This window comes from Macaca mulatta, chromosome 20, assembly GCF_049350105.2.
Source record: "Macaca mulatta isolate MMU2019108-1 chromosome 20, T2T-MMU8v2.0, whole genome shotgun sequence".
In the NCBI taxonomy this organism is placed as follows: Eukaryota; Metazoa; Chordata; class Mammalia; order Primates; family Cercopithecidae; genus Macaca; species Macaca mulatta.
This window is the reverse complement of record NC_133425.1, coordinates 42,309,409-43,462,841: the sequence shown is the minus strand read 5'-3', so window position 1 is coordinate 43,462,841 and position 1,153,433 is coordinate 42,309,409. Positions and strand designations below refer to the sequence as shown.

At 40.8% G+C, this 1,153,433-nt stretch overlaps 6 protein-coding genes, 1 non-coding gene and 2 pseudogenes across 27 annotated transcripts; 4 read left to right on the top strand and 5 right to left on the bottom strand.

The window, feature by feature from the left end:
* Positions 1 to 345,976: 345,976 nt before the first annotated feature.
* Positions 345,977 to 571,490, bottom strand: PHKB (phosphorylase kinase regulatory subunit beta). 11 transcript variants are annotated; one of them, XM_077984034.1, is made up of 32 exons: positions 571,363 to 571,490; positions 568,772 to 568,883; positions 536,296 to 536,417; positions 533,800 to 533,938; positions 530,418 to 530,517; positions 521,796 to 521,903; positions 517,985 to 518,065; positions 488,289 to 488,404; positions 456,210 to 456,273; positions 449,120 to 449,215; positions 447,801 to 447,998; positions 443,537 to 443,594; positions 442,904 to 442,981; positions 440,570 to 440,728; positions 425,813 to 425,907; positions 397,433 to 397,488; positions 396,835 to 396,928; positions 391,427 to 391,510; positions 390,882 to 390,986; positions 389,453 to 389,535; positions 389,158 to 389,248; positions 380,277 to 380,338; positions 380,026 to 380,188; positions 378,788 to 378,869; positions 376,766 to 376,823; positions 375,512 to 375,602; positions 371,056 to 371,258; positions 357,500 to 357,634; positions 353,129 to 353,258; positions 350,154 to 350,261; positions 348,038 to 348,178; positions 345,977 to 347,389 (listed from the first exon to the last, which is right to left on the bottom strand). In XM_077984034.1, the coding sequence occupies exons 3-32, from the start codon at positions 536,303 to 536,305 to the stop codon at positions 347,252 to 347,254; spliced, it is 3,126 nt and encodes a 1,041-aa protein (XP_077840160.1). In that variant the 5' UTR covers positions 536,306 to 536,417; positions 568,772 to 568,883; positions 571,363 to 571,490; the 3' UTR covers positions 345,977 to 347,251.
* Positions 571,491 to 571,736: 246 nt separating this feature from the next.
* Positions 571,737 to 865,077, top strand: ITFG1 (integrin alpha FG-GAP repeat containing 1). 2 transcript variants are annotated; one of them, XM_001114075.5, is made up of 18 exons: positions 571,737 to 571,955; positions 573,617 to 573,689; positions 578,629 to 578,774; positions 579,970 to 580,027; positions 586,961 to 587,035; positions 603,686 to 603,780; positions 661,903 to 661,967; positions 671,368 to 671,449; positions 718,640 to 718,734; positions 721,053 to 721,225; positions 771,352 to 771,502; positions 773,009 to 773,117; positions 794,387 to 794,430; positions 813,237 to 813,315; positions 856,743 to 856,867; positions 857,578 to 857,660; positions 860,390 to 860,507; positions 863,675 to 865,077. In XM_001114075.5, exons 1-18 carry the CDS (start codon positions 571,748 to 571,750, stop codon positions 863,732 to 863,734), a joined length of 1,839 nt encoding a protein of 612 aa, XP_001114075.3. In that variant the 5' UTR covers positions 571,737 to 571,747; the 3' UTR covers positions 863,735 to 865,077. The 2 variants fall into 2 exon arrangements, with proteins under 2 accessions (XP_001114075.3, XP_077843322.1); XM_077987196.1 differs by lacking the exons at positions 578,629 to 578,774; positions 579,970 to 580,027.
* Positions 594,525 to 596,042, bottom strand: LOC100423201 (ETS domain-containing protein Elk-1 pseudogene; annotated as a pseudogene).
* On the bottom strand, positions 768,243 to 770,190 carry LOC106995001 (proteasome subunit beta type-5 pseudogene; annotated as a pseudogene). Its single transcript, XR_013412402.1, has one exon. The product of XR_013412402.1 is annotated as a proteasome subunit beta type-5 pseudogene (transcript).
* LOC106995002 (uncharacterized) lies at positions 857,819 to 876,235 on the bottom strand. The gene is made up of 4 exons (XM_077987197.1): positions 875,638 to 876,235; positions 865,656 to 865,816; positions 861,799 to 861,848; positions 857,819 to 857,860 (listed from the first exon to the last, which is right to left on the bottom strand). The coding sequence occupies exon 1, from the start codon at positions 876,105 to 876,107 to the stop codon at positions 875,721 to 875,723; it is 387 nt and encodes a 128-aa protein (XP_077843323.1). The 5' UTR covers positions 876,108 to 876,235; the 3' UTR covers positions 857,819 to 857,860; positions 861,799 to 861,848; positions 865,656 to 865,816; positions 875,638 to 875,720.
* On the top strand, positions 876,182 to 939,189 carry NETO2 (neuropilin and tolloid like 2). 7 transcript variants are annotated; one of them, XM_015126055.3, is made up of 10 exons: positions 876,182 to 876,546; positions 887,886 to 887,942; positions 890,569 to 890,709; positions 891,486 to 891,611; positions 897,075 to 897,119; positions 897,203 to 897,330; positions 910,250 to 910,478; positions 934,413 to 934,502; positions 935,000 to 935,113; positions 937,029 to 939,189. In XM_015126055.3, the coding sequence occupies exons 1-10, from the start codon at positions 876,513 to 876,515 to the stop codon at positions 937,607 to 937,609; spliced, it is 1,545 nt and encodes a 514-aa protein (XP_014981541.1). In that variant the 5' UTR covers positions 876,182 to 876,512; the 3' UTR covers positions 937,610 to 939,189.
* LOC114674527 (small nucleolar RNA U13) lies at positions 898,959 to 899,065 on the top strand. Its single transcript, XR_003725677.1, has one exon. It is a non-coding gene; the product is annotated as a small nucleolar RNA U13 (small nucleolar RNA).
* A 101,196-nt stretch (positions 939,190 to 1,040,385) lies between the features above and the next one.
* On the top strand, positions 1,040,386 to 1,058,479 carry DNAJA2 (DnaJ heat shock protein family (Hsp40) member A2). The gene is made up of 9 exons (XM_015126080.3): positions 1,040,386 to 1,040,565; positions 1,042,093 to 1,042,152; positions 1,042,469 to 1,042,692; positions 1,046,173 to 1,046,253; positions 1,046,709 to 1,046,842; positions 1,049,549 to 1,049,745; positions 1,055,162 to 1,055,306; positions 1,055,437 to 1,055,564; positions 1,057,640 to 1,058,479. The coding sequence occupies exons 1-9, from the start codon at positions 1,040,488 to 1,040,490 to the stop codon at positions 1,057,829 to 1,057,831; spliced, it is 1,239 nt and encodes a 412-aa protein (XP_014981566.1). The 5' UTR covers positions 1,040,386 to 1,040,487; the 3' UTR covers positions 1,057,832 to 1,058,479.
* Positions 1,058,480 to 1,089,031: 30,552 nt separating this feature from the next.
* GPT2 (glutamic--pyruvic transaminase 2) lies at positions 1,089,032 to 1,137,122 on the bottom strand. 3 transcript variants are annotated; one of them, XM_015126079.3, is made up of 12 exons: positions 1,137,029 to 1,137,122; positions 1,136,549 to 1,136,812; positions 1,123,589 to 1,123,678; positions 1,120,727 to 1,120,835; positions 1,114,221 to 1,114,354; positions 1,111,411 to 1,111,654; positions 1,103,425 to 1,103,504; positions 1,101,380 to 1,101,516; positions 1,097,857 to 1,098,031; positions 1,095,735 to 1,095,890; positions 1,093,310 to 1,093,422; positions 1,089,032 to 1,091,426 (listed from the first exon to the last, which is right to left on the bottom strand). In XM_015126079.3, exons 2-12 carry the CDS (start codon positions 1,136,789 to 1,136,791, stop codon positions 1,091,336 to 1,091,338), a joined length of 1,572 nt encoding a protein of 523 aa, XP_014981565.1. In that variant the 5' UTR covers positions 1,136,792 to 1,136,812; positions 1,137,029 to 1,137,122; the 3' UTR covers positions 1,089,032 to 1,091,335. The 3 variants fall into 3 exon arrangements, with proteins under 3 accessions (XP_014981565.1, XP_077843320.1, XP_077843319.1); XM_077987194.1 differs by lacking the exons at positions 1,136,549 to 1,136,812; positions 1,137,029 to 1,137,122 and adding an exon at positions 1,127,788 to 1,128,358; XM_077987193.1 differs by lacking the exons at positions 1,136,549 to 1,136,812; positions 1,137,029 to 1,137,122 and adding an exon at positions 1,123,792 to 1,123,902.
* Positions 1,137,123 to 1,153,433: the final 16,311 nt, after the last annotated feature.

The following is a 1,153,433-nucleotide window of genomic DNA, read 5'->3' as shown; positions in this document are numbered from 1 at the left end:
ATTTGCAGTTTTGCTTTTAGCATTTCCTCAACATTCAAAGTCTGTGGGGAAGACACCTCTCCCAAATGTCCTGGGATGGGTTTGGCTCCCTTCATCTCTGCAGTAAAAGTGAACATCTAAAATTATTTTGCACTAAGATTGCCCACAGTGGGGAGGGAAAGGAAGTAATTCCCCAGTGGGAAAGAGGCAGGCTATTAGGGAAAGGGTGGATGCCAGGTAACCAAAGATGATGGGGCGCCACTACCTAGCTGGCCCCAGCCTCCCCCTTGCAAAAGGCAACCAAAAGAAGCACACCGTGGAAAGTGTGTAAACTCTCCTAGTTTCATCCTGTTTGCCTTTTTTCTTTTATTGTCTTTTGAATGTAATAGGGGCAGCATCGCATAGAAACCGCCCCCACCCCCCGGATTAGCAGGTACCACCAGCCCTGGATCTTCCAGCCTGGTGCCTTCTTCTGTGAAATGGGGTGGGTCCTGTCAACTCTGCAGAGTTGCTGAGAGGCTGAATGAGGAAACAGGTGTGGACGTTCTTGAAGAGCAAAGCACGTCCTGCAATTGAGAGATATGAAACTAGCTCTGAATGGACCAGCTGTGCCTGTTCACCAGCTTTTCATTTCCTCCCACCCTCACCGCCTTTGCATTTGCTTTGACTCTGATTGATTTGGTTAGTTTCACCCTGCTTTATTCCACAGAGGGTTTGGCTTTCAGGTGGCAGGATTTCCTCATTAGTTCCCTGGCAGGCCTGTTTGAGCTCACTTCCTGGCCTCTGGGATTTCATGGGGGCTTTTGTCCTCCTCCTTTGCATTCTACGTGCAGCTGCTCCAAGAGCTGGGATGAACGTGGGGGTGACCTTCTGGTGGGCAGCCTTTTTCCAGCACCCACAAGTGACCAGTCCAGGGCACCCTTTCCTCCTGCAGAGTCACTGCCCACCCTAACTCATGGTCCCACTCTCTCTCCTCTTTCCTCTCCTTCCCTTCATCCTCCTTTACCTCCCCTTCCTCCTGTTCCTTTTCCTTCTCTTCTTCTTCTTCCTCTTTCTGCCCTTCCTCTCCCTCCTTCCACTTCTCCTCCTTCTTTCCCTGTCCCTCCTCTCCTTTCTCTCTTCCCCCTACTCTTCCTCCATTCCCTCCCTCTCCCCTCCCTCCTCCTGCTTCCCCTCCTCTTCCCTCTCTCTCCCCCTCCTCTGCCTCCTTCTCCTAAATGCAGCTACATTTGGACCCCTGCAATCCAGCAGGCTGAGTAAGATGCTGGCAGCACCTCTATCCTCTCTGGTCACAGGGGCTGGATGTTACACACCTTCCCAATCTATTGCCTTCCAATACCATGTCCTTCTAATGTCACAGTAGCAGAGATTCTCCTTGGGACAGAACCATGGAAGAGCAACACTCCTGAGTCCTTTTGAAAAGATCACCCAACAACAAAATTCAGCCACTTAAGAGAGAAGTCCAGATAAAGAACTAACGGTGGAGAAAAAACAGGAAAGGGGCAGGTTCTGAGCATTGGAGCCACACAAATATCAACCGGGACTAAGTAAGTTGGAAATTATAATCACAGACTAACTTGTGAATGTCATAAATCTTGAAAACTTAAAAAAAACTAACAAAAATAGAGAGAGGTAGTGCTAATTTCCATGTCTTCCATAGAATGAAATGTATAAACATTATTTTAAATTTGTATACATAGCTAAAACATATGATTTCAACCTTTTCCAGTTTTCATTGTCATTATCATATTATTTATTTTTATTTTTATTTTTTTTTTTGAGACAAGATTTTGCTGTGTTGCCCAGGCTGGAGTATAATGGCTCACTGCAGCCCTGACCTCCCAGGCACAAGGGATCCTCCCATCTCAACCTTCCAACTGGCTGGGACTACAGGCATGCACCACCAAGTCTGGCTAATTTTATTGTATTTTGTAGAGACAGAGTTTCTCCATGTTGCTCAGGATGGTCTCAAACTCCTGGGCTCAAGTAATCAATCCAAATCAGCCTCCCAAAGTGCTGGGATTATAGGCATGATCCACCATGCCCAGCTCATTATCATTTTAAGCTAAGAGGAATCTTTCAGCAATTAATACCTCTGGTGGTTTAGAAAATTTTACCTGAAATTCATAAATATTTTCAGTTTAATCACCATTTGTTTTCCTAAATTCAAGTAAAATTAAATTAAATTTATTTTTAAAAATAGTATGCATCACCTACTTCAGAGAAATGTATTTTAGTTGATTCGTCTGCCCTCCTATCTGTATATATGCAAAAGAGAAAGAGGTATGTAGAGTGATATTCTTGCAACTTTTAAAATAGTCACATTATTTTAATGATATCTATTTCTGGGGGCTAGATTCAGGGTAACTCTTTTACTTTCTTCTTTATAGATTTGGCATTACTTCAAATCTTTATAATAAACACAAACTATTAAAAATATAATCATTACTCTCAAAAAAAGCATTCATCCTATAGAAGAGAACTCTGGGTTAATTGGAAAATCTGCTATATGAATGAATAATTTAACATGGATTCTTAGGTAACATGCATAGTTATTCATGTTTACATAGACTATTTGAATATATCTAGAAATCCTGCTGACTTATAACTCGGACGCATATTTTTTAAGTTTAAAGATTTCCAATTTAGGAGTTCCTCCGTCTGCTAATGGATGGTGGTATCATTGTTACAGTATGACATTTGGAGTTCACTGATCTATGCTGGGGAGCAGAGCTGGGGATAAAATTGGGGCAGAGGGGGTAAGAATGAACTCTTTGTATTAAAAGCAAATGAATGTATTATGATCGGTACCGCCAGAGTGCAGCCTAAAGGGAACAGGCAATGAATTAATGATGTGGCAGAGCAGCCACACAGAAAGGTTCCTGTCAGAGTGACAGCAAGCCTAACATTGTGACTTAAGGCCCTGTTTTTATGCCCCGACCACCTCCAGTTTGGGCTTGATATAGTGACAGCCCCATGCTTTAAGATTCTTGCTTGTTCAAGTTATTTTTCCCCAGGTAGCAATTTCTCTGCTCTCAATTCAGGGAGAGTGAACGAAGAGCAAGTGGGTTTTGGGCAAAGGCTAGGCTTGTGAAAGTCAGAGTGGTAATACACTGCTTTTCCTAATTCCCAGCCCCTACTAAGAAAAAAAACACTGGAGAAAATTGATAATGCAGTACCCTCTATAAAAGCAGGAGGTTTTAAATTTTAATTGATCTGGAAAAATTATATTTCTACAAATTTATGCCATCATTCTGCCCCAAGCCCAGCCATTGCTGCCACCAAAGCACTGATGTTTAACCAGGGATTTTAAATTTAAGCTGTAAAGCAGGGAACAAATGACCAACATTCCCTGTCCATTTCTACTAAAACCATGAGAAACTTTTGAAATTGCTTTCCAGAAAGATATCAGCGAATGCATGTATATGTGATTACCCATGGAGAAATGTGGGGCATTATTTTGTGTGTATTTTAATATAAATTATGTGATACTGTAAATAAGCATATAAACGCATATAAAAAGTCTGTAAATCCTACCTCATAACAGTGGTGGCCTTAGGCAAAGGGAGGGAACCATGGTTAGGCCTAGGAAGAAAAGCGATCTTAGCAAAGAGACATTTGTGATGTTCTCACCTCTATCCTCTATCTCTCCCTTCTTTCCTTCCTTTTGTTCTTCTTTTTAAAAGACACGTAGTCATACTTTACCTCCACAACTAAAAATTACTTTCAAAGATTTCAGAATAATACTCTACAGAGAAATCTAATAAGCCCAGTTATACACTTAATAATTGCCTAGTCAAATTGCTTCTTTGGTTGTTTTAAAAACTGATTTCTGCAGAGTAGCTATGTTTTGTGATGCAGCTGATCCCATATCGTCACTGGGATGAATGTAAATGTCAAAGAGATGGTGTTTTGATCTGATATTTTTACCTGAATAAATATTACTTGCAGCTGAAAAAAGCAAAGATTCTGTTCATGAGTGGGACACACTAGTCACTCAACAAAATGCTGAATGCATGAAATGGATGGATGGATGGATGGATGGATGGATGGATGGTAAATGGATGATGAATGATTGAATGGTGAATGAATGGATGGTGGATAAATGGATGTATGGTGGATGGATGATGGATAGTGAATGGATGGATGTATGGTGGATCAATGAATGGATGATAGGTGGATGATGAATAGATGGATGGATGGTGGATCAATGGATGGATGGATGGATGGATGGATGAATCAATGGATGGATGGTGAATGGATCTATTGTGAATGGATGGATGGATGATGGAACAATGGGTGGATGGATGGATGATGAATGGATGGATGGATGGTGGAATTAATGGATAGATGGATGGATGGATGGATGGATGGATGGATGGATGGTGGGTCAATGGATGGATAGTGAATGAATGGATGAATTAATTGGGTGTGAGACACAATCGCTTGTTAGATTAAGGATTACCTTGAGCACAAGTTATATAAATTTTTTTTTTAAAAAAAGAAAGTTGAAACTCATTCTCGCTTACCTTTGGCCAACAGCTGGATTTGATAAAGGCAATATTTTTTTTTGCCTTTAGAAAATCAGCACAACAAGGAGTTGAATAAGATGATCTTAGCCTAATACAAGCTGAAGCTGAGATTTTGTAGGAGTGCAACAAGGGAGCAACAAACTGTTTTCTTCTTTCTCAACAAAATGAGGGGAAAACATACAAATAAACACTGAAATCATTTAGAATTGTAGTGGAATGATTACACAAGGCACAGGGAGAACAGTGATGCCTAGAGGGGCAGCAAAACGGTCAGGAAAACTGAATTCGCTGCATAAATATGGGTTGTTATTCCAAAAGGGACAGCTAAAGGAGACAGACAGTCACTGGCAGCCAAGTCTGCTCTCCACCTCAAATACTATAATGGAACAATAATCCCGTAAAAAGAAGCAAGAGACTCATCTTCTTATGGGCACTCAGTGAAATGGGAATGGAGAGAACCATTTTTGCTTGACCAGTGTGACATCTTTTCCTCAATGACCACCTCCTGCTCCCTCACCTTCCACTTCCCAGCTCAGTGTCCCTGTGCTCTCCTCCTTATGGCGGCTGTTTATATTTTGGCAGCTTCAGATGTGGAGAAAAATAAAGACTGAATGTGTAATTTAAAACTTTCATCCTGTGTTTGCACCACCAACCCCCCCTGTCCTAACAGCCTGTCCCCATTCCACCTGCAGGGAGACCAAGTCCTCCCCCAGCTGACTGTTCACCTGCAGGTCTGATGTTGCCAAATCTGTGCACCTATTCATTTGCTTCAGGAACAATCATTATCTTGCCCTTTATTTTTCTGAGTTTTATATTTCTTCAGGGTTGTTATTCAGTTTGCAGTAATTACTCCAGTGGCAAAGCTGTGCTATCCCCTATCTTTTAGGAAATTGTTTGGTTTTTCTTATTTCATCACTTCATGATTTTCCAGAGGCTACTTTACAAATACAATCTCTTCTTTGAGTTCTAGAAAGCTTTCAGCAGTCCTCTTGCCAAAAATCATTTCCTGCCTAATGTAGGAAAGAATCTCTCAGGCCACAGTGGGAAAAGCTTGGCGTCGTGTGGAACCTGAGGCTTTCCAGGAGCCGCTGGGCATTAGCACAAGGGAACATCTGGAAATTAAAGGGCGCAAGAGACAAATGGGTTTACCTATTTCATACAACCATCTAAAGAGGGCAGACTGAGGCTCTGCATGGAAAGAAGGAAGGAAGAAGAAACAAAGCCCCTCTCGCTCCCTTCCTGATTCCTCCCCACACAAAGGCTGGCAGTGATTGACTTTCTACATGTCATATACGCATCTCTGCTTAAAACACTTGCTGTCAAATGTGTTTTTCTGCACCTTGAAAAAATCTGTCAAATGCCATAAGCCATTCTGTCAAGAAAACCCTGTTTTTAATGACTGGATCCTTTGCCTTGGCTATTTCGTCTTCAAAGCATTAACCTTCACTGGCTGTTGGCCAAATGTGAAGGAGGAAACGGATGCTCTAGTTGGTCTTCCCAGTGATTGACTATGCTATTTGGCAACACACTAAGCCGCAGGTCTCAAACTCAGATGCCTGTGGGGGCCAGGCAGGTGACATAAATGAGCAAAGCAGGCCTGATGGGAACTTTGGCAAAGTGGACTGTACCTGTCCCACCTACAGAGGGATCCCAGTCCTCAGCACCAGCTGGCAGTTGACCTGAAGGTATGGTGTCACCAAATCTGTGCACCTGTTCATTGGCTTCAGGAACAGTCATTATCTTGCCCTTTATTTTTCTCTGAGTTTTCCATTTCTTCAGGGTGGCTGTTCAGCTTGCGGTAACTATTCCAGCGGCAAAACTGTGCCATCCTCCATCTTTTAGGGAATTATTTGTTTTTTGTTTTTTTTAATTTCATGACTTTAAAATATGATTTGCTGGAGGCTACTTTTTCTCCCCCATCACAATAACTTATTTAAGGACAGGCACTTAACCCAGGCTGAACCAATCCTAATACTTCATCCTCCTGGCCATAGTGATTGATCCAGCCCTGGGGCACGTGACCTGTTCGGTATCCTTTCCTGTTTTTCTCTTTCTTTTTTTTTTTTTTTTTTTCTCTTTGTTAATTGGAGCTTGGGAGCAAGAGCCTAGTTTTCATCCGTAAGGCTGGGAGGGTGTCAGCTAAGGAATAATTGGTGTCCCTGGCTTCAGCCTTCAGGAAGAAGCCAGCCTCAGGGTCTGCGGCACACAAAGAGATCACAGATAAAGTCCTGAGGTCACTCAAGTTTCCAGCTTCAGTTGTTTCAGAGAGACTTCCGTTCTTTTCAATGTTTGGAAACAAACTCCTCCTTTCTGCCTATTTTGAGTTGAGCTTCTGTTACTTGTGACTCAAAAAAACCTGACAGGTGTGGACTCTGGAGCCAAACTACGACTTGGGTTCAATCTGCATCTGACACTGGCTCACTGTGCAATCTTCAGAAGGTTCATTAGCCTCTCTGTCTCAGTGTTCTCATCTGCAAAGTGGGAACAATCTGCAAAGTGGGAGGCAAAGTGGATATTTGCCTCCCCCCAAATCTCATGTTGAAATGTCATCCTCAGTGTTGGAGGTGGAGCCTGGTGGGAGGTGTTTGGATTATAGGGCCAGATTCCTCACAACAGGCTTGGGCCATCCCTCGGTAATAAGTGAGCTCTGGCTCTGAATTCACACGTGATCTAGTGGTTTGAAAGTATGTGGCACGGCCAGGTGTGGTGGCACACGCCTACAATCCCAGCTACTCAGGAGGCTGAGACAAGAGAATTGCTTGAACCCAGGAGGCGGAGGTTTCAGTGACCAGAGATCACACCACTGGACTCCAGCCTGGGTGACAGAGTGAGACTCTGTCTCAAAAAAAAAAAAAGAAATGAGGCCAGGCATGGTAGCTCACACCTATAATCCCAGCACTTTGGGAGGCTGAGGCAGGCAGATCACCTGAGATCAGGAGTTTGAGACCAGCCTGGCCAACACAGAGAAACTTCATCTCTACTATAAATACAAAAATTAGCCAGGCGTGGTGATGGGCACCTGTAATCCCAGCTACCCGGGAGGCTGAGGCAGGAGAATCGTTTGAACCCGGGACGTGGAGGTTCCAGTGGGCCGGGATGGTGCCATCACACTCTAGCCTGGGCAGCAGAGTGAGACTCCATCTCAAAAAATAAAAAAAGAGAAAGAAGAAAAGAAAAGAAAAGAAAGTGTGTGGCACCTCACTCTCTCTCTTGCTCCCGCTTGGCCACGTGACATGCCTGCTCCCCCTTCACCTTCTGCCATGATTGTAACTTTCCTGAGGCCTCCCACAAGCTGAGCAGATGCCAGCACCATGCTTCCTGTAAAGCCACAGAACCACAAGCCAATTCAACCTCTTTTCTTTACAAATTACTCAGACTCAGGTATATCTTTATAGCAATGCAAGAACTGCCTAATACACTACCTTGTAAGGATGCTGCGAGGATTAAAAGAATCAATACATATAAAGCACAAAAAACGTGTACTGTCATCAAAGTGTGAGTGAGTGGCAAAAAATGATTACACACCCCAGAACAAGGGACCCAATCTGTCTGCGACTGAAGAGCCACTGCTGCTCAAAGACAATTTGAAACCTAAAAGGTAATTCCTCTTCTATCAGTTTTTCACCCTGAGAGAGGAATAGTAACTACACATCAGAAAGATGTTTCTCTTTTCCTTTCCCAAAGAGGAAGAAAAAAGAACTTTATAAAATCAAATTCATGTTTCATCAAGAAATTAAAAGACAAAATTAGGCAGGCAGTCCAAAATGAGATAGAATTCATCAATATTCTGAGAGGGATGGAAAGTTGAAGAGATAGTAGAGTCATTATAATACATTTAAACACCCACCACAAAGAGAAATTACTAATGGGTGAATGTAGGTATAATTTAATGCTTGCGTTTTTGAGAAAAATCCAAAAATGACAGGTCTGTAATTTTGACTTCAGTAGAGGAGGTAATGGAAATACCGTTCAGGCTTGGAGAAGCAGAGTGTTATGAAAGTTATTATTTAATTAGAGATTGTAAGCACAGATTCAAATGAGCGAAGAAGAACTTTCATTGTGTTTGCAGTAGGTTTGTTGGCATCGCAAGGAAATGAAGAGGCAGCCGGGAAGTGAGCTAACAACTTCTTCAAGTGAGCTAACAACTACCTGAAATCCAGTTCAGGGTGAGAATCTAGGGCCCTGTGCCCAAGGAAACCTTCCCTGCAAGCTACCTTTATCATCCAGCACCCTTGGTGCTGGTCTGAGCAGAAACAATGACATCTTCAAAAATAGGAAGGAAAAGGACAAAACTGAGCAGTGATTTTCATGTTTTAGGAAATGAGCTGAAAAAGGAAGAGATTAAATGAATGTCGAAGGGATTGTAGTTTTGATAGGACAATCAGGATCTATTATTAAAGCATCAGGTTGAGGCTTTGGAGCCAGGAAGTGATGTTGCCCTTCCTGGGGGTCTGTAGGAAGAGATGGCATAACCATCCAGTAGACAATGCAAGAAACGTTGGGGAGATGGTACACTTAGGATGGAATTTATGACTATTTTGCCCACTGCCTCCACAACACAACACATCACTGTGAGTTATATTGACATTAACAATATAACTCAAACGTGGGTTTTGGCTGTCACAGGTTTTGGCACTAAATCCATTTAAAGAGAAATGAGGATTTCATGCAAAATTCATGATGTCTGGGAAGCCCTCTTCATTAAAATGGTGGGAACAAGCACAGAAGGCTAGGAAGCAGCTGTTTGACGTCACTATTTTTCCAAGACTGGGCTTTTAAAAAGGACTTTAAAAATGGTTATTTCCAGGCCAGACATTTTCTCTCAGAGGATTAAAAAAAGGGTGGCTCATCAGCCCCAAATTTTATTTCATTCATTCTTAGTTGAAAAGAGAAAGTAAATCACACACTGTGCATTCCATGGGTCAGTCTAATTGGCACCATGACAACCTGGTCTGTCCACAAACCATGGGGTCCCGAGCCCAAAAGTATTTTTAGGTTGCCTCCAAGTACAGCAATCTTTCCCCTCTTTTAAAGTGATACATAATAATTGTATATATTTATGGGGTAGAGTATGATATTTCAATACATGTATACCATGTGTAATGATCAAATCAAAGTAATTAGTATCTTTGTCACTTCAAACATTAATCTTTTTTTGTGTTTGGAACATTCAAAATCTGTTCTTGTAGTTATTTGAAAGAAAACAATAAACCGTCATTAACTATAGTCACACTACAATGCTATAGAACACTATAACTTATTTCTCCTATCTAGCTGTAATTTTGTATCTGTTAACCAACGTTTAGCTACACCTCTGCCACTTCCCAACCTCTGGTAACCAATATTCTACTCTCTTATGAGATCAACTTTTTGGCTTCTGCATAGGAGTGAGAATATGCAGTATTTGTCTTTACTGGTTTGTTTTACTTAACATAATGTCCTCCAGGTTCACCTATGTTGCCATGAATGAGAGGATTTCATTATTTTTATGGCTGAATAGTATTCCATTGTGTATATATACCACATTATTCATTAACCTGTTAATGAGCACTTAGGTTGATTATATATCTTGGCCACGGTCAATAGTGCTGTAACAAACATGGGAGTGCAGGGAACTCTTCGACGTACTGATTTCCTTTCCTTTGGATATACACCTAACAGTGGGACTGCTGGATCATATAGTAGTTCTATTTTTAGTTTGTGAGGATCCTCCATGCTATTTTCCATAATGGCTGTGCTAACTAATTTACATTCCCACCAACACTGTGTAAGAGTTCCTTTTTGTCTGTATCCTCAGCAGCATTTGTTATTTGTTTCTCTGTTTGAGAATAACCATTCTAACTGGGGTAAGATGATGTCTCATTATGGTTTTGGTTTGCATTTACCTGACGATTAGTGATGTTGAGCATTTTTTTAGTACACCTGTTGGCCATTTGTATGTCTTCTTTTGAGAGAAGTCTATTCAGCTCATTTGCCCATTTTTAAATCAGATTTTTTTTTTTTCTGTTGAGTTGTTTGAGTTCTGGATTTCAATCCCTTGTCAGATGAATCATTGTGAATATCATCTCCCATTCTACTGTTGTCCCTTCACACTGTTGATTGTTTCCTTTGCTGTGAAGAAGCTTTTTTAGTTTAATATAATCCCACTCATCTATTTTTTTCTTTTGTTGCCTGTGCTTTTGAGATCTTTTTCATAAGACCTTTGCCCAGACCAATGTCCTAGAGCATTTCCCTTGTGTTTTCTTCTAGTTGGTTCATACTTTCAAGTCTTACATTTAAGTTTGGTCCATTTTGATTTGCTTTTTGTATATGGTGAGAGAAAGGAGTCTAGTTTCATTATTCTGCATCTAGATGTCCAGTTTTCCCAGTAGCATTTATTGATGAGACTGCCCTTCCCCAGTGAATGTTCTTGGCACCTTTGTTGAAAATCAATTGGCTGTAAATACATGGGTTTATTTCTGGGTTCTCTATTCTGCTCCATTGGTCTGTGTGTCTGTTTTTATGCCAATACCATACTGTTTTGGTTACCATAGCTTTGGGGTGAATTTTGAAATCAGGTAGTGTGATGCCTTCAGCTTTGTTCTTTTTGCTCAGGATTGCTTTGGCTATTTGGGGTCTTTTGTGATTCTGCATGAATTTTAGGATTGTGTTTCCTATTTCTGTAAAGAATATCATTGGTATTTTGATAGGGATTGCATTGAATCTGTAGATTGCTTTTGGTAGTATAATTATTTTCCCAATGTTTATTCTTGGAATTTATAAACATGGGATGTATTTTTTTTTCTTTTTGCCAAGGACACCAATCTTAATTCAGAGAACAGTTGTGTCTCTTTTTAGTATCTGAATGGTCATGCCTTTGCATAGTTGTCCATTTAACTTCCAGGTTATGCCCAGAGGAGGTGGCCTGGTGCAGAGAAGCAGAATTGTTTGAATCAGATGACACGGATTCTTGTTTCAACTCTGGCTCTGATTCTGGTGACCTTAGGAAAGTCATCCTACCTCTCTAAGCCAGTTTCCTTTCCTGTAAACTTAAGGGAAATGGTGGTTAGCCTGTAATGTCTTGTTTAGCATTACAGTTCTATAAAGTAATTCCTTTCTATGGTAGAAAGAGAAGTTAGAGTGTGAATAATATGGAAGTATGTTTGGGAGAAAGCACATTTAATAATGAATGAAATGTGGACTAAGAAGGCCAGAGAGAGCCACATCAGCACCAGGACTGCTGAAGACCAGGCAGCAGGGGTAGAACGTGGTTCTGGGGATCTTGGAGGCAGGGAAAGGAGACTTGAAAAGCAAAGTGGCCAGAAAAAAATCAAGAGAAAGATGAGTAGAGTCAATGCAGACAGTATGTGAGTTCTACACCAAGCTCAGTCCTGAGTTTTGTTTTTCAAAGCCAAGTTTTAGACTTACCTCCTTGAAGTTTTTCCAGACAAGTCCCACCTAACAATATTCTAGGCAGGTCGAGCTTCTCTCAGAAACTATTAGTGGCTCCTCATGGCCTGGAGAAGAGTCTAAAATCCACATCTAGTTTCCAAAATTTGTTTACTACCTATCTTTCCAGACCCCTCTCTGACCTGCCTTTGTCAAGAGCTGAAGGCTTCATCCTTTCCAGACTGCTCCTGAACGTTCTCTCCTGTTTATTCTTTCTGTAAAGCCCTTCAGCTTCCCCTCTGCTGGGGGAAACATTGTCATTTATCAAGACTATTAGGCCTCATAGGATTTTCAGGAGCCTGTGACAATATTTGGGACCTGCAGTGAAGGGGGTAGAAATAATCAACTCCAAAATATGAAAATTGCAGAATCTAAATAATAATATTTAAAAACAAAATCATAAAAATGCTTTTGACAACAAAACATTTCGTTAATTTGGGCACTGGATGTATTTTAATATGATTACTATGTCTTGGGGTGGGGTCTTCAAAGGAAATAGTGCATAGGGCCTACAGATGTCTCACGTGAGAAGGCCCTTTCTGAGACTTAGAGTTGGAGTTTCTTTTTCCATATTGCTTCTTTGTTTTGGGGCTATATCTATCACAGCACTAACCTTACTGTGCCCTGTGTCAAAGTGGCCAGTGTCCACTGTTGCCTTCTCTACTACACCAGAAGTGTCTTGAAGGCCAGAATCCTACTGTGTAGGGGTCTTAATTAGCAGCCCATAGGCCAATAGACAGGTGTTTCAAATAATGAGATTTCACCAAATGCCCAGGTTTCTGGCTTCTTGTAAAAGTTCAGATGATCTGGCTCCGCCAGTCATTCATGCTTTTGTACCACGTAACAGGTGACTGGACTTGAGTAGGCAGAATACGCAGCCTCCCATTTGCCCAGATTTCCTATACTCACCTCAGTTATTTGTGTCATCATAAGTCTGGGATCTTTCTGTCTTACACTTTTGGTGTAGATCCTCCTCCTCTTCCTACCTAGCACAGTGTCTTGCAGAGTGCTGGTGCTTACTTAACATGTATTTGTTGAGTAAATAGGGTTTGGAACTTGAAGTCCCTGGAATACATTGTCAGAATCAGACTTCGAGTTGCACAAAGCAAACTTTTAGTTATTTACTGATAACATGACTCTGTTTCCCTTTTCAGTTGGCTGAGGTAGAGAACCTAATGACAGGCTATGTGGCATCTAATTGGATCACTTTACTGAAAATGATCACAAGAGCAGCAAATTATATCTATATGATGAATCTTCAGCATTACCAATTTTTTTGTCAAATTTGCAGGCAAATTATTGTCTTAACTCCAAAATGGTGTATCCGAAGATTTGTTAATGTGAGAGCATCAGATGCGATGGAATCCGTCATTGGGGTAGAACGTGAAAGCAAGATAAATGTGTATCATCGAGTGCTTCCATTTTTCTTTTATCAAATAAAATTAGCCTTCCCCCATAAACTGATTAAAAATATCCTTCATGAGATGAGAAATTCGGCTGAAAGGAGTGCTAGAGCAGCCTATTTATTGTTGATCAGAGATTTGAGAGCTGTCATTTCAGAAAACGGACATTTCAAATTTGCCCCTGAGACCCAAGCTACAGAGGTCAGGTTTGAGAAACATGTTCAAAAACATGCTATGCCGTAGTCTCAGCCGTGAAATTTAAGGTGATATTTTCAGTGAAATGGCTAGTCTATGTCAATGTGAGTGAGTATCTCAACTTTCCAACCAGACTCTAAGCAGCATGTGAATAGAAGCTGTCTCTCACCCTTCAGTCTGTTTTCACTTTCCTGCCATAGTGCCTTGTGCATAACTGGTGCCTAAATACTTACAACCACTTGATTGATAAATACATCCAACTAAATTGCCCTTAAATGCAACAAACCTTTGTGAAACCCTCTTAGGAAAGAGGGTTTGCTGCATTTAAGGGCAAATTAGAAAAGTAGCAAGCCCTGAAATATGGGAAGGCCACAGAAAAGTGAGTAGATTTATAAGGAGAGTCTTTGTCATTAATAATTCATGCAGGGAGAAAACTACAATTGGAAAAAAACCTGCTCTTACTGCTATGGGTACATTTCTATAGTCATGCAATGGAAATACTGCCAGCTTGGTGATGAGAAATGGGATTTATACACAGGCTGATTGCATCAGATCAAATGTAGTTGTTCCATTTAGAGATACAATTTGACCTGTGGAATACTCAAATCAAGGAAATAATGAACTAGGATGTAATAGATATCTGCTATCTCATTACTTCAAAAATCAAGAACATACCCAGCATTGTCTTTTAAGCATGATATGTGTTTCCACTCCTTGACCAAACAGTCATTGAAACCAGTAGTCATTGAGGCCCAGGTCAGTGAAGGAACATGGCAGTTTAGATTATTCTTGAAAAATGTTTCCTCTCACCTCCATTATTCAATCAATCTTTATGGGAGGAATGAACTTCCCCACTCCTTGCCTTTGGGCTTGGCCATGTCACTTGCTTTGGCCAACGATAGTAGATTCTTGAGGTATGTTTGAGTGATGGGTATTACCCACTTGCACTCTGGCCATAACATGAGAAGAATATGCACTGGATGACCAATGACCCTTCAGTCTTGGGCCTTCGCTGAGACCAGTGAAGTAGGAGCACCCTAGCAATATGCACATATGTGAGTGGGCATATATTTGGGGGTAATTTGTTACACAGCAATAACTGACTAATACAGTGACCTGCTCAAGGTCAAACAGCTAGTGGTGGAGTTGTTCTATGTGTACTGGGTGATGTGAAGGTTCCCAGCATCTCAATTCTCCATCTTACAGAGGGAAGAGGCACACATGGAACAGGGAAATACTGTCCTTGGGGGCTCAGCCAGTGATTGGATAGAGACAGAGGCAGCTATGAGTGTTGATTTTAGAATTCTATAACTGGACTTCCATCACACAACTATGCTCAGAAAGAGAGCCCACCTACACCGCTTTGAAAAATTCTATCATCAAAGATCTACATGAACAAACTAATTACAGACCCCAAAGCTCTCTTCCTCTCTCTCTCTGCCTAACTCTCCCTCTCTACCCACCTCTGCCCTCTCCCTCTCTGCCCTCCTTCTCTCATCCTTCATTTTAGATATGCGGGCAGTGTGGTACAATCGACTGAGCACTGGATAAAGTGTCGAGAACATGGTTCTGGTGCTGACTCTGCCACCATCCTTCTGAAATGTCGGCTAAGTTACTTCAACTCTCTGAGCTTCCTTTTTCTCATCAGTAAAACAGAGTTGATAATAACCTGCCCCACAGAGACAGGAAGGGATTTATGAAAGAACAGTCCTCCCGTGCTCATGACAGTGTCTGGCTCAAGCATTGCCTCTGGGGAGAGGCAGATATCTCTTCCTTTCACAGCCTCCTGTAGCAGAAAAGGTTACATATTCTCCCCCTTTGCCAGACAAAAATGTGCGGAGCCAGCAGATGCTAGCATCTTCCTGTCAAGAAAACTGGCGGGTAGCAACCTTCCTGGCTGAGCAAAACAGGTCACCGGGGTCCTGCACTTCTTCTCTGAGTCCTGTGTTCTTCTAAAGACTCTTGAGCAGGTTGTTGGTATTAGAAAAGTAGCACCATTTATTTTCCAATCTGGCACTTTGACTTCCCTACCTGTATCCCACATCAGGCCCTGCTAGGTTTTATTTCTGGAGCCTCAGTGAGGCTTCAGCTTCCCAAATGACCTTCATTCAGCAAAAGTGTACCCTACGTGACTCTCACTCTATGCTTAGCCTGTGGAAGGGACAGAAGGATCTCTGCCTTGTCCTCCAAGAACTCACAATCTTCCTGGGAAAAAGACTCCCAGTAGGAAATGCTCCTTTATTCAACAGGTATTTATGGAGCATCTACTACATGCCAGGCTCAGTGCCAGTTCTGGGGCTTCTATAGCAAATGAAATGGATGGTTGTGGAGACATTTTGTCTGCAGCAGAGCTGTCCAATAGAAATAGAATGTGAGTTGCATATGTCATTTTAAGTTTTCGAGTAGCTATCTTTAAAAAGTAAAATAAAATAGGGGAAATTAATTTTTATGATATATTTTGTCTAACCCAATACATCCCAAATGTTATCACTTAATACTAAAATTATAATCAAGTGATCAAGATTTTTATATTCCTTTTTCCTACTAACTCTTTGAAATTAGGTGTGTACTTTGCACTCACAGCACATCTCAATTCGACTGGCCACAGTGCAAGTGCCTAGCAGCCACATGTAACCAGCGGCTACTACGTTGGACAGTATAGGTCTAGAGAAATAGGTGAGCCCTGGGATTCAAGGGGCGCCCGCCTGCAGAGAGGAATGACAAGGGTAGGAAGGGCAGCTGATGCCAGAGAGGCACCAGGGGCAGCAGGCGGGGCCGGATATTGAAGATGAGAGCTTGAGAAAGATGGCAGAAGCACCAGTAGGTGAACCCCACGCAGTTCCAGGAGTCAGCTCAGCCAGGCTGATGGGGAGCATGAGGAGGAGCGGTGCTGGGTGAACCAGAGGTGCTGACCAGAGGCTGACATGAGGAATTCTCACTCTAGAATGGCACAAATTATCCCAGCCACAGAAGCGTTCTGAAGGGAGAAAAAACAGCTGTGGGTTTCATGAGCTCAACACTGGGTTTGGCCTCTAAATATTGATTGATTCATTTTTTTATTCATGTACAAATATTTATTGAACAGCTACTATGTCTACTTTGTGAACAGGGACTATGAATACAGTGGTTAATGGGATGGTCCAGGTCTCTTTGCCATGGAAATCCCATTATACTGGGGGAAGATAAACAATAAACGAGCAATAAATAAACAAGACCATATGAGATCATGGTAAATGTATGATGTGGCGGAGGAGAAATGGCAAAATGGCAGGCTTGGGAGGGCAGTGCACACAGTTTAGGTTGGGCGGTAAGCCAGGCTATATCCACTTACCCCTGCAAATCGACTCCTTGTTTTTTTCTGCCCTGCCCTGCATCCTAAAATGTTGGCCTATGTGAAGTGCACATTAGAGATTAAGGAGCCATGAGGACTGCATGCTGAATGGTATCCTACACTGGATCCTGGAAAAGAAAATCCAAAAAAAGTCTGTAATTTAGTTACTAATATTGCATCAATGTTGATTTCTTAGTTTTGATCATTGTAATGTGGTTATGCAAGACGTTAATGTTAGGGGAGGTTGGAAGAAGGGTAGGTAGACACTCTGCTATCTTTGTAACTCATTAAGTCTAAAATTATTTCAAAATAAAAAGTTTTTAAAAGTGCATAAAATACATGTAAATTCATGTAACAGCAAGAAATTTCCATTTAAGCATATCCACAGGACAATATTACTAAATCAGAGGAAAATTTTAATAGCATCATTATTACACTAGAGGATATGGTGTTTAAAATCCACCTGTCCCAGCAAGACTGCTTTGGTGCAGAAATCAAACTAAGTACATGCTCAGAGCTCCCCTTTCTACCAACACACCTTTCAACGCAGAAGCAGAGGGATGAGTCCACCCACATACACCTTCACCACTATATTCACAGTGAGTTTCAGGAGCTCAAGTTTGGCCTCTCTGGGCCTCAGTGGTTGCATCTGTAAAGTGGGAGATTGGACTGTGGGATCTCCAAGGCCCTCTGGATCTGAGATGCCCAATGCAGAGGGCAGATTTACTGGATGCTAATGATATCCCAAAGCCACTGGGGCCCAGTGGAAACAGCTAGAAACCTTGTTCTATTTATGTCTTTGGAGGATAGTTCTGGTGGGAGGCAATACTAACAGCAGCTCTGAGGATGCCAAACACTTCTTGAACTTTTGCTGTGTGCTGGGCACTCCTCTAAGGCCTTGCCATGTTTTAACTCACTGAATCCTCACCACAACTATCATCATCAGCCTCTTCATTTTATAGATGAGAATGCTGAGGCCCAGAGAGGTGAAGGGAGTTGCCTGGGGTTCCATTGCTAGCTCTTGACCTCTGTGTTTTGCAAGGGGCACGGGTTGTCCTGTGTCTGGAAGGAGCAGGGATGGGGCCAGGACAAGATGATGGAGTCCAGGCGAGAGTTTCCCTCTCAGATTTGGGCAGAACCTGCCTCCTATTGCAAAATGGGCACAGGGCATGCCAGCTGGTGTCTGCCTCCTCTGTATGCAGGGCCCCAGGGGCCTGAGTCCCAGCACTCAGAGGAAGGAGCACTTCAGCAACTTGCTCCCTCCAGGAGCAATTCCCTTCCAGCTGCCGGTCGCGGGGAATCGGTCTCTCACGTGGATGCTCTCCTGCCCTCTCCTGGTCTTCTCCCAGCCTGGCTCTTTATGGATGGTGTGTGCTCACGTATGTACACAGTTCATTTATTTTGTTTCCTCTATTGGTTTTACAAAAATTACAAACTGACAAATGCACATTGTAAAAATAATTCAAACAGCATAGAAATGTATAATGGACGAAGTGAAAACTCCATCCTCCTCCTTCTCCCGTGCCTCTATGCTCTGCCTTGAATCTCTCTCTGGGGTAGTCACTGCAAGCAGGCATTTTCTAAGAATGTGGCACCAAGAGTTTTTTACACCAAATATAGGCCCCTTGAGAACGAGGACTGTGTCTATGTTGTTCGCTGTTGCATTCTTGGGAGAGGGCTTGGCATTAGTAGATGGACAACCACGTTTATTGATGTTGAATGAATAAATGAATGATTTCTTATGAAACCTATTTTTTTCCATGAAAAAAAAATAAACATTGTATGGCCCTGCTCCATACCAGATCTTAGAACTAAGCTTCATTCTTTTTTGGGGACTGCCAAGCATTTCATAATTCAGACATACCTTAATGTATTTAACCCTCCCCTTCTTAATAAATGCTTAATGTATTTAACACTCTCCTACATTATAAATGCTTAATAAATGCATTGTATGGTGTTTTTATTACATATGTGATGCAATGAGCCCTCTTTTACTTGTGTCTCAGAATGCACAAATGAGTACTTTAGTAGGGGGGATTTTCTGAGTCGGAGGGTACATACAGTTTAAATTTTGCCCTGGATATGTTAAAGGACCTTGTAGGAGCTGGACAGAGGCCATGGGGAGTGACAGGATTTTTGAGGCCACAACCCTCCCCCCACCCTGACCCGACAGAGTTAAATGAACATCTTTCTGCTCAGGCTTGGGTTGGGGCTTATAAGGAGGGCAAGTTTCTCCTTCAGCAAATTTCTCCTTCAGCAAGTTTCTCTTCAGGGCCATAGCCAACAAAACCCACCTTGGCAGCCTGCACAGGGCTAAGGTTCAAGATGAGGGTCTTTCTGTCTGTACATTTGGAATTCCTTCTTGTAACTCTTACTCCAAGGACTTGTGATTTTCAAAATATCTTCACTTGCATTAGCTTCTCTGGATCTTACGATCCCATGAGGCAGGCTGGAAAGATAAATTCTTCCCCTTTTTAGAGAAGTTAATGACAACCCGAGGTCACACACTTGTCACACTCATCAGGAGAAGTGAAAGCAACTATACCCAGAGAGTAGGGGGAAGACAACCAGAATTGAACCTAGAGAGACTTTTTAAGGGTGAAAATATCTTTAGGGTATGCAATATGTATCTTGTCTTAGGAGGAAAAGAGAGTAAAACTTATCTGGTGTCAGAACTGCAATAAGTTATTTTGGCCTCCAAATGAGGGTCTCCAAACAACTGAAGGTAGTGCATGGCTGGAGAAGAGACATCAGGACAGAGAAACGAGGCAGCAGAGACACCAATAAGAAACGAGTGTCCTTTGAGTCTTAGCTTGGAGCTTAGGACAGTTCAAGTATTGCCTCACCTAAAAAGACCACTGATGGTTTGAAATTTATTCAATTTTGTTCGGGTTGATTCTCAATTACAGTTCAATCCATTCATTTACTTGTACTGGTTGGAGGGTTTGATAACAAGATCAGCAGCCACAACAATAAAAATACCTCCTGAAACGACACCATTTTTGACTGATGGCTCTTTAGAAAACCCTTCTCTCATTCTCCATCCAAGAGGACTCATCAATCAACCCTAGAGTTTTACAGAAGCACTCTGCAAAGAGGCCCCCACTCTTGTGCTGACCTGCTGGTTGGTAAGTCCAGAGCCACAAAAGCCCTCTGGCCACCATGCAGAGGAAAGCTCCCCGAGGATGAGGACAATGTGACAGAAAGCAGGTTGGGAGATGGAGGGAGCCTCTGAATCCAGTTGTTCCTGAAGCCAAACTATCCCTGGACTTTCCAACTAAGAGAGTCAATGCATCACTCTTTATGTTTAATCTAGCTTGGTGTCCATGACTGAAGGATTCCTCATTAGGAAATTGGATTTTCTTTAACAGCAAAATAGATAAGAAGAGGATTTTTGAAACTAATTGAGGATACCTTTAAAAAGGAAAGACTGAGACAGGAGGATCATTTGAGGCCAGGAGTTTGGGACCAGCCTGGACAATATAGTGAGACCCTGTCTCTAAAAAAAAAAGTTTTTTAAAAAAATTAACCAGGTGTGGTGGCACACTTCTCTAGTCCCAGTTACTTGTGAGCAAAGAATGAATGAGCTCATTTATTCATGTATTAGATATGAGCTTTGGACTGATTTCTGCTTCAGTGAAATGTGGGGTTAGGAGATGCTCTCCAATATTCTATCAGAAATAAAACATACACCTATTCTGGGGGAATTTAAGTAGAATTTGTGTACATGTGTAGAGTAGGTTCCCACTAAAGGCTAGATACTATTGGTCTTTTTGGGATCAGGCAGTTCTGTGCATAGACCCAGATTTGGTCTGTAACGTACCTCTAGGTCACCTTACTCTTCGGATGTGTCTCTTATCTATGCTTCCCTGTGCATGTGTGCGTGACATGCATTCACTCACCCATTCGCTTGTTCATGCTCATTCAACAACACATTTGTGAGTATGGGCCATGCTTCAGGTCTCCCTTTTAGGATCTGGGAGTCCAGTGTAGGAAGTCTGAGAATTCAAGCTGCACTCTGTTCTGGTCATGTGAGTGTGAGTTTGACTAAATAGGTGCCAGGGTTGTGCCCAGGTGATCAGAGGGAGTCTGTGTTGGCCACATGGGAAGTGAGGAAAACACTGTCCAGGCCATCACCATCTTTTCCCTGGACTGTTACACACCCCAGTCTTTCCTTTTCCAATCAGTCCTCTGTGCTCCTACATTACTTTTCTCAGATGCAACTCTGAGCATTATTTATCCACATACCTTGTAAAGTGCCACATTGCCTCCAGGACAACACAGTCCTGCTAGCCTCTCTCTCCATGTTCCCTACTCTCTGAGCACACTGTTTACTATGGCTTGAATGTGTCCCCTCCAAAAACTGAATTGCCATGTAAAGATATGAAGAAGTAGAGCCCTTAAGAGGTGATTAGGTCACAATGGTCTCCTCATGAATGAGATGAAGCCCCCTACAAAAGCGGCTTCATACAGCCCTGGCTGTCTTGCCCTTCTGCCTTCTGCCACATGAGGGCATAGCACTCCTTCCCTCTGGATCACACAGCAAGAAGGCCCTCACCAGAAGCCAAATGCTGGTACCTTGATCTTGGACTTCCCAACCTCTAGAACTGTGAGAAATACATTTGTTTGCTTTTCTTTTTTTTATTTCTTTTTTTTTCTTGGTTGTTTGTTTACAGCAAAAAAAGGATGTTATACTGGGACACAAAATGTTAAGCATAAATAGAATAATAATTGTGTTTTTTCCTGATAATTTTTAATGGGAGTATAATTTATGTATAGTAACATTTACAGATCTTAAGCATGTAGTTCAATGCATGCACACCTCTATCAAGAGAGAACAGTACCATCACCCCAGGGAGATCCTTTGCACCCCTTCCTAGTCAACCCCTCCCCATCTCCCACCTCGGTGATAACCACTGTTGTGATTTCTTTTACCATAGACTAGTTTTGCCTCTTTTAGAACTTGAAACCAATGCCCTGCTTTGTGTCTGGCTTCTTTCACTCAGCATGATGTTCTGAATCTCATCCACATGCGTACAAATAACACCTAACATTTTTTAATATTCCTGGTGCACCAGGCACCATGTTTAAGTTACGTATCTTTGTAATAATCCCATGATGTGTTTTTAATATCCTCATTTTGTAGCTGAGAAAATGGAGACCTAGAGAAGCTAAGTCACTTGCTCAGAGTAGCATGGCTAGTAAGTTAATCATCATGATTTTAGCTCAATTGTCTGTCTCCAGAGCCTGAGGCCCGAAGGAACCTTTTGCTTCTGTCTCCTGCACTGGGCAGGTCAAACACTGAGGTAGGTGAGACATCATTAAACACCTCTCCCAGGTCCGTCTTCAGCCTCCACACACTCCTTCTCATTCTGTTTTTGCTCTCCTTGTACCTGGGCTAAAATCTCATCTTCTATTCCCCTCTTGAAGGTGTCACCTTCACCCACCCTCCACTCCATGAGCTCTGGTGAGAAAAAATTGAGCCTGTGAGAGTGCCATGCCTGCTCCATGAGTTACTGCTCTGTCTCTGCCCTCTGAGCGATGACTGTGTGCAAAGCCTGACCCATAAATACAGTTACATTTCTGGGCCTATCTACAGAAAGAAAGATTATCTACAGCTATAAAAAAGGGTAGGGTGAAGTTAAAAAAAATATGACTGCCACCCAGATAACCCAAGTTAAACAAAAGCCTTTTCCAGCTCAGGTGACACCAGATTCAAAATGGAATGCTTTGGAAGGGTGTGAAGCTGTTAGTCATGTCTTACAGATGAGTCCCAGGGCAACGTCCAACTGTACATGTAGCTGAGCCTATCAGATCCGGTTGACATTGGCCTCGAGGTCACTGGGTGGCCAGCATTACACAGCATGATGAGGAATGGGGACAACTGCATCTGTTTAGAGTCTGCTGGGCTTCCTTCTACACCCAGTCCAGACCTTCAGCCCAAACTCCTTGAGATCAAGGCCAGGAGAGAACCATGTGGTTTCTCCAGGAAGTAGGTAGGGGTAGGGAGAGACCAGGCAGCTGTGGACAAATGAGATGGGAGGGTAACAGGGTAGGACAACAGCTCCTATTTTGGCCTTGAAGGACGTAGCACATTCCCTGGCTGTGCCATCTCAAGAAAGTTGCTTAACCTCTCTGTACTATTGTTTCCCCCTCTGTAAAATAGGGATCATAATAGGACACATCAGATTGTTTTGAGAAATAACTGAGTTAATACCACATACTTAGCACAGCTTCTTGTGAATAATACGTACTTAATCCATGTTTGTTATGCTGCCGGGAACATTCTAGACTGGGAGTCTAGAATGACTGGGAGTCAACGTAGATTCTCATCTCGGCTCAGCCACTTACTTGCTGTGTGCCCCTGAGCAAGTGACTTTCCCTTTCTGGGTCTCAATTTTGTCCTGGTCTGAGAAGCCAAAGAGCCATTCCAGCTCAGTTATTGTCCTGTTTGTGTGTATTGGAAGGACAGCATTCTAGCAAGCTCTGTTGGCTCTCCTCCCTGCCCGCCCCACCGCTGGAACCTGCCTGAAGGTGTCAGCAACCTCTTTGCATCTCAAGATGGAACCAGGAACAGCTCTGAGCTCAGTTCAGAAAAACCAACTTCTCCCAGAAGGAAAATGCATCTGTTGGCTGCCTCCCTGAAGACAATGCTTTCAGTCAAATTGTCCAAATCCTTGCTTGGCCACTGACCCGGTGCTTGACCTTGGGCTGGTTGCTTAACTTCTCTGAGCCCCAGATTCCTCTTCTATAAAGTGGGAGTGATAGTAGCAGCTGTCTCATACAGTTGTTGGGAAGAGTAAATGCGTTTTTCAATTAAAGAGTTTAGCACCGTGCCTGGATCCAAATAATTACTCAACAAATACTGGTCCTTTTTATATTAGTATGATGACGATGATCATTGGGATTTTCGGTTCTTCCTTCCCAGTCCTGTGCCTCAAGTACAAGCAGCAAACACCTCACTCAGTGAAAAACAACCTCCTCCTTCACTGCTCCTGGGAGTCATTTGTGTTTGCTGCTCTCCACGTGGGCGTGTGAGAGCACATGTACACACATGCATTCACACATGCACACCCATGCATGCACACTCGCACTCTCCGTCCCTGACAGCCTGGCTCCTAGGAGCACCTGGACTGTCTGTCCTGTGGGGTGAGGGCAGAGGCAAGGGCCTGGCATGCAGCTTCCGGCCTGAATGCAGTGATTTGCAGGTCAAACTGGGCTATTTTTGCAGGTTCACCAACAATTTCGGCTGCTCGGTAAACACAGCCTGTGAGTCAGGAGTCAGGCAAGATGTGCCCAGAACCGTATTTAAGATCATCTTTGAACAGGAGTTGGCGGTCAGAAAACGAAGTGTATAATTTTTGATTAGCGCATTACAAGCATCCAGGTTTGCCTGGGCCATAGCAGTCTCTTCTGGAATTTGTTCTGCAACTTGTGCCATCTACAAACAAACAGGCCCAGGACTCCTGCAATAAAAGAAAAATATTTTGTATGTGACGATTTCTGAGGCCAAATATTTCCCTCAGTCACACACTCACCTCTCTCTCTGCTCTCTCTCCTCTCTCTTTCTCTGTCTTTCTTACACACACACACACACATACACGCACACACACAGCCTTGTGGTGGGGATAACAACCCCTTCCATTCATCCACCCTGGGGCTCCTCATCATGTCTCTCTTCATCTAGATGCTTTCCTTGTTCTTGCTTTTTACTGGGGCACACCTTCCTCTCTCTTTGGGCCTGGCTTTATTTCTACCTCCACTTTATCCAGCCTTGAGCTCCCAAATGACCACAATTTGGTGCACATGCCACCTTCTATATTCTTTAAAGGCAACACAACCACAATAGCAGCAGTAATAGTGATGACAATAACCATGCAGTGGCTGCTTTCTGTATGTCAAGCATGTGCTAAGTGCCTCATAGGCATTATTTCACTGCACGTTCAAAGCAGTCTTTGGGGGCCGGGCCCTACACACATTATTCTCATCTGGCTAGTAAGGAACATCTGGATTGGAGAAGTGAAGAACTTGGCTGAAATCTCCTTAGCAGTGACTGTTAATGTTGGAGCTTGGACCACGGAGGTCTGACAACAGAATGCAGATTCTTTCCTCCTGAGTCTCACTGTCTTAGGGAGTAACTGGTGTTCTTTGACAGTGTGGTTTGAATCTAGACTTGTGACCCATGAAATCATTTTAGTGGATCATGAGCACCTTAAAAATAGTCTACCCTCAACTATCATAGAAAACATCGAAGTGCATGGTTCACATGAAGGACAAATATTATTTCAGGATACTTTTATTTAGTTTGACATATACACATGTGCGTGTACCTGTTTACAACATAAAATGTATCTTCAAGTTTAGTCACAACCAAAAACAGTTTGAAAGTCTCTAGTCTACGGGGTCCCTCTGGAGAAAAACCCCTAGCTGTTTTGAGCTGAGGTTCTGCCGTCCCTCTTCCCTGACTTTTCTAATTATAATAATATTGATGGCAATGATGTCTCACGGCTATGATGGATATAAAATGGCTGAGCATATTGTAAAATGTTGCCTGTAAGTAAGTTCCTGGTTGATTTTTACTTTTGCTGGATGGTTTTGTTCACATACAGGGGGGCGGGGTGGCAGGAGTTAGTCATTCTGGGACCATCATTGCAGCTCCAGTGGAGTTTCCCATCTTACGGCTGCAGCCTGCCCGCCCTCAGGGTACCCCTTTCTCCAATTAGAAGCTCAATGCCCAGAGGTTAGCAGCTAAGGGGACAGGGATGGAAAAGCTTTCAGTCCTTTGGAAAGTGTTTCCAGGAGGATTTAGCCCTGTCAGCCTTTCCCCAGATATCTGAAGGCTAACCAAGACCTCAACTCACCCGTGCCGTTAGCAGTCTCTCAGCTTCTCACAGAGAGCAGGGTAGGCATCTACAGGCTCTGGCCCCCAGGTCTGTGCTCCCCTGTTCTTTCACAGGCCAAAGAAGAGCTTGGGACTTGATTCCCAGGACAATCTGGGACTGTACCATCGGTGTCAAGAATAACAACCCCCCTCTGGGTCTGCATGGAGCCTTTCTTGTAAGTTCAAAGTAGTTTCCTAGATGTTGGGCTCATCTCTTCCAAGGTCGCCATGGAAGGTATGGTTCTCCCTGCCAGTTCTTGATCTTGGGGTGGGGTGAAAGGATGCTAGTTTAGAAGTTCTAGCCTTGATTACCTGCATGGGGTATGGGCTGGGGATGGATCTGCCTGCAATTTGACTTCCCAAACCTTCCATCTGACTTCCCATTTCACAACCGTGTTTTCATCATCACCTTCCTAAAGAGGCTTTGCAGACATTTTTCCCCTATTGCCTTCCACCTCCCCCTGCTCATGAGATGTTAATAGCGCAGCTCCACTGTACAGTCATTTACGGACTATATGTCTCTCTGTGCTTTATCCATAAAAAGGGTGATTTTCTTGCATTTACCACCCCCCAACCAGGAGCCAATTTTTGCTCCCTTAGGAGTGCTTTTACCCAGTTCCTCATCTGCACACAGTGCAGAACAATGGCACCTCCTCTTGGGGTGACTGCAAGAACTAAAGCCCACACTTCAAGTGAAGTGCTTAGCACAGTGCTTGGCATAAACTAGCACTCATTTGTTCTCACTATTGTTAGTGATCATCATAACAGTTAACATCTACTGGGGAGGGGGGGTAACTGTAGGACAGGATTTAGAGCTTTTCATTAATTTGGTGACTTGGTTCTCACAATAACCCTGTAAGGCAGGGATGATTATGACTATCATCATTTTACAGATAAGAAAATTGAGGCACAAAGTTGACTTATCCAAAGTGACTGATGTGGTTTGGATCTGTGTCCCCACCCAAATCTCATGTCAAATTGTAATCCCCAGTGTTGGAGGTTGGCCCTGATGGGAGGTGATTGGCTCATGGGGGTGGAGTTCTCATGAATGGGTTAGCACCATCCCCTCACTGCTGTTCTCATGATAGTGAGAGAGTGAGTTATCACAAGATCTGGTTGTTTGAAAAGTGAGTGGCACCCTCCCCCCGCCCCTTGCTCCTGCTCCACCATGTAAAACACCTGGATCCCCATTGCCTGCTGCCATGATTGTAAGTTTCCTGAGGGCTCCCCAGAAGAAGATGCTGCCATGCTTCCTGTACAACCTGTGGAACTGTGAGCCAACTTATAAAGAAACCTCACTTCTTTGTAAATCACCCAGTCTCAGGTATGTCTTTATAGCAATGTGAAGATGGACTCATACAGTGACACAGCCAGTTAGTGGCAAAGCCAGAATTCCAATCCAGGGAGTCAGGTTGCTGGGCTTATGCTCTTAACTGCAATGCTGTGTGTATTAATCATGTGAGCACAATGTTAGCATAAACATCAGTATGAACACCTGAACCCTCTCAACAATGACAGGCAGCCTTGCTGGTCTTATGGCTTCCAATGCATTCTGGCCTATATGGTCATCTTAACATTTGAAAATGAACTTTCTGATTATTCCATCCCAGACAGAGCTGCCAGAATTACTGGCAAGGGTCAAGTTATTGAGCTGTCTCTTCCCAGACTGGGGAAAGTATTCAGGTATCCCCAAGAACCATTCCTCCTCTTCAGAGACACGATGGCACGTAGCGTGGGCTGCTGCTGTGGAGATGCGTGTTGCTATGACGGCGGCTCATGCCTCCTTCCTACCCTCTCCGAGGTGCTGACACAGGCAGTGGTTTCTATGGTAACAGGGTGAGTGGAGGGTCCATAAAGAAAGGACTCATGTGTGTTCTGACATGAGGGGAATTGAAATGAATCCAGGGCATTTGGAGGGCTACCCTGACATATGTCAAAAAGAAATGGTCTCATCACTGCAGGAATAGTCCCAGCAAATAGAGTATTTGAGACGACAGAGTTTCTTACCTTATCTTCCCCAAAAGTTTGCCTTTTGTCTTTTTTTTTTGAAATAGGGCCTTGCTCTATCACCCAGGTTGGAGTGCATTGGCATGATCTTGGCTCACTGCAGCCTTGACCTCATAGGCTCAGGTGATCCTCTCGCCTCAGCCTCATGAGTAGCTGGGACTACAGGAATGCATCACCATGCCCAGCTAGTTGTTTTCATATTTTTAGTAGAGATGGGGTTTCACCATATTGCCCAAGCTGGTCTTGAACTCCTGGGCTCAAGCAATCTACTTGCCTTGGCCTCCCAAGTGCTGGGATTACAGGTGTGAGCCACCACGCCTAGGCTGTCTTTTTTTTTTTTTTTTAATAAGGACAATTTAAGACTTCAAAAGTTAAGATAAAGAGGTGGAAAACCATAGTGAGACTGAATTCTCAGGGGTGCATAAGTTAATTACTATTCAAGCAATAGACCCACAAATAACTTTCAAATATGGCTCCAGCCATCTCAGAGAAGTTTCAGAGAATAAAGGGATTGATGTTCTGCCCTTTTTGAAGCTTCTCAATGCCCAGCCTCAGAAAACTCTTCCCACTGACTGACAGCCTCTGCCCTGCAGGCTGTGGTGCCCCTTCAGAGCCCATGCCTTTCCTGCTGCCAGAAAGGCAGGGTGGATCCCCCTACCTCCCTGGGGCCATGGCTGGTAGGACCCCAGGATCCTGGCCCACATGTCAACACTCACTCACTTCACGCTTTGCATGCTTTAAAAGTCACAGGAGGTGTGGGAGGAAAGCCAAGTTTGTATCAGCCCAGCATTCTAAGCGCAGGCTCAGTGGGAGAGACCATTTGGCAGTGGCAACTGTTTTGCATCTCCTCCTGGGTCAGCATACAGGATAAGACATGGCACCAGCTAGCTAATGGTCACTGAGTGCTTACTATGTGCTAGACACATTTCTAAGCAATTGACATCAATGGACTCACTTAGTTTTCCCCACAACCTGATGAGATAATGTTGTCCCCATTTTACAGACAAGGAATCAGACACAGAGAGTTTGAGTAACTTACTCAAAGCCTTACATTTCGGAAACAGAAGAGCGAGAATTCAAACCACACATCAGGACCCTGGATTTGGGCTGTGGCCACCAGAAGAAATCAAACTAGTATTCTCAAAGAAAGCTGGGTAGAGAGTGAGCTTGCCACTGGAAGAGGTGGAAACTATTAAGATGCTTTCAATGACAGAAATGCAGCTCAGGCGTTCTTCAGGAACAACAGGAATGTGGGGACCCATAATTTGGAGATGCCCAAGGATATGTCCAGCCTCCAGCACAGCTGAATCTAGGCCCTCAATCCCCCAAGCTAAGCCCAGCCCAGGTTCCTCCTGTTGCATTCTCACACTCTCCCCAAGCAGTAGGAGCTTCAGAATGACATCCCATTTAGCTTAGCCCCAGGAGAAAAAGAGGACCTGTTTCCCATCATTCTAGCCAAATCTTGGAGTTGATAATGTTGGCATGATTGGTCCAGTTTGGGTCCCATGTCAACTCCCAAATCAACCATTTAGTTGATCCTGTATCTCATGGACAAAACCTGGGTCATGTGCCCAGCTTTGGAGTAATGGTGGGAGGAAGCAAAGCATTGGTAAGAGGGGCTCCTAGATGGAAATCAGGGTGCTGTGAGCAGAGGAGGAAGAAATGGATCCTATGTAGGCAAAATAAAGCAGCTCCCCTTAACCCTTGCTCTCCAGAATATACAAAGAAATGGTGAAGACCAGACAGTCATTAGCCAAATCCTGCACCTATCCCTTCTGCCCAGTCGGAGGCCCGAGCCGTACAGGACACAGAGATGAGCCAATCTCTCCTCTCTCGAAGGAGGGAGCAGCCAGCCAGTGGGAGCCATGCCTAGCTGGTCTCTGGCACGCACTTCCCCACCTTTGCATTTCACAGGCCACCCTCCTCTTTTGATGTCTGTTCTCTTCCCCACCTGCAATGGCACTGCCTCATTACCTTCACTTTCTGTGTCTCTCATCCACCTCTTTTCACATGCACCTCACTCAGGCTCTTTCATTAGAGATGCTTAAAATCTTTCGTCTTTCCTTTTCTGCTCTTCCTTCTCTTGGCATTTTCCCACCATCATTAAAAATCAAAGTCCTGATTTCTCGATTGCCTTCTGAGGGTTTTTTGTGTCCCTAGTCTGGGTACACAGGAGCCCAGAAGATTTTCTTGATGGGTCTCTGAGCATTTTCAGGCATGTGCTTTGGGGAACTGAGATTCAGGGAGATTAAGCATCTCTCTTTTGTGGTTTTATTGCTGAGGGAGCACAGCAGCTGCGTGATCTGGAATACCAAGTTTGTCTCTCTCTGCTCATCCTCCCAATGCTTCCTCCAAGCTCGTGATAAGCCATCCCTCAGTGTGAATTTACTTCATCCCTCATTGATCCTTTGTTTCTTTTAACTTCCAGACAATTTTGTGGTTACTTTGGCTCCCGGGACCTGTCTCCTGCTGTGGCTCCTACGGTCCTAAAGTAATGGAAATTAAGGCACATTTATTTGGTTGGCAGAATCTTTGGAGATCTTATTGTCTATAGTTCCTTTACTGCAGGGTGATTTGAGAGTGTTCAGAAATAAAGCTGGCTCTGAAAGGCCACATGATAGGAAGGACTATTAGAGACTGAATGTTTGTGCCTCACCCCTAAATTCATAAGTTGGAGCAGAAACCCCAGGGTAATGGTGTTTGGAGGTAGGGCCTTTGGGAGGTTATTAGGTATTGATAAGTCTGTGAGGGTGGTGCCCTCATAATGAGATTACTTTATCTTGTAAGAAGAGGAAGACACAAGAGCTCTCCCTTCACAAGCACACAGCAAGAAGGCTGCCATCTACAAGCCAGGAAGCAGGCCCTTGCCAAGCATGGGATGTGCCAGAACCTTGATCTTGGACTTCCCAGCCTCCAGAACTGTAAGAAATAAATTCCTGTCCTTCCAGCCACTGTCTATGCTATTTTGTTACAGAAGCCTGATATGGTTTGGCTCTGTGTCCCCATCCAAACCTCGTGTTGAATTATAATCCCCACGTGTTGGGGAAGTGGCCTGGTGGGAGGTGATTGAGTTATGGAGGAGGATTTCCCCCTTGCTGTTCTCCCGATAGAGTTCTCATGAGATCTGGTTGTTGGATAATTGTGCAATGCATCCCCTCTTCTCTCTCCCTCTCTCCTACCTCCATGTAAGACTTGCCTTGCTTCCCCTTTGACTTCTGCCATGATTGTAAGTTTCCTGAGACCCCCCAGCCATGCAGAACTGTGAGTCCATTAAATCTCTTTTGCTTATAAGTTACTCAGTTGCAGGTAGTTCTTTATAGCAATGTGAAAACGAACTAATACAACGCCCCAACAGACTAAGACACATACATTATCAACAGGAGCCAACTTTCTTCATTTGTGTAGAGAGCTCAAGCTGTGACCAAACTTCGAAATCTGAAATTCTTGATTTCATGTACCAGCTAAGTGAGAAGCAAATTCGTTACCTTTCCCATATGAGCTAGTCATTAGTGCTGCTCACTAAAATTTCCCATTCTACTGGTACGATGCAGGATTGTACTTCACTATCCCCTTTCAGTTAGGAGTGCAGAGGTGGCACTCGTCAGCCAAGGGAATGTGTATGATCCCTTCTAGATGGAAGTTGTAAGAGCTGGTGTGTGTGGCTGATCATGTTTTCTCTTCCTTTTTTTCCCTCTGCCACAAGATCCAGCTGCTCCATCAGCCTGGGTTCTGGGGTGAGAACACCTGAAGCAGAGCCCAACCCAACACGCACCTCACCACTGCTCTTCCATGAGCCATGAATGCAATGCAAACCCCCCTCATTAATAAACCACTGAGATTTGGAGTTGCTATTACTGTGTCATAACCCAGCTTGTCCAGACCAATGGTCAAATCCTTTTAACAAACGGGCCATAAGTGGATTGAGGCCTGGAGGAACATTTGTTCAATGGAGACTTCTGAACTCCATCAGCCTAGAAGATTCTCTTCTCCTCTACCCACCAACTCATCATATGGCTCAGTCTTTATCTTTTAGGTCTCTGCCCAGATATCACCTTTTCCAGGGGAGTTCCCTGATCAGAATGTGTTAAGAAGCTCCTCCCAATCACTTTATGCCTTCACCAGGTATAAATTTTAGGAATCTGGTATAATCTTATTTATTTGCTTCCGTAACGTAATGAAAGCTCCTTGAGGCCAGGTGCAGTGGCTCACCCCTGTAATCCTAACACTTTGGGAGGCCAAGGCAGGAGGATCACTTGAGTTTGAAACCACCCTGGGCAACATAATGATCCCCTGCCCCTGGTAAAAAAAAAAAAAAAAAAAAAAAATACCTACAGAATGGGAGAAAATTTTTGCAATCTACTCATCAGACAAAGGGCTAATATCCAGAACCTACAAAGAACTCAAACAAATTTACAAGAAAAAAACAAACAACCCCATCAAAAAGTGGGCAAAGGATATGAACAGATATTTCTCAAAAGAAGACATTCATACAGCCAACAGACACAGGAAAAAATGCTCATCGTCACTGGCCATCAGAGAAATGCAAATCAAAACCACAATGAGATACCATCTCACACCAGTTAGAATGGCAATCATTAAAAAATCAGGAAACAACAGGTGCTGGAGAGGATGTGGAGAAATAGGAACACTTTTACACTGTTGGTGGGATTGTAAACTAGTTCAACCATTATGGAAAACAGTATGGCGATTCCTCGAGGATCTAGAACTAGAAGTACCATATGACCCAGCCATCCCATTACTGGATATATACCCAAAGGATTATAAATCATGCTGCTATAAAGACACATGCACACGTATGTTTATTGCAGCACTATTCACAATAGCAAAGACTTGGAATCAACCCAAATGTCCATCAGTGACAGATTGGATTAAGAAAATGTGGCACATATACAACATGGAATACCATGCAGCCATAAAAAACGATGAGTTTGTGTCCTTTGTAAGGACATGGATGCAGCTGGAAACCATCGTTCTCAGCAAACTATCGCAAGAACAGAAAACCGAACACCGCATGTTCTCACTCATAGGTGGGAACTGAACAATGAGATCACTTGAACTCGGGAAGGGGAACATCACACACCGGGGCCTGTCACGGGGAGGGGGGAGAGGGGAGGGGGGAGGGATTGCATTGGGAGTTATACCTGATGTAAATGACGAGTTGATGGGTGCTGACGAGTTAATGCATGCAGCACACCAACATGGCACAAGTATACATATGTAACAAACCTGCACGTTATGCACATGTACCCTAGAACTTAAAGTATAATAAAAAAATAATAAAATAAAAATAAAAATTAAAATTAAAAAAAAGAAAAAAAAAGAAAATCCTTTTCATCTGGGTCTCAAATTCCTTGTTATAAAATTGTGCATAATGCTCCTTTTAAGTGATCTTTTATATCTGTACAAATCCCTTTTCATGCCTGATATTGCCTATTAAACAATAGGCAATATTGGTTTCTCTTTTTATTAACTATTCTAGCCAAATAATTTTTACCTTTAAACAAAGCAAATCTGTGGTTTTATTGATTAATTTTGTTGAGTTATTTTCCTGTTTCATTAATTTCTGCTTCCATATTAATTTATTTCTTACTATTTACTTGGCTTTATTTTGTTTTGCTTTTCAATCTTTTTTATATTTCTAATAAATAAATGTAAGACTAGAAAATAAATAAATAAATAAATAAATAATTAGCTGAGTGTGATGGCACATGCTCATAATCACAGCTATTCAGGAGGCTAAGGTGGGAGGATGGCTTGAGCCCAGGAGTTCAAGGCTGCAGTGAGCTATGATTATGCTACTGCACTCCAGTCTGGGTGACAGAACAACACCTTGTCTCAAAAAATAAAATAAAATAAAATTTTAATTAATCTCCTTGAAAGCAGTGATGTCATCTTGTGCACCTCTAAATCCTCAGTACTTAGACTCCTGCCTGGAAATTAGGACTTCAAAACAGTTTGTTGAATGAATGAGTAAGTGAATAGGAAAGAAGACAACGAAGAAAATCCTTTTTGTTGCTATGTTTCCATTCAGAGCCATTTTGGTTTGAGATGTATCATAGAAATGAATGGGGGTGGTAAAGCTTCACACTCCTCCCTCTTTCCGACTTGCTATTGATTCTGTTTATTTTGATGTCAGACCTCAATTAGACTGTTATGTGTCAATAGCAGTTAATTGCCCCAGTTCCTCCCATCATCCCTTCTGAAAGGCTGCCCTGTCCTCCAGTGGGCTCAGGATTTGCTTTACTGGGCAATTCCTAAACGCCATGGCCACAGCCTATTGCACTGTTCGGTGGTGAGTTATGTGTATATGGCCCTTAGAACTTGAGCCCTTTGAGGACAGGGACTGAACCTTTTAATCTACATTTTCAGGGGCTCCCCCAGCCCCGATCCTATAGAAGGAGTTTTGGAGATGCTTGAGAGGGAATGAGCTGTCTTCTATTGTTTGTACCTATCTCCCTCCAGTCAGGATAGAGTCAGGTTGCTTGAGGACAATACTCTGCTTTCTTCTCGTCATCCTTGTATCAAGTATGTAATAAACACTCAGCGACTGTTGCCTGCTTCCTTTTTCTTTGTCAGAGCCCACCATATTTTTCCTTCCTCACTGCATGGAGAAGACAGAGCTTGCAGCTTGCTGGTCACTCCATGAATGGAGTCCCAGGGCTTCTTGGAGGAAATATTAAGCTGGGGGCAAGGGTTACCACATATGGTTAATATAGTGACCTTATTTCCAAAATTTCTAAATCCCACATTACAACACGTCTGATTAAAGATTTTGGTGTCATGTTCAGGTGTATGAAATAATTTAGGAGTTGAAGTTCAGATGCCTAATAAATATTAGCCAGACGAGTAAATTGAGGTATAGCAAGAACCAAGATGAGCTGCAAAATTAAAATTTTCTGTCTCATAAGCAAATAGCATCAAGAAAATCAATCATACCTGGACTGGGGGTCTTTCATTTTCAAAAAAATCCTTCTGATACATCAGATTATCCTTCAAATGAAACTGGATTCTCTCCCTTGTTTTGAGATTTTGCTGTGAAGCCCTCAGAAATTCTCCTAAGAAGGCCAGAAACATTGTGGTTATATTACAGTCAAATGCTCAGTGCACACAAACGGCATTCCATAGATGGGTGCCTGGGGGGCAGGAGCCATCCTGCATTAATGTTTTCCCCACAGCTGAGTGCCTTCATGCCCCACACAGTGCAGGCTTATGGCCACAGGAAGCTCTCTTGTCTGGCATACTCCCTGCTCTCACTGACCCAGCAAAAGAGAGAAAACAATAAATAAATACTGGTTACAAAAGTTGACATTCTATCAGAGAAGGATATAAGGTACAGTGAACGCCGAGAAGGACATGGTTAACTGCCTGATACAGTCAGGGACAACTTGAAAGGGATGCCTGAGCTGAGCCTTGAATGATGAACAGGAGAGAACATTCCAGGTAGTGCAGACATGCATGGCGCCTTTTGGGGAACGATAGGTGACTCAGCATTGCCAGGGAAGAGGACATCTCCATGCTGCTGTCAATCTGCTTTGCATCAGGTTTTTTGTTGTTGCTGGTTGTTGTTATTATTATTGTTATTATTATTATTATTTTGACAGGATCTTGCTCTGTTGCCCAAGCTGGAGTGCAGTGGCACAAATATGACTCATTACAGCCTTGACCTCTTGGGCTCAAGTGGTCCTTGTGCCTCAGCTTCACGTGTAGCTGAGACCACAGGCATGTGCCACTATGACCAGCTAATTTTAGCTTTTTGTAGAGATGGGGTCTCACTTTGTTGCCAAAGCTTGTTTCAAACTTCTGGGCTCAAGCAATCCTCCCACCTCCGCCTCCCAAACTGCTGGGATTATAGGCGTGAGCCACTGTGCCTGGCCTTCATCAGTTTTTATAGTCTTCCCAACATATAACCACACATATACACACACAAACACGCTTCATGGCATTGACCTAAAATGCACTTTATGTGCTTCTAGTAGCCCATGAAATCTGTTCAGAAGGCTTAGGACTCATGTATAATGCACACACACAAGCCCAGCATGTGACCCTTGCTCAGGGCCTAAGGTAGCACATCCATTCTGCCTGTTTAAACAAAGGAAGTAGACCTGGATTTTGGTTCAGAGAAATACTGGGAAAGTATCTTATATATAGATATATAATTCCTGAATAACTTCTTTGGTTGGTTTTTGTTTGTTTGTTAAATTTAACAATCTGATCTCTCCAAATCTTTTTGTTATACCAAATACTGTAGCAATAGCAGCTGCCAATCGCATCGATCCCTTTGCATCGATCCCATTCAAGTGTGTTTGTGTGTCCATGCTTATGTGTGTGCATATGTGGGTGAGTATGTGTCCTTGGTGTAATCCTGGATCTTCCTAGCTACCTGAAAACCAAACAAAAGCTGACTCCTTCTTGGGACTAGTGATTGAAAGAACCACCATCGTACATGCTTAACCTGACCAATGAATGAATGATCAGGGCTCATTCTGGATGACAGCTTTACAGTTTGTCATATAAAACCAAACTCCCTAAAAAGGTTAGAATTGTCAGGGCTTGTGATACAGATCTGTATGTCTCTTTGGCATCAAAATGACAGGGCCAGAATGCCTTTTCCCCAGCCGTGTTCCGGTAGGCTGGCTCCACACAAACCTGAGCCACACGGGTAACATTAGGAAATGTAAAGTGGGAAGACGGCAGTGAGACCCCCAGAAGCTGGGCACCGTCTTGGTTGGTGGGCACACTATTTTTGCTGCAGTACTGTCATTTTGGTTAAAGTTAGTTGACTTGGTTTAGAACTGTGTCCCCACTAAATCTCATGTCAATTTGTAATCTCCAATGTTTGGAGGTGAGGCCTAATGGGAAGTGATTGGATCATGGGGGTGGATTTCTCATGAATGGTTTAGCACCTTGACTTTGATGTTGTTCTCATGATAGTGTGTGAGCTCTCCTGAGATCTGGTTGTTTAAAAGTGTGTGGCACCTCCTCCTTCTCGTCTTACTCCTGCTCCTGCCATGTAACATGTACTTGCTCCCCCTTTGCCTTCCATCATGACTGTAAGCTTCCTGAGGCCTCCCCAGAAGCCGAGCAGATGCCAGCATCATGCTTCTTGTACAGCCTGTGGAACTGTAAGTCAATCAAACCTTTTTTCTATACATTACCCAGTTTTAGGTATTTCTTTATAGCAATGCAGTAACAGACTAATATAGTAATAATGATTGCCTTATTTAAATATCAAGTGGTAACTTTTCAGCAAACCCATGAGCAAAAAAGTACACTGGTATATTCTGGAGAAAAAGAAGTTAGTCAAATACCAAGATTGAAACCAGTAGCACAGACAGAGATGGTGCCATGACACCCAACTGCCTCCAACTCCCTCTCTCACAGGATTCCTCTGTGTCTTAAATACTTACCAATATGGCCAACTGGACAGCAAGAACTTTCAAAATATGTGTGTTCTAACTAAATTAGAGATTTCGTCCTTAGAAAGGCAACCAAGTGAGGTCCGTTATCTGGTGACTAAACCATTATCTCCTCTTATTCCCTAGAAAAGAGAGGGATCTGCAGAATGGAAAAGAGGTTTAAGAAGTCTATAGCTCACAGGCTGCCCGAGTGAGCTACAGGCAAGTACACCAAAGTGATCATGGCAGGGTGATGCCAACGGGATTTGACCTTGTCTATTCCATAACTTTGTCCAAGTCCATTTCTAAAGAGTTTGTAAATAGAATATATATTTCTGTCCATTTTTCTGAGCCTTAAACAACTTCTTTCAGAGCTATTGGCCATCTTGCAAAGGTGAATCACATTTTCTTGGAGGTAGTTACAGATAAACTCCAGTGCCTGCATGTGTCTTCTGAAATAGAAGAAAAAGATACAAAAAGCAAGAGCAGAGTAGAGGCTCATCTGAACCCAAGCAGCACCAAGTGGCAAGCGCAGTTGACACCCAGCAGACAGTTGACTCCAGCAGCAAGAGCTGGCGGTTTTACCACAGCCTCCCAATCGGGTTGTTCAGAAGGGAACTATTGTCATTTTTATTATTATTTTTTTTTTTTGAGACAGAATTCTGCTCTGTCACCCAGGCTAGCATGCAGTGGCGTGATCTCAGCTCACTGCAACCTCCGCCTCCCAGGTTCAAGCAATTGCTCTATCTCAGCCTCCTGAGTAGCTGGGATTACAGGCTCATGCTGCCACACCCAGCTAATATCTTGTATTTTAGTAGAGATGGGGTTGCACTGTGTTGCCCAGGCTGGTCTCAAACTCCTGAGCTCAGGCAATCCACCTGCCTTGACCTCCCAAAGTACTAAGATTACAGGCGTGAGCAACGGCGCCCGGTGTGTAATTTTTTTTTTTTTTTCATGCTGCACAGTTTCATGAATCTTGCCTTCCCTCAAAGTCCAGCAGCCAGCGTTCTCATGCTGGTGATTTATTTCAATTCTGTTTTTATTAGTAGCTTCTCGTATTGAGTATAATTAAGTTATTTTGCTGCTGCCCAGAACGTGAATGTGAGGCACAGGCAGAGGAGCTGGCTTGTCAGGGCATTCTCACAGATACCCACATGCATATATTTAAAGCCAAAGGACTTTTAAAAATTTACACTTTGCACTTTAAAACGCCTTCTGCATTTAGCTTAGAAAAAGAAATATGTTTCAGCAGGCTGGTCTCATGCCTTCCTCCCCATTGCTTCTTCCATGTCTTTTAAAACTCAAACTCCCTTCCCCACAATATGTTATAAAAATCTCTTTCTATTCACCTCTTTTGGGGGATTTTCACCTCTACAAGTCAATTCCCTTTGAATGAATTTTCAAGATTGGTATATTTTTAATAGCATATTTGGAAAAGCAAAGGATGTGTCAGTTTGTGGATAAGAATATTACACACAGAAATTCAAAATATTTTGAGGTCTGGAGGACAAAGCTAGGCATTTGGTTTTGCGAGGTCTTTTCAACATAATTCAGCTCTTGAGTTTTCCTTATTGAAATCCTGTCTTTGTTCATTGCTTTGCCTCTGGCTCAGCTCTTGGTGAAAAGCTCCCCAAAGCAGGAAGATGTGCTGTCCTATCGTCCTCATCATCGTCTTCATGCAGCCAACTTGCTGAGGAGTCTGCTGCTGGGAGAGAATGCATTGTATGGATCAGGACCAGACTGTGTCCATTAGAAGCCACTCCCCTCAATTTCAGCTACACAAAAGGATGTTAAAATTGAGCTGTGATCAAAGCCTTTCTCTTGCTCTAAGTGGGACTCATATCCAGACCGAAGACCTCCCTCCCACACATGTGCATCTGCTCAGGCACCTGCTAGTTATCTGAGCTGGTTGGCAGCAGAGCTGAGGACCCCACATTATTTATACATGACTTTGGAGGGAACTGAATGAGTATGGTTCTGATGGAGCCAATTTATTTTCTGGGTTACTTGTTACAGCTTGGCCTAAGAGACTCCACGTTATTAAAATGAGGTCACACAAGGCAGGGACAACTAACAACGGAATATACAAGGGCAGGGCAGAGTCAGACTGGTGTTAGACAAAAAGCTGATGTCAGGCTCAGACACAGAGCTGATGTCAAGAAAATTATTGGCTGTGAACTCGCAGCAAAGCTGACCCTTGATTCAGAGATTTGGGAGAGAGGTGTTTATGTTTTGTTCTTCTCAGGAGCATTTTTTAGGTATTGGGGTAAAATACACACAACATAAAATGTACCATCTTAACCATTTGTAAGTGTACAGTTCTGTGGTGTTAGGTGCATTCACACTGATGTGCAACCAATCTCCAGAGCTCTTCTTGCAAAACTGAAATTCTGTCCCCATTAAACAGCAATTCCCCATTCCCCCTTCTACAACCCCTGGCAACCACCCTCTACTTTCTGTCTTAGGATCATCATGTTAAGTGCCTGTGCCGTTAGGGCTCTTTGAGTCATAAGTAACAGAAGCACTGGAAACTGCGAAAGTAATAAAGGTTTAAGAGAATCCAAGGAGGGGTTGAGCGGTCAGCCACAAGAAAGGCAGTGACAGGCCTCAGGAACTAATGGAGCCCAGGCCTTAAATGCCATCAAACTCCTGCCCCATCCTGTGCCCCTGCTTCTTTCCACACATCAGCTCCACCTCCCTCCTTCTGCAGACAGGCTTTCTCTACAAGGCAGAGAATATGGCTGCCAGTAGTTTCATATTAACTTCATCCACCGGAGAGACACTGGATTGACGAGCTCTTTGGTTCCAACATAAATTCCTAGGGAAGGGTCTTACTGAGTCAAGTAGATCAGACGTGCATGCCTGGACCAATTAGCCATGACCAGGATGGTAGGGATGCTATCACTGGCCCAGCTTAAGTCAGGTGCCCACCTCTGACCAATCAACTATGGCTAGGAGAGGGGCATGGAAGATAATGACAGATCCCATGGGAACAATCTAGGCAAAGGGAGGAGCTGAAGAAGTTTCCAGCAGAAACATCAATGGTGCTGGGAGGATGTAACAGAAGGCATTCATTATCATGCTGCTGGGACTCAAAAAAACAATATCCCAAAATGAAGGCCTCAGAAGCAAAAGTTTTTCTCATTCTCCTGCCTTCTTTTCTCCCAGTCCCATTCTCCCCCATGGCTACCCATAGAAACTAGAATTCCTCTTCCCCAAGGCAAGTGGTAGAAACCAGAGCCCCCTTTCCCCAAAGCCAGCCAAAAAATATTAAAATAATTAAAATAATGTTAAAATATTACTCTAACTTTCCTTTGGCCTTTTCTGTGGGGGGGAAAAAAAAAGGTGGCTGGCGCGGTGGCTCATGCCTGTAATCCCAGCACTTTGAGAGGCTGAGGTGGGCAGATCATCTGAGGTCAGGAGTTAGAGACCAGCCTGGCCAACATGGAGAAACCCCATCTCTACTAAAAATACAAAAACTAGCTGGGTGTGGTGATGCACATCTGTACTCCCAACTACTTTGGAGGCTGAAGTAGGAGAATCACTTGAACCTGGGAGGCGGAGGTTGCAGTGAGCCGAGAATGAAATGATTTGACCTCCAGTCAAAACAAAGTAGGTCCATACCCAGAAGCATGGAATGCTGCTCAGAGAGGCCAAGAAGAATCCAGACAGGCCTTGCTGGGCCGCCCTACTCAACCCTACTCAGTCTATCAGTGTTAGATCAGACCATCTTTGTCCAATTGTATTTTTACATGGCTCTTAGTACTTTGTAGAACCTAATAATAAAAATGGACAGTTTCCCCTGTATCTTTGGGTCATCATTCTGAAGGCTTCTGTGTCACACAAAAGTATGATCAAGTAAATTTGTGTGCCTGTTCTCCTATTGACCTGCTTCTTATCAGTGATTTTTCACCAAAACTTTAGAGGATGAAGGGGAAGTTTTTCCTTGGCCCTAACAGTTTCCTTCACTTCTTCTTCCTCCACCAGCTGTCCCTGTATTTCAAAGCCATTTATGCACTTATTAGCTCCCACTCCCTCGTGGTGACAAGACTTCTCCAGGAAGTACCGCCTTCTCCAGATCTTCCTTTCTTACTAGCAACAGGAGATGATGAGGTCATCATCTGTATAGTGCCAGGCACAGTACACACATTTTCTCTCTCTCTCTCTTTCTCCCTCTCTCCTTTCCCTTTTCTTTCCCTTCCTCTCTCTCTCTCTCTTTATTCCAACGAAAGATGACCTGCTAGGATTTTAAAATGTGATTTTTTTTTCCCCAATGGTATTCTTGTACTTTACAAAAAAGACCAAAACCTTCTAAAGGGTGGTTACCCCAAATTCGCTGCTCACAGTGGGATGGGAGTCATCTGGTCGCCTAATCCTCTTTCTTGAGCCTGCCCAGCAGCACTTCCCCATTGGAACGGCCTCTGAGCTGCTGGCAAGAAGACAAAGGGAGGTTTTCTCCTTTTCTTGTTATTATCCTAATTCCCTTGTTTTGTGACATTTAACAAGGCAGGCTCCATCTGCGTTTTTATATTGGTCAGATTATCCTTGCCTTTAAAGAACTGTCTCGGCATTTGGGCTGAGCAGATTTACAGGCAGGCAAACACTTCATCCCCCAGCATATTAGCTGAGGAGAAACACCAATTGCATCCTGGGAGGCCTCCATCCAAGGCCAGCCAAGGCCATAAATCTGCCGCAGCAGGGTCCCCACAAACATCCCCAGAGATACTTAGCACTCACCAGACTCCAGAGGCAGGTCAGAGGTCTCCACGGTGTCCATGTGAGAGTGCATTTAAAATAAACCACTGGGCCTGGATGGCCCCTCATATGTTTTAAAGACCCTTATCCCCAACTGAGAGTTTCCAAAAACATTTTTGAGGTCTGCTGCTCCGTCTGAGGCTATTGAAATGCCATTTGCAACTTTGAGCAAAGTCAGAAAAGGCATGTTTAAAGTCTATATATTTCTGGCCACAAGTATTGCTCCAGACTTTTCTGCCTAAAAAGTAAGTTGGAATCATAGCATTTATAGTTAAGAAGTTTTCAATATGAGCTAGGTTTGGGACCAGCCAGGGTGAAGCAAAAGTCATTTACTGAGTGCTTACTGCAGACTCACAAAGCCTAAGACTGTGCTCAGAAAAGCTGAAGATGTGGTCTCCACCCTCAGGAGGCTCACAGTGCACCACAGTGGAGCCATTAGTAAATAACCACTGTTTGTGTCTGCCCAATGTCCATTTTCCTTGATGCTGCTCACAGATGCCTGATTTCCTTTGGAGAACAGTTCCTGCTACATTTTCAAATTATGCAGCTTATAATGAGAGGGCTCCAAATTCCATAGATGGTCACATGACTCAGAGCTAACCAATCAGACTGCCCCATCCTTCTGATTGGCTCATAAATGGGCACATGACCCATGACTGGCCAATCAAACTAATTTGTGGGTCTTTTACTGGACTATTGGGAAAGAGCCTTGGTCTTTCTGTCTGCTGTTTAGCTGGCAAGAGGGCAATCTGGGATATCTGATGGTTCCATACGTCCCTATTTTGCAGATGGGAGAACTAAAGCACAGAGAAGTTAAGTAACTCATTTAAGGTTACAAAGTAAGCTGGAGGAAGAGCTGGGATTCAAATCCAAACAGCCTAGTTCCAGAATCCATGCTGTAGTGATTCCCAGTGTTCCCAGAAGACCTTAAAAATTGATTTTCCAGTCATAATGGGACTGGAGGTCAGATGTGTCTTGTTGTACCCCCTCTCTTTTGCAGACAGAACAACTGACCAGCACTAATGTTAACACAGAGATCATAATACTGGCAGAACAGACTATTTGTGGTAATGAGAACCTTTCATACAATCCATCCACCCTCATTGCCAGCCAACAGGGACCTCTTCACACTCCTCAAAGCTCATTTTTCCAGGAAGAGACCCCTTCCAGACCAGTCTCTAAGATCCGCCAGAGATGATGATCTCTGGATTTGGTGCGTACCATAGGTTAGTAGTGTTAATTTAAAAAAAAAAAAAAAAAAAAAAAAAGGAGAAAGGAGGAAAAAGAAAACATACACACACCACAATTCGGTGTATCATGCCTGTAACTCCAGCATTTTGGGAGGCCGAGGCAGGTGGATCACCTGAGGTCAGAAGTTGGAGACCAGACTGGCCAATATGGCGAAACCCTGTCTCTCCTAAAAATACAAAAAGTTAGCCAGGCGTGGTGGCGGGCGCCTGTAATTACCGCTACTCAGTAGGCTGAGGCAGGAGAATAGCTTGAACTCGGGAGGCGGAGGTTGCAGTGAGCCGAGATCGCGCCATTGCACTCCAGCCTGGCAATGGCCTCCCCTGGGGGCCACTCATAAGAATGAAATTCCGGTAGAAAAGGAGAGAAATAGACTTTATTTCTTATAAAGGGTTACAGCCTACAAGGTGGCCATCCCATAGGCTGGGAAGCGAGCCTTTGGCAATGAGCCCCCAGTCTGGCACTTCCAAGGAGGAGGGATTGGGGTGGGATCTTTGTGCTGAAAAGGTTGGTTAAACATAAATAGTCAACAGATTATGGGAGGAGCTATGAGTATTCATGAATATTCATAGCCCTAACATATGCATATTGAACAAACATGCATGTAACATAGGGCCCATGTTTGCTTTAGAGCGGAGACTTAACATTTAAATGTATTACAATTAAGCCCTGTATGTCAAAAGGTCTTTTCAGGACATGAAGGCACGCAAGTGCGCAATCTCTGTAAATCGGCCAGAACCAGTCCATGGTCAGTGGTCTTCTCATCTGGAGAAAGTGATGGAAATCAGCCTCTTGTCCAATGAAAGCTATAGTTATGGCTGGTGGAGCAGGGGCTGGGGGTCAATCAGCATCTGATGGAGCTGCAAATTGTTTTAATATGGCTTATCTCAGGACCAGCACTTATTTAGCTTTTAGAGAAAAAGGAAAACCTTGTATCAGTTAGAACATAGTTTATTCTTTAAGTGTAGGGGTGCATGACTTAACCCTTGCTTGCCGTGGCCTTAGGTCACATTTGTAATTTGCTACCTCATTACCACAGAGAGTCTGTTCTGTCAGTCTTACGATCTCCGCGTTCAAATTAATACTGGTCAGTTGTTCTGTCTGCAAAAGAGAGGGGGTATAACAAGACACATCTGACCTCCAGTCCCATTCTGGGTAGAAAGTTGATTTTTTAAGGTTCTTCTGGGGTCTCCTTGGCAAAAAGAGGGGTTCGTTCAATCAATGGGGACTTAGGATTTTATTTTAGGTTTACAGTAGGCTGATCTCTGGATGAAGAGCTTAAGGACCACAAAAAAGGCTAACAGCCCACCAGAGTGTCTAGAAGAAAAAATCTTAACTCGCCTTGGGTCCCTGGCCCCCTGTGAGAATTTGATGAAAGCTATGGACCCACGATCCCCAAAAGTTTGTATATACTTACAGGGTTATATATGACAAGGTTCTTATGATTTCAAGTGACAGAAGCCCAATTCAAATCATCTTGCTCAAAAAGGGGAAAGTATTGGTTTACATAACTGTGGTAAGAGCAGAGATGCAGCCAGGTCCTACCAACAACTGGAACCAGGGACAAGGCCTTTTGTTTTTGCTTTTTTCCTCTGCCTCTTTTAACACGTGAGTTTCATTCTCTCTGATTCATGGTAAACAACATGGGTGAAATTGAGTCTCATTTCATACAGAGAAACCACATCTTCACCCCAGCTCCAGCTCAAAAATATCTGAGGAAGGGACTGTAATTGCTGTGGGTGTGGGCTCACATATGTGGCTATAGGAGCAGAGAACTGAGAGCACAAACAGTTACCACCCAAGAAAGAAGGTGGGATCCTCAAAAGAAGACAGTGTGTGAGGCAGACAAAGCAAAGATGACCTCAGTAAAGAAACCCAGGTAGGACCCTGGGTCTGGAAGCCAGAACTCTTTCTTACAAAATAAAGCAAAAAGTTGAAGATATTTTATGACTAATTCAGAAAAACACTGACCTCACACTAAATTATTGGAATAGTTCAAGGGAATGTTTTGACCACGATTATCCAGAATGTAGCCTCCCAACTTTTTTTTTTCTTTGCTATGAATTAGTAGCACAGCCCATATTCCTGTGACCTATCAAAGAAAAATTACTTTAGAAAAATAAAAAGAAAATATGGATTTCTTTTTGGGAAATATAATGCTCTGTGAGCATGAAGTTTCTTCTGCTTCCAAATTTTAAAAGAGAAATAAAACACATTAGATCAGATTGATTTTGTTCAGGCTTTCTATATCCACTATTAATTGGGTACAATTGTTCGGAAGTGCTCAATTGTTAGGAAGTGCCTTTCTAAAGACATCCCCAACTCCAATCTTAGCCTCTTTCAACCTGTCCTCTGCACCGATGCCTGGCTTGTTTGCCTAAAACACTACTACTTCACTATGATTTTCCATAAATTCGTGGTTTTCAAAACCACACTCGATGCGGATCCACCTTCCTAAACCAGTCTCATCTCCAACTATTCCATCTGAGATTGCTTCCTCAACCCTTAAAGCTTCATGCTCATCTTCATTTCTGGCATCCTTGTCTCCCTTTAACTTACTCTAAACATCCTCCACTTTTATATATATTTGGGTTTTGTTGTTGTTTTTTGGTTTTTGTTTTTTTCTTTTTAAGACAGAGCCTCACTCTGTTGCCCAGGCTGGAGTGCAGTGGCACGATCTCGGCTCACTACAATCTCCGCCTCCCAGGTTCAAGCAGTTCTCTGCCTCAGCCTCCCGAGTAGCTGAGGTTACAGGCGTGTGCCACCATGCTTGGCTAATTTTTGTACTTTTAGTAGAGACGGGGTTTTACCATCTTGGCCAGGCTGATCGTGAATTCCTGACCTGAAGATCCACCTGCCTCGGCCTCCCAAAGTGCTGGGATTACAGGCATGAGCCACAGCACCCGGCCTACATCCTCCACTGTTGAAAGCTCCCGTCCATTTTCACCTTTGTAGAGGACTACCAAGTGTCACAGAACATATCAGTCATTTACGTTTTGCTCTCGATTCATTGCCACCTTTCTTCTGTTCTGCTCCATATGCAGGGAGCTTGTGCCTGCAAACTCCATTCCCAGGCACTCTTGTTAACTGGCTTCCAGATAGGTTCATCCATTAAGAGGTGAGATCCAGAAGACATCTCTGAAGAGTGGCATCTCTGAGGAGTGACTTCCCTCCTTCGTGGTCAACTCTAGCTTCTGGGCTCTGGTAATAGCTTTTGCTGTCACTGATCTCCGGGCTGCTTCGCTAACCCTGTTTGGTTTCCCAGGCCTTCCAACATGGCTATATCTTTGTAATGAGTCCCCCAAAATAAATTATCTTTATTTGGCTACCTGGTATGGCTTTATTTTCCCTGGATGGACTCTGTTTGAAACTTAGGATCACCTCTCTAATCACTCTTCTCTGACTTCCCATAATAGACATTGTGTAGATTCACTTGTTTCAATAATATTTATTTACTTTAAAAAAGAGGTACAGTTTCTACTACTTCAAATAATATAAAATAATGAACAATGGAAAGAGTTTTCTTCTCATTCTAAATACCCAGTTCTGTTTAGAGGAAACTAGAGTTAATAATATCTTATATATTCTTCCAGAGATTTTTATATACATGTCCATTTGTACACGTTTTTAACAATGGAAGCATACCATACACATAGTTCTGCAACTTTCTATTTTCATTTAATAATATATTTTGCAGAGCATTTCTTAACTGTACATATAGATCTATTTCAGCCTTTTTAATGGCCACTTGAAATCTCCTTGTATTGGGTACCATAGTTTATCTAACCAGTCCCCTATGAATGTCATTATAAACCATCCCTGTACATGATTTTGTATACACCAACAAGTTCAGTAAATTTCTAGAAGAATTGTTAAGAAAAAGATATGTACATTTTTATTTGCCAGACATGGCCAAATTGTCTTTAAAATAAGTTGTACTTTTTACATTCCACCAAGATTATTTGTAAGCACTGTTCACCTACAACCTTTACAAAAATGGGTATTATCAAAAGGTTTTATATTTGCCAATCTGGTAGGTGAAAAATTCTACCTCATCTCCAACCACTCAACTGGCGTTATCTGCTCAGTCCTCCGAACCTTTATGCTTATTTTAATATGCATTTTCACTATCTACTATTGTGGTTATACTAATAAATTAACTTGTAGCTCTTATTAGTACAACCACAATAGTAGATAGTGTATCAGAGCCTGTGCTAAGAGATATGCTTTTCCTCCAAATTCAACAATCCTACAAGGAAGATATTTTCCTTGTTTTGTAGAGAAATAAAGTAGAGGCTTAGAAAGGCCAAACTCCAGAAATTTGTTCAAGGCCTCACAACTGGGAGGTGGAGGAGCTGGAATCTATCACAGCAGTTTATCCCCTGAGGTTATGATCTTTCCACCACACTACATGATCTATTGAATTACAGTTAGAATGTTAATCTTCTATTTTCAATAAGGCTATTAGCTTCTTCAGCTTATCAAAATAGGGACAATGTCTTATATTGTTTGGTAAAAGAATAAAGTACCAAATATTCAATTATAATCTGTTAATTGAATAGAATACTTGTCCTAAGATACTACTTACCCACAACAGTGTTTTTGTAAGTGGTGAAATACTTTATAAATTACCACTATTCTTCCCATGCCAGCAACTAGCACAGCACCTAGAATAATGCAGGAACTTAAAAAGTATTTGCTGAATGAATGAGTGAGTGACTTTTGGCCTGTGTTTACAGAAGCTTTCCTGTTCTAAAGATGACCCATGAACTAGAAGAAAATTGAAAGATGCTCAGATCCCATTAAGTTTGAAATAGTTTATCCTGGATTCCCCAAAGCTATCCTTTATGGAAGTTCTTTGATGTTTCCCAATAACCAGGCAGAATTCACATTTAGAGTATAAGCTCAGCTCCTGCTAGGTAGTGTGGACAAGTGAAGGGCTAAAGGACATAGCCATGTCACACAGATGGGAACCACAGTCCCCCAGCCCAGAGATCTGGATCCCTTCTGACGGGGCATCTATAGATAGGCTGGAGTGCCATGATGGTAGGGGAGCCTCACAAGAACCCTAGAAGCCCATGTAAACAAACCAGAAGCGATCCATCCACAGATTGACCTAAGTTAAAACAATATTTTCAGCCTCTGCCTCCACTCATGATCAAGAATGTCATGAATTTCTACTATTCTACTGTATATTACTATACCACATGTATATTAATTGACTACTATGTCACCTGTATATTAATTGACTAAGGATCTTATTGATTCTCTCCTCAAACTTTTTTTTTTTTTTTTTTTTTTGGTGGAGGGAGGGACTTACTTTGTTCTTCTTCCTCTGGTTTCTTAAGTTGAATACTGAGTAGTTTATTCTTAGAGTTTTCTAATTATAAAAACATTTAAAATTTGAATTTTTCTATGAATTAACTTTATCCCATGGGTCAATTAGTCAGCCAATGCTTAATTATTGAGCATCTATTACTTACCTTTAAAATACAATTATGAGAAAGACAAGTTTCTTACTCTGAAAGAGCTTCCATTCCAGAGGAAATGAGAGGAAGAAAATAAACAGGTCCAATAAGTGCAATGAAAAAACAAAATAGGTAATGGGCTTGAGAGTGACTTGGGAAACTGCTTCAGGCAGGTGATTCAACAAAGCTTTTTAAAGTAGACAACATTTATGTTGAATTATAAATGAAAGGAAATAGCCAGGCAAAGGTTTATAGCTGCACTATCCAAAGAGGTAGCAACTAGATAACCAAATTGAATTGATTAAAATTTGTACATTCAAATTAAAATTAAATTTAAAACTCAGTTCCTCAGTTGTCATAGTCACATTTCAGGTGCTCTGCAGTCTCGTGTGGTAAGGGGCTACTGCATGGGATGTCCCGCGCATGGAACATTTCCATCCCCACAGGAAGTTCTGTTACACAGCACTGATCCGAAGCCATGATGTATAGGTAGAGGAAAGGGTGAGACAGGAACTACCTTGGCATTCTGCTGGATGAAAAAAAGGCAGTGTGGCTGAAGGGGACTGAGTGAGGGGACAGAGATAAGTGAGGAGGTTGGAGAGCTAGGCGGGAACAGGCCATAGAGGTCCTTGACCACCGCGGCTCTTTATGCCGATTGCTGTGGAAATCCACCAAGGTGTTTTACACAGAGTGGCAATGATTCTGATTCTACCTCCAAAAGATCATTCTGAAGCTGTGGAAACTAAGAGCTGATAAGTCACTAATACCAAACAAGTTTTTATTTGTTACAACTTTCTCTTTGAACAAAAAAAGTTATTTTAAATACACTATTTAAAAAAAGAATTCCAAGTGGGAATTTTTTTGGGAGGGCAGCAGGGGAAGGTTGTAATTTCATTAATTTATGTTTTTACTGCATTGTGGTCTGAAAATGTGGCCTAAAAAGTTTATGGTTTGAATAACTAATTAAGGCTTTTGTTTAATTTTTCTTTGTAATTCCGTAAAGGGCCAATTTTTATAAAAAGTTTGTGGGTATAAGCAGAAAAGAAAAGTAAGAATGAGTATTCCCTGTTTATAGGGTATCAGATATATTTCAAGGTTGTTAATTGTGTTACTCTTCTCATTTATATCTTAATGTTTTGTTTAATTGATCTGTCAAATTTCAAAGGAGATGTATCAAAGTCTTCCAATACTAATATGGTTCTGTCAAATTCTTCAGATATTCCTAAACATTTCTGCTATACATATCTTCTTGATTAGTTGTTTGTTGCATAAAGATGCATATCTATTATTTTCTTCTCTGCATATTATATTTTTTGCTAACAAAAATTCTTCTGTTCCTGAAAGAAAACTATTCTTCTAGTCACAACACTTCTGATACCAAAGTAGGCACCCACAACACTTTTAACACCAAAGGGGTGGGTTTTCTCCACACCAAGCAACTCTTTAACTCTCTGCAGACAGCAAGTTGGTGTCCTACAATTTAATTCAATTCTGACACTAACCACCTGGAGTTAGTGTAGACCCCAAAGGTTAAGGGCTCAGTCTCACAGAACTGCCTCTATTCAGATACCAATCACAAGTCTGGGCCTCCTGTACTTATGACCAACCAGTTATAAATCAGGAGGGCCCAAAACCACTCCTCAGGTTTGATCATTTGCTACAATGGCCCCCAGAACTCACTTTGCTTATGTTTTCCAGTTTATTATAAAGGATACGACTCAGGAACAGCCAAATGGAAGAAATGCATGGGCAAGGTGTCGGGGGAGGAGGACGTGGACACCTTCTAGCACCTCCATGTGTTCACTAACATAGAAGCGCATCCAATTTAATTGTTCAATAACCTTTTTAGAGTTTACTCTCCTGCACTCTGTCCCCTTCCTGGAGGTGGGGGTGCCCATCCTGAGGCTATATAGGGGCCCCATCCTAAGTCATCTCATTAGTGTAAATTCTATGGTAATCAAAAGAGGTTCCTGCCAGGCACAGTGGCTCATGCTTGTAATCCTAGCACTTTGGGAGGTCAAGGCGGGTGGATCACCTGAGGTCAGGACTTTGAGACCAGCCTGGCCAACATGGTGAAACTCCACCTCTACTAAAAATATAAAAAATTAGCTGGACGTGGTGGCATGTGCCTGTAATCCCCGTTACTTGGGAGGCTGAGGCAGGAGAATACCTTGCAACTTGGAGGAGGAGGTTGCAGTGAGCTGAGATTGTGCCACTGCACTACAGCATGGGCCAAAGAGTGAGACTCCATCTCAAAAGAAAAAGAGGTTCCTTATGAATAACAAAAGACACTGATATCACTCAGGAAGTTCTAAGGGTTTTAGGAGCTCTGTGCCAGGAACTGGCGACAAAGACCACATATATTTCTTATTATATCACTATATATGTTTCACCTTTCCTCTATAGATAGATACTGGAACTGTTTTTAATTTTTGCTGTCTTCAACAATGTTCTTTATCCTAAACCTCTTTAGGCATATTACTTTCAACTCTGTTGTGTTGACGAAGAAAAAGAGAAAACATGAACCAATGTGTTTTAGGACACTATGAGATGTTTTTATTAGTCAGGACCCTAAGGAATATGTGTGATGCTTTTTTAAGTTAAACTTTCTCCCTTGTTGACCCACCTTTATAGCTCTTGACACTTGGGAATCGATTTTACTACCATACTGTCAAAACTGGAGGTAACAAAATAAATTATGTTGAACAGTCTCCTTTAAGTTAGAAATTTAATACTAGTGATAAATGTTCAGAATGATTCACTAGATCACTGAGTGCAAAGTAAGAATATTTGGAATAGAAGAAATCTTGCAGATGGTACAAAGACAACTTTGACATTTAATCCAACAGCATTAAACTGAATGAGATCAGAGGGACTTTGAAACTGCAGTTCCATATGGCTGCTGTTATAGAAAATCACCAGGGACTGTTATTGAGTTTGTTGAACACTACTTACAATAAAAAATTATTATCATCTAAGGAAGGAAGAAAATTCATTGATTGCAAAGGTAGACGCTCCATTGCTGTAATTCAAATGAAATCACTTGCACATTTGTCACGCCACAGAGAATACCATCTCCAGCCTTTTCCCAACAAATTATTAATGGGGGGTTGGAGATTATTTGATGAAAGACTGACAGGGAACTACTTTGAGCAAAACAAGTGTCGTTGACACTCAGAGAAGCAGGTGCTGATGAATAAACATTGTGGCGGTAGAGTACAATGAGGCGTGGAGACGATTTGGACATGCAGTGTGTGTGGACTGATTTGAGTGACACGGCCTATTCTGGGTGAAGAAATATAAAACAATTAGAGCCTTCAAAGAGGATATTCCCTGCCAGGGAATCTATAAATATGATTTGTTTTTGTGGTGATTCTTCTATTGAGCTACAACTCAGGCCAACAAAAGATTCAAGGTGAGAATTGAACTGACTGTGAAGATATCTTCCACTCTTACATTCTGGGATGAAATTCAATTAGACTCCCCCCTTGGATCAGAAATCTCCATGGGTCTCCATGCTGAAAGCCTAGCATGCCTGTAGCACACCTATCAGGTAGGGGGAACAGTCCCAAAGAACTAATAGACAAACAGGCACTGAAATTTAGAACTACCTTTGCAAAAATTGAGACAGAAAAATCTGACATAGGAAAATTATGACAGTGAAAGAAATTTGACCTAGTCAACCCCATCTTGTTTCTAATCTCTAAACTGCCTTTGTTCATTCTTGAGTGTAGGTTGAGCTAACTATGGGAAGAATTTAGTTTATAGTTTAACTTTGAAACAAAGATAACAACCTCTTCCCAAAACAAACCCTCTCCTTGCTTGGGGTTCATACTGCCTTTCTAAACCCAATAAATTAGCCACAAGATTAGAAATTATGACTCAGGAGTCAGCCAGAGATCACAAGATTACTAACCTTCCCAGTTGCTCCTAGATTACTAACCTTCCCAGTTTACAATAGAAAACATCACTATTGTAAAACCCGAGATTGGTGTTTGAGGTGTTTTTCACACACTGCAATTGGTGCCACCCAGGCTGGTAAACTGACTTATCTGGTCCTGTGGTCTCACCCAGGAACTGACTGAGCACAAGAAGATAAGCTTTGACTCCCTGTGACTTCATGCCCAACTCAATCGCTCTCCATTACCTAACTCCCTGTCTACCAAACTATCTTAAAAAACCTTAGCCCCTGAATCTTCAAGGAGGCTAATTTGAGTCACAATAAACTCCTGTCCTTCCACTTAGTTGGCTCTGTGTTTATTAAATTCTTTCTCTATTGCAAAAACCTGCTGTTCTCAGTGTATTGGTTTTTCTAGGCAGCAGAAAAGATGAACCCACCAGGTGATTACAAATCCAGCCAGCAACTTGTTCAATGTCCAGTGCCTTAGGTGAGAAGATTTCTCTGACTTAGTGATATCCATGTCATTTCCTCCTTAGCAGACGTAAATTGCCTCTTTTCCTTTCAGAGCTGGGTCACTTATTGGCAAGGCTTATGTGGTCGCGATACACCTTTAAATTGTGAACTATCACAGTGCATGTACAACTCCAGCACTAAGGCAGCCCCATCATCTTCCAGGGCTACAGATCCCCAGGTGTCGAGGATGGACAAGCTGGATAGACTGAAAGTTCTTGTAGCTTTTATACTCAACAATAATAAAAGGCTTCACATTGTATAAATTCATTTCCTCCTGAACTCTGAACATATGAGTAACATGCTCTTTTTCCTCTATCTACTCTTAATGTTGAAAAAGCTTGAGCTGCTTTGGTCGAAAAGCCTTAGATTTTGTACCAAATGCACAGTTAACTGGTTCTTTTCAGCAATGTTAACGTTGTTACATTTCTAAACAAATAACAAACACAGTGTCAAAAGTAGCTGACCACCCACTTTCTCATCTCTCATTTGATCCTTATCAAACTCCCTTTGCCCTCATTTAATAAAGAAACCTATGTTCCAAAATGTATGTAATTTGTCTAAGATCATACAGCCAACAAGTGGAGAAGCCAGAGTTTGAACCTATATTGGACTCCAAAGCCCAGTATTCCAATAATATCTTACTACTTATAAAGAGAGGTAGACTGTTGTAAAAACACTAGAGGCTAACTTTGTAATCGACAAATCATAATTGTATCCATTTACAGGATACAATGTGATGTTTTGATACATGCACATAATGTGGTATGATTACATCAAGTAAATTAACATATCCATCACTTTACTTACCTATCTTTTTTATGGTGAGACATTTGAGATGTACTGTCTTAGTTATTTTGAAATACATAATACATTATTCTTGACTATAGTTACCCTGGTGTACAATAAATTTCAAAAGCTATTCCTCCTGTTTATCTGAAACATTGTACTCTTTGCTAAGCAAATCCCCACTCCCTCCCTCCCTATACCCTCCCCTCAGCCTCTGGTAACCATCGTTCTACTCTCCACTTCTATTAGTTCAACTTTATCAGATTCCTCATACAACTGAGATCATGCAGTGTCTTTCAGTGCCTTGCTTATTCCACTTAGCATAATGTCCTCCAGATTCATCCATGTTGTTGCAAATGACAAGATTTTCACATTTTTAAAGGCTGAATAGTATTCCATGTGTATATACCACATTTTCTTTATCTATTTATCCATTGATGGGCACCTATATTGTTTCCATATCTTGGCTATTGTGTATAATGCTGCAATAAACATAGGAGTGCAGGTAACTCATTGACATACTGACTTCTTTCCTGTGGATATATACTTAGTAGTGGGATTAGTGAATTATATGGTAGTTTTACCTTCAGGCTTTGAGGAACATCCATACCATTTTCTATAATGCTTTACATTTCTACAGACAACATATAAGAATTCCCTTTTCTCTACATCTTCTCCAACACTTATCTTTCATCTTTTTTATAAAAGTCATTCTAATAGGTGTCAGATTATATCTCATTGTGGTTATACTTTGCATATTTCTGATGATTAGTGTTGGTAAGCATTTTTTTTTCAGGTACCTATTGGTCATTTATATGTCTTCTTTTGAAAAAGATCTGTTCAAGTACTTTGCCCATTTTTTAATCTGTTTGTTTTCTTGCTATTGAGTTATTTGAGTTCCTTACATAATTTGCATATTAATCCCTTGTCAGATGTGTGGCTTTTTTTCATCTCTATGAAAAATGATGAGTTTTTTTAATCTGAGTTTTTTTCAGATGAGTTTTTTTCATCTCTGTGAAAAAATGACATTAGTATTTTGATACGGATTGCATTGAATCTGTAGATCACTTTGGGTAGTTTGGACATTTTCATAATATTAATTCTTCTAATCCATGAACACAGATATCTTTTCATTTATTTGTGTCTTCTTCCATTTTTTAAGCCGTGTTTTATAGTTTCAGTATCCAGATATTTTACCTCTTTGGTTATATTTACACCTAAGTATTTAAATATTTTTATTGTTATTATAAAGGGAATTGTGTTCTTAATTTTCTTTTCTGATAGTTCATTAGTATATATAATAGAAACACTACTGATTTTCATATGTTGTATCCTGCAACTCTGCTAGATTTATCAGTTTGAATAATTTTTTTGGTGGAGTCTTTAGGGTTTTCTATGTATAAGATCATGTCATCAGCAAACATAGATAAGTTCCTTCTTTCCTATGCATATTCCTTTTGCTTCTTTCTCTTGTAATGGCTAACTTTTATTAAGGAGTTTCTGTGTCCCAGAAATTATGCTGAATCATAGTGCATCTATTCCTTACCAAAAACTAGTTAGAAAAGTAGTATTATTTTACAGAGGGAGAAGACACACTTGGAGAGCTAGAATCTCAGAGTTGGCGATGAAATGAGGCACATCAGCTCCAAAAGTCCAATCACTGAGCCACTGAGCCATGCTGCCTCCCTCCCAAGGTGAAGAGAAAGGAGGTACTGTTACCTACTCTCCAAAGGACCAGAAGGCATAGTGTTTTACATCAAATTATTCCCCAAAGAAAACTGGGTTTGCTCTCTCTCTGACAGCTTCCTAAAGCAATGCTGCTTTGGCACTGATGTTGAGAACAAGGCTTCAGTCTGAGAATCCAAGGCTCAACACAAGCCTTGAGAACACAAGGTCCCAGCTTCTCTGACCCTGAAAACACAAGACTGAAATGCCCACTTGGAACCACAGCCCTGTGACTTTCTTTTGTATACAACACACAGCTGAGTTCAAGGGAAAAACAGAAAACATGATGGAGTTTGAGAAGTTCTAGAGAACACTAGAAATGGAAATACAAATTATTAAAGCTTATTGAAGAAACCAGGTATGTAAGAGACCTATTCAGTCTGGAATAAGGAAGGCTGTGAGGAGAAATGATTGAGCTGGATGGGAAAGTTGCCCTGCTGACCAAATTCTGCTATAAGATTTACGGGATCCCCCAACACCTTGAAAAGTAGTCTCCTACAGTCTTGCAACTTTGGAGGCATGTGCCCTGTGCCTGCAATGCCCTATACATCCCTTTCACTATTTCTCAGTCATTCGCAGCCTCATTCATCAATGACTCAGGTATTTGGCTCAGGTCAGTCGTCCTTTCCCAGGGCCAACCCTATCAGATCAATGGCGCAAAGCACTCTCTTATCTACCTATGAAATTCTATCTTTTGAGCTGGTTTTACTCAACAACCCCCAGCACACTACTCTCCAACCTCATGGAGACCTCTGGCCATTGACCCCTTTTTTTTCCTCCATCTCCAACATTCTACCCCCTTCTCATTTTTCTCCCTATTTTAGCTAGACCCAAAGGACCACAACTCGTGCCTACACGTCCCTTCTCTTCTGTCCTTTTAACAACCTACCCTGACTTCAATCCTGAATGACTCTGATTACCTGCCCCCTCCATGGCTGTATGTGGATTGCTAAGCACCACTGGAGAAAATTACACAAGTGGACTCATTGGTATCACTAGAAATTCATGATCACCAGCCTTGACTGTCCAGGAAGCCTACCATTTCCCGGTCAATCCACATTTTTATTATTTTCCAATTTTTCTCATCTCCTTAAATCTTAGGTTCCCTTACCTTCTCATTTATTATTTATCCTCAAGCCCAAATATGCAAAAGTTCCCGAACTAGCACTATAGCATCTGCTGCTTGGGCCCCACCCAGATCTTCTTTTCAGGTAGGGTCACTCTTTCCCCAGCTGCTGCAGGAGTTGTCACCCTTCTCTGGAGGATTGTCCTTAGGTTATAGAAGCTGCCTTACCCAGAGATTGCAGGGAGGCTGTGCACCCCACTCCACTTCCAGAAGGGCAGTCAATGGCCAATTACAGACTGATGCAGAAATACAGGAATCAAGCCCGCTTGCTGGAAGGACAAACTCTGTGGAAACAATTCACACTCCAGAACCCCTGAGGGATCAGGCCGAAGTTTGGTTTCTGAAGCTACACCTTGGCCTAGCTTTTACCCTACGACATCCTCCTTCCCCACCCTTTCTTACACATTTTTCTTGAGAACACTTCTCAACAAATCACTTGCACAAAAATCCCCATATCGGGCTCTGCTTAGGGAATTTAACCTCAGATAACCACCTTTTTTGCTCCTCCTTTCCTCCTGTGTTGGAGCTGAGTGATCTTATTCAAGGCCAATGCCTCCTCCTGTGCTCTGGGCCCCATGCTGTTCTGTCTTCCCAGGAACCTTGCACAATCAATAATCCTTATGTGTTTCCCCCCTTGGCTCCATCCCATCAGGATTAAAATATGCTCAAGCTTCTCCCATCTTAAAAAATCAAATCTTCCCTTAACCTTCTCTCCTTTCCAGCTACTGCCCTCTCTCTCTTCTCTTCCATAGCCAAACTGCAGCATAAGGTTGTTGAAGCTTTAAAATAATTTCCTTTATGCTTACCTTTCCCCGTCATATGCAGAACATAAAGAGTCCACATTGTGGAAGGATTAGAGATTTTGGAAGACCTCAAGATATGGTGAGAAGGGAGCCTTTTGAGGACGTGCCTGCCATTCTTACTGTTATTTTGAGCATTTCTGGTACCTACGCTGGTGAATGTTGCCTGATGTGGCACTGTTTACATGCAACTCCTCCATTTCCTCACCCTCTACTCTTTCCTTAACCCACTCCGATCTGGTCTCCTCTTCTGTCACTTCACCTCTGACCTCCATGTTGCTAAATCCACTGGACATCTTTCAGTGCATGCCCCACTTGATTTTTCTCCTCCACTCTTTGCTGTGTTTGCTCTTTTTGGCTTCTCCGTCTTTGCATTCCTCGTGCCTGCCTTGCTGCCCCTTTTTGGCTCCCCTTTCAGTTCCTCTACCTTTAACCACCCATTCAATGTTGTATCTCTAATAGTTCTGTCTGGAAGCTGATTTTTTTTTTCACTCTGCGCCTGCCCTAAGCAACCTTATGCATTTCCAAGGCTTTAATCACCACGTCGGTGAAATGGATCCCTAAATATCTAGCCCAAGTCTTTCTTCTGAACTCCAGACTCATATATTCAACAGTCTTTGTCACATCTCCATGGGGATACTTCAAATATGCCTTAAACAGAATATGTCTAGAATTAAATGCATATTTTTTCTACCAAAACTGCAGCTTCAATCTTGATAGCCTTAAGAAATTTCATCACCACCCACATAATTTCTCAAGTCAATAATTTATGAGTCAGTTGTTATTTCTCTCCAACCTTGTATTCAATCAATCACCAAGTCCTAATAATTCAATGTCTTAAATATCTCTCAGATATATCTCCTTCCATTCATTCCCCAATGACAGTATGCTAGTTTAAGCCATCATTATTTCTTGTCTCAGTATTTTAAAAATTTTTGTATCTATTGGGGGTTAGCTGTAGGGAATGGAAATCACTTTACCTTTTAAGTGTAAATGGATTTAATATGGGAAATAAGGAGTTTGCTTGCACAATCCTTGAAGGACTGGAAGGCTCTGGGCTAAGCTTCCTGAAATAACATCCAGAACAGCATCACAGAAAAGGTCCAGCAGGGGAACTGCTACCCTAGCAGAACAAGGCTTTTAAAAGCGCAAAACAGATTATGAAATCCTCCTGAAAAGTCATTGGTGGTTTCCCATTGCTTGTTTTTTTTTTTTTTTTTTTTTTTTTTCCTTTGTTTGTTTGTTTGTTTGTTTGTTTGAGATAGTATCTTGATCTGTTGCCCAGGCTGGTGTGCAGTGGCATGATTATAACAAACTGTAGCCTCAAACTCCTGACCTGAAGCAATTCTCCTGCCTTGGCTTCCCAAAGCACTGGGATTACAAGAGTGAGCCACTGCCCAGCCTTCCCATTACATTTCAAATATAATCCAAATTCCTCATTATGGCCTACAAGTAGTGTTTATCATGTGCTTACGATGTGCCAGGCACTGTGCTAAGTGATTTTTGTGGATTAACTCATTCGATCCTCAGAATAAACCCATGAGGCAGATAAATTATCCTAGTTTTTAGAGATGAGTCAATTATGATTTAGGAAGGTTAAGTAACATTCCCAAGGCCACCCACCCAGGAGGCAAGGCCATCAGACTTCCTGTCTCATAGCCCATGCATATTTAGCACACTGCTGTCCCACTGTCTCCATCAAGACAGACCCTGGGAATATCTCCAGCCTCGCTTCTCATCACTGCCTCCCTCACTCCCTATTCTCTGCCAATGCCGGCCACCCTCAGTCATAGATATGCTCTGTCTTACCTCCAAGCTTTTGCACTTGGCTTCTTCTTCTTCTTCTTCTCTGGAACATTCTTCCTCCTCTTTTTTCCCTAGCTCATGTCTGCTCATCCTTCAGGACAACTCAATCAAATTCCCCCTCCTCCTGGAAGCCTCTCTCCTGACCCCTTGGAAGTGGTAGAGTCTCCCAATTACCCCATCTAGGGGTAATTACCCCCACATCTACTCTCCCACAGCACTTCACACACATGGAATTATCCCCTAAATCATCTAGTAATTCTTTAATGTGTGCCCTCCCCATAAAGCTGCATGGTGGCAGCCACTGTGCCTGCTGAGTCCATCTCTCTCCTGGGGACCCAGAATTCTGCTTGCCACAAAATGGGCATCCAATAAATATTTGTCAAGCAACTCACTAATAAGGGGAAAGAAATTTAAATAACTCATTATCTAAAAGAAGGATAATAAAAATAAAAACATCTCAACAAAAAGTGTGGGCAAACTCCCTTTGAAGAAAGAAAAGAGGAGTGATTAAGGGAAGGTAGGAAGGCCCACAAGACCTCAACCTCCTGAGTTCCTCCTGAGTGAGACTTCAGGGTGACCAGCTCCCTGTGCGTAACTTGGTTCTCACCCCATGCAGGGCTCAGATGTTCCACACGCTCAAGAATTAGTCCCAAATCCACAATGGTATGTCATTAGATCCAAATACGCAGTGCTATATTTCCAGGAGGTTGGAAGTTTGTGTTTCATACCGTGTGGCCAAATTGTGGTAAATACATCTTTAAACTGCACTGCTCTGTCCCCAAAGTCCTCTCTTGATGCCAGCCAACAGATCTCCTCTTTCTCCTCCAGAGTAGCCCTTCCACTCCGAAACCAAGACAGACCCAGCCTCTCTCCCACAGGGGCTGCCCATGTCTGTGTGTCCACCTTTCTCTCTTTGGATGAGGAGTATGGTTCACTCTTTCCTTCTCCAGGGCACATCCTCACACTCAGTCCCTGATCCACAACAAAGGCTCCTCCTTGGGATCCACATCCCCTTGTCGTCCAAAAGACCAAGATGGCTGAACAGAAAGGAGTGCTTTATTGGCAATATTGATTTGCAAGCACAGAAGACAAAGTCTCCAGTGTGGACCGAAGGTGCTCTCTCTTTGAAGAGGGGAATGTTGGGTTAGGTTTTATGCCTCGCAGGGCTGGTATCATATATATTCAGCAGGTTTAAAGGAAAAGCTATGCATATTTATGAGAGGAGCTGAGCGCATGTGGATTGGGTAAACGTGTATGTAACATACATCTCATGTTCACTTTGGAGCAGGGTTTTAGCATCAAAAGGAGGTGGAATTTGGCTCTTTACATCAAAAGGTGAACTATAGGATGCAAAGACAGTTTGTGTGCAGTCTCTATAAGCTGCCAAAACTGGCCTAAAATCTACAGTAGCTTCTCAAAAGAGAATGTTTGGAAGGCTGGTCCTCTGTTCAGAGTTGTAATGGCCTGATAGCTCCCATTTGTAAGTTTTGTAAGGCTGTGGTATTTCTTACAGTAGGAATTTTAAAATGTACCATGGCAGGTGGGCCCTGAATTCTCAACCCGTAGGTACCTTTGTTTCCTTAACCTTAGGGCCCATCTTAGTTGACAAAGGGGTGTCTACTTTGGTCTCTCAGATCACATCCAAGGAGGCATATTAAACCTGTGTAACTTTTGGTTTTAATAATCTTTTGTTCCAAGCCGTTGTAGACTCCCACATCAAGAACCATGCCTGGCAGACTCAGATCACAGTTTCTTCTAGGATGTAGGCATAATATGCCCCCTTCTGCTCTTCAATGCTGAGCTATAATTCTCAGTGCCCTGGGAAATAGACTAAGAGGCTTCCAGAGAAAAAGTATTAGATGAAACAGCCTTTCCACCATAGTGAAGCGTGGGAAGAAGTCAGGTGACAATATCAGGCACGCATCGTCACGTTCTCCCTCATCCGGTAGAAACTTTCCTGAGATTGGCAGAAATATCCCAAGAGGTAAAGGAGAGTCAAGATCACTGTGGAGCAGGGGGTTGGGCAGTAGCATGCTTCAGTGGGCATAGCCTGGGTAAAAACTACATTTACCTGGCCATATGCAAGGTGTCCCAGGGTGATGATGTGGCATCTCAGAGTGAAGTCAGATAGGAGGCCCCATGGCGCCATTTCTGACTCCGTCAGGCCTGTATGTGGACTCCTGGGGGCCCAGAAGTTCCTACATGCTCCTGTGAAGACGATAGGTACAGAGAGGACAACTGGTGCGGTGGAGGCCTGGGTCAGGAGGAGGGGCCATCAGGGGTGGGACCTTGGCTGGGCATGGTGGCTCATGCCTATAATCCCAACACTTTGGGAGGCCGAGGTGGGCAAATCACCTGAGGTCAGGAATTCGAGACCAGCTTGGCCAACATGGTGAAACCCCGTCTCTACTAAAAATACAAACATTATCTGGGCATGGTGGCGAGCGCCTGTAACCCCAGCTACTCAGGAGACTGAGGCAAGAGTATCACTTGAACCCGGGAGGCAGAGGTTGCAGTGAGTCGAGATCTCGCCACTGCACTCCAGCCTGGGCAATAAGAGCAAAACTCTGTCTCAAAATAAAAGGTGGGAACTTGACGACCAGAGGCCGTGACAGTGGTACCCAAGCAAATGGCAGTTCAGCCATTGGACCAGCTGAGCCAGCCAACAGCAAAGGTGGGAGGAGGAGCACAGCATATGGACCAGGTGTCATGAGCCCCATGCCAGGAGGACTCAAAATTTTCCCCATATCCAGAAGTAAGGCAGGAGGAGGAAAGAATCAATGGCTTTGAACTGACCAAATATTTACTCTATAGAGACTTGCTGTTTAAATGCTAGAGTTGGTGAAACCATGATTTGGCAAGTTTAACGTGCATTGCCTGCCCCCTGTCTCATGCTCAGCAGAGACAGCTGAAGGCCTGTGAGGGTCTGGCAGACTCAGAGCAACTGGAGATGCTCAGAGAGACCCAGCCCTTCAGGAGCAAGGCACAAGTCATGGGGCTAAATCCCAACATCTACATAGCCTCAACCAGGATTCTGAAGGAGGCCATGATGGAGCACAGCTCCTACCCTGACCTGAATGATCTGGTTGTTAATGAAACGTCATGCCCCTTCAGATCTCCCAAGATTGTGGTTCCCTGTAGCTGGAAGGCTATTAAAAAGAAAAATCCCAACTCTATTTTGAAATCTGTATGATTATTTCTAGCAGTGAGGCCCCTATCCCAGGGTATCATGAGGAGGGAGTCAGCTGCTATTTTCCATGGAGAACAAAGCCCGCCGAAGACACCCAGCGGGCTGGGAGAAGAAGTATTGCACAAGGTCACCAGGCTACAGCCTGTCTGCACACAAATTAGAAGTGGCATTGAGTGAACGCAAAGAAAGACAGGGTGAAGATCCCAGATATAGGCTTCATTTCAGCATGATTGCTGTGGTCTCTGGTTGTGGTCTTCAAAAGATTGTGGGTGGTGGTAGGCAAGACAGAGAAAGAGAGGAGAACTGTTAGGAAGGGCTGAGTTGTTTAAATACTATGGTTGGTCTTGCAAAGTGATTGTTATCTCAAGGCCTAAATTCTGCTGATTCAATTGCTCTTATTTGGATTTTCAAATTATTCCTGACAAGATAATAAGTCTCTTTCAAAACATTAAATCAGATAAATCTCCCGGCTGGAGATCTCTTGTTCGATTTAATTTTCTGCAGATATTCTAAGAATCTAATGAGAAATCAAAATGAAAGGGCTTAATTGGAATCCTCTAATTCCCCAACACGAGGTCTCGTGTTAAAGAATGTGGAAGTAGACATGCAGTAAGATGTTTTCTTCTCTCTCTCTCTCTCTTTTTCTCTCTCTGGGTTTAGCTGAGTCCCCTCCTGACCTTTAGATGATCTTGTTAAATTTTCCAGTCTATAGAAGGCTGAGCATTAATTATAGAGCTTGATTTCTGCTTGTTTCTGTGGCCAATTTTAATACACTCCTCAGTTTTCTTTAGGTCTATTTAAGGCTGCATGTTGTGTCTTCAGCTGAGCTGTGTGGACATAGCAAATCAGATATCAGTTTTCAGAGCTGCTGTTCTGCAGATTGCGGAGGGTTGATAACTGAGCTTGTAAAGTCCCCTGGGAATTTGTTTGCCAAAATTGACTGCTTCTATTCTTAGGTGCTTTCCCAGATTAGTGCCTTGGGCATCGTTTCCACCCATGCTAGGTAATAACCACTACCCTTTATTGAGCACTTACTATGTGCCGGCCACTTTGCTGAGCCTTTTCATGCCTGCTTTATTTAATCCATCTCCATGCAGCATCCCTGAGAGCCAGATGCTGTGATTATCCCCATGGTATAGAAGAGCAAGTCGGCTCACAGAGTACATGTCATTTGTTCTAGGCTGCACCCTTAGTAAACAGTTTATATACTGGGGGAGGATGGGATTTCACTCTAGATCTGTCTGCCTGCAAAACTCTCATTCTCATTACTCCAAGAAGAAAATATCTACGTTAACATGAAAAGCACTTTTAATGAGGTCCCAGGAATATGATATACCTTTAGTTAACAGAGCACAATCCTTGTCATACATCCACTAACATCCATCCATAGGAACGAACTCTTAATTGCTTTTCAGGACTTTGTAAAAGAGGCAGGAGGAGGGAGGGGTGCTCGTGTTTCCTCACCAAAGAAGCTGCTGTCACCCAGATTGGGAGAGAAATTGATGTGACAGTAAGCAGTTTCATGTGCCCAGTATTGCAAGAGAAGGCAGAAGCATCACATTCGCTGTTCTTGGCAAAGATCTCACCTCATTAAAGAGGATATTGGTCACTTTAAAGGTTCTGAGACAAATATGGAGAGAGTGCCTCACTAGAGAATCAAGTCAACAGAGAAAAGAACATCTACCCCAGGCTTTACTTTCTCTCTTACTTGCTACCTAGACTGACAGCTCCACCTCCCAGAAGACAGATGCTCCTGTCACCTGCTATTAATGGTCATTCCAGATTAATGGAACCAAGAGGGTAAAGAGCAGCCAGCAACTGCTTTGAACGGGGATTTGAAGTGTGCAGTTTGCTCTTGCCCCATCACTTCTTGACTTTTATTACCGGCCATGATGACACTGAAAAAAAAAAAAAAAGAAGAAGAAAACAAGAAAAAATTCTGGTCAGGAGCCTCTCCTAGACTGGGTTTGCTCACAAAACTTTACTATAAATATAAGATGGTCTGTGCCCTTGCTTCTAAATTCACAAGGAAGAAGTTCAGTGAGGAAGGGTAGAGGAAGCTTATTTGGCTTAATCAGCACAAAAACTTTCCAAATGAGAAAAACTGTCATTATTCTAGGAGGTGGTGTCCTCCTTATAAATGGGTAACTATGACCTGACAGGGCTCAGACCCGGCGTCTGGAGCTGTAAGAACAGAGCTCTCCCCAACACCTGTCTTCTGTCTGCAGCTCTTTTCCTCTTTCGGGCTGCCCCACACCCTCATTTTTGTCCTCCACTGGCATGGAAGGCATTTGTGCAGATGAGTTAAGGGAAATCCCCTTTGAAAAACTTGACTGCAGGGGCTAGAATTTTAACTCTTCAGTGGAGAGAATAGTTTCTTCCAGGTTCCTCTATTATCCAAGAAGCAAACAGAGAACAAATAATTCAAATAGTCACATTACAGCAAGCAAGGACAGAGTTCAGAGGGAAGGTGCTGACACTCATGCCTGTGCTGTGATGCTGTGGGTTGGGGCTTGCTATCTCTGGGATCTAGACCATGGCTGAGTCAAACTCATTATGAACGATTTATTATTTATACCTCTGACTGATTTCCAAGAGACTTGAGGTGGCTTACACCAAAAACCAAGCCTACACTAAGCCCATAAAAACAAGATTCAAATGAAAAGAAATAGGCATTAAAAAAAAAGCAAAACTGAAAATATTATTGCAGAAACCTGGACTACAATTAAGTAACAATTTTATTTTGAGCTTCCTGACATGCAAAGCAAAAAAAGGAACCATGACAAAGTACCTGCTTTCAACATCTGATTTTAAAAACACACCACATTTGTCAAGACGTAGGGACTACTTTGCTTTTCACTCTGTTCCCCAGCTGCACACTACACCCCATGCAAAGGTCAGACAAAATGAGACCTTCTGGGATTTGTTAAGTAAACTCTTCAAAGCTCAAGGGAATCACAAATTCTTTCTCAAACAATGACATTCTTTGGTCATTTCTCTTATGGGGAAAGATAGAGTATTTGTTCATTTCTTGATAAACTCACAGTAGGACTCTGAACGGAAGTTAATTTCATCAAAATGCCCCCTGCAGGAGCAGACAAACAGTTGTCTGTTAGCACAAGCTGAAGTTCACTTCTTCTGAGCTCCATGAAAAGAAGCTAATTCCTGTTTCCAAAGGGCCAGTTACAGTGGGACAGGATGGTATTCCGGAGAACACTGAGGTGGGAGCCAGAATCGCTGGGTTCTTGTTCCAACTGAACAGCTAACATAATTGAGTGATACTGCGCAAGTCCCTTCTGTCTGAGCTGCACTTTTCATTTGTATCATGACAGGGTTGAAATAGTTCAGTGGTTCTCAACTCTGGCAGCATTTTAGAATCAGTCGGGGGAGTTTTTTTTTTTTTTTTTTTTTTAAAAAACAGGCTGGCCGGGCGCGGTGGCTCAAGCCTGTAATCCCAGCACTTTGGGAGGCCGAGACGGGCGGATCACGAGGTCAGGAGTTCGAGACCATCCTGGCTAACACGGTGAAACCCCGTCTCTACTAAAAAATACAAAAAACTAGCCGGGCGAGGTGGCGGGCGCCTGTAGTCCCAGCTACTCGGGAGGCTGAGGCAGGAGAATGGCATAAAAACCCGGGAGGCGGAGCTTGCAGTGAGCTGAGATCCGGCCACTGCACTCCACCCTGGGCGACATAGCAAGACTCCGTCTCAAAAAGAAAATAATAATAAATAAAAATAAAAAAAAATAAATAAAATAAAAACAGGTTACCTAGGCTGGAGTGCAGTGATGAAATCACAGCTCACTGCAGCCTCAGCCTCCTGGCCTCAAGCCATCTTCCTGCTTCAGTCTCCCAAGTAGCGAGAGCTATAGGCGCACGCCACCGTGCCTGGCTAATTCTTGTATTTTTAGTAAAGACAGAGTCTTGCCATGTTCCCCAGGCTGATCTCGAACTCCTGGACTCAAGCAATCCTCCCTTTTCAGCCTCCCAAAGTGCTGAGATTATAGGCATGAGACACTGTGCCCAGCCTAGGGGGAGTTTTTAAACATACACATGCCTTGTCTCTTCTACAGAGAAACTAATAACATGTAATTTCCTAGGGGTAGAGCCCAGGCATCAGTATTGTTAAAAACACCTCAAGAAATTGTCAAGTGCAGCCAGCACTGAGACCACCGGATGCAATGATCTCTCAGACGCCTCTCCAGATGCCTGCGTCCACGGAGACATCCTTATTGTGAGGGACACCTGGGTTATGATTCCCATGGGCATGGGGCTCTTTCCCACAGAGTCAGCTAGGTTAAAAAGAGCAAAGCAGAAAGGTCCTATAAATCATGCAAAATGAGCTGTCTGCTTATGCAGCTGCACAGCAAAAACGCCTCAGTGTACAGCATGTATTTTGCCTTCTTGATGAGAAGCAGCAGCCTCGAAGCCTAATGCAGAGCATGAGCTCCATCATCAGTGACCTCAACCCACCTCTCTGGCTGCCTCCTCTCCCCACATGGGCACTCTTACCTCACTTCACATGCCAGGTCCTCCCCACGGACATGCTGATGAAGAGCTGATACAGCTTGAGCTAAACCTCAAGGGCTGGCTGGCGAAATGTTGCTGAAACACCAAATGGCTACTTCTGCCTTCATTTCGAGTAGACATAACTCAGCACCTACGTGGCAGAGGCTGGATTAGCCTTGCTGCTTCATTTTTAAATATTTTACTGCATTTGTGGAAAAGAGGGACGATCTCCCTTCCCCACTGACCATCACCCTGAAAAGCATAGCAGCATCATGCAAGGAAGAGGTTTAGACATAAACTTGATCCCATGCTGCAGGGGCCCCTATGGCTAGCCTTGAAGGATGGCCAAGGGGCTCGGTGGAGCAGCTTGAGGATGAAGTCAACAAGGCAGTCCTCTCCAGGATATGTGGTGGCAATGGCTTATCCTAGGATCTGGGGCCCAACTTGCATGGTTGACCAGTAGGCCCATGCTCCAGCCCTTTACCATATCACTCGAGTAATTTGATTGGACTCCATCTTAACATCTTGGTTAGGATGGAAGTCTTGGCCCAAGACTTTTTTCCCTTTATTCTTTTGCTTTTCTTTTAAAGACATGGCCTCACTCTGTCACCCAGGCTGGAGTGCAGTGGCACAATCACAGCTCACTGCAGCCTCAAACTCCTGGGCTTAAGTGATCCTCCTGCCTCAGCATCCCAAGTAGCTGGGACTGTAGGCATGTGCCACCATGCCTGGCTAATTATCATTTTATTTTTTGTAGAGATGCATTCTCCCTGTGTTGCCAGGCTGGTCTCAAACTCCTGGCCTCAAGCAACCCTCCTGCCTTGGCTTCCCAAAGTGCTGGGATTACAGGCGTGAGCCACCGTGCCCAGCCAAGAATTCTACATTAACTTTTAATTCCCTGGACCACTTGAAAAGAAGATAATTGGTGTCTATATCATGATACTCTCACCTACTATACCTACCTCTTCCTGCAAAAAACCAACTTTCTAGAAAACAGAACAAGTGTTATACCCAAAGTATCTGACAAGGGTTCACCAACATAGAATAAACACTAAATTATTGAGAGGCTTCTGGTTCCACTATGGAATATAAAGATGCAACACCTTGACAAACTGAAAATAATATAACCAACAAAAATCAGGAGGCAAGAGGAGGGACACAAAAACGTAAGCAGAATAAAGGACTCATCCACCATAGTAAGAGTCAAAATCCACTTCAGAACCTGAAATAAGAGTTAACAACAGAAACAGAAAATAGAGTTAACGACAGCTTTAGAGTTAACAATTCAAAAGCTTTCCCAATATATTTTCTTGATCATAGAGAAATCCTTTTGGGATTTAATAATATTTGTTTTGTTTGTTTGTTTGTTTGTTTGTTTTCTGAGATGGAGTCTCGCTCTTTCACCCAGGCTGGAGTGCAGTGGTGCGATCTCGGCTCACTTGCTCCCTCCATCTCCCAGGTTCGATGATTCTCCTGACTCAGTCTCCCGGCTAGTTGGGACTACAGGCTGCACCACCATGCCCGGTTAATTTTTGTATTTTTAGCAGAGACAGGGTTTCACCATGTTGGCTATGCTGGGCTTGAACTCCTGACCTCAGGTGATCCTCCAACCTTGGCCTCACAAAGTGCCGGAATTAAGGCGTGAGCCACAGTGCCCAGCCGGAATTTAATAATACTTGTAATAAGAAGTGTTTGATAGACATTTGGAAATTTCTTCAGTTTCTCATCAGTTCTTTCCCATCTGTTGAGTTCATACAGTTAAATTTAAATATTTTTATTTTTTTTAAAAGTATGTATAGTGCAATTCCTGTTTTTTTTTTTTTTTTTTTTGAGACTGGGTCTCATTCTGTCACCCAGACTGGAGTGCAGTGGCACAATCACAGCTCACTGCAGCCTTGACTACTCTGGCTCAGGCAATCCTCACACCTCAGGCTGCCAAGTAGGTGGGACTACAGGCATGCACCACCACACTTGGATAATTATTTTTATATTTTTTGTAGAGATGGAGCCTTGCTATGCTGTCCAGTCTGGTCTCAAACTCCTGGACTCAAGCGATCCTCCTGCCTCAGCCTCCCAAAGTGCTGGGATTACAGGTGTGAGCCACCGTGCCTGTCCTAATTCAATTCTTAAAAGGATATTTCTGTCTTTTGCTCCATGTATACATTCATTCCAGATGTCTGGAAACATGTTTACCAAGTGTTAATACTAGACAGTGGAAGTTTAACTTGTTTCAAAATTTGTGTTTTTCTGCCTTGTTTGCATTTTTACCATGAGCATGTACTGTATTTATATAAAAAAATGAAATTATGACTCAAAACAAGTCCAGAACTAGGGGTCCATGGATAGCTTCAAGATGAACTCTAAAGTGATATGCAGTATTATACATATACACGTATGTGCACATTTTTTTCCAGAAAATGTGTCTTATTTTCATCAAGTTATCAAAAGTGTTCATGACTCCTGAGTGTAGTTCTGTCTTCTACATTTCTTTCTCTTTTTTTTTGAGACAGAGTCTCACTCTGTCGCCCAGGCTGGAGTGCAGTGACACGATCTTGGCTCACTGCAAGCTCCGCCTCCCGGGTTCAAGCAATTCTCCTGCCTCAGCCTCCCGAGTAGCTGAGACTACAGGCACATGCCACCACGCCTGACTAATTTTATTTTGTATTTTTAGTAGAGATGGGGTTTCACCGTGTTAGCCAGGATGGTTTCGATCTCCTGATCTCATGATCCGCCCGCCTCAGCCTCCCAAAGTGCTAGGATTACACGTGTGAGCCACTGTGCCCCGCCTCTGCATTTCTTTTCCTTTTTTTTTTTTTTATTATTATTATACTTTAAGTTCTAGGGTACATGTGCATAACGTGCAGGTTTGTTACATATATATACTTGTGCCATGTTGCTGTGCTGCACCCATCAACTCGTCAGCACCCATCAACTCGTCATTTACATCAGGTATAACTCCCAGTGCAATCCCTCCCCTCTCCCCCCTCCCCATGATAGGCCCCGGTGTGTGATGTTCCGCTTCCCGAGTCCAAGTGATCTCATTGTTCAGTTCCGGATTTTAGGCTTCTGGCTAATAATACAGTTGCTCTTGACTATCACCTAAGTGCCTGGCACTGTACCAAGAACTTTACATGTATTGTCTTTTGGTCCTCAAGCAACCTTATAAGGTAGACATGATCATTCCTATGTTACAGAGAAATGAGGGTCACGAATGCTCAGTCACTTGCCCAAGGTCACACAGAAATCCGAGGTAGGGCTTGTAATCTAAACCCAGCTCTGCTTGCATCTAAAGTGCACACTCGCCCTCCTACATTCTGCTTCCTCATCAGACAAGTCACTGGAAGTCATTCATCTGTCATTATTTAAGGACCTGCAGTGTGCAAGCAGGGTCCCGGGAGCTGGGAACACATCCATGAACATCAGACAACAATTTTGCTCTTCTAGAACTGCTATTTGATCATTATAATAATTTTCTGAGGCAGGCAGGTATCAGTACCCCTACTTCATAGACCATCTGCCTAAACCTGAGAGAAGTTAAAGATTTACCCAAGTTATGCAGCTATTGGGTTATGGAGTCAGAATATCACACCTGATAAGACTCATCCTTAAGTTTAAAATATGCATTTATTTTTAAATCATGTTATACCTTAATAAAAATGGTGGAAGTGATAGAATATAAAGTTAAGTTCAGTCCTCCACTGTCCCTAGCCTCACCTAATGAAGGCTGTTGGACATCCTGAAACAGGCTATGTTTTTCCCCACCTCTTTCTCATTTTTCCTTTTGGGGACCTTCTTTCCATTCAAATTGCCCTATTTTGTCACCCAGGATCCTCAATTTGCTTCCAATTGTTTAAACACAGCTGTCTGTCCTACTCCCTCTTCTCCTACTCCCCAAAATACTACTTGGCACATTTTTTTCTATGCAGTCATTGATAACTGAATACCTAGAGGATGTTGGACACGGTGGTAAGTGTGGGGAGGCACATTCAGAAAGAATAAGACACAAGCTCTCTCCTCCAGGGGCCTGTATTTGCACTTTAAATTGGAATTTGTTCAACCCCAAAAAGGCTCTAAGATATAAAAATGCATCTCAAATGCATAAAGACTTTTCAGATACTTTAAAAGACGTTTCATTAGATCATTTATTAGTTATCCAGGAGCTTGCCAAAAATGCACATTCCCAGTCTCCCTCCTCAGATATTCTATACTCCATATTCTGGAGTGGGGGGCAGGAATATGCACATTGGGCAAATTTCCCAGGGTCCGTGTACATTTTTTGAAAAGCATTGGTGTACTGGGGGAGATTGTATTGTGCACCTCCTCTGGGAATCCCAGTGTGATGGCCACACCCGTGACACTTCTGTCGAGGAACTTATCACACTCGATTGCAGCTGTCTGTGTCTACTACCAGACAGTGGAACCCACTCCTATTCATCTTTGTAGCTCATGTCTCTGGCACATAGTGCCATACCAGAGACATGAGGTAAACATGTATCAGGTATAGGAAGATGTGTACAACTCCACATTAGTCACACACACACATCATTGTCATCATCACCATCATCATCATCGTCATTGTCATCTACTGTATTCACATGGAAAAAGCTGGTCCTAGCTCTGTGCCACTACATGGTGCCTGGGATGAATATCTGCTTTTGCAATATGCTAAGAAGGAAGGCTTCATAAAGCCATAATTGACTTGGCAGCTGGAGAAAACTACAAAGGCATATTGCAAGAAGAGAGTTAAACTCTTGATTTATTCCCATGTCCATCTAGCATGAAACCTGCAATAATAAAATTGAGTGTTTTGGTGAAGATCACAGAGCAAATTGTTCAGATCTAGGAATAGAACTACACATTTTTTTTACTTTCTATCAAGTCCTTATTGCTCTGATCAAACCTAGGAAATCCAAACCCAAACATCTTTGCTCTCATGCCACTATCTTGTAGCACCTGTGGCACTAGTAAAAATAGAATTATGTATTTGTAAAATTTTATTTTTCATATTGTAGATACAATAAATAAACTAGAATTTCTAATTCTTGATAGTAATGGATCATATTGCAATCACTCCACTTTGGGAAGCCCTACGTTATATCAGGGGTTAATAAATGCTCTTCTAGTTTGGGAACCTCAGGGAAGGAAGCCCAGCATCATATGCAGAAATAAAAATGGAAAGATTTAAAAGAGAGAGAGATGAGGAAGGAAAAGCAAGAAGGAAGGGAGGGAGAGAGTGGAAGAAGGGGAAAGAAAGAAGGAGCAAGAAGAAAAGAAAAGAAGAAAGGGAGAAGAAAAGAAGCAAAGAAGGAAGAGAGGTCTGAAGCCACAGATTTTTATTTGAAGCTAACTGCATTATATGCACAGGAGATCATTTCACAATAGTAACTCACAAACAACAAGGTTGGATTAGTCAAAGGGACATTAAGATCAGATTTGCTGTTGCCCACACTTTCCTCATTGCAATGTATAATTAACTGAATTTGGTAGGACACAGAGTAAAAATGCCCCTCCTTCATGGCATCCCTGATGCTTCTTGAGAGCCCACGAATGCATTTATGGTCAATATCTCTATAATCTTGGCAGCACTGTTTTTCACATTCAACTTCCAGGCACTTGATTGAGACTCCAGCACAATGCATCCCTGATAATAGAACAGATAACGTAGTTACTATGTTTAAATGGAGACAGCCCATTTGTGAATATGCCAGAATTTGCTGTAATAGAATTAAATAAGAAAAATGCTATGGTGAATCCAGAAAATCTCTACAAGTGCTGACACTGTTTATAACACATTGCTCTGTACTTCACATACTTTGAAAAGATTTTAAAGGTCAACTGGTTCAATCTCCAAGCTATAAATTAAATATTGAAAAACAAAGCCACATTATCTTTTGAGAGGCCTCAGTTTCTTCATCTGTAAAATGAGAGGACTGAACAAGGTTTATTCCAGTTTCAACATCTCATATGTCAGCAAGAATACCTAGGAGCAGTAATCAGTCATGGTCCCTCTGGTGCATGGTCGAGCATATTGAGTAAGGAATGAAAACTGTGTCTCTCTTATTTGCTTCAAATATTAACTTACAAATGCTAATTTTAACTTGAACTGTGTAATGGCAATCTGATTTAGTCTGGAAATTACACCTAGATACATCTAGAAATAGAAACACTTCCACTTCCTTCAGGATGGTGAAGGGTTAATTACAGGCATTTATGGATAACCTTTCATTTCTATGATTTTACCTGACCCCTTACCAAATGTGCAAACTCAGTGGAAGTGTCAAAAGGGTAGTAAAGTTTCTAAAGCTAAAAAAAAAAAAAAAAAAAAAAAAAAAGGCAGGTTTTCGTCAGACTTCCACAAATGCTAATTACTTATAATGACAAGTCATTACCCAAATCCATTTCTGGAAAGTCACAGGGACTTGACAGGTCAAAGCAGAAATGTCATCAATGTCATCTTGGCCTCCAGTAAGAGAATCTGCCAAATTAACCTTCAGTATACCCACACACCCTTTTTCCAAAGAACGTAAGTATAAATAGAAAGGAAATTTCAGCACCTTGGAGAGAGGAAACTGACTCAATCAAGGTATATACATGGGAAGATGAGAGAGGCCACTGAGCTCCAGGAGCTAAGGGCTGGTATAAGGGTGTCTTCCAGCACAACTTAAGCTACATGACATAATTATGGCTTTTTGTGGGGACAGGACTCATGCAACAGACATAAATACAGCTCTCTGAAATTCAGAAGTGGGGATACGGGAACATCTGAGCCCTTTGGGACAGGAAGAGGTTGAGATGCTTGGCTGCCAATAGCACTGGATCTCATTTTAAAAAATGCTGGTTCTATACAGATTCCTGTTAACAAATCTATTCGTTATTTAATTTATGCATTCAAGCATGTATTTAGTCAACCAATGTTTTCTGAGTATCTGCTTTTTGCCAACTACTATTCTAAGTTCTAGGAGTACAGTGGTGAACGACTTGGGTAGTGCTTGACTTCATCAGACTTCCAAAAGGAAAACAACCAGTAACTAAATAATCATTCAAATAAGAAAATATAATTAAGTTACACACTTTATTGAATACACTAAAGAGAATGAATAGGGGAGAATGATAGATTTGAACAGACTACTTGACCTAGTCAAGAGAGAGGACATAGATAAGAAGGCAGGATCTCCTAGTAGAGGGGCAGTAACAGGACTGAGAGTAAGGGACAGCAGCATTCCAGGTGGAAGGTACGTTATGTGCAAAGCCCTGAAGTGGGAATATAAGAGGAACAAGAAAGCAAGGTCAGTGTGGTCAGAACAGAAAGCAAGTGTAAGGAGTAAGGAGTGCAGAGCCTGGAGTGGCAGGCAGCAGCCTCTGAATTACCAAGGCCAGGTAGGAACAGAAGAGAGGCAGTGGGAGAGTGTGGGAGGTAGCACACTCTGAAATTTACAGGCCAAAGTTGCCACAGATAACCAGATCCCTTGAATAAAGGAGGCTGCTTGAGGGCTGTAAGTACCTGAGTAAATCATGGAGAGCCTTGTAAGTGGAGGTAAGGAGTTTGGAATTTACCCCACATGCAACGGAAGGTGACCAAAGTACTTCAGTTGGAGGGCAATATGATCTGATTATTTTCTAAAGATCACACTGGATATACATGGTAGAAATGAAAATACAAAACCACACAACATGGAGAATCTCAGAAAGATGATGAATTTAAAAAACAGCCCCACAAGTCTACGTACTGTGAGATACCATCTTTATACAGCTCAAAAACAAGAAAACTAAGCAATACATTATTTGGGATAATAATGTATTTCATCCCATAGATGGGACGAAAGAGTATTTGTAAAAGGGAACTATAAAGATGACATTCAGGATAGTGATTACCTCTGGGAAGAGAAAAGAGGGTGGGGTAGGGGACACAGAAGTACTTAAGGTAGTTACTAGGTGCATGTTCTAGTCCTTAAGTTGGATGATGGGTTTTGGAGCATTCATTATATAAATTTAATAGGAGGCAACTGAAGTATTTCACTTGAAGACCAATATGATCTGATTATAAGATCACACTGGGTATAGATGGAAGAAATTTTAAAAAAAACAAGAAATATACAACATTTCCATGTATCAATTATTATATTTAAGAAAAAAGGACTCGTTCTGCCTACTATGTGGGGAGTGCATGAGTGGAATCAGTGATACTAGTGAGGGGGCTGTTTCAGTTTCCTAGATGGAGGCTTCCATTTTACAGACTCCAGAAGGTCTGAGATCAGGCCCATAGCCCACCACCATACTGGCACCATTCTGTGAAAACTAATGGGATCAGTACATTTTTATTCAATAAGATCATGAATTTTCAAGTAGAAAGAGTGGCTAGATATATTGAAACTCAAGACATAGGCTCATATTGGTTATTGAATTACCAACTCTATAGCAACTGTATGTTTACAAATCACCTTCACATTCATTATCTGTTTTTCTCCAACTATAGGAGATTCATTCATCATGCAGGTGAGAAAGTGTCTACTCCAAGTTCACACAGCAAGGTGAGGACTGAGCTGCAACTGGAATGCTCCAAGTTGGTGTAGTCTTTCCAGGATATTTGGATGCCTTTCAAGCACCAAACATAAATGATTACCTTTAGTACTACCCCACCTTACCTTCCAAACCACTCTGTTTCAGCTCTGCCATATTTTGGCAATTATCTTTCAAACTCTGTTGTCTTTATAGGTTGCTACACATGCACACACACATACACGAACACACACATATATGCACACATATATACATATATATATTTAGCATACATATTCTCTATAAAATTATCTAATTCTATATGCCCAGCCTCAACAATTTCATTCATTCATTGAGGGTGATATTTAATCTTTCTTTTTCTTTTTTTTTTTTGCAACCCATAGTGTTGCAACCGTAGTGGGCATGTTGAGGTACTACCACCTATCACCCCAGGGGATCCCCAAAATTGATTCAGTTACTCTAGTGGCTAGGTAGGTTCTCCTTTTCCTCATTGCTCCAGACTGCATGCTCTGTTACAGATAAAGGCTTTCTTATATATGAGGGGACTGTTATTCAACAAAACTATTCAAAACAAACTTACACTCCTGCTAGAACTTTCTAAATTACAATCCCTACACCAGACACAGTATAGTTGATGAGCAAATCTTCCTCTGCATTCTGGGGCAGCAGTTTCCAATTCGCAGGATGCTAAGACATCTGATTTCTTTTTACAAAGGCCCTAGGTTCCTTCCCTACTCTTTTTATTTACAATCCTGGATCCACCATCACACTCAAATCCACCATCGAGAATACAAGAAATTTATTCCTGAGCAAGGGAGTAACTAAGATCAGGGTCTATCCTAGGTCTAGAAGCAGAGCCATAGAAATCAAGATGTAGGATGCTGAGTAGGTAGATGCAAGGATGAAGCAAGGTAAAAAACTGGAGACATCAGCATCTCAATGACCAAATCCAGGTAGGAGCTTAAGAGAGCAGTAGCAGGACGTGTTAGAAAATCCTGTATTCCAAAGTTCACAAACTGAAACAGGAAAAAAAAGCACAGAAGGCCAGTCTCTAAGAGAGATGAGTCTTCTAAGGACTTTAAACATCTAGTGGATTTGTTTTTCTAAGAATAAAAATGTTAATATCTATTAAGCATTACATTCCAGGTACCACTATAATCTCTTTCATGCGTAGTCTCATTTAATCTGCACAAAAATATGACTTTCCTTTTTTTCCATTTTGTAGATGAGGAAGCTGAGACGTGAAATGACTTACCCCACGTTACACAGCTACTGGGAAAGAGAAGAAACAGAGACAGAGAGAAGTTGGACTGGATTTGAATCTAGACAGTCTCACGTGCAAGCTACCATCTTAGTCAACAATTGATATTACTGTCAGGTGGACTGTGGCCTTCAACTCCCTCTAAGATTTCCTGACAACATACATCTGTATTACAAACATTTTAAACCAATATATATTGATTTGGCATTGACAATTGCACATGTTTGTTGTTGGAGATGACTAGAACAAGCTCAGGATTGAAAACCACGGCTTTGGGCTTGAAAAGACCCCGCAGATAAAGACATCAAGATGCTTCACCCTCGAGTCCCCTTCGGAGGAGTCACTCTCTCCATCGTAACTCTGCACAGTCCCTCCAGCAGCTGTTGGATGACTTCCATACCCTGGATTGTTAAATGAGGAGAATGGGGGCAGAATTAGAAGATACAGAAGGACAAGTTGAAGCATCGTAATTCTGATTTTAAAAAATCAGGACACCATAAAAATTCTATTTCTGAAGATTTATACTCCTCTTAATGCCATGAGGACTTGAGGTAGCTAAAAAAAAATCTACTTGTAAAGCAAATAGGATTATTGGATTGTGAAATTGAGAGCCATAAAATTTAAAACAATTCCATATGAAACTTCAACTTTTTTTGAATTTCAAAGTAAAAGAGTCAGGCACTATCAAGAAAATTTGAATCTCAAACAAAAAGGAGAGGAGCCAAAATTTCCCTTTGCTGAGCAACTGAAAACCCATCATCAGTCCGGAGTGACTCAGGTTAAACACCTGCTCTGGGGCTGATGCCTGAACTTGCCCCTGATTATTGCTGTGTCAGGTTTGAGACTAAAAATCAGGCATCTCCTATCTCCTAGATTCCTCTCAGTGTCTGCAGGAGCCCTCTTTCTTTTTTTCCTGTGGAAAGGCCGTTATAATGTCTCTGCCCACTTTCGCCTCTTTGTGAACATGGCACCAGAACTTTGCATTTCACATGGTCTATAAGGTATCATCTTCTCATTTTTCCCCTTTTGTGTTAAATGTCTTTTTCCAGTAGAAAAGTAAGCTCTTTTAGTGTAAGGACACTCTCTGATGCCACCTTTGCTTGCTCCATTCTCAAGTGAGCAGTAGCCTAGTGCAGTGACTACGATTTGAGCTTGAATTCTGAACCTCTGTGACACTGAATAGGTTCCTTATCCATTTCTTCTGTAAAACAGGGATTAAATAGGCAAAAAGTACTTAACCCAGTATCCAGCATACATTCATTCCTCAATAAGCCTTACTTAGCATTACCTTTTATTGACTGGAAGAAATGGCTTTAGGGCCTCATACACAGCTGAGGCACTCTAATGGATGATTTCCTCATTTTTGCCTCTCCAAGTTCCCAGTCCTCCCTTTTCAAGATTAGAAGTTGAATCCTTCTTGTACCCCCTCCCACCCCCAACACTACAGCTCCTCTCCATCTGATTCAAGTATCTATTACCGTCTCATTGAGATGCCACTTAGACAAGGCCTTCAAATGTGGAGCTGCAGAAGGGGCTGGGTGTAGGCTGGGGTAGAGGACTGCCCATTAACATTCAATCCATAATAGAGACCATTATCTTGGCAGCCAAATACCCCAGCAGTAGTGATGTGAGGAAATGGGGGTGGGTTACCAAAGCAACAGGGAAACTGGAGCTGCACTGTTTCTATGGCAACAGAGAACAAGCGCGAGCATTCTTCTAGTTGGAATGACGATTACTTAGGCTCTTGCCAACAGCATCAGTGACTCATCAGGTGGATTGTATTGCAAAGGGTGGATTAGTAAAGGGTTTCTCTTCAAATCCTGGCAAGAATGAAGCCCACAGTAGAGATCCTGACTCTTCAGGCTGGAGCCTGGACTCTTAGGAATGAAGGGTCTCTCTTTGGCTACTGGCCAATTAATTACCTCCCTAATATCAGCAATTCTTATTTATGATCTGCAATCTCCACGAGTAGCCTGCTTGGACAAAACCCATTTACGAAAATCCAATTCATAAGGTACATAAATTAAGTAGTAGAGAAGCGCCCACGCAATTTTCCCTTTTCCCTCAACTTTAATTTTATCAAAGAAACACACTTGCATCATTAAAAAGTCAATTAGTGCTTAAAAGCTTTAACAAGAAACATCAATCCCCACACATATAACAGCCCTCCCTCTCCCTGGTTCCTAGAGGCAACCACTTTCAGCAACTTTTGCTTTATATCTTCTATTTACCTTCATATTTTCAAATATCTCCACATTGCCTACAATTTCCTATTAAAGTGGGTAGATAAAGCTCTTTACACCTTGCCTCTCTTAAACTCAACCTCCTAATATGATTATGCAACATTTAGTCATGCACCACTAAATGACAGGGATACATTCTGAGAAATATGTTGTTAGGCGATTTTGTCCTTGTGCAAACATCACAGAGTGCACTTACATAAACCCAGATGGCAGAGCCTACTACACACCTAGGCTGTTTGGCATGGCCTATGGCTCTGAGGCTACAGACATGTATAGTATGTGACTATAATGAATACTGTGTGTAGGCAATTGTAACACAATGGTGTTTGTGTATCTAAGCATAACCATAGAAAAGTTACAGTAAAAATGTGATATAAAAGATTAAAAATGGTACAGGTCGGTAGAATATGTAGTATGAATGGAGCTTACAGGACTGGAAGTTGCTCTGGATAAGTTACGAGCTAGTGGTGAGTGAATGGGAAGGTCTAGAACATTACACTACTCTAGACTTCATAAACACTGTACACTTGGGCTACACTAAATTTATAAAAACCATTTCTCTTTCTTCAACAGTAAGTTAACCTTGACTTGACTATAACTTTTACACTTTATAAACTTTAAAACCATTTAAAACTTTTTGAGTCTTGCAATAACACTTAGCTTAAGACAAACACATCATACAGCTGTACAAAAATTTTTTTTCTTTATATCCTTATTCTATAACGTTTTTCCTATTTAAATATGTTTTAACTTTTTGTTAAAAACTAAGACATAGACACACATGCTAGCATAGGTCTTCACAGGGTCAGAATCACCAAGACATCACTAGGCTATAGGAATTTTTCAGCTCCAATATAACCTTATGGGACCACTGTCATGTATGCACGTGGCCCATTGTTGAGCAAGACGTCATTATGTGACACATGACTGTGTATCACAACTTTTGAATGAATCCTATTTATGGATTATGATGTTTTCATCATTAAGGACATGGAAATATTGGCTTATTGCTGAACCAATTAGGGAAACTCAATAACATGATTTTACACAGGCTGGGGCTGGAGGCTTCCCCATTCAAGATGCAGACCTGCACCCAGTCCCCTGGGTCTGGTTTGGTACACAGCCCTCCTCTGCACCTGGCATCTGCATATCTGGAGGCTTTCTGTTCAGTTTCTCTGAAGAATTCCCTCCCACTTCTTGGCAATCAGATCGGGGGACTCTGGCCCTTACGTAGACCCACATCCCTCCCTTGCTTGCAGCCTGCATTTCCGGCTCACCTTCAGCCGTCATTGGGGCCATGGGTTCCTGAGCCTTTAATGGGGCACTTGGTTTGACCTTTCCTGCCACTGCCCTCTTGTACAAGCAGGTTCTGAGTTACAGATATCTTCTGGTGTTGTCCAAAAGGGAGTTGTGGTTCTGGTTCTCATGCTCTTGTTGTTTGGGGGTGACTTCCATAGAAGAGGGCAGAAACTTCTTTGCCTTCATAGAAACCTGGAAACTTTCTTGAAGAACTTGGCTTCCTGGAAGGTAATTTCCACTGGAGTGATTTTTGCGATGGAACTAAATTATATAAAAATACCTTCATAATTTTTAAATTACAATACCTTACTTTAAATGTGTGACTACCTAAACCTATCCAGAGAATGATTTGGTTTGGAAAAAAGTGGATGAAATTTTTTTTTTAAAGCTTTTTGTTCTAGTATGTTATAAATCAAAGCTAGGCAATTTCACCTTTTGACTGAGGAAGATCACTTTTGAGACTCTATTCTAAGAAAAATAATTCAAGACAAGCACTAAATGAAATTGATCATTGCTCTATTAAATATGATTGTGGAAAATGGAAATGATCTAAATATCTAATGAGAAGAAAACTGATATGTGAATACAATGGAATGGTCTATTCAACATGGAAAATATGTCATTGTACTAAGTGAAAGAAGTTGAATGCAAAGTAGACTTTATGCTCTGGTTACAAGTGTGTAAAATAGCCATTATAATCTTTGTGTTACAAATTCTCCATCAGTAAAATGGGATATTAAATTAATTACCTTATAGAGTTGCCATGAGAATTAAAGGAAAGAATGTCCCTAAAGTTTTCAGCTTGAGCCTGAAACAAACGTACCATAAATGCTAGCTACTGTTACTACTGTGATTACACAGTGCAACGGTATATATGTAAAGGCTGTGTGGGCTTATGTGTGTTCCAGTCCCATTATTCTTTTTTTAGTATTACTTGTTCAATAAATGAAAATCAAGACACACACACACAAAAACTCCATAATAATAAAGAAACATGTATATTATAATGGCATGTTTGCAAGCATTTACGTTCCATGGTCCACTTGTTGGTTTAGAGCAATGGCTGTCAACATGGAGCTCCAGGACCGGCAGCAACAATGTCACCTGCAAAGTTGTTAGAAATGCAGATTCTCAGGCCGCACCCAAACCTCTGGATCAGAAACTCTGGGGTGGGATCCAGCAATCTGTGTTTTAACAAGCTCTCCAGGGAATTCTGTTTAGCCTGGGCTGCACTTTGGAATCATTTTAGGACCCTAAAAAATAATAATGCCTGGCCCCACTCATATCAATTAAATCAGACTCACCATGGATAGGGCTCAGGCATTGGTAATTTTATTTTATTATATTTATTTTTTCTTGAGATGGGGGTCTTGCTGTGTTGCCCAGGCTGGAGTGCAGCAATGCAATCTCAGCTCACCATGGCCTCGACCTGCTAAGCACAAGAAATCCTCCCACCTCAGCCTCCTGAGTAGCTGGGACTGTAGATACGTTCCACTATACCCGCTAATATTCACATTTTTTTGCAGAGACAGGGTTTCACCATGGTGTCCAGGTTGGTCGCAAACCCCTGGGCTCAAGTGATCCACCAACTTAGCCTCCCAAAGCACTGGGATTACAGGTGTGAGCCACCGTGCCAGGCCCAGGCATTGGTAATTTTAAAAAGCTACCGGGTGATTCTAATGCATAGCCAAAACTGAAAACCATTGATATAGAGATCACTATATAGAGAGGCCAAGTCAGATGGGAGGGGCAGATAGCCTTACATACAACCTTTTAACCCTGTTCCACCATCCTTGGTTTCTGCAGGACTCTCTTGTTCCTATTCTTAATTGATACCAAGTCCAGGAGAGAAGAGGGGTGATTAGTAAGGCTTTTCCAAGCCTCCCAGACATGTGTTGATAGATCTTAAAGATCAAGTAGAAATAAAAATGAGGGAGGTTTGATGTGGTAATATGAGCCTGTAGAACATGATTCTCTCTACATTTGAGAAAACTATCTTTTTCTCGAAAAAGGTCTTGGTGCATTGGTCTGGGTGCAAAGGTCTGGGTGCATTGGCCCCAAGGAAAACATGGTATTTTCTCAGCAGCCAGACCAGAGACAATATCCAATTCCCTCTATTTTCTGCTCATGACTCCCTTTCCCTTTGAGATTTGAGCTGTGTCCCATCAAAGAGTTTAAGGAACACCCTACAGGAGTAAGTTTTAGTTCTTGGCAAATTTTGTGCTTTCATCTTGGAGATTTGCTGACAAATTTCTATCAAGAAATGACAAAGAAATAAACACCCTGGTTTTATTTTCCCTTCACTCCAATTTTCTCACTTGTTTGCTTTTATCCTGTTGAATCTTACATATTTGTATAATCCTCCTCAAATCCTGTTTTAGAATTCAGTGGGGTAAAATAAATAAGAAGCTATAAAAGCCAATCAGTCATATTCTACATTTGCTTTTTTTACGGAATCCTTCATTTATTCAATCAGTAAGCATTTATTCAGTTCATTTTAAGACATTTCTATTAAGAACTTCTAGGTGCATTGGGAACACTACAAAAGAAATCAAGCTATAATGCCTTTCCTTTCTTTAAGCAATTTATTTACCATTGTTGGTAGATAAGAGAGAAACACCTGACACAAACAAAGAACAGCATGTAATAAATTACTGAGCTAAATACTATCAACTGTGACAGGAAACTGAGGTCTATGGAGTGCTTACTACAAATCAGGCAGTGGGCTAGATGTTTTCCATACCTGGTCCCTCAGGTTTTGGGTGCAACCCTATAAGGTGGTAATTAGGGCAATCCAGTTTCACAAGCCTGAGCTCTGGATTCTGCCTGGGCAATTTACTTAACTTCTCTGTGCCTCAAGAGTAAAATGAGGATAATAACCATCCTATCTCAATGAGCAGCCTGAGTCGCAAGTTCACGTAAAGCACGTAGCACAGTGTTCAGTTTATCTCAATTACTTAACACGCTTTGGTGCCTGGCACATATAGGCTATTTATCGTTGTCAGAGGGCATTTTAATTCCACTTTAAAGATGAGAAAACTGAGGTTGAAAGAGAATGTTATGCTCTCATGGAACAGTTACACTCCAAAACCTGTGTGTCTTCTTTTCTTTGTTTCTAAAATCAAGTGCTGAAATATTCAGCAGAGGTCCCAAGTGATTCACTATTTTGCTTGCATTATACAAACACTTAACAAACCCAAGGTTGAACTCCACAAGGTCAGTTTGACTTGTCTCTTGATGTTTAATAAAGAGATACGTTGTAAGAAATAAGTTCCTCCCAGTCTAACAACCCTACCCAAGGCTCACACAAGGCATGAAACCTAAGCCTCTGCAGGTCTCTTCACTGGGTCTTTGATGTTTTTCTCCTCTGGCTCAAGGCAAGCTCTCTTTCTGCCTTTGTGCCTTTTTCTCGCTGAAACCTACCTGCCTCTCTCCTCTTCCTCCCATTTCTCCTCTTCCCCATCCTATACCCTCCCATATTCCAAGGCCCAGCCCAAGCTCTCCTGTGGCCCCATCTCCTCTCTGCTTTCTCCTTTCTGCCTTCTCAGAGCCCACGCAGCCAAGCTAAGTGCTTGGAACAAGAAACAGCCTTTGCTTACTGTGCACAGCACCTACTGGTATTATCTATTGAAGCCTCAAAACCACCTTGATAATTGTGGTTTTAGCATCCTTACTTCACAGCTGAAGAAACTTAGGCTCAAAGGGGTTAAGGAATGTGTTAAAAGTTCCACATCTTTTACAGAAACTGGAAGAACTGACTATAAACCTAGTTCTCTAGCCTCATGCGGCAATCCATGCTGTTCATGCCTGGTAGTCTCGGCCCTCCCACTAGACTACGAGTTCCTTGAATTCGGTGAGCAGAGGAATGGGACTGTGTACAGAACTAAGCATTTAAAAACTAACAGAGCAGTCCTCAGACAGAACTCTCTGCCCTGGTAGAACTTTCCTTCCTATCACAGACCCAGATTGTGCAACTGAAGGAACCCCATTGGGCAGCAGACTGACAGAGTAGGTGTTGCAAAGACACTCATGATAAAGAGCACAGACCTCAGTGACCCTCTTCAAATCAGACTTTCTGAGTAACTTGTCCCGTTTTCATCTGTTTCTATCCAAAATCCGAGGTCTTGTGGAGGCTTATCTTGTTCATTACTTGAATGGCATGAGTTTGTTCTAGACTTCTATCTATTATTATGCATTTAAAATACCTATTGAGCACCTACTCTGTGTATGGTCACTGTGCTAGGTGCTTGCAACACGAGGAGAAAAAGAGATGCAGTCCCCACTGTCATGAAATACAGCCACGTAATCAAAGAATCCCACAATTCTACCACGAGAAGTACTGTGATCGAGAGGTACACAATGCCAAGAGCACTTACGAGAGGACGTGACCTGTCCAGGAGGTAAGGGAAAGCCTGCCTTGAAGAAGTGATCATTGAGCAGAAACCTGAATGAAAGTAAGCACTATCTTAGAAAGGGAAATGGTGGGCTGCACACCACAGCTCACACCTGTAATCTCAAGACTTCAGGAGGCTGAGGTGGGAGGAACCCTTGAGCCTAGGGTCTTGAGACCAGCTTGGGCAACATGGGGAGGCTCTGTCTCTCCAAAAATAAGAATAATTAACCAGGCACGGTGGCACACGCCTGTGGTTCCAGCTACTTGAGAGACTGAAGTAGGAGGGTTGCTTGGGCTCAGGAGGTGGAGGCTGCAGTGAGCTGTGACTGAGACACTGCACTCCAGCCTGGATGACAGAGTGAGGTCCTACGTGGAAAAAAAAAACGGAAGTAGAGGAGAGAGCAGAGCAAAAGTCTTTCCATGAAGGCCACAGAAATAGACACAGGTGAAGGGAAAGTGATGGGAGGTGTGGCCGGAGAGGTAGGAGGGGTCATACTGTGAATGGCCTTGTGGACATGTGAAGGATTTGGGTTCTTATCTTAAAATCAATTGGAAAACCCTCAAGGATTTTAGGCAGAAGGTAACATCATAAGTTATAAGTTTCGGAAAGCTTACATCATGGGAAACAGATGGGAGCCATGAACAAAGTAGACCAGGAGACTCAGCAAGAAAGGTGATGTGGGCCGGGGTGCTGATGGGAGAGTTCAAACAAGTAGGCCAATGGGAGACATTCAAGACATACAGTTGCCGTGATTCGTGATGGAGTGGATGGAAGAGGATGGGAGAAAGACATGTCAGGGGAGATACCTCACTGTGTCATTTGCAGCTTGGTGGATGGGGCTTCCATTCACAGAGATGGGAATATCCTGAAAGAGGATGGCTTCTGAGGGAAACTCTTGAGTTCAGCTTTTAACAGGCTGAGTCTGAGGAAACTCTGATACATCCTTAAAGAAATGTCAGGAAGGCAGATGGGTGTATGGGTTTGGGATTCAAAGGACAAGCTTGGGCTTTTCTAACTTGAGACTTATGAGGCATCTGCCTTTAGGGGGTAATTAAAGGAATGCTAATAGGGACTAGGACTAAGTCTTGAGCTTCTTCAATTTTTTTTTTTTTTTTTTTTTTGAGATGGAGTTTTGCTCTTGTTGCCCAGGCTAGAGTGCAATGGTGCAATCTCCAGCTCACTGCAATCTCCTTCTCCCGGGTTCAAGCGATTATCCTGCCTCAGCCTCCCAAGTAGCTGGGATTACAGGCATGTGCCACTACACCTGGCTAATTTTGTATTTTTAGTAGAGACAGGGTTTCTCCATGTTGGTCAGGCTGGTCTCAAACTCCCGCCCTCAGGTGATCCGCCTGCCTCGTCCTCCCAAAGTGCTGGGATTACAGGCGTGAGCCGCCGCGCCCAGCCAGAGGTTCCTCAATATTTAATGGCCAAGATGAACCTATAAATAGACAGACATCATGATCAGAGTGGTAAGAGGAAAGTCAGGACAGGACAGGGAGTGTTTTAAGCAGGATTTACAACATGGGGTCATCTGGGCCCTAAGCTGAGCTTTGCCATGTAGTAATGCTAATAAAGCAATAGAAACATAATCTGTTGTCATCAGTGAATTTCATGGACATAAACGCCAGAAACCTCACATTGCAGCCCTCACCACTCAAAACCTTGGTCTTGTTATTTGAGTTCAAGTCAAGTTGTTTGAAAAAAAAGCTGGTCACTCATCCAACCTATTCTAGCATTCCAATTCAGCAGAAGAAAAAAGACAAAAGAATCTGAATTTGTTGATAATCTTTGATCTATGGATCAAGATAAGAAAGAGAGTAATTATCTGCAGCTAAAATCAAATCTCTGTCTCATTCAAAGATGGTGAATTCCCAGGTGGGTGCAATGTGCACCTAATGAAGAGTCCATCTGTTACAAGATGAATTGTGGCAAAGCTCTGAGAGCATCGCAGCAGCCTCTGACAAGACCACTTTGTCCTTTCAAGCATGTTATAAAGACTTGGGAAAGGCTTCGTTTTGCACCTGACATTAAAGCACCCTTAAAGGATTCTGAATACACACTCAAAGCCAGGCAATTCTGAGGATGGCAGGAGTCATGAACTCATCCCATTACTCTTAGTGAGACAGAAAACATTAAAAAAAAAAATGAAGAAGAACAAAGGTCTGTTTCAAGAACAGAAAAACCCAGGAATGAAAGAGGAGGATTGTAACTGCATGTGGAATCTCAGCTTAAAATAGCACACAGTGTGCCTGGCATCCTGTGAAGTAGCAATAGCTATGAGAGCATCTGTGCTCAAACACATTGTCACATGGATGTGAGGCTTGAGCCCTTTCTTCCAAAACTCTGGGTGCAGGCAACTACCATCATGCTGGGGTGGGCAGGGGCCTCTCTGTCAGCCACGTTTCCTTTCTGGTATGTGCTGGGTATCTGTAATGCACACCAAATTCACACAATGATTGGACCTAAGCATGCCTCTCACCTTTGGATAGCTAGTAAGTTCAACACCCATTGGAGAGGAAGAAGGCAGAGGTTCCATGGTGGTGGCAGGGAGGGATAGGGAGGGGCAGGTCCGTTGTTTCTCCATCATGAAGAATGATGCAATGGCTGCCACTTACTAAAGGTCTACTGTGGGCCATAGACTGTAAAACTCTTTATATAGGTTATCTCAAATGCTCACAAGAACTCTGAAAATTAGGTATTATCTCCATTTTACAGATAAGGAAATCTTATCTGTAAAATGTCTGGGAGAAATCGTGAGTGCCCATGTCACCCAACCAATAACTGATCCAGCCAGGTATGTCTGGCTCCGAAGTGCATCCTTCTTGGACCTTACCCTGGGTTCATACTTGGTTATGGATGCAGAGTGTGAGATAGGGAGGAGGTGTTAGAAACTCAGTGGAGGTGGCCCGATGCGGTGGCTCACACCTGTAATCCCAGCACTTTGGGAGGCCGAAGTGAGTGGATCATGAGGTCAAGAGATCGAGACCATCCTGGCCAACATGGTGAAGCCCCATCTCTACTAAAAATACAAAAATTAGGCCGGGCACGGTGACTCACGCCTGTAATCCCAGCTACTCGGGAGGCTGAGGCAGGAGAATCACTTGAACCCGGGTGGCGGAGGTTGCAGTGGGCCGACATTGTGCCACTGCACTCCAGCCTGGGAGACAGAGCAAGACTCTGTCTCAAAAAAAAAAAAAAGAAGAAGAAGAATAGTACAAAAATTAGCTGGGCATGGTGGCGCACACCTGTAGTCCCAGCTACTCAGGAGGCTGAGACAGGAGAATCGCTTGAACCCAGGAGGCAGAGGTTGCAGTGAGCCGAGATCACGCCACTGCACTTCAGCCTGGCGACAGAGAGAGACTCAGTCTCCAAAAACAAAAAAAAAGACAAAAAAAAACAAAAACAAAAAACTCAGTGGAGGGGACATCCAGCGTCCATTGTCCCTTTCAGGAGATTGCCCCTCACCCACGGGGTTAAATCATGCTGGGATGGAAATCTGGGCACCTGCTCTCCCACTGGGGAAACTACCAGAGTCCCCAGAAGCTCCTTCTGCCAGATCTTTCCTCTGCTCCCCGCAGAGAGGGGTTTGGCTCCTAATCTAAACTCAACCAACCAGGATCTCTCTCCTGAGATACTGACCCCTGAGCAGAGAAACAAGGACAAAATAAATCACGGAGTTCGTTCATTCCCACAGCAGAACCCACAAGACAGTGCTGAGCACTTCTTGCTTTTCCAAGCTCCATTCCTCAACCACTCCCCATCCAGTGAATTCTCCACTGCTTGTGACCAGTTTCTCTTGCTTACAGTTGAAGAACCCTGACTAAAATAACCCAGTATATAAAAGAGTTCTGATACTTAATAAAACAAGGAGAAGGAATTTGGGAAAACATTTCAAAGACCATATAATGGGAGTAGGGGCCTTGGTGGAACCCACTGATGGCTGTGACCAACAGAATGGGGCAGACGGGACAATTGACCGGTTCTGGGAATTGCCCTTAGCTGACCTGGAATCTTCTTCCAGTTTTTGCTTTTTGGAACACTTATTGAGGAGACACCACCCCTAGGAACCCAGCCACCAACCTATGAAAACTCTAAGTCCCATGAAGAGGCCATGGAAAGGTGGCCCAGCCAGTAGCCCCCACTGAGCCCAGCTGCCAGCCAGCACCCACTGCCAGCCTTGGAAGTGAGCCACCTTGGATGGCCAGCCCAGCCGAGGCTTCATCTGGCTGTGACCACGTAAGACCCTAAGCAAGAATCTCCGGTTCTACATGCCGAATTGTGAGCCATAATAATAAATTGCTATTTTAAGATACTAAGTTTTGAAGTGGTTTGTTATGCAGTCATAGATAACCAGAATAGACTGCCTCGAACGAGGATTGCTGGATAGAAGGAAAGGTGCTCTTACAATCTGACAGATGCTGACAAATTCTCCTCCTTGAAGGCTATACCAATTCACATATCCACCAAGGGTAGATGACAATAAAGATGGGATTTTTTTAAGCCAAGCTCCTTATATTTTTCATAGCTATAAGAAATCAAGGGCATTCATATATCACCTACTTGCACTCATGATTTCAAAACTCTTGTCAAGGAAAAAGAATAGAAGAAAAGGTATTTGAAAAGAAGGGCAGGCCATTCAGAATTCTTTTGAACACCTTACAATATATCTTTGGCCTGTCACTCAATTTACTGGGCATCCTGGTGATAAATCATGCTAACATTTGTGATAAAGGTAACTAAGCAGTGGTTTCTAATTAAATTTCATTTCTACAACAAATATTTTCTGAGACACAACTCTGTGCAAAGCACGGAGGGGCCATGGAGAAGGCTGTGGCACAAATGGAGTAGAGTTTACAGTGCCTCATAAATAAGTCAAGCCTGCTCCCTCTTTTCCGCAGAATTGGAGCAGCCAGCATTGCCTCCGCACCTTGATCCTGATGCTGAGCCACCACCTTGACCCTTGCTTTTGCTGCATGTGGGTTTCTTTATTCACCAGCCTTTGTCTGTCTGAGAGGAATGACTGCCTCCAGTCCTGCTCACTTTGGTTCCTAGCTCCCTAATAATATGACTTTACATAAAGTGGGTATTTTCGCTTTATTTGTTTTGGTTTTGTTTTTTAGGCACAAGGTCTTACTCTGTCACTCAGGCTGGAGTGCAGTGGCACAATCATGGCTCACTTCAGCCTTGAATTCCTGGATTCAAGCGATCCCCCCACCTCAACCTCCTGAGTAGTTGGGACTACAGGTATATACCATCACACCTAGCTTTTTCTTTTTTCTTTTTTTTAAATTTTTTCCCTTTTTTTTTTTTTTTTTTTTAGAAATGGGATGACACTATGTTCCTCACCATTTTAACAAGCTGGTCTTGAACTTCTGGCTTCAAGCCAGGCTCCCACCTCAACCTTCAAAGCGCTGTGATTACAGATGTGAGCCATTGCAGCCGACTGGGAAGTGGGGTTTTTACCCCTTCCTTCTTTACATCTGAATAGACTTCCAGGATAGTCTCATTACCATCGTGTGTGTGTGTGTGTGTGTGTGTGTGTGTGTGTGTGTGTGAGAGAGAGAGAGAGAGAGAGATTTCCAGATGCTGAGACTTCTAGATCTCTGGAAATTAAAGTAGTTGGGGAAAGAAAGAGGGTGAAGTCAGGGAGAGAAGAAAGTGAGTGAAGAGAGATGCCTCCTGGATTAGAGAGTGGACAGTTCTTTCACTCCAGGCCAGGGACAGTGAAGGAGAGAAGTCCTTTTTGCACATAATAATAAGAATCTGGACTACAACAAAGATTCTCTCCTTAAACAAACACTAATCGGGCTCCTCTGAGCTCTTTTTTCAACCAGTCCTCAACCCCAAGGTCTTGTCTTGTACCTGCCCCACCTAGTCTTAGCAGAGTGTCCTGCTACTGATCACCCTTGATATCTGATCAAGTTCTTCATCCCTCACCTTCGGTGTCTAAATCCTTGGCCTGCCTTTAGCGAGAATCCTATCAGGCCAGTGTTAGAGATCAAATGTGTGTGTCCTCTTGCCCCAAGCCATATGTGTCAGTCCTCACCCCCAGTGTGATGGTATTTGGAGAAGGGCCTTTTGGGAGGTAATTAAGGTTAGATTAGGTCGTGAGGATATAGCCATCATGATGTAATTAATGGCCTTAAAAAAGAGAAAGAACTGACAAGATCTCTCTTTCTCTCACTTACACTCTCTCTTCATATGGACAAGAAAGGCCATATGAGGACACAGAAAGACAGCCACAAGCCAGGAGAGGAGCCCTCACCAGAACCTGCCCTTGCTGGCTTCCTGATGTCAGACTCCCAGCCTCCAGAACTGTGAGAAAATCAATGTCTGTTGTTTCAGCCACCCAGTCTACGGCATTTGTTATGGCAGTCCAAGCTAAGGCAGTCAGTTTAGCAAGAAGTTCTTTGCCTTTGATGTCTCTCCTCAGTCATTTTCTATTCCCTGACCCCCTCACCCTGCTCCTTGGCCGTAAATCCCCACTTATCCTTGCTGTACTTGGAGCTGAGCTCAATCTCTCTCTCCTATTACATTACTTCTATTGCAACAATCTTAAATAAAGTCTTCCTTACTATTTTAACAAGCATCTGAATATATTTTTCTTTAGCAAGCAAACATGAAAAGTGGAAGGGCCTTTGTCTCTTTGCACCTGGCAAAGTTTCATCCATCCTTAAATTCCAAGGAATTTAAAACAAGGTAAACTGGTTACCTTGTTTTCCATCTTTCCTTGAGGACCCTGGCCTCCCCCAACAGCAGGAAAGGGTCTCATTTAACACCTGTCTCACCTCATTGTTGTTGGGGTTTTTACACGGCTGTCTCCTCTGTGGCAAGCCCCTGGAGGCCGGACTGTGTGTGTCTTTGTGTCTCCAGCACCCAGTCCAGACCTGGCATGAGCAGCTCACTTCAGCCTGCTTAATTGCACTGCCTCACTGTGGAGTCAAGGCTTGTGCTCAAAGTGTAGGCAGAACTTTCTGGGCTGGGGAAGTCAATGAGGGTTTCATGGTGGATGGGAAGGGCTCAAGAAAGCAAAGAACATGACCGAGAGCACCACTGGCTTGGGAGGAGCATAGTAAACAAATGGAAGACTGTCGCACAGTCATCACGGGGGAAGTGGCTCATCAGGCATCATCTGGCGTCCAGAAACAGCTCAAGATTGGAGCAATTTATTGTATACAAATTATAACTCAATTAAAAATTAGGCTTCTTATAAATTTATCTCCCACAATGCAAGACATACGAAACTTGGCAGGTTGTCAAGACAGACAGGACCAAGTACCTAGAATGTTAGCAAGATCCTGGACGGATGGCCTCTTAACTCTTGCTCTCTCAAAGCTGAACTTCTCTCAGACCAGCTGCATTTGTTCCACACACACATAGCCCAGCCCGGATACCCCCAACTCATCCCCACAGCCACGCAGTTCATAATACCTTCCAGCCTAACTGCAGAGTGGATCTGCAGCACCTCACAGAGACACTAGTTAGTAGCAGAGTTAGTCTGGAAGGTATTATGGTCCCATCACCTATGCTATGGCAAGGGAAATGCTAAGAGGCTGTGGGGATCGACTTCCATGGTGGTGAAGAGGAGGTCGCCTAGGCTGACACATTCATGGATGAATCAACGACAGCGCATGCTGTGGAATTTGTGATTGAGACCCTACATTGGATCAGGACTGCAAATTTGAGCGCCAACTAGGCTAGGCAGGTAATTTAAATGAGTTAAGAGCACAACAAACTGGCGAGTTCATGCTCTGCCCAAAAGGGGAAGCAACTGCACCAGAATAAAGGGTTTGCATTAAAAATAATTAAAAAGTAAGAGTGAAACCATGTCCAGAACTGGTTCCTTTCGGTGGGTTCTTGGTCTCGCTGACTTCAGGAACGAAGCTGCGGACCCTCGCTGTGAGCGTTCGTTACAGTTCTTAAAGATGGTGTGTCCGGATTTTGTTCCTTCAGCTGTTCATATGCGTCCGGAGTTTCTTCCTTCTGGTGGATTCGTGGTCTCGTTTAACCCAAGGAGGGAAGCCGCAGACATTTGCAGTGAGTGTTACAGCTCTTAAAGGTGAGAGAGTCTGGAGTTGTTTGTTCCTCCCGGTGGGTTTGTGGTCTCACTGACATCAGGAGTGAAACTGCAGACCTTCCCAGTGAGCGTTACAGCTTATAAAGGTAGTGCAAACCCAAAGAGTGAGCAACAGCAAGATTCATTGTGAAAGCTTTCATGTGGAAGTGGACCCAAGCCGGTTGTCACTGCTGGGTCAGGTGGACAGCTTTTATGTCCTTATTTGGCCCCACCCACATCCTGCTGATTGGTCCATTTTACAGTGGCTGATTGGTCCATCTTACAGAGCCCTGATTGGTCCGTTTTTACAGAGTGCTGATTGGTGCGTTTACAAACCTTCAGCTAGACACAGAGCACTGATTGGTGTATTTACAATCCTTTAGCCAGACCAAAAAATTCTCCAAGTCCCCACCTGACCCAGAAGCCCAGCCGGCTTCACCTCTCAAAATCATGTCCTTTGCAGCAACATGGATGGAGTTAGAGGTCATTATGCTAAGCAAATTAATGCAGGAACAGAAAACCAAATACTGCATGTTCTCACTTGTACGTGGGAACTAAACATTGAGCACATTTGGACCCAAAGAGGGGAACAATAGACACTGGGACCGACTTGAGGGTGGAGGGTGGAGGAGGGTGAGGGTCGAAAAACGACCTCTTAGGTACTATGCTCATTACTTGGATGATGAAATAATCTACACCCCAAACCCCCATGACACACAATTTACCCATGTAACAAACCTGCACGTGTACCCCCGAACCTAAAAGTTTACAAAAAATGAAATTAAAAAAAAAAAAACTAAAAATAAAATTAATTTGATTACAAAAAAAGGAATTGGACCAACTGAAAGCCTCGCAGGGTCATGCACAGTATCTTTTAGGCAAAAAAGAGCCTCTGCTCTAGAAATACTTTAATATTGGGCTCCACGTTCCCCAGGGCGGCTATCCTGTATTCCTCTTAGAAATGCCTTTCCAAGCATGAGGACCACAGACAGCAAACACAAAGCAATCCAGGGCTCAGCTGCAGAACGGCTCTCCATGCACAGAAATGCAGTTGTGAGCAGCGTAATAGCCTGCCTCCTCTCATTACAGAGGCTACCCTTCCTCGCAACCCACAGGGGCAGAGGCCTTCACATCTCCTGACAGCACTGGCAGGTACAAGTTGAGATTTCCGGGCCTCCAGATGGGGCTGCATCAACCGGTCCTAATTGCCATTTTGAGAAGCGGAGCAAACCTGTCTCATCTGGAAGGGCCCATGCTGGAAGCGGCAGCTTCTGTCTGTGCCCCAGCTGTCTCTCCTGGTGATTGAGCATTACAACAGCACCAAGGAGAAGGCAGAAAGGTGCCGGGGTGAGCTGGCAAGGGCGAGTGTTCAGCAGTGAAGCTCATCCAGATTGCCTTTATGTAGGTTACACTCCGAACAGATCCTGTCTGGAGTTGGCTCTGGCAAGAAGCCAAGGAGTGAAGCGCCGTAGGGAGCTCAGGGCCCTGTTTGTCTGCACTTCATCTCTGAGTCCTCAGCACGCCTACTTCATTCTTTTTCCACCCAACAGAGCAACCAGCACTCCTTTCCTATCTACAAGGTAGCAGGACGGGCCACCAGCTCCCGGTTCCTGTGGCGCCTCTCTTCCATCTCTTAGCTCCGTCTGTCTCTAACAGGAAGTGACTAATCAACCCAACTGGCATTGGCCACCATGGACTGGCAACCAACTGGCCTATGGAGCATGGCCGCACCACACGAACATGGCCCTTCTCACTGCACAGAAGAAGCTGGGGGCGGGGAGGGGCGGTTCTCAGAGAGGAAGTAATCGCGCAGTGACTGGGAGACAACCACCAGGCTGTCCTGCACGCCGCCCTGGTGTGGGTACTGAGTACGTGAAATCCTGCTCTCTAATGTCATCGGTGACTCCTCCGTGCTCCGTGCTCCCCAAGGTTAGTCATCACAAACCATCTTATTTATTTATTTATTTATTTATTTATTTATTTATTTATTGCGATGGAGTCTCACTCCGTTGCCCAGGCTGGAGTGCAGTGGCGTGATCTGGGCTCGCTGCAACCTCTGCCTCCAGGGTTTAAGCGATTCCCCTGCCTCAGCCTCCCGAGTAGCGGGGATTACAGGTGCATGCCACCATGCCTGGATAATTTTTTTGTGTTTTTAGTAGAGATGTGGTTTCACCGTGCTAGCCAGGCTGGTCTCAAACTCCTGACCTCAAATGAGCCACCCGCCTTGGCATCCCAAAGTGCTGGGACTAGAGATGTGAGCCACCATGCCCGGCCCCACAAACCATCGTGACAATTCTTGCCATCTTTGAGTACCCTCTCCAGTTATCTACATAACTTTAAAAAATCAACACACGTTTTATTTAAGTAAAATTTGGCCTTGGCCTAAGCAATAATAGTCATAAAGTATTTTTTTCTACCCAAGATTATAATAAGGGCATGCCATTACATGAGAAAAGAGTTTGTTCATGATTTCCTGAAATGATTTCACATCCCCCAGTGATGTGAGGCCTGCACTTTGGGACCATTGCCCTCAGGAGGCCTCAGTAAAGAGGATATCAAAGGACAGTGGTCCTTGGAGTCAGACAGGACTCAGTTACAATTTCCTTTCTGGGCTATTCAATCTTTGGGAAGTCACAAAACTCTGTAAGCCTCAGTTTTTGCATCTGTAAAGTGGGGATAAACAATACTTACTTCAAAGGAGTGTTATGAGGATTAAATGGAATGGAGTTTGCAAAGTGCTGGGCACAGTGTAAAGCTCGCAGGGACGCGAAACCACACATGCTTTCAAGGGTATGTAGAGTCTTCAAAGGATTGCCATTGCTACCCACACATCTCAGAAATCATCCTGTATTCTTCAACGTGAACCAGGCTTCTGGGTGAAATCCACCCCCGCCCCTAACAACAACAACAAAAAAAACCACACAGGGATAGCAGCCCAGTGTGGTGGTTACAGTGTTGGGAACTGGCAGAGCCAAGTTTAAGTACTAGTTCTTCCATTTACTGGCTGGGTGACCTTGGGAAAGTGGCTCAGCTTCTTTGTGCTTCTGCTTCTTCATCTGTAAAAATAATGACCATAAAGCCTACTTCCAAGAGGTTATTGTGAGGATGAATGGAGGGGAGCTGGCCTTCCACGGCCTTTCATCCGCCTTTGTTCTACACCAGCAGAGTCACAACAGCAGTCACCTGCCATTAGCCACCGTGACTGCGACACTCTCGTGCATACCTTGACAAGAGCTGCTATTTCAGGGACGTGACGAGCTGAGCCTGCTGCTGGAGAGGGGCTCCGTGGGAAAATGGGCTGGGCCATCAGCTTCATGAGCTCTGACAGTAATGTGTCTAGCAATGAAAACAGTCATCATTTTCCACAGCGAGAAGGGAAGGGGGGAAAAAGCATCTCCCAAAACTTTGTAAATGAGAAATAATTCATGCATGAAGAAAGTCATTCTAGAGAGAGATTATTAAAATTCTGCCCTTTCCTGCTATTAGAAGAACAAAATAGATAGAAGGAACAGGGGAGGGGGAGGGGGTTTCTGCAGCTTCAAAACAAATAGGAAATGGCTTCTCTTTAAATGTTGACCCTAAGTTCCATCTCACTCAGGAGCAGACAGGAAGGAAAATAGGAGGGGGAAGCAGTCACTGGGGAGCAGATGGGGAGAGCCGAATGGGAGCCCCTTTAAAGAACTGTGATTGGGACCCTGCATTGAATCAGGACTGCAAATTTGAGTGCCAACTGGTCGAGGCAGGTAATTTAAATGAGTGAAGAACATAACAAACTGGTGAGTTCATGCTCTGTCCAAAAGGGGGCAGCTACTTCTCAATGCAGACAATGCCTCATGTTGGAACACCGGCCCCGAATTGCCAGATCCTCCAATCTTTCCAGAAAAGGCAAACATCTGGATTTTTATTTTCAGTTTCTTTGGAGTGCACAATTTAAATTTTTTTTTTTTCTTTCGTAGACAGGGTCTTGGTCTATCACCCAGGCTGGAGTGCAATGGTGCAATCATAGCTCACTGCAGCCTCAACCTCCCAGGCTCAAGTGATCCTCCTGTCTCAGCCTCGTGAGTAGCTGGGACTACAGACATGGGCCACCATACCTGGATAATAATAATAATTTTTTTTTTTTTTTTGAGACAGATCCTCACGCTGAGGCCCAGGCTGGAGTGCATTGGTGCGATCTCGGCTCACTGCAACCTCCGCCTCCTGGTTTCAAGTGATTCTTCTGCCTCAGCCTCCCAAGTATCTGGGAGTACAGGCAAGTGCTACCACGCCTGGCTAATTTTTGCATTTTTAGTAGAGGCAGGGTTTCACCATATTGTCCAGGCTGGTCTCAAACTCCTGATTTCGTGATCTGCCTCCCAAAGTGCTGCGATTATAGGTGTGAGCCACTGTGCCTGGCTATAAATATTTTTTGAACACCAAGCCAGCTAAACATCCAAACAAGCCCCCATACACCTGTGGGCCCCATTTGATCCAGCAGAAACCATTTACCACCTCTGTTTTAACCTTTCTGTCCTTGACCCACTGTCCACTCACTGAGATGGTTCCAGGCTGTCCTGCTGGTGCAGAGTCACAGCGGGTGTCCCTGTCTTGGGGCCAACACACCCAATACTGAAGGACACCTGCCCCTGTGTCGTTAACGGAGGGAAAATTTACATCCACACCTGCCTACGAACCCTCTGGAACATTTTTTCCCTCAAAACCACTCAATGTTTTGAGGAGGAACATTTTTCAGCCTCAGATGTGTTTTCAGCCAGAATGTTCTCTTCGACACCAGCATAATCTGCTGTGACACAGTCTGTTTGCTTGACAAACGACGACACAGGGACTTGACAATTGGGACAGATTCCTGCCGCAGGCTCGGCCCACTGCTCCTGGAAGGGTCCTCCCGGGAGCGTGGGGAGCACTGGCCGCCTCTCCCACCCCTGGCTGGTTGCCTGACACACAGCTCTCCCCAGGATGAAACTTCAGCTTTTGGTTGTAAATCCAAGAGCTGTGTTTTTTGCTTGAGTCATTTACACATGTGATCCTGAGACGGGAGCAGTCTCCCTGGAGGGTGATGTGTTTTGATGTCCGTATTTAGGGCTGGCACTAGAAGGCTTCTGGAGACACAAGCCTTGATATGAAATCCCTTCTGAGTAGATGACACACGGTACACAAACTGCTGGCTGGCTCAGCCGTTTTTTTAATTGATAAAAATGGTATATATTTATGATCTACAACATGATGTTTTGATATATATATATTGTGGAAAGGCCAAATAAAGCTAATAACATATGTATTACCTCACATACTTCTTTCTGTGGTGAGAACACTTAAATCTACTCTCTTGGTAATTTTGAAGTACGTAACACATTACCATTAACTGTGGTCACCATGTTGTATGAACAATCTCCTGCACTTATTCCTCCTGTCTAACTGAGATTTCGGCTCACCTTTTATGACTGAGTGGAGACTCAGGCATCCTATGGAATATAAATCATTCTTACCATTATCATTTTAGAGATGGAAGTCTCACTATGTTGCCTAGGCTGGTCTTGAACTCTTGGCCTCAAACAATCCTCCCACTTCAGTCTTCCAAGTAGCTGGGATTAGAAACATGAGACAATGCACCTGGCTTGTTATAGAATATAAACTATCTGAGGGCCAAAATTGCCTCAGTAACTTAGCTGTAAAATGGGGATAATAACATGTATTCTTGGGTCCTTCCTGGGATTAACTGAGAAAAGGTGCATATCACATGTAGTCTTACAGAAGGAGATCAAACACTAGTTTCATTCTGTTTTTTGTTGTTGCTGTTGTTTGTTTTGTTTTTGTTTTTTGGTGTTTTTTTGTTTGTTTGTTTGTTTGTTTGTTTTTGTTTTTTTTTTTTTGAGACAGAGTCTCACTCTGTTTCCCAGGCTGGAGTGCAGTGGCACAATCATGGCTCACTGCAACCTCTACCTCCCAGGTTCAAGCGATTATCCTGCCTCAGTCTCTCAAGTAGCTGGGATTACAGGCGTGTGCCACCACACCCGGCTAATTTTTGTATTTTTTAGTAGAGATGGGTTTCACCATGTTGACCAGAGGCTGGTCTTGAACTCCTGACCTCAGGTGATCCTCCTGCCTAGGCCTACCAAAGTGCTGGGATTACAGGCGTGAGCCACCACGGCCAGCCCTGTTTCTTATCTAGAAAATTTTAGCCCCAAATCAAGAGATCACTGGGGAGATAAGAATTATATTGATTTAAACATTTTAAACTTTATTACTAGATTTTACAAAAACCTTTTCCTACCATCAGAAAGTCTTGGATTTCTCTAACACCTGTTCTCACTAGGGTCCCAAAGTGTCCATGTTGTTATTTCACTCACATTCATGAGTAACATAGCAGTGAGTAACGACTGAGCATCTGCCTTTGAACGTGTGGTTTATCTCGTGGTTTCAGTTTGCTTTTCTGGGAAGGAGATAACTTATGTTCTGTCTAATGCATGGGGCTGGTGTAGAGAGAAGAGTGTGGTAACCTATGTGGGAGCCCCTTGAAGAACAGGAAAACCAATAAACAAACCCAAGATATCAGTCTGCTTGACTCTCCCAGCACATTCGAGAGTGCCTGGGAGCCTCCCGTCCTGATGTGACTTAGGCCATGCTCCTCAGAAGTGGAAGCAATGAAGCCCTATGAGCCTGCTCAGTAAGGAAGCAGACGGGGTGCTGAGCGGAGGGAGCACTGGCTCTAGGATGACACAGGCTGACAGCGTAAGCACTTTCACTCTCTTATCCCTTCACCCACCCCTCAGCCCCTCTCCCTCACCAGTGTCTCCACCCGGTCTCTCACAGACCCTGTTGGCTTCCCCTTCAAAATGGACCCCGCCTTGACCATCCTCCCCCGCACTAGTCCAAGCCACCACCATGATCACGACAGCCTCCTCCCTGGCCCCACTTTCCCCCTGCCCCGCTGCAGTTCACCCTCCACAAAACAACCAGAGTCATTTTTCACAGTCTATGTCAGCTCAGGGCCCCCTGTCACTCCACAAGCCCCCAGTGGCCTCCTTCTCCCTGAGGGTAACAGCCAAGACCTGCCATGGACCTGAAGGACCTGCCCACGCTGACCCCTGACCTCCAGCTCCCACCCCATACCCACTCACCCCAGCCACACAGGCCACCCAAGAACTTTACATTCAGCCCTTAGCAGCCCTATGGGGAGGGGACTCCTCATCCCACAGGCAGGAAACATGGCTTAGAGAAGTCATTTGTATGAAGCCACATAATGAGGAGGTGATGGAGTCAGGATTTGAATCCAAGCATCCCTGCACACACTGATCATATTTACTTTTATCCTGCTATCCATATTTTAATAAGCCACTTCAAATCCACTTTGGAGTACGTGAGGAAGGAAGAAAGGCAGGGGGCAGGCACACTTTTGGGCTCAGGACCAGCTACATCTCTAGACCAAGATTCACTGGAGGCCAAACTATTAAGCTGGTAAAAACCAGTCCAAATATTGTAGGCTGGGTTTGTCTGATGCTGCAAGATTTTGCAGACACAAAGGAAGAAGGTATATTTCTACCAGCAGAGAAATCCTGCCTAAGCAGGCTAGCATTCGAGTTAACGGCACAGAAAATTTAGTTGAACCATCAGAAAATTGTTCTAATGTCCAGAGTTTGTGCTATTGTGCTGCTATTAACATGATGCTAATGAAATGTAATAAAATGTGACTTGAAAAGGAAACCCATCTGCTCTGAAACTTCAATTAATATGATTAAGATATAGCTTTTACACAATCAACTTGCAACTGATGCACATTCTGTGCTTTATGGATTATTACAGCAGAGATAATGCAGTCAAATAAAGTTAAGTTGTGCCCAATTAACATTTGCAGCCAGCTCTATAGCCCAGAGCTCTGCGGAGGAAGATGAGCGCAAGGGTCTGGCACCTGACTCCATCCCTGAGGGGCACATCATCTCTGCTCTGCCTTCCAAAGGACAGAACAGCACCCAACCTCCTCTGTCCTCTGCTTCTCTCCACTCCACAGCACCCAGCAACATGGGTCAGGTGGGGAAGGGGCCATGACAATGGTCTTGTCCAAGAAAATGCAGTGTTCCAGGACTGAAAGAGGAGTGTCCACTCTGCTTTGAATAGAAGAGGCTGAAAGTCAGTTGGCACACACTGCCTTCTTTTCCTTTCTTCCCTCAATATTCTATCATCAAATTCAACAGCTCTTGCTGAACATCTACTATGTGCAAGTCACCAGGGAAGAGGGCAAGAGATACAAAGAGAAAAAAAAGACAGCTCTCAGGAAACACGGGGAGGCTTCAAGAGCACAGATGAGGCTGGGTGTGGTGGCTCATGTCTGTAATCTCAACACTGTCGGGGGCCAACGCAGGAGGACCACTCGAGACCAGGAGTTTGAGGTCATCCTGAGCAACACAACAAGACCCCCACCTCTACAATAAATAAATAAATAAATTGGCCAGTGTGGTGATATGTGCCTGTAGTCCCAGCTACATGGGAGACTGAGGCAGGAGGTTCTCCTGAGCCCAGGAGTCAGAGCTTGCAGTGAGTTAGGATTGTGCCACTGTACTCCAGCCTGGGTGAGAGGGTGACACCCTGTTTCAAAAGAAGAAGGAAGAAGGGAGAAGGAAAAAGGAAGAAAGGAAGAGGAAGAGGAAGAAGAAGAAAAGAAGAAGGAGAAGGAGGAGAAGGAGGAGAAGGAGGAGAAGGAGAAGGAGAGGAAGAGGAAGAGGAAGAAGAAGAAGAAGAAGAAGAGGAAGAAGAAGAAGAAGAGGAGGAGGAAGAAAGAAGAAGAAGAAGAAGAAGAAGAAGAAGAAGAAGAAGAAGAAGAAGAAGAAGAAGAAGGAAGAAGGAAGAAGAAGAAGAGGAGGAGGAGGAGGAAAGAAGAAGAAGAAGAAGGAAGAAGAAGAAGAAGAAGAAGAAGAAGAAGAAGAAGAAGAAGAAGAAGAAGAAGAAAGAAGGAAGAAGAAGAAGAGGAGGAGGAGGAGGAAAGAAGAAGAAGAAGAAGGAAGAAGAAGAAGAAGAAGAAGAAGAAGAAGAAGAAGAAGAAGAAGAAGAAGAAGAAGAAGAAGAAGAAGAAAGAAGAAGAAGAAGAAGAAGAAGAAGAAGAAGAAGAAGAAGAAGAAGAAGAAGAAGAAGAAGAAGAAGAAGAAGAAGAGAAGAAGAAAAAGAAAAAGAAATAATGGGCCACTATGCAAAAATCTAATATTGGTCTTCTGCCCTCAGAACAAAGCCCCTTCTGCCTTTCTCCGAATTGCACCAGAGTTCAGCTGGGCATGGGCAAGGTAGCTGATGAAAGAAGCAGAGTGGGAAGACCAGTCTTCTCTTCCTTCAGTGGTACAGAAATCCAGAAGACTGTTGGATTCTGCTCCAGGCTTAGTCCTCACGGTGTGAGTTGACCTCATCCCACCCTCTCCCTTTCACAGGCATGGCCAACAGGGTAGTTTATACCTCTGACCACAGCAACTGGCTCAGAGACATGCACACAATCAGGTTGGACCAATAAGAATCAGGCCTAGGACTTGCTCTGGGAACTACTGGAAAAGAGGTGCTCTCTTTTCCCTCTGATTGCTTTGCTGGAGGGGGTTGGCCAGGAGCTGCTGGGGGCGTTTTCCATCATGAGGGATCCTGCTGAGAAAGAAGCCCACAGAGGAAAGCCAGACCAAGCCTTGGGAAAAGAGTGTTCTGAAGGCACGATCTGAGCACCTGGATCCAGTTGTGCCTGAAGGCAGTCCATCCCTCAGTTGCCCGCTGGCTAGGCTTATAAATTCTCCTTTTGAAAGCTGGTTGTAAGTTGGCTCATTGCAGTTCTGACTGATACCAAGGCAGATGCCACAAGTACCAGAATGTTGAGGGCCCTGGAGCTGCTGGAGGGGTTTCTGTAGACTCCAGGGATGTTGCAGAACTGAGCTGAGGCCTCTCAGTGGCCAGTTTTCTGTTCTAGTCAGTGGGAACTGAGTAGAGGCTGCAAACTCACACACCCACCGTCCTCCTCCTCACTCCCCCTCCCCCTACTCCTTCCTCTTCCCCAACTCTGTCCCACGGAAATTTCCCAACAACCTTCAAAACCATTGCAGGGGCCGGGCACGGTGGCTCAAGCCTGTAATCCCAGCACTTTGGGAGGCCGAGACGGGCGGATCACGAGGTCAGGAGATCGAGACCATCCTGGCTAACATGGTGAAACTCCGTCTCTACTAAAAAATACAAAAAAAAACTAGCCGGGCGAGGTGGCGGGGGCCTGTAGTCCCAGCTACTCGGGAGGCTGAGGCAGGAGAATGGCATGAACCCGGGAGGCGGAGCTTGCAGTGAGCTGAGATCCGGCCACTGCACCCCAGCCTGGGCGACAGAGCAAGACTCCGTCTCAAAAAAAAAAAAAAAAAAAAAAACACCACAAAACCATTGCAGGGATCTTTCTCTAGTTGCCCCACACTTTGTGTTTCCATTTGTGCCTAGCCTCCATCCAAGTCACATTTTCAGGATGCTCATAGCCTGTGAGCCCCAAAGCAACATTGGCTGCCCTCCTTGGCTGAGTTTTGTCCCAGCTCATGGCCTCATGTTCAGGAGACATCTCAGGGTAGGAGAATGAGGCAAACACGCTCCTACTCTACATATCAGAGGTGTTACCATCAGAGTTACTAGAGGTGGTGCCTAAGGACCTTACCAGAGGCTGCATTCTGGGTTTCTAGCCCCTACCACTGTTTTTTATTTCACTTCCAAATCCGCATTGATAGTTCTCAAAGCTGAGTTGAGCAGGAAGACACAGAAATGAAGAAGGAGGAGAGTTGATCAAGATTTTTAATATTGCGTAGGCCTGGAAACAAAGCCCAATCCTATCTTACAAGAGAATGGCCTTCACCAGTTACCTAACTTCCCCATGTGTCAGTTTCCATCTTGGCAAAATGGTAATATTTTCTCTATAGGTTCATTGTGAGGACTCCATGAGCTAAGGTTATGTATTGCTTATCTCAGGGCCTGACACATCCTAAGCTTTCTGTAAATCAGTTTGCATATTCCAGGCACCAAGCTAGGAGTGTTGGCATGCTCTCATGCTTTCTCATTTAATAATCACAAAATCCCTGTGAGGTAGGTATGATTATTCTTGTCTTACAGGCAAAGGCTATGTCAATCACACTCTTGGTTGCAAAAAAAAAAAGCAGAAATATTTGGTCTCTTTGGAAAAAAGGGAATGTAATGAAAGTATATTGGAGGTTCAAAGAATCATTGAGAGGTCAGAGAAACGGGCTTGGGTGGGTCAGGCCACAGGACCTCTCTGGCCTATGCTTCCTTTCACCACGGGCAGGGAGCCAGCTGCCAGATGGTCTCCCAGCTTTTCCCAATCACCAAGGTCATAGAAGACAGAAATTGATGGACTGAACTTACAGCATACTTCTGTCCCCTGACTGGGATAGAGGATGGAGGGAAAGTGGAGGAAGGATTTGAGAGCCTCTGCTTCCATGGTAAGAGGTGGACATAAGCACTGTCCTTCTTCAAAAGTGTACAATGAGGTGTTTCCTGAATGGATATCAGAGTGATAATAGGATAAAGGACATTTGATCCAGGACAGTCTAGAAGTCTAGAGGATCACTCAAAGGAATTAGACTTGGGGATGTTTAGTGACTTGCTCATTTAACAACAGCTCCCATTCACACACACCCATACATATTTGTAGCAGTCAAGGACAACCTGAAGTCTTGATTTCTGATCATCTTTTTTCCCACCCTTCTAGGACAAACTCATGCAAAGTGAGGGGAGGTGTGGTGAAAAGAGGCACCAAAAGGGAAGTGAATAGTGTGCCCAGGTAAGCCTCACGGTTGTGCAGAGGGAAACCTGAGGCCGGTCAAATTGGCCTGAAAAGGGAGGCTATCTGGGATGGGATGGGAGCGGAGGGCGTCTCCTCCAAACTGATGAGGAGAAAGGAGAGAAATACTGGGGGTGAAATGGGCATGTGGTGAGAAGCAAAGCACTCCTGAGGTTCCAGGTCTGGATAGGGAGTACATAGACACGCGTTTCCCAGGAGGGGCTAGAACGTTAGAACAGGCTGCCCTCAGGTGCTGAGTCAGTGCGGCCTGCAGCAGTGGCTCCTCCAAACACAGGAGCTCATAAATCAAAGCTGACAAGGCAGGGGCTCTCTGCTGTGTACACCTTTTGTTTCAGGCACAGATGGTCACTGGAATATGCACGTGGACTTTGTGTGGTTAGGGAACTACATATGCACAGTGGAGTGGTTACTGGGCCAGAAAGCTGAAGTTAACAAAGGAAGAGATCATTTCTGCACCAACCCCCCTTGGGCAGCAGCACAGTTTCCCAAACTTAAACTATTAGAGTATGAATTGTACTATTAGTTCATAAAATTGTCCTTTTATTCAGATTCACTTTTTAATTCAAATATATATATATTTTTAAATTTTAGATTCAGGAGTCCATGTGCAGAAGTGTTGCATGGGTGTATGGTATAATGCTAAGTCTTGGGCGTTTATTGAACCCATCCCCCAAATAGTGAACACAGTACCCAATGGATAGTTTTTCAGCCCTTGCCCCACTTCCTCTCTCCCACCTTTTGGAATTTCCAGTGTCTATTGTCATCTTTATGTCCACATGTATTCAATGTTTAGCTCCCACTTATTAGTGAGAACATGCATTATTTGATTTTCTGTTTTCACATTAATTCACTTAGGATAATGGCCTCCAGATGCATCCATGTTGCTGCAAAGAACATGATTTTTCCGTACTATTCCATGGTGTATATGTACCATATTTCCTTCATCCAATCCACCATTGATGGGTTCCTGGGTTGATTCCATGACTTTGCTACTGCAAAAAGTGCTGCAATAAACATATAAGTGCAGTTGTCTTTTGGGTAGAAATATTTCTTTTCATTTGGGTATATAGACAGTAAAGGGACTGCTGGGTTTAATGGTAGTTCTATTTTTAGCTCTTTGAGGAATCTCCAAACTGCTTTCTACAAGGGCTACACTAATTTACAGTCCCAAAAATATATGAGTTCCCTTTTCTCAGCATCCTCACCAGCATCTGTTGTTTTTTGACTTTTTAATAATGGTCATTCTGACTGGTGTGAGATGGTTTCTCACTGTGGTTTGGTTTTGCATTTCTCTAATGATTAGTGATGTTAAGCATTTTTCATATGCTTATTTGTTGTATAAATGTCTTCTTTTGAGAAGTGTCTGTTCATATCCTTTGCCCACTTTGTAATGGGGTTATTTATTTTTTTCTTGTTGATTTAAGTTACTTGTGGATTCTGGATATTAGTCCTTTGTCAGATACATAGCTTGCAAACATTTTTTCTCATTCTGTAGCTTGTCTGTTTACTCTGTTGATAGTTTCTTCTGTTGTGCAGAAGATTTAGAAAATTTCTTTTAATTAGGTCCCAATTGTCAGTTTTTGTTTTTGTTGCATTTGCTTTCGAGGTCTTCCTCACAAGTTATTTGCCTAGGCCTATGTCCAGAAGACTTTTTCCTACTCCTTCTTCTAGGACTTTTAGAGTTTGAAGTCTTACATTTAAGTATTTAATCCATCTTGAGTTAATTTTTGTATATGGTGAGAGGTAGTGGTCTAGTTTCACTCTTCTGCACGTCTAGACAGTTTTCTCCTTTACTCATTGTTTATTTTTGTCGACTTTGTCAAAGATCAGTAGGTTGTAGGTGTGTTGCTTAAATTCTGGGTTCTCTATTCTGTTCTGTTGGTCTATGTGTCTATTTTTGTACTAGTACCTTGCTGTTTTGCATACTGCAGCTTTGTAGTATAGTTTGAACTCAGGTAACATGATGCCTCCAGCTTTGTTCTTTTTACTGAAGATTGCTTTGGCTATTCAGGCTCTCTTGGATTCCATATGAATTTTAGAATTGTTGGCCAGGTGCAGTGACTCACACCTGTAATCCCAGTACCTTGGGAAGCCAAGGTAGGAGGATCACTTGAGTTCAGAAGTTCAAGACCAGTCTGGCCAACATGGTGAAACCCCGTATCTACTAAAAAATACCAAAAATTAGCTGGGCATGGTGGCTCATGCCTGTAATCTCAGCTACTCGGGAAGCTGAGATGGGAGAATGACTTGAACTCAGGAGGCAGAGGCTGCAGTGAGCCAAGATTGCACCACTGCACTCCAGCCTGGGCAACAGAGCAAGACTCCATCTCAAAAAACCAGAATTTTAGAATTGCTTTTTCTAATTCTGTGAAAAGTGACATTGGTAATTTGATAGGAATTGCTTTGAATCTGTAGATTGCTTTTGACAGTTTAATGGTACTGATTCAAAACATGAACATGGAATTTCTGTTGTCTGTGATTTCTTTCATCAGTGTTTTGTAGTTCTCCTTGTAGAGGTCATTCATCTCTTTGATTAGATGAATTCCTAGGTACTTTTTGTATGTGGCTACTGTAAATGGGATCACATTTTTGACTTGACTCTCAGCTCGAATGTTATTAGTGAATAGAGATGCTACTGATTTTTGTATATTGATTTTGTATCCTGAAATGTTGCTGAAGTTGTTTTTCAGGTCTAGGAGTCTTTTGGAGGAATCTTTAAAGTTTCTAGGTAAAAAATCGTATCATCAGCAAACAGATAATTTAACTTCGTCTTTTCCTGTTTGGATGCCCTTTATTCCTTTCTTTTGCTTGATTGCTCTGGTGAGGACTTCTAGGGCTATGTGGAATATGAGTGGGGAGAGTGGGCATCCTTGTTTTGTTCTGGTTCTGAAGGAGAATAGCTTCAGCTTTTGCTTGTTCAGTATGATGTTGGCTGTGGGTTTGTCATAGATGGTTCTTATTATTTTGAAGTATGTTCCTTTGATGCCTAGTTTATTGAGACTTTTTGTAACGAATGGATGTTGAATTCTATTGAATACTTTTTCTGCATCTATGAGATGATCATACTCTTTTTGTTTTTAATTCTGTTAATGTGGGAATCCCATTTATTGATTTGCATATGTTGAACCATGCAAATAAATACATTTTTAAAAATATTTTAGACTTTCCACTACTGATCTGGCATGTAAGGAACTTGGAAATTGGCACTCTGTCCCAACAAGCCAAAATCTGAGCAAGCTGAAAAATCAACAGCTCTTCTTAGATCCGTAAGAGAAGTAAGGCCAGAGGGCAGACTGTTGCCCTCCACATTTGGAGAGACAGACAGGTGAATACAAACAATCAAAACTTCCTGGAGCAGAAACCCATGACCCGAAACCTATGCAGAATCCAGTACTTGGATAGAAAAACCTGAACTGTAACTGAAAAATTGCTAGAGGCTCCTTGAGGACAAGTCTGAAAGTTAAACCTCCAGGAGAACCTAGTCATGTGAGACCCCACACTTGTATGTTTTATACATCCAGCAGCAGTATCAGTTTCTCACAGTGAATATTGGAGAAAAAATCCTCTTGTGCTTCCAACAGAGGAAGGAGAAAATGAATCATTCTGAAATATGCCAGAGCATTCTTCTTAACAAGACCTGTCCTTAGGAGAAACTAGTTTATCAGAATTCACACTTCTGGAGTTTTATCTGAGCCTAACTGACCTGGGGGAAGAAAAATATACAACTCCAGCCTACTCTGGCCAGTGTGTCCTGCCTAAGGGTAGAGTTAAGGGGGCCTGAGAAGCACTTGTGAAGCTTACCTCCCAGGGGTATGAGCTCACCAACAGACTAATCATAGGACTCAACAGTTCTAATCATAAGAGTAGAGCATGCTTCCTATCCTCTACACCTTAACCACTGCATTACTAAAGGCTTAATTACTACAGTTCCTTTTACCCAGTATATCATGTCTGGCTCTCAAAAAAAAAAAAAAAATTACAGGCTGGGTGCAGTGGCTCATGCCTGTAATCCCAGCACTTTGGGAGGTTGAGGCAGGAGGGTCACTTGAGCTCAGCAGTTCAATACCAGCCTAGGCAACACAGTGAGACCCTGTCTCTACAAAAAAATTAAAAAATTAGCCAGTCATTTTGGCACGTGCCTATAGTCACAGCTACTCAGGAGGCTAAAGTAGGAGGATTGCTTGAACCAGTGATCATACCACTGCATTCCAGCCTGGGCAACAGAACAAGAGCCTATTTCTAAAAACAAATTACATAGCATACAAAAAGGCAAACAACATAGTTTAAAGAAACAGAGCAAGCATCAAAACCAGATTCACATATGGCAGAAATGTTAGAATGAGCAGAATGGGAATTTAAAACAACTATGATTAATATACTAAAGGCTCTAATGGACAAAGTAGACAGCATGCAAGAACAGATGGGCAATGTAAGCAGAGAGATGGAAATCCTAGGAAAGAATGAAAAAGTAATGCTAGAGATCAATCAAGTGGATATAATAGACACCTATAGACTACTTAATCCAACAACAGCAGAATACACAGTCTTCTAAAGCTCTCATGGAAAATTTACCAAGTTAGACCACATTTTGAACCCTAAAACACACCTGTGCACATTGAAAATAATAGAAATCATACAATGTCTACTCTCAAACCACAATGGAATTAAACTAGTAATCAACAGAAAGATAGCTGGAAAATCCCAAAATATTTGAAAATGAAAAAATGCATTTCTAACACATTTGTAAAAGAAGAAATCTCAAGAGAGATTTTTAAACATTTTGAATAAGATAAAAATACAACTTATCAAAATGTGTAGGATGCAGCAAAAGCATTGCTTCAAGGGAAATTTATAGCACTAAATGCATATATTATTAGAAAAGAAGAAAGATCCAAAATTAATAATCTAAACTTCCATGTGAGAAAATTAGAAAAAGAAGAGCAAATTAATTTCAAGCAAGCAGAATAAAAGAATTAATAAAAGTTGTCTTTTGCAGCAACATGGATAGAACTGGAGTCCATTATCCTAAGTGAACTAACTCAGAAGCAGAAAATCAAATAGCACATGCTCTCACTTATAAATGGGAGCTAAACAATGGGTACACATGGATATAAGAATGAAAATATTAGACACTGGGGACTACAGGAGGGGATAAGGTGAGGGAGAGTGAGGGCTGAGAAACTGCTTATTGAAGACAGTGTTCAATATTTGGGTGATGGGTATGCTGGAGACCCAATCCCTACCATTGTGCAATATACCCATGTAAGGCATATGCACGTGTCTCCCCTTAATCTAAATTTTTTAAATTGATAACACATTTTTTTAAAAAAAGACCAAAATATAATCTACCATTAATTCCATCAACTTCTAATACATGAATAAACTGCCATTGAATTTCTCCTGCCAAGTTACATTTTTAAAGATCTTGCTCATAAATCAGATTTTCCTTACTCAAATTCTATTCAGTCTCCATGTTACAATATATGAATCTCTTCTCTTCTTCTAAAAAAATTAAAAAATATAGTCATACTTAAAAAAAGTAATGGATATGTTCGCTCACCTCCATGATATGTTTGTTTCAATTTAATAATGTAAAATATAATTTATAATGAAAAACTAGTTCTGTAACAGTCTCAGATAACTGACAAAGTGCTATTGAATTGAGACTCTCACACTCTGGAAAATGGACTGAATTAGAGCATTGATACCTCACATTAGGATCAGAATGGAAGAAATCCACTTTTCTGTGTCACAATATTTCAAAATTCAGATTTACATAAAACAAATGCACACAGATAGATTTCTGCTTTAAGTTATGTCAGCACAGTCACTGAGGAGCAGTATCTAGAATTCTACCACCAAAGAGGTTTGTGGGATGTGGTTAGGTTTGAAAACTCCTGATGCAGCCTATGTTGATAAGTGTGACGTCTTGCTGCAAGATCCAATTACATGTGGTATATAGTGAAAGTGTCTCTGATCCATTCTTCCAAATTTCTTTCTTTTTTCCTATCCCCACTTTTTTGGATGGCCTTGACTATTCATTACTTTATTGCCTATTTAGCAGTTGTCATCACATGTAAATAAACAATCTTCAAATAATTCACGGTACTCATGGTCAACTCCCTCAACCTAGATCTCAACTTCATTTTCATGCCAATAATCTTGTGGGTGCAAAGAACTGTTGTTTCAAATATTCAGTCTTTTCTGTGTCACAGAAAAATCGTCTGAGGAATTTTCCAATGATTAGATAAACAAGCAATATATTCTTTCCAAGTTTTAAGCCATGTTTGTATATCGACAATATAATTTGACAAATAATATAAATATGAATTGACAAATATATTAACAATAATATTGAAGAAGATTCAAGTGTTTTTTGTCTTTTAAAGTTTGTTTGTTATTGCATTGCTTCTGGCAAAGATGTCTCTATTGTAAAATCAAAAAATTAATGGTTATTTTCTTTCAAATATGCATGGTGTATTTTTCAACAATAGTGCAACAGTTTCATGTATTCACTGTTAACAAAAAAGATACTGGAGTTTAGGATGTTTTGCGTCTCAATAACAATAAAACATATTCAAAATAAGAATATAAAAAATTAAAGCAGAAATCAATGAAATTGAGAACAGGAAATCAATAGAGAAAATTAAGAAAAAACAAAAGTTGGTTCTTTGAAAAGATTAATTAAGTCCATAAGCCTCTAGCTAGGCTAAGAAAAATGGAGATTACATAAATCACTACTATTGGAATTGAAAGAGGAGACATCACTACAGATCCTGTGGCCATTACATGGATAATAAAGAAATATTATGAATTACTCTATGCCCACAGATTTTATATCTTACATGAATGGACAAATTCCTTGAAATATATAATCTTCAAAAACTTACAAAAGAAGAAATAGACATTCGGAATAGGTCTATATCTACTGAAGAAATTAAACCACTAATTAATAACCTGCCAACTCTGAAAGCACCAGGTCCACATGAGTTCACTGGTGAGCTCTACCAAACATTGAAGAAAGAAATTATACCAATTCTCTACAATCTGTTGCCAAAACTTAGAAGCAATAAAGATGTCCTTTAGCAGGTGAATGGATAAATAAACTGTGATACATTCACACATGGATTATTATTAAGATCTAAAAAGAAATGAACTATCAAGCTATGAAAAGACATGAAGGAGATTTAAATGCATATTACTAAGTGAAAGAAGCCAATCTTATAAAGCTACATACTGTATGATTCTAACTATATGACATTCTGGAAAAGGCGGAACTACAGAAATACAAAAGGATCAGTTGCCAGGGGTTAAGAGTAGGGAGGGATAAATAGACAGAGACAGGGAATTTTGAGAGCAATGAACTGACTCCACAAGAACTATAATGGTGAATATGTTATTATACATTTTTTCAAACCCATGGAATGTACATGATAAGGAGAGAACCCTAATGTAAACCATGGATTTTGGGTGATAATGATGAATTAATGAAGGTTCATCAGTTATAACAAACGTACCACTCTAGTGCAGGATGTTGTTAATGGGGAGACTCTACATGTACGGAGGCAGTGGGTATATTGAATATCTCCATACCTTCCTCTCAATTTTGCTGTGTACCTAAAACTGCTCTTAAAAAATAAAGTATATATTTTTAAAAAGTACAGTATATATTCTGTAAGTGATAAATGAATGTTAGCTATTCATTTTTAGAACAGAAAGTAGCTATAGCTTTCTTCCTCCCTTCTTTCCTCCTTCCCTCCCTTCCTGCCCTCTTTTCTTCCTCTCTCCTTCCTTTCTTTCTGATAAATTCAGTCCAAAAGCCACCAGGTGGACCCAAGCGAGGTAGGTCTGTGTGGGTTATCAGGCAGCCCTATGTGAGGTGTCACAAGTGATAGAAGAAGGACATCCCTGCAGCATGGGATGGGATGTCAGAGTCAACGCATAGGGGTGGCAGGCAGTGGTGGTAATGCCCCAGTGCAAGGTATTGAAGCTTGAGAAGAATGAAACACAGCCATGTATTGGGGAGGGGCAGTAACAACAGGGACCATGGGGTACCCTAAGAGGGCAACTGTGTAATCCAGTGTGGAGTGTTGGAGTCCCAGCTTGGTAAAGAGAACATCCAAGGGAGAGATGGCAGCAGCTAGCACAGGGTGTCAGGTCCAAGATGGGAGGGCAGCTGTGTGTGTTGAGGGGTGAGGGCAGCAGGAGCTGACAAGAAGTGTTGGAGCCTGAGCAGGGTGAGAAGCAAAAACACACGGGAATAGAGGAGTGATGGCCCAGTGTCAGGTGTCAGAGCCCAAGTGTGGTGAGAAGGGCATCTGTGATTGAGGCCGCTATGGGGATTGGCCATGTATAATGGATAATGCTCCCAAAAGTAAATGTATTGAAGCTTGTAATACTGTGAAATATATATTTGGTCTTCATTCCCACTTCCTGTCATACAACTCCTAAACTCTCCAAAGTGCTGTTTTTTTTGTTTTGTTTTGTTTTGTTTTGTTTTTTGTATGTTGATGTTAACTGATAGCTTCAAGTGGGGCTGGTCACTGGAATGACCAAGGCAGGATCAGAGGGTTGGGACTTTCAGCCCCAGCCACCAATTTCTCAGGAGGGAAGAGGGGAGAGGGGCTAAAGGTCAAGTTGATCACCAATGGCCAACGATTTAATTAATCATGCCTACATCATGAAGCCTCCATAGAAACCCAAGAGGACAGGGTTGGAGAGCTTCCAGAGAGCTGAACATGGGGAGGTTTCTGGAGGGTGGTGAACCCAGGAGGACATGGAATCTCCACACCTCTTTCTTCATACCCCACTCTATACATCTCTTCATTAAATCCTTTTAATACACCAGTCAATGTAATTTGTTCCCCAGAGTTCTGTGAGCCACTCCAGCAAATTAATTGAACCCACAGAGGCGTTCATGGGAACTTCAACTTGAAGCTGATTGGTCAGAAGTTCTGTAGACCCAGACTTGTGATTGGTGTCTGAAGGAAGGGGGGCAGTCTTGGGGACTGAGCCCTCAGCCTGTGGTGTCTGACACATTGCCAGGTAGATAGGGTCAGAATTCAATTGGAAGACATCCAGTTGGTGTCTACTGCAGAATTTGCTTTCTTGCTGGTAGTGAGAAATCCCCACATATTCAGGAGTCATAAAAGTTTTCTATGTTGATTGTTGTTATGCTGGTGTGAGAGCAGAGGAGAAATACTGTATGAGAGTTTTTCCAAAACAATGCTCACGGAAGCCAGGTTTCTCGTGGTTGGAGGAGTTAAGAATATGGAAAGAGAGAAATGAGAATGAAACTTGTGGCATTAGGTTGGAATCAGTATGAACTCATGATAGGTAGAGAGATAACTAGAATTAAAAATAAATATAGATGTTTATATTTGTATGTATTTATAAGAGTGTGTGTGTGTGTGTGTGGAGATGATTTTAGGTAAACACAACAATGATTTTAGGTAAATCAATGATGTGCCAACAATCATGAGCACATTTAACACCCAGCTCTTACAATTTCTGAATACCATTCTCCACCAAAAGTAACCAGGATTCTTTGGAGAAGTGGCAGGTATCAAGGCTGGAGCTAAGAGCCTGGAGAACCTCATGCCAGAAAGCAAGGAGTGCTCAGAGAATGATGGAAACCTGAGAGAAGGAGAAAAGACAGACCAGAAAGGCTCTCACTGGTCAAACCTGGGGCAGTTTGAACATCAAAATAAATAATGACAGTAATAGATTATAACTAGTTGAATAAAATAGGAATCTATGAGTCTATATAGATATAAATAAATAAATGGAAAAAAGAGAAAGCTTTTTCTCCCAGCAGAAGGAATGATAGAATTAGAAATTCACTGCTTGGCAACTATCAGAGTAATGATTAATTCATCAAAAAAAATCAATGGATGCTAAAAGCAGTCCTTAAAATTTGAGGAGAAACAGGATATTTACACAGTATCAAAGTATCTCCCTATAAAATGCTTATAAATTACAAAGAATAAAAGAGTAGCTTTTTTATGGTGTAGAGACTTGACAGACACCACCTTAATCAAGTAATCAAAGTTAGCATTAAAGTAATGGGACACATCAATATCATATGCCATTCCATATGATGCAATGGGAGGAACACAGTGTAACTTCTGTGACATTTTGCCAAAGATGCATTATCTTGGTCTAATCATGAAGAAATATCAGACAAATCCAAATTGTGGGACATTCTAAAAATAACTGTCCTGTGATCTTGACAAGTGTCAAGGTCATAAAAGTCAAAGAAAGAGAAACTCTTCCAAATCGAAGAAGACCAAAGAGATCTAACTAAATCTAGTGGTCCTAGGTTGGATTACTTTGCTATAAAGGACATGTGGTATAACTGGTAAAACTTGAATGGGGTCTGTGGCTTGAATGGTAACTCCCTTATTTTGATGATTGATTGTGGTTATGAAGAGAATGTTCATGTTTGTAGGAATTACACACTCAACCATCAGGGGTGATGGGCATCATATCAGCAACTCACCCGCCAATGGTCAAGGAAAAATATTTTGTAAATTGCTTAAACTTTTCTGTAAACTTGAAGTTGTTTCAAAATAAAAAAATAATTATCTTTAGTATATAAAAAGAAATTCACTATAAAATAAATACAATAAAAAATAACATTATGGCCGGGTGCAGTGGCTCATGCCTGTAATCCCAGCATGTTGGGAGGCCAAGGTTGGCGGATCACCTGAGATCAGGAGTTCAAGACCAGCCTGGCAAACATGGTGAAACCCCGTCTCTACTAAAAATACAAAAATTAGCCGGGCATGGTGGTGGGTGCCTGCAATCCCAGCTACTTGGGAGGCTGAGGCAGGAGAATTGCTTGAATCCAGGAGGTGGAGGTTGCAGTGAGCCGAGATCACACCACTGCACTCCAGCTTGGGCGATAGAGCGAGACTCTGTCTCAAAAAATAAAAAATTAAAAAAAAAAAAAAACTTTATTTAACTAGCTAGATTCTATTGCCTACCAAGGTAAGGGCTGGGAGCTTGAGACCTACTTTCCCCTTGTTTGAAATAGAGATTAGCAAGTGTTCAGTGTTCAGGACATTTTTTTTTTTTTTTTTTTGCCTCAGCCTCCCGAGCAGCTGGGACTACAGGCGCCCGCCACCACGCCCAACTAATTTTGTTTTTGAGAAACGGGGTTTCACCATGTTAGCCAGGATGGTCTTGATCTCCTGACCTCGTGATCCGCCCGCCTCGGCCTCCCAAAGCGCTGGGATTACAGGCGTGAGCCACTGTGCCCGGCCTCCGGACATTCTTACAACAACTTCTGTCATTGGAAGGGGAAAATAAATTTTTTAAAAAGAATAACTTTCTTATGATATATCTTCATGTTATTTAATACTGTTTGTGTTTACCTAAAATCATTTCCTGTACCACTCATAGTGTTTGGTCCACGCTTTAGGAAACACTGGAAAACAATTACCCAACTATATATTTAATAAATGGTTATGTGTGAGTAGATATGTCAGGATAAACTGTTTCTCTAATATCCCATTAATTGCTTGTAATAGAAAAATGCAGGCAATGAGAACATTGTTAATTGAAAACCTCAATTTATCTCCATACTTGACCCCATTTATCTCAAATTCTTTCACACTTGACCAATGTAATGTTCAGCCTCCTTCTCTTGATACTCAGTCTTTGAGGCCTAGAGTGTCCATGAAATGTGTTCTGAGCTCCAGACTCCAATATTCAGCTGCCTAGTGGCACCTCAGTATTACACCACACCAGCAACAAAGCTAAACATTTCCTCTCCTCCATCCCAACTCTCAAATATGCTCCTTTCCTGCCCATCCTGCCATGGTGAGTGGTGGCACCCTCATCTACCAGTTTCTCAAGCCAAGATCCTGGGCATCATTCCAGACCCCACCTGATCTCCCTTCTCTTCTCCTTCCTTCTAGATTCTCTCCATAACTGAGGCCTGTGGTGCATCCACATTTCCCCACATCCACTACCCCCATTCCAGGCCAAGCTCCTAACTGGTCACTCCACTCCCACCCCTGCCCCTGCCCCCTCCAATTCACTCTCCAAGCTGCAGCCAGAGTGATTTTTTCAAAAATAAAATACAATTTTGTAGCTCTCTTCCATAAAACCTTTCAAAGCTGTGCTGCCTAATGCAGTAGTCATTAGCCATGTGTGACTATTTAGATTTAAATTAATTAAAATGAGATAAAATTAAACATTCAGTTCCTCCATTGCACTAGCCACATTTCTAATGTTCAATAGTCATGCAGCTAATATAGGACAGCCCATGTGACAGAACACAAAAACTTTTCATTGGATAGTGCTGCCTCAAAAGCTTCCCATTGCATTTGAATAAAGCCAAAATTCTTTCCGAGGTCTACAAGGCCATCTTGTTTAAATCTGAGCTTCTTTTCCAACCTTCTTGCCTGCCTCTTCTTCCACCATCACCAACTCCAGGCACACTGGGCTTCTTCTCATTTCCTCAAACGAACTAAACACTTTGCTATCTCAGGGACTGACTTAAGGTGCTCCCTCTGCCTTGAACATTTCCCCCATTCCCTGTCTCACTAACTCCCACTCACCCTTCAGACTCCAACTTAAACATCACTTCCTCCAAAAGACCTTTCTTACCTCCCCAAACCAAATAATTAGACTACTATTATATTCTGTTTTTGCACCGTCTTTTTCTTCTTTTGTGTTGTTTATCGTACCCAGAATGGTGATATATTTATTTGGTGATGTTTAATATATATCTCTCTAAAACTGTTAGGAGAGAGTTTTTTGTTCACCACTGTATCTCTGTTACCAAACCAAACTTGGATCCACTCACTCAGCATGCAGAAAAAGGGAAACACCAACACCAGGATTTGTAGCGAGAGAAATTGAGATGTTTATTGCAGGGTGCTAAGCAAGGAGAATTGGGCAGCTAACACGATCTGACCTCCTCAATGGATTATAAGGGAGGGTTTTTAAAGGCAGAGTTACATTTTAGGAAAATAGACGTTACAGGCAAAATCATGAATCAATACAGGGAGATTACATACTGCTTTAGCCTAGAAAGGCCGGATATCTTGAAGCAGGCGCTTACAAGTCAGAGTGAGAGGTGAAGCCAGCTAGCCTTCTGGGCCAGGTGGGGACGCGGAGAACTTTTCCATGTAGCTAAAGGATTGTAAACACACCAAGCAGCACTCTGTAAAAACGGACCAGTCAGCACTCTGTAAAATGGACCAATCAGCACTCTGTAAAATGGACCAATCAGCGCTCTGTAAAATGGACCAATCAGCGCTCTGTAAAATGGACCAATCAGCACTCTGTAAAATGGACCAATCAGTGCTCTGTAAAATGGACCAATCAGCACTCTGTAAAATGGACCAATCAGCAGGATACGGGCAGGGCGCAATAAGGGAATAAAAGCTGGCCACCCGAGCAAGCCGTACAACCTGGTGGGCTGCGATTGCACGGTGTGAAAGTGTGGTTCGTTCGCTCTCACAATAATTCTGGCTGCTGATGACTGCGTTTGTAACTACCTTTACGAGTTCACCACTCATATATATAGAATACTCACTGCGAAGGTCTGCAGACCAGGAACCCACCCTGAGGAACGAAGCACACCTCCTTTAATAGCTGTAACATTCATCTGGGAAGGTCTGTGACTTCACCCCAGAAGTCAGTGAGACCACGAACCCACCGGGAGGAATGAACAACTCCCGATACGCCATCTTTGAGAGCTGTAACACTCGCTGTAAAGGTCTGCGGCTTCACTCCTGAAGTCAGTGAGACCAAGAACCCTCCGGAAGGAATTCGGGACACATCTGAACAGCTGAAAAAGTGTTAACACTCACTGCGAGGGTCCTTGGCGTTGTTCTTGAAGTCAGTGAAACCAAGAACCCGCGGAAGGAACACAAAACGTAGATTTGGAGATTTTTTTTTTTAATATTTGGACTTGGTTAAGGAAATAAAGCTTTGTATAAAACCTTGAGGTAAGCAGAAAGGAATGTTAAGGTTTGGCTTGTGGGCATGACTCTCCAGGCCTCTCATAAAGAAATTAGAAGAAGACAGTAGCCAGAATTTAGTCCTTAGTTTTTGCTTTTCTGTGGTCTTTGTGTCAGTGGTTAGAATTTTTCATCTGGTGGGGATGTGGGGGTCCTGGTTTCTGAAAAACAATGCAGGGACGTATGTCTAGATGTTATGTTTAGGTTTTAGAGGGAACCAAACATCTTGTGAATCTGGCGTTCTTGGGTGGCTATTGTTTACATTATTATTATTTTTGTTTAATGGGTTTATTTGCTTTTTAAATCGCTAGGTGGCCGGCTATCCAGGTGCTTAGAATTGGTGTTGAGGGGACAAAAAAAATAGTTATTTCTATGCTATCAGAGAGGAACCGGACAGGCCCATAAGAGGGGTCCCTGCTCCATCTCATCTGTAGCGGCTAGCGTAGTACTTGGCACATAAAATCCACTCAAACATTATTTAATGAATGAAAAAAAGTGACTTTATAGTAATGTAATACTATAATCTACAGACTTATGCAGGGATTCGGCTGTGTGTGATGTGAGTAGCAAAAATCAGGAAAAAGTTTTTAATGCATCTTTCTACTTTACCACTTCTTACAGAACTGAGTCCCTGTCTTCAAGGCAAATGTTTTCTATTGAAGCAGTCCAAGAAAAGGCATTTTCTCTATTCTCTTGACTTCATAAGCCAATATCAGTTCCTCATCTGTGAAATGGGAATACATTCTCACTGCTTAATGTTTGGGGCTGTGCTAGCAGATCTCCTGAGAGCCATTCCTGTTCCAATATATAATAGTATAACTCTGTCTGGTGGAGGCTGGTTCCCCGAAACTAGCAAATTTGAAACTAAGTAGTCTACTACAGAGGCCACTTGCACAGGAAATGTAATTCCTAGATCATCAATTTCCTCTCGTCCCATGTTTCTATTAGGCTGCCATTAACACTTAGCTTAAAATGGCCTAAAAGTATCAAGAAAGAAAAGAGAACAAGAAGAAACCGAGTACCTGAAACACCCGTAATCTGGATCATGTGCTATGAAAAAGGGAGAGTTGGTGTTGCTCACCACAGAGCAGGCATGGAGTCATTGCCACCCAGCCTGATGGGTAAAATTAACCGTCTCTCTTGCCACAAATCCCTCTCCACAGGAGAGAGACGGAAGACTCATAGGTCTCCTACTTAGATTCATAAAACAGTAGAGCTGGAAGGGGACGTTAGCAGTTCTCATGTCCAAGCACCAATGTTTGCATTTGTAGAAGCGAGCCAGGCTCTCAGGACTCGATTTCCAGTCTGCGCACTTGCAGCTCAGAGCATTGCCACACCACCAGGTAACAGGTGGTGAGAGCTGAGTTCGTATTGTGTTTTTTTATTGCATCTCAGACCCAAGGTTGTTCCATCAAGAGTGACAGGCTATGTGTATGCGATCACGATGCTGTCATCCAGGTGTCAGAAGGAAGCTTCCATCCACATCCACCCTGAGTGCCCGACATTTGAGTCTTGCTTTAGATCAAATCAGAGAGTCACAGGTGCTCCATTTTTAAACCACACACTTACATCAGGCCATGAGTCAGTAAGACCTCATACTCTAGGACTGATTCTTTCTTTCCAGATGAGTGAGGGCACAGGGTCCCCATTCAGTCACAAATTTCCTCCATCTTGACATATTTAATGCAGAGACCAAGTCCTTTCCTTTATACCTTAAAGAGTCTGTCTTGATCAGGTCCCAGGGCAGGAAAGTGGCTCTCTTGTATCACCATGTCCAACAGAAACTGGACAATTGCAATTCACCCGATCTCCCACTTGCAGAAAGAATGGCTGACAAAAAGACATTTTGTTATTTTTCTGCCTCTCCTGGGTGAATTGAGTTAGGCACTGGGGCTGGAGAAAGGAATAGCTGGAGTATGGGGAAATAAAAATTGGAATAACTTCCCTACTGAGATCTCATTCAGACTGTAAACAATACTGATACAGCACAGAAAGTTATTAAAGTTCCAGAGTACACAAAGTGTGGTTTGGAAAACATGAAAGAAGGACCACAGATCAGAGTTTCTAGAGGTGAAAAGTTACCGATGAACCATTCTCCTCTGTCTCCCCACACCCGTCTCTCTCATACACCTGAAGTTACTTTCACAGTATACTAAAAACCTAGAAAATGGCTGTTCCAATGAAGAAATCTGAGCATTTTCTCAAAAGAAATACGTTGGGATTCATTAGTTACTAAGAAGGAGTAAGAAGATTAATGTGGCCAGCACAAATTCTGTTCTACCTGCCAAGGTCATGAGTTATAAACAGACAACTTGCTTCCTTTATTCTGCTACATAAACAGTGGCTTCTCTTCGGATTTCCTACTGCTGGCTTCTGAGAACCATTGCCTGGGCCACCAGCAGGGCTGCTGATTGGAGAGCTGAACAGGTTTTTTCCTAAAAGTCAGGACAACATGGTGAAACTGGGCACACTGCCGCAGCTCCTCTAGCATTCTTTTGGAAAGCTTGCTCTTCTTCACATAAATGAAACTTGCAAGGCACAGCAGCAGAAGGCTGAAGGTCAAATGATAAATTCTGAGTGCGAAGACATGCTTTACTAACTCAACTTCCATGTCCTGCTGTGCCTTTGCTTATACAAGGCAAAACTCCAGGGGTAAAGAGCAAAGATTCGCAGACAAACAGAGATGCAGATGGCGGTCAAGGTTGAGGGAAAGATGGTCACTGGCTGGGGACTAGTTACTATTGAACGTCTACAATGTGCCAGGTATAGATAGATGGAAAGGTAGATAGAAATAGATGGATAAATACAGAGACAGATAGATAGAAGATACATATAGACAGCTAAATATAGCTAGCTAGATATAGATAGATGATGTATGGTTGGATAGATAATAGGGATAGCTAGCTAGATATAGATAGATAAATGATAGAGGTAACAGAAATTTAGTTTCACATGTGTGTATGTAGATATGCGTGTGTAGGCACATAAGCTTATATATGCATATGTCTAAAGATGTGTGTGTATATATATATACACACATTTATATATATGTGTGATGAGAAAATCAAAGCTGAGAAAAGTTGAGTAAGTGTATTGGTTTGTCCCCAAAACAACTTGAGACAAAGACTTGAGTGCAGGTAGTTTAGTTGGAGGTGACCCCAATAAGTGAGAGAGAGGGGGTGGGAAGAGTGATACAAAAGAAGGAAGAGTCGACACAAAGCACATCTTTGAGCTGACCATTGCTGTGGGCAGCTGGGCTCAATCCCACTGGATATTCACTAGGAAATGGTATAAAATATGCTTCAGAATTGCCCCTTCAAAGGATAAGAAGCCAGGTGCTTTTCTGGGCTGCACCCGTGTGATACTGTAATTTACAATAAGAGATATACACATATATTGGTCTTCCCTGATTCGTGACACAGCTTCTGAAACCCCTGTGATTTTTTCCAGAGTTCTGTCTTAAAACTTAAGAATTCCTGCATATGGAAAATGTTGAATTGTGTCTACTAAGGCTTGACATCTCCCCCAAAGCAAGGACCTGTGGGAATGGGTTACAGGACAGTTACCTAGAATGTGCGGGCTGTCCTGACACTGCTTATGCCCACACCCAGAAAAAGGACAGAGTGCAAAGAGTATGAGATATCTGGAGTTGGGCAGGTCACTCTAGCAGGTTTCTGTGGCCCGTCGTCATTTCCACTCAGCCCACCCATTATTTCAGCTGCAGTTAGGCAAGTTCCATACAGATACAGAGGAAAGTTCAAGTTCCATACAGATGAACGTTTCCCTCAAGGCCAACTGACTCTTAACCTATCAGCTTCCCTGCCTCAGATCATCTCCAAAGTTGGGGATCCTTTCTCAGCTCACATGCAGGTTACATGGAAATCGAATCAATTGCAGAGTAAGAAAAACATTTTCTCCTACTTCTGTATACTGCATACTACTGTATACTCTCAACACAACACTTCTGTGACAAGGTGTGTGGGGCTTTTCCCTGACACTGACCAAATTATCCAACACCAGCTGGATGACCTAGAATTCAGTTCAATTCTGATGCTGTCTACCTGGAGTTACAGTCAGATTCTACAGGTTAAAGACCCAGTCCCACAAGACTGCCCCTCACTTTGGATGCCAAATACCAACCTGGGCCTCCTGGTTATAAATTGGGGTTCCCATGACTTCCTTCTTGGGTTCAATAATCATTTGCTAGAATGGCTCATAGAATTCAGAAAAACATTTCCTTATGTTTACAAGTTAATTATAAAGAATATTACAGAGGATACAGATGAACAACCAGATAAAAGAGATATATATAGGGTAAGGTATATAAGAAGGGTGAGGAGCTTCCATGCTCTCTCCAGGTGCCTTCTACATGTTCAGCAATGTGGAAGCTCACCGAACCCCACCATTCAGGGACTTTATGGAGGTTGCATCACATTAGCATGATTGGTCATTAACTCAGTCTCCAGCCCCTCTCTTCCTTTCCAGAGGATGAAGCTGAAAGTTCCAAGCTTCTATCATGGCTTGGTCTTTCTGGTGACCAGCCCTCAACCAGAAACCCACCAGGAGTCACCTCAGTATAACAAAATATGTTCCCATCACTCAGGAAATTCCAAGGGACTGGGAGCTCTATGTCAGGAGCCAGAATGAAAGACCAAATACCAGAAGATGCACCTAGCACCCGTATCTGCTTAGGAAATTGTAAGGTTTTAGGAACTCTGTGCCAGAAATCAGGGATGAGGAGATATATACATGTAAAATATGTATAACATATATATGTAAAATATGTATACCATAGATAATATGTGTATACAATATGTATTATTTATATACATGTATGTATATGTAAAATATATAACAACAAAGTACATATTATATATATGGGTCACAATATAAGGTCTTTTGAGATACACTATGTGCACAACTAATGAGCTATCTATAAGATGTTCCGTAAGCCCAGGGTGAATGACAGTCATAATGGGAATGTCTGCACCAGATGGTAAATTAGACTTAGATATTAAAGGAAATTGCAGGGCCCTCAACAGAATGGTGCCCACCCACATTAGTGAGAGCAATACTCTTTACTCAGTCGACTGATATAAGTGTTAATCTCTTCCAGAAAAGCCTCACAGACACACCCAGAAATAACATTTTACCGTCTCTCTGGGCATTCCTTAGTCCAGTTAAATTGAAACAAATTAACCATCTCAGTGGCTGAAAACCACCACCACTTATTTAACACACAGTTCTGCAGGCTGACCATTTAAGATGGGCTCAGCAGGATGGCTCCTCTGTCTTGAACGTCACTCATGCAGGTCATGCTGGGTTGGTTCATCTCTGCTCCATATTGTCTCTTATCCTGCAGCAGACTAGCTTGGGCTCATTCTCATGGAAGCTAGCAGGGTTCCAAAGACAGTTTGGAAGCTTGCAAGGTCTCCTGAGGCTTAGGCTTAGAATTGGCACGGTCACTTCTACCACATTCTGTTGGTTAAATCAAGTCCCAAGGCCAGCCCAGACTTAAGGAAGGGGAAAAGACGTTACCCACTAACCTTTTCATGAAAGAAGATGTAAATTCTTAATTTTAGAATTGACATGCATGATTATCTTGTGCAATTCCTTCATTTTATAAATGAGGAAATGAGATTCAGAGTGAATGGTTAACTCATTCAAGATCACACAGCTTGTTAGTGGATATACCTCCTTCCCTCTAGTGGGCTGACCCAACCAGACCATGTGGTAAAGTAATGAAACCAGTGAAACTACCCATCCAGGTGTGCAAGATGAGTCATTTGTGCTGAGAATAATGAAAATTTGTTTCATCTCCTTGCCCAGGGTAAGTCATGAAAAATTGCCCAGCGCATACTTCAAGCCACGTTACTGCAATATTCCCTCAGTGAATCTATTCTTTATTGAGAATTGAATGATTTATAGCACAAAGCCCATAATTACAGGTATCTTTTAAAGATCTTTTCCAGACAAGTGGCACAGGTATTGAAATATTCTGCTATGAGCCAATTTGTGTTTTTCAAAACAGGAAAAGGACACAAGGGACAGAAATTTTTAGTAAAGTTGTCATTTTTAGTTAATATACCAAGAAGAATGCAACAGTTCATTGCATGCAATTCATCATTGTTCTTTTGTATACATTTTGATGAGCTTTCTTAAATTCTCTTGGTAAATCACAAATATTATGGGCTTTTTATTAAAACTTGGGAGCAACTAAGCATAAAATGAAATATGATTAGTTTCCAACAAGCCCGGCATTACCATTAATAGGAACGTTTCACCAATGCAGGTTGCACTTGTAGATTTTGCTGAGTTATATTTTTATACTTCGCGGTTCTGATTCGGGATAAGGAAAAAAACAAGCCACCCATTAGGCAGAGTACATAATTCATAACAAGAAATAACAAGGATCCTTTCTATGTGCTATTCTGCAGAGACTGCAGTCCTCAGTCACTGTCCGTACCTAACCTCAGGGTTTAAAAGGAGTGTGTGAGCAGTTTATTAAACATGTTTGCCTTTTCTTTACATTTAAATTTTACCTGGCACTTGAATTCTCATGGTTATAGATTAGCACAGTACAGACAAACTTGTGAGTAATGTCCACCTCCATATTTCCACCCCTAGCCACCTCCAGTGCCACTTACCTCTCGTGATGTTTTCACATTTATGACACAGCATATAAAGGCTTTTTAAACTTTACATAAAGGGCATTCTTTTCTACACTTTTGCACTTAAATTCACTTTTTACATTTAATCATATGTCTCAGAGATCTTTCCATATTGTCACATATAGATGCACATTTTTTAAAAAGCTACATGGTATTTCGTAGTATAAAAGTATCATAATTTGACTCTCCTCTATTGGTGGGCCTATGGATTATTTCTGATTTTTTTTGTTATTACAACTAGTATTACAGTGAATATTCGTGTGTGTGTGTGTGTGTGTGTGTGTGTGTGTGTGTGTGATTGTACTAATGCTTATTTCTGTAGTATAACCCCTAGAAATGGAATTGCTGAGTTAGGGAAATAGGTATGCTAAGTTTCAATAGGCTTTTTAAATTGTGTTTCAAAAAGGCTGCACAAATCATGTTTTGTGTTCAATGCAGACCAGATGGGGTTTGGAAAGCCCTGGAGTCAGACAGATAGAGTTCATATTCAGTCTCCACCACTTCCTAAGTGATGACATGGGAAGTTATTCAAGCTATTTATGCCTCAATTTCCCCACTGCAAACATAGGACTAACGCATATCTTTAAAGAGTCTGGAGAATTTTTAATGATAGTTTAAATGGAAGTGCCTGGTCTATGATGGGTTTTCCCAAAAGTAACAATCTAATTTTCAGACATTCATACGAATTAAAATCCCCTCTTTGCAGCACAGATTCTAAGGCACCATCCCCAGAGATGTGACTTGAGTGATCAGAAATACGGGCCTGAATGTCACACTTTTTAACAAGTTTGCCAGAAGATTCTTCAAGAATCACCTCTTTACTAGGTAAGTCCCAATTCCAGTGATGACTCCTTCCTCCTGAATAGAATCCTACTTAATTTAGACAAACAGACAATGTCCTACCCTTATTTAGAGCTGTCTGTCTCTGTCCTTTCCAGTATAAGAGTTAGAGTGAATGAGAGAGGAGCAGGGATGGACATAGCTATGTATATAATTTGTTAACTAGCCCTTTGAACTCCATGGACTTTGAGTTATTTTTTGCTTTGAGGCAGAGAAAATTTTACATAATAAGTTTATAACAATCATAATTGCTCTTGGAGAGAAACAGCCCTGTATTCAGCTGGAGGAAATGCCATATGCAATCAAACCTAAAATGTTAAGAAGTAAAAATGCTGTCACTTATAATTATAAGATGTCTTTTATTGTAAGTTGCATTCTAATTTCAGAGAAGTTAAAATGTGAGAAAATCTGTCTTAGAATTGATGAAATACCGAAATTTTTTATAAGTTATTCAACATGCAAGGAGAAAACACAAAATCATGTCCAACTACAAAAAGATGATCACCAAGCCATCTTCTAAATGAGGAAGTCTTGCTGCCTGGAGGTCATTTGATTTGCTGAGCTCCCAGATGAGTTTGGGTATACAAGATGGGGTGAAGCGTAGGCAGAATTGCTGTGCTTGATAGAGGATAGAGAATTGTGAAGTCCTGGGTGGAATACCAGGAGGTAAGAGAGAAGTGAGGATTCTGAGTACTAGAGGAAAGGAGCGCAAGAACCTTAAACACACGCACTGTCATGAATGTGCACACACACAAATTCACCATGTACTCGCTCAAACACAGTCCCTGTGGAATATTCCTTAAATGTGGGAAGTGCAATGAAACCCCTTTCTCCTTTTTCTTACCGGATTTTCAGAAAAGTTGCCATTGCTCATGTAAACCAAAAATAAAATCCTGAGCTCCCCAACTAACTGAAAGGACACCCCTCTTGGCCAAAGGGCTCCCGGAGAAACCTGAAAAACTAAATTCCTGCCCAAGACAGAAAGGGAGGTCAGACACATCTCATTATACTCCTGCCACCTGTTTTGGAGTTTAGGCACAATTGACCAGCATCAACATTACAATAGAGATCATAAGGCTCACAAAACAGACTCTTCGTGGCAGTTAGATACAAAATTCCAACCTGGCTCTGATATAGCATCACGTGATGGATAGCAGACCATGAAGGAAATCAAAATATTTTATAACAAAATATATTTATTTGACATGTTTTTAAATGGCTGTGCAATGCCATCATTTGTCGGGGAGAGATTAACTAGTAGTCTGACACCTTTTAAGGTCCAAAAGGAGACATTTACCATCTATTCTCTCTGAAGCTTGTTACCTGGAGGCTTCATCTACATAATAAGAACCTTGACTTCTACAACCTCCTTTATCTTAATTCAAACATTTATTTTCATTGACTTCATCTTTAGACAAAGCTTAACCAATTGCTGATTAGAAAACCTTTGATTTCATCTATGGCCTATAAGTCATGACACCCCCCCACCCCATCCACTCCCCTACTTTACCCCCACCCCCCACTCCTACTTCAAAATGATCTGCCTTTCCCAGCCAAATCAATCTATATCTTACAAGTATTGTTTTATTGTTTTGCCTGTATGTTTTGTGTCCCTAAGCATGTAAAACCAAACTGTAACCCAACTGCCTTAGGCACACTTTCTTAAAACTTCTTCAGATTGTTCCCCAGGCCATGGTCACTCATACTGGCTCAGAACAGACCCTTTAAATATTTGACAGAGTTTGGTTTTTTTCCATCAACACTCATTACACTCTTTATGTGAGTGAGTTCTTTGGGGGTACTTAGGTTTTATTTCCACCTTGGCGGTAAGCAAAGGCAGAAATCTCAAGCTGGGGGAGCTGAAGGATGAGGAAATGGCTGCCAACTGGTTTGCAGTATCAGGTTTTAACCTAATTCATAAGGAAGGAAACGGCATCAGAAGAACTAAGAGGCTCATCATCTGACATCATTCAATACATCCGAACCCCAGCTACAGTACAGATCCCCTTGAGTTATCTCTGTTTCCAGGTTTTGCACTCCTAAAATCAAAGAGTTGACCCTTCAGTAGTCAACATCTGATATTTTGCTCTTTAAAATTAGCTTTGGATGAAAATTTTAGACTCCAAGAGACCCGGCATTCCTAGTGAGTTATTCTGCTGTTCATTTCTCTACTCAGGCAGTATTATACAACTTCCAGTCACTGACACTGTGGCTGCACTCCTCTGTGAGATTTGTCTCCCTTTTTCTGGCATGTCCAAAGAGCTATGCTACCCCTGACCCTGGCAAAAAGGCATAGGTAGCCAGAGAAATAGAGTTTTGTTCACAGTGGAGTATCTGCTACAAAGAGGGATAGCCATGTTGAGCTCTCTTCTAACCTCTCTTGGAGGAGTTATGACTGGGTATCTTTGAGTGGACGTAGCACTATAATTTGGATGTGCTGCAACTCTTGGCACTCTGGATGCCCCCAGTTTAAAACTCAAACTGTCTTAATAGAAAGGACCAGATCCATAGGCACTATTAAACTTGATTCTCAGCAATCATCCCAAAGGAACAAAGCTATCAAGAAAACCTGTTCTGCCTTTGCAAATTAAATGGAATGCTTAATAGTTCACATGAGGAAAATACAAAACCTGTAAACAGCTCTTTCAGGTTTAACAAGCTGGGACTTAGCCGAATGTTTTCTGCAACTTGACAATCAGAAGTGACAGCCACACAATGGGGGTGTCACTCTTCTTAGTAGATCCATTCTTTCTCTCCTTATAAATGCAGGTGTCTCATGGAATCCACTTCTTATTTAATTTTCTGCAGCATAATGCAGAACTAAGTCACCAGCACCCCAGCAAGTTTCTAACATGCTCCCATGGGATGAATAGAATCTCCAGAAGGACACATGCCTGTGCTGATTCCATTTTCTCACTGGGAAAACAGTAGAAGGAAAGAGAGGAGTTGTGCATACACTCATCTCTGGTGAGTCCATGCCTGTTTGGGGGTGTTTTGTTCAACTTTATTGAGGCATAATGCACATTCAAAAGATTGCATACATTTTAAGTGCTCAGATCAGTAACTTTGACAAAGGTGTACACCCACATAACCAACCAACGCAATCAAAATATAGGACATTAAGGTTACCCCAGAAATTTTCCTTCTGACTTTTTGCAGTTAACTCCTCCCCAACCCACAGCCCTGGAAAATCAGTGATCTGTTTCTGTCAATGTATGTTAGAGTTCCCTTTTTTATAGTTTCATATAAATGAAACCATGTCACATATTCTTTCATGTCTGCATTTTTCACTAAGCAAATGTCTGAGGTTCATCCATGTTGTGTGTATCAGGTTTTGTCCCTTTTTATGGCTCTCTGTGTTCCATAACATGGATGAATTACACTTTGTTTATCCATTCATTGCGTGAGAGACATTTGGATTGTTTCCAGTTTGGTCTATTATAAATAAAGCTGCTATGAACATTTGTATACAACTGTTTGTGAGGAAGTATGTTTTCCTTTCTCTTGGGTAATAGTCTGAGACTGGAGTTTCTGGGTCATATTGTAAGTGCATGTTTAACTTTACAAAATTTGTCCATTTGCCAATGTGGTTGCACTACTTTGTTGTTCTACAGTTTGACCAACCCTTGGGATTTTTGTTATTTGTAGCATGTTCTGATGGATGTAAGAGGTATCTCACTGGAGTTTTAATTTGCATTTCCCTGAAGGCTAATGATACTGAGCATCTTTTCACGTGCTTTTTGGTCATTCCTATATAGTGTTTGTTCAAATAATTTGCCCAGTTTTTACACTTTGTATTGTATCTGTATCTCCTTATTGAGTGTGTGTGGGTGTATATATTTCTTATATATTCTGGATGGAACTCCTTTGCCAAATATGCTTTATATATGTTTTCCATATGTTTTCTCCCAGTCTGTGACTTGACCTTTTAAATTCTTAATGGGGTTTTTTTTTTTTTTTTTTTTTTTTGTATTGTTGTTGCTGCTGCTGTTGTTGAGGGGCAGATACTTTTAATTGTATTGAAATCCAATTTGTCAAGTTTTTGAAAACTTATTTTGTGTAAAAGCAGAGCATCTCCAAAAAAGGTTTGTCTACCTCAGTGTCATGAAGCTTTTTCTTATGTTTTCGTGAAAAATCTTTATGATTTTATCTCTTCTGTTGAAGTCTCTGATACATTTGTAATTCATTTTTGGTTATAGTGCAAAATATTGTTTTTTCCAATTGTCCCAAATTTCAGCACAATTTGTTGAAAAGACTATACTTTTCTCATTGAATTTCCTTGACTTCTTTGTCAAAAACTCAACTGACCATATATGTGTAAGGTTTTTTCTGTTTTTTCCTAGACTATTCCTTTTCAGACGTATATGTTTATAATAATGTCACATTGTCTTAATTATTGCAACTTTATAGTAAGTATTCAAGTCATGTAGTTGAGTCTTCCAACCTTGTTATTTAAAGAACGAAATTGAAAATTGATATTAATAAAACAACTAACAGTAGCATAGCAAATGTGAAACACCTAGGGATAAATTTGAGAAAATATGCACAAGACCTGTACAATAAAAACTATAAAACGTTTCTTAAAGAAATCTGAGATCTAAAAATGAAGAGATATATAATGCTAATAAGATTTGAAGACTTAATATTTTAAAAATATAAGTTATCCCCAAGGTTGATGAGAGTTTTTTTAATCATAAATTGATGTTGAGTTTTATCAAATGCTTTTTATGCATCTATGAAAATAATCTTGTAGTTGCCTTCCTTTGTTTAATTAACATAGTGAATTACAGTGATGGATTGTGGAATATAAAACCAGCCTTGCATTCTTGGGATAGCCACACCTTATCATGAGGCATTATGTTTTAAAAATATTGCTGGATTGGGCTGGGCGCGGTGGCTCATGCCTGTAATCCCAGCACTTTGGGAGGCTGAAGCGGGCAGAACACGAGGTCAGGAGATCTTGGCCATCCTGGCTAACATGGTGAAACCCTGTCTCTACTAAAAATACAAAAAATTAGCCAGGCGTGGTGGCAGGCACCTGTGGTCCCAGCTACTCAGGAAGCTGAGGCAGGAGAATGGCATGAACCTGGGAGGTGGAGCTTGCAGTGAGCCAAGATTGCATCGCTGCACTCCAGCCTGGGCAACAGAGCGAGACTCCATCTCAGAAATATATATATATATATTGCTGGATTGAACAGGTACCCCATGAAAGATAATATTGAAAAGCCAATAACTACATGAAAATACATGCAATATCATTAGTTATCAGGGAAATGCAAATTTAAGCCACAATGAAATAATTATTTCACATCCATTGGAATGACTAATGAAGAATAAAAATATTAAACATTGGCAAGGACATAGAGCTACTGGAATTTTTAAGTGATGCTGGTAGGAGTATAAAAATGCTGGAAACCTTGAGAAACCCCAACAGTTTCTTATAAACTTAAAACATGTACTTTCTGTATAACCTGGCCATTCCATTCCTAAGTATGTTTTCAATAAAAATATAAATATATGGCACAAAAACACTTGAACACAAACGTATACAGAAGCTTTATTAACAATTGACAAGAGCTGTAAACACCCGAATGTCCATCAACAGGTACATTGATAAACAAATTGTGGTACATCCTTATGTACATACTCAGCCATATAAAGGAACAGGTCATGCTACACACAGCAACATGGAGGAATCTCAGAGACATTAGGCTGAGGAAACGAAAACATACACAAAACAATGTATGCTGTATTCCATTTATATGAAATTCTAAAGTAGGCAAAAATAATCAGAGGTGATAAGCGGGGAGTAGGATTTAGATAGGGGGAGATTGACTGGAAAGGTGTATGAGGAAGCTTTTGGAGAGATGGAAATGATGGAAATGTTCTATATCTTAATTAGGATGGTGGTTACATAAATGGTGGCATTTGTCAAAAGTCATTGACCTATAGATTTCAAATGTGTGAATTTTATTGTATGTAATTATATCTCAATAATATTGACTTAAATTTGATGTATTAAATTTTGCAATTATTTATTTGGGTGTATGTCTTCCTTATTTGCCCTCAAGCTCCATGAGGTCAAGGACGATGTCTGCTTTGCTCATCATTGAATTCCCAGTGCCTTCAAAGCACGGTATTTAGCAAATGGAAGGTCTCAACAAATACCTGTTAAGGAAAGGAAAGAAGAGGAACTTACAATCATATTAAAAAATAAAAACATACACACACAGAAGGTGAAGAAACAAAGAAAGGAATTAAATAACTGCTCGAACGGTTGAATTCACCAAGTAACAGAGCAACAGTTCCGGGAGAAGAGGAATAAATCTGTGTGTTGCAACGCCATTGAAGAAGGCACTTGGAAATCAAGTGAGTTTTAAAAACTATACAATTTAGGGAGGAGGAGTATAGGAGAGATGGAATTTCTGGTAGAGAAATCTTCATGAATAAAAGCATAAAGGTATAAATGAGTGGTGAATGAGGTGTGAGGAGCTTTTCATCTTACTCCCAAAGTATGCAAATGAAGAGAGTCATCCTGCAGCCCTGGCCCCATCCCTTAAATCCAGATCACTCTCCTTCTCCACTACCCTGTGCCATGCAGCCCCCGGGCAGCCGCCGTGATGCAGCATCCCACCCAGGCTGAGAGCCCTACGACTCCGACGTTCTCACCGTTCTCACCAGTGGTTGGCAAGGTCCTGGTGCTTAATGGAGGTCCCAGGCCTGGGGCACACCTCAAATGGACTTCAAAGAGAGCATCACAGGTCTTCTCAGCACCACACTCACCGGAAATGGCAAATTACATGCTGAAAATTCACTACATTTGTGAAAACCCTGAATTTATTTAGACAAGAGCAGATGGATAGATAATCTCATCACATTTCAGCACACCACACTTTATTCAGAAGAAATGAAACAATGCATTACGCGTTCCTTTCTTTCCATCTGCTCTCACTTCCCTAAGTTCAGGTTTATTATTAATATAATGAACTCATCCTGCTTCCCTCTCCATTCCATTAGCCCATACTCCTAATTAAGTTTTGTTCACATTGTCCTTTTCAGCGTCTCAGCAACTCTTTTTTCAGTATAGCTATTTTCGCCCACACCTCAAATCATTTCTATAGATGAACTGCTGCCACCAGGAATATAAAATGTCTTCATCAAATTATAATTTTTCTCAAATGTTGAGAAACTATGTAGGCCGTTCTGTTCCCCCAAAAGCAGGTCTGACTTGAAGGACAGATTCTGCAGAGGATTAAAATCAACTCTTGACTTGGGTTTTGGGAGGAGGAGGCAGGAGTTATCTTCCTCTGATTCCAAGCAGCTTGACCTTGGTTAGTTCACTATTAGCCAGATTATTCATTTTCCCACTGCCCTCCATCCGTCACCGGTTTATTTCCTTTCCCCAAACAAGTGTAATGAATGGGTAGCTAGGCATGGTGGTGAGCGCCTTTAATCCTAGCTACTCGAGAAGCTGAAGCAGGAAAATCACTTGAACCTGGGAGGTGGAGGTTGCAGTGAGCCAAAATTGTGCCACTGCACTCCAGCCTGGGCGACAGAGCTAGACTCTGCAAAAAAAAAAAAAAAAAAAAAAAAAAGGAGGAAAGAAAAACCAACTCTAAAAAAAAGAAGGCCAGGTGTGGTGGCTCACACCTGTAATCCCAGGTGTGAGGCTGAGGCAGGAAGATCGCTTGAGCCTAGGAGTTCAAGGCCAGCCTGGGCAATACAGTGAGACCCCATCTCTAGAAATAAATAAAAGAAATAAACAAAAAGCCCAAGCCTCAGAGACAGTAAAGACAGAAAATATGATTGTCAAAAAGTGCTGAGAGGGATTCAGTGAGTCAAAGACAAGTCACCAGCCCTCCCTAAACTCCACATTCAAACAGGTTAGGATTTTGTAGCATTTCTGTTCGTAACCATGGCAGCTGGGAAAGCAGATTGTGCATGTGGCGTTGTTGTCAACTTCTCTGGCCTGAGGAGTCTGAGTGTAGCTACTGCAGTCTTTACCTCAGGCATTTTCCACACCCCTCGGCACTCTGGTCATTTTCCAGACCCCAAGCAGGCATGACTCAATGCCAGTGTCCCTCAGGCAAACATTCCTTTAGGTCATGTATGCGCCTGCCTTGGAGAGGGAATTCTTCGTGGAGTTCGAAAGAGCATGCTCTGGAATCTTGACTCTTGCAGTCAAATCCCAGCTCTGCCTCCACCTACCAGGGCAGACTCGATCCAGTGAATTTGTGCCTCGGTTTCCTCACCCATAAAACAGGGCTAAAGATCCAAACCTACTTCATGGAATGACTGCAAAGATTGATGCGAGAAAGTCTGACAAGCACTCAGCACAAGGCCTGGCACACAAGTGTGCAGAAAATATTGACTGTCGTTACTAATGACAACTGCCGAGACTCTGTTACTATTCAGGGAAAACTTCAAGTGTCCTGAATTTGACCCCAGCTCATGCTGGCGTACTTACTTCTGCATCCTGAGATCTAGGAAAGCCACATACAACTCAAGCCCCAGTAGCTTACACCAGATATTAAGGAGATCGAAATTTCTCTCTTGGGTCAGTTCCATAGTCCACTCAACTGAGGAACTGTCATGCTGATGAAAGTTTTACGGTAAATTTGAGTGTTATCATGATTCTTCTCCTGGACACCAAACCACAAAGGAAGTTACTCTCGACTCCCTTATTTCAGCCCTCCTGGAGGTTATTCATGTTTTCAGTTAGAATTTCCTTCCTGTGGCATTGCATTGCTAATAACGCCAGGTGAGGCTGGTGTTAGCATGAGTCAAGGAAGTCTGCTATTGGTGTTTCGAAAATCGGCGAGTAAAATATATCCACTTCTCTCCACAATGCTAGGACCCAGATCACAGGGAAGTTGACCTGGCCTCTGGCCAGGTCACTCTAATTGACTCTGGCCCTCCCCATGGCTGACCTCTGAAATCACCAAGCTATGGTAAGTCGGACGTTGAAGCCCTGATTAACGAGCTTTTCTGGAGTGCTTTACCCATTACCTATTTTGTACCTTGAGCAAGACACCTCTCTGACCAGGTGCTGTCCTTCCTCAAAGCAGGGGCAGAGCAAGCTGCTCAGGTCAGCCCCTGAGGCTGATCCTGCACTCCCAGTGAATGGCAGAGTCACTCCTGCCTTTATCACAGAACCTTTGAAAGGTTCTGGAATGAACCCACATAAACCACTGCTTGCAGAAAGGACGGGCGAGTTCTTTATGACTCTGCTCCTGGGCTCTTAGTAAGCGCACATTTTCCCAAACTTAAATCTTCTAAATTGGAGTTGCCACCTTTAAAGGGTAAGCTGACCCAATGTCCTTGATGGTCAAAGAAATTTCTTCCAAATGCAGAAAAATACTTAACACTTTCCTTTTCAGACACGGGATGAAAGAGGCCACAAATAGGTCAGAATATTGGCTTAAATCAAATCAAATTGTGGGAGCCGTTTGAATTTACTTTTATAGATAGAAAAACTGGAAAACGTCAGTCCATCCTACTTCCTCCTTCTGTCTATGTCTCTCACTCAGCCATTACATGGATGTGCTCTGAGGCCTCAGAATCTTCCAGGCTGACTGCCCTCCCCACTAAGGAGGCATGATCTGGACACACTGATGCAAAAAGCGATGCTCCTTCAGAAATGTCTGTTCCAGTGCAGTGATTAAGGCAGGACAAAATGTCACCGCAGTGTTCCACCAGCACCTGTGCCTCTCTGTCCCCAGGCTGTGCACCCACCCAGGCCAGCTCCATCACTCAAGTAACAGCAAATGTGAGCGTCACTGGTTGCTGAGGGAGGTAGAAAGACTAAAAGAATACCTCTGACCTGGAAGACTGTGCTGTCTTGGAGGGATCCAGGGTATAGTCCTAGAGAAACAACCTCAGGGCACTAGAGGCAAATAACATAAAATCTAGGGCCCTGGAGCCACAGTCCCTGAGTTAGAATCCTGTCTGCATGATAATTGTATGATCTTAGAGAAACTGCATTCCTTCCCTATCCTTAAAACCTCATAGGGTAGTTATAAGGAAAAATCTGAATATGAAAAGTATTCAGTACAGTCTTGATTTTTGAAACTCTTATTTAAAAACTCAACCATCTCACATTACTGCCTACCAACAGCTTTCAGTCCCAGAGGGAAAAAGACCCAACCTCCCTTCATAGGACTGCACAACCTCCCCCTGCCATCTCTGTGGTCTTGGTTCCCCTACTCTCACCCTTGCTCACTCAGCCTCAGTCACGCTGGATGACTTCTGGTCAAACACAGAGTCCTTCCTCCCACCGCAGCACCACCACTCTCTCTGCCTCTCCATCCTGAGTGCTCTCACCGCCTCCCCAGGCCTCTCACCACTACCGCTGTTCTCTGGGCTTATTCCCTAAGTCTATTCAATGTCGTCTTTTCCTTGACCACTTTTTCTAGAATAAAAATGTACCGTGGTTGCTGGTTTGGATGTGGAGAAAGGGAAACCCTTGCCCACTGTTGGTGAGAATGTAAATTAATATAGCCACTACAGGAAACAGTATGGAGATTTCTCAAAAAAACTAAAAATAGAACTACCATACAATCCTGCAGTCTTACCACTATCCAAAGGAAAAAGATTTCAGCGTATCAAAGGGATACCTGCACTCACATATTTATCTATTTATTTTTTTAAATTTTTTATTTATTTTATACTTTAAGTTCTAGGGTACATATGCATAACGTGCGAGTTTGATACATGGGTATACGTGTGTCATGTTGGTTTGCTGCACCCATCAACTCATTTACATTAAGTATTTCTCCTAATGCTATCCCTCCTCCAACCGCCACCCCCCAACAGGCCCCAGTGTGTGATGTACCCTGCCCTGTGTCCAAGTGATCTCATTGTTCAATTCTCACCTATGAGTGAGAACATGTTGTCCTTGAGATAGGTTGCTGTCCTTGTGATAGTTTGCTGAGAATGATAGTTTCCAGCTTCATCCATGTTCCTGCGAAGGACATGAACTCATCTTTTTTATGGCTGCATAGTATTCCATAGGGTATATGTGCCACATTTTCTTAACCCAGTCTATTATTGATGGACATTTGGGTTGGTTCCAAATCTTTGCTATTGTGAATAGTACCTAGTCTATTGAGAGTTTTTAACATGAAGGGCTGTTGAATTTTGTCGAAGGCCTATATTGAGATAATCACATGGTTTCTGTCATTGGTTCTGTTTATGTGATGGATTACGTTTATTGATTTGAGTATGTTGAACAAACCTTGCATCCCAGGGATGCAGCCAACTTGATGGTGGTGGACAAGATTTTTGATGTGCTGCTGGATTCAGTTTGCCAGTATTCTATTGAGGATTTTTGCTTGATATTCAACAGGCATATTGGTCTAAAATTCTCCTTTTGTTGTGTCTCTGCCAGGCTTTGGTATTAGGATGATGCTGGCCTCATAAAATGAGTTAGGGAGGATTCTCTCTTTTCCTATTCATCAGAATAGTTTCAGAAGGAATGGTACCAGCTCCTCTTTGTACCTCTGGTAGAATTCAGCTGTGAATCCGTCTGCTCCCGGACATTTTTTGGTTGGTAGGCTATTAATTTTTGTCTTATTTTCAGAGCTTGTTATTGGTCTATTCAGAGATTCACCTTCTTCCTGGTTTAGTCTTGGGAGGGTGTATGTGTCCAAGAATTTATCCATTTCTTCTAGGTTTTCTAGTTGATTTGTGTAGAGGTGTTTATAGTATTCTCTGATGGTAGTTTGTATTTCTGTGGGAACAGTGGTGATATCCACTTTATCATTTTTTATTGTGTCTATTTGATTCTTCCCTCTTTTCTTCTTTATTAGTATTGCTAGCAGTCTATCAATTTTGTTGATCTTTTCAAAAAACCAGCTTCTGGATTCAGTGATTTTTTTGAAGGGTTTTTGTGTCTCTATCTCTTTCATTTTCTCTCTGATCTTAGTTATTTCTTGCCTTCTGCTAGCTTTTGAATGTGTTTGCTCTTGCTTCTCTAGTTCTTTTAATTGTGATGTTATGGTGTCGATTTTAGATCTCTCCTGCTTTCTTCTGTGGGCATTTATTGCTACAAATTTTCCTCTACACACTGCTTTAATTGTGTCCCAGAGATTCTGGTGCGTTGAGTCTTTGTTCTCATCGGTTTCAAAGAACATCTTTATTTCTGCCTTCATTTCGTTATTTACCTAGTAGTCATTCAGGAGCAGGTTCTTTGGTTTCCATGTAGTTGTGCAGTTTTGAGTAAGTTTCTTAATCCTGAGTTCTAATTTGATTGCACTGTGGTCTGAGAGACAGTTTGTTGTGACTTCTGTTCTTTTACATTTGCTGGGGAGTGATTTACTGCCTACTATGTGGTCTATTTTAGAATAAGTGTGATGCAGTGCTGAGAAGAATGTATATTCTGTTGATTTGGGGTGGAGAGTTCTGTAGATGTCTATTAGTTCTGCTTGTTGCAGAGGTGAGTTCAGGTCCTGGATATCCTTGGTAACCTTCTGTCTCATTGATCTGTCTGATATTGACATGGGGTGTTAAAGTCTTCCATTATTATTGTGTGGTCATATAAGTCTCTTTGTAGGTCTCTAAGGACTTGCTTTATGAATCTGGGTGCTCCTGTATTGGTGCATATATATTTAGGATAGTTAGCTCTTCCTGTTGAATTGATCCCTTTACCATTATGTAATGGCCTTCTTTGTCTTTTTTGATCTTTGTTGGTTTAAAGTGTGTTTTATCAGACACTAGGATTGCAACCCTTGCTTTTTTATGCTTTCCATTTCCTTGGTAGATTTGCCTCCATCCCTTTATTTTGAGCCTATGTGTGTCTTTGCACATGAGATGGGTCTCCTGAACACAGCACACTGATGGGTCTTGACTCTATCCAATTTGCCAGTCTATGTCTTTTAATTGGGGCATTTAGCCCATTTACGTTTAAGGTTAATATTGTTATGTTTGAATTTGATCCTGTCATTATGATGTTAGCTGTTTATTTTGCCCATTAATTGATGCAGCTTCTTCATAGCGTCGATGTTCTTTACCATTTGGCATGCTTTTGCAGTGGCTGGTACCAGTTGTTTCCATGTTTAGTGCTTCCTTCAGGAGCTCTTTTGTAAGGCAGGCCCAATGGTGACAAAATCTCTCAGCATTTGCTTGTCTGTAAAGGATTTTATTTCTCCTTCACTTACGAAGCTTAGTTTGGCTGGATATGAAATTCTGGGCTGAAAATTCTTTTCTTTAAGAATGTTGAATATTGGCCCCCACTCTCTTCTGGCTTGGAGAGTTTCTGCCGAGAGATCTACTTTTAGTCTGATGGGCTTCCCTTTGTGAGTAACTCGAGCTTTCTCTCTGGCTGCCCTTAACACTTTTTCCTTCATTTCAACCTTGGTGAATCTGACAATTATGTGTCTTGGGGTTGCTCTTCTTGAGGAGTACTTTTGTGATGGTCTCTGTATTTCCTGAATTTGAATGTTGGCCTGACTTACTAGGTTGGGGAAGTTCTCCAGGATAATATCCTGAAGAGTGTGTTCCAACTTGGTTCCATTCTTCCTGTCACTTTCAGGTACACCAATCAAACGTATATTTTGAATTTTCACATAGTCCCATATTTCTTGGAGGCTTTGTTTCTTTTTACTCTTTTTTCTGCAACCTTGTCTGCTTGCTTTATTTCATTAATTTGATCTTCAGTCACTCATACCCTTTGTTCCACTTGATCAAATCAGCTATTGAAGCTTGTGCATGCATCACGAAGTTCTCGTGCCATGGTTTTCAGCTCCATCCGGTCATTAAGTTCTTCTCTACACTGTTTATTCTAGTTAGCCATTCATCTAATCTTTTTTCAAGGTTTGTAGCTTCCTTGCAATGGGTTCAACATGCTCCTTTAGCTCGGAGAAATTTGTTATTACCGACCTTCTGAAGCCTACTTCTGTCAACTCGTGAAAGTTGTTGTCCATCCAGCTTTGTTCCATTGCTGGCAAGGAGCTGCGATCCTTTGGAGGAGAAGAGGCACTCTGATTTTTGGAATTTTCAGCTTTTCTGCTCTGGTTTCTCCCCAGCTTTGTGGTTTTATCTACCTTTGGTCTTTGATGTTGGTGATTACAGATGGGGTTTTGGTGTAGATGACCTTTTTGTTGATGTTGATGTTACTCACTTCTGTTTGTTAGTTTTCCTTGTAACAGTCAGGTCCCTCAGCTGCAGGTCTGTTGGAGTTTGCTGGAGTTCCACTCCAGACCCTGTTTTCTGAGGTATCACCAGCAGAGGCTGCAGAACAGCAAATATCTCAGAACAGCAAATATTGCTGCCTGATCCTTCCTCTGGAAGCTTTGTCCCAGAGGGGCAGCTGCCTATATGAGGTATCTGTTGGCCCCTACTGGGAGGTGTCTCCCATTTAGGCTACACAGGGGTCAGGGACCCACTTGAGGAAGCAGTCTGTCTGTTCTCAGAGCTCAAACGCCATTCTGGGAGAACCACTGCTCTCCTCAGAGCTGTCAGTGACAAGTCTGCAGAAGTTGTCTGCTGCCTTTTTGTTCAGCTATGCCCTGCCCAGAGAGGTGGAGCCTAGAGGCAGTAGGCCTTGTTGAGCTGTAGTGGGCTCCACCCAGTTCAAGTGTCCTGGCCACTTTGTTTACCTACTCAAGCCTCTGCAATGGTGGACGCCCCTCCCCCAGTCAGGCTGCTGCCTCACAGATCAATCTCAGACTGCTGCCCTAGCAGTGAACAAGGCTCCATGGGCGTGGGAGCCACCAAGCCAGGCATGGGAGAGAATCACCTTGTCTGCCAGTTGCTAAGACTTTGGGAGAAGTTCAGTATTTGGGCAGAAGTGCCCCATGTTTTCTAGGTAGTCTTGTCACAGCTTCCCTTGGGTAGGAAAGGGAAGTCCCCTGACGTCTTGTGCTTCCCCAGTGAGGGAACACCCTGCCCTGCTTCAGCTCACCCCTCTGTGGGCTGCACCCACTGTCCAACCAGTCCCAATGAGATGAAGCAGGTACCTCAGTTGGAAATGCAGAAATCACCCGTCTTCTTATCAATCACACTGGGAGCTGCAGACCGGAGCTGTTCTTATTTGGCCATCTTCCATTTTAGTGTCTGCACTCACATTTTACAGTGCTGTTCACAATAGTGAAGCTGTGGAATCGTTCTAAATATCCATCAGCAGAGAAGTGAATAAAGAAAACATGGTATACCTACACAATTAAATACAATTCATCCATAAAATAGAAGAAAATCGTGTCATTTGCAATAACGTGGATGGGACTGGAGGTCATTAGAATATTAAGTAACATAAGCCAGACACAGAATGACAAATTTTTCTTGTTCTCACTCACATGTGGGAGCTAAAAATGTTTATCTCATGGAGGTGAAAAGTAGAATAATAGATACCAGAGGCTGGGAAAAATGGGGAGGGGGGTGGAGGATATGAAGAGAGACTGGCCAATCGTTACAAACATGCAGTTAGGCAGAAGTGCTAAGGTTCAATAGCAGAGTAGGGTGACTACAGTTAATGACAATGTGTGGTGTATTTCAAAGTAGCTGGAAGAGAGGACTTCAAAGGTTCCCAACACATACAAATGATAAATATTCAAGGTGATGGATACTAGCCCAAATGCCCTGACTTGATCGTTACACATTCTGTGCATGCAACACAATCACATGTGCCCCATAAATATCAATAAAAATGTGCAATCCTTGCTACTCTCCCTCACCTTGTTTTATCTTTTTTTGTAAAATACTCCTACCTTAAATTATATAATTTCTTTGTTTCATAATGAATGAATGATCTATAATGATAATGAATGATACATAACATCAACAAATGTTAATTTCCTGTGTTATGTGAAATGTGATATACAAAATGGTGTCCCTCGGGTTCAGAGCTCTAAAGTGAAGTCAGGAAGCCATTCTAAGCATGACCTGCAACCCTACAAACAACAACAACCGAAAATAAGACCCAGAAACTTGCCTTGAATTTTTGGGCTGGGCCAAACAACCTCGACAGCGGCATTCTGGAAAGCAGCTGAATTTCCCTGGTGCTGCAACTTCTGAACAGAAACCACCAATGAACTTGTGTACTAAGCCAACTGCCTCTACCAGTGATATCTCTTTAAAAACATTACTTGTGTAATCATTCTCAGCGTCCTTTAAAAAAATTTTTTTTTAGGCACAGGGTCTTGTTCTGTCAAGTTGGGTGGAGTAAAGTGGCACAGTCCCAGCTCACTGCAGCCTCCACCTCCGGGGCTCCTGTGATTCTCCTGTCTTGGTCTCCCAAAGTACTGGGATTACAGCACCACCATGCCCAACCCTCAGCTTCCTTTTAAAAATCCATACCCCAGCTGGATGTGGTGTTTCATGCCTGGTAATCCCAGCACTCTGGGAGGCTGAAGTGGGTGGATCACCTGAGGTCAGCAGTTCAAGACCAGCCTGGGCAACATGGAGAAACCCTATCTCTACTAAAAATACAAAAATTAGCCAGGAGTGGTGGCACACACCTATAATCTCAGCTACTTGGGAGGCTGAGGCATGAGAATTGGGAGGCAGAGGTTGCAGTGAGCTGAGATCACACCTCTGCACTCCAGCCTGGACAATACAGTGAGACTTCGTTAAAAAAAAAAAAAAGACTCTCTTCCCTCTCTTCAGAACACAAATTGGTTTCTAGCCTATCTGTCTTCCAAATTGCAGTTCTTAAGACTCCAATAAACACCTTCTCATATTGGATTGCAGTCTGGTCTTTTACCACTTTTGAGTTGACAATTACTATGTGGCTGGTGGCTCAGGTGCCCCTCTTCTTATTGCCCAGCCCACCTCTGGTTTTAGCCACAGCTGGGTGGACAGTCCCATGGCAGCCCCAATTATTCAGCTCTTGCTGGCTGGCTCTCACCTTAAGCACTCATAGACTTTTCTTTCTGCCCTAGGGTCGTCTTTAATGTCCTAGGATTCCACTACCTCTGAACCCACGGGCCGCCCTTGAGTGTGAGGTTAATGTTCCCAGAGGAAACATACAACCAATGGAGGTATTGCAAAAGCCATTGCTTTTTCCCTCCATGCTTCAGGCAGACTGCCCTTTGAGTCCTTCTGCAGGCCTCCCCGGAGCAGTGGGATCCAGGGCCCAGGGCCCACAGCAGTAGCCTCAGTGTCGCATCCTTACAGTGGCTTCTCCTCATTCCTGTCTCCCTATCCCCAGCCTCTCACATCTGCTCCCTGGGATCACTTCCCAGATAAAGCCCTTCCCCCACCAAGTCTTGCCTTAGGTTCTGCTTCTGGGGAAACACTGGATGTTGAGTTCCAAAGTGGTCTGAGGAAGTGGGCTCACAGAGCTGTAACCAGGGTGGATAAAGCAAGAGGCTTCCTGGAGGAAGTGAGCTCTCAATTGTGTTTCAGAGGAGAGGGATGTGATTGGCCACTCAGAAAAGTCCTTCCGGGCTGTGATTCCTGAAGAGCAAAAAAGCTGAGTCCGCAGTGCCACAGTCTCACTGTGGGAAGGTAGTGACGGTGGCCAGAGGTTTCTGGCTTCTTCATCCTCAGCTCTTCAGAGAGACAGGATTTATAAGAATGTTTTTGCCTTCCTAATGAAAATCTAGGCTTTCAAGTCTTATTAACTCTAATGGGGAAAAAATACCTCAATTTCCTTTTTTCTGGAGGTAAGAGCAACGATATTAAATGATCTAATTTAACCATTTTGAATACCACTTTGGTCGCTAATGAAGATGCATCTGCAACATAATGTGTGGTTCACGCACAGGGCATTGCTGCTCAGATGAACACTATGCAGATGGTTTCATGCAGTAGGAAAACATTGCACGTAAATTTAACTTTTGTGAATAAAATGCTGCTTTCCTCTGGACTCACACGATTGTTAGAGAGTCATAGTTTCTGTCTGTCAGGGCCTCAGCAGACAGTTCCCCCATACTCCCCTCCCCACTGCCAGGTGGCTGATGGCCCATAGGTACATATATGAATGGACAAGGGAGGGCTCCTTGTGCTGGAGCCTTGCAGAGCAAGCTCTGGGCAAGCACAAGTTTTTAGTAGTGTGTGCTAAATTTATTAATAATCACAAATAGGCTACCTGCTCTGCTGGTAGTATGTCATCACAACTGTCCTATGAGGTAGGCATATTATTATTTTCATTTTCATAACTGGGAAACCTAAGGCTGAAAGGCTAAGTGAATTGCCCAGGGTCACACAGCTACCACAGGCACCCTCTTTGCCTTAACTCTACACTCCCTCCCAGGAGGAGGAATTAAAATGCAAACCTGAGTCCTATGATTCCAAAACCTATGTTTTTGCTATTATGTCATAGAGTTACACAAGCTTCACAAATGATATTATACACTTTTATCTGCTTATACTGATAGACAGTAGTGCCCCTTTATCCGGGGTTTCACTTTCCACAGTAACCCATGTTCAGCTACAGTCCGAAAATATTAAATGGCAAATTTCAGAGATAACAATTCCTCGGTTTCAAATTGCTCACTGTTCTGAGTAGCATGATAAAATCTAGCACCATGCCACTCAGCCCTGCCTGGGATATGTACCATCCCTTTGTCCAGCATATTCACACCATATAAGCTACCCACCTTATACAATGTGATTGTATGGGAAAAACACAGGATATGTAGGGTTCAGTACTATCCAGTGCCTCAGATGATAATGATTGAAATTGACAGATGATTACATTAAGTGTAATCTTCAAATTGAGGTTTTCAGGAACAGCATTCAAGAAGACAGTATGTTAAAGATTTATTGTGCTTATGAACTATTTTTGTAAAATTATTATTATTATTATTATTATTATTATTTGAGACGGAGTCTCTCACTGTCACCCAGGCTGGAATGCGGTGGCATGATCTCAGCTCACAGCAACCTCCACCTCCCAGGTTCAAGCTATTCTCCAGCCTCAGCCTTCCGAGTAGCTGGGATTACGGGCGTGTGCAACCACGCCCAGTTAATTTTTGTATTTAGAGACAGGGTTTCATCATGTTGGCCAGGCTGGTCTCGAACTCCTGACCTCAGGTGATCCACCCACATAGGCCTCCCAGAGGTCTGGGATTACAGGCGTGAGCCACCACACCTGGCCTGTGCAATTATTCATCAGCTACCTTGGTAGTTCTAGCTGCAGTTTCAGGCATCCACTACTGAGGGTCTTAGAACAAGTCCCCAAGAAGAAGGGGGCACTAACACAAGTAGTGGCTGTGTTAGTTGATGCTGAGGGCATATTAAAATGGTAGAAAATGTTCTTCACTGAATTCTTGTATCTGACTTAGTGTCCATCACAAGTGAGATTTATGACCTATGCTCTCTATGCTCCTTCCACTCATCCTGGAGACATGGTAGATTAAGATGGAAATAATGATATAGGCAGAATTTTGAGAGAAAAACTCATTCCACAAGAGCCAGGGAGTTATACCAAAAAATTCACCCACTGGGGACAGTACTTTCTCAGAGAAAATCCATTATTCCAAGAGTAAGGCCCGAGGAATGATGTGGCTTCTTGAACTCGGGCCCTGTGCATTTGGCCCTGCTTTGGACAAACTTGTCCTCATGAGCCATCAGCTGCCTTGGTGGTTCCAGCTTCCATGGCAGCTTGTCACGTATTCCTCTCAAATTCATCATTTATGTAATAAATCCCAAATGAGCTCCATTTCAAGTGTGAATACATGAGGTGAGCAAATTAACGATGAAAAATTCATCTCTGAATATATTTATTTGTAATGATACATGAGGTCTGGTGTTTAAGAGAAACAATTCTCTAAGCAGAAAGGTACCCTTCACAATGTGAATTGTCGGAAGGCTAACTCCAAAGCAGAAGCAGCACAGGATTTTCCTGCATATTAAATGCACAATCAAAGAACCATCTGCCCCAGATGATAATGATTGAAATTGACAGACAATTCCATTAAGCATAATCTTCAAATTGAGACTTTGAAGAACAGTATGCAAAAAGATGGTGTGGAAAGATTGATTATGCTTATGAACTATTTTTGTACAATTATTCAGAACAGACTTGGAGTAAATTATTTTACAAAATGTGCTTGAAAATGAGTGTGTACATTTAGACCTTTAAAGCGTAATCATTTACTGAAGAGCTTCTAACAACCTGCCCTTTTATTTGGCATACAGTTTGTGTTTTAAAATGTCAGCTAAGTATTTCTTTGTTTAGGGATTTTTTTCAAGCATTTCTATAAGAAATGGAAAACAAAATGTGACTGCGAATTCAGTAAAATTACATCTGGAGGGACAGTGAACTCTCTGGGTATGCTGTCCCCATTTTGTAAATGGTGCTCTATGAAACAATGGAGGAGGTTGGTGTATTTTAAATATGGATGAGAAATAAGTAAGATAGGCACTAATGTCTTTATAGATTATTTATACTGCCCTACGCTTTCAGACACTTTTAGCCACAGTCTTACACCATATTTCAAGCTAAATTTCAATCTCTTTCATATCTGTTCTCCTAGCGATCTTTCTTACACCTTTGTTTCTTCAAGCATTTCAGACACTTCCCATTCCCTCCTTCACTCCATCACTTTGGTCTTGCAGGACTTCAGGGTAATGCAGCGTATTTCTCCTTCCTCTGAGAAGCCAGCCCCAGAATATGTGGATTTTGTATGCATAATTATACTCTCAAATCTGGTCCACCTTCCTGTCTTCTCTTTTTGATAGCATGTTATCATGGATTGGATTGGAAGTGACAATCCAAAGATGTAGTTAGGCCTTTTCATGGGGGAAGACCAAGGCAAAGGGGAAAGAAGAGCTACATGCAATTTCTGCTGTTATGGCCAAGAAGTATTTCAGAGTCTCTTGTTCTCTCCCCCATCCCCCACTCCTGAATTCTCAAGGAAAGGAGGAAGAGTTGTTACAAGTCTAGTTTTTGGCGTACCTTTTGGAGGCTTGCCACTGGCTACAAAATAAATTCTGCTAGAATGAAATATCAACCTAACTAAGAGAGAATGCAGAGGTAAAGCGAATTAGGAGTAATTGTATCACCAGAGGCAGACATGAAGAAGGAGCCAGATTATTAATATTTTTTGTTTAATATTTAACAAACCAAGGCTCTACCCCTGCCAAAATTACTCCCCAAGTGTAAATCCGGCCCAGATGGAATGGGAGGTTTCTTTTCCCCACTGCACCATCTGATTTTTATTATTCTCTTTGCCACTCTAGAAATTGCAGTGCACTCCAAATTTACTCTCTTCTCTATCCCAGTATGCCAAAACTCAACCTGTCCTTTACTTTGCCCTTGAGTTAAAGATATTTCCAGTCCTTGAATGAGTGAGTTCAAAGTATCTCCCGCAGAGCTCACAAGTCTTCTGTTTTCTTCTCCTTTGTCTCATGGTGACTTCAGATGCAGGGAAAGAACAGGGGTTTGTGACCAAATCAGAAAGCACTGATGAAAGCAGTGCAGAGATCAGTTGGGGCAGCTGAGCCAAGGTCACATAGTCAGCATGCAGCAGATCTGGAGTCAGCCACTGTGAGGTGGAGATGAATGAACTCTGAGGGCTGGCTACCAGAAATCCCAGCCTGGTTCTACTACTTGCTAGCTGAGTATTTTCTTAGAGCCTCAGTTTTCCCACCTACAAATTGGGGTTATTAATTGATACCTGTTGTGAGAATTCTGTGAGTAATATAGGAATAGCTCAACCAGTTAGGCTCAGGCTCAATAACTGAGACCATGTACATTAAACTAACAAAAGACAGATTAGCAAGAGAAAAGGTATGTGGATTATATTGATACTAACATTTTTATGTTTATAGGTACCTCTCATAGAAAAGGAAGTGACAAACCAAAGATGTAGTTAGGCCTGAGAGCTTACATACCATTTTAACAAAGAGGGATAAATGTGTGGAGAAGTGACTGGACAAAGGAAAAGAGTTTGGGTTTTTAGGGGTGGTATATTTTGGAAAGGTCAATATACAGGGAAAACTAATGGAAAATAAGGATTATTTCAGTAAGGTTGGTTTGTGCAGATTCGAGTCAGTGCCATCTCCCGTGATAAGAATCTTCTATTTTTGGTATGGGAGAAATGAGTGGGACACCTTCACAAATGGAAATTTATGCCCTGCATGTAGGCAGAAAGGAGGAGGATAGAGAGCTTTGTTTGCACCTGCTGTTTTTGAATTGCCTTCAGCTCAAAATAATCTTCATGCTCAAGTGGCATATTTGGGGGTTGCATACTCTGAACCCCTTTGCAGTGTTAATGATTATACTAACAGACTGATTAATTACAGAATGATTATTCACCCAATAAAAGAATCACCTCTTTACCCAAATGTTGCTACTATAGAAGTCAATTTTCCTTTTTACCACCCTAAGATTTAGTGTGCCCACTTACTATTCTGTGTCTAAAATTTTTATTCTCCCTATTCAAATTTGAGAATAAATGTTAATGAAGCAATCTGCCACTCCTTCTGCCCAAAGTGTTCTCAAATATATGAAATAATATTCCCTGCTGCCCTTGGTGACTGGCCACATAACTAAGAATAAAAGAGAGGGGGCAGAGAAGGGTCAAAGAAGGAAGGAAAGGGAAAATGCACATAGTAGGAGAGGAAGGACACCAGAAGGTAGAGGAAAAGGAAAATAGTGCACTGTATGATCAAACAGAATTCCCATCTGGATAGAACTTTTCAAAAACCACTTAATCCAGCCCTTCTTATTACATTTGGAGACACTGAGGCATGGAGAGGGATGGGTCTCCATAGTGGCAGAGACAGGTTATGAACCCAGGACCAACTTTCTCAAATTTTCCTCTGCCTAGAATGCCTTTCATTCTGAACTACCATCCCAACACCACCCTCTGCCGAGTTAATGTCTATTAATTTTGAAATCTCAACTCAAACATACTTTCTGGCAAGTCTTCCCTGACCTATCCTCTTCCTATCTGATCCAGGTTCCCCTAGCACTCTCAGAGAACCTGCCAGGTGATTCTTCCCCATTTCCCCATTCTCCACCCACCACCCCGGGCACATAATTGGCACTCCATAAACTCATGAGTCAATTAGCGAGGTGCAGACACGAAGCATGTGCTCTATGTGGGATGCCTTTCACTACAGCAAAGAAATATCTCCATACAATTCATTCATAAAGCAAGGGACAGAAATAGCTTCCATTCGTGGATCTTTCAATAGGGAGGTTCACACAGGATTCATTAAAGGAAACTTTTAATTGTGACATTTACTCCTGCAGAGTCAGTGTAGTAGCTGTTTCTCTCTAGTCAGCTCCTTCTTTCAAGGCAAGCCCTGCTAGAGAGGACAAGAACTAATAAGCAAATTCCATGAATTGTTCTAGTCCTTTTTTTTTCTAACTCTTGCTCTTATCACCCCAGACACACTTTATATGGAACAAATTGATTAAAACATAAAATGAGAATTCACTTTCTCTTAGGCTCTGCAGTGTGTCGTTATTGGGATATAAAAAGATCCAAGTGGCTTAACTAAATCCAAAAAAAATCCATCTCACACTGTCTTATCTTCAGCTCTAAAGTTTAAGCTTCTTGCTGAGAAAGGCGAAGAAAGAGAACTGACATTGAATTCCTACTATACTCCAAGCACTGGGCAAGTAAATCTTCATCTTTTATTTACTCAGGAAATACTTGGGTACCAGGCACTGTTCTAGGAACTGGGGAGACAGCAATGGAAAAGTAACTCCTGTTATCATGGAGTTTTGCTGTTGTCGTTGTCATCGTTGTTTTGTTTTTCAGACTGGAGTGCAGTAGAGCAATCATGGCTCACTGCAGCCTCAAACTCCTAGGCTCAAATGATCCTTCCATCTCAGCCTCCCGAGTAGCTGGGACTACAGGCACAACCACATGTCTTGTCTTTTTTTTTCTTTTTTTTCATAGAAATGAGGTTTCTCTATGGTGTCCAGACTGGTCTCAATACCTGTCCTCAAGTGATCCTCCCTCCTTGACCTCTCAAAGTGCTGGGATTACAGGTACAAGCCACTGTGCCCAGCCTTCATCAGAGTTTTCAGACAGACAGGGAGCAAATAGACATATCACATAATGTCAGATAGGAATTATGGCTATGAAGAGAAAGAAAGTAGGTTAAAGAATTCGGAGTGATGGGAGAGATATTTCAGGCTGGAGGGCAGGAAAGACACTTGCGGAGATGACCTTGGAGCAGAGACTTGATTAATGTGAGCAAAAGGCTTGTGATTATTGGAAGCAAAATTGCTCCAGCCAGAGAGAAAAGGTCCTGAGGCAGAAAGATGCTTGGGAGGCTGGAGACGCAGGGAGGAGGCCAGCACACTGGGAGCACACAGAGCAAGGCAGCAACAAACCGGAGTGGTGGACAGAGGGGCAGACAAAGGTCAGATCGTGTAGCAGCACAAAGAACTTCGAACTCTATTCCCAATTTCATAACAACCCTTTGGAGGGTTTTGAGTGAGGGCATGCGGCAAATCTGACTTTCTTTATACATGGTTGTGTCTTATTTAGTCTTCAAAACTATCTTATGAGATAAGCAGCATTAACCTCACTTTACAGATGTAGGAATTGGGAATGAGGGAGTTCAAACATCTTGTCCAAGTTTATGCTGCTTGTAAATGGTAGATTTGTAATTCCAATTTAGTGTGGTGTGATTCCAAACCCCAGACTCTTCATATCACCCCAAGCCATCTGAGGACAGGAACTGTGTCTTGCATGACCCTGAAACATGGTCACAGTACCCAGCACGTGGCCACTGCCTGGTAAGTATTTTCTAAATTAATACATAAGACTCAACTCAAACTCTGCCACATTCCTGCAATGCCTAGGCATTTGGGTCATTGACATGGCAAATATGGAGAGTACAGGGATTTTTATAATAAAAAAGAGAATGGCAAAGAATTAAGATGTTTTGATCTGTGCTCTATTTTGGGCAATACCCTTCCATGGAAAAACATAATCTTTTTTTCAGTGATTCCATTTTTTTACTCCACTTGATACTTTATATCTTCTACATCAAGAGTTCTGTGTACACACACACATCAGTGCTGAAACAGACAATCATCTTGCCCTTTCTAATAGTCCAAGGGTCTGTTGGAAATGACATGCGCTGCAATTTAGCTGAGTGTTGAGTTTGCTCCTAAAGGCTATTCACATGCATATGTCACCTCAAGAAGAGTAAATGTGAATGGATCCTATGCCTGTTCTCCTTCGTACACTCAAGTAACCCACCATGTAGCAGCTCCTTTTTTTCACCCTTTTCCCAGGGGTGAACTGAAAGATCAAAGACCATTTTCAGATGAGTACCTATTATATACCCCTCTACTGACTCATAGTTCCCCACTGAATACCCCAAGGCTGCTCCCAGGCAGTCATGCATGCAATAAAGATGACTAAGAAAAGGAACTTCCATGTGCCAGCCTCTCCTCCCTGCTGACTGCTCTGGTGAGCAGAGCCTCAAGCCTGCCCTGGCTCACAGGAGCCTCTCAGGTTCCTCAGGTGGAAGAGGCCAGGCACATTCTCACGCAAAAATGAAACAGAAGAAAGGCACTGAAGGAAGCACACCAGAGGTTCTAAGAGTTTCCAGCCTGACCTCTTCTGGGGTGGAGGCACAGAGGCTTCTCTTATGACTGGTGGACATTGAGGAGATGAAGAGGGGGAAAGGAGCACATTCCAGGCTCAGAGCTTTGAGCTCAGATGGGTCACAGGGTCAGGAAGGGGTCTGCGGGTAGGAGGCAGGGGCTTTTAGGGTATGATCTTGACATCTCCTTTACGCCCCCAACACTCACAATACTGGGTGTTGACTCAGCCTCCATAGGAGATATCACAATGAACGAGTGAAAACAGGCTCAGGAAATCCTTGGAGCTCCCAGGGTGTCTAAACGCAGGGATTCTATAATCCTGCCAGGAGAGGGAGTGGGAGAGGGATTTGCAAAGAAAACCATTAACATCACTTCCCCAGGGCAAGGAACTCCAGGTGAGGCTCTAGGGGAACCTGGCTACGCACAGTCCTTTACAGCCTGCGTCTCCTGGAGCCTATGAAATGAGAAGCAGTCATTAGCACAGCAAGCAGCCCTCATCCTTCCTTCTCGATAATAACACTGTCACCGGAGGACGGAAAATTACCCTGACATCTCTGTATCTCCAAATTGCACTTCAGAGACAGACTGCGTAAGGCAAACAGACCCTGAATGAAAACCTCCTGGCTAGACTTCCAAGCCAAGGCCTAATAAATAACCCTGAAATATACAAACTGATGGCAGCTTTGCTCTGTGGCTCGTGGCTTCTGCCCTGGGAAGAACTATGAATTTCAGGGCCTGACACATGGGGTCAGAAAGTGGAGTCTGCCTGTTGGGTTGAGGACCTGCAAGTTAACCCCATAGCGGTGGTTTCAGAAAAGTGTGCCTGCTCAGGCAAAGACTAACCTCTAAGAAAGCAGGCCCGGAGGTGAGGCCCCCTGGGCATGAAAGAATCAACGCCAGTCCACAAAGTCCAGAGATGAGCCATCCTGCCTGGAGGAAGGAGCCCTGTGCATCACAGGATCAAAGAAGCCAAACGGGATGTTTAGTGGCGACTGAAAATGCTCATTAGGAGAAAGGCTGCATGGTATTAAGTGAACCCCATTGAAAGTTGCAAAATTTTCATAGTGTGTATTTTTCTTTCTCTGTCAAAAACACGATTTGCCAAAGCACTTTAGCAATCATTTGTAAATTGGTCTGCCAGGGTCTCTATGAGAATGTTAAATGACAACAAGAAGAAATCAATATCTCATCGCTGATGTGGGGGTGGGCATTCAAGTCGAAAACAAGATTCAAAGTACGATAGAAGGATGCAAAGATGTTGATCTCCTGGGATGAAAAATAGTTAAACAAAAGGTGACAAATGCCAAGCTAGAGAGACTCATCTAAATAGCTAATACAAATAAATCCAACATAGACAGCTATAGATGTTGAAGATTTTTTAAATTAGATTTCTTCAGGGGCTACTGATAAGCAATTACATCAAAAAAGGTGATCAAGAATAAGTTGGTTCTCACTTAAGCAATGGCTGCAAAAAAAATTGTGTTGTGAAAACAAAATATTCCTAATGTGAATAATTAAAAAATATAAACAATTTTGGAAATAGGAAATTTACAGAGTTTACTACAAAATCTGTATCCTAGAAGAGGTATTACATTTAGAGGTAGGAGGTTGCATTTAGGAAACCAATAATTGTTAACATTTATCAAGTATTAGTTATGTGCCAGGTACATAACTAATGAGTGCCTTTTTGTAAGCAGGTGGGGTTTTTTGTGAACAAGTAGTTTTTGTGAACACTCAGTGAGCTCTACGGAGTGTGTAGATTTATAATCCTTATTTTGTAGATGAGGAAATTATGGCAGAGAGGTTAACTGTCTTACCCAAGATGACACAGCAAATCAGATCTGGGATTCCTGTCTGAGTTCCAGAGTTGTTGCTGTTTGGCTCTGCTCTTTATAGGGGTCTATCCATTTGGCTTAGGAGAAAGGGAGTTTAAGGAGGACTAGCTAAAGGTTCTCACTAGAATAAGAAAGAGCTTGAGAGCTTTATCCAAATAAATTTTTTTTTCTGGGAAGAGAGAAAGTAGGCATCATTTCGGGTATGGCCATTACCAAGGCTGAGTTTTGTTTTTTTTGTTTGTTTTGTTTTTTCCCTTGATGCCTTTTCAGAGGCTTTAAGGTTCTGGCTGGAACTTACAAAGAATCCTGGGTTTTCTCTAAATACAGTTATATTTAGCAAAATAAATAAGTAAAAATGAATTGGGGAACAAGAGTCAGAACAATCTTAAGCTGCTATAGGAAAAGAAAATTTAGCAAAGTAGTCATTTGAAATATTTTAAAATAATTACACAGCAACAAGCCAGAAAGTCAAAACATTTCCTTCTTCAAGATATTCTGACTTTTTCTGCATTTCTACCTCTTGGAATAACAAACCATCCTCTCTTTTTATTTCTTTTCTGTTTTGGAAAAGCTGCAAAAACACCTCTCAAACTCATGCAAATTATCAGTGTGTCCTGAAATATTTTCCTGAAACATTGCAAAGGCTGGTAATCAGATCTTTCAAGAATAAAACTGGGCTTTTTTTTCTTTTTGGCTTCTGGTCTTAAACCACCAACATTTTCTTTTTCCTCCCAAATAAATATATGAATAGAATTCTCTTCCCAAACAACAAATGGATCATTTTCTTGTTTTATTTTAGAAGGAAGATTTGGAGTCATTGTTGATGCAATTCAAGCCAACAGCTTCTACCAGTAGATGCCAATGGTCCTATTTTCTGTGCATTTGATAGCCACATTGCTTATTTATGGCTCTTTTATTATCCAGACCTGCTTGGCCATGGATGAGGGCATTAAGTCAGTTAATTGTGTTTGGATGCTGCAGGACTTGTGTTTTGTGAGGCAGCAGAGGATTGCAAGCTTGATTCCGAGGAAAGAGTCTCAGAGAGGGAGAAAGAGGATTAGATGGTTTTATGGGGAAGGCAGTGAAAGACAGCCCACCAGCCAAGAGGCCCAGGTGTGAATTGAATGATGATACAGAGAAGGCAAGGTGGCCAAAAGGAGCTAGCTCAGCTCAGTGAGTTTCTTCCTCCCAGCCAGCAGATCAGGTCTCCCTCCTGAGATCACAGGACTCTCTCTTCTCCTCAGAGGTTTCTTTCTCTTTGTCTTCTCTTCTGTTTCCTTCACCATTCAGAAAGCCTTCTCCTTCATTCCTTCCCCTTTCTGTCACCTTCCCACCTCCTCTGTCTCTGTCTCCTTCTCTCCCATCTTCCTTTTATCTTGAATGCTTTACAGGACTCACTCCGTTTGGCTGGCAGGGAATTGATATGCAAGCTTTTGTTCTTTCACGCTGTTTTTGTTTCTGAGAGACAAAATACCTACCTTGTGTCATGTTCTCTTGTGTGTGACTAATGGTAACAGAACAGTTATGAGCTGTACATTTGTATTCTTGGAAAGCTTAAAGTAGTACCATTTTTAATATAACAATTGTATTAGCACAAATTGTTTGCTTCTAAAACATCACACGTGAAAGCAAATTAAATGGCTTAAATTATATATGTCCATTAACTACTAAGCCATTAGAAAGTAGAGACTAGTAATTCTTAGTTCCAAAGGCTGCATGATTTTTGTTGCCCGAAAGCTTCTAAGATGACTGTCTTTGGCTTCTAAGAACAAAAGGGCATCTGGGTGGGAGGAAATGGCAGATACCAAGGCCAATCATGTGCATCTGTTTCCATTTCTAACACTCACTTTCTGTGCTGATTCTCTCTTGACATTTTGGATATAGCAATTAATATCAGTCATAAAATAAAAGGATTTAAAAACTAGGTTTTCCCACAATTGAACTTTTACTGGGTGAATGAAGGAATGAATGGATGGTAGAGGGATAGATGAATGGGTGATAGATGGCTGGATGGATGGTTAACAGAGGGATGAACGGTGGGTGAATGAAGAAATAAGATAAATGGTGGATAGATGGATGAATGGACGGTGGATGTGAATAGTCTCTTGGAGTCAAACCAAATCATCTGAGGAACATCAGCAATAAGTCTGCTCATTTCCAATTAAACTGGCACCTGTTCTATGCAAGAGATCAAGGAAGTAGATGGATTTTTGTTTTCATTTTTTGTTTTTAAAAATTTTTTATTTCAATAGGTTATTGGGGAACAGGTGGTGTTTGGTTACATAAGTAAGTTCTTTAGTGGTGATTTGTGAGATTTTTGTGCACCTATCCCCCTAGCAGTATATACTGCACCCTATTTGTAGTCTTTTATCCCTCATCCTCTTCCCACCCTTTCTCCCTGAGTCCCCAAAGTCCATTGTGTCACTCTTATGCCTTTGCATCCGCATGGCTTAGCTCCCACTTATTAGTGAGAACATATGATGTTTGGTTTTCCATTCCTGAGTTACTTCACTTAGAATAATAGTCTCCAGTCTCATCCAGGTTGCTGTGAATGCCATTAATTCATTCCTTTTTATGGCTGAGTAGTATTCCATCATATATACATAGATGTGTGTGTGTGTGTGTATATATATATATATATAAAAATCAATTTTTTTCTCATTTATTGATGGGCATTTGGGTTGGTTCCACATTTTTGCAATTGCAAATTTTGCTGCTATAAATATGCACGTGCAAGTATCTTTTTCATGTAATGGATTCTTTTAAACGAGGTAGATGTTTTGAGGCAAAGGAGAAGATGTTGTCCATGCCCTCAAAAAAGTTGCAGTTTTATTTGGAAAAAGACAAAATCGAAATATCAATACACATTTGATTAAAAATGATATGGTACAGATTGTTCAAAGGAAACTCAGTTGGAAAAATATGGGGGTGGGGAATTCCAAGTAAGAAATGGTGTATTCAGGGAAGGCCTCATGGAAGAGACCTCAACCAAGCAAGAGTTTAAAGCACAGATTACTTTTGAACAAGTGGGAAAGAAGAGCCATTCCTAGGGAGAAACAAATAAAATTTGGTGGCATCAAGTCATTTCTTTTTAACAGTCTCCCATTGTTTGTTCAAGGGCTTTGAGGAAGAAACATCAAAATTTTGTCTTTTCTTTAATTGTATGCTCTGCTGCTAACACAGTATCTTGCACAAGTGAGGAGCTGAATTAATTCATAGTGAATGAGTGGGTTGAATGAATAAATGGACAGCTATAGCCAAAGTCCCTACCCAGACTATAGTCCCTCCTTGGGATTCTCGGCATGAAATGAAGCTCAACCACACTCTAGCATGGGTTGTATTGGATTAGATTTTTCTTGCACAAAGAGTCCTGGTAGCAACTTAAAATATGGATTGGGAGTAAGTTAACGAAATGCAACTTGTATTTTGGCAATAATGGAGACAAACTAGTTTCTTCATATTTTTCTAAGAGGAACCCTTTCATAGTTGAAATGAAAAGAAAAGGGCCAAAGGGGAAACCAGAGTCACGCTTTGACACAATCTTAATTAAATAACTTTACTCCCAGCTTTTTAGAAAAATGAAATCTAATAATATTTTGCCCATCGATTGTTCTTCAAGAGGATAATAACAAATCACTCTACTGAGTTTAGCCTTGCAACCAGCAACGTGCAGTAATTTAATTAGCTGATGTGCCGTATCAGTAGTTTAGAGACTGCAGTTGTCTACTCTCTGAACTACATGGGAAGCTTGACTGGGAAGTATTATGGCCTCTAAAGGTGAATGTCCTGGCCAACGGGTGGCTTGGGGAATTTGCTAATGAGTTTTCTTTTCTTTTTTTTTTTTTTTTTTTGAGACAAGGTCTTGCTGTGTGTCCCAGGGTGGAGTGCAATGGTGCAATCATGGCTCATTTGCAACCTCCACCTCCTGGGCTCAAGCAATTCTCCTACATCTATCTCCTGAGTAGATGGGACTACACAGGCACATGTCACCATCCTTGGCTATTTTTTTAAAAAATTTTTGTAGAGATGGAGGTCTCACTATGTTGCCCAGGCTGTTCTCGAACTTCTGTACTCAAGCAGTCCTCCCATCTCGGCCTCCCAAAGTGTTGGGATTATAAGCATGAGCCACCATGCCCATTCTATCTATTTTAACAATCCCATCTCGTATTCTGACTCTCTTTATTCTCTATTCCCTTGCCATGCTTTATTTTTTCCATTAGCATTTATTATTATACAACATAGCTATAGTAGTTGTCAGTCTTCTTCCATAACAGTAAATGGGGTGAGAACCTTGTCACTTGTTAGTTGCATTTACTATGACTACTTTATCTTTGCCTGAGGCTAGAACAGTACCAGGCGCACAGAAGGCACTCAATATTTCTTTAAGAATGAGAAAATAAATTTATTGGGTTTTTGCTTTGCATATTTAGCCCTCAAAGAGCTAAGCTGAAAGCAGGAACTCCAACAAGAGTTATTGTTCATTGAATACCCATTATGTGTGAGGCACTGTGTTAATCACCCTACATTTATTAACTTGTCTAATCCTCATGACATTGTGAAGTAAATACTATTATTACTCCTGTTATAGGTGAGCAGACTAATGAAGTCAGCCTGCTGGGCCTTGGGTTGTCAGAAAGAGATTCTATATGAGGGCAATTATATTTAGGGCTATCCCCTTGGCAGCCTGTGTATGTTGAAAGTAAAGAAACCACTTGCATGATGATGATGACCTTGACGATTATGACAATGGTGATGATAATGGTGATGATGATGATTGATGATGATGATGATGATGAGCTGATAAATGAAGTACTAACTGTGTGCTGGGCAGTACAGTGCAGCGTCCAGCACACAGTAAGTCTCGAACTTCTATGCTCAAGCAGTCCTCCCATCACAGTAAGTGCTGTGATATTTATTTAATCTGTACTGAAGCCTTAAAAAGTAGATGCTGATATTATCTTCAGATTATAGATAAGGAAAATGAGCATAAGTTAAATAACTTGTTTAAGGTCACACAGCTACCAAGTGTCACAATTTGACTCCAGGGCCATGTAGAAATGCAAATGCCATCAAATCAAAAACAGAAAAAATGAAAAAGGAAGTCCAAGCAGAAGATTCCAGAACTAGAGTCCACATCAGCCTCACAAATCCACAAGCTGGAACTCAGCAGATGCCCCCATCAGAGTGGAGTTATAAAGAATCCAGCGGCGAGGGCATTCTTTTTCCCTGAGTAGATTTATGCAATATTTACAGAAAACTGCTCACTGAAGAGACCATTAAAAGTGGAACCTCTTACCAACAAGGATTTTTATACCTAATAATCACTAGATAAGTGAAAAAAATTCATGCTCCATGGAGCTAAAAACACTCTCCCTAGGGGATGGAAGAAGCAGTCTCTAAAATAATAAAGGACATGTTGGATAATCAGTATACTAAATAATTTACACAAAAAACCACAAAGGGCCCAGTTCCTTACACTTAGCTGAAGGATTTTTTTGTTGTTGAATAAGGTTGTTTTACTTGCTTGTAGGTTATTTCTTTTTCCACTTGAACTGCCTCAAAAAGAGAACTTCAAAAGGAAAAGTTACTAGGAATGGAATTCAGTAATATTTAGGAAGAAGTGAAATTAAATATTATTTGATGCCACGATTCCTGCCTGGCCACACATAAGTTCCTGGCAGGGAGCTCACTTAAGCTTCAGGAAGCATTTTCAATGGGTTTGTGAATTCTACAAACACACCATCGTCACTCACTCACTTACTCACTCTTACAGTGTGGGTAGGACTCAGGGACAGGAGAGAAATAACCAAAGTCTTAGTTCTCTAGAAGCTCCCAGAGTAAAGACCAGAGGCTGCAGCTTTCCTATCACTTTTCTTCAGCCAACTAGAGTCTTAATAATTTAAACATTAATAGTTATTATTTGTTGAGCACTTTAATGAGCCAAGAACTATACTAAGTGCTTTCTAATTGTTATGTTTTCTAAATTCTCACAATAAGCTCGTGGGAGAGAGAAAGGAATTAAGGCTAGAAAGGTGAGCGGCATTTACCCCAGCCTCATGGCTAGTATGAGGTATGGCTGAGATTTGAACTGTAGTATGAAGTATTGCTGAGATTTGAGCTGTGGCAAGTCTCACTCTAGAGCCTGTACTGTCAACCACCCGTAGTGGTTAAGGACACTTTTGGAGTAGCTTTGGCTCTAGACAGAGCTGAGTTCAAATCATACCTATAAACCTCACAGAATGAGGCCAGTTGAGAAATGTTTCCTCCAAATGAAAAGGTGGGCTCTTTGACCAGAAGAGGAAATGGTGGAGAAGAAACAGATTCAAACCAGCAGCTGTCATTTAAACGTGCATGGATTTGTTTAGGAGGTCACTTTCTTCCTCACAGCCAGCAACAACATGATGGGAGATTGACGGGTAGTCAAGGAACACTGTCCAGATGTGACTGCCTTCTGAGAACCTGGGAATTAAGAGAGATCATTTCAGGATAGAAGGACCCCAAAGACAAGCCACATGTTGTTCAGTGATGCCCAAGGCCACTTTTGCACTGGAAAGAGTGGCTTGTCACCTGTCGTCTCGAATATTAGCTGAAATGTCATCTCACAGGGCACTGGAATAGAAAATGCTAGGCAGGGCGAGGTCAGATGCAAGGTCTTTTTTTTAATTTCCTTTTTTGAAAGGAGTCCAGCATACTGTCTTAGGTTGGGGTCCCCAGAAGCAAACTCTGAGGCAACTATTTAAATGCAAGTTGCTTATTTGGTAGGTGATTCCAGGAAACCAGGAGGAAAGGGAAGCCAAGACAGCATGTTCGTGGGTAGGCTCTTGCTGGAGGCGTTTAGGGTTCAACCCTGCTCAGGACCTCCAGGGGACAATGTAGAGTGTGCCCAGGTACTTCTTCACCACCTCCCATCCATCACCTCTTGAGACCTGCTCCCAGGGGCAGCTCCCTGATGTTTCTGGTCCATCCTGTGGGTAGGCTGAGAATACTCAGGTGGCCAAAGAAACCCCCCAGGGAAAGAAGTAGAGGGAACTGCAGTCAGAAGCCACCTGGCTGGTGTGCAAGGGGATTGGAGGTAACAGGGGAGGAGGGCTAGGCATCAACAGTGCCTGCCACGGGTACAGAAAACTGTTTCTTTACTGGGAAAAGGTGTCAGTGAGAAGCTGAAGAAGCTACTTGGCTTCAGCCAATTGTTGGCCATGCAAGAATTTGGAGCCATTATTCAAGAGAAACTACAAATCTAAATTGTATTAGAAATCCCTAGATTTTCAGATGTCTTGGTAGCAAATTGAAAAATTTTAAAACACTGCAGGCTACACAAGCTCATGTGCTGGTCCCAGTTTGTAGCTTCTGATATAAGAGATCCTGATGCCATCGCTCAGTGTTGGTAATGCACTTGTTCCTTTCTTGAAAGCCTTCCAGCTGCCACCTCACAAGGCCTTCATCACATCCCAGGCAAGAACCCATTTTCTGAGTGAGGTTACTGCATAGAACACATCTCAGAGTTGTCCCACCCGAGAGGTAGAATTCAAGGTGAAGGACTTTGCTGAAGGCATCACAGCTAGTTTGTGATACTAGGGTCTCCCAGTTGTCATCTTTTCTGACGATCCACCTGATAGTTTTATGATGATGCCACCTCTTTCAGGTGAGCCTTATCAGAGGTGGCTGCCTTAGATCATGGCTTCTAGAGAGACAGTGTTTTCCCCCTTTTCCCACCTACTATACAGAGATAGAAATTTCTCAAGGGTGAGTAGCAGCCATTTGATCCTATTTCTCTAATAACTTTCACACTAGGAAATTCTGTTCTCAACAGCCTTTCAACAGCATCCTAAAATGTAGTTTAATGGTAGACATGAGAACAATAAAAATGATGGTAGCAATAAAAGTGATTCTCTAAACAGTCACAGACCACCTTGCACCTCTTTAAACATCCTGAGAGGTCATAACCAGGGAATGAGGACCAGACTCATTCATTCATTCAGCAGGTAATGACTAGTGTTGAATGCCAGGCACGGTTCTAGGTGCTGAGGGTGAACCAACAAGCTCCCTTTTCTCATTCACAAACACCTTCTTCAGGGGAACACGCACCCACATTGGATAAGTTGAGAATGCAGCTCCAGCTTGACTTGACCAGATGAGGGTAACGCCCCTGACCTGCCCACCTTACAGATGTGTGTTGAAGTCGGATGAGACCACAGGTGTGGAAGGAGTTGGGAAACTGAAGGACTCTTTAAGTTAAGGCATGTTTATTACTTGCCTTGTCTGTCTCTTTGGCCTCTCCCATGTGGAGGGGAACAATTGTGCCTTGGGATCACACAGGATAAAGTGGTTAGGTAATGTCTTCAGTGTTTACCCAGAATGAGGAGATGCTTGCTTTAGTAATTGTTAGACAAAAAGGACTCCCGTTCACAAAGATTCACGTTTCACAGCAAATTAAGGTGTTTTGCCTTAAACATTAGTGCTGGGAGATCCAAATCAAAGCCTGCAGCCCTGTGTTTGGATGTTTCTTATAAAGGTGCACTCAATAAATATGCTGTTCAAAGGCGTGAGAGCCAGAAAGGGTCTCCTCAGCCATTCTTCATTTTACCACTGGGAAAATTGAGGTCCAGAGAGAGAAAGTGACTTGCCAGAGACTGCTCAGCGGATGAGGGCAGAGCAGAAGGGGAAGCCAGGTCTTAGTCCAAAGCACTTTCCACAACAATTCAAAAGTGACCTTCCATATGAATGGTCTAGTTTATTCAATACATTTGTGCTGAGCACCTTTGGATGAATGGTCCTTGGGTTAGTGCCTTAGACAAGTGCTTTATTCATATAAATGTCCCAGGTGCTTTTGGGGTTTTTCTGACTCAGGAGCTCTGAAGTGGAGCCTAGGAATCTACGTATTATGTATTACAGCAAATGCCTCTGGGTTATTCTGGGAGCCAGGCAAGTTTATGGAATGCCAGCCTGCTTGGCTTGGGGTGTGGTCTTAACCAAAGCTGGGCAGGACCATCTCAGAGCACACACTCCCGGGCTCCGCCTCCAGCGACACCTCATCATTATTTCACTGTACAGCAAATCCTAACTTCACTTCGCCAGTATGTTCTTGGATGCTGCAACTTTAAGCAAAACAACGTATAACAAAACCAATTTTACCATAGGCTAATTGATAGAAACAAGAGTTAAGCTCCTGTGTTTCTGGTCACAGAAACATCACCAAACCTCTAGAAAAACAACAACAACAACAACAACAAAAAACACACTTCTGATACTAAGCACTGAAATAAACGTGCACTATCCATACATTAAGAAAGATTAATTGAAAACAAATAAGATAATGATTTACCCGATTATTCCAGTTAAGGATTTCAGGAGCCCATCCCAGCAGCTCAGAGCACAAGGAAGGAACTGACCTGGCTAAGATGCCATCCCATGGCAAAGCACACACACCCACGCTCACTCCAAATGGGACTAGGAGACCCTCTAGTGAGCCTCCCGTGCACAACTGGGATGTGGAAGGAAACCAGAGTATCTGGAAAAAATCACACAGGTGTTGGAAGAACTTGCAGACTCCACACAAATGGTGGCCCTTGACGGGAATCAATTTCTTTTCCTCATCAACATTATAACAAAACGGCATTGAACAAAATGACATTATTTAAGGACCTGCTGTATTTCCAAAACCTTTCCTGGGTGAGCCTGATCCACACCACATGCTCAGGAAGTCCTGGCCTCGTTGTTAATTAGATCACTGCCATAGAGGGGGGGACACACCTGGGCTCAAGTCCCAGCTCCCCAATCACCAGCTGTGTCACCTGGAGTAAAGTTATTTACCCTTTTCAAAACACGGGGAATAATAGCAGTAGCCTCAATCTCCTGGGCTCAAGTGATCCTCCCACCTCAGCCTCCCAAGTAGCTGGGACTACAGGGATGTGCCACCGTACCCAGCTCATTAAAAAACTTTTTTGTAGACACAGGATCTCACTGTGTTCACCATGCTTGTCAAACTCCTAGGTTCAAGTGATCCTCCTGCCTTAGCCTCCCAATGTGCTGGGATGACAAGCATGAGCCACCATGCCCAGCCTCAGATTTATAAGGTTTTTGTATTTTTTTTTCTGCCCAGTACAAAACATTTGGTTCCATGCTCCCTTTCAACCTTATTTACCTTCACAAGGCTGTAGCTTTATGTGGAGTTATCAGCTATCAGACAAGTATAGGTTTGCCAGACTACATAAAATAAAAATAACAGCTAGCATTCTTTGGGTGTCCATATGCCAGACACTGTGTTAAAGGCCCAACACATATCGTGCTGTTTAATCCTCAAAACATCCCTCTGATCTGGGCTCTACTGCCACTGCACTCCAACCTGAAAAAATCCTATAGATACGGACTTTCAATATTAAACTTTGACCAAAAAAAAATAACCTATTCCACTAGGTGAAAACTTCACTCTTTTCCTCCACATCTAAACTCTGTCTTCCTATATATTCTCTCTAGCTGAGGGACAATTCCTAGCATGAGCATTTCAGTAAAGAAAGAGCTTGGAATGACCTTGGCATTCAAGCCAAACCACACATTGTGGATTTCTCAGAAAATCTCCAAATCTTCCAAGGTTACCCAAGCACGCACTGTTGAACTGACGGAGATGTTCTGAATCAGGCCACTTTTTTTTTAAGCACCTTCCCTGATGAGGGGTTACCATGAACCATCCATTTTGTTGTTCTGCAAAGAAATTACCCCATTCCAGGGGATAAAACTGTTTCAAAGGAGCTAAGAAAATAAACACATTTTCTCTGCATTAAAGGCTCTGCCTTCTTTGAACTTCTCATTTTTAGAATATCTCCACTGATAAGGACAAATGTAATTTTCACCATCAGTGGATCCGAACAGACAATTACATTAAGGCAAATAAGACAGGGTGAGGCCAATGATGTGAATCACATTGTATGCATCTCATGTGCAAACAAAACTCTCAGATAACAATGAACACCCTCAAAAGCAGTCAACATTTTTTTTTTTTTACATCTAATCAGGGCGCAATTTGCATAAACATTTATTTACCTACCACCACCACAATATCAGTTGCTGGCATTTGGAGGTCTGGGGAGAGGGGAGAATTCAGTCAACATTTAAGACATTTTCCCTAAGGGAACTGCTCAACTCCCTCAGAAAGGGCTTACAGGTGCTTAGGAGAAGCCATGCCCTCATTGCTGCGGCAGGGCAGGTTTACAAGGCACTCTCATGCATGTTCCCCGATAGGTCCTCACCACAATACAACGAGCTTGGAAATTCAGATCATTTCTTATCTTTATAACGAAGAGAAATCCAAGATTACAAGTGGTTTCATAGAAAATGGCAGGACTGGGATTGAAGTCTTACTTTCCTCTGGAGAAGCCTAGGTTTGCCTCTGAAATCTCCATCCAGTCAATGAGTATCAGCCAACCCAGTAGATTTTCAATGGTCTGATGCTGCTCTTACGCCCAAGCACAGAGGGAGACACTGGTTTAGAGCTCTGCAACAAAACAAAAACTTGGAAAGGGGTAGCAGGAACTGAGCTCAGCCCCGCTGAGATTTACATTTTTGCAAGTGGCGTTTGAGTCAGCCAAGTGCGGGAAGCAAAAGGTTAGGCTCACGGAATGAACTCCGTGTTGAGCTTTTGTGTGCAGGAGAAAGGGAAAGAAATGATATTCAGGAAAGGAGTATGAGGGAGACCATGGGGAGGGTAAGACAGGTCTGAAGGCACATGTAGAGAAAGGCAACGGCCTGCTCTTTAAAGCCTGCCTAGTGCCTTGGTATCAAAGAGAACAGAAGTCCAGGCAGATGTGCCTGGGAAAGGAAGTTGGTGGCTCATGGGGTATTATTTGCAGCCAACAAGCATGGCACTCAACGTTTGATGAGGGCCTTGGGTGCTATCCAATATGGGGGTGCACTGGTGTCACAAAGCTAAGCGAGCTGTCAGCCCACCCTCCACTCCTCAGCCATTGACGTGCTTCTGCCTCCCCCTAGCTGCTGAGGTGGGTGGTGGAGGGCACTGATGCTACTTCTCTGTGTACGGGGGCAAGCATGGCACAAGAGGGAGGAAGGGATGAAGGTTGAGGTTTGCAGAATGGGTTTCTTTGGGTTTCTCCAGAGAAACAGCCCATGAAAGGGTTCAGTCCTGTGTTTTGCTACTTTATGCATCATTTCCAGGGAAACAAGAGAGACAGAGAGAAAGAGAGAGGATGACAAAGGGCATTATTGGTGGGGAAAAACAGCTTGCAATCCATGACCTAGATATCTACTGGGGCTCCATCCAGCTCTGAGGCTCTAAGATTTTCCCCTTTCTACCAAAAATGGGCCTGCTTCATTTCTCTAGCCTAGGGTTTTCTTGCAGTGAGATAAAGTATCAGCAGGTATTTTATATGGTACTTGGAAAGCATTATTTTAACAGTTATGCATTTATTTTAAAGTATTGTCTCGTTTATGGCAACTGATGCTGGATTTGCATTTATGATAGTAATACGAAGTATCTTTTTAAAATCAATTTATTTATACCTTTAAACAACGAGTTGCTTTCATTATTGAGTAATTATTAAGGAGTAGTGCATGTCGAATATGGCAATGGCAAAAAGCAGGGCATCTGATTTCACAACAGTTTGGGACCTGCTGTGCCAACCCAATTGTTGGAGTCAGCCAAGCACTGGCATAGAAGCCAATGGAGTACCCAGCAGGACTCCCAGACCCACCCAGTCTCATAGCAAGTCAATGGGAAACTATGGCTGCTGCACGATAATTCACAACTGGCTACGCATGGCTCCCATCCCAGGGGCAAGGACAGGCTAAAGACACGAGATATAAGAGGTGGTGGCAAAGCAAAGGCACTGCCCACAAAGGGTAGAGTTGGGGAGGACCCATGGTGGGGGGGAACAGATAGGATCCTTTCTGAGCTTGCATCCAACCTCTGCCCTCTAGCCTAGCTGGTCTATACCATCCTATATCCCCGCTGTTTGCTTTCACCTCCTTATTTTTATGTTTCCCATGACTGAAATGGCCTCTGCTCTCCTGTGTATATTTCAGAACTCAAGCCCCACCTTCTCCATAAAACCTTCCCTGAAACTCCAATAGCATGAATATTCTGGTGCCTCCCTTTGGCAGTTTCCATGCTCTGTCCCATATTGCTGCACCCTGCCTAGCAATGGCAGGAAATGCACCCCATTGACATTTGAGATGATTTAAGGGTGAGCTGACGCAGTCTTAAATAACATTCAATCGCAAAGTGAGAAAGTCACTCCCTTCTGCTTCTGCTTCAGTGTGTCTGATTAAATCAAGAAGAAAGTCTCAGCTTGGGAGTAACGTGTCTTTAACAACCACAACATTTGCTAATCTCCCCTTTTAACAAAGAGTTTTGGATGAGAACCCTCCTCATGTAATAGTATTCATCCAGAACTTAACATTATTTTGTTTTATATATATATATTAAATTAAAGCAAATTATTCTGGTTTTTCATTTGAAATGGTGATTTTTTTAAATCAATGTCTTTAAATCAAAATCTAGTCAACTGGAAGAAAATATTAGGCGGTAGCGCATATTGCAGCTCCATGTAAGGTGCTGTTGTGTGGACATGGAAAACACTGGGAAGGTGCTACAGGAATGACTAACATTCGGAAAACATGGGTCAAGCCTTTCTGTAGGTACAGTTAATCCATTCATCTCCACCTGGCACAGATTGACTGGGATGCCAGGAATGAGAGTCTGGCATCATCCTGTCCCGGCTTGTTGACCCCATCCTCCATCAGCTAGACTCTGTCATCCATAAAATAACAAAAAACAAGCAATAAACAAAAACACGAAACAGCAGCAACAACAAAAAAGAGAAACAAAACACACTTACTGGAGGGGGACTGAAGACTCATAGAACCAAGAGGAAGTGTGAAACCAGGGCAACGCAGTGACCTCTGGAGACCAAAAAGAGGAAGCGTAGGAGTTTTCAGTGGGATGCACCCACCACTACCATGAAAGGGCCCTGACTGACTATCCATTGGTGTGTTCAAAGTCTGTTGAGAGTGTTTGACTGGCTGAGCCCAAGTCACAAGCTGGTATGTTGCTGCCAGGGGACAAAAGAGGAAAGCACAGCCCCTCAGCTCCCACAGCTAGTAGCCAGACCCTGCCTCCTCGCAAGACCACACTCAGTAGGGATTTCCTCTAACAAGGAGGGTTGGGGTGGATGCTTAACAGCCCAAACATGTCAAATGTTCACAAACACACACACACACAGAGCACACACGCACACAGCACACATGCACACACACCTGCCTATGCTGCATTTCATCCCTGCTGCACTTCCTAATGCACCTCCCTCTCAGTTACCCTCTCTCTCTTGCAGGTATATTCAATATCTCCCTCTGATATAGTTTGAACATTTGTCCTTTCCAAATTTCATGTTGAAATGTGACTCCCAATGTTGGAGATGAGGCCTGGCAGGAGGTGTTGGGGTCATTGGGGTGGATCCCTTATAAATGACTTTGTGCTGCCCTTGTGGTAATGAGTGAGTTCTTGCTCTATTAGTTTGTGTGAAGGTTGCTTAGAAGAGCCTGGCCTCTCTCTTGCTCCCTCTCTCACCATGTGACATGCCTACTTGCCCTGTGCTTTCTGCCATGAGTAAAAGCTTCCTGAAGCATCACCAGAAGCTGAGCAGATGCTAGTGTTATGCTTGTACAGGCTGCAGAGCTGTGAGCCACATAAACCTCTTTATAAATTACCCAGTCTCAGGTATTCCTTCATAGCAACACAAAACAGACTAATGTACCCTCCCTACTTGCCTTTTCCCTTGAGCCTGTAAACACTTTGAACCTCTCTTATCTTTAAAATCTCTCCTTTACCATACATTGCTTATAACCTATTCCCTAAGAGTTGGAAAAGTGGTCTTCACTCACCGCCTGTACTTCCTCACCACTCATTCACTGCCCATCCCACTGTAGTCTGACTTCTGACTCCCCAGCCCTGGCACTTCCGTGAAGCTGTATTTTCCGAGGTTAGCAATGAACGTCAAGTTACTCAATCTAAACAGCACTCTCCAGTCTTGAGGTCCCTCGGATGTTGATCACTTCCTGTTTTTCTGAAACACTCTTCCACCTTGGCTGAGACCCCTCACATCTAATTTTTCATTCAGTAGATGTGTATGGATCACCATGACTCACTAGAGCAGGCACTGTGGTCGTAACTGGAGATACAATAATAAGTAAGATGGCCAGGGTCCTGTCCTGAAGGCACTGAGAACCTAATGGGAAGACAAACAACTAGGCCAAGGCCATAAAGCCTGACACTCAGAGGTGGTACTCAGAGGTGGAGTGGGTTGGATTGTTGTCCCTAATTCTTCACTTCTTTCCTATGATGATATTGCATGCCTATGACCTCTGCCTTGTGAATCTGTACTATGGAGTCTGCTTTCCTGCCCCTCTGACTTTGAGCTTGGCCAGGTTCCTTGCTTTGACCAACAGAATGTAAGCAGGTGTGACAAAGCAGAGGCCTTCTATGTGCTTACAGCTAGGCTTGGCCTCTTGCACTTCCACCACCTGCAAAAATAAGAGCATGTCCTAGAATGAGAGACATGAGGAACAGACATCATGAGCTGCAGTCTGCAGCAGAGCTTCCCCAGCTGGTGCCCCATCATGGGCAAAAAAATGAAATATTTTTCGTTGTGAGACACTGAGATTTGTCAGTTGTCTGTTATATTAACATTATAACAGAACCCTGACTGTTTGTGTGGGACTGCCGACCCTCTAGGAGCACAGAGAGTGGGATCTAGCCTTACAGGGGTTGATCTGAGAAGGAGGTGTTGATAACTAAACTGAGTCATCAAGGATGACTAGGAGTTGGCTGAGAGAGTGGGATAGGGGGCAGAGGATTGTGGGGAGCTCCAATGGAAGAAGTAAATGCACTGAGATGAGAGAGGAGCCAGTAGATTTGGAACAGACTCACTGTTCACTCTAGCTGGAGTGTGGAGTGCAGTACCTTGTTCCTCTGCTTCTCTGGGCCATCTCAGCACCTTCTATGGCTGTCTTTATCATCTTTGTGCTGACTTCTCCTGATTTTACAGCTCCAACTCAGACTTCTCTCAAGCTCCAGGATGCCATCTCAATGGGGCTCTCAAAGTGAACATGTCAGCATTTCCAATGTTGACCTTCTTAGACCCCTTAGACCTGTTCTTACTGTGCTCCTGATCTCAGTAACAACTCCTGCTCCCACCCTTGCCAGTGCCAAGGCCAGGAAGCTTGGCCTCCTCCTGGAGTTACTTAGCTCCCTGCTTAGCTCTACATCCAATAGGTTCTATGTAGTCTACCTCCTTACCTCCCACACCTGCTCCTCACTTTCCACGCCTCCTTCCACTGTGACTAGCCACAGTGTTAGTGGACATCTTGACTTTGTTCCTAATTTTATTGGAAATCCTCTGATATCACCAATAGTAGGATGCATGTTAGAGACTTCTAATGTATATACTTCTTAAGCTGAGAATTTCCCTTTTATTCATAGCTAAGAGTTTTTTTTAAATAAGGAACAGGTGTTAATTTTGTAAATCATTGTTTTCCTGAATTGACTGAAATAATCACATAGTGTTTATTTTTTCATGAGTTAATTAGATATCCTGAGTCATCATAAACCATACTTGGTGGTGATGTAATGTTCCTTTAATTCAATTCTTAATTTTGTAGAGGCATGGGTTCTATTATCATTCTTGTGTTGATTTCTCCCAGTCAACATCCCCAACTCAGACTTTCTGCATTTACATTCATAAGGGATGTTGACATATCTCTTTCTTTATAATATTATGTAATATTACATGACATACTTTAGTAATATTATTAAAAACTCATACAGTAGGTTAGAGCCTTTTAATCATTTTCTTATCCAGAAATTGTATGTGTATCTGTAAGTAGGTAGGTAAATAATGTTTACAATATGGAAATTATCCATTCCTTAATGGTTTTATAGAACTCACTTAGTAAATTACTGGATCTAGGGTTAATTTACTGAGTTCTATAAAACCATTAAGGAATGAATAATTTCTAGGGTTATATCTTTGATTGCCTCTTCAATTGCTTGCATGATTATTGGTCTTCTCAACAATTTTCCTAAAGTCTAGTCAATTGGATTTTATCAATCAAATTTAATTAGTTTATTTTCTACTTTATTAATATAAAGTTTTATTAATTTTATTTAGCCTTTTTACTTTCTTTAGTTTATTTTGTTACCTTTTCCAGTTTTCTGTGTTGAAGATGAGCTCATAATTTTCAATATGTCTTGCTTTCCGTTGCATGCACTTAAAGCTATATATTTTCCTCTGAGTACCACTTTGGCCACCTCCCATTGGTTTTGATTTGTGGTGCCTCTATGGCATTTATTTAAAATGGCTTGTAATATCAATTTAGCTATGTTATATGGCAAGACACTTCAGACTGTTTTTTGGCTCCATTTGGACATTTATGTCTTCCACATATACAGGTTGAGTATACCTTATCCAAAATGCTTGGGACCAGAGTGTTGCAAAATTTTTATTTTTTCAGATTTTGGAATATTTGCATATATGTAATGGCATATCTTGGGAATGGGACGCAAGTCTCAACGTAAAATTCATTTATGTTTGATACACCTTACACACATAGCCTGAAGGCAATTTTATATAATATTTTTAATAATTTTGTGCATGAAACCAAGTTTTGACTGTGTTTTGACTGTGACTCATCACGTGAGGTCAGGTGTGGGATTTTCCACTTCTAGTATCATGTCAGTGCTAAAAATGTTTTAGATTTTGGGGCATTTTGGATTTCAGAATTTTTGATTAGGGATGCTCAACTTGTACAATAAACAAAATAGTTTAAGTTTCCTACTGTGGTTTTAATTGAGATTTGATAACAGTTTATAGTTTAATTGGCAAGAATTAATAAGATTTACTAAGAATATGATATATGTCTCTACTTGTTTAGATCTTCTTTTATGTCCATCAGTAAATTTTAGTGTTGCTTTTACATAGGTCTTTTGTATCTTACTAAGTTTGTTCTTGCTATTGTGAATGGAGCCTTTCCCCTTTATGTCTTCTAATTGGTTATTAATGATACATAGGATAACTAACAATTTTTACTTGTGACTTTCATATTTCACTACATTATTAAACTCATCAGAATTAATAGTTATTTGGTTTATTCTCTTGGATTTTCTAGGTAGGCAATCAAATCACCTGCAAATTATTACACAAAATAGGTGCTCAGTAAATACTTGTTGAATGTCTGTGCTTACAGGAAGTGGAGACAATCTTGTACAATTTAGATGTCCTCTAAGAGCCTTGCCCTACAGAACTCTCTAAACACTCTAAATTTTTTCAACGAAATCTTTGTACTTTGGTGATTTATTTTACATCGTATTAGCTATATTCTAGCCTTAAGTAATTTAGAAGAATCAGAACATAAACAATTCACACACAGCATTCTCACAAATATTAGGGCCTCAACAGCAGATACTTTCATATTTCTGAAGGGTCTTCCACATCAAACCTACGCATCAAGAGTGGGAGTGGCCTTCTCCTTCCACTTTGCAAAAGGACATTGAGGGAAAATGCCCTGTCTTCCTCTCTAAAAGCAGACTGACTTCTTGACTCTACCAGCCCTTGCACACCCAGACTCTTCCTACACAGAATTAGCAGAGAAAAGAAATGCTGAAGCTTTCCTTGGTGGCAACACCCATCCAGGAGGACTTGAAAAACTTGAGAAAGGCGAACTATCTTCCCAGAAACAAATTTGCTTTTTCTATATTTGCTTTAAGCAATCCAAACTTAAAAAAAAAATCAATGCTGTCTAGGGAGAAGAAAGGAGGCAGGAAAATGAGCCCTTTGAAAATTCCTCTAGAGAGCCAACTGTAACCTATTAATATTAACACAGGGTACCTCTACCCTTGGATGCTTTTGGAAAGCCATGGCTGACTCTCGGGAGCCCCGCTGTGCACAGTTCTTTTGAATGTTAGGAATAAAACCCACAGCCTCTGAGTCAGGCAGAAAAATGCCCATCTTCCTTTGTGCTCACACTTTCAGAGGAAGCTGCCTCGGGCAGAGAAAGGAAGAAGGAAAATGATGAGAATTCTTAACAACAGGCTGTTCTTGGCAAGGAAAATCCGTATTTAAGAATCTTGCAAAGTGAAGGATGAACAGAAGACAATGAAGTGAAGCTCAAATCCATCTTGAGAAAGTATATCTTTCTGAGATAGACTCAATTACTGACCCTGCGTGGATGGTGACTTGCAACTGTTTGTACCTAAAGCAGCACAGTGAAAACAACAAAGAACCTTGGGTCTAAACAGAAAATGACGAGAGGGAAGGAAGACTTCACAAAATTAGAAGAAAGGGAAATAAGTGCCTCAGCTATTCCCTTAGGTACATGAGGCTGCTTACTGGAAATTCAGACTTGGACTTGAAACACTCACCAATAGGCATCTCGAATGGGACCGGACTTACCAAGCAATGCCACGCTCAGCCCTACTGCTCCATATTGAATCCCCTGAGCTGTGCTCTTTGTTTGCACATCCTTGTATACCATGATCTCCCATTCCCCCTTAACTTGCTAACTTCTGCGAGTCTTCACAGTCAGCTGAGATGCCACTTCCTCCAAGGACCCTAATTTCCCCACCCCTGTGTCTGCCTCTAGCGCAGCACCTATCGCAGCAGATTCTAATTGTCCATTCAGTGGTCTATCTTTTCCCAGTAGACTTCATGTCAGCTGGCATTGAATACTGCTCACCTGACACAGTGCCTGGTATAATATATGGCAAGAACTCAATAAATATTCATTGAATGAATGAATGAGCAAGGTATATAGACCAGCACAGCATTCCCAGGGGCATTAAGTTACCCTCTTGCCCTAGGGCTGCATTTCTGTTTGAAATGAAAACATTTTCAAGGTTAAATATATTCTTGGAGCCACATTTAATTGGCTGGCTTCCCAAACACTAAATCATTTAGTTTCAGGAGGAAGAATTTTTTTCCCTTGGCAAACATTTCCTAAAGAAAAGTGGATGAGGCAACTGTCAGAAGAAAATGAAGCATTGCTGTGAAGCTGCAGAGGTGTCTAAATACTGCCAAAGGTGTCCCACAGGCTTGCCCACTCAGGGAATATCTATAAATATTTTCTGCAGTTAGCCTATTAAGACAAAATTATCTTGAAAACACTTTCTAAACATTAAGTCACAAGTGTTTGCTAATAATTTGTTGCCCTTCCTTCCTCTCCTTTTCAATACAATTGGATATGAAGGGTGTCCTTCGTTTCACGACTCCATTTGAAATCTTTGCCCTGTTCATCTCTGATAAGGAAAGGCAAAAGAGTTAAACTTTAGAGTTTGGTTAAAAGAATCTTTCACTCAAGTCACGGGCTGCCATAATAAACTGCCACAGACTGAGTGGCTTAAACAACAGAAATTTATTTTTTCCCAGTTCTGGAGGCTGGAAGCCTGAGATCAAGGTGTGGGCAGTGTTGGCTTCTGAGACCTCTGTCCTTGGCTCTGTAGATAGCCACCTTCTCCCTGGGTCTTCACATAGTCCTGTCTCATGTATGTCTGTGTCCAAATTTTCTTTTCTTATGAGGAACCAGTCGTGTTGGATTAGGAGCCACTTTAATGACTTTATTTTAACTTAACTACCTCTTTAAAGACCCTGTCTTTAAATACAGTCACATTCTGAGATACCTGGGGTTAGGAATTCAACAGATGAATTTGGGGGGACAGCCCATAACAGCAGGGTACAGTTTATTTCCTTGGACATTTCTGGGCAGGAATGGAAGACACAGGATCACAGACTCATGGACAACTTTTTTTCCAGAGTAAAAAGCTATCATCTCTTGAAAACCCAAGAAAAATGAAACCTGTCTATTCAACATTGAATGATCTCTAGTGGGAAGTGCCAAGATGAGATAAGCAGTGATTTGATTCTTCTGTGGCTTAAATGACCTCCTCCCTCTCTGTGTAAAAATGAGATCACTACAGACTTTCTTGGACTTCTATTCTAGTTTCCCCACCTATCTTTTCATTTCCAAAGTACCTGGAGACCGAGGACAAGGGTGGGAGTCATCAGGGACTAATGAGGGTGGGTCCTTCCTGCCCTTCCCCAGGACTGGGATGCCCTTGTTATGAATGCATCACCTTCCTTGGGATTCAGGGCGAGGGTAGGAGGTTGATCTTCTCTAAGGAAGAGAGAACAGGATGAAAAATGACTTTTGGATGTTGCAAACCACATCTACCCTGACTTTGATTAAACATGCTGCTCACTGCTTTTAGTAGATAAGCAGTGTTTAATAAGATAGGCTAAACGTGCCATCACTCTTCACCTAGCCGTAGAGATTTTTCTAGGCAGATGGGAACTCAGGCTGTCAGGAACATCACTTACCCTCATTTTGGCAACAGCAGGAAGACCTGGAAAGAAGTGTCAGAAGCGCCCAGGACAGGACCCTGCAGCGGATGCCTCTGGTTATTTCTTGTGCACTGTCTCATTTCCCCCTTACTTTGCTCAGAACATTCTGATTTTCCTTTGGAGAAAATCCCTGATGTTCTTCCTACTGAGAAATTGCTGTGATTCCTGTCCTTTCCAAAATCATTGGGGTTATTTATTTCCTCCAGTTACCTTGGATAACTAGGCTCCCACCCAGGCTTCTGTCTCCAACTTGCCTCATATATCCAAAGACCTGTCTGACATCTCCATTTAAATATTTAGCAGGCACCCACACTCCTAATCTAACCCCTGTCTCTCTTGCAAACCTGTTCTAGCCACAGCCATCCCCATCAGCAGATGGCAACTCTATTCTTGCAGTTACTCGGACAGAAACCTTGGAATCACCTGACTCTGGCTTTCACGTTCTACGTGCAACCTGCCAGGAAATTCTATGGATTCTCCCTTCAAAATTGATTCAGGACCCAACTTCTCCCACCTCCCAGCCACCATCACCTCCTGCAGGATTTGCCTCCTGGTTCTTCCATCACTTCCTACTGTCTGCTCCCCCCAGAAACCAGAATGTGTCTTCCAAAACGAAAATGAGAGCATGCTTGCCGGGCGTGGTGGCTCATGCCTGTAATCCCAACACTTTGGGAGGCCAGGGTAGGCGGATCACTTGAGGTCAGGAGTTGGGGACCAGCATGGGCAATATGGTGAAACCCTGTCTCTACTAAAAATACAAAAATTAGCCAGGCATAGTGGCGTGCATCTGTAATGCCAGCTTACTCGGGAGCTGAAGCAAGAGAATCACTTGAGCCTGGGAGGCAGAAGGTGCAGTGAGCCGAGATCGTGCCACTGCACTCCAGCCAGCCGAGATCGCACCACTGCACTCCAGCCTAGGTGACAGAGTGAGACTCGATCTCAAAAAAGAAAATGAGAGTGTGTCAGTCCTCCGTTCAGACCCTGCAGGTGCCTCATTCGATTCAGAGTAAGACTGAAAGTGCCTGCCACAGCTCTCAGGGGCCCACGTGATATCGGGCCCCTTTCTGCCTCTCTGACCTGTTCTGTTGCCACTCCTCCAGTTCAGTCTGCACCAGCACATTGGCCTTCTTGCTGCTTCTAGAACACCCCAGCATGTGTCTGCCTTCGGAAGCTCTGGCTGACAGCTCTTCACCCAGAGACCCCACAGCTAACCCCTCACCAACTCAGGTCTCCCCTTCCCTTGGTGGCTGTCCAACCACTCGGGCACTCCTAATACCTTTGCCTTGCTCAGATTTTGTTTTTCTCACATATCCCATAGCTTACAGTAATTCCCCACTGAACACCTTCCATAGGTTCATGGAAACTGCATCTTTTAAGCGAAATGATGTATAATGAAACCATTTTTATCATAGGCTAATTGATATAAACAAGAGTGATATTCCTACAGCATACTTCTGGTCACAAAAACATCACCAGTCTCCTAAATAAGGACCTAAAACTCTTCTGATGTTAAACTTTGAAATAAATGTGATCTATACATCCATTTAAGTATGATTAAGAAAAACAAATAAGATCATTATTTACCCAATTTTTAATTTGTTGATTACGGCTGCCTGTGAGTTGTACATATTTATGGGGCGCATGTGATGCTTTGCTGCAGGCATACAATGCATACTGATTGGATCTGAGGAACTGGGGCATCCATCACCTCAGACATTCACCATTTCTTGCTGTTAGGAACATCCCAAGTCCACTCTTTTAGTTATTTTTAAATATACAATAAATTATTATTAACTATTGTTGTCCTTTTGTACTACCAAATACTAGATCCTATTCATTCTATTTACCCAATTTTTGGTGAATCAGTGAGTCGCAGTGGTGGTAGTTATAGTGGATTAAACCAGGGAATAAATGTTTGCAAAGCAAATGTCTCAGGAGCACCTCCAGCCACCACAAAGTTCACAAACAATCACAAATATGGCAGGTTCACCGAACGCGTTCATGCCACATCATTTAGTGTCATGTATTTGTGGGATTATCGTTGATCTTAGACAATTTTTATTTTACAATAATTTGTATTCATTCATTCATTCATTCATTTGTTTCCCATCTCACTTATTCCAGTTCAGAGTCGCAGGTGGCCAGAGCTCTTCCCAGCAGCTCAGGGCACAAGACAGGCACCCACTGTGGACAGGACACCATCACATCACAGAGCACACTCACCCACCCACACACTTCGACCGGGGCCATTTAGACACGCCAGTGAACCTCATGTGTACAGCTTTTGAATGTGGCGGGAAACAGAGTGCTCAGAGAAAACCCATGCAGACATGGAAAGAGTATGGAAGACTCCACAAAGACAGGGGCCCCGGCCTGGAATTGATTTTTTTTTCTTCTTATCAATGTTATAATGAAACTACATTATTTGAGGAGATGCTGTAGTGCCTTTTCTTTATTGTTTACTGTCTGTCCACCCACACTTCCCCTTCCCCTCCCCCTTGCTGAACAAGAAGCCAATTTCTACATGCACAAGGATCTCTGTTTTGTTCTCTGAAGTATCTCAACACCTGGAATTGTGCCTGGCATATATTAGGTGCTCAATAAATGGTTGTCAAATGAAAAAAATAATAAAGCCCATATCCTTCCAATGAATCCCTCTTACTCGGTTTAGCTCAGGTGTGCTACCATTGCTAGAAAGCAAAGCCCCGACTAAGAGAGTGCCCTTCTCGGCACACCACAACTCCAAAAGAGCCTGCTATATATACCTTTCTGTGCTAAGAAAAGGATCAAAATCAGACAGAAAAAGAAAAAATACAGACTGCCTGATTGTCTCTATATGAATTCGGCTGGTCCTTTTGGCCACCTGTGTAGTCAGGGTTCCTAGAGGGACAGAACTAATAGGAGATATATATAGATGATATATATGGATCTATATATAGGAGAGAGATATATATATATATTTAACATCTTCTGATGTATATATATCTCCTATATATATAAGGGAGCTTATCAAGTATTAACTTACACTATCACAAGGTCCCACAATAGGCCATCTGCAGGCTTGAAGAGCAAGGAGAGCCAGTCAGAGTCCCAAAACTGAAGAACTTGGAGTCTGACGTTCGAGGGCAGGAAGCATCCAGCATGGGAGAAAGATATGGGCTGGGAGGCTAAGCCAGTCTCGCCTTTTCACGTTTTTCTGCCTGCTTTATATTGGCTGGCAGCGGATTAGATCGTGCCCACCAGATTAAGGGTAGGTCTGCCTTCCCCAGCCCACTGACTCAAATATTAATCTCCTTTGGCAACACCCTTGCAGACACACCCAGGATCAATACTTTGCATCCTTCAGTCTGATCAGGTTGATACTCGGTGTTAACCATCATGCAGCCCTTGTGGGTAGAAATGAGTAGGAAAGTCACTTGACTCAGGGCCAGGACACCCAGCTGTGCCTGCAGATCCTGCTGCTTCTGGAGGTGTGGCTTTGGCATCAGTAAGCCTCCCTGGACCTCAGTTTCTTCATCTGTAAAGCAGATCTAAAAACCCCTATGCCTCAGGGTTGTTGTGAAGATTAAATGAGATCCTGAGTATCTGGGACTCTGAGGAGAGACACCCCCCGACTCCTTACAGTCAGAGCAGCTCTGCGTTGCAAGGAAGGATTTGGGCACTGGGACAGGCAAACCAGTTCGAATCCCACCTTCGCCACTTATTGCCAGGCAGCCTCGGGCACATCACCTGGCCCCTCTGTGCCTCCATTGCCTGGTCTTTAAAAGGGGAATAATTAGCGTAGCCTGCATCCAAGGACAGTCATGGGGATTGCTGAGTCCATGCCTGTGTTTTATCCCAGTGCCTGGCACATGCAAAGTGCCCAATAATAATAATTTGTTGTTGCTATTGCAGGGGCTCAATAAATGTCATTTCCCTCCTCATGACAAGAGCTTTGGCACCTGAGCCAGATCATTTACTTCTTTTTCTCTTTTGATGCCAATGATGACACATAACTTGCCCCATCAATGTAGCTCCCCAGGAAGATTTTGATGGGATAACAAAAATGTGTTTCTTGGGCTTTCTACAACTACAGCCTTATGACTCCTGGCACGGAACTGTCAAAACAAGGTGAAACATGCATGGGCTTCCTTTCTCCCTGCACTGTCCCTACTCCCACCCAACCCAACCCTTCTGCAGAAACACATTGTGTCAGCCATGCTTGAGTGGTTTGGTAAAATAGGGCTCATTTTAGCTCCTGTTGGCAGAACACAGGGTGGTGTGGAGAAGGCCTGAGGGTAGAGGCACGTGAAAATGGTTCAGAAATGCCTGGGAGATGCCATCAGTTTGCATCAGGCGCTAGACACTAGGGTTATGGCTGCTGTGCCCTCGTGGCTGACTTTGAGTCATGGCTTGTGAAACTCTGCATGCTTATCAGGAATCAGAGCAACTAAGGGCAGACAAGGACACCCATCTACCTTGAAGCAGGTCCTTCAGAGTGATCTGAGATGCCAGGGGCAGCAGGTGGCTGCCAAACCTTATTGCCAAATTATCATAGCTCCTTTGTGATTTCTGGTTTTGATATGAATCTTGTAAAACAGAGACGCTTCTGCTTCCTAAGGTCTTGGAGTCAGGAATTTGTAAAAAACAATTTCACTTCAAGTTTCCACAAACACACCATTTCCCCTGCCTCTGCTTCCCTGCTGTGACCAGGAAGGCAGTACTATCATATGGTTAAGCCTCACATGAGATAAATAGGACTCTTTTGAAAACCACTGTATTCCATCCATAAATTATCAGCTGTACAGATGCAGACCTCTGGCTGACACAGAAATCTCTCCTACAAATCCCCACCATGTATAGGCATTTAGAAACAATTCATTGTACTTCACTGGTCCCCTGTTTCCCTTTAGAGAGGTTTATAGTGGTTAAGACTCTTGGGGAGAGATGACAGAAACCCACCTGAAATTGACCTAAGCACAAAAGAAGACATACTATTCCCAGGATAGAGACACTTGGGGGTAGTTCAGCTTCGGGCACAGCAGGATCCAAATGTCAAAAAAATATTTCCAGCCAACTGCGGGGGCTCATGGCTATAATCCTAGCACTTAGGGAGGCCAAGGTGGAAGGATGGCTTGAGCCATGAGTTTGAGACCAGCCTGGGCAAGATGGCCAGACTAAAAAATAAATTAGCCAGTCATGGGTGACCTGCGTCTGTAATGCCAGCTACTCAGGAGGCGCAGGTGGGAGAATGCCTTGAGCCCAGGCATTCCAGGTTGCAGTGAGCTATGATCGCACCACTGTACTCCAGTCTGGGCAACAAAGGGAGACCTCATCTGGCTCTGTTGAGCTCACGTTGTCCAGCTATATATATATACACACACACATATATATACATATATATACACACACACACATATACACACATATATATACACACACACATACACACATATATACACATATATACACACACACATATATACACATATACACAGACATATATATACATATATATATATATATAACCATTTTACCTACATCTTATATCTTATGTAAATCTTACCAGTTTAGCCTCCCCAGGAAGTGAGGTTTGCTTTGCCATTATTTCCAGCAAAAATCTTAGCAAAGGATGGCCATGTCTCTGAGTGGCCCTGCCTGTGTCTCATGCCTACCCAGGACCCAACCTCTGTGGCTAGGGGTATATAATAATACCCTTACATGATCCCCATGTTAATAGCTGTTATTGTCTACTATGTGCCAAGTCATCAACTATATTATCGCTCATCTCGCAACAAAATGAAACATATCTATTTAGTATCCCCATTTTTCAAGCGATAGAACAGTATTAGAGAGGTTAAATAACTTGCTCAAGTTCACATCCCCCAAATGGAGAAACTAAAATCTTGGCCCAGTTCTCCAGGACTCCCTATCAGAGTGCCAAAATGGCCCATCTCCCTGCAGCTGCAGAGTAAGTGAGCTGTCTCATAAAATGTGCATTCATTCCATAGACATATAATTAGGCACTGCTCTGTGCAGTGACAGGTTATGACTGGACGATTCCTGGGGCATTTCAGCACTCTAGACACCAACTTCCTCAAGCCCCACATGGCCCCTTTCTGGAAACTCACCTGGTAATCGTAGGACCCTGGTCTCTCGAGAGACACATGGCTCATCTGGTAATTCTGGGTAGCAGAACCTTTCCAGAGAGGAATAAGTCACCATTTGCAACTTCTGCCCTGCCCATTTGACGCACTCTCAAAAAGTCTACCATCTAGGTAAGATAAAAATAAAAAGAGGGTCACAGACCAAGTTTGCTTGGTCCCTGTAATATTTTTTCTGAATTGGATTTGTTGCCAATACTGAAAAGATTGGACTTTTATTTCACATTCAAAGCCATGTTTCTGGTTTCTTCTAAATATATCAAATGTGGCAGTACAGAGCCCGGATTCTTACATGGCAAAGGTCAGTGGTAACTGACAAGAGGACAGGCTGCTGCTTTGGAGGGGGGCGTGTGCTCTCCAATTTGCCTTAGTCCCTTTCATTCCTTATTGCCTTATACCAAGGCTGCCTTACTCATTGACGTTACCTGCTGAGTGAGCAGCACAAATGAAGTTTGAACGAGCACAAAGAAGAGGCAGTGAGCATGCAGAGAGAGGAGCAATGAGTTCCCCTGGGTGGAGAAGGAGAAATGAGAAAGAAGCTCCCGCCTTAAAGGAGGAGTAGGGTTTCAAATATCAAAGTCTCTTCACATGTAGAGTGGATGATTATTGGTAGAGTGGAGCAATGTAGGGAAGGGATTTGCCAAGGTGAGCGATGAGCATGGGGAAAGCTACAGGCAGAACATCCACCTGGTGTTTGGGGAGCCCTGCCCGCAGAGGCAGTATGTCAGAGGTCACATCATGGAGAACGAACGGCAAGATAAAAGACCAGCTGGACTGGGTTCTGCAGCGGCCTTACCAGCCCACTGGGGCCTCTGAACACGCACGCACATACGCACACACACAACCCCAACACACACAGGAGCTCATGGGCCCAGAGTGCACTAGAGCCCACTGGGCCCTAGGGACCTCCAAGTGGGCCTGGGACTGGGAAGCTGTGCTCCAGACTCAGGCACACCTTGTGCTCCCCATGAATGTGATTGTATCCTCCACCAGCCTGGTGGGCATCTTGACCCATCCTGCAGGGGTCAGGGCCTCTCCCTGCTCCTCCCAGCATCTTTAACACCTGCCACCCTGGCTGCTTCTGAGCCAGCCTCCTCTCAGAACAGGGGTGTGCCTCCAGCTGATTCTGGATCCCAGGGTTATGTGTTGCCCTCCTTGGGCTGGGGCCAGTGAGGTGCATGAAGGGAGGTCAGGGAAGAAACAACCACGTGCTCAGCACATCTGGTGCTTCCTCCAGCCCCACTTTGAAGGTTGACATCTTTATTCTGACTTTCCAAGGAAGAGCCTGAAGCTCACAGAGGTTGATGACTGACTGCGGACAAGGCCTCTCAGCATCCATCTCATCCTCTGTAGAATGAGGATCATGTACAGGTCTCCCCAGTTTTTTGTGAAATTTAGAAACTGTGTGTAAAGTGGTGGCCTGGTGCCTTGTATGCATTTATTACTTTAAAATAATTAGTGAGCATCTATTATACTCCAGGCATAGTGCTTGGTACTAAGTTACAACACTCAGCAAGGCAGACTGTAGAGAGTTACAGTCAGGGGTGTGTGTGTGTTGAAATTCTGTGTGTCTGCATATGTTGGGGTTGTGTGTGTGTTGGATGTGTGTGTGTTGGGTATGTGTGTGCTGGGTGTGTGTGTGTGTTGGAATTCTCTGTGTTGGGTGTGTGTTGGGGGTGTGCATGTGTGTCGTGTGTGTGTGCTGGGGGTGTGTTGGGTGTGTGTGTGTTGAGATTGTGTGTGCTGGGCTTGTTTGTTGGGATTCTGTGTGGTGTGTGTGGTGTGTGTTGGGATGTGTATGTGTGTTGGGATTGTGTGTTGGGTATGTGTGTGTTTGGTGTGTGTGTGTTGAGTGTATGTTGGGGTTGTGTGTGTGTGTTTTTGTGTGTGTGTTGAGATTGTGTGTGGTGGGTTATGTGAGTGTTTTGCGGGTGTGTGTGTTGAGATTGTGTGTGTTGGTGTGTGTGTGCTGGGTGTGTGTGTGTGTGCTGGAGGTGTCTGTTGTTGTGTGTGTGTTGGAATTCTGTGTGTATGTTGGGACTGTGCATGTGTGTGCATTGGAAGCATGTGTATGTTAAGGTGGTGTGTGTGTCCTGAGTGTGTGTTGGGATTCTGTGGGTGTGTTGGGGGTGCATGTGTGTTTTGGGGTTGTGTGTGTGCATTGGAGGTGTGTGTGTTGGGGTTGTGTGTGTGCGTTGGAGGTGTGTGTGTGTTGGGGTTGTGTGTGCATTGGTGCGTGGGTTGTGTGTGTTGAGGTTGTGTGTGCATTGGAGGTGCGTGGGTTGTGTGTGTGCGTTGGAGGTATGTGTGTGTTGGGGTTGTGTGTGCGCATTGGAGGTGTGTGTGTGTTGGGGTTGTGTGCGCATTGGAGGTGCGTGGGTTGTGTGTGTGTGTTGGAGGTGTGTGTGTGTTGGGGTTGTGTGTGCGCATTGGAGGTGTGTGTGTGTTGGGGTTGTGTGCGCGTTGGAGGTGTGTGGGTTGTGTGCGTTGGAGGTGTGTGTGTGTTGGGGTTGTGTGTGTGCATTGGAGGTGTGTGTGTGTGTTGGGGTTGTGTGTGCGTTGGAGGTGCGTGGGTTGTGGGTGTTGGGGTTGTGTGTGTGTACGTTGGAGGTGTGTGTGTTGTGGTTGTGTGTATGTGTGTTGGAGGTGTGTGTGTTGGGGTTGTGTGTGTGCGTTGGAGATGTGTGTGTGTTGGGGTTTGTGTGCTTTGGAGGTGTGTGTGTGTTGGGGTTGTGTGTGTGCGTTGGAGGTGTGTGTGTGTTGGGGTTGTGTGTGCGTTGGAGGTGCATGGGTTGTGTGTGTTGGGGTTGTGGGTGTGTACGTTGGAGGTGTGTGTGTTGGGGTTGTGTGTATGTGTGTTGGAGGTGTGTGTGTTTGTGTGCTGGGGTTTGGGAAATAAAGAGAATAAGTGACCACATACTACACAATGGAAAAAAGGCGGACGCTGTGGGGATGGCAGCACCTCCCAGGGATAATACTGGATTTGGGAGTTCCAGGAGGATGTGCCATCTCCATGTGTTTACAAAACAAAGAAATTCAGTGCGGCTGCACCAACAACATGCCTTGGGGAGAGGAGAGAAAGGAGAACAAAGAAGAGCGTGGGCTTAGATGGGGCCAGGTCAGGCGGGACCTCACCCACCATGCCAAGGGGGTTGCTTTTCATTCAGAGGGCCCTGGGCAACTGTGTGGGGGAGAGGAAATGAAGAGAGACGGGGGTTCCATGCGGTAACCTCCCAGCTGGTCCTTTGGCCCGCCACGGTTTATTTCAGCTCTGTAGGCAAAGCAATCCTGTTAAAACGTCCATCGGATCCCACTGCGCCTCTGCTCAGCACCCTTCAGAGGCTCCCTGTTTACCTCTGCGTAAAAGCCGAAGTCCTCACAAAGCCCTGAGTGACCTGGTCATTACCTCCCTGCTCATTTCAGGCAACCCCACTCACCAACCCGCTAAATGAGATGACCCCAGCCACAGTGGCCTGGCTGTTCCTGGAATGACAGGCTTCCCACTTAGGACTGAGATGGAACAGGGACCCCTCTTCCTACCCCCACCCCTACCACCCAAGTATGAAAATAAAGGAAAAATGTTTAGTTCCTTGACAGGAGAGTGCAGGCACCCAGCCCTTCCTGAAAAGTAAAAGAGCCACCTGAGAAGTGAGGAGAAATGCAGATAGATCCCCACCAAATGGCTCCACTGGCACACAGACCTCAGACCAGAGGAAACCAAGACAAAGCTCTGACCACCTGTCCTTTGTTCTCAATTTCTTCCTGAGGGGCCTGGAGGAAGTCGTGCCCATGGGCCAGATCTTATCATTCCTTTCTGCTGACCCCAAGATTTTACACAAAACTTCTCTTCCTTAACCAATCACAAATCAGAGAGTCTGAACCCACCTATGACGTTTTAGCCCCATGACTTCAGATATCCCACCTTTTTAAGCCACACCAATGTGTAACTCCCATGTGCTGATTTATGATTTTACCTGTAACTTCTGCTTTCCTGAAATTTTTCCCTGCCTGAAAAAAAAAACCCTTGCATGCAAGCCATCAGGGAGGTGAGGTCTTAAGTGTGAGCTGCCTGATTCTCCTTGCTTGGCGTCCTGCAAATGAATGCCGCTCTTTCTCTCACTGCAGACACTCAGTGTGGACGTTTGGCTTTACTGCACCAGGTAGGAAGACTCCATTCAGCTCCACCCTGGCTGAGCCTCTAGAGGGAATGCTGTCTCTTCTTCCCTCATCACCTCTCCATCTTTGCTCAGATTTTAGCTTCCCAGGGAGATTTACGATGACCACCTACTTTTTACTCAAAATTGCTCCCCATGGTACTACTAATCCCCCTCTTTTTTGTATCTTGCTTTGCTTTTTCTATAACCCTTATCTCCTAACATATTGTACATGCCCTCTGGCCAAAGCCCACCAGGAACACACACGCAGCTGGACATGTTCAGTTTCTCACTGTTGCAGTGAAGGAGATCACATACCAGGGGACTTGAGGGTGCCTCCCTCATTGCAGTCATTGCAGCGTGCAGTGGCACCTGTGTTCCTGGTGGTCCTTGCTTGGAGAACATTGACGATCCTATGTACGTTACTTGTTTGCTATGTTTTTGTTGTCTTTCCCTTCTAGCTTCAGGGAGGTAAGGATGTTTTGACTGTTCTGTTCACTGATCCAAGTGCTTAGAACCAAAATCACAGTAGAAGCCCAATTTATGTCATTTGCTGGGATGGGGAAGCCTGGAAGATGAGCAGGTTTGCAGGCTGGGGCAGAATTAGGGAGGAATTGATAAGCTTGAGCTATTTCCAGTCCCAGAATCATTGGTTCATCTTCCTGTGTCAACCTCACCCACCACTGAGCAGTGATCATAGCCCTGCCCCTGTGTTGCCCCACCAACACACATACAGGCCTGCCTCAGCCCTCGGTGAGCCCCTTAGCAGCAGCATTGGCAGCACCATTAAAACACACCCCAGGTGGCGTTCTAAACACAGATTGTCTTACCAGGTTGGCGTTCCTGTGATTTTTAGAGATAAGGAAACTGGGCAGGGCATAATGGTTCACACCTATAATCCTAGCATTTGAGGCAGCCCAGGAGGGAGGATCACTTGAGGCCAAGAGTTCGAGGCTAGCGTGGGCAACATAGCAAGACCCTATCACTCCAAAAAAAGTTTTTTCATGAAAAAAAAAAAGTATTTTCAGAAGTGAGGAAACTGAGCACAAAATAAGTTTTGAGTAGCCGAGCTGAAATTTGAATATAGGTCATCCAACCCCAGAGCCTAAACCTCTCAGAGCATTTCATGGCCATCAACTTAGATGCCAAGAAAGGAAGGTGGGGTGAGGAGGTGCGGCAAGACCAAGGCAAACTTGACTTGAGGTGTAGCAAGAGGAGATAGTTTTCTTTCTGTTAGGAGGAGGCTGTCTTCAGCAAACACTGCTCTGTGTCCCGTGGGAAACCCCACAGGCAGCCCAAAGCTCTCACAGAGGCCCAGTCCCATTCAGGCCTGACTCATCCCATTGAGTCAGAAGGGTCTGGTGTTTCTGACACCATGCATTAATTGGGGCATTCATAAAAATGAAAAAGGAGCCAAGCCCGGCCCTTTTCCCCCACCAAAGGAGAGCAGCGGAGATCTGAAAAACAGGGTGATTAACTCCACCAGGCACTTGAGTTGCCATGGATACTACCGACCAGCATGACACCTCTTCTGCCCCTTGGTTCTGAGGCTGCCTGTGCTCTTCAGCCCTGGCAGAGAGGGTTTTCCTCCTCACTTCCCAAAACTGGTTCCAAAAGCACAAAAGGCATTTGAGGACTCAGAGCTGGGGAGAGCTCACTCCATCCCATGTCATCTTTTTCAAAACTACATGTTTCCATCTCTGTTGCACATCATGTTAGCTGTATTCATGTTAGTGGGAGCTTGTGTGTGTGAGTACAGCTGTACCTAGAATGTATGTAGCTACACTACTACTTATGATTAAATACCTTGGAGGTCTGAAGAGAGGTAACTAAGAGGCAAATTAAAGAGGTTTTTTTGGAGGGGGCAGGGGGACAGGATCTCACTCTGTCGCCCCGGGTGGAGTGCAGTGGCATGGTCATAGCTCCCTGCAGCCTCCAACTCCTGAGCTCAAGTGATTTTCCCACAGGCAGGAGCAACTGTGCCCAGGTCCACAAACCCCTGTGTCTGTGAATATGTCTATTATAATGATTGTCACTGGTGATCTTGACAGCTGTATTGAAATTACAGTTATCAGTACAGTAAAATGAAACCTAAACTTTGCCACTAAAGTGAAGTATCCATATACCTCCAATCCAAGGACAGTGATTGATCTTTGTGTCCAGACTCAAGCTCTCACAAAAAACTGTGCCAGTCACTAACATTCTCAATAAACACTGATCAGATAATCATATTTGCGAGCTGCTTTTAACTTTTCAAATAGTCATCTCATTTGAGCTTTACAGCTACATGAAATCAACAGTAACAATTGTCCAACCCAGGTCAAAATCAGTAATATGAATTATAAGCATTTTGAAATGTTACAGTCGAAACATATATGAAATGCACAATCCAAGGTAGATCAATGGAAGGACAGAGGGATGATAGGTGGAGAAGTATGTGAACAAGAAAATACAGCAGAATGTCAATAGCAGAGTGCCTGGGTTGGAAGAATTTCAAAGGTCCTTTCATTCCCCTGAATTCTATGTTTTTATGTTGATTTTCTAAGTATTTTTCAGATACTCTAAAATTAAGATAAGTTAACATTGGTCAGCTAAGATCAATTTAAGGTTAAGCTCTGTAGCAACTCAGAACTGAGCTGAAGTGTATCAGTCGGGGGCTAGTGTATGCTGTCGTAGCAAACATCATTAAAATCTTGGAACTTAAAACTACAGAGGTTTATCTCTTGCTTACACGATATAGGCACCACGGATGAACTGGGGGCTTTGTGCCTGCATTGCCATAGACAGTGTCCTCTTTGTTGTTCTATTCCAAGGCCCAGTGAACAGAGACCCCCTGGATATTGCCGGAGGGAAAGGAGAGAGCCCAGCAAAGCACACAACATATCAGTCTTTTCACGTGTAGTTGGGTGAAAGGAAGTCACGTGGGCCAAGGAGGGGAAGCAGGTGTTGTCAAAGCAGTTCCACAGTCCTCCAGGCACAGTAACAGGCATGCTCTTTTGTCCTTCTCTCCTTTTAAATTGTAAGCTACCCAAAGTCAGTGTCCATGGGTTTTTTTCCCTCATATGCAAACTACCGTATGACAGGTGTGCCGGACAGCAATAACTCAGGTATACCTAAGAGTTACCCTATAGTCCAAGAACGTTGCTTTTGAGCTCCGAACTAAGGAATCCGGGAGCTGCCAACCCAAAGTTTACTCCTTATCTATGGAGCATAGCTGAACCCCTGGCCCATTTCTTGGAACAGGATGTAAGAGGAACCAAGGCCCTTTGTTTTGAGCTAGGTGGAGGTGGCCAGGCAGAGGCGGCCAGGTGGTGGTTGCTAAGCAAAGACTGCTATATTAACTGGGTGCTTTTTACAAACCATAGTGGTTACCCCATTCATCCAGCCACTCCTGGACTGCCTGCATGTTCAAGTTCCCCAGTAAAACTTACGGCTTGCTCACAGTCTCTGGGTCTTTTCTTCAGCCTGTCAGACACGGTGCCCTCCCTGGGCTTGCACTCAGTGGGGGTACTACTCCACAACTACAATGCCCAAAAAATGTCCACCTCTTTCTGACACTCAGTAAACATCTGCCACTGGCAATGACTGAGCTTCTAACATCTTTACCCTCTAAGGAAAAGCAACTCTTTTCTATGTGTGATACCCTTACTTTGCTGGTTCAAGGATGGTGTTCAGGGTGGGACTTAGAACCTGTGGCACCAAAGCCTGTTGTTTTTTTCTTTGCCTGGTGGATATTTGAGGCTCAGCAGTAGGAGGGTCTCTCTTTCTGTCAACCTGACGCTTTGTTATTGTGTCTCTGCAGCAGGGAGCAGGGAAATAGAGAATCACTTAAGGACCCTGGGGCTCCTGTGGAAATTCTGCAAGAGAGAGGTGATAATAAAGATTCAATGGAGTGGGACAATTGGGAGGGAGATAGCTATTAGCAGTCTGAATAAAAGGGAAAAGGGGGCTTTAAAGAAACCCTAAGGCTTGTTTTCGAGACAAAGATCTCGTCTTCTCATTCCTGTGGCTCCCTAACCCCCTGTGTGCCTCCCCTCCACAGATTTCTTTGAGTCTCTGTCTGGCAGTGATGTACGAGGCCAAGCACCCTCCCCAGAGGCCATCGAGCCAGATGATTCATGCTGAACAATCTAGTACATTCTAACATAGCATTCTGTGAAAGGCAGCTTGGCTCCAAAGCTGCAAAATACAAAGCCTTTCACAGCAACAGCCAAACAGGTACATAAATGAATCAATACTCGAGCACTGAGCACATTCGCGCATATTTACTACGGGAACATGCTGGACCAGGCCCAGTACCTGGGCTCCTAACTGTGCTAGTCAATATCACTTGTCAATTAAAACCTAAAGGAGTTTTATCACTCCCCCTGACACCCCAGACTCCTGGCTCATAAAATGGATTTCAAGTCAGTGTAAATAGCTTGCTTTGCCCAGCAGCTGTGTTCCTGAAAAGTTTCTTGTAAATCAAATCCTCTTTTAAAATGCATGAAACTTTCTGTTTAAAAGGAACCCTGTGATTAATCCTTTTGTAAGGCAAAACATCTTCCTGTAATATAAAAAATACTACCACCTGCCCCCATCTGGCTCTTCCTCCCCTTGCCATCTCCTGGTTGCCACCTGCCCGCCTCCACTCCATTCCATAGGTCAGCTTTAGGTATAAATACCATTTTTAAAGAGGATTCACATTTTTGTGACTTGGAAGCAAACCAAAGACCCATCTTTTTATCATGTATCTTACAAATATCCTGGTTGAAAAGCCTGCAGAATATACATCACTTGTTTGCAGATACCACAATACACAATCACCAGAAATGCTGATGAGCTTGACTATGAAAGGAATGAGCTGATGCTCTCTGAGAGGATGGCTCATCATCCCTTACTCAAAACAAAATCGAAGGCAGCATCTTGGAAGGCAGGTGGAGACACGATTAAGGACGCCTTTACTTCCCCTCCGCAGCTCACGCCACCGCTTCCTGCTAGTGAAGATTGAAACGTAGAATGAATCATGGAAAATACCATTCTCCAAATGTCATTGGGAACATCAGTCTATACTTTCGCCTAAAAGTGAGACTAAAGACTAGCCCCGTGTTTCTCCTCCTTCCAACATTTCAGATTTTCGCCACGCCTGTGAGCCACCTGTAGCATTACTTACTCGGTTTTAGTTAAATTGACTTCTTCTTACTTAGCCTCATGAGAACTGAGGGCCAAGGAAGAGCTTTCCCCTTGACCCTCTGAAGGTCTGCTGAAAAGTCAACTCACAAAAGACAGACAAATGTGTGTAATGGGTATACACAGGAGCCTTGAGAATGATGATGCAATTCCCTGGTGAGGTTCCAAAGCTTGCATACCATCTCGAGGTTGTAGAAAGAATGCATGCCTAGAGCATGGCCCAAAACAGGTTAGGTTGGTAGATCAAGTTTAGCGCCAAGGCAGGTTATGAGATGGGCAGAGGAAGGGGCCTGGCTACCAAAGGGGGTCTCGTTATGTAGAGTAAGCCTCTTGGGTGGCAGCCCTCGAGAATATATGGTAAATGTCTGACCTTTAAAGGGTCAGACTCTAAATCTCCCCTAGATCCAGGGAAGGTCTAGAAAGGGAAGGCCTGTCTGCATCCATGGCGATTCTCTACAGATGCAAATTTCCCCCACAAAAGACAGCTCTGCAAGCCACTTCTGTCTGTTGACTCTGTGGTAGCCATTTCAAAATATGTCAAAGAAATAGATTTTGGAGTAAAATATCTTTATTTCCTTCAAGAAGCAATGAGATCCATGAAATCTCAGGTTTGAGATGTAGTTATATCTTTTCTAGAACACGTTAATGTAAGCTTATAACTGAAACCACCTTTGGAAAAATTATAATAGTGAGAAAATTATGACAGTGAATGAGATCTGATCTAACTCACTTCCATCTTCCATCTTGCCTTTACCTCCAAACTGCCCTTAATTATTCCTGGGCCTGGTCCAAGGTAACTTTGGGAGACATTTAATTTATACTTCAAATGGTGACAGCCCTTCCCCGAAACTCTACTGCTTTTTTGTAAAGCTAATGAAAGACCACCAGGTCAGGAGGATGACAGGAGCCTGAGTTCTGCTAACATGTAAAGGATTACCAGCCAGTATGCTGGGGTTCACAAGATCTGCAACTTCCCCAACTATTCCTGCAGATAACATCACTCTTGTAGGACCTAAGATTGGCCTCTTAAGATGTCTTTTCAGGTTTTTTCATTTCTGATGACAGATGGCTCCAAGGTCCAAGGGGTCCTGTGGTCCCACCCAGAAGCAGACTGAGCCAATACAGGAGGATCACTTTCCATACCCCTATGATGGCATCCTCACCCAATCAACAGCACCCATTCCCTGGTCTGCCAAACTATCCTCGAAAAACCCTAGTCTCCACATTTTCAGGGAGACTGATTTGAGTAATGAAATTCCAGTCTCCCATTCAGCTGGCTCTTCTTGAATTAAACTCTTACTCTAATGCATTTCCCCCATCTTGGTAAGTTAGCTCTACCTGGCCAGCAGGCAAAATTAACCCATTGGGCAGTTACATAACTATTTAAAAATGGATTCATCCAGGTGCTACTTAAAGTCATTCTGTGGGCCACTGTTGATACACATACCACACTTTGCCACCACACTGTGAATGGACAAGGTAACCAGATATGATTGAGCCATGCTAGTCTTAATTCCCTTACCCTTGTTTGCCTACCTGTGCCTGCATTCATTCAACAAACATTGTTATCTACTATGCGTGGGCATTGTACAAGGCATGAATGAGAAGAGAGGAGAGACTCCGTGCCTTTGAGAGCTTACAGTCTGGTGGAGGAGGCTGAAAGAGAGAGAGTTGTGATCTAGCATGTGATCTAGCATGTACAAGGAACTGGAGGAGCACAGAAGAGACGTGAACTCTACTTCAGGAATAGGAACTTCAAACACAGCACTTTGGCTGGGCTTAGAAGGGTGAGCAAGATTCACTCTGATGAGGGGAGCAAAGAGAAAACGTTCCAGGAGAGAAAGCAGCAGTGTACAAAGGCTCAGAGGTGTGTGACGGGAAGATGCAGGCAGAAGGGGTGGGTTCTCTGGGTGGTAGGAGAGAGGACAGTTTTTAAAAATCAAATAATGGGGGTGTTTGGTGTAGACTTGGTGATAATGTCCTCAAGGTTAATCCATACTGTTGCATGTAACAGACTTCCTCCTTCTTAAGGCTGAATGAAATGATATTCTATTACAAGCTGTTATAGATTGAATTGTGCCCTCATCCAAGTGTAGAAGCCTTAATTAACCCCCAATATAACTACATTTGGAGACAGGCCCTTTAAAGAGGTAATTAGGGTTACATGAAGTCATAAGTGTAGAGCCCTAATCTAATGGGACTAATCTACTGTCTCTACAGGAAGAGGAAGAGACACACCAGGGAGGCACTTACACAGAGAAGGGATGAATGGGAGGACATGACAGGAAGGCAGTCCCCTGCCAGCCATGGAGAGAGGCCTCAGATAACCCAACCCTGCCACACCTTGATCTTGGTCTTGTAGCATCCGCAGCTGTAAGAGAATACATTTCTGTTGTTTAAGCTACCCAGTTTGTGATATTTGGTTATGTAGCACTAACAAATTAATAAATATGTATGTATGACATTTTGTGTATCCATTCATCTGTCAGTGGACATTGGGGTTGCTTCCACCTTGGGAATATTGGGAATCATGCTGCTGTAAACATGGGTGTGCAAAGATCTCTTCAAGACCCTGCTTTCAATTCTTTTGGATATATATCCAGAAGTGGAATTGCTGAATCATATGGTAATTCTATTTTTAATTTTCTTGAGGAAGTTTGATACTGTTTTCCATAGCAGCTGTGCCATTTTGCATTCCCAGCAGCAATGCACAAGAGTTCCTATTTCTCCACATCCTCACTAACACTTGTTGTTTTCTGTGTTTTTGTTTTTTGTTTTTTGTTTGTTTGTTTTTTGATAGCAGCCATTCTAATCTGTGTGAGGTGGTATCGCATTGTAGTTTTTCTTTGCATTTCCCTAATGATGAGTGATAGTGGGCATCTTTTCATGTGCTTATTGGCCATCTGTAAGTCTTCTTTGGAGATTCAGTGTCTATTCAAGTCGTTTGCACATTACTGAATTGTGTTGTTTCCTTTTTTGTTGTTGAGTTTTAGTAGTTTTCTATATATTATGGATATTAATCCATTATCAGGTATATCATTTGCAAATATTTTCTCCCATTCTATTGGTTGATTTTTTACTCTGTTTATATTGTATTTTGATGCACAATTTTTAAAGAGTTTCATGAAGCCTAATTTGTCTGTTTCTTTCTTTTGTTACCTGTGCCTTTGAGGTCATTTCCAAGAAATCATGACCAGATCGAATGTAGTAAAGATTTTGCCCTTTGTTTTCTTCTAAGAGTCTTATAGTTCTAGGTCTTATATTTAGATCTTTTATCCATTTTGAGCTAATGTTTGTATATGATGTTAGGTAAAGGTCCAACTTGATTCTTTTGCATGAAGATATCCAGTTTTCTCAGCAAAATTTGTTGAAAAGACTATTCCCCATTGAACGGTCTTAGCACCCTGACCATCATCTGGCCAGTTTATTTCTGGGCTTTCTGTTTTATTATATTGGTTTATATATCTGTCTTTATGCCAGTAGCACACTGTTTTGATTATGATTGTTTTTTTTGAAACAGAGTCTCGGCCGGGCGCGGTGGCTCAAGCCTGTAATCCCAGCACTTTGGGAGGCCGAGACGGGCGGATCACGAGGTCAGGAGATAGAGACCATCCTGGCTAACATGGTGAAACCCCGTCTCTACTAAAAAATACAAAAAACTAGCCGGGCGCGGTGGCGGGCGCCTGTAGTCCCAGCTACTCGGGAGGCTGAGGCAGGAGAATGGCGTGAACCCGGGAGGCGGAGCTTGCAGTGAGCTGAGATCCGGCCACTGCACTCCAGCCTGGGCGACAGAGCGAGACTCCGTCTCAAAAAAAAAAAAAAAAGAAAAAGAAACAGAGTCTCACTTTGTCACCCAGGCTGGAGTGAGGTGGCACAATCATGGCTCACTGCATCCTCTACATCCCTGGGCTCAGGTGATACTCCTACCTCAGCCTCCTGAGTAGCAGGGACAGAGGCACACACCACCATGCCCAGCTAATTCTTGTATTTTTTTCTTGTTTCTTTTTTTTTTTTTTTTTTTCTTGTAGAGACAGGGTTTCACCATGTTGCCCAGGCTAATAATCTGGAACTCTTGAGTTCAAGTGATCCTCACACCTCAGCCTCCCTGCTGGGCTTATAGGCATGAAGCACCATACCTGGCCAACTACTATAATTTTTTGCTAAGTTTTGAAGCTAGGAAATGTGAATCCTCTAGCTGTACTCTTTTTTTTTTTTTTTTTTTTTTTTTTAAGGATTGTTATGGCTGTCCAAAATCCCTTGAAATTTCATGCAAATTTTCTATTTCTGAAAAAAAAATCATTGAGATTTTGATAGGGATTTCATTGAATCTGTAGATCATCTGGAGTAGAGTAATGTCTTAAAAATATTAAGTCCTCCAATCCTTGAGCATATGATATAGTTCCCTTTATTTATGTCTTCTTCCATTTCTTTCAACCATGTTTTGTAGTTTATAGTGTGCAAATCTTTCACCTCCCTGGTTAATTCCCAATTGTTTTTATGCTATTGTAAATAGAATTATTCTTGTAATTTCCTTTTCATATTGTTCATTGTTCACACATAGAAATGCAATGATTTTTGTGTATTGACTTTGTATCCTACTACTTTACTGAATTTATTAGTTCTAACAGGTTTTTTTTCTGTGTGTGGAATCTTTAAGGTTTTCTACATATAAGATATCATCTGTCAACACAGATAATTTTACTTCTTCTTTTCCAGTTTGGATGACTTTTATTTTTTTTCTTGCCCATTGCTCTGGATAGAACTTCCAGAACTACATTGAACAGAAGTGGCAAAAGTGGGTATCCTGGCCTTGATCCTGAACTTAGAGGAAAAGCTTTCACTCTTTTACAAAACATTGAGTATCATGTTCACTGTGAATTTTTCATAAATGGCTTTTATTATGTTGAGGTAGTTTTCTTCTAATCTTAGTTTATTTCATGTATTTTATAGCTATTTTATGCTTTTGTCTTTAAATGCTATACAATAGCTTAATTTCTCTGCAAGAATTTAAGGTAGATTTATGCACCAAAATTACAATGATGCAGGTTTCTATATTTGTCCATATATTTGCCTCTGCTAGATAACTTTATGCTTTCACATGTCTTCACATTGCTGTCTAGTGTCCTTTCATTTCACCTTAGAAGACACATTAGCATTTCTTGAAGGGCAGGTTTAGTGGTAATACACTTCCTCAGCTTTTGTTTATTGGGGAAAATCTTAATTTCTCCTTCATTTTTGAAGGACAGTTTGCAATATCGATTATTCTTAGTCAACAAGTTTTTTCTCCTAGCAGTTTGAATCCCATTGCCTTCTGATCTGTAAGGTTTCTGCTAAGAAATAAACTGATAATCCTATAGAGGCTCCCTTGTACATTGTGAGCCACTTTTCTCTTGCTGCTGCTTTCAAGATTCTCTTTGTGATTCACCTGTGGCAATTTGATTAGAATGTGTCTCAGTGTGGGTCTCTCTCAGCTTATCCTAGTTGGAATTTGTTGAGCTTCCTGAATTTGTTCTTTTCTTTTTTGAGCTTCTTAGTCCACCATCTTGCTGACGTCACCCCTGGGGCTGCTTGAGGGACTGGTTTCTGTTTCTCCTAACTTGGAGAGCTAATGGCAACAGTTTAGATACCAAGGATAGTTTAGATACCAGGTTGGAGGCCACAGTGAAAATAGAGGCAAACACTGCAGCATGTTAGCAGCAGGGAGTCTGCGGTTCCACTGACAGGCATTAGGGAAGCAAGAGATTATGGTCACAGGAATATAATAAAGAACAGAGTGAGACCCAGTGTGATAGGGTCTCATTCTGTTACCTAGGGTGGAGTGCAGGAGTGAAATCTTAGCTCACTGCAGCCTCAACCCCCTGGGCTCAAATGATCTTCCCAATGAGTTTCCTAAGTAACTGGGACCACAGACATGCACCACTATGCCTGGCTAATTTTTTTTTTTTATTTTTTTTTTTTTGAGACAAAGTCTCGCTCTGTCACCCAGGCTGGAGTGTAGTGGCGCGATCTCTGCTCACTACAAGCTCTCTCGCCTCCCGGGTTCATGTCATTCTCCTGCCTCAGCCTCCCTAGAAGCTGGGACTACAGACGCCCACCACCACGCCCAGCTAATTTTTTTGTATTTTCAGTAGAGACGGGATTTCACTGTGTTCGCCAGGATGGTCTCGATCTCCTGACCCTATGATCCGCCTGCCTCAGCCTCTCAAAGTGCTGGGATTACAGGCATGAGCCACTGCACCTGGCCTAATTTTTGTATTTTTTTGTAGAGATAGGAGTCTCACAGTGTTCCCCAGGCTGGTCACAAACTCCTGGGCTCAAGCAATCCACCATCCTCAACCTCCCAAAGTGCTGGGATAATAAGGAATTGCATATTCATTTATTTCCTCAAATTTGGGAAGTTTTTAGCCATCATTTTTTTCAAATAAGTTTCTCCCCTTTTTCTCTCTTCTCCTTCTGGAACTCTCATAATGCCTGTGTTGGTCCACTTGGTGGCGTCCCGTAACTCCCTTAGGCTCTCTTCACTTTTCTCCATTCTTTTTTGTTTTTTGTGATTTTTTTTTTTTTTTTTTTTTTTTTTTTTTTTTTTTTTTTTTTTTTTGGTCTTATGACTTGAAAATATCAAATGACTTGTCCTCAAGTTCACTGATTCTTTCTTCGGCTTGACTAAGTCTGTTATTGAGCTCTTCTAGGAACTTTTCAATTCAATTATTGCATTTTTCCACACCAGAATTTGTTTAGTTCTTCTTCATAGTTTCTACCTCTCTGTTGATATTCCTAGTCTATTCATGCATCCTTTTCCTGATTTCATCTCTTTGTCTGCCTATGTTCTCTTTTATATGGCTGAGCACCTTTAAAACCACTGACAGTTATTTTAAATGCTTTGTCAGGTGATTCAGGTATCTGAACGTCTTTAGCATTCATTTCCAAATATTTATTTCATTCCTTTAATTGAGTCATGTTTCCCTGTTTCTTTGTACATCGTGTGATCTTTTGTTGATATTTGGGGATTTGAATAAAAACATACCTCTCCCAGTGTTTATAGGCTGGCTTTGTGCAGAAAAAGTCCTTCACCAATGAGTCTGGCTAGAGGCTCTGAGACCTCTCAAACATTTTCTGGTCATATGTCTTCTTTGTACTTGTGAGTGTGTTTTTTATTCCAGTATATATGGCTGCTTTTAACTGTCTTAATTTCCCTAATAAGCTTGACCCTGCTTCTTCTCAGGAGCTTTTGGTTTCCATTTCTATTATATTCCTGTGACCATAATCTCTTGCTTCCCTAATGCCTGTCAGTGGAACTGCAGACTCCCTGCTGCTAATAACATGATGCAGTGTTTGCCTCTATTTTCACTGTGGCCTCCAACCTGGTATCTAAACTATCCTTGGTATCTAAACTGTTGCCATTAGCTCTCCAATTTAGGAGAAACAGAAACCAGTCACTCAAGCAGCCCCCAGTAAGCCGGAATGTTGAGTGCAAGTTCCACTCTTTTCTTCCTGTCCCAAGGGAGGAGACAGTAATTGGGAGGTTTCCTCCCAGTGGTGCTACACTGCACCGGGTAGGAAGAGAAGCTAGGGTGAGCAAACTGCCTTCAACTTTCCTTCACTTTTCAGCTTTTTTTTTATTTTCTTGGTTGTGCATTTCCCTGGGTCCTGTAGCTTCCCAAATAGTTTCCAGAATACTCAGAAACATATTTTCATCCATATATTGCTATTATTTCAGGATCTCTGTAAGGGAATAAGGATGTTGAGCTTCTTAGTCCACCATCTTGCTGATGTCACCCCTATCAATTGATTTTTGACAGAGGTAAAAAGGTAATTCAATAAATAAATCATAGTTATTTGATTGAATTATAGGCCAAATTGTAAAACCTAAAATCATGAAACCTCTAGAAGAAATCCTAGAAGAAAATTTTTGTGACCTTGGTTATACAAAGATTTTTTTACATGTGATATACCAAAAGCATGATCCATAAAAATTGTATTGATAAACTGGACTTCATCAAATTTAAAACTTCTGCTCTTCAAATGATTCTATTAAAAGGAAAAGATGTCTAAGATAGTAAATTTTATGTTGTATGTATTTTACCTTAAAAGAAAAATTGGGTAACAGAAAAAGTCAAGCCATGTACTGGGAGAGTATAGATTAGATTGGAGTAATGTATCAATTTTAATTTCCTGAATTTTATGGTTGTATTGTGGTTACTGTGGTTACTAAATTATTTGAAGGTAATGGAGCTTAATATTAGCAACCTATTCTCAAATGGTTCAAGAGAAAATAAGTTTTTGTATTGTTTTTACAGCTTCATGTAAGTTTCAGACTGTTTCAAAAATTAAGGCTACTCTAACAATTATAACACTTATTCAGATAAGTCTCAATTAAATTACAAATGTGAAATTATCAGAGCCCTTATCAGAGTAAACGCAAGATGATAAGCATGAAATTGGCAAGACTTGGAGACTGTTTGGATGAGGGAGCAGTGATAGCAGGTGGTGTCTAAGACGACACTAAATTTTCAGGCCTGGAAGATTGAGAAGATGTTGATGCCTTATTAGAAAAAGAAGGGAAATAGAAATGCATAAGTCAGGAAGAAGATTAGGGTTGAGGAAGAAAAAGAATGAGTTTGTTATTGTGGAAATACTGAGTTGATAGAGTAGTTCACAGAGGGTTCAGATTCCAGGTCCCCATGAGCATTTGGATAATAAGAGATGCTAGACACAGTGTGTGTTTGTGTGTATATGTGTGTTCGTGTATGTGTGTACATGTGTGCATGTATGTGTGTGTCTTTGGTCAAGGGAGCCAAGCAATGCTTGGCTTGCTCTGGGTCCACCCCAATAACTGTCTGAATGTGCCGCATCCCTACCGTGAATTAGCCCTCTTACCAGTATTCTGGTTGTCCAACCAGTGAGGGGAATGAGCCTAAATATATAATTGATTATTCTTGGAAGACTGCCAAAAACAAAAGCCAGAAACCTCCCAAGCTGTCTCCAGGGCATAATGTATTTTCAGCGCACACAAATCTCCATTGCCAAATGGTCTATCAATGGCCTGAATTGTTAAAGAGACTGAATGCATTTTGGTTGCACAGATGTGTCCTCTGATTACTTTATTATTTAATGCCCTCTATAAAAGTAACTTATGGCCTGAATACCTTATCTTGGCATTTGAGGTGCTCTCCAAACATAATTTTGTAGACCCCTTTCCTCTTGTCTCCCAAGTAAGTCCTCACTCCAGCCAGCTCGGTCTCCTTTTCATTGTCAAAGCTTGTCTTGCTGTCTGTCACTTTTGAGACCTTACTCACCCTGTTCTGCCACTTGGAATCCCCACTGTGCTGAGAGAGCATCATGCTAGGCACTGTGGAGGCACTGAGCTGATTAAGACACAACTTCCATGCTCAAGGAACTTGCATTCACAATAGAAATACAAGGTGTTTACATCAGCGAAAGGAAGATCTTTATGAAGGTAGACGCAGCAGAGGACTGGGCATGTGCACCTCTAGATTGGGTAGATGCTTGCTTTTCCAATTATGACTTGCAGCGAAGCCAATCTGTCCCCAAATCATCCATTTACAACTGGCTTCTCCCACTTCCTGGAACATACACATCATGTTTTGCCATGCTCACTGTCTCTCATTCTTCAGGCCTAAATAAAACATCTTTTCCTCAGAGTGGCCTTTCCTGATGCATTCCTACCACAGTCTACAATACGGTGAGAAAGTCCAAACTCACCCTTCCTTTTTTTGTTCTCATCAGGTAAAACACTAGGTGCACTATAAAGAAATGGGGGCAAACATAAAAAAGGATGAGTTCGTGTCCTTTGTAGGGACATGGATGCAGCTGGAAACCATCATTCTCAGTAAACTATCGCAAGAACAGAAAACCAAACACCGCATGTTCTCACTCATAGGTGGGAATGGAACAATGAGATCACTTGGACTCTGGAAGGGGAACATCACACACCGGGGCTTATTATGGGGAGGGGGGAGGGGGGAGGGATGGCACTGGGAGTTATACCTGATGTAAATGACGAGTTGATGGGTGCTGATGAGTTGATGGGTGCAGCACACCAACATGGCACATGTATACATATGTAACAAACTTGCACGTTGTGCACGTGTACCCTAGAACTTAAAGTATAATAAAGAAAAAAGAAAAAAAAAAGAAATGGGAGCAAAAAATAAACAAAGAGTTTCAGAATCTCAGATCTGGAAAGGACCTTAGCCAGCCCAGCCCCTTGTGCAGCAGATGAGGAAACTGAAGTTCAGGTAAGGAAAGTAGCTCACCATACACCACACAGTTCAAATGCTTTGGATTGCAAGAAATTAAAATCTCAATCCAAACAGGCTTACACCAAAAGGAACTGGTTAGTTCATATAATTGAACAGTCTAGAGGTATATCTAGCTTTAGATCAGACTTGATCTGTGACCCCAATAATGAGATTTGGATTAAGTCAGTCTCTCTCTCTCTCCCGCCAACCTCTCTTCTCTTCTCCTCACTTCCTCCTCCTCCTCCTCCTTCTTCCTCTCTCTCTCTCTCTCTGTCTGTCTCTCTTTCTCCCTCTCTCTGTCTTTCTCTCTTTCTCTCCCTCTGGATCTCCCATTGTAGAACCAAAATGGGCACTAAGGTATCCTACATGCTTCCTTCCTAGGACTCCATTTTCCCCAACAACTCAACTGAAGCTCCAGAAGTTAGCCTCATTGGCCTGATTCACCTGCCCTGAGACATAGTACATCTCTGAACCCAACACTGTAGCCATTGGAATGGGATGTGAAGATTGGCTTAAGCAAAACAGGGCTTTGCCTTAGAACAGGAGGTAGGATCAGTTCACCAAAATCTCATGGCTGATAAATGTTGGATGCTATTGTGAAGGGGAGAAGATAATCGATGCTAAGGGTACAGTACACAGAAGTCCACCCAAGAAAGTTACTGGCAAAGTCAAGGCTAAAGCTCAGGTCTCTTGGCTGTAGGTCAATGGTTTCATCACATTCTTGGAAAGGTTCAGTGCCAGCTAAGGCTCTGTGATAGCAATATGTAGCCAATAGAGCTTTGCATTAAAACAATTCTGTGATGACTCCAAAGTGGGAATGCTAAATTCCTCATTACTCAGGCAGGGAGAGAGAAATAACTCCAGGATCTGTGTCCAGATAGAGACAGGGTACAAGAAGAAAAGGGATGATTACTGGAACAAGCTGTAGATCCAAATCAGGAATTAGAAGTAGAGAACCTGAATAATAATTGTCCTCCATGTGCTGTCAATAGAATAGAGTCTGCGTAATTGATTTAATCTATACAAAGTGAGACAGGCCTTCTGGAAAGCTGCCCATGAACAGATCAGCAAGATCCATAATTGGCGTATTAGATGAAAATAAAGTGAAGACTAAAGATGGAATCCTTCCAACCTACAGTACTCAGAGTGAGGCAAACAGAGTCTGACTGGTTGGAGTACAGCAGGAAGAAGGATGGCAGCTGTTAGTGATTCTGAAGCAGCCATAGTTCAGAGCTGGCTTCTTCAGGATTCCTTATCTGTGTGTTGTGTATAAAATGAAGCTCACACACAATACACTTTATTCCCAATAATGTATCATGTAATATGTGCTTGTTTCTTGGTTTAACCACACAAAAATATTTCATCTGCTAATCCTCTTAGAGTCCTCCCAGTCCTATAATGATAACCCCCCTTGGCACATAATACTGTCACCAAATAAGTAGGAATGACTCATGAGTATTTTGACAATTTCACCTCCATCCTTCTTCAGTGTTCTCCTGGAGAGAAGGGCCAGAGAGACACAGGACTGCTCTATCCCACAAGGATCCCATTATGGCACATATTTAATAAAAAGAAAATTCACATTTCTTGGCAAGTTGCTTCATAATCTAGTCCTGGCCTGTCTTCTAAATTCAACCGCTCATGTGTCTTGTTCAGTTCCCATCACAATAAACATCTAGCAAAGAGTTTTCCCATATAACCCCCATGCTTGTTTGATGTGTTACCTTACACAAGTGGTATCCTTTGCTTTACCACACATCTATGGGGTAGACTCAGATGGTGGCCTCCAGTTTTGACTGCCGTATTAAAATACCACCTTCTTGGTTAACCCTTCTTTGATTCTGAAGAAGAAAAAATGACTGCTCCTTTAGACACCACATCATTTTGCTTATTTCCCCCTTAAACCATTCATTGCATGCCTTGTGTTGCCATGATTTGTGCATTCATCTTATCTTTCACATGGATCTCTGGATTTCCAAGGCAGACACCACAGGTGATTTATGTCTTCAGTCCTAGCTTGGATGGATTTATCAAAGAAAACGCATAGGGCAGGAACTGTGTGTATTTTAATAATGGTGGCATCTGGAGCAAGTGTAGTCAGATATCTCATGGAGGTCTTGAGGGTAAGAAAATGGGGAGAGTCCCTGGGTTCATTTGCTGATGAGACTCCCTGAAACCTTCCTTTCATTGCCTCAGCCCTAAGTCATTTACTGTGGAGCTATTTGTTATCCTCAGCCCAGAGGAACCTTCACTCATTGAGTTACTGTGACCCTGGGCAGTTACCAACCCATGAAGCAATTTCAGGCCAACATTCTTGGTGGTACTGATTATCTGTAAAACCATTTGTGAGATGACATCCAGCTAGTAACATGCCTTGGGGTGGGTTGTTTCCAGGAAAGTTGTCTACATTACAAAATTAGACTCTTAGGCCAACAATACAGAATTAGATTCTGGTACCAAGGAACATTTTATTTTTATTTTGGATTATTTTCCCCCTATGCTGCCACTACCATCTTATGCTTGGACTCCGGCTACCCAAACTGCCCTATCCCTGTGCAAGATGACAGTGAATATTCCACTAAGAATATGGGTTCTGGAGTTAAGATGCAAGGTTTGGAACTGGCCCATTTCGTTGAGAGATCTTGAGCAAGTCATTTGACCTCTCTGAGTCTCCATCAATTTATCTGCAAAGCAATGAAAGCAATACTGTCTATTAATAGGGTTGTTTTGAAAATTAAGTTAACATGCAAAGAAAGCTCCTAGCATAGTGCCTGGCATATAATAGCACTAAAAAATGTTAGCTACTATTTTATTGACTTCAATATCATTATTAGCAGAATTTCTAGTGATAAAATTCCCAGGTTAACATCTAAAGGGAGCCATAAAACAGACTTTTGACCACCTTCTTTCCTGGAGCTAAGACTCTCAAGATATCAAGACCCCTTTTCTACCTGCAGAAATATCTGTTTTCATACATGTTTGATAGAATGCACCTCATCCTTTTGTCAATCTGCAAGAACAAGAGCTAGAACCACCAGGTGGAAAATATGAGGATGCTGGTGTCAGCTCAATGTAACAGAACTTTCTCACAGACAGGGCTGTCCAATCATGAGGTAGACTGCTCTGGAGGTAGTGAATACCCAAGCACAGGAGATATCCAGGTAAAAGCTGGACAATGGCTTGTTGGAAATATTGTGAAATAACCCAGATATCATATCCAGGGATTGAACTAGAAGAACTTTGAGGACTTGACCAACCATAGAATTCAATACTATAGTTTTCTTTTTTATTCCTAGCATTTCCTTACAGAAAAATAATTTGATAACATCAAAAATTAGCCAAAACAGCTAGTACAGCTGGAAGTCTGCTTTGTGGAGCATGGCATTTGCAAAGCAAAGATCCTGAAACTATGTTTTTCAAATCGTGGAAAAGAATTTCTAGTACACATGCTACCAATCCTTACAAAACTCATACTTGAGAAGTCAAAGAAAGCTCTACTTGGTAAGCTATTATTTTAAAAAGGCATTCACTGAATTGCTTAGCTATGTGCACCTTGAATTGAATTGAGTTCTGGAACAAAATGTATCAAAATATGTCTGCCTTCTAGGTTTTTATCTGTTACACCTTCTGGCATTGAACTATGTCCTTCATCTTCTGGGAAGAAGAAAATCTCTCATCCTAATCAAAGAGTACTTATTAGATGTCATAAGTTTAATACAGAATTTAGTTTTTGTCATAGGAGATTCTAACACCCTTGGAATTTCTTGAGCCATAGGTGTCATTGTTATGCTAATAAGGGGACTCATAGTGGGCCCTTAAATAGCTTCAGGATGGGGACTGGTCACCAGAAAGACCAACAAGGTGATTAAAGTGTTGGGATTTTTGGCCAGATCAACCTCCAGGAAGAGAATGGGGGCTGGAAATTGAGTTCAATCACATGGTCAATGATTTAATCAAGTGTGCCTATGTAATGAGACTCCAATAAAAACTCTGGATAATAAAGCTCAGTGTAGCTTCTTGGATGGTAAACACACGGATGTGCCAGGAAAGTCATATACCTTACTTCCTAGAAATAGAGCATGGAAGCTCTGTATTCAAGACCTTCCCTTCCCTTATGTGTGTCCTTTAAAATAAAGTTGTATTCATAAGTATATTGCTTTCCTAAGTTCTGTGAGTCATTCTAGTGAACTATCAAAACTTAGAGGGTCATGGGGACGCCTAAAGTTATAGCCAGTTCATCAGAAGTGCAGTCTGGAAACCCCCAGGGAGTGGTTGGTATCTGAAGTCAGCACAGTCTTGTGGAGGACTGAGCCCTTAAATCTCTAGAGTTGAACATTAATTTTGGGTGGCAAGTTGTGGTTGAAATAGAATGGATGCCATAGCACAAAGTTATTAAATGGGATAGGTTGTGTCTTGGCTGTCCGTTCTATGAAAGTTTGGACCACAAAATATTGACAAGGATGAGGGGAAACCAGGGTTACAGACTAAGAACATAAGTCTTTGGAGGTAACATAAGGAACCTGATAGGAAGGAACTGGGCTAGTGGGGGACATTGGGGAGCATGAAATACTTTACTCCACAGGCAGCACAAGTAGGTCTGGTGTTGGAAATTTAGGAAAGGTTGGGAATATGGGCCAAAAGGAGTGCTTATTACAAGTTTTCATTTAATTGTCCTACAAATTTATGATAGTCATCATCACTTTCTCTTTACAGATGAGAAAAATGAGACCCAAAGAGGTTGAGTAATAGGAAAAAGCCTATACATGTCAGAGTCAAGATTCTTAATCCACATCTATTTGATTTTAAGCCCCTTGCAATATTTCATGCTGCCCTCCCCTGTAAGGGGGACTGGCAATGTCTCAGCACCATGGTCTGCAATGGGAAGCCTCTGAACAGGAGATGGGAACACAGTCACTCAGCCAACACTAGGGAACAGTCTTTCAGTGGTAGGAGAGGGGAGAGGACAGGGAAGGAGAGGGGAAGGTTTTTGTGAGAAACTGAAGCATATGGCAAAGCTATAATGGCTGAGATTCACATACAAAAGCATAAATACCATAAACGGAGTAGAGGGAGGAACCAGTCACAGAATCAAAGTAGAAAAGAGACAGAGTCACACCAGCAGCATCTCAGTAGCCTGGGTGCTGAGCAACTTGGATTTCCCCTCTTAGAGGTCAGAATCATTCCCAAAACCCTAGCTCTCTGCCTAGAACTCTGTAGAGACAGGGATTGGTGAAATAATGGAGTCATTGTTCTAGAAGGAGCGGCTAACGTAAGTACAACAGGCAGTAAGTGCTTGCATTGTGATGAAGCCTAAATCCAGCTTGATTTATAAGGAATCAAAACTCTTTTTAAAACTCAGCGTAGGCCCCCCAAAAATGTATTCATCGTGTACTAGCGTGTCATCCCAGGACAAGTGAAAAGCATGATATTCATTTAGGGAAAATAGGAAAAATGGGTGAGCTGGTTTCTTCCATGAGAAGGTGTTACAAGGCAGATACAGACAAGTTTTTTCCTTAATTCACATAAGAGTGAAATGTACTGACATCAAAATAGGAAGAACTGTTTGAGTGTCAAGGAAATTAAGAGGAATAAAAGACGAATGAAAGCTATGTCAAGAAGACATAGATGGGTCTACCTTTCTTTTGATTATTAACCTTTTAGGACTTCTATCAAGTTCTAACATCATGTTACCCAGTTTTTCAAGCACTATCATACTGAAAGAGCTATAAATTGACTTTTTATTTATCTAAATTGAAATTAAAGGTAAGTAGCCCCTATCCTTTTAAATTATGTTGCATATTTAGGGTTTCACAAAATTTGAATCCACATATTCATCTGCCTAAAAGCAGTTAATAAAGCAACTGACTTACTAGATGACCCTCCAGCCCTGTGATTCTTAACTTCATTTTCAAACTTGTAACCTTTTTTAGTGTGACATATATCACATATACAGAACAGTACACTATTCAGATTTTCTATCTCTTCTTGTGTCATTTTTAGTAAGTTGCATTTTAAAGAAAATTTGCTATTTTATCTATTAATGTTTTATGTCTGTAGGATTTGAAGTGATGCCTGCTTTGTTCAATCTGACATTGGTTATTTGGGTATTCCCTTCTTTTTTTAATCAGCCTCATCAGATATATCAAATATTATTAATCTCCTTAATAATTTAATATTTCATCAATTCTTCTCTTAGAGTTATTATTTTCTTTCTTCTAATTTCTTCACATTTGACTTCACATTCTTGTTCCAGCTTCATAAAATGGATGCTTAGCTCATTGATAACAGCCCTTCTTCTTTTTAAATATGCATTTAGAATTATAATTTTTCCTCTAGGCATAGCTTTAGTTACATTCCACAAGAAAGTTTTGAATGTAGAATTTTTTTCTTTTTTCTGAGACAGTCTCACTCTGTTGCCCAGGCTGGAGTGCAGTGGCATGATATTGGTTCACTGCAGCCTCCACATCCCGGGTTCAACCAATTCTTGTGCCTCAGTAGCTGGGGTTACAGGCATGCGCCAGCACGCCTGGCTAATTTTTCTAATTTTAGTAGAGATGGCGTTTTGCCATGTTGGCCAGGCTTGTCTCAAACTCCTGGCCTCAAACGATCTGCCCACCTCGGCCTCCCAAAGTGCTGGAATAACAGGCATGAGCCACCGCACTTTTTAAAGATTCATTAATGCAAGTGAATAACTGAAAATGGTAAATTATTACAAATGATTTGTGTATGATTGAAAAGAATAAATATTTTGCGTTTTTGAGTGTAGTCTTTTAATCTTTAGAAAACACAGGTTATTTAAATATTGTATATTCTTACTGATTTTTTGCCTGCCTTTTCAAGCAGTTGCAGAAGGAAAGATGCTTTTAAATCCCCCATTATGATTATAGATTTTCATTTATTATTCTAGCTTTGTCATAATTTACTTTAAACATTTTGAGGCCATGTTTTTAGGAACATACAAATTTGGAACTGTGGTATTTTTCTGGTGATTTGAAAATATTATTGTTTTGAGATATAACTACTGCTTTCACTGTGTCTTATTATATAATTTTAAGTGTTTGCTCTAGGGATTATAATAAACATATATCTGATCCTCATTATTTATGAATTTTGTATTTGTGAATTCCCCTACTAACTAAAATTTGTTAACCACAGAGTCAATATTTGTGGCAGGCTATTTTGCAGTCCTTTGCAGACATGCACAGAATGGTGACAAGTTTGAGTCACTCAATGAGGACATTCTCAGCTGAAGTTGAACCAGGTGACCGTCACTTCCTTGTTTCAGCTTTCATAATGTAGCCAACTATCCTTTTCATGGTCTACTTAGTGCCACATTTTTCACACTTTTATGCTCTCTTTTTTGTAAATTCAATGTTTAAAATGGCCTCCAATCCTGAAGTGCTATCTTGTGTCCTTAAGTACAAGTAGATTGTGCTGTGCCTTACAAAGAAAAGATGTGTGTTAGTTCAGCTTTATTCAGGAACAAGTTGAAGTGCTGCTGGCTGTGAGTTCAATGTCAGTGAATCAACAAAATATATTAAATAAAGCACCTTTAAACAGAAACATACATAAAGCAAGGTTATGTATTGATCAGTTGCTAAAAATTTTGTGACCAAAGGCTTACAGGAACCTAACCCTAGGAGTAATTGTTTAATATTTGCTAATTCAATGTTCCTGGAGATTTTATAGAACAAAACTACTAAGTAACAAGAATCAACTGAACTTAAATTTTCACAGTCTACTTAGAATTAGTATTTATCACTTCATTTGGAATGTCAAAACTTTACTACCCTACAGATCCCTTTACCCTTCCCTCTTTATCCTGCAATTATATGTAGTATATCGATGTATATTGAAAATTCTACTGGACAACGTTACAATTTTTTTTTGAGACAGAGTTTCACTCTTGTTGCCCAGGCTGGAGTGCAATGGGCTGGGTCTTTGGCTCACTGCAATCTCCACCTCCTGAGTTCAAGCGATTCTCCTGTCTCAGCCTCCCAATTAGCTGAGATTACAGGCACCCACCACCACATCTGGCTAATTTTTGTATTTTTAGTAAGAGACGAGGTTTCACCATATTCGCCAGGCTGATCTCAAACTCCTGACCTCAGGCGATCTGCCCGCCTCAGCCTCCCAAAGTGCTGGGATTACAGGCATGAGCCACCGTGTCCGGCCTTACAATTTTTACTTTCAACCATCATTCATATCTTGACTTAAAAACTTAAAGGGAGGAAACAGTCTATTACATTTGCCAACAAAGCTTTTCTGTTGTTCTTACTTTAACCTTGAATTTCTTTCTAGTATCATTTTTCTTCCACTTGACAAACATAAACTTATTTTTACATATCTTTTAGAGCAGGTATGCTGGCAATGAATTATCTTAATTTTCCTTCACCCAAGGGTGTCCTTTTTAAATCTTTATTCAAGAAAGATATTTTCACTGGATACAGAATTCTGGATCTTTGAGCACTTAAAAAATATTGTTCCACTGCTTTATGGTCTCCATGGTTTCCAATAAGAAATCTAAAGTTATTCAGGTTACTTATGTCTGTCTTTCTCTGGCTGCTTTCACAATTTTTTCATCTTTGGATTTTATCAGTCTAATTATGATGTGTTTGTGTGTATATTTCTTTGAGTTTGTCCTGTCTGAGGTTTGCTGAGGTTCTTGAATCTGTAACTTTATATCTTTTACCAAATTTGGGAAGTTGTCAACATAAAACACGTTTCCTCAAACATATTTTATTCACATTTCTTCTTCTGCTTTTTAGAAACACCAATGATGTAAGTGTTAGACCTTTTGATATTATCTCATGGGTAATTTTATTTTTTAATCTTTTTCTCCTCTGTCTTTCAGATTGGGTCTTCTCTATCTATCTTCAAGATCACGTACTCTTTCCTTTGTAATCGCCATTCTGCTACCAAGGATATTAAGTTAATGTTTTATTTCAGTATATACGTTGATATTCTAAATACTTCTAAAACTTCCATTTGGCTCTTTTTTGTTTTATAGTTGTGTTTCTTTGCTGAAACTTTTCATTTGTTTCAAGATCATTCAACCTTACTTCCTGGAGCATGGTTTTAATAGCCACTTTAAAGACTATGTCTAATAATTCTGACATTGGAATCATCTTGAAGAGGGCATTTGTGGTCTTTCTTCTTGCATAGTGTTTTATTTTTTCTGGTATTTTGTATATTGAATAATTTCAGGTCGTATACTGAACATTTTGAATATTGTGTTGAGAGTCCCAGTCCTATTTAAATCCTATGGAGGATACTTATTTGTTTATTTATTTATGTTTAGGAGGCAATAGACCCAGACCCAGTTAGGATCAGCCACAAGCTTTGATCAACTGTAGTTTCAACGTCAGTTCTGTTTTTAAATTATTTGCAATGCTATTCAGACATATGCTGTGTGTGTGTCACCCACACCTAGGCCCACTGGAGCCTAGGGTGGTGGTCTACCCCTATAGTTCAGTTCTCAAAATCATTAGCATGCTGTTTACAATCAGCATGTGCAGCTTAGGGACTGAACCCATGGGTTCATCCACAACCTCATGGAATCCTTTTCTCAAGCTTTCCCCTCTTCACAATCTGATCTCTATACTCTCTCCTGGGGGCTCCTTTCCTGTCCTCTGGCTAGAAACCCTGGGCTTTAGTCTCCCTAAAGTGCTATGCACTTCCCACCATTAGGTCCACCTCAGAGGTCAAGTGGTTTGAGTCTAGAGAGAGAAAAAAACAATGAGGATCTCCCCAATTCTTCAGACAGCAGTTATAGCCAGAGAGAAGGATTTATGTTCCTTAGAATTTTAGGTGCTGGCCTGGCCACTGCTGCCATCATTGTCACTGGGAACTTTCAGGAATAAGGAGAGAAATAAAAAACACACAAAAATTTCCCACACCTTCTCTGCTGTCTCTGTCTGCTAAGGGCTCCTCTGCCTACTTCTCTGACTAAAAAGGGGTTCCCTCGAAGCTAGCTAGCTTGCTAGCTTGCTTGCTTGCTTTCTTGCTTGCTTGCTTGTGTTTGGGATAGGATCCTGCTCTGTCCACCCAGGCTGGAGTGCAGTAGCATGAGCTTGGCTCACTGCAACCTCCACCTTCTGGGCTCAAGCAATCCTCCTACCTCAGCCTCTGGGACTGCAGATGTGTACCACCATGTCTGGCTGTTTTTTTTTTTATTTTATTGGATAGAGACGGAGTCCCACTATGTTACCTGGGCTGGTCTTGAACTCCGGAACTAAAGTGATCCACCCACCTCGGCCTCCCAAAGTACTGGGATTACAGACATGAGCAACTGTGCCCAGCCTGACTTTCCCCCCACCACCCCACATTTAGTGAGCTGTTCCAGGATTCTCTTGCCTTTGAGCTAACACCAGAATATATAGAGGGGGAAATGGCAGGGACTTCACAGCTACATCAGCCATATTTCAAGTTCAGATTTTCTCCCCAATCTGCCTGATCCACATTTACTTCTCAGTCCTCAGATAGTTGCCCCACATATTCTTTTCAAGACTTTTAGTTGCATTCCATGGGGAAAACAGAATAGAATGTGCTTACTCCACCTTAATAGGAATTGAAAGTGGTTTGTGTATTTCTAAATTTTATAGAAATTGTATCAGACTATATTATTCACAATGTAATATTTCATCTAATTCTATATTATCACATAGATCTAAATAATACAAATGTAGCAACTGCTATATCTAGTCCCCTATTGATGAATATTTAGTTTGCTTCTGGATTTTTACTGTTGCAAGCAATGTTGCCATGAACATCCCTGTACCTGTTTCCTTGTCCACGTGTGAGAGTTTCTCCAGGACATATACCTGGAGGTGTCATTGTTGAGTAGAAAGCTATATCCTGTGTTTTACCAAATTGCTTTCTAAAGTAGTTGTATCAATTAACACTTGTTCTGGAAATCGCTTAGCATTCCTCACTCCTTTCCTACATCCTTGCAAGCAAATAGTGTCGTCAGATTTTTAAAAACAAATTTTTCACTTTGATGGGTGTGAAATGACATCATATGATTGTTTTATTTTTCACTTCTCTTTGAAATTATATTCTGACCTCACAAATATATATACACTCTAAAAGTAACATATGCTATTATAGAAATATAGAAAAATTGGGGAAAATAGAAAAGTATAAAGAAGATTGTTTTAAAATTCCAATAACCAAACAAACACCAGGTGTTATCTTAGAATGGAAGGACAGGTAGGTAGAACTGGGCATGGTTGTTGAAGGGGATTGAGCATTAGTGTAATATTTTAATTTTTTAAATAAAAATGTACTCATACATTTTATATAATTAAATATTAACTTTAAAATAAATGAGCCTCTTGTTGGGCTATTTCTTTCCGTTGTATACATTGTATATTTATATGTTATATCATTACATAGATATAAGTAGACTATATTTGCAACTTAAAATCTTGATTTTTAAGTTAATTATGATGTAAAGATTTCTTTACATAAGAAAACTTTATGAGCATCTTTAATGATTGCACAAAGTCCCATCTACTATAATTCACTAAATTGTTTGCCCCTTATGGGCATTGGAGTTAGTTTCAGTTTTTCCTCTTTGGATGGAAAAGTAACACTTCAAGGAACATCCATGCCAACATTCTGGATTGTTTTTTCAGAATAAATTCCTGGAAGAGTAATCAGCAAATTGAAAGGTACAAACATTGTTGAGACTCTTGATATGTTTTACCTTATTGTTCTTCAGAAATATTTGGTCATTTCCAGCAATCCCATTATTAAGTATATATTCAGAAGAAAATAAATCGTTCGACCAAAAAAGACACACGCACTCATGTGTTCACCGCAACACTATTCACAACAGCAAAGTCATGGAATCAACCTAGATGCCCATCAATGGTGGACTGGATAAAGAAAATGTGGTACATATACACCATGGAATACTATGCAGCCATAAAAAGAATGAAATCATGTCCTTTGCAGCAACATAGATGGATCTGGAAGCCATTATCCCATGTGATTTAATGTAGCAACAGAAAATCAAATACCACATGTTCTCACTTATCAGTGGAAGCTAAACATTTGGTACTCATGGACATAAAAATGGCAAAAACAGACACTGGAGACTAGTAAAGGGAGGAGAGAGTGGGGGCAAGTGTTGAATTGGCTGCTAGGCTCAGTACCTGGGTGATGGGATCGATTGTACTTCTAACCCCAATATTAAGCAATTTACCCATGTAACAAACCTGCACATGTATCCCCTGAATCTAAAAGTTGAATGTATTTTTTTTTGTAAAAAAAGAAGTATTAGGTCATTTCAACCGACAATACATGAGAGCACTTTGTCAGTATTTGAAAGTTTTGTATTTTAACAGTTCTCTAATTTCTATTTCATGTTGCTCAGAGAGGAACTCTAAAAAATGTCATTTAATTTGTCTAAAATATAGTACGCTAGAGAGAGAGAGAGAGAGAGAGAGAGAGAGAGAGAATGGTAGGGGGGAGGGGAAGAAAAAGAGAATGCATTGTACTCCCAACTAAAATATCACAGTGGGCAATCACTGAGTGAATCAGATTTCAGGAAAGACAAAGAGAACAAAATTAATTTCCTCCTTAATAGAAAACGTTTTCCAACTACTTTTTGTAGCAGCAGTCATGTCACTTCTCTTTTAGGACCACCTTCTAAGCCCAGCTACAAGTAAGTAAGACAACAAATTCCACTGGTAATACCACTGGGACTTAGTCCACTTGCTCCATCCTGCAGGTGGAGGAAACTGGGAACCCCAGTCTTGCCCAGCAGAATTCATCCCTGCCCAAAACAACACAGAATGCTCATTTCATTTTACTTTAAGGCATTTTAGATCCCATGGGAAATGCTATTAAGTGACTGAATTCAAAACAGCATTTTATACTGTATATACAAAAAACAGCTTTTTGCTCATAGTAAACACACTTACAGGTTCTCTTTGCAACATTCAAATCATACAAAAATCAACCACTCGCAAAATGTAGTCACATAAACCAATTCATAATGCTAGAAGCTAGTATTAAACGTTGAACGTAGACTTACTTTGCAAAGATGAAAATAATTTGAGTTTACTAATGAGATTCCCATTTACAGCATTATTTCTAATTTTTCTCTGTGCATGTTTTTGTTTTTCAGAAAAGAGCATAGGATTATTTTTATCGTTTTTCTTTTGCTTAATATTTTTAAGAGACAGGGTCTTGCTCTGTCACCCAGGCTGGAGTGCAGCGGCATGATCATACTTCACTGCAGCCTCAAACTCCTGGGCTCAGTATCCCTCCCACTTCAGCCTCCAGAGTAACTGGAATTACAGGTGCATACCACCACACTTGGCTAATTTTTTTTTTTTTTTTTTTTGAGATGGAGTTTCGCTTTTGTTGCCCAGGCTGGAGTGCAGTGGCGCAATCTCGGCTCACCACAACCTCTGCCTCCCAGGTTCAAGCGATTCTCCTACCTCAGCCTCCCAAGTAGCTGGGATTACAGGCATGCACCATCATTTGTATTTTTATTTTTACTTATGTACTAATTTTGTATTTTTAGTAGAGACGTGGTTTCTCCATGTTGGTCGGGTTGATCTCAAACTCCTGACTTCATGTGATCTGCCCGCCTCGGCCTCCCAAAGTGCTGGGATTACAGGCATGAGCCACTGCACTTCGCCCACACTTGGCTAATTTTTATCTTTTGTGTAGAGATGTGGTCTTGGGTTCGAGGCCTAGGCTGGTTTCTAACTCCTGGCCTCAACCTCCCAAAGGACTAGGATGACAGGCGTGAGCCTCTGTTCCTGGCCTGATTTTTCACTTAACTTTTTAATGTAAGAAGTTTACCCGCTATTCATCACACTCCATAATACTATTTTTAATAGCTGTGGAATAAACCGTAATTTACCACTTGTCTTTAGTCATCTGGAGAGTTATCAAATGTCAGGCCCTGTGCTAACCTCATTTAACCCACGTGATGTTCTTATAAGGCAGGTTCTATTATCATCCCCATTTGACAGACGAAACTGTTGCACGAAGTCTGGTATCTTATCTCGGAGATGAAAAAAGAAATCACGATCTAAACAGTGATCCCTGATTGCTAACTGTGATTTTCATAGAAACTGAGAGTCCAAATAATCTCTGTTTTAAAACTTCAGTTACCTTGTTTTAGCTGAGCTGGTGTCCATTTCTGTGGAAACAGATGTAGCAGCAGAGGAGTGAAAATTGGCTTTGGTGAGCGTCAGAAACAATTGCTGCCCAAAAGCAGGACTGTCACTTCCTAAATCACACCTGCCCAGCCTGAGACATAAGGTACATGGCTGGAGTTTGTAGATTATTGGCTTTGGAAAGTAAAAAGGAGAGTTCTGCCAAATTTGATGCTTAACTCCTCGGCTAAGTCTCACTAGTCAGTCTAAATAATTCAGGCAAAATTAGGGTGCTTTTTTTTTTTAACCCAGACTTTGCAGAAACACTGTCTAGTTGTCTCCAACATTTTTTAGATAATTGCCAAATATTCTGTCTCGTTCACAAGGAAAAAGCTTGCTTTTACCAAAAAGTAATTACTGTCGTTGAGTGACTATTCACACTATGCATAGCAATATAGGGTAATAATTTTATAATTACAATCTCACTCCTTAAGAAATTGTCACATATAACTTCAAGCACAAATAGTTTAAAGTTTTAGCATGGAAATTTTGAAACATCTACTAAACTAGATAGAATAAGGCAGAGTCGGAAAATTTTGTCCCATGGGCTACATCTGGCCTGCCACCTGTTTTTGTAAATAAAGTTTTAGTGGAATGCAGCCACGTTTATCCATTTACATATTGTCTATGCTGCTTTCATGCTGCAGTGGCAGAGCTGAATAGTTGTGACAGAGACCATATGGCCTGCAAAGCCTAAAATATTTACTGTCTGGCCCTTTAACAAATAGTATACTGACCACTGATCTAATGAAAACCTATAGACCCATCAGTCAGCTTCAGCTCATGAGAAGCATACATTTGCAGGTGAACTTGACTGTTTGAAGTCTTTCTTAGTGCCCCTTGAAAGCCATTCAATTGTTTATACAACATAAATATCAACAGTTAAAAATTGTTGCAAGTACAGGTACAATAACCAAATCAAGAAAATGTTTAGATAACAACATGGGATTGCTGTGATTTCTTCTTCCCTCTCTCGATGTGTGTCACTCTGGAGTTGGGTACTGTAGAAAAAGAGAGGAGAACAAAACCCAAGGCTGAGAAAGTGAAAAAGGTGCTTCAGAGAAGTGGATGGCAGCATAGGAGTGAGAGAAGAGCCGACAAGGAAATCTACAGAATCCTCTCCCCTTTGCCCCAAGCCCCAGGAACCTGCCCAGCACACACCACCAGCACTGATGCCAAGATTTTCTTACACCGTAATTTATTTGGGGCACAACCAAACTGTGTGATATGTACAAAAGGACATGGGCCGATGGGGAGCTCAGCTCAGCCCCTTGCTTGCTCTGCAGTATAGAGCAGTTCATTCACCGGCTCTGGGCAATAAGTCCACAGAAGATTCAAGTTTGCCCTGAAATAAAAGGGCACCATCCTTGTCTTTTCACAGGATTCCTCAGATCAAATGCATATATGCATACGTGTGTTTCTTCAGAACACTGTAGTTCACACTCATAGTAGATCTGTAGTTCACACTGTAGTTCATAGTGTGGTAGATCTGAGAAATCATGTGGTGCGACCACACAGCTAACACTCAAGAATTTGGAGTGATGACATCACTATCATCACAAAAATGCAAATTAAAACCACAATGAGGTACCATCTCACACCAGTCAGGGTGGCTATCATTAAAAAGTGAAAAATAACAAATGTTGGCAAGGCCATGGAGAAAAGGGAATGTTTATACACTTTTAGTGGGAATGTAAATTAATTCAACCCCATGAAAAACAGTACAGAGGATTTCTCAAAGAACAAAAAATGGAACTATCATTAAACTCGGCAGTCAAACTACTTGATATCTACCCAAAGGAAAGGAAATCACTCTATTAAAAAGACATACACATTCATATGTTTATCATCACACTGCACAATAGAAAAGTCATGGAATCAACCTATGTACCCATCAACAGTGTATTGAATAAAGAAAATGTGGTCCAGCTACACCATGGAATAGTACGCAGCCATAAAAAAGAAGAAAATCATGTCCTCTACAGCAACATGGATGCAGCTGGAGGCCATTATTCTGAGTGAATTAATGTGGAAACAGAAAATCAAATACCATATGTTCTTACTCATAAGTGGGAGCTCAACAATGGGTACACATGGATGTAAAGATGGAAACAATAGACACTGAGGACTCCGAAATGAGGGAGAGAGGGAAGGAGTCAAGGTTTAAAAAACTGCCTATTGGGTACTGTGTTCACTGTCTTTGAGTGGTGGGTTCAATAGAAGCCCAAACCCCGGCATTATACCATACACATCTGCACGTGGACCCCTGGATCTAAAATTAAAAATAGTCCAGGCACAGTGGCTCATGTCTGTGATCCCAGAACTTCGAGAGGCCGAGGTGGGTGGATCATTTGAGGTCAGGAGTTCAAGACCAGCCTAGCCAACATGTCAAAACCCCGTCTCTACTAAAAAAAAATAAAAATTAGCCAGGCCTGGTGGCGCTTACCTGTAGCGCCAGCTACTTGGGAGGCTGAAGCAGAAGAATCACTTGAACCAGGGAGGTAGAGATTGCAGTGAGCTGAGATCATGCCATAGCACTCCAGCCTGGGCAACAGAGACTCTGTCTAAAAAGAAATAATAAAAATTAAGTAAATGACATTGAAGAAAATGAATTTGGAGCAAAACAAATAAACAACAATAACAACAAAGGGGGGAAGTTCTTCCTTTGTCTTCCCCACGTCTTGTAACATTTTTCAATGTGCTTTCAGATTTACAACCATTTATTTTATCCTCAGAACCCGCCTTTGAGGTATGTAGGCAATTTATCTGAATCTGCCTTTTATAGATGAGGAGTACAAAGCACTGACAGGGAAACACCATTTCGCAAGGTCATGTGGGGGCAGGATAGTGCTGAAAACCAGACGGGGGAATCCGAGCAATCCGACTTCGACTTCAGATTCTAACGCGTGCCACCTTCGTCTCCTTAAGCAAATTTCTTAACCCCATTTTACATCTTTTTCCTCCTTTGTAAAAAATGGATAACACCTAACAGGTATTTAACACGTTTCTTCCATAATGTAGTATACTAGGGGAAAAAAAGAAGTTCAATACGATTTTTTAAAACTTGTCTGGGGCTTTTATAGGCGAGGTATGTAGGGTTAAGAGGAAAGCAGTGTCCTGCCCCGACTCTGGGTAAGCATTAAACATAGACAATCGTTCCGAATGGCAGAGAAGGACAGATGCCCGTCGCTGGAGAGAATGCCCACCATTTACTGGCTCTCATCTCAGACACACTTTCCAAAGAAGCAGCTCTAAATGATCAAACAGCATAGCCACAGCTTTTAGCCTTGACGTTCGGAAACTTAATCTTCACCAAAAACTTGAGTGAGATGATTTTGGGGCTTAGTGAACAAAGTGACATCTCCATCCAAAGTCCAAAAGTCACTAAGGCATCAGGAATACAAGGGTGTTCATGCTTACAGGCTGCTGAAAACTGCACCTCCCCAGCTATAGGGCTGTCCTCTGGGGAAGGGGAGATACTGCAGGTTCTGTTGTGAAGACACGCAATGCAAGCAGAGTCTGTGGCACAAGACTACAGGGCTGCAGGCTGGCACAGAAACGGCTAAGTGCGGGAACCATCACATTCTCTTCCTTCCGCCTGCTCAGAGTCACACCTCTACATTCCGTTTGCCAGAGTGAGATTTTCTCCCCTTCAGCCTATTCTCCTAGCATTCATCTGTCCTGTCAACACACCATAAATTGTTTATAATGCATCACTCCAGAACAGCACTGAAGTAATGAGAATAAATAGATCCTGATAGACATATTGCTACCCACTGAGACTGAACCGTTAAACAGCTCATGCATATTTAGGAGGTGTTGACTTGCTTCTCACCTCATCAGGCATTTGGGAAATTTTGCCATAAATGTTCACAAGTGGGGGGTCTGATGTTGGAGGAGCCATGAAGAAGCAACGAAATGAAAGAGTTGGGAGCGGGGCACTTTCTAAGCTCTATCACTAGCTGGAGTGATTTGCTGTGAGTTTCTTAGCAAGTTTCTTACGCTCTCTGGGTTTTAATTTGCTTACCTGAAAAGTATCTCAAAGGTCTCTCTTAGGTTTGAAATTCTGATTCTGAAGGAAAGAGGTGTTTTCCACATGTCCCTTCTGTCCTCTTGCTCTCACCTGTGTCGAGGCCTTTGTCTCAGGGCCTTGGGTCACTTGTTCCAGCCCCAGCCAGCACTGTGATGAGCAGCTCAGCCCAACTCAACCTCAGCCTCACAGGCACACGACCCGACAGTGGTTTGTCTTGGGCCTGCAGCACCCACCACTAGCTTCATTATCCTGGGACACCCTCATTTGACACTGAGGCATGGACACCCAGGCTACAAAGTACAAAGCCATTCATGCCCTATAGGTCAAAGGTTAGGCCAATGAGAGATGGGATCTGGCAGAAACTCTCTTCCCTTACTCAATCAGATGGACTACGCTAAGGATTATCTTTTTATTTGGTCTTGAAGAAGATGGCCCCATGCAATAGAGCAACCAGTTACCCTTACCATGTAGTGGCCAAATTATCACAGCTCTCCCTCCTTCTCTGGCTCACTCCCCTTGTCCCTACGATTTTACTCCCTAATAAAGAGGTAACACGAGCTTTGCCTCAGGCCTTGCTTTCTGCTGATACTAAGCTAAGACATTGGGAATAGCCATGGAACAAATCAGACAATGTGACAATTAATTTATAGTCCAATAGAAACACCCAGAGTCCTCTGTTGAATTTGTGATGATTGTTGGACATTTATTTGGGGCATTATCATTGAGCAATCACTTTTGCCTGTCTGTCTGCCTAGCTATCTATTTATCTAGAGAAAGAGATAAAATTCCTCTTCACAAATGATCTTAGTGGCCAGGCACAGTGGGTCACACCTGTAATCCCAATCCTTTGGGAGGCCAAGGGAGCAGGATCACTTGAAGCCAGTTCAAGACTAGCCTGGGCAACAGAGCAAAACCCCTGTCTCTGCAATGTCTTTTTTATAAATTAGACGAGTACATTTGTGCGCACCTGTAATCCTAACTACTCAGGACACTGAGGTGGGAGGATCTCTTGAGCCCAGGAGTTCAAGGCTGCAGTGAGCTTTCATCCTGCCACTGCACTCCACTCTGGATGACAGGGCAAGACTCTGTCTCTAAAAACAAAACAAACAATCTTCAATCTTTAAGTGAAATGAGAGGATGATAAGACGTGGACCTTCCTATGACTGAGATATCTAAGATAACCAATGTTCTTTCTTCCACGGCTGTCTTGCTTGACTTGAAGCCAAGAAGGCATCAGCACTCACCCCCGTCCCCCGAGGCTTTGACTATCCTCACCATCACCACTTCCTGCCGCCATATCTGGGATTTTGATACTGGGTTTCTTCAGAAAATAATTTGACAAGAAATTTTTATGCATTTCCACATAGCCTCACTGGAGAGTAAAGGGTCCTGGTCATGAGAGAAAACACAAGTTCCAGGAATAGAAAACAAAATTCTAAGGTTTTATACAGAATAGTCTCCCTTCTGTATACTTTGGGTTATTCTCTCAGGTCCTGGAGATGCTCCTCAAATGTGCATCCCATCATGTATGGATTCTCCGGAGCTACTGCTACCATCTATGCAGCACGCTTCCCCTGTCCCTACTGTCACCTTCTTCTGGTCACAAACCTTGTTCCCTGCAGAGGACAGAGTATATGATCCAAGATGGACCAGTCGAGTACCTTTCCCTGCTCCTCAAGCCAGCAACAGGTCTGGGGTGATAGGGATGCTTGACCCAATCTAGATCACTCACAGAATTTCACTGTTGTTTTTCTTAACAGAACTAATATGGAAGACACTCCTTTTCCTTTGACAAAAGCTACAGAAATAAGATCCCAGCAGTGATCACAGCCACATGGAGAAGACGTGTCTGCTCTACAAGAGAATGAAGCCAAGACAGGGAGAAAACCAAGGACGAGAGATGAATAGAGATATACAGATCCTTGGTGTCATCAAGTTGCCAGTTCCAGTCTCTGAGCTTCACACAGTCCTGCAGCTCATTTTTATTCTCTGAGATACCCCAGTAACTTACCAATAAATTCCTATCTTTGCTTAAGCTGCCTGGAATTGGGTTTCTGTCACTTGCAATCAAAAGTATCCTGGTTAATATAGATGTGTATAAAATGCAAAGCTCTCACTCCAGTATGCCTTGCTAGTTTTTTCCTCTGGGCACAAGAATGAATTTGATGTAGAGAAAAAGCAGGACCTTGCAGCTACCTTATGTACTGGTTAGTTAAGTTGGATTTATGGATCATCCTTGGACACTGATCCATCCATCACTTCTTTTTTCATGCCATAGAGAGGTTTTATTTAGATGCCTGCACAAACCAGAATAAAAAAACCATAGCTTAAAATGACAAAGAAGAGTCAACAAAGACAGTTTGCTCTGCTTGCTAATGCTAAATTTCATTCATGTGTATAGCAGATGGAGAAGAAACCAAGATGTTTAAATTTGGTTTTTGCCTGGTTCAGACACACTGTCAGGTAGGTAGAAAGCCTGGGTTTATTCTTTGGATGGAGGCTTTTCAGCATGGACTTTTGTGATCATTTATTTTAATATATTTCAGAGACACAGATAGTTAATTATGCAAGACGGAATACCTAATTGCAATCAATAATTACATGGGAAGCCACAGTGTGGAAAATAGTTACCAAAATAACACACTGTTTCTGACAAAATAAGAGGAAAGTATGGTTCTGGCTCCAGCAGGAACATCTGCCTGCCGTGCCCTGCCCACTCACCTGGGCAGCTCTAACCCCTGTGCCCATGAATGTGAAATATCCCAAGACACCTGGAGGAGCTGACTCTTGCAACTAGGACATGTCTTTCTCGGAAACAAATTATGTGGGCTCCTTTCTTGCTTGAAAAGAGCTGTGTTTTAAAAATCGATTCTCAGGCACCTGTCATTCTAGCTTTTGAAACGTCTTCTTCAAAGGTGTAGATGCTTCAGGGTGGGGCCTCAGAGCTCTACACCTGATGTGTCAGTTTTCCAGCTCCAGCAGACCTGCTAACCATGTGCTCTGGATCCCTGTAGGAGCCCATTCACTCCAATATACAGCAGGAAATAAAAGCCCTTTGCATTTGTATAGTGTTATCTGCTTTTCAAAGTCCTTCCATGTTAAACTTGACTTTCACCTATTACACTTATAAGGCAGGGATTATTATCACCGTTTGATGGAGAAAAAAAAAAACCTGTGGATCATGAAAAGCTGCAAGATGAGTCAGCTAACTTATACAGATAGTATGACCTCCCTGTTACTCTGCACACACATACACACACACACACACACACACGAGAGGTGTCAATTAGTAGTTATTATCTGCCATCTGATTGTTTATCCTGGAGATGTGAGATCGCTCCTAGTCCTTCCTTACCTTGACCGTGGTTACTCCATCACTGGATAAAAAAGTTAACTGTATTAATAATCAAAGTATGGATCAGTGACCCCCTTCCTTCCTGCAATCATCAGCCAATTTTGAGTAACTGTGTGTCAATCCTCACGACTTCACAAGAAGAGAAAACTCATAATGTTATCAGTCTACCTCAAGGCTCAGGATTCTTTTTGTTTTAATTTATTTCCAACTTTTAAGTTCAGGGGAATATGTGCAGGATGTGCAGATTTGTTACATAAGTAAATGTGTGCTGTGGTGGTTTGCTGCACAGATCATCCCATCACCTCGGTATTAAGCCCAGTGTCCACTAGTTATTCTTCCTGATCCTCTCCCTCTTCTTACCCTCCCCCCCGCCTCTGACAGGCCCCAGTGTGTGTTGTTCCACACCCACCCCCACAATCTGTCCATGTGTTCTCATCATTCAGCTTCCACTTATAAGTGAGAACATGCAGTATTTAGTTTTCTATTCTTGTGTTAGTTTGCTGAGGATAATGGTCTCCAGCTCCATCCATTTCCCTGCAAAGGACATGATCTCATTCCTTTCCATGGCTGCATAGCATTCCATGGTGTATATGTACCACGTTTTCTTTATCCAGCCTATCATTGATGGGCATTTAGGTTGATTCCATATCTTTGCTATTGTGAATAGTCCTGCAATAAATGTACACATGCATATGTCTTTATAATAGAAAGTTTTATATTCCTTTGGGTATATACACAGTAAAAGGATTGCTGGGTTTAATGGTATTTCTTCCTCTAAGTCTTTGAGGAATTGCCACACTGTCTTCCACAGTGGTTGAACTAATTTACATTGCCACAAACAGTGTAAAAGCATTCTTTTTTCTCCACAACCTCTCCAGCATCTGTTGTTTTTTGACTTTTTAATAGTACCCATTCTGACTGGTGTGAGATGATATCTCACTGTGGTTTGGATTTGCATTTTTCTAATGATCAGTAACATTGAACTTCTTTCCATGTTTCTTGGCCACATAAATGTCTTCTTCTGAGAAGTGTCTGTTCATGTCCTTTGCCCACTTTGTAATGGGGTTGTTTGTTTCTTGTAAATTTGTTTATGTTTCTTATAGATGCTGGATATTAGACCTTTGTCAGATGCATAGATTGCAGAAATTTTATCCCATTCTGTAGGTTGTCTGTTTATTCTGTTGATAGTTTCTTTTGCTGTCCAGAAGCTCTTTAGTTTAATTAGATCCTATTTGTCTATTTTTGCTCTTGTTGCAATTGCTTTTGGCGTCTTTGTCACAAAATCTTTACCTGTGCCTATGTCCTGAATGGTATTGCTTAGTTTTCTTCTAGGGTTTTTATAGTTTTGGGTTTTACATTTAAGTCTTTAATCCAACTTTAGTCGATTTTTGTACAAGGTGTAAGGAAGGAGTCCAGTTTCAATTCTCTGCATATGGCTAGGCAGTTTTCCCAGCACCATTTATTAAATAGGGAATGCTTTCCCACATTGCTTGTTTTTGTAAGATTTGTCAAAGGTCAGATGGCTGTACGTGTGCAATCTTATTTCTGGGTTCTGAATTTTGTTCCATTGCTCTATATGCCTGTTCTTGTAACAGTACCATGTTGTTTTGGTTCCCATAGCCCTGTAATATAATTTGAAGTTGGGTAACATGATGCCTCCAGTTTTATTTTGGTTGTGTGTGCGTGTGTGTGTGTGTGTGTGTGTGTGTGTGTGTTTCTCTTAGAATTACCTTTGGCTGGCCAGGTGTGTGGTGGTGCACGCCTGTAGTCCCAGCTAACTGGGGAGGCTGAGGCAGGAGAATTGCTTGAACCCAGGAGGTGGAGGTTGCAGTGAGCCAAGATCAGGCCACTGCACTCCAGTCTGGGTGACAGAGGGAGACTCCATCTCAAAAATAAATAAATAAATAAAAGTAAAGAATTGCTTTTGGCTATTCAGGCTTTTTTGGTTCCATATGAATTTTAAAATAGCTTTTTCTAGTTCTGTGAAGAATATCAATGGTAGTTTAATGGGAATAGTGTGGAATCTATAAAATGCATTGGGCAGTATGGCCATTTTCATGATATTGATTCTTCCTATCCATGAGCATGGAATGTTTTTCCGTTTGTTTGTGTTCTCTCTCATTTCCTTGAGCAGTGGTTTGTAGTTCTCCTTGAAGAGGTCCTTCACTTCCCTTGTTAGCTGTATTCCTAGGTATTTTATTCTTTTTATGACAATTGTGAATGGGAGTTCATTTGTGATTTGGCTTGGGGCTTGCCTGTTGTTGATGTATAGAAATGCTAGCAATTTTTGCACATTGATTTTGTATCCAAGCCTCAGGATTCTTAACATGGGTGTGTGTCAATTGACAACAAATTAAAGTACCAACAAAGACCTTTAGAAAATCCCTCAAAAAAGTGGTACAGAGATAGAGGGAATATGGGCAGGGCACTGTATGGTCACTGAAATAAGCAATTATCTTCAATCATTATTAAAAGAACATAAGCACAATATTCCAAAAAAATCTATACAAATATCACCAAAAATTACAAAGATGCCTCTTTCATAAAACATTTGAAGTCACTGCAGGTGAATTTCACCAAGGAGAAACCTAAGGCAGTGATGTCAGTGGAAGGCCAGCATCTAAGGTGAGGGAGGAATGTGCCCTGATAATGTCTTGGTGCATCTTTCTGATTTTGTACAATGTGAAACGTCACCATGCAGAGAGAGCACCAGAGAGGTGGTAATCAGGTCATCCTCACCCGCTATGATGAGGAGGCCTGGTGTCCACTGTGAGTCTATAGTAGATCTGCCACATAAGGTCATTGGAGAGCTGCGACAAACTGAAGCCTGAGTTCATCAGACAGTGAGTCGGTGAGAGGAACTATCCCTGCTCAGAGTTCTATGACTTTTAAGCCAGCTGCTTATTGTTCCAGGTGCATAGAGATCATCTCTGAGAGGTGCTTACTAACTTGCTAACCTCAGAGAAAAGAGGAGAGTGGTTCTGAATAATTTGTGAAGAAAATGAATAAACAGTTTTCTGAACATAGAAGACTGTTTAAAAATGAGAGAGAGAGAGATAAGGAGAGAAAGAGAGAGAAAAAAAGAGAGAAAGAGAGAGAGGTGCCTCTTATTTTCTTTCTGTTTTTGGCCTTACATTGTGTATATTCAGATTATCAAAGTCAGTGTTTCAAGCAACTCATGTTGAGAAGTGTGAGGGCCACGCATAGATGAAGTAGGTGGGCACCCACACTGTGATTTAAGGGGTGGGCAGGCTCCAGATCCTAATATAGCTCCTTCCCGGCTTGATGGAGCACATTAAATAGAGATTGCCTCAGGTTCCTCTATTTAAATGCAAATAACTCTGGAAAAGATAATACATTATGAGAGTCATTAAACAGAAGTGTGATTAGCTTATCAGATAATTTTCCCACTAGACCCCTGAGAGAACCTGGTTCAAGGCTTACCTTGGCTTATGCAATAGTTTGTGATCTTGGCCAAATCCATTAGCCTCAATGTGCCTCTGTTCCCTGTTGTACAGACACCATGGTTTACCCCATCTGCCTCTCAAAACACTTGTAAGAATTGAATGAGGTGATATGTCTATAACAAAGCGACACAGACATTATGGCAGCGTCTGAGGGAGAGGGGTCCTGAAAGGTGAGAACAACGCTACACCCTACGAACCAGTCTTGGACACCTATTTATTTTCATATCAGATGTCCCTTGGAAGTTCAAGGAAACAGCATTGAATTTAGAGTTAGAAGATCTGGATTTAAAACTTCTCAAACAGGAAAATAGGAGATTATGAGAAGGAAGTTAAAAATATTTAAATGACAAAAAATGCTTGAAAAATTCCAATCTCACTATTAATATAAGAGAGGCAAATTAAAACAGCAAGATGCCTTTTCACTCATAAAATGAAGAAAAGTATGTTTTTAAATAATAATACTCAGTGTGTATGAGTGTAGAGAAAAATGGGCTGCTGATGGGAGTGCAAATTGGGCTATTTAGCAACTTGGATCAAAGGCCTTACATTGTGTGACCCAGTAGTTCTAATTCTAAGAGTTATCTTGAAGAAATAAAGAAGAACATGCATAAACATTTAACTGCAAGAGTTTTCATTACAGTATTGCTTATTGCAAAGACAATAGAAATGATCTAAATGTCCAACAAAAAAATTGGCCATAAATCATGGTATAAACCCACAATTATATACTCTTCCTATTTTGAAGTGCTGAAGAACTATGTTTATTAACACAGGGAAAAGTACCTAATAACTTTCTCAGTGAGAAACTGGCTGTAAATAAAATAAACAAAGAGTGATGTCAGCAAGATGGCCCTTTGCACTCATCCCCCTACAAGATATCCAAAGTAATGAATAAACAACTTTATTTTGATGAAAATAACTAAAGGAGAGTGCCAAAGTACAGCAGAGGAGTAGCAGAAATCTTGTAGCACATGCACACCCAGGAAGGCAGTATAGCAAAGGGAAGGTAACACTTACCTCTGCCATCCTATTCCCCAGTCAGGATGAGTTGGAACCTGAGGGGAAAAGGTAAGCAAAAGGAACCCAGCATCCCCCATCACCACCCTGGTCACAGTCTTCACCATTGGTGACTCCTGTAGTCCTCACAGGTGCCAAGCCCAGCTAAAGGAGCTGCCTGGAGTCCACATAGTTGTGCTCCTCCCAGAGACGTAGCCAGTGGTATTCTCCTCCCCTCCTGGCCTGTGTGGCTACTGCGCTGCGCCATCCTAGAACCGGAACCATTGCTGGAGTGTGCTCTGCTCTAGGGGCAAGTAGCTATTGCACCTTTCCATTTGAGAGGGTTTGTCACCACTGAACACCCCTGCCTGATGGCTCACCATATACAAACCAAGCCAGATAGCTGTGCCCTTCCCCTCCCAGTCACTGCTGCACCCTGCCCTCTTGACACCTGTGCTGAAACAGCACCCACTCCCTAGGGAAACAGTGCCTCTGCCTCCCATGGCAGTCACACCCCTTGGTATCAGAGCTGAAATAGTGCCCTGCTTCATGAGGTTATCAGTGTCTTGGTGAGCTGAGTAGCTGCACCTCTCAGAGCTGGGCCAATGTGGCACTCTGTCCCAGGGAAACAGAGCACTAACTGAGCTGGGACACCTCACCTTCCAGGCCAAACAGCGATAGTACCCTGCTTCCCCAGAACTGGACTAGTCCCCAGGGTCTGAGCTGTTGAGGCACCCCGCCTCCCTGGGTAGTGGAGTCATTGCTGTACTGTCCCCTGTCCCTCAAGACCCAGGCTACAGCCATGCCACACCATTCTTGGATTCTTACTGCCACTGCACTTAGCCTCACAGAGCCTGAGATACTGCTGTGTCCCACCATCCCAGGGTCTAGAGTCACCACTATGTGGTGCCTCATCCCCCAAGGCCTGAGTTGCCACTGTGCCCTACTGACTCTGATTCTTGAATTGCTGCTGTGCCTTGTTCCCTGGAGCCTGAACCTCTGGAGCACTTCTTCTCCAGAACTGGATTAGAGTCATAGCTACAACCTAGTTCCTTATGTCCAAGTGGCTAGAGTGTGCCTCAGAGTCACAGACTCTAGTTCTGTGATCAGTCTGCATCTACTCATGCCTGAGACAGTGACCTTACACCTAAAGTGCCAGATACCATAGCAGAGTGGTGAGACCCTGGGTCTAGAACCTCCACTCTATAGCTGATCCGGGCACCTGCACCCTGGACACCAGAACCACTGTGGCTGCCTATGAGCCATAACTGAACTGACACCATAGGGGATCCCTTCAGCCATAAACTCCTGCAATCTAGGCCACTGAGACACCCACACTCAGCACCAAAATTGATCTCAGCTGAAGAACCTGTACAGAAGCTATGCCATGGCATTCACTTAGAAACAGATCCACTACACCCTTCCCAACTGGTACCCTAGACCCATCTGCAGGCGAAATTATTTCCTCATGAGAGTTTTCTTCAGAAGATGTAACAGCTCCACCAGATGTGCAGACATTAATGCAGGGACATAGAAAACATGAAAAAGCAAGGAAATATGATACCACCCAAGGAACACAATTATTATCCAATAATTGACCCACTCTCCAAAAAATGAAAATTTACAAATTGCTTGAAAAGGAACTCAACATCTTTGGGAGGCCGAGGTGGGCAGATCACGAGGTCACGAGATCGAGACCATTCTGGCTAACATGGTGAAACCCTGTATCTACTAAAAATACAAAAAATTATCCAGGCGTGGTGGTGAGTGCCTGTAGTCCCAGCTACTCAGGAGGCTGAGGCAGGAGAATATCATGAACCTGGGAGGTGGAGCTTGCAGTGAGCCGAGATTGCGCCACTGTACTCCAACCTGGGTGACAGAGCGAGACTCCGTCTCAAAATAAAAAAAGAACTCAACATAATGATCTTAAGGAAATGCACTGAGATACAAAAGAATACAGATAGACAATTCAATAAAATCAGAAAAACAATTCATGACCAACCAAGAAATTCAACAGAGAGATTGACATCATAAAAAGAACCAAGTATAAATCTTGGAGCAGAAGAATTCAATGAATTAAATAAAAATACAGTTGGCAACTTCAACAACAGATAGATTAAGGACAAGATACAATCTCTGAACTTGAAGACACATCTTTTGAAATAACCCAGTCAGAGGAAAATAAAAGAATGAAAAAGAGTGAAGAAAACCTACAGGATCTATGCAACAGCATAAAGCAAATAAATATTCATATTATGGAAGAGAGAAGAGATGGAGAAAGGCACGGAAAGTTTATTTAATGAAATAGTTGCTATGAATTTAGTTGCTATGAATTTAATGAAATAGTTGCTATTTAATGAAATAGTTGCTATAAATAGAAAACTATGAAGTCTTGGGAGAGATATAGACATTCATATGCATAAAGCTCAAAAGTTGGGAACAGATTCAACCCAAAGAGGTCCTCACTGAGTTACGTTATAATCAAAATGTCAAAAGTCACAGACAAAGAATTTTAAAAGCAACAAAAGAAAAGTGTCAAGTAGCACAAGGTAATCCCATTTAGACTATCGATGAGAAATTCTTAAGGGAAGGAATTCTTCAACTAGAAATGAAAGGACAGTACTATAATGAAAACATATAAAACTATAAAACTCATTGGTAGAGGTAAATTCATTGTCAAATTCAGAATACTTCATTACTTTAATGGTGGTGTGTAAATCTTTCAAATCTGTAGTATAAAAGTTAAAAATCAAAATGGTAAAAGAATAACTATGGAAGATGGCCGAATAGGAACAGCTCCAGTCTCCAACTCCCAGTGCGAGCGACACAGAAGACAGGTGATTTCTGCATTTTCAACTGAGAGTCCACCTCTGGGGACAGGGCACAGCTAAACAACAACAACAACAACAACAAAAAGCAGCTGAAACCTCTGCAGACACAAACGACTCTGTCTGACAGCTTTGAAGTGAGCAGTGGATCTCCCAACACGGAGGTTGAGATCTGAGAATGGACAGACTACCTGCTCAAGTGGATCCCTGACCCCTGAGTAGCCTAACTGGGAGACATCCCCTCCTAGGGGCAGAACAACACCCCACACCTCACACGGTGGAGTACACCCCTTAGAGGAAGCTTCCATAGTAAGAATCAGACAGGGACACTTTCTGTTCAGCAATATTCTATCTTCTGCAGCCTCTGCTGCTGATACCCCGGCAAACAGGGTCTGGAGTGGACCTCAAGCAATCTCCAACAGACCTACAGCTGAGGGTCCTGACTGTTAGAAGGAAAACTAACAAACAGGAAGAACACCCACACCAAAACCCCATCAGTACGTCACCAGCATCAAAGACCAGAGGCAGATAAAACCACAAAGATGGGGAAAAAGCAGGGCAGAAAAGCTGGAAATTCAAAAACTAAGAGCGCATCACCCCCTGCAAAGGAACGCAGCTCATCGCCAGCAACAGATCAAAGCTGGATGGAGAATGAGTTTGACGAGATGAGAGAAGAAGCCTCCAGTCCATCAAACTTCTCAGAGCTAAAGGAGGAATTACGTACCCAGCGCAAAGAAACAAAAAATCTTGAAAAAAAAGTGGAAGAATTGATAACTAGAATAATTAATGCAGAGAAGACCATAAACGAATGGACAGAGATGAAAACCATGACATGAGAAATACATGACAAATGCACAAGCTTCAGTAACTGACTCGATCAACTGGAAGAAAGAGTATCAGCGACTGAGGATCAAATGAATGAAATGAAGCGAGAAGAGAAACCTAAAGAAAAAAGAAGAAAAAGAAATGAACAAAGCCTGCAAGAAGTATGGGATTATGTAAAAAGACCAAATCTACGTCTGATTGGGGTGCCTGAAAGTGAGGGGGAAAATGGAACCAAGTTGGAAAACACTCTTCAGGATATCATCCAGGAGAACTTCCCCAACCTAGTAGGGCAGGCCAACATTCAAATCCAGGAAATACAGAGAACGCCACAAAGATACTCCTCGAGAAGAGCAACTCCAAGACACATAATTACCAGATTCAGCAAAGTGGAAATGAAGGAAAAAATCTTAAGGGCAGCCAGAGAGAAAGGTCGGGTTACCCACAAAGGGAAGCCGATCCGACTAACAGCAGATCTCTCAGCAGAAACTCTCCAAGCCAGAAGAGAGTGGGGGCCAATATTCAACATTCTTAAAGAAAAGAATTTTCAACCCAGAATTTCATATCCAGCCAAACTAAGTTTCATAAGTGAAGGAGAAATAAAATCCTTTACAGATAAGCAAATGCTTAGAGATTTTGTCACCACTAGGCCTGCCTTACAAGAGACCCTGAAGGAAGCACTAAACATGGAAAGGAACAACCGGTACCAGCCATGGCAAAAACATGGCAAAATGTAAAGACCATTTAGGCTAGGAAGAAACTGCATCAACTAACGAGCAAAATAACCAATTAATATCATAATGGCAGGATCAAGTTCACACATAACAATGTACCTTAAATGTAAATGGACTAAATGCTCCAATTAAAAGACACAGACTGGCAAACTGGATAAAGAGTCAAGACCCATCAGTTTGCTGTATTCAGGAGATCCATCTCACATGCAGAGACATACATAGACTCAAAATAAAGGGATAGAGGAAGGTCTACCAAGCAAATGGAGAACAAAAAAAAGCAGGAGTTGCAATACTAGTCTCTGATAAAACAGACTTTAAACCATCAAAGATCAAAAGAGACAAAGAAGGCCAATACATAATGGTAAAGGGATCAATTCAACAGGAAGAGCTAACTATCCTAAATATATATGCACCCAATACAGGAGCACCCAGATTCATAAAGCAAGTCCTTAAAGACTTACAAAGAGACTTAGACTCCCATACAATAATAATGGGAGACTTCAACACCCCACTGTCAACATTAGACAGATCAATAAGACAGAAAGTTAACAAGGATATCCAGGAATTGAACTCATCTCTGCAGCAAGCAGACCTAATAGACATCTACAGAACTCTCCACCCCAAATCAACAGAATATACATTCTACTCAGCACCACATCACACTTATTCCAAAATTGACCACATAATTGGAAGTAAAGCACTCCTCAGCAAATGTACAAGAACAGAAATTATAACAAACTGTCTCTCAGACCACAGTGCAATCAAACTAGAACTCAGGACTAAGAAACTCAATCAAAACCGCTCAACTACATGGAAACTGAACAACCTGCTCATGAATGACTGCTGGGTACATAACGAAATGAAGGCAGAAATAAAGATGTTCTTTGAAACCAATGAGAACAAAGATACAACATACCAGAATCTCTGGGACACATTTAAAGCAGTGTGTAGAGGGAAATTTATAGCACTAAATGCACACAAGAGAAAGCTGGAAAGATCTAAAATTGACACTCTAACATCACAATTAAATGAACTAGAGAAGCAAGAGCAAACACATTCAAAAGCTAGCAGAAGGCAAGAAATGACTAAGATCAGAGCAGAACTGAAGGAGATAGAGACACAAAAAAACCCTCCAAAAAATCAATGAATCCAGGAGTTGGTTTTTTGAAAAGATCAACAAAATTGATAGACCACTAGCAAGACTAATAAAGAAGAAAAGAGAGAAGAATCAAATCGACGCAATAAAAAATGATAAAGGGGATATCACTACTGACCCCACAGAAATACAAACTACCATCAGAGAATACTATAAACACCTCTATGCAAATAAACTAGAAAATCTAGAAGAAATGGAAAATTTCCTGGACACTTACACTCTCCCAAGACTACACCCGGAAGAAGCTGAATTCCTGAATAGACCAATAGCAGGCTCTGAAATTGAGGCAATAATTAATAGCCTACCAAAGAAAAAAATTCCAGGACCAGATGGATTCACAGCTGAATTCAACAGAGGTACAAGGAGGAGCTGGTACCATTCCTTCTGAAACTATTCCAATCAATAGAAAAAGAGGGAATCCTCCCTAACTCATTTTATGAGGCCAACATCATCCTGATACCAAAGCCTGGCAGAGACACAACAAAAAAAGAGAATTTTAGGCCAATATTCCTGATGAACATCGACACAAAAATCCTCAAGAAAATACTGGCAAACTGGATCCAGCAGCACATCAAAAAGCTTATCCACCATGATCAAGTGGGCTTCATCCCTGGGATGCAAGGCTGGTTCAACATACCCAAGTCAATAAACGTAATCCAGCATATAAACAGAACCAAAGACAAAAACCACATGATTATCTCAATAGATGCGGAAAAGGCCTTTGACAAAATTCAACAGCCCTTCATGCTAAAAACGCTCAATAAATTCGGTATTGATGGAACGTATCTCAAAATAATAAGAGCTATTTATGACAAACCCACAGCCAATATCATACTGAATGGGCAAAAACTGGAAAAATTCTCTTTGAAAACTGGCACAAGACAGGGATGCCCTCTCTCACCACTCCTATTCAACATAGTGTTGGAAGTTCTGGCTGGGGCAATCAGGCAAGAGAAAGAAATCAAGGGTATTCAGTTAGGAAAAGAAGAAGTCAAATTGTCCCTGTTTGCAGATGACATGATTGTATATTTAGAAAACCCCGTTGTCTCAGCCCAAAATCTCCTTAAGTTGATAAGCAACTTCAGCAAAGTCTCAGGTTACAAAATTAATGTGCAAAAATCACAAGCATTCTTTTTTTTTTTTTTTTTTGAAACGGAGTCTCACGCTGTTGCCCAGGCTGGAGTGCAGTGGCGCGATCTCGGCTCACTGCAAGCTCTGCCTCCTGGGTTCACGCCATTCTCCTGCCTCAGCCTCCTGAGTAGCTAGGACTACAGGCGCCCGCCACCGCGCCCGGCTAATTTTTTGTATTTTTAGTAGAGACGGGGTTTCACTGTGGTCTCGATCTCCTGACCTTGTGATCCGCCCGCCTCGGCCTCCCAAAGTGCTGGGATTACAGGCTTGAGCCACCGCGCCCGGCCACAAGCATTCTTATACACCAGTAACAGACAAACAGAGAGCCAAATCATGAATGAACTTCCATTCACAATTGCTTCAAAGAGAATGAAATACCTAGGAATCCAACTTACAAGGGATGTAAAGGACCTCTTCAAGGAGAACTACAAACCACTGCTCAGTGAAATAAAAGAGGACACAAACAAATGGAAGAACATACCATGCTCATGGATAGGAAGAATCAATATCGTGAAAATGGCCATACTGCCCAAGGTCATTTATAGATTCAATGCCATCCCCATCAAGCTACCAATGAGTTTCTTCACAGAATTGGAAAAAACTGCTTTAAAGTTCATATGGAACCAAAAAAGAGCCCGTCTTGCCAAGACAATCCTAAGTCAAAAGAACAAAGCTGGAGGCATCATGCTACCTGACTTCAAACTATACTACAAGGCTACAGTAACCAAAACAGCATGGTACTGGTACCAAAACAGAGATATAGACCAATGGAACAGAACAGAGTCCTCAGAAATAATACCACACATCTACAGCCATCTGATCTTTGACAAACCTCAGAAAAACAAGAAATGGGGAAAGGATTCCCTATTTAATAAATGGTGCTGGGAAAATTGGCTAGCCATAAGTAGAAAGCTGAAACTGGATCCTTTCCTTACTCCTTATACAAAAATTAATTCAAGATGGATTAGAGACTTAAATGTTAGACATAATACCATAAAAACCCTAGAAGAAAACCTAGGTAATACCATTCAGGACATAGGCATGGGCAAGGACTTCATGTCTAAAACACTAAAAGCAACGGCAACAAAAGCCAAAATTGACAAATGGGATCTAATTAAACTAAAGAGCTTCTGCACAGCAAAAGAAACTACCATCAGAGTGAACAGGCAACCTACAGAATGGGAGAAAATGTTTGCAATCTACTCATCAGACAAAGGGCTAATATCCAGAACCTACAAAGAACTCAAACAAATTTACAAGAAAAAAAAACAACCCCATCAAAAAGTGGGCAAAGGATCTGAACAGACAGTTCTCAAAAGAAGACATTCATATAGTCAACAGACACATGAAAAAAAGCTCATCATCACTGGCCATCAGAGAAATGCAAATCAAAACCACAATGAGATACCATCTCACACCAGTTAGAATAGGGCGCATTAAAAAGTCAGGAAACAACAGGTGCTGGAGAGGATGTGGAGAAATAGGAACACTTTTACACTGTTGGTGGGATTGTAAACTAGTTCAACCATTATGGAAAACAGTATGGCGATTCCTCAAGGATCTAGAACTAGAAGTACCATATGACCCAGCCATCCCATTACTGGGTATATACCCAAAGGATTATAATTCATACTGCTATAAAGACACATGCACACATATGTTTATTGCAGCACTATTCACAATAGCAAAGACTTGGAATCAACCCAAATGTCCATCAGTGACAGACTGGATTAAGAAAATGTGGCACATATACACCACGGAATACTGTGCAGCCATAAAAAAGGATGAGTTTGTGTCCTTTGTAGGGACATGGATGCAGCTGGAAACCATCATTCTCAGCAAACTATCACAAGAACAGAAAACCAAACACCGCGTGTTCTCACTCATAGGTGGGAACTGAACAATGAGATCACTTGGACTCGGGAAGGGGAACATCACACACCGGGGCCTATCATGGGGAGGGGGGAGGGGGGAGGGATTGCATTGGGAGTTATACCTGATGTAAATGACGAGTTGATGGGTGCTGACGAGTTGATGGGTGCAGCACGCCAACATGGCACAGGTATACATATGTAACAAACCTGCATGTTATCCACATGTACCCTAGAACTTAAAGTATAATGAAAAAAAAAAAAAAGAAAAAAAAAGAATAACTATGGCTACAATAAGTTGCTAAGAAATACACAATATAAAAAGATGTAAATTGTGACAATAAAAATATAAATTTTGAGGCAGATGTAAAAGTCTAGAGTGTTTTTATGTGACTGAATTAAGTTGTTTTCAGTTTAAATAGTCTGTTACAACTATAAGAAGTTGTATGTAAGCCCCATGGTCACCACAAAGCATAAACTACAGCAGATACACAAACAAGAAAGAGAAAGGAATTAAAACTTAGCACTAGAAGAAAATCACCAAATCACAAAAGTAGACAACAAGAGAGGAAGAAAGGAACAAAGGAGCTGCAAAACAATCATAAGACAACAAAATAGCAGGTATAAGTTTTTACCTATCAATAATAACCTTAAATGTAAATTGTGTAAACTCTTAAGACATAAAGGGGCTGCATAGAATTTTTTAAAGCTCCAATCATATGCTGCATACAAGAGACCCATTTTAGCTTTAAGGACAAACATAGGCTAAAAGTGAAGGGATGGAAAAGGATATTCCATGCAAATAATAACCAAAAGACAGCAAGGGTAGCTATACTTAATATCTGATAAAATAGATTGCAAGTCAAAACTACTACTAGAAATAAGGAAGGTCATTATTCAGTGATAGAGGAGTCAATTATTCAGGAGCACAGAAAAATTAGAAATACATATGCACCCAGTATGAAAGCACCCAAATAAATAAAGCAAAATTAATGACATGAAGGAATAAATAGAATGCAATAATAGTAGGAAATTTTAATATCCCACTTTCAACAATGAATAGATCAATAAACAGAAAATTAATGAGAAAATACTGGACTTGAACTGCACTTTAGACCAAATGGACCTAACAGAAATATATATCATTTTCTACCTAATACCAGCAAAATATATATTCTGTAGTGCATATGGAATGTTTTCCAGGATAGAACATATATAGGAAACGTAACAAGTCTAAACATGTTCACGAAGATTAACATTATATCTACCATTGTTTCTGATCAAAATGGTATGAAACTAGAAATTAATAACTGGAGAAATCTTGAAAATTTCGCAAATATATGTAAATTAAACAATATCCTTCTGAACAACCAATGAGTCAAAGAATAAATCAAAATGAAAAATAAAAAAATCTTGAGACAAATGAAAATAGAAATACAATACACCAAAAACCTGTAAGATTCAGCAAAATCATTTTTTTCTCTTGGAGGGGGTCTCACTCTGTAACTCGGGTTGGAGTGTGGTGATGTGATCATGATTCACTGATGGATCACTGTAGCCTCAACTTCTGGGTTCAAGTGATCCTCCTGCCTCAGCCTCCTGAGTAGCTAGGACTACAGGAGTATGTCACCACACCCAGCTAATTTTTCAATTTTTTTAGAGAGGGGATCTTACAATGTCATCCAGGCTAGTCTCACATTCCTGGCCTTAAGTGAGCCTACTACCTTAGGGTCCGAAAGTGTTGGGTTTATAGGCATGAGCCACTGTGCCTGGTCAGCAAAAGCATTCTAATTGGGAAGTTGAGAAAAATAAATACCTCCACTAAAAAGAAAGATTCCAAATGAATAGCCTAACACTGTATCACAAGGAAATTTAAAAAGACAAACAAAATAAACTAGCTAATAGAAGGAAGGAAATAATAAAGATCAGAAAAGAATAAATCAAAGAGAGAACAGAAAAACTATAGGAAAAAAATAATAAAACCAGAAGTCGGTTTTTTGAAAAAATAAACAAAATTGGGCCAGGTGCAGTAGCTCATCCCTGTAATCCCAGCATTTTGGAGGCCGAGGTGGGCAGACCATGGGATCAGGAGATCGAGACCAGCTTGGCTAACACAGTGAAACCCCATCTCTACTTAAAATACAAAAAATTAGCCAGGTGTGGTGGCACACGCCTGTAATCCTAGCTACTTGGGAGGCTGAGGAAGGAGAATCGCTTGAACCTGGGAGACAGAGGTTGCAGTAAGCCAAGATTGCACCACTGCACTGCAGCCTGGGTGACAGAGTGAGACTCCATCTCTAAGTAAATAAATACATACATAAATGGAAAACTTCTAGAAGCTAGACTAACTAAAAGAGAGAGAAGACTCAAACAAGAAATGAAAGTGGAGACATTACAACACTCACCTAATAAATAAAAAGTATCATAAGTGACTATTATGAACAATTATATGCCAATAAATTGGATAACCTAGAGAAATGGATAAATGCCTGGGAAATTATAACTTACTGAGATTGAGTCAGGAAGAAATAGAAAACCAGAACAGACTAGTAACAATAAAGAAAAGCCCAGGACCAGATGGCTTCTGATATGGTTTGGCTCTGTGTCCCCACCCAAATCTCATGTTGAATTGTAATCCTCAATGTTGGAGGAGAAACTTCGTGGGAGGTGATTTAATCATGGGAGATAACGTCCCCCTTGCTGTTCTTCTGATAGAGTTCTCCCCACATCTGCTTGTTTAAAAGTGTGTAGCACCCCCCACCCTTGCCACCCTCCTGTCATCATGTGAAGACGTGCTTGCTTTCCTTTCACCTTTGCCTGATTTTATGTTTCCTGAGGCTTTCCCAGAAGTGGAAACCTGTACAGCCCACAGAACCATGAGCCAATTAAACCTCTTTTAAAAAAAAAAATAAATTACCCAGTTTCAGGTAGTTCTTTATAGCGGTGTGAGTATAAACTAACACACACAAAAAAAACTGGTACCAAGAGTAGGGTATTGCTATAAAGATACCTAAAAATGTGGAAACAACTTTGGAACTGGGTAATGGGCAGAGGTTGTAACAGTTTGGAGGGCTCAAAAGAAGACAGGAAGATGAGGGAAAGTTTGGAGCTTCCTAGAGAATTGTTAAATAGTTGTGTCCAAAATGCTGACAGTGATGTGGACATGCTGAGGTCTCAGATTGAGATGAGAAACTTTTTGGGAACTGGGGTAAAGGTCACTCTTGCTATGCCTTAGTGAAGAGACGAGCAGCTTTAGGCCCCTGCTCTAGAGATCTGTGGAACTTTAAACATGAAAGTGATGATTTAGGGTATCTGGCAGAAGAAATCTCTAAGCAGAAAAGCATTCAAGATGTGACCTGGCTGCTTCTAAAAGCCTACATTCATCTGCATAAACAAAAAAATGACCTGAAATTGGAATTTCTATTTAAAAGGGAAGCAGAGCATAAAAGTTTGGAAAATTTGCAGCCTGACCATGTGGTAGAAAAGAAAAACTCATTTTCTAGGGAGGAAATGAAGAAGGTTGCAGAAATTTGCATAACAGGAGCTGAAAGTTAATAGCCAAGACAATGGGGAAAGTGCCTTCAGAGACCTTAGCTGCAGCCCCTCCCACCACAGGCCTGAAGGCCTAGGAGGGAAAAATGATTTTGTGGGTAAGGCCCAGGATCCTGCTACTCTGTGCAGCCTCAGAACATGACATCCTGAATCCTAGCCACTCCAGCTGCAGCCATGGCTAAGAGGGCCCAGATACACCTCAGGCCACTGCTCCAAAAGGTCCAATTAGCAAGCCTTTGTGGCTTCCACATGGTGTTAAGCCTGTGGGTGCACAGGGGGCAGGAGTTGAGGCTTGGGAGCCTCCACCTACATTTCAGAGGATGTATAGAAATGCTTGGATGTCCAGGCAGAAGTCTGCTGTAGGGCAGAGCCCTCCTGGAGAACCTCTGCTAGGGCAGTGCAGAGGGGAAACGTGGGGTTGGAGCCCTCACGCAGAGTCCCATTGGAGCACTGCCTAGTGGATCTGTTAGAAGAGGGCCACCATCCTCCAGACCCCAGAATGGTAGATCCACTGACAGCTTGTACCATGTGCCTGAAAAAGCCATAGGCACTCATCACCAACCTGTAAAAGCAGCCACAGGGGCTATACCCTGTAGAGCCATGGAGGCAGAGCTTCCCAAGGCCTTGAGAGCCCATCCCTTGTGTCAGTGTGGCCTGGATGTTTTGACATGGCGTCAAAAGAAGATTATTTTGTGGCTTTAAGATGTAATGACTCCTGGGTTTTGGACTTGCATGGAGCCTGTAGCCCCTGTGTTTTGGCCAATTTCTCCCTTTTGGAATGGGAGCATTTACCAAATATCTGTAGCGCCATTGTATCTTGGAAGTAACTAGCTTGTTTTTCATTTTACAGGCTCATAGGAAGAAGGAACTTGCCTTGTCTCAGATGAGACTTTGGACTTTGAACTTCTGCGTTAATGTGGGAATCAGTCAAGACTTTGGGAAACTGTTCGGGAGGCTTGATTGTGTTTTGACCTGCGAGAATGACATGAGATTTGGGAAAAGCCGGGAGAGAATGATATAGTTTGCCTCTGTGTCCCTACCCAAATCTCATGTCGAATTGTAATCCTCAATGTTAGAGGAGGGGCCTTGTAGGAGGTGACTGAATCAGGGGGGGAGACTTTCCCCTTGCTGCTCTTGTGATAGAATTCTCCTGAAATCTCTTTGTTTAATAGTGTGTCACACTTCCCCTTCTCTCTCCTGCTGCCATATGAAGATGTGTTTGCTTCCCCTTCCCCTTTCACCATGATTGTATGTTTCTTGAGGCCTCTCCAGTACCAGAAGCCTGTATAGCCCACAGAACCATGAGCTTATTAAACCTTCTTTTTAAAAATAAATTACACTAGTTTTAGGTAGTTCTTTATAGCAGTATGAGAATGAGCTAGTACATCTTCACAGCTGAATCTACCAAACATCTAAAGAAGAATTATGGCCGGGCGTGGTGGCACAAGCCTGTAATCCCAGCACTTTGGGAGGCCGAGAAGGGCGGATCACAAGGTCAGAAGATCGAGACCATCCTGGCTAACCTGGTGAAACCCCATCTCTACTAAAAAATACAAAAAACTAGCCGGGCGAGGTGGCGGGTGCCTGTAGTCCCAGCTACTTGGGAGGCTGAGGCAGGAGAATGGCGTGAACCTGAGAGGAGGAGCTTGCAGTGAGCTGAGATCCTGCCACTGCACTCCAGCCTGGGTGACAGAGTGAGACTCCGTCTCAAAAAAAAAAAAAAAAAAAAGAAGAATTATTACCAATACTAATTAAAGTCTTGCAAAAAAGAAATAGAGCTAGAGAGAATACTTCCAAACACATTTTACAAGGCAAGTATCATCTTGATACCTAAGCCAGACAAAGGTATTACAAGAAAATAAAACTATAAGCCAATATATCTGAGATAACTACAGGCCAATATCTGTGATGAATATTGATGCAAAAATCCTCAGTAAAATATCAGTGAACTGAATTCAACAACACATCAATAAGGTTTTACATAACAACCAAGTGGGATAAATCTCTAGCATGCAAGGCTGGTTTAACATATGCAACTCAATCAATGTAATACATCACATTAACAGAATGAAAAATAAAAACTTGATCATCTCAACTGATGCAGAAAAAGCTTTTGACAAAGTCCAGCATCCTTTCTTCATAAAAACTCTTAACAGTTTAGGTATAGTAGGAAAGTCCCATTGGAGCACTGCCTAGTGGATCTGTCCTTCAATAGAATAGAGGTGTTTTATTAAAAACCTACAGCTAACATCGTAATCAACAGGGAACAACTGGAAGTGTTTTCACTAAGATTCATTACAAGGCAGAGATGTCCACTGTCACCATTTCTTTTCAACATAGAACTGGAAGCACTAGCAAGAGCAATCAGACAAGAAAAAAAAAAAAAGATACCCAAATCAGAATGAAAGAAGTAAAATTATCTCTATTTGCAGATGACATGGTCTTATACATAGAAAGCCCCAAATATTTTACAAAACAACTGTTAGAACTAATAAGTTAATTCAGTAAAGTTGCAGGGTACAAAATCAACATGCATACATCAGTAACATTTCTATACACAAATAATAACCTAGCTAAAAAGAAATCAAGAAAATAATCCCATTTATGATAGCATCAAAAAAGATAAGAATAAATTTAATCGAAGTGAAAGATATGTACACTGAAAATTCTCAAATCTTGATTAAAATGAAGGGTATCCCATGCTCATGGATTGAAAGAATTAATGTTGTTAAAGTGTCCATACTACCCGAAGCAATATACAGACTTAATGCAAACCTTATTAAAATTCCAATGGCATTCTTTATAGAAATAGACAAAAACATTCTAAAAATCAAAGAATAACAGAAAAACATGAATAGCCAAAGCAATGCTGAGAAAGAAAAACAAAGCTGGAGTCATCACACTTCATGAATTAAAATTATATTACAAAGCTATAGCAACTTAAACAGTATGGTACTGGCACCAAAACAGAAACATAGACTAATGGAACAGAATAGAGAACCCAGAAATAAATCCAAACATATACGGTCCACTAATTTTTGACAAGGGCACCAAAAGGACACAATGGGGTAAGGATAGTCTCTTCAATAAATGGTGCTGGGAGAACTTGATTTCCACATGCAAAATAACAAAATTGGACCCTTATCACACACCACTAACAAAAATTAACTCAAAGTGGATAAAAGACCTAAATGCAACACCTGAAACCATAAAACTCCTAAAAGAGAACATAAGGAGAAAGCTCTTTGATGTTGTTCTTGGAAATGCTTTTTGGGGTATCACACCAAAGCTCAGGCTACAAAAGGAAAAATAAATAAATGAGACTATATCAAACTAAAAAGATTCTCCACAGTGAAGGAAGCAATCAACAAAATGAAAATGCAACCTACGAACTAGAAAAAAAATTGCCAACCACATATCTGATAAGAGGTTAATATCAAAAATTTAGTAAGAATTCTTACAACTTAATAGCAGTAAAAGAAATAACCAAATTAAAAAATAAGTAAAGGACCTAAACAGACATTTCTCCAAAGGAGACATAAAAATGGCCAACAGGTATATGAAAAGGTGCTCAGCATCACCAATCATTGGGTAAATGCAAATTAAAAACACCATGAGATATCACCTCACACCCATTAGGATGGTTATTCTCAAAAAGGCAAGAAACCAAAAATGTTGGTGAGAGTGTGAGGAAAAGGGGACCCTAGTACACTGTTAATAGAACTATAGATTTGCACTGCCATTACGGAAAAAAGTATAGACATTCCTAAGGAAATTAAAATTAGAACTACCATATGGCTCAGCAATTTATCTTCTGGCCATATACCCAAATGAGATGAAATCACACCTCATTAAGATATCTGCAGTCTCATGTTCATTAAAGTGTTATTTCCAGTAGCCACGATATGAAAAAAACCTAAGTGTTCATCAATGAATGAATGGATAAACAAAATGTGAGATATAAGTAAAAATAAACACGCACACATAAACACACACAGTGCATATAGACAAACAATACAATATTATTCAGCCTCATAAAAAGAGATCCTGCCATTCGCCACAACATGAATGGACCTGGAAGATACCATGCTAAGTAAAATAAGCCAGACACAGAGAAAAAATATTGCATGATCTCAGTTATGTGGTGAATCTTTTTAAAAGTCAAATATATAAAGATTGAGAATAAAACTGTGGTTTCCAAGAGCTGGTAGCCAGGAGGAAATGGGAAAATGTAAGTTGAAGGATACAAAGTAGCAGACATGTAGGATGCACAAGACTAGAGAGCTAATGTACAACATGAAGACTATGGTTTATAAAATTGTACTGTATTTAGAAAAAATAAAAGGCTGATATAACAACTGAAAAAAACAATATATGCAGTATTATATCATGTATCATCTATTAATCTATCTATCTATGTATCTATCTATCTATCTATCTTATCTATCTATCTATCTATCTATCTATCTATCTATCTATCTATCTATCTAATCTATATCAAGGAATGTTTACCAAAATGTTAGTAGTTCTCTATGGGTATGGGGCCATATTTTCATTTTATTTTTTGTTTATCTGCATTTCTGAAAAATTCTTACAATTAACTTTGTTTACATATATTAAAATATTTGTTTTACAAGACATCCATGGAAATGAGAGACATTCTGATAAGAGTAGAGATTTTTAGATTCAAGCCAAGGATTTTTAATCCATAATATGAGGGGAAAGGATAATACCTTCCCTACATAGTCTAGAGAGCTCTCAGGAAAAAAGCATAAGAAATGTGTGAAAAGAGTCTGAAACCCATAAATTTCCCTGTAATGTGAAAGAAGCGGAAAACCACAGGAATGTTATTTCCATTCAGGCACTCGTGGAAAGAAAAATTGTTTCAGCACCACGGACAGCAAGACAGCCTCGTTGCTATGACCAGCTGGGAAAGGTAGTGGGGGTGGCGGGGGGTGGGTTGTCATGGGAGTGGGGAATGGTTAATGGGTAAAAAAATTAGAAAGAATGAATAAGATCTATTATTTGATAGTACAACAATGTGACTATAGTCACTAGAAATTATATAGTTTAAAATATCTAAAATAGTATAATTGGATTGTTTATAACACAAAGGATAAATGCTTAAGGTAGATACCCCACTTACCCTGATATGATTATTATGCATCGTATGCCTGTATCAAAATAGTTTATGTATCCCATAAATATATACACCTACTATGTATCCACAAAAATTTTAAAATGTTTTAAAGGAAGAAAGGCAAACAATGTTTTAAACTAGCTTTTAAGTGTGTCAGTTAACTCAAGAATTTATTTCATTAAAATGGCTGCAGAGTGATTAGCCAATCCAATTAATTACTAAAATTCTCCTTTCCCCCCTCCATAAATATCTGCTCCTTTTACCTCTGGTGAAAATAGGGGACAGCCGGTACTGTTCTGCTATTGTCCAGTGCTCTCCATGCACATGGTTCACTGGAAGCTTCACAATCAGAGAGGAGGGGACACATGCAAGGAACTTTATCCTCTCAACAGCAGCAGAACTACCCTTCCTGCATCCCCAAACTCTAAATCCTCACCAAAATGTAGTTCCTTGCTTCACATGTACCCGATATAATAAAGGGCTCTAAAGCACAATGCAGCCATTGGCATTGTACAACCTCCCACCCACTGATCTCCCTCTGTAGTTGCCAAAGTGTTGCCAAGCACTTTGTAGGCAACAGCCACCCACACAGATCAGCTCCCAGACTCCAATCACAGCTCTGGGTCAGCAATAAGGTTCAGAACCGGAGGCAAGAGGGGGCAAGCCCATCTAGAGATGGGGAGAGGGAACTGGCTGCCTCCAGAGATGTTTTCTGACCTCTAAAGCCCCTTTGTCCTCCATTCTACTCCTACAAAAACCCAAATTTCACCTTCGAAGACATTCTTTCATTTTTCAGAAATGTAATACAAAAAATAGTGCCTGAAACTATTCTGGGCATGCAGGATACAGGCAGTGAACAAGGCAGATGAGGTCCCTGCAATCAGGGAATGTATATCCTGATGAAAGAGACAGACAACACACAAATAAATGAGAAAGCGATAAGTACCATAAAGAAATTAGAAGAGGACCATAGGAGAAAGAGTGACTGGGAATTGGGTGGAAGCAGGCATCTTTGGATTGGGTGAAAAAGGAAAGCTTATCTAAGGAGACTTGAAAAATTAGAAGAAGGCAGACATGAAAAATATCTGAGGGAGGAGTATTGCAGGCAGAAGGATCAGTGAGTTGTAGAGAGTTTGAGTTGTGAATGAGCTCAGAGTTTTCAGGGAACCAGAAAGTTTAGAAACAAGGTGCAAGTGGGATGATATAGGACCGGGCAGGTGGGCAGAGGCCAGATCATGTGGGGTCTTGCAGGCCATGGTACAGAACTTGGTACACACTTCTGTATACAATGAGAGGCCAACTGGGGGATTTTAAGACAGGAAATGACATGACTTTATGTATATTTCTAAAAGATCCCTCAGGTCGTTGACTGTACATTTTTTAGTAACTTAAAAGTCTTCTTTTCCAGATTCCCATTTAAAATGCAAACACCCTTATGAAGGTAGCATTTTAATAAAAGTCTATCGATCATACCCTCTTTTCCCATTCTCATCACAGTCCAGGAAGAGTGAAATCACTGGATGTCTGACTAAGGGCTCTGAATACAGGCATATGTGTTTCAAACAGTAAGAATATACATATACCTAAAACCAAACAAAACTGACAAGAGCAGGTCTTGAAAACAGATTCTCCAGCAGGACGAGGAGAGATTGCAAACTGTGGAATCCACCAGTGCTAAATTCAAAATCTGGTCCTCTAGCTCCCCTGCCTTCTAACAGTGGGGCCTTAGGTAAGTTCCATTCTTAGAGAGTTTGTTACAAAGCACATGGTGTAAACGTTACTTGGAAATGTACTGAAATTCATCTCAGTTATCCCCGTGAATTCCTGAATTGGCTACCACGCTATAGAAGCACATTAGGATTTAATTCAATATCATAACAACCGAATGTTTACAATATGCCCAGAACTATGCTAGGTGCTGGTGTTTCAAAGATGAATCAGTCAGCAATAATACCCATATGCTTTTATGCACACTATTTTTCTCAGAAAGTGATAAAATTTTGGAAACAGACTTTGGCAAAGAAATCTTCTCAAGCTAAAAATAACAAGCAGGATAGATATTCCACCCACCCCAGCTTTCAAGCATTTTTAAATGTCTCTGTGACTCTCCACCGGTATAAAAGAATGTTGCTTTTTGGAATGTCTTCTCATTCTGAAATAATTAGCAAGGTGAGTTGGAATCCACATCTAATTCTTAGGCGATTTGGCAAGATGGCAGTAGCTCTGCAGTGTAAACTGTTTACCAATGAAGCTAATGCCTGTTCATTTGATTTGATGTGTGGCATGCTATGCAATTGCTCCAAGGGAGGGGAGGAGAGAGGATTTCTCCTAATAGTCAGTCTTACCCATGATTGCAATGTCTGCATGCCAAATGAATTCACAAACACTAAAGAACAATTCTATGAAACAATCAGTTGTGGAACACACAGAAAATCTGCCATGACATGAATAGGATATGTGTGAAGGAGCAGAACTGTAGAGACTGCTGGAGAGAAGGGACCGTGTTGGATTGGGGCTCAAAAATGAGGACCAAGTCCCAGGGAGGATTGGAAAAAAATGGACTAAAGTTCATTCTAAAGAGAAAAAGGAGGAAGGAGGGTCCATTTTCTAACAGCTTTCCAAAGTTTCCTCCCACAGATTCTATCTGCTTTCCAATGCAACACCATAGCCATACACATCCTCAAAGCAAGGAAGGAGGTTGTTGAAAGGGGCCATTCAAGGGCACATACCACAGTGTTTGGATATTTGACCATCTCAGCCTTTGCTGTTCCAAATAAACAATTGGCATTCCAACCCACGAATTAAAAATCTCAAACATACTTTATAGCCAGCTCCCTCAAACCACAGCCTATCACTGAGCTGATATAGACAGGCCTTCATCCCTCAAAGTCAACTCACTGGTAATAAAAATATGTCTGGTCAAAGTTATTTTTCCTTTAAAATTGGAGTATTCCTAAGAAGTTTTAAAAGGTTTTTTCCTTAACAATTTAGCTAATGGAGAGGGGGACCAAAGTGTCAAAGTTGTCTATACCTTCCGAGTTCAATGCCAATTTGTTTTAATTTCAAACCTCTATATGATGAAATATAGTGTAACTCAAGTAAGTAAATAAGTGACACCTTAGCAGTCATTACAAAAGCAAAAACAAGAAAACATTTACTCAGGTCTTAAGATGAGGAGGTGGGATCACTGGTCAGTAACCTTGGCACCAATAACAAAATGACAAAAAAGAAATACTTCAAAAACCTGGGGAGCAAATGTTGGTAGCTGTGTATAAAGAAGTATTTTCCAATGTAGTAAAAAGATTGGAGTAGAAACATAAACGCTTGCAACATCATTTGTCTTAGGGAAACAGACCGAGATGCAGATTTGCATGCCAGAATTTTATTGAAGAGTGACATAGGAATTAGCACCTGTTTGGGAGTGAAGAAAGTAGAAATGAGTAAGACAAAAAGGTGAACTTCGTTGCAGAAACAAAAAAGCCTCAACTGATCCCATGTGGAACTCTGGTGCTAGAGTGACCCTTAGTTGCCCAGCCTGGAGGCAAGCAGGCTGGACCTTTGCATCCCTCATTGGCCAGGCCTGTCATTGACCTCAGGAAGGGGAATGAACTTAGATGATGTGGCTTTCTTGGGCTGAGGGCAAGTCCTACAAAGCTACTCAACCAAGAGCTGTTGGTTGCCACCCTCCCTGCAGCTAAGGGAACAGATGCCTCAAACCTAAAGCATATCTGAGCATCAAGCCACCACATTTGCTGTATCACTGAAGGCCAGCGGTGTGCCTGGTTGGTCCAGGATGCAGGTCTGCCCTCACGGAATGCCCTCAAACCTTTTACATTTCCATCCACCTTCTGCCATTGGAATAGGTTCTCTTCCAACGGTACTCTCTGTTCACTGGCTTGACTCTACCAGTTATCCAAATTGAGTCTACCACACTTTGGTCGGCACTCTCATTTCCACTGAGGAGGGAAAAACCTGTTCTGGTGCACATGGACTCTCTGCTTCTCCTCTTTCCTCCATTCTAATGGCACTCATGGGGCTCCCGATGTTCTTGGCACTGCAGTCAGCCTGGGACTTGCAAGATGAATAGGACACCAGCCCTGTCCTTGCAAAACTCACAGTCTGTTATTACAGGAAAGAGTGAAGACACATTTCAAAGCAATGTGGTAAGAGCAATTATAAATGTCATGAACAAAATATTTTTGAGAAGCTAAAGGAAGGAATGACCAATCTCTGCTTTGAGAACATCAGAGAAGGCTTTCTTCTGGAAGAGATGCTTGACCTTGACTTTGAAAAGTAGGTTGAGGCCGGGCGCGGTGGCTCAAGACTGTAATCCCAGCACTTTGGGAGGCCGAGGCGGTGGATCACGAGGTCAGGAGATCGAGACCATCCTGGCTAACACGGTGAAACCCTGTCTCTACTAAAAAAAAAAATACAAAAAAAAAAAAACAACTAGCCGGGCCAGGTGGCGGGCGCCTGTAGTCCCAGCTACTCGGGAGGCTGAGGCAGGAGAATGGTGTGAACCCGAGAGGAGGAGCTTGCAGTGAGCTGAGATCCGGCCACTGCACTCCAGCCTGGGTGACAAAGCGAGACTCCGTCTCAAAAAAAAAAAAAAAAAAAAAAAAAAAAAAAAAAAAAAAAAGAAAAGTAGGTTGAGAGCTGCAGGTTGGGGAGCTGGAGAGTGGAAGTGCTAGGCAGGGTATGTGCAGAGGTGCAGGGCAGGGGCTAGAGTCATTTAGGTTAGGGTTTGGGGAACTATACAGTGTGGCATGGCTTGGGTATAGGGTATGAAGAGCCCACTGTGTCAAGCTAATGAGTTTGATTTTATTCTGTAAGAAACAGAAAACTAACCTAATAGAGATTTTCAAGTCAAGGGTGACATAATCAGATTTATTTATTATTAAAATATTTAATGGAGTTGTGAAAGAAGAAAGAGAGTGAAGGGGAGCTTCCAAATCGGAGGTCAGACAAGAGACATGAAACATTTTGTTATTAAATATTCCAAATTTAGAGAATGTAATGAATATCTGGTTCATATAATAGATTCAATAAATCCTACCCTTTTGGGATATTTGCTTCAGATAGTCTAAAAATAAGAAATAACAGCCTACAGACACTGTTGAAGGCCTTATTATGTCTCTTCCTTGATACCTCCCCTTCCTTCTCACTCCTTACTCCCCGCGACAGGAGACAGGAGGTACATACAGCCTGGGAGAGTAGGCTCTGGAAATAACTGAGGAGTGAAAAAATAAAGGATGGTTTAAAGCAATGGCAATTAGAAAGAAGGTGAGAGAACAGATTCAAAGGGGTTTCCGGGGTATAACTGATAAAATTTGAGGGGAATAGATTAAATGAAGGAAAAGAGGAGGAGAGAAATGGATTGCAATTCAGCCAGTGATACTGTTAAGGAAACATAAGAATGGGTGTGGTCTTCGGAATACTACACAGCCACAAAAAAAAGAATAAAATCATGTCCTTTGCAGCAACATGGATGGAGCTGGACGCCATTATCTTAAGTGAATTAATGCAGGAAGAGAAATCCAAATACCACATGCTCTCACTTAAAAGTGGAGCTAAACACTGAGTATCCATGGACACTAAGAAGGAGCAACAGATTCCAGGGCCTATGTGGGAGTGGAGGATGGGAGGAGGGTGAGGACAGAAAAACTACCTATCAGGTATTATGCTGAGTATCTGGGTAATAAAATGATCTGTATACCAAATCCCCACTCCATGCAATTTACCCATGTAACAAACCTGCACATGTACCCCTTGAACCCAAACTAAAAGTTGGAGAGAAAGAAAATATCAGTGTGGCAAAGCAAGTTTGGAGTAAACAATAAAGTTTGACTTGCATAGTTCTGGAGCTCCTTGAGATGTCAGGGCTAGAGTGACCCCACTGACGTTCACATGTAGATGATGCTCTGAACTTTGATCTCCTACAACCTCTGCCTTCTTGTTTCTAATTTTTGTCTTTATTGTAAACAGTATATAGATGGAGCTTCTGAGGGAACTGCCAGATCAGAATTACAGAGCTATGAGGAAGGGAGCATTTGGCATCCAGGATTTGAACATACCAAGGATGTGCAGGAATTCCTCTCTTATAGCTCACTTTTGCCAGAATCGACTATTATCATTTTGACAAACATTTGCTAATTTGATAGGCAAAGAATTGCTTCCCTTACTGTTGTTTAAATTTGCATATCTTTGATTATACTGGAAGTTGAACATGTTTCCATATGCTTGTTTACTGCTTTGCATTTCTTATTTTGTGAATCATCTGTTCGTGTCCTTTGCCCATTTATCTAGTTAGGTTTAAATGTTTTCCTCATCAGTTTTAAGAGTCCTTTATATAACAAAGCTATTAACCCAATGTCATGTGGCTGCAAATATTTTTTCCTCTGTGTTTGCCTTTTCATATGAGGCTGGGTTTCATTTTTCTTTTACATGCATATATTTTTCATACTTACTCTTTGCTTAAAATCTTTCAGCATTCAATTCCTGAGCATGGTATGCAAGGCCCTTCGAGGAACAGCGCCTTCAACCTCTGTTCTGTCAGTTCATCCCACTAAATGCATGCTCTAGTTATTCTCCTCCCACATAAATGCAAAAAGTCCTCCCATACTTCTAGGATGTAACACATTCTCCCAGGAGTCCTTCCTGCCCTCATTCACCAAAATAACTTCCAGCCCTTCCGGATGCAGGGCAAGTCAGTGTGATGGAGGAGTTCCGTGCACGGGGTCCGGGTAAGAGCTGCTGACCTGGACTCCCAGCTCTTTGGCTTACTAGCTGCATTTGCCAGTTGACCTAAACCTTCCAAGCCTCCATTTCCTTACATGCTAAATGAGAAAAAAAAAAAAAAAAAAAAAAAAAAGGCAGTGGTTCCTCAAAACATGAACCACAGAGTTACCGTACAACCCAGAAATTCCACTCTTCAGCACAGTCTCAAGAGAACTGAAAACCGACCGTCATAGTCTAAATGTTTGTGTCCCCCCACTCAAAATTCATATGTTGAAACCTAACTCCCAAAGTAATTGTATTAGCAGCCTTTAGGAGGCGATCAGGTCATAACTGGGATTAGTGCTCTTTAAAAAGAGACGCTAGAGAGTCTACCTAGCCCTTTCTGTCATGTGAAGACACAGTAAGAAGGAGCCATCTATGAGCCAGCAAACAGATCCTCACCAGGCACTGAATCAGCTTGCACCTTGCTCTTGGACTTCAGCCTCCGGAACCGTAACATATAAATTTTCCTTCACTGAAGCCCCCAGTCTGTCGTGCTTTGTTATAGCCACTCAGGAGACTCATACAATCACCAAAAGGCTGTCGAATGCCTGCTCAGAATTGAACGCTCAGGAGAGAAGCGGCCCTAAGCAATGGATCAAGGAGAAGATTAATGTGGAGAGAGCCCAGCCTATGGGCCTCCCCATCTATTCCTCTCCTCTCACCTCCTGTCCTTCTTTGCCACACCTGCGATCTCTCCAGCGGCTGAAAGAATTATCAGGCATTGTTTAAACAAAAAGGAGAGCTGGTTCTAGGAAGAGCTGGGAAGAATAAGATGGAACCAATCCGGAGGCCAGAACCAATGTCCCGGCTTATAATTCAGAGCAGCCTCCTCCCTCTCCCACCCCCAGGATGACCTTATCCTGTAAATTAATCCCATGAATGGTTTAAGACACAGGCAATGAATTAAATGTGACTCATTTTCTATTGCAAATTCTCCTTACTGACTTAGTTACTTTATATGCCTGAAATTATTTTATTTTTAGTTAACACATTTTTTAAAAACCAGAATGAAATGCAAATCCTTTCAGAGCTTGTCCGACTCCTGTAAAGCTTAACTACATAAAATTTTCAATGTATTATTTATATCCAGATATGCTGCAGCTGAATTTCACATGTAAATGTTCAGAATTCCAAGTTCCTTAACTGAAAACTTTAAAAAAAAATCTCTCTTCATCACCACTGGCTTTCTCCCCTCTTTTATGAAAGAGTCTGTTAATATGTTACAACATGGCCCTCTTGCACACCTTGGAAGGAGATCCAAGTCTTGTTCCCTTCTTGGTCCAGCCCTGTGACCTTGTGATGTCACATGATTTCAACAACATGAAATGAAAGCAGGTGACTGTTCCATGCTCCGTGGAACTCTGGATTCTAAGAATTTACATGGGGGTTGTAGAACATTCTGGTAGGAAGGGGCCTGGGAGCTCTGTCCCTCCCCCTGCACCATCGGGGGTATCCCAGCAGGCCCCAGGAATTCCAGTCTCTGGAGGCAGTTTCCTCCCCAGCGCAGGAAGATGAGATAAGTGAGCTGGGTTCACGAGTGGGCTGCCTCTCTGGGGAGCTTGTCACTGTGCTGGCAATGACTCAGGGAACATTTCCTGGAGGAGGTGGGTTGCAGGAGCAAGAAGCCACTAGAGAACTTGACAGAAGAATGAATGAAGAAAGCCAAGGGGCCACAAACGCTCAGGTCCTAAGGAGAGGGGACTTTGTCCCTGGAAGATAGAGAGGCCAAGGGGATAGACGCCAGGTGCAGAGGGAGCCCCCGAGGTCACTGTAGCCTCTGCCAAGTGCAGGGCACTCCGAGGGGCACGTTCAACTGCATGTGTGTGGCTAGCTGGGCGCACAGGAGGTACCTATGCACTGAGAACCACACCAGGAGACTGTTCCCAACAAAAAGGCGAAGTCCTAGGCATCTCCCTGAGGACTGCAGGGTGGGTGGGAGAGGGCTGGAAAGAGATCTTCCTGATTCCTCAAAGATCATGGGTAAGGAGGGAGTGAAAAGACTCCCTAAATACAAACACTACTGTAATAATGGGAACACTGAGATAACAACTAGTGTTTCTTAAGCACTTAATATGTGAAGCAACAAAGTGAGCAGCTCACGTTTATCTCAGTAATCTTCACCTGATTCCCAGAATGTAGATAAGATTACCCCATATTTCAGATGAGAACCCAGAGGCACAGAAGAATTAAATAATGTGCCCAAGACAATACAGCTAGGAAATTTCCCAACAGGGAGCTGTTCCTACTGGATCAGAGAGAACTTGAGTTTTCAGGCTTTTGGAAATCCATGGAGCTTCTTGCTGTTGGTACCTCCTGCCTGAGCCCTCCTAAATAAGTGTTTGGGGATCTGTCCTGGGAAACCAGAAGGAGGGAGCTAGGGTGGTGCTACCTCCAGGCAGGGGTTGGGGAGAGAGGAACGCCTGAAGGCACAGTGAGGGTGGGGAAGTGCTGGAGATAAGCGGCACACCGACCAGGAGGAAAGGGTCCACTGAGAAGCCTCGGCCACAACACCTCCTACCCTTCCATAAAATACCAGGAAACATTGCTTGGGAATTTGGGGATTGGATCAGCCCAGGTTCTTGGTGGCGACCAACAAAAACACAGGGAGTCTGTTGAATGCATCAGGACCTTGGAATCTGGGGAAAAGGTAGGAAACAAGGACATCTTGATGTCAAGCATGGCCTGGGGAAGCGCTGCCCCTCTGTGTGCTTGAGCAACCACTCAGGACACCTGAGCAGGGACTTCCAAGTGTCCCCTCTGTGTGTGCAGCCCCCGCTCAGAGCCTAACCTCCAAGAAATCCCGTTCCACCACCGGTTCCCAACAAACCAGAGATGGGGAGAGGAAAGAGGGCTCTGTCTGCCCCAGTTGCTGCAGTGGGAGTAGGACTGGAATAGTCCTCTCTCACCTAAGGTGACAAACACTGGGAGAGAGAAAACTGCCTGGAGGAATCTGGGTGCCGCTGGGCAGGGAGATGAATTCTGGGCAGGCAAAGGTGAGAGATGCACACTTTGATGTCGGTGCAAATGAGCCCGAGACAGGAATCTGAAGAGAATATGCCCATCCTCCCTGGCCACCTCTGCAGAGGAAGCCCTCGTCCAAGTGCCCAGAGCATTCAGCTGGTGCCCAGAGCCTCTGGGGGGCAGCAAGTCCCTCTGCCTAAGGCACTATTGTCAGTCCAGGCACAAAAGGTTGGAGGGAAGGAGGTAAACAACGAGTGAAACTGTGGTCTGAGGAAGCAACTGGCAGGTTAGAAAGGACCCAAGGGTCTGGAGTGGACCTCCAGCAAACTCCAACAGACCTGCAGCTGAGGGACCTGACTGGCAGAAGGGAAACTAACACAGAGAAAGGAATAACATCAACATCAACAAAAAGGACATCCAATCCAAAACCCCATCTACAGGTCACCAACATGAAAGACCAAAGGTACATAAAACCACAAAGATAGGGAGAAACCAGAGCAGAAAAGCTGAAAATTCCAAAAATCAGAGCGCATCTTCTCCTCCAGAGGATCACAACTCCTCACCAGGAATGGAACAAAGCTAGATGGAGAATGACTTTGACGAGTTGACAGAAGTAGGCTTCAGAAGGTCGGTAATAGCAAACTTCTCTGAGCTAAAGAAGCACATTTGAACCCATCGCAAGGAAGCTAAAAACCTTGAAAAAAGGTTAGATGAATGGCTAACTAGAATAAACAGTGTAGGGAAAACCTTAAATGACCTGATGGAGCTGAAAACCATGGCATGAGAACTTCATGACGCATGCACAACCTTCAATAGCAGATTTGATCAAGTGGAACAAAGGATATCAGTGATTGAAGATCAAATTAATGAAACGAAGGAAGAAGAGAAGTTTAGAGAAAAAAGAGTAAAAAGAAACAAACAAAGCCCCCAAGAAATATGGAACTATGTGAAAAGACCAAAACTATGTTTGATTGGTGTACCTGAAAGTGACGGGGAGAATGGAACCAAGCTGGAAAACACTCTTCAGGATATTATCAAGGAGAACTTCCCCAACCTAGCAAGGCAGGCCAATATTCAAATTCAGGAAATACAGAGAACACCACAAAGATACCCCTCAAGAAGAGTAATCCCAAGACATATAATTGTCAGATTCACCAAGGTTGAAATGAAGGAAAAAGTGTTAAGGGCAGCCAGAGAGAAAGGTCAGATTACTCACAAAGGGAAGCCCATTAGAATAAAAGTAGATCTCTCGGCAGAAATGATACAAGCCACAAGAGACTGGGGACCAATATTCAACATTCTTAAAGAAAAGAATTTTAAACCCAGAATTTCACATCTGGCAAAACTAAGCTTCATAAATGAAGGAGAAATAAAATCCTTTACAGACAAGCAAATGCTGAGAGATTTTATCACCACCACACCTGCCTTACAAGAGCTCCTGAAGGATGCACTAAACATGGAAAGAAACAACTGGTACCAGCCACTGCAAAAACATGCCAAATGGTAAAGAATATCGACGCTATGAAGAAACTGCATCAATTAACGGACAAAATAACCAGCTAACATCATAATGACAGGATCAAATTCAAACATAATAATAACACCTTAAATGTAAATAGACTAAATGCCACAATTAAAAGACAGACTGGCAAATTGGATAAAGAGTCAAGACCCATCAGTGTGCTGTGTTCAGGAGACCCATCTCATGTGCAAAGACGCACATAGGCTCAAAATAAAGAGATGGGGGAAGATCTACCAAGCAAATGGCAAGCAAAAAAAAAAAAAAAAAAGCGGGAGTTGCAATCCTAGTCTCTGAACACAGACTTTAAACCAACAAAGATCAAAAGAGACAAAGAAGGCCATTACATAATGGTAAAGGGATCAATTCAACAAGAAGAGCTAACTATCCTACATATATATGCACCAATACAGGAGCACACAGATTCATAAAGCAAGACCTTAGAGACCTACAAAGAGACTTAGACTCCCACACAATAATAATGGGAGACTTTAACAGCCTGCTGCCAATATTAGACAGATCAACAAGACAGAAGGTTAACAAGGATATCCAGGATGTGAACTCAGCTCTGCACCAAGCAGGCCTAATAGACATCTAAAGAACTCTCCACCCCAAATCAACAGAATATACATTCTTCTCAGCACCATATCACACTTATTCCAAAACTGACTACATAGTTGGAAGTAAAACATTCCTCAGCAAATGTAAAAGAAGAGAAACACAAGAAACTGTCTCTTAGACCACAGTGCAATCAAATTAGAACTCAGGATTAAGAAACTGACTGAAAATCACACAACTACATGGAAACTGAACAACCTGCTTCTGAATGACTACTGGGTAAATAACGAAATGAAGGCAGAAATAAAGATGTTCTTTGAAACCAATGAGAACAAAGACACAATGTACAAGAATCTCTGGGACACATTTAAAGCAGTGTGTAGAGGGAAATTTACAGCACTAAATGCCCACAATAGAAAGTGGGAAAGATCTAAAATCGACACTCTAACATCACAATTAAAAGAACTAGAGAAGTAAGAGCAAACACATTCAAAAGCTAGCAGAAGGCAAGAAATGACTAAGATCAGAGCAGAACTGAAGGAGATAGAGACACAAAAAAAAACTTCAAAAAATCACTGAATCCAGGCGCTGGTTTTTTGAAAAGATCAACAAAATTGATAGACTGCTAGCAAGACTAATAAAGAATAAAAGAGAGAAGAATCAAATAGAAACAACAAAAAATGATAAAGGGGATATCACCGCTGATCCCACAGAAATACAAACTACCATCAGAGAATACTATAAACACCTGTATGCAAATAAACTAGAAAATCTAGAAGAAATGGGTAAATTCCTGGACACATACACCCTCCCAAGACTAAACCAGGAAGAAGTTAAATCTCTGAATAGATGAAAAACAGGCTCTGAAATTGAGGCAATAATTAATAGCCTGACAACCAAAAAAAGTCCAGGACCAGATGGATTCACAGTCAAATTCTACCAGAGGTACAAAGAGGAGCTGGTACCATTCATTCTGAAACTGTTACAATCAATAGAAAAAGAGGCAGTCCTCCCTAACTCATTTTATAAGCCAACATCATCCTGATACCAAAGCCTGGCAGAGACACACACACACAAAAAAATTTCAGACCAATATCCCTGATGAACATCGATGCTAAAATCCTCAATAAAATACTGGCAAACGGACTCCAGCAGCATATCAAAAATCTTATCCACCACGATCAAGTCACCTTTATCCTTGGGATGCAAGGCTGGTTCAACATATGCAAATCAATAAATGTAATTTATCACATAAACAGAACCAAGGACAAAAATCACATGATTATCTCAATAGATGCAGAAAAGGCCTTTGACAAAATTCAACAACCCTTCAAGCTAAAAACTCTCAATAAACTAGGTATTGATGTAATGTATCTCAAAATAATAAGAGCTATTTATGACAAACCCACAGCCAATATCATACTAAATGGGCAAAAACTGGAAGCATTCCCTTTGAAAACCAGCACAACACAAGGATGCCCTCTGTTACCACTCCTATTTAACATAGTGTTGGAAGTTCCGGCCAGGGCAATCAAGCAAGAGAAAGAAATAAAGGGTATTCAATTAGGAAAAGATGAAGTCAAATTGTCCCTGTATGCAGATGACATGATTGTATATTTAGAAAACCCCATCATCTCAGCCCAAAATCTCTTAAGCTGATAACAACTTCAGCAAAGTCTCAGGATACAAAATCAATGTGAAAAAATCACAAGCATTCCTATACACCAATAACAGACAGACAGAAAGCCAAATCATGAGGGAGCTCCCATTCACAAATGCTACAAAGAGAACAAAATACCTGGGAATCCAACTTACAAGGGATGTGAAGGACCTCTTCAAGGAGAACTACAAACCACTGCTCAATGAAATAAAAGAGGACACAAAGGGAAGAACATTCCATGCTCATGGACATGAAGAACCAATATTGTGAAAATGGCCATACTGCCCAAGATAATTTATTGATTCAATGCCATCCTCATCAAGCTACCAATGACTTTCTTCACAGAGTTGGAAAAAACTACTTTAAAGTTCATATGGAACCAAAAAAGAGCCTGCATTGCCAAGACAATCTTAAGCAAAAAGAACAAAGCTGGAGGCATCACATTACCTGACTTCAACCTATACTACAAGGCTATAGTAACCAAAACAGCATGGTACTGGTACCAAAACAGAGATACAGGCCAATGGAACAGAATAGAAGCCTCAGAAATAACACCATACATCTACAGCTATCTAATCTTTAACAAACCTAACAAAAACAAGCAATAGGGAAAGGATTCCCTATTTAATAAATGGTGCTGGGAAAACTGGCTAGCTATATGTAGAAAGCTGAAACTGGAACCCTTTCTTACATCTTATACAAAAATTAATTCAAGATGGATTAAAGACTGAAATGTTAGACCTAAAACCATAAAAACCCTAGAAGAAAACCTAGGCAATATCAGTCAGGACATAGGCATGGGCAAGGACTTCATGACTAAAATGCCAAAAGCAACGGCAACAGAAACCAAAATTGACAAATAGGATCTAATTAAACTAAAGAGCTTCTGCATGGCAAAAGAAACTACCATCAGAGTGAACAGGCAACCTACAGAATGGGGGAAAATTTTTGCAATCTACCCATCTGACAAAGGGCTAATATCCAGAATCTACAAAGAACTCCAAGAAATTTACAAGAAAAAAACAACCCCATCGAAAAGTGGGCAAAGGATATGAACAGACACTTCTCAAAAGAAGACATCTGTGCAGCCAACAGACACACACAAAAAATACTCATCATCACTGGTCATCAGAGAAATGCAAATCAAAACCACAATGAGATACCATCTCATACCAGTTAGAATGGTGATCATTAAAAAGTCAGGAAACATCAGATGTTGGAGAGGATGTGGAGAAATAGGAACGCTTTTACACTATTGGTGGTAGTGCAAATTTATTCAACCATTGTGGAAGACAGTGTGGTGATTCTTCAAGGATCTAGAACCAGAAATACCATTTGACCCAGCAATCCCATTACTGGGCATATACCCAAAGGATTATAAATCATTCTATGATAAAGACACATGCACACGTATGTTTATTGTGGCACTACTCACAATAGCAAAGATTTGGAACCAACCCAAATGTCCACCAATGATAGACTGGATTAAGAAAATGTAGCATATATACACCATGGAATACTATGCAGCCATAAAAAAGGATGAGTTCATGTCCTCTGCAGGGACATGGATGAAGCTGGAAACCATCATTTTCAGTAAACTATCACAAGGACAGAAAACCAAACACTGCAAGTTCTCACTCATAGGTGGGAATTGAACAATGAGATCATTTGGACACAGGTTGGGGAACATCACACACTGGGGCCTGTCAGGGTGTAGGGGGCGGTGGGGGGGAATAGCAGTTGGAGAAATACCTGATGTAAATGACGAGTTGATGGGTGCAGCAAACCAACATGGCACATGTATACCTATGTATCAAGCCTGCATGTTGTGTTCATGTACCCTAGAACCTAAAGCATAATAAAAAATAATAATAAAAAATAAAAAAAGAAAGGACCCAAGGAAGGTTCACCATGGTGAAGTGAATGCACCTACTCCTGGGGAACAAGGAGGTAAAAAGAAACCAGCAAACTACTCATTAAAGAGAAGCCTTTCAGCTACACCAGGCAGGGTGCCAGGCGCAGAGAGGCATCAGCAGAGAGGAGAAGCAGCTCTCCCCCAGGAGCCACAGGGAGAGTCCCTCCCCGCTTCCTCTATTTGCACATCTTTCTGTTCCACCTGGGGAAGCTGCTGATGGTTTTCTAAAACTCATTGCATGGCTGTTTTCACTTCCATTCGACTGCCCTTTGCCTAAGGTTTTCTTTCTCTCTCCAAGGCTGTTGGATTTAGAAGGAGGGGGAGGACGGTTCTAGACAGTCAGACACTGAGGGCGGTTGGAGGTGGACAGAGACAGAGGGAATGGACAGTGTGTGGGATAGAAGGGCTGCCAGAGTCTGGAGACCTGGCCTCTCTTCTCAGTCATACTGCCTCTCCACCTCCCAACCCTGGGCACCCGACTGCCTCTAGCCCTAAAGGTGGCTTTGTGCAAAACAGAAAAAGCTACCCCTTCCTCCAGGCAGATGCAAGCTGTGGACCGCTTGGAAAATCTAGCACAAGCTGTATTTCAGCTCAAGTCATGCTCCTCCTGGGTTCCTCATACAGTGAAAAACCTGTACAACTTCCTGTGGCAATTCTGTTCACATTACATAACCTCTGTGCCTCTGTTTCCCCATCTGCAAAAATAGGGACTAATACCAGCTGTCCAGCTTGAATTGCATATATGTTTTCTTTAACTGTTTTATTGTGAAATATATCATACAAATAGAAAAGTGGATGAAACGATGTACAGTGTCCCAGGGATGTTTGAGGGGAATAAAATAATATCAGAGAAGGGACCGTGGGAGTTAACAGTGCTGAGTTAACCTAACTGGTCATCGAGTTGGAGCCTGTGGTCTTCCCACCTTCAGAGGGAGGTCTAGGCTGAGTGTCTGCTCCTGATCTGAATTGAGTCCCTTCTGGGGACTCAAAGTCAGGGGACTCCAGTAGCTACCGGCTAGGCCACAGTGGGGGCTCAAAGCCGAGCTACAGCACTGGTCCAAGCAAGTGGGAGTTGGGGAGGAGAGGAGGGGGGTGTCAGGGAGGGTGAGGGCAGCAGTGAGGAGACAGACCCCTTCCTCCTGCTGGCACCAGTTCCTGTTTTATGGTGTTGGGTTAAGAGCAGCAGCAGAGCCACTGTAGGAGTTGACTGGCAGCTTGCCCTGTCCTCCTCCCTGCTTCACAACAAAGGATGACTCACCTGAGGAGGTGGAGCCTGAATCACTCGCCCATTCAAACATCCAGCGTCTCTCAGTACCACAGGTGAGAACTTCCTGACAGAGTCGGATTGACCTGACCCACTGCCTTGAAGCTATGTGACCTGGAGCATATCACCTTACCCCTCTGAGCCCCAGTGTCTGTATCTGCCAACAGGAGTAATAGGACCTGTCTCATAGGATTGTGTCAGTTTTACCTGAGATAAGCAGCCAACAGACTCCAGCTATGGTTGTGATTGCAAGGGACTAGAACTCAGATCACCCGGCGACTGGGCTCACTGCTTTCCCTAACCCCACGATGGTTCCTAATGGAAGCTTACCACCCTGCCCCTTTGAGAGGAAGCCACTCAAAGAACTTTTTCCTCCAGGTCACACGGGTGATTTTTAATGAGAATCTTCAACAGCTTGAGAAGTTACATAGGCATGTGCTGAGCAAAGTCACTTGATCCTGGCCTCTTGGAAGAACCCCTTGCCCTACTGACACTGAATGTGGTTGGGAAGAGCCTTATTTCTTAGGAATTTTTTGTTTGTTTGTTCGTTTGTTTGTTTGTTTGTTCGTTTGTTTGTTTGTTTGTTTTTACAGAAGTCAATCTCTTTCCAGGTCCTTGGGAAAAATGTGTCAAAGACCATAAAGCTGCTGCCCCCAATATTCAACTCAGCTGGCCTCTTGCCTGCTCTGCGTGGGCTGTGTCAGCCCCTCCTTTTAAGCACAGAGGCACAAGGCCTTGGGTATGACAGCTACAAGGTGCTATTCATGGACAGCCATGACTGAGTGGGCTCCACTCCAGAGAAGTGGAGCATTGAAAAGAATCCCCCACTTCCAGCCTGCTAAGTGGGAATAGAGATCATTTAGATGAAGGGGTTCGTATACCTCTTGACGGGGGCTCATCTATGGGTGGACCCAGAGCATTTCTAAAATCCCTGAAATTACTCACAAAATTTTACCTATGTGACATATGTGAGTGACTTTAGGAAGAGAGTAGAGAGTGTGCATTGGTTTTTAAGAGGGTAGAAGTTATGTGGTCACTTGGAATCAAAGGCCTACTGAAATCAACTGTTAGGTGGATAGAATGGCTGATGAGATGCATCATTATGGGCTTATGAAGAATGCAGAATGCTAGGTATTTCTCACTGTATTAAAAAATTTAAAGGAAAAATGTTATAGGCTCTGGGTTATACATCTTTGGCTCAAGGCACAATAGGAGAACTAGGGAGTTTTTATAACTGCTACAAATGAATCCTATTTTTTATATCCACAGGGTAGATATAAGCAAAAATGAGAATCAAAATCTGATCCTATAAGCTGCAGAATTCTTAAAACCATTTATGATGCTTTGAGCACAAATTAGGGCACTAGATTGGTTAAAAAAAAAATGGTACCCTGAGAATTAAATTGATAATATTTGGGAGGAGTTAGTTGACTCTGAGTATTCTAAACTCCCAAATCCCACTGATGACCCTCTTGCAGTGGAAATGGCCATTCCTACTCTATCCGAAGAGTGTGATGCTGCCTCTGTTTAAGAGCCCACATTGACCTCACCTGAGGTGGTTACATTGCAAAGGAACATTAATTCTCCTCATATCCCAACGTCTACCATTGCCTTTAGGCTGCACTCCAGACTCTAGAGTCAGATCAAACTCAAAGTTAGACCCATAAGGGGAAGGGCATAACACTAAAAATAATTGCAAAATTTGCAGATTCATCAGTAAAAACTGGGGGAATGTATTAAATAGATACTGAAAGCACTGTGCACAGGAGGCAGAAGCAGTTGTAGTTCCAGCTGCATCCATCAGTGTGAATGCACTTACTAGACTCTCTGGATTCAGTGTGTTAGAGACAGCTGTGGTTCTAACTGGCTTATTGGGTTGAGTGAGACTGGACTAAATGGTGAGTTACACTGAATGTAGTGTAAATGCCAGAAATTCATTGGTACAATATAAGAGACGAAATTCACAGACATAGGAGGATGGAAGTGTTGGAAGGGACTTATTATGCTAAATAAGATTTAGAGGAGGCTACTTATTTGTTTGAACTGAGCTCTTGCACCAGGCCCAACAAACCAAACCAAACTGGAGTCCCTCTTGCTGAAGTTCCACATCACCAAGCTGAAACTAAGCTGTTAATCTAACTTTCCAAGAAATCAGGAGAGAGAGAGAATAACCAAATCTCCAAACAGGCCAGTTTTAGCCTGCATGATTTTAAAAAGTTATTTCTGCTTTACAAGAAAAGTAACTTTGAAACAACTAACCCACTTTTTGTTATGTTTCTGCTTTCCTCAGCCCTTTTCTGTCTATAAAACCAACCTCCTTTGCTTGGCTCAATGGAACACTCATTGTGTTTTATGAGTTGTTGTCTTATTCTAGAATTGCAGATAAAAACCAATTAAGATCTTTAAACTGAATTTGTTGTAATTTGTCTTTTGATAATCATGTGTGACCTGCTCACCCAACCCTTAACAATATGTTTCCAGAGGGCTCCAGAGACACTTCCTTCACTGGGGCATTGAGAGTTACATTATATTTCCACATACCCAATTCCTTGAATCAGACTCAATTCCTCTTTCCCTCCCATCCCAGATGGAACTATAAGCAAATCACAGTGATTTTCCCTTCAAAATACATCTACAATCCAAGTGAGGTAGGAGGAGGGCTCAGACACCAGACCAAATTGAGGACTAGTTAAGACAGGGTCAAGGTGAAAGCAGCTTTCTATAAGACACCCCACCAGTGTTCCATGTCAGTTTACCATTGCCATGGCAACACCTAAGATTTACTGCCCCTTTCCATGGCAACACCAGAAGTTACTGCCCCTTTTCTAGAAATTTCTGAATAGCCCATCTCTTAATTTGCATATAATTAAAAGTGGTTATAATGTGACTGCAGAACTGCCCCTGAGCCGCTGCGCTAGGCACACTGCATTATGGGGTAGCCCTGCTCTGCAAGGAGCAGGACCTCTGCTGCGGCCATACACTGCCACTTCAATAACAGCTGCTACCACTACCACCTCACCCTTTAATTCTTTCCTGGGTGAAGCTAAGAACTCTCCCTGGCTAAGCCCCAAATTTGGGGCTTGACCACCCTGCATCACAAGTACGTCTTATCAAAACTGCTGCTGTCTCTCCCGGTTACTTACATTAGGTGGCTGGTTTATCTCCCTGACTCTTCTGCTGTTGGTCCCCTTCCTACTGCCCTCCACACAACAGTCAGAGTGATTCTGTGTTGTGTTTCTTTTCCAATAACCAATTCTCTAGTTCTCTGGTACCAACTGAGTTTCCTATCATTACTGACAATAACTACCCAGAGTTAGGACAGACCTTCACAAGTTAAGGGTTCTACAAGTTCCTCAAGACTGCCTGTACTTCAGGACCCAGAAACAAGGGCCCAGCAACATATGGGGTCCCCAGACTACCTGCACTTCTTCCTGGTCAACTGCAAATTCAAGAGTTCCCCCTACTTCTCTCTCTCCTTCAGTTTGATAATTCGCTAGAGTGATTCACAGAACTAAGGAAAACAAAGGCTATAACTCAGGAACAGCCAAAGGGAAGAGATGCATAGGTGAAGGCATTGGAAGATTAAGGGTGGGGTGTGCAGAACTTCCGTGCCTTCTCCAGGCAGTTGAACTTCCCAGCACATCAATATGTTCATCCACCTGGAAGCTCCCCTACCCTAGTAGTTCCAGAGTTTTAATGGAGCTTTTATTCCATAGGCATGTTTAATTAAATCATTGGCCACTGATGAATGAACTCCATCTCCAGTCCCACTCCTCTCCCTACAGCTAGGGGGTAAGGCTGGAAGTTCTAACCCTCTAAGCATGGGTTGGTTCTTCTGGTGACCAGCCCCATCCTGAAACTCTCTAGGGCTTTTCCACCCCTTGAATCATCTTGTTTACATTCAAAAGACACTCCTATCACTCGGCAAATTCCAAAGGTTTTAGGAATTCTGTGCCAGAAACTGGAGATGAAGACCACATGTATTTTTTATATCACCTTCGGCTAAACCACAAACCATAGTATGTCACAACTCTGTACAAAATCCACATTTCCTTCAGAGTAAAAGCCAAGATTCCCACAATGGCCCATAAAACAATACATTCTGGTCCCCCTGCCCTTCCCCTAACTAACTCCCTTCCAGCCACAAAGGCCTCAAATAATATAGGCAGGTTCCCACTACAGGCTCTGCACAGTTGCTATTTCCTCTAACCAGGCGCTCTGCCCCAAGAAATCAAGATGGCTCCATCCCTCTCTCCTTTTCTCAGAGATCATCTGAGTTGTAAGGCCTTATCTGACCTCCCTATTTAAACTGTGACTCTCTTCTAAGACTCCATTGTTTTATTTTCCTCCAAATCACATATCACCACCTTGCATAGTATGTGTTTTGTTTTATTATCTAATTCCCTCCACTAAAATGGATCTTCTTCTTCTTCTTGTAGATTTTTTTTAATGTTTTGTTGATATGTTATAGTAGTACATATTTTAGGGGTATGTGTGATATTTTTATACCTTTATACAATGTGTAATAATCAAATTCATATCATTGGGATATATATCACCTCAAACATTTATCTTTTCTTTGTGTTAGAAATGTTAGAATTCTTCTCAATGAATTATTGTTAACTATAATTTCCCTACTATACTAGTGAATACTAGAACTTATTTCTTCTATCTAACTGTATATTTTTATGCCTTAATACATTTATGTTCGTACCTCCCTTTCTTTTTCCCTTCCCAGCCTTTGGTGACCACCATTCTATCCTTTCCTTCTATGACATCCACCTTCTAAACTCTCCCATATAAGTAAAACACATGATGTTTGTCTTTCTGTGCCTGGCTTATTTCACTTAGCATAATGACCTCCAGTTCCATCTATGTTGCTTCAAATGATAAGATTTTTCATGGTCAAATAATATTCCATTCTGCATATGTACATTTTCTTTATCCATTTATTTATTAAGGGACACTTAGATTGATTCCTTATCTTGGGTATTGTGAATAATAAGGCAATAAATATGGGAGTAAAGATACTGCTTTCAGATACTGATTACCTTTCTTTTGGATATATACTCAGCAGTGGAATTGCTGGATCATATAGTAGCTTTATTTTTAGTTTTTGTAGGAACCTCCATACTTTTCCCATAATTGTGTACTATTTTCCTCCCCAACAGTGTATGCATGCTGCCTTTTCTCCACATCCCACAAGTATTTGTTAGTTTTTGTCTCTTTGATAATAGCCATTCTAACTCAGATGATATCTCATTGTGGTTTCAATTTGCTTTCCCTGATGATTAGGGATGTTGGCCATTTTTCATATATCTACTGGCCATTTGTATTTGAAAGAGATAGAGACACAAAAATCCCTTCAAAAAATCACTGAATCTGGGAGCTGGTTTTTTGAAAAGATCAACAAAATTGATAAACTGCTAGCAGGACTAATGAAGAAGAAAAAGAGAGAAGAATCAAATAGATGCAATAAAAAACGATAAAGGAAATATCACTACTGATCCTACAGAAATACAAAATACCATCAGAGAATACCCTAAACACCTCTACACAAATAAACTAGAAAATCTAGAAGAAATGGATAAATTCCTGGACATATACACCCTCCCAAGACTAAACCAGGAAGAAGTTTAATCTCTGAATAGACCAAAAACAGGCTCTGAAATTGAGGCAATAATTAATAGCCTACCAACCAAAAAAAGTCCAGGACCAGTCAGATTCACAGCTGAATTCTACCAGAGGTACAAAGAGGAGCTGGTACCATTCCTTCTGAAACTATTTCAATCAATAGAAAAAGAGGGAATCCTCCCTAACTCTTTTTATGAGGCCATCATCATCCTGATACCAAAGCCTGGAGGAGACACAACAAAAAAGAGAGAATTGTAGACCAAAATCCCTGATGAATATCGATGCGAAAAACTTCAGTAAAATATTGGCAAACCAAATCCAGCAGCACATCAAAAAGCTTATCCACCACAATCAAGTCACCTTCATCCTTGGAATGCAAGGCTGATTCAACGTACACAAATCAATAAACATAATCCATCACATAAACAGAACCAATGATAAAAACCACATGATTATCTCAATAGATGCAGAAAAGGCCTTCGACAAAATTCAACAGCTCTTCATGCTAAAAAATCTCAATAAACTAGGTATTGATGGGATGTATCTCAAAATAATAAGACCTATTTATGACAAACCCACAGCCAATATCATACTAAATGGGCAAAAACTGGAAGCATTCCCTTTGAAAACCAACACAAAACAAGGATACCCTCTGTCATCACTCCTATTTAACATAGTGTTGGAAGTTCAGGCCAGGGCAATCAAGGAAGAGAAAGAAGTAAAGGATATTCAATTAGGAAACAAGCAGGGCAATCAAGGAAGAGAAATAAGTAAATGATATTCAATTAGGAAACAAGGAAGTCAAATTGTCCCTGTTTGCAAATGACATGATTGTATATTTAGGAAACCCCATCGTCTCAACCCAAAATCTCCTTAAGCTGATAAGCAATTTCAGCAAAGTCTCAGGATACAAAATCAATGTGCAAAAATCACAGGCATTCCTATACACCAATAATAGACACATGGAGAGCCAAATCATGAGTGACCTCTCATTCACAATTACTTCAAAGAGAAAAAAAATACCTAAGAATCCAACTTACAAGGGATGTGAAGGACCTCTTCAAGAACTACAAACCACTGTTCAACAAAATAAAAGAGGGCACAAACAAATGGAAGAACATTCCATGCTCATGGATAGGAAGAATCAATATTGTGAAAATGGCCATACTGTCCAAAGTAATTTATAGATTCAGTGCTATCCCCATCAAGCTACCACTGACTTTCTTCACAGAATTGGAAAAAACTACTTTAAAGTTCCTATGAAACCAAAAAAGAGCCCTCATAGCCAAGACAATCCTAAGCAAAAAGAACAAAGTTGGAGGCATCATGCTATGTAACTTCAAACTATACTACAAGATTACAGTAACCAAAACAGCATGATACTGGTACAAAAACAGAGATATAGACCAATGGAACTGAACAGAGGCCTCAGAAATAACACCGCACATTTACAACCATCTGATCTTTGACAAACCTGACAAAAACAGGAAATGGGGAAGGGATTCCCTATTTAATAAATGGTGCTGGGAAGACTGGCTAGCTATATGTAGAAAGCTGAAACTGGATCCCTTCCTTACACCTTATACAAAAATTAACTCAAGCTGTATTAAAAACTTAACTGTAAGCCCTAACACCATAAAAAACCACAGAAAAAACGTAGGCAATACCATTCAGGACATAGGCATGGGCAAAGACTTCATGACTAAAACACCAAAAGCAATGGCAACAAAAGCCAAAATAGACAAATGGGATCTAATTAAACTAAAGAGCTTCTGCACAGTAAAAGAAACTACCATCAGAGTGAACAAGCAACCTACAGAATGGGAGAAAATTTTTGCAATCTACCCATCTGACAAAGGGCTAATATCCAGAATCTACAAAGAACTTAAACAAATTTACAAGAAAAAACCAATGCCATCAAAAAGTGGGCAAAGGATACGAACAGACACTTCTCAAAAGAAGACATTTATGCAGCCAATAGACATATGCAAAAATGCTCATCATCACTGGTCATCAGAGAAATGCAAATCAAAACCACAATGAAATACCATCCCACACCAGTGAGAATGGTAATCATTAAAAAGTCAGGAAACAATAGATGTTGGAGAGGATGTGGAAAATAGGAATGCTTTTACTCTGTTGGTGGGAGTGTAAATTAGTTCAACCATTGTGGAAGACAGTGTGGTGATTCCTCAAGGATCTACAACTAGAAATACCATTTGACCCAGTGATCTCATTACTGGGCATATACCCAAAGGATTATAAATCATTCTATGATAAAGACACATGCACACGTATGTTTATTGTGGCACTATTCACAATAGCAAAGATTTGGAACCAACCCAAATGTCCATCAATGATAGACTGGATTAAGAAAATGTGGCACATATACACCATGAAATACTATGCAGCCATAAAAAGGATGAGTTCCTGTCCTTTGCAGGGACATGGATGAAGCTGGAAACCATCATTCTCAGCAAATTATCACAAGGACAGAAGACCAAACACCACATGTTCTCACCCATAAGTGGGAGTTGAACAATGAGAACACATGGACACAGGTTGGGGAACATCACACACCAGGGGTGGAGGGCTGGGGGAAGGATAGCATTAAGAGAAATAGCTAATGTAAATGACGAGTTGATAGGTGCAGCACACCAACATGGCACATGTATACCTATGTTACAAACCTGCACATTGTGGACATGTACCCTAGAACTTAAAGTATAACAAAAAAAATCTGTTGCAATGGTCATATGGTTTTTGTCCTTGATTCTGTTGATGTGATATATCATGCTTATTAATTTGCATATTTTGAACCATTCTTGCACCCTTGGAATGAATCCCACTTGATTATGGTGAATGATCATTTCATATGTGTTGTTGAATTTGGTTTTCTAGTATTTTGTGGAGGCTTTTTTGTATGTATTCACTGCAGATATTCCTTTTTTGTCGTGTCCTTGTCTGATTTTGGTACTTAGGTAATGCCAAGCTCATAAGATGAGTTTGAAAAGATTCCCTCTTCTTCAATGTTTTTGAAGAGTTTGAGTAGAATTGGCATTAGTTCCTAAGTGTTTGGTAGAATTCTGCAGTAAAGCTATCAGGTCCTAGGCTTTTCTTTGATGGGAAATATTTTATTATAGCTTTGATCTTATTACTTATTATTAGTTTGTTTGGGTTCTCTATCTCTTCATAGTTCAATATTGGTAGGTTGTATGTGTCCAGGAATTTATCCATTTCTTCTAGGTTTTCTAATTTTCTGGCATATAGTCATATATTTCAAAATAGTCTCTAATGATTCTTTGTATTTCTGTGGTCTCAGTTGTAATGTCTCCTTTTTCAGTTATGATTTTGTTTATCTGGGTCTTTTTCTTTTTTTCTTAGTCTAGCTAAAGTTTTGTCAATTTTGTTTATCATTTTAATAAAATGGATCTTTCAAGATCCTCTCTTTGTCTTTGATCTTTGAGAATTTGATTATAGTATATCTTACAGTAGTTCATTTGGGCAAACTTGCACTGGTGACCTTTGAAACCTTGATGTATCTGGATATTTATACTTTTCTCAGGTTTGGAAAGTTTTCTTTTATTATTTCTTTGAGTAAGCTTTCCACCCTTTTGTCTTTCTCAGTTTCCTCCCTAACTCCAATAATCTGAATGTTTAATGTCCCGTAGATCCTGTAGGCTTCCTTCATTCCTTTATATTCTTTTTTTTTTCTCTCCTCTGAGAAAACTATTTTCAAATAGTTTGTCTCCGAGGTCACTGATTCTTTCTTCTGTTTGATCAGTTCTGCTGTTGATGTTCTCTTTTTTTTTTATTTCATTCATTTCATTTTTTAGCTCTAGGATTTCCATTCCATTTTTTAAAATTATTTTGATATCTCTGCTCAATGTCTCTAATAAATTTTTAATTGATTCTATGTGTTTTCTTGAAGTTTATTGAGCTCTTAAAATAGTTATTTTCAATTATTTCTCTGAGAGATCACACATGTCAATCACTTTAGGGTCAGCCCTTGGTACCTCATTTTGTATGTTTGGTGATGTCATTTTTTGCTGAATGTTCTTGATGCTTATGGATATGGGATAATATCTGCACACTGAGGGATTAATATTTATTTTAGTCTTTGCAGTCTGGCTTGGCTTGTGGCTGTCCTTCTTCAGAGGGTTTTCCAGGGATTCTAAGCAGACTGACTATTGAATTCCCTGAGCTTTTGACTGCTGCAGCCATCTTAGCACTGGAGGATTCTCCAAGCCCAAGGCTTGCCATGAGTTCTGCAGGGACTGCAAGTTAATGTGGCTTTCCAGCCTAGATAGGCCTGCATTCTGGTGCTCTTGCAGGAGATTTTTTACTGTGGATGGGCATAGAATCTTTGTTGTTGTGGGGGAATATAAGTGGGTTACCTTCTTTCTGCCATCTTACTTACATCACTCTCTCTTTCCAGTTTTTTTTTTTTTTTTTTTTCCTCAGGTATTATGATACCTTGTTAGGAAAATGTACATTAAGGATTGTCATATCATCATTAAGAAATGTCCCCTTTATCATTCTGTAATACATCTTTTTCCTTACTCTGAAGTCTGTCTGAAATTGATATAGCTACTCCAGCTTTCTTTTGATTGGCATAATATATTTTCCTCCATTCTTTTATTCTCTCTTTTAATTGTGGTTAAAAAACACAACATAAAATTTACCATCTTAACTATTTTTAACTGTACAGTTCTGAGAGCTAGGTATATTCATAGCCTTGTGAAACAAATCTCCCAAGCTTTTTCATCTCTATGCCGCATTAAAAAACAATTCCCATTTCCCCCTCCCTCAAACTTCTAGTAACCACCACTATATTTTCTATGTCTATGAACTTAATACTTTAGATACCTCATGTAAATGGCATCACACAGTATTTGACTTTTTGTGACTGGCTTACTTCACTTAGCATAGTGTCTTCAAGGGTCATCCAGGTTGTAGCATGACAGGACTTCCTTCCTTTTTAAAGCTAATATTCTATTGCGTATATATTCACCTTTTGTTTATTCATTCATGTATCAGTGGACATTTAGATTGCTTCCACTTCTTGGTTACTGTGAATGACACCACTGTAAACAAGGGTGTGCAAATATCTCTTTGAGACACTGCTTGCAATTCTGCTACATATATAACTAGAAGTGGAATAACTGGTTCATGTAGTGGTTCTATTTTTAATGTTTTTAGGAGCAGTCATACTTCTTTCCATAGTAGCTGCACCATTTTATAGTCCCAACAGTGTACAAGAGTTCCAGTTTCTCCACATCCTCAACAACACTTGTTATTTTCTGTTTTGTTTTGTTTGATAACAGCCATCTTAGTAGATGTGATATCACATTGTGCTTTTGATTTGCATTACCCTAATAATTAATGGTGTCAAGCATCTTTTCATATGCTTCTTGGTCATTTGCATATCATCTTTAGGGGAATGTCTATTCAAATCCTTTGCCCTTTTTTTTTTTTTTTTTTTTTTGAGATAGAGTCTCACTCTGTCACCCAGGCTGGAGTGCAGTGGCGCAATCTCAGCTTACTGCACCTCGCCTCCCAGATTCAAGCAATTCTTCCTGCCTCAGCCTCCTGAGTAGCTGGGATTACAGGCCCCCACCACCACACCCAGCTAATTATTGTATTTTTTAGTAGAGACAGGGTTTCGCCATGTGTTGGCCAGGCTGGTTTTGAATGCCTGACCTCAGGTGATCCGCCCAACTCAGCCACCCAAAGTGCTGGGATTACAGGTATGAGCCACCATGCCCGGCCCTATTTTTTTTTTTTTTCTTGCTATGCTTTTATTTATTTTTTTATTATACGTTAAGTTCTAGGGTACATGTGCACAATGTGCAGGTTTCTTACATATGTATACATGTGCCATGTTGGTGTGCTGCACTCATTAATTCCTCATTTACATTAGGTATATCTCCTAAGACTATCCCTCCCCCCTCCCCCCACCCCACGACAGACCCCAGTGTGTGATGTTCCCCTTCCTGTGTTCAAGTGTTCTCATTGTTCAATTCCCACCTATGAGTGAGAACATGCGATATTTGGTTTTTTGTCCTTGCAATAGTTTGCTGAGGATGATGGTTTCCAACTTCATCCACGTCCCTACAAAGGACATGAACTCATTCTTTTTTATGGCTGCATGGTATTCCATGGTGTATATATGCCACATTTTCTTAATCCAATCTATCATTGATGGACATTTGGGTTGTGAATAGTGCCACAATAAACATATGTGTGCATGTGTCTTTATAGCAGCATGACTTATAATCCTTTGAGTATATACCCAGTAATGGGATGGTATTTCTAGTTGTAGATCCTTGAGGAATCACCACACTGTCTTCCACAATGGTTGAACTAGTTTACAGTCCCACCAACAGTGTAAAAGTGTTCCTATTTCTCCACATCCTCTCCAGCACCTGTTGTTTCCTGACTTTTTAATGATCACCATTCTAACTGGCATGAGATGGTATTTCATTGTGGTTTTGATTTGCATTTCTCTGATGGCAAGTGGTGATGACCATTTTATTCATGTGTCTGTTGGCTACATAAATGTCTTCTTTTGAGAAGTGTCTGTTCATATCCTTTGCCCACTTTTTGATAGGGTTGTTTGTTTTTTTCTTGTAAATCTGTTTGAGTTCTTTGTAGATTCTGGATATTAGCCCTTTGTCAGATGTGTAGATTGCAAAAATTTTCTCCCATTCTGTAGGTTACCTGTTCACTCTGATGGTAGTTTCTTTTGCCATGCAGAAGCTCTTTAGTTTAATTAGATCCCATTTGTCAATTTTGGCTTTTGTTTCCATTGCTTTTGATGTTTTATACATGAAGTCTTTGCCCATGCCTATATCCTGAATGGTACTGCCTAGGTTTTCTTCTAGGGTTTTTATGGTTTTAGGTCTAACATTTCAGTCTTTAATCCATCTTGAATTAATTTTTGTATAAGGTGTAAGGAAGGGTTCCAGTTTCAGCTTTCTACCTATGGCTAGCCAGTTTTCCCAGCACCATTTATTAAATAGGGAATCCTTTCCCCATTTCTTGTTTTTGTCGGGTTTGTCAAAGATCAGATGGTTGTAGATGTCTGGTATTACTGCTGAGGCCTCTGTTCTGTTCCATTGGTCTATATCTCTGTTTTTGTACCAGTACCATGCTGTTTTGGTTACTGTAGCCTTGTAGTATAGTTTGAAGTTACATAGCGTGATGCCTCCAGCTTTGTTCTTTTTGTTTAGAGCTGTCTTGGCAATGCAGGTTCTTTTTTGGTTTCATAGGAACTTTAAAGTAGTTTTTTCCAATTCTGTGAAGAAAGTCATTGGTAGCTTGATGGGGATGGCATTGAATCTATAAATTACCTTTGGCAGTATGGCCATTTTCACAATATTGATTCTTCTTATCCATGAGCATGGAATGTTCTTCCATTTGCTTGTGTCCTCTTTTATTTCGTTGAGCAGTGGTTTGTAGTTCTCCTTGAAGAGGTCCTTCACATCTTGTAAGTTGGATTCCTAGGTAGTTTATTCTCTTTGAAGCAATTGTGAATGGAAGTTCACTCATGATTTGGCTCTCTGTCTGTTATTGGTGTATGAGAATGCTTGTGATTTTTGCACAATGATTTTGTATCCTGAGACTTTGCTGAAGTTGCTTATCAGTTAAAGAGATTTTGGGCTGAGATGATGGGGTTTTCTAAATATAGAATCATGTCATCTGCAAACAGGGACAATTTGACCTCCTGTTTTGCTAACTGAATACCCTTTATTTATTTCTCCTGCCTAATTGTCCTGGCCAGAACTTCCAACACTATGTTGAATAGAAGTGGTGAGAGAGGGCATCTCTGTCTTGTGCCAGTTTTCAAAGGGAATGCTTCCAGTTTTTGATTGTGGGTTTGCCATAAATAGCTCTTATTATTTTGAGATATGCCCCATCAATACCTAGTTTATTGAGAGTTTTTAGCATGAAGGGCTGTTGAATTTTGTCTAAGACCTTTTCTGCATCTATTGAGATAATCATGTGGTTTTTGTCTTTGGTTCTGTTTATATACTGGATTACGCTTATTGATTTGTGTATGTTAAACCAGCCTTGCAATGCCAGGGATGAAGCCCACTTGATCATGGTGGATAAGCTTTTTGATGTGCTGCTGGATTCGGTTTGCCAGTATTTTTTTGAGGATTTTTGCATCAATGTTCATCAGGGATATTGGCCTAAAATTCTCTCTTTTTTTTTTTTTTTTTTTTTTTTTTGTTGTTGTTGTTGTTGTTGTTGTGTCTCTGGCAGGCTTTGGTATCAAGATGATGCTGGCCTCATAAAATGAGAGGGAGGATTCCCTCTTTTTCTATTGATTGAAATAGTTTCAGAAGGAATGGTATCAACTCCTCTTTGTACCTCTGGTAGAACTCAGCTCTGAATCCATCTGGTCCTGGACTTTTTTTGGTTGGTAGGCTATTAATTATTGCCTCAATTTCAGAGCCTGCTATTGGTCTATTCAGGGATTCAACTTCCTGGTTTAGTCTTGGGAGGGTGTATGTGTCCAGGATTTTATCAACTTCTTCTATATTTTCTACTTTATTTGCCTAGAGGTGTTTATAGTATTCTCTGATGGCAGTTTGTATTTCTGTAGGATTGGTGGTGATATCCCCTTTATCATTTTTTATTGCGTCTATTTGATTCTTCTCTCTTTTATTCTTTATTAGTCTTGCTAGCAGTCTATCAATTTTGTTGTTTTTTTTTCAAAAAACCAGCTCCTGGATTCCTTGATTGTTTGAAGAGTTTTTTGTGTCTCTATCTCCTTCAGTTCTGCTCTGATCTTAGTTATTTCTTGCCTTCTGCTAGCTTTTGAATGTGTTTGCTCTGGCTTCTCTAGTTCTTTTAATTGTGATGTTAGGGTGTCGATTTTAGATCTTTCCCACTTTCTATTGTGGGCATTTAGTACTATAAATTTCCCTCTACACACTGCTTTAAATGTGTCCCGGAGATTCTTGTGCATGGTGTCTTTCTTTGTTCTCATTGGTTTCAAAGAACATCTTTATTTCTGCCTTCATTTCGTTATTTACCCAGTAGTCACTCAGGAGCAGGTTGTTCAGTTTCCATGTAGTTGTGTGGTTTTGAGTCAGTTTCTTAATCTTGAGTTCTAATTTGATTGCACTGTAGTCTGAGAAATAGTTTTTTGTGATTTCTGTTCTTTTACATTTGCTGAGGAGTGCTTTACTTCCAACTATGTGTTCAGTTTTGGAATAAGTGTGATATGGTACTGAGAAGAATGTATATTCTGTTGATTTGGGGTGGAGAGTTCTGTAGATGTCTATTAGGCCTGCTTGGTCCAGAGCAGAGTTGAAGTCCTGGATATCCTTGTTAACCTTCTGTCTTGTTGATCTTTCTAATATCGAAGTGGGGTGTTAAAATCTCCCATTATTATTGTGTGGGAGTCTAAGTCCCTTTGTAGGCCTCTAAGGACTTCCTTTAGGAATCCGGGTGCTCCTGTATTGGGTACATACATACTCAGAACAGTTCACTCTTCTTGTTGAACTGATCGCTTTACCGTCATGTAAATTAAAATTGTCCCTTTTGATCTTTGTTGGTTTAAAGCCTGTTTTTTTGAGAAAGTAGGATTGCAACCCCTCCTTTTTTTTTTTTTTTTTTTTTTTGTTTCCATTTGCTTGGTAGATCTTCCTCCATCTCTTTATTTTGAGCCTAGGTGTGTCTCTGCACGTGAGATGGTTCTCCTGAAACAGCACACTGATGGGTTTTGACTCTTTATCCAATTTGCCAGTCTATGTCTTTTATTTGGGGCATTTAGTCCATTACATTTAAGGTTAATATTGTTATATGTGAATTTGACCCTGTCATTATGATGTTCACTGGTTATTTTGCCCATTAGTTGATGCAGTTTCTTCATAGCATTGATGTTCTTTACAATTTGGCATGTTTTTGCAGTTGCTGGTACTGGTTGTTCCTTCCACGTTTAGTGCTTACTTCAGGAGCTCTTGTAAGGCAGGCCTGGTGGTGATAAAATCTCTCAGCATTTGCTTGTCTCTAAAGGATTTTATTTCTCCTTCACTCATGAAGCTTAGTTTAGTTGGATATGAAATTCTGGGTTGAAAATTCTTTTCTTTAAGAATGTTGAATATTGGTCCCCGCTCTCTTCTGGCTTGTAGGGTTTTTGCTGAGAGATCTGCTGTTAGTCTGATGGGCTTCCCTTTGTGGGTAAACTGACCTTTCTCTCTGGCTGCCCTTAACATTTTTTCCTTCATTTCAACCTTGGTGAATATGACAATTTATGTGTCTTGGGGTTTCTCTTCTCAAGGAGTATATTTGTGTTGGTCTTTGTATTTCCTGAATTTGAATATTGGCGTGCCTTGCTAGGTTGGGGAAGTTCTCCTGGATAATATTCTCCAGAGTGTTTTCCAACTTGGTTCCATTCTCCCTGTCACTTTCAGGTACACCAATCAAATGTAGATTTGGTCTTTTCACATAGTCCCATATTTCTTGGAGGCTTTGTTAGTTTCTTTTTACTCTTTTGTCTCTAACCTTGTCTTCTCACTTTATTTCATTAATTTGATCTTCAGTCACTGATACCCTTTGTTCCACCTGATCAAATCAGCTATTGAAGGTTGTGCATGCATCACGAAGTTCTCATGCCATGGTTTTCAGCTCCATCTGGTCATTTAAGATCTTCTCTACACTGTTTATTCTAGTTAGCCATTCATCTAACCTTTTTTCAGGGTTTTTAGCTTCCTTGCAATGGGTTCAAATATCCACCCTTAGCGCAGAGAAGTTTGTTATTACCCACCTTCTGAAGCCTACCTCGGTCAACTTCAAAGTCATTCTCCCTCCAGCTTTGTTCCATTACTGATGAGGAGCTGTGATCCTTTGGAGGAGAAGGGGCACTCTGGTTTTTAGAATTTTCAGCTTTTCTGCTCTGGTTTCTCCACATCTTTGTGTTTTTATCTACCTTTGCTCTTTGATATTGGTGACCTACAGATGGGGTTTTGGTGTGGATGTCCTTATTGTTGATGCTGATGCTATTCCCTTCTGTTTGTCAGTTTTCCTTCTAACAGTCAGGTCCCTCAGCTGCAGGTCTGTTGGAGTTTGCTGAAGGTCTCCTCCAGACCCTGTTTGCCTGGGTATCACCAGTGGAGGCTCAGTCGGAAATGCAGAAGTCACCGGTCTTCTGCGTCGATCACGCTGGGAGCTGCAGACCTGAGCTGCTTGTGTTCGGCCATCTTGGAATGCAACCTGTTTGTTTTTCCAATTTAAATATGATATCCCTACATGTAGACACTTTTGATCTAGGCCCTGCCTGAGCTTCTTGAATCTGTGGTTTTGCATATCTGTCATTAATTTTTGAAAATTCTCAACCATTATTGCTTCAAATGATTCTGTTGTTTTCTCCTCATTCTAGAATTCACATTACATATATGTTATGCTTTTTGTAATTGCCCCCGGTTCTTCGATATTCTGCTTCATTTTTTATTCTTTATTTCCTTTGTATTTCAGTTTGAGGAGTTTTCTAGTCATGTATCTTTTTTTTCCCATACTTCTGCATGTTTTGGATTTATTTTGCTCTTTTTAAAATTTAGGGTCCTGAAGTGAGAGCTTAGATTATTTGTGTTAGACTTTTCCTCTTTTCTAATGGCATTTTGTACTATAAATTTAACTTTCAGCACCTTTTTAGCTTTGTTACATGTAGTTTTATATGTTATATTTTCATTTCCGTTTAGTTTGGTGTATTTTTTTTATTTATCTAAGAACTTCCTCTTTGATGTGTGAGTTATTTAGAAATATATTGTTTAGTTGTCAAACTCCTGGCAATTTTTCTGTTATATTTATCTTATTGATTTCTAGTTTGATTCTATTGTGGTTAGAAAATATGTTATTTGGCTATTACTTAAAAATCAAAAAATAACAGATGCTGGAAAAGTTGTGGAGAAAAGGGAACCCTTATATACTGTTGGTGGGAGTGTAAGTTAGTTCAACCATTGTGGAAAAAGTATGGCGATTCCTTAAAGAGCTAAAAGCAGAATTACCATTCAACCTAGGAATCCTATTACTGGGTATATACCCAGAGGGATATAAACCATTCTACCCTAAAGACACATGCACAAATGTTCATTGCAGCACTGTTCACAATAGCAAAGACATGGAATCAATCTAAATGCCTATCAATGACAGACTGGATAAAGAAAATGTGGTACATATACACCATGAAATATTATGCAGCCATAAAAAGACAAGATCATGTCTTTTGCAGGAACATGGATGGAGCTACAGGCCATTATCCTAAGCAAACTGACAAACCAAATATCACATATTCTCACTTATATGTGGGAGCTAAATGATAAGAACCTATAAACACAAAGAAGGAAACAATAGACATTGGGGTCTACTTGACTGGGGATGGAAGGAGGGAGAAGACCAGAAAAGATAACTATTAGGTACTGAGCTTAATACCTGGGTGATGTAATAATATGTACAGCAAACCCCTGTGACACATGTTTATCTATGTAACAAGCCTTCACATGTACCCTGAAACCTAAAAAAAAAAAATAAGAAAATACACGTTCTGTATGATTTTAATTTTAAAATTTTGCCGGCATTTGTTTTATGGTTCAGGACATGAACTGTCTTGGAATATGTTCCACAGGCACTTGAAAAGAATCTGTATTCTGCTGTTATGGGTAGAATATGCTATAAATTTGATCCTGTTGGTTGATGGTTTTGTTCAGTTCTTTTATAACTTGCTGCTTTTCTGTCTAGTTGTTCTATTGTGGATTTGTGTATTTCTCCTCTCAGTTCTATCAGTTTCTGCTACATATCTTTTTCAGCTGTGTTGTTTTATGCATATGGTTTTAGAATTCCTATGTTTTGTTGGTGGATTGGCCCTTTTATCATTGTATAATGCCTCTCTCTGTCACTGATAATTTTATGTGCTCTGAATTCTACTTTGTATGATATTAATACAGCCACATCAGCTTTCTTTTGATTAATGCTTACATGGTATATTTTTCCACCATTTTACTTTTACTTTTAATTTGCCTATTTTGTTACATTTGAAATGAGTTTCTAATAGATTTTGTATACTTAGGTCATGTTTTTTATTCACTCTGCAAATTTATCTTTTACTTGGAGTAGATATACACCATTTACATTCAACATAATTGTTTATATGTTAGGGCTTAGGTCTGTGTATTTACCTTTCTTTTTTTTTTTTTTTTTTTTTTTTTTTTTTTTTTTTGTTCGTTCTCTCCATTCTGTTTTCCTTTGCATGTTCTCTTATGAGTCACAGGAACTTTTTTAGAATTCCATTTTGATTTATCTATGGTGATCTTCAGTGTATCTCTTACTATAGCTTCTTTAATGGTTATTCTAGGTATTATGTGTGTGTGTATATGTGTACACATATATATGTATGTGTGTATATGTATACACTAGAGTCATTGTTTTACTAGCTTGTGTGGCATACAAAAATCTTACCTTCCTTTACTTTCTTTTACCCTCCTCTATTTAAAATATAATTGTCTTAAGTATTTTCTCTCTATGTATTTAGAATTCAAGAGGATAGCAAAGTGTATTGTCTTAGCCGTATTTTTCCTTACTATGTCCCTTCTTCTTTCCTGATGTTTCTAGATTTCTACTTTATCATTTCCTTTCTGTTTAGAGAATTTGCTTTAGTCATTCTTTGAGGATAGGTCTACAGGCAACAAATTTACTTAGGTTTACCTTGTATGAGAATATCATGTTTTCCTCTTAATTTTTGAAAAATATTTTCACTGGGTATAGGATTGTTGGTTAACAGTTTTGTTTTCTCTTAGCACCTGAAAAATATTGTGCCACTTCCTTCTGACATTCATTATTTCTTTCAGAAAAATGTTGTCGTTCTAATTTTTTCCTAATAGTGAAAATTTCATTTTTCCTTTGGATTTCAAGATTTTTTTTCTTTAGTTCTCAGAAGTTTAATCATGGTGCATCTTGGAATGAATTGTGAAGGTCTATCTTATTTGGGATCTGTAGGTTTATATCTCGACAAATTTGGGGACATTTTCAGTCATTATTCTTTAAGTACTTTTTCAGCCATACTCTTCTTTTTCCTCCTTCTGAGACTCCAATGCCACAAATATTAGATCTTTTGTGATAGTCTTTTATGTCCTGAAATCTTATTAAGTTTTTTAATTCTGTTTTCTCTCTGTTGTTTAGATTAATTTCTATTGTCCTCTTTTCACTTATTTTCTCCTCTATTCTCTTCATCTGATGTTGATCTCATCCACTGGGGGTTTTTCTAGTCATTGTGTTTTTCAGTTCTAAAATTGCATTTGGTTGGTTTTTATGTTTTCTATTTATTTGCTGAGACTTTTTTTTTTTTTTACTTATCACAAGCATATTCATAATTGCCCATGGAAGTATTTTTATCATGACTCCTTTAAAATCTTTGTCAGATAATTCTAAAATTTCTGTCATCTGGTATTAATATGCATTAATTATCTTGTTTATTCAGTTTTAGCTCTTTCTGGTTCTTCTTATTTTGATAAGTAATTTTCAATTGAAAATTTGATATTTTCATATTATGTAATGAAACTCAAGATATCATTTAAAACTTCTTTAAGCTGTATTTTTCTGACACTACTCTGAAAGGGGAAGTAGGGGTGCTGCCCTGTTACTACTGGATGAGAGTAGAAGTTTGGGTTTCTCACTCAGCCTCCACTGACACCCGTGTGTTGAGGGCTCTTTGTTATTGCTCAGCAAGACTGTGATTTTCAGCTCCTCACATGGTCTCCACTGACACTAGTGGGGGTGGCCGCATTATCACTAAGCTATAGTAAAGGTCTTGACTCCTCTAGTTTTGATTTGACACCTAACCAATGGGGAGAGGAGGACTACCTCATAACTGCTGAATGTGATGTAAGCTCAGGTATTCCACATAATCTTTGCTGATACACAAAGTATACGGTCCCAGCTCCCTGCTTGTCTTCCTCTGACACCACCTTTTTGGGGTGGTATGGGATTTCTTTCTACAGCCACACAAGGGTGAAAGTAAGTTTCCATTTACCCCGTGATGGCATGGCAGGGCGGGGCAGGGGTGGTGCAGGGAAAGACAGAGACCGTAGATGTTTTTCGTGGTGTTTGGCTGAGTGAAGAGATCATTGCCTGAATATTTTTTTTTCTTTTGAAAGACTTGCTGGTTCTGATAATTTAATAAACAAATTAAATGTTTTAAATTTCTTTTTCTTTTCAGATTCAAGGGTGGGTTTGTTATACAGATATATTGCATAATGCTAAGGTTTGGGCTTCAATTGAACCCATCACTCGAATAGTGGCCACAGTACCAAATAGGTAGTTTTTCAACCCTTGCCCTACTTCCTCCCTCTTTTGGAGTTCCCAGTGTCTATTATTCCCATCTTTGTGTCTGTGTATACCCAATGTTTACCTCCTACTTATAAGTGCAAAATGTGATACCTGGTTTCTTGTTTCTGTGTTTTGTTTTTTGTTCATCCAATCTTGGATAAAGAAAATGTGGCACACGTGCACCATGGAATACTATACAGTCATAAAAAAGAATGAAATCATGCCCTTTGTAGCAACATGGATGCAGCTGGAGGCCATTATCTTAAGCAAATTAACACATAAACAAAAAACCAAATACCACATGTTTTGGGGTATCTAAGTTGATTCAATGTCTTTGCTATTGTGAATAGTGCTGTGATGAACATACAAGTTCAGATGTCTTTTTGATTGAACAATTTTCTTTAGGTTATATACCCAGTAATGAGATTGCTGAGTCTAATGGTAATTCTATTTTTAGTTCTTTGAGAAATCTCCAAATTGCTTTCCACAGGAGCTGAACTAATTTACAGTCCTACCAAAAATGTCTGAGTATTCCCTTTTCTCCATAATTTTGCCAACATCTGTTCTTTTTTGACTTTTCAATAATAGCCATTCTGACTGGTGTGAGATGGTCTCTCAATGTGGTTTTGATTTGCATTTCTCTAATGATTAGTGATATTGAGCAGTTTTTAAAATATATTTGTTGGTCACTTGTACATCTTCTTTTGAAAAGTGTTTGTTGAGGTCCTTTGCCCTCTTTTTAATGGAGTTGTTTGTTTTTTCTTATCAATTTGTTTAAATTCCTTATAGATTCTGGACTGTTCCCTTGTTAGATGCTTAGTGTGCAAATATTTTCTCCCGTTTTGTAAATTTTCTGGTTTTTTGTTTTTTGTTTTTTGTTTTTTGAGACAGAGTCTCACTCTGTCACCAGGCTGGAATACAGTGGTGCAATCTCAGCTCACTGCAACCACCGCCTCCCAGGTTCAAGCGATTCTCCTGCCTCAGCCACCCAAGTAGCTGGGGACTACAGGTGCACCCCACCATGCTGTGCAGAAACTCTTTAGTTTAATTAATTCCCAATTGTCAATATTTGTTTTTGTTGCATTTGCTTTTCAGGACTGAGCTATAAATTCTTTGCTTGGTTGTCTAAATATTTTCTATCTTCATGAGCTACTCCTTTCCTAGACCTTCACCGAGGCTTTTGTTGGTTGGTTTGTTTGTTTGTTTGCACTTATTATTATTTATAGGTTGCCAGTTTCTTCAGCTCCAAGTCTAGGATGTATCAGGCCAAAAGAAAGCCCAGAGTGCCCATCATCATATTGTTCATCAGTCCCAGAGTTCCCTAGCAGGCCTCCCTGCTTCTCTTCATGTTTCTTTGTCTTCTTGTTCTTATTTTATATATAATGTCCAGGGATTTTAATTGTACTTAGAAAGAGGAATAGAGGGCCAGGAGCGGTGGCTCATGCCTGTCATCCCAGCAGTTTGGGAGGCTGAGGCAGGCTGATCACCTGAGGTCAGGGATTGGAGACCAGCCTAACCAACATGGAGAAATCCCATCTCTACTAAAAAAATACAAAATTAGCCGGCCATGGTGGCACATGCCTGTAATCCCAGCTACTCAGGAGGCTGAGGCAGGAAAATCACTTGAACCCAGGAGGCAGAGGTTGTGGTCAGACAAGATCACACCATTGCACTCCAGTTGGGGTAAAAAGAGCGAAACTCTGCCAAAGAAAGAAAGAGAGAGAGAGAGAGGGAGAAAGAAGGAAAGAAAGAAAGAAAAGAAAGAGGAATCGAGAAAAGTACACTTACTCCATCTTCCCAGACATGGAAGAACCACTTTTACATTTGTCTTATTGAGTTGTATGTATAAAAAGCATTTGACAGAATCTAACATCCAGTTATATTTAACTAGATGTTTTATGACTTTTATGACTACAAGTCCTTTTTTAATATTTTTATTATAGTTTTTTCTTTCAGTCTGTGGTCTTTTTCTAAGAGTGTCTTTCGAAAAGTAGATGAATGGGTTTAATTGTGATAAAGTACAATTTATAATTTGGTGTGCTTTTTGTGTCATATTTAAGAAATCTTCCCAAATCCATGGTAACTAAAATTTGTGTCAATGTTTTCAAGGTTTTAACATTGTAGGTTTTACATGTAGATCTATGATCTTTCTTGTATTACAATCCATTGCTGTGTATTTGTATATGCCATGAAGTGAGGGTCAAGGGTCTCCCCCACCCATGAAGGTATTCCATTCTTCAAGAACCATTTGTCAAATATTAAATGGCCATATGTCTGTGGGTCTATTTCTGGACTCTTTTCTGTTCTACTATTCTATACATCTGTCTTTAGACAAGTGTCACAGTATTTGATTCTTGCAGCTTTATAATAGGTCTGGAAATAGGTAGGAAAGTCTTCTCACTGTGTTCTTTTTCTTCAAAATAATTTTGGTTATTTTAGGTCCTTTGTATTTTAACATAAATTTAAAATCAGTTTGTCAATTTCAACAAAAAATGCCTGTAGATTTTGATTGCATTGACTATATATATCAATTTGGAAGGAAATAATGTCCAAATAATATTGAGTCTTCCAGTGCATGGGTATGGACCCCATTTCTTTCTGTTGGCAATGTTTTGTAGTTTTCAGGGCACAGGTCTTCATATCCTTTGTCAATTTTATCCCTAAGTGTTTTCATATATTTTGGGGTTATGCTAAGTGGTATCTTTTTTGTTTTTTGTTTTTTGTTTTTGTTTTTTGAGATGGAGTCTTGCTCTGTCACCCAGGCTGGAGTGCAGTGACATGATCTCGGCTCACTGCAACCTCCACCTCCCGGGTTCAAGTGATTCTCCTGCCTCAGCCTCTGGAGTAGCTAAGATTTAGGTATGCACCACCATGCCTGGCTAATTTTTGTATTTTCAGTATAGACGGCGTTTCACCACATTGATCAGGCTGGCCTCGAACTCCTAAACTCAAGTGATCCGCCCACCTCGGCCTCCCAAAATGCTGGGATTACCAGAGTGAATCACCATGCTGGGCTGGTATTTGTTTTTAAATTTAAATTGTGATAGTTTATTCTAAGCATATAAAAACAAAGTTTTTTTCCATATTGATCTTGTACTCTGCAACTTTGCTAAACTCATTTATTTGTTCTAACAGATTTTTGTAAATTTCTGCATAGATGGTTATATCATCTGCCAATAAAGACAGTTTACTTATTCCTTTTCAATCTTTTATTTCTTTTTCTTTCTTCTTGTGCTGGCTTAGACCTCCAACAAAATGTTCAACTGAAGTGGTGAGGATGGACATTCTTGCTTTGTTCCGTATTGCATGGAGAAAATATTCAGTTTTTCACCATTAAATATGTTATTAGTTGTATGTGGGATTTTTTCGTAGTTGTTCTTTATCAGGTTAAGTTCCTTTTATTGCAAGTTTGCTGAGAGGTTATTATTTTTATTATAACTAGATGTTAGATTTTGTCAAATGCTTTTTATATATTTACTGAAATGATCATGTCATGTGTTTTCTTTTTTCTGTTAATAAGTGTTTATAAGGTGAATTACAGTTCAATTTTCAAATATTTAATGAGCTTTTCATTTCTTACACAAGAATTTTTTTTCTGTATCTATTGAGATTTTTTTCATTTCTTTTTTTAATATAGTGAATTGCATTGATTTTATTTTTAAAATTTGTGTATATTCATGGGGTACTAGCGCCATTTTGTTACATTCATATAGGATTGTGGTGAGGTCAGCGCCTTCAGTGTGTCCATCACTGGAGCAATGCACATTGTGCCCACCAAGTAACTCCATCATTGCCTGCCTCCCACTTACTCCCATCTCTCCGAGTCCCCACTGCTCATCATTCCACACTCAATTTCCATGTGTACATGTTACTTAGCCCCCACTTAGGAGTGAGAACATGCGGTATTTGTGTGTCTGAGTTGTTTCACTTAATATAATGGCCTCCAGGCTGAGGGTGGCGGATCACCTGAGGTCGGGAGCTCGAGACCATCCTGACCAACATGGTGAAACCCTGTCTCTACTAAAAGTACAAAAATTAGCTGGGTGTGGTGGTGGGCTCCTATAATCCCAGCTACTTTGGAGGCTGAGGCAGGAGAATCCCTTGAACCCAGGAGGCGGAGGTTGCAGTGAGCCAAGATTGTGCCACTACACTCCAGCCTGGGAGACAGAGTGAGACTCCATCTCAAAAAAAAAAAAAAAAGAAAAGAAAGAAAACAGATAATGGCCTTCAGTTCCATCTTTGTTGCTTTGAAAGATGTTATTTCAGAATGCATTTATTTTTGAAAAGAGACTTAGAAGTTATCCTTTGTGGGCAGGGGATTAAGATAACGGCCACTCATAAAATGAGATCTTCCTTTTTCAATTAGAATGATGCCATCCAGGAGTCACAGAAGACAAGTGGCAGCACTTAAAGACCTGAAGCAAGCTGGGCACAGTTTCTGTAATTGGCAGCAGAGCCCAAGAGGTAATTAGAAATATGTGAAATAACATTGGATGGGAGTTATTTAATCATTGGACTCTCTAAGATCAAAACAATGAGTAACTCTATGGTCCTACCTGCTCTGTGTGATTGATCATGCTGTGGATCTAGCGAATAGGACTCTTTTGAGTCATTATTTAAAAAAAAAATCACAGTCCCTTACTCAATTCCAAGGCCTGAGTCAATTCATAGACCCAGAGCCCTTGGAACAAAAGGAAAACCAGTTAAACACTGAGTAAGAATAGCAAGATAACACAAATGTATACTGAGAATCTTCTTCCTTGCCATGGCCAAGAGGACTAGAGACCAGAGTAACTGATGATTAAGAAAGTGAAAACACCAGAACCATTCAGAAATAATTAGACTCTGACTGTGAGTAAGCACTAGTTCTTGGGAAATTTTAGAGGGCACTATGATCCACTTGTCAAAGTGTGGACTTAGAAAATTTTCTTCCCATCTCTGTAACTTCGGAGTTGGTTAATTTAGAGGTTTTAGAATTCAAGAGGAAAATACTTCTAGCAGGAGGTTACAGCAACACTTCCATTAAGCTGAAAATAGAAAATTCCAGCTGATCATTTTGACCTCTTCATGCTGCTGGATAAACAACCAAAAAAATTATTGTGTTGGTCGAGGTAATTGGTTCTAATGTTCAAGAGGAAATAGGGGTGCTGCTACAATAACAAGAACAAGAAGGAATATTTCTGGAACCAGAAGGTCCTTGAGAGAAACTCCTGGCCAATATTGCACTGGGAACAGTCTCAGTGGGACTGTAAATCCAGATGTAAAAAGAGATTTCATGATCCTTTTCCTACCTCCCCAACAGCTACTAATGAGTGTGTACATGGCCTAAGCCTAACTGATTGGAAAATCTCTTCTTTTTTTCTTTCTTTCTTTCCTTTCTTTCTTTCTTTCTTTTTCTTTCTTTTCTTTCTTCTTTCTTTCTTTCCATTCTTTCTCTCTTTCTTTCTTTCTTTCTTTCCCCCTCCCTCTTTTCTCTTTCTTTCTTTCCATCCTTCTTTCTTTTGTTCATTCTTTTTCTTTCTCTCTTTCTTCTTTCTTTCTTTATTTCTTCTTTTTTGTTTCTTTCTTTCTTATTTCTCTTTCTCTCTCTGTCTCTCTCATCTTTTAGTCAAAGGTGATAGGATGAAAGAAATGGTTGGAGCTCGGTCACTCTAGCTGGCTATCCTGCAGAGAAAACCACTAGCTGCCCACTAATATCCATGCTCCCATCTCCCATAGTAAGCAAGCCTTCATCAACATTGGACCATACATCTCAGATAATTAGGAGAAAAAGAAATAGACTTATTTGTTCTTACAGCCACTAACTTGAAGGGTTTCTCTCACAATCCTAATACATACCCTAATGGTCAATTAACTTCTATCTTGATCTTAGGCCTGGTGTCCAATCTTTATGCCAATTCAGTGATTTCTATAACCAATATGATAATTACAATTGTAATTACCCTTGGGTAAATGAATACTACAATCAGTCTTCAGCCATTGCATTAGCTGAAAGGAAATCAGTTGACAGTCCTCTGGAAACAATGCTCTGTCATAGGGGATGCAAGTGTGGCAGAGATTACTGGTTGTTGACAAATCTGTTTTCTCCTTCTCTTGTAATAATAGATCCCCCACATTTGCAGAATACATGGCTATTCAGCATTCCTTGAAACAAGGTATATGACTAAGTCCTGGCCAATGGAATGTAAGCAGAAGTGATTTGTGCAGCTTTCCAGTTGTGCTCTTAAAAGAGAGAAGAACATCCTCTCCTTACTCTGTCTGGAAAATAAATACAGTATGTGATGCGCTGTACTAGTGTATCAGGGTGGCACAGCAGAGACAGCAAAAAAAAAAAAAAAAAATATATATATATATATACACACACACACACACACACACACACACATACACACACACAGCCTGACACCATGGACTGCTATAAGAGAGAGAAAAACTTCTATCTTATTTAAAACACTTTTCGGGGTGGCAGGCAGGGGGGTCTCATTAGAACCAGCATCCTAATTGATGCACATGTGTTCTAATAACAAAACTGAGATGTTGAAAGGGACACTCAAATATGTGGATTAGGTGTCAGGAGAAGGGCTCTGGCTTCCCCAGGGCCGCTTACTTGCTAGGTGAGTTAGGCAAGTCCATTCCCTTCTCTGGATCTCAACTTCTCTATTGGAAAATGCAGCCCCTGACAGCTTGAACAGCCAAGACTAAGATGAGAACGTGCCATACCAAACATAACAATGAAAAAGAAAGTATAGGCACAAGCAAGTCCTGCCAAAGGCGAACAGATCCTCGGAAAACATCTTTTGAAATGCATGTAGTCGGGGAAACTCCATGCCCATTTATTTATTTATTTATTTATTTATTTATTTATTTATTTATTATGCTTGGTGTTATTCTCCAAGACATTTGTGTTTTTGAATAAATCTTGCACATTCAGTGCCAAACTTGCATCTGCCTCCTCCTGCTGAGAAGTCATAATGCCATGTTTATGACACCAGCCTCTGTTTCCATGGGGATGATTGTATCAGTGTAATTCCAGCATTATGACTTCTGGGTACGTTTGAGAAGATTGGTGAAAGCAATGAAAAATATTTAAGTGTACACATTTATTATGATCCCAATAACTCACAGGAAGGATACTGCTGAAAATAGAGACTAGGAATCAGACAGATGTCCACTAAAGGCTGAGGTCATTTTTTTCTGATGGCTAAAAAGGATGCTTAACCCCTAAGTCCTTCCTTCTTGAAGTCTTTGGTCTGCTTTATTTTAAATGTTTTGTTTTAGTTTTTAATATGACATAATTTCCATTAGGCATCTGTAAGGCTTTTATCTGCTCATTGCCTAAATCTTTCATCTGGATGGGGACTGCATTAAGCTCATCCTGAATAATGGCCTCTATTATTTAAATCCATTATTCAAATTCAATTTTTCTAAGAAGTTATCACTCCTACTCCATCTGCAAATATGAAAATTTAAATGTAAAGGTCCCTCTTCAAATTTTCCACAGGAAAAAAACATGTCATCCATTTAAGTGCATGCTTCAGACACTGAACATTCTGTAAGAAGGCGATTTTAACCTATTTCTTTTTAAGATCAAAATTGAGATTTCAAAAAATTTTGCTAATTACAAAAGTAATTCATGTTTACTGTGAAAAAGAAAATCAAACACTGAAGAATCTGAAGTAGAAAGTAGCTACCCAAAATTCTATCCAAAATTGCTATAACCCACAGAAACATTGTTTTATCTCTATATTTTTCTAAATGTTTAAATATTAAAAACACGAATATTTATATAAATTGAATCATATGATTCTGTGGCAGACAATTTTCCAAAGATGGTCACAACAATATCCCTCATCCTGCATGCTTCTCTGCAAGTTCCTTGCCACTCTCCCATCAAGAAATGTTATTTCGCCGCCTCCCTGAATCTCAGCAGGACTTTGGATTGCTTCAATCAATAGAATAGAGCTGATACAATGTTATACTAATTCTGTGTATAGCCTTTAACTGGCCTGGCAACTTCCACTCCCTGCTTTTCGGAAGGTAGACATGTTAAGAAGTAGAATTATCCTGAGACCACCATGCTAAGAAGAACTGAAAGATGAGATTCCTTTTTGAGAAGTAATGAAATCAAAGTGCACCAAGGCACTAGAGATGCTTTTCAAATGCAGATTTGTCTGTTGTTTGGTTGGTTTGTTGCTTGACTCTACTCTTACCTACATACGTATCAACACACACAACATGTAAGACTTGTAAGTGAAGAAGCCATCTTGGAAGTAGATCCTTCTCTCCCACCTGACCCGGCTGACTATAACACAAACCACCCAACCGAACCCTTCTTGAGTACTGATCTATTAAACCAGAAGCAGAATAAAAGAGCTACTTTAAGCCCTTAAGTTCTGGCATTGTTTGCACCGTTGACATTTAAATAACCAAAACACAGGGTTTGAGCATTTTTTATTTTAAAACAAATCCATCTCATCTATTTAAGCAGCTCTTATAGTATTCTGTCATATGCATTTACCCTATGTTAACTCAGCCTCAATATATGTACTTTTAGACTATTTTCCATTGTTATTATGCCGTAACAAATATTTCTTTACATTTATCTATATGTATCTGATTGTTTTCAAAAATAAATTCTTCTAAGTCATATTACTGAGCCAAATGAGAATTCAAATATTACATTTTGATATCTTCAGCCTGATTATATTTCAGAAATGTACAAATTTATTCTCACACTAGGAACATGTAAGAGTTTCTCTCTCCCACACTTTCATCATCACTGGATTTTATCAATCTTTATCATTTTAGCCAATCTGCTGACATATACATAGTTTCATTTTTATTGTTCATTTTTTATATTTGGTAAGTTGCTGACTTATCAAGTATAAACCATTTCAAAATCATTTTAAAGCTTAGTTTCTTATATAAATAAATAATTTTATAAATGTGTGTCCAGCATACAGATAGTATATAGTATATATTGTATATATTATTGCTATTCACCAGTATTTCCATTCCTTCTTCCCTTCTAGAGGAGCACAAGAGGAACAGATTTTCCTGACTCTTTGAACTTATCTATGACCATGTGCTTTGATTTGGGGGTTGGGGTATGGGGAGAACAAGTTAACATGCATCAATTCCAGATGAAAACCTTTAATTGCTGGTACATAATACTTCATGTTCTCTCTTCCCTGGCTGCAGCCATCCAAAAAACACGTGTGGACAGAAAGAGTCCATAAGACCTAAATGTCCTGGAAGGTGAAGCCAAACTATTGAGAAAATTACCTGAAGAGTCTTCCAGAGGCTGAGACTTCACCTGAGCAAGAAATAAATGCTTCTTACATTAATGCATTGTGATATTGGATTGTTTAAGAATAAGAATAATCTAACCTACCCTGAGTGATATGATATATACATGTATGATCCTAGACACATCTTTCAAATGCAGATGTGGTTGGTTGGTTTGTAAGTTGCTTGACTCTACCCTTACCTACACATATATCAACACACATGACATAGGTCATCTTAGTAGAAGGGTTTTAAAATCTGATATGTATCTTTCTATATTTTTCCTTTATACTCATAATACTATAGAAATATTCATAGTGTGTATGTAAAGTGGGATCCTAGTCTTTGTTTTACAAAAAGAAAGTAGACTATTTTACACCTGTCTCTGTATCTCTCTGTATTTCTTATTCAGTAAGTGGAACCCATCTTACAACTCTGATTCACTCATTTTACTGATTGCCCAGCAGAATGCAGTACGCATGATGCAGGAGAATTTATTCAACCAGTATTCCCCCATTATGGGCTTCCACTTTGATCTAGCTTTGTGGCATTGAAAACAATGCTGCAGTAAACATCTCAGTGCATTAATACATCCATTAATACATCTACTTTTACATCATGGGTTTTGTTTGTTTGTTTGTTTGTTTGTTTGTTTTGGGGCAGAGTCTGGCAGTGTCAGCCAGGCTGGAGTGCAGTGGCATGATCATGGCCCTCTGCAACCTCCACCTCGCATCGCAACCTCCCAAGTAGCTGGGACTGTGGGCACGTGCCACCACGCCTGGCTAGTTTTTGTATTTTTTGTAGAGACGGAGTCTCCCTCTGTTGCCCAGGCTGGTCTCGAACTCCTGGGCTCAAGTGATCCACCCTCCTCAACCTCCCAAAGTGGTGGGGTTATAGGCATAAGCCACCACGCCTGGCCATCTACTTTTATTTCTATTGGCATTCTCAGGAGAGGCCTGGTAAGGTTAAAGGATACATGTGTTTTTATTTTTCATACATGCCATAAGATTACTTTAGCCAAAGGCTATGACACTGTGCATTTCCACCAGGAATATGAGAGTATTATATTCTTATATTCCTAAGAGCATTAAGTGTTGTAGCTCTTTCCAATGAATGTAAACTGGAATCTCACTGCTCTTTAAATTTGTATTCTCTTGGCTACCAGTGAATTTAAGCATCTTTTCAGTCATTATCATTTCTCTTATGGCATCTACGTTTCTTGTCCTTGTTAAGAAACTCACTGATGCCTATGTTACAAGATTTTCTTAAAAGAGTTTTTGTTTGGTTGGTTGGTTTTATTTTTTACACTTGCACATTTCAATCCTAAGAAACTATTTTAAAATTAAGATATTATTTATATAAAATAAAATGCACCTATTTTAAGTGTACAGTGTCAGGCCTCTGAAACCAAGCCAAACCATTGCATCCCCTGTGACTTGCACGTCCGCCCAGAGTACCTGAAGTAACTGAAGAATCACAAAAGAAGTGAAAATGCCCTGCCCCGCCTTAACAGATGACATTCCACCACAAAAGAAGTGAAAATGGCAGGTCCTTGCCTTAAGTGATGACATTACCTAGTGAAAGTCCTTTTCTGGGCTCATCCTGCCTCAAAAAGTTCCCCCACTGAGCACCTTGTGACTCCCACTCCTGCCTGCCAGAGAACAACCCCCCTTTCACTGTAATTTTCCTTTACCTACCCAGATCCTTTAAAACGGCCCCACCCTTATCTCCCTTCTCTAACTCTCTTTTTGGACTCAGCCCGCCTGCGCCCAGGTGATTAAAAAGCTTTATTGCTCACACAAAGCCTGTTTGGTGGTCTCTTCACACGGACGTGCATCACATTTTGGTGCCATGACTCGGATCGGGGGACCTCCCTTGGGAGATCAATCTCCTGTCCTCCTCCTCTTTGCTCCATGAGAAAGATCCACCTATGACCTCTAGTCCTCAGACCAACCAGCCCAAGGAACATCTCACCAATTTTAAATCAGGTAAGCGGCCCCTTTTTACTCTCTTCTCCAACCTCTCTCACTGTCCCTCAACGTCTTTCTCCTTTCAATCTTGGTGCCACCCTTCAATCTCTCCCTTCTCTTAATTTCAATTCCTTTCATTTTCTGGTAAAGACAAAGGAGACACATTTTATCCATGGACCCAAAACTCCGGCGCCAGTCACGGACTCGGGAAGGCAGCCTTCCCTTGGTGTTTAATCATTGCAGGGATGCCTCTCTGATTACTCATCCACCTTTCAGAGGTGTCTGACCATGCTGCGGAGACACCTGCCTTGGGGTCCTTCACCCTTAGCGGCAAGTCCTGCTTTTCTAGGGGAGAGGCAAGAACCCCGATCCCTTCTCTCCTTGTCTCTACCCCTTCTCGGCTTTCCTGGGGGGCAAGAACCTCCCGACCCCTTATTTCCGTGCCCAGACCTCTTATTTTTGTGCCCCAATCCCTTATTTCCGTGCCCTGACCTCTTATTTTTGCACCCCAACCCCTTATTTCTGTGCCCCGACCTCTTATCTTTGCACCCCAACTCCTCGTTTCCATGCCCTGACCCTTTCCCGCTTTTCTGGAGGGCAAGAACCCCCGAACTCCTTCTCTCCATGTCTCTACTCTCTCTTTTCTCTGGACTTGCCTCCGTCACTATGGGCAACCTTCTGCCCTCCATTCCTCCTTCTTCTCCTTAGCCTGTGTTTTCTAGAACTTAAAACCTCTTCAACTCACAACTTCAACTGACCTAAACCTAAATGCCTTATTTTCTCCTACAATGCCACTTGACCCCAATACAAACTCGACAGTAGTTCCAAATAGCCAGAAAATGGCACTTTCAATTTTTCCATCCTACAAGATCTAAATAATTCTTGTCATAAAATAGGCAAATGGTCTGAGGTGCCTGACGTCCTGGCATTCTTTTACACATCGGTCCCTCCCTAGTCTCTGTTCCCAATGCAACTCGTCCCAAATCTTCTTTCTTTCCCTCCCGCCTGTCCCCTCAGTCCCAACCCCAAGCGTCGCTGAGTCTTTCTAATCTTCCTTTTCTACAGACCCATCTGACCTCTCCCCTCCTCGCCAGGCCAAGTTAGGTCCCAATTTCTCCTCAGCCTCCGCTCCCCCGCCCTATAATCCTTTTTTCACCTCCCCTCCTCACACCCAGTCTGGCTTACAGTTTCGTTCCTCAACTAGCCCTCCCCCACCTGCCCAGAAATTTCCTCTTAGAAAGGTGGCTGGAGCTAAAGGCAGAGTCAAGATTAATGTTCCTCTTTCTTTATCCGACCTCTCCCAAATCAGTTAGCATCTAGGCTCCTTTTCATCAAATATGAAAATCTCAGCCCAGTTCATGGCCCATTTAGCAGCAACCCTGAGACGCTTTATAGCCCTAGACCCTAAAAGGTCAAAAGGCTGTCTTATTCTCATATAAATTTTATTACCCAATCTGCTCCTGACATTAAATAAAACCCCCAAAATTAAATTCTGGCCCTCAAACCCCACAACAGGACTTAATGAACGTCACCTTCAAGGTGTACAATAATAGAGTGGAGGCAGCCAAGTAGCAACTTATTTCTGAGTTGCAATTCCTTGCCTCCACTGTGAGACAAACTCCAGCCACATCTCCAGCGCACAAGAACTTCCAAATGCCTGAACCGCAGCTGCCAGGGGTTCCTCCAGAACCTCCTCCCCCAGGAGCTTGCTACAAGTGCTGGAAATCTGGCCACTGGGCCACGGAATGCCCGCAGCCCGGGATTCCTCCTAAGCCATGTCCCATCTGTGCAGGACCCCACTGGAAATCGGACTGTCCAACCCAGCAGCCACTCCCAGAGCCCCTGGAACTCTGGCCCAAAGCTCTCTGACCGACTCCTTTCCAGACCTTCTCAGCTTAGCGGCTGAAGACTGACACTGCCCCATTGCCTCGGAAGCCTCCTGGACCATCACAGATGCTTTGGGTAACTCTTACAGTGGAGGGTAAGTCCGTCCCCTTCTTAATCAATATGGAGGCTACCCACTCCACATTACCTTTTTTTCAAGGGCCTGTTTCCCTTGCCTCCATAACTGTTGTGGGTATTGACAGCCAGGCTTCTAAACCTCTTAAAACTCCCCAACTCTGGTGCCAATTTGGACAACATTCTTTTATACACTCCTTTTTAGTTATCTCCACCTGCCCAGCTCCCTTATTAGGTCAAGACATTTTAACTAAATTACCTGCTTCCCTGACTATTCCTGGGCTACAGCCACATCTCATTGCCGCCCTTCTCCCCAACCCAAAGCCTCCTTTGCATCTTCCTCTTGTATCCCCCAACCTTAACCCACAAGTACAGCATACCTCTACTCCCTCCTTGGCAACTGATCATGCACCCCTTACCATCCCATTAAAACCTAATGACCCTTACCCCACTCAACCCCAATATCCATCCCGCAGCAAGCGTTAAAAGGATTAAAGCCTGTTATCACTCGCCGGCTACAGCATGAGCTCCTAAAACCTATAAACTCTCCTTACAATTCCCCCATTTTACCTGTCCAAAAACCCCAATCCCTTCTACAAAGCAACAACTCCTTTCCTTGCTAGGCATGGTTAGTGCAGTCGGAATTCTTACACAAGAGCCAGGACCCGTCCTGTAGCCTTTCTATCCAAACAACCTGACCTTACTGTTTTAGGCTGGCCATCATGTCTCCGTGCAGCTGCTGCTGTCGCCCTAATACTTTTAGAGGCCCTAAAAATCACAAATTATGCTCAACTCTCTACAGTTCTCATAACTTCCAGAATCTATTTTCTTCCCCCAACCATCGCTCAAAACAACGCTTATGCTGATAAGGTAGCTAAAAAAGCAGCCATCAAAAGGCATCAGATCCCATCGCTCGGACAATGCTTATGCTGATAAGTTAGCTAAAAAATCAGCTAACGTTTCAACTTCTATCCCTCATGGCAGTTTCCTCCTTCACATCAGCCACTCCCATCTACTCCCCCACTGAAACTTCTACCTATCAATCTCTTCCCACACAAGGCAAATAGTTCTTAGACCAAGGAAAATATTTCCTTCCAGCCTCACAGGCCCATTCTATCCTGTCGTCATTTCATAACCTCTTCCATATGGGTTACAAGCTGCTAGCCCATCTCTTAGAACCTCATTTCATTTCCATCATGGAAATCTATCCTCAAGGAGATCACTTCTCAATGTTCCATCTGCTATTCTACTACTCCTCAGGAATTTCTCAGGCTCCCTCCCTTCCCTACACATCAAGCTCAAGGTTTTGCCCCTACCCAGGATGGGCAAATTGACTTTACTCACATGCCTCCAGTCAGGAAACTAAAATACCTCTTGGTCTAGGCAGACACTTTCACTGGATAAGTAGAGGCATTTTCCACAGGGTCTGAGAAGGCCACCGCAGTCATTTCTTCCCTTCTGTCAGACATAATTCCTCGGTTTGGCCTTCCCAACTCTATACAGTCTGATAACGGACCAGCCTTTACTAGTCAATTCACCTAAGCAGTTTCTCAGGCTCTTGGTATTCAGTGAAACCTTTACATCCTTTACCGTCCTCAATCTTCAGGAAAGGTAGAATGGACTAATGGTCTTTTAAAAACACACCTCTCTAAGCTCAGTCACCAACTTAAAAAGGACTGTACAATACTTTTACCACTTTCCCTTCTCAGAATTCAGGCCTGTCCTCAGAATGCTACAGGTTACAGCCCATTTGAGCTCCTGGGTGGACACTCCTTTTTATTATTAGGTCCCAGTCTCATTCCAGACACCAGACCAACTTGGACTGCACCCCAAAAAACTTGTCATCCCTCCTATCTTCTGTCTAGTCATACCTCTATTCACCATTCTCAACTACTCATAAATGCCCTGCTCATGTTTACACTGCCAGTTTACACTGTTTCTCCAAGCCATCACAGCTGATATCTCCTGTTGCTATCCCAAACCACCACTCAAAATTCCCTCTTAAAGTAAATAAATAATCTTTGCTGGCAGGGCTATGCTGAGCCTCCTTGGGCACTCTCTAATTAGATGTCCTAGGTCCTCCCAATTCTTAGTCCTTTAATACCTGTTTTTTCTCCTTCTTTTATTCGTACCTTGTATCTTCCATTTAGTTTCTCAGTTCATCCAAAATCGTATCCAGGTCATCACCAATCATTCTATACGACAAATGTTTCTTTTAACAATCCCACAATATCACCCCTTACCACAAGATCTCCCTTCAGCTTAATCTCTCCCACTCTAGGTTCCCACGCCGCCCCTAATCCTGCTTGAAGCAGCCCTGAGAAACATCACCCATTCTCTCTCCGTACCGCCTGCCAAAAATTTTCACCGCCCCAACACTTCAACACTATTTTGTTTTATTTTTCTTATTAATATAAGAAGGCAGGAATGTCAGGCCTCTGAGCCCAAGCCAAACCATCGCATCCCCTGTGACTTGCACGTCTGCCCAGATGTCCTGAAGTAACTGAAGAGTCACAAAAGAAGTGAAAATGCCCTTCCCTGCCTTAACTGATGACATTCCACCACAAAAGAAGTGAAAATGGCTGGTCCTTACCTTAAGTGATGACATTAGCGAAAGTCCTTTTCTGGGCTCATCCTGGCTCAAAATCCTCCCCCACTGAGCACCTTGTGACTCCTACTCCTGCCTGCCAGAGAACAACCCCCCTTTGACTGTAATTTTCCTTTACCTACCCAAATCCTTTAAAACGGCCCCACCCTTATCTCCCTTTGCTGACTCTCTTTTCAGACTCAGCCCACCTGCGCCCAGGTGATTAAAAAGCTTTATTGCTCACACAAAGCCTGTTTGGTGGTCTCTTCACATGGACGCACATGACATACAGTTTGATGACTGTGGTAATTGTATGAGATCGAGTAATCACAGTCAAGAGTTAAAACAGTTCCCCGACCATGTTTTCCTCTGCCCCCTGCACCTCCACCCCCTTCCAGGAAATCACTGACCTGCTTTCCATTGTGACAGCTTTGCCTTTTTCTAGAATTTTGTATAAATGGAATCACTCAATATAGACTTATGTTTGATTTTTTTCACTTAGCATAATGATGTTTTTGAAATTCATCCATGATTTTGAGTACATTAATCTTCTGTTACTTCTTAGTACATACCAACTATACATAGTATAGAGAAATCACAATTTGTTTATCTGTTCACCAGTTTTTGTCTATTGTAAATTATCAGCTATAAACATATAAAAATACATGTCTCTGTGAACATGTATTTATTTCTCTTGGGCAATTACCTAGGTATGGAACTTCTGGGTCATATGGTAAGGGTGTGTCATGAAGTTCAAGATACCTTGTTTTCCAAAGTGACTGAACTATTTTGCATTTTAATCAGCAATGAGTGAAACTTACAATTGTTCTACATCCTCGTCAACACTTGGTATTGTCAGTATTTTTCAGTTGAGCCATTCTAGTAGGCGAATCATGGTAGTTTTTAATAAGCTCTGATGACTAGTGATGTTGAATCTTTTCATATGCTTATCGGCCATTCACATATCTTCATTTGTAAAATGTCTGTTCACAAATTTGGTCCTTGTTTTACAAAACCTTCCTCCCCGTCCTTTTTCTTGTGGAGTGGGGACAAAGTCTTGCTCTATCACCCAGGCTGGAGTGCAGTGGCACAATCTCAGCTCACTGCAACTTCCGCCTTCCAGGTTCAAGTGATTCTTGTGCCTTAGCCTCCTGAGTAGCTGGTACTACAGGCGTGCATCACCACACCTGGCTGATTTTTGTATTTTTAGTAGAGACGGGGTTTCACCATGTTGGCCAGGCCGGTCTCGAACTCCTGACCTCAGGTGATCCAACCACCTCGGCCTCCCAAAGTGCTGGGATTACAGGCATGAGCCATGGTGCCTGGCCTATGAATATCTTTCTGCCAGTCTTGATTGCTATAGATTTGTAGTAAGTCATAAAATCAGATAGTTTAGGTCTTCTAAATTGATTCTTCTTTTTCAGATTATATTAGCTATCTAAATTCTTTTTATGTAAATTTTTAAATCTACTTGTCAATTTCTTCCAAAAGTATATTGGTTTTTACTGTTCTCAGAGCCAGGAGCATCCCAGATGCAGAGTCCAGAACTGGGGGGGATGTGGTACTGAAGGACCCCAGAGCAGATGGAGTAACAAGGAGGGGATTTGCCTTCCTGCTTGAAGCATCTGATGAATCTAACAAAGTATATTAAAGAAAGTGTCTCAAGACACTGGACATCAGGTAAAGTGAACAGGCATACCTGAGAGATGGGATACAAATTAGATGAGCCCAACCTTTGAGATGCTCGCCTAGCTATGGCCTGGAGAGCATTTCCAGACACAGCACACGGACAGGCAACCCAGGAGGAGCACAAGAGTCTCCCTCTGCTGAACTAGGATGGGGCATGGGGGGCCCCAGGACTGAGGCTGCTACAATTCGCAAGGCAAGATACTGAAGAGAAGAGAGACGCAAAGAAATAGAACTCCAGAGATCTACGAAAGTTTCAATACTCTTCAGCATGTGCATGTGAGAAAACTATCAAAAGGATTAGAGGGAAAAATCCCTACCCGGGGTGGGAATAGTGCCTGTTCATACCATCTGGAGTGGAAAATCTTCATAATTACAGGGATTGGTAGAATATTCAAGAGTCTTACCTCAAAGTGGATAAAATTTTACCTTAGACTAAATGTTGCTCTGCTCTCTCCTTACAAAGCTCAAAGGAAGACCCAACAGGATGAAATTGTTTCCAAGTCACTTAACTACATCCTAGAATGAACTCAAGTATATTTATAGGAATACAACAATGTACAGCACTCAACAAGAGAAATTTCAAGAAGCTTGGCACACATTCAAAAATAACGAGGCATGCAAAGAAGTAGGACAAATGCAACCATAATAGAGAAAAAAGTCAATGAAATGGACCCAGTAATGACACTGATGATAGAGTTAGTAGACAAGGCCATTAAAACAGTCATTATAACTGTGTTCCATATGTTTGAGAAGCTTGAACATGATAAGTAGAGACATGGAAAACACTCAAATTGAACTTTTTTTCCCATCTTCTTTTGTTCATCTTTGTTGTCATTTTATTTCTCATTCTGTCTTCAAATCCATTTCCCTTTCCTTTGTCATAGCCATTTGGATTTTCATTTCATTCAGTGATTTTTTTTTTATTTCAGAGGTTGTATTTTTCTAGAATTTTGTAATTCTAGAATTTTTATTTCTCTTTATCTGCTGAGAGTTCTTTTTCTATGCTGAGATTTTCACTGACAATATGTTTTGTTTTACTTCACTGAGAATACTTAGAAGAGTTACAGTCTCTTGAGAATATGTTCTATTTTCTTAGTTCTACATATGTTAATGTTGGATTATATCCTAGATATTAGGAATGTTAGGTGAAAAATTTTGGTTCTGTTATTTGTTCTCTTATAAGTGTTTTTTCCTTTGTTTTAGCAGATAGTTTTGTTGCCTAGGCTTAACCTTCAAACTCTGCTTCTTGAACAGTGTCAGTGGCTGTAACCTCAGTTCAGATCTTTCGTCTTTAACTGAGCTGCTTTGAGTCTTCCGCATAGGTGTGGTTTGAGAGTCTGTCAGACTGGGTACACAGAATGACCCCCACCACCACAATTCTCTTAAGTGTTCATGGTAGTCCAGCTTCAATTTTCTGGTTCCCTAGGCCAGAAAGAAGGGAGGTTTGTCCACATGCACCCCAACAGCTGCTGTGTGCACTGTATGAAGCCACAGGGATGGGACCTTTCCTGGACAACTTCTCATCTCCCCTCTCCAAGTAGGTGGACACTTCACATTGGTGTCTGTCTGCTTCTCTTCCTCTCCCACACTTTCAGGCAATTACGTTTGTATTATGTCCAGGTTTAATATCTGCTGCCCCATAAGAGGGAGGGTGGGTGGGTTACTCAGCTTGGCCTTTGTCCATCATAACTGGAACCTGGACCGGGGAGAAATGTATTTTTGGAAAGAGTATTAGATGAGAGTCAGTAAGCTGGATGGCAAAATGTTCTAACACATTTACTACATAACTTATCTTTTCCCCATGGAGTTAACCAGTTTTGTCATATGTTAAATTCTCAAGTACTGGTACTTATTTTAAAGTCTCTTTTCTATTTTCCTGGTCTGTTTATTCCAACACAACTATAACATTGATTTTAAAACAGTGACTTCCTGTATAACCTTAAAAGGTGAATTTTCCGGCCGGGCGCGGTGGCTCAAGCTTGTAATCCCAGCACTTTGGGAGGCCGAGACGGGCGGATCATGAGGTCAGCAGATCGAGACCATCCTGGCTAACACAGTGAAACCCCGTCTCACTGTGTTAAAAAATACAAAAAATTCTCTAAAAAATACAAAAAACTAGCCGGGCGAGGTGGCAGGCGCCTGTAGTCCCAGCTACTCGGGAGGCTGAGGCAGGAGAATGGCGCAAACCCGGGAGGCGGAGCTTGCAGTGAGCTGAGATCTGACCATTGCACTCCAGTCCGGCGACAGCGCGAGACTCCGTCTCAAAAAAAAAAAAAAAAAAAAAAAAAGGTGAATTTTCCATCATGGTTATTCTTCACAGCTTTCTAGTTTATTCCTAGGTACTTTTTTTTATACATATCCTAGGATTATTCATCCAGATTTTAAAAATATTTCTAGTAGTAATTGGAATTACATGAGGTTTACATATTTATATAGAAAAAACTAATACTTAAAATAAGTAATCCCTTTCAAGAACAAGTTTCTGGGGGAGACCTTCCTATTATCAATATGATTTTCTAATTATCTTCAAATGGTCCCGAACCTTTAAAATAACATAAATTTTATTCTAAACACTATGTAACCTGTCTTTTATAAATAATGCTTTCACATTTTTGTGTACTGCTTTTTAGGGAAATGTAATTTTTTTTATATTATTCATATCCAGTCATCTTTCCAAAATTTGATAGCTTTTTTAAAAACAATTAAAAAATCCTCATAAACCAACCTTTGAATTTTCTGAGTTTATAGATAACCATTAGCAAAACATAGCTATAACTCTTTTTTTCTGATATTTATACCACTTTTATTTCATGCTGTGCATTGTTGCCATTTTTACAGACTTAATACTAAATAGTGACCACACCATGTACCCCTTATCAATTGTCAGATTAATCAAAATGAGTTTATTTGCTGTTCATTTTTGCTGTTGGAATTTTTAGATTATGATTTATTTTCATAATTCAAGTAGTTTCTTTTTTTGGCTATTTCACTCAGAATTTTAATAGCTACTGAATTTTATTAAATATTTCTGTACCTGTTAATATAATGTGACTTTCTCCTTTACTGCATTATTATAATGGATTACACTGATAGATTATAATATTAACCTTGCATTCCTTGAATAAATCATATTTAGTTATTATTTTATACACAAATTCTGAAAGTATTAGCAAATAGAGTTTAGCAATACTTCCATATTCATAAGGAATATTGGTTTAAATAAATTTTATATAAGAATTATCACGATTACATTGGTGTTCAAATTGTCCTGGTTTCATAACGTGAATGCACGAGGTTTGCATTTTCTGTGGCCTGAAATATCTAAATAACATTGGAATGATCTATTCTTTAAAGAATAAATTCATCTTGATAATGGTACCAATTATAGAACTTGAATCAACTTTGAGGTTTTCCTATGGCCATTAGTTTATTCAAGTTTTCCAATTTCTGAGTAAAATTTAGTGATTTTTATTTTGCTAGGAACTATCTTTTTCCTTTGGGTGTTAAATCTGGATAACAGTTGCACACAGTATTATTTTGTAATTTTTAAAATGGTTATAGTCCCTTGTGCATTCCAAATCTTACCTATTTTTGTCCTCTTTTTCTTGCCTTAATTAAGCTTGCAAATGTTTCTGATTTACTGGTTTTTTTCAAAGAAACTATTTTTTGGATTTATCTTTTCCTTTTTCTGTTTCATTATTTGAACTTTGATCTCTATTAATTTCCTCTTCTTCCTTAGTTTATTCCATTCCTTCTTCTAACTTTATGTAATGAATATTTTGTTCCTTTCATATTTTTGGCTTTCTTTTTTAAAAATGAAGGTATTTAAAGCTCTAGATTTTAGAGAGTTCAGCTTTTGATGGGTTCTTTCATTTTGCCTGTGATTTTTAAAAAAATTCTTCTCTAATTCAAGGGTTTTCTAAAAATATGCTTTTACTTTCCAAATAAGATTTTTCTTTATTATTGTTCTATTATTTACTGCTAATTTTATTGCATTATTGGAACTGCCAAGTAAAAAGGGGTCCCTGGAGAATCTCCCACCCAGCTGAGCACTAAGAGGATGGGGTGGAGCCTTGGTAAGTTTGTGCTTTGCAGGAGGGAGGAGCCTGGCCTCTCCTGTTGCTGGGCGGTGACCTGAGATTCATTCGCTGAGGTGGAGAGCCTGTTAGGAGGATTCCATCTCACTTTGCTAAGCTGTTTTTCCTTGTTCTTTTTCACCCAATAGATTCCACTCCTCACCCTTCTATGTGTTCACGAGCCTAATCTTTCCTGGTTGTGTGATGAGAACCCACTTCTATCTACATTATAATCAGAGAACAGTCAGAAAAATTTAAGGTTTTCTTCATGGTCAAGACCGTTTTTTAAACATGTATTCAGACATAGAAAAAACTCCTTTTGTATTCAAATGATGCAAAGTTCTACATGCAATTATCATATCAAGATTGAGTGTGACCCAAATTCCCTTTCAAATGATTTTTTTTTTTAAATTTTGCTCAAAGGTACACTGGAACGAACTGGAAGAGCACTAAAATGTTAAAGCTGGAACATTTTGAGCAACAAAATAAATAAAGTAGTATAGAGTGATAGTCTAATGTGTAAAATAAATAACCATGAATTCATTCTGATATAAATAAATGATTGAATAAATAAATGATTGGGGGAAAATAGATAATTCTCCCTGGAGAATTCCAAATAATCTACATGGCAACTCTAGCCTTGAGTATATATGGAAACTAACTACCCACCTCTTCAGTGTGGGCTGTGCCTAGTGACTTCCTTCCACAAAGTATAGAACAGACGGGGGAAGGTTGGAGAGCAACCTTACAGTGGAGAAACATGACAGATGCTACTTCATCCAGGTGATCAGGGTTAGCATCCGCATGATAACTCATGCTAATAATATGTCCCCTTGATATAATGTACTGGGAGTGGCACTTGACCTCTGCAGTACTCTCCCAAAAACTCCAGTCTATTCATGAGAAAAAATACCAGACAAATATCACTGGAGGGGCCCTGCGAACTATCTGACTAGTACTCGAAACTGTCAAGGTTGACACATCAGCAAAAATATCAGAATAAGGACCTGCCAAAGCTCTCTCTCCATAAATGCAATTTTTAAAACTGGCAAAAATCGTCAAAAGTCAACTCTTTCAAAACCCTGGAAATTAGTGTCAGGCTTGCAGCAACTTTGAAAGCATTTAGCCAAAATTAAGAACAAACAAACAAAAACTCTGAATCTCAATAAGAATAGCAAGCTTTGTGGCATTTTAGCTTCTTATTTCCATTCCCCATTCCACAGCACTGGGGAAGCCTTGAAAAATAACAGCCTGCACTCCTGGTGTAAGAAGGGGCAGAATGCACTTGTAAGTGGGAGCTGAGTGATGAGGACACATGGACACATTGGGGGCACAACACACACTGGAACTTTTCTGAGGGGAGGGGATGGGGGTAGGGAGAGCATCAGGAAGAATAGCTAATGGATGCTGGGCTTAATACCTGGGTGATGGGATGATCCGTGCAGCAAACCACCATGGCACATGTTTATCTATGTAACAAACCTGCATATCCTACACATGTACCCCTGAACTTAAAATAAAAGTTGGAGAAAAAAAGAAAGAAGGAGAAAAATGGGGCTGGAACTCTTTCTCAAAGCCTCAGTACCAAAGAGAAGTCATTATTTGACCATTCTAGTTGTTTCTTGGAAGACCCCACTCAAAGGTTTGTCTTTATTTGACTTCACTAGAATTATCCCAGTGCTAGAAGTTTCTCTCTTGAAGACATTTGTCAAATGTTTTAAAATTGTGGCTGCTTCAGGCAATGGATAACAGTTGGGGCAAACAATAGACTAATCCATAGCTTAAAAGGAAAGGCTGAGGAATGAGATTTCCATAGATGCCAAAAGACCACGGACTAGACATGGGGCTGTGCCTATGCTCAGGAAAGACCTGAGACAAGGCTCTAAGCTCTCAAGGCAGAATGATTTTGAGGCTTTGTGAAAGCAGCAAGTGAAAGCTGAGGCAGAGTTGTAAATTACCTTGCTGAGTTTTGAAGCTGTGCTTCAACATGCACTCAGAGCCCTACTGGCAAATACACCGAGACATATTGGCTCCAGGCATTTAAGGTAATGTCTGTCTAATCAGCTGACCACTAAGCTAATCAAGTAGAGACTTCAGTGTTCACATATGAAAAAGACTTTAGAGGATTCATTCAGAAGTCACTAAATAGGTAATATAAACTACAACAAGCAGTGCCAGCAAACCCTGGGTAATGGAGAGAATCTGATTTCAAGAGTTACCATATTTATTATTTGAAATGTCAAATTTTCGACAAAAAATTATGAGATGCACAAAAGAATCTATGATCCATACACAGGAATCAAATGAAAATTGTCTCTGAGGAAATCCAGACATTGGACTTACTACACTAGCTATTTTAAATATGTTCAAAGAGTAAAACAAACAAACAAAACATCATGTCTAAAGAACAAAAGGAATCAGAAGAGCAATGTGTCAGCAAAGAGAAAATATCAATAAAGGACAGTAATTATAAAAAGGAACCAAGTAAAAAAGCTGGAGTTAAAAGTGTAACTGAAATGAAAAAGTCACTAGATGGGCTCAATATAAGATGTAATGCTGATGTAATCAGGCAGAAGAAAGAATCAGTAAATGTGAAAACAGCTAAATTAGTATTATTCATTCTGAGGAATAGAAGGAGAAAAGAATGTAGAAAAATGAACAGAGCCTCAAAGACCTGTGGAACCCTGTCAAGCACACCAACACAAGCATAATGAGAGTCTCAGATGGAAAGAGGGAGAGAGGAAGAAGGAGAAGAAGGGATGGGCAAGGGCAGAAAAATATTTGAATAAATAACGAGTGAAAACTTCCCAAATTTAACGAAAGACATTGAATCTACACATCTAAGAAACTCAGTGACCTCTACATGGTATAAACTCAGAGATTCACATCTAGACACACCTTAAATGGTCAATAGACAAAGAGGGAATATTGAAAGCAACAAGAGAAAAGTGACTCTTAACAAATAAGGAATCCTTAATAGGATTCATAGCTGATTTCTCATCAGAAACTTTGGATATTAGCAGCCAATGTGATGACATATTGAAAATGCTAAAGACAAACATTGTTAATCAAAAATTCTATATCCAGAAAAACTCTTTTGAAAAATGAAGGGGAATTCTAGACATTTCCAGTTAAACAAAAACTGGGAGAGTTCATTACTAGTGATCTGCTCTACAAGAAATACTGAAGAAAGTCCTTCAGGCTGGAATGAAAGGACATAGGACAGTAACTCAAATCCACATGAAGAAATAAAGCATATCAGTAAAGTTAACCACGTAGTTAAATATAAATGACATTTTAAATGTATTTTTTGTTTGTAACTCCATTTTTTTCCTGTCTGATTTAAAAGACAACTGCATAAGGCAATAATTATAAACCTGAGTTAATGGGTACAAAGTGTATAAAGATGTAATTTTGGACAAAAACATAAAGAGAAGGGGAAAAGAGACACATAGGAGCAAAGTCTGTATACATTATTGAAAATAAGTTGGTATTAAGCTGAATTCTCTTGTTATAAATTAAGATTTTATTGGTAATTTTCAGGGCAACCACCAAGACAAAACTCAAAAACATCTATAGTAAAAGAAGTGACAATGGAATTTAAAAGATTCACTGAAAATATCTAGCACAAAAGAAGGAGGCAATAAAGGAAATGAGAACCAAAAAATACACGGAATATAGAATACAAGTAGTAAAATGGCAGACATAAATCCTACCTTATCAGTAACTACATTAACTGTACATGGATTAAACGCTCCAATTAAAGATATAGATTGGCTGAATGGATTTTTAAAATATGATTCAACTATATGCTACCTACAAGAGACTCATTTTACATTCAAAGACGAATAGGTTGAAAGTAAAATATAAAGAAAGCTAAACCATGAAAACAGTAACAAAAAGAGAGCTGGAGTTGCTATACCAATATGGGACAAAATATTCTTTAAGACAATACTATTACTAGAGACAAATTGTAACAACTTATTTAGGAATGTGTTGTTTACTTTCCAAATATTTGTGAATTTTTCAAATTTCCTTCTGTTATTGATTTCTAATTTCACTCCATTGTGGTCAGAAAACATACTTTGTATGATTTCAATTCTTTTAAATCTACTGAGACTTATTTTATGGCCCAACGTGTATTCTATCCTGGTAAATGCTCTATACACACTTGCAAAGTATATGTATTCTGCTGTCATTGAGTGGACAGCTATATAAATGTATGTTAGGTCTGGTTGGTCTATAATGGTGTTCAAGTTTTATATTTCCTTTTTTATCTTTTACTTAGTTGTTCTACCCGTTATTGAAAATGGAGTATTGAAATCTCCAACAATTCTGCCATTGATGAGAGAAATAGCAGAAGGAAGGAAATAATAAACATTAAAGTGAAACTAAATTAAGAGTGGAAAAAAAATATAAATCAATGAAACCAAAACTAGTTATATGGAAAAATCAACAAAATTGAAAACTTTGATCTAGACTGACCAAGAAAAAGAGAGTAAAATTACTAAAATCAGGAATGAAAGAGGGGACATTACTATCAACCTTACAAAACCAAAAGAATTATAAGAGGATACTATCAACAAATGTATATCAACAAACTATATAACTTTTTTTTTTTTTTTTTTTTTTTGAGACGGAGTCTCGCTGTGTCACCCAGGCTGGAGTGCAGTGGCGCGATCTCGGCTCACTGCAAGCTCCGCCTCCCGGGTTCACACCATTCTCCTGCCTCAGCCTCCGAGTAGCTGGGACTACAGGCGCCCGCCACCACGCCCGGCTAGTTTTTTGTATTTTTAGTAGAGACGGGGTTTCACCATGTTAGCCAGGATGGTCTCGATCTCCTGACCTCGTGATCCACCCGCCTCAGCCTCCCAAAGTGCTGGGATTACAGGCTTGAGCCACCGTGCCCGGCCCAAACTATATAACTTAGGGGAAGTTTGTCTCTTTGTAGAAAGAAACAAACTACCAAAACTGACTCAAAAATAAATAGAAAATCAGAATAGACCTATAATAAATAAAGAGACTGAGTTGGTAACCAAAACACTTACCAGAAAGTAAAGCCCAGAACCAGGTGGCTTCCTTGATGAATTCTACTAAACATTTAAATACATGAATTCACACCAATTCTTCACAAAGTCTTTCAAAAAAATAGAAGAGGGAGGCCAGGCACAGTGGCTCACACCTGTAATCCAGTGCTTTGGGAAGCCAAAGCAGGAGAATTGCTTGAGGTCAGGAGTTCAAGACCAGCCTGGACAACATCATGAGACCTTGTCTTTACAAAACATTTTAAAATTAGCCAGATGTGGTAGCAAGCACCTGTAGTCCCAGCTACTCAGTTGGCTGAGGCAGGAAGACCACTTGAGCCCAAGAGTTTGAGCCTGCAGTGAGCTATGATTGTGCCACTGCACTACAGTCTGCATGACAGGCAAGACCCTGTCTCTCTTAAAAAGAAAAAAAAAAAAGAAGGAAGATTCATTATCCTAATACCAAAACAAGACAAAGACATCACAAGAAAAGGAAATTATGTGGAAATGGATGCAGAGTTCCTCAAAAAATTAGTAGCAAACTAAATCCAGCAGCATATAAAAAGGATTATAAATCCTGTCCAACTAGAATTTATCCCAGGAATCCAAGGTTGGCTCAATATCTGAAAATTAATCAAAGTAATACATTTCATCAATAGAATAATAAACAAAAACCAAATGATTACCTCAATAAATGCTGAAAAAGATTGACAAAATCCAACACCCTTTCACAACAAACTAGTTTTAGGGTTCAGAAAATGATACCCCAAAGTGAAGGCCTCAGAGCCAGCCTCAGAAGGAAGGTTTCTCTCTGACCTTCTTCCCTCTTTCTCTCCAGCAAGCCATGGGTAGAATTCCTCTTTCCCAAGGTGGATCATAGAACCCTTTTTCCTGGAAGCCAGTTATAAAACATAAAAACATTACTCTAATCTTCCCCCCACCTTTCTATGTAAAAGCTGGCCATAAAGAAGTTATCTAACCTACCTTGTTTGATAGTAGATTATAAGACCCCTATTCCAGAAAGGGATGCCTCATACCTGAGAAGAATTAATTCTGTATAGACAGAGGCCAAGAAGAATCTGAACAGACAGGCCTTGCTGGGTGTCCCCACCTCAATCTACTAGCATTACATCAGAGCCTTGATGTTTAATCATATTTCTATACTGTTATTCTTTCTTTATCAAATCTAAGCATAAAAATGGGTAGTTTTCCCTGTATCTTTGGGTCTTTATTCTAAAGCCTCCAGTGTTATATAAAACTATAATTAAATAAGTCTGTTATGCTTTTCTCTTTTTAACCTGTCTTTTGTTGTAGGAGTGTTGGCTGTGACCCTTATGATGTTGGGGGAAAGGAATAGTCTTTTTGCCCCTAGACTAGGAATACAAGGGCTCTTACTTAACCTGATGAAGGGCATCTGGAAACCCACAGTTTACATAATACTTAAAGGCAAAAGACTGAGTGCTTTCCCCCAAATCAGAAATGAGACATGGATGTCCACTCTCACCACTTCTATTCAATATTGTACTGGAGGTTCAAACCAGGTGATTGGTCAAGAAAAAGAAACAAAGGGCAACTAGACTGGAAAGGAAGGATTAAAACGATTTCTATTCATGGATGACATGATCTTAGAGAAAACTCTAAAGCATCCACAAAAAACTATTAGCACTAATAAATGAGTTCAGCAGGGGTGCAGGATACAAGATCAAAATGCAAAAATAATTGTGTTTCTCTACTCCTTCTTTCTTTCTCTTTTCTTTCATTCTTTTTTTTTTTTTTTTTTTTTTTGAGACGGAATCTCATTCTATTGCCCAGGCCAGAGTGCAGTGGTGCAATCTCAGCTCACTGCAACCTCCACCTTCTGGGTTCAAGTGATTCTCCTGCCTCAGCCTCCCAAGCAGCTGAGATTACAGATGGCCACCACCATGCCCAGCTAATTCTTTTTTTTTTTTTTTTTTTTGTAGTAGAGATAGGGTATCACCATGTTGGCCAGGCTGGTCTCGAACCCTTGACCTCAGGTGATGCACCCACCTCAGCCTTCCAAAGTACTGGGATTAGAGGTGTGAGCTACCATGCCTGGCCTATACTCTTCCAATGAGAAATCCGAAAGTGAAATTAAGAAAAGCAATTCCATTTACAATAGCATAAAAAAGAATAAAATACTTAGAAATAAATCAAACAAAAGAAATGCAAGACATGTACACTGAAAACTATAAAACATGATGAAAGAAATTAGCCTAATTATTCCTAATAATCAAAAAGTGAACATCACCCAAATGTCTATCAACTGATGAATGTATAAACAAAATATAGTATATATACATGTACAAATTAGAATGCTATTCAGCCATAAAAAGGATTGAAGTATGATACCTGCTATATTATGAATGTGTCTTTAAACCGTCATGCTAAGTGAAGAAAATCCAGTTACAAAAGGCTACGTATCATATTATCGTATGTATTTAAAATATCCAGATTAGGCAACTCTATAGAGATGGAAAGTAAATTAGTTGTCGCCCAAGGCTGAGGGGATGAGGTGACTGGAGGGTGATAAAGGGTACAGGGTTTCTTTCTAGGGTGATTTAAATGTTTTTAAATTGATTGTGATGATTATTTCACAACTCTGTGAATAAAAAACTTCAAATGGATGAATTGTATGACATGTGAATTATATCTCAATAAAGATGTTACCAAAAAATAAACAACTGTCAAGGTCATCAAAAACAAGGAGAAACTGTCACAGCTAACAGGAGACTCAGGACACTTGATGACTTACTATAATGTGGGATCCTGATGGGATCATGCAATAGAAAAATTAAGGAAATGTGAAAAAAGTATGTATTTACTTAATAATAATCTATCAACATTGGCTCATTAATCACAATAAATGTACCATCCGATTGTTAAGATGTTAACAATAGCAGAAACTGCCCATGGGGTACTATCTTTGCAATTTTTATCTAAAACTGTGCTAAAATTAGAGTTTATTTATTTATTTAGAAACAGAGTATCATTCTGTCCCCCAGGCTTTATAGTAGTGGCACAATCTCGGCTCATTGCAACCTCCGCTTCCCAGGTTCAAGCAATTCTCCTGCTTCAGCCTCCCAAGTAGCTGGGACTGCAGGTGTGAGCCACCACACTCAGCTAATTTTTGTACTTTTAGTAGCCACCACGCCTGGCCAAGTTTATTTTTAGAAAGACATCTTTGCAATTTTGAGAGAGGTGCTTGAGAAGTCCATTTAATTACATTTGTGTCCATTCTCCCTTGCTTTACATATTTAGTTGCTATTGTTTTTGGTGCACACAGATTTGACTTATTCACACGTCATAGCTTTTATCAGTAGCTTTTTATGTTGTTCAGTGCTCTTTCCCCTAAATCTCATGTTAATTTTAATAAGGCTATTTTAGCAGCCCCATGGCACACATGGTTTCTGCGTGGCCACAGTGAAGTGGCATCTTTGGTACTCATTCACCTTCTCTCCTCATCATAGACTACTTTGGAGTCTCCACCACTTTAAGACTTCGAGAACTTTTTTGCTTAACCTGTGTCCCCACCGCCCAGTTCATAAATTTGCTGAATACTTATTAGAATCCCCCACATCCCTTCTATTTCAAGGATTTTTGCCTTTGCTCGCTCGTGTTTCATGACAGCAACCTCTCCACATCCATCCATAGTGCTTTTGTTATTTGCCTTATTTTTCTGGTTTCCCACAACTTGAGTTCTCTGTTCTTTGCGGGGGGCGGTTAGTGATTTCTTAACTATTTTCTTCAGATGGAGCATGTGGGTGATATACACCAACGTTTGCATAAAAAGAATATTTTTAGATTCTTCTTTAACATTTTATATCCACTTTTAAACACTTCACTACTTCAGAAACCAAAGGAATCCTGACGTTTATGAACAATTGAAGAAGGCGTTAATGAAGAGAGATCGCGATTCAAACTGTCTTTCTATCCCTTGATTTCTGCAGAAGAGTGGGAAGATCTGTTTCCAGTCTGGGAAAGTGGAGGTTTTTCTCTTCCTTGAGAGACTCAGAAATCTCCAGGAGTGGGCCAAGTGCAGTGCCTCATGCCCGTAATCCCAGCACTTTGTGAGGCTTGGGTGGGTGGATCTCCTGAGGTCAGGAGTTTGAGACCAGCCTGGCCAACATGACAAAACCCTATCTCTGCTAAAAATACAAAAATTAGCTGGATGTGATGGCGCACACCTGTCATCCCAGCTACTCGGGAGGCTGAGGTAGGAGAATTGCTTGAATTCGGGAGGTGGAGGTTGCAGTGACCAGAGATTGTACCACTGCACTCCAGCCTGGGCAACAGAGTGAAACTCAGTCTCAAAAATGAAAAAGAAATAAATCTCCAGGAGTGAAGGCAGAAATTGAAGGAGCAGCCAGAAAGTGTTTAATGCAAATATTAATTAAGTAGAGGCCAGCTCAGCCTGTTGGAAAGGGAGTTGAGGGTAAACAGAACAGAGGCTCTGGGAAAGGAGCCAGCCAAGCCAGCCCAGGTGATAAGAGGTAGACCGTCCTTTTTTTGCTCTCACCTCAGAGCCCTCACCACACAAGGCCTGGTTTTTCAAATAGCCTTCCTTACAGATAAAAGCCATGCCTCAGTACAAATGAATTCTTGCTCTGATACCACTCAGATGTATTTTAAAGCATTGCTACAATAGACTGATTCCACAGTAAAAGGGAGGAAGGCGGGGGTGAGAGAAAGGAGCCCAGAAGTTTCCTTGTCTGTCTCTATGTGAGTCCACCAGGCCTTTGTAACAATCACACTTAACTGGAGAGTATCTGGAAGAATGGGCCATTTTTTGTTTTCCAGAGAGAATGACCAGCACCTACAGATTTAATAGATACAGAGAAAGACTAAACATAACATTTAGGATCTCTGACAAGTTTAACTGAAGATTGCACCCCAGGACAAGTGGGGTGAGTTACTTTGCTATTTCCTCCTATATAGGATATAATTTTTAGTACAATCACATTTTCTCAGATCTCAAGGAAGAGCCCCAGGGGATATTTTTAATTATAAAGTAGACTTAGCATTTGGCCCTGTGTATTATGAAACATCTTTGCCGACGTCAGGTAGTTGAGTCCTAGGACCAGATGGGAGCATTCATACGGGCTTATATGAGGCACTTCAGTTCCTCTTATCCTCAAATCTGCTCTCACCTCATCGTCTGAATGTACAACATCTGTGGCTTTGTTCTCCCTCACACTCTCTGATGGGAAGGTGTATAATTCAATCCATTGTACATTAAAGGTGTTTCGTTAGGATGATCATTTAAAATACACACACAAAAAGGCACACTCCAGGGTGCCACATATTAAATATTTTATCTTTTCTCTTTAAAACAATCAGAGCTAAATGTTTTTACGGATAATCCCAGACCTCATTATAGGGGAGTAAGTGCACACTCTTATAAACCATCCTTTCTCAATAACCTGGTTTATGAATATCTTCCTCTGCTCTCTTCCCATTTTCACATTTAACCGAGTTTCCTACCTTTTGAAATCCAGCGGAATCTTCTCTGTCTTGTGTAGCCTTGGCTGTATTCTCCTGACCTCAGATCCAGAGACGATTCCTGTGGGTTATCTACCTAATGCCACCCACAACATGAAAGCTGGCCTGTAGCCGGCTGTCAGGAGCTGCTGCCTTCGTGTGATTATCATGCTCTGCATGTCTTTTGGAAAGGAAAAAAAAAATCAGTGAAGCACTGCTGGTCTTGCTGCATCTTCAGGCATTATTACTATTATTATTATTACTGAGAAATAGTTGACTCTGCAATTGTACAGATTCTCCTTCAAAAGGCAAAGATGCCATAGAAGCAAAGGAGTTGAGACACCTCGTTGTCTATCCCCTGCCTCTGGGATGGGCTGGGACCATTCTAGAATTTCAGAGCATTCATTCTCTCCACATAGGATGGCTCGAAGTTTATGTTTAATTGCAATAAGTTTCCTTAACATAGCAGAAGCTTCGCCAGACATCCTCCAATTCTCCCAGTTAACAGCGGTGCCCCTCCTCCTCCACCAGGCTGAGCCATTATAATCTCTTCCTCAAGAATATGGATTGAGAATGTATAGCAAGACCCCCAGTATGTAAACGCAGGTACTGCTGCTGGCTGTGTTTTCTGTGTGGACTGGAGAACGAGGAAGCAAAGACACAGGAGGAGGAGGATGTGCAGAGAGGAGTGAGATGAAAGCAAAGAAAGGGTCCCCCTTGCTGACAGCCAGGCCCCTCCCTGGTTCCATTCTTCCCTGAAAGCCTTGCTGCATCATGGGTCCATGAGTACAGTTCTATGCTTACAATTCTCCCTTACTTATTTTGTTTTTGTTTTTGTTTTTTGAGACACGGTCTCACTCTGTTATCCAGGCTGGAGTGCAATGGTGCAATCTCAGCTCACTGCAACCTCCACCTGCCAGATTCAAGTGATTTTCCTGCCTCAGCATCCAGAGTAGCAGGGACTACAGGTGTGCACCACCACACCCAGCTAATTTTTTGTAGTTTTAGTAGAGATGGGGTTTCACCATGTTGGTCAGGCAGGTCTCAAACTTCTGACCTCAAGTGATCCGCCTGCCTTGGTCTCCCAAAGTGCTGGGATTACAGTTGTAAGCCACCGCACCCAGCCTCGCCCTCATTTATTGTTTCCCTTAAAACAGCTCAAGTGAGCTTCTGATATAACCAAAAACTTCCTTACTGATAAACACATGTAACTTTTAAAGAATGGTTATTCTTTCTCTTCTCTGTTTGCATCTTCCACTTTATCATCTGGTGTTTTGCCTTCGTGGTTTTGCTGTGGATGCACATGTACACTTGTGCATTCTAAATCGACTTGCCAGTCCATATAGAAAACATGAAAGACAGATTCATCCTATTCATAAACAAATGCAGGGAAAGGCATTTCAGAGCCTGCCCTGGTGAGTCATCTGCACCCCCTCCTGTGGGGCAGTCACTCTTTAGCACAAGCCTGTGTGGAAAGGCAGAGCTGGGGATTGTAGGTGCTTTCATTTTTTTTTTTTCAAGAGAAACCAGAAATAACCATTTTTGTGACAAATCTCTTAATTTTGAACTGTTGACTCAAATTATGTTTAAATATGCAGTAGACCAGCCCCCTCCCCCTCTGCAAAAAAAAGTTTGCAGGCTGCTTGAGCTCTCTACTTTACATCGTGTTAGTCGTACTGTGGTCTGAGGACCTGCAGCGTCAGCAGCACTCAGGAACTTAACAAAAATGCAGAATCTCAGGCCTACCCCAAACAGGATGAGTCAGAATCTGTATTTTAACAAAGTTCCCGGGTCATTTCTCTGCACATTAAAGATTGAGAAATTCTGGCTTGGTTCACTAGTTCCTAAATTTGGTTGTATATTGAAACTGCCCAAGGAACTTTTTAAAAAAAAATACTAATACCTCAATTCCACTCCCAGAGATTTTGTTTTAATCAGTCTGGAATGTACCCTGGGCATAAAAAACAAAAACAAACAAACAAACAAACAAACAAACAAAAAACCTCTCTGGGTGATGTTAATAGGTAGCAAATGTAAATGTAAAGAACTGCTGGTCTACCACACGACCCAGTACCACTTCCTACTGCCTCCCAGGTACTGTCCAACAGTTCACTCAGACCTTAGCTGCCTTGGCTTCTGAATTGGCAGCTCCAGGTCTGGAGTCTCAAGACTTTCACAGGAGGTGCAAGATGTAGCTCCACAAATATTGCCAAAAGATAATTTTGGGAGAGGAGTGGGGAAGAGCGTTTCAATTTTTTTTAATTTAATGATCCTAAATTAGAAGACAGGACTTTCTCAAATGCCACAAAGAAACAGTGAGTATGAACATCTTAGAAAAATAACTTTTACAGTTAAAAGTACTGAATTGCACAGTACAAAGATTCCAAACACACAGGACTTAAACCTGTATCTTAAATGATCTTAGGCTTCTGAAAATCCCAGTTCTTTGAAAATGTGGCCAAATAAGAAGGGAGAGAATAACAACAGCAAAATAACCAAGGTTGAACCCTGAGAGAAAGGATGCTTAAAATTAGAGTGCAGGAAAAACATCTTCTTTTCTATTCTGAGCCCTCATCTCACCACTCTGATCATTGCTTCTATAATACATTCCAGCAGCTAAAACAAGCTTTTTGTTTGTATCTGAGTGTCTGTATAAAATTCTTCCAGTGTGATAAACTGCATACAAAAACCAAACCCCCAATTTTTTATCCCCCCTGTATCAATGTCCTGTGCAATGTGATCTGTGACTCCTCCCCTCAAGAGGTAGAGTCTTTCACCCCGTCCTTTGAATCTGGGCTTCCTGTAGCCAGTAAAATGTATGGAAACTGTGCTCCCAGTCCTGAGCCTAAGCTTCAAGAGACCTGGCATGCTGCTGTTCTCTCTCCTGGAGCATCACTACTGCAAAGTAAGCAAGCTGGATTCACTGGATTTGGAGAAGACCCAAGGCCCTCCTAGACCTCCCAACAGCCAGCCGACCCCCAACAGTTGAGAAAGCCCCGCCAATATCAGCAGCCACCTGCCTAACCCACAGCTGACCAAAAATGCATGAGCAAGCCCAGTCAAGGTCAGAGGAATCACCCAGCTGGCCCACAGCATAGTGACTTAAGTAAATACTTCATTGGTTACATAGCAATAGCTAACGGACATACCCAGCCTAGAGAATTTCAATTTAAACATTAATGTTCTAAAGAAATGGAGTCCAAAGAAATAACTGGAAAATAGTTAAGCAAAACTAGGGAACACTAAGGAAAGAATAAGCTTCTTTTGTCAATTTTGTTCCTCCATTGAGTCATTTAGGGACTGCTGTGTTACTTCGCTAACTCAAGGAGCTGAGCAAAATTGAGGCCAGCTGGTTGGAGGAGGTACATATTGAGAGGATGTCCCTGGGCGCCAGCATCTGACAATGACTTCCTATCCACTTCCTAATTCCACCTCCGCTACTGCTCCTTTTATATTTTCATCTAAATTATTGAGCATTGTAATTTGAAGACCAAATTTAAATATGAACAATGTTCATGTTCTGAATAACGTCACGTTTATGGATTCCTTAGATAATTCTTATGACTGAGTACGATTTCCAAAAAGATGAAAACATCACATGTCCTAGGGTTTTCTGCAAACTTCCTAAGAAAACTGAACTGTTTCATAAGAAACTGCTTTCAATATTCTTGCTAGAAAATCAGTTTAAAATCTAGCTCAAATGGCAAAAGAAAAAAAAAGTCAGCATTTATAAGATACCATATGCATCACAGACTCAGTCTTCTCTCTCCTCTAACAAATTAGAAGTAGTGTTCAATCCTTGGGCAGTAGGCAGCTTTGTAGACGAGAGAATTATTCTGCTTGTAGCTCCCTGTGACATAGGATTAAGGCTGGATTTCCGCAAACTTCTCCTCGCCTTCATAGCTGACTTGATTTGCCAAAAAGTGAACAGAATCAGCCACATAATCCTATTCTAAGGTCATTCATAGTTTCTGAGGAAGGCCGGTGGCTGCCCCAGATCATAGGATAGCACAAAGATGAACAATATTTGTATTGAGAAGCCAGATCTACTTTCAGGAGGTAAATAGAAGCCTCACTTCCAGGTAAATACAAGACTAATGAAGGAAACTGCATTTTTCTCTTAATAGTGAGGTTGACAAGCCAAGCACATGGCGTATTTATGGATCTCTGTACTGGGCATTATGAGGAATAAAGAAGCCATCTCCCATGCAGTGACTGCTGTCAAGGAGCTCACAATCTGGTTAAGGAGACACGATGGTCATATCTGAGAACAAGGCATGTAGATCAATACTTCCAAGAGGTGTGGTTCAGATGGTGAATGGTACCCGAGTGACCAGAGTTAGAGGACACAAGACTATGCTGTGAGCTGGCTAAGTCATGGAAGGCCACGGGGAAAAAAGTCAAGAAATCAATGGCAAGATTGAGCATGCTGTTTATTAACTACTCCTCTAGAAGTATGTCCTGGCTGGCTAACTCATTCATACACACACACACAAACACACACACACACACACACACACACGCAACGATAATGCTGTATTTGTCCCATCAAACCACCCGTCTACTGAGAGTCTCAGGAGAGACAGCTGTGTAGTAGGTCGCTGTTGTCATTTCTTCACAGTATCTTGAGCTAGACACCACCTGGGACAGGTAAGCTCCTAGAGAAGGAAATGGCCCCAATGTTACCAGTGAGATGAGAGCAACCCAGACATGTGAATCAGGAGCACACGACAAAGCATCTTTTGATACGTCTTTATGAATAGCAATTCTTAGAAAGCTTTCCATCAGGCACCATCTGGATGCATAACTACCATTATGACAAAATAGCACTTGCTTCCACTCCAGCCATGCTTATATCTTATATCACTGGCTCATAAAACTTCCAAGTTTTATGAGCCTTTATTTATTTTATTTATTTATTTATTTAGACGGAGTCTCGCTCTGTCGCCAGGCTGGAGTGCAGTGTCGCAATCTCGGCTCACCGCAACTTCCACCTCCCGTGTTCAAGCAATTCCCCTGCCTCAGCTCCTGAGTGGCTGGGACTACAGGTGCATGCCACCACACCTGGCTAATTTTTTGTATTTTAGTAGAGACGGGGTTTCACCATGTTGGCCAGGATGGTCTTGATCTTCTGACCTCATGATCTGCCCGCCTCAGCCTCCCAAAGTGCTGGGATTACAGATGTGAGCCACCGCACCCAGCCAAGCCTTTATTTTTAAAAATTAAGAAAAACTTTAACACAGTTGGTTTTCAATACAATTGTAGCACATTTTCCAAAATGCCAAGTAATCTCAGTTTACATCTGAGCTAGGAATATGTCAGGTTTTCAGGATATTTCTCTTCCTACTTCCTAAATTGTGCTCTGACGAATCTAGTAGTAAAATTAGTTAAGTATTCAACTAGGCACAAACTGCATGATTAGAGAGGATAGCTGTGAGGACTGGAAGGAAACCAGGCTGATTTAAAATTTATCAAGAGATGATTTAATTCCACGCAATAAGCATTGCCTGCACTGTGAGGAAACTGGTCATCATTATTCATTAAGACACAACCCACATGCAGTTAGATTAGGGGATGATCATTCAGGGACCTCACTAGTTTTTCCATACAAATTTGACCCCATAGTCCTAGCAGTGCAGACCAACCTATAGATGGCAATTTTACCTTGTGGGTCATTAAAACGAGCCTCTCCTTCTAGCCTTATCCAGCAGACACTGCCTAGCCATGCTACAATCAACCTGAAATGTGCTGCACATTGCATCTTGCTGCCTTAATTAAAGTACACCAATCATCCAATTACACTGCATGATTTCTCAAGCCTCTCTTAAAACAAGCCCCATGAAAGCCAGGAGGAAAAATCCAACTGAAGAAGGAAGTCCCAGGATTTCAACAGGTTCTAACCACAAGGGCTTCAATTTGCTCCTAGGTGTATAATAAGCAGAAATGAAACAAGATTCTTAATCTCCTGCATGACCTTCAACAGGAAGGAAACACAGCTCAGCTGAAGGAGGTAAACACGAAGCTGCTCACCCAGTTTCATGATACGCTACGTCTGGCCTCTCCAGTTGTTTCTCTTCCTCGAGGCTGACCAAGCTGGATGGCCTCACCTTGACTGCTAGCACATAAATCTTTGCAAGGAAACAGCTCACTTAACTGACTATATCATCTACTAGCAAGGCCATTCTTTACATTTGATAAAGTGACCTACAAAAGGGATCTTTTACTGAATGAGTGCAACCAAATGTCTCTTTACAAATAAAAGCCAAGTGTCCCTGTATAGACTTCTCTTGAGAAATGTAACCAAGACTTTCTGACACAACAACACAAATCACTGAGTACCCATGATCTCATTTAATCTCAGTTGCCCTACATGGGGACCTTGACATTCAGAGTGAGTAAATAACGTGCTTACAGACAGACTGGAGGTAAACTGCAGAATAAGACAATGTTGTTGAACAATTAGAGAAAACAAGGCCAGATTCCATCCACTTCTTCTCAGAGGACAGTGAGACATGGTTGGGAGCATGGACTCCAGAAGCAGATCAACTTGGGTTTGAATTCTGTGTTTATTGCTTTCTAGCTCCATGGCCTTGACAAAGCTATTGAACCTCCCCTGAGCCCCAGTTTCTTCATCTCTAAGATGGAAAAACTCCCCTCTGTCTTAAAAGGTTGCAGTGAGGATGAGATGCAGTAAGAATGCATGTGCAGTATCTGACGTGATGAGCGTATTCAGTTGATGCTGGCTCTTATTATTTATGGAACAATTGTACTTGGTTTAATCTCCTTTCAGTCTCTTACCGAAGTAGCTTGAGAGCTTTAGGTAAAACAACTTCTAACAGATGGACCTAAGAAGCAACTGGAGATCATTTGCCATGATAGTGATGAAGCATTAATTAAGTTGGAATTACCACCCAAACTCAACCAGGCAGGAGAGATCCCGGAGGAAATCCAGCCTATTGGTTTCTCAGCAGAGGAAGAGCTCTGCTTATGGTAAGACTAGAGCTGGAGGCACAGGGATGTGGAGGAGTTGAGTGGAGGTGGGGAGCCCTATGGCTTTCACTTTGGTTAAGATTGTGTTCTTTTTTTTTTTTTTTTTTTTTTTTTGAGATGGAATGTCACTCTTGTTGCCCAGGCTGGAGTGCAGTGGTGCAATCTAGGCTCACTGCAACTGCTGCCTGCCAACTTCAAGCAATTCTCCTGCCTCAGTCTCCCAAATAGCTGATACTACCTGCAGGCACGTGCCCCAATGCTTGGCTAATTTTTTTGGTATTTTTAGTAGAGATGGGATTTTGCTGAGTTGGCCAGTCTGGTCTTAAACTCCTGACCTCAAGTGATCCACCTGCCTCGGCCTCCCAAAGTGCTAGGATGACAGGCATGAGCCACCGCGCCCGGCCTAAGACTACATTCTTTGCACTACACCCTTGACCAAGATGAATCTTGAACACAGAGTGCTGCAAGAGACACCATTTCAATCCACTGGCTCCCAGGGCCAGCCATCTGCCTTATTCAATTGGGAAGCAGAGATGAAATTAAATTGCTGCAGCATCTCTCCCCCACTCCTAAGAAACCAGTGAAGGATGGCAGACTGGCAGGCTATGGCCATTTAGAGAGCAGACCATTCTGTGTTAATGAGGCAGAAACCAGGCGGACTGCAAAGCTGGAAAAGATGCATCTTTTCTGTGTTCTTGTAGAGGGACCTCGGGGAAAGACAGTATCCTACAGCAAAGTGCATGAAAGGAATCAGTATCTTGTTAGTACGATGACATCTCTATCGGTTCAAAGTTTCCCAAACCAGAAGGGGCATGAAAAACTTTTCAAAGAGTTAGAAGAGTAACCAAAAATAAGAAAAAAGAATTATATATGAGCCCACTGCCCAAACTTCAGAGCAGCACAATTCACCCACAGCATGGAGATGAAAGGGGTTGGATTGGATCTGAGAGCCATCATGAAAGACATAGGTGGACCAGAAGCAAAGGAAGCATCCAGTCCCATCCAGAGGCACCGAGGGGAGGGAAGAGGAGGGAGAAGAGGCTGAGGATGCTCTCTCTCCCAAGGTGATGCTGCCCCAGTGTTTCTTGTCATTGTTCCACATTCTATGTTCTATGTTGACATAGGTGAAAGACACCAAAGAGCCTGAGCGTGAAAGCAAGACTACAAAATATAGCATTCTTTTAGCGAGAAACGCAGAGAAACAGCCTGGAGGTGACCTGTGCTTGCTGCAGCCCATTCGCCAAACAGTTAGCCAGGGACTTCTGTCGTAACCACGCTTGCAGCTCGGCGATGTGTTTCATCACTCGGTAGCGGGGCTGCTGCTGATTCCACCTCCATGGAATGTTGCAGAGTAGAGACGTTCTACCGGAAGAATGTTGTCAGAGTGCTGTTCATCTCCACGGGGGCACAGACAGGAGAATAAATAAACCCAGGCTTGGAAAGTGGGGATTGGTTATGGTCTCACCCTCTTTCTCCATCCCTTTATGAGTGAGACCACCGTGGCTTGGGAGCGTTAACCAATTTCTGTAAGGTTTCACAGCCAAGGTCAGAAATAGAGCTAGGACTAGAATCTATACAGATTTAGAGGAACAAAACTCTTCATCGTTAGGAAGTTAAACCCAGGAGTGTGACTGAATGGATGGGAAATGAAAAACAGGACTGATTTTCTTACCATTGTGACAGCTCACAAGAATCTTTCAAAATCCTTCCCAGGCCTAAGAGGCTACAAACCATGAAAACAACAACGAAAGGGAAAAGCCAGGAGTTGGATGGCGCATGGGCAGGAGATACCACAGGATGCGAGGCAGGCAGATCATCGAGGAAGACCGCTGGGCTGAAATTTTACCACAGTTTGGCCTCAAGCAGAGAAACGAGAGCTTCCAATATACAAGGCGCCCTTCTGATTGCTGCCGAGCACACAGAGATGAAGAAGCACCCGCCAGAGGGCAGGGAGAGGAATAATGCCGCAGTGTCGGACACAGATCTGACAGAGTCACTGTCATGTACGTTTCCTCATAGTGAGCCCCTGAGCTAAGTATTGTTTTCCCTGTTTTACAGAGAGGAACATGAAACTGTGACAGAAAAAGAGTCAGTGTGATGTGTTTGCGCATTCTCTTCCTGTCCCCCTATGGAATTTAGACGGAAATGGGTAAATACCTAGAGAAACTAGGATGTGTTCATGAAAACTGATGTTTCAACACATCTAAAGACGGTAACATGGGAAAATGAAAGAAGCTCTCTGGTGTCTGCACCCTTGCCATCTCCTCACGCACAGGGATGCATCTCCTCGAAAGCGCCCTTGCTCTGTAGCTGAACCAGAGGCCGCCTGACCCTCTCCACCACAGGGAGCGAGGCAGAGCACCACTGTGAGGCTTCCCTGAGGCACAGGTTAGGACATGTGGACATTCTTCTGTAAACAGTGGAGAAGTCACAAAAGGTTTCTGAACAGAAGAAGAATCTGATTGGATATGATGCTTAGAGGGGAGCTGGACTGGGAAGACAAAACTCAGGTTTGAAAAGGTGGTGGGAAGATGTGGAGCAGTCAAGACGAGAGGTAGCAAAGAGAGGTGCTGAAAGTGGAAAGAGAAACAGGGCCCTACCTTAAGACAGCCTGCAGGGTGAATCCACGTAGATGTGGTCGTGTGGTACAGTCCCATTAGGCCAATGCCTGCATTTAGCCAAGACTCTCCTAGAGATGATGGCTTCAAGCCAAAGGGCTATTATGGTGGGAAGTGTACCCCAGTAAGTCGCTGGGAAAGAGCATCTTTCTGGGAAGGAAGGCACTGGAGCCTTTCAAATCCTGGCAAAGCGACTCCTGCTTTCCTTAGCTCCCCATCACCAGAGAGCACCTTTCTCAACCACATCAACCAGATGAGAAATGAAAAGACAGGGATTTTTTTTGTTGTTGTTCTGTTCCATCGTTGGTGTCCTTTTCTCTTCTTCCCCTTGTGCCCACATTGTAACTCAGAAGCGTTTTTCCACCAGAACCACCTTGCTGGTCCCCTGAAAAGCAGGCAGAATCCTGTCTTGCTCCTGAGAGACTATTAGAAAAGCACTTTGATGATTACCTTTTGTTAATGTGCAGAATAGATTTTTAAATTGTCAGTTCTATTACCCAGCCCTATCCCTGGGCTTCCTGCAGAGCTGACCCTGTGCTCTGCTTTCTTCATCTATTACAAACATAAAAACTCTGTAAAGATCCATTACCTCCTCCCGCACCCCCCATTATTATAACCTTAGTTCTAGCTGTCAAGAGACCTTGCTACAGAAAAGAATGCTATAATTCAGCATTAGCTTACCAGAAAACGCTGGTGGGAGTTGAAGTCACAAGTGGGCGGAGAATAAAGTAGAATCAAAATTCACCATGAAGCCATTTTCACCTCCCACTCTCCACTCTAACCAAGACAATAACCCTTGTTTGTGAGGAACAGAAAGATTTGCTCCTGTGTATCTTAGGAAGAACATTGCGATGGTTAGCCCCTGTTATTTGTTTTAAGTGTTAGGATTCTCACTCCTCCCCTGGAAAAGAGCCATATATTTTAGAAATGCTCTGATCTCTTATCCACAATCAGCAGGAAAAAAAAAATGTATAATTTAGCTCATTTTCAGCAGATGATGTTTGGACTGGATTCCAAAAGCAGATGACGTGGGTAATTGGCAACTCTCTGCCGCTGAGGACCACGACAAATGGTGCAGAAGGGCTTGGCCAGCGCTTCGGCAAGAAGTCCTTTGGAAGCCCTTAGGTGCCTGCCTGCGCCCTGATTGGGAGGATGGGGAAAACAGCTTTTGGAGTAGGCTGGCTGGCTTCAGGCACCTAGTGATTGGATGACAGCAGTTTTAAAGGTAGAGAGCTAACTCTACTAATGTGGCCAAGTCATCTTAATTAAAGCCAGCATCACTTTATTAAAAAGAAATGGCGTTTGAGTTCGGAAATCCACTCTAAGTTGCCACCATGAATTGGAAAGGATGGAGGGCATGGGCTGACGATGCAGCAAAAGGCATGTGGGATTTTCAGTTGCTTTTTTTTTTTTTTTTTTTTTTCCCATTTTTGAGATGGAGTCTCATTCTGTTGCCTAGGACAGAATGCAGTAGCATGATCTCAGCTCACCGCATTCCTGGGCTGACGCGATTCTCCTACCTCAGACTCCCAAGCAGCTGGGATTACAGGCTACACCACCACACCTGGCTATTTTTTGTATTTTTAGTAGAGATGGGATTTTGCCATGTTGGCCAAGCTGGTCTTGAACTCCTGACCTCAAATGATCCATCTGCCTCCGCCTCACAAAGTGCTGGGATTATAGGCATGAGCCACCACGCCTGGCCTAGCTGCCTTTTCTTAAAGCTAGTCATAGATTAAAGGCCAAGTGGCTAACTGGGGCGAGGGGTGGTGGTCTGCTGAGAACTAGTGACTCTGGGACTTGGCTTAGATACTGCACAAAGCCCCATGAGCCTTTTACCAGGAGCTGTCCCTCTTTGTTTCCAACCCTTCAGAGTCCCTTATACTCTTCTTCCCCATACCAAGGCATTCATGTCGACCCTTCCACCTCCTGCACACTTAAAAACCTCCAATGTTTTCCCACTGCCTTAGATCAACACCCAAACTTCTAGCCAAGGCCTGCAGGGTTCCCAGCTAGCTCCTGCCCTACCCTCGAAACTCACATCTACCCAGTCCCCTCTGTTCACTCCAGTTCAGCAACTCTGGACTTCTTTCTGTGAACACAACGGACTTGCTCCTGCCTGGGACCCTTGCAATTATAGCTCTGTCTTCCTGGATGGCTCTTCACTCAGAGCATGGCTGATTCCTTGTTGTAATTCAGCTCAGATGTTACCTGTTCATGAAGCTTTTCTGACCTACCCTGTGTCAGGAGCACTATCCCTTGCTCCTTCTGTAACTTTCTAACCACTACCTTGCTATTTTTCTTTGTCATCCATCTCCAGTGTTATTATGTATCTTTATTTGTTTATTATTCTGTTTCTCCACACTAGAATATAAGCTCCTTGAGAACAGAGACCTTGCATATCTTGGCCACTACTAAATCCCTAACACTGAGAACAAGTACTCAATCAATATTTTTGAATGAATGAATGAATGAATGAATCAGTCAATCTGTTAGGAGAATCACTGTCACAAATAATTGAAAATTCAGAACCAAGTCTTTAAAAATCTTGCAGCAATCAAGCAAGTCCATGTGATGCCAATCTAGTTATACTGTAGAAAGAATTCCGCATGCGTTTGGATGGGAGCCACCACTGAAACTCCAGCCAGCCCCGTGCTCCTGGCTGGCACTTGACAGAATTTGTAGGAACTCGCTTTATAGCCAAAATCAGGAGTTCTAGTTTTTGCTCCCCAGAGCCATTGACATGCACTATGGGTATTTTTACCCAGAGATGCATCCTGCAGCCAGCCCATTAATATCTTACATAAACAAGCAGCAAGGAGCATCAGTTGAAAGTCTTTAAAATAATGTCTGAAGCAGTCTGTACACAGGCAGTAATCTCAAAGCCAGAGTGATGCCTCTACTTGGGAAAAGGGGTCTGCCATTAAAAAGAGACTGGAATTGAACCCTCCTTCTGAAGTTCACTTACCTACCCTTTCTTCTTACACAGCGATTGAAATGTTGTCCCAGGCTGCCACACGCACACCCAGGGAACACAAAAATAAGGCAGTTTTTCCAGTTACCATGCTCACTGGAGCATATTTTGCTTCATCTTGAGTCATCGGTCTGGAAAGGAAAGTAGAATGAGATGAAACCAAATGGGGCCAAACACATCGATTGAGTTAGGTTCCCTTTAGGGCCGTTCTAAAATAAATAAAGGTCAGTGCTTTATAGAAAGAAGAAAGTATGGACAGGCTGAACTCTCCCCTGTAGAATTTACTTCCCCTAGAAATTGTAGGTAATAACTCTGTGGAGTGAGCTGTGCACAGAGCTTTGAATGTTCCCTCGGTATGAGGACTGTGACACGGGGGATCATTTGGCTGTGTCTGCAGGTCTGAAGCTGGCCATGTGCTGCAAGAGGAAGGCTTTGGGAGGGGAAACCAGGTGACAGCTCCCAGGCTCTGATGGGCTTGGAGCCTCTAGATTCAGGTGACTGCTTTCAGCATGACAGAGGTCTCAGGGCATTTCCATAAAAAGCATTAAAATAGTAGGGTGTAATACGTTAAAGCCAATCTTTCTCAAATTTAAGAAACATAAAACATTGACAAAGCCACACCCACTCGGAAGGGCAGCCTTGTCATTTACTCACCCTCACACTGCTCAACCAATATTTAAGCACATACCTCATACGAGTCACCATGTTGCATGCTAGGTAATCAATGGTAAGCAAAATAGACAAGTTCCCTGCCTCTTCTAGAGCTTTAGTGCACATGTAAGCCTCTCTTTTTTTTCTTTTTAAGACAGTTTTTTGCGGATATAATTCACACACCACACAACTCACCCACTGAAAGTATACAATTCAAGGCTTTCTGTATTTTCATAGAGTTGTTCAACCATCACGATAATCAATTCTAAAATATTTTCATTATCCTAAAAGGTAACACAAGGTTTTAAGGAACTAATCACTTAGTTAATGAGTTGCAATCATGATTATTCCTTCTACTTCCCTAAAAGAATAAAGCATGTAACATGAGGGGGCCTTTGGTCTTGGGGTTTCAATAAGGCTCTCAGCAAAGTGACATTTGCACTGAGAGCTGATGGCGGAGTAGGAGAAAGCCAGGCAAAAGGAGTGAAGTGAACAGGAGGAGGCAGCAAAAACACAGGTGTAAATTAGGCTTTTTGGTGGATCTGTGGAACTGAGAAAAGGACATTGAATTTTATTTTAGAACAATGGGTTTTCTATTGTTTTAAGAGTTTTAATTAAGTCTTCCTGTCTACTCCCATCTTCCATGTCCAGATTTTCATTTCAAAAAAGTGTCTCCTGCTGAGGGTGAGAGAACGGATTGGAGGGAGGCAAGCCTGAAAGCAGGAAGATCAGTCAGGAGTCCATCACAGAAGTCCAGCAAGGAGATGAGAGTGGCCTGGATCAGGACAGTGGAAATGGGGGCAGTGGGTTCATTCAAGATTTATTAGGAACAGAACTGAAAGACCTTGGTAATTGATTCACTGGGAGGAGTGATGACTTCTAAATTTGATGCCTCCACTGCTGGGTATATGGGTTATAGAAGGAAAACTGGAAGAAAATTAAGATTTTTGTAGTTGGTAGAGATCATCAGGGTTTGTGACCAAGCAATTAATGGGTTCACTGTCCAGTGCACAGAGGCCAATACCATGTACTGGCTTTTGAGAAAAGAAAAGTTTTATTGTGAGTCAACCAGCAAGGAGACAGGAGGAAATGCTCAAATCTGTCTCCCCAAGCTGGGGTTTTGATTGGGTTTTATAAATGTAGGTTAACGAGGTGTGATCTGATTAGATCTTGCAATGAGGTAATGTTGGGAAGAATGGTCTGACTGGATTCTGCCGTGGGGTGACTCTAGAGCTCGATCTGATTGGATCCTAGATCCTGTCATGTGGTCTCCACTTCTTAATCCAGAAAAACAACTCACAGCTTTGTTACAAAAAGCCGAGCCAGATTGGTCTGGTGTGGTTACAGGCTCAACACTGGATATATTGACTGAGCTGTCAGGTAGGCAGTTGAATATGACTCTGATATCAGAGGTGAGATCTGGGCTGAAGAAATAAATGTAAGAGTCATTGTTGCACATTAGCCATTGATGACCTGCAAGTAGGTGAGGCCACCCAGGGAGAGATGACAAAGCAGAGAAGGGGCCTCAGGCCAGGCCAAGGGAAGCTCCAACATGTCAATGGTAAATGGAAGAGAATGTGCTGGTAAAGAGGCTGAGGGAGAGCTGCTGTGGAGGAGGAGGTCAACCAGGAGCATGCAATGACCTGGAGCTAAGGGAAGATGGTATTTTAAATGGGGAGAGGCTATTTGTTTAAAAGCTGCTGAGAGATGAAGGCTAAGAGAATGTCCTTTGAACTTGGTGACATGAAAATTATTGGTGCCCCTAGCAAGAGTCATTTCAGTGACAGAGCAGTTGGTGGAAGAATGGAGAAAACATATGCAGAAAACTCTTCTGAGAAATGTGGCTGCACATGGGAGCAGGAAGATTGCCTGGATGGAAGGCCATTTGCAGTGAGGGAGGAAGAGTTATTTTAAGATGGCAGCGATATAAGCAAACTGTAATGCTAATAGAAAGGAGCCAGTGAAAAAGCAGGTAAGAGAGATGACTGTTGCGTAAGGTGCTTGAGACGGGAGAGTGGCCCTGAGACCCCAGCACATCCACAGGAACTGGCGTTAGTTGGAAGGGAAACTTGCTTTTGCGTGGTGGGTCCTAGAGCAACAAACCTTGGTTTCACTACAGCCAGCACTGAACCCGGGCCGCGCTGGAGGCAGGGATGTTCTCCAGAAGCCTCACTGGACATTATTTGCTATTCACCTATTTGCCATGCCACTGGGGGTGGGATGAAAGATCTTCTCTTTGCCCCTCACCAAACACAACTCCCTCTTTCTCTCTTGCATTAAACACATGTTTTGACAACAGGACATCAGAGGCATCCAGGAACCTCATGGATGGAGAATCTATATCTACCTCCTGCCTCCTTGCATAGCTGAGACTTCAGTTTATGCCTCACACATCAAAATACCCTTTCTCGATGCCTCCTGCTCCTCAGAGTTCATAGCTTCTATCCTTCACCTCCTCGGGATAGAAATAAATGGCCACACCCCATGGTGTGTCAGAAGTATCACATCCCTCCAGACAGGCAATGTCACCCCAAGACATCATTTCCCCAAGTGCAGCAAGACCGGCCTTGAAAGGGATTGTGGCAACAGAAGAAAGCAGCTGCTGCCTGACTCCCTGCCCCACTTCTGGTTCATGCGGTTCATGAAGCCTCAAGCCTGAGCTGTGAGGGGGGCCGCTCCCCATCACTTCCACCTGCACCCGCCACTGGGCGCACTTTGGCCCGGCACTGGCCACAGAGGTCAAGTGCATTGGCCTTCAGTGCAGCTGCAGCATGGTCAGGCAGGGGCGAGGACTGAGCTGGACATTGGGCCACAGGTTTAAGAGGAAGGGAACCACCTGGGCCCCAGAGCAGGAACCCAGTAATTGTGAGGACACAGGGAATGATGCCTGTGAAGTGAGCCATGATCGTGCCACTGCACTCCAGCCTGGGTGACAGAGTGAGACCTTGTTTCAAAATAATAATAGCAATAATAATAGGCCAGGCACAGTGACTCATGCCTGTAATCCCAGCACTTTGGGAGGCCAAGGCAGGCGGATCACCTGAACTCAGGAATTCAAAACAAGCCTGGCCAACATGGTGAAACCCCGTCTCTACTAAAAATATAAAAATTAGCTGGGCGTGGTGATGGGTATCTGTAATCCTAGCTACTTGGGGGGTTGAGGCTGAAGAATTGCTTGAACTTGGGAGGCAGAGGTTGCACTGAGCCGAGATTATACCATTGTACTCGAGCCTGGGTGACCAGAGCGAAACTCGGTCTCAAAATAACAATAATAATAATAATAAGAAGAAGAAGAAGAAGAAGGCTCATTCATTCTCTCTAACTATATTTTTGTACACATCAAGTGCAGTATTAACATTGAGAGGATTTGGCCAAGATTCCTGTGTGGGAGGGTTGAGGTCAGCCCGAGGCCCATGTGATCACTCTCCTTCATGCCAACATGGACATATTGAAGTCAGGCTCCCACATGTACAACAATGCAATGTCTGTTAAAAGATTCAAAAATGGTCAAGCTTCATTTTTATGCAGTGTGTGATAGGATAACCACCCTGCAGACCTGCTGGCTTATGGCAAGCAATCTTCGATAATTATGTACCATATATTAAAGTGTTATAATACTTTTCGGGGTCCTTTCTTATGTATTATCCTGATTTTAGACCCTGATTGGGGTCACTCCTGGTTTTCCTCTGCTTCTGATGAGGAGAGGGAGCCAAGAGATCTAAGGAAGAGCACTTTTCCTCCAGCTGATGGGAAAGCACAGAGAGGGCAGGCAGCCATTTGCTTCACCTCACACTCTGTGTTGCTGCTCTGGGCCTCTTCTCAGTTAACAGAAAAACCACTCTATACGATGTTTTAAAGAGGTTGATTCTGGCCAATAGGCGTGACCACAGCTCAGGGAAAGACAGTCTCAAGGAGTCCTAAGGAAGTGAACCCCACACGATTGGATTACAGTTTGGTTTTATAATGAGGGAGGTGGGAGTTATAGGCAGAGACATACTTCAGCACTGGGAACCAATACATTGGTTTGGCCCAAAAAGGGGGAATATCTTGAAGCAGGGGCTTAGGGGTTATAAGTGGATTCAGACATTACTTGATTAAAACAGTGAGGCTCTTTCTAAAACTTGGAGTCAGCAGAAAGGAATGTTTTAAATTAAGATAAGGATGCTATGTAGCAATATTGAGGGCCTGCAGGTATGACTTAACCCTTGCCTTGCATGGCCTTAGATCTTGTCTATAATTTGGTATTTTATTGTCACAAAGAGTCCATTTTGCTAGTCTTATGATCTCTATTTTAACACTAACGCTGGTCAGCTGGATATTAAAAGGGAGAGGGGATAATGAGGTGTGTCCAACCTCCCTTCCCATCATTGCCGGGAACTCCTTTTTCTTTTTCCTTTTCTTTCTTTCCTTTTTTTTTTTTTTTTTTTTTTTTTTTTGCAATGGAGTCTTGCTCTGTCTCCCAGACTGGAGTGCAGTGGTACAATCTTGGCTCATTGCAACCTGAGCCTCCCCAAGTTCAAGCGATTCTCCCGCCTCAGCCTCTGGAGTAGCTGGGATTACAGGCATGTGCCACCACACCCAGCTAATTTTTGTATTTTTAGTAGAGATGGGGTTTCACCATGTTGGCCAGGCTGGTCTCGAACTCCTGACCTCAGGTGATCTGCCCGCCTTGGCCTCCCAAAGCACTGGGATTACAGGCATGAACCACCATGCTTGGCCCAGGAATTCCATTTTTAAGTTTTTTCTGGGGTTCCCTTGGCCTAGGGAGGGTTTGTTCCATCAGTAAGGGGCTTAGGATTTTAGTTTTAGTTGATAAATCCCAGGAAACTTTCACAGTACAATGTATTTAATCAAAGAGCTGCGACTAAATTCTATCAAGTATATAAGGGGCCAACCCAAAGGAAGAAGGAATTGTGTTGGGATCATCCTCCACCTCCACAGCAGAGAAAATTAATGACACAGTCCTTGATGCATCTGAGAGAATCACTTAGCTAACTGCTGATTCTGCTAGTTCAGGTTATTTACTTACCTGTTCAACAGAAGTTGAAAAATCACCTGTGTTATTAATTTGCGTAAAATCTTCCAGCTTCAGAATGTGACTCAAGCTATTTTTACAAAGCAAAGCTGGAATTCTAAGCTTTTTGCTTACAAATTACTAAAGTCATTCATCAACGGTTCAGATAAATGCCAGGCTTACAATTTTTTTTAACCTTCCATTTTTCAGATGAGAGCAACATGCACAGGTTTACTGAATTGCTCTAATTCTGATTACACACTCACATATAAAACTACCAAAACAGCCTTTAGTCTCTTTCTTATTTTCAGACAATCAGATAATTCTACCTCCCTTTAGGCAAATCCCCATTCATAATAGATATTTATTGTTCAGTCTCTCTCTCTCTCTCTTTTTTTTTTTAAATCAATTAGCAAGCATTTTTTTTAGCCTCTATGAAATGTTCAGCTCTGTAGTGGGCACTGGGTGAAGACACCCAACTTATTTAGCCTTTATTGGATGCTGGGCCTAGAAGGCTTCTACTTCAGCTAAAGAAAGTGCTGACCTTCTGAATCATTAATTCACCAGGGAATCGTCTGTGGTCTATAATTGTATGGAGCTATGTGGAATCCCTGAATTCAAAGATAAAACCCAGTAGAACCTCTAGAGTTCTGGAAGACAAGAGGAAACAAGAAAGAAAGGACTGAATAAGACAGAAGGAGAAGTGCATTTCAGACAAGGGGACCCCCTCCAAAGTGTGTTTGTTTTGAAGGCTGTGAATAGCCAGGACTGACTCATAGAGGCAGACAATAGGGAGCCAATGAAGGTTTATGAGTGAGGTGATTATAGATATTCAATTCTGCTGCAGTGGATAGAAGGTTTTCCTATCAGAACCCCGACTCAATTGTCAATGAGAGCTGTTTTAGTAGGCAGCTCCCTGGTGTAGGGAACAGTCTCACTCGAGTGAGACTCGAGTCCTACAAATGGATGGGCAGAGGGCATGGTATTTATCGGTGGGATAGATCCCCTTAGCAACAGAAAGTCACCTGCTCATCCCCTGCCAGTGGAAGAACCCAGGAACAAAGGAATCCTCAAGGATATTCGGGGTATGGGAGAAAAAGGGAAGGGGGACATTCATTCCCGACAGTGTCAATGTGAGCGGTCCCACCATTTGATCACGTGTTCCTTCAAGGATTCTAGACTCGCCAGGATAGCATCAATCTTTTCCAAGGCAGCAGGAAAAATATCATGACAACCCAGTCTAGGTCACTGTTCTTTTTAGTGGGGTCCAGGGAGGGTGGGGACTGGGAGGTGGACTCTAAGGTAAAAATAAAAGGTACCCTCCCCTACGGAAGATGTACTCCTCCAGCCGCAGGTCTGAGTTGTTAGGGACTAAACCTCTGGGTTCAAAATAACCATCCCGCATGAGTACAACCCTGGAAATGCCAGGGTCTGCCTGCAGTCTCTGCCTCCCATCTCCCCTGACCCCTCTGCAGTGCCCCCAAGGGGTTTCACTCCATGTGGGATCCTCACCAGGATCAGGGCAGGGCACAGCTTGGGAAGAAGCCCCTGTCCCTCCTCCTAATCATGGCATACAAACTGCATGGTTTCAACCAAATCCAGGTTTTTCTTTAGAAACCATGGAACTTAAAAGGTGTTGAGTCCTGGACAGGAAGAGATGTTTATAAGCCCTTCTATCTTTGTCAATCAAGGGTGCCATGCCCATGGGAAGAAATGACCCCAGAGACGACTCCCACAACCAAATCTCTGGAATTCTAAGGAGAGCCATCCTGAACTGGGCTCGAGAACTCCATTAAGGATGGGGAGGGAGGATGCCATGGAGGCAGAGGCAGCAGAAATAGAAGAACGTTTCCATTCTTAGAACAGGGGGCTCTCAGGTGGGGCGTGGTGGCTCACACCTGTAATCCCAGCACTTTGGGAGGCTGAGGTGGGCGGATCACCTGAACTCAGGAGTTCGGGACCAGCCTGGCCAACCTGGTGACCCCATCTCTACTAAAAATACAAAAATTACCCTGGCATGGTGGCGCACACCTGTACTCCCAGCTACTTGGGAGGCTGAGGCATGAGAATCACTTGAACCCTGGAGGCAGAGGTTACAGTAAGCTGAAATTGTACCACTGCACTCCAGCCTGGGAGACAGAGCAGAAGTCTGTCTTGAAAACAAAAACAAAAACAAAAGAAAACAGAAGAACAGAGGGACTCTCCCACCACTTAGGCATTGTTGTTGTTGACTAAAGACAACAATTAAGCTTTTAAAGAATTAAAGTTAGTTTTATTCAGAAGTCTTAATGAGGACAATAGGCTGAGACCTAGGGCCCAGAGCAGGTGGGTCAGATTGCTCCAAAGCAGTTTCAGCCACAGCTTATATGCAAGTGGCAGGGGTTGAGTATGTGCAAAATCACATCAAAGTTTGGATGTGAGAGTACATCTGGTTCTAGATGACTAAAGTACCTCTGGGTAGAGATTGTAACAGCATAATAACTAACCCTTTCAGACATTATTTTATGTGCAGGCAAAGGCAAAGGTTCAGGTCATTTATCTTTTCAAGGATGTAGTGACTCAGGGAGAGACGTGGGTGGCTGTCGGCTCTGTCCTGCTTTGTCCTCAAGGCATTGTTCCAGAGGACTGCATTTCATCACATGAGGGGTTCAAGCAGGAATGAGCAAACATGGCTTTTTATGTTTGCTATCTTGTCTCACGATTGTCATTAAAAAAAAAAAAAAGAAAAAAAAAGAATGTAGAAGTTAAAAAAATAAACCAAAAGGAGCTGGTTAAAAAGGTAAGGCAGATGAGTGCAGGCTGTTGACAGCCCAGATCTGGAATCCTGCAGACCTTGGTTCTAACCCCCGCCCTGCCACTGGTCTGGCACGGGCCTGTTTAACCTCTTAGCTACTCAGCTTTGTCATTTCTCAAACAGAAGCAGCAACAGTCCCTTCCTCACAGAAACGGTGTCAGGGCTAAATGAAATCAATCACGAAAAGCATTTAGCAAAGATGGAGCCAAAACTCCTGACGGACACTGGGCCGGTGTCCCAGGGAATGGGTGGCCAGGCTCTGCACAGGGTCTGACAGACACTGGGGTGAGTGTCCCGGGCAGTGGGTGGCCAGGCTACGGGCAGGGTCTGATGGACACTGGGGTGGGTGTCCCAGGCAGTCGGTGGCCAGGCAGGGTTCCATGGGATGCATCTGGCTCCCTGGCTTTTCAATTTCTTCCTGGGGCCACAGGCATCCATTCCTCTGAACTGAAGGCTGAGTCCTAAACCACATTATTTCTTTGTCTCATTTGTGGTTTTCAATGACAGACAGCAAGACAGGCAAGTGAGCAGTCCCCACTCCCTGTTGGGGAACTTTTTCCTGGTTCGAGCCAGATATCAAGTGGGTGGTTACTGAGAAACGAGGCCACTGGGTCCTGGGAGTGGGAGCAGAAAGGAGATGCCGGATTCCGAAGACAGAAGACAACAGTAGGACTTGGCAATTGATGAAGAAGGATATTAAGTATGAGTGCAGGTTCTGGGATAATGGGGAGGCCATAGAGAAGAGACCTTAAATCCAGAATGGAGAACTGACTATATTGGGAGGAAATAGCAAGTTCTACAAAATTTGGATAGAGGTTTGATGAAAGATAGTAGGAGAGATTAAGTGGAAGTTTCCGGTGGTTAAACAGCAATATAGGATCCATATCTATTCATATCTATATAGATGTATCTATACATCGAGATGTATGTGTGTAGGAGTTATCAGCATAGAGGGGAAGTTTAAGGCAAGGGAATGAGAAGCTCTTTGAAAGACAGACACAGGGGAGTGAAACGCTTAAAGGAAAGGGATGCAGTTACGGAAATGGAAGACAAACTGATAAAAAGGTAGAGGTGGAGGGGGACTTTGCAAAAATCCAGCCCAATTCACTCACTTAAAGGATAAGGAGACTGCGGTTCAAAGAGTATCAGTAATTTGCCGAACGGTTGACCATGTCCAGTAAAAGGGAGACACGGTGCCTGAACCCGTGTTCTCAGACTCTCAGAGAATTCTCAGACTCTCTCCTTTCCCACTGGAGACCTGGACATGGCTACTTGCAAGTGAAAGTTAATTAATGTTGATCACCAGGATGAAACTGGTGATCGTGCAGGTCTAAATTGGCGTAAAATAAACTTATGAGTCAAGAAATTGTGAATACTAAAAATGTGAATACACCTTTTCCTTTCACATAGGTCAGTAAACAAACACACACACATAAAAGCAAAACCAGAAAGAAATCTTAAAATTAAACAGAGTCTTGTTAATTGAGGCCAGATTAATGATTTCAATGGCTGCAGAATCTTTCTGCTATTTTTCTTTTTTGGAAAAAGAAGTTGCAGGAAAAAATCAGATTCAAAGCATCTCCTTTCTGCCTGGATTCATCCTGCTGTTTTCAACCCAGAGTCTTGTAGGAAGTTGTCCAGAAGGGAAACGAGTGTGCTGCAAAACTTCTAGGTCATGAGCTGTGCTTTCATAATTTGCAATGTCTCTATCAAAAAACAATTGAATCTGAAGAACCAGAAACACGTGTTGCATGAAAGGTTTCTGATTACAGCTCCCACTTTCAACCTCAGAAAACAAACACTTCTCCAAATGATCCCAACCCTTCTGAACCCATCATCTTTACTGGTGGCTCAGCTGGCATTTGAGCCAAAATTGCCACTTAAACCTGCCCCATTTAGTACACTGTACTGATTACATAAGATGGGGCCGTTAATTATCTACCTTGCGTTCTGTTTCTCCTCCACCATGGTAGGGTGGGCACTTGACAGTGGGCGACTGATGTTACTGAGTTTCTTCACTTTCATTTTATGGTGGGATCTCAAAGGGAATGAAATACACTCATGCTGGGAACGTCCGGGCTTGTTTAGTAGATCTTAGGGCTTTCCACAAGAATTGGGGCTCGCTTTTTCTGTCAGATCTGCCTCAGGTAATCTTTTTGCAAGAAAGGACTAAGCCAGGTTTCAGAATAAATACACTTGTCTCAGAGCTGCAAGGTTGCTGGCTTCTTCATTTAAGGAAACTGCTCCCCGTTGCCCCCATTCTGCTGTCCAAGAGATACCGTACCTGTCACAGAGGAACCAAGGCTATTGTAAAAGGGGGCACAGACCTGGTGACAGCGGGTCCCTCCAGCCCTACCCCAGGCTTCTCAGCTCTTGGAAAACAGATGAGCCTGTTTCTTCATGAAGCACCTTTGAGGCAGTCATGTTACAAGTTTGAGAATTTTCTGATGTTGCTATGTATCATTAAAATTTAAATGTCTTCTACATCTGTGATGACTTCCTCTTTTGAGCTCTAATTTGGTGATTTGGAATCTGACTGTTGAGTCATTTACTATTTGTGAGACCTTGGGCAAAATGCTTAAACCCCGTGCCTCAGTTTCCCCATATGCAAAATGAGAATAATAGTTCTTAACTCATAAAGTAGAGCTGATATACATAAGGCACTAAGCCCAGTGTCTAGTATATTAGGTGTTCAAAGCTATTATTAGTCTCCATCATTACTCAATCAGGCTGACTGGGGGTATAGCTATCTAACAGTTTCTTCAAAAAACAGTTTTTGGGGACTAAATAGTTAATAATAATGTCTACTTGAAAATTACTAAAGGAATAGATCTTAAATGTTCTCACCATTAAAAAATGTGAGGTGATAGATATGTTAGCCAGCTTGATTCATTTCACATTGTGCATCATAAATAGATATAATTTTTGTCAATTATACCTTAATAAAGCTGGGGGGAACCCAGATCTTGGATTTATTCTGTTTTCCTGTTATTAAATTGATTTCTGTTTCACTTTATCATTTTCATTCTTGTGCTTATGTTTATTTTGTCATAATTTTTAAAAGTCTTTTTTTGAAATTAACATTTAGTCAATTTATTTCCGTTCTTATTTAGTACGACATTTAAAGCTGTGGATTTTTTTCTCTGAATATGGTTTTAGCCATCTTATATATAGAAATTCAATCATAGTCTAGGTATTCTGAAATTTTAGTTTTGGTTTCAATTTAGAAAGGAATTTCAAAATTTCCAAAAGTTTGGGTTTTGTTTTTTCCTATTTTGGTTATTAAACTGTGGATTTTTTTTTCTTTTGTTTGACATAAGAGAATGCAATCTGTACTATTTCTAATTTTGCGATTCATGGAGGCTTTCTTTGGCACCCAAAATGCGATCAGTTTCAAGAAATGTCTCAGGGGCAATAGAAGATACAATCTGTTTGAATATGGATTTAAATGGAATCTTTGTTTGACTACGGAATTAAATATTTATATATTAATATGTAACAATAATTACATGTTATTCCCATCCCCTATATCACTATTTATATTCATGGATTTTATTTGTCATAGGTGCTAAAGTCTCTCTGATTATGTTTTTGTTTCTCTTTGGATTTGCAGGTACTTGTATGTGTGTGTGTATATATTTAATTAATGTATTTATTTATTCAAGAGACAGGGTCTCTCTCTGCCACTCAAGCTAGAGGGCAGTAGTGCGATCATGGCTCACTGCAGCCTCAAATTCCTGGCCTCAGGTGATCCTCTTGCCTCAACTTCCCTAGTTGCTGAGACTACAAGCTCAAGCCACTGCACCTGCCCACTTTATATATTTTGATACTTATACCGTGTAAACTGCTGGAACAAGTAAACCCTTGCCCCCAAATAAATATAATAGTTTATGCTTTCCATTTCCTATTTTAGATCTAATTAAACAATTCTTTGAATTCTTTCCATCCAGATAACTGGGATAAATTTTCTGCCTTCTGATAGAACCCTGGCTCAATTGTCAATGAGAGCTGATCTTGTAGGCAGAGTAGGTGTGGAGAAAATAGAGACAGCCTCACAGTTAGGAAGCTGGGCTGAAGCCATGTGGCCATCTCCAATGCCATCACCTTGGTCATTGTCATTCCAACCTACGGGGAAGGGGACAAGCACAGAGGGCAGGCAGGAAGGTTTATGGGCCAGGCCTGGCCTGGCACTCACCTCTGTTCACATTCCGTTGAAGTCCCAAGCAAATGCAGGGTGTATCTGAACGGCCATGTGCTTATCTGTAATTTTGGGTCATGTAAGGGGAGAATAGGTTTTGGCGGACAGCTAGCAGTTTCTGCCAGAATGCTGTTTTGTGTTGTATAGAGATTTAGGCCACTTACATTCTTGTTACAGATGCACACTTTTTTTTTTTTTACCTTTATTTCAGCGCCGTCTGATATTAAAGTGGAGAATCCCAGTTGTATTGGATCTGGAGACTGTCATTTCTCTATTTTTTAATCTTGAGCTATATGGTCAATTTTCTGATGCATTCTCACCCCTGCCACCCTTCTGGTAATTGAAAATTACTTAAAATTTTTATTTTTATTTTTTTAGAGGCCGAGTCTTGCTATGTTGCCCAGGCTGGTCTTGAACTCCTCCTGGGCTCAAGTGATCCTCCCACCTCTGCCTCTCAAGTAGTTAGGACTACAGGCGCATATCACTCCACCTGGCCACTTTTGTATTTTAAAGGATAAACTTTAAAAACTTCTAATATTTTGATTAACTTTAAAAAACGAAGTGAATATTGACTTCCCTGCTGTGAAAGACAAGGAAATTAGCTCACTTACACTGGCCGCTCAGCCCCTACTGAGTTGTCAACAAGCTTTAGGATTTTTGATCCAGCCCATTAGTTATAGTATTTTAAATTGTGAAGCTTGTCTTTCATTCTTACATTCTTTGCTGTAACTGTAAATCTCATTATTAATTTTAAATTTTGATGGAGCCATAGTTCATAGTTTTGTTGTTGTTGTTGTTGTTTTTGTTTTTTTGAGACAGGGTCTCACTCTGCGGCCCAGGCTGGAGTGTAGTGGTGCTATCAGGCCCCCTGCAGCCTTGAACTCCTGGGCTCAGGAAATCCTCCTACCTCAGCCTCCCTGGTCGTTGGGACTACAGGCACACACCACCACACCTAGCTAATTTTTAAATGTTTATTTTGTAGAGACGGAGTTTCGCTATGTTGCCCAGGCTGGTCTTGAACTCCGGGACTCAAGTGGTCTGCCTGCCTCGGACTCCCAAAGCGCTGAGATTACAGGTATGAGCCACTGCGCCCAGCCCATAACTACTTCTTATGTTTTGTGTCTTCTTGGTTACTGTACTCTTCACACTGATTCTCTTGGTTGACTGGATTTCATCAAATATTATTTTCAAGAGAGGTTTGCAGGTGTTATGATTCCTGAGTCCTTGCATATTTTAAGAATTCTTGATTTGCCTTTATAAGTGTTTGGGGGAAAAAATCTCGGGTCACAATTGTACAAGATTGAACTGATGTGGAGAAATTGAGTGATAGATGACATAAACTTTTCCAAGTAAATTATCCCAAGATATGTTTCAATGTTGCTCATTCCGTATTAAATTTTTCTGAAATATGATGTGTTCCCCTGATCTGCAGATTTAGTTCTTTATTTAGGGAAAACATCATTTATTTGAATTTTTTCTGTGCCAATCTCGTATGCTTCTCTACCCACCAGTTTTGTTTATGTTTATCAATCTTGTCTACCCCCCATCTCTATTTTTGTCCATCTGATCAAATATCCCCTTATCAGAGGCCTTCCCACAACTCCAGGAAACTTAATAACCTATGTCACTCTTTCCTCCTCATACTGCCTTATTTTCCTCCACAGCATTTATCATCAGTACACGCCACCCGTGTCCTCACCTCAGTGAGAACATAGCTCGACAAGGACAGGGATTTTTTTTTAACCCTGTGCCAGAACAGTGTCAGGTGCATATAGATGATGTCAATAAGCACTTGACTGAATTATCTCAAGGGTTCTGTGTGTTGGCAACTCATTTTTTAGCTGTGTGTATTTTGTTCTTTGCTATTTCTAATTTGTGAAACTCATTTCCTTAGCTCTAAGTTTTCTTTCTATTTTATTGTGGTGTCTTATTTTGTCTTTGACTTCTTTTTTCATTGATCCCTTTTCTCTTCAATTTCTTTTAGACTATCGGGCATTTGATGTGGAGGATGTTCTATTTCCTAAATTTTCTTTCAGAATGGGTTCTATATCTATCCTTTTTTTCCTGTAGTATTATTTACATTGTTTACAGGCATAAGGCTGGGTATGGTGGTTCACACCTAATCCCAGCACTTTGGGAGGCCAAGGTGGGCAGACCACCTGAGGCCAGGAGTAAGAGACCAGTCTGGGCAACATAGTGAGACCCTGTCTCTACAAAAAACAAATAAATAGTTGATGGACAGTTTCTTTGCATCTTTCTCATGGCTGCACAGCAGCCTTGTGGGTCCTCAGTTACAGTGTGGGTGGTCTCTGAAACTCTCCCACCCACCCTGAACTCTTCGGTCTTCTCCAAGCTGCTTCCAGCTGAGTCCCTTCCTTTTAGACAGTATAGACACAAGTCAGGAATATGCAGTCCTCAGAAGACAGAGAACTCAAAGAGAAAAAGCACCAGCACAAGAACCAACCGAACAGAGGGGAAAGGCACTGACGGACAGCCCTGCCCTAAGTTCCCCATTCCCGTGAGGAGGAAAGCTCCAAAGCCATCTGTTTCCCCCACTTTTCTTCCCTGGCTGGGAGGAGAGGAGAAGAAACTTCCGGAGAGATGTGATCGAAGGAGGTGGGATTTATCCCCGAGGCTAAGCATTTCTGTCACAAGTGAAAAAGTTTACCCTGTCTGGCAGAAACACTCACACTGGAAGATGCTGTCCTGGGAAACAGGATATGCCCTGGATTAGGCAGAGTGAATTCTGTCCAGTTTTAAACATTACAGAAAAAAATAAGAAGAGGGGACAGTCAACTCCAATCACCACTCCTCATAAGCTCCACCCTCTCCGGTAATAAAAGCCAGGTCAGGACCAGCTCCTGACCACCTGCCATTGGAGACAGTGAGTTCTGGGGAGCCTTGCTCCTCATCTGCCTCCCTTCCAGACAGAGTCAGAATGCCACTCCCGACAGCTTTCCCTTCCTTGGGGAGCAGGTCTGAGACAGTCATGAGGTTGGTGCACTGCATAAGGGAGCCAGTGAGAATGCAGCTGGGGGCTGAAATCCAGTTTACTCTGAGCCATGTGTCCTGGTGTGGGGTTGCATATGCTCAGAGAAAGGACCTTTCTCTGTACAAAGATGCCACTCACTCACACACAGGGCTGAGCATGGGCTGGCAGTAGCCCTGCTATATGATGCCGGATGATGGTATGTGTGGTGGGGGAGGAGCTTCCACCTTGGAGAAACACTTTCTGACTTCTCCCCTAGGTGCCGACTCAATAGGCATCTGATTCCCTCCAAATGCATTTGATTTTTCACAAATTAACTCATCTTGTCCTTGCCCATGCACAGCTTCTAGGAAGCCAGAGTATAGGAGTCAAATTCTAATTCTAGTAGGTCTTTTGTCCACTGCTGCTTTTCAGAGTTTATGGTGTGAGGCTGTACTACCCGCTTCCTTTGTTTGAATGCTGCCGGTATGGTTTTGCTGGTCCATTCTGCCTCATTTTTCATTCATGTTTTTAGTTTCTGAGATGGGGGACTTTTATTATATGGCTGCATACTGCTACATGCTACTTCCAACCTGTTATTGATTTAAATGTGGTCTTTCTGTGCTGCTATAACTGTTTCCACATTGTGAAGTGTGAATATGCACTTTCATATGCCATCTATTTAATATACATGCTCACAAAGGCTTAAAGTATCTGAATCACTTTTTTTTTTTTAAGAGACAAGAGTCTTGCTCTTTCACCAAGGTTAGAGTGCAATGGTGACCCTAGCTCACTACAGCCTCCAACTCCTGGACTAAAGCAATCCTCCTGCCTCAGCCTCCTGAGTGGCTGGAACTACAGGTGTGAGCCACCACACCTGGCCCTGAATTTACTGTTTAAGAGTTTTGGTGAAAAGCTAAATGTATTCAGCTGTTCAATAAATGTTATTTGGTGTGATTAAGGCACCACAGGCTTATAACATATTGAAGATGACATCAAGCTGATCCCACATTCCGATTTTTAAAATAATTTAAATTCTGGAACACAAGTGCAGGAAGTGCAGGCTTGTTACATAGGTAAACGTGTGCCATGGTGATTTGCTGCACCTATCAACCCATCACCCAGGTATTAAGTACCACATGCATTAGCTATTTATCCTGACGCTCTCCCTCCTCCCCACCCCCAACAGGCCCCAGTATGTGATGTTCCCCTCCCTGTGTCCATGTGTTCTCATTGTTCAGCTCCTACTTATAAGTGAGAACATGCAGTATTTGGTTTTCTGTTCCTGTGTTAGTTTGCTGAGGATGATGGCTTCCAGCTCCATCCATGTCCCTGCAAAGGACCTGATCTTGTTCCTTTTTATGGCTGCACAGTATTCCGCAGTGTATACGTACCACATTTTCTTTATCCAGTCTATCATTGATGGGCATTTGGTTGATTCCATGTCTTTGCTATTGCGAATAGCACTGCAATGAATATAGGCGTACATGTATCTTTATAATAGAATGATTTATATTTCTTTGGGTATATACCCAGTAATGGCATTGCTGGGTCAAATGATATTTCTGGTTCTAGGTCTTTGAGGAATCACATTGTCTTCCACAATGGCTGAACAAATTTACACTCCCACCAACAGTGTATAAGGGTTCCCTTTTCTTGATAATCTCACCAGCATCTGTTTTTTCTCGACTTTTTAATAATCGTCATTTTGACTGGTGTGAGATGATCGTTTCTTTTGCTGTGCAGCAGCTCTTTAATTTAACGAGATCCCATTTGTCAATTTCTGCTTTTGCTGCAATTGCTTCTCATGTTTTCATCATGAAATCTTTGCCCATGCTTATGTCCTGTATGGCACTGCCTAGATTTTCTTCTAGAATTGTTATAGTTTTGGGTTTTACATTTAAGTCTTTAATTGATCTTGATTTAATTTTTGTGTAAGGTGCAATGAAGAGGTCCAATTTCAATTTTCTGCATATGGCTAGCCAGTTTCCCCAGCACTATTTACTAAACAGGGAATCATTTCCCCATTGCTTGTTTTTGTCAGATTTGTTGAAGATCAGATGGTTGTAGATGTGCAGTCTTATTTCTGAGACCTCTACTCTGTTCCATTGGTCTATGTGTACCAGGACCATACTGTTTTGCTTACTGTAGCCTTGTAGTATAGTTTGAAGTCAGGTAGTGTGATGCCTCCAGTTTTGTTCTTTTTGCTTAAGATTGTCTTGGCTATATGTGCTCTTTTTTGGTTCCATACGAATTTTAAAGTACATTTTTTCTGATTTTGTGGAGAATGTCAATGATAGTTTAATGGGAATAGCATTGACCCTATAAATTACTTTGGGCAGTATGGCCATTTTCACATTATTGATTCTTCCTATCCATGAGCATGGAATGTTTTTCCATTTGTTTGTGTCCTCTCTTATTTCCTTGAGCAGTGGTTTGTAGTTCTCCTTGAAGAAGTCCTTCACTCCCCTTGTTAGCTGTATTTCTAGGTATTTTATTCTCTTTGTAGCAATTGTGAATGGGACTTCATTCATGATTTGGCCCTCTACTTGTCTATTGTTGGCGTATAGGAATGCTTGTGATTTTTGCACATTGATTTTGTATCCTGAGACTTTGTTGAAATTGCTCATCAGCTTAAGAAGCTTTTAGGCTGAGATGACGATGAGGTTTTCTAGATACAGGCTCATGTCATCTGCAAACAGACACAGTCTGACTTCCTCTCCTCCTATCTGAATACCCTTTATTTCTTTCTCTTGCCTGATTGCCCTGGCCAGAACTTCCATTATGTTGAATAGGAGTGGTGAGAGGTGGTATCCTTTTCTAGTGCCAGTTTTCAGTGGGAATGCTTCCAGCTTTTGCCCATTCAGTATGATATTGGCTGTGGGTTTGTCCATAAATGGCTCTTATTTTTTTGAATATATTCTATCAATACGTAGTTTATCTAGAGTTTTTAGCATGAAGAGGTGTTGAATTTTATCGAAGGCCTTTTGTGCGTCTATTGAGATAATCATGTGGTTTTTGTTATTGGTTGTTTCCCCATTTTGATTTTTAAAAATTGAAATATGATGTTTTCAGGCTTAAATAACATGGCAGAAAATCTGGAAAACACCCTGTTTCTTAAAATGATGCTCTGAAAATGTAGCTGAATTTGATATTCAGTCAAGAGTTTCCAACAGACGTTGCTTGTACAATAAACTTATGCAGTGAATCTGCCATTGTGATAGAGGAGGCTTTAAATCAGATTTAAATCTTGTCATGCCTAAATAAATGTGCTAATATTTTCTGTCGGTCTCTAGTGCAGCTGTTAAAGTATTTTGGGCTCTGTAGACCAAATGAGACTTCTAAATTTCATATGAGTTCTGTGTTCTAATTCTTATTATTTTTTGCTTTTCTAATTAGAAAACAGGCATTGGCTTTTGTAAAGGTGAACATCAAGATTTACTGATTCTAAATATAACTTTCAGAACAATAAATTTTGAATATCAAAGCACAAAGTCAATACATGTCACAGATTCTGAATGCTTTCAGTAGTAGCACAGGAAAACTTCAGAATTTTGCATATGTAACATTTAAGCAGGAAGCTATCACTCAGAAAACACATTTGCAAATAATGTTTGATTTCAACTAGGATAACAGTTTTCTGGTAACTTTGCTCAGCTAATCAGATTTTTTAAAAAGATTCTTAAAATTACAACACAGTTTACTTTCCTACAAATTTTGGCAAACAAAAATTTTAAGTCTTTCCTTTCTTTAATTTCCAGTTTCCCCAGTTATGAAGTGTCAGTTCTCAATTCCCTCTCCATGGGCTTCATGCTTAAGTTTTTTCAGGTGTAAGTTTCACAAATTAGCTTCACCCTTCATGAGTATCTTTTCATAAACTCCCTTAACACATTGAGTCAGATAGTTTAATTCTATTCTTTGTCATATCCCCCTCCTTAGTTCTTTAGGGTCCAACTGTGTCTCATTCATCTCAATTTTGCCAACTAATATCCATAGAATTTCTTATGCAAGATCTCGGCACTATACCGCAATGTTGTGAGAAATGTGACTGACAGCAGATTTTTCCATGTGCTCATGCATCCATTTATTTGACATCAATTGACTCGATACTGAAGCCACTCATTCTTTCTTACATCCTTTCAAAACTCTACAAATAAGCTGCATTTTGTCATGTGGCAAATCTATCTTCTCAGGTGAAACACCAGTAAGACTGATCAGAAAAACAACTTTGTTTGGGGCAAGGGCTCAAACTCATGGACCTTTTTTTTTTTTCTATTTAGGAAAGAAAGAAAGAAAATTTAAATGTTTAATCTACTTTTTACTTTTATTAAAGTTTAAGTAAACTGGGCAACTAAATGTGTATAATGGTAGGTACCATAGATTCTCTTCCATTCTACCTCTAAACCAATTAAATGAAAACACTCAGGAGTTTTAAGCTCAATCTTGTGAACCTAGGAACAAAGAATGTGTCCAGATACGTTCATTAATTCAGAAATAAAATTTAATGACTCTTAATGTTGTTTTTACTAGTACAAAGTAGGTTAACAGTCCTTAAATTTAACATATTTCTTTTTCTTTTTTTTTTTTTTTGAGATTTAGTCTTGCTCTGTCACCCAGACTGGTGTGCAGTGGCATGATTTCAGCTCACTGCAACCTCCATCTCCTGGTTCAAGCAATTCTCATGCCTCAGCCCCCTCAGTAGCTGGGTTTAAAGGCATGCACCACCATGCCTGGGTAATTTTTGTATTTTTAGTAGAGACAGCGTTTTCACCGTGTTGGCCAGGCTAGTCTCGAACTCCTGACCTCAAGTGATCCAACTGCCTCAGCCTCCCAAAGTGCTGGGATTTCAGGTGTGAGCTACCGTGCCGAGCCTAAATTTAACATATTTCTGAACAATCATAGACATGTCCTATTTTTAGCAGGAGCTCAAAGAAAATGTTTGATAAGGTACAGATTTATTATATTTTAGTCCAACCCCTATATTTAGCAAATACAAAACCATAGTCATGTTTACAATGTAAAAATTGCAGAATATCTCTATATACTAAAATATTATTAATAATGCAGTTTTTGAGAACCAAAATATCAGCTGGCTGACTTTGCTTTTATGATGTATATTAACATCTTTTAGCATGACAATACCACTAAGAGAAGTTCACCATTCTTTCAATATCTTTTGATTTCCAGTATGCATTACTAGTTGGCAAATTTATTTTAATGGCAGTATGGTAATAATTCATTCCAAAGAGCAAAGATTCATTTTGATGAACTATTTGATCATAAAACATGTAGTGGCAAATTTTCAATTCATAAACTATTTTTATCACTTAGTGAGGATTACTATTGTAGCTGGCATAATCATGAGAACTTTTTCATGTTTGATTAAAAGCATTTACCATTACCATTAAATTGGCTATGACATGCAAGAGGTCCACAATGCTGCCAAGGATGTGGCAATCAGCTCCCCAGCATGCTCAGTTTGTACATTAATGGCTGCCTTGATTAAGCTTGAACACGAAACACAACACACTTCAGAACATATGTCTCAACAGAGCTTCCTACACCTTCCCCACTAGCTAATGAGACACGGATCATCATTGTTTGGCTTGACTTCTCCTTCCAGCAGCAGATTCATCACCGCCTTTGTCAAATAGCTGCATGTTCCTCTTTTTCCCAGGGGAGGAGTGTTGTAAAAGGAAGTCATGTCATCCTACAAAGGAAAATAGTAAGCAAGGCATTTGATCTTCTGTTTGTAAAGAGTTGACAGGTAAAATCAGTGTCATCTTAGGGGGAAAAATATATTCACATAAAGATTTCCCTATGGAAAATATGAGATTCCTGAGCTTTTCTTTCATTTTCCTGAGGTGCATATAAAACAAAGACATTTTCAGTATTCTCTCCTTCGTTGATAATTTTTATTTACTTAGAGAACCTCTTTACAGTTGAACATAAAATATTAAACAGAGAACCTGGAAGGGCCTATATTAGGCAGTACACAGCAGCAACATAGCCTGTCACTGCATTCTTATTGTCCCCAGAATTTAATTTTATAGCCTTCTGGAGTCTATGCTTCCTCTCTGATAAAACATTTTTACACTAACCATATAAAGGAAATTTATCTCTTTCTAGATTTCTTTTTTGTTAGAACTTCACAGCTGAATTGACTATAATTAACTAAAAAGTAACATTAATTCCTCAAAAAAGGCAGACTGCCCCTCAGGTATCCTATTTTGCACCTGTGAATCTGTTTTATAAAGTAAATGAAAATACATTAGGGATATTTTAAAGAATTGAGACAATGAAAAAATTCTACAAAACAACAACAACAACAACAACAACAAAAACGCTGTTTACTTACTTGTTTTTCAATTTCCTTTAGCCGACTCTGATCTTTTTGAAATTCATTAAATGCTTCTTTGACCAGTCTGTCTAGATCTACTTTGTCTTGAAATTCTAGTTCGGGGTTTCTTTCCAGTACAATGGATACAACCATAAGTAACTAGGAGAGACAGACATTGAAAGCCAATTATATGAACCATAATAGTGACATGTTTTCACCCTTTCATCAGAAGGATGGGTGATCCAAAGGATGTTCTGTATGATGAGAGGCTCAAGGATCACCTATGGAAGGAAGCTTCCTAATTTTGCAAGTTATCTGCGTAAGTTCTGTTTGAAAAGTGCACCTTTTATTTTTTCATTGTGTGTATCCCTAGAAATGTTTTTTAGTCAGTTAAATAAAACCATTAACTTAGAAAAATGACTTTCCTAACCCATCGTGTACATAATACATGATACTCTATTCACCCAAAGTGTCTGAACTCTTTCTGGGCCTTTGGGTGTCAATCCTTGTTGGCAAGACACCAAAACATTGTCTGTGGAGAGAAGGGTCAGAAACCAAAGCCAGAGAAGCCAGGTGTGTTCAATGGAGACTCTGGACCTAGGTTCAGGATCAAATGACCTGGAGCCCAGGGCCCAAGTGAGTATAAGTCTGTGATGCCACAGTAGTTTCTCAAGGGATGGCCATGTTTTAAAAAAATACATTTAACTGTGACCCCTGTGACAAGAGTCCTATTTCGTCTGTATGAACTATCTTAGTTTAATGAATCACCCTATTGCTTGGCCATCACATACACCCATCCTAAGTGGTAATGTTCATTTTAGATGCCAAATTCCTATAAACAAAAATAGTATCTGCATATGCAATAATTGGTAAAGGCTCTCTGATGATGTTTATGGCTCCTAATTTGTACACTGAACAGGAAACACGCCTCATAATTCCCAATTTGGGATTCTTACTGACTGTATTTTATCTAGATGCTTCCAAAACAGAAACTGAAAGAACCAAAGGAAACACAGTAAAATCCAGGGGTCACAATGTGGGAAACCTTAGGGCAGGGCTTTAGCCATGAGAATATGAAGTTTTGCTGTAGGTCTAAAGGAAAATGTCTTCTGCAGAGGGAATGACCTCACTGTGGTCAACAAGAAGGATCTCTATGTCCACTGTATGTCCCAGATGCTGGGTACTAGACATGGAAGGCATTCACCCATCTAATAACCCCATCTTTTCCCAATCCATTCCGCCTCATGCTGTGAAAATGATCGGCTGATACTGTTCCATATCCTGGGACATCAAAGAGGAGGCTGAATCTACTCAGCTCTGACTGTAGCTCCAGACATGCTAGATTTTAGGAGATGCCATGTCCAGGTTGGCAGTCACACAGAGCTTCTGTAGCAATAAGACATATTATCTACCCTTGAGAAACACAAAAATTGGAGGGCTACATTCCTGGGGAAAGAGACAAAGTGAAGATGAGCTAAAATTAACCCATCAACTGGCGGCTTCTCTATGTATTTGGGGTGATGTTTAACATGACAAGAGGGCATATGTGTTCTGTTAATTTTACATGTAACTTTATATAGGACAGAGATACAGCATGCAATGACATGTCTTCTCTTCATATGGAGATGTCTAGAAAGATGTCCCTCAAAATATTAACAGCAACGATCTCTTGCTAGTGAGTGTGGGGTAAACTTTTATGTTATTTTCTATAATTTTCTAAACTGCTGAAACTTTCTACAATAGTTGTATATTATTTCTGTGAATAGAAAACAAAAATGAAAACAAAGTGGATAGAAAAAGGTCACTTCCTGTACTTTTATGATGCTGCTGATACACTTGATGCTGAGGGGTGAGTGTGTGGCTGAAAAGCAGGGGTCGGTTCTCCCTTCCTGGAGGAGCCTGAGGTGTCTGAATTGCTCGTGTGCCTTGCCTTGGGTTAGGGGTGGCCATCTTCTTGAGGACTCGGCTGGGAAAGATCAGGGTTCCAGAAAGAATAGGGTTCTGCATCTCATAGGAGAGATCAGCGTTCTGGAAAGAATAGGATTCTGGGTCTCATAGGCAGTTTCCCTTATACTAGTTTTCAGGGAGCAAAGAGAAGGCATTTCTTCAGCAATCTTCACTTCTTACTACTCACCTCTACAACGATCTGTCTATACTGTGGCTGGTCAATATTTCCCAATGTGTCTTCAACAAGGAGAGAGAAATTCATCTCATACATGGTCATATCTGACAGGGTTGGTTGCTGAAAAAAATAACTCCACATTAACATGCTGAACTGTTATGCTCTGGTTCTCATTTAACAGAAGAATTTCATTTTCTAATCATTAATAGTTTTCAGTTTTTATAAAACCTTGGGGAGCACTTTCAGCTACACAACTGGATTTTATATATGTCAAACTACTAAAGCCAACCAGCTGACTATTGTGATAAGTTAAACCTTCCATTTTTAGTAGTTACCTTCACTATATTAATGTTTTTGAGGAAAAGGACTATATTAGAAGACCACTTCAATACACAAAAGGAATAGCCAAACACTGAGACAACAAATAGTGTACATATTGCTTTCAGAATTTACATGAGAAGTTAGGCTTGCTGTCAGGCTCCCGCACGGAAGTCACCTGCTATTGAATTTACATCATTTCTGTGGTAGCTCCTTTCTGAGCTGGCAGCGTAAAAGTGCATACAAACAAGCAAAAACAATATGTGCAGAACTGGGAAGGAAACAGGAAAAAAGCGAAGCTAAAGGAGTTTCCTCTACTCTGCCCTTTATCTTTCATTTAAAACAAGAACATTGTGTAGTTTTCCATTCATTTTTAACAATCCAAATGAAAGCAGAAAATAAACTAAAATTCAAATCCAAATCTGGGCATGGGGAATATTCCTCAGAGGATGGAAGGGAAGGCTCTAAACATTAAGCTTGTATGGTGGAAAGCAGATGGGGTCACTAGATCATTACCAGAGAGGCAGAGATAATGAGACATACTTGTTTTCACCTCAATGATAATTTACAGTGAACTCAATCAGGTTCAGAACCATGTTTATCTACTTACCACTCAAAATGGGACCCAATGTTCTCTTTCAATCAAGTGACAGCAAAATTGTTCAGCCTGGTATAATAATGCCTTAGTCCTATATTCAATAGATATTCAATACAACTAACTATTGTATTTCATAGTCAATATAATCCAACTTATTATTAATGTTTACAGGTAGTACCTAATTTGGGGAAAACAAAGTCCCATTGCTAAACATAGTTATAACTGGCTAGATCTCTAGCAATGGGCTTAATGGGGTTACAGAAGGAAAGCAAGACGCTTTCTTGGTTTCACATTAATTTCTTCTTAATAGATCTCATTTAAAAAGTCAACCTAGCTACTGTGCAACTAGAGAAGAGATACCAAGCTTGCCTTGTTTCCTACTCTTCTGAAAGGACTTAGGGTAAGTAGTGTAGCACAGAAAAGAAAAGGCTCAGCAGCTACACTGCCAGGGGTCACACCCTGGGGCAGCTACTTACTACAAGTGTGACCTGAAGAAAATCATTTAGCTGTGTTTCAGTGTCCTCTTCTGTCAAACTGGAATACTAATAACAAAGCATCTGCCTCAAAAGATTGTCTAATGGATTAAATGAGCACTTAGAAAAGTGCTTGGTGCATAAAAATACTTAACATGTATTTATTGTCATTATTGTTATTTTTAGCAAAGAGAGGATATTAGCAAAGCAAGGATACTACATGTTACGTGGCCCAGGCTGCCAGACAATTAAATGAAAATCTGGTAAGTATTAGTGGGGGCTGAGAAAGAAGCTAACAAGTGATTGTGAGCATGCACTGCCCAGGTAGGCAGAGAGAAGGCCTTGCTAGAGGGTTCGAACTCCAGCAACGAGGCGCTGCTCTCTGCTCTCAAGAGATGGTGCTGCTCCTGAACAGTAATCATAGGGCACCCAGGAGAAGGTTGGGCCCTGCACTGACAGTCAAATGAAACTACTTGCAGTCTGTGAACAGTATAAAGAATACTTTTTAAAAATTTTTATGCATTTTTTTGAATAAGTAATATATTCACAGCATTCAAACTTTGAAAGGTTTAAAGGGTTCCCGGGAAGAGCCCACACCGTCCTCCCAGTCACACAGTTCCTTTTACCAAAGGCTAAGAAAAAAATACTACCAGTTTCCTATGGGTCCTTCCAGAGACACTCTTAGGTAGACACAAGCAAAATGAGTGTGGGTCTGTGCCTTTGAGAATACTTTATTTGTATAAAGAGCTACATCAAAATTTATTTGGTTGAGATTTCAACACTAAAAACAATTACAGTACTTTATTTCCAAAAGGCTAATCCTTCTCTTTTGTGTATAAATAGAAGACTTAGATGCCAGGATTAAATAATCATATCAAGGAAGCAGGCCAGTGTATATCACATGGGAAACCATCAGAAGGAGAGGGCACTAACTCACTTGGACCACAGGTAAGGTACATTTGGAATAAAATAAGTGATTATCTGTCCAATGACCTAAAAAGTTATTGCATTTTTCACATTCAACACAATTCCTAAGTGGTGATTTCCTCATCCACAACACTACTAGGCCCCACTGTTTCTTAGGTCTGCTCTGGTTCTGTCTTTCCAGTGCATGCTTTACTGTTTGTGAGGCCCCCCAGCACTGACCCACCACCACCTGGGGTAGTGAAGGGATACCCATGCTTGAAATAAAGCCAATATAGGAAACTCTAAGCTGGTAAGTAAACAAAGGAAGGACAGCTTGCTCAGCAAGAGGTTTGGCCATGTGGTTTTTTAAAAGGGAATATCCTCAAAATATCTAAAATATGACAATACCAATAATTTTTTTTTATTAAATACAACTTTCAGCAATATATCCATTTGGTAAAGTGAGCCTTTTCTGCCTACAGGGACACTAAATTTGAAAAATAAAAGTAACTCAGATTGGGGAAAACAATTTTCAATCCAATTGATTAGACTTATTTTCTAGTATTTCATCCCTTCTTTGAAAAAACTCTTAGAACGCTGAAAAGGAGAAAAGTTATTTGCAGGGCAGGAGGAAAGGATTCACTATCCTTTGCAAAATCCCCTTTCTTTACGTGAACGTGGTGGGGCTTTACCTGAGGCAAATGCTTCCCAGCGACAATGATGCCATTGGGCGTGCGCTCCAGGATCTGCCACACTCGGTCATAGAACCCGGTGGGAGTTCTATTCAAAGACCCATCGATCTGACGCCTGTTCAGCCAACATCTGTAACAAAAGGCAAATGTCTCAGAGTTGAAGAACAAGCTTGTTCTGGTGGAAAGCAGGGCTTTCAATATGAACTAATTGTTCCGATAGGGTAAGCAATGAAAGCCAAAGCCCATCAATGATGCATATCTCCGTGTGTTACAGAGGCTAGTAAATATTTCATAATGAAAACAGGGCTGGCAGGACAGGAGGAAGTCTCTAAGATTCTAAAAAATTTAATAGACAAAATGTTATTCTCTAAGTAAGCTATGAATTGCTCAGTACATGCTCAAATGATTTTCAAATATACAAAGCAGCTCCCTTTAAAAATGCAGCAGCTGTGAATTTCATAATAACTTTATGTTGTTTTCACATATAATAAAATGTAAGCTCCATGAAGGCATGGAAATCATATAATTTGATCACTCCTATACGCCTCTCCCAGAAAGGTGCTTAGTAAACAATTAAAAAGTGAATGAATAAGTGATGTTCAAAAAAGCATTTTATATAGAATAAAATTACCTTATTTTAAACTTTATAGAAGTTTGCCATTTAAACATAGCTAAAGTTCTCTTGCTGAAAAAAGATGTAAAATCTTACATTATAATAACAGAATGTAGTGATACACCAAAATTTTAGATCTTTTATTTTCATGGATTAAGCATTTAAGTATTAAATCTTAAAGATATAATACATCATTCACAAACTGCTAAAAATGCAGAATTTGAATAATTTGAAAAGGACACACAGTGACAAAGTAACATATTCTTTCGAAAGCTGAAGAAAGGACAGATACATTTATTTATTTATTTATTTATTTATTTATGAGACAAGGTCTTGCTGTGTCACCCAGGCTGGAGTGCAATGGCTCAATCATAGCTCGCTGCAAACTCTAACTCCTGGGCTCAAGCGATCCTCTCACCTCAGCCTTTCCAGTGGCTAAGATTACAGGCATGCACTACCATGTCTGGTTACTTTTTAAATTTTTTGTTGAGACAGGGTCTGGCTATGTTGTCCAGGATGGTCTTGAGCTCCTGGCCTCAAGTAATCCTCCTGCCTTGGCCTCCCAAAGTGCTGGGATTATAGGCGTGAACCACAGCACACAGCCCAGATACACGTTTTTTACACTTAGTATTTTAAAAGACAGCAGAGTGAAATGTATACTCAATTACAAGAGAAATATGTCATGACCAACACTATTTCTAGGTACGACAATAGCTATGCAGGATACAGTAAACAGAAAAAAACATTTTTGCTCTGGAAAAAGAGGACCAATGAAAATTTATCCCTACATAGGTAAGACGGGCATCCATTTTTGGATACGTAAAATTTCTTTTAATAGGCACAGCCTTGTATTGCTGGTTTTAGTGTTTCACCAAAGTGACAAAGCTCAAAGGGTTCCTTGGTGATGTTTTACTTTAGGTAACTGGATACCCTACTGCCTGCATTTTATTTTCACCTCGTTCCCTTTGTTTGGCAATTAAAAGGTATGTTTTTGGAGTTATATGAAGTTATGATTAATATTTTAAAAAGGAGATACTTGGTAGGACAACAGAAAAAGTAGAAATGTGAGAATACTCACAATGGAGGTAGAAAATTATTTTGAAAGATCCTTTCATTTTTTCTTTTCATTTTGAAAAATTTCAGACTTACAGAAAAGTCATGAAGATAAACCATAGAGTTCCTGTATACTCTTTACTTAACTTCCCTTCTCCTTTTTTTTTTTTTTTTTGAGACAGAGTCTCTATCACTGAGGCTGGAGTGCAGTGGTGTGATCTCGACTCTCTGCAGCCTCAACTTACTGGTTTCAGGTGATCCTCCCACGTCAGCCTCCTGAGTATCTGGAACTACAGGCGCATGCTGCCACACCTGGCTAATTTTTGTGTTTTTTGTAGAGATGGGGTCTTGCCGCGTTGCCCAAGCTGGTCTCAAATTCCTGGGCTCAAGCAATCTGCCTGCCTCAGCCTCCCAAATTGTTGGGATCACAGGCGTGAGCCATCGTGCCTGGCCTTCCCCTACTCTTGTTATCTTACATAACCATAGTATAAAACCAGGAAGTAAACAATGATACAATACTATTAATTAATCTATGGATCTAATTCATTTTGTCAATTTTACCACTAATATTCTTGTTTTGGTCCAGAATCCAATCCAGGATTGGTGTTTAGTTTCCATGTTTCCTGAGGCTCCTCTAGCAGTTTCTTGGTTGTCCTTTATTCTTTCATAACTTTGACACTTTAGAAATGTCAGTTTTTTTGTAAGATGTACCTCAGTTTGGGTTGGTCTGATGTTTCCTGATGAATGGACTGACATGCATTTTTGCCAACAGTATCTAGAAGTGATGTTGTGCACTTTTCTTATTTATTTACTTATTTTTATAGAGATGGAGTCTTGGAATGTTGCCCAGGCTAGTCTCAAACTTGTGGGCTCAAAGGACCCTCCTGCCCCAGCCTCCCAAAATGCTAGGATCACAAGCTTAAGCCACCATGCCTGGCCCATCATACCCCTTTCAATGCATCATATCAGGGGTTATATGATGTTCATGTGTCTTATTACTGGCGATGTTCACCTTAATCTTTTGGTTAAGGTAGAGTCAGCTGGGTTTCTCCACTGTAAAGTCACTATTTTTTCCTTTACAATTTGTAAGTATCTTGAGTGGAAACACATTGGAATGATGAAACTCTCCATTTTTCATCATACTTCCATGCAATGATGGTTTTTGCCTGCAACAATAACTGTTGTATTTGTCTATTTCTGTCATCCTATCTACACTTATAATTGGAATTCTATTATAAGAAAGGGTCTCTTCACTCCCATTTGTCTGTTTATATCAGCACAGACTCATGGGTATGTAAGAATGTTTTCTTCCTATTTTCCACTGGGATTTTGGTTGTCTTTCCCTCAATTTTTAAGAATTCTTGGTTATAAGCTCTTTGTGGCATATATTTTGTTCCAGTTTCTCAGTTGTCTTTTGACATTGGTTGTCTACTTTTTGCCATACGAAATGCTGTTTTTAATTTTCACATAGTCTTATTAACTTTTTCTTTTGTTGTCCTTGGGTTGAGCCATTATTAGAAGGTCTTTCCCATACTAAGGGTAAAAAGGAATTTCATCATGTCTTCTTGTTTTGCATTATTTCATTTTTTACATTTAGATTTCTAATCTATTTGGAGTGTATTCTTATGTGTGGTATAAACTACAGGTGTGATTTTATCTTTTTGCAAATGGCTATCCAGTTGTCTCATGACTATTTAAAAAGTCCATCCTTGGCCTTTGTCACACATTAAATTTCCATATATACTTGGGGGTCTATTTCTGGACTTTCTATTCTGTTCAACTCTTCTGTCTGTTGTGTACCAATATCACACTGTTTTAATTACAGAGGCTTTATAGTATGTTTTAATGTCTAGTAGGGCAAGTCGTTCTTTCGTGTTTTTCTAATTATTCTTATATGTTTGGTTTTTCCATATGAAGTTTTGTATTAACTTGTCTTAACCTCATAAAAAGAGCTTGTTGAAATGTTATTGGAATTGAATTATATTTACAACTGACATCTTTATAACATGAATGTTCCTATTTAAGAACAAGGATGCCTTTCCATTTATTCAAATCTACTTTTGTGGAAGACAGCTTTTGTAAAAGGCCTAGGCAGATTTTTCTAGGCATATAACTATATCGGTTTGGTAAATGCCAGGCACAAACATACTCAATAAATACTTTCCTAAATACTTATATTAAAGCTATTTCTGATGAAAAAGTTCTTCAAGTCAACACAATCCACAAGTATTTGTTTTGTTCTTAGTGTAAGCTTAGCACAAGTCTAGGAAAGGGTTTAGCACTGAAGTCTATTTAGGGAGACAAAGCCACAGGCAACATATTTAAATAACGTTACCAAACCCAATCCTATCTGCCAAAATGCTGGGAGGAGATGGTGAGTGCCACAAAGGTTCAGAAAAGGAAATTGACTTCAGAAAGTGGTATGAGGTGTTACATTTTGCACAGAATAATAAAAATGAAGAAATGCTTATACACTACATTGGGAAAAAAGTATAAAATTAAAATCAGTGCAAAATAATAATTGAAGAGAGACATTTTGATTGGTTTTTCTATTTACACTTTCTATCTAGTGGGGTGGCCTCTGATACTCTGTTGCATTTTATTTCTTATTAATATCTTATCAATTTCATAGATATATCAAGCTAAACATTATGAAGTTATTGTAAATCCAGAGTATCATGTAGGTAACAAGGGGCCCTCATTACCTTCCATTCTGTTGAGGCTGCAGAATATCCAGCAGAAGCTGTTTAACTTCACTAGGTGATAGCTGATACAAGTCCAAGGCTGGCTTGTCTCCACTACGGATCTGAAGTTCGTACTCCATGGCATGGATGATCCACCTGAAATAAAACAGGGAAGCATGAATCAATAACTCTTGAAATAAAATCACCTTCTGCTTCTGTCAGTAATGCCCTTACACCACTGACCCATTCAAAGGAGAATGAAGAAGAGGCCATTTGAATTTCCTGAACCGTTGATACAATTACTTCCATCAAGATTATGCGACATGATCAGACTCTTAAAAATGAGGCCTGCCCTTGCACAGGTGGTGAGGTTGTACAACATTAAAATAGGTAAGTACTTAGGTTCTTAGCAAGTGAGATTTTACCCATCCATTGTGGTGTTATTCTGTACACAAACAGCTGCCACACTATATTTTCTTAACACTAGATACATGCAAAAAAAAAAAAAAAAAAAAAAAAGGAAAGAGAGCAAGAGAAACAATACATTTCAAGAAATAGGCTGAGATATGCTATTATGTAAATGTTCCTTTCTCTGAAATCTCAAGCTTTTTTTTAAAACCAATTTCCTTTACTTTGTAGTCATTCCTTTGGGGTGAGAGGAGCCAGACAAGTACCTGTCTTTGAAATACAAGGATACAATTAGTTATAACTTAGTTATAGTTGTACATTAAAGATGTACTTTAACCAATAGGTTGCATAAGAGCCAAAATATTTAATTATTTTATGTGTAAATAACTTTTTGAGGATATTTTAAAAAGCATTTTTGTAGATTCATTTCATTTCTTTCATTTACTATATTCTGAGGACAGAACTCAGATAAACTAGTTATGAAAACCAAAGAAAACTCTGGAAATAATACTGTGCCTTAGGGAATGAGAAATTTATACACCATTAGGAAAAGCCAGGGAATTAGTTTTACACAGCAGATTCCTATGCTTCATCCTTAAATCCTTTAGTGAACACTGCATAACAAACACAGGCAGTGCAACTGAGCATCTGGAAATAATGCATCTTTATTTACCCATGCTGCCTTTCTCCCCCATGCCTTCTCTTTCTCTTGATACACTTCCTTGAAAGGCAACCTACAAGGATATTGCAGGTACAGAGATGAAAATGTTAGAGTAGATGTATTCAAAAGATTAAAGTTCTTTTTTCTGCCAATGCTGGTTTGTAAAACAACAGTGATGCATCCTCATGGGATGACTAATGTCTCTCGATGTAGAGAACAGTAAGAAAAAATGCTAAGCCTTACTGGTTGAGCCAGAGAGGGTGTCAACCAGGCCTGCCGGGCCAGGCCATAAGCCACAGGGTAACATGTATCAAGTTCTATGACAGTTCTAACCTCTACTGCCCTGAGCTCAGACAACTCTCAGCTCTTCCTACCTTCTCCCCTATTGTTTGTTGGTGCCATTTCTGGAAGTTGGGAGTTTAGTCTAGGGTAACACTGAGATGGATTATAAAGGCATGAGAGATACACAAGCATGAAACATACTAATATTTTAGAAATCAATACTATTACTGTTGATACTATGTAATGAATATTTAATAGCTGTTCATTGGTAAGAGCAATAAAGATGAAGTATTTACAAACAACAAATGCCTGAAAGCTTCCTGTTATATACAACAACAGAATATGTAACAGAATTAAGATTTACCGTTTGTATTTCTCTAGTCAGTCGAAAAGAAAAACTGGACTACACCTATGTTACTGGCAAAGACTAGGCTTTCTTTATATCGTCCTCATTCTTATTGACTGTATTTAGCGAAAATGTTACACAAGCATAAAAGTAACAAGAACATAGTTCTTTTGGATGCTTTGATGTTTAAGCTGTTTGGGAAATTAGCTAGTACAGCAACATTTTAGTTACAATAAACTACTCAGTGGGCCTTTTCTTTAAATTAAAAATTTATATTTTTATTTTATAGACTAGGCATAGAATTATCTTCTATTTATTTTATTTATTTATTTTATTCATTTCTTTACTTAGATTTAAAACTTACATTTGAGGCAGCTTAGAATAACAGAAGGAATACTGAATTAAAAATCGAATGACCTGCCTGTTGGTCTCCTCAATAAGTCAATAGAATGAAAAGCTAAGTGGGAGTTTCTGCTGTAGATGAAGTGATTTAAGAGATACAACCACTAATACCATGAGCCTTGTTTTATGTCATGATTCAAAACAGACCAACTATAAAAAGTCATTTCAGGGATAACCCAGAGAAATTTAAATAAGGATTGAGTATCTTGTGATATTAAAAAAATTACTGCTAATTTTGGTGGCTATGATAATGGTATTGGGATTATTGAGATAATGTCCTTTTTTTGAGATATATACTCACTAAAATATTCACAGGTAAAAGTTAAATGTCTGGGATTTGCTTTATAATATACTATAGCAAAATAAAAGTTAAAGCAAGTATAGCAAATACAAATAGCTAAGCACTACTTATATCACTAAATAATGAGCATTTGGGAATGCACCAAATAATTCATTATACACTTAAAATTCTTCATAACGAAAAGCAAAGACAGACTTAAATACTAATTCTGTCACTTACCAACTGTGCCCCATTGGCAGGTTATTTTCCAAATGGGAATACTACTATTACTCATTGAACTTACTTTATGAAATTATTTTGAGGAACAAATAATGTCTATAAAAAGGCTCTGAAATGTTAAAGAGTCATAAAAATGTTAGTAAACTCTTGTTATGTGACTTCTTAAACTCAGGTTACAGGAAGGTAATGCAAATTTTTAACTGAAGTCTTGGAGTCACTTAAGTCAAGTATCAGTCAATTAACTTCAGGAGGTATCTTCTAAAATAAATAACATTTTTATTTTTAAAAGGCTTACTTTTTAAAGTCTTCCACTAACTTGAGTTATTAAAACTAAACATAGTTTATCACATTTATCTTTTAAAATCCTTAGTATCACGCACAAAGATAGCTGGAGACCTTAATGTTTTCCCTTAGACTTCCTTCTATTTACAAAATCTCAGTTTTGTGGGCAAATTATTGACAGCATTATTCTCAAAAATCATCAAAGAAAGAAGGTTGTTCATTCATTCAAGCACAAATAAATACAATCTGTCATATTATTAAAATACATTTATTGGCCAGGTGCGGTGGCTCATGCCTGTAATCCCAGCACTCTGGGAGGCTGAGGCGGGCAGATCACAAGGTCAGGACATCGAGACCATCCTGGCTAACATGGTGAAACCCTGTCTCCACTAAAAATACAAATACAAAAAATTAGCTGGGCGTGGTGGTGGGCGCCTGTAGTCCCAGCTACTTGGGAGGCTGAGGCAGGAGAATGGTGTGAACCCAGGAGGTGGAGCTTGCAATGAGCCCAGATCATGGCACTGCACTCCAGCCTGGGCAACAGAGCGAGCTCTGGGAAGGAAGGAAGGAAGGAAGGAAGGAAGGAAGGAAGGAAGGAAGGAAGGGAGGGAGGGAGGGAGGGAGGGAGGGAGGGAGGGAGGGAGGGAGGGAGGGAGGCATTTATTCATTAAAATTGTTGGTCAAACTAATCTTTTTATTCTTTGGAATTCTTCAAATAAAAACGGCAAGACAGCCTTAGACATAAACTATACAACTATTAATAGCTGTCAGAAACCTACAGAAAGTAAATTACCAAGTAGTAACACAGTTAAGAATATCAAAGACATTTTATCCATTTGTAGGACTACTAATAAAGGAGGACATAGGAAAATCAGGCTAATTATCCCTCATTCCCTATGACAAGGCCATAAAATCTGATATTGATCATTTTAGAACAAAAGTTTTTTTTTTTTTGAGGAGTCTCACCCCGTCACCCAGGCTGGAGCACACAATGGCGCAATCCTGGCTCACCACAACCTCCAGTTCCCAGGTTAAAGTGATTCTCCTGCCTAAGTCTCCTGAGTAGCTGGGATTACAGGCATGCACCACCACGCCCAGCTACTTTTTGTATTTTTAGTAGAGACGGGGTTTCACCATGTTGGATGGGCTGGTCTTGAACTCCTAACCTCGTGATCCGCCCACCTCAGCCTCCCAAAGTGCTGGGATTACAGGCGTGAGCCACTGTGCCTGGCCAGTACAAAATCATTTAAATACAAAATGGGGAAAGGAAACGATGGATGCATGGAAGGAAGGAAGGAAGGAAGGAAGGAAGGAAGGAAGGAAGGAAGGAAGAAAGGAAGGGAGGGAGGGAGGGAGGAAGGGAGGGAGGGAGGGACGAAGGAAGGAAGGAAGGAAGGAAGGAAGGAAGGAAGGAAGGAAGGAAGGAAGGAAGGAAGGAAGGAAGGGCAAAAGAAAGAAAATGTGGAAGGTCAAAATAATGAAGGTTATGGATGGCCCAGAGCCTTAAACATCCAGTCTGTCTAAGAGCCAGAGGTGCTCTACTTGCCAATAAGCAAATGAGAAAGTGGTAGATTCACACGACTGACCAAATCAGCCTTCATATATATCCAAGTTTGACTTGAGGACAATGAATTCTTTGGGACTGCTGGAAAAGCGGAAAAAGGAATATTAGTATTCCTCAGACAGTTCTGGGAATAAGCTTATCCTTTTAAAAACACTCTTGTTTGGAGATTAGTAAGGATACAGTGTGTGTATTGGTATGTTTATTTCCCATATGCCCCAATGAAGGCAAACAATATGAAATAAAGTACATGGAAATCTGATAGCAGTGGTAAACCAGAACACCTGAACTTTTCTTTTTTTTCTTTTTTGAGACATGGTCTTACTTGGCGCCCAGGGTAGAGTGCAGCTGTGTGATCTTGGCTCACTGCAACATCCACCTGCTAGGCTTAAGCAATCCTCCCACCTCAGTCTCCCGAGGAGCTGGGACTACAGGCAGGCACCAACACACCCAGCTAATTTTTAATTTTTTTGTAGAGAAGGGGTTTTGCCATGTTGCCCAACTGGTCTCAAACTCCTGGGCTCAAGTGATTTACCCACCTTGGCCCCTCAAAGTGCTGGGATTACAGGTATGAGCCACTGCACCTGACCAGCTGAAATTTTCTGGAAAAAAAAAAATGCCATATAGAATAGAACTGATCACTGATCCTTGGGGAAAAAAATAATTTTTTAAAATAATCATTTTAAGATTTCAAGATAATACAAGGATCTGCTAAGTTTGCTGTTAAACAAATGATTAGATGATTTTGTGCAAACATTTAACTAAGCCATATGTTATCGGCTGAATTCTTTCTCCCCCACCAAATTCATATGTTGAAGCCCTAACTCCAATGTGATAGTATCTGGAGATGGGGTCTTTGGGAGGCAATTAGGTTCAGATGAGGTCATGATGTTAGAGCCCTTATGCTGGGATTAGTACCCTTATAAGATGATATACTAGAGCGCTCTCTCTCTCCAACAGAGGACACAGAGGACACAGAAGGCAGCTGTCTGCAAGCCAGGAGGAAAGCCCTCACCAGAAACCAAATCGGCAGGGACCCTGACCTTGGCCTTTCCAGCCTGCAGATAGTGAGAAAATAAATTTCTGTGTTTAAGCCATTCCATCTATGGCATTTTGTTATGGAAGCCAAAGCTGACACACCAAATGATAGAAGATGGGAAAGTTGCAAGAAGGGACTTTTTTGGCTTGATTCATATTAATATGGAGAGGGATACAATTTGATGAGGCAAACTGAGCTCTCTGGTGACTGAAGGATGTGGACTTACTCTATCACTGATCCAATCACAATATAATAGAGGTAGGGGAGCTTCATCACCTCACCTCCTTATCTCATATCAAATGTCAAAGGCAAAGACCTCGGAATGAGTATTAGAACCGTGCTAATGAACTTGGTGCCGTAATTATTTTCTCTTTCCTTTAGTGCATAAGCAATGTTATAGTCTGCTATCTATGACAACGATGGCTCTCTCTAAGCTTCGAATGTGTGATCCACAGATACAGTTTCGGGCATCAGAGGACAAGGTATGTCTGGATCATAATTGCTTACAGAGGATGTCCTGGCAGTATGAAAAGCAGAGATGAAAAAGGCTTGATAACATATATCCTCTGGGGTTATCTCTAAGTAAAGCTTGACTGACAGACCTGCAGCAGAAAGCAGTTGATTGGAGGTCTTTACAGTAATGGGCCTGTCAGGAACTTGATCTATTTCAACAGGAAAGCTGGAGCACAAATCAATAATGAGACAGCAAATCAAATCATTATCAGACCAGAATACCATTCCTGTGAGCAGGTTAATTTTGTTCACTGGAGTGCCTGATAGCAGTAAAGTTGAAGAAACTGCATTGGCAAGATTAACCTTGGAAAAAAGAGAAAAGGGACGTGGTGCTATTGGTTTAAAAGCAATTGAAGTAGTGGGTAATGTAAATAAATAAAATTTAAAAAACACTGAGAGAGAGTAGTTAAACCAGAGATAAAAATATACACAGTGCAAGGGAATTCTGGGTAAGAGGTACCATGGTTAAGGCAAATGTTCTTATTTCTTATGTCCATTCAGCCTAGTGAATGCTGGCATTCCAAGAAGAATATGGTATCAAACGTGACCAATCAATCAATCTCTTTAATCATAATTAACATTTAAAAGAGAGAAACAATACCCAAAAGCCAAGTAAGAATGAGTCTGATGTGCTTATTGTATCATAAGGCAGTAAAAAAAGAACACATTCTATAAATCCCCTCCCTATCTTTCTTTTAAAATTGTGCCACAACCAGTACAATACACAAAGGACTAACTCAGAAATATGTTCAACAATTTATAGGAAATTTGACATTCAAGGACTCTATAAATGAGTAATTTGCTCACCAATTTTAAGCAAACGAAAAACCTTCCATGGACTAATTCAAGGTAAAATTTGTAAAGAAACATACTGAGTATGTATTTGCTGCTGCTAATAAACAAATATGCAAGGGGCCCATTCACTTAAAAGGGCTCAGGTCTTAGTATAATTTATTAAGGATGAAGTCTCATAAAAACATAGAAGACACAAAAGTGTCTTTTCACTCTTCAGAGGGGTACTATCACAAGCCCCACAGATAGGATGACAGTTACCTTAAATTGTCTGATATCCCTAGAGAAGAAACAGCATTCCCAAATCTTTGTTACTGTGGTGGGAGAGTGCTGTGGGCATAGGTCTGAGGGGATTTCAGGGTATTTGCCACAGGTGTCATGAGTGTCTACCAGGTGACGGAGAGGTGACACCATGTTAGATTGCAAGATACAACCCCAACAGGATTCTGAGATGGAGTTTCCATAAGAGATGCTTTGGGATCATTCCACTGGGCCTACAGGGGACTCAACCATGGCTGAAAGGGCCCCCTCCTCCAGGGTGAACTTCTCTTGCGAGAGCACATGGCCTTTGCAAACTTAGAACCAGAAGACAAGAGTGAGTGAGACAGAGAGAGAGAGAGAGAGAGAGAGAGAGAGAGAGAGAGAGAGACAGACAGACAGACAGAGAGAGAGTATGTGTGTTAGGACCAGAAGAGTGACTGAGATAGAGAGAGAGAGAGAGAGAGACAGAGAGAGAGTATGTATGTTAGGACCAGAAGAGTGACTGAGACAGAGAGAGAGAGAGAGAGAGACAGAGACAGAGAGAGAGAGAGAGACAGAGAGAGAGAGAGAGTATGTGTGTTAGGACCAGAAGAGTGACTGAGACAGAGAGAGAGAGAGAGAGAGAGAGAGAGACAGAGAGAGAGAGAGAGACAGAGAGAGAGTATGTGTGTTAGGACCAGAAGAGTGACTGAGACAGAGAGAGAGAGAGAGAGAGAGAGAGAGAGAGAGAGAGAGAGAGAGAATGTGTGTGTTGGGAGAAGGGGGAGGTTCCTCCTATGGCACCTTGAGATTTGTGGTGTGTAAAAAGCACTTCCCAGATGGAGCTGTTCTCCAAATGTCATGGGGAGAGGACCTCAAATTATCAAATACCACAGTGATAATGTTGAAGCTTTGCCCTTGCAAAACATCTTCACATTCTTTACCTAGAATCACCACATCCAACGAGGACACCAAAGCAGGGATAGCCCCACTGTTACCAACCAGGGTAACTTTTTTCCTTTTCTGTTTATTGTCGGGTTGAGCTCCTTTTCATTCCACTAGTTTTACATGTAAATGTGAAGTACTTTTTTAAACATTATTACCTGTTTTTCCTTCAAAATCACATGTGAAAAACGCATTGCTTATTTGGCAATATCTGCATACATCATAATTCATCAGTTCTCATCCAAGGAGTTTACAGTATTCACACAAGTACCATAAAGATATATTTTACAGCAGTCTTTCAGCATTATTCGAAATAGTGAAAACATTGGGAACGACCTAGATGTTCATTAGTAGAAAATAGTTTGAATAAATTGGTTTTTAGCCATATAATAAAATGCTGTGCTACCATTACATCGAACAAGATAAAGTCCTATATACTGACATTTATGAATGTCCTAGATAAATTAAATGTAAAAAAAAGATGCAGTGTATTGTTCCACATTTTATGAAACAACAATAATACCATACATATATATCTGTGTAATGTACATGTGCAAAAGTATCTGAGAAATATACATCAAATTGGTGTCAGTTACTTTCCCTAGGAAATTTCTACTTTCTAAGTTACATTTTTCAGTATTATTTTATAAATTACTTTAGCTTATTATTTTTAAGTGATTTGCATGATTTCAGCTACAGTATATTTCAGTCAAATTTCCTTATCTTTCTTTGTCTCTTCTTTCTTTTGATTGAAAGTAAATTACCTGCATAGAATTTGACCTTCACTCTTATCCCTTAAAATAGTTTCTTTCGAAGATTTGGAGCTATTTTGAATCAGTTATAAGAACTTTGAGTTATATCCTGATTTGTTCAGTCTGTTTGCCCTGATATTTTCAACTCCAACCTCTTGACTCCATATGAGGGTAAAGAAATGGTTCTTTCATGTGAGTTAACTCTAAATGAAAAGAAATGTGATTCTCCATCTCCGTACACGGTATAAAAGTACTCTATTGTCACAGACTCAGGCACTGATCTGAGACAGACTGAGAAGTATAGGTTATAAGTCTTCCAAAGCACATTCTTTGTAATAAGTGTTCTAGTTCAGGGAGCCTTTTCAAGTGACAGCCATCCTTGCAGAGGTTTAAACAAAGCCTTAGAGTGAAGGCAAACAGTTTCCCAAGATTTTACACTGCTGTGTTTTTCAGTCTATAGTAGTTTTTCCTTTACTGCTTATTCAGCATTTTAAGCTAATTTAGGTCCTCTACAAGTCTCATGTAATTCCCTTCCTTGAATTCAACTCTAACCTGATGCTTCTTTCTATTCATGGGAATGGGTATTTATTCTAAAAATAGCATTCTTTCCGTTTTGATATCTACTATTCTGTATGTTCAGTGCTTTCCATGAGAAATGACATACCATTTTTCCTTATACTGTGTCACCCAAAGTAAAAATGTCCGGTGGCAGCATGTGACTTAGTATTTAACAGTCAACCGACTCATAAAGAAATTTGCTATGAAACCTTAATTATTCACCGTCCTGAAACTCATTCTGGGATTGTGGCATTATATTCTCATTGTGAGTATTAATAGTGTCCCTGCCTGACTTATGATGTATATTTCACTCTTATGTGCATCTCACAAGATCAGTTCTAATCACTAGGACAATTTCAGTTGGGGAGCAATCTGGTATTTTTGTTGTTGTTGTTTTTATTAAGGAGTGATTTATTTAAGAAATTTACTTCTGCTAAGGATAGGAACTAGATCTTGTATTACTTCCTGTCTGTCTTATAGTTTCGTTCATCAGAGATGCTCAATAAATATTGGATTGTTTAACATATGGTATATAAGCAGAGTCAGGTGGTTTGCTTTGAGCTAGTAATGTGGGATTTAGGAAAAGCAAAAGGAAAGCATGTCTCTGTACTCTTAGAGAAGTAAATGGCTCTTAATTTTGATAAACATACTTGATTTTGTGCCACATGATATTGGAATTAAGTATAAAAGAAGATTTAATTAAATCATGTCCTTCAGGAAATGACCAAGTTAAACAGGGCCTTGTTTTTATGAAAGTCCAGTCATATATACAGAAGATATCAGGATGTAGCACTTTTCTCCATGGAGTTATTGATGGAATGGTGTAGTTAATCATATCAGAGTATAGGACAGGTTGCCTTACAATCGTACATCTCTTAGCAGTGTTTCCAGTAACGATCTAAGAGGAGACAAGTTTAAATAACGTGATCACTGCACTCAAAAGATCACTCTAGTAAACCATCCTCTTCCTCTTCCTCCATCACTGTAGCCACAAATACTATTTATTGAATATCTATTATATGCTAAGCAATGAATAATAGAAGAAAAATAAAAATTCTTCACATATATTATCTGACTTAATCCCTACAACAACTTTGAAGTAGGCACTGGAACCACCATTTTACAGCAAAGAAACTGAGATTTGGAGAGTGTACATGGGCTGTTTTTGTCAGTAAGTGGAAGAACTGGGATTTACACCCAGGTCTGCCTAACTTCAGTGTTCTTATTCTTCAGTCTTACGTACTTCTGCATGTTTTTGCTTCTGTATACCATTGCCATTATCTCACAGAAACAGGCTTTAGTGTTTATTTCTAAAACTTTATGGCTTTTATGACTTCTCATACATGATTTCAATTTATGATCCATATTGTATTCGAGTTCATGTAGTAACTATGATGTGCCAGATGTCAGATTTTTTTTTTTTGTTCTTTTGTCTGCCAGGCCTCCAATCTAGGATCAGTACTGTTTAGCATTTTATAGTGTAAGAAACTTGAGTAGGTACAAGTTAACAGACCAAATAAATGAGATTTTGCACCTTAATTCATCACAAGACCGAGAAAATGGGATGATTCTAAGTTGGCTGCTTGTATACTACAGTAGATATATTGTGTTGGTGCAAAAGTAATCATGGTTTTTGCCACTGAAAGTAGTGGGCGAAACCACAACTGTTTTTGCACCAACCTAATATTAAGATGCTATGAAAAGTTTAGAAAAGTCTAGAGCAGACTTTTCACTTCCTTGTAATATTCTAGGATACCTCTGTCAAATACAGAGCGCCTCATTATGTTAACCACAGGAAAAAAGCTTTCTGAAATACAAACCTGCCTGCCTGTTGCTACATCAACATTGGCTTAGGAGGCAAAGCATAAGAATAATTTGAAATTATATTTTGTCATACTTTCAATGTCAGTATTTGCAGAGGAAATAATATTTTCCTGAAGACTAATCCTTCTTTGTAGGACCAGGGCAGATGTCGTTGTTCGAAGTTAATAGCCAGTCAAATGTGTGAGCTAGTGAATATGCACTGAGCCCTTGGTGCTGTTTACTGGAACCAGCAAAGGTAGAGACACTGGGATAAGGACAAACGGTAGACAGTTGCCGCGTAACTCCTCCACAGAAAATCTTCTACCTCCCCTAAGGCAAAACCACCCCTGCCACTGAATTCAGCTCTCTGGATACCACTAATTTGAGAGTTACAAGTGGAAAGCCTTGAATTTTATTCCCATTTCTGCCAGTAACTTAAGTGACTATCCCAGGCAAATGAGTTCTCCTTTCTTATGTTCAGAGGAAGAGATCTAATGTTTGCTGAGGGCCCGTTTTCTAGGTGCTTGCCCTTTGGGTTATCTCAGATAATCCTCACAAAAACTCTGTAAGTTTACACACAAGCTGCTTGAAATTCTGCAAAATTAGATAACTTTCCCAAGATCATGGGCCAAGAACCAGGATTTGGAACTAGTCACTAGTGTGAGTGATGCAGAGTTCATGCTCCCCAACCCTTCTAATGACAGATGGAGAAAGGTATGGCAGTAATATTTGACAAACATAATTCAATTGTTTTTTATGCATGGTAACAGTACCGCGTTTATGTTTTGAAGAAGTTCTTATGTTTTTGAGATACAAATTTAAGTATTTACAGATTAGAAGATATGGATTTGCCTTTCAAAACTGACAGGGTACTGTGGGGACAGGTGGTTAGTAGATGGGGGTATGGGTGAAGTAAGACGGACCAGATGATAGTATTGTTGAGGCTGGGTGATAGTATGGGCACGTAAGTCTTTATTATATCAGTCTCTGTATTCTTGTAAATGTTTGAAGTTTAAAAAAAAGTTGAAAAGTAATCAATGACATGAAGATATATTGGTAAAAGTTATGAAGTGACATGGACAAAACCGAAGTTTTAAACTACATAAAGTGCTCAGGTGAGGTGGCTCACGCCTGTAATCCCAGTATTTTGGGAGGCTGAGGTGGGCAGATCACTAAAGGTATGGAGTTCAAGACCAGCCTGGCCAACACGGTGAAACCCTGTCTCTACTAAAAATACAAAATTAGCTGGGTGTGGTGGCACATGCTTGTAATCCCAGCCACTTGGGAGGCTGAGGTGGGAGGACTGCTTGAACCTGGGAGGTGGCAGTTGCAGTGAGCTGAGATCGCACCACTGCACTCTAGCCTGTCTGATAGAATGAGACTCCATCTCAAAAAACAAAAAACTACATAAAGCGAAACTGATAAAAATAAAAATGCAAGGAGAAATTGATATAACCACAATTGTAATGAGAAATTAAGACTTTTATCAGCAGTCAATTATCAAATACAGATAGTAAAGATAATAAAACTCCAATTTTACAGTTAGCACTTATTTCACACTCATACACATACATGTATGTTTGCATCCAACAGAGAATGTATATTCTTTTCAAACACTTGAGAAACACCCTCCAAAGTTGGCCACATGTTAGATTACATTATAAGCTCAGATACCATTGGGCTCTTTTACAATCAGGACATACTCACATGATACTTATACAATCAAAAATGTATTTAAAAAAGAAACATTTATACTTTCTTAGCTTGTCATAGACTTTTAAAACATATCTCATTTCATTTTCATATAAAACAAAGAAACTGGTATTAAAGCGAGGCTAGAGAGGTTCAGTCATTTATCCGAGGTTACTGAGATGACAATGGCAGTCGGAACTTGAACTCAGTTCTGCTGAATCCCAGAGCCTGGTTAACTTTTCCTACACATGCTGCCTCATAAAATTCTTGATTACGAATATTCAAGATCATCAGAGCCTTACTTTTGATTTCTTCTCCAAGAACAACAATATTAAAAATCAATAGTTAGATTTTGGTAGAAAATGGGTATAGAATATTCTTAAAAGGACCAAATTTTTATCTGAATGTGTCCCCCTGACAGTTTTACTGAAAATCATTCCTCTCTTAAGGCCTATTCATTTTATTTCTAGGAATTTTTGCAAGTACTGTGCTTAGTGTTTTACACGACACAGCTGTTGAAATTTCTGGGGTTTGATTTTACCAGAAAACAGAGTTACTTCACTATATCTAATTCAGGCATGAAATAAATGTTAAGGATTCTTTCAGGCTAGTAGCATTTATTTTGCATACCCCCAGATATTGCCTGCATGGCTTAGAGGACAGGTGCACTTTGCTGAATACTCACCAGACACCAGGAACACTGCTTCACTTGGAGAGGCTGGGTCTGTTAGAGGACAACTTGAACAATTCTCTTTATGCAAATGCAAAGGACTTCACTCACCCGATTCGTATTTTCAGCATGCCACTGAATAACTCAGGGTTATTGGAGATGATCCAGCCAATATGGATGACCAGTTCTTGCTGAATGACCGCTTCCCTCTCATCATGGGTGTTACACTTATAATAGATGATGTTTTTAATCACTCTTGGAGACAAAGGATTAGAGATAACTTCTTCTTCATGCCCAAAGGCACCCAGAGTTACCTACGAGTGACAGAATTTTATTGTAAAATTCTCCTAGCTACTAAAAGATAAAAATAAAAAAAACTCAAGGCTCAGGATGACTGGCAGGCTGAAATTACTCTACATAAGCTAGGGAATTAGGCAGAATAACTGTTCCTGCTGTTTATTAAAATGGCTTTCAAAGCGTGACTCCCACTGGAAATCATGATGGTTCACAGTCTAGTCTCAAATATAAGGGCAGGTGAGGGTTCCAGTTAGGGGAGTGGAGGTGAGTGGATAAAAGCAGGGAAGGAATATAAATAACTAATAAGTTAAAATTATTCTGAATGACTTTAGCACTAGAAACTCCCCAGAGAAACCAGAATAGGTTACAGAGTTTCACTTTACTGCACAGTCTACACAATTTGGTATTTGAGAGATATACTTTTTGATTCTTTTATAGTTTCTCAGGCAGATTCTTTTGCCTCAACAACACTATAACGCTTCAAAGGCAGGTGTGACGCCACCCAGTTCCTGTGTAGCCCTCATTTTTCTGGGCATAATGCAAGGTGCCTGGTGAGGGTTAAAATATGTGGTGACAGATCTCTCACCTGTGGAGGGGAAGGAACAGGCTGTTCACAGCCTGGGACACCAGAGAGCACAGAGCGAAATGGCCAAAAAAAAAAAACTCTGAGCAGAATGCTGCTGAAGCTGGCAAGGGGAATAGGCTGGTCTGTCTCTCTCCTCTATCCCTGGCATTCTGCTCCCAGGGGACTCTGCAGGCCACCCTTCTCCCTGAGTACCCCTTCCCATCTCTTTTCCATGTACAGTGTACCATCATAAAAGGCAGGAAAAAAGAATAGCATATCAAAGGCCACAGAGATGAGGGAAGAGAGCAGAACATGGAGTCTATTGCCTCAATTTTATAATGGAGTGAAAACTGCGAACTGCTGGTTTATTATATCACAAGTGGCATGAACCAGTTAGTCTGAGTGTGAATACTTTCATTAAAATGTCAGTGTGTAAAGAAGAAAACAAACAGAAGGCACATCATTGCCTCTGGAAGCAATGATGACTAAGCCATGATTTCATTCCACAGAGCTTGAGGTGATCTGAATGTGCTTGGTAGAAACAATATTACTTCAGTGCTTAGGGCACTCAGAAAAATTCTGAATGCTCTGTTCTTACTTCTTTATTGTAAAGAAGTAAGGTGCGGTCAGAGAATGGACTTCATGCCGCTGGTAATGAAGCTGAGCTACTGGCCTCCAAGTCTTGCCCAGCTCTGTAAGTGATTTACCCTGGGAGACATACTAGTGTGATGAGCAATGGTCCAGGCACAACCTTAGGGCAGGCTCTGAGGCTTCCAGGATGTGGGAGCAGAATCTCAGGACCACAGGCTGCAAGCTCCCTTTAGATATTGTGTAGTTGCACAGGACCAACCCTAACCCACCCTTTCTCCCAGTGTCAGGTGCCGATGACCTTGAATATCTCCAAAAGTTTCTGAATGTTCATATGCAGAGTTAACTCTCTTTTCAGATATGCTACAAGGATCTAAAATCCAAGGAAAAATATCTTCTCAAAGCCTGTTTAACTTTCTTTCAGAGGTGGCTTGGTTCAGGGCAAAAATATGAGACTCTCACTAGAGGCAAGAATTCTGGTGAGAAAAGGCACTAGGTAAGTTACTTCCTGTATTTTGGTCTGTTTTAGCCAACAAACAGGGATAAAAAATCTACCTCTCAACAATTTGGAAAAAATAACATATACGAAGTGATTTAACTTTTTCTTAGGATTTTTTGTATTTTTTCTTTTTAATTTTTTTAAATGACAGGGTATTGCTCTGTTGCCCAGGCTGGAGTGCAATGGAATGATCACGGCTCACTACAGCCTCAAACTCTTGGCTCAAGCAATCCTCCTACCTCAGCTTCCCAAGGCACTGAGACCAAAGGCATGTGCCATTAGGCCCAGCTATTTTTTTTTTTTTTTTTGCAGAGATAGGGTCTTGCTATGTGCTCAGGCTGGTCTTGAATTCCTGGCCTCAAGTGATCCTCCCGCCTTGGCCCCCAAAGTGTTTGGATTACAGGTGTCAGCCACCATGCCCAGCAGGAATCTTTTATTAGTACAATTATTTTTAATTATTAAATATTACATGAAACAATAAATAGCTTATTATTCTAACATTTCAAAAGCTAAATATAAGGATGAATAATTTTAATCTTAATGAATTAAGAGCCCTGAAATATGACCAATGGGTTGATTCCATTGAAGAGCGTTAAAGTACTTCATATTACTAAAGCTTATTATATCCCCAGATTAACTCTCAGGAAAACACAATAAAGCACATATATTCACAGAGAAGAGACGGAGAGTAAGTGAACAGGTTTTCATTCTAATCAAAGGATGATTCAGCCAGGTAAATTAGAGCTTATAGAAAACAAAACAGAAAATGAGCAGCCACACCCCACATGCACAGGCTCAATTCAACCCACATTCACTAAGTGCTTTTTCCAAGCAAGGCCCCATGCTGGGCACACTGGGATGTGTACTGGACAAGACTCAGACTCTGACCCCTGGGGGCTCACAGCCTACCATGAGGTGAGAGACACACATTCAAATGAACTGGGACCCAGGGCAGATTGTGGGAATTGTCACAGACCTATTGTGAGAATCCAGAGAGAGAGACCACTGCTAACTGGAGATGGCTCCGTGAGGAGGAGGTGACAGAGCTGGCCCTGGCGAATGGGGAGGAGCTGGGGTTAGAGATGGCCTGGGGCAGGGGATCTGGGGAGCAGCACTGGCATGCAGAGACCCTGGCTGGGCACGAACACCATGCTTTCTAAGGAGGGAGCTCTTATGTGGAGCAGAAGGGAATATGTGCCCTTCGCTGTTCACCTACTTCTGCTCTGCCTATCCGAAACCTGTCTGGAGTACTTTAGTAGTTATTGGTCCATTTTCTACATTAGTAGTTATTGGTCCATTTTCTACATTAGCATCTGCATTGATCTCAACACAGGAGTTGAAGATTACAGCTCTAAGGTGCAGCAGGAAAAGGGGAAGGCCCATTTAATATCTTTCTGACTAGATTTTGCTTGGGGAAGGCGACTTTCGTAGCAATGCCTGAGCCCTTATAAATCTGAAAGTGAGAGGCCTATGACACTGAGGCTTGCCAGACTTAAAAGTAAGGGTCCTAGCCAGAAATCTTTGCCACTGGGACCAAATAAGTGTCTGAAAAGCAAATACTTACCTGTTTGCCCTGCACTAAAACATTAGTAATGGATGGGGCCAGGCTGTCCACTACTTTACTTAAAAGACTTGCTGCACGGCGTACAACCGACCTGGGGGCAAAGAAGAGAGCAGGCCAGATGTTCACAAATCTAAAATATGAGGAATGCATCGGGCCCTGACTGGGTAATCTTTAAAATATACACGGTTGAATCCTCACATCATCATTTGGAGGAAACACTGCCCAGGACAGCTGAAATTTCCCAGACTGCAGGACCATTCAGAATTAGGGAGGGATCCCTCCACCTCATCCCTGCCACCAAGCTGTGACAAAAATATTACTGATGACACTATCGATTTAAAAAGCAAAAAAAGAAAACCTAGTTATTATTTTGATTAGGGAGGGAGGGTGTATAGGAGGAATTAAGACGATATTCTGATTTTGCATTAACAAGTTCATTACTAAATCTGTCACTAGTACATGTGACCTATTTCTATAACCATTCTAAGTCATGTTTCTTTTGGTGCCTAGATAACCAAATCTCTGGATTAGAGGATTCACTTAGTACTGAATTTTAGAAAGTGCTACAATGAAATACCAGTATTTCTTTTTCATGATAAAGTCATAATGTTGGGGGAAGAAATTCACACTGCTATTTTTATATTACTGAAAAAGTCTTAGAACCTAGGGAGAACAGATTTTTTTTTTTTTTTAAAGTACAGCACATGCAATACATCAGATAATTTTTTTCCCTCAAAAGTAAAAATTCACGTGGAACTTTTAGATAGAAAAAGTAAAATAAAAATGTAGGTCTGAAACTGGCTGCAATCTTTAGGTATTTCAGGATATCCACAGAAGCTGACTTATAAAAAACATTTATATTTCTTAATTTCAACATAGATGACTAAAAGAAAATTCAGTCAATAACTAATAAAGTTAGTGAAACAAACACTTCCTACTTCTAGAGAAGCTTTCACCCACACACTCTAAGACCAAAAGACATGTTTAACCTTCAGAGTGCAAATAAGCCCACACATTTCAAGCAGCTTGGGTTTTCAAATTCTGTGCATGTTACCTGTTTCCCATGTACCAGAAAAGTAGTAATGTGTGGGGCTATAGAGGAAGAAAATTTCTGGGTAAATGCAGCCCCGTAGCGCACCGCCAACCTGGGTGTGTCAGTGGAAAGCCATAAAAGGGAAAATAGAGTAAATACAACTTCCAGTTCTTCCAAACATAACAGTCAGCATTCTAAATGTTTGCTAGCTAATGATTTATCTGAAATGCATAAAGTGTAATACATAAAGCAAGAACAGATGTGCTTAATCAAAAGTAAGACTATAGACCACACTTGAAACTTACTGGCTAAGAAAGTTTACCAGAACTATCACTTATTGGCTTGATGTCTTACTGTACTAAGAATTTACAGTGAAAATTTGAAAGATTTAACTATAGGATTATTACATTATTTCTTCTGAGGAGGAATGGTATATTTATGATAAAAATATAATTGAAATATTCTAAGAGATTGTTTTGTCTAATCCCCTTATTTTAGGGATTAGAAACCTGAGGCTCATTTAGGTTAAGGGAGTTTCTTATGACATTCTTGAGACTTTTTTTTTTTTTAAGTGGATAACGTATCATTAAAAAATGTGTGCGTGTGTATATATATCTATACATACACTTTGACTTTCAATATTTGTTAGATTCAGCTAGTAAAACATTTCTGTAGAATTACATCAAAATGCAGAGGGCCATGCATTTAGGCATTCCTACTCAATTGTGAATTTAAACAACTTTATTTATTTAAACTTTCCTACTTCTTTTTTTTTCTATCTCTGGGAAGAGATTACCTCTGTAGAACAAATTGGTTATTTTTCATGAAGCAGCTACAATCACTGGGATTCATTCAACTTAAGTGACAAGAGAATAGCCTTCTCAGTATATTATTTTTGCTTATGATTAGATAAATCACTGGTCTCTTTTCATGGCCTTCTATAATAGCAGAACAGGTTGCCTAAATTAAAAAACAGAACTTAAAGCACCTTGCTGGGGCAGAGAAGGTGTAGAGTAGGAAAGAATTCTTAGCATATCATTCCAGTGAATACTCTTCAGGTTCAATCCCTACAGTGTCTTTGTTTTCAGAATTTTGGTGGAGGAGGTGCGGGGAGAGACATGCTACATAGGCACATTCTCAGGAAGTGCTGTAACCTTGGAGGTTCAAAGTAAAAATCAGGATGAATTACCATCTTTAAGACTGGTCCATTTTCTTTAGGCTATCGAATATGACAACACAAAAATAAAACGTAACAACAAGGACACTAATACAAACCAAAGTTTTTTGCTGCCAGCTCTTCTATAGACTCTCTCAATGTGATCAGAAACGGTACCTAGACATTGGATAATAGAGTCTTTGTTGAACAAAACTTTTAATTAAATGCATCACATTTATTCCTCTTAAAAGTACTCAAATTTTCACTGTGCTTCACTAGAGTTGATACATCGATTCATTAATGTTCTGAACTGACATATTTAAATATGTAACTCAAATATATAGAGTGTGACTATCTCCAGCACTTGATACTATTTAGTCTGAGTATATAATTTTGGTACTTTATTTCTTGAAATTCAACTATTTTCCTAATTAATATGCAATCTAAACTTTTAACAATACAAATGCTATTTTAATTTACTGCAGAAAAGAGGAAAAGAGAATATAGTAAAATAATTAGCAATTGAACAAATACTGTAGACTCTAATATATATGACTTTTCATTTATTTGTTCAATAAAACTTTACTGAGGCCTTGTTATGTACATGGGGCTATGATCATTCCAACATATGCTACTGCTCAAAAGACACCACCAGTGGGTTTCATTATTTGGCCACGATTTTGTCTGTAAAATCACAATGTGACAGGAAAGAGCACCAAAAAGAAAACAAAGATAAAGAACAAGATCTTTAACATTTTACTCTAAACTTTTTATAGCCTTTTAACAAATTAGATAAAATTATATTCGGATTCTGTAGATGCATATGATTTTCAATGTTTCACATAAGGTTTTATAGATTTAAAACATTTAATGAATATTATTCTCAAGTTTATAAAAATGGTTTAAAAAATCATTCCCTTAGCATTTTCATTATAAACTATTTTATATAAATTTTCTTTTATTTAAAAGCACTAAAACTTTTCAATAAAAAAAACAGCCATTCTGAATTCTAGGTTTCTAATGAAATGTTTGATTTTTAAAAATCCTACTGTTTTAGATAAAGTGCAAATTTCAGTGAATGTCCTAAATACAACTGAGATTCTGCTTATACTTACAGTTTTAAGACTAATTAGAAATATGCAAGATTCTGTTTGAAATTTGCTAAAAGTTCCTCTGCCTTTAACAAGCTAAGAAATGGAAAACGATTCAATTCACATGTATAATACTCAAGAAGGTTATCTCTTAGCTATAATAAGGCAAAAACTAAGTAGATCTCATTTGAATAAATAACTATGCTCGGTTAATTACCAGAACTATATGTGTTATTAATTCCACTGCTGTTTTTCAGTTCTAACCATATCAACACACACCTCTTAACAGAGTACTTTCAAATAAGCCAAAGATTTTTGAATAGCTAGACATTAAGTACTTGAACTGTATTCTGCATTATTCTGTATTACAAAATGTCAGAAGTGGACCATGGTGGAGAACTTAAAGATTCCTTACAGTGGTGACTCCACATGCAAGTGTGAATCTGGGGGATAACTGGGTTTCATCCTTAATGCAGAGTGGACATAGATATAATTACAAATGATTTATTTTTATTAACCATCTTCAGAGCACAATTCTATTAAATGCCATGTTCCATTCCAAATGGCTGCTGCAGATCACGACGCAGCTAATTTTTTTTTTTTTTTTTTTGAGATGGAGTCTTGCTCTGTCACCCAGGCTGGAGTGCAGTGGCGCTATCTTGAGGGAGCTAATTTTTATAGACATAACAATTCGATGTTATTCTTGAAAAATTAGAGAAGATAAAACTGGAAATAGAAACTGTCAATAAATAACTATGGAATTCATCAGAGGTTAACAATCACAGGTACAATCCAAGCTCCAATACTTTTCAGACAATCAGAGAAACAATCAAGCATCACTGCATGAAAGCCAGTTAGGGGTTCATACATCAGTCTCCTCCACTTTAGGGGGTATGAATGAACATTTTCCATTCAAAAGTGAAAAAGAAGGTTTAATGAAGGGGTAAAGAACTTGCAACATTTTAGTGGATAGCTTATGCATATTTGATATATGTTCAAGGCTACAGCGGTCCTCTTATTTAAAATGTTCTCTTAGACATGCACTCTTACCTTCCTTTGTGATGAAGTTGGGGCCTTCTCTTTTGAGCAGTATACCCAGCAGGATGGCTTGGCTAGCCAGACAACTGCAATCCTGAAAATATAAATCACGGTGAGGAACTGAAATGAAATGGGTACAGGAGTTACCACAGAGGGTAACTAATCACAAAACCACATGATGCAGAGAAGAAATACTTTACTATGAACTGAGGAAAGATAAACTGTCATTGATATAATATAAAGCATAAGATGACATTATACAGCGATTCATACTTATCTTAGATATCTTAGAGATAGAGGGTAGACAAGTGACAAGCTGGATTCCTGGGGTGGTAGGATTTAATAATTAAATTTGCCAGAAAACAAGATAAGTAATGAACAGAAAATATTTTATCTACAAGCAATAATACTGATTTTGCCACTCTCTGAGAGACTTGGCCAGGTCATTTAACCACTCCCTTCTTGATTCTTCTTATTGGTAAATGGGAGACCATGTTGCTAGCAAACTGTTTTGAAGAGATAGATGATAGGAGGGGACTTGTTTAGAGTGTTTATTATATATTAGGGCACTGTGCTATGTGCTTTATGCCGTATTATATCTTATTCATGCTTATTTGGATCTATACAATATCCATCAACAAGAATTGGTCACATCTGGAAGGATATATATTTGGTCTACATGCTCAAATTTGTATGCCCCAAACAAAACGTCACAGTGTTTATTGCTCTACTGGGAGAATTTCGTTTCCTTGAATCAGTACTACACCCTATCCACCCTTACTCTTCTGAAACGTAAGTAACCTTAGGAAAGATAAATATTCATTTGCTAAAATATTTGTATGAATGCAGTGAAAAGACTGCTTTACTCAGTGACAGGACTGACCTAAAGCAAGCATTACACCTAAACACTGGGGCAGGAGACAAGATGGGGGCAGAAAGGAAGAAAGAGGGCTCTAAAAGAGAAATCTGGAGAACCCACAGGCAACTATCATTGACTTCTTTAATGGCTCATACCATACTTGTGTATCCAAGACAAACATATTCACCTGCAATTCTTAAGCATTTTTAAAGATATCTATGCAGATGTTAGACCAAGAGAACAACTTCTCATGATTGCCCTGGGTGTAGACAAGTCATCCACCTCCAGATTAATTGCTACCTTCACTGAGAGGACAATAAGACATACGGTCAGACTCTGGGAGCCTCTGCCCCAGCAACCGAGGGCCATGTGGGAACTGCATCTGTCTCACATTCAGTTTTTGAAGAATTTCGTGGGTGGGTTTGTCCTTCCATTCACTAATGTTGACATCCGGCTGCTGTCCCAGTTCAGGAGCACTAGGGGTGCTGCTTTGACGTTTGACTTTTGAATGTTTGGGAGGTTCTAGTTCCTCAAAACTCTTAAATTCTGGAAGCCTAGAAAGTAAAAGAAAAGGTTTCATATTTTCTACTTTTCTAATGTAATTTCAAAAAACCCAAAATGAAATAACCCAAAGGGACTTACTCTTCTGTGTCACTGATTCGTAGGAAATCAAGTTGTTCTACTACAGCTCCAGATATTAGGGTCTGAAATGTGATCAAAAAAGGATTAGAAACTCTTAGAAACATCAAGCCATACTCTTATGGCCTGTGTGCATACCTTTCTGTAATTAAGTAATACTTCAAAAAATTGCTTAAAAATATATACAGTTCTGAAGTAATTCTTAAATGAACATTCAAAAATCACACAGGTTTCTACACACACACACACACACACACACACACACACACACACACCCCTTAAATAGAATATACACATCAAGTTACAAGTTTATGAGTCATTATAAATAGGTCAACATGAGATGAACTCTCTGTTCTTAGAATTGCAGGCATTTACTTTTAAGCTGGAATTAAAATAATTCAGTAACCATTAAAATGCTAAAAAAAATTACATTTCTGACTGGGGGGCAGTGGTTCATGCCTGTAATCCCAGCACTTTGTGGGGCCAAGGCGGGCGGATCATGAGGTCAAGAGATCAAGACCATCCTGGCCATCCTGGTGAAACCCCAACTCTACTAAAAATACAAAAATCAGCTCGGCGTGGTGGCATGTGCCTGTAGTCCCAACTACTTGGGAGGCTGAGGCAGGAGAATCACTTGAACACAGAAGGTGGAGGTTGTAGTGAGCCGAGATCGCACCACTGTACTCTGGCCTGGCGGAGCGAGACTCCGTCTCAAAAAATAAATAAAGTAAAATAAAATATCCAAATTAGAAAACACATAAAATACTAAAATTGTTTTGGGAAAAGATGTGAAATTGTACTTTGGATTCTGCTACTGTAATGTATTTCTGGGTCATCCAATGATAGGATACCGACAAGACTCCATTTTTTCAGGAACATGAAGGTATTGGTTTTCCAGGCCAATGCTTCTCTACATTCTGGCGTATGGCTACCCATATTTGGTCATTTTATTTTCCATTAGTTTCTGATTATAGGCTGAACAAACTAAATGAGTCTGAACTGAAACATTGTTTGTGTTTGTCAGTGGTTCACGGTGAACAGTATGAACAGTATAAATGAATGATAAACCTACAATGATTTTTAACATTATGTGTTACTTCTAATTATCTGATGAATTGTCAGAGAAAATGGAGAAATGTACTCATAAAAAACAAGGCATAAATTATTACTTAAAAATAAGGCAATATTTATTACATATTTATACAATATTTATAACATATATTATTTTCTCTATTTTCTCACTGTTCATCTCAAATGTGAAGAAACAGGACACTGGGAATGTTGCTTTTGTTGGCTAACTACCCAGAGTAGTAGTGCCTTCTCCTCTAGTGGAAACTCATAAACAAAGTAGATCAACAAATGTCCATTTATAGATGACAGGATGGACATATTAATAGCAATCATAATAAAGTTTCCTCGAGTTTGAGTGAGAAAGGTCGACTATGCAGTTGATCTGCACATTTTTACTAGCCTGGCTATAGTCAGGTCACTCTGGAACAGTAAGTTCCCTAAGAGCAGGGTCTGTGCCTAGGCAGGTTCATCGAATGATATTTCCTAATATGTAGGCTAGCATGTATACATTTGTTAGACAAATATTTATTGAAGGCCTACTAGGTACTATGTTAGGTATTGAGGATACAGCATGAACAAAATACATAACATTCTTGCCTTCTTGAAACTGTTCTTAAAGGTATGTGTAGCGGATAGACAATAAAAAAGCTATATACACACACACACACACAGTCATGCATCGCTTAATGACCAAGATACATTCTGAGAAATGCATCATTAGGCAATCTTGTTGTTGTGTGAACACCCATAGAGTGTACTTACACAAACTGTGGTATAGCCTACTAAGCACTAAGCTATATGGCACAGCCTATTGCTCTTAGGCTACAAACATGTACTGAATACTGTAGGCAACTGTAATATGATGGTTAAGTATTTGTGTATCTAAAGATAGAAAAGGTACAGTAAAAATACAATATTAAAATCTTACCAGACCTCCACTGTATACATGGTCCATCATTGACTAAAATGCTGTTATGTAGCATATGACTCTATGTATATAATAATTATAATATATATTATTACTACATATATGTATTTATTATGTCAGATGGTGATAAGTGCAAAGTAGAAATAAGAAAAGGCAGGGGATGGGGAGTACCAGGGCAGGGGAGTAGGATGAGGGTTGTTAGCTATTTCATATAGGTGATCAGAAAGGATTTCTCTAATAAAGTAACATGTAATCAGAAACTGAAGAAAGGACTATAGTCAATGATATGGATCTGAGGGAAGAGTGTACGGGGCTGGGAGTGATAAGTGCAAAGGTCCTGAGGCAGGAGCATGCTTAGTGTCTTTGCGAGCAGTAAGGAGGAAAATGTGGTTGAAATAGAGTAGATGGGGCAGCTGGTAGGAAATGAAATAAGAGATGTAGGTCCAGACCATGGAGAGCACATAGACCATTTGAAGAACAGTGGTTTCCAGTTTGTGTGAGAGAGGAAATCATTGGAGGCTTATGATATATGACATAAACTGCCTATGACCAGGTAGAGCATGAACAGGCTGTCTTATGTCTAGTTGGAATTTAGGAGATGACTGTAAAAACCTAGGTGAGGGATAATGGTAGCTTGGACCATGATAATAGCACTGAAGGTGATGGGAAGTGGTTAGATTCTGGATACAACTTGAGGATAGAGACAACAGGATTTAATAATAAATTGTAACACAGGGTATGAGAGACAAGAGAGAGTCAAGAATTACTTAATTCTTAAAGCTTATAGCTAATGCTTAAACAGAAAATAATAATAATAATTTCCGTTTTATTAGCCTACTCACCCTTATATTCTAATTCAGCCCATAAAATAAATGTTTACTCTGAGTTATAGACAAATGCTAAATTCCATTAATAATCTATGGGGCTTTTGATTAAAAAAAATTCAGTTGGTTGTAGAAGCTCCTATATTAGTACTGGAAAAAGCAAACTTAACAACAAATTTGCTAGGCATTAGTATTCTATTTCTGATGGTAATTAAATAATACTGTATGTGTCAAATGCAATATATTTAAAACACTCAATTATATCCCACCAGGTCCTTTCCAACAGACCATCCTACCCAAGACTGCATTCCTTCCCATCACTCTCCCAACCTACCTTTGTTTTCTGTTGGGCTTTCCCTTTAGAATTTAAGTCTCATGTGGTCAAAAACCTTGTGTATCATATTCATCACTACATCCCTAGTGCCTACAGTCAGAGCACAATAAATATTTGTTGAATCAATGAGGCAATATTTAAATATTTCCCACAGATAACAGTAGTGAGGAGAGTACTCTGGGGATGCAGAGATGAGTGAACCTTGAGCTGAACAAGATTACAAACCACAGAGCGAGGCAGGCAGAAGAAACTAGCTAAACATAAAATGAAACAAGAGCTATAGCAAACATTCAAGCAAAATGTCATAGAAGGACAATGAAAGGAGAAATTAATTCCAGTCCCGGAGGCTTCACTAAAGACGAAACATTCACCTAAGCTGTAAAATTAAAGTATGACATAGAAAGAAAAAAAGAAAAGGCAACTCTAAAATACCATCATAGCATGAGGGCATAAAACTCCAATTACATTTAGAGATTTGGAAACCAAGTCTATTTGGGGCATGGAAAGCATGGCTAGCAACAAACTGCATGGAGAGATGTCCTGGGTAATGGGGCTGGGAGAAGAGGCTGGGATCCTAGTAATGAGTAAAACTGGATCAGGAGATACGGAAATTTGAAAGGATTTGAAATAAAACCCAAGAGGAGCATATAGATGCCATTTTCATTGATTATATTAGTAAAAAAAAAAAAAAGGAAGGTTGGAGTGTGGGGAGAATGAGGAACTGTTGTTTATGAGTATAGAGTTTGAGTTTTGCAAGGTGAAAACAGTTCTAGAGATTGTTTGCACAACAAGGTGAATTCAATTTATCACCAAAACAAGGTGAATATAGTTAACACCACTAAACTGGACACTTAAAAATGATTAAGATTGCAAATTTTATGTTATGTATGTTTTACCACAATTTTTAGAGATGGCAAAGTACATATTTAAATTCAGAAGACCTTCAAAAATATCATTGACATTTTGGGCTACTGATGACTATAAGTCTAGAACAGTTATGTACTTACATTTTGCTTTTGATAAATATTTTTAATTTAAATAAAAGAAGGAAAAAGTAAAAACACAAATGGTGAACTTCCATTTACATTTTTTAAAAAAGGTAAAACTCAGCCAGGCCCAGTGGCTCATGCCTGTAATCCTAGCACTTTGGGAGGCTGAGACGGGTGGATCATGAGGTCAGGAGATCGAGACCATTCTGGCTAACACGGTGAAACCCCATCTCTACTAAAATACAAAAAATTAGCCGGGCGTGGTGGCACATGCCTGTAGTCCTAGCTACTTGGTAGGCTGAAGAAGGAGAATCGCTTGAACCTAGGAGGTGGAGGTTGCAGTGAGCCAAGATCGCGCCCCTGTGCTCCAGCCTGGGTGACAGAGTGAGACTCTGTTTCAAAAAAAAAAAAAGTAAAATTATTTGAATCATGACAAAACTACTGACCTCTTTCTCCTATAATTTCTGAAACACAACTAAAAATGGGAAAATGAGATAGGTAGTGAAGTAGACATTAAACTCTGCTGCTGAAAAGAAAGTGATGAAAGTTCAGGTGCTTGAGTATAAAAAGTAGTGAACTAGGAATGGGAAACCATGAATTCTATTCCTATCTGCAGTAACTAGTCTTAGGACTACAGACAGTTACTGTCCTACAAAGAGCTCTAGTTCTGTTTGTAAAAGGAGGGGATTAGATGAAATATCTTAAGGTCTTGACCAACTTGAGCTTTGTGTATAAGGATATATAAGCAAAAAGTTTCCCAATTTCAGATGATGCAGGATTAAAAAGGATATCATTCTAACTTTAAAACGCTATGCTGTGCTTGACATTAAAAGAAAATAAAAAGAAAAGGAGAAACCTTCAATTTATTAACTTGAGAGAAAATCACCGCATTTTGCACTGTCTTTATAATTTGTCTATGACTCTTCAAATAAAATGAAAACTTTACACAACATGGCAGAATATTAAACTTCAAAGTAAAGTAAAATTATTTTCAACTCAAAGTCATCACAAAACTAAGAATTTGTCAACATTAGGGGCTAAAACTGATAGCTTATGATATGTCCAAAATAAAAGCTTGAAAGTATTTTGATTTCTTCTTAAAATAAACATCTTTTAAAATTAAGTCATTTAATCCACTTGAAATGTATTTTGGTGTATGAAGTGAGTTGATACTCTAACTTCCTTAATTTTCCCCAAACTATATATTAAATAATCTATACATCCACCATTAATTCATTGTTTCCTTGATCACATATTATTTTAAGTTCTTGTGTGTATACTGGGGTGTTTTTCTGAGTTACCTATCCTCTGCCATCAATTATAGTGAATAAGTACTACACTGTTTCACTGACCTCAATTTTGGTGACCGAATTTTTCATTTAGAATTTCTATTTGATTCTTTTTAAATATACTATTGAAGTTTCTAATAAAATTCTCCAACTTGTTATCTAATTTCTTAAACACATTGATCGTAGTTATTTTGACGTCTATGTCTGACAACTCTAATATCTGAACCAATGTAGGTGGCTCTCTGTTGTTGATCACTCCTAGCATGCCTGATAATTTTGAATGACAGACAGACATTGTACATATTTGTAGAAATACTTTGAGGTTCTGGATGTTATCCACTACCCTTTGTGAGGAGTGAACTATTTCTGATTCCCTTTTACTCAAAGGTATAGCTTTTCAAGAGGGTCATCTGAAAGTCTGAAGTATTTACTGAAATCCCTCTTCCCTGGTGGGCCCTTAACCATATGAAATTGCCAAAAGCTCTACTCCACTGAAATGACCATGATTATAATGAACTAGTAGACTAATTTAGGAGGTACTCACATTTTTGTAACAGTCTTTTTATCCAAGGATATGGTATAGCCCATCATTTATTCAAATCTTATATTTCTCTTCAAGATTATCTAGGTCTTTTTTCTTTTCCATATAGGCCCACTTATTTCTTAAAAGGAATAGAAAAATGCCTAGCTACATCTTGGAATGGAAGGGATATTTCAGTATAAAATCAAAAGTAGATTTCTGGTTAATATGACCAAGATATATATTTAACTCCTGTTTTTCCTAAAATCCGTCAAATAATAGTGGAAAAAAATGTTTAAGGTATAAACCCACTAAGGTATAAATCCATTAGGACAAAGAGAACAGGAAAGAGCCTCAGGACCCTGAGACCCAGACACTGCTGGGATTCACGGACATTCCACGTAGGAAGACTGGGTCCAAAAGTTCCTTTCCATTCCCTGAACGCTTAGGGAGTTACTATCTGCTTTCAGCTCCCTGAGTTTTGAGAGACAAAAGGCTTTTTCTCTGGTTAAAAACACTGTACTCAAGAGTATAAGACACAGTGGAGAGCAGGAGATACAAGGATTAAACAGTGGATTTGGTTGAAGACTGCATACTTCACAGTGGGATCCCTGGTTTCCTTCCTTCACCCTGCTCTCAGGATATGGAAACAAAGTGTATGTCCTTTGGTCATGATGTTAGAGATGTACTTTCTGGGTAGACTGAAAAGCCTTAGAGAAAAGAATTCCAGATATTGGCATCTGAGGCTTTCTACAACAAAAAGGAGCTTTTGCCATCAGATCACCTTGTAAGTGAATTCATCAAGAATCTTTCTCCTAAACACAGGAAGAAACATAAAAAAAAAAAAAGCTCAATATCACTAAGCATCAGAGAAATGCAAATCAAAGCCACAATGAGGTTGGGTGCAGTGGCTTATGCCTGTAATCCTAGCACTTCGGGAGGCAGAGGCAGGAGGATCACTTGAGCCCAGGAGTTTGAGACCAGCCTGGGCAACACAGCAAGACCCTGTCTCTACAAAAAACTAAAAAATTAGTCAGGCATGGCGGCATGTACCTGTAGTCCCAGCTACTTGGGAGGCTGAGGTGGGAGGGTCCCTTGAGCTTGGGTGGTTGAGGGAACAGTGAGCTGTGCACTCGACTGCACTCCAGCCTGGGTGACAGAGCGAGACCCTGTCTTACAAACAAACCAACAAACAAAGAAATACACACACAAAAAAACAACTCACAGTGAGACACCATCTCACACTAGTCAGAATGGCTAGTATTAAAAAGTCAAAAGACAATAGATGCTGGTGAGGCTGTAGAGAAAAGGGAATGCTTATACACTGTTTGGTGGGAATGTCAATTAGTTTAGCCACTGTGGAAAACAGTTTGGAGATTTCTCAGAGAACTTAAAACAGAACTACCATTCAACCCAGTGAATCCTAATACTGGGGCAGTATTAAAAAAAAAAAAAAAAAAAAAAAAAAAAAAAGACCACTAGAGCAGGGAGGGAGGAAGGAGGGCCAGGAATGAAAAACTATTGGGAACTGTGCTTAGAACCTGGATGATGAGACCACTTACACCCCAAATCTCAGCATCATGCATATACCCAGGTATATGTATCCCGCTGAATCAAAAACAAAAGCTGAAATAGTAACAAAAGAAAAAGAGAATCTTTGTACCCAAGCACACAGCTTCCTCTGAACTTTTTACTCCTTCACTTTTAAAAATTAATAAATAGCTAAAGAATACTGGACATCTGACAAATCCCTCCAACATGAAAGACTGAGGGAAAAACCTCTGAAAAGTCATAATGCAGAGGAAAGGAAAATTGAAGAAGAAAAAACCTCTAGGTTATATCCTCAGAAAAGATAAAATATGACGTCCATGAAATATCCATAGGACAGGATACTACGAAAAATGAAAATTTAAAACATGATAGCCAACATGCAAAACTCAGTAGAAGAACTGCAAGATAAAAATCAAAGAAATTGCCTCAGGAGGCGTTACAAAAAGACAAAGCAACAGAAAACAAAGGAAAAAAGATAAATGCCTAGGTGAAAATCAAGTATGCAAAATACAATCACCAGTGAATGAGTATGCAAACATGCCATTTATAACACTATATAGGTCTTTCTTTATAAACTTTCCTCTTTCTTATTTAATATTGAGCACCTACTATGTGAAAGACCCCATGGAATAATCATTATTATTTTACAGAAATAAATTATATAAGCCTATATAATAGACTGCAATCTTAGTAGTTAAAGGTCACAAAAGCATGTTGAAGAATAGAAGTATGTTTGCATCTGGATGATTTTGTAGAGCTGCTCTTAAAGTCTGGTAAGACCTCAGAGCCCAGTAACCCTGAAAGAAGGAAGGATATTCCAGGCAGAGAAAATGGTGTGAGCAGAGGGACAGAACCCCACAAAATTCAAGACACAGTAGTTATTGTATTGGCTGAAGCACAAAGAGTGTTTAGTAGGAGAGAACTGTGGACAGAGAGGCTGTTATGACCAACAGTGAACCAAAGAATGTTTCTGTAATTTAGGAGCTGTGAAGATAATGCTGTGAAGTTCTGAACAGAACAAGGTTTATTTCCAGGTTGGATGTTAGTATAAAGCAGGAAAAAGAGCACTGGACCAACAGTCAGCCAGTCTGCCCCTAAAAGCCCAAGGTTATAAAGCAGGTCACTTCACCACTATGGACCTAGCTTTTAGAGATGAGCTACTGAAGTTAAAATTCTGCACAGGAAATCGCTGCAAGTGTTTAAGCATCTTACTTCGTGGGATCAGATAAACTGGAAAGGTGACAATAGGAATAGGAAGATAGGTAGAGAATAAAACCTTAAGACAAAAACCTTAAATGAGAACATATATTAAGAAACATAGCTGTATTGTAGATTAACTGTCCTGAAAATAGAAGCATACTGAAAATCAGAAGGCTACCTGTAGACGATCCACATGAACTTTGACTCCTCCAATTATTCCTTTTTTAAGGGCTGCCAGCATATCTAATATGGGGTTGAACCGGCTACCTCTAAAAAATATAAATAAACAAAATGTACAGATTAACATCAGAATGGTGAATTAATAATCTAATACTAAGTGCCCCTTATATATACAAAGTATTCTACCACCTACTAAGAAGTACACAAAAAAATCCAAGGAGGCCTTTCTTCCCAAGGGCTCACTGCGTTCATGGCAGTGAGACACTTGCACCTTACTTCTTGTATCAACCTACCTTATATTGTCTTCCCGGATGAGAACAAGGAAAAGTGGACGTCCGTGCATTTTCCAATATTGTTTAATGAACTGCAGTGCATTCTGTCAAAACAGAATGACACAGTATCTAAGACGAACAGGATGCTCAACTATGAGTGCCAAAGAGCCAACAAAATTCTTATGTAGCAAGACAGTTCACAATCCAACCCTGAAAAACTTAGACTACTCAGGTGTAGAAGTGCTCTAGCAGGTTCTCTGGGTACATGCAAGTTACGCTGAACACCTCTTGGAGTTCAGTGATTTCAAACTTCATTGTTAAAAGTAATCACACTACATTTGTTTTAATGGTTTTTTTCCTCTCTTTTAAAAAATTTTAATCTATTTATCTGTTTATTTATTTAGAGACTGCCAAGGCTGGTCTAGAATTCCTGGGCTCAAGTGATCCACCTGCCTCAGCCTCCCAAAGTGCTGGGATTACAGGTATGAGCCAACGTGCTTGGCCTCCTTTTTTTAAAAAGCCTAAAATGTACAGTTCAAGAATGGCCTCAGGGGGAACAATCATGCCAGCCATTCAGAAGATTAACTCACTTCATATTACTAGGGATTTATATTACAGCAGGTGGAGAAGACTGGACTGAATTTATACAGACCATTAGCAATGTAGAGGCAGTTCTTTATTTGACTAATTATCTATCTATCTATCTACCTATCTATCTATCTATCTGTCAATCAATCAGTCATCTCAAAGACTTAAATATAATCATCATCATCACATCAAAAACTTATATAATACTTCACCATATGCCAGGCACTATTCTTAGTACTTTAAATATATTAACTCATTTAATCCTCAGAACACCCCTTAATTATTATTCAGTTTTACAGATGGGAAAACGAGGCACAGAGGAGTTAAGTAACTTGCCCAAGAACACACAGCTGGCAAGTGGCATAGCCAAGATTTTAACGAATGCAGTCTGGCTCCAGATTTCATGCTTTAAATCATGATTCTAACCTTCTCTGCTCTGTAAGCAGAAAAGGGAGTGAAGATTTTAACTCATGGAGTTATGACTTAGTTGAGGTTTTACTGGATATTCTTCATGAATAAAATTATTTTGCTAATTTACCTTTTGTTCAAAAAGAGATAAACTGTCATATGAACATATTTTTCAAAATAGGTCCCCCTGTTTTTCTGAATTGTATCTTTTCATTTCATTTGTAGAAAGGCACAATGAGCAGTCATACAACTGTATATAAGACAGAGGTCACCTATTATGCCAATGCTGCAAGTAATTTACACTCTCCAAAGCTATGCAGGTGGTTTTACTGTCATGCTTTACACTGTGTTAACCTAGTATCACAGATATCTGGGAGTACTCAATATAGTAACATATGATAAAATCAGTGGAAACAAAGTCATTCCATTTTTAAGAAAGGTGTTCCGAAGCTACCTTTATGTCATCTATCAGCAGGAAAACATCCTGAGACATGTAGAAATCACTTAGGTCGAAAATAATCGGGTAACAAACCACAGTCTTTCCTAAAATGCGATAAATCTGTAAGGGAAAAAGTTTTAAAACAAATAACTAAAGAACATACCAAAGGCAAAGGTGCAGTACTATAAGTCTCAATAAAAATAAAAACTGATGTTTAATTCTGAATAAGCACATAAATTAATAGCTTGTGACATCCATATAATATTTAAAAATTTTAGTTTCTTGATTGAATCAGTATACTAATAAACTTAAAGCAGTCTACCTCAAATATGATAGAAAAAGTCTGTGAGTAAATATCATTATGATTAGATATTTTACAAAGCTTAGATAAGACTTCCACGATATTATGCAAAATAAGATTTACTAGCAGAAAATAATACTTCAGATAAGTAGTCTGAATACATAATGAAAATGAAAAAGGATGCATAGCAGGTCAAACACCATTTCAGTATGTGGTATGAGAATCCCAAAACTACTTTTTGAGGACATTTCATGAGTACCTTTGATGTACCGAGGCAGCCAATGGGCCTATCTGGCCTTCCGGAGAGTCCTAACTTTTCATTGATACCCAGGTGGAAATAAGCCTGTTAAGACACAAGTTTGTAAGTTAGAGTCAGGTAAGAATCCATGTTACTTTCTTGACCCTGAGTATTGCCCTGTTAATTTCTGATCTTTCCAGAGAGAAAGAAGCTAGGGAACCCTAATCCAAAAACTTGTAGGAAGACAAGCTAGCCAAAGATGTTAGCTTAGATTTTGGATTACTGAGAGATTTGAGAGCAAAACTTTTGCAGATCTACTTAGCAACATTCTTAAATTTGATATTGTTCTTACACTGCTATAAATGTACAACGTGCATGGCTCTGATTCGTAAAAGAACACAAAGAGGCTAAGGCTTCCTGTATCATTAAAAAAATCTAATTGTTTAACATTTTTAAAACTAGGCCCATAATCTCCTACTAAATTTCCACCTTCAAGTATTTCCCACCAAAATGAAAATGTCTTCATTGATTTTTTCTGATTATATACATTTTATGAAATATTCAAACCATACACTCAAAGTGAATGTTCCTGTTTATTTTCACAATCCCTTTTGCAACAACTACTTCTCTGGTATATGCTGAAAGGAGTATAGTTTATTGTATGATCCCTAAGGGGCACCAAGAGTATAGATAGGGTTAAAGACTCTTAAAAGTACATCAATAAATATATACTCATATTATACACATGTCAATATGTGTGTATATTTCCATAAATGGGTTCATATAACATATATTCTGTGTCCCATTTCTTAAACTTAATATTGTGGTATTCCAGTTTCAAGATGTTAAAATGGGCCAGGTGTGGTGGCTAGCGCCTGTAATCCCAGCATTTTGGGAGGCTGAGGTGGGCAGATCACGAGGTCAGGAGATCGAGACCATCTTGGCTAACACGGTGAAACGCCGTCTCTACTAAAAATACAAAAAATTAGCTGGGCATGGCGGCGGGTGCCTAGTAGTCCCAGCTACTAGGGAGGCTGAGGCAGGAGAATGGCGCGAACCCAGGAGGTGGAGCTTGCAGTGAGCTGAGATCGTGCCACTGCACTCCAGCCTGGGCGACAGAGCAAGACTCCGTCTCAAACAAACAAACAAACAAACAAACAAAAAAGATGTTAAAATGAGTCTATACTTTTTCTGTACATTTCTATGTTGAAATGATTGAAGAAATATTAAAATTGAGGGGGAAAGCTGGCCACAGTGGCTCATGCCTGTAATCCCAGCACTTTGGGAGGCCGAGGCGGGTGGATCACCTGAGGTCAGGAGTTTAAGACCTGCCTGGCTGACATGGTGAAACCCAGTCTCTACTAATAATACAAAAATTAGCTGGGCGTGGTAGCACACGCCTATAATCCTAGCTACTAGGGAGGCTGAGGCAGAAGAACTGCCTGAGCCCAGGAGGCAGAGGTTGCAGTGAACTGAGATGGTGCCACTGCACTCCAGTCTGGGTGACAAGAGTGAAACTCCATCTCAAAAATAAATACATAAATAAATAAAAACTGAGGGGGAAAAGTCTGCAGAAGTATTACAAAATAGGGAAGGGTGACACAGTGGAACAGAAACTTCTAGAATTTCTAGAAGGTTAAAAACAGTCTTGGAATGAATTAAGAGTTAATCAGTGTCAGAGCTGAGCACTTAATCTAATCAAGAAGCCCCTTTACCTTTTTTAACTCCTATCTCCTGATAAAGGTAGCTCCCACTTTTTTTTGTTATTTTAAAAATAATTCAATAAACATCTTTGGACAGTGTGTCATTATATCTGCAGGATAATTTCCTAGACTTGCTGGATCAAAGAGAATACATTATCTTTGAAATATAATGTGAGGTTGGTCACCCTCTAGAAATAATGTACCAATTTACACTGGTATTAACTGTGTACAGGCCTTGCCACCTTCTTGGGTCAAAATAATATTTTGTTTTTTCTTTTAAACTACTATATTAAAATATTTTGTGGTTCAGCATTTTCTAATATATTTAATGACTATTTGTATGTTTTGTAACTTTTTTCATTTGTTCCCTTTTCTATGGGGGAATTTGGCATCCTTTTTTGTTTTAAGAAATCTTGGTATATTAAGAGTATTGCCCCTTAAATCAAATACTTTGCCCAGTTTGCTCCTCTTCAGTGTTGTTATGAAATGTGAGAATGACTGCACAGTAGGTGGAATCTCATTTCAACATGTGGTATTTCAATATAAACATTTTTCTACTAGGAAATTTCACAAGCACCTTTGATATGCCAGGCTGTTTGCTATATTTAGTTATACAGTATTTGTCAATCATTTCCTCAATGGCTTTTTGGCATTGGTATCATTCTAAAAATGGACTTCCCCTCCCAACACCTAAAACATATTCTCGTATTTTTTATTCTAGTGCTTTTATATTTTAAAAATTTTAAAAGTTTTCAATTTTTGATCTGTCTGCAATTTATTTTTACATTTAATGAGAGAAATAAATCTAACCGATATTTTCCTAAATGGAAAATTAAACCAACTATCTCTACACAATCTAGTGATTGTGATTTGGACCGATTTCACATAATAACTTCATTGTATACAAAATTAGTGGTGTTGCCAGAGCTTTCTGTTCACTGACATAGTGCACACATCTATGTGAGAGTTGGGTTTGTATCTCTTTCTCCTTTCGACTTGTACATTCCTGTAGAACAGCAGCCCAAGTTGGCACTGTGCCTAGTATGTAGCTGGTGCTCAGGAAATACTTGATAGATGAATGAGGGAGCAACTGAATATTCTCCTGAGCCACACGTGCTGTGAATATTGATTCTGGAATAGCAGTGATTTTAGACAAAGTCAACTGGCCAGAAATGGTGCTTTATAAGCATTATGTTGATAGCTGCACTGAAACCACAGCACATAACACTAGATGCAGCCCCCTTTACCTCATATATTAATAGTTTCAAATTTTCAGAAATAAATGTATAGTAAAATGTGTTGATCTAGGTGGGTTTCCTTTAAATACTACTCTTTGTTACAGTAAAATGATTCTCCTTAACTTTCTGAACCATGGTACGGCAGGTCTGTGACTATTTAGTGCTCCCCACATTCCAGGGTGCATATAACACTGCCCCCATGTTGTACACATTCATAACATTTAGTGCACCGAAAGACATAGTAGTGACCAAACTACCCAGAAATACAGAAGTACTTCATACTAGGACTGTACCATAGAGCAGATTTCTGTATTCCGATCCCCATGAAGCAAATCACACTACAGTCATCACATCATGAATATTAACCACATGCTGTGTAAAAACCCTGCTCTCAGCTGTCTGCCTTCACATCCTCTTCAGTGGGCTGAGGGAGGGAGTGGCTTCTCAGAAGAAAGGGAGCAACCGCTAGCATAAGAATATGTGCATCAGCTAAGATTTGAGGGAACACCTTTACTTTGAAAAGGCAGACTTATAAGGAGCAGAATACTAGGCAATATATCTTAGAGGATGAATTCCAAAGAGTAGCTACTTAGGAACACAGACGCTACAGCTACAACCAAAAACAATCTTCCATCTCAACACATGCACAGGAAGGTCGGCTCTTGCTCACAAGTCTGTCTTTTTAGCCACACGACACCAAAATTGCAAGTCATTTGTTAACACCATCTTTAAAACAAGATATAAAATAAGCCACAAACTGTTTTAAGTCTTCACTTGCTCTGTAACAGAAGGCCTTCTACTGCCTCTAATTCCACAAGCACTTTGTATGAACATCTATTATAACAGTTATCAAAGTGAACCGTAATTCACTGTTTTTTTTCTGTCAAACCAGTAAACTCAGAGGTCACTGAGAACAGGGACAAAGTCATTTCATCTGAGTGTCCTACACAGTGCTCTGCATATAGCATGTGTTTGTTGCTGAATGAATGAATATCACATTCAAGTTATTTGCTCTCCATGTTAGCCTTTTAAATCTTGATTGCATGTTGTCTGGTAGGATATAAACTCACCTATTATTAAAATAAGTTGCTAATATTAATTAGACTAGAAAAAACAGATTTGGGTTAATTTGTTTTAAGAGTATGTTTATCAAAGAATAAGCTTTGTTGGCGTTCTCTAGAGCTTTCAGCAGGAGAGCATAAAAGTGTATTAGCAGCCGACAGCCTGCAGCTAAATACTAAGAGCACAGCGTGGGAGCCTTAGATTTTGGCATCCTTCCCTCTCCTTCCATGTTGCTTCCAATCCTTGCCTTGTAACATTATGTACATCTGGGTACGAGTTTAAATTGTTACCTACTCTAGGGATCCTTGTATTTTCAGCTTTATCTCTTGGCAAGGTGGCGGTGGTTAAATTTATTAGAGAAGGTGTAAGGACTCTCCAAGAGCTGGTGCTCTTGGCGACCTGACACCCAGGTTCTGGTTTGTGTTGCCTAATGTCAAGATCCAGCCCTGATACCAGAGTCCTGCATTTTCTCATGTAATATGTACCTTTCTTCTCTAAGCCTTCATTTTTGTGTCATAGCAACAAGACTTTGACTACAACTATTTATGTTAAGCTAATAAACTTAATCATGTCCTCTTGAGATATACTGTTATAAAGACTTCTTCTACACACTGAGCAGTTTGTTCTTATGTTGTTTTTAACAATTACTAAATAAAAATGGCAGTTTATAAATAAGTAGTCGGTGGGAGTCAACAATATCCTGTCTCTAATGAGCAAGAATATTCACAAGCATAGGCAATAACAGATCCATCTACAGAGCAGTACATGCAAAAGGCCTCAAACGTTACCTTTTAATTCCATCCCAAATACGTATGGAACTACATCAATGATACATACAGATGTTACTTTTACTTTATAATTGCTTTGAGACCCAGCAAACCAAAGGGGCTGAAATTACTTCAGACACCAAACAGGAAGGCAAGAGAAAAAAGGAAAGTAGTAAATATCAAAAATATTTAGGTATGATAAGGTTTTCTTTTAAACAAACCTTCTCACATCTAAATATTTTTTGATAATCAAAGACGAAAAAATCAAAGATAAAAGGAAAAAATCAAATCAAAATGTAAAAATACATTTTGATAAAAGAGAAAAAAAATCAAATCAAAATATAAGATAATTTTATTTCTATTAAAATTAAGACTAACTTGTTGTTTAACTGCTCATCCTAGGTTAGTAATAGAGTTCAGAAAGAAGTAGAAATCAACAAGACCTATAAACATAATGTATACACACACACACAGAGTGCAAAGTTTTTTTAGTAACAATGTCCACTAAAGTGGAATTCTCAATTTAATTATTAGCTTTTGGATTACTGGTCCTATATCAGAATCAGATTTTAACTGTGTGACTTGTCTGTAAACTAAGTCCAGCCATCAAGCTCTAGTACCTCTACAAAGTAAGGAAAGTAAAAGGCAGAATCACTTACTTTCACAAGCTCTTGCTGAGGCCATATCTGAATGGGTTCTACTTGTTGAGGAGTTTGAGTTTGAATACCATATGTGTTCAGAAAAACTTGAAGTCTAAAGATCATAGGGAAAAAAAGAGATGTTTTTAAAAAACACATTTACAGTTTAGGAAGCAGTGAAGGAGGAGGGTAAAAGGGAACATGCTAACTTGGAGGGCATTATTAATTTGTTAGTATTAGCAATTTGCCATCTGCACTAGACTTCAGAGGCCCTTATGGATCCTCCACGAAGCATCAGATGGAAACATGAGGGGCTGGCAGGGAGGGTAAGCACTGATTTTGGTAATCCCATGTGTTTGCATGAATTTCTCAAAACTACAACCCAGGCAACACTGGCACTGGTCACAGTCTTTAATATTCACAACTAAAACAAAATTATTTTTAAACATGAAAAGAATAATATGTTGGCCATTTAAAGTGACATTAATGATATCCCTGAAAGCCTGTAAAGGAGTTTCTGAAGTTAATATCTTCTACCATACTCGATATTGTAAACATAAAGCAATCATTTCCCCTTCCCTCCCCACAAAAAAACACACCACCCACTTGGATTTCATACCTTTGGCTTTCTGCTATAAGTGCCACATGAACTACCAAATCATTTTCCAGTGGGCCCTGTAATGTAGAATAAGGGAGGGGGAAAACATTTTAAAAGATCTGGTCATCATCAGCTACAATGAGAATCAAGGACAATATTAACCATCTCTAAGCAGTTCATTAAAACGATGGGCACTAGCTGGCTCTCAGCGGCCACCTTTCTTTCCTTGCTCGCCACTGCCTACTAATCAATTTGATGGTGTAGACAGAGTAATGGAACACCAAGGAATGGAAAGCCATAAACCTCATCACCACCACAGGGGCTAGCCTGTCAGGGCTATTTTGAATGATGCATAAGAGTAGTTTGGGGACTGAGAGTCATTTTCCATCATTTAACTCTAAAGGGAAGAGGAGGACTAAAAATAAAAACCCAATTTATGTATTCTCTGTAAAAAAAAAAAAAAAAGACCGTGAGTTAAAATTGTTCATCTGACATCTTAACCACATATGAGGTTATTCCCTTTCTTGTTAGCCAATTTTCCTTTGGCACCTTCTACATCTAAATAGCTTTATTCTAATAGATAATTCTTATAATAGATCATGAACTACCCAGTTGACTATTAATTAACATTATGTTCATTAAATACAAGCTGTTGGACTTAATAGTTCTAATCAAAGGTAGTGTTGGATATTTGCTACTCATTTTTTGTGTGATAAAGATTCACCATAACGTGTATTATACATGTTAAATTGAACCCAATTTTGGAACCTGTATATAATTAACAGACAACATTAAGAAGCACCAATAAATTGTAGTATTAGGGAGCTCTGAAAATACTGATCAAACATAACTCTTTCATAGTAATGAATCCAACAGTCCCAATAATATGCTGTAAAACATTTGATTTATCATCAATCAGTTCCTCTCTATGGTATTCAATATGCCACTGAAATTTATGTATGATGGAAGGCAAGAAACACCGGCATACATATATCAGCAGTAAATACCATACAATCAAAGGGATGGTTCCCAGAATCATCGTGAAAGTGCCACTTCAGGCAGACTTTCATTGGATTTAAATGAATGTGTAAGAGAAAATGTGATTCAACAATCCAACAAAAACAAATACCCATTTAAAATTTTATAAATTCTGTTTTTACTTGATAAAGACCTTACAATTAAATGTTTCTCAAAAGGATGAGAAAAAACTTAAGTTTTCAAAGCCTCATCAAGATTTCTAACAATAAATGAAAAAATTAAGCTCTCTTTCTCTTGGATGAGATCTAGTATTTACTGCTTTAAAAGGAAGAGTAACCTTAGAATAGGCCATTATGCACAATCTTCAGGACAGTTATGGGATTCTTAAATAAAAAGCAAATGAAAACATACTAGAATACAGATGATATTTCAATAACAATAAATAAGGCAACTTATAGATTGTAATTGGCAAACTGGAATCTTCTTTTTGAATCATAGGTCTGTTTAGGATATTGTTTCCACTTGTGTAACAGAGTACTCAGGTCTAAAATGGTCACTATACATGTTGAATCATACTGGGCATCTAATTAGGGCACTATTACAGGGCTGAAGAGCTCTTTCATTGTAAAAACTAAGCATTTCAGATAGTCTGGTTCACAAACCATCTACCACAATGAGCTTGGACTTAGAACTGCAGCCCAAGTGGGACGCTTTGCCCCATTCACCACTGAGAGAAAGAATTCAACTCGGACAGCCCCACTCCTAAAACTCTTCCTTTCACTGCCAAAGTTGAAACCATCTGTTCTGTTTTTACCATTTTCCTCAAACCACCACCATTGGTTTGTTTGTTTGTTTGTTTGTTTCAGACAGGTTTTCACTCTGTTGCCCAGGCTGGATTGTAGTGGTGTGATCCTGGCTCACTGCAGCCTAGACCTCCTGGGCTCAGGTGATCCTCCTGTCTCAGCCTCCCAAGTAGGTGGGACTACAGGTGAGCACCACCACACCTGACTAATTTTTATATATATTTTTTAGAGACAGATTTCACCGTATTGCCAAGGCTGTTCCTGAACTCCTGGGCTCAAGCGATCTGCCCACATTGACCTCCCAAAGCGTTGGGATTAGAGGTGTGAGCCACTGCATCCAGCAAACCACCACCACTGTTGTTCAAAACCCATGAAGTCTCTTTGACAATTTCCTAATAGTAATTAATACCTTCTTTTCTGAATGGCATTTTTCCTAATAATATTGTAATACTTTCTGCTCATAGGTCACAGACAAACACACACACACACACACACACACACACACACACACACACACACACACACATATATACACACATACTCAAGCCCTGTGTGGTACTAGTAATCTTCATTTTACAGACATTTGGTGACTCATTCATCTGACCAAGAGGACACTAATCCACAAGACTCCATGTTAGAATATGAATATGATCCAATATCTCTCCTTGAGGAGTTCAGTCTACTAGGAGAGATGGATAACAGATACGTTTTCACACATGTGTTTACTATCACATAAAAGTATTTTACTGGTATCTTTCTTTGGCAGATCTACCTCATTTAAAAAAAAGTGACTGCAGGACATGACATTCTGTGGATATACCATACTTTATTTTTAAAATGTTTATGTTGATGGACATTTAAATGGTTTCCAATTTTTCATTTCTACAGAGAATATAATAATTGTCCCTATCTCAGAAAACTGCTGAAGATTTAGGGAGAGAACAAAGTGCTAAGCACAGTATTTCACACAAAAACACTCAATAAAGGGTACTAATTCTTGCTGTAGTTGCACATTTGCTTATTGTTATCTTCACACCTATCCTTGGACAGCTGCTGCCCTCCTCCTTGTCTAGATTTGCTATAATGCCTATGTTGCCCTAGATCCCATTGGCTTCCACCATTCTAAGACATTTGGATTATCCATCATCCTATTTTTTTATATGGCTAGTTCTTCCCCAAATGATTCTGAACGTCTTTTTAAAGACATCCTCAGGTGACTTAACACCTTCTTTAATGCTATGGTCTGAATGTGTATGTTCCTCCTGAAATTCAGGTTGAAATTTTAACCCCAAAGGTGATGGTATTGGCAAGGGACAAGGGGCTGGGGAATGGAGAGGGGTGCTTTGGGAGGTAATTAGGTCATGAGGGCAGAACCCTCATGAGCATGACTGGTATCCTTATAAAACAGGCCCTGCACCCTTTCCATCATGTGAGGACACAGGGAGAAGGCACCATTTATGAACCAGAGAGCAGGCCCACACCAGACACTCAATCTACCAGCACCGTGGTCTTGGATCACCCAGCTTTTAGAACTGCGAGAAATAAATTTCTGATGTTGATATGCTACCCAGTTTATGGTATTTTGTTATAGCAACCTGAACAAACTAAGACACTTAGCTACTACCCATTTTTTTTCCTTTCATTTCTCAAACATAAGACTATAACTATGTCCTTACCTTTCTTGCCTCTGAACTTCTGCCCTCTACAATCTATCCTGCCCTGTCTTTGGAGATATATAATCCTAACACAAGTCTATGGTCACATATTCATTCTATTCATTCTCTTTCTCAAATCTCATCCACTCTAGTAGCTTTAAGCTATTATCTCTAAGTGTCATAGGATCCTTGGGGTGTCACTTTGCCAGCCAGAAACCTCTGTGGCCAGTGGAGCCTTCTACTTGAATATTGTCCACACCAACTGGGCTCGTTCCACCCACGTGGCCTGGTAGGCTGTGCTCAGCTTGCACTACCAGCCTGGATCCCACACTTGCCAAGGGTGAGCCAGGCGTGGGGTAGTGAGGGGTATGTGGGTGAGCAATGTGGTGAGCCGGGCAGAGGGGGGCGGTCCATGTTTCAGCCTTGTTTGTATTACAGCTCTTTCAGTCCTGTCATTTGGTGAGTCCCAAGTTCTTGTCCCATGTCCAGGAAGAATGAGGTACACAGACAACTAGAGGGTGAGCAAGGCAGAAAGGAGCTTTATTGAGTGACAGAATAGCTCTCAGTAGACCCAAAGTGGGTAGCTCCTTTCTGCATGCAGGTCATCCCAATGAGTCAAGTAGACCTGAAGACCTCAAGTGGGTAGCTCTTTCCTGCAGCTGGTAGTCCCTACGTCTGGCTGAGTCTGGGGGTTTTTATGGGCTCAGAAGGGAGGAAGTGCATGCTGATTGGTCCATGGGTGGCCATGGGTGGGCCTGGAAAAAGCACAAGTTCTCACTCTGGGCTGCAGACTCCACCCAGGGGTGGCAAACTGGCCCTCAGGCTTCAGGTAATCCCTGGTTTGAAGGTGGGGTTTCACCAGGGACCTGCCACACCTGCTGCCCAGGAGCCTGTTTGCTTCCTACCATCATCAACATGCTGTCCAGGGTGCCCAGGCTGTTTGTGCCAAGGGGTACCTGCAGGCCCACGACAAGCTGCCCTTAGCCCCACCGGCTTCCCTTCTGTGCTCAAAGCCCAGAGGGGGCTGAGGCAGCAGAGGGCTGGCATGTCAATGCTGCCCTGAGCATGTGCACACCCAGCTGTGTTGCATCAGCACCCAGGCTCAGTCACAACTTTGTTCCATACTGCAGCAGGTGCCGGGTGTGGGGAGAGGCCAGGGAACGGGAGCAGGCACTTCTGAGCCCCCATGAGTACAAGGATGCCTGGGTCTGGATCTGCGGCTGGACAGCTGCAGCTGCACCTGAGAGCATGGGGCTCCTGCCCCACCAACTCAGTAGGGAGTGGGGCTCCTGCCTGCTCCCGGCCCCCTCTGGCTCCATGGAGTGTGCAGCCCTGGCCACACTGTAGCTGGTGTCCCTGCAGTGGCTGCTCTAGACAGGTTGCCGCCGCTATTATAAGCAGATGTTTCCATGTTTATATTTCTAGTCTTGACCTTTCTCTTAAGTTCTAGCTTCCACATTTTAAACTGTTTTCCGGACATTTTCTCTTGGCTATTTCCAAAGTTAATAGATCTAAAACTCGACTCCTCATCATCAACCCCACCTCCATCCCAAACAGGTTCTTATTCTTTAATCCTCATTCAATGGGTCACTCTAGCTCAGAACCTCAGAATCATCTTTGATGCCTCTCTTTTACGTAACCTCCATCTGCAATTAGTCACCAGAATCCTGTGAATCCTTCCTTTGCATAGTATCTTAAATGTTGTTTTCTTTGCATTTCCATAGCAATGTTCAGGATTTAAAAGTGGCAACAACAGCGAACACTTTACATAACTATACTCCATATGCCAGGAACTGTTTCAGTGCTTTATCAAACTATTATCCCATTTTACAGGTTTAAAACTGAGGCACAGAAGGTTTAAGCAATTTATCCAAGGACACAGACCTAGCGGAGCTAGAATTCAGACTCAGGCAGTCTGACTGCAGATTCTGTGTTCATAATCACTCACTTATCCTGCCTCTCAAAGAGCAGAAAGAAGGCAGACTTTAGATTGAAAGATCTACATACAAGTCCTATCTTGTCCCTTCCTCTAGCAATGATCCTGCTCATCTGATGGGTGCCTTAGATTACTGTGGACAAAATTGACCTGATCTCTATCCTTAAATCTACTAACTCCCAAAGCATTCCTTATCTCTATAAGGCCCCATATTATGAGCTCATTTGCTCTGGCCAAAAAATGTGTAAGTCATCCTAAATTAGTTTTTCCTTCAAAACCCATAACCAATAACAGCAAAAAACCCAAAACAAAACAACGACCAAAACTGAGAACACTTACTGAGAATCAGGTGGCTATATTAAATTATATACTCTTAAACATCCCTATTAGGTAGGTTACTATAATTATTCTCATCTACTGATGAGAAAACTGAGGCAAAGAGTGGTTAAAAAACTTACCCAACATCATAAGCTAATATATACAGCTATTAAGTGGCCACATGGAGATTCAAACATGTGCAATCCAATCTACTTCTTATCCATTATAGTATACTGTCTGCCTCTGTGACGTGCTGCTAATTCACCAAGTCATCACATTGGCTCTACCTCCAAAATATGTCTCAAACATACCACTTCTCTCCTTCTCCACTGCTAATACCACCCTACTTAAAGTAACCATGATCTTTTACTTGGTCAACTAACTGGTCTACTTACCTCAGTCTTAAACCCCATTCCACCCATTCACAGCAGTCCATCCTGAAAACAGTAATTAAAAAGTGTAAATCAGATCATCTCACTACTACTACACCCCACCCACACATGCACATGCATATGCACACTCTGCCTAAAACTCTCCAGTAACTTCCTGTAGAATGAGAACAAAACTGCTTATCAGGCCCAAGAGGCCCTCCATAATCTAGCTCTGGCACGCTTGCCTCTTCTTTCTTATTCTCTCTTCTCTTCTTCACCAAGTTTTAGCCACCCTGGGTCCTCTCTGTCCCTTGAACATGCCAACTATGTTCCCATCAAGTGCACTGGTTACAGCTGTCTGGTATGTTTTCTCCTCCAGGTTGCAGAACGAATGCTCTCTGGTCATACAGGTCTCAACCATCATCCTTGCCACACAGGGCTCTTCTCTCCACCATGGCCAAAGTTGTTCTCCTCAGGCATCTCCAACCCCAGTCTACCACTTTACCTTATTTTGTCTGCCTCATAGTACCTGTCCGATACAGAAATTATATCATTTATTGTTATTCATTCCCTTCAGAAAGTAACTCCCTGAGAGCAGGGAACTTGATCTAGCTGGTCTACTGCCACCTCCCCATGCATGGAACATAGTAGTTATCCTTACTATTTGATGAATGACTGCCAGGGCAAGTTTCTCAATTCTTTGCTTATATGTAAAATGGGAAAAATATTTACAGTGCCTACCACAAAAGGAGAGGATCAAACAAAAGAGGGCAAGTAAAATATTTGCAAACTTTGATCTGTTACACAATGATACTTATACTATTATTTGCTGTGTCACTTAACCTCAATAAGCCTCAGTTTCCTCATCTATAAATTGGGAATAATAAAAATATCTATTTCCTAGGTTTATGAGAATAATACATAATATATAAGCATTTAACACTGGCATAAAGTAAGTGTCCAAAAAATATTAGCCATCTATCAATGCCAGTAACATAATCACAACCCTGGGTCACTGCAATAGGCTTCCTCAGCTTTCTGCTCCACACCTGCCTTTGCCCGTTGTCTGTGCTTTATGGTCAGGTTCATTTTCTTGTATCAATGATTTGCACAAAGGAGGTGGTCAAAAAATATTTCTTGAATGCATGAAGAAAGGGAAGAGAGAAGAGTTAGTAAACAGATATAGTTATGCAATATTTAGGATATTACCACTCTACCCCAAAACTAATGTTTCCCAAATAAAGCCCAAACTTCTCGAGGACTTTTACAACTCAGGGATGACCTACTGTTTCCTGTTGGTCTCCCATCTGTTTTAGAGCACTCCATCAAAAAACAGTTCACTCATGTCCATCTCACGTTTCTGTCCACTGTCCCTTTACATTTGGACTGCTCTCTCCATTCTTTTATCTATGCAGATCCTGACTCACTCTTTTAAACTAGTCTCCTCCCAAACTCCCCCAAACATCAGGGTATCCAAATATCTTTTGTCCCTACTAGAAATAGCTGGCACTGCCTGTATGAGACACTTGGCACGAGTCTTGGACCACCTCATGCCATGCCTTTGAAAGTGTTATTTAGCTTTTAGAATGTCTATGAGTGGTCTGTGAAACTACAGGGGCCCCTCATGCTTACTTTTCTCACTTAGGATGTAGGCAGTACCTCATACTAAAAGAAAAGCAATTGTTATTCATTTGATGGTCTGGAGGAAGAACTTTTTTTTTTTTAGTATTGCTGGTTACATTCATTAGCAATACACAAATATTCCCTTGAGAATACCCAACAAATGTTTGCAAATCTAAACAAGGATATTTTTAACAAAAGAAAATAATCAGTAAAATGTACACATTTATATACACTATAAAAGAGTGTACACATCAGAGTAACAATATGACTGAGGACCAAAACCCTGTAGTGAGAAACAGTCTCACTCAAAATTTTCATTTCTATAAAGTCAGATTGTGTTTTTCTAACATTTTTTCATTGTAATAAAACCCCCACATAACCTAAATTTAACGTCTTAACCATTTTTAAGTGTACAGTGGAAAAGGAACTTTTATAGTATAACTTCTCTATAAGCTGGGCACTAACTATATTAATATTGCAACTCATCATGCTCAAAATTTAAAACTACAGTAATTAAGACACTGCAAGTCTACCTGTCTAGATTCTAGTTTTAAAATTACTCAAATCAGGTCAAAGTAGTAAAGCTAGGAGATCTGCAGCTGGGGGCTATAAATAAAACACTTTAAACTAACTTTCACAGGGCACACAGAGAAAACTTAATGTGAATGCGCCCTAATAGTGTTCCTTTTCCTTGTTCTTTTTTTCTAATTTAATTTTTTCAATAGATAATTCATTCATAAGGTTCAAAAATTTAACAATTATGAAAAAGTTTTCAGTGACATGTCATTCCCATCTGGGGCCTTCATCCCCACAGTTCCCCTCCATCTAACAACCAGTCACTGCTATGATTATTTATGTCTTGCTCTACACTTTCCTCATGCCTACAACAGCAAATGCAAATATATATTCTTATTTTCTTACATTTCTACACAAAAGTTACTCTCAGCACCTTTTTCTAGTTAATAATTATATATCATGGAACTCTTTTCGTATATTAACACATAGAACACGTCCTCATTTTCACTCTGCTTGGTATTCCATTTTGTAGATGTACCATGTGTATTAATGTCATCTTTACACTGTTTTAATCAATTAAGGCTAGTCAACCTTTTACACTAAAATCTCTGGAAATGGTTATGGTTATATAGTGGCACCATTAAATATCAAGTTTCAATTTTGCTTATGAGAGTAGAATAAGCACTCAAACTAAATCATTCAGAGGCATTGCTACCACTGGATTATGTGGGTAACTAGATGACTGTTATAAGAAAAAATCAGTAGGTTTGGGTTTGGGGAGGGGGCAGTGAGAAGTGTCTGAGTCTTTTCTAGGAGGGTAACACAGAAGGAAGCACAGATGTCCATTTACAACATGTGGAAATACATGACAGCGTGTAGATAAGAGTTATCTCATGGGATTGCTGGGTCAAATGGTATTTCTGGTTCTAGATCCTTGAGGAATTGCCACACTGTCTTCCACGATGGTTGAACTAATTGTGGCATTGTTCACAATTGCAAAGACTTGGAACCAACCCAAATGCCCATCAATGATGGACCAGATAAAGAAAATGTGGCACATATACACCATGGAATACTATGCAGCCATAAAAAAGGATGAGTTCATGTCCCTCGCAGGGACATGGATGAAGCTGGAAACCACCATTCTCAGCAAACTAACAGAAGAACAGAAAACCAAAAACTGCATGTTTTCATTCATAAGTGGGAGTTGAACAATGAGAACAAATGGACACAGGGAGGGGAACATCACACACTGGGGCCTGTCGGGGTGTGGGAGGCTAGGGGAGGGATAGCATTGGGAGAAATACCTAATGTAGACGATGGGTTGATGGGTGCAGCAAACCACCATGGCACATGTATACCAATGTAACAAACCTGCACATTCCGCACATGTATCCCAGAACTTAAAGTACAAAAAAAAAAAAAAAAAAGAATTATCTCATTATGTTCTTGGTTACAGTTGTTTTGTAGTCTGGTTTGGAATGTTAAGGAATTAATACATCTTGACAGTTTGCTATGTGCCACATGTTACTCAAGAGCTTTCTTGTGTATTCTCACAAGAACTCCCATTGTAAAGATGAGGAAACTGAGGTGGAGAGTGGTTAAATAATTTGTCAAAGGTCACACATCTAGTCAGTGATAGAGTTTGACCTGACCACACGTATGTCCAGCTCTGAAGCCAATATGGCACATGTCACAGTATGTATTTCACAGATTATGTGCTGCTTGCTATAGTAGGCAGAGATCTCTAGAGAAACAGGAGAGAGAGAAAGGAAGAAGAAGAAAGAGATTTGTCATATGGATTGGCTCACACAATTACGAAGGCAGGCAAGTCTCAGGATATACAGGTGAGCTGGTAATCTGGAGACCCAGGAGAGTTGACGGTTTAGTTCCAGTCTGAGTCTGAAGGCCTAAACCCAGGAAGGCAGACAGTGTCATTCCAGTCTGAAAACTGGCAGGCTCAGACCCAGGAATAGCTGATGTTTCCGTTCAACTTCAAAGACAGGAAAAAAGCCCATGTCCCAGCCTGAAGGCCGTCTCGCAGGCAGAATCCTCCTTTTCCTCAGTGGAGGGTCAGCCTTGTTCTTTTCAGACTTTTAGCTGATTGGATGAGGCCCATTCCCATTAAGGAGGGAAATAAGCTTTACTCAGTCTACTGATTTAAATGTTAATTTCATCCAGAAGCACTATCACAGAAACACTCGGAGTAGTGTTTGACCAAATAGCTGGGCAGCCTGTGGTCCAGACAAGTTGATGCATAAATTAACAATAACATGGGTGCAGGAACATGTTACATTCATGGGGAGCAGAGTCTGCAAAATTCCACCAACAGTCTCTTCTTCAGCCACCTGAGATCAGGTTTTAAGAAAACTCAATTCCAAGCATTGTTTACAAAACACCTATTTTCTTATCTGCTTTTTTTTTTTTTTGGCGACAGTTTTCCCTCTGTTGCCCAGGCTGGAGTGCAGTAGCGAAATCTCAGCTCACTGCAACCTCTGCCTCCCAGATTCAAGCGATTCTCATGCCTCAGCCTCCTGAGTAGCTGGGATTACAGGCACGTGCCACCATGCCTGGCTAATTTTTGTATTTTTAGTACAGACAAGGTTTTACCATGTTGGTCAGGCAGGGCTTGAACTCCTGACCTCAGGTGATCTGCCCAACTCAGCCTCCCAAAGTGCTGCGATTACAGGCCTTATCTGCTTTTTGATAGAATATAGTTCTTTAGTTCTTGACAAGCAAATATAAAAATGACTGCCTTTTCTATTAAATCACATAGCATGTAAAGCTCATAATTCTTATTTTTGCAATTGTATTGAGCCCTGGTCTAAGTAGTTTTATTTTTAATATGCCCTATATTGCATAAAATAATCTACTGTGTCTGGCTTACATAGGTCTTTTATTGAAAGAAAGGCAAGGGAGGAGGGAGAGAAGGAAAGAAAAAGGAGCCAACAAATAAATGGGTCCTCCAAGGCTGCTCTTGCCTCAAGGGCAGTGTATTTGAAACATTCTATGCCTCTGCTTTGGGGCCTTACAGAACACTCATTTATGCTCATTAGACTTCATCAGTAGGTCCTGCCAACATCCAGCATTTTTTCATTACACTCATTTTTCAGCAAAACCTCATTAGCTAAAGATATCAGGCAGATGCTTCATACATCTCAATTCCAACTGGAAACACTGCACCCCCAGTATTTTTCCCACAGGAGCCAAGTAACAGGCTACAGCAGTTTGAGCGCAGCCATGTCCTGACTGAGACACACTGGCATCTTGTTCTGACATTTCCAACCAAGCCAAAGCAGCAACATGTGAAAATTAATAGGAAAGCAGAGGAAAGTTAAGTAGAAATATCAGAGGAATAACAACATCAAGCATGGTTAAAAAGCTAAACTTGACTCAAGAGTCAACTTGGCCTGGGAGAAAATGGTCCTTTAGGCCCTGTGTATTTATATATTGGATTAGTGATTACATAAGCTTTCTATTTAAGAGGAAAACAAATGAATTTTTAAAAGTATTCCCAGACCTCAAACACATAGTTTCAAAGGCCGAAATGAATAAATCAGGCAATGCTTTTTGACAGCAGTTCTTTCAATGACTGCGATTATAGTGGAAGAGAATACCGAACACTTTGTCACAACGAATTGATTTGTAAAACTGTTTTCACCCCTTCCTAAGTACTTGCTGTAACTGGTCTTTCTATATTTTTATCTTAAGGAAATGACAGTGCTAACAGTCTTGCTTACTGCCTAGAAACAATGCCAAAATGGCCACATAAACCCAGGTGGAGAAACTCTGACCTATGGTGTTCTCATAGCTTTAATCATGACAAAGGGGAAGAACAAATGATGAGAAGCTCATAGAAACACAACAGGAAAGATCAACAGCAGGAAAGATGAGTAAGATGAGGGTGAAACAGAGCAGGAAGAGGCAGAAAGGGAAGAATAGATTCCAAGAATCTAGTCATTTAACTCTCAGGTTTTTTGGTCATTTAGAAACACCTCAGGTGGTAGGTTATAAGCAAAGAAAGGTCCCTAGTTGTAAACCATAAGAAACCAGGTTTTAGAATCATGGGGGAAAAAGAAGCAAGTCCAGTAAATCAATGTGTTTTTAATTTTTCTCCTTTGGGTGCTTGTACCAATGGGATCTGTTCCCTGGGATTTGAGTTGAAAATGTCAGAGATGGGAGGGGGGGCATTTCTATCATTTGGCTGTAGGAGGGGTCTATGAGAGAGACTAGTGGCAGGACTCCATTTCAGCCAGAGCAGCACAACTATTTTATATGCTGAAAATCTACTTAAGATTTTGTCTGAAAATTGGCTTACCTTGATAAAATCAGTAATCCACCTGATGGATGAGAAGACTGAGGCCCACAGAGGGGAAAGAGCCCAGGTCCTTTTGCAAGTTAGTGGCAGACCCAGAAGCAGAATCTCTTTCTGGACTGACTTGGTCTAGAGTTCTCTTCGCTAAGTCAGGCTGCTGCATCTTACCGGCTGTACCATAAACTTTTCAGTTCACTAGAGAATTGCCAAGTGCACCATTCCACTTAGGAGTGGAAATGAATACAAAGGCCATATGAGAAGTTACTACAGTGTGAAAGCTACCTAAGAAGAGAGGCCCTGGAGGGGAAGGGCACGAAAACCTGCTCTACTTTCCTTTTGGCACTTGACGATCATTTGAATGACAAAAAGACTGGGCTGGAAAGACAATGCAAGGGCCAACTTGAGGCAAGATTTATCATCACTGGGTCAAACCCAACAACTACAGAGGCACCCAGCAGACTCTAGAATCCACCGAGCCTTTAGCACCGCAGAGCCATCTTCACTGAGTTGAGGCCAAACTGTTTCTAGTGCGGATTCACACAGGGGACCCAACTGCAGAGGAGATACTCTACCATCACTCTTTGCAAGTAAACATAAGGGTTTTCTATATCAATGAGATAATCCAACACTACAATTTGTACACTAGAAAGGTTTCTGCTAGCGAGAAACCTTTGAGAGTTTGCTAATTTTTTCATGCATCCAGACTTAGTAAGCACTAGGATGGCAGAAAGATGAATGAAACATTTTCTCTATTCTTTATGAACTCACCATGTAAGACAGAAGACAACTACATATGGAGTTCAATAGGATATTAAATACGATGCTCTTAATGGGCACTTTGAGGGCAAGAGAGGGAGCATCCAACTTAGCCTCAGGGAATTGACAAGGACTTTATAGAAAAGGTATCTGAGCTGTTCTGGAAGATAAAAACTTGCCATTAATGAACTGATTCAGTTAATAGTTATCATTTACTATGTGTCATTAAGACAATAAAATCCTCTAATTAAACTTACATTTCAGTGAGAGAGATGATTAAATTTATATAAATAAACATAATAAAAGTAAAGGGTAATATATTAGTGACTGAAGACAGAGGCTACTTTAGATTGATGGTCAGAAAATAACTCTCTTAGAGGGTGTCATTAAATCTGAGACTTAGAGACAAAAAGGAGTGTGCTAAGGTCTGGTAACAGGCACTTCGGGCAGAAGCAAAAGTGTGCAAAGGCCCTGAGAAGGAGAGAGCCTGAAGTGCTGGAGAAACTTAGAGGAGACCAGTGTGTCTGGAGCATAATAGGCAAGCAAAAGAGTGACAAGAGATAAGGGTGGAGACAGCTAAGGCCCCACAGGGCCCTACAGGCAACAAGGCATTTGGCTTTCATCTAAGTGGAATGAAAATCTATTAAAAGGGTTTCAAACAAGGAAAAGACTCAATATAATCTACATGTCTACAACAATAGTAATAAACACATATATGGTACTTATATGGGCCAGGCCCTGCCTAAGCACTTTACATACATATTAACTCACATGACGGTGGCTCTCTTGCTGCCATATAGAGATGACTTACACGGGGCAGAGTAGACATATCGAGATTAGTTGGAGCCTGCAGTGGAGAGATGATGGTGACCTGGACTATAGTGAAGTGAAGAGGTGGGAAGAGGGAGCTAGGGAAAACATTTGGGGACTATTTAGAAAACAGAATTCTGACAGGACTGGATTTAGAAGAGAAGAGGTGAGGCAGGCAGAGAGGAATCAAAGATTACTTCTACGCTTTTACAGTGTTTAGAGGAGGAAGGAGTGTTCAATTGTGCTGAATGTCTTTGAAGTCAAATAGACGGGCATCTGAAAAGAGATCACTGGAGTTATCAATTAGGAGGAGATTAACAACCTGTTGCATGTGGTTTTTGTAGAATGGCAGTGTAAGAAGCCAGACTGTGCATTACAAGGAGTGACTGAGAATTGAGGACATGAAGATGGTGCAAGCATTTTTCTAAGCTGCCTGAAAGGGAAGGAAAGAAGGGAAGTAAGACAGGCCCTTGAGAGAGGTGAATAGCCGCGGAGCACTTAAATACAGTCAGGGAAAGAAGTAAGTAGAGAAAAAGGTACAAAATATAGAGGAAAGAATGAATATCAACTGGAACAGCTGAAGGGAGAGGGAAAAAAGCTGGGTGAGTTAATGCCTGGGGATGGAGGTTTATCTTAGTCTTCTGGGATTCAGAGGAAGAGATCCAATTGTAATTAGAGGCAATGATCTTAGCATGTATTAGAATCCATTAGCCTAATTTTAATTTTATTTTTATAAACCCTTCTGAGAAATTAAAGCTCCATCTCCCACTTTGCACAATTTTGACAAGGAAGGGCTCATGTTCTGCTCCATAGGGTTATTCATTCTTTGTTGCCATACTAAATTCATATTCTTGGGCTGAATTTATAGTTTCTTCTGATTAATGATATGATCAGGAGCCATAATCAGTGTCCAGATACCTGACCATGTTACAGTGTCCCTCTCAATTCATCTTCATAAATCAGTTGGTCCTACAAACCACAGGCTCCCATGAAAGATGTTTTTAAATAAGGTTGGGGAAACAATAAAGATGCTCACAGAAATAAATGAGGAGAACATTAAAATATAAATATTTGCTCAAAACTCATGAAGATTCATAAAGTTTATGAAAATTATTCATGAAAATATATAAAAATTATATGAATTATATGAATATGTAGCCTTCACTGAGCTTCTGAAAATCATTTTCAAAAGGCAGGTTTCTTAGGCATTATATTCTGATATTTCTAATTCAACACCATTCTTAAGAAGTATAGGATACAACAGAATAATGTAATCTGAGAAGAGGAAATAAGCAATTAAGCTGTGTCTATAACAAATCAAAACTGTCAGGCTGGGCGCAGTGGCTCACGCCTGTAATCCCAATACTTTGGGAGGCCGAGGTGATCACTTGATCACTTGAGATCAAAAGTTCAAGACCTGCCTGGCCAACATGGTGAAACTTCGTCTCTACTAAAAATACAAAAAAAAAAAAATCAGCCAGGAGTGGTGGTGGGTGCCTGTAATCCCAGCTACTCAGGAAGCTGAGGCAGGAGAATCGTATGAACCCAGGAGGCAGAGGCTCCAGTGATCCAAGATTGCGCCATTGCACTCCAGCCTGGGCAACAAGAGCAAGACTCCATCTCAAGAAAAAAACAAACAAACAAAAAATCAAAACTGTCAATATATGGAGCTAATTTTTTAATGGAACCAAATTAAAAAAAAAAAACCCAAAAAACCAAGTTCAAAAGCCATTAAAACAATGGCTTCTGTCTATACAGTGATAGTCTTAATCAGACATACACAAAGGGATAAAAGAAATCTAACAGGTTAAATACTAAACATTTAATTTCTTTCTAAGTTGAATACAGTCTAAAAAATATATCCAAAACACTGAAAATATAATGTTTTCCTCCAGACTTTTTAGGATTTTTTCTCATCTCTTTAATGAGAAAGAAATATTACTTATATAATAAATTATTGATATAAAAAACAGCAATATTATTTATTTAGCTTGCATAATGTGTCAGACATTTGGTTAAGAGGTTTACAGATACTATCATTTCATCATAAACACAACCCTGATTTAGGGATCATTATTCCCATTTAAAATATGACAAAAGAGGGGCTTAGAAAGATTAATTGTCCAAGGTCACACAGTTAATAAGTGGAAGAGACAGGTTTTATAGCTAGGTCTGTATGAGATGCAAAGCCACTATACTATATTACTTCCTTAAAAACAAAAATTTATTACATATATACGCAGTGTTCTTTGATCTTTAAGAAAGTAATTCATGTAAAACTGTATGCACCTGTATTTTCAGAGGAGAAAGCATGAAACTCCCTCTTTCTCATTAATTTGAAAAATGAGAGACCAAGTGTACTATATGTTTTTAGCTGAGATCTATATAAATATGTACACGATTTAGCAAACAAGTACTGACTTTCATCCACAATTTGGAAACTTGCAGCACAGAAAATAAGCTCTTATGACTAAAAAGCATTCCTTTCATACTGGCCTTTTCTCCAAAGACTGTCAAAGTAGATCAATCCATTTTAATTGGCATATGAAATGGGCTAGTCTACTTCGCAGAGTCAAAGCTTGGGTGTCACTGAATATGAAACTGAATTCTCTCAAGGGTGTGTCAATACACATGATCTGCTCTATCATAATTCTGCCATTAATGGAAAATATTGCCTCAAGTAGCTGACTAAAAATACTTGTATTTTATTCACCTACATGACGGCAAAAATACATGGAACTCTCCAAGGACTTCAGAGAGAAAAATCATTCCTCAAGAAAGTAGGGGCTCCCAAAGCCCAATCCTCTGGCTTAGAAGGGGGCAACTTGTTAGGATATAGATTATTAAATACGGTGGAGCTAGAAGGCATTAATTGATAGGTTTTCCTCAAAGATCACTAGACCTTTAAAAACTGCAAATGGATTCAAAACAGGAAAAAAGTGAAGTAGGTAAATTTCAAGTTAAATTCATAAATTTATTCATATTTGTGAAAAACTGAGATTTCTTTCTTCAGAGAAAAATGTCAGAAATACAGATTCATTAAAACAATACTAGATAACAATAATCCTTGTACGTCTTTATTCTGGACCATAAATCTTGCTTTCTCACTTCTATTTTTCCTTCTTTTACATTTTAGCCATGATTATAAGAAGTTTCCATCCTGTAGATGAAATATTTTATTATACATCATGCCTATTATTGAAACTTTTAATTTTAATAGGTTAAGTGGGTTAATTAGAATTATGTTATTAAATGTGTTTAAGCTCATTTTTTTGACTTCCAATTCAAGTTTTCTCAGTTCTGGATTTTTTTTTTTTATCAAGGCATTGAATTTTAATTGGCTCAGGTATAAATACCAATTGATAAGAAACTCTTTACTACCCTTCAAGACAGCAGGCAGAATTACCTGAGGAGAAACTCTGTGTGGCTGTGGCATATTTAGGCTAGGCTCTCTCAGAAGCATCTTTGATGCCTTGACTATTTTATTCTGTTTTATTATGATAATCATAAGAACTTCTATTCAGTACTGAAATTCACTCCCATGCTTGTAGATAAATTTGGGTTTTTGGACCCACATAAACACTTTATTTCTTTGCCAAGCTAGTGAAGTTGTTGTTGTTATCTTTTAATCTTTTAAGTAGAAATTATGTCTCAAATTGGTTAAACTATTTGAGAACATTAGAATAAACTGAGCCAAATAAAACAGAGCCACATGCAAAATTTCCTTAATCACCTTAAATTTCCTTAAATCTTTTTAAAGTCTAATAAATCTTTAAAAACTGAATAGATTTGGAACAAAACTTTAAAAAGGGAAATAGCTACAAGTCCATATTGTAGGAGTGCTATATAATGTATCTACTAAATTAGGAGGGGCTTATAACCTTTCTTGGATTGCAGTAAACTCAACTTCCTGAGCACATGGTCTTCCACCATATAACTGCTCTTTAACTCCCTACAGTCTGGCTTCTGGGCACGCTACTCCACTAAAGTCACTCAAAGGTTACCAATAACCTAGATTATGGAAGCCAGCAACAGAAGCACTAGAAGGGAATTTACGAATTAAACCCAGCCAAATAATTTTACAGATTAGAGAACTACACTCCAGAGATGCTAGGAGTCCTTCCCCAGATTATATTGCAGGTGAATCACGCAAGGTCTAAAGAACTAGCACCTGAATTTCTGCCAGTGCTTTGCTGCTCCTCCCAGCCAATGAGGTAGTCAGCCTTCCTGAACCAATACATCAAAATTCTTTACACCTTACACTGTTTCAATCTTCTTGCTAGATTACTCTGTCCTGCCCTTCCTGGAACATCTTTTTTTCTTTTTCTTTTTGAGACAGAGTCTCACTCTGTCGCCCAGGCTGGAGTGCAGTGGCATGATCTTGGCTCATTGCAACCTCTGCCTCCTAGGTTCAAGCAATTCTCCTGCCTCAGCCTCCTGAGTACCTGGGACTACAGGTGCGCACCACCACATCTGGCAAATTTTTGTATTTTTAGTACAGACGAGGTTTCACCGTGTTGGCCAGGCTGGTCTTGAACTCCTGACCTTGTGATCCACCCGCCTTGGCCTCCCAAAGTGTTGGGATTACAGGCGTGAGCCACCAAGCCCAGCCAGAACATCTCTTTACTCCACCATCTGCATTACCTATACTGTGGGAAAGAATGAAGCCTGGAGCCTGGCCTTCCAAGAATTGTCTGCTCCCATAGGTTAATTTCCACCATGAACCATGTTCAATAGAACACCATCTTACATCTTTTATTTATATTAACTACTGGGCACCTCAATTAATTGTCATGTCTGCATTGGAAAACACAAGTAACAACAATGGCTACGCCCAAGGTTGGATTCAGAATCATGCAGTGTGCCTCCTGTATTCTTAACCATTTTGCTAGGCAGAACATCCAAACAATATGAAGCCTTTCCTATTTGTACTCTTGAATATTGAAATAGTATTTTCATATCAGAATTTTTTTCTATGATTCTTCCCTTGACACTAGAATGGCTTATTTATGTAAAACTACTGCTTTATCCAACAACATCAATTTTGAGAAACATCAATTTTTCTTAAATTGATTTAAAAACAAAATGAAGGGGGAAAAAAAGCAATTCCTGGCTGGCTATTGCCTGTTAAATATAATAGTTTCAGACAATATTCCAAAAACATTTAAAAAGGTATGAGGTGTATTTTCCTACTTAACCAGGAAACTTCTGTATTCTAATTAGTATAATACACATGTAAAAATAAGTCCATTTGCTATAGAACTCCAGAAACCCACCCCTTAGTTACTATAAATAGATGTTCTCTAGGGATCACCTTATCCCTAGTGGACAACTGTAATGCAAAATACAATAAATCAATAAAATGCATATGGCCAGCTGCTTGCAGTTTCTGCTGCAACCAGAGCTCTCCCAAGTTTGAATGAGCTGCAAAGGCTGGAAACAACAGTCTTCAAGAAACCATTATCTCACATTAGCACGGCAGAGGCGCTGCAGTATGAACGACGAAGGTCTCATTCGTAGATAATCAGTGGGTACCCGGCACCAGAATTACCTAGGCAACAGAAGATGATGGGTTCTTTAATAGGAACAAGTTAGGGTGAACAGGGAGAGGGAGTACACACCTCCTGAAAGTGTTTTCCTTTGGATAAGGAAGAAGAAAATCCCTACTAAAATGACTGTTATAGATCTGTGGACTTGGTTTCACCCTAGCATAACAGGGAAGAAGAAAGAAGGAAATAATTAACATGATGATATAATGAATCCCAGCATACATTTTGTACTGATGGGGCATCTTTGTATTTAATTTTTCAGATCACTTCCACAGGCCTCTCAGCATCGTAAGGCACAGGTGCAACTGTGTTCCTAGGATGTGATATTCAGCCAGGCTGTTCAAGAAACAAGCTATTTCTCCTGTTAACTCCTTCACACCATTACAAAAATCACTGCTTCCAAATGCTTGACATTCCCTCCTTCCTTTCCTTCTTCAGTTAACACCTTCATATTGGTTTTGTCACTTGACAACTGTGTGACCTTGGAGAGATTACTAAACCTCTCTGAGACTCACGTTGTCTACCTGTAAAATGGATATAATATTTGTCTCAGAAAAAAAATGTTAAAATCAGATATAATGTGTATAAAAGTGGAGGGTACACTGCCAATAAACAAAAGAAACACAATCAATAGTAGTTATCATTGTATCTATCAATTCTATTCTCTGGTCCTGTCAAATACCAAACTAGGATAACAGAAGACAAGAGTAAGACACATTCTCTACTTTCAGGACCTCTTTGAGGAAGTGAGGCATGTAAACCAACAACTGCAATAGTGACATGTGTTGTACACGAAGTATGCAAAAGAAATCAGTCTTAATGGCACAGCTTCTAAACACATGACTTCTTGCCCAGGAGTAATTTGTAGGATGGGATAATATAGTATTTTGTATAATTTATTTTCCCCAAATCAAATGTGCCATAGAAAAGTGGGGGTAGAAAAGCAGACATTGTTACCCTGTTTATAAGAATAAAGGATGGTCCAATGAACAGTTTACGGTAAATTTTCCTTTAAATATGACTTTCCCAGACAATTTAGTAAGTCTGGTGTTTAATTTACTTGGTTTGTATCTATTTGGGGCCATCACAACTATTTAGTAAATATCTACCTCTACTCATATATATCACAGTGTTCGGTTTATTCCGTAAGAACTGAAGAAACATTGGGTATAGAAGGAGAAAAAGACACTCAACAGAAACGAGGAAAGACTTAAGCACAGGAGGTAAGGCCTGGGCTCCTAGTTCCAGAGAGCAGAGTGCATATATGCTCTCAGTTCTCATCTCTCTTCGGATCCCAGAGAAAAGACCGGCTACAGATTTAAAATAAACAAAAAAGACTAAGCCAGAGCAATGACAAAAAGAAAGAAGGTCATGAGATAACAAGGTATTTAAACACATTTCTAGTGTAAAAGATGGCAAATAAAAATACATTAATGAATAAAGCAGAGCAGAGAAAACCTGTATAAAACAAACAATACCACTTAGAGTATCACCAAAGTGCTGCAGCAGGTATGAGAGCTGACCCACCAACTAGAAGAGACCCAGAGGGGCACTTGGTTTGCAAGCACAATGGAGGACAGGTGGGAGAAGCGGAAGTGAATAGAAGGACTGATTAAAGGCCGCAGTGGCCAGCCACATGTACCACACAGGGAACCACAGTCAGCAATAAAGCAGGGCTTTTCTCCAAATATAAAGAAAAAGCTGGCTGGGGTGAGTTAAGGCTTCCACTGCAAACAACAGATTCTTAAAGCCTTTTATGTTCTGGCATTTGGCAAGGGTGATAAGAGTCTTGTTTGTTCCCAATCAGATCCCTGATTCATCAATAAGGTTAGCCAGGAGACAAAACTCCCATCACCTCTCCCTTACCTCTGGATGGGATGGTGGGGGTAGCAGACTACTACTTAATACACTGAGAATAATCAGCTCACTTATCACACTAATATATGATTGAATGATGAAGTCTACCAGGTATGTGACAAAATAACCAGTGGGAAGAAAGAAAACACCATACTAATGAAACACACAAACATTAGTGTGGAAATTATGCTTAGTGAAATAAGCCACACACAGAAGGACAAATATGGCATGATTCCACTTATATGAGGTAACTAGAATAGGCAAATTCATAGAGACAAAAAGTACAATAGAGATTACCAGGGGCTGGAGGGAGGAGAGAAAGAGGGTTACTGCTTAATGGGTACAGAAGTTTTGTTGAAGACGATAAAAAAGGTTTTGGTATACACAGAGGCAACAGCTATATTACACTGTAACTGTACTTTATGCCACTGACTTGTACACTTATGAATGACTGAAACGATATATATATATCTTTTATATGTATATATATTTATATTACATATAGATACTACATATATTATTAAATATATTTATATAATATATAGTATATATTTATACATTATATATTGTTGGGAATAGGCCCCCAAATCTGGCCATAAACTGGCCCCAATACTGGCCACAAACAAAATCTCTGAAGCACTGTGACATGCTTGTGATGGCCTTGATGCCCACACTGGAAGGCTGTTGGTTTACCGAATAAGGGCAAGGAACACCTGGCCCACCCAGGGTGGAAAACCACTTAAGGTGTTCTTAAACCACAACAATAGTATAAGCAATGTGTGCCTTAAGGACATGTTCATGCTGCAGATAACTAGCCACAGCCCATCCCTTTATTTCGGCCCATCCCTTTATTTCCCATAAGGAATACTTTTAGTAAATCTTATGACTGGCTTGCTGTCAATAAATATGTGGGTAAATCTCTGTTCAAGGCTCTCAGCTCTGAAGGCAGTGAGATCCCTGATTTCCCACTCCACACTCTGTATTTCTGTGTGTGTGTCTTTAATTCCTCTAGCGCCGCTAGGTTAGGGTCTCTACGGCCAAGCTGGTCTCAGCAATATATAATATTTATATACATCATATATATTTTACTTTATTTTAAAAAAAGAAAAAATGTACTGTGAAGAATCAACAATGTTGACAACTGTATAACCACATGCAAAGAATGAAGCTGGCTTTATACCTCATACCATATATAAAATTAACTCAGAATGGATCACAGGTCTAAATATAAGAGCTAAAACTATAAAATTCTTAGAAGAAAACACAGACACCCATCTTCATGACCTTGGATTAGGCAATGGTTTCTTAGACATGATACTATAAGCACAAGCAACTAAAGGAAAAAAATAGATAAATGAGGCTTCTTCAAAATTAGAAACTTCTGTGCTCCAAATGACACCAAGAAGAAACTGGAATGATAATCCACAGAATGGGAGAAAATTTTTACAATCATATAAAGGTCTCAGAATATATAAAGAACTGTTACAATACAATAATAAAAGAAACAAATCAATTAAAAAATGACCATAGTATCCGAATAGTTCTGAATGTTCTAAAATTGGTTCTGGTAAATATACTAAAAACCATTTAATTGTATGCTTTAAGTTAGTGAATTGTATGGGATGCAATTCTACCTCAGTAAAGCTGCTATTAAAAATAAGTGCTCAATAAATGATAGCCATTATTGTTTAAAAAATTACTCTGAAGAAAAAAGATGAGTAAAGGAACAGAAGAAATCTTTTTACTTGTAGAAAGACTTATGAACATACATTATCCACTATAAAAATTGGAAGTAGGAATAAGATGGCCTAGACAGATAACTATTAAAGGATTCTGAAAGCTGGAAAGAAAGCAGACCGGACTGGCCAGAGGCCTCAGCACTTGAAGAATGGCAATACAGTGAGATTCTTGAGACTACATATATGCTAGGCTGGGCAGTGCAGGAGTCTGCAGCCTGAAATAACCAATAGGCATAGAAAAAAGAAAAATCTGTTTCTCTCACCAGAGGACTGGGAAATGGAAAGCACAACAGAGACCAAGTGGGGAGCTCTAATCTCAGCTCTTCAACTGAGATACCAGTTGGCCAATCTGTCTTCAGCAGCAACTTCAAAGTCCTGGTGAGCCAACCCAACCTCTGCTTCACAACCAGAGCACTAATGGGCCAACATATTTGCAGCATCAACAAAGAAGCCCCAGGGAGCTTCCTGACTCCACAGTGCTCTACTACTCAGGTACCCTTGGGCAGTCCAATTCACCTGCAGGGGTTTCAAAGCAATGACAGTCCTACTCAACCCCTGCTCCACACCAGGGGCAACAGCAATTAGGCTGATCTTCCCATGTCAGCTGAGCCGGGTAGCTTCTGGCCCTCCACCCAGTGGCATAAGGAGACTTGGGACAAGAAGAAATGGGGCATTACCTGTAGAGGAACACAAATTTGAACTGACAGGGAATTTCTCATTTGAAACTACAGAAGCCAGAGGAAGTGGCACAATATTTCTTACTGCTGAAATAAAACAATTGTTAACTAGCAATCCTATATCCAACGTAACTACCCTTCAGGAATGAAGGTGAAATAAAGATATTCTCAGACAAAGAAAAACTAAGAAATTTGTTGCTAGCACACCTACCCATAGATAATGTCTAAAGGAAGGTCTCCAAACAGAAAGAAAATAACAGAAGAAGGCTGGGACATTCAGATAGGAAAGAACATGAAATGGTAAAAACTGAGGTCAGCACAATAGACTATCCTTCATCCCATGAACTTCTTCAATCAAAGTTTATGGTTGAAGCAAAAATTTTCACAAAATTTGATGTGCTGCTCAAAGAAGACAGAGGAAATATTTTTAAAAATTATGTTTAAGAAATGAAAAAGGTAAGGGAAACTAATGGAAGAAGTAAGGTTTCTATAATTCACTTAAAGTGGCAAAATGATACCACTACACTTTTGATAACTTATGAATGTATACAGTAATTCCTAGAGCAACCAACTAACGAAAATTTAAAAAGTGATATATGAAAAAACATTATAAATGAACATTATGAATAAATTAAAGTGGAATTCTAAAAAATGTTCAAATAACCTGCAGGATTTTCTTCAATGTGTGAATGGTTAAACAAACTAAGGTACCACCATACCATGGCGTACTACTCAGCAATAAAAAGAAACAAACTATGTGATATGGTTTTGATCTATGTTTCCACCCAAATTTCATGTCTAGCTGTAATCTCCAGTGTTGAAGGTAGGGACTGGTGGGATGTGGTTGGATCATGGAAGAGGAGTTCTCAAGAATGGTAGCACCATTCCCCCTTGGTACTGCATAGTGAGTTCTCACAAGATCTGGTTGTTTAAAAGTGTGTAGGCCCTCCCCCTCACTCTCCTGCTCCTGCCATATAAGATGCCTTTTCCTGCTTTGCCTTCCTCCATAAGTAAAACCTCCCTGAGGCCTCCCCAAAAGCCTGGAAGCATGGAAGTTGCTATGCTTCCTGTACAGTCTGCAGAACCATGAGCCAATTAAACCTCTTTTCTTTATAAATCACCCAGTCTCAGGTATTTCTTTATAGCAGTTGAGAATGGACTAATACACTGTTGATACATGCAACAACTTGGATGAATCTCATGGAAATTATGTTGAGTGAAAAAAGCCAATCCCAAAAGGTTAGGTACAGTTCAATTTTTATAACACCCCTAAAATGACAAATTTATAAAATAAAGAACATATTAGTAGTTGCAAGGGGTTAAGAATTGGGGTGAAGGAAGTGGGTATGATTATAAAGGAGTAACACAAGGAAGCCTTATGGTGATATGGGATGGTACAATTAAGTATCTTGACCATGACGGTGGTTACACAAAATTACACAAAATTTTAATAAAATGCAATTAATGTAAAATATAGTCAAAAATAAAGAAACAGAAAACATTTGAGAAAAACTAAGAGACTCACAAGATGATAAGAGTGTTTTGCATGCCTGAGGCCTTGGGCCACGGTGTACCAGTTTGTCCAGAGAGTTTGCACTAACAATGTGATTTACAGTGAACATCTGGGTTTTCCCTGTGGGGCTGGTGCTTAAACAATTGAGATGCTGCATGCCTACATAACTGACCTTTAGTAAAAACTATACACAACAAAGCTTGAGCAAGCTTCCCTGGTTGGCAACACTATGCATGTGTTGACACATACTCACTAGAGTAATTAAGTGCATCTCACTTGACTCCACTGGAAGAAGACACTTGGAAGCCTGTGCCGAAGTTCCTCAGGACTTGCCCCATGTGCCTTTTCCCTTTGCCGATTTTATTCTGTATCCTTTCACAGTAATCACCCCTAAGTGTAAGTGTAACAGCTTCTAAGTTCTGTGAGTCCTCTAGTGAATTACAGTGGCTGAGGGTAGTCATGGGATCCCTGACATACCTTCTTTCAAGGGTAAGCACTTCTACCATTTTCAGAAACTGCTTGGACTTTACTACTCCCTATTTACTTTCCTAACTTGTGGCAGGGTTTAAAGCACCTAGTGAATTCCCACAGATCAGTTAGTTACAAAATCTCACCTGTTCAATCATGACTAAGTGGCTACTGACACCAACATTTCAAACAGAGGGCTGCACATCTAGAGATATGTCTGACCCCTCTATTTCATCAGTCTACTTCGCCCAGCCCCGGGAACAGACATGGGCATGCCAGGTCTTGCCTACTGCTTAAAATGGCTGAGAAAGTGGCAAGGCAGCTTCAATATTTTATATATCACCACAACCACGTGGCAACATATCCACTCCCAGTAGTTTTCTGCTGCAAATATCCCCATCACCTCCCTCTCAGAAACTGTATACAACACTGCACAGAGGTATTCTGCCATGTGGCTACAGGAGAAGAACATTTCTCTTAGCTAGGATGTGGCTCCACTTGGGAGGCATGATACAGATAATTCAGTAGCAGCAGTACAAAGTAATTTCGACATAAAACCTACCTGCAGAGTGAATTCTCTTTAAAATTCACTCTCAGTCACTCACATCCTGATAAGCTTTCTTGAGCAGGAGAGAAAGAGTTGCAAGCAGTATGTTGTACACCAAAATTTACACATAACCCACAGCCATCATTATATGTGTCAAGCATGAAACAACTGTTTAAATTGATGATTTTGTTAGCCAAATGCCTATGAAATGCTTTGATGTTCTCTGGCTCCTGTCCGCACACCTCAAATCTGTGACCTATTAATTTATTTTCTAAGAAAAGGCTTTGAGGTTTTGTCACTCTAGAGAAGTGGGTCACACATGTGAAATACTATTTAAGTGATACATATTAGTCTTAAAATGGCTCAGTCCCAGCACTGGTAACATGAAGTTGGATAAATTCCCTATTTTGCCATGTCTTCAAGTAAAATGGTGTATTTCAAATCGGTACAGACTGTACACTTGCACTGCACCTACAAACACTTGTTTTGTTGACATGACACAGTCTGAATCCATAGCTACTAAATGCAAAAATTTAAAACCGATTCCTTCCCCAACACGTCACCAAGTGCTGAGAACAACTCTGCCAATTGTACCAACATGAGCAATAACTAAGATAAAGGCCAAATCCCCTCTTACATAAGGAGCTAACAGGCCAGTGAGAAACTTCCATCACATATTAACACAGGAATTTTATGTTCTTGAGAAAACCATAGCATTTATTTACAAGTCTCTCAAATAGCTTCTCATCCATAAATAACTCAGAGTCATTGCATGTTTTGCTGAAGACCAGCAAAAGAGTCAGAGAAACAGTGCAATACAATCTAATGGGGCCGTTGGCTCTCCCTTTCTCTTATGAAAACAAGCACTTATTGCTCTGTGTGTGTGTGTGTGTGTGTGTAAAATATGTATTTTTTTAAATATAAGGAACATTTCCATTTGTAAGATTATCTTCTGTAAGTGTTGATACCAATCTTATTAAATGCATGTTCACTGCTTAGAATCCAAGGCACACATGCAGGTTCATTCCCTTTCTCCTCAGGCAGTTTCCGCAATCCACAACATTCTCATTTTAACAGTCCTCATTACTGGTATCATTTAATACTTGAGGGTTTGCTCAAGTCACTATCAATCTTGCTGATCCTACAAACACTTATTTTGTTGACACAACACAGTCTGAATCCATAGCTACTAAATGTAAAAATTGTATTTTATTTATTTATTTATTTATTTTTTGTTGTTGTTGAGATGGAGTCTTGCTCTGTCGCCCAGGCTGGAGTGCTGTGGCTGGATCTCAGCTCACTGCAAGCTCCGCCTCCCGGGTTTACGCCATTCTCCTGCCTCAGCCTCCCAAGTAGCTGGGACTACAGGCGCCTGCCACCTCGCCCGGCTAGTTTTTTGTATTTTTTTAGTAGAGACAGGGTTTCACTGTGTTCGCCAGGATGGTCTCGATCTCCTGACCTTGTGATCCGCCTGCCTCGGCCTCCCAAAGTGCTGGGATTACAGGCTTCAGCCAACGCACCCGGCCAAAAATTGTAAAAGTATTCCTTCCCCAACACGTCACCAAGTCGCTGTTGCTGTAACAACTCTGTCAGTCACTCAGCCTTGTCATGGAGCCACAGTGCAGGGGAGACATCAAGCACAGGACTTTCGGGGGATCCCACTCCCTTCGATCACTGGTCCTCCTGCCACCCAGATGTACTGCTTCTTCTCAAAGACACTTGACACCTTAAACTCAATATTCTGAAGATGGAAATGTTTACCTGGAAGGCACTTCGTCGGACCCATCTGAAACACACTTCCTCATTAACAAATAGCCCTTTACCACAAGAAAATCTTAACTAACTAGAAAAGGGAGAAACCTTTCCTTCAGAAGGAACAACAAAAACCTATTCAGAACAAAAATATACTCTTCAATTAAGCTTACATGTCTCTGGGCGAGTCTAAATTAAGAAATACAATATCTCTTTACCTGATTGGAAAACCTCATGCTCACATTACGTTGATCTTTTAGTGGGACATAGCGCTGCACAGGATCAATGTCTTTAGGACTGATTAGTTCATCAGCTGAAAAAAAGAAGGGGAATGACATTACTGAAAATGCATTTGCATAACACTATAAACCAACTAGACTTTTAGAAAACACTCCAACAAGAGCAGAATATACATTTTTCTCAGTGTACATGAAACATCCTCCACCAGGATATACCACATACTAGGCCATAAAATAAGCCTCAATATATAGAAAAGGAATGAAATCATAAAAAGTATATTGTCTGACCACAAGGGAATGAAATCAGGAATCAATAACAGAAAGAAATCTTATAAATTCACACATACGTGGAAATGAAAACATACTACTAAATAACTAATGGGTCAAATAATAAATCAAAAGGGAAATGAGAAAATATATTCTAATATACTTTCTGAGGAGATTAATGAAAATAAAGACAAACACCAAAATCAATGGGATGTGGGTAAAACAATGCTCAGAGAAAAAATTATAGCTATAAAGTCCTATATTAAACAGAAGAAAAATCTCAAATCAACAACCTATTTTTCCACCTTAAGACAGTGGATGAGACGGCTGGGCGCGGTGGCTCATGCCTGTAATCCCAGCACTTTGGGAGGCCGAGGTGGGCAGATCACAAGGTCAGGAGTTCCAGACCAGCCTGGCCAACGTGGTGAAACCCCATCTCTACTAAAAATACAAAAAAAAAAAAAAAAAATTAGCTGGGCGTGGTGGTGTGCACCTGTAATCCCAGCTACTCAGGAGGCTGAGGCAGGAGAATCACTTGAATCCAGGAGGCGGAAGTTGCAGTGAGCCAAGATTGTGTCACTGTACTACAGCCTGGGCAATAGAGAGAGACTCTGTCTCAAAAAAAAAAAGACAGTGGATGAAAAAGAGCAAACTAAATCAAAAGCAACAGAAGGAAGGAAATAATAAAGATTAGAGTGGAAATTAATGAAACAAAGTAGAGAAAAACAATACAGAATCAAGGAAATCAAAAGCTCAATAAAACTTGCAAACCTTTAGCTAGATTGACCAAGAAGAGAGAAGACTCAAATTACTAAATCAAGAATGCAAGAAAGAACAGAGATATAGATCAATGGAACAGAACAGAGTCCTCAGAAATAATACCACACATCTACAGCCATCTGATCTTTGACAAACCTGACAAAAACGAGAAATGGGGAAAGGATTCCCTATTTAATAAATGGTGCTAGGAAAATTGGCTAGCCATAAGTAGAAAGCTGAAACTGGACCCTTTCCTTACTCCTTATACGAAAATTAATTCAAGATGGATTAGAGACTTAAATATTACACCTAAAACCATAAAAACCCTAGAAGAAAACCTAGGGAATACCATTCAGGACATAGGCATGGGCTAGGACTTCATGTCTAAAACACCAAAAGCAACGGCAACAAAAGCCAAAATTGACAAATGGGATCTAATTCAACTAAAGAGCTTCTACACAGCAAAAGAAACTACCATCAGAGTGAACAGGCAACCTACAGAATGGGAGAAAATGTTTGCAATCTACTCATCTGACAAAGGGCTAATATCCAGAACCTATAAAGAACTCAAACAAATTTACAAGAAAAAAACAACCCATCAAAAAGTGGGCAAAGGATATGAATAGACACTTCTCAAAAGAAGACATTCATACAGCCAACAGACAGATGAAAAAATGCTCATCATCACTGGCCATCAGAGAAATGCAAATCAAAACCACAATGAGATACCATCTCACACCAGTTAGAATGGCAATCATTAAAAAAATCAGGAAACAACAGGTGCTGGAGAGGATGTGGAGAAATAGGAATACTTTTACACTGTTGGTGGGACTCTAAACTAGTTCAACCATTGTGGAAGACAGTGTGGTGATTCCTCAAGGATCTAGAACTAGAAATACCATTTGACCCAGCCATCCCATTACTGGGGATATACCCAAAGGATTATAGGTCATGCTGCTATAAAGACACATGCACACGTATGTTTACTGCGGCACTATTCACAATAACAAAGACTTGGAATCAACCCAAATGTCCATCAGTGACAGATTGGATTAAGAAAATGTGGCACATATACACCATGGAATACTATGCAGCCATAAAAAAGGATGAGTTTGTGTCCTTTGTAGGGACATGGATGCAGCTGGTAACCATCATTCTCAGCAAATATCGCAAGAACAGAAAACCAAATACCACATGTTCTCACTCATAGGTGGGAACTGAACAATGAGATCACTTGGATACAGGAAGGGGAGTATCACACACCGGGTCCTATTGTGGGGAGGGGGTAGGGGGAGGGATGGCATTGGGAGTTATACCTGATGTAAATGATGAGTTAATGGGTGCAGCACACCAACATGGCACAGGTATATATATGTAACAAACCTGCACATTGTGCACATGTACCCTAGAACTTAAAGTATAATAAAAAAAAAAAGAAAGAAAAAAGAATGCAAGAAAGAAACATTACTAGAGAACTAAAGGATTATAAGAGAATAATATCATATCAAATATATGTCATCAAATTAGATAACCTAGATGAAATGGATGAATTATTCCCAGAAAGACACAAACTACCAAAACTGACCCAAGAAGGAATAGAAAATCTAAACAGATTTGTAAAAAGTACATAAAGTGATTGAAACTTCACACACACACACACACACACACACACAAACACAGCTCAAGACTAGATGTCATCACTGGTGCATTCTACCAAGCAGTTAAAGAAAAATTAAAACCAACCTTTCACAAACTGTGCTCCCCCTCCCAAAAATGAGTTGGGAGGGAACACCTCCCAACTCATTCTAAGAGGTCAATATTATTCTAATACCAAAATCAAAGTATCACAAGAAAATTACAAAGCAAAATCTGTTTTACAGACACAAAAATCCTCAGCAAAATACTAGCAAACCAAATCCAGTAACATAAAGAAGGGATGACACATCATAACCAAGTAGAATCTATCCCACAAATGCAAGGATGGCTTAACAACACAAAGTCAATTACTAATAGACCTTACCAACAAAATAAAGAAGAAAACACTATATGATCATTTCCACAGACTGAGAAAATGCATTTGACAAAATTCAACATCCTTGAATAAAAACATTCAACAAAGTAGGAACAGAATAAAATGTATTCAACCAAATAAAGGGCATCTATGAAAAAGCTACAGCTAATATCACACTCAATGGTAAAAGACTAAATGCTTTTCCCCCAAAGTTCAGGAATAAGACAAGGATGTTCACTCTCACCACTTCTATTCAACATTGAACTGGAGGTTCCAGCCAGGGAAATTGGGAAAGAAAAAGTAATAAAAAGTATCAGATTGGAAAGGAAAAAAGCTATGGTAGTTAATAGTGTGGTATTAGCATAAGAATAGACACAGAAATAGAATACAGAGTCCAAAAATAAACCCTTGCATATATAGTCAACTGATTTTTGACAAGGGTGTCAAAATAATTCAGTAGGGAGAGAAAGGATTTTTCTTTGTTTTGTTTTGAGACAGAGTCTTGCTCTGCTATCCAGGTGGAGTGCAGTGGCACAATCTCAACTTACTGCAACTTTCGCCTCCCAGGTTCTTCTGGTGCCTCAGTTTCCTGAGTAGCTGGGATTACAGGCATTTACCATTATGCCTGGCTAATTTTTGTGTTTTTTGTAGAGACAGGGTTTTGCCATGTTGGCCAGGCTGGTCTTAACTCTTGGCCTCAAGCCTCAGCCTCCCAAAGTCTTGGGATTACATGCGTGAGTCACTATGCCCAGCCAAAAAATGTTTTTTTTAATTGACAAATAGTGCAGAGACAATTGGATATTCAAATGCAAAAGAATGAAGCTGGACCTTTTCCTCACACCATATATAAATATCAACTCAAAATAGATCCAAGAGTTAAATGTAAGAGTTAAAACAATAAAACTGTTAGAAGAAATTATAGGAGTAAGTCTTTGTGACTGATTTAGACAAAACTATGACATCACAACAAAAGTGATAAAAGAAGAGATAAACTGGAGTTCATCAAAATTATAACTTTTATGTGCCACAAAAGATCCATCAAGAAAGTGAAATAACAGCCCGAAGAACGGTGAGAAAACATTCACAAATCAGGTATCTTGTAAGGGATTTAAACCTAGAAGATATAAAAAACTCATAACAACACAATAATAAAAAATTAAAAACCCAATTAAAAAATAGCCACAGTGTCTACATAGGCATTTCTCCAAAGAAGATATACAAATTACCAATAAGCACATGAAAAAATGCTCAACATTAGTCATTTGGGAAATGCTAACCAAAACCACAATGAGGTATCACTTTGTATCACTTTATATCTATTAGGAAGGCTACAATTGAAAAAGGAAAATAGGTAAGAACAAGTGTTGGCAAAGATGTAGAGAAATAGAAACCCTCACATAGTGTTGATGGGAAAGCAAAATGATACAGCAGCTTTGGAAAACAGTCTGGAAGTTGCTCAAAATGTTAAATGTAAGAGTTAGCATAGACCCAGTAATTACATGCCTAGGTATACACCCAAGAGAAATGAAAAATATGTCAAACAATAATTTTATATAAAGTCTATAGCAGCATTATTCATAACAGCTGAGAAGTGGAAACAACCCAAATGTTCATTTGCTGATGATATGGGTAAATAAAATGTAATGTATACATACAATGGAATATTGTTCCGCCATAAAAAGAATGAATTGCTGAAACATGCTACAACATGGATAAACCTTGAAAATACCACGTTAAGTGAAAGAAGCCAGACTCAAAAGTCCACATTATCAGTTTTGAGTTATATGAAATGTCCCAAATAGGCAAATCTATAGAATTAGACAGTAGGCTAGCCATTGCCTAGTGCTGGGTGAAAGGGTGAAGTGATGAGAGGGAAATGAGGAGTGACTGCTACTGGGCATGAGGTTTTTTTTGGCAGGAAGATGATGAAAACATTGTAAAACTGATTGCAGTGATGGTTGCACAACTCTATAAACATATCAAAAATCACTGAATTGTAAACTTTAAATAGGTAAAATATATGGTATGTAAATCATATCTCAATAAAGCTATTTTAAAAATAATAGGAAAGAAGTCAGTTAGATTTCTTTCAGAAAAATAAAGGAAAGAAATCAGTTTGTTAAGAAGCAGTGTTTCCTGATACAAAATTCTAAAAGAGATTTCTGAGAAGGGGCGTTCTTTTTTTATGGGGCAATGACCAACATGAAGGCAACGTTCTCAATTGCTGTTGCACTGTAAAAACGGAAGCCCTTTTAACATGGTAGTTCCTTATGGCAACTTTTGATAAAATCCAAGGATATAACATGGACAGAAATTTAGAGTGAAAAGCAGTGGGGAGGAAGGCACTAAGTCTGTGGTTCTCTGCTGCCTTCTGTTGTAACACACTTGAAGGATACCCATCAGCACCAGAGACTCACTCACTACAGCAGGATTTCTCCATGGGCCTGGAAGAGAATATACGGGGGAGAGGTGGTGGTGGTAGGAAAAGCCCCTGAAATGCAATTCTGCAAAACCTCCTTGGAGTGCAAGTTGTCAGTTATCTACACAAATTTACAGTGAGCATATTTTCCAACCCAGCAAGTCTGCATCTATAAAGTTATCTTAGTTATGCTCACACATGTGCAAATTAACTGATAAAAAACAACAAAAAAATCCAACTTCTAAAGTGAGTCAGCTCACTTCTTCATTTTTACTGCATGTAAGCTATAAAATATGTTCATTTCATTCTTGATCTTTGGCTCTACGCTGATCACTTAAAAACAATACTATGCTGAGTTTTGTATAAATGTACCTGTGTATAATACTTACTAAAAAGATAACAGTTCATTTTCCATAGCTTTTTATATATTGCTTTTAGGTAGTGAATATGACAGAGCAGGGAATCAATGGTTATAAATTTCTTTGCAGCTTTAGGAATATTTCTACATTAGATTTCTATCCTGGGGTACCTTCCAGGCACATCTGCATTGTTATTTGAGACAAAATCACCAAAGGATTTTAGTGACTCTTGGAAGATCTTTTCAATAATAATTAAAGTAGTATTAATAGTAGAATAACAAGGAGGAGGAGGAAGAGCAGCAGCAGAGTCTGCCAGAGCCACCGCGGCCTCTGCAGCAGCAGCAATACCTACACAGTTATTAAGCTCCAGGCATTGTTTTAAGTATTTCACATATATTCATTCATTAATTCTCACAACAACCTTATCATTTTACAGATGATGAACCAGAGGCACCTGAGTGTTTAGGCAACTTTCTTGTGGTTGGTATACAGCAAAGCTGAGACACAGTCAGTTGGCTTCCAGAGTCTGGGCTCTTAATCACATAGTAATCCTGCCCTTTAAGAACACTGACATTCTACACTACATAGGTGAAAATAATACCAGAAGGAGGATGAAATAAAAAAAACTATTCAGACATGTTGCATTTTTCCTATCTAAATCAAGTTGCATAATACCAATGTTCTCCTTTCTCTCTGAAAAAAATATACTTTTTAAAAATTTAAACCAAATCAATAAAAGAAGCAGATATCAACATATAATTTTAATGTATTAATTTCAGTTTAGCTCATGATACAGGGTTGATTAACACACTGATATTCTAAACAGGCAGTAAATTATTTCCCTATCTCAATTATATGATCACCAAGATGTGAAAAAATATCTAAAACCAACAAGTTTTCACTGTCATGCTATAGAAATTAAATTCTATCTTTATTACAGTATTTTGTTATTTATAAATAGTGACAGATAAATTAAGAAACCTTATATCATTGTAAAGCATAAATGCTAATCTATTAAAATTGGTAAGAATCAAATGGTTAACCAAGTCTTTCGAAAGCTTATTTCTTTGCATTTCCTTCATATTTCTCTCTTTGTGCCACACTTCTATACCTAGATTGATGTTCCCACTTACACCACGTGCTCATCTATAACCTTATAGACTGTATGCTTCTTATACATGACGCCCAGTACCTAGCACAGCCGCCAGCACCTAGTAGGCTCTCAATACACTTACAAAGCAGAATAATAAATTAGTGGGTTAGCAAATACAGAAACGCTAATTGCCATAATCATTACTTTAATTTCCATAATGGTATAAAAGTGACAAATATCATTAAAAGGTCAAGTTTATGGGCATATTTTTTCCCCACTGCATTGATTTTTATTATTCAGGAGGCAAAAATAGAGGTCTTTGTTGTTCCAATTTAATGAAACTGGTTTTCTGGTGAAGAGTGACAATCCTGAAAGAACTTATATCCAACAAACTACAGAATATTCAAAATGAAAATAAAAGAGCGAGGGTAAGAGATCAATGGCTTTCTACATTTACAGTATAGCACCACACCTCCAAGATAATCAAGAATTTCTATAAAATAGAGATATCTGTCTTTAACTCCTTAGAAGATAGGAATTAAGTTAATTAATTTTTTTTTCACAGAAGGTTTATAAAATATACCCTGGGCTTACCTCAAGCAAAAATTGTCCAGCATAAAAAGAAAATATTAAGAAAAATCTGTTTCTTTAATGAAATAATAATTTAAAGAAAATTTAACAGAGCAAATATTTTTTATCATGACACAAAAATTACATAGGACATACTAAAATAGGCTCAGCAGATATTTATAGGGTAAAATTATGTACTTTAAAGCCTAGCTGATTCTCAGCTATGGTGACACATATTAGTAACACATGAATTATGAAATGAGCTATTTGGAGAAAGAGAAAATGCAGATCCTTAACCTCATATTATAGCAAAAAATTCCAAATATGTATGTGTGTGTGTGTGTCTGTGTGTGTGTGTTTCTGTGTGTGTGTGTGTGTGTGTGTATGAATTTTACTCAACTGATTAACAACGATGGACTTTCTAAAATTCAATGGTAAATTCCACAGCAAAAATTAAATAGGAAAACACTGGTAGATCTGAGTGTGTAAAGATTTTAAGTTCTGCTCATGAAAATATAGCAAAAGCAAAATTTAAAGACAAACAAACTAGGAAAAGATCAGAGAGGTTTTATACACTTAATATATAAAACATTCATGTAGACTGATAAGAAAAACCATAAAACCAAGATTAAATGGGCAAAAAAAATTACTAGACAATTCACAGAAGAGTGACTAAGAAATATGTTTCTAATAGTCAGAATGTAAATGAAAACAAGACTCGATTTATTATCTTATTAGGTTAGCAATGTTTTTGTTTTTAATAGGAATATTTAATGCCACAGAGGTTACAGGTGACACAAGCACCCTGTAGACTCCTGAATAAATCAATAAACTCTGTTACTCATGAGCTCTGTAACCTTGGGTGAGTTGTTAAACTCTTGTGGGCCTAAGTTTCCTCACCTACGCCACGTAGTACCCATCTCAAAGAGATGTTAGGATTACTTAGGATGATGTTTGTAAAAGGCAGAGCGCAGAATGTGACATATTTTATTAGTGTTTCTGAAAATCAGTGTGACAACATGTATGAAAAGCCCTCTCAGAGTCTATTACTACTCTCATATTCAACTTTACTAATATATGTAAGGATGAGAATAATGTCTATGAAAATATTCTAGCACTTGTACTAATTCAATAAAAACATTTTAGCTTTAAGAAAGTCAGTTATCAGCTGGGCGCAGTGGCTCACATCTGTAATCCCAGCACTTTGGGAGGCCAAGGTGGGCAGACTGCCTGAGCTCAGGAGTTTGAGACCCGCCTGGGCAACATGGTGAAACCCCGTCTCTACTAAAAATACAAAAAATTAGCCAGGCGTGGTGGCATGCACCTGTAGTCCCAGCTGCTCAGGAGGCTGAGGCAGAAGCAATGCTTGAACCCTGGAGGCAGAGACTGCAGTGAGCTGAGACATTGCCACTGCACTCCAGCCTGGGTGACACAGCGAGACTCCATCTCCAAAAAAAAAAAAAGAAAATCAGTTATTTATACATGAAGCTAAAGAAAGAAAGTCTTCCCAGGTGAAGCCTTTAAAGTAATACTACATGTGCTTCAAGATGTTTATAATGCCTGCTGCACAGAAATCCCACTTTAGGTCAGTAGCCATCACATGGGTAACATGAGAAAGATAATGAAAATATTCTTGAAGTTTCCTGAAGTGCAACAACTGGGAAATCTCTTAGCAACCAACATGTAAAAATATACCTGTACATTCTTATCTATTCATTTTATCTTGAACTGAGCAGTAACAAAACCACGTGCTATCCTGAAGAGTCAACTGTATTTGAAGACAACAGACCAAAGAAAATCAAGACCTCAGTTTCTTATGTCCTTATATACACTAGGGGACACTTGATCAATGATTTTAAGTTTAAAAAGCATTAGATTTCCAGGTTTAATCTGTAGCTTTTATATTTGAGATCAATTAGGCAAGAAATGTCATGAATAAAATCAAATGCAAAAGGGCTTATTTTTGTGACAAACACTGGAATTAGGAAGTAGTATGTCAGAATAATTAGGTTGCCCTTAGAGAGAGATAGACAGAGAGAAGTATTTCCTATAACTCTTGTTAGTGAGCTACTGGATATCCATAGTCACTATCAAAGAGTAGGTCTCTATAAATAGAAGCAGAGATCAACAGGGAGATGAATAGTGAAGCAGGAACAGAAAGGGGAAGAACCATTTAAACATGTATTTGTCCCATAGTAAATGCTTTATGTGTATTTCCTTACCAGCTAATCCTTATAACACAAAAATAAAGAAATTAATGTTCAGGGAAGTTAAGAAAACTCGAATCACACAGGTAGTAAGTGGCAGATCTTACATTCAAACCGCCCCCCCCAGAAAAAAAAAGAAAAGAAAGAAAAAAAAAGGGAAGAGAAGCTAGAGAGGGAGAAAGAAGAAAAAGATGATAATGTCAGAGAAATAATTCATAACCCCACAAGTTTGCTGGGTGTTAATAAACATTTAAAATATAATTTCTACAGGAAAATAAATTGGCTTCCAAACAATGACTTACCAAAGAACTTTGGGAACCCAAGAAATTAAGTTGGGAACTTCGTATATACATAACACTTTGGAAATTTTAAAGTACTTCTATATCTATTTTATCACTTTAAAAGTAGCTTGTTAGTGTTCCAAAGAAATTAAATAATACCCATCCACAAAAGAAAAAGATCCTGCCACGTGTCGTGATCTGTGCCTGTAGTCCCAACTACTCAGGAGGCTGAGGTAGGAGGATCACTTGAGCCCAGGAGTTTGGGGCTCCATTGAGCTATGATCGTACCACTGCACTCCAGCCTAGGTGACACAGTGAAACCCTCTTGTCTCTTAAAAAAAATTCTGGCCGGGCGTGGTGGTTCAAGCCTGTAATCCCAGCACTTTGGGAGGCCTAGACGGGCGGATCACGAGGTCAGGAGTTCAAGACCATCCTGGCTAACACGGTGAAACCCTGTCTCTACTAAAAAATACAAAAAAACTAGCCGGGCGAGGTGGCGGGCGCCTGTAGTCCCAGCTACTCAGGAGGCTGAGGCAGGAGAATGGCGTAAACCCGGGAGGCGGAGCTTGCAGTGAGCTGAGATCGCGCCACTGCACTCCAGCCTGGGCGACAGAGCGAGACTCCGTCCCAAAAAAAAAAAAAAAAATTCTGTTGTGAGATTCAAGCAAATTTTCATTAACTTGAGTATTCTGGGCATTTGTGTATATTGGAGAGAAAGTTGTAGTTAACTAAAATTGCTTAATATTCAAGTTTACCAAGAGAATATATCTTGTTTTAACCATTAATGTTTATTAATGTTTTCAAAATATCCACCCTAAAAATTATTGTATTCACCTGCCTTAAATTATACAGTATGTAAAGTCTTTAATGAGCCAGGATCATGTAGTAGTACCTGAATGAAGATCATCACTATGAATGTCTGATGTACAGGATAAGAAAACTTAGTCGCACATATGGGATAGACAAGCTGAAGTCTAGAAGTCAGATTTTTTTTTTTTTTAAATTTTGAGATGGAGTCTTGCTCTGTCACCCAGGCTGGAGTGCAGTGGCGCAATCTTGGTTCACTGCAACCTCCGCCTCCCAGGTTCAAGCGATTCTCCTGGACTACAGGTGCATGCCATCACGCCTGGCTAATTTTTTGTAGTTTTAGTAGAGATGAGGTTTCACTGTGTTAGCCAGGATGGTCTTCATCTCCTGACCTCATGATCCTCCTGCCTCGGCCTCCCAAAGCGCTGGGATTACAGGCGTGAGCCACCACACCTGGCCCTAGAAGTCAGATTTTTAAAAGCTGATATGTTAGTATCTCTTTTTAGGACATACTGAATAAGAACATATATTAAAGTTATATAATGGCCTTTATAATGGTTTTCTAATGGTTTTAGAGTAATGTTATCATTAACTTTATATTTCTTTAGTTTTCTGAATCTCAAAAAAAAAAATTTCAATCCAAACATCAAGATTTTCAAGCAATTTTTTAATCCTTTTTTTGAGACAGGGTCTCACTCCATCACCCAGGCTAGAGTGCAGTGGTGCAATCACGGCTCACCACAACCTTAACCTCCAGGGCTCAGTTGATCCTCTGGCCTCAGCCTCCTGAGTAGCTGGGACTACAGCCATGCACCACCATGCCTGGTTGGCCGATTGCCTGAGCTCAGGAGTTCGAGACCAGGCTGGGCAACATGGTGAAACCCCATATCTACTAAAAATACAAAAAATTAGCCAGGTGTGGTGGCGTGCACCTGTAGTCCCAGCTTCTAGGGAGGCTAGTTGGGAACTCCTGGGCTCAAGCAATCTGCCTGCCTCAGCCTCCCCAAATGCTGGGACACAGGCATGAGCCACTGCACCCAGCCTCAAGTGATTTTTAATGCAATAAATCAGTCATGTGATGATGCATAAAGATGTCTCATGAGATTACAATACTGTATCTTCACTATACCTTTTCTATGTTTAAATATGTTAGGTACACAGATACTTACCATTGTGTTACAATTGTCCACAGTACTCAGTACAGTAACATGTTCTACAAGTTTGTAGTCTAGGAGCAATTGGCTATAGGCTAGGTATGTTGTAGGCTAAAAATCACCTAATGACACAATTCTCAGAATATAGCCCTACCATTAAGCAATCAATGGCTGTACTTTTAAGGTTATTTATTTTTGCAAAGGGCTCAGAAAGGTACTCTGATTTCTTTAGACTGGTCTTACATGAATGGTTTCTAAACTTTCAAATTTGAGTAACAGTTGAAGGTATAACTAATGATCATTTTATTCTAAGACATGTCAATGTATCTTAAGATATGTCTTAGGGGGTTTAAAGTATATATGTTTATAATATTTTTACCAGTTATATAGAAAATATTGATTTTCTAAAAGTATAAATTTCGTAAGAGAAAAGGAAATACTGTGAATAATGAACTTATTTTTTAAGAGCACAGTGGGGAGTTCAGGCCTTGGTTCAGGATATAGCATACTGTGTCTCTTCTTTAACAATTGAATAGAAGTCACAGTTTTGTTATATAATTATTTAGTTAGGCACACATAAAGCAAAATATTATTAGACTTCATTGAGATACAAACTGGCCTGAATTAGTGAAAGTCACATACTATAGAGTATTTTTAAAGATTCACTATTATATTATTTTCATGTAAAAACAGTAACCACAATTAGCTGCCCACAAAATGTTGTCAAGCAGATATCCAACTGAGGCTCCTTTAATGAATAAAGACAATTTAAGTAAATGTTGTATCTGGAATCTTAACGAAAATCCATAGAAGTGATGGTTCTTAGGGGTAGTATACAATAGTTAAGAGCAACTAAATGATTCAGTCTTCTGAGATGTTATTTGTCTTAACCAGTGAGCTGTTAACCAGGTGACACAAAGCTAGGCTAGACTACTAATGAATATGCAATATTTCTTTTTTTCAGCTGGAGATAAGTATGTGGTTTCATAGTATGCAACATACCTTCTGCCTGTTCTTGCTGCCTTTTCAGAAGATCAGCAGGGAAAAGAGAAACTGACTTTCTTTAACAGTAGCCCTGCAGTATTTCTTATTCTTTTTGGTCAAGAAACAGAAATGGAGGCATGACCTGTGCTATTTCTGTTCACTCTGGTCTTAATATGAGAAAATACTATCTTCACTCAAGACCTGTCTACATTCAACACATTTATTTTGGAAAGTTCGATGCTTTTTTACTGATACTATTGTCAATCTTTTTCTTTTTTTAAAGCTCAATTTGCTTATGTAGGGTGTGGTCAATTCCACCTTCTCAATTCACTAGCCTTGTCAATTTTATCTAGAGGCTTTGCTCAAACAACATTCTTTCTAGTTGCACTAAACCCAGGCTGGATATACGGCAAAAAGCAGGATGAAGAAGGTTTTAATTTCATATCCCAGATCCCAGGTTCCAGTTTTCAGCCTCAGAATCACAGAAAAAATTCCTCATGCTCATTTGTAATTTCCAAACGTAGTACATAAAAACACTTAAAATTTTTAAAAACTTTTAAAAAATTCTAATGTTAAAATTCTTATCCTTACATAAAGTTAACTAGTCCTCTACTAAAACACATTTTACTTAACTGTATCAACAAAGCTTCTTTGTAATTATGCTAGTGAGATGGAAATAACAATCTAACCAGAGATAACTTTCCCAACTTGGGTTGATTATAAGAAAACTATTTCATGTGTCTTTCCCCCCACTTTGGAAATTCTAAAAGCAAAGCCTATATAAATAATATCAACACCTTGTCAAAAAGCTGTCCCTTTAAAGGAGGAAGAAAATGTTTCTTCATGTTTTAAAATTAGCATTAGGTATATATAGAGACCCAGAAAATAGAGTTAGGAAAGGAGCAAACTGAAAACAGCATTAACTTAGTTTTCACTTATTTGGTTAGCTTCTGCCTGCTCTTACATATCATTTACGTAAAGCTCAAATTGGAAATCTGTCCTGTGAAATATTCTTCCCTAATGGAATATTTTTTAAAAACTGAAGATGATTACTCTTATGGTACAAATTTATTAGAACTTATGCAGTAATGCTAGAAACAACAAAAATCATAACAGTATTTTATACAGTAGGCAGTTCTTTTAGTGCAGGTACAGTATTTCATCATCTTTTTGCCATAAAGGAATTCTGACTCTAAAGTGATAGCCTTTTTGATGTAAATGCTAATAACATTTAAAATTTGAACAAGGAATGTTGCAGGAAGATGCATAATGCTTTCCCTGTGTTTATCAAATTTGTCTTCATTTCAAAGCGTCCAAGAGTGCTATGATTCAGCTCAAGTTGTAGAAGATGAAAAATAATTCTTCAAAGAATAATGAATAATGGCCCTATTAAGCCTCCAACTAAAATTGCCAATATGTATTTATTGGAAAGAAGAGAACTTTGAGATGACCAATACCTTTTGGCAAGTGGTTTACTAAAGGTATGACCAAGCATGACTGTTACTGTTAAGTCAGAATTTTTAATATATAAAAGTAACTCAAAGTTTCTATAATCTGCAGGAAACCTATATAGTAAGCCAAATGCAGCCCCCTAAATGATCACAAATGGTACCCATACCTATTGCGCTTTCTTCCCAGAAACTGTCCATCATCATTCAGTGAAATAGATATATTAATATACCACTAGATACTAAGAAACTCCCCAAAGACCTCCTAAGAGCATGAAACACCACCCAAATCCAACATAAACATCAGCAAAGGCATATTTATTTCTAATAGTTTAATACCAAGGAAAAAAATACCATTCCCAATCTTCTCCACTTACCCAGGAGTTTTGCGATGATATAAAGTGCTTGTCCCCAAAGAAACAGTTTTCCATCACGGCCACAGTTGCTAGGAAATCGTTTTTGACTACCGGGGTTATTTTTTTCATATTCTACAAAGTCAGCTGGCACATAATAGTACTTTGGTACAACAGGATATCCTATGGAGTTTAAAAATAAGTATTTAAAATATAACAAATCTGTATTCGTCCACTCTGATGCTACTAATAAAGATATATCCAAGACTGGGTAATTTATAAAGGAAAGAGTTTTAATGGCCTCAGAGTTCCACATGGCTGGGGAGGCCTCACAGTCATGGTGGAAGGTGAAGGACGAGCAAAGGTATGTTTTACACGGTGGCAGGCAAGAGGGCTTATGCATTTACAAAACCATCAAATCTCCTGAGACTTATTCACTACTATGAGAACAGTATGGGGGAAACTGCCCCCATGATTCAATCATCTCCACCTGGCCGCACCCTTGACACACGGGAATTACTATAATTCAAGGTGAGCTTTGGGTGGGGACACAGCCAAACCATATCAAAATTAGTGTCTTTCCCAAAAGTTTCCTTCAAGACACTGTAATGATTAGAAAGCAGGGAGGAAGACTTGTTGTGCAGGAGGCAACAGATTTGATAAGCTATAGAAAGCCGGATATTCTGGTTCCTTTCAGATATTGCCAGTGAAAATCATGGAGAAAAAAAATTGACTTTAAAACACTAATTCAACAGCAGATTGTTATGCTTTGGCTAACAATGAGTACATAATCTCCCTCAACAACATTTACTTTTAATACCTTTAAATGAATCAACAAATACACAGTACGCAAATATTTAGAGCCATAGAGGAAGCTATTTTTAATAGGATTAGTCTACAGAAGCTTCACAAATGAGATACTGTGTAATCTTAAATGAAGAATTATAACTCTGAGCCAATGCTAGAGCAAAGAAATCCCCATTTAAGCATTAAGCCCATTATCTACCATTCAATATCACTGAAGAGAAAAAGCCATCTCCTCTGTGACCATTTAAAAATGGATTGGTAGGAACTAAAATTATTATTTAAGAGTAGAATCTTTGTGGATGATAAAATGGGAAAATAATCAACAACCTATGTAGGATGCTACAGAAGACTTTTTGCAATATTAGCCCACAGTAAACTTAATTTTTCTAATGAAATTGCATAGATTTCCCTAAAATTTTGCTTCCTTACGTATCAGACAATCAACAATATTTGTGTCTAAAATCAGTAAGAAGGTCTATGATATACAGATAATACTTTGAACATCACTCTCTGAACACGATGAAACCTGAAGCAAGGTACATTAAACTGCTACACCTTAATGCATCAATGATCTAACACTAAACATTAAAAGATCTGCTTCAAAGGATTTCAAATATTACATGCATTACAAAATTTAATGCATTATTTCTCACACTGGACAAGTGATTATTTGTAGCATAAAGACAAAATTAACTTTTAAAAATTAATATTCACTTTGAAATCAATGTTTATCCATACACATTTCACAACTTTTAACATTATAAGCATGTTAGTGAGCATATAATATGAAGTATTTACTCTGAGATATCTCTGGAAAACCCCAAAGAATATCACAAATTTCATGTGAGATAGGAATGGGGCTCAGTGCTATGATTGTCAGTACTTTTAAGCCCCAAAGACATCTAAAACATCTCATTTGGAATTCCTTTGAAAATTGGTTTTCCAGTTATATAGAAAATTCAGTTATGTTTTTTGAGGGTCCCTGCTGGTGGTTGACTGAAACCAATATACCCTTACTCCTAAGACTGGGCCTTCTGACCATTTCTAAAATATTAAATCCATCCTCAAAGGATGATGTTTTAGCACCACAGCAGATGTTCAAAATACAATGCTAAGGACCCTAGAAAAAACTCTAAAGAAGAGGCCAGAATATTCTCAGCAATTCTAGTGCCTTTAGACAAGGGCAGAACCTCTCTAGGTAGCCCTCCACGGGGGGGCACTCACTTGACTATAGCATTTTTAGTGACCTGGATAAAAACTAGTCACTTTCTATTATTGTGACACTATACAGAGTAATGGAGTTACATAGTAAATAACAGATGGAGGAACTCAGTCCACCTGACAAACTATTTTGGAATGACTATAGCCATGCCCACCTAGATTCATCTCCATCTTTGTCTTGCTTAATCTTCTTTCTGATTTCATTTCAGGGATCACTTATTTTTTCAATTTAATATAAATTATTGTGTTTTACAAAGGACTCATTTATACATTTTAAATAAACATTAAGGAAATGTTGGTAGGAAGAATTTCTTAAAAAGACTACTATACCTTCTGTGGTCTGATGAAGTACTGGAGTCAAAAGATCCTGATATTCCTGTACTTGCTTAGGATTGCCTCTAAAAACTCCTAAAATATAAAATATAAAATCCAATAGCAGCTGAGCTTAATAAGGATCTCAAAAATTTTACCTTAGAAAAAATATATTAGCCCAGTTACAATTATTTTGGTAATTTTCTATGCAAATGGTAAAATTAAAATTGAAAAAAAGTAATGCAAATCTGTGTGATATTTTTCCAAGAAATTGGTTTTAGAAAGTCACGTTAGCATTTAGAATTGAAAACTGAATTTTAATTGAATTTTCCCTATTCCTAAGTATAAATGTTACATACACTCACATTATCAAGGATTACAGTATTAATGATTTCTACTAATAAAAATGTTTCTATGTAAATATGAATAATATATATGGTATCATTTTTTAAATGCTTCCAAGTTTTTTTAATTGTTTAAATGATTTAGCATTCACTCATAAAGCAAAAGAGTCGCATATACAAATGCTGGGCAATTAACATCACTGAAGTGCAGTCTATTTTTCTAGCTGAAAAGAGTCATATTTCATTTCTGCTCTTCTTTAAACCACTTAAATCCTATAGCTTAAATTTCAGGAAAAAGCTTACTTACCATCAATCATCATATAAAGGAAAAATATGGGAAATTCACATTCAATGCCATCAAATAGCTAAAACAGAAAATAAAACATTATATTTTTCACTAACAATTAAATTATTATTATTATTTTGAGACAAGATCTCACTCTGTGGCCCAGGCTGGAGTGCAGTGGCACAATCATGGCTCTCTGCAGCCTTGTCCTACTGGGCTCAAGGGATCCTTTTTCCTGCCTCAGCCTCCCAAGTGGCTGGGACTGTAGACACACACCACTGTATCTGCCTATCTCTCTCTGTCTCTCTCTCTCTCTTTCTTTTTTCTCAGAGATGTGGTCTCCTCCCTGTGTTGCCCAGGCTGGTCAAACTCCTGGTCTCAAGAGATCCTCTTACCTTGGTCTCCGAAAGTGCTGGGGTTACAGGCATTACAGGCATGAGCTACTGTGCCCAGCCACTAACAATTAAATTAGAAGAACTATAGTTAGGTGATATGTCAAAGATTTGCTTATAGCAATAAAATTGAACTGATTTTCTAAGCAGTTTCCTTGTTCTTTTTTTAAAAAAAAATTTCCTCAGGTCTTATTATTCAAAAGCTCACTCATTCAGTTCATCAAACTGCAGTCCTTCAATAAATATTTACTGAATACTTACTAATGCCTGGAACCAAAAAGACAGAGAACTTCCCTCAGAGGCTCACAGTCTAATAGGGAGGCCAGCATGTAAATAAACAACTACTATGCAGTAGGAAATATCTACACATAGTATGTCAGGCTCATAGGGAGTGGAACACCTGAGTCTGCCTTGGAGTCAGGGAATGTTTATAGGAAAGGAGATGTTTCAGCTAACGCTAGATGGACTTCGAGATGAGCTAAAGTAACTCAAGGCAAAGGAAATAATAGTTACAAACCACAGATGCATAGAAGCACAAAGTATGTTAAAGAATCTACCAGCAATTCAGTATTTCTGGAATAAGCAAGGACGAAGTAGTGAAAACTGAAACCCAACAGATGGGCCAGGCCAGCCAGATCAGGAAGGGCCTTGCAGGTCATGCTAAGTGGCTAAGACTTCGGTCTGGAAATAAAAGAGAACCACAGGTGAATACTCAGCAGGATCAGATTTACTCATTATATTTACTTGCTAGACTGAGCAGCTGGTAATACTGAAGAGAGTTGTAGGGCAAGAAATAGGACCAGCTGGAATTCTGCTGGAGCAAAATCCAAAGAGAAAAGATGACAACCTAAACTGAGGTTTCTTAACTTCAGCACTACTGACATTGTGGCCAAATAATTCTTTGTTGTTGGGCTGCCCTGTGTGGTGCAGGAATGTTTAGTAGCATCCCTAGTATCTACCTTCCAGATGTCAGTAGTACCTACCATATTGTGACAACCCAAAATGTCTGCAGACATTGTCAAAAGTCTCCTGGGGGGCAAAATCACCCCATATCCACTAGCCTAAACCAGGGAGTAATAGAGAGGAAGAAACAGAATTTTAGGATTTTTAGGAGGCTAAATCTGCCAGTCTTGGTGATTGACAAAGGTAGATGGGTTAAAGGAAGTGCCTAGAATGACTCTCAGGTATAGGGCCTGGGCACAGGAGTGGAAGCTGAATACAAGCAGACTGTAAGACACCCAAGCGAGGACGTCCACCAGGCAGCTGCGTACAGAGGGTGGGCACTTGAGAAGAGGTATGAGTTAGGGATGGAGATCTGTGGTTAACAGCTATAGCTGAAGCTGAGAGTTCACAGCCAGAATGAAGAGAGGCTAGGGCTGTGCATGGACCCTAGGAGAAGTGCAATGTTTAAGAGGGGGCAGAAGAAGAGGAACCTACAAAGTAGAATAAGAAGTAAGTGAGAGAAGTGGAGAATAAAGAATAGGGTCACAGCCAATAGAGAATATTCCAACAAAGAAGACTCAGCAAAGACACTCAAATGCCAAGAAGTTCTGTGAAATGAAATCAGAAAAGCATCCACTCCGACTCAGTAATGTAAGCGGATTGAAGCCAGCACAGCTACTGGGGAGTGCTGGGAAGTAAGCCAGTTCGTAGGGGGAAAGAGTAAGCAGGATGTAAACAAGGAGACACCAAGTAGAGGCCATGCTTTTCAGATGTGTGGCACAAAGAGAAAGAGGATGGAGGTGGACAGGGAAAGGGTTGAGGAAGGGTTTTGTTTGGTTTCTTAATGATAAACATCAATATGCTTAATGAGGAAAAAAGCTAATTTAAGTTGGGGAACCAAGACAGAGAAGGTAGAAATGGGGAAGATGAGGAGAAAAAAGAAAGAGAAATAGATATCCTTCTATCACAGAAGAAAACAAGTGAGGGTGTCAAGAAAGTAAAAGAGAATAGGATGGGGTATACACAGGACGGGTTAGCCTTAGAAAGAACAGAGAGCTCCTTCTGTGAGGCAAGAGAGACAGAAGGAAGTATGGATGAAGGAAAGACACAGTGGAGGAGGCCATGCAGAAATGAAAGGCTATCAAGTAGAAAACAAAAAGGAAAGTCTGCAAACTTGAGTACAAATAGGAAAAAGCTGGAAAAGCTTTCATGGGGAGTTCCTGGCAGAGTCAGATAGCAGGACTGACAAGAACTGACAGCAATGATGAGGGTGAACCAAGACAGATCTCCTGTCTGTGGGGCAGCTCCTACCCACAGTGCTGTGGCTTTCCTTGGTGGTGCTCAGCAGAAGGTGCAGAAAACTTGCTGGACAGATTCAAAGTTGGAAGTGTGCAAGGTGGTAGTTGGTTGCAGGTGGTCCAATTCAAATGTAAGTGCTGTAAATATTGGCACAGAAAATGTATTAAATAGGAAAGAAACATTTGAAGATGTTTAAGAGATAAATGGATCTTTTGGTCTAACCTAACAGATTGTAACACTGCCAACACTGCTGAAAATTTCAAAAGTGCACACAATAAAATGGTTTCCAAGTGATAGTCAACTGTGAAATTAAATAAAATAAAGCTGGGTGTGGTGGTGTATGCCTGTACTCCCAGCTACTTGGGAGGCTGAGGCAGGAAAATCACTTGAGCCCTGGAGTTCTAGTACAGCCTGGGCAACCTAGTGGGATCTGGTCTCTATTTAAGGAAAAAAAAAAAAAAAAAAAGAAGAAGTTAAATAAAATGATAAATAGCTTGTCTAGTTTTTCTGCAAAAGTGTATGTCAAATTTTAAAACAGTACGTTAATTGCCAAACAACTTAAAAGGTATAATGTTGCCTACACATTTTCTATATACAGATTCCTAGGGACCTTACCTACCTTCAGTGAGTGAGCCAATTATGCCCATGCATACAAAATATCTTTCAGCCGGGCACAGTGGTTCACGCCTGTAATCCCAGCACTTTGGGAGGCCGAGGAGGGCAGATCATTTTAGGTCAGAAGTTTAAGATCAGCCTGGCCAACATGGTGAAACCCCATCTCTATGAAAAATACAAAATAATTAGCTGGGCATTGTGGCATGTGCCTGTAATCCCAGCTACTCAGGAGGCTGAGGCAGGAGAACTGCTTGAACCCGGGAGGTGGCGGTTACAGTGAGCTGAGATCATGCCACTGCTCTCCAGCCTGGGCAACAGAGCAAGACTCCATCTCAAAAGGAAAGAAACAAAAATACAAAATACCTTTCAATACACTACATTAAAGCAAAGTCCTCAGCAATGTGCATGACTTCTTACTTTTTTGGGGTGCTATTTTCTAGATGGCTTAAAAGCAGCTAGTATAAAACTAGATATAGTGGTATGTGTGTTTTGAAATACAAAATATTTTAAAACTAAATATTCAGAGGACTATATTTTAAAAGAAAGTGTCTAAATGAAACAGATAAAGGAAGATGGAATGGCCTATCAGTTTTAATAAAAGAATTTGCTTAAAAGATTGAAAGGAATATTGCAAACAGATATTTAATATTGTAGAAGACAAATAGTATGGATCAGGCAAGCAGAGGACTGAAAACGCAATAGAAAAATTATTCACCCAATAGATCAACATGGCCCATTATCAGTAAATACCTCACTGGTAATAAGAGCTAGCACTTACTGAGCATTTACCATGTGCCAAGCACTATTCTAAGCACTTTTATGTAAGTTGTTTAATCGTCATAAGAACCTCACGATATAGGTACTATTATTATTTTACCCCAATGAAAAAAATTAAACACAGAGACAGGTTAATTAACTGGCCCAGGGCCACATAGCTAGTAAGCAGCAGAGCCAGAATTCAAACCCAATGGTCAATCTCCTGAATCTGTGCTTTTGATTGCTCTGATATGCGATTACCATGGAATATTTCTTAATACCTTAATTTCAGCTGGCTTGTAGTAGCATCTGTTGGGATCTTCCAGTGATGTTCTATACCCATCTCTCAAGAAACGTTTAAATCCATATTTTCCTTTTAATTTTCTAACCACTTTATCAAGTGTCTGGCTAAACAGAACTTCATCATCCAGGGCAAATGCAGGATAACTGATGCAGGGGAGCAGGGCGGCATCTGTGTTCTGGAGGCAACGAGAAAGAGAGACTGTGAGTGTCCACAGCGATGTGATCAACACAGCCCAAGGAGAATGATAGAGATGAAAAGCCAGTGAGGTTATGCAGTCAAAAGTGAGCACGCTCTGCTCCCAGGATCAGACAGCTGTTTCTATGGCATGTTCCAGGAAACCTTACAGAAGAGATAAAACTTCATTTGTTGATAGTATTTTCAAGGTTCAATGGGCTCGAACGTCAAAATATTAATTAAAATGGTGCGCAAAAATTTAATAGTTGTCACAACTTAGTCTGTCACAACAATTTGCTTACAATAATGAAAAAGAGGAAACAACCGAAATATCCAACAATTAGTTGAGTAAATTAGCAACTATTAAAATTTATATTGTAGAAATCCGTTTACTGGTATGGGACAATATCCACTCACAGAGCTAGGTTATCAATCAATATAAAAAGTACTCTTATAGCTTTGTAAAATACAAATATTATATATGTCTAAAAATAAGTGAAAACATATATACCAAAATGTTGTCAAGATTGTATCAGAGTGGTGGCATGAGTGGTTATTATATTATTTGCTTATTTGGGGAGCTTTTTTTAAAAATGATAATCTTACATTACTTATACAAAACGGTTTTGAATAACTCAATTATTCCATTTTGGGTGTTTTCTAAATAACACAACCACAGACAGTCCCTAGAAAATTCTGCAATCAGGTAGGATAAGCATACAAAAGTTCATCAGGCAAGGGGAAAAAGTGTATTGAATGAGAGAAAAGAAATAAGGAATGGAAGGTTATTTTATCCAAAAGATAAATACATTATGAAAAATATTTTTCTAATATACCATGGCAAAAAAATAATTCATCTTGGCCTAATGTTGCTACTCCCCCAAAAGAAAAGTCTATTTTTGTAGTCTCCTGCAAGAGATTCAAAGGCCAAAGCAGCCCTGTCCACAACTCGCGTCCATTTCCTAAGACCTCCCCAGGCCAGAGGAGTAAGGGGCAATATCTATCACGTCTTCTTATCCCTTTCGGACGACCACTAACATTTTAGAGTACTTTATTGGAAATTAAGGTAAAACTACATAGAAATCATAAACAACAGTTCATGATCTTTATTCAATGTCTCACATGTGATCTTGATTCTCTGGGTAACAGCGAGCACAAAGTTTGCCTGTTGCGATTGTGAGCATCGAGATCCACAAATATAACTGACCACGAACAGCCCTGGAAAGAGAAAAAGAAAAACATTTCCTAAATTAAGAAAAAAAGACTTGGAGAACATTTGGCATTTTGACTGTGAAAACTTCACAAAAACACTGACATTGACTGCATTGAGTGTGGAGTTCCAGAAGATTTAAATTTTGTGTGTACTTTGAATATTTCTCAAATTTCCTGTAATAAACATTAACTTTATAATCATAAAAATGTTATTTTTATGTTTTCCCTAGTTTTCCTTGACTTTCTTATAAATCCAAATGTACTGATTACAAGATAGCCACTATATTAGTGACATTTATTTTAATGAAAATACAATTAGTTTAGCTAACATGACAAAGAATGAGAATGCAGATTCATAAAATCTGAGTTATACATTCCTCATAAAGAATATTGACTATAAGATCAAACTAAATAAATTTAGATATAATCTAGATGAATGTAAAAGAATACTGTATTAAAATATGAAGACAGGAGAATCTCAAATAACAATAAAGCAACTAATCTGAACTAATATTCACTGCATCAAGCACTATGCTTTATGTGTCACCTGGATTGTCTCATTTAATATACTGAAAAGGACATTAAACCTTACTTTAACAGAGCAAAGGTTCAAAACCAAGTCTCTAACACAGAGGCCCATTCTTTAACCACTAGATTATACAATTCCCCCATACATATATATATTTCATACAATTCTCCCATATATATATATATATGCGCACACACACACACATATATATTTCAAGTAAGAAAAAAAAGCTTGAATAAAACAAATAGGTGTAACAAAATGTTAATCTATCTGCTAATCAGGTTAAAACTACTGCATTCCATATTCAACAGCTTTATTGGGGAGTTAAATATTTGAAATCACATAGAACGGGATGGGAATAAGGAGAATACTCAGAAAAATACATGGGGAAAGGGAGAAGAGGATTATAAATTTCATGTTACTTTAATACTATTTTCTGAATCTCATCCCAATTCTCACCAACTTCACAGATGCATTCACACTGAAACAAAAATATCTCCAACCAATCACCTAGACTGAACTTCAAAATCTAGCAGCACCAGACCCTATATCCAGATGTCAGATTCACTAGAGGCATTTGTTTCCTAGTAGCCCATGTTTTATGAGCTAATGAAAATTAGCTCATAAAATAGAATGATTTCTCATTCAGAATATCATTTTCAAACCTTTTTAAAATCTGACAAGTAAATTAATAAATGAACAGTGATTCGGTAAGGCTGTCTCTCAACCACCGTATGAATGGTAAACTGTCCTTTCTATTACTCCGGAGTTCCAACCTCCCATCTCTACTGGTTCATGCAGCAGCTGCCACTGGCAAGGTATTGTGCACCTGCTTTAAGGAAAACAAACAAGATCAAATTTGACCTGTGCTCTCAAGGAGCTGACCCAGGCGACAGTCCTGAACAAGATTATTAAGAAAACAAAAAGGCAGCACATCGCAACACATGACTTACTTTCATCAAAGTTAGTGGTTTAAGGGGGAGAAGAAGATTATAAAACAAGTCCCCAGGGAAGTTGGGGCACTTCATAGAGAAGGTGAGGACCATAGCTAGGCTCTGAATTTTGGTGAAATGGGAGCAAGTAGGGTAGTTACAACAAAAGAGCAGAGAAATAAATGGACATAATAGGAGCCTATGAATACACAAAAAATAAGAGCTATAATTTATCTTTAGGCCAAGAATTAATAAAGTCAATTGCATACCAAACTATCGGCCCGGAATTAAATTTTCAAAAGATACAATCTAAGTAGGATAATTTATAAATAATGAAGTGAAATGGCAAATCTGGCAATTCTCTACGTTACTTGATTAATGTAAACAGCCAACTTCTATTTTCTGGCCACAAATAAGTGGCTTATTTGTCTAAATTCATCAAAGTATTTATTCAGCTCTCAATTTTTCTCTGCCAACCTAAGAAAAATGCCCAAAGGGAAAAATAATCTCATAATGTTGCCATATTTTAACACCAAGATCAAAGGGTGATTAACTATATTGTTTGGTTGTCTTCTCACAAAAATATTCCATGCTTTAGGCATTACGGTCCAGATTTCCAGGAGGGTAAAATCACCCAAATTCATGGGCAGCTATTCCCAATCCAGAAGCAAGTCTTTTTAAAAGTCGTCAAGGAGAACCCACACATGGAATTAATTATCACCTACTTTAAATCATCAGACACATTAATTTAAGGCCTGGAAATTTCAAAGGAAGCTAGATGTCTGAACTGCTTTGAACACTTTACATAACATGAGCAATCTCTCTAGTCATTACCTTTTAGATTCTGGCCTCGGCTCATTTGTCAGTATCTTGATTTCCCCAGTTAAGGACAGGAATATGAAAGGATGTTTTACATGCATATGTCACTTCAGAGTATCTGATTAACTTTGGATATTTTATTTTCATCTTCCATTTCCTGAAATCATTATAATTCTGCCATAATATCCTGACTCCACCTAAAGAGCTTATTTTAAGACTGACAGCTCAAACTTTACTCCCTAATCAAGTTTCTATAATTGTCTTAGTTCTAGTAAATGCACTAGGACTGGAAGATGATTCTGAAACCTGACCACTGTCATGGGGACTTGAGTTCCAGTGGTGGGGAAGGGCTGCACTGTACTTCCCTTAATCCCATGACCAGAACAACCACTTTTGAGACAGTCTCTAAGGCGAAGGGTATCAACTGTAAACATAAGACTTTGCTGATCTCACTGGTCTCAATTCAAAAGAAAACAATTTAAAGACTGTCTAATCTTTCTTTTCTTCATTAATCACTTCTCGGAGCCTGAGCTAAGGGACTTGCTACCCTTATCTAGAATCAAAAAATAAAACAAGGTACAACTGGTCATTGGATCTACCTACTGTACATGATCTTCACATTCTTATTCTGGAACAAAACCACACCACAAAACTATGGTCAGGAGATTTTCTCCCCTAGTTCAGTTATGAGGCTGCCACTGAGCTCTGTAGCAGATCCTGGAGAAATGTATTCTTCCAGAAGGGGTATTTACTGATGGGAATTTCCCTTCTGCACCAAGGCTATGGTGGCAATAGATGTGTAAATAGTCAGCTTTTGCTTACTGACCCAACAGCTCTTTCCAGCAGCCCTACTCACAACCCAAGCTTCTTTGTCCTCACGCACATACTGTAAAAGGAATTCTCAAACTACAGAGAAAGATAAATTTGAACATTAATTTTCAGGGTCTCAAAAGAGCAGAGCTGAGACTTGAACCCAGGAAACACAAAACTGTTGCTTACTATGACTATGATATTTGATGAAAACAAATTCTGATAGACTAAAATATTACTGTTTAAATATTATCAGACATTATTTAAATAATATTTAAATATATTTGTCAGGAAATTTATACAGAATATATTTGAGATCATGATGAAATATGTGATTCCCACACTGAGGATTATATATGTTTCTAAATGTAGCTCTGCCCCAAATTAGCCTTTATTGTAAACAAATCATTAAGGAAACTAGGCCATTTTATCACATTTTATTCTTAGTGTCCCAAAGAAAAATAAATTTGGAAAATAGTTTCAGAATGAAGATTTAAAGCGGTTTTTTTTTCCCCTTGAATAATAAGGAAAGTTGTTATTGGGAAAAAAGGAGGAAGTATAGGAACGCATAATAACCACAACCAAAGCGAAAAACTTTTCCACCCAACAACTGCCCATAAAAATAAAATTAATCTTTATTTTATCTCACATGCTGAAGCCAGGGGCAAAAGGAAAGCCTTTCACACTATTTGTGAAATGGATACCTCTTTCAGAAGCTCAATAATTATTAAGCAAAAAACAGCTTAAGAGTTTTCAAAGAAAAGGCATAGCTCCCAGTTCTAAAAGTAGAAAGTGTCCAACAGCTGAAATTTCCCATACCAACAAGTTGATCTTCTATTAACAGATTCATTATGGAGTGGCATTGGTTTAATTCCTGGTTTTGCCCCTGTGTGGTGTGATCTGAGAAACACTACCTCAATCTTCTGATCATTCATTTTGAGAGAGGGGCTCTACCATCTCCAAAGATCTATGACTCTCGAGTTGCCACCAAGAGGGAATGTACTTTTTGAAAGTTCTAAATTAATTTAGTTAAAGATACACAATCAGGTCTTCCAAAACCTTATACCAATGGGCCTTTAGAAATAACTGTGAATATCAATATGATCTGAAATTCCCCAAGTCTTGAGGTGGTTTCTATGGATTTTCATTTGAATAAAGCATTTTTTTATGTCAATTCTTTTCCCAGCAACTGACTTTTAATTAGATCATAGCTCTTTTAAGTATATACAATGACATTATAAAATGATTAAACACTAAAAAGATAACATACACTTTTAAATGTGCTACTGTTTAGCAGGCACATTATTAATTTAACTGGTGTAGAGGTGGAAATAGTAACATTTTCAATGTCATGTTTCTGCAATTCTCCACATCAGAAAAAGAGATGAAAGGGAATTTGTAAAAGTAGGACACTGACACTATCTTATAAAAATGGAAGATGAAGGGACTTTACTGGCAACATGTGATATTCTTGTGGCTAAACAAATAAGACATGGCCCGTCGTGGTGGCTCACGGCTGTAATCCGAGTACGCTGGGAGGCCAAGGTGGGCGGATCACCTGAGGTAAGGAGTTCAAGACCAGCCTGACCAACATGGGGAAACCCCACCTCTACTAAAAATCCAAAAATTAGTGTGGTAGCACACACCTGTATTCCCAGCTACTTGGGAGGCTGAGGCAGGAGAATCGCTTGAACCCAGGAGGTGGAGGTTGCAGTCAGCCGAGATCGTGCCACTGCACTCCAGCCTGGGTGATAGAGTAAGAAGTTGTCTCAGAAAAAAAAAAAAGAAATAAGACATTGTCTGTCCATATTTCTATCTGAAATAATCAAGTAGTAGTCAATTCAGCAAATATTTGGTGCATAGCTCCATTGGAAATAGACATGACCTGAACAAGGCCAAAAATTAGCTCAGCTTAGAGCAGTTGTTCTCATCCTTGCTTGTATATTAGAATTCCTGAGGAGTTCCAAAAAATCTCAATGCCAAGGCCTCCCCCTACACCAATTAAATCAGAATCCCTGGAAGTAGAGCTCATATATGAGTATTTTTTTAAATTCCTCAAATGATTCCTATGTGTTGTCAAGACTGAGAAACTGGCTGAGGAACAGTATCAGCAATACAGTTATAACTCAGAATCCAAATGCAGAGTAAAGCAATTTACTGATTTTAGAATTATAGCTGAGCAATCTATGAAAGCTTCCTGGGAAAAGTAGAGCACTAAAAGATGGGTAGAGTTAGGAAATGTAGTTTGTATGTATGTGTGTGAGTATACACATACTTGGAAGGGGTGCATACAGGTATGTAAGCAACATAAACTAAGACTCAGGTACTTCAAAGGAGATGACACAATTGCAAAAAAGAGCTGGCTACTACCATGTAACAGCCAACCAAGAGACACTCAGCTCCACTCAGCTCAGTATTTGGTATGTCACAGAAGCCAGGTTAGCAAGACCTGTACCTTTCCAGACTGCTGATAACACTACCTCTGGTTTAGTCCATGCCTCCTCTCAGTCTCCTTGATATATGCTCTAGAAAGCTTTCAGTTCTTTCTCTTCATTTCTCTTCCTTTGTATTACCATTACTTCATAAATAATAGCAACAAGAGATGGCATTTATTAAAAGTTTAATCTCTGCCAAGCACTATGCTAATTAACTTTTATTTGCATGAAAACCTCCTGAGTTAGGTCCTATTATCATTATCTTTATTTTTTTAGACGAGGAAGCTGAGGCTTAGTTAAACAGTTAAACTCACTGGTGGAATTGAGCACAGAGCATGCAGTGATGCTGTCTCCTGACCCCTAATATAATGCCATTCTTTAAAGTCATTTTATCCTCCTACTCCTGTATGTCTGTCTGTCTGTCAGTCTATCTATCTATCCATCCATCCATCCAGGAATATGAAAATGGGTGATCCAAAGTATGTGGTAATTCCTCATGACCTTCATGTAGACAGTGCCCATGTATCCTCCAGAGGGATTTGGGGTGAAAAGAGTGCTTGTGCATGTAAGGAGGAGAAGTGAGGTGGCTGCATTAATATACTACAATTAAAAATATTCTTAAATTCAAGACTTGAGTAAATAGTATTATAATTGACATAACAAAAACCATGTCATTTTTTTTGCACAACTGTGTAACCTCCTAAAATGTTTCTTTACTGACTTAGCATTTCAGTAGCTTAAGATTAATTATAATATCAGTTAGAGACTTCACTTTACCTCACCATCTTAGGAATCTTTATAAAAACTGCTAAAGAAAATTAGCCTACTTCTTGATCCAGAGTAGTAACCTCTATTCCTACATTTTATTCCTTTCCACTGACAACTCAATCTACGGTCACTTGATTAGATTCTTTCAGTACAAAAACTGGCTAAAGATCTAATGAAAATTTAAGACGACCTTCAAGGTTTCTTTTTCATCTCCAGAGAAAATGAGATTTTAGACATTTGATGGTAGCCAATTGAAGGTGAAGCTAGGATCAAAACTCCCAACTATCTGGCTAAACACATCACACAAATTCTCTTCTACATGAGATATACATTGAAACATATTAAATTGAAACCAACATGAAAACTGACATAAAAATATAAATATACAACACCAAATAAATTTAAAAATGTGAAACTCTCTACAAAGTAAGTAATAGACTTGAGGGAAAAGTCACTGAACCAAGGAAATCAGAATTCTTTATCAAAATTTTTTCTTCTTTTTTTTTAAAAGAAATTAAGCAATGGCCTTTAGTTAGAAAACTAAATTTTAACTGGCAAATCATTTTCAAAGGAAAAGTTCAAGCATGAGCTTCTACATAAATTTTGGACATTCTCTGATTATACGGAAATGACTTTGTTAATGAATAGTCAAATTAATTAAATGTGCAATTCAAATAATCAAAGATTCTGGGGCTCTTATTTTTTACCTGGTTGCCAAAAAGGTTGAATCCATTAATTGCTTCTAGAGCTGCTTTTGCTAAACCAACAGAGCTAAAAGAGAAAAGGAAATACTTTAATTACTCTAATGTATGTGGCTACAAAACAAGAACCATTATCTGATGAATATTCAAAGCAAATTTCTATATTAACATTTATAACAAATTCTGTAAGAAGAATAATGTCTAAGAGACTTCATTCTGACATTCCAGTATTTTAATTTTTCTTTTTTATAGTTAGTGATCACCTGGGAAAAATATTTTTAGGTTCACCTTGATCTAAACTAATGGTCATACTATTGATGGGAGTAGTTTTAATTCCAGAATCATTTTTATTCACTAACTCAAGAAAAAAAGAGGAACTTTAGAGGAAAGTATATTATGATGATAAGTGCAGTAATTAGCAGGTTGGGCATCATTAGTTCAGATCAATGTAACAGAGCTTTTCTGACATCAAATCTGAGTCTTAAGAAAGATCTTGCATATCATACAACTATCAGAGTGTGGCTTAAGGTATTCTTCAAATACTCTTGCTTAAGATCCAAAAAATAGGCATTATTTTATGCTCACAGAACAACTGATCACCTTATCTCTCATTTTTTGCTATATTCTTCCCTTTATAATAAAATGAATACTATTTCCCTTAGTGCCCTACTCTTTTGGCCTCTCAAATGCCATATACTATAGTGCTGGAAAATGGGAAGACCCATTTCATTAAAAATATGATATCATCTTTTAAGTATCTACCTTTAAATATTTTATATCTAATACCCAGTTTAATTATTACAAATTTTTATTTGTTTTACTCAAAGCAACTGTATTTGCCATTAATATCATTTAAAGTTAATGATCTGTCATCTATTCAGCATTTCTCTGAAACAGATTATCAAACTATGGTCCTCAGAGCAGCACCTTCAGTATTACCTGGGAACTTGTTAGAAATGCTAGTTCTCATTGCTTCTTGGGAGTAGGACTCCATAATCGGTGTTAAAAAGCCTTCCAGGTGTTTGAATGCACTTTAAGTTTGACAGCTACTGTTCTAAGCTATTCATGTCATCATAATCTATACCCTATAAGTTGTTTCATAACCTGTTTTTAAGAAATCATCACTTTTATTGCAGGACAATAAATAGGTCAGACACTTATTTTAAAGATACATGGATGGGAAGATGGAGTAGACATAATTTTCCCTAGTCTTCTCACTAAGTACAACCAAGAATCTTGGACATTACATATAAAACAAACATAAAAAGACTTAGAAACATGGATAGAAGAAGGCAGCTTAGCTATGAACTTCAGGACTCTACGAACGACGCTATGGTAAGTGCCCTAGGTTTCTTTTTTGCCTTAAAGTCAAAGGAGCCAACTACTGAGAAATGCCAGCACATGCGTACAAAAAAATCCTCAGCAAAAGCCTGTCTCTCTAGCCAAAGGACAGGAAAAGAGCAGCCAAGCAAAAAGAAAACTTTTAGACAATAACCACTCAGAAAAAACTTTACCCTACCCCCATCCATTCCAGCAAAGGCTGAGTAGAAACCGAGACTTCTACATTCATGAGTCTATCATGAGGCACAATGTTCAACTCCCAACTCTCTCAGTCATGGTGGTGTCAGAAAACTACAAGGAAGAAGTCAACACTTTCATTTCCAATAGATGATAAGAAACCACTTCATCACCAATCAAGAGGTCACACCTTTTCTCCTGCCCTATAAAAGAAGGCCAAATGAGAACCAGTAATGAAGCACTCCTGTATTTCCCGGCCAAGGAGGTATCAGTGGAGGCCTACTGGGGAGCTGGATGTCAACAAAAATAATGGCCTTATATTCCTACCTGGCAGTAATGAGGTGATGTGCCCTCACCCCTTCTTATACCAGAGTGGTATAAAAAAATACAGCTAAAACAGAAAGTTAAAATAAGATCTAGGGTCTTACGCTATTATGCCGAAAATATTCATATGTCAATCAAAAAACATTCCTCATACCTGGAACCAGAAAGATCTCAAACCAAATGAAAAAAATACACTCAACGGATGCTAACGTTGAGAAGAAAGAGTTGTTAGAATTATCAGACAAAGATTTTAAAGCAGTCACGATAAAAATGCTTCAATAAGCAATTATGAACATGCTTGAAACAAATCAAAAAACCAGAAATCCTTAAGAAACAGAAAGTATCAGCAAAGTTTTTAAAACTGAAAAATATAATAGTGTAAATAAAGAGATCAGTAGATAGGCTCAACAGCAGAATGATGAGGAGAGAGGAAAGAATAACAAAACTGGAAGACAGAACAGAAATTTAAACAAAACAAAGAAAATAGAATGGAAAAAAATTAGGGCCTCAGGGATTTGTGGGATCATAAAAAAGTATCTAACATTCATGTCACTTAGATTCCTAAAGGAGAGAGACAGAGGGCAAAGCAGAAAAATTCCCACTTAGCAAGAGCCATAAACCTACAGATTCAAGAAGCTGAGTGAAACACAAACAATAAAATTTAAAATGTCCATGCTAAGACACATCATAACTTCTGAAAATTAAAGACAAAGAATAAAATCTTGACAGTAGCCAGAGATAACACATTACCTATAGGGGAAAAATAATTAGAATGATAATGGATTGTTTATTAGAAACCATGAAGGCTAGGATGTGGCACAAGAGTTTCCAGTGACTGAAAGAAAAAAACTACCCCATCAGAAAGTTATACCAGTAAATACATCACTTAGCAATCAGGAAGAAACCAAGACAATCTCAGATGAAGGAAAAGAAGAGATTCTATGACCAGCAGACCTACCCTGAAAGAATGGCTAAACTCCATTCTCTAAACAGAAAGGTAATTTTTTAAAAAGAGGAAAAAACAAGTATCAGAACACCAAAAAGAAACAAAAAGCATGGTAAGCATAAATATGGGTAGATACAATAGATGTTTCTTCTCCTCTTGAATTTTATGTTGAAAGTTGAAGCAAAAATTATAACACTGTCTGATATGATTCTAAATGTGCATGGAGGAAATATTTAAGATAACTATTATAAATTCAGAATGGTAATAAGACATAAATGAAAGTAAGTTTTCTATACTTGACTTGAACTAATAAAATGATATCACTACACTGAAGTGTTACCTACAGCAATAGCTAAAAGCTATACAAAGTGATACAATCAAAACCACTATTGATACATCAAAAATAAATTTTAAAAAATCTTAAAAGTACCCACAGGAAGGTAGGAAAAATAAAACAGAAAGAAGAAAAATAGAATAAACAAACAAAAAAATCATCAGCTAAGTTAGGAAAAGGTGGAAAACAGTTAAAAATAACATTAAAAAGAAATAAATAAAAAAGAAAATGGAAGACTTAAGCCCAAACATATGGGAAATTAATTAAACTTAAAAGCATGAAATATACCAATTAAAAGAAAGAGATTTGCAGAGTTAAAATATGGCTCACCTATGTACTGTCTATAAAAAAGTCCCCTCAAATATAACAATATAGACATGTTGAAAGTTAAAGAATGGAAAAAGATACATCACACAAACAATCAAAATAATGCAGGAGTGACCATATTAATAATAAAGGAGACTTCAGAGCAAAGAAAATTATCAGAGAGAGAAGGGTATTATAATATATAATAAAAAAGGTCAATCCACCAAGAAGACATTGCAATCCTAAACGTGTATGCACCAAACAACAGAGTTGCAAAATGTGTGAAGTAAAACTGATAGAACTGAAAGAACAGATAAAACCACAGTTATGGTTGGATACATGCACACTTTTCTCTCAGTAATTGGTAGAACAACTAGACAGGAAACCAGCAAGGATACAGAGGAAGTAAATGAGCATTGACATTCAAAATCCTTAAAAACACATTTGCAACAATATTCAGCAATATGTAAGATGAATTATCACCATGACTAAGTAGGGTTTTATGCCAGGGAAACAAGGCCGGTTCAATAATAAAAACCCAATTAATACAATCTACCATGTTAACTGGCTAAAGCAAAACAAAATAATATGGTCATATCAATTGATGCAGAAAATGCATTGAACAAAATCCAACATCCATTTATGACAAAACTCTCAGAAAACTAGGAATAGAGGGAAATTCCACAATTTTTTTAATGATGTGTCTTTCTTTTAATGTATAAAAATTTAAGGGGCACAAGTGCAGTTTTGCTACATGGAGATAGTGCATAGTGATGAAGTCTGGGCCTTTTTTTTTTTGAGACAGAGTTTCGCTCTTGTTGCCCAGGCTGGAGTGCAATGGTACGATCTCGGCTCACCACAGCCTCTGCCTCCTGAGTTGAAGCAATTCTCCTGCCTCAGCCTCCTGAGTAGCTGGGATTACATGCATGCGCCACCGCACCCGGCTAATTTTGTATTTTTAGTAGAGACAGGGATTCTCCATGTTGGTCAAGTTGGTCTTGAACTTCCAACCTCAGGTGATCCACCCGTCTTGGCTTCCCAAAGTGCTGGGATTACAGGCATGAACCACCATGTCAGGCCTGGGCTTTCAGTGTAACCATGCCTGAATAATGTACATTGTATCTATTAAGTAATTTCTTATCCTTCAAACTCTTCCCACCCTTCCACCCTCTCCAGTCTCCAATGTCTATCATTCCACACTCTATGTCCATGTGTACACATTATTTAGCTCCCACTTTTAAGTGAGAATATGCAGTATTTCACTTTCTGTTTCTGAATTAGTTTAGTTTCACTAAAGATAATGGCCTCCAGTGTCATCCATGTTGCTATAAAAGATATGTTTTCATATATTTTATGGCTGAACAGTATTTATTTGTGTACATATACACCACATTTTCTTTATCCAATCATCTGTTGATGAATACGTAGGTTGATTCCATATCTTTGCAATTGTGAATTATGCTGCAATAAACATATGAGTATAGGTATCTTTTTGATGTAATAATTTCCTTTCCTTTGGGTAGATAGCCAGTAGTGGGATCACTGGATTGAAAGGTAGTGCTATTTTAAGTTATTCGAGAAACCGCCATATTGTTTTCCATAGAGGTTGTGCTAATTTACATTCCCACCAACAATGTATCAGTGTTCCCTTTTCTCCAAACCCTTCCAATAGGTTAGTTTTTGACTTTTTAATAACAGCCATTCTGACTGGTGTAAGACAATATATCATTGTGGTTTTAATTTGCATTTCTCTGATGATTAATGATGTTGAGCATTTTTTCATATGCTTGTTGGCCATTTGTACAAATTCTGCCATTTGATTTACAAAAATTCTATAGCTAACTCTACTTGATGGTGAAAGAAAAATTGAATGCTGCCTCTCAAAACAAAAATGTCTGCTCTCACCATGACTAACATAGTACTGGAAGTTCTACGTGGTAAAATAGGGCAAGAAAAGGGAAAAAAAAGAATATAGCTTAGAAAGGTACAAATGAAACTGTCTATTTGCAGATGACATATGCTATGATTTGAATACATTTGCAGATGACATATGCTATGATTTGAATATGGTTTGTTTGATCCTGCCAAGTCTCATGTTGAAATCTGATCCCCAATGTTGTAGGTGGGGCAAGGTGGGAGGTGTCAGGATCCTGGAGGCAGATCCCTCATGAATGGCTTGGTGTCATTCCCATGGGATTGAGTGAGTTCTTAGTCTGACTTCCCTGGAGAAATGGTTGTTGAAAAAGAACCTGGCACCTCGTATTCCCTCTCTTGTCATGTGATTTCTATACTCCGGCTCCACTTAGCCTTCTGTCCTGAGCTTCTTGTATATACAGCCTGCAAAACTGTGAGCCAAATAAACCTCTTTTCTTTCTAAACTACCCAGGCTCCAGATTGGAGGCTTTGTTAGAATGCCTCACCCACTTGGAAAGAGCAAAATAACATGCAGAGATTTATGCTGTAAACTTTTATCCAAGAAGAAACACAGAAACTCAACAGAAAAAGTGAAAGAAACTTCAGACACTTTGAAAGCTGTGGGTAGCAACCTGCATGGTGAGTCAGGTAAAAATCTGTCTCCAGGGTGTGATACACATTTACACTGGGGAGCTGGGCAATCCAGGCCACAGGGGAGTGTCTCAACCCTACCAAGCACTGGTGCTGATTTGGTGCTGCAAGGAGCATATGAGAAGTGGTGGCTCACGCCTGTAATCCCAGAACTTTGGGAGGCTGAGGTGGGTGGATCACCTGAGGTTAGGAGTTCAAGACCAGCCTGGTCAACATGGTGAAACGCTGTCTCTACTGAAAATACAAAATTAGCTGGGTGTGGTGGTTCATGCCTGTAATCTCAGCTACTTAGGAGGCTGAGGCAGGAGAATTGCTAGGACCCGGGAGGCAGAGGTTGCAGTGAGCCAAGATAGCGCCACTGCAATCCAGCTTGGGTGACAGAGCAAGACTCCATATATAAAAGAAAAAAAAAATTGTTTTGCGTGCACTCCCACACTCTAGCAGGAATGGAGGGAAGCCATTGCTGATCCTACTTCATAAGGGACCTCGCAGAATTCTGCCAGCTAACTCAGACAGTGGTCATAGGTTGGAAGAAGCTGCCAACTAAAATAAGCAATCTAATCTACAGTGTGTATAAACCCCATTGATCAGAAACGAGAGGTGAGCAGGAAGCAGGCTCTTGCCACAGAGGCAGCAGCTGGGAGCCCCTGCTTTGCAGGCAAACTGGGAGGGGTGTGGCCTGGAAGCCTTGGTCTTTGTCTTGGGCTGGAGAACTTACAACCTGGGGCAGTTTTGCATTCTGAGTGCAGACTGCCTGGGACCCAGCCAGCTGTTGCCAGAAGTCTGTGAGTGTGAGACCCAATATGTTAAGAAAGTGAGTGCTGGGTGGGTCTCCCTGCTGCCTGTTACCCCTCTCCCCTCCCTGAGGATTCTTTTATGCGACAGAGGCAGTTCCACTGCTCCGTGGAACATTACACCAGTGGCAGGGGAACTGCCCTTGGATCCCTACTGGGGTCGCAGCCTGAGTCCGCACCTGGTGAGCCAGAGTGAGGACTTGCCTGATCCAGGCCCCACAGGCTATGCCCCTATGCCCATCTTGGTAGCCTAACACCACAGATAGGGACTTTAGGGAGTTCCATGACCCTTCCCATTGCCTGGGATATGAGTGTTTCCCCAGGGCAACGTAAGCCAAGTATAAATCCCCATGGTCACCACTGCATCTGGCTCTCTCCTGCTAGTGCCACCTTACTGTGAATCCTACTGCTCCTCTGAATTTGCCTATCCTGTGGAGCTGTCTCAAGCCAGTCTGGTGCTGGGGGTATTTGCAAGGGATCTAGTGATAGGAAGACACAAGGGTTGAAGGTACTTGAGCAGAACAAACTTCCACAATGGGTACGCATCCAGTGTGGCACCCACTACTACAGCTTAGGACCAGAAAGGGAAGGGACCTTGTCTGAGCAAGCTAATGGCCTCAACAAGTCCCTAAATTGCAGTTGGAGGTCAACTGACACAGCCCTCTACAACGTCTGCTAACATAATAACACGGTGCTCAGGAAGGAGAAAACTTTTGCATGACCTCAGCTAACACCATTACTCATACCACTCAGGCTGTTCAGGAGGCCTTGGGCCTGTTCATGTGCCCAGTACATTACTACTACATCTGGCAATTGAGAAAGTCATTGCACTAAGGCTACTTATAACCAAGGAAATCTTACAGAGTTCACGCCACTCCCCTACTGTCACCATCAGTGCTTGCACAGGCCCCTATGAGATGAGAGGACAGGTCAGCCTTGTCCAGCTCCACCCAACATCACCCACCTCTGGAGCTAAAAGCGGGGCCCAAACCACTACACATCCCACAGACCTGTCCACAGCCGGAATCACTAAAGAGCTTCTCCAGATGGTTGACTAGAGATGCTGGTAACCAATTCTCCTCAGAAGGAAGAAACAAAATCACAAACAAATAGTCACATCGCAAATACAGTGTTACAGGGAGAGGGCTGGAGTCCATTGGAGAATTCACTGGAAGGATCCACAACACGCACACAAAAGATAGTAACAAGAAGCTGGCAGAGTATCAAACCCTGAGAGATTTAGTATTCTGTGGAAAGGGTATTCTCTAGTCTTTGACTGCTAGTATCTAAACTCAAGGAGAGCTTTTCTGCCCTCTTGAGTCCAAATGCTGTAGTGGGCTGCAATCTGGGGACTTCTTGGGTCCTTGCTCACACAAAGTCCCCTCCCTTTCCCTCTGGTCCTGAGTTGTAGTAACAGGCACCATACTGGGCGTGCATCCATTGTGATCTTTTGTTTTGCTCAAGGACCTTCAGCCCTTGTGTCTTCCCCATGACTATATCCCTTGCCGAAATTCTCCAGCACAGGCCTGGATTGTGGCAGTCCCTGAGGCGGCTAAACCCAGATAAGCAGCCGGATTCACAGTAGTCTGGCCCACACAGATCACCACTCCCACAGGAACAGGCAGTTCACCACACCAAGGGAACGCTCCTTGGGACAAAAGAAACCAAAGTATGAACCTTGAGTACCATGACTTCCCACCTGTGGGAAGCTTCTTTCAGCAGAGGAACAGGTGCAGTACAGGGCTCAGTGGGGAAAGACTAAGGTTCTACCCTAGCAGTGGAGGAGCCCCGGTGCTTGTGAAGGGGTTTCTCCTCCCTCTTGTCCAACACTGCAGATACAGCTGGGGCTTCTCCCACAGGAGCTCGGTGAAGGTAGACCTACGGAGGACCTTTCTCAAGCACTTTGGGGTGACTGCATCCCCTTGGGAGGAGTGCCCTCTGGGCTCAGGCTTTCATGAGAGATAAGAGTCCCACTGTCTCTGGATGTGGAATGTCAGTGTTCCTGCAGATGGACAGAGGTGCTTGTCTGATCTAAATATCCAGAATATAGGGACGGGGGGCGGGGGAGGCATGACAGGGAGGTTGCTTTCCTGCTGGCCTGGTAGTGAAGCTGAGGTGGCTCCCTCCCCTCCCGCAGTGAAGACCTCAGTGCATTTCACTGGGACCCCACTCCCCCGCCCCGAAAAGCTGCCTCTGTCAAGGCTGAGACTTTTGTCCATCACTGGGGTACTGCATATACCCACCACCTGCTTCAGCTGCAGCTGGTTTTCACCCATGGGTGCCTCCTACTGGTCTGAAGGCTGAACTACTCAACCTAGCGAGAAAAAGACTTGGGAAGTAGAGTAGTGCACATTACTGGGGAACAGGATAAGTTTCCTGAGACCTCTGCCATTCTGGCCCCACAGGAGACAGTGAACCTTCCCACACATTAAGTACACTGCTACTAAAACCAGCACCTGAGAAAGCCATCACACACAGATTCTCTATAACCAAGAAACTCAACAGAGACTTTGCCACTGAAAACACCCAGAGCTGAAGCTAGGTGACCACATATGATACACCACATCCTCACGGGGCAAAAAAAAATAGAACCCAGTCAAATCAAAAGTAAATTCAATAATAATAATAAGAAGAAGAAATAGTTTATCCAGATGGGAAGAAACCAGAAAAATGATTCTGGCAATATGAAAAAACAGTTTTATTTACAATACCACCCCCTCCCCAATACACACTAACTCTCCAGCAATGGATCCAAAACAAAATGAAATCCTTGAAATACCAGATAAAGAAGTCAAAATGTTCATCATGAAGTTACTCAATGAGATTCAAGAGAAAGTTGAAACCAATATAAAGAAATTAAAAAAAAAAAATACAGGATATGAATGAAATTTTCTAGAGAGGTCAATATTAAAATAAATAAAAAAAAAGAACTTCTGGAAATGAAGGACTCACTTAAGGAGTTACAAAATACAGTGGAAAGTTTTAACAACAGACTAGACCAAGTAGAAGAAAGAATTTCAGAGTCTGAAGACAAGGCTTTCAAATTAAACCAGTCAGACAAAAATTAAGAAAAAAGAATACAAAGAAACAAACAAAATCTCCAGGAAATACGAGACTATGTAAAACATCCAAATCTAAGAATCAAAGTTGTTCCTCAGGGAGAAGAAAAAGCAAAAAGTTTAGAAAACCTACTTCAAGGAATAATTTAGAAAAACTTCCCTAATCTTGCTAGAGATTTAGACATCCAAATACCAGAAGCTCAAAAAACTCCTGGGAGATTCAGTGAAAAAAGGAGATCACCAAGGCATATATGGTCATCAGGCTATCTAAAGTCAATGCAAAGGCAAGAATTCTAAGAGCAGTGAGATAAAAGTATCAAATAAATGATAAAGGAAAAACTATCAGACTAACTTCTCAGCTGAAATCTTATAAGCCAGAAGGGATTCAGGTCCTATCTTTAGTCTCCTCAAACAGAACAACTGTCAGATAAGAATTCTGCATAGAGCAAAACTAAATTTAAGAAATGAAGGCAAAATAAAGATTATCAAAGAAAAGCAAATGCTGAGGGAATCCATTACCAGTAGGCCAGCCCTATAAGAAATGCTCAATGGAGTTCTAAACATCTAAATGAAAAGGCTAGGCTAGGCGTGGTGGCTCACGCCTGTAATGTCAGCACTTTGGGAGGCCGAGGCAGGTGGATTACTTGAGGTCAGAAGTTCAAGACCAGCCTGGCCAACATGGGTGAAACACCGTCTTTACTAAAAATACAAAAATTAGCTGGGTGTGGTGGTATGCACCTGTAAGTCCCAGCTACTTGGGAGGCTGAGGTGGGAGAATCGCTTAAGCCTGGGAGGCAGAGGTTGTAGTGAGTCAAGATCATGCCACTGCACTCCAGCCTGGGTGACAGAGTGACTCTGTCCCAACAAATAAATACACACATAGACACGTACATAAATGAAAGTGCTTATAACAATAACACAATAAAGAAAGCAAAGCAACTAGGTAACAATCAATATGATAACTGCAAGAGTAGCTTACATAGCAATACTATTTTCGAATGTAAATGGTGTAATGCCCCACTTAAAAGATACAGATTGGCAGAATGGATTTTAAAAAACACAGACCAAACATCTGCTGCCTTCAAGAGACCCACCTAGCCCATATAAAGATTTTTGTAGACTCAAGGAAAGATACGAAAAAAAATATATTACACATAAATGGAAACCAAAAGAGAGCAGGAGTAGCTATTATTACACGAGAAAAAACAGACTTTAAACAAAAAACAATAAAAAGACAAAGAAAGTCATTATATTATAACAAACAGAACAATTCATCAAGAAGATATAACAATTCTAAATACATATGTACCTAACACTGGAGCACCCACAGTCATCAAACAAATTCTACTAGACCTAAGAAGAGACGTAGACAGCAAGACAATAATAGTAGGAGACTTTAACACTCCATTGACAGCACTACATAGATCACTGAGGTAGAATGTCAACAAAGAAATACTGGATATAAACTGGACTCTAGAACAAATGGACCTAACAGACATTCACAAACATTCGACCTGAAAACTGCAGGGTATACATTCTTACCAGCACATGGAACATTTTCCAAGACAGACCGTATGACAGGACACAACACAAATCTCAATAAATTTAAAAAATCAAAATCATACCAAGTGTCTTCTTAGACTACAGCAGAATAAAACTAGAAATTAATTCGAAGAGGAACTCTCAAAACTATACAAATACATGAAAATTAAACCATATGCTCCTGAATGATTTTTGAGTCAACAATAAAATCAAGATGAAATTTAAAAAAATTTTGAAATGAATAATAACAGTGACACAAGTTACCCAAATTCCTGGGATACAGCAAAAGCAGTGCTATGAGAAAAGTTTATAATGCTAAATGCCTACATCAAAAAGATAGAAAGATCAAAGAATGGCAACATAATGTCATGCCTCAAGAAACTAGAGAAACAACAAACCAAACCTAAAGTTAGCAGAAGAAAAACAACAGAGATCAGAGCAGAACTAAACGAAAATGAAACCAAAAGACAATACAAAGGATCAATGAAACAACAGGTTGGTTCTTTGAAAACATAAACAAAAATGACAGACCACTAGCTAATCAAGAAAAGAAGAGAGAAGATTCAAACCAGTTGAATCAGAAATGAAAATGCAGCAATTATAACTGATACCGCAGAAATACAAAAGATCATGCAAGACTACTATGAACACTTTTATGTGCACAAGCTAGAAAATCTACAGGAAATGGAAGATTCCTAGAAACACACAGCCTCCTAAGATTGAATCAAGAAGATAAAGAAATCTTGAGCTGATCAGCAATAAGGCGTGAGATTGAATTAGTAACAAAACATCTCCCAACAAGATAAAGCCTAGGATCAGACATAGTCACAGCTGAATTCTACCAGAAATTTCAAAGAACTGGTACCAATCCTAGTGAAGCTATTCCAAAAGACAGAGCAAGAGGGAATCCTCCCTCACTCATTCTGCAAAGTTGGTATCACCCTGATACCAAAGCAAGGAAAGGACATAACAACAAAAAAGAACTACAGACCAACATTCCTAATGAATACAGATGCAAAAAGCCTCAATAAAATACTAGCAAACTGAATCCAACAGCACATTGAAAAGATAATTCACCCTGATCAACTGGGCTTCATCCCCCAGATACAAGGATGGTTCAACAAATGCAAGTCAATAAATTGATTCGTCACATAAACAGAATTAAAAACAGAAATCATATGATTATTTTAAAAGATGCAGAAAAAGCATTCAATAAAATCCAGCATCCCTTCATGATAAAAACCCTGAACAAACTAGGCATAGAAGAAATATACCTTAAAATTACAAAAGCCCAAATAAGACAAATCCACAGCCAACACCATACTGAATAGGGAGAAGTTGAAAGCATTTCTCCTAAGAACTAGAACAAGACAAGAATGCCTGCTTTCATCACTTCTCTTCAACATAGCACTGGAAGTCCTAGCCAGAGCAATCAGGCAAAAGAAAGAAATAAAGGGCATGTAAACTGAAAAACAGAAAGTCAAACTATCTCTGTTTACTAATATGATTTTTATACCTAGAAAACTCTAAAGACTCCTCCAAAGGACTCCTAGATTTTATAAATTCAGTAATGTCTCAGGTTACAAAGTCAAAGTACATAAATCCATAGCACTGCTATGTATCAATAATGAACAGGCTGAGAATCACATCAATAACTCAATCCCATTTACAATAGTTGCGAAGAAAAAAAAGAACTACAAAACAGTGATGAAAGAAATCAAAGATGACACAATGGAAAAACATGCCATGCTCAGGGATTGGAAGAATCAATATTGTGAAACTGACAATAGTGCCCAAATCAATCTATAGATTCAATGCAACTCCTCTCAAAATACTAATTATTTTTTCACAGGTCATTTTTCACAGAATTAGAAAAAAAAAATCCTAAGGTTCATATGCAACCAAAAACCATTCTGAGTAGTCAAAGTAATCCAAAGCAAAAAGAAGAAATCTGGAGGCATCACATTACCTGACTTAAACACTACAAGGCTATAGTAACTAAAACAGTACAAAAATAGACACACAAAGCCTCTCCCAACATGGCGGCCTCAACAATACCAGTTTCCAGTGTGATCTATTATTGACCTTCAAGAACTAAGCAAAAAAGAATAATAAGAAGGGGAAGACTATCTCCCTCACAGACTTTCTGGCTGAGGATGGGGGGACTGGTAGAGGAAGCACCTATGTTTCTAAGCCAGTCAGCTGGGCTGATGAAACAGATGACCTGGAAGGAGGTAACAGTAACAATGAAGATGTGTATAGGGCACCTCCAATTGACCGTTCCATCCTTCTCACTGCTTCACGGGCTGCTCGGGAACCCAATATCAACTGGAGCCATCTTCCCAAATTGCTACCCTACATTGCTTTTCTAGGGAACCTACCCTATGATGTGACAGAAGAGTCCATTAAGGAATTCTTTAGAGGATTAAATATCAGTGCAGTGCGTTTAACACATGAACCCAGCAATCCAGATAATTTGAAAGGTTTGGTTATGCTGAATTTGAGGACCTGGATTCCCTGTTCAGTGCCCTGAGTCTCAATGAAGAGTCTCTAGGTAACAAGATAGTTCGAGTGGACATTTCAGTCAAAAAACAACAGATGTTGGTGTGGATGCAGTGAAAAGGGAACATTTATACGCTATTGATGGGAATGAAAGTACAATATTTATGAAAGACAGTATGGAAATTTCTCCAAGAACTAAAAGTAGATCTACCATTCGATCCAGCAATCCCACTACTGGGTATCTCCCAAAGGAAAAAAAGTCATCATATAAAAAAGATACCTGCATGTGTACGTTTATCACAGCACATTTCAAAATTATAAAGATGTGGAATCAACTTAAGTGCCTATCAACCCATAAGTGGATTTTGAAAAATGTGACATATACACACACACACACACACACACACACACACACACCCACCCCATGGAGTGCTACTCAGCCAAAAAAAAAAAAAAAAAGAATGAAATAATATCTTTTGCAGCAACTTGGATGCAATTGGGGGCCTTATCCTAAGTGAAGTATCTCAGGAATGAAAAACCAAATACCATATGTTCTCCCTTATAAGTGGGAGCTAAACGAAGGGTACACAAAGACATACAGAGTGGTATAGTGGACACTGGAGGCTCAGAAGGCGGGAGGGTGGGAGGGCGTTGAGGGATAAATAATTACCTACTGAGTACAATGTACATTATTTGGGTGATGGGTACCCTTAACGCCCAGACTTCCCCACTATAAAATTCATTCATGTAACCAAAAGCCATTTCTATCCCTAAATAGAAATACAATTTAAAAAACAAAAAGTAAAAAAGAAAGTAGGGTTCAAATATTTGAAAAGAATGTTAAACCTACTCTGTGCTCTAGAAATGGAAAAACAAAGTCTGAATGACAGCACATCTGTTTACAGCATGGTTTCCTGAATATTTTAAGCCCACTGATAAGACCTAATGCTCAGAAAAAAATGATTCCCTTGAAAATATTACTACTTATTGACAATATACCTGGTCATCCAAGAGCTCTAATGGAGATGCACAAGGAGATTAATGTTTTCATTTCTGCTAACACAACATTCATCCTGCAGTCCATGGCTCAAGGAGTAATCTTACTTTCAAGCCTTATTATTTAAGAAATGTCTTGCAAGGCAATAGGTGCCATAGATAGTGATTCCTCTGATGGATTTGAGCAAAGTAAATTGAAAATCTGGGAAGGATTCACCATTCTAGATGCCACTAAGAACATTCAAGATTCATGATAGGAAGTCAAAATGTCAGTATTAACAGGAGTTTGGAAGAAGCTGATTCCAACGGTCATGGATAAGTGTGAGGAGTTCAGGACTTCAATGGAAGAAGAGCGAGCAGATGTGGTGGAAATACCAAAAGAACCAGAATTAGAAGTGGACCCTAAAATGAGACTAAATTCCTGTAACCTCATGATAAAACTTGAATGGATGAGGAATTAATTCTTACAGATGAGAAAAGAAAGTGGTTCTTGAGATGAAATTTACTCCTGGTAAAGAGCTGTGAATATTAATGAGTTGACAACAAAGGATTTAGAATACTTCATATATTTAGCCGATAAAGCAGTGGCAGGGTTTGAGAGGACTGACTCCGATTTTGAGAGAAGTTCTAATGCGGATAAAATACTATCAAACAGCATCATATGTTACAGAGAAATCTGTTGTGAAAGGAAGAGTCATTCAATGTGGCAAACTTCACTGTTGTCTTATTTTGAGAACTTGTCACAGCCATTCCAATCTTCAGCAACCACCAGCCTGATCAGTCAGCAGCCAACAAGACTGAGGCAAGACCTTCTATAAGCAAAAATTTACAACTCACTGAAGGCTCAGATGACTGTTAGCATTTTTAAGCAATAATGTATTTTTAACTAAGGCAAAGTTCTTTTTCCAAGATGGACACCCACAGTGACAAAACCACATCACTGGAGGGTGCTGATCTCACCCTGCTGATTCTCAACTCAAAATAGGCTGGAGGAGGCAGAAGCTACATCTCTTTTTGTTCAGCAATTTGTTGCTTTTGTCTACTAAGTGCAGGAAATCCTTTAAGATAAAAAATAAAATATTGCTGAATAACCTGTGGACAGCTAGCTATGTGGACAAAGTGGGGAATGGCCACATCTCTACTGGGAGGTCCTTTCTCTTGGGCTGGCCCATGGCGAGCTTCATGGCCACATTTTGGGCTCTGAAGATTACCAGCTGTGGGTCACTTCTGGCATGAAAAAGGCCCCATGTCCACTCGCTGGGCATGCATTCTCACGGAATTAAAATAAGCCATCCCCAAGCCACTATACTCCCGCCACAGGGACAGGGAACTCCACCTCTCCTTCCACCTTTCAAGAGCCCTTCTTTTGGCAGGGTTCTAACACTTGCCAGGACAATCTGTGCACGACTCTACCAGCCTTAAAGCTGGGCCAGCTCTTTGGAGCTTCTCTCACAGATGTTTGTGAGAATGACAACATACCCACCCCTCTCTGGATATGCCTTTTAAAATCAACCAAAAAGGGCCACTCAACAGAGGGTATCTTCAGAAAATCGGCAAATATAAAATCATATCGAGCCCTAAGAGAAACTAAATTCTGGAGATAAAGTGAACTTGGACAATGAGTCTATTCTTCTGGAAACATCATTCTTAAATGAAAGAATATCCAAGGAAGTATATTTTCATCCAATCTCTATGATGAATGGCTTAGTGTATTCATCAAGGGAATGAATAGGAGAAAATAATTGCTATCCAGAGGCTTTTAGACCAGCTGCCAAAAGCCAGTGTTGTTCTCTTGAGATACCTTTTTGGAGTGTACACATTGAACATTCCTTATCCAATCAGATAATAGCCTATCATTTATCAGCATGTATAGCCCCAAGCATTCTTCAGCTGTCTACTTCCTGCAGCTCAAAACTAGAAAATGAATTCACAAAAAGTCCAGTGTGATGACTCTGATTTTAAAAAAGAGAATTCAAAAAAAAGGTTTCTCTTGTACAATTTCTCATTGAAAACTGCCTCATGATATTTGGAAAAGACATCACTTCCCACTTTGGGAAGAACTCAGAGTTGTGATAACAGCCAGAAGGCTTCGGTGAAAACAGAGCAACCTCTTTAATCCAAGCCAGTAAGAGTCACGGTGGTTTACAAGAAAATCACAACTGTAGAATGATGCCCAGGCCCATCTGGAATGGGTCCACCCAGCTACCCGTCCAGTTACTGAAGATTCAAATCTCCATAGGCCCATTTGACTCTTCCTTTTCTTTCATTTCCTTAAGTGTTCCACTGAGAACAATTTTCCCAAAATGTCTGCAGAATTTGGATTAAATCCTCATGTTCTTTCCAAAAATAAGTAAATTTCTTGGCAAAAGAACGAACATGTGGCACCTTAAACTAAGACAACCACTGTGGATCATGTTTTTAAATCACTTGTTTTCAGTTGAACACTGAACGAGCACCTTCCAACATCCCAGCTCATCCCATTTTCCTTTTCCTTATCCCATATATACATATTTGCAAAAATCTTCCCATAAAATATACCTTCTATCTTTCCATCCCTATCATATTGTATTATTACTTTTCCATTGATATAAAATAAATGTATATATTTTTGGAGTAAAAAAGAATTCTACAGTTTTAACTCTTACATATAGGTCTTTGATCTATTTCATATTCATTTTTGTATATGGTGTGAAATAGGGGTCAGATTCATTCCTCTGCATGTGGACATCCAGTTGTCCTAGCACTATTTGTTGACAACTATCCTTTTCCCCTGAATTGTCTTTGCACATTTGTGAAAATCGATTGACTACAGATGTGTGGGTTTATTTCTGTACTCTTATTTCTATTTCCCCGATCTCCTTGTCCTTATGCCAGAACCACACTATTTTAATTATTGTAGCTTTGTAGTAAGTTTTGAAATTGAAAAGTGTGAGTCCAATCTTGTTCTTTTTCGATGTTGTTTTGACTAGTCTGGTTCCCTTACCTTTCCATGTGAAGCTCATCAATTTCTGCAAAAAAGACAGTTGGATTTTTTACATAGATTACATAAACATAGGATGTCTTTCCATTTATTTAGGTCTTCTTTAATATCTCTTAACATTTCTTTGTAGTTTTCAATGTATAAGTACAAGAACCTATGCAAGTGTTACACTTATTTCGTTAATCCCCTCTACTTTTAAGATAAGGAAACAAGCTCAGAGCAGCTTTAAAATCCATCCTTACTTCTGCTCTTTGGTGAAAACTTTGTACCCTACTAGAAGATATGCTGACCAATTTACCCTGACTTTCAAGAGCAATTGAGCCAATAATCTGGATTTAAGATAGTATCCTAATGAATCTAATCTGCAGCCTAGCATATCACTGCCAGTGAAGGTTCCCTGCCAGTGAAGGAAGTACTTGATGCTTCCACAGGTTAAACAAATTTCATGACAATTCACATGTACTGCTAGCATACTAATGGCAGCGGGCTCTTTGCAGGTCCAAAGTTATTTTAGAGAGAAATAACAAGGGCTGGAACCTAAAGGAATAAAATCCAAGTGAAGGACCTGTGGTGGTTTAAAGCATGTCTGAAATTCTTTGACACTCCTCCCCATCAAGAGGTGGAGTCTAATATTCCCTGCTAGAATACAGACTGGTCTTAGTGACTCCAACAAATAGGATGTGGTGGAATTTACACTGCATGACTTCTGAGCCTAGGTCACAGATAAGAAAACAGCTCCCACCTAACTCTCTGCCTTGGATTCTGGGCCTTGGAACCCAGCCACCGTGCTGTGAGAAAGCCTATATGGAAAAACTTCACATAGGCCTTCCAGGGGACAGGTCCTGCCAAGGTCTTAGTCAACACTCAGATACCCAAGTGACAAAGCCTTCAAGATAAGCCCAGCCCCAGTCAAAATGATGACAAACACATTAGAGACCCTGAGCACACAAACTGCCCAGCTTAACTCAGTCTACCATCTTAATAATAAATAATAATGTAAGACAATAATAATAAAAGATTGTTGTTGTTTTATGCCTCTAAGTTTGGGTTTATTTGCAACAATTTGGGTTATTATTTGCAACAATAGGTAACTGGAAAAAAAATCTAAGTCAGATTGCAAACTCTACCAAGTACCCAGAACAATTAGGCCAATCATAATTTTGCATACTGTAAAATAGTAACCAAATTACCATAGTATCTGAACAAGAATTTTAGAGCCTTAGACCCTAAGGGTTAGAAAAGTCCCTTGGGGTTGTATATTTGGACTGTTTGTGTAAAAACATTCATTGTTAACTGGCTTTCTTCCTTAAGAATGTGTTCCTGATGACCCAGGAGCTCCCTTAGGCCCCAATGCACAAAAATTTACATTCAGTTAACCCAGTAATACCAGAAAAATTCCTCCTACAGTATGAGGTACATATTTTATTAAATATTTACAATATTTTGAAATGTAAAGAGAAAATAACTTATTCAAAAGGCAAACACACATGAAATTCAGTACTTAGAAACACAATGTAGCCAGCCCAAGGTTCTGTCTTTAATGGTACAAAAAAACAGCTATGGGATGAATTTGGAAATTGTCACTTAAATGTGGCATTTTAAAAGAAACAAGGCTGGGCACGGTGGCTCATGCCTGTAATCCCAGCACTTTGGGAGGCCGAGGTGGACGAGATCACTTGAGGTCAGGAGCTCAAGACCAGCCTGGCCAACATGGCAAAACCCTGTCTATATTAAAAACACAAAAATTATCCAGGCCTGGTAGCACATGCCTGTAATCCCAGACTAGAGAAGAGACTCGCTTGAACCCGGGGGCAGAGGTTGCAGTGAGCCAAGATGGCACCACTGCACTCTAGCCAGAGCAACAGAGTGAGACTCTGTTTCAAAAAAAAAAAACAAACAAAAACAAACAAAAAACAAAAAGAAACAAATACTGTACCTGAACTAGAGTAAAATTCACAAATATGTTAATTTATTATCCACTAGTTATTCAAATATCTGGCAACAGCAAGCTATTTAGAAACCCAACCACAATCATAACATGATCTTACATTTTAATGGCAATTTCTATTGTTGGCAATATATATTGTTGTAAGAATTTAAAAATATTTTAAGGGTACAAGATACTCTCAGGAAACCAAATTATTCTATTATTAGCTATTGAACATATTAATAGTAGATGACTAATATCAACAGAACATTTGCTGATTTGATTATTGCAAGATGGTACCTTAACATCTTTATTCTAACATTCACTGAAGAGAGCTAAAATAAAGCAACATTTGTTTGAGAGATAGTGATTTGTTGCATAAATCAAAGCTGTTATAGAAAAGATAGGTCTGACTATTTAATTTCACACCTACCATGTAATTCACAAAAGTAACTGGCAGGCATGAGAACTAAATTCACAATCTTCTGCTCATTAACACTGTTTTAAATCCCTGAGCTACCCAATCATATTTCCTAGAAGAACAAGGACTTCACAGTACTATAGTGTGTTCAGTATGGCAAAGATACATAAAATGAAGCAGAATGGTTGGACGGTAGCTTCTAATAGTTCCATGACGAAAATACAAAAAATGACTTAAGAAGACTAAGTCATTACTTTAAGTAATAAGCACCATATGGAATAAAAGGGTCACTGAAAGCTTCTTAAACTGAGTAAAGTGGTGCTATGATTGTTATTTATCTGATATTTTAGTGATGGCTTTCTTTATTAGAAAAGCCAAGAGAATAGAACATAAAACCATTTTAAAAAGCTAAAAAAGTCAGGAGTCTGGCAAGATGGCCAAATAGGAACAGCTCTGGTCTGCAATTCCCAGCAAGACCAAAGCAGAAGGTGGGTGATTTCTGCATTTTTAACTGAAGTATCTGGCTTATCTCACTGGGACTGGTTAGACAGTGGGTGCAGCCCACTGAGAGCAAGCTGAAGCAGGGTGGGGCGTCATCTCTCGGGTAATGCAAGGCGTCAGGGAACTCCCTCCCCTAGCCAAAGGAAGCCATGAGGGACTACGCCGTGAGGAATGGTACACTCTGGCCCAGATACTAAGCTTTTTCCACAGTCGTTGCAACGCACAGACCAGGAGATTCCCTTGGGTGCCACCAGGGCCCTGGGTTTCAAGCACAAAACTGGCTAGCCATTTGGGAAGACAGCGAGCTAGCTGCAGCAGCTTTTTTCATACCTCAGTGGCACCTGGAATGCCAGGGAAACAGAACCGTTCACTCCCCTGGAAAGGGGGCTGAAGCCAGGCCACCAAGTGGTCTAGCTCAGCAGATCCCACCCCCATGGAGCCCAGCAAGCTAAGATCCACTGGTGTGAAATTCTCATTGCCAGTACAGCAGTCTGAAGTCGACCTGGGACGCTCCAGCTTGGTGGGGAAAGGGGCATCCACCATTAATTACTGAGGCTTTAGTAGGTGGTTTTCCCCTCACAGTGTAAACAAAGCCATGGGGAAGTTCCAACTGGGCGGAGCCCACCACAGCTCAGCAAAGCCACTGTAGTCAGACTACCCATCTAGATTCCTCCCCTCTGGGTAGGACATCTCTGAAAAAAAGGCAGCGGCCGCAGTCAGGGGCTTACAGATAAAACTTCCATCTCCCTGGGACAAAGCACCTGGGGGAAGGGGCAGCTGTGGGCACAGTTTCAGCAGACTTAAATGTCCCTTCCTGCCAGGTCTGAAGAGACCAGCAGGCCTCCCAGCACAGCATTCGAGCTCTGCTAAGGGTCAGACTGCCTCCTCAAGTGGGTTCCTGACCCTTGTGTCTCCTGATTGGGAGACATCTCCCAGCAGGGGCCGACAGACATCTCATACAGGAGAGCTCCAGCTGGCATCTGGTGGGTGCCCCTCTGGGACAGAGCTTCCAGAGGAAGAAACAGGTGGCAATCTTTGCTGTTCTACAGCCTCTGCTGGTGATACCCATGCAAACAGGGTCTGGAGTGAACCTCCAGCAAAGTCCTGCAGACCTGTCGTAGAGGGGCCTGACTGTTAGAAGCAAAACTAGCAAACAGAAGGGAATAGCATCAATATCAACAAAAAGGACGTCCACTCAGAAACCCCATCCGAAGGTCACCAACATCAAAGACTAAAGGTAGATAAATCCACGAACATGGGGAGAAACCAGTCCAAAAGGCTGAAAATTCCAAAAACCATTCGCCTCTTCTCCTCCAAAGGATCACAACTCCTTGCCAGCAAGGGAACAAAACTGGATGGAGAATGAGTCTGATGAACCTACAGAAGTAGGCTTCAGAAGGTGGGTAATAACAAAGTCCTCCAAGCTAAAGGAGCATGTTCTAACCCAATGCAAGGAAGCTAAGAACTTTGAAAAAAGGTTAGACGAATTGCTAACTAGAATAACCACCTTAGAGAAGAACATAAATTACCTGACAAAACTGAAAAACACAGCACAAGAACTTCATTACACATACACAAGTATCAATAGCTGAATCAATCAAGCAGAAGAAAGGATATCAGAGACTGAAGATCAATTTAATGAAATAAAGTGAGAACACAAGATTAGAGGAAAAACAATGAAAAGGAATGAACAAAGCCTGCAAGAAATATGGGACTATGTGAAAAGACCAAACCTATGTTTAGCTGGTGTACCTGAAAGCGATGGGGAGAATGGAACCAGGCTGGAAAACACTCTTCAAGATATTATCCAGGAGAACTTCCCCAACCTAGCAAGACAGGCCAACATTCAAATTCAGGAAATACAGAGAACACCACAAAGATACTCCTTGAGAAGAACAACCCCTAGACACATAATCATCAGACTCACCAAGATTGAAATGAAGGAAAAAATGTTAAGGGCAGCCAGAGAGAAAGGCTGGGTTACCCACAAAGGGAAGCCCATCAGACTAACAGCAGATCTCTCTACAGAAACCCTACAAGCCGGAAGAGAGTGGGGACCGATATTCAACATTCTTTGTTTTATTTTTGTGTTTTTTTGTTTTGTTTTCGTTTTTGAGACGGGGTCTTGCTCTGTCGCAGTGGCACAATCTCAGTTCACTGAAACCTCCACCTCCTGATTTCAACGGGTTCAAGCAATCCTCTGCCTCAGCCTCCCGAGTGGCTGGGATTACAGGCGCCTGCCACCATGCCCGGCTAATTATTGTATTTTTAGTAGAGACAAGGTATCATCATCTTGGCCAGGCTGGTGTCGAACTCCTGACCTCATGATCTACCTGCCCTGGCCTCCCAAAGTGCTGGGATTACAGGTGTGAGCCACCAGGGCCTCAACATTCTTAAAGAAAAGAATTTTAAACCCAGAATTTCAAATCCAGCCAAACTAAGCTTCATAAGCGAAGGAGAAATAAAATCCTTTATAGACAAGCAAATGCTGAGAGACTTTGTCACCACCAGGCCTGCCTTACAAGAGCTCCTGAAGGAAGCACTAAATATGGAAAGGAAAAACTGGTACCAGCCACTGCAAAAACATGTCAAATGGTAAAGACCATCGACACTATGAAGAAACTGCATCAACTAACGGGCAAAATAACCAGCTAACATCATAATGACAGGATCAAATTCACACATAACAATATTAACCTTAAATGTAAATGGGCTAAATGCCCCAATTAAAAAACACAGACTGGAAAATTGGATAAAGACTCAAGACTCAGCAGTGTGCTGTATGCAGGAGATCCATCTCATGTGCAAAGACACATAGGCTCAAAATAAAGGGATGGAGGAGTATTTACCAAGCAAATGGAAAAAAAAAAAAACAAAACACAAAAAAACAGGGTTGCAATCCTAGTGTCTGACAAAACAGATTTTAAATCAACAAAGGTCAAAAAATACAAAGAAGGCCATTACATAATGGTAAAGGGATCAATGCAACAAGAACAGCTAACTATCCTAAATACATATGCACCCAATACAGGAGCACCCAGATTCATAAAGCAAGTTGTGAGAGACCTACAAAGAGACTTACACTCCCACACAATAATAGTGGAAGACTTTAACACCCGACTGTCAATATTAGACAGATAACGAGACAGAAAATTAACAAGGATATTCAGGACTTGAACTTAGCTCTGGACCAAGCGGACCTAATAGACAGAACTCTACACCCCAAATCAACAGAAGATACATTCTTCTCAGCAACACATCACACTTATTCTAAAATTGACCACATAATTGGAAGTAAAATACTCCTCAGTAAAAGCAAAAGAACAGAAATCATAACAAACTATCTCTCAAACCACAGTGCAATCAAATTAGAACTCAGGATTAAGAAACTGACTCAAAACCACACAACTACATGGAAACTGAACAACCTGCTCCTGAATGACTACTGGGTACATAACAAAATGAAGGCAGAAATAAAGACGTTCTTTGAAACCACTGAGAACAAAGACAACTGTACCAGAATCTCTGGGACATAGCTAAAGCAGTGTGCAGAGGGAAATTTATAGCACTAAATGCCCAAAGGAGAAAGTGGGAAAGATCTAAATTCGACACCCTAACATCACAATTAAAAGAAGTAGAGAAGCAAGAACAAACAAATTCAAAAGCTACCAGAAGACAAGAAATAAATAAGATCAGAGGCGAACTGAAGGAGATAGACACACACACACACACACACACACACACCTTTCAAAAAAATCAATGAATCCAAGAGCTGGGTTTTTGAAAAGATTAACAAAATAGACCACTAGCCAGACTAATAAAGAAGAAAAGAGAGAAGAATCAAATAGACACAATAAAAAATAATAAAGAGATATCACCAGTGAACCCACAGAAATACAAATTACCATCAGAGAATAGTATAAATACCTCTATGCAAATAAAGTAGAAAATCTAGAAAAAAATGGAGAAATTCCTAGACACATACACCCTCCCAAGACTAAACCAGGAAGAAGTCAAATCCCTGAATAGACCAATAACAACTTCTGAAATTGAAGCAGTAATTAATAGCCTGCCAACCAAAAAAAGCCCAGAACCAGATGAATTCACAGCTGAATTTTACCAGAGGTACAAAGAGGAGCTGGTACCATTCCTTCTGAAACTATTACAAACAATAGAAAAAGAGGGATTCCTCCCTAACTCATTTTATGAGGCCAGCATCATCCTGATAATAAAACCTGGCAGAGACACAACAAAAAAAGATTTCAGGCCAGTATGCCTGATGAATATCAATGTGAAAATCCTCAATAAAATAGTGGCAAACTGAATCCAACAGTACATCAAAAAGCTCATCTACCACGGTCAAGGCGGCTTTATCCCTGGGACGCAAGGCTGGTTCAACATACACAAATCAATCACATAAACAGAACCAATGTCAAAAACCACATGATTATCTCAATAGATGCAGAAAAGGCCTTTGATGAAATTCAACACGCCTTCATGATAAAAACTCTCAATAAAATAGGTATTGATTGAATGTATCTCAACATAAGAAGAGCTATTTATGACAAACCCACAGTCAATATCATACTGAATGGGCAAAAACTGGAAACATTCCCTTTGAAAATCGGCACAAGACAAGGATGCCCTCTCTCACCACTCCTATTCAACATAGTATTGGAAGTCCTAGTCAGGGCAATCAAGCAAGAGAAAAAAAAAAAAAGCGTATTCAAATAGGAATGGAGGAAGTCAAATTGTCTCTGTTTGGAGATGACATGATTGTATATTTAGAAAACCCCATAGTCTCAGCTCAAAATCTCCGTAAGCTGATAAGCAACTTCAGCAAAGTCTCAGGATATAAAATCAACGTGCAAAAATCACAAACATTCCTATACACCAATAATAGACAAAGAGAGAGCCAAATCACGAGTGAACTACAATTCACAATTTCTAGGGGGGGAAAAAAAAAAGCAGGGATTGCAATCCTAGTTGCTGATTAAATACCTAGGAATAGAACTTACAAGGGATGTGAAGGACCTCTTCAAGCAGAACTACAAACCACTGCTCAAGAAATAAGAGAGGACACAACCAAATGGAAAAACATTCCATGCTCATGCATAGGGAGAATCAATATCGTGAAAATGGCCATACTGCCCAAAGTAATTTATAGATTCAATATTATCCCCATCAAGCTACCATTGACTTTCTTCACAGAATTAGAAAAAACTACTTTAAAGTTCATATGGAACCAAAAAAGAGCCTGCATAGCCAAGAAAATCCTAAGCAAAAAGAACAAAGCTGGAGGCATCAGGCTACCTGACTTCAAACTATACTACAAGACTACAGTAACCCAAACAGCATGGTACTGGTACCAAAACAAAGATATAGACCAATGGAACAGAATAGAGGCCTCAGAAATAACACTACATATCTACAACCATCTGATATTTGACAAAGCTGACAAAAACAAGCCATGGGTAAAGGACTCCCTATTGAATAAACGGTGTTGGGAAAACTGGCTAGCCATATGCAGAAAACTGAAACTGGACCCCTTCCTTAAACCTTATACAAAAATTAACTCAAGATGGATTAAAGACTTAAATGTAAGACCTAAAACTGGCCAGGTACAGTGGCTGACACCTGTAATCCCAGCACTTTGGGAGGCCGAGGTGGGTGGATCAGAGGTCAGGAGATCAAGACCATCCTGGCTAACACTGTGAAACCCCGTCTCTACTAAAAAATACAAAAAATTAGCCAGACATGGTGGCGGGTGCCTGTAGTCCCAGCTACTTGGGAGGCTGAGGCAGGAGAATGGCGTGAACCCAGAAGGCAGAGCTTGCAGTGAGCCTAGATTGCGCCACTGCACTCTAGCCTGGGTGACAGAGTAAGACTCCATTTAAAAAAAAAAAAAAACATAAAAACTCTAGAAGAATACTTAGGCAATACCATTCAGGACATAGGCATTGGCAAAGACTTCATGACTAAAACATCACAAGCAATGGCAACAAAAGCCAAAAGCCAAAGTGGGAGAAAATTTTTGCAATCTATCCATTTGATAAAGGGCTAATATGCAAAATCTACAAAGAACTTAAACAAATTTACAAGACAAAAACAACCCCATCAAAAGGTGGGCAAAGGGTATGAACAGACACTTTTTAAAAGAAGACATTTATGCATCCAACAAACATATGAAAAAAGCTCATCATCACTGGTCATTAGAGAAATGCAAATCAAAACCACAATGAGATACCCTCTCACACCAGTTAGAATAGGGAGCATTAAAAAGTCAGGAAACAACAGATGCTGGACAGGATGTGGAAAAATAGGAATGCTTGTCCACTGTTGGTGGGAGTGTAAATTAGTTCAACCATTGTGGAAGACAGTGTGGCGATTCTTCAAGGTTCTAGAATGAGAAATACCATTTGACCCAGTAATCCCTTTACTGGGTATATACCCTAAGGATTATAAATCATTCTACTATAAAGACACATGCACACATATGTTTATTGCAGCACTGTTCACAATAGCAAGGACTTGCAACCGACCCAAATGCCCATCAATGATAGACTACTGGATAAAGAAAATGAGGCACATATACACCACGGAATACTATGCAGCCATAGAACAGGACGAGTTCATGTCCATTGTAGGGACATGGATGAAGCAGGAAACCATCATTCCCAGCAAACTAACACAAGAACAGAAAACCAAACACCACATTTTCTCAGTCATAAGGGGGAGTTGAACAATGAGAACACATGGACACAGGGAGGGGAACATCACACACCGGGGCCTGTCAGAGGGTGGAGGGCTAGGGGAGGGATAGCATTAGGAGAAATACCTAATGTAGATGATGGGTTGATGGGTACAGCAAACCACCATGGCACATGTGTACCTATGTAACAAACCTGCACATTTTGCACATGCACCCCAGAACTTTTAAGTATAATTAAAAAGCTAAAAAAAATCAGACTTCAATTCCTTTTGCTTCTGTAGTCCTCTATATATCACAAACACAAGACTTAACAAAGTGAAACAGGAAATTATGCTGTTAAACACAAAGTTCTACTTAGGAGTTTATTTCTGTACATCTGGACACATATGCACATTAGTAAATTATTAAGTACAGTTTTCCTTTTTGTTTCCCAGTAGCCAAAAAAAATCAAAATTAGGGTTTGGAATTCAATTCACATTTTGTAACAAAGACTCATCTCTTCTTCAAAACACACAGGTACAGGTTTAAAGGTAGCCCAAGGAGTAGAAATAACCTTACATTAATGAGGAGGGAGAAATTTAAAGATTAAAATATTTGCATTAAATTTGTAGAGATTGAGAGGACTTCTCTGACGTACAACTCTGGAGACTCAGAATTACTGCTATAATAAATAGGTACCAAAATGATATATGGAGGAAAGTGGAATTAAATATGATAATATAGAATTTAAGAAAGTATGGGCATGCATTAAAAGACTTAGAGACTTAACAGGAAAAAAGAAGAACATTATCCAATATAGCTCCAGACACCTTAGGAAAAATTGAAAGGGGTGTGTTATTTGAGGAAAAGCAAACAGAAAACTCAGAAGAACAGGGAATGGTTACTTAGGAAACATTTCAAGATAAACATAGTGAGATCAGAGCAACAGACCCTTAACTGAAGCCCTGGAAAGGGTGAGGCTACTGTTAGAATGAGGTTTTGATCAATGTAAGGAGAGTATTCTTAACAAAAAAATTCTGGGGTTTATCTAAGAATACTAAACAATTCAAGAATTTGAATTAAAAGGGGACCAGCCAATCTGGGGTTGAAATGGGAGGGCAAACAGGGTCTCACCAAAGCATTAAGCCGAATCAAGCTATACTGATTACTAAGCTACGATATCATGCTTGAAACTTACCACAATTTTATAGAGCGTTTACACCATGCAGTACTTTCACACTTTAGAGAAACTTTTTATGACTTTGAAATACAATGTGACATAGTAAAAATGATTTTGGAGTTGTGGGCCAATGACATGGAATCCAGTTCTGGTTCTACCACCCATTGAGTTATATGATGTAAGGTGTGGGGTACCCCAAAGTCTTCTAAACATTTGTTTCCTCCTATATAAAATGCAGTAAGATTCCTGGCCTGGCCTAAACATATTCCATAACTGTTCAGTGTCACAGATTGCAATTATTAAAGGACAGCTGGACATGGATGCTGAAGAGAGAGCCTCTGACTTCAGAAGAGTACATGTGCGTCTTTTGGGGCCCAGGGGTCGAAATCTTCTTTGATACGAGGTGCAACTTAGAAGGGATGTACTCAACGTGGCAAGGAAAGGAAGAGTCAGTCACTTCAACTGAGGCCCTAGTGAGCACCAAGGCAACACTCAGATTATGCTCTGTTCTCTCTCTGACTCCTGGTACAGATGACTGTATAGCACAGAGAAAGGAGAGTGGCAGAGAAAGTGTCAGGCTACGAAGGGAAGTGTAAGTACTTATGGTAAGTATTACTATGTATTAATTCAAGCTGTCTGAAATTATGAGAACAGCTTCAGGATATAACAAGGATACTGCATTAAGCAGTAAAGAATAGATCCAATAAACCCCAAATAGTTCTGGGGTATCCTATGGCAGAGACAGATTAAGAGGTGTGACTTGATCCTACATTCCACTACACAGGCCTAAGTGCAGAAAGATACTGGCCGCCCACTACCACAGCCGTCACTGCCTCCGTGAGCACATGGAGCTCAATTCTCCTGCAGTTTCAAAATGTATCCTTTGGACATCAGAGGTGATAGATTCAAAACAGAAGACCTGACCTTGGAAACTTTCAGATAAAAAATTAAGGTTAAAGTTCTTTTTGGGAATTTTAAAGTGTTATACTATGGACAATTACAAGATCAATGTCAAATAAAGTATAAAACCCATCATCCAAACTTAAATGACAAACTTCATCTCTCATCCATTTGAACAAAATCGGCCGACTACAATTAAGATTAATTTTGCATGCAAAAGAGGGCAAAGAACATCACATAATGATTTTTCAAGCCTTCAAACAAAAACCTTAATGAATCAATTTAAAGACTGGCACCTCAGTTATAGGAATACAAGTTGGAGCCTGTTTTGTCACCAGGCACCTTCTAACACCCTTACTTTCTAGGGTCAGTAGTAACTTTTATTTAAGGTTCTTTCTGAGTTTACTACAGTTTACTTTTGTTTTTATTTTTATTTTTGAGATGGAGTCTCATTCTGTCACCCAGGCTGGAGTGCAGTGGTGCGATCTCAGCTCACTACAGACTCTGCCTCCCAGGTTCAAGAGATTCTCCTGCCTCAGCCTCCCAAGTAGTTGTGATTACAGGCACATGACACAATGCCAGGCGAATTTTTGTATTTTTTTTAAGTAGAGACGGGGTGTCACCATGTTGGTCAGGCTGGTCTCAAACTCCCAACCTCAGGTGATCTGTCCGCCTCAGCCTCCCAAAGTGTTGGGATTACAGATGTGAGCCACTGCTCCTGGCCTACTATAGTTTTTATAAACAGAAAAACTTCTAGTCTAAATATTTCACGCTGAAAATAATGGCAACAGGGTCAGACTGATATATTAAAAGCTTATTAAAAAAGAAGGAAGAGATCTGATAATCATACGTACGGAAAAGGTAAATTTTAAAAATCATCGTATCTAATTAGATCCAATTTCTTATTATTTGAGTGATAATCTGGAATGCTGAGCACTTAATTTGGATGAGGGCTGAATTATAACATCATCTATCTAATTTTAGTATTTGCCAGAATCTGTTTAATGTCTGAAATGAACTTTACCACAAATTATTCCTCTACTTCACTGACTTTTTCATTGATTGATACTATTCTGGTCTATACTGTAAAAATTCTTCACATGAATCACAAAACCTATAGAAAAATGTTTCTATGTTAGTTAAGGATTAATCTTAAAGTCCCTTTAATTTAAATATTTTTTATTAAAATGTTCTTAAATGTGTAAGTACACTAACATTCTAGTGCTTACTTATGCTAGGCATTCAAATGCTTTATATACACTACTACAACAATGACAACGATTATTACAACAATGAAATAAAGTAGAATTATCACCTTTATTTTACAGATGAGAAAACTGAATCATAAGAAGGTCACATAACTTGCTGAGGGTTATATAGCTAGTGATCTGGAGCCAGGTTTTAGTTTACTAAATATCTTATATCAACTTATTTTTGTGTGTGCGATTAGTCTATCAAAAAATATAGACCACTTTGGATTCCTCTTAACCAGTGTTTTCTAGAGTGTTTCTTTTTTCTTTTTCTTTTTTTTTTCTTTTTAACGGGGTCTCGCTCTGTCATGCAGGCAGGAGTGCAGTGGCACGATCTTGGTTCACTGCAACCTCTGTCTCCCGGGTTCAAGCCATTCTCCTGCCTCAGCCTACCCAGTTGCTGGGAATACAGGCATGCACCACCATGCCCAGCTACTTTTTGTATTTTTAGTAAAGATGGGGTTTCACCATGTTGGCCAGGCTGGTCTCGAACTCCTGACCTTGTGATCCTCCTGCCTCAGCCTCCCAAAGTGCTAGGATTACAGGCGTGAGTGAGTCACCATGCGTGGCCTCTAGACTGTTTCTTTACTTCATTTAAGTCTCAATAATCCAAACTAACCTACAGTAATAACTTTTAGCTTAAATTCATACATCTTTTAGTGCAACATGGATAGGACTTATTGAACTATATTGTTATTAAAATATGATCTCCTTGGCATAAAATTAGGATTTAGGAAAGGTACAATCAGTCACTAAAGTTATTTCCTTAACCCTAAGGATTAAAAGAAATTCATAAACTACTAATATCAGTTATTAGCTATTGTTGCTTATTCAAACGCACTAAACCACAGCTCAAGATGTTGATCACAGATCTTACAGATGACAATGAATCTTAAGTTTTACATGAACAGTGTAAGAATCTGTGGTCAAGATAAAAATCAGTTCTATAACATGGAAGGAAATTTTATATTCAGTGCATATACAACTGGTGTTTGAAAATTTTAATGTACTTGACATTTCAAATGAGGTAATTTCAAAGAGGAAAAAGAAAATGACTTGGTTGAGCAGAAAGGCCAAGCTGTGGATTAATGATGAAGGCTGATATGCATGTACTGACACCTTGGCAGGTTGGGAAAGACACCTACTCCTATCTTGCATCTGTTTATGGGCACTGAGAATGGGCTCTTTTGTGTTAATTTTAAGTGACTTCCATCTGCATCATAGGTAGAAAAAAAAATTGCCGCAAATTAACATATAAATCACAGTTCCAATCTAATGCGTCAGTATTTTTCCATATTCAAATTCCACACATTTAATTAAAAAAAAAATCTCAGAAATCAGCAAATTACCTCGAATGTAGCTCTGTGCTGCCATTATTATATTTGCTTCCTCTTTCCCAGACACCAAAGTCAGGCACACGGTAAACTCTTTCCACACAAAATACAAGGTTTTGAATAAAAGAGACCTAAAAGAAAAGAAATGAAACATAAGGACATACTCAATAACAGGACATAGGCTGGGTGCGGTGGCTCACGCCTGTAATCCCAGCACTTTGGGAGGCTGAGGCAGACGGATCACATGAGGTTGGCAGTTTGAGACCAGCATGACCAACATGCAGAAACCCATCTCTACTAAAAAATACAAAAATTAGGGGTCCATTCCAAGATGGCTAAATAGGAACAGCTCCAGTTTGCAGCTCCCAGCGTGATGAACGCAGAAGATGGGCGATTTCTGCATTTCCAACTTAGGTACCTGGTTCATCTCACTGGGACTGGTTGGACAGTGGGTGCAGCCTATGGAGGGCGAGCTGAAGCAGGGTGGGGTATCGCCTCACCCGGGAAGCACAAGCAGTCAGGAGATTTCCCTCTCCTAGCCAAGGGAAGCCGTGACAGACTGTACAGGGAAAATTGGGACACTACCACCTAAATACTGCGCTTTTCCAATGGTCTTAGCAAACGGCACACCAAGGGATGCCTGTGCCTGGCTCAGCGGTCCCATGGCCACGGAGCCTTGCTCACCGCTAGCACAGCAGTCCGAGATCGAACTGCAAGGCAGCAAGCCCAGCTGGGGAAGGGAGTCTGCCATTGCGGAGGCTTGAGTAGGTAAATAAAGCAGCCAGGAAGCTCCAGGTGGAGCCCACCACAGCTCAAGGAGGCCCCCTGCCTCTGTAGACTCCACCTTTGGGGGCATGGTGTAGCTGAACAAAAGGAAGCAGAAACTTCTACAGACTTAAACGTCTCTGTCTGACTTAAACTCTCTCTCTTCAGAGAGAGCAGTGGTTCTCCCAGCACAGTGTTTGTCCTCTGAGAACGGACAGACTGCCTCCTCAAGTGGGTCTCTGAGCCCCCGTAGCCTAACTTGGAGGCACCGCCCAGTATGGGCCGACTGACACCTCATACAGCCGGGTGCCCCTGTGACAGGAAGCTTCCAAAGAAGGATTGGACCACAATATTTGCTGTTCTGCAATATTTGCTGTTCTGCAGCCTCCACTAGTGATACCAAGGGAAACAGCGTCTGGAATGGACCTCCAGCAAACTCCAACAGACCTGCAGCTGAAGGACCTGACTGACAGAAGGAAAACTAACAAACAGAAATGAATAGCATCAACATCAATGAAAAGGACATCCAATCCAAAACCCCATCTGTAGGTCACCATCATCAAAGACCAAAGGTAGATAAAACCACAAAGATGGGGAGAAACCAGAGCAGAAAAGCTGAAAATTCTAAAAACCAGAGTGCCCCTTCTCCTCCAAAGGATCGCAGCAACTCACCAGCAATGGAACAAAGCTGGATGGAGAATGACTTTGATGATTTGACAGAAGTAGGCTTCAGAAAGTTGGTAATAACAAACTTCTTCGAGCTAAAGGAGGATGTTTGAAGCCATTGCAAGGAAGCTAAAAAGATTAGATGAATGGCTCACTAGAATAAACAGTGTAGAGAAGACCTTAAATGACCCGATGGAGCTGAAAACCATGGAACAAGAACTACATGACACATGCACAAGCTTCAGTAGCCAATTCAATCAAGTGGAAGAAAGGGTATAAGTGACTGAAGATCAAATGAATGAAATGAAGTGAGAAGTTTAGAGAAAAAAGAGTAAAAAGAAATGAACAAAGCCTCCAAGAAATATGGAACTATGTGAAAAGACCAAATCTACGTTTGATTGGTGTATCTGAAAATGATGTGGAGAATGGAACCAAGTGGAAAACACTCTTCAGGAATTTATCCAGGAGCCCCCACCTAGCAAGGCAGGCCAACATTCAAATTCAGGAAATACAGAGAACACCACAAAGATACTCCTTGAGAAGAGAAATCCTTCCTTATTCCTTATATAAAAATTAATTCAAGATGGATTAAAGACTTAAATGTTAGACCTAAAACCATAAAAATCCTAGAAGAAAACCTAGGCAATACCATTCAGGACAATAGGCTTGGGCAAGGACTTCATGACTAAAACACTAAAAGCAATGGCAACAAAAGCCAAAATTGACAAATGGGATCTAATTCAACTAAAGAGCTTCTGCACAGCAAAAGAAACTACCATCAGAGTGAACAGGCAACCTACAGAATGGGAGAAAATTTTTGCAATCTACCCATCTGACAAAGGGCTAATACCCAGAATCTACAAAGAAGTTAAACAAATTTACAAGAAAAAAATCAAACAACCCCATCAAAAAGTGGGTAAAGGATATGAACAGACACTTTTCAAAAGAAGACATTTATGTAGCCAACAGACACATGAAAAAAATGCTCATCATCACTGGTTATCAGAGAAATGCAAATCAAAACCACAATGAGATACCATCTCACACCAGTTAGAATGGGGAGCATTAAAAAGTCAGGAAACAACAGATGCGGGAGAGGATGTGGAGAAATAGGAATGCTTTTACACTGTTGATGGGAATGTAAACTAGTTCAATCATTGTGGAAGACAGTGTAGTGATCCCTCAAGGATCTAGAACTAGAAATACCATTTGACCCAGCAATCCCATTACTGGGTATATACCCAAGGATTATAAATCATGCTACCATAAAGACACATGCACATATATGTTTATTGCAGCACTATTCAATAGCAAAGACTTGGAACCAATCCAGATGTCCATCAGTGATAGACTGGATTAAGAAAATGTGGCACATACACATCGTGGAATACTATGCAGCCAAATAAAAAAGAATGAGTTCATGTCCTTTGTAAGGACATGGATGAAGCTGGAAACCATCATTCTGAGTAAAGTATCGCAAGGACAGAAAACCAAACACTGCATGTTCTCACTGATAGGTGGAAATTGAACAATGAGAACACTTGGACACAGGGCGGGGAACATCACACACTGGGGCCTGTTGTGTGGTGGGAGGATGGGGGAGGGATTGCATTAGGAGAAATACCTAATGTAAATGACGAGCTAATGGGTGAAGCAAACCAACATGGCACATGTATACATATGTAACAAACCTGCACATTGTGCACATGTACCCTAGAACTTAAAGTATAATTAAAAAAAATACAAAAAGTAGCCAGATGTGGTGGTGTATGGCTGTAATTCCAGCTACTTGGGAGGCTGAGGCAGGAGAATCACTTGAACCCGGGAGGCAGAGGTTGCGGTGAGCCAAGATCGCCCCATTGTCACTCCAGCCTGGGCAACAAGAGTGAATCTCTATCTCAAAAAAAACAAAAAACAAAAAACAAAAAACAGACATTTAAATACTAAAAAATTACATACCAAATACATACTTGTCTCCCAACACATTTTCAATATGCTGAAATTTGTGTGATTATTACATTACTATGAATACTATTTTTTTCTAATATTAAGCTCATTTAAGCTTAGAATCCAGTATTATACAGTATAGAAATAAAATTTAAATCCTCTCAATGCTCCAACTATCATTCTCCAACAATGTATCTATTATTGTTTTAAGGACTATACATCTTAAGCACTAAGAAAAGTATAAAGCACGGTTTTTATAGTAGATACAATATGTGTAATCTGAAATGTCCATATGAAATGTTAGTCTAAAACTTCAGAGATAAAAAAAAAAGTACTTATCTGTTCTGTAAAGTGCCAGTTCCATGCTGGGTCCACCTTAAGTTCTGAGTCTGTTCATTAAGCCTGAAATCCAATCTTCCTCCTGCCTTTTGTATAGCTATAGGTACATTGTTATAAACTCAAAGCTCACAGGTAGAAGTGGGCTCCAACCAAAGGGCCAGGAGTCAGAGCTTCCATATAAAGATTTCAGACATGTGACAAAACTTATACTCTCAAAAGAAACTATGGAAGACAAAGATTAGGGTAAATTCTTAGTTAATAAAGTTCCTTTATTTTCATAAGGACAATTTCTTATGTGGGCTATGTCATGTGCGTCCGTGTGAAGAGACCACCAAACAGGCTTTGTGTGAGCAACATGGCTGTTTATTTCACCTGGGTGCAGGCAGGCTGAGTCGGAAAAGAGAGTCAGTGAAGGGAGATAAGGGAGGGGCTGTTTTATAGGATTTGGGTAGGTAAAGGAAAATTACAGTCAAAGGGGGGTTGTTCTCTGGTGGCCAGGAGTGGGGATTACAAGGTGCTCAGTGGGGGAGCTTTTTGAGCCAGGATGAGCCAGGAAAAGGAATTTCATAAGATAATATCATTGCTTAAGGCAAGGACCGGCCATTTTCACTTCTTTTGTGGTGGAATGTCATTGGTTAAGGCGGCAGGGCATTTGCACTTCTTTTGTGATTCTTCAGTTACTTCAGGCCATCTGGGCATGTATGTCCAAGTCACAGGGGATGCGACAGTCATCGTGTTAGGTTCAATATGGCAAACTGAATACATGCATCTGCCCACCCTTCAACACAAAACCCTTCTGAAGTGGCAATATACATGTCTCACCTTCACCCCACACACGTAATTAATATAATGTATATACTTTTAAGAAAGAAACAAGCTCAGAGTCAACAAACACAGACATAAAGAGTTAATCAGGGATCAGTCTACCCAGGTTATCTCATGAAGGATGAAAGGCTGGGGCACCTGAATCCATGATGTTTACACTCTCCTCCCCAACAGAGACATCTGCCCTCAGGGGCAAGAATACCTCCCTCATTTCAGTGAAAGAAAGAGCAACCAGGGTGTTGAGGCCTCACAGAAATAGAAGAGTGTGTGAGTTATTTCTAGATTTCTCCAAAACATGCACCTATTCCAGGACCACTTCACCCAAGAGTAGAACAGTACATCCCACAGTAAACTTTTTAAAATTTTGAATATTGATCAGGGTCCCCTCAGCTTACCAGACTCAGGCTACCTTGCCTATATAACTTAAGGGAAACCTTCTTGTGTAAAAAACCTGCTCACTTTCATGATGTTAGCTATTTCATGGTCTTCAAAGTTACTTGGATTTTAAAACACATACAGAAAATACTTGATAGTTTGTCACGTCTCTAAGTTTAAAGCTTCATGGCTGGGTGCAGTGGCTCATGCCTACAATCCTAGCACTTTGGGAGGCTGGGGCAGGCAGTTCGCTTGAGCCCAGAAGTTCAGTATCAGCCTAGGCAACATAGCAAGACCTGTACAAAAAAAAATAAAAAATTAGCTGAGCATGGTAGCATATGCTTGTGGTCCCAGCTGCTCAGGAAGCTGAGGTGGGAAGATTGCTTGATCCTTGGAGGCTGAGGACAGTGAGCTGTGATTGCGCCACTGCACTCCAGCCTGGTTGACAGAGAGACCTTGTCTCAACTTTAAAAAAAAAAAAAGAGAGAGAGAGAGAGAGATTTTCCATGTATGTTTACAATGCCTGCTTAAAATTCAGTGATTTTTCCATTCTAATCCTGAATACGTATAACCTGTACCTTTGCTTTTACACTCAATTATGAAATATTTCCACTTGAATTTCCCATTAAACAATATGTTCTAAACCCTTCCACCTGGAAGAACTTTTCAATTCTGCTTTTTTCCCATCAGACCACTCTTTTCCAGGCTCTCAGTCTAGAAATCTTGAGATCAATTTTGACTACTGTTCAATAAAATTTGTAAGACAACATTGATTTGTACTGAGCTCCTGCAGTAGGCCCAAGAGACCTGACCAAACCAGAATGTAGTCACTTATGCTAGGTGACACACAGCCAAACTAAACGTTGAAAGGGGCCAGTTTTCTGAAGAAAACAAAACAAAACAAAACAAAAACAGGAGATTCCCAGCAGCCAATCAGAAGGGGCCCAGTTTCCCTGAGCTGGCATGATAAGGAAGTCCTCTATATTTTAACCCTGTAAGGAAAGTAACTTTGAAATAACCAATCAGCTTTTCGTTCCCTGTTTCTGCTTTCTTCAACTCTTTTCTGCCTATGAAGCCAACCTCTTGAGCATAACTCATTGGAGAGCCTTTACTAGATCTTTGGAAGAAACGGCATCGATTCACGAGTCACTAATAAAAGTCAATTAGATCTTTTGAATTGTTGCAATTTTGTCTTTTGACACTACTGTTTCCTTTTAACCCCATATTCATTCCACAGGAAGCCTGCTATTTTTCACATTGCTTCTTTGATCAAAAAAGTTTTGTGAATCCTGACACAGTATTACAATTCTCATATTTGACATTCAAACCCTCTATATAATCTTCCCACTCTGTCCTCACAGAACTCTTCTCATTCCACAATCCTCTGACAGGAACCTGGGTTCTAATTGGGCTGGTTGGCCATTAGTCTTGCTCATTTCCAAATGCAACACTTTTCTATGAATCTTCCTTCAGCCCCTGTTCAGAACTTTTCTTGGTGAAGTCTCTAATTTCTCCTAACTCTCACTATACTTACAGCCAAGACCACAGCTCTTAATGTTTGTTCTATGTGTGTTTTTTTTTCCTCACCTCTAATTAGTACGCAAGTCTACCATCCCTTATTTGCAATTCTAAAATGCCCCAAGTTCTGAAATCCAATTGTTTTTCCTTAACTCATTTGTCAGCAAAATCCAGAACTGAGATGAGATTAGCTGCCTTATGTTCCTCACTTTGCGTGAGTATGTATATGTCTTACTGCAAAAATATTAATGTGCAGATTCTGCCCTAAGTCATGCTGGGGTTATTATATAATAAAAGGTATCAAAACAGTTTTTTTAAAATCCAGCAAGTTTTAAAATCTAAAACATATTTGATTCAAAATATTTCTTCACATAAGAAACTGTGGTCCTGTATAACTTCTCTGAACTCAGAAATGTAAATTTCTTGTAGTTCTCACACAAATAATACTATGATTTAGTAAGAACTGGGCTGTGGAGGAAGTATAACATTGCTAGAATATAAGAATAAAGATCGGCTGGGCGCGATGGCTCACGCCTGTAATCCCAGCACTTTGGGAGGCTGAGGTGCGTGGATCACCTGAGGTCGGGAGTTCGAGAACAGCCTGACCAACATGGAGAAATCCCGTCTCCACTAAAAACACAAAATTAGCTGGGCGTGATGGCACATGACTGTAATCCCAGCTACTTGGGAGGCTGAGGCAGGAGAATCGCTTGAACCTGGGAGGCAGAGGTTGCTTTGAGCCGAGATCGCACCACTGCACTCCAGTCTGGGCAACAAGAGTAAAACTCCATCTCTAAATAAATAAATAAATATCATAACCATTTCCGAGATCAGGATATTCTGTGTATTATTTTCAATTCTGACTCTATTATGTACTCAATGTTGTTTGTCCATTGTTCCATCTTCACACCAATTTCTAATTTCTGTTACCTTGCTTTGAAAGCATGTACCTTTGATATTCACTTCTGCAAAAAGTATGTAGAGAAATATTTCTAATTTTAAAGAGCTAGAACAGCCAGATACAAATGTCATCTGTGGTATTTTCAGGATATTTTAAGAGTATCATTAAAACAATAATGCCAATATCTGAAATACTTTCAAAACAGAGTTAAATGCAAATACAGTAATATTTGAGATTGAATTAGAGTAATACTGTACTAAAAATCAAAATCTTAATGGACTTTATAAAATTTAAGGTATGTGTGCTAAGAAACAGGTTAGAGATTGAGAGAGACTTATATTGTATAAAATACAGTTTTAGTTAGTTCACCAAAACTCCAAAGCAAACAATTATTTAACTCTCTCTGCATATATTGCTAAAAACAATCAGTATATTAAATCAGTATTAACTAAACTGTATAGTAACTCCTCAATTCTGAGGGATAGGCTCTTAAAAACATCTATGGTAATACAATTTGTTAACAAGAAATTTATTATGGAGAAATTAGATAAGGAGATACTGAATTTAAAAATGACCACTGAATGTTCACTAAAGTAAAACCATTCAGACCAAGCACAAATGCTAAGTTTAAAGGAAGTTTTTGTTATACATGTTAAATTAGTAATACTGGGTACTATACAAATGATTTCCATTTACTGTTCCTTTACCACTAGAAACATTTCAGGATTTCTCTTCCCCAAGTTTCAAAAAGATATTTGTCAGTTAATTTGGCTTAATGAAGGTAAGTGCTGATTGAAACGTCTTCTCCCCTGTGTCTTATACAGCTAAATACTGAAGGTTTTTATGATTTCACACATTCTTTAGTGTAACTGAGCCCTACCTGCAGTCAGTAGCTGCTCAGGAATAACAAAGCTTTGCCTAACCTTAATTTACTTCAAAAACACCCTCCCTGATACCCAAAGTGAAGTAGTTTTAGTCCTCCTTGTATTTCACTGTCATTTCTCCTTAGCTTATTTCTTCTTCACTCATTCCTCATTTCTTATACCCTCAATAAATTTTATGTTATTTTGTCACATGTCCCTCAATTTCAATTTGTCTAATACTTTCCCATGATTGGACAGAAGTAATGCATTTTTTGGCAAGCATATCATAGAAATAATGCTGTGACTTTCTTAAAGCATCATAGCACAGGATTCATGATGTCAATGTATCTTTTCGCTGGTGGTAACAACCATGATCACTTAGTTACAGCAGCTCCTACTTTATAATGTTGTCATCTTTCCTTTGGTAGCTAATAAATATCTTGAGGAAAATGCTTTGGAACTATGTATAAATCCTGTTTCTCCTCATAATTTTATCCACTAATTTCAGCATTTATCAGTGGATCTTGTTTACAGTAATTATCACTAGATCTTGCCTAAAGCTTATTTTCTATTTCCCTCTTTATTTCTACATTTATGAATTAAAATCCTATCCTAACAGTTTTTTAATGCAACAGTGCTGCAACGAAATTTTAGTATGTCTCTACGAAAGAGCTTCCCAATCATTTTGACATCATGGTACATATAGAAATAATATTTCTATACATACATTGAAGTAACCAGGCAAGATTCCTGGCAGCCAGAGGTTATCGGCCAGGGAGGTATGGCTAAGTCCAGGCCCCACCAACACCTTTAGGATGAAGACTCATTACCATGGCAAATCTGTAACCCCTTCCGAGTTGGGGTGGGAGCTCTCCGGATGCCACTGAAGCCGCCCAAGCTACAGCTGAAGACCAGGGCATCTCTGTACTCCTGGGGCCCGGGAAGAGTGGGGAGCCCCACCATCCTGGGTGCAGCTGCAGCCGCCCAAGTTGTGGCTGCGGACCCAGGTCTCTCTGTGCTCTTGGGGGGCCGAGACAGGCAGGAGCCCTGCACCTCTGACACAGCTGCAGCCACCCAAACTGTGGCTGTAGATCCAGGCATCTCCATACTCTTGGGGGCCCAAGAAATCCCCTCCCTGCCCTTGCAGGCTTGGAGGTGTCTGCTCCTGCTGCTTGGCTTCTCCCTGCTGTCAGTGCCCGCTATGATCCTGGAGCAAAGTCAGGGTCAAGCCCGGATGCTTTAACAGCCCAGTCAGGTATCAGGGCTATGCAAACATGCCAGCCTCCTGTAGCCTTGGCCCCCTCCAGACTCTGGGCATTGATAAACACCTAAGGGAAGCCAAGGCAGGGCTGAGGGTGGCTTGGCGCTGGCCTGAAGGCCCTCCTTGGCACCTATAGCCTAGGTGCCATGAACAGGCAGGAGGAAGACAGGTTCCTGGGCAGAAGGGGGCAGGTCCTTGGTGAGGCCCCACTTTCAGGCTAGGGAGAGTGGAAGGCTGGGGGCTGGACTGCCAGTCCTGTGGACTGGAGTGGGAACATGTGGTGCCATTTTTGAGCCCACCTATGGACCAACGGGCATGCACATCCCCCACTCCAGGGTCTCCTCTTTGCTGAGAGCTGGAGAGATGATGGGATGACCTGCTGAAAGAGAGAAGCAATCCACTCCAAAACCTCCTCTCTGCTGAGAGCTGCATCTGCTGAGAGCGGCAGAGATGATGGGATGACCTGCTTGCAGAGGGGAGCTTCCCACTCCATGGTCTCCTGCCTGCTAGGAGCTGAACACTTACCAGGATAACCTGGATGCAGAAAGAAGCTACCCACTGCAGATCTCCTCTAAGCTGTTCCATTGTTCAATAAAGCTCCTCTTCATTTTGCTCACCCTCCACTTGACTGCATACCTCACTCTTCCCAATCACAGGATAAGAACTTGGGACCCGAAAAATGGTGGGACTAAAAGAGCTGTAACACAAATAGGGCTGAAACATGCCCCTTGCCCACCACATTGTGGCCCTTTGGGGAGCCCAGACCTGGGAGCTCCCTGAGCCAGGGCTGTGACTCCCTCTTTGGGGTCCTGTGGTTCCTGGCATCTCCAAGCTTCTGAGTGCCACCGTGTTCCCCAGTGCAAGCTGTGGAAGCTGCTTACAGTGCACCTGGTACAGCTGCAGCCTTGCAGAGAGCTGGCAATCCATGCCAACACCTGGAGCTGCCCACCCCATTGCAGCAGCCAGCATGTCTGACCGTGTAGTCAGACACGGTCTTGCTCACACACCCCTCACTGCTCCACATCTGGCTCATCCTTGGCAGGCATGGGATCCAGTCCAGTAGTGTGAGCCAAGTGGAATGAGCCCAGCGGGCTGGAGCAAACCTTGGGCAAAGGTGCCACTGGTCACAGAGGTTTCTGGCCAGAAAAGCAACACCCCAAGGATCCCATAACACTAAGGTATCATCTAAAAGCTGAACTGGTGAATTGTACACCAAGTGCACCTTCAATTTTACTAGATATTGTCAAATTGCTCTCCAAAGTAGTTATAAGAACTGATGCCCACCTCAAGAGGGCAGGGAATTATCAACACTTTGTATCCTGTTATCTAACTCTTGTTACGCAAGTCTGATGCATGTGAAGTGGCATATAATTAGGGTTTAAATTTGAATTTCCCTAATTAGGTACCCTAATTTCCCATAACGAGGGTTTTTTAAATTGGTAAGTAATAGTCCTTTATTCTACATACATATCTTGTGTCAGATACATGTGTTACAAATGTCTTCTCTCAAGTCTTGGCTTTTCTCTTCAACTCCTTCATTGTTGTTTTTTGATGAGAAGATTGTTACTTTAATGAATCAAATTGATTTTAAGTGTGTATGCATTTTACATTTTTATGTCTTACTGAAGAAAGCCTTCCCTTCCCTAAAATCAGAAACATATACTGTCCTAAAGTTTCTTCTCCAATAGTAGTTCTCAGATTATGATATAGGAAAATTAAGAGACAATGAAGTTAAAACTATTTTGCCTCTCATTGTCTCACAAATGTAACATGAGTTTTCTAGTGGCTATATTACATACATAATATTGCAATAGATTGATGGCAAAAGCAGGTAGAGAATCCAAGTGTCTTCTATTAAGCCAAAATTTAGATATTTTCAAAAATGTAGAGCAATGCTATTATTTTCACTCAATTATTTTTATTTTGGAAATGTTATTTTTATTAAAGTATTTATGTTAGCCTGTAATGGATTATTTTAAAATTAATAAAATAAATACACTTAATGTATCTTTTACTTTCTAATATAATAACTATCAACAGATATAAACACACACAAAACAAATATAAGCATATAAGGTCAAACAAAAGCTCTATGGGGTTCTCAAAATTTTAAGAATATAAAGGAACACCCTTGCTCTAAAAGTATAATCTTTGTGCCTTTCACAATTCACACCTGGGAACTGATTGTCACATAAAAAGAGGCTTCCAATATCTTTTATAAAAATAATGGAAACCCATTTATTGATGAGGCCACCCTATGGCTCTGGAAAGCCTACACTTCCATAAATCTAACTCTATATATGTATGTGTGTGCATGGGGGGTGTATATAAGTCACTTCTGGACCCTCAATTCTGTTCTACTGACAACATGTCTAGCACCATATCAATATCACACTGTTGAACTTCCATGGATGTATGGCTTTATATCTGGTAAAGTAAGTCTCCCTTCATATTTTTCCTTCTCCAAAATCGCCTTGTGTATTTTACAGTTTATTCTTCTAAATAAACTTTAGGATGAGTTTATCAAATTCCATGAAAATTCTGTTGAGACTTCTATGGAAATTTTGTTGAGTTTAGAGATTAATAACATAGCAAAAAAACAATATATTTACGTTATTAAGCATTCTTGTGTATTGACATTATTTATGCTAATATTTATTTAGATTTTCATTTTATGATCAAAGTTTTATAATTTTGTTCATCTGCTATTAGGTTCTTTCTCAGGTACTTTAGAGTGTAATATTTACTTTACATTAGACCAATTTTCTAACTAGTTATTCCTGCTCTATAGACAAATTATTGCTCTCCATATGTTGATCATGTATCCAGCTTTGCAACTATATTTTTAACAACTTTTAGTAGTTTATCTAAGAATTCATTTCAATTTACTAGATGTTTACTAGAAATTCATTTTAATTCACTAGAAATGAAAACTTTTTCATTTCTGCCATCGCCATCCACACCTATTACTTCTTGCCTTATTGCTTTGGCTAGGTCACCTGTACAATGTTAAACAGGAGTTTATTGGCCAGGCACAGTGGCTTTCCCCTGTAATCCTAGCACTCTGGGAGGCTGAGGCAAGCGGATCACTTGAGGCCAGGAGGTCAAAAACAGTCTGGGCAAAACCCATCTCTACTGGGTTGGCTAAACCCCATCTCTACTAAAAATACAAAAACTAGCCACGCATGGTGGCACACTCCTGTAATCCCAGCTACTTAGGTGGCTGAGACATGAGAACTGCTTGAACTCGGGAGACAGAGGTTGCAGTAAGCTGAGATCATGCCACCGCAATTTAGCTTGGGTGACAGAGCGAGACTCTGTCTCAAAAAAAAAAAAAAATAGGAGTTTATATTATCAGTATCTCCTTTTCTTGTCCCTCAAACTAAAGGGCCTGCTTCTAATGGGATATCTGCTGTAGATTTTTGGTAGATATATTTTATTAGATTAAGAAAATTCCATTTTATTAGAATGCTTTTCATGAATAGGTGATGAATTCTTCACCAAATATGTTTTCTGCACCTATTGAAATGGTTATGTGGTTTTTCTTTCTTTCTTAATTTGCTAATGTGATGAGTTACACTAATGGATGTTCTCATTTTAAATCATCCTTGCATTTCTAAGATTAAACATTACTTGGTCCTGGCACATGATGCTAGCTGACCACCAATATCCAGTCTCTCTTCCTTTCTTAAAAAAACCCTGATTTTAACTTCATAAGACTTCATAGCAGCAGGAATGGTTATGTGACCAAGTTCTGGTCAATGAGATTACACAGATGTCATGGGACCAAGCTTCCAGAAACTTAAAAAATATGTTTTTTAGGCTGGGTGGCTGGGTGCAGTGGCTCACGCCTGTAATCCCAGCACTTTGGGAGGCCAAGGTGGGTAGATCACAAGGTCAGGAGACCAAGACCATCCTGGCCAATATGGTGAAACCCTGTCTCTACTAAAATACAAAAAGTTAGCCGGGCATGGTGGCGTGTGCCTGTAGTCCCAGCTACTCAGGAGGGTGATGCAGGGGAATCGCTTGAACCCAGAAGGCAGAAGTTGCAGTGAGCCAATACCATGCCATTGCACTCCAGCATGGCGACAGAGCAAGACTCCGTCTCAAAAAAAAAAAAAAAAAAATTTTTTTAAGATTTTTGTCTTGAGTTGAGCGATGAGTTCTTGCTTTATTGCCAAGGCTGGTCTCAAATTCGTGGCTTCAAGTGATCCTCCCACCTCAGCCTCCCAAAGAGCTGGGATTAGAGATGTGAGCCACTGCACCTGGCCTAGAAACGTTTTTAAAGCCTCTTCCTCTTTTTTGATTCTTACATACAAGTGTAGACACGATACCTAAAGGAATACCAGCTATATTATGATAATTTGGATAAATGTCTCCTGCCAAATACAGCAGAGGGATAGAAAAGGAATCCATATCCTTGATGACCGTTAAAGCCTAGGAAAACACTTCCAATCCCCAGAGTTTTTGGTGTATAAAATAAATCCTGGCCAGGCATGGTAGCTCACGTCTGTAATCCCAGAACTTTAGAGGCTGAGGCGGGTGGATCATGAGGTCAGGAGTTCAAGCCCATCCTGGCCAAGATGGTGAAACCCAGTCTCTACTAAAAATACAAAAATTATCCAGTGCAGTGGCAGGTGCCTGTAATCGCAGCTCGGGAGGCTGAGGCAGAAGAATCGCTTGAACCTGGGCGGCAGAGGTTGCAGTGAACTGAGATCGCGCCATGGTACTTACGCCTGGATGACAGAGACTCTGACAAAAAAAAAAAAAAAATCCTCTATTTATTGAAACCACTGTTGGTTGGGTTTTCTTTTATTTGTAGCCAAGCGAAACGTTAAATGACACCTTATCCATGACTCATTTACATTCTCATGCTGCATGTTTCCAAAAGAATACATGAAAAAAAAATTGAGCCTGGTTTAAAATTTGATTTTTTCATACTAACCTCATCAACTTTTATAAAATTATACCAATCTCATAAAATTTATTCAGGAGCTTTTCCTATTTTATAAGGCAGGAGTTATATCTTCCTTTAAGCTTTGATAAAAATGTGCCTATTAACTAGCTAGAGAGTTATTCTCTTTTTGGAGAAGATGAAGAGAAAAAGGAAGATTTCTGAAAAATGATTTACTTTCTTCAAAGGCTACTGTGATCATGCATTCCTAGGGAGGTTCAAGAGAGCAAGGAGCAAAAAAAATCTTAGCTATTACAATAAGGTCTGGCCCCTCAAAGCTCAATTCTACCCAACAAAATCTTACTCTTTAGAATTTAATTTCTTACATTAGGGAGAATTTAAATTAAATAGTTTTCCCTTCCTTGGAGGCAACAAAAATAACAACAACAATAAAAAGCTTAAGAAACACTGTTATAAGTGTATTTCATTATTCTATTTCTTTCTAAGTCACTTATAGTAACTATTTCTTTGCTAGGGCTGCCATATAAATAATACCACAGTCTGGGTGGCTTAAGTAACAGAAATTTCTCTTTCCACAGTTTTGACAGTGGGAAGTCTAAGACCAAGGTGTTGGCAGGTCTGGTTTCTCCTGAGGCCTTGCTCCTTGGCTAGCAGAAGGCCATCCTCCTGCTACTTTGTCCTCACATGGCCTTTCCTTTGTGCACACACACCCCGGTATCCCTTTCTACATCCAAATTTACCTCTCTTATGAGGACACCAGTCAGACTGGATTAGGGTTCACCCAAGGGCCTCATTTTAATTTACCTCTTTAAAGACCCTACCTTTAAAACACTATGTTTATATCTCCAAATAGTCACATTCTGAATGTATGAATCTTGAGGGGACCTAATTCAACCCAAAACAGTAAATTATGGTGTTTTTAGAACACATTCCATTTGGATAGTTTTAAAATGTATTGCCATGTACTTTCTTATAGCAGATTCCTTTTTTCTCTTTTAATCTCTACTTATTTACAGTTATGTTCTCCTTTTCATTGTGAATATTGTTTCTCTGTTTAACTCTTCCTTATCTGCTTGGTAAATTTTTTAAGAGGTCAGTTTATACTGTTAATCTTTTTTAAAAAAATAAAGCTGTTGGTTTTGAGAGTCTCTATCCTACCTTTATATTTGATACCATTATTCCTATTTTTATCTTTAGTGCTTTCTTCCTTCTACTTGTGCTTACGAAGGCATACTTTTTCTAACGTTTAAAATCTAGTATTTAACTTAACAATTTTCCCATCATAACTCTTTTCTACTATCTGCATGTGATATAGTTTGGATGTGTGTCCCCTCTAATCTCATGATGAATTGTAATTCCCAGTGTTGGAGGTGCGGCCTGGTTAGAGGCAAATAACTCAGAATAATTCACGGAGGCAGATTTCTTAAAAATGGTTTAGCACCATCCCCTTGGTGATTTCCTGGAGATAGTGTGTGAGTTCTCACGAGATCTGGTGGTTTAAGTGTGTGGCACCTCCCTCCCCACTCTCTCTTGCTCCTGCTCTGGCCATGCAATTTGCCTTCTCCCGGTTTGCCTTCTGCCATGAGTAAAAGCTCCCTGAGGCCTCTCCAGAAGCTGAGCTGATGTCAGTGCTACTCTTACAGAGCCTGCAGACCTGTGAGCCAATTAAACCTTTTTTCTTTATAAATTACCCAGTCTCGGGTATTTCTTTATAGCAATGCAAGAACGGCCTAATACAACATTCAAGGCTAAAAACTGTTCACCAAAAACACTTCAGCTATATACTACAAGTATTGATATGATGTGTTTTCACTTTTCTTCCATAGTATTTCTCAATTTCCATTTTCATTTTTTCTTGAAAACCATAAAATAAAAGCTATTTTTTTTTCTTTTGGCTTTGTTGTTTAAGAGATGGAATCTTGCTCTGTCACTCGGGCTAGAGTTCAGTGGTGTCCTGATAGTTCACTACAGCCTTGAACTCTTGACGATGGGGGCTGGTTGAGAGGGGAACCAGCTATATGATTAGAGGATTGAAACTTTCAGTCCCAACTCTCAACCTCCAGGAAGGGAACAGGAACTGAAGGTTGACCTTATCAGCAACGGTGAATAATTTTTTTTTTTTTTTTTTAGAAGAATCTCACTCTGTTGCCCAGGCTGGAGTGCAATGGTGCGATCTCGACTCACTGCAAACTCTGCCTCCCGGGTTCAAGCAGATCTCCCCGCCTCAGTCTCATGAGCAGCTGGGATTACAGGTGTCCGCCACCATGCCCAGCTAATTTTTGCATTTTTAGAGAGACAGCGTTTCACCATGTTGGCCAGGCTGGTCTCGAGCTCCTGACCTCAGATATCCACCCACCTCGGCCTCCCAAAGTGCTGGGATTACAGGCGTGAGCCACCGCACCCAGACGGCCTAGTCATTTTTTTTAACCCAATTTTGAGGCCCTGGTTAGAGGCTGGTTAGTTCTTCTTGAGTAGCAGATCTATACCCCAACTACTTCCTAGATTAGTTCTCACACTGGACCATTATGTATCTACCCTAACTACCCCAGGACCAGCTATCCTGCAAAGTGAGAAAACCCATACACAGGAGCCACAAAAGGTATTCAAATTAGCTAAACCATAGGGAGCCCAAGAAACCCAGTTAACTCTCCCCTCCTCATCATGCATAAACTTGTGTGGTCCTACATGGGGGCTTTCTCTCATTCACAGCTATAAATAACAGAGTGCATTTCATCTAAAGATGAATAATGAAGAGTTGGGCGTTTCACTTAAGATGAACAAAGACTTGTGCTTTTCATCATTGCGTTGTTTTCCGCTAGCAAAAAAAAAACCCTTAAAGCTCATAACACACAGGTTGGAGGGGCAGATTAATGGATTAATGCCAAAGGTCATTTAGGGACCCAAGTTCCTTCCATCTCTTGTCCCCTAGGAGTTTTCTTGGGCAGGGGAGAAAAAGAGTTATTTTTATCTATTTTGTACAAGATGTGTTTTGTTCAATTCAGATTGATAGTCATCATCTCTTCAAATAGTGCTTTTCCCCAATTCCCTCCATTTTGAACTAGATTTACCTTATTTCATACATTTTCCCTATTTATACATCTGTTAACACTGATAGAAAGTAGTTACCTTTTTAATGCTCTGGCATTATTGAAGAAAAAGCCACGCTCTTCCTAAAACAGTGATCACTTGTGGGCAAAAACTCCAGACATATTAAAATCAAAGAATAAATCTTTTCTTAGCTAAACTGTACCCTGCCTCCTGCTCAAAATATTAAAATAGTTTGTCCTTGGGGAGGAGTTCTCCCTCTCCTGCAGGTGACAAGTGAACCCTATGCAATACTAAAGAACTTTCATCCAAGAATTTCAAGATTTTAGGGAAAAAATGGATAATGTATATCATTATAATAAAAATTCTACTGAAAATTCACAAACTTTGCCTGATTCAGGATACTAAAGCCAACTAAAAAGTAATAGCCACTTTCAATAACACTAGATACCAAATAATATAATTTGATTTAAAATTCCCACAAAAGAATTTTTTAAAAATTTTTAAAAGAATTGTAAAAATCTTAAGGGAGCCAAGTAGAATTTTCATGATATAGTAAAAGAAAAATAGTTAAGTGTTCCCTTTTAAGACTTCCCAGTCAGGCAACATGGGGACACTGAACGAAGGAATTTCAGAACTGGAAAAAATATCCTCAAAGAGTATTATTAGCAGATCAAACAAATGAATACTAATGTTAGCCCCAATCTTATCATCAGTAGCTTCATTCCCATGGTGGCTGAGAATATGTGGTCAATAGTAACTGATTCAAAATACACAGATACTGCAAAGAAATGACTAAGGAAAAATAAAAAATAGGTAACTTAAGAAATAGATAACTCAGGAAAAATGAAGAAACATCTCGGAAATGCAGAAACATCTCAGTGACTACATCTCACAGTGCTCATCCAGAACAAATACAGGATAAATCAATCTAACATTTCATAATAAAGTATACTTTGAAGGTCCAAAGATAAAGTTCCATTATTCATATGACAAGCTTTAATAAACATGAAAACCTTAAATTTATTCAATTAATGGCCATATATCTAACAAAAAATTCCTGATTCCTGTCCATTTGCATTATGAAAATTTAGTTCAGTATATTTATAAGTGACAGGTAAAGAAAGCAAACAACCACATGCAGTAAATAAGGTAGCCATTAGCTACATGTGGATACTGAGCAGTTGCCACGCAGCTAAGCAAAAATGACATGGGCTTCAATGTAAAATATATTCCAGATTTTGAAGATTCAGCAAAAAACAAAGAATGTGCACTATTTCCTTGACAATCTTTTATACTTATTACATGTTTAAACATTATTATACAGCATTAAATAAAATGTTATTAAAAACAATTTCGGCCAGGCACGGTGGCTCACGCCTGTAATCCCAGCACTTTGGGAGGCCGAGGTGGGTGGATCATGAGCTCAGGAGATTGAGACCATCCTGGCTAACACGGTAAAACCCCGTCTCTACTAAAAATACAAAAAACTAGCTGGGCCTGGTGGTGGGCGCCTGTAGTCCCAGCTACTCGGGAGGCTGAGGCAGGAGAATGGCATCAACCCGGGAGGTGGAGCTTGCAGTGAGCCGAGATCTTGCAACTGCACGCCAGCCTGGGTGACAGAGTGAGGCTCCGTCTCAAAACAAATAATAATAATAATTTCATCTTCTCTTGGGCCAGGTGTGGTGGCTCATGCGTGTAATCCCAGTACTTTGGGAGGCTAAGGTAGGCAGATGGCTTGAGCTCAGGAGTTCAACAAGCCTGGGCAACATAGTGAAACCCCATCTCTACCAAAAAAAACCATATTAGCCAACCCTGGTAGCACGCACTTGTACTGCCAGCTACTTGGGAGGCTGAGGCATGAGAAGCGACTTGAGCCCAGGAGGCAGGGGTTGCAGTGAGCCGATATCAAGCCACTGCACTCCTACCTGGGTGACACAGCAAGACATTGTCTCAAAAAAAAAAAAAAATTATAATAATGATTTCATATTTCTTTAATGTAGCTACTAGATATTACACACATAGTCCACATTATATTTCTATTGAACAGTACAACTATAAGAAGCTAGAAAAGAAATACATACTTTCCCAGCTTTCTGGTTCAACTGGAGATGGCCTTATAATAGCACAGTCCAATAAGGCATGAGCAGAGGACTGCTACAGACTTTGGATATGTCTAATAAAAATGTGACTTCTGATGAAAAGGAGCTAACACTCTTCTTTTATTAACTTTTTTGTTAGCATTTTTTAGAGCAGCCATTTTGAGGTCATAAAGAAAAGGAAAACTAACCAACTAACCAGTAAGCTATCTCCAGGCTTCTTATTAGATGAGAAAGATAAGCACCTTTTTATTTAAGCCACTGTAGTCATTCCCAACAGATATGGGATGAGTTAATCTAACATTTCATAACAAAGTATAATTTAGAAGGGCCAGGTTGAAAAATAAATTTCAGTCATTCATATGATAAGCTTTATTAAATATGTTAATTTAAACTTTATTCGGTAAGTCATGTATCCAACAAAAATTACAAAAACATTTCTACATAAATACTTGAGGGTTTAACTTTAGTTCAAAAAAATCAAAGACACTAATTCAGATATAAGTATAAATTCACTGCCCAATTGTAAAATCAATGGAGTTACAGAAATCTCAACGTAAGAGCTGAATTCTAAAAACTTCATAAAAATACTATGCAAAAATGGGTACAAATATTCAGCAGCATGACAGCATTACTTTTACAATAGAAATATACTACAGTAAGCCTAAATGTACTAGCAAAGGCCTGGTACACAACAGGGGTTCACTAAATATTTTGAGAATAAATGAACCAGAGGCATTTGGATGTGTATTTCTCTTTTTTTTTCTTTTCTTTTCTTTCTTTTTTTTTTTTTTTTTGAGACAGAGTCTCACTCTGTCACCTAGGCTGGAGTGCAGTAGCATGATCTCAGCTCACGGCAACCTCCACCTCTGAGCTTCAAGCGATTCTCCTGCCTCTGTCCCCTGAGCAGCTGGGATTACAGGCGCGCACCACCACACCTGGGTAATTTTTGTATTTTTAGTAGATACAGGGTTTCACTATGTTGGCCAGGCTGGTCTTGAACTCCTGATCTCAGATGATCCATCAGCCTCGGCCTTTCAAAGTGCTGGGATTATAGGCATGGGCCACCACGCCCAGCCTGATTGTATATTTCTGACACATGTTACAGAATGTCACGCTTGATTGTATATTTCTGACACATGTTACAGAATGTCACGCTTGATTGTATATTTCTGACACATGTTACAGAATGTCACGCAGCCATTAAAAGTATTGTATAATAGATGTTTAAATGTAGCAAAATGTATGCAGCATATTAAAGTTTTGTTTTTTTTTTTTTTTAAAGGGAGTTAAAAAATACATTAGGACTCCAGGGTTAATTGATCTTATAAAATGACTGAACTGCCGGATAAAAGGGTTTTCTTTGGCAGTAGGGGAAGGTACAAATGTAAAGTTACATAAACAATAATTATGAAAAAACAAACAACTAATAGAAATTCAAATCATGGAATAGCAGAGGAAAGGTCTCAGGAAATCCAATTGTTCACACAAGCAGTAAGAATACTGACAAAAATCATCAAACTTTTTCAAAACTCTGGAAATTAAACAACAGCATGCAATGATCCAAACATTAAATCAAGAAAAATGGCTGAAATCTCAGTAAGCAGAGTGAGCTTGGGGTACGTGAAATTGCCCTATTCTCAACCCTTCTCCCCAACTCTGTAGTAGGTTTATATATCAACAGCCACAAAATCATAGTACACATGAAAAACAGCAGACTAGCAAAAACAGGAAGGAGGAACAGAACAGCTTTAGAACTCCCCCAAATCACCATCTTAGTAAACTGTTACTATTTGAATGTCTGACAGCTTCTTGAACACAGGCATTCAGAGCTTTTCTTTAAATGACCTCAGAGCTCACACAGATGCAAATGGCCTTTTATCTAGGCATATAAAGGAAATAATCAGTTGCAACCATTTAACACTGCAGCCGCCTAAAACAAATTTTCTTAAAACTGGGGGATGAAGTGTTCACAGGGGCCACTGAAAATCTCCAACATATTCCTGGAAAGTCAGAAAGCTACGCACACACATAGGCGTGGGCCTGTAGTAAGTAAAGACCTGAGATAATACTCTCACACCTCCGGCTGAACTGGATGCTCTACAAAAGCGGGAAGTGAAAGCTCAAGTAGAATTGGGCACTTCCTATGAGAGCTTTCAAGTTATGCCTAACACACACAGTGAGAACCTCTGCAAAGGCTAGGAGACCGATTGGTTCAAAGCATTTAAGTAAATTTCTGTTCAATCATTAACTGACCAGTAAGCTAACTCAGCAAAGATATCAATGGCCACCTATGACAAAAGAATACATAATTCACAGAAAATTTTCAGGAAAGATGCTCAACAAACAGGCAACTCCACAAATATAAACATAAACACCACCACACTTTGAAGTAGGGAGACCTGATTTCCAGAGTTAATATCTTATTCTAAATGTCCAGTTTTAACAAAGAAAGATGAGATGTGCAAAGAAACAAGAAATTGTGGTCTATATACCTGAAAAATGAAATTAATAGACACTGTTCCTGATAAAGCCCAAACACTGGACTTACTAGACAAAGACTAAATCAACTCTTCTCAATATGCTCAAAGGGCTGAAGGAAATCATGTACAAAGAACAAAAGGAACCCCTGAGAAAGATGTCACACCAAATAGACAAGATCAATAGAGATAGAAATTACTAAAAAAAAAAAAAAAAAATTCTGAGTTGAAAAGGGCAATAATGTGAATAACCATGTTCAATAATGTACAGACATCATACCAAGTATGTTTTCCAACCATCACGGAATGAAATTATACATTAGTAACAGAAAGAAATTTGAAAAATTCACAAATATGTGAAAATTAAAACACTGTACTACTAAATAAACAATGGGTCAAAGAAAAACTCACAAGAGAAATCAAAAAACACACTGAGATGAATTAATAAAAAAAAAACCCACAGAATATCAAAACTAATGGGATGCAGATAAGTGTAGATGGAAATTTATAATTGAAAAGGCCTCTATTTTAAAAAGAAGAATGATCTCAAGTCAATAATTTAATCTTTCAGCACAAGAAACTAGAAAAAATAAGAGAAAAATGAACCTAAACCAATCAGAAGGAAAAAAATAATAAATACTAAAATAAATAAATAAATAAAATGGAGAAGAGAAAAATAATTCTAAAAATAAATAAAACCAAAAGTTGATTTTTTGAAAAGGCTAACACAAATCAATAAACTTTAGCTACGCTAACCAAGAAAAAAAGGGGTAAGACTCAAACTATTAAAGGAAGGATGAAATAAGGGACATTAACATCAATCTTAGAGAAATAAAGAGGATTGAAATAGGATACTATGAATTAATATGTGCCAACAAATTAGATAAATTAGATAATCTAGATTAAATAGACAAATTCCTGGAGAAACACAAACTACTAAAACTGACTGAAGAAGAAATAGAAAATCTGAAGAGAAATAGTAATCAAACATATTTCTGTAAAGAAAATCCCAGACCCAGCAAGCTTTACTGATAAAATCTACCAAACATTTAAAGAATGAATACCAATACTTCAAAAAATAGAAGAGAAAACATTTCCTAACCCATCCTAGGAGCCCATTATTGGCCCTGGTACCAACACCAGACAAAGGTATCTCATCCACATATATAAACCAACAAAACACAGAATGGATATATACCAATATCCATTATGACCATTAATGTAAAAATACTCAACAAAGTATCAGCAAATGAATGCAGTGACATTTAAAATGGATTATACATCATGACCAAACAGGATTTATTCCAGATATTTTAGGTAGGTTCGAAATAAGAAAATCAATCAATGAAGTAGTACATATCAATTAAATAAAAAACAAAAATCACATAAGCATCTCAACAGATATAGAAAAAATATTAAAAATCTAACAACTTTTCAGGATGAACGCACTCAAGAAATGAGGAATAGAAGCAAACTTTCTCAATCTGATGAAGGGCATCTCCAAAAAAAACCCACAGGTAACACTTTTCTTTTTTTTTCTTTTCTTTTTTTTTTTTTTGAGATGTAGTTTCGCTTGTTTCCCAGGCTGGAGTGCAATGGCGCCATCTTGGCTCACCACAACCTCTGCTTCCTGGGTTCAAGCAATTCTCCTGTCTCAGCCTCTCCAGTATCTGGGATTACAGGTGTACGCCACCACGCCAGGCTAATTTTTGTATTTTTAGTAGAGATGGGGTTTCATCATATTGGTTGGGCTGGTCTTGAACTCCTGACCTCATGTGATCCACCCACCTCGGCTTCCCAAAGTGCTGGGATTACAAGGGTGAGGCACTGCACCCAGCCCACAGGTAACACTTAATGGTGAAAGATTAAAAGGTTTTGCCCTAAAATCAGGAACAAGACAAGGATGTCCACTCGCATCCCTTATCTTCAATATTGTATTTGGAGCATCTATCCAGGGAAATTAGGCAAGAAAAAGATTTAAAAGCCATCCATATTGGATATGAAGAAGTACACTATTAGTAGTGTACTTTCTATGTAGTATGAAAACCTAAAGAATTCATAAAAACGATTAAAGCTTAAACACGAGTTCAAGATTGCAGAACACAAGATCAATTTACAAAAATCAAATGAATTTCTATATAGTAGCAATGAACATTCTGATAATAAAATTAAGAAGCTCTATTTAACCTAGTATACAAAATTAAATATGCAGAAAGAATTTAAAAGAATGAAAGACTAATGTATTAAAAACTCCAAAACCATATTAAAAGAAATTTTAAAAGACCTATGACACCTAAAGCACAAGCAACAACAACAAAAACTTAGACAAATGGGACTTAATCAAAATTAATAAAAAACTTTGAGCTTCAAAGGATATTATCAAGAAAATGAAAACACAACCCATTCTCTGTTTTCCCCACAATAATATGGACTGCATGATGTTACAGACTAATCTCTTTTTTCATTTTTTATATTCTCACTATTTAGCCCATTATGGAAACTCAATAAATGTTTTTCAGATAGTTGTATAATCCATGCAAGGATACATGAACAAATACAAACAACTATACGTGAACAAACCTGCAAGCCTTAGGTCTCTTTGGCTGCCTTCGAAGCTTGAATATGATGTTGCCACATGACATATATGTCACTCATATCTGTACAGGTTAAACAGAGATCTAACACTTTCAGTGTAGAAAATGAACTCTTGAGTCAGACTACTTGGTTTAAATCCCAGCCCTGCCATGTACTACATGTGCGACCTGGAATAAGCCACTTAGTGGCTCTCTGCATTATTTTGGTCATTTGTAAAATGAAGATAGTAACTGTACCTACCTGACAGAGTTGCTATAAGGATTAAATAAGTTTTTATATATGCAAAGCACTTTGAACAGTGACAGCACATAAGTTCTATATAATGTTAAGTCATTATTACTATTGCTACATATAATTTTAGAAACAAGGACAGTGTTATATTTCTATTTTTAGAGGAAAAACCATCCATAAATAGTTTTGAGCAACTTACTTATTTCCCTGTAAATTGATGACAAGCAGGAGCTAAGAATACCTTATAATGCCTCTAAGATTACTTATAGAAAAGATTTATTTGTTCCAACTTTTGAGATAGAAACCCCTCAAGTTCAGCCTGATAACCACCTCATAGCAAAAGGTAGAATCTAGGACACAAAGTTTCCATACAATAAATAAAAGCCAGAAAAAAATTTTAACATTTTAAAGAGAAAACATGTACACAACAACTTAGTAAATAGTAATAGAAAATAATAGAATAAAATATCTATCTTTAAAATAAAAGTCTTAGTATACAAGGAAAAAAAAATCCCACCTTAAAAAATCTCTCTAACAAAGTTGAACTAAAAACTACTGCTAAAAACAGGAGGCTGGCTCCCGATCATACATAACTCCTAGTATCTAAGCCCTTGTGAAAACCCTGACTACACTGAGTAACACTGACTTGTGTAATAAATAGGATACTGAATAAATGTAACTTCTGAGGCTAGGTCATAAAAAGCACTGTATTTTTTATCTTGGATCACTTGCTCTGGAGGAAGCCACCTGCTACGTCGTGAAGACATTCAAAGCAGCTCAGTTGAAGAGGCCTCTTGCTAATAACAGCTGGGGAGAAACTGAGACTTCCTGCCAACAGCCATATGAGTGAGCCATCTCAGAAGTGCGTCTTCCAGCCTCAGTAAACCCTTCAGATGAGTGCAGAGCCAGCTGACATCTTAATGCAGCTTCATAAGAGACCCCAAGTCAGCACCACCCAACTTAGCTGCTCCCATATTCCTGACTTATGGGCTGTGAAATAATAAATGTTTAATCTTTTAAGCCACTAAGTTCTGAGGTAGTTTGTTACATAGCAAAAGATGATTAATACAGTAAGAGAGAAATTCCATGTGTCAATCCAATCTGAAACATGACATACTTGAAAAGAGCTGCTAGGTCATACGGTAGAAAACATCTTTGCAAAAAAAAGTAAATGACACATGAGTTCATAAAGGGGACTTCCACAGGTCTTATGTTGAACAAGCACCTACAGTTTTGTGCACAATTTTTATTATAAGGCTTGCAACCTAAATGTGCTCTTAATAACTTCCGTAAGAGACATAAAAAAGTATCTCAAACACAAAACAAAATTTCATTGTTATACAAATTTGAGGGGGTACTTTGACTTTAAATGAAGTAAGTTTCTCTGGACCCACTTGTAAACGATCTCTTTCTTATCTCTATGAATCTACTTTTAGAATATTTATTAATGGAGAATGTCACGAAATGAGACATGGAACACCATGTAGCAGTTCATTACTTTGCCTCCCTCCAAGAGATGTAAATAAGTTATCTCTATTAGAAGGACTGACTTAGGTAAATTTATATTTAGGTCTAAGTTTAACATATATGATGAGTTTCTCTCTAGATATAGAAAGCAAACAGCAGTACAAGGGCAGAACTACGTAACTTTGTCATTTTCAAAGTTTTTATTTTTAATAAAAAATGAGTATGACCAATGTACACAGCAAGTCTTTTATAGACACTAGGAAATACTATACCAAGGAAACATGGTACACCTGTGTGGGCAACGAAAGATGTTAGAAAATTTAGCATACACTACTGCGTCCGCCCTTAGGAAATACATTCTCCAGCAAAGTTCATCACCACAAACATGGTCACTCAGTAGGTTCACTGCCCCTTTGTAAGGGTGCACATGACCCTTAAGACCATGGCCCTCTCCCAAAGGAACTACAGTATAGATACAAAGTTTATAAAAACAACAGAACCAGTAAAGATATGATGACCTGCAAAAGAAAGGCTTATCAAAAACCCCAAAGTCCACACAATGCAGTACCATATTCTATTACATATGTATGTATGTATGTGTATGTGTGTGTGTATGTGTGTGTACACGCATATGTTTATCTCCAAACTCTGAATTCTTCAATCCTAAGAAAAATAAGCATTATGGCAAATTTTACATTTTATAGTAAATAGAGAAGAAAATAAATGATAACCCCACTGACATCCTGGGTCCTTAGATTGCCTTAAAATGTAAATGTAACTAGGAACTGAAGATGTGATAGGGTTAAGAACTAGCCAAACCAGAGCCTAAGATACAGTTAAAAAAGAAAAGGCTTCCAAGTCATACCACTTTTCAAAGAATTAAATCATCTGAGATCTTTAGATAAAAAGAATTTCATCAACTGATTCTATGCAGGTCCATTTACTGCCTCTCCATATGATCCAACACATTATATAGAATCTCAAGGAAAAAGATGGTGAGCAGAAATGACATGTTTTATTACTCTAGGATTTTTAAGTGTACATATTGAAGGCTATTGATAATTAGCTACATAAAAACTTCACATATAATAAATAAAAACCATAAGGCCAAGAAAAACCACAAATAAGAAATTTTTTAAAAAAGAGTTTAAGAAGGAAAGTAAATATCTAAAAATTTTAAAGCTTACATAAGCTATATAAAACCAAATGGAATGGCTAAAACAATATAATATTCATGAAAAATGGCAGTTGACAAATAAAAATATAAAATGAATTATGACATATATTGAGAAAGCAAAAAGTAAAATTTTTACAATTAAAAATAAATTACTGAACAAGGCCAGGTGCGGTGGCTCCCAGATGTAATCCCAGCACTTTAGGAGACTGAGGTGGGCTGATTGCTTGAGCCCAGGAGTTCGAGACCAACCTGGGCAACATGGTAAAACCCATCTCTACAAAAAATACAACAGAAATTGGCTGGGCACGGTGGTGTGCATCTGCAGTCCCAGCTACTGAGGAGGCTGAGGTGGGAGAATCACCTGAGCCCAGGAAGTTGAGGCTGCAATGAGCTGAGACGGTGTTATTGCACTCCAGCCTGCGCAGACAGAGTGATACACTGTCTCAGGAAGAAAAAAAAAAAAAATTACTGAACAAAACGAAGCCACTACTAACTAAGGCAATTTCAACACTACCATTTTGCCTCCAGTAACATTAGTGGGAAAGCAATTGCAAGCAATATTAGTTGCCACTAATTGTAAATAGTTATCATAAGATGTTCCACAGGGATTTAGGATATTTCTCTCAGTACTTTGGAGATGTTATGGGTAGAAAAAAATGAGAAGCTAAGTGGGCTGGTTCTGGAAGGCCTCCTGTCCTCAGTCAGAGTCATGCCTCTTTTATTTGTTTTATATTTCAGCATGCTCTTTAAGATTGGTCTAAAACAGGAGTTTCCCAGCTCCTCTCCCTTATTTGTTTTATAGTTTAGCATGCTCCTTAAAATTGGACTAAAACAGGAGTTTCCTAGCTCCTCCCCGACCCCAAATGCTTGAATAATCCCACTTTACAATATTATAAACACTAACAACTATTTGGATTAAATGAAACCATAGAATTCTTTGACAAATCAAATAGAAGAAACACCATACTGGGTATTATTACTTTCTTACTACCATAATTTCTTCTTCATTATTTATCTTCACTTCTAAATAGAATTTATTTACTGTATGAGACTATAAACTCATACACTGTAAGTGTGTATGAGAATATAAACTACTAGAGGGCAGGGCTACATGCACCTATTTTGTAGCAAGCACCCTCAGCACGGTCCAATGACAATTTTGGTGTTGAGTGTCTGATGTAACTGTTCTCCCTTGCATGGATCACAGGAGAGGAATAGTAACAAGCATATTTAGTACATCTACTCTTTCACAGAGTTCTCACTGCATGTACCAAGTAATAAAAGCTTTTTTGCTCCCACTGTGGCACATTTCAAAGTATATCAGCACATGTGCCTATGTGTTTGTTCAAGCATTAATGCCTGTGAAAGAAATGCTTCTCATCTTTGGGATATGAATTCTTTACAATTTTCCCAATAAGAATAAGAATATGGTATTTGTCTTTTGAAAAACATGAAGAACCCTACTGAGGTCCTACAAATAAAAATAATGTAAGAGGATAAAAGTTTCTCTTTACTTTTGAAAGGGTAAGTTACAAAATGCAACTATGTAAAAATAAAAAAAAAGGAGACCGGGTGCAGTGGCTCACATGCCTGTAATCCCAGCACTTTGGGAGGCCGAGGTGGTCGGATCATGAGGCCAGGAGATCAAGACTGTCTTGGCCAACATGGTGAAACCCCGTCTCTACTAAAATACAAAAAATAAGTTGGGCGTGGTGGCGCATGCCTGTAATCCCAGCTACTTTGGAGGCTGAGGCAGGGGAATCGCTTGAACCTGGGAGGCAGAGGTTGTGGCAAGCTGAGATTGTGCCACTGAACTCCAGCCTGGTAACACAGCAAGACTCCATCTCAAAAAAGCAAAACAAAACAAAACAAAACAAAAAGACAATAATTGAGGAAATCTGCAAATGCGATTTTGCTTTCATTGTTACTAAAATTTTGTAAAAGTTACATGATTTTATTTTAGATCACCTGAAATAAGAGTCTTCATGGCAGTGAAGTTTTACAAGCTGTTACACGTTGTGTTCATTTTAAAAGTGCAATGCATTGAAGATATAAAGACTTTTTCATTCAATAACCAACATCTATATCTGATTATATAAATGTAATAGGAATACATTTTTTGTAAACTAAAAATAGCTGTGAAAACTAAAAAAAAAAAAAAAAAAAAAAAAAAAAAAAAAAAAAAAAAGATAGATATTTTCAGAGGTGAAATTTAGTAGTAGAAAATTTGGGGAAATGATACCTCATCAGTGTTGTAGATAATCTGGAGTCCTGAGGAAATCATTTCCACAAGGTAAAGGAGATAGAGTGACACTGCATTTATCTGCAACAAACAGAAACATTAAAAGGTTAAAGGAAACAACCAAAACAAGTTCTAAAATTAATTAATTAAGGCTAAAATTACAAGTCATTTGCTCTAATAGTGTCATAAAACTATTTCCTTTCCTACTGTGAAAGAAAGGTATTGTGAATTTAGTTCATAATAAAATCCCAGCTTTGTATGCAAAATTCTAAATTCTCAAATTCATTGTAATGGAAAACACTGATTATGGAAACAGCTTCAAATAAAACTGTTAACAATTGTTTCTACATCATTTGTTTTCTTTACATGGCAAAAAGAACTTCGAAAAAATAGGAATATATCATTTGCTTTTCAAGATTTATTTTCAAGCTTTGGGTCTAAAGTACTTCTACTTTGCCCCACAGGCAGTATGAAATGCCAATCCACCTCCAATATATGGAAATGAGAAAAGTTATTTGGTAAGCAAGACATGATGATGAGGTCAGTACCCCATAAACAATAGGCGGTGCATCTTGAAAACAGTCTTATATTCAGTGAATACAGAATTTCTGTAAACCACTGCAGGAACATATTAATGTTAATGGTATAACATAATTTAAAACATGTTTATGAATGAATTAGTTTTATGAACAAAGGAGGTATTATTTTAGTGTATTAAAAATAGATATTTTATGATCTAAACAAAAAAATACTAATATCTACTTTAACAAAAAAGGATACTCACAGAATCCTGAATGGGATGTGTGAGTTGTCTCAGGTAAAGAAGCAGGAAATATAAGTCCCACAACAGGCACAACCCTTGGTTGGTTCATTTTAGCTGTCAACTTGACTGGATAAAGGGATACCTAGACAGCTGGCAAAGCATTGTTTCTGGGTGCATCTATGAGGATGCTTCTGGAGGAAGCAGGCATGTGAGTTGGCCGGCTGAGTGGGGATGATTTGCCCTCAAGGTAGGCAGGCACCACCGAAATGACTGGGGGCCACCCAGATGGAATAAAAAGGCAGAGGAAAGGTGAATTCTTGCTCTCATATGCCCTTCTTCTCCTTCCTTTGAACATCAGAACTCCACGTTAACCAGGTTCCATCAGTGGCCCCCTGGGCTTTCGGGCCTTCATCCTCCAACGGAGAGTTACACCACTGGCTTGTATGGTTCTGAGGCTTTCAGATGTGGACTAAGCCACATTAGCGGCATCCTTGCTTTTGCAGCTTGCAGACAGCCTCCCGTGGGACTTCTCAGCCTCCATAATTGTGTGGGTCAATTCCTCTAACCTCTCCTTCCCTCCCTCCCTCTCTCTCTCTGTCCCTCTCCTCTCTTCATCATTATTAGTTCTGTCCCCCTGAAGAATCCTGACCAATACACCTTGAAAACATAATGCTAAATTTAAAAAGCCAGTCACAAAAAGATCATTTATTGTATATGAAATGCCAAAAGTAGGCAAATCCACAGGGACAGAAAGACTGGCTGCTGCCTAGAGCTGGGGGGCTTTGGAGAATATAGGGAATACAAAGTTTATTTTTGCAGGTAATGGGTATAACGTTTCTTCCTGGGGTGATGACAGTGTTCTAAAATTTAAAGTGATAATGGTTGAGAAACTCTGAATATACTAAAAACCATCAAATTATATACTTTAAATAGGTGAATTACATGTTATGTGAATTATATTTCAATAAAACTGTTATTAAATAAGTAAATAAGAAAAAAAGGCAGTGAAAAACTTTCACTCAGCCAGGAAACTGTAAGCCTGAGTTAAAAACAGAGAGAAAGCAAGGTGTAATTCTATTCCCATAGAATTCTAACATAGATTATTTCCCTCTGACAGCTCGAGTGGCTATGTCTTCCATGACTCTCCTCCGGCCCAACTGAGTAATAGATGGAAAATTGGGGCAGAAAATTATTGGTGCCCTGGAGGCCTTGGGCAGAGCAGCCCAGGGCCTGGCATTGCTGGTGACCCTCTCAGGAACCAGGCTGATCCCGGGTGTCTCCTGACTTTCCGGCACTCAAGGGTCCATTGGATGTCAGGGACTTATGAAGGTCCAAGTGGGCCACACAAGAAGATGCAGTATTCTGGTTTTAGGTTTTTCAGATTTACACTAACATTTTAGTGACTCTTCTTAAAACATGGTTGTATGGTGAGAAGGGTTTCATCCCACTGCCAGGCTCCACCAGATGTTCTCTTACAGCATTGACACTAGCCTGTCAAAAATGACTTCGAAGAAATTTCATTCCTATGGGCAGCCTTTTACAGGGAACACCTCTAAGAGCTCTCTGCTCTGACTTGTGGGATGCTTCTGTGAGAAAATGTTAGTACATTGTAAGTTGCAAAGGGACTACCATATAACAGGTTGACCAAAATTTAAGGCCAACTATGTACCAAGTGCTGAGCTGAATTCGGGGATAAAAAGATAAATAACCTGCTATTTTCTGAAAACCCTACTTCTGATAGCAAACATATTTATCAAAGGAAAAGGCACATACAATCTGATTATGCTATAGTTATAAGGTTAAGGTTGAAAAACTACATATTCATACAACACTAACTCTCCAAGGAGCTATTTACAAATAAGTACAAGAGTTTCCGCTGCATAGAAATGAGAGCACCACACTTTCTGTGTTTAGAGAAGATATACTAAAGTAAGACATTTCAGATCTCTAGAGTGAGAGGGACTATAAAAAGGAGATACTCTTAATTTAGTAAGGAATATAAGAATAGTAAGTATTCTGTCCCAAAGACAGAGAACCAAATGATGAGCAGAAAATCGATTAAACATAAATAGAATATATTTGTATACCAGAAACAACAGAATGTGCAGCTAAAAAAAAATACACAGATGTGAGAGGGGAATAAAATGAAAAAAAAAATAAAACCTCACAGTGTGTTCTAAGCATAGGTATGAAATTTAATATATTATATAAGACAAAATTTATGGACTTCAGAAATACCTTTTGGAATTACATTTCAGTGACATGTTTTTAGCTTTACTGAAGGATGATACATTAAGAAATGAACTGCTGTTAAACAAAACTGATTTGCTATTACACCACTGTCAACTGTCTTTTGTCCCCTAGTTCCTAAATGCTGAAATTCTTCTAAATTTGATAACATGTAAAAACTTTCATCACTGAAATAATTGTAGGCTTCCTTCTTTTGCACATTAATAATATTATAATTTATCCATTTACCCTTTTTGCTTGAAGACCAAGAATTTACTCGGATTTCATGTTCAATTGCCGCAATTAACTCAGCCCTGGTGGCTGCCATTTCACTTTCTTCTCCATTTCAGGGTTGATTCTGTACTTCTATTTTGAACAATTTATAAAATCTAATTTAAAAATTATTTTTAAACAGCCTCAAATCCTCTATGACAGGGCTTCCCAACCTCTGGGCCAAAGACTGCTATGGGTTCACGTCCTGTTTGGAACTAGGCTGCACAGCAGGAGGTGAGAGGCAGTGAGCAAGCATTACCGCCTGAGCTCTGCCTCCCCTCCTATCAGCAGTGGCATTAGATTCTCAGAGGAGCGCAAACACTATTGTGAGCTGCACATGCAAGGGATTCAGGTTGTGCTCTCCTTATGAGAATCTAATGCCTGATGATCTGAGATGGAACAGTTTCATCCCAAAACCATCCAGCCCTTACGCCATCTGTGGAAAAATTGTTATCCACAAAACTGGGCCCTGGTGCCAAAAAGGTTGGGGATCACTGTTCTATGCTACAGAATATAAGGAGAATAAAATTTATAATATCTTTTTACCTGAAGATGACCATATTCCTCATAGGAGAGCAACTCATCTCCTGTATGCACATTGAAAACAGAGTGAAGACATGTTGTTGGGCGTGGATCCTGCTTAAACTGCTGGACCTAGAATGAAATATAAAATTTAAACAACGTTAGTAATTCATAAACTTATCCAAGACTATAGATTATATAAGCTATTTTTCACGAAACTGTTTAATGAACAAAGCTAAGGTAGAGGACTGAACAAAGCAGAAATGTTACCTTTCTCAAGAAACAAACAATACAAAAAGTTCATAACTACTAACTTGATAAAGTTAACATGATTCTCAATTGATATTTCACATGCACAGCAACTCAGGTATCGTATGGAGCAGGTTAATGTAGTAGCAATGGCTTTTGCAATGTTTTGCATCTTACTTTGTTTTAGAGTACAATTCTGCTTTATGTTGTGAGACAGGATTTCAGTGATTGTATTCCACTGCACTGTTATTTGGAAATGCCTACATGACACTCATAATGAAAAAGGACCACAGGCCAATTCTAGTTCAGCAAGTGTTCAAACTTCAAATAAAATTTCTTTCTCTAAGGGTCGCAAATTTTATGTATGCTGCTGTTAACATGCTTTCATTTCCCCTTCCATGTATATTGTACACTCATTACTAAGACATCAACTCTAAGAGAATATAGGCCACACCATTAATTAGCTAGACAAAAAATTTTACCATTTTAGAATAAGTAAATACCTAAATAATCCAACAGAAAAACTCTGGGGACAAAAAATCCACCCATTTCTTTAGGGCCTGTTCAATTCAACGTGGCAAACATTTACTGACGCCAATTATGTGACAAATACTGTGCTAATTCCTGGAAGTCTGAGATAAATAGGAACAAAAAAAATGAATTGAAAGATATATAGCTTTAGGTAAATGCAATAATTCTCTTTTAAAGAGGAATATGAGAAATAAGTGATGATAATACCTAAGTCGTTGCAATCTTGCCTTGTTTCAGTTCACTACGAAACTATATAGAACCATGTTTTCTTCTCCATCTTTAAAAATTCTTCTTCTCCTTAAAACACCATCTTAAAAAATCTTCTTTTATACTTTTTGAACCCTCACCAAAATTCCTTACTCTGGACTCCCACATCAGTGTAGTTGTCACTCAATTATTTTTCCTGTTTTGTACTTTTACTAGCTGTGTGTATCTCCCTGTGAAATGGCATAATACACATTTGGTCTACCTTCCTAGTTCTGGGCACAGGGCTCTAAGAACCCTTTGAATTTCCTGAGCAACAGGCGCAAAAAGAATGTCTTTTTTTCATATAAGTCCCTTTCAACCATACTTGAGTTTTTGCTAATGATGTGACTCTTGATAGGTCCCTAGGTAGCTTCAAGATGGGAGACTGACTGCCAGAGGAACCAACCAAGTGATCAGAGGGTTGGAACTTTCAGCTCCTCGCTCCCACTCCTTACTTCAGGGGACGTGGAGAAAGGAAAAGCTGGTGATTGAGTCAATCACCAATAGCCAGTGATTTAATCAATCATGCCTACATAATGTGATTGCTATAAAAACCCTAGATGATGGTATCTGGAGGGCTTCTGGGTCAGTGAACACATCTGCATGCCAAGAGGGTAGTGCACCCCAGATACCGTGCGGACAGACGCTGTTGTGCTTGGGACCTTCTGTACCTTCTACCACTTCATCTGGTGTTTGTTTTATATCCTTTAAAACAAACTGGTAACAGTAAGTAAAGTGTCTCCCAAGTTCTGTGAGCTGCTGTAACAAAGTATTGACACCGAGGAATTATTGTAGCCAAGACAGAGAGAATTGTGGGTAGCCTGGGGATCTACTACTTACAATTGGTGTCTGAAGTTGGGGGTAGTCTTGTGGAACTGAGTCTTAACCTGTAGGATCTGTTTTAACTTCAGGTCATTACCGGAAGAATTGCAACAAACCGTATACACCCAGTTGGTGTCTCAAATTCGAGAACTGCTTGGTGTGGAAAATCCATACATTTGGTGTCAGAAGTGTTGTGAGTAGAGAAACAGTATTGCTGTAGAGTCCTACTATCTTGTAAACTTCTATGCAGTCCAACACAGTAGCCACTAGCTACATGTGACTAATTAAATTAAATTACAATTAATTATATTAATTAAAAATTAAGCTCTTCAGTCACAATGGCCACATTTCATGAAATCAATAGCCACATGTCACTAGTGGGTACTGTATTGCTCAAGAGTAACATGGAACATTTGTATGCTCATAAAAAGTTCTATTGGGCAATATTGTTCTAGAGGGATGTTACATCTTTACTGTCTGCAAGAGCCCTACATAAACAAATACAGCCCTCCCTATGATTAAAGAACCTAATCAGCAAAATAAAAGTCTGAACCTATCAGTACATAATCAGGACCTAGAGAATGGGTACAGTTAGGGATGTAAGTTCTCTATTGATAAAGTGACAAAGTCATCTGGTGTTAATTCAGAGATGACTATCCCTTCTCAATATCTGAAACTGCTTGTAGTAATCTGAACCTACACAAATAGAAACCAATGTGGTCACTCTTTTCACACTATTATCTCAAAGTCCTGATTATTCTGAACTCCTATACAAAAATAGTAAAACTGAAGCAAAACACATTTTAACCACTTGATACAGATCTAAAAGGATAAGGTTTTATCAGTTTAATAAAGTGACTCCTGCAGTTGACAAGGGGTGGTGTTTGTCATTTGTCTTCAAGACATGCAAGAACCCAGCAGGACAATTTATATTCAATCACTATGTCAGGGGAAAAGCAACTACTAAATAATTAAAGATACCCAAATGGGGGATTATATAAGTACATTTTGAGTTTTAAAGCCATTAAAAAGACAAGTAATTTAAAATTTCAGAAAAAAATAAGGTCGAAAGTATAAGCTTTGAAGATTAATGGGGCATGCTGTATGTCAATTACAAACAAAAAGTCATCTTGAAAGCAGACAAAAACAAGAGGATGCTAATGAGTATTTTATACGATTCTGGCATCTGGCAATTAAAATTAAGATAATAAATAAAGCAAAATTTTCTAGACTAAAATAAATCTAGAATTATGCCTCTTCCACTTGTATTTTGCTCAGATTTTTCCTGAAAACTTTTATCATTGTGAATAAACAGTTTATCATTTGGGAAAAGGTAACTGAGTATTTTGCCATCCATTTTTAACTTATAGCCTTAAAACATGCATTTAGAGAAAAGAAAGTCTTCTCATAAGGGAATCCTGGAAAAATAAATTTTATAAAATTTTAATGATTTCTCATTAATTAGAAACTAGCATTTCAAACAAAAAAATTTAAGTAAATAATTAGATACAGCAACATTTATAGCCTATTATAAAGCAAACGTCTGCCCTCTAAACTAATCGCAGATTGAATCAACTCTGAAAAACTCTGAATGCCTCTCTGTAAGCAGAATTATAATAGACAGTAAATAAGAGAATAGGTATCTGCATACTGAGAGGTAAAACATAGCTGACACTAACAAGCAGGCATTAAGATAAGTGTCAAGACAATAAAACCCAGAAAACAGACTGCTCTAAATTCTGTAAATAAATCAAGAAAAAGTCCACGTATTCACTCAAATTCATAATCAACTTAAAATATCTTTTAGCTAGTATTTTTAGAAAATACATCAGGAAGCGTGTTTTATGATGAGAAAACAATAGAAGTGGAGAAGGGAGACTTTCTAGGTCATGGTTTTACTTCAAAAGATAACATGAGGCTAGAGGTCAAACAGTGAATGAACACTACAAATGTGCTTTGCTTTAGTTTCAAGGGAAGACCAACAGAGAAATATTTCACATTTTAAGATACATTTATATTCCCTCTTGCAACAGTATTGTAAAGGAAATGGCCAAGACTGGAGGAAAAGAACAGTGAGCAGCAATAAGATGTGAAGGTATGGTGAGAGGCTTTGAGCTGGGTGCATGCTTCAATCTCCCTGAGTCAGTCCCTCACACTCATATGCACCAGAATAATATACTCCTTACAATTCATATTTACATTAATGGTCTATATCATAGCTACACAGGAAAGAAATGATAATCCCTTGTAATTTACAGAATTTAAGATAGCTTAACTCGGTCAGGCATGGTGGGTCATGCCTGTAATCCTAGCACTTTCGGAGGCCGAGGTGGGAGGATTGCTTGAGCCCAGGAGTTCGAGACCAGCCTGGGCAACATATTGAGACCCTGTCTCTATTTTTAAAATTAAAAAACAAAAACAACCTTAGGTCACACTCAAACTGTATTAGAAGAAAACATATTACAATTATGATGCTAGTTAGTAACATTGAGTAAGAAATGCCATTATAAAGTCAAAACGCCTTTGTAAAGTCAAATCTCAGCAGAAAAGCCACTAACAATTGGCTAATGGCCAGGTGCTAATGGTCTACACATCATAGCTACATAGGAAAAAAAATGATAATCCTTTATAATTTAAGGAATTTAAAATAGCTTAAGTTGGCCTGGCATGGTGGCTCACGCCTGTAATCCTTGCACTTTGGGAGGCTCAGGTGAAAGGATTGCTAGAGCCCAGGATTTCAAAACCAGCTTGGGGAAACATGGAGAAAACTTGTCTCTACAAAAAATACAAAAATTAGCTGGGTGTGTTGGTGTATGCCTGTAGCCCCAGCTACTTGGGAGGCTGAGGTGGGAGGGTTGATTGAGCCTGGGACATCAAGGCTGCAGTGAGCTGTGATTACACTACTGCATTCCAGCCCGGGCGACCCAGAGAGACCCTGTCTCAAAAAACCAGCCAAACAACAGTAAAAAAAAGCAACTGGCTAACCATGCCACAAGGAAAAAACCTTAATCCAAGCTTGTCCAACTCACAGACTCACAGCTTTGAATGTAGTCCAGCACAAATTCGTAAACTTTCTTAAAACATTATGAGATTTGTTTTGCAATTTTTTTTAAGCTCATCAGCTACAGTTGGTGTTAGTGTATTTTGTGTGTGGCCCAAGACAATTCTTCTCCTTCCCATGTGGCCCAGGGAAGCCAAAAGATTGGAAACCCCTGCCTTAAACTAATACATTATTAGATTTCCTTCTGATAATTCTACTTTGTCAGCTTGTTTGGCAAACCCATGAAAACCATGATTTTCACAGTGTGTCCTAGAGAGAAAAGTTGAATTAATAAAGACGTTATGCATTTATGAAATGATACAAATGAAATAAACAATAACATCTCACACTTAGGAAAAAATTAACTTTAATCACAATTATTTCAACATAACATATGACATACTAGTTTAATTCCAGTATGTCAATTTGTGACATACTACTTCATTTCAAGCATCTGAAAAACCTCTGCAATATTGATTTGTACAGTCAAATCTCAGTAGACAAATTAAAGGCTTTTCATATGTCTCTATTTACTTTTTCTCTATAACATTTTCTTGTTGCCATATTCTGGTGGCAGAATATTAATGATTTTTTTTTTATTTTGACTTGAATTACAGGCCCGAAGAAGAAGATTTGTTATCACTCTTTCTATTTTTTTTTTTTTTGAGGCAGAGTCTCACGCTGTTGCCCAGGCTGGTCTCGAACTCCTGACCTCGTGACCTGCCTGCCTCAGCCTCCCAAAGTGCTGGGATTACAGGCATAAGCCACCATGCCCAGCCTATTATTTTCTTTTTCTTTTCTTTTTCCTTTTTTTTTTTTTGAGACAGAGTTTCCCCTCTGCTGCCCATGCTAGAAAGCAATGGAGTAATCTCAGCTCACTGCAAACTCCCCCTCCAGGGTTCAAGTGATTCTTGTGCCTCAGTCTCCTGAGCAGCTGAGGCTATGGGCACGCGCCACCAAATCTAGCAAATTTTTGTATTTTTGGTAGAGACGGAGTTTCACCATGTTGGCCAGGCTGGTCTCGAACTCCTGGCCTCAAGCGAGCCACCCGTTTCAGCCTCTCAAAGTGCTACGATTTTAAGAGTGAGCCATCGTGCCTGGCCTATTATTTTCAAGTGTAGATTAAAACAATACATTCATGTGATAAAAAAATACAAAATATTAAGTGATCAAAACTGCCTGCAAATTTCCCTGTGTGCATCTCTGCTAAAAGATAGAAGTTGGAAATGCATCTGAAACACATAGTTTAGAAGGGAGAGGGAAAACTACCAATGATAACGACACAAATATTTACTGTATGTTCACCTGATACCAGCCCTTGTGCTATGTGCTCTCTTTCATCCAAGTACTGACCAGGCCTGACCCTGCTTACTTCTGGGATCAGATGAGATAGGGCGTTCAGGGTGGTATGGGGGCAGACACCATGTTCTCTCTATACATTATCTGCCCTTCTCCACCCCAGCCATTCTGATTTCCGTGGCCGCCCTCCTCCCGTATCAACCAAAACCTTTTCCGGGATCTGATGAGTGTGTGGGCATTGAGCACTTTAATCCGGCATTCAGTTCATCCCACAGTGCCAAGTATGCTTACCAGAAGTGGCCCACTAGGCACTCGCATTCCATACCCAGCTTCACGCACCAGCAAGCCGGGCTTCTTACCCATTTAAAGTGTGAGAGTAGGTGGAGATCCTTCGGGTCCTAAAACCTCCAATCATTTGCTTTATGGATGAAACCACGTGGGGTGGGTTTTGGAAGACTGCCAGCCATCCCGAGGGAAACCTCAGAGGAAACTAGCTACTAGATGGTTCCATCAATCTTTCACCAATATATACCCAGGTCTAATGACCAATTGATTTACACGTCAGGACCGCTAGGGACTTCCACTAGTTTCCTCCAGCTTTGCCCTGACCAGGCACAGTTCACTATCTTTCAGATCCTAACAAGTGCCCTGGTGCTCCACCTCCGGGGCACTGCCCTGGGTGAGATGGGCCAGTGGTGCACCCTCAGGGGACCGGAGAGGCCTCGGGATCCCATCTCAGCCAGTGAGTGCGCCGGCCTTCACCTTCACTGCGCCAAGGCAGCTTTCTTGCAAAACACTGACTCGCACGTGCTTTATTTTTTAATCCTTACAAAACTTAATAAGGGTGGTATTGTTGGTATCCGTATTTAACAGATGAAAAAAACAGAGGCACATGGAAATTAAACAATTTGTCCAACATCACACAGCTGGAAACAGACTGGAAACCAGTACATTCATTTATGTTGACTGTCCCTAAAAGAGTTAATATAGTAGGCCTGAGACTGCTAACCTCAGAAAGAACTGTTTGTAAGGTTGCCCCTTGGCTGATAGGTGGATACTCGGATTATGAAAGGGTTTCCACTATTCCCTCACAAGAGTGGCTCACTATACCTAAAGTGTTTACATTAACAATGTGGTTGATACTACACACCTGGTTTCCTTCTGGATGTCTGAAACTTTGGTGAGTGCTAGACAGAGGATACCTACATGACCAACCACCAATAAAAACCTTGGGCAATAAAAACCTCAAGCTTCTATTGAACTTCCCTGATAGACATTTTACACATGTTACAGTTAGTCACAATCCGTTACTGGGGGGATGAAGTGCATCTGTGTGACCCCACTGGGGAGGACTCCTAGGTGCTGGCATCTGGCTTCCTTCAGACTGTGTTCCTTGCACCTTCACCCTTTGCTGATTATGCTTTGTCTCCTCTCGTGTAATAAACCATAGCCACAATTACGATCATCTGCTGAGTCACGTGAGTCCTCCTAGCGAAGCATCAAACCTGTGGGTGGTCTTAGGGACCCATGATGCATTGATGTATACCTATGGACACTTACTATATTAGGACCTGGGATCACGGAGATGTAGATAAGTAACGGAATAGCCGTTATATTTGTATAGAGCTTTATAGTTTTTAAAATGTTATGTATATTATTTTCTTTAATTTCCACATATTCCTCTAAAGCTGTTTTCTTTTTGTTTTTTGAGATGGAGACTTGCTCTGTCCCCAGGTTGGAGTGCATTGGCATGATCAAGGCTCACTGCAACCTCCCCTGCTCTCGGATTCAGGTGATTCTCCTGCCTCAGACTCCCAAGTAGCTGAGAAAACCAGTGCGCACCACCATGCCTGACTAATTTTTGTATTTTTAGTAGAGATGGGGTTTCACCATGTTGGCCAGGATGGTCTCGATCTCTTGACCTCGTGATCTGCCTGCTTCGGCCTCCCAAACTGCTAGGATTACAGGCAAGAGCCACCACACCCGGCCTGTAAAGCTGTTTTCTAAGCCTATAATTCCTAGTCTCTTTGTATGTAAATGAACGAAGTGTTACATTTTTAAACTAAAGTTCACTTAAGCCAGAGCAATTCACATGTCCAAAAGTAATTCTGACAAGGATATTCTTTAACTAATAAAATACTGGTTAGAATTATTGATATTGTGAGGTTCCTGAGAAACTGGGTCTTTATCAAGCAACACCAGATGCAAAACGCAAACAAATCAAAGCCTAAATAACAATTCTCAATCACCTCTTGCTTAAGGTGTTTGTTCCTTCAATCTCAGGATTTCAAACCCTGGGCTAGAATGGCAAAGGCTGTTTTAACCTATCTAGTCCGCCCTAGGATGTGGCTTTCCCTTTGAAAAGTACACATTCTTCTTCAGAAGAAGCCATTGCTATACTAGTTAAATTAATCCTTCAGAATGATAGGAGAATTCCCGTCCACACCACAGTGTTTTACCTTATCGGCCTGACGCATATAGCAGTAGAGAATTCCTCTCATGCATTTTATAGCTGAGTGCTCCAGCTCATGGGTCCTTCCCTTGTCATCATCAATGCGCCTGGGTGAGAGAGATAACTCATGAAACAAATTGGAAATGCATTTGAAAAGGAAGCAGAACTTCTGATAATTAAGTATTTAACTATCTGGCTAATCCTGTGTTCTGGTGACATCTACCAATTCTGTCACAGTGAAACTCCATTTTCCCAGCAAAAGTAGAAATGCTGCAATGAAAAAAAAAAATCCTATGATGAAACTTAGGTAGATTTTTCCTTCTTTCAAGGAGGTAAGCCAACTCCTTTTAAAAATATTATATAATATTTATTTCTACAGTGATTTGGCTAAAACTTTAAAGAATATTTCCATTGGAAAAAATCCAGCAACAGATTGTTTTAAACTCACTGTTATGAAATAAAGCCAGTTTTTATTACCTATCCCTGTAGGTTATGCAATGGCCACTTGGATGTAAGTAGCAGCTACAAGTTAAGGTAGGTGCTGGTTTTCTTTGTTCTGCAGTATGTTCAATACCGTCAGGGCAGGCATTTAGTCACAGTCAAGGATGCCTTCAACTAAGCACATATCCCGGATGATACATGATGTATTTTGGCGTAAAGTTTTATATTCTCTGGTTTTAATTTAAAATCAATTGAGAGTATTTTACATCTCTTGCTTTTAAAAATAAAGAACAGCTAAAATCTAACTATTAAACTAGGTTAAGATGTTACCTCTGTCCACAAGTTGCTTTTTATTATAGATCAGTAACTTTTCAAAGGTGGATGAGAGTCAACCACTACTAAAACATAAAAGTGACTTATTCATTGTTTCACTTAATCTTAACTAAAAATAACTGATAATCATTCTCACATCATTAAAAAGTATCACTTCTCTCCTTAAAAAGTATACTATAATTACCTCCCAGTTAAATCATAGATCGCATATACCATTCACTATTGGGAAGAATGATTATTATTTTGACACAGTATGGTGAATGTCAGTAAAAAGGAAGTTACTCATCATTAGCACATCATACCTTCTTTTTCATGCTGGCACTGCACAAAAATTAGCATGAATTTGCTCTATACAGTACTTTTCCCATTGAGGTCAGACATAAGTGTTTTAATAGAGGCATATTCTACATAGACAGTGTGCCTGCAAAGTAAGAACTTTACAGTCTCTATCTGATTTAGAAGCATTCTGGGAAAAAAAAAATCAAATTTCGAATCTACAAAACAGTTAAAAGGATGCTATAACTTAGATTCACCATCTTAACATTAGCTTGCATTCTCTATTACATTTTCTTCATTGTTTGAAAGTAAGCTACGAACATCATGACCCTTCACTCCTACACACTTCAGAAGTATCTCTAGAAAACAAGATTCACCTACATAACCATAATACCATTATTATACCTAAGAAATTTAATACTGATACTATAAGATCTAATACATAGTCTTGGCTCAAATGTTGAAGTGTCCCAAAAATGTACTTTACAGTATTTTTTTTTTTTTTTTTTGAGATGGAGTCTCGCTCTGTCGCCCAGGCTGGAGTGCAGTGGCCGGATCTCAGCTCACTGCAAGCTCCGCCTCCCAGGTTTACGCCATTCTCCTGCCTCAGCCTCCTGAGTAGCTGGGACTACAGGCGCCCGCCACCTCGCCCGGCTAGTTTTTTGTATTTTTTAGTAGAGACGGGGTTTCACCGTGTTAGCCAGGATGGTCTCGATCTCCTGACCTCGTGATCCGCCCGTCTTGGCCTCCCAAAGTGCTGGGATTACAGGCTTCAGCCACCGCGCCCGGCCTACTTTACAGTATTTTTAAATGCATGATCCAATTAAGGATCATGTATTGCATTTGGCGGTTGTATTTCTTTAGTCTCTTTTAACCTAGCCATCCTCATACCTATTTCCTAGTCATCTGTAGTACTGACATTTTTAGAGCCCAGGCAAGTTGTCTTATAAATAGCCACAATTCAGCTTTGTCCAATTTTTTGTTCATATGTAGACTCGTGTTAGATAACTTGGTAAGATGTTAGCACAAGGTGTATTTCCCATTGTGTCAAACCAGGAACAGCAATTAACATCAGTCTATCTCATTATTGGCTTCACCACTTGGTGAAGGTGCTACTGATGCTCCCTGTACTCCTAAGATCAGTAGCAGTTTTACATTTAATAAAGCCATATTGTCCTTACCTAGAATATTTAAGGAAATGCTTTTAGTGATGTCAGCATTCAAGTGTGCTAAAGAAGACTACTGCATATTATCTGTGTTTTTCATTTTAAAATCCAACACATCAGTAATTTCAAACAGATAAATCATGTTCATGTGGAAGATACAATTTTTAAATCAGAAACATAACTATGGGTCACTTTCAGAAAATTAATATTCAGAAAGTTAATCTTACTAATCTTAATTATGGTTAAAATGTATTACCACTGACTATGTGTTAGCATCCACATTCAGTGCTTTCTACATATAATGAAATAAATAAAGGAGAAATTTTGTAATGTCAAACTATTTCTTTTTTTACTTTACACAATTTTTTCACTTACGACCAGACCTAATAACAGATACTTCGCTGAAGTGCAGTGATAAAACCGGAAACTGGGTAAGGGAAAAGAATTCTGACCCTGGCTCTATCATTAACGAGTTGCATCATTTGGAACAAATTTGTTAAGGACTCAGGGCTCTAATTTTATTACCTGCAAAATTTAGTCATCATCAGTTCTCTCCCTGATTGAAACCAATCAACACAATGAGAGTGTGCAGGTAGTTCATTCTACCAATGACTAATAATGCTGATTTAGAAACCTAGAGACAAAAAGTTTTGTTCACAAAGTCATAAAATCTTAGAACTGGTCTGATATAAGCTTTTAGAAAAATGAAATGGTTTAGGCTGGGTATGGTGGTTCACACCTGTAATCCCAGCATTTTGGGAGGCCAAGGCTGGCGGATCACTTGAGGTCAGGATTACGAGACCAGCCTGGCCAACATGGAGAAGCCCCATCTCTATCAAAAATACAAAAATTAGCCAGGCGTGGTAGTGCATGCCTGTAATCCCAGCTACTTGGAGGCTGAGGCAGGAGAATTGCTTGAACCCAGGGGGCAGAGGCTGCAGTGAGCCAAGGTCATGCCGCAGAACTGCAGTCTGGGTGACCTCATCTCAAAAAAAAAAAAAAGAAAAGAAAAAGAAAATGAAAATGTTTAGAGACCTAAAAAGGGATGTGAGCAGCCATAGGTTGCACAGTAAGTCAGCAGCAGATCCAAAAGATGGCTGCTCAATTAGTCTTGGTCCTACAAAACCCTATTATCCATTCTCAAAGTTACTAGGAGAGCACACACCAGCTCACCTGTATGCAAGAGCCAAAGCCCAGGCCCCAGCAGCGCAGTATAGACTGTCCTGGATCTTGGCCTTCTGGTCACCACCACATGTTTTAGTGGGAAAGAGACCGGTAGTTGGACTTTGATACAGCAGCAATGTTGACTTGACTGCAATTGAGGACAAGACAAAGAATGAACTGTACAGCCAGCGACTTCCCTTGGGCTAAATGTTTTAATCTTCTTTGGTTTCCTCATCCCATTTCTGACAACTTTGTTTCTAAACTTGCTATAGTATAATACTTCTGAAGATGTGGAAACAACTTCATGTCATTCCAGCCTTAGTGGGAATCCACCCTACACAAAGAAATCTTTCCAGTTTTTAGGAAAAGACTTAGCTAATTAGGACTTAAAAAGCCTTTAGCACATCCCCGGTAATGTCAATGTGTGTTAGAAATCTTATTAGGACAACATCAGGTACAGAGGGAAAAAGAGATCAAGCAAAAGACTAAGTATAATAATTTTTAAAAATCAGGTCAATAGGCAAACTTAAAGCAAATGCACAAGAAAGAGTAGCATACATTTAGTAAATCACAAAGCCACCTCAACTGCTACAATAAACGATCAACAATGTAGGAAGGGCGAGGGGAAGATCACAGAACAGGCTGGAATCCTGTGTTTCACTGATGGCTAAATTGTGCCTGGTCTTCAGAGGAGTGTACAGGATTCATTTTACTTTATTGTACAGATTAGGAAAATGTTTAACATTTTAAAACTGAATTCCATCCATATATAACATGAACACAGCAGCAAATAAATAATTTTTTATGAACATTTTACTTAAATAAGTCTGAAATTAACATTTTATTATCTTTTATAAATGGGCTTTAAAATAGGAAAACACACACACTAAAATTACATTTACTAAAAGCTGTTTTATTGCCATCTAACTATAAATGGATGGGTAATGCTTTTCCTAAAATGCATTACACTAACCCTATCTAGATTGGCAACTACCTTTTTGTTTTGAGACAGGGTCTCGCTCTATAACCCAGGTTGGAGAGCAGTTGCATGATCATAAGCTCACTGCAGCCTCTAACTCCTGGGCTTCAGTGATCCTCCCAACTTAGACTCCCAAGTAGCTGGGTCTACAAGCAATCACCACCACGCCAGGCTAATCTTTAAACGTTTTGTAGAGAAGGAGGGCTTGTTATGTTGCCCAAGCTGGTCTCAAACTCTTGGGTTGAAGCAATCTTCCCATCTTGGTCTCCCAAAGTGCTAGGATTATAGGCATGAGAGATCACACCCAGCCATTTAATCTACTTTTTGGGATAGTTTTTCAAAGGTCGAAAACATTCTGTTCTGTCACAGAGATTTAAAGAATTAAACTTTCTTTTTGTTTTTCTCAGACTAAATTTATCTTTTTTTTTTTTTTTTTTTTTTTTTTTTGAGACAAAAGAGTCTCACTCTGTCATCCAGGCTGGAGTGCGGTGGCACAATCTTAGCTCACTGCAACCCCTGCCTCCTGGGTGCAGGTGATTCTCCTGCCTCAGCCTCCTGAGCAGCTGGGATTACAGGAGCACACCACCACACACGGCTGATTTTTGTATTTTTAGCAGAGACGGGGTTTCTTCATGTTGGTCAGGCTGGTCGCAAACTCCTGACCTTGTGATCCGCCCGCCTCCACCTCTCAAGTGTTGGGATTACAGGCGTGAGCCACTGTGCCCGGCCTCTAAATTGATCTTATCATAATCATTTCTTTCAGAAAACCAGGGTATTTATTATTTTTCCCAGTGTAAAGAATTAGTCCTCAGAGTTCAAAGTACACAATTTACATTTAAAAAAGTTCTCTTTAGCTAGTTATTGCCAAAAAGATAATAAAATGGGCAACTTCATGCATGCAAGAATCTTGACCAAAATAAGTGAGATTGAAGTTTTATATGAAGTTGAAATAGATGAAAAATCCATTATCTTAGGGGGAGAGAAATCAAATTTTATGTTTTCTGCCATACTAGTACAAGTAAAATGGCATAAAATGTAAACTGATAAAAAGATTAATATGCATTCTAATATATGGTCTGACAAACAAAGAGGAGGCCCACATACACATATCTGAAAGTTGCTTACTCACATTGAAAAACAAAATTTGTAAGGCTGGTCCTGGAAAAACAAAATAAACAAAACACCTAAAAAGTTTAGGACTATCTGGGAACCATGTTTAGGTAAATAAGCAAATTAATACTTACGTGAAATATTTGTATATTAATCAAAAAACATCTTCAAGGTCTCCAATCTGGTAACGTTTAGTAAGGTTTAAAAAACACAGAAGATATTGGTGACAGTTTTAAAATTATTCAAGGGCCAGATATGAACTGCCAGATTCCTTTTATAGTCCTGGTATTGACATACAATTGGAATACACAGCTACTTAAGCACTGAAAGTACCCCAACATCCCAATGACAGAACAATATCATCCATATAATGTACATGATTTAACTAGGGCAAAGGGAATACTAATCGCAGATACCTAAGGACATGTTTTCCTCAGGTTTTGCTCACCAATTCTGTAATAATGGTCCAATTTATCCCAGAGAGTTTCATTATCAGGTCTTGGAAGATTAATGCTTTTAAGAGGTTCATAAACTGAGCCTAAAAGAAAAAATAAAAACCCATCAAATTCAGTCATTTTCACAAAGATAAACAAAGAAAAACTCTAAACAAACGAAGAAGCAGTGCTTAATCTAATTTTCATTATTTTATGTGAAGTACCATACTTTACTACTTGTAAATCTTTTTGCTGGGGGAACAAGAGGGAATAAAGTACCTTTGACAATAAATACAGAAGAACTTGAAATGTCATGGGATATTCCCACCCTTACCTCCAGCACTTAGTCCAACTAATTGATGTGTATATGATCCAAACAACTAAGTGTCACTAATACTCAGGTGGTAGCCATTTGTCAATAGATCCTAGTTATTAAGAAATATGTCTAATTAGGTGACCATAAATCCAAACTTCATTCCTTATGCTAATGTTTCATCACACATTTTTTTCTCAAATGATCATACCCCCAAACCCTCAAGGAAAGAAGATAATGTTCACATACTCCAAAGCCATCCACTCCACGAATATTCAGCTAGGTTCCATGCTGAAATTCCTAATCCTTTACTTTCTCCCAGGTAGATGATATTCTTGCCTTATTATCTGGACTATAAGCAGATCATTTCTACTTTTCAACCTTGGAAACTACTCAAAGGTATTAGCAGAGTCAGCTACTCAAAAGCTAGAAAATATACAATAATCATGATAATTTACCACGAAATGGATACAGAAAATTGTTCACTTGACTAGTGCACTTTCTCAACTGCTAACTGAAAGAAAGACATCTGAACCTTCAGCCATCAGACTAAGTACCGTCTCTCATTCTTGTTAAAAGCACTCAGAAATTATAAACATCTCAAGGTCACAAATAATCCACCTCTGGATTCAGGTAATGTATACCATGTAGCCTAAGAACACAGCACAAAAATGAATCTATAATTTACCTAGTGAGGGAAATCACAATGGCATAGATGAAGATTCTGTTTTTAAAGAAAATTAAAGCCTTTATGCTCATAAAATTGCTATGTCCAACACGCTAGTTTAAAGCCAAGGTTTTGGGAAGCCTTTATGTTCAGGCAGATAGTAACATTAAGAAGAAAGTAAAGAAAGAGCCTATATATTCAGGCAACAGTCTCATTATCTTCTGTTGAACAGATAGACTAAGTACTGTCTCTCATTCTTGTTAAAAGCACTCAGAAATTATAAACATCTCAAAGTCACAATTAATCCATCTCTGGATTCAGGTAATGTATACCATATAGTCTAAGAACATAGCACAAAAATGAACCTATAATTTACCTAGTGGCAGAAATCACATTGGCACAGATTAAGATTCTGTTTTTAAAGAAAATTAAAGCCTTTATGCTCATAAAATTGCTATGTCCAACATGCTAGTTTATAGCCAAGGTTTTGGGAAGCATTTATGTTTAGGCAGATAGTAACATTAAGAAAGTAAAGAAACGGCCTATACATTCAGGCAACAGTCTCATTATCTTCTGTTGAAAAGTTAGGTAATTTGTAGATAAGGCTTGCTCTGAGTGAAAAGAAGATTTTCTTGTAAGAGTATTCACAATGGCACCAACAGGAATCGGTCCACAGTGAGGAAGAGAAAGACCTATCAACAGATGGAGCATCAGTACTACTTTCCTGCTTCAAAGGAAAGGACCCAGCCACCCCCCAGCCATGCCCCTTGCCTTCCTGTATTCAACTAGCTCCAGGCAGGTATAAGTATATGGGTAGCCCAGCAATCAGAAAGGAACAATATGCCACTGCTAGAGCATAAGGTAATAAGCTCTAGGAGTCTATACACTCCCAGTGAAGCTCATTCACTATGAAAGAAAATAAATTAGGTACAAATAATCATAATTTATAAATTGTGCATATGTATATATAAAAACTAAAGGGGACACCTTTGCTGAGGTGGAAGATTTGTGGGTAACATTTCTGTTTTTAGTTAGATCTCTATTAGTAGAGGTAGTATTTTGCTTTACATACAAAAAATATATCACCAATAGTTGAGTATATAATTCCATTACAATTAAATGATACATGAGCATATGGATACAGAATATGCAAACCGAAATCAACCTGCATCACAATGGTAGGTAAATTGATTTTGAAAGATTGTTTTAATGATGATTTAATCAAGATTTTAGATTTTAAAGTATTTATTTTTAAAAGTGGTACGATATTTAAGATCAAAGGGACTATAGTGATTCTGTCATCTAATTTTTCTTAAAAAAAAAAAAAAAGAGTTTTATTAGAGGCAACAACAAATAAACAAAAGGAAAATCAGGCCTCTCAAGAAAATAAGAATCTATTCAGTAATAGGAAAAATAGAAGATGTTCAAAGTATAGCAGAAAGGGTAAAAGTAAAATCATCTAAATTACACATTCAAAGAACGCCTATGATAAGAACAGCTTGGTTAGATAAATGTTATTATTTTAGTGATCATCATTGTATTGTTTCTAAAGCAACTACATAAAATTAAACAAGGATGTTCTACGCAATTTATGGTAAACAATACCACAAATCTAAGTCAAAGGAAAAGTAATCAATGTTAACATTTTAAACAAAAATACGACATCTGGAAAGCATCAATGCCAGTAAAAATGTGAAGAGAGCAATTAATAGAGCATGAACTCCCAAAGCAAATTAAAGAGCTACAAAATAACAGAAAATTCTACTAAATAATTAGTTCCAATTGAAATGAAATGGTAAAATGTTAATTTTTCTTTTCCATGCTTTTCCCATTTGAATTATGTCTATATACAAGCATCATAAAGTAAAATAAAACTTATCAGTGATAGGAGAAAAATAGCTCAGAGCAGACTGAGCTAGGTGAGGTATGCAAAACTTACCAGGCTCAAGAAGACAAGAGTATGGGACTTAATCACACTTTCTCTCCTATGCACCCACAACCAAGGGCTATGTTTACAGGCATTTTTGTTCCTGACTAGCTGCCTTACCCATTATCTTCCAGTTCCTGGAATTTGTGATACAAAGAACAATATATAGCTAATCAATAGCTTTTGTTATTTTACTACAAGTTATTGGTAAACAACTTAGAAGTCACCTCTTCCTTCCTTTACAATTCACTTGTAACTGATGCTAATCAGAGGATATATTCAGGGCAGCTTCTAACTATGCTTCCACATAGATTCAGGCTTGAATAAACTCTATAATGAATCACATTTTCTGAATCTAGTTATTTAAGGTTAACATTTTGGCACCCTAGATGAGATCAGAAGTGGACCTCCAGAGAGCCCCACCACCACTTTACCAGCAATTGGCACTTTGGTACCAACGCGGTAAGTCCTCCTTCACCCAACCTTGCCAAAGTCAGCAGGAATCTCTGGTAAGGCCCCTGTTGGGATGTGAATCCACCTGTCTTGATTGTGGATTAAGACTTTATTCAATTCATACATATTCTTAACTAGTTGAGGTTGGAAGTGAAGCTCTATAAAAGGTAAGAGTTTCATTTGTTATTCTCTAGAGATCTGCTGACCTCAGATCTGTGACTTTCATTTTCTCTGATGTTATTTTGAACTACTAGTTGGAGTTTTTCAACTTTTTCTATAGTTTTAAACTTTGGTCTTTGAAAAGAGGGAGTGAATCTTTGTGGCTTAAGTGGAAAACTTGTAATTTTAAAAACTGACAAATCTAAAATCTTCTTGAGTGACCAAAATAATAAAAGGCTCTCTATGTGTCCCACTAGGTTTCTGGTCATTCGGGAAGGAAAACAAAATTTATGGACAACTATCTCTAAAACCTAGACTTTGTCCTTAAAGAGTGACCCACCATTAGAAACACCAGCTGGATTTATATTTAATGCTTATGGTGCCTCTTCATGCTACCATTTAGAAAACTAGTCACACAAAACTAAAGATGACCCCAAATTACAATGGTTGAAATAGTGTACTTTTAAAACACCTCAACTGGTTTATCTGTGTTCTCAATTTTAAAAAGCTAGCTCTAAAATAAAGTAACGAGGAGAGCTATTTTCAATGATACTTAGAAGTTTCTAAAAGAGATTCTGACAAAGTTATTTCTTTGCAAAAGGAAAATGTAAAATTGTATAAAGTGACTTTTAAAATGAAAAATGCTGCTGAAATTGTTCCTCCTCCTTTTTCTGTTTATTCTTTATTCTAACTGCTCTTCCCTTCCCTCCTCCTGCTCCTGGTGTACTGGCCTCATTTCCGGAATGAGACAGCAAGTATAAAGAGGTCCGCAGAGAACCTCCAACTGGCCTGCACACTGGGAGGAGTGTGCAATGGGTAGAGCCTCAGGAAGTTCACACTGTTTGCCACAGGGAGGAGCCTGATCTCCCCTCTTCCAGGGTGGTACCTAGGATTCAATCTATGAGGCAGGAAGCCAGCTAGCAGGACTTTGGCTTTGCTGAGACTCTCTGTTTCCCCTTGTTTTCCTTTTTGCCCGATAAATTCCATTTTTCTTGCCCTTTAAGGTGTCTGCAAGCCTAATCTTTCATGGCTGTGTGACAAGGACCCCATTTTTAGGTGAACTAAGGAGAAAGTCCTACAACAGTTTAGCACCCAACATGGGGCTTAAGAAAGGGTGAGTGAGATGCAAACCAAATCTCTTTTTCTCTCATTCCTAAGCCTTTTCATCCTCAGACTTCTGAGGGTAGGGGAAACCATGCCCCCACCCCCATCAATTCCAGGTGTTGAGAAGGTCAGCCTCAGTCTCGATGGCATTTTCCTTTCTTTTTTGTGACGGAAGGGTGAGCAGGGGCTCCTGCCACCCTCCCCTCCCTGCCAGGGCTGGGACTCATGAAGCAAGGGTGCCCAACAGCAGGCAGCTCTCCCTGCCACGCATCCACGGAGCCTTCCGCTCCCCCAGCCAGGAGGTCCCACTCCCTTGGACAGTAATGAAGTCTTTCTCACTGGTGGAGGAATCTATTTGCATAAAAATAAGAGGTTCCTCTTTAGGCATTTTAAACTGGTTTTTTCTTTTCTTTTCTCCACCAGATCAGGAGTTGACTTTTAAATGAGCTTTTTTTTTTTTTTTCCCCCTTTTAGAAGACATTTTAACTAGGCTAGAAGTGATAAGGATCACTGTTTATATTCTCAGTAGAGTTTTAATTATGAAAAAGCATTTGTGAGGCTGGTGTTAACCTGTAGCCAATCTAGTGTACTTTGTGCATCTTTCCATAGCAAACTTTGCAGCAGGCCTCCATCTTGTTTCACATCCTTGGGAGCAAGGCCTGCAACCACGTGGCAATGTTTTGTTCTAGCCTCGCCATCTTACAATGGTAGCCAGGAGTTCAATCCGGCCTTAGAGAATGAGTTCTTTCGAGTTTGGTATCTGCATGACCTTTGCCATTTTTTGATTCCCTGCCCCTCCACAAACTGCCTTGGCTTTTCCTTTCTCTGAGCCTTTAGTAAAGTTTGAAAGCCAGAAATATCAGTCATTTGGCCTGGCTAAAGTTAGGTATTAAGAAATTTTAAAAGGACCTTATTAAAGAGTGCTATGGCTAAAGTCAGTTTAATTAAAACCAGCTATTCAAGCTCTAACAGCCTGGGACTCCTTGGGAAAAACAGGGGGCGCCAGATATCCCATTTTGCAAAACACCTCTGTTTTCCTCATGAAACCACAGGAACTGGAAGTGGATAAATCCCTCTCAGAATTTAGGGTTCTGTTCTGTTTTACATTGTGTTATCTAGCATTTTTTACTTTGGGGAGGATCAGAAATTACTTCACATTATGAGAGAAATGTAAAGACTGGCAAATGAAAGGTCTTGCAACTACTGAATCTTCTTCTGTCTACCTGTCTGTGTAGCTATATATGTGTTGAATGTGATGTCTATAAAAAGAGCTCTAAATAATTGGCCTAAAGGAAGAAAAGGGCTTGGATTAAATATTTTTTAAAGGGAAGATAAAAGCTATGGTACCTTTTAGTTCATGTGGCTTTAATCTTCAAGAAATAACAACAGCCTTAAAGATTATTAGTAAAATGTAGATGTCATCAAAATGTAAATAGGAGGACTAAATTATGCAGGTTAGATACTAGGCTCACTAAATGTTTTAAGGTTACAAACTGCCTTTTGGGTTTTAAGAACCATTTGACTTGCCTGCTCCACAACTGGTAAGGCAACTGACATATAGAAATAGTTCTATATGTCTGTAAGGGGACATATAGAACTATATGTCTGTCCCCTTACAGACACATAGAATTAACCACATCCTTAATTATGATGGAAGGACCTTGGCTGTATCTGGCACACAATTAAAACAACTTGCCAGGGTTTACATTAAAGTTCAAATTGCTAGGAGTTATCATTAAAACACATAATTGAAACTACTGGAAATAGATTTACACGCTAGGTGTATAAGAACAATAAATGTGTTTTCAATGAAAGATTATTATAAGATAGGAAAATGTAAATTATTGGCTAGGGTTAAAGGATTGTTTTGAATTAGATAAGATAAAGCTGAAGGTTCAAACAAGTGGTGGAAGAATCACGGAAATGATTCTTGCAGAAGAGGCTTTCTGTCTGAACACACTGACTAGGTTCCGGGGGTTATTATGTGGTTTCTCTGCGGGTTGAGCAATAGAATGAAAGCACAACAGGGTACTCTTGGGGCACTGATCTGACCTTTGGCAAAATTTGGAAAGGGTTATAAAAGGATTTTGCTTCATTAAAATTTCTGAGTCTTCATTTTGGCAAAATAAATAATTTATGGTAATCTGGAAATCAATTTCATGACATCAAGTGTTTTAATCCTCTAACATATTTAACAGGCTTCCCCAAATCAAACTTGAGCCTCAAAATTGCCTTTCCTGACACCTGGCTTTTGGGAGGCTTTAGAGCGCCCCTGGAACCTCCAGAAAAGAGGTAAACAGGATCATTTGACATGTTTAGTTACATGGGATTGCCAAAATGATGTTCAATCTTCTTAAGGTTATATTTTGGTGAATAATACTAATATTTGTTCCAAAACTATATGGAATTTCTAAAATTCTAATATCCAAGTATATGTTAGCAATCATAAGTAAGGTTAAGTTAGTGTAAACCACAGAGATGACCAAACTTCTTTGACAATTACGTTTCCAACTGTAACTACCCTGGACATTTTGCTGTTCACAGACAATTGTTGTCTTCCTTTAATTCTTTTCAAAGGATGGTTTACAATAAGTGATAGAACTTTGACAGGTGCTCTCAAATACAGGTTTCTGATAACTTTGTAGATTGTAACATTGGAATAAAGAAAAAATGTACAGGACTCATGAAGAGCTGAAATGTTCATGAATTTCAAGAAATCAAGAACTAAATGGACTGAATTCAGAAAGCTGAAGCAATCATTTTTGACTTTTAGTTGAAATATTGCTGATCCTTGTTTTGTTTTTCAGTGTTAAGGAAACTTTTTAAAAATTATTTACAGTCTTTAATAATTGAGTAAGGTATATTCCTGTGAATAAAATTTGGACCTGTTTGTTTCTCTCTGCCTGATTCCTCGAGAACTTGGAAACTATCTGTGAGTATTCTTAACTTATGGCAATATAGTTTTCTGCATCAGTGCAATAAGAATCCATTTTTCTTTTGCAGCAGGACGCAGTTGGAGAAACTGGTTGTTTTACCAAGATTTCACTGGAAGGGTATGCTTCCCTTTAAAGAGTCAAGCTCAACTTGCACAGCTAATAAAAGCTCCATGGTAAAAACTGGCCTCATACCATTGCCTATGCAGTTCTTGTACAGTGCTCCTGACCTGTGGTTGGTAAAGAATGTCACTTTCTAACAGGCCTACGAGCTCCAAGTTTATCTTGGGACCTTAAGAGGAGAGGGTCAGCCAACTCACAGGTATTTGAGGATACAAACTCATGGCTGGGCTCAGCTTTAAAAGGTCTTATCTGAGATTCCTTGTGGAACAGAGCTCCATCAAAACCAATCTAAAAAGCCTATGTAGAAATAGCTATTCTTGCTGTACTTAATGCAAATAATCAAGACAAGTATAAGACTAAAGTCTATTTTGCAAACAACTCAGTCCTATCACGATTTTTTTTTTAACAAAAATGAGTACTGGAGGAAGATAAATTATGTTTCAAAACATATCATACATTTGTCATTAAATTCTAAACTCATCGGAGTTCTCACGAGGTCAGGAGATCGAGACCATCCTGGCTAATATGGTGAAACCCCATCTCTACTAAAAATACAAAAAATTAGCCAGGTGTGGTGGCACGCACCGGTAGTCCCGGCTACTTGGGAGGCTGACCAGGAAAATCGCTTGAACCTGGAAGGTGGAGGTTGCAGTGAGCCAAGATTATGCCACTGCACTCCAGCCTGGGTGACAGAGCAAGACTCCATCTCAAAAAAAATACAAATACAAATAAAAAAACAGCCATACTACCCAAAGCAATTTACAAATTCAATGATATTCCTATCAAACTACCAATGACGTTTTACACAGAATTAGAAAAAAAAAATTTTTAATTCATATGGAACCAAGGAGAGCCAAAGCAATGCTAAGAAAAGAACAAAGCTGGAGGCATCATACTACCTGACTTCAAAAACACCATAAGGCAGCTACGGTAATGAAAACAGCATGGTACTGGTATAAAAACAGACACACAGACCAATGAAACAGGCTAGAGAAACCAGAAATAAAGCTAAACACCTACAACCACCCGATCTTTGACAACATTAAAGAAAACAAGCATTGGGGAAAGGATTCCCTATTCAATAAATGGTACTGGGATAATTGGCTAGCCATATGCACAAGATTGAAACTGGATCCCTTTCTTTTACCGTGTATAAAAATCAACTCATAGTGGATTAAAGATTTAAATGTAAAACCTAAAACCATAAAAACCCTAGAAGAAAAACTAGGAAATGCCATTCTGGACATAGGCCATGGCAAAGATTTATAACAAAGATTCCAAATGCAATTGCCACAAAAACAAAAATAAAAATTGACAATTGGAACCTAATTAAACTAAAGAGCTTCTGCCCAGCAAAAGAAACCATCAATAGAGCAAACAGACAATGTAGAGAATGGGAAAAAATATTTGCAAACTGTGCATCCAACAAAGGTCTAATATTCAGAATCTATAAGCAATTTAAACAAATAAATAAGCAAAAGCTACACGACCCTATTAAAAAATGGGCACAGGACATGAACAGACACTTCTTCAAAGAAGACATACATGCAGCCAACAAGCATATGAATAAATGTTCAACCTTACAAGTTATTAGAGAAATGCAATTCAGAATCACAATGAGATACCATCTCACACCAGTGAGAGGGGCTATTATTAAAAAGTCAAAAAAGTGACAGATGCTGGCAGAGTTGCAGAAAAAAAGGGAACATTTATACACCGCTGGTGGGAATATAAATTATTTCAGTCACTGTGGAAAACAGTTTGGAGCTTTCTCAAAGAACTTAGAACTATTACTTGATCCAGCAATCCCATCACTGAGTCTATACTCAAAGGAATATAAATCATTCTACCATAAAGACACATGCATGTGTATGTTCACTGCAGCACTATTCACAATAGCAGGGTCATGGACTCAACCCAGGAGCCCATCAACATTGGATTCATAAAAGGTGGTACCTATATACCATGAAATACCATGCAGCCATAAAAAAAAAAAAGGAATCATGTCTTTTGTAGCAACATGGATGGAGCTGGAGGCTGTTATTCTAAGCAAATTAATGCAAAGACAGAAAACTAAATACCACATATGCTTGTTTATAAGTGGAAGTTAAATATTGAATACCTGTGGACACAAAGAACGGAACAATAGGCACGGAGGCCTCTTTGAGGGTGGAGGGGTAGGGTAGGGTGAAGATCGAAAAACTACCTATTGGGTACTATGGTCATTACCTGGATGATGAAATAATCTATACACCAAACCCCTGCTGCAACACACAATCTACCCACGTAACAAATCTGCACATGTACTCCCTCAACCTGAAATAAAAGTTGGAAAGAAAAAAAAAAAATATATATATATATATATAAACTCTAGTATCTAATAATACAACATTTGACCTATGTATGTTTTCTCATAGACATAATGTTTTAAGGCACGATTTCAGACCTATCACAGGCATATGATGATATGATGTTTACAAATACCTTAGATAACAGAGCTTTATGGATAGTCACATTAATGTCTGCAAAAATCCTTATTGCCTGAAGCAATATATTGATTTAAAAAAACATTTTATATAGCACTGCCTACTAGATACTGATACTGAAAGTTAAAAATATTACACAAACAACATACTTTCAGATTTCTTTGGGTTTTGGGTTCTAGCAGAAAAATACACAAAATCTGTGAAAACAGAATCTTACCCCAGGGAAGGAATCAGTGTTTACCATTTGTGTTTCATTAATGATTCTCTACTTTTGGGAACTGAGCAACTTGAAATTTACCAGTTCTAATTTCCAACTTCAGATTCTCCCCCTGCCTTAGCTAATTGTAATTAGATAATCTTCCAGTTATGGGACATGTAAAGAGTAGTAATTTTTCAGAATCAGGAATAAATCTCTGAAAGCTGAGGTGTACAATTTTTGAAGACTGCATTGCAGAAGTTAACAAACTAAGAAGAAAGTATGTACAAAGAAGCAGTGTATAATCCAAATCCCTGGGCTGAGATGTTCCCCAAAAAGATAATCAAGAACTAAGCATAATCTGAAGATCTGTTATCATAGAGGGTCAAAGAGTCCCATAGTTCCAGGAGGTTTGTATATTCCGGGTACTCATACATGCACACAGGAGGATGAGGAAGGCAGGAAAGTTGCAGACAGGGTAGGCATGGGAGAGCAGAGGAAAGAGGCTTGTATATGAACATACAGTCTATCAGCAAAACTACATCTGTGGCTTATTAAGTAAATTATTAATACATTAATATTTGAGCTGCTGAGACAGCAAGCATTCCCATAGAACAACAGTCTATATGTTTGTCCTATGACTCATGTATACAAGATACAATACATTTTCAAGCAGTTTTGAAATATAAAGTATATCATCTTCAGGCAGTATTTTCTTCTTCTTAAAATTCCCGTTTACTCCTTCACTGATACAAACTAGCGAAAGGACAAGTCATTCCAATACATCCTCAACTTTGGATCTCTAATGCTGGCGCATAGGAGGTTCTCAGTAAATATTTATGAACTGAACTGAGTGATCCACATTATCAGGGGAGGCCTTCTTTAATTCCCACAGCAGAGTTAATTGTTCTATCTTCTGCAACCTTAATCACAGTGCTTGTTTATCAAAAGTGATCACAATACATTTTATTTTTGGCATTTGATTAATGTGTTATTTTCTATACTACATTGGAAGACGATCAATAACAGGGACAATATCTAGTACATGGTAGGTGACAGTAAATGTTTAGTAGGAAGGAAGAAAAAGGAGAGAAGCTGAAAAAATATGTTTCGGGGAACTCTTTTTTTCTTTTTACTACTTTTTGTTTTTAATCTTGTGTCAACCCTGACTTTCAACAGAAAGTGGTGAGGCACCAGGCACAGTGGCTCATGCCTGTAATCCCAGCACTTTGGGAGGCCAAGGCAGGAGGATCATTTGAGCCCAGGAGTTCCAGATCAGCCTTGGCAACATGGTGAAACCCCATCTCTACAAAAAAATTTAAAAATCAGCCAGGTGTGCTGGTACACGCCTGTAGCCCCAGCTACTCAGGAAGCTGAGGTGGGAGGATTGCTTGAGGCTAGGAGGCAGAGGTTGCAGTGAGCGAAGATCATGCACCTGGACTCCAGCCTGGTGATGGAGTGAGACCTTATCTCTAGATAAATAAATATGAACCAACCAAAGAAAGCAGTGAGGGAGTTGCTCTGCTATGTATGAAACCCTGACCCAGAAGCAGTGTTTCAGGAAACTTTTGATGACCAGTTTACAAATTTATTCTCACAGGCTACCCTATCTCCTGCTACTGTCCCATACACATTCTCTGATTTAATAATGTAGTTCCACCACCTGAGCAAGATTTCCATGATTAGACAAGTTGGAAAATTTGTCTTCCTCACTTTAGAATGGATGCATCTTAACTTCCATAGTTAAAAAGATTTGAATATGTTATACATAGATTCAGCACTGCAAGCATCTTCAAGATGACTGATACCTCCTTGAGAACAAAAGAAACAAAACTTAAACCATGATTTATTCTCTGCACAGTTCCACCATACATAGAAATTTAAAACATTATGGAATAAACGTGCCCTCAAAAGAGTAATAAATAAATAAATTATGAAACCTTCATTCAATGAAGTATCTTAAAACAGTTTAAGGAATAAGGTAGTTCTATAAGTATTATGAAAGACTAAACAGTGTGGAAAAGTAATGTTACAGAAGAAAACATGTTTAGCATGATCCTAGGTGTTGCAAAGCTAAGCAACAATAACTATATATGTATAACGTTTGAAATGTATATGCATATATAAATAGCTAAGTATTTTTAAAAGCCTAGAAGGATACACACCACATTGTTAAAAATGATTACCACTAGGGAAAGGAGTGTGATTTTTATTCTTTATAGTTCTGATTGTAAAAATACTATATGAAAATATTATATGCATTTACTACTTGTGCAATTTTTTAAATGGAAAAAGGAAATTTCAATGCCTAACTACTTATGCATTGCACAAGATAGTTTATATACGTTATTCCATCCCATCATCCTGACAAAGCTGTGAGACTGGTATCACACCTTTGTCATACCACATAGAGGCACACAGAAGTTATTCAATGGCAGTCTGATTTTAAAACAGGGCTCTGTGTAGAAAAACTGTACATGTGTACTTTTCCTTATACCATAAAAGCTCACCAAAAAAAATGCTTCACTGAGAAGCATTGAGCCTTTAATCCTTGCTTTCACTTTCTGCTTTAAACAGGAGATTGCTCCAAAATTATTTGTATATGTATACATACATATATATGTACTTTTACTTCACAACTCCTATTTATTATTATACTTCATTTGAACCCTTAAGATTTCGAGTCTACGTTTCTCCATGATGGATAGCAAGGTGGGTAAGAAACATATTTCACATGTAAAATATGAAATGGCAAATATGAAATAACACAACTTCATAAAAAGGAAGTAAAATTTGCCTATTCAACTTATCCAAATAAGATGTGAAAAGGCCATTCCACCATTCCCATTTTATTTTTAATAAAAAGGTATTAAGTTCTTCCAGTGACCTTTAGAGAAGGAGCATGGCCTATAAAATCTATTTCAGGATATTAAACCTGGTTGATGTTTCATGTGTTGACCTTATGAATAGCAATCACTCAATTAGATATTTCATTTTCCTTTCTTATTTATAGTACCTTCCATAATATACTATGATTTTGTATGACTTCTGTGAGGTCAGAGCTGTATTCCAACAATTCTAATCTTTCTACAAAGTTTTTGGAACTCCATTTTAGGAAAAAAATGCATTTAGAAGTGGTTATTTAATGTTATAAATGGCAATTGTTTTATTCACTGAAGTAACCCCAGTGCCAACAGTGCCTGGCACATAGTGAGTGCTTAATAAGTATTTACTGAACAAAATGAAATCACTATACTGATGTCTAAACCTTGCCAAAAGTTACTGTGACTCAGCCACAATGAATAAGGTGATGAATCAGTGCAGATGAAGTGAAGTAAGACTCACTCATCAATAACCTTAACTGTAACTATAAAGTAATTCATTGTTCTCTTATGTTGAGTGTGTTCTATTCTCTTATGTTCTGTTATTCTATTGCTTATAAAGGGAGATGGGAATGAAATAAAAAGAGATGATTAAAAAACGATTTGAGCAATGGCAGCACCACTAGAATAAACGTATGTAGCCTTACAAGTGGATCACTTTATAGAGAATACTACTAATCTGAACATATAATAAGATTTCTCAAGAGAAACTCAGCATCATTATTTCATACTTGTACTACAAGTAAAAATTTAAAATTCCAAACTTCTAAGGCTTAAATGACAGAGTCTTAGTTCACTATATTAATTGAATTATATGGAGGGGAAAAGAACTTCACTATATACTACTCTAAATCTTTACAGAAAGAAGCAGGTGCGGTGGCTTATGCCTGTAATACAGTACTTTGGGAGGCCGAGGTGGGTGGATCACTTGAGGTCAGGAGTTTGAGATCAGCCTGGCTAACGTGGTGAAACTCCATCTCTGTTAAAAATCCAAAGCTTAGCTGGGTGTGGTGGTGGGCGCCTGTAATCCCAGCTACTCAGGAGGCTGAGGCATGAGAATCGCTTGAACCCAGGTGGTGGAGGTTGCAATGAGCCAAGATCATGCCACTGCACTCCAGGCAGGGTGATGGAGCGAGACTCTGTCCCAAAAATTAAAAAAAAGAAAAAAGAAAAAAAGAACTTACTTAATAGGCCAGGCTTGGTGGTTCACACCTGTAATCCCAGTAATTTGGGAGGCCAAAGTGGGTGAGTCATGTGAACCCAGGAGCTCAAGACCAGCCTGGACAACATGGCAAATCCCCATCATTCTCAAAAATACAAAATTTAGTCAGGCATGGTGGTGTGTGCCTGCAATCCCAGTTACACGGGAAGCTGAGGTGGGAGAATCACTTGAGCCCGGGAGGCAGAGGTTGCAGTGAGTGGAGATCACTGCCACTGCACTCTAGCCTGGGTGATAAAGTCAGACCCTGTCTCAAAAAAAAAAAAAAAATGTAATTGTATAATGTCTTGTTATTATAGTGATAAAGATGTGATATTAGGCATTTTATTGTGTCATACATTAGTTATTCCACACAGGCTCTACAGAAATAATACTTCCAAGTCATTCAGCATTTTGAAAAATAGACCCAAACTATTTCCATTTTTCATTTACACTTTGATGAATCCTGTTCTATATTCTTGTCTTGGCAAAATTCAGCAGTACATTTAATATGAATGTTATTACTACAACTAGGAATTGTATAGAAATTATAATCTGTATAATTAAAATGAGTATGGGAAGTCTTGAATGTTAGCAGAAAAAAATCACAATAAACTATAAATTAGCAAAGTAAGCAGACTGTAAATAAAAACCAGAATAAAACTAGACATACTTCTCAAGGACAGTATAGAGTTTGCAGGTAATGAATGCTAGTTAATTTTCTTCCAATCGAAACACAGTGAAGTTTTGTTCATTGGCTAAGTGAAACAGGGAAGAGATGGCATTAGCCTTTCCCACACTATACTTACGTACAACCCTTAGACTTCAGTGATTTGCTCCAATGCTGTCCTGAGAATCCATGTGAGTTAAGTGCCTTGCAAAGACCTACCTATAGTATAATCATTAACTGACCAAACTTTCTCATATGGAATTCAAGCCACATTTTTCACAAGCCAACTTTCATTCTTTAGTGAATAAGGTTAAACCCAATGTTAAATCAAGTAAAAGAGAGAAACTGCCTTCCCCTACTCCAGCCCTCAGAGTATCAACAAACTGCTGGAGGGGAGAACGTCTTCATAGCTAAAAACATCACGGAAATGACATTTTGAAAAGAGGAAGAACTGGACTGTAATCACAGCTGTATCATTTTGTAACTTTCAAGACCTGGGTTCTCTCTGAGCTAGGTCTTCTCATCTGAAAAGTGGAGAAAATTATATAACCTCACAGGGATATTGTGAGGCTTAAGTGAAATATTTTAAGTAAAGCAACACACAGTACATATTAAATATGAATTGTCATCTCTTTGCCTTAAATTTTGTCATCTACCTCAACACTTAGGACAGGACTGGGGCACAAAGTGGGAAAACAATGATTTCTGGATTAATTGGCTTTGTCCGGTTAATGTCAGAATCCTCTTGATCAATGCAAAAATGGATGACCCACATAATGATTTTTAAATCAGCAAATTAAATAATCAGTAATTTTTAAGAAACAGAAAAAGACAACTAAGTGAAATAATGTGAAGTTAAAGCAGCCTTGGGCTCCTACAGGTAGTTCAGTGATTATGAGCAGGAGCTGCAGAAAAACAAGATTAGCACTTTTTCTAACCATGCCAGAGGGAAGAACATTAATTACATTAGATGAGGGATAAAAGCTCCAATAAAATATGACCCTGGGCTACACAGGAGTGATGCTAATAAGTCTTCAAGAAAAATTTTATAACCAAAATGAATGATTATTTCTGAAGCATGACTATTCAGAGCTAACCTTAATTCCACCAAAAGTCACTAACAACCGTCATGCCTAACTAAAGCCAGTTGTCAAACATCCCAGAAAAGCAAGCTGTCTCTGTGGGAGACAAAGCAAACTCAGGACCCTTGGGAGTGGAATCAAATCTCTCATAGAGAAGTATAGAATGAGTAGGAAGTTTCCACACCCACACTATAATGAAGACATCAAAATGTAAATTAATCTACTTTCTAATAAATACATTTAAAATTACAGAACTGGAAAGCTATAATAGGCATTCTTTAAGTTCTAATTCATCATTCAGTATGCTATTCAGACCATCTAGTTTGGCTTAAAATTTTTTCATGTCTATTCTAAGTGTAGCTTAACTTTATAATATTTTTATGGACTATTAGTTTTTTATGTAATACGAAACTGAAAGAACGTGACTACGGGTGAACATTACATCTATTAAAATTTTGCAGTACTTTAATTTGCATTATAATTTAGTTATAAGAATTTCATTGTAGCAAAAAATTGAAATGAAAACTGAAGTTATGACAATGGATATTTAAGGTACTCAGCTTATACTACAGCAAATGAAACTAAACTATTTCTGTAACATGAAACTATAATGGAAATCAGCCTTGAACTTGTCAGTTTTTTGTAGTTAGTTTGAAGACTGCTTGCTGTTTCCTCTACTTTTCAAAGAAAATTATATTTCTTGAAGCACCTACCCCTATTTTTATGGTCATTCCATAATACTGTTGAATCTTACAAGGATACCTAGGAAAAAAAGAACTTTTAAAGCCAGTGTTTAATAGTATTGTTCTCTTTTAAATGATAAGCTGCATGAAATATGAAAGAGGCTGAAAGGAACCAAATCCCACCAGCACAAGCAAGAGCCTCCACAAAGACCTTTAAGCAATTAGCACATCAGTTTCTCAAAGATACAAATGTGGAAAAATAAATTGGACTCAGTGGAAATCAGCTTAACTTCCAGTGCTAACCAGTTATACCTCTCATTTCCATTTAATTGGTTAGGCAACTGTTTGAAAATAGAGGCAGTCATTACATCCCGAAGCAGAGCTCCCTACTGAAAGGACTACATGATCCTCAGGACACAGAAGGGATCACCAATTACCAATTATGTATGATAAACAGATGAGACAGGAGATACAGACATATATATATACTCATTTCCAAGAGAAACAGTTGGAAATTTTAACGTTTATAGCAATGTACAGTGATGGCTTCAACATGGAAGCCCTGAAATGGGCTCAGACAAGTAAAAGGATCTGGGCCAGGTAAATCCAGGCCAGAAGTCAGAACCTGGAGTACACCAGAAAATTGACAGAAGCAAAGTGCCACACCAGTGAAAGGAAGCTGCAAAAACAGCCATGGATCACACCCAGGAACTGTGGGTTTATGCCCAGTGGGAATCAGGGACGCAGATAATGACATATTTATTCAAAGATTAAGTTCAAGTTTGGAACAGGAGGATGCTTAATTCAGAGCCCAAGATCTGCAATCTGAATTAGAAGACAGAGAAGAGATAAGGATGGCACAAAGGACTGCTGCTCAACAAATATGGTGCTGTAGATAGACTTCTGCTCTTCAAAGTGCAGGCCATCCATAGGCAGCAAGGGCCTCACCTGGGAGTTTGTTAGAATAGCAGTTTCTCAGGCCCTATCCCAGACCTGCTGAATCGGATCTGCATTTAAGTAGATCCAGGGCTCTACAGTGACAATACTACTATCATGTAAAAAATAAAAAAAAAGAAAAAGAAAAAAAATGAGAGAGAAGAGGGGAGAGAACAAGAGAGGGTGTAAGATGTTGAAGATGCCAGAGATCAAAATTAGACAGCAGCTTTGTTGTCTTAGGAAAATCTAGCTCTACCATCCCTAGAAAGTAAGACCATGAACCAACTAAAACAGCTTAAATATCAAAACTAACATCTTGTTCATCAAAGCTTGCTTTAAGATCTTTGCATCACTGTACTGACAAATCCAAAGCTATTAACTCATCAACTCAATTCTCACAATCACAACCAGTTCTCCATCTTGTAAGATCTACTTTGAAATCATCCAGCCTCAGCCCTAAAACCATATAAGTACTTTCCCCTAACTCCCCTGACAGTCAATGATTGAGTGCCATAATATTTTGAAACAGAAAAAAATATTAACAAGCTTCTGGTCTAAGTCCCTTATTTCATGGGAGAAATTCACAACTTGCTCAAGGATGCAGTGCTTTTTAAGCATAAAACCAACACCAAAAACAAGATCTCCAGACTCTATTCAGGGATCTGATTTTTTAAAATACATTCATTATTTTGGTCTGTTTGTTCTGGACAAGGACATTGCTTTATGCTACTATAATTCACCAGTGTACCCAGAACACCATGCTTAGTGGGTGTTGTCAATATGCAACATGCCAGAATGAATACAAACACATAAATTTAATTTTAACCGAAGAGCTCTAAAAGGTTAAGAATAGTATCATTATAGTATGATTATCAGCATCCTAATAAGAACTAACAATATCAGAGCGTTTACTACACACAAAGTACTGTGTGAGAGCTTTTTATGTATGATTTCACTTAATCCTCACAATAACTCTCCTAATAATAATGGTACTATTATTACCATTCTAAAGTTTTTTTTTTTAATGGGGTTTAGTAACTTAACCAAGGTCACACTGGTAGCAAGTGGAAGACCTAGGATTTAAACACTGAAATATGCTTTGTTTCTTTTTCTCAGGTAAAGCAAAAAAAAAAAAAAAAAAGTTCACAGTAATATATAACCTGCTTCCAAGGTAACATTTAAATCAGAAATACTGCTTTAATGACAATTTTCCCCAAAATATGAAGGGGTTTCTAAGCAATTCTGGTATTGGATCACTGCACTCTGTCCATGTCAGCCACGTAAATGAACCATTTCAGTTGTCACGTTACTTGACCCATCTATCCTTTACCTAGATTTCACTTCTTTCTATTTCCATTTCAATACCATATTAGTTGAAGACAACTGCAGTTCACAAGAATAAAAAGAACTCTCATCGTGTAAATTAAATACATGATAATTGCTAGACTTGGCTCTAAAGAAGTCTAAGGTAAAAACATAGATTTTTTTTTCTAGTGCATTATTTAGCATTATGTTCAAGACTTTTCCAGAAATAGATGCTATATCACTTCTTATTCTGAAACTTACTCTAGATGGCAAGATTTAGGAAGTTTTTCTCTATTTTATTTAAAAGTATATCATTTTCTTTTTCTTTACCATATTCCTGAAATTTAAATGGTTAAGTTCAAATTCCTCGGTATCTTTGGTAAAGTTTACACTATGACACACAAGGCCCATTAAATAGCACTGACTCACCCTATGCATGAAGGAATAAACATGCTACTGATGACTTACATTTGGATTACAATGTAGATGAATAATCTATTGATTTCTTCCATTTTCTCTTCAGGGAAAGAAAAAATCAGTACACAGAGATGGCTCAAAGTTTGTATACAAGGGGCAAAAGCAATCAGAGCCACATACTTTGGCCTTGGAGATGCTGCCCACAGTTTAAGAGAAAAATCAAAAGCGCCCTCACCATGTCATAAAGCTATTATAAACCTAGGTCACTATTTTATTTATTACATTTATTTTATGAGCCTGAATTTTGAACCTTTCTGGAGTTGACAGTAAAAGGTTTTTTTTACTATGAAAATATGTTCTTATTCAAAACCTGCAGGAAAATAAATAAATTGAATCTTATTCACCGAGTAAAAAGGTTAAATTATTAGACAACACATAGTGCTAGAAAGTTCATTCTGAACCAAAACTGTACTAATTCTTCTAACATGATTAATTAATTCATTCAACTTGTATTCTTATTCAACATTGAGTCCCTAGCACTAAGCCTTGCATCAGGGGCTATACAAAGTTGCAACAGATCTTGTTGGTGACCTGAAGGATTTCATAGCCTAGTAAAGAAGAAAGATATATAATTACCTAATAGCAATGTAGTGACATCAGAGCTAAAAGAAGCCTGTATAAAATGTCATGGGAACCAGCAGAGCAATTAATTGAAACGTGAAATGCAGAGAAGGGAGTTGTCAGAAAATATGTAAAAACAAGAGATCACTGGAGCAGAATAAAAGATTATGGAGTGCACCAAGCTTACAGAGGGAACTTCATGATAAAGGTGCAGAAGCCAGAAAGAGAGTGACCCACTTTTGAACTGCCAGGTACATTAATAACATTGCAGCAGAGAATGTGAGGAAGACAGGAGGCTGGACAGGTATCCAGAAGTCTAATAGAGAGGATGCTGAACAGCAGATTCCAGGTGTGCATTTTATCGTTTAGATACTGAAGAGTCACTGGGGCATCATATGATCCAAACTCTAAAAGATATATCTGTTGGCAGAGCAAAGGACTGTAAGACAGGGAGTAAGCCCTAGGCATAAAAGTCTAGTTTGGGTAAAAACAATCATTCTAGGGCCTTCAATTAAGACAGTGACACCAGTAATGCACAAGGAAGGAAATATTCAAGAAATATTTAAATAGTAGAATTTAAAAACCTAAGAAGGACTTAAATTTGGTATAGGTCTTAGGTGCAAGTATCAATATAATAAGAATGAAATAGAGCAGGAGAAAGAGTGCATTGATAAATTCTAACCCTTAAATAGTTTTTTTATTTCTTCAAATTATAATAATTAAAACCTTATATCCTGATAGATCTTTTTATCCTTGAGGTCATTGAGTAAATGATTATTATCAAAGCTACAAGTCTATTAAGAATTGGGATAAAGTGGGTATTAACAAATTAATTGGGCTTTATTGTGTATTTCCACGAAAAACAGATAACCAACCAAGAGGATCTCTGAATGGGTACAGAGAGAAATTCATATAAAAAGATTCCACAAAACAAAAATAATTTCCCTCAGAAATACATAAGTTAAGAAAACACGCTTTTATTTTAAAAGCCTCTATATTAATGATATTTATCATGAAAACTACTTTATCAGTGGACTACATAAAATCTGCTTAACACTAATGAAAGTTAAGGCCTTACATTTTAAAATCAAGGCTCACTCATATAATCTCAGCACTTTGGGAGGCTGAGAAAAAAGGATTGCCTGAGGACAGGAGCTTGAGACCAGCTTGGGCAACACAGCAAGACCCTGTCTCCAAAAAAAGAAAAAAAAAAAATTAGCTGGGCGTAGTGGCACATGCCTGTAGTCCCCGTTACTCAGGAGGCTGAAGCAAGATGATCACTTGAGCCCAGAAGTTCAAGGCTGCAATGAGCTATGACCGCACGACTGCATTCCAGCCTGGAAGACAGAGGAAGATCCTGACTCTAAAAATAAAATCAACATGTTTATATAAGCCACAGTTAAAAGGGGCTCCATTTGAACAGGAAAACTGTCAAAGCAGGAAGAACATCAATAGAAATGATTAACACTCTCTATCAATGCTTACCCCAATACCAAATAAAGCTGTTTAATTAAGATTTTTTTAATAATTATTTTAAAAATAAGATGTATTTTTAAATGTTATTTGGAAGCATGGGAATTTGATAAGAAAAATGTCACCAAATGGGGCATGGTTCTATTTCCTACATTTAGCAAAATCTTATGATACACAGTATATTTTCTCTAGAGGTCCATCCAGGTTTCTCACTACGAATTTCCAGATGAAGTCCCCTAATCAAATCTATAGCATCAAGTTGGCCAAAGCCTAGGAGTGATGCCCACTTCGGAATCATTTAGCCATAGAAGGTTCTGTTACTCAAAACTTATTAAACATATTGTTTTTACTTAAGGACAGAGGAAATAATAAGGCTGCCTCTATTAAGACATCGAGATCTGTGGTCAAGTTACCGAGATAGAAAAAGAAAGAAAAAGCATGCTAGAACTTGAGATGTCCCAACTTCCATCTTCAAAATGTATCAGTAAACACTTAAATCAAAATATTTAAAATCAAAGATCACAGTAAATTTAAAGGTTTAGTCTCTTGTCCTTAATTTTTGAAGAGTTAGACTTGCCTGACTCCCATTTAGTTACAAAGATGGAAATTCACGACAAAACATATTTAGGAGGCAGGGAAAAAAAGATGAGACTGAAATCATCCTAAATCAGAAGCCATTAAAAGTTTAGATGTGAATTATAAAAAGTAAGCAATAAGCTGTCCTGTAAGCAGAAAACCCCAAGAACGGAACAGCCAGGTCGCAGTGGCTCACACCTGTAATCCCAGCACTTTGGAAGGCCGAGGCAGGCGGATAACCTGAGGTCAGGAGTTCAAGACCAGCCTGGCCAATGTGGTGAAACCCTGCCTCTACTAAAAATACAAAATTGGCCGGGCGTAGTGGCGCATGCCTGTAATCCCAGCTACTTGGGAGGCTGAGGCAGGAGAATCGCTTGAACCTGGGAGGTGGAGGTTGCAGTGAGCTGAGATTGCGTCATTGCACTCTAGCCTGAGCAACAAGAGCAAAACTCCATCTCAAAAAAAAAGAAAGAGAGGAAATAGTCCCCTGACTGAAGTCACAACAAGCGAATTCTTTTTGACATATTGTTGATTTATAACTAATCAATCATCAGATATTTACAAGCAAGCTGACAAAGTTAATGTAACCAAAGTGAATATACAAAGTAAATGTACCACATTTTTTTAATATATAGAAAATTCTTCACTGGTTCAACTATTGGGGGAAGACAGAAATATAATAAAGAATACAAGTTAAGCACCTGATGAGCATATTTTCAAAACATACCAGGAAGCTAAAGTATGTATGAAGAGGAACTATCCACAGCTCAATAGCCCAATCTCAGACTCTGTGTCTGTCCTTCCTAGTCTCCATCCACAGCTTTAGCAATAAGACTTGATCTATAATCCAAATAACAGCATAAGTGTTCATCTCTATGTCGGGTGCCTATTTCAGTCCTGAGCTACAAGACTTGAATCTTAAATGGCCAAAAAGGAAGGCCATGTAAACACTGTGAGGCTATTGATAACAAAGGGAGTAAAACAATAAACTTTTAAAGATTTTATATGACAAATGAAAAATCAATGGTATATATTTTGAAAAAAGAGCATATATGACATATATCAGAATGTCTAAAAATGACAAATTTCAATTATTACACAAGATTCTCAAATGTTGACCAAAGGGTACAAAATTTCAGTTAGATAGGAGGCAAAAGCTTCAGTGACCTACTGCACAGAATGGTGGCTATAATCATAAAGCGTTATATATTTCAAAATTGCTAAAAGAGTAGATTTTAAATGTTTTCATTATGAAAAAATAGTAAGTATGTGAGGGGCCAGATTTGTTAATTAGTGTGATTTAATTATCCAACACTGTAAGCATATATCGAAACATTATATTGTACCCTGTAAATATCTATAATTACTACTTGCCAATTAAAAATAACATTTAAAAAATTCTCATTAAGGCTGTTGGAAATCACTTAATGTTTAGGTCACATCCATTCATCTACACAAACCCACATCCTCAAGAAAATTTGTGAAATATGAACTGAAAGAGAAGAAAGCTATAAAACCAAGAAGTTAAATATAAAGAATAAATTTTCATGGACTAATAATCATGTGATTGTTGGTAAAACTAATAAAGTCTATAAAAAAAAGGTAACAAATAACAAAATAAAAAACAGCAACAACTTTTTCATCTTTTAAAAACTATTTCGAATCAAGGCAACCAAGGCCTAATGTGAAGAAAAATGAAAACAAGTATGAATGTATTCAAAATACATTATAGAGGCCAGGTGCAGTGGCTCATGCCTATAATCCCAGCACTTTGTGAGGCAGAGTCGGGAGGAGTGCTTGAGCCTGGGAGTTCCAGACCAGCCTGGGCAAAATAGTGAGGACTTGTCTCTACAGAAAAAAAAAAAAAAAAAAATTAGCCAGGCATGGTGGTGCACACCTATAGGCCCAGCAGAAGGGAATGCTTGAGCACAGGAGACCGAGGCTGCAGTGAACTGTGATAGTGCCACTGTACTCCATGCCAGCTTGGGTGAGAGAGCAAGACCCTGTCTCAAAAAAAAAAAAAAAAAAAAAGAAAATCCTAGAACCTACAATGAACCATCAGAAAGCATTTTCAAGACTAAATACGTAATATAAGCAGTTGCAATTTTCTATTACTTGCTTTCTTTTTATTTATTTTTGAGACAGGGTCTCATTCTGTCACCCAGGCTGGAATGCAGTGGTGCGATCTCAGCTCATTGCAGCCTCAACCTTTCAGGCTCAAGCTATCCCTCCCGCCACAACCTCCAACCAGCCATCCCAGGCACCACAACACCTGGCTAATTTTTGTATTTTTTGTAGAGATGGTTTCGTCATGTAGTCTCAAACTGGGCTCAAGCAGTCCACCTGCCTTGGTCTTTTTAAGTGCTAGGATTACAGGCATGAGCCACCACACTGGGCAGTTGTTTTCTAAACAGGGATTTGAAAATAGATGTGTCCCAAAATAATAAAAGATATGTCCTAACTGCATATATTTTCCACAAGTCTATTATCTTTTAAGAGGTAAATTAATGTATAAATGCATCCTTCTGCCTGAATCAAGCAAAGAATCAAGGACCTTGTGTAGCTTTGCAGACTATTCCTCGGAATAGAATGGTCAATATGCCATTTTAAAATGTGAAAACAAAATAGCATAATGACATAAAACTAACTGTATCTAAGATTTTACTATATATACACACACATATATTTCATACATATACTTTTTTTTTTTTTTTTGGAGATGGAGTCTCGCTCTGTCACCCAGGCTGGAGTGCAGTGACGCAATCTCAGCTCACTGCAAGCTCCGCCTCCTGGGTTCATGCCATTCTCCTGTCTCAGCCTCGCAAGTAGCTGGAACTACAGGCGCCTGCCAACATGCCCAGCTAATTTTTTTGCATTTTTAGTGGAGACGGGGTTTCACTGTGTTAGCCAGGATGGTCTTGATCTCCTGACCTTGTCGCACATATACATTTTATATTTGTATATATGCACCTAAATTATGCATTAGAACCTACCTACCATTTATATCTCTGACTCAATAAACTCACTGTCTAAAGTTAGTTTATTCTCACTTAACAGGAAATGGGCCACAGGAATATTCCTCCAAAAGTGAGTTTATTGAGTCAGAGATATGTAGGTTCTAATGCATAATCAAGGTGGCCACATCTTCTGAATCCAGAATGATGATATACTCAAGAGTGTCCCTATGCACCCAGCACGGTGCCGTGTGTTAAACATAGACCTATACGACACACAGCTTCTGCCATGAGGTTGCTCCCTGCCTTTTTGTCACCTTCCAGTCTATTTTTACATAACAGAGAATTATCATAAAATACCAATCTAGCCTTACAACTCCACTGCTTCAAATGTTCACGTTCCCTTGCATTTATAATAAAATTCAAACATCTTCAAGGCTCCCAAGGCCCTGCCCATCTCAGCCCCTCCTCTCACCCATTCCTGTCATTCACAATGCTTTACCCATAATGGCCTTTTCAGTAGGCTTTAAATACCCAGCTCTATCTAGCCCCACGATCCTCAGCTTAGAGCCCTCCTTACCCCAACTTCTCCACTGACTCCTATTTCTAGGAGTTAAAGATCACTTTAAGTTCCCTTTCCTTGAAGTCCCTACCTCAACCCTGCAGGAGATAGAGAGCTGATGAGTGGAGATAAGCAACCACTTAAGGGTTAGTTCATTTTAGAAAAATCACCCAGGCAACAACAGTGTGCATTGACTAGGGAGATAGTACAAGGAGAGGTGATGGCTCTAGTAGCAAAGTTCAGTAGGAAACAACGGGAGGAGTCCAGGAGAGAGACATAGTGAATGTATACAAAAGCACTGGTCTCCTTGAGCTCTGTATAAATTCCATCAGGCTATTAGCTCTCTCAACCAGTATTATTTATTACAAACTTCCTACATCAGAGAGGTCCAATAAACATCAGTTAATTAGAAATGAATGAAAGAAGAACAGAAAACATCAATAGTAACCACCGTTGTTTAGTTATGGAGTACTAGGCACTGTAGATGAAGAAGAGAAGGAAGGCAGCAGTGGCTAGGAGAATAGGGTCTGCCAGAGTTTGTCTGGGTGACTTTAAGTAAGTTACTTTACTTTCCTGTGCTTTGAGTTTTTCAAAAGGGGACAGTAATAACACCTACAAAAGAGGACTTCGGTGAGATTTAAATGTAAAGCACTACCTGTAACACATTAAGTAATCAATAAAGATTAGCTGCTTAAAAAGTTGTCACTATCATCATAGCATGAAAAATCATTATTATCATTAGTACTACTACTACCACCACTAGGTACTTCCTAGACATTACTTCATCTTCACAAAATAACTTATGAGGAATATACTATTATCTCCATTCCATAGTACAAAAAATTAACTGCAAAACAGTTGACACAATTTGTTTGGATTTTGGGGGAAAACATTTTGTTTATTTATTTCTAATAATTTCAAATTTTGTTTTAGATTTAGGGGTACACGTGCAAGTTTGTTACCTGGGTATCACGTGATGCTGAGGTTTGGAGTATGAATGATCCCATCATTCAGGCAGTGAACAAAGAACTCGACAGTTAGTTTTTCAACCACTGCCGCTCTTCCTCACTCACCCCTCTAGCAGTCCCCAGTTTCTATTGTTGCCATGTTTATGTCCATGAGTACCCGATGTTTAGCTCCCACTTAGGAGAACATGCAGTAGTATTTGGTTTCCTGTTCTTGTGTTAATTCACTTAGGATAATGGCCTCCAGCTGTATTCATGTTGCTGCAAAGGACATGATTTAATTCTTTCCACAGCTGCGAATTATTCCCTGGTATATATGTACCACATTTTCTTTGTCCAACCCACTGTTGTTGGGGCACCTAGGTTGATTCTATGTCTTTGCTACTGAGCTCACACAATTTGTAAGTATCAATACCAGTATTTGAGCCTAGTTGTATGAGTCTAACATCCATATAATAACCACATTATGACACTGTCTCTCAAAAGAAGGACAGTCTCCAGTGTGATATATACTATATGATTTACTGAACATTTTTTATGTTCCAAGAACTCTTCTGGACTCTAGGGATACAGCTGTGAACAAAACAAGTAAGTCCCTGCTTTTATATAGCTTATATTCTAGTGGATGAAGATGAACAGGAAAACTAAGAAGGGGGAAAAATTACCTAATAATAAGGACACTACAGAGAATTAAAATTAAGAGTGATGTGTCTGGGGGCTACTTAAGATTGGGTGGGCAGAAAAAGCCTTTCTAAGGAGGCTACATTTAAGACGATAACCTAAAACTCAACCAGAAGGAACAAGCTACCTAAGAGCAGTACAGAGAGCTTTCCAGGCAGAGAAAATAGCTATTACAGAGAGTCTAAATAGCTACACTACAGAGAGCCTAAAGTGCAAATGAGATTGCATCTTATGGACCCAATGATAGCAGTGGAGAAGAAGAGGAGCATTCTGTGAGGAGGTCAGAGGGGCAGGCAAAAGCCATGTCACCTGGGACTTTGTCATTCAAGGGAAGGGAATGTAGAATTTATTATTTAGTTAGTTAGTTAGTTAGTTATTTTATTTTATTTTATTTTTTGAGACAGAGTTTCATCTTGTTGCCTAGGCTGGAATGCAATGGCGCAATCTCAGCTCACTGCAACCTCCGCCTCCTGGGTTCAAGCGATTCTCCTGCCTCAGCTTCCTGAGTAGCTGAGATTACAGGCACACGCCACCATACCTGGCTAATTTTTTGTATTATTAGTAGAGACAGGGTTTCACCATGTTGGCCAGGCTGATCTCAAACTTGTGACCTCAGGTAACCCACCCGCCTCGGCCTCCCACAGTGCTGGGATTATAGGTGTGAGCCTGGGAATGTAGATTTTATGCTAAGATAATGACAGATGCAATGGGAGGGCTTTAAGCAGGAAAGTAACATGAGCTGACTTACATTTTTAAAGACCTATCTCACTGCTGGGCAGAGAACAGACTGTAGTGAGGTAGGAATGAGGAGACAGGAAATCAGGCTATTTCTGTAGTGTAGACCAGAGATAAAAGTGGACTAGGGAGGTAGGAGTACAGCTGGAGAAAAACAGATTTGGTATGTGTTTTAGAGGTAGAGTAGAAAGGTTTTACAGATTAACTGAATAAAAAGGTTGAAGGAAAGAGAGGAATAACCTCTGTATTTTTAGCTTGAGTAACTGGAAGAATAATGGTTTAGTTTAATGAAATAAAGTATATTTAAGGAGGAACATGATTGGGATAAGAATAAGAGTAGAAAATAAGAGTTCTGTTTTGTTTCGGTTACATTTGAAATGCCCATCATATATCCATTTGGAAATGTGCATAGGTACCCGGATCAGAATCAGGAATTCTAGGGAGTTCCTCTTACTCTTTCTCTGATTTCATAAGACACTGCAGATAAAACAGCATGAGGAAAATAGCTTTTAGAATGCACAATGTGAGTATTGGTGATAATCTAAAGCAGTGAGACAAGCTGCTGCGCTCTTCATGAAACCACTTCACTTATGAAATGTGAAGCATCATTTTTGCTGGGCAATATGACACAGAAAGAGAGTAAGCCTGAGGGTCAATGAGATTCATGCCAAGGGGGTTAAGTCATATGATATGGCCTCTACTTCCTAAATCTTATAAGATTACAGGGCAGGTACTAGTAAGAGGTCAGAGTTCCAAGTAGGATACAATCAAGGAGTGCTTCTGAGAATTCCACCCTACATGAAGGGAGCCCAGTGCATGTCTGAGACAAAAATATCTTTTAAGTACATATAAAATAACAACTGCTCTACCTGCTATCTAATAGGAGTTTCCATGGAAACTGTCAGAAACAATTTCTTTAGAGTTATAGTGATTACTGACAAAAATAAGATGGACATAGAGTAAAATAAGAGCTAAATTTACAAAATGGAATGGGCCATATTAAATAACACAGCTCTATTAATATTAAATTCTGAGTAATCTGATTCAAGCTAGTTGTATTTAAGCACGACAGATTTTCTTAAAATGGCTATTTTGAGCATACATATCTCTCTCTATTTTGAGAGAGAAAGATAAGAAATCATATTTTTTGTATATAAGTCATTAGTCTTTACTACACATCAGCAATATTGTAAAACACACATATTTTTAGGAAAGATAACTAAAATTTATTGAGCAGTTACTAAATATCAGGTGTTTTGCATATAACATCTTGTTTGATCTTCACAATAATCTCTCCAGGTAGGTTTTATTAACATCATTTTTACAAAGCGGGAAGCTGAATCTCAAAAAGATATAGCTTCCTCAGGATCATACAGGTAGTAAACAATAGAGCCTGAATCAGACCCAGGTGTAGGTGAACACCAAATGTACACCCTTTCATTCGGCTCTTAAAGGAGGCCACAACCCACAAGAGTCCAGGAGACTTGGGCCTATGTTCTCTTCCAATCACAAGAATCATCTTTTTGACTAGTTGACGGTTAGATTAGTTAACTGAAAACAAGGCTGCTATATAAATTCCTTAAAAACACAATGTCAGGCATATACAATTCAAAGTTTTGTTTTGCCCAGAATATACAATAAAATTTTAACAGGTACTGATTTGCCCATCAAATTAAATTAACAAAAGAAAGTTAATCAAAGAACATAAAGAGAAACAAGTAAATGAAAAGACTCGAGTACTATGTTGAAGCTCACTTATCAGCTGCCTGCTAAACTTAGGGAGCCAAGGTAGATAAGCTCATGAGGCATTATAAAAAAGAATAATCTCTTAAATTATCTTTGTCATTTAAGAATAAAAGCAAAAATGCCAAGCTGTTTCTTACCACATCACAATATGCTATAACCATTATTCCAAGTAATTGAACTGTATTGCCAAGGTGATTGCTACAGCTGACCAACTCTGCTAACTCAATATAACCGTAGTGGCCACATGAGAAATGGAAGCAATCTAAGGTATTGAATGTTACATTCCTTCTCTAATAATTATTTAACTTATTTTGGCTGTTGAATTTCTTTATAAATTCATGGTCTTGTACATTTTACTTCAAAGGTCTTTAAAGAAAAACCTGAATATCTAGATCCCTCTTTCAGTTTAAGCAGTCAAAACAAATTTCTTTCAACCGCAGCAAATACTAGTACATTAGCAGTCAGAGCACAGCTCAAGTATGCACACACAGAAATATAGGACTCACGCTAAATTCCATAAAGAGGAGAAACAAAGAAAAAAACCAAAAGAAGAAACATATCCAAAAGGAATATGAAGTGTTAAAATACATAAAACAATGCAGGTACATTGAAAATGAATTTTTCAAAATCAAGATACTACTGGCTTTCACATTTGGCAATACTGGATAGTTTCTGGCCAAAGTACCAATGAAAAGCTCAGCTGTGAAGCAAGGACATGCTTTAAAATAATTGTCAAATGAAATCGCACAATAAAACATATGCCTAAAAGATAATGTCTAAAGAACTACAATAGGGGAAAGCAAATCATTTCCAATATAAATGGAGTATTTCTAAATAAGAAATTATAAATGCAAACCACTCAGAGTACTTAAACGCAAACACGACAGACCATATTCAAAACACAATGCAAAGTTAAGCCTAAACACCAGCAGGAATGGTACTTATTATTTTAACAGATACAAATTTTAAGTGTGTCTTTATAGTTTTAGTAAGTTTTGGTTAGATGAACTCCCAAAAAAGTGTCAACACTGAAAGTAATTTATAAAGAATCATTCTTTAAAACGGATTATAACACTAAAGTTTGATATTTTTCTAGTCTGTTTCTTGGTGCATTCTATTTCAATTTGATGATACAGTACTGGAAAAGCTTCTTGTATATGCCTTCAAATACTCTATGTAATGTTAAAGCACAGTTCTTGGGTTTAGAAATTTTCAGGACTGTTGATGCATAAAAGCTGTCTTTAAACATTCTATTTCCCCATTACTACTGAATGACTCTGCTAGTGCTTAAAACCACTTTAATTCTTAGTAGAAAAGCCAAGATGGAAAACAGAGCTCGGTGCTTATAATGAAAGAAAGCAGAGTCTAGAGATATATGTCCTCCTGTTCTTTTAGTTCAAATAATCAGAAATCAATTGGCATTGTTACATATAATATTTTCTCATTTAGCAGATGACACCTAGAGATAGAAATCATTTTAGTTCCTTAAAGAGCTTTTGTTTTCTCCTGTTTGATTCTTCCTTAAGCTATTTCTTATTTACTTTCTTCAAGATTTTCCTCCTCTATCTTGCCAGAACAGGACTTGAAATATAAATGAAAATGAATGAAGAGGGAGAAACACTTCTGAAAGGCTATGGTGAAGCCAAGGAGTTTTCACTGTGTTTGGGGGTGCTCATCTCACATTTGCCTGTTCGTGAGTCCTGAGGCTTGAAATATTCTGCTTAAAAGGCATTATAGAAAAAGTAGCCTCTTACCAGCAGCCTTCTCCCGGTTTTCTAGCACATAATAGGTTTTAAATGGCCCAAGTTAAGCCATAACTACAGAAAAGTGCTCTAAATGTTTCAGTTTTCATTTCAGCTATGTGGCCACCTAACGAAATGTGTGTCTTCTTCCCTAAAGTGAGACTGAATACATCCAAAGACCTAGTTCCTAATGGGAATGCATAGGTAATCATGTCTGGGTCCATGAATCACTCAGATTGTTTTCAAAATCCTGTGCACACATCTGGAGAGCAATTCCATAGCTTTCATCCAGCTCTCAAAGGAGTGCATCAACACAACGGTCAAAGAGCCATTGTGCCAACATCTGTTCCAGCCCTTACACCAGGATGGCACAGGATAAAGGCCAAAGCACATGTCCTTAAAATATTCCCTGGGTTAAGTCGCTTCCTGTCTATGAAAACGTATATACTAATAACCTGCTTCACAGTAAGCTGATGAAGAATAGATAAGTGGGATGTTGACCAAAGATTCCTAATTTGTAAAAGTTACTTCCTTTGTGGCAAGAAGACAAAAATCATTTAAGAAATACACTATGTGCACATTTGACAATGGGAGCTCCCAGACACTGAGGAACTGCCTCTGCTCAAACAGCTTGCAAGTATCAGGGCAGGCACTCCACTTTCTGTCCTTTTCAAACCCCACATGAGAAGAACACAATAGGCCACATTCAAAACACAATGTAAAGTTAAACCTAACACCAGCCTGGTACTCAGGCCTGGGCCCACCAAACAAGAAATAAAGACATAATGATATCTTATAGTGAAATCAACCGTCAGAAACAAAGGTATTTAAAATTACCAAGTGACCCTTTTGGGGTCTACAACACTTACCAGACCTTAAGAAAGTAGAAGACGAAGAGACGACTGCATCAGGTGAGCAGGCCATTTCAAATTGTTGGCTCTAATCATAAGCGTCACAGGCTAAGCTACAGCAATTTTAAAACTGTTTAGTAAAGGTTAGAAGCAATCAGTGTTAAATTAATTGAAAGCAGTGTGAGCAGTTATTAACATGATGCAGTGCACAACGAAGGCAGTAACTGAGGATCATTATAATTTTATTTTCTCTTTTATGACTTGAATATGTGATTTTCTTTGGTTTGATAAATTACACTTGCTCATATGGAAGAGACAGGAACTATATAATATCCGCTTATTAAATATTACATAAAAGTAGTATCCTCTATTGTGCAGTGAAGTAATTATGCTACTATGTAACAATGCTCAGAACTCTGTGAGGAGGACTCTATGCTCCAGGCAGGTTAGTCGGTTTCTAACAAAGCTCCATTTATATATTCTTCTAAAAGTAACAAACAGAATCAAGTTGATTGCTTTTAATGACACAGGAAGTTTTTAACTCGAGTTACTAACTTTATCATCTGTACTTCATATACTTATAAGAATCTGAAACCTCAAATTTAACTACTAATTTGGAGTAATGAATTCAAGTGGTATCTCTTTTTACTACTAGGATGTAAACATACAGGAACATTCAACATTGATACTATGCACTTTGCATATAAAAGTGGATTTACATAACTGCATTCAACAACAGTTAACACTAAAATTTTTTTTCTCAGCTAAGAAAAGAGAAGTAAGGTTTTCAAAGCTTACTGTTAATGGCATGCATTTCAGAGGAAACAAAGACTAACAAAGAAAATAAACTCTACGTGCTTATGAAAGGAAAAGAGAAATCTTGCAAAAATATATGTTGGGGGCAGTACTCAGGTCCCTGTAAGAAAACTCCGGTTACTCTCTGTTTAGATATAACCAATCCAATAACACTTTTATATCCAGATAGCCACATTGTTAGTAGCCAACTCAGTATTTCTATATGACTCAAAAACAATTTAAGAAAAAGTGTGAAACAAATACATCTAACTATTCCAAGTCACTTTATTGATTTTTAGTAGTACTAAGGACTACTTTTTGAAAAAATTACCTCATACTTCACAGTTGGTAATTTTACTATAACTCTGAGTAAATAAAGCTCAACTTTTTGTAAGGTATAAAAAACAGAATGTTGGGTGTATGATTTCTGAAATTAGATTTTCAGAAATTAGATTTACTTTCTCCAAATTAAAAAAAAAAAAAAAAAATGTGCACAACAGACAACTAAGAACTTCATAAATGGGAAAAGCCCAAAACATAAGGAGGACATATTAGCTGAGAAAATAATTTCTTTTTTTCCTTTTTTTTTTTTTTTGAAACGGAGTCTCCCTCTGTCACCCAGGCTGGAGTGCAGTGGTGTGACCTCCACTCACTGCAGCCTCTGCCTCCCAGGTTCAAGCAATTCTCCTGCCTCAGACTCCCGAGTAGTTGGGGTTACAGGTGCCCGCCACCACGCCCAGCTAAGCTTTGTATTTTTAGTAGAGATGGGGTTTTACCAGATTGGCCAGGCTGGTCTCGAACTCCTGACCTGAGGTGATCCGCCCACCTCGGCCTCCCAAAGTGCTGGGACTACAGGCATGAGCCACCGCATCCGGCCGAAAATAATTTCTTAATATCAATGCAAGTGCAAAGTTAATTTTCCTAGCTAAGGCCTTTCACACTACCGCCCCCCCAATGATGCAGTTCTTTAAAAGGGAAGCTCCTTAGTTGAAAACCTGTATTCTGCCTTCCACCTTTCCTGTTTAAGTACATGCTTTTTGCTCAAGATTATATCCAGCCAGCCAGGAATACGGGAAGTTTTAATCCCAGCTTTTAGGAGTCATCAGCCACAAGTGCTGATAATGCCACAAGTCATGACTTGCAGTTTGAACAAGTCAGTTCGGGACACTTGAAACTGTTAAAACTGCCTGCAAGGCACCTTCTGACCTCTACGCTTTCTGGCTTGGTAACCACACAACCTGGAACCACTTAAGGAGCCCCTTTTCCTTCTGAGCCCTAACTATGCACTTCAAGATCTGAGGCCCAGTCTCCTTCAATTTCTGCTAGACAGATGACAGGTCTACTGCTTAGAACCTGTGGGAATGTAAAAGGGATATAAGACATAAGGCAAGGAGCAGACGCCGGCTTTCTGCAGCCCGATCGTAGTTACATCTGACTTGATCTGATTAAGCTATCTGACTTTTGGGGAGAACATTCACAGGGAGGACACATTCCCTTTCCCAGGAATGTGCCGCCGCCAGATTTTTAAGTTAGAAGACTCTAAGGGAAGTCCGGACCGCTGCCTACTTTCCGAGTGGGGATCATAAGTTGAATAGAGTCGGGGGCACACACACAATGGAGTAGGCACCACCACCTAATTTTTAGAGGTGGATGAAGATATCAGAAGCAAGGTCAGGGCCGCCAACTGTTTCTAAGGGAGAACTCGGGGCACAGGTTCATTCCCAGGGCCCCCGCCTGCCTCCCACCAAGGTGCTTGAGGATGAAGCACCACCCCAGGTACTCGGGGAGGGGGGCGGCGCCCCAGCCAGCCAAACCTGAGCGCTTGGTCCGAGCTCTTCGCTCCAAGACCTTCCAGCTCACTTCGGCCGTGAGCCCCGCCGCCCCCGCCATCGCGCTCCAGCCGCCGCCTTGGCCACCGCCCCCGGGGCCGCCTGTCAGCAATGCCCGCTCGGCCACGCCCCCCGCACGACACTGTCGGGAGGCGCGCCTGCCGGAAGTGAGCGTGAGGGCGGCTTTCACCCTAGCTCCACTGTCTTTTTAGCGTCGGAAGGGCAGCCCTAGTGGGAGAGAGAAAAAGGATCCGGCAGCGGCTCTTACGCGTCCCGGGGCTGCTAGTCACTCTCTCGGCCGGTAACGCGGTGCTTTACGGCTGCCGTCAAGCGCGGCGCTGGGCCGGCGGGCGGGGGCCGAGGGGCTGCCATGGCGGCGGCGGGCCGGCTGCCGAGCTCCTGGACGCTCCTGTCGCCTCTCCTCACGGGGCTTGCACTACTGGGAGTCGGGCCGGTCCCAGCGCGGGCGCTGCACAACGTCACGGCCGAGCTCTTTGGGGCCGAGGCCTGGGGCACCCTTGCGGCTTTCGGGGACCTCAACTCCGACAAGCAGACGGACCTCTTCGTGCTGCGGGAAAGTCAGTGCTTGCCGGGCCCTCCCTCTGTTCGCTGTCCGTGTGCCCCTCCCGGTGTTCCCTAAACCCATTGCCCAGTGGCCGGTCTTTTAGCATTTCCTGGCCTTTCTCTCCCAGCCCTGTGGCCTTCCCTTTAGCATTATTGACAGTTTGCCCTTTTGCACCACCCTTTCCAACCCCAAGTTCTGACCCAGCCACCCTACAGTTTGACCTACCCCCTGACAGCACCCCAGTTTTTTGCCTAAGAAGTCTGCAGCCTTCTCCCAGTCACCCTTCCCCCTCCTCCCTATGGAATCACCTGCCTTCCAAAGTGCTTCCTGATTCTTAGGAATCTTTGTAGCTTGCCTCAACGTTCGCTCCTAAGGCCCTCTCATTCCATTCTATTTTGCTTCAGTCTTCCTTCCCCGTTGATGAACAGGAAAAGGTGCAGCTTGACAATGTCTTCTCATAGGGGGCTTCTCCTTGCCTCCCCACCTACCTAATTCGCCCCCCGCCCCCCCTTTGTCAAGGCCACAGCTTTCTTTGAAGCAAATGTACCCTTCCAAGGGCGTAAACACTCAACAGCTCACACAAGCATTTTGCAGGGACCACTGATAAAACCAATGCCTCCTTGGGAAAGCAGTCTCAAACTACAGAAATTTCTCTCTTGAGCTGCCTGTTCTTTCGTGTACACTTTCCTCACCTTGGTCATCACTTTAGTGTTCCAAATCTCTACTTTCTTTGCTAACTTGTTCTTGGAAATTATTTCCTTTGACCATCATTAAACTAACTTTTTTATAAATCTTAATGCTGACAGTGGGCATTAGGGGGTCTTAGCGTTCTTGAGTACCTACAGAAGTAGGTGCTGCTTAAAGATCAATGCCACGAAGGAAGGAAGGAAGAGCTACTCAGAGCTTGTCTGACAGGATCCTAAACCAGACTTCTTGGGGCCCTTGCCAGGATGCAGGAGCCTCTTACGGACCCTGAATATTTTCCCAATCTTTTTGACTCCTCATTTTGCAATGTACTGCCAAAAACTTGTTGCCACTCTGTCCAAACTGGATACAGAGAGTAGCATTGACTTTAAAGATGGCCTGTGTTTGATTAAACAATTCCAAAAGTCTGTCTCAATGAGTGCTAATTGAGCTCCAAGAATGTGTCAGCCTCTAGAGGATGGCCCAATAGGAGAAGGGTCTTGGAGGATTCAGCGTTTTATGCTCACATGCTTAATTATGTCCTTGTCAGATATCTACAGTGGGAGTCCCTGCATCTTTGGTGTGATGCATCTGTGTAATGAACCAAACAGCGTTACAAGAGGCAGCATTGCTAGATTCGGGGAAGACAAGTCTTGACATGTAGTATAGTTATAAGGCATCTTCTTTATATGGTTCTTTTAAGTCAACCAATCTGACTCCTTGCAGAATCCACTGGCTTCAGTTTCTCTTGATCAGCTGCTTTTTCCCATGTTCATCCTTTCTATTCCTCTGCTACTTTGAACATTGAACTTGTGATATAATGTTAGGCCTCTCCATTGGCCTAGTGGAACTATCCTTGAGAGGGCAGATGAACTGGAGTAGAATAAAAGTTTTCTTGTTGAAAACAGTGCCCAGAAACCTTCTTGTAACCACTGATGGGGTATCTTACCAAGAAACATTTTTCTAATATCATATATTTGTTTCCTTTAGGAAACGACTTAATCGTCTTTTTGGCAGACCAGAATGCACCCTATTTTAAACCTAAAGTAAAGGTATCTTTCAAGTAAGTACAAATATGATTATTTTGAAAAAACATTAGTCATTAATGTAATAATGGATATGCCGTAGCTGATTGGATTGTCTTTAAAGTCAGCCTTACCTGTAATGTTGGGATGCAAAACCACTAGTTGTGAGATATGAGTAGGAAGTGATTTTTTTGGAAAAATAGTGAAAATACCAAAGTTTAAAAATGACTTTAAAGAAATAAATTTAAGTGGATCCAGGTTTGTTTCTATATAAACACCCTTTATTTCCTTGCAATCTCATACCCCTTCTTGAATGTGTCTCGTTCTGTGCCTCATCTTGAGGGAGCAGTTACTCACAGTAGTCTCATTGTGTTAGCCATGTGTTGTGTTTTGTGGAAGAGTGGCCTATTTTGCAGTGGGGAAAAAGTCAGTGTTCTAATTTTTTTTGTTTAATTGACTGATAGATGGTGAGTTTTTAAGGTTGACTTGGAAAGAATTCAAATTTGGTTATCTGAATCTTTTAAATGTTCAAGTAATAGTTATTTTTCTTTTCTGTGGTTGGCATTGCATGAAACAGTGACCACTCCCACACCTCTACCTCCATGATAGTGACCCAACACAGTTTTGAAACTACATTCATTTGAAACTACAAACTACATTTGGAGCAAGCATTTGTGATAGTGTGAATTCAAGCAAGAAGAGATGGGTCAGTGCAGGCCAAAGGGGCAGCTTCCAGAGTCGTGGAACTTGAGCTTGACCTCAGTATAAGTAAAAAGTTAGATGAAGACTTTTAACTTTGGGGACAGAGCATTTATAAGAGATAAAAGTAACAACAGCATGTTGTGAATAGGAGGTAGAAAGATCTGCCTGACAAAAGTGGAAGGTACACTTCAGGGAGTTAAGGACTAAGAACATGAGATAAGAAGCTTTCATGAGACTGGTAGCCTTCAGAAATATCAAAAAGACTTTGAACGCAGTCCCATTAGAAGAGGGGAATCATCAGGTCCTTGTGCAAAGGAGAGATGATGAAAACAGTATTTTAAATTGATTTCCTTGTAAACTAGGTCCAGAATGAATTGGTTTATAGAAGATTACAAGACTACTTAGGAAACTGTTTTTAAAAAGTCCCTGTGTGGACTAATTAGTTCTCAGACTCTACAGTATTTTAAGTAAACTCAAACTCATGTTAAAAAAAAATGGCCTTGAACAAGAACTTTGAGGGGAAAGTTATAAATGGATAAACAGGAACTTATTTCCCTTGAAAAGTGTTCCTGGGTAGTGAATGTCAGCATGCTTGGAGTGGGGAAGAAACTGAAGTTGATGAGTGTATATGAGAAGTGGACTAACTGCATAGAGGTGATTTTTTTTCTGATTAGAAATTAAGGAAATTTAAAGGATGTAAATGGCATATGTTCTGATAAGTTAAAACAAATATTCCAATTAAATTTTTAATGAATGCAATGTACTTTCAAAACTTAGAAACTCTTGTTTGTGTTTTAATTTAGAATATTTTTCAAAGGAAAAATAATCTGTTCTTCACCCTTATACTCCCCCACACCTCTATTTCTCTCTCAGATGGAACCACTTTTAAAACCTGTAGCTGATTCTTCTAGTGTTTATTACCATATTTTAAAATAAAATTTTACACTAATTTCTTGAATTATCATTGTTATTCATTTCTTGTTTTTTATTAACTTAATTTGTCTACATTGTCCCAGTGTAGTTAAATCATAATTTTTTGTTGAATCAGTAATCATTGTTTACATTTTAACCATGTAGTGTCTATGTACTTCAAAACCAAATAATGTACAGTATTTTTTTTTTTTTTTGAGACGGAGTCTCACTCTGTTGCCCTGGCTGGAGTGCAGTGGCATCATCTCAGCTCACTGCAACCTTCGCCTCCCGGGTTCAAGAGATTCTCCCGCCTCAGTCTCCTAAGTAGCTGGGATTACATGCACCCGCCACCATTCCTGGCTAATTTTTTGTATTTTTAGTAAAGACTGGATTTCACCATGTTGGCCAGGCTGGTCTCAAACTCCTGACCTCAGGTGATCCACCCACCTTGGCCTCCCAACGTGCTGGGACAGTATTTAATTTTTTGTGCAGCTTGCCCTGCTGGGATAAATGATTGCTTTTTTAAAAATAGATTGCTTAGTTTTCTATGTACATATCCTTAATTTATTTGCAGATATTCTGTCATATTTACCATATACCGATCATGCATTTTTCTTTTTCCCATTGGATCATCTGCATTGCTATCCCGTCTGGATTCATTCTCCAGGCCTTTTGCAGACTTACTCTATGGGGAATTTCCCCATTTAAAAAAAGAAATTTCCTCGTTTACTTCACGGGGGTGTGTCCTCCAGGAAATTCCTGAGAAAGGATGCATGATAAGTCTTGTTATGTCTAAAACCTTTTTCTACCCACTTTTTATTTTTTATTTTTTTTTGGAGACAGAGTCTTGCTCTGTCTCCCAGGCTGGAGTGCAGTGGCGCGATCTCAGCCTACTGCAACCTCTGCCTCCCTGGTTCTAGCGGTTCTCCTGCCTCAGCCTCCTGAGTAGCTGGGACTACAGGTGCACAGTGCCACGCCTGGCTAATTTTTTTGTATTTTAGTAGAGACGGGATTTCACTGTGTTGCCCGGGCTGGTCTCAAACTCCTGAGCTCAGGCAGTCTACCCGCCACGGCCTCCCAAAATGCTAGGATTACAGGCTTGAGCCACCACGCCCAGCCTCTACCCGCTGTTAACACTGTAATTAGCTTATTGTGTTCTAGCTTCATGGGTTGCTGTTTTAAAATTCAATCCTATTATTTCTCCTAATCTTTTAAATGTAAATTGTTTTAATTTTGGAAGCTATTGGAGTCTCTTCTTTTTCCATTTTGTTCTGATTTCATGATGATGTGCTTTGGTATAGATTTGTTTTTCTTTTTTGATAAAGACAGGGTCTTTGTCACCCAGGTGACAAAGGAGTACAGTCACATGATCATAGCTCACTGTAACCACATAATCCTGGGCTGGAGCTGTCCTCCCACCTTCGCCTCTCAAAGTGCTGCAATTACAGGAATGATTATTCTTTACTTATTATGCTAGGCATTCTGTGGGCCCTTTCCAGCTAGAGACCTCTATCCTTGGGGGCATTTTGAAACTCTTGCATTATTAAATATTTCTTTGAAAAAATTTTTTGTTTGTCTCTTTTAGGAATGCCTATCAATTGATTATTAGTCTTCCTGGGTTCATCCTTTGTTCCTTTATCTTATCTGTTTATTTTTATCATTTTGTTTTGTTTTGTTTTATTTTCCTTTGCAGGAGGTTTTCTCAACTTTCTCTTCTAAATTCTAAGTCCTTTTTTTTTTTTTTTGACATGGAGTCTCATTCTGTTGCCCAGGCTAGATAGAGTGCATTGGCCCAATCTCACTGCAACCTCCACCTCCAGGGTTCAAGCGATTCTCCTGCCTCAGCCTCCCAAGTAGCTGGGATTAGAGATGCACACCACCATGCCTGCTACTTTTTGTATTTTTAATAGTGATGGGGTTTCAGCATGTTGGCCAGGCTGTTCTCAAATTCCTGACCTCAAGTGATCCGTCCACCTCCACCTCCCAAAGTGTTGGAATTACAGGCATGAACCACCACGCCCAGCCAGGTGTCACATTTTTAATTTCCGAGATTTTTTGTTTTGTTTTGTTTTCTTACTGATGTTTTACGATCATTCTTATGATGTCTTTTAGCATACTGTTTTTCTTTATATAGATATACTTTTTTCTCTTTTCTAAAGTGTAATTTTGAAGTTTTCTTTTGTTGCATTAGCTCTGTTTTCTTCAGGTTCCTTATTGCTATTTGTTTTAGCTCTCTTTAATAGTCAAAAGTTTTCTTCAGAAGGCAAAAGGCAGGTGTCTACTCATATTTCCAAGTAACGTGCTAAAGAAATAATTGGAAATGCATTGCCTAGTGGGACTTGTCTACTATCTTTTGCCCTGCATGTATGTTCTTGATGGACTAACATTCTAGACATAGGTAGAGCTGTGGGCAAGTGTTAAATTGTTCCTTTTGCAGACTTTTAGTTAACTCCTGTGTTAACTAAACCTTACCCGTTACTGTAACTTAAATCCTTAATTCCTGAGACTTTCAAGAAATGCACCACTTGGTTCTTACCTTGCTGAGTGAGAGGGAGAAAGGACTGCCATTGATGCATTAAGAAAGTATTTTTCTATAGTCTACTTGGAAATTTGTTGTCTTGCTATTTGATCTGAGTAGTATTAAATATAAAATGAATTTAAGGCCTACTTTTTACTTGGGTCACTCAGACAACAAGACTGCCGGATGTTAAGTTTTCAAGATTCATATAAATAATTTTAGAATTATTTTGTTAATAAAAATATATCAATACCTATGACAAGGGAAAAAATAAAAATATGTGTATAAAATTAGATATATATGTTTGGATGCTGTATTGATTGCCAAGTTTGGAAAAAAAATCCATTCTTAATTTACTAGCTTTCACAGAAATAAAATGATTTTTTAATTTTTACTATAAATTTTGAATTTATGTTAAAATCCAAACTAAATATTTTATAAGTAATATCTTTTAATTGAAAAAATCCCAGTGATATTGCTTACTGCTTTAGCAATTATGAGCCTCCAGTTGTTAGAAACACCATCCGAATGTCTTAGTGTCCTTGACAAAGGAACTATATAGAAGGACTATACTAGCCATTGCTTGAACATAATAAACACGTTTTCTCTTGACATATCTCAGTTTTTTCTTGTTTCTTGAGACTATTCTGCATTCATTCTGAACTCTTTTGTAGACCAAAGAGGTCTAAATACATCTGGGGTGAAAAGATAGGAAAGAGAAGGCAATCGGTCAGTTATGTGAAGTTTTAAGTTTTTCATTGAAAATATTTTTTTATGGTAGAAATACAGAGTTGTCCTTTTCCATTACAACTTGTCTGATATTTGTAAATGCTTGTTTCTTTTAGGAATCACAGTGCATTGATAACAAGTGTAGTCCCTGGGGATTATGATGGAGATTCTCAAATGGATGTCCTTCTGACATATCTTCCCAAAAATTATGCCAAGAGTGAATTAGGAGCTGTTATCTTCTGGGGACAAAATCAAACGTTAGGTGAATTTGTTTTAAAATTTTTAATATTTATCATTGAATATGAAGGTAAATGTAACAAAATATTGTTCTGAAATCAGTTCAAGAATACTGTTCTTGGGTGTCAATAATTGTAAAAACTTTTTTCAAAGTTTCTTTCCTGATTTTTCTTTTTCAACCCTGAACTGGGCAGGGGTCACTTCTACTAACAAACTTCACTCTTACTAGCTTAAAGAGGACAGAGATTTATTAAAGGGTTTTAATGGCTCACAGAATTATTGGGATGGCTAAAGAATAAGCTTTCAGGAGCAATCCCAGTATTATCAGAAAAGCTTCTGCCTCTTTCCACTATCAGAAGTGGCTAGTTACACAACTGCTACCAGAATGATGCTTGCTGTGCCTGCAGTGATTTCTCCTCGCAAAATGAATGCTGCACCTGGTCTCCTGATACTCCCAAATTCAGTGAGCAGACACAGATAGAAATAGCAGAGAAACAGCCTTTGCCTCATTCATGCCTTTAAGACTCACAGTGTATCTGATTGGCAAGGCTTAACTTTTATTCAGCATCTCAGATGCAACGATATCTGGAAAATGCTATTTTTGGTTTCTAGTCTCCTCAGCACAGGACAGCACAACAAAGTTGAAGTATAGTTGGAGAATCAGTCTACCTTCGCTAGTCACAAATCATCAAGCCATGTCTGAAAAGCCAATTAGTTATACCTACATAGGCAACTTTGTTCATGGAGTCAAATTTCAGTCGTGTTGTCTGCACCATTTGGGAATTTAAACGGTAACCTCAATACATTATATTCATTAAGTCAATAAGTATTTACAGAAGGAGTACCATGTACAAAGCTTGTATATAAGCATGTACATTTTAGAGCCAGGAAGTTTTGCATATATGGCCTTCTTTACACAAAATCCTTGTTAATTGTCAGCCTCTCTAGTACTAAATTGTGTAAAGACAAAGACTCAGCTAGCAAATATTTAGATGCATACCTCAAAAGGAAGTTATTGTAATGCTAGTATTCACTGTAGAATATACTTCCCAATATTTTGTCTTTGCAAGCTTGTTCATTTGAACTAGATTTATAGTATCTCTTTAATAATAATAGTTGGAATAAATTAGAGATAAATCTTGAAAAGAGTAGAAGAATATTTTTTCTTAAGTGTAGATATCAAAAGTAATATAAAAAGACTGCTATATATCTTTTTGCAGATCCTAACAATATGACCATACTCAATAGGACTTTTCAAGATGAGCCACTAATTATGGAGTAAGTATGTGCTTGCTTCCTTTCAAATGATTTTAAACTTTTTTTTTTTTTTTATATTTTAAGTTCTAGGGTACATGTGCATAACGTGCAGGTTTGTTACATATGTATACTTGTGTCATGTTGGTGTGCTGCACCCATCAACTCATCATTTACATCAGGTATAACTCCCAATGCAATCCCTCCCCCCGCCCCCCCTCCCCATGATAGGCCCTGGTGCGGAGTGATGTTCCCCTTCCCGAGTCCAAGTGATCTCATTGTTCAGTTCCCACCTATGAGTGAGAACATGCAGTGTTTGGTTTTCTGTTCTTGTGAGAGTTTGCTAAGAATGATGGTTTCCAGCTGCATCCATGTCCCTACAAAGGACACAAACTCATCCTTTTTATGGCTGCATAGTATTCCATGGTGTATATGTGCCACATTTTCTTAATCCAGTCTGTCACTGATGGACATTTGGGTTGATTCCAAGTCTTTGCTATTGTGAATAGTGCCGCAATAAACATACATGTGCATGTGTCTTTATAGCAGCATGATTTATAATCCTTTGGGTATATACCCAGTAATGGGATGGCTGGGTCATATAGTACATCTAGTTCTAGATCCTTGAGGAATTGCCATACTGTTTTCCATAATGGTTGAACTAGTTTACAATCCCACCAACAGTGTAAAAAGTGTTCCTATTTCTCCACATCCTCTCCAGCACCTGTTGTTTCCTGACTTTTTAATGATCGCCATTCTAACTGGTGTGAGATGGTATCTCATTGTGGTTTTGATTTGCATTTCTCTGATGGCCAGTGATGATGAGCATTTTTTCATGTGTCTGTTGGCTGTATGCACGTCTTCTTTTGAGAAATGTCTGTTCATATCCTTTGCCCACTTTTTGATGGGGTTGTTTGTTTTTTTCTTGTAAATCTGTTTGAGTTCTTTGTAGGTTCTGGATATTAGCCCTTTGTCAGATGAGTAGATTGCAAAAATTTTCTCCCATTCTGTAGGTTGCCTGTTCACTCTAATGGTAGTTTCTTTTGCTGTGCAGAAGCTCTTTAGTTTAATGAGATCCCATTTGTCAATTTTGGCTTTTGCTGCTGTTGCTTTTGGTGTTTTAGACATGAAGTCTTTGCCCATGCCTATGTCCTGAATGGTACTACCTAGGTTTTCCTCTAGGATTTTTATGGTATTAGGTCTAACATTTAAGTCTCTAATCCATCTTGAATTAATTTTCGTATAAGGAGTAAGGAAAGGGTCCAGTTTCAGCTTTCTACTTATGGCTAGCCAATTTTCCCAGCACCATTTATTAAATAGGGAATCCTTTCCCCATTACTTGTTTGTCTCATGTTTGTCAAAGATCAGATGGCTGTAGATGTGTGGTATTATTTCTGAGGACTCTGTTCTGTTCCATTGGTCTGTATCTCTGTTTTGGTACCAGTAGCATGCTGTTTTGGTTACTGTAGCCTTGTAGTATAGTTTGAAGTCAGGTAGCGTGATGCCTCCAGCTTTGTTCTTTTGACTTAGGATTGTCTTGGAGATGCGGGCTCTTTTTAGGTTCCATATGAACTTTAAAGGAGTTTTTTCCAATTCTGTGAAGAAACTCATTGGTAGCTTGATGGGGATGGCATTGAATCTATAAATGACCTTGGGCAGTATGGCCATTTTCACGATATTGATTCTTCCTATCCATGAGCATGGTATATTCTTCCATTTGTTTGTGTCCTCTTTTATTTCACTGAGCAGTGGTTTGTAGTTCTCCTTGAAGAGGTCCTTTACATCCCTTGTAAGTTGGATTCCTAGGTATTTGATTCTCTTTGAAGCAATTGTGAATGGAAGTTCATTCCTGATTTGGCTCTCCGTCTGCCTGTTACTGGTGTATAAGAATGCTTGTTGTTTTTGCACATTTATTTTGTATCCTGAGACTTTGCTGAAGTTGCTTATCAGCTTAAGGAGATTTTGGGCTGAGATGATGGGGCTTTCTAAATACACAATCATGTCATCTGCAAACGGGGACACTCTGACTTCTTCTTTTCCTAACTGAATACCCTTGATTTCTTTCTCTTGCCTGATTGCCCTAGCCAGAACTTCCAACACTATGTTGAATAGGACTGGTGAGAGAGGGCATCCCTGTCTTGTGCCAGTTTTCAAAGGGAATGCTTCCAGTTTTTGCCCATTCAGTATGATATTGGCTGTGAGTTTGTCATAAATAGCTCTTATTATTTTGAGATATGTTCCATCAATACCCAATTTATTGAGAGTTTTTAGCATGAAGGGCTGTTGAATTTTGTCAAAGGCCTTTTCTGCATCTATTGAGATAATCATGTGGTTTTTGTCTTTGGTTCTGTTTATATGCTGGATTACGTTTTCTGGTTTATTTGCGTAGAGGTGTTTATAGTATTCTCTGATGGTAGTTTGTATTTCTGTGGGGTCGGTGGTGATATCCCCTTATCATTTTTTATTGCGTCTATTTGATTCTTCTCTCTTTTCTTCTTTATTAGTCTTGCTAGCGGTCTGTCAATTTTGTTGATCTTTTCAAAAAACCAACTCCTGGATTCATTGATTTTTTTGGAGGGTTTTTTGTGTATCTATCTCCTTCAGTTCTGCTCTGATCTTAGTTATTTCTTGCCTTCTGCTAGCTTTCGAATGTGTTTGCTCTTGCTTCTCTAGTTCTTTTAATTGTGATGTTAGAGTGTCAATTTTAGATCTTTCCAGCTTTCTCTTGTGGGCATTTAGTGCTATAAATTTCCCTCTACACACTGCTTTAAATGTGTCCCAGAGATTCTGGTATGTTGTATCTTTGTTCTCATTGGTTTCAAAGAACATCTTTATTTCTGCCTTCATTTCGTTATGTACCCAGTAGTCATTCAGGAGCAGGTTGTTCAGTTTCCATGTAGTTGAGCGGTTTTGATTGCGTTTCTTAGTCCTGAGTTCTAGTTTGATTGTACTGTGGTCTGAGAGACAGTTTGTTATAATTTCTGTTCTTGTACATTTGCTGAGGAGTGCTTTACTTCCAATTATGTGGTCAATTTTGGAGTAAGTGTGATGTGGTGCTGAGAAGAATGTATATTCTGTTGATTTGGGGTGGAGAGTTCTATAGATGTCTATTAGGTCTGCTTGCTGCAGAGATGAGTTCAATTCCTGGATATCCTTGTTAACTTTCTGTCTCGTTGATCTGTCTAATGTTGAGAGTGGGGTGTTAAAGTCTCCTATTATTATTGTATGGGAGTCTAAGTCTCTTTGTAAGTCTCTAAGGACTTGCTTTATGAATCTGGGTGCTCCTGTATTGGGTGCATATATATTTAGGATAGTTAGCTCTTCCTGTTGAATTGATCCCTTTACCATTATGTAATGGCCTTCTTTGTCTCTTTTGATCTTTGATGGTTTAAAGTCTGTTTTATCAGAGACTAGTATTGCAACCCCTGCTTTCTTTTGTTCACCATTTGCTTGGTAAATCTTCCTCTATCCCTTTATTTTGAGCCTATGTATGTCTCTGCATGTGAGATTGGTCTCCTGAATACAGCAGACTGATGGGTCTTGACTCTTTATCCAGTTTGCCAGTCTGTGTCTTTTAATTGGAGCATTTAGTCCATTTACATTTAAGGTTAATATTGTTATGTGTGAACTTGATCCTGCCATTATGATATTAACTGGTTATTTTGCTCATTAGTTGATGCAGTTTCTTCCTAGCCTCAATGGTCTTTACATTTTGGCATGTTTTTGCCATGGCTGGTACCGGTTGTTCCTTTCCATGTTTAGTGCTTCCTTCAGGGTCTCTTGTAGGGCAGGCCTAGTGGTGACAAAATCTCTAAGCATTTGCTTATCTGTAAAGGATTTTATTTCTCCTTCACTTATGAAACTTAGTTTGGCTGGATATGAAATTCTGGGTTGAAAATTCTTTTCTTTAAGAATGTTGAATATTGGCCCCCACTCTCTTCTGGCTTGGAGAGTTTCTGCCAAGAGATCTGCTGTTAGTCTGATGGGCTTCCCTTTGTGGGTAACCCGACCTTTCTCTCTGGCTGCCCTTAAGATTTTTTCCTTCATTTCAACTTTGGTGAATCTGGCAATTATGTGTCTTGGAGTTGCTCTTCTCGAGGAGTATGTTTGTGGCGTTCTCTGTATTTCCTGGATTTGAATGTTGGCCTGCCGTACTAGATTGGGGAAGTTCTCCTGGATGATATCCTGAAGAGTGTTTTCCAACTTGGTTCCATTTTCCCCCTCACTTTCAGGCACCCCAATCAGACGTAGATTTGGTCTTTTTACATAATCCCATGCTTCTTGCAGGCTTTGTTCATTTCTTTTTCTTCTTTTTTCCTTAGGTTTCTCTTCTCGCTTCATTTCATTCATTTGATCCTCAATTGCTGATACTCTTTCTTCCAGTTGATAGAGTTGGTTACTGAAGCTTGTGCATTTGTCACATATTTCTCGTGTCATGGTTTTCATCTCTTTCATTTCGCTTATGACCTTCTCTGCATTAATTACTCTAGCTATCAATTCTTCCACTTTTTTTCAAGATTTTTAGTTTCTTTGCGCTGGGTACGTAATTCCTCCTTTAGCTCTGAGAAATTTGATGGACTGAAGCCTTCTTCTCTCATCTCGTCAAAGTCATTCTCCGTCCAGCTTTGATCCATTGCTGGCGGTGAGCTGCGCTCCTTTGCCGGGGGAGATGCGCTCTTATTTTTTGAATTTCCAGCTTTTCTGCCCTGCTTTTTCCCCATCTTTGTGGTTTTATCTGCCTCTGGTCTTTGATGATGGTGACGTACTGATGGGGTTTTGGTGTGGGTGTCCTTCCTGTTTGATAGTTTTCCTTCTAACAGTCAGGACCCTCAGCTGTAGATCTGTTGGAGATTGCTTGAGTTCCACTCCAGACCCTGTGTGCCTGGGTATCAGCAGCAGAGGCTGCAGAAGATAGAATATTGCTGAACAGCGAGTGTACCTGTCTGATTCTTGCTTTGGAAGTTTCCTCTCCGGGGTGTACTCCACCCTGTGAGGTGTGGGGTGTCATACTGCCCCTAGTGGGGGATGTCTCCCAGTTAGGCTACTCAGGGGTCTGGGACCCACTTGAGCAGGCAGTCTGTTCCTTCTCAGATCTCAACCTCCGTGTTGGGAGATCCACTGCTCTCTTCAAACTGTCAGACAGAGTCGTTTGCGTCTGCAGAGGTTTCTGCTGCTTTTGTTATTGTTTACTGTGCCCTGTCCCCAGAGGTGGAGTCTACAGAGACAGGCAGGTTTCCTTGAGCTGCTGTGAGCTCCACCCAGTTCGAGCTTACCAGTGGCTTTGTTTACCTACTTAAGCCTCAGCAATGGCGGGCGCCCCTCCCCCAGTCTCGCTGCTGTCTTGCAGTTAGATGGCAGACTGCTGTGCTAGCAATGAGGGAGGCTCCGTGGGTGTGGGACCCTCCCGGCCAGGTGTGGGATATAATCTCCTGGTGTGCCTGTTTGCTTAAAGCGCAGTATTGGGTTGGGAGTTACCCGACTTTCCAGGTGTTGTGTGTCTCACTTCCTCTGGCTAGGAAAAGGGATTCCCTTTCCCCTTGCGCTTCCCTCGCCCTGCTTCAGCTCTCACTGGTCGGGCTGCAGCAGCTGACCAGCACCGATTGTCTGGCACTCCCTAGTGAGATGAACCCAGTACCTCAGTTGAAAATGCAGAACTCACCGGTCTTCTGTCGCTCGCGCTGGGAGTTGGAGACTGGAGCTGTTCCTATTCGGGCATCTTGCTCCGCCACGAAATGATTTTAAACTTAAACATAAAATAAAATCTTCACATAGGAAGCTATTTTGCTTAGTAATATAAACACTAAATTCACTCAGAGGCCTGTACCTTTGATTATATTGTATTTATTTGCCATCAGATAGGACAAAGAAAAATGAAATTTATTATTTTGGAAAGAAGAGATTTGTGTTTTTGTTTCAGTAGCTTCAGATGTGTCCATTGTGGATCTATGCTGTCATTACTGAAAGAATTAGGATAGCTGTTTTTGAGTATAACTGTTATGTTTAGTATGTAGGGTACAATTTCCTCTAGAAATTTAGAAAGATTCCTATACTAAGGAGAAATTTTTGTTCTTTTTATAACTCTTCCTTTGTGTTATTATTTATATTCTCAGTATAGACTCATGTACCAGGATAATTGATTTAAATAACTGATGTAAATTTGGATTTATAAATTTCTGACAGCGTATTTTGGTAGAGGTCGAGATCATTCCTGGGACTAGAGCAAAGTTTGGCCACATTCTTTTTTCCAGTACTGCCTTTCTTACAGTTATTGAAATCATACCCATACAGCAGTGTGTCAGTGGCCATTAGAAGTCTGAACTGTAAATCCATGGATTAATCTTCTTAATGGTGCCCCGCTAGATTTCTTTCATAGTTGTGTATTTTTTCATTGTTGTTAAAATATTCAATGGCCAATATGAAGTTTTATACCAACTAGGATTATTTTTCTGGGTTATTTCTCCTAAGCCCATCTAAATAAATGAGTTGGCTTATGATTCTGAAGTAAGTTTCTAGGAATTAGTGCTATATCCTTATCATTCAAGGATAGTCTAGATAATGCAAAGATTATAGACATACCCAAAATCTCACAAAAGGAATCTTTCTTGCTCTTACTATATGTCCAGTGTGGGTCAACAACAGGCTCTTCTCTGTGCTGTTGCTTAGAGTCAGGCCATCTGAGACCCCACTGTTTTTGTAGCTAGTCCATCTGAATCACAATGTCTTCTCATTGCCATGGCAAGCCTGGAGAGGGCTGGAGGGGCCAGTAACAGAAATTATACACTTTGGTGTAAAAGTGACACATGTCACTTGTGCTGACATTTGACTTACTACTTATCACTAGATACTGGCAAGCATTGTAATGTCTACCACACTTCCCAAAAGTTATTGTTTCTTTTAAAGCTAAATTAGAAGTAAAAATTTAATGAAATAGCTGCTTATTGTTTTAATTTTTTTCAGTTTCAATGGTGATCTAATTCCTGATATTTTTGGTATCACAAATGAATCCAACCAGCCACAGATACTATTAGGAGGGTAAGTAAATATGATCATAACTATGTAATTAATCATATATATTGCTGCTGCTTTAACCATTGGAGAAAAAATAGTTCATTGGATATGTTTGTTTTTAAAGATTTTTAAATGGGCATTTGGTCTATATATGTAAGCTTTCTCAAATAGTTTGGATTTGGCCTGCAACTGGTTTCCAAGGGCCAGCTTAGTCCTTTTATCTCTTTGAAAATTAGAGATTGAAACTTTACAGGTCTCCATTTACATATTGGTTCATTATGTTTTTGAAATGGATAGATTTCACGTAAATAGGGAGGATACCCGCAGTCTTGAGTGGATCCTCCCTACCTTAGTCATGTTAGCTGCTAGACTTTAATTGATAAGATTTGTTTCTTTCTGTCATTTGTTCAGTGAGCGGTCAATAATGGTCTAGTAATGTAAGCCCTCCTCTAAGCTCTGGAAACTTGTCAGTGTATATACATTGTCCTTCACCAGTATGTGTGCTAGGCCTCTCTTACTACCTAAGTGTGCAATTCTTAGGGAAAAGTGCCTGGAATCTTGCAATTCCAAGATATCCATTGTAATTACTCTGGATTTAAATAGAACTGGTCTCGTAACACAAGAAATCATGATAGCAAGATACTTTTCATAAGATACCTTCAACCTGGTTAATTTTTTTCTGTATCTGATAAGATAAAGTTTAGTTCAAGAGTACAGAACACATTTATTTACTTTTTTGTCTTTCTGAAAATACGAAGGACCACCCTTGTCAATCTGTCTTTCCTAGCTACTTGGAACTCTAGTGACTTTTCTCTTTGTGTTTTATAGAAGTAGTTTGTTTTTATGATTCATTTTTGAAATGTGATTGATAGGTATGCAGAGGAGTAAATTGTCAAAATTTAAGGTATTCTGAAGAGACACGTTCACATTTCCTATTACTTTTTCTGGTCTACGACCATGCCACCCTGAATGCGCCCAATCTCTTCTGATCTTGGAAGCTAAGCAAGGTCAGACCTGGTTAGTGCTTGGTTGGGAGATCCCCCATTACTTTTTCTGTAGATTTTTAATAAAGAATATGGGCACTTTGATGCTAGTTATAGTGAACTTTGAAATAATTATTGTGAATCCTGAGTGGGAAACCTGTTTTTTCTCCAAACTTTGAAAAATACCTTGAAGAGAGTCTTGCTTTAGAGACAAATTGGAAGGAGATCCTGATTTGCTTTTGTGGCCGTATCCAATAGGAATTGAGTGCAGGTGGGGTGCGGGGAAAACACAGGCCACTCCCCTCCGCCTCTGCACTCCTTCCACAGCAAATGGGGACTGCTCAGAAAACCCTGTCCTTTCTTTTCCTCTCTTCAAAGGCAGACATGTGATTGAGATTGTGGTGGTGACTTCTGGCCTGTTTTATTCTGTGGTAACTTCACTTTAGTCAGGGGAATAATTGGAATATCTTTAATCTGATGTAGTTTGACCTTTAGAAATTGAAAGTGAAACAGCTATTGTTGATAATTCACAAAGTATTAATGAAACTTCTATTACCTGTACATATTTTTTACTTAATCTGCGAGAAAACGATTTAGAATATTATGGGATAGTGCCATAGCTTCTTTATTTGTTCTTAATTCTGTATTAGATTTTTTTTCTCTACTTCATGAACAAGTTCAGATTTTAAAACATTATGCCTGAAGACATGTCCAACTTTATTTTTATATGTTATATTCGATCCAATATACTACAGTAATAATACTCTGGTATTTTAGGATATCTGTCATTCGAACCTCAGTTACAAATTAAACAATAGTAGCTAACCATATCTAAGTGATAAGATTGCATCTAAGATTTGTCCTGATGCCAGTTTGAAGATATATAAGCTGACAGAAATTTGCATTGTTTAGAATGATTGCAGTCTAACAATATTGTGGTTCAGACAACAGAAAGCTGAATATGCCCCTGTGGGAGCAAACATTAATATGTTACTAAAATATGAAAAATACATTTAAGCCATGTCAGTTTTATAAACAACAGATAAAATACGTGCATAGGTGCATAAGTGAAAAAGTCATCAGCGTTGACATTTTGGGCTATTCACGTGATCTTGATTGGCAGCCTAATCTTATTTATCAAGAAATCTACCTTTTACAACTTAAATATTATGCGTTACGGGTGTGCCAAACCCAAGATTATCTTTAATTGAATTTGACCAGGACTTTGGTTTGGGAAGCATGCAATGATCTTTAAATTGAGTGTGAAATGCTTCTGTAGAATTATAGCAGAAAGCCCATGCTATAACCTGGCCTTGTGCAGACATGCAAATCTGAGATAGCAGAACCAGTTTGGCTGGACTAAAGGTGCAGATGATCAGTCTAAATAGCAGTGGTGATGAGCAGAAGAATTCCTTATAATTGGTACAGTGGGGTTATCTAACAGGAACAGGAAGGGCACTCACTGCATCGAATGAGGTTCAGGAGATAATTGAAGTATGTTAAATGGTCAAAGGTGAGACTTTAGTTTGAGCTTCAACTTCACTTATAATGACTTGAAATAATGTAATAATGTGCCATATTACTTAGAAATAACACCTAGCTATTAAGTGTCACAACTGCTTCTCCAGTGATGTGACGTTATTGTTAATGAGCATTTTCTATGAGGACATTGGAAACTGATGTTGGATACTCATTCAGAATATTGTTTTTAATGTTGAAATGTAAACACTTGTACCTGTAATTTTAGTCAAAACCAAATATAATGTTGGTCTGTCAAAATTTTCTGACTCACGTGCTGAGTTCAAATACATTCTGGGTCAGGCCCAAGTTGTATAGTTGGAGATATTAATGTAGGTATGTGACAGATACATACTTTGCCGTACACTGTTTACATCACAAGTGATCGCATGAAAATATTGAATGTAGTATAAGTAGCACTAAAAGCAATCATTTTTAACTGTTGTGTGGGTGGATTTTGCCCCTCCATTATTAAAAAAAGCTGTATTCTCTATTTAAATGTAGTCAGCTACTATCAATCCAGAAGAAATAAATCTCCATTTTTCCATTTAGCCTTTCATATTTTCTTACATTGTAACCAATGATTTATTAAATCACCCTTCATTTTTACTGTTGATTTTGTTTGTTTGTTGATGCATTACAGAAAATATTGTAAATATTTGTTTTAATGAAGTATGATATTGTATCACTTAAATCTATTGTTTAGTAAGAATATGAAAATTATGATGAGATTTATAACACAAAATAAAACCAAATAATACTCAAGGCAGCTTTTGACTTTGTAATCAGCATTAATACCCATAACAAAAAAAGATAACTTTGAGATGATTTATATTTTCTTCAAATTCCCCTGGCAGCACCCTCCCTCCCTCTCATGCCATACAACATTCATATTTTTAATACTGTTGCTAAAAGGAATCTATTAAAATCTGAGTGATCAGGTATTTTTTTCTAATCAGTATTTCCATGGAAACATTGCATCAGTTTTCTAACTTTTCTCTTTTCCTAAAGGAACTGTGCTATTAGAGATACATTAATTTCTTTTCCCAGTGTTTCTCACCCAGACCTTTTTTCTTTTCAAAGTTAAACTGCAGAAATAGTGAAAAACTTTTAGCAGATGACCTATGTGGTGGTTATTTCAAGTGGCATGTTCATTTCTTAAGGGTCTATAATTTTATTTCCTATAGTCCCGCCAGATGTGTTGGAGGGGTCAATTAAATTACTTCAGATTTTGACTTGAACCCAGGAGGCAGAGGTTGCAGTGAGCCGAGATCACACCACTGCACTTCAGCCTGGGTGACAGCAGAGTGAGACTTTATCTCAAAAACAATAAATAAATACATAAATAATAAATAAATAAAAATTTAAAAATTAATTACCTCAGATTTCCTGGCAACTTATACTGCTTTATGTTCTGATTGGTAGTATTATATTTAAGTGAAATTGTTTGTTTCTAAGTAAATGGTTTTAAGATGTTATCAAAATTTACTCACCTTGCTTTTAGTTAAATCTTAATAATTTTTAGATGTATATTTGTAATTATTCAGAAAGATCAGCTTCTTTTGAGAAAAGAATAGTGTTATAGTTTCTGTGCAAAAAAAATTCATAGTAACATTTCCTTTTATTGGCATATATTAAAACTTTGTTTCCTTGTTCAGGGAGAAACCATTTTGCTTTATTTCATTACTGTTAATACTTGTGTATGTATTGAAACTAGTATAGGCTAGGGGCAGTGACTCATGCCTATAATCCCAACACTTTGGGAGAATGAGGCAAGAGGATCACCTGAGCCCCCCGAGGAGTTCAAGACCAGCCTGGGCAACATAGGGAGACCCCATCTCTACATACAAAAAAAAAAACGAAAAAAGTAATCCGGCATGATGGTGCGCTCCTGTGGTCCCAGCTGCTTGGGAGGCTAAAGTGAGAAGATTGTTGATCCAGGGAAGTTGAGGCTGCAGTGAGCCTTGATTGCACCTTGCACTATAACCTAGGCGACAGAGTGAGACCCTATCTCAAAAAAAGAAAAAAAGAAAAAAACTAGTATAGTTAAAAAAAAGCCATGTATATAGCAGTTTTTGAGTAAGATTAGTATATATTACCATTTCAATTTAGGGTGAAATGAATCAGAATCATAATTTCTGAAAATATACATTAAGTCCTCTTTCATTAGATTCCAGTTGCATTTTATCAAAGTGTATATAAACTGTTGAAAATGCTTTGCAAATACTTGATTTTTACCCTGGAGGTCTAAGCTCTGAGTTCCAGTTCCTGAGTGAGTTTCACAGTAGTCCTGAATGTAGGTGTGCGTTCAACTGTGGGACGCATGCTTCTTTTCAGACTGCCTGTTCTTCCACTGTATTTGCCTGTCTTAGGAGTCAGTGCTGTCTCTTAGGTGTCATGTTACTGTTGCACACCCTAGGAAGGTAGGAGTATTGGGCAAAGTATAATAAAAACATGACTGAAAGAAGTCTTCATATTTTCTCTTATGTACCTGAGACATTATTGCTGAAAAGTCCTTAAGATTTATCCAGAACTGCACCTTTTTGTTCTCATTGAGGCCCAGAGTGAGTGATTCATGAGGAATTTACCCAGGTGACTTTGTTCTCTAGTGATGCTTTTCCCAGTCTTCTCCTGTATATCTTGCAGAGGAGGCACACCACGGAATTGTACAGCTTTTCTGTCCCTTTGGAGGCTCAGAGTTGGATGGGGAACGAAGAGGACAAAGAGTATCTCAGACAAGCTTGTTGTTGTTTCATTAAATGTTTATTAAGTAACTATGAGGTTGGCACTTAACATCAGTTGCCTCTTTTTTTTTCTTTCTTACAACAGATAGCTTGTGTGACTAACAGTGACTGAAGAGTCTAATTCAAAGGTTAAGGGACTACCACAAGCTCACAAATGTGTAAATAAATGCTAAATCTGGGAATTGAATCTGGATCATCCAAGTTCTAAAACCTGTGCTTTTGCCTTCATTCTTGTACCATCATTACCATCATTATTATAGTCACTGGGGGCCTTTAGTGGTGCTCTTTCATATGACCTCCCCCTCTCTCTCCATAGCTAGCTTGGACTTCATAGTGGATGCTTTTTAGGAAGCATTCCATGAAATGTAGGCAGAAACTGCGTCTCTTAAGACCCAATCCTGGAAGTTAAACAAGTGTCATTTATTTTATATTCTATTGGTCAGAATAGGTCATGGGACTAGCTAAAATTCAGTGGAGTTAGTAGATTAATATAGACTCTACCTCCTGATATAGGCATGGCAAAATTGAATGCGAAAGAGCATGTGAGATGAGAAATAATATGACCATCTTTGAAAACACAACATAGTAGCCTGTGTTTATTTACTTTACCATAAGTAAAGACTTGCAAAGGAATATGGAAATACAGATCATTTTAAGCATGTCAGCTTCTAAAATCTCAGGCTTCATAGGTGTTCTTAGCTAAAATTGATGTGCCCGAGAATGTACCTATTTTCACTGTAACTTTCTCCTTCACATGAGAATGCCATCTTCCTTAAATTTCCTAAATCTTACTAATGGTGATTTGCTGGGTTGTAAAAACCCATAAATATCAAACACAGGGGAAATCTTTTTTTTTTTTTGAGATGGAGTCTCGCTCTCCCAAAGTGCTGGCATTACAGGCATGAGCCACCACGCCCGGCCTGGGGAATCTCTTTTTTTTTTTTTTTTTTTTTTTTCACTTTGAAGAATATATATTTACAGGAACAATTCCCCATTCTCTGGGACTCTTTAGAAAAAAAAAAGGTCCATTTTGGGGAAGTAAAACAAACAGTGGAGATGAGTGTAGCACCGTCCCCCAAATCACCAACCCCCAGGTCCCGAGGCCTGGGCTGGGCCAGCGCTAACAGGTGAGCCCGGGAGTCTTTTGAACCCACTCTCTCTCGCCTAGAATAGAGACAGGACAGGCTTTATGTCCCCCATTCCTCCCTCCCAACTCCAGGGACATTGAAAGGGTCCTTTGTACCCGCCCGCAGGAAATTAGGGGGCTGGGAGGGAGGGAACTGAAAATACATGTTTGGTATCAAAAATAAACACTTGGAGGGGGGAGGCAGCAGGAAGATTCCCCCCCAAATCCCTTCCTTCCCGCCCACCCCACCAAATATAGGAAGAGATGACTCCCTCTCCCCTATTGAAAAGCCCCATTTAAAAATAGATTATACTATCAAAATGGCAGCGGGGGAGAGACAGGGAGACCTGGAGAACTGGCTGGAGGGGCCCCCCAGATGGGGACCACCCCCCAAAAAAACCCTCCATTGGGAGGAAACAGGCAGGACCCCAGGGAGGTCGGCAGACAAAGGAATGGCTTTTCAGGGGGAAGAAGAACAAAAGGGACATTCCTCCCTGGCCAAAGTTGGTTGAAAAAGGATAAGCTGTCTGAGAGAAAGGCTGGGGAGGTGGAAATTTCTATTCCAAGGGTGTGATTCTTCCTTGGCCAAGACTCCCAACCCATTAAATGGTACAAATTCTTCCTGGACCCCTGAGTATGGCCAGGAATAATAAAACAAAACAAACTAACTCTTCTACTCACATCTGAAAATGGAGACAGGGCTCCCTCATCTCCCCAAGGGCAGGCTGAGAAATAAAGAAAGGTCGTTCTCAAGCCAGACCCCGATTGTCTTGTCTTGAGGAAAAAAGTGGGAGGTGGGGGAGATGTCCTAACCACCCTAAAAGGTTAGGTCAGGCTCTTCCCAGTGGCCTTCAAAAAATAAATAAACCGCCCCTACCATTGATGTAGGAGACGTGTAAGGGCGGCCACTGGGGGACTGACAGAAAACAGAGACGTTGTGGAAGCTGTGTGTTTTCTGTGGAGGAGATAATGAGAATCACTCTTGGGAGTAATTCTTCCCAAGGATCCCTACCCCACCACAATCAGAGCGTGAGTCTTTCAGTTGAACTATGTTTCTCCTTGAGATGGCTGGCTGGAGAGAGCATGGATAGAGTGACCCCAGAAAGGGGGGTGGTGGTGGTGGTGGTGGTGGTGGTGGTGGTGGTGGTGGTGGTAGTCATGGCTTCTGGGGCCCTGGGGAGAGCACCACGGGGGTCGAGAGGCCAGCCACGCTGATGGAAGGGATGTGCACCTGGGCGCTGCCACCGGACGGAAACTGGAAGGAGAGCTTGGCCGGACTACGGGGCGCAGTGGGACTCAGGGTGCTCCAGAAGTGAATGCTGGGAGGCAGCGAGCTGGGTGTCAGCAGCACCGGGGTCAATGTATACGTAGGAAGTAGGGACGGAGTTAGCGCCGCCCCAGGCGCCTGGAGGCCGGAGCCAGTTCCCGATCCTGGGGTCTGTTCGAGTCCTGGCCCACCTAGCAGGCTCGGGCTGAGTGGAAGCTCTAGGTCCCGGGGCTTCCGGCCCTTCTGCGGCTGGGAGATCTCAGGGCTGGAAGCCGTGTGGTCGCCCGCCTGCCCTGCGGTGTCCATAACAACCGCGGGCAGCCGGGCTGGCACGCCCTCCTATGGAGGGACTTCTGGCTCGGCCTTGGTAGTTTCCGGCACAAACCCTCTCTCCCCGGCAACTTCCAACTCTTCTTGGGCCCTTCCACTTTCACTTCTGCGGGCAAAGCCCGGCCCAAACCTGGCTCCATATTCAGCTCCTGCGATTTCAGGTTTGGGGCCTCGGGTGGGGTCAGGATGACCTGCAGAGGCAAGCCGGCCTCCTCAGCCTCCAGGCAGGCCTCCAAGGGGCTTGGACTGGTGCTCCTGCTCCCCGAGGAGGGCGCTGCTGCTCCTGCAGGAGCTGCATTGGGGAGCACCACAGCAGGCTGAGGATGAGGGGGTGGCTGTGGCTGCAGAGACTGGATGGTGAAGGTGGAATAGAGGCCCGAGCGCATGTACTCGTTCCGGCTGCTGCATGCCAAACCACCCGGGCCTGCCATTCCTGCACCCTTGGGTGTGCCTGGCTTTCCAGAGGCAGTGTCCCCTGGGGCGGCATGTACAGCAGCAGGGGCCACATTTGGCATGGCGGAGGTAACAGACACATCTGGCTGGGGCGGGCAGTCCTCAGTGGAGCACCCTGCGACCTCAGGATAGGACACAGACTTGTAGACGAACTTCTGGCCGCTCACCTTTCGGATGATGTTCTTGTCATAGTAGTACCACAAGGCCCGGCTGAGCTTGTCGTAATTCATGTTGGTCTTGTTCTTACGTAGCCCCCACAGCCGGGCCACCTCCTCTGCATCCACCAGCTTGAATTCACCACCATCCCGTGAAGTCCAGGAGATGATGTGGCCATTGCCTTGCTCTCTCAGCAGCTGCAGCAGAAACTGCCACAGCGTCACAGATGGGTCCATCGCTGGGGGAGTGCTCACGCCATCCCAGGGGTACCTGTGTGTAGCGTGGCGGTGGCGTTGGCAATGTTGGCAGCTCCGGGGGGCGGGGTCTCCATACGCGGCCCACTGCCCCCCAGGCCTGGGTTCCGAGGCGGCGGTGGTGGTGGCGGTGGCGGTGGCGGCGGCGGTGGCGGCGGCGGTGGCGGCAGCACCTAGAAGCCGCCCCTGCGTTTCCCTACAGCTCCATAATCTCTTATGATTAACTAAGATATCTCAAACTAATAGAACTTTCAGTTTTTCTTCTTCTTCTTTTTTTTTTTTTTTAATGTACATTTCTCTTAACATGAAGCTTGCATACAAAAGCAGACGTCATGGTCCACGTTGATATATTCTGAATTCGGATGCATTGGAGTGGGGTTGTGGTAGTATGACAGTTTTTGTTTTAATGACTTTGCCATTTCATTACTTTAGTATTGTCAAAAATTCCATTATTGTTGAGAGAGACCCTTGGGAGAGCAAAGAAAAGAGAGCATGCATAAGAAAAACCAAATTCCAAAAAGCAGATCTTATAGCTGTTCTTAGCACTGTATCCCAGGACACATCATTAATTGAAAGAAGGTAACTTTCATGCCCAAGTGATTTTGGAAGGTGACAATGATTGTCGCAGATGTGACTGAAATATTCTCTAGGACTATCAAACTCGTAGATAAAGCTTTTGCATAATTTGTTTTATATTTGGTATGCATTTATAGAAATCATATCAAGAAATCATATCATATCAAGAAAATTCCGTTTAAAGTCAAGCATCTTATTTTATCTTATGAAATTTTATTTTTACTATTTTCTGTATCCTGTTAATGTAATAATGCTATCGCCTAATAAATAAATTCATATGTTGGCTTCTGAGCCAAATAATTTTTTGCAGTATATACCTTTTTCTTTTTTTTTTTTTTTTTTTCCTTTTTGAGACGGAGTCTTGCTCTGTCGCCCAGGCTGGAGTTCAGTGGCGCGATCTCGGCTCACTGTAAGCTCCGCCTCCCGGGTTCACGCCATTCTCCAGCCTCAGCCTCCCCAGTAACTGGGACTACAGGTGCCCACCACCACGCCCAGGTAGTTTTATTTTATTTTTTGTATTTTTAGTAGAGACCAGGTTTCACCGTGTTAGCCAGGATGGTCTCAATATCCTGACCTCGTGATCCGCCCACGTCAGCCTCCCAAGGTGCTGGGATTACAGGCGTGAGCCACCGCTCCCGGCCACCTTTTTCTTTTATTAAATTCATAGGAAAAGTTTGTTACATTTGAAGAAATGAGAAAGACATGGTGTTATTTCTTTTTTTAATACACTAAGTACTCCAGAAGCCAGACCCAGAGTAGACTATGCACATACATTTACTGAAGAACTATTACATCTTTTATCATATTTCTTGTAACATAAATTATTTTAGCTGCATTATATTGCATTGCTGTAAGTTAATTAATGAGAAATAGCATATTGCTTTACAATCTTATTTTTATAACCTATTTTATAAAAGTAGATAAATCAATTTTATCTGATTTACATTATTGTAATCTTGACTGCTTTTAACAATGTGTCCTACAATATACATACATTGAGTTATTTCTCAGCAGTTTTTGTAATATTCCTTGAAACACATATTAGCACATTTATTTGAATTGAAAATAAAAAACAAGCTCACACTCTTTCTGGCAGAAAATAACTTTCATTTGGAAACAGCTTTTATAGTAAGTACTGGCTTTGCTAGTTGGGTTATATGGCAGACATTTTCTGTAAACTGAATGAAATAGATCAGCAGTTCTAAATTTGTTTTTGTTTTTTCCTTACATTTTATTATGGAACATTTCAAACATATAGAAAGGTAGCTGAATGAGATAGTGAATATGCTTCTAATAGAACGTACCTGTCACCTAGCTTCAGCAATTACCAGCTCATACCCAGTTATTTTTTCATCCACACCTTTTCTTCCATTTTCCTTTTTTTACACCTTGAACATTTTGAATCTATAAATATTTCAACATATATCCTTAAGAGAGATAAGGCATTTTGTTGTTGTTGTTGTTTGGAGATGGGGTCTCTGTCACCCAGGCTGTAGTGCAGTGGTAGGATCATAGCTCACTGCAGCTTTGAGCTCCTGGCCTCAAGTAATCCTCCTGCCTCAGCCTCCTCAGTAAAAGGACTATGGATGCATGCTGTCATGCCTGACTAATTTTTTAAAATTGTTGTTGGAGATAGGATCTCACTATATTGCTCAGGCTGGTCTTGAACCCCTTGGCTCAAGTTGGGATTACAGGTGCCAGCCACTGCGCCCAGCTAAAGGTTTGTTTTCAAAAATACATAATCACAACATATTCATCATACCTAAAAAACTGAGAGTAATTTCTTATTATTACATTTCCAGTAATATTTTGATCAAAATATATTAAAGTATACAATAATGTAGAAATATTTTATTAAGCCATATATTATTGGCAAAGACACAATAAAAAGATTTTTCAAACTCTTTATTAGCATACTTTTACTTGATTAAATGGGGTGCCTCTAAATGAAGAGTAATTGGTATAGCTAATAGTTATTTTTTTAATAGTGCTTATAGTTATTTGATAAACGTATGTAATGCTTTTGTTTTACTTCTCAAAAATTGAGAAAGTAAATGGGTCTAATGAATGGATTATGCATCCTTTTACAACTCAAGGGCTTTCCAGCTGCTTGCTTTGAACAGCTTAAAGGAAGAAGACCTAATGAATAGAGCCCTGAAAGTTATTTTTGTTGATAAGTAACTGTGATTTTTTATATTTGACTACAGAGAGGTTCAAAAAACTGGGAATCCTTGCTGTAATAAACCTCCTTTCATTCTAATCTGCCTTTTTATATGAGCAAGATTTCTTAGTGTTTATATCTATGAAAACGAAAAGTGAGAATAGACTGTATGCCTGGAAACTGTCTCATTCTAGCAAGAACGCATATTATTTTAAGGATAAATAAATTAATATATTTTAAAGCTTTATTCATCACTCTTAAAAATGCATTTCCAATAAAATTTTACCTTTGGCTTAATTATCACAGTAATAATACGTATTTTCATCAATTGTATGCTAATAGTTTAAATAATTCAACTTCAAAGAGAGTTTTTTTAAACACTGAGATCCATGAACAAAACCAATTATATGCAAACTGTATTTTGTACAGCAGTTCATAGACATATTTTGTCTTTGGAAAACTATCCCAGAACCAGCACTAAAAAGACTTCACATATAAAATCATTTTACATCATGATAAAGTTTTCTGAGAAAAATGGAAGTATAAGTTTAAGGATACAACGGAAAGATGTACAATTTCTGAATATTCAAGAAGACCTTCATGTGGTTTTTTTTGTTCTGTTTTGGAATTCTTTTGTGGATGATGGGGGATGGATGACAATTCAGTTATGTTTATATTCTATTGGATGCATTTTTAAAGTAATCATTTTATTTTAAAATTTTAATAATTCTAATAGATTCAAATATTACCTATTTTGCAGCTATTTGTGCTGATGAAAACATTTAGATTGTTTTCTTAGAAATTAATGTGTTAGCTGGTATATGGTTTTTCAAAATTATTTTGAAGCATATCTGGGGCAAAGATGTTTGAAGACCACAGGACTAAAGAACTAGGCAGCCTGTAGAAGTAGATTCTTCTTCATGCCAGAGCCATTTCCTAGTAACTGCTTTTACCTGGATATCTTAAATAATGATATTCAATATAAGCTGATCATTCAAAAGTGGGCAGATTAGCAGTCATACAAAGAACAGTTACTATAGGCGACCAAAAGCTACAGTTGGCATTAATTACATTTAAATTCATCATTTGACAAATGCTATTCTTTGAGATTAAGGGAGATGATGCCCACAAATTAGAACACTTTGACATAATTTTGTTTCTTTTGGGGCAAAAGCTAGTGATTGGAATTTTCTACAGAGGTCAAGGAATGTCAGTGAATACACTCAACATGGCTTAGAATGGCCCACTTTTTCTTCAGTTTCTCTTTTTTTGTAATCAGAGCAGTTTTTATTTCTGACCTTAGCCTTCAAATGGAGTTGGGCACATATATGAAAAGGTTATACTTTATGTGAGTTCAGTTACTTGAAAAATATGGTATCTGCTTTTTATTGCTGAAAAACTATAATTTGTACAAAGAGTGACTTTTTTTTTTTAGCTTTTAAGTTCAGGGATACATGTGCAAGATGTGCAGGTTTGTTACACAGGTAAATGTGTGCCATGGTGGTCTGCTGCACAGATCATCTCATCACCTAGGTATTAAACTCGGCATCCCTTACCTATTCTTTCAGATGCTCTCCCTCCAAACCCCTCCCTCTGAAAGGCCCCAGTTTGTGCTGTTCCCCCCACCCCATGTGTCCATGTGTTCTCATCATTCAGCTCCCACTTACAAGTGAGAACATGCAGTATTTGGTTTTCTGTTCCTGTGTCAGTTTGCTGAGGATAATGGCTTCCAACTACATTCATGTCCCTGCAAAGGACGTGATCTCATTCTTTTTATGGCTGCATCATATTCCATGGTATACATGTACCACATTTTCTTTATCCTGTCTATCATTGACAAGCATTTAGGTTGATCCTGTGTCTTTGCTATCATGCATAGTGCTGCAAGGAACATATGTGTGCATGGATCTGTGTAATAGAATGATTTATATTCCTTTGGGTGTATACCCAGTAATGGGATTGGTAGGTCAAATGGTATTTCTGCCTCTCAGTCTTTAAGGAATCACCACACTGTCTTCTACAATGATTGAACTAACTTATACTCCCACCAACAGTGTAAAAGTATGTTCCTTTTTCTCCATAACCTTGCCAGAATCTATTGTTTTTTGACTTTTTATTAATCGTCATTCTGACCGACATGAGATAGTATCTCATTGTGGTTTTGATTTGCATTTCTCTAATGATCAGTGATGTTGAGGGTTTTTTTCATGTTTTTTGGCCACAGGAATGTCTTTTTTTGAGAAGTATCTGTTCATGTCCTTTGCCCACTTTTGAATGGGGTATTTTTTCTTCTGTATTTGTTTAAGTTCTGTAGACTCTGGATATTAGAACTTTGTCACATGGATAGATTGCAAAACTTTTCTCCCATTCTGTAGGCTGTCAGTTCACTCTGATGATAGTTTCTTTCGCTGTGCGGAAACTCTTTAGTTTAATTAGATCCCTTTTGTCAGTTTTTACTTTCGTTGTAATGCTGTTGGCATTTTCATCGTGAAATATTTGCCCATGCCTGTGTCCTGAGTGGTATTGCCTAGATTTTCTTCTAGGATTTTTGTAGTTGTGGGTTTTATATTTTAAGTCTTTAGTCCATCTCGAGTTAATTTTTGTATATGATATAAGGAAGGGGTCTAGTTTCCATTTTCTGAATGTGGCTAGCCAGTTCCAAAGAGCAACGTCAAAGGTAGAAGGATTAATGAATATTATTTTCTACTATAAATGTATTAACACTTTAGTTCTTATTGACAACTATATATATATATATTCAGTTTTTTATTCACTTCAGCTCTTGACAGCTATATATATATGTATGTATATATATATTCAGTTTTTATTCATCTTAAAATGCATCACAAAAACAAACAACTGTTCTTTCATTTTCTGTACACCTTTGGTAAACATCAGAACAGTAAATGGAATTCTCCAGTGCGTGACCTTTTGTTTCTGCCTTTTTTCACATAGTATGTTTTTAAGCATCATCCATTTTATACTAGTCTGTATTGTATTGGTAATTTATTCCTTTCTAAGGCTTAATAATAGTCCATTGTATAGATATATGACATTTTTGTTTATCCATTTATCCACTGTTGCGAATTTGTGTTATTTCCACTTGTGGGCTATTGTGAATAGCACTGCTAAGAGCATTCATTTTTCAAGTATTTGTTTGCTTATTTTTAATTATCTTGGATATATAGCTAAGTGTAGAAATGCAGGATCATATAGTAATTCTGTGTTTAACTTTCTGAAGAACTGCCAAACTGTTTTCCAGAGATCCTTTTAGTTCTTTCATCCATTCTGAGTTAAATTTTGTATGTAATGTGAAGTAGGGGCGTAAATTTATTCTTCTGCATGGTCCAAAACTTTAGAATTAAATTTGTAAAAGAGAATCATTATTATTTTCCACAATATTAGGAAACCTTCTATAACATTAATCATTTATTTTCTGATTCATTTAAAAAAAGATTAAAGATAATAAATATGACTGCTACAACTATAAAACCCTTAGAAGAAAACAGGTAAATTTTCATGGCTTTGCTTTGGGAAATGGATTCTTGATATGATACCAAAAGAACAAACATAAAGATGAAAAATTGATATATTGGACTTAATCAAAATTAAGAACTTGTACTATCAAGAAAGTAAAAAGATGTCCGGGCACAGTGGCTCATGCCTGTAATCCCAACACTTTGGGAGGCCGAGGCAGGCAAATTGCCTGAGCTCCAGAATTCAAGACCAGTCTGGCCAACATGGTGAAACCCCATCTCTACTAAAAAAAAAAAAAATACAAAAAATTAGCCAGGCATGGTGGTACATGCCTGTAATCCCAGCTACTTGGGTGGCTGAGACAGGAGAATCGTTTGAACCCCGGAGACGGAAGTTGCAGTGAGCAAAAATCGCACCACTGCACTACATCCTGGGTGACAGAGTGAGACTCTGTCTCAAAAAAAAAAAAAAAAGTAAAAAGACAACCCACAGCCTAGGAGACAAGTCATATACTGGCTAAAGGCCTAATGTCCAGATTATATAAAGAACTCTTAAAATGCACCAACAGGGACTGAGGGCAATGGTCTTGTAATCCCAGCCCTTTGAGAGGCCAAGGAGGGAAGATCCCTTTAAGCCAGGAGATCAAGACCAGTCTGGGCAAAAAGGCAAGACCCCGTCTCTAAAAATGGATGGATGGAGGGAGGGAGGGAGGGAGGGATGGATAGCAGTAAAGCAATACATAACATACATAACACAGTTTAAGAATGGAAAAATAATTTGAGTAGACTTTTTTCCAGAGAATATATACAGATGGCCAGTAACCACAGCAAACATGTTCAGCATCATTAGCTAGCAGGAAAATACAAATCAAACCACAGTGAAATACTGTATCACACCCTCTAGGATAGCTATAATAAAGTAAATGAACAAGAATAAGACAGGATTTGGAGATACTGGAATTCTATATTACTGGGTACAAATGTAAGATGGTGAAGTGGAAAAACAGTTCAACAATTCCTCAAAAAGTTAAACATATATTCCTCTATGACCCAACAATTCCACTACTAGGTATATAACAAAAAGAATTGAAGACATATGTCCACATCAAAACTTGTACATTAATATTTATAGCAGCCAGAAAGTGGAAACAAGCCAAATCTTCAGATGAATGGATAAGCAAAATGTAAAAACCCAAAAAATGGAATATTATTCCACCATAAAAAGAGCTGAGGCACTGATACATGTTTCAACATGGATGAACTTGAAAACATTATTCTAACTGAATGAAGCCAAACACAAAAGACCACATATTGTATGATTTCATTTATGTGAAATGTCCTGAATAGAGACAGAATGCAGATTTGTGGTTGCCAGTGAAGGGAAATAGAGTACACAATTTCTTTTTTGGTGTGATGAAAATGCTTTGGAGTTAAATAGTAGTGACAATTGTACACCGTGAACATAATAAAAACCACTCAAGGCACTTTAAGAGAATGAGTTGTATGGTATTTTGAATGTATCAATAAAAATAAATAAATTTTTAACTGTTTTGCATGCAGAAATTTTTATTTTAAAATAATGCTCATTTGATGTTTACCTTAAGAAAAGTATTTTTATTTTATTTTTTAGGAATTTATCATGGCATCCTGCATTGACCACTACAAGTAAAATGCGAATTCCACATTCTCATGCATTTATTGATCTGACTGAAGATTTTACAGCAGGTGAGTTGCACATGAATCTGGAATTGTTTTGAGTTGCCAAAGAAGTATGGGGTTTTATTTACTCTACACTTCATATTTAATTGCTAATGAAGTAAATGTTGAAATTAATGTTAAAAGAATGTTAGAAAGTTAGTGATTTAGAAACATGGAAAAAGTACTGACTGTAATAAGTAAGTCTTTAGCTATTGTCGTTTTTGTTGTTTGTTAATAACTGCCTCAGAATTTGAATTCTCTACTTTTTATGAAATCATGATAATTTTACCACATTTTGCCTGCTGTTTCTTTACCTTTTTTGTTAAAATTTTAAAAAATAATATGTGCTACAAATTTAACGATAAGAAAAATCTTTAGCTTATGTACAAGAAGAATTTCACAGACTTTCAAAACTTATTATGGAAAATTGTAAACAGAAAATTGGACAGAATGTCATAATATATGCCCCATTAACCATCACCTGGCTTCAACAATTATTATATGGCCCGATCTTGTTTCCCCTGTAAATGCACCTACAAGTTCCTCCTATCCAAGATAATTTTAAATTAACCCCCAAACGTATAATTTCATTTTTAAGTATTTCCATCTGTATCTCAAATTGTGAAGACTTTTTTATTTAAAACTGCCAGATCATTTTGAAACCTAAAAAAATTAAACAATAATTTCTTTTTTTGAGAGAGTCTCACTCTGTCCTCCAGGCTGGAGCACAGTGGTGCATGCGATCACAGCTCACTGCAGCCTCTGCCTCCCAGGCTCAAACTATCCTCCCACCTCAGCCTCGAGACCATTTAGGACTACAAGCATGTGCCATTATACCTGGCTAATTTTTGTATTTTTTGTAGAGATGAAGTTTCCCCATGTTGCCTAGACTGGTCTTGAACTCCTTGGCTCAAGCGATCTGCCCACCTTGGCTTCCCAAAATGGTGGGAGTACCAGCATGAGCCACCACACCCAATCAACAATTTCTTAATGTCATTGAATATCTAGTCATTATTTAAATGCCCAGATTTTCTCCTACATGTTTTTATCAAATCAGGAAGTTAAACAAGGTTCATGCAAAAGTAGAGAAACCATCTGTGCTGTACACATCTGTGCTGTACAGTTGTGTGGATTTTTCAGATTGTATCCCAATGGAGTTAACATGTTACATGTTACTGTGTTCCTAGAGTCAGAATTTTTTTAATTTTTTTTTGGAGACAGAGTCTTGGTCTGTTGCCCCGGCTGTAGTGCAGTGACACTGTCTCCACTCACTGCAACCTCCACCTCCCAAGTAGCTGGGACTACAAGTGCATGCTGCCATGCCCAGCTAATTTTTTTGTATTTTAGTAGAGATGGGGTTTCACCATGTTGGCCAGGCTGGTCTCGAACTCCTGAGCTCAGGCATTTCGCCCACCTTGGCCTCCCAAAGTGCCAGGATTACAGGCATGAGCCGCCGCGCCCAGCCACAGAATCAGAATTCTTTTGTGGGTGGTGGGAGTGGGAATATCAAGAATATTTCCTAGGTGTTGCTGTATGTTTCAGCTCTCTCTTATATGATATTAAAATTGATCAGTAGGTACAGTTTTCCTCATCATAGATCATCCATTACAGTATTCTCTAATGGTTAGGAGGTATGAATGATTATTGTCAGGCCCATTATTTCAATAGGAGTTGCAAAATTGTGACACACTGAATCTATCACTCTACTGCAGGTATAATTAGCTAAATTTTCTGTTAAAAGAGGGACCTGCCATGCTCACTTCTTTAGTCACCTGCAGTACAGTTGAGACAGGCAAGATAAATTATTGATTTCCCCACCCCCGCTCCCACTTCCCACCATTTTTTGTCAGCATTCAACACTTAACAGTCTGATTTTACAGTTACATTTTTATATAATGTACTAATTGCAAGTGAGTAAAGCAGGCCTGGTGGCTGTGAGATGCAATAAAACTTATTTTCTTTAAAAGTATTCCATGATGCAAAACCAAATTTTCATTGAGAAACAGGTAGAAAATAATATTGCATAATTTAAACCTCTTAATTCTGGATTGATTATGACTTTTGCTACAACATTTTCATTATTGACATAGTTTTCAAAGTTAAAAATATTTATTGCCCAAATACACTGTTGATTTTACTGAGTTAAAACCACAAATTTAACCTTTTATCTAGTAAATTTTTTAGGAATCTAAGATTCTAGGTACTTGAATATGTTTTGTATGTTTTGGTTGGGAAGAGAGGGGAGAATTTAAGAAAAGAAAACAGATTATTTTTAGTGTGGTTTATCTGGTATGCCAAATCACATGGAAACCTCAATAATAAGGTGTTGACTACATTGCAATGAAAGTTGTCTTAGAAGCTTACTTTTCAAGATGAGAACATTCTATATTTATAGGTTCATTTTTTAATCTTACTTTTGTTATACACACACATCCAAACTTTTGTTTCTTACAACTCCTTTTTAGAAAAAATCTACCTTAATGAAGTTTTAGAAATGTACTTTTAGTTCAATAGCATGAGACTTCCTTAAACAATACTGACTTTGCATTTAAGTAAGCTGCCACCATGGCTGCTGCTACCCATCTGCACAAGCAAAGTGAATGAAGGAGAAATAAGTCTTTCCTAGACATGCAAAAACTAAGGGAATTCCTTACCACTAGAATGGCCCTACATGAAATTCTTAAGGGAGTCCTACATTTGGAAGCGTAAAGACAATATTTACCATCATGAGATCACATAAAAGTAGAAAACTCACCGGTAGCTCAGACACACAAATAAAAAAGAGAAAAGACTCAAATGTTACCAGTACAGAAAACCACCATATCTCATTGATAAACAATAAGAGATAAAGAATGAACAAAGGATACGTATGCAAAACAACCAGAAAACAATTCATAAAATGAAAAGAATAGGTCAGGTGCAGTGACTTACTCCTGTAATCCCATCATTTTGGGAGACTGAGTCAAGCAGATTGCTTGAGCTCAGAAGTTTGAGACCAATCTACATAACATGGTGAAACCTTGTCTCTATCAAAAATAAAAAAAATTAGCCAGGCATGGTGCCACATGCTTGTGGTCCCAGCTACTCAAGAACCTGAGGTAGGAGAATCACTCGATCCTGGGAGGCAGAGGTTGCAGTGAGCTGAGATCATGCCTCTGCACTTCAGCCTGGGTAACAGAGTGAAGACCTTGTCTGAAAAAAGAAAAAAGGAGAGTTGCTTCCGAGATGGCTAAATAGGAACACCTCTGGTCTGCAGCTCCCAGAGAGATTGACGCAGAAGATGGGTGATTTCTGCATTTCCAACTGAGGTACCTGGTTCATCTCATTGGGACTGGTTGGACAGTGGGTGCAGCCCAAGGAGGGCGAGCTGAAGCAGGGTGGGGTGTCGCCTTACCCAGGAAGCACAAGGGATCAGGGGATTTCCCTTTCCTAGCCAAGGGAAGCCATGACAGACTGTACAGGGAAAATTGGGACACTGCCACCTAAATACTGTGCTTTTCCAACGGTCTTAGCAGATGGCAGACCAGGAGATAGATATCCTCCCGTACCTGGCTTGGCGGGTCCCACGCCCACAGAGTGTTGCTCACTGCTAGCACAGCAGTCTGAGATCAACCTGTGATGCTGCAGCTTGACAGTAGGAGGAGCATGCGCCATTGCTGTGGCTTGAGTAGCTTACAGTGTAAACAAAGCAGCCTGGAAGCTCAAACTGGGAGAAGCCCACTGCAGCTCAGCAAGGACTATTGCCACTACATTCCACCACTGGGGGAAGGGCATAGCAGAACAAAAGGCAGCGGACAGCCTCTGTAGACTTAAACATCCCTGTCTGACAGCTCTGAAGAGAGCAGTGGTTCTCCCAGCATGGTGTTCGAGCTCTGAGAACGGACAGACTGCATCCTCAAGTGGGTCCCTGACCCCCAGGTAGCCTGACTAGGAGACACCTCCCAGCAGGGACCAACAGACACCTCAAACAGGCAGGTGTCCTTCTGGGACAAAGCTTCCAGAGGAAGGATTAGGCAGCAATATTTGCTGTTCTGCAGCCTCCGATGTTGATACCCAGGCAAACAGGGTCTAGAGTGGACCTCCAGCAAACTTCAACAGACCTGCAGGTGAGTGACCTGACTGTTAAAAGGAAAACTAATAAACAGAAAGGAATAGCATCAACATCAACAAAAAGGACATCCACACCAAAACCCCATCTGTAGGTCACCAACATCAAAGACCAAAAGTAGATAAAACCACAAAGATAGGGAAAAAAGAAACCAGAGGGGAAAAGCTGAAAATTCCAAAAGCCAGAGCACCTCTTCTCCTCCAAAGGATCGCAGCTCCTCGCCAGCAAGGGAACAAAATTGGGTGGAGAATTAGTTTGACAAGTTCACAGAAGTAGGCTTCAGAAGGTTGTTAATAACAGACTTCTCCCAAGCTAAAGGAGCGTGTTCTAACCCATCGCAAGGAAGCTAAAAACCTTGAAAAAAGGTTAGACGAATGGCTAACTAGAATAAACAGTGTAAAGAGGACGTTAAATGACCTGATAGAGCTGAAAACCATCGCATGAGAACTTTGTGACGCATGCACAAGCTTCAGTAGCCGATTCAGTCAAGTGGAACAAAGGGTATCAGTGATTGAAAATCAGATTAATGAAATAAAGTGAGAAGACAAGGTTAGAGAAAAAAGAGTAAAGAGAAACGAACAAAGCCTCCAAGAAATATGGTACTATGTGAAGGATGAAATCCACGTTTGATTGGTGTACCTGAAAGTGACGGGGAGAATGGAACCAAGTTGGAAAACACTCTTTAGGATATTATCCAGGAGAACTCCCCCAACCTAGCAAGGCAAGCCAACATTCAAATTCAGGAAATACAGAGAACACCACAAAGATACTCCTCGACAAGAGCAACCCCAAGACACGTGATTGTCAGATTCACCAAGGTTGAAATGAAGGAAAAAATGTTAAGGGCAGCCAGAGAGAATGGTCAGGTTACCCACAAAGGGAAACCCATCAGACTAACAGCGGATCTCTTGACAGAAAACCTACAAGCCAGAGAGAGGGGGGAGAATATTCAACATTCTTAAAGAATTTTCAACCCAGAATCTCTTATCCAGCCAAACTAAGCTTCATAAGGGGAGGAGAAATAAAATTCTATACAGACAAGCAAATGCTGAGAGATTTTTCACCATCAGGCCTGCCTTACAGGAGCTCCTAGAGGAAGCACTAAACATGGAAAGGAACAACCAGTACCAGCCACTGCAAAAACATGCCACATGGTAAAGACCATTGATGCTGTGAAGAAATTGCATCAATTAATGGGCAAAATAACCAGCTAAAAGGATCAAATGACAGGATCAAATGCAAACATAACAATATCAATCTTAAATGTAAATCGGCTAAATGCCCCAATTAAAATACACAGACTGACAAATTGGATAGAGTCAAGACCCGTTGATGTGCTGTATTCAGGAGACCCATCTCATGGGCAAAGATGCACATAGGCTCAAACTAAAGGGATGGAGGAAGATCTGCCTAGCAAATGGAAAGCAAAAAAAAAAAAAAAAAAAAAAAAAAGCAGGGGTTGCAATCCTAGTCTTTGATAAAACAGACTTTAAACCAACAAAGATCAAAAGAGACAAGGCCACTGCATAATGGTAAGGGGATCAATTCAACAAGAAGAGCTAACTATCCTACATATATATATATGCGCCAATATAGGAGCACCCAGATTCATAAAGCAAGTCCTTAGAGACCTACAAAGAGACTTAGACTCCCACACAATACTAATGGGAGACTTTACCACCCCACTGTCAATATTACACAGATCAACAAGACAGAAGGTTAACAAGAATATCCAGGACTTGAACTGAGCTCTGGACCTAGCGGACCTAATAGACATCTACAGAACTCTTCACCCCAAATCAACAGAATATACATTCTTCTCGGCACCACATCACACTTATTCTAAAACTGACCACATAATTGTAAGTAAAGCACTCCCACAGAAATACAAACTACTATCCGAGAATACTATAAACACCTCTATGCAGAAAAACTGGAAAATCCCGGAGCAAGATAGCCAAATAGGAACAGCTCCAGTCTGTAGCTCTAACACAAGCCACACAGAAGATGGGTGATTTCTTCATTTTCAACTGAGGTACCGGGTTCATCTCACTGGGGAGTGCCAGACAATCGGTGCTGGTCAGCTGGTGCAGCCCGACCAGCTAGTGCTGAAGCAGGGCGAGGTATTGCCTCACCTGGGAAGCACAAGGGGGAAGGGAATCCCTTTTCCTAGCCAGGGGAACTGAGACACACAACACCTGGAAGATCGGGTAACTCCCACCCTAATACTGCGCTTTACCAAGGGTCTTAGCAAACGGCACACCACGAGATTATATCCCACACCTGGCTGGGAGGGTCCCACGCCCACAGAGCCTCCCTCATTGCTAGCACAGCAGTCTGCCATCTAACTGCAAGGCAGCAGCGAGACTGGGGGAGGGGCGCCTGCCATTGCTGAGGCTTAAGTAGGTAAACAAAGCTACCGGGAAGCTCAAACTCGGTGGAACCCACAGCGGCTCAAGGAGGCCTGCCTGTCTCTGTAGACTCCATCTCTGGGAAGAGGGCATAGCTAAAAAAAAAGCAGCAGAAACCTCTTCAGATGCAAATGACCCTGTCTGACAGCTTTGAAGAGAGCAGTGGATCTCCCAACATGGAGGTTGAGATCTGAGAACAGAGAGACTGCCTGCTCAAGTGGGTCCCTGACCCCTGAGTAGCCTAACTGGGAGACATCCACCACTAGGTGCAGACTGACATCCCACAACTCACACGGCAGGGTACACCCCTGAGACAAAGCTTCCAGAGCAAGAATCACACAGGAACACTTGCTGTTCAGCAATATTCTATCTTCTGCAGCCTCTGCTGCTGATACCCAGGCAAACAGGGTCTGGAGTGGACCTCAAGCAATCTCCAACAGACCTGCAGCTGAGGGTCCTGACTGTTAGAAGGAAAACGAACAAACAGAAAAGACACTCACACCAAAATCCCATCAGTACATCACCATCATCAAAGACCAAAGGCAGATAAAACCACAAAGATGGGGGAAAAGCAGGGCAGAAAAGCTGGAAATTCAAACAATCAGAGCACATCTCCCCCTCCAAAGGAACGCAGCTCATCGCCAGCAACGGATCAAAGTTGGATGGAGAATGATTTTGACGAGTTGAGAGAAGACGGCTTCCGTCCATCAAACTTCTCAGACATAAAGGAGGAATTACGTACCCAGCGCAAAGAAACTAAAAATCTTGAAAAAAGAACGGAAGAATGGCTAACTAGAATAATCAATGCAGAGAAGGCCATAAACGAACTGACAGAGAGAAAAACCATGACACGAGAAATATGTGACAAATGCACAAGCTTCAGTAACCGACTCTATCAACTGGAAGAAAGAGTATCAGCGATTGAGGATCAGATGAATAAAATGAAGCAAGAAGAGAAGTCTAAAGAAAAAAGAGGAAAAAGGAATGAACAAAGCCTTCAAGAAGTATGGGATTACGTGAAAAGACCAAATCTACGTCTGATTGGGGTGCCTGAAAGTGAGGGGGAAAATGGAACCAAGTTGGAAAACACTCTTCAGGATATCATCCAGGAGAACTTCCCCAACCTAGTAAGGCAGGCCAACATTCAAATTCAGGAAATACAGAGAACGCCACAAACATACTCCTCGAGAAGAGCAACTCCAAGACACATAATTTGTCAGATTCACCAAAGTTGAAATGAAGGAAAAACTGTTAAGGGCAGCCAGAGAGAAAGGTCGGGTTACCCACAAAGGGAAGCCCATCTGACTCACAGCAGATCTCTTGGCAGAAACTCTACAAGCGAGAAGAGAGTGGGGGCCAATATTCAACATTCTTAAAGAAAAGAACTTTCAGCCCAGAATTTCATATCCAGCCAAGCTAAGTTTCATAAGTGAAGGAGAAATAAAATCCTTTACAGACAAGCAAATGCTTAGAGATTTTGTCACCACTAGGCCTGCCCTACAAGAGATCCTGAAGGAAGCAGTAAACATGGAAAGGAACAACCAGTACCAGCCATGGGAAAAACATGCCAAAATGTAAAGACCATCGATGCTAGGAAGAAACTGCATCAACTAATGAGCAAAATAACCAGCTAATATCACAAAAGATCAAGTTCACACATAACAATATTAACCTTAAATGTAAATGGACTAAATGCTCCAATTAAAAGACACAGACTGGCAAATTGGATAGAGTCAAGACACATCGGTGTGCTGTATTCAGGAGACCCATCTCACATGCAGAGACACACATAGGCTCAAAATAAAGGGATGTAGGAAGATCTGCCAAGCAAATGGAGAACAAAAAAAAGAAGAGGTTGCAATCCTAGTCTCTGATAAAACAGACTTTAAACCATCAAAGATCAAAAGAGACAAAGAAGGCCATTACATAATGGTAAAGGGATCAATTCAACAGGAAGAGCTAACTATCCTAAATATATATGCACCCAATACAGGAGCACCCAGATTCATAAAGCAAGTCCTTAGAGACTTACAAAGAGACTTAGACTCCCATACAATAATAATGGGAGACTTCAACACCCCACTGTCAACATTAGACAAATCAACAAGACAGAAAGTTAACAAGGATATCTAGGAATTGAACTCAACTCCACACCAAGCAGACCTAATAGACATCTACAGAACTCTCCACCCCAAATCAACAGAATATACATTATTCTCAGCACCACATCGCACTTATTCCAAAATTGACCACATAACTGGAAGTAAAGCACTCCTCAGCAAATGTAAAAGAACAAAAATTATAACAAACTGTCTCTCAGACCACAGTGCAATCAAACTAGAACTCAGGACTAAGAAACTCAATCAAAACCGCTCAACTACATGGAAACTGAACAACCTGCTCCTGAATGACTACTGGATACATAACGAAATGAAGGCAGGAATAAAGACATTCTTTGAAACCAGTAAGAACAAGGATACAACATACCAGAATCTCTGGGACACATTTAAAGCAGTGTGTAGAGGGAAATTTACAGCACTAAATGCCCACAAGAGAAAGCTGGAAAGATCTAAAGTTGACACTCTAACATCACAATTAAAAGAACTAGAGAAGCAAGAGCAAACACATTCAGAAGCTAGCAGAAGGCAAGAAATAACTAAGATCAGAGCAGAATTGAAGGAGATAGAGACACAAAAAACCCTCCAAAAAATCGATGAATCCAGGAGTTGGTTTTTTGAAAAGATCAACAAAATTGATAGACTGCTAGCAAGACTAATGAAGAAAAGAGAGAAGAATCAAATAGACGCAATAAAAAATGATAAGGGGATATCACCACCGACCCCACAGAAATACAAACTACCATCAGAGAATACTATAAACACCTCTACGCAAATAAACCAGAAAATCTAGAAGAAATGGATAATTTCCTGGACACTTACACTCTCCCAAGACTAAACCAGGAAGAAGTTGAATCCCTGAATAGACCAATAGCAGGCTTTGAAATTGAGGTAATAATTAATAGCCTACCAACCAAAAAAAGTCTAGGACCAGACGGATTCACAGCAGAATTCTACCAGAGGTACAAGGAGGAGCTGGTACCATTCCTTCTGAAACTATTCCAATCAATAGAAAAAGAGGAAATCCTCCCTAACTCATTTTATGAGGCCAACATCATCCTGATACCAAAGCCTGGCAGAGACACAACAATAAAGGAGAATTTTAGACCAATATCCCTGATGAACATCAATGCAAAAATCCTCAATAAAATATTGGCAAACCGAATCCAGCAGCACATCAAAAATTTTATCCACCATGATCAAGTGGGCTTCATCCCTGGGATGCAAGGCTGGTTCGACATAGGCAAATCAATAAACGTAATCCAGCATATAAACAGAACCAAAGACAAAAACCACATGATTATCTCAATAGATGCGGAAAAGGCCTTTGACAAAATTCAACAGCCCTTCATGCTAAAAACTCTCAATAAATTCGGTATTGATGGAACATATCTCAAAATAATAAGAGCTATTTATGACAAACTCACAGCCAATATCATACTGAATGGGCAAAAACTGGAAGCATTCCCTTTGAAAACTGGCACAAGACAGGGATGCCCTCTCTCACCAGTCCTATTCAACATAGTGTTGGAAGTTCTGGCTAGGGCAATCAGGCAAGAGAAAGAAATCAAGGGTATTCAGTTAGGAAAAGAAGAAGTCAGAGTGTCCCCGTTTGCAGATGACATGATTGTATATTTAGAAAGCCCCATCATCTCAGCCCAAAATCTCCTTAAGCTGATAAGCAACTTCAGCAAAGTCTCAGGATACAAAATAAATGTGCAAAAATAACAAGCATTCTTATACACCAGTAACAGGCAGACGGAGAGCCAAATCAGGAATGAACTTCCATTCACAATTGCTTCAAAGAGAATAAAATACCTAGGAATCCAACTTACAAGGGATGTAAAGGACCTCTTCAAGGAGAACTACAAACCACTGCTCAGTGAAATAAAAGAGGACACAAATGGAAGAATATACCATGCTCATGGATAGGAAGAATCAATATCGTGAAAATGGCCATACTGCCCAAGGTCATTTATAGATTCAGTGCCATCCCCATCAAGCTACCAATGACTTTCTTCACAGAATTGGAAAAAACTCCTTTAAAGTTCATATGGAACCAAAAAAGAGCCCGCATTGCCAAGACAATCCTAAGTCAAAAGAACAAAGCTGGAGGCATCACGCTACCTGACTTCAAACTATACTACAAGGCTGCAGTAACCAAAACAGCATGCTACTGGTACCAAAACAGAGATATAGACCAATGGAACAGAACAGAGTCCTCAGAAATAAAACCGCACATCTACAGCCATCTGATCTTTGACAAACCTCAGAAAAACAAGAAATGGGGGAAGGATTCCGTATTTAATAAATTGTCCTGGGAAAATTGGCTAGCCATAAGTAGAAAGCTGAAACTGGATCCTTTCCTTACTTCTTATACGAAAATTAATTCAAGATGGATTAGAGACTTAAATGTTAGACCTAATACCATAAAAACCCTAGAAGAAAACCTAGGTAATACCATTCAGGACATAGGCATGGGCAAGGACTTCATGTCTAAAACACCAAAAGCAACGGCAACAAAAGCCAGAATTGACAAATGGGATCTAATTAAACTAAAGAGCTTCTGCACAGCAAAAGAAACTACCATCAGAGTGAAAAGGCAACCTACAGAATGGGAGAAAATGTTTGCAATCTACTCATCTGACAAAGGGCTAATATCCAGAACCTACAAAGAACTCAAACACATTTACAAGAAAAAAACAAACAACCCCATCAAAAAGTGGGCAAAGGATATGAACAGACATTTCTCAAAAGAAGACGTGCATACAGCCAACAGACACATGAAAAAATGCTCATCATCACTGGCCATCAGAGAAATGCAAATCAAAACCACAATGAGATACCATCTCACACCAGTTAGAATGGCGATCATTAAAAAGTCAGGAAACAACAGGTGCTGGAGAGGATGTGGAGAAATAGGAACACTTTTACACTGTTGGTGGGATTGTAAACTAGTTCAACCATTATGGAAAACAGTATGGCGATTCCTCAAGGATCTAGAACTAGAAATACCATATGACCCAGCCATCCCATTACTGGGTATATACCCAAAGGATTATAAATCATGCTGCTATAAAGACACATGCGCATGTATGTTTATTGCGGCACTATTCACAATAGCAAAGACTTGGAATCAACCCAAATGTCCATCAGTGACAGACTGGATTAAGAAAATGTGGCACATATACACCATGGAATACTATGCAGCCATAAAAAGGATGAGTTTGTGTCCTTTGTAGGGACATAGATGCAGCTGGAAAGCATCATTCTCAGCAAACTATGGCAAGAACAGAAAACCAAACACTGCATGTTCTCACTCATAGGTGGGAATTGAACAGTGAGATCACTTGGACTCGGGAAGGGGAACATCACACACCGGGACCTATTATGAGGAGGGGGTAGGGGGAGAGATGGCATTGGGAGTTATACCTGATGTAAATGATGAGTTGATGGGTGCTGACGAGTTTATGGGTGCAGCACACCAACATGGCACAGGTATACATATGTAACAGACCTGCACGTTGTGCACATGTACCCTAGAACTTAAAGTATAATTGAAGAAGAAGAAAAGAAAAACTAGAAAATCTAGAAGAAATGGATAAATTCCAGGACACCTACACCCTCCCAAGACTAAACCAGGAAGAAATTGAATCTCTGAATAGACAAATTACAGGCTCTAAAATTGAGGCAATAATTAATAGCCTGCCAACCAAAAAAAGTCCAGGACGAGACAGATTCAAAGGTGAATTCTACCAGATGTACAAAGAGGAGTTGGTACCATTCCTTCTGAAACTATTCCAATCAAACAAGAGGGAATCCCCCCTAACTCTTTTTATGAGGCCAGCATCATCCTGATACCAAAGCCTGGCAGAGACACAACAAAAAATGAGAATTTTAGGCCAATATCCCTGATGAACATCAATGTGAAAATCCTTAATAAAATACTGACAAATCATCTCATGCTAGTTAGAATGTCGATCATTAAAAAGTCAGGAAACAACAGATACAGGAGAGGATGTGAAGAAACAGGAACACTTTTACACTGTTGGTGTGAGTGTAAGTTAGTTCAACCATTGTGGAAGACAGTGTGGCAATTCCTCAAGGATCTAGAACTAGAAATACCATTTGACCCAGTAATCTCATTACTAGATATATACCCAAAGATTATAAATCATGCTACTATAAAGACACATGCATGTATATGTTTATTGAGGCACTATTCACAATAGCAAAGACTTGGAACCAACCCAAATGTCCATCAATAATAGACTGGATTAAGAAAATGTGGCATATATATACCATGGAATACTGTGCATGTCCTTTGTAAAGAAAAGGATGAGTTCATGTCCTTTGCAGGGGCATGGATGAAGCCGGAAACATCATTCTAAGCAAACTATCACAAGGACAGACACCGCATGTTCTCATTCATAGGTGAGAGTTGAACAATGAGAACACGTGGACACAGGGCAGGGAATATCACACACTGGGCCCTGTCGGGGGATTGGGGGGCTGTGGGAGGTATAGCATTAGGAGAAATACCTAGTGTAAATGACAAATTGATGGGTGCAGCCAACCAACATGGCACATGTATACCTACGTAACAAACCTGCACGTTGTGCACATGTACCCTAGAACTTAACGTATAATAAAAAAAGGAGTAACTTTTTTTCAAATATAACCTTAATTGTAAATGGCTTAAATTTTCCACTTAAAAATATAGACTGGCTCCTCTGGGCGTGGTGGCTCACCCTTGTAATCCCAGCACTTTGGGAGGCCAAGGCAGGCAGATCATGAGATCAGGAGATCAAGACCATCCTTGCCAACATTCTGAAACTCTGTCTCTACTAAAATACAAAAAGTTAGCTGGGTGTGCTGGTACGAGCCTGTAGTCCCAGCTGCTTGGGAGGCTGAGGCAGGAGAATCGTTCGAACCCGGGAGGCCGAAGTTGCAGTGAGCCAAGATCACACCACTGCTCTCAAGCCTGGCGACGGAGCAAGACTCCATCTCAAAAAACAAAGCAAAACAAAACAAAGCAAAAATTATATATATGTGTGTGTTTAGACTGGCTAAATGGATTCTTTTAAATGACCTACCTAACTTAATGCTTCCTACAAGAAACTCCCTTCACCTGTAAAAACATGTATAGACTGAAAGCTAAGGAGTGAAAAGAGATATTCCGTGAAAACAGAAACCAAAAATGAGCAAGAGTTCTTATACGTATATTCGATGAAAGGTAATTGAACAAAAAAGAGACATATAAGGTTTTTATATAATAATAAGGAGAACAATTCAGCAAGATAATATAATCTTAATATGTATGCATCTAACAGTGGAGCACCCAGACACATAAAAAAAATATTGTTATATCTAAAGGCAGAGATAGACTCTGTCTTAATCCATTTGCGTTGCTATAAAGGAGTGCCTGAAGCTGTGTAATTTATAATGGAAAGGGGTTCATTTGGCTCACAATTCTTCATGCTTTAAAAAAAACGTGGCACCAGCATTTGCTTCTGGTAAAGGGCTCAGACTGCTTCCACTTGTGGTGGAAGGTGAAAGGGAGCTGATATGCACAGAGATCATGTAGCAAAAGATAGGACACGAGAGAGAGAGGGAAGTACCAGTCTCTTTTTAGCAGCCGGATCTGGAGGATATTTTTATGGAAATTAATGCAGAAGTTACTCATTACCTTGAGGATGGCACCAAGACATTCATGAGGGATCTGCCCCCATGATCCTCACACTTCCTCTTAGGCCTACCTCCAACATTGTGAATCAAATGTCAGCATGCTTTCCAAACTATAGCAGACTCCATCCAGTACTTTAATAGTTGAGCACTTCAGTCTCACACTCTCACTGTTGCACAGATCATCTAGACTGTCAATAAAGAAACATTGGATATAAACTGTACATTAGACCAAATGGGCCTAACAGACATTTACAGAACATTTTATCCCACAGCTACAGAATATGTATTTTTCTCATCAGAATATGGGTACTTTTCCAGGATAGACCAAAAGTTAGGCCACATAAAAAAAAGTCAACCAATTTTTAAAAATTGACATCATATCAAGCATCTTCTCATGCCATGGTGGAATATAACTAGAAATCAATGACAAGAGGATCTTTGGAGACTGTACAAGTACATAGAAATAAAACAACATGCTCTTGATCAACCATATACTCAATAGATTAAGGCAGGGCATGGTAGCTCATCCCTATAATCTCAGCACTTTGGAATTTAGCTGCAGTGAGCCATGATTGCACCATTGTACTGCAGCCCGGGCAGCAAAGCAAAAGCTGGTCTCCAAAGGAAAAAAAAAAAAAGAGAGGAGATAAAGAAAAAAAGGTGAAAGAATCTGCCCAATAAGACCTGAAGTAGGGCGGGTGTGATGGCTCACACCTACAGTCCCAGCACTTTGGGAGGCCGATGTGGGCAGATCACTTGCGATCAGGAGTTCGAGACCAACCTGGCCAACATAGTGAATCCTCATCTGTACTAAAAATATAAAAATTATCCAGGGTGACTGCAGGCACCTCTAATCTCAGGTACTTGGGAGGCTGAGGCAGGAGAATTGCTTGAACCTGGAAGGCGGAGGGAGCAGTGAGCTTTGTGCCACTGCACTTGAGCCTGGGTGACAGAGTGAGATTCCATCTCAAAAAAAAAAAAAAAAAAAAGACCTAAAGGAAGGCCGTGAAAGTGCAAGGGAACAGGTGCAGTGGCTCACACCTATAATCCAAGCACTGTGAGGGGCCAAGTTGGGTGGATCGCTTGAGGTCAGGAGTTCAAGACCAGCCTGGGCAACATGGCAAAACCCTGTCTTTACAAAAAAAATACTAAAAAATTAGCTGGACTTGGTGTCATGCTCCTGTAGTCCCAGCTGCTTGGGAGGCTGAGATGGGAGGATTGCTTGAGCTCGGGAGGCTGAGGCTGCAGTACGCAATGATTATGCCACTGCACTTCAGCCTGGGTGGCAGAGTGAGACCCTGTCTCAAAAAAAAAAAAAAAAAAAAAGAGAAGAAAGAAGTCCCTTAAGGCCAGGTGATCAAAGCCACAATACACTATGATTGCAGCTGTGACTAGCCACTGCACTCCACCTTGGACAACATCGACAGACTCTGTCTCTAAAAACAAACAAAAAAACTTAGCAAGCCAAATCCAAGAACATGTCAAAAAAAAAATACAACATGAACTAGTGGGATTTATCTCAGAAATACAAGGATGGTTCAACATATGCATATTAGTAGATAAAAATAGATATGCTCATGGATCATAAGAAATATGACCATATTTCCAAAAGCAATCTACAAATTCAATGTAATCTCTATCAAAATAACAATGGCATTCTTCACAGAAATGGGAAAAACAATCCTAAAATTGTTATGAAAGAACAAAATACACTGAGTAGTCAACAATACTGAGCAAAAAGAACAATTCTGGAGGCATCACACTGCCTGAGTTTAGCATGTGCTACAGACATATACTACAAACCTATAGTAACCAAAACAAAATAGAACTAGTATAAAAACAAACACAGACACAAAGACCAGTGGAACAGAATAGAGAGCCCAGAAATAATTCCACAGCCAACTGAATTTTGAGAAAGGCACCAAGATTATACATCATGGAATAGAAACTTCCTTTAATAATTAGTGCTGGGAAAACTGTACATCAGTATGAAAAAGAAAGAAATTAGTCCCACCACCGTGATACACAAAAAAAAATCAACTCAAAATGAATGGCCCAAAGCTATAAAATTACTAGAAGAAAACATAAGGGAAACACTTCAGGATGTTGGTCTGGGCAGTGATTTTACGGCTAAGAGTTCAAAAGCTCAAAAGCAAACAAAAAACAAAAAAAGTTTCAAAAACAAAAAGAAAGATAAACAGGACTACATCATGCTAAAAAGCCTCTGCACCTCAAAGGAAACAATCAGCGGAGTAAGAGACAACCTGTATAATGGGAGAAAATATTTGGAAACTATTCATTAGACAAGGGACAAATATCCATAATATACAATGAACTCAAATAATTCAACAGTAAGAAAGCAAATAATCCTATTGAAAAGACGGCAAAGGATCTGAGTAGACATTTCTCAAGAAAAGACATACAAATGGCCAATAGGTTTATGAAAAAATGCCTAACATCTCTAGTCATCAGTGAAATTTAAACTGCAATGAAATATCTCACTCTTATTCAAATGGCTGTTATCAAAAAGACCAACAAAACAAAATCTCAAATGCTGCTGAGGATGCAGAGAAATGAGAACACTTATACATTGTTTGAAATGTAAACTAGTACAGCCATTATGGAAAACAGTATGACTGTTTCTCACAAAAGCTAAAAATAGAACTACCATACCATCCAGCAGTCACACCAGTGGGTATTTATCCCAGGGAAAGGAAATCAGTATATCGAAGGGATATCTGTACCCCCATGATTATTGCAATAGTACTCAAAATAGGCAATATATGGAATCAACCTGAGTGTCCTTCAGCTAATGAATGGAAAAAGTGTGGCATATATACACAATGGAATCATATTCTGCCATAAAAAAAGGAAGGCTGTTATTTGCATCAACATGTGTATTGAGGTCATTATATTAAGTGAATTAAGCCATGTACAGAAAGTCAAATATCACAAGTTCTCATTCATATGTGGGAAACAACAGTGTATTTGAGGGAATGGATGGGATATTCATGCAGGCAACCGGTTTCAGTTTGTCCCGAGAGCCTGAAAAACAGATCAAGGTCAGAGCCTAAAGTCTAGGGTTCTTCCAGATTGTTGAAGCCATGAAAACGGCTGAGCTTCAATGAGGTGAACTTCTAGTGGTAAGGACAGAAGGCTATGAACTCAATATTTATTTTATTTTATTTTTAATTATTTAAAAGTAGTATAATTAAGGTAAGAAATTAAAACAGTTCAAAAGTGTATAGAGGAGAGGCAACTACTATCTTCATTTTCTTCTTCCTGAAATGTTCTTTGCAGATACATGCACATTTTCCTTTTTTATCCAAATGGAATTGTGTATAGAATTGTGATTCTTTCTTAATTCAGATATATTAGTATATTGACACATATGGATTGACCTGGGTTTTTGTTGTTGTTTTGGGATTTTTTGTGTTTTTGGTTTTTTTAAGACAGAGTCTCACTCAGTCACCCAGGCTTGAGAGCAGTGTCGGGAGCTCAGCTCACTGAAACCTCCGCCTCCCAGGTTCAGGTGATTCTCCTGCCTTAGCCCCCCTCGTAGCTGGAATTACAGGCATGCATCACCTCACCCAGCTAATTTTTTTTGTATTTTTAGTAGATACAGGGTTTCACCATGTTGGCCAGGCTGGTCTTGAACTCCTGACCTCAAGTGATCTGCCCACTTGTGCCCCCCAGAACTGGGTTAAAAAAAAAAATAGACCCATGGTATTATTTCGTTACATACAGATTGTAAAATTTAAACATTCATCTCTTGGTGGGCATTTGTGTATTTCTTTTTGTTTGTTTGCAGCATTGCTCCGTTAAACATTTTTATAAGTACGTCTTGGCCTGGCGCGGTGTCTCACGCCTATAATCCTAGGACTTTGGGAAGCCAAGGCAAGTGGATCAACTGAGGTCAGGAGTTCGAGACCAGCCTGGCCAACATGGTGAAACACCGACTCTACTAAAAATACAAAAATTAACTGGGCTCGGGGGCAGGCACCTGTAATCCCAGCTACTCGGGAGGCTGAGGCAGGAGAATCGCTTGAACCTGGGAGGCAGAGGTTGCAGTGAGCCGAGATCGCACCATCACACTCCAGCCTGGGGAACAAGAGCGAGAATAAGTACATCTCTATGTTCTTGTGCAATCCTAGGAGTATTAGACAGTCCCTGCACTTTACAGTTTTATTTTTTTGCAAATCAAATGATATTTTAGTTGATTTTGGAGTTGCTTTATTGTGTTTGTGGGCCGTGTACTACAGGGTTTTTTTCCAGACAAAATCTTGCTCTGTTGCCCAGGCTAGAGTACAGTGGCGCCAACTCAGCTCACTGCAGCTTCCACTTTCTGGGTTCAAGTGATCCTCCCACTTCAGCCTCCCAAGTAGATGGGATTACAGGTGTGTGCCATCAACACCAGGCTAATTTTTAAACATTTTCTAGAGACAGCATTTCTCCATGTTTCCCAGGCAAGTCTCGAACTCCTGGGCTCAAGTGATCTGTCCACCTTGGCCTCCCAGAGTGCTAGGATTACAAGTGTGATCCATTTGACCTGACCTTAAGTGTTTTTGTGGTTAGCAGGTCTTATTCTTTCATTTCCATATTTAGCACTCCCTTAAAGACTTCTTGTAAGGCTGACATAGTAGGAATGAATTACCTTAACATTTGCTTGTCTGAAAAGGATTTTGTTTCTCCTTCACTTAGCAGATTTGTTTGGCAGAATATCAAATTCTTGGTTGGTTCTGCTCTTTAAGTATACTGAAAATAGGCCCCCAATCTCTTCTTGCTTGTAGGTTTCTGCTGAGAGGTCCACTGCTAGCTTGATGGGGTTTCCTTTGTATGTGACCTGACCCTTCTCTCTAGCTGCTTTTTTCTTTCATGTTGGCCTTGGAGATTCTGACAACTATGTGTCTTGGGGGTGGTCATCTTGTATAGTATCTCACAGGAATTATCTGAATATCTTGAATTTGCCTGTCAACCTCTCTAGCCAGATTGGGGGAAATCTTATGGACTGCATCCTCAAATATGCTTTCCAAGTTGCTTACAGTCTCCTACTGGCTCAGGAATGACAATGTGTTGTAGGTTTTGTTTCTTTATAAAAGCATATGTTTCTCAGAGGTTTTGTTCATTTTTTTAAATTATTTTTTCTTTATTTTTGTCTAGCAGAGTTGATTTGAAGGACCAGACTTCATGCTCTGAGATTCTTTCCTCAGCTTGTTCTATTCTGTTTTTAATTCTTCCAACTGTTTCATGACATTTCTGTAGGGAATTTTTTTTTTTCTTTTTTTTTTTTTTTTTTTTTTTTTTTTTTGAGACAGAGTCTTGCTCTGTCACCAAGGAGGGAGTGCAGTGCGCAAATCTTGGTTCCCTGCAACCTCCACCTCCTTGGGTTCAAGTGATTCTCATGCCTCAGCCACCCAAGTAGCTGGGACCACAGGCACACACCACCACATCCTGCTATTTTTTTTCTTTTTCTTTTTTGTCTTCGGTAGAGATGGGGTTTTGCCATGTTGGCCAGGCTGGTCTTGAACTCCTGACCTCAAGCGACTGTGTCCAGCCTTTGTAGTGAATTTTTTGACTTGAGAAATTCAGTTTGTTTTTTTCTTAAGATGACTGTGTCATCTTTCAACTCTTGGATCATTTTCTTGGATTCCTTAGATTGGGTTTCAGTTTTCTCCTGAATATCATTTAGCTTTTTTGGCCATCCAGATTCTGAATTCTATGACTATCATTTCAGCCATTTCAGTCTGGTTAAGAAATGTTGCTGGGGATCTAGTGCAGTTGTTTGGAGGTAAGGAGACACTCTGACTGAGTTACCGGAGTTCTGTGCTGATTTTTACTCATCTGAGAGAGCTGGTATTCCTTTATCTTTTTGAATTTGCTGTTGTTTCAATGGTGCCTTTTGTTTTTATATTCTATATTTCCTTTGAGGGTTTGACTGTGGTTTAAGTTGAATATTAGCTTTGTTTCTGGGTTATTTCTGAGGTCCAAAGCTCTGTACGGGATCTTTATTTGTGGCTAGATTTCTGCATTGGGTTTCACAGTCAATGTATGCTGGAAGAGTTTTTTTTGGTGGTGTAATATAGGTTGCTATGCAGTAGATGGCACTTAAGAGTAATGTGTAGCAGGTAAACTTAACTCAGCAGTGCACCTCTTTTGTGTTTGACTACATTTGCAAGAGCACTCTGTGATGGGGGAGACTAGGGTGGCAATGATGACCTCCTTGCCAGACCTGTTCCCAGGCCGTATGGGAGCCACCTCCAATCATTAGGACTGCACCCATCTTTCCTTGGCTCTAGTGGGGGTCCTGATGGGCTGTACCTCCCCTTCCCTTAGTGGTTGTCCGAGTCGAAGGTTGGTCGCTATGAGACCAGCATTCAGAGTCCTGCTGGTCATCCGTCTGTGCTTGGCAGAGTCAGAGCAGGTTATGGGGTATGTCTGCAAGTGGTCAAGGGGCAGGGGATCTCTGGGCAAGGCGGTATTGCCCTGAGTGTGCAGCTGGTATAGCACCCACAGCCCAAGGTTTTGTCACTCAGCAAGACAGCTTTTGGGACTGCCCAGCACACCCTCCCTCCACCAGTCTCCTTTTGGTGGCCTCCCTGGTATCTGCCCCAACCAGCTAGTTTTGTCTTCCAAGCCTCCTGCCCCCAGATCACTGGTGGTGTGTTCTGGTGGTAGGACTACCGCAGTCACAGGCTGTGGCTGGCACATGGGTCACATTCCTGGCCCATGCCTGTGGAAGGAGGCATGCCCAGTTCCCATGCCAGTCCACAAATCTGTGTCTCATTTTTCTCAGTGTTCTGAGAGTGAGGGCTACTCCTCCATTCAAGTGCCAGCCACAGATATCAGCTTGGCACTTCTGAGCTGTGTGCTCTCAACCTGGAGCCTGATCCTGCAGCTTTGTCCTCTGTCCCCGGATCACCAGCAAGCCTGCAGGTAGGGCTGCCAGCAAAGAACTTGGGCTGCTCAGTGGAGGTTGTGCTGTGGGCACGCTCTGGTGGGAGCTGCCAGGCAGGGGCCTTGGGAGAGGTTGGCGGATTGGGGGGCAAACAGACATACCCTGGTCCCACAGGAAAGACAGCCCTGCTCTTTCCCTGGCCCTGATTAGAGCTACCCAGAAGAAGATGGAGAGCCTTGGGGAATGGGTCCCCGTTGCTATGTTTTGCTGCAGATGCCCTGCACACAAAACCCCTCAACCTCTGCGCAGGCTCAATATCTCTGTCTGCCTACTCTCCAGGTAGATTGCCTGCCACTTCCAATGTCTGTGGGGATTGTGGGGTGTCTTGTAGCCAAGATCGCAGAGGTTCGTGGTGACAGCGGGCTGCGCCACAGTTCCTTCTCTCACACCTTCCTTAGGAGCTGTTTAGGGCCAGGAACTTGTCCTGGTGCTCAGCAAGACCATGCAAGGGTCTCAGCTTCCTCCCTCTTCAGACCTGTTGTCTGCATCACCTCTCTGCCAACTCTCAGTGTTTTCTCTCGAAAGATCTGTTCAAAGTATGTTGATTTACTCAATATTTTAGTCTCTCAGTGGGAGAGGCACTTCCTGACAGTGTCTAGTCAGCCGTCTTGTGCTGAATCACTCTATAGCGTATTTTGATTAGCATGTCCTGAGTTATATAACTAATATTAAATAGCTTTTCATATACTAACTGGCCATTTACAATTATTTTTCTTGGAATTGCTTATTTACTACATACTTTGCCCATTTTTCTGTTAGAGTGTTTTCTTTTTTTTAGAGTCAGGGGCTCTGTCACCCAGGCTGGAGTGCAGGGGCACCATTACAGCTCATAGCAGCCTCAACCTCCTGGGCTCACATAATCCTCCCACCTCAGCCTTCTGAGTAGCTAGGACTACAGGCACATGCCACCATGCCTGGCTAATTTTTCTTTTTATTTTGTAGTAGAGACGAGGCCTCACTATGTTGGCCAGGCTTGTCTTGAATTCCTAAGCTCAAACGATCCTCTTGCCTTGGCCTCCCAGAGTGCTGGGATTATAGGCATGAGCCACTGCGTCCACCTAAGTTTTTTTCTTGTCCTTTAGTAATATTTATTTCTAAAAGTTCTTTGTGTCTTAAGGAAATTAATCCTGCTTTTTGATATATGCTCTACATATCTGCAGCTTGTTGTATAACTTTTTACTTTGCGTAAGAGGTTTTTTTGGCTATATAGAATTGTTAAATATTTACTAATCAAATTCATCTTTTCTGTCATGGTATCTGTGTTTTCTGTAATGCTTGGAAAGTGCCATTTATATGTAAGATTTTTTAAAACAAGTTTTAAAATATTTTTTGGGGGGGTCAGGCGCAGTGGCTCATGCCTGTAATCCCAGAACTTTGGGAGGCCAAGGTGGATGGGTTACAAGTTCAGGAGATCGAGACCATTCTGGCCAACATGGTAAAACTCCGTCTCTACTAAAAAAAATACAAAAATTAGCTCAGCGTGGTGGCGCACGCCTGTAATCCTAGCTACTTGGGAGGCCGAGGCAGGAGAATTGCTTGAACCTGGGAGGTGGAAGTTGCAGTGAGCTGAGATCGTGCCACTGCACACCAGCCTGGGGGACAGAGCAAGACTCTGTCTCAAAAAAATATATATATATATAGTGTATGTGTGTCATTATGTATTTGCATTTAAATCTATGATCTAGTTGGATTTTTTTGTTGGTATTTTGGTTATATCTTTAGATATTCATCTCTGTTTTGATGACCCTGAGGATTCCTTATTTAGCAGCACAGATCTAATTTTACCATAGTTTTTCTCTCGAGAGACTCAAAAACTTCAGTGCAGAAGTCAAAAGCTGAATTTTGGCTCTTTTTGCAGTCTTTCTATGATGACCCTAATTTTCCCCTAGGCCACAAGCCCTTTGAGAGGATCCAGGAGGTCAAAATAATTTTTCATAAAACCCATAAAAAATTGTTTGCTTTTTTCACTGTTTTTCTTTCACAATTATGTATTAGCATTTTCGAGAGACTTTATAACATTTAATGACTTCATTACTCTGACACGTTACGTATATGTGTATGTATTCATATGTTTTAAAAATGTCTTTTAATTTTTAATATGGTAAAAATCAACAAGTATAGATTACATAAACAAAAGCTCTCTGAGGTCCTCAATAATTTCTAAAAGTATAAAGAGGTCCTAAAACTAAAATGCCTGCAAACTCCTGCCCTACACAGAGTTACCTTTGGCTGATTGGGACCACTGTCCAAAATAATGAGAAAGAATAATCTAATATCTTCAGTATATACATACATCAAGTCAAGATAAGATCTCGGCTGTGGCAAGTCACATTAATTAGAACTGTCACTCTGAGCACCACTCCTGTTCTTGCTTTTTTTTTTTTTTTTTTTTTTGAAAATAGTTATCATGGTTCTGATTACGGCCCCGAGATAAAGGAATTAGAGTCTGTCTATTGATGAGATATTAAATATATAGTCCTTGACTCCAGGGACTCTTTACCTTTTTCTTTATTAGATCATTTGTCTACTTCTTATAAAACTGGAAAGATGTCTCTTTACATGGCCTTTAGCCTCACATTCATTGGTCAAGCCAAGCATATGTTTTACTTTTAGAACTTGAAAGCTCACACTCAGAATGCCTGCCTAGGAACTTCTTTGTGCAGAGTGGATGGGACCTGTTGGGCATTTAAAAGGGCAAGTGTTATGTCATTGGTCAAGGGAAACATAACCTGAAAATTTCTTTAATATCGTACATACTTTTCATTCATTCATTCATCAAATTCAAAATTATTTACTGAGACTTTACTCTTCCAAACGTTGTGCTAGGAACCAAAGACAAAAAACAAGATCACCAGACTCAAATAATATTAAAGCGTATGAACCTCAAGGACGTGGTTATAGCCTGGCATCACTCTATTTATTCTGTATTGAAAATTTTAAACTTGATTTTGAAAGACACTGATTTGCATTTTAAAATGCGGTGGAATTTCAGATCCAGATGTACAGTAATACTCCGAGTATCAGTTGTTTGTAGTGTATTTAGTGGAGCTATACGGGAGTCTTGTTTTTCTTTCTTTGCTCACTCTTGGTGATCTCATGGCTTTAATAAGCACCATCTACTGGGTCATAACCTGCATACTAATAACATATGCATATATATGTCCAAGCTAGACATCCCCCTGTGCTGCAAAGCCACATATCCACAAACCTACTAGCCATGTCCACTTTTATGTCCATGTCTGATGGACAGTTCAGACTGTTTTTCCGAAACTGAATCCCTGATCTTTCCTCTCAAACCACCTCAACCCTTAAACTTCCCGTCTCACTAAATGGCAGTCCCATCCTTCCAATTCTGTCAAAATATTGAGTTGGCTGGGCGCGGTGGCTCACTCCTGTAATCCCAACACATTGGGAGGCCAAGGCAGGCGGATCACATGAGGCCAGGAGTTCGAGACCAGCCTGGCCAACATGGCAAAACCCCATTTCTACTAAAAATACAAAAAAAAAAAAATTAGCCAGGCATGTCTGTAATCCCAGCTATTGGGGAGCTGAGGCACGAGAATCACTTGAACCCAGGAGGCAGAGGTTGCAGTGAGCCAAGATCACGCCACTGCGCTCTAGCCTGAGTGACAGAGCAAGACTCTGTCTCAAAACATAAAAAACATTGGAGTCATCCTTGCTGCCTCTTTCTAACACACCCAACGTCAAGTCTGCGGGGAAATCCTGTTCATTCTTCCTTTGAAATATTTCTACAATTTGTTCACTTCTCACCACCTCCACTGTAACCTCCTGGTTCAAATCGCCATCATTTCTCACCTGGATTGTTTCAGTTACTGGTTTCCTTGCTTCCACCCTTGTCTCCCATTATTTGTTATCAGTGTAAATCACTCTTCCCAAAATCTTCCAGTGGCTTCTTCAGTACATTTGGATAAATAGCCACAGTCCTTAAAATGGCCTACTGGGCCACACATACTCGGCCCGCCATTATCTCCTTGACCTTCCATTCTACTATTTTCCTACTTGATGCCTTGAGCTAGCCACACCAGCCTCCTTCTTGTTTCTTAAATGCAAGGTCCAACCTTAGGACTTGGGTTGAATAACTATTTTCTCTGCCTAGAATATTATTCCTCCAGATATCCAGATCACCTCCTTCAAGTTATTTCTCTAAATATACTTTACCTGCTTCACCTGCCCTTTCACCTGCTAAAATACTATATACTTAATATTTTTATTGCTTCTTCCCATACTAGAATGCAAACTCCATGAGGGCATAGATTTTTGTTTCTTCTGTTCACTGTCATTTCTCCAGTGCCCAGAACAGTGCCTGCCACCAAATAGGGACTTGAGAGATATCTGTTGAATAGCCACATTTTGGAGGAAGGAGAGAACCTTAAGGACAGCTAGCATATTTTTAAGTACTCAAACTGTCCCTAATTGGTAGGCCTTTTTCAGCTAAAGATTTAACAACTAACAAAAGGAGCTCTTGATGAAATTGGCGTTAGTTTGCAGAAGTTCAAACATACACTATTGAATGAGCTTCCTTTTAAAAACTCCAGAACATTTTCAGAAATATATACAATGCTTAGAAACTTTGGCTGTGGGAATTTTATCTAAGCAGACATAGAAAATAACAGACACATTTTTCAAGAATTTTGTTTCTTTTTCTAAAAATACAAATTAAACCACTCCAACCTTAAGATATCGTAAGGTTATCGTACAAATCGCTTCAAAATGTATCATTTGAACTGATTCAAATTCTGTTCTAAAAAATAGTTGATCTTTATCAGCAAAGATGAAGAGACCTGTTTACTAAAAACTGCAGTTGTTTCTAATGTTACATTATGTTCTCTGATAAGGAAGGGGCACCAGAGAGACAAAGTAATGGAAAATGTTTTATTTCAAATATGCTGTAACTTCTGTGATATGTACACACATATATTCCTGGACTAAACACTTGTGAGAGAAACTTCACAGAGATATTGTGTTGTGGCTATATTACACCTGCTTATTTCATAGTTATAAGTATCTATTATTAGAACCAGGACTTAATCCAGGAAATAACCCCCCTTATTCATCCCCCCAAAAAGTCTATCAGAGCATTAAACCTGCAACAAATGTTTAGTCTTTATCTGAAATACAGTCACGAATAAATAATGAGAATAATAACTACTATTTGTTGAGCATTTAGATGAGTCTAGCACTATTCTAAGCACTGTATATGTATTTGCTTTTTCATCCTCACAATCACCTTACAGAGTAAGTTCTGTTATTAACCTCAGTGCACATATTGTAAAACTGACATACAGAAGTTCAGCAACTTCTCCATGGAGCCCAAGGGCCTTTCTGCCTCTAAACTTTCATTTGATATAAAGTAAATGTTAACATAAATTTTTTTTAACCATTAAATGCACATGTACGTTTTCATTGGCTCTTAAAGTAAGAAAAGAAGTTGTGAAAGATATTTTTAAGACAACTGGGAAAATGTGGATATATGTTGCCCATAAAAATAAAATGTTCTATTCATAAACAGCCTAAAACCTGTTTAAACTCCCTAGGTGGTCACCTGGTTAAGAATGAAGTAATACATGCTCATTTTAAATACTCAGACGTTACAGACATATGGTGCAGAAAGCAAAAGTTTTATAGTAACTGAAACTTTAGATATTAATATAGCTACTGCTTTGGTCTGTGTATACCAGATTGTTCTTCTACGTGTATTCTTTACATACAAGAAATTATATGAGGTTTTGGTTTTATGGGTTTTTTTTTAATGATATAGGGAGTATATCAAAATATAAAACCACTTTTCATCAGAGGATGTCATTACAATAAAATGACAGGAAAGCCACAAATTGGGAGAAGATATTTGTGACATATATTATATGACCAGCCATGAATTGAGTTCCAAAGTGGAGAACTCCTGTAAATCAAGAAAATAAGACAAACTACTAGAAAAAAATGGGAAAAAATATAAATGGGCAAATCAGAAATAGGGCAAATCAGAAATAGGACAGGCTAATAAACATACGTGTTTAACATCTATAGAAATCTGAGAAATTAAGTGAAAACCACAAGGTAACATTTTGCATTCGTGACATTTGCAGAAAATATTAATTGGAAAGACTGCTTTGCTTACAGGTGGACAAAATTAAAGAACTAAAGCTTAAACACATTAACATGGATGAGTCTCAGAAACAATGTTGAGCAAAAAAGTTTCAGAAGAGTGATAACATTTAGGTAAAGTTCAAACCCATGCAAAACTAAATAATACGTATATATGCACGTGTGCATACGTGTATGCGTCATAAACTATAGAGAACAGTGGGGAAATAATTAAAAGAAAGTAACCTTTGTAGAGGAAGAAGAAAAAAGATTTATCAGAGACATACTAGATTTGAGTGGCAAAGGGGCCACCTGTTTGTTAAGGGAATAGAGTGAGTATTTATTAGTCTTTATATCTCTAATATGTTGTTTAGCTTATATGAGTTATTCCACATTTTTTAAATGATTACCAAAAAGGGGGCCCTATACTATTTTGTAACTTCATTTTTCACTAAATTTCTTAGAAGTCATTCCATCCCAGTACTTAGATGTGCCTTATTTAGATCATAGCTGAATTATACTCTCTTATGTGTTATGTATATTTCTTTTAACTTATTAAACCTTGCCATTAAAGGCAGATTGGAAAGTCTCCCAGTAATAAGTGCACTTAACATAATCTGGTCTATAAAGGGACTCTTGGTGTTCTTGAGGATTTTTTATATTGTCTCTAGAGCACTGGCCCCCAACCTTTTTGGCACCAGAGAATGGTTTCTTGATAGACTGTTTTCCACAGACAAGGCCTAGGTGATGGTTTCAGAATGATTCAAGGGCATTACATTTATTGTTCACTTTATTTCTATTATTATTATTACATTGTAATATGTAATGAAATAATTATACAACTTACCATAAGGTGGAATCAATGGGAACCCTGAGCTTGTTTTCCTGCAACCAGATGTACCAGTTCCTAACCAATTCTGGTCCGTGGCCTGGGGGTTAGGGACCCCTGACCTAGAGAAACCACCTAGAGTAAGCATTTCTCTCTCTCCCTCTGTGTGTATGTGTGTGTGTGTGTGTGTGTGTGTATGTGTGTGTACCAAGAGAGATCAAAATCAACTTTTTTTTCCCTGAACTGTCTAAAAGTGAGTGTTAAACATCTTAACACTTCACCTAGAAAATACTTGCACATGCATCTCTGAAGAGTAAGGATGTTTTGCTGTACAACTACAGTGCCATTAGCACATCTAAGACAACGGTAATTGCATAATGTCATCTAATAACCAACATATATTCATATTTTCCCAGTTATCTTAAAAATATCTTTCACAACTTTTCTTCTCTGTTTAGGAGCCAATGAAAATATACATGTGCATTTAGTGGTTATTTCTCCATAGTCTCTTTTAATGTAGCTATAGCCTCACCCCCTCCACCTCCTTTTTTTTTTTTTTTAAATGAAAATGACTTTTTGAAGAGTCCAGGACACTTGTATTATAGAATCGGCCCATATGGGCCAATTATAATATAATACAATGGACCCTGGAACAGCCCACATTCTGGCTTTATCTGGTTATTTCCACACAGTGTTTGAGACCCTACTTACAGTTAAAGAAAAAAAAAAGGTAAGTGAGCTTGGAATTGGTGTAATTAAGTGACTGAACCAATTATTTTATGTGTTAGGAGGAAAGGGAGGGGAAAAATTCTATAAATACTTCAAATATCATCTTTTTAAAAAAATTTATCAAGTACAATGAGTACGTATTGCATTACTATAATTTTGCAGGCAGCAGTTTGTTGACCGTAAGCATTTATAGACCTTCTTTGTGATCTTTTAAAAAGCAGTAAATTTATATTGTTATTTTTCTTATTATTATAATTGTGCAGTGTATTAGTTATTGCATAGAAATAACACTGGAATGTCTATGGTTCTTTCTTTGGTTCAGGTAGTTTGTAGTTGTTGCATGAAGTATGATTCTTTTCCCATGTATTTAAAAGAATTATATTTCAGCATCCAAGATAATAATGTTGTACATTTATTCTTTGGTCCTATGCAAAGATATGTGAAACACATTTATATAATTTTAGAAATAAAAACATAGTCTCCTTATGTGCATGATTAATTTGGTCATTTAAATCACTGACCAGCAAATTGAGTCTATAAAAGCTGTTGAGATAGACAGAATCGTTTTAGTCAACTGGGCGTTTGATACCAAATGGAAATAGTTCTCAGATATTTGTCATCCCAGAGAGATAAGTGAACATGAACCCCCATGTGCACTGGCTCAGGCAGCAAGAGCCGGGATGCTGTGGGGAGCAAGGGCTGTGACATCCAAATGGCACAGTTTAGGTTCTTCCCATAGCCTTGATTTTGGGCAAGTCCCTTTTAAGCGTGTCTAATTTGTAAAAGTGGGGATAATATGTAATTTGATGCAGCGGTTTAAAATGTTTCTGACAGAACTATAATAAGAATATATTTTATATCACAGTCTGTACACACATAGTTACACCATGCACTTTTACAGATATATATTTATAGACATATAAACATTTTTATATAACAATGCTTATTTATACTGTGGTACAAGTGAATTTTTAGATGTTGATAAAATTTATTTCATGACCTTCTGAAGGATAATCATCCTCAGTTTGAAAACACTATATAAAGATTCGATGAGTTTCAGATTCTGCTACAAAAATGATGCTGCCATTTTGGTCATTCAGTCACCAGACATTTATGCATGGTTATCATGTGCCTGTATGAACAAAACTAGGCATCTCTACCCTGTGGAGTTTGCAGCCCCTTGGGGAAGAGGAAATAAACAAGAAAATATGCCATCATGAAGAGTATTCTGAGTTGTGAAAAAACACGTAAGGGGCTCCATGAAAGAATACCAAGGAGGATTGGCTTTAGAGTGGACATGGGATGGGGGGTAGTGGGAGTCAGCTGATGCCAGAATGAAAAAAACCAAAGGAACCAGAGTGAGAATGGGAGAGAGATTCAGTGGGATGCTTGTGACCAGACAAGCTTGAGAATTGTGCTTTAAGTCGTGCCTCCAGAGGTCTCTGATTGTTTTTTTTTTTTAATGAATGTGTTATAATCAGACACATAAAGAGTGCTTTGCACAGATAATTTTCCAAATTGTTTTTAATACTTATCTGTTCCATTTAATAGTTACTTGCATTGTCAATCACCTCCACCTTGTTTCAGACACCCAGTCCCATGGACATACCAAGTCCTTACCTCCCAGAACTTTTCACAACCTCCTGCCCTTCTGGCTCTTACTTAACCTCTAGGTAGCATCTGACACTTCCTACTTTTGTGTCCCTTTTTCTTTTCAGTGTCCCATAAGTGTGGGTAAAACTCAGGATTTTTGTACTCAGCCCTTTTCCTTTTTTATGTAAAACACTCACCTTGAGCACTTCATTGACTTGGCTACTTCCACAGCTTATATCAGTTACATTAGTTATGCCACCAGCTCCCAAATTTATATATCTTGTTCTAGACTTCTCACGGATTTCACCCCATATCCCACAGATATTTCAACAGGTGATCTTTCCTTAAAACCTCTTCATTCTCCTGTTTCCTATCCCAGTGGGTGACACCATCTTCACAGTTGTCAGGTCATTTCCAAGAGTCACTCTTGACTCCTCTCTTTCTCACATCCAATCAGTTCCCGAATCTTTATGATTCCTGCTCCTAAAAACCTTTTGAAACCATCAACTTCTGTGCATTCCATTGCAGCTACTCTGGATTCGACTGCAGGTACCTCCTGCCTACTTTATCATGACAATTGCCAGACTGGTCTTATAGCCACTAGTCTCCTTCCCTTCCTGTTCAATCTCCAGATGGCCAACATCCTAACATCTAAATTAAAGATCAGATCTTACCACACCCTTTCTTAAAATCTCTGTGTGGTACCTTATAACCAACAGAAAGACTCACATGCTTTTTGTCATGGTGCACAAGGTCTTTTCTGGTCTGGTCCCTGCCCAGTGCTCCAGCTGTAGTTCTCTTGAGCCCCTATCTCTTCCTTTGTGCTCCTGCCACATGGAGCTTACATGCTGTTTCCTGTGCCCCAGATCTTCCCCTACCTCTTTGCTTCCCCTACCTCCTTTCACTGAACTGACTTTTACATACCCTTCAGGTCTCAACTGACACCTCTTTTTCTGGGAAGCCTACTTTCACCCCCAGTACAATGACCACTATTCTGTGTACTTGCTTATTTGCTTATCTTTGACCCCTAGTAGAATATCAGCTCTTGGGGAAGGTGACTCTGTCTTCCCTGTTAACTGGTTTTGCTCCAACTCGTGACACAATGCTGGTGTCTAGTGATGCCTTTGTGTGTGTGTGTGTGTGTGTGTGTGTGTGTGTGTGTGTGTGTGTGTGTGTAAAGTGACTCTGCCTTCCCTGTTAACTAGTTTTGCTCCAAGTCCTGACACAGTGCTGGTGTCTAGTGATGCTTGTGTGTGTGTGTTTGTGTGTGTGAGAGAGAGAGAGAGAAAGAGAGCGAGAGAGAGAGATGGAGCTCACTCTGTCACGCAGGCTGGAGTACAGTGGTATGTTCATAGCTCACTATAGCCTCAAACTCCTGAACTCAAGCAATCCCCCACCTTGGCCTCCCAAAGCACTGGAATTACAGGCCTGAGCCACTGCACCTGGTCTCTAGTGGTACATATTTCAATGAAGGAAGGAAGGAAAGTACAAGCAAGCCAGTTGCAAAGGAAGACAATGGAGCCTCATAGTTAAGAATGCAGGCTCTGGGGTCAGGTGGATCTGGGTGCCAATCCTAGTTCTACCACTGACCAGCTGGGCAAATTTAGCCTCATCTGTAGAAATGGGGCTGTTAGTAGTTCCTGCCTTGCAAGGTGACGAATCGAATGAGAGAACACACGCAAAGTATCCAGTAGAGCATCTGGAGCATAATCAGTGTATCATAAAGGTTAGCTGTGATTTCCTTCCATTCTGATCTATGAACAAATAGAACCCAAAAGCCTTCCAATTATCACTGTATTATTTTTTACAATAAAAGCATACATATGTAGAGAAATAAATGACCCCACTGACAGAGATTGCCTAAGATATGAGGCATGTTATTATATATGGCCTTCAACCCCTGAAAATATTTTTAAAAGGTAACTAATTTCCCAGTTGGATAAAAATACAATTATTATATGAGACAAAATCTTTACTCATTATAGAGGACTGTCAGACTCAACTAAATTAAAAATATGCTTTATAAGTGTATACTGCATGAAATGGAAGGAAGAATTTATTGTAACCGATAACAGATGGGAAAGAATGTGAGCTTTCTTAACTTTCTTTTTTCTTCTTCTTCTTTTTTGTTTGAGACGGAGTCTCACTCTGTCACCCAGGCTGGAGTGCAGTGGCACAGTCTCGGCTCACTGCAAGCTCTGCCTCCTGGGTTCACGCCATTCTCCTGCCTCAGCCTCCCGTGTAGCTGGGACTACACGCCCAGCTAAATTTTTGTATTTTTAGTAAAGACGGGGTTTCAGCATGTTAGCCAGGACAGTCTCGATCTCCTGACCTCATGATCCACCTGCCTTGGCTTCCCAAAGTGCTGGGATTACAGGCGTGAGCCCCTGCGCCTGGCCACTTTCTTAACTTTCTGTGACAGAAACCACTGTCTACAAAGGTGTATCTCCTAAAGTGTTCTTTCCTAAAGAAGGAAAATAAAAATTTTTTATTTTTATCTCAGTAAAAATTCACTTAATAGAATCCTTCCATTAGCCTTTATCTCGTTTTTGCTGAATTTATTATCTATTAATAGATGATGCCAGTTAATTTATTTACCCTTTGGTAACATTTCTTATACTCTGCAATCTCTCTGAGTGCCTCTAGCCCTCCTTTTGGTCTGTAATGAGAGGGAAGCACCTCTCAGAGCTAAGTAAGGGTAAAGGGAGAGATGTACTCTTGTCTCCTTCCTGATAATAGAAGATTCTTCCCATTGTAGGATTTATCTAGCTTGATCCATGCATGCGGTTTGAAGAATTGGGCTTATCTCTAATAAATGTTCCCTGAAATATTGCCTGGTGAATACGCCTTCCCAAAGTATAAACAAAGTGCCGTTGAAATAGTATTAGCTCTTTAACGTCACTAGGGCTTCATTTGGTACACTAGAGAAAGAGTAAGTGACTTTTTGGTATGGTGGTATCATTCTGAACAGAAAACCTGGCAGCAGATTAAATTCTTTACCTGACAGAAAAGATCTGATTCACTTTGTGACATTATTGCCTTGCTGACCTTGTTTGGTGTCTAATTTAGTTTCAGAGAGAAAACAGGAAAGGAAACTTAAATCAAGTTTAATATTTTCTTTTTAGAAACAGATTGCCTTGCTTTTTATAAATTACCATCATCACCAAAAGTAATGCTGACTGAAGTGATCCAAACAAACTTACAGAGCAGCTAAAAACTGGTACAAATCCAGAAGCTTAAGTTGTTAGTAATGATTTCCTTCTTGAAGAGGAGGGTTAAAATAATTGAAGAAATTTAGTGAGCCATGTTTTAGCTTTAGTGAATATTTCCAAAATCTAGCAGTATGGTTTATGCTCACTTTTTCAGGAGGAATCCAGATACTTCTTGATTCGGGCCTTTTTTTTTCTTTTTCTGCCGCTTCTTTTGTTCATCAGTGCCTCTAAATAGTCACTGGGGATGAAGAGAGAGGAAATTAAAGTTTCGTATTTTCTCTGTTTTTAGTAGTTGAAGGAGGTGTGTGACAAGCTGTTAAAAGCCATGCAGCTTAAAGTCTGAATTTTAGGCTAGCCTACTGTATGCACGGTCAAATGTGGGACATGATGTGTCTCATCCAGGGCTTGACTGTTCTAATAAGGAGATGAGCCATTAATAAAGCATTAAAGAATGATTAAAGACATACTTGAGAGTGCTTGTAAACTGAAAAGATAAATTATTGATAAGGCTCCAAGCGTACGTAAAGCCTCCCAACTCAGTGATATTGTAACATTGATTTGCTCAAAGACCTTCAGTGGCTCCTCTTCATCCTCTAAGGTAAACGCTAGTTCCCTTGCCTGCCTACAGTGTGATGCTCTCTTCCTTTCTAGCCTTCTCTCCTGGTCCCCTGCTGGCATCCTGTGCTTCAGCCAAACTCTCCTTTTCCCAGTTTCCTCTAGTTTTCCTCATTGCCTTGCCTTTGCTGCTTCCTCTACCTCAGGGTTTCTTAATCGTGGCACTGTTGACACTTTGAGCAGGATCCTTGTTTGTGCTGGGGAGCTGCCATATGCATTGTAGGATGTTTAGTTTAGCACTGTACCTGGCTTCTACCATCTAAATACCTGTAGCAACCAAAAATGTCTTTAGACATTGTCCAGTGTCTCCTAAAAGGCAAAATAGTCCCTGGTTGAGAGTCATTGTACTACCTAGTAAGCTGTCAACCTGTCTGCATCATACTTGTCTTTCTTTCAAGCTTTATCCCAAATGCTATTTCCTCTAAGACTTGTTATTCTTTTCTCTTTGCTTACTTATCTTGTTAGCCACTCTGTTTCCCATGCCCAGTAAGAGTGACCATTCCCTTGAGCTCTGTCTCCTAACTTACCCATCCCTGACCCCTGTGCTCCCTCCCCCACACTTCCACTCTGTCTTCTAGAACGCCAGCTCCACCATCAGCTCTCATCTGTAGTCTTGCTTCTTTTCACAGAGTTCCTTTCACACTTGTGGAAGTATCCCCCATAGCTGTCTCTAATGGAATATGCCACATGCCTCATATTTTAGTGTTTAGAGATCAGCAACTTTAATCCCCAGTACCACTTTCAAATTATTTCTCCCCGAAATGTCTGCAGATCTCCTCCTCCTATGAGGTTTCTGCCACCCAGTTACACCAAGCGTCATCGTCCTTTTTTTATTACTAGCATCTATCAATTTCTAGTTCACTGGAGACATAACATCTTCTGGGCAGTTGTCTAACTCTTGCTATAATTTTAGGTGATTTCAGTGTCTGGGGAGATGAGTCAGCCCAGCACCAGGACCTCCCCACCTCAGCCAGCTCAGTTCCTTTCCTGCACCTTGTAGGTACCAGAAAATATACCATCTCCAAAACCACTAGTCACATAGCCTGTCTCCTACTACCACCCCTTATCTCTCTAGGTTACATGCTTAAGTGCCCTCCCTGCAACACTTTTTGAATCTCACTGGGGCCTGCTGTCCACTGATCCTGCTACTTTATATCTACTCATCCCCCATCCAGCCTCCACTTCCTTCCTATCCGTGGTAAATTATTACTAACCCTCTCTTGCAGATATGCTTGGCTTCTCTCATTCTCTCACATTCAGACACCCTAATTCTAGGTAAACCCTGCCACGTTCATTCTCTCTCTCTCTCTCTCACACACACACACACACACACACACACAAACACACATACACAGAGTATATTAGGTTAGGAGACTGTCCTTGATCTCAGTCTGACATTCTAAATTCAAGTCCTCATTGTGTTCTTTCTCATAGTTCCTGAACTTTTTCTTCATTTCTGTCACAGTTTGAATTCGAAGTCCCCTTTCTCATCTTCATGTATGGCAGGTGGTCTGTCTTGCTCCTTTCCTCTGCTCTCCTCCTCCTCTCCCCTTCTACTTCCTCCCTCCCTTTTGCTCCCATTGGAGAAACAAGCAATGCATACATTTTAGCAAAGCTAACAGCTGTACCTGCTCCATTTTGGCATTTAACAATGTATTTGCTCTGAGTTGCAGCAGATTAACTTCTCTTCAGAGACAAATGTAGACTTATCTCTCCTTCTCCTGACCACCCACCGCAGTATACTTAAGAAAATGGAAAGGGATAGATGAGTGTTTTCTGCTACTATCACGTAGACTAAAGTAAAGGAATATCCTTTGGATAACAGAGTAGATGTAAATTGGGTCTTCAGATATCTAAACATTAGGCAGGCTTTTACCAAGAGACTGATATGACATTTAGTAGCAGATTGTGTTACATGGTTTGATATTTCTTCACACCTGCTTTCTGAATATAGATGTGTTCTTAATCTGATATCTAGGATTGCATACTGTTGACGATAGACATGAAGCAATAACATTGTATTTCCTGCATAAATGCATGAAAGTTTTTGAAACTTTACTTTTTTGACATTTTGAAATTGAATATTTTCATTATTAAGAGAACTCTAGAAGAGAAACTCCATTTTAAAACAGTATATGATGCCGGTAAATACTCAGCTCTTACTATAAAGTGAGGACACATTTTTTAAATAACAAAATGGAATTACTGTTTTGCTTTTATTATAGTGTTTCCCATCTATTAATTTACCCCCAACAGTGATTCTTAGTCACCTAAGGGAATTGCTTTCAATCATAATTGATAGATTTGTTCTGACATTTTAACTTTTACTAGTTACTTTTTTCATGAGTTTAGATTGTAATATAGATTTTTGAATCAAGCTTTTTGCCTGGGCATGAAACATGATTTAGACAGTGTGACCTGCCAGATCGTTTCATCAGAATGACAATTTACGGCATCCCTAAGCAGCATATATTATGCCAATGAACATAAATGATCATGGTGTCTCATTGATATTTTCATTTTCTATTTTTATTTTTATCTAATTAGACTCTTCAATGAACTGTATATATTGTGGAGCAAAATGTCATCATAATTTTAATATATAATATAATATATGGTAAATAGCTTTAAATTGTTTGAATTCTTATCTAGTCAGGTTGAAGATGAACTAAGTCTATTTCTATCCAATATAGTTAGTTTACTATGAACTAAGGTCTGTTAATACTAAATGTTCTAGACCATTGATGTGGTTAAGAAGGAAATAAAATTAGCATTCAACTTCAGTAAGCCATGTAAAAATGTTTTGTCTAAGATGTTCACATTTCTGTTAGTAGAAATTGTCCATAATCATAATGGACTCTTCATATTGTATATTGGCATGAAAAACAAAAAATATCTAAAAAGTATTATTTAGCTGCACCACTCCTGTCTATCTCCCAATACCAACAGAAGTAACATTTTTCATAAATGGTCTTTTGAAAACTAACTGAAATCATGGAGTAACATGAAACGTTAGTTTTTAATTACTGGAGATCTCATTTCACCCTTAGCACTCAGGATCTCAGATATCATTCATAGGAATCAGGTGCTTATTACTTGAGAATGTTTTTAGTACACATTTTTAGAAATACAAGTTAATAAAATATGGGATAAAATGAGCTGAAATTATGTAGGATGACCTATTACAAATTGAGAGATTTGTAGAGAGATGTATCTTTTTTTTTCCATTTAGATTTTTAGAAGCACCTTAATTATAGTGCTTCTGGCGAGTAATGAAAACTTGGCCTTTCTGCTCTAGGAAAAGATAGTCCACATGACACGGTACTTTTGTCGGAATTCTCAAAGACAATGTGTGTTTGTGTTTTTGTGGCCTTTACCTAAAGAGAAATAGAATTTTGTTTCTGAAAAAGCTTTAAAAAGTGGAAATAATGTATGTCGATGAGTCATGAGCGATTATCAAATCTACCAGGAGGGCAAAGCGAGCTAAGGTTGACGGTACTTTTTAACACCTTAGAATTGCTCAGCTGACTTAAAAGTATATAATATTTTCTCATCGATTTAGTAATTCTGATCAGTATGCTAAATGTACACACACACACTTTTTCTTCTTAAAAGCAGCACAGACTATATCTTCAAGATGGCTTTGATAAATCTAGGTTTAAATTTTTCTGTCCTCTTAGGCCACAATGAATCTTTTGTGCACGTTAAAAGCATGATACAAGGGGTCTCTTATAAAAACATGTAGAGTCTGTACTACATGATTTAAGTTCTTAAATCCTGCTGCTGTGGAGTATATCTTTCCCATTGCTCACAAGCATTTCTAGCAGTATCCTGAAATTAATGCTAATTCCAGTGTACAGATCAAAGTATTTTAAAAAGTTGAGTTGGCCGGGCGCGGTGGCTCAAGCCTGTAATCCCAGCACTTTGGGAGGCCGAGATGGGCGGATCACAAGGTCAGGAGATCGAGACCATCCTGGCTAACATGGTGAAACCCCGTCTCTACTAAAAATACAAAAAAAAAAAAAAACTAGCCGGGCGAGGTGGCGGGCGCCTATAGTCCCAGCTACTCGGGAGGCTGAGGCAGGAGAATGACATAAACCCGGGAGGCGGAGCTTGCAGTGAGCTGAGATCCAGCCACTGCACTCCAGCCTGGGCGACAGAGCGAGACTCCATCTCAAAAAAAAAAAAAAAAAGTTGAGTTATCCTTTAGGATGAGTCCTAACCTATTCTGTTGACCAAATTTTAATTCACATAAAGAGACTTAAAACATACATTTTAAATGACACTGATACATTAGTGTGTTATATTTGCCTATAGGCAACCCCTTAATCTCCAAAACATATAACAGCCAAATGTTTGATGAAGTCTATTACAATTATGTGGTCTTGTATTTAGTGACTTTGTCGCTGTAGAAAAACCAAAAAAAAAAATTTTTTTTTTAGACAGAGTTGCTCTGTTGCCCAGGCCGGAGTACAATGGTGCGATCATGGCTCACTGCAACCTCCACCTCCTGAGTTCAAGTGATTCTCGTGCCTCAGCCTCCCTAGTAGCTAGAACCACAGGCCCATGTCACTACACCCAGCTAATTTTTATATTTTTAGTAGAGATGATGTTTTGCCACGTTGGCCAGGCTGGTCTCGAACTCCTGGCCTCAAGTGATTCTCCCACCTCGGCCTCCCAAAGTGCTGGGATTACAGTCATGAGTCACCACACTCAGCTGCCACTGCTCATTCTTGAAGGATCTTTCCAATCTACCAGGGATCTTCTCCTTAACACCTAGGAGTTCAACGCCAGTATAGCCCCTTGGATAGTGTATGGTGCACGGCCTCACAGCATCACACTGCTAGTTATCTAATTATGCTAAAAGAATACAGGCTCAGGCACCCTAGAGTACAGTGTAGTCAGAAAAGCACACACATTAAGGGGTGTTGCTGGCTCTTGTTAGAGGGCCAGGAAACTATGGGGACCATGTCACCATCCCTATCTCTTCCTAAGCATCTAAATTCTAGTTGCCCTAAAATGGCAGTGCTACCTCTTTTCTAGCTCTGCATCTCTTGATATTTGTTTCTCCTCCCTCTACTAGCTAGTCAAATTTGTCTGTCTGTCTTTTTTTTTTTTTTTTTTTTTTTTGAGACGGAGTCTTGCTCTGTCCTCCAGGCTGGAATGCAGTGGCTCGATCTCCGCTCACTGCAAGCTCCGCCTTCCAGGTTCACGCCATTCTCCTGCCTCAGCCTCCTGAGTAGCTGGGACTACAGGCGCCCACCACCACACCCGGCTAATTTTTTTGTATTTTTAGTAGGGACGGGGTTTCACTGTGTTACCCAGGATGGTCTCGATCTCCTGACCTCATGATCCACCCGCCTCAGCCTCCCAAAGTGCTGGGATTATAGGCTTGAGCCACCGCGCCCGGCCGTCTTCTTTCTCCATTTAGAATTCTGGTCCAACAAATAGTTATTATCCATCTTTGGACATAGCTTTTCATGCTTGCCTCTTCTTTAGTTACCTGTCAGTTGTGGAGGGGTGGCCTTAGATGAAGATACCTGTGAGCTAGTCAGTAGTTACTTTTCTGAGCAAAAACCTGTGGCTGGGTGATTTTTCTATTACTTACCTTTAGGTTGTTAAATATTTTGTCCCAGAGGGCTCTGTAAATTTTGTGAGACCAGTGTCAGGTATTGTTCCTTACTATACGTGTGATAGCACCTCAAAGAAACTAAGATTTATGAAGCCCCTTACAACAGAGCACTGTGTTAGGCAGTCTCCCTACATTATTTCATTTCACCCTTTTCCGATTCGTGCGTGAAATCAACTTACTGTAAATGGTGATGTTATACCCATTTTATTGATAAATTAATTAAGAAGTAGAGAAAACAAAGGCCCATAAGTCACACAGCTAATGACTGGCACAACTGATGCTGATTCCCAAACCTGTGTTCTTTGCAGTCTGTACCATAATGTGTAAAACTCAAGTCCTTACAATGGATCGCAGGGTTCTGCACGGCCTAACCCCTCACATTTTTTTTGATTTCCTCCTCTCCTGCTCCATTTCCCTGTCCCAGCCACACAGACCTCCATGGCTTGTGTTCCTGAGACACACTGTCACCTCCAGCCTTTACAGGTCTGAGGCCCGGCAGGACGCTCTTCACTCAGATATCCACAGGACTCACTTCCTCATCTCCTTCACATCTATATGTTTTGTGGTTTTTGTGGGCGTTTGTTGTTTTCGGGTTTTTTTGTAGAGACAGAGTCTCTTTATGTTGCCTGGTGCTGGTCTCAAACTCCTGGGCTCAAATGATCCTCCCGCCTCAGCTTCCCAAAGCACTGGGATTACAGGCATTAGCCACCACACCCAGCCTCCTTTAGATCTTTACTCAGTATCACTATGTAAGTTTGCTTTCATTAAATTCCAAACACCCCTCCCACATGGACACTTCTTATCTTTATTTTTCTCTTTAGCATGACCTATTTTACTTACTTATACATGAAAATAAAGGAGCAAAAGTTTCTGCCAAGAAATACTTTTGTATTTCCAGTTAGAACAATACTTGGCATATATTAAGCACCCAATAAATATTCCTTGAAAAATGGACAAAGGAATGGGTGTATATGTCTATGCATATATGTCCCAATAATGAAATAATTCCTAGGATATTAATGCATCAGAGGTAATATAACTCAGTTCTGATTCCCATATAAGAGTGTCAGAGTGGGCAGAAAATAATTTAATAACCAAATCCTTCAGTAATCTAACAAGGTGCATGCACATATATATTTCTAATGTTTATCCTGACTTTCAAAAAGGGTCTTCAGAACCCTTTCATGTAGGTGACATAAGTATAACAGAATCATTCTTAGTGTTTTTATTACTGTTTCTGAAAGAATTTGAAACAACTTGAAACACTATACATGCTGCAAAATATGGACAAAAAATGTAAAACATCTCAGAGATGAGCTGAAAGATCCCAAGAGTTGTTAGGCCCTGGGCATTAAATACAACCTAAACATTTAAGCAACATTAAAAATTTGTGCACTAGGCTGTGCGTGGTGGCTCACACCTGTAATCCCAGCACTTTGGGAGGCCGAGGCAGGTGGATCATGAGGTCAGGAGATTGAGACCATCCTGCCTAACATGGTGAAATCCCATCTCTACTAAAAATACAAAAAATTAGCCGGGCATGGTGGCGGGCACCTGTGGTCCCAGCTACTTGGGTGGCTGAGGTGGGAGAATGGCGTGAACTCAGGAGGCGGAGCTTGCAGTGAGTGGAGATTGCACCACTGCACTCCAGCCTAGGCGATAGAGCAAGACTCTGTTTCAAAAAAAAGAAAAAAATTTGTGCACTAAATTTTGCTCTGAGTAAATTGTTAGCTAAGACAAAAAAGGAAAGTTATTTGAATGTCTCATAGAAGAAAGTACCCACATTCATCTACAGAGATACATTTACTTGGAACTTCAATTCTGTGAAAATATAGGTGTCTTTATATACTCTATCTTCAACTGTAGGATTATAAAACATTCAAAACTTTGCTCAAATGTATACTGTGTATAAGTACCTTGTATAGTAGTTGAGGACATAATACTAAATTATAACTAAGTCAACACATTTCCATGAGTAACCTGATTTGAAGTTCTCTACCATGTCCCTTTCCCACCTTTGTGCCTCTGCTTGTGGATTCTCCATGTACCTGTATGTGTCCAGATAGTCCCTGTGCTTCAAGGCCTGATGAAACTTTATTAATGCCCCCCAGCTGCTAAGATTCTCTATGGGCTCAGGATTCCCATGGACTTTGTCTCTTCCTAAATGATATTTTTCACTTCAACTTTATGTAAAAATTATATAAAATTGAATTACAGGTATTTGAAATAGTTGTCTAATCACTCATGAACTAGATTTTTCTTTAAGTATAATGTATTATATGCAGTTATATTCATTAGATATTTGTTAAGAGAGCAAATTAGCCCATTTCAGTATTGGATTTTTGAAGTAATAATACCTTGTACAGTTCAGGCAAAATTTTTCTATTAATAAGCATTGTTGGCCGGGCATGGTCACTCACACCTGTAATCCTAGCGCATTGAGAGGCCGAGGTGGGCGGATCACCTGAGGTTAGGAGTTCGAGACCAGCCTGGCCAACATGGTAAAACCCTGTCTCTACTAAAAATTTAAAAATTAGCCGGACGTGGTGGTGGGTGCTTGTAATCCCAGCTGCTTGGGAGGCTGAGGCAGGAGAATTGCTTGAACCTGGGAGGCGGAGGTTGCTGTGAGCCCAGATCGTACCACTGCACTCCAGCCTGGGCAACAGAGTAAGACTCCATCTCAAAAAATAAATAAGAATTATTATATCTGGTTTTACTTCATTCTGAAGTTATGTCAGTTGATGTAAGGTTATTTGCAACATTCATCTGTCTTTTGCCCTTGATTTCACATACAGAGCTCATTACCAAATGCAAAGCAAAGACTTAAAACCTCACAACAAACTTTCAGCTAATGATACTTCCTTAGGACTTCTCTGTCACCATGACTGTTAATGTCAGCCCATGCCATGCCTATGTCACATTCAGTTCTGATCCTCAGTGATTACCACCTTTATCTAAGTGTGTATAACTGTCCGTCTGGTGAACTGAATGGATGAGCTCCAGTCTTAGCAGATTGAAAAGGAATGCTTCTCCATACACATCTCATGCTGCTTTTCTTTCCACGTGGAAGTTCATGGACCTGAAAATGGCTTATTTTAAGGAGAGCATTAGCTTTGTACCCAAACTAAAATCTTTGCATTTGGTAGACATTTTTTGTCCAGTCTGACAAGCTCTGTCTCTTGGTGGGCTTGTTTAATCCACTGACAAGCTATTAATGTTCTTATCTCAACAGTTGAGTTTATATCTGCCTTTTGTTTACTATGTCCCAGTCTTTCTTTGGTCCTCTATTCCTACTTTACTGCTTTCTTTTGCTTTTGGTGAATATTTTCTATGGTAACATCTTGATCCCTTTAATAACTTTTTTAACTTTTTATTTTGATTAGTGGTTGCTATAGGGCTTACTACATATATCTTAACTCATCAGAATCTACTTCAGATATGTACTAACTTAATTCCAGTGAGATATGGAAATGTCACTCGTTTATAGCTCTATTCTGTTCCCCCTTATTGTAATACATATTACGTCTATATATGTTACAAACCCATCATACATTGTTGTAATTATTACTTTATATAACTTTATGTCTCTTAAAGAAGCTTAGAGAAGACAGTAGAGCAGATATTATTTACAGTGTTTGTTATATTAACCTTCTTAGTTACTGTTTCTGGTTCTCTTCCTTTATTCCTGTGAATTCAAGTTACCATCTGGTGTCATTTTCTTGGTCAATTGCAATTTTGCTCCCACTCATCTTCTTAGTGCTCTTGCTGGCAAATATATTACATTTCTATATATTATGGGCCTAGTGATACAATTATATACATATTGTTTTATTACAGTTACATTTTTAAATCAGTTAAGAAAGGAGAAGGAATATACATTTAAACTGTCTTTTATAACTACATAATTCCTATACTAATTGCACTGTTTTTTCCTATGGATTTGAATTACTCTCGGGGTCATTTGCTTTCATCCTGAGCAACTTTCGTATTTTTTATAGGATTGTTGCAGGACAATCAAAGACTGGAGAGATTGAAAAAGGTTCTGAAGAGTTTATTAAATTAAAGTGATTGGCGGATCACAAGGTCAGGAGATTGAGACCACGGTGAAACCCTGTCTCTACTAAAAAAAATACAAAAAATTAGCCAGGCGCGGTGGTGGGCGCCTGTAGTCCTGCTACTCTGAAGGCTGAGGCAGGAGAATGGCATGAACCCTGGAGGCGGAGCTTGCAGTGAGCCAAGATCGCGCCACTGCACTCCAGCCTGGGCGACAGAGTGAGACTCCATCTCAAAAAATAAAAATAAAAAATAAAAAAAAATTAAGGTGATCACTGGCTCAGCCAGACATATGTCCAGAAAGTCTGAGCCCCAAACAAAGGGCTTTTCCTACTTTCAGACATCTTAAGGTGGGAACTACGTGAGGCAGGAAGCAAGTTACAGAAGCAAGGAACAATGGCAGCATTACAACATTCCTTACATCTTCAGGGAAACAGGTCTTGCAACCTAAACTTACCGGTCTTGTGACCCTGCAGCTGTGCAGGAACTTCCTGGGCCTGTAATAAACTTTGAGGAACGTGGAGCTGGGGAGTATGGATAAGGTCCACTGTCCACAGAGAGAAGACAGGCTGTTAATATTCTCTTTTAACTTGAGTGTAAGGCAGGGTCACACTTCACAGCAACTTTAAGAGGATTTTAAAATTTCAGTTACTACTACTCGTAGGTTTTAGTTGATTTCATTAATTCCTTCTTCAAGGTGAGTCTGCTAGCAGCGAATTATCTCAGTTTTCATTATCTAGAAATGTCTTTATTTCCTCTTCAATTTTAAAATTAGTTTTCCTGAATGTAGGACTTTTGGTTGACAGGAGCTTTTTTCTTCCATCACTTGGACTATGTCATCCCACTGCCTTCTGGCCTCCATTGTTTCTGATGAGAAGTCACCCATTAAACTTATTGGGATTCTCTTCTACGTAATGAATAGTTTTTCCCTTTCTTCTTTCAAAAATTTTATTTTTCTTTGTTTTTCAGCATTTTTGCTATGATTTGTCTATCTGGGTCTCGATCTCTTTGCATTGATTCTGCTTCACATTTATTGAGCTTCTTAGATGTGAATATTAGTGTTTTTCATCAAATTTGGGAAGGTTTTAGCCATTATTTCTTCAAATTTTTCTTTGTCTTCTCTCTCACCTCTACTGGAGAACTTCCATTACATATATCTTGGTGTACTTAATTCTGCCCCATATTTCTTTGAGGTTCTTTTCATTTTTTCCTTATCCTTTTTTCTCTCTGTTTTTCAGGCTGCATAATCTATCATGAAGTTTGCTAATTCTTCTGGCAGTTCAAAGCTGATGTTGAGCCCTTCAAGTGAATTTTTTATTTCAGTATATTTACTTTCAGTTCCATAATTTCCATTTGGTTTTTTATCATTTCTGTCTACTGATATTTTATATTTGATAAGGCATACTTCCCTTTACTTCTTTAAGCATAATTTCCTTTAGTTTTTTAACATATTTGTAGTGGCTGTTTTAAAGTTTTTGTCTGTGAAATTTGCATCTGGTTCCTCTCACAGCACTGTCTGTTGCCAGGTTTTTGGTTTTCTGTTTTCTTATATATGGATTATACTTTCTTGTTTCTTTATGGGTCTCATAATTTTTTTTTTTTTTTTTTTTTTTTTTGAGACAGAGTCTCGCTCTGTCACCCAGGCTGGAGTGCAGTGGCCGGATCTCAGCTCACTGCAAGCTCCGCCTCCCAGGTTTACGCCATTCTCCTGCCTCAGCCTCCCAAGTAGCTGGGACTACAGGCGCCCGCCACCTCGCCCGGCTAGTTTTTTGTATTTTTTAGTAGAGACGGGGTTTCACCGTGTTAGCCAGGATGGTCTCGATCTCCTGACCTCGTGATCCGCCCGTCTCGGCCTCCCAAAGTGCTGGGATTACAGGCTTGAGCCACCGCGCCCGGCCGGGTCTCATAATTTTTTATTGGACATTTAGGTAATTGTTGTGGTCATTCCACAGAAAAAGTATGCACAGTCTTCCCTCCAAAATTTGGCTCAGAAGCCAAGAAGTATGAGAAGTTTTATTAATCACATAAAGAGGCTTTGTGGGTACTGCAAGGCAGGCCTTCCAAACTGGTCTGAAAATGGTTTGAGAGATCAAGGACAGGAGACTGCCTTGGAAGGTTATTTGTGTGCTGTTTGGAGGTGGGGCCTGGGTGAGGTTCCTATGCGTGAGCAGGGCTTGAGGGGCATGAACCTCCCACCAGCAGCGCCAAAGGAGGCTGGCTTTTTTACCAGCTTGCCCAAATATAGGGCACAAGAGGAAAAGGGAGGGGTAAGATTTAAAAGCTGTCAACAGACAAATATTTTAAAATGTAGCTAGATTCTTTTCTACAGTAATATACTGTAGCAACTTTGGATACTGCCCTCCACTCCCCAAAGCTTGTTACTGTTGTTTGCTTGTTCATTTGTTTAGTGATTGGCTACACTATTTCAGGGAAGAGTATTTTCCCTGTAGTGTGAAGCCTTTGATGTTGCTCCTCAGAGGCTACAGCTTTAGAGACATTCCTTGTCATCCTGGGATGACAGTGGTTTTAGCAGGGCTCTCTTTTTCTCTTTCTGGATCACACTCAGCTGTTAGACTTCAGTAATTGCCAGCTGATTGCTCTAGTTTTGACAATTCCTTGGGGACATAAATTGCTCCATGGTCTGATATAATTACGTTTGGATTCCTTTTCAGGTTTGTTCTGTAGGTTAGAGTTGTAGGTTTGTCCAGACTTCAGGAAGGTTATTTGTAGTTCTTCATTCCCTAGTTCTCTCTGTTAAGCCCTGGTCTGTGATTTAGTTTGATTCTTTCGTGAGGCTGACTGCCTTCTCTGTTGCTTTCCATCAAACCTCCATTTGTTTTGAATATACCCTTAGGATTGAACTTCCCCACACTCTGTTTTAAATATCAGAGGACAGCTTTGTAGCTGCCTGTTACAGCCTGACACTTCTGGGCAAAATTCCTGAGCATGGCTCCAGAGGTGAGAGTGAGGATAGTGACACACTTTCCCCTGAGAGGCATCCCTGCTTTCGGCACAGAGCACTGCACTGGAGTGGTAGCTTCTGATCTTTGCTTCCCTTTCCGGCATTGAACCAAAGGCCTACAAAAGGGCTGGTGTGTGAGTTGCTAGGCCCCTGCTATTCTTAGTGTGCTGCACGAGAGATAGATCCTCCACCTTTGTGAGTAGGGGCTGGGTTGAAGAAGGGGTGTCCCCGGCCTCTTGGCCTCACTCTCTTGGAATCTAGCCTCTACAACATATAGCGGGGGGGATGACAAATGGTGGCCTGCCCCACAGGAAGTTACCACAGTCATTGACTAGTAGCTGGGTGGAGCAGGAGCCCTGTGTTTTTGGCTGCAGCTTCCTGATGCGGAGTTTCCATCACACTGAGCTAAGAGGAGAAGAGAAAGAGCAGGTAGTGGTTCAGAAGTCACAGGCTCTCGCTCTTCTTGTCTGATTTTAGTATATTTTCTTGAATAAATGTTTCTTCATTTGTTGAATGCTCTCAGAGCAATTTCCAGAGACTGTAAATTTTTTTTTAAATAATTTCCCCCAGTTATGCTTGTTTTACTGGAGAGCAGGTCTGTAGAGCTCCTCACACTGTCATTCCAGAAGGGAATTTTTACAATTGGTAGGCATTTGCTGACTTGAAAGTCATCAGTCCTAATGCCGGATAACAGATGGTTTTTTGTTTACGTCAGTGGCCTTGAATTTTGTTCACTGTTTTGGCTGTGGCTTTTTTAGGATGAAGGTTTTATCATGTGTGCTCCAAAGGAATATTCTGCCATGTTACAGATTAGTCTGTAAGTTAAATACGATCAGTTTACAAAACAGCATTAGAACTTTCCTGTCTAGCTTAACAGCCTTTCCTTGTTTTTAGTGCAGTGTTTTTAAGTCTTCAGTTTTAAAAGCTCAAAGTTTTGGTTCTCATGTAAGGCCCTTTAACATTAAAAAAGAAAGGTTGAAGTCTTCTCATTGAAGTGAGCACTCAGCATGACCTATAAATAGCATTCTGCTATTACAACAGGCAGAGAGGAAACTGAGGAAAAAGATGGCTCGTTAGAAGTTATTAGTCACTGTAAGGTTTACTCTTTGCTACATTAGAATGATTGAAGATAGACTTTCAGAGTTAACATTGTTTTTAAAATTATTTCATGTAGCTTTTGAAAGGAAGCTTTAATATTTTTAATATACATTTCATTTTCATGTTTAATCACTATTATACTTGTTTCTGCTTCAAGAGAAATTTTTTTATAGTATCACATATAAAGTTTAGGGACTACTTTAATCAAATGCCATATGCTAAGGAAATTATTTACTTCTCAGAATTACCAACTTCAGATTGTGTACAGGTAGAATGCATATAAGAGCAATTTTTATAATTGTTAAATGTATTTTAGTGTGTATTTTACATTAATAAACTTTAATTTTTTTTTTTAGCAAATTAGAGGCCGTGAGTATACCTCATTTTTTTAATAAATTACTTTAACCTGAAGTTTCTTAATAATCTGATTGTTTGATTTTAACTTACTTAAAACATACAAACCTTTATAAACACAATGTCACGTGTTGGTAATATTAGCATTTCACTAATGTGAATATAATAACTTCTAAAAACGAATTGCCCATTTAGTTTCTGACCAGTGCAAATGTCACTTCCTCAGTGAGCCCTCCTCAAATTCATCCAAGAGAGTACCTCTGCCAGCTGTTCCAATAGTATGTATTTATAATTCTAGCAGAGCCATTACCACATAGTATTTGTCAACATCTGCCTCCTCAAGGAAGGAGTAGAGAGGAGTAGTAGAGACAGTAACCTCACCATGTTGACCAGGCTGGTCTCGAACTCCTAACCTCAGGTGATCCCCCACCTTGACCTCCCAAAGTGCTGAGATTACAGGCGTGAACCACCATGCCCCGCCGTGATTTGTGTTTATCTCTCAAATACCTAGTTGAGTGCCACGCAGTCAGAGGTATTTAAAAGACGTTTGAATCCATTGGTGGATATGTCATGGAAAAAAATTTTTAAGATCATTCTTTCACATCATTTTATAGGCAAGTAAGTGAAGTCCAGAAAGGTAACATTTTGCTTTACTTTTTCCAAGTTATCGTACTGTATTACTTCAGGCATTTTGTTACTACAGTGCTGTAGATTCAGGAAAAATATTCCCTTCCAGTATGTTCCAGAAATAATGTGTAGAAACCTTAGAGAGAGGTTATTTCATTAAGACCAGGGTTGTTCTAGCAGAAAATGCCTCTCTGGTGTGTAGAAAGTGAACTAAGAATAGTTAAAAAAAGAAGACAGTACACAAATCAGGTTTCCAGACTGGATGGAGCATCAGTGCCTACTGTTAGAGGTTTGATTTTCAGTTACAATGAGTTTAAATCATTTTAAATAACTAATTTTGTATTTTTAACCATCCTTCCCTTGGATTGACAAGATAAATAAACTGCTAACCTTAGCTGACCACCTGTATTGTGTTTTGCAGTTCAGTCTGAGGTAGCAGTTATTAGAGAGACCAGCAACTTCTGCTTATAATTCTTGGAGCATTATCACCTTGATTGAATTGTGACACTTAAGAAATAAATCACTTGCAAGTTGAATTTGATTTTAAGTGTCTGGCCACAATTTTTGTGAATAAAATTAAGAGTTTTTTTCTAACACATACCCCATGACTAGGAGCCCATCATGTAGTGAAAATTTAGAGTTCTGTCAAAAATGTTTCTCTCAGGAGACAGAAATGCATTAAAAAATGTAATTTTTGGAAGTCCCTTAACATCAGCATAAACTGACATACAGTCTTTTCTTTTTTCTTTTCTTTTGAGACGGAGTTTCATTCTCATTGCCCAGGCTAGAGTGCAGTGGCACGATGTTGGCTCACTGCAACATCAATGTTGGCTCACTCCGCCTCCTGGATTCAAGCAATTCTCCTGCCTCAGCCTCCCAAGTAGCTGGAGTAGCTGGGATTACAGGCATGCGCCACCATGCCCAGCTAATTTTTTGTATTTAGTAGAGACGAGGTTTCACCATGTTGGTCAGCCTGGCCTCCCAAAGTGTTGGGATTACAGGCGTGTGCCACCACACCTGGCCAAGTCTTTTCATTTGGAGGAAATAAATACTCGGAAATCCAACATGCCATGTTTCAGCTGCTAAAAAATAAAATAAAATAAAATAAACATTTTTGGATAGTAACGCTTGCGTAGGCAGCTGTTGAGCAACTAGAAAGTGTAACATCTTTATAAATCTGTAATGAGGCACAGGTGGACAAGATAAGAAAGCATCAGGATTTTGGAATGAAAGGGATGAATGGAAGTTAGTAACCTTAGTGCATAAACCAAATTATTGTAGACTGACTTCATTGCCCCAAGAAAAACACATCAGGGCAAATACAATTCTAAAATTTATATTTTAAAACTTTCATTTAAGTTAATTTACATAAATGAAAGTTGATGGGAAATCAGAAAATCTTAGCAATTATTGATGCCAAGGTCCTGTTCTCCAGTTCTTTACATCATTAAGTATTATCTCTGTTGACTTCTTTACCTTCTGGTACATAGAGGACTTTTTGAGAAAGTGGAGAGTCTTATGTTTGAAGTTTGAATTAATGTTTGTTAACCCATATAAACATTCTAATATTGAAAATACTAAAGCTACAAAATCTCCCTAAAATTCCTTAAGGTCCTGACCTCACAGGGGTAGAGGAAATATGTGACTTCACTTGATACATACATTTAACACCAGAATTCAAAATATTGCTAAGTCTTTGGGGACCATTAACTTACCGTAATTGTCTTGATTGCATTTCTCCTAACAATTCAACATACAAGTTATGAAAAATAAATTCCTATGATAAAAATATAGTAATTAAAAAATATTTACTCCTCATTTGTTAATAATCCTCTTAATGACCCTCATCAAGTGAAATTTATAATCCCCATAGACATTCCATTTCAGTGCGGTTAACAGGTTCCTATCATTATTTGCTGCCAGCAGCCTGTTACTTGGAATTTATTGGTTTTGCCTAAAATTTTTAGTTTATATACAATCTGAAATAAATAAAGCCAGTGTTTTTTGTTTGTTTGTTTGTTTGTTTTCCCCCACTTAGAACAAAAATACTTCTGATCATGATTTGACTGACGAGGGAAGACAGGGTAGGAGTGTGTTCATTGTTATCATTAGTGGCTTTCAGCCTTGTGTGCCTGGATTCCAGAGTGTGGTGTCTGCGTCTCTCTGTATCTTATTGTCTACCTTCTTGAATTAGAGATCATCAGAGCTGCCTGCTAAGTATGGTGAATCTTCATTTTGGTCCCCATGTTTCAGGAAATAAAGAAAGTTTAGATAGAAGATAATGAACTTAGAAGTTGAAATTTTAAAATGATTCTTAGAAATGTAGACTTGTGAATGGGGAACAATTCAAGCACGTTTCTCATATCATCTTACCAAATTAGTGCATCTTTATAGAATATGATCTGGCAGAATTATTTGATATAAGAAATATAGGAAATAGGGTTGATCTTCTGCAAACAAAAATATGACTAATGCAATCATCTCTATCAGAGGTTTCAAGCCAATACTTGTGAGCAAAATCAGCCTGGAGACATGTTTTGAGTGTTTTTGACCCATGCTGTGTTTCAAATATTTTGAATTAAGTTTCAGTATTTTAAAAGTATGATTTTTCATATTAAAAATCATATTTCTGTAACAACAACAATTATCTGGAGCTAATTAATTCTGTCCCCTCTGGTCAGTGATGATCTCTTTTGCTTCATCCAGTTCCCTCACTTACTACTGTGTCTCTTATCCTGAGATGCTTATTCAGTTTGTATGCCCTTGCCTTTTTACTATTTGATCATCTTGTTTGTACCAGGCCCTCTTAACTTACTTAAGTTAAGGCCTTATGCCTTACAGCATTTCAATTGATGACCTCTGAGCTACAGAATGCAATTAAACTGTTGCTGCAAAGAGTGAAAGCTGGCATGAACTGGTTTGTCTTAGTGATTTCAGCAGTCATATGGCCTTCAGTATACTTTTTAATGAGTAAGTGGGGGGAAAGGTGTTTTATTTTAAAGATTTTTTATTCTACATTGTTATGCTGCCCTTCCACTAATATAACTGGACCTGAGAGAAACTGGATAGTACTATAGAACAAATATAAACATGAGGTTGGCATAGCCTCCTAGCTTGAGCATAGAAACAGTATAAGTTATGATACTGCTTTGAGCCATTCTTTGTGGAAATGTCTCCAGACATTTCAGCTTACAGAAAATACTGAGAATGTTTTATTAACTGTGTTTTTCCAAAATAACCCGTAATATTACTCCTTTGTGAATAGTAACTGTTATTACCCAAGGAGAATTTCTTCATGCAGGAACTCAAAATAATATTATGAATAGTTTTTTTTAATTTCCATTGGAATATTTTTCTTAAAGCTTGAGACATCACACTGAAGGATATAGTGCCTGAAATCACAATTTTCAACATCTCTTTTATACCATAGTATATCAAAAGTATATTACATGCTCATGATTAATCATTAAGCTTTGTTTTGAGTTTTTCTAACATGATTTAGTTCATTTAGACTTCCAATTTAAGTTTCTAAAACTCCTGAGACTTCCTTTTAGTGCCAACTGTAACCGGAGAGCTCTGCAGTTGACAAAGATTAAAATGCAGTAGCTTACTCCTTTCAAGCTATGAATGGAGATAATTGAAGCATAAACCGTTTAATGTTTTTGTACACACTTGTCTATGTCTATGTAGTTTCTGAGGAATAAACTACATGTGCATTTAATATTTTCACTATTTTACTTGTTAAATGAATCTAATGGGAAAGAACCTGAGTTTGGAGTTTAAATCCTGAATTTTTCACAAAATCATGATGTGATCTTTTGTTATGGAGTATTTGTTCAAGTGAATATCAGTGATGTCAGCTATCATTATGTTGTTTCTATTAGCATTTTTAAAGTTAGTTTTTAAGACAGGAAAGACAAACTCATATCCAAAATATATATGGTCCCTGTAAATGAATTGCTGCCACGTCCAGGGTGAAAGGGGTCCAATGTAGTCGCCATGCCACCAACTCTTTATACCAAACCGCACCTCACTGCACTCTCCCTATACCAACCCTGTTCTTCCAACCCCCAACCCTGCCTTCATCAAGCACATGCAGAACTTAGTCTCATACACACTCTCCTGGCTCCTGCCGGTACATGTCCACTAGGTCCTGGACTTAATTCAGAGTGCAGTCCCTTTCTCCTACCTGTCCATCACATTTCTGGCTAAGTTTACACTGTAATTTAACCTTACTTTTTGGCCTAGTGGTCAAGTGATAAGGTGGGCAGAGCATAGGAATGGGGGTATGAATCACATAATGAGGGCAGAAACTGCTCCATCATCATCATCAAACAAGAAAGAACACTAGCTGTTAACAGCGAAGAGTGGGCTACTTCTACAGACTGTGAAGTTTTGCATGAATCTGAGGACTCAAAAGTTTCTGCTTCATCAACCTAGATGTTCCCTTTCCATGGATCATGTATTTTGTTTCCATTATAGGGCCTAACCTTAGCATAGCAGAGCTGCTGTGGTTGAAAATTTAACCTTCTTGGGTTCTCTTCTTCTACTCTTACTGGTCAAAGTCCTCCTTGCCCTTTTGGTGCAGGATGTAAGAACCTCTCTTTTATTTACTACCCAAGAGACCCTCTTCCTTTCACATTTAGGTTTTAATTTCTGATCATGTTCAGCCTTTTTGTATCTGTCTTGTGCTTCCTCAGTTGAGCTTAGCAATAGCTGTCTAATTGCCCTGTCCTTAGCATTAGTGTCTGCCTCATATTTCTCAAAAAAAAAAAAAAAAAAAGTATCACACCCCCACTAGTGGATTTCCTCTCATCAGAATACTGTCACAAGACAGCAACAGTAAAAGATAAGTGGGGGAAAAGGTGTTTTATTTGGGGGCTGTCTCTGCCTTATCCCCAGTGAAGGAACCCATATTGCCTGCCCCATGATAGGTGATCCAACTACAGAATCTCATCTTTTTTTTATTTCTTGAGATGGAGTCTTGCCCTTGTCACCCAATCTGGAGTACAGTGGTGCCATCTCAGCTCACTGCAACCTCCGCCTCCCGGGTTCAAGCAATTCTTCTGCGTCAGCCTCCTGAATAGCTGGGATTACAGGTGCACACCACCACGCCTGCCTGGCTAATTTTTGTCTTTTTAGTAGAGACGGGGTTTCACCATGTTGGCCAAGCTGGTCTTAAACTCCTGACCTCAGGTGATCTGCCCGCCTCGGCCTCCCAAAGTGCAGGCATTACAGGTGTGAGCCACCATGCCTAGTCCAGAATCTCATCTTAGTGTCTGTTTTCTCAGATCACTTTTGGTATCAACTGTTGTTGGTTGGGTTTCTTGGGAAGCAGACTTTGAGATTCACGGGCATGAAGTTTCATTTTATAGTCAAAACCAGTGGAAGGCATGAGACAGAAACAGAGTTGGGCTGCGATTCAGTGTCAGTAAAAGCCTCAAGTGACCCCTGGGGAGCTCTGAATGTGGAATTGCCTTGTAGAGTTGTCCTGAGCAGTGGTGAGTGAGTCCAGCCTTTGTACCTCCAAATTGACCATTGATTGGATGTAGGCTAGCCCAGAAAGGGATGCAACCTTCTGCAAGGTGGCTCCTTTTCAGCCAAAGTTGTTCCAAAGAGGGCTAACCACTTAGGATTGTCTACCAGAAATATTTCTAGGAGCTGAGACAATAAATCCTTAATTCCCAAAAGGGCATCTGGGTGGCATGTCATATCCATGACAGTTTCTGCAGTACATTTCCTTAATTTTATTTTGTGAATTACTCTTAGCCATGTGAGAGGGTGAGAACTTTATTGTTTCATTGATTAAAAATTTTCTTCTAGGAGTTTCTTCATTCCCATTTCATTCAAAGTCTGAGGCATGATTCTTTATATTTAATTACTAATAGTTTTCTCTGTTTTTGTTTTTCCATGTAATGAATCATTTATTTTTTCTATGACCCCTTTACATAATTGAATAGTAAAACGAGATTTTTTTAAAAATCTATTTTACAAGATACTTCCAATCCCTCATCTAGCTTTACTACTTTTCAAAGTTTTAATGAATAGCTAGTGAAGCCATGGCAATACAATCAGCATTGTGTGTTATAGTTCCTAAATTATTTAAATATGCATGAAAGAACAGGGCATAATTTTCACCTTCTATGCAAATATAGATTGTGACTAATAGAACACCAGTGGAAAAAAAATTTTTTAATTGTTTTTCAAGGAGTGACAATAAATTGCTGGTAGTTACACTACTCGCTCTAACTATCCCCCTTAACCATATCCTAACCATATATGGTCACAGAGTCATTCTTCTAATCCCATGATGCTAACTGCCTTATCAAGACACCAAGCCTTTGATTTCTTGTTGAAAACATGTCTCCACATTTATTCTATTTTCAAATGGGTTAAGAGTTTCAAAAGTTGGATATTTTCAGTTTGAATAAATTCACCTGTAATATAGTAGCATGCTTGCCCCTTTTCCGGGTTTTACTTCTTTCAAGTAGCTCAGAACTTGCACTCATGCCTCCCTTAGTGATTCTTAGAACTTTCTTTGGCTGTTAATCCCTAATCACTTTCTTATGCTGATTATTCACATTTTCAGATGCTATAAAAATGTAACACCTTTTAAAGATACTTACTACAGTAGTCAGTGTGATTATTTTTAATGAAACACTTTAACATAGACCCTTCTTTTTCCAAGACTTTCCATTTAAAGACATAATAAAGCAGTTATTTTTAGACGTCCAAGCAAATTTGCAAGAACTACGGTATACATATAGCATGTTGTCCATAATTATCCAACAATCATTTGAACATGTTATATTTCCTGGCTCATAGAAACAGCAGGGATAGAAAAATTTGTTAGGCATGATTCCTGCCCTCAGGGAGCCGACAGACAGATGTGAAGCCAGAATACCATGGTAGGTTGTAATCACCGCCATGACAGAGGTAGCACAGGAGAATAACAGTGGTGGGAAAGCTATTAGTCTAGGGAGAGGAAGGAACTCTGGAAGGAAGAGGACATTTCAGACCGTTTTGAAGAATCCGTTCACCAGGTGGCTGTGAGGTGGAAAGGCACTACAGAGACAAGGAATGACACGTACAGAAGCAAACAGATGTCAGAAAACATGATAAAATCTGGTGACTACTTCGCTCTGTCTGAACACAATCTTCTTGTGAGGGAGTAGCACAAAATTGAGGCTGGAAAGGTAGGTAAGGTGGCCTTCACATAACAACTGAGGAATTTGCCCTTCATCTTGAAAGAAAAGGAATGATGTCAAATGACTTTGGAAGTAACACATCATTGGGAATGCATGAGTAACAGTAAATAAATCACGTTCAAAGAGAACTACATTTGTATATCTACAGGCAAAGCGTTTTCCTTGTTGTGGAAATAAATACAGAGCTATTTGATACATGGACAAAAGAATGGTTCCACTTGGAATGAGGAGTTCTGAGTTCAACTAATTATAAAAATAAATTCCTTAGCTTTTGGGTGATTCCATGAAAATCTTTATTATTACAAGTATTAGATAAATTAGCTTCATCAAATTCATATGACACCCTTACAGAAAACACATTAAAATGTGAATGATCGTTTTCTGAGCATATCTAATAAAGGAAAAAAAAAAACTTTTTTTTTTTTTCAGTAGTTATGGCCTTCACATTACTCTGGAATAATTTTGTTGTTGTTGTTGTTGTTGTTGTTGTTGTTGAGACGGAGTCTGCCTGTGTCGCCAGGCTGGAGATCAGAATCTCGGCTCACTGCGACCTCCGCCTCCTGGGTCCAAGTGATTCTCTTGCCTCAGCCTCCCAAGTAGCTGAGACTATAGGCATGCACCATCACACCCAGCTAATTTTTGTATTTGTAGTAGAGACGGGGTTTCACTCTGTTGGCCAGGTTGGTCTTGATCTCTTACCTTGGCTTCCCAAAGTGCTGGGATTATAGGCATGAGCCACCGCACCTGGCCAGTAATTTGTGTTTTAAAGCATAAAATAGTACTGTTATTTTGATATTCCTATAAGCAACCTCATCATTTTAATACCTTATATATTCACTAAGTAAAATTGCCATGATGCAAACATAGTAAATGCTGCTGGCCAGGTGCGGTGGCTCACACCTGTAATCCCAGCATTTTGGGAGGCCGAGACAGGCAGATCACGAGGTCAGGAGATCAAAACCATCCTGGCTAACACGGTGAAACCCTGTCGCTACTAAAAATACAAAAAATTAGCTGGGTGTGGTGATGGGCGCCTGTAGTCCCAGCTACTCGGGAGGCTGAGGCAGGAGAATGGCGTGAACGTGGGAGGCTGAACTTGCAGTGAGCCAAGATCGTGCCACTGCACTCCTGCCTGGGTGACAGAGCGAGACTCTGTCTCAAGTAAAAAATAAAATAAATAAATAAATAAATAAATAAATGCTGCTACTAGAATAGATTTATTTGCAGTAATAGGCGTTTGCAATAACAGGATGTTTGATTTGACTGTGAACCTGTTTTTTTTTTTTCCCCAAAGAAATTTTATTAAAATTATTGTACTTTTCAATAAAACAACCTTTTGTTAGCTGGAATTTATGAAGACAATTCTATTACTGAAAATTTGAAACATAATTTATTGTTCATTTAACATGAGTGCAAAAACTTTTGGATGGTGAAATACTGTGATTTAAAATAATGCTGAAAACTATAATATATACGTAAGTGTTGCTTTCAAGGTGAGAAAGCAAATATGATTGTGATCAGAATATCTGTTTTAAAAAATATAGTACACTCTGGAATAAAAAAGATTGAAAAGCATACGATTTTAAAAAGTGCTACACATAACTATTCTTGAAAATAAGGAATGCTTTTGAAGGACTAATACCAAATATCCTTGTTAAATACATTTTCTTTAATACAGGGTCATCTGCTTTTTTTTTTTTTTTTTTTTTTTGATGGGATGAAACTTGTTAAAATATAATTTAAAATATGTTTAAGTAGAATCATATTATTTTAATGTATTGCAGTTTTTTTCTGTTTTTAAATGTACACATCAGTAAGACTACAAAACTTTACGTTTTTATTATTTTCCCTTGTAGATTTATTTCTGACGACATTGAATGCCACCTCTAGTACCTTCCAGTTTGAGATATGGGAAAATTTGGTAAGAAATCTTTTCTTTGAAGCATTTTAAAATGATGGCTTTCAGTAAAAGCACACAATTTTAGAAAATAAAATGAAAATAATCACTTGGTTGATTTCAACAATAAATAGAAAACTTTAAGAGCCTTTGGTTGCATTGCTGCATTCAAAACTACTGAATATTGCTGGAGGAAGTGATTCATTCAGCATCAATTCCTCTGCAGGTTTTTAGGCATGACTGCCAATTAAACCAATCAGGCTGCCCTAATGTGCATGTTAACAGGACCCCTGCTATGCTGTCAGCTGTTGAGAGAGGTTACTGTCACTTAATTTGTCAGCATGATGGTTTATGAAAAAAACTATTTTAGAAAGACTAATTTTTCCCCCTTTGCCTTTAGGCTTATGTAAAGAAATAAGACAACAAACACCAAACTTACTGCGAGGTTGACTAGGATTAAGAAATCTTTCCCAATAGGGTTTTGTTTTGTTTTTTTAAATTGTTAAGTAGAAGATTCCCAAACTGATGTCATGATTTTATTTTACTTTTAGCTTGATGTGAGTTATATGATGGGTTAATTACCAGACAAAACTGGCCATCACAGTGATATTCGTGAAGTATTGGCCAAGTATCGAACCCCACTTTCCACACACAGAAAATTGGCGTAAGAGCCTCTGCTTCGCAGGATCTTTGTGAAGATCATGCCTGACATGCAGTAGGCATTTATCGAATTTTAATTTTAGGTCTGTTGATTTCCCATCTGCAACTCCTGATTGTATTTTATTCAATCCAAATTAAACCCGTAACCTTTTATAAATTTTATTAAAATGCTGATAAAAAATAAGCAAATTTTTGAAATGTAAAGCACAAACTTATGGAAGGAGACTCATTATTAGCCGTGCCTCATAATATGGTAAGTGATGCTGGTCATGACTCAGATCTCTTCATGGAAGGAAACTACAATGGGGGGTTGCTTTGTTTGGACGAGATCAGAGCTTCCGACTACTTCTAAGCTCAGCAATTTGATTCTTTTTTTTTTTTTTTTTAATGGGGCAAGGGAAAGTAAGACATCTAAATCAAAAAAGACTAATGTACTACTTTTTTAAAAAATGTAGTTATATTTGTTTTTCTGATGATAGAAATATGGTTGCTATATTTTTATGACTGCCATACATTAAGTCCCCACTGCTGGGGGAAGTTTGTTTGCAGGTGGTCTTTCATTGCTACCACAAATGAATCTTGTAGTATTAGGAAATGAGAGGTGTATTTGATTAACTTGTATCTGGGGGTCGGGGGAAGCCTCATTATAAATAGGTAGGATATCTATAGAACATAATGAAGCACCCTTAAGTATATGAGGTTCTTTCAGTCTAGGCTGAATTAAACGTAATGGAGTGAAGCAACTCAATAGGAGAAGATTCTTGATGAAGAAAATCGATTTTGATTGGGTCTTTTATTATTGTTTTCTTTAAAGAAAACTAATAAATTCGCTGTTAGGAAATGGGGACTAAGGACTGTTCTTATAAAGTGACCGGGTCAGTAAGTAACTTTTAAAAAAAAAAAGTATTTTTAAACTCTTGTTAAAGATCATAAGGCAGATTTTCTTTGAGAGGGCTCCTACAGTGGGGTTTTGCAGTAGGGGGAAGAGATTGGACTCACCTCCAGATACAACAAGGAAAATCAGGATGTTTTAACCAATGAGCAGGATGGGGGTCAGTGGAAGGGAAATTACTTGGGCAGTGGTTGGGATAAGTTAAGCAGAGTTCTCAGAGGAGCCTAACCAAAATTTGGTCAAGGAGATAATCTTTCTCAGTTTCCACAGTAACAATAGTTCATCATTAGTAGATTCAGAATTAACTAGTATAGGTAAAGTGTGGTTTTCATAAAATGAATGATCATCTTCAATTAAAGATTGGACAGAGACTTTGCAGTCGCATGCTAATTGGCCAAAGAAACCTCAAAGCCTATAAAACCACATTAGCGAGTGGAAGAACGAAAGCTGCAACAAATCTTTTTACATATCAGTCAGTTATCTATACAGCCCCATGGTAGTGCTCTGGCAGATACAGAAGTGAATAGGGCTTGTAGACTAGGAGCTGGGATGTGAGTATGGATGACCCTGGCTGGTATGATGATATATACATTATGCTACAGGAATTCAAAGAGCAGTTGCTTCTATTTGGTTGCAGAATTATCAGTGAAGGCCTCAAGAAAGACATGGTATTTAGGCCGGGAGTGGTGGCTCACACCTGTAATCCCATCACTTTGGGAGACTGAGGCGGCCAGATCACCTGAGGTCAAGAGTTCAAGACCAGCCTTGCCAACATGGTGAAAACCCTTCTCTACTGGAAGTACAAAATTAGCCTGGTATAGTGGTGCATGCCTGTAGTCATAGTTATTTAGGAGGCCGAGGCAGCAGAATCACTTGAATCCAGGAGAGGGAAGTTGCCGTGAGCTGAGATCGCACCACTGCACTCCAGCCTGGGCGACAAAAGCAAAAAACTGTCTCAAAAGGAAAAAAAAAAAAAAAAAAAAAAAGATGTGGTATTCAACATGGCTAGTATGAATTAAAGGATTTTAGTGATTTGGAAGTGAGAAAGAAAGAGGAAAAGGCAGGCAAGGAATTGCACAGGAGACACAGGACACATCCAGATGGTGGAAAGTGGCTGGTTTAGGCCAGAACATAAAAGAGATAATGGAATGTAAGACTAGAAAAATTAGTCTATACAAGATCAGCAAGAGCTTTGATCTCTAAACTAAGTAATTTGATCTCTTAAAAGTCTACTGAGAAGCTATTGTTTTAGGACTGAGAATGAGATGAATAGAACCTTCGTTATTACAATTAAATTGGCCACTGTATATCAGATAGGTTAGCATGCAACATCTGGAGGTGGAGAGATTAAAGTTTATAATAAATTTAGGAGGAATTTATAATAACGTGGGAAAGAGATGAATGATTAAAGAAGGAAATGTTGAGAATAGACAAGAAGGGTTAGATATGAGAATACAGGATGACCATTAACACACTGCTTACTTACATTTTGTTCTGGTGAGCAATAAGAGAAGTAGAGGCCAGGCACAGTAGCTCACACCTGTAATCCCAGCACTTAGGGGGGCTGAGGCAGGCAGATCATTGGAGGTTGGGAGTTCAAGACCAGGCTGGCCAGCTGGTGAAACCCCATCTCTTCTAAAAATACAAAAATTAGCTAGGTGTGGTGGCACATGCCTGTAATCCCAGCCACTTGGGAGACTGAGGCAGAAGAATCGCTTGAACCTGGGAGGCAGAGGTTGCAGTGAGATCATGCCACTGCATTCCAGCCTGGGCAATAGAGCAAGACTCCATCTCAAAAAAATTTTTAAAAAAGAGAGAGAAATAGAAAAATACAAAAGAAGTAACTAATTTGGGGCAGGAAAAAATTATTTTAGAATAGAGACATGTCTCCCAGCTACTCAGGAGGCTGAAGCAGGAGGATTGCTTGAGCCCAAGAGTTTGAGGCTGCAGTGAGCTATGATTGCACCACTGCACTCCAGCCTGAACGACAGCAAGACCTCATCTCTATATTAAAATTATTTTTAAAAAAGCAAAAAACAGAGACAACGAAGTGGTTGGAAATGTAGGAACAGAACTCAAGGAAGAAAGTAGATAAGTGTCATGAAGAAAGAGTTAAGAATGGCAAAACCAGATCCTTGGACACCCTTTATGTCAGAATTTTTCAGCCTTGGCACTGTCACCATTTTGAGCCAGATAATTCTTTCTGTGAAGAACTGTCTTGTGCATTGTCGGTTGTTTAGCAGTATCGCTGACCTCTTCTCACTAGTTCATAGTAACCACCTCCCAGTTGTGACAATCAAAAATGTCTGCAGACATTGCCAAATGTTCTCAGGGGACTAAAATTGCCTCAGTTGAGAACCATTGCTTTACATGAATAAAGATAGGAACATGCAGTCGTCATTACTGCTTCATGGTCAGTTTTTACCTTTATAAATATGGCAATTTTAACATTAAATATTAAACATGAAAGCCAAAGCATTGGTAGTCATCCATGAAAGGCTACTTGCTACCACATGACACTTTTGGTTGGAATTCAAGCAGAAAATGGGAGAAAGTCTCCTTGTCAACAGGTGTGGGTTAACTGCTTCAGTGGTTTTGGTAGTTGTGGTAGCAGTAGTTACTACTAGTGTTCCTACTACTACCACACTATTACTAACGTTAACTAAATGAATGCTGTGTGCTAGGCACTATACTGAGCATTTTATATGGATTATCTCCTTAATCCTCAAAATCCTTGTAAAAATACATTTTTTAGTAAGTCAAGGAATGCTTAAAGAAGGACTAACTTATTCCTGCCTCATGGCTAGCAAACAGTGGAGCTGAGAGTTGAACTAGGAAATCTGTTTCTAAACCTTCTACCCTTAAGTCATTGAAATTAGTACACAATAATTCCAGAAACCAACTTGGAAAAGAAAAGGTAAAGAGATGGCTGCAATAGAGCCCCTAGTGAGTTCGTTGAATTTTCGATTGCAGGGAAACAGTGCAGATCGGTAAGAACACCACAGTAAAAAAAATGCTGCAGTCAAAGGATACAAAATTGCAGCTAACTGGGAATAATTTCTAGTCTTCCATAGCACTGCAGTTGACAGGATGACTGCGGTTAACAATTATATATAGTTTCAAATAACTGGAATTGACTGGAAATCGACACAGGATTTTTTCAGTGCCACTTCGCCAGCTAGAGACCTCCACCGCTGGTGGGGCCTCTGCTCAAGTTTCACTTACAACCGCTGGGCTGGCTCTGCCCATGCGACCTGGCAGGTTGTGCTTGGCTGACGCTACCAGCCCTAGTCTCACACCCACTGTGGGCAAGCCAGGCACAGCGTGATGAGGAGTGTATGAGCAAGTGAGTGCAGGGCAGCTGCTCCAGGCACCGACTCCATGCAAGGCTGAGGCACAACCAGGCGTACCACAAGCAGCTTCTGACTTAGGTGCCAGAGTTTGGATGAGGGGAGCACGGTGGTGCCTGAAAAATTTGGAGACACCAGCAACTGCAGGGCCCTAAAGAGGGTGTTACAGTGGGCAACCAGAGATTGAGCAAGGTGAAGAAGAGTTTTATTTAGCAACAGAATAGCTCTCAGCGGAGAGGGGACCTGAAGTGTGCAGCCCCTACCCAAAGGCAGGGAATCCCCACATGTAGCTGAGTCTGGGGTTTTTATGGGCTCAGAATGGGGGAGTGCATGTTGATTGGTCCATGGCGGCCTAGAAAAAGCACCATTTTATTGTCTAAGAGGCATCAAGGAAGTTCTCACTCTAGTCGGGGACTTTACCCGAAACTGGCTGCTTGGATTCAGGCTTTAGTTTGTCTTTGGTTTGAAGGTGGGGTTTCACTGGGGACCCATCCCTATCTGCCTAGGAATTTGTCTGTCTCCTGCCACTATTAGATTGAGGATATTGAGGCTGGGCATGGTGGCTCACGTCTGTAATCCCAGCACCTTGGGAGGCCAAGGCAGGGAGATCATGAGGTCAGGAGATCGAGACCGTCCTGGCTAACACAGTGAAACCCCATCCCCACTGAAAACACAAAAAAATTAGCTGGGTGTGGTGGCAGGTGCGTGTAGTCCCAGCTATTCAGGAGGCTGAGGCAGGAGAATGGCATGAACCCGGGAAACGGAGCTTGCAGTGAGTCGAGATTGTGCCACTGCACTCCAGCCTGGGTGACACAGCAAGACTCCATCTCAAAAAAAAAAAGGAGGATATTGAGTATTCTGAATAGGAAGAAATGATAAATGTTTGAGATGATGGATATGCTAATAACCCTGATCCAATCACTATACATTACAAGTATCACAACATCACTCTGTGCCCCATGAGTATGTATAATTATTATTTATCAGTTTTTAAAAAATAGCACAGTGTAAAAAAAAGTAATGTTGTTTGTTTCATAGCAAAATTACTCTCATACTAAAGAATATAAATATACAAATAGGTGGAGATTCCAATCCAAAAGTAAAAAAGAGAGTCAGACCATGGAGTAAATGAGGACCAAATGGCAGCCTGTGAAAAAAGTACTTGCAAATCATAAGCACAGGACTGCCATTATGACAGTACCATGTAGGTGCCTGATACGTTGCATTTTGCAGAACACTTTGTTATCTTTCATTCCATTTGACCTCTCCAGAACCCTGCAAGTAGACAGTACATTTAACCCCTTCTAACAACTGAAGAACTGAAGCCTAGAACAGCGAGTGGCTATCCCAAAGTGACATAACTTTTCAGTGAAAGCAGGACTGGAACTCACCTCACCTTCCTCCAAGTCTGGTGTTCTTTGCACCAGACTGTTCTCCCAGAATATGTACAAAATGGAAAACAGTATTTATCATCTTTCTCTTCCCTCATTAATAGCAACAGAGCAGCTTCATCTTTGAAAATGAGTGTAGTTGTGCTACACTTTAAAATGTGTTATCTATTGAGATAAAATATATTGATGATGCAGTTTATTAAATCATTTTGTTACATATTAAATATGTAAGTAATCTGAATGCAAATGAAGTTATATATGTCTATACTGCTAAGCAAAGTAAAGAACAAGTAATGATAATAATGGAAAAGTTGTCTAATAAAGTGTTGTCTTTTCCCCCAACTCTGTCATATGTATAATGTGTTCTGCTTACTCTCACTGTGGTCAGAATGTATTCTTTTCCTCCAGCAATTAGAAGTGGGCATTGCTCTTCTATTGATGTTCAGTGTAAAAGTGGCATCTTAGAAGACATGGAAGGCTGTTACTTCAATGTTTCTTGATGGAGATAAATCATGAGGTTATATCCATATAATTCTAGATATATTTACCAAAATTAATAGACCTTCAGTGGGGTAATTTGTTCACTTCCATTTAGTATATTGAGTTGACATTCAGCTTTATCTCATAGGAGGCTGATATATTTTAAGAGAGATTTTTCCATTCATTCATGAAACACTGTATACACTCTACACAGTGCTGTGCTGTGATCTGTCTTTCCTTTTTTTTTTTTTTTTTGAGATGGAGTCTCGCTCTGTCACCCAGGCTGGAATACAATGACTCAGTCTTGGCTCACTTGCTCGCTCCACCTCCCAGGTTCACATGATTCTCCTGCCTCAGCCTCCCTAGTAGCTGGGATTACAGGTGTGCACTACCATACCCAGCTAATTTTTTTTGTATTTTTAGTAGAGACGGGGTTTCATCATGTTGGTCAGCTGGTCTCGAACTCCTTACCTCAAGTGATCTGCCTGCCTCAGCCTCCCAAAGTGCTGGGATTGCAGGTGTGAGCCACCGCGCCCAGCCAATGCTGTGATCTTTCTAAAATGCAAAAGCACTTGACAGTTCAGCTAGGGATTTGGCAACTTTGACACATCTCTAATGCAGTTTCAGGTTCCAGGTAAGACTGGAGGGAAAGCCTAAGGCTTAATACCCTTACTAAATAAGATGTCTGTAGAAAATCATTGAAAAGTACATCAGATGATTTAATAATGGGAGGGGAAACATGTTTCTGCACAGGGATAATGGAGTGTTAAAGTGGTTGGAACATTGCTTGTCACAAGAAAAATCTTATTTCCTTACTCATGGTCCTCAAGCATTTGGGTTTTGTGCTTTTATTATAGCAGTGCATTTCTCTGTAAAGATCAGCAATGATTTCTTAAGAAACCGACTTGCAGATTGTGATATTATGAAATACATATTTGATGTTAGTCCCCATTTCCTAACATACAACTTCTGAAAGACCTAGAATCGCCAAAGGGATGTCTTTTTGTATGCTAATGAGTTGAACGGTAGATGGCAACCCCAAAATAACTTCAGAATGTGGTTGGTCACCAGAATGACCAATACATAATTAGAGGAGTGGGACTTTTAGCCCCTCCCCACAACCTCCAGGGACGGGTGAGAGTCTGAAGGTTAAAGTAACCACTAGTGGCCAGCGGTTTCACCAATCATGCCTACATAATGAAGCCGTCTTAAAAACCTAAAAGAACTAGGTTCTGAGAGCTTCCTGATAGCTGAACAGGTGGGGAAGTTCCTGGAGGGTGGAGTGCCCAGAGAGGGCATGGAAGCTCTGTGACCCTTCCGTACCTCGCCCTACTCATCTCTTCATCTGTATCCTTTGTAATATCCTCTATAATACCCTCTATAATATCCTCAGTAAACATGTTTCCCAGAGTTCTGCGAGCCACTCCAGCTGTGAATCCAAAGAGTAGGTGGTGTGAGTCCCAACTTGAAGCTGGTCAGGCAGAAATACTGGAGGTCCAAATAACATGGGGTACTGGTGTCTAGGATAATTTGGGGGACTGAGCCCTCAACGTGTGGAATTAGAGGACTGCCAGGTGATATCCACTGCAGAAATGATTGCTTGTTTATAGCGGGGAAAAATCCCCCACATGTAGTCACAGAAGTCTTATGTCTGTTGATTCTTGTGTGAGAGCATAAGGGAGAAAACCAGTGCTCGTTTTTTCACTCAGACAGATCTACAGTATCCTTAGAGGAACAAAGAAGGAAAAACTCATTTTAAAGTATACAGATATCCTGTATACAGTATGTAGGAATCAGAGTCAGTATCTCAAACAGAAAATAGAGAGGTCAGTGATAAGAACTCTGTACAAACCTGAGAGCTCAAAATTTCAAATTCATTGTTTTGATTTCTTTTTCTTGTGTAATAATCTAAAATTATAGAAGGGAAAGACAATAATTTAAAGAAATGTGTATTGTTTTTGGTAGTCAGATGTGTGCTGTTTTTGTTTAGAAAGAGTGAGTGAAATAGAGGATCGCTAATAAGCTCTCTTTTTCTGTTTAGCTTAGGCACCCCTGCTTCTCAGTCAGCATGTGGCTGCTGTTGTAATCCTTTGCTTCCCTTCTAATTGAAACGTAAACTTGAGTTGATGATGGATTGGCACTTTAAGGATCAATGGAATTCTCCTCTCATTTCAATATCTTTTCTTAATTGTTCCCAAAAGAATCTTCTTCCCTTAAAATCTGCAAAACATGTCTTTATACTTATACTGTTTATGTGTTACCGTCAGAAAAGCTTTCTTTCTGACTTGTATTCTATCTCCCAAATGACTGTAAGCTCTTTGAGGGTAGGAACTAGTTTTATAATTCTTTATATTTCCAAAGGCTTCCACAGTACTTGAAATTATTACTCTCTGAAATTATGATGATGAAATGGTAAAAGATACCAGAATCGACAGCAAGGAAAGCATACCAGATTCATATTTTCTTCTTCAACGCACAGGAGTTTCCTTTGCTTCAAAATAAAAGTGGAACAGGAGATTGGAATAATTTTTGTGCAACACAACAAAATCCTGAAGTTACTTATTTCCCTAGTTTAGTTAGAATGCTTTGTTTTACATTTAACAAATGAGTGGACTAAGATGGTCTAATTCAAAGTTTTCTTCATTTAACAGGATGGAAACTTCTCTGTCAGTACTATATTGGAAAAACCTCAAAATATGATGGTGGTTGGACAGTCAGCATTTGCAGACTTTGGTAAGATTTGGTAAAAAAAAAAAAAAAAAAAAAAAAAAAAAGCTTTTGCCTTTCCAATTCTCTCCCTCTTTTTGATCTATTTATATTAATTCCCCATAGCAGGAAATAACTATTATAGCTTCAAAAGATGCCTATTCTATAATAGTACGGTACATGACATGTCAATTCCTTAATGAAATAAGGAGAAATTTATGATGTATTTAAAAAATAGTTTAATACTGTTTGCAGAAGTAATATGCAAAACAAGAAAATCTACTGAGACTTTTTCTAAAGAATACCAGGTATTAATTACCATAAATTCTTCATGTATATCCAACATATGGAACAAATAGAAGTGAAGGAGTTAATCTGACCTCTTAAAACCAGTACTAAAAGCCATTTTTATTTACAACTTAATTTTAAAGCAGAGTAATATCTATTATGAATTACCCAAAAGAGGACATAATGAATTTCTGTTTTCCGTAAGATTCTGCACAATTAAGTTCACATTGGTCAGGAACTTCCAAAGCACGTGTGGCTCTTTTTATCATTTGTCAAAGTAATTATATTAGATGGGAAAGTGGTCTGGGTGACCCCTACCTAAAAGCTGTTCAGTGCTTGTCCCGTCCCGCCGATCCTTCATTATGCCAGTAAACCGTAGGCTTTCCTCAACATGTAGATGAGACATCACCATGTTCAGATACCTGAGTTTCCTCATATATAAAGTGGAAATGACAATAATATCCACCTCTAAAGGCTATTATGAACAGCACAATGTAAATAAAGCACAGTGAGAGGCTTATAGCAAGAGCACAGGAAGTTAGAGTTTGAGCTGGATACAGTGGCTCTCGCCTGTAGCCCAAGCTACTTGGTAGGACTCTTTGAGCTCAGGAGTTCAAGACTATCCTGGGCAACCTAGTGGAACCTCATCTCAAATTGTAGTTTGAGTCTGTTCATTGGACTTACCTGCTTTTTGTTCTTGTTGCCTCCGCTGCTCTTTATGCAGCTGACTAAAACAACTCACTGTTCAGTGTCATATGGATGTGTCCTGACACGGCTACATCAGGAGTTTTGATAATGTCATATCATGGAAATTTTAACCTGAATCTTTATATTGAATATTATGTTAATTTTGAGTAAATTTCTATTGCCTTTACAGCTTTCAATGCCAATAGTCAAGTGATAGAGCACATGACATTATTTTTTGGAATTTGCTGACTAATTTGATTAGCTGGATTAATAGCAGCTCTCTCTGCAAGTCTGTCTTTAGGAAAAAGGTATATATGTGCTATCTAATTCTCAGGGAGTGCAGAGATGTCTCTGACCCCTTAACTCCTGGTTAAAAAAACTCCAAATTAAAGTTACATCTTTTGTGATCGTGTGTTTTATATCATAACGTGCCTTACTTTTAACAAAATTATTAGTAGCTTTGAGGATTTTTTACAGTTTTGATAAACATAAACATTTACACATTAGTGTTTTTAAGATATGCAGATTATAAGACACAGTCAGATTAAGAAACGTAACTATTGCTCCCTGTTTCTATTAGTTTTCGGTAGTTTATCAGTACACTTTTTTAATGTATTAGTACACTTTTAATAAATATCACACATTGGCATTTTAGTTGAATATTGGCAAAAAAGACTGCTGGGTCCAAAAATATGAATATTAACATATCGAAAATATGCTTTCTTCCTGTGAAAAGTGTACATTTGAATGCGTTTGTGAATTGCATCCAGCCCTCTGTCTTCCTTTCTACCTACTTCATTTGAACCAAAACAAGGGAAGTGACTGACAGCCAGGAAGTCAGCATGATTCCAGAAATTTACCGTTCAGTTGATAAAGAGTGCACATGCTTAAATAAATGATGTACGTGACAAGAAGTCTGAACCAAAGTGAAGTGTTTAAAGGCTCCCAGCTCACTTGTCAAAAAAAAAGAGAGAAGACTAGAAAGCAACACAGCCAAAGGGTAATAATGGTTTTGTTAAAGTAGCGTATTCCCTATTTTCCAAATTTTGTTATGTGGCTAGAATAATATGTTAATTTAATAGTGAAAAAGTAAATTATAGAGAAGTAGTAGTCAACAATGGCAAGAAAGAAACCAAAGTATATACTTACTGCTGAGTAAAAAAGTGTTAGAATTTTTATCTTAGAACTTTTGAGTTCATGTAAAATTGATACTATTTTTTGAGTGGCATGAACGACTCATTTAGAAAAGGTCATGTATGGCTTGGTGTGGTGGTTTGTACCTGTAGTCTCAGCTTCTCGGACTGAGGCAGGAGAATTGCTTGAGCACAGAAGGTCAAGGCTGCAGTGAGCTGTGGTCGAGCCACTGCACTCTAGCATGGCCAACACAAGTGAGACCTCATCTCTAAAAAAAATTTTTTTTAAGAATGAAAGAAGAGGTTATGTAGTTTCACAGGGTCTTTAACACCAAATAAAATGCAAAAGTTAGACCTCTGAGAAAAACATTGAATTTCTATTATGCTTTAAATATTGTGCTGAATACTATGTAAGAAAACTGATTTTAAAGGTAAAGTCTTTGCCTTTAGGAATTTTACAGGCCTGGTGCAGTGACTCACACCTGTAATCCCAACACTTTGGGAGGCTGAGGCAGGAGGATGACTTGAGCTCAGGAGTTTGAGACCAGCCTGGGCAACATGATGAAACCCCGTCTCTACCAAAAATACAAAAAAATTAGCTGGGCATGATGGCACAAGCCTGTGGTCCTAGCTATTCAGGAGACTGATGTGAGAGGATCACTTGAGCCTGGGAGGCAGAGGTTGCAGTGAACAGTGATCGTGCCACTGCACTCCAACCCAGGAAGGAAGGAAGGGAGGGAGGGAAGGAGGGAAGGAGGGAGGGTCCATTGGGGAAGACAGAATATGAATATGTTTAAAAAAAAATACAAGAGTAAAGCAACAAGCTGCCACGATATAAGAGAAACCAAACTGCATTTCATTGTTGGTTATGAAATTAATGCCATGGAAAAAGTGCTAAGTCTTGCAGCAACATAGATCATCTTAAGCTGAGAAAGGGTACAAAAGTCTCATGGAAGTGGTGAGGTTTTGTACTGGACTTTGAAACAAATCTAAGGTTTGCTTAAAATATGTGGAGATATAAAAATGGTTTGGTTAGTGACTAGTGAATAAATCACTTTGGGTTGAATCGACAGTTTCTGTAAAAATATAGAAGCATAATAAATGGCCTGGGAACCCATTGGATTACCAAATGAATAACAGATGAACAAATGTTGATTTTATTCTGTAGAAGTGATGGGAAGTAGTGGAACAATTTTGAACATCTGTTAATACCTTTTTTATTAACTTCAGAGAGTGAAGTTGAACAAAATCTTCTGGTCTGGTGGGATATGCATAATGTAATGCTTCTTGAGCATGCAGTAGGAGTTCAGAGGAAGATTATTAGAACCTCTGAGGTGCCTGAGATTTTGATGTTAAAAGAGAAGCAGATTTAAACAGTCTTAAAATACAGTATTTTCTAAAGGTGGAAACCATTCAGGAGACAGGTCAGGGCATGAGATGGTGCGAGCCGGAGCTGAACTACATCAGTATGTGGAGGGAATTAGTAAATTTCTGATTGGTTTGACACTAGAGAGAGTAAAAAGTAAAAAACTGACTCTGAATAACCCAAAGAAGGGCAATACCATTCACAAAGATAGGTAAATCAGGAGAGAGAGCTGAATTAGGTACTGAAACACTTTAAATTTATCACATTAATCATGCTGTAAAGACAACAAAACCATCACATTTAGCAGACCTAAGCTGAGGGAAAAAGCCAAGGCAGTTGTGAGAGCCCTTTAAGAGGGAAGGGGTCAAGACTGAGATGAGCCCTCCAAAGAAGAAGGTGTAAAATGGAGGTGGACAGAGGGCTAAGGAGGGAGAAAAATGGGTGCTAAAAGGTGGTCAGAAACCATCGGCATGTATTAAAATATAATGCGAAAGAAGACCAAAAAAAGACCTTTCGATTTTCATTTTAGCAGTGTATTAGTGGCCCAAAAGTTATCATTTGCAGAATTCTTACAGCAGTCCCTGAGTCATAGAAATTACCCAATAAATACTTGCTGCTACTGGTAAGTGTCAGATGAGGTTCTGGGCTCTAGTCTCATATTTGGAACATCTGCAACCCATAAATGTCTCTCATAGCTAAGAAATCATCAAGGAAGGTGTATCTTCTAGAAGACATGTTTTCTGTCTTGCCCTACTATATCATCCTTTTAAACTGTATGTTAATCTTGAGTCTCTTTCTACATAGGCTCTGAATATCAAAATCTAGAGTTCCTATAAATAAGGTGTTATCTCTTATTAAATTATATAGGACAAAAAGTCAATAGAAATTACTTAGAGAAAATGGGTATCAATTTTGTATATAATACTAGATGTAGTGGAAATCAATAAAAGCTATAAAACTGAAGGAAAAACAGAAACCTTATACAGAATGTCATCATTTTTTATAGATTGAATTATTGTAAATGTCATATAAATTTATTTATAAATTATATAGATCTCATGCTAACTGCTGTGTATCACATCTTCAGAAGGAGATCACACTTTCTTCTTCAAGTAAAGGGAGAATACTGGGCATGATGAATTGGGACTTGGAATTGTCAGTCAGATCTAGATAATCCTATAAAAAATAAAGGAGCTAATGAAAATGGAAAACTGTCATTCGTGAAAGTTATAAACATACTGGAAAATCTTGAACAACTTAAAGATAGTCTCATTGATGGTTAACCCCAAATATGATTCAATTGAGTACACCCAGTACCTAGCACAGTAATCAATGACATTTAGTAAAGGAGAAAGGCAGGGACACCCCACATTAAAGTTGTTTTGTGAAGTCTTATAATATTTGGTAAAGATTCAGATGTTAATTCTAAATTAACCATCGTAGAGCTGATTTCAAAGCATTTATAGCAATTAGGCTCCCTTTGTTTCATGGCTAGGTGTATTCAGTAACCATCTGACAAATTAAAATTGTTTCTTGTTCATGTTTGATCTGGAAAGTAAATCGGATGAGCCGTGTATGGAAATGTAAATTTTATATTTAGTCTGAATGCTAATTGGTAATTGAATGTTCATATTCTCTCTCACAAAAGAATTTTAAAAGTCAAATGCCTTCAAATAGGTGACAATTATATTACAAAAGAAGCTAGAAAGCAGAAAATTCTGGGTGCTGTGCTTTCTGTACTTGGTCTTATTATGTAAGTCATTTAAGATTGGCTTTTGGTCCACAGTCTTACATTAATGGCACACTTTGTCTGTGTGTTTGTTTGTTTGTTTCTTATAGTTGAAAATTGGCTGCGCTTTTGTTAAGTAGCCCCTTTTTCATTAAAAAGGGACATTGAACACTAGTCAAAAATCAATAAAGCAGCAAAGTGTTTGAAGTTGCAGATATTCTTTCTTAAATGTACTACTATTCCATAGCACTATCCTTACTAGTCAGAAATTATCAAGTAAATACAAATATAGAGTACTTTAATATGTGTAATATGGGCAAATTAGACATAAGTGCTGCATTATAATACTTTCATTTTCTTTGAATTGTATGGTACATACACAGGATTCAATCAAATAGTTCAGTCTGTTTATTCTTTAAAATTGTGGAGCAATTCATTTTTCTTCCATTTAGTTTCCTTTCTGTTTTATAATGAAATATTTCTATTGTGTACAAGGCGTTGGTTAATGAATTCAAAAAATAGTTTTAGAGTTCTTACTCTTTGGACTGGCTGTGTATTCGGTGCTTGGCATATAGCCAAGCCTCAAGCATACAAAAACCCTGTTCTCATGAAGTTTAAATTCTATTGAGGGAAGAAAGACAAAAACAATTAAATTAATAAGGAATTGTAAGAAAGTGGTAAGAGCTCTGAGGGAATTAAACAAAGGGCTATCATAGGAAATGAGAAGGGCTATTTTAGGTAGCTCATTGGAGGTTATATCTGATCTGAGACTTGAATGAAGTTGTAGAAGGTTTTTGGGGAAAATGCTCCATGCAGAGGGAACACATAAGTGAAGATTCTAAGGCAAAAATAAGCTTGATGTTCAAGGAACAAAAAGAGGGCTGGCAAGGCCGGGCACGGTGGCTCACACCTGTAATCCCAGCACTTGGGAGGCCGAGGCAGGCGGATCACGAGGTCAGGAGATCGAGACCACAGTGAAATCCCGTCTCTACTAAAAATACAAAAAATTAGCCCGGCGTGGTGGCATACGCCTGTAGTCCCAGCTGCCAGGGAGGCTGAGGCAGGAGAATGGTGTGAACCCAGGAGGCGGAGCTTGCAGTGAGCCGAGATCGCGCCACTGCACTCCAGCCTGGGTGACAAAGTGAGACTCCATCTCAAAAAAATAAAAAATAAAAATAAAAAGGCTAGCACTTGGCCAGGTCTTGTAGTGCTTTGTGGACAAAGGTAACAAGGAGTTTGGATTTTATTCTACATGTAATTGGAAACTTCAAGGAGACTAGTTAAGAGGGAAAAGCTATGGTGACTTGGACCAGGGAAACCACCCGGAAATGGATAGAAGTAGTCTTATTTAGGACATACTGGAGACAAAGTTAATAGGAAATGCTGGTGGATTAGATGTTGGAGGGAAGAGAAAAAGAAGAATGATTTCTAGATTTTTGGTTTGAACAACTCAGCGCCATTTGATGAGGTAGGAAAGGAGTAGGAAGAGGAACTCCGGAGTTCTGTTAATTGATAGTTCTGTTTGGGACATGTTAAGTTTGGGATGTCTATTAGAAGACAAAACGAAATACATATGGGAGATACAAGCTCTGGAGAGACACAGAGTTGGATATTAGCATGTCCTTGTTTAACTGCCATTTAGAAGACAAATAATGGATAAATGAAGGAGTGCGTGTCCAAAGCGTCCTGCCTTTCTTTCTAACATTATAAATGCACCTGTGCTCCAGTCACACTGCCTTCTTGGTGTTCTGCAAATTGTCCCTCCTGAGGCCTTTGCCCTTGCTTATCCCTCTGCATGATATTCCTCATGACTCAACCCCATACCACCTTCTGGTTTTGCCACATCACCGTCTCCTGGAGGCTTTCCCTGACCACGCTATGTAAAACTGTAAACCCTACCCCCAGCACTTCTGCCCCACTTTCCTGCTTTGTTTTTCTCCATTACAGACTCTTGCTCACTTGGTGTTCATTCCACTCATGTGCCCTCACCAGAACTCCATTGGTGTGTTTTGTCCACCATTGTCTCTCTCAAGCCTATAGCAGTGCCAGTCACATTATAAATACTAATGAATAATTTTAAATGAATTATTTAATTAAATGAAAAATACTCTATTCAATTGGATATTAACTATTCAGTATCAACATTGAAAATTTTAAAATATTATAAATGGTTTTTAAGAATTGAGCTCAAGTTTAGGATGTCTTAAGACCTTCAACTATAATCCTAAACCAAAACTTCTGAGAGTCATTCGTATGATAAAGAGTAACATATCATTACTTTTACTTATTTTTACTAAAGTTAAGTGATTAAAAATTGTTCTGAATCTAAAATGCATGGGTGCTGATTTCAGTAGGAGACATCCTGGATCCTTATACATTGTTAATTCTTAGCCTTCCTGTTTACATTTTCTAATTCATAAGTTCTGACCAGTAGATAACAACATACATTATCTACAGTATTTACTATTATTTAGCATTTAAATAGACAACTGTATTTACACAGCTTCTTAATATCTTTTTTTTTATAGTGCCACTTCTGTTTCCATGTATTTGAAGTCATCATAACCAGTTTAAGCAGTTCTCCCTCTAACCTGTAGGACCTTTGTCTCCCTCAGCCTGCTCTGCCCCTATCCCATCAAAAAAAGAAAATGCTATTAGAAATTTTTGGTAAAACAAATATTTTATGTGCACTCATTGCCATAAAGCACCCAAAGTGGTGAGGTGTTTTTAGAGTACTCTTCTAATATTTGCAATACTCTTTCAAACAAATAATGAACCCAGTTCATTAGTATTTCCTTTTCATTCCATGTCTGTGATGATTGCAGTGCAATAGTTACCACAGCAAAAGTGATTAGTTTCTGAGTTTCTACTTTGTAGCAGACTTCTCTGAGACATCTATCTTGGTGAGACATGGATGCCAGATGTGATTCTGATAAATATTTTGAATGCATTTTGATTGGAAATTATAATTTATGTAAAAATTATAAAATGGCTGCTTCGTAGTCTTGACTTTATACATATTCAACATCTAAAGCAGACTAGGCTATATTAGTTTCTTTTAAGGTATACAAGTATGAGGAAAAACTAGGACTCTATATCCCTGAAGCCATTTTGTACGGGTATGAATATAATAAATTCTTGCCTTTCTAGGTAAGAGTGTTTTTTTCCTAAATATACCTCTGACATATTGTATTCTCAAGACTGTACTGCACATTTAACTTTTTTCAGTTTTGTTTTTTTTTTTTGAGACGGAGTCTTGCTCTGTGGCCCAGGCTGGAGTGCAGTGGCATGATCTCGGCTCACTGAAAGCTCTGCCTCCCGTGTTCATGCCATTCTCTTGCCTCAGCCTCCCAAGTAGCTGAGACTACAGGTGCCCGCCACCACGCCCGGCTAATTTTTTTGTATTTTTAGTAGAGACGGGGTTTCATCATGTTAGCCAGGATGGTGTCGATCTCCTGATCTTGTGATCCGCCCACCTCTGCCTCCCAAAGTGCTGTGATTACAGACGTGAGCCACTGCACCCGGCCGCATTTAATTTTTTTTATGATGCATGGTATTATGAATGTATACTTAGCCTTTTCAATATTTAATTTAACGTACTTAAAAATACTATGGGATAATGTATTTTACATTATTATATTGATATTTTGTAATTTAATAGATGGTATGTTTAATACTTTCTAATATAACCCACAAATTAATTGGAATATTTGTCACTCTAAGCCTACCCTAGTTAGTATAATTGATCTATGATAAATGGAGCACCCCATGAAACTGTTCTGTTAACTATGCATAGCTCTTCATTTTTTTATTGCAACAGTACTATGAAAGTGATTATTGTAGACAACTTGGCTATTGTTAGACCTTTACAGATACATATACCTAGGAAGGACCAAAAGGTGGTGAGATTTATTTCTCTGTAGCACATTACACCTGAGAGGAATTCCCTGCCATGAGTCAGAGTGGCATAGAAGCTCATTATGAAGAGCCTAGTGCCATCCCTAGGCAGAAAATATCCTGCCCTATTTTCAAACTCGTCTGACTTCCATTTCAACCCTGTATTTTCCCCTCTGCAACTCCACATTTTCACTCTGTGTAAATGCCCCATTCATTGATAAGCAAAGTCACAATTGTGCTTCTTGGATGTAGGCATGCACACAGCTTTTCTGTGCTTAACCTTAACCCATTAAAGAGCTGAATAATGGATTGATGGGTTGAATGGATGGTGGATAATGCGTGGTGGATGATGGATGGATAGTGACTGAATGGGTGAAAGTACCCTTTACTACTTATCACTTATTCACAGCAATCCGTTCCCTTCGCCTCTCTCACAAAGCAATCCTGTTTTCCTGTTCTGTTCCCCAGTAGCAAGACAGTTCCCTTTTAGTCCTTGTTACACACAGACAAGTGGACATTCTCTGTATTTAACTAGCCCCTGCCTGTCATCACATCACCCTCTGTAACTAATGTATGTTGAATTCAATCAAGAGAAAGCTTTCAAGTTTTTGTTAATCAGTGACATTGAAAGGATTTACAAGTTTTGTGTATTGCAGATGTCTCTTTGCTTCTGTTTCATAATGCTTAAAAATAGTTATTTTTGGCAGAAACAATTTTATAGGAAATATTTTACATTTATCTCAAGTAATCTTTCCAAACCTTTCTGAGGTGAACAATATTATTCAGCCACATTATAGAATGTGGTTATAAGAGTTCAGGGAGGTTAAGAAACAAGAAACTTGACCAAGGGCACATAGCTAGGGAGGAAGTGGCAGAGCCGGGACATGATCCTTGGCTCTGTCTCACAAGCTGCATCCTTAAACACTATCCACTCCTTCTTCATCTGCATTAGTTTACATTTTAAAATATGTTATCATGTTCAATAATGGTCACCAACAGTGTGACCCACTAGAATATGCTGTTTGCTTTTAGAACCATGTATTTTGATAGTGAATCTTCTCCATCTGCTCCCTGTTTTTCACGTATTATTTTTAGAACTTTTATACTCTTTGACCACTCTCCCAAGTCATCCATCTCAAAAATATGATTATAAATATCTGTAATTCTAGAATATATAGTGTTTATGGATTCCAGAAAAAAAAACAAACCCAACAGTAGTGATTTTGATATAAAATTCATTTAAAATTGATTTCTGTTGGAATAAAACAGGCTTTCAGAATATAAATTTTTGTAGGTTTTTGTAAATTTTTAGTTGACATGTAATAATTATACATATTTGTGGGATACAATGTGATGTTTCAATACATGTATACATTGTATAATGATCAAGTCAGAGTAATTAGCAAATCTATCACCTCAAACTTCATTTCTTTGTGGTGAGAACTTTCAAAATTAATCTCTTTTTAGCTATTATGAAATAAAACAATACATCACAGTTAACTATAGTCACCTACTTTGCAACAGAACACCAGAAAGTATTCCGCCAATCTTAACTGTAGCTTTGTGCCCTTTGACCAGACTCTATCCATATCCTCTCCCCAGCCTCTGATAATCACTATTCTCTCTACTTCTATAAGATCTACTTTTTTAGATTCCACATATGAGTGAATTCATATGGTATTTATTTTCTGTGTCTGGCTTATTTCACTTGACATAATGACCTGCAGGTTCATCCATGTTGTCATAAATGACAGGACTACATTCCTTTTCATGTCCAAACGATAAATCATTGTATGTATATACATACCACATTTTTTTTTTAATCCATTCATACATTTGATGGACTCTGGTTGTTTCCTTTTTGGCTATTGTGAATAGTGCTATAATAAACATAGGGATGTAGATACCTCTTGAAATACTGATTTCATTTCCTTTAGCTATATACCCAGTAGTAGGATTGCTGAATCATATGATAGTTCTATTTGTAATTATTTTTGAGGAAACTCCATACTGTTTTACATAATGGCTGTACTAATTTACATTCCCACCAACAATATGTCAGGGTTCCCTTTTCTCCAGTTCTTCACCAACACTTGTTATCGTTTTTCATAATAGCTGTTCTAGCTGGAGTGAGGTGATGTCGCATTGTGATTTTGATTTGCATTTTCTGATGATTCATGATGTCGAGCATTTTTTCATGTACTTATTGTCCATTTCTGTGTTGTCTTTTGAGAAATGTCCATTCAAGTCTTTTGCCCATTTTTTAATCAGAATTTTTTTTGCTATTGAATTGTTTGGGTTCCTTATGAATTCTGATATTAACACTTTGTCAGATGTGTAGATCGCAAATATCTTTTTCCATTTTTTAGGTTGTCTCATCACTCTTACTTGTTTCCTTTGCTGTGCAGAAGCTTTTTAGTTTGCTGTAATCCTGTAATCTCATTTGCCTACTTTTGCTTTTGTTGCCTGTGCTTTTGAGATCTTATTTTTAAAAATCCTTGGTGAGACCAGTGTCATGAAGTATTTCCCCTATGTATTTTTTTAGTAGTTTCAGAGTTCTGAGTCCTACCTTTAAGTCTTTAATCCATTTTGAATTGATTTTTTTTAATATGATGAGAAATGGGGGTTGACTTTCATTCTTCTGCATGTAGAAATCCAATTTTCCCAACACTAATTATTGAAGAAACTGTCCTTTCCCCAGTGTGTGTTCTTGGTACCTTTGTGAAAGATCAGTTGGCTGTAGATGCATGGATTTATATCTGTATTCATATTCTGTTCTATTGGTCTATGTTTCTGTTTTTGTGCCAGTATCATGCTGTATTGATTACCATAGCTTTGTAGGATGTTTTAAAGTCAGGTATTCTGGTGCCCCCAGCTTTATTCTTTTTGCTTAAGATTCCTTTGGCTATTCAAAGTCTGTTGTTGTTCCGCACAAACTTTAGGATTTCTTTCCCTACTATTGTGAAGAATGTCATTGGTATTTTGATAGGGATTGCAGTGAATCTGTAGATTGCTTTGGGTAGTGTGGTCATTTTAAGATTCCTTTGGCTATTCAAAGTCTGTTGTTGTTCCGCACAAACTTTAGGATTTCTTTCCCTACTATTGTAAAGAATGGCATTGGTATTTTGATAGGGATTGCAGTGAATCTGTAGATTGCTTTGGGTAGTGTGGTCATTTTAACCATATTCCTTCGGTTACATTTATGAATTCTTCCAATTCATGAACACAGGGTATCTTTTCATTATTTGTATCCGATTCAATTTCTTTCATCAATTTTATAGTTTTATTATAAAGATCTTTTACCTCCTTAGGTTTATTCTCAGTATCTTATTTGTAACTATTGTAAGTGGGAATTTTTTTTCTTGATTTCTTTTTCAGATAGTTTATTATTGTGTATAGAAATGCTACTGATTTTTGCATGTTGATTTGTATCCTGCACCTTTACTGAATTCATTTATTAGTTCTAAAAGGTTTTTTTTTTTTTTGGTGGAGTCTAGGGTTGTATAAGATCATGTCATCTGCAAACAAGAATGGTTTGACTGCCTCCTTTCCAATTTGAATGTCTTTTAATATCTGTCTTTCACCCAATTGCTCTGGCTAAGATTTCCAGTATTTTCTTTTAATAGAAGTGGTGAAACTGGGCATCTTTGTCTTCTTCCACATCTTAGGGGAAAAGTTTTCTTTCAACTTTTTCCTTTTCAATCATGATGTTAGCTGTAGGTTCATCATATATGGTTTTTATTGTGTTGAGGTACATACCTGCTATGCCTAATTTGTTGAAAGGTTTTATGACAAAGGGATACTGAATTCTGTCAAATGCTTTTTCTTCATCTATTGAATGACCATATGGTTTTTGTCCTTTGTTCTGTTAATATTGTCAGTCTCATTCATTGATTTGTGTGTATTGAACCATTCTTATGCCTCTGGGATAAATCACAGTTGATCGTGGTGATTCTTTAATGTGTTGTTGAATTTGGTTTACCAGTGCTTTGTTGAGGAATTTTTGATCTATGTTTATCAGCGACATTGGCCTGTTGTTTTGTTGTCGGTGTTGTGTCCTTGGCTGGTTTTGGTATCAGAGTAATTTTGTTCTTGTGGAATAGGTTTGTAAGAATTCCCTCCTCTCCACTTTTCTAAAATACTCTGAGAAGAATTGGTGTTAGTTATTCTTTACATGGATTGGTAGAATTCAGCAGTGAAGCCATCAAGTCCTGGGCTTTCCTTTGATGGGATACTTTTTATTACTGATTCAATCTCATTACTCATTATTGGCCTGTTCAAATTTTCTGTGATATTTCTTCATGAGTCAATCTTGTTAGGTTGTGTTTATCCAGGAATTTATCAGTGTCTTCTAGATTTTCCAGTTCGTTGGTGTATAGTTGTTCATAATAATCTCTTATGATCCTTTGTATTTCAGTAGTATCAGTTATAATGCCTGCTTCTTCTCTGATTTTAAGTTTTCTCTTTTTTTCTTAGTCTAGCTAACAGTTTGTAGATTTTGCATATCTTTTCAAAAAACCAACTCTTCCCTTTATTGATCTTTTGTCTTTTCTGATATACGTGTTTATTGCAGTAGACATCTGTCTGACTACTGCTTCTGCTATAACCCATGGGTTTTGGTATGTTGTATTTCCATTTTCATTTGTCTCTAGAAATGTTTTAACTACTTCATTAACCATTGGTTCTTCAGGAGCATTTTGTTTAATTCCCATGTATTTATATGATTTTCCAAGTTCCTCCTATATCAATGTGTATTTTTATGCAGTTGTGGTTGGAAACAATACTTGATACAATCTCAGTTTTTTAAAATTTGTTAAGACTGGTTTTGCGGCCTACCATATGGAGGAGAAATTCTTCCAAACCCATTCTGTAAGATCAGAATTACTCTGATATCGAAACCAATGGTGCACATCTTGGAGAATGTTCCATGTATACCAGCAAAGTATGTGTATTCTGCTGCTGTTGGATGGAAAGTTCTGTATATATCTGTTAGGTCTGTTTTGTTCTAAGTGAAATTCAATTCTGGTATTTCCTTATTAATATTGAAAGTGGAGTACCGAAGTCTCCTAGTAGTATTGTATTACTATTTATTTCTCCCTTTGTGTCCATTAATATTTGCTCTGTATATTTAGGTGCTCCGATGTTGGGTGCATATATGGTCATATTCCGCATTGTGCCATTTTGGTCAACCATGGACCACATATACAATGGTGGTCCCATGAAATTATGGTACCATTTTTTTACTGTACCTTTTCTATGTTTGCATATCTTTAGACACACAAATACTCATCATGATGTTACAATTGCCTACAACAACCTTGTTCAACCTGCAGCCTGCGGGCTGCGTGTGGCCCAGGACAGCTTTAAATGCAGCCCAACACAAATTTATAAACTTTCTTAAAACATGAGTTTTTTGGCTGGGCACAGTGGCTGACGCCTGTAATCCCAGCACTTTGGGAGGCCAAGGTGGGCAGATCTCTTGAGGTCAGGAGTTCAAGACCAGCCTGGCCAACATGGCCAGCATGGCCAACCCCTTCTCTACTAAAAATACAAAATAGCCAGGTGGTGCATACCTGTAATCCAGCTACTTGGGAGGCTGAGGCAGGAGAATTGCTTGAACCCAGGAGGCGGAGGTTACAGTGAGCTGAGATGGTGCCACTGCACTCCAGCCTGGGCGACAGAGTGAAACACTGTTTAAAAAAAAAAAAATTATGAATTTTTTTGCAATTTTGTTTTCTTTTTTAGCTCATCAGCTATCACTAGTGTTAGTGTATTTCATGTGTGGCCCAAGACCGTTCTTCTTCTTCCAGTGTGGCCCAGGGAAACCAAAAGATTGGACACCTCTGAGTTAGATGACTTGCTAGTTCCTTTTTTGTCCTGCCTTACCTACTGTTTTAGCCCTTGCTAAACACTATGGTAATTATTTGTTTACTTCTTTTTTTCCCCACTTACCTGTGAGTTCCTTGAAGACAGAGACCATAAACTTTCATATTTCTATTTCCAGTGTTTAGAATAGTGGCTGGCTAAGTGTCCGTCAGCAGATGAATGGATAAAGAAAATGACACAATGGAGTACTATTCAGCCATAAAAAAGAATGAGATCCTGTCATTTGCAACAGCATGGACGGCACTGGAAGTCATTATGTTGAGTGAAATAAGCCAAGCACAGAAAGACAAACATCCCATGTTCTCACTTATATGTGGGATCTAAAACTGAAAACTATTGAAATGCACATAGACAGTAGAAGGATGGTTATCAGAGGCTGAGAAGGGTAATGAGGGGTGTGGGGGAGGTGGGGATGGTTAATGGTTAATGCCTGCACCAAATATCTCAGGTAACCCCTTAATATGTACACCTATGTACCCACAAACATTAAAACTTAAATAAAATAAAAATAGAATAGTGGATGACACATAGTAACCCTTAATAAATGTTTACTGAATAATTCCTTTGGAAAAAACTCTGCATAAATAAAGTATTTTAAGTTTTTAACAGTTTTATTGTAAAATTTGCATATCATAGAAGTCTCCCATTTTAAGTGGAGAGTTCAGTGAGTTTTAATAAACTATGAGACAGTTGTATAACCATAACAACAATCTCAGTTTTGGAATACTTCCATTAACCCAAAAAGTTCCCTCCTGCCCACATATAGTCAGTCTCCACTCCTACCACAGTCCCGGATGACTACTAATCTACTTTTTTAAAAATTCGATTAAAATAATGTACAACATAAAATTTGCCATTTTAACCATTTTTAAGTGTATTAATTCAGTGGCATTAATTACATTCACACTGTTGTGCAACATTAACCACTATGTATTTTCAGAACTTTTTCTATCCCTCTAAGTAGAAACTCAATAACCATTAAGCAATAATTCCTCATTCTGATAACCTCTAATCTACTTTCTGTCTCAATGAATTTGCCTATTCTAGGTATTTCATATAAGTGGAATCCTACAATATTTGCCCTTTTGTGTTTGACTAATTTCACCTAGCATAATGTTTTTGCGGTTCATCCATGTTCTACCTGGTATCAGAACTTCATTTCCGTTTTGATTATCTGTTTATGTGTTGATGAACTCATGGGTTGTTTTTACCTTTTACCTATTGTGAATAATGCTGCAGTCTATGTGAATCCCTGCTTTCACTTATTTTTAGTAGGAGGGAAATTGCTGGGATATAAGGTCATTATATGTTTACCTTTCTGAGGAACTAAAAACTATTTCTATAGCCATTTTACATTCCTACCAGCAATGCATAATGGTTCCAGTTTCTCCACATCATCATTAACATGTCCTATTTTTCTTTTTAAAAAAATTATTAGAGCCTTCCTCGTAGATGTAAAGTGGTTTTTCATTGTGGCTTTCATTTGTTTGTCTAATGACTGATGTTGATCTTCTGTTTAAGTTCTTATTGGCCATTTTTATATCTTCTTTGGATAATTTTAATTCAAGTTCTTTACCTATTTTTTAACTGGGTGGTTTGTCTTTTTGTTGTTGAATTTTCGAGTTATTTATATATTCTACATATTAAGTCCTTTATGTGGATATTTAAACATATCTATGTCAACAGATGTGATAGGAAAATCTTTTCTCTCATTCTGTTAATTGTCTTTTCACTAAGGGTTTTATGATTTTAGCACTTAAATGGAGATTGTTAGAATCTATTTTGAGGTAGTTTTTGTACATGGTATGAGTACAAAAGGATGCTTGGTCCTTTTTTGTGTGGAAATCCAGTTCTCACATCTGTTGAGGAGACTATTCTTTCTCCACTGAGTGGGTTGGGTACCCTTGTCAGGTGTTTATTTCTAGACTGTAAATTATATTCCATTGGTCTATGTCTGTTCTTATGCCAATACTATGTTGTTTTAATTACTGTAGTTTTTAGTAAGTTTTAAAGTTCAGAAGTGTGTCTTCCAACTGTATTCTTCTACTTCAAAATTGTTTCCATTATTCAAGGCTCCTTGCAATTCCACATGAATTTGAGAGTCTTCTTTTCCATTTCTGCTAAAAAGGCTATTGAAATTTTGAGTGTGATTGGATTGAAAGTGATGGCTTTGAGTAGTATTGACAAATTAACAATATTTAGTTAGTTCCAACCTGTGAAAACAGATTATCTTTCCATTTATTTAAGTCTTTAATTTGAATTTTCAGCAATATTGTATAGTTTACAAGCATTTCAACTCTTAGGTTAAATTTACTCCTAGGCGTTTTGTTCTTGTAGATATTATTGTAAATGAAATTGCTTTCTAAATTTTGGGGGGATTGTTCATTGTTCGTTTATAGAAACACAACTGATTTTTTCTTGTGTGTTGATCACAAGATGAACCTGTAACTTAGCTGAATACGTTGATTTTAATTCCATTAACTTTCTTTTGGATTCTTTAGGATTTTCTAAATATAGCATTATGTTATCTTTAAATAGAAATAGTTTTATTTCTTTCTTTGCAATTTTATACCATTTATCTCTTTCCCTGTCTAATTACTCTGGCTAGGATTTCCAGTATGTTGAATAGCAGCGGTTAAAGTGGGCATCCTTAACTTCCTGAACTTAGGGGGAATGTTTCTAGTTTTTCATCATTGAGTGTATTAGTTGTGGGTTCTTTATAAATTCATGTTCAGAAAATTTCACTCTACTTCCATTTTTCTGAGAGATATTCTGAAAGTGTGTTGAATTTGTCATGTGCCTTTTATGTGTCACTTGAGATGATCACGTGGGTCTTTTTCCTTCGTTCCATTACTGTGATGTGTTACATTGATCAATTTTATGTTGAATCATCCTTGTATTTCTGAGATAAGTCCCACTTGGTTGTGGTGTATAACCATTTTAATATGCTGAGGGTTTCTTTGCATCTATTCCTCAGTAATTTTCCTTTGATGTCATTATCTCACTTTGATACCAGAGTAATACTGCCTTCATAAAATGAGTTAGGAAGTATTTCTTCCTCTTCTTTTTCTGGAAGAGTTTGAGAAGGTTTGCTGCTAATTCTTCTTTAAATGATTGGTGGTATTCAAAAGAGAAGCCATCTGGTTGGACTTTTCTTAGTTGGAAAATTTTTGATTCATGGTTCAATCTCTTTACTTGTTATAGGTCTGCTGAGAATGTTAATTTCTTCTTGAGTCAGTTTAGGTAATTTATTTTTAGAAATTTGTTCATTTCATCTGAGTTATCTAATTTGTTGTCACAGAATTGTTAATATTTTTATAATGCATTTTATTTCTCTAAAGTCAACAGTAATGTACCCACTTTCATTTTTTACTTTAGTTATAAACATCTCTCTTTTTCTCAATCTAGATAAAAGTTCATCTGTTTTTTAAATCTTTTCTAATGGTCTGTCTACTCTATCCTATTTTCTTTATCTTTCTCTAGTTGTATTATTTTCTTTCCTCATCTTTGCTGTTTGGACTTTGTTCTTTTTCTGGTTTCTCAAGGTGTTCTTGATTTGAGATCTTTTTTCTTCGAAAGCTATGAATTTGCCAAAGTACTGTCTTTGTGGATCCTGTAAATCTGCATATGTTATATTTTTATTTTCATTTGTCTCAAATATTTTCTTTTATTTTTTCTCTTTTTTTGCTAATTTTTATTTATTTTTATGATACTTTAAGTTCTAGGGTACATGTGTACAACGTACAGGTTTGTTATATATGTATACATGTGCCATGTTGGTGTGCTGCACCCATTAACTTGTCATTTACATTAGGTATATCTCCTAATGCTATCCCTCCCCCCTCCCCCACCCCACGGCAGGCCTCAGTGTGTGAGGTTCCCCACCCTGTGTCCAAGTGTTCTCATTGTTCAGTTCCCACCTGTGTGTGAGAACATGTGCTGTTTGGTTTTCTGTCCTTGTGATAGTTTGCTCAGAATGATGGTTTCCAGCTTCATCCATGTCCCTACAAAGGACATGAACTCATCCTTTTTCTTGGCTGCATAGTATTCCATGGTGTATATGTGCCACATTTTCTTAATCCAGTCTATCATTGATGGACATTTGGGTTGGTTCCAAGTCTTTGCTATTGTGAATAGTGTCACAATAAACATATGTGTGCATGTCTTTATAGCAGCATAATTTATAATCCTTTGGGTATATACCCAGTAATGGGATGGCTGGGTCAAAAGGTATTTCTCATTCTAGAACCTTGAAGAATCACCACACTGTCTTCCACAATGGTTGAACTAGTTTACAATCCCACCAACAGTGTAAAAGTGCTCATATTTCTTCACATTCTCTCCAGCACCTGTTGTTTCCTGACTTTTAAATGATCGCCATTCTAACTGGCGTGAGATGGTATCTCATTGTGGTTTTGATTTGCATTTCTCTGATGGCCAGTGATGATGAGCATTTTTTCATGTGTCTGTTGGCTGCATAAATGTCTTCTTTTGAGAAGTGTCTGTTTGTACCCTTTGCCCACTTTTTGATGGGATTGTTTGATTTTTTTTTTCTTGTAAATTTGAGTTATTTGTAGATTCTGGATATTAGTCCTTTGTCAGATAGGTAGATTGTAAAAATTTTCTCCCATTCTGTAGGTTGCCTGTTCACTCTTACGGTAGTTTCTTTTGCTGTGCAGAAGCTCTTTAGTTTAATTAGATCCCATTTGTCAATTTTGGCTTTTGTTGCCATTGCTTTTGGTGTTTTAGTCATGAAGTCCCTACCCGTGCCTATGTCCTGAATGGTATTGCCTAGGTTTTCTTCTGGAGTTTTTATGATTTTAGATCTAACATTTAAGTCTTTAATACATCTTGAATTAATTTTTGTATACGATGTAAGGAAGGGATCCAATTTCAGCTTTCTATATATGGCTAGCCAGTTTTCCCAGCACCATTTATTAAATAGGGAATCCTTTCCCCATTTCTTGTTTTTGTCAGGTTTGTCATAGATCAGATGGTTGTACATGTGTGGTCTTATTTCTGAGGGCTCTGTTCTGTTCCCTTGGTCTATATCTCTGTTTTGGTACCAGTACCATGCTGTTTTGGTTACAGTAACCTTGTAGTATAGTTTGAAGTCAGGTAGCGTGATGCCTCCAGCTTTGTTCTTTTAGCTTTGGATTGTCTTGGCAATGCAGGTTCTTTTTTGGTTCCATATGAAGTTTAAAGTCGTTTTTTCCAATTCTGTGAAGAAAGTCATGGGTAGCTTGATGGGGATGGCATTGAATCTATAAATTACCTTGGGCAGTATGGCCATTTTCATGATATTTATTCTTCCTATCTATGAGCATGGGATGTTCTTCCATTTGTTTGTGTCCTCTTTTATTTCGTTGAGCAGTGGTTTTTAGTTTTCCTTGAAGAGGTCCTTCACATCCCTTGTAAATTGGATTCCTAGGTATTTTCTTCTCTTTGAAGCAATTGTGAATGGTAGTTCACTTATGATTTGGCTCTCTGTTGGTCTGTTACTGGTGTATAGGAATGCTTGTGATTTTTGCACATTGATTTTGTATCCTGCGACTTTGCTGAAGTTGCTTGTCAGCTTAAGGAGATTTTGGACTGAGAATATGGGGTTTTCTAAATATACAATCATGTCATCTTCTAACAGGGACAATTTGACTTCCTCTTTTCCTAATTGAATATCCTTTATTTCTTTCTCTTGCCTGATTGCCCTGGCCACAACTTCCAACACTGTGTTGAATAGGAGTGGTGAGAGAGGGCATCCCTGTCTTGTGCCAGTTTTCAAAGGGAATACTTCTAGTTTTTGCGCATTCAGTATGATATTGGCTGTGGGTTTTTCATAAATAGCTCTTATTATTTTGAGATATGTCCCATCGATATCTAGTTTATTGAGAGATTTTAGCATGAAGGGTTGTTGAGTTTTATAGAAGGCCTTTTCTGCATCTATTGATGTAATCATGTGGTTTTTGTCATTGGTTCTGTTTATGTGATGGATTACATTTATTGACTTGCGTATGTTGAACCAGCCTTGCATCCCAGGGATGAAGCCAACTTGATCGTGGTGGACAAGATTTTTGGTGTGCTGCTGGATTCAGTTTGCCAGTACTTTACTGAGGATTTTTGCATCAGTGTTCATCAGGGATATTGGTCTAAAATTCTCTTTTTTTGTTGTGTCTCTGCCAAGCTTTGGTATCAGGATGATGCTAGCTTCATAAAATGAGTTAGGGATGATTCCCTCTTTTTGTATTGATTGGAATAGTTTCAGAAGGAATGGTACCAACTCCTGTTTGTACCTCTGGTAGAATTTCACTGTGAATCCATCTGGTCCTGGACTTCCTTTTGTTGGTAGGCTCTTAATTATTGCCTCAATTTCAGAGCCTGTAATTGGTCTATTCAGGGATTCAGCTTCTTCCTGGTTTAGTCTTGGGAGGGTATATGTGTCCAGGAATTTATCAGTTTCTTCTAGATTTTCTAGTTTGTTTGCATAAAGGTGTTTATAGTGTTCTCTCATGGTAGTTTGTATTTCTTTGGGATTAGTGGTAATACCCCCTTTATCATTTTTTATTGCATCTATTTGATTCTTCTCTCTTCTTTATTAGTCTTGCTAGTGGTCTATCAATTTTGTTGATCTTTTCAAAAAAAAGCTCCTTGATTCATTGATTTTTTTGAAGGGTTTTTTTTTTTTTTTTTTTTGTCTCTATCTCCTTCAGTACTGCTCTGATCTTAGTTATTGCTTGCCTTCTGCTAGCTTTTGAATGTGTTTGTTCTTGCTTCTCTAGTTCTTTTAATTGTGATGTTAGGGTGTCAATTTTAGATCTTTCCTGCTTTCTGTTGTGGGCATTTAGTGCTATAAATTTCCCTCCACACACTGCTTTAAATGTGTCCCAGAGATTCTGGTAGGTTGTGTCTTTGTTCTCATTGGTTTCAAAGAACATCTTTATTTCTGCCTTCATTTTGTTATGTACCCAGTAGTCATTCAGGAGCAGGTTGTTCAGTTTCCATGTAGTTGATTTTTTGAGTGAGTTTCTTAATCCCGAGTTCTAGTTTGATTACACTGTGGTCTGAGAGACAGTGTGTTATAATTTCTGTTCTTTTTCATTTGCTGAGGAGTGCTTTACTTCCAAGTATGTGGTCAATTTTGGAGTAAGTGTGATATGGTGCTGAGAAGAATGTGTATTCTGTTGATTAGGGATGGAGACTTCTGTAGATGTCTGTTAGGTCTGCTTGGTGCAGAGCTGAATTCAAGTCCTGGATATCCGTGTTAACCTTCTGTCTCGTTGATCTGTCTAATGTTGACAGTGGGGTATTAAAGTCTCCCATTATTATTGTGTGGGAGTCCGAGTCTCTTTGTAGGTCTCTAAGGACTTGCTTTATGAATCAGGATGCTCCTGTATTGGGTGTATATATATTTAGGATAGTTAGCTCTTCTTGTTGAATTGATCCCTTTACCATTATGTAATGGCCTTTTTTGTGTCTTGTGATCTTTATTGGTTTAAAGTTTGTTTTTTCAGAGAATAGGATTGCAACCCCTGCTTTTTTTGTTTTCCATTTGCTTGGTAGCTCTTCCTCCATCCCTTTATTTTGAGCCTATGTGTGTCTCTGCATGTGAGATGGATCTCCTGAATACAGCACACTGATGGGTCTTGACTTTATCCAATTTGCCAGTCTGTGTCTTTTAATTGGAGCATTTAGCCCATTTACATTTAAGGTTAATAGTATTATGTGTGAATTTGATCCTGTCATTATGATGTTAGCTGGTTATTTTGCTTGTTAGTTGATGCAGTTTCTTCCTAGCATCGATGGTCTTTACAATTTGGCATGTTTTTGCAGTGACTGGTACCGGTTGTTCCTTTCCATGTTTAGTGCTTCCTTCAGGAGCTCTTGTAAGGCAGGCCTGGTGGTGACAAAATCTCTCAGTGTTTGCTTGTCTGTAAGGGATTTTATTTCTCCTTCACTTACGAAGCTTAGTTTGGCTGGATATGAAATTCTGGGTTGAAAAATCTTTTCTTTAAGAATGTTGAATATTGGCCCCCACTCTTCCGGCTTGTAGACTTTCTGCCGAGAGATCCACTGTTGGTCTGAGGGGCTTCCCTTTGGTTTTTTTTTTTTCCGGCGACACAGTCCTAGCTCACTGCACCTCCAGCTCCTGGGCTAAAGCGGTCATCCCACCTCAGCCTCCAGAGTAGCTAGGGTTACAAGTGCACACCATACCTGGCTAATTTTTTTTTATTATTATTATTATTTTGTTTTTACAGTTGGGGTGTTGCTTTGTTTGTTGCCTAGTCTGGTCTCAAACTCCTGGCCCCAGGCAATCCTCTTGCCTCAGCCTCTCGAATTATTGGGTTTATGGGCCTAAGCTACAATGCCTGGCTTTTAAGTACTTTCTCATTTCCCTAGTGATTCTTCTTTGACCCACTGGTTGTTTAGGGTGTGTTAATTTTCATGTATTTGTGAATTTTCTTGTTTCTCTTCTGCTATTGCTTTTTTGCTTAATTCCATTGTGATTAGAGAATGTGCTTCTTGTATTTTGAGGCTGTGTTTTTAGGTGTATGTATGATTACAGTTGTTATATTTTCTTGGTGAATTGTCCTTTTAGTCATTATGTAATGTTCTTATTTGTCTCTCATAACAATTTTTGACTTAAACTCTATTTTGTCTATATGAATATAACCTCTCCAGCATTGTTGCCCATTCTTTCACTTTCAACCTATTTGTGTTTTTCAATGTAGAATCTGTTATAGACAACATATAGATGGACCAGGTTTTTTAAAAATTCATTCTGCCAATCTCCTTTTTGATTTGAGTGTTTATGTACACTTAAGATGATTAACTGATAAGGAAGATTTTGCTTCTGCCATTTTCCTATTTGTTTTCTTTTATTTTTTTATTTTTATTTTTTGAAAACCAGATGAGAATTTTAATTTTTCAACTAGCCACATCACAAAAATAAAGTAGAGGTAAAAATAATTTAAACAGTTAATTTTAACTCAATATATCAAAAATATTATTTTTCAACATATAACAAATACAAAAATATTAATAAAATATTTTACTTTTTTCATTTGGAATTTTTTGGGTTTTTTTTTTTTATTATTATACTTTATGTTCTAGGGTACGTGTCCACACCGTGCAGCTTTGTTACATATGTATACATGTGCCATGTTGGTGTGCTGTACCCATTAACTCATCATTTACATTAGGTGTATCTCCTAATGCTATCCCTCCCCCCTCCCCCCACCCCACAACAGGCCCTGGTGTGTGATGTTCCTCTTTCTGTGTCCAAGTGTTCTCATTGTTCAGTTCCCACCTATCAGTGAGAACATGCGGTGTTTGGTTTTCTGTTCTTGCGATAGTTTGCTGAGAATGATGGTTTCCAGCTGCATCCATGTCCCTACAAAGGACATGAACTCATCCTTTTTTATGACAGCATTCCATGGTGTATATGTGCCACATTTTCTTAATCCAGTCTGTCATTGATGGATATTTGGGTTGGTTCCAAGTCTTTGCTATTGTGAACAGTGCCGCAGTAAACATACGTGTGCATGTGTCTTTATAGTAGCATGATTTATAATCCTTTGGGTATATACCCAGTAATGGGATGACTGGGTAAAATGGTATTTCTAGTTCTAGATCCTTGAGGAATCGCCAACTGTCTTCCACAATCGTTGATTCCTATTTGTTTTCTATATGTCTTTTCACTTTTTTTGTCCTTCGTTTCCTCCTCCTTTTATGTTTAGTTGATTTGTAGTGAGTGGTTTTGATTCTTTTCACATTTCTTTTTGCACATATTCTATATTTTCGTGTTGTAGTTACCATGGGTATTACATTTAACAACTAAAGTTGTAGCCTTCTAAGTTGAGTTGAAACCAGTTTAATGTAATACCATACAAAACCTCTGCTACTGTATAGCTGTGTTCTTCCTCTTTATGTTATTGATGTCTCAGAATATATCTTTATATAATTTGTGTTCAATGCATAATTTTTATGCATTTATTTTTTAAATTTTAAATCATATAGCAAATAAAAAGTTGTGTTACAGATAAATAATACAATAATACTGGCTTTTATTCTTGCCCAGGTATATGCCTTTACCAATAATCTTTTTTCTTCATATGGTTTCTTAGTATTTATCATATAGCAGGTCTGATAGTGGAGGAAAAAAAAAAAAAACTCCCTCAGCTTTTGTTTATCTGGGAATGTCTTAAATTTCTTCTATGTTTTTGAAGGAAATTTTTACATTGTATAAAATGTTGGGTTGACTGTTTTTCTCTGAGTGCTTTAAATACATCATCCCCACTGCCTGCTGGCCTCTGTCATTTCTGATGGACTATTAATTTGAGTATCCCTTTTTCATGATGAATTGGTTTTTTGTTTGTTTTTTCTCTTCTCAAAATTTTCTCTTCAGCTTTAACAGTTTGGCTGTGTGTCTTGGTGTGTGTCTCTTTGAGAGTATCCTATGTGGACTTCTTTTGAGCTTCTTGGATTTGTAGATTCATGTTTTTTCTCAAATTTCTGAAGGTTTTTGGCCATTATTTATTCAAGTGTTCTCTTTGTTCTCTTTTCTTTTCTGGTACTTTTGTAATACGTATGGTGATCCGCTTGATGGTGTCCCTTGGGTCCCTTCTGCTCTATTTATTTTTCTTCATCGTTTTTTCTTTGTGCTCCTCGCACTTGATGTCATTTGTCCTGTTTTCAAGTTCACTGTTTCTTGGGCCTGTTCAAATCTGCTATTGAGGCCCCCCATTTCTAGGGAACTTTGTGTTTCAGTTATACTTTTCAGCTCCAGAATATCTGTTTGGTTCATTTATAATCTCTTTATTGATATTCTCATTTTGTTCATAAATCATTTTCCTGATTTCTGTTAGTTATTTGCCTGTATTTTCTTTAGCCCTTTGAACATACTTAAGATAGTTGTTTTAAAGTATTTGTCTAGGAATATACATTAGTACAATCATTATGGAAAACAGTTTGGAGGTTACTCAGGAAGCTAAATATAGAGCTACCATGTGGATCCTGCAATCCCACTGCTAGGTATATGCCCAAAAGAAAGGAAATCAGCATATCACAGAGATATCTGCATTCCCATGTTTATTTTATCACTCTTCACAATAGCCAAGATATGGAAGTCAATCAACAGATGAATGGATAAAGAAAATGTGGTACATGTGTATAACTGAGTACTATTCAGCCATAAGAAAGAATGAGATTCCGTCATTTGCAACAACATGGAGGGAACTGAAGGTCATTCTGTTAAGTGAAATAAGCCAGGCACAGAAAGACAAACTTGGCATGTTCTCACTTATTTATGTGATATAAAAATTAAAACAATGGAATTCATGGAAATCATAGAAGGATGGTTACCAGAGGCTGGGCAGAATAATAGTAGGGAAGTGGCAATGGTTAATGGGTACAAAAACAAATAGAAAAAAATGAATAAGACCTAGTATTTGTTAGCACAGCATTGTGACTATAGTCCATAATAATTTAATTCTACATTTTAAAATAGAAGAGTAGAATTGGATTGTTTGTACACAAAGGACAAATGCCTGAGGTGATTACACATTGTATGTCTGTATCAAAATATATCATGTAACCCATGAATGTATACACCTTCTATGTACCCACAAAAATTAAAAATTTAAAAAAAAAAAACATAAAAAAGTAAAGTTTTTGTCTGGTAAGTCTGATGCCTAAGCTTCTTCCAGGATTTCTTCTGTCGGTTAATTTTGTTTCTTTGAATAGGCTATAATTTTTTTTGTTCTTTTTATGCCTTGTGATTTTTCTGCTGTAAACCGACATTTAGATATTATAATGTAACTCTGGAAATCAGATTCCCACCCACTCCCACCATTTGCTAGGGGTTTTTCTTCATTGTTTATAGTGCCATTTGGTTTTTTGTTTGTTTGGTTTTGAGAAGGAGTTTTGCTCTTGTTGCCCAGGCTGGAGTGCAATGACGTGATCTCAACTATAACCTCCCTCCTGGGTTCAAGCAATTCTCCTGCCTCAGCCTCTCAAGTAGCTGGAATTACGTGCTCCTGCCACCACGCCTGGCTAATTTTCTTATTTTTAGTAGAGACAGGGTTTCACCATGTTGGCCAGGCAGTTCTCGAACTCCTGACCTCAGGTGATCCACCCACCTCGGCCTCCCAAAATGCTGGGATTACAGGCGTGGGCCACCGTGCCTGGCCTATAGTGCCATTTGTTTAGTAATTTTCCAAACTATTTTTTAAAAACACTGTATTCCTTGTCATGTATGTCACTGAAATTTCTGTTCCTTCAGTTCGTGTTCATCTAATGTTTTGACAGAGATTTCCTTGAATAGCAAGAAGTAAAAACAAACAAACAAACATGAAACCAAGAAATAAATAAAACAAACAGCAGTCATATTTCCCAGTCTTTGCAGACTGGCTCTGTGCTAGGACCCTTCTTCAGCACTTGCACTGGGGCTCGCACAGAGTCTAGGGAGCAGCCCAGGTGAAAACTCAGGGTCTTCTCTGGTCCCTTTCTGAGCACACATCTTGCCCTGGCAATGCATGTGGTTTTCTAAACCCCACCGTACCTCTCTCCTCAACCCTCCCCCACCACATCTCACCATACACAAGTGCTTTTTTTTCCTTCTGTCGCAATCACGATTTTATTGGTTGTGTTGAGGATCACTACACAGACATTTCAGTTTGTTCACAATCCTTAACATATGTACCAAAAATCTAAAAAGCCATGCATTGTAATTCTTTTTTTATTTTTATTTTATGAGACAGAGTCTCGCTCCATCACCCAGGCTGGAGTGCGGTGGTGTGACCTTGGCTCACTGCAACCTCCACCTCCCAGGTTCAGGTGATTCTCCTGCCTCAGCCTCTCCAGTAGCTGGGATTACAGGCTCCCGCCACCACGCCTAGCTAAATTTTGTATTTTTAGTAGAGACAGGGTTTTGCCACATTGGCCAGGCTGATCCTCAACTACTGACCTCATGATCTGCCTGCCTTGGCCTCCTGAAGTGCTGGGATTATAGGCATGAGCCACCATGCCCGGCTGTGATTCTTTTTTTAAAGTTATTCCACTGACCTTCCAGCTGAAAGTTTGGCATCAAAATTTCCACAAGAGGGTACCAAGTATCTATATCTTCAGCATTCATCAGCTGTCCTAATTTCTTTCTTTCTTTTATTTTTTTTTTTTTTTTATTTTTTTTTTTTTTTTGAGATAAGAGTTCACTCTTGTCGCCCAGGTTGGAGTGCAATGGCATGATCTCAGCTCACTGCAACCCCCACCTCCCAGGTTCAAGTGATTCTCCTGCCTCAGCCTCCCGAGTAGCTGGGATTACACGTCCCCACCACCACACCCTGCTAGTTTTTGTATTTTTAGTAGAGACGGGATTTCACCATGTTGGCTACTTTGGTCTCGAACTCCTGACCTCAGGTGATCCGCCCGCCTCGGCCTCCCAAAGTGCTGGGATTACAGGCATGAGCCACTGCACCCGGCCTCTTTTTTCTTTTTCTGTTTTCTGAGATGGAGCCTCACTCTGTCTCACAAGCTGAAGTGCAGTGATGTGATCTTGGCTCACCGCAACCTCCGCCTCCCGGGTTCTAGCAATTCTCCTCCCTCAGCCTCCCGAGTAGCTGGGATTACAGGCATGTGCCACCATGCCGGGGTAATTTTTGTATTTTTAGTAGAGACAGGGTTTCACCATGTTGGCCAGGCAGGTCTAGAACTCCTGACCTCAAGTGACCCGCCCCCTTGGCCTCCCAAAGTGCTAGGATTACAGGCATGAGCCACCATGCCCAGCCCCTAATTTCTTAACAAATTTCCCTTAGCTTTTCCTTCAGTGCCTTATATGGGCCAGTTGTATAACTTGATCCATCATCTTTTGCCTCAAGTATCTGTGGGCTTTGGAGTGTTTTCAGTAATGTCTGCTGCTTTTCTGTCCTTAGTTTCAAGTTAGCCAAAAGAGAATCAAGCACCTTCTGTCCATCTTCCAGATAGTACCTAGACACGTTAGAACAGAAATACACAATGATTTGTAAGTAAGATCTGCTGTATTTCCTCAGAATCCAGGGGCCAGTGCTGTCACTGCTTCAGTACTGCTACCACAGCCGAGAGCAGCAGGACAAGGGCAAGGGAAAATGCTGTCAAGTGTTCCTACCATTTTCAAGTTGCCTTTTTCTTGATCCAGCATTTGCTTGGTTGCTGTCAACCTTTGACCATTTTCCAGAGTTCTGACAGTTATTTCTGATAGTTATTTCTGATAGTTTCAGCTTGTTTTTTCTGTGTGTCTGTGAGAGATCCAGGAGCTGCCTACTCTGCCGTTTTGCTGACATCATTTGATCTACTTTTTGTCTCTATACTTTGGCCTATTCTAGACTTTTTATGTAAATAGAATCATACTATATTTCCGACTTATTAGCATCTAAGGTTCACTCATATTGTAATATGTATTCATAATTTGTTCCTTTTCATTGCTGAGTGGTATTCCATTCTATGAGTATATGACATTTTATTTATCTGTAAACTGTTGATGGAGACTTTAGATTATTTCCAGTTTGGGGTTACTACAAATAATACTGCTGTGAACATTTGCTTAAAAGACTTTGTGTAGATATATGGTTTCCTTTTTCTTAGTAATACCTAGGAGTGGAAATACCAGATCAATATGATAAGTGTATGCTTAACATTTTATGTTTCCAAAGTGGCTATCCATATTGTCACTACCAGGAATGTATGAGATTTCTATTCTCTCTACATTCTTGTCAACAGTTAGTATTGTCATTCTTCTTTATTATAACCATTTTATTTGGTGTGTAGTGGTGTCTTATTTTGCCGTTTATTTGCATTTCCCTTATGACTAATGATGCTGAACATCTTTTTTATATGTTTATTTGCCATTTGTAGGTTTTTCTGTTATGAAATGTCTATTCCAATTCTTTGTCCATGTTTTAGAAACTCATTGTGTGTCATCTTAAGTTATAGGACTTCATATATTCTTCAGACAAATCCTTTATAAGGTACATGATTGGCAGTTCTTTTATTCTCTACTCTGCAGCTTGTCTTTTTATATTCTTAATAGGGTTTTTTGTTGTTTTGGGGGTTTGTTTTGTTTTTTTTTTGTTTTTTTTCTTAGAGTCTCGCTCTTGTCACCCAGGCTGGAGTGCAATGGACATGATCTGGGCTCACGGCAACCTCTGCCTCCCAGGTTCAAGTGATTCTCCTGCCTCAGCCTTCCGAGTAGCTGGGCTTGCAAGCACCCGCACCATGCCCGACTAATTTTTGTATTTTTAGTAGAGACAGGGTTTCACCATGTTGGCCAGGTTGGTCTTGAACTCCTGACCTCAGGTGATCCACCCGCCTTGGCCTCCCAAAGTGCTAGGTTTACTGGCGTGAGCCATATTAAGATGGTGCCCAGCCGTCTTAATAGGTTTTTATAAAAGCGTGTATGTTTAATTTTTATGAGGTCAAGTTTATCCAATTTTGCTTTTAATATCATGTTTCTCATGTCATATCTAAGAATTCTTTGCTTAATAACCTAAGGACAGAAAAATTTTTTCCAGTTTTCTTCTATAAGTTTTCTGATTTTAGCTCTGTAAGTCTATGAGTCATTTTGCATAAATTTTAAATAAATTCTTGATAGTTATCAAAAAAAAAATTTTCTCATCTCAGGACACTATTAGAATATTTTCTAATTATTGTATTTGCATGTATAGAGAGTAATATCATAAAATGGGACCTATCTGAAAAAGTAGTCTAATGTTGACTGATGATTATTTGCTTTAGCTCAGGGTGGGAAAGGAGCTGCAGGAACTTCTTGTTTGTCAGAGTTGAAATTATATAGACCCAAAAGTCAGTGTTATAATCCAGCTGACAGTTCTCCACCTATATAAAACTGTGTAATTTGCCTTGACACAGGACTTCAACCAAGCAATGAATCATTGACCCAAAACAAAATGAAACAAAATCTCAGAAATCACTTGCTCTAGGAATTTTTTGAGGTTCACTGCTCCTACATTTAAGTGTTTGTTTAATATAGAATAAAATGTATTTTATTTTCTTTTTTATTCTTTTATTTTTTTTTTTTTTCTTTTTTGAGACAGGGCTCACTCTGTCACCCAGTTTGGAGTGCAGTAGTGAGATCACAGCTCACTGCAGTCTCAACCTCCCAAGGTCAAGCAATCCTCTCACCTCAGCCTCTCAAGCATTTGGGACTACAGGGACACACTGCATCACCCAGCTAACTTTGTTTGGCCATGTTGCCCAGGCTGGTCTTGAACTCCTGGGCTCAAGCCATCCACCTACCTCAGCCTCCCAAAGTGCTGGGATTACAGGTGTGAACCACTGCACCCAGCCTGAAATATATTCATGTATTGAGAGGTTCTTTGAATGAGAGTAACATTCATGGATTTCATTGTACTTAGCAAAATCAATGATTAATAAAATAGAACATGATTAAAAGCCTTTACACATACTAACACTATTATTTCACGACTTTCTTACTGGTGAGCCAAAATACCAATATGGTAAATGTTGTGCCAGATGCTATTGTGGGTATTTAAATTGATAAGGCACTATTTCATATAAAATGAAGTCATGTAAATGTGGTATCACAGTTCATTGAATTTGAAAATCTCAATTCAAATCATTATATTTTTCAACATTTAATATTGCTTAGTAAAGACCTAGCCTATGATGAAGACTGTTTTCCTGCTTGAAGACCAAGGTAAAAAGAACCAGTTCCTTAAAGCACAAAGCAGGCCTTATGTCCACTCTGCTTCTTTTGTGAATTAGAAAACTGACCATAGGGAAGTACAATAACATACCTGTAGTCCTAAAGCCAAACAGTTCTTGATATGAACCCCAGCTCTACCCCTTACTATCTTCATGAACTTATAAAAGTTATGTGGCCATTTTATATTATGTTTAATACAATGCTAATATACTTCATTAAAAGAAAAATTTTGTAACGAATGTTTGCTTTTCTTATTTCTAAACTGATCAACTCAAGGTACAAAGTCATATTTAAGGGTATATTCTCCAGTATTGGCCATTTTCCTTCAATCCAGAGAAAAAACGTATTTTTCAGCTGCTTGCTAGGTCTCTAATTCTGGGTGAACCTTTGACAAACACTTTTCAGTTTCAGGAAGAGAAGAGACATCCTTGGATAATGAACTTAGACAGACTTGAGTTAAAATTCCACTTTTGCCTGCCACTTATTGGCTTTTTCCCTGGGTGATTAATATTACCAAGCATCAATGTCCTCATCTGTAAATTAAGCATAATATGTGCTTCATAGTTTTTGTCAGAATTAAATAGTAATGTAGTACATATAAAATAACCTCTACTAGGACTTAGTAGATATTCAGGAATTATCAGTTTCCTTCTTCCATCCCAGGACATACCCTTCATGTGTATAGGAATAGGAAGAAAAAAAAAATGAGAACGACAGCTTTGGACACTGTATATTTATTAAAATTGAGACAACTGCATGTGTAGGTGTTTTTCTCCCCTTCGGTAATTAATTCAGTGCTTATGAACACAATTAAAGTATGTTTATAAATATGATAGTAAATGATGTTTCAATTATTTCATACATGAATAACCTCTTAAATTGCTCTAGTACCTTTGAATAAACTGCCGCTGTAATGCAGAAGTTAGTTGGAAAGCCTGACATGAAAATCCTGATGTTGTTCAGTGACTTATGCCTAACAAATTGAATAATTACCTGGTTCTGGGCCATTCCTAGATAGAGCTTGCATGGTTCAAGGACCCCATGACTGGAGTCAAGTCTTGCATCTCCCTGTCTGTCTGATCCCAGACAAATGGCTTAACCTTTCTGGGTCTCCGTTTTCTCATCTATAAAATAATGGAGATAAAGGACATAATTTCTATGGCCCTTTATAGTTCTAACATATATAATTTGAAATCAGTGAGAAGTAAGTCAAAGCTGATTGTTATATTCTGTTGACTGATTATTTAAATTAAAAGGATTGATCATTAGGAAAATATGAACAAAATATGTAAATGAAACACCAGGTTACAGGGATCTTTATACTTGTTATTAGTTAGAACATTTTACTTTTAGTGGCCTTGAAGTGCTTGTAGAGGTAAAAGCTTTGAATTCCTTGTGCACCTTACTTTTGAACTTAGCAGCTTCATAATATTTGATTCCCTCTTTTTCCCTTGAAAGGATGGATAATAAAGATTTTAACACTGAAAATGAATATTCTGTGAAATCCGTGGAATATCATTGTTAGCAGCTGTTGATTTCATCCACCTCTACCCTTCTGGCAAAAAGTTCACAGCTACTTGTGAAACAAGGATTTAGTCAGAGTGAGAAAACTGCCACACTGGTTCAGACATTTCATACATAAGAGTCTTATTGAAAGGACAAAATGAGCTCTTAAAGGTGCTTTGACCTAAGAATTTGATGTCCTAATAACATTTGGGGTATTTGAGAAAATTATGTATTTGGTTGTTTCATAGGTGATCAAAAATACCTGCAAGTGGAAATTATAATTACAGTTTTGAAGAGAATTAAAGATGTTTATCTTCTGAGTAAAAGTACTAATTAGCTCATTGATCATACAAAAAAATTACTAACAACATGTAAAATATTTTTCTCATGAAAATTTCAAAATTAGCATGACAAGACTGTTCTTTCATTTTTCAAAAGACTATTTCAAATTAGTCTACTTGTTTCTGAAACTTGTCCCTTCCTTTACTTTTAAACTAACCCATGTTTGTTTAGAATATTGTGGGTTATAAAAGGATCTGAAAGGTAAATCTCCCAAAGATAGATATTTCAATGAAAGAAGAGTATAAGCAGAAGTTAGGATAACCTTTATTCGCAGTTTTTATCAATGTTCACTTTAATGGAGCCATTTCCTTTGGGTTTTTGTTTTGTTTCATTTAATTGTTAATTTTAGTTTAGATTCACAGGGTCCATGTGCAGATTTGTTGCATGGGTATATTTGCGTGATGCTAAGATCTGGGCTTCTATTGATCATATTACCCAGATAGTGAACACAGTACCCAGTAGGACATTTTTCAGCCCTTGCCCTCTTCCCTCTGTCCCTCCCTTCCTCCTTCCTTTTGGAGTCCCCAGTGTCTGTTTCTATCTTTATGTCCATGGGTATCCAGGGTTTAGCTCCCACTTGTAAATCAGAACATGCAGTATTTGGCTTTTTGTTTCTGTGTTAATTCACTTAGGATAATGGTCTCCAGCTGCATTTATGCTGCTGCAAAGGACATGATTTTGTTCGGTTTTATGGCTGCATAGTATTCCACGGGTACCACATTTTCTTTATCCAGTCCACCGTTGATGAGCACCTAGGTTGTTTCCATGTCTTTGCTATTGTGATTAGTGCTGCGATGTACATACAAGTGCAGATGTCTTTTTAGTAGAACAATTTATTTTCCTTTGAGTATATACCCGTTAATGGGATTACTGGGTCAAATGGTAGTTCTATTTTAAGTTTTTTGAGAAATCTCCAAGCTACTTTCCACAATGGCCGAACTAATTTACATTTCCACCAACAGTGTGTGCTAAGCCTTCCCTTTTCTCTGCAGCCTTGCCAGCATCTGTTATTTTTTGACTTCTTAATAGCCATTCTGACGGGTGTGAGATGGTATCTCATTGTGGTTTTGATTTGCATTTCTCTGATGATTAGTGATATTGGACATTTTTTCATGTTTGTTGGCTGCTCGTACGTCTTCTTTTGAGAAGTATCTGTTCATGTTCTTTGCCCAGTTTTTAATGGTGTTATTTTTGTTTTTCTTTTTGATTTGCTTAAGTTCCTTATAGATTCTGGATATTAGTCCCTTTTAGAATGCACAGTTTGCAAATATTTTCTCCCATTCTATAGGTTGTCTTTTTACTCTATCGATAGTTTGGGTTTTTTGTTTTTTGGGTTGGTTGGTTTGTTTGCTATGCAGAAGCTCTTTAATTTATTTAGATTCAACTTGTCAATTTTTATTTTTGTTTCACTTGCTTTTGAGGACTTAGTCATAAATTCTTTTCATAGGCACATGTCCCAAAGAGTATTTCCTAGGTTTTTTTCTAGGATTTTTTAGGTTAAGGTCTTACATTTATGTCTTTAATCCATCTTCAGTTATTTTTTATATATGGTAAGAGGTAGGGGTCCAGTTTCATTCTTCTGTGTATGGTTAGCCAGTTTTTCCAGCACCATTTATTGAATAGAGAGTCCTTTTTCCTTTGCTTATTTTTCTCAACTTTGTTAAAGATTGTTTGTTTATAGGTGTGCAGCTTTATTTCTGGGCTCTCTATTCTGTTCCATTGGCTTGCCCGTCTATTTTTTACCAGTACCAGGCATTTTCAACCCTCTTTGAAGGTCACCCTTTCATTTATGCTCTCCAGAAGAAACTAAGAATCTGTAACCCATCCCTGCCCAAATGTTGACATTTGGCTTATGTAGTGTCACCATTTGACACTTTTGAGTGTTTGTTATTCTAACAATTACTACCACATATTTAGCTCTTATGTGCCAAGAACTATGCAAAGGGCCATGGATGAGAATATGGGCTCTGGACACAGGCTGCCTGAGTTTGTATTCTGATTCTGCCTCTTACTAAATCTGTGTTCATGGGCAAGGTACTTACCTCTTGGTACTTCCATTTCTTCTTCTGTTAAATGGAGGTCGTAATATAGGATAATAACACAATTGGAGTTATTATGAAGATTAAAGGAGGTAATACATATATAAAACTCATAACTGTTTTGCACATAGTAAACACTCAGTGATTGCTTACTAGTGTCATCATTGTCATCATCATCATCATTTAATCTTTACAAGAAAACATTGGGATAGTATGCATTTTACAGATAAAGAAACTGAGGCTAAGAAATCATAAATGACTTTCCCAAGGCCACACTACTAGCAAGTGATGGCCAAGATTTGACCTCAAGTCCTTATGATGGACTTAAGCCCACGCTCCTAAACTGGACTGTGGCCTTAGTAGAAGTGGACTGCTGGTAGCATTTTGGAATGTCATACATGGAATCTAACCTTCTCATTTTGTAGATAGAAAAAATACTGAATTGACTAAGCACCACAGTAACAGACAATCCTGAAAGCAATATCTTTCCCATTGTCCTTTCTGCTGCCCCCAAGCATGGCTTCTTTTCTTAGGAATTCTTTAGAATAGCTTTAATCATTTGCATTTTGATTCTCATCTTCTGCCCAAATATAAAATCCTAGATTGTTAGGATTAAATGAAAGCTTTTGTGTGTAAAGATTTCATTTTAAAATAATATTACTTTACCATCATTTTATGCTTGTTTATTCTAATCAAAATAAGAATGAACCATTTTTCGGTCCTTGCTGCCTTAAGTGTGGATTTTTATATTTACACATACGTTTCTGTTCTTTTGATCTTAGGCTTTATTTTGAATGCAGGATTGTACTGACGAAGAGACTAGCAGCCACCTTTCCCTACCTTGTATGGTGGGTGTGAATAAATATATAAAACAAAAAATAGGATTTTATTTCAGTTTCTTGCTTATTTTTAGAATTCAGATTATGGATTTGAGTTAGCTAGTAGTTTGTCATAATAGGTTAGTTTATTAGTAAAATGAGAGACTATTGACAGAAAAAAGTTTAATCTCTTTCATTTAAATGTGCTAATCTTAAAATGATTCCCCAATGGAATTTATTTTCTGTTATATTGAGAGCACTCAGAAGTAAACAGACAAAAGAAGTATTAGCCTTTAAGTATCACTCTGCTTGGTAGAAAATAAGAATGTTTAAGCTAATTAGTTATACAACAAGGATATACTAAGTGTTTTTCTTCTATTTTAACACTGTATGTAGGAAATGTGTATAAATTTCCTTCTTCTCAGCTATCACATTTACTCCAAATTTTAAATAATATATGGTTTGATTTTTAAAGATATGCCCCAAAATTTTAAAGCACTATTGATAGAAAGATTTCTCTTCATTTTTTCTGACATATGAACATTATAGAAAAGTTATACTGTATCTGTGCATAGTTAAATATACACATATTTATTTTTGGTAAGGAAAGCTAAAATGATTATAATTTCATAGCACATTTAATACTTCATATAAAACAATAGCCATAGAGTTTTAGGTTTAGTCATAAGAATTTTAAGAATAATCTAGTCCCATCTTCCTCTCCCTGTTCTCTTCCAGACTTCAGAAAGTAAAATAAACAAGGCTGTTGCCATGTGGAATGTTTAGGAAACATTTCCATCATCATCAGGTGACTGGGCTGGAATTGGGTATACTGAGACCCAATCTCAGTCCACCCCATTACTACCCCAACTGACTGAGATAGTCAGCTTTTACCTTGATTCACATATTGGAGAGAACAGAGGAATCTCAGAACAGGAAAAAGAATAGGTCATGACTTTGCTTGATAAAATTCTCAGTTAGGAAAAAAAATCATCAAGTTATAGTAGTTGTCTTATTCCATTGTTGCTTATTGGTAATAGCTTTCCTCCTGGTGGGGACTCTGCAGAGTCAAGGCAGCACAGAGAATCAAATTACTAGGAGGCTGAGCCTGCTAATGTGCTAGCTCAGGCCTCTCTTCATTTTATTTTCTTTTTTTTTTTTTTGAGACAGAGTCTCGCTCAGTCACCCAGGCTGGAGTGCAGTGGCGCGATCTTGGCTCACTGCAAGCTCCGCCTCCCGGGTTCACGCCATTCTCCTGCCTCAGCCTCCCTAGTAGCTGAGACTACAGGCGCTCGCCACCACGCCCGGCTAATTGTTTGTATTTTTAGTAGAGATGGGGTTTCACCGTGTTAGCCAGTATGGTCTCCATCTCCTGACCTCGTGACCTGCCCACCTCGGCCTCCCAGAGTGCTGGGATTACAGCCTCTCTTCCTTTTCTTATGGCATTTTGATTTTGATTATCATCTTCTTCCCAAATATAAAATTCTATGGTTCTCCTCCCATGATAACCCATGTTCTTTGCCATGATTACCCATGGATTCATTAACATATTAATTAATTCATGAATGAGTTAATCCATTCATGCGGGGAGAACCCTCATGACCCAATCACCTCTTGAAAGCCACACCTCTCAATAGTGCCTCATTAGGGATTAAATTTCAACATGAGTTTTGGAGGGGACAAATATTCAAATCATAATGGTAGTAAAAGAATTGGTATACTCAGCAAAATAGAAAAGCATCACTAGACAAGTATCCATGAGATATTATTGAAGCCTGGCAATTATTTGGGAATTTAAATAACAAAAATATTCATATCAGCAGGGCGCGGTGGCTCAAGCCTGTAATCCCAGCACTCTGGGAGGCCGAGGCGGGCGGATCACGAGGTCAGGAGATCGAGACCATCCTGGCTAACACGGTGAAACCCCGTCTCTACTAAAAAAAAATACAAAAAACTAGCCGGGCGAGGTGGCGGGTGCCTGTAGTCCCAGCTATTCGGGAGGCTGAGGCAGGAGAATGGCGTAAACCTGGGAGGCGGAGCTTGCAGTGAGCTGAGATCCGGCCACTGCACTCCACCCCGGGCGACAGAGCGAGACTCCGTCTCAAAAAAAAAAAAAAAAAAAAAATATTCATATCAATCAGAAAAATAAATAGAATGGTTTATCTCAGACCTTGGCAAGAGAAAAACAATCATCCTGAATGTCCTTTCTGATGGCCAAGTATTCACAAAGCTTAAGTTTATATTAAATACAATGTGATAACTATAGTTAATAACAATATATACTTGAAAATTGATGAGATTTTAAGTTCTCTCAACACGCAGAAAAAATGTTAAATACGTAAGTAAATGCATGTGCTGATTAGCTAGATTTAGCCAGTCCACAGTATATTCATATTTCTTTTATGTGTGTGTGTGAGACAGAGTCTCACTCTATTGCCCAGGCTGGAGTGCAGTGGCGTGATCTCGGCTCACTGCAACCTCCACCTCCTGGGTTCAAGCAATTCTTCTGCCTCCATCTCCCAAGTAGCTGGTATTACAGGTGCTTGCCACCATGCCTGGCTAACTTTTTGTATTTTTAGTAGAGATTGGGTTTTGCCATGTTGGCCAGGCTGGTCTCGAACTCCTGACCTCAGGTGATGCACCCGCCTTGGCATCCCAAAGTGCTGGGATTACAGGTTTGAGCCACCACGCCTGGCCTATATTCATATTTCAAAACATCATGTTGTAGATCATAAATGTATTTTTGTCAATTAAAAATTAATAATTTATTTACAAAAATGTAAAGCTAATTTAGTTAACTTTGTGTATCCTTGGTACCATGTCACACTTTCCAGCGTTATACTATGTCTGACAGTGACTGGCAGCATCTTACAGAAGTATAGCTTTTCTTTTCTGATCATGCTCAAGTTATTTAATAGTATATATTTCTTATTTTTAAAGTTCCACTAAGGCTCTAGTACTTTGTGGACTTGTCTTCAATAATGTAGGTACATTAAATCCATATTTATATGTGCAGAACTTTAAAATCAACCTATATGCTATTTAACATCTGAAGTAGAGTAAGTAAACCCATGTACATATTCATAATTCTTTCATTTATGCCATTTACAAATTAATATTTTGAAGAAATTGTTTATTCCTTCCACAGAGTAATGTAGATGATATGATCTTTTTTATCTTTTTTTCAATTTGTATTAGCACTTGTTTCACATCGTCATAATTTGGTTTATGAGCATTTTAAAAATAAAGAATTGTAAATATGTTCATGCATGCCATCTATTTTTGTACCATTCAATTATTTTAAAATTCTTAATTTTATTCTCTAAAAGTGTCTAACCTGGTTTATATAATAATTGTTGTATCCTATGATGTAAAAAATGTAGCATTGTGTGTGTTTGTAAAAGATAGAGTCTTGCTGTGTTGCCCAGACTGTAGTGCAGTGCCCATCTACAGGCACAGTCATAGTGCTCTACAGCCTCCAACTCCTGGGGTCAACTAGTCCTCCTGCTTTAGCCTCTCAAGTAGCTGGGACTAACGTGTACCACCATGCCCCACTCTGTATATTTGTGAGAATAATTTCTGTTATGTTAATAATGTGTTCTTCTGAAAAATATAAAGTTATATTCTTCACTGTTTCAAAAGTAAAAAGGAAATGGATTTGTAAAAAGTTCAGCCTGTATTTCCAACTTTATATTAATAATGAATCACAAAAGAAAATGTCATTTTATATGTAAATACATTATCTGTCATATATCTCCTATCTCTTGACAAGTGTAATGAGAAAGCCATTATTTCTGTCTATATTCAGAGTCCATTTTAGCAAGAAATGCAGTTTCAGAGATCCTGTGTAGAAATCTTTCAGCCCTGGGTCTCACATATTAAAAGCCTTGAATTCTATTTAAAACCTTCTACCATTAATTAGTCATGTGATTTGTGGTATTTATAGCTCATTTATGCTACAGTCATCCATGAGTAGATTTTCCAGATGGTGGAAGGAGGCATTTTGACTTGTTCCCTGTGTGTGCTGTCATGCCATGTTCTACTCTGTAATCAGAAATCACTGATTTATTTTTGTTTTTGAACTCAGAGTTCCAGAATGTATATAGAAATATTTAGCCATTCCACTTACAATTTTTTTCTCAATCCATGGAGCAACATTTGTCAAATTCTAAATTGTTAGTTTCATTTTTCATGACCAAGTGTTTTAGTATTTCCACTGACAACTTTGCAGTGGATTCTTGAAGTAAGAACCCTTTAGGAAAAGTACTTCTGTCCTTCCAGGAGTTAATGCATTTTTTTACTCTTTTGCCTATGTCCTAGGCAGAGCACACCACTGTATTAAATACACAGAATACCACAGTGATAGGGCTAGGTAGGGATAATGGGCTCCTTTATGTTTGTTTACTGCTTTAAGTTTTTTTCTCCAAGTTCTTTCTTCCACATTTAATCCTTAAAGTGATCACATATGGTAGCTAAGTTTGTTCCTTTTAATCATTTTACAGATAAAAGACAAAGCAAAAGAGATTTAGTTTCTTTTCTGAAAAGTATATATCATTCAATAATTGGTGTGAAACAACTAATGAGACATCCATGGGTAAAAAGTGCAGTACAACTCATAATTGTACATCAAAATAAATTTTAGGTTTATCTAAGACTTAAAAGTAAAACTAATGCTCAAAAGTACTAGAACAAAACAGGGTGTGGGTGGGGGAAACAGAGTTATATGTGTGTAATGGAAAAGCCTTTATAAAATATAAGCAAAATGTGGAAGCCATAAAGCAAAATATTAATAAATCACAGATAAAGAATAATTTTCTTAATTTTGAAAGGGCTGCTACACACTGGCAGGTAAAAGACCAACAGCGTTATTCATTAGAAAACAAAAATGAAAACCACAGTGATATACCATTTTCACTTATCAGATTGGCAAAAAATTAAAACACTTGATAATTGAGGTATTGGTGCAACCTCTCTGTGTGATCCAAACTGTGGGCCTCTGCTGGGTGTGGTGGCACACACCCATAATCCCGGGTACTTGGGAAGCTAAGGCAGGAGAATGGCTTGAATCCAGGAGGCGTAAGTTGCACTGAGCCAAGGTGGTGCCACTGCATTCCAGCCTGGGTGACAGAGCGAAACTCTGTCTCACAAAAAAAAAAAAAAAGATGAGCCTGTGGAGGGGCGGCTCCCTGAAACTCAAGGATTACACAAGGTGAAAATTATTTTTACACTAATACTAAAATATTATTTGACTTTTTCACGTGTTGACATTTACAATGACAAAGCAAAGCAATGGTGGATAAAGCTGCTTCCAGTGTAGCACAAATCAAAGTAGTAGCACCAAACTTCACTAGTATTCATTGTGGTCTTCATCACCATACATTCACAATTTTAAACTGGAGGAGGAGGAGGAGGAAGGGAACAAGAAACATGGTCAGTTTCACTTAGTAATTCTTTTGATGAATCTACAAAAAACAATAATTTTAATAAGTCTCCACCCTTGAGTATACATCTTTATCATGGTCTGTGTTGGAAAATATGCGTGAAACACATCTGCGTACCAAGTATGTTGGTTGTGTTGACGAAAAGCAGTGGTGAGATTAAGTTGCAAGCTAAACTAGCTACTTCTTAAAATACCATTTCTTACTTGAAAGAACAACTGACAAACTACTGTTATTCCAGCTTCGGTAGTTGATGGACATTTTCTCTAAAATGAATGAAGTGAGCTTGTCACATCAGGAAAACAACTGACAGTATTTGGTGTCAGTGATAAAATTTGAGCTTTCAAGCAAAAATTTGAATTTTGGAAAACTTCTATCTGCAATGAACTGACAGCTTCCCGACATCTAAAGACTTGTGATGAGATTGCAGTGATATCAACAAATGTGAATTTTTGATACAGTATCATGAAGTGTATCAACATTTAAAAGGTTCACACAACCAATATTTTTCAAAGGATCAATGTGTGATTTTACAAAGTCATGCATTTTACATGAATGCATAGATGGATATGAAGCATTCATTCAATGTGCAAGATGGACCAATGGTTTTAATTAACAGAGTAGGGAAAATTCATTGATACGACTTTGGATTCCTCATTGCAAATAACCGTTAAAAAAAATTACTTGTTGAGTTTGGCGATAGATGGGATAATACCCAAGGTTATCTGAAAAGGCTATTTTAATACTTCTACCAACTGCATTTTTTCTTACTTGTCAACCAAAACAACATGTTACAACAGATTGCATATAAAATCAGTGTTAAAATGTAATTTTATTTTAAAGCCAGGCAGTTCTACTCTTTTTTCAAAAACTTTTTGTTTTGTAAAATGGTTATTTTTCATGAAATTGTTCTTTGTGTTTACATGTAATATATTTACGGTTATTTTAACTTAATAAATATTGAACTATTTCTGTCTTAATTTTTAATACGGCAAGTAAGCATAGATATAAGTCACATAAACAAAGCTCTTTGGGGTCTTCAGTTTTTCAGAGTATTTAAAAGTTTGAGAACTATTCCGCTATGGAGTGTAAAATATAAATTTTAATTTAATGTAACAATTGAAACCATGATTTTCATTTTAGGAATTTATACTACAGATATAATCTCACAAAGGTGATATTATTCAAAATTATTCACTGTTGGATTGTTTGGATTATCAAAAGATTGGAAACAACCCAGTATTTGCATATCAGTAGAGAATCAGTTACTGAGATACCTTCATACAATGTAATACTATATTATCTATATGACACAGATACAGATTTACCATTATGAAACCATCTCAAAGATTATTAAGTCAGAAATTTAGGATGCCAAAAAGTGTGTAGAGTACACTACTATTTGTGCAAAATTATATGTAGTATATGTATTTGCATAGACTGTCTTGGAAGGATAGACAAGAAACTGCTATAGTGGTTGCCACTGGAGGGGAGCACAGGATGGAGTAAAACGGCTTTTTTTTTAGTTTCTTCCTGAGATTCTGATTCATTAGATCTGGGCAGGAGCCTAAGAATTCTCATTTCTAACAAGTTCCCAGCTGATTCAGAGGCTGCAGAACCACTGCATTAGAGAAATTGTGGTTAACAAAGTTGGAAAGGTAATCTGGGGGCAGAGCAATGAGTTCTAATTTGCTTAAACAATTCCACAGGTCAGTTAACTTCATTAGACTGAAAATATTAAGAATGCTTAAGAGAATAAGTGATATATGTGAACCTTTTTTATGTGTATCTTTTTTTGTTCTCTGCTTAATTAAAAACAAAATTATATATAAAAATTCATTGTAATCCACTTTTATAAGAACAGTAACACTTTAGTTTTGCTTTTAAAATTTAAAATTTTCTCTAAATCAGTTTTAGTTTCTCTAAATCAGTTTTAAACCCTTAATTATATTTCAATAAAGTATTTATATGTTTTAGAGAAGAATTTCATTTGTAATTTGGCTAAAGTTACCATCAAAGGGAAGTTAGCATATGTTTGTTAGTTTAGGATGATCAGTCCTGAAAAAGGCTGATTTTTACACTGTTTTTTGTAAATATAAGTAAATCAAGATGCTGTTCCTTCTGTTGCAGTTTCTCTTGAGTTTTTGAGAAAGAATTTTGGCCTGAAAGAAAACTTGAGATACGTATTTACCGAAGTCCCAAAGAAAAGACAATCCGAAGTTATAAATTCCTGGTTCTTTAAGTACTGTGCCAAGTTCACAGGCCAGCACCTCCATCAGCATGCCCTTCTTTATAATCTACTCACAAAGAGACATTATTTCTCTGAGAATTTGCTTAAAGTAATTCTAGCTCCTAGCCTTGCGCCTCTGATTTTTCCCATATTAAAAATACTTTCTTCCCCAGGCATAACAATATATTAAAACATAAAATATTCCTGTAGTGTGAGATTAAAAAATACGCAAATTATAAAAGACAAAGAAAGGCTGTGGAAACATTCCAAATGAAAGGAGGCTATTAAGTAACAGCTTTATGCAATTTCTAGTCCTGCACTGTATCCTGTGCTGCAGGGACAAAAATGCTCTACGGGACAACAGGTCAGTGGAAAAAATTGAAATATAGATAGCACATTAGATAAATGCATTGCTTGTGTGTAAATTGTGAATTGTTAACTGTATTGTGGTCATATAAGAGAATATCCCTACTCCTAGGGAATGCACACTGATACATTTAGGGGCAAAGGACCTTAATGTATGTACTTATATACATGGTTCAAAAAAAATTTATTTCAAAGAGGGAAAGAACACAAATGATTTTGTGAAAGGGGTAAAATGTTAACAATAGGCAAATGTGGTTAAAGGCTTAATAGATGTTTCTTTTACTATTTCTGTTATTGCAACTTTAAGTATAAATTACTACCAAATACAAAAGCTTTTAAAAAAGTACAGAAAACTGAAATATGTAAATTTAAAAGTTTATCTCCTTTAAAAGAGCAAATTTCCTTTGAAATTGTATTCTTGAAATTGTACTCTCAAAAACCATTTCTGTCATTTCACCTAAATATTTTTTAAAAATAAGGCCAGAGGCAGTGGATCATGCCTGTAATCCTAGCACTTTAGGAGGCCGAGGCAGGCAGATCTCTTGAGGCCAGGAGTTTGAGACCAGCCTGGCCAACATGGCAAAACCCGCATTCTACTGAATATACAAAAATTAGCTGGGCGTGGTGGCGCACGCCTGTAATCCCAGCTACTTAGTAGGCTGAGGCATGAGAATTGCTTGAACCCAGGAGCAGGAGGTTGCAATGAGTTGAGATCGTGCCACTGCCCTCCAGCCTGAGCCACAGAGCAAGACTCTGTCTCAATAAATAAATAAATTTTATGTGTGTGTGTGTGTGTGTGTGTGTGTGTGTGTGTGTGTGTAGCATTTAGAATAGCACAAGAAACACATTTTGTGATTAAGTTTAGTTTTCTGTGACCATATCTATAAAATATTACTGATAATTTATACTAAAATGCATGATTATGCTGTTAACACAAGTTAGATATATGTTTACTAGATATTTGTTAGAGCACTTGAAAAAATACCAACCAATTGATTGTCAAAAGATTCATGAGATATATGAAACTACTTGGAAGAAAGAGAAACTAGGGGAAAAGTAAAGTATGAATAAGATTCTAATATGAGCATTTTGTCATTGGGCTAAAAATGAAGGGAAAAACTGTGGTAATGCTCTTCAAATTGTTCTCCCATTGATTTACAGTAGAGTGATTTGGTTTTGATGAAGTCTATGTTATCACTCGAGCCAGTTTGTAAATCACATTTTTGTATTAGTTCTTTTTTACTTGGCTAGCTCTTTTTTTTTTTTAAGCCATGATATATGTTTATCTCCTTGGAAAACCTTCTCCTTTTCAAGTGTTCCTGCCTAGAATTGCATTTTTATCTGTCAACCTACGTAATTCTCAGTAGTCCAAATCTATACGTTGCCAAATTACAGATGTACAGATGTTCTCTATGTGTTTTATTATTAATTCAACTATTGTATTTAATGTTGCACTCCTCTAAGGCAGAGTTTATCATCATAAATGGTATTAATCACGAGGATCCTAAGTAATCAAATCATGAAATTAAATGAAAAATCATTTTTTACTTTGTTGTGCATTTTTACTTTTCCATGCTGAAGTCAGTTTCCATTGGCTAGATTTTAATTCCACTCAGCCTGAAATTCTTTTTTTTTCCTTTTGAATACATTATTGGAGACTCGATAGGCTTTCAATAATTACATAGCTCTCAATACGTAAGTATGCTTCACTAAATATACAATGAAGCATATTTCTGTATTAATAATCCTTTTATTTTCTTCCAAGTGTATATACTACCTCAGGCACAAGTTAAATAATATAGTAAACAATAGCAAATAAATCAGTGATTAAAACAATACAAAATCAGTCCCCAAATTAAAAAGCTAAATGACTGTGCATTGTGAATGTCCACATAAAGAGACTTAACTCTGGAACATCAAAATCTGTAAACCCCATCAGGTAGTGGGGACATTAGATGAGAGTGAGCACTAGAGGAGCTGACTCCTCAGTAACCTCAGTAACTTACTAACTTCTTCTGTAACCTCACCTCTATAGGCCTTAGCTAAATACTGTGCAGCTTTGTAAAAAACGGTCACTTGGAAAGGATATCTATATTCCCTTTATTTGCTTTTTCATTGATAAAAATTTATTGGTGCTTTTAAGAAGCCAGAGTGCTGAGAACTTTATAACTATTGGATCGAAGTTCATCCAGAATAAAGGCTCTTACGTGTGTATAAAGATTAGTCTCACATTTAAAATACTCCGTATAATAATGGACTACCATTGATAATGCTTATTTTTCTCTTTGATGGCAGCAGTGATAATTACTTAAATAAGTCAAAGCTACATTTTAAAAAATTGATGATTTTAACATTACAGGCTGAAATGGGGGCTCTTACTAACACTATACATTTTCCTTTTTATAATTTCAACTTTTATTTTAAATTCAAGGAGTCCATATGTAGGTTTGTTACATGGGTATATTACGTGATGCTGAAGGTTGGGGTATGACTGATCCCATCACCCAGATAGCATAGGACCCAATAGTTTTTCAGCCCTTGCCCCTCTCCCTCCTATAGAAATACTTAACCACACAGAAGTGTGCAATTTAGAACAAGACACAGTCCAGATAATCAGTTGCAAGGGCCAGAATATGAATAAAATCATATTCATTTTGAAGCCATGTGTCAAATTCTTCTGTTTTATCCAGATTGATGTAGACTTTGAACAAATAATAAATGTAATATACCATACAAGAACACTTTATTTTGTGACTATTAATGGACTCTTGAAGTTTCTTTTGGCAGATGGAGATGGACACATGGATCATTTACTGCCAGGCTGTGAAGATAAAAATTGCCAAAAGAGTACCATCTACTTAGTGAGATCTGGGACAAAGCAGGTATATCAAGTTGCTTTTTAATGTAAACATTTTTTTATGTGCTTGGAAAAAAATCTTCAAAGGTTAGAAAAGTTACCTGTAGAATCAGAACAGAGGGAACCCCAAAATTAAGTTACCAACTTCCTCATTTTAACTTAATGAAATGCATTTAAATCTATTATTTTTTAATTTGTTGAGGGAGGAGCATTGTTATAATTATTTCTGATGAAGAAAACCCATTCTGGATACTATAATTAAATGATCTTTTAGCTTTTTATATGCCAGGAATATGGCAGAACACACTATAATGAAAGGTGACATAGAAGAACATTAGATCTATTTTCGCAGCTGATGTTGTTTTTATTTGTGTTATCTAAAGCTATTTTATTACCTCTTGCTGACTTTTACCTGTAACTTGTAGGTAAGCAGTTTCAAATCTGACAGTCACAGTGGAGGATTAATATGGGAATGATAGGTTATAAGAATCTTATTAGAATTGTTTTATTTTCTTTTGGGGGTAATAAATGATAGAATAACATACTGACTTTTATAGCCCTTATGGAAAGGGAGCATCATATTTTATGTGAAAACAAATCTTCAAACAGTCAACATTCTAAAAGCGTTTAACTGGCCAGTCTGAATACAGTGGTGTTAAGTATACACAGCCAGTTACGGATGTCCTTGTTTCTTCTCCACCCCCACTGCTTCATTTTACTAGCCTTAAAATAAAATAAATGAAAGCATTTAACTGTTCTACCTGTAAGTTTTATCTTGAACTTTTTTTAAGGTTTTGAATCACTTAAAACTTTAGATCAAGTAACACTTAATCATTGGTTCATAATTATTAGTAATCCTAGTAATTATTGCCTATTGACAGGCTACTGTAAGAATATTTTCAAATTATACAGTCACCTCTCTCTCTGGGAAGATAAATGTCACGGTTCTTTGGTGACTATTATCAGTGTCATATTGATACTGAAAAATCTTTTTACATTTTAGGCCTTAATACATTTACTTTAACAGGAATACTTTATTCAATGTGGTTTATCCTCATTAATAACCTGTCAGCCTCTTCAGAAATTTGTGATAATGTGGCAGTGAAATATCTCATCTGCTAAAATAAAACCCAACAGTTTTTAAAAAATCAAGTGAAACCATTGAAACATTTTAATGATATATAAAATAATACTGTTTTGCTTAAAGAAAGATTGAAAAATTATTAAAGATGCATACCAATTTTTTTAAAACACTCATTTTCTGTAAATATGTCTTTTCCAAGTTTCCTTTTTCTCTGGTAAATTATACTTTCTTTGGAAAATATATAAATTATTGCAGATACTCTGTTTATTAACCCCTTTTCAAGAAACCGTCTTTAATATAATTTGACTTTCAGCCATATAAATGAGTCACCTGCTTAGAAGGAAAGGAAAGGAATCTCTAGGCATGTTTGGTCTCCTGCCATCTCAAGTCAGCTGTGCCTGCTTCTGCTCAGACATCTTCAGGTTATGTGCCAGCATTCATACTCAGCAAATTGTGGGCACATCTACAACTGTAATGGCATGATTTCTACTCTTCAGATTTCTAGTTATTAAAAAGTGAAGATTTATGTTATCTGAAGAGAAAGGGATTTCTAAAAGCTTATTTTTGAAATCAACCTGTTCTTTCTGTTCTCTTCATGGCCATTAATATAGAAATAAAGGAATTTACTAAAAATGTAGCTTCCGGCCATTTTAGTGACAGAGCTCATTCTTCTTGGCTGAGAATTGCCTGTCAGTTACTGATGAAGCCTGTCAGGCCTGGTGTTGTTTGCAAAGCCTCAGGAGCTGCTTGGCTGGAAGGTAATGACTGAAGTCATCTGCATGTGTAAGAGGCACAGCAGCAGAATGAACAAGGGGGTCTCTGTCATGTTCTAACTTTCCTCCTAAGTTGGTCCTCCCAAAAGGACATCAGTATTAGATGATATTACAGTTTGCTCTAGTTTTTTTAAAATATTCATTTGAGTGTTTCTATGTGACACAGTTTTAAATTATGTAATCTGACTAGATGTGTATTAATATCAGTTCAATCCTAAGATTCGTGCAATATTGTGAAAAACTTTCTAAGGCTTTCTGTGCCAGTTAGACAAAAATGACTAGGATAAATTCTAACAGAGACTACTTTTTTTCTTTCCCCAGAGTGTCACCTATTCACCAGAGTAAATTATGATACCCTACCATATTGTAGAGATAAAGATGTTAAGTAAAATAATGCTTATCTTGAAAACTTAATGGATCATTTGTTTTGCAAATTGTAAATTTTTTCATAACTATAAAGTCTGATCCTTTTCTCTTAATCCATAGTGGGTTCCAGTCCTACAAGATTTCAGTAATAAGGGCACACTCTGGGGCTTTGTGCCGTTTGTGGATGAACAGCAACCAACTGAAATACCAATTCCAATTACCCTTCATATTGGAGACTACAATATGGATGGCTATCCAGATGCTCTGGTCATACTAAAGAACACATCTGGAAGGTAAGGAAATTAAATCAAGTGAGAAATATTTGTAAACTGTGTGAGAAATATTTGCAAACCATGGTGCTTTGCAACTGAATAGTACCTAAATATGTTATAATCTCTTAAATAAGGAACATGATGAGCTCAGTTCCTGTGTTTTAATTTGATCCCTGCACTTCTCACAACTGCTTAGAATACCTATTTTTTCCCCACAGATTCATTATCTGTAAAACAAAAATGAACACCCAGTCTGAAGTAAAAAGTTATATTTCACTCAGTAAAACTTAATCTTTAAGAGGTCAAAAGTTTTTATAGGCAAATGACCCAATTACATTTTGAGACCGAAGACACTGGTGGTTAAGAACTGACTCTAGGCTTTGATCGCAGTCCAACCACTTACCCTCTGTGTGACCTTGGTCATATTACTCAAATTCTTCATGTGTAAAATAAGTGTAATAATTGTACCTCTGTCATGGAGTTATAGTAAAGATTAAATAAGGTAAAAGTAAATGAATGACTTAGAAAGATACTCTTGGCATATTGATTTTACATTTGATAAATGTTGTTACATTATTATTGCTTGTTTTGTAATGACACTGGAAATTCCACCATGACTATTGATACTTTCTGTATGTGTAAACTGTGAGTACATCTATTGCATTAGCAGTGACTTTTAATGCTGCAATTACTTTAATTTTTGAAATAGAAGTACCAATAGATAAACCAATATAGTTAAACTCATAATTAGCTTGAATCCTGACAGATGCCATAAATATGACCTTTCCTAAATTTTAATACCTTATCATTTTATTCATCTCACAATTAATGATATTCCTTGGCCCTTATTCTTTCTTTCCTTTTACATTATTTTTCTGAGTATTAATTTATTTGTTGACTCTGGAATTACTAGTGATTCAGCTCCATATTCAGAACCAGGCTCATGATACAAAACAACTTCTTCAGAAAAAGTCAGACCTATTATTGCTTTTAACACTAGTGTTGTCTGGAAATCTGATATTTAGAGAAATATTTATCATTAGTGAGTGTTCCTAAACTATTTATAGAAAAGCGTGGAGAGTCTGTATGTTAACTTTCCTAAGGATGTTGGTTTGAAATTATAATGTCTCTGCATCATGTTTGTAGAGTTTTCCAAGGACATGACCATGGTGTTATGCAGAGTTTAATATGTACTTATAACCTACGTGTGTGAAACAGATCTGATATAGCCAAAACAAACTTCTGAATGGAACGTGAGTGTTACTCCTTTTGAAAGCATAGTGACACATAAAAGCAAAGAACTGCAAAATTACTTTATTTTAGACATTGGGTCTATTCAGAAGAATAAGAAATTACATTTTAAATTCATTTAATCCTGTGATTACGCATCCTTAGAATATTTAAATAATTTATATTTTACTATAAAAGTTCTTTATCAACAGTGTTTTTTGTTAACAATTCCTTTGCCATTTAGCAATACAGATGGTATCAACTGCTAACTCAGCAGTGAACACTTTAGTTCTGCAGGAAAAATAAGTACTAAAGGCAGTTGTACTTTTTTATGAAAGTCTTAATACCATTATAAAAGCAATTGTGTAAAAATCAATTATTTCTTTTCTGTTCTTTTAAGGTAGATGAAAATTGAAGGATAGAGTTCAGTTGATCTCAATGTTCATTCCATCACAGATGAGAAGTAGCCCTAACTTTAAATTAAATCTGAATATTATTTAGAGTTGCTGTTACATTTCTGTAGGAAAATTTGACAAATCATATTAAAATTAATGCTCTAGACCTTGTTAGGTCATTTTCTAAAATTCAAGGACAGATTGTAATTTCCTAGTAATAAATAAATATTTGTTTAACACTGGTACTATAGAAGTTATGTTAGTAATGTATCATGTCAAGCACATAGAGTGAATATTTCTTCCTTCTTTTGAGAATTTTATCTAGTGACTGCATTTAAGAGTGTGACTCTTAGTCTTCATTCTGACTATTCCTATCACCTTTGTATGATACAGTCAAAATGTTGACATATTTAAGAAGAGTTTTATTGTTACTAATATATTGCAAGTCACTGGATGAAACTGGATAGCAAAACCTGAGCTTCCGTTGGGCTTTTATAGGAGTTCCAAGCCTAGAAGTAGCTAAAAATAAAAAACGTTTTTGGCAGCAAAGAAGCACACTCAGAAGTCTGAGTATCAGCTATGAGAGCATCCCAAACCTATAAAATGGCAAGTACATCTGTAAATGGCCAAATGTAATATATTGCCTGTTAGTTAATGCTGGGGAAAAAATGGTTTTTGTTTATGAAATAATTTTACTTTGTATTACTCTAGCCTCATTTTTCATAGGTTAATTAGTATCTTTATTTTACAAATATGAAAATGGTCTGAGATAAATCAGACAACTTACCCAATATCATACAGCTAGTAAGTTGGAATTCCTAATTCGGTTATAATCTGCATTTTCATCCGCATCCTCAGCTTTATACAATAATTTACCTTTACATTAATGACCCTGACTCATCAATGAAAGGTTACATTATGTTGCAGATGTTCTACTTTTTAAAAAAGGCATGGAGGTTGATAGTACAAGGGCCTGCATCTGTGGGAACATTTCTAGCCACTATTCTTTTTAATTTTCTCTATGAAGTAGAGATGCCGGTGAGGCTGCAGAGAAAAGGGAACACTTATACACTGTTGGTGGGAATCTAGATTAGTTGAACCACTGTGGAAAGCAGTTTGGAGATTTTTCCAAGAACTTAGAACTGCCATTCAACCCAGCAATCCCATTACTGGGTATATACCCACAGGAAAATAAACTGTTTTACCGAAAACACATGCACATGTATGTTCATTGCAGCACTATTCACAATAGCAGAGACGTGGAATCAATGTAGGTGCCCATCAATAGTGGATTGGATTTTTAAAAATATGGTATAAATACGTTATGGAATACCATGCAGCCATGAAAAATAACAAAATCTTGTACTTTACAGCAACATGGATGCAGCTGGAGGCCATTTTCCTAAGCAAATTAACACAGGCACAGAAAATCAAATACTGCGTGTTCTCACTAATAAGTGGGAGCTAAACAGTGTGTACTCATGGACATAAAAATTCCAACAGTAAACACTGGGAACTACTAGAGAGGGAAGAGAGGAAGGAGATCAAGAGTTGAAAAACTAACTGTTGGGTACTGTGCTTAGTACCTGGGTGATGGGATCAGTCATACCCCAAAACTCAGTACCATGCAGTATACCCATGTAATAAATTTGCTCATGTACCCTGTGAATCTAAAATAAAAGTTGAAATTATAAATGTTAAGAAAGAAAGAAATATTGTCCTGGATGTAAACTCATTGTGTCTCATTATTGAAGAAGACCTCATAATTGCTATATTGGCTAGCCTTCACTTAACCAACTCCAAGTTCATAACTTGGAATTTGTAAAGATCAAAAAATTTTCTTTCAATAATATTGCCTATTCATCTACTATAATGAATCCCGTACTAAAATTCTTGGTCCCATAATAAAATGGAAAAAGAACTCCACTAATTAGTTCTGAGGGAAGAAACCTTTGTAGACAGTGAGAGTTAATTCTACCGTTAATCTCAACGGAGATACATTAAAAGATATATTACACATTATTTATTTTGTCAGCAATCAATTTTAAAGTATTAAATACCCTTACACACTAAATTTATAGGTGTAAAATTGCATTCCTTTATACTTCTTAAATTTTCTTTAAGTCTTTAGATACGACTCCTTCACATTTTTAGTATTATTTGCCTTTTTAATTTCTTTCATCAGACTTGATAAAGGCTTCTTCCTCCGTCTTATTATTTCAGTCATGTCTGTGTTTTTGTTGGTATTGTAGAGGTTCAAAGAATCACCTTTATTTTCAGTAAGATGAATTTCTTCTATGAATATTTTCTTTATGTTTGTTTTTACATTTTTTCCTGTTTTGCTGTCTTCAAGTTTATTTTTATTTTTTTTATTTTTTACGTTATTTCATTGAATACTAAACTAATAGATGTTTACTCTTGTTTTCTATTAAGTGCTTTTAAGACTAAATATTGTGAGCTTCGCTTCAGGTCATATATTTTGATACTATGTGGTTTCTTTGTTCTTTCTTATTTAAAATTTTGCATATACACAGAATTATTTAGAAAGGTATTTTAAAGAGTTCACATAAATATGTTTGGGAAGTTGCATTTATGGTTGTTTTTTGGATTTGAGTTTATCTCTTCATTTTTTGTTCTTTTAGTATGGCATTGCAAATATAAATGTGGCTTATGCAATACTTTTAGAAACTTGTTGAAATGTTTCTGGTAGTTTAATAGCTCAGTGAATGGTTATCTGAAATATCATTCCTGTTAATTATATTATTTAAATCTTTATTTTTATTTTCTTTTCTACCTTTTGTTGGATTATTCAACATTTTCTTCCTTTTATAGTTCCTAAGGGGGTTAACATATTAAAATTTTTGTTTTTGTCATAGTGGTTACATTTAAATATTAATACCTATGCTTAAATTTTACCTTTAATGAACTACTGGAGTTAATATGTAAGGCAAGAATTTTAGGACACTTCTAGTTCTCTCTCTCCCCACCCCAATTACTTCTCATTCAGTGGTATTATCAATTGATGGAATGATTTTCACATTTTGTTGCTACAGTTATTTACACTTAGCTACAGGGTTTACTGGTTTCTCTGATCACCATTGAATATTATATCTTTCATTCTTTCTTCAGTTTCCATTTTTCTGGACACATTATCAAGTAATTCTATCTGGGAGAGTCTGCAGCCTCTTTCTGAAACTTTGCATGTCTGAAATTTTCTTTATTTTCCTCCAGCCTGAATTGCTAACTTGGCTGAGTACAGGATTCTAGATTCAAAATTATTTTACTTCATATCCTTAAAGACACTTTGCCATTGAATTCCAATATTCACTTTTGCTAGTCAAGTCTGGTGATAATCTGATTGTTCATTGCAGGTAACCTCTTATGTTCTAAGATACTGGATTTGTACTTTATCCATAGTAATTTGAAATGTTACCATGTGGAGTTGAATTGTGACTCCTGTAAATTTCTGTTATTTTTGTCTTCTCTTTCATTCTCTTAGTTTTTTTATTATTATTATTTACTTGTTAATTTGTTTCTAAAGCTCATATTAGAACACATGAGGGAAGTTGTAGGTCTGTCCTCCTTGTCTCTCTCCTGATACGTGCACATTTTTTAACTTGTATCTTTTGTGCTGTGTTCTGGAAAAATGTCTTTATTCAGCTCATTGACTACCTTGATTATAGAAGTGAACAAGACAGAAATGAAATGTACTCACTACAAAGTACTAGTTACCACTGTGAAAGCAACCCAGAAAATACGACTTACAGACACTGGGTAAGAAGTATCATTTTCCAAGCAGTTTATGTGTATAAGATAGCACATCATTAATTACAGAGAGAAAGTAGTAAATGATATATGAGTGTATATACTTGTCTTTCCATACAAATTATGTTGGTAAATTTCATTACTTATACACTAGTGGTACCAAGATAAATTTCTTCATTTTCCATGATGTCCATGAAGTCCACTGATAAGTGCACTTCTAAATTTGTTTTTACATAAAATTATACTATGATAAAGTAAAGTAAGCTTTTTAGCTGTTGAATCATCAACATATACGGTTAACTTTTGTATTTTGTAGGGCAATGCTGGGAAAGGAGAATGCCATTCTGAGATAATATACTTAAATCCATTTTATTTAATATCAATCAGCTTTTTTACAAGAATAGTGGCCACAAAGTTTTATGACTGCTAAGGAATAGTTAGCAGTCCTCTTCAAAAGAATAGTGATGTGGAAGATTTTGCACTCTTTTTTGGTATATCTTAACTATCTATATGAATCAGACTAGTGGTTATTGTGTATGGAATCACCAGGATGACAAGATGGAAAATCCCTCTCCTAATAGTCTGTGAATAGGGCAAGACTTAGATTCAGGCCTCTCTTGTTATATATTACTTTCAGTCACATATATTAATAAGAGGAGGAATAAAACACAAATGGAGATTGTTTTTACAAATGTACAGACAACATTTATGCTCAAATTGTGAAACACATGCACTGCATCATCTCTCACATACAGTTAAAAGTTTACTGTTAAATGCATCTTTGGATAAGAGAATTAAATAAAGATCATGTACTTTGGATCTCGGTTGAAATGCCAGTGCTACCACTTGTACTTCTGTTTCCTTTTGTTGTTTATTTGACCTGTCTATGTATCTGTAAATTTATAAAATGAAGGTGGTTATACCTACCCTGAAAGTTCCTTGTGAAGATTGAAATACCATTCATTTCCCTTTCCCTCTTAAGTTTAACTAAGAAACCTATAATTAAGCTAGACTGGCACAATGTGAGTGATGACTTTAATTCCGAGAGATCTGTAAACAGCTCGGTCACCTCCTACCAACTGTAGACTACACAGATTATTGATACGGAAAGAACTGATGGGTATTTCATTTCTCTTCTTTTTCTACAACTATATATCCCAAAGGGTTTGTTTATGTTTCAGAACATTTAAAACATGTAAGTTAAAATGTATCAATCTAAGAATTTTTTTCTCCAAATCCCAGTGACTTAGTCAGATCAGACTAATTTAAGTAAAGGTAGAGTAAGTTGAAAACTTGCAACAGAAAATTATTAACAGGCCAGGTGTGGTGACTCAACTCTGTAATCCTAGCACTTTCAGAGGCCAAGGTGAGAGGATCAGTAGAGCCCAGAAGTTCAACACCAGCCTGGGCAACATAGTGGGACCCCATCTCTACAAAAATAAAATGAAATAAATTAGCCAGGCATTGTGGCAGGTACCTAGGCACTCAGGAGGCCTGAGTAGGAGGATCACCTGAGCCTAGGAATTGGAGGTTGCAGTGAGCTGTAATTACACCGCTGCACTCCAGTCTGGGTGACAGAGCCAGACCTTGTCTCTAAGGAAATAAAAGGGAAGGGCGCAGTGGCTCACACTGTAATTCCAGCACTTTGGGAGGCGGAGGCGGAGGCGGGCGGATCACGAGGCCAGGACATCGAGACCGTCATGGCTAATATGGTGAAACCCCATCTCTCCTAAAAATACAAAAAATTAGCTGGGTTTGGGGGTGGGCGCCTGTGGTCTCAGCTACTCGGGAGGCGGAGCTTGCAGTGAGCCAAGATCGCACCACTGCACTCTAGCCTGGGCGACAGAGCGAGACTCCATCTCCAAAAAAAAAAAAAAGGAAAAAGAAAATGACTAACACTAAAAGGGAGAATTAAAAGGTATCAGCAGGAAGTGTGTTTCTGTAGATTTCAGGAGGTAGCTTAAAATGTCAAAATCTTTACAGATCCTCACTTCGTAACCTTTTCCTCCTAAGGCTGGTAGATTAAGCGCTATATTGGATAATTGTTTTCAATGTTGTGTATGTGAATTTTTAAAACACATAATAAGTCTTTGGTAGCAAGATACATCTGTTTACATAAGCCCATCACCTTTTCTCACTTTCTTCATAAGCAAAAACAGAAATAAAGAATACATACTATACAGAAAGAATGTATAAGGAAAATATAAATCAGCATTATTGTCTTTTTTTTTTTTTGAGACAGAGTCTTACTCTGTCGCCCAGGCTGGAGTGCAATGGTGCGATCTTGGTTCACTGCAAGCTCCGCCTCCCGGGTTCACGCCATTCTCCTGCCTCAGCGTCCCAAGTAGCTGGGACTACAGGCGTCCGCCACCAGGTCCGGCCAGTTGTTTTGTATTTTTAGTAGAGATGGGGTTTCACTGTGTTAGCCCGGATAGTCTCGATCTCCTGACCTCGTGATTCGGCCTCCCAAGCTGTGATTACAGACGTGAGCCACCGCGCCCAGCCTATTGCCTTTTTTTCTTCATATATTTGTCACTAAATCTAAATAGAATATCAAGACCTCGTCTCTGTTTTTGCAGAAAAGAAGCTTGGTTCAGACAGATCTAAGTGTTTTCTTCATACCAATGTGCAAACATAACAAATGTAAGTCAGGTAGCAAGGCAACGTGGCACAGTGGCATGAGAATTAGATTTGATATAAAAAGATTTGCTTTAAAAGCCTGACAGCGTCATAATTTCTTCATCTGTGAAATGAAGCATATACTTCTGGTGCATTACGGAGAAGTTGTCAAAATAAGAGTATAAATGTGAGAGGAAAGTACAGGGTGTCCCATTAAATTAGGCTTTAATTTATTGGTAACAGCTTTTTACTCCCACAAAGTAAGTTTTTACAATGTTTAAATTGCCTGCATCTAGTGATTGCAGCATTAAGATCTTGGACATAGTATAATCATTTAAATATACTATGTATTAGTTGTTAACATTGCTAAAAAAAAGAATACCGAAAATGTCATACCTAAAGAAGAGGTCTTTTCCTCGGCAGGCCTTCTTTTAACTGAAGTATTTTGGAGCAGTGCGCATGACTTATTTTAAAAGACAGATTTCTCTAGTCTTTTAAATATGAATACAAATTTTGACTCTTAAAAGTAACTGGTAACCCTTCTGTTAATAGAAAAAAAACAAATACAAGTTCCTTGAGAGAACAAGTTAAAGAACCAGAATAATTCCCTCTCTGTTTTAGTAGCAGATACTTATTCTTTCTTGTGCTGCTTTTCACATTTACTACACCATAGCATTGCTTTTATAATCAGAAACCTCAGAAACATAAAGACTTTTTTTTTTTTTAACTCATTGGGGAAACTAGACAAGGTCACATCTATATGGCTGGCTGCCTCTTCAGCATCTGGCATCCTTGAGAAAATACCTAATGAAGTGAGTTAGTGGGCTAAGTCTTGAGTTTATCCAGTGCTATAGTCTAATAATAAAAAACCTGGTTGATTTTGATCAGCCAATAAAATGAGTCCTGTTAAACAAAATTTTAACGAGGATTTTTGAATAGATTAATAAGCACCAGATATAGATAAAATCATTTTATAATTGATCCTCTGTCAAATCAGGCATTCCCTATATCATTATCATTTGTCAGTCATGAAATATTTAGCTCGAAAAAAATAGGAAATAGCTGGGCACGATGGCTCATGCCTGTAATTCCAGGACTTTGGCAGGCTGAGGTGGGCAGATCACTTGAGGTCAGGAGTTCAAGACCAGCCTGGCCAATATGGTGAACCCTTGTCTCTACTAAAAATGCAAAAATTAGCCAGCATGGTGGCGGGCGCCTGTAGTCCCAGCTACTCAGGAGGCTGAGGCAGGAGAATTGCTGGAACCTGGAAGACAGAGGTTGCAGTGAGCTGAATCGTACCATTGCACTCCGGCCTGGGCGGCAGAGTGAGACGCCACCTCAAGAAAAAAGAAAAAGAAACATTGGAAATACTGCCAGTTTGAAATAGAATTCATCTTCACTCTAAATCAACACAGACTCAATAAGGCACTTACAGGTTTGACCTTTTTATATTATAATACATTAATTTACATTTTCTCTAGTTTTTAGTCCGTTGTCTCTCAGTGAAAATCTGCACCAAGAATCATCTTGAAAACTGTTCCTATGGGAAGGAGGATTGTCTAATGGTGGTTGTTTTGTTCACTGATCTGTGTTTTATTCTCATTTGTCTTTTAGTAAATCTCTCTGGTCGTGAATGTTATTTACTTTTATTAAGGTACATAGATTTCTGTGTTTCAATACTTTTTAAAAATTATACTCCTGGGCTTTTAGGGCTGAAAGGAAATATAAAATCACATAGTCTACTTATTTATGAATTAATTAGGGCACAGAGAACTTAAGTGATTTATCTAAGATCACTCACTTAGTAGTAGAATTGAGTGGATCACTCAGAAGTAGATCTAGTTCATTGCACAATCTTTTTCACTGTGCTACGTATTTATTCAATAATTTGTCTATAATTACGAAGGAGCATTATGCTAGAATCTGAAAATAAATAACTGAAATTCGGCACTCTGTACCAGCACTAGCATTCTGTATTCAGAAGTTCCATCGAGTGTTTCAAGATGTCTTTTTTATATTAAACTCTTTTTAAGCCATCTGCCTTCTATTTTAATGTATATTGTAAGAATCATTAAAGCCAAATTTATTGTTAAAATCTTGGAGACGCATAGGCAGCGGCCCTTCAGCTGTGAGCTTTTGCCTCCATGGCTATCCAAACATATCATTTCACCACCAAGTAACAGTCATTGGAATTCAGAATTGTCACTCTAGGAAAGGTGGAGTAGTCTCCAGTTCCTCCAGGTCTTTCTTTACTCAGGGACCTTATCCTTCTTCCCTTACCTGCTGCCCCCGGGGTGTGAAGAACTGGACCTTCTCTCAGCCATTCATGTCAGAGCTCTCCAGCACACCCTTGTGACCAAGTGGTAGAGATGGCTGACTAGAAGCATTTCAAGCACACCTCATACTTCGAAGAGCAAAACAGCATGTAGACTATTACACTTAGAATACATTTTCCAAGAAGGAACATGAAGAAGTCAACAGAAAAGAAACAAGAAAAAAACAGGAAGAAGGAGGAAAACAGGAAGCCTATTTGACCAGAGTGGGCCAGGAACTGGGAGTGATTCCCCCATACAGGAAAAGGTGAATGAGACTCTTTCTGCAGTCCACTTTCCCACTGGGGAATCATACAATCTAGACCATAGGAGAGTACCATGTCCCTCTCAAGTCCTGAATCTAACTTAGGGAGTAGCCAGGAGACTATAAGAAGGAACTGTTCCAGGGAAAGAACATCCTGTGCCCTTTCTGAAACATAAGTGGCCACCGTAAGACACCACTCTTGATCCTACCTTTTAGCAGACTATGCACAGTCCTGGGAACCAGGCCAGAACTGATAAGCAAGTGTGTCATTGGCTCCAGCCAAAGGTATGGGATTCAGGCACCTCCCCATCATGGAACTGGGCTGGGAGGGGTTTCACCTGGGAGCCACAGTTTTATGGCTTGGGGCTGTATTGCAGTCCAAAGACAAACAGCTTGTGATTTGGCTGGCTGCCTCAGCGTGATGCCAGTGGCAGGCCGTAGGATGGTGTCCCACTAGGTTGAGAGCATGAGAGCAAGGCAGGTCTCACTACCACCTGCTAGGCTATGGAAACTGAGCCACCCCACCTTCCCCATGCTGGTTAGTTGGAACAGAAAGAGTTACTCCACTTCTCCCTGAACTATTGTTCCAGTGGCCTGAGAACTGTCCTCCAACCCGCATCAGGACTGGCACTTGTGCTGGCCATTAGGAGGACCAGGTATAGACCTGCCCGTCTCAGCCCCACCCTGCTTTCTCCTCTACCCACCACCACCAGCTTTCCCCCCTATTTCCCACCTTGGAAGCAAAGTACAGGACTGAGGCCACTGAGAATTCCAGGGCCCAACCCATTGCCTGGGAAACCCAACTACATTTCCAGGTTAAGAAAGGTCAAGCCTTGACTCTAATACAACCACTGCAGCTGGCTCTCACCAGCAAGCACTACCTACTGGCCAGGAGATCAACCTGCACAACCACTACAAAGTCTGATACAGTTTCATCCTAGAAGTAAATAGCTTTGCAGCCTAAAAGGGAACAGCATTGTCTAACCTAACAGAATATTCTGAACATCAGACAAAGACGAGTAAAGGTAGCAGATCCCATTCCTGCCTATCAGAGCCATGGTGCTGGTACCGCCCTTCACTCCCCAAGCAGAGACCTCAGCAGATTTTACCAGGGGCCTGAGGACTCCCCCACCACCCCACTCAGGGCTGGTGTGTACATCTGCCATGGGGGGCCTGAGTGCAGGGTTCCCCAATCTGGCTTTACCCAACTTTACCACCCCATCCTAGAGTGAAGATGACTCAAGCCCTTGAGCACTCCAGGGCCCAACCCACCACCTGGGACACTGAAGCACTTCTCCAGGTGTTAACAAAGACCATACATAAACCCTACTGCTATCATGGCCGCCTGCTGTAACTGGCATGTACCACCTACTGACCAGGTCAGCCTCCAAAACACAAGGCAAATCTGCTGAAAAAGATGCACAGCACTCAGGAAGGAGACCGGCTTCGTGTGACCTCTGCATCCACCATCACCCATGCCACCCTGGCTTCTCAGTATTCTGAAGTGGCTTCTTCATCCACCCAGTACACCACTTCTACAAACTGCCGTTTTAGAAACCCACCAAATTAAAGCTATTTATAACCAATATTGTACAGAGTCTTTGCTACTGAACATACCCAGAAGCAAAGCCAAAACAGCCCTACTCAACAACATCATAGTCACATCCTGAAGACAAAAAAAAAAATCCCCCCAAAGAAAGTAAATTCAAAAGCAAGAAGAAGCAACTGTTTTCTCATATGCAAAGAAATTAGTGTAATAATGCAGAAGTATTTAATAGCAAAGGGTTATAGTATCCCCAAAGAAACAATAATTCTCTGGTAATAGATCCTAACCAAAAAGAAATATCCAAAATACTAATTAAATTATTGATTGTAAAGAATCTCACGGAAATAAAAGACAAATCTGAAAACCAGTACTGATGAATCAATAAATTAATTTTGAATATGAATGACAAGTGTACCAACGAGATGGATATCATTATTTCTAAAAAAGCCAGAACTGCTAGAAAGGAAAAAAATTATTGCAGGAATTAAACAAGACAGTTGAAAGTTTCAACAAGAGACTAGACCAAGCAAAGGAGAGAATCTCACTGCTTGAAACAGATCTTTTAAATTAATAGAGTCAGAAAAAAATGAACAAAGACTTCACTATGTTACTACATAATAATGATTACGCTTATGAATCTTTGGTATTTCCAAGAGAGAAGAAAAAGCAACAAGACTAGAAAACCTATTTAAGGAAATATTACGTTAAAATTTTCCTAGTCTTGCAAAAGATTTATACATTCAAATATAAAAGGCCCAGCAAATACCAGAAAAGTGCATTTCAAGACATAGCTCACCAAGAAATATAGTCATTAAACTGTATAAGGTCAACATGTAGGAAAAAATCTGATGTCTAGTTGCCTATAAGAGAAACCTTATCAGAGTAGCAGTGTACTTCTCAGCATAAGACTTAACAAGCCAGAATGGATTGAGAGCATTTTTTCTGAGTTCTTAAAGAGAAAAAAAAAAGGGGGGGGGGGGAACGATCAGTCAGGAATTTTATATCCTGGTAGAATAAGCTTGATAAATGAAGTAGAAATAAAGTCTTTGCCACAAAAGCAAACATCAAGGGAAGTGGTCACAAATAGACTGGACCCATAAGAAATACTCAAAGGACTTCTAAACATGGAAACAAAGGGTCAATACTTACCACCATAAAAGCACAGGAAAGCGTAAAATATTAACCTTGTTGTAAATGATTTAAATATTCCACTTAAAAGATAAAAATTGGTGGAATGGGTTTTTAAAACTCAGCCAACTACATGCTGCTTGTAAGAAATCCACTCAGCTGGTAAAGACACTTACAGACTGTGGGTTAAAGGAGTTGGAAAAATATTTTCCTCACATGAATGGAAACCAAAAGCAAGCAGGAGTAACTATATTAATATCAGATAGAACATACTTCAAATCGAAAACAGTAAAAAAGAAAACAAAGAATGTCATTTTATAATGAGAAAGGAATCAAGTCAACAAGAGAATATAATAATCCTAATATATATACACCCAGCACCAGAGCACCCAGATTCATAAAACTAATATTACTACACCTAAAGACAAAGATAGACAATAATACAATAATAGTGGGGAACTTCAACATGCCACTCACAGCAACAGACAGAACATTGAGACAGAAAAACCACAAACACTAGACTTAAATTGGACTCTAGACCAAATGGATTTAATAGACACGTGTAGAACATTCTAACCATAGAATTCTTCTCATCAGAACATGGAACATTCTCCAAAATGATCATATGTTATACCACAAAGTCTCAAAAATTTTTAAAAAATCAAACTCATGTCAGGTGTCTTTTCAGATCACAGCAGAATAAAACTAGACAGCAATACCAACAGAAATTTTCAAAACTATTTAAATAGCCAGGCACGGTGGCTCACACCTGTAATCCCAGCACTTTGGGAGATTGAGGCTGGCAGATCATCTGAGGTTAGGAGTTCAAGACCAGCCTGACTAACATGGCGAAACCCCATCTCTACTAAAAATACAAAAATTAGCTGGGCATGGTGGCGTGTACCTGTAATCCCAGCCACTCAGGAGGCTGAGGCAGGAGAATCTTTTGAACCCAGGAGATGGAAGTTTCAGTGAGCCGAGATTGTGCCACTGCTCTCCACTGGCAACAGAGCCAGATTCCATCTCAAAAAAACAAAACAAACTATGTAAATACACAGAAATTGACAACACACTCCTGAACAGTCTTTGGATCAACGGTGAAATTAAAAAGGAAATTAAAATTTTTTTGAACAGAATGAAAATGGAAACAACATATTAAAACCTCTGGGATATAGCAAAAGCAGTGCTAAAAGGGAAGTTTATAGTGTTAAATACCTGCATTAAAAAAAAAGACTGTATTTGGTGGTTTATGTCTGTAGTCTCAGCGCTTTAGGCAGCTGAGGCAGGAGGATCCCTTGAGCCCAGGAGTTCAGGACCAGCCTGGCCGACATAGTGAAACCTACCTCTACAAACAATTAAAAAAAAAAAAAAACTTAGCCAGGACATGGTGATGCATGCCTGTTGACTCAGCTACCTGGGAGGCTAAGGTGGAACGATCGCTTGAGGTCAGAAGGTCTAGGCTGCAGTAAGTCACGATTGTGCCACTTGCACTTCAGCCTGGGCAACGGAGTGAGACCCTGCCTCCAAAAACAAAGGTAATTAACAAACTAACATCACACTTGAAGGAACTAGAAACACATGAACAAACCAAACCCAAAGCTAGCAGAAGAAAAGAAATAATAAAAATTAAAGTAGCACTAAATAAAATTGAGACCAAAGAAATACAAAGAATCAACGCAACAAAAAGTTGGTTGTTTGAAAAGGTGAACAGAACTGATAAACCACTCTCTCAAATAACCAAGAAACAGAAGATTCAGATAAATACAATCAGAAATGAAAAAGAAGACATTACAACTGATACAACATAAATATGAAAGATCATCAGAGAATATTATGAACAATTCTGTGCTCACAAACTAGAAAACCTAGGGGAAATGGGTAAATTCCTGGAAACATAACTTCTCAAGATAGGAAGAAATATAAATGCTGAACAGATCAATAATGAGTGGTGAGATGAAATCAGTATAAAAACATCTCCCCAAAACAACAACAAAAGACCTGCATGACTATGGGGATTGACAATCAAATTCTCCCAAATATACAAAGAAGTACTGGCACCAATTTTATTGAAACTATCCCAAAAAATCAAGGAGAAGGGAATCTTCCCTAACTCATTGTTTGAAACTGTTATCACCCTGATACCAAAGTTACGCAAGTACACAACAAAAAGAGAAAATCTGGTGAACATACATGCAAAAATCCTCAACCTAATACTTGCAAATCGAATCCAACAGCACAGCAAGATTTATTCCAGAGATACAAAGATGGTTCAACATATGCAAATTAATAAATGTGATTCACCACATAAACAGTATTAAAAACCATATGATCATCTCCATAAATGCAGAAAAAGCATTTGATAAAATTCATCTCTTCATGATAAAAATCCTCAAAACCTAGGCATAGTGAGCATGCCGCAAAATAATAAAATGCATATACAACAAACCCACAATCAACATCATACTGAATGTGGAAACATTGAAAGCACTTCCCCTAAGAACTGGAACAAGACACGTATACCCACTTTCACCACTCCTATTCTACATAATACTGGAAGTCCTAATGAGAGAAATCAGACAATAGAAAAGTATGAAAACCATCGAAATTGGAAAAGAGAAAGTCAGACTATCTGTATTCACTAATGATATGGTCTAATACCTGGAAAAAATCCTCAAGACTTCTCCAGAAAACTCGTAGATTTGATAAACACATCTAGTAAAGTTGCAAGATGGAAAATCAACATACAAAACTCTGTTGCATTTCTATACACCAATACAAATCAAGCTGAAAAACAAATCAAGAAGGCAGTTTCATTTACACTGACTACAAAGACAAAATAAAATACTTAGGAATATATTTCACTAATAAGTTGAAAGATCTCTACAAGGAAAACTACCAAACTTTGATGGAAGAAATTGTAGATGGCACAAAAAGATTGAAAAACATCCCATGGTCCTGGAGCAGGAGAATCAATGTCATTAAAATGACCATAATGCCCAAAGCAATATACAGATTCAGTGCAATTCCTATGAAAATGCCAGTGTCAGTTTTCACAGAATTAGAAGAACATCCTAAAATTTATGTAGAACAAAAGAAGAGCCCAAATGACCAAAGCACTCCTGAGCAAAAACAAACCTGGAGTCATATTATCAGACCTCAAATTATAATACAAAGCTACAATAACCAAAACATAATACTGGTATTAAGTAAAATAGACACATAGATCGATGAAACGGAATATGAAACAGAATATGGAAACCAGAAATAAAGCCAAAAGTCTACAGTTAACTGATCTTTGTCAAGACAAAAACAATCACTAAGGACAATCGTTTCAGTAAATGCTGCTGGGAAAATGGGACAGGCCATATACAGAAGAATGAAACTAGACCCCTATCTCTCACCATACATAAAAATTTCCTCAACATGGATCAAGAACTAAAACGTAAAATCTGAAATAAAAATAGTAGAATAAATCCTTGAGAGAAAACTCTTCTGGCCACAAGGCAGCTAATTCATGACTAAGGCCTTAAAAGCACAATCAGCAATGACAAAAGTAGACGTATGGGACTTAATTGAACTAAAAAGCTTCTGCACAGCAAAAGAAATAATCAACAGGGTGAACAGACCAGCTGGCAAAATGGGAGAAAATATTTTTAAACTACACATCTGATTAATGATTAAGGACTTATATTCAGAATTTATAAATAACTCAATCCAACAACAACAATCAAAAAAAAAAATACAGGTAACCCCATTTAAAAGTGGGCAAAGGACTGAAATAGACATTTTTCAAAAGAAGACATATAGATGGCCAAGAAGCACATAAAAAAATGTACATTACTAACCCTCAGAGATACGCAAATCTAAACCACAGTGAGACATCGTCCTACACCAGTCAGAATGGCTATTACCAAAAGCCCTATAATAATAGATGTTGGCAAGGATACAGAATTAAGGGAACTCTTATATGCCGTTGGTATGAATGTTTGTTAGTACATCTGTATGGAAATCAGTTTGGAGACTTCACAAAGAACTAAAAATAGAACTACCATTCGATGCAGCAATCCCACTGCTGGATATCTACTCAATAGAAAATAAATCATTATACCAAAACGATACCTGCATTTGTATATTTATTACAGCAGTATTCACACTAGCAAAGATATGTAATCGACCTAAGTTCATAAACAGATGGCTGAATACAGAAAATATGAGATATATCATATTTATATATGATATATAATATATATCATTTTTATATGATATATATTTATATATCATGTTTGTATATATTATATATCATTTGTATATTATATATTTATATATCATATTTGTATATGGTATAATGTATATATGTGTATTTGTATATGATATATATCATATATAGAGAGCATGGAATACTACTAAACCATAAAAAAGAATGAAGTCTTGTCTTTTGCACCAACAGGGATGGAATTGGAGACCATTATCTTAATTTAAACAACTCAGAAACAAAGGGAAGTTTCTAATATGCAGAATGGACATAGATTGTAAAATAATAGTTACTGAAGACTTGGAAGGGAAGGAAGGTGAGGGGGTTTGAGGGATAAGAAGTTACTTAATGGGTTCAATGTACACTATTCAAGTGATCATTACACTAATGTCCTAGACTTTACCACTGTACAACATACCCAAGTAAAACAACTGCACTGTAGCCTTGAGTATTATGAGTAAATAAAAGGGAGAAAAGTCTGCATAGAACCTATACTACTACACTCATCCATAAGCAAAATCACCACACTATTCCCAACTGGTACAATAAAATGAAACTCTAAAGTCTTTTTCTAGAATAGGCACACTAGGAAATTTGGAATCGCTAATTATTTCATCAAATGCAGAGACATCAGTATAGGGGCACAGAAAAAAACATTAAAAAGCAAGGAAAGGCTGCGCGTGGTGGCTCACACCTGTAATCCCAACACTTTGGAAGGCCGAGGCAGACGGATCACAATGTCAGGAGTTCTAGACCAGCCTGGTCAACATGGTGAAACCCCGTCTCTACTAAAAATACAAAACTTAGCTGGGCGTGGTGGCAGGTGCCTGTAATCCCAGCAACTTGGGAGGCTGAGGCAGGAGAATCTCTTGATACCAGAAGGTGGAGATTGCAGTGAGCCAACATCGCGCCACTGCACTCCAACCTGGAAGAAAGAGCGAAACTCCGTCTCAAAAAAAAATAAAACAAGGAAAAATGGCATTATGAATGCCATGTTGTAACTCTAATAATGTATCCCAATGTAAAAGAAATCAAGTTACCAGAAAAGGAATTCAAAATAATGATATTACAGAAACTCAGTGTGACAAAAGAAAATACATGTGGACAACAATCTCATAAAAACAAGACTTAAATGAGAAATTCAACAAAGGGGTAGAAATCATAAAAAAAATAAAAATAAAAACCACACAGAAATCCTGCAGCTTAATTACTCAATGAATGAAATAAATAATAAAATAGCTGCAGTAGCAGACTTCATCAAACTTAAGAAAGAACCTCTAAATATGTAGATATATCATTTCAAATTACCCAGTCACAGATAAAAAGAAATGAGAATGCAAAAGAGTGAAAGAAAGCCTACAAAACTTAAGTTACATCAATAGGCACACAAATAGTCATCTTATGAGAATTCCAGAAGTTGAAGAGAAGGCAAATTACATTGAAAATCTGGTTAGTGAAATAGTAGATGACACTTTCCATGTCACTGGAGAGAGATGGACGTTTCAATTCAGGAATCTCAAAGGTCTCCAAAGAGAATCAACTGCAAATGGTCCTCCCCAAGGCACATTGTAATTAAATGGTAAAATGTCAGAGACAGAAAAAAAAAATTAAAAACAGCAAGAGAATGAGGAGAAAAAGAAAAAAAGAACAGCAAGAGAAAATTGTCAAGTCACATACAAAGGAATCCCAGTTAGAATAACAGATTTTTTGCAGAAACCTTACAGGCTATGAGTGAATGGGATGATGTATTCAAAGCACTGAAAGAAAAAATAATTGTTTTACATGATATGACCGAGAATACTGTAACTGTAATAACCAAAGAATACTATAACCACCAAAGCTGTAGTTCAGCAGAGAGAGAGAGAAATAATGTCTTTCCCAGAAAAAAATCTGAGGGAATTTATTACTATTAGATCAGCCTTACAAGAAATAGTCAAGGTAGTTCTAGATCTAACAGCTAGAAGACAATATTCACCATCATGAAAACATGAGAAAAATAATAGAACAGATATTAAAAGAAAACAGAGACAAGAATTAAACCTTGTCGCTGCAGAAAACTACAAAACCACATTAATAAACAAGATTGGAATAGAGAAACAAAGGATATACAGAAAAAAACAAAACATTCAGCAAAGTGACAGGAGTAAGTCTTCACCTATCAGTAATAACCTTGAATGTATATGCATTAAATTTCCCACTTAAAAGACACTGACTGACTGAATGTGTTTAAAAACAAACATGGCCCATCTATACCTATCTACAAGATACTCACTTTACCTGTAAATACACATATAGACTGCAAGTGAAGAGATGGTAAAAGGTGTTCCACACAAACAGAGGCCAGATTGAGCTGATATAGCTACATTTATTTATTAAAAAACAGACTTTTTAAAAACTCTAAAAAGAGACAAAGTAATTGTTATGTAATTATTGAGGAACTGATCCAGCAACAGGATATAACAATTCTAAATGTAAATACACTCAATACCAGAGCACTCCGATATATAAAGCAAATATTCTTAGATCTAAAGGGAAAGATAGACTTCAATACAATAATAGATGGAGACGTCAGTAACCACACTCAGCATTAGATAGATCATCTGGACATAAAACCAACAAAAACATTGCTTTCAGATTGTCCTTTAGACCACATGGACCTAACAGACATTTACAGAACATTTTATCCACATTCTTTCCATCAGCACTCTCCTGGGTAAGACCACATAGTAGGCCACAAAACAAGTCTCAACACATTTTTTTAAATTAAAATTATATTAAATATCTTTTCTGACCACAATGCAGTAAAACTAGAAATCTGTAACCAAAGGAACTTTTGAAATTGTACAAATATATGGAAATTAAACAGTATGCTCCTGAATGACCAATGGGTCAGTGAAGAGATTAAGAAGGTATCTTAAATGGGTTTTGAAGCAAATGAAAATAGGAAAATAGCATACCAAAACCTATGGGATATAGCAAAAGCTGATAGAAACACCAACATCAAAAAACTAGAAAGATTTTAAATAAACCACCTAACAATGCATGTCAAAAATAGAAAATCATGAAGAAACCATACCTCAAATTAGTTGGAGGAATGAAACAATAAAGATCAGAGCAGAAATTTTACAAATTGAGACTACAAAACAACAGGATGAATGAAGCAAAAAAGTTGGTTTTTGAAAAGGTTAACATAAATTTACCAATACCTAGACTCATCAAGATTAAAAAAAAAAAAAAGAGGAAAGGCCCAAATAAATAAAATCAAACTGAAAGGGAGACATTAAAATTAGTATCACAGAAATACAAGGACCATTAGGGACTCTTATAAACAACTATATGCCAACAAATTAGAAAATCTGGTGTAAATGGATGTATTCCTGTACACATACAATCCACCAAGATTGAACCAAGAAGAAACAGAATACCTGAACAGACCGATTAGAAGTAATGAGATTTAATCATGAATAAAATGTCTCCCATAAAGGAAAAGCCCAGGACCCAGTAGCTTCAGTACTGAATTCTATAAAACATTAAATGAAGAACTAATATCAATTCTTAAGGTATTTCAGAAAATTTAAGAGGTGGAAATTCTTGCATACTCGTTATACAAGGTCACCATTACCCTAATATCAAAACAGGACAAGGATGCAACAGAAAAAGAATAGTACAGTTTATTATGTCAGGTTAGTTGAGATGCAGAAGTCCTCAGCTAAATACTTACAAACTGAATTCAGCAGCACATTAGAAAGATCATTTACCATGTTCAAAGTGAATTTATCCCAGGAATATAAGGATGGTTAAACTATACAAATCAATAAATGTGATACACCACTTTAACAAAATGAAAGACAAAAACTATTTGATCATCTCAATAAATGTCAAAAGAGGATGTGATAAAATTCAGCATCCTTCATCATAAAAACTCTCAATAATTTAGGTACAGAAGGAATATACCTCAACATAGTAAAGGATATATATGACAAACCCACAGCCAACATTATACTACACGAGGAAAAGTTGAAAGCTTTTCCTGTAAGATTTGGAACAAGACAAGGATACCCATTTTACTTCACCTTTTTTAAGAGTCTCACTCTGTCACTCAGGCTGGAGTGCAGTGGTGCGATCTTGACTCGCTGCAGCCTCCACTTCTTGGGTTCAAGCGATTCTCGTGCCTCAGCCTCCCAAGTAGCTGGGACTACAGGTGTGCACCACCACACTGGCTAGTTTTTGTGTTTCTGGTAGAGACGGGGTTTCACCATGTTACCCAGTCTGGTCTCAAACTCCTGAGCTCAATTAATCTTCCTATCTTGGCCTTCAGTCTAGGTGACAGAGCAAGACTTTGTCTCAAAAAAAAAAAAGAAAACCAAAAGCAAATGCTGTTGAGGAGAGGATGCAGAAAATTGGAAACTCTTATACATTGATGGTGGGAAAGTAAATTAATACAACCATTTTGGAAAACAGTGTGGAGGTTGCTCAAAAAATACAAAAAATAGAACTATCATACCTGCCATACGTTCCAGCAGCCCCGCTACTGAGTATTTATCCCAAGGAAAATCAAAAGGACATCTGTACCCCCATGTTTATTGCAGCTCTGTTCACAATAACCAAGATATTAAATGAACCTAACTGTTCATCAAGAGATGAATTGATTTTTGTAATGTGGTATAAACACAATGGAAAATATTTAGCCATTGAAAGTGGAAATGTTGTCATTCATAACAGCATCATGAGCTTGGAGGACTTTATATTAAGTGAAATAATCCAAGTATGGAAAGGTGAATAACCACATTCTCATTCATGTGGAAGCTAAAATAGTTTATCTCAGAAGTAGGGAGTAGAATAGTTGTTACTTCAGATAGAGGTTATGGTGGAATAGGTGAACGCCAAGCATTAATTAATAGACTCTTTCTCAAAAAATAAAAATAAAAATGTACAGCAGGACCATTTCTCCTATTTTACAGGGATGCAAATAGGAAGACTTCCTGGAGGAAATAATGTCAGCAGTTGAAGTTCTTATGTGTGGATGACACTGTATAAGGCAGAAGATAATTGAGTAAATTGAGACATTTATTCTTGCCATGCATTCTAACAGAAGAGGTTAATTCTCACTTTTCACCTTAGTGAATACACGCTTTTCCAAAGAAGATATGCATAGGACTAAAAGGCACATAAAAATTTGCTTAACGTCATTAGTCATTCATGAAATTCAAAACAAAACCATAATTAAATACCACTTCATACTCACTAGGATGGCCAAAATAAACTGAGACAACCCAGGTATGGTGGCACATACCTGTAGTCACAGCACTTTGGGAGGCTGAGGTGAGAGGATTGCTTGAGCCCAGGAGTTCAAGACCAACCTGGATAACATAGTAAGGCCCTGTCTCTACAAAAAATTTTTTATAATAGCCAGACATAGTGGCGGGTGCCTGTGGTCCCAGCTACTCAGGAGATTAAGGCAGGAGGATCGCTTGAGCCCAGGAGGTCAAGGCTTCAGTGAGCTGTGTTTGTGCCACTACACTCCTGCCTGGGTGACAGAACAGCCCCTGCCTCAGAAAGAAAGAAAAAAAAATAGAGCAGCTAGGCTTGGTGGCTCATGCCTGTAATCCCCCTTTGGGAGGCCAGGACATGAGAATCACTTAAGGCCAAGAGTTCAAGATCAATCCGGGCAATAGAGCAAGATCCCCACCTCTAATTTAAGAAAAAATTATATGTAAATACATATAATATGTATATTATATATATAAATTTTATATATTTTTTTATATATAATTTTTATATATATAAAATTTGTATATTGATATAGGTCTTGCTTGCCTCAAAAAGCCAAACTTTTGAACAAATGTATTATCTTAACATTCCTTGAATGTGAACTACCAGAAAGGAAGGTGTGATTAAGAGAAAGAATATAGATTTTGTAAGTTTACCATATATTAAATGTGAGATGTTCAATGAGTTTTTTAACCTCTCTCAGCCTTGCTTATCTCGTGAATACAATAGGGATAGTAATCCATACCTCACAAGACTGGAGGAATTAAATTGGATAATGTATTAAAGCTCAGTACCTAGCACATAGTATATAAGCAGTGTGGTGCTACCCCCAGATCTCTCTTTAGGACTTAAGGATCTATTTCCTGGGCTGCTGAGAAGGCTGCCATCTGACAGCCATTTGCTATTAACACTCTCTAGCAATTATCTTTTTTTTTTTTTTTTTTTTTTTTTGATTCGGGGTTTCACTCTTGTCGCCCAGGCTGGAATGCAATGGCGTGATCTCGGCTAACCACAATGCATGCAATGGCAAGATCCGCCTCCCGGGTTCAAGTGATTCTCCTGCCTCGGCCTCCTGAGTAGCTGGGATTAGAGGTGCCCACCACCACGCACGGCTAATTTTTGGTTTTTTAGTAGAGACGGGGTTTCACCGTGTTGGCCAGGCTGGTCTAGAATTCCTGACGTCAGGTGATCCACCCGCCTCGGCCTCCCAAAATGTTGGGATTACAGATGTGAGCCACCACGCCCAGCCTCTGGCAATTATCTTTAACAAAGAAGGCCACTTTTTCCAGTGGTATGCCTCCTTTATCTTATCATATAATTGACTGGGCAGTTTAAGTCCCAGCCCCTGGACCCATAATGGAGGACAATTTGGAATGGCCATCCCAACTTCAGAGCTTCCTGTGGGGTAGATTGAGGCCTTTGTTAAGACTGCATCACAGTCCAAATTCTCCCTCTACCTATGTAGAGTTCAGTGTAATAAATTTACTGCTGTCCTGTCTCCATCTCAAATCTCCTTCCCAGGGAGCCCAACTTGCCCCAAGCAATGATGTTACTTTCAATCTCCCTGTTCTGAGCCCCTTCCCTCTGTAGTCTGCCATGTGGAGGAGTGTCAGGAAAGGCTTTTGAGAGAAGGTGGTACTTACACTGAGTGTCAAAGGAATTACAAATAATTTAGCAATGAGTAAGTTGGGGGGTGCGTTTCAGGGAGAGCAACGTTTGCTAAGGCATACGTGATCGGAGGCAGAGGGTACATGAAAGAATTATAAGCAATATTATAACGCGTGTTTACAAAATTCTATGAATTGACTACCACTGTTTTCTACAGCTCTTACATAATATAATTGTGTAGGAAAAACTCTCTCTGCCTATGTTTTTCCTCTACTCTCACACCACAATAGTCACTAACACAGAAGACTTGGGTGACCATATGTGTGGGGTTTTTATCCCCACACACAAAGCAGCAGACACCAGCTGGGTGTCCTCTAATTCAGTTCCAACACTCCCGGAGATAGTGTCAGATCCAACAGGTTAAGGGCTCAGTCCTCAAGACCACTCCCACACACACACTAGTTGCAAGTCCAGGCCTCTGAAATTTCTGTTCAACCAGCGTCAGGTTGGTTCCCATGACCCCCTCCTTTGGCAAGAGTTAATTTGCTGGAGTGGCTCACAGAACTCAGAGAAACACTTACTTATATTGATTGACAGGTTTATTATAAAAGATATAGCTGAAGAAATGCATAGGGTGAGGTATGGGGAAGGGGCCCAGAGCTTCTATGCCCTCCCTGGACACAACCCCCTCCAGGAATCTCCACTTGTTCAGCTCAGATGCTTACTGAACCCTTTATTCTTGGGTTTTTATAGAAGCTTCATGGCATCATTATTCTTCCCCCAAGGTATAGGGTGGGACTGTCTCATGGGAGGGTCTTAAGACCCAGGATCAGAAAGGAACATGAGAGTGAACGGAGGGCAGGAGAAGGTCAGAGGCCTGCCTCTGAGGCCTAACACACCCAACATTATAACAAAAGACTGTAACGAGGACTATGGGAGTTTTGAGCCCGGAATGGTGGAAGAAAACTAATATATAAAACACCACAATAATAACAATTAACACTTGACATGTGTAGATTAATTTTGATGTTGTTCTATGTAAGTTTCTATAACATGATAGTTTCAATAGTTTTAAATGTTTTTATTCCTTCAGAATAAATATTGCACCATAAATTCTAATTAAATATATGTGTGATTCAAGAGAATTATACAAGCTTTAGGTTTTCATCTACAAACTTAAGAATACTTATTTGAGGACATTTTGTTTTTTGAAGATTCACAAACAGTTATTCTTCCATGAATTATGCCAAGCACATGAATTTTTTTAAAGATACATATCAAAAAATAGCACATTCATTCTTCCTTTGACTCTCTAAGGGCACAGAAAACAATTTTAATGGGGGTGGTTGTGGGAAAGGTGAGCATTAGTTGACTTGCCCCATTAAGCATTCATCTGACAGGTAACTAAAGAATGTAATGAAATAGCTGTTTGGATTGTGTTTGTTTTTTTAAAAAGTTATTAAAACATGTATCATCTGTTTAGATGATGGCTACACTGTATATTATAACTGCAAAACAGGATAAATTAAACTGAGTTTCATCTAACAACATGAAAACGCTTGTGAGTGTGAGGAACGCATTTTGTAAGGTTACTATATAATGAACACAATATCTATTTAAATAAGTTGCATATATTCTTGACTAGAGAAATATGTTATATCTTATTGGTGCTCTTTTTTTCCTAGAATTTATGTGTACTTTTATTCTGCTTCATTAATGTTTTTGTAAAGGTATAATTGTTTAACACCTTTGTGGAGATAGACACACATACCATAAACATCACACGTTGAAAGTGTACAATGTAATGGCTTTTGGTATATCCACAGAGCTGTGCATCCATTGCCACAGTCAGTTCTAAAACATTTTTATTACTCCAAAAAGAAAACCTCACACTTCTAAGCCATCACCTCCCAAGCCATAGACAGCCACAAATCCATTTTCTGTCTCTACAGATTTGCCTATTGTAGTCATTTGATTAAAAGTCAGTCATTATAATACATGATCCTTCATGATTGGCTTCTTTCACTTAGCATAGTGTTTTCAAGATTTATCCTTAATATCAGATATATCAGTTATTCATGTCTTTTTATTGCCAAGTAATTTTCCACAGCATGGATATACCACATTTTATTTATCCATTTGTGAGCTTCAAATGTTGACTGACACAATATTGTAGAAAGGTACCAAGAGTGAACCTGGTTTGTGTATTAGTTTCCTATTGCCATAGTAACAAATTGCCACAAATATAGTGTCTTTTAAGAAAACACGGATTTATTATATTCTGAAGTCAGAAGTCTGAAATAAGTTTCACTGGGCTAAAGTCAAAGTGTTAGCACCACTTGCTCTTCTGGAGGGTTAGGGGAGAACTTGTTTCCCTGCCTTTTCCAGCTTCTCAAGAATACCAGCATTCCTTGACTCATGGCCCCATCCTCTATCTTCAAATTTCACAGTGTAGCATATTGGTTTTAGTCAGGGTTCTGCAGAGAAACAAAACCAATAGAATGGATAGAGACAGGATTTATTATAAAGAGTTGCATGGTATTGCTATAAAAATAGACACAAAGATCAATGGAACAGAATAGAGAACCCAGAAACAAACTCACATACCTTCAACCAACCAATATTCAACAAAGTTGACAAAAATACACAATGGGGAGAGGACAGTCTCTTCAAAGAATGATGCTGGGAAAATTGAATAGCCATATGCAGAAAAATTAAACTGGACCCCTGTCTCTCACCATATACAAAAATTAACTCAAGATGGATTAATATCTTAAATGTAAGACCTGAAACTATTAAAATCCTGGAAGAAAACCTAGGAAAAACTCTTCTAGACATTGGCCTAGGGAGACTTTATGAATAAGTCCTTAAAAGCAAACACAGTAAAAACAAAAATAGATAGATGGAACTCAGTTAAACTAAAATGCTTCTGCATAGCAGAATAAATAATGAACAGAGTAACAGACAACCTGCAGAATGGGAGAAAATATTTGCAAACTGAACATCTGACAAAGGGTTAACATCCAGAATCTACAAGGAATTCAACTTAGCAAGAAAAAAGCAACCCCATTAAAAACTGGGCAAAGGACATGAACAGACATTTTTCAGACGAAGACATACAAGTGACCAATAAACATGAAAAAATATTCAACATTACTAGTCATCAGAGAAATAAGAATTAAAACCACAGTGAAACATACCATCTTTCACCTGTCAGAATGGCTATTATTAAGAAGTCAGAAAACAATATCTTGGCAAGGATGTGGAGAAAAGGGGCCACTTAATGCTGTCATTGGGAATGAAAATGAATACAACATCTGTGGAAAACAGTATGGAGATTCCTCAAAGAACTGAAAATAGAATTACCATTAGACGTAGCAGTCCTACTACTGAGTACTTAACCAAAGGCAAAGAAATCATTATACCAGAAGGATACCTGTACTCATGTTTTTTGCAGCACTATTCACAGTAGTAAAGCTATGGAATCAACCTAAGTTCCCCATCAACAGATGATTGGATAAAAAAAAAGTTGTATACATATGCACCATGGAATACAGCTCATCTATAAAAAGGAATGAAATCATGTCTTTTGCCACAACATGACTGGCACTGTCTTAAGTGAAATAACTCAGAAACAAAGTCAAATGCTGCATGTTCTCACTTACGAATACAAGCTAAATAATATGTACACTTGAACATAGAGGACAGAATAATAGTGAAGACCCACAGGGCTGACGGGGTGTAAGGGATGAGAAATTACTTAATGGGTACAACTCATGGGTACAGTAGTATATATTGTACCAGTGAAGTAATTTCTTTTTTTTTTTTTTTTTTTTTTTTTTTGAGACAGAGTCTCGCTCTGTCTCCCAGGCTGGAGTGCAGTGGCCGGATCTCAGCTCACTGCAAGCTCCGCCTCCCGGGTTTACGCCATTCTCCTGCCTCAGCCTCCCGAGTAGCTGGGACTACAGGCGCCCACCACCTCGCCCGGCTAGTTTTTTTTTTTTTTTTTTTGTATTTTTTAGTAGAGACGGGGTTTCACCGTGTTAGCCAGGATGGTCTCGATCTCCTGACCTCGTGATCCGCCCGTCTCGGCCTCCCAAAGTGCTGGGATTACAGGCTTGAGCCACCGCGCCCGGCCCAGTGAAGTAATTTCTTATCCCTCACACCCACGCAGCCTCATGGGTACAATATATACTACTGTACTGTGCATGGGTACAATGTATACTATTGTACCTATGAGGCTGAGGGGATGTGAAGGATGAGAAATTATTACATTGTGTAACTATTAACTATGTATACAAATAGTATATATTGTACCCATGAAGCTGAGGGGATGTAAGGGATGAGAAATTACTTAATGGGTACAGTATATACTATTGTATACTAAAAGCCCAGACTTCATCACTACATAATAAATCCATGTAACAAAACTGCACTTATAGCCCTTAAATCTATAAAAATAAATAGTAAAAACAAAAATAACAAAGGCAAATCACATGCTGGTTTTGGAAAATATCAACAAAATCATTAAACCTCTAACAAGACTGACGGAAAAAGAGAAGATTGTTATTTTTTAAACAATAACAAAAATGAAACAGAAGATTTTACTACAGATGTTCAGATGCTTAAAGGATCAGTGTTGTTGCTATGAACAACCCTCCATGCATAAATTGACAACTTAGACTTAATTTAACAATTCCTTGAAAACCACAAACTATCAAAATTCATTCAAAGTGAGATAGATCATAGGAGCCATTGTATAACTATTAAAGAGATTGAAACTTTTCCCACAGCCCTTCTGAAAAAGAAATCTCCAGCCCCAGACAGTTTCACTAACAAATTCTACCAAACCTTTAAAGAATAAATAATTCCAATTCTACGTAAGCTCTTCCAGAAAATAGAAGACTAAGGGACACTTCTCAATTCAACTAATTTTAAGAGGCTGACATTAACCTTAATGCCAAACCAGGCAAAAACAGTACAAAAAAAGAAAACTACAGACTAATACTTCATGAACAGAGATGAAAAATTACCCAACAACAAATTAGCAAATTGAGTCTCTGATTCTCTGATCCAAGCCTCTGACACCAAATTCCCAGAGTTAGCCTGCAAGTCCACATTTATTAAGGATTCTGTTCCACAAGACTGCCTTGACTTCACATCCCAATCTCAAGCTTCAGTCCCCAGGATACCCAAATTTGTCTCCAACTTGGCTACAAATTCAGGAGTCCTCATTCCTCCCCATGTTCGATAATTTGCTAGTAAGACTCACCAAACTCGGGAAAATGCTATACATTCTATTGTAGTTTATTCTGAAAGAAGCAATTGAACAGCGAAATGAAGAGGTACATTGAGGCAGGGTCACAAGCATGGCCTTTTTGTCCCCGTGGAGTTACAGTGTGCCACCCTCACAACTGCATGTATTCACCAAATCCTGTCATTTAGGGGTTTTTAGGGAGACTTCATTACATAGGCATGATTGATTCAGTCATTGGCCATTGGTCATTGGACTCAAGCTGCTCATCCTCTCTTTTCTGGGAAGATTAGGGGGTGAGACTGAAAGTTCCAACCCTCTGATCAAAGATTGCTCTTTCTGGTGAAAGGCCTCATCCTGAAGCTATCTAAGGACCTTCTAGGAGTCATCTCATTAGCATAAACTCAGATAATTGGAAGGGCCTGTTATGAGTAACAAAAGATGCTGCTATTGCTCAGGAAATTCCATTTAGGAGCTCCATGCCAGGAACTGGGGACCAAGACCAAATACATATTTCTCATTATACCAAAGAATCCCAGCAATATATCAAAAATAATACACCACAACCAAGTGGGTTTTATTCCAGGGATGTATGGTTATATAATATTTAAAAATCATTTGATTCCTCCATTTAGTATTTTAAATAAAGGAAAAAGCATATCAATTAATGTAGAAAAATCATTTAACAAAATTCAATGCATTCATGCTAAAACCTCTCAGAAATATGGGAATACAAGGGAACTTCATCAACTTGATAAAGAACTACAAAAAGTCTACAGCCAACCTTATAATTAATGGTGAAAATAAAAGTAATGCTTTTCTCTTAGTACTGAGAATAAGGCAAGTTTGTGTTCTCTCTCTACTCCCATTGAACCTAGTACTGGAAGTCTTACCCAGTGCAGTAAAGCAAGAAAATGAAATAAAAGACATATACATTGGAAAGGAAGAAGTCAGACTTCCCCTATCGCAGGTGACGTGATTGTTGGTGTAGAACATTTCAAAGAATTAGGGAAAAAAAACTCATGTGGCTATTAAGTGAATTTAAGATAGTTGCAAGATACAAGATCAATACACAAGAATCACTCATTTCTATACATTAGCAGTGAACGACTAGAAATATAAATCAATACAATCCAATTTAAAACAGCATTAAGAAACAAAATACTTAAGTATAAATGAAACATATTAAGTATCTATGTGTCATTAACTCCAAAATGCTGATGAAAGAAATCAAAGAAGACCATTGGTGAGACATACCATATTCAGGCACTGGAAGACTCAACATCCAAAAATACCATTTCTCTCAATATGTGGAGTTATTGCCATTCCTATAAAAATCCCAGTAGAATTTTTCTGTAGATACAGACAAATTGATTCTATAATTTTTATGAAAAGACAAAGGAACCAAAATAGCTGAATTAGTTTTGAAAAAGAAGATAAAATTAGAGAAATCGCACTCCCTATGTTAAGGATTTTACTATATAGCTACAATAATCAAGACAGTGTGGTATTGGCAAAGCAGTAGACACACAGATCAGTGGAATAACTTAGACTGCCTAACAAGTACAGCTTACTGGTACAGCTAACTGGTGTTTGAGAGAAGTGTAGTCGTGGTTCCATGGGGAAAAGATAGTCTTTATAACAGATGGTATTGGAAAAACTGGGCATCCCTAGCAGGGAAAGAAAACCTTGACGAGGTTTATCGTATCTTACACAAAAACTAACTCAAAATAGATTACAAGCTTAAATGTAAAACATAAAACTATGAAGACATAGAAAGTCTTTAGAAGACATAGAAAGTCTTTGTAACCTAGATTGAGTTAGTTGAAGAGCTCTGAGACATGACACTACAAACACAGTCAACAAAAGAAAAAGGCTAAGTTGACCTTTATCAAAATTTAGACCTTTACTTCTGCAAAAGACATTGCAAAGAGGATGAAAAAACAAGCCACAGACTAGGAGAAATAATAATTGCAAATCTCATTCACAAAGGATTTATATTCACAATATATAAAAAACTCTAAACTGAAAAATAAAAAATAAAAAAACAGGAAGATTCTGAATGTAACTTGGTTCGTAATTTTTTATGAAGGTTAAACTTTAAATGCAGAGGAAATGTAAGAATTTCAAGTCTTTCGTAAGTATTCACCATTGCTTAAGTTATTCCCTTATCATAAATTGTACATAGCTATGCTGTCAGTGAGTAATATTTAGGTTGACATAATTCCTATTAGCTGATAATAATCATCATTTCCACTCCAGTTGCTGAATTATTTTCCCTTCACATATGGTAAGTCTCTCCCTTCCTCCCCATTGCCACTACTGGCTTTTCCCTAGAGTAACAGCATTAGGAATTCAAAAATATCACTTTCACAACTTTTTTTCTATACAGAAATATTTTTTATTTAAGTCTGTATGTGACAGATCTGTCACAGAATCACAGTGAAATTGCTGGTCCAGGCAGGAATAGAAAGAGCAGAAACAACTCAGCCTGCTTCGCATGCGTTCTCATCTCTCGCATGCTGCTTGGACCATGGACACTTGGGCATAATGCTCTGCCATCTGAAATGTGGAGCAAGGTAGCACAGCTGCCCCTTCCGTTCCTGCCCCAGACTGACTCAGCCCCAGTCCCAATGCCTGGAAAGAAACTCCGTTTGTAAGTGACCTCTTCCAGTCACCTTTCAAATCACCACCACTCTGAGAAATCTTAACTTTTGGTCACATTTGTTCAGATTATTCCAATACAACTGAGACCCCTGTGACTTGTGTTCTCCCCCGCCACCACTATTCTTTATGTCTCTTCTGTTTACATGAAAACATGTTAAACACTGACACTTTTATACACAGAATCTCCATTTGTAATCTTCGTTAAGTAAGACTGCTTTAAATAAAGACTGGAAGCAGACCTCACGACCTATGAACAGATATAAATTTAATCTCCCCTTTAGACAATAGGAGTATGAGGGAACACAGAGAGGTAGATATTTGAATAAATAATTTGTTTAATGTTGAAACAAATTTCTTCTGCCTTATATTTTATATATAATTTTGTGATATACTTTAAAGGTTATCTGTTTGCCCAAGATATTTGTTCTGATTATGAGCAATTCTGAGCTTGAACTGGAGCATAAGCTTGTCTCTCCCAAATATAACAGCTGAAATAAGTTTATGTGCTAGCATATCACACACAGCCATCTCCTTACAGAATAAGGAATTTAGTAGCATATTCTTCAAAGCACAGTTGTATTGTTGTAGTCTGTATTTTTTGTGTGTACATACTAATTCTTCAAAATCCACTCTGTGGTTTAAAACACATCTGAATTCAGAATAGCCACATTTCAATTCCTTAGTAGCCGAATGTGAATAGTTCCTCCTATGTTGCATATTAAAATGGTCATATCTAATTTTCTTTTGCCAAGTTTCAAGGTACTGTGTTCACTGCCATATTGTAAATATATTCTTAAACAGTTGACCACGAAAAGTACCAGTTTGAACTGTGCTAATGCACTTATGTGGAATTTTTTCAATAAATTCAGTCAGCTCTCCTTACCTGCCGATTCCACATCCACTGCCAAACACTGATGGAAAATACAGTATTCGTGGGATGCAAACCCTTGTACATATTTCCTATGGCATTGGACCCCAAAGGGCTGACTATGGACTTCACTATGTGTGGATTTGGGTATGGGGACTGGGGGCTGGTCCTGGAATCAATCTCCTGTGTATACCTAGGGACGATTATATTTGATTTTTACAATTTGGGAAATTAAAATGCGTGGATTATATTTCCAATAAAAGAAGCAAACTGATTTTAAGATAATATAATGTGTTTGATGATCTATATAGCTCAATTGAAATTATAATCTAGTACATTTTTACATGTAATTGTGTGTAAACTGCCACAATATTAATGATAACCAATGGTATTCAGTAGGCTCTTCTCATGTGACAAAACAAAATGGGAGAGAATAGGGATAATTATAGCTAGCTTAATGTTACAGATGTGCACAGAATGAATACAGGTTATTTTGCATGCAATCTCAGTTTTTCTTGACCTTATTAGGTAATAATCATCTATCTTGTGGTCATAAAGATATTTTCCTATATTTTGTCATAAAAGTTTTAGAATTTTACTTTTCATATGCAGGCTTTTAATGTACCTAAACTTTATTTTTGTGTATTGCATCAAAAGAACCTAGTTTCATTCATTTATCTTGGATAACCAGTTGTCCCCATGTTTAATGAGTAGTGTATTTTTCCCCACTGACTTGTAATGCCACGTTTGTGTGTATCCAGTTTCTCTGTGTGTGTGGTCCTATTTCTGTGCCTTCTATTTGATGCCTTACCTTGTTTATCAGTCTCTGCACTGATTTCACATAGTATTAATCATTCTAGCTCTAAAATAATGTTGGATATCTGATAGGGAAATACCTTCCCATGTAATTTTGTCTTCAGAGTTGTCTCAACTATTCTTGTCCCTTTGTCCCTTCACATGAATTTAGAATTAATTATTTGACCAAAAAAATTCTGTTGGCTTCTTGATTGATCTGATTACATTTTAGTTAAAGATTAATTTTTGAGAAACTGTCATATTTGTGATGTTGAATCTTCCATTCAATAACATTTATTCACATTGTCTTTACCTTTCCCCTGGTAATGTTTTGCCATTATCTTCATAAAACTCCTACACAGCTTTGCTAGATTACTTTTTATAACTTAGAGATTTCATTGTTATTGAATGAGATTTTTTTCCTATTACTTTTCTAATGATTACTATTGAGATTTAAAGAGGATATTGATTTTGGTATGTGGATCTTATATTCATCAATCTGACTTTATTCTCTTATTCTAATAATTGGCATATTCTCTTGGATTTCCTGTAAAGATAATTATTTCATTTGAAAATAAAAACAATTAGATCTCTTGCTATATAAGTATTGTATCTCTTCTTTCTTTTTTGGTCTTACTGCATTGGCCAGGACCTTCACTACAATGTTGAATAGTCATGGTGTTATTTGGTATCATTGACTTGTTCATGACCATACGTTCTTTTTATTGAGAAGAGTTTATTTTGTATTGTGTAATAGAACCATGTATGATTTAATAGAATGTAAATGTAGTACAGCATTTTTATTTTATTTATTCTTCTAATAAGCACAGATTATAGCAATTTAGGAAGTACAAATTTCAAAAGCTTAAAAATCACCCAGAGAGGATCACTGTTTGCATTTGGATATGTGGTAGAATCACAAATTAGGTTTTAAAGTCAGTCTAAAAATGGCAAAATTACTCTTTAAAATCCATTAAATCACTCACAAGTTAAAATATACATATATGGATCTGTGTCATCTTCCCTATACAGATACAGTAATATATATTGTAAGATAAAATGGAAAAGATTATATACGAAAACACAATTCTCTAGCCTTTTTATTATACCTCTACAGTTGGTGAAAAACAGATTATATATTGATCTCATATAGCATGCCAAGCATACAGTTGGATTCAGAACGTTAAGTCTATGTGGATTAACTCCAGTATTTACGTGATTTTTATCTTACTACCTTGAGAAGCTATGCTTGTGTGATGCAACTCTGTCGTGTAAAATGTACTGTATTTTGTGTAACTATATTTTATAAATACCTATTATTGTGTATTTACTTAATAGGATTATTATTTAGCCCCATAAGTGACATTTCACAATGTCCTGTATAATACAAAAACAGCAGTTGGAGAAATATAATAACAAGGGAGAGGACTGGGATTCTCAAATCCAAAGAAAATATATTATTCCAGGTCCTTTCAGGAAGTAGACATTCAGTGTCAACTAAACAGAGTAGAATAACAGATTCATACATGTCAGGTACATGTAGAAATTTAGCAAAAGATTTACGAACATGAACCCAAGCAGAGAAAATTGTTAAAAATAACAGACATGTGATATGTAATATTCACCAGATAAAATCACTGGTTGTGTTAGCCACACTTTCAAAATTCTATTGTCTTAGAAACTCCTTCCCTCCCCTTCTTCCCATAGTTAACAGAGTTTGAATTACATTTCAATTTTTTACATACCACAGAGTTTGAAATAGAATTCTAAAGAGTGAAGGAGCAATCGTGGACTTTCTGAAAGCCTTTTTCATTATGGCTAAGGTATTTAAGCAGACTTACTCAAACTTTGTTCCACAAAACGTATGTTGGACTCATGGCCTTTCCCACTGTAGTTCCATCTCTCTATGTCTTCAACAGCTTGTTAGCAGAGTATCCTTATATAGAAGTGTGAGTTTATTACTGATATTTTCTATAAATTTTCATTATCATAGGTATTCTGTTGTTTGGCAGTTTTAAACCTACCATTATAATAAGAAGAGAGAATTTCATCTCATAGCATGTGAAGCTTAAATCTTAAATTGGGTCACTTGGGGTGACCCAAGGCCAACAGTGACCTGAAAAGGAAAAAAGATTTCAGTTTTTTATACTAGAATGCCTAATTGTGTTATATCTGTTCTTTCTTTCAGCCCAAGTTTTAGTTAATTGTCTAAATGTTCTGTACTCTTCTTAACAAAGGATTTAATAGCTGATTTTATATACCTTCCTGGTTTAATCTTACTCTTTTAGTATACACTTCCATTGATAGGGTAAATGTTCCTTTTTAAGGTGTGCAATTCTGTTAACTCAGCATGTTGTCAAACTTTTCTCAAGATGGTAAGATTGAATCTTAAATTTGGTGAGTTCTTTGGTTTGTTTGTTTTTGTTTTGTTTTGTTTTGTTTTTTTGAGATGGAGTCTCCCTCTGTCCCCCAGGCTGGAGTGCAATGGCGTGATCTTGGCTGACCGCAACCTCCACCTCCCAGGTTCAAGCAATTATCCTGCCTCAGCCTCCCGAGTAGTTGGGATTACAGGCACCCACCACCACACCCATCTAATTCTTGTATTTTTAGTAGAGGTGGAGTTTCACCATGTTGGTCAGGCTGGTGTTGGAACTCCTGACCTCAAGCAATCCACCCACCTCAGCCTCCCAAAGTGCTGGGATTACAGGCGTGAGCCACCACGCCCAGCCGATTAATTCTTATGTCTCGTAGTTATTAAAGTACATGGATTTCTTACCTTTTATGAGCTAATGAATATTTCATAGAAACCCTGGAGGAGGAGGTTGCGGTGAGCCAAGATCTAACCACTGCATTCCAGCCTGGGCAACAGAGCGAGACTCCATCTCTAAATAAATAAATAATCTAATAGATTCTTTTGAATATAGGTAAATTAAAACATGACAAAATATTTTCTACTCACCTATTTGACAGAAACTTTTCAACAGTCACAGTGTTATATTCCGTTAGGTTTCCCTTTCCATTGGCCTTCCTCTACAAAAGATGCTCACTTCCTTTTTTCATTCAGGTAACATGTACTATAACTCCCACTGAGTCACATATCCTAGACACTGATTGGGGATAAATGGATTGCATTTGCCCAGAGATAAAGTGAACTTTATTGTAAATATCAATTAATTGCCTTTGACTATTTCTTGTTGTCAGTAGCATGTGTTGCAAAACACTTCAATAATATTTAGTATTTCAAAGTGAAAGTTTTCTATCAGCTTAGCTAAGCATTCTGCACTTACCATAGCAGCATGGGTTTCAGAGCATCATTGTTTTTAATGTTTCATGTTTAGAGGATTCCTAATGGCCTTATTTGTGTTTCTTCTTAATTTGTTTTTCTTCTCCATGTAAAACTGGCTTTCCCAAGGTTTACATAGTAAGTCAGACATATCCCCACATTGAAGCTCTTTTCGTTTGAATCTAGGCTGATAATGAAATTGGGGAATTAAGGAAGAAAGTTAAAGACAATCTAGAAGAGGAGAACTCACTGAATATAGAAATGACTAAAATGGACATGAGCTCTAAGGGCAGCCAAGAAGAAAATCAGACTTTAAGTTAAATGATCCATCAGCTACCTCTGTTAATGAGAAATAAGACAGTTGCTCACAGCACATTAACAACCTAGAATAACCCAGACCTCGTCAAGTGGTAGTGCATTGAGTAACACCACCAATGTTATAGCCTTTGAAGATAAATTAAAACCAGCCTCAAAAAAGTACATACTAGATATACAAATATTGGGGTATTCAGAGAAGCAACATTTAATATGTACATTTTACACATTATGTCACTTAAACATTTACCATGGGTTTTTTAAATATGTTGAAATGTTCTGCAGTTAACTTTTGTATTAACTGCTTTGTTGAGATACAATTCACACACCATACAATTCACCCATTTACTGTGTACAATTTAGTGGCTTTTATAAGTGTATTCAGGGTGGGCGCAGTGGCTCACGCCTATAATCCCAGCACTTTGGGAGGCTGAGGCAGGCAGATCACTTGAGGTCAGGAGTTGGAGACCAGCCTGGCCAACATAGTGAAACCCCGTCTCTACTAAAAATGCAAAATTTAGCTAGGCGTGGTGGCTACTCAGAAGGCTAAGGCAGGAGAATCGCTTGAACCTGGGAGGCAGAGGTTGCAGTGAACCAAGATCTCACCACTGTACTCCAGCCTGGGCGACAGAGCTGGACTTCACTCAGGAAAAAAAAAAAAAAAGTATTCATATTGTTGTGCATCCATCATCACAAGCAATTTTAGAACATTTTATTACCCTAAAAAGAAGTCCCACTCACCTTAGCTGTTACTCTCCAATTCCCCTATGACTTCGTCCACTGCCACCAGGACTAGGAAACCACTGATCTCTGTCTCTATAGCTTTCTGTCTCTATAACTGGACCTGTTCTGAACATTTTATATATGCAGTTGTACAATATGTGGTACTTTATGACTGGTTTCTTTGAGTTGTTATAATGTTTTCAAGATTTTTCAATGTGGTAGTGTGTAGCAGTATTCCTTTCTTTCTGTTGTCAATTAACAGACCATTATATGGATATACTACATTTCATTATTCGTCCTTCAGTTGATGGACACATGGGTTTTTTGCACTTTTTGGCTATTACAAATACTGCTGTGAACATTCATATGCAAGTTTTTATGTAGACATGTTTTCATTTTTCTTGAGATATACCTAGGAGTAGAATATTCATTAGAGGTGGAACTCTGGGTGGGGGGGGTGTTTTTGTTTGTTTGTTTGTTTGTTTGTCTGTTTTTGAGATGGAGTCTCGCTCTGTCTCCCAGGCTGGAGTGCAGTGGTGTGATCTCAGCTCACTGCAAACTCTGCTTCCGGGTTCACGCCATTCTCCTGCCTCAGCCTCCGGAGTAGCTGGGAATACAGGCGCCCGCCACCACGCCTGGCTTATTTTTTGTATTTTTAGTAGAGACGTGGTTTCACCATGTTAGCCAGGATGGTCTCTATCTCCTGACCTCGTGATCCGCCTGTAATCTGCCAGCGTTGGCCTCCCAAAGTGCTGGGATTACAGGCGTGAGCCACCGCCCTGGCCAGAACTCTGTTTTTAACTGAGGAACCACCAGACTGTATTTCAAAGCAGGTTTGCCATTTTACATTCCCATCTAAATTAAACAAGTATTCTCTTTTTTCTATATCCTCACCAACATGTATTACCTGTCTTTTTTATTTTAGCCATCCGAGTGGGTGTGAAGTGTTATTTAATTGTGGTTTTGATTTGCAGTTGTCTGATGGCTAATGATGTTGAGCTTTCTTCATGTACTTGTTGGCCATTTGTATCTCTTCCTTGGAAAACTATTCAGATTCTTTGCTTTTTTAATAATTGGGTTATTTGTCTTTTTGCTATTGAGTTGTAAAATTTCTTTAATATATTCTAGATAGAAGTCCCTTATTAAATATATGATTTCAAAACTTTTCTCCCTTTCTGGGGGTTGTCATCTTACTTTCTTGATAGTATTCGAAGCACAAACTTGGTGGTGATGTCAAGTTTATTTTTGTTGTTGTTGTTATTTGTGCTTTTATCAAGAGAGTTTCATGTACTTTTAATAGCTAAATTGGGGTTTAATTGACAGAGTAAATTACAGAGTAAATTACTGCTGAGAATTTTACTGGGATTACAATGAAACTTTTATCTTAAAAGTTGTAAGTTGTTACGTTTTGTTATACAAATACATCTATAAAAATATCACCATAATCAAGATAATGAACATACCCATCACTCACAAAAGTTTCCTCTTAACCCTGTGTAATCAACACTTTCCCCACCCCACAGGAAACTGCTGATCTGCTTTCGGTCACTGTAGATTAGATTGCATTTTCTAAATTTTATATTAATGCAATCACACAATAGCTGTTCCTTTATGTCTGGATTTTCTTACGCAGCATAATAATACGGAGATTTATCAGTGTTTTTACATATATCTTTAGTTCTTTGCTTATTATTCCTGAGGAATATTCCATTGTATAGATGCATCACAGTTTGCTTATATCCATTTACATGTTGATGAGCAATTAGATCTGTATCAAGTCTGACTGCTACAAATAGTCAGCTGTGAACATTCATGTGCAAGTTATTGTCTGAACATATGCTTTCCTTTGTAAATACCAAGGAATGGAGTAGCTATGTCTTTTGAAAGATGCATGTTTAACTTTTTAAGAAAATGCCAAACATGCCAGTTTCTCCACATTTTCTCCAAAATTGTATGGTTGGTCTTTTTAATTTTATCTGTTCTGTTTGTAGTAGATCTCTTTATAGTTTTAATTTTAGTTTCTTTAATAAATTGAGATATTTGTTTTCTTATGATTGAATGTTGAAAGTTTTTTATTTATTCTGGATACAAGTCCTTTATTATTGGATATGTTATTTGCAAATATTTTCTCGCAGATATCTAGCTTATCTTTTCATTCTCTGAACAATGTCTTTCAAAGGGCAGAAGTACCTAGTTTTGTGGAAGTACCGTATTTTAATTTTTTATAGTTATGGTTTTAGTTTCATAACTAAGAAATCATTACCTAACACAATGTTTTGCCCTAGAAATTGAAGAGTTCTGAATTTTACATTTAGGTCTGTGATCCATTATATCCGAGTTCCTTTTTTGTAAATTGTTCCAGCACCGTTTATTGAAAATACTTTTATTTTACATTCAATTGCTTTTGATCCATGATGAAAATCAGTTGACAATATATGTTTGGGTATATTTCTTCATTCTCTTTTCTGTTCCCACGATCTATTGTCCATCTTTGTGGCAGTACCACACTTGATTACTATTGTTTAAAATGAGTAGTCAGTTCAGATAGTATATGCTCTCCTTCTTTTCCAGAGTTATTTTGGCTGTTCTAGTTTCTTTGTGTTTCCTATGAATTTTAGGGTCAATTTGTCAGTTTCTGCAAAATAAAAATAAAAAGTCTGCTGAGAATTTTACTGGGATTACAATGAAACGATAGGTCAATTTGGGGATAAATGACATCTTAACAATATTGCATCCTCTGACTATGAATGTAGTGCATATATAGCTCTTTTATTTTAGATGTTTAATTGTTTAACAGTGTTTCTGGTTTTCTTTGTACAGGTCTTTCTTTGTACAGGTCTTACCCATCTTTTGTCAGATTTATACCTAAGTAGTTTATATTTTTGATGCTATTATCCCTGGTACTTTATATTTTTTTTTTAATTTTTGTTTTTTTGTTTTTTTGTTTTTAATAGAGACAAGGTCTTTCTAGGTTGCCCAGGCTGGTCTCAAACTCCTGGGCTCCTTAAGCAATCCTCTTGTCTTGGCCTCCCAAAGTGCTAGAATTACAGGTGAGACCCACTGCACCTGGCCAGTATTTTTTATTTCAGTTTTCATTGTTCTTGACTATTGTATTTGTATTTCCCACCTAGCCAAACTTACTAGTTCTAGTAATTTTTTTGTAGATTTCATATGATTTTTCTAAGTACGTGGCCATATAACTTGCAAATAAAGACAGTTTTACCTCTTTCTTTCCAATCCAGATGTCTTTTGTTTTTCTTTCCTTTTACAGTGGCTAGAACCTGTATATACATTGCTGAGTGGTGAGAGCAGGCATTCTTGCCTTGTAAGAACAGGGACCTTAGGAGGACAGCATTCAGTCTTCCACTGTGATGTTCACTGTAGGTCTTCTGTAGATGCCCTTTACAGTGTTGAGAATTTTTCTTCTATTCCTAGTTTGCTGAGAGTTTAGAACCGAAATGGGTTTTGGATTTTGTCAGATCCTTTTTTGCCTTTTATTTAGATGATTGTATTATTTTCCTTTTTTCGTTTGTTAAACTAATGAATTACACTAATTTATTTTTTAATATTAAAGCAACTTTGCATTCCTGCAATAAATTCAACTTGGTCATGATTTTAGTATTTCTAATATTCCTACAGTGTTCACTGAAACACGCTCGTATCAGAAATATGTCCTCTTTATGTGATTGGCTGGTAATCACAGAGCAGAGACATGGTTCAAAAAATGCACACATTTCAATGATCACTGAACTGTATCAAGATATGATATGACTCAAGATACAGTCAAATCAAGATATGACTGTATTATTGAATTTGATTGACTAGAATTTTGTTTTAAAATGTTGCTTCTATCCTCACGAAGAATATTGGTCTGTAGTTTTCTTATGATGTCTTTCATTTGGGTGTTTAATGCTGGTTTCATAGGATGAGTTGGGAACTATGTCTTTCTCATCTATTTTTTTAAAAGTTTGTGTAGTACGTGTAGTATTTCTTCTCTCAATATTTGGTAGAATTCATCAGTGAAGCCGTTTCAGTCTGGAGTTTTCTTTTTTGGAGACTGTTACACTGCAATTTCAATTTATCTATTCTTGAGTAAGCTTTGGTATTTTGTGACTTCCAGGGAATTCGTCCATTTAATCTAACTCATCAATTGTATTGGCACAAAGTTTTTTATAACATTCCCTTATCCTTTTGAAATCACTAAAATTTGTAGTGATGTTAACTGTCTCATTTCTGATATTGGTACTTTTTACAAAATTTTCTTCTTTTTATTTTTTTAATGGCCATTCTGACTGAAGGCTTATCAATTTTATTGTTTTTTGCAAGAAACCAACTTTTGTTTTCATTGATTTTTCTCTATTTCTTTCCTGTTTTCTATTTCATTGATATTCTCCGTTACTATTTACTTTTTTCTCCTTAATTTACATGTTATTTGCTCTTCTATTTTTGGTTTTTAAGAAAGTAACTGAGGTCATTTGAGACTTTTCTTCTTGTCTACTATAGGTATTTAATGATATAAATAACCCTTTAAATACTACTATAGTGACATACAACAAATCTTGATGGCTTCATTTTTATGCAGCTCAGAGTACTTTTGAATTTTTCTTTGTACTCACGGTTTATTTAGTAGTGTTTTATTTTTAATTTAAAACTATTTGGAAATTTTTGAAATAACTGTTATTGCTTTCCCATTTAATTCCATTATGATCAGAGAAAATACTTGGTGTGACTTAAATTATTTTATATTTATTGAGGCTTGTTTCAGGATCCAGAATATGCTCTATCTTGATAAATATTTGATGTTACTTCAGAAGATTATATATTCTGGTGTTGCTGGTTGTGGTCAATAAATGTCAATCAGGTGAAATTGGTTATTATTGTTTGAGTCTTCTTTATCCTCGTTGATTTTATGTCTTTTTAGTTTATCAATTATTAAAAGAGACATGACTGTCTTTGTTCTGGTGGTATTCTTTGTTCTGAAGTCCACCTTCTCTCTTATTGTCACTCCAGCTTTCTTTTTATTTGCCTTAACTTGCTATATCTTTTTTTAACCTATGTAATAGTTTTGTTGAGATATAATCACTTGCCATACAATTCACCCATTTAAAGTATACAGTTCAATGGTTTTTAGAATATGCATAGAGTTGTATAACCATCACCTTCAAGTTTAGAACATTTTCATTTACCCCAAATGAAACCCTTACCCATTAGCAGTCATTCCCCCTTTCCTCCAGTTCTCTCAGCCCCAGCTAACTACTCGTCTGTTTTCCATCACTATAGATTTTCCGATTCTGAACATTCCATGTAAGTGGAATATATGTTGTCCTTTGTGACTGGCTTCTTTCACTTAGCATATTTTTAAGGTTCAGCCATGTCTTTGTATAATAGATTCCTTTTTTGGCTAAATAGAATTTTATTATATAAATATACCACATTTTGTTTATCCATTCATCAGTTGATAGATATTTGGATAGTTTCTACCTTTTGGCCCCTAAAAATAATACTACTATGAACATTTTTCCCTATAAGTTTTTGTGTAGCCATGTTTGCATTTTCCTTGGAATATATCTAGGAATAAAATCCTGGGTCAAATTTTAACTCTATGTTTAATCTTTTGAGTAACTGCTAGACTGTTTTTCAAAGCTGCTGTACCATTTTACATGTCTCCCAACAAAGTATGAGCTTCCAATTACTCCACATTCTCTTGAACACTAGTTATTATCTATCTTTTTCTAAAAATTATAGCTGTCCGGCCGGGCGCGGTGGCGCATGCCTGTAATCCTAGTTCTTTGGGAGGTCAAGGTGGGCAGATCACTTGAAGTCAGGAGTTCGAGACCAGCCTGGCCAACATGGTGAAACCCCGTCTCTACTAAAAATACAAAAATTAGCTGGGCATGGTGGCAGGTGCCTGTAATTACAGCTACTCCAGAGGCTGAGGCAGGAGAGTGACTTGAACCCGTGAGGCAGAGGTTGCAGTGAGCCGAGATCGCACCACTATACTCCAGCCTGGGCAATAGAGTGAGGCTCCGTCACAAAAAACAACAACAAACAAACAAAAAAATTATACCTGTTGTACTGGATATGAAGTGTTGTCTCACTGTGATTTTGATTTAGAGTTCTCTGATGGCTAATTTTGTTGAACATCTTTTCATGTGCATATTGGCCATTCGTATATCTTCCTTGAAAAAATGTCTGTTCAGATACTTAGTGCATTTTTTAAATTAGGTTGTCTTTTATTATTAAATTGTGAGAGTTTCTTGTATATTCCAGATACAAGTCTTTGTCAGATATAATTTGCAAAAATGTTCTCCCATTTTGTGGGTTGTCTTTTTGCCTTCGTTGGGGTGATCTATCTTTTATTATTGCTTTTGCATCTTACCTATTTGTATCTTTATATTGAAGGTAGTTTTTTTGTAGGTAATATATAGTTGAGTCTTCATTTTTTAATCCAATCTCACAACATACAGCTTGTAGTTTGTGTGTTTAGACTCTTTATCTTTCGTGTCAGTACTGATATGGTTAAAATATACTTTCTTGTTTTTGTCCTCTTTCTGTTTTCATTTAAATTAGTTGAGTATTTTTATGATTCTATTTTATCTTTTTTGTTGACTTATTCATTATAAATCTTATTTTAGTGAATACTGTAGGGTTTATACATCTTTAAATTATCCTAGTCTATCTTCAAACAGTAGTATAGTACTTCACGTGTAGTTTCAGAACCTTATGATAGTATATTTCTATTTCTCCCCTTCGGTTTTAGTGCTGTTTTTATCACACATTTTACATCTACTACCTTATTAACACCATACTATGTTGGTTTTTGTTTAGACAGTTGATTCTCCTTAAATAAATGTAAGTAATAAGAAAAAAACTTTTCTGTTTGCCTACATGTTTGCCATTTTCAGTGTTCCTTGTTTTGTGTACATCTAGAGTGTCATCTGGTGTCATTTTCCATCAGCCTGATAGACTTCCTTTAACATTTCTTATAGTACTATAAAGAAAAATATAGACATAAATGACTACATAAATATTAAAAACCTTTTAGTGAAGGGTACCATAAACAAAATTTAAAAAAAATAAAAGGCTGGGAAGAAGTATTTATAACATATCAGGTAATAATAACAGCAGTAGATAATAATAATAATAATAATAATCACAGTTATTAAATGTAGACTGTGCTATACCAGGCACTATACTGAACACTTTATGATGTATTTTCTCATTCAATCCTTACAACAGCCATTTGAAGGTATTGTACTATTATGACTCCCATCTTACAAACAAGGATATGAGACTAACAGATAAGTGGCTAAAGTCTCTAACAATAAGAGTTCTAAAAATCAGTGAGAACATAATTTTAATTGGCAGTTCTTTGGAAAAACGTGAATGGCTTATAAACATAAATGTAATACTTAACTGCTGTCATCATCAGAAGAATGAAGTCATTTTTAAGCTCTTCAACTGTCAAGACCAAGAAGCAATGGTACTAATACTGGCAAGATATGAAAAGACACTCATACATTATTGGAAATATAAATTGGTATAGCTTTTCAGAGGACCATTTAGCTTTAACTGTTGACATTTAAAATATCCATGTCCTTTGACCAGATGACTGTCATCTGGAATTTCTTGTACAAGTTCCCAAAGAAAAACTTTCTTTCTCTCTCTCTCTCTCTCTCTCTCTCTCTGTGTGTGTGTGTGTGTGTGTGTAATCCAGTACAGTTGGCGATAACCTGACCATCAATAGCCTAGTGTTAAAATGAATGATGGCTTAGCCATATAATGGAATAACCATTAGAAAAACATGAGACTGTGGAGACACAGGCAATTTGATAGGCTACTAATGGGAGACTTAAATTGGTACACCTTCTTGTAGGGTACCCTTCAATATAGGGATCAAAAGTCCTCAATCAGACTATATCCCTTTCCCCCTTGTGTATGCTATATAATGTGGTGGAAAGAAAAATATTATAGAAAAATATATGTATCAGAACCCAATTAGGTTTTTTTTTTTAAGGATATATGTATTTACATATTTATATGTGCCTAGAAGAAGGCTTAGAAAGATGAACACCAAATTATCAACATTGATTATTCCTGGAAAGGAAAGTTTGACTTTTTAAATCTCCCTATTGAATGTTATGATAGCTGTTATAATAATTTGAATAAAAAAAATTTAAGATATATTAGTTATAATTGCCAAGAACATCCAGAGAAATTGACTAAAAAGAAGCAAGAGTCTTTGTCCCCAAGGATTTCTAAACCAAATGGATTAAGGTTTTCCCCCCCTTGGCTTACATCAAATTTTGTTTTTAAAGGCAAGATGCTGGGTTCTACTTGTAGAGCTTAGTAGAATTTTAAAGAACTGAACTGTTACGAACCTCATGTTTCACAATACAGGACCAAAGTAGCTAGTGAGTTCTAAGACATTTATAATCTTTTCAAACTGATATCAGAAATTAAGAGTGACATTTTATTTATTCATTTATTTACGTATTTATTTGTTCATTCATTCATTCAGGTAAAGTAGTGAGTAGAGTATGTTAATATCCAAGAAAGTAAAATAGCCACTTCTGCAGCAGCTCATTAACGACTGGTAACACATAGAGGTCAGTGTTCTAGAGTTTTTTTAAAAAGTATTGATACAGTTGAAGACCCCTCCACTAGAGATAAGATGGAGCACTGTATCCGTATTACCAATGACAGTCACCCTAGAAATGCAGACAGCCATATCACCCTCTCTCATGGGGTAGATCCGTCATACTTATGAAGACCAACTGCATTGTCACTGGAGACTTGGATCCAGCCATCCTCCTGCACGTGGTAGAGGTTAGCAGCACCTCCTGAGTAGGCATCTATGCAGGTGGCTTAATAGATGGCTTGGTAGCTCGCTTCATGGGCCAGATCATAGACCGGCTCCATTTCCAGGTTATAGGAATAGCCCTGATTCATAACCCCATAAGCATACACAGAGCCAGAACCTACAGAGAAGGTGGCCCCCGAGATCTGATTCCCTTCAGTGTCCGTGTAGCAGAGGCCAGAGCCTCTCCTATCCCAGCCACAGATCATGTTGCCCATGGATAGCCCCCTGCCTTTGTACTGGTGCAATATGTTGGCAAGCAGCTGGAAGGCAGCTGCTACAGAGATGCATTCCTTATTTCAAAGCTCATACATTTGACGTTGCTGAGCCAACAGCCATTCTCAGAAGCTACAATTTGCTGTGCCCCTAGCCATGATGGCTTCAGGTAGGGGTTGATCTGTGCCACCTTCTTTACCATCTGGAGGCAATGTAAGCACCCACTGTGGTCCTATAGTCTGCTGCAACTATGACTCCATGCCAGAACTTGAAGACCAGGGTGGTGATTCCATGAAGCATTTTGATTCCCTGCTCATCTGAGACTCCCCAGCTGGGCATGGCCAGGATCAGCCCATCACTGGGACTCCCTGGACCCAGATCCAGCAGATCTGCATAAACTTTGAGTCCAGAAAACCTGCACTGGTTCACAAGTAGCAGCCTCTCCAACAAGCTGACCAGCACCATGTCTAGTGTGGGCAAAAGAAGGAATAACATTTTAAATTGCATGACTGCAAAAGGGTTTTTGTTGTAGGTTGTTGTATATTTGAAATTGTGGCCAGACTTATAATAATGAGATATGTGCAGTAGTTTTGCAAAGGGAAGTAAGGATGCATGCTCACTCAAATGCTGACCATATGATGCATTGATTATAGAATGTTGTAGAAAGTCTGCTTTTATCACATGTTCTCATGTTTTAATACAATCTAATAACAGAGTGTGCTGCCTCTCTGTGAAATATCTAGAAAATTTCTTTAGCTAAAAGGGTAGGATAGGTAAGTTACCAGGAAAAATTTTTATAAATTAGAATTTTAAAATTCACTGTTAGGAGACAAAGAAGAACTCATTTATTCTTTCTAGTGGATGAATACTGTTCTATAATAGGCCATGAACAAAGTCACCTGAGAGTTTTCCAAGTAAACATTATGGTCTGAAAGATTTTTTTCATTTGTTAAAGAATCGTTCTGGTAAACTATTTGTTTTGGAATTTTTCATCTGGAAAAATAGTTCGAAGCCAATCATGTATTTATCAGACATCGTCCAAGTTGAATATTTGGAACATTGGTTTTTATTCTGTGTTAAACACTTATAAATTTTGCTTTCTTATAATCAAACTCACCCAAAGCCATAGTAATATTTTTATATGAACAAAAGAAATCTCTATTTACAGATTTATTGAAAATAATTATTAGAGGGCAGACATGGTGTCTCACACCTATTATCCCAGCACTTTGGGAAGCCAAGGCAGGAAGATCACGAGACTAGCCTGGGCAACATGGCAAAACCCCGTCTCTACAAAAAATACAAAAATTGGCCGGGCACGGTGGCTCAAGCCTGTAATCCCAGCACTTTGGGAGGCCGAGACGGGCAGATCACGAGGTCAGGAGATCAAGACCATCCTGGCTAACACAGTGAAACCCCGTCTCTACTAAAAAATACAAAAAAAAACTAGCCAGGTGAGGTGGCGGGCGCCTGTAGTCCCAGCTACTCAGGAGGCTGAGGCAGGAGAATGGCGTGAACCCAGGAGGCGGAGCTTGCAGTGAGCTGAGATCCAGCCACTGCACTCCAGCCTGGGTGACAGAGCGAGACTCCGTCTCAAAAAAAAAAAAAAAATACAAAAATTAACTGGGCATGATGGCACGCAGCTGTAGTCCAACTACTCTGGAGGCTAAGGTGGCAGGATCACTTGAGCCCAGGAGGCAGAGAGGTTGCAGTGAGCCGAGATTGCACCACTGCACTCCAGCCCGTGTGACAGAGTGAGATTGTCTCAAGAAAAATAAAATGAAAAATAATCATTATTAGAAAAAATTAAACAATAATAAAATTTAAGCCCTATCATCTGTTATTTTCTATATGCATAGAGAAAAGTGAAAGAATATACATATTTGGGGAAAACACCTATAAATAGGAGCTATTACATAAAATCACACTTTACAAAGTTACTTCTGTATCTAAAGAAAATATTTTTACATGGCATTGTATTGCACTCTATAGTAAAAATTAAGATAATATAAACACTTTCATTGAGTACTAACTGGATGCCAGGAGTTGTTCTAAGTAACTTTCCTTGCAGTGTTTCATTTCATCTTAACAACCTATGCTGTAAGTACTCTTACTACACAGCTTACAAATGAGGATCTGAGTCTTAGAGGTTAAATAACTCACTCAAGGCCACAGAGCTGCCAAATAACAGAGCCAGGATTTGAATCTAGGTAATCTAGCTCCAGAATCTAAGCTCATAAATACTATGCCTCTAGAGTAGGATTCAAGAGGGAAGACTTCATGGCTATGCAACATGTGATGCTTACTTTATCTGAGAGATGCTTGGCAATATCTGCCCTACCGCCTATGAGAGCTGCTGAAATTTTGTTGTTATAGATTCATTGCTTTGAGTTTATGAGACTTTCTAGTTAAAATGCAGATATTCATTGAAAAGTAATACACATCTAAACAGATAATGACAGTGTCCAGGAACTCAGGGTCGATGACTATAGAGTAGTAAATGAGGAAGAAGGGATAGACTTGGAAACTCCATAGAAAAGGAAAGAAGCCAGCAATCAATTCACCTACATAATCAGAGTATTTTTGCCAAAGGTTGAAAAGGGATAGCCAACAATTTTTTAATGACAGTACTGTAAACAAAAAATGTGGAGATTTTTTCATATAATTTCAGTGTGTACCATTTACCATCTCCTTTGAATCTAGGAAATACTACAGAGCCGATGCTATAGAGTGTTGATGCTTATATTAATAAAATGCCTTTCCTTTGGCACACAGCAACCAGCAGGCCTTTTTACTGGAGAACGTCCCTTGTAATAATGCAAGCTGTGAAGAGGCGCGTCGAATGTTCAAAGTCTACTGGGAGCTGACAGACCTAAATCAAATTAAGGATGCCATGGTTGCCACCTTCTTTGACATTTACGAAGATGTGAGTTCAGACCTGCTCTGTGTGTTTGAAGTTTAAATGCCATTCACCTTGTCACACTTAAGCTTCATTCCATTTGACCAGAAAATGTGGACAACATAACAAAAGCAAATGAGTTAATTAAGGAAAGCACCTTTTAATGTTAAATGGCAGATGAAACAAATCTATTGACAACATTGGCTGATCAGTACAGTCAAATATGAAAAACTCTCTTATCTCATTTTGTGCATATTTGGATTAAACCACTAAAGCATCATGCTCTAAGACTGACAAATCTGAATGTTCAACAGTAGAAAAAATTACAGCCAACAGATAACAGACCCTTGAATCTGCACAAAATCATAGAAGAATGAGTTTAGTGCTGACTTTTATCTTTGTGAACCAGAGTAGCGTCTATTTCCACAGATTCTTGTGACTCTGACTTTGGTTGCCAGGTGACCTTGTGAAAGGCTTTCAAGGTTCTGGTTTTCCCCTTTCTAAAGTGAAATGCCAGTTTACCACTCTGAAAAATAATAAATTCTGAAAAAAGCAATGTTAAATTCCAGAATTAATGTATCACAGTGTATCCTAGTAAGATAATTTATTTTTAAAAGTTAAATGCCCAATAGGACATTTATGTCCCCATTTACCCCATTTTTGATTTTATTTTGTTTTGTTTTTTATAAGAGGCTTATTCTCAATTATATGAATTATTCAGGTCCTTGTTTTCCCCTGTTTCTCCTGCAATCAGATCTTGTGTTATTTCACTTTTCATTAGCAGATTCCAACCATAAAAGTAATTGACAGAAATATCACGAGGGGACAAAGCAAGAGAATTGACTACAAATCCATTTTTAATTTCTGTACATCAAAAACATAATGAATACAATTTAAAATTGTTTTAAATCTGGGAAATAAATTTTATATGAAAGAGTCAAATAGTTAATATTCATAATTTAAAAGGGCTTATACAAACTGATATCATCAAAAATACTCTGCAAAAATAGAACATAGTTTACTACAAAAACCCAAGTTGCTGACATGTTTAAAAATATGATAAATGATCAACTTCATGAATCAGAGGAATATCAGTTTAAATGAGCATACATTTTTTCCCTTGGGCAAAATTGGCAAAGCTTCCTTGTTTTTGAAAGCAAATGGTAAAATGCTGTGGTGGCAAGGGGAGATAAAAAGGTACTCCCCCCGATGGTTGGAAAGGGTCTGGCAAGTCCACATCATGGGCCTTTGAAACTTCATGCAAATTTGACTGGAAGGAAACATACCAAAATGCTAATAATTATCTCCAGAGACTAAAATTACAGATGTTTTTTATTTTCTTTATATTTTACTATTGAAATTTGTGTGCATATACTACATATTTTAATAGCGATTTTATTTTAAACATGAGGATGAATAAATAAGACTACATTTACTTTATAAACAATGTGACATGCATTTTAATGGTCATTTTTTTTAGTTGGTCTAATAGTTTGTTCTTACCATTTTTGCTTTTTTTTTTTCCCCCTCCAGGGAATCTTGGACATTGTAGTGCTAAGTAAAGGATATACAAAGAATGATTTTGCCATCCATACACTAAAAAATAACTTTGAAGCAGATGCTTATTTTGTTAAAGTTATTGGTGAGTAAAGTACTAACATTTAATTTTGTTCTCTTTCTCTTCCCCTGTCTCCACCTATTCCAGACATCAAGGACATGCTCCGATGTACAACCCTCTAGATCAGATCAACCGGTACAACACCACTATCTATATACATAGATCCCATTCAGATTTCACCAGCTGTCCCAACAATATTTTTTCTTTCTGGCCCAGGATTCTGTCCAGAAATATCTATTGCATTTAATTGTCCCATCTTTTCAGACTTCTTCAATCTGTACCAGTTCCTCACTCTTTTCCTATTTTTCATGTCCCTATCAGTTTTAAAGAATCCAGGCTTTGCATTCTGTGAGATAGCACTGTTTCCTCATTACCCAACTTAGGTCATGAATTATTTGCAGAAATTCCACTGCAAGGAGTTGCAGAATTGATGCTGTGCATTTCTCAGTGCATCATGTCAGGAAGCACATGATGTTGACCTGTCCTACCACCATGACCTTAACCTTGCTCACCTGGTCATGTTGATGATCACCAAGTTTCTCTACCCTAAACTCACTGTTTTCCCCTTTGTAATTCATTAGTGTTTTGGGGGGCAATATTCAGATATTACATTAATAGTATTTTCTTTATGAAACTTTTGCCCAGCACCCTTAGAGTACATTGACAACTGCCTGAATCAACCTTCTACATTTGTCAAATAGTGATTCTGTATTTCCATCAATTGACATTCTACTGTTCATCTTGTACCCTCCTTGTCCCAAGCCTGGAATCAGACATTTCTCCAAGAAATCAGACCTTTCTCTCTTTTAGTAGAGAACAGTATTTCAAAACCACATTCTGAAATGGTTGCCCAGTGTGCTCGTTGCTACTGGGTTGTCATTTCTTCCAGGTTCTCTCAGTGGACACAGCTAGGAGAATACAGGTATGGATTCACACATGCACACACAAATGTACACATTTGTAACTATGTTTACATCTATTTATATTTGTATATGCTAACTATATATAACCATTAATTCGTTGCAATAATTTCATTTTTAATCCAAATGGAGCACTTCAGGGTTCCTTCTAATCTTGTCTATTTTTGTAGATATCTTTTCCAGCAGTGAGAAATGTGACTTCAGTTTTCCTCATTGTGTTACTTATTTGTTCATTGTAACCAATTCCCACCCATGCTAGTAGTATCCTCCACCTGAAGCCCATGTTTGTCATAAAGACCCTGTACATGTTTTGTTAAGTGCATGCCTAAGGGTTTTATTTTCTTTAAGATGACTGTAGAGGATATTGTGTTTTTAAGTTTTGCTTCCACATATTTTAGTATATAGAAACGAAATTTATTTTTGTGTGTTGATCTTGTACACAGTGACCTTGCTCAACTCACTAACTGGTTCTAGGAGGGTTTTTTGAAGATTCCTTGGGATTTTCTACATAGACAACTTTGTCTTCTTCAAAGAGAGATAATTTTCTTTCTAATCCCTGTGACTTTTATTTTTCTTGTGCTGGCTATAATTTTCATTTACTATATAGAATAAGTGGTGAGAGTGGACATACTTTTGTTTCCAGTCTTAAGGGGAAAACATTTTGTCTTTCACCATTAAGTGTTATATTAACTATAGAGTTTTTTGGTAGATGCTCTATTGTATCATATTAAAGAGGTTCTCCCTATTCCTAGTTTGCTGAGAGTTCTGTGCTGAACTGGTGTTTGAGAGGTGACTGTTTTTGCATTACTATTGTGATGCAAGAGAGCCATATTGATTTGTTTGTCAGAAAAATGGCACATGTACTTTGTAGAAATATTTATTACAGTTTTGAAATAAGCATAATTAGCTGAACACAGAAAAGCAACAGAATAATGTATTAGTGTTGAGATTTATTTTGAGAGATGAAACTGATATAACATGCATCCTTCCTTTCTAAACAGCAGATTCAGTCTTAATTGAACTAAGAGTTTCACCCATCTTCATTATTGCTGCAGCCACAAAATACTGACACATGAGTCTAATCATTTCTATACTTTTTATTATCAATTTCCTCTCTTTTGCCATTTTCAAGAAAGTTTTATTTGGCTATTTTAAAGCTAAAAAAATTAAATACGCTGTTTATTTGGTATGCTGTTAATTTTGGAGTTTGAAGTACATTTTCTTATCTCTGTCCTTTTTCAACTGGACACCTCTAGATAAGAAGGCAAGAAATTCTTGAAACTTTTGCTAACACTAATTGTGTATGTAATTAGAATAACCCAGTTTGGTTAGTTGAAACAAAGAGATATTGGAGTAAGAGTTTGGAATTTGATTCCTTAGGGATAAACTACTAAATCCAATATAGTCATTTGACTGAGGCAGATTTTGGTTCCCAGGGGAACCAAACAGAAGTCACATAATTTCTAGGATGAAAACATCTCAAAAAAAATCAGTCCTCCCAGCACTTTGGGAGGCTGAGGCAGGCGGATCACTTGAAGTCAGGAGTTGAAGACCAGACCAGCCAACATGGTGAAATCACTGTCTCCACAAAAAATATGAAATTTAGTTGGGCGTGGTGACACGTGACTGTAGTCCTAGCTACTTAGGAATCTGAGGCTATAGCCTTGGAGGCGGAGGTTGCAGTAAAAAGATCGCAACACTGCACTCCAGCCTGGGATATAGAACAAGGCTCTGTCTCAAAACAAAAAAAAAAAAAAAAAGGACCAGGCGCGGTGGCTCACGCCTGTAATCCCAGCACTTTGGGAGGCTGAGGTGGGCAGATCACGAGGTCAGGAGATCGAGACCATCCTGGCTAATGTGGTGAAACCCCATCTCTACTGAAAAAAAAAAAATACAAAATTAGCTGGGCATGGTGGCAGGCTCCTGTAGTCCCAGCCACTCGGGAGGCTGAGGCAGGAGAATGGTGTGAACCCAGAAGGCGGAACTTGCAGTGAGCCAAGATGGTGCAACTGCACTCCAGCCTGGGCGACAGAGCGAGACTCTGTCTCAAAAAAAAAAAAAAAAAAAAAAAAAGCTAAAATCACTTATTTTACCTTTGCTCATGAGCATCATCCTTTTTGGTGAAAAGCAGCACACTTTTAGTCTTCATTTATTTTAATATCACATTTAATCTCTCCTTCCTCCATCCATTTCAGAATACTTGGCAAGCACTCTGAAATCTAGGCTTATTTATTTGTGTCATTCACATTAGCATCTCTCTTACTCCTAGTATACTGTAATGATCTAAGTAACTTAAGAGCATCATCTGTCTTATTTGTCTTTGATTGCTGGGTGCCTAACACAGGGTCTGGTACATAGGAGGCATTCAGGAAATTTATGTCAAATAAATGTCCAGCTATATTTTGAGTCATGGATTGCCTATCTTGATTAACAATGTTCCCTTCTTTTCTAGTACCTAAGCGACACTTGATGCCTCTGACTCATCTGTGTCTCTAAAAAGCATTCTATCAAAACTGGTGAAACTCCAATTCAAAGTCAGATTTCTACCTTGACCTGTTTGCTGATTATTAGGGACACAACTAGTCAGTCATTCATTTCTTGAAAAGATTGAAATGCCTTTCCTGGTTTAACTTCTCAAGTCTACCCATCTTTTGCAGATTCTCTGTGACTAGAAACTCTAATGTACATAATTTTTCAGGCTTACACGAAAAATGCACAGAAAGAGTAACACACGATGAGTAACAGTGAGTTTTTCCTCTCATTATTTTAATGGGATCATGTAAAACTAACCGTTTTGCTCCAACCTAGAATAAGTGTGATTTGCTTCAAAAATATGCATAAAATTTAAATTAATAATTCTCTTTCAAAATATTTTCTTTCTGTTTAATGAGATAACTGTGGGATTTTTCCTTCTTTCATTTGAATTTTGCCAGTGTACTTCAGTAAACTTTTTTGAGACAGAGTCTCGCTCTGTTGCGCAGGCTGGAGTGCAGTGGCGCAATCTCGGCTCACTGCACCCTCTGCCTCCCAGGTTGAAGCGATTCTCATGCCTCAGCTTCCCCAGTAGCTGGGATTACAGACATGTCTTGCTAATTTTTTGTATTTTTAGTAGAGATGAGGTTTTGCCGTGATGGCCAGGCTGGAGCCAGTATACTTTAAAGGAACTATTTGCTCAAGTCTGAAGTTTAAAAACAAAACAACAACAACAAAAATAACATATATTTACTACTTAGTTCATCTGAATGTGGTATGTGCATGTGCATACCTGGAAAGATTTAAGATTAATTCTTTCTAGAACAGATGTTAGGCATTAAGTACTAAGGAAAATTTTAAGTACAAGAGGTATTAATCTGTATATTGTTAAATCAAGTTCTCCCTGTGCTCAGCAAGTTCTTTTATTCAAGCCTTGAAACTACTTTTATACTAAAAGTTCTGTTTTATACTCTTACAATAGAATGTGATTGACCTGTCTATACTTGTGACAGTTTTGCTGACTAGCATGAGGGCCTGTGACTCCACTGCTTTCCATGCTCAAGTCTGCAAGTTCTTCCTCGCACAGAGGTCCCCAGCCAGGTAGAATGGATGGGAATCAGAGCATAGGGTTTTTGTAACATTGATAAGATATTCCAGTTCCCAGTTGTATTAATAATATGCTAAAGAGAGTAGGCAGTTCTCAGAGTGAAGCAAAAGAAGGTCTGACTTTTTTTATATTGATCATTTAGAAATTATCCATGTGGAAAAATGTATGCATATAATTTAGGGTCCCAAGTTCTTCCTTGGCATTTATTCATTTACGTTTTTTTAAATTACAAAAACAAGATCTTAGAGATGGGGAAAATCTCAAAAGGCATCTTGCCCAAGTCTAACCTAATGCAACATCTTAGTCATCTTCTGCTTGAATGCTTTGTTCTAAAGGAGACCTCACCGCCTCATAATGCAACACAGACTTCTTTTATGAATCAGTTAGGTGTTAGAAAATTCAAGTCAAAATGTGCATATTTAGTTAGTTCTGTCCATTGATACTCATGTCTGGTATATAGTAGGCCCTTTATAGGTATCTGTTGAATTTTTTTAAAATTGTTCCAATAAAATTACTCTAGTTTTTATTGTTAAAGCGGACCCTAACGTAGGGGTCCCCAAACCAGTCTGAGGCCTATTAGGAACCAGGCCGCACAACAGGAGGTAAATGGCCGGAGGGTGAGCAAAGCTTCCCCTGTATTTACAGCTGCATCCCATCACTGGCATTACTGCCTGAGCTCCGTCTCCTGTCAGATCAGCAGCAGCATTAGATTCTCATAGGAGCGCGACCCCTATTGTGAACTGCACATGTGAGGGATCTAGGTTGTGTACTCCTTATGAGAATCTAACTAATGCCTGATGATCTGAGGTGGAACAATCCTGAAACCATCTCCCATCTGACCCCCATCCATGAAAAAATTGTCTTTCTTCTACAGAACCCATCCCTGGTGCCAGAAAGGTTGGGGACCGCTGCCCTAACATAATCATAGTAACAAAATACTCAGAACAAATCATGGTCCTGCTCAGGAAAACGTAACCTTCTTTACATCATTAAATAGTGAGACAGCAAACTACCTGACAGCGAAATGACATGTCTGAGCCCTTCTTTAAAGTAATCCAGGGATGTGGAAGCTGGATATAGATGGAACAAGGTTGGCCATGTGTTTTGACAGTTTTTGAAATTGTGAGAAATGTGTGTGAAGTTCATTCTGCTATTATAGTTTTATATATGTTTGTACTTTTGTTTGAGATGTTCCATGGTAAAAAGTTAAAACAAAAAACCTAAGAGAGTCTTGAGAATCTCTAATGTGGAGAGTTTAAGAATCCCTGGCCTTCAGCTTCCTAGCCTAAATCAGGACAAGTCACCCTGCAGTCTCAGTAACATTATCCTGAGGAGAGGATTCTCCACACATCTCCAAGCTGAGACCCATGGATAGCCAATTTCGTGCAGGAGGTTTTAGTTTTAGAAAACAGGATAACTTTGCATTAAAGATATTAACATAAATATTAATAATGTAATTTACAGAAAGGTCACAGGAAATGAGATCCCAATTTAAAGCAATCATTTGGAAGAAAAATAACCTCCTAGTTGTTTTGAGATGCTCTTCCACTCTTTCCTTTGATTATCAGTTGTTTGCCTTAAGTCAGTTACTAGTACGTAATTACCCTTCACAGCCATCGGCAATGTCCACAGCATATTTTGCTCTTAAATTATTCTGTTACTCTAATTTCAAACCAGCCTATACTAAATGCCACTGTTTTTCAGTTAAGGAAACTGGGGATACTTAAGCTTTTATATGTGGCCACAGCAATGTAAACTGCCCTTCTGCCTCTCTTACACACAGCACAGCAGATCCACGGCACTTGCATGAAGACGGGGACCTTGCGTATTACAGAATTGTGGGATCCCCTCTCCCCTGAATCAAGGCTAGTTACCGGCTCTCATCTTTTATTGTTATTCCTGTCAGATACACTTGGAGGTTCTGAATCTTCATTCTAGTCTAGAACTTAACTCGTTTCTAACAAACCTGGATGAACCCTGTTTCCCCTAGCACTTTTAAAATTGTAACAGTATCTTCACCTTTGCTTACCAAACAAGATGAGACCTTTCCTTTGGGAAAGCTTTCTTTTTTCTTTTTTCACCGAAAGCAGATATGTAATGGGAAAGCTTTTATTCCCCTTGCCTGCCTCCGGGTTTTGTTGAAATAATATGGAAGTTTAATTTCTGGATGATGAGTTTTGTTTTACTTTTTGTGCCTTCTATTTTATAAATCCTTTCTTTTTTTTTTTTTTTTTTTTTTTTTTGAGACGGAATCTCGCTCTGTCGCCCAAGCTGGAGTGCAGTGGCGCGATCCTGGCTCACTGCAACCTCCGCCTCCTGGGTTCACGCCATTCTCCTGCCTCAGCCTCCCGAGTAGCTGGAACTACAGGCGCCCGCCACCGCGCCAGGCTCATTTTTTGTATTTTTAGTAGAGACGGGGTTTCACCATGGTCTCGATCTCCTGACCTTGTGATCCGCCCGCCTCGGCCTCCCAAAGTGCTGGGATTACAGGCGTGAGCCACCGCGCCCGGCTATAAATCATTTCTTAATAATTCACAACCATATTATCAGTAATTAAACAAATTTTACCAGCTTTATTGCCACCTTTTTTCTTATATACCACATTTTCCCCTTTCTTCATTCCAGCTCCTGTTCTGGTGAAGTATTTTCTCAAGTTATTTTCAGAAAGGTTGTACTTAGGTTAATATATTTTCTGAGTACTGGTATGTCTTAGAATATCTTTCTCTTGCTCTTACTGTTAACACTAAGTTTGCTATTGTAGAATTTTATAAACATTGCTCTATTATCTTCTTGCATATGGCGTAGTCCCCACTTATCCACAGTTTCACTTTCTGTGGTTTTAGTTACCCATAGTCAACTATATTCTGAAAAGATGTGAGTACAGTGTAAGAAAATATTTTCAGAGTGAAAAGCCACATTCACATAACTTTTATTATAGTTTATTGTTATAATTGTTCTATTACTAGTTTATTGTTGTTAGTCTCTTACTATGCCCAATTTGTAAATTAAACTTTATCATAGGTATGTATATATACGGGAAAAAACAGCATATTTAGGATTCAGTGCTCTGCATGGTTTTAGGCACCCACTGGTGCTCTTGGAACATGTCCCCTTGGATAAGTGGGGGCTACTGTAATACGGTCATCTTTGAAATTCCCTCCTGTTCCTGTGCATGTTCTGTTTAGGTGGGGGCCATTTATATGGTTGTTCATGTTAGTCTTCCTTCTCTTAAGCTGTTGCTTTTCTTCTTGTGCATGAGGATTTTTCTCTGCTTACATTTCTTAAAAGAATCAGTGTTGGTGGGTAGTGCGGATGGGGTGGGTCACTATATACTTCTGTCCATCAGACAATTGCCACTGCTTCCTTTTTCCTTTCCCCTTTGGGGCTCACAAGCTGGGACCCCACCTGGGATGGAAGCTATATTTGAGCAAAGTGGTGGCTTGGGGGCTCTCAGACAGGAGAGTTGAAGTGATGCCTTAGAGTTGAACTCCAACTGCATTCTTTGTGAAAGTCACTAGCAAGAGACCCAAGAGCCCTGACTTACTCCTGTGGCCTCAACTGAGGGCGTCGACAGGCTCTCTGAGTCTGAACACGTTTGTGCTTTCCAGTGGGAAATAATGAGAGGATGTTACAGGGAGGAACTCACTGCTTTGCTGAGCCTTTTTGTGTTGTTTCATCCTGTATGCTAAAAAGTTTGTATTTTGGGCAACACTGAAGTTATATAGGGCACTGACAAGAAGCACCAGCAAATCCCCCACTTTACTTTGCTAGCAAGAACTAGCAAGTAACAAATGCAGCTTTTCCTGTCACAAGCCTCGGGCCTGCTTTCCAGAGACCCTCCGTTCAGCCCTGGCATGCTTCCCCTCTCGGCTGCCGCAGCTCTGAGCTGAAAGGTTTCCCAATGGGCTGCTGGGGGGGTCCACCCCTGTTGCCCCAGTAGCTCTCTGACCTGCTCAACACTAATTAGCTCTTTCTCAATCTTACCTATTCAGTATCCTTTAAGAATGTCTTAAGATATCTGTCATTTATTATTTTTGAACATTGCAGTGACATTTAGGGAATTAAGGAAGGTAAATAATTTGTTTCTGAAATTGTCTACTAGAAATTATTTCAAACATACTGACTGGAACCAATACGTTTTCTGTTTTTAATTCCTTTTTTAACATTTTTTTAATTTAAGGGATGCAGTGTGATATTTTAGTATGTATATACCTTATGAAATTATTAAATCAGGCAAATTAACATATCCATCGTGTCACATGCTTATCATTTTATTATTCGGTATGTTCTTAAAGGTCAAACTGCTCCTGACTTTAGCAAAAATTTTAACAAATTTATATGTGTATGAAATATATGTATATATATTTATATAGGTATAAATTATATAACTACATATTTGATACTTAATATGTTTGTACACATAAAGAACAAGATTAAGATTACTTCAAAGCACATTATATGTTTCTGTATTTTTTGTACAAAGAGCATATGATTTTACAATTTAATAAAATAATGAATGAAAGGTAATCAACAACAGACCAAAAAATCTTCCACAGAATATCTAAAATAATGTTGTCTAAATGACAAGAATGTCTGGAGGCAGGTACTTGATTTTACACATGTGCTCAAAGCTTGAGTAATTTTTAGAGAGGTGATGATGTTTTTGTGTTCATGTGTCTTAAAGAAACAAACTTAAAGACATTTTCAGAGAAGGAATATGAATAGTCACTCAGAATCCAGACAGGAATTTTTTACTTTAAACAAAACTAAAACCATTATACAGTATTGACCTTTACAGCTTTGGCTATTTAACTCATCCTTCTCCCAACCTGCACGTTGGCTTAGCATTACAGTATTTATGCACGGTTATTGCCATATTTGGGTTTTGGTTTTGATATTTGTGTGAAATAGCTAATATAAACTGAATCACAATGCTAGAAGCCAAATTTTTATACTTTAAGTATATTTAAAAATACATGGACTATAACATACAGTATGGTTTAACATGAAATGATAAAATCCTAAGCGTTATCATGTTAAAAGAAACTTGTGAATTGCACATCCTATTGTCCATGTTTTAAAGTACAAGTTAAATCTCCTAATAACCAGTATTTCACATAGCTCATCAAGTATTTTAATTACTGCTTTTTATTTAATTGTGAATAGGCTGTTTTCATATTTTTTTAATCTGTAAAAACAAATTTGGTTTTAAAAGCCCCTAGAAGTATTAGAAACTACTTTTTGGAACAGCTCATTTAAAAGGGTATTTATAATAATCCTGTGTACAATTTTTGTAATTTTTTTTTTGTTTTTTGAGACACAGTCTTGCTTTGTCACCCAGGCTAGAGTGCAGTGGCATGATCTCGGCTCACTGCAACCTCCGCCTCCTGGGTCCAAGCAGTTCTTCTGCCTCAGCCTCCTGAGTAGCTGGGATTACAGGAATACACCACCATGCTCAGCTAATTGTTGTATTTTTAGTAGAAATGGGGTTTTACTATGTTGGCTAGGCTGGTCTCAAACTCCTGACTTCAAGTGATCCGCCCACTTTGGCCTCCCAAAGTGGTGGGATTACAGGCATGAGCCACTGCACCCAGCCTGTAATATGATTACAAATAATATATAATTACAAAAGCTTATGAAATGGTTAAAAATTCTTAAACTTCTAGAGTTAGCCAAAATTAGCTAGTTAAAAAACATTGAGTAACACTTGAACTAAGCAACACAGAGAGACACTTAAAAATCAAACAAAAACAGTTCTTGCCTTCACAAAGCTCACAGGGGCAAAGAACACAAATAGTAGAAGGCTGGAATTGCATACAGGTGTCTGTCTGTCCTGTTAAATTTCCCTTTTCCATAATGGGCCCTTTATATATTTTAGCATACCTTCCCAGTTACTATACTTAAAAAAATAAATTTTACTTCACCCATAAACCTATATTTTTATACCAGTAATATAACTGTCCCACTTTTAAAAAATGGGCTTTTGCTGTAATCACAGTAAATTTAGCCTTGGAGCATTTAATAGTGCTTTTTTTTTTTTTTTTTTTTTTTTTTTTTTTTTTGTGTGTTAACCTAACTGAAGCACAGATGATGAAATTTTTATTCTGATATCACTGGGGAAATTATATATTTGCACTCATTTAATAGACTACTTGAAATAATTTTTACTTGTTCATAAGCTTGACATTATGGAGTTTTTAAATTATAATTTCAGGGTGACATTTGTAGAAACACCATCAGTCTATCCTTTTACTTTTTTGATTATGCAAGAGAACTTTAACACATTATTTCTTTTTTTATTGGTAAGGTTTTGGTTTAGTATTATTTAGTTTTGTTTTCTGATTACAAAAATAAGAGAGCCTATTGTAAAACATTTGGAAAGTCTGGAAAAGTATTTTAGAAAAGCTATGCTCTTTGCCACTTAGTAGATATAACCACCATGAGCACTAAGCATTCTCCGCCTGCTTCTGCTGGTTCCTGAAGTTTCAGGCACACCAAAAGAAGCTGCAGCAATGACAGCTGATGCCTCTAAATCCTGAAATCCAGAATGATAGACTCTATAGTTTGTTTTAAAAACAAAACAGTAATAGCTAACGTTTATTGTTTATCATGTGCCTTCTGCTTTACACGATTGCTTCCTATAATCATATCATATATATAAGATTTAGATGAAAATATGTGAGTATGTATGTAATGTTACATATGCTATAAGGACAAAGAGAATGTAGAAAATTAGCTTACATAATAGCAAGTTCCATTTCTGGTTCTGCTCTGCATTTCTGAGATTGAGAGGATGCATCCTCCATGATCCAGCCTCATTCATTCAGACCCAGACTGTTCAAGGCTCTCTGTTCTCTAGATAATTTTGTTACATGTAAGCAAACTTACACAAAGAGCCCTTTAAACCCAGGCTACTTCCCTCTGAGCTAGGGTATTAAGTAACTGAAACTACCAGATAATAATGTAGATCCCAGTTTGGAATCAAATAATTATGAAATAATTTATAAGGTTTATAAAAACTCCAGTTTAGAGGTTTTTATAAACCTTATAAATTATTTCATCCAACTCTCTTACTTTAAATGTTTTTGTAAAACCATAAAAGAGAGAGAGGTGAAGTGATTTGTCCTTGATCACATCTTTCATTAGCTAATACAGCAAGACGTGGCCCTACTTGATGAGATTTTCTGTGCTGAATGAATAGGAAGCTTGAAAGGAGTGGTGCTTATGACTTTGAGCCAACGTTGGTGTCAGATAGTTGCCTTGACGTTTACCCTTATCAACACTCATGACCTAAAGACTTAGTTTCTGTTAGTAGCAGATTATTAATAACAGAGGATGAACTACTAACATACATATAAAACTTACACTCTGTTGTGTTTTCCAGCAATATTTAAATCAGTTCTTCCTTTTATGAAGAATTTATATCTAATTGTAATAAACTGTGATTGAAACCATATTCCTGATAAGTCTGTCCCTTTAATATGCTGAGCAATAAGAAGGGAAAAAATGAGAATAAAAATTTTCTTTACATGGTCTGTAAATTTCAAGAAACCTAATGTTTTTCAGACATTTTCAAATTTCATTAACTCAGGAGGCGAAGAAGATAATAAGTATGAGAGTAGGTGTCCTCTTTTTTTCTTATAAGAAAACTAGGCCAGGCATGGTGGGTCACACCTGGAATCCCAGCAGTTTGGGAGGTCAAGGCAGGCGAATCACTTGAGGCCCCAAGTTCGATACCAGCCTGGCCAACATGGTGAAACCCCATGACTACTAAAAATACAAAAATTAGCCAGGTGTGGTGGCAGGTGCCTGTAATCCCAGCTACTTGGGAGGCCGAGGCACGAAAATCACTTGAAACCAGGAGGCAGAGGTTGCAGTGCACCAAGATGGTGCCACTGCCTTTCAGCCTGGACAACAGAGTGAGACTCTGTCTCAAAAAAGAAAGAAAAGAAAACTAAAGGGTGGGTCACAGAGGATTTGAGTGGTAAAGCCAAAGCTAAAAGTAAAATTTCATCCTTATGTCTGTAGCACTCCTTAACAAAAGCAGTATCATTACTGAATATAGCTAAAGACATATTTTCCTACCTTACATCAAACATATGTAGCTAGTAGAGCCCAGAAGCCACACAGTCTGAGTCAGCCTCACCTGCTGCATAGTCATATAGATATCACTGGGAAAAGGACAAGTCGTTCTGTAGGTAAAATAATTTCTGAGTGGACACAGAATAACCTTTATAATACTATGTTGAGAGTTCAGAATTCCTAATTAAGCAATATTATGAACCAGCATGATAATTAATCAAGGGTTAGTATTGTTTCTCCTTGAATCTGTGGTTACAAAAAACAAGGAAATGCATACTCTATTTGTATTATGTAGATACCCCTTTTTATAACACATATCTATGGCAAATATGTATCATATTTTTTTCATCTTTAATACCTAGTTTGATTTTATTGTATAAAATTTCTTAGTGGAGAAAAGATGTGGCAAAGTTAAGGTTACATTTAAGTCTTATCATGTGATCCTAATGTTATAATGTGAAACTTCAAATTTGACAGGAAGTCTTGTGAAAAAACAAAAACAGATGCAAGAACCGAGTTTTTAGCTTATTATATACAAAATGAAAGAAACTATTACATGATTTTTGAATTAGCATTATGTGGTTAATACTAATGTGATTATGTGATAGCATAGATTATGTAATACTCTATGCTAACCAAGACACAGACATTTTATCTTATACAGAAAATAACCCAATGATTCATCGATTTCTCATCTTCTATCATAGTAGGATAATGTGTTCTTTAAATGAGTTAGTTTCTTGTTGCTTGTTGAAAGCAGTGGCCACATAGTCTTGCAAAAGAGTTCCATTCACCTTGTGACCGTGAATATGGGCCGACGCTTCAGTTCTTCAGTTTCCTCTTCAAAAAAAAAAAAAGAGGAGGCGGGAGGCAAGGGACAATTAGAATTATTTCACAGTCTTGATATGAAGATTAAGGAAGAGCATTTGTAAAAGAAAATTCATGTGTTCACAGCTTGGCACTTAGCAGAAGATCAATAAATGGTCTTTTTAGATGTTTGATAGTCTTTTCTGGAGAATAGTTTCATTGTGTACATCAAAAGCTTTAAGATTGAACCCAGAAATTATGTTTTATGCATTTATCCCAAGGAAATTGTCAGAGATGTGCCAAAGATCTATGTATAAATGTACCAGGTCCATAAAGCTGATCTTGCCAATGGTGTTTTTAGGAGGAAAAAAAATTGGGGTATGAGGAGGGGGCGAACCTAAAGATCCTAATAAAAAGAAGGGGTAAATACACACACAAACAATGGAATACCATGCAATTATGTGGTTGAAGTAATAGATGTGGGGTAATTACACAATAATATGTAGTATGATTTCATCTACATAATTTTTTTTTTTTTGAGACGGAATTTTGCTCTTGTTGTCCAGGCTGGAATGCAATGGCACGATCTCAGCTCACTGCAACCTCCACCTCCTGGGTTCAAGCGATTCTCCTCCGTCAGCCACCGTCATAGCTGAGATTACAGGCACGCACCACCATGCCCTACTAATTTTTTTGTATTTTTAGTAGATACAGGGTTTCACCATGTTGGCAAGGCTGGTCTTGAACTCCTGACCTTAGGTGATTCATCCACCTCGACCTCCCAAAGTGCTGGGATTACAGGCGTGAGCCACCACACCCAGCCTAAAAAAATTTTTTTAAAGAAGTATGTATGTGTTAGTCTGCTCAGGCTTCCATAACAAAATACCACAGGCTGAGTGTCTTCAACAACAGAAATTTATTTCTCACAGTTTTAGAAGCTAGGAAGTTAAAGATCAAAGTCCTGGGAAGGTGGATTCACTCTGAGCAGCCTCGCCTCCTGGCTTCTAGGTGGCTGCCATCTCAGCGTGTGCTCACATGTTCTCTTCGTGTGCATTTAGGTAGAAACAGCAAGCTCACTTATTAGGAGACACTGATCCTCTCTCTGTGACCTCATTTAACCTTAATTGCTTCCTTAGAGGCCCTGTCTCCAAGAACAGCCACATTGGGGGTTAGGGCTTCAACATATGAATTTGAGGGAGGGGGTACTCATTCAATCCATAACATAAAGAGGGGTAAATACACACACACGATGGAATACCATGCAATTATGCATAATTATGCATAAGGTAAGAGACAGAACAAAACCAAACTTTGTTCTGTCTACTCTCACACAATCACTACCACACAGAATACTTCATCTCTGGTCACCAAAATATGTAGGGATTCTGCCTTCCCCCTCCATACATCAACCAATCAATTCTGACACTGTCTACCAAGAGATAGTCTGTCAGATCCCACAGGTTGAGGGCTCAGCCCCACAAGATTGCCCCACATTGCAAATGCCAATCACAAGTCCCAGGTCAGGACCTGTACTTCTAACTAACTGGCTATGAATCAGTCTTCCCATGACCGCCTCCTTGGGTTTGATTTGCTAGAGCAGCTCACAGAACTCAAGGAAACAATTTACTTACATTTACCTGCTTATTATAAAAGGTATTACAAAGGATACAGGCAAACGTCCAGATGGAAGAGATGCACGAGGCTGGGTATGCATAAGGCCGTTTTTGAACATGATGTAAATGAAATCATACAGGATGTGCTCTTGGTGCCTGGCTTTGTTTGCTCAACACTATGTCTGAGATCCATTGAACACATTTATTTATTTAGAGACAGAGTCTCCCTCTGTCGCCCAGGCTTGAGTCCAGTGGTGCGATCTCGGCTCACTGCAACCTCCGCCTCCCAGGTTCAAGCGATTCTTCTGCCTCAGCCTCCTGAGTAGCTAGGATTACAGGTGCCTGCCATCACTCCCGACTAATTTTTGTATTTTTAGTAGAAACGGAGTTTCACCACGTTGGCCAGGCTGGTCTCGAACTCCTAATCGCACACCTCGGCCTCCCATAGTGCTGGGATTACAGGAGTGAGCCGCCATGCCCAGCCCAACACATACTTTTAAATGAAACTTTATGAAACATATTTGCATATGTCTTGGGTTTTTTACCTTAATAAAGTATAAGCCCCCTTACAAGTCAGCACGTACAGGCCTCCCTCATTCTTCTGATACCTCTGTATCATTCCATAATGTTATGTTCCACAATTTATTTCGCTTTATCTCTTAGCGGATTTCATAGACATGAGTTGAAGAGACTGTGTTTTTAATGTTAATCAATAATAACAAATTATCTTCCCTGAAAGTTGTAGGGATTTATATTTTCACCAGCATATAACACTATCCAATTTACCACATACTCATCTGAGAGTCCTAAATTTTTATTTCACTAATTTGTTTTTAAAATAAGTAATGCAGATGGTCTATTAAAAATTTCATGGGTGTATGATAAAAGTAAGTCTCCCTTTTACTCATCTGCCAGTGATACAGTTCTCTTCCCAGAGACAACCTCTTTGTATCTAAGATATTGTATGCATATACAAATATATATATGTATAATATAGAATACATTCAGTAGTTAAAGAAGCAATTAAACTTCTTTAACTACTGAATAGTATCATATAGTATGGTTACAACATAATTTAATGAGTTCCTTATTCACATATATCATGTGGTTTTCAATCTCTTATTATGAATACCACTGTAATGAATATCCTGTAGAATAAATTATTAAAAATGGAATTGTTAAAACATATATATTTTTAAATATAACATACAGAAAAGTATACATAAGTGCACAGGTCTATAAATTTTAACAGAGTAAACATACCCATACAATTACACCCAGATCAAGAAACAAATACTACCAACATGCAAAATGTGCCCTCCAGCCCCTTTATTAGTGACTAACCCAGTTCACCTAAAGTAATTGCTACTATAATTTCCAATACCACAGATTAATTCTGCCTTGTTTTGAACGTTATATTGTATTTTTTAACAGATATCCCTTCACAGAAATTGTATAATTTCCTACTTCCACCTAACTATATATATGAAAATGCTCTTTTCCTAACACCTTCAACAACCCAAGGGGTTATTAAACTTTTTTATCTTTGCCAGTTAGGTGAAAAATATGTCCGATTTTTATTTCATGTTTTTCTTATAATGAAGTTCAGCATCTTTTCATATATTTAAGAGCCATTTGTATCTTTATTTCTATCTATAGTCCTTGTCCTTTCTTATTTTCTAATGGATTTATAAATGTACTGCAGTATATGTTAAAGAACCCTTTGTGAATATATTTATTATTTTCCCTACAATTTTATCATGCTTTTCTTTTTCACCTATCTCTTGGGAATAATATTGGTTTTTTCCTAACTAGTGCAGTTGAGTGTCTTTCTCAGTGTTTTTTGATTATTTGTATTTTCTCTTCTAGATATTGCTTCTTGAAATCCTTTGTTTTCTATTGGATTATCTTCTGATATCTAGAAATTCTTTTTATATTAGCAATAGTATCTCTTTATATTGTTACATCATAAAAAGTTCACCCCCTTTGTCAGTAGTCTTTTAAACTTTTATGGTATCTTTCTTATTTTGTAACAGCTTTATCGATATGTAATTCACATAGCATATCATGACCCATTTGAAGTATACAATTTAATGGCTTTAGCATATTCTCAGAGTTGTGCAACCATCATTGCAATCATTTGAGAATATAGTCATCACGACAGAAAGAAACCCTGTACCCATTGTCTGTCATGCTCCCATCATCCCCCAGCTCCAGGCAACCACTCATTTACTTTATGTATCCATTGATTTGCCTATTCTGGACATTTCATATAAACGGGGTCATATTGTGTGACTGGCTTCTTTCACTTGTAGCAGGACGAGCCGCAGACAAAACTCCTCAGACACCGAGTTAAAGAAGGAAGGGGTTTATTCTGCCGGGGGCATCGGCAAGACTCCTGTCTCAAGAGCCGAGCTCCCCAAGTGAGCGATTCCTGTCCATTTTAAGGGCTCACAACTCTAAGGGGGTACGTGTGAGAGGGTCGTGATTGATGGAGCAAGCAGGGGTTACATGACTGGGGGCTGCGTGCACCGGTAATTAGATCGGAACAAAACAAGATAGGGATTTTCACAGTGCATTTCTATACAATGTCTGTAATCTATAGATAACATAACCGATTAGGTCCGGGGTCGATCTTTAACTACCAGGCCCAGGGTGTGGCGCCGGGCTGTCTACCTGTGGATTTCATTTCTGCCTTTTAGTTTTTACTACTTCCTTCTTTGGAGGCAGAAATTGGGCATAAGACAATATGAGGGATGGTCTCCTCCCTTACACTTAGCATAATGTTTTCAAGATTCATCCATGTTGTAATATGCATTCAGTACTTTATTCCTTTTAATTGCAAAATAATATTCTGTTGCATATATATTCCAGATTTTGTTTATCCAGTGATCATTTGATGGACATTTGGATGGTTTCCACCTTTTGGCTATTATAAATAATACTGCTATGAACACTGATGTACAAGTTTCTGTTTGGATTTTTGCTTGTTTTTCTTGGACTATGGCTGGAAATGAATTACTGGGTCAAAGGAGAACTTTATGTTCAGCCTTTTAAGGAATTGCCACGTTGTTTTCCAAAGCAGCTGCACCATTCCACATTTCCATCAGAAATGTGTAAGAGTTCCAGTTTCTTCACATCTTCAGCAATATTTGTTATTCTTGGACTGCTTTATTGTAGCCATCTTAGTGTGTATAAAATGTTAACTCATTGTGGGTTTTTTTTTACCATCTTAACCATTTTTTAAATTGTGGTTAAAAACGTGTCACACAAAATTTGCCATCTTAACCATTTTTAAGGTATAGTTCAGTAGAGTTATGTATATTTGCATTGTGGTGAAACACATTTCCAAACCTTTTTCTTCTTGCAAAACTGAAACTCTATACCCATTAAACAGCTCCGTTTTTCCCCTTCCCCGTAGCCCTGACTAAGCACCATTCTACTTTGTCTCTGTGAATTTGACTACTTTAGATAACTCATTAAATGAAATTATACAATAATAAGTGGTTAGATAACTCATTAAATGAAATTATACAGTAAGTGGAAATTATACAATAACTGCTTATTTCTCCTAACATAATGTCTTCAGGGTTCATCCATATTGTAATATGTGACAAGATTTCCTTCCTTTTTAAGGCTGAATAATATTCCGTTGTATGTATTTACCATATTTTATTCATTCATCTGTCAGCGGACATTTGGCTTGCTTCCGCCTGTTGGCTATTGTGACTACTGCTGCCATGAACATGGGCATGCATCTCATAATGATTCTGCTGTATGTTTTTCTGATAGCTAATGATGTTGCGCATCTTTTCATGAGCTTATTGGCCATCTGTATATCTTCTTTGGAGAAATACTTATTCAGATCCTTTTCCTATTTGTCAACTGGGTTGTCTTTTTATTGTTAAGTTTAAGAGTTCTTTTATTATTTTGTCTTTGTCAAATATGCATTTTATATAGGGAGGTAAACTCTAACTTTATTTTTTTCCAAGTAACCAATTATCCAGCACCATTTACTGAATAATCTACCTTTTTTTTTTTTTTTTTTTTTTTATTAAGACAGGATCTCCCTCTGTCACCCAGGCCGGAGTGCAGTACCATGATCTCAGATCACTGCAACCTCTGCTTCCTGGCTCAAGTGATCCTTCTGCCTCAGCCTCCTGAGTAGCTGAGACCACAGATGCGTGTCACCACATCTGGCTAATTTTTTTTTTTTCTGGTAGAGACAGGGTTTCTCCATGTTGTCCATGCTGGTCTCAAACTCCTGAGCTCAAGTGATCTACCCACCTCAGCCTCCCAAAGTGCTGGGATTACAGGCGTGAGCCACTGTGCCTAGCCTGAATAAACCATCTTTTTTCATCCTTTAACAAGTATTTATTGAGCAAATATGTTGGGTGAGACCCTGAGAAAATAAGGAATAAAATGATGCAGAGGTAACATCTGTGTGCAAAGACACATGTGTGCGTAAATAACTGTGGGTCAGCAAGATAATGGTTTAAATGAAGGCTTGTGCAAATCATTTTGGAACAACTGGAAAAGAGCTACCAATGTCTACCTAAACTTTAGGGAAGAAGATAAAAGGAGAGTGAGAAGTGAGGGTTTTCATAATAAAAGAGTGAGAACCAGGCACTGTGCTAAGGAAGGAAATTTAAACATTGAAAACTGCTTGCTAGTGTAAAATATTTATTTCACTGTTTCCTCAAGTTGAATTTAATGCAAATATTCTATAGTAAATGAACAGGTATTCTCTTTTGTGATGAAATATGTCATGCTCATTTCTTGGTGCCTTTTACCTTACATCCTCTGTGTCTTAGTCCATTTAGGCTGCTATTAACATAAAAAAAAACCTGGCTGGGCCCGGTGGCTCACACCTGTAATCCCAGCACTTTGGGAGGCCGAGGCAGGTAGATCACAAGGTCAAGAGATTGAGACCATCCTGGCCAACATGGTGAAACCACGTCTCTACTAAAAATACAAAAATTAACTGGGCGTGGTGGCATGCGCCTATAGTCCCAGCTACTAGGGAGGCTGAGACAGGAGAATCGCTTGAACCCAGGAGGCGGAGGTTGCAGTGAGCCAAGATCATGCCACTGCACTCCAGCCTGGTGACAGAGCGAGACTCTGTCTCAAAAAGAAAAAAAAAAAAAAAACCTTAGGGTAATTTATAAACAACAGGAATTTATTGCTCACAGTACTTGAGGTTGGGAAGTCCAAGGTCAAGGCACTGGCAAATTCAATGTCTGGTAAGGTCTCACCTCTACTTCAAAAATGGCACCTTGTTGCCATGTCCTCACATGGCAGAAGGGGTCAAGAGAAATTACTGGAGCCTCTTTTGTCAAGGCATTAATCCCATTCATGAGGATGGAACCATTGTGACTTAATCTCTTCACAAAGGCCCCACCTCTTAACATTGTCACACTGGGTATTAGGTTCCAAGATATGAATTTGGGGGATACCAACATTCAAATCATCGCACCCTGCCTAAGACAAACATTTGTATTAGAATGATTGTCATTCCATAGTCATGTAATATAAACAAACAGAATCAACCATTTTCTTCTGGATATGTGTAATATACAGACAAATATTGATAATTATGAAAATAATGTGTGCTTACCGAGAACTATCAGCTCTTTATCTTATAACATATAGCATTTTTAAATAATAGCATATAACGTCTGCTTTCTTATCAAAGCTATCACTTCACCAAAAGTGGTACAAATATGGTTTTATTTCAGAACTCATATTATTTAGATAGAGATTGTTGAGATATTTTAACCTGTTTTTGCTGATTATAGAATAAATGTATCACAAAGTTATTTTTATTTGTTGTAGACTCATCAATTATTTTATAGTTATGCTCTCTATATTAGTTATCAAGGGTACCCAAAATCTTTGACCCAGAATTACATAATGGGAAAAGTCTAGTCTGAGATATAAAGTGCTGAATGCTCTATTTGTTTTTCTTAGTATACATTTTAGTTGGTTCTCATTTAGCACCCCTCTGTCAGAATCTAAGGTTCTATTTTAGGTATGGTATGATATAATCATAATTTATCTCACCTATATAGTTCACAAAATAGTAACATCTTGACAGTTTAGGTTTTTGAAATATTGGTATAAAGTGAACAACAGAACTTTAATTTGCTCAGATCTAAAGAAATGGAATTGGTTTCTGCTTGTGATTATGAATCAATAGAGTATATTAATGGATCTTAGGGAGAAAATTAGAGCTCACTTTAAATATAAACTTATAATAGTAATAATTGCCTGTTGTTTATTTTTCCACAGTTCTTAGTGGTCTGTGTTCTAATGACTGTCCTCGTAAGATAACAGTAAGTAAACTTAACTCTGTTATAAATGTGTCTATGAAAATTCTCTGTATAAGTAGACTCATACAAAATAGTTGTTATAGATTATAATCAAATATCATTATTATTTGGCAGTAAAGAATCCTTCATTACTCAAGAAAACTGTGCTGAAAGTAAAGTACCTTTCCTAAAAACAGTCTTACCTGAAGGGTCGTCTTTATGAAGTCGTTTCTGATATCCTTAGAGGAGTGACTACCCCTCCAATTGTTTTAAGACATTTTGGCATTTATAATATTTCATTACCCTTGTTTAGATTAGATGCCTCTCCACACAGGACTGTAACCCCCTGAGGTCAAGAACCACGTCATCTTGTGTACCTGGTATAGGTCACAGAGCCAAGCATATAGTAGGCAATTAGTGACTTTTTTGTGTGTAGTTTTAATATTGACTTGCTGTCTAATAGAATGTTTCAGTGAAATAACAAATGTGAAAATAATTAGTTTTTGTCAGAACCAATTCATGTAAACTGAAATAAGAATATTGTATTTGAAAGTATGCATGTGTTTGTGTGTGTGTACAGGGAACTGTTTGGGATCTTTGTAGTAATCCTTATTTCAAAAGAAATTAGCCAGTGTTTAAAGATAAGGAAACTGAGACACAGAGAAGTTAAATTATCCAAAGTCATGGAGCTATTAAATAGTGGAACTGCAGTACAAACTAGATGTTCTCATTATTGTCTCATATTCTTACAGTGTCATTAAACATTACATTGACAATATTTTATGTATAGTTGGGAAACTTCCCATATTTAAGAAGTGTGGAAACAGACCCTGACACAGGGATATCATCTAGATTCAAATTGGGGGCAACACCTCTGAAGTAGTGAAGAAAGCAGCAGTGGCAGAAGGAGAAGATGCATGGGGAGCTCTGGAGCTAAGATGATCCTTCAAATGTGGCCCGAACTGAGCCAGAGGGGCCCAGCCTTTGAACTCTTGCATCAATCACACATCACATCCAGACAGGCCTCCAGGAAAGTGTTAACATTTGTATGAGGCAGCTCCCTTTGGCTAAGAACAATCTCCAGGTAGGAACCCTGCTGTGAGCTATTAGCAGCCAACACAGGCCAGCTCAAGGAATAAGTGTGTAGGTCCTGAAGAGAAGATCTGGATGAGGTATCACCACAGTCACTGCCATGTGCATGTGAATGTTTGGTCCAACCCATATACTTTTATATCACTGTAAAACTGTGGATGGGATTCATCAGCCTAAAGATTAACTTGGTCATTCAGATATTATCTACCTACTTTGTGAAACATTCAGACCTACATTTCTCCCTCTAACTAACCATATCTCCATTCTGTGGCTCTTTGATTATTGCATGGTCATGCAAAGAACTTTAAAAAGTTATAGTTGAAACCACTGATTTTACTTACAAGTTCTAGATGAAAGTTTGATAGTAAGTGCTGTATAGCCAAGGTAGGTGACACTTCTTTTTTTTTTTTTTTTTTTTTTTTTTGTGAGACGGAGTCTCACTCTGTCCCCCAGGCTGGAGTGCAGTGGCGCAATCTCAGCTCACTGCAAGCTCCACCTCCCGGGTTCACACCATTCTCCTGCCTCAGCCTCCCTAGTAGCTGGGACTACTAGGTACCCGCCACCATGCCTGGCTAATTTTTTATATTTTTAGTAGAGACGAGGTTTCACCGTGTTAGCCAGGATGGTCTCGGTCTCCTGACCTCGTGATCCGCCCACCTCAGCCTCCCAAAATGCTGGGATTACAGGTGCAAGCCACTGCACCCGCCCAGGCAGGTGACACTTCTAAGATCCATAAGGCTTCCTGTCTCCTTATCTTAAAATATTAAGCCACTTCTATCTTACAGTGAACAGAACCATTTGGAAAGTCACATAAGTAAAGTCCAACATGCAGAGCTGCCTTTGTAATGACTACCCTTACCACCCAGCACCTTTGGGCTTTTCTGCAGATAATGTATCTGCCTCCCATTCATTCATTTATGACTTTCTTTGAAATTAAGATCGTGTTGAGCTGCCCTTCACATATATCATTTTCCTTCTCTCTGATATTTTACTGATACCATAGATCACAATTTTATCAGCATGTAAACAAATGCACAGTGTACTTACCCAGTATCACAAATGTCAAATGTATGCCCACTTGTGAAATTATTTACTTCTTGAAAAAGTGGTTCTTCTTCATATTCCTTTGACATCAGATCATAGTAAAAAGTGTTATAATGGATGTGACCCAGTGTGAAACAGAGAGAAAATGTACATCTGATATAGTATTCTCTTCCACTTGAGTTAATTCATGAGTTGAATAGCTCTTCTGCTGGTTAGGCAGACTATCAGGTGTATAGAAAGAGGAAAAAATTACTCCGCTCATGAACCGATCCCACCCATATTCCTTCATCTCCATTTTGAAAACTTCAGAGTGTTTTATTCATATTCAGTTTTAGCTATTCACTCCCATGGCCATAGCCCGAACCTAATCTACCAGAATGGTTTCACTTCTGAAACCCTAATGTCATTTATCCAACTCTGACCACAGCCTATTTTCCAGCTCTCCCACTCTGTTACTCTAATTATACCTGCTCCACTTTAAAACCATTAGTCTCTCAACCTGTATCAGCCCACTATTGTCTTTACCCACCTCCTTATTTAGTTACCACACACCAACATTACTTCTGCCAGTACCTTGAACTCCTATAAAGCACTGACTTTCCACTATACCTGCCTGGGAGAATTTCAGCCCTGGGATAGTCCAGCTATCTCTTATTCCCTCCTATGCCTAAGATACTGGGCATTTCTGAAGAAAAACCTGTAGCTCTGTGTATTGGCACGGCCCCCTCTGTATTAGTCCATTCTCACGCTGCTATGAAGACATACCCATGACTGGGTAATTTACAAAGAAAAGAGGTTTAATTGACTCACAGTTCTGCATGGCTGGGGAGGATTCAGGAAACTTAGAATCATAGTGGAAGGCACCTCTTCACAGGGCAGCAGGGGAGAGAATGAGTGCCAGCAGGGAAAATGCCAGATGCATATAAAACTATCAGATCTCCTGAGAACTCACTATCACGAGAACACCATGGGGGAAACCGCTCCCGTGATTCAGTTACCTCCCACCAGGTCCCTCCCATGACATGTGGAGATTATGGGGATTACAATTCAAGGTGAGATTTGGGTGGGGACACAGCCAAACCATATCACCCTAATTCATGGTTTTCAACCTCACATGAGCACTTTTTGTATTATATCACAGTTTTATGTGGAATCCCAGTCATATTTTCTTCCATTTCTTTTTTCTGGCTTCTTTCAAGATTTTCTCTTTGTTTTTGATTTTTTGCAGTTCAAATATGATATGCTTGGGTATAGATTTTTTCAATATTTCTCCTGCTTGGTGTTCTCTGAGCTTCCTGGTTTTGTGGCTTGAGGTCTGTCATGAATTTTGGAAATTGCTCAATCATTATTACTTCAAATATTTCTTCTTTTGCCTTTCTCTCTTTCTTCTTGTATTCCTACTATGTGTATTTACACCTTTGGCATCTTCAAGCTTAACTGATTCTTTCTTAGGTCATGTCCAATCTATCAATGAGTCCGATAAGGCATTCTTCATTTATTACAGTATTTTTTATTTCTATTTCCTTTTGATTCTTAGTTTCCATCTCTCTGCTTACATTAACCATCTGTTCTTGTATGTTGTCTAATTGTTTCCATTAGCATCCTTAGCATGTTAATCATAGTTATTTTAAATTCCTGGTCTGATAATTCCAAAACGTCTGCTATATATGAGTCTTGTTTTGATACTTGCTTTGTCTCCTCGGACTTTTTGTTTTGTTTTGTCTTTTGCCTTTCAGCATGCCCTGTAATTATTTATTGAAAGCTGGATATGATGTGTTAAGTGAAGGGAACTAAGGTAGACAGACCTTTACTGTGGAAGTTTTAAGGTTGATCTGACTAGGAATTAGGCTGTATTTACTGTTTGCAGTAGCTGTTGTGTTGGAGACAAATATTTCCTCTAGTGTCCTTGTTTTTGTCTCCTTTGGTGTGTCGGTTTCCTTCTTAAATGAAAGATAGCCGGTGATGACGAGCATTTTTTCATGTATCTGTTGGCTGTATGCATGTCTTCTTTTGAGAAATGTCTGTTCATATCCTTTGTCCACTTTTTGATGGGGTTGTTTTTTCTGCGTAAATTTGTTTGAGTTCTTTGTAGGTTCATCACTGGCCATCAGAGAAATGCAAATCAAAACCACAATGAGATACCATCTCACACCAGTTAGAATGGCAATCATTAAAAAGTCAGGAAACAACAGGTGCTGGAGAGGATGTGGAGAAATAGGAACACTTTTACACTGTTGGTGGGATTGTAAACTGGTTCAACCATTGTGGAATACAGTATGGCAATTCCTCAAGGATCTAGAACTAGAAGTACCATATGACCCAGCCATCCCATTACTGGGTATATACCCAAAGGATTATAAATCATGCTGCTATAAAGACACATGCACACGTATGTTTATTGCGGCACTATTCACAATAGCAAAGACTTGGAATCAACCCAAGTGTCCATCAGTGACAGACTGGATTAAGAAAATGTGGCACATATACACTATGGAATACTATGCAGCCATAAAAAAGGATGAGTTCATGTCCTTTGTAGGGACATGGATGCAGCTGGAAACCATCATTCTCAGCAAACTATCGCAAGAAAAGAAAACCAAACACCGCATGTTCTCACTCATAGGTGGAAATTGAACAATGAGATCACCTGGACTCTGGAAGGGGAACATCACACACTGGGGCCTATTATGGGGAGAGGGGACAGAGGAGGGATGGCATTGGGAGTTATACCTGATGTAAATGATGAGTTGATGGGTGCTGACGAGTTGATGGGTGCAGCACACCAACATGGCACAAGTATACATATGTAACAAACCTGCATGTTGTGCACATGTACCCTAGAACTTAAAGTATAATTAAAAAAAAAAAAGAAAAAAAAAGAAAAGTATTACGAGGAGACTTGGTCTCTTTTCTCCAGTAATACAGTTTAAAAATCTCATAATTAACATAATTAAAGGTATTTTATACTTATACTTTAAAAAAAAAATGAAAGATAATGTTTACAGTGCTTTGGACTGTAATTCCCTGTTATACAGGAGCCCAGTTGATGAAGTACTGGAATAGAAAAGTGTTCTGTCATCTTGTCATTAGGTCTCACTATTTTAGTGAACCTGTGTCCCTGGGCTGTGACCTTCACAAGTGCTTCTCAGCTTCCCTGTCTTCTTAGGTGACACAAGAAGATGAGAGGGAGCTGAAATTGAGTATTTCCCTTTCCCCAGGTCAGTTAGGCTTTTGTTAAACCCAAGTCAGTTAAGCTCTAGTAAAAGTTTTCTTTGAAGGCAGGCTGTTAGGGAGAACAGAGAGCTCTGGGCATGTTTCAGAATGGTTACCTTCCCATGCTGCTGCTGGAAACATGAAGGTATTTTTCTCCAGTCTTCACAGTGAGAATCTGGTTGAATTCCTGGAGGTAAAACTCACAAAAATGTAAGTGTGAGGGATCCCCCCTGCCCTGAACCCTTGGAGTTTTGAACACTCAAGCTAGTCTACACTGAGCCTCCAGCAGTTTTTCAGTTAAGTCTTCTTACCTGTATTGGCTCCATCTTTGATCTTCTGCTCTTGGGCGTCTGCTTCTTGTAAGCTGTGACTCTGTTTCCACCTGTCTGTCTCTCCAGTTTGCAGAGTAGCCGTTTGTCCTGTGACCTTAGTTCTCTGAAAGATCTAAGAAAAGTTGTTGATTTTCTATTTCTTTGCTTTTTTCTTATTATGAGAACTAGAGTGACAACATTAAAGAACTTTATATGTCAGACCAGAAACTGGAAGCTCTCCTTGCATTGTTACTGGTTTTGCTTTATTTGAAGTTTGTTTTTGTCCGTTTTACTTCCTGGCTTTTATCAGTGTATCTTCCTGTGTGTCACTTACTGCTCTCTATCTTGATTTTTTTAACTTTTTAAAAATTTGTAAATATCTATGAAAGTATAAATTAGTGTAATAAAACTCCTTGGCTGGGCACAGTGGTTTGTGCTTGTAATCCCAGCACTTTGGGAGGCTGAGGCAGGAGGATCACTTGAGCCCAGGAGTTTGAGACCAGCCTGGGCAACGTGCTGAAACCCCATCTCTACAAAAAATACACAAATTACCTGGGTGGTGGTGTGCACCTGTACCCGAGCTACCCAGGAGGCTGAGGTGGAGAATCACCTGAGCCTGGGGAGGTAGAGGCTACAGTGAGCCATGATCATGCCACTGCACTGCAGCCTAGGCAACAGAGTAAGACTGTCAAAAAAGAAAAAAAAAAAAAAAAAAAAAAAACAGAACAAATACATAAAATTCTTGTGCCCATACCCAATTTCAACAATATCGTTATATGCCCAATTTTATTTCACCCATACCACCACCTACTACCCATCCCACCCACTCCTCCCTCTAGAGTACTTTAAGGCTAATCCATCATCTCTAAATACTTCCGTGTGTTGTAAATACACATTTTACTTGTCATACCAGAAGTTCTCTTTCTTCATAAGAACTATTTAATACCCTTTCTACTTTCCCAGTTTCCAGTTCTCAGTAGTTAACCTTCCCTCCTACTTCAAAAAAGAAAATAATCCATAAAATGCAAATCTCTTCAACCATCTACAGTAATTTTGGAGAAGTTATTTCACTTCTGTTAAGCGTCATTCTCCATGTCTGTAAAACTAACCTGTGTAAGTTTCCTATCACTGCTGTAACAAATTAACATAAACTTAGTGGCTTAACACAACACAGATTTTTTCTCTTACAATTCTAGAGGTTGGAAGCCTGAACCATGTTTCACTGAACTAAATTCAAGTTGTCAGCAAGCCTACATTCCTTTTTGGAGGTTTTGGGGAGAATACATCCCCTTACCTTTTCCAGGTTCTTGAGGCTGCATATCTTCCTTGGCTCATGGCCCTTTCCTCCATACCCAAAGCCAGCAGTGTTGCATCTTCAAATCACTGACAGTAACCCATACTGCCTTCCTCTTTCTCCTATGGGGAGCCTTGTGATTACGTTAGCCCCACCTGGATATTGCAAGATACTCTCCCTGTCTTGAGATCTTTAATTACATCTGCTAAGTCCTTTTTGGCAGTATATTCAGCAGGCTCTGGAAATTAGGATATGGACATCTTTGGAGCACCATTATTCTGCCTATCACACTACCTTAAGGTTATTGTTAAAATTAGAGGAATTAATGTAGATAGACCATAGGAGGCCCTAATACACAATCAACACTCAAAAAGTGTAGCTGCTATTATTTGTCAATGTTATTGTTTATACCCCTGCCTCTATAATATCCCTGTATTGGTAGGGATAGTAAGTTCCAAATGTTTTGAAAAATGTTGGTATTCCATTTGTGTTTCAGGTATGACTAGAGGTATACTAGACTTCTTGACTTTTTCTTACTGTGTAAATCTTTTTAAACATCACACATTTGTGAAATATGGATATGATAAATATCAGTATTATTAGTGAGTGCTACCATAAATATCTGGGACTCAAAAGAGTATTTATATTCCTGTTTTCTGATTTTTTTTTTCCTTCAAATATCCAACTAATTTTTGAAATCTTTTAATCCTAGTGTAAGGCGTATTCTGACTTTTCACGATGTCAGTGGAGATAATGGCGTTTTTCTCTGTAACTTGGTAATTCTTTTCACCAAAGCCTAGTGACTTTTTCCACTTTGTGGATTATGAATCTAGAAGCAGGCAGATAAATACTTTTCCCCTTGGAGAGCAGATGGTTTAAAAGTAGTCTTTGACTTCCCCATATTCAAAAAGACTCTGTGCACATTCCTTTGACAGAGCTCCATGGGGGCAGAAAACAGTATCTCTTTTTCTTGCCAGTATATCCTAGAAACTAACAGAGGGCCTGGTGTTTAATAATTTGTCACTTGGGCTGGGCACGGTGGCTCACGCCTGTAATCCCAAAACTTTGGGAGGCTGAGGCGGGCAGATCACCAGGTCAGGAGATCAAGACCATCCTGGCTAACAAGGTGAAACCCCGTCTCTACTAAAAATACAAAAACGTATCCGGGTGTGGTGGCACGTACCTGTGGTCCCAGCTACTCGGGAGGCTGAAGCAAGAGAATGGCGCAAACCCAGGAGGCGGAGCTTGCACTGAGCCCAGATTGTGCCAGTGCACTCCAGCCTGGTCTACAGAGTGAGACTCCATCCCAAAAATAATAGTAATAATAATAACAATTTGTCGGTTGACCTCTGCAGCACTAAATATAATCCCTTCCTCCACACCCATTCTCATTGCTTTTCCTCTTAACTGAAAACCAGTGCGCCAGCTGTGCTGTGAGGTCACACCTGCCTCCTCTCCAGGAACCTTATGGGCCTTGTTCCACTGTTTATTTGGCCTATGTATCCGGCTTCCACTTGTCTGCTGGTGTCTTTCCTTCAGCAATTAAGGATGTCTAAGTCTCTTATCTGTACATATATACATATGTACCTTCTGAAACCCACATCCCCTCCAGCTACTACCCATCTCTGTTTTCTTTTCTCAGCCAAACTGCTTGAGTGGCCTGCATTTGGATCTCTCAAATTCCTTACCTCAGTATCCTTAACCCACTGTTATCGTCTAGCCTTTGAGCTTATGCCACTGCAGCTGCATGTGATACTGCCAACACTTATAGGAACACTCCCTTTTCTCAGCTGCCTTCATGCTCTTTCTTCCCAGCTCTCCTCCTACCTGTCTGGCCATTCTTCTGGGTTTCTTTATGGACTTCTCTTCTGCCTATCTTTTAAATGTTGGTGATTTTCAGGTTCCATCCTAGATTCTCTTCTCACTGTATATACAATAGTCCCCCGTTATCCACAAAGACACATTCCAAGATCCCCAGTGGATGTCTGCAACCTTGGATAGTACTGAACCCTATGCACTTTGTTTTTCCTACACATACGTACCTATGGTAAAGCTTAGTTCAGAAATTAGGCACAGTAAGAGATTAACAACAATAATAACTGATAATAAAATAGAACAGTTGTAACAATATACTGTAATAAAAGTTATGTGAATATTTCTCTCTCAAAATACATTATGGTATTGTACAATGAGTAACTGAAACCACAGGACACGAAACCGCACATGAGCAGGGACTACTCTAAACTCTTTAAATGATGTCAACCACTCTTCTGAATATCAGACCTTTGTATCTGAGTCACTTACAAGGAAGGACCCTGAAATCTAACGTTCCCCACCCCCAAAACCTAGTCCTCTTCCCATGTTCCCTAGCTCACTTTTTCCTTTCCCTTGTCCCCCAAATCTACTAGATTATCATTCTTTCCTCCCTTCTCTCTGTCCTGTTACTGTATTTCAGGCCTTTTTTTTTTTTTCCTGACTGCTGCAGTTATCTAAGCTATCCTTCAAAAACATACTACAATAGTGATCTTTCTAAAGCACAAACCTTCAGTGGCTCCCCTGTACCCTTGAGAGATTATCTAAATCTAGCTTCCTGAGATAGAGCCCTGGTTTACCCCTTTAGCCTTATCTCTTGCAGTTTTTCTTCACGCCCCACCCCACAACTCTATAATCAGCTCCCTGAACCGCTGTGTTCTGTCACCTCTATCACCTCCTGCTCCTACACCTGCCTCTGTACCGAAGCCTTGTCTTCTTCACCTTCTCCTAGTTTGCTCTGTGTGACCTTCGAGTTGGCACTCAGACAACATTTCCTCCGAGAAAGAATTCCCTGGCTTCCCTTTGACACAGAATTGGATGCACCTTCTGTTGCTTCTTAGCACCCTATGCCTAGTCCTGCTACTGTCACTTATTATAGTTTAAAGTGGGTGAGTATCTGTGTTAAGTCCCTTCAGGATTGTGTCTTATTGATTATTCAGTCTTTACTCCCCAGCACAGTGCCTGACACATAGTTACATAATAAATATTTGAGGTATGAATAAATGAGCTTTCTCTAGAATTTGGTTTGCTTTTTAATGGGCCCTCGTTGATAAGTTTACCATCGCATCTCTCACCCCAATAGCATATTCACTGTTAAGTATGAAAACTTGAAAAATAAATTACAAGCTATTTACAGAAGAAATGCATTCTGGAAAAGCTCTGATGCAAAGGAAAAACATTCCCTATTAATGCTCACAGAAATATCTCCTAATGAAACACAATTCTTTCCGTTGTTATAACAATTAATTTTTAATATATGCAACAGAACAAGGTGACTTTAACTTTTTCATCTTTTCAATCAGAAGGGGTCTCAGGCTTTTACCTATTCTATTTAGGAACATTCTGACAAAGCACAGGCCAAGTACATTTATCTTTGGGTCAGACGCCGTGGCTTACACCTGTAATCCCAGCACTTTGGGAGGCTGAGGCAGAAGACTGCCTGAACCCAGGAGGTCGAGACTAGTCTGACTAGCCTGGACAACATAGTGAGATCCTGTCTCTACAGAATAAAAATGTTTTACATTAGCTGCATATGGTGGCACACGCCTGTAATCCCAGGTACTCAGGAGGCTGAGGTGGGAGGATCACCTGAGCACAGGTCAAGGCTGTAGTGAGCTGTGATCGCACCACTGGGCTCCAGCCTGGGCAACAGAGTGAGAGCTTGTCTTTAAAAAAAAAAAAAAAAAACCCTCTTATCTTTATTTTAGTGAAGTGAATGATCTGACTTGGTACAGTTTTACCATGCTTTAAAGTATAGCAGGCATTACTTCAACCAGTATTTATTGATTATAACTGATTTATTTGACATTCCTTAAAAGATTACTCACTCCTTAATTCTGTTTGCCTTTCTTTTGTCACTCCTGACAGTGGTAATATCATGCTTCCTGTACCAAAGATAGAAAAACGATGATACAGATATTTTCTGCATATAATATGCCTTTTTACAGTCCTTTACTTACCTTAGTCAGAGGGAAAATATCTTGTAGTTTTCATAGGAAAATAACCAGAATTAAAGGAAATGATATTTGATTTAATGTCTTAAAGAAATGAGTAAGAAACAATATAAAATTTTCAATATTAAACTAAATTGAGCATTGCAGCTAATGTTGATGAAGATAAAGACAAATGCCAGTGAATGGTCACTTAAAAAATAAACAGGATTTTTAAAAATTACCCTTGAGAAAAGTTAAGTCCATTCTATAAGTCAGCTATTTTTCTAATATTTTAGAATCATGAATTTATATCATATAATACCTAATTATTGATTATACCTAATACAATATCTTTTATATGTTTTTCCATTTTTATTTCATCATCCAGAGCCAATGATTTAAAGTATTATTTGCACTCCATTGTAGGAGCCCAAGACCTTGAAACAAACCCTTAGGTAATCAGATAATTGACACTAACGTAGAAACCACCAAGATTTGGCTTACTTAAAAAGTCTCTAAAGAAAACAGAGGTATTCCAACCCCAATTTTATATGATAGTAGGCACACAAGAGATGAGGTTAGTTAGAAAGAATCTATATGATACAACACCTAAACTGCATTACATCAGTGTGACACATCCTAGAATGAGAAAAAGGGTGCCAATGATAGTCTTTTCTTACTGATAGTATGAAAAATTGGACCATCACTAATATGTCTAAATTTAACTTCCCTGAATTATTTCGAACAAGCATCAGATGTGACTTTAAAAGGACGCCCTAATATAACCCAACTATGTAAAAGGTATGAAAGATACAGCAATACTCCTTGTACCTTTATTGTATAGAAGAAACACAAAGTAAAAATTATTCCAGATCTCTTGGCATTTTCTATGAGCGTAGCTATTTTTAGTATATTTTGTATTAAACATTCATATGGAGGTAAATCGCACTATTTTAGAAGAAAAAAATGAAGCTTAATGCTATGATATATGGGATAAGAAACCAAAAGACTTATAGGTCCAGGTATCAGTTGTATCATTTCAGTTGGGAAAGGAAATTGGGAATTGAAGTGTTCATTATACAGATGGTGTAGAAGAGCCATTCTCAAACTTCTTGGTCTATGGACCCCAAAGAGCTTTTCTTTATGTGAGATACATCTACTGACATTACTTTATTTGAAATTAAAACTGAAATAATTTTAAATGATAATGTTTTTAAAAGATAACCCATTATATTAACATAACCTATTTTATTTTTTAAAACACTATATTTTTCATATCAAAATATTAGGGAAAAGAGAGGCATTGCTTTATGTTATTTTAAATCTGTTTAATGCTTAGTGTAATAGAAGATAGCATGTTCCCTTACCTCCTTTTACATTCAGATTTTTGTGGTATGTTGCCTTGGTTGAAATAGATGAAAAAAATTCAGCCTCACATAACTATGTAATAGAAAAGGGAGTGTTGGGCCGGGTGCAGGGGCTCACACCTGTAATCCCAGCACTTTGGGAGGCTGAGGCGGGTGGATCACGAGGTCAGGAGATCGAGACCATCCTGGCTAACATGGTGAAACCAAGTCTCTACTAAAAATGCAAAAAATTAGCCAGATGTGGTGGCGGGCACCTGTAGTCCCAGCTACTCGGGAGGCTGAGGCAGCAGAATGGCCTGAACCCGGGAGGCAAAGCTTCCAGTGAGCCGAGGTTGCGCCACTGCACTCCAGCCTGGGTGACAGAGTGAGACTCCGCCTCAAAAATAAAAAAATAAAAGGGAGTGTTTTAATATCCTATTCAGATAATCGATATATACCAAAAAGTCATCAAGTGACAGTTTCTTAAGGTTGATTGCAATGTGGATTTTGAAACTTTATCAATGAGTTGTTCCTACTTTGTTATGGTACTCATTGGTATTTGTTTGTTAAAATATTGTTTAATTTCCACATATTTCCTTCTGTTGTTGATTTCTAATTCTGTTGTAATCAGAATATCATTTATACAATTTCAATGCTTTTATATCTACTAAAGCTTGTTTTATGGTCTCGCATACCATAAAACATAAAACATAAACCTTGTTTTATGTTCTCCAGGTCTCTCCTGGAGAACATTCCATGTGTGTTTGAGAAGAATATGTACTCTGCTAGAGTTGGATGCAGTGTTCTCTACATGTCTGTTAGGTCTAGTTGGTTTACAGCGTTGTTCACATCTTTTTTTTTCCTGTTGATCCTCTATCTGGTTTTTCTATCCATTATTAAAACAAGTATACTGAAGTTTTCAACTATTATTGTTGAATTATCTGTTTCTCCCTCAAATTCTTTGGGGCTCTGCTGGTTAGGTGCATACATGCTTATAATTGTTATGTCTTCTTGATGGATTGACCCTTTTATCATTATACAATGTCTTTTATTGTGTCTAGAAACAATTTGTATTAAGTTAAGGTGTATTTGGTCTGATATCAGTATAGCCATTCCGTTTCTCATTTGGTTTCTTTTTCCATGGTATACCTTTCCATGCTTTTACTTTCAGCCTATCTGTTGTCTATGAATCTAATGTGTATATAACATAGGTGGAATATAGTTCGTTATATTGTTTTATCCATTTGGTTAATCTTTGCCTTTTTGATAGGAGCATTTAACTCATTTATATTAAATGAAATTAGTGATAAGGCAGATTATGGCTGTCATTTTTTTGTTTTCTATATGTCATATTTTCTTGGTTCCTCAATACCACCATTACTGCATCCTTTTATACTATGCATTTTCTAGGATATGATTTTCTAGGATATGATTTTAATTCTTTTGTTGTTTCTTTCACTCTATTTTTATATTTTATTTTATTTTATTTATTTATTGTTTATTTATTTTGAGATGGAGTCTCACTCTGTTGCCCAGGCTGGAGTACAGTGGCATGACCTAGGCTTGCTGCAACCTCCACCTCCTGGGCTCAAGTGATTCTCTTGCTTCAGCCTCCTGAGTAGCTGGGACTACAGGCATGCACCACCATGCCCAGCTAATTTTTGTATTTTTGGTAGAGACCGCACCCGGCCTCACTCTATTTTTAAAAAGTTGTTTTGGGCTGGGTGCGGTGGCTCATGCATGTAATCCCAGCACTTTGGTTGGGAGTCTGAGGCAGGCAGATCAGGAGGTCGGGAGTACGAGACCAGCCTGGCCAATATGGTGAAATCCCATCTCTATCAAAAATGCAAAAAAAAATTCGCTGGGCATGGTCTCACGCTCCTGTAGTTCAGTTACTCGGGAGGCTGAGGCAGAAGAATTGCTTGAATCCAGGAGACGGAGGTTGCAGTGAGCCGAGGTCGAGCTGCTGCACTCCAGCCTGGGTGACAGAACGAGACTTGGTCTCACACACACACAAAAAAAGTTATTTTGTTAGTAGTTGCTCTCAGGATTACAATTAACATCGTAACTTAGAAACACTCTAGTTCATATTAATTCCAGCTTAATTTTAGTAGCTGATAAAAACTTTGCTCTAACATATCTCAATTTGTACTATTATTGTCATACAAATTACATCTTCAAGCATTATGAGACCAGCAAGATGGTTTTAGAATTATTGTTTCAAGCAATAGTCTTTTTATATCAGGTAGAAGAAAAGAGCTGCAGACAAAAATGTATTTATACCATATTTACCTACAGTTCCCTTTTTTTTTTTCCCCCAACTTTGTCTTCACAGAATATTTACAGTTACCTTTAACAGTACTCTTTATTTATTTGTGTGGATTCAAGTTACTGTCTAGTGTCCTTTCAGATCAGCCAGAATTCCCTTTAGTATTTCCTACAAGTCAGGTGTGCTAATAACAAGTTCTTTCTGGTTTTATCTGGCAATATGTTAATTTCCTGTTCATTTTTGAATGATATTTTTGCTGGATTTTAGACTTCTTGGCTGACAGTCTTTTTCTTTTAACACTTTGAATTTGTCATCTTATTGCCTTTTAGCCTCCTGGGTTTCTGATGAGAATTGAGCTGTTAATGCTTCTGAGGATACCTTGTCCATGATGAATTGCTTATCTCTTGCTGCTTTCAACATTCACTCTTTGGCTTTCAAAATGTTAAGTATGATACGATAGGTAGGGTTTGATTGTGATGTATCTTGGCGTGGATCTCTTTGAGTTTACCCTACTTGGCGTTCATTGAGCTTTTTGGGTGTACAGGTTAATGTTGCATTAAATTTAGGTGGTTTTAGCCATTATTGCTTCACATTATTTCTACCTCTTTCCTCTCTTCTGGGACTCCCATTATTGTTGGTATTCTTAATGGTGCTCCATATGTCTCAGAGGCTCTGTTCCATTTTTTTATTCCCTTTTTTTCTGTCCTTCAGACTAGATAATATGAATTGACATGTCTTCAATTTTGCTGATTATTTCTTCTGCCAGTTTAAATCTTCTATTGAGCCTCGCTAGTTAATTTTTCATTTCAGTTATTGTACTGTAGAATTTCAGTTTTGTTCTATTTTGTGATTTCTCTTTATTGATACTGTGGTGAGACAGTGTTCTCATAATTTTCTTCAGTTATTTAGACATGATTTCCTTTCCTTTAATTCTTTGAACAGTCCTCTTTTTTGACAGGGTCTCACTCTGTTGCCCAGGCTAGAGTGCAGTGGTGCAGTCATGGCTCACTACAGCCTCAACCTCCCAGGCTCAAGCAATCCTCCCACCTCAGCCTCCTGAGTAGCTGGGACCACAGACACTTGCCACCACGCCCAGCTAATTTTTTTAACTTTTCATGAAGACAAGGCCTCCCCATATTGCCCAGACTGGTGAACATGTTTATTATAGCAGATTTAAAGTCTTTACCTAATAAATCTAACATCTATGCTTCCTTGGAGGCAGTTATTTTGACTGTTTTTTTTCCCCAATGTATGAGCCATACTGTGTCTTTGCATGTCATAATTTTTTTTATTGAAAACTGGACATTTTTAACTATATATCAACTCCAGAAATCTTCCCAGATTTCTCCCATTGCCTGGGTTTGTGGTTTTTGCTCTTACTGCTGTTTGTTCAGTAACTTTCCCAGACTAATACTGTAGTCTTCATTCTTTGTTGTGTGTGGCCACTGAAGATGCCACTCAGCTTAATGGCCAGCCGTGATGGCCAGATATTTCCTTAAATGAGAGGTCAGGCCCTTCTCCAGTCTTTCTGGGGCACAAACATAGTGCTGCATATGTTCATGAACTTCTAGATTCCCAGAAATAAGTCAGAGCTTTTTAGAGTCCCCTATGAATATCTCATTTCCGTTTTTCCTTTTAAGATTTGGTCAACCTCTCATTAATGACCCCCATTGATAATCACTGCCTCAGGCAACTGCAATGTTAAACAATTGCTGATAATTCTTTTCAAGAAACTTTACAGTGATGGAGCTTGTTCACACAGAGCAAGCTCTCAGTCCATTAAAAAAAGACACACCCTGAGAATAGAGCTTTTCAGGGAGCTTCCGGAAAGGTCATATAGTTACATTTCTCGGGGAATGGATATCTGGGGAGCTCTAAACCTGTTCTGCCCCCTCCAGTACCTGGTAGGCTCTTCATTTGCATAGCTACCTTAGTTGCAAAGCTGTTGGTTTTCAAGGCTACTTCAGCGCTGGGGAGAGAGGCATGGAAATAAGGCAATTTAAAACACAACAGAGGTAATTGTTCTTACCAAAATTCAGCATTTTTCTTAAATCAGTGCTCCTTGGATTTTTGCAAAGTTCTGAAAAAGTTGATTTCAACAACTTTCTGCCAGTATTCTCATTGCTTTTATTGAGGAGCAGATTTTTTTGAGGTCCTTACTAACCATTCCAGAAGTGATTCTACACTACTCTGTTACACTAAGATGTATTTGTCTACCTTGCACTTTAGATGTATCTTTCACCCATGAATGGTTTTGTACTATCATGCATTGGTAATTTTGGAAATTTTGGTTTACTGAGTTATGCAGATCTTCCTCATGTTAACACATTTTATTGTACAATATTTTTAAATAATATTTGTTAATATTACCACTGATTGCATCATAAGTTTCTTAAGTATTGGAAAGATATCAGGCTCACAGTGGCAGATGCAAGTTTTTCAAAATTACAATATTCACTTAGAAGCTCAAATTTTATCATTTTCATTTAGTTTTCTGAAAGTGATAGACTCACTTTGTCCATTTTCAAGAAAATGTTAGCTAAATACCCAAGTCTGAATATCCGTTGTTTGGTGCCACTGCTAATTACCCACATCTTTGCTTTTGCTCTATTAATACAAATGTTAACACTGTGTAAAATGCAAATAATGTCTTAATATTATTATGAAAATAGTTTTTACCTAATGTGACCTTCTGAAGGTGTTCTGGGACCCCCAGGGTTTCCCTGTAACATGCTTTGAGAACCACTGTGTAGAAGAACTGGATCAGGATCTCTAGACCTTGTCTTCAAATATCAGAATGACTGGTTCATGATGATAGGTGAACTTCAGCTTTAGGACTCTATCAGACACATGCTGACCTGATTTTTTTTTAACTGAATACACGTAGGAGAGAGAACAATGCTTTTCCTTGCCCATCTGCAAAATAAGAATGTAGATACATTTTGCTAATTCTGTCATGAAAGTAGTGTGTAGTACAAAGTGTAATATTCATCTTTCCACATAGAAATGTTTCTTAATAAGTTTATTTTGCATATTTGTGTGATTTATTCATGAATCATCTAATCAATTAGTAATGTCTTATGAGTAATTCCATTCTTTTTTTTTTTTTTTTTTTTTTTTTGAGACGGCTGGAGTGCAGTGGCGCAATCTCGGCTCACTGCAAGCTCCGCCTCCCGGGTTCACGCCATTCTCCTGCCTCAGCCTCCCGAGTAGCTGGGACTACAGGCGCCCGCCCCTGCGCCCGGCTAATTTTTTCTATTTTTAGTAGAGACGGGGTTTCACCATGGTCTCGATCTCCTGACCTTGTGATCCGCCCACCTCGGCCTCCCAAAGTGCTGGGATTACAGGTGTGAGCCACCACGCCCGGCCATAGTAATTCCATTCTTATAGCAACCTATTTTCTCATAGCCATTGGAAGCATATGGACTTCTAAAGATCTTAAAATATCAGTCAGGCAATTGTGATGTTGATGAAATCATATTACTTCTTATCATCCTAGAGAAAAATCATTTTTAAAGCATCAGTAACCTATCTAAATGTCATTATTAACTTTTCTGTACTTTTCTGGGAAGATCAGTAGAATTTTGATGCTGTGAAAAATATTCAAAAGAACTTAAAGCATTTCTTAAACATTCTGTCATCTTAGGATGTCCATTGCAATCCTTGGTTTCTTTATGTTCTATTTAATTAGCCTTGGTTTCTAAAGAGAAGGAGTATGTCATTTTATTCAAGGTTTGAGGAATGTTCCAGAAATAGGAAATAGAGATAAATCTCACCATTGTAATCGAGGCATTGTCAATCCATCAGATTTTTCTTAAATGAAAAATAATGTATTCTCTAAATGTGCAGGAGTTTAAATGTGGTAGAACTAATCATCAGTATTTTTTATTCTATTGTAATTATTGTGGATGGATTTTATTTATGTTGGTATTTTAGTGGGAAAATGTAAACCATGTCCAATCCCTCCCTGGAGGGAAAAAGCAATGCTATATTCAACAGAATATTTGATCTTAGAAATACCCAGTTAAATAATGAACTAAATAAATGCAACTATTAAATCATTTAAAGTCTTAAGAATTTTCTACTAATCAGTTTTTCTTTTTGTTTGTGTATTATTTTTTAACACTAAGATCCTAGGAAACAACAGGCTTTCTTTTGATGTGCTATCTGTTTATGAAAGGGGTCTCTAGGTAACTGTCATCTGTGTAAGAATTTTTTGCTTTGAAAGAGATTTGCCTGAAACTTCCAATAATTCACTTACTTTCCAAGCCTTAACTATTTTTTTTTCTATTGCAGCCCTTTGGAGTGAATCAACCTGGACCTTATATCATGTATACAACTGTTGATGCAAATGGGTATCTGAAAAATGGATCAGGTAAGACCAGATACAATAATGTATGTCCATAATGTATAAAAACTTCTGCAGTCAATATATTGGCAAGGTAAACTGGTGGAAAAAATTATGTTTTCACACTCCTTAAAAAAATCTTCACTTTCATTATACTTAGTCTTTCCATAGACTTACATTGGTAGATTATAAAAGGTTCTTATGACAAAAAATGTTCACTTTCAATTCTTCATAGATCCCTATTACAATGGAGCCAACTCATTATCCTTATTTTTTAGTTGAAGTAGCAGAGAGATTGGGTGAAATTACTTGTGTTTTCTTGGTCAGAGAGTGAAGTGCAAATTAGTTAATTAAGTTCATCTTAGAAGTAAAAATTAAGAATCCAATTAATACTATAATATAAACTACTACTGGTTTTTTTATATGTAGAATAGAAGCTGCAATATATAGAGAGAGTTTTTTTGATAAATTGTTATAAAGAAAAAATCTGGTTATACATTTAAATAAATAATAAAGGAAAATGCAATTAAGACAAAAAAGAAATAAGATTGAGCAAAGGATGTCTGCTTTTAACAGATGGCTGACTGACTGAGGTTAGATCCAAATTACAGTAAATACAACTGTGATAATTTTAGTTATCTAAATAAGAAAAGGAATCTGAATATGCTTCTTTCAAGATGCCTAGAGTTTTAACCATGAAGAAGTATAAGCAGAGTTGCTGTCACCCCTCTATTTTTTTGGCCAAAAAAAAAAAGGAAGAACTCATTATATGAACATTGCCATGTTATGTAATGGCCTTACTAAATCAAATATACCCCAGAGTGAGTTTACTTTTTTAGCTAATTGCACACATTTAAGAGTCTCAGTTGTACTGCTTGCTTCAGCACAGAAACATTCCATATAACAATTTTTTTTTTTAATATTCAAGGAGAAATTGACAAACACAATTACACTTTTTTTTTTTTTTTGAGACGCAGTCTCGCTCTGTCGCCCAGGCTGGAGTGCAGTGGCACGATCTCGGCTCACTGCAAGCTCCGCCTCCTGGGTTCATGCCATTCTCCTCCGTCAGTTTCCCGAGCAGCTGGGACCACAGGCGGCCACCACTACGCCTGGCTAATTTTTTGTATTTTTAGTAGAGATGAGGTTTCACCTGTGTTAGCCAGGATGATCTCGATCTCCTGACCTCGTGATCCACCCACCTCAGCCTCCCAAAGTGCTGGGATTACAGGCGTGAGCCACCGCGCCCGGCCACAATTATACTTTAATATACCACTATCAGTCACTGTAGTTCAAGATAAATAAGGATATCGATAATTTGAACAAATTACTTCTTTATGTTTTTAATTCATGTACATATTAAACCTTTACAAAAAAGGCTCTGGGACCAGCTGGTTTTATCAGTTAATTCTTTTAGACTTTGAAGATGCAGATGATTTCAGTGCTAGGTAAGATGTTCCAGAATACAGGACAACAAGATGAAGTTATTTATTACATTTCATGAAGCTAGTATAACTCGGGTAGAGCCAGAATACTCAAAACCAAAAACTAAGTTCACTGGTGGGATATCAGTGAAAATCCTATCTAAAAACTAACAACTTAAATTTGTCTGTATTTTTAAAGAATTGCCTACTTAACATAATCAAGTAGACGATTATCTAAGGAATGCACTGATGGTTTAAAATGGGAAAATCTCTTAATTGTTATAGCAATGCATCAATTTTTAAAATACTTTCTTTTTCTTTTTTTTTCATATAATAATATATTGTGTACATCTCTCCATGTCTGTTCATACAGATAATCCTGATTTCTTTGGGGGCTATTTTGTATAAAGATACAATAGCTACTCTAGCCAATCCTCTATTTTTTGTTTTACTATATAATACAACAGTACAACAGTAAACATCTATTTACATATATTTGTGTGCAGTTAAATGAATAATTCAGGCCAGGTGCTTATGCCTGTAATCCCACCACTTTGGGAGGCCAAGGCAGGTGGTTCACTTGAGGTCAGGAGTTCAAGACCAGCCTGGCCAACATGGCAAAGCCCCATTGCCACTAAAAATACAAAAGTTGTGCGTGGTGGCAGTCGCCTGTGATTCCAGCTACTCAGGAGACTGAGGCTTGAGAATCGCTTGGACCCGGGAGGTAGAGGTTGCAGTGAACCGAGATCACACCACTGCACTCCAGCCTTGGTGAAGGAGTAAGACTGTCTCAAAAAAAGTAAATAAATAAATAATAAAATAAAAAAATAATTCTCACTTCATAGAAAAAAATCTGGAAGGATAAGCATTAAATTAACATTTATCTTGAGGAACACAATTTCAAGAGATTCACTTTCCACTTTGTACATTTCTATAACTGTTGACTAGTTTTCAGTTCTTTTTCATTGTTTTAAAAAGATGGGCTCGGTTCAGTGGCCCATGCCTGTAATTCCAGTACTTTGGGAGGCCAAGGTGGGCAGATCACCTGAGGTCAGGAGTTTGAGACCAGCCTGGCCAAAATGGTGAAACCCCGTCTCTACTAAAAATACAAAAAAAATTAACCAGGGGTGGTGGCGCATGCCTGTAGTCCCAGCTACTTCGGGAGGCTGAGGGTTCACTTGAACCAGAAGGCGGAGGTTGCAGTAAGCTGAGATCACGCCATTGCACTCCAGGTGGGTGACAAGAGCAAAACTCCATCTCAAAAACAAACAAAAAAAAATATGATTGTTGATTCATTCAACAAAATTTTCACCAAACTTATACTGCAAACTAGGCATTGGCACCTGGTATTGAACTCCATTCAGTAATATTCACTACCCGTTACTATTTTTTTAAGTGAATGGAACAATATTTACTTAGCATGATTTTTAAAAATCTACCCCAAAACAGTAAGGGAACATTGGATTTATGCTTACTTACATTTACCTGTCTCTAGATTGGAGTAGAAATTAGGAGGGAATTTGTAGGCATGAAAGGAAAAGAAAAAATATCTAAGGTAAAAATAAATGCAGTTGAGTGCATAAATCAAATGAATGCATAAATTTTTATGGCAGAACACCGTAAACAAAAATAAAAAGCACTCACAAACTTGAACAAAATCTAAATGTGTATAAATAGAGATATAATAAATTATCTCATTTTATAATATTCTCCAGCCTACAAAATACTTTAAGATACCTTTTGATGTTTATAATAGTTGGAGGAAGACATATCTGCATGTAAAATCCAAATTGTATGTGTATTATTTTAAGTTTGTCTGTGTATAGGAAAAATATCTAAACAAAATGACGCATAAAATGTTACCACAATTATCTCTTGGTCATGGGAATGCAAATTGTGTGTGTGTGATTTTTAAGTGTGTCTGTGTGTAGGACAGATATATAAACAAAATAACATATGTTACCATGATTATCTCTTGGGTTTTGGATTTTATATATTTGTTTGCATTTTTGTTTACTAAATATATATTGCTTTTTAAGAAAAAGCTTTTAAAATATTTCAAACGTGCTGTATTGCATGCATAAAAATGTATTCTAAGCAAGGAAGTAGCACTTAATTTAATTGACTAAGGGGGTGCCATCATGAAACCCTGCCCCAAATTTTAAAGGATGAAAATTCCCAGTTTAAATATTAAGCATGTTGAACTCCAAGGAAACATTACTTGGTTAAACCATACCTTCCATCCCATCCTACCCCATCAGCAGAGAATGTTCCACTGTAGGAAGATGATGACTACATTTATGTATTTCGGAAACTGCAGCCTAGGTTTTCTCCTAGAGCAGCTGAGAGTCACTCACTACCCATTAGCGGGTCATAAAATTAATGTAGTAGCTTTTAGGATATTTTACTTAATAGAATAAAAGAGAACAATAGAAATCAATATATTGATCAGAGTACATCCCAAATAGTAAAGTATTGTTTCATGAAATTTTTATTTAGTTGTATGTGTGTGTGTGTCTGTGTGTGTGTGTGTTTTCACACTGGGTAATAACATATGATGTAGTTTTTATTGTGGGCTGTGATCAGAAAAGTTTGAAAAGTTGAAAGTTTGTTGTCACCAGAGAGAGACAACAACAACATCATAAATTAATATTATTCAGTAAAGGCCTGGCCCAACTATACTATTGCTTACAGATAGATTATCATTCTTACCCATTACTCTGTGGTCTTACTCCATTTCCTAGCAAAGCCTGAATGGCCAAACATTATTAGAGAGTTACATTACAGAGGAGTCATTAATTTTCTAAATAATAGTTCCTGTAACAGATTTAAAAAATAAAAAGGAAGTATTTTTATTATGAACTTTTTAGGAGCTTAAACTCCTCTGGTTTTGAATCTAGGATTTTGTTTACTACACTTGTAAATTAGCCAGGGATCCACAATGGGCATCCAAATTGCCTAAACAATATTGATAAGAACTTAGTAGAATGGAGTACATTAGCAAAATTTTGTAGACTAGTGAGTTGTTGGTCATTTATGAATAATAACATTATTAGACCAAGAATTGCTTTTCTACCCCATAAATTACTTATTTGGCCCTACTGTTTAAATCCAGAGCAAAATCATTTTCCTTTTTCCTCTGTGGTTACTATTTGTTAATATATATGAGAAAAACATAAGTAACCTTTGTCTTCTGTGTGCCCTTAGTCTATGCAAGAAGTGATGTTAAGCAATCATATGCTGTGATCTAGGGGAAAAAAATATGTGTCCTATGACACGCATTCATTCAACACAGAACACATCTGTGACCAGATGTGTAGGGTTTTGCCTCACATCAACCTGTTCTCCAAAACAAGCTAGGTATCTCATAATTTAATTCAATTCTGACACTATCCAGAGGCAGACTAATATCCCACAGTTAAAGGCCCAGTCTCACAAGATTTTCCCCACTTCGGATGCCAATCACAAGTCCAGGCATCCAGTATTTCTGATGGAGAGTCTATAAATTGGCATTTCCCATGACTCACTCCCTCATCAAGTTCAGTCATTTGCTGGAATGGCTCACAGAACTCAGGGAAATACTTACATATACTGGCTTATTATAGAGGATATTATGAAGGATACAGATGAACAGCCACATGAAGAAATACATAAGGCAAGGTTCAGAAGGGTCCTGAGCACAAGTCTTGTGGAACTTGGGGTGCACCACACTCCCAGCCCATGGATGTATTCAGTAACCCAGAAGCTCTCCCAACCCTGTCCTTTTGGGATTTATAGAAGTGTCATTTTGGAGGCATTGTTGATTAAATTACTGGCCATTAGTAATCCGCTCAACCTTCAGCCCCTCTCCCCTCCCGTGACATAACAATTCTAATTGCATCAAAAAACAGAGCTGCAAAATGTATGAAGCAAAAATTGAACTGAAAGGTGAATAGACAAATCTACATTTATAGTTGGAGACCTCAATATCTGTCTCTCAAGATTTGGCAAACAAAATCAGCAAGGATACAGAACTCGGCAATATCATCAACCAACAGGATCTGGTAGACATTTATAGGATAATCTGCCCAACAACAGCAATACATTCTTTTCAAATGCCCATGGAACATATACTAAAATAGACTGAGTTCTGGGCAATTAAACAAATTTTAATTCAAAAACCTCAAAAAATTTAAACAAGTGAAACCATAGAGAGTATTCTCTAGCCACAATGAAATTAAAATAGAAATCAACAGCAGAAATATAGTAAAATCTCTAAACACTTGAAACTTAAACATCATATTTCTAAATAATCCAGGGGTCAAAGAGAAATTTTCAAGGGAAATTTTTAAAATACACTGAACTGAATGAAAAGAGAAATACAACGTATCAAAAACTTGGGGACACAGCTGAAGCAGTGCTGAGAGGAAAATTATAACAACGCATGTGTATAATAGAAAAGAGTAAGTCTCAAATTTATAATGTAAGCACCCACCTCAACAACCTATAAACAAAAGCAAACCTAAAGTAAACAAGACGAAGGAAATAAGAGCAGAAGTTACTGAAATTTAAAACAGAAAAACAAAAGATAAAATCATTTAAAAAGGAAATAAATAAAATTGACAAATCTGTACCAGGACTGACAAAAAAAAAGAGAGGAGACATAAATTGTCAGTGTCAGGAATGAATCAGATGAATCACTGTGGACCCTGAAGATATCAAAAGGATAATAAGGGAATAATATGCACATACATTGGACATCTTAGAAGAAATGGACAAACTGCTTGAAAAACACAAACTATCACAAATTATCCAATATAAAATATATCATTTGAATAATCCTAAAATTACTAAGGAAATTGAGTTCATAATTTTAAAACTTGCAAAAAAGAAATAGGTAGACCCAAGTGGTGAGAATTATACCACACACTTAAAATACAGTTAACTGGTAGAATGCGATGGCTCATGCCTGTAATCCCAGCACTTTGGGAGGCCAAGCCGGGAGGATCACTTGAGTTCAGGAGTTCGGGACCAACCCGGGCAAGATAGTGAAATCCTGTGTCTAGAAAAAAAATGTTTTAAATAAGCCGGATGTAGTGGCATGTGCCCGTAGTCCCAGCGATTCAGGAGGCTGAAGTGGGAGGATCACTTGAGCCCTGGAGGTCGAGGTTACAGTGAGCCATGATTGCACCACTGCACTCTAACCTGGCTGACACAGCAAGATCCTGTCTCAAAAAAATAAGAGAGTTAACTTCAAATTCTGTACAGTCTCTTTCGGAAAAAAAGGAACATTTTCTAGTTTGTAGGTTTACGCTGATACCAAAACCAGACAGACAGTACAAAATCCCTGTAGACAGATATTCCTCACGAATATAAATACAAAAATCATGAAAAACATGTTAGTGGGACAAACATGGTAGCTCATGCCTGCAATCCCAGCACTCTGGGAGGCTGACGCGGGAGGATCACTTGAGCCTAGGAATTTGAGACCAGCCTGGGATACACAGTAAGACCCTTTCTCTACCAAAAAAAAAGGAAAAAAAAATTAGTGAGTAGAACACATACAGCATTATATAAGAAGAATTATATACCATGACCAAGTGGGGGTTATGCGAGGGACACAATGCCAGTTCAAGATTCAAAAATCTATCATTGTAGTACACCACATTGATAGAGTAAAGAAGAAAACAAATCACCTCGTCATATCAACTGATGCCGAAAAAGCACTGAAGTTTAAACTATTCATGATAAAAACTGTCATAAAAATAGGAATAGATAATAATTTCCTGAATTTGATAAAAAGTGTTTACAAGAAACCTACAGCTGAATTTATGCTTAATGATAAAAGACTGAGTGGTCCGCATCGAACTAAGGAACTTAGGAACTAAGCAAGGATATCTCCTCTAACCACTCTAATTGTAAATTCACTGGAATAAGGCAAGAAAAGGAAACAAAAGGCAACCAAGTTGAAAGGATAAAAGTAAAACCATCACTATTTCCAGATGACATAATTGTATACATAGACGACCTCCAGGAATAAAAAACACACACGCAGCAAAAACTACTGCAATCAAGAAGTACATTCAGCAAGGTTGCAGGATACAAGAACTCAAAAATCAGTTGTATGTCTGTACATTATCAATGGATACATGGACGCCAAAATTAAAAATACATTTCACAATCACTCAAAAAATGTGAAATACCTAAGTATAAATTTAACAAAACATATAGAGGACTTATATGTTGAAAACTACACAATGCCAGTGAGAAAAATCAGTGACCTAAATTAATGAAGAGATATGCAAGTTTCATAGATTGGGAGATTTAACAGAGAGATATATCAGTTTTCCATAAATTGCCTTGCAGGTTTAACACAATTCCTTTCCACATCCCCAGAAGGATATTTTGTAGTTATAGGCAATTTCATTAGAAAATATACATGGAAAGGCCAAGGAGCTACTAAGTTGCTGCAAAAGTAATTGTGCTTTTTGTCATTTTTTAATGGCAAAACCACAATTACTTTTGCACCAACCTAATAGAACTGAAACAATTGGAAAAAGAAGAATAAAATAGGTGAAATTTGTGTGTGTAATTTCAAGACTTATTTTATAGCTGCAGTAATCAAGACTGTATAGTATAATCAAGACTGCCAATACTATATGGCAGATGTACAGACACATTGATTATGAAATGGAAGACAGAACCCAGAAATAAGCCCATATAAACATGCCTACCTCATTTTTGACAAAGGTGCAAAAAGCAATAAAGGAAAGATAGATTTTTTCACAACATTACAAAAATTAATTCAGAATGGATCATGGACATAAATGTAAAATATGAAACTATAGATCTTCTAACAAGAATCATGAGGATATTTTCTGGATCTAAGGCTTGGCAAAGAGTCCTTAGACTTTACACCAAAAGCGAGATCCATTAAAGGAAATATTTATAAGATTTCATCAAAACTTAAATACTTTTGCTCTGTGAAAGACCCTCATAAGAGGATGAAAAGACAGTCTGCAGCCTGAAAGAAAAATATTTGCAAATCACGTATCTGACAAAAGTTCATTATCTATAACATACAAATAACTCCTCCAAACTGTCAAATTAAAACATGGACAAGAGACATGAAGAGACATTTCACTGAAGAAGATACATAGGTAGCAATTAGCAAATGAAAAGATGTTAACAGTATTGAATTAGGGAAATGCACATTAAAACCACAATGAGATATACTACACACCTATCAGAATGGCTAAAAATATAAAGTGACAACACCAAATGCTAATGAGGATGCAGAGACAGTGGATCACTTATATATTGCTTGTGTGAATGTGAAATGTTTTAGTCACTCTGGAAAATGTTGGTAGTTCTTTAAAAAGTAGACATGAAACTACTGTATGACCCAGCAATTGCAGTCCCAAGGCATTGATCCCAGAGAGATGAAAAGTTAAATGTTCACTCAAAAATCTACACACGAGTGTTTATACCAGCTGCACTCATAATAGCCCTAAACTAGAAGCAACCCAGGCATCCTCCTGTGGCTTATTAAAATCTTTGGTACATCCATGCCATGAAACACTATTCAGGGATGAAAAGGAACAAACTGTTTTTCACAGAACAACCCAGATGAATCTCCAGAGGATTACACTGAGAAAAAGTCCATCCCAGAACTTTATATACTATATGATTCATATAGAAGTTTATATACTATTTGTATAACATTTCTGAAGTGAAAAAAATATATAGAAATGAAGAACAAATTAGAGTTAGACAGGGATTTAGGAGTAGGTGTGGGTGACAGGAAAGTGGTTGTGGCTATGAAAAGACAGTATGACGGATCCTTGTGGTGATGGAAATGTTCGGGACTTCACTGCCTCAGAATCGGTATTTTACTGGCTTTGATAATATGCTGTCATTTTGTAAGATGTTACCATGGGTGAAAACTGAATAAAGGGTACATGGGATCTTTGCGTTATTTCTGCATCTGCATGTAAATCTAAAATTATCTCAAAAAGTTTAATTTAAAAATCACTGTAAGATCTGTGGTGGTAAAAATAGTATCTGTAACTATTTGCAGCCTAAAATACCATTGTATATTTTGTATAAGGTTCCATAGAGTAACAATATGTTATGCTTCTTTGCTTTTATTGAAATTATATCAATACTATGGTAATATTGGTTATATAGTGATCAATAGTTCTGATCAGATAGATAATATTAAATGAATACTTGGGATATGATTTATTTCACAGTTACAACTGAATTAAAATAGAAAACATTTTAGAAATCAAATATAGTTTGATAGACAAAATGTATTCCAATTTCAAGTCTATAAAAGAAACATGTAAAAGAGTTTTAGTGATAAAGTAGGTGGGAACCACTTCATTAGATTTCACTGAACTTTGGCTATCTTGATTTTTAATACTTTTCTCATGGCTCAATTTTTAATTCTCAGTTTTTTCAATCTTCCTTATATTTTCCCCCTTCTTATTCTAAGTTGGATGACCATGGTACACATTTAAAGTATTTGAATAATATGAGGAATTGAATAAAGTATTGAATAATTGTAAGGAAGGATATTTTTTAAATCTGTCTTGTCTCTCAATTCCCATACACCCTCACTTCCCTCCGCTCCCCTCCTTGCATTGCACTCATGGAAGGAAGATAGATTGATCATCTGACTTCCTCAGTCAAAAGGTTTTACTCTTACAAATGTGCTAACCTTGATTTTAGAAACCTAATAACAAACACAGAGAAGCTGGTTATCTCTAACGGTATCCCACTTATGTAGGATGAGAAGTGATTCCAGATAAGATGATCAGCTTTTTCTGGAATTACTTTCTCCTGTATTTTTCAAACAGGAGAAACATGGAGCCACATTAGAAGTTATTGATTACCATCAAAACTTTTTCTTATGGTTGCCAACAGAAAATATTAATATTTGACTTCTAAGATAAAAACGATACAATTAAAGTAAGGGACTGGTGCCCACTGATGTTAACCACCTTATGTCAGGTGCTTTCATTTGTCCTAGAAGTACAGCTCCAGGTTGTAGAAGATACAGTGCCTCATACTAGTCTCGTAGCTGGAAAGATATATAAGGCTTAAAGACTCTGGGAATAAATAATAGCTTACACTTAATAAGTACTTTTAATGTGCCAAACACCTTAAAGTTCTTATATATGGATTAGTTTTTTTAAGTCTCACAATGGCCAGTAATGTAGTTCATTATTGTCATCCTCACTTTAGAGCTGAAGAATGTGATTCATACAGAAGTTAAGGACTTCCCCAGAGTCACAGAGCTAGTATGAGGCAGAGCCCAGGCAGCCTGGCTCCAGGTTCTCTAGTCTTAGCCATCTTTTATAATAAGTGATAATATGACCTCATATTTATAAGTGATTTTAAAGGTAGTGGAATAAAGTTTCTGGAGTCAGCACTCCTGATTTCAAGTCTTGGCTTTTCCAGTCTCCTGCTTTGTTACCTTGGGCAATTATTTAACCTCCCCAAACTACAGTTTTCTTACTGTAAAATGGTGAGAATAATTATGAGATAATGCATACTAAGAGCTTATACAATGCCTGGTACATAGTAATTATTCAATAAATGCATCTAGTAAACATTTATTGAATGTTCACTGTCTGGTACAGTTCTTGGCTGAGTAAGTATATACTGTTGAACAACCCAGATACTGTTGTTGCTCTCAACGCATTTACATTCTGTGGAAGGGGCAGGAGGGTGGGGAGAGAGAAAATGGAAAAATACCAGGTAGTGAATTAACGTCCTGTGGCCCCCAGGGCCCTGCAAGTTCTGGATCTCTGTTCTCTCTGACAGCATCTGCTTCTACTCTCCCACCTTCTTAACTCTGCATCTGTTATACAGGCCCCTTTGCTGCCCTGCATTCACCAAGCTCATCTCCTCTCCCTGGGACACCCATCTTTGGATATCCTCATGGCTTACCTGCTTCATGTCTTTGTTCAGCTGTCACCTCACTGAGCACTTCTCTGATCACTTTTTTGAAAACCACAACACTCCCCACTCCTCACTATTCCCCTTCTGTACTTCATCTTGTACCAAAGCACTTGCCACCTTCTAATTATTTTATTGTGTTGTACCTCCATTAGAATATAAGAGAGCAAGGATCTTTGTCTTGTTCACTTCTGTATTCCCAGCACCTAGAGAAATACTATCATAATTTGTTGAATAATTGAATGAACAAATAAAAGCAAAAAGAGGTCCATGTAATGGAGAGTGGTTTGAGTGCTACTTTAAGTTGGTTGGTCAGGGAGGGCCTCTCTTGGGTAGAAAACTTAGGAGTTGAGTCATGACTGTTGGTATGTCAGTCAGGTGAAGTATAGGAAGCATTCAGGCACAAGATGCCCACAGCTCACACTAACATGGTAGCAGTGATGGGGAGAAATGGGCAGGCTAGGGATATGTTAGGGAGATGGCCTCAGCTGCACTTCTTCGTGGACTAACATGGAATGGGTGAAAAAAGGAAAATCAAGAGTGAATCTGAGGAGGAACCTTGAAAACCTGCTAAATGAAAGAAGCCACAAACGAAAGGTCGTTTTCGTGGTATTATTCCATTTATAGGAAGTGCCTAGAATAAGGAGATCCATAGAGACAGGAAGTAGATTCTGGTTCCCAGGGGCTGGTGAGAGTAATGGGATGACTGCTGATGGGTATGGAGTTTCATATTGAGTCAATGACAATGTTCTGGAATTCGATAGTGGTCAGATTTGCACAACTCTGTGAACATCCTAACAAACTGCTGAATTGTATACATTAAAGGTACATTTTATGGCATGTGAATTATATCTCAATAAGAATAAATCACAGGATATGAAGGCTTGCGCCATAGGTAGTAGGGTAGCTGTCTCTTACTGAGAAAGATGACTGGTGAGGAGCAGTTTAGATGGGGGGTGGGGTAGGTAATCATGTGTTCTTTGGATCCAACTGGAGAGATCAAGTTGCTATTATAGCTTAGATAGTAAATATTAACTATTATCAAATATTTAATGCCTGGCCAGGCCTGGTGGATCACTCCTGTGATCCCAGCACTTTGGGAGGCCGAGTTGTGTGGATCACTTGAGGTTAGGAGTTTGAGACCAGCCAGACCAACATGGTGAAACCCACTCTCTGCTAAAAATACAAAAATTAGCCAGTCACGGTGGTGGGCGCCTGTAGTCCCAGCTACTCAAGGGGCTGAGGCAGGATAATTGCATGAACCCAGGAGGCAGAGGTTGCAGTAAGCCAAGATCATGCCACTGCATTCCAGCCTCGCCAACAAAGTTAGACTCTGTCTCGATGGATGGATGGATGGATGGATGGATGGATAGATAGATAGATAGATAGATAGATAGATAGATAGATAGATAGATAGATAGATAGATAGATATTTAATTCCAGCTGGTGAAATTAACAAACAACTATGACTCTGATTAATTAAATGGAATTGCACACTGGTTGATGATACGATAGGAGTGGATGTTCAATCTCTGTGTGTGTTCCTAGGATGAAGTCTGTTGAAGTATGGAGTTCTCACTGGTTGCTCCAATCCTGAAAGCCTGGTTACTTCCTGTAGTTAGATAACTTCTTTCACAGAAAATTTCTTCAGAAGGCTAGAAGCTCATACCTTTATTAGAATAATCACATAGCATAGAAAACCTTGATCAATAAAAATGATCCTTTTCTGCTCTCCCAGGCTGATTATGCAGGAAATGAGGGGTTTTTACCCCCTAATTTACTTTTTCTCATCCCGATTCAGAAATGCACTGACTTGCATTGAGTGCAGTAAGAATCTGAGTCTGAAAATTTGTACGAATTGTCTTTGGACCAGTGGTTCTCAATCAGGGGTGATTTTGACTCACGGGAGACATTTGACAATGTCTGCAGACATTTTTGATTGTCACAACTGGGAGGGTGCTACTGGCATCTAGTGGATAGAGGCCAGGAGGCTGCTAAGCAAACTAGAACAGCTCCCTCAACAAAAAAATTATCCATCCCAAAATATCAACAGTGCTGACTTGAGAAATCCTGATACAGACTATAAAACTCACAAGTATCATGAAACTTTATAAACTTATGAATATTCAGCTATGATTCCAAACTTCTATGGATATTTGGAAATCCTCACCTTCCTATGTAAATAGTAGTATTATTTGCCAGGCATCTTATGGCACTGTAAACAGATGAATTGGGAAAAGATTTGGAGAGGCACTGAACAATGAGATCACCTGGACTCGGGAAGGGGAACATCACACACCGGGGCCTATCATGGGGAGGGGGGAGGGGGGAGGGATTGCATTGGGAGTTATACCTGATGTAAATGACGAGTTGATGGGTGCTGACGAGTTGATGGTTGCAGCACAGCAACATGGCACAAGTATACATATGTAACAAACCTGCACATTATGCACATGTACCCTAGAACTCAAAGTATAATAATTTAAAAAAAAAAAAAAAAAGATTTGGAGAGGCAGGAGAGATACATCTCTGATGGTCCTGGGACCTATCTTTTGATAGTTTGGCAAAGTGCTGGCTCAGCACATGAGTTTAGAGAATACAACAGCCCAATAATTGAAGCTTAGTTCCTGACACTCCTCCTTTGTAACAAAAACAGTTTTCTCAACCAGGAAGCTCTCATGTCTTCTAGATATTCCCAGTCTTCTTCCAATGTCCATATAAAATTTAAAATGCCACAAAGACTGGGGCACTTGAGTATTTTTCATGATGCATCTGCTGCAGTTGATGCGTGCACCTTAATACAGGATGGTGAGGGGAAAGGGATCCAGGCATTCAGCTACTGCTCTGCCTGTCAGTGGTTCATTAAACCTTATTTTACTTTTAATACCACCTGGCACAAATGATGTGTGTATGCATAACTCCTTAGCATAAGGGTCAGACAAGAAATAGTTAAAAGAGCTATAATAGAAATATAAACAAATGTTTTAAAAACCAAAAGCTAACAGAATACAAAAGCATTTATATTAGCTGAATTGCTGAATTTATTATCTTTAGAAGCAGTTTAGGAAGAAAAGAGAATATGATGTGTATCTTAGAAATACTCTAAGCCTATAAAGTCATCTAGTTTTAAAGTACCTATTGGAGTCACTGAGGGAAGGAATGACTCACAGAAATTCAAACTTTGAAATCATAAAGTAGTTGTTTTGAAATTTTTATTATGGAAGCTGGTTACTAAGGGTGAATCTTCGACAGGGTTGGTATAGGTGTGGTTGATAAGATTTAGCTATAACAAGTGGGCTGTCAGATGCCATGGAAAGATTGTACTGGGGATAAAAATGCTAATAATATATGTATTGGACAAAATTAATATTTTATATGGGGCCATGGACAGTTTTTCTTAGCATCACCCCCATATTTGGCAGGGGTGGGGACTTTTCATTTTTGTTTTAAATTGTGGTGAAATACATACAAACATAAAATATATCATCTTAACCATTTTTAAGTATACAGTTCAGTAGTACTAAGTGTATTCACATTGTGTGCAACTATGACCATCATTAATCTCCAGAGCACTTCACCTTGCAGACTTGAAACTCTGTACCCATTAAACACTAACTCCCCATTTCCCTCCCGCTCCAGCCCATGGCATGTACCATTCTACCTTCGGTCTCTATGAATCTGAGTACTCTAGGTCAGAGGTCCCCAACCCCCAGGCCACAGACCAGTACCAATCCATGGCCTGTTAGGAACCAGGCCAGATAGCAGGAGGTGAGCAGCAGGTGAGCAAGCAAAGCTTCATCTATATTTATAGCTGCTCCCCATCAATCACATTATAGCCTGAGCGCTGCCTCCTGTCAGATCAGCTGCTGCATTAGATTCTCTTAGGACCATGAACCCTATTGTGAACTGTTCATGTGAGGGATCTGGGCTGCACGCTCCTTATGAGAATCTATGCCTGATGATCTGTCACTGTCTTCCATCACCCCCAGATGGAACTGTCTAGTTGCAGGAAAACAAGCTCAGGGCTCCCACTGATTCTACATTATGGTGAGTTTTATAATTATTTCATTACATATTACGATGTAATAATAATAGAAATAAAGTGCATAATAAATGTAATGTGCTTGAATCATCCCAAAACCAACCCAGCCATCCCCTGGTCCGTGGAAAAATTGTCTTCCACAAAACCAGTTCCTGGTGCCAAAAAGTTCGAGGACTGCTGCTTTAGGTACCAAATGTAATTGGAATCATACGGTATTTGTCTTTTTGTGACTGGTTTATTTCACTTAGCGTAAAGTCCTTGAGGTGCATCAGTGTAGCGTGTTTCAGAATTTTCTTCCTTTAATGCTGAATAATATTTCATTTTAGGTGTATTCCACACTTTTTTCTATTCATTCCCCAGTTCATGGACACTTGGGTTGCTTCCTCCTTTCGGCTGTTGTAATCCTGCTATAAACATAGGTGTACAAATATCACCTGGACACCCTGCTTTCAGTTCTTTTGGGTATATACCCAAAAGCAGACTTGCTGCATCATATGATACTTCTGTGTAATTTTTGAAGGAACCACCATACCATTTTCCATGGTGGGTCTACACACCATTTTATATTCCACCAACAGAACACAGGGTGCACTTTTCTACATTCTTGCCAACACTTAGTTACTTCTACTTTTTCGTAGCCATTCTGTTGGGTGTGAGGTGGGATCCCATTGTAGTTTTGATTTGCATTTTCGTAATATTGAGCATATTGTATTTGCTTATTGGCCATTTATTTGTATATCTGTTTTGGAAAAATATGTATTCAAGACCTAGGCACATTTTTTTCTGTTTTGTTGTTGTTGAGCACCCCCAGATGTTTTAAGATTTCTGCTTGAAGCCAGGCGCGGTGGCTCACGCCTGTAATCCCAGCACTTTGGGAGGCCGAGGCGGGTGGCTCACAAGGTCAGGAGATCGAGACCATCCTGGCTAACACAGTGAAACCCCGTCTCTACTAAAACTACAAAAAATTAGCCAGGCGTGGTGGCGGGTGCCTGTAGTCCTAGCTACTCAGGAGGCTGAGGCAGGAGAATTGCTTGCACCTGGGAGGCAGAGGTTGCAGTGAGCCGAGATCGCACCACTGTACTCCAGCCTGGGTGACAGAGCAAGACTCTGTCTCAAAAAAAAAAAAAAAAAAAAAAAGATTTCTGCTTGAAGCAATACCTGTTATCTAAGCGCTTTCTCATTATGTTTCTTTTTTTTTTTCTTTTTTTAAGTTACACCTGCACAGCAGCCTTTCAAATAATTACACATTCACAAGGTAGAGTATGGAATGAATTAATGCTAGGAGAACATTAAAGAATGTTGATTAGTGTGTATCAGTGAAGGAATAGCAGACATTTTAAAAATAATTATGAGAAGGGGTTTTAACATTTTATCTATGCCATCTTTGTTTCTAATATTTAGTTTTCTAATCTGAAAACCAATCCTGAGTTTATCAATGTTGTGGCGTAATTTTCTTTCGATGTTAAATTCTTCAGACCACTAGTTTCTCCTTTCCTAAACTACTAGAGTATATTAAATGGTACCTTTCTAGGTGAAAGAGATAATTTACCTCTTAATAATAAATAGCCACCTCATCTCAACTTTTATTTGGATATCACTAAAAGAACTTATAAACTATTTATTAATTAAAGAATGAATGTCTCCTATTATCTAGTTCAACATAAAAGAAAAACAATAGCCTTATATAAACATGTAACAGGGAGCACTATTTAGTTCTTAGTGTTCAGCCGATGAGTTAGCCCTACATTTCTGACCTGGGACTGTAAGTAACACTGCTATGTCTGCTTAGTATGGTAAGACTGTTAGTATTTTGTATCACTGAAAACCTTTTAAAAGTAGTTCTACTTATATGGAAAAGTTTTAAACATACTGAATATCAGATACACAGTCAAGATGATAAATTTAATAGAAAAATCTGTTTATATATGGTATTGTGCCAGACCCCTTGATGAGGATACAAAGATAAATACAAGGTCAGCCTCTTTGCTAAAGGGCTAGTGAGATTACTGCTAAGATTTGTATAAAACTTTAGACCACTGTCAGAAAAGATGATAACATGATTAACTGTAAGATAACATATATAGAGCACCCATGTGAAATAAATTTCTTTTTTTGCTGACTGAGAACTTGATTGAAGTAGGAATTCATGGGTCCTCAATTCATCCCACCATACTGGTTAGCTCCTTGTTCATGTTGTCTTACAATCAAGAAACTGTGAGAATAAGGATTTGATACAAATATAAATTCAGTAAGATATTTTTAGTTCTAAATAAGGGCAAAAAAAAAATTTTCTCCTAGCTGGGCGCGGTGGCTCATGCCTGTATTCCCAGCACTTTGGGAGGCTGAGGCAGGCGGATCACGAGGTCAGGAGATCGAGACCATCCTGGCTAACACAGTGAAACCTGTCTCTACTAAAAATACAAAAAAATTAGCCGGGTGTGGTGGCGGGTGCCTGTAGTCCCAGCTACTTGGGAGGTTGAGGCAGGAGAATGGCGTGAACCTGGAAGGCGGAGCTTGCAGTGAGCCAAGATTGCACCACTGTACTCCAGCCTGGGTGACAGAGCAAGACTCTGTCTCAAAAAAAAAAAAATTATCCTAAATATGAATTCAAATTATTTCTTCTCATGAAGTTTCACTAATTTTAGAAAAGATGATACAATTATTCTGAAAATAAGTGTTTGGGTCCCACTATCAGGTATATAGTACAGCTGTCATTAAATCTGTAGAGAACAAATATTCTCCTTATTGGCAGTGGTTCTCAAACTCTGTTGTTTATAAAAATCCTGATGTCCGTTGTCATTATCCAGTAGGACTTTTAAAACATATTATTGGGAAAATGATGCAGGAATTTAGTAAATTGGTGATGTATTACAACTTTCTCTTTGATGCATATATTGTTTGTTTAGTACATTTTTGGCTTTGATTAGAATAATGATTCTTAAACATCAGCATACATCAGATCACCTACAGAGTTAATTAAAACACACCTTTCCGGGCCCCACCACCAAAGTTTCAGCTGAGTAGGTCTGCTGTGGGGCCACAGAATTTGCATTTCTAACAACGTGCCAGGGGCTCCTTCAGGAGTTCAAGGAGCCTGAGAAATCTCAGATAAGGACTTTTTACAACTATAATTATACACAAAGTTTGAAGTATACATACTATGTTTTCTCTTTTTTCTCTGGTTTAAAGCTTAATAGGTATTTAGGAGCCACTGACCTAAATGACCTATAAGTCATTCAGCTTCTCCATATCCCCATAATTGGAAGTTTTTGTCAAGTGTAATGACATCTAAAAATATAATGCAGGAAATAAACTTCTGTTATTGTTACTAATCATTGTCATCATCACTTTTGTTAATATCTGTTCAGGGTATATCATTTTCCTGGGGTAAAGAGAACTATCAAATTATTTCTAATTTTTAATCCCTACTATGTAGAAATGTACAAATGAATAATGAGCAGTGGTCCCTTTGAATCTGAAATGCTATTTTAATTTTTTGTGTGGTAGATATAGTGAAACTTTCAAGTATAGTCATGCATAGCTTAACAGGGAGAGAAGTTTTGCAAAATGCATTGTTAAGCTATTTCATCTCCAAACATCATAGATTGTACGTACACAAACCTAGATGGTATAGCCTACTTCACACCTAGACTAGATGGTATAGCCCAGGGGTCCCCAACCCCCTGGACCATATGGGTCCCTGGCCTGGTGGAAAGGGGCCACACAGCAGGAGGTGAACAGCAGGTGAACAAGCAAAGTTTCATCTGTATTTACAGCCGCACCCCATCACTCACATTATGGCCTGAGCTCCACCTCCTGTCAGATCAGTGGCAGCATAAGGTTCTTTAGGAGTGCAAACCCTATTGTGAACTGTGCAGCACTGCCAAGGATCTAGGTTGTGCACTCCTTATGAGAATCTATGCCTGATCATCTGTCACTGTCTCCCCCAGATGGGACCACCTGGTTATAGGAAAACAAGCTCAGGGCTCCCACGATTCTACATTATGGTGAGTTGTGTAATCATTTCATTATATATTACAGGGTAATAACAATAGAAATAAAGTGCACAATAAATATAATGTGCTTGAATCATCCCAAAACCATCCCCCATCCCCGGTCCGTGGAAAAATTGTCTTCCACAAAACCAGTTCCTGGTGCCAAAAAGGTTGGGGACTGCTGCTATAGCCTATTATTGCACCTGGGCTACAAACCTGTACAGCATGTTACTGTACTGAATCCTGTAGGCAGTTATGACACAGCGGTAAGTATTTGTGTATGTAAGGATAAAGGTACAGTGAAAATAGGGTATAAAAGATTTTTAAATGTTACCACATTTACCATGAATGTAGCTTGTACAACTAGAAGTTAACTCTGGGGTGAGTCGAGTGAATGTGAAGTCCTAGGACATTACTGTGCACTATTGTATATTTTATACACACTGCATGCTTAACCTACACTAAATTTGTTTTTTTGTTTTGGTTTGTTTTGGTTTGTTTTTGGAGTCCCGCTTTGTTGCCCAGGCTGGAGTGCAAGTGGCGTGATCTCGGCTCACTGCAACCTCTACCTCCCAGGTTCAAGCAGTTCTCCTGCCTCAGCCTCCAAGTAACTGGGATTATGAGCCATGATGCCCGGCTAATTTTTGTATTTTTAGTAGAGATAGGGTTTCACCATGTTGCCCAGGCTGGTCTTCAACTCCTAGCCTCAAGTGATCCATCTGTCTCAGCCTCCCAAAGTGCTGGGATTACAGGTGTGAGTCACTGTGCCCAGCCTACACTAAATTTGTTTTAAAACATATTTTTCTTCAATAATAAATTAACTTTAGCTTACTGTAACTTCTTTACCTTGTAAACTTTTAATCTTTTTAGTTTTTGACCCTTTTGTAATAACATTTAGCTTAAAACACAAAGACATTGTACAGTTGTATAAAAATATTTTTTAAATTTTTTATTTTTACTTTTTAAACCTTTTGTTAAAAACTAAGACACAAACACCCACATTAGCTGAGGCCTACACTGAGTCAGGATCACCAACATCGCTATCTTCCACCTCCACATCTTGTCCCACTGGAAGGTCTTCAGGGGCAATAACACCCATGGAGCTGTCCATCTCCTATGATGACAATACCTTCTTCTGGAATACCTACTGAGTGGCCTGCCTGAGGCTGTTTTACAGCAAACTTTTTATTTTTAAAAGTAGATGAAGTACACCCTAAAAGAATGATAAAAAGTACAGTATACTAAATACATAAATCAGTAATATCATTTATCACTATCAAGTATGTACTGTACATAATTGTATTGCTACACTTGTATACACCTGGCAACACAGTAGTTTTGTTTACCCCTGCATCACCACAGACACGTGAGTAATGCCTTACACTGTGACATCATGACAGTTAAGATGGCACTCGGCCATAGGAATTTTTCAGTTCCTTTGTAATTTTATGGGACCACCATCTTTTATGTGGTCCGTTGTTGACTGAAATGTCATTACAGTGCATGATGGTAATTTGATGTGGCATTCTAATACACTGGCAAAGCTGGGAACTAATACTGAGCTCAAGTTACTCATCCTGTAACTGTTTCAAGTAAACATATAGAAAAGATTTTGTGGTTGATGGCTGAATAATTTGAAAGTTTTGTGGTTGATGGCTGAATAATTTTGCTATTTTCTTTATAAGATTTGATTGCAACAGAACCAGTATTTTGTTTTCTTAAAGTTCAATCTGTAATAATAGTTTCATTTCACTACCTACCACAATGTAATCTCTGAGCCCTATAAGAAGAAATTATACTACAGAGCTTATCATATCTCAGCATTCCCTAATTTGAAACACAAAATCAGTAGGGCAAACATACTGAAGTAAAGTCAGAGAAAATTATTTTGTCATGTAGTTCTCATGATGAAGAAACAAAAAAGATCCCCTCACGTTTCTGGCAGGGGTGAGAAACAGTAACCATTTTGAAATGTGGCCAAGGCTTTCTCCATCTCCAGGGAACAGACTTTACTCAGGCCAAGGCACTTACCTGGCTCCAAGCCCGCAGCCTTCCTATCTCACCCAAGTGGTGTTGTGCAACTCAGACCAGGGATGTAGAGCTACCAAAACACTGTTGATGAAAAAGCCAAACTCTGTGTCAACTATTTAAAGATGTTTATTGTGAGCCAATTTGAGTGACCATGGTCCGGGGAACATTCTCAGGATGTCCTGAGCAAGTGTGGCAAGGCGGTCAGGTTACAGTTAGATTTTATACATTTTAGGGAGACAGAAGTTATAGGTAAATACATAAAGCAATACATGTAAGATATACATTGATTTGGCCTGGAAAGGCAAGACATCTCGAAGGGTAGGGGCTTACAGGTCACAGTGGATTCAAAGATTTTGTGATTGGCAGTTGGTTGAAAGAGTTAAGCTAAAAACTTAGTAGAAAGAAAGGCTCGAGTTAAGAGAAAGGGGATTGTGGAGGCCAAGGTTCTTGTTATGTGGATAAACCTATAGGTAGCAAGCTTCAGAGACTAGAAGGTAAATAACTGTTTTCAGACCTTAAAATATGTCAGACCCTTAATCTCTCCTAGATCTGAGAAAAGCCTAGCTGCATAAATGGAGATTCTCTACAGATGTAACATTTCCTCCACAAAAGACAGCTTTGCGTGGCCATTTCAAAATGTGTTAAATAAATATATTAATATTTTGGAGTAAAGTACTTTTATTTCCTTCAGGGCCTGCTATCTGTCATGTGATGCTATACCAGACTGAGGCTGGAATCTGGTACCTTTTTGGCAGAGAATGTGTTTTGTCAGCCTTAGGATCTCTAAATTTTGTTGTTTTTTTGTTTTGTTTTGTTGTTTTGAGACGGAGTCTCGCTCTGTCACCCAGGCTGGAGTGCAGTGGCACTATCTTGGCTCACTGCAACCGCTGCCTCCTGGGTTAAAGCGATTCTCCTGCCTCAGCTTCCCAAGTAGCTGGGATGATTAATTTTTGTGTTTTTAGTGGAGATGGGGTTTCACCATGTTGGCCAGGCTGCTCTTGAACTCCTAACCTCAAGTGATCCACCTGCCTCAGCCTCCCAAAGGGCTGGGATTACAGGCGTGAGCCATGGCGCCTGGCCAGGATACCTATTTTAATGTTAATGCTGATCAGTTGTGCCTGAACTCCAAAAGGGAGGGAGTACAGCAAAGCATGGGCAACCTCCCTTCCCATCTTGAATGGGAATTCAGTTTTCAGGTTTCCTGTGGCCAGGGGGGCTCAGTTCAGTTGGTTGCGGGGCTTGGGATTTTATTTTTGGTTTTCAAGACTGATTATTCTAAAATCATAAAATTTTAGAATGCTTCCCCCCACCCCAGCACTTTACCACCACACCCCCAGGGCACAATATAATACTGGAGTATTATAAGTAAACAAACTGCAAGAGCAGATGATAAGGAAAATTAGAGTATCAGAAGGAGAAGAGAGAACAGAGCAAAAGAAATAGGTGAAGTAATTAATAGCCAAGAATTTTCTAAAAGTAATGACACACACCAAACCACAGGTTTGAGACGCCCAGACCACACACCATGCAGGATAAATACCAAAAAAAAAAAAAAAAAAAAAAAAAAAAAAAAAAACTACACTTATGCATATCATTGTCAGGCTGCAGAAAAGCAAAGACAAAGAAAAATCTTGAAATAAGCCAGAGGAAAAAATACCCATAGCAGAACAAGGTTAGAATTACAGCCACCTTCTTGTCAGAAAGCATGCAAGTAAAAAGAAAATGCAGTGAAAAATTTAAAGTGTTGTAATGCCAAAAGAAAAAACCACCAACCTGGAATTCTGTATCCAGCAAAATTATCTTTTTAAAGTGAGTGAGAAATACACTCTTAAGTGGGAGTTGAATATTGAGAACACATAGACACAGAGAGGGGAACAGCACACACCAGGGCCTGTTGGGGAGTGCGGGGTGAGGGGAGGGAACTTAGAAGACAGGTCAATAGGTGCAGCAGACCACCATGGCACACGTATACCTATATAACAAACCTGCACATTCTGCACATGTATCCCGTTTTTTGTTTTTTAGAAGAAATACAAACAACAACAACAACAAAAAAAAAAAAGTGAGGGAGAAGTAAAGGCTATCAGACAGACAAAAACTGAGGAAATTAATCACCACTCAAGAAATGTTGAAATAAGTTATTCAAGGAGAAGGAATCTGATAAGTCAGAAACTTGTATCTACATAAGGAAGGAAGAACATCAGAGAAGGAATACGTGGATGTAAAATAACGTCTTTTATTTTTCTTACTCTTAATTGATCTAAAAAAAAACTGTGTTTAAAGTAATAATAGTAGCAGTGTACTAGGTGATTATAGCATATGGATAAATGACATGAGAGACAGGAATGCCATAGAGATGGGAAGGGAAAATTGGGAGTACTCTGTTATTTACTCCAACTGGTTATTTCCTGGAAATGACAATCAAGAATCTCCTTTCTACCAGTTTTATGTGATGACTCTTCCAGTGAAACAATAATGGGCTATAAAACTTTAATAACCTATGTCTTCAAAATTGAGTGATTTTGTAGCACCACCACCCACCCCCCCAACATACAAACACAACCACACATTTATAAAGAACTAAAGAAGAGATGAGGTTAAATAAGGGTAAGGGGTAGTAAAAATAAAATAAAAAGAAACTTATAAGGACAAATCTATAAAATAAGTAGGAGCAAGTGAAAGAAAGATTAAAGCAAGAGAATAAATAGAAATTGTTAAGAGAGTCATAGAAAATGGACAAACGAAAAGTTCAAGAGCATCAGAATCATTTGTAAAGTGTGTGTTAGCTGTGGAGGTGTGGGGGATAGTGCACATGTACAGCAAACTCCACAGTGGGTTACTCTATGAAGATTTTTTTATTATTTAAAAATTATTGAGGGGGGTGGGGGGCAAGGGGAGGGAGGGCATTAGAACAAATACCTAACGTATGCGGGGCTTGAAACCTAGATGATGGGTTGATGGGTACAGCAAACCACCGTGGCACATGTATACCTATGTAACAAACCTGCACGTTCTGCACATGTATCCCGGAACTTAAAATTATATATATAAAGTAGAAAAAGTATTTATTGAACATCTACCAAATACAAGCTGTAATCCCAGGCACATTGAGGAGAAGTGTGAAATATATTTATTGTCCTAAAGAGTCTATAATTTATTTGCAGCGAGAAATAAGGAAAAAAAAAAAAAAAACTAGAGAATAAGATAAGCCACTAATGAAAGATTTCTCAAAAGGGTGTTTAAAAGATGACTAACTTCACTATTCATTAGCCCTTTCTTCTGCAAACTTAAGTGTCCAGAGTGGAGTTTTATGAAAGAACTAGGATTCCATATTCTGTAAGACTTCCTAGAAATCTGATACCCTTGACCTTGTTTGCTGGATAACTGTGCATGATGCTTTGCCAGCTGCTGTGAATATGAAAATATACTTAGATGAGGTTACCATCATCAAGAACTTTATATATTAGGAGCCAGACATATACATTTGCAAATACCCTCGTAAATAGTCATTACAAAGCAATAAGTATAATAGAATTCAAAGAAAGACCATTATTGGCTGAATTGATCCGGTAACACTTTGTGAAGGAAGTCTTCATTTGAAGGATTGGTATGCATGGACCAGAAAAAGTGAAGAAGAAGAAATGCAGATATAGCATTAGCAAAGTCAACATAATGGGAAATGTAATTTTATTAGGAGAACACACAAAAAAATAATTTAACAATCAAAAAAGAAAAATCCTGTTCTGGTTTTTTAACTCTATAGGAGACACAAAAGCTATAATATCTTTAAATGTTTTATCTTTATTTCTTAACTTCATTGAGGAAAAACTCATATTCTAGACAGATGTTCCCACTGGTTTCACTTAGTTGCTGTAGAATTTCTGAATAACTTGGTAAATAGCCTGGAATTTTATTTTTTTAATTGTTCTTTACACAAAACATTTATTTTTCATTACAGTTTAGTGAACAGTTTATTAACCATTATAATAATACATTTGACTTAATTATGTATATTCACCAAAAGTAGTAATTGAGAAGATTAGTCCTCCTTTATTTCAAGATTTTACTTTATTTGTATTTATTTATTTGAGACAAGGTCTCACTCTGTCACCCAGGCTAGAGTGCAGTGGTGTGATTATAACTGACTGCAGCCTCAACCTCCTGGGCCCAAGAGATCCTCCAACCACAGCCTCCCTAGTAGCTGGGACTACAGGTGTGCACCAACACACCCAGCTTATTTTTTATTTTTTGTAGAGGTGAGATTTCACCATGTTGCCCAGGGTGGCCTTGAACTCTTGGGCTCAAAATACAGCCTAGGCCTCCCAAAGTGCTATATTTTACATTTTAAAAATCTAAAATAGGACTTTTGAATGTAGGCTTTATTGAAACAGAAGAAACGAAAATTTTTTAATAAAATAGGCCTGGTTGCCCATTTTTTGAAATACACTTAAATGTAAAGGATAGATAAGAAAGAACAAAAGAATGAATGATGAGTGAAAAATATTTTAACCTCTGCAAGCCTAGATCTGAAAAAAAAATTTTTTTTAATAAAATTAAAATTTTACAAAATATTTTAACCACTACAGTTTTGAGATCTTGTGGTTTTCCATCCAACATGTAAAGAGGTTGGAAGCTGTACTCTTATCCTCACCAAAAAAAAAAGAACAAACTGAAAATCAACAACTCTTCTTAGATCCATCAAAAAATGAAGACAGGAGACAGACCACGGTCCCCAAAACTAGAACAGGCAAATACAGAGAATCACAGATTACTGAGTGGAAGCCACAGCTGGAGCTAGCAACTGGTAGGAACGCTTCAAGGGTGATTGACTGATTGCTAGAGACTGAGATTGAGACTAGTTTAAAACATTAAAAACTCCTGGAGGCCCAGTCTTAGAGTACCTATCAAGTTCTCAGAGTCAAAGGCTGAGGGGAAAATGCCCTTGTGTTTCTGTGTGTGTAGAGGGAAGAGAGTAAACATTTTAAAAGAAACAAACTTCCAGAGCTACTGCTCTCCTTAACAAAGGCCTGTCCTCAAGGGAAACTATTTTACCAACACCTAACCAAGTTGGGTTTTACCAGAGTCTAACTGACATGAGAGAAGTGAAATACCCAACTCTAGCCCCCTTTAGCCTGTCTCACCTAAGGTGGCAGGTGGGTGGTTGGGGAGACAAGACTAATAGTTAAAAGACCATTAAACACTTACCCTCCCCCGACACCTTGCCACCACATTAATCAGTCTGCTATATAATAGAGATTATAGTTGAACAAAGCTCAGGCCCTATTTCAGAAGGAATCTCTAGTGTTCCATAATGAGAGGATGAAGAAGTCAGTAATAATAAATAATAAAAAGGAGTCTCTAGGGAAACCCAAATACTACAGGGGAAACAAAAATAAGCATTAGATGATGTTTTCGCCTCTGACATCTACAGCTGCAACTACCAGTAAATGCAGCCTAACTCATAGCTAGATAAACATAAAACCTCACACTAAATGCCTATTTACCTTGTTCCTTTTATGCAATACATCATGTACAGCTTTCAACAACAAATTACAAGCCACACTAAAAGGCAAAACAAACAAGCCACACACTCTGAATGGATAAAGCAAGTAGACTCAGTTATGGCAAAGACAAGACTGTCAAATTATAGAGACAGGGAATTTAAAATTAACTGTGGGCTAGGTGTGGTGGCTTACACCTATAAGCCAGCACTTTGGGAGGCCAAGGCAGGCGAATTGCTTGAGCCCAGGGGTTCGAGACTGGGCTGGGCAACATGAGGCAACCCTATTACTACAGAAATACAAAAATTAGCCAGGCATGATGGTGCTTGCCTGTATTCTCAGTTACACAGGAGGCTGAGGTGGGCCTTAAGCCTAGGATATCGAGGCTGTAGTGAGCCAAGATTGCACTCCAGCCCAGACCAGCGACAGACCAAGACCCTGTCTCAAATAAATAAATAAATAAATAAATCAAGGCTAGGCACGGTGGCTCACGCCTGTAATCCCAGCACTTTGGGAGGCCAGAGTGACCTCTGGCCTCACCTGAGTTCAGATGTTTGAGACCATCCTGCCCAACATGGTGAAACCCTGTCTCTACTAAAACCACAAAAAAGTTAGCCATGTATGGTGGTATGTGCCTGTAATCCCAGCTACTTGGGAGACTGAGGCAGGAGAATTGCTTGAACCCAGGAGTTGGAGGTCGCAGTGAGCCAAGATAGTGCCACTGCATGCCAGCCTGGGTGACAGAGTGAGACTCCATCTCTAAATTAATTAATTAACTGTGATTAATATGCTAAGAGCTCTTATGGAAAAAATGCTAGAAATAAAAAACACTGTAATACAGGCCTGTCCAATCTTTTGGCTTCCCTGGGCCAACTTGGAAGAAGAATTGTCTTTGGCCACACATAAAATACACTAACACTAATGATGAACTAAAAATTAAAAAAAAAAAAAAAATCTCATGATATTTTAAGAAAGTTTATGAATTTGTGTTGGGCCACATTCAAAGCCACCCTGGGCCACATGTGGCCTGTGGGCTGTGAGCTGGACAAGTGACTTGCTGGAAATACGAATGAAGAATGCCTTTGACGGACTTAGACATGGCCAAGGAAAGAATTAGTGACCTTGAAAATATGTCAACTGAAAAGTGAGGAGAAAAAAGAAAAATACAGTTTACCTTAATGAACATTCAGGTATAAAATGCTACACTAATGGCCCCCAATAATTCATGCCTCCCCAGTACTCGTACCATTGTTAGCCCCAACCCACAGCCAAGGAGACATCAGCAAACATGACCCAAGTAGAACTCTGATAGCCCTTATACTGTGGGGCTTGCCCTCTTGGAGTGTGGCCTTGAGAAAGCATGTGAAAACAGCCAGGCTAGTCTCCTTCAGGAAGAAAGACCATGAAGAGGCAGGCCAGTGCAGTCAACCCACCGAACCCCAGCCCCAGGTAACACACCAGCTGAGTGCAGCCACATGAATGACTTAGTCAAAACCAGCAGAAACTGCCCAGTCAACCCACTGAATCATGAGAAATAAAATGATTCTAGTTGTAAGCCAGTAAATTTTAGGTTAATTTGTTACACAACAATAATTGCAAGAAAGAATGTAGTATTCTGCTTTGCTTCATGAGCCAAATATAAACGAATTTACAAAGATGGAAGTACTGACACTGATGAAGACATATGTTTGGGCAGCTCAGGCATGAGTGGATAGGAAAGGGATAGAAACGTAGAGAAGCGGAAGTTGATGATTTAAAAGTTTAAAAGAATATGCGTACTGACAGTCACAACGTTAATCATGTCCTCTAGCAAGAAGGTACACATGAGAGAACTGACTTTGCTAAAGGAAAAATTCGAAGATATTTTTGTGTTTTATGTCTATTGATAGCTAGTAATTGCCTCTAGGTCTCTCCAGGTTGAGTCACATGTATGTAATAATAGCTACCTAGTCTAATAAACATTTCTTTTAAAATCACATGTTTCAGTAAAAATAACCTATCTTGCAATTTGGGACTAAAAAAATCTCTTCTCACCTTTGGTTTTAAAGTAGTTAAGCATCTTTTATCCATGTCTCAGAACTAAGCAGTTTTGCTCCCTTGTCTTTTTTTCTTTTTTTTTCCTTCCTACTAAAAAAAGGTCTCTTATAAGTGAAATGACCATTGGTTTCCCTCTCAGAGAGGTACAGATCTCCAACATGGAAAATTGAGTGCACTAAGTCATAAGTCAGGCTTTCCCATTTAGCTCATTTATACAACATTGTTCACTTTGGAACCTGGGGGATTTTTTTTTTTTAATCCAGAGGATGACAGCTGAAACATAATTGCACATAACCTCAGAAAAGTTGACTACCCTAATGCAACTCAAAAGGAACACCTACCATTAAATTGGAACCCACAAGCAATAACACCTAATACAGTTTGGTTTTATGGGAGCTGTGTGGATTTCTTTTATTGTTTCCCTTTGCATTATTTTTCACATGCATTTGCAATGGCTTTTTACCATTCCTTCATTAGAGGCTTTTGTGAATTAAGGTTAGAAAAGCAGTTAACAAAATCAGACTACTCAGTTCTTCAAAAAATTAAACACAAAGTTAGCATATGACTCAAAATTCCACTCCTAGGTATATTCCCAAGAGAACAGAAAACATGTCCACATAAAAACTTGTACATGAATGTTCATAGCAGCATTATTCATAATTGCCCAAAAAGTGGAAACAGACCAAATGCCCACAAACTGATGAATGGATAAACCACAGATATGGTATATCCATACAGTGGAATATTATTCAGTCACAAAAACATGAAACATGCAACAATATGATGAACCATGCTAAACTATTCTAAGAGAATACAACCAGACACAAAAGGCCACATATTGTCCAACTTTATTTATATGAAAGGTCCAGAATGTGCAACTTCGTAGAGGTAGAAAGGACAGTAGTGGTTACCAGGGGCTGGAGGGAGGAAGAAATGGGAAGTAACTGCTCTTGGGTATGGGGTTTGTTTTTGTGGTAATGAAAATATTCTGGAATTGGTGTCAGTTGCACAGCCTTGTCGGTGTACTAAAAACCACTGAATTGTACACTTTAAACTGGTGGGTTTTGTGGTATGTGAATTATATACCAATTTAACACAAAAGAAGAGACACAAAAACTACTCACATTCTAAATTTATAACTAGGAAGTAGGTTGACAGAGCTTGAACCAGGGTTCCAAGTTTCTTCATTTATTCCAAAAAAGAAATTACAACTTCCATTAAAAACCTTTTATGGGGCTGGGTGTGGTGGCTCACGCCTGTAATCCCAGCACTTTAGGACGCTGAGGCAGGTGGATCACTGAGGTCGGGAGTTCGAGACCAGCTTGGCCAACATGGCAAAACCCTGTCTCTACTAAAAATACAAAAATTAGCTGGGTGTGGTGGCACACACTTGTAATTCCAGCTTCTTAGGAGGCTGAGTCAGGAGCATCGCTTGAACCCCAGGAGGCGGAGGTTGCAGTGAGCCAAGATAGCGCCACTGCACTGCTTTGTAGTTTACAAAGCACTTTTATAATACATTAGAAGTTAAGTACTATCATCTGGTAATTTCCTCACTGAATCCATGCAGTAGATGATGCTGTTTGGTATAGTTATTCTAATTCTACAAATGAGGAAACATTCCATTCTATTTTCATTTTTGTACCTTTAAGCATCTCCAGATCAAGGTTTGTCTCTCATCTGTGTAAAGGCATACAGTGTACATTCACTAAATGTTCAGATGAATGAATACACAAACTAAGGCTCAAGGGGGTCAAGGGATTACTAAAGATCAAATAAATCAGTGTTGAAGTACATACCTTTGGCATCCAAATCCCATGTGTTTCCCATAATACCATATTTACAAGTCTCCTGTGTTCCCTACACATTTGTTCAAGCCCCATTAGGTAAGCTGATATCATGTTATTATTCAAAGCCCAAGTGGATGTCTTCCACAGTGATCATTGACATGGCATATTATAAGACCTCAAGGGAAACTAAAGTTAAACGACTGTACAAATTTATTTATTCCCAAACCTTCAGTTTATTACAGCAGACATCTCTACTAAGTGCCTACTGTGTGCCAGCCACTATGCTGTATTCCCCAGGAATAGAGCATGAAAATGAATAATTACCTAGACTGGTAACAGTCAGTGGATTCCTTTATTCACAATCATAACTCAACTTTCAGGAAAAGAGGACAACCGTTGTTTTAAGAAGTTTTCCATGAACAGTGATGATCCTAACTTCCAAAATGTAAGAACTCAGCATTTGAGCATGGAGCCTCACAAATTCCCCATATACTATTCACTTAGGGTAATTTGAGATCTTTCTGGAGCCACATTCTAGAGATCCTAGTACCACCACATACTTTTAAAAGGTATTGTAACTACTTCTCTCATGGATTATGGCTTTCGGTGAAGACAGCTTATTTCTTCTCTTTATGCTGAGCACTAAGTAGGACTGTTTTAAAACCAGGAGCATTTATATAGTGACACTAAAGTAACACAGGTCTTGCATTTGTAATTTTGTCACAGAATTCACTCACATTGGAAACTAGATATTCCCAAAGTCCAAGTAAAATGGTGTGCCTTAGTTGTACAGGCCAGGAGAAGATTTTACCATCAGGCAGGGACCAGCTGCTATGTTCTTTTTTCTATGTGGGTAACCATCCATTTAATTAAAGTCAGTGAATTTTAAAACAGAAAAATAAGAGGATAAGCTGTATGATTTAACAAGTGTCTTAAATGTCAAGTGACTATAGCCTAAAACATCTCCAAATTTTAAAATTAAATGTTAATATTTTTATTCTCAGTCATAATATCCTTTGGCTTATTTTTATATTCAAAATCTATTTTGTCCTTTTTTGTTTTCACTTCTGAATTCTGGGGGTCAAATTATAATATGATATTGTACAATTAAGTTTATCCTGTTAACAATAAATAACCTCTTAGCAATTACTGTACTCTATATTATAGGAATTAGTTATCCAAATAGCTAAATACTTCAGCAATTAATTTAAATGTTAAAAATCATCACTGCTATAATACATTTCATCACTTGCTTTCTTCGGCCAATATTCTAGCCTAGTTGATAATTTTTATTTAAAAGGTGGTCCCTAGGATATTACTAGAAATTAGTATAACAACTATGATCTTCTGTTATCCAGAATATTCAGGGCATTGGGTTCTCAGAGCAAAACAAATATTTAAATAAAAAGTCATTAAAATCACCTTATGTTAATTGTTATATATAGAATCACAATATGTATATGCAGCATCTAACATACATATTCTTTTCTAAAAGTTTACATGTCAGTTGTTTGATACATGACACACTTTTTTGAAACATATCAAGGAAATAATCGCATTATCAGAGTAGACCATAAACTCCAATTTAATTGCTAGACTTTTTTCTGGCTAGATCATCTGATTTGATATACATTTATAATGAGCCTCATCACATTAAATAACACAAATTATTACCCCAAGTTGGCATTTAGAAACAAGGGAGTATGATAATTGTAGCTGAGAAGATTTTCATAGATACATCAGCCTGGTGATGTGACTCACACCTGTAATCCCAGCTACTCAGGAGGCTGCAGTGGGGGGATCACTTGTAGCTCAGAGCTCAAAACCAGCCTGGGCAAGATAGTGAGACTTCTTCCCTTAAAACATTGAAAAAACAAAAATAAATTAGCCAGATATGATGTCATGTACCTATACTCCCAGCTACTCTGGAGGATAAGGCGAGAGGATCACTTGAGCCCAGGAGTTCAAGGCTACAGTAAGCTATGATCACACCACTGCACTCCAGCCTGGGTGACAGAGCAAGACCCCCATCTCTGTTTAAAAAAAAAAGAAGATGAAGAGATGAAGATGTATGAGAAACCCTATTAGCAATGCAGTTAGACTAGCAGCAAAGGAAAGCAAGTGATAGTTTTTGTCTCAGCCTCCCAAGTAGCTGGGATTACAGGCATGTGCCACCATGCCCAGCTAATTTTGTGTTTTTAGTAGAAGCGGCATTTCACCATGTTGGTCAGGCTGGTCTCGAACTCCTGACCTCAAGTGATCCACCCGCCTCAGTCTCCCAAAGTGCTGGGATTATAGGCATGAGCCACCACGCCCGGTGAAAACTGTTATTTTTTTAAAATTATATAAATAACATGTACTTGAAGTATATTGGAAAATCAGACTATAATGCAAGCCTGGACAAAAGAACACAGGCATTTGAATCTGGTGGTTGGAGTGTCTGATATCACAAATGCCTTTAATGTATTATAAAATATTAAAAACGTATCACAGATACTTCACCTTTGGGTAGACAATCATGATGTGCTAATATTTATGTGGTATAAATTGATGTAGTATTTTTTTGTTGTGTAATACCTTATTTCAACTGGAATATGTTACAAGTGTTAGGTCTGACACATTTGGGGGATTAAAATTTCTTTCAATTATTCATTAATTTAACAAAAATATATTGAGTGGCTAATATATACCAGACCTGTTCTCGGCTCTTAGAATATAAAAGTGAATAAAACAGACTCAAATCTCAGCCCTCATAGAGATTGCATTCTAGTGGGGGAAGACAGACAATTGGCATAGTAAGTAAGTTATTTAATACTTTCTAGTGTTAGCTAGTGTTAAGTACTGTGGGTGGGAGGAAGAGGGAATAAAGCAGAGTAAAAGGGATTGGGATTGCTGGGCCAGAGGGTCTTCGATTGTATGTAGGATTATCAGAGCAAGCCTCTCTGAAAACATGCCATTTGAACAAGGATTTGAAGGAGGTAAGGGAGTTAGACATGTAGTTATCTTTGGAAGGCTATTCCAGGCAAAGAAGAAAGCCAGTGCAAAGGCCCTAAGATATAAGCACTCCTAGAATTTCCAAGGAACAGTGAAGAGGCCAGTAAGTTACAGCAGAATGAAAGAGGGAGGTTACAGAGTAGAAAATGAAGCCACAGTTAAATGGGAGGTGGAGAGTGTACGCTAAGTAGGACATAGGAAAAGATTGTATTCTGAGTGAAACTGCGGACTATAGGAGGAACAACAGTTAAAGCAAGGAAACTAACTAGAAGCTGTTATCATACTTCAGTTTAGGAACATAACTATTTGGGGTAAATAATAAGAATAATTCAGGCAAAAGTTGGTGGTGGCTTGGACCAAGGTGATAGCAGTAGAAATAGAAATGAGTGTCTAGAGTGTATACACATTTTAAATTGTAGATATATATTCAATTTCTTGGCAGATTGAATATAGGATACAAGAAAAAGAGAGGCCTATAATTATAACTATAGGGTTGCTGGCATGACCAAGTGGAAAGTTGGAGTGGCCATAACTGAGATGGAGCAGGTAGGGGGAATAAAATCAGGGATTATGGGGGTTTTTTTGTTGTTGTGTTGTTTTGTTTTGTTTTGAAATGGAGTCTCACTTTGTTGGCCAGGCTAGAGTGCAGTGGTGCGATTGTGGCTCACTGCAACCTCCGCCTCCCGAGTTCAAGTGATTTTCCTGCCACAGCCTCCCGAGTAGTTGGGACTACAGGCATGCGCCACCACGCCTGGCTAATTTTTTTGTACATTTTAGTAGAGACAGGGTTTCGCCCTGTTGGCCAGGCTGGTCTCAAACCCCTGACCTCAGGTGATGCACCCACCTCAGCCTTCCAAAGTGCTGGGATTACAGGTGTGAGCCACCACACCCAGCCCCAGAGATTACGTTTTGAATATATTAATTTGGTAATATGTGTTAGACATGAAAATATTGATGTTTAGCATTTAGTTTGATATGAGAGCCTAGAGTTCAGAGATTGGCAGTCTATACTGGAATTATACATTTGGGAGTGTTGGGGACTAACTTAAGTCAAGTTAGTTACATATAAGTCTTACATTCTTTGATGGCTACAATAACTGTAGCCATCAAAGAATGTAGTTACCAATTTTTACCAAGAAAAGTAACTACTTTTCTTACTATCAGTAAACATAAAAGAAAATCTCTAACCAAATTCTGTGCAAATAAAGACATTAATGAAATAAACATTCATTAGCAAGCAGACACAAAACTATTCATATAATATGTTTTATATGCTCTCTGAGTATTTAGGTAATCCAGCCACTACTTTGCATGAATGGTTAACTTAAGGAAGATAAGACATATATCAGCAAAACTAAAAAATATCTTGAGATAACTAAAAACAAAACACAAACAAAACCAAACCAAACATACTGGATGAAGCGAAAGCAGTACTCAGAGGGACTTTATGGCTGTAAATGCAATGTTAAAAAAACAAAGATCTCAAATCAGCAACTTAATTTTATACCATAAGGAACTTGAAAAGAAGACCAAACTAAACTCAAAGCCAGCAGGAGGATGGAAATAATAAAGATTTCAGCAGAGATCAATGAAATAGAGAATAATAATCACAGAAATCGAAAGTTGGTTCTTTGAAAAGATCAACAAAATTGACAATCTATTAGCTAAACTGAGTTGTAAACAAAAGGGAAAAGGCAAATAACTAAAATCAGAAATGAACAATGGGACTTTGCTACTGACCTTATATAAATTAAAAGGATTGATAATACTATGAACAACTGCATATCAACAAATTAGACAATCTAGGCCAGGCACAGTGGCTCATACTTATAATCCCAACACTTTGAGAGGCCAAGGCATGAAGAATGCTTGAGGCCAGGAGTTTGAGATCAGCCTAGGCAACACAGTGAGTCCTTGTCTCTACAAAAAAATTTAAAACTTAGCCAGGTGTGGTGGCATGCACCCATAGTCCTAGCTACTCAGGAGGCTTTAGCCCAGGAGTTCAAGGCTGCAGTGAGCCATGATTGTGCCACTGCACCCCAGCCTGTGTGGCAGAGTAAGACCTTGTCTCAAAAAAAAAAAAAAAAAAGAGAGAATCTAGATGAATCAAAGATGTGCCTGTAATCCCAGCACTTTGGGAGGCTGAGGCAGGCAGATCACCTGAGGTCAGGAGTTTGAAATCAGCCTGGCAAACATAGTGAAACCCCGTCTCTACTAAAAATACAAAAATCAGCTGAGTGTGGTGATACATGCCTGTAATCCCAGCTACTCGGGAGACTGAGACAGTAGAATCACTTGAACACAGGAGGTAGAGGTTGCAGTGAGTCAAGATCACACTATTGTACTCCAGCCTGGACAACAGAGCAAGACTCTGTCTCAAAAAAAAAAAAAAAGTGTTTCCTAGAAACACAGACAATTCAAAACTGACCCAAGAGGAAATAGACAATGGCAACTGACCTGTAACAAGTAAAGAGATTGAATCAGTAATCGAAAACCTCCTGAAAAAGAAAACTCAAGGACCAGGTGGCTGCACTGGTGAAATTCTACCAACAATTTAAAGAAGAATTTCATCACTGTTATTGAAACGCTTACAAAAACTAGAAGAGCAAATACTTCCTAACACATTCTGTGAGGCCAGCATTACTCTCATACCAAACCCAGACAAAGATACCACAAGAAAGCTACAGACCAATATCCTATATGAATATTGATACAAAAATCTTCAACAAAATACTACCAAGCAAATCCAACAGCACATTAAAAGTGTTTATATATTATGACCAAATGGGATTTGTCCCAGGAATACAAGGATTGTTCAACATAAGATAGTCAATCAGTGTAATACATGGCATTAATAGAACTAAGGGAAAAATAATACATGATCATTTCAATAGATACTAAAAATAATTTGACAAAACTCAACATCCTTTTATAATGAAAACACTCAGCAAACTAGGAATAGAAGGGAACTTCCTTAACATCATAAAGGGCAGTTATAAGAAAAATCACACCTAATATCATCTTGTATAATGAAAAGCTGAAAGCATTTCTTCTAAGATCAGGAAGAAGATGAGGATGCCCACTTTCACTCCTCCTCTTCACCTTTTTACTGGAATTCCTACACTTAGCAATTCGGCCAGAAAAAGAAATAAAAACTTCTAAATTGGAAAGGAAGATGCAAAATGATTTCTATTTGCAGATGACATGATTCTGTATACAGAAAAATCTCATATAACTCACTAAAAAAAATACTACTGCAGCTAATAAACAAATTCAGCAAAGTTATAGGGAACAAGATCAACACCCAAAAATCAGTTGTTTCCATACACCAGCATAGAAATTTTTAAAAAAGAAAAAATAGTTCAATTTGCAACATTTAGAAGAGTAAAACACCTAGGAATATATTTAAGCAAGAAATTGAAAGATTATACACTGAAAACTAAAAACATTGCTGAGAGAAATTAAAGAAAATCTAATAAATGGAAAGGCATCCCATATTCATGGATTGGAAAACTTTAAGATAGCAATATTCCCCAAAACAATCTACAAATTCAAGTGGTCTGTTTGCAGAAATAAAAAGCCAACTTTCAAATTGATATGGAACTGTAAAGGGCCTCAAAAAGCCAAAACAATACTGGAAAACAAAAACAAAGCTGAGAGGACTTATACTTTCCAAATTCAAAACTTACTACGAAGCTACAGTAATCAACAAGCATAGTGCTGGCATAAAGACAGACATATAGATAGACATATAAGCCAATGGAATAGAACTGAGAGACCATAAATAAATCCAAACATCTATGGCAAATTAATTTTTGACAGGAGTACCAAGACCATTCAGTGGAGAAAGAAGAGTGCCTTCAACAAATCATACGAGAACATTTGTATAATGACATGCAAAAAAAAAAAAAATGAAGCGGGACTCCATATAAAATAATTAACTCATATATAATAATTAACTCATGGATCATAACTCATATATAATAATTAACTCATGCATGGATCAAGGACCTCAATATAAGTGATACAAAATTCTTAGAAGCAAACATAGAAATAGATCTGCATTTCCTCAGATTTGACAATGGATTGTTAGATTTGACACCAAAAGCACTAGTAACAAAATTTAAAAATAGATTAGATTCTGCAAAAATGTAAAGCTTTTTTGCATTAAAAAACATTTTTAGCCAGGTGCAGTGGCTTATGCCTGTAATCCCAGAACTTTGGGAGGCCACAGCATAAGGATCGCTTGAGCCCAGGAATTTGAGACCAGCATGGGCAATGTAATGAGAGCTTGTCTCTTAAAAAAAAAAAAAAGTTTTAATTAGCCAGAGGCAGTGGCACAGGCCTGTGCTCCCAGCCTACTCAGGAAGCTGAGCTGGGATCACTGGAACCCAGGAGATGAAGGCTCCAGTGAGCCAGGATTGTGCTGCTGCACTCCAGCCTGGGTGACAGAGCAAGAGCCTGTCTCAAAAGAAAAGAAATTTTTTTTTTCTTTTCAACAAACTGAAAAGGGAGAAAATATTTGCAAATCTTATCTCTGATAAGGTTCTAGTATCCAGACTATAAAAAGAATGTTTACAATTCAACAACAAAAACACAAACAGTCCAATTATAAAATGGACAAAGGACTAGACATTTCTCCAAAGAATCCCAAAGTGAAAGACGTCCTACATAATCGGTCATGAAGGAAATGCAAATCAAAACCAGACTTCAAAACCACTAAGATGGTTTTAATTAAAAAGACTGAAAATGACATGTCAGCAAGGCTGTGAAAAATAGGAACCCTCATACATTCCTGGTGGGAATGTAAAATGGTGCAGCTGCTGTGAAAAACAATGTGGCAATTCCTCAAAAAATTAAACCTAGAATCACCATATGATCCAGGATTTCTACTTCTTAATATATACTCAAAAGAATTGAAAGCAGGGTCTCAAAGAGGTATTTGTACATCCATGTTCATAGCAGCACTACTAATAATAGCCAAAAGGTAGAAACGACCCAAACATCCATCAATAGCTGGATGGATAAACAAATCAAAGTATATACATAAAATGGAATACTATTTTTCCATAAAAAACAGATGAAGTAATGATACTATAACTTATATGACCCTTGAAAACATTATGCTAAGTGAAAGAAGCCAGACACAGTTGGTCACATGTATGGTACCTTTTATATGAGGTATCTAGAGTAGACAAATCCATAGAGAATGAAAGCAGATTAGAGGTTACTGGGGGAAGAGAAAAGGGGAAGTAATTACTTAACCGGTACAGGGTGTTGGTATAGGATGATGAAAAAGTTTGCAAACGAGAGAGAATTGATAGTTGCACAACATTGCAAATACACTAAAGGCCATTTGATTTTACACTTTATTAAAATAGTAAATTGTTAAAATAGTTAATTGAATTACAGCTCGATTAGAAAATAAGAATGGATTGAAATGGATGCTTTCATTGAAAGCTAATGGAAATGTAAAGTGATGCACCCTCTCTTTAGGAAACAGGGTTTCTATATTTAACAATAAGTTTTAAACTTACTACTCTTTGATCCAGTGTTCTGTATATAGGAATCAAACAAACTAATCTGGGTGCAAACAAATATTGATTTGCAGAGTTGTTCACTGAAGCTTTTTTTTTTTAATAGTGAAGGATTAGGAAAATTCCTTTATTTCCAACAATAAGGAATTAATTTTTAAATAAGATATTATATAGGCAGAAAAATTATATTTTTGTAATGTTTGGGTAGATATCACTTTAGAAAAATAATTTTAGACGTATACATACTAATACATGTCTTTTCACTGTGTTTCCTTTGGCTTTCTCTTAATGGGATTTTGGTGTTTCCATCATTTTTCTCTCTGCTTATTTATTTTTCAAGAATTTTCATGATGACTAAATACTCATAAATAATACTGAGTGAAAATAGTACTAAACTATGCTAAAATGTATTTGTGCATGCACTTGCCTTGGAGAAGAAAAGTATGTGACCAAAAGTATGCTAAAATGTAATAATGATTATCTCTTCATTTTAAGTTGCTGGATAATTTTACTTTGATTATTCTCCTTAATACTTTTAAGCTTGCTTATTGCATAGGCAATTTTAATAGTATAAAGAGGAAAACAGAAGCCTAGTTTGATGTCATGTAGACAAAAAGAGTCAAACTTTAAGTCTTTTAATATAAGGGGTTGTGGAGACCAAGGTTTTATCATGAAGATGAAGGCTTCAGGTGGCAGGCTTCAGAGAGAGTAGATTGTAAATGCTTCTTATCAGCCTTAAACAGTCTTTTCTGTCAGTCTTAAGGGCTTTGTATTGATGTTAATGCTGGTCAGCTGTGCCTGAATTCCAACAGAAAGGAGAGTATAATGAGGCATATCTGACCCTCACTTCCCATCATGGGCTGAACTAGTTTTTCAGGTTAACTTTTGAGTGCCTGAGGGGAGGGTCCAACAGTTAGAATTTTATTTTTGGTTTACTTCTGTTAAGTCAGTCTTTGCTAGTAGTGTCATGAAATCAGCTTGTGCTTAATTTTGGGTTTGTTTGTTTGTTTTTGAGACAGGGTCTCACTCTGTCTCCCAGGCTGGAGTGCAGTGGCACAATCACGGCTCACTACAGCCTCAACCTCCCCAGGCTCAGGTGATTATCCCATGTCAGCTCCCACGTAACCGGGACTACAGGCATGCACCACCGTGCCTGACTAATTTTTGTATTTTTTGTAGAGACGGGGTTTCACCACATTGCCCAGGCTGGTTTCAAAGTCCTGAGCTCAAGCAATCCACCTGCCTTGGCCTCCCAAAGTGCTGGGATTACAGGCATAAACGGCCTGTGTTTAATTTTTAATTCTACTCTGTAAGAATAAATTTTATCTTAATAAAGATAGCTAACATGATTATTTACTATGTGAGGTACTCTACTTTTAAACATTATCTTTCAATCAGGTGAACTAATTCTGCAGCCCATGCTGTTCACTATACTGCTTTTCAGTTTCATACACATTGTTAATGCCTATCCTTAAATTCATGTTCCTTTTCATTATACCTTACTGTTTCCAACTTAAGAACTATATAAATAATCAGGTAAATATACTTGCCAGTGATTGCATATTTTTGGATAACATTAGTGATGTTTAGCAGAGTCCCCTTGAATATTAAAATATTTATATATTAATTTTGTCATTTAAATGTTAAGTTTAAGCACGTAGAAAAATACCTAGAAAATACATACATTCTATAAAAGTGAATTACAACAGGGAAAGACTGACTATTGGAATGGCAGTGTAAGGACCACACAAACTTGCTCTCCCAGAGCCCCCAAAAAGAACAACAACAAAAATATTGGCCAACCATATAGTATCCACCATTTCAGAACTCTGGAAATTAACGAAAGCCACACAATGGACTGAATATTGTCTATTCCAAGGAAAACTACTGATCCTTGATAAGACACTGAATCTATGGCATTTTTAACTTGGAGCTATTCCCATCCTGCCTCCCTTCTCAACTGAGTAGTGCAGTAGCCATGGAAAGCCAGCGGCTTCACAGCCAATGGATATGACTGACCTCCTTGGAGCTGCATGAAAATCTCCATCCCTATTACTATCAACATTTTGGACTAGCAACTCCCTGGAAAATCTTCATTATCAGCATCTTGGCTATTTCATTTGACTAGGGCATTACCAAAAACAACAGTAATCTGCTGGCAACATCTCAGCTACCTAAGCCTGTGATTAAAGGTGGAGGAAACAAGAACTGGTCAAAATATAAGAGGAATTCTTAGAAAACTGGAAAACATAGGCAGCTTTAAAAAGCTACAGCATATTCTTGGGGATCTAGAAGACTGCAAATTCCTAGAAAGGAAAACACCTCATTCAGATACTCAGCTCCCTTCTGCTTCACCATGAAGCCCTGCATAAGCAGGAAATGAAAACTAAGGTTGTCCTTTAAACCATCTGAACTTTGAAGGCATGCCTTCACACACAAGTCACTTTGACAAAGGGTGGAAGATGTACAGGCAAGAGATTTAAGGAAATCTTACAACAAATCACTGGCTGACCACTAAATAATACTGACCTAGATATGCCAAGTAGGAAGCCAGATGTAGAATAAAAACTTTAAAAATTAAAAAGACCTTGGGGACAACCACTGCAGGGAATACAGAATCCACAGAATTCACTAAATGAAAAAAAAAAGTCACTAAACAAACAGTAACAAAAACAACAAATCCTTGGGTGGGGTTAAGCGATACCACAGTTATCGATATTATCTTAAAAGTCCAGTTTTCAACAAAAATTATAAGCCATACAAAGAAACAGGAAAGTAGGCTAATACACATTTCTTTAAAAAAAAAAAAAAAAAAAAAAAAACAGAAAATGTGCCTATAGGGCCAGATGCTTTACTTAATTGATGTGTGTGTGTGTGTGTGTGTGTGTGTGTGTGTGTGTGTAGTGAGTATCTTTCATGTGTTTATTGACCATTTTCATGGCTAACGACTATTAGTCATTTGGGAAATGCAAGTAAAAACTACAATGAGATACCACTTCACAACCACAAGCATGGCTGTAATACAAAAGACACAATAAAAAGTGTCACTGAGGATGTGGAAAAATTTGAACCATTATCCATTGCTGGTGGGAACATAAGATGGTTGCAGGTACTTTGGAAACAGTTAGTTAGTTCCCAGTGATGTTAAACACTCTTAGCTACATAATCAAGAGAAAGGAAAACAAGAGTAAATACAAAAATAAACCCTGTATATGAATGTTCACAGCAGTATTATTCTTAGTAACCAAAAATGGAAATGACTGAAATGTCCATCAATTAATGAAATTAATTAATGAAACAAAATGTATATATAACAAAGTGCAGTATTTATTATTTGGCAAGTTAACAGTAATAAAGTACGGAAACATGCTACCATATAGATGAACCTTGAAAACATGCTAAGCGAAAGAAGCCAGTCACAAAAGACCACATTGTATGATTGCAATTTATATGAAATCTTCAGAATAGACAAATCTATAGAGTCAGAAAGCAGATTAGTGATTACATACAGTTGGAAGTGTGTGGGCTGGAAACAGACATGACTACTAATGTGTATGGAGTTACTTCTCAAGTGATAAAAATGTTCTAAGATTAGATTGTGGTGATGGCTGAACAATTCTTTGAATATACTCAAAACCACTTAACTGTACACTTTAAATGGGTGATGTGTATGGTATGTGAATTATATCTCAGTAAATCTGTTTTCTTTAAAAAGTGAATCATTGGCTGAGCATGGTGGCTCACGCCTGTAATCCCAGCATTTTGAGAGGCCAAGGCAGGGGAATCACTTGAGCCCAGGAGTTGGAGGCCGGGCAACATAGTAAGACCCCATCTCCACAAATATTTAAAAATTAGCCGAGCCTGGTAGCACATGCCTGTGGTCTCAGCTACTTGGGAGGCTGGGAAGGAGGATAGCTCGGGCCTGAGAGGTCAAGGCTCAGTGCAGTGCAACTGCACTGCAGCCTGGGTGACAGAGTGAGACCATGTCTCAGAACAAGAAAAAAGTGAATCATTAATATTAATGTCCTATGTTTCATTTCACATGTTGAAACATGATATGTTCCAGTACCTAAATTTTTAACATTTTATCATTTTAATATTTGATGGGAGCAATGTTTCCAGAGATGTTTTTAATGGTTTTTTTTAATTGAATAATTCTAGCTGGTCAACTCAGCCAATCCGCACATTTAGCTCTCCAACTACCATACAACGTGCTTGGTTTAGGTCGGAGCGCAAATTTTCTTGACCATCTGTATGTTGGTATTCCCCGTCCATCTGGAGAAAAAGTGAGTGAAAATTCATTTTGTTTACAATTAATCTATGTTTTAATATTCACTATTTAAGTATTTAAATTAAATAATTTGAATGTAATTGAATTTTAATTCAAATAAATCAAATATTTTTATTCCCTTTAAAGAATAAAGAAAAATGTATTGGTAGTGACCTAAGTTTATCTTACATAGAGCACATCATGATTTTAAGATACCGTGTAGTTTTTCCCTCTCCTCGCCCATAAACCTCACCTATCCATCTATCCTGCTTTTTCATCCTAACATTTTTCACCACCTAACATGCACGTAAATATTTTACTAACATAAATACTATTATACATATGTGTATTATTTATATAATATGTATAATCATATTATTTTACTTGCTTTGTTTATTGTCGGTTTCCCCTTAACTTGAATTTTAGCTCCAAGCAGCATTTGTACATAACCCTTTGAACAGTGCCTGCTACATAAGTGTCTGATAAATATTTGTTGAATGAATAAATTCATAAAACACAAATATAATCTTTCCTTGAAAAGATGAGAAAATTTTCCAACAGATGGCACAAAAGCCTTATTTTTGGCTTAATACTGGTAAACATAGCTTCATCCATACCTAGAATTTGAATTTCTCAAAGAAGCTACATTTTTGCTTATTTATTTAGAATAGTAATTGTGTTTTTTAAATGTGCTAAATGTTAAATGTTCTTAAATTCTTCTTCCAGTCTATACGAAAACAAGAGTGGACTGCAATCATTCCAAATTCCCAGCTAATTGTCATTCCATACCCTCACAATGTCCCTCGAAGGTAATGTCCTTGCTTGAACTGATTTGGTAAAGACACTGCTAACTCTGAATTATAGATACAGTGATGTCTTTTAAACCCTCTCATATTCCTGCTGTGTTCCCATGAGTGCCCATCCTTAATTTGCTTATGGCAAACTTTAAATGACTAAACATACTTACATAAACGGTCCCAGACATTTTTCATGAAGAACAAATTCAATCCTATGAGAAAAACAGCAGGTTAACTAATTAGGGATTTATACATATTCTGCTTAAATAAACTGCTCTTCCATTTACTAGTTATAAATTCAAAATTTCAGGATACTAAATCTTTGTATAAAGCACTGATCTTTTAAATAAATTACTTGAGAAGTACTATATATCCCACAGTGGTTGGGCACAAATTTTGGAGTTAAATAGATGTAGGCTAAAAACTCAGCTCCATTGCTGGCTGACTGCAAGACTAGGAGCCAGTCATTGTCCTCTCCAAGACTCAATTTCTGCATCTGAGGGTGAAATACACTTAACACAGTGCCGAGCATATGGTAAACGAACGGTAGGTATTTTTATCCTTATTAACAGAATACATTCATTTCATAATACAGCATTTAATTCTAAATCCTTAAATAATCTTTGTTCATTTTTATTTAAATTTATAGATTGATTCTATTCTTTTTAAATTAGGTGATAAAAGTATTCACTAACATTTAAATTTCATAGGGAAAAATATGCTAGACAAATATCAACATGAGAAAATAACCAAAGAGAAATGGTGAATTTATCTATGAATATGTAACCAGTGGGGTCCCCTGCTTGTTACATTCCCTCTGAAAATACCAGCTTCATCATTCTTTATTAAACATCTCAATCGAATGTATTGAGTGCCGAAACCAGCTTATGCCACCTCATGAGCTAACTCTGCATCTCTATTCAGTGAAGTCACACTGAAATCAGTTATGGTGGGAGAATCTACTCCATGAAAATTGGCAAGTACCATAAACAGGGCTTCCCCAACCCCTCTCTACCTCAGAGCCAGTTTACCAGCATACCAGCAGATGCACTTTATGGTAGATTAATGGGCTTTAGAACCAAACTACTTAAGAAAATAAACTTTATCGCAGCCTTATGTTTGGAATAAGATGACATCATTGAAACAGTTATAGTCCTGGTTCAGATTTTTTTAATGAGCCTATATTGTGTTAGTTTTCTATAGATGAAATTACAGTAAAACTAGAAAATCTGGACCATGAGTAGGAAACTATATAAAGTAGGGTACTTCTATACAGCTCAGTAGCATGACTTTTTTTCACTGCCACGGACATAGAACAGTCTCTTAAGATGGAGTGGTAAGCAAAACAACAAACAAAAGAAGCAACAGCAAAATGTAGAAGAGTATGTGTAATGAGCAGCCATTGTGATTAAAAAAGAAGCTATCTACACATACGTGTTCATACATGTATAAAATATCTCCGAAAGGATATGCAGGAAACTGGTAAGAGTGACTGCCTCTGAGTAGAAAACTGAGGATTGACTTTTGTCTTTTTTTTTTTACCAAAACACTTATATTCCTGATTTGTTAAAAATCTATTTTAAAAGTATAACTAACAAAAACATCTCATAAAAGAACTGTTTTCTTAAGTATGAGTACAACACTAAGAGTAGCTTTCAACTAATTAACAGTATTTGGTTTTTTAAGGTTTACTTACTCTTCTGAATTTCCAGAAAATTATATCATAGCTTTTTTCCATAATCTCAACGTTTTTCATGTTTCTCTTACTCTTTCCAAAGAAATGTTCTTATCAAATTTATGTTCATAATAAAAACCTAATTAATTTTAGTTTTTGAGGTATATTTTGAGGTTTATTGACTAGAGGCTAACTTATGGATCAATAAATTTTAATTATCCCAGAATAAGTCAATAGCTACTTGTTATTTACCAGAACAGTCTTACCTTTATTAAACTTTTAAAATAAAAATATAGCCATTACCTATTTCTAGGGAGAACAAAAAGTTATGTGTATATAACAACCTGCAGAGTTGGTGATACAGTCTTTGGTTTTAGGCTTTCAGGGTGTGCAAATACTATATTACACAGACTGTTTTAGAAGGAAAGAGCTAGTTCTGTTTACTGAAGACCTCTAGTCTATATATTGCCATTAACAGTGAGGGACTAAAGATGATTTTGTAAGTGATCTGAACCTAAAAGTCATTGTAGTAATCGCTCCAACATGATACAAAAATTATAGAAGTTCTGCACAAGCCATCAACATTCAAAATATTTATGTTTTAGTTGGTCATATTACATATGTGACACAGGTCAAAAATGAGATGATACAGAAGGCTTCTAGGATCATGTGACTCCCTTGCTTTACAGTTCAGGATTTCAAATTAAGCAGGTAAATCAAGATGTAAAAAAAATGTCCATGATTGTCCAAAGTACCCTTGGATATGTTTACTAAGAATAATTCTCACAGGATCAAACTTGGAAGATGAAAAACATTGAAATATTTCATCAAAAATTCTATTTCAGTTGTCTAGGTGAAATATAAACCACAGCATCATCAATATTCTCAGCACTATCTGGTTTATAATTGTTTTTGTTTTATTTATAATGAATGGACAGATGAATGAATGGTTTAATGAATACATTGTTTCGTTAATTAATAAGCTGTTTTGCTTTGGGGTCTCAATATAACTTTGTTATTTTTAAGTAAAATTTGTAATTTTAATTTGTTCTGTTTTTATCTACAGTTGGAGTGCCAAACTATATCTTACACCAAGTAACATTGTTCTGCTTACTGCCATAGCTCTCATCGGTGTCTGTGTTTTCATCTTGGCAATAATTGGCATTTTACATTGGCAGGAAAAGGTTTGTTCATTTAAATGAAACATTAACTTTGGTTAATTTATTCTAGTAATACATACATTGCTCTTTAAAAACACTATGTTTATTTTAAACTTTTTTCATATGACTAGAATTTCATCATTTTTCAAGTTCTGTCCAAAGCATCATTTTATTGATGATTATTTTATCCCTGGAAGTTACTAATGTCTCCTATCAATTCATACAAATCACAGGAGATGTCTACTTTAAAAGTTTGATGCTGTACAATAGTAATAAAGTGATCATTCAGAAATCAAAAGGCATTTAGAAACAATTTCATAATGACCTGAAAAATAATAATGATTTTAAAAAATGAACTTGTGTTCAGTATCTACTGATAAAGTCATGGACATTCTTTGGCTAGGATTAACAGCTATCTCTTTGAAAAGAATTAGAGTAAAAAGAGGTTAAATTATTTTCTCAGGGTTTAGGTGGAAGGTAACAACTAAAGCAATAAACAGCCAGGCACGGTGGCTTATGCCTGTAATCCCAGCACTTTGGGAGGCCAAGGTGGACAGATTGCTACAGCTCAGGAGTTCGAGACCATCCTGGGCAACACGGTGAAACCCCATCTCTACAAAATATAAAAAACATTAGCCAGGCACCATGATGCAAGCTGTAATCCCAGCTACTCAGGAGGCTGAGGTGGAGAATCACCTGAGCCCAGAAAGTTGAGGCTGCAGTGAGCTGCGATTGCACCACTTCACTCCAGCCTGGGCAAAAGGAGTGAGACCCTGTCTCAAAAAAGAAAAAAGCCATAAACATCTTTTTCATCTATTAAGTATTCTTTGCATTAAACTGATTTCTGTTCTTTAGTATAATACTCTAAATAATAATTGAAAACAAAACTCCCAAATATGTAAAAGATTTTTATGCAATGTTTATGTGAAGAAAAAAAGAGGCTATCACTGTAAATTTATTAGCAGTTTAGATATATGTGAAAAAGCCAGTTTCTATTTGTATATGGGTTCCAATCAGTGCCCTCAAAATAGGGCTTCTTTGTGGCCCCAAAGAAAGGTGTTTTTCTTTTTTTGCACCTACACTCTGGATTGTCATGCCATCATAATCATTTTTTGCTAACTAAAATTACCATCTTTGTTCTTTTAACATATGAAAAAGAGAACATACTAGTTGTCCCATAAATGTTCTTTTTCATACTTTCGTCGCTTTTAAAAAAATCACTCCTTTACATATCAAAAACAGTAACATGCAGTTACATATTCAATTAACCTTAAGATTGCAACTTAAGAGTAAGATCAAGGACAACCATACATACTTTGTCCAGGAGTATCACAGTATCATCTGAAAGATTCCATAGTTCTCGACCTATGAAGCAAAGGAAATTAATTTCATTAATTCCTCAGTAGATCTGATTACAGCATAAACATTGTATGCTTATAACAATAATTATGCAGTAGCCAAAAATTAAAGTTTTAAGTACAAGTATATATTTGACCATGTATATACTGTGTCTCCTGTGGCACTGTGGTATCTCAAAGAGGTAGAACCTCTCTAACCACTTTTTTACTTAAGCAGGCTGGCTCCTTCTACCATTTTCTCACTGCAAGCTTTCCCCAGTGTCTGTCCCTGCCCCTCTTCTTTCAACACTTTACCTGCCAATTTCATCAAAAATCATGGCTTCAGATATCCCCAGCTCTCATCTCTAAAGGTCCTTCCCCATTTCCAGCTATCACCACGATAGCTCAACCTAGATGACTTACAACACCTCAAAACCAGCATTCTAAAGCTTCATCTGTCTTACTTGCCTACAAGATTTCATCAATTGCCTATGGACTCTGCCTCTGTGAGAAGTTCTACAGCTGACTCCACTTCTACATTCCTACTGCACTGCTTCACCCAGCCCCTTCTTACGTCCTACTTGGTCTCTTTCTTTCCATTCTCTCCCCTTTCCATTCCATTTAGCGCACACATCATTCAGTTTAGCCTTCATCATGTCACTCCCCTGCTCAAAAAGCTCTGGTGAATATCCATTGCCTTTTATGTATAAAATCCTTGGCCTGGCCTGCGTATGACTTCCATGTGACTCCACAGTCTTATTTTTTACCAGCTCCTTTCACATATTCGTGCTCCTTCCAGCCTTCTCATGATTGCTCATGTTGTAACCCCAGCATGGAATGAATACCACTCTCCCCATTTCCATGCTTTCAAATACTTCCATGTCTTTTCAAAGCTTTCCCTTTCCTCACCCAGATCTAGAAGTAGTCTCTTAGACTTGGTAACATTTTTCACTTTTTATCTTGAATTACAGTTATACAATATGTTTTGTGTTTGTCTTTTTGGAGAACAAGATACAAAACTGAGGTTTTTTAAATATTAAAATATCAAACACAGTATTGGTATTGGGAGTATTGGAAGCAAAGGGCCAATGAATATCTGCTAAATTAACAATTTAATGAAAAAATAATTAGTACATTAGTACTTTAATATAATTAGTTTAGATTTGGTTTTGTTTGTGGTTTTTTGTTTTGTTTTGTTTTTTTTGAGACAGAGTCTCACTCTGTCACCCAGGCTGGAGTGCAGTGGTGCAATCTTGGCTCACTGCAACTTCTGCCTCCCAGGTTCAAACGATTCGCCTGCCTTAGCCTCCCAAGAAGCTGGGATTACAGGTGCCCACTACCACACCCAGCTAATTTTTGTATTTTTTTTGGTAGAGACAGGGTTTCACCATGTTGGCCAGGCTGATCTCGAATTCCTCACCTCAAGTGATCCGCCCTCCTTGGCCTCCCAAAATGCTGGGATTACAGGCATGAGCCACCACCACACCCAGCCATTAGATTTGTTTATTAACATCAGTGTTAAGAATGAGAGAAAAATGCAATCATTGATTTATCCTTATAGAATCTAATGCTTATTCCTATTTTCAAGTAGATAGTAAGTGATAAGAAGCTAAGTGTTTAAGGACCCTAAGTATTTAATGTGCCCTAAGTATTCAAGTATTTCTTGTTTTTTATTCAATTAGTCATTAATTATAAAACAGCTACTATAAACTACAAAAATACTAGAATTAGGAAATCATATCTATTATCTACTAATTGCTGGAGACTTTTAAAAATGAATCAGTGTATTTCAGAAATGAATCTTTTTGTAACATTTCTCTACCATTTATAAACGAGTCTAAAATTCTTTTTCAGAAAGCAGATGATAGAGAAAAACGACAAGAAGCCCACCGGTTTCATTTTGATGCTATGTGACTTGCCTTTAATGTTACATAATGGAATGGCTGTTCACTTGATTAGTTGAAACACAAATTCTGGCTTAAAAAATAGGAGAGATTAAATATTATTTGTAAATGATGTATCCCATGGTAATTATTGGAAAGTATTCAAATAAATATGGTTTGAATATGTCACAAGGTCCTTTTTTTTTTTTAAAGCACTTTGTATATAAAAAGTTTGGGTTCTTTATTCCGTAGTGCTGTACATTTCTGTTCCTTTGTGGAATGTGTTGCATGTACTCCCGTGTGTGTGTATTTATAATCTTATTAGTGTCATGATGATGGAAAAAGATGTGTGTAAATAAAAATAATTAAATGAGCAGGAATTTTTGTGTCCACTTGACTTGGTCTTGCTTCTTATTCTAATGATGCAAATTATACTTTTGTGAATATATCACAGAGTCATTATGCATTCAGCTTCATCACAGCAGGTCAGGGGTCTCTCACTGATGACATACAATATAGTGATCGGGCTCTGACTTGGTAGCACAGTAAGACAGACTTGCCTTAAACTCCTAATTCCACCACTTACAAAGTCATTGTTTGAACTTGACTCTTGTTTAACCTGTGTAGCCTCAGTTTTCTTGTTTATTCAGTGGGGCTAATGATACTTGCTTGAGTTATTGTAAACATTAAATGGGATGATGTATGTGAAGTGCTTAGCTTGGTGCCTAGCACAGAGTAAGTGCTCAATATGTGGTAGTTGTCATTATTACTATTTTAGATGATCTTATTAGACTTACACATCTAATTATAGAAATATGTAGATTTGATAGAATTTTATTTTCAGGCATGAAGAAATATTCTTTGGAAAAGCTAAATTTTTGGCAACTGACATATAAAGATTTACTTGCTCATATTAACTAAAAATTATAGTACTCTCCAAGAATTAATGTGTCCTAAAAATTTTCCTCTGAAAACTGATCCTTATCATGTGATAATGAAGAACATTTGATTTCTTGAAAGGAAACTGCTGTAGGCAGCATCTGGGAATGCAAATCTTCAATCACATTTCTATTCTCAAAGGCTTGGAGAAGTCTATAATTTACATTCAGACTTCAATGCAAATTTTATATTGTGAATTTCACATTTCCAAAAAGTTACTTTAAAAAGACTTTAAGACAGAAAAAAAAGTTTATCAATGCTAATAATTTTCTAATATGCAAATGGACATGTGATGCCTATAAAACACAAAAAGTTTCTCTGAAAACAATTTTGTTCTTATTTTTTTCTTCAGTTTACTGAGAATGGCATGTGTTTTTACTTTGTATCTAAGCATGTTAACATGTCTTCTTAATAAATATTCCTTATTGAAACAAAGTATTTCAGTGAGTTTTTAAATAATTATTTCAGAGCACGAAGAGACCTTAGAGCTTTCGAAAGCATTTATCTGGACTGGGAGACGGGTAAGGTGACTTGCCCACTGCCTCTCTGTGGGTCAGGGGCAAGATGGGACTCTCCTGACTGTAATACTTAGTTATCAACCCACAGCACTCTCCTAGGCACTATGTGACACTTTCCCAAAGACAACTGGGCTCATTATTGATACAGCCTGAGTCTTAAAACTCATGTGGAGTCAGGGTTTACAAGACAAATAAAATATTAATGACAATTAAAACTACAATCAGTGATATTAATACTGTTTCTGTATTTCCAAATGCAACTTCAATATCATTTATTAAGGGACAGCAGATAAAAAAAAAAGTGTCACAACATTGAGAATCACTAACAAGACCTTTATTTTAATTTTGAATATTGCATTGGAAAGAGAACAAGGCTTTGAAGTCAGACCAATCTGGATTCAGGGCCCAACTCCCCGATTTCATGACTCTGAATCAGTCACTTCTTTGAACTTTAGTTTCTTCATCTGTAAAACAAAGATAGTGAGTGATACCTACCTTCAAGGACTGCTCTGAGTCTGAAATGGCAGTTTGTACATAGAAAATGCTTGCTAAGTGCTGTTTTTCTTCCTTCCCATTTCCCATTACAGTGACAAATGAACATTTTCTGAGATTTCTTTCCCACTGACTATATGTTAGTGTTATCCATCTTTGGGGAGCTAGGAAGAGTAATTAAGAATTAATAATCATTTTGAAGATACTGTAAATACATTAATACACCATTTATTAGAACTAGCCCTTTACATTTCCCCATCCTTGCAAGTAGCTAGAATACCTCATAAAAAGAAACAAAAACTTAAATCGTGTCCAGCAGACCTCGATGGTATACCTGGGATTGATCTAGGATATTTAAGGGCTTACTCCTCAGGATAAACGTGAATTAAAACCAGCCCTTGTGATTACCTGCACCTGACCAGTTATTTTAAAAGGCTAATAGATAGTAGATTAGGGAGTGCTTTTGATCCACAACTGTACAAGGGAAAGGAAGGAAACAAGATTAGGCAGAAAAATCAAATTGTGATGCATTCTCAATGGAATGCCTCATAACAACCCTACATCGAGTTCTGAGATAGGATGACCTCTCCTATCTCCTAACCTGCCCAAGTTAGAATATGAAGGCTGGGCCTTTACATTCCCACATTCATCAGTTACAGGGCACAGGATGCCCCAAAGGCCTCTAACAAAACGAAAACAGGTACAAATAACCAGTATCAAAAATGAAAAGGGTATAACTACAGATAATCTATTTATTAAAAGTAGGAAGACTTGGAGAATAACTTTATACCAATGGATCTGAAAGTTTATACAAAATGGAACAATTCCTAGGAAGATATCACTAAAACATAAAAAGAAACAAAACCCTAAATATTCATTCTGGTGGATGCTGTGGTGTAGTGTCCAGATCCAGCATCAAGAATAAAGGACTTACTATCCTAATTTCTGGGCGTGTCATCACTGTTCATCTGCCAGCCTCATCTGGAGAGCAGAGTCACCCAAGATCAGTCCCCTCTTCTTAACATAAAAATCTTAAGTGTTCATAAACTAAAAAGTAAAAGCCGACAGACCTGTAAGGAGAAACAGACAAACTCACGATTTAAGTGGGAGACATCCACACTTTTCTACGGTAACTGAAGGAAAAAGTAGGCAGGAAATCAGAAAGCTTAGAGCTGACCTGAAAAGCACTCAGTCAATCTAACCTAGTGGTTATTTATGTAACACTCTCACCAACAGCAGCAAAATACTCTTTTTCAGTGCACATGGAACACTTACCAAGACAGACCATATTCTGGGCCATAAAACAAGTCCTACCAAATCTAAAAGAATAGAAATCATACAAAGTAGATTATCAGACTATAATAGAATTGAACTAGGGAGATCCATGGAAAATACCCAGATATTTTAAATAACCATAGGGTCAAACAGGAAGCCTCAAAGGAAATTTTAAAATATTTTGAGCCAAATGAAAAATACAACATAACAAAATTTGTAGGAGGCAGTGCTGGGGGGTGGTATTTATAACATTAGATGCACATATTAAAGAAGAAACGTGATGAAAGAAACCAAGGAAGACTTCAATAGAAAGTCAGTATGTTCATGGATTAGGAGATGCCAATACTCCCCAAAGTGATCTGTACATTTCACGCCATCCCTATCAAAATCCCAGCAGCATCTTTTTGTGGACATGGACAAGATTTTGTGCAACTTATATGAAGGAGAAAATAGACTAGTTTAAAACAATGTTGAAAAAGAAGACAAAGTTGAAGAAATCAAACTATGTGACTTTAAAACTTGTTATAAAGCTAAAGTAATAAAGACCGTGTGGTATTGGCAAAGAGAGACACATAGACCAATGGAATAAAATAGAGTCCAGGAATAAACTCACCCAAATACAGACATTTGATGTTTGACAAAGATGTAGAAGTTACTAAGTGGAAGTCAGTCTTTTCAACAAACAGTGTCAGAAAAATTGATCATCAGTATTTGCCATAAATACAAAGGGCAAAGGAGAAAAAAAGAACCTTGATCTAAACCTCACACCTGACACAAAAATTAACTAAAAGTGGGTCATAAATTTAAATATAAAATGTAAAACTATAAAACTTTAAAAGAACACATAGAATATCTTCATAGGCTAGGGTTAAGCAGAGTTCTTAGAAATGACACCAAAGTTATGATTCTTTTTAAAAACTAATGTGACTTCATCTAAATTAAAAATGTTTGCTTTGACAAAGACACTTCTGAGAGAATGGACAAGCTATATGTGCAAAGAAAAAAAAAATTTTTTTTAGATGGAGTCATGCTCTGTCACCCAGGCTGGAGTACAATGGTGTGATCTCGGCTCACTGCAGCCTCCGCCTCCCAGGTTCAAGCAATTCTCCTGCCTCAGCCTCCCAAGTAGCTGGGACTACAGGTGTGTGACACCATGCCTGGCTAATTTTTGTATTTTTAGTAGAGACAGGGTTTCACCATGTTGGTCAGGCTGGTCTCAAACTGCTAACCTCAAGTGGTCCACCTGCTTCATCCTCCCAAAGTGCTGGGATTATAGCCATAAGGCACCGTGCCCGGCCAAGAAAATATTTTCAAATCACATATCCAACAACAGACTTGTATCTGAATCTATAAAGAACTCTCAAAACTCAACAATACAAAAACTGGGACAAGATGACACCTAAGGAAGCTCCTGCCTCTCCCAAAGCTGAAACCAAAGCAAAAGCTTTGAAGGCCAAGAAGGCAGTGCTGGAAAGCATCCACAGCCACACACAAAAAGGGGTGTCTGCACTTCACCCACCTTCCAGCACCTCAAAACACTACAGCTCTAGAGACAACCCAGATACCCTCAGAAGAGTGCCTCCAGGAGAAACAAGCTTGACTACTCTGCCTGATTCCCCCTGACCATTGAGTGTGCCATGAAGAAGACAGAAGATAACGACACACTTGAGGTCATTGTGGATGGCAAAGCCAACAAGCAGCAGAGCGAACAGGATGTGGAGCAGATCTGTGACACTGATGTGGCCTGATCAATCAGGCCCAGTGGAGAGAAGGCGTGTGTTTGACTGGCTCCTGTTTATGATGCTTTGGATGTTGCCAACAAAATTGGAATCATCTAAACTGAGTCCAGCTGGCTAATTCTAAATAGACATCTTTTCACCAGTAAAAATAAAAAACAATTTGAGTGGGCAATAATTTGAGGATACTTCAATAAAGAGGATATATGGGTAGCAAATAAGCATATGAAAAGATGTTCAACAGGATAAGCCATTAGGGAAATGAATACTAAACTATGAAGAGATACCACTACATATCTATCATGAATAAAGAATGCTTTCACGGATAAAACAAAGAATGCTGACAATTCAAAGTGCTAATGTGGATGTGGTACACATCTCTGGTAAATTATAAAACTTTTCTGAGAAACACTAAGGAAATTTTCAATAAATGCACATCTGTACCATGTTAATGGACAGGAAGACTCAAAATGGTAAAGATGTCGAAGCTCTCCCAACTCCACTCATCCCAATGGGGTGTTGTGTTGCTGAGCTTGTTAAGAGGTTTCTAAAATGTATACGGAAATATAAAAGAACAAGAACAGCCAAGATAATCTTGAAAAAGAACAAGGACCTGCTCTACCAGGTAACAAAATAATAAAGTTAGGGTGATTAGGCCAGGCATGGTGGCTCACACCTGTAATCCCAGCACTTTGAGAGGCCGAGATGGTTGGATCACCTGAGGTCAGGAGTTTGAGATCAGACTGGCCAACATGGTGAAACCCTGTCTTCACTAATACTACAAAAATTAGCCTGGCGTCATGGCACACGCCTGTAATCCCAGCTACTCGGGAGTCTTGAGGCAGAAGAATTGCTTGAACCTAAGAGGCAGACATTGCAGTGAGCCAAATTATGCCATTGCCCTCCAGCCTGGACAACAAGAGCGAAACTCTGTCTCTGAAAAAAAAAAAAGGGTTAAGGTGATTAACAGAGTGTGGTACTGGTGAAGAGATAGGCCAATGGAACATATTAGAGAGTGCAGAGAAAGACTCATATACATGGACGTTTGATTCAGGAAGGAGGTAACACCACAGAGCAGAGGAATATGAACAGCCTTTTAACAATAAATAAGCTGAGACAATTCATTAACTAAAAGATAACGGCACTCCCATCGCACAGAAAAATCAATTCCAGGTGGATTGAAGGTGAAATACGAATGCTTCTAGTACTTAATAACTTCATGATACTAGAGTGAGGGTGGGTTTCCTATTCATTAAAAAAACTATAAAGGAAATTTCTGATATATTGAAGTATATTAAAATTAGTAACTCTATCCACAAGAACTATAAGAAGTTTGAAAGTGTGACGAGACAAGTCACCAAATGAAGGTATTTTCAACAAATAAAAATGACTGTATTCAAAATCTAGAAATCCTACAAAATTATTTAGAAAGAAAGACAGTTCAATAAAAAATTGAGCAAAAGGATTGACAAAAAGCATTAACTGCTGACAATAGCCAAATGTTGGTATGGATATGGCACAACAAAAGTCTGATACACTCTTAGCAGGGCAAAGTTTAAAAAAAAAAAAAAAAGTAAAAGCAGTGGTTGATTTAGAGTAGAAGATATGCATACTCTAAATCTACATATCACTTCTACTCTTAAGAAATTCTCACACACGTGCACCAGGCTATAGGTATAAAAATATTCATAGCAACTATGTTCAGAATGGCCAAAATCTAGAAAATGCCTAAATATCCATCTACATGGATTTTTATACAATGAAATACTATACAGCCAGGACATTTCATGAACTATACTTGCACACACCACATGGATTAATCTCACAAAGTTAAGCCAAAAAGCAAAACACAAAAGCATACACACATCATGATCCACGCATACATATAAAGTTCCAAAACAAGAAAAATTAAACTATATTGTTTAAGGATATATTTATTTTAAAAACTACAAAGAAAAGGTAGGAAACAACAAAAGTCAGAACAGTGATAAACTCTAGGGAACTGGGGAGAAGATTATGACCAAGCAGAGGCACATGGAGGACTTTAGTACATAAGCGATGTTTCATTTCTTGATTTGGGTAGTATTTTCATGGCCCTTCACTTTATTAAATTGTACATACGTATTTGTTTAAGGTGCTTTTCTAAATATGGATTATATTTCACAATTTTTTAAAAAAATCTTATAAAACTTTCCCAAAGATCCCTTTGTAGATCATATATCCAGAAACAGAAGTTTCATTACAAGTCTTAGATTACATATTTTATAGCACAAAATAGTTTGAGATTTGTTAACAGTACAATAATTTTGATATACCTTTCTCAAAAATATAACAATTAAATAACAGTGACATATAGTTGAATAGATGCATTCCAGTCATGTTTGTTTTAAATAGCGTAAGCATATAAGCCAGCACAGATATTCATAGTTCATTAAGCCCTTAAGTTGAATTTATAAGAAATTTTTATTATTTAACAAACATTACCAAATAACTGTATCAAGAATTTACACTTTATGGTTTCATATTGTGCCAATAAAATAGCATTTGTTTCAGCTTTTAGTAAATACGGTTTTCTTTAGAGGGGGGTGTTGTTTTTTAATAAAAGAACACCAGGTTAGAAAGTAAACAGGTTTAAGAAAACACATCTCTTTTCAACATGGGATTCTGGTTTTAAAGAAGAAGATACCATATATGTTAGTAACTTTATTCTTAGAAATATACAGTCATATGTCACTTAACAACAGACATACATTCTAAGAAATGCATCACTGTGCAAACTTCATGGAGTGTCCTTACACACATCTAGATGGTGTAGCCTATTACACACCTAGGCTCTACAGTTTAGCATATTATTCCTATGCTACAAACCTGTACAGCATGTGACTGTACTGAATAGTGTAGGCAATTACAACACAATGGTATTTGTACATTTAATTATATCTAAACATAGAAAAGGTACAGTAAAAATATGATATTATAATCTTATGGGACCACAGTTGTGTATGTGGTCCATCATTCACCCAAAGGTCGTTATGCAGCACATGACTAAAATTAGGGCATTTCTTAGTTTTTCACAATCAAATGAAAGCTGGTTTCTGCTGAGGCCTCTCTCCTAATGACCAGAAATTTTCTTAACAATTTGAAATTTTCCTGGTAAAGAAGAAATATTTTAGTATTAGTAGAAAGCAATGTTTCTTAAAAGCATTCTTTGTTTAAAATTATGCTAACCAGAAATTTAGAAGTTTAGGGGACAGTGTTACTGAAAGAACTCTTTGACTCCCTGACAGCTCTTCTTCAATATCAATAACACAGGAATGATTGTGGTTCATGCATTTTATAGGCTGAATTGCATTTCCCACAAATTCACATGTCAAAGCCCTACCCCTGTATATAACTTTTTGGAGACAGGGCCTTTAAGGAAATAATTAAGGTTAAATGAGGTCAGAAGGGTTGGACCCTAATCCAATAGGACTGGTGTCCTTATGAGAAGAGGAAGAGACCAGGGGTGCGCACAGAAAGAGTAAAAGGCCACTGAAGACACAGTGAGAAGGTGACAGTCCGCAAGCCAGGAGAGAGGCCTCAGCAGAAACCAGCCTTCAGAACTTGAGACAATACATTTCTACACTGTAAGTCACCCAGTCTATAGCTACACTGTAATTCCGCCACGGCAGCCTGAGCAGACTAATAGAATGCACTTTTTAAAAACTACAATCTTCCCCCCCTAAAAAACCTACAGTTGTGTAATAAACACTGAAATCTTCATATACTGAGAACCCACCTGATTGTTTTTCACTAAACGTCACCATTGCTGTAGCCATATTTGCACCCGGTAAAGTTCAAGATCCATATTATATACAAATAGTTTCTGCACATAAAAGTTTGGTTCTTTTAAAATTCCTCTACTTTCCTTAGTTATAATCTCTGTATTAGCTGGTTCAGCCTGCCACAACAAAATACCATAGACTAGGTAGCCGAAACAACAGACGTACTTCCTCAAAGTTCTGGAAGCTGAAGTCCCAGATCAAGGCAGGAGCCAATTCAGTTTCTGATGAGGACGCTCTTCCTGGCTTGCAGATGACTGCCTTCTTGCTGTGTCCTCACATGGCCTTTCCTGGTGTCTGTGCATGAAGAGACAGCAGGCTCTCTGATGTCTCTTCCCAACAGGACACTATTTCTTTCAGATCAGGGACCCACCCATACGGCCTCATTTAACCTTAATTACTTCCCTGAAGGCCCTCCTCTTCAAATACAGCCTCACTGCGGGTTAGGGCTTCAACATATGAACTAGGAGGGGACACAGACAGTAACAATCTCCAAACGCAACAACCTGCTTTCCTCGGCTGTAATGTAATAAAATGTTAACACTCCCAAACAACAGCAAAACAGAGACACAACAAAAATCTGTTAAGTGTATCAACAATGGCAATACAATGCTTTCTTTTAAAAAAATGGTTCATCAGCCGGGTGTGGTGGCTCACACCTGTAATCCCAGCACTTTGGGAGGCCCAGGCAGGCAGATCACCTGAGGTTGGGAGTTCGAGACCAGCCTGACCAACATGGTGAATCCCCATTTCTACTAAACATACAAAGAAAAATATTAGCCAGGTGTAGTGGCAGGCACCTGTAATCCCAGCTACTTGAGAGGCTGAGGCAGGAGAATCGCTTGAACCCGGGAGGCAGAGGTTGCAGTGAGCAGAGATGGAGCCATTGCACTCCAGCCTTGGTGACAGAGTGAGACTCCATCTCAAAAAAAAAAAAAAAAAAAAAAGATCCATTCTAGTAACAAGTAAATGCCATGCAATACCATTCAAGTACTACATGAGACTTAGAGAAAACCCAATTCAAGCTATAGGAATGACTGTGAGGAGCTGGAGGGCCTGAATGGATGCCTGGGAGACCAGCAGGACACAAGGAAAGCCGAGTCCTCAGTCACCCGGAAACTGCCAGGTAATCTGGGAACAGACTGGGTGCCACTGGGTGATCTTCCAGGAAAATAATAATTCAAATACAGAACGCCCGAGTGAGAGATATGAAAACTGCTTCCCTTTTGATTTGGCTAACATATGGCCACACAGTAGTCTCAGCTCTGATCTGTGCTTTCCTACATTCCTCGAAAAATCGACTGCAGACGATTCCACCAGCACATCTAAAAGGTAGGTGTCTTAAAAGGGAGCCACAAAATGAACATTCCCAGTTGGAATCTACTTCCAAGCCAACATTCTAAAGGAAAAGACTTTTTAGGTTTAATCAAAATAATACAAGTAAGAGCTTCTAAAGTAAATGTAAATGTAGAAGTATTATAGATCTACTTTTGGTATTCTTGTGGTTGCTCTAATCTCTCCCCTTTTATTACAACCTCAACTGCCAAAAGAATCTTCCCAGAACTCCATTACTCCACTATTAAAAGTAATCATTCACCTAACTAGCATTTGAGCACCTATCTCCATAATCAAAGCCCACCATGTCCAACCTCATCTTTAATACAAAACACAACACTCACCCCATGTTCTAGGCTCACCCTGCTCCCTGCCTGCTGAGCTCTTCTTCTGCCTCCTCTCCTCTCGCCACTCCAAGCATTTCCATGGTTTGTGTGTCACCTCCTTCAGGAAGCCTTCTCTGATGACATCACACACAGATTTTTCCTTCAGTCAACAACTTCACATTAAGAACCTACTATGTTCTTAATTTAAGAGCCCCTTATTTGAGAGCCCCTTCCTCTCAAATTTTTTCGGTTCACTGTTGTCTGTGACTTATACTTAATATGGTCTTCTTACTGTCCTATTCTACTAATATGCTACCTTATTATTATTATTATTATTTGAGATGGAGTCTCGCTGTTGCCCAGGCTGGAGTGCAGTGGTGTGATCTCAACTCACTGCAACCTCCGCCTCCTGGGTTCAAGTGATTCTCCTGCCTCAGCCTCTCTAATAGCTGGGACTACAGGCACATGCCACCACACCCAGCTAATTTTTGTATTTTTAGTAAAGACGGGGTTTCGCCATGTTGGCCAGTCTGGTCTCGAACCCCTGACCTCAGGTGACCCACCTGCCTCGGTCTCCCAAAGTGCTGGGATTACATGCGTGAGCCACCTTTTTATATCCACGGGAAAAAGTTCTTAAATGTTTAATTTCCTAATTGATTCTTGCACGCGATCTTAACTGTAGTAGGTGGTTACCTTTAGGAACCCAAACTTACCCATCTTTTATACCCCCATCCATAGCACACGGCAAAGGGAGAAACACCTGGGTATTAATTGGTGTTAAATATGTTTTTCCTTTGTAAATCTCGTGATTTATGCTTTTGTGTCTTTCTTGGAGGAATACAAAGTAAGAGAAAAGAGCTTAATACTTGAAAAATGTTTCGGCTGCCTGACATTGTCTTTCGCTACAATTGGTTAAACAAACATTTACAGAGTTCCTACTACACACAGAGACAGGCATAAACAGTCTATTATGGTAAGGCCTTGATCACGGTTGTATCTCCAGCACCAATCATTGTCTTTTGCACATAATTAACACCCAATACATATGTGTAGAGTGAAAAAAAAGAATGCAGTCTCCCCGCCTGCAAGCAGCTGATATCTTAATGGTGTGGGGGTGAAGGAAATACAAAGGATGAACAAATAAGTAAGGAATGTCATATCAGTGTAATAATCGCTATGGAGAAAATAAAGCAGGATCAAGAATACCACCAAGAGCCAGGCAGTTCTTGGCAGACCTGGAGACTCCCATCAGCGGGCGAAGCCGCCCAGCGTAGTGGCTAGCTGCTAAGAGGGCAGCCCGTGGGGAGGGTGCACAGCCCCGCCGCTCATTCGCTGTGTGGCTCTGGACGAATGGTTTCACCTCTCTGGCCTCGACTTTCCCATTCCCTAAAACCTACTTCATGAGGGGGAGTCTCAGGAGTTGGTACTAAAGTGTCCGTCAACCTGGCGGGCGCCGGGGAAACGCCGGCAGCGCCGCGGGTCGGGAACTCACCGGCGCGAAGAGCACGGAAAGCCTCGGGCTCCCTCTGCCGAGGTCCGCGCCTCCCTGCCCCGGGTCGAGCAAAGTTTTGACCTTCAATGGAGGTCTAGGGGACCAGGGGCCGGCGCCCCTCTGTCTGCGAGGGCTGGCGGATACCGCGCAGGCCGGCGAGGGCGCGGGGCCGAGGTGGGCGGCGCTTCCCGGGCGCCTCCGTCAGGCGAGAGGCCTCGAGGGCTCGGCCAGTTGCCCCGGGCGCCCTGCGCGGGCGGCTGGGCACAGGCCGGGCACTGCCCCGGCGCCCAGCCTCTCGGAGGAGGCCGCTGCGCAGCCACGGCGGGAGGCGCCCCCGCGCCCCCCCCCCCGACGGACCCCGCAGCCCGCCGGCCCCCAGCCCTAACTGCAGCCGGCGGGGAGCAAAGCCGTCCCAGGGCGCGAGGCCGCGGCGGGCGCGCGAGGCGCGGGGCGGGGCAGGTCGGGCACATGCGCACAGGCAGCGCGGCCGGCACGCGGCGCTCGCGCTCCCTGCTTAAATGAGCCTGGGCGCCCCGCGCACGCCACTTCAGTGGATCCTGCACCGGGGCCGCGGGCGGAGCTGCCAGCCAGTCCCGCGCCGCGCGCCCTCACCCCTCGGCCCTCGGGCGGTCGATGGGACGGGGCGACGCGGAGCAGGAGGCGGCGCCCGTCGGGGGGCTCGGGCCGCGCGGGAGCCCACCGGGGGGCTCGGGCATGGCGGGCCGCAGGACCTGAGCCCTACCCCGCGGGGAGGCAGCTGCTGGCCGGCGATGGGGACAGAGCGGGGCCACCGCCGCCGCGCCGGGCCGTGAGCGCCGCGCCGCCGCCACCGCCGCCACCTCAGCCCCTCGCGAAGCGCCGGGCAGCTCGGGAACATGGCCCTGGAGCGGCTCTGCTCGGTCCTCAAAGGTAAGGACCAGCGCTGGGGCCGCGGACGGCGCCCCCTGCGGGCCGAGGCTAGCGCGCCGCCCTGCGTCCCTTACCCGCGCCCGGGACCCGACGCGCCTCTTTGTCTGGCGGTGCTCGCGGCTACTCTGAGCGGACCGCGGGGCGCGCGCCCTGCCCGGCTCCACCGGCTCTCCGGGCGCGCCGCCTCCGACCCTTGCGAGTCCGGCCGACGTTCGCGGGCGCGAGTGGGAAGGGGGATCGGGTCGGGAAGGCGGCCAGGAGGCCCATGGGCCCAGGGGGGCCCTCCGAGCGGCGCCCTGGCGCCGCTTCGGTAGAATTCCGCGCATCCGTTTGCAAAGTTGTGAGATTCCTGTCGTGGAGCGAAGGCCTCTCTTTCTCCAGATGTGATGGCAAGAAGTAATTCCACGCGAACAATAAAAGCCGCGGCCGTGACGTCGTGCAGCCGTTTTCGAAGAGCTCCGCGGCGCCTGCACCTCGCGGCGGGGAACGGGGCCTGCCGGGCCGGCCGGGTCCCACTTGCTGCGGCCGCGGAGGCTGCGGCACCACTGCGGGCTCCGGGGGCGGCGCGCGGGCGCCGCGGACCCGGCTCGGCCAGGCCCCCGGGGAGCGCTGCTGCTCCGGCTGAGCCCGGGCGCTTCCCGGGACACGGCGCTCCCCGGAACCGTGCTCCTCGCGTTCCCCAGAGGTCTCAGAATTCCCCGCCGCTAGTGTTCGGTTCTTATTAATTTGTTGTACCGGGAATTAAAACAGTTGGCTTGCCAAGAGCACAGAGCTCTAAAACACACTCCACCCGCTTTGCATTTTCCAGGAGGCGGTAATTTAGATGAAAATTTATATACATAGATAATTAGGGATGGGATACAAAGTTGCTCCTGAAACTCGGACTGAATAAATCGTCTTTTCAATTTTCAGAGGGAAAACAGCACCACCACACAGTAAAGGACTTCCCTTTTCCCCCCTGCTGATTTAAATTGAAAGTTGACATGTTTGTAATGTTCTTTTTTGACATGTTCTTTTTTAAAACTATGGAGAGTACAGCTGAGGCGTTATTGACGGTGGCATGTGTAACTCAGCACTGTATCTTAATATCTGTAGAGTGACAGATCATGGTGTTTTTCCTGCTCCCTAACAACACTTTTTTCAAATTTGTTTTATTAGAAAGTTCAGTATAATTTTGCTTTTGATTTTAATCGGACACATTGTCTACTCTCCACTTATTCCTGAATTCGTAATTGAGATTCAGTAATTTAATTCCTGAAAAAGGAATGTTTTGTTTTACTCTTTCGTGATAAATCGTATGCACGCTAGGATTTCTGATCGTGCTGCTTATCTGAATTTTCTGCCGTTGTCGGATTGCGCTCTCACTACGGTAAGGTTGTCAGCATGTTACTGACCGTGCATCCGAGAGCAGCCCCCGGATGAAATCGCGTAGATCTGTCACACCACTTTACCTGCAGAACTTGCTAAAATCGAGCTGGATAGGGTAGAGGCTGGTAGAGCCTCCTCCAATGGTGAAGAGATTTGCACCGTTTCTGCCTTCGCCTTTGCCGTGGGTGCACACTGCCCTCTGTGGCCGTCGTGGTGAAGCGTTGAGTGTTGCACCTTTCAGGAAAGGATTCTGATGATGGCAGAGCTACGGTGAAAACAATATAGTGTCTGGCTTTTCTTTTTTCAGTGTTAGTCAGCCTACGCTATTTTTACATGCTGGAGTATTTTTAAAGCTCAAGCTGAATTATTGTTGTTGTTGTTGCTGCTGTTGGTGGCGGCTTCCTAGAGAGAAAGCAAGCTATTTTTAAAGTCTTCTGTGGTATTAACTTATAAATGCCAAGAACTGGTCTGGAAAGATTCAAGAAATTGTTAACAGTAGTTGATTCTAATACAGAAATCTAGGGGATTGAAAGACAAGAATGAAGGGAAGACTGGTTTCACTGCACCCCCATTGGTATCACTTGATTTTTTTTTTAACCAAACACATGTATAACCTATTTAAAAATCAATATTTTAATTTTTAAAAATTGCCTTTTAAAAAGATACTGGGCTTTCCCATTACTAAGTACTCATTGTGTGCCCCAAGGCATGAAGAAGTTTTCCTTTTATCCTATAAAGTGAATTGCTTCAACATCAAAGAGGTGCTTATCTGAAGCAGCTATTTAACATTTACATAATTGTAGACATTACCCACGGACGCCTTGTTTGGAATATTATGGTCAGTTTCTATTAAAATAAATCAGCCATAATGAGTGTGTGAGATTTTAAGTAGAAAGTAATTTTAGTTCTTTAAGATGCCACTGATTATTCTTGTTTTACTTTCAGCCGTTAAGACAAAAGAATAACCTTACCAGGCTTTTAAACGTTTCCTGTGTTGTGGAAACTAAATAATTCACTTTTAACTGTTTGTGATCACTCTAGGCCTCACAGAATTTGAGTTAACCTGTCAAGGTTAACTAAGCATTATAGTCCCATGAAAATATTACATGACGATTATAAATCCATTTTTGTTCTTATTCTGCACACTTGCTTCAAGAGAATCTATTCAACTCAGCGATCTTTAAAGCTGTAGAAACTGGTTAAATTTGTGTTGTAACAGAGCAAAAATATTCCTTGGCACTGTATTTAAAAATCTTGTCTGAGACGGTACAAGTATTAACTCCTGTTTTTCATTCTTACATCTCACCCAAGAACGTAAACTAGTTATACAGAAATAAGTGTGGTACTGAAAAACTTGTCCTTTAATACTAAAGCCTTGTTAAAAATCAACTTTTTGACTTTTCCTTCCAGGGTTTGGGAAGAACTGTTTTAACACTGTTAACTGAAAACTCTTATTAAATAATGGTTTTGTTGTAGTAAATCCTCAACTGCAATCTGGTTTATCTTTCATTTTGAAATTAAAATCACTGTTTAGGAAAAACCCTGCATGACAAAACAAGTTGAAATCAAAGCCACTTTCAGTCCTTTTTAGAAAAGATAGAAAAATGATAGACTATAAATAAAGTTCATTATCTGAAATTTTAAAACAATAGACTACCTCCTTCTCTTGGAGTACCACCCATCCAGCATGATCTCCTATCATTTTTCAACTTACGCTTCTATAGAATAATTATTGATACTTAGAAATACGTCTGCTTGAGGCACTGGAGATTCAAATTACTATGATCTTTGAATTGGAAAGGAGCATCTTAAGAGGTCTAATCCAGTGGTTTCCAAACTTCAAAGGAACTCTTGTGAGGAAGCACTAAAAAACAAAAAGGACAACAGAAAAGAACAGAGTTGCTGTGATTGGTGGGAGGCCTTGCCCTCTCAATCACCTCCAACACCAGGGTGGCTCCAAGAACTGACACTTCAACGTGTTTGTTATATTGCTTCCAAAATTACAGGGTATAGTAATGTGAAAGTTCAATCCTTTCTAATGAAAATGACGTGAAGACATGTTGGTTTAAATATGCCTGGAGTAACATTGGAAATTACAGTACTAGAAGATACCAAGTAGTCTTTCAAATATGACCTGATCATGTTAGAAGGTGATGGTAGTCACTGTGCAGTCAGGAGGACTGATGTGTAATTAAAATAGAGCTTACGAAAGTGCCATCTCAGATCAGCTCCACTGAGGAGGAGTTTGTCACATTCTGCAGGAAAGAGAAAGCACTTCTGCTACAGAGTTACTCTTTCTTACTAAAGTGATTGGCATGTGATTAGCATATGTAGGCTGGAGTAATCCCAAAGTTCACCATCCATCTTTGTTCTTAACTAGTAAGGTATGATTGAGTTTAATTAAATTTGGGTACTTTTTTTGTTCTTTGGAACATAGTTTATCAAAAACAAGTGACTGCCATGTCAAATAGTATGTGGACTCTAATTGAACTCTGTTCTGCTGTCATTATAGGAAATGGCAATGAGCAGAGAGACCAGGTAGGTGGTTCTAGCATCTTGTGTTGGATTTTAAAAGCCTTATGTTTACCACTGAGTTGCTTAACACAGGAAGACGTAGAAAGAGACACATTTAATTACTAGCAAAGGTAAATTGAGCCACCTTGAAAATAACAGTGGTGGCAGGGTATCTCAGGAGGGTGGGGGGGAATCTCAATTCTTTTCCCATTCCCACATTTTAAATTTTTTTGTGCTTACATTTTAAAAAGCGAGGTCACATGTGTGGCTACTGTTTGTTCATCCAAAATGTGTGCTTGTCAGTTACTGTGCTATGTGTTGCGGATACAAAGAAGATACACTGGAGTCACGCTCAGTCACCCCCATGTGTTCATCGTGTCTGTATTGAGTACTGTTGAGGCCAGACAGTCTTTTAGGCTGTGGAGATGCATCAGTGAATCAGACAGACAAGGCCCTTCTTTCTAGTAAGAAGAGACAGACAACAAACAAGCCTCAAAATACCAGGTAATATAATAGTGAAATAAAGCAAAACGAAGGAGAAAATGTAGCGCTTATTTAGAAATTGGGAAAGCCTCACAAGACCTGAACAACAGGAAGGAATCAGCCAAGGAGATTCTAGGCCGAAGGCACAGCTGGTCCCTGAGGCAAGAATTAGCTTGATGTGTTTTAAGTGATGGGAAGAAGGCTTGTGTTCTGGTAGAGAGTACTCGGAAGGCCAGAGAGACACACAGGCTCCAGGTCACACAGGACCTCCAAAGTCAGAGTAAGGGGCATGGATTTGTTCTAACTATAATGGGACTCTACTGGAAGATTTTAAGCAAGGCTGTGATGTGATCTGATTTGTATTTTGAAAAGATCACTGCCTGCTGTGTATATAGTACACTATAGGGACTGTGGCAGAAACTTCCAGTTGTCTGCAAATATCCGTTTAACTCTGTCAGTAATTCTCTGAATTTAACTGAGTGCATAGTTCCCCAAAATGAAGACTATTTCCCAGTTTCCTGTTGGTTTAGGTGACCATGTGACTAAGTCTAGCCAGTTAGATGTAAGTAAAAAATGATGTGTGCAACTTAGGGGAATTGTTATTTTTGTTGTTTAAACTTTTATTTTGAAATCATTGTAGATTATGGGCAAGTGTTTTTGTTTTGTTTTATTTGAGATGGCGTCTTGCCCTGTCACCAAGGCTGGAGTGCAGTGGCACGATCTCAGCTCACCACAACCTCTGCCTCCCAAGTTGAAGCGATTCTCCTGCCTCAGCCTCCCAAGCAGCTGGGACTACAGGTGCATGCCACCATGCCTGGCTAATATTTGTATTTTTAGTAGAAACAGGGTTTCACCATATTGGTCAGGCTAGTCTTGAACTCCTGACCTCGTGATCCGCCCACCTCAGCCTCACAAAGTGCTGGGATTACAGGCGTGAGCCACTGCACCTGGCCCTGCGCAAGTGTTTTTAAAGAAAGGGGGAATGCCCTTTATCAAGTCATCATTCTTGCTGACTAAAATGCAGACATGGGAGCTATAGTGAAGATAGAATAGCTGGCACTCCAGCCTCATACTGGACCACAGGGTGACCTTGGAAATGAGCCTCTCACAGCTGGGTAATGAGACAGAAGGAACCCAGGTCCTGGTATTGATAGAGCCTTCATTCTGACACCTGACTCCCTATGTCCAGCTTCTTCATATGACAGAGCGATGTGTTTCTATCCTGTTTTAAACTGTTAGTTTAGGTATTTATGTTACTCATGCCAGACCTAATGCTAACATAGAAGTGTGCGTAATCAGTATAAGAACAAAAAAAATAAAAAACAGAGATGGAGAGCTGTTGAATGATCAGAAGTGAAAAGTCTGAATGCTGTCAAGTGAAATTAATCTGGAAAGGGTTCCTGGAGAAAGCAGGTTTTAGACAGTGTACTTTCATGGAAGCAAAGAGGTCCAAGGTCCCTGGCAAGTGCAGATGTTCAGAAACAAGAAGTATTTGTTAGAGCCCTCATAAGAATAGCTAGTAGAGCATTCACCTCAAGTTCAACGTTTCCAAAATCGACTCAACCCCTTTTTGCCCACCCCTGCCCTGCCCAATCCATATTGGTCCAAACATGTCTCCTGCCACTACCAAAGGAGGGAAAAGGCCACCTCTGGCTGTTGCTTTCAGTAATCTGCCACGCTCCTGTTGCAGTGGTTCTCACAGTGTGGTCCCAGCTCCAGCAGCTTCTGTATCACTAGAGAATTTGTTAAAAAAGCAGATTATCAAGCCCTGCCTCAGACCCACTGGATCAGAGTCTCTGAAAGTACTCCCATCTGTGAGTTAATAAACCCAAGGTGATTATGATGCACATTAAATTTTGAGGACCACGATCACAGTGATTCAGTTCCCATACCTGGAAGTAGAAATGCTGATGGGATTTGCACATTTTTGAGCCTTAATATATACTACCAGATTAACCTCCAAAAAGTTGTGTCAATTTACAATCCGGTGGCATTATATGAGTATGTCAGCTTCCTATAGCCTGACCAATACTAGAATCTGTATATACGAGTGTGTGTATATATATATATGTGTTTGTGTGTGTGTGTTTGTAAGGCTGAAGTTTTTGGGTTTTGGCACGTTTTTAATGATGGTCTAGTCTTTTTTCCCCCAGTTATTATTAGTTTTTATTTATGTGTCTGTCGTGAGTAAATGAAGGTGCTCTTCACCCCAAAGTATATACATAATTCACCTTTTCTTTTCCAATTTAGTATTTATTTTTTGTTTTTAGCTTGAAGGTGAGATCTATTTTTATTTCAAGGAATTAATATGTTATCCCAGAACCACTTATTAAATCCATCCTTTCACCAAGGATTTCAAATACCGTGTATATCATAATAAATTCTTGGGGCTGGGTGTGGTGACTCACGCCTGTAATCTCAGCACTTTGGGAGGCTGAGGCGAGCAGATCACTTGAGGCCAGGAGTTTGAGATCAGCCTGGCCAACACAGTGAATCCCCGTCTCTACTAAAATAGAAAGAATGAGCTGGCTGTGGTGGCGCATGCCTGTAGTCCCAGCTACTCAAGAAACTGAGGCACAAGAATTGCTTGAACCCAGAGGCGGAGATTGAGTGAGCCAAAATCACGCCACTGCACTCCAGCCTAGGTGACAGAGTGAGACTCCGTGTCAATCAATCAATAAATAAAAATTAATTCTTGGAGATATATATCTATTTCTGAGCTTTTATTTTTTTCCCATTTTCTTATCTATAAGGTGCTGGAGAATAAGGACCTCGTCTATTTGGTCCATTGCCACCAGGAAGTGAATCACTACCTGTTAGACAATAGGTTGCTGCATGTGTTTAACAGATCATCTGTTTCTTCCTATGTCATTGCTACATTTTTAAAATACTGTAGCTTTACAATAACTATATCATATATTGTTTTTATTTATTTTATGTGATTTCTAAATTTTCTTTGGCCAGTATAACAAAGTCTTCAAGATGAGCATCAGAAACATTTTGTTAAGGCAAAAAACAGGACCCACTATTAAATGTGTGGCCTATTGGAAAGACTCATTGCAGCATTATTTTACTACTCAGAAACATGTTACTGCTCCGTTTTATTCAGTATATTTGTTATTTATTTTAGTTTTACTTTCTTCCCTCAATAGCTGTAATAATATTTCAAGTAATTCTCTTGAGGTTTTTAGATTTTCAATAACATTGAAATCTATAAATAATAATTTTGTCTTCTTTCCAGTATTTATTGCATTCACTAGAATTGCCACTATTAAGTAATAGTGAAAAGAATAAATGTGACTTTGATTTTTTTTTTTTTTTTAACAGTGGAAAGTAGGCCTTAAAACTGGAAGGCCTAGGAACAGGATTCTCTGCTTAGAGCTAAAATGACAGTGATTCAGGGTAAAAAGAGGAGGAATAAAGGGAGTGGCTTTGAGGATTGTTTAACAGCCTGAATAGCACCTATCTTTATCATCTGAGTGACTTCATTTTAGGTCAGATCTGTACACAGGTCATTATAAGAGTAAATTCAACTCTCGAACCAGGAGTAATGTCATAAATGGTGGGCACTACCTTTCTCAAGCATCAAATCACAAGCAGTTCTCTGTACAATCAAATTGCAGATTAAAGAGTTTAGAATTTTTATTTTTGTGTAGATTTCTGCCTTATAGAATTAGTGCCTTCCTATATACATTATCATTGAATTCAAAGTCTGAGGTATTCCTGTATTTGAGATATTATTGATCCTTTTGGTAAGAGGGAACAGTGGCACCTAGATTGGGAATAAAGACAGAACAAAGAACTACAGAACTGCTTCATGTGCTAAATAATGGCAGGGTTTAGCATTAATGGGAATTTGTTTTAATATCTCAGCCTGGTTATAACTCAAGCAGTATACAAAGACCTTGTTATACAACTCAGGAAACTGTGTTTATAATGATACAGAATTTAGAATGGATTAATAGTCACAACTGTATTACCAAAAACTGTATCAGTAAATCTTTCTATCCCTAATTGCTGTGCAGATTCGCCCTATTCTTTATACGTCGTTTTTATATTTAGTGGCTCAGCTCATTTGGTCGATTGAGTTGTGAATAGCTAGTAATTACTTGAGAAAAAAAGAAAACTGCACAGCCCTCTAAATAAAGTGGAAAAGAATATAATAGGCTATTTGGCCTTGCAACTTTATTTTAAGTATGATTGTTCTATCTTGCTTGTGTATTCTGTGCAAATTTCATAAAGCAGTTATTTTATACAGGCACATTTTTATTGGTCATTGTATACCATAATTGTGCTGCCACAGTTCATCCCTTTGCCATAGTTGCCATTGCTGTCTTGCCTTCAGTTTATTGGCCTCTTACATGCCCTGTCTGCTGGCTTTGTGTGGTTATTTGCTTATAGATAGATTTGTAAATGTCAAACTGGTAAATAGTTACACCTGTGATTAAGGAGGAACGGTATACTGAGCACGAAATATTGACCAGTGGTGTATGATCTGAATGATATGGGGAGATAGTGTCTTCTAATGAGATAAATTGATACAAATGGTTGGGTTATTTGCTGAATTATCAAATACCTACTATTACCTGACTTTTCTTTTTGGTCATAAATCTTCTGTTTTAAAAAAATGTTTCACAACTCCATTCTTCTAATCAGATCCAGTGTAGAGATGTGAAGAGTTAAAGATCTCAGCATAACGTGAGATCTTCAACACTACCGTCAACCAAAGAAAGGGAAAGGGGAAATTAATGTTATTGAGAAAAGACAGAGGAGACACAGAGGTCAGGAAGGATGCCAGAAACCAAGGATGAAGAGGTCAAATAATTAGATTTTAAGATGTGAACTGAATAACAAGAGCTACCTCTTAACCATTTCTACATTGGTGACTTTGGTAGTAGACACCCAGTACATGCTATTGAGTGAACAGTGGTAACTGTCTACTAACCACTTGCACTAGCAGACTCCAGTGCCTCCACCTCCCTCACCTCTCTCGTCCTGTAAGTTGCACTTGACTGTACATCTGAACCATGTCATTAGTTTCTCCTCCTTTCCCTTTCCACTGCCACCACTCTGCTTCAAAGATGGTAATGCAAACATGATCACCTTTCCTTCCCAATGGTCTTCTCTCTTCTCATTAAAAGTGTAGACTCCACACAACCATTAGGATTATTGGTCTAAAACACAGAAGTGATAACGCCGTACACCTGTTTAAAAACCTACAAGGGCTTCTCATTATAGTTAGAAGTCCAAACTTTTTAGCATGCCATTCAAAACTTGTTACAATCAGATCTCACCCAACTTTTCTCTAACCTACTATACCGCTGTAGCCTTCCACTTGCCAACCACACTGTATTACTCAGAGTTCCCCAAAACCTGCTGTAGGTTAGAGCTCATGCCTCAATGTTTTTATTTTATTTTATTTTATTTTATTTTATTTTATTTTATTTTATTTTATTGAGGCATGGTCTCACACTTTCACCCAGGCAGTAGTGCAGTGACACAATCATGGCTCACTGCAGCCTCTAACTTCTGGGCACTAGTGATCCTCCTGCCTCAGCTACCCAAGTGGCTGGGAGTATAGGCACGTGCCACCATGCCTGGCTGATTTTTTTTTTTTTTTCATAGACACAGGGCCTCTGGAACTCCTGGGCTCAAGCAGTCCTCTCGCTTCAGCCTCCCAAGGTGTTGGGATTTGCAGGCATGAGCCACCGCACCCTGCCCTCCATGTTCTTATTTAAGCTGTTTCTTTCTCCTTCTCCTGGGCTCAAGTACTATAAGGTCCAACCAGAGTATGCCTTCTTTTTTGGGAGTTTTCCTCATTCTATTTCCCTTAACCCCCAGCAGAATGGACCCTCTGCTTCCGTTATGCCTTCTGCATATCTCCTGTTAAACTCCATTTCACCTTGTATTGTAGATTCAACAATACATTGATTCCTTGTGGATGCTGGTTTGTCCTAATCTCCATCGTTTATTTAGCAGAATGCCTGGCACATAAAAGTACTATACACATTCTCTCATTTAATCTTCACAGCCACCAATGAGGTTGACCTATTTATACGTCATCTGCATTTTACAAATAAGTAAACTGAGCTGGAAAGGCCTCACAGCTGGTAGAAGGCAAAACTTGAACCCTAGCCTAGATTCATGAAACTCCTTAAGTCCACACTCTTAACCATTTTGCTCTGTTTGTCTCTCCACACCTGTGCATCCTTGGTGCCCACTCTTCAGTGGATACTCTGTAAGTGCCTATTCACTGAATGAATAACTCCAGCAGTAGTTCAGCACAGACTGGCAGTGTGGTTTCCATTGAAAGGGAGAGTGTACCACCCATAAAACTGTTTCTTTAAATCTTCAAACCACATACACAAAACAATTCAGTATGTTGTTGATTGGGTCTCAGAAATGTTCAACATGGAAAAAAAGCTTCAGTGTTAAATACGGCTAGCCTTTGTAGCACAGAGGACAGCATAGTACTGCAAGATGATAAGACAGTTTGAATTGATTTCTAGGAGACTGCTGCCCCCTTACTTGTGTCTTGATTATGAATGTTCTCAGAAAGCAGATATAATCTAATTGAACTTTCGCTGCCATAGCACGTTGCAGAGCCAGCTATACTGCATGTAAACTTTGAGATGGACTACAGTAAATAGAGGAATAGTTAGGATGAGCAAGGTCTGTTGCAAAAACTAAGTGTTTTTTTTTAAAGCTATTAAGTTGAAAAATGCTTTAAATGCCATGTATTATTAAATGCTTGTATAAATGAGTACAAAACCACTTGTCTTTTCTTGGGTTATCTTAAGGGTTAGGTAGCAAATCAGAGCATTACATTTAATGCTTAAAAATCTTGATAGTGAATTTTACTAATAAATAGTGATTTTAGTTCATCTTTTTTTGTCATCTGATTTTCTTTATTGACTTAGTAAAATGTAGTATAGATTCAATTTCATAACTTTTCTTCTCTGTTATTTCTCTAGTGTTGTTAATAACAGTACTGGTAGTGGAAGGGATTGCTGTGGCCCAAAAAACCCAAGGTAAAGTACTTACATTGGTGACTTACTGCATGTTTAAGACAATGGAATGGCTTATTTGAAAGGATTGCAACTTTTGGGTACTATTTCCATAATCCCTTTGGGGTGTTCCAGTGACCTAAGGCTTTCTGTCAACCCATCAGCCTCAATTTTACTGGGTTTAGCTGCAGTTAACTAGAGTAAATTGTCAGCATAAAGTCTTGCCCTGATAAATTTTAAAAATTGACATCACTAGTAGCTCCTAGCATACTGTGTATTATGTCCAAAAATTAAATGAGATTTATATTTTATCACTAAGCAAAAATAAAAGTCCCTTTTTCTAATTTAAACAAATAAAACACTTCAATTAATATCTTACTCAAAGTCCTTTGGTCCTGTTCTTTTGTCTTGATTTATGATTGATGATTAGCTAGTGTGATTGTTTTTTTTGAGCCAGATTTTTATGTCTGAATTTAGTACATTTCCAGTGTAACCTTGTTTGTTTTTTATTTTCATCTAAGTAATACATACACATGATAAAAATCAAAGCATTCCTAAAAAGTTAGTTAGCAAAAATGAGTTCCCCATCTTGCCCTACTTAACTTCCTGCTCCATGGAAATAATCACTCTTAGCTGATTCTTTTGGTATTTCCCTTCCTTTCTCTAAATAACATGCTGTATTGCTACTTGGTTATTTCAGTTTTAGAAATTAGATAATGATTTTTCACCATGGAAGATAAGAATTTAGCTCTTTCACGCACCTACTGTCCACTCCATCCATATATGAGTGTTCTTGTACCTTGCATTTGTACCACCCTTCTCAACACAGTTCTGTCATAATTCCAGTTAACTCAGTATTCAGGATTTACATTAAGTCACTCATTCCGCTGAATTTTGTCTTTAGGAAGTTTTCTTTTTTTTTTTTTTTTCTGTTTTAATTTTTAAAATTCCCTTTCCTCCGTTTTCTCTCTTCTGCCTTTTCAGGAATTCTATTATTTTACTTGGTTATGACCCTCTTGGTTTTTGTTTCTAGCTCTTCTGCTTTCCATCTTTTTGCTCCACATTCTCTGAGACTTCCTCAACTTTACCTCTAAACCAGGAGTTAGAACACTTTTTCTGTGGATCAGATCGAAAGTATTTAAGGCACTGTAGGCCCTACAGTCTCTGAAGCAACTCTTCGAATTCCTTGACTCTTCTGTCCTGGAACAAAAGCACACAAATGATGGGCATGGGTATATTCCAGTAAAACTTTATTTACAGCAGGCTCCAGGTTATGTTTGGAACAGGGTCATAGTTTGCTGAACTCTGCTCTGAACTCTGCTCTGAACATTCTGCTGATTTTTTCATTTCTTCTGTCTTTGGAAGCTTTTTTTGGTTCTGTTTTCTGAATATAATATTCTGTTTGTACACTTTGTTTTTGTCTTGTGGATTTACTTGCTTTTCTTTCTCAGGATATTAAATGATTATTTTGTGGTGGTGGTGGTGGTGTTTAAATATTTTTCTTGCATAGTCTTTATCTTCTCAGAGTTGCTTTTCTCCAGTTTTTTTTTTAATTAATTATTTATTTATTTATGTTAGTGATTTTCCTCCAATGTCTGGTGATCCTTGAGGGCTCATATTTTAAGAGGGACACTAAAAACTGATCATTAACTGTCTGCAGGTGTGGGCAAGGATCAGTTACTGGCTGCTCTTACTGTTGACAGATCTGACATTGGGGAACTCCTGCGTCTGCATCAAGCCTTTCCTAGGGGCTGTTTCGATTCACAGAGAAGAATCTTTTCTTTTCCTGCTTAAAGGCTCAATATCTGATCAGGAGGCCTTTGTGGGAGTTCAGCAGGAAATGAAGGCTGGAACATATGCTAACATTCACTCATCTCCCTGTTTTCCTTCTCAGCTGTGCCTGGTGTCCCCTAGTCCAGTAACCCTGTTTTACCTTCTCCAAAGAAATCACCTTTAGTGTTCTGATGTGGTTGTAGAGCTGCTAGATTTGTGGAGGAGGAAAGGGTACTGAAAATCCAACTCATTCTAAACAAACTTTTAACTAGCCTTGTGTTTTTAAAAAGCCCAGTTTCACTCACCACCCCCCCCCACCCAACTTCCTGGTACAGCCAGTTGTTACTGCTATATCTACCCCTTTGTATTTAAGAGTTTATATCCTTTTAAAAATGCTTTTATTGTTGTTTAAGTGGAGTTTGAGGAAGGAGCAGAGCTAAGTGCATGTGTTTAGTCTACAATCTTCAACTAAAATCCCTGTGTAACCTTTGAATCTTCTTTCACTGTTGTGTTAATCTAAGTATGAGGGCCCCATCTCAGAGATCATTTCCTGGGATACCTTCATTTTTAGGTTAGAACTGAATTGTATTGCATCTTACTGACTTAGCAGGTTCCCCCATACGGTTTTGCCCTTTGTTAAGTGCGTATAAGCCCTTTATTTCCGTTATTTTACACGGCAAACTTGTCCTCTCCCAGCAAGTTTTCCCTTCCTATCTTTCACTTCTATACTCAATTTATTGTGCTAAATTTGACAGTGGTTCTTACAAAATTTTACATATGTAGCATAGAGTGAGCAGTTGTTTGGAAACTGGTGGGGAAAAATAAAAATGATTCTCTTTTGCTGTAACGAGTGTTTTAAATGCCGTTTTTCCCTAAGATGGACAAAATATTGGAATCAAGCACATTCCTGCAACCCAGTGTGGCATTTGGGTTCGAACCAGCAATGGAGGTCATTTCGCTTCACCAAATTATCCTAACTCATATCCACCAAACAAGGAGTGTATCTACATTTTGGAAGGTATTTGACCAATTTATTTTCTTGGATTAATTTTTACTTTATTGTAAAACTAAATATGTTGGTAAAATGACCTATGTAAACCAGTTTGAATGAGATTTAAACATGTATTTGAATTAAACTATAGTAATGATAAGTATTTCTGCATATCGAATACATTTACAAGATACTAGCAGAAATGTTAGGGAAAGTTTGAATCTCCCAAAGTATAATTCAACTAGGTACATTAGTATATATGAAAAACTTCTTTGATAAGAAACTTAAACTTACTGGCATCCCTTATAAGGCTTAATTCAAATTTATGTCCACATAAGTGAGTTCCTTTCATTTCTTCTGTTTATTTTTCTGTGTATTGTGGTACATTGTATCTTGAACTAAGTAAGTATTAGCTTCTTGACTCTTCAGTTTGAATCACTCAAAAATATTTAATTTAGTAGATAGCATGTGCCAAAGGAAAAGATTACTATACTTCTACAGAGTAGCATTATTTTTATTGTAAGATACAACATTTATCATGACTTGTATAGCAATTCTCACTAAAACCTTTGTCTATGAAGCAGTTAGCAGAACAGTTGTTCTGCTTTTCTCATTTGTGTCAATACATTTATATTTTTTCTTGTTTGTGTTGCCCTGATTTGCTTACTCTTATTTTCTAGCTGCTCCACGTCAAAGAATAGAGTTGACCTTTGATGAACATTATTATATAGAACCATCATTTGAGTGTCGGTTTGATCACTTGGAAGTTCGAGATGGGCCATTTGGTTTCTCTCCTCTTATAGATCGTTACTGTGGTGTGAAAAGCCCTCCATTAATTAGATCAACAGGGAGATTCATGTGGATTAAGTTTAGTTCTGATGAAGAGCTTGAAGGACTGGGATTTCGAGCAAAATACTCATTTATTCCAGGTAAAGAATAAGTTATCTTTTAAGTGGTTGGGCATCTCACTCTAACTCTGATTTTAGAATCTTAAGGTTAGAAAAGAGATTAATTTGGTCAAGTTAATCAAGTCAAGATTTTAAATAAATTAGCAAAGTCAAAGGGAAATTAGTCCATGAACAAATAAGAAGTTAATGGAAATTGGACATAGAAACGTATCACTTGAAATTTGAAGCATATCAGAGATGGTGCCACATTTTCTTAGATTTTTTTCTGTCTTACAGCACATGCTCAGGCTAACATTTGAAATATATTTAAAAATGAATACAGTTTTAAAAATAATTCAACAAATTGTCTTGTTTTCAGAATTTCCACAAAAATTGTTTTGTATGATTTTTCTCATTTAGCTGTTATAATTAACCACTCAACTGAATAAATACTCTAGAATATATTGAGCAATAGAAAGAACACTGCTCTGCACTTGGATGTCAAAAATCTGAGTTTGAATTCTTTCTCTGCCTCCTAATAGCTATGAGACTATTAAGCACAGAATTATGCCTGAGATTTGCCATTAGTAAAATGGGAATGCCTGCTGTATTAGTTTACTGATGCTGCCATAACTAATTACCTCAAATTTGGCCACTTAAAACAGCAGAAACTGATTTTCTTGCATTTGGGGAGACCAGAAGTCCAAAATTACACAGGGCCTCATTCCCTTTAGGAACCTGGGGGAGAATCTGGTCTTTGCTTCTTCCAGCCTCCAGTGGGTGCCCCAGCCTTGCTGGGCTGTGGCCACATCACTTCAGTCTCAGCCTCCCTCTTCACAGCTCTTTCTACTCTTTTCAAGATCCTTAACCTAATGGCATCTTTTACCTTGTAATATTTACTCTTTTTAAAAACTATATATGTATATATACACACACACACACACATATATATATATGCACCCTACTACTCACAGGTTATGGGGATTCTAGTGTGTGTATACTGGGGGGCTACTGTACCATCAGCCTCCTCCACCTTGTTACCTGCCTCACAGTAGGTGAGAACACTCTGAGAACTGTAAAGCCCTGTCCATTATGGCACGTACATATCCCTAATGTAGAAACACAGAGATGTGCAAGTTACTGTTCCTGTCTTCACCAAGCTTACACACTAACGATATGAAAAAATAACACTAAAACAACTGTATGATCTTTTTGCTTTTATTTATTTTTCATGCAAGAAATTTAATTGGAAAAAATTAAAACATTGAAATGAAAAGAAAATATCCATAATTCTTCCACCCTGTATATGAAATCAGTGTTAACAATTTGGTGTATATCCCTTCCAGTGTTTTTCTGTATCTGTTTCTTTTGTTTGTTATACAAGATTGGGATTATGGTACACATATAACTTTATTATCTGCTTTTTTGCCTGAAAAACATAAACAACCTTTTTTTTCCCTGTCAGTACTCATGTAGGAAATTTTAAGGTTTGCTTCAGTATATATCTGCTCTTTTTAAATTTGTTTTCTGTAATCCCCATAGCCAAACAAGTATTTATTTGCTCAGTGCCAAAAGGATATTTCCAAAAAGTAAAATTTGTCTAATAGACTTTATTTTTTAGAACAGTTTTAGGTTCCCATCAAAATTACACAGGAAGTAGAGTCACCATAAACCTCCTGCCTCCCTTTCCATCGGCATCTTTCATGAGAGTGGTGCATTTGTTACCAATGATGAGCCAACATCCATGCATCATTATTACCCAAAGCCTTTAGTCTATAGTTGACATTAGGGTTCACTCGCGGTAGGGTGTGCTCTGTGGGTTTTGACAAATGCATGATGACATGTATCCGCCCTTACAGAACCATACAGGACAGTCCCACTGCCCTAACAGTCCCCCGTACTCTGCCTCTTCATCCTTCCCTTTCCCCAAACCATTGGCAATCGCTGTTCTCTTCAGTATCTCCCTAGTCTTGGTATTTCCAGAATGTCATGTAACTGGAATCATACAGTATGGAGCCTTTTCCAGTTAGCAGTATGCATATAAGTTTCCTCCATGTCTTTTTGTGGCTTGATAGCTCATTTTTCACACCAAATAATACTTCATTGTCTAGATGTACCATGGGTTGTGTATCCATTCTACTGAAGGACATCTTGGTTGCTTCCACATTTTAGCAATTATGAATAAAGCTGCTATTCATGTGCAGGTTTTTGTGTGGACATGAGTTAATTCATTTGAGTAAATTCTAATACATGCCACAACATGGATGAACCTTGAAACATTATGCTAAATAAGATAAGCCAGAAGCAAAAACACAAATATGACTCCATTTATATACGGTATCTAAAGTAGTAACATTCATTGAAACAGAAAGTGGAATGGTTATCAGGGTTTGTGGGGGAAGGGGATTTAATGTTTAATGGGTGTAGACTTTCAGCTTGGGATGATTAAAAATTCTGAAAATAAAAAAATGGTGATGGTTGTACAACATTGTAAATATGCTTAATGCCACTGAATTGTAAACTTAAAAATGGTGGAGCCAGGCGTGTGGTGCACACTTGTCATCCCAGCTACTCAGGAGGCTGAGGCTGGAGGATTGCTTGAGCCCAGAAGTTCGAAGTTATAGTGAGCTATGATTGCACCACTGCACTCCAGCCTGGGTGACAGAGCAACACCCTGTCTCTTAAAAAAGAGCAACATTATGAATTTTATGTTATGTATAATCTACCACAATTAAAAAGTAGTAGTGGCCGGGTGTGGTGGCTTACATCTGTAATCCCAGCACTTTGAGAGGCTGAGGTGGGTGGATCACATGAGGTCAGGAATTTGAGGCCAGCCTGGCCAACATGGCAAAATCCCATCTCTATTAAAAATACAATTAGCTGGGTGTGGTGGTGCATGTCTGTAATCCCACCCACTTGGGAGGCTGAGGCAGGAGAATCGCTTGAACTTGGGAGGTGGAGGTTGCAGAGAGCCAAGATTATACCACTGTACTCCAGCCTGGGCAACAGAGCAAGAATCTGTCTCAAAAAAAAACTAGTAGCTAGTAAGCTGTTTTTTCACAGTGGCAGGGAAAAGAAAGATACACAGGATACCCTGCCTTGTGAAATAGTCCACAGGAGTTTGAGAACCAATAGTTTATATCAAAATGACTGATTGGATTAAATTGGTTAGGTGTTTTATTTTTATTAACTAAATCAACTGACTGAAGTAGTTGAAACATTAGTGTCATGAAGACACAATAGATGATGACTGTACATAAGTTTAGACTACTTGACAGAAAAAGACATCCAAGAATACACTTATTTGAATAGTGTTTTTAAGTATTTAAAAACAAAATCAGCCAACTTCATATGTAAAGATACTTACTTTGGAGTCAAGTAGCTCTTTTTCCTCTATTCATGTTATAGATCATGAGAGCAACTTTAAATGGCCTATAGTTAAAATATAGACAAAGTATAACAAAATGCTTAGGATTTCTAGAGTTTATCACCTTTCATTTGCATTTTATAGTGCTTCACAGTTTTGATAGACATTATATTTAATTTTGTGCTAATGACAGTAATATCAGGATTATATAATATTTTACAGATGAGGAAACTGAGTCAGAGATTAAGTGATTTTCTTAGTTCATAGAATGGCAAATCCAGGACTAGATTGCAATTCACTAGGCAATACTTCCTGCTCTTCTCATGTCACCTTTATAATGTGGGTGAGGTCACATTGAAGAAAAGCCTTATTAAAAAAAAAATGTGGATGAGAAGTCCACAATTTTATCACTAAAAGAGAAAGCCAACACATGTCAAAATAAATAGGCAATGCATAATTAGCTAAATATATCTCTGTCTGATGTTATTTCAAGTCATGTTAATAAAATAAGTTTTGTCTAGGAGTTGGTAATTCTGGAAGAAACCTATTAACAATGGTGAGAAGTTCGTATTTTTTTAATGAAATTCTCTAAGCTATTGGTGATATTTACTGAGGCAGAGGCTCTTAATGGGTTGTTAGTTCCTGGATGTAACTGGGATAATTATGGACATTTTAATGTGATAATGACAATATCCTAGATTTCTGGAATACATGTGAACTAGTTCTGATTAATTTGCCAGACAGTTCCTGTGATTCCCCTCCGCCATGCTGTTTAAGATTTCAATTTCTCTTTGACATTTCTCTGCAAAAGAGCCGAAACGTCTGTTGTCCTCTTTTAGCAAGGACAAGTTTTGTTTATAAAGTTCAAAAAGAACAGTTGCTAAAATATATTCTACATAAGCTAATAATTTTTTTCCTCTTTTTAAAATATGTAATTTGATGACTTCCTAAAGTGTCTGGAATTAAAGACAACAGTTTTAACAGGAATTGAGTCTCTAGTTGTACACAATTAAATTGTGAATTGAAATAGATTTTCCAGGCCAAGTGCGGTGGCTCACACCTGTAATCCCAGCACTTTGAGAGGCCAAGGTGGGTGGATCACGAGGTCAGGAGTTTGAGACCAGCCTGACCAACATAGTGAAACCGTGTCTCTACTAAAAATATGAAAAATTAGCTGGGCGTGGTGGTGGGCACCTGTAATCCCAGCTACTTGGGAGGCTGAGGCAGGAGAATCGCTTGAACCCGGGAGGCAGAGGTTGCAGTGAGCAGAGATCAAGCCATTGCACTCCAGCCTGGGCAACAGTGTGAAACTCTATCTCAAAAAAAAAAACAAAACCAAAAATAAAGAAATAGATTTTCCAGAAATCTGAGACATTTTAGACTACTCAGCAATTTTTTTTTTATTCTGGCAGTTGGATATATACACAGGTTCTATCTGAACTTTAAAATAATTGTTTAAAGATACCTGTGTTTGTAATTTCTAAAAATTTATTTTTATTGTGGTAAAATATCCATAACAAAATTTACCCTTTAACCTTTTTTTTTTTTTTTTTTAAAGACTCATTTTGTCACCTAGGCTGGAGGGCAATGGCGCTCTCTCTGCTCACTGCGTTCTCAACCTCCTGGGCTCAAAAGTTCCTCCCAGGTCAGCTTCCCAAGTTGCTGGGACTACAGGCATGAGCCACCACGCCCAGCTCTGTTTAACCATTTTTAAGTGTGTAATTCAGTGGCATTAAGTACATTCACAGTATTACGCAAGCATCACCACCATCCATGCCAAAGTTTAGAAGACAAATTTTAACATGCTTCAGGAGAAGGGAACTTCATTCCTTTTTAAGGCCGAATAATATTCTATTATATTGTATATGTGATGTTCTGTTTACCTGTTCAGCTCTGATAGCTGATGTGAGTTTTCAAGTAGCATAAATAAATTATTCACTATGGAATCAAAAATATAAATGTGATTAAATAAATGTCGATCCTGTAAGTGAGCTCATAAATGAGCAATGATGTGTCGTTTTCACCAATGAAAGCTTCTCTTAGCTTGCTATGAAATGGAGCATTAGATGTAATGTAAGACATCAAAGCTTAAAGTAACTATCTCAGTACCAATGACTTTCTTCTTTTTTCTGTTGCAGATCCAGATTTTACTTACCTAGGAGGTATTTTAAATCCCATTCCAGGTTTAGTATATTACCACTTGTTCCTCTTGGCATTTTTGATCAGTCTTATGTTCCTTTGAACACCTTTCATGTATTCCTTCTAGATTGTCAGTTTGAGCTCTCGGGAGCTGATGGAATAGTGCGCTCTAGTCAGGTAGAACAAGAGGAGAAAACAAAACCAGGCCAAGCCGTTGATTGCATCTGGACCATTAAAGCCACTCCAAAAGCTAAGGTATTATTATGTGTTGAGTCTCTTCAGAGAAGAATATCATGATAAGGCATGATTTGCAAAATATGTTATTTTGGTTTGTGAAAATATTTATTGACTACATAAACTGATATTGCAACTTTTTAAAAATGTATTTTATTTCGCTTTATTGGCACCTACTAAGATCCCAGCATTATTATAGTTAAATAAACTGGAATATAGTTAAATTCAGGAATATTACATGTATATTAAGATTCTCAATTATAAAAGATTAAGATTCTTAAGACCTGTCAGTTCCCAATTGGTAGGTGTGCATATTGATCAGCATGATTATAGATTCATTAACATCTTTATGAGGAAAATAGGCCACAAGAGGTGAAAGTGTGTTCTCAGAAGTTACAGAGTTGGTCGTAGCAATCTAAAAACGAAACCCAAATGTGTCAAGTCTGTTCTTACCCTGCTGTCCTCTGCTCCTCATGGGGCGCTTTTATTGGAAAGAACTGCAGGGAAGGATGTTTTTAAATAACTCCAACAGATTGAGATTGGATACTGACTACTTCTGCATTTAATTTATACTTCTAGGAATATCAACAGAGTTAAAATTATATTTAATGTGTATTATGTAAAAAGAGGGAAAAGAGGAGAGAGGGTGGGAAAACATACCTCTCAAGAATCATGAAAATCAGATTTAAAGATTGGGTAATATGATAGATAAAGTAACCTGAAAACCCATCTGCTAGAAGACACATGGAAACATTGGGTAAAATATGACAAATAATTCTTTTAAAAGCATATGTGTAAGCTCCAGGAAGGAGAAAAAGAGGGTAATGCGTATGGGTGAGAAATGAAGAGACAGAACTATAAATTAATAAATTAAAATTGATGTTACAAATGCCCCTGGCTGATTTTCATAACCTGTTACGGCACAGGGGTAGACATACTGAGAGCTTCCTTTTAATTCCCATACTGAGAAAAGAAGAGTCCTGGGGTTCACATGGCCTTTATGAGACTCACATGAAGCTGGAGCCCTCAAAGGGTGGCAACTCACATGAAAGCATAGATTAGAAAAAATGTTTCACTGCCACATGCTGATGACAAAGAAGCTTGTTTTTCTGGGTTTAGTCTCAGGGTGAGGTTGGGGGTGAGGCTGGGGTCCCCCCTAGCTTTATACTTAGAAACCCTGCCTTTATTAGGGTTTGAGAAATGGATTTACATTCCCTGCTCAACCCAGGAGTCACTAAGTCCAAAAACTAACAAAATGGTCCTGGGTGCATTAAACCTTTGAGTCACCTGGCAAAAATAAATCTAAAAGTCACCAAGAAAGCTGCAGGGTTGGCATGGATGAAACACTGCTGCAGGTCAGCTCACAGCCCCCAGATTCTGAAACCCCTATGCTCACAGCCCACCATGGGTATGAGTTCACCAACATAACAAACAGGAAGGAGTTCCTTAGATCCCCAAGAACTTGAGTGTTTCACATATCCTCCAAGAAGGAAACAGAGATGAGAAAGAAAAATGACCACGTTCATTTTTAAAATAACCAAATAGGAGGTCTATAAGTTAAAAGTGGCTATTAAAAAGATGTATCTGAGGAAATTACCCAGAGCGTATTGCTGGAAGAGGTGGCAGTTTATTAGGATTTTCCATAACTGATACTCTGTAGTGTGTAAGTAAGCCTGATGCCCAGGTCTTCACGCACACACGTGATGTGCGCCTCCCTCCAGCCTTGTTACCATGTCGGCACATTGCCTATCTGATGTGAAAAGGAAAATAAAGAAAATTTCAAGAACTGATAAAAAGCATGACACAGGGTGACTCCCAAGCAGGAAAAAAAAATTTAAGTGACACTGACATTGTACCCCACAGACAAGGAGAAAAGTTTTTAAACAACAGAGAAAATAGTCTACAAAAGGATACTATTAAGATTGACACCAGAATTATCAATAGCAAAATAGAAGCCCGAGACAATAGAATAATGTCTTCATAGTGTTAAGAGTGTTCATTGTCATTTAAGACTGAAGGCAGTGGCGGGGATGATTAATGAGTACAAAAGTATAATTAGATAGAATTAATACCTGGTATTTGATAGCACAACAGAGTGACTACAGTCAACAATTTATTGTACAGTTTAAGCGTAATTGGGTCATTTGTAACACATGATAAATACTTGAGATGATGGATTCCCCCATTTATCCTGATGTAATTATGTACTGTATGCCTATATCATGATATCTCAGGCACCCCATAAATACATATATCTATTATATACCTGTAAAAATAAAAAATAAAAGAATGAGGGCAAAATGAAGGTGTTTCTCTGCAAAATAATACATGAATTAAATGCTACAGTTAAAATCCAAATATATCTTGTTTACAGGATAATTACAGGAAGTTTTGAAAATACAAAACTAGGAAAGAAATAACAGACAAATGTCAAAAAAGAGCTGATGTAACTATTAAAACAGAAATCAGTAATGTCACTATCTCACTAGATAAATCTCAGGTATTAATGTAGCCTTAAAATGCACAAAACATAGATTGCTGATTGTCAAGGAAAATCGACAAATCCATAACACAGTTGGTAATTTTTTTTTTTTTACTTCTTAGTAATTCACAGGTCAAGCATACACAAAGTTAATATGGCTCAAAAGATTTAAATAACACAGTATATGCTTAATGGACATGGTATCTTGCTCCCAACATCCAGAGAATAGGCATTCTCTACTAGCATTCATAAAACATTTATCAAAACAGATACACGTGGTTAGCTAACAAAGGAAGTCTGAACATATATGCAGAGCATCCTATGACAAAAATGCAATTAAACCAAGAATCAGCAACCAAAGATTACTTTAAAACTCCATATGTTTGGAAATATAATAATATACCACTTAGTAATTTGTAAGACACAGAAGAAATCAGTGTGAAAATTTGAATACATTTAAAATGCATTAATGAAAATACTACATATAAAAAAACTGTGGGGTACAGCTAAAACCGTACTTTGAGAAAAAAGACTGAAATTTAGTTAAGACTCCAGAAGTTAAAAGAAAAATCCAAAGAAAGGGCAATCATAAAACAGAAATTTTTTTTAAAAATGAAGATACAAAAAGAATAAATCAATGAGGCCTGACATGGGCTCTTTGTAAAAGGTAACAACAGGCAGACTTCTGCCAAGATTGATCTAGAAAAAAAAGACATAAATAGTCCAGGCACAGTGGCTCATGCCTGTAATCCCAGCACTTTGGGAGGCAGTGGCGTGCGGATCACAAGGTCAGGAGATCAAGACCATCCTGGTGGCGTGCGGATCACAAGGTCAGGAGATCAAGACGGGTTTAGTGAACTCCGTCTCTACTAAAAGTACAAAAAATTATCTGGGCATGATGGCGGGCACCTGTAGTCCCAGCTACTGGGGAGGCTAAGGCGGGAGAATGGCGTGAACCCAGGAGGCGGAGCTTGCAGTGAGCCGAGTTCATGCCACTGCACTCCAGGCTGGGCAACAGTGCAAGACTCTGTCTCAAAAAAAAAGAAAAAGGGAAAAAAAGACATAAATAATATTAGAAATGGAAAAGTTATAAATCAGCTACAGCAAGGCTTTAAAACTATTATGAGACAAATCAACTAGAAAGTAGACCTGCCGAACAAGAGAGGAAAGAAACTGTGTTTCTTTAATAAATAAATGACAATGAGGGGGAAAGGAAAAACAAGAATCTATAGATTAAAAGAGATATAAAAGTCAAGTGAACTTACTGATTCAGACAAACTGTAAATGGAGGGAACTGATGACATTAAGAGGCGTGTAGAAGTTTGAACACTGGTATTTAATATTAAGTTATTCATTTGTTTGATTTGATAATAGGATAAAGGTTATTTATTAAGTGGCTTTAGTGATACAGAAATGTTTACAGATGTAATGATTTAACGTCTGAGATTTGTCTCTAGTATGTAAGAGTTAGAAGTGAGGAAAGACAGATAAAATAAGATTGGCTAGGTTATAATTACTGAAGTTGGAAGCTGGATACACAGATATATTTTGTCTGTTTTTGCATATTTTGAAATTTTAATAAATGTTTTAGACTATCATAAGAGAATATTATAAATAATGATTTGTCAGTAGATTTGTAAAGGGTATAAATGGTGATGTTTGGAGAGTATGGAGGGAATCCCTGTTTTTTTCTCCCTTAATCAGAATTCACAACAGGTTAGGAGACTAAAATTCTAAGGAACACTTGTCTTTCTGGCCAGAGGAACTAGATACAAGAGACCGTGTTGTCATCTGGAGAATATGAAGGAAGTCTTGGAGAGGAGAGAGCTAGAGCAGGGAAGCACTAATGCAGGCTTTCCTTCTGAGGTGCCTGCGTGTGGAACAGATCCAGGGAAACGTGGCAGCAGTGTTAGGAACCACGTTACAGTATAAACCACCTCTAAGTTCCTGAGTGGGTCACACACTGGGCAAGCCTACCCAGCACAGCAAGGTCTTTGAACATTGGGACCACCACCCAAACAAAGAGACACAGAATTTGCAGTCTGAACGCAACTTAGTTGTCTGCAGAACCAAAACAAATAACAAAAAACGACATCCTCCAGGGATTTTTAACAGGATCCAAGTCACACAGTATAATATTTAAAATGTCCAAGATACAATGAAAAAGTACAGAGAACTAGGAAAATCTGGTTAATTTTTAATGAAAGGCAATCAATAGATCCCAACCCTAACCCAAATATTAAGAACTATCCAAAAATATTTTTTTAATTAAAAAAAATGTTTTTAATAGAAATGGGGTCTCACAGTGTTGCCTAGGCTGGTCTCAAACTCCTGAGCTCAAGTGATCCTCCTGCCTCAGCCTTCCAAAGTGCTAGGATTACAGGTGTTAGCCACCATGCCCAGCCAGAATTATCAAAAATTCTAAAGCAATGATAGAACCATGCTTCATGAGATAGCAGTAAACACTCTCAGAGTAGGAAAATAGGACTCAGCAGAGAAATAAAATAATTTTTTAAGTGAAAAATTTAGAAGTAAAAGAAAAATCTGAATTTTTAACAAATAATCACTGTATGGGCTCAATAGAAAAATGGAGAAAATAGAAAGTCACTGAACCTGAAGATGAGTCAGTAGAAATTATCCAATCTGAAGTACAGAGGAGAAAAGATTGAAAACAAAGTAATTGAAAACTGTCCATGGGACAGTTTCAAAGGGCCTAACATTTGTGGTGTTTAAGTCCTAGCGGGAGAAGAGATTGGCACAGAATAAATATTTGAAGAAAATTGCTAAAAAGCCCCAAACTTGATGAAGGACATATATCTAGAGATTTAAGGAGCTCAGTGAACACCAAATAGGATAAACAAAAAAAGCAATACCTGCACACATCAAAATCAAATTACTTGAAATCAAAAATTGAGATCTTGAGGTCTACCAGAGAAAAATGATGCATCTTGTATAAGGGAGCAGTGATTTGAATGACTATTTTTTCTCTTTAGAAATGATGGAAGCCAAAGGTAGTGGATCAGAATCTTCACATGCTCGGATGGGCAGTAAGGGGAACTGTGAAGTCCAAATTTTATACCCTGCAAAACTTCTTTCAAGAATGATAAAACTAAGAGAATTTATCACCTATGCACTCGCTATAAAGGAAGTTATTTAGATAAAATAAATGATACTAGAAAAAATCTTGAAACTTCATGACTAAAGGGAAACGAATGGTAAATATCTGGGTAAATTTCAACTATTTTACCAGTATCAGGAATGAAAGAGAGGATATCACTACAGACCCTACCAATGTTAAAAGGAGTAAGAAAATACAGGGAACAGCTCTATGCCAGAAAATCAGATGACTTTGATGAAATGGGTAAATCTCTTGAGCTACACAACTGCCCAAACATATCCCAGTAGAAATACACAACCCAAATCATCCTATGCTTATTCAAAAATGAATTAATAAACATCTTCTAACAAAGAAAACTCTAGGCCTAGATGGGTTCACTGGCAAATTGTACCAAACATTCAAGGAAGATATAATGCCAATTCTTTAGTATCGTCCAGGAAATGAAAGAGCAGGGAACATTTCTAAACTTACTTTGTAAGACAAGCATTACCCTGGTACCAACAGACAAAGAGATATTATAAGGAAACTATTGATCACTATTCGTCAAGAAAATAGATGCAAAAATTTCAATAAAATATTAGCAAATCTAATTCAGCAATATAAAAAAATACATAATAGTAAAGCGTGGTTTATCTCAGGAATGCAAGTCTGGTTCAACATTTGAAAAATCAATGTAATTCACTATAAAGACTAAAGAAAACTGTGATTGTCTCCATTCATTAAAATTCAACACCCATTCATGATAAAAAGCCTCAGAAACATAGGAACAGATGGGACTTCCATAACCTGATGAAAGGTATCTACAAAAACCTACCAGCTAAACCAGGCACAATGGCAAGCACCCATAGTTCCAGTTATTAAAGAGGCTGACACAAGAGGATTGAGAATCGCTTGAGCTCAGGAGTTCAAGGCCAGCCTGGATGGACATCATAGTAAGACCCTGTCTCTTAGAGAAAAAAAAAAAAAAAAAAAGAAGCAGCAGAAAACCCTACAGCTGACACCATACTTAATGGTGAAAACCTGAATTCTTTCCCCTTCAAAATCAGTAGCAAGCTAAGTCCTATTCAATGTTATACTAGAAGTTGTAGCCAGTACAAAAAGGCATACAGACTGAAAAAGAAGAAATCAGTCTTTTTGAAGATATCATTGTCTATATAAAAATTTCCATAGCATCTAAAAAGCTCCTGGAACAAATATATCAGATTAGCAAGATTGCAGGATGGAACACCAGTATACAAAAATCAATTGCAGGTCAGGCACTGTGACTCCCGCCTGTAATCCCAGCACTTTGGGAGGCCAAGGCAGGCGGATCACTTGGTTCAAGACCAGCCTGGGCAACCTGACGAAACCCAGCCTCTATAAAAAAACAAAATGTTATATATATATATATATATATATAAAAATTAGCCGGGCATGGTGGCTGCACCTGTAGTCCCAGTTACCCAGGAGGCTGAGGCGGGAGGATCACTTCAGCCAAGGAGGCGGAGGCTGCAGTGAGCCAAGAGCACACCACTGCACTCCAGCCTGGACAACAAACTGAGACCCTGTCTCAAGAAAAAAAAAATTGAATTTGTACATACTAGCAATGAAAATTGGAGTTCAAAATTAAGAAAACAGTATCATTTAAAATATTACTCCACCAAAAAAAAATGTGTAACATCTGTAAACTGAAAACTTAGAAGACCATAATGAAAATATTCAGAGATGACCTAAATAAATAGATACACTGTGTCAATGTATTTATAGACTCTCTGGTAGTGCTAAAATGTCAGTTCTTATGAAAATGATCTACACAGATGAATACAATTTCAATCAAAATCACAGCTATATTTTTTGTAAGGATTGACAAACTGATTCTAGAACATAATGGAAAAGCAAGGGATTACAGAAGCCAAAATTATTCTGAAAAAGAACAAACATGGAAGACTCATTACCTGATTTCAAGACTTACTGTGAAGCTTCAGTAACCAAGACTGTGGTACTGACAAAGGACAGACACACAGATCAATGGAATAGGATAGTCCAGAGATTAGATTTATGCAAATATGGTTCATTGATTTTTTTGACATTGAAAGGAAATTGAGTGGAGAAAGGATAGTCTTTAACAGATGGTGCTGGAACAATTGGACCTCCATATTCAAAGAAAAAAAAAATGAACCCTCACCTACACCCAACACTGTATTTAAAAATTAACTCAAAATAAATCATGGACATAGATGTAAAATTATAAAACATTTAGAGGAGAATATATGAAAAGAATCTTACTGGGTTAGACAAAGAGTTCTTAGATGCAACACCAAAAGAGTATCCATAAAAGAAAAATTTAGGCTGGGCACGGTGGCTCACACCTGTAGTCTCAGAACTTTGGGAGGTTGAGGCGGGCGGATCTCAAGGTCAGGAGATTGAGATCATCCTGGCTAACATGGTAAAACCCCATCTCTACTAAAAATACAAAAAATTAGCTGGGCGTGGTGGCGGGCACCTGTAGTCCCAGCTCCTCAGGAGGCTGAGGCAGTAGAATGGCGTGAACCCAGGAGGTGGAGCTTGTAGTGAGCCGAGATTGCGCCACTGCACTCCAGCCTGAGCAACAGAGCAGGACTCCATCTCAGAAAAGAAAAAAAAAAAGAAAAATGTATAAATTGGACTAATGAAAAAGCTTTTTTATGTGAAAGACACTGTTGAGTGGGGGAAAAAAAAAAAGCCACTGACTGGGAGAAAAAAAAAATCACCTATGAAAAGATATCTTTCATCCAGAACTCAAAACTCAACAATAAGAACAAAACCCAATTACAAAACAGATTTTAACAGATACTTCACCACAGAAGATTTAATCATTACAAAAATGCAAATTCAAACCACAATGAGATGGCACTATTCTCTGTTAGAATAACTGTAATTTAGAAAAATCACTCAGTGCTGGGAACTCTGTAGAGCAGCTGAAACTCTGATACATTCCTGGTAGGAGTGCAAAATGATAGAACCGCTCTGGGAAACAGGTTGGTGGTTTCCTATAAAGTTACTGTGTGACTCAGCAGTCTCTGCTGGATGGGTACCCGGGAGAAATGAAAGCTTATGTTCATGGAAAAAACCTGTGTGTAAATGTTCATAACAACTTTATCTGTAATAACCAAAAACTAGAAATGTTTCAAGTGTTCTTTAGCTTTTGAAAGAATAGGCCAGGTGGGGTGGTTCACACCTATAGTTCCAGCACTTTGGGAGGCTGAGGTGGGGGGATCACTTGGGGTCAGGAGTTCAAGACCATCCTGGCTAACATGGTAAAACCCCGTCTCTAATAAAAATACAAAAAATTAGCCGGGCCTGGTGGCAGGTGCCTGTAATCCCAACTACTTGGGAGGCTGAGGCAGGAGAATTGCTTGAACCCTGGAGGTGGAGGTTGCAGTGAGACCAGATCACACTACTGCACTCCAGCCTGGATGATGAGCAAAAATTCCATCTCAAAAAATAAATAAATAAATAAACTGTGGTACATCCATATAGTAAAATCTAGTCAACAATAAAAAGGGACAAACTATAGCTACATTAACTCCAGATGCATCATGCTAAATGAAATGATCTAAACTCTAAGGATACATGCTGTGTGATTTCATTTATATGAAATTCTAGAAAAAGTGAACTACAGGACAAAGAACAGATCATTGCTTACCGGGGATGAAGACTGGAGATGGGTTTTGACTGCACAGTAACAGCACAGGAGAATTTGAGTGAGTTGTGGAACTGTTCTTGAAGTGTCAGCAAGGACTGAGTAGTGGATTGAGTAAAGCAAGCAGACTCAAAGAATTTGCTTTAGAAGTATAAATTGTCTCGTTAGAATTCAACTATAAAGAGAAAAAATATATATAAATTGGTACAACCACTTTGGCGAGCTATTTCACATGTGCTCTGGTAAAGCTGAAAATAGTCACATGCTACCACACAAGTATACTTCTAGATTTATACCCAAATGAAATTGTCATACCTATGCATAATGAGAAGACAACAATGTTTACGGCAATATTAGCTAATTATAAAAGTAGAAGCAAGCTAAATGCCCAATAGGAGAATGGATACACAGTGATTTATTTCTATTATTGGTATGAGGTTTTAAAATATATGGAACAATACAACATATTTTTATAGATATGTAAGTATGAAAATATTAAATGTGCATTAAATAAGTGAAGTTAAACAATATTTATTAGATCTCCTTACTCTAAATTGAAATATTCCATGAAAAGATAATTCCATATTCACAAATTTTTTAGGGGTATTACCTGGAATATTGACTATAAAAGAATGTTGTATTGCTTTTAATAAAAGTAAATCAGTTATTTAAAGTTAAAAAAATTATACAGTTGACATGGGAATTGGATCAAATTTTAAAATTTTAAATGTTTAAATGTGTAAATAGGCCAGGCACAGTGGCTCATGCTTATAAACCCAGCACTTTGGGAGACTGAGACAGGTGGATCACTTGAGGTCAAGAGTTCAAAACCAGCCTAGGCAACATAGCAAAACCCCATCTCTACTAAAAATACAAAAAATTAGCCAGGCATGGTGGTGCACGCCTGTAGTCCCAACTACTCAGGAGTCTGAGGCACAAGAATCTCTTGAATCTGGGGGATGGAGGCTGCAGTGAGAGCCGTGATCATGCCACTGAACTCCAGCATGGGAGACAGAGTGAGACTCTGGCTAAAAAAAAGGAAACAAAAAAAAAGTGTAAATAGATGGTTTTATTTAAGAAATCTAAATTAAATGTTAAAGGTCACCATAACCCTTGAATACTAAATGTGAGAAACTAGTTAATGGGTGATGTTTAAGAAAAATATCCATTTATAAATATGAAAAGGAAGCCAGTCACGGTGGCCCATGCCTGCAGTGCCAGCACTTTAGGAGGTCAAAGCAGGAGGATCACTTGAGCCCGGGAGTTCAAGACCAGCCTAGACAATACGGCAAGACCCTGTCTCTATTTTTTAAATTAAAATATATTTAAAAAAGAAATATACAAAAGAAGGCATTGGTGTTTAAGAGTATACATTAGTGTTTTAGTCCACTTTTATCAGTGGCCTTTTCATGATAGTAGCTTTCTGGGGATTTCATTTCTGTTGGGGTCTTCAGGGGCTCCAATAAATAGCATCCCTTTTCTCTGCTGGAGTGCTGAACCAATTGAGAAATAAAAGTGTCAGCATGTAGGGAGTCGGAAAAGCCTCTTTACCATAGTGAAAGCTAGGATAGAGAGAGCAACGCAGAGAGATGATCTAATTAGTGTTGCCAACTCCTTACCCACCAGTTCTACCTCTCACCGAAGTCTAGAACAGCCCATTCCACTCCAGGGAAAGTTCACATCTGCAGAGCAGACCGGCCTACCCAGTCCCACTTCCTATGGGGGGAGGGAGAAAGAAACCAAACTCCCACCATCCAGGTAACTTGCCCTGCCTCCCTGGGTAGGATACAGGGATAGAGTAAGAGGTCACTTACTTGATAAAAGATGCAAGTAAAAGATCCCTTCTCATGCAATCTGGAGTAAAAGAAAAGTAGTTTATGCTCTTCTCTCAACATTTCAATTTGTCAGATTTACGTTATGAATATTTCCTAAAAATTTGTTGAATTAAACAATTTAATATTTACAATAGAAAAGTGCTATGATTTGTTATAGTTTATCTTCATGTTTTTTAAAAAATATGTCTTTGAAGAGCATTTACTATAGCCTTATATAATACTGTATTTATTTGGATTAAAAGAAAAGCAGAGAGTAAATATAAATACTTGAGACAGCTTGATTATTTTACTGATACTTCTACCAAGTCATAATTTTACAAGCCTAGTCACTTTCTCATTGCCTGCCATGAGCAAGAATTATGCTGGATGAAACTGAGCCAGTGACCTTCCATTGGAAGACATCACAGTCTAGTGGAAAAGGGAAGTTATTACAGCATTAGTGCTCCCTACCACAGAGTGTGAGCAGAGGGTTTGGGTTATATAAGTGATGGAAAACTAATGAGAACTGATGATGTATTTAAGAAAACATATTGCTTCTATGTTAAAATACATGCATGAAGAGTTTGTAAAGTTTTTGAACTGGAAATCCCATTTCATTACCAATTTTCCACCACTCTTACGGAAGTGGTGAACCAGTCATTTCAAAGAAACCAAAATTATTTAGTCAAAATTTAATTCTTTAAGCTGTATTTTGTAAGTTGTTCTCTCTTAGTGTTATGCCATCAAGGTATTTGGTGGAGTGGGGGAGAATATATGACATAACATTTTTGTTTTATTAATCCCTTTGAATTAAAGGGTAGGGGTGGCATACTGCTCCCTCAGAGTAATAGCTAGGAAGTGAATACTCGTTAGATGTCTTGAATGGCAATTCAGAGGTAATCTTTATTTACTCACTCAAATTTTATTTTAATCGTAGAGTCACATATGAGCGACTAGAGCCCAAACAGGGAACACTGTGTGAGTATGTAAAGCACCTCATGGAATGGGAAGGACGCACATTTAGAGTCAGACCAACCTGGGTTTAATCCTTGCCACCGAATAACAGATTCATCTCTGCCCACAAAAAAAAACGTGATACCTACTTCATTAGGCTCTTCTGGAGATTAATGTTTAAAATCCAAGTTCACAATGTAAGAGAAATTGTCAAACAACAATGGATCGAGAGTGTTTAGGAAATAACTTAGTACCATTTAGCTATAAAATTTGAATGGGGGGATGCTAACAGAGCTTCCTTTGATAGTACAGTTGATGTCTGCCTGTCTGAAAATGCAGATATTGTTAAGAGGTGAAATCATAAAGCAACCATGTAGAACAGTAGGATATTGTGTAAATAAATAATACGACATCTGGGAATAGGTATGGCTAAGAATACAGATAAAAACATTTTTATATGATACAGCTAAAGTAGGATGTGTATGTCTTACAATTAAACACAGGTTTTTTAAATGTGCAGAAAAACTGAAAAGAAATTCACCAATCACATGCATTGTTGGAATAATAGAATTATGAGTGATTATTTTATTTTCTCCCCTGTCCAGTACCATGAGATTGCTTTTATAATGAGAAAAATGTGAGATAGTTATGCCTTGTGAACAAAAAGTTTCTTCTCTTTATAGACAAAACACAAAGTAAGTTCCTTAATGCTTGGTTCCATTATTAAGACAACCAAAGAAACAGATCATTAATCTTAGTTCCTCTAACTATTAGGCATCAGCCATTTATCTATTATGGTTTTCTGTCAGCTGTTATTATTTGGTGTACCATGTTGTCTGTGGAAAATAGAAATGGAAAAATTCAAATTAATGTATCTTTTTAAAAGCAGTGTTTTTGTGTTAATACTACAGATTTATTTGAGGTTCCTAGATTATCAAATGGAGCACTCAAATGAATGCAAGAGAAACTTCGTTGCAGTCTATGATGGAAGCAGTTCTATTGAAAACCTGAAGGCCAAGTTTTGCAGCACTGTGGCCAATGATGTAATGCTTAAAACAGGAATTGGAGTGATTCGAATGTGGGCAGATGAAGGTAGTCGGCTTAGCAGGTTTCGAATGCTCTTTACTTCTTTTGTGGAGCGTAAGTAAATAATTCCTATAGTATTGAGATCTTTTACATATTGTTCACTCATTCACAATGCACGCAGCATTTACTTTTTAAAAATATTTATTTTAGGATGTATTTTTTTGTTTTATTATAGCTCTTTTTAATGCAAGAATATTAAATTTAAAATGTTTTAAATTTTATTTAATTTTTGGAGATGGGGTCTTGATTTGTTGCCCAGGCTGGCCTTAAACTCCTGGGCTCAAGCGATCCTCTGCTTCACCCTCCCAGGTAGCTGGGACTACAGGCACATGGCACTATACCAGACAGCATTTACTTTTGACAAAAATATGCAAGTCACAAGGTAGAAGCAACTGTATCTTGGTCCCTCTTCTCTTGGAATGGACTGTCATGGGTGAAAAAACCATGTTAGCATATCAATTGGAACACTCATTATAAAGGTATAAACAAGTGGTAGAGATTGCAGACAGGGAAGACTTACACTTTCTCTCAAGATTTTCTAACTTAGTAGTAGTATTAATTTAGCTTGGTGAATAGTTATGAATCCATGAAACTATGGTCATCAAAGATTTAGATATGCCATAGATCTTTTTCTTTTTAAATAACTTTAAACTTACAGAACATTATAAAAATGATAGAGTTCCCTATGTGCCATTCACTCAGATTCCCCTAATGCCAACATCTCTCAAAGCCGGAGTAAAACTGAAAATTAACACAGATAACACTATTATTAACTAAGCTATAGACCTAATTCCAGTATCTCTAGTTTTGCCATGAAGGTCCTCTTTATGATCCAGTTTCCCATATTGCTTTTAGTTGTCAAGTATCCTTAGCCTTCTCCATCTGTGACAGTTACTCTGTCTGTGTCTTTCCTTGGCACATTGTCAAGAGTACTAGCCAGTGTAGTAGAACGTCCATCAGTTTGAGTTTGTCTAATGTTTCCTAGGGATTCCACCGAGGCTGTGTATTTCTGTCAGGAATACCACAGAAACTGTGGTGCTCTTCTAACTACATCATGTCAGTGAAGCAGGGGTACATGGTATCATTTTGTCTTATTGCTGGTAATGTTAACTTTGATCACTTCCTTAAGGTGCTGCCAGTTTTCTTCACTAAAAAGTTGCTATTTTTTTTCTTGTCTAATTAATAAGTCTCTTTGAGTCTATGCCGACATCTCCTCACCCACTAATTTTAGCATCCATTGTTGGCTTCTGCCTGTAACAGTTACTACTGTAGGGTTTACCTGATCATGATTTTCTGTTTCCATCATTCCTTCTGTATACGTTAATTAGCATTCTGCTGTGAGAAAAACTATCCCTTTTCCTCCCTTATTCAGTTATTAATAATTACATCAGTATGGGCTTATGGATATTTTATTTTATTCTGTTGTTATAATATTAATAATATTATTATTATGACCAGGCATCGTGGCTCACGCCTGTAATCCCAGCACTTTGGGAAGCCGAGGCAGCAGATCACTTGAGGTCAGGAGTTCGAGACCAGCCTCAGCAATGTGGTGAAACCCCCGTCTCTACTAAAAATACAAAAATTAGCTGGGCATAGTGGCAGGTGCCTATAGTCCCAGCTACTCAGGAGCCTGAGGTGGGAAAATCACCTGAGCCCAGGAGGTCAAGGCTGCAGTGAGCTAAGGTCACACCACTGCACTCCAGCCTGGGTGACCAGAGTGAGAATGTCTCAAAAAAAGTTATTTTTCTATGATAGTAACATTATTTTGTTGCTCAAAACCCAAGCTTCAGCCATTGGAAGCTCCTTCAGTTTGCCTCCTGTGTCCTCTCAACGTACCCAATTAATAGTTTTTTAATTATTTTCTTACTTTATGGCAATTCTGGATGAACCAGGCTCAACTTGTGTTTTCTCTGACCCAACCCTAGATCAACCGTATTTCCAAGGAGCCCTTTCTTCATCTTACAGAGAGAAACCTGACTAACTTATCTAAAATGGATTAATTTGTTTAATCCTAATATACACAAAAAGTAACTTCACAATTGCTAATCCATATCCCTTTGAGAAATTTCCTAACAAAGTACCTTATGTACAGTTCTTTTTGTGTTTAGTTTTACTGTCAAGATACTGTTTTCCAGGTACTCAGGCTAGTGGTTTATATTTCATTTTGTGCCCCCACATCATGGTTTTTATACATTGTTTTTATGTGGGGGTTCTGGGAACATAACTGTTGTTCCTAGAGAGCCCACATCCCAAGAGGGACACTTGGAAGTGTCCTTGACTCCTTCATTCTCTGCCTTCCATTTCTACCCTCTCTCTGGATTTCTTTTTGCACAAATGAGCAGATACATGTGTATTTTCTTATGTGGCATTTTTTCTTACTTGAAGGACAGCATTATTCTTTTACACTTTATTTTTTCAACTTAAAAGTATGTCCTGGTCAGGTGCAGTGGCTCACACCTGTAATCCCAGCACTTTGGGAGGCCAAGGTGGGCGGATCACTTGAGGTCAGGAGTTTGAGACCAGCCTGGGCAACATGGAGAAACTCCGTCTCTGCTAAAAATACAAAAATTAGTGGCCGGGCACGGTGGCTCAAGCCTGTAATCCCAGCACTTTGGGAGGCCGAGACGGGCGGATCACGAGGTCAGGAGATCGAGACCATCCTGGCTAACACGGTGAAACCCCGTCTCTACTAAAAAATACAAAAAACTAGCCGGGCGCGGTGGCGGGCGCCTGTAGTCCCAGCTACTCGGGAGGCTGAGGCAGGAGAATGGCGTGAACCCGGGAGGCGGAGCTTGCAGTGAGCTGAGATCCGGCCACTGCACTCCAGCCTGGGCGGCAGAGCGACTCTGTCTCAAAAAAAAAAAAAAAAAAAAAATTAGTAGGGCATGGTAGCATGCGCCTATAATTCCAGCTACTGGGGAGGGTGAGGCATGAAAATCACTTGAAACCAGGAGGTGGAGGTTGCAATGAGCTGAGATCAGGCCATTGCACTCTCCAGTCTGTATGACAGAGTGAGACCCTGTCTCAAAAAAAAAAAAAAAAAGTATATCCTGGAAACCATTCCATATCAATTCATAGAGCACATTTTTATTTTATAGCTGCATAGTAGAGCATTGTATATACCAACTTTATTTTATCTTCTACTTATGTTGGGCATATAGGTTATTCCCAGTATTTGCAGTTATAAACAAGCTGCAGTGAATAATGTTATGTGTATGTCTTTCTGTATTGTTGGAGACATGTCATCAGGATAAATTCCTGGTAGTGGGATTGTTTGGTTAAAAAAAGTTGTGTAGTTTGGTTAGATATTGCCAAATACCCTTGCAGGAGGGTTGTAGCTTTCTTTTTTTTCAATTGCGGCAAAATATACATGGTATAAAATTTACCCTCAGTCACTTTTAAATGTACAAATCAGTGGCATTAAGTATATGCTCATTGTTGCGCAACCATCACCACTTTGTCTGGAGCATTTTTATCATCCCAAACTGAAACTCTATACCCATGAAACAGTTCCTTCCCGTTTTTTTCTCTCTCCCTACGCTGGTAACCTCTGTTCTACTTTCTGTCTCTATGAATTTCCGTATTCTAGGTAACTCATAGTAGAATCATATAATATTTGTCCTTTTATATCTGGCTTACTTCGCTTAGCATAAGGATTTCAAGGTTCATCCATGAAATCTTTTCATGGTTCATCCATGTGGTCATATGTATCAGAATTTTATTCTTTTTTTAAGGCTAAATATTCCATAAGTAAATGCCACATTTTCTTTATACATTCATTCATCTGTTGATGGATGCTTGATTGTTTCTACCTTTGGGTTATGATGAGTAATGCTGCTGTGTAGAATTGTTGGATCATATGGCAAATCTGTGTTTAAGTTTTTGAGGAACCAGCAAACTTTTCCACAGTCGCTGCACCATTTTATTTACACACCGACCAGCAGCACACAGAGGGTTCCGGTTTATCCACATCTTCACCAATACCTGTTATTTTTGGTACTTTTGGATAATAGCCATCCTAATATGTGTTAAGTAGCATCTCATTGCGGTTTTGATTTGCCTAACGATTGGTGATGTTGAGCATTTTTCCATGGGCTTCTTGGCTATTCATGTATCTTCTTTGCAGAAAGGTCTCTTCACGTCCTTTGCCCGCTTTTGAATTTTTTTTTAAGTCGTAGACGTTCTCTGCATATTCTGGATATTCGTCCCTTATTGTGTATGTGATTAGCAGACTTTTGCATTCTGTTTGTTGCCTTTTCACTCCCTTGATACAGTGTCCTTTCACGTACAAAAGTTTTTAATTTTGATGAAGCCCAATGTAATGTGGTTTTTGTTGTTGTTTGTGGTGTGATAATCCAAGAAATCACTGTCAAAACCAATGTCATGAAGCTTTTCTCATACGTTTTCTTCTGAGAGTTTTATAGTTTTAGCTTTTGTAATACGTTTAGGTCTTTGATCTATCTGGAGTTAATTTTTGTATATAGTGTAAGTTAAGGCTCCAACTTCATTCTTTTTCATGTGGATATCCAGCTTTCCCAGGATCATTTTTTGAAAACACTGTCCTTTCCCATTGAATGGTCTTGACACCCCTGTCAAAAATCAATTAGACCTGGGCACAGTGGCATGAAATGTGAATGAACCATGAATAGCCAATCTGTAGTCCCAGCTATACAGGAAGCTAAGGCAGGAGGATTGCTTGAGTCCAGGAGTTTGAGACCAGCCTGGGCAGGAGTTCAAGACCAGCCTGGTCAACATAGCAAAACCCCATCTCTGTTTTTCTTTAAAAAAAAAAAAAAAAAAAGACCGGACACAGTGGCTCATGCCTGTAATCCCAGCACTTTGGGAGGCCCAGGTGGGTGGAACACCTGAGATCAGGAGTTTGATACTAGCCTGGCCAACATGACAAAACCCCATCTCGACTAAAAATACAAAATTTAGTCAGGCGTGGTAGCACACGCCTGTAATCCTAGCTTCTCAGGAGCCTGAGGCAGGACAGTCGCTTGAACCTGGGAGGTAGAGGTCACGGTGAGCCAAGATTGCGCCACTGCACTCCAGCCTGGGCAACAGAACTAGACTCCGTCAAAAAAAAAAAAAAAAAAAAAAAATTATGTGAAGATTTGTTTCTGGCCTCTCAATTCCATTGGTCTATATGCCTGTTGTTATGCCAGTAGTAATTGTTTTGATTACTGTAAATTTGTAATAAGTTTTGAAATCAGGACGTGTGAATCTTCCAACTTTTTTTCTTGTTTTTCAAAATTGGATTGGCTATTCATGGTTCATTCACATTTCATGAATTTTAGGATGACTTTTTCTATTTCTGCAGAAACACTGTTGGGATTTTCAAAGGGATCATTTTAAATCTGTGGCTCACGTTGAATAATATTGTCATCTTAACTGTATGAAGTCTTCCCATTCATGAACACAGGATGTATATTCCCAATGATTTTTCATCTTTAATTCATTCAGCAATGTTTTGTAGTTTTCAGCATACAAGTGTTTTGCCTCCTTGGTTAAATTTATTCCTAATATTTTATTCTTTTTAATGCTATTATACTGGAATTATTTTCTTAACTTCCTTTTCTAATTGTTAATTGGCAGCATTTAGAAATGCAACGGATTTGTGTATGTGGGTTTTGCATCCAGCAACTTTGTTGACTTAGTTTATTAGCTGTAACAGGGGTGTGGGTGGGTGGGTGGGTGTGATCTTTAGGGTTTTCTGCATGTAAGAATGTGTTATTTGTGAACAGAGAAAATCTTACATCTTCCTTTCCAATTTGGATACCTTTCATTTTATTTTCTTGCCTAATTGCTCCAACCAGAACTTCCAGTATATATTCAATAGAAGTGAAATTGGGTATCTGTCTTATTCTTGATCTCAGTGGAGCTCTGTCCTTCACTACTGATTATGATGGTAGCTCTGGGTTTCTCATATATGGCCTTTGTCATGTGAAGGAAGTTTTTTTTTTTTTCTATTCATAGTTAATTGAATGTTCTTATCATGAAAGGCTGTTGAATTTTGTCAAATGCGTTTTTAAAAATTCATTGAGCTGATCATGTAGTTTTTTTCCCTTACTGTAAATGTGATGTATTAAATTGGTAGGCTTTTGTATATTGAACCACTCATGCATTCTGGGAACAAATCCCACTTGTTCTTGGTGTATAATCGTTTTATATGTTGCTGAATTCTGAAGTAGTAATTTTCTTGAGGATTTTTATGTTAACATTCGTAAGGGATATTGGTCTTTAGTTTTTTGTGTGTACCTTTTCTAGCTTTGGTATCAGAGTAATTCTGGCCTCATAGAATGAGTAACTAGTGTTCTGGCCTCATAGAATGAGTAACTAGTGTTTGTTCTTCAACTTTTTCAAAGAGTTTGAGGATTAGTGTTAACTTTTTTTATTATTACGATACTTGAAGTTCTGGGATACATGTGCAGAGCATGCAGGTTTGTTACATAAGTATACACCTGCCATGCTGGTTTGCTGCATCCATCAACCCATCATCTATATTTCTCCTAATACTATCCCTCCCCTAGGCCCCCACCCCCCAACAGGCCCCAGTGTGTGATGTTCCCTCCCCTCCCTGTGTCCATGTGTTCTTATACTTCAACTCCCACTTGGGAGTGAGAGCAGGCAGTGTTTGGTTTTGTTCCTGTGTTAGTTTGCTGAGAATGATGGTTTCCCACTTCATCCATGTCCCTGCAAAGGACATGAACTCATCCTTTTTTATGGCTGCCTAGTATTCCATGGTATATATGTGCCACATTTTCTTTATCCAATCTATCATTAATGGGCATTTGGGTTGATTCCAAGTCTTTGCTATTATGAATAGTGCTGCAATAAACATATGTGTGCATGTGTCTTTATAGTAGAATGATTTATAATCCTTTGGGTATATATCCAGTAATTAGATTGCTGAGTCAAATGGTATTTCTAGTTCTAGATCCTTGAGGAGTCTCCACACTCTTCCACAATGGTTGAACTAATTTACACTCCCACCAACAGTGTAAAAGCGCTGTTTCTCCACATCCTCTCCAGCATCTGTTGTTTTCTGACTTTTTAGTGGTAGCCATTCTAACTGGTGTGAGATGGTATGTCATTGTGGTTTTGATTTGCATTTCTCTAATGACCAGTGATTATGAGCTTTTTTTCATATCTTTGTTGGCTGCATAAATGTCTTCTTTTGAGAAGTGTCTGTTCATATCCTTCACCTACTTTTTGATGGGATTGATTTTTTTTTCTTGTAAACTTGTTTTAAGTTCCTTGTAGATTCTGGGTATTAGTCCTTTGTCAGATGGATAGATTGCAAAAATTTTCCCCCATTCTGTAGGTTGCCTGTTCACTGTGGTAATAGTTTCTTTTGCTGTGCAAAAGCTCTTTAGTTTAGTTAGATCCATTTGTCAGTTTTGGCTTCTGTTGCCATTGCTTTTGGTGTTTTAGTCATGAAGCCTTTGCCCATGCCTATCTCCTGAATGGTATTGCCTAGGTTTTCTTCTAGGGTTTTTATGGTTTTAGGTCTTAGGTTTAAGTCTTTAGTCTATCTTGAGTTAATTTTTGTATAAGGTCCAGTTTCTGGAAGGGGTCCAGTTTGAGTTTTCTGCATATGGCTAGCCAGATTTCCCAATACCATTAAACAGGGAATCCTTTCCCCATTGCTTGTTTTTGTCAGATTTGTCAAAGATCAGATGGTTGTAGATACATGGCGTTATTTCTGAGGCCTCTATTCTGTTCCATTGGTCTATATATCTGTTTTGGTACCAATAACTTGCTGTTTTGGTTACTGTAGCCTTGTAGTATAGTTCGAAGTCAGGAAGCATGATGCCTCCAGCTTTGTTCTTTTTGCTTAGGATTGTCTTGACTATACAGGCTCCATTTTGGTTCCATACAAAATTTAAACTAGTTTTTTCTAATTCTGTGAAGAAAGTCAAATGGTAACTTGATGGGGATAGCATTGAATCTATAAATTACTTTGGGCAGTATGGCTATTTTCACGATATTGATTCTTCCTATCCATGAGCATGGAATGTTTTTCCATTTGTTTGTGTCCTCTCTTATTTCCTTGAGCAGTGGTTTATAGTTCCCCTTGAAGAGGTCTTTCACATCCCTTGTAAGTTGTATTCCTAGGTATTTTATTCTCTTTTTAGCAATTGTGAATGGGAGTTCATTCATGATTTGGCTCTCTGTTTGTCTGTACACCTGTTGGTCTATAGGAATGCTTGTGATTTTTGCACATTGATTTGTATCCTGAGACTTTGCTGAAGTTGCTTATCAGCTTAAGGAGATTTTGGGCTGAGACAATGGGGTTTTCTAAATATACAATCATGTCATTTGCAAAGAGAGATAATTTAACTTCCTGTTTGAATATCCTTTATTTCTTTATCTTGCCTAATTGCCCTGGCCAGAACCTCCAATACCATGTTGAATAGGAGTGGTGAGAGAGGGTATCCTTGTCTTGTTCCAGTTTTCAAAGGAAATGCTTCCAGCTTTTGCCCATTCAGTGTGATATTGGCTGTGGGTTTCTCATAAATCACTCTAATGATTTTGAGATACATTCCATCAATACCTGGTTTATTGACAGTTTTTAGCATGAAGGAGTGTTGAATTTTGTAGAAGGCCTTTTCTGCATCTATTGAGATAATAATGTGGTTTTTCTCATTGGGTCTGTTTATGTGATTGATTCGCGTATGCTGAACCAGCCTTGCATCCGAGGGATGAAGCTGACTTGATTGTGGTAGATAAGGTTTTTGATGTGCTGCTGGATTTAATTTGCCAGAATTTTACTGAGGGTTTTCACCTCGACGTTCATCAGGGATATTGGCCTGAAATTTTCTTTTTTGTTGTGTCTCTGCCAGGTTTTGTTACCAGGAAGATGCTGGCCTCATAAAGTGAGTTAGGGAGAAGTCCCTCTTTTCTGTTGTTTGGAATACTTTCAGAAGGAATGATACCAGCTCCACTTTGTACCTCTGGGAGAATTCGGGTGTGAATCCATCTGGTCCTGGGCTTTTGTTGGTTGGTAGGCTATTAATTACTGCCTCAATTTCAGAACTGGTTATTGATCTATTCAGAGATTTGACTTCTTCCTGGTTTAGTCTTGGGAGGGTGTATGTGTCCAGGAATTTATCCATTTCTTCTAGATTTTCTAGTTTATTTGCATAGAGGTATTTATAGTATTCTCTGATGGTAATTTCTTTTTTTTTTTTTTTTTTTTTTTTTTTTTTTTTTTTGAGACGGAGTCTCGCTCTGTCGCCCAGGCTGGAGTGCAGTGGCCAGATCTCAGCTCACTGCAAGCTCCGCCTCCCGGGTTCCCGCCATTCTCCTGCCTCAGCCTCCCGAGTAGCTGGGATCACAGGCGCCGCCACCTCGCCCGGCTAATTTTTTGTGTTTTTAGTAGAGACGGGGTTTCGCCGTGTTAGCCAGGATGGTCTCGATCTCCTGACCTTGTGATCCGCCCGACTCGGCCTCCCAAAGTGCTGGGATTACAGGCTTGAGCCACCGCACCCGGCTCTGATGGTAATTTCTATTTCTGTGGGATCAGTGGTGATATCTCCTTTATCATTTTTTATTGTGTCTATTTGATTCTTCTCTCTTTTCTTCTTTATTAGTCTGGCTAGCGGTCTATCTATTTTGTTAATCTTTTCAAAAAAACAGCTCCTGGATTCATTGATTTTTTGAAGGGTTTTTTTTTGTGTCTCTATCTCCTTCAGTTCTGCTCTGATCTTAGTTATTTTGTCTTCTGCTAGCTTTTGAATTTGTTTGCTCTTGCTTCTCTAGTTCTTTCAATTGTGATGTTAGGGTGTCAATTTTATATCTTTGCCACTTTCTCCTGTGGGCATTTAGTGCTATAAATTTCCCTCTAAACACTGTGTTAGGTGTGTCCCAGAGATTCTGGTACTTTGTGTCTGTTCTCATTGGTTTCAAAGAACTTACTTATTTCTGCCTTAATTTTGTTATGTACCCAGTAGTCATTCAGGAGCAGGTTGTTCAGTTTCCATGTAGTTGTGTGGTTTTGAGTAAGTTTCTTAATCTTGAGTTCTAATTTGATTGCACTGTGGTCCGAGAGACTATTTGTTATGATTTCTGTTCTTTTGCATTTGCTAAGGAGTGTTTTACTTCCAATTATGTGGTCAATTTTAGAATAAGTGTGATGTGGTGCTGAGAAGAGTGTATATTCTGTTGATTTGGGTTGAAGAGTTCTGTAGATATCTATTAGGTCCGCTTGGTCCAGAGCTGAGTTCAAGTCCTGGACATCCTTGTTAATTTTCTGTCTCGTTATCTGTCTAATATTGACAATGGGTTGTTAAAGTCTTTCACTATTATTGTGTGGGAGTCTAAGTCTCTTTGTAGGTCTCTAAGAACTTGCTTTATGAATCTGGGTGCTCCTGTATGGGGTGCATATATATATTTAGGATAGTTAGCTCTTGTTGCATTGATCCCTTTACCCTTCAGCATTGATCCCTGTAATACCCTTCTTTGTCTTTTTTTTTTTTTTATCTTTGTTGGTTTAAAGTCTGTTTTATCAGAGACTAGGATTGCAACCTCTGATTTTTTTTTCTTGCCATTTGCTTGGTAAATATTCCTCCATCTGTTTATTTTGAGCCTATGTGTGTCTTTGCACATGAGTTGGATCTCCTAAATACAGCACACTGATGGGTCTTGACTCTTTATCCAATTTGCCAGTCTGTGTCTTTTAATTGGGGGCATTTAGCCCATTTACATTTAAGGTTAATATTGTTATGTGTGAATTTGATCCTGTCATTTTGATGGTAGCTGGTTATTTTGCCCATTAGTTGATGCAGTTTCTTCATAGTGTTGATAGCCTTTATAATTTGGTATGTTTTTGCAGTGGCTGGTACCAGTTTTTCCTTTCCAAAAGGTCCATCAGGTCATTTTTGTTCTTCTCTAAACTGGTTGTTTTAGTGCTGCCTTCGGGAGCTCTTGTGAGGCGGGCCTGGTGGTGACAAAGTCTCTCACCATTTGCTTGTCTGGAAAGGATTTTATTTCTCCTTTGCTTATGAAGCTTAGTTTGGCTGGATATGAAATTCTGGGTTGAACATTCTTTAAGAATGTTGAGGCTGGGCACGGTGGCTCACACCTGTAATCTCAGCACTTTGGGAAGCCAAGGCTGGTGGATCACAAGGTCAGGAGTTCAAGACCAGCTGGCCAAGATGGTGAAACCCCATCTCTACTAAAAATATAAAAATTAGCTGGGCGTGCTGGCGGGCGCCTGTAATCCCAGCTACTCGTGAGGCTGGGAGAATTGCTTAAACCCATTGAACCCAGGAGACAGAGGTTGCAGTGAGCCAAGATTGTGCCACCGTGACAGAGCGAGACTCTATCACACACACAAAAAAAACAATATTGAATATTGGCCCCCACTCTCTTCTGACTTTTAGGGTTTCTGCAGAGAGATCCGCTGTTAGTCTGATGGACTTACTTCCCTTTGTGGGTAACCCGACCTTTCTCTCTGGCTGCCCTTAACATTTTTTCCCTCATTTCAACCTTGGTGAATCTGACGATTATGTGTCTTGGGATTGCTCTTCTCGAGGAGTATCTTTGTGGTGGTCTCTGTATTTCCTGAATTTGAATGTTGGCCTTCCTCGCCAGGTTGGGAAAGGTTTGCTTGGATAATATCCTGAAATGTGTTTTCCAACTTGGTTCCATTCTCCCTGTCACTTTCAGGGACACCAGTCAAACGTAGGTTTGGTCTTTTCATATAGTCCCATATTTCTTGGAGACTTTCTTCGTTCCTTTTCTTTCTTTTTTCTCTAATTTTGTCTTCCTGCTTTATTTCATTAAACTGATCTTCAATCCCTGATATCCTTTCTTCCACTTGATCCATTCAGCTGTTGATACTTATGTATGCTTCACGAAGTTCTCATGCTGTGTTTTTCAGCTCCATCAGGTCATTTTTGTTCTTCTCTAAACTGGTTGTTCTAGTTAGCAATTTCTCTAACCTTTTTTCAAGGTTCTTAGCTTCCTTGCATTGGGTTAGAACATGCTCCCTTAGCTCGGAGAAGTTTGTTACTACCCACCTTGTGAAGCCTACTTCTGTGAATTCGTCAAACTCATTCTCCATCCAGTTTTGTTCCCTTGCTGGCGAGGGGTTGTGATCCCTTGGAGGAGAAGAGGCGTGGTTTTTGGAATTTTCAACCTTTTTGCACTGTTTTTCCTTATCTTCATGGATTTATCTACCTTTGTTCTTTGATGCTGGTGACCTTCGGATGTGGTTTATGTATGGATGCCCATTTTATTGATATTGATGCTATTCCTTTCTGTTAGTTTTCCTTCTAACAGTCAGGCCCCTCTGCTGCAGTTCTGCCGGAGTTTGCTGGAGGTCCACTCCAGACCCTGTTTGCCTGGGTATCACCAGTGGAGGCTGCAGAATAGCAAAGATTGCTGCCTTTTCCTTTCTCTGGAAGCTTTGTCCCAGAAGGGCACCCACCAGATGCCAGCTGGAGCTCTCCTGTGTGAGGTGTCTGTTGACCCCTGCTGGGAGGTGTCTCCCAGTCAGGAGGCACGGGGGTCAGGGACCCACTTGAGGAGGCAGTGTGTCCCTTAGCAGAGCTCAAGTGCTGTGCTGGGAGGTCTGCTGCTTTCTTCAGAGCTGGCAGGCAGGAGCATTTAAGTCTGCTGAAGCTGCACCCACAGCCACCCCTTCCCCCAGGTGCTGTCCCAGGGAGACGGCAGTTTTATCTATAAGCCCCTGACTAGGGCTGCTGCCTTTCTTTCAGAGGTGCCCTGCCCAAAGAGGAGTAATCTAGAGAGGCAGTCGGTACAGCAGCTTTGCTGAGCTGCAGTGGGTTCTGCCCAGTTCAGATTTCCCGATGGCTTTGTTTACACTATGAGGGGAAAACCACCTACTCAAGCCTCAGTAATGGTGGATGCCTCTCCCCCTACCAAGCTCCCAGGTCGACTTCAGATTGCTGTGCTGGCAGTGAGAATTTCAAGCCAGTGGATCTTAGTCTGAAGGGCTCCGTGGGGGTGGCGGGGAGGGTGGGATCTGCTGTTGGCTCCCTGGCTTCAGCCCCCTTTCCAGGGGAGTGAATGGTTCTGTCTTGCTGGTGTTCCAGGCACCAGTGGGGTATGAAAAAAAAACTCCTGCAGCTAGCTCAGTGTCTGCCCAAATGGCCACCAGTTTTATGCTTGAAACCCAGGTCCCTGGTGGAGTAGGCACCCAAGGGAATCTTCTAGTCTGTGGGTTGTGAAGACCATGGGAAAAGTTTAGTATCTGGGCCGGAATGCACCATCCCTCATGGCTTCCCTTGGCTAAGGGAGGAAGTGCCCCAACCTCTTGCGCTTCCCAGGTGAGGTGACCCTCCACCCTGCTCCTTCTTGCCCTCTGTGGGCTGTACCCATTGTCTAACCAGTCCCAATGAGATGAGCCAGGTACCTTAGTTGGAAATGCAGAAATCACCTGCCTTCTGCCTTGATCGCATGGGAAGCTGCAGACTGGAGCTGTTCCTATTCAGCCATCTTGCCCAGGAATCAACCGATTGTTGTTAATTCTTTACATGTTTAGTAGAATTCACCAGTGAAGCCATGTGATCCAGAGCCTTTCTTTGTTGAGAAGTTCTGGGTTCTTTTTTTAATCTCCTTGTTTGTTTTAGGCCTATTCAGATTTTCTTTGGCTTCATTTTGCAGTTTTGTTTGATTGTGTGTTTCTAGGAATTTGTCCATTTCCTCTAGGTTGTCAGTTTGTTGGCATACAGTTGTTCTTAGTATTCACTTATGATTCTTTCTATGTATGTAAGATCTGTAGTCATGTCTCCAGTTGCATTTCTGATTTTAATAATTTGAGTCTTTTTGTTCTTAATTCTAGCCAAAGGTTGGTCAGTTTTGTTGATCTTTTCAAAGAACCAAGTTTTGGGTTTTTGCTCTTTTTCTGTTTTCTGTTTTATTTATTGTCACTCTAGTCTTTATTATTTTGTTACTTCTGCTAGCTTTGAATTTAGTTTGTCTTCTTTCTCTAGTTCCTTAAGGTATAAAGTTAAGCTGTTGATCTAAGTTGTTTCTTCTTTTTTAACGTAGGCATTTATAGGTGTAAATTTCCCTTTTACTACTGCTTTTACTGCTCCCCATAAGTTTTGGCATGTTTTGGGTTTCATTTGTCTCAAGGTATCTTATAATTTCCCTTGGATTTCTTTTTCGAAATCACAAGTTTAAAAGTTTTGTAAGAGTGTGTAGTTGAATTTACACAGACTTGTGAATTTTTTCATTTTCCTTCAGTTTTTGATATCTAGTTTCATTCCATTTTGATTTCAATAAATTTTATATTATTTCAGTCATTTAAAATATATTAAGACTTGTTTTGTGGCTGAACATACGTAGTCTATTCTAGAGACTGTTTGATGTGTACTTGAGAAAAATGTGTATTCTGTTACTGGGTGGAATTTTCTGTATATGTTAGGTCCATTTGGTCTATAGTGGTGTTCAGGTCCTTTATTTTCTTATTGATATTCTGCCTGATCATTCTGTCCTTTATTGAAAGTGGGGTGTTGAAGTCTCCAATTACTATTGTACAAGTATCTACTTCTCCCATCAGTTCTATCAATGTTTGTTTTGTATATTTTAGGGCTCCTTTGTTTTTAGTCCATATATGTTTATAATTGTTATATCTTCTGGGTGAATTGACCCTTTTATCAATATACCATGTCCTTTTTTATCCAAATATACCATGTCCTTTTTTATCCAAGACTAGTATTGCCACCCCCCAGCTGTCTTTTAGCAACTATTTGCATGGAATATCTTTGTCCATCCTTTTACTTTCAACTTTTTTTTTATCTTTAAAGTGAGTGCCCTACAGGCAGCATATAGTTGAGTCTTGTTATTTTCCATCAATTCTGCAATCTCTTCTTTTGATTGGAGGGTTTATTTATGTTTAATTGCTGATGAGGAAGGACTTCGGTCACTTTGCTACTTGTTTTCTGTGTGTCTATAGCTTTGTTGTCTCTCCTCCACTACTGCCTTCTTTTCTTTAATTGATTTTTTTGTAGTGATAAGTTTTGATTCCCTTCACATTTCCTTTTGTGTATATTTTATAAATATGTTCTTGTGGTTACCGTGGATATTGTGTTTTTATGAACTGCTTAAGTTTTTAAAAATTATCTTCACTATTTGGTAAGCATGTGGGAAGTTTTTCTTATTAAAAGTTGTAGCTCATATACAGACAACCACCACAACTTAAAAGTGGAGAAATTTTGAGGACAGATTTTAGGATTCTTCTTTGGGTTCCTATGCCAGGCACAGTGGCTCATACATGTAATTCCAGCTTTTGTGGGGCTGAGGCGAGTGGATCGCTTGAGCTCAGGAGTTTGAGACCAGCCTGCCTAGCCAACATGGTGAAACCCCATCTCTACTGAAAATACAAAAATTAGCTGGGCGTGGTGGTATGCACCACTGAGGAAACTGAGATGGGAGGATCACTTGAGCCCAGGAGGCAGAGGTTGCAGTGAGCTAAGATTGCACCACTGCACTCCAGCCTGAGTGACAGAGAAAGACCCCGTCTCAAAAAAATAAATAAATAAACAAAACCTTTCTTTAGGTTCCTGAAAAATCAAGTGAATAAAATACCACCAGGAAAAACTGTTTCTGCTATATTTCTTTGCTTTTCTATCTCCTTAAACTCCTCAGCCAATTAGCTAAGGATTAAAAAAAAAAAAATCCAAGGGATACATCAGTACTTACTAATTTTTTTTAATTTTGCTTATCATAAATGCAGATCATATTATAGTAGCTTTGGCAAAATCTGCTTTCCAATATAACATCATTTTTTTTACTTGAATTCGAATGGCCCTTAACTTTAATCTACATTTGGGCAGGGCTGGTTAGCCTCTCCCAACTGTCTGTTTCCTCAGATTCATCTCCTATATGAAGAAAAATACCATTTTAAGACCCATCTGAACTGCCCAGGTATAGTTGAGTTTGTATGTTCACATTTATTTTAAAATTATAAGTGGTGTATCTTATCTGTTGTCATGAAAAGAAACAAATATTTTGGCTTTTATATCCTGACTGATGAATGTGGTGTAATGGTAAGCTGTATGATTTGTGCAAATACAGAGTTTGTAAATACAAAAGTGTAACAGTAAGAGATCAGATATTTTTGATAAATTTGAAAATTAATAGTTTTTCTCAATCTTATAATTTCAAGGCATTATATTATTCCATGGATTCTGTATTAAAATCAAGACTGTTTATGACCATACACAGGTTTTCTTATAGCTGAACTCTTCTATCCAGAAATTTAAAGGTCTTCATGAGATGCCAGATGGTCAATTGGGTTATGAAGCCAGTTTGGTCAACTAGCCTTCCTACCTGCTTTCCATTCATTTCTTTGGCATTTGTCATGTGAGGTACTGTGTTTGATGCTAGGAAGATACAAACATGCATGGAACAGGACCTGCCCTATGCCCTAAAGGGTTTTCCAGTCAGTTAGGTAAGGTGACATAGGCAAATAGTGACAGTGCAGGACTGACCGTAATGAAGACCCTTTGAGACATAAAACAAAGTGTTCTCCTGTTAAATATCCAAGTTCCTTCGAACAGGCAGCATCAGTTATGGAGGAGATGGTGTTTGAGTGCAGGTCCTTTGAGTGTGTCCTTGAGAGTAGGTATATTTTGAAGGTAGAAATGTTCATTGAGGCTGTTATTTTAGACAGAAGCAATAAAATGAGCAAAGCATTGAAGCAGAGCTAAGGTGGGCTACAAGAAGTGTGTGGTAGAGGGAGTGGCAGAGAAAGGAGACAGGAAAGGTAGATTAAAACTGGAATATGGGCTGAGCGCAGTGGCTTACGCCTGTAATCCCAGCACTTTGGGAGGCTGAGGCGGGCGGATCACGAGGTCAGGAGTTCGAGACCATCCTGGCTAACACTATGAAACCCCGTCTCTACTAAAAATACAAAAAATTAGCCGGGCGAGGTGGCGGGCGCCTGTAGTCCCAGCTTCTCGGGAGGCTGAGGCAGGAGAATGGCGTGAACCCAGGAGGCGGAGCTTGCAGTGAGTCGGGATCGCGCCACTGTACTCCAGCCTGGGTGACAGAGCGAGACTCCGTCTCAAAAAAAAAAAAAAAAAAAAGGAATACAAAGCCCTTTGAAAAAAATCAAAGGGAAAATGTAAACTCATCTTACAGGCATCAGGGAGTTGGCACTATAAAGTAACATCTTTAGCACTGTGCCTTAGCTGGGGCATGGAGATGAGTTAAGAGTTTACTTCCATAGTCACAGTGGGAAGCCCTGGAGGTCTGAACCTAAGCAGGGGCAGTGAGGACAAAGAAGAGTGGGGAAACAGAATCCACAGGATTCAATGACCCATTCAATGAAGGCTAAAAGAATGAGTCAGACACCTACAATTTTGAGTCTGACTGACTTGGAAAATGAAAACTGAACAGACAAGATGGAGAAAGTGTCATGTTTTGGACATGGTGAGCTCCTTGGGCAGCTGGAAACGTCAGGAGCTCATGTGGCATTTGCTGAGAGTGAACTTTGCTGCTGCCACTTCCTTCACCAGGGAGAGAACCTAAGCATGTTCCTAAACTTTTTTAAATTTGAGAACTTTTCAGACTTAAAAAACTATGCAGAGGCTGTTTCACTATGTCAAATAATTACAAATCAGTGCTTTATACAAAGACGTAGCTAACAAGAAAGCCTTTTAGCCTTATTTTTCCCTCGGTTTCTGTGTGCCCAGCCTCTGCACCTGTGCTGTCCGGTCCAGTGTCCGCCAGCCACCTGCAGCCTCAGCACTTGTGTAACGTGACCCGTCTAAACTGACGTGTGCTATCATTATAAAAACGACTACCAGATGTCAGAGGCTTGGTATGAAATAAAGAATGTAAAGTATCTCACTAACAGTATTTTATGCTATATGTTAAAATGAGAATATTTAGGAAATTGTTTCAGGGCTTCCAGCAGCACCCCCATGTTAGGTCCCTTGCTGGAAGACTCTAGGACCCAGCATTTATTTGTACTACACTCACAGCTGGGATGGACGACAACAAAAGGGAGCCACCAGGGAGAAGCTGCCAGGGTTTGGACCTATCCTTGCGCAGGTCCGCATACCGCGTCCTTTCCATGAGGGGCATTCTGAGTATGCCTGTTTCTCCAACAACGGCAAATGTGCATGGGCTGGACACAGTGGCTCACACCTGTAATCCCAGCTCTTTGGGAGGCCAAGGTGGAAGGATTGCTTGAGACCAGCCTGGGCGATATAATGGGACAACATCTCTACAAAAAAAAAAAAAAAAAAACACACACAGTTTTAAATGAGTTGGGCATGGTGGTGCACACCTGTGGTTCCAGCTACTCTGGAGGTTGAGACAGGAGGATCACTTGAACCCCGAAGGTTGAGGCTGCAGTGAGCTATGAATCATGCCACTGCATTCCAGCCTGGGCAACAGAGCGAGACTCTGTCTCCAAAAAAAATAAAAATGCGGTAGCACATATGCAGTGTTCCTGCCCAGAGAAGCCCATTAGAAGGCCAGGCGCGGTGGCTCAAGCCTGTAATCCCTGCACTTTAGGAGGCCGAGATGGGCCGGATCATGAGGTCAGGAGATCGAGACCATCCTGGCTAACATGGTGAAACCCCGTCTCTACTAAAAAATACAAAAAACTAGCTGGGCGCGGTGGCGGGCGCCTGTAGTCCCGGCTACTTGGGAGGCTGAGGCAGGAGAATGGCATAAAGCCGGGAGGCGGAGCTTGCAGTGAGCTGAGATCTGGCCACTGCACTCCAGCCTGGGCGACAGAGCGAGACTCCGTCTCAAAAAAAAAAAAAAGCAGCCCATTAGAGACTCAGCACCCAAGGTTCCTATCAGGATCTGGTCACATAGGCACCCTCTGCTTTGCATGTATCAAAATTTCAAACTCTTACCAGGAAAGCAAGTATTTGGCATAAATGACATCTTTTATACAAAGTCTAGGTACAATGAAGTTAGGGAATGGATGGCACCCAAGGGCCAGTCTTGCAAGCAGAACCTTCCAAAGGTAGCACCCTCAGGCCTGCTATAATGTTAACTATTTCTGCGCAGATATGTTGGGTTAAATAAACTATATAAGTCATATTAATTCCACCAATTTCTTTTTTAATTTTTAATGTGGCTACTTGCTCACATTTTTTACTCACATATTTATTTTGGACAGCACTTGTCTATATCCATGATGAGAAATTCTTCTTTAATGTGTTTTAGTTAAGGTATTTTCTCTGTATACACTAATTTTTTGTTGTTGTTAATACAAATCTTGATAATTAAACAGGTGAAAAGCCTCCCTCAAGTGATATCTTTATATTAACTAATCACCAAATGTAAGACTTAAGTTTAAATTGTAAGGCTGCAATAGATTTAACTTTGTATCCCAAATTTAGCTTTTATCACCCAAGAACAAGAAGAAAGCCGCCCCTTCAGAAAAAGTGTGTGTGATTAAAATAAGGGATTTAACAGAGTTTTTTAAAAACAAGAACCAGCTGGAAAAACCTCCATTTGGAAAGCAAATTTCAGAGCTCCAATTAGTAAATTTTTTCATGCTTATCACTAATTCAAATTATTGAACTGTTTCTTTTGTTCTCCTCTAAGCTGTGATTTGTAATTGTTACGATTTCATCCATGGAAACAATTCGTATTTCAGAAGAGATTTATATAAGTGGGCTAATTCTGCATGAGAGATTCAGTTCATGCCTACCCATTGTAGATTGCAGATATAACTGAAATAGAATAATTTTGCTAAAATGGATGATACAGAATAGCAATCAGGATATATTTGGCTTCTTCCCAGGCACTGAATACTAATACATACCTCACTCTTTAAGAAAGATATGATTTTAGGAAAATAATTTCTAGGACTAGAACTGTGAAAGCAGCAGCAGACATTTTTATTAGAATAAACCCGTAATATGATTTTCGGTGACATACTGCCCACGGACCCCCTGCAGGCTTTGCTGAAGGACAGCCATCCTTCAGCATCATTGCCACATCTCTCTGAAATTGGGGGAGACATAAAATCCCAGCCCTCCCCTTCCTTTCCACACCGTGACCCAGCAGTGAGGAACGGCAGAAAGTAGAGAGTCCTCAGGCTATAAGTGGAGTTAATAACTGGCACTATTTTTGCTGTCTTTTATTTATATAAAGACTTGTAGTTCAATCATGTTATTATTTGAATTGAAGCATACCATTAAAATCCCATATCAATAACTGATGCTTGATTGTCATTTCCACCAGCCATGCTTACCCAGTGAAAAGCCATAAAGGTTAATGTAGGTGTAATTATTAATTAATATAACTCACATTTCTGGGAAACAAAATCTGACAATATCAGTGCTGTTTTCTAATCACTTTAAATAATATGGAGAGCAGTTGTAAAGAATTTATAATAAAAACTGAAGACATTTTCCTCTCACTGCTCAATCAGTGATGAACATGGAGTGGTAAACCTGTCTTTAAGGCCACCTTTGAAGTTATAAAGAGCCATCAAAGAGGGGGTCACATAATGTTCTGTAGATAAACCTTAAAAACCAATGACAGTTTTATTCATGAAATCCGAATGCCAGGGACCCACAGTGCTGTTTATTACCTCATTCAGCCTGTCTTGAAAATTGCTTATCTTTCCTACATCCCCTTTTTGTGAACTAGATAAAATAGGTAGTAGAATAGAACATAATATACAATTATATTGTATGTAATAGAATTACAGTGTGGTATATAAATTTAAAAAACCTCCAGTTTGTAGAAATGAGGAAATCAAAAATGGTGCATGTTTCTCTTGGCCATTTTTTAATATTTTTCATTGCCCCCATCAGTATAATACAGTTTTATGATATCTATGACAAACCCAAGTAGATGCACTAGCTAATTTTGTAGCGTGAATAAAACACCACCATACACCCCCCAGCCCTCAATATGATGGCATGTTTGTGTAACTGACACCTGTTGTCTTTCCGATGAGCTGGAACCATCAATGTTATCTGAGAATCATGAAGTAATTATTTCAGTGGTTTTAGTGATACCATTTTGACAGGTTAGCCATTTCTGGATAAATTACTTATTAGATATATACATCATTTGAACTTAAATCTAAAACAGAAGTATCGTGATTGAGACCACTACTTCCATAATCTCATCAAATTTTAGAACCAGAAGTTTGAGATACACTGTATTCCATCCCCTTCATTTTAAAAGACGAAGCCGAGGCCCAAGGAGGTTAAATACCTTAAAATGTGGATTAACTGATGATAGAAACCGTTTTTATTGATTACTAGCCCGTTGTTTTTTTTCTGCTTTCTGCTCCATGGTGCTATTTCCCAAGTTCCTTCACAGTTTGTAGCTATTGTGGACTCCTTCAGTCATGTCAGCCACCAAGGGGTTCTCATACTTTTGAACTGCAGCGGATGAGTACTCCGCAGGTGAACAAGCTTAACAGTTTAGTGTAGGCCGGGCGCGGTGGCTCAAGCCTGTAATCCCAGCACTTTGGGAGGCCGAGACGGGCGGATCACGAGGTCAGGAGATCGAGACCATCCTGGCTGACACGGTGAAACCCCGTCTCTACTAAAAAATACAAAAAACTAGCCGGGCGAGGTGGCGGGCGCCTGTAGTCCCAGCTACTTGGGAGGCTGAGGCAGGAGAATGGCGTGAACCTGGGAGGTGGAGCTTGCAGTGAGCTGAGATCCGGCCACTGCACTCCAGCCTGGGTGGCAGAGCGAGACTCCGTCTCAAAAAAAAAAAAAAAAAAAAAAAAAACAGTTTAGTGTGAAGACTATTGAACTGTATATAGAAAAAGAAGTCTGAACTCAACTGCAGGTTGGCTTACAGTGAGGATGGGGAGGGGATAAACGAACCCTAGTTCATAATGACTATAAATTTTTAACCTGTTGTACTGGAACTTGGGTGAATAATACCATTTAGGGCATTCTGCTTAAAGAGAGATTATAGTCATACTCTTAATAGCAAAGCAATTTTGGATATTCACTATGGACCTATATTTGTCAGATTATGTTTTGGAGTTATCTAGGTACCTAATAAATGCCTGTTTTTTCAGCCCATGTTCACAGCCCATTGAGAAATAGACAAAGTGGGTAAGACAGATGAATGAAAAACTGTCGGTTTTATTATTAATAATGTACTGCAATTGGAGAATGTGGTCAGATATTCCAAACTTCCTATGAAGTCTGAATGAATTCCTATGAATTCTTCCTATGAAGAAGACTCTAAAGAAAGAGTCTTCTCTTTGGAGGGGAAAAAAAAATAATGCTCATGGCTGTTTTTAAAATTACATTTATTATATATTTATTAAAAGAAAGATAATATTTAGAAAAAAAATCTCATTAGTCAAGTAAAATTTTAGATACTAACTGTATCTTGAAAAACCTTCTGAAAACTAAAAAATATTTGAGATATGTCAGTATAACATAGAGCAATATTCGATTCTCCCTCCTTGGTGCAGCAAATATTTTCTGAAAATCACAAGTACAGAACCTTTTAGGCAGGAAATACATTTTGTCCAATTCTAATTTTAGAAGTCAAAATTATTAAGGTTTTCGGACCAGGCACAGTGGCTTACGCCTGTAATCTCAACACTTTGGGAGGCTGAGGTGGGCAGATCACATAACATCAGGAGTTCAAGACCAGCCTGGCCAACATGGTTAAACCCCGTCTCCACTAAAAATACACAAATTAGCTGGGTGTGGTGACATGTGCCTGTAGTCCCAGCTACTCGGGGAGGCTGAGGCAGGAGAATTGCTTGAACCTGGGAGACAGAGGCTGCAGTGAGCTGCAATCACGCCACTGCACTTCAGCCTAGGCAAGAGAGCGAGACTCCATCTCAAAAAGAAAAAAAATGGCTAAGGTTTTTGGGCTTCTGTCGTACTGAATGGGAAAATAATAAGCTGCCTCACTTCTTGACTTTCATATGTTTTGTTTGTTTCTTTACACTGAAATACTTAATACTACTCTGTTGGACTTCTGCCTCCAGGCTAGGAGTTTATTTCCTAACAGAAGTAAGCACACTGACTAATAATCCATTCTAACAAAGGTTTACATATACAAGGGGAGGTGCCAAGTAGAGGAGTATGTGGAGTGTGACAGGAACACACAGGAGCGACTGGCTACCCCAGAGAAGCAAGGGGATTTTCACAGATGGTAACATTTGAGATGATACTGAAAGATGAGTAGGTGGCCGCCACAAAGAGAAAGAAGGAGCCATTCCAGGCTGAAAGAACAACTTACACAAGTAGGAAATTATATGGTATATATTCCATATACCTTTAGTGTCCTTAAAACAATTTTTTTGAATCCAGAAGATTGGATTTTTTTATTATGGGTAAAATATACATAACAAAATGTATTATTTTAGCCATTTTAAGTGTACGGTTCAGTAGCATTAAGTACATTCACATTATTGTGCAATCGTTACCACTATCCATATTCAGAAAGTTTTTGTCTTCCCAAACTGAAACTGTACCCATTAAACATCACCTCCCCATTCCTGCCTCTTTCTGGACCCTGGTAACCTCTATTGTACTTTCTGTCTCTATGAATTTGCCTCTTCTAGGCTCCTCAATAAGTGGAATCATACAATATTTCTCATACAATAATTAATATGTAATTATAGGGCCGGGCGCGGTGGCTCACCCCTGTAATCCCAGCACTTTGGGAGGCCGAGGCGGGCAGATCACGAGGTCAGGAGTTCAAGACCAGCCTGGCCAACATAGTGAAAACCCGTCTCTACTAAAAATACAAAAATTAGCCGGGCATGCCACGTGCCTATAGTCCCAGCTACTCGAGAGGCTGACACAGGAGAATCACTTGAACCCGAGAGGTGGAGGTTGCAGTGAGCCAAGATCACACCACTGCACTCCAGCCTGGCGACAAGCCAGACTCCATCTCAAAAAAAAAAAAAAAAAAAAGTAACTAGAAATAATTATGCTAAGTGAAATATGTGGCTTTGTCCGTGGTGTATGTATCATAATTTCATTTATTTTTATGACCGAATCACATTCCATTGTCTTGTAGATGCCACATTGTTTATCCATCCACCCATCAATGGGCATTTTGTTTGTTCCCACCTTCTGGCTGTTGTGCATAATGCTGCTGTGAACATTGGTATGCAAGTAACTGAGTTCCTGGTTTCAGTTCTTTGGAGTAGGTAGCTAAAAGTAAAATTGCTGGATCATAAGGTAATTCTATGTTTAACTTTTTGAGGAGCCTCCAGATAATTTTCCACAACGACTGCACCATTTTACATTCTCACCCTCAGTACAGAAGGGTTCCAGTGTCTCCACATCCTTGCCAACACTGTCTTCCAAAATTTTGAAAAAAAATTTACCAGACTGTATACTGGTTCCTTAAGAACCATTGAAAATACATTCATTATCATTACATTAAAAGTGACCTTTTGGGGCCTAGCATAAGAAAAAGTTGGAATGAGCCAGCATCAGAGAATATTGACATTTGTCTTATTGTTTGAATAGTACAGAGTTTATTCAAAGAAAGGCCTTTGCGGTAAGAAAGTACTCATAAAGTCAGATTTGTTATGTATGAAATAAATCAAAATCGGGTGGTGTGCCTGCTCTTCGCAACACTGTTTTCTCTTCCTGCAGCTCCCTGCACAAGCAGCACTTTCTTTTGCCATAGCAACATGTGCATCAATAATTCTTTAGTCTGTAATGGTGTCCAAAATTGTGCATACCCTTGGGATGAAAATCATTGTAAAGGTGAGTTTGATGTAAAGGCCAACCTTTTTGAGAAAAGAGTGGCTATTACCCTTCATTAAGAACTTAAAATGTTATTTTCTACAACAGTGCTTAGCATAGCTGCTTTGACAGAAATGGAAACATATAAATGGATCATACACCTGGGATGTGGTGAAAACAAAGAAAAATACTCTAAATGAAAGCATTTTTTGTCTACAAACTGTTAAGTTCTAAAGTGTATTGTGGCTGGGCACAGTGGCTTATGCCTGTAATCCCAGCACTTTGGGAGGTTGAGGCAGGCGGATCACCTGAGGTCAGTAGTTTGAGACCAACCTGGCTAACATGATGAAACCCCGTTTCTACTAAAAATACAAAAAAATTAGCTAGGCGTGGTGGCGCATGCCTGTAATCCCAGCTACTCGGGAGGCTGAAGCAGGAGAATCACTTGAACCCGGCAGGCGGAGGTTACAGTAAGCTGAGATCGCACCATTGCACTCCAGCTTGGGCAACAAAAGCGAAAACTCCGTCTCAAAAAAAAAAAAAGATATAGTGGTATGCCTTGCCCTATTTTTGTTACTGTTGTTGAGGTTTGTCATTTGTATTGTAAACATACCTTATTTAGTTGTCAAAATAATTTAGAGGTTAGCCTGAAGTATGTGGAAACACTATTTAATAAAAATCAACTTGCAGATTCTGTCTTACAACATAAAAACAGAAACATTCTATGAACTGCTTTTTTTTATTTCATAACATTTCCTATGCTGTATTCCCAGTGTGTACTCACTGAAAGATAAATGCAGCTTGTGGTAATGGTTGAATGTCTGCAAGCTGGTTGTCAGGTCACTGTGTCAGAACTAAAGATGATCTACCTTTTATCCTCTAAGACAGCAGTCCCCAACCTTTTTGGCACCAAGGACTGGTGTCGTGGAAGATAATTTTTTCACGGGACAGGGGTGGGGTAGGGGTGTTGGTTTCAGGATGATTTAAGCGCATTACATTTATTGGGCACTTTATTATTATTACATTGTAATATATAATGAAATAATCATACAACTCACCATAATGTAGAATCAATGAGAGCCCTGAGCTTGTTTTCCTTCAACTAGACAGTCTCATCTGGGGGTGATAGGAGACAGTGACAGATCATCAGGCATTAGATTCTCCTAAGGAATGCACAGCCTGTATCCCTCACATGCGCGGTTCACGATAGGGCTCCTGCTGCTGTGAGAATCTAATGCCTGCTGATCTGACAAGAGACGGCGCTCCGGGTCACGTGAGTGATGGGGAGCAGCAGCAAATACAGATGCAGCTTCACTCGCTCCCTCGCAGCTCACCTCCTGCAGTGAGACCAAGTTCCTGTCTGTGGCCCAGGGGTTGAGGACCCCTGCTGTAAGAGTTCAATAAGTATCTTACTGCAATCTGATATGGCTGTTATAAATACTTGACATGAAGTGTTTTCAGTTAATCATTCAAAAACAGTAGGTCATGATAATATACTGGATGAGTTAGTCTGATGATGTTAGTTTGCTCTCCCTGTGGTCATCAGTAGATGTGGGTATACCTGAACACGGCAGTTGGTCAAACCTACCATAAAGCAGAAAGCTAAAATTGATAGAACAAGAGTATTTATTTGGCATCGTCTGTATTTATGTATTTGATTTGATTTGCAGAATGTGTGCATCTGTGTGTCTTCTGAAGAAACAGACCAAGAACTTTATCTTTTCTGTAATCTATCCATCTATACTGTGATTGGTAACTTTAGACAGAAATTTTAATGGGGTTGTTTTATTTGTTTAAAAACCTAATTGTAAACTGCATTGTCTGTAGTATATTTGGCCCAAGTATTCTGCTTTACCTAAAAATACATTACTAATTTGTACCAGGATTCATATTAATGTATTTTGAACACTTAACATTTCTCATTTTCGTTCTACAGAAAAGAAAAAAGCAGGAGTATTTGAACAAATCACTAAGACTCATGGGACAATTATTGGCGTTACTTCAGGGATTGTCTTGGTCCTTCTCATTATTTCTATTTTGGTACAAGTGAAACAGCCTCGAAAAAAGGTCATGGCTTGCAAAACTGCTTTTAATAAAACCGGGTTCCAAGAAGTCTTTGATCCTCCTCATTATGAACTGTTTTCACTAAGGGACAAAGAGATTTCTGCAGACCTGGCAGACTTGTCAGAAGAATTGGACAACTACCAGAAGATGCGGCGCTCCTCCACCGCCTCCCGCTGCATCCATGACCACCACTGTGGGTCGCAGGCCTCCAGCGTCAAACAAAGCAGGACCAACCTCAGTTCCATGGAACTTCCTTTCCGAAATGACTTTGCACAACCACAGCCAATGAAAACATTTAACAGCACCTTCAAGAAAAGTAGTTACACTTTCAAACAGGGACATGAGTGCCCTGAGCAGGCCCTGGAAGACCGAGTAATGGAGGAGATTCCCTGTGAAATTTATGTCAGGGGGCGAGAAGATTCTGCACAAGCATCCATATCCATTGACTTCTAATCTTCTGCTAAAGGTGACGTGAATTCTTAAGTATGTATGTACGCAGCCTCCAAGGCACCATACTGTTTCCAGCAGCCAACCCTTTTCTCCCATCACAACTACGAAGACCTTGATTTACCGTTAACCTATTGTATGGTGATGTTTTTATTCTCTCAGGCAGTCTATATATGTTAAACCAATCAAGGAACTTACTCTATTCAGTGGAAACAATAATCATCTCTATTGCTTGGTATCATTTATAGGAAGCACTGCCAGTTAAAGAGCATTGGAAGAGGTGGTTGGATGGAGCCAGACTCAGGCTGCCTATTCGTTTTAGCAACGGGAAGACTGCTCTTGACTGATACAGCTCTGTCAATATTTTGATGCCACAATAAACTTTAAGATTTTTCTTTACATTTTATTTTTCCTTTATCTAAATTTAATTTGTTTTATAAGCCTATACTTTTACCATTTCAGTTTCTTACATAAATACAAGTGGTTAATGTACCACATATTTCAATATAGGCATTTGTTCTTGAATGTGTCAAAATACAGCTAGTTACTGTGCCAATTAAGACCCAGTTGTATTTCATCCATCTGTTTCTTCTTGGCTAATCTCTGTACTTCTGCCTTTTAATTACTGGGCCCTCATTCCTCATTTTCTGTGAGAAATAATAGATGATATTTGTCACCTTTCAATTACATTTTTTCTCAGTTATACTGGAAAATTTCATAATCCTGGGATATAGGTACCATTGCCCACTATGACTAACAATTTGAAAAAGATAAAAATTTCTAGCAAGCCTTTGAAGTTTCCCAAGTATAGTCACATTCAGTGACAGCCCATTCATTCCAGTAAACAAAGTCATTTCGTTCACTTTGGGAGAGGCCTATAATTACGTTTATTTGCAATGTTTCTCTTCGCTAGATTGTTACATAGCTCCTGTTCTACTGATTTTGCTTACCACATATGGTAACCAAGGTTAGATTCGAGTTAAAATTCCTTAGAAACTGGATGAGCCTTGAGATTGCTTCTTACCTGGGACAGGACATTTTTCTAGCTCTTATCAAGAATAACAACTTCCACTTTTTTTTAAACTGCACTTTTGACTTTTTTTATGGTATATAAACAATAATTTATAAACATAATATAAATGCTCATTGTGTTTTTTTAGACTTTTGATATTATTTGATACTGTACAAACTTTATTAAATCAAGATGAAAGACCTATAGGACAGATTCCTTTCAGTGTTCACATCAGCGGCTTTGTATGCAAATATGCTGTGTTGGACCTGGACGCTGTAACTTATTGTAAAGACCTTGGTAATGTGGACATAAGCTCTTTCTTTCCTTTTGTTACTGTATTTAGTTTGTGATAAATTTTTCACTGTGTGATATTTATTGCTCTAAATCACTACACAAATCCTATATTAAAATATACATTGTACCTGACCCTTTAATCATGTTATTTATGCTACTGAGGTTGTGGATCTTAAGGTATGTACGGAAAGGAACTCATTTATCAAATTGTAAGTAATACAGACATGCCATTTAAAAGAGGTAAATTCTTGTTTTCTATATTTTGGTAGTAAATTCTCAATGAAATAAGTTGAAGTTTCACTGGATTTCATTAACTTTTAAATATTACATATATGTGTTTTCTCAGATTAGTGAAAATTGTGACCTTAAATATGATATACACTGCCTCAGAATGCTTTCTTATATCAAAGTTTATGTTTTTTTAAAAAGTAGATAATATTTAGGAGACGGAAAAACCTATACGTAATGTATTCATGATTTAAACTTTTTAAGTCACCATAGTTTCTTATTTTAAAAATACAACTTGGAAACATGAAAAGACTTGATGCATATAATATTCAATGAACTAATACCAGAGACAGCTAAGTTTTTTCAGTAGTTATGCTGAATAAGCATTTTAGTAGGTAACTTATGCCAGCCAACATTTGAACAGCATAACAAATACTTAATATAACAACAACTATGATCTCATTCATGATGATAAAAGGGAAGTTAGCATATTTTCTATGTAAAATTATATTCATTTTTTAAAATAGCTGTTAAACCTATATTTAATCTTTATAGTAACAAATAATACAGTATGCTAAACTGTATTATCTGTAGTCACTTGTAACTTTATTTTTGAAATTTGATTTCTATTTTATAAGGTCTTGAAGATGCCTGCAAAATACAGAGCCTTTAAAGAAGACATGTAACAGTAAAACAGAACAGAAGTACAGAGTTTTATACGAGTCAACGTAGCAAGTAAAGTTGAGATAATAAGTTTCGTTTGAATTTTCTGGCTGCTAAAACAAACAGTTTTTGCTTTTCACAGTAGAAAACAAACTTATGTGCAGAGGCTAATTTCCTCTTGAACTACAGCATGAGGGTCTGTATATAGGAACATTTCTTCAGAATGGAAAAAAGATGCAGAATGCAGAGATTATAATGGTGCATCTTAACACCCAGCGAAGGCACAACTTAATGTCATCTGGGAACACTGGTTTGGGGTCAGTCTGTATTTTCGGGGATAGAGCTAAAGAACCAGATGATCAATAGCTAAGCCAGCCTTAGCCTGTCACGTGTTATACGCCTTCATTGAATCATAGATGGGCATTAGATCTCATTCATTTATTAAAGTTGTCTATGCTTTTGGAAGAGGTGAGAATGGAACTAATACATCTTAGACATTATTGCCAGAATAATGCTAATTGCTGTATATATAGCCTTTAATCTTTGAGATCAGTGAGAAGACTTTACAAATTGCTTACTAAAAGGAAAGCCATAAAATTTAATAACAAGACATGAAATGTAGCCATCTTGTGGAGGTCATTACACAGTATTAACTGTCCACAGGGCACCCCACACAGTACCCCAGTGTTAAACACATCTAACACAAGATGCAAATCTGGAGGGCGTAAATATCTTCAATTCAGAAACAGTATTAAGTATATCTGTAGAATATTGTCACCATCACCTTCCATCCACAATTCACCGTATCATCCCTCAAATGCCCACAGATCTATTGCAGGAAACCTACTAATCCCAACATCTAAAGCATGTAGGAATAAGGTGTGATATTCCTTTTGTGTGTGGGGAGAGTTTAAAGGTTTAACAAAAAGCAGAGAATGTTCACATTTCACATCACGAAAGATTTCAAAGACTTCTTTAACCTGACAGCGGTTATGTCAGTGTCTTTGCTATGCTTCATAGAATTGTTAGACTTTAAGAGAACCTCCTGAAAGTCTGCCTCTGAACATTTGTGTGGTTCTGCCAATGTCTGATGAGAAGAATGCTTCTCTGTTTCAGGAGTGTGTTCACTGATGAGAGGGGGAGAAGCCTGGTTGTGATTTCAGGAATAATTCTCAAAGGAGATTATGCTCTTATTGCAAAATGGGGTCTGCTATGTATTGTTCATGTCACTTTATTGCAAGTATTAAAAATAATATGCCTTGAACCACACTGATTAGACCCAGAAGGATCATTGAGTTTTTGGTGGTTTTAAAGATCCAAGAAAGACTATCTGGCCCAAGTGTATTAATGAGAAGACTGAAGCCCACAGAAGTGAAGTCAGCCCCAGGGTCCCAAGAACCCCAGTACTCTTTTCTTTTTTTGCTGCCTCTTGCTTTTGTCAGCTGTAGGTTTTAAAAGTCAAGCACTCCTAAACAGCAGCCCAGATGTTCCATGTAAGCTTGTCAGTCATTCTGAATTGAAATGTAATTCTATAATTTTTTCAATGCATTATGTTTCCCATTTAAATGTATGTAACACTGTTCTACAGTTTTGCTGCCATGATTCCTTGGCACCTGTGAATTCTTACTGAGCAATGTTTGTTAACAGTATACAGGCTTGATACTAGGCAGGAAGAGCTCTTGTGTTCTTGCTTTTCCGATCTTTTTTAAATCTAAAGGAGACGTGTATTCTAGAAATTAAACATTTGTGTGCCATATCTCTTGAGTTTTGGAGAACAATTGGAGCTCGAGCTACTATAAATGACAAGATTATCTTGGATATCTTTTTTAGCTTTCTGCAAAATCACTTATGTTTTATATACCTCTGCTAATAATTCAAAACTCTGAATTTGCTTTACTGTATTAACTTTTTTAAAATGTATTTTTGCAATTGGTTTAATTACTACAAAAGCCTAAAAAGCTAATGACTAGGTGCATGTTTAGTATGCACTGTCTAGTGTAAATTTTTTTAAAGCAGTAGATTTTTATTAGAGATTAACTTCCAGGCCATATGAGAATATGCTTAATCCTAGATTTGGCATTTTACAGAAAAGAATTTTGACTCTTGAACTAGAATTAAAAACTTGTTCTGATTTCCTTGCTTGCCTCAATTTCTAAAGTCTAGAAGTGGCAAAGAATTTAGATCACTTATGCCCACAGAATCTGTATTTCCTTCCAGGGCAAAGTTGGCATTTCCTATCTACTAGCTTCCAAAATAAAGTAATCCTAGTTATGATAATAAGAGCAACCTTATTTTATTACACTTAGAACCATTTTATGTTTTCAAATTAATCTTTGAGTGAAGATGAACTAAAAAAAAAAAAATGCGTTTTGTCCCGGGTTGCCTGCAGGTTCCAGTCTGCTGCCTCCGGTCACTGAAGAGGCAGTGAGGACTGGCACGGGGTGGGCTGGAAAGCCAAGCTGTCCTTTCAGGGTGCACAGTGCCCCAGCCATAGCACAGCTTAGAAACATGGATGAGTAGACCTCAAGATAGGTGAACACGGAGTAGGGAGCAAAAGAAGGCAGAAACTCCTCTGAGTTTCACAAGCATCAGGCACAGATCAGGGCACAAAGGAAGAAGAAAGAAGGTAGTTACCACTGGTCTGTCTCTGTAAATAGTTACAGAGCAATTTTACTTTGTGTTATTTAGGATTGAGAAACAAGTGTTATTTAAAAGTCCTCTTACCCTCCAACCTTTGTCATACTCCACAATATCTGATGCCATTTAGGCCTCTGAGCCAGTACATATTTTATTGAAACTTTTTTTCTTTTGACGCAGAGTCTTGCTTTGTAACCCAGGCTGGAGTGCAGTGGCACAATCTCAGCTCACTACAACCTCAACCTCTAGGGCTCAGGAGATCTTCCTGCCTTAGCCTGCCTAGTAGCTGAGACTACAGGCACGCACCACCACAGGCTAACTTTTTAAAATTATTTTTGTAGAGACAGGGTTTGGTCGTGTTGCCAGGCTGGTCTGGAACTCCTGAGCTCAAGCAGTCTGCCCGCCTAGGCCTCCCAAAATGCTGGGATTACAGGAGTGAGCCACTGCTCCTGGCCCAGCTGATTTTTTTGTTTTTTTGTTTTTTATTTTAAGAAATGGAGTCTCACTACGTTACCCAGGCTGGTTTCAAACTCCTGGGCTCAAGCAATCCTGCCTTGGCCTCCCAAAGAGCTGGGATTACAAGCATGTTGAAACATTTTGAGTAGTTGATTGCTAAAGGAATTTCCATCAGAAATCGAGGTATTCAGCCATGCTTTCCAAATCTTGTTTTATTCTTCCACTGATAATATTGGTCCTATTAAGTTGTGGTGTAGTGAAGTATTCACAAATTTCAATCCAAAAAATTATGTGAATAGTCAGGGAGTTCTTTCTGTACCCTTGAGTTATTTTATCACTGTCATGTGTACACCTCATAGGAAAGTTCCGCTTTGAGAATGAGCACAAGGAACAGATAGGAAATGTGCAGCGGGTGCCGATGTGTAGTCCTGCAGCCTGCAAGTCCATGTGTGTAGGAAGAGGCAGTCACTTCCTCAGTCATTAGCTTTTCACCTGAAACAACAAAACTAGTGGTAGGAAGCTTCTGAGATGGTTCCCAGTGAAACCTGCCCGCTGGTGTGCACTCTTGTGTAACCTCCTGTCCTTGGGTGTGAGCTGGACTTAGTGGCTTGCTTCTGAGGAGTAGAACAGAAGCAGGAAGGGAGAGAGCACTCGTGAGGTTTGGTGGCAGAAAGTCTCTGGCTTCTGTCTCCTTGCCCTCTCTTACTTTTGTGCTTTCCTGCTCGGAAGGTGAGGTGTTCTTTGGAAAGGCCCATGTGACGAGAAGCAGAACTTTCCAGCCAACAGCTAACATGGAACTGAGGCCCTCATTCCAATAGCCTCCAACTGAATCCTGCCAACGAGACATGAGTTTGGAAGGGGATCCACCCCAGTGGAACTCTTGAGATGACTGCAGCCAACACCTTGATTGCAGCCTTGTGAGAGACAAACCAAGATGTTTGTTTAAGTGCTAAATTTGGGGGTAATTTTTATGCCGTTACAGATAACTAGTACAAAGCTAGAAAAAGAAAAAGGCATAATACAAATTTTATTATCTTAATGAGGCTACCAGCATCTGAAGAACTGAAATAAGGAGAATTGTTCTTCCTCCCGCATGAGCACCTGTCAGCTACCTTAGTCTTACCTTAAATAAAAACACTTAACCAAATACATTCTCTCTCTCAAGGACAGCAAAAGATATTGAAATTTGATGATTCTGTATTTGAAATGTAAACCAGATTACAATTAAACTCTAACTCTTGAATACTGTCCCTTTTAAGTCACTTACCAAATCTCCTTTAAGATGAAATTATCTAAAAATGAATAAAGGATAAAATTCTTATTCTGATTCTATGTTCTTTCATATTTCCAATCATATAATACTAACGTTGGGTTTCCTAGAAGGCATGGCTAATTTACAACTCAATCATTGAGAAGATTCTTGGGACAAGTGATTTTTTAAAAAACACAACAAAAAGGTGTGTCACTGAGAAAAGAAAGAAAAGCCTTTTGTGTCCAGAACACGTTCTACCCTCAAGATGAGAAGTGTAGTGAAAGCAGTTCTATACAGAGATTTTTCTATTATGAAAAATATATATACATAAATAAGATTTCCTGGAAGAGAATGCTCTTTTTTGCTTTGGCCAAAATGATTAAAAGACCAAATCGGGAAAGTTTTTCTTTCTGAATTGTTTTTGATAGCTGACTGACAGCCACAGCTACCTGCTATAAAAGATAAAATTGTATCTTTAACTATCAGTGCATAAATTTTTCCATTGCATTTGAAGGAAGCTGCTATTGCTGACATTGTTTTGCCCTGTGGATATAGTTATGGCCTAAGTCCTTTTCTGTTTTTTGTTGTTGTTGTTGTTTTGTTTTGTTTTGTTTTGTTTTGTTTTTGAGAGGAGTCTTCGCTCTGTCGCCCAGGCTGGAGTGCAGGCAGGGGCACGATCTCGGCTCACGGCAAGCTCCGCCTCCCGGGTTCATGCCATTCTCCTGCCTCAGCTTCCTGTAACTGGGACTACAGGCGCCCGCCACCACAGGGCCAGCCAATATTTTTGTATTTTTTAGTAGAGACGGGGTTTCACCGTGTTAGCCAGGATGGTCTCGAGTTCCTGACCTCGTGATCCGCCCTCCTTGGCCTCCCAAAGTGCTGGGATTACAGGCGTGAACCACCATGCCCGGCCTAGCCTAAGACCTTTTCTAATATGAATCTGTCAGCTCTTTGCCACTAGAAATAGTATGGTGCCTGTTACTTTGGAAGCACCTCCTTATACTCCAATCTCCGCAAGAGAGGCACCAAATGAGTCTCTGGTGTTCCCCCATCCTGCCATTTTTAATTGCTAGATGGCAGTCTCTACTTCTGGAAGGACCTCACTGAGCTGCTCTTCTGCAGGGGTGGGAGAAAGGCCTGCCTTTCCGCAGGAGCCCTGTGGGTGTTCTCGCCATCATTTAAAAATAAGCACACCCCACACTCCATTCGCTGTTCCTGTCCTGCTGCTACTGCCTCCTTTTTTTTTTTTTTTTTTTTTGAGGCAGAGTCTATCACCCAGCGTGGAGCGCAGTGGCGTGATCTCGCTCACTGCAACCTCCACCTCCCGGTTCAAGCAATTCTCCTGCCTCAGCCTCTGAGTAGCTGGAATATTTAGGTGCCCGCCACCACGCCTGGCTAATTTTTATTAGAGACAGGTTTTTGCCATGTTGTCCAGGCTGGTCTCAAACTCCTGACTTCAGGTGATCCACCCGGCTTGGCCTCCCAAAGTGCTGGGATCACAGGTGTGAGCCATCACGCCTGGCCACTGCCTCCTTTCTTGGCTTTTCCCCGTTACCCACAAATAACTCACAGATTTTTTTTTTTTAATGGAGTCTCCTTTTGTCACCCAGGCTGGAGTGCAGTGGTGCAATCTCAGCTCACTATAACCTTCACCTCCCAGGTTCAAGCTATTCTTGTGCTTCAGCCTTCGCAAGTAGCTGGGATTACAGGTGTGCGCCACCACACCCAGCTAATTTTTGCATTTTTAGTACAGACAGGGTTTTGCCATGTTGCCCAGGCTGGTCTCCAACTCCTGACCTCAGGTGATCTACCTGCCTCAGCCTCCCAAAGTGCTGGGATTACAGGCGCGAGCCGCTACAGCCAGCCAGAAACTGCCTTTATCCAAAGCCACGTCTCAAAGCATGTGCCGGGGAATGCTTCTATTTTAAGCTGGCATTCTCACCTCTTCGCCCTGAAAAAAAACAGCATGCTTCTCTTTCCCTCATCAGGTAGGCAAAGAAAGTGATTGCACACTGTTTTTAATTGCAGGTTTACATAAACCCACAATTCAAGAGCATTGATTTGTTGGACTGTAATCTACACTTTAACACACTGAACTGCATTTAGGCAGCATGCCAGATGTGTAAAGTTGGAATTTAATGACATTTCAGTAGCAGCCCCAGAATTTAGTACAGTACTACTGTCGAATACTAATGTTCCACTAGCAAGAAAACAGAAACAGCTTCTTTATCAGTTACCTTTTTGTCCCTTTCTTGAAGATGGAGAAACTGAAAGCAATTAACTGTTTCTTGGAAACTTCATCTTATAAAGAACCTCCAATCAAGAGCATCCCACCATAGTTGTGCCTATGTTCATGCCACTTCAGCCATCAACCAAAGATTAATGTTTAACACTTTAAAATATTATGCTGCCCATTTATGAAGTTGAGGATTTTCCTGATGACTTTATCGAGCATTTTTTGCTTTCTGAAAGTGATTATGTGCATGAAAAGTACTGCAAACAAAGTCACCATGTGTTATTTCTGCTTTTCCATTTATTTTTAAATAGCAGAGGAGAAAATCTAACTTTCGAAAAAATGCATATTCTTGTCCTAAAGGATAGGGTTTCTCAGGCTCAGCACTGCAGATGTTCTGGATGGGTAAGTCCTCACGGTGGGAGGGACAGCCTGTGCACTGCAAGGTGCAGTGGTACCACCCCCAGCCGTGATGAGCAAAACTGTCCCCAGACATGGCCCGTGTCTCCTCCAAGGAGGTGATACAGGGATGGAGAGGGCCAAAGTCAACTCCAGTTGAGAATCACTGCTATAGAAAACAAAACTAAACTAAAAACTGTTGAATTCTACTTTAAAGAAATATTTCAAACTTACGAAAGGATATGGAGAACAATGAGCACCAACATACCTGGACCCTGCTAAAGAAATTATGTCTGTAAACACAATTACACCCCACTGCGGTCCTCTCCTGGCTTCACTTTCCCCCAGGGATCCTGACCGTGGTGGTGATCGTTCCCATGCGGGTATTAGAAGTGAGTTAACCGCTGTTTCTCTAACACTTGTGGCTGATCTTCAGAGTTTCTCATGCATACATCAAATCTACAGTTGCTATTTCTACCCTCTTTCTGAACAAAACAAGAACCATACAACGCCTGAGCCATATTCACCCCTCTTCCATCTTATGTTATTTTCATTCTGTATTTTAGTTACTTGTTTTTTATATTTCCCCAAAATGGCCAATTTTTTTAAATCTTTATGTTACTTTATTGGAGCAAGATTCCTGATAGGTATACAGTGATATATTTACTAAACAGAGACCTGTGCAGAAATTACATAGTATCCATCTAAATAGGTTGTTACACTTTTGCCTATTGATGGAATTGTTCCATCTGTCAAGTTTTATACATCAAAAAGCTTGCGAATTTCACCAGACTGACCGTTAATTCACCTCTGAAAAAGTGGCATTTAATTTCAGCTACTATATTTTACAGCATTAAAAAGCTTATGCATTAGGGTACTTCTCATGGCATTGAGCAGACAGAGCTGAGTCCACTATCCCACCCCAATGTTTTTGTTTTTACAGTAAATGGATTTTTCTCTATGCGTACCTGTTCATTTTCTCTTCATACTTTATTGCATTCCAGATCTTACATCTGGCATCACTTTCCTTCTGCCTTCTTTTAAAAATTATTTATTGACACTGCTGGGTGATCTGTTCAGTTTTTGCTTTTTGGAAAATCCCTGTTTCCTCCTTCTTGTATGACAGTTTATCGGGCTCTGAAAGCCTGCATTGACAGTTCCTTTCCCACAGTGCTTATTTCATGATTATCTGACTTCTTTTATAAACCTAAGTTCCTGTATCTTTAATCTGTCTTTTCCCACTTAACTGATTCCACAATATTGTTTTGCCATTTCACTACAATATGTCTACATGTATATTTCTTTTTATATATTTTTTGTGATTCCATATGCTTCTTCAATCTAAAGATAAGTATCATTCTGGAAAATTATTTCATGTTTCTTAACTTTCAATATTTCCATGTCTTCATATTTTCATTGTGATACACATTTTCTCTAGCCACGTCTCATCTTCTGTATAACTGCCCAACTAGTACTTAATGTGAATGATTATATTGTTTATTTCCAGAAATCCTATTTAGTTCCTTTAATTTTTTCTTTTTAAAGAGATGGGGTTGTGCCATGTTGCCCAGGCTGGTCTCGAACTCCTGAGCTCAAACGATCCACCCGCCTTGGCCTCCCAAACTAGGATTACAGGCGTGAGCCACTGCACCTGGCCTACTCCTTTAAAAAATTTGCCTGTTCTTTTTCAGTGGTTTCTTTTCCTGTGTTTTGTTTTTCTTTCTCTTTTTTTTCCTCTTTAACCAATTTAACTGTTTTGTTTTTTTGTTGTTTTTTTTTTTTTTTTTTTTTTTTTTTGAGACAGGATCTTGCTGTGTTCCTCAGGCTAGAGTGCAGTGGCACCATCACAGTTCACCGCAGCCTTGATCTCCTGTGCTCAAGTGATCCTCCCACCATAGCCTCCCAAGTAGCTGGGATTACAGGCACATGCCACCATGCCCAGCTATTTTTTGCATTTTTTGTAGAGACAAGGTTTCATCATGTTGCCCAGGCTAGTCTCGAACTCCTGACGTCAGGTGACTTGCCCACCCCAGCCTCCCAAAGTGCTGGGATTACAGGCGTGAGTCACTGTGGTGCCTGGCCAACTTCCTTCCTTTTTTTTTTTTTTTTTTTTTTGAGACAGAGTCTCGCTCTGTCACCAGGCTGGAGTGCAGTGATGCGATCTCAGCTCACTGCAACCTCTGCCTCCCAGGTTCAAGCAATTCTCCTGCCTCAGCCTCCTGAGTAGCTGGGACTACAGGCACACACAACCACGCCCAGCTAATCTTTGTATTTTTAGTAGAGACGGGTTTTCACCATGTTGGCCAGGTTGGACTCAATCTCTTGACCTCATGATTCGCCAACCCCAGCCTCCCAAAGTGCTGGGCTTACAGGCATGAGCCACTGCACCCAGCCCGATTTCCTTCTTTTTTAATGCTCGGTAGTATCCTAATATATGTAATGGGATACTATTATCCCATGGGGGTATGCATATATATACACACACACACCACATTTTCTTTATCCTTCCTTCCACGGATGGTCACATAGGTAAATTCTATATCTTGGCTACTGTGAATAGTGCTGTGCAGTAAACATGGGCGTGCAGATATCTCTTTAACATATTGATTTCATTTCCTCTGGATAATACCCAGGGTAGGATTGCTGAATCATACAGTAGATCCACTTTTAATTTTTGGAGAAACCTCCATGCTGTTTTCCATAATTGTTGTACTAATTTACATTCCCACCTACAGTGTACAGATTTTCCTTTAATGGCCGTTCTAACAGGTGTGAAGTGGTATCTCATTGTGCTTTTAATTTGCATTTATCTGATGATTCGTTATTTTGGGCAATTTTTCATATACCTGTTGCATTTGTATGTCTTCTTTTGAGGGATGTCTGTTTAAATTATTTGTCCTGAAATCTTTTCTAAATGGTTTATTTTTGTTGAATCAAGAAGCAGTCGAGGCTCTTGTCCTTCCAGAAGGTCATTTCAACAGTATGAGAGAGATACCATCAAGAGCTTCAGTTTGATCTCACATCCTCCTGGGGCCCACAACTCCTGCCAGCCCACTGGAGCTCTAGAAAGACCCCCCAGAGCATTGGCTGCAAGTCGCCATTGACTTTGTGTTTAGATGTGACGGGTTGACTAGTTTGTGGTGAAGTTACGTAGTACCATTTTTATCTGCAAATGCTAACAGATAAGCCCAAAAAGAGCCTGTGTGGGCACCGGCACATTTATGTGAATATTCAAAACCATCCTCTTCCGAATTTAAAAAAAAAACACGCCTGACAGTAGTTAAAGCAGTAAAGACAGATTTTATTCAGGAACTGTTGCAATGGGGGAAAGAGTTCTCCGTGTGGAACTGGGCTCACTTCCAAATACAGCATGGACAAGTAGGGACGGTGGCCAGGAGCAGGGTGGGGGCAGCGGGTGGAAAATTATGGAGATTATGCAAGGGGTGTGGAGGGATTCTGGTTCATCTGATGTAACAGGATTTTCCCCAAAGGCAGGTTAGAGTGGGCCGGTATTACCTGGGGTGGGAGGTGGGTGAAGAATTCGAGCCAATATCAAGGGTGATTAGATACTGAGGTTGGGGATGGGGGTCCTCCACATTGACTTATGAAGATTTCTGCTACAGTTGGGTGACGGAGGCCTGAACAAGGACAGACTCCAAGGTTGAGGCCTAGAAGACTGGAGGAATCTGATGCTTAGTTAAGGAGTCTTTGTCACCACCAAGAGCAGGATACACATTCCTCTCAAGGGCACACAGGATGTGCTCCAGGCTGGAACACACATTAGGACCCAGAACAAGTATTCACAAGTTTAAGAAGTTTAAAATCATACAAAGTATCTTTTCTAAACCACAATGGAATGAAACTAGAAATCAATAGCAGAAAGAAAACCTGAAAATGCACAGATATGTGGAAATGAACACTCTTAACCAGTGGGTCAAAGAAGAAATCACAAGGGACATTGGAAATTATCTTGAAACAGAAACTGAAAATGAAAACACAACATCCCAAAACGTATGTGAAGTAGTGAAAGCAGTGCTCAGAGGGAGGTTTACAGTAGTAAACACATTTTAAAAATAAAGATCTCTAGGCCAGGCACAGTGTCTCACACCTATAATCCCAGCACTTTGGGAGGCCAAGGCAGTTGGATCACTTGAGACCAGGAGTTTAAGACCAGCCTGGCCAACATGGTGAAACTCTCTCTCTACTAAAAATAGAAAAATTAGCCAGGCGTGGTGGTGCATGCCTGTAATCCCAGCTACTCAGGAGGCTGAGGCACATGAATTGCTTGAACAAAGAAGGCAGAAGACGCAGTGGGCCAAGATCATACCGCTGTACTCCAGCCTGGACAACAAAGCGAGACCCTCTCCAAAAATTAAAAAAAAATTTTAAAAAGAACCAGCTACCTAACTTCACCTTCACACCTAAACAAACTGGGAAGAGAAGAACAAGTTAACCCCAGAGTTAGTGGAAGGAAGGAAATATAAATATTATCAAATAATATTATATTATAAATAATAAAAATTAAAGCAAAGATAAACTAAGTAGAGACTAGAGAAACATCATCTTTTATTTCTTCTTATGCATTGTGTGAAGAGAAAACCCAGAGTGGGTCACAGCTCTAAGTCTTTGTAACCTAGAAGTACATACTGCAGCGTAAGTTTCTTCCAGCTCAGTTTTCTTACATTGATGATAAAACTCTTGACATGCCCCAGCATCCATTAAACTGCCCTAAGCCCCTCATTCCCTATTTTCCTATACTTGTTTTTATGAGACAGGGCCCCACCCTGTCGCGCAGGCTGGAGTGCAGTGGCGCGACCATAGCTTACCGCAACCTCCACCTCTTGGGCTTCAGAGATCCTCCCAACCTCAGCCTCCAGAGCAGCTGGGATTAAAACCCTGAATCACTGCCTGGCCTTCGTGATGTCCCTAAAGGAAACCTAGGGATACACTGTTCTTGCCCCCAACTAATGTATCATCCACTGGGGACTCAAAGAAATAAAAGAGCAGGTGAGAAACAACAAATGCTGGATTGACTGACCGGGAAGGAATCAAGCAGGGAGGCCCTGCAGCGCTTGCAGCGCTTTTCTGAAGGAGGAGAGGGGCCAGCTGAGGAGGAGGTAAGCACGCTTCCTAACAACCGTAAGACTCAGATTGCAGGGGGATTCCTCAGGTGCACAACAAATTGGGAACTGTGGGCTAAAATGAAGGTTTTGCTGAAAGAAAGGAAGAAGGAACCCACTGGGCCTCTGACTAAATGTAGGCAGCCCCTTTCCTGCACCTCTAGCAGACCGTATGGGCTGGAGGTGTCCCACTCACCCAGGTATATTAAAAGAAAAAAAAAGGAGAAGCAGCCTGTGATGCTGAAGGAAGTAGAACACAGATGACTATTGAGGTTGCTCAGAATCGCCTATGTACGTTTCATGCACATCCAGACTCCAGGATCTCACACCATTACACCTTTCCATCTTAACGAGTTGGAGATGAAAGGGAATAGAACAAGCTCCAAGGAAACCAGAAGAGATGAAAGGACCACAGTTTCTTCAAATAACTCCAAAGACTTGAGAGACTCAGATTCCACTTGATGGAAAGAATCCACAGCTCATGTCAGCAGCGGGAATGCAGCTGCAGAGCGCCCTGAGAAGAGATCGATGAGCCTGAGCCCCACGATATTGGGGCTCCTTTGATCTTGGTCAGTCTGCCCTTGGGGATAATGTTCCTTCTCATTCAAGACAGAACGGACAAAACTACAATCACCTTCCCTCCTTTAAAACAAAGCATTTGTGTTAGTCAAGACTCATGACTTGAAAATAATAATAAAAACAGCCTGACACAACTCAGTTTTTTGGGTTTTTTATTTCTATTTCTCATTTTTATTTTTATTTTTTAGAGGTGGGTCTCAGTCTGCCATCCAGGCTGGAGTGCCATGGCATGATTATAGCTGCAGCCTCAGTCTCCTGGACTCAGCCACGCCTGGCTGGTGATCAGTGGGAGTGTGTCTCTAGGCTCCCAGCTCACCGTGAGGTATGTTCTCCATGTGACCACATCCCAGCGCTCTCCCCTGCCCAGAGTTTATGGCCCAAACCATGGTTGCCTGGTGTCACCTCCCAGCCCACACCTGACCGTGGCTCGCTGTCCCCCATTTTCTCTCTGGCTATGGCCATGGGCCTGTATGTGAGGCTGCTTCCCTTCTGAACAGATTTCTGGCTTCCCTCTTCAACTGTGGCTTGAACTTTTCTTCTGTTATTCATTCCACAAATATTGCCAGGGCAATACCAACCGCCAGGTATGAAGGGTCCGTGTTGAACAAGGTAGACCCGGTCCCTGTCCATGTGAACTTAGGTGCCCTTAGAGAAGGTTGATGTTAAGCAATTAGAATACTACGAGATCAGGCACTGTGGCTCACAGCTGTAATCCCAGCACTTTGGGAGGCTGAGGTGGGACAGTTGCTTGAGCCCAGGTGTTTGAGACCAGCCTAGGCAACATAGGGAGACCTCTATCTCTACTAAAATTTTAAAAAGTTAGCCATGCACGGTGGTGCATGCCTGCAGTCCCAGCTACTCGGGAAGCTGAGGTAGAAGGAACACTTGAGCCCAGGAGTTTGAGGTTGCTGTGAGCCATGATTGCAGCACTGCACTCCAACCTGGGCAACAGAATGAGACTCCATCTCTAAAAATAAGTAAATAAATAATAATAAATAAAATAAGATAAAAATCTGATGACTGATAGGAATTAGAAGAGCCTTCAAGAGCACATGGCAAGACCCTAAACCAGTCTAGTGCTCAGAGAAGGGCTCTGTGAACAGCACATAGTTTGAAGAACAAATGATGAGTGCAAAGTGGGCCGTGTTGCATGTGCAGGGCCTGGAGACATCCAGATGAGTGCCTCGCACTTCGGATTGTGTGGCCTGCTGCTTGCTCTGGGCAAGCACTCTCCCACCCAGACTGGACCCAGTGCCCAGGGACGCAGCCAGCACAGGCCTGAAGGGACCCATGCTCTCCAAGTTCACCTTGAACGTGACGCTGACACATCCAGGTTTGTCATCAGAATGTTCCAGGCCAGCAAAAGAGATGAAAGGGAGCTAAAAAGATGCTCTGTGTGAAACAAGAGCTGCTTGCGGGAAGCCAATAATTACACGCTGTGCTTATCATGCTGAGTTGTCAAAAAAGCTTCCTTCTAAGCACCAAGCAATTAAGAAGGGGGCAGCAAATATTTGCTGATTGATTGATGATGGTTCCCAGGGATGGGCCACAAAAACAAGAATTCTAACTGAGGCAGGTGTAACAAGCGGCATGGGGCCAAAGAAAGGGGTGAGAAGCAGAGACGAGCGGGGCGGCGCTGGCGGGGGGCCTGGCACATGAGCTCAGCATAGCGAAGTTCCCGCCTCTGTCCCCTCTCCTGGCTGGCTTTTACCTCTCCTTGCCACCAGTCTCACTCCTCCTTCTTTCTCCCTTTCCTCCTCCAGCCTTTGCTCCTCTTAATGACAGTTTTGATTATCTGGGCTCTCTGGAAGAGCCCTTCCCAGACCCAGTTCTGGGCCCCCCTGAGCCCTTCCCTTAAGGGTGGTGCCACCCCCAGGCTCACCAGAGCCCTCCAGATGGGCCTCAGCCATGGGTGGGGAACTGAGAAACTGCTGAAGTTTCCCACAGTTCTGGAGTTCACACTGGGAGTATTTGAATGTAATCTCCCCTGTAAACCAAGGATTGCAGAGAAAGCTTTCTCAGACTGAAATACATGTGATAAGAAGGAGATGATTTTTTTCAAGTTTACAAAAAGATCAGAACTGATTATGGCTAATAACACACAAGAGGAATGGAAAAAGCCGGGCATGGGGGGTGCACGCCTGTATCCCAGCTACTTGGGAGGCTGAGGCGGGAGGATCGCTTAAGCCAGGAGGTCAGAGCCAGCCTAGGCAACATAAACCATGACTCTTAAAAAAAATAAAAAAATAAAAAAAGATTTAAAAAAAAATCTTCCTTCTAGAGGCAATAAAAAAAAGGGTTTTAAAAATTTCAACTATAAGCTGGGCACAGTGACTCACGCCTGTAATCCCAGCAATTTGGGAGGCCAAGGTGGGTGGATCGCTTGAGGTCAGGAGTTCAAGACCAGCCTAGCCAACATGGTGAAACCCTATCTCTACTAAAAATACAAAAATTAGCCAGGCATGGTGGCACACGCCTATAATCCCAGCTACTCAGAAGACTGAGGCAAGAGAATTGCTTGAACCCAGGAGGCGGAGGTGGCAGTGAGCCAAGATCGCGCCACTGCACTCCAGCCTGGGCAACAGAGCAAGGCTCCGTCTCAAAAAGGAAAAACAAAAAATTCAACTATAGTTATAACTCAAAGCAATACTCATACACTTTCCCCACACCAGCAGAATTGGAAATTGAAAATTGCATGTGACTGTGGCCATAGACAAGCTCTGGGCGCCCTGAGCCCTGGACTAACTCAGCACCTTCCACCACCAGGCCAACCTCAGCCGTTCCCTGCTGTGGATTCAAGCCAGTGCCAATTCGGTCTGAGGCTGGAACAGCCAATGGAGAAAGTGACTCTATTGGGATTTAAAGTCACTCGTTGGGAGAAGCAGAGACATCAGCCCCTGCTCCAGGACACTGCCCTCCTGGATCAAAAGGAGGCCAGCTTTTCCTGCACCATAGGCCTTTATTAATTATTTTAATAATCTTTTACTACCAAAGCAATATATGTGAATTTTAGAAAACAAGAAAATACTGATGATCCCCAAATAAAAATAACACATTTCCAACCACTCGGAGATTACCACTATAAGCTCCATCTACATCCTTCCAGATTTTTCTGTGTATTAATATATGTGTGTATTGTTTTTACTAAAATGAGGTCACACCATATTGATTTTTTCCTTTCAACTTTTATTGTGAAACTGTCAAACCTAAAATAAATTGAAAAATGGCTCCCATTCATGAATTGGTGCCATTTTGCCACATTCGTCTTGTCTGTCTCCCCAATGTCTACAAAGATTTCTCTGTATCTATATCCAGACATAGTGAGACCCATATAGATAAAGTAATAGAGAGAGAGATTAACCATTTGAGACTAAGTTGCATATATCATGACCCTTCCCCCTAAATACCTCAGCATGTGTCTCCTGAGAACAAGGATGTTCACCTACACCTACACCACACACAATTATCACATCCAAGAAATTTAGGCCGTGCATGTGGCCCACGCCTGTAATCCCAGCACTTCAGGAGGCCAAGGCAGGATGACTGCTTGAGCCCAGGAGTTTGAGACCAATTCAGCAACACAATGAGACTTCATCTCTATGAAAAAGTTTTTAATTAGCTGGGCATGGTGGTGCACACCTACAGTCCCAGCTACTTGGGAGGCTGAGGCAGGAGAATCCCTTGAGCCCAGAAGGTTGAGGCAACAGTGAGCTATGATCACGCCACTGCACTCCAGCCTAGGTGACAGAGCAAGACTCTGTCTTAAAAAAACAAAAAAACATATTTCACACTGATACAACATTATTAACTAATACACAGTCGATATTCAGTGTCCCTTAATTGCCTAATCCTCACCTCCTAATCCTGTCCCTTACAGTTGGCACTAAAGGTTGGGTTATAAGGAGTTCACACCAAGATGGACTGGGGTACAAAATATTTATAAGGCATCTGTGCCTGGGAAAGGAAGCAGGACTAAGCAGAGGAAGAACTGCCACACGGGCCTGACACAGCCTCAGTCCACTTGATGGGGAAGCTCTGAAGTGAGAATTGCCCATCACATTGTCCTGTATGGAGCCAGAAGGGCCTTGATGGCCCCTCCTGAATCAGTATGCATGGGGCTGACCTTGGGCAAGGCAGCTCTCCAGCCGAAGCAGATCCCGAAGAGCGAACAGCAGAGGCCGTCTGCTGGCCACATTCTCTGCAGGAGGCAGCCCATTGCGGGGGTATCTGAGTGGCACACCTCCATATCTTCTGGATCCAATCAAGGGTCACATATTACATTGTCATCACATCTCTTCAGTCTCCTCTAAATTATAACATTTCTTAGTCCATTTGGATTGCTGTAACAAAAATACCATAAACTCAGTGGCTCATAAACAACAGAACTGTATGTCTCCCAGTTCTAGAGGCTGAGAAGTCCAAGATCAAGGCACCAGCAGATTCGGTACCTGGTGACGGCCTCTTCCTGGTTCATAGATGGGTGTCTTTTCACTACGTCTTCACATGGTGTAAGGGGTGGAGGATCTCTCTGGGGCCTCTTGTTTAAGGGCACTGATATGGTTTGGCTCTGTGTCCCCACCCAAATCTCATCTCAAATTGTAATTCCATGTGTCAAGGGAGAGACCTGGTTGGGGGTGATTGGATCATGGGGGCGGTTTCCTCCATGCCATGCAGGTGAGTTCTCATGAGGGTTGATGGTTTTAAAGTGTGGCACTTCCCCATTGCTTGCTCTCTCTCCCCTGCTGCCATGTAAGACATTCCCTGCTTCCCCTTCACCTTCCCCCATGATTGTAAGTTTCCTGAGCCATGTGGAACTATGAGTCAAACCTCTTTTCTTTATAAATTACCCAGTCTCAGGTATTATCTTTGCAGCAGTGTGAAAACGGACTAATACAGACACTAATCCCATTCATAAAGACATCACTCTTGTGACCTAATTACCTCCCAAAGTCCCCACCTCCAAATACCCTACGGTGGGGATTAGGTTTCAAAATATTAATTTGGGGTACAGGAACACTCTGTCTATGGCGATTTCCCCTGCCTTTTTATCCTTTATGAGCTTAACATGTTCGAATGGCCCAGGCAGTTGTTTTGCAGAGCGTCCTCTCTTTGGATTTGTCTGATAACATGGAGCTTCCTAACTCTGTTCAGTCCACAGTCTCCCTTCCATTTTAATACATGTTCCTGCCATGTAATACCTAGATGACAGTCAGACTTTCCTGATTACAGCTACTTCATCCACACCACTGTCCAATCCAGTACCACAGACTGCACCTAGTGGCTACCTTCCTTTGCTGTCTTTTAGTCTAGCACGGTGTTCCTTTTATGAGATGAAACGTGGAGAGGCTGGGCCACTTGTCTTGCAGACCACCCCATCTTCTGGTTGCTTCCATGTGGCGTCATTTAGTTGGATCCCCTACTTGATGAATTCAAGTTACACATTTTTGGCTAGGCTGCATCACAGGTGATGTACTCTGAGCATCACACACGATGTGCTCTGTGAGTCTTGAAATATGAGTCTTTTACTGGGCTTCAAATGCTCACTGTTCCCTCTTCTAGCTCCACCGCTCACCAGTTTCATAGGGAGGAGTGCGCCTATTCCTATCCCCGCATTCCCCAGCAGGGGAGCGTCAGAGGTGAGCTGGAGGCTTAGGTGGGATGAGGGGTGGAAGGCAGTGAGGAAAGCCAGGGAGCCAGGAGATTTGTGTTCTCATCCTGACTCTGTCCTCGCCTTTCTGTGTGACTTTAAGTAAGCCCCTTAACCGCTTGTCCCTAAAACACAAATGGAACGTTTCTTGCCCTGCCTACATTGGAGGCAGTGAACAGGATCCCGTAGAGTGTAGACGTGGAAGCACTTTCCAAACCAAATCAGGGGTAAGGGACGCTTCCCAGCACAAGGTCAGGGCAGGGGCCAGATCATCCTCGTGGCATGATTAGAGCTGGGTGGATCGTGAGGCTTTGCAAGCCGCACGTGATTCCCTTTCCGACATTCGGGGCTTGCACTGTGCCAAGGAGATCCTCAGTCCTACCAGTGACCCCGGGTGTAGGAGGCCAAGTCTCAGACAAGGTCGCACCTAGCCTGCTTCTGCCACACCTGCTAAACCCGACCTCCCCTCAGGAACCGGCATGAGCTTGAGAGGCAGGAAGTAAAAGGATCCGGATCCCTTGATAGAGCTCCAGGAACCAGGACTGGAAGCTGCCTTTGGCAGGGTGGCCGGTTTGAGGTCAGCCCAGGCCAGCTTGGGTTGGATGCGGCTTCCCAGGGGTGAAGGGAGCAGCTCACACGTGCCAAGGATCCCACACAGCCTGGAAGCAGTCACTTCCCAGCTGCTGGACCTCGGAGAAGGAGGCCCAGAGAGTAGCCCAGGGAGGGTGCAGCAGGCGCTGACTGTTTATGGACCGGGCGTAAAACGGCTGCAGAACGTGGCAGCTTCAGGCCTCAGGGCCCAGGGAAAAGTTCGTTCCTGCCTCTACCCAGAGTTTTAGGTGGTGGAGAGGCTCGAAATGGGGAGCTACTGGTGTCTCTTAACCAGGCCTTCTGGGGGGCAAATATTGTGAATATTACTCCTGCCTGGAATAGCCCTTCCAGGGTTTTGAACTAGAGGCACCTGGCCTGGTCAGACTTCCTCATTCAGTCAGTGTAATGGTGGTGTTGCTTTCAGATGGGCTTGAATGTGTTAGGCACTCTCCAGTTTGCCACAAGCACCACCACTCCCTACTGTCTCAGTTCAGTCCTGTGATCAGTTTCATTGCTGCCGGATTGTAGTACCCACCCTGCCCCTGGAAGAATTGAGGTTGCGAGCTTACAACAGGTGGTCCCCATTGCAACTCCTGCCTCTTTGGCCAGCAGCAGCCATGATCAGCCATTGTGAGAACTGAGACTCTGGTCCCAATAGGCGCCACCTGCCAAGCCTAAGTGCCCCTCCACCATAGTGCTGATTCCTGCTATCCCAGAACTACAGATTGATCCTTGAGGCCAAATGTAGATTCCTTTGGGAAAGGAGATGGCCGTATTACCTCACTAGCTTAGCACCAATTGGTTAATAAAATACCAGGAGAGAGAAAGAGAGGAAATTAGCATCTATTAAGAGTTCGCTCCATGCTAAGTCCTGGATATAGCATCCCACTTAGCCTCCTAACACTACTGTAAGACAGATGGTATCCCCATTGTACAGTCTGGAAAACCAAGATTAGATTCCCTTAAATTGCACAGACAGTAGAGCACAGCCAGTTTTTGAACCCGGATCTGAATGTGAGGCTGTGCTTCTTCCTCTACCCACACCGTGTCACCACAAGCACCTTCTGTGTGCCAGGCACAGGACTGGGCACAGTCTGTCCTTGCCCAGGCTCCCAGTCTGGCAAAGAGGACTTTGTATGTGCACTCAGCCCTCATCCCTCTCCCAAAGCTCAAGCTAAGTTTCCAAAGAATGGCAGCTGCCACTAGGGGTATGGGAGGTTATAGGTGAAATGCAACATGAATTATTTTGTTTCAATAGTTACATATTTAATATAAAAGTGGAAGGCCGAGGCGGGTGGACCACGAGGTCAGGAGATCAAGACCATCCTGGCCAACATGGTGAAACCCCGTCTTTACTAAAACACAGAAATTAGCTGAGTGTGGTGGCGTGTGCCTGGCGTAATAGCTGGCATAATTAGCTGGCATAATCCCAGCTACTCGGGAGGCTGAGGTAGGAAGATTGCTTGAAACAGGGAATCGGAGGTTGCAGTGAGCCAAGATCACGCCATTGCACTCTAGCCTGGGTGACAAGAGCAAAACTCCATCTCAAAAAAAAAAAAATACAGTGAGTTCATCAAATACATGATTTCACAGACTGTGATAATTGTGATATAAGAAGAAGTATGTATGTTGGGTTTTGTCTCCAGCACCTAGCCAGAACTCCTAAAACCCGTGTAATTTCTGAGTGGTAGGGATGCTAGATATATCTTTTTTGGTCTTAAACAGTTAGCCCTCCATGTCCATGGGTCCCACATCCATGGATTTAACCAATCTCTGATTGAAAATATTCAGAATAAAAAATGGGCTAGGTGTGAGTGTGGTGGCCCACACCTGTAATGTCAGCACTTTGGGAGGCCGAGGTGGGAGGATTCTTTAAGCCCAGGAGTTTGAGACCAGCCTGGGCAACATAGGGAGACCTCATCTCTATAAGAACTAAAGAAATTGGCTAGGCTTGTTGGCACATGCCTGTAGTCCCAGCTACCTGGGAGGATGAGGTGGGAGGATCCACTGAGCCCAGGAGGTTGAGGCTGTACTGAGCTGAGATCACACCACTGCACTCCAGCCTGGGTGACAGAGCAAGACCCTGCCTCAAAAACAAACAAACAACAAAAAAAATGATGGTTGCATCTATACTGAACACTGTATAGATCTTTGTTATTATTTCCTAAACAACACAGTATAACAACTATTTACTTGTATTAGGTATAACTAATCTAAAGATTATTTAAAGTATATGGGAGAATGTACATAGGTTATATGCAAATTCTACACCATTTTATATCAGGGAATTTAGCATCCATAGATTTTGGTTATGGGGGAGGGGATGGTCTGGAACCAATTCCCCATGAACACAGAAGGACAACTGTATTTGTCTTTGACTCAGGTTCCTGACATGGAGCTTTTAATCTCTTGGAAATTCCTGGGTGGTAGGAATGTCTTTTGTTCTAACAAGATGACTCTGGGTGGGTGCCAGGATGGGGCTGATCACCAGAAAGACCAAGCCATGATTAGAGGCTTGGAACCTTGAACCTCACCCTCATCCTCCGAGTAGGGGAGAGGCTGGAGAGTGAGTTAAAAATCAATCATGCCTATGTGATGAAGTCTCCATAAAAACCTCTGAGCTGCGGGTTTGGAGAGCTTCCAGAGTGGTGAACACATCCACATGCTGGGAGGCCCCCCCCCCGGCAACTCCACGGGGACAGACATTCCCAAGCACAGGACTCTTCCAAACCTCACCCTACGTGCCTCTTCATCCGGAGTAAAATCTTTTTTTTTTTTTTTTGAGACAGGGTCTCATTCTTTCACCCAGGCTGCAGTGCAGTGGCATGATCATGGCTCACTGCAGCCTCAGCCTCCCCAGACTCAGGTGATCCTCCCACCTAAGCCTCCCAAGTAGCTGAGACTACAGGCGCATGCCAACACGTCTGGCTAATTTTTGTATTTTTTCTAGAGACGGGGTTCGCCATGTTGCCCAGGCTGGTCTCCAACGCTTGGGCTCAAGCAATCCACCCACCTCAGTGTCCCAAAGTGCTGGGATTACAGGCGTGAGCCACCATGCCCAGCCAGCTGTAATATCCTTTATAATAAGCCAGTAATCATGCTTCTCTGAGTTCTGTGAACCATTCTGGCAAATGATTGAATCTAAGGAGGGGGTTCTGGGAACCTCTTATTTATAGCCAAGTGGGACAGAAGCATGGGTAACCTGGGGACCGACCACCCGCGGTTGGTGTCTGACATGGGAAATGGTCTTATGGAATAATGCAGCAGCCCTCCGCCTGAGGGAATTGGATTGAGTTACAGGACGCCCAGTTGGTATCTGCAGAGAATTGGAGAATTGCTTAGTGTGGAAAAACCCACATATTTGGTGCCAGAAGTTCTGTGTGAGCTGTGGAAGAGAACTGGAATTTTCCCTGCACGCAGACATTGCTTCAGATGAGGCCACAGTCGTTGGCCATATGAGGCCTGAGTAAAGGCAGGAGACAGGAGAGGAAATTGTTCTGTGGGACCTACTGGGCCACGGTGGTCCTACTGGGCATGAGCTCACGCCATCTCCTCTGCCAACTTTCCTGCCCTCCGCAGGGACTGCTGAAAACAAGACCTCCAGCTGGCCTTCTTCAAGTCCACAACATTTCTGACTCATTCCTGGTCAAACCTGGTGGCCTCATCCTCACCCCCAGGCCTGTTTCCCAGCCACTGTCTCAGGTCAGTGGATGAGGCTCGGGAAGGAGGCCAGGGTCTTTGGGACACCTTCAGTGTCCAGGCAAATGCAGGCTTTAAAAGTAAGTCACGAAGAGATCCCCATTCCCTGTGCTGGGAACCCCATTCGGCAAATACACACAGACACACACACGCGCACACACAGACACACACAAAATACACAGACACACATAGAGACACACACACTCTCACACAGAGACACACACACACACGGATACACACACAGACACACACACCCTCACACACACACACACACCCCCTTACACAGACACACATACACAGACACACCCTCATACAGACACACAGATACACACACACACACAGATACATAGACACACACACGGATACACACACAGACACACACACCCTCTCACACACACACACACAGCCTTACACATAGACACACACAGACACACCCTCACACATACAGACACACACAGATACACACATATACACCCAGCCCCTACCATGGTCACCTTCTCAGAAACTACAATACAATTAGGGCAGCATTCTGGGAATTAGGGGAATTAGGCCCTCGGAAAGGGAAATAGCTGTAAGTGATTGAGAGCAATTTTCCTGACAAGAACTCATGGGAGGCAGAGATTTCAGTGAATTGAAAGAAGAAAGCAGGGTCTTCTCTGGGCTGGGGCATCACTGCCCAAGCACCCCCAGTGGCCCCCAAGCAATGGGATTTCCAAACCCCATTGCAGATGCTTCCTTTCCTGAAGAAAGTGAGTTGGGTTCCCAAGGAGTGTGGCAGAGGCCAAGGAGGGAGAAGAATGAAAGAAAGACAGTTACTCCTCCAACTTGAATGAGTGAAAATAAAAACCAAAAAAAGAAAGAGGCAGAGAAAGCTGCTCCCTTAAAAAGTCAGCTTCCAGGAGAGGCCAAGTAATAAGAAGAGCTGACATTTTGGGGGCACTTGCCCCAAGCGCCAGCCCCAGTTCTTTTTTTTTTTTTTTTTTTTGAGACGGAATCTTGCTCTGTTGCCAGGCTGGAGTGAGTGGCGTGATCTCGGCTCACTGCAACCTCCGCCTCCCGGGTTCAAGCGATTCCCCTGCCTCAGCCACCCGAGTAGCTGGGATTACAGGCGCGCGCCACCACGCCTGGCTAATTTTTTGTATTTTAGTAGAGACAGACTTTCACCATATTGGCCATGATGGTCTCGATCTCCTGACCTGGTGATCCGCCCACCTCTGGCTCCCAAAGTTCTCGAATTGAAGGTGTGAGCCACTGCGCCCGGCTGCCAACGCCAGCCCCTGTTCTAAGCCCCGTACAATGACCCTGTAGGATAGATTCTGGCATTTTCCATCCCCATTTTACAGACAAAGGAACTGAGGCTCAGATGGGGCTCAATTACGTGCCCTAGGTCCCCCAGTGAGAGAGAGACTTCTACTGTACTGAATTTTGGAAGCTCTAACAAAGACTTAAGCATGCCCACTTCGCTGGAAGTGCACCATTAGGAACTTAGCCAAAAATTTCACTAAAAGGCAAATTATTGACTCCATTTTCAGCCCTTAAGACCTCTAGGCTGAGTATAGGATGGACGAAGGGCACAAAAGCCAGTGTGACCCGCCTTACCTGGAGATACTGATGGCAGCAGGGAGGCGCAGCGGGGGGTTGCACACTCCAAGGAACCGGTGGGAGCCCCACCCTTCAGAGCTGGGGCATTAGCTCCCTGGGTGCCCAAACCGCGGCTGCAGACCCAGACCTCCTGGTCTACGAAGCAGGCAAAAGCCCCGCCCTCCTGGGCAGGATTACAGCCGCCCAAACTGCGGCTGTGGATCCGAGACTCGCTGTGCTCTTGAGGGGGACCCGGGAGCAGGCAGGATCTGCCCTTGCGGGTGCAGCCGCAGTCCCCCAAACTGTGGCTGCAGACCTGGGCCTTCCGCTTCACAGAGCAGGCTGGAGCCAGAGACAAGCGAGAGTCCTGCCCCTTCCGGGTTGGTGGGACTGGAGTTCCCAGATGCAGCTGCGGCCACCCTACCAGGCGCAGGCCCCAGGCATCTCTGCAGCCTGCATCCTCAAGGCAGCTGGGGAAGACCGCCCAGCCTCCGGTCCCTGCTCCTGCTACCTGGCCTCTCCCCTCTCCCAGCGCCCACTCCGATACTGGAGCAGGGGTTGGGGCCGAGCCCCAGGGGTCATGAATGGCAGCAGGAGACAGATTCTTGGGTGGAAGCGAGGGACCCCAGTAAGGCCCCACCTTCAGGCCGGGAGGGCCTGAAGGCTGGGGGCTGGGCTGCCAGTACTGCGGACCTGAGTGGGGACTCATGGTGCCTCTTCCAGGCCCACCCATGGCCACCCATGGACCAATCGGCATGCACTTCCTCCCCTCTGAGCACCATAAAAGCCCTGGACTCAGCCAGAGCAAGAGAGAGGATGGTCAGAGCAAGGCAGAGAAGGTGGAGGACGGAGAGAGGACAGGAAGACCAGCTGCAGAGAGAAGCTATCCTTTCTGCTCAGAGCTTCAGAGACCTGCAGAGACGTGGGAATAACCTGCTTCCTGGAGAGGAGCCACTGTTTCCAGGGCCTGCTGAGAGCTGAACTGGATGGGCCACCTGCCTACAGAGATGAGCTACCCACTGCAGACCTCCCAAGCTGTTCTAACACTGAATAAAGCTTCTCTTTGTCTTCTTCATCCTTCACTTGTCTGAGTACCTCATTTAGAACTCAGGTGAAGGCCCACGGGCCACAGAGGTTTCCAGGAAGAATATCAACATCCTCCTCAAAGATCCCGTAACAGTATCAGTAATCGTGGGACCTCCCTTTCCCCAGAAGGGACAGCCCGAGAATGAAAGACACCCAAAGGAAAGGAGAGCCAAAGCCCTCGCACCCCAGAATACCACAGCGGTGGCCCCAGCAACATTCCCGGCATCTGCTCGCCACCAGGCCCGGCCATGGCTTCCTTGGCAGCCTGCATCCTTGCGAGCAAATGATCTGCCTGCAGTGCAGAGAAAGGAAGCCCTGATGAGCCAGGGCATGGCTTTCCTTCCCTCCCAACCAGTAAGGAAGGCCAGGAGAGACGTGTACTGTTCACCTGTGTTCCCTGGGCCAAGAGAGTGCATTTTGAAGTGAATTAAGTGCCCTCGAAGAGTAGGAAACAGGGAGGGATGGGCACAGTGGCTCGCACCTGTAATCCCAGGACTTTGGGAGGCCAAGTCAGGTGGATCATCTGAGGTGAAGAGTTTGAAACCAGCCTGTCCAACATGGTGAAACGCTGTCACTGCTAAAAATAAAACAAAGTTAGTGGTGCCTGGTGGTATACAGCTGTAATCCAAGCTACTCGGGAGGCTGAGGCAGGAGAATCGCTTGAACCCAGGAGGTGGAGGTTGTAGCGAGCCGAGATTGTGGCCACTGCACTCCAGCCTAGGCGACACAGCGAGACTCTGTCTCAAAAAAATAAATAAATAAAAATAAAGGCAGCATGTGTCTGTGAGAAGGGGGTGGCCAGCTCTGCAAGCAGAGGAGAGGGGAGCCAGCACCAGAGACAGACCAGAACAGTGTCCGGCAGAGCGAGTGGCCCTGCCTCAGTTCATTAAAAGAAGAAATGCTTGATCTGATGGGCTCCAGGGGAAGGCAGGGCCACAGTAGGAGAAGACCACCACTTCCCAGTGCGCAAGTCACTGGAATCCCTAACCGACTCCCGTCACATGTGCCCACCATGAAGCCAGGCCTGCCACGTCATTGGCCAGCAAGGAAAGAGGGCTGGTCAGGCCACACAGATCTCTGGTCTGCCTGGCAGTGTTCATTTTCGTGGGTGATCTCTTGGTGAGAACATATTCTGCCTCTGTCTCTGAGGGCTTTGGAGGTGTGCATTGACCTTCCTGAGTCTGAGAGGCTGACCAGGTAGAGACTGTGAGCCTGGGGCTGAGGGTTGGACCAGGAACTGTGGTGAACTCACCAGGGAAAAACTGCTACCTGGATTCAGCCTCTCTCCTCACTGTCTGTGAGCACTTTCCACCAGAAACTTCTACACAAAGCAGGTGCTGGGTATTGGATGGATGAGTGGACAGATGGACACACAGGCAAACAGAAGTGTTACGGCAAGTTGAAGCCTCCTGTCTGGCCCCTAAAGCTGAGCCTTTTCCACCGTGTGTGCCATCTCTTCAGCCTTTTCCCCTCTCCCTGCTAGGACTGGCTGGAGGCCAGGACTTGGGGCTGCTCACAAAGTTCTTGCTGGCTGTTTTATTTTTTTTTTACTAGAGACAGTGTCTTGCTCTGTCGCCCAGAGTGCAATGGCGCAATCACAGCTCACTACAGCCTCCAACTCCTGGGCTCAAGCGATCTTCCCACCTCACCCTCCAGAGTAGCTGGGATAACAGGCATGCGCTGTCCCACAACTGGCTACATTTTTATTTTTTTTATTTATTTATGTATTTATTTATTTATTTTTTATTATTATTGAGATGGAGTCTCGCTCTGTTGCCCAGGCTGGAGTGCAGTGGTGCGATCTCCACTCACTGCAAGCTCCATCTCCCAGGTTCACGCCATTCTCCTGCCTCAGCCTACTGAGTAGCTGGGACTACAGGCGCCCGCCACCACGGCTGGCTAATTTTTTGTATTTTTAGTACAGATAAGGTTTCACTGCGTTACCCAGAATGGTCTCGATCTCCTGACCTCGTGATCTGCCCGCCTAGGCCTCCCAAAGTGCTGAGATTACAGGCGTGAGTCACCGCACCCGGCCAACATTTTTATTTTTTGTGGAGGTGGGTTCTTGCTACGTTGCCCAGACTGGTCTCAGACTCTTGGGTTCAAGCGATTCTCCCACCTCAGCCTCCCAAAATGTTGGGATTCCAGGCGTAAGCCACCGTACCCGGCCTCTTGCTGACCATTTGAGCTGGAGTCCAGCAGCAGGGACAGATGCAGTAAGCTTCATACAGTGGGGAAAGAATGCCTGTCCTCGCTGGGGCGGGTCCTGGCCTTACCCCTTTCCAGCTGTAGTACTTAACCACTTAGAAGGGGATAGAAGGCGGGGAGCGGTGGCTCACACATGTAATCCCAGCACTTTGGGAGACCAAGGCAGGCAAATCACGAGGTCAGGAGATCGAGACCATCCTGGCTAACATGGTGAAACCCCATCTCTACGAAAAATACAAAAAATTAGCCAGCCGTGGTGGCGGGTGCCTGTAGTCCCAGCTACTCGGGAGGCTGAGGCAGGAGAATGGCATGAATCCGGGAGGCGGAGGTTGCAGTGAGCAGAGATTGCACCACTGCACTCCAGCCTGGGCAACAGAGTGAGACTCCGTCTCAAAAAAAAAAAAAAAAAAAGGATAGAGTTGAGGACAAATTTCCCAGGGCAGTGCCTGACTGAAGGCCACATTCCACAGGCCACCCTTTTCTGGTGCTGTCTGTGGCTCCATGACACCAGGAGATAGACGTTTTATAGAAGATGCTTTGTTGTTTGTTTTAGAAACAGTGTGAAGTCTCCACCAAGTTCTGGGCATCAGCTGGTCACATGTTGAGGAGAGGCACACAGTGCAGGCCACTCCTACCCATGGCAGTTCTCAGCGTGTGCCTTGATGACCTCCACCCAGAGAAAAGCCCGGCCCAGGACCAGACAGCAGAAAACCAAATGGTTCAGTGTGTGCTCCAGGGGCCTGCCCATCATGGAGTTCCGGGCCCTTCTTCGTCCTCCTTCATCATTCCTGGGACTGCTCTTGCAGGGCAGAAGGAGCTGGGCCTTCGGAGTTCAGAGACCTCGCTTCGAGCCCAGGCCAGGGCTGTTGGGTGCAGTTGTGTGCCTTGTGCCCCATGTCTGTCCGGCAGAGTTCAGCTGCCAGCTGTGCACCTGCAGGGCTGGGTTTCCCCGAAGGTGCCAGATGGGCTACTGGGGGCCCATCAAGGCCCTGCCGTGACTTGCCTGTGTGAGTTTGGGAAAGTCATGGCATCTTCAAGCCTTGGTTTTCTCACCTGTGACATGGGAGTATGGGGACATTTGTTTCACCCTCCTTGCAGGTGTGTATATGGTTCAGCCACATGTAAGACGGTGTGAACCACAGAGACCTTGGCCTGCGTACAGAAGGCACAATTCCCAGGCTGTCCTTGTGGTCGTGGCCTAAGCTCTCCCACATGCCAGAGCCACTCCTGGCCTTCTCCTGGGACCTGGCCATGCTCTAAGACTCTACCCCTTTGTCAGCTGCTCCTCCTTCATCCAGCTATTTTGCCTTCAAGACCTCTTCTCAGTTGCTGCTAAATTTTCTTTATTGATTTTTAAAACCGTTATTATAAAGATAACCAACGGTCCTGATCTGAACAAAAATTGAAGAGGTCTTGGAGGCAGAAGAGGAAAAGGAGAGGTTTCCCTTCCTATCAGCCGCATCCTCCAGAGGGCAGCTGGAGCCTCTCCACCCTACATTTTCAGCCCCGCATCTGAGAAGCCAGCTCCTTGTTCTCCCGGACAGCCCAGGACTCAACACACAGACCTCCCCAAGTGCCCACCTGCCCCACTCACGGAAATGAGCTCGCACGCACACCCTTGAGCGAGCAACATCAGCCTCACCGAAATGTTCATAGGGAAGGAAAACGTTCACAGCGCACACCCCTCAGTAAATAACATCCAACCTGTCCCTTGGTCATCTGTGGACAGCAACGTCAATCCCCCTGCTGGGGGAGGGAGGGAGGCTGCCACCCACTCCCACTTCCAAAGGATTGGTTTAGGGGTGGAGTGAGGGTGGGGGCTCCCAGCTGGTGGTGCCTTCCAGAGAAGGAGCTGACTGGGGTGGGTTGACAACTTTTTCTGATGTGTCAATAAGACACAAATCACTGCCTGAATCACCAGAACCAACTGCTACTTTATAAATTCCAATCCACAGAAACCCATTGCCCCTTCCCCAGTGCATTCCCTTCCCAAGGCAGCAAACATAAAGCCCTGATTCTGGGCATCCCAGGTGCCTCTGCGAGACTTTGGCAGCTCGGTGGGTGGTAGGGCACGGGAGGGGTGGTGGGCACGGGGGAGAGAATGCGGTGCTTTCTGGGTCTTTAGAGGAGATCAACCAGTGGCCAGGAGGTCTGGCTTCTGGTCCCAGCTGAGTCCTGACTTACAGTGGGACCTTGGGCGAATCCCTTTCCCTCTGTTGGCCTGCTACCTCTAGCGAGCATTTACTGAGCTCACCGAGCACTGCAATTGACTTGTAATATGTCTTTGAGTCCTAACAATCATTCCATAAGGTTATTACTTGTTATTACTGTCGTCTTTTTTTGTGATGGATTTAGAAGGCTGAGACATGCAGAGGTTGAAGAACGCATCTAAAGGTCCTAAGGCTGGCAGTGGGCAGGGCCGTGGTGTGAGCCCAGGCAGTCCAACCACAGCCCTGCCACGCGGGCTGCCCATGCGCTGAGCTGGGGGATTCTTTGGCGCAGTGGGAGCCTGTTACATTTCTGCAAGGGATTGGGGGATGGAGAGGAGACACAAATCATGGAAAGCACTCTTTGGATTCCTCATCACTCAGGGAGGCCCTCAGGGTGAGTGGGGAGAAGGCAGGGGACGTCTCCACCCTGATTCCTGGAGTGAGAGCCTCCGGGGATTCCAAGTCCTGTCCAGGACAAAAGGCCAGGGGCCACTTCATGGACACCGTTGCCTCCCGAACTCCTCCAATTCCAAGGTGGCCATGGCCTCCTCTCCCTCAAAAAATCAAGGCCCCACATTGCTGCTCAGCCAGTCCTGCCCAGAACACAGGGGTGGCATGAATAAGCCCTGTGCCACACTGGTGCTGTGATTTGGGGGTTCAAAGAGGACGTAGTCTCAGTACTACTTGCCCTTCACTGGGGCTCTCTGCAGTGGGCATCGAGAACAGGGCCTTCCCTGGCTGCCGCAGTCTCCGCAGAGACCCACAAGGAAGAAAGTCCCAGGAGGCCCTGGAAGCCTTGGTGGACAGGGGACAAGACTCCAGTCCCTGCCACGTCATGCTTCCCGGGGGACCCCAGCCAAGGTCCTGGGTTACAACTCATGGTTTCAAGAGACAGAAACCTGAATCCAACCAACTCAAGTAAAGGGGGCTTATTCAGAGGATACCGGGGCTGGTCAGCACTGGGGTGCCTCAGGGACAACTGGAATAAAGGACTCAAACACCACAGGATGCTGCCTGTCCCTGCGCTCCCCATCTCTGAAGGTGCCTTCCTGCTGCTGCCTGGTCTCCTGCACGGGGGAAGAGCAGGGCTGCCATGGTGCCAGCCATCGCCAGAAGGGTATTGCCTCCCTTGCCTTAGCAACAGCCTAACACGTCCCAGACAGAGGCTGTGGTTGGCTGAACAGAGATCAGTAGCCCATTCCTGGCCCAATCAGCTTTGGCAAGGGGACAAGGCCATGTGTCAGAAGCAGAGCCACCGGGCTTACTTGTGTCCAGATCAATCCCAGAGAAGGAGACACTCTGGGGACCAGGAAGCCACTCCAACTGGGGTCTGTTGGAGCCTCTCTGAGCCTTCATTTCCTCACCAGTGAATTGAAGTGATATTTGGCCAGCTCAGTGGCTCACAACTGAAACCCTAGCGCTCTGGGGAGTAGAGGAAGGAGGATTGCTTGAGGCCAAGACTTTGAGACAAGCCTGGCAACATAGTGAGATTCCATCTCCACAAAAAAAATAAGAAAAATAATTAGCTGGGTATGTGGTGCCACCTGTAGTCCCAGCTACTCAGGAGGTTGTGGTGCGAGAATCGCTTGAACCCAGGAGTTTGAGGCTGCAGTGAGCCTTGATTGCGCAACTGTGCTCCAGCCTCGGTGACCGAGCAAGACACTGTCTCAAAACAAAACAAAAAGGTGACAGGTACCTTCTTCATGGGTGACTGTGAGTTATTGATGAGATGGTGCATGCATAAAGAGTGTTTGGTGGCTGAAAGGACTTGACAAAGATTAGCTTTGATTATGGCGGCTGTTGATGGTGTTGCTAATAGAAGGATTTGCTCTGCCAAGGACTCCAGCAAGGACTGAGGTTCCTGCTGTGCAGACTGTGGGTAGAGCCTTAGTGCTCCCAAGCCCTGCTTCTCCCATGGTCCCCCAATGGCCTCCTGAGTGGGCCACGGCCCTGAGCTCAGCGGACACCAGGACCCTCCCCAGTCCGGCTGAAGAGGCGGCTTCCAGAACAGCCTCCTCCCCAACTGGGCACACCTCCCCAGATCTCAGTTCCCTTGCCTATCAGATGGAGGACATCACACCTGCTTTCCTCTTCTACAGTGGTGAGGAATGAGCAAGAAGACATGAGTGGAAGGAAAAACTAATGTGTCTTATTAGCAGTTTACTGTTGTTATTAATTATCATCCCCAGAAAACTGCTGGGATTACGAGCCTGTGTTTCCTCACATCTCTCTAAAGGCCATTACCACGAGCGGAGCCAGCAGACTTACTTTGTGAATGCTAGCTACTAAATTATGCAAAACCAGATCTGCTAATGAATTTCTCCCGTGGCGGCTGCTGGTGCTGAGGAGTTTGCAGGTACACTTCTTGGAGGGAGGGGTGGAAAGGGGCCTGGGTATTCGCTGTTCCACCTCGACACTCAGAACCCACCTGCCTTCACCCACCCCTGGGACAAAGGCTGCCTAAAATGTGAATTCCCAGCTGGGAGAGGCATCAAGATGGCTGAATAGATTATTTGGTCATTCAAAGTGGTTTTTGTTTTTTTCAGTTTGAATAGACTCAAATAGCTTGTCTCAGAAGGAAGAAAAAGGCTGCTGTTGAATTGAATGTAAGCCTGCAAATGACTTCTCTTTCTTTCTCTCTGCTCTATTTCCGATAGCTATTTATAGATTAGAGGCTTGTCATTGCAAATTAGGGACATTTTCTTCCTCCCCCATCCTCCACTACTCCAGCCCCAGCTCCTTGAGGGCGGTGGTCACTGGCCAAGCCCAGGATCAGGCACCGTGCAGCTGGCAGCCTGTGCACATCACCTTCTGAAGACAGCTGCCCCCTGCTTCCACTCCTGACTGCGAGCTCCTCTAGGAGAGGGGCTGGGTCCGCATGTCCAGGACCAGGCTGAGGCTGGGCACAGGGCAGGCCCCGTCACATCTGTGAGATGGGTGCTTCAAGGACAAGCTCAGAAACCTCCCCCCCTTATCAAGGCCAGAGAAGGTGATTCATCAGAAGGCTCCAGGCAGCTCACGGATGAAAAAATGGGCTGCATGGACTTTCCCAGCCTGGAGGAGGGCAGGAGTCAGGCCAGCCTGGAAACCTGACAGCAGGAGCAGGACTTTCAGGGCCCAAATCCTCTCCAGGTGTTCTATGCCCAGTGGTTCAAATCCCGCAGGGCCACACTCACTGTGTAACCTTGGGCACTTTTCTTAACCTCTCTGGGGTTGATTTATCCTGTGTAATTGGGATCATAAAGCCTTTCTCCCCATCTCCCCATACCCAGGTGTGAGCCTGCTGCAGTCATGCTGTTTTTGGGGAAAAAAAAAAAATTTTTGAGACAGAGTCTCGCTCTGTCACCCAGGCTGGAGTGCAGTGGCACACTCTCGGCTCACTGCAACCTCTGCCTGCCAGGTTCAAGTGAGACTCATGCCTCAGCCTTCCGACTAGCTGAGATCACAGGCATGTGCCACCATACCCCGCTAATTTTTGTATTTTTATTAGAGACAGGGTTTCACCATGCTGGCCAGGCTGGTCTCGAACACCTGACCTCAAGTGATCCTCGATCCGCCCGCCTTGGCCTCCCAAAGTGCTGGGATTACATGCGTGAGACACCGCTCCCGGCCTGTTCTTGAAATTTAAATGAAACTGGCAGGGACCTCAGATCCCTTGTTAATGGAAATCCGACATCCCTGTGCCCCAAGATTTCTGTGAATCCTTGGAAATTACACCCAGCCTCACTCAATTTTTTTTTTTTTTTCATTTCTGTTGAGCAACTGGATGATCCAGGCCCACCATAGTGGTTCATGCCTGTAATCCCAGCACTTTGGGATGCCAAGACAAGTGAATCATTTGAGCCTAGGCGCTCAAGACCAGCCTGAGCAACATGGTGAAACACCTTCTCTATAAAAAATGCAAAACTTGGCTGGGCATGGTGGCATGCACCTGCAGTCACAGCTACCAGGGAGGCTGAGGTAGGAGGATCACCAGAACCTGGGGAGGTCGAGGCTGCAGTGAGCTGTGATCATGCCACTGCACTCCAGCAGACAGAGTGGGTGTCAGAGTGAAGCCCTGAGGTAAAAAAAAAAAAAAAAAGAGAGAGAGAAAAAGGGGTGAGGAGAGAGAGAGAGATAAAAGAGGTTGGGGGAGAGAGAGAGAGACTGAGAGAGAGAGAAAGAAGAGAAGGAGAGGAGAGGAGAGGGAAATTTACTTCCTAAATTGGCGCCCTTCTTTAGAAGTGGGAACCACTAAAATAACAATTTTTCCACACTCAGTAAATGCAGATCAGATATGTGGGGAAGTGCTTTGAAAACCACAAAGTACGGCCAGCACAGGAAGGTTATTAAACCCGTTCCTCTTAGTCCCATTATGGACAGCACTTCCTGGAAGGCATCTAAATGCCTCTGCTCCAGCACTGTTGGCTTGTAAGAGAACAGGAGCCTGTGGAATTTTCTGAAACAATCCTTTCAGGTTCCAAAGAACCTACTCCCGTTATCTTGAGTTAAATCCATTCAAACCATCGCCTTCCACTTTTTAAATTTTTGTTGGAAAATAATTTACATACAGAAAAGTACATCATTAACATTCACACCTGGTTCAAGACACAGACCACACCCAGCTCCCAGAAACTTCCCTTCCAGTCACTGTCTCCAAAGCTGACCTCTAATGGCCGACATGCGTGCTTGCTTCTGTATCTGTGAATGGAGTCCTACCATAGATGCTTTGCGCTCAGCTTCTCCCACCCCACATGACGTCTGCAGGATTCAGTCACGTGGTTGTATGTAGTTTAGATAATCATTCTCATTGTTTCATCATAGTCTTTCCTGTGGAAATAATTGTTTTTCATCTACTGTTGATGAGCATTTGGGTAGTTTCCAGTCTGGCTGTCATGACTACACTGCCTTGGACATTCTAGTCCATGTTTTTTGGCACACATAGGGCTGTGTTTCTGTTGGGTATCTGCCTAGGAGTACAATTTTTGGTTCATAGGGTAGTCATGTGTTCCTTTTTTTAGGCAGAATGTTGCTCTGTCACGCAGGCTCACCGCAGCCTTGAAATCATGGGTGTCAGTGATCCTCTCCTCTTAGCCTCCTGAGTAGCTGGAGCCACAGGTGTGTGCTAACATGTTTGGCTAATTTTTTATTTTTATTTTTATTTTGTTGTAGAGATGAGGTCTCACCATGTTGTCCAGGCTGGTCTCAAACTCCTGAGCTAAAGCAATCCTTCTGTGTTGGGCTCCCATAGTGCTGGGATTACAGATGCGAGCCACTGAGCCTGGCTGTGTTAATCTTTAACAGAACAAGTGCCAAACGGTTTTCATCCCATCTTTTCTTTCTTTCTTTTATGTTTTATTTATTTATTTTTGAGACAAGGTCTTGTTCTGTTGCCCAGCCTGAAATGCAGTGGTGCAACCATGACTCACTGCAGCCTCAACCTCCTGGGATCAACTGATCCTCCTATCTCAGTCTCCCGAGTAGCTGAGACTATAAGTGCACATCAGCGTGCCTGGCTAATTTTTGTAATTTTTTGTAGAGACAGGTTTCACTATGTTGCCCAGACTAGTCTTGAACTCCTGGCGTCAATCTTCCTGGCCTCAGCCTCCCAAAGCGCTGGGATTATAGGCGTGAGCCACTGCACCTGGCTTTACCCTTTCTTTTGAGTGTCTACTCTCAGATCACCTTCTGCAGGGAAGCGATGTTAAGAGACTTGTTCCAGGCCACGTGCCCAGCAGTGGCAGAGCTGAGATTTGAGCTTACACAGGCTCCCTCTCAGAGTCTGCACTCTTAACCACCAGGCTACACTGCCTCTCTGCTTCTGAGAAGAGTCTAATATACCACATAAAGTTGTATGCAGTATAAACCTCCTGAAAAGGAGCCCTGAGCTTAGGCCTCCTTAGGGGCTGTGCGGAATATTTTATTTTATTTTTATTTATGTATTTATGTGTTTGTTTATTTATTTATTTTTGAGACGGTGTCTCACTCTGTCGCCCAGGCTGAAGTGCAGTGGCATCATCTCGGCTCACTGCAACCTCTGCCTCCCAGGTTCAAGTGATTCTCATGCTTCAGCCTCCTGAGTAGCTGCGATTACAGGCATGTACCACCATGCCCAGCTAATTTTAGTATTTTTAGTAGAGACAGGGTTTCGTCATGTTGCCCAGGCTGGTCTCAACTCCTGGGCTCAAGCAATCTATCTGCCTTGGCCTCCCAAAGTGCTGGGACTACAGGCCTGAGCCGCCGTGCCCAGCCGGGGAGCAGAATATTTTATAACGGGCAGTGGGCACATCTGCTTTTTGCTCCAGGAGGAAATGCTAACACTCGCCTCTAAGGTGTTTGTTGTACAAACATCCTAGAAAGATCACCCGGAACCAAGGCAGCCTCTGCTCACGAGATGTGCAGACATGTGAGGCCCATGGAGGATTGTCTCCTAACAGCTGCCCCAGCCTGGACTTTGGGCTGTGGCCACATCCAACATCTGCTGCCTCCATCACCAGCAGAGATGCCGCAGCTGCCTATAGAGCCAGAGGGCTGGAGGGAGGGCTGGGAAGAGAGACTGTCGTGCCATCTGGAGGCAGCCCATGAGCAGCTGTGGGGCCAATCGCCACCAGGCCTGTTGGCCCTGGAAAGACTATGGGCTTTGGCAGGGCGCGGTGGCTCATGCCTGTAATCCCAGCACTTTAGGAGGCCAAGGCCGGATCACCTGAGGTCAGGAGTTCAAGACCAGTTTGGCCAACATGATGAAACCCCGTCTCTACTAAAACTACAAAAATTAGCTGGGTGTGGTGGCACATCCCTGTAATCCCAGCTACTTGGAAGGCTGAGGCAGAAGAATTGCTTGAACCCAGGAGGTGGAGGTTGCAGTGAGCAGAGATTGTGCCACTGCACTCCAGCCTAGGCAACAGAGAGAGACTCTGTCTCAAAAAAAACAAAAAGACTGGGTTCTGAGGGCACCAGCTGCTCCCGTCCAGGGCCACACCCAGGCCTCTGGGAAACAGCCATTGTCCCCTCTGCCCTCTGCCTCCCCATTAGGTATCGTCTGCCTCTCCTAGACCTCCTCTTTCTCACTTGACTCTCTCTTCACCGCTTCGCCTTTCCTGCTGGCTTTTTGCAGATCTCTCTCTCTCTTCCTCTCTCGATGATTTTATCTCTGGGGCTGTATGCAAACTTTAGAAAACAAACTAAACACATGCACACCACGCATGTGAGAAAAGAAGAAAGCGAGGATCACCCACAATCCCCCCACCCAGAAATAACCACAGTGAACATTTTGGTCAGCATCTCCCCAAAGTTTTCTCTGTAGACATAGCCACATATGTCACATATCCACACATATCAACATGCTCACCACAAAACTGGGATCCCACGTAGACGGAGCTCACGCTTCCTGAGCTACTCCGGAGAAGAGGAGGCCTGTGGAGGCCACAAGGCGGGGGAAGACTTTCTTCTCCTTGAGAAAGAAAATGAGAGAGAACCTGGGACCACTGCTAGCTGCATGGAGCGATGATCTTCCAGGACACCAAACCAGCCTGTGTCCCCCTCCCAGCCCATCCCTGCCAGCAGGGTCAGGGGTAGGAGCGAGTCAGGAAGAAGGCTTAGCTGTGAGGGTCCTCGGGATGGCGACGGAGGCAGGACCACATCTGCTCCCCTCAGCCTTGAGCAGGCTTCTAGGAGGAGGTGAGACCTCCGTGCACATGGCGGGGTCTCCGTGGATTGTGGAGCAGAGGCCTGACTAGATTGTGTGGGCGGGGTGGAGGGTTATACGTCTGTATGAGTGTGACCACACACTCACACAGACCTCCATCTTCAGTCCGGCAACCGCTGGGGAGGGAGTGGTCCTGCCACAGCCGCACAGTCACTTTTCTTTTTTTTTTTTCTTTTTTTTTGTTTTTTTTTGTTTGTTTGTTTGTTTGTTTTGTTTTTTGAGACGGAGTCTCGCTCTGTCGCCCAGGCTGGAGTGCAGTGGCGCGATCTCGGCTCACTGCAAGCTCCGCCTCCTGGGTTTACGCCATTCTCCTGCCTCAGCCTCCTGAGTAGCTGGGACTACAGGCGCCCGCCACCGCGCCCGGCTAATTTTTTGTATTTTTAGTAGAGACGGGGTTTCACCGTGGTCTCGATCTCCTGACCTTGTGATCCACCCGCCTCGGCCTCCCAAAGTGCTGGGATTACAGGCGTGAGCCACCGCACCCGGCCTTCTTTTTTTTTTTCTGAGACGGAGTCTTGCTCTGTCACCCAGGCTAGAGTGTAGTGGTGCAGTCTCAGCTCACTTGCAACCTCCCCCTTCCGAGTTCAGGCAATTCTCATGTCTCATCCTCCCGAGTAGCCGGGACTACAGGTGTGCACCACACCAGCTAATTTTTGTATTTTTTGGTAGAGATGGGGTTTCACTATGTTGGCCAGGCTAGTCTCAAACTCCTGACCTCAACTGATCCACCCGCCTCGGCCTCCCAAAGTGCTGGGATTACAGACGTGTGCCACAGCACCCAGACTTAATTTTTGTATTTTTAGTAGAGATGGGGTTTTTCCATGTTGGCCAAGCTGGTCTCGAACTCTTGGTCTCAAGTGATCTGCCTGCCTCAGCCTCCCAAAGTGCTGGGATTGCAGGCATGATCCCCCACGCCCAGCCCCCTTTCCTTGGACTCAAACCTAACCCAACTCCCATTCTTGGATGTGCCTTAATCCTCAATCCCACCCCAGGTTGAGCTGGGAGGGCAGCCTTAGGCTGGAGGGGCTGGGAAGGAGTCACAGGTTTGGTGGGAAACATTTAGGTGGTTTATAAATTTTCGCTATTACAAATAATACACTTCCAAGGTTTTTATTGTTTTATCTTATTTTATTTTACTTTATTTTTAGAGACAGGGTCTTGCTCTGTCACCCAGGCTAGAATGCAGTGGTGCGATCATAGCTCACTGCAGCCTTGAACTATCGGGCTCAAGCCAACCTCCTACCTCAGCCTCTTGAACAGCTAGGACTATAGGTGCACACCACCATGCCGGCCTAATTTTTTTTTAATTTTTTGTAGAGACTGGGGTCTAACTGTGTTGCCCAGGCTGGTCTCAAACTTCTGGGCTCAAGTGATCCCTCTGCCTCAGCCTCTCAAAGTGCTAGGATTACAGGCATGAGCCACTGCACCCGGCCTCCAAGATTTTTAAAGCACCATACTTGTTACAAGAAATTCAGACAATAACGAAGTTCATAGAATTGTATCAGAAATTCTCCCTCAACCCACCCCGACTTCAGTTCCACTCTCCGCAGAAGTGACCACTGAAAATAGGTTAGCATCCTCTTAGAGTTATTCTTGGACATAGACAAAAATATGAGCCCATATGAAATTGTGTTTTCTTTAATCACACACAGGTACTTCTTTTTCTCACTCATTCAATAAGCCCTCAAGGGCCTGTCCCAAGCCAGTGCACAGAGAGCAGCCTCATCAATACAAAGGTTGGCTCAGAGAGGAGAACCAAGTCAGCCTAAGACGTTTTGGCCTTTCCACAAACATTTGCAAACACCTGCAGTGCTGGGCAGGCTCTGGCGGCAGAGAGACCGGGCCGAGAGCCCACCTCCACGCTCCACAGCTACGTGACCTTGAGGAGGTCACCCTCCTGCCTGAGTACCTACCTCGGGTGCTAATGTGAAGGTTAAGTAATCATCTGTATGGGAGGCTTGGCAGAGCACCCGGCTCAGAGAGGACCCTAAATGATGGCAACTGTGACTGTTACCTCCAAAATAAGCCAGCCACAAGGACAACTGCATGGCCTTCCGCGGGCCACCGCCTTTTCACCCTGCTGAAGAACACGGAGCTTATTTCCAGTTTTCACCGTTCGCTCTTTTATTCAACAACAAGGTCACTTCCTCTTGCTATGTTTTTCAACTCTACATTTGAAGCATTTGTTGGGAAAGAAGCAGTATTGACCCCCACACTACTAAGCACCTTGGGCAGCGCTTGGTGTCTCTGAACCTTGCTTCCTGTCTGTAAAATGGAAGACAATTAAATTAATCCTGTCTCTGCACCTGGCCAAGGTTGCCTGGAGGACAAATTAGAAAGTGGCTGTAAAAATGCTTTGCAAAATCTGAAGCAGTGTAGACACATGAGGGAATGTTATGTGGACAGGACTATGGCCCCGCTAGATTCTGTTCTCTTGGGAGGGCAGACACTGTGGGTTCAGTAATACTTGCCGAATGATGAATGAATCTTCTCATCTGAAAAATAAGAAAATTAAAGGCCCGGTGTCTCTGGACTGTTTAACAAGGGAAGAGGAGAAGGAGGAAAGGCAGAGCCCACCCTGACTGTGTTCCTCTTGTCTTTTCTCCTCCCACCCTCCTCCCTTCATTCCTTTCTTTTATTCAATACATATTCTCTCCCCTGGTTTTTTGTTTTGTTTTGTTTGAAACAGGGTCTCACTCTGTTGCCCAGGCTGGAGTGCAGTGGAGCCATCTCAGCTTAGTGCAACCTCTGCCTTCTGGATCTGAGACAAGTGATCCTCCTACCTCAGCCTCAAGAGTAGTTGGGACCATGAGCAGGCACCACCACACCCAGCTAATTGTTTTGATTTTTAGTAGAGAAGGGGGCTCTCACTATGTTGCCCAGGCTGTTCTCAAACTCCTGAGCCCAAGCAATCCCTCCACCTTGGCCTCCCAAAGTGCTGGGATTACAGGAGTGAGCCACCTCCCATGTTTTTTAAGGGGAGGAAAGAGAGTGGTGAAAGGGAAGGAAAAAGAGGGCAACAGCTCCTCATTTTGCACACCTCACGGTTTACCAACACAGTCACCTGATGAGTGGATTTTCTCATTTGACCACTGAGGTACACTCGCCTGTAGTTCCAGCACTTTGGAGGCTGAAGCGGGAGGATAGCTTTAGCCCAGGAGTTCAGGACCCTCCTGCGCAACATAGTGAGACCTCGTCCCTATATAAATTTAATTTTATATGTGTATATATTTTTAAATAGTAATGAAGTATGTCCCAAATACTTCATGGTACATACTTATACCAAAAATTTTTTTGGCCGGGCGCAGTGGCTCATGCCTGTAATCCCTGCACTTTGGGAGGCTGAGGCGGATGGATCACTTGAGTTCAGGAGTTTAAGACCAGCCTGGCCAACAGGCGAAACCCTGTCTCTACTAAAAATACAAAAATTAACTGGATGTGGTGGTGCCCGCCTGTAATCCCAGCTACTCAGGAGGCTGAGGCAGGACTTGAACCTGGGAGGCCGAGTTTGCAGTCAACCAAGATTGAGCCACTGCACTCCAGCCTGGGGGGCAGAACAAGACTCCGTTTCAAAAATAAATTAAAATAAAATAAAATAAATTCATTGTCTCTTTGAAATTTGAATTTAACTTTGACATCCTCTTTTTTGGCAGGGGGGACAGTCTCACTCTGTCGTCAAGCTGTCCTGCAGTGGCACAATCTGGGCTCACAGCAGCCTCAAACTCCTGGACTCAAACGATCCTCCCGCTGAAGGAAAATGTACTCCCATTTGACAGACGTCGAAACTGAGGCCTGGAAGAAGTTATGCAATCTCTCCGAGTCACGCAGTACATCTGAAATCCTGCACGTCCTTCGCCAGCTTTCTCTATCTCTCTGCCGTCCTGTCCCCTCTAGACCAACCATCAGTCAATACTCTGAATGTCTGGAAGGACAGGGCTCTGAGTGCCTCCCTTCCTTGGGGCCGTGCACTCTCTCTCTGACCAGCGATTTGTCACGGGTCTCCTGAGAGGAGCCGGGTGGCAACGGCCGTGTCCCCGCTCCCCGCCCACCCTCCCTTGCTTCCTGGACGCCGCTGGGCGTCGGGCCTCGCGGTGGGTGCCACGATCGAGACCCCTCTCACCAGAAACAGGCGGCCTGTGCTCGCGTGGGGCTTTGGTGGAGACCCTCCGCACCAAAGCCCGGACTTGTCCGCGGCTTTCCCTCCTCCTCCCTCCCCGCGGGGAGCTCGGCCCTCCTCCTCCAGCGGGGAAGCCATTTCCCAAACCCGCGCGCCCTCTGGCGGCCTGAGCCGGGGCCGAGGCTGGGCTATGTTGACACCGCCCCCGAATGCCCTGCCTGGGGACCGCGCGCCGCAGGGTAGCTTCCTGTCTTCGTCTCGGAGGGACGCAGCTCGCCTGGGCGCAGGCCCCCCGGCGCTGTCCTCCCGGCTTCCCCGGAGCCCTCCCGCGGGGTCCTCCCGGCCGCCACCTCCGGAGCCTCCCGCCTGCCTGTGTCCCCGGCCGCGTGGCACCTCCCACCGTGGAACGGGGCAGCTGCGGGACGTGTTCCTCTCCCCACCGGACTCAGATTCTTCTAGGGGAGATCCCGCCAGAGGCGCATCCCCGGAGTCTCATCCCCAGAGAAGAGTCTGGCACCGGGCAGTCTTCGCGGGGGACTCTCGGCCACTTCTGAAGAAGGTGCAAGTGAACCACAGATAAACCAGCGAAGGCGCCACCCGAGGGCCTGGCGTGCGGAGGGAGTCCCCCCTCCGAAGGCCGCTGAGAGGTTGCCTTGAGAAATACAGGGCGACCCACCCAAATCTGAATTTCAGATAGACAGCAAGTACTTTTTTTTTAGTGTAAGTATGCCCCGGCCGGGCGCGGCGGTGCACGCCTGGGGTCCCAGTACTTTGGAAGCCAAGGCGGGAGGATTGCTTGATCCCAGGAGTCTCAGGACCAGCCCGGGCAACATGGTGAGACCTCATCTCCACAGAAATTTAATTTTACATATGTATGTATTTCTAAATAGTAATGAAGTGTGTCCCAAATACTGCATGGTACATACTTACACTAAAATTTTTCCATTGTTTATCTGAAATTTGAATTTAACTGACAGCCTCCTTTTTTTTTTTTCATACAGGGTCTCACTCTGTCACCAGGCTGTGGTGCAGTGGCACGATCTTGGCTCACTGCAGACTCAAACTCCTGAGCTCAAACGATCCTCCCACCTCAGCCTCCTGAGTAGCTGGGACTACAGGCATACACCACCACGAAACTGGCTATTTTTATTTCTTGTAGAAACAAGGTCTTATTATGTTGCCCAGGCTGGCTTCAAACTCCTGGGCTCAAGTGATCCTCCCACCTCGGCCTCCCACGGTGCTGGGATTACAGGGATGAGCCACCGCTCCCGGACCTCTATTTTTATTTGCTAAATTTGACAACTCTAGCTGGGTGGAGTCACGGCCATGAAAAACCCATCTGAACACAATGGGGCTAGGGGAATGAGAGAATGGGTAGAGGTCCTCAGAGAGGCTGGGGCAAGGCAGGAGGGCTGAGTCTAAATCCAGTTTAGGCCACGGAGAAGAGAACAGTAATGCAAACTTCACGTTTTTACATGGAACTTAACAGCCACCTCATCTAGGGGTGGTGAAAACAAGGAATACTTTGCCTGTTCCTCAAGCTTCTGCTAAAATGTTGCTTTCTCCAGCCTCTCCAACCACAGGGGGCGCTCTTTCTAGCATCTTCACAATTGTGTCTGCAGAACACACCCAGCACTTGGAAGATTTCCTCCAAATTAATCACCCCAACCCCACCCTCAAGCACAGAAATTGGGACACTTTCCCCCATGACACCTAGAGGGCATCAATACTTGGTGTGAAATGAATTGATTCGAGAGAAAAAGCTGTGACCCAGGTGGAGCCTGCTTGTGCTGCTTTCCAGCCACATAACTTCAGGCAGGTTCTGCAACCTCTCCATGCTTCAGTTTCCTCATCACTAAAGTGGGAATAATAACTAAGCATACCTTATAAGGTGGTTAATAGATGTATCTGAAACAATGGCTGGCTCATAGTAAATGCTGCATAAATGTGAGCCCTTAACCTTTATTATTATTGCTCAAACAGCACTTACTGCAATAGATAGCTCTACTAATTTTTCTCCTGGAATTCCAGCATTCTAGTTCTTTCCCACATTTGGTGGCATCTGTAACAATTACAGGACATCTTGGGGGGATTTCTTTCCCTTCCTTGAGCAAAGGCACGGGCTCTGAAAGTGATGTGATAATGGCATTTCCTCGGTGAAACAATCTCTTGGTCTCACTTCCCCGTGACCACTGCTGTGCATCTATGTCCCTAGCAGTATTCGAAATCATTTATAATGATTTCTGGTCATTGCACTGGACAAGAGTTTGATGGCTACTAGGCCTCTTAATTTGACCGAAAAACATTTGAAGCGTGAAGCCAGGTGAGACAATCAGCGCCAGCACCATCACGAAATATCCTTGTACTTGAAACCGATTTGGAGTGTCATTTTTAATATCATGAAAGATCCATCTTCAGATTCCAAGTTCTCGGCATCTGTGTTCTCCTGCTCCAGGACCGAGAGAACAACAACAGGCCTGCCCCAGGCCCCGGCAGCCAGGGAGGCGTAAGCCCCAGGAATCAGATTCTCAGGACATGCCAGGCACACCTGACACTTGGCTTCTTCACCAGCATCGTTTCACCTTCTGTTGACAGCAAGGCATTAGCACAAAAGGAAATTCCCGCTGAAAGGCCCGGGGTTGCCATCAGCCAGTACACCCAAACCGCATAGATAGTATTGGCTGCTTTTGGCTGGTGTTCATGCCAAATCTGATGTTCAAATTGAAAATGACTCCTGAGCAAAACAGCCATGAAATTATAATAAATAAGAATCTCTCAGTCTGTGCCTTGCCATGCCAAAAGAGCTGGATTTGAAAGTTGGTTTTGTTTTTGTTTTCGAGATAGAGTCTTGCTCTGTTGCCCAAGCTGGAGTGCAGTGGTGTGGTCTCAGCTCACTGCAGCTTCGACCTCCCGGGTTCAGGAGCTCCTCCCACTTCAGCCTCCTGAGTAGCTGGAACCACAGGTGCATGCCATCATGCTCAGCTAATTTTTGTATATTTTCATAGAGACGGGGTTTCACTATGTTGCACAGGCTGGTCTCGAACTCCTGGGCTCATAGGATCTAACTGCGTCAGCCTCCTAAAGTGCAAGGATTATAGGCAGGAGTCTATAAAACCACTCAGCCAAAAAGTTTCTTAAAAGGCTGGGTGCAGTGGCTCATGCCTGTAATAAAAGAAAAAGGAAAAAGCAAAACTCTTTTACCAAGCCAGGTATGTAATTTTCCACAATGGCAAAGAGAACATATTCATCTGCATTCTTTCCATCTAAATGCTTTACAGTAATATAGATACACAATCCATTTTTATTTTCAGATTACTTCAACCTGCCCACACCAAAGCTTAGGAGATAATTGATACGTATACATTCTTTATAAGCACAGAAGAAAGTAGAAAGACTGTGTACCGTGGCTCATGTCTGTAATCTCAACATTTTGGGAGGCTGAGGTGGGAGGATTCCTTGAGGCCAGGAATTCAAGACCAGCCTGGGCAACATAGCAAGACCCCATCTCTACAAAACTTTTTAAAAGCCGGGCCTGGTGGCATGTGGCTGTAGTCCCGGCTACTCGGGAGGCTGAGAGAGGAGGATTGCTTGAGCCCAGGTATTGGAGGCTACAGTGAGCCATGATCACACCACTGTACTGCAGGCTGGGCAGCAAAGCAAGAGACTGTTTCAAAAAAGAAAGGAAGAAGAAGAAAATAAAGAACGAGAGAGAGAAAGAAAAGAAAGTAGAAAGATTCTGCCCAATAAGACCTGAGGTAAGGCCATGAAGTGCAAGAGGCCAGGCATGTTAGCTCATGCCCGAAATCCCAGCAATTTGGGAGGCTGAGGTGACCAGATAGCTGGAGCTCAGGAGTCCGAGACCAGCCTGGACAACATGCCAAAACCCCATCTCTACAAAAAATACAAAAAAATTACCTGGGCCTGGTAGTGAGTACCTACAGTCCTAGCTACTCAGGAGGCTGAGGCAGGAGGATCACTTGAACCCAGGAGGTGAAGGCTGCAGTGAGCCGAGATCACGCCACTGCACTCCAGCCTGGGCGACAGAGCAAGACCTTGTTTCAAAAAAAAAAAAAGAAGAAGAAGAAGAAAAAGAAAAAGAAAGTGCAAGATTGACTCACAGCCTGAGTCTGTCCTGTTCTCCTATGGTGGGCTCACATTTCCCTTCTCTGTCTCAGGAGTCCCTGGGAAGATTTCTTTCTCTCAAAGCCAGAGGACACATGATTCCTTTGACCTTCATTTTAATGAGAAAGAACAACACTGGGAGCCCTTGCTGGGCTGAGGAGCCCAGGGCTGCCTGGGCCTGGCAGGTCCAATTCATTTATCCTGCTCTTTGTTTAGAAACTCAGATTGACCTTAATGATGGGAAAGAGGGTGGCTTCTAGGAGCATCTCTGGATGTTAATGGAGGCTGGGCGCCCTTTCTTTAAATAGATATTGAAATATGCAAGAACACCTATGTCATCTGGACACCCACTTACTAAGCTACTCTAACTGCTCCTGGTAATTAGACTCTGAAACTCCAACCATTGCACTTGTCTCCATTGGAGGGGGAAATTCACTGTTTTAATCACACCAGTAAACTTAGTTTTATTTCCATAGAAAGACTCATGAAACAGAAACTGGAGATAAGGATGGAAAAACAATTTCAATGTTTGTACACGTATTTTAGAACATCTCTTTCCCACTCCTTCTGCCTCTACCCCAGCTGGGGGCCATGTGTGTGGAGGGAGCCAGTGGAGGTCAGCCTGACCCTGATGGATTTTAGACCATCTGCTCTCTGCTTCTACCAAGGCCAGGACAGGACTGGGGGCTGCACTGAACCAGAGGTCATTTATAGGAGAAGCCGGGGAATGGATGGCTCCAGCTGCCCTGCTGTCTGATGGTTCAAACCTAGAGGCCTGAAGGGGCAAAGTACCCGCCTCACCTGCCAGGCTGCTGGGAGCCACTTTCTGCTTTAATTATTATTTATTTATTTATTTATTTATTTATTTTTGAGACGGAGTTTCATCCGTGTTGCCCAGGCTGGAGTGCAATGTCACGATCTCGGCTCACTGCAACCTCTGCCTCCCAGGTTCAAGCCATTCTCCTGCCTCAGCCTCATGAGTAGCTGGGATTACAGGCATGCACCACTATGCCCGGCTAAGTTTTGTATTTTTAATAGAGACAGGGTTTCATCATGTTGGTCAGGCTGGTCTCAAACTCCTGACCTCAGGTGATCCACCTGCCTCGGCCTCCCAAAGTGCTGGGATTACAGGCGTGAGCCACAGCACCCAGCCCGACCTCTGGATTTATGATTGTCCATGGATCAAGATCCTTGGACATTAAGGATTCCTCACCTTCCAGATGTGCCTCACTGCTGTTATGATGGGCGTGCTTTTATTCACTGGATTCACAAGATGTCTTAGATGTAAGTATGTACTGATCAATGTTAGCGGAATGTTAATGAACCACTGTATACTCATGCTTTAGAATGTCTTGGTCAGATAAAAACTTTGCCAATATAGCATTGGCAAAGGAATTCTACAGATTTTATGCTGACCAAATATTAAATAGTTTGAGGGATCTTGTGTTGAGCAAGTGTAGTCAGTGGTCCTCTGTGAGTCAATATAAGGAAGATAAGGAAACTGTGGATAAAGTCTTTGAGATCTAAGCCACCCTAAAGGTAGGGAGTCAGAGCATTTCTTTTTTTCTTTTTCTTTTTTTTTTTTTTAGATGGAGTCTCACACTGTTGCCCAGGCTGGAGTACAGTGGTGTGATCTTGGCTCACTGCAACCTCTGACTCCCTGGTTCAAGTGATTCTCCTGCCTTAGCCTCCCAAGTAGCTGGGACTACAGGCGCACGACACCACGCCCTGCTAATTTTTGTATTTTTAGTAGAGACAGGGTTTTGCTATGTTGGCCAGGCTGGTCTCGAACTCCTGACCTTTTCCCTGAGCCTAAGACCCAAAACTCCATCTGCCATCTTGATATCTCCATGTGGACAAGCCCAGCTCAACATGTTCAAACTAAACTCAGGCACTTCTGCCACCTGCCCCTCCCGATTACCCCTCCAGTGCTCCCTGTCGCAAGGAAGGATTCCCCAACCTTCCAGTGCAAAACCCAGAAACCTACAGACACCTACCTGTGTCTGCTTTGAGACACCTCCCTCATCCTCAGCCTCTATAGCAGATGCTGCTGGTGCCTGGCCCACATGCCACAGGACTGACCTTGTCCATGGCATTGGCACACGCCCAACCACCAGGATCTGTACAAGGAAGCCAGGAAAAGCCATTCTTCCTAGGCAAGGCAGACTGGAGGTGTCAGGAAGTTAGAACTCTCCAGGAACAGCCTTTGGCTGGTGAATGATGCTCCCTCATCCTTCTGAAGTGTGTGTTTCATTCCTTTCACTGAGTTTCCCTGTGTGTGTATTTTTTAAATTCCATTTAAAAACTCAGACTAGGCTGGGTGCGGTGGCTCATGCTTGTAATCCTAGCACTTTGGAAGGCCAAGGCAGGTGGATCACTTGAGTTTAGGAGTTTGAGACCAGCCTAGCCAACATGGTGAAACCCTATCTCTACTAAAAATACAAAAAATTAGCTGGGCGTGGTGGCGCGTGCCTGTAATCCTAGCTACTTGGGAGGCTGACGCAGGAGAATCACTTGAACCTAGGAGGTGGAGGTTGCAGGGAGCCTAGATAGCACGACTGCACTCCAGCCTGGGCAACGGAGTGAGACTCTGTCTCAAAAGAAAATTAAAAATAAATAAAAGTAAAATAAAAAGTTAAATTAAAAATGGGGCTGGGTGCTGTGGCTCACACCTGTAATCCCAGCACTTTGGGAGGCCGAGGCAGGCAGATCACAAGGTCAAGAGATCAAGACCATCCTGGCCAACATGGTGAAACCCCGTCTCTACTAAAACTACAAAAATTAGCTGGGCGTGGTGGCACAACCCTGTAATCCCAGCTACTCGGGAGGCTGAGGCAGGAGAACTGCTTGAGCCCGGGAGGTGGAGGTTGCAGTGAGCCGAGATCACACCACTGCACTCCAGCCTGGCGACAGAGCGAGATTCTGTCTAAAAAAAATTAAAATTAAAATTAAAAGTTAAATTAAAAACAAAATTTCAATTGCTTCCCTTTGCTTTTATGATAATAGCCAAAATCACCATGACCCACAAGCCCCTGCATGATGTAACAGCCTTGCTTGCTTTCTCTCTGTGGGTCAGCTACACTGGCCTTTCTTATCCTCAAACTCACTGTGTTTCTTTCTGCCCCGGGGCCTTTGTACATGCTGTGCCTTCTGCCAGGAATGCTTTTCTCAAATTCCTCAGTCCCTTCCGCTTCCTCTTTGCCTAGCTACTTAACTTCTCTGTTTCTTGTGTTTTCCTCATCTGTAAAACAAGAATAATAATAGTATCTACCTCACAGGGCTTCCTCATCACACCGTTACTCGGATAAAAGTGCCTGGCACAGGCCGGGTGCAGTGGGTGGCTCATACCTGTAATCCCAGCACTTTGGGAGCCGGATGTAGGAGGATCATTTGAGCCCAGGAGTACAAGACTAGCCTGGGCAACATGGTGAGACCCCACCTCTATCAAAAACAAATTTTAAAAATAAATAAATAAATTAGCCAGGTGTTGTGGATGGCACCTGTGGTCCCAGCTACTCGGGAGGCTGAGATGGGAGGATTGCTTGAGCCCAGGACTTTGAGATCAGCCTGGGTCATATAGTGAAACCCCATCTCTATAAAAACATATAGAAATCAGTTGGGCATGGTGGCACATGCCTTGGTCCTAGCTACCCGGGAGGCTGAGGTGGGAAGATCACCTGAACCCAGGAGGTGAAGGTTGCAGTGAGCTGAGATTGCACCACTGCACTCCAGCCTAGGTGACAGAGTGAGATGACTCTGTCTCAAAAAAAAAAAAAAAAAAAAAAAAAAGGGCCTGGCACAAAGCAAACACTAAATAAATAATTTAGCTGTTCCTTCCAAGCTTCCAGTACAATTGTCAATCCATGAAGCTCAGCCATTTTAACCTGTGCCTCCAAATGCCCCTAATTTCCCTTAGTTTCTGATCCCTGAAGAAGATCCAAGGCCAGCCAGGAGCTGTCTGGGGGACATTGCCTACAGGCAATCCCCTCACCCAATTATAGTGAGAAGCCAGTGAGCCTTGGAGGTATTGAGGCCTACAAACACAAAGCATGATTATCACATGTTGGGGGGACCCAGGGCAAGTGATGTCCCTCAAGTGAATTGGAAACCCCAAGGCCTATACCAGCCTGCCCAACCTGTTCCATCCTACTGTTGGCCTTTTTTTTTTTTTTTTTTTTTTGAGATGAAGTCTTGCTCTGTCGCCCAGGTTGGAGTGCAGTGACATGATCTGCACATGCTCACTGCAACCTCTGCCTCCAGGGTTCAGGCGATTCTCCTGCCTCAGCCTCCTGAGTAGCTGGGATTATAGGCGCCCACCACCTCACCCAGCTAGCTTTTATATTTTTAGTAGAGACAGGGTTTCTCCATGCTGGCCAGGCTGGTCTTGAACTCCTGACCTCAAGTGATCTGCCCACCTCGGCCTCCCAAAGTGCTGGGATTACAGGTGTGAGCCACCATGCATGGCCTACTGTTGGCTTTTGAGTGGGCAGACGCACATTTAATTAGGTTCAATTGTAGGTTATTAGAACCAGGATGTCAAACACTTCCTCTCTGAGATTCAGCCAGCGGCTCGACCTGCTCTGTGGCAATCTGATTATGGTTTACTTGGGCATCACGTCCACAGAAATCCCAAAAGGCGGTGGCGTCAGTGGCCCAGACTACCGATGGCCAATGGAAGCATTGTGAGAGACTGGGGAACCCAGGAGAGAGAGATCATGATATCTATGTCTGGCGAGATGTCAGAATATTTATTCCTACCTGCTGTGAAAGGGTTTGCCGGTAGCTGCGTTGATTAAGTTTTTAGTTCCTGTGAGGCAGCCTCACTCCTGGTACTGCTGCAACTCTGTGCTGACAGAGTCTTCCTCCCTGACCTGTAGATCCACGAGATGATAATGACTTCTGTTTCCTAATGACTGAGTGCTTTATCTTCCCTTGTTAGTTCATTTGCTGGAGCAAAGCATCCTTGGTGCTAACCCTTTGAGACACTTGGCATGTGCTGTCTCATCAACTCACTCCAAAGTTACTCTTCTGAAAGGTTCTGAATCTCAGAACAGTCAAGAAAGTTGCTCAAGATCACACAGGCAAGATTGAAAACCAGATCTGCCTGGCCTAAACTCTTTCTCCAAGGTTCCATCCAGTGACCTGAATCCCAAACTCAGGGTTCCTGGACCCCATCCTCCCACTCCTCATTCAGTACATCCGGGAACGGGTCTGAGAATTTGTGTTTTAAAAGTTTTCTGGGCAACCCTGAAGATCAGCTACATTTAAGTACCACTTATAGGAAGCCATTGTTTCGCTAAATCCAAACAAAATGGCCCCATGAGGCTGTTTGTGGCCTTGGCCCAATTTAACCACTGGCTTTACACAATAGGCTAACAAGTCAGTGTCTGACTCAAATCATGCCTGATGTTATTTCAAATCAAGGTTTTTGGCACCTCAATGTATAAAGTCCTTTATTTATTGACGAAATCTCTCTATTCTAAGAGAGCACTTATCCCATGACTACAAACACTGCAGACCCCTCCAGCCCTGTGCTCTTCTCACACTATAACCTTCTAGAGACAGAAATTGAGCCCCTATCATCTCACCCTGCACAGAAAGACATTGAAAACGTTTCTTACCCCAGCACATGTGACTTGATAGGAAAAGGCATTTTCCTAGTCAACCTTTACAGCAGCAATTTTGGTTCCTGGAGTTCTGCAGGTTCCTTTCTGGCAGGAAGATTAGACCAAGAGCTGCATTAAAGGTACAGTTCTGTGCACTCCAAGGCACTAATAGACTGGAATCATGTCAGAGCTTTCTAGAGCAGAACTATCTCTACAGTCAGAACTGTGAGTCTGAACCAATTCAGGAGACAAGTTGCTGCTTATGAAAAGAAGACTCATTGAGCTTAGAAATGGATTTTTTATGGACTTCTTGCCCAGCTTCTGTTTCCAGCACTGAAACGTGCTAGATGACGCTTCTAACAAATGCCTTTCCCGATTCAGAAACTGAGCTTTAGATAAGAACCACTTTTACTAAGCCAAAGAGTCTATCTAAATAGTAGCTTATTTCACAAGGACTGTATTTCTCTCTATAAAACACTATAACCTTATTGTGTTCAACTATCATGCACAGAAAGCCTTAAGGAGCAATAACTTAGTGGCAAAAGTAAGTGTTTAAATACTCTGTAAAAAAAAAAATATATATATATATAGAGAGAGAGAGAGAGTCATATAGCCATACTTAAACATTTAAAAATAAATGGCTGGCTCTCCTGTTGAGCCTCTTTTCTGCAGAGTTGGCCAGAAAAGATTTTTTTTTTTAAAGACTTGCAGGGGTCTTTTTGTTTGTTTGTTTTGTTTTTTGAGACAGAGTCACACTCTGTCACCCAGGCTGGCATGCAGTGGCATGATCTCGGCTCATTGCAATCTCCGCCTCCTGGATTCAAGCAACTCTTGTGCCTCAGCCTCCCGAGTAGCTGGAATTACAGGCACCCGCCACCACGCCTGGGTAATTTTTGTGTTTTTAGTAGAGATGGGTTTCACTATGTTGGCCAGGCTGGCCTCGAACTCCTGACTTCAGGTAATCCACCCACCTTGGCCTCCCTAAGTGCTGGGATTACAGGTATGAGACACTATGCCCAGTCAGAATTTATTTTTAAATCTGGAAAAGGCAGATAAAATATCAGCAGTATAAATGATGCCAAAACAGTTGAATAAAGAGTAGAACTTTCCGTGAATTAACTCATCTATGCCATGTTAAGAAACCTGTCTGGGTTGGGCATGATGGCTGATTCCTATAGTCCCAGCACTTTAGGAGGCTGAGCTGGGAGAATCGCTAGAGACAAGGAGTTCAAGACCACCCTGGGCAATATAGCGAGACTCTCTACAAAAACTGGAAAACAACCAGGCATGGCTGAGGCGGGAGGATCCCTTGAGCCCAAGAGTTCCAGGCTGCAGCGAGCTGTGATTGTACCACGGCACTCCAGCCTGAGTGACAGAGCAAGACCTTAACTTAAAAAAGAAAGAGGCTGGCTGGGTGCAGTAGCTCACACCTGTAATCCCAGCACTTTGGGAGGCCAAGGTGAGTAGATCACCTGAGGTCAAGAGTTCAAGACCAGCCTGGCAAACATGATGAAACCCTGTCTCTACTAAAAATAAAAATAAATAAATAAATAAATAAATTAGCTGGATGTGGTGGCATGCTTGTAGTTCCAGCTACTTGGGATGCTGAGGCAGGAGAATCACTTGAACCCAAGAGATGGAGGTTGCAGTGAGCCAAGATTGTGCCACTGTCCTCCAGCCTGGGCAATAAAGCGAGATGCCGTCTCAAAAAAAAAAAAAGTTTAAAGAAAGAAGCTGGCCACGGTGACTCATGCCTGTAATCCCAACACTTTGGGAGGCCAAGGCAGGCAGATCACTTGAGATCAGGAGTTCAAGACCCACCTGGCCAACATGGTGAAACCCCGTCTCTACTAAAAATACCAAAATTAGCCAGGGGTGGTGGCAGGCACCTGTAATCCCAGCTACTTGGGAGGCTGAGGCAGGAGAATTGCTTGAACATGGGAGGCAGAGGTTGCCTTGAGCCCAGATGGCACCACTGCACTCCGGGCAACAGAGAGAGAAGAAAGAGAGAGAGGAAGAGAAAGACAGAGAGAAAGAGAGAAAAGAAAGAAAAGGAGGGAAGGGAGGGAGGGAGCAGGGGAAGGAAGGGAGCTTGTTCAGCCCTTTTCCACTGAATTGTGATTTGCCTGATTGGTATCAAGATGATGCGTGTATCAACTTTGGTTAGTGCAATTGACTTAATCCTTGCTTATCTGGCCCTGGTTGAGTAACATGTAGGGTGTGGCCTTGCTCATCTCCACACCCTTTCCTGAGCCCCTACTCCAGGCCCAGGCATTTGCTGGCCCCAGGGGCCAAAGATGCTCAGGGTCACTTTCGGAGCATTTAGACACTGTGGCCTTTTAGTCCATACAGATACTATATGGATATAAACCAATTACACACTGAGGAAGAGGCACAACTGAGTTTGGGGTAGGAACAGGCAGAGAGGTTTCACAGGAGGGGACTTTGCAGCCATGTGTTGTAGGATGAACAGGAGAACAAGTGGCAGGTCACACTGTCTGCAGGGATTGAGTCAACCAGCTAATTGCTGCACAGCCCTTCACTACATGCTGTGTGACCTGCGTGATGGGGCGTCCTCTCTGCTTGCAAAAGTCATCTCCTCTTGAGGAAAGTGTTTCTGGCAGAAGAGTTCCCTGGCACACATCCTCGACTTTCCTTTTCTCAGTTTCTGTGTTTGCTTTTGTTAACCCGGTGGACCGGTCCGTGAAGCCTGTTGGTGGCAGTGGTGACTGGGAGCGCCTGTCTCCCTCCTCATTAGGATGATCCGCCTGTTGTCAGCCACAGCTCCTTGCAGGAAGCTGTCATGTGAGCTCGTATATGTCACTCCACCGAGTACTCATTTTCTTTTTTTTTCTTTTTTTTTTTTTTTGAGACAGAGTCTCGCTCTGTCGCCCAGGCTGGAGTGCAGTGGCCGGATCTCAGCTCACTGCAAGCTCCGCCTCCCGGGTTAATGCCATTCTCCTGCCTCAGCCTCCCAAGTAGCTGGGACTACAGGCGCCCGCCACCTCACCCGGCTAGTTTTTTGTATTTTTTTTTTTTTTTAGTAGAGACGGGGTTTCACCGTTTTAGCCAGGATGGTCTCGATCTCCTGACCTCGTGATCTGCCCGTCTTGGCCTCCCAAAGTGCTGGGATTACAGGCTTGAGCCACCGCACTCGGCCTCGAGTACTCATTTTCAATTCCTTTACTCCTTCCTCCCGTGTGAACCCACCACCTTTCAATCCAGCGTCCTGTGCAGACCAGGGGGAGAACACGTGCAGTGGGCCACCAAGCCCTTGGGGACAGGGACTGTGGGGAATTCTCCAGGGTAGATGGAGCTTCAGCGGCCTGAGTCCTCATCCAGGCCTGTGGAGAGCAGTGACCTGTTTTGTCAAGGCTGCTGGAAGATATTCCCAGAGCCTCCCAGATGGCACCATTTGTGTACCGTGGGCCCCACTTGAACACTCCATTTATTAAAATCTGAATTGACAAAACAAATACCTCAAGGGTGCACCAAGTGTTATGCCTTCTACTCAGCATGCAGAGTGCTTCCTCAATCGGAGATTCCTGTGTTGCAGCAAACCTGACTATTCTTTTTCCATGGGGTCATTCTTCACAGTGTTCAATTATCTCAAATTCTCAAGGGCACTCGTCCTTTTGATGCTGTGTCTGCTGATCCCCTCTGATGGTGGGTCCATTTCTCGTATGAGTGCATCTTTCTCACATGTGCGTGTGTATGTACGTGTGTGCATGTGCATGTGTGTGCATATGTGTACACGAGCACATATGTGTGCATGTGTATGTGTGTGCATATGTGTACATGAGCCCGTGTGTGTGCATGTGTGCATGTGTGTGTGCTTGTATGCACGTGTGCTCGTGTACATGCACGTGTGCGCGTGTGAGTGCGTGTGTGTGCTTGCATGTGTGTGTGTGCTTGCATGTGTGTGTGTGCTTGCATGTGTGTGTGTGCGCATGTGTGTGTGTGCACAAGCATGTGCCCCGTGAGCTCTGGTATGTGGAAATGGACCCACAGAGCAGCTCTAGGTTTGCCTCTGCTGAGGACCCCAGTATTTCACCACACTATGATTCATTTTCATGTTCATTTATTGGCCCCTTATGGCCACAGCAAGCAGGAAGAGTCCATTTGGATTCCACATCCTTGTGTGGTACAGGTTTGGGGGTTCAGAGTCTCAAGGAAGCTTTTTTTCTTTTCTCACCCAGAGCCATGGAAAAGGGAGGAAGGCAATGTTTTCCAGTCCCCTCGACACAGTGGTCCCGCCATTCCAGGCCCCAGATTTTAGCAGGGGCCAGTTACAGCTCCCTATCATTTGCATGCTGGAGGCTGGGTCTCCTCTTCCTAAGCCATCATAGCACCAGTTCTCATGGGTACCACTCTGGTGTGAGCTGCCTTCATGGCTGGTACCTGGGAAATTATTTTCTTTATGGTTTGGCCATGGATTTGAACTTTTAAATATATATATAATTGTTTTTTAAGACAGAGTCTTGCTTTGTCTCCCAAGCTAGAGTGCAGTGGCCCAATCTCAGCTCACTGCAACCTCTGCCTCAGCCTCCCAAGTAGCTGGGATTACAGGTGCATGCTACCACACCTGGCTAATTTTTGTATTTTTAGTTGAGACAGGGCTTCACCGTATTAGCCAGGGTAGTCTTGAACTTCTGACCTCAAGTGATCTGCCTACCTCAGCCACCCAAAGTGGTGGGATTACAGGTGTGACCCACCATGCCTGGCCTAAAAAATATATTTTTAAATTTATTATTGGCAGGAAGAGGGTGATCCACATTAGTTCATTGTATCACCTTCTGAAACTCATAGAGTCATTATTTAAGTAGTATAAGACCAAAAAAATTTAGAGTAGGCCATAAAAACCTGTGTAATTGGCTGGGCACAGTGGCTCACACCTGTAATCTCAGCACTTTGGGATGCCAAGGTGGGTGGATCAAGAGGTCAGAAGTTCGAGACCAGCCTGGCCAACATGGTGAAACCCCATGTCTATTAAACATACAAAAATTAGCTGAGTGTGGTGCGCGCCTGTAATCCCAGCTACTCAGGAGGCTGAGGCAGGAGAATTGCTTGAACCTGGGAAGTGGAGGTTGCCATGAGCTGAGATTTCACCACTGCACTCCAGTCTGGGCAACAGAGCAAGACTCTGTCCAAAAAAAGAAAAAACTGTGTAATTGTTACATGGAGCTTCCTGACAACCAAAGGGAAATGAGATATATACAAGGTTCTTTCTCTCCCTCTCTCTCTCTCTCTCTCACACACACACACACGCACACACACACACACACAAAGAAGAAAATATTGTCAAGTGTAAGAAAAACTTACTTTTTACCTTAGTACAATTTTTTTTTTTTTTGAAACAGGGTCTCACTCTGTCGCCCAGGAGTTCAGTGGTACGATCACAGCTCAGTGCAGTCTTGACCTCCCGGCTCCAGCAATCCTTCCGCCTCAGCATCCCAAGTAACTGGGACCATAGGCGCCTGCTACCATACCCAGCTAATTGTTTACTAATTGTTTACATTTTTTGTAGAGCTAGGATCTCCCTATGTTGTTCAGGCTGGTCTTGAACTGCTGGGCTCATGCAATCCTCCTGCCTCAGCCTCCCAAAGTGCTGGAGTTACAGGAGTGAATCTCCCGTGCCCTGCCCTACCTTAATAAAATTAAACCCTGATCTTCCAGTGTTGGAAATAGAGGGAGAATCTCTAGGTGGGAAGGAGTAGACAGCTCCTGTTATTCTAAATGTGTGTATAATATTTACATTTTTTCTTAGTATAAAATTAATAGGTACTAGTTGTAGAAAATATGACAACTCTATATAACCAAAAAGAAAGTAAAACTCTTGGTTACTTGATGTTCAATAAACCATAACCTTGGTCATGCATCTACGGAGTACTTAGATACACAGAATCATGACTCTGAGGTGTCCCCTGAATCCTCAAAGAAAGATGAAGCTTGCTAAGGAGGTGGAGTGAGTGGACTCTGACGTCAAGTTGCTCTGCCACTTGCTGCATAACACCAGATACATTAACCTCTCTGTATCTGTTTCCTCATCTGTAAAACTGGAATGATAACAGTACCTACTTGAAAGGTTGCAAAGATTATATGAGTGAATACATATAAATTCTGGGCACATAGCTATATAAAGTTTTGCTATTTTCATAGAAATCATTTTAGGCCAGGTGTGGTGGTTCACACCTGTAATCCCAGCACTTTGGGAGGCCAAAGCTGGCAGATCACCTGAGGTCAGGAGTTTGAGACCAGCGTGGCCAGCGTGGTGAAACCCCATTTCTACTAAAAATACAAAAATTGACCGGGTGTGGTGGTGGGTGCCTGTAATCCCAGCTACTCAGGAGGCTGAGGCAGAAGAATCACTTGAATCCAGGAGGCAGAGGTTGCAGTAAGCCAAGATCGAGCAACCACACTCCAGCCTGGGCAACAGAGTGAGACTCTGTCTCAAAAAAATAAATAAAATAAATTATTGTAATGTTATAGTTTAATTATTGGCAGAGTGATCATACACAAAAGTCACATCTGGTAACTCATTTGTCTAGACGAGTTGATGAACCAGAACACTGCCTTCCTTGACCACGCTGGATAACAGGAAGCTCACTGTCCTTGTTTTAGAGGAACACAGTAGACAGGATGGTTAACATGATTCTGAGCTCATATTTAGCTTAATATAGACACAAACACCTAGACACAGAAATAATCACAGATTTATGTGCATGCTTGGGTTGGTATATGTGTATATTTTTCCCAGCTCTGCCCACTGAGTGGGCCTCAGTAGCAATGACCACAGCCAATATCCAGGTCTTGTTTGCTAAACCGTGTTCTCCAATGTAAGGGACCAGGGCTCCTTGGAGAAATGGTTGATGCTAGAAGTAAAGCAAGGCAAATACAAGATAAGCCTGGAGCATCTTGCAATGCCAGAAAGTTTAAAAGAGCTTAAAAAACAAAAAAGATGGGGGCATGTGGGCAGATCACAGGGAGCCCAGGGCCAACCCGAAAGAACCCCAACAGCCAAAGCTGGAATAATCTGAGCAACAATATAATGATAGTATTTGGACTATAACCTAAAATATAACATAAACACACTTGCGTCCATACTGATATAAATATGCTTTTTATTTATAATTGAAGATAATTTATTTATGATGGAAAAGATTAACAAATAGAAGAGGCAAATCTTCCTCGAAGAAGAATTCATGTTGATGCTCCCCACCAGGAAGTGGAGCTTAACCTCCATCCCACCTTATATGGGCTGCACCTAGTATTTTCCTTCTTTTTTAAAAAAATAATTTTAAAATAGGCCAGGCACTGTAGCTCATACCTGTAATCCCAGCACTTTGGGAGGACAAGGCAAGCAGATCACTTGAGGTCAGGAGTTCAAGACCAGCCTGACCAACCTGGGGAAACTCCATCTCTACAAAAATACAAAAATTAGTCGGGTGTGGTGGTGTGTGCCTGTAATCCCAGCTACTTAGGAGGCTGAGGCACAAGAATCACTTGAACCAGGAGGTGGAGGTTTCAGTGAGCCATGATTACACCACTGCACTCTAGCCTGGACAACAAACTGAGACCTTGTCTCAAAAAAAAAAAAAAAAAAAAATTGTCCGGACACGGTGGCTCACGCCTGTAATCCCAGCACTTTGGGAGGCTGAGGCAGGCGGATCACGAGGTCAGGAGTTCGAGACCAGCCTGGCCAACATAGTGAAAACCTGTCTCTACCAAAAAAGTACAAAAATTAGCTGGGTGTGGTGGCACGCACCTGTAGTCCCAGCTACTCAGGAGGCTGAGGCAAGAGAATTTCTTGAACCCGGGAGGCAGAGGTTGCAGTGAGCTGACGACACCATTGCATTCCAGCCTGGGTGACAGAGCAAGATTCTGTGCAAACAAAACAAAACAAAAACGTAAAACAAGATTTTTTTTTTTTAACATAAATAGAGAGCTGGGCAGGGTAGTTCATGCCTGTAATCCCAGCACTTTGGGAGGCCAAGGCAAGTGGATCTCCTGAGGTCAGGAGTTCAAGATCAGCCTGGCCACCATGGTAAAACCCTGTCTCTACTAAAAATACAAAAATTAAGCAGGCATGGTGGCAGGCGCCCATACTCCCAGCTACTCGGGAGGCTAAGGCAGGAGAATCGCTTGAACCCAGGAGGTGGAGGTTGCAGTGAGCCGAGATCATGCCATTGCACTCCAGCCTGGGTGACAACAGCAAAACTCCATCTCAAATAAATAAATAGAGATGGCGTTTAACCATTTTGCCTAGGCTGGTCTTGAACTCCTGGGCTCAAGTGATCCACCCACCTTGGCCTCCCAAAGCGTGGGATTACAGGCATAAGCCACCATGTCCAGACTTCTAAATTTCATTATTGTTAATTTTTGTAAAGAGAGAGTCTTGCTATATTGCCCAGGCTGATCTCAAACTCCTGGCCTCAAGTGATTCTCCTGCCTTGGCCTCCCAAACTGCCAGGATGACAGGTGTGAGCGACTGCACCCAGCCTATTTTGTAATTTTAATGAGAAGGGCTATGTTATTCCTCTCAAATGGTTCTAGGTCATATGGTCCTAATGTTTGTTATTTACAATCCCATTGTCTTCTAGGCTTTGGTGCTTTTTTCATTAGTTTATTTTTAAAAAGCAGAATGTGGAATCTAGAATCCCTTATTTTTTATCATTTCTTGAAGCACAACAAAAATGATTGTGAAGCAACTACAAGTTTAAGGTATGCTAAAAAGACTAATAATAATCCCAGCACTTTGGGAGGCCAAAGCGGTGGATCACGAGGTCAGGAGTTCGAGACCAGCCTGGCCAATATGGTGAAACCACATCTCTACTAAAAATACAAAAATTAGCCGGGCACAGTGGCAGGCGCCTGTAATACCGGCTACTTGGGAGGCTGAGGCAGGAGAATTGCTTGAACTCAGGAGGCAGAGGCAGAGGTTGCCGTGAGCCAAGATCGCGCCACTGCACTCTAGCCTAAGCAACAGAGGAGCAAGACTACTGTCTCAAAAAAAAAAAAAAAGAAAAAAAAGAAAAAAAAAGACTAATAATAAAGGCCAGGCATGGTGGCTCACACCTGTAATCCCAGCACTTTGGGAGGCCAAGGAGGGTGGATTGCTTGAGGTCAAGAGTTCAAGACTAGCCTGACCAACGTTGTGAAACCCCATCTCTACTGAAAAGACAAAATTAGCCAGGTGTGGTGGCGCATGCTTGTAATCCCACTACTCGGGAGGCTGAGGCAGGAGAATCGTTTGAACCCAGGAGGCAGAGGGGTCGCAGTGAGCAGAAATTGTGCCACTGCACTCCAGCCTGGGCGACAGAGCAAGATTTCGTTTCAAAAACAAACAAAAGACTAATAATAAATCAATGGAACATTTGCTAATTTGCTAATTTGCCAAGGCTTGTTTTAAATTAAGTGTAAATTATAAAGAAAAAATATCCTGGCCGGGTGCGGTTGCTCACGACTGTAATCCCAGCACTTTGGGAGGCCAAGGCGAGCAGATCATGAGGTCAGGAGATTGAGACCATCCTAGCTAACACAGTGAAACCCCGTCTCTACTAAAACAAAATGAGCAGAGCGTGGTGGTGGGCACCTGTAGTCCCAGCTACTTGGGAGGCTGAGGCAGGAGAATGGCGTGAACTCAGGAGGCAGAGCTTGCCACTGAACTCCAACCTGGGCAACAGAAAAGAAAAAAAAGAAAAGGAAAGGAAAAGAAAAAATACCATATCCCATCAATACCCTTGGAGGCATTTCCTCTGCATTTAGTGCCTGGAATGCATTCCAATTTTCCAAGCCTCCTTCCGCAGCTGTTGTCATTCATGTCCTTTTCTAAAAGGCATTTTCTCCACGTGCAAAGTTTTTTCAGCGCAAATTTGTGCTCTATGCTTGTTCTCTGAAGAAAGATGCCAACAGTGCCACCATTTGGAAGGAGTTTTAATTTCTCACTGGATTAAAAATAATCTCTCTACTGTCTGTATTTATTTGGTATAAGCTGCCAAAACTTACCTATGTAGTCTCATGCTTTCATTTTTATAACAGAAGAAGTATAAACCAGAGTCTAAAATAAGTCACAACCTGGCAACCCACAGGCCAAATTCGGCACACAGGTTTATTTTAGTAAGTCCCATGTAACTTTAAAAAAAAAATCAAACAATTTTACATGAAAATCTGGATTTCTGTATTCTCTTAAAACAGCAGTTCTGGCAACCCGGGGCTCACATTTCCATATGGCTACAACTAGCTGGACCTGAAAAGAGGGTTCCTCATCGAGTTGACATATGGGCCCTCCAGAACACCACGGTCCTCTTCGATCCAAATTGTACAACATCCAGTTTGCCCCGCACGTGCCTCTCTGCAGTGCATCGAATTTCCCAGTCCTGATCTAGAATATCAAATACCTTCTTGGTTTAAATGATTTCCTTTAAAAATGTCATAAAGAGAAAAAGAAAATCACTAAAGACGTGAAGCAAAATGAACCTTGTACAAATCTTATATAAAACAAGCTTAAAGCCATTACTTTACACATTTCTACAATAAAATAATAATTTTAAAAGTTTTTTTGTAGAGATGGGAGTCTCACCATGTTGCCCAGGCTACTCTGGAACTCCTGGCCTCAAGTGATCCACCCCCCTTGGCCTCCCAAAGTGCTGGGATTACAGGCGTGAGCCACCACGCCTGGCCCAACACCATTTTATTGTAAGTGTTCTGCTTTTGAAATGATACTTTTGAAGCTGTCAGCCAAAATTGGGGTTCTTGATACAACACTACTCAGGGCAAGAAACAAAGTCACTTTCCAGCCAGTCCCCGTGGTCCCAGTCTTATGAAGTCTTAGCAACTTTTTTTTTTTTTAACAGTCTGGCTCTGTCACCCAGCCTGAAGTGCAGTGATACAGTCTCGGCTCACTGCAACCTCTGCCTCCCATGCTCAAGCAGTTCTCCTGTCTCAGCCTCCCAAGTAGCTGGGACTATAGGCGTGTGCCAAGACGCCCAGTTAATTTTTGTATTTTACGTAGAGACAGGGTCTGGCCATGTCGGTCAGGCTGGTCTCGAACTCCTGGCCTCAAGTGATCCGCCTGCCCGGCCTCTTAGCGACTTTAAATTACATACTTGGTGTTTTCCTAAATTTGAGGTGTATTGATGGCTTAGAAAACATCAGTTCTCAGATGATGAAGCATGATCAATGGTGTTGAAAGAGGGAAACAGATATCTGAGTGCCTTTACTGCCTCCTTCACCATAGTGACAGCACCGCTAGAGAGATGTGAAACGTTGCTGTGAAAATGACAGAGCCTGCTCCAGGCAGAGTGGTGCAAACACAACTGAGAGCGCACCCCGGCATTCCGACCACAGGCAGCACCTGAGCGTGTCATAGTCATCCGCATCCCAACTGCTCAGGCTATGTCGGACACTGACTTTCTAACGTCTGTGCCTTAAGCAAAACTGCACGTTGTCACTTCTTTCCTAAAAACTTCGTCTGTAATAACACTAGACAGCAAAAAAAGGACCTGATTTTTTTTCAGCCTAATAGAATGTATATCCCACTTTAGTCTGTATTTATTATAATAAATTTTTTCTTTGTTTTAAGTGTTTCTAAATTATCCCCTATCCCCCACATTTTACAGCCCTAAATCAAGAGCCATACACACTATGTCTTGGACTCACAGTCTTTTATATCTATCTGTCTACAGTCAGTGGGAGTTGGTAGAGAAGTATCTGGAAAGTGGAGTCAGAGGTGGGAAATCACAAAGGCCAATTGTCCAGCAGGGAGAGAGGACCAGTGTGAGCCCGGGAGACACAGGGACCTCAAACACCCCACCTGGAACTACTCCATCTCCTGAGACCACAGGCTTGATCCAGGCCACCTTCTGGACCTGGTGGCTCTGCCACCCGCCTGGACCATCTGAGCTGCCCTCCTTAGGGCTTCTCCTTTCCGGGCAGACAAAGAACAGAATCTATGCCCTCTGCTTCAGGCTTGCCAAAACCCTGCACCTTCTAACCCTATGACACGAGATAGAAAGAAGATCAACCTTTAGGACATAGAGCGCTCAGGAAAATTAAATGCACACCACGTAGCATATTTCTACTGGATTATTCTTTACTGTTTTTTTTTTTTATTTTTTATTTGTTTGTTTTTGAAAATGGAGTCTCACTCTGTCGCCCAGGCCGGAGTGCAGTGGCGTGATCTCGGCTCACTGCAACCTCTGCCTCCTAGGTTCAAGTGATTCTTGTGCCTCAGCCTCCTGAGTAGCTGGAACTACAGGTCGTGCCTCCACACCCAGCAAACATTTTTGTATTTTTAGTAGAGATGGGATTTCACCATGTTGACCAGGCTGGTCTCCAACTCCTGACCTCAGGTGATCCACCTGCTTCAGCCTCCCAAAGTGCTGGGATAACAGCTGTGAGCCACTACGCCCAGCCTGGATTATTCTTTACATGATGTCACAGGAAGGGCTTATTGCTGGAACCAGATGGGACCAGACACAGGTGAAGGAGAAGACCAGCCGGGCAGTTTCCAGAACTAAGACCTAAAGAAATGCGAAGAGAATAATAACACTGTAGTAGAAGAAGGTCCACCTTTGCCCTTCCCTACCCCCTGCCTGCATTTATCCCACACAAAAGAAAAAGAGGCCTTGGTTGAGGGGCTGGCAGACTGGGTGGGGCAAGAAAAGAGAAGAGAGGGAAAGTGATGAGTGTGGATAAAGGGAACCAGTGCTTTCCCATAGACAGTGTGGAAGAAAACACATTGCAGGCAAAGGATCTGAGAGCATAGGAGTCCTGTGTTCCCCTGTGTGGGAAAGTTGCAAAACCCCAGAGAGGAAATGACCACATAGGCGTCTAGGGGGATGTGGTCACAGGGGGTGACAGTTACTTCCTACACCTGTGCACAGCCATGGAGGCCACAGAAGAATAGCCCTGACCCTATTCACAACAGCATGGACCAGTCCACCGGACCTGACCAGGCAGACGTGGACGGATGGCTGTGTGGACACCTGGTAGGCAACATGGAGGACAAACCCCGACTTCCTGGTATTACAGAAGCCCTGGGGCTTAGACAATACCCCAGGACAGGGAAGAATGCCACATTTCCACAACCTTAGTCAATTGGCAGTTCCAAGTAGAAGTTAAATTGGGTTACAGGCTGGGTGTGGTGGCTCACACCTGTAATCCTAGCACTTTGGGAAGCAGAGGCTGGCCAATCACCTGAGGTCAGGAGTTTGAGACCAACTTGGCAAACATGGTTGGTAAAAAAATACAAAACTTAGCCGGGCATGGTGGTCCATGCCTGTAATCCTAGCAACTCAGGAGGCTGAGGCCGGAGAACTGTTGGAACTCAGGAGGCGGAGACTGCAGTGAGCCGAGATTGCACCACTGCACTCCAGCCTGGGCAACAGAGCGAGACTCCATCCCAATAAATAAATAAATAAATAAATAAATAGATTATAGAACAATAGAAAATGCTCTATTTCTTGAACACCTCAGCTGTATATCCACCACAAAGTAGAAATTGGTCTAGTTTTGGCCACGAATGACAGCACTGTGAATTTTAAGTCATAAAACATTCCCTGCCACACACACCATGGTCGGTGTGTCTGAATAATGCATGGTATTGTATTACTTATTGGGAATGAGTGGTTTATTTTATGATCTAAAATTTAAATCCTTTAATATGCATCCCAAGGGATCATCTGATTTGGAAAAAGAAAAAGAAAAACTAAAGAATGAATAAGACTACAGAAAAAGTACAAATTGTTTTATTGGATTTTTTTCTAACATGAACTCTGCATTGGCCACAGGAGGTAAAATAATAAACCTGTCTGTTTTGGGTACGATTTTTATTAAAATTTGGTGAAAATGGAAAGATGTACATTGCATGCCCTCATTTGTAAATAGAATGGGGATCTATACGCATAGAAAATATCTGAGATGATGTCTAAGAGACAATTATTAACATAAATTGCTTCCTAGAAGAGGGAACTGGGAATCCAGAGTAGGGAAGAAACTATTTTCTACTTATGCATGTATTACTTTAATTTTAAAAGCAACATCAGCAATTAGCCAAAGAAAAAGCCAAGGTCATCTGTAGATCAAAACTATTAGGGAAGTAGGCTGAGGAAGCACATGAGCAAAGAGTAGGACAGAGGAGGACGCCAGAACCGCGGGCACGCAGCTCCTACAGTTTTGGTTCCAGGTTCCTGGCGGTGTGTCTTACTCCATTTTGGCTGCTACAAAATACCATAAACTGATGTCTCCTAAACCACAGAAATGTACTGCTTCTATTTCTGGAGTCTGGGAAGTCCAAGATCAAGGCATGAGCAGATCTGGTGTTTGCAAGCACCTGTTTCTGATTCACCGATGATGACTTTTTGCTGTATTTGAATGAACTCCCTCAGGCCAATTGTATGAGAGTACTGATCACCTCCCAAGAGGCCCATCTCCCAACATCACCTTGGGTGTTAGAGCTTCAACCTGTGAATTTGGGGAGGACACAAAGTTTCCAACCATAGTATAATGGTTTCTAGTCTTGGATCCCAGAGTTCAAACCTTGTAAATCCTGTAACAAAACATTATTTTTTTCCATTTTTATCAAAAATAGAGATGTATTAGGTCAATGTGACATAATGGCATAAAGCACTAAACCATTTGACAGGGCATCCTTTCAAAAGTGAAAAGCAGTGTATGATTATATAGCTTCCCCACTAATCCTTGTTACCAACAGCTACTTAATCTAATCCTGAAGATAGAGTACAATATTCTTTCTACAACACACTGAATACTCACTTCAATTTATTGTACTTTTTTCTAAATGTACCTCCCTTCCTTCTGGCAGCAGGGACATTTCATTAGCAAATAAATGGGGTCTTGTGCCCGTCTGACAGTCTCACACCTGTCCAACAATCCCAGACCCTGGGTCTGGCCAGGGACAGGCCAACTCCAGGGTTCTCTGCCAAGGGAAGTCCTGGAAAGGCTCTGTGCTCAAGACAAGCCCCTAGGCCACCCCGAGGGAGGGGGATCGTTCCAGGATAAGGGAAAAGCAAAAAGAAATTGAACCTGGCTGGGGTCGGTGGTTCACACCTGTAAGCCCAGCACTCTGGGAGGTCAAGGTGGGCAGATCGCTTGAGCCCTGGAGTTCAAGACCAGCCTGGGCAACATGGTGAAACCCCATCTCTATTAAAAATACAAAAATTAGCCCGGCGTGGTGTCAGATCCCTGTAATCCCAGCTACTCAGGGGGCTGAGGTGGGGGAATCGCTTGAACCCAGGTGGTGAAGGCTGCAGTGAGACCAGATGGCGCCACCGCACTCCAGCCTGGGAGACCCTGTCTCGTCCGGGGCAGGGGGCAGGAAGTTCCTTCGCTGCCAGGGTTCGGATGCCGCAATAGCCTGTTCTCCCTGTTTCAGGATGCGCTTCTCCACCACCTGTTCCATGCACTCGGCCAGTTTCTGGGCCAGCGGCGGCGCGTGGGTCTCAGCGCTTGGGAGACCCTCCTCTGGGACGGGTTTCTCTGGGGCCTTCTGGCCTCCTTTAGCCACAGAGGCCCTGTTCAGGTTTTCTCCTTATTCTTCTGGCTCCCGCCCAGGGGATGCGCTCTGGAGGCCGCGTCGCTGCACGTGGGCTGCTCTGAGCAGAGACGGACCCTGGAAGGATCGAGGCGCGGAGAGCCAGGGTCTGCTGGACCCGCGGGCGGGACCCAGGCCTGAGGCCGCGGGTGCCAACCAGGGAGGATGTCCTGGGCCCTGGAGAAAGGGAGGTAGCGAGAGGGCCAGGCTTCTTCTCCACGCCGCTCACCGCCGTGCACCGCAGTCCAACGAAACCTTTACACGAGGAGGCTCCAGAGGATCTCTGCTCCTCACCATCCAAAGAGCCCTTACTGAAGTCATCGATCTTTTGGGAAGGAAGGCTGATTTGAAAACGAGATGTCTCAACCAGCACTTCCAGCTCACCCGCTTTCCGCATTAGCAACAGGAAGAATTGGATTCATTTTTTACTCTGTGTTTTTCGCCGTTTATGGCTGGGCTTCAAAGATGCCTCTCGCCTGCCTTCCCTTGGCCACAATTCTAACAGACGGGCTGAATTCTGTATCATGTGGCTTATACGCTCTGTTCTGGCAGATCTGTATAGTTGCTAATATGATGGCGCATTTTACTTATTAATATATTTCAGGGTCTGGTAATTTGTTTTCTGTAAAGGGCTAGCTAGTAAATATTTTAGGCTTTGCAAGCCTTTGGGCTCTGTCACAACTACTCAACTCTGCTGTTGTGCTGTGTAACCACAGACAATGCTAAATGAATAGGCATGGCCGTATTCCAATAAAACTTTATTTACAAAAACAGGCAGAGAGTTGGATTTGGCCCATAGACCAAAGAGAGTATATATCAGAGACTTTGCTGATCTCTGATATATTTTATTGCAAACAAAATAAAAAGCACCCACAGGGAGAGCAAGAATCGAATTCCCAAGAGGACGGTGTATATTGTCAATGGCTAAATGTAGGCTTTGGAAGATTAAGTTTTCTCAAACCTATGTCCCAGCTGGGCATGATGGCTCACATCTGTAATCCCAGCACTTTGGGAGGCCAAGGCAGGAGAATCACTTGAGCCCAGGAGTTTGAGACCAGCCTGGGCAACATAGGGAAACCCCGTGTCTACAAAAAACACAAAAAAGTTGACCGGCCTGGTGGCATTTGCCTGTAGTCCCAGCTACTCAGGAGGCTGAGATGGGAAGACCACCTGAGCCTGGGAAATAGAAGTTGCCATGAACCATGATTGTGCCACTGCACTCCAGCCTGAGCAGTGGAGTGAGACCCTGTCTCAACAACAATAAATAAATAAATAAGAAATAAGAAAACTCTCCCAGTCATTGCTATGGTTTAAATATTTGTTCCCTACAAAACTCATGTTGAAATATAATCTCCAGGCCAGGCGCAGTGGCTCACGCCTGTAATCCCAGCACTTTGGGAGGCCAAGGCGGGCAAATCACAAGGTCAGGAGATCGAGACCATCCTGGCTAACTCAGTGAAACCCCGTCTCTACTAAAAATACAAAAAATTAGCCAGGCGTGGTGGCGGGCGCCTGTAGTCCCAGCTACTCGGGAGGCTGAGGCAGGAGAATGGTGTGAATAGGGGAGGCGGAGCTTACAGTGAGCCGAGATCACACCACTGCACTCCAGCCTGGGCGACAGATCGAGACTTAGTCTCAAAAAAAAAAAGAAATATAATCTCAAATAATTTGGCAGTACTGAGAGGTGGGGCCTTTAAGAAGTGACTGGGTCATGAGGGCCCTGCCTGCATGAGTGGATTAACCCATTACTGGATTAATAGATGAGTGGGTTATTATGGGAACTGGTGGCGTTATAAGAAGAGGAAGATGGAACTGAGCATGCACACTCAGTCTCACACCATGTGATGCCCTGCGCCACCCTGGGACTCTGCAGAGAGTCCTCACCAGCAAGAAGGCCCTCACCAGATGCAGCCCCTTGGCCTTGGACTTCTCAGCCTCCATAACTATAAGAAATACATTCCTTTTCTTTCTAGATTTCCCAGTTTTGGGTATTCTGTTGTAAGCCACAGAAAATAGACTAAGACAGTCATTGAAACACTTAAATATATAGAAAGATTTCTTTTTTGAACAAGAAGAACACATTTATACAGACAATTTGGGATGTATGTATCTTGTTTCTAGGTCAGCAATGGTGGGTGGATTATTTGCATCTGATTAGTCCTAGAACATTTTACTCTCTCCTTTTCTAGTCATTCTTCTCCTTCAGTGTTCTCACTCTATGTCATTTTGGTGTTTCACTTGAGTCTCATAGACTATTTGATATTTCCTCTAATTAGCATTTCTTCCATGGCTTCTCAGAGTTGTTACATGTCATTCTGCTATTTTTTTTAATAATAATTTTTTTTAAAGAGATGAGGTCTCACTGTATTGCCCAGGCTGGTCTTGAACTCCTGGGCTCAAGTTGTCCTCCTGCCTCGGCCTCCCAGAATGCTGGGATTACAGGCGTGAGCCAATGTGTCCAACTTTATTCTACTATGTTTGTGTTTCTTACTTTTAAGTCTTTGATAAAGTAATAACATCTCAGAATATATAACTCTTACAAATGCTTAGGTAAACTGGATTAATAAAAGTCAATACTTATTAAGCATCAGAAATTGTTTCAAGGGATTTACCTGCATTGACTTACTCTTAGTAATTCTACAAGGTAGGTACCTATCACTCCCTCATTTCACAAATGGAGGAACCAAGACATGAAGAGGTTAGGTCACATGGCTCGTAAATCATGCTCAGCCCTAAACTCCTGCAGCCTCCTCCAGGGCCCTTGCTATTAGCCACTCCACTGTGCCATGCTATATTGCAGAAGGCAGATGCTAAGATGGTCCCCAAATTCCCACCCACTGTTGTACACAGCCTGATTGCAAGTGGGCTTATGAATATAATGAAATATCACAATAATGATTATGTTTCTTTATACAGAAAGAGGGGTTTTGCAGATATGATTAAGGTGCCTGAGCAGTTGACTTTGAGTTAATTAAAAAAATTTATCTTAGTTGGCTCTGACCTAATCAGTTGAGACCTTAAAAGGCCTGAGTCCTTTTGGAAGTTAGAGATTTAAAGTGTGAGAAGAGGCCACATTGAAGATATAACAGAATAATCTCTAGGAGCTGGGAGTGGTCCCTAGTCAACAGCTATCAAGACCATGGGGGCCTTAGTCCTACAATTGCAAGGATACGAGTTCTGCCAACAACCTGAGGGAAACCAGGAGTGGATCTTTCCCTAGTGGAGCCTCCAGATGAAGGCTGCTGGCTGCCACCTTGATGGCAAGGTGAGACCCTGAGCAAACACCCCAGCTACCCTGTGCCCAAACTTCAGACCTATAATAATTAGCTGATGGCTGGGCACGGTGGCTCATGCCTGTAATCACAGCACTTTGGGAGGCCAAGGCGGGTGGATCACCTGAGATCAGGAGTTTGAGACGGCCTGACCAATATGGTGACACTCCGTCTGTACTAAAAAGACAAAAATTAACTGGGCATGGTGGTGGGTGCCTGTAATCCCAGTTACTCGGGAGGCTTAGGCAGGAGAATTGCTTGAACCCAGGAAGTAGAGGCTACAGTGAGACGAGATCATGCCACTGCACTCCAGCCTAGGTGGACAAAAAGAAGAAGAAGAAGGAGAAGGAGAAGGAGAAGGAGAAGAGGATAAGTAAGAAATGCAGAGGTGCAGGGTGCAGAGTTCCAGGATCAACAGTTGCAAAACAACCTGGATGGGTTTTATGGACTCACTGCATGCTTGAAATTATCCTGGGTGGGCCTGGTCTAATCAGATGAGCCCTTAAAAGGGACTAGACATGCCCAGCTGAACTTGGAGAAATCCACACATGCCTTTCCACACAGAGATGTTGCTGACTCTGATTTCACAGTTGAGCACCCATTGTAGGTCCAGAAAATCCTGCTGAATTCACTCCCTCAGCTGGGTTCTTCTCTGCATCTGTTTGTTATCACTTGATCCCTTGGAACTGTCCCTGTCACCTCCCTGCTTTTGTTCCTTTACTCTGTTTTATCCATCAAACACACAGGAGATATTCATCAATTAATTATAAGAAAGTGAAACTGAACCAGAAACATTAGAAAAGCCTCAGGGAAATGCCTTTGTGTAAAGTCAGACAGGAGTTCCCTGCCCTGATTGCCTATCACTTTATGTTTCTGGACATTCTTTTATTTTTATTTTTATTATTTTATTGTTTTGTATATTTTATTTTTTATTTTATTTTTATTTTTGAGAAAGGGTCTTGCTCTGTCGCCCAGGCTGGAATGCAGTGGTGTGATCTCGGTTCACTGCAACCTCTGCCTCCTGGGTTCAAGCGATTCTCTTGCCTCAGCCTCCCTAGTAGCTGGGAATATTACAGGTGCATGCCACAAGGCCTGGCTAATTTTTTGTATTTTTAGTAGATAGGGGGTTTCACCATGTTGGCGAGGCTGGTCTTGAACTCTTGACCTCAATTGATCTGCCCACGTCAGCCTCCCAAAGTGCTGGGATTTTGCTAAGATTCCTCCAAATGAAAACATATACCAAGGTAGCACAAATGAAAGCAAAACTCATGTATTGACAGCTTCTCTACCTTTTTTTTTTTTTTTTTTTTTTTTTAAGTGAGAGGGGGTCTCGCTCTGTTGCCCAGGCTGGTCTGGAACCCCTGGGCTTAAGCAATTCTCCCACCTCAGCCTCCCAAAGTGCTAGGATTACAGGTGCGAGTCACTGCACCCAGCCCAGTTTCTCTACTTTGGCCAATTAAATCAACTTCCATGGGCTTGTAATGCACTATGAGATCTCAGGTTCACTCTACCAGCATCCCTGAAATTCACAATCGTGTAAGCAAGACACCAAAGTCAAAAACCACAAAAGGGAAAGATAAAAAGATCTGACTGCATAAAATTTCTGAATATGAAAAAAAAAAACAACTAAAAGGCCAGCAATAAACTGAGAAAATAATTGGATATATAAGACAAAGCATTAATATATTTAATTATATATAAAAACTCATAAATCTGTATGAAAACTTAACCAAATAGAAAAGTGGGCAAAGGACATGGATAAGCAATAAAAAAAATAGCTAATAGGCTTGATACACTTTTTTTTTTAAGAGAGGGTCTCACTCTGTCACCCAGGCTAGAGTACAGTAGCTCAATCACAGCTCACTGCAGCCTCAACCCCCTGGGCTCAAGAGATCTTCCGGCCTCAACCTCATGAGTAGCTGGGACTACAAACATGTGCCACCATATCTGGCTAATTTTTTCTTATTTTTTGTAGAGACAGGGTCTCACTATGTTGTCCAGGCTGGTCTCAATCTCCTGGGCTCAGGCAACCTGCCTGCTCAGCCTCCCAAAGTGCTGGGATTACAGGTGTGAGCCACGATGCCTCTCCTGTTTCCTCAATTTTAAAAACTAGTGGGGTTATGTTTCATTGTATGGGTACCCCATTATTTATTTAACAAACCCCTATTGCATCTGTGTCTATTTTGCTAGTATAATTAGTACTGCTGTATACATGATTTTACTTAAATATTTGTGCACATACATAGTTATTTTCTCATGATACATTTCTAGTTATGTCTTTAAGCATTGGGATATGTTTTTTGTTTTTTGTTTTTTTGAGACAGAGTCTCAGTCTGTCACCCAGGCTGGAGTGCAGTGGTTCAATCTTGGCTCACTGCAACCTCCACCTCCTGGGATCAAGCGATTCTCCTGCCCCAGCCTCCTGAGTAGCTGTGATCACAGGCATGCACCACCACACCCCACTAATTTTTTGTATTTTTAGTAGAGACGGGGTTTCACCATGTTGGCCAGGCTGGTTTTGAACTCATGACCTCAAGTGATCTGCCTGTCGTGGCCTCCCAAAGTACTAGGATTACAGGTGTGAGTCACCACGCCCGATGGCTTATGTTTTTTATTTAATTTTATTTATTTATTTATTTATTTATTTATGAGACATGGTCTCACTCTGTCACCCAGACTGGAGTTCAGTGGCATGATCTCTGCTTACTGCAACCTCCGCCTCCCAGGTTCAAGCAATTCTCCTGCCTCAGCCTCCTGAGTAGCTGATACCACAGGCGTGTGCCAGTATGCTCGGCTAATTTTGGTATTTTTAGTAGAGATGGGGTTTCCTAGGGGTATGTTTTAACTTAAAAAAACAAAAAAATAGGTGTCGGCTAGACACGGTGGCTCACGCCTGTAATCCCAGCACTTTGGGAGGCTGAGGCGGGCGGATCACATGAGCCCAGGATTTTGAGATCAGCCTGGGCAACTTGGCGAGACCCCATCTCGACAAAAATACAAAAATTAGCTGGGCTTGGTGGTGCACACCTGTGTTTCCAGCTACTCAGGTGGCTGAGGTGGGAGGATCACTTGAGCCTGGAAGGTGGAAGGTGGAGGTTGCAGTAAGTTGTGATATGCACTCCAGCCTGGGTGAAAGAGCCAGACCTTGTCTCAAAAAAAAAAAAAAAGAAAAAAAGAAGAAACACATTATGTTGTGATACAAGGAGCACTTCAAAATATATTGTTAAGTGCAGAACAAGACATGTGGTATTTACCTTTCATGCAAAAAAAGAAAAAAATCAGAATACATATGTTTATATTTTCCGGTATATCCATAAAGAAACTCAGAAGGAATGCAGTGTATTGGAAGTGGGGTGGAGCAGGGAGCTAGAGTGAGAAAGTGATGCCTCACTGTGTACCTTTACAAACATTTTACATTCTGAAGAATGTAAATGCATTAATTATTCAAAATAATAGAAGTACATTTATCAATACCAAAAAATATACATAAAGTAAAAATTCAGGTTATAAAGTACAAATGCAAGAGTGTGACAACGTAATTTATTTTTGTTTTTAGAAAACCTATCTGGGCCAGGTGTGGTGGCTCATGCCTGTAAGCCAGACACTTTAGGAGGCTGAGGTGGGCAGATCACCCGAGGTCAGAAGTTCGAGACCAGCCTGGCCAACATGGCAAAACCTTGTCTCTACTAAAAATACAAAAATTAGCTGTGCATGGTGGTGGCAGGTGACTGTCATCCCAGCTACTTGAGAGGCTGAGGCAGGAGAATCACTTGAATCTGGGAGGCAGATGTTGCAGTGAGCCAAGATCATGCCATTGCACTCCAGCATGGGGACAAGAGCAAGACTTCGTCTCAAAAAGAAAAAAAAAAAAAGCCTATCTGTACTTTCCGATTTTTCTATAATGAATCAGTATGGCTTATATAAAACAATAACTTTCTGCCTGTAGTCCCAGCTATTTTGGGAGCTGAGTTGGGAGGATCACTTGAGCCCAGGAGTTTGAGGCTGCAGTGAGCCATGATTGTGTCACTGCACTCCAGCCGGGGCAACAGAGTGAGACCCTGTCTCAAAAAATAAAATAAAATAAATAATAAAAAAAAACTTTAAAAATACATGTGTGTTTATATGTATATAGAGCTAAATATAGATAGATATTAGGTTGGTCCAAAAATAATTGTGATTTTTGCCAATTACTTTTGTCTGCCAGAATTCATACGTTGGGACTTAATGGCCAATGTGATGGTATTGAGAGGTGGGACCTCAGGAGCTGACTAAGTCATGAGGATGAAGCCCTCAGGGGTGGATTAGGGTTCCTGTAAAACCCTATAGGATTTTATAGGGTGAGCGCAGGTGTTCACTCTCTTCTGCCCTGAAACCATGTAAGAACACAGCATTTGTGCCCTTTTCTTTGCCCTCCAATCTCTTTTGTCACATGAGGGAGGATGCAGCAAGAAGGCCCTCAACAGACACCACATGCCAGTGCCTTGGACTTCCCAGCCTCCAGAACTGTAAGAAATAAACTTCTGCTCTTTATACATTACCTGGCCTGTGGTGTTTGTTATAGCTGCCCAAACAGATTCAGACACTGACTTTCCTTCTCCTTGCAGGAGGCCTCACTATCAGGCCAAAAGATTCCTTGAGAATGAACTCTAGTTAAAGGAAGCAGGATGAGGGTGATAGAGGACGCAGAGGGGGACCCAGTAGGGGCGTGAGCAAAGGTTGTCAGCACCAGGGACTTCCCCAGAGCTGCTTTTTCCTGTTGCAGAGGCCGACAATTCTATGGAAGCACAAGGTGTGCCTACAAAGCAGTGCAAGACAAACACACTTCAACAAACAAGAACTTCAACATACCAATTACTGATTATCTTCCTCTCTAACTTAACCACAGCAATGTTTTAGGACAATCACTTAATGCTAACAATGTTCTACTTGAATAAAACAATCTGAAAGTGCCAATTTTAGATTTCTTGAGAGCGTATCACTTTATTTAAATTTTATTTTAAATATCTTTAGCAGTGATAAGTCTTTTTTTTTTTTAGATGGAGTCTCATTCTGTCACCAAGGATAGAGTGCAATGGTATTATTTCAGCTCACTGCAACCTCTGCCTGCTGGGTTCAAGTGATTCTCCCACCTTAGCCTCCCCAGTAGCTGAGGTTACAGGCGCCCACCACCACGCCTGGCTAATTTTTGTATTTTTGTAGAGATGGGTTGTTACCATGTTGGCCAGGCTGGTCTTGAACTCCTGACCTCAGGTGATCCCGCCCACCTCAGCCTCCCAAAGTCCTGGGATTACAGGCTTGAGCCACCGTAACCGGCCAAGTCTTTCTTTTTTTGAGACAGGGTCTCTCTCTGTCACCCAGGCTGAAGTACAATGGCACAATCATGGTTCACTGCAGCCTTAACCTTCTAAGCTCAAGTGATTTTCCTGCCTTAGCCTCCCAAGTAGCTAGGACTATAGGCGTGTGCCAACACTGCACATAAAATTTTTTTGTTTTTTGGCAGAGTCTCACTCTGTTGCCCAGGCCGGAGTGCAGTGATGCAATCATCGCTCACTGCAACTTCCACCTCCCAGGTCAAGCGATTCTCATGCCTCAGCTTCCCAAGTAGCTGAGACTATAGGCAGGCACAATCAAGCCTAAGTTTTGTATTTTTCACCTTGTGGGCCAGGCTGGTGTTGAACTCCTGACCTCAAGTGATCCACCTGCCTTGGCCTCCCAAAGCTCTGGGCTTACAGGCGTGAGCCACCATGCCCAGCCCAATTTTTTTTTTTTTTTTTTTTGGACAAAGTCTCATTCTGTTGCCCAGGCTGGAGTGCAGTGGTGCAACCTCAGCTCACTGAAGCTTTGACCTCCTGGCTCAAGTGATCCTCCCACCTCAGCCTCCCAAGGATCTGGGACTACAGGTATGTGCCACCACATCTGGCTAATTCTTTTCTTTCTTTCTTTCTTTTTTTTTTGTGTGTATTTTTTTGCAGAGACAGAATTTCCCCATATTGCCCAGGCTGGTCTCAAACTACTAGGCTCAAGCGATCTACCTGCCTTGGCCTCCCAAAGTGCTGGGATTACAGACACGAGCCACCATGTCCAGGCCTGACTAATTTTTTTTTTTTTTTTTGTAGAGATGTGTTCTCATTGTGTTGCCCAAGATAGTCTTGAACTCCTGGACACAAGCCATTTTCCCAACTTGGCTTCCCAAGGTGCTGAGATGACAGACATTAGCCATCTCATCCAGCTGATAAATCTTTTTTTTTTTTTTTTTGAGATGGAGTCTCGCTCTGTCACCCAGGCCGGAGTGCAGTGGCACTATCTCAGCTCACTGCAAGCTCCGCCTCCTGGGTTCACGCCATTCTCCTGCCTCAGCCTGCCGAGTAGCTGGGACTACAGGCACCCACCACCACGCCCGGCTAATTTTTTGTATTTTTCTTTTTTTTTTTTTTTTTAGTAGGGACGGAGTTTCACTGTGTTAGCCAGGATGGTCTGAGGATCCTGACCTTATGATCCACCCACCTCGGCCTCCCAAAGTGCTGGGATTACAGGCATGAGCCACCGCGCCCAGTCCAACTGATAAATCTTTTTCCTTGGATGAGAGTTGATTGAAAGGTTCTTTCTTTCCTTCCTTCCTTCTTTCCTTCCTTCCTTCTTTCCTTCCTTCCTTCCTTCCTTCCTTCCTTCCTTCCTTCCTTCCTTCCTTCTTTCCTTCCTCTCTCTCTCTCTCTCCTTCTTTCTTTCTTCTGTCTGAGATGGGGTCTTGCTATATTGCCCAGGCTGGTCTTGAACTCCTAGGCTCAAGCGATCCCACTAACTTGGCCTCCCAAAGTGCTAGGATTACAGGCATGAGCCACCATGTCCAGCCAAGAGTTAATTTTTTTGAAAACAACAAAATGTATTACAGGACAAGATTGGGGTATACAGTGGTGTACCAGTTATCTATTGTGGCTACCCCAAACAGCAGTCATAGCTAGTGCACGATTGTGTGGGTTGGCAATTCAGGCTGGGCTGAGCTGAGTGGTCCTTCTGTTCTTGCCCAGGGTAGCCCATAAATCTGCAGCTAATAATCATGGCAGTTAGTCTGAGGGCAGGCCTGATTGATATGCCTAACAATTGACTTAACTTTTGATTGAGATGACACAGGTGACAAGGCCATATGTCTCTCATTATTTAGTAGGCTAGCCTGGCCTTGTTCATATGGCAGCTCAGCAGGTTCCAAATAAGAAAGTAGACTGGGTGCGGTGGCTTACGACTTTAATCCCAACACTTTGGGAGGCCAAGCTGGGCAGATCACCTGAGGTAAGGAGTTCAAGACCAGCCTGGCCAATATAGTGAAACCCTGTCTCTACTAAAAATACAAAAATTAGCTGGGCATACTGGCACATGCCTCTCATCCCAGCTACTGGAGAGACTGAGGCAGGAGAATTGCTTAAACCTGGGAGGCAAAGGTTGCAGTGAGCCAAGATCGCGCCACTGCACTCCAGCCTGGGCAACAGAGTGAGACTCCATCTCAAAATAAAAATTTTTAAAAAAAAAGAAAAGAAAGAAAGAAAAAGAAAGTAGAAGCATGCCAGGGCTTCTTAAGGGCTACACATGGAACTGGAACATCACTCTACCACATCTTATTGGCCAAAGCAACACAGAAGACCAGCCCAGATTCAAGGGATGAAAAAACAGAACCCACATTTTGATGGGAGGAACTGCAAAGTCACATTGCAAAGGGGGATGAAGGCAGGAAGGAATGAAGAATTGTGGTTATGTTTACAATCTGAAATAAATATAACTAAGTCAATCAATACTATTTTGGATTATTTTTAAACCTGAGTCTAAAGTCTGGTTTTCATGGATAACTGCCTCTTGAGGACATTCTGAAACAGTACACAAATATCTTTTTAAGTAGAAACAGTATCAGCACCACTGAAACAAATGCACGTTCCCCCACCCACCATACCCCTACACCACCCAGATGACCGGTCTAGAAGCCAGTACTCATTCAGGGTCTATGTTCTGGTGTGCTTGCTTAAAAACATTATGTTTTCAGCACCATAAGACAGGGCAAAATTTTTTAAAGAGAAAAAACAAAACATTTATTTTTTATTTTTCTGAGACAGAGTCTCACTCTGTCACCCAGTCTGGAGTGCAGTGGCACGATCTTGGCTCATTACAACTTCTGGCTCCTGGGTTCAAGCCATTCTCCTGCCTCAGCCTCGTGCATAGCTGGGACTATAGGCTCACACCACCATGCCCAGCAGCTAATATTTGTATTTTTAGTAGAGATGAGGTTTCGCCATGTTGATCAGGCTGGTCTTGAACTCCTGTCCTCAAGTGCTCGCCCTGCCTTGGCCTCCTAAAGTGCTGGGATTACAGGTGTGAGTCACTGCACCTGGCCTACTTTTATAATTTTATATACACAGCTTTTTATTGTTGTTTCAGACAAGATCTGACTCTGTCATCCAGGCTAGACCTCCTGGGCTCAAGTGATCTTCCTTCTTCAGCCTCCCAAGTAGCTGGGACTACAAGTGTGTACCACCACACCTGCTAATTTTTCTGATTTTTTTTTTTTTTTTTTTTTTTTTTGAGACGGAGTCTCGCTCTGTCACCCAGGCTGGAGTGCGGTGGCCGGATCTCAGCTCACTGCAAGCTCCGCCTCCCGGGTTCACGCCATTCTCCTGCCTCAGCCTCCCGACTAGCTGGGACTACAGGCGCCTGCCACCTCGCCCGGCTAGTTTTTTTTTCTATTTTTTAGTAGAGACGGGGTTTCACCGTGTTAGCCAGGATGGTCTCGATCTCCTGACCTCGTGATCCGCCCGCCTCGGCCTCCCAAAGTGCTGGGCTTACAGGCTTGAGCCACTGCGCCCGGCCCTTTTTTTTTTTAAACGTAATCTTGCTCTGCCCCCCAGGCTAGAGTGCAATAGCACGATCTTGGCTCACCGAAACCTCCGTCTCCCGGGTTCACGTGATTCTTATGCCTCAGCCTCTGGAGTAGCTGGGATTACAGGCACCCACCACTACGGCCGACTAAGAGTTTAGTAGAGACAGATTTTCACCATGTTGGCCAGGCTGGTTTTGAACTCCTGACCTCAAGTGATCTGCCTGCCTCAACCTCCCAAAGTGCTAGGATTACACGCTAAGCCTATTTTTAAATAATCTCTTTAGTGTCTCTGAGTTGGCTATATTGCCACAATAATTCAACTTCAGACTTGCAACCAACATCCAAAATCATCAGACTCACGTGGGTCACATTCTGGAGCTTCCGGAATCCAGAGGATGTTTCATGCAAACAACATGCATCAAACCCAGCCAGTGAACTTTTAAAAGGCTTTCAAAATACTTTAATAGTGGAGGTGCACATGGCAAAACACACGCAATCGCCTGAAGGTCTGTGCCCCACCCAAACTCATATGTTGAAACCTAATCACCAGTGCAATAGTATTAGGAGGTGGGGCCTTTGGGAGGTGATGAGGTCATAAAGGTTCTGCTCTCATTAATGGGAATCATGCCCTTTTATAAAAGAGGTTTGAGAACTGTTTGTTCCTTCCATTATGTGAGAACACATAAAAGGCACCCTCTAGGAGAAACTAGCGCTCACCAGACACCAAATCTGCCAGCACCTTGACCTTGGACTTTCCAGCCTCTAGGGCTGAGAGCACATTTCTATTGTTTATAAATTATCCAGACTATGACTGGGCGTGGTGGCTCATGCCTGTAATCCCAGCTTTTTGGGAGGCCAAGGCAGGTGGATTGTCGGAAGTCAGGAATTCGAGACCAGCCTGGCCAACCTGGCGAAACCCCATCTCTACTAAAAACAGACACACATAAAATTAGCCAGGCATGGTAGCGCACACCTGTAGTCCCAGCTACTTGGGAGGCTGAGGCAGGAGAATCGCTTGAACCCGGGAGGTGGAAGTTGCAGTGAGCTGAGATCAGGCCACTGCACTCCAGCCTGGGTGGCAGAGGAAAAAAATAAAAATAAATTACCCTGTCTAAAGTATCTTGTTATAGCAACCCAAACAGACTAAGACAATATAGATATAATATAAAGAATATAACGCCTTTAACAGACAAAATTATATTTGTGGAGAATGGTCAGAAGGATACAGACCAAACTGCTGAAAGTAGTTATCTCAGGAATTAGTCACAGAGTGATAAGAAGCTGGAGGCAGAGGCCAGGGAGTGGGGAAAAGGGAACTTCCACTGTTAGGATTATTCATTTATTTATTTATTTGAGACAAGCTCTCACTCTGTCATTCAGGTTGGAGTACAGTTATGCAATCTCAGCTCACCATATCCTTGGCTTCCCAGGCTCAGGTGATTCTCCCCTCCCAAGTAGCTGGGACTACAGGTGTGCACCACCACACCCAGCTAATTTTTTGTATTTCTTATAGAGACGAGATCTCACCATGTTGCCCAGGCTGGTCTCGAACTCCTAGACTCAAGTGATCCTCCTGCCTTAGCCTCCCAAAGTGCTGGGATTATAGGTGTGAGCCATCGCATCCAGCCAGGGCTCTAAAAATTTTGTACTATTTAAATTATTTACAACAATATTATAATTTATAATACTAGTGTATTATTTGTTAAAAGGCAAAAAATATAAATAATGTTCATCGTTTACAACCCTTTGAATCAAAACAGTCTTCTAGTGTCTACTCTAATTTCCTAGTCTAGAAATGCATCCATTTCTTCCACATAGGTCCTGAATTGAAGCCAGGGTCATGCAGATTTGTGATATTTTTATGTTGCTTGTTTTATTTTGTAAGAAAGAGTCTGACTTCACTTTTTGTGTTTGGCTGCTGCTATCTTTTGCTCCTACCCCACATCTGAGCAAGCTAAGAAAGCAGGTGCTCCCTCCCTTGGTTCAAACACCACAGGGAGACACCCTGGCCCCACTCCATAACCATTAAAAAATCCCCAAGCCACCCTCCTGCCTCTGATCTCTCAGGTCATTTTCAGACCATCTTGGGAAGCCTGCCCTGCTCTCTTCAGAAACACTTACTATGTGAGCAATAAAATGTTCATACCCTCTTGTGGGGTGTGTGTGTGTGTGTGTGTTTGTGTGTGTGTGTGTGATGTCATCAGTCATGATATCCAAAACAAATTTAGGGTAGGGGGCCGTTCTGCCTTTTTGAAATTGCCACAACATGTTTTAAGGCCAATTTTCCTATACATTTAAAAGAAAAAGCAAACTCGTGCTTCCTCTCTATTCTACTACCATTCTCAACACTTTCGGAATTTCCATTCCAACACCAGCTGTGTGCTGGTTTTCCCATCCCAACCAGTTCCCCAACTCTCTGGACACAGGTGACCAAGGATACAATTATGATACTACCTACCTGCAGTTAGCAGATCCCATGGGGCAAGGGCTCAGTCCCACAAGACTGCCCTCACTTACAACATCAGTTCCCAGTTACCCATACTTCTGTCCAATTTGGCTACAAATCAGAGATTCCCAACAACCCCTCCTCGGGTTTTATCATTTGCTATGATGATGTGATCATAGCTCACTGCAGCCTCCTGGGCTCAAGCGATCTTCCCAACTCAGCCTCCCGAGTAACTGGGACTACAGGTGCCCACTACCATACCCAGCTAATTTTTTGTAGACATGGCATCTCACTTTGTTGCCCAGGCTGGTCTCAAACTCCTGGCCTCAAGCGATGCACCCACCTCTGCCTCCCAAAGTACTGAGATTACAGGTGTGAGCCAGTAACCCTAGCTGACACACTTACGTAGTGTTTACTAGTTTATTATAAAGGATATGATAAAGGACACAGAGGACCAGCCAGCTGAAGAGGTACAGGGGACAAGGTCCAGAAGGGTCCGGGGTGCAGGAGCTTCTGTTCCCGTGGAGCTGTTGTGCACCACCTTCCCATAACTTGGATGTGTTCACTGACTAGGAACTCTCTAAACCCTGTTTTACCCTTTGAGACTGGCTTCTTTCCATATACAAAACCAGCATGTTTTTACTTTCATAATGCGTCTGGATTCACTTGTGCTGTGTGTATCCGTAGTTGTTATTGTTTTATTGTTGAGCAGTATTCTATAGTATGGTTGTGCCATAGTCAGTTTAACCATTCATCTGTTAAAGTCCTTTGGGGTATGTATAGAGAGAGGCTTCATTGCACAGGTATGATTGATTAAATCATTGGCCACTGGTGGTCAACTCAACTTTCATCCCCCTCCCCTCTACAGAGATGGGGATGCTGAAAGTTCCCACACTCTAATCACATGGTTGGTTCCCTGAACACCAGCCCCAATGTTGAGGCTCTCCAGGAACTTCAGGCCACCAGTCATCTCACTAGCATACAAAGGCCCTTCTCACTTTAGAGATTCCAAGGGTTTTAGGAGCAGTGTGCCAGGAAAGGTGGGCAGAGACCAAATATTTATTTCTTATTATGTCACACACCAATTGCAGGTTTTTTTTTTAAAAAAAAAGGCATATAGGCCAGATGCGGTGGCTCATGTCTGTAATCCCAACAGTTTGGGAGGCCAAGGTGGGAGGTTCACCTGAGGTCAGGAGTTCAAGACTAGCCTGACCAACATGGTGAAACCCCATCTCTACTAAAAAATACAAAATTAGCTAGACATGGTGGAGGGTGCCTATAATCCCAGCTACTCAGGAGGCTAAGGCAGGAGAATCACTTGAACCCAGAGGCAGAGGTTGCAGTGAGCCAAGATCGCACCATTGCACTCCAGCGTGGGCGACAGAGTGAGACTCTGTCTCAAAAAAAAAATTTAAAAAAATTCACGTGTACAATAATTGACTCCTTTGGTATACAGTTCTATACATTCCAAAGCAGGCATAGATTCATGTCAGCACAGTAGCAATCGAGATGTAGAAAGGTCCATCACCCCCCAAATTCCCTCAGGCTGCCCCTTTGTAGCCAAACCCTCTCTGCCACCTTAACCACTGGCAAACACGGAGCCACCCTTCATCCCTATACTGTTGCCTTTTCCAGAATAATATATGGAATTATGCAGTATTTAACCCTTTGAGACTGGCTTTCAGTAAAGAAAAACAGCACGTTTTTATTTTCATAATGCATTTCCGATTCACTCATGCTGTGTGTGTCAGCACGTTGTTTTCATTGTTGAGCAGTATTCTATTGCATGGTTGTGCCACAGTTAGCTTATTCATTCATCTGTTAAAGGACATGTGGATTATTTCCAGTTTTGAGCAGTTATGTTAGAAACACTTGTATTTGCTGTTTAAACAACAAACTTATTTTTAAGAGATCGGAGTCTCATGATATTGCCCAGGCTAGTCTCAAACTCCTAGCCTCGAGCAATCCTCTTGCCTTGACCTCCCGAAGTGCTTTGGGATTCCAGGTGTGAGCCACAGCACCCAGCCATAAGATACCAACTCCTATAAGCACCTGTGTTACCAGCTGAGGGTGTCCAGGTTCTTGGCGTTTTGAAGAAAGAATTGGACAAAACATACAAAGAAAGCAAGGAAAGAATGAAGCCACAAAAGCAGAGATTTATTGAAAATGAAAGCACACTCCACAGGGTGGGAGTGGCCCGAGCAAGCGGCTCAAGGGCCCGGTTACAGAATTTTTCGGGGTTTAAATACCCTCTAGAGGTTTCCATTGGTTACTATGTAAATGAAGACGATGAAGTTACAAAGTCATTTAGTCTGTGCCCGCCCTATTTGAATGAAGAGAATATTTCCTGTCACAGCTGAAGTGTTTCCATTTGATCTAGTTCTAGGAGGTCCTTAGGTTCACTGACTCCAGACCCTATTCTCCTGCCTTACTTGTATACAGGTTTTTATGGTCAATATGAGCTTTTATTTCTGTATGGTTGAAGTTGCTGGGTCATATGATTAAGTATGTGTTTAACTTAATAAAAGCTATCAAGCCATTATGCAAAGGGTTTATACCATTTTGTACTTTTACCAGCAATGTATGAGAGTCTAGTTGGACCATATCCTTGCCAGCACTTGGTGTTGTCACTCTTTTTATTTTATTTCATTTCATTTCATTTCATTTCAGAGACTGGGTCTTACTCTGTCACCCAGGATGGAGTACAGTGGCATGACCACAGCTCACTGCAGCCTCAACCTCCTAGGCTCAAGTGATCCTCCTACCTCAGCTTCCTGAGCAGCTGGGACTACAGGTACACCCACACCATGCCTGGCTAATTTTTGTATTTTTAGTAGAGACAGGGTCTCACTATGTTGCCCAGCCTGGTCTCGAACTCCTGGACTCAAGCAATCCTCTTGCCTCAGCCTCTCAAAGTGCTAGGATTACAGGCATGAGCTACTGTGCCTGGCCAAAGTGTTGTCACTCTTTTACCTTTTTTCCTTTGGGGATTTTTTTGGGAGACGGTTTTGGTTTTGGTGTGTACTGGTATCTCATTGTGGTTTTACCTTGTATTTTTCTACTTTTTTCTTTCTTTTTTTTTTTTTTTTAAAGACAGGATATCACTCTGTTGCCCAGGCTGGAGTGCAGTGGTGTGATCAAGGCATATTGCAGCCTTGACTTCAGCCTCAGGTGATCCTCCCACCTCAGTCTCTCAAGTAGCTGGGATTACAGGTGTACACCACCACACTTAGCTTTTTTTTTTTGGTACAGACAGGGTTTCACCATTTTGCCCAGGCTGGTCTCCAACTCCTGGGCTCAAGTGATCCCCTTGCTTTGGCCTCCCAAAGTGCTGGTGATGGCAGTGGCTTCTGCCATCACGCTGGCTGCAGCAGGAAGGCATAGCTGGGGCTGCACACTCCCTGGAGCCGGTGGGAGCCCCACCCCTTCTAAAGTGTAATGGGAGCCCCCTGGGTGCAGCTGCAGCCACCCAAATGGAGGCTGCAGACCCAGGCCTCCTGCTCTACTCCCACAGTCCTGGGTGGGGCTACAGCCAACCAAACTGTGGCTGTGAATCCGAGCCTCCTTGTGTTCTTGGAGGGGGCCAGGAGCATGCAGGGTCTACCCTCCTCTGTGCAGCTGCAATACCTGACCCTCAGCTGCAGGCCTGTGCCTCCTACTCCACGGAGCAGGCAGGAGCTGAGGAAAAGCAGGAATCCCCCCCTCCCACTTCCAAGTTGGCAGGCGGGAGCTCCCAGGGTGCAGCTGCAGCCACTCTCCCAGGTGCAGGACCGGGGAGTCTCTGCAGCCTGCGCCCTTGGGCTGGGAAAGTCCCCCACCCCGTTCTCTGCAGGTTCTGGCTGGCTGCTTCCACTGCCTGGCCCCTTTCCTTTTTGGCACCTGCTCTGATCAGGGAGTGGGGTTGGGGTGGAGCCCTGAATAGCAAAGGTAGGCCTGGGTGGAAGGGGGTGGATCCAAGGTAAGGCCCAATCTTCAGACCAGGGAGGGCCTGAAGGTTGGGAATGGGGCTGCCAGTCTCGCTGACCAGAGTGGGGACTCGGTGTGCCTCTTCTGGGCCTGCCTACGGTCGCCCATGGACCAATCAGCATGCACTTCCTCCCCTCTGAGGTCCATAAAAGCCCTGGGCTCAGCCAAAAGCAGGGCAGAGGAGAGCCAGCAGAGGAAAAGGAAGGGGAGGGGTACCCTATCTGCTGAGAGCTGTAGAGCAGACCTGCCGTCAGAGGAGAGTCACTCTCGCCAGGGCCTGCTGCAGAGAGGAGCAGAGATGACCTGCCAGCAGAGAGGAGCCACTCTTTCCAGGGCCTTCTCTCCCCGAGGGCGGCATTGAGACAACCACTTGCAGAGAGGAGCTACCCTCTCCAGATCCTCCTCCCTGCTGAGAACTGAACACTCCACGGATGATCTACCTACAGAGAGGAGCTATATACACTGCGGGCCTCCTCTGAGCTGTTATAACACTTAATAAAGTTCATCTTCGTCTTGTTCACTCTTCACTTGTCTATGTACCTCATTCTTTCTGGAAACCTGACTACCAAGGCCAAAATCAATACCCTAAATTGACACCCCAAAGATCTTGAAACACTGGATATGAGGCATGAGCCATCAAGCCTAGTCTTGTATCTCTCTAATGACAAAGGATGTAAGCATCTTTTTATGCACTTATTTGGACATTCGTATACTCTCTCTGGTTAAGGATCTGTTCAAATTTCTTACCCATTTTTAATTGGGTTATTTGTGTTCTGATTTGTTAATTAGAGGTCTTTATATATTTGGATGCAAGTTCTCCAGAGATTTTGCCTTTTGAAATGGGAAGAAATCTAAAGTCAAGAGCTTTGGGAAAGGGATGGTAGTTCCAAATAAATCTACATTATTTCTGATGAGGCTTAAAAAAATTGTGACTCCACACTCATAGATCAAAAGAACTATTATAACGCAGGTATTAGAAAGCAATGATTGAATCTGAACTGTAAGCTTCCAGCATTACCATATACAGTATAGATTACCATATACGGTAGATTACAGTATAATTACCAGTATACAGTATCTACTGTATACAGTAGATTAAAGTATAATCTATACTAAGCATAGAAAGATCCATTATGACCTTTTTACTATAACTTAAGTGATCAAATTTGCATTCTATTTTGACATATATGCTTGAAGACTTTCAAATAAAGGACCACATTTTTTAAAAAGAAAATAAATACAAGCCGGGTGTGGTGGCTCACGCCTGTAATCCCAACACTTTGGGAGGCCAAGGTGGGCAGATCACCTGAGGTCAGGAGTTCAAAATTAGCCTGGCCAACATGGTGGATCCCCATCTTTACCAAAAATACAGAATTTGCCAGGCGTGGTGGTGTTCGCCTGTAATCCCGGCTACTCAGGAGGCTGAGACAGGAGAATTGTTGAACCCAGGAGGCAGAGGTTGCAGTAAGCCGAGACTGCACCATCACACTCCAGCCTGGGTGACACAGAAAGACTCTGTCTCAAATAAATAAATAAATAGAAATCATTATTGAATTATAATATGTATTTTAAAAGCACAAGAAAAAGAAAAAAATAAATAAAAAGCACAGAAGCAGATGTTTCTGAGTAGAACCCTATTATCACTTGCAGTGTGTGTGTGTGTGTGTGTGTGTGTGTGTGTGTGTGTGTTTAAACATTAAAAACCTTCCTGTTTTGCAAACAAGGATTTTTAAATAAACTGATATGGAAAATGCTTGGGAACATAATATATTCAGAAAACTTCATTTATTCAGCAAACATATTCAGTGTCTACTCTGTGTCAGGTTCTTTGCTAGGAAATAGAGAAATAAAGACAAAAGCCACAAACCCTACTCATGAGGAGCCTGAAGTTGCACATATTCCAGTGTGGGAAGTGCTAAGCTGCACAAGTACAAAAGTCAAGACATTGAACAGGGCATGCTACTTTGCACTAACTTTTCCCAGGAAGTCTTACATTTTTGCTTTACATATATGAACACTGTTTCAATACAACATACTGAGTATGTTTGCAGATACAACTCAATATCAACCGTACATGCATTTGCCCACACTGGTCCTCACCCTTCAACTCCTGTGTTTCTTTCACATCAGATCTATAAGCTGTTATGTTCTGTGTTGCATTCAGAATACATACAGAATTCAGCCACTGCTAAATATGTTGTACCACTACCACCCTGGACATCTCTTGCCTGGATGATTGTAGTAGCTTCCTAACTTCTGCACTTACTGCTCTTCAATCTATTCTCAAAGCAGCAGTCAGAGAAACCTTTGAAAATGTCTATCCCGTCACATTACTTCACTGCTCAAAATTCTAGAAATGTCTTCCCATCTCACCCTGGGTAAAAGACAAAGTCTGTACAATGCACAGAAAGCTCTACATGGCCAGGCGTGGTGGCTCACAACTTCTAGCACTTTGGGAGGCCAAGGCGGGCAGATCACTTGAGGTAAGGGGTTCAAGACCAACCTGGCCAAAATAACAAAACCTCATTTCCACTAAAAATACAAAAAATTAGCTGGGTGTGGTGGCACACACCTGTAGTCCTAGCTACTGGGGAGGCTGAGGCAGGAGAATTGCTTGAGCCATGGAGGCAGAGGTTGCAGGGAGCCCAGATCATGCCACTGACCTCCAGCCAGAGTGACAGAGCGAGACTCTGTCTCAGATAAAAGAAAAAGAAAGCTCTACATGACCTGCCTTAACTTACCTTTCTGTCCTCGTCTCCTGCTCTACTTACAAGAGGCCTGCTTCTGCCTCAGTGTCTGTTCACCTATTGTTCCTTCTGCTCAGACTGGCATGCTCTTTCCCCAGATATGTTACAGCTCCCTCCTTCACTTCCTCCAGGACTTTACTCAAATGTCACCATCTTAGAGAGATCTCTGGCCACCATATCTAAAATTTTAATAGCATGGATAAACTTGTATATGCCTCCCCCAACGTTTCCTATTCTTTCCTGATATTTTTCCCCTTAGCATTGATCACTATCTCACTTATTATATACTTATTGTTTACCAATAAACTCCATGAGGGCAGAGATCAAATATAGATGTGTTTCACTGATATTTCCACCAAGTGCCCAAAACTATATATTTAACTTAATAAATTTCATAGGCCAGGCAAGGTGGCTCACACTTGTAATCCCAGCACTCTGGGAAGCCGAGGCAGGCGCATTGCCTGAGCTCAGGAGTTCGAGACCACCCTGGGCAACATGGTGAAACTCTGTCTCTACTAAAATACAAGAAATTAGCTGGGCATGGTGGCAGGTGACTGTAATCCCAGCTATTCAGGAGGCTGAGGCAGGAGAATCACTTGAACCCAGGAGATGGAGGTTGCAGTGAGCCGAGATCGTGCCACTGTACTCCAGCTTAGGCAACAGAGTGAGACTCCATCTCAAAATTAATTAATTAATTAATTAATTTTGTGGAATGAACAAATGGAGGAACACAAAAATACTTTATACAAGGAATTCGTTTATTCAATCCATAGATATTTACTGACTGCTTATTATGTACAAAGCACTTTTTAAAGGAGAGGAAATAAGAGAGAAATAGTTTGCACTTCCATGAAACTTATAGAAAAGAATGAATCTTTAAACAATTTTCACACTCAGAAAATTTACTGCACAACCAGACATAAAAACCTAAGTTCTTTAGCCAGGCATGGTGGTACCTGCCTGTAGTCCTAGCTACTTGGGGGGCTGAGGCAGGAGGATCACGTGAGTCCAGGTGTTTGAGGTTGCAGTGAGTTATGACTGTGCTACTGCATGTCAGCCTGGGTGACAGAGCTAAGACTGCCTCTTAAAATAAAAAACCTAAATTCTGCACAAATCTATATACCCTTACAGACTGTCTTGAAACCTAACAATTATAGTATTGTTTATCACCTATCTCTAAAGAGCAATGAAATCTTATTAGTGGTAAACCACACTCACTTCTCAATGTCTGTCCAAATCTGGAATCCAATTGCTATAAAACATTGGCAGTGTTGAAAGTTGCCTTCACTGTGCATGGGGCTTGGAGGAAAGAGACCATGCCTATCCTACAGTGCCTGGCAAATAGGGAATTTATTATTGTATAATAAATGTGAGTTGTTGACTCGCTCAGCAAAGGAGAAGAGCCACAACATGTGGCCTTCCCCAGAGTGGCATTTAAAAGAGTAGTCACAACTAATATTTAGAACTTCATTAGTCCTGCTGAGAAGAGAGATACAAAAACTCATAAAGAGTTCTTGCAGAAGCTGAGGCATGCTGCTTCACTTAAGGCCACCATTAAATGATGGTTTTCTAGATAAGGAGGGCTATTCATTCCTCTTAGTCAGTCCACCAATCTGGCAGGAAAAGAGTATGTAAATGGCTTAGCTTTAGTTTGCTGAAAGAAAATTTCAGAATGTGATCTTTTTCCCAAGGAGAGACAGACTTACAACTACAATCATTTCACTGTGCTTCATCCCTCATGGAGATCTTTTTTTTTTTTTTTTTTTAAGACAGGGTCTCACTTTGTCAACCGGGCTGGAGTGCAGTGGCATGATTACATCTCACTGCAGCCTTGACCTCCCGGGCTCATGTGATCCTCCCACCTCAGCCTCTCAAATAACTGGGACTACAGGCGTGCACCATCATGCCTGGCTAATTTTTTGTATTTTTTGAAGAGACAGGGTTTCACTGTGTTGCCCAGGCTGGTCTTGAACTCCTGGACTCAAGTGAAGTGATTCGCGCACTTTAGCATCCCAAAGTGCTGGGATTACAGGTGTGAGTTACCACGCCCAGCCGAGATCTGTCTAAAGACTATTTTACTGTTCTTTCTTTCAGAAGAAAATAGGGCTTCTGTTGCCAAGGCCAACAGTCTGGATTTCTGTGTATTTTTCCAGCTGGACCTGAGTAGCTTGTTTCTTTAGTAGGGAAAATCTGCCAGCCAAGTTCACAGCTAACCACAGCCAGAGTAATGTCTCCATTACTTTGACCTAGAAACTGTAATTCAATGCTACCGTTCTTACGATTTCGAGGTATCTTTCCCTGAATCATAGGAGAAAGCTAATGACTTTGAGCTCAAATGGCAAGTACTGATGCTGATGGCTGCTGACTAGATAGTCCACTGGGAGCTCTTTAGTTCTGCAATAATTTGAAATTAATTCCTTCTGTTCTAAAGAAAATTCAAAATTGTTTGATTAAAGCAACTTTCTTTAAAAATTAAATTATTAAAAATAAATTCAGAATTTGATTCAGCTTTGCAGAAGGCCCCAATGAATTAGATCCTGTTTTCTAAAAGCTGGGAGATAAAGAATAACTTCTAAGGGATTTTCATCTCTGGCACAGATACATATCTTAATTACCAAACAGCAAGCTAAGTGCCTAGCAATAAAGAACGGATTAAATAAACCATGGTACATCTTCACAATGCATGTTGCTTTTTTTTTTTTTTTTTTGAGATGGAGTCTCTCTCTGTCACCCAGGCTAGAGTGCAGTGGCGCAATCTCCGCTCACTGCAACCTCCGCCTCCTGGATTCATGCCATTCTCCTGCCTCAGCCTCCCGAGTAGTTAGGACTATAGGCGCTTGCCACTACGCCCGGCTAATTTTTTGTATTCTTTAGTAGAGACGGGGTTTCACTGCGTTAGCCAGGATGGTCTTGATCTCCTGACTTCGTAATCCGTCTGCCTCAGCCTCCCAAAGTGCTGGGATTATAGGCCTGAGCCACCACGCCCGGCCTGCTATTTTTCTTTGAGTGAATAACAACAAAAAAGAATGAGAAAAATTTCTATGTACTAATATGAAAAGATTTTCAAGATTCATTAAGTGAACGAAGCCAGAACAGAACAGTATATATGCTACTTTTGTATTGGGGATAAGAATATAAATGTTAAGGCTGGGCACTGTGGCTCACGCTGGTAATCCCAACACTTTGGGAGGCCAAGGCGGACAGATCACCTGAGGTCGGGAGTTAGAAACTAGCCTGGCCAACATGGTGAAACCCCGTCTCTACTAAAAATACAAAAATTAGCTGGTCGTGGTAGCAGGCACCTGCAATCCCAGCTACTCAGGAGTCCGAGGCAGGAAAATCGCTTGAACCTGGGAGGTGAAGGTTACAGTGAGCTGAGATCACGCCACTGCACTCCAGCCTAGGCAACAGAGGGAGACTCCATCCCCGCCCCCTCCCCCAAAAAAAGAAACAATGGAAGAATAAATAAGAACTATGCAAAAACTATAAGGGTTAGGGTGAGGTCAACAGGGGTGGAGAAGACAGGGGTTTCATCCGTGTTGCCCAGGCTGGAGTGCAATGTCACGATCTCGGCTCACTGCAACCTCCGCCCACGGGTTCAAGCGATTCTCCTGCCTCAGCCTCCCGAGTAGCTGGGATTACAGACGTGTGCCACCATGCCCAGCTAATTTTTGTATTTTTAGTAGAGACAGGGTTTCACCATGTTGGCCAGGCTGGTCACAAACTCCTGACTTCAGGTGATTCACATGCCTCAGCCACCCAAAATGCTGGGATTACAGGCCTAAGCCACTACACCCGGCCTAATTTTTTTATTTTTAGTAGATGTGGGGTTTCACTGTGTTGGCCAGGCTAGTCTTAAACTCCTGACCTCAGGTGATCAGCCTCCTTGGCCTCCCAAAGTGCTGGGATTATAGGTGTGAGCCACCACACCCGGCCAAAAAGGGAAATTCAGTCATTTGTAACAAAAGAATTGAACCTGGAGAATGTTATGCCAAGTGAAATAAGCCAGGCACAGAAAGACAAATACCACATGATCTTGCTTACATACGGGATCTAAAAATCTTATGGAAGTAGAATATAGTTGTGGTTATCAGAGGCTGTGAGGAGAGGAGGAATGAGGAGATGTTGACCAAAGTGTACAGTTTCAGTTTGACAGGAAGATATGTTTTAAGATCTGTTGTACAACATGGTACCGTAGTCAACAATAATGTATTGTATATTTCAAAATTGCTAAAAGAACAGATTTTAAATGTTCTCACTACAAAAAAATATAAGTATGTAAGGTGATGGATATGTCAGTTTGGTATAATCATTCCACAATGTATATTATACATATATTGGCCGGGCGCGGTGGCTCAAGCCTGTAATCCCAGCACTTTGGGAGGCCAAGACGGGCGGATCACGAGGTCGGGAGATCGAGACCATCCTGGCTAACACGGTGAAACCCTGTATGTACTAAAAAAAATACAAAAAACTAGCCAGGCGAGGTGGTGGGCGCCTGTAGTCCCAGCTACCCGGGAGGCTGAGGCAGGAGAATGGCGTAAACCCGGCAGGCGGAGCTTGCAGTGAGCTGAGATCCGGCCACTGCACTCCAGCCTGGGCGACAGAGAGAGATTCTGTCTCAAAAAAAAAAAAAAAAAAAAAATTAAAAACATATATTAAAACATTGGACCGGGCACAGTGGCTCACACCCGTATCCTAGCACTTTGGGAGGCCGAAGTGAGCGAATCACCTGAGGTCAGGAGTTCAAGACCAGCGTGGCCAACATGGTGAAACCCTGTCTCTACTAAAAAATTACAAAAATTAGCCAGGCATGGTGGCAGGCGCCTGTAATCCCCATTACTTGGGAGGCTGAGGCAGGAGAATCACTTGAGCCCAGGAGACGGAGGTTGCAGTGAGCCGAGACCACACCATTGCATTCCAGCCTGGGCGACAAGAATGAAACTCTGTCTCAAAAACAAAAAAAAAATTGTACGAGTTTGAGACCAGCCTGGGCAACACAGCAAGACCCTGTCTCTACAAAACACAAAAATATTAGCCAAGTGTGTGTTGGCACACACGTGTAGTCCCAGCGACTCAGGAGGTTGAGGTGGGAGAACTGCTTGAGCTCAGTGAGCTATGATCTTGCCACTGTACTCCAGCCTGAGTGATACAGTGAGACCTTGTCTCAAAAATAAATTTAATTTAAAAAATTTCTCGGCCGGGCGCAGTGGCTCATGCCTGTAATCCCGCCACTTTGGGAGGCCGAGACGGGTGGATCACGAGGTCAGGAGATTGAGAGCATCCCGGCTAACACGGTGAAACCCTGTCTCTACTAAAAATATTAAAAAACTAGCCGGGCATGGTGGTGGGCGCCTGTAATCCAAGCTACTTGGGAGGCTGAGGCAGGAGAATGGCATGAACCCGGGAGGCAGAGCTTGCAGTGAGCCGAGATCAAGCCACTGCATTTCAGCCTGGGCAACAGAGCGAGACTCCATCTCAAAAAAAAAAAAATTTTCTCCTTGAATGTTAATAAATTAACATGAACTTTTATTTTCATCCTGCCCTCATTCCTGCCCAACATCAAATTCTATCAGTTCAAAGATGAAAATATATTCAGAAGCCGATTCCTCGCCAACTGAACCTCTTCTATCTTGGCCCAAGTCACCTCTCACCTAGGTTTTATTACAATAGGTTCCCAAGAAAGCTAACAGAATGATGTGTTTAAAATGCATGTATGTCTCTCCTATAATCAAAATCCTCTAATAGCATAGCCAGGAGCGGTAGTTCACACATGTAATCCCAGCATTTTGTGGGACTGAAGCAGGCGGATCGCTTTGAGCTTAGGAGTTCTGAGACCAGCCTGGGCAACATGGCAAAACCCTGTCTCTACAAAAAATACAAAAATTAGCCAGGCGTTGGTGGCACATGCCTGTAGTCCCAGCTACTCAGGAGGCTGAGGCTGGAGAATCACTTGAGTCCAGGAAGTGGAGGCTGCAATGAGTGGAGATGGTGCCACTGCACTCCAATCTGGGTGACAGAGCAAGACTCTGTCTCAAAAAAAAAAAAAAAAAAAAAAATCAAAATCTTTTGACAGTTTCCCAGCTCACTCAGATTAAACATCAAAGTCTTTATAGTTGACCTCACTGAGTCCCCCACAACCTCTCTGATGCGAGGTCTTTCCAAGATCTCCCCACCTTGCTGCTACCCAGCCATACTGGCCTCCTTCCTCTAACAAACCAGGCATGCTCTGCCTTAGGGCCTTTGCAGGCCCACTGCCTGATAAATTATTTTCTCACATATCCTCGTGGCCCTGCTTCCTCTAGATCACTGTTTGAATGTCACCTTCCTCAAACACCTTAAATAAAAATGGTTCCCAACCCCAATACTCTCTTTTTCTCCACAGCACACACTACCATCTGATACACTATGTATTTACTTGTTTACTGCCTGCCTTCTCCACTAGATGTATATTCTGTAAGGGCAGCGATTTTGTTTCATTTATGGCTGTCCCCTATCCTACCAAACAGTGCCTGCCACAAAAGAGGATCCACAACACATATTTGTTGAATGAATAAATCTATAGATAAGTGGAAAAAACTCAGATTCTCGCACTCGACAAGTAACACAGACGACTTTTGTGACCAAATAAGTGGGGATTTCTCCCCACCAACAAGCAAGCAATCAATTATACAGTAGACCCCAAGTAGGTGACCTCCAACTCAATTCTGACACTACCTACTTGGTAGCATCAGATCCCACATGTTGAGGGCTCAGTCCCCCAACTTCTGATACCGATAGCAAGCCCCAGGTTGTTTCACCTGTGTCTCTGACCAGCTGGCTAGAAATTAGGGTTCCCATGAACCCTTCCTTGGGTTTGATTAATTTTGCTAGAGTGGTTCTGGGAAACACATTTACCAATTTATTATAAGGAATGTTACAAGGGATACAGATGAAGGGATGCACAGAGCAAGGTATGAGGGAAGGGGCTCAGAGCTTTTATGCCCAGGTGCCCCACCCTCTAGGAACCTCCATATGTTCAGCTATCCAGGAACTCCAACTCTGTCTTCTTGGTCCTTTTATGGAGACTTTAATGGACAGGCATAATTGACAACCATGTAAAAATGTGACTGGACAAAAAGGTATGATCTAATATTAACAGACTGAGTGGGGAAACCCAGCAAGGACTGTCTACTGAGATTCCTCATGGCCTCTCTGTACAGCACTCCCTTCTTGAGGATATGAGGCAGGATTCCTTCAGAAACGGAAGTCTCATGACCTACAATCAGACAAGATAGGTCAGAGAATTTCTTTTCTTCTCATAATTAAAAGTATTTTTTTAAAGATAGGGTCTCACTCTGTCACCCAGGATGGAGGGCAGTGGCACAATCATAGCTCACTGTAACTTTGAACTCTTGGGCTCAAGTGATCCTCCCACCTGAGCCTCTCGAATAGCTAGGATGACAGGTGCACAACACCCAGCTAATTTTTTCTTTATCCTTTTTTTTTAGAGATAAGATCTTGCGGGCCAGGCACAGGGGCTCACACCTGTAATCCTAGCACTTTGGGAGGCCAAGGCGGGCAGATCACTTGAGGTCTGGCGTACGAGACCAGCCTGGCCAACATGGTGAAACCCCATCTCTACTAGAAATACAAAAATTTGCTGAGCATAGTGGCAAACACCTGTAGTTCCAGCTACTCGGGAGGTTGAGGCAGGGAATCACTTGAACCTGGGAGGCAGAGATTGCAGTGAGCCAAGATCGTGCCACTGCACTCCAGCCTGGGTGACAGAGTGAGATTCTGTACAACTCCCCCAAAAAAAGAAAAAAAACTCACTATGTTGCCCAGGCTGGTCTCAAACTATCCTACCACCTCGGCCTCTTGAAGTACTGGGATTACAGGTGTGAGCCACCACTCCCCAGCCCAGCTTATTTTAAAAAAATTTTGTAGAGACGGGTCTTGCTATGTTGTCCAGGCTAATTGAATTTTTTTTTTGGTTTGAGACGGAGTCTCACTCTGTTGCCCAAGCTAGAGTACAGTGACGTGATCTCTGCTCACGGCAAGCTCCGCCTCCCGGGTTCTTGCCATTCTCCTGCCCCAGCCTCCCAAGTAGCTGGGCAGGTGCCCGCCATCACACCCAGCTAATTTTTTGTATTTCTAATAGAGACGGGGTTTCGCCGTATTAGCCAGAATGGTCTCAATCTCCCGACCTCGTGGTCCACCCGCCTCGGCCTCCCAAAGTGCTGGGATTACAGGCGTGAGCCACGTGCCCGGCCTTTATGTATATTATGTATATATTATAGTGGTAATATAAGGGGTGTGTGTGTATACATATACACATATATGTGAATATATATAATTCATATCCCATCACAATAGACATATCTTCTCCACTATTTTTCCCACACTAATTGTTAGATGGCCAAATTTATTGGGTCAATTTCTCTGCTTACTATACCATTGCAATTATATAAGCAAACTGAACCTTTGGAAAATGCTAATTAATGAGGCAGGGTTTGACACGACTGAGTTTGAAAGGCCAGCAGCAGGGCTAGAAATACCACATACAACTGTGCTGCCCCATCACTGAATGATCTACTTTAAGCACTGAAAAGAAATTCAGAGATTATTCAGTGATCCAAGTCCCACAATTTTTTTTTTTTTTTTTTTTTTTTTTTTTCTTTTTTTTGAGATGGAGTCTCGCTCTGTCACCCAGGCTACAGTGCAGTGGCCGGACCTCGGCTCACTGCAAACTCCGCCTCCCGGGTTTATGCCATTCTCCTGCCTCAGCCTCCCAAGTAGCTGGGACTACAGGCGCCTGCCACCTCGCCCGGCTAGTTTTTTTTGGTTTTTGGGGTGGTTTTTTTTTTGTATTTTTTAGTAGAGACGGGGTTTCACCATGTTAGCCAGGATGGTCTCGGCTCCTGACCTTGTGATCCGCCCGTCTAGGCCTCCCAAAGTGCTGGGATTACAGGCTTGGGCCACCGCGCCCAGCCCACAATTTTTTCTTTCCAGAGCACTAACAATCATCAAATGACGTGGTCCTGACACCCTCATAACAAGAACCATCAGTACCTTCTTCTGTATTCCGCCAAAATATTTTAACCTGCATCACTTACTCTATACAGTCAAACCTAGTTAAAGGCAGAAAGCAAAACCACTTTCTGAACTGCCTGAATGATATATCTAGAGTTGTCTAAGTAATGGATTACACAGTTCCCAATTACTTGTGAACAGTATGAATGGTCTTCAAAAATACTACAGTTCCTATACTCCCTGCCCCATTCCATATCCACCTCCTCCCCCTGCCCCAGTCCATATCCACCTCCTCTCCACCCCAACCCCTCACAGTTACACAAGCATACTAAATCAAAGTAAAGGAATTGAACACCAATATAAGCCTGGCAGAAATCTGAAATCACTGCCGCCTCAAACTTGAGATCATTGCAGCGCTCAGGTGTACTGTGACTCAGCATTTTACAGTGCCTGAGACATGAAATGATATAAAGGTCCTTTTCCCTTCATAGCATTGGCTAAATATGAAGCCAAAATAAATATGCTATCTCAAAACAGTTAGTGGCTGAAACATTACAGTGACACAGGTTTACTTCAGTCTCTGATTCTTGGGAGAAGAGCCTGTGTCAGTTTAAACACACAAAGTTCTTCTGAAATAACTCAAGCCATAAAATTAGCAAATTATGCTGACTACAATTAATACGCAGAAGTGGAGAAAATATTGCAAAGAAATGAAAATGAAATTCAAAAATAGTTACTGTGGTTACTGGTCTAGTCAGGTAAAAAAAAAAAATAATAATAATAACAAGAACAAAAGAGGGAATTTACCCAGCTACTCTTCATTACAATATCAGAAGCTAAAATGGCATCAAGAGAGAATTTTTTCCCCTTGGAAAAAAAAAAAAAAACTGAGTAAAACTGAAACAAATAGGAAACTCCAGCCCTTTTAAACTATTCACAGGCAGAAGGCTAATAAGATAAAACAATATGAAATAAAAAAGATAAATTAATATGAAGGTTGCAATAAAGACAGATTTTCAGTTCATATTCTCACGTGGAGCAGGAACTAACAGAGAAATGAGACTGACAAGCAAGGAGATCTGGGAAGACGAGGTCATGAAAAGGGACAGACGGGGGTTTCCCATAGGTAATGGAGGAAGTCAGGGAATCCCAGTAGAAAAGCCAGAAATTTAAATGAGTAAAGACAATGTAAGCAAATAGGCCAAAAACAATAGTTAATACTTAATTTGTTTTAGCTTCTAAGTAATTTTTAAAATTTTAATTATTTATTATTTTGAGACAGGGTTGCACTCTGTCACCCAGGTTGGAGTGCAGTAGTGTGATCTTGGCTCACTGCAACCTCCACCTCCTAGGCTCAGGGGATTCTCCCACCTCAGCCTCCCGAGTAGCTGGGACTACAGGGGTGTGCAACCACCCCCAGCTAATTTTTGTATTTTTAGTAGAGAGGTGGTCTTGCCACGTTGGCCAGGCTGGTCTCAAACTCCTGACCTCAAGTGATCCATCCACCTCAGCCTCCCAAAGTTCTGGGATTACAGACCACAGCGCCCAGCCCTAAGTAACAGAAATGTATTAACTCTTTTAAACCAATGATATAAAAAATAATAAGCCCCATCTTACACCTGAGGAAACCACCTCAGAAAAGTTAACTTGTTGAAGGTCACATTGTTCCTAAATGACAGAGTCAGACTACCAACCGACACAATCTAACTTCGCCACAACTTTACACCTTCTCTTATGAACATCTCAAAATGTGAAAAGTAGAGAATTGGATTTCACAGCCATGCATGAGGAGGATGTCAGCATTTACACGGCAATCGTGGTTGGCAGAGGCAGTGGCTCAGGCCTGCAATTCCAGCACTTTGGGAGGCCAAGATGGCTGGTTCATTTGAGATCAGGAGTTCGAGACCAGCCTGGTCAACATGGTGAAACTCCACCTCTACTAAAAATACAAAAATTAGCCAGGCATGGTGATGGGCGCTTGTAATCCCAGCTACTCGAGACGCTAAGGTGGGAGAATCACTTGAACCCGAGAGGTGGAGGTTGCAGTGAGCTGAGATTGCGCCACTGCACTCCAGCCTGAGGGACAGAACGACACTGTCTCAAAAAAAAAAAAAAAAAAAAGAGTTCGGGATCCTACCACATTGTTGCACATTTTTTGTACCACAAAAGGTACAAACGAAGGGTGGTGGGAACTCGAATGAGACAGCAGTGTTCACCAGTGTCCAGTCAAGGAAGACTTCACAGAGGCAGCAGGATTTCAGATGGGATTTGAGGAAAAGGGTTTAAGGACTATCAATGACTTATCACTGATTACTCTTAGGGTTTTCGGGCTAAATTTCAGAGACCTTGTCATGGCATTCAGGCCCTCCACAACTAGGTCAAGGGGAACACCAAGGAAGAAACATTATCCTGAGTAAGATGCTTATACTGAAGTCTTTGCTATCAGTTCAGGTTCCAAGGGATCATAAAATCTTACTTTTCTGTCTCCGTAAACCGTAAATGGGTTGAAGGCAGGCACTTTTGTAACACTCCTCTCTCCGGACCAGGCCTCTGTACATCATAGCACGTGGTAGATGCACAGCATTCACTTTCTGAGCGAAACTAAAACGAATGTAAATCAAGTCACCTGGTGGCCAGAGTTGCCTTACACCATCTAAACCTCTGGTATTAGCTAATTTTAAAGCTATCAAGAGGCTTAAACACGTGGTCCAGAAGCAACACGTGGACCTTGGTTTGGACTGGAATGCCACAAACCAATTGTAAAAGGCCATGCGATCATTTGAAAAACCTAAATATAGACTGGGAATTAGATTAAGGAATTGTTAATTTCATTAGATGAGATTACGTCGTCATGCTTTTAAAAGTTGTCTTAAATATATACACTCAGGGTATTTATGAATGAAACGGTTTCCCTGAAAACACTAGAGATGTATAGGGGAGCGAATGAAACAAAATTGGTAAAATGTAGCTAACTGCACTACGGGGTGTAATAGACTGCTTTTGTTGAATGTTTCATTATTCCCATAACATAAAACACAACATACACACACACACGCTCCCCACTTTTTTTCATCGTAAGCCCCGAGGGAGCCAGACCCAGAGGGTCCACCGACGTCCTGGATTCTGAGAACGATTTCTGCGCGCCAGGCTGGCCTCCTGCAGGAGCCGGGGCCCACTTCCTTTCCCGACCGACTCGAAGCTAACGAAGCTGCCGCGTAGGCCTGTTAATCCCCTCAGTACCCAGTGCGAGGTTAAACACGCGACGTCGCAACCATGGCCTTTGAGAGGAAGCTGAATTCCTGGGGTGCGCCGTGTAGAGTTCATTTCCTACGTCGGCCCAGCACAGCAGCCTGGACCCAGAGGAGATCAGAGAACCAGCCACACTCTTCACCACCCCGACCCAGTGGCCGCGCCTCGGGCGCTCGGGGGCGGGCTCCGCACTGCGACGTCACGGCGCACCGTGCGCCCGGTCAAAGTTCAGCCCCGCCCCCGCTTCCCCCTCGCTGTCTCCCTCGGCCTGATCCGCTGCCGACGCCGCTTGTGGGCCCGGCTCCTCTCTGTCTGCTCCGCCACCTTCTTCCTGAGCACTGCCCGGCCGGCCGCCATGGCTAACGTGGCTGACACGAAGCTGTACGACATCCTGGGCGTCCCGCCCGGCGCCAGCGAGAACGAGCTGAAGAAGGTATCCGGGAGCGGGCCGGGCGGGCGGGTGTGAGGGGCGCGGGGCCTGCGCGGCCGGGGATGTCTTCTTCAGCCAGGCCGCGCTACTGGGCGGCCCGCGAGCCGGCGCCGGCCGTGACGGGCCCGGGCTGGGGATCGGCGGCGGCAGCGGCGGGACCGGCCTCGCGGCGAGCCGCGCCCTCCGGCCTCGGCTGACCTTGGGCCGCCGGCCCCGCCCGCCCGCAGATGCAGCAAATAAAACTCACTCCTGCGCAAACACGACGGTAGCCCTTCCTCCCTCCTCGGGCGAGCGCCGGTGGCCGGTCTCCCCCAGGAGGCAGCAGCTCGCCCGGCTCTCCGCGTCGAGGTCACCACCCCGGAAAAACAGGTTGGACCGAGGTGCTCAGCGCATCCCGGCCCCGGGAGAGAAGCTGTCCACCCCGCGGCCGTCGGCCCCGGGTCTGGTGCTCCGCGGGGAAAAACGGCGGGGAGGTCGAGGCCGCCCCCACAGAGCGCCTCGGGCAGATGGGGTTGTTTCCTGGGATCCCCGGCTGCGGGCTGCGGGAGCTCCTCCCTCTCTTCCTCCCTCGCCCATTGACCCGGAGGTAGCGTGGGTCTGTGTTTGGATGCATTGTTCTGTGGTCAGGTAATGCTAATGTCCTGTACCTGCTTAGGAATAAGCCGTGGTCCCAGCCAAACGCCTGAGTGTTCAATAAACATGAATAGAAGGCCTTATTATCGCTGTTTGCAATGCTGCGATATCTTTCATCTCAGGATTTCAAAGCACACGAGGCGTTTAAGCCCCACAGCATCCTCACCGGGCTAAGAGCATCCGGATTTGTAAGCCGAGAAAAATGAGAATGCTCCTTAGGCAGTGAGAAGAGTGCAGTGGACTTCCTGTTACCTTACCGGAAATGCTAGTCTGTATTATATAATTCACGAGCCTCCGTGAATGAAGATTTAAGTGCTGTATGACCCAAACACCTCGTTGAGAGTGTGCAACTTCATTACCACCGAAGTTGCCACCACGACCCCAGTTAACCACCACGTGCAAATAAAACACCTAAAGACACTACCTGGGACCACCTTGACTTTTTCATGATGTTACAGTTAGAAGGAAGGCATGAGCCATCGGGAGCAGGAATTGTGACTTTAGCTTGATTTATAGTAATGTTTTGCAGTCCGTAAAGCTTGACAGTCATTTATCTCGAATTTATTAGAGTGGTCTTGGTCTGGTTACTTGGCCATCAGACACTTGACGATAGGGAAAATATGGATAATGTTTGAACGTTTTCCCTATGGTATTGCTTCATTGTTTTATCTAGTTTTCACGTCACTGTAATTATTTTCAAGTATAGCTACAGTCTACTTGGTTATATTACATTAGTAAACAGTATCGTGAGGAAGTGCCAAAGAATACGAATAGAAAATATTTTTGGAAGGTTATAACTCTAGAACATTACTTTTCAGAAAAGTGGATGTTAAGTTATTACAAAACTTTAAACTGGTGTTTAGTTATAACCTTCTTTGTTTTTGTCCATTTTCAAAGGCATACAGAAAGTTAGCCAAGGAATATCATCCTGATAAGAATCCAAATGCAGGAGACAAAGTAAGTTATTTGCGATTTTTTTATTCCGGGGGTTTTAGTTTTAACTTAAATTGCCCTCCTTGAAAAAAAGGAATGTTGCAGGAAAAAAATCCAACTATGCCCACACAGCCACATTTTCATAATGTCAAAGAGTATTTTAGTTTTAGAATAAGAGTACTACCATTCTGAGGAGTGGTGGGTGGTAAATAGAAGCAGAATCAAGTCAAAGGTAACTTGTCCCTTTTATTAGAATTAAATGGATTCTGGATTCCTATAGCCTCTCCCCACTCTTCTATTTGAAAATGCAATTATTTTTATTTTTACCTTTTCTTTATAGTTTAAAGAAATAAGTTTTGCATATGAAGTACTATCAAATCCTGAGAAGCGTGAGTTATATGACAGATACGGAGAGCAAGGTCTTCGGGAAGGCAGCGGCGGAGGTGGTGGCATGGATGATATTTTCTCTCACATTTTTGGTGGGGGATTGTTCGGCTTCATGGGCAATCAGAGTCGAAGTCGAAATGGCAGAAGAAGAGGAGAGGACATGATGCATCCACTCAAGTGAATATCTTGTTTTGTTGTGTTAAAAAATTAGGTGCTTTTTGTCAAGTGGAATATTGACTCAGTAGAAGAAAAAAAACTCATAGAATGTTCTGTCCTTCATTAGAAAAACTTCCATGTGCCTTGTCTTCTTTTGGTGACTAAATAGAATTTGATTATCTGACTGTTTCTATTTTGCTGTAGCTTTTAAAAGGATGGTAGATATTTTTTAATGAGAGGAAGGTGGTTTTATATGGTTCTGAGGCTGCTTGTTATTATAGGACTTAAAATTTCAAGTGTGAAGATCGTTTTCTTTTTTCTTTTCTTTCTTTTTTTGAGACTGAGTTTCGCTTTTGTTGCCCATGCTGGGGTGCAATGGCACAATCTCAGCTCACTGCAACCTCCGCCTCCTGGGTTCAAGCGATTCTCCTGTCTTCAGCCTCCCGAGTAGCTGGAATTACAGATGTGGCACCATGCCCAGCTAATTTTGTATTTTTAGTAGAGGTGGGGTTTCTCCATGTTGGTCATGCTGGTCTCGAACTCCCAACCTCAGGTAATCTGCCTGCCTCGGCCTCCCAAAGTGCTGGGATTAGAGGCGTGAGCCACCATGCCTGATCTTTTTTTTTTTTTTTTTTTTTTTTTGAAATGGAGTCTGACTCTGTCACCCAGGTTGGAGTGCAGTGGCACCATCTAGGCTCACTGCAACCTCCGCCTTTCAAGTTCAAGCAATTCTCCTGCCTCAGCCTCCCAAGTAGTTGGGATTACAGGCACCTGCCACCATGCGGGGCTAATTTTTGTATTTTTTTAGTAGAGACAGGGTTTTGCCATGTTGGCCAGGCTGGTCTTAAATTCCTGAGCTCAGGTGATCAGGGATTACAGGCATAAGCCACTGCACCCAGCCTATTTTCTTTGAAGTATATGAATCTTCCAAGTTACCTTTTATTTAAAAACTAAAAATGAGTGACTGTCTGCCTACTTTGTGTACATGTTAGAGTCACTCATTACTTGATCCTCAGTGTGAACTCTCCTAAGTTGGTTTCCATGGAGCTTGCTGGCTTCCAGCCTGACATTAACCTGCCAACACATGAATGGTGCCTGACCTTGATCTTAGACTGTGAATCCACAAGCCCTCTCCAGTATGAAATTAGCTATTTCACTTTGCAAAATCTGGGAGGTCTTTTTTCCCATTCTTTTTTTCGATAAATTATTTTATTAGCAAATGTCAGTGGCTGAAGTTCAGATACTTAAAATATTTCATAATATCCTAGTTTATACACTTGAGTAAATTAGAGGAAGTCATGTTATCTGTTAACTTGAGTCTCATTGAATCCTTAAATTTGTTTTTTAAAAGAATTTGCCCTCAGAAATTAACATTTGAATACCATTCCAATGGTAATATTTGTGCAGTGCAGGTTAATTCGTTTATATTTTTCTTTAATATAGAAATGATCTAAAAAGAAAATAGGATCAAAAGAGTGCTGTCTGTACTTTATAGTTCTTCATGTTTAAAGAAATGTTATGCTATATAGTAAAACAGTTTTCTGTTGTTTTAACATTTCATATTTTCCTGTTATTACAAATACTGTGTTTATAATACTGCATTCCATGATTTAATCATTTACCTTTTATATAGGGTATTGCCAGGTTTTTTTTTCTGTAATAGATAGTGCTGCTATGAGTATCTTTATGTAAAGCTTTGTTTCTCCTTGGCAGAGATTCCCAGGCAGGCATGAGTGTTTTGAGGCTGATAAATACAACTAAATTGCCTTGCACAGAGGGATTGTGCCAGTTTAGGCCCCACTAGTGGAGAGTGCCAGCCCTGCCAAACCATTACCTTCATTTTTCTTTCCTTGGCCTTCTTTGTTGAAATGTGTCTTTTTTTCTGGCTTAGGGTACTGGTTGTGCATATCAATTGTAATTTAATATGTAGGGGGAAAAAGCCGATTTTTAAAAAATGATTTGTTACAGAGAGTATAGAAGATGCAACAAGCTTTTTTGTCTAAGACTCAGCTGTAGATAGGTCATTATTTGACGGTGTTGTTGGTAATGTTTTGTCCTTACATGTGGTATTCTTATCCTGTCTACAACAGTTTTAAGTTTCTGAGAATAGGCCGGGCACGGTGGCTCAAGCCTGTAATCCCAGCACTTTGGGAGGCCGAGACGGGCGGATCACAAGGTCAGGAGATCGAGACCATCCTGGCTAACACGGTGAAACCCCGTCTCTACTAAAAAATACAAAAACTAGCCGGGCGAGGTGGCGGACGCCTGTAGTCCCAGCTACTCGGGAGGCTGAGGCAGGAGAGTGGCGTGAACCCGGGAGGCGGAGCTTGCAGTGAGCTGAGATCGGGCCACTGCACTCCAGTCTGGGCGACACAGGGAGACTCTGTCTCAACAACAACAAAAAAAAGTTTCTGAGAATAACAATTTTGAGAAAGTTTGAATATCACAAAATAGTGTAGGTGCTTTGTAAAATACTTTTAACTATTTTTTTATTCCTGTAACTCCCAGGATTTTAAAGCAAATCATTACAGGATGACCATTCCTAATCTGAAATCTGAAATGCTCCAAAATATGAAACTTTTTGAGCACCATCATGATGCCACAAGTAGAAAACTCCACACATAAGTACTTGTCTCACTCTGTCCCCCAGGCTGGAGTGCAGTGGTGCGATCTCAGCTCACTGCAGCCTCAATCTCCAGGGCTTAAGCAATTCCCTGCCTCAGCTTCCTGGGTAGCTGGGACTTCAGACATGCCACTATTCCTGGCTAATTATTTTTTATTTTTTGGTAAAGATGAGGTCTCTCTAAGTTGCTCAGGCTGGTCTTGAACTGCTAGGCTCAAGCAATCCTTCCTCATTCTCCCGAAGTGCTGGGATTATAGGCATGAGCCACTGCACCTGGCATGAAAAACGATTCTTTCCTCCTTTCTGTCATACTATTGGTAGGGCCACTTTTATTTTTTTTTAAGACATATGCCATCTAAGTGACTCACTTAAGCTGAAATACAACTTTGTAGCCTTTCTAAATTGTCCATGGAGCAAACAGGGACTCTGGAGCCAGACACCTATGTGATCTTGGGCAAGTTACTTGACTGTTCTGTGCCTCAGTTTTATCACATAAAATGGGAATAATAATCGTACCTCTTCTGAAGTGTTTTTCTTAGGAGTTGGGTGGAGGGCTTATGCCTCAGAACAGAAGGTTGTGATGTTTGAGTTTGTGAAGTCATCAGCTTTATCAGAAATTCCACCACAGCAAATTGTTGACCTGATGCTATGGGCTCTGACTTTGAGTATCGCATATATACTGTCTGTAGTCATAAAATATTTCTGTTAATTTCAGCCATAAAATAAACCTCAGTTGAATGATTTAATGTGAGATTATGAGGTGTTTTTGAATTCTGTTTTAAAAGTTGATAATGAATTTGCTGTATCAGCTGTTATTTATATCTTGTATTTGAGCAAATGTGGCAAAATTTGATTGAAGCTGATTATTTTCTTTCCAGAGTATCATTAGAAGATCTGTATAATGGCAAGACAACCAAACTCCAACTTAGCAAGAATGTACTCTGTAGTGCATGCAGTGGGTAAGTGTGTCCTCTGGTTTATTGGGTACATTTTGTCTGTTCTTTAAGTGTCACACTGATTGTCTGTACCAGGTAAAAATTGTTATGAGTTAAAACTTACGGCCGGGTGCAGTGGCTCACACCTATAATCCCAGCACTTTGGGAGGCCGAGGTGGGTGGATCACCTAAGGCGGAAGAATCACTTGAACCCGGGAGGTGGAGGTTGCAGTGAATCAAGATTGCGCCACTGCGCTCCAGCCTGGGTGACAGAGTGAGACTCCATCTCAATCAATAAATAAATAAATCTTAGCAGAACGTTTTCTGATACTTCTGAAAGTCAATTTAAACACAAGTTATTGTGTTTAAATACAAGTTATTGGGGTTGAAGTTAAGGTAAAAGTACAATTTCTGTGTGTCATAGCTTATTGGAGTGGTCTGTGGACAAAAACCTAATGCATAACTTGTGTTTGCTTTAGCCAAGGTGGAAAGTCTGGAGCTGTCCAGAAGTGTAGTGCTTGTCGAGGTCGGGGTGTGCGCATCATGATCAGACAGCTGGCTCCAGGAATGGTACAACAGATGCAGTCTGTATGCTCTGATTGTAATGGAGAAGGTATGTGTGCCAGTACTTCTCTGCTTTTATGTTGAAATGGATTGAGAATGCAGATATTGGAGAGGTTTTCAATTTTTTATTTCAAAGGGTATTTGTTTACATCTTATTAAAGAAAAAGGAGGCCGGATGCGTTAGCTTATTCCCATAATTCCAGCACTTTGGGAGACAGAGGTGGATTGCTTGAGCCCAGGAGTTCGAGGCCAGCTTGGGCAACATAGGGAGACCTCATTACTATAGGAAAAAAAGTGTAGAAAAATATGTAATCAGGAGCTCAGGGCATGTCTGTGGTCCCAGCTGCCTGGGAGGCTGAGGCGGGAGGATTGCTTGAGCCCGGGAGTTCAAGGGAGCAGTGAGCCGTGATCATATCAGTGCACTCCAGCCGGGGTGACAGAACAAGACCCTGTTGCAAAAATAAAAGCGTGAAAGTAATTACTCCATTATGCCTAAGCCCAGTGAATGTAGAGAAACAGTAGATTTGTATTGTGTTAGTGAAAGGTGACTCCTTAATTCTGAAAAGAGGGGCAAGGTGATTATTTGTTCCTTTGCTATTTCCTTCTTTATCAAATATAACCTTTTATATACTGTTTCTGTAGAAATGACCACCATGGGAGGACTTTCTCCTTTCTCAAGTAGAACCTTTTAAACTACAAAGGGACAAATAAATAATAACTAAACAAGTAATTGTTTAGTTACTCTGATAAGTAGAAGATTTTACTGTAACCTTTAGTTAGCTTTAAAGAATTGATTTTGAGATTGAAACTGTCCTCACAGAAGTAAATAATTTAGTCTTTGTGGGCCAAATAGTTTTTGTCACAACTACACACCTCTGACTTTTAGTGCTTTTATAGCCACAGACAAATGGGTATGGCTGTGTTCTGATTAAAATTTTAATTATAAAAACAAGTAGCTCCTCCCACCCCTGCCATTCTAGAGCAGTGCTATCCAATAGAATTTTTTTCTGTGGTGATGGAAATGTTCTGTATCTGCAGTGTTCAGTACAGTAGCCATTAATCACCTGTGACTACTGCATACTTCACATGTGGCTAGTGTGACTGGGGAACGATTTTAAATTTGAATTAATTTAAACATAAACTTAAGTAGCTACAGGTAGATAGTGGCTACCACATTAGACAGTATAGTTCAAGAGCATCCTTTTCCACATTGCTATTGGAAGTGATGAGATAATTATGAGAAGCTACATATGATGTTTGCTTCCTGGATAATCTTGGCATTTTACTTTATTTTTTAAAATTATTATTATTTTTGGAGATAGGGTGTTGCTGGAGTTCTGTGGCGCATTCTCGGCTCACTGCAGCTTCCACCACCCACGCTCAAGCAATCCTCCCACCTCAGCCCCTCACCCCACAATTAGCTGAGACCACAGGTGCTTGCCACCACGCCCAGCTAATTTTTGTATTTCTTGTAGACACTGGGTTTTGCCATGTTGCCCAAGCTGGTCTTGAACTCCTGGATTCAAGCAATCCTCCTGCCCCAGCCTCCCAAAGGGCTGGGATTACAGGTGTTAGCCACCACTCTTGGCCTCCTTTTATTTTATTAAAATTGCTAACTCCCACTATCAAGAAACCAAAGTTAACTGAAATCTTTTCTCATGTACCATTACTTTTTTTTTTTTTTTCCTTTTTTTTTTTTTTTTTTAAATGTGAGACAGTCTTGCTCTGTTGCCTAGGCTAGAGTGCAGTTGCGCGATCTCAGCTCACCGCAACCTCTGCCTCCTGGCTCAAGTGATTCTGCTGCCTCAGCCTCCTGAGTAGCTGGGATTACAGGCGCCCGCCATGACACCCGGCTGATTTTTGTATTTTCAGTGGAGACAGGGTTTTGCCATGTTGGCCAGGCTGGTCTCAAACTCCTGACCTCAGGTGATCCTCCTACCTTGGCCTCCCAAAGGGCTGGGATTACAGGCGTGAGCCACCATGCCCCGCCACCATTACCATTTTGAAGAACTGGTGTTTCGCAGAACATACTTTGCAAAAGTACTGTTACAGAAACAGCCCCTAAATAATCAGTTATACACATCTTTCTAAGCCTCCAAATGTGCCAGTAATTAGCCATTAGAAAGTGACGCAATTTTTTCACACTATACTATGTATAATCACAGTTTTGCTTTTTTATACCATAATTAAATATTTCAGAAGAATATATAGAAGAGAAAAGCCGTGTTGCCCTAAACATGGTATGGATACATTACATTCTGAAATAGTGGGAAGCTGAGTCCTTCAGGCAATCTGCAGTAGTAAGATGTAAGTTTTTGTTATTCAGAATAATGCTTTTTTTTGTTTTGTTTTGAGACATGGCCTCACACTGTTACCCAAACTGGGGTGCAGTGGCATGAGTATAACTCACTGCAGCCTCGACCTCCAGCAGTCCTCCCTCCTCAGCCTCCCGAGTAGCCAGGATTACAGGTGTGCACTACCATGCCGGCTAACTTTTTTTATTTGTAGTAGAAGCAAGGTCTCACTGTATTGCTAGGCTGGTCTCAGATCCTGAGCTCAAGTGATCCTACCACCCTGACCTCGCAAAATACTGGGATTGCAGGCTCGAGCCACTATGCTTGGCCTCAGAATGCTGCTTTGAATAAAAATTTAGGTAGCTATTAAAAGAAATTCAGAAAGTATATTTAAAGGATAAGAGTATTAAAGAGTACAGTATAGTACTCTTGCTGAAAGTTTCAATGACTTCTTTTTCCAGGAGAGGTAATTAATGAAAAAGACCGCTGTAAAAAATGTGAAGGGAAGAAGGTGATTAAAGAAGTGAAGATTCTTGAAGTCCACGTAGACAAAGGCATGAAACATGGACAGAGAATTACATTCACTGGGGAAGCAGACCAGGCCCCAGGAGTGGAACCTGGAGACATTGTTCTTTTGCTACAGGAGAAAGAACATGAGGTGATTTTCCTTTTTTTAGTTTTTTGTGTTTTGTTTTATTCAGAAGTACTTCTTGTTTGTGAGAAATAGGTTAGATCTGTTTGGAGTCCCTGGAGCAACACTGCACACTGGAGAAGTTAAGGGAATCATGGCAAGTTCCTAAAGACAGGCTTGTGTAAGAAAGACTAACAAGGCAGGTGCCGTTAGAAGCACTATAAGAGTCAGTTTTAGTCCTGGCTTGGTTTTTTTTCCCCCCCACCCGAGATGGAGTTTCACTGTTGTTGCCCAGGCTGGAGTGCAGTGGCGTGATCTCGGCTCACTGCAACCTCTGCCTCCCGGGTTCAAGCGATTCTCCTGCCTCAGGCTCCTGAGTAGCTGGGAATGCAGGCGCGCACTACCACTCCTGGCTAATTTTTATTTTTAGTAGAGACGGGCTTTCTCCATGTTGGTCAGGCTGGTCTTGAGCTCCCGACCTCAGGTGGTGCACCTGCCTCAGCCTCCCAAAGTGCTGGGATTAACAGCGGGAGCCACTGCACCCAGCGTTGGTCTTTTTTTTTTTGACGGAGTTTTTTTGACTGCACCCAGGCTGGAGTGCAGTGGCGCAATCTTGGCTCACTGCAACTTCCGCCTCCCAAGTTCAAGCGATTCTCCTCTAGCTTGGTCGTTGACTAGTACTTTAACCGTAGGTAGTCTTACTGTCTCAGTTTCTTTGTTTATGAAAATAAGGGCACTGGGCGTTGGACCAGTTGGTCTAAGGCAGCCTGTTTTTTCACTGTGAAACTCTGCTGCTCTGTTGATTTGGTTTTTACTTATTGGGTAGCCAAGTGAGCTATCCTTGAAAGAGTTCTAGGATTTAAAAAAAACAAAACAAAAAAAACATTTTTTTTAGAAGTTTCTGAAGAATGTGGTCACTAGTGTATGTTTTGGGGTTTTTTTGTTTTTGAGATGGTCTTGCTCTGTTGCCGAAGCTGGAGTACAGTGGCGTGATCTGGGATCACGGCAACCTTTGCCCCTGGGCCCAAGCAATCCTCCTATCTCAGCCTCCCAAGTAGCTGGGACAACTGACACACCATCATGCCCATCTGTTTTTTTGGGGTTTTTTGTTTTGTTTTTGTATTTTTAGTAGAGACGGGGTCTTGCCATATTGCCCAGGCTGGTCTTGAACTCCTGAGCTCAAGCAGTCCTCCTGTCTCGACCTCCCAAAGTGCTGGGATTACAGGTATGAGCCACCATGCCCAGCCTAGTGTATGTTATTTTGATTTTAGCATTGCACTTGTATATTTTTAATGTCCATATTATATACTGTAGACCTTACTCATAAAGAATATATCTGGAGCTATTCATGAAAAACCCCTCCAGTAATCACCTAAATTCTTGAATGTTAGAAGCACTTGGTAGGACTCTAGCTTTGTACTTGATCACATTTACTCATGCTTTCCTCTGAAAGTCATTACATCACAGGTTAACTACCTTTTTAGTTTGCCCTAAAATTTTCTCCTGTGCATAAGTCCAGTCAACACAGAGAAATGGTAAATTTGTATTATGTTCAGTGAAAGGTTATTCTTTTTAATTCTAAAAAGGTGGGCAAGCTGATTATCTGTTTGTAATTTAAAGGTTATATATTTAATAAAGAAGGAGATCGTCCTTCTGTGGTGGTCATTTCTTCAAATAGAGTAAATGTTAAAAATCACTTTAAGAATCCAATAGAGAACAACAAAGCCATATTGAGATCCAGGTTTTAGGAATTTGGTTGTAATCCCTCACAAGGTCAGACTTGATCTCCTGGACAGTCAGGGCGTGCTAGTCAGCTTTCATGACTCAGCAAAGCTACAAATTATGTATTTTGGCTTTTTGTGGAAATTGCCAACCCTGCAAATAGCAAACGTCTCCTAGGTTGTCAAAAAATAAGAGTAGTTTTTAGAATTCTGCCTTTGGGTCTTATAGGATGAAATATTTACAAGATTTGCCATTTGTTAACATTTTAGCTACTTCCTTGTTCATTCAGTCTTGCTGCTGTGCACAGCACCATACCAGGAATATGAGGGAGAAAGCTAGCAAGACAGCTAAATAATTGGGAATTCTGCTTGGATGTAGGTTAGACTGTGTTGTAAAATGGTACAGACAATGCCTAGGCATTTTCATTGATAGAATCCTTGGAGTAGTTTGGGGTTCATTGTCAAATGACGTCTGGCAGGTGCAGCAGCACAGTAGTGAGGAAGTGAAGAAGGAATGCTTATTTGCAGAAGAAAGATGATTTTTTTGGTTTGAGGCATGTCAAACTGATGGTAAAACCTTTTTTTATTCCTAAGTTTAGTTTTTAATGTTGCTGCATAATAAATTGGGTTTTTTAAAAGTAGATCATTGGATTTCGAGGCAAAGGACTTAAGGTCTGGGCCCCATTTACTAGCTTTGGCTTCCCTGGACTTTTCAGATATTAAAGAGTCAAATGAGATTATGAATAAGCTTCTTTCTTAGGGCCTGTGGGGAGGTGTTGGGAAGTAAGTCATCTCTGAAAGTTGTTGGCAGCAGTGGAATTGGCATGGAATTTTCAACAGAAGGCAGATGTAACTGGTTGTCTAAGGTAGAAAATAGAAGGTGGTAAAGGTTAGAATGGAAGTTTGTCTAGTTCCTTCTTGGGAGTGCTGTATCATCTATAGTCATCATCTTGCCATGTCACTTGTCAGTGTGCCCGTTTGTGTGTCTCGGTGGTCTGGTTACCATAATGCAGTTATACAGCATCAAACTACAGAACCTGGTGATGTTAGTCACGCCTCTATAACTTGTGCTTTTGTTATTCAGAAATTATGACTTTTAAGTGTTTTCTGGTCTAGTGCTTTGGTAGTCCCTCCTCATTAATTTTGTTTTTCAGAAACTCTCCGGCATTCTTGCTTGTTTATTCTGTTTAAACTTTTAGCATCCAGTTTAGCTTCTCCCCCTCCACTGCAACAACCATCCTGATAATCATTTTTTTTTTAAATCACTTTCAGTTGAACTCTCCTGTACAAGAACATGATACATATCTCTTTCTTTTTTTTTTTTTTTTTTTTAAAGAGACAAAGTCTCACCCTGTCCTCCAGACTGGAGTGCAGTGGCGCAATTGTATTTTTAGTAGAGACAGGGTTTCACTATATTGGTCAGGCTGGTCTCAAACTCCTGACCTCAAGTGATCTGCCCACCTCAGCCTCCCAAAGTGCTGGGATTATAGGTGTGAGCCACCATGCCCTGCCCCTCCTTTTTATTTTTATTTTATTTTTTTTGAGACGGAGTCTCACTCTGTCACCCAGGCTGGAGTGCAGTGGCGCAATCTCTGTTTACTGCAACCTCTACCTCCCAGGTTCTAGCGATTCTCCTGCCTCAGCCTCCCAAGTAGCTGGGACTACAGGCCTGTACCACCACACCCGGCTAGTTTTTATTTTTTTAGTAGAGACAGAATTTCGCCTTGTTGACCAGGACCTCAGGTGATCCACCTGCCTCAGCCTCCCAAAGTGCTGGGCTTATAGGCATGAGCTACTGCTTCCGTCCTAAAATAATATGACTTTAACAAAGGATATTTGGTAAGATGGTTCTTAGAACACTCGCATTTTACAGTATACTTAGCATTTTATTTTAAATTTATTATTATTATTTTTAAAAGACAGGATATCCTTCTGTCATCCAGGCTGGAGTGCAGTGGCTGGATCATTGAGGAGGGACTACTACCGCAGGCTCCAACTCCTGGGCTGGAGGGATCATCCTGCCTCAACTAGCCTATTTTATGTTTTAATTTTTTGTCTCCCTATGTTGCTGTTTTGAACTGGCCTCCCAAAGCTCTGACCCTATATTTAGGTTTTTAAAATTTTTTTTTTTTTTTTTTTTAATTGAGATGGAGTCTCGCTCTGTCGCCCAGGCTGGAGTGCAGTGGCGCGATCTTGGTTCATTGTAGTCTCCGCCTCCCAGGTTCAAGTGATTTTCCTGCCGCAGCCTCCTAGGTAGCTGGGACTGCAGGCGCCCACCACCACGCCTAGCTAATTTTTGTGTTTTTAGTAGAGATGGGGTTTCACCATATTGGCCAGGCTGGTCTTAAACTCCTGACCTTGTGATCCGCCTGCCTTGGCCTCCCAAAGTGCTGGGATTACAGGCATGAGCCACTGCGCCTGGCGTACTTAGCATTTTTAATGCGTTGAAAAATCCTGTATTAAAGAAACTATTGGTCCCGTTGTGAGAAACAATTGACTTGAATAAATGTGCATAGATAATATACCTTTTTGGATCTCAAACTAGCACACACAAGAATGCCTGGAGGGCTTGTTAGGACTACAGATACTGGGTCCTGCCTGCCTTGTTTCTGGCAGGAATGGAAGTGGGGCCCAAGAATATGTGTTCCTAACAAGTTTCCTGAAGCTGCTTGTCCAGAACCACACTTAGAGAATCATTGGTTAAGGTAATGGTTTAACTTTGTTTAATGGGTAAATTTAGGAGAGTAACATAGGAAAAGAATCTGTCTACCAGATTTTCTATAAGTGAACCAGCCAGGATTGTTCTTTACAAGAAGAGTGACCATTGTAAAATCTAAGCAAAAATTGCAGATTGGGCATGTGAAATTGGATATATTTTTCCTACACATTGAAGGCCCAGAAACATTCTTTGTGCTTATTCTCAATACCTTTTGCATTACCTAGTCCATAGGCTTATAGTGTAATATTGAATGAACCAGTTTTACATTTTAGTGAGATATGAAACTTGTTGGTACATGTGTGAAGCATAGAATTGAGCCACTTGACTTTGCTGGCTGGGTGTTACTGGTTGAGGTTTTTTTATGTTGACCTTGGACCCTCCCCCCCTTCCGTGTTATGATCATGTCTGGGGAGCACTCCAGGATGAGCTTGTTCTGTAGAAGCCCTCTGGGCTTTCTATACCGTTTTCACCAGAGGCAGAATCTGAAAGTGGGCCATAATTGCAGAATACACCTGGCCCTGTTTTGGGGGCCTCAGTTCTGTTGCTCTTTTTTTTTTTTTTTTTTTTTTTTTTGAGACGGAGTCTCGCTCTGTCGCCCAGGCTGGAGTGCAGTGGCGCGATCTCGGCTCACTGCAAGCTCCGCCTCCCGGGTTCACGCCATTCTCCTGCCTCAGCCTCCCGAGTAGCTGGGACTACAGGCGCCCACAACCGCGCCCGGCTAATTTTTTGTATTTTTAGTAGAGACGGGGTTTCACCGTGGTCTCGATCTCCTGACCTTGTGATCCGCCCGCCTCGGCCTCCCAAAGTGCTGGGATTACAGGCGTGAGCCACTGCGCCCGGCTGTTGCTCTTATATATGCCATTGTTTACCAGTTCCAGTAAACCTTCCTCATGGAAGTGAGTGGTAGAAATAAGGTTTGGAATTTAAGTCAACGAACATAGTGCCGCAGGGTGTAGCTCCATAATTTTTAAGCAAATGTATTTCTTTCGTGCTTTATTTATAGGTATTTCAGAGAGATGGGAATGATTTGCACATGACATATAAAATAGGACTTGTTGAAGCTCTATGTGGATTTCAGTTCACGTTTAAGCACCTTGATGGACGTCAGATTGTGGTGAAATACCCCCCTGGCAAAGTAATTGAACCAGGTAAATCTTGATTTTGTCTGATTCTGGTTTTCAGGTATTCTTACAATTTGTAATTTTTTTTATACTGCATAACTCTAAAAACAAATGAACACCTCTTTTGGGTAAAATTATGAATCATTCCTCTTAATAGGATGTGTTCGTGTAGTTCGAGGTGAAGGGATGCCGCAGTATCGTAATCCCTTTGAAAAAGGTGATCTTTACATAAAGTTTGATGTGCAGTTTCCTGAAAACAACTGGATCAACCCAGACAAGCTTTCCGTAAGTGTTCTTTAAATTAAACAACAGTTGACTTCCAGGTTTGGGATTTGGATTTTGGTTTTTTAGACAGGGTCTCTGTCGCCCAGGCTGGGGTGCCATAGTGTGATCGTGGCTCACTGCAGCCTTGACCTCTTGGGCTTAAGCGATCCTCTCATCTCAGCCCCCCGAGGAGCTGGGACTACAGGTGTGTGATGCCACGCCTGGCTAATTAAAAAAAATTTTTTTGGAAACACAGTCTCACTGTGTCACCCCAGCTGGAGTTCAGTGGTGCAGTCTCAGCTCACTGTACCCTCCGCCTCCCAGGTTCAAGTGATTCTCATGCCTTAACCAACCAAGTAGCTGGGATTACAGGCGTGAGCCACAATGCCTGGTAAGTTTCTTTTTCTTTTTCTTTTTTTTTTTTTTTTTTTTTTTTTTTTTTTTGAGACCGAGTCTCACTCTGTCGCCCAGGCTGGAGTGCAGTGGCTGGATCTCAGCTCACTGCAAGCTCAGCCTCCCGGGTTTACGCCATTCTCCTGCCTCAGCCTCCCGAGGAGCTGGGACTACAGGCGCCCACCACCTCGCCCGGCTAGTTTTTTTTTTTTGTATTTTTTAGTAGAGACGGGGTTTCACCGGTTTAGCCAGGATGGTCTCGATCTCCTGACCTCGTGATCCGCCTGTCTTGGCCTCCCAAAGTGCTGGGATTACAAGCTTGAGCCACCACACCCGGCTTTTTCTTTTTCTTTTTCTGTTTTTTTTTTTGAGACAGAGTCTTTCTCTATCGTCCAGGCTGGAGTGCAGTGGCACGATCTCAGATCTCAGCTCACTGCAAGCTCCGCCTCCTGGGTTCATGCCATTCTCCTGCCTCAGCCTCCCAAGTAGCCGGGACTACAGGTACCCACCACCATGCCCTGCTAATTTTGTTTTTATATTTTTAGTAGAGACGGGGTTTCACCATGTTAGCTAGGATGGTCTCGATCTCCTGAACTCGTAATCCACGTGCCTCGGCCTCCCAAAGTGTTGGGATTACAGGCATGAGCCACTGCACCCGGCCAAGTTTCTTTCTTTTTAAGAGAGTCTCGCTCTGTTGCCCAGGCTAGCGTGCAGTGGCATGATCATGGCTCACTACAGGTGTGCTCCACCATACCCTGCTAATGCTTTTCAAAACTTTTCATAGAGGTGGAGTCTTGCTGTGAGTCCAGACTGGTCTCAAGCAATCCTCCTGCCTCCCGAAATTCTAGGATAGCAGTTGTGAGCGGCCGTGCCCAGCTGACTTCAAGTTTCTTAATAGTCATGTTAACATTCAATTTTAAAGTATATTTGTGTGATTGGTAGGCTTTCCTAGTTGTTAGGAAATAGAGTATTGCTGGTGTAAATGTTGATGGGGCCAAGCAGGGAATTGTAGAGAAGTAAAGTAGATCCGGTGTGGGTGGTGGTGAGGACTAGCACTCCCTGAAGAGAGCAGATTCCTCACTTGCAGAGGGCGGGACCACTACTCCCTTCTCATCAGCTGGTGTCCATGCCGGATGCAGGAAGGCGTGTCTCCTGTAGAAGTTTTCTAATGTTAAAGTATTGGCAGCTAATGACCTTTTTTTTTGTTCTTAAAGCAATAGGTTGCACAAAAGATGTCTAGATTTGGCCTGTGAGTGATGAGTTTGTGATCTCTTACTTAAGAGTTCAAAGTCCAGTCCACATTCCTTTTTTTAACTTTTTTTTTTTGAGATGGAGTCTTGCTCTGTCATTCAGGCTGGAGTGCAGTGTCACAGTCTCAGCTTACTGCAACCTCCACCTCCTGGGTTCAAGCAATTCTCCTGCCTCAGCCTTCCAACTAGCTGGGATTACAGGTACCCACCACCATGCCCAGCTAATTTTTAGTAGAGACGAGGTTTCACCATGTTGTCCAGGCTGGTCTCAATCTCCTGACCTCCTCATCCGCCTGCCTCAGCCTCCCAAAGTGCTGGGTGAGATTATAAGCATGAACCACCACGCCCAGCCCCTTTTTTAACACTTAAAGAAACGACACTGGATTGTATATATCAAAAGGAAAGTTGATGAAACTGTTAAAACCAACCTGGTTTTTGTTTGTTTTAATAAAGGAACTAGAAGATCTTCTGCCATCTAGACCGGAAGTTCCTAACATAATTGGAGAAACAGAGGAGGTAGAGCTTCAGGAATTTGATAGCACTCGAGGCTCAGGAGGTGGTCAGAGGCGTGAAGCCTATAATGATAGCTCTGATGAAGAAAGCAGCAGCCATCATGGACCTGGAGTGCAGTGTGCCCATCAGTAAACTCTGCAAACAAATTGCACAGGTGGATTTTCTTTCCACATTTGCCTGATTTGTTCTCAGCAATCCAGCTGGAGTGTCTTATCAATCCAGATGAACTGAGGGACATCTGTTGGTCTATGTATAACTTTTAAAATTGGTATAGTATCTACAGAGTGTATAATTTAAACTAACCACAAAGCTTTACATCTTCATTTCGACTGTTCCATAGCAGAATAAAGCACTTGAAAGGAAACAAGACTCCCTTTCACATGTGGATATTATAAGTTTCAATCCTGGTATCTGTGCTTGATTTTTATCAGTTTTGTGTAGATTTTTATGTTTCATATTTTAAATTTAAATCCCACATTGTAAAGTTTGTATAATTTGTCCTGAAGCTTTGTGTTTGGCTGCACTTGCATAAGCTGCTACAAATAGAATAAAGAATTTCATAGCCTGTATCTATCATTTAGATGCATGGAAAAAAATGGGCTTTGCACACAATGGGTTTGGAGCTGACTGGGAACAATGGAAAAAATTACATTAGCTGTGGTTGTAAAGTTTTTTTGTTTTTGGTGGTTTTTTTTTGTTTCTTTTTTTTTTCTTTTTTTTTTTTTTTACCATCTTGTGAAAGGTTTCTGAAACTCGATAATAAAAAGCAGTTGGTGTAAATTATTCTTTTGTGTCACATTTTTAGAAGGGAAAAACATAAAGAATGTATCCTTAGTACTGGTTCTTAAACAGCCCATAAAAACCCATTGGCCTGAAGCTTATATCTCAGGCCTGTGCCCATCTTATAGTCTTAGTAGACAAAAGGCTGGTAGAGACAGTCTTCAGTGGCTTCAGTGATGCTCTCTAGAAGCCAGGGTGTCTTGAGTGCTGTAACTCCTGAGCAATGGGCTAGCCTGACTTCTGTATCTCCCCACCACCACCCCCTTAAAAAAATAAGGTAAGAGCAAATCTATAGTAAAACCATGTCTGCATAGAACGTCTTCAAATCCTGTTTTCATTAAATGTAGAAGACGCTCTGTCTCCATTACGTTGAATATTTGGAATTGGAGAAGCCATTGATTATTAGATTTTCTTTAATGTTTTATAGAAAAGATGCTTATTCAGAATTTAAGAATGAAGGCAACTGAAATACGCATTGTTGTAGTTATTTATATTTCAAACTAAAGAAAATGAGAAAAATCAGGTAAAATTGATGAAAAGGATGTTGTGTTTCTCTTTCCATCATCTGGTTTTTACCATTTCACTCTCAGTAGGTATTTGTAGAACACATTTATTTGAGGGAAGATGCACATTTCACATTTATAAAGGAACAAATGGGGAAAGCTGAAAACGAAAAAATTTTAATGTATTAAAATGCCATCCCTGAGCCTAAATCTAGTATTTGTAGTTTATTTCTAGGTCTGCTAGAAGCTGAAAACCTGAATGAAAAAGGTGTGCTGACACTAATGAAGGCCTGTGAGGTTTAAATTACTGACCTATCCACTCTACCTCCATTGTACAAAAAATATTTTACAAGCCTGGGCAAGATTCAACAGCATAATAGTTTTGTATCCAAGGTTACTTCCCCACAACCACTTTAAACATAAGAAATGCGGTGGCAATATAAAGTTTGTAGCCTTTCCAATAAAGGTTTATAAAACAGTTGTTCAGTGTAGTCTGTCTTTCATTTCTACCCAGGTGTTTTGACTGTAGGCAAGAAAACTATTTGGGGCCGGGCGCGGTGGCTCACGCCTGTAATCCCAGCACCTTGGGAGGCCGAGGTGGGCGGATCACGAGGTCAGGAGATCGAGACCATCCTGGCTAACACGGTGAAACCCCGTCTCTTACTAAAAAAAAGAAAAAAATGCAAAAAATTAGCCGGGCGAGGCGGCGGGCGCCTGTAGTCCCAGCTACTCGGGAGGCTGAGGCAGGAGAATGGCGTGAACCCGGGAGGCGGAGCTTGCAGTGAGCCGAGATCGCGCCATTGCACTCCAGCCTGGGCGACTAAGCGAGACTCTGTCTCAAAAAAAAAAAAAAGAAAACTATTTGGAAGAGAGTTGCTGTTAAGGTGTGTTATTTCACTTGGTCTCCTTGCTCTAGTTTGTAGAGCACCTGCCTAGAGAACCAATCATACAGGGTCACCAGCGCAGATAATTTTGTGTAACAGCTTTATTCAAGATATGATTTATATACCATAAAATTTACCATTTTTAAAAATTTGCCACAATTCAGTTGATTTCAGTATATTCAGCCATCTCCACTAATTTCAGAACATTTTCATCAAAGAAGAAACCCCTAATCCATTAAGTCACTTTCTGTTCCATTCTCTCCTCAACTCCTGGTGTAATCACTAATAGCTAATTCTGCTTCTAAATATTTGCGTATTTTGGACATTTTGTATAAATTAGATCAAAATACATGACCTTTAGTGATGCATTCACTTAGCTTAATGTTTTCAGGATTTATTCTTGTTGACGGCATAGATCTGCACAGTAATAGCAGGGATACATTCTGAGAAGTGCATGGTTAGGCGGTTTCATCATGCAAACGGTGTACTTGCACGAACCTAGGTGGGGTAGCCGACTGTACACCTATATGGTATAGTGTATCGATCCTAGACTACAAACCTGTACAGCTTGTTACCGTAGGCAGTTGTAACACAATGGTAAGTACTTTTCTGTTTACCTTTTGGTACAGTAAAAGTACCTTATATGAGAAAAGGGCCTGGTGTGGTGGCTCACGCCTATAATCCCAACACTTTGGGAGGCCAAGGTGGGCGGATCACCTGAGGTCAGGAGTTCAAGACCAGCCTGGCCAACATGGCTAAGCCCTGTCTCTACTAAAAATACAAAAATTTGCTGGGTGTGGTGGCATGAGCCTGTAATCCCAGCTACTCAGAGGCTAAGGCTGGAGAATCATCCCAGAGGCAGAGGTTGCAGTGAACCAAGATCGTGCCACTGCACTCCAGCCTGGGTAACAGAATGAGACTCCATCTCAAAAAAAAAAAAAAAAAAAAAGATGGTACACTTGGATAGGGCTCTTACCATGAATAGAGTTGGCAGGACTGGAAGTCCTGATTCGGTTGAGTCAGTGAGTGAATATGAAGGCATAGGCCATTACTGTAGAGATTGTAAGCACTGTACACAGGATACACTACATTTGTAAAACCTTTTTCTAAAATAATAATTAAGGCTGGGCATGGTGGCTCATGCCTGTAATCCTAGCACTTTGGGAGGCCCAGGCAGAAGGACTGCTTGAGCCCAAGAGTTCAATAACAGCCTGGGAAACAGAGATCCCATCTCATAATTTTTTTTATTTTTTTATTTTTTTGAGACGGAGTCTTGCTCTGTTGCCCAGTCTGGAGTGCAGTGGTGCAATCTCAGTGGTGCTAACTGGAGTGCAGTTAGCTAGCATGGTCTCGATCTACTGACCTCAGATTATCTGCCCGCCTTGGTCTCTCAAAATGCTGGGATTATAGGCATGAGCCACTGTGCTCGGCCATCAAAAGTCTTGTAATTAATCTTCAGCTGCAAAAGATTTGGTAAAATTAGGAAGCCTACATCACCTGGTACAGACTTCTAGGGAACATTTTAAGTATGGTTGGTTGTTTTTAATTTCCAAAAGTTCAGTTAAATCTCTGGTCAAAGTGAACCAGTAGCCAGTGCCACTATGGGTCAAGCTAAACACGTTAGAAAACCTGACTTCTGCCAGGCGCGGTGGCTCACGCCCGTAATCCCAGCACTTTGGGAGGCCGAGGCAGGCAGATCACGAGGACAGGAGATTGAGACCGTACTGGATAACACGGTGAAACCCCATCTCTACTAAAATTACAAAAAATTAGCCAGGCATGGTGGCACGTGCCTGTAGTCCCAGCTACTTGGGAGGCTGAGGCAGGAGAATCGCTTGAACCCAGGAGGTGGAGGTTGCAGTGAGCCAAGATTGCGCCCCTGCACTCCAGTCTGGGCAACAGAGCGAGACTTTGTCCCAAAAAAAGAAAGAAAAAAGAAAATCTGACTTCCCAGCTATAGGAAGAAAAGAACCTGAGAAAGCTTATACCAGCAGTGGGTTGAGAATCTTCAGTGATAAAGCTTAACATTCTATGCGTGAATATCCCCTTCCATAATCTACAAATAGTGTACAAATTATTTTTTTCTATTAGGAAGGCAATACATGATCATTAAAAAAACAGAACTATCGGCCGGGCGCAGTGGCTCACGCCTGTAATCCCAGCACTTTGGGAGGCCGAGGTGGGCGGATCACGAGGTCAGGAGATCGAGACCATCTGGCGAACATGGTGAAACCCCGTCTCTACTAAAAATACAAAAAAATTAGCCGGGCGTGGTGGCGGGCGCCTGTAGCCCCAGCTACTAGGGAGGCTGAGGCAGGACAATGGCGTGAACCCGGGAGGCGGAGCTTGCAGTGAGCCGAGATCGCGCCACTGCACTCCAGCCTGGGCGACAGAGCCAGACTCCGCCTCAAAACAAACAAACAAACAAAAAAACAACAGAACTATCGACTTTAAAAAATGAATCTCCCCCCCATCCAAATCACTTGCTCATGAGACTATCAACGCAAAGCTATTTTTTGTTTTTGTTTTGTTTCATTTTGTTTTTTTCTTGAGAGGGAGTCTCCCTCTGTCTCCCAGGCTGGAGTCCAGTGGTACAATCTTGGCTCACTGCAACCTCTGACTTCTGGGTCCAAGCGATTCTCCTGCCTCAGCCTCCTGAGTCACTGGGACTACAGGCATGCACCACCACGGCTGGCTCGATTTTTGTGTTTTTGTAGAAACGGGTTTTCACTATGTTGGCCAGGTTGGTCTTGAATTCCTGACCTTGAGTGATCTACCCGCCTTGACCTCCCAAAGTGCTGGATTACAGGTGTGAGCCACCACGCCCGGCTTTGGTCTTTTTTTTTTTTAATACATATAGAAGTAAATTTTCCAACCTATTCCCACATACAATCACTTTTACCAATTTCTCACGTGTGTGTATGCAAAAATGGGATAAAATAACTTATTTTTACAACTTTTGGTCTTATTATTCCTTTGACATATTTGCATACTAATACATAAAGATCTTTTAATGATTTTAAAGTTCTGTTGTTTTAATGAACCATTTCCTACCTATTGATAGATGTTCAAATTGTTTCCAGTTACACAAACAATTCTGTGGATAACAGCTTCATACATATCTTTGTGAATTTGTACACAATGCATCAAACCAGATTACAAAGTTAAGCTTCTAGTGCATAGAATGCTGGCATATATTAGAACCTAAATAAATATTTATGAATGAAGGAAGTGCTCCTTGACCTCTTGAACCAAATCTAAGATCTGGAAGATGTGAAATAATGATCTAAATCCCTGGAAAGAACTCTAGAAAAAACAATACATCCCTGTTAGCACATGAGGATTAGGGGACAGAACCAAAATATATTTTACAAGAATATAGTGCAACATGGGTGGGCACTAGTGATTTCTTCTTCACCACCAAGGACCTCATGCAGAAATATTTTGCTTGGCAAACAAGTAATGATTACATACATTTTTACTTTTTTTTTTTTTTTTTAAGAAGACAGGGTCTCATGCTCACCAGACTGGAGTGCAGTGACACAAACAAATCTTACTGCAGCCTCGACTTCCTGGGTTCCAGTGATCCCCCTGCCTCAGCTTCCTGTGTCACTGGGACCACAGGTGCGTGCCGCCATGCCCGGCTAATGTTTTTACCTATTTAGGCACAATTTTAAGTCCTGAAAGCTATGATGTGACTCACAGCAAAATCAAGCCTATAAAATGGGGGTCTGTATTTAAAGGGGATCTACTTAATTCTAGAGAACACAAGATTCAGTGAAGGAGAATGCCTGTATAGACACCTCCTGAAAACATACAGGTATTCTTGTAGGGAAACATCCACCCGAAGACAGCCCAGTACCAAGCTTTATGTCATTGGGAATACCAATCCTGATGTCATCGGGAAGCTGGGTTCCCCTGTTGGCAACTGATTCCAGCTGGACTCATCTACAATGTTCTGGCCTTGCCCAGGCAACTAAAGCTCGATTCCAGAGAGCTCATCAGGAGAGTTGAGCTAATCCCTCTGAAGGTGTATAGCCTGTCCCTAGCCCCAAGCCCTCCTGATTCCCAGGCTTTCCAAACAAGCCTGTTAATGTGAGTAGCAGTGGCATGACAGAACAACATGGTGAAACTCCATTCAATTATTTTCTCACCTCAATGGCTCAGGGACATGTCTCATGGCTGAAACTCACTAGGTTCTAGGTCCTAAGATCTGACCTTAGGACCAGAGCCCTCTGAGCTAGAGAGGTCTGGCATGATCCTGGACATCAGTCAGTAGCTGGATACCCAGAATCATCCTCCCATGAATAACAGAGAAACAGTGTTGGATCTTCCATGTGTATCCTGACAGTTTAGAGATGTTCATGACAATGGCTTCACTACAGAAGTTTAGGCTTTGAATGCTTCATTACTTGCTATCAAAGAAAGGAGATTCAACATTTTTTAAATTTTTTATTGATTGATTGAGATGGAGTTCTGTTCTTGTAACCCAAGCTGGAGTGCAATAGCGCGATCTCTGGTCACTGCAACCTCCTCCTCCTGTGTTCAAATGATTCTTCAGCCTCAGCCTCCCAAATTGCTGGGATTACAGGCACCTGCCACCATGCCCAGCTAATTTTTGTATTTTTAGTAGAGACAAGGTTTCACCATGCTGGCCAGGCTGGTCTCAAACTCCTAACCTCAGGAGATCTGCCCACCTTGGCCTCTCAAAATGTTTGGATTACAGGCGTAAACTACCACTCTTGCTCTGTTGCCCAGACAGAGTATAGAGGCTCGATCTCCTGGGCTCACTGCAGCCTCCGCTGTGGAGTGCAGAGGCTTGATCTTGGTTCACTGCAGCCTCTGCTTCCCAGGCTTCAGCAATCCTACCACCTCAGCCTCCTGAGTAGCTGGGACCACAGATGCACACCACCACACCTGGCTAATTTTTGTATTTTTTAATAAAGATGGGGTTTCAGGCCGGGCGTGGTGGCTCAAGCCTGTAATCCCAGCACTTTGGGAGGCCGAGACGGGCGGATCACGAGGTCAGGAGATCGAGACCATCCTGGCTAACACAATGAAACCCCGTCTCCACTAAAAATACAAAAAAATTAGCCGGGCGTGGTGGCGGCGCCTGTAGTCCCAGCTACTCGGGAGGCTGAGGCAGGAGAATGGCGGGAACCTGGGAGGCGGAGCTTGCAGTGAGCCGAGATCGCGCCACTGCACTCCAGCCTGGGCGACAGAGCGAGACTCCGCCTCAAAAAAAAAATAAATAAATAAATAAAAATAAAAATAAAATAAAAAAAATAAAGATGGGGTTTCAGTATGTCACCCAGGCTGGTGTCAACTTCTGGACTCAAGCGATCCTCCTACCTCAGCCTCCCAAAGTGCTAGGATTCCAGGCATGAGCCACTGCGCCCAGCCTCCTTTAGAAACCCTCTGACTCGGCCGGGCGTGGTGGCTCACGCCTGGAATCCTAGCACCTTGGAAGGCCAAGGCAGGTGGATCACGAGGTCAGGAGTTCAAAACCAGCCTGGCCAACATAGTGAAACCCCATCTCTACTAAAAATACAAAAATCAACCAGACATGGTGGCACGTGCCTGTAATCCCAGCTACTGGGGAGGCTGAGGCAGGAGAATTGCTTGAACCCAGGAGGTGAAGGTTGCAGTGAGCCGAGATCGCGTCACTGCACTCCAGCATGAGCAACAGAGTGAAACTTTGTCAAAAAAAAAAAAAAAAAAAAAGGCCGGGCATGGTGGCTCATGCCTTACAATCCCAGCACTTTGGGAGGCCGAGGCGGGTGGATCACCTGAGGTCAGGAGTTCGAGACCAGCCTGACCAACATGGAGAAACCCTGTCTCTACTAAAAATACAAAATTAGCCAGGCATGGTGGCACATGCCTGTAATCCCAGCTACTAGGGAGACTGAGGCAGGAGATTCACTTGAACCTGGGAGGTGGAGGTTGTGGTGAGCCAAGATCGTTCCATTGCACTCCAGCCTGGGCAACAAGAGCAAAACTTCATCTCAAAAAAAAAAAGGAAGGCGGCTGGACATGGTGGCTCATGCCTGTAATCTCAGCACTTTGGGAGGCCGAGGCATGCGGATCATGAGGTCAGGAGACCGAGATCATCCTGGCCAAAATGGTGAAACCCTGTCTCTACTAAAAAAAAAAAAAAAAAAAAAAAAAAAAAAATTAGCCGGGCATGGTGTTGTGTGCCTGTAATCCCAGCTACTTGGGAGCCTGAGGCAGGAGAATCACTTGAACCAGGGAGTCAGAGGTTACAGTGAGCTGAGATCACGCCACTGTACTCCAGCCTGGGCAATAGAGAGAGATTTTGTCTCAAAAAAAAAAAAAAAGGTAAAAAGAAACGCTCTGACTCCTCACCTTTAGGGTGGCTTAGATCTCAAAGACTTTATCCACAGTTTCCTTATGTTCTTTATATTGACTTACAGAGGACCACTGACTACATTTGCCCAACACAAGATCCCTCAAACTATTTAGTATTTGGTTAGCATAAAATCTTTAGAATTTTTATCTGACCAAGACATTCTAAAGCATGAGTATACAGTGGTTCATTAACATTCCGCTAACATTGATCAGTACATACTTACATCTAAGACATCTTGTGAATCCAGTGAATAAAAGCACGCCCATCATAACAGCAGTGAGGCACATCTGGAAGGTGAGGAATCCGTAATGCATTATCTTGTATCATTGAAAGTCCAATGATCTTGAATCATGGACAATCACAAATCCAGAGTTAGGGCCAGGCACAGGGGCTCACGCCTGTAATCCCAGCACTTTGGGAGGCCAAGGCAATCGGATCACGAGGACAGGAGATCGAGACCAGCTTGATCAACATGGTAAAATCCCGTCTCTACTAAAAATACAAAAAATTAGCTGGGCATGGTGGTGCACACCTGTAATCCCAGCTACTCAGGAGCTACTGAGGCAAGGAAAACCGCTTGAACTCGCGAGGCAGAAGTTGTAGTGAGCCAAGATTGCGCCATCATACTGCAGTCTGGGTGATAAGAGCAAGATCCCATCTCAAAAAAAAAAAAAAAAAAAAAATTCCAGAGATTGGCCTAAGAAATTAGAGTGGGCACAGAAGAAGCAAAACCTCAGCACATAAGCTCCCCAGCATGTACCATACTTATCTTTAAGGTCCTGGGCTGAAACCTTAAAGATCCACATACTAAATAGATCCACAGAGAGATATACTAAATAGATCCACAGAGAGAAAGAACTTCGTTTCACTCAAATAAACTGGATCCCCAGACCAGACTGGTCACCTCACTTCCCTTTGTTTGCTTTAAGAGGACAGAAAAGATTACACCAGGAGAATTTGGAGCTTAACATGGGCGTGCTTTTTGTACTTTTGCCACCTGTATTCAATTCCCCTTCTTTGGGTAATTGCATTCTGATTTTCCTCTAAAGTCAGGGGTCAGCAAACCACAGCCCATGGGCCAAGCGCAGCCTACCCTCTGCTTCTGTAAATAAATTGTATTGGAATACAGCCATGCTCATTCTTTTACATATTTACTATGATGCTTGCATGCTATGATAGCAGGGTTGAGCGGCTGCAACAAAACCATATGTTCTGCGAAGCCTAAAATATTTACTATCTGGCTCTTTATAAGGAAAGGTTTAACACTTCTGCTCTAGGGGACCACAACCTCACTGACTCTCAATCCTTGTGAATTAGAACTAACTTATAATTTACCCATTAATACATTTCCTCTTCTGTTTGAGTTAGGTTTTCTGTCACTTGGCAAACAGTTGAGTCCTACCTGATACAAGGTTGGCTGAGCAGAAAGCACTCTTTCTCCTGGCCTGGCTTAAAGAAACACCCACCCTGGCTGAGCGCAGTGGCTCACGCCTGTGATCCCAGCACTTTGGGAGGCCGAGGCGGGCGGACCATGAGGTCAGGAGATCGAAACCATCCTGGCTGACACGGTGAAACCCTGTCTGTACTAAAAATACAAAAAATTAGCCAGGCATGGTGGCGGGCACCTGTAGTCCCAGCTACTCGGGAGGCTGAGGCAGGAGAATGGTGTGAACCCGGGAGGCGGAGCTTGCAGTGAGTGGAGATCGCGCCACTGCCCTCCAGCCTGGGTGACAGAGCAAGACTCCGTCTCAAGAAAAACAAACAAACAAAAAAAAACACACAACACCCGCCCAAAGAAATGGCATCATAGATGGGCAGGAATTATGTTCCTTTCCCCAGAAGCTGCAGCTTGTTTCCTGCTAATGCAATCAAATATTTGAAATAGGAAGTTTCCCAGAAAATGCCAGGTTATGGTCACCCTCTGGTGATGCCTCATTTATGTACTGATAGCAGAAAAGGACAAGTGTGTGTGTTTGGTGAGGGGGCAGTAGCGCTATGGACCAGCAGATGGAGCAAGAGATGGACACTGGCTGCCTCCACATCTCGGGGTGTGGACTGTGTCGCAACAACCAACCAGCATCATGGAATAATTTGTCTGTAGCAGGCTCAGCACTTAGTGTTTTACACGTGTTATGTCACACAAAATCTACAACAACCCTGTAAGGCAGAAATTATTACTGCCCCAGTTTACAGATGAGGAAGCCAAACATCTGAGATATTGGCCGGGCAGTGGCTCACACCTGTAATCCCAGCACTTTGGGAGGCTGAGGTGGGAGGATCAACTGAGGTCAGGTGTTTGAGACCAGCCTGGCCAACATGGTGGAACCCCATCTCTACTAAAAATACAAACTTAGCTGGGTGTGGTGGCACATGCCTATAGTTTCAGCTACTTGGGAGGTTGAGGCAGGAGAATCACTTGAATCCAGGAAGCGGAGGCTGCATTGAGATCATGCCACTGCACTCCAGCCTGGGCGAGACAGAGCGAGATTCCGTCTCAAAACAAACAAACAAACAAACACCAAATATCTGAGATACTGAGGAATTTCAGAAAGTTCACATGGCCAGGAGGTGATCGAGAGGGGATTCCAATTCAAGTCCAAACTCCAAAGCTCATGTGCTTCAACACGATACTTTACAACCAAGTCAACAAACCCTGAAGAAGTAGCAACTCTTTTCTCTACGCTTCAGCAAAGGTCCTGGGTAGGGTCTTATTGGTCTGGTGTGGGTTTTGTGCCATCCTTGCACCAATCACTGTGGTTAAGGTGCACATGGTGCATTGAATGGCAGGGCCTGGGTCACACACCCAACCAGGAGGCTGAGGTGGGCCTATTCTCTTCTAAATGATCTGACAGTGGCAGTGCCAGCCTTTCCATGTAAAAGGGGCTTGGGACTTGAAGGACACAGCAATTTATGCATTGGAGAAACAACTATTGTCCACATTAAAGAATGCAGCAAGGAGGGGTAGGGTTTCAAAGATGAAAGGCTCTGTTGAGCATTTCTGGATGCCAGGTACTGTTTACGAGCTGTGTGCCCAAGCTGAAACTGCTAAGGTAAAGGATGGGTACAGTGATGCATGCCTATAATCTCAGCACTTTAGGAGGCCAAAGCAGGCAGATCACTTGATGCCAGGAGTTCCAGACCAGCCTGGCCAACATGGTGAAACTCTGTCTCTACTAAAAATACAAAAACTAGCCAGATGTGGTGGCACACACCTATAGTTTCAGCTACTTGGGACGCTGCGGTGGGAGGATCGCTTGAACCTGGGAAGCAGAGGTTGCAGTGAGCACAGATCGTGCCACTGCACTCCAGCCTGGGCAGAGTGAGACCCTGTCTCAAAAAAAAAATTTTTTTGGCCGGGCGTGGTGGCTCACGCCTGTAATCCCAGCACTTTGGGAGGCTGAGGCGGGCGGATCACAAGGTCAGGAGATCGAGACCATCCTGGCTAACACTGTGAAACCCCGTCTCTACTAAAAATGCAAAAAATTAGCCGGGCGAGGCGGCGGGCGCCTGTAGTCCCAGCTACTCGGGAGGCTGAGGCAGGAGAATGGCGTGAACCCGGGAGGCGGAGCTTGCAGTGAGCCGAGATCGCGCCACTGCACTCCAGCCTGGGCGACTAAGCGAGACTCTGTCTCAAAAAAAAAAAAAAAAAAAAAAAAAAAAATTTTTTTTAATCCCACAGCACTGCAGGTGGGGATCACATGGGTGACCAGCTCCCCCTGGTGCTTAAACAGTTTTTCATCCAGAATTTTCCTTTTTAGACTTTTATCATGGGGAAGTATGGCTATGCAACAAGATTGAACACAAGAATGGTTATTGAAAGATTGTCAAAAATGGTGAGAAGTTGGAAATAACCTGAACATCTCCCGCTTAATTTTGTTATGTCCATTCAATGCATATTATGTAGTTATTAAAAAGTAACGTTGAGATCCTGTGTGAAAAAAACACAAAAAAGCACAGAGTGGCTGAATGGATAAAGACGTAAGCGAAGAGACAACTCAGAGTGGAAGAAAATATTGCAGACTGTCCATCTGACAAAGAATTAATAACCAGAGTGTATAAAGAACTCAAATAACTTAATCGCAAAAAAAAATTATTTAAGAAGGGCAAAAGATCTGAATAGACATTTCTCAAAAGAAACCTACAAATGGCCTACAGGTGTATGAAAAAATGCTAATCACCAGTCATCAAGGAAATGCAAATCAAAACCACAAGGAGGGCCAGGTGCAGTGGCTCATGCCTGTAATCCCAGCACTTTAGGAGGCTGAGGCGGGTGGATCACTTGAGGTCAGGAGTTCAAGACCAGCCTGGCCAACGTGGTGAAACCCTATCTCAACCAAAGATACAAAAAATTAGCTGGACATGGTGGCACACGCCTGTAATCCCAGCTACTCAGGAGGATGAGGCAGGAGAATCACTTGAACCCGGGAGATATATTTCAAGACAGCTATAAGAAAATAATTCAAAAATTCAAACTTTTCTTTTCTTTTTGAGACAGAGTCTTGCTCTTGTTGTCCAGGCTGGAGAGCAATGGCACGATCCCAGCTCACTGCAACCTCCACCTCCCAGGTTCAAGTGATTCTCCTGCCTCAGCCTCCCAAGTAGCTGAGATTACAGGCGCCTGCCACCATGCCCTGGTAATTTTTGTATTTTTAGTAGAGATGAGGTTTGGCCATGTTGGCCAGGCTGGTCTTGAACTTCTGACCTCATAATCCACCTGCCTCAGCCTCCCAAAGCACCAGGATTACAGGCGTGAGCCATCACACTCAGCCTATTAATTCAAACTTTTCTAGTGTAAAGAAAAGACCAGTGGCCTAGAATGGTGGCTCACGCCTGTAATCCCAGCACTTTGGGAGGCTGAGGCAGGAGGATTACTTGAGGTCAGGAGTTTGAGACCAGCCTGGGCAACATGGCAAGATCCTGTCTCTATAAAAAATAAAAAAAAAACTTAGCTGGGTGTGGTGGTGCACACCTGTAGTCCCAACTACTTGGGTGGCTGAGGCACGAGAACTGCTTGAACCTAGGAGACGGAAGTTGTAGTGACCCAAGATCATGCTACTGCACTCTAGCCTGGGTGACAGAGCAAGACTATGTCTAAAAAAAGAGAAAAAAAAAAGACAAATATTGAAGGTGATGGATATCCCAGTTCCACTGGTTTGATCTTTACAAATGTAAATTATCACAGAGACCCTGAAGACATGAACACCTATTATGTATCAATAAAAAATATGCCTGAGGCTGCGTGCGGTGGCTCACGCCTGTAATCCCAGCACGTTGGGAGGCCAAGGCGGGCAGATCACGAGGTCAGGAGATCGAGACCATGCTGGCTAACATGGTGAAATCCCGTCTCTACTAAAAATACAAAAAAAATTAGCTGGGCATGGTGGCAGGCGCCTGTAGTTCCAGCTACTCTAGAGGCTGAGGCAGGAGAATGGTGTGAACCTGGGAGATGGAGCTTGCAGTGAGCAGAGATTGTGCCACTGCACTCCAGCCTGGGCGACAGAGCGAGACTCCATCTCAAAAAACAAAAAAATTATTATAAAATTATACATAGATTGGGCATGGTGGCTCATGCCTGCAGTTCCAGCATTCTGGGAGGCTGAGGCAGGTGGATCACTTGAAGTCAGGAGTTTGAGACCAGCCTGGCCAACATGGTGAAACCCTGTCTCTATTAAAAATAGAAAAATTAGCCGGGTATGGTGGAGGGTGCCTGTGGTCCCAGCTACTCGAAAGGCTGAGGTGGGAGAATCACTTGAACCGGGAGGTGGTTGCGGTGAGCTGAGATCATGCCACTGTACTCCAGCTCGGGTGACAGAGTGAGACTCAGTCTCAAACATTAAAAAAAAAAAAAAAAATTATACACAAAAGTAGAGAGAATAATAATGAACCTCTATATGCCCATTGCCCCAACTGATTCATTAATTATTTCTTATTTTGCTACACTTGTTTTATTTATTATTATTATTATTTTTGCAAACTGTCCCCTCTCTCTTGAAGTATGTTATTCATTTAGAGACAGGATCTCACCTGTCGCCCAGGCTAAAGTACAGTGGCACAATCTTGGCTCACTGCAGCCTCGAACTCCTGGGCTCAAGCGATCCTCCCACCTCAGCCTCCCAAGTAGTTGACATTACAGGTGTGGGCCACCACACTGGCTAATTTTTGTATTTTTTTTGTAGAGATGGGGTTTCACCATGTTGCCCAGGATGGTCTCAAACTCCTGGGGTTCAAGTGATCCTCCTGTGTCGGCCTCCAAAAGCACTGGGATTACAGGAGTGAGCCACTACCCTGGCTTGCAAGTATTTTTATTTTTTTGAGACAGAGTCTCGCTCTGTCACCCAGGCTGGAGTGCAGTGGTGCGATCTCTACTCACTGCAAGCTCCGCCGCCTCCCGGGTTCACGCCATTCTCCTGCCTCAGCCTCCCGAGACGCTGGGACTACAAGTGCCTGCCACCATGCCCGCCTAATTTTTTTTTTTTTTTTTTTTTTTTTTTTTGTATTTTTAGTAGAGACGGGGTTTCACCGTGTTTGCCAGGATGGTCTTGATCTCCTGACCTCATGATCCGCCCGCCTTGGCCTCCCAAAGTGCTGGGATTACAGGCATGAGCCACCGTGCCCTGCCGCTTGCAAGTATTTTAAAGCAAATCCTACACCTCACTGATTTTTATCCCTACATAATGTCAACATGCATCTTTTTGAAGGACATTTCTTATGTGTTTCTGATGTCGTTATAATACAACAAAATAAACAATAAACGCTTCGTATTCTGCACTACTTAATTTCACATTTTCATGAGTGATTTTCCCTTCTTTTTCTTATCTGCATTTTCTAATTTTTTACAATAAACATAACATATATTATTAAAAAGCAACAACTAGGCCGGGCGTGGTGGCTCACGCCTGTAATCCCAGCACTTTGGGAGGCCGAGGCGGGCGGATCACAAGGTCAGGAGATCGAGACCATGGTGAAACCCTGTCTCTACTAAAAATAGAAAAAATTAGCCGGGCGCGGTGGCGGGCGCCTGTAGTCCCAGCTACTCAGGAGGCTGAGGCAGGAGAATGGCGTGAACCCGGGAGGCGGAGCTTGCAGTGAGCCGAGATTGCGCCACTGCACTCCAGCCTGGGCGACAGAGCAAGACTCCGTCTCAAAAAAAAAAGCAACAACTATTCAAAAATTAGCCCGGCGTGGTGGTGAGCACCTGTAGTTAGAGCTATTAGGAGGCTGAGGTGGGAGGCTCCCTTGAGCCTGGGACTTCAAGGCTGCAGTGAGTTGAGATTGTGCCACTGTACCTGGGTGACAGAGCAAGAGCCTATCCCAAAAGATAAATTAATTAATTAATTAAAAGCAACAATTAAGAAATTAAAATTCTTTGATGCACTTTTTTTTTTTTTTTTTGAGACAAGGTCTCACTCTGTCACCCAGGCTGGAGTGCAGTGGCATGACCTCGGCTCACAGCAACCTCCCCCTCTCCACTTCAAGCAATTCTCCTGCCTCAACCTCCCGAGTAGCTGGGAGTACAGGTGTCTGCCACCACACCTGGCTAATTTTTGTATTTTTAGTAGAGACAGAGTTTCACCATGTTGGCCAGGCTGGTCATGAACTCCTGACCTCAAGTGATCCGCCCACCTCAGCCTCCCAAAGTGCTGGGATTACAGGGGTGAGCCACTGTGCCTGGCCTGATGTACACACTTTGTAACACAGGTTACATTAAGCAATTAAATACCAAGTCTGATTAATTTAGCAATGCTCTAAACACAAATAAAGGCTTGCAACTTTTTAACCGTTTGAGAAGGAGTTTCGCTCTTGCTGCCCAGGCTGGAGTGCAATGGTGCAATCTTGGCTCACTGCAACCTCTGCCTCCTGGGTTCAAGCGATTCTCCTGCCTCAGCCTCCCAAGTAGCTGGAATTACAGGTGTGCACCACCATGTCTGGCTATTTTGTATTTTTTTAGTAGAGTCGGGGTTTCACCATGTTGGTCAAGCTAGTCTCCAACTCCAGACCTCAAGTGATCCACCCATCTTGGCCTCCCAAAGTGCTGGGATTACAGGCATGAGCCACCCTGCCCAGCCATTTAACAATCTTTCTCTTTTCTTTTCTTTCCTTCTTTCCTTCCTTCCTTCCTTCCTCCCACCCTCCCTCCCTCCCTTCCCTTCCCTTTCTCTCTCTCTTTCCTCCTCCTCCTCCTTCTTCCTCTTCTTCCTCCTCCTCATCTTCTTCCTCTTCTTCCTCCTCCTCCTCTTCCTCCTCCTCTTCTTTTTTTTTTTTCTTTTCTGAGACAGGATCTCACTCTGTTGCCCAGGCTGGAGTGCAGAGGCACAATCTTGGCTTGCTGCAAACTCTGCCTCCTGGGTTCAAGTGATTCTCCTGCCTCAGCCTCCCAAGTAGCTGGGACTACAAGCATGTGCCACCATGCCCAGCTAATTTTTGTATTTTTCTGTACAGATGGGGTTTCACCATGTTGGCCAGGCTTGTCTCAAGCTCCCGACCTCAAGAGATACGCCCGTCTCGGACTCCTAAATTGCTGGGATTACAGGTGTGGGCTACCGCACCCTGCCAATGTATCATTTTTTCATTCCCACCACCAGTAAGTATTTCGATTGCTCCACATTCTTGTGGACAAAAAACATTGTCAAGCTTTCTCATTTCAGTCATTTCGGCTGGTCCCTAGTGCTCTGAATTTGCATTCCTTTTCAGGACTACTGATGTTGAGCATCTTTCCATGCTTCCATTTAATTTTTTTTACATGTCCCTGACTTGAAGCTCAGATATTTCCACAGTCTTACTGGTCCTGTGTACATATTCTCTTATAAAGTGTCTGTTCAAGTCTTTCCCCTATTCTTTTTAAAAATGTTTTGTTTGTTTTTTAAGAGATAGGGTTTCGCTCTGTTGCCCAGGCTGGAGTTCAGTGGCGTGATCACAGCTCACTGCAGCCTCAAACTCTTGGACCCAAGTGATTCTCCTGCCTCAGCCTCCCGAGTAGCTGGGACTGTAGGTGCACAGCACTGTCAGGGGCATTCAAACTAGAGGGACTCCATTTTGAATGGGGACTGGGTAACATGAGGCTGAGACTTGCTGGCTGCATTCCCAGGAGGTCAGGCATTCTTAGTCGCAGGATGAGACAGGAGGTCGGCAAGACTGGTATCACAAGACACAGGTCATAAAGACTCTGCTGATAAAACAGGATGTGGGGAAGAAGTGGGCCAAAACCCACCAAAACCAAGATGGTGACAGAAGTGGCCTCTGGTCATCCTCACTGCTCATTATACCCTAATTATAATACATTAGCATGTAAGAGACACTTCCACCAGTGCCGTGACAGTTTACAAAAGCCATAGCAACATCAGGAAGTTACCCTATATGGTCTAAAAAGGGCAGGAACCCCCAGTTCAGGAAATCCTCACCCCTTTCCTGGAAAACTCATGAATAATCCACCCCTTGTCTAGCATGTAATCAAGAAATCGGCCAGGCGCGGTGGTTCATGCCTGTAATCCGAGCAGTTTGGGAGGTCGAGGCAGGTGGATCACTTGAGGACAGAAGTTCAAGATCATACTGGGCAACATGGTGAAACCCTATCTCTACTAAAAATACAAAAATTAGCCTGGCATGGTGGTGTGCACCTGTAATCCCAGCTACTCAGGAGGCTGAGGTAGGAGAATCATTTTAACCTGAGAGGTTAAAGGCTACCAGTGAGTTGATATTGCACCACTGCACTCGAGCCTAGGAGACGGAGTGAGACACCAACTCAAAAAGAAAGAAAGAAAGAAAGGAAGAAAGGAAGGAAGGAAGGAAGGAAGGAAGGAAGGAAGGAAGGAAGGAAGGAAGGAAGGAAGGAGGGAAGAAAGAAAAGGAAAGAAAGGAAAGAAAGAAAGAAAGAAAGAAAGAAAGAAAGAAAGAAAGAAAGAAAGAAAGAAAGAAAGAAAGAAAGAAAGAGAAAGAAAGAAAGAAAGAAAGAAAGAAAGAAAGAAAGAAAGAAAGAAAGAAAGAAAGAAAGAAAGAAAGAAAGAAAGAAAGAAAGAAAGAAAGAAAGAACGAACCAAAAATAGCCAACCAGCAGCTCTCTGGGCTGCACTATCTGTGGAGTAGCCATTCATTTGTTTCCTTACTTCTCTAATAACCTTGCTTTCACTTTGCTCTGTGGACTTGCCCTGAATTCTTTCTTGCATGAGATCTAAGAATCCTCTCTCGGGGTCGGGATTGGAACCCATTTCCGGTAACATCACCACCACACCTGGCTAAGCTTTAAATTTTTCTGTAGAGATGAGGTTTTGCTCTATTGCTCAGGCTGGTCTTGAATTCTTGGGTTCAAGCAATCCTCCCACCTTGGCCTCTGAAAGTGCTGGGATTACAGGTTTGCAACACTGCACCTGGCTCTACAGTTGTTTTTCTTATTGTTATGGAGTTGTTGAAGTTCTTTATGTATTCTGGATACAAGTTCTTTATCAGATTGATGTTCTAAATATGTTTTCTCCCAGTCTGTGGCTTGTCTTTTCATTTTCTTGGTGTCTTTTAAAGATCAGAAATTCCTTTTTTTTTTTTTTAAGATAGAGTTTCACTCTCATCACCCAGGCTGGAGTGCAGTGTGGTGATCTCAGCTCACTGCACCCTCCGCCTCCCAGGCTCAAGTGATTCTCCTGCCTCAGCCTCCTGAGTGGCTGGGATTACAGGCATCTGCCACCACACCCAGCTAATTTTTATAATTTTAGTTGAGATGGGGTTTCACCACATTGGCCAAGCTAGTCTCTTGAATGGCTGACCTCAAGTGATCTGCCCTCCTTGACCTCCCAAAGTGCTGGGATTACAGGCGTGAGCCACTGTGCCTGGCCAGAAATTCTTAATTTTGATAAACTTGTTAATGCTGTTAGAATCAAAATGGAGTCACTAATGTCTGCGGGGGAAAAAAAATCCCTGAGAAACAGGGCATGGTGGCTCATGCCTATTACCCCAGCTACTCAGGAGGCTGAGGTGGGAGGATTGTTTGAGGCTAGTAATTCAAGAGCAGCCTGGGCAGGATAGCAAGACCCTCATTTCTGAAAAAAATGTTTAAAATATTTTGAAGTAAAAGTGAAAATCCCTGACGAATGGAGCCAGGGAAAGTCACGAAGAGAGGGTTTCATGTTGGTATGCCTGATAACAAAAACTATCACAGAAGACAGCAAAAACCACAACCCTGCACAAAAGCCATCATGTTTTACACAACAAATACTTCTGTAAGGATGTCTACCTAGCAGCTGCGTGTCCAACCTCAGACTGGTATCAACCTTGTTATTGATATTTGTAGCCAGGGATAATTATTTCAAAACAAGTAATCATCCTCATTTTTTCCTTTAAAAGCTTTTGAATTTCAGCCGGGCGCGGTGGCTCACGCCTGTAATCCCAGCACTTTGGGAGGCCGAGACGGGCGGATCACGAGGTCAGGAGATCCAGACCATCCTGGCTAACACGGTGAAACCCCGTCTCTACTAAAAAGAAGTACAAAAAACTAGCCGGGCGAGGTGGCGGGCGCCTGTAGTCCCAGCTACTCGGGAGGCTGAGGCGGGAGAATGGCGTAAACCCGGGAGGCGGAGCTTGCAGTGAGCGGAGATCCGGCCACTGCACTCCAGCCTGGGCGACAGAGCGAGACTCCGTCTCAAAAAAAAAAAAAAAAGCTTTTGAATTTCTTTACTTCCCTGCATATGTACATAGTTTACTGTGGCCTGTGTATTCCCATGGCAATGCTCTATTCCCAAATAAGTATCTTTTCTTTCAGAGAGCCTCTCTCTGTCACTTTGGTTAAGTCCAATTTATCAATGTTTTATGATTTGTGCCTTTTTTTTTTTTTTTTTTTGAGACAGAGTCTCACTCTGTCACCCAGGCTGGAGTGTGGTGGTGCAATCTCAGCACACTGCCACCTCCACCTCCCAGGTTCAAGCAATTCTCCTTCCTCAGTCTCCCGAGTAGCTGAGATTACAGGTGCGCACCACCATGCCCGGCTAATTTTTGTATCTTTAGTAGAGACAGGATTTCACCATATTGGTCAGGCTGGTTTCGAACTCCTGACCTTGCAATCTGCCCACCTCGGCCTCCCAAAGTGCTAGCATTACAGGCATGAGCCACCGAGCCCGGCCAATTTGTGCCTTTTTGTCCTAAAAAGTATTTGCATGTCTCTTGGCCGGGCGTGGTGGCTCACACCTGTAATCCCAGCACTTTGGGAGGCCAAGGCAGGTGGGTCTCCCGAGGTCAGGAGTTCAAGACCAGCCTGGCCAACATGGTGAAACCACATGTCTATTAAAAATATAAAAATTAGCCAGACATGGTGGCTTACACCTGTAATCCCAGCTACTTGGGAGGCTGAAACAGAAGAATCACTTGAAACCCAGCAGCAGAGGTTGCAGTGATCTGAGATAGTGCCACTGCACTCTAGCCTGGGTGACAGAATGATTCTGCCAAAAGAAAGAAAGAAAGAAAGAGAAAGAGAGAGAGAGAGAGAAAGAAAGAGAAAGAAAGAAAGAAAGAAAGAAAGAAAGAAAGAAAGAAAGAAAGAAAGAAAGAAAGAAAGAAAGAAAGAGAAAGAAAGAAAGAAAGAAAGAAAGAAAGAAAGAAAGAAAGAAAGAAAGAAAGAGAAAGAAAGAAAGAAAGAAAGAAAAAGATTTGTGTATCTCAGTTGCAAAGATATTCTCATAGGTTTTCTTCTAGAAGCCTTATAGTTTTAGCTCTTAAATTTTAGGTCTGCAATCCATCTAAAATATTGCATATGTAGAGGTAGGCATTGAGGCTTACTTTTTCCCCATATGGATGCTTTAGCATCCAAGTGTTTTAACACCATTTATTGAAGAGACTTTCCTTCCCCAGCCAGGTGTGGTGGCTCACGCCTGTAATCCCAGCACTTCGGGAGGCAGAGGCGGGCGGATTACCTGAATTCAGGAGTTCGAGAACATCCTGGCTAACACGGTGAAACCCTGTCTCTACTAAAAATACAAAAAATTAGCCAGGTGTGGTGGTGGGCACCTATAGTCCCAGCTACTCGGGAAGCTGAGGCAGTAGAATGGTATGAATCTGGGAGGTGGAGCTTGCAGTGGGCCGAGATCACACCACTGCACTCCAACCTGGGCAACAGAGTGAGACTCGTCTCAAAAGAAAAAGAGGCTGGGCGCAGTGGCTCAAGCCTGTAATCCCAGCACTTTGGGAGGCCGAGACGGGCGGATCAAGAGGTCAGGAGATCGAGACCATCCTGGCTAACACAGTGAAACCCCGTCTCTACTAAAAAATACAAAACACTAGCCGGGCGAGGTGGCGGGCGCCTGTAGTCCCAGCTACTCGGGAGGCTGAGGCAGGAGAATGGCATAAACCCGGGAGGCAGAGCTTGCAGTGAGCTGAGATCTGGCCACTACACTCCAGCCTGGGCCACAGAGCGAGACTCCGTCTCAAAAAAAAAAAAAAAAGAAAAAGAGACTTTCCTTCCCTGTTGTGTTACTTTGGCATACTTGTCAATATAAGTGTGTGAAAGATATGTGCGTGTGTGTGATTGCATGCACACATACGTGTGTTGTCTATTTTACACCAAAGTGATAAATGCATGGGAGTCTATTTCTGGACTCTATTCTGTTCCATTATTTGTCTACCTTTTCAGCAATACCAGACTGTCCTGAGTACTATGGTTTTATTTATTTTATTTTTGAGACAGGGTCTCATTCTGTCACCCAGGCTGGAGTGCTGTAGCACGATCTCAGCTCATTGCAGCCTCTGCCTCCCAGACTAAAGTGATCCTCTCACCTCAGTCTCCCAAGTAACTGGGGCTACAGGCGCATGCTACCACACCTAGCTAATTTTTGTATCTTTTGTAGAGACAGGGTTTCCCCATGTTGCCCAGTCTGGTCTCAAACTCCTGGGCTCAAAGGATCCACCAGCCTTGGCGTCCCAAAGTGCCACTGCACACGGCCTGGAACAGGCATATGTATATTGAATGTTGACGATACCAAAATGCTCTCTCAAAAAGTTGTATAAATTCTGCCGGACATGGTGGCTCACACCTGTAGTCCCAGCACTTTGGGAGGCCAAGGTGGGTGGATCACCTGAGATCAGAAGTTTGAGACCAGCCTTGCCAACATGGTGAAACCTTGTAAATTAGCCAGGTGTGGTGGCGGGCACCTGTAATCCCAGCTACTTGGGAGGCTGGGGCAGGAGAACCGCTTGAACCCGGGAGGTGGAGGCTGCAGTACCTAGGAGGTGGAGGTTGCAGTGAGCTGAGACTGCGACTGCGCCATCTCACTCCAGCCTGGCCAACAAGAGTGAAACTCTGTCTCAAAAAAAAAAAGTTGTGTAAAGTCACACTGCTACTAACAGTGTATCAGTGTTGGCTTCCCCTCTCTTACCAGCATGGGGTGTTATCAACCTTATGAATCATGGGACCATGTCTTATTCACTGCTGTGTCCCCATCACTTAACCCTGTGCCTGGTGCACAGCTGCTAAGCCAGTGTTTGATGAATGAATAACATGAGGCGTTAGCATATCTGTAAATGTGCCAACACTCATTCAGATGTCCTGGTAGGTAACAAAGATGAGACCTTTAAACTCCAGGCAGTCAGGTGCAGTGGCTCATGTGCCCAGCCACTCACACTTATACACCATATTTCCTTGAGTGAGTGGGGTTTTGACACCCAATGTGTGTCATGATGCTGGCCCAAAAGACTGGGGACATTTTGCTTTAAAGCTTTAGTTTAGAAATGGCAAACAGCAGCTTGCCTTAACCATAAAAGGACAAAGCCCCACAAAGGTCTTTTGGGGGAGGACTTTAACTTGTGTAAATGCCAAGAAGTCCAAATGGTCCTAGTTCCTAACTGGAGCCAACACGTCAATACAGATCTGCACCAAAAACAAACGTCCATGGCACCAGTCTTCATTAGATAGGCCCATTTAATTTATGTTTGGGTTTCTTTGTTCATTTGGTTTAAAGATGTGGTCTTGCTCTGTTACCCAGGCTGGAGTCCAGTGGTGTGATCACAGCTTACTGCAGCCTCCAACTGTTGGGCTCAAACCATCTTCCTGCCTCACGGAGTAGTCTCAAGCAGCTAGGACTACAAGTATGCACCACCATGCCCAGCTAATTATTTTATTTTTGTAGAGACCGGGTCTCACTATGTTGCCCAGTCTGGTCTCAAACTCCTGGCCTCAAGTGATCCTCCTACTTCAGTCACCCAAAGCACTGAGATTACAGGCATGAGCCACTGCGTATGGCCAGTAGGTTCAATTTAAGAACACGTTTTTTGCAATTATAGTGTAATGGATCAAAAAAAAAAAAAAAAAGCAGACCAGGCAAGATGGCTCATGCTTGAATCCTAGCATGAGTGGATTCAAGGTGGGAGGTGGGAGGACTGCTTGAGCCCAGGAGTTCAAGACTAGCCTGGGCAACATGGTGACACCCTGTCTCTACAAAAAATTTAAAACTTAGCCAAGCATGGTGACATGAGCCTGTAGTCCCAGATACTCAGAAGTCTGAGGTGGGTGAGTCACTTGAGCCCAGGAGGCCAAGGCTGCAGTGACCTATGACTGCAGCCTGGGGGACAGAGCAAGACCCTGTCTCCAAAAAAATAAAAAGGAACTAAATAACTAAATAAAAAAATAACTAACCTGTGTGCTTGTCTTACCAGAAAGAGGTTCCGATCCAGGCCTCAAGAGAGGGTTCTTGATTCTCCTGCAAGAAAGAATTCAAGGTGAATCCATAGAGTGATGTGAAAGCAAGTTTATTAGGAAAGTAAAAAATAAAAGAATGGCTGCTCCACAGTCAGAGCAGCCCCAGGGCTGCTGGTTGGCTAGTTTTATGAATATTTCTTGATTATATGCTAGACAAGGGGTGGATTATTCAAGAGTTTTCTGGGAAAGGGGTGGCAATTCCCAGAACTGAGGGTTGCTCCCCCTTTTAGACTATATAGGGTCACTTCATGATGTTGCCATGGCATTTGTAACTGTCATGGCACTGGTGGGAGTGTTAGCAAGCTAATACATTATAACTAGCATATAATGAGCAGTGAGGACCACCAGAAGTCACTTTCATGGCCATGTTGGTTTTGGTGGGTTTTAGCCACTTTTCTTTTCTTTTTTTTTTTTTTTTAGACGGACTCTTGCTCCATCACCCAGACTAGAGTGAAGTGGCGCGACCTTGGCTCACTGCAAGCTCCGCCTCCCGGTTCAAGTGATTCTCCTGCCTCAGCCTCCTGAGTAGCTGGGATTACAGGCGCCTGCCACCACGCCAGGCTAATTTTTTTTTTTTGTATTTTTAGTAGAGATGGGGTTTCACCATGTTGCCCAGGATGGTTTCGAACTCTTGACCTTAAGTGATCTGCCTGCCTCGGCCTCCCAAAGTGCTAGGATTGCAGGTGTAAGTCACCGCGCTCGGCCCTTAGCCACTTCTTTACTGCATCCTGTTTTATCAGCAGGGTCTTTGTGTCCTGTACCAGGTGCCAACCTCCTATCTCATCCTGTGACTTAGAATGCCTCACCTCCTGGGAATGCAGCCCAGTAGGTCTCAGCCTTCTTCTACCCAGTCCCTATTCAAGATAGAGTCACTCTGCTTCAAATGCCTCTGACACTCTGGCTAGCAGAATACGTTCATGTGTTGGAAATTTTGGGAAATGGCCCTAGCTGCCCAGGGCCATTTTCACAACGTATTTGGCATACTAAGGGCATATTTTTTCCTTCAATTTGAACATATATTGAACACTTATATCAGCACTGCTCTAAACCAAAGATAATCAGCTAAAGTGCTCAACAAACATATCTGCTTGCTAGGAACTATGCTAAGTTACGTCACACACACACACACACTTTTTTCTCTCATTTAGTTCTCATATTTATTCTATTTGTGTTTCTTTATGCTGAGACAGAGTCTTGCTCTGTTCTCCAGACTGGAGTGCATGCAGTGGTGCCATCTTGTCTCACTGCAACCTCTGCTTTCCCGGCGTGCAGGATCCTCCCACCTCAGCCTCCCAAGCAGCTGGGACTATAGGCATGTGCCACCACGCCTGGATAATTTTTGTATTTTTTGGAAATAATACACTATGGGTCTCACTATGTTACCCAGGTTGGCCTCAAACTCCTGGACTCAAACAATCCTCCCACCTTAGCTTCGTAAAGTGCTGGGATTACAGATATGAGCCACATGCCCAGTCACTCACACTTACTCTATTACCCAATGAGTGGGTGTTAGCCCCGTTTTACAGTGTTAACACTGAGTGATCCTACAGCTAGTAAGGGTTAGAGCCAAGGTGCACGCCATGGCCCACCTACCCTGGACGCTGCTCTTGGGACAGTCCCTTTGGTGTTCTGCCTCCCAGACCATAGTGAAGAAGAGGTGTCATGCTCTGGTAGGGAACACCGGCCTGGAAGAGTTCATGGTGTTACAGGTAGCTAGGGCTGAGTGGGGGCAGCAGAGGGCTCTCTCCCACCCACTAGGAATGTCAGGTAATAACACTGCCTCTCTAAAAGGGATAAACTGGGAGCCCACGCCAGGGAGAGGCCATTTCCTGATGATCCACACCTGTTGCACTGAAGTGTTAATTGAACGCAGGCACCAGGCAGAAGCAACTTCCCGGGCACGTGCATTAAGAGATAAAATGGTGGGCTGGGCGCAGTGGCTCACGCCTGTAATCCCAGCACTTTGGGAGGCCAAGGTGGACGGATCACGAGGTCAAGAGATCGAGACCATCTTGGTCAATATAGTAAAACCCTGTCTTTACTAAAAATACAAAAATTAGCTGGGCGTGGTGGCACCTTCCACCACTAACAATGGAACTGCGAAGAATGGCCTGCAGTGATCCTAAATACAAGGGTGGGAAAGAGAAATACCCTCTTTATGTAAGAACGTTCCTTATATGGCATTATTTTATTATTATTTTCTGAGACGGAGTCTCACTCTGTCGCCCAGGCTGGAGTGCAGTGGCGCGATCTTGCTCTGGCAACCTCAGCTTCCCAGGTTCAAACGATTCTCCTGCCTCAGTGTCCTGAGTAGCTGGGACTACAGGTGTGTGTCACCACAGCCAGCTGATTTTTTGTATTAATAGTAGAGACGGGGCCAGGCGCGGTGGCTCAAGCCTGTAATCCCAGCACTTTGGGAGGCCGAGACGGGCGGATCACGAGGTCAGGAAATCGAGACCATCCTGGCTAACCCGGTGAAACCCCGTCTCTACTAAAAAATACAAAAAAAACTAGCCGGGTGAGGTGGCGGGCGCCTGTAGTCCCAACTCGGGAGGCTGAGGCAGGAGAATGGCGTGAACCCGGGAGGCGGAGCTTGCAGTGAGCTGAGATCTGGCCACTGCACTCCAGCCTGGGCGACAGAGCGAGACTCCGTCTCAAAAAAAAAAAAGAAAAATAGTAGAGACGGGGTTTCACTGTGTTAGTCAGGATGGTCTCGATCTCCTGAACTCGTGATCCACCCGCCTCGGCCTCCCAAAGTGCTGGGATTGCAGGCACGAGCCACCACACCTGGCCGGTATTATTTTAGAAACCAAGAACTATATACAACCTAAATGCTGGAGGTGCCATTAACTAAATGACAGTCGTCCATGGAACGGCTGAGGCAGCCATAGAAACTGCCCACCAGGCTTTTTTTTTGAGACGGAGTTTTGTTCTGTCACCCAGGCTGGAGTGCAATGGCGTGATCTCAGCTCATTGCAGCCTCTGCCTCCCAGGTTAAAGCAATTCTTCTGCCTCATCCTCCCTACTAGCTGGTATTACAGGAGCCTGCCACTACACCTAGCTATTTTTTGGTTTTCATCAGGCATTTTTATTAATATGTTGTAACATTCAAGGGGAAACAGGACCCAGAACTATGCACTCCCATCAACTACATAAAAATATTCTCAGGAAAAGAACAGGAAAGAAATATTCCCAGAATGTTAGACTTGATTAACTCTGGTTAGAGGATCACAGTGGGTTTCACATTTCTTTGACTTTTTCTGGTTTTTCCATATAAACATGTTTACTTTGATAAAATATTTTTTGAGAATTTCACACTTTTATGTTATGTACCCTTTTATGGTCTGACTTTGTTCTAAACATTACTGGGACTCTGGTTTGCTTTTTGTTTTTGCTTTTAAGAGATAGGGTCTCTCTTAAAAGCCATGGCACGATCTCAACTCACTGCAGCCTCAACCTCCGGGGCTCAAGTGATCCTCCCACCTGAGTCTCCGAGTAGCTGGGGCTACAGACATGTGCCACCATGCCTAATTTTTGTAGAGACAGGGTTTTGCCATATTGCCCAGGCTGGTCTTGAACCCTGGGCTCAAGCAATCCACCTGCCTCAGCATCCTGAAGTGCTGGGATTAGAGGTATTAAGTGGATTGGTTTTTATTTTTGTTGTTGTTGAGACGAAGTTTTGCTCTTGTCGCCCAGGCTGGAGTGCAATGGTGCGATCTCGGCTCACTACAACCTCTGCCTCCCGGGTTCAAGCAACTCTCTTGCCTCAGCCTCCTGAGTAGCTGGGATTACAGGCACCTGCCACCACGCCCAGCTGATTTTCTGTATTTTTAGTAGAGACGGGTTTCACCATGTTGGCCAGGCTGGTCTCAAACTCCTGAGTTTTTTAAAGAGAGACAGTTGATGTTTTTATTAAACTGTGTATGAATCCATTTTAAAAGTTTTGGCGGGGCGTGGTGGCTCACGCCTGTAATCCCAGCACTTTGGGAGGCTGAGACGGGTGGATCACAAGGTTGGGAGAGCGAGACCATCCTGGCTAACACGGTGAAACCCTGTCTCTACTAAAAATATAAAATAATTAGCCTGCCTGGTGGCAGGCACCTGTAGTCCCAGCTACTGGGGAGGCTGAGGCAGGAGAATGGCGTGAACCCAGGAGGCAGAGCTTGCAGTGAGCCGAGATCATGCCACTGCACTCCAGCCTGGGCGACAGAGCGAGACTCCGTCTCAAAAAAAGAAAAAAAGTTTTAAAATGTAGTATCTCCAAAAGGAGTTTAAATGAAGCCCCCAATATTTGCATTCAGAGCAAACACAGATGAAGAACCAAACACAGAGGAGAACCAAAAAGTCAGTATGTCTTTTTTTAAAGTGGAAAATAAAATCTCTATATGACTCTCCAGCTGACCTGTGCCTCCTAAGGAAGAGAGCTGATGGCTGGCTGGCAGTAAGGTTCATTTTCCTTCTTCTTGGAGTTCTCCTGGCTTGGGGGGCAGAGTGACAGGATATCGGCAGACAGCACTAAGAGGGCAGGCGCCCACCAGTAGAAAACAGCATCATCCCTCCTCCCTTCTACGCATCACCCACATTCTTTTTTTTTTTTTTTTTTTTTTTTTTTTGAGACAAGGTTTGGCTCAGTTGCCCAGGTTGGAGCGCAGTGACATAATCTTGGCTCACTGCCACCTCTGCCCCCAACACCCCACTTTTTTTTTTATTATTAAAGTTCTAGGGTACATGTGCATAACGTGCAGGTTTGTTACATTTGTATACTTGTGCCATGTTGGCGTGCTGCACCCATCAACTCGTCAGCACCCATCAACTTGTCATTTACATCAGGTATAACTCCCAATGCAATCCCTCCTTCCTCCCCGCAACACCCTACTTTTTTTAAAGAGACTGGGTCCTGCTCTGTGGCTCAGGTTGACGTGCAGTGGTGCCATCATGATTCCCTGCAGGCTTCAACTCCTGGGCATCAAGCGATCCTCTGGCCTTGGCCTCCTGAGTAGCTGGGACCACGGACATGTGCAACCATGCCTGGGTAGTATTTTTTAAAAAAGTTTTTGTAGAGATGGGTTCTCACTGTTGCCCAGGATGGTTTTGAACTCCTGGCCTCAAACAAACCTCCCACCTCAGCCTCCCAAAGTGCTGGGATTACAGGTGTGAGCCACCACCCCCGGCCCCTCAACCCACCCTGAACTCACCTATCTCTCCTCCATCCCTCTCTGAAAAGGCCCTGTGGTAAATGGGTTTTGCTGAGGCAGCACCACATCCAACTCCCTTTCCTATGGGGAGCAGCTTCTCCTCTTCAATGTTATGGCTCCAGTGGGCTCCACCTCCTCCTGCTCTGTGAACAGGGCCACCCAAAGCTCCCTATTCTCATGGGTCAGAGGCGGGCTCAGAGAAAGGCACACAGGCCCAGGCAGCCAATCGGGATCCTCCCTTGGGATTTTTCCACGTGGAGCTGGACAAGACAGACTTTGCATTTAATAGAGTGAACTTGAAAACCGAAACAGGCTTCCTTCCCAGGTGCACGAGGCCATACTTCCTCTTTCTGCTGATGCTACTCTGAGTGGATTTCTATCACTTTCAACTAAAGTAATTTTTTCCTTTTATATTTTCCATATTTTAAGAGACTGGGTCAGCCGGGCACAGTGGCTCACGCCTGCAATCCCAACACTACGGGAGGCCACAGCGGGCGGACCGCCTGAGGTCAGGAGTTCGAGACCAGTCTGACCAACATGGAGAAACCCCGTCTCTACTAAAAATACAAAGTTAGCCAGGCATGGTGGTGCACGCCTGTAATCCCAGCTACTTCGGAGGCTGAGGCAGAAGAATCACTTGAACCCGGGAGGCAGAGGTTGTGAGCCGATAATGTGCCATTGCACTCCAGCCTGGGCAACAAGACTCCATCTCAAAAAGAGACTGGGTCTCACTATGTCACTCAGACTAGCATGCAGTGGTGTGATCATGGCTCACTATAAGCCTCAACCTCCTGGGCTCAAGTGATCCTCCCACCTCAGCCTCTCAAGGAGCTGGGACTACAGGTGTGTGCCCCATACCTGGCTAATTTTTTCAATTTTTTTTTTGTAGAGATAGGGTCTATGATGCCCAGGTTGGTCTCGAACTACTGGGCCCAAGTGATCCTTCTGCCTCAGCCTCCCATGCAGACAGGGCCACAGGTGCACACCACCATGCTCAGCTAATTTTTTGAATTTTTATAGAGATAGTGTCTTTCTTGGTTGCCCAGGCTGGTCTCGAATTCCTGGGCTCCAGCGATCCTCCCACTGTGGCCTCCCAAAGTGCTGGGATTATAGGCATAAGCCACTGTACCTGGCCACCAAATTTTCTTTAGTTGAAGACACAGAAATTTTAGTTTTGAGAAAAAGTCCTGAATTCCAAAATCACACATCAAAATCAAACGTCGATATGGGAAATGAATGAACTCCCTCGTATAGACAATTCCCCCTTTGCCCATGAGCCCCCAGTGCTCCCTCACCCGCCCACCTCCCCAGCCCTGGGGAAGAGGCTGTTTGTTCTTACTTCTCTTCCACCAGGGAGCCACGGTCTGTGTTCATTTTAATCACATTCTATTTCAAAGAATCCATGAAGTTTCTCCACCACAAGTGAACAAAATAACAGCTCAGGCATCTTAGGATCAAGCCCTAAGAAAACATGGAGGCCGGGTGAGATGGCTCACGCCTGTAATCCCAGCACTTTGGGAGGCTGAAGCAGGCAGATTACCAGAGGCTGGGAGTTCGAGATCAGCCTAGCTAACATGGTGAAACCACATCTCTACTAAATATACAAAATTAGCTGGGTGTGGCGGCATGCGCCCATAATCCCAGCTACTCGGGAGGCTGAGGCAGGAGAATCGCCTGAACCCGGGAGGCGGAGGTTACAGTGAGCCAGAATCACGCCACTGCACTACAGCCTGGGCCCTGGGCAACAGAGTAAAACTCGGTCTCCAAAAAAAAAAAAAAGACATGGAAGCTGAGAAGCTGTGCCTGGAGTTCTGTCATGTTTGGGGGAAATGCCCGTTATCGTGCTGGGAACAAAAAATTACAAAGAGTGAAGCTGTAAAGTTAGTAATGTCCTCAATGTTTAGATTCAAACTACAATGAAAGTTAAACACAGTCACCATTTTGGACATTTTATTTATAGAAATTTCCAGCAGAGCCATTGTTAAGTACCTTTGTCAGGAGATGCCTGTGAGAACCTAGATGGGAAAACAGCCACAAGTTGATCTGCATCTGTTCCTCCCCAAAACTCCACACACACCACAACAGGAACAGCCAGGCGAGCCTCTGGGTGCGCAGTGATGCGCTGTCTGAGGCACGGCCCAGCACGTGCTTCCTCAGCAGATGCTACACACACAGATCTGGACCAATGACAGAAACTTCACAGATGTAACCTCCAAGTGCGACCTCAAATGACAAACAACTTTCTCAGGTGGTGCCTGGACAGGAAAGGCACCAGAACAGAATCTGTAGAAAACCAAACCTGTCATGATCAGCATTCCTATCCGACGTTAACCTCCTAAACTAGCTGACCTTATTTATTTTGAAAGCAAATCAAGTGTATACAATCTCTTTTAAAAAATTGTGCAAATATTGTAAAGTTTTAGGGGCTGTTTATAATCTGAAGAGATTTATAAAAAATTACTGGATTTGTTAGGACTATAAATACTAACCCAGCCTCCCCCATGAAAAAAGCAATTGTTACAAAAATATAAAAAATATACTAGCTTCTACGATTTAACCTTTCCACCAGAAACCTCATTACTCTGGGACTCATCCTGGTTTATATACCACACAGCAAGCACAAGCGCAATTTTTTCCGTTTTTTAAGGAAGGAAAAGTTTTAGAACATTCCCTTTTGTTATTTGAGATTGTGGCTATTTTCTTCATAGGGGCTGTGATGTCGGTGGGTAAGGACAGTTTGGAGTTTCCTACTGTTTCCTCTACACGGACCCGGTGTGGAAATCACAGCATAGAGACTGCTCTAAGCCTCACTCCTCGGCCTCTTCTGCTTTCTCTCCAGCTCCTCCAATCCCATTTTGGGACATGCTGGGTCCCAGGCTCCTGAGCTTCCCTAACTTCCCACTGGGGAAGGCAAGGAGGATGGGGAGGCTCCCAGTGAGGGAGGCGAGGGCTAAGCCCATAGCACCGCAGCCTCGAGTGTGGTCGGCCCGCCCAGGGTTGCTAATGGCAGGGAAGCCGCATGCTGGGGGATGGCACCCTCCTGGCCTGGGAGAGGACTGATGCCACAGGTCAGAGTCTGCAGCCTGGGAGGGGAGCCGGAAACTAACGTGAAGGCAACACTCTGCATGAAAGCACGCCAATGAACCTCCAATCACGACTCACTGACTCCTCCACAGCAGCCAAGCTGCTAGGCAATTTTATCACCTAAAAGCAAGGAAACCGACCAGATTCAGCTCGCCACCATTCAAGAAAGGACAGGGCCTTGGCTGCTCTGCAGGTCTGGCGATTGCCCTTGAGGGGAGGACATTTCCAGCCCTCATTTCCCCGCTGCTGCCAGCAGGGGGCGATGTGCACACAGGCTCGGTCAGGGCCTCGGGAGAACAGGCACCGGTCACCCACGGGATGGGTCCACACCATTCCACGGACTCTCCACGGAACTGGGACACTGCCGGGCTGCACCTTGTGTCCCTGAAATTCAGAGAGACCTCTCCGATGGGGTTCCAGCCTACACATGTTCAAGGGAACCCCTCATTCCCAAAGCCAGCCGGGCGCACAGAATTCTCAGGCCTGGCTGCGCTGCTGGGAAGCAGAGAGCCGGTTCCTCCTGCAGCCTGGCTCACCCCCATGCCTCACCGTGGGGCCCTCTGACGGTGGCCGCAGCCCCCAGCATCTACCCCAAGCTAGTGCAGCATCCTGCCCAGTCCACGTGCTACTGTGCTCCCCGCCTGCCTCCAGGCCACGAGGTGGACCCTCTCTCAGCCCCAGGGGCCTTCCAGGCCCTTCTGTTCAAAGGACCGGATGCTTCACACCGCTAAGGGCTTTATTTCACAGATCACGGTGGTGAGTTTGGATTTCCAGCCCTCACCACGGTTAAGTCACACATTTCCCGACACCTGCTCATTTCTCCAGATCTTAAACATCTCACCCAACACACCCTAGTTGTTGTAAACCCCAAATGAACTTTCCAGAAGCAAAAACAGTAACAGATTCAGAGAACCCTGGCCACACCTGCTGAGCAGGTCCCCTCTACTCTGGTTGCATATAGAATGCTTGTCTGCTCAAAAGAGAGGCGCTGTCAACATCAAGGCACAAAGAAAGACGTCTCCGGGGGCAAAATGATGATGAAGTGACCAGCGGCCTCTGCGAGGCCCAAGGCAGAGTCACAGGGGAGGCGAGTTCAGCCTGGTGGGCATTGGGAGGAAGAGCTGAGGACGGGCCTCCCGCTGGGGCTCAGGCGTCCTCACGCGTACTTCTCCAGGAAGTTGATGTGGAAATCCTTCACCTTCTGCAGCACCGTCTTCAGCTTCTCCACTGGAGGGAGGATGGTCATCCTGGCAGGAGAGACAACAGTGTCAGCCTGGCTGCTCTGCAAGATGGGAGAGGAACGAATCCAGCAGCTCAACTGCCTCTAGGATTGGAGGAGGGAGGTCTGCCTGGTCCGCTTCCACAGCTCCAGACCGGACAGCGCCCAGCACTTGGACCACTTTTCCCTTCATTCATATGTTGGTTTTTTCACCCAAGTAATACACGTGAACAAAAGCAATAAACTGGAGCAGCAGTTAGGCTAAGATATATCCACCCATTACTGCAGAAGGTCTGCATCACTTTTTTTTTTTTTTGAGATGGAGTTTTACTCTTGTTGCCCAGGCTGGAGTGCAATTGCATGATCTCGGTTCACTGCAACATCCACCTCCCAGGTTGAAACGATTCTCCTGCCTCAGCCTCCTGAGTAGCTGGGATTACAGGCACCTGCCACCATGCCCTGCTAATTTTTGTATTTTTAGTAGAGACGGGGGTTTCACCACGTTGACCAGGCTGGTCTCGAACTCCTGACCTCATGATCTGCTCACCTTGGCCTCCCAAAGTGCTGGGATTACAAGCATGAGCCACTGCACCCGGTCACATTTTTTTTTTTTTTTTTGAGACAGGGTCTCACTCTACTGCCCCAGCTTGAATGCAATAGAGTGATCATAGCTCACTGCAACCTCAAACTCTTGGGCTCAGGCAATCCTCCCATCTCAGTCTCCCGAGTAGTTAGGATTACGGGCATATGCCAATATCCCTGGCTAGTTTTTAAACAACTTTTTGTAGAGACAGGGTTTTGCTATGTTGCCCAGGCTGGTCTTGAACTCCTGGACTCAAGCAATCCTGAATTCGGCCTCCCGAAGTGTGCGAGCCACTGCATTCAGCGCTCTGGAATATTTTGACCACTGAACAGAACTTTCTCTAGAGCATGACTCTTGCTCTTTCCTAGAGTTTGAGAGAGAGATTTCACTCCCACCTGAGGGGCCTTTTTTATCTCCAGTCAGTCTGACAGTGAGACACCCTCCAGTCACAACTCTGCCTCCAAAGGAATTCCCAAGTTGCCACAGTAACTAACACCTCCCTCTCGTCCACCAATATGCTCCCTGGCCTTCCCGGCAGCCTTCTTGCTCAAATCACTTTCTGACCGAGCCATCAAACACTGAGATGAGCCTGACCAGGGGTGGGAAGGCCAACCAGACAAGGTTTGTCCATCCAGGGGACACGACCCACGACCTTGCCTAAGTCAAGACTTGGCTCCGGTTGCTAACAGCTCATGCCATTTCTTCTTTTTAGCATCTGCCGCAAGAGACATCCGAGAGCAACATGTGCGGGGAAGATGCTGTTCTGAAGAGAACTGGCCTCAGTGGAAAACCTCTGCTCCAGCCAGCTCCGCTCTGGGCACTGGCATTCCCGTCCACGCAGGGCCAGAACGGGGTACGCCCTGGGCGTGAGTGGAGCGAACTCCACTGCAGGTCCTCAGCAGGTTCCGGGATCACAGGCAGCGCTGCGGCCCAGGGTGCCGCCAGGAGCTACCGAGCACGTGCCAGCACCACTCCAGGCACTGGCAGCTGTGTACTGCCGTCACAGAGTTGAAAACGGACAGCGAGATAAGAAAACACCCGACTGGGAACATTTCAGATGACGATGGGACAGCTGATGGAGGGGAGGGACAGAACAGTCAAGGAAGACCTTTCAGGAAATACGACCCTGAGCAGACAACCACCCAGTTTTTCTTACTCCCTGGGCAGGGTCTGAGCTTGGCTCTGCAGCAGGACAGAGCGGGGTGACTCGAGGGGGGACAGGGTCTCCGCACGTCTCTCTCCGAAGTAGTCCTCTGCTCCATGTCAAGAAGCCCACGTTTCCCTGGACAAGCCCCGGACCAGCCCCTGGTGCGGAGACGAAGTCGTACCTGAAGTGGTAAGTGCCTTCCCTCTGCCCAAAGCCACTGCCGGGCACGACGCAGATGCCAGTCTCCTCCAGGAGCTTCATGCAGTAGAACATGTCTGGAGCCATTTGATGGGCCTATGGGAGCAGACAGAGCTCGAGATCATTCCTGGCTTTGCAAACACACCATTCAACCCTCAAAGCCAAATGTAATCTAAATGGCAGGTCTCTCTCCCACGGCAGTGCCCTTCTCCCCTTCCACTCCTAGAGGACCAGGGCCAGACGCTGGGATACTGCTGGTGGCCGGTGCCAGGCACAGACACCTGAAAACTACTGCAGGACAGCCAGGTGTAGCGGTGCTCCTGCCCGTCATCAGGGAGTGCCCATCCCCAGGCAGCCACTCAACAGGCATCAGTGGTGGCTTCCTGCAGGTCAAGCCGCATAATTCTCTGAAAATGGGGCCCTGGGGTCTGCACGCAATTTTCATGGAACAAGCTTCTCTGAGGCAGTCTCAACACTGCTTTCCACACACTGGTTTGCATGACCACGCAGGGAGCCTGTTAACTACAGATTCTCAGGTTCTATCACCAGGAATTCTTTATTTTTATTTTTATTTATTTATTTTTTTAGACAGAGTCTCCCTCTGTTGCCCAGGCTGGAAGTGCAGTGGTACAATCTTGGCTCACTACAACCTCTGCCTCCTGGGTTCAAGCAATTCTCCTGCCTCAGCCTCCTGCGTAGTTGGAATTACAGGCACGCCATGCGCCACCACGCCCAGCTAATTTTTGTATTTTTAGTAGAGACAGGGCTTCGCTATGTTGGCCAGGCTGGTCTCGAACTCCTGACCTCAAGTGATCTGCCTGCCTCAGCCTCCCAAAATGCTGGGATTACAGATGTGAGCCACCGCGCATCCAGACTACAGCAGGAATTTTTTTTTTTTTTGAGACTGAGTCTCACTCTGTCACCCAGGCTGGAGTGCAATGGCGTGATCTCGGCTCACTGCAACCTCTGGCTCCCGGATTTAAGCGATTCTCCCTGCCTCAGCCTCTGGAATAGCTAGGATTACACTGCAGGCCACCATGCCCGGCTAATTTTTTTAATATTTTTAGTAGAGATGGGGGTTTTACCCATCTCTACTTGGCCAACCCATGTTGGCCAAGCTGGTCTCGAACTCCTGATCTCAGGTGATCCACCTACCTTGGCCTCCCAAAGTGCTGGGATTACAGGCATGAGCCACCATACCTGGCCCACGGATTTTTTAAAAACTTAAGAGGTCTTGCTCTCGCCCAGGCTGGAGTGCAGTAGCATGATCATAGCTCACTGTAGCCTCAACCTCCCAGGCTCAGGCAATCCTCCCACCTCAGCCTCCCAGGCAGCTGGGACCACAGGCCTGCACCACCCAGCTAATTTTTAAATTTTTTGTAGAGAGGGTTTCACCATGTTGCCCAGGCTGGTCTCAAACTCCTGGGCTCAAATGATCCTCCCACTTCAACCTCCCGAAGTGCTGGGACCACAGGTGTGAGCCACTGCACCCAGCCTAACACTAGGAATTCTGATTCTGTAGGTCTAGGGTGGGGCCTAGACTTGGGTGTTTAACAAGGTGTTCAGGAGGCTTGGGGGTGGGTGAGGACACCACCTGCAGAAACTGCGCTCCCTGTGAGCCTCCAAGTGGGGTCTGTGGCACCTGAGAACTTGGTGGAACCACAGACTCTTAGGTCCCTTGCAGACATAAGACCCTTTAAGAAAAAAAAACAAAAAAAACAAGCCAGGCACAGTGGCTCATGCCTGCAATCCCAGCACTTTGGGAGGCTGAGGTGGGAGGTTCCCTTGAGGCCCAGGAGTTTGAGGCCAGCCCTGGGGTGACAAAGTAAGACCCCATCTCTCTGTATAAGAATGTAATTAAAACAAAACAAATAAGCCAGGCACAGTGGCTCAAGCCTGTAATCTCAACTCTTAGGGAGGCACAGGAAGGAGAATAGCTTGAGCCCAGGAGTTTGAGACCTGCCTAGGCAATATAGCAAGACCCCATTCTCCACGAAAAGGAAAAACAAAAAACAAAAAACAAAAACAGGCCCTAGGTGATGGGTACACACACTGAAGCCTGGGAAATGCTGCTCCAGGATGCAGTGGCTGGGTGGAGGTGGCAGCTCCTGCTGCTTCCCCCGCAGGCATCTCACCCGGGCACCTCCCCTGGGAGCAGCAGCACTGACAAGAGTCCAGATCAGCTCCTCTCTCCTGGGGCCCACCTCATGTTTGCCCATCATCAGAGCCCATGCCTGGGCCTCTGAGAACCTGTCATCTTTACATGGTCAACACCATCTGGTCGAAAGGTGCATACAGTTCAGAGCCTCCAGGGCCAGCACTTCTGCTCCCCAAATAAGCAGGGGTCCCCAGCCCAGCGTCTCAGGTGAACCTGGTAAGAGAGAGCCAGCCCGGCCCATGCCCCAGACCTGAGCAGCCTCCACAGCTTTGACAGGAATGAAGATCCGAGGGAAGGCGTACATGGCACCCTGCAAGGGGTTGCAGTGAATTCCTGGGACTTGGTTAAACAGGTCTTCCGTCAGCTTTGCTTTTTTGGCCAGATTACCCAGGACCGACTCCTTCTCCTGATGAGAGATAGAAACAGCACAGCAGTCAGTATCTCTGGATAAAGATTCACTCCAGTCACTGATCTTTCCTGCAGCACTTGCAGAAATCCTGGATGATGACTTTGCTCCAGCTTTGAATGTATGTCCCCTCTGACCCAGGCGCTGACTCGGATTTGCTCTGCCTGGGTCACATGCCCCGTGCACACCACACAGACGGAGTGGGTGGGGTGGTTTGTTCCTTCGACACTGGGGTATCAGACAGACTGACCAAAGAAGAGCTTGCGTGAGCCCGAGCACAGCAAAACAGGGAGGTGGCTGGGCCTCCCGGCAGGAATTCTTCCACAGCGCTCACCCTGGGATGCTGCCACATGCCCTGGGGTGTGGGGCACACAGACACCAGGGAGTTCTAGGCCAAAGGGTAGAGCCCGGCAGCCTGTGTCATGGGTTCTATTCTCGTACCAGGATGTCCTTCCAGAAAATGAGAAAACCCAGTTGTTGCCTGTCAGTCTGTATGGACTCGGCTCTGGAGGGAATTCCTCAGAACATGCTTCTAGGACACATGCCCATTCTTCTGCAGATAGGCCCCACCAATGCATCTGGGGGCCAGTACGCCCTACCCTCTGTCTATGTGGTGTGCATGCAGCCCAGGACCCAGGCAGAGCAAGTCAGGATCAGTGACTGGGCCTGAGCTGGGCGTGTGTCCACAGCTGGAGCAGAGTCGCTGTCCAGGGCTTCCACAGGTGCCGCTGGCCAAGTGGCATGGAAGGTGTGGGCTGCAGGTGGAGGCATAAGCACTATGTGGCCTGTCCGCGTGGGTAGCATGGTTCAGCCTGGCATCATGACACGGGCCACAACACAGATGGACCTGGAGGACATCACGATTAGGAAAATAAGCCAGCCACAAAAAGACAAATAAGACATGACTCTGCTTTTTTTTTAGACGGAGTCTCGCTTTGTCACCCAGGCTGGAGTGCCATGGCGCAATCCCGGCCCACTGCAACCTCCGCCTCCCGGGTTCAAGTGATTCTCCTGCCTCAGCCTCCCGAGTAGTTGGGGTAACAGGCATGTACCATCCCCAGCTGATTTTTGTATTTTTAGTAGATATGAGGTTTGACCACGTTGGCCAGGCTGGTCTCCAACTCCTGACCTCAGATGATCCACCGGCCACAACCTCCCAAAGTGCTGGGATTACAGGCGTGAACCACTCACTGTTCCCGGCCAACATGACTCCATTTATATGAGGAATCTTGAGGAGGTGAGTGCAGAGAGAAGGGGGTAGAAGGGTGGCTGCCAGGGCTAAGGGAAGGGCAGGGTGGGGTATTAGTGGGTAACAGGCAGAGCTCAGTGTGGGATCATGGAACAGCTCTGGAGACGGATGGTGGTAATGGCCACACAACAGTGTGAATGTCCTGAATGCCAGAGAACGGAGTACTTTACAAACGTTAAAAAGGTCGACTTTATGTGCATTTTACCACAATTTTTTAAAAAAGAGGTGAGCCTGGACCAGTTGGGAGTTGACTTCTAGGTTACCTGACCCATAAATTCCTTTGTTTCAACGGATCAAAGCTGGTCAGAGCTGGAGGACTCTGTCAAGCTGTGAGAACACGGCTTAGCAGAGGCAGGCGGGGGCCTGGGATCCATGCTGCGCCCCACCACCTCCTCATCTTCTTTTCAGTTTCATGAGTCCCCCCAGTGTGTTATTGGGAAACAACGCCCTTCCCTCCTCGACACTCGCTGTGAGGAAGAGGAAGGGTTCACCTGCCCACACACACTCTCAGTTCTCCTACTTCCAAACAATGCCCAGCTGTACCTCCGGACTTCAACTCAAGGGGGTGGTTTAGGCTCCGAGGAGCCATGCGTGCCCCTGCAGGCCACACCCCCAGGAGGCTGCCGTCTGGCCATCTGGAGACAGGCCAGCCACTGGCCCAGCAGGAACTCTCGTGACCCCGGCTGCAGGGATGTGGACGCATCACAGTGGACTCACGCGGCTGAATTGCTCAAAGGACTCCTCTCCTGCCACCGGGGGATTCACGACGATGTCCATGGCGGCCTGCCCGGACACTGGGGGGCACAGGCGCACTGAGAGCAGCTTCACCAGCTGGCCCTTGATCTCAGGGTGCAGGTTGATCACCTCCATGTAGCCTCCTCTGTAACCACACCTAGAGGGCCGAAGAGAGGGAGAGGACCACCAGTTACAGAAAGACCTCAACAAAGTGCCATTTGGACAGCCAGAATCGAAAGCATCCCCACACCCAACACCTAATGGTCAGGTGTGGTTGAGTTCTTGCCAATGGAAGGTGAACAATAGTGATGATTGTGTACAAATTCCTATTTTTTTTAAGAGACAGGACCTTTTCCTGTCACCCAGGCTGGAGGGTAGTGGGATGATCATAGCTCACTGCAGCCTCAAGCACCTAGGCTCAAGCAATAGTCCCACCTCGGCCTCCCAAATAGCTGGCACTACAGGTGTGTGCCACCACATATGGCTCATTTTTTTACTTTTTATGTATGTAGAGATAGGGTTTTGCTATGTTGCTCAGTCTGGTCTTGAACTCCTGGCCTCAAGCGATCCTCCCGCCTCAGCTTCCCAAAGTGCTGGGATTACAGGTGTGAGTCACCATGACAAGTTTCTGTAATTTATAGCCAAAAGAATCCTCAATGATACACTCAAATCATATGAAAATAAGCTGAGGACATGTAATGAGTTAAAAAAAAAAAAAAAAAAAAAAAAAAAAAAAAAAAAAAACCTTTCTAAACCAAATCAGCAACATACATCTTCCTCTCCAGTGTGTGGCTGCAAACGTTCACACTAACTACCACAGGAACGCAGGTGCCTGGAGGCAGGAACCTGGTCACCTTCTTCCATGCATCCCCCACCCTCAGCCTCAGAGTACCTGACACGATGAGATGCTTAGTAACATGTTTTTTGGGGGGCCAGGTGCGGTGGCTCACCCCTGTAATCACAGCATTTTCGGAGGCCAAGGTGGGCAGATCACTTGAGGTCAGGTGTTCAAGACCAGCCTGGCCAACATGGTGAAACCCCGTCTCTACTAAAAATATAAAAAAATTAGCTTGGCATGGTGGCACATGCCTGTAATCCCAGCTACGCGGGAGGCTGAGGCAGAAGAACTGCTTGAACCAAGATCGGGAGGAGGCAGAGGTTGCAGTGACCTGAGATCACGCCACGGCACTCCAGCCTGGGCTCCAGAGCAAGACTACATCTCAAAAAACAAAAAACTAAAAAAAAACATGCTTTTGGGATCACACTGCTGAACAAAACCGGCAAAGATTCCCATCTGATCCCTTGACTGGACATTCCAAGGTGGGAAGATAAATTCTAACATCTCAGAAAAGTGTCCCGTAACAAAAATGGAAAGAAAGAACTTTCTGCTTAATCCTCTGCTGATGAGCAGAGAATCAAAATGAGTAAAGCAGTCAGACCCTAATTCATCCAGATTTGAGAACACGGGACACGACTCAGGACCCCAACATCAGGGCACTGACTGGTAGCATAATCAATAACTGAGATGGGGCAGTGCATAAGTGTGTAGTAAACACGCTTGAGTTTGAAAACTGAGTTCACCGAGAACAGATTTGTTTAGGAAAAGAGCTACAGAGCAAAAGGAAGTGAAGAAGGTGCCAGGACTGCTACAGTGTAGACCAGAAAGACCAGTCTACGTTAGCCTGCGCCCAGACCAAAGAAGCCCAAGAACAGTTTCGCAGCCATCCCAAGGGGGCTGCTCCCTTGACCTGGCGGAAGTATTCCTTTGAGCTTCACGCTTACACTGTTCCAGCCTAACAACCAAGAGCCCTCCCCATGCCGACACCCGGCACAGAATAGGATCCCACCACGTTGGGAACGCATGGCCTTTGCTGCAAACCCACTGGTCTCTCCTCAGTCTCTGTGGCTTCCTGCTCTTTCCCCTAACCTCCCAGCAGCAGGGGCCCAGGCCCAGGCCTCACTCCATGTGAGTATGAGACATGTCCAGGCTCAGAGCTCCAACAATCTTACAATTCACACCCAGACATCTCCCAAACTTAAACCACCCACCAGATGTCAGCTTGCCTGGATACTTACACATCTCTCTCCAACTGGACGCCAAGCTGGCAAATTTAACTTTAATAGGTCCAAAACCAAACTCCTGCTCTTTCTCCCTAAACCTGCTTCACCCTCAGCCTTCCTCATCTGTTGACTGCAACACCATCCTTCCCGTTGTTTGAACAAACAACTAAGGATTCATCGTGCAGTGGCGTAATCACAGCTCCCTGCAGTCTCAAACTCCTGGCCTTGAGTGATCCTCCCACCTCGGCCTCCCAAAGTTCTTGGATCACAGATGTGAGCCACCGCACCTGGCCAGGATTCATCCTTGACTCTTCTCTCCCACACCTGCCTTTTCCATCCACAACTCCTATCAACTCCACCTTCAAATACATCCAGGATCTCTCCCTATCTCTGCCTGGTGCACAATATCTCACCTGTGAGGCTATAACAGCCTCCTGGCCTCTGTCTCCATCTGTACCCCATCCCCTACCACACAGCAGCCAGAAGGAGTAATACACCAGCTAAGCAAGGCCACACCCCCTCTAAAAGCTCCTATCTCATGCTGAGCACAGGTGAAAAATACGATCACCAAAGTGGCCCAGGTGACCCGGCCTCCTATGGTTCTCAGGTCTCCACTTCTGCCACTGCCCCCTCACCCCTCCTTTCCAGCTCCTGGCTGTTCTGCCAACATGGCAGGTGTGTTCCACCAACACGGCAGGTGTGCTGCTACCACAGGGTCTTTGCCCAGGCTGCTCCCGCTGCCTGCAATGCTCTTCCCCCAGATATCTGCACAGTTCCCCACCACACTCCTTCGGGGTTTAACTCAGAAGCCAACTCCTCATTGAGGCTGCACCACTTCAGCCTTCGACCCCACCCCTACCTCTCTCCTAATGACTGTTCTCCGTTGGATGCACGATTTGCTCATTTGCCTACAGCTCTCTCACCTCACTAGAACCCATGCTTTGTGCTGGCAGGAGGGTGTTCGCTGTGGCATCCCCCGCACTGAGATCAGTGCCGGACTCATCGTAAGTGCTCAGTAAATATTAGCTGAATGAACAGACACAGGATTACAGCTGACCTTTAGCCTCTGAGGTCACGCAGTGCCTAAGGCAGCCCTGCATCCAGAGCACGGCCCATCAGCCTAACAGCATCCGCCCTCCCTGACCCCTCAGACATCAGTCAACCTCAGAACAACAGTGACAGAGAAAACACCAGGTGTCACAAGCTGCCATGTAGTCCTGTTTCCACTCCATCATTTGTCCGTTGTCTGAGCACGTCCTTATTTGAGCCCCGCACCAGGGCTGTTCTCACACCACGGCTCTCCCGCTGGGGAGATGCAGAAGCAACAGATAAGGGCAGCCTTCTCTCCATCCAAGTGAGTAGACCACGGCGCAGGGCAGAGGAGCCGGCAGCGTGAGGATCTGGTGGGCCCAGCAGTGGCGGGAGGGAAGGGAGGCCCACGTACTCGCCCATGTAGCCCTTGGAGGTGGAGTGGAAGGAGGCGAGCTCCACGTTGCTGGAGTACTCGGGCCCCATCTCGTACAGCACCTTCTTGAAGGAGTGGAATCTGCAATCTGGAGAGTACACGTTGTCCTGGTACACCTGCGGGGGCACGGCAGGGACGGTCACCAAAGGGCCCTCAAAGAGGCTGCTGCCCAGTGTGGCCAAGGCAAGGGAGGGCACAGGTGCTGTAGGCCATGAGGCCCAGCCTCCTGTGCCACTTCCAGGGATGAGCCAAGTGTGCCTGAAGGAACTTTCTAGAATAAGCAAGGAGGCAAGGCCTCAGGCTGGACGCTGAGACAGCTCAGGAGCTCACTTGATTTCTCTCACACTCATCCCCGCCCAATCCTCAGACTTCCCTTCCACCCCATCTGACCAGTGATGGCGCCGAGACGCCCATCCTCCCAAGCAGACTCTCCCCCTAAAGCACGGTGCTTCCTTGCTTTACCAACACTGTGACGACGGCATTAGTGCCCCTTTCCTCTGATCTCCTATTTGAAGAGCTAACCCTGTTGGGTTTCCTTTGCAACACTTAACCCCCCAGAGTGGAATCATTGTGTTCTTCCGCCCACTTTTCCCTGCCAGAGCAGCACCTACACCCGTTTGGTTCTTTCCAGTCCCCAGAGTCCAGCACTCACAGCTGGCAGACACCCACCCTGGCCTTTGAGGTTAATTCCCCATCTGTTTTGGAGATCAGAGAAACTGAGCCTTTCTGGGGCCCTGGGGATCAGCCGGAGGGTCAAGCTGGCTCCATCGCCAAGCCAGGCCCTGTCCTCCTCATCCTCCTCTTCCCAGACCCAGAGGGAAGTTCTGTGTACCAGGTCATGAGGAAAACCATGGGTCTCTCTGCTGCCTTCTCTCTCCTTTAGAAATGAAGATGTCACGCCCATCTACTATTAAGGCAACAATTTGATGGGTGAGCTGTGTGTGTATGTATGTGTCTGTGTATGTATGTGCGTGTCTGTGTATGCATGTGTGTCTGTATGTACGTACATATATGTCTGTGTGTATGTCTGTGTGTGTATGCGTGTGTGTGTCTGCATTTGTATGTGCGGCGTGTGTTGGGGGGGTGACAAGGAGCAAAGAAATGAAGGCAGCAGGCTAGAAGCTGCAGCTCACCGGAAACCATGCAGAAATGAAGAAGAAACAAAAAGAGGATTTGATGGAACCTCAGTTTCTTTTCAAAGCAGAAAAAGAATGAGCTGATTTTGGTTCCAGAACTGTAGTTCAAGAAGCAACAGGTATGGGGTTAAGATCCCTTCCTAAGATGTAAGCGAATTAAATGAGACAGTAGATACAGAAGCGCTGGGAGGCATAGAACTACAGCTTTATGAGGAGTGGGTGTCAGTCATTTCTGCCACTGGGAACCCACCCTCCCTTGTTGGATAGGAGCCCCTCAGCTGGCCCTCAAGGAATAACCCTCCTTGGTTCTCTATCTGGAGGTTTGGGAAAAGAAAGCAGATGGCCCACCCTAGGCTCTGGGCCTGGTCAATCTGCATACTGGAACCCCTACATCACAGTGATTGGTTCAGCAATGGGCGTGAGACTCAGGCTGAACCAATAAGGCTCAATTCTGAGACTTGCTGGAACCACCAGGGCCAAAAGCCCTCTTTCTAGGCTGGGAATCTCTAGGCTGGGAAGATAACAGGCCTGTGTATGAGGCCAACACAGAGGGGTGGAAAAGGGAAAGAGGACCTGAAAGATAAAGTCCAAGCCCCTGGATTCAGCTGCACACCTGTGACCCCACCAGCATTTTTCCTTTTTCCTTTTTCTTTTGGAACTTAAGTGATTTGGGCTGAATTTCTGAAATTTACAACCAAGAGTACAAACCAATAAAGGGGTAATCTAGGTCACAGTCTCACGAGTTGTAACACTGAACATCCTCACCCTAGGCCAGAATCATTCCTCCAACACCAAGACAGCTCTCTGGCTGCAGAACAATGGCGGCTGGGTACCTCCCTCTAGAAGAGAAAGCTAGTGCCCATCCCCTCTGAGTGGGGACACTCTTACCTCATCAGCCAGGAGAAAGAGTTTCTCTTCCCAGGCAAAGTGGATCACATCTTCTATGCACTTTCTGCTTTGTACCTGGCCTATAGAATCCCCAAGAAAACCAAAATGTTGGTTGTAATGCTGTTTAAATTGTCCCCAGGTCAGAAGCCCATCCAGAATCACTCCGGTGCCCTGTGTTCCCTCGAGCCCCCCAGAGACCCCCTCCCCAGTGCCACGCATGATGGTGTAGTCGGCCTCCAGGGACACCCAGAAGAGCTGCCCGCGTGTCTGACTCTCTTCAGCCAGTTATGTGAGGAAGAAGGGGTTCTCACCCGGCTCTCTTATTTTATTTTTATTTTTTTTGAGATGGAGTTTTGCTGTTGTTGCCCAGGCTGGAGTGCACTGGGCATGATCTCGGCTCACCGCAACCTCCACCTCCCAGGTTCAAGCAATTCTCCGGCCTCATCCTCCCGAGTAGCTGGGATTATAGGCTTGTGCCACCACGCCTGGCCAATTTTGTATTTTTAGTAGAGACAGGGTTTCTCCATGTTGGTCAGGCTGGTCTCGAACTCCCAACCTCAGGTGATCCACTCGCCTCAGCCTCCCAAAGTGCTGGGATTACAGGTGTGAGCCACCACGCCCAGCCTGGCTCTCTTATTTTTATGAAGGCTTTGTGTGTAGGCGTGGTGGTGTGTGTGTGTGCATACACTCGCATGTGCAAGTGTCTGTGTGTGGTGTGTGGTGTGGTGGGGTGTGTCTCTGTGGTATGTGTGCCAGTGTGGTGGGGGGGGTGTGGTCTGTGTGGTGTGCATGTAGGTGTGGTGTGTATGTGTGTGGGTGTGTGGTATGTGTGTAGGTGTGGTGGGGTGTGTGTGTGGTGTGTGTGTCTATGTAGTATGTGTGTAGGTGTGGTCGGGTGTATAAGTCTGTGTGTGGTATGTGTGTGGGGTGTGTGTATGTGCTGTGTGGGTAGGTGTGTACATGGGTGTGGTGGGGTGTGTCTGTAGTGTGTGTGTAGGTGTGGTAGGGGTGTTTGAGTCTGTGTATGTCTGTGTGTGGTGTGTGTGTAGGTATGGTATCTAAGTCTGTATGGTATGTGTGTGGGGTGTGTGTGTGTATGTGGTGCATGTGCAGGTGTGTGTATGGGTGTGGTGGGGGGGTGTCTGTAGTGTGTGTGTAGGTGTGGTGGGGGTGTGTGTGTAGGTATGGTGCAGTACCTAAGTCTGTGTGGTGTGTGTGGGGTGTGTGTGTGTATGTGGTGCGTGTGCAGGTGTGTGTATGGGTGTGGTGGGGGTGTGTCTGTAGTGTGTGTGTAGGTGTGGTGGGGGTGTGTGAGTCTGTGTGTAGGTGTGGTGGGGTGTGTATGTGTTGCGTGTGTAGGTGTGTGTGTGTGCAGGTGTGGTGGGGTGTGTAGGTGTGGTGGGGTGTGTGTGTGGTGTGTGTGTCTATGTAGTATGTGTGTAGGTGTGGTCGGGTGTATAAGTCTGTGTGTGGTATGTGTGTGGGGTGTGTGTATGTGCTGTGTGGGTAGGTGTGTGTATGGGTGTGGTGGGGGGTGTCTGTAGTGTGTGTGTAGGTCTGGTGGGGGTGTGTGTGTCTGTGTGTGGTGTGTGTGTAGGTATGGTGCGGTATCTAAGTCTGTGTGGTGTGTGTGGGGTGTGTGTGTGTATGTGGTGCGTGTGCAGGTGTGTGTATGGGTGTGGTGGGGGTGTGTCTGTAGTGTGTGTATGGGTGTGGTGGGGGTGTGAGTCTGTGTGTAGGTGTGGTGGGGTGTGTATGTGTTGCGTGTGTAGGTGTGAGTATGTGTGTGCAGGTGCGGTGGGGTATGTATTTGGTGTGTAGGTGTGGTGGGGTGTGTGTATGTAGTGTATGTGTAGGTGTGTTGGGGTGTGTGTGCACACACGTGCATGTGTGGGTGTTTGTGTGCAGTGTGTGTAGTATGTGTCTGTGTGTTGTACGTGTCTCTGTGGTGTGTGTGTGTATGTGGTGTGTGGTATGTCTGCGCTGCAGAACAGAGAGGCATGGAAGCATCATAAGGAGCAGGGAGAAAAGGCCTGGTACAATGGCTCACGCCTGTAATCCCAGTGTTTCGGGAAGCCAGGGTGGGAGGATCGCTTGAGCCCAGGAGCTCCAGACCAGCCTGGGCAACACAGCAACACCTCATCTCTACAATAAAAATTATCCAGGTGTGGTGGCTTATGGCTGTAGTCCCAGCCACTTGGAGGCTGAGGCTGGAGGATCGCTTGAGCTCAGGAATTTGAGGCTGCAGTAAGCTATGACTGTTCCACTGCACTCCAGCATGGGTGACAGAGCAAGACTCTGTCTCAAAAATAAAACAAAGAACGGGAAAATACAACTGCAGGAGTTAAATCTATCAGCTAGTGCCCTCCCCCCATTACTGCACACCAGCAGCAGATGGTGAAGAGACTCGCACTGGCTATGGTCACCGGGTGAAGAGTTAGCTCCTTTCTCCCCAGAGAGGCACCCATGAGCTCCACAAGGCAGGGACAGGGCCTCTCCCCGCTCATGATCTGCCCTCAAAGACAGCACTCAACAGGCACTCAATAAATAACTGCAGAATAAATGCTAAGTGAATGAGCCTGGGCACCAGCTTTGGTGTCTCCTGTCAGCTGCTACCCGGCATCACTAAAGATGAGCACGCTGCAGGACTCAACACTAACAGGGAACACTTACAACACATTTTATTATTTCTCTTTAATTTTTGAGTCTGAGTCTCACTCTGTTACTCAGGCTGGAGTGCAGTGGCACAGTCTTGGCTCACTGCAACCTCCGCCTCCTGGGTTCAAGTGATTCTCTTGCCTCAGCCTCCTGAATAGCTGGGGCTACAGGTGTGAGCCCCCATGCCCAGCTAACTTTTTATTTTTTGAAGAGAAGGGGTTTCACCATGTACCCAGGCTGATCTTGAACTCCTGGACCCCAAGTGATCCACTCACCTCGGCCTCCCAAAGTGCTGAGATTACAGGCATGAGCCACCGCACCGCACCCGCATTTTAGAGAAATGAGTGCAAACAGCAAGATGGTGATCCATCCGTTCACACGAAATGCCATGGGTACAGGTGAGAGAAGGAGTAAACGCAACGAGGTAGAAATGGGACCTTCCCTCAGTATTTCCTGAGACTTGCTTTGAGTGTGGCACCGGGAATATCTGATGTGCTCACAATATCCTCCGGAAAACCACCACTACAATCAGGCTTGCTAACTTCTTAACAAGCGTCATGTTTGTTTACTATATGTCTGTGTATATTACATAGATATCTTGTGTGTGTACATACATGTCTATACATGCATGCATGTATATTCTTTACAGTGTCTTGCTCTGTCACTCTTGCTGGAGTACAGTTACATGATCCTAGCTCACTGCAGCCTCAAACTCCTGGGCTCAAGCCATCCTCCAGCCTCAGCCTCCCAAAGTGCTGGGATTACAGGCATGAGCCTCTGCACCCAGCCTATTATTGTGTGTGTGCGTACATACATATATATACGCGTATATACACATACATATATATACACACGTATATATACACACATATATATACGTGTATATGTGCATATATACACACGTATATATATATATGCGCAAAACAGTATGTAGAGTATCTTACCTTTTTGTTAATAATACCTATATTCTGGTCTATGCAAAAATATAAATATGCCTGGAAAAAACATACACACGTATCTTGTAAGAGTGTGGCATGATTCCATCAAAATTTCTATCTTGAACTAGCTAAGCAATGAACCAATTCCTTTACTAAGGGACCAACTTTTCTTCTTCCAAGAAAGCACCAACTAGCCTTCCTATTTAAAAAGCTCAGGGTTCTGGGATGCCAGGAGGGTGGCAGGCACCAGTTTCTATAAGAAACCAGCCACTATTCTCACAGAGAAGGGCTGGCTTCTGAGGACAGCAGAGCCTGCTTGTAATTCCTCCTGGTCTTGCCCTTCCATGCTTGTGATGCCACAAACTGTATCCTGTTGGAATGCAAACCAGGATTTGAGCACCAGAAAAGCTGTGTTCACTAAATGCTAAACGGAACACAAGCGACTAAGCAAGAACCAGAGCCTTAAAAAGATTTCAGCCCAGTAAAGGACATGAGACCCAGTGTGTACAAACAATTCTGCTGTTACACACCACGTCAGCGTGAGGATAAGGGCAGAACTTACTTCTCTCCAGCACCTCAGAGCATGCCCACTGAGCCAGTGAACAGACAAGCGCATGAACAGCGGTGCAGGAGGAGGGAATGTCATATATGGCATTAGAGGGGCCAGGGCACAGCTGTGCCCAGCTGGGGGTGACATGAGATACCGCTTTGATGCAGGCCAAAAGGCTGGAGAGGGGTCTCCCAAGTACCTTTCAAGGCTGGGCCAAAGTAATTCCCCAAAAGCTGATGGGAAGATCTGTAGCTTGTGACTTAGCATCCTCCTTTGAGTGACAGATCACGACTGTTCACGTAGTTTGGATGTCTGTCCCCACCCAAATCTTGTGTTGCAATGTAATCCCCATGTTGAGCTGGGTCTAGTGGGAGGTGTTTGGGTAATGGGGGCGGACCCTGAAAGTATGCAGCATCCCCCGCCCCACTCTGATTCTATTGTTCCTGCTCTTGCCATGCGATGTGCCTGCTCCCCCTTCACCTTCCGACTTGACTGGAAGCTTCCTGAGGCCTCCCCGGAAGCTGATACCACCACGCTTCCTGTACGGTCTGCAGAACTGTGAGCCAATCAAGCCTCTTTTCTTAAAAATTACCCAGTCTCAGGTATTTCTTTTTTCTTTTTTTGAGACGGAGTCTTGCTCTGTGCCCCAGGCTGGAGTGCAGTGGCGCGATCTCGGCTCACTGCAAGCTCCGACCCCCCGGGTTCCCGCCATTCTCCTGCCTCAGCCTCCTGAGTAGGTGGGACTACAGGCGCCCGCCACCTCGCCCGGCTAGTTTTTTGTATTTTTTAGTAGAGACGGGGTTTCACCGTGTTAGCCAGGATGGTCTCGATCTCCTGGCCTCGTGATCCGCCCGCCTCGGCCTCCCAAAGTGCTGGGATTACAAACTTGAGCCACCGCGCCCGGCCTCAGGTATTTCTTTATAGCAATGCAAGAACAGCCTAATACCACTGTCCTATGGGGAACTTCAGCGGGAGGCCTGGGACACAGAGCTGCCAATCAGAGTCCCAGGGATTTGACTGGTTCGGGAATGGGCAGGTGACCCAACCTCAGCCTGGTGAAACTCTGGAATAGGCTCTGCTGTAAGGTACCTCAGCTGATGGCAATGGCTGAAAGTGCTGAAGTCACTCCAAGGATGGATTCTTCCTGAGGACTCCAACCCAGAGGAAGGTAGAGCTGACGAAGGACTGAGGCTCCTGTGACACGGACTCTGACTCAGGCGCACTGCTTCACCCCCGCACTCCACAGTTCCACCCTCCAATCCCTTCAGTCTCGAGTTGGGTCTCTGTCTTGACACCAAAAGGGCCCTGGTTTAAGAACCCAGTCCACTTGGACACCTTTAAGCTACCCTGGTCACAGTGTGTGGTCCAGACAAGACATATGGTCACCACAGGTGGGTTTCTATTTTCCAGAGACCCTCTTCTTACAGCTGACTGACTCTCACACAGTGAAGACCGCAGGAGCAAGGCCAGGTCCTGCCCACTCATAAAGTACTTTATAAAAATTACTTATGTTAATATATCAGATTAATAGAAAATGACCTCTTTACTCAGAGCAGGAGAGTCTCCGGAACAGTGACTTCTTCTCAGTCAGGTGAAAAGATTTATGTAAACACCTGGCCAAGAATGTGTTGACTCTGTGACGTGGACTAGGTACAGTGTCTTTCCCAAGATGTTGTAGAACTTGCTACCGCAAGTGTGGTCCTGGGCCCGGCATCATTATCACCTGGGAATGTGTTAGAGATGCAAACTCTCAAACCATACCCCGGCCCAATTACATCCAAGTGTCTGAAGTGGGGCCCTGCAGCTTGGGCACCATGCTTCTGAGGCAGTGGGTCTCACCCTCGGCAGCACAGGCTACCGATATCTCAGAGATCCTAGAGTGTGGCCTTGATTTTGAGATTTTTCAAAGTTCCCTTTGGGATTCTAATGTACAACTAGGATTGAGAAGCCAGCTCTATGTTATTTTCCTACTGAATCTTTATCCGTCCGCTCCCAGGAGCTGGGGTAAACAAGCCAGTGGTATTGCCAGCTGCACCCATTTTCTGCATGCGGGAATTCAAGGGATGTTTTCAGCTGACTGAAGCATCATTTGATGTTCCCGAGAAACAGATTCCACAATCAACTCAAACAGATTTTGGCCCTGACCCAATTTATCTCAAAAAAGGAGGAGAGAGGAGCCCTTGTTCCCTGTGTCCAAATAGCACTGGGGGCATATGAAGCCAGCAGCCCAGAAATATCAAAACAGACAGGACTGCGGACCTTTTTTTAAAGAAAAATATGCAAAATTGGGGGTGCTTTTCAATTTCTGGAAATTCGTGGCTTTTTTGGTTTAGTAGCTTTTGTTTTGAAAATGACTTTTCCTCTCAGGCCTCAAAGGGACACAGCAGTGCTGTATCAAAGAAAAACCAACACACACACCAGCATTCTCAAAACTGGTTCAAAAAATAAGGAGGAGGGACGGTAAAATGAGGCCTATGATTAATGGTAAGTTTGTGAGTAAATTATCTCAAGGAGGCAAGTCTTTGCAAACGTACGAACAAAAAACCAGTCTTGAAAATAATACAACCCTGGCTGGGTGCAGTGGCTCATGCCTACAATCCCAGTGCTTTGGGAGAATCGCTTGAGGCCAGGAGTTAAGACCAGCCTGGGACACACAGCAAGACCTTGTCTCTACAAAAATAAAAAATTAAAATATGAGCTGGGCGTGGTGGTGCTGCCTGTAGTCTGAGCTGCTCAGGAGGCTGAGGCAGGAAGATCACCAGGAGTTCAAAGCTGCAGTGAGTTATGATCATACCACTTGCACTTCAGCCAGGCCTGGAGCCACAGAGCAAGACCCAATCTCTATAAAATAATAATAATTATTCAAACTGCCCAAGAAAATGTCTGCATTTACTCACTTTTTTTTTTTTTTTTTTTTTTTTTTGAGACGGAGTCTTGCTCTGTTGCCCAGGCTGGAATGCAGTGGCACGATCTCGGCTCACTGCAATCTCCACCTCCCAGGTTCACACCATTCTCCTGCCTCAGCCACCTGAGTAGCTGGGACTACAGGTGCCCGCCACCACGCCCGGCTAATTTTTTGTATTTTTAGTAGAGACAGGGTTTCACCGTGTTAGGCAGGATGGTCTCGATCTCCTGACTTCGTGGTCCACCCACCTCGGCCTCCCAAAGTGCTGGGATTATAGGCGTGAGCCACCGCGCCCGGTCTACTCACTTTTTTTCTAGACAAGGTCTTATTCTATTGCCCAGGCTGGAGTGCAGTGGCATAATCTTGGCTCACTGCAACCTCTGCCTCCTGGGTTCAAGCGATCATTCCACCTCAGCCTCCCTAGTAGCTGGAACTCCATGTACCACCACACCTGGCTAATTTTTTTTTTTTTTTTTTTTTGAGACAAAGTCTTGCTCTGTCACCCAGGCTGGAGTGCAGTGGCATGATCTCAGCTCACTGCAACCTCCGCCTCCCGAGTTCAAGCAAATCTTATGCCTCAGCCTCCTGAGTAGCTGGGACTACAGGCGCACACCACCATGCCCTGCTAAATTTTGTGTCTTTAGTAGAGACGAGGTTTCACCATGATGGCCAGGCTTGTCTCCAATTTCTGAACTCAAGTGATCCACCTGCCTCAGCTTCCCAAAGTGCCAGGATTACAGGCATGGGCCACCACACCTGCCCTCCTCATCTCTTGAGGTGGCCTGTGGCAAATTTTATGGCTTTAGGTTAGCAAATCTGGAAGGGAAACTAGGGGCAGAGAGAACCTTTAATTATGTAACTCTTTGGTTTCTAGACAGCCAGTGTATCAGCCACCCCCACCCTCTACGAAACTGGCGAGGAAGTAAAGTGCAGACCTGTAGGGTTCCCGGGGTTGATTATGCAGAGCACCTTAGGGTCACAGTGGTCTTTGGCCTCCTGCACCGCCCGCCGGAGCTCATTCACATTTAGCGCCCAGCAGTTCTCCTCGTCCAGGTAGTAGTTCACCTGGATGGCGTCGAGCTCAGAGATGACGGCTGAATAGAGGGGATACTGTGGGATGGGGATCATCACACCTGTCCGTGACTTGCCGCCTCCAGAGACGAGGATCTTCAGGATTGTCTGCAACGCAGAAGTCACACGTAGAAAGCCAGCACCACTTCCCATCCCTGACCCAGCCTTTCACCCGTGGCCCCACTGCATGCCTCCAGTCCAACTCTGTGCAAGTCACTTTACTCCCCCGAGTCTCAGTTTCCTCATCTGTAAAATGAGGGAAGCTGCAAGGAGTAAGCAAAATCCAGCATTCTAAAGTTCTCGGCACAGTGCCGAACATGTAGTTAACGACTCAGTACTTAGGCTGGGCACGGTGCTCATGCCTAAAATCCCAGCACTTTGGAAGACTGAAGCAGCCAAATCACTTGAGGCCAAGAGTTCGAGACCAGCCTGTGCAACACAGTGAGACCTCCACCTCCCTACTTAAAAATTTAAAAATATATATTTTTCTTTTAAAAAAATATATTTTTAAAAAGACTCAATATTTGTATTTTTAATACTTCTAAAATAGTAGGTCCCATACTAGCCCTGTCTCAGAATTATTCTGACCCCGCTCCTGTGATCCTGATTCCCTATGTCAGGGGTGGGGCCCAGGAGTATGTGTTATCAGTATCAGTGCCCAAGGTTGGAAAGACCCCACTCTACATCCACCCCAACAAGGGACTCTTAAAATGGGATAAAATACCCATCTACTGCCACCAGGTGGCGCGTTGACCTGTTTTCCAAGCTGAGCAGGATGCTTGTTTAAGATTTCTGAGAAACCAGGCCATGCGATTCCTGTGGGGTATTGGTGGAGGTGCCAGTAATTCATTGAATTAATTAGCCAAAACCCTCTGCAGGGAGAGTCTCCACCTTAAACACGGGCACAGGTCCTTTTCCAGACTCAGTTCCTTGCTGCAAAAATGTCACGAGACTTTGAAGTACAATGACTTGATTCTTTCCGCTGAATCTTGTGGACACGCCCCCTTCTCTACTCTGGAACCTCTTCCCACACTGGGCATTTCTGGGATTCAAGAGAGGCCTTGACAGCAGAGGGCAATGGAAGATGATGTGATTGGTTGCTGGAGCTCCAGTGTTAGAATCCCAAATGTCACATGAACTGACTCAAGGCAGGCAGACCACTTAATGTCTCCAGGCCTCCATTTCTCATGGGCTCCAGTAAGAGCTTAATGTGTAGGAAAGGCTTTGGGAAAGGAACAAAGCACTGAACAAACAAGAGCCTTACAGGTCAGGAAACAAAGACAGACCCATTAAAGAAGGAAAAGTTCAGACAGCACATGGCTCCCTGAGAATAGATGAGTCAACAGCACCTAACACCAAGCCAGGCCTTGGGAGGGGTGTGCAGAAAGGGACAGGCAGGCAACCAGTCCCCAACCCCAGGACTGCAGACTCCACCAGTCCCCCAAGCCCAGGACTGCAGGCTCCACCTGTCCCCCAAACAGGACTGCAGGCTCCACCAGTCTCCGAAGCCCAGGACTGCAGGCTCCACCAGTCCCCCCAAGGACTGTAGGCTCCACTACTTCCCCAAGCCCAGGACTGAAAACTCCACCGGTCCCCCAAACCCAGGACTGCAGGCTCCACCAGTCCCCCAAGCCCAGGACTGAAGCCTCCACTGGTCCCCCAAGCCCAGGACTGCAGGCTCCACCAGTCCCCCAAGCCCAGGACTGCAAACTCCACTGCAAGTAACCACTGCACTCCAAACTGCAAGTAACCACTGGCCCCAGTCCTCCCCGACCCCATTGGTAGCTGACTCCAGCCTGAGCCACCTCCTCTTGCCTCCTGTGCCCCTCGCAGCCAAAATTTAAACTTAGGAACAGAAATCTAACTGCCCCACCTCCTTCTCCTTCAAACCCTTCAGTGGCTCCCTGTTGTTCTTAGCACAATGACCCAAATCCTCAGCGTGGCCTCTAAGGCCCTGTACTGACGCCAGCTGCCTTGCCAGCCCACGCCTGGTAACTCCGTCCCTCGCTGTGCACTCATCCCCCAGCATCTCCAGTTCCCAGCACTCAGACTCCTGCCAGCTCTTGGCCTCTGCACATAGTGACCTTCAGCTCAGAGCACACCCCCTCTCCCAGTTCACTCCTGTGTGTCCCTCAGGTCGGTGTCTGCTCAGCCTTCCTTGGAGACTTCCTGCCCCACCAGGTCGGAGTTCCCACTGCTCCCTCCCATAACACCCTGTCCTTCTCTACTGCAGAAGAGAAACTAAAAGCTTGTGATGTGCATTTATTTTTGTGATATCAGCTGGTCTGCTCTGCCTGTGTAGGCAGAGGCCAAATGATGTGTTTGGTTTCCCATTGTCTCCTCAGCACCTGGCACAGGAGGAACACCAGTACGTGCAGAACCACAGAAAGGCCAATGGTTACCCTCGGGTGGCCCCTGGCTCCTCTGCAGCCGGACCTGCTGGTGTGTACTCTGGATGGAAATCAAGGCTGCAATAGCGCCCAGGCTCATGAAGACTAAAAGAGGCAAAGACTGCAGGCTGCCAGGGCAGGGGGACCAGAGGTGGCCACCCATGCTGCCACCCTCCCTGCTAGCCTGTCTCCCTGCTAGCCAGTTCCAATGCTGGGCCCTAACAGGCAAGGCTGCTCTTCATGTGGGTAAACACCGCATAACAACAAGCCACCCTCACACGTACAGAAATGCCGTCACTAGCTCCCGTGGTCAGGTAGATGTTGTCGGGGTCTGCAGGCACGCCGCCATCCCTCCTGGTAATATAGGCAGCCACGTCTTCACGGATGCAGTTGACACCCTGGCTAGCACTGTAGGACCCTGTAAGACAGCAGGCAAGACAGTAACAGAGGCAGGATGTCTGGCTCCACAGGGTCAATATAATTAATATCCATATAATTAGAGGGATGCCTGTTTGGGATGAGGGTCTCGGGTGGAGCCCAACTCCCATTGCTTTGGAACTGTGGCAAGCTGCTTAACCACGTGTCTGGGCCTCATCCACCCACCCCTCTATCCATCCACCCATCCACTCATCCACTCACTCACCCAGTACTGAGTACCTATCATGTGTCACACATTATTCTAGGCCCTGGCTTCTACTCAAATGGTGCCCAAACCTGTTCCACCCACTCTCCTGGGATTTATATGTGTTCTGTGACGCTGTCAGTCACTAGATCTGGGATTCCCATGCTTTTATGATGGTTGCCTACACATGGTTCCACAGGACTTGAGAGAATGGGCCAACATTTAGGCTCCAAAATAGCACCCCCTGGGCTGGGCGCAGTGGCTCACACCTGTCATCCCAGAATTTTGGGAGGCCGAGGCAGGAGGATTACTTGAGCCCAGGAGTTTGAGACAAGCCTGGTCAATGTGGCGAAACCTCATCTCTACAAAAAACACAAAATCAGCTAGGTGTGGTGGCGTGCGCCTCTAGTCCCAGCTACTTGGAGGCTGAGCTGGGAGGATCACTTGAGCTCAGGAGGTAGAGGCTGCGGTGAGCTATGATGACACCACTGCACTCCAGCCTGGAGTGAAACCCTGTATCGAAAAAATAAATAAAAATAAAAACAAAAACCCCACAATAGCACCACCGGCCAGCCCCAGGCACCCAGGGCTCTGACCAGCATCCCTGGGACTGTGAGGTGTCCTCCAGCCCCCAGTCCCATGTGAACATACCCTCCCGCTGCCATTTAGGGTTGAAAGTCATTTATACTAAGTTCAAAAACAGGTAAAACTAATGAATGGTCCCAGAAGCTGAGCAGTGGTTAACTGCTCTGGAGTGGCGGTACTGACTAGAAAGACGCACGAAATAGTGTTGGCAGCTCCATACCCAGAGTCTGGTGGGGTGACATTGATGTTTGCATGTGTGAAAGGTATTCCAGCTGTACATTAACATTTTTACCTCCATAAAAAAGATTTTTTTAAATGTCAGGCCACTATTTAGGTTTCTGAAAATAAACTGGAGAGATGTATTTGTACAGGTGTAAGATCTCTCTGGAAGAAGACTCAAACTAGTGAGGTGAATTCCCTGTGGAAGTGCATGGGGGCTGGGGGTCAGAGGTGGAAGGCAGATGTTTCGTTGTATATTCTTTTAGACCTTTTGAATTTTACACCACATTTAAAGAAAACCAGACTATTCCTTCTGTGGCTACTGCAAAAACCACCCCCAGGAGGCAGGATGGCGAATGGAAGTAGCAGATTCTCCTCTGGGGCCTCAGCATGCATCAGTCCAGGTCTGGCGTCGAGGAGGAACAGTCAAATGCTCTGAACTGGGGCCAGGCACAGTGGTTCACGCCTCTACTCCCAGCACTTTGGGAGGCTGAGGTAGGCGGATCACCTGAGGTCAGGAGTTCAAGACCAGCCTGGCCAACATGGTGAAACCACATCTCCACAAAAATCAGCCGGGTGTGGTGGCAGGTGCCTGTAATCCCAGCTACTCGTGAGACTGAGGCAGGAGAATCACTTGAACCTGGGAGGTGGAGGTTGCAGTGAACCAAGATCGCACCACTGCACTCCAGCCTGGGTGACAGATTGAGACCCCGTCTTTTAAAAAAAAAAAATGCCAGCCGGGCGCGGTGGCTCAAGCCTGTAATCCCAGCACTTTGGGAGGCCGAGATGGGCGGATCACGAGGTCAGGAGATCGAGACCATCCTGGCTAACACGGTGAAACCCCGTCTCTACTAAAAAATACAAAAAACTAGCCGGCCGCGGTGGCGGGCGCCTGTAGTCCCAGCTACTCAGGAGGCTGAGGCAGGAGAATGGCGGGAACCTGGGAGGCGGAGCTTGCAGTGAGCTGAGATCCGGCCACTGCACTCCAGCCTGGGCGGCAGAGCGAGACTCCGTCTCAAAAAAAAAAAAAAAAAAAAAAAAAAAAAAAGCCCTGAACTGGAATCCCCCAGCTCTGCCTCAGCCTCTCTGCACAGCACTGGGCTCTGCACAGCTGTAAGAGGAGCAGCCAGACCAATACTCTAAGGTGCCAAGTGGCAAACATTAACTGGTGTCACTCTGGGTGGTGGGCATGGGCTTCTGTCATGCTATTTTCAGTATTCTAATACATTTGGAGAATTTTGTAAGTTTAAAAAAGGGGAGGTGCAGATGCTTGTGTTAGAGCCCACCCCCACTAGGTGATTTAGTTGGTATTTCTGAGCTTCTGTAAGAGAGACCTTCTAGGACTCCTTGCTTCCCTTCACCCCTTTTCAATGCCCCACCTTCTCCTCAGGGCCTCCCCTCTTCCTGCCTCTAAGAGCATCCACCTCCCTGAATGCCCAGGCCTTCACCCATTAGCAAGCCCTCTGCTTCTCTGAGTCACACTTCCGCGGTCACAGAATTTCTACCCTTCCAAAGAGGCTCCTGGGTTTTTCTTCAGATCTCACGTTATACTCCAAAACACACTGATCTTTCTAGGATCATTTCTAGTCTGTCTCCAGGAGGCTTGCCCTAAAGATTCTGCTCCACCTCCAGCCAATCTCAGCCTATAATTTATCCAGTTACTTTACTATTTATTAGTTGGTTTCTTTTTAAGAGACAGGGTCTCACTTTGTTGCTCAGGCTGGTGTGCAGCGGCACGATCATAGCTCACGGCAGCCTTGAACTCCTGGGCTCAAGCAGTTGTCCCACTTCGGCCTCCCAAAGTGCTGGGATTACAGGTGTAAGCCACTGTGCTGGCCCCTCCAGTTATTTTGTACAGAAGCAGCCCTGCCCTCCCCATGCTGACTCCTGACTCTTGGTTCCTCCTGAGCAGGGGATGTTACCCATTTCTTCTGTGCATTTCTCCCAGAGCACCTCGCCCACTGCGGGCTGCGCTATACTACACCCTGCTGAGGACCCACTGCTGAACTCCCACCTCACTGAACACCACTGCCCTAGGGCCCCTTCATTCATCACACAGAGGTCCCGACCTCAGGGCCTTTGCACATACTGTTCGCTGGTCCAGCATGCATCTGCAGGTTCTTACTCCCCCTGATGACCTCTTCTTCTCCATACAGCCCCTTGTTATAGTCCCGCAGCTCTCTCCAAGATCTCATGAGAAATCGTGATTACACGTTCATAGAAATTCTTTTCCATGTTTGTTCCTCCCAAATCTGATAGCTTCGTGAGCACAGAAGCTCCACCCACCTTGCTCACTAGTGTCTTTGATGTCTAGAACACAGCCTGGTACATGCTCAGGGAGAGGCTGGACAAGGGCACACAGCTCCTGCCCTGCCCCAGGCAGGTGCTAGGTTGTACCTCAACCCCATTAAGATCCAGGACACACCTGAGAACCAAACTGGTCATCAAAGAGAAAATAAATGAAGTTGCTGGGTGTGGTGGCTCATGCTTGTAATCCCAACTACTCTGGAGGTCAAGGCAGGATGATTGCTTGAGCCCAGGAATTCGAGAGCAGCCTGGACAATAGTGAGAACCTATGTCTACAAAAAATATAAAAGTTGGCCAAGTGTGGTGGTGTATGCCTGTAGTCCCAGCTACTTGGGAGGCTGATGCAGGATTGCTTGAGCCCAGGAGGTCAAGGTTACAGTGAGCTATGATTGTACCACTGCACTCCAGCCTGGGTGACAGAGCAAGACCCTAACTCTTAAAAAAGAGAGAGAGAAAAAAAAATGAAGCCCTGCTAAGAAATTATGTATATATATATATATATATATATGTATATATATATATATATATTTTTTTTTTTTTTTTGGAGGGGACAGAGTTTCACTCTCATCACCCAGGCTGGAGTGCAATGACACAATCTCGGCTCACTGCAACCTCCACCTTCTGGGTTCAAGCAATTCTCCTGCCTCAGCCTCCCAAGTAGCTGGGATTACAGGCGCCTGCCATAATGCCTGGCTAATTTTTGTATTTTCAGTAGAGACAGGGTTTCACCATGTTGGCCAGGCTGATCTCGAACTCCTGACCTCAGGTGATCCACCTGCTCTGGCATCCCAAAATGCTGGGATTACAGGCGTGAGCCACCATGCCCAGTCCAAGAAATAATTTTAAAGGGCATGATAATAACACATCCTGAGTGGCCGGGCGCGGTGGCTTACGTCTGTAATCCCAGCACTTTGGGAGGCTGAGGTGGGCAGATCACAAGGTTAGGAGTTCAAGACCAGCCTGGCCAATATGGTGAAATCCCATCTCTACTAAAAATACAAAAATTAGCCAGGTGTGGTGGCGTGCATCTGTAGTACCAGCTACTCAGGAGGCTGAGGCAGAAGAATCGCTTGAACCCGGGAGGCAGAAGCTGCAGTGAGCCAAGATCACGCCACTGCACTCCAGCCTGGGCGACAGAATGACACTGTCTCAAAAAAACAAAACAAAACAAAAATCTCTTGGGTGAGCTTCAAGACCTTGTATACACATTTAATAATCTCCCTGTGGGTCAGGGTGGCCCTGGAGCATAGTGACATGCTCCATGTCTTTTTACTCCTGTGGGCAGAAAAGTGCTCAGGCTGCCCAGAGCGTAGGCAACAGAGAGCGACACCACTGTGTCCCTGTCATGCCAAGGACCACACTGTCCTGCCCCCTGGAATGCGCAGGGCTTGTCTACAGCTAACAAGCGGATTTAGCACACGTGAACCTTCCTTACAAGCCCAGAAGGTGGGTACAAACTACTTCCTAGCTGAAGGATGAGGGAGACTCCAAGCACTCCCACCTCACCTGTGTTCACGAGGTCCTGGAACAGGGCTCAGAGTGGGTCCCAAAAACCATGAGGGCCAACTGGTCTTTTGCTGTAACACCCCACGAGGGAACTCCCAGGGCCACAGTCTCTCAGCCCCACTACTCCAGCTCTGGCTGACACGAAGTTGCAAAAACCTGTTGATGAGGCTTAGTATGTGGAAGAAAAATCCCTACTCCGTACCCAGACACTCTCATCAGACACACAAAAGGCACATTCCCCTCCCCCTGCCTCTCAGTTGGGGGCTTCCAGGAGTTTTAGTTCCATAGCCATGGGGGTCTTTGAGAAACACCTTTGCCCTTGGGGCCAGGCAGAGTGTGCAGGGGGAGCCTGGCAGAGCGTGCAGGGGGAGCCAGGCAGAGCGTGCAGGGGGAGCCTGGCAGCTGGGCCTCTGGGCTGCAGAGCTGCTTTCTGCCAGCCTGTGGTTAGGTCGTGGCACACAAGGCCCCAGCCCACACCCCATCCAGGCTGGCAGGTGGAAAAGCAAGGGGGGGCTGGCCCCCTCCTGAGAGAGACAGTGCCCAGACTCAGAGGGACAGCAGTGGGGCCACACCCAGGAGGGTGAGCACAGGGCCGTCAATAAGGGACAGAGCAGAAAAAGTTGGCGGGGGGGTGGCAGGGGATAGAGACAACAAGGGGGGGCCACTCCCCTGCTGAACAAGTCGCCAGAATCTGTCCCCACCCTCAGCTCCACTTTCCGGAACATCAGGGCTCATATCCTAGGAAGATTCTAAGAACAGCAGCTTTCCTCAGGGCGAGGGAAGCCGGATTCCCAACGTGGGTGCTGCCCAAAGGAACCAGCAGAAATAAACAGAGGAAAGAAAATGACAGAACAAAGAGCTGGAGGCCCAGAGGCTGGAACTCCATCCTTGCAGGGAAGGGGGAGAGAATCATCTTCACATCTACAGGGGCCAAGTTCCAGGTCTATTCTGCGGAGCCTGGTGCCACGTCAGGAGGCAGACATTGGGGCATGCGTCCCCAAAAAGGGGAGTGAGGGCCAGTTTGAGGGGAACACCATGAAGTACCTGGGGGTACTGGCACCACTGGACACAAGAAAGCCACAGAAAGGGGCCGAAGGGGTCCCAAGGTGCTTCCCTTCCCCAGCAATTGGCTGCCATCTCCAAGACAGTGCAGGGACATGTTCAGAGCTGGGGGCCACAGAGAGGCAAGGATGCTGAACAAAACTGGGCACTGCACTTCTACCCAGCCTCCAGCTGCTGGGTGAAACCTGCTGTGACAAAGGCAGGCTCAGCTGCTGTCCAGCGAGTCTGGCTCCAGGGAGGAGGACCCACACCCAGCATGATGTAGGCACTTGCACCTAAAGGTGGTGCCAGCACCACCCGCTTAATAAACAGGAGGCCAGCAAGGCGTGAGTGGGATGAGGACGCTATTTTTTGTTTACTCTGCGCGCTGTCAGCCACCCACACACATTCACACACCCATTTGCATGCATGACTCTCGCTTGAGGCTGGGGCCCCCCCGGGAACACTCGTTCATTTCACATCCCGGGGCCTGGCAAGTTGGGGCCTCACCCAGGCTGTGCCCGCCACAAGCCTGCAGGATCCGCCGGGCGCGTTTCTTAGCATCTTCTGGGAAGCTGGGGCTGTCCAGCAGGTTTGGGTAGGTGCACAGTGCCATTACCTGGGGGAACAAGACGCAGGCTGAGCTCCCAGCACTCCGACTCCCAGAGCTCCGGGAGGGGCACAGAGGCCACTGGGAGGATGACAGCTCCCAGGACAAGCCTCTCTGTGAGAACTCAGCCTGTGGGAGCTTGGGGGCAGGAGGGGAAGATGCTGGGCTCTCTGCAGCAGAAAGGGAGAAGTTGAGAGTTGGGATGCACTATGACCTGGGCTGCTGGAAGAGGAGTCGACGATCAGAGTGAGGCTGTTCCTCCGCCCCTGGCCCAAGCTCTTCCACTAGGGACAGTGGGCTTACACACCCAAGGCACAATCAGGGGCCCGCAGAGCAGGGGGCAGGCGATCGATGCCCAGCTGGGTGGAGCAGGGCTGCAGACCCCCCCTACTCCCAGCCTGAGCTCCTCCAATGCCCTAGGCCCCCTCCCCCTGCATTCCTCATCACCCCCTTTCCTCCCCAGATGAAAACTGGGCTAGCTTTCTCTTCTCAGTAACAGAGAACATCACCCCAACCCCACAAATTAAGAGGATTAAGCAAGCAAACATGTACAAAAGTGCCAGTAACCCCAGCTCGCCCGGCAAGTTGAGGCTGGCACTGAGGAGCCAAGCCAGGTGCACTGAGGGGGTCAGGACTTGTGGCTCTGACACCAGCGGGGTGACTTTAGCGAGCGCCTGGCTTCACGGAGCCCGGTTTCTCTTCATCTGCACAATGGGCAGTGAGCTGGCCTGCCCACCTCCCAGGGGCACCTGCGCAGGTCAGAGGAGATGTGTGAAGGCTGGAGGCAGCTGGCACTAGGCTGGAGAGGCTGGGCCTGCCATGCACAGTGGCAGGGCTGGACCTGAGAACACAGTTCCAGCAAATAAGGCTGAGTGAGGCCTGTTCTGAAGCCTGCCACAACTTAAACCCAGGCCCATGTGGGGACCTCTCCTGAGAGGTCACTCTTGCTTGGCCCTCCCCTTCAAAGCTCACGCTCCAGGGAAGTCAGGGCCCTCTGGCCTCCTCCCACCTCGTTTCCCTGGCAGAGCCACTCTGTGTGGTCTGATTCATTTCCCCCTCCTGGGCCCTGCATGGGGACTCTAACATCCAGGGCTGCGGGCCTGCTCCGAGGGTCAGCAGCAGTGGCCGTGGGAGGGAGGTCCAGTGAGCGCCCCCCATACCAGGCCCAGCCTCAGCTCCTCTCCCTCACTGCCCTGTGACAACTCCCTCAGGGACTGTGGACTGAGCCCTTCCAGCCCCTCCCCAGCCCTTTGCCCCAGAGAGCAAGGCAGGGAACAGGGAACTGTGGTTCCCGGGCTCGACTTCCCTGATGGCCCTAGCCCATGAACCTTAACCACACACAGCACTGCATTTTGATCCAAAATGGGCCTCAATCCCAGTGGCTCGGGAGGTTGAGACAAGAAAGGATTACTTGGGCCTAGGAATTCGAGACCAGCCTGGGCAACACAGCAAGACCCTGTCTCTACCAAAAATTTTAATAATTAGCCAGGTGTGGTGGCATACGCCTGTAGTCCCAGATACTCAGGAGGCTGAGGCAGGAGGATTGCTTCAGCCCAGGAGTTTGAGGTTACAGAGAGATCGTGACAATCACACTCCAGCCTGGACAACAGAGCAAGACCCTGTCTCAAAAAAAAAAATATATACACACACACACACACACACACACTAAATAAAACAGGCCAGGCGCGGTGGCTCACGCCTATAATCCCAGCACTTTGGGAGGCTGAGGCGGGCAAATTGTTTGAAGTTAGTTTGAAACCAGCCTGGCCAACATGGTGAAACCCCATCTCTACCAAAAATACAAAAATTAGCCAGGCATGGTGGTGCATGCCTGTAATCCCAACTACTCGGGAGGCTGAGGCAGGCAAGTTGCTTGAACCCAGGCAGTGGAGGTTGCTGTGAGCCAAGAGCATACCATTGCACTCCAACCTGGGCGACAGAGAGAGACTCCATCTCAAAACAAAAACAAAACCAAAACCTAAATAAAACAAAACAGCCTCAGTCCTTCTAGAAAAAGTTGTCACACACCGGGTCTCCCGCCTCTGTTCTGCTCTGGGGCATCTCCCACCCCACCACCTCCAGCCCACCAATCCCACAATCCCACAATCCCGGCCCAGGCGGCACTCTCGAGGTTAGTGCTCAGACTGAAATGTGGAAGCCACCTTCTCCTGGAGCCTGAGGAGGGAGCTGGGTCACTGCAGAGGCAGCCGGGGCGCAGCAGCTCACAGCGGCCGTCCCCAATCTGGAGCTCCTGTGCTGGGCCCCACGAGGCCTCTGCACTCTTCGCCTCACCAAGGCCCAGCAATCTGCCAACTTCTACCTGCCCAAAGCCACCCAGCTGGTAGGCAGCAGAGCCCACACTCACACCCAGAAGGGCCTCAAGTGGGAAGCCACATCCTGCCCCGCCACGACACCTCCTGCTGCCCCCTGACGCCTCCTCCCAGCCCAGCCGGCCTTTCCCTGTCCCCTGGGCTGCCACCTACCCTACCACTGCCTTTGCCCACCAAGTTCCTAACTCAGGTCCCAGGACCCTACCCCGTGGAAGAGTTTCCCCAGGAGCCTCCTATACCGGAGCAACCCCAAAACAGGTCTAGAAATTTTCAACAACCTCAGAAAGGCAGGAAGGAGGCTAAGGGAGACAGCCAGAGGGCATCAGGCCTGGGAGGGCCTGCACATCGAGGGGGCAAAGGATGGTCCCTACGACGGCCCGCCCAGCCCAGGGCCCTGCCCTCCTGCAGCCTCTGCTCCTGGGGGTGGCTCACCTGCCGGAGGAAGGTGATTGGCTGCTGCCCCATAGCCTGGGCGTCCCCGATGTTGGCTCGGATGACCTCTGTGAATGGCTTTTTGATACCCTGGGCAGACAGAAAGCAACAGGTGGTTACTTAGAAACTCTTAAACCCTGGATTCCAGAGGCCAGGCAAGGTTCCCGCAGGATATTAATAAACAACCCTATTTTGAGCCTTACCAAGTATCTGACTTGGTGCCAGGCCTTTGACATGCCTTGTCTCATTTAACCTTCACAGCCATCCCATGAGGAAGAACTAGTATTAATCCCATTTGACAGATGAGGAAATCAAGGCTCTAAAAGGTTAGAAAACTTGCTCAAGGTCATATAATTTTATTTTTTTGAGACAGAATCTTGCTCTCTTGCCCAAGATGGAGTACAGTAGTGCCATCTCGGCTCACTGCAACCTCCACCTCCCAGGTTCAAGCAATTCTCATGCCTCAGCCTCCCAAGTAGCTGGGATTACAGACGTGCACCACCACGCCTGGCTAATTTTTGTATTTTTAGTAGAGACGGGATTTCAACATGTTGGCCAGGCTGGTCTCCAACTCATGTGATCCATCCGCCCCGGCCTCCCAAAGTGCTAGGATTACAGGAATGAGCCATCGCGCCCGGCCAACATAATTTTATTTATTACTTATTATTACTATTTTGTAAAGACAGGGTCTCACTCTGTCACTCAGGCTGGACTGCAGTGGTCTGATCATGGTTCACTGCACCCCCGACCTTCTGGGCTCCTCCACCTTGGCCTCCCAAAGTGTTGGGGTTACAGGGGTGAACCACTGTGCCCAACCACGTAACTGATTAATGTAAGTGCTGGGACTGAATATAAGTACAGGAAGCCGGATTCCAAGGTCACTCTTCTTAACCACTATATTCCTCCTCTGCCTCCCACTTTCCAGAAGGGCTGGAAGAGCTCTCCTGGCTGCCCAAGTATCCCAAACAGCTGCCACTCCACTGCCTGACCGCCACCACACAGGGAAGTCTAAAAGGCAGCTCCGGGCCAGCTGTGTGGGAGGGAGGCAGCAGTCAGCAGCAGAACATGCCAAATGTTAGGGACACAGGGTCCCAGACTCCTCTGCATCCTACCCCACGCACAGCTCTACCGCGATGGCCTAAGTGACTGGCCAGGGACACTGAGGAAACCCTCCCCATCAGAAGACATGGATCAGCAGGGAATCCTCAGGGTCATTTTCTTGCAACCCATTCTTTGCAGAATGAAAAATGTGGGCTGATTTTCACATTAAAAAAAAAAAAAAGGCATCAGGGATAAAAAGACTGACTGAAGAGCAAATTGAGGCCACTGCCTGAGCAATGTGTGTAGCACAGAAGAGAGATCACAGAGAGAAGTCCAAGACCCTTGCGACGTCACTGGGGACATGATGGAAGGGCACCCTGGCTGCTGCAAAGGCGAAAGCAGAATTTGATGAAGAGAATTACAGGGACCTGGAAATGTGGGAATCCTGCACATTTCCCTGATAAACCCAATCAGCCACTGGGAGAAGTGCAGTCAACAACAGGTTCAAGGACTTCCCAGGGCAGCTGAAAGGATTACCTGAAACAAACAGTGTGAAAGCCCTTAGCAGAGTACAAATATCATCTTACAAAAGCCAGCCCAGGAACAAGGTTGCCAGGGTCACAGTGGGAGGAAAAGCGGGCTCAGCAAGGTGGTGGCCACAGCCCGGGTGGGAGGGCTTGGCCATTGTCCTGTCTCCAGCTGCCCCTTCCCCAAAGGTACCCCAAATACAAATTTTACAGATATAACTCTGTGCTTGTGACACTTGTCTTTTCTCCTTTTCACGCAATGTGTGAATAAAAGCAACCTTAGAAGACATGGCCTTTCCAAAATCAGTAATGTACATCTTAAGTAAAAACTAGTAACTGGAAGTGGTGGCTCATACCTGTAATTCCAGCACTTTGGGAGGCCAAGGCAGGAGGATGCCTTGAGGCCAGGAGTTCAACAACAGCCTGGGCAACACTTTCAAGTTGCCCAAGACCTCATCTCTACAAAAAATTAAAATTAGCCAGGCATGGTGGCACATGCCTGTAGCCCCAGCTACTGGGGAGGCTGAAGTGGGAATATCACACTTGAGACCAGGAGTTCAAGGTTGCAGTGAGCTATGATCACGTCACTGCTCTCCAGCCTGGGCTTCAGAGTGAGACCCCGGTTTTGTTTTTTTGTGTGTTTTTTTTTTGTTTGTTTTTTGTTTTTTTTTGAGACAGGGTTTCCCTCTGTCACTCAGGATGGAGTGCAGTGGTGTGATCTCGGTTCACTGCAACCTCCGCCTCCCGGGTTCAAGCAATTCTCATGCCTCAGCCTCCCAAGTGGCTGGGACTACAGGCAAGTGTCACCATACCCGGCTAATTTTTGTATTTTTAATGGAGACGGGGTTTCATCACATTTCTCAGGCTGGTCTCGAACTCCTGAGCACAAATTATCCACCGCCTCAGCCTCCCAAAGTGCTGTGATTACAGGTGTGAGTCACCTCGCCTGGCCTGACTCTGTCTCCTAAAAACAACAACAACAACAAACCAGTGGGCTTGAGAGACAAAAGCAGAAGCCAAACATGTTTTTCTGGCCCTAGTGTGCCACCCCTAAGCCCTATGTGAGGAGGCATGGGTAATTGAGGAAGATGCCCCCAAAGTAGCTCTGGGCCATCATAAACAGGGCCTAAGTCCTACAAGCTGTTTCTTGGGGAAGGGGGCCCTCTAAGCCCCTTGTGGCCCGTCTGCTGAGTTCTTCAGTGTCTGGCCAACATGGATAAAGATTCCCAGTGGCGGCCGGGCGCGGTGGCTCACGCCTATAATTCCAGCACTTTTGGAGGCTGAGGCGAGCGGATCACGAGGTCAGCAGATCAAGACCATCCTGGCTAACACGGTGAAACCCTATCTCTACTAAAAATACAAAAAATTAGCCAGGCGTGGTGGCGGGCACCTGTCGTCCCAGCTACTTGGGAGACTGAGGCAGGAGAATGGCGTGAACCTGGGAGGTGGAGCTTGCAGTGAGCCAAGATCACACCACTGCACTCCAGCCTGGGCGACAGAGCAAGACTCCGTCTCAAAAAAAAAAAAAAAAAAAAAAAGATTCCCAGTGGCATCCAGACGCAGCCACTGTATCTGGAGAGCCAGGGCGGCACTGCCCACTGCATGGGGGTACAGGCACTCTGGAGAGGCTCTGGCTGCAAGGGTGCAGCCCCCATACTCATCCCACAGCCAGGAGCCCAGAGGCTGAGGGTGTGGGCAGTTACTCAAGCCTCTGTGTACAAAGGGGCGGGCCCAATCCACTGCTTGGCACTGGCCTGGACTCCTGGCATGGGGTCCTTGCTCAGCCTGACTGAATTGTTGCAGACCCCCGGCCTAGCTCGCTGAACCTGGGTGATTTCTGGGGTGTGGATACAGCCCATTCTTCATAGGGAGTAAATCTGTCACAGTTGTGAGACCCAGGAACCAACACACAGCTGTGGGCCCTGGGCCAGCCTAACACAGGGAGAGTATAACGCCTGGAACAGAGCCCTGAATGTTCGTTTCCCGTGCCCTCTGCCGCACTGCTCAACCAACGCAGGGCCACCGTGGTGAAGCCTAGGAACACAGCATCTCCATTCTTGGGTCTCAGTGCCTGCAGACCCTGGACATTTTGCTATGATGGATGAGCTGGGGGTCAGGACACTGGCTACCCTGAATGGGTGAAGAAACCAGCCCATCCAGCTAAGGGCCACCATGCAGAAGAGACTGTTCTGAGCACACTCCTGCATCCAGGCACTCAAGGTCTACATGGGGTGGGAAATACCAAGAGCCTGGGGTAGACTCCCGATAGTGACTCCCACAGTGACTTGTCCAGAGCCCACAGGCACAGCACCCATGGGAACCTTGCCCCTGCCCTGCCCTCAGGGCCCTGCCAGCTCAGAGGGGCTAAGGAGCTGCATCATCCTGATTCCTCTAACGGCATTCTAGAGCCACCTTCGAATCCACCTGCACACATCCCGCCCAGAGCCACCTCCCCTGTGCGGCACAGATAGACGGAAGGTCCTTCCCAGGGAGGGCTCCCCTCCCGCCACTTTGGCTCAAGCAGGGATCGGGGGAGGGCACCATCCCCCCACCCCCAGCTCTGGGGACAGCATATTTCATAGGGTGTTAGCAGGTAGAATAATTGTCCTCCCCAGCCCACAGGCCTCTCACCAGCATGAGGGTCACAGGCGGATGGATGATTCTAACAAGGCACAGCAAAGGAAACAATCAACAAAAAGGCGGACCACGGAAGGGAACATCGTCGGCCTCCGCATCCATGTCTCCAGCATCTGCGGACTCAATGAACCACGGATCAAAAATATTCAGGAAAGGGCTGGGCACAGTGGCTCACGTCTGTAATCCCAGCACTTTGGGAGCTGAGGCGGGCGGATCACGATGTCAGGAGATCGAGACCATCCTGGCTAACACTGTGAAATCCTGTCTCTAAGGCCGGGTGCGTTGGCTCACGCCTGTAATCCCAGCACTTTGGGAGGCCGAGGCAGGCGGATCACAAGGTCAGGAGATCAAGACCACGGTGAAACCCCGTCTCTACTAAAAATACAAAAAATTAGCCGGGCGCGGTGGCGGGCGCCTGTAGTCCCAGCTACTCAGGAGGCTGAGGCAGGAGAATGGCGTAAACCCAGGAGGCAGAGCTTGCAGTGAGCCGAGATCGCACCACTGCACTCCAGCCTGGGCGACAGAGCGAGACTCCGTCTCAAAAAAAAAAAAAAGAAAAAAAAAGAAATCCTGTCTCTACTAAAAATACAAAAAAATTAGCCAGGCATGGTGGCACGCACCTGTAGTTCCAGCTACTTGGGAGGCTGAGGCAGGAGAATGGTGTGAACCCAGGAGGCAGAGCCTGCAGTGAGCCGAGATCGCGCCACTGCACTCCAGCCTGGGTGACAGAGCGAGAGTCTGTCTCAAAAAAAAAAAAAAAAAAAAAAAATCCAGGAAAAACCCTGCACCTGGACTAAACACATACAGACTTTTATCATTGTTCCCTAAACAATAGAGTTGAACCATATTTGCACAATATGTACTCATATTATATGTAATCTATAGAGGCTGTAAAGATGATTTAAATTATACAGGAGGATGTGCATAGGTCATATGCAAATACTATGCCATTTATATCAGGGACTTGAGCACCCTTGGCTTTAGGTATCTGAGGGAGGTCCTCCTTGGATACTGAGAGACAACTGTATTTGTAAATAAAATACCTGATAAGGGGATCCTTATATCCAAATATCCAATATATGCAAATAAGGAATTCATACAACTCAAGAAAAAAAAAAAAACCATTAAACCTGATTTTAAAATGGACAAAGGACGTGAAGAGACTTTCCACAAAAGACATACAAATGGTCAACAGATGCATGAAAAAGATGCAAAACATCTAATCAAACACAAATCACAGCCACAATGAGATATCATCTCATACTTGTTAGCGTGGTTATTATAAAAAGTTGAAAGATCAGTGTTGGTGAGGGTATGGGGAAAGGGAACCCTGCACACCGTTGGTGGGAATGTAAATTGGTATAGCCATTATGGAAAACAGTATGGAGGTTCCTTGAAAAACTAAAAATAGAACTACCCTAAGATCCAGCAATCCAACTGCTGAGTACAGATCTGAAGGAAATAAAATCAGTGGCTTGAAGAGATGTCTGCATTCCCTTGTTCACTGCAGCACTATTTCTAAGAGCCAAGACATGGAACCAACCTAAGTGTCCATCAGGTTGATGAATGGATAAAGATATGGTACATATACACAATGTACTATTATTCAGCCATTTAAAAAATAAGAAAATCCAGTCATTTGCAAAAGTATGGATGAACCTGGAGGACACTATGTGAAGTGAAAAAAGCCAGACACAGAAAGACAAACACTGTATGATCTCACTCATATGTGGAATCTAAAAAAGTTAAACTAATCTAAAAGTTGAACTAATAAAAGCAGAGGTGATAGCTGCCAGCCACGGGGTTGCAGGAGTGGAAATGAGGCAATGTCAGCCAAAGGGTACAAACTTTCAGTTGTAAGATGACACATTTTGCATGTTCTCACTTATTTGTGGGAGCTAAAAATTTTAAAAACTGAACTCATGAAGATGGAGAGTAGAAGGATGGTTCCTAGAGTCTGGAAAGGGCAGTAGGGGTGGGTGGGGGCAAGTGGGGATGGTTAATGGGTACCGAAAAGTAGAAGGAATGATCTAGTATTTGACACCACACAGGGTGACTATAGTCAATAATTGTATATTTTTTTTAAAAAGCTAAGAGTATATATAACTGGATTGTTTATAAGACAAAGGACAAATGCTGGAGGGCATGGATACCTCATTTACCCTGATGTGATTCTTACACACTACATGCCTGCACCAAAATATCTGGTGTACCCCATAAATAATACATCTACCGCCCTGGCGCAGTGGCTCATGCCTATAATCCCAGCACTTTGGGAGGCCGAGACAGGCGTCAGTAGGTCAGTAGATATTAGCCGGGCGTGGTGGTATGCACCTGGAGTCCCAGCTACTCAGGAGCCTGAGGCAGGGGAATCCCTTGAAGTTGGGAGGTGGAGATTGCAGTGAGCTGAGATTGCCCCACTGCACTCCAGCCTGGCAACAGAGCAAGACTCCGTCTCAAAAAAACAAAACAAAACAAAAACAAAAACAAAAAACTACCACATACCCACAAAAATTAAATAATGTTTAGGCCAGGCATGGTGGCTCAAGGCAATTTTAACATTGTCTTGAGATTACAATAAAGGGGGCTGAATTTAGCCTCCAGAAACTTTCATTTCGTTGTTTCTTTAAAAAATGCAGGCCGGAGGCTGGGCGCAGTGGCTCAAGCCTGTAATCCCAGCACTTTGGGAGGCCAAGACAGGCGGATCACGAGGTCAGGAAATCGAGACCATCCTGGCGAACACGGTGAAACCCCGTCTCTACTAAAAAATACAAAAAACTAGCCGGGCGAGATGGCGGGCGCCTGTAATCCCAGTTACTTGGGAGGCTGAGGCAGGAGAATGGCGTAAACCCTGGAGGCGGAGCTTGCAGTGAGCTGAGATCCGGCCACTGCACTCCAGCCCGGGCGACAGAGCGAGACTCCGTCTCAAAAAAAAAAAATAATAATAATAATTGACTGTGGTAATCATCTCCATGTCATATTACATATACAATGTATATAAATGTCAAACCACCACACTGTGTCCCTTGAATATATACAATTTTTCTTTGTCAATTATATTTGTCTCCCCCTCAATAAAAATGGGGAGAAAAAACCAGGCACAAGGCTGTTTCCTTATGCAAGGGATGGCTCTGGTCACCTTACATGGCCTGTGGGCAGAAAGGCTGGCAGAGAACTTTCCTCCAATTCAACAAATACTGGTCACCCATGCCCCAGTGACAGCCATGAGCAGCACAGATGAGACCGCCACCCTCCAGAGCTCAGGCTGGTGAAGAGTAAGAATGGGGTGCGGGGAAGGAGAAGGGCAGGGCGTGGGAGAGAGGACCTGCAGGCCCCAGCCCTAGGAGCATGATGTGGAAGTGCTCCCGGGCTCCTGATCCCAAAAAGGGCACTGACTGGGGCGAGGGCGGGCAGAAAGTCCTACAGAGAGCTCCCGCAAGAGGTCCCAGAGACAAACACCAACTAGACCCACAGTCCCAGAAAGCAGGTCCATTTCACAGCTGAGGCTCAGCACAAGATCTGGTCCCAAAACAGAAAGACAAGTGAAACCAGAAGAAACCGGAGCTGCAGCTACACACGTCTGTGACTGAGAGCATAGGCCAGAGTCCCCAAGGCTAAGCTGCCAGATCACTGAGGCAGGGAAGGCAGGGTGTGGGCCCCTGAACTCTGGGCGTCCGTGGGGTGGTCAACTATAGAAGCCCAGATTCGCAAGGCAGAAGCAGGGGTGAAAGCTGAATAAATTCCAAACAGGATAGTGGGAGTTGCTCAAAACAGCAAGCAGCTTGCCCAGGAGGAAAGAGCAAGTCCCACAGAGCACTTCCCAGACCCAGAGCCTCAGGAGGTAGGAAAGACAAGCGACCCTCAGAACTTCTTATCCCTAGACCACTCTCATTAGCTTGAGAAGGAAGACCTGGCAGTTCTAATTAGCTTCACAGCTGTTCAAAGTATTATCATCAAAGTATCAAAGACTCAAACTAGTCTTTCAGAGAAATAAACTGGTCACATTTTGCAGATGAGTAAACCAAGGCTGAATGACTTGTCTGAGGCCCATAGCACACAAAGGCAGAGCCCAGCATATGTGTGGTGACTGACCTGGGCAGGCTGGGTAGATGGACGGTTCCTCCTATTGGAAGCCTGCACTACAAATTTTAAAGTAGCATCTAGACCAAGCACAGTGACTCATACAGGTAATCCTGGCACTTTGGGAGGCTGAGATGGGAGGATCACCCAAGGCTAGCAATTTGAGACCAGCCCAGACAACATAAGCAAGATCCCATCTCTACAAAAAAGGAAATTAGCCAGAATGGTGGCACACGCCTGTAGTCCTAGCTTCTGAAGAGGCTGAGGCAGGAGGATCACTCGAGCCCAGGAATTTGCGGCCACAGTAAGCTATGACTGCACCACTGCACTCCAGCCTAGGAGAAAGAGTGAGGCCCTCTTAAAAAAAAAAAAAAAAAAAAAAAATTAATAGCCTGGGCAACATGGCAAACCCTGTCTCTACAAAAAAATGCAAAAATTAGCCAGGCATGGTGGCATATGCCTTGTGGTCCCAGCTACTCAGGAGGCTGAGGTGTAAGGATCGCCTGAGCCCAGGAAGTCGAGGCTGCAGTGAGCTGAGATTGCGCCACTGCACTCCTGCCTGGATGATAGAGCTATGGAATCCTTTCGCCAGGTGCTCTGCAAACAGTATGGGCTGTTTGGCTGAACAGCTATAATTAACAATAATAATTAGTATTATTATGTAATAATAATTACAAAAGAAAAAGTAGCTGGGTGTAGTGGCTCACGCCCACCCATCCAGCACTTTGGGAGGCCAAGGTGGGAGGATTACTTGAAGCCAGGAGTTTGAGACCACCCTGGGCAACACAGTAAGACCTGGTCTCTACAAAAAATTTAAAAATTAGCCAGGCATGGTGGTGCACACCTGTAGTCCAAGCTGCTCAGGAGGCTGAGGTAGGAGGATGGCTCGAGCCCAGGAGTTCAAGGCTGCAGTGAGTCATAATTGTGCCACTGCATTCCAGCCTAGGCAATAGAGCAAGACTCTGTCTTTTAAAAAATAAAGTAGCATCTGGTGGGGCGCAGTGGCTCACGTTTGTAATGCCAGCACTTTGGGAGGCCAAGGCAGATAGATCACAGTCAGGAGTTCAAGACCAGCCTGGCCAACACAGTGAAACCCCGTCTCTACTAAAAATACAAAAAATTTAGCTGGGCGTGGTGGCGGGCACTTGTAATCGCAGCTACTCGGGAGGCTGAGGAAGGAGGATTGCTTGAACCCAGGAGGCGGAGGTTGCAGTGAGACGAGATCGTGCCACTGCACTCCAGCCTGGGTGACAGAACTAGACTCAGTCTCAGTAAATAAATAAATAAAGGAGCATCTAAATGCCACAGAAAATGAGTGAGTGCTTGGCACTCACAAAATGAGTGCTTGGCACATACAGGGTTTCCAATCTTAGTTCTTAGCTAACTATAGCCACGTGCCTTAGCACTCTCTGCTTTTACCTTTGTTTGGATGCAACACATACTGACATGACCAGTAACCGTCAGTCTTTCCCTCAGTTCTGAATGTCTGCCCTGACTGTTGCCTTACAGCTAGAAGCAAAGCCATTCCTGTCTCCACTTGTACCAATCCCCAACCCCCATCCCCCAATAAAGCAAGGGAAAAAGTAGGTTGAGAAAGAACTGTCAGATCTTTTCAGAACTCCTTTTAATTGCAGCTTATTTTTAAGTGCTGCTTGCAGTGAACACCAGGATCTGAAAAGCTAAGATAGGTTCTCCCCTTTGGAGCTGCTCTCAGGGAGAAGCAAGGCCCCTCTAAGAGCACAGAGCTGGGGTTGCAGGAGAACGGCCCTTTTCACAGCCCTTAGCCCACCTCCCCGCCTCCTTCAGGCTCCACTGCCAGAGAAGCAGAAAGGACAGGGATTCAGCTCAGCCAGCCACCCAAAGTCAAACACCAGAGCCACATGCCCAAACAGCCCGCATTGTTTGCAGAACACCTGGTGAAAGAATTCCATAGATAGCATGAAGGCCTTGGTACCACCAAGAGTCACCTTGAGTCCCCAAGGACAGTTTTGAATGGACAAGGAGGTATAAAACTGAGGACAGGGAGAACCCTGGCCCAGCCAGGCCACATCTGTTTATACTCTAGGGAACCTGAGGTCCAGAATGGATATAGGATTCACCCTAAGTCACCCTACTCCCTACAAATCCTAGCCCATCAAATCTCTAACCAATCAGTTTTTTTGTTTGTTTGTTTTTTGAGATGCAGTCTCGTTCTGCGCTCTTCTTGCCCAGGCTGGAGTGCATCTCAGCTCACTGCCACCTCCACCTTCCAGGTTCAAGCGATTCTCCTGCCTCAGCCTGCCGAGTAGCTGGGGTTACAAGTGTGTACCACCATGCCCGGCTAATTTTTGTGTTTTTAGTAGAGACAGGGTTTCGCCATGTTGGCCAGGCTGGTCTCGAACTCCTGACCTCAGGTGATCCACCCACCTCGGCCTCCCAAAGCGCTGGAATTATAGGTGTGAGCCACCGTGGCCGGCCTCTAACCAACCAGTTTTGAGCACGACAGTTCAAAACAGAAGTAGAAAAACCAAAGCTGCACAAAGAGAAGGCAAGCCAGAAATAACTAAAAAGAAAGGACTGGGGAAATGTGGCTCTTGCAAGAAGGGCACTGTTTAAGCTGGCAAGGAGAAGCAAGGCTGTCTCCCAAGAAGGAAGGGTTTCAGTGAGGCTATCTAAGCTGGTCTAGCCAGCACCCACAGCCAGCGAACTGAGACTCACAGTGAGAAGAGAATGAGAATGGATGCGCTTGAATGAAAGTACCAGAATGTAGGTGGCCAAAAAAAATCAACTAACTCAGGAGTAGGATATGGGGGTGTGGAGCTTCTGTCTCAGAAATCAGAGATGTCCCTGGCCCAGTAACCAAGATATTTGCCCACCTGCAATCATCAAGCCACACCCCTGCTGGAAACCCTTTCTGGTTCCCACCTCCAACCAAAACGCACCATGACATCCGAATGCCAGCACACAAGACTCCAGTCCACCTTTTCTGTCTCATTCACCTCCCACATCTCTCTGTTAGTGTTCCACTAAAGCACCAGCCCCCTTCCCCAAATGCCCAGAACTCCCCAACTTCCTGCCGTTGCTCACAGCACTGCTCCCACTTGGAAGGCTCTCACATATTCTGCCTGCTAAAAAATCCCCACACATTCTTAAAGAATCGGGGGAGGGGGACTCAGGCTCAGAGAATAACGCAGCAATCAGATTCCTCAAGGCAAAGACAGTGCCCTTCTGTCCCCATCATCCTCAAGCCTCATGGAGCCAACACAGGAGCTGCTATTTAGCAAAAGGCAGAGGTAATTCCTGGAACCCCTGCCAGTTCTGGAACCAGAGAAATCAGTTGTAACGTGATAAACCAGGAACACGTTAATCCCAGCTGTGTTTCAGCAGGGAGGCTGTTGCCTCAAGGAGGGCCAGCTCCAGCCCGCCAGACAACAACAGCCCGTGTTCTCTGCCGGGCCCACCTCTGGGCCAGGGAGGCACAGAAACAAAGCCAGCCTCCTCCCGGCCAGCTTCACACTTAGCCCTGCAAGGAGTCCGCGGGAGACTGGATTCTGACTCGTCCAGCTCACTGTTTTGAGTCAGCAGAACTGAGTGTCTCAACCAGGTCTCGGGAGGCCAGGAGCTCATTAAAACCCCCAAGTTCCCACCGAAATGGGGTCAAGTGTCATGATCCCCCTGAAGCTTACTGCCATGCATTCATGGGGCACTAAGTGATCAAGGTGAGGGCAAGATCAAGTAACCCCCCCCCACCTCAATTCTCAGTCAGACTCTCTCTAGCAAGCAGCTGGGTGATTATTAGCTTCTTACAAATCTTAGGAGTATTTACTTTTTAAGATAACCCCTCTCGGCTCTGCCTCCTGAATTCCACCCAGGCTAGAACTCTTTCCTACAGGGATCCCTCTATCACCCCAACCCCAGACATCCTGGTTGTGGGGAGGCAGAAATCCTTCCTGGCTGTGGGGTCACCTTACATGAAGCTATAAACTCAAGCCAAGATCCCAGCCAGCCGGCTGGCCACCAAGGTGAAGAAAGTCCCAGGGCCCCCTTACCAAAGCCGGACAGGCCCAACCCTCTGGTTCCCCACCTCGGTGACTGTCACCAGACCAGAGAAGTGGCTGGTCGGCCAAGGCTCCAGAGGGGCCTACAGGAAGGAATTCTGCCGACTCTTCCGGGAATCAGGACTGGCAAAGACCCTAAGGGCCAAAGGCACGGAGAAAGACTGGGGAACAGACCCAAGTTTCCGCAGAGCGCCCCCCCGCCCCCCATCTCCCCTCCTACCTAAAATGGTTTCCCTCCCACCACCCCCATTCCAACCCTCTTCCTTTTTACTTTCTTCCAAGAACTTATCACTGAGACTCTACTGCTTCTTTCTTCATTCGCTTATGTTCCTCCGTCCACTGGACCTTGGTTCCACGGGGGTAGGGCAGACACACACAACGTGCGGTGCCTGGCAGCACCGGCTGCTCAACAATTGAATTCAATTCAACAAGTGAACCGTATTGCAAGGCCTCACCAGTGCCGGGTGCTGGGCACCAGTGAAGGGGCGGGAGGAGGCATTCTCTCGTTTTAGCCAGGCTTGGCTGACTGAGAAGCTGGCCATGGGGGTGGACGTCGTGGGGAGGACCCCAGCTGGGTCTGCTGCGGTTTTTCCCTTGCTCAGCGGCCCCAGCCTCCCGGAGGCCCGGCGCGCGCTCACCCGCTGCAGCTCAAGCTCGATCTCGCCGGCCTTGAGCACGATGGGTCCCCGCACCGCGTACTCCACCGCCTTCACCTGCGGGTTCATGGACTCCAGCGTGAGGATGCGCTCGCGCCGGCTGCGCTCGGGCCGCACCTTGAGCACCGCCGAGGCCTCGGCGGCCGCGCTGCTCTGACTGCGGCCCCAGGAGCTGGGGGTCCGGGGACCACAGCCCCGCCGGACCAGCGCCGCCGCCCGCTGCATCGCGCGCTTGCGGAGGGAAACCTTGGCACAAAAAGAGAAAGAGAATAAACACGTCGCGCACTGCCCTAGGCGGGCAGCAGTCCCACACACAAGCCCAGCCAAGGGCTCTTTCAGCGAGCGGTGCCAGCCTGGCTTCGGTCCCCCGGCGACCAGGACCCTCCACCGCGCCGCTGAAGCACCAACGCGCACCCAGCCGGGTTTCGCAAAGACTGCACCCAAGGCATGCATGCAACGTGCCTGTCGCCCCTGGTAGGCCCTTGCTGCGCCGGGTTAGCTCGCGCGCCTGGAGCAGCTTCCCAGCCCCGGCGCCCGCAGCCGCATCCCCGCACCCGGCGCCCGCGCCGCCCGGCCCCTGCGCTCGCACACCCACCGCCGTCGGGGCCGCCCCGGGCCTGCGCGCTGCCTCCTGGGCCCTGTAGTTCTCCTGGCCGCTCTGGAGCGGCTGCGGAGAGCGAAGCGAACTACAAGTCCCACAGCACCCCGCGCGGGGCCGGTCGGGGACCGGACAGTAGGCGGGAGTGCTCGTCCGAACGTGGCGGGGTCTGGGCGGGCTCATTGTCCCAGCTGAGGGGCTGGAGAGCCCGGAGGGGCCCGGCAGGGGCCGTGCTGTCTGTCGCGTCTGCGAAGCTAGAGCTGTTGGCAGCCTCTCCCTAGTGGCGCGTCCGCCCCCCACTGCCCTCTCTGCCAGCACCTGCGAGGACGCAGGCTGCTGGATGGTGTAGTCATCGCCCCGAGTTTCATCATCCAAGGCCACACGGTGCTTGCGGCTGCCCACCGGAGCTGGCAGGAAGCGGGGTGAGGAGTCTGGGACTTGGCCACGCCGCCCTGACTCCCGAACGCCAGTTTCCTTCTCAGCAAGACGGGGATCTGCCCACGGCCTCTGAGGGTTGTTGTGAGACTTCAAGGACCATCTGCCAAGCGGTCAGCTTTTCCCGACCACTCCGTCTGACCCCCGACCTCCATCACTAACGTTTTATTTTCTGCCTAGCATCTGAAAGTATCTTCGGTTACTTTTTATTGGATTATGGTTTACCTCCCCCGACTAACCGTGCGAGCTCTAGAGGAGCAGAGGCAGTGTCTTTCTTGTTCATGGCATTCGCAGCACCTCTAACAGTTCCCGCCACAGAGGAGCCACTCAGTAAATATTTGTTGAAGAATGAATGCCCGGCACAAGGGGGCTATTATGTTTGGTAACGGTGTCTGCTGGCGAAAGGTGTCCTGGCTTGCCCAGACCAAGAGCAGGGCAAGACTAGGAGGAGGTGTAGGGTGGCGCAAAGGGAGTTCTGGAAGACTCGGGGTCTAATGGAAACACCAAAATCTACAAAATCAAAAAATACAAATACAGAATCTACAAAATCCCGTCTCGGTCCCAGATTCTCCATGTGCAAAATAAATTGGGTTAAATACCCTCTAAGGTCCTTTCTCTTGGAAATTCTGTGAGTCTGGGTGTCTTCAAGCAGAAAAACAGTCCAGAGCTCCCACATCCCAACACACACACACTCACAGTTTGTGAAAGTTGGGGCAGCAGTGTAGGGGAGAAGGTAGACCTGAGTTGGAATATCCACAGTTGCTTACAGCCGTGCACTGCTTAACTGAGTTTGTACTACCTCGTCTTGGTAAAGCCTGGTTTTCCTATGAGTAAAGTCAGGGTAACACCTGCCTCATACTGTGATTAAATACATTGGTTGCCAATAAAAGAGGAAAGGAGGTAGGGAGAACAACAGAAACCGAAGATATCTTTGAGTATTCCTATGTCAGCAAAGTGGGTTGGTCCACCAAAGGCCCTGGAAGGATATTTGGGCTTCTCATGTACTAGTTCCACCCCCGCACCTTTGTCTACACTAGGTCTTGATGGCCAGGTATTCATTCAGTCTTCAGGTAAAAGTCTTCCCCAGTGAGCTTAGCTCCTCCTTCAGTGTCGTCATTATCGACTGCCCAGCTGAGGAGACACAAACATAACCCTCCACCTCCAAAAAACGCTGACCTTGACTTGCATGTGATGTCCATGCAGTCCCTTGCTGTCCACCCACAGGTCAGTGTGCTATGCTCTTCCGTTGTCTCTGTCTCTGATCAGTAGGGACAGGGGAGGAGGGGCTTAGAGAGGTGATCACAAATCTATTTCCACAACTGGGAACAACAACTAGCACACAGCCTTCTTATGTGTGCTCCCACATCGTCACTGTGAAAAACACATCGAGTGCCTAACATGCCCTCTGCCAACCCATCTATCTGAGATTGCTTGAGGAAAAAAGCTTCCTTGCTTTCTTGTGAACCACTGTACAATCTGCAAAGCACTTTCTTACCCCAAAGCACAGGCAGTATTATTCCCACTTTATAGATGAGGCTCAGAGAGGTTAGGTGACCTGTTCAGGTGGTGCAGCTAAATGGGAGAGCAGGAATTGTGATTTCTAACCCGGTGCTACAGCCCATGCCTGCAGGGACCGGTCTTGTGTAGCTCTCTGGGTTTGGAAATTCAAGCTTGCCATTACAATGAACAAAACCTTTGAAAAGTTTCTAGGTGGTGGTTGTGATGATGATGGTGGCAACAGCATAAACTTTGCTTTTATTTTTATTTATTTACACATCTAACCCAGTCCAAGAGTGTGTGTGTGTGTGTTCATTTTGTTTTGTTGTTCTTGTCTGATTTTTATTTTTATTTTTTTTTTATTTTTATTTTTTGAGACAGTCTTGTTTCAGTCACCCAGGCTGGAATGCAGTGGCACGATCTAATCTCACTGCAACTTCTGCCTCCTGGGTTCAAGCAATTCTTCTGCCTCAGGCTCCTGAGTAGCTGAGACTACAAGCGTGAATCAGCTAATTTGTTTTTTTTTTGCGGGGGGGGCATATTTTTAGTAGAGACAGGGTTTCCCGATACTGACCAGGCTGGTCTCGAACTCCTGGCCTCAAGTGATTCACCCACCTCAGCCTCCCAAAGTACTGGGATTACAGGGGTGAGTCACCTCACCCAGCCTAATGATTTGCTTTTATTTTGCCCTCTAGACCAGGTGGGGATGGATAGGAGCTGGCTCCTAAATATTAAAGCTAAAACCTGATTGAAATGATCATTAAAGCCCTTCCTGTAAGCTGAGTGAAAGCTTCAAATACACAGCAAGGTCCTGTCAACCCACATAGCTGGAGAGTCGTATGTTTGCAAGACATAATACCCATCTTTATTCCATAATGTAACTAATTCTTCTTGGGCACTTACTCTGTGCCAGGCATGAGGCTGAGTTCTGGGACTACAAAGAGTCAAGCCGACTGTTCCTACCTGCGTAGAACATACAGTTTCTTAGGGAAGGCGGAGGTCATCACAAGTGATTACAAACTGTCATAACCCCTGGGGATAAAAAGGATGGAGTTTTCTGAGCGTTCAGAGGTCTGCGCAAAGATTTCCCAAATGAGGTGGTCCATGAGCTGCTCCCACCCCAGCCCTGGAAGGTTGATAAGAGACATCACTCCTGGCCAGTGTGGAGATGCTCCTAGCCTGAGATTGCCATGGTGCCCTAAGTGAAGAGGCAGGTACTCAGCATATAAGAATCCAGCCATTTCCATAGCTCCAGGGCTTCCCCAGCAGGTTACCTGAGGCTTTGTCAGGCCTATTTTTCATTCTCTGCCCAATCCTACTTTCTCCCACTTCCTCTTGCAAGAGTTGATCCCTAATGCCCATTTTGCACCTTACACCCCATCTCAGTGTCAGTGGTGAGATGGACGGCTTCCCAGTCTGGGACCACTGAAGACCCTGAGGAACTCCAAGAAGGCCAGAGGGACTGCAGGGCAAACAGTTAAGCAAAACGGGAATCAGTGAGGTGAGCTGTGTCAGGACAGATAGGCCAGGTCCTGAATGTAAGAATTTGGTCTTCATCCTAAGAATAAATGGAAACCTCTGGAAGCCTTAAAGCAGGGGAGTGACATGATCAGATTTCTGTTTTAAATTATGTTGCATGGAGGATGGATTGGAGGGGTGCAAGGGAGGTTGCAGGAGGATTAATTGTGACTCCAACAAGGTCTGACGTTGGCCTGGACCAGGGTGTGGGGGATGAGAAGTGGATAGGTTCTTTTGTGTCCCCAACACCCAGCATATTACCTGGCACACAGGTCTTCAGTAAAATGTTGAATGGATATGGAAGTAGATTCTGTAAGGTCCATGCTCTCCAGATATCTGTAGTCCAGCAGGAGCTGAGTGGCGTAGGTAACTATGCTAAGGGCAGCCCCCAAGAATGCACTATCCCGTCCTTAGAGGCAGTGAAGGTTGTTAATAAATAACCACAGAGCAGAACAGAAAGTGAGAGAATCTTCTGAGAGAGCAGGTGGGCACCGTGGGGCTGGCAAGGAGGGACGGTAACCTCCCAGAATGCCAGATCATGCCTGGTCTGGAGGCTTGGGGAACTCTTTCAAAGGTAACTCTTTGTCCCTTGCTCCCAATGGAGCCTGATGGAAGTTCGTGCTCTCAGCCGGCTGTGGTGGCTCACACCTGTAATCCCAGTTCTTTGGGATGCCCAGGCAGAAGGATCACTGAAGCCAGGAGATGGAGATCAGCCTGGGCAACATAACAAGACCCATCTCTGCAAATTAAAAAATTAGCTGGGCGTGGTGGTGTGTGCTTATAGTCCTAGCTATACAGGAGGCTGAGGCCAGGGAATCACTTGAACCCAGAAGTTCTAGGCTGCAGCGAGCATGATTGTGCCGCTGCACTTTAGTCTGGGTGGTAGAGTAAGAACTTGTCTCGCCGGGCGCGGTGGCTCACGCCTGTAATCCCAGCACTCTGGGAGGCCGAGACGGGCGGATCACAAGGTCAGGAGATCAAGACCATCCTGGCTAACACGGTGAAGCCCCGTCTCTACTAAAAAAATACAAAAAACTAGCCGGGCGAGGTGGCAGGTGCCTGTAGTCCCAGCTACTCCGGAGGCTGAGGCAGGAGAATGACGTAAACCCGGGAGGCGGAGCTTGCAGTGAGCTGAGATCCGGCCACTGCACTCCAGCCTGGGCGACAGAGTGAGACTCTGTCTCAAAAAAAAAAAAAAAAAAAAAAAAAAAAAAAAAAAGAACTTGTCTCAAAAAAAAAAAAAAAGTATGTAATTAATCAAATGCCTTGGCTCATGGTCCAGGGTAGTGATTCTAAAGTGTCCAAGGATCACCTGAGCATTTGCTTAAAATGCGGATTCCAGAGTCTTACCCCATGCTTGCTGGTTCTGAAATTCCAGGGGTGGGTTGGCCCAGGAATTTTCCTGTAATTAGGATTCTGATATGCACTAAAGTTTGAGAAATCCGGGTGCAGGACCATGTGCAGGGTGTGTCTCTTTGGGAAAAATCCAGATCAGGGAGTTCTGAATTCTGATTCCAAATTTGTTAATAATCTCCGGTATGACCTGGAACCAGTGCTATCCCCACGTTGTAGCCTTTGCTTCTTCTGCAGCACTGCCTACACTTCTACCCGACTTCCAGGCACGTGCTCTTCTGAGAAGCTTGAAGATGTTACAGCCTCGCCTTCCAATTCAACTGACTCCTTGAGTCACAGCCCCTGCCTCTATTCATTGAGCCTGTTTCCTCACCTGCCGGTAAGAGTGACCACAGTACCTGCCTCAGAGGGTTGCTGAGAAAATTAGAGATGACATTTTAAATTTTTATTTTTCTTATGGATATTTGGATAGATTAGGAAGTCTGAAAGCATCAACACTCTATTGTTTTGTGTGTGTGTGTGTGTGTGTGTGTGTGTGTGTGTGTGTGTGTTTTGAGATGCGGTCTCCCTCTGTCACCCAGGCTAAAGTGTAGTGGCATGATCATCTTACTAGATCCTCGAACTCCTGGACTCAAGCCATTAACCCGTCTCAGCCTCCCAAGTAGCTGGGTCTACAGCCGCATGCCACCATGCCTGACTGTTGCTAATGGTGGTTATCTTTGAGTGGTGGGATTATTGGTAACTAATTTTTCTTTTTGTTTAATGTACTTTCAAAGTTTTAAGAAATTTTTAAAATAATAAATAAAAGTAAATTTTAAAAAAGAAACCTAGAATGCTCATATGATCTAGCAATTCCATTTCTGGGTATATCACGAAAGAATTGAAAGCTGAGACTTGGACAGATAGTTATAAACTAATGCTCGTCATGGCATTATTGCAACTGCTAAAAGGTGGAAACAACCCAAATGTCCATTGACAGATGAATGGTTGAACAAAATGTGGTATATATACACAAGAAATATTAATCAGGCCTGATGTGGTGGCTCACACCTGTAATACCAGTACTTTGGGAGGCTGAGGCAGGTGGATCATGAAGTCAGGAGCAAGACCAGCCTGGCCAACATGGTGAAACCCGTCTCTACTAAAAATACAAAAATTAGCCTGGCATGGTAGCGTGTGCCTGTAATCCCAGCTACTTGGGAGGCTGAGGCCGGAGAATTGCTTGAACTCGGGAGGTGGAGGTTGCAGTGAGCCGAGATTGTGCCACTGCACTCCAGCCTGGGTGACAGAACTGTCTCAAAAAGAAAAAAAAAGAAATATTAATCAGCCTTAAAAAAGAAGGAAATTGTGACACATGCTACAACACAGATGAAACTTAAAGACATTATGTAAAGTGAAATACACCAGATATAAAAGGATAAATATGTATGATTCCACTTACATGAGGTACCCAGAATAGGCAAATTCATAGAGGCAGATTTAAATATAGGTTACCAGCCAGGTGTGGTGACTCACGCCTGTAATCCCAGCACTTAGGGAGGACACAGCAGACAGATTGCTTGAGCCCAGGAGTTTGAAATCAGCCTGGGCAAAATAGTAAGAACCTATCTCTACTAAAAACAAAGTAAATAAATGATAAATTAAAATAGAGGTTACCAAGGGCTGGGGGAGGGGTAATGGGGAGTTTTTGTTTCTTGTTTTTGTTTTGTTTTTTTTTTTGAGACAGAGTCTGTCTCTGTCGCCCAGGCTGGAGTGCAGTGGCACAATCTCGGCTCACTGCAACCTCCGCCTCCTGGGTTCAAGTGATTCTCCTCCCCCAGCCTCCCAAGTAAATGGGACTACAGGTGCATGCCACCACGCCTGGCTAATTTTTTGTATTTTTAGTAGAGATGGGGTTTCACCGTGTTAGCCAGGCTGGTCTTAGAACTCAGGACCTCGTGATCTGCCTGCCTGCCTCCCAGTGCTGGTATTACAGGCGTGAGCAACCTCACCCTGCTGGGAGTTACTGTTTAATGGGTACATAGTTTCAGTTTGCAACATGAAAATGTTCTGGAGATGAACAGTGGTTATGGTTGCACAATAATGTTGATGTATATAATGCCACTGAACTGTACACCCCCAAATAGTTAAAATAGAAAATTTTATGTACATCTTACCGTATTATAATATGAACAAGGATTTCCTGTGTGATGGAAGAGAATTTAAAAAGGGAAAGAGTGTAAATCTTAGAGTGTTTATGCCCTTATTTCAGAGATGGCAACTGAGCAGTTTCTGGGGGTGTTAGAAGGTATTTGGGTATTTGCTTGGAATCTCCCTCCAACTCCTACATTTTAGTCAGCTCTAATCCTTGCCCTTCATGTTTTTCTTTCTAAATGAAGGCCTAATTTTTTTTTTTTTTTTTTTTGTTGGTTTTTACATAGAGACAAGTTTTTGCCATGTTGCCCAGGCTGGTCTTGAACTCCTGGTCTCAAGGGATCCGCCCGCCTTGGCCTCCCAAAGTGCCAGGATTACAGGTGTGAGCCACTGCATCCAGCCCTCTTTTTTTTTTTTTTTTAAGTCAGACTCAAGTTTTTCGGGGATGGTCAAGGAAATTTCGTTGAGATCCTACTTGCTCTGAGTCTCTCTGAAGCAAATCATTGCCTCTAACAAGCAAATATTAGTTTAGGTGAGCTAATAGCCAGGACACATGTATCCCAACACTCTCACCACGATGTTCAAAGTGGATTAAAGATAATCTTATGATACTAAGCTAAGCTATAAACAAACAAGGGACACATTCTTATATAACTTACAGAGGTTAAAACTGAGTAAAGACATTTTACAAAAGTGGTGTTTACAATTCAGTACTGCATTGATAAAATTTCAAAGCACTGGCAGGCATGTTTCGGCCTTGGCAGTGTACTCAACCAAATCCAGGTGGTTTTGGAGAATGAGGAGAGGCTGGAAGAGCTGTAGAGAATGAGCAATTGTATAAGCTTCATGAGCAAATAAAACCTTTCATTCGGAGGGTGTTTGTTGTTCCATATTCCTTGATTTCTTGCTTTCTGACCTTGCAGGGATCTGAGGACTCTTTTATTTGCACCATGGAGGACACGCGGAAACAATTTCAGAAACACCCCAAGGAACTAATAGAATCCTTAGCTGCAAACTCAGTGATTTCAGCTGTTGAATGTGCTCAAACACAGACAAAATATTAAGCAATGGCTCAAATCAGTATTTCCAAAAGGTTTACTTATCTAGTTTTCCTAGATATTTTCATAAAGCCACAGATTTTTTCAACTAGAGAAGCTCACAAAATAGTTTTGGAACCTAGAAACAGGAGAAAAAAGTAATCTTACAATACCATAAGCCCTATGCTTTGTAGTTCTCATTTATTCTTTTAGTTTTTTGTTTTTGTTATTTTTGAGACACAGTCTTACTGTGTCGCCCAGGCTAGAGTGCAATGGCACGATCTCAGCTCACTGCAACCTCTGCCTCCTGGATTCAAGTGATTCTCCTGCCTCAGCTTCCTGACTAGTTGGGATTACAGGTGCTCACCACCATGCCCAGCTAATTTTTGTGTTCTTTCAATAGAGACGGGGTTTCACCATGTTGGCCAGGCTGGTCTCGAACTCCTGACCTTCAGTGATCCACCCACCTTGGCCTCCCAAAGTGCTGGGATTATAGGCGTGAGCCACTGCGCCCAGCCTATACTTTTTTTTTTTTTTTTGAATTCTAGTTTTTTGGTATCTTTTATTTTCTTTTTTTATTTTTTGTAGATGGAGTCTCGCTCTGTTGCCCAGGCTGGAATGCAGTGGCAGGATCTCAGCTCACTGCAACCTCTGCCTCCCGGGTTCAAGGGATTCTCCTGCTTCAGCCTCCTGAGTAGCCAGGATTACAGGCACACACCACCACATCCAGCTAACTGTTGTATTTTTAGTAGAGACAGGGTTTCACCATGTTGGCCAGGCTGGTCTTGAATTTCTGATCTCATGATCCACCCGCCTCGGCCTCCCAAAGTGCTGGGATTACAGGCGTGAGCCACCGCACCCAGCCTCTTTTTCGTTTTTTTAGAGGTAGCATCTTGCTTTGTTGCCCAGGCTGGAGCAGTGACACGATCCTAGCTCCCTGCAGCCTCAAACTCCTGGGCCCAAGCAATTCTCCCATCTCAGCCTTCTGAGTAGCTGGCACTGTATGAGTATGCCACCATACCTGGCTGATTTTTTTAGGTTTAATTTTTAGAGACAGGGTCTTGCCATGTTGCCCAGGTTGGTATCAAACTCCTGGGCTCAAGTGATACTCCCACCTCAGTCTCCTAAAGTGTGAATTCTAGTTCTTATTCATTCTTCAGAAGAAACAGGCAGAAATATTTACCTAGAGTATTATTTATGATTTGGGTTTAGCATCAGGTAGGCCTGGCACAAAGCTTTCTTTTTTTTTTTTTTTCCTTCAACTTTTATTTTAAGTTCCGGGTACATGTGCAGGATGTGCAGGTTTGTTATATAGGTAAACATGTGCCATGGTGGTTCGCTGCACAGATCAACCCATCACCTAGGTATTAAGCCCAGCATCCATTAGCTATTCCTCCTCATGCTCTCTCTCCACCCCCTCAAAGTGAAGGGGTGGCCTGCCCCTCCACACCTGTGGGCGTTTCTCGTTAGGTGGAACGAGAGACTTGAGAAAAGAAATGAGACACAAAGTATAGAGAAAGAAAAAGTGGGCCCAGGGGACCAGGCGCTCAGCATACAGAGGACCCATGCCGGCACCAGTCTCTGAGTTCCCCTAGTATTTATTGATAAATATCTTTACCATATTAAAGAAAAGGAAGTGGCAGGATAATAGGATCATTATAGGGAGAAAGTCAGCAGTAAGACATATGAATAAATATGTCTGTGACATGAATAAGTTTAAGGAAAAGTGCTGTGCCTTGATATGCATATGTCAACATCTCCATAAACCTTTTTAGTGCATAAAGAGCAGCATTGCGCTAGCAAGTCCCGCCTTTCGTCCTAAGGCGGTTTTCGCCTTTCTTAGTAAACAGAACATACAATTGGGTTTTATACCAAGATGTTCCATTGCCCAGGGACGGGCAGGAGACATACTTTTCTCTATCTCAACTGCCAACAACCGCCCAGAGGCCTTCTTTCCTCTTGTACTAGTCCTCCTCAGCACAGATCCTTCACGGGTGTCAGGCTGGGGGACGATCAGGTGTTTCCCTTCCCACGAGGCCATATTTCAGACTATCACATGGGGAGAAACCTTGGACAATACCTAGCTTTCCTAGGCAGAGGTCCCTGCGACCTTTGGCAGTGTGCGTGTCCCTGGGTACTAGAGATTAAGAGAATGGTGATGACTTTTAACCAGCAAGCTGCCTTCAGGTACTTGTTTAACAAAGCACAGCCTGCACAGCCCAAAATCCTTTAAACCTTGAGTCACCATAGCACATGTCTCTTGCAAGGACAAGGTTGGGGGTAGGGTCACAGATTAACAGCATCTCAAATACAGAACAAAATGGAGTCTCTTATGTCTACTTTCTATATAGACACAGTAACAGTCTGATCTTTCTTTCTTTTCCCCACATCAAAGCTTTATTAATAACAATATTATATAACATTTATAGGTAATATTTATTAGACTTTTAAAATAAAATTTCTTTTTTTTTTTTTTTTTTGAGACGGAGTCTCGCTCTGTCGCCCAGGCTGGAGTGCAGTGGCCAGATCTCAGCTCACTGCATCCTCCGCCTCTGGGGTTTACGCCATTCTCCTGACTCAGCCTCCCAAGTAACTGGGACTACACGCGCCCGCCACCTCACCCGGCTGGTTTTTTGTATTTTTTTAGTAGAGACGGGGTTTCACCGTGTGCGCCAGGATGGTCTCGATCTCCTGACCTCGTGATCCGCCCATCTCGGCCTCCCAAAGTGCTGGGATTACAGGCTTGAGCCATCGCGCCCGGCCTAAAATAAAATTTCTTAATAGAAATGGGGTTTTGCCATGTTGCCCAGGCTGGTCTCAAACTCCTGAGCTTTAAGCGATCCTCCTGCCTTGGCCTCCCAAAGTGCTGGGATTGCATGCAGGCATTGGCCACTGCACCTGGCCTTATTGCTTTATTTTATTTTATTTTATTTTATTTTATTTTATTTTATTTTGAGACAGTCTTGCTCTGTTGCCCAGGCCGATCTTGATCTTGACTCACTGCAGCCTCCTCCTCCCCAGTTGAAGTGATTCTTTTTTTTTTTTTTTTTGAGACGGAATCTCACTGTCGCCCAGGCTGGAGTGCAGTGGCGCAATCTCGGCTCACTGCAAGCTCTGCCTCCCGGGTTCACACCATTCTCCTGCCTCAGCCTCCCAAGTAGCTGGGACTACAGGCTCCTGCCACGACGCCCGGCTAATTTTTTTGTATTTTCAGTAGAGATGGGGTTTCACCATGTTAGCCAGGATGGTCTCAATCTCCTGACCTCGTGATTCGCCCGTCTCAGCCTCCCAAAGTGCTGGGATTACAGGCGTGAACCACTGCACCTGGCCTGAAGCGATTCTTGTGTCTCAGCCTCCCAAGTTGCTGGTATTACAGGTGCCTGCCACCGCGCCTGGCTAATTTTGGTATTTTTAGCAGAGATGGAGTATTGCCATGTTGGCCAGGCTGGTCTCAAACTTCTGACCTCAAGTGATCCACCCTCCTCGGCCTCCCAAAGTGCTGGGATTATATACAGGTATTGAGCCACCACACCCAGCCTTATTGGACATTTTGAATGTGCTGGATACTGCACCAAGTGCTTTACTGCATCATCTCATAGATGCCTTAGAAGAACCCTATGACACACCACTGTTAGCTCCATTATACAGATAGGAAAACTGATATTCACAGAGGTTGGGCTACTTATTAAGATTACATAGCTAGACTGGGCACAGGGGCTCATGTCTGTAATCCCAGCACTTTGGGAGGCTTGAGCCCAGGAGTTCAAGACCAGCGTGGGCAACATAGAAAGACCTCATCTCTACCAAAACAAAAAAATTAGCCGGACATGGTGGCACACACTTGTGGTCCTAGCTTCTTAGGGGCCTGAGGTGGGAGGATACTCTTGAGCCTAGGAGGCTGAAGCTGCAGTGAGCTGTGATCACGCCACTGTACTTCAGCCTGGACAACAGAGCAAATTAAAAAAAAAAAATCACATAGCTAGGGTGGCAAAGTTAAGACTTGAACTTAGGACTCCATGGGTTCAGTGCTCAGTCCTACAAGACTGCCCCTATTTCAGACACCAGCCACAAGTGGGGTCCCCAGGACACCCACACTTCTGCCCAGCTGGTTAAAAATTTGGGAGTTCGCATGACCTACCCCCCATATTCAGTAATTCACTATAATTACTCACACAACTCAGGAAAGTGCTATAATTATTATTACAGTTTTATTTTAAAGAATAAGGCTGGGCGCAGTGGCTCACGCCTGTCATCCCAGCACTTTGGGAGGCCGAGACGGGCGGATCACGAGGTCAGGAGATCGAAACCATCCTGGCTAACACGGTGAAACCCCGTCTCTATTAAGAAATACAAAAAACTAGCCGGGCGAGGTGGCGGGCGCCTGTAGTCCCAGCTACTCGGGAGGCTGAGGCCGGAGAATGGCGTGAACCCGGGAGGCGGAGCTTGCAGTGAGCTGAGATCCGGCCACTGCACTCCAGCCTGGGCGACAGAGCGAGACTCCGTCTCAAAAAAAAAATAAAATAAAATAAATAAAAAAAATAAAATAAAAAAATAAAGAAAAAAAGAAATCTGGTCTGGGCATGGTGACTCATGCCTGTAATCCTAACACTTTGGGAGGCCAAGACAGGTAGATTGCTTGAGATCAGGAGTTTGAGACCAGCCTGGGTAACATGACAAACCTTGTCTCTACCAAAAATATAAAAATTAACCAGGTGTGGCAGTGCATGCCTGTTGTCCCAGCTACTCAGGAGGCCAACATAAGATGATCATTGGAGCCTGGGAAGTTGAGGCAATAGTGAACCATGATCATGCCACTGCATTCCAGCCTGGGTGACAGAGCGAGACCCTGTCCCAAAAAAAAAAAAGAAAAAAGAAAAAAATAGAAATATTCTGATAGCCTTATTAAGCATCCTTTTTATGTGATGAGTTGCTTCTCTCTTGCTGCTTTCAAGATTTTTTCTTTCTTTTTGTCTTCCAACAGCTTGATTATACAGTGTCTCAGCATGGGCACATTTGGGTTTAACCTCCTTGGAGTTCATTGAGCCTCTTGAATTGATACACTCAGTCTTTCCTCAAATCTGGGAAGTTTTCAGCTATTATTTCTTCAAATAAACTTTCTGTATCTTCCCTTGTCTCTTCTCTTTCTGAAATTCCCATAATGTGTATACTAATCCACTTGATTGAGTCCCATAAGTTCCTTAGGTTTTGTTCACTTTTCTTCATTTTTATTTCTTTTTTCTGTTCAAACTCAATCATTTCAAATGACCTGTTGTCAAGTCTCACCGATGCTTTCTTCTGCCTGCTTGAGTCTGCAGTTAACTCCTCTAATGAATTTTTCAGTTCAGTTATTATATTTTTCAGCTTCAGGATTTTTGTTTGGTTCTTTTAACAAAAACAATTTCTTTCTCTTTGTTGATATTCTTATCGTGTTCATATATTGTTTTCCTGATTTCCTTTAGTTCTTTGTCTGTATTATCCTTAGTTCTTTGAGCATATTTAAAATAGCTGTTTTAAAGTTTTTGTCTGGCCGGGTGCGGTGGCTTAAACCTGTAATCCCAGTACTTTGGGAGGCTGAGACGGGCGGATCACGAGGTCAGGAGAGCAAGACCATCCTGGCTAACATGGTGAAACCCCGTCTCTACTAAAAAATAAAAAAAAAAAATAGCCAGACGAGGTGGCGGGCGCCTGTAGTCCCAGCTATTCAGGAAGCTGAGGCAGGAGAATGGCGTAAACCCAGGAGGCGGAGCTTGCAGTGAGCTGAGATCTGGCCACCACACTCCAGCCCGGGCGACACAGCGAGACTCCGTCTCAAAAAAATAAATAAATAAATAAAGTTTTTGTCTGGTAAGTCCAGTCCCGTCTTTCTTCAGAGATGGTTTCTGGATATTTGTTTTGGTCCTTTGGATGGGCCATATTTTAGTGTTTCTTTGTATATCTTGTAATCTTTTGTTGAAAATTTGACACCTGAAAAACAACCACCTTTTATAGACTTTACAGACTACTTCTGTACAATGGAAGACCTTCTCTAATTAGCCTTATATGAAGGGTTAAGGTTTCCTCAGGCCTTTTTTAGGTATGGGTCTTCCCTGGCCAGTGTGTGTGTTCTTTTTTACAATTCACCCATACACACAGAAATTCAATCGATAATTTTGTATTCCTCAATCAGTAATTTCTTGCCCCACATATCTGCAGGTCTGTAGTCCCCCTGTGACTTTCATGAGCCATGCCTGCTCCTTCCTGAAGTTTTTCCTAGCCTGAGCCATGTTGTATTTGGCCATGTGAGCTCCAAGATAAGTAACAGGTGACAGAGAGACCAATCAGGCAGCCCTTAGACAGGTTATAACATTAAAAATTAGGTTCACTCTCTCTCTGGTTCAAAGAAATGGAGACCAGACCACTGCTTCCTGTAAGGCACACCATGCCAAGCTAGAAGTGGGTGGAGCAAAGGCAAACAAAACTGCCATGAAACTTCCTTCTATTTGTAATGTGGCTTTTTCTTTCTCTGCATTCACTTGGTTGTTGGAGGTCTTTTGATTGATTTCCACAGCCCCTATTATTTTAGTCATTCTCTAGTTGTTTATTTAATGTTTCCATAGGGGAAACAAGGGCCTGAAGCTTTCTGAAGTTTTTTTAGTCCACCATTTGCTGGTATCACTCCAAGTGTTTTTTTTTTTAGAGGCAGAATCTTGCTCTGTCTCCCAGGCTGAAGTGCAACAGTGATGTGATATCATGGCTTACTGCAGCCTCGACCTCCTGGGTTGAAGTGATCCTTCTGCTTCAGCTTTTTGAGTAGCTGGGACTACAGGCATGTACCACCACACCTGGCTTTTTTTTTCTATTTTTTGTAGAGACAGGGTCTTGCTACGTTGCCCAGGCTGGTCTTGAACTCAAACAATCCTCCCACCTAAGCCTCAAAAAGTGCTGGGATTACAGACGTGTGCCAAGCGTCTTTTTAATAACTCATGACCAATAAATGCATAAATTATCTGTTGTCTTCCTTAGGCAGATAACAGGTGAGGTAGGTGAAGCCCAGGCCTGCCCAAGGACACTGGTGTCTTTACCCCATGCTGAGAAAAGGCCAGAATGTTAGAGCTTAAAGGGCCCTTGCAGTTATCCAGCCCCACCCCACATTATAAGGATATAGGTAGTTCCAACGGGAACTGCTACTGCTATCCAGTCCATAAGCCAATTGAGATCTGAAATGAACTGTTTCTCTCTTTCCCATCCCAGTAATGACGGTAGCCATCAAAAACAGCTTTAGAGTTTGCTATGTGCTTTCCCTTTTGTCCTCTAATTGAATTTTCCAACCCCCTGGAAAGGTGAGTACTATCAGTCTGTTGCACAGATAAGGGAACTGGGACTGGGAGAGCTTGAGATTTTCTCTGGGTGACATGGCAGTCAGAACTTCCAAATGTGCGGGGGTCTGTCCTGCAGACCCCAGCTTGCACGATGGACAAATAACATACCCAGATACCGATATTCAGAGAAAGAGCAGCTAGGGGCCCGAGCCACTCACAGACACCAAGGAAGGTGCTGTAAAGAGTCAGCAGCTATGGCCTCAACTAGCTGGCCCTGTGGGCATTTGTTTAGCACAGTTTTAACGATAAAAGCTTTGAGTCAACACACCTGTGGGTAATTAATCCGGTAGCCCCCCCCCCCCCACCCCACCCTGAGAGAGCCATCCTGCCCATGAGTGATCAAAGGTTCGTTTTAGGACCACGTGAGTAAACAAGCTATTTAGATAAACTCCTCTACATTCCTACGTATCTGTACCCTAAGCTATTAAGTGGATTTGACTGCCTTCAGCCAAACAATTTATGCAAACCTCCAGGCCTTCCAGGAGGGTTGGTGTTTATATCCTATAACTTCATCTTAAAATTTCTCCCACCTGCCTGACTGAACTCCCACAAAATTGGAAACCTATGTCTGTGCTATGATGTAATTGACTGTAATTCTACTCAGGGCAGAAGTCATCTATTTAGACACAGGGCATGCTGCCTCTTCCTAAAGGTAACAGAGTGAAGGACTGGGGAAGCCAGATTGCAGGACAGGAGAGGAGGATAGGCCTTTTTTTTTTTTTTTTTTTTTTTTTTTTTTTTTTTTTTGAGACAGAGTTTCGCTCTTATTGCCCAGGCTGGAGTGCAATGGTGTGTTCTCGGCTCTCTGCAACCTCTACCTCCCTGGTTCAAGCAATTCTCCTGCCTCAGCCTCCTGAGTAGCTGGGATTACCGGCATGAGCTACCATGCCTGGCAAATTTTGTATTTTTAGTAGAGATGGGGTTTTTCCATGTTGGTC

Bases quoted from the DNA above. Each gene is read 5' to 3' on its own strand.
- PHKB (XM_015126049.3), bottom strand. From the start codon at position 571,438: ATGGCGGGGGCGGCGGGGCTCACGGCCGAAGTGAGCTGGAAGGTCTTG. The intron at 521,904-530,417 runs GTAAAACACTGT...ATTTCATTCTAG, and splicing joins ATATGCGTCAGGCCGATAAG to GTCCAGCAGTTTAAGCAGGA. The intron at 376,824-378,787 runs GTAAGAGTGCAT...TCCAATGTCTAG, and splicing joins CAACTTCATCACAAAGGAAG to GTACCGTTTCTGATCACATT.
- ITFG1 (XM_001114075.5), top strand. From the start codon at position 571,748: ATGGCGGCGGCGGGCCGGCTGCCGAGCTCCTGGACGCTCCTGTCGCCT. The intron at 794,431-813,236 runs GTAAGTAAACTT...TTTCTATTGCAG, and splicing joins ACTGTCCTCGTAAGATAACA to CCCTTTGGAGTGAATCAACC. The intron at 856,868-857,577 runs GTGAGTGAAAAT...TTCTTCTTCCAG, and splicing joins CCCGTCCATCTGGAGAAAAA to TCTATACGAAAACAAGAGTG.
- LOC106995002 (XM_077987197.1), bottom strand. From the start codon at position 876,107: ATGTGCCCGACCTGCCCCGCCCCGCGCCTCGCGCGCCCGCCGCGGCCT.
- NETO2 (XM_015126052.3), top strand. From the start codon at position 876,513: ATGGCCCTGGAGCGGCTCTGCTCGGTCCTCAAAG. The intron at 876,547-887,885 runs GTAAGGACCAGC...TTATTTCTCTAG, and splicing joins GCTCTGCTCGGTCCTCAAAG to TGTTGTTAATAACAGTACTG. The intron at 890,710-891,362 runs GTATTTGACCAA...CTTATTTTCTAG, and splicing joins GTGTATCTACATTTTGGAAG to CTGCTCCACGTCAAAGAATA.
- DNAJA2 (XM_015126080.3), top strand. From the start codon at position 1,040,488: ATGGCTAACGTGGCTGACACGAAGCTGTACGACATCCTGGGCGTCCCG. The intron at 1,040,566-1,042,092 runs GTATCCGGGAGC...CCATTTTCAAAG, and splicing joins GCGAGAACGAGCTGAAGAAG to GCATACAGAAAGTTAGCCAA. The intron at 1,042,693-1,046,172 runs GTGAATATCTTG...TTTTCTTTCCAG, and splicing joins GACATGATGCATCCACTCAA to AGTATCATTAGAAGATCTGT.
- GPT2 (XM_015126079.3), bottom strand. From the start codon at position 1,136,791: ATGCAGCGGGCGGCGGCGCTGGTCCGGCGGGGCTGTGGTCCCCGGACC. The intron at 1,120,836-1,123,588 runs GTGAGCCACCCC...TTGTTCCCCCAG, and splicing joins CAATCACCTTCCTCCGGCAG to GTAATGGCACTGTGCACCTA. The intron at 1,111,655-1,114,220 runs GTACGTGTGAGG...TCTGCGTTGCAG, and splicing joins GAGCTAGTGACGGCATTTCT to ACAATCCTGAAGATCCTCGT.